The sequence below is a fragment of the Marmota monax genome, unplaced genomic scaffold (assembly GCF_021218885.2).
Source record: "Marmota monax isolate L192 unplaced genomic scaffold, Marmota_monax_Labrador192_F-V1.1 WCK01_AAM20220418_F8-fsc00148, whole genome shotgun sequence".
In the NCBI taxonomy this organism is placed as follows: Eukaryota; Metazoa; Chordata; class Mammalia; order Rodentia; family Sciuridae; genus Marmota; species Marmota monax.
In genome coordinates, this window is record NW_026693034.1 from 2,803,465 (window position 1) to 3,956,897 (window position 1,153,433).

Consider the following 1,153,433-nt stretch of genomic DNA (forward strand, 5'->3'; position numbering starts at 1 on the left):
CTTTCAACTATTTTTTTAAATAAATTTGAATTAAAAAGTAAAACTGTCAATGCCATTTGGCCTGTACTTTCTGTTCAATGGGATATTTGGCCCACCCATGCCTATGTAGTAGGTAATAAATGGTTTCCATCAATACCAGTTAATGTTTCTGTCATCTCAACCAGAGACTGGAAGTGTGGGTGACAATTGTTAGCAAAGTCTTTTTATTTCTTGATGTGGAATTTCCACTCCTAGGATTCCCTAACCCTTCCTTCTATTGGGCACTTCAATTCACCTACTCCTCTTCATTTGTGGGATTTTTTTTTTCCTGGAATCCTGTCTCATCCATTGCTCCCTGGCCACCAGGTCTCTGAGATGGCAGTTATGTTTTGATCTCTGTCTGCTGCCACGTGTCCATAATGAGCCATCCTGTAGTTGAGGCTCCTGGGTTGAGATTTGTAATCTGACTTTGCTTATCTGTCTGCTGTCTGCCCACCCACTGCCTCACTGGATGGGTCACATGATGTTTATTCCAGTTATTTTTTTAAGGAGGTTACAGGGCTGTCTCCTGGTGCAACAGAAGCTTCATTAGCCTATATAGCGTGCTTGCCGCTTTCTCCCATTTTAAGTTTAGAAAATTGATGTGTAATAAATGGTGGGTCTTTTTAAGCTCTTGTAATATACTCTTTATTGGGCTGTGATAGCAGAATAATCATTTGTACTTTAATTCATTGTTTCTCTGTGTGCATTTGCCTCTGAGCTGTAAGTTCTTTGAGGACAGGGGCTTATTCTTGTCTTTTTCTTTGACCTTTAAACTGTGTGATACATAGTAGAAATGAAGTATGGAAGTGTTCACTGAATAAAAGCAACATCCCTATTGTTATAACCCTAACCCCTTGCTAATTGAACGATCATTCAGAGGAAACAAGCATTTCCCCTGAGACGTCAGATGGTTAACAATTCATAAAGACCTCCCTGTCTCTTAAGCCTCCGATGTCGTTGTTATGCAAGGAAGTGTTCGCAGGGGCTGTTTCTTACTCAAGGCATCAGACAGATAGGGAAGAAGTCCATGTAACTTCTATTTCCTGAGCCACTATTGGTCACACCCTTTTGCTTTCATTCAAAAAACTTATTGGAAGCCCCAGAGCCATTTTCGCACCCTGAAGGGTCACTGATTGCTTTTAAGGAACTCCCAGCATTTTCTAAGAGCATAACCCAAGTACACCAGAGCCAATCATGCAAAGCAAAATGAGAAGAGAGGTGAAAATGTCACCCAGAGTCCCGCTTCTGAACTGAACTCAAAAGCTCTTGGGTAAAGAAATCTGCAAAATAATAAGAACAATATTTGTCCAAACGTTTTGATGAGATGTAGATCAAAACATAGTCCTCATTCCACAGAGCCTGAAGCTAAGGCTCATGGAGGGAAAATGACCTGGCACAGATCCCAGGGCTGGTTGCAGCTCAACTGGGTCCCCAACCACTCCCTCCCCACTAGGGGCTCTGTCTTTGGAGCAGGGGTGAGGTGTGGCTCTCAGCACTGCCTGAGTGTTAGACTCTCCAGCAACCCCATATCCTGACCCAGTTGGCCAAGGGTCACTCTGGTCTCAAGCTCCCTGCATGGCACTAATGAGAATCTCTGTGCATTAATATGTCTTCCTTGTATTGTTGATGATTTGACATCTAGTGGGGGGGTCTTACTGATCCCTTAGGGACTTTTCTCCACCCCCAGACTTAGCTAATTCCTACAGATGGCAAATGATTCACACCTGAGTAGGCTTTTCAAACAGAAGCCAGCCAATGCAGAGCTCATGCCCCAACAGCCTCCTTTATTGAGCTCTGACTCCCTGGGCCATCATCCACCTTCCCAATCTCCTTGGGATGAGATGCCAGATAATAAGGAACAGCCCTGTGCCCCTTAAATACTGAAAGTATTTAAGCCAGCCAACCCTAACCTGTCTACCCCACCCCACCTGTTTCTTCTCATGGAAACCACACTAAGGGCTCTTGCCCACATTTTCCTCTCCCTTTCTCTACCTCTGGCTGACCCCAGTGCTCCCACTCCCTGTTTGGCATTCATGCCACATGGTACCCCCTCTAACTGGGAACAGAATATAACAAGCTACTTCTTCAATGGCAGCTTCCTCTGAGCTACTGGCCTCACCATTCCTAAATAAAAATGAAGACTATGTTTTAAAGCACACATATATTTTATGGACTTGGAGATTTGAAATTGGATTTTGCAATGCTCTGGGGTTTGGGATCAGCCCATTGATAGGCTGCCTCTTCTTCTCCCCTTAAGAGTGGCTTGTCTATTAGCTTGTTACATGGTAGACTTTTTTTTTTGTACCACATTTTGAACCAGGAGTGCTTAACCACTGAGCCACATCCCTAGCCGTTTTTTTACATTTTGAGACAGGGCCTCATTAAGTGGCTCAGAGCCTCACTAAGTTGCTGAGGCTGGCTTTGAACTTGAGATCCTCCTGTCTCAGCCTCCCAAGCTTCTAGGTGTGCACCGCTGCACCCAGCTACGTGGTAAACCTTTTAAAACATCTCTTGGATCATGGCAGTTGTTTGCTCAAAATACCACCGTGATTCCCTGAGCAAACTCCTCCCTGTGAAGTTGTAGACCTCCCCCTGCTCCACCAATATGTCTTCTTTGGTGTTCCTGGAAACGTCCAGGGAGCCTCCTTTGACAGAGCTGTTCCCGCTATCTGGAACACTTTCCCCCATTAATCCCCACAATGCAAACCTTCCCCTCTCACTTCTTTGCTTGAATGCCACCTTCTCAGTGGTGATACCCTGTCTTCCTTGGCCCATTCTCTTTGGTACCATCACACTTATCACCCTTGGATATACAATATGATTTATTTATTATGCTTATTGCTTTCTCTCCCTCCTCCTTCTGCCAATTACTTGAAGCTCCAGAGACTGGAAACTTTGGCCCCTTGATAGCTTCTAAGGACCCAGGAAAGGAAATGACAGAGAGTAGACACTAAAATAAATATTGAATGAATATATGTCCTTCTAAGACTTTGTGGAACAAAAAATTTCCTCTGTTAAAAGAGTTTGCCAAAAAAAAAAACAAAAAACCTTGCCTAAGGCTCTTTGGTACATACCGAGTATGTTCCTTTTCCACTATGAGGGTAAAGAACATTGGTAAAATTTTTAATGAGTTTTTGGGGTAGGGTGTCCAGCAAGGACCCTGCGGATAGCCAGGTGAATATCACTTGTGTTCTGGGCAAGATAGAGACTCAGAATAAGTAATGCAATCATCCAACCCCAAAGGAAATGATATCTGGGAGAAAAGTGCCATTATTTGGGTGGGAAAATCAGGCCTGGTGATAGATCTTGTAGAAAGTAAGCCAGTCTATTGTCAAGAGGCAATAAACACATGGAAATAATATGTTAGATGTTCAAAGAGCTCTTAGCAAGGTTCTGTATAAAAATCTGTTTTGAAACCTGTAGTTAGCATAGTATGGGGCGGGCAATGTGGGTTGATCAAATGGAAAAGAAGATTCTGTAGCGGCAGGGAGGAGACAGAGGCAACTCTGGTAAGAATAGTGTCAGCTGCAGGGATCAGCCAGAAGCGCTGGAAATGGTCCCTGCTGATGTTTTTACAAATGATCTGGAGGAAAATGTGCCCAATAAGGTCATTGATGCAGCCTGTGACCTTGGACCTTCCCAAGTGGTGGAATGTCAGGCCAATGGAGATGGACGTCAGAGGTCTTCAGGGTGGAGCATGTGGGCAGGGAGGTGGTAAATGAGTTGCACTGAGGCAGACCCTGGAAATTCATCCAGAGAAAAATAAAGTGGAGAGGTCCGTTGTGACCCAAGGAAAGGACCAAGGAGTCACCGTGCACTGCTGCTGGATCACCTCAGCCATCACTAGGAAGGACATTTGGCCATCAGAAGACATAGCTCATTATTCCTTGGATTTCTGAAATGTCTCCTCTTCCACTGTTCTCCCTCCATATCCTGTACACTTATCAGGGGTTCTTCTTAACTGTCCATGTCCCCTTTTGTAACTCTGTGCTTTTGAACATCATCATGCTCTTCATTGTTGAGTACCACCATGAATTCCCTGTACTCTTTAATTTCCAACTCAGAAACCTCCTTTTCTACCAGGCCTTCCCCAACCATGCACCTGGTCATGGCTGCTTAGCATTAATGATAGCTTTCTCTACTCAGACCACCAAGGAAAATAAAAACAAACAAACAAACAAACAAAAAAACAAGCCTTGTTAACATGGTTTAATGTTCATATCATGCCTACAATCTCCTCAAAATCAAGAGATATTTCTGACACAATAGGTGCTCAGTAGTTACTGTACTTATGGGATGCATGCATGGGGAGCAGATTAACTCTCTACCTCAAAACAGACCCAGGGAGTTGGAAGAAGTCCAATGATCCAGGGGAGGATGGAAGGCTCTTCAGTGTGGAGAGAGGAGAGCAAAACACAAGTTACACAGCAGAATCTTTGAACAGTAAGGAGAAGACAACCTGCTCACAAGGTCACAGAGTATTGGCAAAAGGAGATAACCTTCGATGAGTAAGAAACACCTTAAAGTATATTTCAAATGAATGACAGCTGACTTGAATTGTTCTGGGTATGAACGTTGGTATTTTTTAAAAATCCGCTTAGTTTCGGTATAATTTACATACAATCAAATGCACCTATTGTGAGTGTGTAGTTCTGACAAATGTACACACCAGGTAACCATCATCAGTGACAATGTACATATCATGTCCATGTCACCTCATGCCCCTTTGAAGTCAGTCACCCTCATTCACCTTTGGTAACCACTGAATTGCTCCCTATCACTATAGATTAATTTTCCTATTACTATAACTTGACCCTTATTATCACAGAGTTGATAAATAAGAGAGACAGGGAGAGGTGGAGAGGGATCTTAACTTGCTGAATTCAACCTTCTGCTTGTTGCTTTTCCTTATCTCTCACACCCGTGAAAACTGGATGTTTCCACTTGTCCCAACTGCAGGGAACTCACTACCTCTCAAAGGAGACTTTTCAAGGAATGCTTCAAATGCTAGAAAAGTTCTGCCTAAAACTGAACTTTAAATGGCCACAGGACAGAGCTCACTTAGCAGTCCTATAGTAAAGTTCAGGAACTTGTCCACACAGTCAGGGATTAAAAGTGGCCCGCAGATACACTTCCTGTCTTCCCATTCTATTCCACATATCCTTTGTTCTGCCGATCATCTTACATGAACCTTGCTCTAGTTGTCTGTGCCTCATAAGCTGTATCACCAGGAACAGACTATGTTGCTCTTGTGATGGTCATTCAGCCCAGTGTTGGCCTGCTTCTGCACACCATGCTGCCCCAACGTCAGCCCTGGACCACCACCGTGGGCTCCCACAGGGCTCACAGACTGAGAGAGCAGCTTGGAGGCTTTTCTCACATGTGTTGCTATTAAACCCTTTCCCCCAGCCTGGGCCTTGCACCATGGGTAGCAGATTTATGGAAGTGGTACAGACTTGAAAATACAAATAGCTTCAAAAATGATTCAGGCAACTTCATGGTTGAGAGACCCATAATGGCTTATTATGGCAAACTGGGATGTTCTGTTGTACATTTCTTGCTTTTCCAGCTCACATCAGGATAGATAACTATATTGGACTAGATAGTTTCTGAGGTCCCTTTCAGCTCTAAAATGTTGTGATTCTTTGTCCTCCCACCAAATGTTCTTTGGTGCCATTGTCAGTCCCAGAATGAAGCCAGCTGGGGCAGAGGCTGCCTAAGTTGTAAAGTTCTCTGAGAGGTAAAGGCAGAGGAAACAGAAAGGAAGGAGAGGGTGGAGAGAGGCAGAATTACTAAAAACTGCAAACATCATTCAGCATGAGTTCAGCCTCGTCTGGGGGAAGATAGTTGCTAGCACCACCCCCACATTAAAACATTTCTTATCACATGTAGTTTACTTGCTCATTTGACGTGAAACATATTCTTCTTAGAATGCTTAGAAGCTAAGGAAAATTATAAAGAAAAAAACCCCACTGTGAGTACCACCATAAATTCCCTGTACCCTTTAATTTCCTTATGTTTCTATACAGAAATGACTGCCACTAATATTTTGGTGCATCTTCTCCCATCCATTCTTCCTTCCTTCCTCCCACCCATTCCTCCTTTTACTATATACCCAGGTATTTCAAATTTTGTAAAAGAAAAATGGCATAAAATTTTCCCCACTTAACACTATCTTTACCATGTTCCCTTGTCATTAGCTATTCTTTGAAAATATAGATTATTTCACAGTATTCCATAAAGCAGTAAACCATAATGTATAATAATACTTACTTCTAGACATTTTGGTTGACTCTAATTTTTTCCTCTTACTGCAATGCAGAGAGAAAGATTTTTGTACACACAGACATTCATATTTTTACTTAGAGAGATATTTTATTGTAGAGATATTTTATTATACTGACCAAATTATTATTTGGGCAAAGAATATGAACTTTATTAAGGAAATATATACACATACGTGTGTGTGTGTAATGCTGTCATGTTCCTCTTTTTTTATGTTCTTCTTTTAGATAGTGACTTTTCAGAATGATAGAGTAGATAGAGTAGGTAAACTCTACTTGAATGGTTGAATGTAGCTCCAGAGTACACGACAGAAGAGTAAAATGTAAAAACTATACACAAAACCCTAAATTTTCTCTCCAAGGACCTTAAGCCCCTTAAGTGAAGAAGAAAACACCAACAGTTAGAAAGCAAATTTGAGATAAACTGCCATAATTGAAAAACCTACTTAATAAATGTCCCAGTTGAGGCAGAAATGCCAGGGAGCACAGATATGTAAGAAAATGTTTCTTAATGCATGGCAGTTCTTAGGTTCTATGCCCTCATGGCTGAAAGGTGTCCAGTTACTCACCATATCTATTTTCTAGTGCTGCCCTAACACAATGCCACACAGAGTAGGGGCTTAAACAACAGCTATTTATTCTTTCACAGTTCCAGAGGTTGTAAGTTCAAGATCAAGGTGTGGACAGGGTTGGTTCCTCCTAAGGCCTCTCCTTGGCTTGTAGACATGGTCTGTTTATGTCTTCACCAGGTTGTCCTTCCCTGTGGGTCTGTGTCCCAATCACATTTTCTTACACAGACACATGTTATTTTGGATTCCGTCTATCTTAATGACTTAATTTTTAACTCAATAACTTTTTTAAAGGTCCTAAATGTCATATTCTCAGGTATTGAGGTTAGTTAGGGCTTCAACATCTGAATTTTAGGAGGACATAACTCCAACCATTACCTTCCCCTAGAGGAAGAACTGGTTTATGCAGAGGGCTTTCTGTTTGCAATCTATTCTCATCAGCATCAAAAAGCAGCCTCTAGGCCACTGCAAAGTATCCTGCCTCCAAGTATTTCTGGGAGTCCTCAAGGAGCCTCAGTATTACCTATGTGACCTGCTCTTCTGCAGTGTGACCTTGCTCCCCTCATCAAGAAGTATAGTCCAGCTCCACCTCTTGGACCTGAAGTGGCCTTCATGACTTGCTTGCAACAACTGAGTGCTGTCAAAGTGATGCTTCACGACCTCAAGGCCAACTCAGAAAAAGGTCAAGCAGCTTCCCAACATTCCTGCTCAGACATCCTCTCTCGGAATTCAGCTGCTATGTTAAAAGGAGGCCTAGGCTGCGCGAGGAAGCACAGAAATGCACTCTGGTTAACAGTCCCCATGGAGCCCAGCCTGCAGGTAATCCCAGCTTAGGCCCCAGGCATGAGTTTGATGAAGTTCCAGATGATTCCAGTCCCCAGCCATTTCCCTGCTATTGAATTCCTGACCCCCAGGACCTGTGAGCATAGTAAAATGATTTGTTTTATACCACAGTTTTGGATGAAAAAGCTGAAACTGTAAGAGGTATTGTGGCTTATTTAAAGTTATTCAGCTAGTTAGTAGGGCCGTGCTAAGGCTTCACAATTGTTGGTCAGAGATTCTTCCACCATTTGTCCTGTCAACAGATGCTATTGTCTGCTGGGGAGAGCTGGTGGTGCTTAAATGTTGCTCCAGAGTACACAATGAGGGCTGGTGAGTGGATGCTGCAGAGAGGTTGGTTACAATTCAGTGTAACAATTAGTTACAATTTAGACCTCAGCAAGTGGAAGGATGACACCAGAAATGCCTGGTGTGGGTGATTGACTGACTTAGAGAGTGCGGAGGTCTGTTGTACCTCACCCTTCCAGTTCTGGGAGTCCATCATTTCCACACTTGTTTCTCACAGGGATTTAAGAAAATTCTATTTTCTTTGATTTAAAACTTCTGCTTTTAAATACAATGCTTTTCCAGATCTCTTCTGCTAAGTCTGCATGATGCTTTATCTTTTGTTCTACCTCCCCCTTCATACACACAAAAGCAAAAAGCAGTGATGGGAAACACAGGCTCAAATCCCAGCTCCCCCTCTCACTGGTTGGGTGGCCCTTGGTAACTGATTTAAATGATCTGAAGGGCTGGGGATATAGCTCTGTGGTAGAGCACTTGCCTAGCATATGGAAGGCACTGGGTTCCATCCCCAGCACTGCAGGAAAAAATATTATCTGAGTCTCAACATAATGGAAAAACATACTTTCTCTCACACAGGGATTGCTGTGAGGATTAAAGTGCTTATGTGAAAATCGGGGGGAGGGATGTCTGCTGAATCTGTTGCTAAGGTCCTTCCCTTTCTCCAAAGTAAATATCTCAAAAGTTTTCTGTCCTGCTCTTTCCTCAAAGTCTGCCAACTCCCCATCCCCTCACATTCAACAGGAGATAAATTTCCCCTGCTAATTCTTCCAATGAAGCTATCCCTCTCCCCTGCTTACGGCTAAACCTCCACTTCATAAGACACTCCTAGAGGTCAAGGCCAGAGCTACTGATTATCAACCCCTTCTGCTGGGTGCACCTTTCTATAGGAAATAAACTTTTCTCATGCTTGTACCTTCTTGCCATCTTCTGCCTCACCTTGGCACCATGCCTCTTCCGAATGCCATCTATGCCATTTCCACCATCTCCTTGTTCCTCTAATTTCCTGGGGCTGGCTCAAACTTCCACCAAAAATTCTGTCCTAAGGTCTGTGAGGACATCTTCATCATGAAATATGGAGGTCACTTTTTCAGTCCTTAACTTTTTGACACTTTGCTGTTGAAGACAGCTTGGAGTTATCTTTCTTTGCTTCCTTCCTATACTCAACATCCACATATCTAATGTTGTCCCACATACACATAAAGTTTCACAGATTCAAAATTGAACTTGGCACTGTCTTTTGTACAATGTTCCTCCAATTCTGTCTCTCCACCTGTGTTCTCTCTCTACAGAAATGAAACAGCCACTTCTAAGCTGGAAAACAGGATCCATTATCAACAATGCTCTTTCTTATTTATGGGGCTTGTGTGAGCCAAATATCCATCGCTGTGACAAACAACCTGAGAAAATCAACTAAAAGGAGGGAAGATTTAATTTGGCTTATGGTTTGGCCCCACTGCTATTAGCTTGTAGTGAGGGAGAACATCATGGTGGGGAGTATGTAAGCAAAGCAAAGCTAATCACCTCATAGTGGACAGTAAGGAGAAAGGGAGGGAGAAAGAGAAGGGGGGGCAGGGACAAGATATAGTCTCCAAGGAAAGAATCCAAACACCCAGTCCCTCCAACTGGTCCCATATCCACCAGTTTCTACCATCTCCCAATTGTTCATTCTGTTATGAATCCATTGATGGATTAATCCATTGGTGAAGTTACAGCCCTAATAATTGAACCACTTCCCAAAAGCCCCATCTTTGAATGTTGCAGTACCAGGGACACTGGAGGAACATTCCAGATCCAAATCATACAGGTCATATCTCCTAAACAGCTCCTTAAGCTGCCACTTTTTTTTTTTTTTAGTTGTCAATGGACATTTATTGATATATGGTGCTGACAATCCCAGTGCCTCACACATGCTAGGCAAGCGCTCTACCACTAAGCCACAACTCCAGACCCTGTAATTTCTTAATTAAATTGCAGCGGTGGTCTCCTAGCAGGTTTTCTGGTTTCCAATCTTGCCTAACTCCAACCCAGTCCATTGCCTGAGTAATTTTTCTAAAAATGTGTTGGATTATGTAATCCCTGTTTAAAGCCTTCATGGTACTCAGTTTTTCTCACATTAAGATTCAAACTCCAGTCTTTTGCACGTGGCATTCCCTTCACCAGGAACACCCTTTGTCCTGACTGTTGATTCCATCTTATTCATCTTAAAAGGTCTCACTTTAGACATTACTTCCTCTGAAAAACTTTTCCCAATTCCTCAAGGCTTCAGATCCCTTCTCAGATGTTCCTGGAAGTATTTTTGCTTGTCATATAATTACTGTAATTGTTTCTCTCTTGCCTGGCACCAGGGCTGGCAAAAATCAAGTGTTTGAAAAATACTTGCTGAAAATTTAGAATGAAAGCCATTACTTTCCACCAATGGTGATCACACTTGAGTTGCAGTGGAATCACCTGGAGGGCTTATTAAACCCCAGCCTGCTGGCTCTACCCCTAGAGTTTCTGACTCCATAGTTTGGGGTGGTGCTGTTGAGGCTGGCCAGGGACCTCACATTAAGAACCTGTTTCATGCAATGTCAAGTGGCTCTTAAAAGTAATAGTTACTTTTCAAGGATATAGATAGGCATTTCTGGAGGCTTGCTATATTTCTAGCACTTGTCTTTTTTTTCACATTTTCCTTCGTAGGAAGATTTTTGTGAGATTTTAGCTCCTAAAAATGTTTTCAGGAAACTAGGTGGGTTCTGGAATAAAGAAAGCACGTCCCATTAGGGTTCAAAGGCAGCACCTGGAGCTGCTCCCTGCTCATTAATGGGTTGCCAGGCAACAGAACAAAGCAGAGGCTAAGGCTAGGATTAGCCATTGGCAGGGATCTGAGAGTGAACCACTGAGGCATCCTGAGGGTAGAGTTCTCATCAGGAGAGGACCACTGGGGCCAGGTGTAAGAAGCCCCCCCCAGGAAGGGGAATGGGGGCCTTGGTTTGCACATGGAAGATGCACGATATTCCCACGTGGACACATTCATATTGTAACTTGCCTTCTAATGGGATTGGGGATTATTTTTCTCAGAAGAACCACTGAGAACCCATTGGGACATTTCTTAATGAGTTAAGTAAGAAATGACTTATTAGACTCATCACCACCTGCTTTTTTAAAAAACAAGCTTTACTAGTTTACTATAAAATATATATTCACATTTGAAAATTTTATAAGAACAGGAAAACATATAATTCCAAGTCCTCCTGAGGTAGAGACAGAATAAATAAGGATAGGTGGAAAGGAGACCAACAAAGAAACTGTACCTTTAAATCTGAGAAGCTGCATGAACACCCTCAACTTTACTCCCCAAGACTATCCTCCTCCAGAAATACATTCTTTAAAAGACCTTGAATCTTAAAGTACTGTGAGTCTAATTAATGCCTATATACATTGCTAGCTTATATATTTCCTTTAGACTAAGTAAAGTCAAGGGGAAAACGTACTTATGGGTGTATTCCTCACATTATCTATTGACTGGATGACATCAACCTAGAAACCCTGAAAGAAGCAGGCCACTGTGACCCACCCCATGCTCCATGATTAAGAGAGTTGAGCTCAGCAGATTGACATCACCCTGTGCCCCTCCCCTTGGCACTCTCATATTCACTGTTTACAAATTTTCCTTTAAAAAGAGCCCATGACCCTCCAATGAGTCTCACTTTCTAGTGCCTGTATCCCTTCTCCCTTTCACTGTGTATCCTGCTCTATTACTTGCTTTTCTCAATAATCTCATTGCTTTCCTAAATAAATCCTTGTGCTTCTTCTGATGTGTCCTGAAATTCCTTTCTGTGGTGTAAGTCAATAATCTGCCAGGGCCAAGTTGAGATTCCCATCTCCCTTCTGGGGGACCTCCTTAGATCTTATCCAGTAACACCATGAAGGAAAACTCATATGAGTTTGTTATTCATCCTTTGGGGGGCTCAGTTTCTTTGCGCCTTTTTCAAACATTTATTTTCCTATTTCTCAACAGTTGCCGGTTCATGTTCTTTGCTCATTTCCTGTAGGAAACTGTTTATCTATTTTTCTTATTGAAGGAAAGCCACTTATATAAACTTCCTCCAAGTTTTTTTCTTATAGTACCATAAAAATGATTTTATTTTTTAGCACATTAAGTCCTAAGTCTTCAATTCTGTGAACATACTAGTCAAATACTATCTCAAAGTTACCATAAGCGGTATCTTTGTTGAATAATGTAAGTTTTTATAGGTATTCCACATCTGGAATGATGGGACAGAATGTATTAATTTATAGTGGGCTCTATTGATCTTTTATCAAGTTGTAGATGGACACAATACCTTTTATTTATTTATTTATATGCAGTGCTGAGACTTAAACCCAGTGCCTCACACAGTATAGGCAAGTGCTCTACCACAGAGCTATGACTCCAGCCTGGCTCTGTTTATCTTTTAGAGACCTGCATATTCTTTCCTTAAAAATAAATTAATGAATCTATTTTTTTAGAAAAATTTTGTTTATCTCATGGTCCATAAGAGGAATGAAAGCAGAGAGGGGAGAAGGGACACAGGAGAGCTATGTTCAGCATGCTTATTAAATTCCTAAGAGACACGAAGGGATTATTTAGTGGATGTCAAATTTTAACTTAGAGAAATCACTTGGAGGTCTTGTTAATAGACTGGATTCAGTAGGTCCAGGGCAGGCCTGAGAATGTGCATTTCAGTCCTGCTCCCAAGTGAGTTGCATGGTCCATGGACCACATCTGGAATAGCTGGGCTTTACATTGTAACAATGGGGAAAACATTAGTGGGCTCAGTGATCATCCTAATTCCACTTTATCGTCTGTTTGGAAACACTCCCCTCTCTAAGCTTATCTTCCAAACTTCATATTCTGGAAAGTAGGAGACAACTACAGCTCATTTTTTAAAAGAAAAATGCATCAGTGTTCATGGAGTAACAACCCTCTACCTCATGGTCTTTTAGAATATATGCCCCCGCCTTTTGGTACTGGGGATTGAACCAACTGGTGATTTGACACTGAGCTACATCTCCATCCCTTTTTATTTGAATTTTGAGACAGAGTGTAAGTTGCTTAGGGTCTCATTAAGTTGCAGAGACTGGTCTCGAACTTGCTATCCTCCAGTCTCAGCTGCTTGAGTCTCTAGGATTACAGGCAGGAACCACTGCACCTGGCATATAACCCAGAATTTTTAAAGGTAAGTGTACAAATTTAGAATGTTCACGTTTTTAAAAACAGAAGTGAGTATTTATGAGAAAAATCACAATCAGTTACAAATTTTTAAAAGCGAAAGAATACCTCAAATATCACCAAATTCAATAATACAATTTTTGTAAGTGCCAGAAATATTCCATATAAAATGTTCACTTCTTTTTTTTTTAAAGAGAGAGAATTTTTTTTAATATTTATTTTTTTAGTTTTCAGCAGACACAACATCTTTGTTTGTATGTGGTGCTGAGGATCGAACCCCGGGCTGCACACATGCCAGGCGAGCACGCTACCCCTTGAGCCACATCCCCAGCCCTAAAATGTTCACTTCTTGAAGCCATATTCAGATGGATAAAACTAAGATGAAAGATTAGTTTTTTTGGGCAGAAAAATTCCAGTCCTGCCCTGGCTAGTTCCTCTTCCCAGAATTATAAGAGGGCTCTCTCTCTCTCTCTTTTTGAGAACAGCTGTAGTCTAAACACTTCTCAAGATAACAACCTGATAGGTCTTGTAAAAGGCAACATAGCCTGGCTGGAGAAATGTCTTAGACCAGGACACTAGAGATCTGGATTCTCATTCTGGTTTCAACACAGCTGGTTTGCAAATTTTAAACTTTCCTGGCTTCATTTCTTTGAGTGCACAATGGAGATGATAATAGAACTTTACCTCCCCAGGATGATACTGGAATAAAAAATTTCCCAGAGGGGTCTTCAGACCTACTCTAGTAGCAGTGATGTCATTGATCTCTTATAATTTATCATATACTGACTTGGCTTTCCAATTTCCAAGCCAGTTTCCACAAAGTTTTCTGCTAACTGCAAGATAAATCACAGCAAAAGAGACTTTGGACATTTTTCTGGAGTATCCTAGAGTCAAGAAGCTGCCTATACTGTACGGGAGTGTGGGCATATGTTGCTATCTGAAAGGAAAAGGTTAAGTGTGGCCAAACTCAAAGGGTGTGCAGAACAAGGGTAGTTTGTGACAGGCACTGCCATATTGGTGCGGGGAAAGGAAAACTAGCATTTATTGAGTGTGAATTAGCTCAATTTGAGGCAACCCAGTGGGATGGGAATTATTCTTAACTTTTTCCAGGAACTTACAGCCAGTGATTTGCCCAAATTTCACGACTTGAAAGAGCAGAGCTAAATCCTTCAAGCTCTAATCTGCTTCACCAATACATCTCTCTCCCACCCCTGAGCAAAGCAGAGATGCTTACAGGTGGAGGGGGACAGGATTTGAGCTCTTGACCTTGGGCAAGACACTTAACCTCTGTAAGCCTCAGTTCCCCATCTGTATCAATGACAGCCATCTCTCATGGTGGGTAAGATGGTGCAACTGTGGAAGGCTGGCCTATGCTAAGTGCTCAAGGTATTGCTTGTTATCTCCCCCCCTAGGCTTTCATATAACCTTGCCAGTTTGAAGAAGCCCCTGTGGCTGCCAACCCAGTCTCATCCACATATCCTCAGGGCACCAGGGTCTTCAAAAGGGCGCTACTGGGTTCTGGCAGCCAGTGCCTCTTAGGGAACCTCACTATGTTCTCAGAGAACAGAGCACGTTTGGGCTGTTTTTTACCCTTATGTCGCTTCTAGCACAGGAAGGGAAGGGTCAAAAGGCGAGACTGGGGTCAGATGTAGTTCCTAATCCACCTGCTCCACTTGGCTGCTGTCTTTGGGCCTCAGTTTCTCCACCTTTCCTTTCCCCGTTAAGACTTGTGGAGGGCGGTGCTCAGACCCTAATACCGAGCTAACTCACCACAGGTGCTCTGTAAACAGTCACCAGCTCCCACTCCCCAAGTCCCAGTGACATGCTCCCTACTCTCCCGCCTGGGGTCTTTTTTTGACTGGAACAATAAATACGACAATACCAACAAGTCTGCATCAAATACTTCCTGGACAGCCGGCTCTGTGCTGGACGCACTCTCTGTCCTGTGGCTTTCCCCTACATGACCTCATTCAATCACCATCACATGCCCCCAGGCTCTTCCCGGCCAACTCCCAGCAGCATCAGTCTGTCACTCTCCAGCCCTCCTCCCACAAAAATGCTGGCCTCTCAGCTCCAGAGCGTTTAGTTCACCCCATAAACTCTGCTAACGCTTACCACATGCGGCTGAGCGTCCGCGCCCATCCCCATCCCACCCCTACTCCCACCCGCGCGGACTCTCCAAGCCGGCTGCTGGGATCTTTTCCCTGGAAGGCCCTTCTCCCAGACCCGCCCACCGCACGGCGGGAAGCGGCCGGCGCAGCGATCCTCCTGGCCAAACATGACCTTGGACTCTTCTCCAAAGCCATGTCCACTCCTCTGAACTGGCAGCGGGGTTGTGCCCAATGGGGCCTCTTGCTACTAGGAATGAAAAACCCGTTTGCGCTCGTTTCTCGTTTGTAATTACAGCAACTTGGCGCGTAACCACCCAAGCACAGAGTCCGCGGGTGGGAGCAGGGCGGCTCCCGGAGTGCGTGGAGGGGCGTGCCCGCATGCCCCCTGCCCAACGACCCAGCAGTATTCGCTCGCCCCGTTGCACCTGGGCGGGTCCCACCTGGCCCACAGCACCTGGGCGCCGGACAGCCACGGGCGGGACGAGGCGGCGCCACCCTGTTCGCGCACGCCGGGCCAGCGAGCCCGCCCGCGGAGCGCGTGCCGAGACGGCGCCGACTGCAGTGTCCGCCGCAGGTCCCTAGGGGGCGCAGCCGGCGCGGGAAGCCGCCAGAGCAGAACGCCGGGGCCGGCGCGAAATTGCAGGCGGGCGGGCGCTGTGAGTTTGAAAACAGGCGAGCGCGAGGGGGCGGGTCCGGGCGCAGAGCCTCCTCTCTCAGCCAATCAGCGGAGGGCGGCGGGCGCGGGCGGCGCGTGCGACCGGGCTGTGAATGGGGCGCGGCGGCCGCGGCGGCCAAGGCGAGAGCCGGCGCGCGGGCGGGCGCACTTTCTCCTCAGCGCCGGGCGGGGGCGGCGGCGGCGGCGGCGGCGGCGACTGCTGCTCGGCGCCCGCGGACCCCTTGGAGACCGCGACTGGCCCGGCGCTGCGGCCGCGGGGCGGCGGCCGCGAGTGGTAAGGGCGGCGTGCTGGGCGTTTGCCCCCGACAACTTCTCCCGGCCGGCTCGCGGACCCGGGACGCCGCCCCTCAGCCCCGCGCCGCTGCCCGACCGGGCGCGTTCCCGCGGAGGGGCAGCTGCCGCGTCCCTGCCCACTCCGGCGCCCGGGGTGGAAGCCGCGCGGCATGGCCCGGGGCGCACGGCCCTCGGTGGCCGGCAGCGGCGCGGCGCCCCCTGAACTGGCGGGCCCTGGGCGGCCGCGGGGGAACCCGCCGGGCCGCGACCCCGGCGCCGACCCCCTGGGACCCCGTGCGGCGCCCGAGACCCCCGGCCGGGGCGCGAGAAGGTGGGCAGCAAAGTTCGGCGCTGGTGGCCGCAGATGGTGGGCGCTGCTGACGCTCCAGCTGCACTTGTTCCGGGCGCTGGCGCAAGGTAGGTGGGCGCTGGAGACGGGCGCCGCCGGGGGGCGCGGGCCTGTTCGTGGGCTCCGGCGGGGCGGGCTGAGGCCTGGGGCGCCTCCTCGGTGGGCTCGGATGGGCGCAGGCCGGGGGCGCAGCCTGGGTGGCCTGGGGTGGGCGCAGACTGGGTGGACTCTGCGGGGGGCGCCGCCCGGGGTGGGCTTCGGCTTGTGGGCGCCGACCCGGGGGCGCAGCATTGCGAACTTTGCGAGCGCGAGCTTCTGGGTCCCCGACTCTGCCTCCGAGTCCCCAGGTCGGGACTGCGCATCGCTGGGTCTGGAGGCAGCTGTTGGGTTAATGCGGTGTGCCTTTAATCCGCGCCGGAATCGAGGAGAGGGAAACTGAGCTATCTAGAGAATGCACCGTATTTGCGGCTTTTTTGTTTCCCCTGAAGCGAAGCCGTGTACAACCTTTAAAGTTACGGCCCCACCTTCTCCTTCAAAGCACGCCCGAGTCCCGTCCCATTGCTCTGATTGAACGTGGGTTGATGAGTGTCTGAGTCCTCGCACCGCAGTCTTGTTAAGGACGGTGACATCGGCGGTGGACTTCAAATGTCAAGTGCCAGTCACTTCGAGTCTCCCTTTCCAGCTCTCTCTCCAGGGCCCTGTCCTCCTTGGAGTCCCCCAAGTCCTGGTTCCCGACCCCAAGTGGGTGCTGTACAATCGGTGGAGCAAAACTTTCAGCGTCCACAGCTTTTCCACTCCGCTTTTTCTCCCTCTGTTGACTTGTATTTAGAATACAGTGGTGATCTCTAAAACGGGGAGAGGGAATCTGCTGATTTCAAATGACCTTTTGAAAAATGGAGATGTAATCTCTTGGGAAAGAGCTTTCCCACCTAAATCTGAATTTCCCACCTAAACCTTTATCAAACCTTCTAGGTAGCATCTTCTTTCACAGAAGTTTGCTGTTAAAAATAAAGTGTTAATACTCCTCTTTGGTGGGGTCTTTAAAACACATCCGTGAACTCGTTTTGCTGTTATCTGCTTTAGAAAAATTAACTGTGGTATTCATTACCTGTGTCCTGAAATATTGCCACACTAAGAAACTATATTCTGGGTTTGATGAAAGTTGCCAGCATTAGCTGTGTCCTGTGTCAGGTGAAGATGATTTAGGTGTGCCAGTGATTTCAATGTGATAACATTTTAAAGGTCTGAACTCAGTTATGATCAGATAACATAACTTTTAAATTAAGGCTTATCTAATGTTTTCTGAGTTGGTGTCTCCCTCAGGCTTTCATAAATGCCTCCTTTGGTGTTTTTACTACATGAAAACAAATTGCTGTATTGCTGGTTAACTCTTCCATTACTTAAAGAATTTTATTTCACTTATTTGTGCTTTTTTTTTTGCTTAATGATTTAGTCTGTGAGAAAAGAATTGAGTCAATTTGTAAAATGGCATCTGTAGATTGTCAGAAGTCAGTTTTGGGTGAAGAAATCTCAATCACTTAGGATGATCTTTAGAATAAGAATGGTGTTTCTTCTTTCTAAGTAACTTGCACTTTATAGTAAGACCTATATATTTCAATATTCGAAGATAAGTGTAAAATTAAAGTGATGGGAAAAAAATCCATCAGTGGCTTTGTTTTGAAGTACATTGCATGTAGTTAGTTTTCATCAGTTGCACTTTGAAGACCATATAAAGTGTTAGGTTTTTACAGCTGAAACATTAATGAAAATCATTAATTAAAAAAACCTAATGTAACATGAGCTTTGTTAGGGAGGACTGTTTTATTCCTTGTTGCCAGTAAAAACATTGGTACCTGTTTTACATTTATATGGTTTATGAAAGTGTACAGGTTTTTTAGTGTAAAATTTCAAATAGGTTGTCACAAATTTTAAATTCATTGACAGGTTTCTGTTCTCTGTGCTCTGTGAAATGTGTAATATATCCATCATTTTTTTGTATCATATTGAAAATGCATATTACAGAGGAGATGTCACCATTTGACAAAAGCTCATGTATCTTGAAAATGAAAATTCTGATACTGCCATAGAGATTTCTGATGGAATGATGAGTTGGTCATATGCACAGGAATGCATTCTCTTGAATCTCATCAGATAAAATGTAACATTCTAAATGGAATAGTTACCACTAAGTTGGAACTGGTGATAAGTACCATATCATTATTATGTAGCAGGGTGAAACTATTCCTAATTGCTCAAGTGTTTTCTCTTGGCACTTCATGTGGGTAGGCTTTGTTAAAGGATCCTGGAAAAAAAATAAAAGGCAACGTTTTTCATTAAAAGTTATGTGTATTATTGAAATAGCTACAAGAGGAAATGTGTGAAATGTGAAATGCTAGATTCTCATCTGCCAAATGTAACTTTAGTATGTTAGAGTTTCTTCTTTTTACATGGGAATTCCTCATGTATACTCTGCTTATTGGTGTGTCTGTACTTTTTGTGGATTCCTAAGAAGCCAGATCTGATTCTGAAAGGCAGGTGGCAATGCATGCTTTTCTATGCTGTCCACCAAGGAGCCAGCTGTGAGTGGTTTAGAAAGATGACTTCGGAGGCAGTGGGTGCCTCCTAAGTTATCACATGAATGCCTTTCTTTAGCTCTACTGCCAGACATTTTGTAGACTTATTGATTCTGGTCATGCTTAGAACACCTTACAGACTGAGCTTGTATCCATCATGCCAAGAGGGATAGGAATTTTTTTGGTTATTCAGAGTCCTCAGTTTCTCATTTGGAGTTAGACTTGTGGTTCACATTGCTGTGTTAGAATCACCAGAGACAATTGGCAAAACTATAGAGGACCAACTCCTTTTGTTTTTGAGCCACAACTTACTTTCCAGGTGATACACTGGTGTTTGAGAAGCATTAACACACATTACTTTGTTTTTCCTCACTCTAGTCATCTGCCTTTTTCCTGAAAACTGTAACCCAGTGTTTCTCAAACTTGGTTTCATGTTGGAGTCACTGGTTTGCTTTAACTGATGTAATGCCTGGATCTTTTTTTTTTTTTTTTTTTTTTTTTTTTGAGAGAGCGAGAGAGAGCGAGAGAGAGCGAGAGCGAGAGAAGGAGAGAGAATATGAATGAGAATGAATATATTTTTTTTGTAGATGGACACAACACAATGCCTTTATTTTTATGTGGTGCTGAGAATCGAACCCGGGTCCCGCCCGTGCTAGGTGAGCGCTCTACCACCGAGTCACAATCCCAGCCCCATGCCTGGATCTTACTTCCAGAATTTGTTTGATTAACTAGAAGTTTGACCTGGGTATCAGGCTGGTGAGAATTCCCCAGTTATTGTTATGTTTACCAACATTTGAGAGCTGCTGCTCTTGTTTCTTTGTATTGCATTTCTGTCCTTGTGTTGGCTAATCACATAATTTCATCCAGTTCTGTCACTATTACCCGGATTCCTAGGATCTGGACCACTTTCCTCAGGCCATTTCCCAGCCGTGGGTAAGGTTCACTAATTAGGCTTTTTTTGTGACTTATTTGGAGAAATTACAAAACCGTGTTTATTGGGATCACTACAAAACTACAAATCTAGCTTCCTTTTAAGCCCTTATTGCTTTCCTTCAATGCTGAAGTGCTTTGTTCCTTCTCTGAACCTTCCCCTCACAACTTTGTAGTTTGAGTTTTAGTTGAAATTTCGGTTCCAGACCAAGTTTGGAACCTACCTTGCTCTAGTAGATAGTCTTTCTTTCTTCCTTTCTTTTTTTGGTACTTCCTTCCTTTCTTTTTTGGGAACCTAGGGGCACATAACCTTGGAGACACATCCTTAGCCCTCTTCTATATCTTATTTTGAGACAGGGTCCTGAGTTGCTTAGGGTCTTCATAAATTGCTGAGGCTGTCTTTGAACTCATGATCCTCCTGTTTCAACCCCCCCAGTCTTATGCTTAGTAAGTACCCAGATACTTACTGAATTAAATATCATTAGGCCACTGCATATTTTACAGATGGCAACTAGTCATTTGATGGGTGACTATATAAATAGTAAGTGGATTGTCACTTATACAGTCTGAGTGTGTAGCCACCTGTAGTCTTTCCTTCAGTGAGCCATTATGTATCAGGCACCAAGGGCTTATTTATTTTTCACTATGACTCCTGAGTGCCAGATAGCATTTTTTTTCCCCATCTTACCAGTGAGGAAATAGCACTGAGAGAGAAGTAATTTGCCTAAGGTCCCAGGACTGGGGGTGGAGCTGGTGTTGGAGCTGGGGGTGAGGGTGGAGGTAGAGCTGAGGGTGGGGGTGGGGGTAGGGAGTCTGAATCAGTGTCTGTGAATATTAACCAGAGTTCACAACCATTGGATTAGAGTGTCTCCCATGTAGCCTCTGCCTTTATAAGTGGAGTGGAGAGTGGGGAGCAATCTGATCCTAATTTCAGGAAAGAGATGGGAATAATGTTTTAAATAACACATTGAGTTACTTTAAGTCTCAGCTTACTTTACATTTATGATTGAAAGATAATAAAAAATTAGGTAATTTGGAAGACAGAGAAATGTGTATTTTCCCATGATAAAATGGCTATTGCTATTTTGGTGTATTTCTCCCTCCCTTCCATATTTTTCATAACATAACTTCAAATTTTAGCTGAAAGTGGGTTGTGGCAGTCTGTTGGAATTGAATGGGCCTTTCCGAGTGGGACTGGACTGGATCAACCATATCTTTGAGGAACATTTGGTAAAGTCTCTTATCTATACTCAAGTACATGAATTTAAGACTTTTAAATAAAGAGACAAGAGTTTGTACAGATCTGTCATTTATTAGGTCTCTTTAGCATGCATTTTGTCTAACATCTGATAAGTTCAGCTACATTCTGGGATTATTCCTGGCCAGAAAGTTTACCATACCCTTAAATCTTGGGGCAAAACAAAGTGGAAGATTTTAAGCAGGCAATTCAGTGGTATCAAATAAGACGTTCTAGTTAAATTCTGTTGCCTTTATATTTTCGTCCTAAGGGTACTTGCATCATTTTTGTTGATAAATGAATTTTGATATTTCAGGTGGTTTACAGCTTATAGTATCTTCTCCCTGCCTTCTGACTTTCCTCGGTTATCCCTGAGATAGAGACCAGTTATGTTGGATCACTAACACTAGAATTTAGGAAGGACACAATATGGATGAAAACACTGGATTTCAAGTAGGTCATGGCTTAAATTTTTCTAAAAGTGAAGAAAGTGATAGTTAGACTAGACCCCCTTTAGTATCATGCATGAACATTGAGTGAAGTCAAAGTGGGAAATGAAAATAGATGGAAAGGTATAGTATAAAGGGTTAATTACCTTAAAATAAAAGGTATTAATGTAAGTTTCATTTGGTTAAATACTCCCAGTAAGAAGTGATGCCTTTCTACCTAATGTAATTGAACATTTAAATCTATCTAGACTCCTTTATTGTAATTAAACTTCAATTTTTTATAAGGCATTGCCTTAAATTCCCCTCTAAATCTAAATTTAGATGTACTCTAAATCTATACATCTTTGAATCAAAAGGGCATGAACATTTGCATCCATAACCCTGAGGGAGAATTGATTTCATCATCTGGGACTGCAAGTATGGCACCTCCTGCCCTCCTATGGCAGTACATAGAAATTACAGTGATAAGCTTTTCACTGAGTAGCCCATATGTGGAAGTCTGTCAGTTTGACAGACCACTGCCTGCCACTTGTTGGTTCTATACCTGAGACATGTTCTGGAGAAATTTATTATTAGTTTTAAAACTTTATTACATTAACACTATTTTTATTATTATATCCAAATATAGAAATAAAAAAATACTATGGGAGCATTGCCTTAGAAGACTTATGTTTGTGCATTTGCTTATTCTAGTATTTACATTATTTGGCTTCCTGACAGTAAAGTCAGAGACTTATTATGTCAGCATGGCTCCAGTCTTGTGTGTGTGTGTGTGTGTGTGTGTGTGTGTATAATTTCCTCTCTAATAAAGCTTTCCTAGAAACACGGATGTGGCAAGTGGAAAAGACTTTAGGCTAAATGTTAATAGCCCTGGCTTTTATCTCATTCCAAAACTACCTGGCAATATGAGCATGTTTGTTGGCCTCTCTGTCTGTTTTCTCACCATAAAAGGAAGGGGGGAGGCTGGGGTTGTGGCTCAGTGGTAGAGCACTCGCCTAGCACTGCGAGGCCCTGGGTTCGATCCTCAGCACCACATAAAAATAAAATATTGTGTCCATCTACAACTAAAAATTAAAAAAACAAACAACAACAACAACAACAACAAACAGGTGAAGTCCCCCCTCCCCCCCAAAAAGGAAGGGGATTAGATTAGATGTTCAAAATTGTTCTGCTCTGATTCTCTGATCTTTATGTTATATCCTTTGTAGCCTTCACCAGAGTCTTTGGGTGTCTCCTATCTGGGATTCTGTAACTCCATGTCTTAGCTTGTAGAACTGACTTCTTTTCATTTTACTTTTGTAGAGTATTTATAATGCTTAAGTCAACTGAGGTGTAATATAAGGTGCTGTCATCTAACAGATAATGTATTTACTCTAGCCTGAAAAAGGTTCATGCTCAAAAATTTAGGTTCTGTAAAGCAAATTAGTGCCATAATTTATCAGTGTATATCTGAAGTTTGTGGAAATAAATTTTCTTAAAATGGGAGATGGTTATTTATCTAAATGGCTAAAAAAAAAAAAAGGACAAGACTAATAGAAATCTACTGGAGGCAATTAATGCATCAAAGAAATTTAAAAAGAAATAACAATGGTTAGGAGAATGTTTACATTTACTGGACAGTGATCATAAGTAATTAAAGAGATTAGCAGATGATGTCTGTTGATATTTCTGTGCTCAACCTAATGTTATGTTGGTTTAATTGTGTTCATTAGTAAATCAAAGAGTTCTTAAAAATACCAATGATTTTTTATTTTAACTGGTTTAGCTGGCATTCTGTTGCTAATGCAGACAATGTCTATTGAAGTTAATAGCTATCAATGAAACAATCCAGTTTCTTGACAGCTGATGTGTCAGTCAAGTAAATTTATTTACTGACCTTTGGAGATCAACTTGTTGAACATGACCTAAGACTATAATTTTTTTCAGTATTTTGGCCACACTGTGTTTTTTCTTTTTGATGATTCTGCTCGGGATTGAACCCACAGGTGCTCTACCACTGAACTATATTCCCATCCTTTTTTATTTTTAAAAATTTGAGATAGGGTCTGGTGAAGTTGTGATCTTACTGCCTTCAAGCCTTCCAAGTAGCTGGGATTACAGGCATTCACCACCCCACCTGACTGGTTGTATTTTTTTTAAGAATTATAATTTTAATGGATAAGGCATGACTTTGGAGAGAGTGGTTTAGCCCATTCTCTAAAGCCCACTCTCCAAAGTCATGCCTTATCCATTAAAATTATAATTTTTTTAAAAAATACAATGAGTCAGGTGGGGTGGTGAATGCCTGTAATCCCAGCTACTTGGAAGGCTTGAAGGCAGAAAGATTATTACAAAGACAAAATTAGCCTTGGGTGCTGTTTTGTTGCCTTTTCTTCCTTTTATAACTCTCCTCAGATTCTTTACCATGAGAGGTTTTCAAGATTGATTTTTACAAAGATGAATGGTATTTCCAAAAACTAAAAATAAAAGTGAAGTAACCAAAAAATAACTATAGTGACTTAGGGAGTAACTATAGTGACTTGGGGAGTAATCAGTTGCTAGAGTAATAAGTGGGGGAGCACAAGTAGTTAGGAATTTTAGTAACTCAAGAAGCTTATGAGGAATATGTTTCAGATTTGGGCTAAGGAGAGATCTTTGAATGTCATTAAGTATAACCTGTTATATTTAGGGCAATCATATCCAGATATATTTTTTTTGTGTGTGTTTTCTTCCCCCATGAGTGAGGGCATGTTTTCAAAGTGTAGGGCAGTTCTGTCTTGACTTCTCCCTGGGTGTTACATGTGTTACAAAAAGAATGAATATTTTGATTCTGTGAGAGGAAGCCCTTCTATAGAATAGATGTCAGCATTGATTTTATACATGAACCACCAGATGGCAACAGAAAAAGTGTTTATATAGGATATAATCTGTGGTTTACACAGCTAATATTTTTTTCTTCTGTGATACATGCCTCTTCTCAGTATACTTATAAAGTTTTTAGTTAAGACAATTTCGAGTTTGTACTACCTGAGAATGTACAATCTAATCACAAAATAGAGTAGTGATACAGTATCATTAGAAAGAGATTTTTATTTACATGAGTGAATGCATAAACTGTTCCCAAAGGAAGTGAGTTTCTATGGATGTCATTTTATCATTTATATTATTGTATAGTCATGCTTTTACTTCCACTTTTTAAATTCTGCATTTATTCATCTCTTATGGTAAACTGTGATGATTTGCAGAACATAAAAGAAAGTGTGGTTCTTACCCTAAAGCATTTTATGTAACACCTTTAAAGGGAGGAGATATATGAATTTACAAACACTAAGCATATTTATATATTTGCTGACCAAAGGTATTTTTACTTTATGTAAAATTTATTTTTACCTTGTAGGCATAGCCCCCTCTTTTGAAAGTGTGTCATCCTGGCTCTTAAAGTCGCTTGCTTAGCTAATGTTTCCTGAATGCAACCTAGAAACTCAGTCTGAACTGCTTAAGCGGGGGTGGGGTGGGGTGGGGGGGGTGGATAATTTTATTGGAGAGATCTGGGAGTGTAACTAGAAGGATACCTTGAAACTTGGGCAAATTTATAATTAAGGCCTACCTCAGGAATAACAAGAGTCAAGTGCTCATGTACACAGACTAGCAGGCATAGTTTTTCTAGTCCTCTTTTCACAGATGGGACAGCACTTTGTGAAAAGGGACAGACTTTGATACCAAGTCTAAAATTTGTGAGATGATCAGATTTGTATTTTAAAATCATTGTTGTGGGAGGGAGAGCATTGTTTTTGTTGCAAAACTAAGAAAGGGTAGAAGAAACCAGAATGAGTGACTATAGATGAAGTAGGCTGTAGCAGAAACGAAGGTGGGAGGAGTGGGCAGGCTGAACTGTGGTGGTGATGCTAGAGTGAGAGATTAGGAGGCCAGAAATGAACAGGATTTGGTAATAGGTTGTATATGGAGAGTAAGTGAGATAATGTCAAAGGTGATATCCAGGTTTCTAGCTTGCATGTCTAGTTGGTTATTCATTGAGGTTGGACCATCTCACTTGGAGCAGTTATGGTCATGATTCTGGTTTTGAATGTATTAGTGTGTTGTACCCTGGAGGCATCTGGAAAGAGCTGTTAAGAAAGTGCTTATATAAATGAGTTTTGAAATCTGAGAAGTCTATGCTTTTGGTATAAATACTTAATGGAGATGGGATAGTTAGCAACTTAAGAGAATGGGCCTGGCATAAAACAAAACTGGCAAAATCAGTTGCTAGATGTGCTTCCTTGGGTTCGCTTCGTAATCTTCTTCAAACCTTATTTTTCTTATCCCTGAAGAATTGTATAATAAGTATATAAGTAGCCTTTGAGAATTGATATGATTTTTGGGTAAGGTGTTTAGCACCTTACCAAGTACATGCTATTTTTATTTACACTTTGGTGGACAGGCCTTATGCCTCAATCTTTTTTACCCTCCATAGCAATAGAGATCAGTGAGCCACTGTAATAGAGTGGGAGTGTAAACAACTGACACAACTAGAGACGTATTCTAGTAGTAGTAATCTGGCTATGATTTAATGGGTAAATTGCAGGGGGAGGGAGTGGAATGGTGAGGGTAAGTTAGGAATAATAAATATTTGAACTCTGGTAGTATTGGAATGGTCAGTATTGCTCCAAGAGGTGAATGAGATGGGGACCAAGACCATACATTGGATTTGTTGATGAGGTGAGAAGTAGTGATCCTTTTTAGTATAAGTTTTCTGGGGTTCTCAGAATAAAGTATGTAGAAGCTGATTATGGGTAGGGAGAAAATGGAGGCAACAGGTGTGTTCTTCTACTGTGGAAATTCTCAAGCAGTGAAAGAACCTCCAAGGCATTTGAAATGCATAATGACAAAATGATCTTAAAATGCCTTGGGAATACTCATCTTTTTTTTTTTTTTTCTTTCTAAATTTAAAAACTGTTCTTGAGACTGGGGGAGAAAAAGTGGGCTGTTGTCATCTGGCAAAATGGTATGTATTCATCACAATTTTGTTATTTCAGTTTCATATTTTATGACTACTGGAAGCTTTTAGCAGCATTGCTAGCAGAGCTGATATAGAGGACTCAAATCCCCACCCCACTGTAAACACGTAGAAACTGGACAAAAATAGAGCAAGAATAAACCAAAGCTTTCTTGGGCTTGAAAGACCAGGACATGCCCAGATGCAAGAAATGCAAATAAAGCTTGTGCTGGGACAGTAATCAGGAGCTCCAGGCCTGTGACAGTTTCAGATCTGGATATGGGTTGCAAGGGCTGGGTCTGGGAGTCTATTAAAGGAGCAGAAGACTCAACCTTAGGTCTGCATAAATTTGGAAGGTGGAGTGGAGGTACCCTGGCATAAAAGATACCCTTGAAGGGCTGTCCCATCTGTGAAAACAGGACTAGAAAAACTATGCCTGCTAGTCTGGGAAAGTGCAAATAAACTGCTGTCCTCCTAAGGTAGTGATAATTAGGATTAAAAAAATAAACCAAAAAACAATCTTAAACTTAAGTCTGCAACTCACAGTGGGGGTAGGTTCAAATCCAACATTTCTTCCAGTGCAATTAACTCTCATACTGAGAAATTAGCACAAAATCTGGTCCCGAACTATGGAAACTAATAGAGCCCTCAGAAGTAAGTGTAAATATAGCAAGAATAAACAAAAGCAAATTAAAAACCTAGGACTTTTGCAGAAGAAATAACTTGTGTTAAAGATGAACTTGCAATTCAAAATGGCCCAGCCACACAAGAAAATGAATCACTGTGAAGGAGAGTCAGCAGATGTTATAAATAGGAGAATTAGTACTCCAAGAGGTAGAGATGATAGGACATGTGAAAGAGATTACTTGGTTAAAATTATTAGCGATGAAAGAAGTAAGACTATAATGAAAGAATAGATTAGAATGGGAACATATAGATCTGGAAAAGAACCAAATAAAACTTCTGGAAATGAAAATTATGGTCATTAAATTTAAAAAAGTAACCTCAAAGGACAGGTTAAACAGCCAAGTGGATATAATTGAAGAGAAAACTATTGATTTTTAAAGATATTTGAGGAAATTGCTTGAGTTCAGTACTGAGAGATAAAGAGATGGAAAATGAGTGGTTAAGATTCATGAACTTTAGAATGAGAAAGGCTAGTATTACCTTCTGTAAGCTTCTAGGAAGAGCAAGTAGAGGAGAGGCACTATTAGAAGACATAATGGTTGAATATTTTTCATAATGCAAGGCCTGAGTTCTTAGGTTCCAGGATCACAAGGAACCCCAAACAGGATTGGTAAAAATAAACTCATAACTTGGATACATTGTAGGTGAAACACTAGAAAGTAAGACAAAGCAATTTGAGGCATACAGATAATCTAGATTAGCAGGTGTTTTATCATGAAGATATTTGAGTAACAGCTTCAAAGTACTGAAGGGGAAAAAAATCATCCTAGAAGTCTGTCTTCATATAAAGAAATATTTTTTAAAAAGTGAAATAAAGATTTTGTAGATAAAGACAAAGTTGACCATTTATTTGCTTTCACTGGAGTAACTGCTAGAAGATGTACTTCAGGAAGAAGGAAATTGAAATTGGAAGGAGTGAGATGCAAGTAGCTAAGTGATAGGAAGCAATGTAGTGTTACCTTTTTTAAGTTTGTTCTGTAAATACTTGTGAAGTAAGGAGAGTCAGTAAACCTATAAACCTGGGTTCCACATCAATGAATTAATCCAACCTTGCATTGAAAATATTTGGGGAAAAGAAATTGCATCTTCACTGAACATGTGCAAACTTTTTTTCTTTATTCCCTATACAATATAACAATTACTTATATAGAATTGTATTATGTATTAAAAGTAATACAGAGATGACTTAGAGTATATTGGATGTGCATAGTTTATGTGTAAATACTGTGCTTATTTAAGGGACTTGAACATCCACAGATTTTAATGTCTGGTAGGGGAGAAGGGCTGAAGATCCTGGAATCAATCCCCCACGGATACTGAAGGACAACTATATCAGCAATTTCCATTGCTAATGTTGTAATATGTACAGATTAGCTCAAAGAGTGTGAGCTATGGGGTGTAGTGAATATAGTTAGCTAAAGAGTGTGAGTGGCGGTAGAGTGGATGAGTTTGAGATGTTGGTCAAAGGAAACAAAATTTCAGTCATAAGTAATAACATTAAAAGTTCTGTTTCACAACATGGTGACTGGAGTAAATAACAGTGTGTTCTTGAAAATTGCTGAGAATAGATTTTAAGTGTTCTTGCCATAAAAAAGTATTTGAAAGAACACACATATATTAATTAACTCAATTTAGCATATTCCACATGTATACTTATTTCAAAACATGTTGTATATGGTAAATATACAGTTGGCCTTTGAACAACACGGGTTAGAGGCACTGACTTTTCTGGGCAGGCAAAAATCTGTGAATAATATTTGATTGTCTGAAAGTTGATAGCCTGCACTTGACTGGAAACCTTACTGGTAATTTAAACAGCTGTTTAAAGCATATTTTGTAGGCTATATGTATTATATACAGTGGGAAATAACTGGAACCACAGATACCACAAATTTTTACTGTGGCATGTCATTTACTAGAGAGAACTACTCAGGTTGAGATGGTTAATGACATGGTGTTTTAAACGGACACTTGAACTTGCTGCATTGGTGACAGGAGGTGGCTACAAAATTTTTACAGTAGGACAGTATAGGCTACAGTTAATTGTAGTTTAAATTTTTTTTTTTTTTTTTTTTTTTTGTGCTGGGGACTAAACTTGGAGTCTTGTACATTGTAAACACAAGCTGTACAACTGAGCTTTTCCATTAGCCTGCAGTTGTGACTTAATACTGCATCTTACTGTTTATATTTTTCTCCATTTTGAATGGCACTGTACTGTGTTTTGTCTGTAAGTTTCTATAAATTTTAACATTTTCCGTCTACACTACTGAGGATTGAACACAGGGGTTCACACATATGATAGGCAAATGCCCTATTACTGAGCTACATCCCAGCCCCAAATTTAACTTTTTATAATGAATTTGTGTATATTATATAGTAGAAAATGATAACATGGACTAGTCTATACCTATTTTATATATTCAAGACATATCTTTTTCTTTTAACGTTTCAAGGCTAAGCAGTTTGCAGGCTTTTCAAATTGTTGCAAATATCAAAAATAAAAATAAGAACGAAGGGTTGGGGATATGGCTCAGTTGGTAGAGTGCTTGCTTAGCATGCACGAATCCCTGGGTTCAATCCGTAGCACCACAAAAACCCACAAAAAACCAAAAACGCAGAACTACTGCAAGTAACTGGATCCATGCAGTTGAAACCCATGTTGTTCAAAGCTCAACTATATACAGTCTTTGCCAATTAGAATAAATTTTAAAAAGTTGGAGCGACAGTATTAGTTCAGTCAGTGCTTTAAGTCACTGTATGAGGCAACAAAGGCACAGTCAGTGAAACAGTTTCTTCCTTTGTGGGCCCTGTGGTTGATTAGGACATGCATACTTGCAGATACAAGGCAGAGCAGTTGACACTGGAGGGCCCTTTAAGCCAGACAGAAGGCTCAAAACTGGGGAGATGAGGATTAAAGTGGGGATGCTAGTGGGCATTTTAGACTCTGGGGATGCAGAGTAGCACTTGGGAACACAAAGATGAAGAATTCTAGAAGAAAGAGGCTGAGTAACAGAACTGAGGAACTCAACTCTTAGATAAAAGTTATCTTGCCAAACAGGAGTTCAAAACATCAAGACCTTCCTGTTTAGCTGATATATTTGGAATGCTGTCTTTATATTCTGAACGCTGGGGTCTTATTGTCATAGCCAATATTCTGTACAACCTTTCATAGCTATCAGAAAGTGCAAAGATAAAATACTTTTAACAATTGGAATGGAACCACCATTTGACCTAGTTACCCTATTCCATGGCATATACCCAAAGACTTAAAAATCAAACATACTTCAGGGATACGGTTATATAAATATTTGTAGCAGCTCAATGCACAATAACTAAGGTATGGAACCAACCTAGATGCCCTTCAACAGATGAATGGATAAAGAAAATGTAGGACATATACACAATGAAATATTACTCAGCCATAAAGAATAATGAAATTATTGCATTTGCCAGTAAGTAGATGGAACTGGAGACTATCATGCTAAATAAAATAAGTTAATCCCCCCAAGCCAAAGGCTGAATATTCTTTTTGATATGCAGATACTGACTCAGTGTGGGGTGAGGAAGGAGGAATGGAAGTTCACTGGTTTGGACCTGAGAAGTCGGGGAAGCGAGAGGAGAATGGGAAAGACAGTAGAATGAATCTGATGGGACATAACATTTCTGTGTTCATATATGAATACACAATCAGTGTAACTCTATATCACGTATAACCACAAAAATGGGAAGTTATACTCCATGTCTGTATGATATGTCAAAATACATTCTATTATGTATTAACTAAAAAGAACAAAAAAAGTACTTTTAACAATTGAGGGGAAGCGTATACATAGAGGAACATGAAAATATAGTTTGCATTTTTGTGGCAACTTGACATGTCTGGTTGACTGGTGGTTTCTCACCAACTTTTAAACTTTGAAAATGGCTCAAATTTAGTGCCATGGACTATTGGAAAGACAAAGATCCTCTGTGTCTTTGCTGTTCTTTGTTAAGTCATCAAAAGCATGAAGCATAGGATGTGGTATACATCTATGTAGATGAGATGGATACTGTACAGAAATTTAAAAGTATAGCATTTTATTAGCTTCAAATACAGCTTGAGTTTTTAGTTTTTTTTAACTTGCAGTTACTTCATTTCAACAATTGCTCTTTTTTGGGTGAATAAACTGAATTTTGTCAGGTACTATTGGCATCAAAACTTTTTAAAGTCAAATCTCATGTAACCTGTGGATTATCCCACATGAACTATTAAGGAAACATGGGGAGTGCTAACCTCTCACTTCTATTCCCTTGTCTTAGGAGGAAGCTGTGTTGGCTGGAGTCCTGTGTCCCTGTGGTCAACATCAGGTCACTCTGACAAACATGATAAGCATCTGAATTTTTCTGTCTCTTTATAGTGGCTGGTGTGGCACATGAGAAGATTACTATACTGTGTTGGTATTAAAAAGAATGTAGAAGTGGTTCTAATTGACATAGAAGGATGGTTTGATATAGGTGAGAAATTCGGTTACAGAATGCTTTGTACAGCATAATAGCACATTTTTATTGAATGTTTTTCACATACGGGCCAGTGTACTGAGGACTTTCTGTGCAGTATCTTTTATGTCCTGTTTGTAGATGAAGAGATGGAGGTACAGAGACATTAAGGTCACTCACTTAGGTGGTGGAACTGGGATTTGGATGCAGTGCTGGCTGTCTTTGAGCACCTGTTCTTAGACTTTTACTGCACTGTGGTGAGCCTCTATCACAGGAAGCCTCCAAATATAGGTTTTTATGTGTGTGAAAGTAGAAAAGGGCCTACAAACTAATTTTTGGTGAGTAGAATTATGATGTCCTTTTAAGAACTTTTCTCTATTTTTCTAATTTTCTATAATGAGATTAGGTTGCTTTTGAAATAAGAAATAATGTTAAGTCTTATAGAGAAACATAAAGATGAAAAAAATGGGAGTATTAAATAAAACAGGTAAGAAATTATTGTGATTTACAGTTTGCAATATGACTGAAGGGGTACACAAACTTTTTAAAGTGTTTATCTCTGTTATTGAGGAATCTTCTTTCTGAATATACTGTTTAGTGAGCTTTTGTAACTTTATTAAAATGTAAAGCCATTAAAATTCTTTGCCCTTTATGATATCAGTGGATTTGAGGAGGAATATGGTATAAAAGTGGTTTAGTGGTTCAGGTTGAGATTAAATGATTGGGGATCTGGATTTTTTTCCTATTTGAGGGATATTAAATTATTGTTTGGGCCTTATTTTGTTCATCTGCTTGAAAAAGGTATGCAGTATCTTAAGTCACAGGCTCTTTGTAAGAACAAAAAACTACTTTGAAAGATGGATTGATAAACACATTTGTACCATTGATTTCTGGTTAGGGCTGTTTAATCTTTTTGATTCCACTGCCAAATTCTCCCAATAACAACTCAGATATCGAATCCATTCAGTACATACAAGTTTTTTTAATGATACTGTGCACGAAATCATTGAAACATGCAGTTGTAAATTAAAATTAGGAGTGAATTTAAATTTAAATATATGTAAATTTAGTTTTTAAAAGTTAAATTTAAGTATACTAAATATAATATAAATGTAAATTATGAGAGCATCATGTATGCATGCTGTAGTGTTGTAGGTAACAGTTGGGTGGCACCTGGTTTACAAAAATGTACCATTTTCTACAAATGCTCTACCCCCGAGTTCCATCCCCTAAAGATGTACCATTTTCTGAGAATGCATTGTACATAGCAGTCATCTCTTGACTTGTTTTTATGGAGCTCTACAAATGCTTGCAGCCTGGAGCTGTTGTGGGTTTTGTCCATCCTGAGATTTGGATGTTCAGTTCTTCATCTATTTGTTTTCCAGTATATCCCCATTTTTTGCTTAAACTGTCCAGAGTTGCTTTTCTTCGAGCACAGTTCAAACTATTAAAAATGAGGAAGGATGTTTAATACTCATTACCAACAATTTTGAATCATATTATAAAATTGTAATTCTTAAAGTTAAGACAAGCAAAGGAACATATATTGATTCTTAATGGTTATGTTATCCATGTAATTATAACAAATGAATATGGGCCCTTCTTTTTCTCTTTTGCTCCTTGGCAGTTGAAACCTCTGAAATCATGGCCCAAAATAAATTGTTTTCCTTTACAAGTTTATTATCTCAGGTGTTTGTTATAGTAACAGAATGCTGATAATTTGTTATAATAATGGAAGCTGATTTTTCTTCCCTATCTCCATTAGGGTTTTTACAGTCTCCTCTTCTGTGTTCATAGGAACTGGTTTTTCCTTTTCATGCATGGCTGCACATTTGATCCATGTTTCAGACATAAGTGTAGCCTTTTTTGTGTGGTGGGGGGTACCAGGAATTAAACTCGGGTACTGGACTAATGAGCCACATCCCCAGCCCCATTTTGTATTTTATTTAGAGATGGGTCTCACAGAGTTGCTTAGTGCCTCACTTTTGCTGAGGCCAGCTTTAAGCTTGTGGTCTTCCTGCCTCAGCCTCCTGAGCTGTTAGGATGTATAGGTATGTGCCTCTGCACCTGGCCTATCATGAAAAACATGATAAAAAAATCTAAGCTACAAATGGTAGCACCTAATTAATGGTAGCAGGAAGGATATGATAGGTCAGTAAAGTCAACAACAAGCCAAGAAACCTCAAAATAGAAAATAAACATTTGTTGGGGAACCAGTGGGGATGGGGGGAGAGAAACATAAACAATGGAATTGGAAAAAAAGGACAGCCAAGCTAAGGTAAAAAGGTCACAAAACAAGCAAAAAGTGAAAAATACTTTCTATGTACTTTATTTTAGTTGAGGGGTTTATTTGATAAGTTAATGAACACAATAACTATAATTTATTTAGTAAGACACTGTGCTAAGTACTTTTACATACATTCTATCTTCTAATCCTCATGAAAACCTTGCAATTTGTCTCAGTGGTTGAGTGCCCCTGAGTTCAATCCTTGTTCAAAAAAAAAAAAAGGGGGGGGGGAATATTTTTGCTGGTGATACTCTGGATTAAATTAAATATTGGCCACCAATTTTATTTACATCACTAGATGATTCTTACTGTGATTGGGATTTCCAAATGAATAGAACTGAGATTTGGATGCAGATGTTATTTGATTGAGGGTGGTAAATGTGGGCCAAGATGCCACAGAAGTGTTTCACTTGTCTGGGCCTGTCTGGTGATGGCTCCAGGAAGATTGTCCCTAGGGGTTAGTCACAAGGGGGAGTGTGTGGGGACAGGGGTGGTGAATACAGTGCATTGTTCAGTTAACTTTGGCTTGATGACTGTCAGTGGGGCTTCACAGGGAATGCCATGCAAGGTGTTGTATATGTGTATATATGTGTGAAAACCAAAAACATGTTGTGTAGCGGGGAAGCATAGTCTCTCTGGGCTACTGCTGTTTCCTGTTTGGCCTCAGAATGCAAGCTATCTAGCTATGGAAAGCCCCTTTCCTTCTTCCCAGGGTAGGGATGGGTTTTACTTGAAGCCTGTGGGTTCACCAGATTATCATGCTTGTTGAAGTGAGGATTGGTTCTCCCAGAACTGTGAGGCCTGTGAGGGCTGAGTTCCTTCCAGAGTATCAGTGTGACTTGTCCTCACCTTCTGTTATGTGTCTAGCCCTGCTGGCTCAAGAGTCAGAGTTGGCTTTATAGTCTCCTTAAGAGTAATAAGTTCTCTGGCTTTTTGGTCTGACAGGTTTTCACTGCCTGATTATGTACGGACTGTTTGATAATCTTAGTGTTGTCCTTTTTGGGTTTATAGCATCGTATGCTATGGCAATGAGGAAGGATCTATCATCTACTCCCAAATGATCAAAGTAAAAATGAATTAGAAAGTTCTCTTTGATTTTCCTGGGTCATTTAATCTGAGTCAATTTCTTTAGAGCACATAAAGTTTCTTAGAGCACAATTCTGGGACAGAATTCTGGGTGGCTGACCTGTAAGCAGTGAGTTTTGACCTGTTGCTTTGGCACTGGAGGCTGAACAAAGAATGTCAAGCAGTTGGGAATATATCACAACCTTTCTTCCTACTGTAAGACTAATTCAAGGCACTGTTTAAATAGGCTAATAGTGGATCAGTTAATGATCATTTCCATGAATGACAAGCCATGCCTTTTTTTTTAAACAAAGACACTTAAAGGCACTATAAACATCTTATAGTATTTGAACTTTCTGTAAATTAGTTTCTTTCTTTCAAATTCCCTGAGTTTTATGTAAAAGATAGTGTTCACTTACAGAACCTTTTGTAAATTAGTTTCTTATTTTTTTCTTTCATACTGGGGATTGAACCTTGGGGCACTTACTACTGAGCTACATCCCCAATACTTTTTATTTTTTCTTTTGAGATAATGAGGCCCTAAGCAACTTTGTGAGACCCTAAGTTGCTGAGGCTGTCCTCAAAGAGATCCTTTTTCCTTAGCCTCCTGAGTTGCTGGTATTACAGGTGTGTACTACCACATCTGGCAGAAATTTCCCTTTTTCAATGTAATAATATAATGGGAATCTCTCCATATTAGCACATAGGGATTCTCTCGATCTTTTTGCAGTGCCTCATTCTGTGGATACCCCTGGCTAGTGGATTGTTGCCATTTTTCAGCTGTTCCAAACAGCTATCACTGAATAGTATCATTAATAGTTTACCTTTGTGCACCTTGTTGGGAGTGTGATTGTTGCAGCAAAGCTAGTCTTTTAAATATAAAATCCCTGAGAGAAAATCATTTATTCTTAGTTTTCCTTTACTGTTTCCACAACCCTCTACCTTTATTCTTCTTGTAAGAATTTTTGTATAGTGTCAGACTTAAGTCCCACCCAGGACATTAGCTGCCCCTGATAACTGGCAGTTGTATTTTACAATTAGACTCTATAATGTGAAACTCCAAATATAAGAGGTTTGTGCCCAGTTAACATACCATTTGGAATAAAACCTATTTTATCTTCAACTGAAAAATCTTAACATTGACATGAATACCCACTTTGAGTTTAGATTTTTGCTTATAGGAAAACAGATCTTCTGCCAAATGAGGAAGAGTGCCTTCCTCCCTGCCACAGACACTCTCTGGCCTGCACTTAACCTTTTAAATTATCTCTTCCCTTTTAAAAATGAGAGTAGTTGTAAAAATTGACTCAAATAATGTAAAGCCCCACCCCACTGTTACTTGTTATTATTTCCTTTTATTTTGTTATCTCCTTGCCTTTGCTTATATCTATTTTGCTCCCTTTGAAAGGCCAAGCAGATGCCTTTCCTTCACAGATATTTCCTACTTCACCCAGTTAGAATACCGCCCCCCCCCCACCCAGTCTCTCATAGCATTTTCCTGAATCTTTGTTGTACTTAGAAGCTTCTGTCTAGTTTTAAACCTGGATAAACCCCTGTGGTGCTATGGACTCCTTATGACCAGAGATTGTCTTTCTCAGACAATTGACAATTTCTCAGGACATTGCATACTCAATTAGTTATAGCTGAGATTTATAAGTGAATTAATATGTAGGGTTTTACATTGATTTCTCCTCCTCTTTTCTGCTACATACTTGTAAATGTGCTTTAGGTTTCACCTGTGGCCTTTTCTACCTTGTAGTCTCATTTGTTTTTTGGCACTATCATTCCTAAACAAACGGATTCCACCTGTATTTCCTTATTTACGTTTTGGGTCTGATCCACTCTACTATAACCTCAAATTCAGTACTCCACAACTAAAGTCATCATTACATTATCCAGATATGCATCTTACCTGGGGCATTTTTTTGGGGGGGGGGTGCTGGGGATTGCCCAGAGATGCTTAACTACTGAGCCACATCCCCAGCCCTTTTTATACTTTTTTATTTAGAGGCAGAGTCTCATTAAGTTGCTGAGGCTGATTTTGGGCTTGCAATCCTCCTGTCTCAGCTTCCCAGGCCCCTGGTATTACAGGTGCGTGCCTCTGTGCCTGGACTGGGGCAAGTATTTTTGTTTTTGGAATAAGTAAATGCAATGAGCTATAACTGATTGAGGACATTTTTCATCTAGCTTTTTTATCTTACTTTTTTTTTTTTTTTTTTTTTTAAGTTCGGAGAGTACCAGGAATTGAACTCAGGGGCACTCAACCACTGAGCCACATCCCCAGCCCTATTTTGTATCTCATTTAGAGAGATGGTCTCATTGAGTTGCTTAGTATCTCACTTTTGCTGAGACTGGCTTTGAACTCTTGATCCTCCTGCCTCAGCCTCCCAAGATGCTGGGGTTACCAGCATGCACCACCACACTTATTTTTTAAAGTGATATTATTCAGAACATTTGAAAGCCGCTTGTCCAGTCAGTTGCTGGCCCCATTGTTTTTACATGGAAGTATTTCACAGTCATGTGTTGCTTAAGGATGGTAACACATTCTGAGGAATATCTTGTACAAACATCATGGAGTGTCTTTAAACCTGGGTGGGATGGCCTCCTACTCCTGGGCTATGGATCTAGCATATTTCCCCTCAGCTTTACACCTGTACAGCTTGTGATTATGATGAATACTGAAGAAAATTGTAACACAGTGGTTCATATCTGTGTATCTAAACATGAAAAGGCTACAGTAAAAATGATACAAACGATGAACGGTGTGTAGGGATTTAACCTGAATGGAGCTTGTAGGACCAAGTTGTTGCGGGTGAGTGGTGAGTGAATTGAAGGCTGAGGACATTATTGTACACTATTGTAGCCTTTATAAAACTGCACATTGAATTTATAGAAAAATTTTCTTTCTTCAATAATTAAGCTTACTTTATAGATATTAATTTTTGTAATGTTTGACTTTTGGGATAACTCTTATCTTAAAACACAAATATATTGTACAACTGTACAAAAATATTTTCTTTAAATCCTTATCCCATTCCATTTCTACTTAAATTTTTTTGTTGTTGTTAAAAACTAAGATGCATACATAGGATTGGGTTCATCAATATTATTGACTTCCACCTCAGATCTTTTCCCACTGGGAGGTCTTCAGGGGTGATAACATGCATGGAGCTGTCATATCCTATGATAGCAGATCTGCCTTCTGGAAACCTCCTGAAGGACCTGTTGGAGCTTCTCCTTAAGGATGTGTGTGTGTGTGTGTGTGTGTGTGTGTATGTGTATGATATACATATCATATATGTGTATATATTGTTGTTGATGGACTGTTTATTTATCTATATTTGGTGCTGAGAATTGAATCCAGTGCTTCACATGTGGTAGGCAAGTGCTCTACTGCTAAGCCACAACCCCAGCCTAGATGTGTCGTTCTTTTCAGAGTGTGTTCATAGGGGTTTGCTTGGTTTCTTTTTTATCATAGATTTACTCATTAAATAGATAAAGTACTATGAACATTTCTCTCTATTAATGAAAACCTTTGGGTATTGGGGGTCCATATTTTCAGACTTTTTAAGGAGCTTGTTGAGACTTGCATAAGCTTAAAAACCTTCCCTGTGAATATTCTTGTAGGTTTGTTTTCCCCCCTTCACCCGCAATTTCCTTTCCTCTCACCTCTTCAGTTGTGTATTCCCTAGGCAAAAATTTTTCGGTTCCATGGGACCACTTTGATAAATGTGGTCTGTTGTTGGCAGAAAACATTATGCAGTGTATGATCATTCCCTACTGTTTTCTACTGCCTGAATGTGAGCCCCACTCACTGTCTGGACCATTATAAAGACTAATAGCTTTTCTATTAGTTTTTGTTTTTATAAGTATTGTTTTTGCAGTATTGGGGATTGAACCCAGGCCTTCACATATGCTAGGCAGGCACACTACCACTGAGCTATATCCTTAGCTCTAACAGCTTTTCTAAAGATTATTTTTGGATTACCTTTCTAGTTTTAGAAACTTTCGTGGCTCCACAAAGCTTTTTGAGTTGAGTCTAGAATCAAAAGTTGTATACCATTCTCAATATAGCTCATTTGTATTCTTTTCTCTTTCCTTCTGTAACTGGATTGTGTTTTAACCAGTATTTTAGATATTTTCCATGTCTTGCTGTTGCCATCATCAGTTGAGTCTCCTAAGCTAGAAATCTGAGACTCACCTGGAGTCTAGCTCTTTTTCCTGACCACCCTTGCTATATGGTCAGTCAATCTTGAAATTCTATGGGTTTTACTCCTATTGTAAATAATTCTCAAATATGTCGTTATTTTGAATAAACTTTCTGCTATGTTCTTGGTCAAATCCATCACCCCTCATAGCATCCAAAATATAAATCTTACCATCAGTCTTGCTTTTAATGGCTTTTACTGTGGCATTCCGGGATCCTTATAGGCCAAGCCTTGTTTTGCATTGCATTGTGCTCTCTAGGTTTCACTGATACTCTGAGAATACTAAATTGCTAGTTCCACTCTCTTGCACCCTTGCCCCCAGCACACCATGGTGTTTTTGACTTGACTTTGCTGGTCCCTTTAATCCTGAATGCTGGTGCCTCCTCCCTGTCCCCTACTCCACTCAACTCATGTGTTGATGTTAAACTCATTCATTACTGCCTCTTTGTAGCTTTTTCTGGTTTCTGTGCCCTTTACATCAAGAATTGCCTTGGTTCCCACAGTACTCTGCATCTCCCCCCATGTTTGTGCCTTCCTCATTAAAAGTTATCAATCTCTTACCAGGTTGTGAACTTCAAAAGACATGATTATTTTATTCATTGTCATATTCCCTGCATTTGCCATATAGGAACCCAATAAATATTAGTTGAATGAATACATAAATTGTATAATTCTTTTTATTTCCATTTCTGTCAGGCATGTTGAATTTCTAGAGTTTACTGTAAGAGGTAGGAAGAAGTGGTTAACATTTGCCAGTGTTTTGGTATTTTCTGAAAATTCTAGGGAAAAATCCATTTCCAAGCTCATTCAGGTTGTTAGTTACACTCAGTTCTTTGTGGTTGTAAGACTGAGGTCAGTTTCCTTGTTGGCTGCCAGTTTGGTACACTCTGCTTCAAATGGCCTTTCCATCTTCAAACCAGTGACTACGTGTCAGGTCCTTCTCATATGTTGAGTCTTTGAGTGTCTCTGACCTACCTTGGGTCAGAGAAACTCTGCTCTGAAGGGCTTGTGCACCTGTATCAGGCCCATCAGCAAAATATTGTCTTCAGGTCAAATGTGCCATAGAATGTGACATCTTCACAGTAGTGGGATCTCATCTTAGTCACAGGTTCTAGAGTTTGGAAAAGAACATTTAAAAAAAAAATTTCTGCCCATTACAATGCACATAATGTAATGATGCATTGATAGATTGGGTAATGATTCTGCTTTAGTTAATGAAGTATTTTCTTTTAAAAATACTTTAAAAATATTTTCTTTTTAAAACTTTTATAGTTGTCAATGGACTTTATTTTGTTTATTTGTATGTGGTGCTGAGAATCGAACCCAGTGCCTCACATGAACAAGGCAAGTGCTCTACCACTGAGCCACAATCCCAGCCCTCTTCTCTGCCTTTTGATTGCAAGGCTTATACCACCTGTTTTCAATTCACCATGCCTTTTGGCCTCCTTTGTATGTGACAAGGATCTACCATGTGATATATCTCATAAGCATAAGAAAAAGCTTAGAAATAAGCTAAAAAGAGTGTATGAATAGACTGTTGGCCCTCATGATGAAGTCTAGCTTGCATTGATGGAGGGAAATATACTTCTTTCTCACATTGCAGATGCAATTTTAGGTTTAGATTGTTCTTTCTCCCTCATTCTTTCTTCCCTCCTCCTTAGGGGCACTTTACCCCTGAGCTATATCCCCAGTCCTTTTTTATTTTTGAGATAGAATCTTGCTAAGTTGCCAAGGCTGTTTTTGAACTTGTGATCCTCCTGCCTCAGCCTCCCAAGTCACTGGGATTACAGGTATGCACCATTACTCCTAGAAGATTGTTTTTCTTGTCATTTATTTGGTCCCCTTTTGTCTTAGCATTTGACATCATTGAGTAGATTGTTTTGATTGTAAGCAGAATTTTTAAAGTAAACTTACTGAAATATACACAAGAGAAATAATATTACTTGGTAAAATTTTTACAAAGGGAACATACACATGTAATTAATACCCAAATAAAAGTATTAGAATATTTACTAGGACGCCAGAAGCCTGCTTACCTGATGACCCCTTTACAAGCAGCATTTTGCTTACCTATTAATTTGATGACTTTTCAGCCTACTTAATCCTTTTTTTCATTACTATTTTTATTAATTTGAGAAGAAGGTACAAAAAGCTAATCCTCAGGCTGTTTTAGAGCAGGGGATAAGGATAGACAGAGGTAGATCTCAGGTTTGTCTGCTGCTGAATATGGGACCTGGTGATCAAAGGTGATGTGGGGCTAGATACCTTATCTTCTTCATAATCGAAAATAAACTCCCATCATATAACTGTAACTTTTAGTTACAAAAATGGGTTTGCACTCAAAGCGATAGTAGGCTCTTTTTCTGTTAAAATAGAAACTGAAAAACTGTTCTTTAGGAAATAAGTCATCCTAATGAGGTCGATTTGTGGTGGTTGCTGGCTTTTATATTTTATTTTTATGACCATTATTTCTAGTTTTTCATTTATAATTTTATTAAGCCTGTGCCCATAAAAGTTAAGGACAACATTTCAGAATCTCTGTTTGAAAGTTCTTATGGTTGAACAGTTGAAAGGAGGTCTTTTTTTCCATGCTTAATTTTTCTGTTTAAACAGAAATATTCCTTGTTGAATATTTCTTTTTCATCAGAGGACAAGCTTTGGGAAACTACATTCAAGCCTCACATGAAGTGGTGGAAATTCTAGTGGAATGACTGTTAGTTATGTGTCTCTGAACTGCATTTATGATCACTGTGACCAAAAGGAACCTGGATTTTCCATCTTCAAACCAGTGACTATGGTCAGGTCCTTCTCATATGGACTTTTGGGACAGAGAACTTTGCATCTTACCTGGGGCATTTTTTTAGGGGGAGGGTTGTGGTGGTGGTGGTGGTGCTGGGGATTGAACCTGTAGGTGTTTAACCACTGAGCCACATCCCCAGCCCTTTTTATATTTTTTTATTTAGAGACGGGTCTCATTAAGTTGTTGAGGCTGATTTTGAGCTTGTAATCCTCCTGTCTCAGCTTCCCAGGCCCCTTAAAGTTCTCTGCCCAGCCACTTTTTGGTAATGTTTGAGTTTTGGATTCTGCTGTGGTTCTCCAATGCAGAGAATTGAGAACTTTCTGCCCTGTCTTTTAAATATTGAACATGTAAGGATTCATGAGCTGAGACTCAATTGCCTATTTTTTTCTAATTACATATAGTAATTATAACCCTTTATATTTAACATTCTCACCTTTGCATGTAGTATCTTCACTTGTTGCTCAATATTGCCTTAATGTTATGAATTATTTCCTATGTTTATAAGTGATAGAAATAATTTTACTTTGTATTTTCACTAATATTCAATTAATATAAATTTAAGGAAAAACCATGGATATATTTAAAAGTGAGAACTTAGGTATTGCACTTATTACAATAAGCAATTGAAGAAACTCTTTTATGTAATTCTAGTTCCTGGGGACCAAAATAATTTTATTAATTATAGACAATAGAATATAAAACCATTTTTATTGTGGAACTGTCATAAAAGAATAAAAGGGTATGTCAACAAAATAAATTAGCTTCTTGTGTAAAATTATTAATATTACAAATTAATAGTTTTACATATCTAAAAAAAGAGTTCCAGAAAAGTTGCTGAACAATGTCTTATAAATTAAAAAAAAATCTACACAGTCTTCATTCCAGTTGAATTTCTTTTTCTTTTTTTTAAAAATATTTTTTAGATGTAGTTGACACAATACCTTTATTTTATTTATTTATTTTTATGTGGTGCTGAGGATCGAACTTAGGGCCTCGTATATGCTAGGTGAGCACTCTGCCACTGAGCTACAACCCCATCCCCCAGTTGAATTTCTCTGACATTTTACTCAACTAATTTTTCTTGAGCAGGAAAATCATATAGGTGGTTGTTGAAATAAAGATAGTAGACTTTTAGAAACCAGGATTAGGCTATGTGAATCTAGCATAATACCCTTGAGGGATCTAACACAGAGCAGCTCACTTGATGGCCTCCAGTGTGTATTCCCATGGGGAAAAGAATCAGCTATATGAAATGACAGAGAATTGTATATAGGCTGAACATGGTAAAGATACTGCAAACCATTTCCTAGTATAACTGTAATCAGGTGGTTAGTTTCTATTGTCCCTTGGCAGCTTAGTTTTGGTAAAAAAGATACTCATTGCAAATAGATTATGGGAAACTATCTAAAGAAAGTGAAACCAAATCCTTTTATTCAGAGATAACCATTATTAACATTTTTGATATACGTTTCCAGAAATCTCTAAGCCTTTATACTTGTGTAAAAGCATACATATCTAGTGAAGTGGATGAAATTATATGCTGTTTTGTGATCTCAACAGTGTCAGTTTTCAGATCCATATATGCACCGTTGTTTCAATAGATTAATATTCATCCATTGAGTCATATTTTTCTTTGCTGTTAATAGACATTGAAGTTGTTTTAGTGTTCTCCATTATAAATCATGACTGAGGGCTGGGGATGTGGCTCAAGTGGAAATGCACTCGCCTGGCATGCATGCAGTGCTGTGTTCGATCCTCAGCACCACATAAAAATAAAATGAAGATGTTGTGTCCACCGAAAACTGAAAAATAAATATAAAAAAGTAAATAAATCATGACTGATGAATATGGTGTTTACATCTTGTTCTATTGGTCTAAGAATCACCTTAGATAGAGTAAATACTATGAAGTAGGATTGCTGGGTCATAGGATCATATCCATTTTGTTCCATATCACCAAACAGTACTTTAGAAAGTAGGGTTAATTTGCATTTCCACTAGGTCTGCATTTCTGCATCAACATTGACAGTCTTTTTAATTATTGCCAATCAGAAATATGTAGCTCCCCCTCTTTTATCTTTATTTCACTTACTTTTGTTCTAGCTTCAACTATTTATCATGAAAAAATGTAAGTGTATGCAATGTTAGAATAGGCATTCATCACAGTTTTCAGCTCATGGCAAATCTGTTTCATCTACATGCCACTTGTTTCTTTTCTTCCCATTTTGTTAAGTGAGTTTTAGACATAGTATCACTTAATCTATGATATATCATTTTCATTTACCTTTTTTTCATTTATTATTGAGACTGAATATCTTTTTATATATTTATTGGGTACAAAGTGGTTATACATTTTAATTTAATAGTGAATTAATTGATTTTCTTTCTCCAGGCTTATACCAATCACTATAGTGTATCTTAGCACTTCGTTTTAATAATCTTAACCTGTGAGATGTAAAGATCATGTTCAGTTCCAGGAAAGTAACCAGATTTCATGCTGGACAAGCAAGGTCAGCAGCATTCGGTCCTGCATGTGACATTTCAAGTAAGACACTGGCAGGTGAGCAGATCCAGAAGAGAGCCACCAGCATGGTGAAATTAGAGAATAGTGTCTCACACACACAATGTTTGAAGGAACCAGGCGGGCATCCTTGCTCAGAAGGCAAAACTGAAGGAAGAGAGTGATGGCTAGAGACAGCCATCTGAATATGTGGCTGACATGTGAAAACTTTTCAAGGAGAACAAGGAAGAGGCTGATAATTAGTGATAAATTTTATCTCCTCATACTTAGCTTTTACTGATCTTATTTATATGTGGCTGATGAAAGCAAGTGATTAGTTATGTGACAGAAATAGTTTTGGGTTTCCAGGAAACCCTGAGATGACTTTTGTCATGTTTTACTCTGCACACCTCTCTCTCCAAAGAAGGATTTAACTTTGAGATTTAAAGGGATTTTTTTTGCCTTATAAGTAGTGAAAAATATATATATTTTTTCAACTGAGAGCTACCTTGTGTATGTCCAGAACCCTATATCTCTAGTTTCAAAATCAAGTCCTCACAACAAAATGTGTTTCATAACTCATTTGGAAGCAAACCTTGACCTGAACAGATATGTCTGTGTTTATCCCATTTGGTATGAATACTCAATACATTTCTTTGCAGAAATAATGATGTGTTTGATTATGGTGTACTTTTCCATACTCAAGGAAGTATTACATAATATTGTAATTGCCCTTCTAAAACCCAAAAAGGTTTGCATTCTAAACATTTCTGATCCAAAGGGTATTCATACCTAGAGTTGTTTTCTCATATGTTGAATGGTATTCACTGTATTTTGATACCTGATCACTATGTACATGTAAAATGAGGATGATAGTACTTTTCCTGTTTGTCCCTTTAAAGTTTTGAAAATTAGATTATTATGTAGAGTATACTGAGAATAAGACTGCCTAAACATGTTATATGCATGATATTCTTATACATGTTTAACTTCTGAAAATAATTGAGAAGATTGAAATATTAACAGTTTCAATAGAGAGGTCTCCAAAACGCAAAACAACAAAAGTTTTAAAAATATTTTCACTTAATCCAGTCTGGTGCATAGTTCTTATTGAATTATTTGAAATGAAGTAATGTATCCTAAAACAGAGTCAGGCCTTTTTTAAGGTCTATAATTACAAGCTTTTAGAATTTGCTTCTAGGTGCATATATTGAACTTGCTTATAAATGATGAAGATGATTTCTTTTTAGGTCATGCTAACATCCTAGTTAAAGGAGTCTAGGTTTCTTGTTGTGCAAGGCAAGACCCAAACTTCATACAGAAAGGAACATAGTATGATTTTAAGAACACATTTATAACAGCAGCAACTCATTTGGTTAAAAATCAAACAGCACTAACACACGTGTTAAGTAAAAAAGTTTCCTTCCTCAATCTTCTGTCCAAATGTAAAAGTTTTACTCTTTTTTTGTGTATTTTTTCCCAGAAAACTTTTATTCATCAGTATTTGTTAAAAAAACATGAATAGGATCATGCTCAATATTTCGTTGCCTTGTTTAATCTTAGAGATATTTGTATAATGCACATACAGATCTACTTTCCTTTTTAGTTTGTGTGTATTCCATGTGTAACATAACTTTCACAGCCTGTTCTTCAACTGATGAGCCTTCTGGTTTTTTGTTTTTTTTTAGTGGAAATGATCATTTAATGAATGAACATCCTTATTTATATAGTAGGATCTTTTTGTAAGAAAACTGGAAAAGTAGATTCCTAGCATGAAATGATGGATGTATGTACCTAAATGAATTGACAGTGTGATATTGTTTGGGTTATTCAAGACTATCCCATGTAATCACTGTTCAGAGTCTATCTCTATAGACTGTTCTATTCTGGACATATCATGTTACTAGAACCAAACAGCATGTCTTTTTTTTTTTTTTTTTTTTTTGTGGGTACTGGGGATTGAACTCAGGGGTACTTGACTACTGAGCCACACCCCCAGCCCTGTTTTATATTTTACTTAGAGACAGGGTCTCACTGAGTTGCTTAGCAGCTCACCATTGCTGAGGCTGGCTTTGAACTTGGAATCCTCCTGCTTCAGCCTCCTGAGTTGCTGGGATTACAGGTGTGTGCCACCAGGCCTGGCTACAACTTGTCTTTTTTTTTTTTTTACTGGCTCCCATCACTTAGCATAATGTTTTCCAGATTAACCCAAGGTTGCAGTGTGCATCAATACTTTATTCTATTTTATGACTGAATAGTAGACTATTATAGAATATGCCACCTTTATCCATTATCACTTGATGAATAAATATTTGGATTATTGTAACTTTTGATGGTTAGAAATAATCCCACCATATTGAAGTTTTTGTATGGATGTATTTTCATCTCTCTTGGGTATATACTTACAAGTGGATTTCTGGGTTATATGGAGGTTAATTCTGTGTTTGAGTAGTTGAGGAACCAAAGGATTCTTTCCTAAGTAGCTGCATTATTTTAGATTTCTACCAACAAAGTATGAGGGTTTTGATTTGTCTACATCCTTGTGAACATGTCTTGCTTTCTTTTTCTGAAAGGAAAACAGCCATTCTGGTTTGTGTGAAGTGGTATTATGTGGTTTTGTTTTGCATTTCATTGGTGGCTAATAATGTTTAGCAGCTTTTCACATGCTTATTGGCATTTTACATATCTTCTTTGGAAAAATATGTATTCAGATCCTTTGCCTATTTTCAGTGTTTCTTCTTGAGTTGTAATAGTTCTTTGTATATTCTATATACATGTTCCTTATCATGTATATAATTTCCAGATATTTTCTCGGATTCTGTAGATTGTCTTTTCACTTTTTAAATGGTATTCTTTGAAGCACAAAGGTTTGTAATTTTGATGGTGTCTTTTTTTTTTCTGTTATCACCTGTGCTTTTGGTGTCATATCTAAATATACATCTTTAAAGGGGAGGGCTTGCTTGATGAAACTAGGTTCATGATATATTCAACATGTTTTTTCCTTAACTGCCCATTCCATGAGGGAGAGCTCAGATGCACTTTATTTTAAGGCAGTGCCTGTTGACTTTTGGACACTTGGAAGTACTTGCAAAGGTATATTGATGAGAAAATGTACCTTTTATAATAAAATATGAGTCTACAATGTAGATTTGCATATTTATGGTAAAACATTTGTTATTGCTTACTTTATAAGTACTAAAAATCAATTATAGAATTCTAGAATCAATTAAAGAATATACCTTCCTTGGGTTGGGGCCGTAGCTCAGTGGCAGAACGCTTACCTTCATGTGTGAGGCACTGAATTTGATCCTGAGCACCACATAAAAAATAAACAAAGGCATTCTGTCCGTTTACAACTACCAAAAAAAAAATAAAAAAAAAAATAGCTTTCAATTGCCTTATTTTGATTAGCATTAAACTTTATGCTAAGAAGACGGTGATTAATTTATTTTAGGCTAAAATACTTTATACAAATTAGTACACTCTTAATATGTTTGGGCTGGGGTTGTGGCTCAACTGTAGAGTGCTTGCCTTGCATGTGCAAGGCACTGGGTTCAGTCCTCGGCACCACATAAAATTAATAAATAAAATAAAGGTATTTAAAAAGGCTAATATGTTTATAATTTTTGAATGACTATAATAACTCCAATGAGATTTTGGAGACTTATTTTTGGTCATCCATTAAAAATTTTTGTAAAAATTATTATTTGAATTATAGTTTTCAATCCCCCCCCCCCATAATTAATGTATAGGACATGGCTTACTGATAAGTATGACTTAAGTTGCACAAATTAATCCTAGCAGGGTTCCGTTCTTAAATGTCAGTGCTGTAAATTATTTTCACATTATCCCTGTTGTTCTGGCATTATATCTTATGTGAGTATAAATTCTTACTTTGTGGGTGAAAAGGGATATGGTTCAACAGGATTCCAGAACTTAAAAATTGCCCTTCACATTTCTAATAAGCAATAACTCTTTTGAAATGCAGTTAGAGTAATTATAAAGGAATGATAATAGAATTTGTTATCTATTTGGAAAAACAAAGTTTATTGCCATATGTTATAAATGTTAATTGTTTGCCATTTATTTTAGGAAGAATTATTATATTTCCAGGCCCTAGAAAGGCTCTGCATTTCATAATTCAATTAAAATTAGTAGAAGCTGGAACAATTACTAGGAATGTCATAATGTGCTTTAGTGGACAGTGATACTTTTAAAGTTCTGAGATTAAGTAAGTAAGGTGTTCCAAATAATTTCCTACTCCTCAGGACTAGATACAGGAAGTATTTTTGGTAAATATGCAAAATTTTTATTATATAATTCTCATGTTATTGAAAGTGCCTGAATATTACTAAAATTTTAAAGTTAAATGATTATTCAACTTACCACCTTGACATTACCACTGATTGAAACTGAAGACAGAGATGAGCTGGAGAAATGGGTTTGAATGTCCAGAAAAGGACCATATATTTTCCCCTGTCAGAATATCATACCCAAGTAAGGGCCATGCTAACAAAGGAAGACCAAGCTTTTAATGTGGATTTTTGACTTTGGTATTTTCATAGTTGGTTGTCTGTGCATAAGTTCAGATCTCTTAAAAACTTGGGAGCGGGCTGGGGATGTGGCTCAAGCCGTAGCGCGCTCGCCTGGCATGCGCGGGGCGCTGGGTTCGATCCTCAGCACCACATAAAAAAATAAAATAAAGATGTTGTTTCCATCGAAAACTAAAAAATAAATAAACAAAAAAACTTGGGAGCAAGGTTTCTTCCGGTGGTTCTGTTGTCCTGGGGGTGCCTGATTTCTAATGAAGGCCAAAATGCACAGAGCCAGTGTATCCTATTCTTGGCAAAAATTATGTTCAGAAACTTGGAATATGTGGAATATGTAGACATTCCAGGGAATCTACTAGGCTCTGGAAAGTACATACTAATGGTAAAAGAAAGGATCCATTGTTTGGAATGTTTGTTACATTTCATAACTTTTACCCTTTAATGAGGTCAGAGACCTTGCTTTATTGTAACTGTGGAATGTTCAGGTTTTGTTTTGCGTTGTTTTTAGTTGGTCTCCTACACATCCATGTCTTTCATCATCTTTAACTTCTTGTTTGTTGGCAGTGGATTTATTTCCTTTCATACTCAGCCTGGATTCCAGGGTCATTTCTAACTCACACATCAGAACCCTTGAAATGCTTTGTCTCTGTGTTGGTCTGTCTTGTCATATGCATACTCCTGATTTCTCTGCTCTTGTTGAATTGTTGAGGGTGCTTAAAAACACTCTCTGGCATAACCTGCAGAAGTTGACTGCTGGGGTAGCCAGTGCTTAGCTAATCAGGATGCTAACATGAATGCTGCTGCATAACTCCTGGCAGAACATACTACCTTGGCTCCAACTCCCAAGTGAAAGCTGGGGGCTGGGGTTGTGGCTCAGCAGTAGCGCGCTCACCTAGCACATGCAAGGCTCTGGGTTCGATCCTCAGTACCACATAAAAATAAACAGAAAATAAATTAAAGGTATTGTGTAAAAAAATAATAATAATTAAAAAAAGAGAGAAAGCTGGGTAGGACACACAACCCCAGCCCTGGTGTCCCCCATTTTTGTAAATGACTTTTTAATTTACCCAGTGACTCATACCTCACACCTTGGAGTTACCTTTTGTTCTGTCCTTTTGTCTTAACTCATTCAATCCATTAGTAAATTCTGTTGTCTCTGCCTTCAAAATATACCCAGTAACCAACCTTACTGCTGCCACTCTAGGCCACATCATTATTAACAAGCCTCCTAAATGGGGGATCTGACTTTGCTCTGAACCTCTGTTTCAGCAGCCAGACTGACATAAATCTAATCTTTTCCACTTCTCTCTTTGGTTATAAATCCCATTGTACTTGGAAGACAATTTAAAATCCATATAATGGCCTACAAAGTACTTTGTATATGGTCCTGGGTCTTCTTGGTGTCACCTCTTACTGTCCACCAGACTCATTGAAGGTGCTTCCACACTGCTTCTTCATTCTTTCCTGTGTTTAAAACAACTACTTTCCCCTCTCATTGAGATTGATACCTAATAGTACATTTCTTTTTTTTTCTCCCTCTTATTTCTTGCTAGAATATAAACTTCTGGAAGGCAGGACTCTCCCCCACCACCCACCAACCTGTTTTATCCTTTCTTTGCTTGGTACCACAGTAGATATGCAAATAATTGAATGAATGGTAGGGTCAGTGAAATTATTTTAAAGATCTTGTCCTAATTGAAAGATTGAAGAATAGAGTTATCTTTGTGAAGGAGCAGTTTGTAAGAACTGTTGGTAAAATATGAATGATTACTATTACAAGGAATGGGACAGGTACAGATTTCACGTTAACAAGGGGAAAAAATGGAATGACTAAACTAGGAGTCAGAAAAAGTGGAAACAATATAAAATTGAAAGGCAGATAAAAGAAATAAATGCAAGTGGGCCAGAGACTTTCCATTTTTGCTAAGATCCTCCCAGTTCTACCTTTTTACAATTCAGAATCCCTGGATCTGGGCTGGAGTTGTGGCTCAGTGGTAGGGTGCTTGCCTAGCATATGTAAGGCGCTGGTTTTGATCTTCAGCACCACATAAAAATAAATACATAAATAAAGGTATTGTGTTCATCTACAGATAAAAAAAACTATTTTAAAAAATCCCTTGACTTTAGGTAACCAAGGAGGATGGGAAGATGCTGAAAGGTGAAAAGAGGATTGTAAATAGTCTAGAGACCTCCCCCACTAGCCAAAGGACACGTAAGGGTGGTCTAACAAAGAAATACCAAGGGAACTATCCACTCTCATCCTCTCAGGTTTTGAAAACAGGCAGTGCACTCCAATTTCCCACCTAGAGGTTGGAGGCATGCTAACCTTTCATTCCCTGGCTGGCAGAAGCAGGTGGCCCTCCCCCTATCATTGATGTTGACAGGGCCTAGCAGGGAGCTGACCTCCCATTCTTCACCTGGCAGAAGTACTGGTGCTCGAGTTCTTCTGCCAGGGCACTGTCAGTAAGGTTCTAATTGTAACCACAACCAGCTTCAATTAGGTGGTGCATTTAGGGGCTAATTACTGTTGCACTTGACCCCTCTCATCTTCCAGTAGTGGGGTAAGCCTCCACATTCACTGGCATCAGAAAGGTAGAATGAGATGTGGGGTAGTTGGCACTTCTCTTCCCCCTTCTTTCTCTGGTATAAATTGGTGTGGGGGCCATTGGGCCAGTGGGCTTCTGTTTCCATTATGCAGCAACAAATGGTGAAATGGTATGACTTACCCCTTGGTTTTTTGCTTTACTGATGGTAGCTTGACCAAAGAGGGTGCTTATCTCCTCATGGGGATGCAACAGTAATGACTTGGAGCTACACTTCTTCTGTAATGGTGTCAGTGACCTGAGCTTCCAACCTGTCTTCAATATCTCAGTGTGAGTCAGCACCTCACATTTGTCAGTGTTATGGCAAGAAGGGTAGGTTACTGAACATGAACACCCACAAATCCTTGGTATTACACATTTTAGCAGGGGAACACAATATGCCTGCTAATGGAAGAGTAATAAATAGGATCCAGGTCTCTTAATATTAAAAAAATCCATCTACTCATCATACGAAGACATAGGAAAATGACTTAAATGAGAAAGAACAATCAATAGGTGCCAACCCTGAAATTTATCTGATAAGAATTGAAAGCATCTGTGATAACAGTGTTTTCACAAGCTATTATAAATATCTTGAAACAAATTGGAAAACCTCAGCCAAGAAACACTTTAAAAAGAAGCATAGAACTGAGAAATAACTAAAATTTATAAGAAGTTCCTAATGGATAAAATAGTGGAGTGGAGGATGATAGAGGACAATCAGTGAATTTAACGATTAGAATTTACTGAATATGCACAACAGAGAAAACAGGCTAAAAAAAATCTCATAGAGCTTTAGGACAATACGAGTTAAAATTTATGTCTTTGCAGTTCCAGAAGGAAGGAATTGAGAGAAAGGGACCAAAAGTGTCTGACGTAGTAATCTGACAATTTCCCAAATTTGATGAAAGATATCAAACTTTGTATCCAGAAAGCTGAGTGAACCCTAAACAGGATAAGCCCAAAGAAATGCATGGCTATACACACCATGATTAAATTTATGCAAACTACAGAAGAGGGGATATTATTGAAAATAGCCAGAGTAAGATGCCACACTGATTAACAGGGGAAAACTAGTACAAAAGAGTGGAGCTTCCTTATCTGAAATGTTGGGGCCAGAGGGATGTGGCATGACATTTTTCAACTACTGAAAGAAGATAACTGTCAATCACAAATTATGTGTTCATCAAAAATATCCTTCAGGAATTGAGGGGAAAGGAAAACCACCTTGAATGAAGGAAAGAAGACTTTTTTTGCCAATAAAAATACCCTTAATGTTTAGGTTATGGACGATCTCTAAATGGATAGGAGATAACAGAAGAGGGCTTTCAGAAAGGAAAGAAAATGAGTTATAGTGGAAATAAATAGAATAGACTATCTTTGATTTTAAATATTTGGTGAAGGTAAAGTTATGATATGATATGCTAAATATATGTAAAGGAAATAGGTAAGATAACAGTAGGGAGGATAAATGGAAATGTTTTTTATACCTGTATGGATAAAGTATCAATACCAGTAGAAGTCATATATACATTGTAATCCTGAAAGCTGCTAAGAAAACTGTTCAAAGTGTATGCTCAAAAACACTATGAACAAATCAAGATGGAGTTATATATATATATATATATATATATATTTTAAAATTCAGCCTATAGGAAAGTAAGGAGAAACATTATTAAATGATAGGCTTAGGATTATCATACAAATATAGATGATTGCTCACGATGGTTAGACTTATGGTTTTTCAATTTTATGATAATTCGAAAGCATACTCCTACAACCATTCTATTTTCCACTTTCAGTGTAGTGTTCATTAAATTACATTAGACATTCAACACTTTATTGTAAATATGGCTTGTGTGACATGATTTGGCCCAACTGTTGCTTAATATTAGTGTTCTGAGCACATTTAAAGTAGCTTGGTTGTACTACATGTGTGTTTGTACTAGGAGTACTTTCAACTTAGGATGGGGTTCATCCTAATGAATCCATCATAAGTCAAGGAGCATCTGTAATTACATTAAAAGTAGATGGTCTGAATATACCATTTAAAGGAAAGAATGGTGGATACAAAAATATCCAAGATTGTATTGTTTACAAGAAATTCAGTATGACATAGGTTGATAGTAAATATGGATATATATATATATATATCCATATTTACTATCTTACAAACATTAATATAGGCACTCCTGTTTTTTTATTAATGTCAGAAAAAGTAAATTTTACAGTGAAGGGAAGTACCAGAGACAGAGACATTATGAGACAAAGATCAATCCATGAGGAAGGCATAACAATCCTATGATAGGACTCCTAGACAGGAAATTAGCAAGAGTATGAGAGAACTTAGTACAACCAACAAAATACAATTAACATGTTTGGAACATTTCACCCCAACAGAACAGAGCATTTTTTTCAAGTGCCTGTGGAATATTAATCAATATAGATATTATCCTGGGCTATAAACACTAAAAATTTAAAAATATTAAAACCCTATAGAGTATATTCTGAGACAACAATGGAATCAAACTAAAAACAACAGGAAAATCTTCAAACAATTGAAAATTAAACAACACATTTATAAATGATCCTTTGGTCAAAAACTCTCCTGAGGACAAATCTAAACGTGAAAATATGATATGTGAGATTTAAAGCAGCGCTGACATGGAAATTTATAACACTAAATGATATTTGGAAAAAGAAATCAATCAAATCAATAATCAATGCTCGTACCATAAGAAACTAGAAAAGTGGAAGAGAAACCCACAATAAGCAGAAGTAAAGAGAAGCCAATGAAACTGAAAAGACAAAACCCCCATAACTGACTGGTTCTTAAAAAGATCAGTAGAATTGTTGTAATTCTAGCAAGACAAAGATTAAAAGAAAGGTATCACAAGAATGAAATAGAGAATATCACATAGATTCCCTATAGCTGTTAAAAGAAGAAAATACTACCAATAATTCTGTGCTTATAAATTTAACAACTTAAAGGGAATGTCTTTATTTTAATCAAAATCTAAAACCAACTAAAACTTACCCAAGATAAAATAGACAACTTGAATATTGTCAGTTATTAAAGCAATGGAATTCTTAATATAAAATATGCTCCTGAAAAAGAAACCTCTGGGTCCATATAGTTTCACTGGAGAATTTACCAACAGTTAAAGAACAATTAACACCAGTTTTATTCAGGTCTCTTCTAGAAAATACAAGAAAAAGGAAGGCTTACAAACTCGTTTCATGGATCTGGTATTATTCTGAGAGCAATATTAAAGAGCAACACAATAAAGGAAAACTCTCTAGCCCAAAATACCTTACAAATTTAGAGGTGGTAATCCTCAACAAAAATAATAGCAAATTGAACCCAGTTAGGTATAAAAAGTATTTAACACAACCAAAAGACCATGCTTGGTAGTTAAATATGGGATGTTTTTTCTTAGGTTGGTAACTAGGCCAGGATTTGTACTCCGCTTTTGCTTCCCAAAGTAGTATTAGAAGTTCTAGCTTGCAAAAAAGAAAATTAAAAGGCATACAGATAAAGGAAGAACAAAATTGTTCCTATTTACAGATTATTCAATTGTTTGTAGAAAATTCTAAGGGATCTAGGGAACAACTCTAAGGGAACTTAACATGGTTGTTGTATATAAGATTGGCACAAAAATCAACCACATTTCTCTATCCTAATGCACATGTAACACATAATACCATTTATAGATGCTCCAGAGAACATGGAGCAGGTTTAAACTTCAACATATATAGAGTCTTTGTGCTGAAAATTACAAAAACTGATAAAACAAATATTATTTAAGTAGACATTGACATATGCAGTACTCATATACTGAAAGACTCAAAATAAACATATTAGTTCTCCCAAATAATTCAATTTTTGCAATTACTATAAAAACCTAAGCAAAAAATAATTTTTTTTTTGGTAGACAGGCAAGATTATTAAGAACTATATGGAAAGCCATAGGCTGCAGAGTAGCTAAAGCAGTCTTGAAAAAGAGTAGAGTGGTTGGAATCACTCTGCTGATACCAGAACGTTCCCTATAGTTTTAGTAATTAAGGTGGTGTGATGTTGGCAAAGGAATAGACATGTAGATCGATGCAGTGAGACAGTGAATCAAAAAATACACAAATATGCCTAAATAATTTTTGACAAAGATGCAGAAGCAGCTCAGTGACAGGTGGATAGATTTTTCAACAAATGATGCTAGAGCAATTATATATCCTTAGACTAAATGATGACTCTCAATATAAACTTTGAAGCCTATATAAAACAAACTTCAAATTGATCACAGATTTACATATAAACATTATAAAAATTTTGGGAGAAATATAGAAAATTTTTAGGATCCAGGACTAGGCAATGAGTTCTTAATGAACCATGATTTTGGTTTCAAGATTAAGAAAAAAATTGAACTGGAAACCTTCACATTTTTAACAACTTTGGCTCTACAGAAGACCACATTAAGAAGAATGAATAAGCAAGCCCTTGACTGGTCAAAACACTAGTATCTAGAATACTAAAGAATGTTTAGAATTTAATAAAAAACAATCCAGTTAGAAGATGGGCAAAAGATATCAACAGAGACATTTCATAGAAGAGGATATGTAAGTGGAAAATAAGTACTGGAAAAGACATTCAGTATCATTAGCCATTAGGGAAATGAAAACTAAAACCACAGGGATAAACCATTGCTAAATAGCTAAAATTTAAAAGAGTGACAGCACCAAAAGAGTGTCGAGGATAGAGAGAGATAGTATCTCTCATACATTCCCAATGGGAATCTAAAATGGTACTTTGTAGAAAATAGTTTGGCAGCTTCTCATAAAATTAAGCATACAGCTACCATACAACACAGCAGATGGAATCCTAGATATTAATCCCACAGAAAAGAAAAATTGTACAAAGATCAGAGCACAAATGTTCATAGAAGCTTTATTTGTAATCCTCCACACTGGTAACAACCCAGAAATCCTTCAGTGGATAAATGACTAAACAAACTATACTACATTTGTATCATGATTATTTCCAACAATAAAAAGAAAGTATTGATATATGTCATGGAATGAATCTCCATGTAGAGTAACAGCCTATTCCAAAAGGTTACATACAGCATGATTCCATTTATATAGTATTTGAATTGATGAAATTATAGAAAGAGAACTGATTCATGGCTTCCACTGGTTAACAAGCTGATAAGAATGGGAAGGACAGGAATGTTGCTAACAAAAGGCCATTATGGGAATCCTTCTGGTGATGGAAACATTCTGACTCTTGACTGTCAGTGTCAGTAGACTGTATGTGGAATTTGCACTACAGCTATTCAGGATATTGTCATGGGAAACTTGGTTAAGGGTGAACAGAATATATTTGAACTATTTTTTACAACTCTTATGAATTTATAACTATCTCATAAGAAAAAGTTTAATTGAAATATATGCATGAATTGATTCTTTTAGAAAACAGGATTGGAATTGCCCTTAACACAGCTAATTACAAGTCAGTTGTTAAAGGGATGATGAATATAAAGAACTAGGTCTAAAGATACCAAAAAACAAAACAAAACAAAACAAAAAACCAGGAATAGTAATATATCACTTGAAACTTTAAATTGAAAGCCCTAAACATTATTACAGGAAACATTATGGATAAAAAGCATCATTCACAAAGAGGATATAATAGCAAAGATATGTAGACACCAAATCACTTATTTGTGAAATACAAAACCAAAAATCAAAATCCCCCTCCAACAACAACAACTAGAAATGCTGCTAAATTTTAATAAAAAGTTTAGTTTGATCAAAGCAATAAAAGGAATTGCACCTATCAAAGTTTAAAAAGACAAACCATATTCAGGGAAAAATCTTTAGAATCAAATGTCTTCAGTAATAACACAATGTTAAAAAACATTCTCCTACATAACTAACTGAAAAAGTGCTTTTGAAAACTCTAAAATATGTCTTAATTTTCCATCTTACTGTGTAAGTTCTTATTAATAAATTCATAAGTACATATTTTTGTGCAACTAATCTCTAGAATTACTTTTACCTTGTGAAAGTAAAGCTCTATTCAGTTGTTCACAGATTTAGTTGCATGATATCTGAGAGAATTCTGATTTACTTAACTAGTTTTTCGACAGTTTCATTTTCAATTTGAAGATGTGCTTTAGTTATATTGAGGTAGAGCTTAAAAGAGGAATTGTAGGGGCTGGGGATGTGGCTCAAGCGGTAGCGTGCTCGCCTGGCATGCGTGCGGCCCGGGTTCGATCCTCAGCACCACATACAGACAAAGATGTTGTGTCCGCCAAATACTAAAATATAAATATTAAAATTAAAAAAAGAGGAATTGTAGAAAGTTTATTTCTAAGATGAATAAAAATGTGACAGCTGCTCATATTATTATCATAAATAGAAAAGACCCACAAATTTCCAACAAACATTAAAACTACATTATGATCTCAGAATAGATGGATATTGTGTTCTCATTTGATGTTGCTGGACAGAACATAATGGTGTGCTGGAAGCACATTGCAGTGAGATGTGCCTGGGCCCTGCCTGGTATATAATCTAATTTGGCACATGTTATGTTGCAGAAGTATGGTTGATGGTATAGTTCTGAGAGAGTGAATATAAAAATTCAACTTTCCTAAATTTGGAAAATGATTAGTGGTGAGCCTTTATAGTTAATGACATAATTACTGCAAGTTGTCCTCCTGTGTGGTAATCTCAAGAGATGCTTTGTTGCAGAGTCTGCACAAGCACAGAGTAACCTGACCACAAAAGGTAGTGCTTTGGGGGACTTTTTATGTAAAAATACGAAGTAGTTCTCTTCTGATTGTCACCACTGTACTTTATTAGAGATTTAAAAACAAACATGTCTTAAGTGTTCAGAGGAACCTCAAAGTGTTGCTGAAGAACCTTGAGGTGCCGTGGAGTGTGGGTTACTACTGCACTGTTGCACTGTAATACACAGGAGGAATGCTATTAGGAACTGTTTTGGACTTGGAGAATTTTATTTTCAGGAGATTTATTGGTTATATAGTGAAGATGTGCTGATATAATGGTTTATTTTCTGGTTTCTGTAGGACCTGACTTATTTCAGATGAACATTATTTCTGTAAAATCTTCAAAGGAACACTTTGAAAAAACATTGGGACATAATATGTGGTAAGAAACATATGAGGGGGTTAGCTTAGTCAAGTAAGTAACATGAGTAGATATGACTTTTGAGAGATCAGATCTTCCTAAGAAAGATTATACATCATCCTATTCTCAGTGATGTGAATATATTAAGTATATTTTACTTACACATTTTTACAATAAGCATAGTCTGGCAATGTGATTTAAATTTTTTCCCCCCACAATACCTTTATTATATTTATTTATTTTTATGTGATGCTGAGGATCGAACCCAGCGCCTCACATGTGCTAGGCAAGCACTCCACCACTGAGCCACAATCCCAGCCCAATGCTGGTTTTTTTTTTTTTTTTTAAATAGCAAAAAAATCACCACTTAGTGATTTTTCTGTTTTCCAGGAAATTGTCCTTGGTTTGAAGAGAGGAGTTTAGTAACTTCACTTATCAGGGCCTGTGACATGTTTGTGGAAACCCAAATTTTAGGCCAGGCCACAACCCACTTAAGATGATCCTTCAGCATGTGTTTGGCCTGACCATACCTTTCCATTATACTTTCCTGTTTCAGTGTTTTTCAGGACTCTTTCCTCCTCAGTAGTAAGTGACCTTGTACTTGATTTTTTTTTTTTTTTTCAAATTAAGTAACTATGGCAGTACTTTTTGGTCTGTTAGTATGTATATCACCCTGTCTAGATCACATATCTTGGGCTACATTAACATCAGTGATCTGCCATTCTCAGCCTGTTGTCACAAGCTGTAGTCCCTTTGGTATTCTGTCACTCTGTGTACAATAATTAAATCTTTAAGGACAATCCCATTGTTAGATGTTTCTGGTGTTTGTACTAGATAAGCTGTTTTGGGGTTTCATTTTTAAGATTTCGAATTTTAAATACAACCTTGAATATCTCATACTCTTCTGCTTAAAATTTGTAGGGGGCCCTCATCTTCAGAAGAAAGTGGAAACTCTTTAGCATGCAGGACTGCTGCTGCTGACAAAGTTGGCCCTGTCCTGAATGTGGTACCAGTAATGAGGAGGTGGTTTTTTATTTGTTTTGACTAGTGGTCCAAAACAGACAATCTCTGGGGCGGTTAGGATCCTTGGGGACTTTCCTAACTCACTACCAGACTTCTCCTGGGCTGGTGGAGCTCCAACAAGCCTTCAGATGAGTTGTTCATCAGACTTTTGCTTTCTATCAAGGCTCTGCCTTATTCTCTCTTCTTCCTGTCAAACCCACAAATGTATATTTATGGTTCTGACACATGAAACTATTTGAGGTTCTTTTAATGTGCCATCTTCTCTGTTACCTACACAGTAATGATAGTATTGAGAAATAACATTGACCGAACACTTAAGCCACATATGCTACATGCATTATCTTATTTAATCTTCATTGCAAGAATGTGAGGCTAGGTGCCATTATTGCCTTCATTAAACATGAATGAGAAGGTTGGGGAGAGATTTTTAAGTTGTTTGTTTACGATCACACAGCTATGATTTGGTGGAGGTAGGATTTGAAACCAGTCCATGATGATTGGGTCCAGTTAGCTTTTGAAAACCTAGTCACTGGAACTTTAGAAGTTAAGGTTTTTAAAATTCTTGGAAGTTTTCTGCCTTTATAGGGATGGAGCCCAAAGTTATTTTTTGAGACAAAATGCTGCTTTGGGAAGGCCACTTGAGTAAGTCTTTTGGTATGGTCATACTTATTCTGTAACGTGGAACCTGAATTTTGCATATAAGAATCTAAGGATCCCCAAATCCTGTTGAGAGAAGTTGTACTTATAGAATGTTTCCTTTTAAATGAGAAAACAAAACTGTAGGGATTTCAAAGGCTTGGATTTCTGGAATAAGGATGTAAAACCTAGACTTCTGTGAGCTGGTGGGCTTGGCATCAGTGGGGTATCTGACCATGTTTGCATCTTTCAGTAGAACTGGAAGTGGAGCACAATGGGGATAGCAATGTTAGTGTAGCAGAGGCTATTTTAAGAAAGACCTGAACCTGTGGAGTAGAATGGTTATATTACTCTAAGTATGGCTAGTAATATCTTTGCTAAAAATGAAATATGGCAAAAATACAAAGGAGAACATTGACAAGAACATCAGAATTAGTAAGAAGAGGAAGGTCAGGGAGATAGCATTTGAAAAGAAGTTAGCAGTGCAGTTGGGAGAATTCTTTATCCTCCCTTCTTCCAAAGATATTGAACTAGTTTTGTTTCATATGCCAAAATCTACAGTTAGTCTGCTTCCTGAGGGACTTTTCCATCCTTGCTTCTGCTTATGCCATCCTGTCTGCTTTCTTTGCTTTCTCCTGCTTCTGAATGGTAACTTGTTAAGTGAAGTTTTACTTATCCAAGCATACCCTGCTTAGATGCCACTTCCTCAAGAATTCCTCTTCAACTGCACAAACCAGAAATGATTTTTTATGTGTTCTGCAATTGGATACTACTCTGACAACACTTGACATAAATCTCCCGATACTCTGTAGTGTATAGAGCAATAGCATAACTAACTTGGCATTAGTAATGTTTATATTGTTTTGTGTACAACATATGTGGTAAGATTTAGATTGCCGGAGATCTGTGGATATTGGTGTGCTACCATTCTGAGGTGGTGAGAGGAAGTGTAATTTAGGCAGGCAGGCTGATAAAGATGTTAGAACTGCCAACTGAGAAGATACTGTGCCAGTTGGAGATGTGGTGACTCTTCTAAGACCCTACTATCTCTCACTGGAGCAGTACTTGATGAGATGGGAGCAAAACAGCTTTCTCTTGTTTCATCTGTTTTGATTGCTGTTGTCAGGTCTACACTTAGTCATTCTTCCTGCACACTCTGTCCAAGGTGGCTTTCCATTCTGAAGACCTAGGTATTTCCAGCCTCTCATACTTCCATTTGTGCCCAATGTTTGAGGGTCAGAGTCAAATCTACTAGAGCAGTATTTCCTTAAAGCTTTCTTTTTTTTTTTTTTTAATTTTGTTCTGTATTTAGTGTATATTCTTAAATAGCTTTCTAAGGTTTCCTACCTTGGAAAAAAGTTCTGAACTTCTGAACCTCTTGGGCATCATTTTAGTAAATTCAGGTTTCAGTTCACTGAGTGGTACTCTGGTGGCCTGAAAGAGTTAATACAAGTTTCTTAAGCACTTTATTCATTCCCAGGGAAAAATTATGCATTAGTATGTGGCTTTGTATCTAGTCAGTTAAAAACACTAGAGTTGCTTTTTTTTTTTTTTTTTTTTTTTTTAAAGATCTTTTGGGATGTGGGTCCTTGAAAACAAGTGGATGTGGAGCTGCTTCATAAATAACTTAAATATGTTTTAATGTTTAAATGAGGGGGGATATTATTATTATACAAAATGAAGTGGATTCATCCTAGTTCAACCCTATTGCCCTGTGCGACCTCGTGGGTTGAACTTAAGTTCTTTTCATCTCTAATGTGCGGATGATGTTTAAATCAGGGACAGCACAGTGGTTGTGTTCTTAGGTTTTGATATATCACCCAGGTACACTGCCTAGGTTCACTTCTTGGTTTCACTAGTAGCTATCAGGGTTTTAGGCAGTTTAACTTTTTTTTGATATTTATTTTTTAGTCCCAGGTGGACACAACATCTTTATTTTATTTTTATGTGGTTGGTGTTGAGGATCGAACCCAGCATCCTGTGCATGCCAGGTGAGAGCACTACTGCTTGAGCCACATCCCCAGCCCCAGTTTAACTTTTTTGATTCATCTTTTTTCGCTTGTAAACTGGACTAATACTTCAAGTTGTGAAAGTAAATACCTAATAAATTGAGCTATTATTTTTATTAGTCATTGTTAGGGATCTTTTGAGTAGATCAAATGAAATAAATGATAGGAAATACCAAGTAGTATGCCTTGGAACATAATAGCAAACACTAAATAGGAGATAGCTTTGCTACTCTTGTTAATTACAATAGGTTCATCTGCAGAGAGTTCTAGGTACAGATGTAATAAACCTCTCATAGTATAAAATGTTTTGATGCTCTGCACTTTCTCATGTGTTGGGCTCTGTCCTGTCTTTGCATTTCACTCCCATTTTTTTTTTTTTTCTGCCTGTCACTGTAGAGTTCATTCATGTGGCTGGCCTGATCTTTCTCCTTTTTACCCCCTGGGCAGCAGTATCTTGAAATAAACTTCACTTTAGTAATTTTCTTCATATCCCTTCTATATCTCTACCTCTCTTCTACTTTTCTGCTTCCTTTCTCAGTCCATTGACTTCAGTTATCCTAGGGTTACAATAACAATAATAATAAAAGTTGTGTGTGTGTAGGTATATAGCTTTGACTTTATGAAGACTATGGCTTTGTTATAAGAGCAGGGTCTGGCCCTTATTAGACTTTAGCTCATTGTCACTTAAGGAAAACTCATTCTTGGAGTTGCTCATCTGACAAAGAAGCTAGTTCCTTAGACTAGAGAGTGGAATAGGGAATTGGGGAGTCTGCAAGGAAGAACTCTGGGTTACTATAAGGTGAACCTGGGCTTGATTCTTGGACTTGAATGTGATGAAGATCTCTAGGAAAGAGCTGCCCTAGAGGCAACCAGCTTGTGAAAGCACAGGACTAAGAAGACAAGAATATGGGTAAGGCGCCTTACTTTGTTATTCCTGCTTTTGAGGGCTAAAGTATGTGTATCTTAATACAGCACCTCCTGTTATTATATCCAAGGGCTTACTCCTTGGGCATTGGCTGTTGATAAAATAGCAGGAGGATGAAGTTTGGGGACTTTGCACATCTCACATTTATGGAGCACAATAATGAAAGTTTATGGTCTTTATAGATATGGGTGACATACTCAATGATAGTAAATTTGGCTTACCAGGGCAGTCCATTTGGGGTTAGTGTATAATGGATCAAAGGAGACATACCCAGAAAAAATAAATAGAATGAATATGCCACAAATGCAAAAGATTGTCATTTAACAGTGAGCTCAGAAAAACAAGAATTAATTGAATAAAAAGTTCATCAGTGCTAATGCAAGCATTCTGTATTGAAGAGCTATGCTTGGGCAGGCAAGTGCTGTGCCACTGTTAGTGTCAGTGTACACAACATGATACCATAAACTTTTGAAACTAGGAGATGACTCCTTTTATTAACATTTCAAATTTATGGAGCATTTGTTGATTACTGATATCCATTGTAGTTTATCTAGTGGGACACACTACATTGATCAAAAGAGTTCAGTGTTCAGTCTTCTTACCAGTTATTTATTTTCTTGTAAACTACTAACAATACTGATAATTTTATTTGCTTTATAAATTGATAGGCTTTAAATTTGGCCTGAGTTCTTTCGCCCAAGTCCAATTAACTCTAGGATTGCAATGAGTAAGGTCACTGAGCCACAAGTCAGGACCTTATCCATGCCTGCTGGTCTGTGAAGAAGTTGGTAGTGGCCAGGTAACCTTTTCCTAGTGATATCTCAGTTTAACTTCTATAGACACTAAACATGTCATACATTAACTAACCATTGCTTATAATGCTAAATTTTGTGCATGTTCATTGTCATGATCAGTATAATTTTTACAAAACTTAAATTTTTAAACTAAATTTACATAGATTCTGACAAACTTCTTGTTTTTCTGAACTCATAGTTTTGTAACTGAAAAAAAAATTTTTCCATTAAAAATAAAAAACCATGTTTCTGAGGAATTTGACTTCAACTGGTCATTATTTTGGGTTAGGTATCAAGAGAATTATAAGGAGTTGGGGATGTAGCTTGGTGGTAGAGTGCTTGTCTAGCAAGCACAAGGTGTGGGGTTCAGCTCCCAGTATCTGGTGGGGAGAATCCAAAAGAATTATGACAGGGTAAACATTAGTGACATCTGATTGCTATAGGATCAATAATACTGGTACATAGATATATCTTGTGATAATATACCTTAGTTTCATTGGATAAAGCTAGAAGTAAAAAAGCAAATTTGAAATCAGTTGCTGCATATACAGTAGTTGTTCTGAGACTCTATTGTCATTGTTTTTTAAAATTAATTTTTAGTTGCATCTGGACACAATATCTTTATTTTTATGAGGTGCTGAGGATCGAACCCAGTGCCCTGCATGTGCTAGGCGAGCGCTCTACCGCTGAGCCACAACCCCAGTCCCTTGCCATTGTTTTTTTTTTTAAAGCGAGAGAGAGAAGAGAAAGAATTTTTTTTAATATTTATTTTTCAGTTTCTAGTGGACACAACATCTTTATGTGGTGCTGAGGATTGAACCCAGCGCCCTGCGCATGCCAGGCGAGCGCGTTACTACTCGAGCCACATCCCCAGCCCTTGCCATTGTTTTTAATGGACAGCTTTGAACTTAACATAGATTGCTTAATCTTAAAGACCATATGACACTTCTATCAAAAGTCCATAAAGATTTTATGTCCTGTGTTTTGCTATCAGGTAAAAGTATGAGAATTTATTAACTACAAAGTTATATTTATTCATATAAAACAAGAATAAAAATTGATGAATCATTTTTTTTTTTTACCTTGTAATGTACTGTCATTACTCAAAAGAATATAAGGTGGGAAATTTGGAAGAAAAAGATGGATCATTTTCTATTGTGAAGATTATAGGAGAGGCAGGAAAAACAGCACAAAACAACATGGGAGATAGAAATCCAAGTGTCAGTGATTATAATAAATAGATCATTTAGTGAAAAGGCAAAGGTGATCATATTGGATAAAAGAACAAAAAGTCTGAGATGCTCAGTTTGCAATAAGTGTATCTTAAACATAAAGATACAGAAAGCAAAAGAATGGAAAATTTCAGGCTCATTGTAATCAAAGCTGGTATAACTATATTGATATCAGACAAAATAGACAGGCAGAAAACTAACATGAAGATCACTACATGGTATAAAAGGTTCAGTTCACCAGGAACTTGGGGACTCAGGATTATGGGAACAAATTACAAAAAGGGAAAAAACAGAAACAAAGAAAATAGCCACAATGCTAGGGGAAGTTTACATACCTTTTTAGATAATTGATGAACTGGCAGACAGGAAACTTAGAAGGATATAAATTTCAAGAAGATGACTCACAAATTTGATCTCATAGACATACACAGACCATAATAATTCTGTGTAACCCCCTCTTCATGCACATAGGAAACTTTGACGTTGATTTTGTATAGGACTGTTAGAGCAAATCTAGACAAATTTTTAAAAATTATTTTTTGTGTGGTGCTGAGGATCGAACCCAGGCCCATTGCATGTGCTAGGTGAGCACTCTACCACTGAGCTACAACCCCAGCCCCTGGACAAATTTTAAGTGATTGAAACCACTATTATGGAATTAAACCAAGAATCAAAAGATAGCAGGAATATCCCCATATGTCTTGAAATTAAGAAACATTTTAAAAGTTAACAAAGCCTTAGGAAAATATTAAAATTTTATGAAACGAAAAAACACTGTCATTTTAAAAAACAAAACAGCTGGGCATGGTAGCTCATATCTGTAATCCCAGTGGCTCAGGAGGCTGAGGCAGGAGGTTTGCAGCTGGCCTCAATAACTTAGCGAGGCTGTAAACAATCTACTTTGGCCTTGTCTCAAAATAAAAATGGATGGGGATGTGGCTCAGTGGTTAAGCACTTTTGAATTTAACCCCTGGCACCAAAACAAAAACAAAAAACCACACAACAGCAACAACAACAAAATTGCTGGGGATGAAATCTAGGGACTCCTGCATGATAGGCAAGCACTGTACCACTGAGCCACACACCCAGCTCTGCGGGGGAGGGAGGGGGAGAGAGGGGGGGAGAGATTTTTTTTGAGGTCCCAAGTATTTGATACTTGCATATTCTAGAGATCCCAGTATTTTTGAGACTTTTCCTTTTTCAATGGCTAGTGATCTCATATTTGATTAGAAAAGTAAGTGAGCTAAATTGGGAGGAGATGGCCCCTGCTGCTGGCAGGAGAATGGTGTAGAATACTGAAAACATGGATTTATGTTCAGAGTTGTGGCTGTGGCTTTCAAATATTTAGAGGCTAGTTGACAGTTCAGCGTATAGTTAAGAGTTTTTCGATAGACAAAGAAATTTAAGACTCAGACACGTTGAAGGAGATTATTTTTACATCCTTATTTAAACAGAGTAACACCAAGGCTAAGATATGTTGTTAGGTGTTTCACTACCCTTTACCCTTTCTGTTTCTGAGGAAAAGAGGGGAGATTTTCTTTAATTTATTGTTTATTATTAGTAATCTGGAGTAGCTTCCCCCCACTCCCCCTCCTTTTTTAAAGTTTTGAGGAACAGGCAGAAATTCAGGCATTTACAACTTCTTGTAAGGAAATGATTCTTGCTTGTGTTTTGAAAGAGGGAGTCAAAATCAGAAGAGGTAACAGGTTGAAGTAATAATTTCTCATGTGGATGCAGGAAAAAGCTATGTACTCATGGGGGAACAAGAAGGACAAAGAAGGCATAAAAGAGTATATGAAGTGTTGGTAGATGTGTGTTCTTCTGGTGATCATATCCCATTGTCTCTATCTTTTAAAAATTGCCCACATTATTCCAATTTAGTTTCTTTTCCTAGGGCAGTCTTTCTTTCTTTTTCTGTTTTATTTCCTGTTATCTTGTAACATTTTGAGTAGAGGGTAGATGTGTAAGTAATGTAAGCATTGGCATGGAAAAAATCAAGAGCTATTAAATAGAATATAGCCTGTTTTGCTTTGCTTTTTTTAGAGTGCTTGATTTAATTCTGGATGGCCACTTATTAATTTTAATGATTATCTTTGATCTTGGGGGTTATTTTGAAAATTGATGGCATTTAGAATAGAACCTTAGTCCACATTTGGATTTACAAATTGTACTGGATTTATAAATTTGCATGACTCCCAATTTATGAAGTAACCATAATTTCTAAAAAAAATTAAAACACAGGAACTGAAAGAAATGTTACATTTATACCCCACTTTGGAATTAATAAAATAGCACAAGTTATCTGTTTCTATTCTTTATAAAATTGAAAAAAAAAATGTTTGCAGCTCTTCTTTTTGGTGGTGGTGGGGATGGTGCTTGATGAACTCAGAGCTTTCTGAATGCTAGGCATTTTCTCCCCTGTTGAGCTATATCCCCGGCTGAGTGATTCTGGAGGTATCTGCTTTGCTCTGGAGTTAACTCTATTTGTCCCTAGGACCTGCCTCACCAATTGTGAATTAGCATCCACATATCAGAGAAAACATTTGGCTTTTGGTTTCTTGCGATTGGCTTATTTTACTTAGCATGATGTTATCCAGCTCCATGCATTTACCAGCAAATGCCATAATTTCTTTAAGGCTGAGTAATATTCATATTTCTCTCTCTCTCTCTCTCTCTCTCTGTCTCTCTCTCTCACACACACACACACACATACACACACCACATTTTCTTAGTACCTTCATTCAGTTGAAGGGCAACGAAGTTGGTTCCATAGTTTATCTATTGTGAATTGAGCTGCTATAAACATTGATGTGACTGTGTCACTGTAATGTGCTGATTTTTAACTCCTTTGGGTATAAAGTGAGGAGTAGGATAGCTGGGTCAAATGGTGGTTCCATTCCAAGTTTTCTGAGGAATCTCCGTACTGCTTTCTGTAATGGTTGCACCAATTTGCAGTCTCACCAGCAATGTGTGAGCGTACCTTTCCTCCCACATCCTCATCAACATTTATTGTTCCTTGTCGTCTTGATAATTGCCATTCTGACTGGAGTGAGATGAAATCTTAGAGAAGTTTTGATTTGCATTTCTTTAATTGCTAAAGATGTTGATCATTTTTCATATATTTATTGATTATATTTTTTCTTCTGTGAAATGTCTGTTCAGTTTCTTAGCCTATTTATTGATTGAGTTGGTTTTTTTGGTGTTTTTTTTTCTTATTTATTTCTTTATTTTTAATTATATATGGACACAATACCTTTACTTTATTTATTTTTATGTGGTGCTGAGGATCGAACCGGGGGCCTCACATGTTCTAGGTTAGTGCTCTACTGCTGAGCCCCAGCCCCGGTGTTAAGGTTTTTGAGTTCTTTGTATATCCTGGAGATTAATGTTCTATCTGAGCTGTGTGTAGTAAAGATTTTCTCCCATTCTGTATGCTCACTCTTCATGTTGTTGATTATTTCCTTTGCTGAGAAGAAGCTTTTTAATTTGAATCCATCCCATTTATTGATTTTTAAATTTTACTTCTTGCACTTTAGGAATCTTTTTAAGGAAGTCAGATCCTAGGCTGACATGGTGAATATTTGGGCCTATTTTTTCTTCTGTTAGGTGCAGGGTCTGTGTTGTAGTGTTGACATCTCTGATCCACTTTGAGTTTTGTGCAGAGTGAAAGATAGGGGTTTAATTTCATCTTGTTACATGTGGCTTTCGAATTTTCTCAGCATTATTTGTTGAAGAGGTTATCTTTTCTCTAGTGACTGTTTTTGGCGCCTTTGTCTAGTGTGAGATAACTGTATTTATGTGGGTTTGTCTCTACGTCTTCTATTCTGTACCACTGGTCTAAATGCCTATTTTGGTGCCGATACCATGCTGTTTTTGTTATTGTAGCTCTGTAGTATAGTTTAACGTCTGGTATTGTGATGCCTCCTGTTTTACTCTTCTTGGTAAGTATTGCTTTGGCTATTCTGGGTCTTTTATTTTTCCAAATGAATTTCATGATTGCTTTTTCTATTTCTATAAGGAATAACATTGAGATTTTAATTGGAATTACATTGAATCTGTATAGTGCTTTGGTAGAATGGCCATTTTTACAATATTAACTCTGCCTACCCAAGAGCATGGGAGATTGGTCCATCTTCTAAGGTCTTTTTCAATTTCTTCCTTTAATGTTCTATAGTTTTCATTGTAGAGATCTTTCACCTCTTTTGTTAAATTGATTCCCAAGGTTTTTTTTTTTTTTTTTGAGGCTATTGTGAATGTGAATTAGTTTTCCTAATTTCTCTTTCAGTAGATTCATCACTGAGGTATAAGAATGTGTTTGATTTATGAGTGTTGATTTTCTTTTTTGAGAGAGAGAGAGAGAGAGAGAATTTTTTCAGTATTTATTTTTTAGTTTTCAGTGGACACAACATCTTTATTTTATTTTATGTGGTGCTGAGGATTGAACCCAGCGCCCCGTGCATGCCAGGCGAGCGCGTTACCGCTTGAGCCACATCCCCAGCCCTGGGTGTTGATTTTATATCCTGCTACTTTACTGAATTTATTTAGGAGTTCTAGAAGTTTTCTGATGGAATTTTTGGGGTCTTCTAAATATAGAATCATGTCATAGGCAATTGAGTTCTTATTATTCATATCCCTTTAATTTCTTTCATCTGTCTAATTGCTGTGGCTAATTTTCAAGGATGATGTTGAACAGAAGTGGGGAAAGGGCATCCTTCTTCCAGTTTTTAAAGGGAATGCTTTCATTTTTCTCCATTTAGAATTATGTTGGCCTTCAGTTTAGCACATATAGCTTTTACAATGTTGAGGTATGTTTCTACTATCCCTAGTTTTTCTAGTGTTTTGAACATGTAGGGGTGCTGTATTTTGTCAAAATTTTTTTATGTATTTGTTGATGATCATATGAATCTTGTTTTTAAGTCTAACGATATGATGTAAAGCATTTATTGATTTCCATACATCAAACCAAGCTTGCGTTCCTGGGATGAACCCTACTTGATCGTGGTATACTATCTCTTTAATGTATGTGATTTGCTAGAATATTTTTTCATTTTAAAAAACTTATTTATTTATTCTAATTAGGTATATATGATAGCAGAATGCATTTTTATTCATTGTACACAATTGTAGCACAACTTTTCATTTCTCTGTACTGATGTAGCATCACACCATATGTGCAGTCACACATGTATCTAGGGTAATTATGTCCATCTAATTCCACCACCTTTCCTGTCCCGATTCCCCCTCTCCTCTCTCTCCCTTTGTCCAGTCACAGTTCCTTCATTCCCCTCATTATGGATCAGCATCCCTTATCAGAGAGAACATTCAGCCTTTGGCTTTTTTTGGGTTGGCTTACGTTGCTTAGTATGATATTCTCCAATTCTATCCATTTACCTGCAAATGCCATAATTTTATTCTCTTTTAATGCTGAGTATGTATATATATTCCATTATGTATATATACCACAGTTTCTTTATCCATTCATCTATTAAAGGGCATCTAGGTTGCTTCCACAGTTTAGCTATTGTGAATCGTGCTCATATAAATATTGATGTGGCTGCATTACTGTTGTATGCTGATTTTAAGTCCTCTGGGTATAGACCAAGGAGTGGGATAACTGGGTCAAATGATGGTTCCATTCCAATTTTTCTAAGGAATATTCATACTGCTTTCTAGATTGGTTTCACCAATTTTCAGTTCCACCAACAATGTGGAATGTATGAGTGTACCTTTTCCCCCACATCCTTGCCAACACTTATTGTTGTTTGTATTCTTGATAACTGTCATTCTAACTGGAGTGAGATGAAATCTGAGAGTAGTTTTTACTTGCATTTCTCTTATTAGAGATGTTGAATTTTTTTTTATATATTTGTTGATTGAATATATATCATCTTTTGAGAAGTGTTTCTTTAGCTCCTTAGCCCATTTTTTGATTGGGTTATTTATTTATTTATCTATTTTTTTTTATATTTTGGTGCTAAGTTTTTTGAGTTCTTTATATAGCCTGAAGATTAGTGCTCTGACATGCGTGTGGCAAAAATATGCTCCCGAAATGTAGGCTCTCTCTTCACCTCACTGATTGTTTCTTTTGTTGAGAAGAAGCTTTTAGTTTGAATCCATCCCATTTATTGATTCTTGATTTTATTTCTTGTACTTTAAGAGTCTTGGTGAGGAAGTTGGGGCCTAATCCACTGTGATGGAGATTTTGGCTTATGTTTTCCTCTATTAGGCACAGAGTCTCTGGTCTAATTCCTAGTTCTTTGATCCATTTTGAGTTGAATTTTATACATGGTGAGAGACAAGAGTTTAGTTTCATTTTTCTGCATATGGCTTCCCAGTAGCATTTGTTGAAGAGGCTATCTTTTCTCATCTATGTGTTTTTGGCACCTTTGTCTGGTATGAGATATTCATGTGGGTTTGTCTCTGTGTCTCTATTCTGTACCATTGGTCTAAATGCCTGTTTTGGTGCCAATACCATGTTGTTTTTGTTACTGTTGCTCTGTAGTATAGTTTTTTAAAAAAATATATTTTTTAGTTGGACACAATACCTTTTTTTTTTAAATTTATTTTTATGTGGTACTGAGGATTGAACCCAGTGCCTCACACATGCAAGGCAAGTGCTCTACCACTGAGCTACAGTCCTAACCCCTCTGTAGTATAGTTTAAAGCCTGGTATTGTGATGCCTCCTGCTTTATTCTTCTTGGTAAGTATTGCTTTGGATATTATGGATCTTTTGTTTTTCCAAATGAATTTCATGATTGCTTTTTCTATTTCTATATGGAATGATGTTGGGATTTTAATTGGAATCACATTGAGTCTGTATAGTGCTTGGGTAGTATGCCCATTTTGACAATATTAATTTTGCCTATCTAATAGCATGGGAGATTGTTCCATCTTCTAAGGTCCTTTTCAGTTTCTTTCCTTAGTGTTCTGCAGTTTTTATTGTAGTGTTCTTTTACCTCTTAGTTGATTCCTACATATTTTTTTTTGAGGCTATTGTGAATGTAGTAGTTTTCCTAGTTTCTCTTTCAGAGGATACATCACTGATGCATAGAAATGCATTTGATTTATGGGTATTGATTTTATATCCTGCTACTTTGCTGAAATCATTGTTTAATTCTAGAAGTTTTCTGGATCCTCTAAATATAGAATCATGTCATCAGCAAATAATAATAGTTTGAGTTCTTTTCCTATTCATATCCCTTTAATTTCTTTCATCTGTGTAATTGCTCTGGCTAATTTTCAAGGATGATGTTGAATAGAAGTGGGGAAAGAGGTCAACCCTGTCTTGTTCCAGTATTTAGAGGGAATGCTTCCAATTTTTCTCCATTTATAGTGTTGTTGGCCTTGGGTTTCTCATAGATAGCTTTTACAATGTTGAGGTGTGTTCCTACTGTTTCTAGTTTTTCTAGGTTTTGAACATGAAAGGGTGTTGTGTTTTTGTCAAATGCTTTCTCTACAACATCAGTTGATACAATCATGATTATTATATTTAAGTCAAATGATGTGATGAATTACATTTATTTTCATATGTTGAACCAACCTTGCATCCCTGGTTGAACCCCATTTGATCATGTGCATTATTATTTTTTTAGTATGTTTTTATATGTGATTTGCCGAATTTGAGAATTTTTGCATCTATGTTCATCAGGGATATTCTTCTGAAACCTTTCTTTCTTTAATGTGTCTTTGCCTGGTTTTTGTATTAGGATGATATGAAGGTGTTCCCTCCTTTTCTATTTCACGAAATACTTTGAGGAGTATTCGGTGTTAATTCTTTTCTGAAGGTCTTGTAGAACTCGGCTGAGAGTCTGTCTGGTCCTAGGGTTTTCTTGATTGGTAGGATTTTGATGGTGTTTTCTATTTCATTACTTGTAATTGATTTGGTTAAATCATGTATGTTCTCCTGATTCAGTTTGGGTAGGTCATATCTCTAGGAATTTGTCCATGTCTTCAAAATTTTCTATTTTATTGAGGTTTAAATTTTCAAAATAGTTTCTAATTATCTTGTGTATTTCAGTCATGTCCATTGTGATATTTCCTTTTTCCAAACACAGATTTTAGTAATTTGAGTTTTCTCTCTTTTACTCCCTAGTGTGGAAAGGGGTTTATCAATTTTATTTATTTTCTTTTCAAAGAACCACTTTTTGTTTTGTTAATTTTTTGAATTATCTCTTTTGTGTCAATTTCATTGATTTCAGTTCATTTTAATTATTTCTTCTTACTGTTTTTGTTGTTCATTTGTTTTTATTTTTCTAGAGCTTTCAGATGTAATGTTAGATCATATATTTGTTCTCTTTTTATTTTTTTAATGAGTGAACTTAATGCAGTGAACTTTTCTTTTAGCACTGTCTTCAGAGTGTCCTAGAGATTTTGATATGTTGTATTGGTATTCTCATTTACCTCTAAGTATTTTTTTACTTTATCCTTGATTCCTTCTGCTATCCAGTCATCATTCAATAATGTATTATTTAGTCTCCAGGTGTTAAAGTAGCTTCTATTTTTTTTTGTCATTGTTAGCAATACGACATTTTCTAATTTTATTCCATTATGATATAATATAATACATGGTATTTATCCATTTTTTTGTATTTACTAAGAGTCACTTTGTGGCATAAGATATGGTGTATTTTAGAAAAGGATTTTGTGCTGCTGAGAAGAAAGTATATTCACTCACTGATGAATGAAATAGTCTATATATGCCTGTTTATGCCTGTTTAGTATAAATTATTGATTGTATTATTTAGTTCTATAGTTTTTTTAGTTTTTTTTGGGGGGGGGGAATACTGGGGATTGAACTCCGGGGTACTTGATCACTGAGCCGCATCCCCATCCCTATTTTGTTTTATTTAGAGACAGGGTCTCCCTGAGTTGCATCACGCCTCACCTTTGCTGGGACTGGCTTTGAACTAGCAGTTCTCCTGCCTCAGCCTCCCAGGCTCCTAGGATTACAGATATGTGCCACCTCGCCCAGCTTTATTTAGTTTTTGTTTGGAAGATCTGTGCAGTACTGAGAGAAGTGTGTTAAAGTCACCCCCTATTACAGTGTTCTAGTGTGTTTGATTCTTGAAATTGAGAAGGGTTTGTTTATATATAGATGCTTCATTGTTTGGGGCATAAATATTTATAATTGTTATGTCTAGTTGATCTATAATTCCCTTAAGCAGTATGAAATGTCCTTCTGTGTCCCTTCTTATTAACTTTGGTTTGAAGTCCACTTGATCACATATGAGGATGGAAACCCATGCTTGTTTACATGATCCATGTGAGTGATTATGTTTTTTTCCCATACTTTCACCTTCAGTCTGTGGATGTCTTCGCCAATTAGGTGGAGACAGCATATTGCCTGTATCTTTTTAATATCTGCCTGTATCTTTTTTAAGACTTAAAAAAAATTTTTAGTTGTAGATGGGCACAATACATTTATTTATTTATGTGGTACTGAGGATTGAACCCAGTGCCTCAAACATGTGAGACAAGTGCTCTACCACTGCATCACAGCCCCAGCCCAGTCTATTTCTTTTGATTGATAGCTTTAGGCTGTTAATATTTGAGGTTATTATTATGATTTGTATTCCTGGTCATTTTGTTTTATTTCTCATTTTTAATTTGACTTAGTTTCTCCTTTGATTGACTATATTTTTAGTGTATTTCCTCCCTTCAGTGGTTTTTAATTTTTCTTTTTTCACTTCATCCTCATGGAATGTTTTCTTGTGAATGTTTTGTAGTATAGCTTTCGAGATGGAAGGTTTTTATTTCATCTTTAAATCTGAAACTTAATTTTGGTGGATATAAAATTCTTGATTAGCATCCATTTTCTCTCAGAGCTTGAAATATATTATTTCAGGATCTCCTAACTTTGAGAGTCTGGGTTGAGAAATCAGTCGAGATCCGAATTGGTTTCCCCTTATACATAATTTGATTTTTTTCTGTCACAGCTTTGTGATTCTGTATGTTAGTATTTCTTATTATAATGTGCCTTGGTGTGGGTCTGCTGTAATTTTGTACATTTGGGTTCCTGTAGGTCTATTTCATTTTATTTTTCCATTTTATTCTTTAGGTTTGGAAATTTTTCTGGTATTATGTCATTGAAAAGATTGTACACTCCTTTGTTTTGTATCTCTGCTCCTTTGTCTATCCTGATAACACTTAAATTTGGTCTTTTCATGTTATCCCATAATTCTTGGAAGATCTGTTTGTGGTTTCTTGCCATCTTCTCTGCATGGTCAACTTTATTGTCAATATTACATATTTAGTGTTCATCTCCTGAGGTTCTGTCTTCCAAGTGGTCTAGTTTGTTGTTGATGCTTTGCATTGAATTTATAATTTGTTTTATTGATTTCTTTTGAGTATATCTGCTTGTTTTTTCTCAGAATCTCTAACTCTGTATTTTCTCTTTGGGGCGGGGTCTTTCTCCTAATCGGGAAGAAGCCTAGAACCCTAGAGACGGCTGTCATTGTTGGGCCGTGGCATCCTGACTCTGTGCCCAACACTCTATCCCTTCATTCTTAGGGTTTCTTTCTCCTCTTCTACCCTGTATCGATTTCTGGCATCTTCTCTCTTCATCCTATTTGATTCACTCTACTTAAAGCTATACTTTGACCATCTCTCCTTGGTTTATTTTTAAATTATTTATAAATGTCAGCAGTTCAAATAGGATACAAGCAGGTATACTTTCTGATGCATTACCTGTGGCCATCTATTTAGAATCATTGGCTACAACTCTCCTTTGGTCCTGCCAAGTAGGTAGGATATTTACTATGGGTTTATCTGTGGGTAAAACATTGTAGTTGTTTCATGAGCAGTATAGCTGGGCAACTTTCTAATCTCAATCAGTTAAAAAAATAACTAGTAGATTTTTACGTGCTCTACTGATAATGTATGCTGAAAGTCAGCTGTATGCTTAACTGGAAAAGTTTAAAGCGTCTTGTTAGTGTTCTAGATCTATACCTTGGAGTAGGTTAAGCTTTCAGTGGTAGTCCTTATTTTTTCTACATTTAATTATGTTTTGGTACCCATGCTTTATTGCAAAATTCTCAGACCTAAAGGATTTAAAGTTTATTATCACAATTTTAGAGCATTATGGAAAGAAAAGAAAAATAATTTTCCTGAGTGAAGGGACCTTGTTCCTATAATAGCATTTTTATCTGAGGGCTATGCTGTGATAAATAACTCTTCCTGTAGAATCTGGATGAAATTAACCCTGGGAGAACCCTATATATCCCTGTTTTCACACAGTTTGGTACACAAATGCATGTGTGAGCTTAGTGGAAATGCAGCCTGCCTTCACTTTTTTGGAACAATCTTTCCGAAGACTAATTTTGGAGAGGATTTTTCTAACACTTGCTTGAATTTTCTCTTTTTGTCATCTTGATAATATTACTGTTTGAGTAGGATTTTTGTTGTGTTTGAATATTAATATATAGCAGCAGAATAATGCATAATTATTCTTGGATTCACCATTGCTAAAGGAACACTTTTTTGTTCATATTTTCCTGTATCATTACAAGCTCCATTAAGATATTAAGGCTTAAATATTTTCAAGTATAATTTATTTTTTCCTCCTAAACTTCTGAAGGAACACATGGTTTCAACTTCATTAATTTTTATAGAAAATAAATTTGCATTTATTTTGCATGTGAACTTTCTGCACAGTGAAGTGGTATTGAAAGGTATAATTAACTTGAAGAAAACAATATTTACTGAGAAATATGGTTGTATAACCAGTTTTCTTCCTGGAAAATATTTTCATGAATCATTTAGAAGGTACCTTTTGTGATTATTGTTTATACTTTCCTGTTTAGTTTTCCATGCTTGTTTTACCAGACTTCTAAGGAAAACTTGGATAATTTTAGGATGATAATCGCTGGTATCTCATGTCAATGTGGTTTAACCATTTAAAGTTTTATTTATTAAATTAAGTTAATTGTATTTTGAAACAACTGTAGATTTATATGCAATTGTGTTACGAGAGAGAGAGAGAGAGAGAGAGAGAGAGGGGCAGCCTCTGTCCACTTTATGTAGAGGCCCCCTCCCCAGTGGTCACATGCTGACATTGAAGTTGATATAGCCCAGGTATAGACCATTTCCATCATAAGAACCCCTCATGTTGACCTTTGATAGCCACACCTATTTTCTTCTGCTGCCTTTCCTACCACTCCTGGCCACCACTAATTCGTTTTCATTTTTATGAATTTATCGTTTCAAGAATCTTTTACAAATAAGAGCATACTATGGAACTTTTAAGGATTTTAAAAAATTTAACATAATTCTTTGTTGATTCATTCAGTTTGTTGTATATAATAATAGCTTATTCCTTTTTACTACTGAGTAGCATTCCATGGAATTTATGTATCATAGTTTGTTGAGCTGTTCACTCATCAAAGGCATACAAGTTATTTCCATGTTTTGGCTCTTACAGATAAAGCTGTTATAAGCATTTGTGTGTACGTGTTTTTTTTTTTTTTCTTCTTTTTTTAAATGATAACTTCCCAGGAAAATGATGGCTGGGTCATATGTCTATTGCCCATCTAGTGTTTAAAAAACTTTTTCTGAAGTGGCTGTATTGTTTTTTACATTATTACCAGCAGTGTATGAATGACCTAGTTTTTCCATATCCTCATTAGCATTCAGTGATGTCATTGCAGTGGTTCCCTTTAATGCAGGGTTATGATCCAAGACCCACAGTGGATAGTTGAAGCCAAGGATGGTATTAACTCTATATGTACTATGCTTTTTCCCCGTACTGTGCTAATTTTAATTCATGAATGAGGCCCAATGTAAAATAAACAACCATAAACTGTAATAAAATTATTTAAAACTTACGAATGGTTTATTTTGGAATTTTACATTAAATATTTTTGGACCATGTTGACAAAGGTAACTAAAACCATGAAAAGTGGGGGAACTATTGTACCTTGTATTTTAGTCATTCTGAGAGTTGTGTTGTGATACTTTGTTTTGGTTTTAATTGCATTCCCCTAATGTTGAACATTTTTCATGTGCTTGTCATCTGTATATCCATTGACTTTGGTAAAATGCCTCTGTCTTTTCTATTTTCTAATTTGATTCTTTTTCAATGTTGAATTTTGAAAGTTCTATATATTTTAGATACTTCATTGAATGTGTGGTTTATAAATATTTTTCCCCACTCTGTAGGCTGTCTTTTCATGATCATTTTTTCTTATTAAGTTTATGATTAAGAAATAAAAACCAAACTCTGAATCCATCTAGACTTGGAGGGAATAAGGAAAATCTGGAATCCAAGAACTGTTGTGAGACCACAGAGGTTATGGGATATTGCAAGCAGATGGGGTGGAAGGTTGCTTTCCTGAGCTGTAAAAGAAATGGTCTTATGGTTGAGATAAACATGAGTCAAATGTATTAGAGTTGTCCACAGTTGGCAATGATGATCTTCTATCTGGTTTTGCCATTCCTGGTCCCAAAGTGCTCCATGGCTTTGTTCATCTTTTTTTTTTTTTTTTTCCCCACCTTCTGTAAACTGCATGCTTGCATCCAGCCACTCAGCCTTGGAAGTGTAGATTAAAAGCTGGGTACTGTTTGTATTTAGTCTAGCATCTGCCATGGTAAGATGCCAGAATCTGTAGGCTTTGTATGAAGTTCCTATCATAGATTTCTTCCTGTAGATGGACTCGCCTCTACTCTAGTGCCATTACAGCATATGAAGTCCACACCTTGTCACATGAGTCTTGGAAGGATTTATGTGAAAGCAGGACACTTTATAACCAATTCCTTTCTAGTGCCCAGGGCATGAAAGCTGATGTGGGCACTAGATTGTCATAATTTAACTCTCCTTCAGTCTGTTTAACTGCCCATTTCCTTGTTGTTAGTTTGAGTTCAGTCAAATCACAGTTACCTTAAAGATAAAATCTTAATATAGCCGTATCCCTCCAGGGACAGCAGTATATTGTTTGGGTGATGATGATTAGGTCTTGTTTACTTCATTTTTAAACTATTACTTTATTTATAAACCACTGTAACAAAATTGAAGAACAAAATGAATATTGGGAAAATGTTTCTCTTAGAAAGTCAGAATAACTAGAAAATTCTTAAATTTATTGAATGTTTTTGTTGCTAACAATATTCCCTTTAAGGTTGAAAATTGCTGAGAAACTATTAAAAAGTGATGTAGCCACATCATCAGCTCTACTGTAGAAGTCATAATTATGAGAGAGTGATCTGCAATAGGAAGGAGTTATGTCACATATTTATGAGTATTTTATAGTCCTCCAACTAAAATTAAGCCCAATGATAATGACTTCTGTGAATACAAAGATCTGAAATAAATGAAAAATGTAAGAATGAGTCCATTATAGGAGGCATGATTGTGTCTGCTGTTATGAAGAAGAGAAAGGGCTTTTAGGACTCTTCTCCTGAGAGCCAGAAACTGTGTACACCTGCCATTGACACCCTTTCTAGGAGATGGATGTTTAAGTGAACATTTAAAAAATTACCTGTTGCCCAGGTAATCCCTTCTCTGGGAAACATTTATTCTCTTCTATATGGTATTGGAGGGATTGCATAGTCAGTATCTCTTACTCTCATATTTTCATTCAGTTTTCATAGCTTTGAAGCAGAACACTGAGTGTGGAGTAGAGAAGATAGAATGAAGATGATGCTTTGAGAATTGAATTAGCACAGAGGGGTTTAGGTCACGGGATGGTAGGATCGAAGGGCAATTAGGATTGTTGCAGAGGAGACCCACTAGAAACCAGGACTTTGTCAAATGTGTGCCATTTGGACCTTTGGTGTCTACTCATCATTTCTACTTCTAGAAGTGAGAAGTGTTATGATGGAACCTGGCACTGCTTCTATTCCCACTCCATTCCACACCTCCTGGGCTGTTAGTGAGACTCAGTACGATGATTAATGCAAGGCACTTGGAACAGTGCTTGATACATAGTAGAAACTAAACAGAAGATGTTTCATCTAGTATTTGATTACTGATATATAACATAAACATTGCTACCTATTGTCTCTGTGTATAAGAGAGGAAATTTATCATTCTGTGAATTGTGTTGTCTCAAGTTATAATATCTGTTTACATTGTACTTTTTCCTGGTGTCTCATTTAATATAAATAATGAAAATAAAGTTTTATTGAATCAGTCATGCTCATTCATTTTATGCTATCTGTGGCCACTTTTGCTCTTATCTACAAGCTGAGTTGATGTTACAGATTATATGGCTTGCAAAACAAAATAATGTTTGGCCCATTATAAGTAAGGTTGGTAAAAGTAAATGTTCTCAATTATAGAGCAGCTTTTGGAAACCACTTAGTTATCTTTTCTTTTACATCTCACACTGAAGCAAATAAAAGCAGATAACATGAAACGAGATGTTTCCTCTGGTTTTCATTTATATTGCTACTGAAGAGTTGATTTTGAAGAATTATGGTGAATCAGTAAAACATTACCACTTGTAGTAACCTGTGTGAATCAATTTGAAGGTTTGAAGTTATTCCTTTATTTATAATGAAAAACCTATAAAATTTGTGGTATATTGCTTCTGACTTATTAAAAATAAATCTTTATTCATATTTATGGCATGTAATATTTCACTTTCTTAATGTGAGTATTTCAGGACAGTGTGGAGCCCAACTAGCTTGCAGTACCAACTTGTAGCACAGCACTCTAGGCCAGGGGCAGAGGGGTGGGGTCGAGGGATGGTGGTGGTAAGTGGCCTTCATCCAGAAGGACAGTTTAACACCAAAGGAATAGGACTTTTACAATGTCTTTAAATTAACATTACTGTGATCTTATTTGGATTCAGAGCATGACATGGGCTTAAGATAAAGTTGGAATTTAGACCTGATTTTGAGTGAAGATGTGCATATGGCTTTAGTGAGTGCAGTTTGATAGTTAATATCTAAAACAGATCGGCTTCATGAGTACATGGGTTTCTAACACTGTCTCCTCACTGGCAGGGGAGTATCAGATGAGTGGTGTTTCCAGACAGCAAAGCAGATGGCTCATGTTCAGCAGTACAGGGTGTGCCAACCAAGAGACAGCCACACAAATGCTAGCCTTAGGGAGAAAAGACAATTGCCGTTAGTTGGTCTTTATAAGTCTGTATCCTGACTTCAGAATAGTCAGGATGTGAAAAGTAATTTGTCTATTTTTTTTAAAAAAGTATGCATTAAATGTATAAGTGCAGGCTGTGATTTGAATTATCACTAAAATGGTGGAAGATGATATATTTATTTCAAATAGGAAGCCACCTCTTAATGTTTGACATTTTGGGCATAACGTGGTGACACGACTTGGGGACTTGGGCCTGATATACTACTAACAAATTCTTATTAAAGTATCCACAAAGATGACAAACATAGAAGTTGCCCTGTAAAGCAAAAGCCATATGCAATATGGTTGGTGGAATGGATTAAGAATAGTCTTGGACCACATAGCATATGTTTCATTTTCTGAGCTAGAGTAGGATGGATGGCCCTACAAAAGGTAGGGCATATTTAAAACTTAGGTAGTGTGTTTACGTTTTGGAAGCCTGAGGAATATGCTGAGTGGCCAAGGTTTATCACTGTGAACCCAGTCATGCCAGGGTCCTTCACCTGTTTCCATCTTTACTGGTTCTTTTCTTTTCACTTTGATTTAAATCTGTAGCTTTCAATGTGCAGCCCAGCAGCAAGAATGTGAGGGAAATTCAAGGGGTGCCCACCATCCTGGGTGCAAGTCACACCAGCTACAGCTCGAGCTACAGCTCGGGCTACAGCTCAGTTGTAAAGCACTTGCCCAGCATTCCTGAGGCCCTGGACTCTATCTGTAGTGCTGGGTGTATGTTGGGGGTGGAAGGGGAAGAATTGGAAAGCATTTGAAGCTAGTGTGGAAAAAGGGAGAGAACTGCATTCTGTGTGCTGGTGTTCTGCTTGTGGTGCATGAGACAACTGACAGTAGGGCCTGACTCTCAGCAGGAAGTTGTACTCTTTCCAGATGCCTGGAAGGAATGTCTGTCACATGTTACCAGTCAGGCTGAGGATAGAGCACATATTATTTCATTTCTAATCCTGAAAGGAGAGCTGGCTAGAAGTTAATGGACATTGAGGACACTAAGGATGTATTAACCTGTCTGTGCAGGAGCCTATCATCTAGATTGTCACCAAAGTGAGTGTCTAGGGAGGAAGCCTCACGTGTGGCTTATGAAGCATCTACAATACAAAGGAAAGGAAAGAATGACGTGTGTCTCTGAATATGATTATGTGTGAAAAATGGGTAACAAATTTAGTAATTTAGCATAAGTCCTCTGGTGTCTTAAGTGGAAAAAGATCACAGTCCTAAGAAAAGAAAACAGAGGGTCCTAAGGAACAGCTGGAGATGGAAAGCTGTCAAAGAGGCTGGTTGAGATAAATGAGTGCAGAGAAATCACCATTTCAGTGAGACTTAAAATGGAGGCTGTGGAAGAGGATCCAGATCTCTGAAAATGGAAGAGTCATATGGATGACAAACTTGAACACTCCCAGAATGCACAGAAGAAATAGGCAAAGGTTTGCAAATGAGGAAAGTGGGTGTGGAGGGCAGATAAAGGCCTTTAACTTTAGGGAGGTGTTCCTGAACAGGAAGCCAGAGCAGTTATCAGGAAAATCAAGATGAACTTTCCTGCACCAAAGAAAAGTGTGAGTAAATAGCAAAAGGACTCCTGAGAATCAGCCAAAATTAATGGAAAAGTTTCCTGCTTAGACCTGCCTAGCAAAATATTTGAATTTTAGGGATAAAGCAATCCCCCAGGAGGTACCTGTAAAAGAACACAAATTAGGTTTATCTCAGCCATCTCATCTATTAAATGCCTGATGTGTATAAGCCTGTGGCCCAGAACTGTTTTCAGCTACTTTACTAATGTACGATTTAATGAGTAAACATGTTCTATCCATCCTTTAAAAAGTTACTTGAATTCATGTTTTTCATTTGCGATAGAGATCACTCTTGGATTTTAGCTTATTTCTCAGATTTTGAAGGAAGAGGGTGGCATGAAGTCTTACTATCTCCTGACCTTTGGGGGAAATTGGTATATATTTATGTGTCATATCTTATGATTAGTGGTTAGCAGTACAGGGTAGGCTATTTTAACTGATCAGCAAATCGGGTCATCCAAAGGAAAATGCATCCTGAATTACAGTTAGAGAATTAAAAGCCCACTCATTAAAACAAAGAAAAAAAAATCTGACTATACATCTTTTATGAAGGGCACTTCCAAATAAAATGACTCAAAGGCTTAAAGAAATTGATAAATGCAAACAAAGAATGTGAGTATTCTAAGATAAAGCATTAAAATTGGACAAAGTTGGGCATGGTGGCCTATAACTTGGGAACCTGAGGCAGGAGGATTGGAAGTTCTAGGCCAGCTTGGGTAATTTAGTGTGGCCTTGTCTCAAAAATTGAAATGGATTGGAATATATATCTCATTGTAGAGTGTTTTGCCTGGCATGTGCGAGGCCCTGAGTTCAATCCTCAGTACTATTAAAACAACAAAGTGTGTGTGTGTGTGTGTGTGTTGGAAACTATGAAGACAAAAGGCATAAGCCACAATAAATACCATGAATTTTTATAAGCTACATCATAGTAAACATTATTGGGAATGCAAAGTAAGAGTAATGAGACACTACCTCTCTTTGACAGATGAAGTGACACAGTGGGGAAAGATAATAGAGATTGTAAATCCCCTAATATTAAGGATGACTGAAGGGAAATACATTGAGACCTGTACCCTGCAAACACCTTCTTTCTAGGGCCAAAGGAAATTTTGTTCTAGGCCATAAATAATCTAAAATTTGAACAAACTAAAAATGATGCAAAATTTATTCTCTGACAGTAGTGAAATTTCAAAAATATTACATATGAAAATCATAAAAAATCAGATTTTATGTCTATCTCCCAAGTCATTTCCTAAGTAATTCCTGATTGGGTTAAAGACATATGCAAAACTGCAATTATAAATTTTCTAGAAAGAATTTTGAAGTAGAATACATATTAACACTGAGATGTGATTAAAGAAGCAAAATAGAGAAAATTATTATGTTTAGATACTGATTTTTTAAGAAAAAGGGAATAAAAGTCATGCATTGCAGATTAGACATTAAAAAGTAAAAGAAATCATAAGGAATACTATTAAAGGTAAATAAAGAAATATGCACAAAACCATTAACAGTACAGCTGATAAATCTAAGGACTTTTCTTTGGGGAAAAATTCCAATATTTTAAGTAAGATTTTGGGTAATCTTACAGGGCAAACAACATAGAAAATAAGGAATGAAAAAATACATGTGACCATGAATCTGAAACAAAGTAGATACTTTTCTAGAAAAATATAAATTGCTCACTCTTTCCCTGCAACACACAGGCCCAGAATTTTTCTTGGTAAATGAAGATCATACCTGTGCTAACTTAAATTATTCCTAACAGACATAGCAGTGTTTTGTTTTTATTTATTTTTTTAATCCTTTGCCACATTGTTGGTTGTCTTACTAGCTTCCATTAGCCCTTACTTTCTTCTTATAAAGCTTCCTGATTTTGTCAGGAATCCATTCCATCCTCAGCTCCATGGTTTGGGCTCCTAGATTTAAGAGCTAACTAATGGGAAAAAAATTGTCATAGCACTGTTTGTTGAAAAGACTATTCAGTGGGAAAGAAATAGTCTTTTTAACAGGTGGTGATAGAGTAATTGGATATCCAAATGCAAAAAAAAAAAAAAAAACCAAAAAAAAAAAAAAAAAAAAAAAAAACAAAAAAAACCCCCGTACCTTATATCCTACACAAAAATTAACTCATGATATATTACAGACCTAAATTTAAGAGTTGAAATGACAGAACTTTTAAAGGTAAACCTGGGGTTAAGTAAGTACTTTCTTAGAAATGATATGAAAAAGTGATAAAAGAAAAACTTGATAAAAATTTAACTTAGTCAAAATTGAAAACTGCTGTGCTTCAGAACACAGTTGCCTCCTAAACCAATTTGAAGCTAGGAAGAGAGCTAATATGAGGACAAATTTCATGCCCTGAGAATGGCAGAATAGAGGGGTGGGGGGAACCACCTGGGTTCTAAAGAACATCTTGGACCTCTGGTCTAAGGAACCTGGAAATGGTTCTTCCTCTGGCTGTATCTTTATGTGGGGATGATCAGTCTGTTATCAAAGTGGAATTTTTGTTACTTGTTCCTCAGTACATATTAAGTGATACACAATGACAAAGAGCTAGGCAAGGGAGATAGTCTGTGGTGTAGGACTGTACATTGTAGGCTGTCCTGGCAGAATTGCAAATGTGTGAAAGTGATAAATTTTATTTTAAAATATAGATCTAAATTCTAACATTTCAGAAACTAATATTTTTATTGTATTTCTAATTTAAAAATATAAGACCATAACATAGGGGAAAAAAACTTAAGACTTTCGATATTGAAACTTAACATTTTTAAACTAGAATCCAGCAAAAAAAATTAGAATTGATTTTTTTTTAAAGAGAGAATTTTTTAATATTTATTTTTTGGATTTTGGTGGACACAACATCTTTATTTTATTTTTATATGGTGCTGAGGATTGAACCCAGCACCCCGCGCTTGCCAGGCGAGCACGTTACTGCTTGAGCCACATCCCCAGCCCAAGAACTGATTTTAAAAAATTAGAATATATTCTATTTAGTATTATCAATGATTGAGCATTGTGAAGGAATTTTATATCATTCAATTTAGGAACAAGTGAATGAAGGGAAAACTCATAAGTCTCGATAGATGTTAGGAAGTTATTCAATAAAATTTAATATTTATTCCTTTTAAAAGGAAAACCTCTAAGTAATAATAACATAAGGACTGAAGAGTGTTTCCCATCTTAACATAGTCAGATGTGTGTTAAATTAATAGTCAATATTTTTTATGCTGAAGCCCTAGAAACGTTTACTTCAAATTCCCAAATACTGTTATCGGTGCCATTTTAATATTTTTTGGTTTGGAAGTGTGATATGTTGTTATTTAACCCTGGAAAATATATAGTAAATGGCAAAAAAAGAGGAAGCAGAATTAGTGAAATTTGAAAATACAATCGGAAAAACAAAAGTGAACAAAATTTTCACATAATGCAATACTCTTGTACACACCAACAATAACCATTTATAATCAATAATAGAGGAGACTTCATCATTTCAAATCAAAAAGCTTGAAGTAAACTTTGTAACATTTCTTAACATATAGTTTATGTTAAGAAAACTGCAGCATTTTAAAGAGGCATGAAGACTTGAAAACCTGAAGTTCTATCTTATTTTTACATAAGAATAGTCAACTTTGTAAAATATCAGTGTTGGTTTCTAAATTTAATGTAATCCCAATCTAAATTGTGCATTTTTTACAACTTGATGTTCTGATACCAAAGGTAGTTGGAGTAGTGGAGGTCTTTGGATTCACAGCATTGTATGATTTGTAATTGGAGGGCTGGGTGATGGGGAGATGATCTGAGTCTAGTATCAGGACTATTGCTTCAAGTCGTTCCGTTAGTAGCAAGGCTCCCTAGCTTAACTGACGGTATTATTTTTTTCTGCTTGGCACCTGACAACTTTCTGGAAGACTTGAGACTCCTCCTCTGACAGAAGACAATCTGAAAGATTGTCATCAGCTACTGAGCTTAATAAAAAGGTTGTTTTTTCTTCCTTGGCTTTCAGCCTTCATCTTTGCTCTGTCTTTGGGGAGTTTATTTTTATTTTTTTATTGTTTTTTATTGGTTGTTCAAAACATTACAAAGCTCTTGACATATCATATTTCACACATTAGATCCAAGTGGGTTATGAACTCCCATTTTTACCCCAAATACAGATTGCAGAATCACATCGGTTACACATCCACATTTTTACATAATGCCATATTAGTAACTGTTGTATTCTGCTACCTTTCCTATCCTCTACTATCCCCCCTCCCCTCCCCTCCCCTCCCCTCCCATCTTCTCTCTCTACCCCATCTACTGTAATTCATTTCTCTCCTTGTTTTTTACCCATTCCCCTCAAAACCTCTTATATGTAATTTTGTGTAACAATGAGGGTCTCCTTCCATTTCCATGCAATTTCCCTTTTCTCTCCCTTTCCCTCCCACATCATGTCTCTGTTTAATGTTAATCTTTTCCTCCTGCTCTTCCTCCCTGCTCTGTTCTTAGTTGCTCTCATTATATCAAAGAAGACATTTGGCATTTGTTTTTTAGGGATTGGCTAGCTTCACTTAGCATAATCTGCTCTAATGCCATCCATTTCCCTGCAAATTCCATGATTTTGCCATTTTTTAGTGCTGAGTAATACTCCATTGTGTATAAATGCCACATTTTTTTTTATCCATTCATCTATTGAAGGGAATCTGGGTTGGTTCCACAGTCTAGCTATTGTGAATTGTGCTGCTATGAACATCGATGTGACAGTATCCCTGTAGTACGCTCTTTTAAGGTCTTCAGGGAATAGTCTGAGAAGGGCAATAGCTGGGTCAAATGGTGGTTCCATTCCCAGCTTTCCCAGGAATCTCCATACTGCTTTCCAAATTGGCCGCACCAATTTGCAGTCCCACCAGCAATGTACAAGAGTACCCTTTTCCCCACATCCTCACCAGCACTTCTTGTTGTTTGATTTCATAATGGCTGCCAATCTTACTGGAGTGAGATGGTATCTTAGGGTGGTTTTGATTTGCATTTCTCTGACTGCTAGAGATGGTGAGCATTTTTTCATGTACTTGTTGATTGATTGTATGTCCTCCTCTGAGAAGTGTCTGTTCAGGTCCTTGGCCCATTTGTTGATTGGGTTATTTGTTATCTTATTGTTTAATTTTTTGAGTTCTTTGTATACTCTGGATATTAGGGCTCTATCTGAAGTGTGAGGAGTAAAAATTTGTTCCCATGATGTAGGCTCCCTGTTTACCTCTCTTATTGTTTCTTTTGCTGAGAAAAAACTTTTTAGTTTGAGTAAGTCCCATTTGTTGATTCTTGTTATTAACTCTTGTGCTATGGGTGTCCTATTAAGGAATTTGGAGCCCGACCCCACAATATGTAGATCGGATGCAGCTTTTTCTTCTATCAGGTGCAGAGTCTCTGATTTGATATCAAGCTCCTTGATCCATTTTGAGTTAACTTTTGTGCATGGCGAGAGGAGGGGATTCAGTTTCATTTTGTTGCATATGGATTTCCAGTTTTCCCAGCACCATTTGTTGAAGATGCTATCCTTCCTCCATTGCATGCTTTTAGCGCCTTTATCAAATATAAGATAGTTGTAACTTTGTGGATTAGGCTCTGTGTCCTCTATTCTGTACCACTGGTCCACCCGCCTGTTTTGGTACCAGTACCATGCTGTTTTTGTTACTATTGCTCTGTAGTATAGTTTGAAATCTGGTATCGCTATGCCGCCTGATTCACACTTCCTGCTTAGAGTTGCTTTTGCTTTTCTGGGTCTTTTATTTTTCCATGTGAACAGATACTACAGAAATACAGAAGATAATTAGGAATTATTTTGAAAACCTATATTCCAATAAAATAGAAGATAGTGAAGACATCGATAAATTTCTTAAGTCATATGATTTGCCCAGACTGAGTCAGGAGGATACACACAGTTTGAACAGACCAATATCAATGGATGAAATAGAAGAAGCAATCAAAAGACTGCCAACCAAGAAAAGCCACTTTCAGGGGTGTCTTTTTTTTTCCTCCTTATTCTCAATGTATGTACTTGCTCCTTGGGACACCAGCAGCTTTGCTTCTTCTATTCTCTCCTCCTCACAGGCTAAGTGTCCTTGGCTGCTTCCCAGTGCATTGCTGTAGCCTCATTATGATCCTTAGCATCTGGATTAGCCCCACCTTCTACATGACAGCAATCTCTTGCCTGTTTTTGGAAGCTGCATAATGTAGGGGAGTACAGCCATTTTGATTGATGGCATTCACTTACGCACCTTTTCCCAGGAGTGCTTTTACAATTTCATCCTGGCCAGCAGAAGCAGAAATATGAAGAGGAGACCAGCCTGCATCATCTTTATCATTCACTGGCACTCCAAGTTGCAGCAAGAACTCAACAATTTCAGTATGTCCGGCTGAACATGCCCAGTGCTATGCAGTTCTGCTGTCCTGGTCAGTTCTGATAGCCAGTGATTTATCGGCCAGGATGCTTTCCTTCATCTCCTCCAGCTTCCCGCTGTAGGCCAGGTTGCAGACCATCAGGTTAGATACACACTCCTCCATTTCGCTTTCCCAGGATGTCTGTGAAGCATTAGCGACTCCCACCTCACATCCCAGGCTCCTGCTCCACCAATCACCTTCCCTATGGTATATCTTTACTGTCCTTTTTCATTGCTTTGAAAAAGGTAAGTTCTTTACCACTTCAGGACTTTTACAAAAGCTATAATTGTATATGTTCTATATTTGTAACTACTGCCCCCAACCCCACCCAACCTATTCAACTGTTATTCATCCTTCAGGTCTCAGATTAAGGAGTACTGAAGAGAGTCCTTGTATGACTTTTCATAATCAATTAACTCCCTTTGTTATGCTCATTTGTTTAAACCCTGTGTTTTATTTTATGCAGTCTCTTTACAGTTCAGCTTGTTACTCCATTAAAGGATAGGAACTGTGTCTCCTTAGTTTACCATTGTATATCCAACATATCTGATTGAATCTGCAATATAAGACATTTACTAAATATTTCTTGATGAATGTGCAATCATTTAATAAAGTATTTTGAGTAGCATAATGTTATACGTTTAATGGTGCTGTATCAGCATTTTCCTTACATAGTATCTGTCAAAATCCCCTGCTAGTCAGTCTGTAGTCTCCCACATATAATAAAGTTAATTTGAAATTCATTTGCAAGAATAAATATTTGGGTTTTTAGAAAAACTTGGAAAATGAACACCAATGAAGACAAACTTATCTTTATACATAAGGAACTTATGATAAAACTATAATTTTTTTAATCTTTTATTTTAGTTTTTTAATATATGACAGCAGTGGAATGCATTACAATTCTTATTACACATATAGAGCACAATTTTTCATATCTGTATATAAAACTATAAATATTAAATGTAATACTAGCTTAGGAGTAGACAGAAAATAAAATCTAGAATTAAACCAATGTATATATGGGGGTTGAGTGTATGTCCAAAATGTTTTATTTTAAATTAAATGAGTTTAATTTAAAGATGGCTCTTAATAACCTTTGCTTCCTATAATTTTCATTCTTGTATAGACCTATCTCACATTAACTGATTATGTAACCAGTAGGATAGCATGAAAATGATAGTGTATGACTTCCAAGCTTATTCATAAAAGACTTTGTAACCTCTGTGCTTTTTTGGATTGTTCACTCTGGAAGAAGCCAGTTATTGTGTTAGGAGAACACCCAGGAACCCTAGGGGAGGTCCACATGGAGAGAAAATGAGGTATTAGCCAGCTAGCATCCACTTGTTAACCATGTGAATGCCATCTTGGAAGTAGATCTCCAGTTTTGGTGAAGCCTTTAGATACTGCAGCTCAGTGAGATATCTTGTCTACAACCTCATGAAATGTAACCAGACCAAAACTGTGGAATTAAAGTTCCAGATTCCTGACCCATGGAGACTTGAGAGAGAGGTTTACTATCATCTTGAGCTTTGGATTGATTTGTTACATGGCAGTAAGAAACTGATTGCCTTGTTCAAGAAATGGTGTTGGAACATCTTGGTAGTATTTTGAGAGAAAAGTTGCATTATTACTCTCCTCTTTGCATTTAGGAAGTTCCAGATGGATCAAAAGCCTTGCTGGAAGAAAGGCTAAAAATTTTAATACTTTAAAGGTGAAAGATGACTTTCTGCTTTTATAATTATGCAATTGAACCAAAAAGTACAATTTAGAATATTTTTTTTATGACACAGGAACCTCATAAACAAGTATAAAGACAAACCACAGATCAGGAAAACGTGAGCAATCTGTGTTACAAAAGGCAAATATCTTTGAGCTATTGAGAACTTGAAAAATCAATAAGACACTGTAGATAGAATGGCCAAGGGCGGGAACTGGTAATTCACAGAGTAGAAATATGAGTAAATGCATGAACAGTAGTTATCCAAGCAATGTAATTAAAAATAATGAAAGTTCACATTTTACCTATCAAATTGACAGACGTTAAACAGAATTTTGAATTGGCAAGAAGGTTATAAAATGTGGGTGGAAATGTAGATTCATATGATTTCTAGGCAGTCACAGCTCTCAAAATGAGTGCTCTATTTATATAAATTTATCCCATAGTAATAATTGGGCACAGATAGGAGGATTGGTACATTATTAGGAAATCCACAGTTTGTTGATCTGGTCATATTTTCTCCTTTTTCTCAAGATTTCCCCTCTTTTTCTATTTTCCTAATAAGAAATTTCTGTGGAATTTCTGAATCTCTCCTCTACTTTGCAACAATGTACTCTTATTTTTCAAATCTTTGATTTTTTTTTCTCTATTAGTAACGTCTATGTTGCTAGCTCTTTTTTTTGCCATCCATTCTAACATTCAACCCTGCTTTGAAAATTTTATTTTGGCAGTTGCTTTTTAAAAAATATTTTTAAATTGTAGATGAACACAATACCTTTATTGTATATTTTTACTTTATTTTTATGTGGTGGTGAGGATCAAACCCAGTGCCTCACACATGCCAGACAAGTTCGCTACCACTGAGCCACAACCCCAGCCCCCTGGCAGTTGCTTTTAACTTCCAGAAATACTTTGTTTCTGATAAATTATTTTTTCTAGGATTCTGTTTTGTAAAGTGTTTAATAACTCTTGAAATCTCTGAGGATACCAATGGAGAATTTTTTTTTTAAAACTTTAGATCGCTTGTTTAGAAAGAGTCCTGTTTCTTCCAGGGTCCCCCCTCCCCACACCCTTAACAAATTCCTCTCCAGGACCTACTGATGGTCCTTGGCTAACTGTTCATATTTAAGAAGGGACTGGGTTAATTAATATTGGTGGCTGTTGCAGGTTTCCTCCTTAATTATGTGGCGGTCCCTGAGAAGGGAGGGTTTTACTTAAGACTTTGTGGAAAGCATGGGGCATGTGCTTGGCAAGCTTCCCTGAAGGGTGCTATATAGGTGGGGAGTCAGCCGGCAATCTGGCTTCCCTCCATATTGGCAATGCAAGGACTTATTAACTCAGTCATATGGTGCATCATGGTCTTATTCTCAGACAGAAATGCTCTTCTTCTTCAGCCCTTTGCTGGCTTCTATGCCTGTCTTTCATAGAAGTTAGGAGTTTTCTTTCTCTGTTCCCTCTGAAGTTCTAATATGTACATTTGGAGCTCTCCTCAGATAAATCACCTGCTTTGGGTTTCTTTTTCATCTCTGTGTTGAGGGCAGAGGGTTGTACTTACTAGCCTAGTTATCTAAACTCTGATTTTTAATCTGTGTGTTGCTAAACCAGTGTTGTCTGTGGTTGTTGACTCAGTTTCTCTTTGATATCTTGGGAATGGCTTTATCTTTGTTTAGGCCCTCAGTACCCATTGCTTTGTCTTTCTATTTTTGCCCTACATTCTTTCTGTTCTCCAGGTGTTCCATAAAATGATGCTGATGGCACCATTCTCATGTTCTAGGATTCTTTGTTTACTTGTTTTTAAATTTTTTTAAAATTGTTGGACCTTTATTTATTTATTTATATGTGGTGCTGAGAATCAAACCAAGCACTTTACAAACACTAGACAATCACTCCTCTACTGATCTACAACCCATCTCCGGGATTCTTTAATTTTTGTTAAAAGCAGTAGTCTCTCCCATCAGTTCAGGAGACTTGAGTGGGAGGGGAAATAGATACCTACGTTTTACTGACCTGTTCTTCTTGCCACAGCTGTGTTATCTCCTTGAGTTTATTCATCTTAGAGTTTCTTTCTCACTGTATTCCCTGTCTCCTCAGGTTTAGGAGAGTGTACATGTGCAGGGGAAAATGCTAAAGTTAGGGTTGGGTTCAGATCCAGGATCTTTACTCCAAATCCCAACTTCTGATGTATCTTCTGGTTGTTCAGTTTGGTACCTCTTACATTCTGTTTGTCTACCTCAAATATTTGCTGTTTCTTGTATTTCTTTCCCCATTCATAGGTAAGAATCGACCACCAAGTATATTTGCTCTGCTCCAATGAGAATTCCTTGTCACTGGTAGCTAATGCAGGTTCCGAGTCAGGCCATGAGCCTCAGATGACTTTATAGGGGAGAAGAAGGGGAGCAGGCTGTAGAGAAGGGTCTTGATTTAGCTATTCCATTGTGCAAGAGACTCTGTTGTCTTCTATGTTAGGATGCCTCTGTCAGAAAGCTGCACACTTGCCCTGACCTCCCACCTCTTAGCTGGAGCAGTGACTGAGTCAACTGAAAGCAGGGACTCCTGGGGAACCTGGTCTTGTAGCCTTTAGTTTTATTTGGCAAGGCCTCATGCTAACTCCTCATAGCCTGTGCTGTACTGATAATGATATTGTTCTTAGTTGTTGCTGGGGGGCTTTTCAGCTGATACAAGTTCCTGGTGTCCTTGTACTAATTTAGAGTCGCCAACATTGTTCCTGTGAATTTTAAAGTTTACCAGAATTTCATAATATCTGTTCTGTAACTTGATGGTGGAGGATGATGTGCTGGGAGTTAGGAAGAGAAATAGCCTGTCATAAAGTGGATCATGTATGATCTTGTGCTGGAGACAAGCATTAAAATTTCATTTACACATGCAAAGCATGGCCATTGCACTGTGGGGGCATATGAAAGGCAAACCTGAGATTGTCGTGAAAGTCTACCTGGGCAAGTGACAGTTGACTCGGATATAAAGGAAGTGAAAGAATGGCCAGGTGATGGTGAACAGGGATAAGAAGAGTGTTCCAAACAGAGGGAACAAGGTATGATAAAATCTTATGATGAAAAGTCCTGCCTGCTAGTATCACTCCTGATAGATATTTAGTATTGTTATGGATTTTTCCTGTTTCATGTGATCTGAGTAGGATAAAAAGTTAGATGAGCCATCCTGAACTGGGACACTTCAAAGAATAATTAATTAAGCTCTATAACAACAATATGTGAAAAGCATTACAATTTACATATTATGCAATGTATGTATTAAATACTGTAAAGCAGTGATATATCAGTACTAAAAATATTTTTGGAAGATGGGGTAAAAAGTAATTTTTATTCTTTTAAACTTTTAATTTGAATTTAAGCTTTTCTATGAGGGTGGATTATTATTACAATTGGAAAGTTTTTAAAGTGGTGTTATTTTATGGCTTGGCTTACAGTATATAAAAATGTAGAGCTTGTTAGATATATCAACTTCAGTATTATAAAGATATTATGTACTTGGAATGGCATATGATTGGTAGCAAAACCAAGCCTGTGCAATAGAAGAAAATTACTTTATCCTCAAGAATTCTTGCTAGTCTCATGTTTCTTAAACTTAAGTAACTTAAGGCAAATGTTACATTCAGTTTTTTCAGGTTCAGCTCATATATGGTAGTTAGATCATCAGGAACCAGTTGACTTATCATTCTTATAGTGTGGCTTTGGCTTCAAATAACAAAGTGGCTGCTGTTCTTCTAGAAATTATACCTGTGGACCACCTAGGCAAAGGGGTGCTAGTAGGATTTGTACCTTTTTGTGTAAACAAAACAAAACAAAGAAAATAATGAATGAAAACAGCTTTCACAGAAATTTCATCCATTAAACTTCCATTGACATTGCAATGGCCAGAAATGTGTCACAGAGCCATCTTTAGTTGCAAGGAAATAAGAGAAATCAAGCTTTTATGTTTCTGTTTTTAAACTAGAGCACAGTGCTGTTCAAAACAAAATTAGGGTTCTTTTAATAAAGGAATGAGTATGATTAGGCAACTTACTCTGAGAACTCTGGAGTTACTGGTTTATAGAAGGTGATTGAAGCCAGAGCATGGTTAAGATTACTCGAAAGATATTTACAAAGTACGGGAATCTGTGAAGGAACCCTCAGGAACTTTTGGCTTGAAGGGACAGGCAAAGGAATATGTGTTCTTACGGGTGCCAGGAAAGAATGACATTGAGGGATCAGTGTCAGCACTGGGAGAGTGGTGTGGTGTACATAAGTTGGGTAGAGGAAGGCAAAGTTTATATTTCTTATATGCTGGTAAATGTGTTCCTTTGGGAACTGAGGTATGAACTTGAGTTTTAGTAGAGGAAGCCCTTGGTGACTTTGGAGAAAGCATTTTCAGTGGTGGCCCTAGCTACAGAGTGAAAGAGATCTAAAGTTGTGAAAGTGGACACACCTGACCCTCAAAGCCTAACCAAGGCCAAGCACAATGGAGTGGTGAGGAAGAAAGGTGAACTGGGGTCAAGAAAAGACTTTCTTATCTTTTTTTTTTAAAGGCAGGTGATACTAGACAAAGCTTAATTTTGAGGAGGGTGGGGGCCCTTGAAGATGGTTGGGAAAGGAGATCATAGAAGGGTTGTAGTCCCTAGGGAAGTGGAGGGAGTCAAGATCCAGGGATGAGCTTAGAAGGAAAGACAAGCATCTCTGCTTCCCTGAGAGGAGGGCAGGTGTGTGGACACAAGGGACTTCTGTAATTGGTGGCAGCCATAGGAGAAATAACCGGAGGGCTTTGTCTTTAGGAGACAGATGAGAAAAAACCTGTCTGCTGTGTTAAGCAAAGATAGCCCGCCTCTGGTTGGAAGGGGAAGGGAAATATTGTCAATAGATACAGAATTTCCATAGGACATGGAGTGTAGTTTTTTATGTGATTTTTTTTTTTAAATTCCCTATAACATCTGATCATTGAGTGTTAGTCTCTCAAGGGATTGCTGTGGGTTGTTTTTTTAACTCAGTAGGTTTCTGTCATTTTTTGTTTTTTGTTTAAAACATCTTTTTTTTTTTAAGTTGTTGATAGACCTTTATTTTATTTATATGTGGTGCTGAGAATCAAACACAGTGCCTCACACATGTGAGGCAAATGCTCTAAAACTGAGCCACAACTCCAGGCTGGCTTTCTGTTTTATTATGTTGTCTCATGATCAGTCTGATGCTTTCATTTTGCAGCTTATTTTGGTGATCAGAAAGAATGCCCTCTTATCTCCTCACTTCATCCTCAAATCGTGAGTAACAACAGATAATAGCCAGTGTACTCACTTTAACTTTACTAGTGAAATAGTCTTTTCAAAAATTCTTATATTTCAGTTAAAAATCTCATTAAAATTATGAACTTAGAAATGGGTGATTTTTTTTTAAACAATTCAAAAATCTTCAAAAAGATTTTTTAAAATGCCGTATTTCAGTGTTTGGTTACTTACAAAGCTTGTGGAGGGACTTTGGCCTTTTTTTGGGAGTGGGCTTCTGTGTTGTTAGTTATCAGTTGGATTGCATGCAAATTTGAGACACTTAAAAATTGTCTGGCTTAAAAAAATTTCTGGCTAATTGCACTGTCTGTATTGAGGATCTGATCTTAAACTGTATGGTCTTGATATTTTCATGTAATTTTTAGTTCAGGTACAAGAATTCTTTTAAAAGGCATGGACAATTAATTACGTGACCGAGAAAAATAATTTCCCCTAAGTTAATTGCACAAATTACTGTAGCCCTAAGAGGTTAATGATTGTCAAACATCTTTGATACATAGAGCCTATTAAATTCCAGTATCATTTGAATAATTTAAATAACTAGACAAGTTCTTCTTGGACAAATGGGTCTCATTGAAAGGATCACAGCAAATAGTGTTTTTGTTTTGTTTTTTAGGGAAACATTTTTAGACTTTTCACCTGGAGAACTGAAATAAGTCAATCTTATGGATGATTGTTATATTTTAAAATATAAGATATTAGGTCTGGGGTTGTGGCTCAGTGGTAGAGCACTTTCCTAGCATGTGTGAGGCACTGGGTTCAATTCTCAGCACCATGCATAACTAAATGAGTAAAAAAGAACGAAAGGTCGATTCACAACTAATACTTAAAAAAAAAAAAAAAGAGGGATTGGGACAGGAAAAGTGGTGGAATGAGATGGACATAATTACCTTAGGTACATGTATGACTGCACATATGGTGCAATGTTACATCATGTACAACCAGAGAAATGAAAAGTTGTGCTGTAGTTGTATTCAGTGAGTCAAAATGCATTCTGTCATATATACCTAATTAAAATAAATTGATTAAAAATGTGACTTTTAGGTCATTTATTATCTTTACTTTGTAGCATTATTAAAGCTTATAAATTTTTATTTTTTTAAAAGATTGTTTTTTAAAATTTTTTTTACATTTTTCCACATTTTTATTGGTGCATTATAGTTGTACATAGTGATGGAATTTGTTGTTACATATTTATACCTGCATATAATATAATAATATAATTCTTTTGCCCCTTTTTAAATGTAAATTTTTTATTTATATATGACAGCAGAATGCATTACAATTTTTGTTACATATATAGAGCACAGTTTTCCATATTTCTGGTTGTATGCATAGTATATTCATACAAATTTCTGTCTTCATACATGTACTTTGATCATCACATTCCACCATCTTAATTACCCCATGCCTCCTCCTTCCCCTCCAACCCCTCCACCCTATCTAGAGTTTGTCTATTCCTCCCATGCTCCCTCTCCCTATCCTACTATGAATCAGCCTCCTTATATTTAAAAAAAAAAAAAAAAAACAGTTGTTGATGGACCTTTATTTTATTTATTTGTATGTGGTGCTGAGAATCAAACCCAGTGAGTGCCTCAACTCATGCTAGGCAAGTGTGCTACCACTGAGCCCAAAGCCCCAACTCCTAAATTTTTTATTTTATAGAGACTTAGCTTAGGCCTTAAAAATTGGGTAGAATTAATGAGCAATTATTACAGTAGATTTATGAAATGAAACTTCTTTTTTAGCTATTTAGAAAATAAAACTTGAATATTAACTTTTAAAATTTTTTGAAATGCCATGCCTTATTGGTTATGTAGTTCTTAAATTTTTAATATTTCTTTTTATGAATGCTTTTCAACAGTGCTTCCACAGTAGTTTACTGGAATATATTTTTATTTTCAATAACAGCATATCTTGAAGGATGTTCTGAAGAAGGTTTTCCTAAAAGAATTCTGTGGTTCAATAAATGTGGTTGAGACTACCTAACATCTCTTCTTCCTAGAAGACTCATAGTTTCCATTAACATAGTGAAGTATCTGAGAAACACTGCAGCAAAGAATTAAATGAATTTAATGTCCTCTAATATGGAGTTTCCAAAATTTATCAGATGACAGACGAATACTCTCATTCTGCACAAAGTTCATGAGCATCCTAAGTACTTGGAGCGACTTTGTGTTCTATGCAGTTGTTTGTAATGTACTGTTGTAATAGCTGGAGCGCCTCCCATATCTTGCCCTCCAGCATTCAAATGTTGTAGCTGTGTGTGTCTGCTACATATATTCCTGCATCAACACCTGCATCTATAAATGTACATATCATAAGCACACATACACATATATACATTGGTGCTTAATATTTGTTTTACTCACTACTATACCTGCAGTATGCAGCAGATAGTATAATCAGAAAATGTGGAATAAATGGGTGAGAAAATCTTTGACATTTTCTATGAGATATATTTTAATTGCTATGAGATATTTTAATTACTGTCTTTAAGATGCAGAAAAACCTTAACGTTAGGCTCAACAAAATATGACATTGTGATGTATGCAGATAAAATCTTCCTTGGGTCACTTGTAACATCAAAGATAGACTATTTTTAGTACTAAGTATTAAGTATGTTGATAAAAAGAGACCCTGGATTTTGGGTCTTAAGACCCAAACTCAGGCATGGATTCTACCATTTTCCACTCATGTCATCTTAGGCAAGTTATGGATTTTCTTAGAACCTCAGTTTTTCTCATGACTGAGGATAATTCTTAGTGTGTAGTGTGGATGGAATATAATTAATATACAGACTGCATCTAGCACTTATTTTTACTTAAATTGATATAATGCCGCAAATGTATCTTTCCCTTTATGGGATAAAGCTTTATTAAAAAACAAATATTGCACTTGTAGGCTTGCTCCTGTGCATTTATTTGCATGGCTCTTTTTTCTTTATAAAATAAAAATGTATCTTTCCTGGACTTGCAAAAAACATACCAAATGTGATTAACTTTCTATTCTATATATGGTTTTGAGAAAAAAATTACTATTTTATTTTTGATGAAGACAATCATTAAACAATGAACAGAAAAATGAATATAGTTTTATTTATTATATAGTGAATTGGCTTTTCCTATTGTTTAGAAATTTCTATCCTTTTCCTAATTAAAAAAAAAAAAAAAAAAAAACAACTTAGCTGGGCATAGTGGTACACACCTGTAATCCCACAGCAACCTTGGAGGCTGAGGCAGGAGGAAATCACAAGTTCAAAGCCAGCCTCAGCAACTTAGTGAGGCCCTAAGCAATTTAGTGAGAACTTGTCTCAAAATAAAAAGGGCTGGTGATGTGGCTCAGTAGTTAAGCACCCCAGGGATCAACACCTTATATTCCACCCCACGCCCTGCCTCAGCCAAAATAAAATAATGTCTTTGTGTTTGGCCTCAGATCCTTTGATCAGCTACTCCCTCTGCCTGGAATGTTCTTCCACACACAATAATTTGTTCCTTTCTATCATAATTTAGCTCTCATACTCAATCCTTCACCTTGTGACCACCTAAAAACTGCTTCTGAATGTCTCTCCCTGTCCCCTTTATTCTTCCTGATTTTATCTTTATAATTCTGACAGACTTCTACTCTCATTCTGCACAAAGTTCATGAGCATCCTAAGTACTTGGAGCGACTTTGTGTTCTATGCAGTTGTTTGTAATGTACTGCTGTAATAGCTGGAGCTTGCCTCCCATATCTTGCCCTCAGGCATGTTTGCACATGTCATTTGTGAGGTAAAGTGAAGATCATATTCTATAGAGATGAGTAAAGTATTGCATCATTTTCTAATTCTGAATTTAAAATTTTCTTTGAAGCAAATTTTTGTTTTGCTTGTATAGTTTTTCCACACCTCTTATTTCAGCATTTTACAACTGATGAAGTTGTCATATATTACGGGTTACTTAGTAGTGAGACTTGTAGAATTCTCTAATAGAATTTTATAAAAATATTGTGCTCTTCCCTCTTTCTGCATGGAAATTGTTTTCCCACATGAGGGAAGCTGTAATTAGAAAATATTTTAACTTTTTGATAGTAAGAAAATTAAATAATGGGAAAATATTTTTCTTGACAGATTTAGTAGGTGGCAATAGGAAATAGTGGAACTGCTGGTTTTAAAACTGATAATTTTTATAAAATATTTGAGAAAAATACGACTTTTTATGTGTTAGCATGCGGCCAAATTATAACTGATTATATAATGTAAGGTTAATGATGTTTGAAGATGTGGAAGATTTAGTTTTACACTTAGTGTGTTTTTTGCTGCTGTAGCAGAACATCACAGACTGGATAATTTGTTAAAAAAAATAATAATTTGTTTGGGTCATTGTTCTGGAGGCTGGGAAGAGCGGGACTGGCAAGGGCCTCTATATAGCATCATTGTGGCAGAAGGGCAAGTGAGAATATGGGAGATGGAGAAAATGGCCAAATCAACCATGATAACAGCATTAATCAATGACTGAGGGCAGAGCAGTCATGGCCTAATCACCTCTCAGAGATCCCACCTCTTACCCTGTTGTAATGCTAATGAAAATTCGACATAAATTATGGAGGGGACAGTCAAACCATAGCTTATTATTTTTGGTAGAAATATGTTTTTCTTTTTAATTTTTTTTGGTTATACTTTTAATACCACACAGACTATAACTTTGGCTATTAGGAATCCAAATATTTAAAGTAAAATAAATACTCCTCCTTTAGAAAAGTTAAGTATAAGAACATGATTTAGCTTTATGTAGCTTTGTGTTGTAGACTTTTGTAATAATTTCAAAACATTTCGTTCAGAGTTAAAAGAGCTATCTAGGAGTTTCTGTTTGTTTTCTTAGGTCATTCATTATGTTCCATGTTTTCCCCTGAGAGATATTTTCTTTCTTTCTTTCTTTTTTTTTTTTTAAGAGAATTTTTTAATATTTATTTTTTAGTTTTCGGCAGTCACAACATCTTTGTTTGTATGTGGTGCTGAGGATTGAACCCAGGCTTCACGCATGCCAGGCGAGCGCGCTACCGCTTGAGCCACATCCTCAGCCCTCTCCTGAGATATTTTCTTATTCTTCTCTTGAAGTAGACTCTCTGAGCTTCTATAAACATTTCCCTTCTGGTACCATGCCCAACCTACCTGTTTTCCATTTGCAAGAAAATGCTGCTTTCCTAATGAAAGTCCAGCCCAGATCTTCTAGTTCAGTTTCTGTAAGCACTGGGAGTGAGTGCATCTGGACTGGGCAGCTTAGAATCAATCCCAGAGACTCAATTTCTTGGGGTATTTTCTGCTAAATACAGTTATCTTTCAGGGGAATGGGTACTGATCCTTTATTAATGCCTTGGTCCAAGAGTACACAAAATGTCTTAACTGAAACAAGGCTATCACATTTAAACCTTTAATGAATACTACAGTGTAGTGAAGGGAGGAGAGCCCAGAGAGTACTGTGAATCATGAATTTAAGCGTTCTGATTCTAGGATTAAGGGATCCATATCTTCAGCAGTTGGGACTGTTGCTTTTACATAAATGCCTTTTTACATTTCAGAGGTTGTGCACGTATTTCTTTTGGACTGACAGATCACAAGGTTGATGACCCCTCTAGGCAGATTTCTACTTTCTTAGGTTGAACAAATCCTAAGCCAGGGTACATGGTAATAGGGCACGAGTTCATCCCCTCTCTGTCCCAGTATGGGCCCCCATGAAGCCCACCTTTAACAGTTCCCACCCCACCCTCAGGTTTCTCTTAGAGGTGCTTCATCTCCTCAAAATCCAGAGGTAGCCAGAGAGACAGTGACTGTTGTTTTCCACCTCTTCTGCGTTCACCCTTATGATACCTGTTTGATTACTCAAGTCCTATCTCCTTTTTTGGTGACTGGCACCAGGAATACTCTTATCCTTCTTCTAAGACTGCTTCTTAGCTATGTTTTAATAGAATCTAACAACCTCCAACATATGCCAATCACAGTGGAGTTTTAAATCCTATACCAGGCCTCCATATTTTGAAGATAGATGTCATTTCCCTTTCATCTTTGTATTTGTTAAAGTATATTGCTTAACTGCAAATTGGTATAACCACTCTGGAAAGCAGTATGGAGATTGCTCAGAAAACTTGGAATGGAACTACTATTTGACCCAGTTATCCTATCAGTATATATCCAAAGGAGTTAAAATTAGCATACTACAGGGACTCCGCTAAGTCAATGTTTATAGCAGCTCAATTCACAACAGCTAAGCTATAGAACAAACCCAGGTGCCCCTGAGTAGATGAATGGATAAAGAAAATGTGATAAAAATACTCAATAGAATATGACTCAGACTTAAAGAAGAATGAAATTATGGCATTTACAGGTAAATGGATGGAACTGGAGACTAACATGCTAAGTGAAATAAGCTAATCCCCCAAACCAAAGGCTGAATGTTCTCTCTGATATGTGGGTGCTAACACACAATAAGGGGAGGAGAAAAGAATAGAAGTTCATTGGATTAGACAAAGGGGAATGAAGGGAAGTGATGAGGGATGGGAATAGGAAAGACAGTAAAATAAATTGGACATAACTTTCAATATACACTCTACTGTCATGTAGAGCTAAAGAACAAATTAAAAAAAAAACACTGCTTAAAGGAGTTTGGATACGAGTGATGGTGATGGTTATACAACAGTACAAATTCACTTAATATCAGAAAACTATGCACTTAAAATGGTTAAATTGGTGATTTTGTTTGATTATAATAAAAATTGGAAAATTGTACTACTTAATAAAATTATATTTGATAAAGTTCATGAAGTTTTAACTACATTTCAGAACCATTCTGAGCATTTTACATCTTATAATTCAATTCACTTAATCCTCTCAACAACCTTATTAAATAACTAATAATCCTTATCTTACAGATGAGAAAACAGTGCTGTCTATTATATAATTTGCCCAGGATTGGCTTACTGTTAAGTAGGAAACCAGAATTCAAGCCCAAGTTGTTTAGTTTCAGAGCTCATGCTATCAATCAATAGAGTAACATAAATATACATTGTCCTAATTTTATTCTATATTTAATCTTTAGATAGAAGTTATTCTGGGAATCTGGTGGCTAGAGTTCTCAATTCCAGCTTTGTGACTATGCCACATTGTGATTGTGAGCAGGGTAACTTCTCTGATCTTCATAATTTCAGCTAAAATAATAAGGAAATTGTATAAAGCTTATTGCCAAATTCCCTTCTGATTATAAATGATCTGGATGTTCTGAGGTTGAATAAGAATTAGTAGTCTAAAATAACCTATAGTCTTATTCTTAAAATGCTATGTGATTGAAGATGGATAGATGAATATTCTTAAACTTCATTCAGAAAAGTTGTTTTCCAGGTTTTTTTTTTTTGTTGTTTTGTTTTTTGTTTTTTGTATCAAGGATTGAACCCAGGGAAGCTTAAAACCACTGAGCCACATTCCAAGCCCTTTTTATATTTTTTGTTGAGACAGGGTCTCACTGAGTTCCTTAGGGCCTCGCTAAGTTGCTGAGGCTGCTTTGAATTTGTGGTCCTCCTGCTTCAGCCTCCCGGTGTTTTCCAAATATTAAATGTGGTATTATAATGTCACAATGTGTATAAAACTTCTAGTTTGAAATTTATAAGCTGTTTTTAGACTTCATTGGAGATAAATATAGTAAATATTGTTCCTTGAAATTTTTAAAGGAAAAGAGAAATTGTTTTATATGGTATAATGTAGAATGTAGTTTAACATAATCTTTCATGTTAAGGGATTTTTTTTCCTATGTGTAAGTCATCATGTTTTGGAGTGTAGAGGTGGTAGAGAAGGTAACCTGCCCAAATGGATTTTGCATTACAGTGGGAAAGCAGACAGTCAACAGCTAAACAACTGAGTAGATAAAATCAATAGAGAATGAGATATCTGCTGGGAAAGACAGAGTAGCATTCTGTGTTAGAGAATCTCTGATGGGGTCAACTTTTTGATAGGGTAGCTTGGGGGAGGCCTCTCAGAGAAGGTGACATTTTAAGTAAAAGCTGATAGAAGGACAAGAAGGGAACCAGTGCTGAGAAGAATAGGGAAGAGGTGAAGGTGGGAGAATAGTAGCATTCTCAGTGAGTATGGAAAGCCAAATTGTGGTCCCTGTGAAGTCCACATCCTAATCCCTGGAACTGGTGCCTGTGACAGTCAGTGGAAAAGAGACTACAGATGTGACTCAGTGAAGGATCTTGAGATGGGGAAATTATCCTTGATTATCTGGGTGGACCCCAAATGGAATCTCAAGTGTTTTTATAGAAGGGGCCAGAGGGGGCTTTGAGTACAGATGAGAAAGTGACCATGTGGCAGAAACAGAGTTGGGGAAAATGCTGCATATATACCCTTGCTTTTAAAGATGGAGGAAGCGGCCGCAAGCCAGGAAATGTAGGGAGTGCAGTTCTGCTAACACCTTTACTATAGCTCCTTTAGGTTGATACTTGGACTCCTGGCCTCCAATACTGTAGGAGAATTCATTTCTGTTGTTTTTCTGGCTGTAGTGGCACATGCCTGTGATTACAGCTATTGAAGGCTAATGTAGGAGGATTCCAAGTTCAAGGTCAGCCTGAGCAATTTAGTGACACTCCAATTCAAAAAAAATAGAAAAGGGCTGGGAGTGTAGTGTTATGGTTTGGATGCAATATGTCCCCCAAAAGCTCATGTTAGAAACAATTCAAGAAGGTTTAGAAGAGAAATGATTGTTTTTTGAGAGCCCTAACCCAATTAGTGAATTAATCCCTTGATAGGATAACTAGGTGGTAACTGAAGTTGGAAGGGTGTGACTAAAGGAAGGTCACTGGTGGCATGCTTTTGTGATATATATTTGGTGAGCTGAGCCTAGTATCTCTCTGCTTCCTGGTCATCATGTGAGCTGCTTCCCTCTGGTACACTCCTTTGCCATGATGTTCAATCCCGAGAAATAGAACTTGCTGTCTATCGACTGAGACTTCTGAAACTATGAACCCTCAAAGAAACTTTCCTACTCTACAATTATTCCTATTAGGTCTTTTAGTCACAGAAGTGAAGAAAAGCTGACTAAAACTTTTAGTTTGATGGTGAGGAGCTTGTGCGAAGTTCTGGGTTCAATACATACTACCACCCACCCGCAAAGGCTGTCATTTTATGGCATAAATTTCTGGTCATTTGTTAGAGCAGCAATAGAAAACAAATACGGATTTTGGTACCTGGAAATGTGGTGCCTGGAAGTCTGGTGTTTCTATAACATATAACTAAAAATGTGTAAGTTGCTTTGGAAACAGGTAGAGGTATGAGTAATTTTTGAGGGACATGGCTGAAAAATCCTTGGATGCTTTGAACAGACTGGATGTTAAAGACTCTGTTGGGGTGCTCAAAAGGAAGAAGAACTTGTTACTGGAAACTGGGGTAAAATGTGTCCTTATTATAAAGTGGCAGAAAGTTTAGCTGGCTTGTGTTTCCTACAAGTTTTATAAAATCAGCACTTATAAGTGATGAACTTGGATTCTTAGCTGAGAATATTTCCAAGTGAAGTATTGAAGGTACTGGGTGGATTCTTTTTGCCCCTTGTGGTAAAGTGAGAAGTTTCATCTCTGAACTGCAGCTTCAGCCTCACTTCTGAGAGTCCTATTTTGCCCTTTCTGGCCGCCTGTGCCTATGGACCACACTTTGAGTAGCAAGCTTGTAGAGTATGATGTATATTGATGAGTATCAAGAGTATGTTACACACAAGAGTTTAGATTTGCTTATCAGCCTTCTAAATGTTTACCACTGGCAGTGACTTCATTGATCTAAATACAGATATATGAGACTGTATACTCATTATTTTACAAACTATTCATAAGCCTTTCTTCTGTACTGGATTGAACAGTGTCTATTCAAAATTCACATCTACCTGAGACCTGTGACTGTGACTTCATTTGGAAGTGGGTTCTTTGGAAATGTAACAAGTTAAGAATGAACTCATACATGATTAGGATAGGCTCTAATCCAGTGACTGGTGTCTTCTTATATGAGGGGAATTTGGGATGCAGGGACATGTGGGGTGAGGGCCATGTGAAGATAGAAGTATAGATCATAAGCCAATGAAAAGCAAGATTGTCAGCACCTGCTAGAAACTAGGAGACCGGCATGGAAAGTTCCTCCTGAGTCTCCCAAGAAGGAACTGGCACCTTGATTGAAGTCTTCTGACTTTCAGAGCTGTGAGAATAAATACCTTGTTTTAAAATACCAGTTTGGTATTTTGTTACCACAGCCCCATGGAACTAACACGTCTTAATAAGTAAGGGTTAAGTAATGATTGTAACAAATTAATTTTTAAAAGCGCAATAGAAAATGCTACTTTTCCACCCAGCCAATGTCTGCTATGGCTGTTTTCCAAATTTGGAGTTTCAGGAGCTGAGATAGGTACCATAGCTCCTTGGTTAATTCTTTTTTTTTTGGGGGGAGTGGTGGTGGTGGTGGTGGTGGTTGTGGTTGTGGGGTACTGGATATTGAACCAGTGGATCCTTAATCACTGAGCCACATCCCCAGCCCTTTTTATATTTTATTTAGAGACAGGGTCTTGCTTAGTTGCTTAGAGCCTTGCTAAATTGTTGAGGCTGTCTCTGAACTCTCTTATCTTCCTGCCTCAGCCTCCCAAGCCTCTGGGATTACAGGCAGTGTCACCTTTTGCCCCCTTTATACAGATCAGATTTAAAATGAAGTTAAAAGACCTTGGACACAGAGTCAAACATAATATCAAACCAAGAAGGGACAAGAAAGAGCTGGAAGGACGGTTGTATAAATAAGTGTTGCCATATCTGCTGTTTGTTTCTTTACCTATAACACTTGTCCTGAGCTGATGAGGAAAATAGTAGGTAGACACTGTAGAACTCAGCTCTTAAAAACAGATTTTGGATTATTCTTTTTCTCTGACCTGTCAGCCACATATGACTTTTGTTTTGTTGTGCAGGACTGAAGAGTGTACCTTGAGTGTAAGCAGTTAACTCCTAGCAGTGCTAAAAGTAAAAGGGTGCCTCATTTTGTGGAGTAGAGTTATTCCTGGAATTTTTGTATTAAAGTAAATTCGTAAGTAAAATGATGGTTTTCCTTTTTGTTTTTCTACTGTTGGAAAAGATTTTTTTCTCACAAAGAAATAGTTGTACTCAAAATGTGTTAAAAGACAATTTAAAAGTACATATCTGTAACTTGAACAATTGAAATAATTTTAAAAGTATGTTAATCATATAATTCTGATAGCAAAATCTATATACTACTTAAGGTTAAATTTAGCAAAAAACATGCAAAGCCTTTACTGAGATAAGGAGACAGATAAATATGTTCATATACCACATTCATGCTAGAAAGTATCAGTATTTTAAAGATGACTATTGTCCTCACATTAATCCACAAATTCACTTCCAATAAATTACTGAACACTTAAAATATTTTTCATCACAGATATTTTCAAACTTGTCAAAAGTAAAGAGAATAGAAAATGCAACCTAGGTACTCATTATACAGCTTTGAAAATTAACATTTTGGCAATCTTGTTACAGTTCCAAGGATTCAGTGGGGTTGTTTTTTCTTGTTTTCCTGGAGGATTTTAAAGCAGGACCAGAGATCCTCATGCCCTATGAAGCAAACTGTAATTGCTTCAGTTTGCATCTCTGTTGAGTAATAATCATTTTAAACAACTACTAGTCAATTTTAATGCTTAAAGGAATTTATAAGAATTCTTTAATGTCATCTAGTTTTCTAGCCATTGTTCAGATTTCTCCAGTTGACTCTCAAGATAGCTTTTTACACTAAATTTCTTTGAATCAGGATGTAAACAAGTTGCCCTCATTGTATTTTATTGTATTTGATTGTTCTGCCTCTTAAGCTTGTTTTATTGTATGCTGGCCTCCCCTCTTTTTACTTCATGCAGTTGATTTGTTGAATTTGTGTTTGTGTGTGTGTTCAGGTGGTATGAGCCTGATCCTTCTCTCTAAACCTTCTATCTGAAGTTTTGGCCTTCACTGATCATTCTTTCAGAGATTATAAAGCAGTGTATTTCTATTATATGATTCCTTCTGCTTTTATTAGCTATGATTCTTTATAGACCTATCCCTATGAAGTTATATAATAGTTACATAATAGTCTGAAATAGTTTCTATTAGATGGATAGGGTAAATGTTTGGTTCCTGGTTTTTTTTTTTTTTTTCCTTTACCAGTTTTCTGAGTAATGAACTGATGCGTGCTTGGTTATCTGTAGCTGGATAACAAATTACCCCAAAACTCAAAGGGCACAGAACAATAGTGGTTTTTATTATACATCATGACTTGACAGGTCAAGAATTTTGGAGGGCTTGAGTGGACAATTCTGTTCTGTGTGGCAGAAGGTTTAACAAGTTGATGGGCTGGTCTGGAAGGTCTGAGACAAGTTCATTCATATGTTTGGTCCCTTAGTGGGATGGGTTAGAAGGGGAATTTAGCTGGGACCATCCATCAGAGAGCTTATACATGCCCTGTCCAGCATGGTGGTCCCAGGTAGTTGGATTTTTTCTGTGGCAGTTCAGAATTCCCCAAGAGAATATTCCATGAGCCCCAGGTATAAGCTGCAAAGCTTCTTATGTCCTAGCCTTGGAGTCTCAGAATATCGCTTCTATTGTGTTGTTTTTGCCAAATGAGGTCAGCCTCGATTTAAGTAGAGAGTGGGAAAGGATTCACAGCCACCTTTATCATATTATAGCAAGTCCACTGTTGACCAATAATTAAAAAAAAATGTATCATTGGGGCTGGGGTTGTTGGTCAGTGGTAGAGTGCTTGCCTAGCATGTGCGAGGACCTGGGTTCAATCCTCAGCACTACATAAAAGTAAATAAATAAAGATTATGTCCAGCTACAACTAAAAAAAATGAATCATTGACTTATGAAGTTGCATATATTTGTGGTATTTAATTTGTGTCAGTCACTAGTTTTTATTGATATGAACATCTTTGGTTGTTTGGGGGCACCTACAAGTTGAATCTTGTGGTTATTTTTTATTATTTATTCAAATTAGGTATATATGACAGCAGAATGAATTTTGATTCATTGTACACAATTGCAGCGCGTTTCATTTCTCTAGTTGTACATGACTAGAGTAGAGTAGAGTCGCACCGTATGTGTATTCATAAATGTATCTAGGGTAATGATGTCCATCTCATTCCACTATCTTTCCTGCTCCTATTTCCCCATGTCCCCTCCCCACATCTCCCTCCCCTTTGCCCTATCAAAGTTCTTCCGTTTTTCCACCCCTACCCCCCAATATGGATCAGCATCTATTTATCACAGACAATATCTGGCCTTTGGTTTTTGGGGATTGCTTAGTATGATATTCTCCAACTCCATCTATTTACCTGCAAATGCCATGATTTTATTTTCTTTTAATGCTGTAATGCTGAGTAATATTCCATTGTGTATATACCACATCTAGGTTGCTTCCACAATTTAGCTTTTATGAAACATGCTGATATAAACATTGATGTTATTATTGATGGCTGTGTTATTATAGTATGCTGATTTTGAGTCCTTTGGGTATAGATCAAGGAGTGGGATAGCTGGGTCAAATGGCGGTTCCATTCCAAGTTTTCTAAGGAATCTCTACGTTGCTTTCCAGATTGGTTGCACCAGTTTACAGTCCCACCAGCAATGTATGAGTGTGCCTTCTCCCTCACATCCTCACCAACACTTATTGTTATTTATATTCTTGATAATTGCCACTCTGATTGGCATGAGATGAAATTTAGTTTTGATTTTCATTTCTCTAATTATTAGAGATGTTGAACATTTTTTCATATTTGTTGATTGAATGTATGTCATTTTTTGAGAATTCTCTGTTCAGCTCCTTTAGCCTATTTATTGAGTGGGTTGTTTGTTTTGGTGTTAAGTTTTTTGAGTTCTTTAAATATCCTGGAGATTAGTGCTCTATTTGATGTGCATGTGGCAAAAATTTGCTCCCAAAATGTAGACTCTCTCTTCACCTGATTGATTGTTTTGCTGAGAAGAAGCTTTTTTGTTTGAGTCCATCCCATTTATTAATTCTTGATTTTATTTCTTGCACTTTAGGAATCTTGTTTAGGAAGCCGGGGCCTAATCTGACATGCAGATTTGGGCCTACTTTTTCCTCTATTAGGGGCAGGGTCTCTGGTCTAATTCCTAGGTCCTTGATCTACTTTGAGTTGTGTTTTGTTTATGGTGAGAAATAGGGGCTTATTTTCATTTTGCTGTATATGGATTTCCAGTTCTCCCTTAAAATTACTCCATTGGGTTGTTTTTGAATCTCTTTTGTTGTGAGATTTATACACATACATGCACACGAATATGTATAGTAAATTGTACATAAAATTTGTTATTTTAAGTAATTTAGTGGCATTAATTATATTCAGAGTTTTGGCCAACCATTACCATGATTTCTAAATTTTTCATCACTCCAAACAAAAAGTCTGCAAGCATTAAGCACTAATTCCCTATTTCTTCCTCTCCCAGACCTTAGTAAATTCCAGTCTACTCCCCCCACCCCTACCCCCATACTGGGGATTGAACCCAGAGGCAGTCTAATACTGAGCTATATCCCCAGTTCCTTTTATTTATTTTTTTTTAATTTTGAAATGGGGTCTCACTAGGTTGCTCAAGCTGGACTTGACCTTGTGACCTTGTGATTTTCTTGCCTTGGTCTCTAGAGTAGCTGGAACTACAGATGGTGCCCAGAATAATCTAATTTCGGTCTCTATGAATTTACTGTTCTAGGTGCTTCCTGTGAATGGAATTTATAATATATATTCTTTTTCATCTGACTTTTTCATAATTTAATTATTTTTATAACATTTTTAAGTCTTATGCATATGTTTTTATTGAGAGAGAGAGAAAATTTTTTTAATATTTATTTTTTAGTTTTTGGCGGACCCAACATCTTTGTTTGTATGTGGTGCTGAGGATCGAACTCAGGCCGCACACATGCCAGGCAAGCGCGCTACCGCTTGAGCCACATCCCCAGCCCTATGTTTTTATATTTTAGTATTTATTTTTTATTTGTAGTTGGACACAATACCTTTATTTTATTTATTTATTTTTATGTTGTACTGAGGATTGAACCCAGGGCCTCGCATGTGCTAGGCAAGCACTCTACCGCTGAGCCACACCCCAGCCCAAGTTTTATGCATATTATAGCATGTATCAAAACTTCATTCTTGACCACTGTTCAAGTGTATGTGCATACCACATTTCATGTGTCTGCTTATCTGTTCACAGGTAAGTTTCCACCTTTTGGCTATTCTGAATAATACTGTTGAGCCCCTGTTTTCAGTTCCTTTGGGCATACACCCAGGAGTGACATTGCTTGGTCATATTGTAATGCAGTTTTTGGCTTTATGAGGAAGTACCAAACTGTTTTCCTTAACGATTGCACTATAATATGTTCCTACCTGAAAAGTACATGGGTTCTTCTTTTTCCACATCCTTGACAACACTTTTAGTGTAGTCATTCTAGCAGTTTTTCAGTGGAACCTACACAGAATTATTCATTGTGGCATACCTAAGAGTGAAAAATAGGGAACAAAACTGACTTCTGAATCAGAAAAGAGGATGTTAACTGGATTATTCACACAACAGAATACATATTTAGCAGGAAAAATGAATGGTTAAGATTTACATTTAGCATCTTGTAGTAGGCAGATTTTAAGTCCTTTGGGTATAACCTGAGGAGTGGGATAGCTGGGTCAAGTGGTAGTTCCATTCCAAGTTTTCTAAGAAATCTCCATAATGCAGTAATTTGCAATCCTACCAGCAGTGTATTAATGTACATTTTCCCCTACATCCTTGCTAACATTTATTGTTGCTTATATTCTTGATAATTGACTTTCTGACTGGAGTGAGATGAAATATTAGTGTAGTTTTGATTTGCATTTCTCTAATTGCTAGAGGTTTAAGTCTAAAACCAAGAGTTGGATGGAAAGTCGTGAACCTACAAAAATGTTGACCCATTCCTCGTATAAGCATTTGTACATAAATTGTTCTGTTTGGAAAAACAGCTTGAAGTTATATCATAAAATTGAAAATTTATATACTTTACAACTCAGCACTTATATACACACACAGGTGTATGTGTATATATGTTGTATATATAAGTTTTATAAATATGAACATACACATACACCCTAGTTATATATGTAGAAGAAATCCTTACCATATATAATGTTTATACCAATTCTGTTTATAATAGCAAAAAATGTTTGAAAAACCAAAATGCCTACTGAATGAATAGATTCATGAACTCTGTATTTATACAGTGGAGTACTATACAGCAGTCATATAGAATGTAGTGATAAAATAAGAAATTTTAATAGCCTAGTTTGTAAAGCAGTTTTATGGTGTATTTTACGTATCATAAAATTCACCCATTTCAAATATACAATTTAGTGATTTTTTTTGCTAACTTTGTTGTGTGATGTAACAGTTGCCATAAATATTTTAGAACATTTTCATTCACCCTTCTCTCCCATAAGATCCCTCCTGCCTATTTATAGTTGATCTGATTCTTCCTCTTCCCCATCCCTAAGAAACTTATTTTACTTTCTCTCCCTAAATTTACTTATCGATATTTTACATAAATGGTTAATGTGCAATGTATAACCTTTTATGTCTAACTTATTTTATCTAAGGAATGTTAAGTTCCATCCATGACATAGAATGTGTCAGTAGTCTGTTCCTATATATTGCTGAATAGTATTTCATTGTGTGGATAAAACATATTTTCTGTGTCCATTCACTAGTTGATGCATATTTTGTTTCTTTTCAGTTTATAGCTATTTAGATAATGCTTATTTGAAGGTGTCTTTTTGTGGATGTGTTTTTATCTCTCTAGGAGTATACTTGCTGGATAGTGTGGTAGTTTTGTTTATAAGTTTTAAAAAAACTGACACACTGTATCCCAAACTGGGTATGTATTTTGTACTTCCTTGTAGCAGTGTATAATAGTTCTATCTTTCTATATACTTACCAACATTTGTTATTTTCCTTATTTATTATAGCCATTCTATTGAGTATGAAGTAATATCTCATTGTAGTTGTAATTTGCATTTGCTTTGTGAAAAATGATGTTAAGCATCTTTTCATGAACCTATTACTCGTTCTTACACTTGCTTTGGAGAAATGTCTTCATATTTCTTGTTCATTCTTTGATTTGGTAATTTTTCTTCATACTGTGTTGTAAGGGTTCTCTGTAAATTCTGCATACAGGTCTTTTTTTTTTTTTTTTTAATACAATATATGCTTTCCAAACATGGTCTCCTAGACTGTTCATTTATTTAACAGTGTCTTTGAGGAGGAAAATTTTGTGGATTTAAAAATTTTTTTTTGATGTGATTTTTTAAAAAAATATACCTTTATTTATTTATTTATGTGGTACCGAGGATCAAACACAGCGTCTCGCACATGCTAGGCTAGCACTCAACCGCTGAGCCACAACCCCAGCCCAATTTTATGGATTTTGATGAGGTTCAGTTGGTTAGTATTTTTCTTTTATGGACTGTTTCTCTGATACTTTATCTGATAAATATTTGCCTAAACAAGGTCTTGAAGATTTTGAGTTTATGATCCATTTTGTGTTAACTTCTGTGTACAGAGAAGGGATAGGGATTTAAGATTATCTTTCTGCAGGTGTACAAACAATTGTCCTGGTTTTATTGTTGAATAGTCTTTTCTTACCTCAGTGGATTGCCTTGGCATATTTAAAAAATTCAGTGGACTGTAAATACATGGATTTGTGTCTGAATTCTGAATTGTGTTCCATTGATCAGTTTTTGTCCTTTTACCAGTATTTATTGCTGTGATCACTTAGCTTTATGTAAGTTTTGAATTGGGGTGCAGAAATTCTCTAAATATGTTATTTTTCAAAATTGTTTTGGGTATACTAAATATTTTGCATTTCAATATAAAAATTATGCTTTTCAATTTCTATGAAAAAACCTAGAATTTAATGGTGATGGAATTGAATCCATATATTAATTGGGGGAGGATTGCTTTCTTCATAATTTGGAGTCTTCTAGTGTATGAACATTGGATGTTTCACAGTTTTTAAAGATATTTAATTTGCTTCAAGAAAGTTTTGTAATTTCCAGGGTGCAAGTCTTGCAATTATTATGTTAAATTTTATTTCTACATATTTTACTGCTTTTCTGAACTACATATTTTACTGCCTTTGTGAATGGGACTGTGCTCTTAATTTCATTAATTAGTCGTTTATTGCTTATAAATTGAAATAATTATTTTTGTATATTGATTTTGTATTTTCTATCCTGTGACCATGATGTACATTTTTATTCTAGTAGTGTTTGGGGATTTTCTGTATACAAGATCATCTCATATGGAAATAAAGACAATTTTGCTTCATTCTTGGCAAACTTTCTTTTCCTCGAATAGGTAGGATTTCTGGTATTATGTCAAATAGATGAGAAAGTCATCCATACTTTTCCCCTCTATTATAGGGGAAAATAATTCAGTCTTTTGGCATTATGTGTTGTATTTGCTGCAGATTTTTTGCAGATACTCTTTACTAGTTTGAAGAAATGTCCTCCTATGTATGTTAAGAATTTTTATAGTGGAATTTTGGCAATGCCTTTTATGTACCTATTGAGATTTTCATGTGGTTTTTATCCTTTATTCTATTAGTATGTTATATTATTAGTATGCTATATTATATTATTAGTATGCTATATTATATTAATTGATTTTTCAGCTGTTACACTAACCTTGCATTCCTGGGGTGATCCCTACTGAATCATGGCATATAACCTTTTTAAATATATGTTGGTGGATTCAATCCACTAATATTTTATTAAGCATTTTTATACCTGTTTTTATGAAGGATATTGGTTTGTAATGGATTGTCTGGCTTGATATCAGGGTATTATTGCCTCTTAGAATTAGTTGGAAAGTATTCCATCCTCCTCCTACTTCCTAGAAAAATGTGTCAAGTATTAAGATTATTTCTTCTTGAATATTTGATAAATTCACCTGTGAAACCATATGAGCCTACACTTTTCTTTCTGGGAAAATATTTTAATTGCTCATTCAGTTTTTTCTGCTTGTTATAGGTATATTCAGATTTTCTATTCCTCCTTCATTCTTTTTCATTTGTGACTTCCAGGAATTTCTTGTTCATTTCATCTAAGTAGTTGAATTTCTTGGAATGAAGTTGCTCATAGTTTTTTTTTTTTAAATAATCATTTTAATTTCTGAGAGGTCAGTGATTATCTCTTTCATTCCTGGTTTTTGTGGACTGTGTTCTCTTATTTCCTTGCTAAGTGTTTGTATATCTGTTTGTTTATTTTACTGATGTTTTAGAAGAACCATCTTTGGTCTCATTTTCTGTATTAGTTTTCTATTACATTTCTTTAATTTTTGCTCTTTATTTTCTTATTTCTGCTTTCTTTCTACTACTTAGTAAATGCTTAGATTATTGGTATGAGATCTTTCTTCTTTACTAATACAGGCATTTAATGCTGTAAATTTTCCTTTACAGTCTTCCCTTGCCTGTTTCTCAGTCATTTTGCCATTTGAATTTGTTTTCATTCAGATTAAAATACTTGCCACCTCCCCTTGTAACTTTTTCTTTGACTCATTTTATTTGAAAATCCAGTGTATACTCTCCAGGTATGTGTAGATTTCCCCCCACCCCACCCCCGCTTTTTTTTCTTCTTCTTTCTTCCTTCTTCCTTCTTCTTTTTTCTTCTTTCTTCTTCTTCTTCCTGTGCTAGGGATCAAACTTGGGGCCTTGTGTATGCTAGGCAAGGCAAGCACTCTACCACTGAGCCACATTTCCAGCTCCCTAAATTTCCTTCTATTGTTTTTTGTCCCCCTAACTTAACTGCATCGTGGTTGTCCAGCATACTTCATACAACACCAATCTGTTTAAATTTGTTATCACTTTTTTCTAGCCCAACTTGTGGCTCACCTTGGAGAATGTTCTGGGTGTGCATGAAAAGAACTTGTGTGTTGCGGATGTTGGGTACAGTGTGCTAGAGATACCTGTCAGGTGAACTGGTTGGTGGTGCTGCTCAAGTTTTTCATATCCACAGTTTGATTATAATTTGTCTAAAAATAGATCTCTAACTTATCCTGTTTGGAGTTGCTTGAGCTTCTCTGGTATGTATTTTAAAGTTTTCTGTCAGCCGCATGAAGTTTTTGGCCATTGTTTTCTGTTACAGTGTGTGTCAGTTCTGGCATTTTCTTTTGATTGTTTTGCAGCTCTTCTTTACTCATGTGTTCCTGCATGTTTTATACTGTTTTCTATTATAGTCCTTAGCATATTGATCATAATTATCAATTTTCAGTTTGATAGGATTGAGTAGTGTTTGATGATGATGAGTTGGGATTAATTCATGAATATTCCATAGGGGTAATGGCAAGAATCTCTGTCATACATGAATCTGTTTATAATGCTTGCTGTGTCCCTTCAGATTGTGAGATTTTTGTTTGTTTTGCCTTTTAGCACGCCTTATAATTTTGTTCTTGGAGACCAGGCATGATGTACCAGAACTGAGGTAAACTGAGGCTTTTTTGGGGTGAGGTTTTATATTTATTTGGCTTGGAGTTAGGTTTAATTTTTCCTGTAACTATGTGTTTTAGAGGTCTTAATTTCCTCTAGTTGAGTATCCCTTTTCTGAAATGCTTGTTTCAGAGTGTTGGTTTTAAAACATTTTTATTTTGCAATATTTGCATAGACTTATTGAGCATCCCTTTTCCAAAATTCCATGCATCATCATGAGCAAAAAGTTTGAGTTTGAGATAGCATTTCAGATCCACCCCCCGCCGCCCCCACTCCCCGTAGTGCTAGGGGAGAGCCCAGATCTTCATGCAAGCCAGGCAAGTGCACTACTGTTGAGAATCCCCAAACCCAGATTTCAGAATTTTGGTTAGGGATGCTTAACCTATATTCCTGTTATTTTTTTTTTCTTTCCTGTTTTCTTTGGATTTCCCTAGAAACTCCTTAAAATCTATGTCTGCATTTCTTAGCTGTGCTCTGTTGTTACACTGGAACCTTTTTGATATGGTGGTAAGGTATTATGGAGAGGAGGTGTGTTATAATCTTAGGGTAACTCTCAGGGCTTTTATTAGGCCTGAGTCCCTGGGCTGTGACCTGCGAAAGAGCTTCTCAGCAGTTTTTCCTTCTAAAGGGGGACAGAAATACTAGAAGGGACTAAGTTATGTAGTCCCTTTGACAGGTCTGAAGAAGTTCTGGTGAAGAATTTTCCCTTGAGGAAAGGTCTTAGTTACGGAGAACAGAATGATCTGGGCATATTTCTGCTTTCTTTTACCCTACAAATATTTCAAATTGGCTGCTTTTTCTCTCCCTTTACAGGATGCACTATGTTACTTTCCCCCAGTCTTCACCTGGTGGGACTCCTGAAGGTAAAATTTAAGGAAGTATAAGGTCCTCTAAGACTGGGCCTCAGGGCCTGTCTTCTCTCTCTCTCTCAAGATAGTTTATACTCAGGTTCTGGTAGATAGTTACCACTTCAGGGTTTCTATTAGTTTCCAGTTGTTTTTTTTTTCTTTTTTGTGGTGGGGGGCAGTTTTGGGGATTGAATGTAGGGGTGCTCTACCACTGAGTTACATCTTCAGCCCTATTTGTTTTTAAACAATTTTGCTTTGAGGCCGTGTCTTGCTAAGTTGCCCAGACTGGCCTTGAAATTTTGTCTCAACCTGTCTATGCTATGGAATTACCAACATGTGCCATTGTCCACAGTTTTTGATAACAGCTGTTTGCCCTGTGACCTCAATTCTCTGATGAAAAGTTGTTCATTTCAGTTTTTCAGCATTTTTCTTATTGTAAGGATGGGTCTTCAAGCTCATTACTTGTTGCAGCAGAAACTGACAGTCCCATTATTTCTTCAGATATTCATTCTGCCTGTTTCTTTCTCCTTTCCTGGGATTCCTATTATATATTAACTTGGGATGTCCCAGAGGCCTCAGTTCTGTTCTTCTTCATTATGTCTTTTTTCTGTTCCTAAGATAAGATGACTTCAATCAGTTTGCTGGTTCTTTCCTCTGCCAGTTTTTCTTTGTTGAGCCTCGGTAGTAAATACTTCCTTGGTTATGGTTCCTTTTAGCTCTAGAGTTTCTATTCGTTTCCTTTTTATAAGATTGTCTTTTATTGAAATTCCTTATTTTGTGAGACATTGTTTCCATACTTTAATTCTTTAGACATACATTCTTTTAGTTCTTCAAACATATTTATGATAGCTAGAGTTTTTGTCATAAGTCCAACATTTGGACTGCCTCAGGGATAGTTTCTCTTGACTGGTCTTTTCCTGGTATATGGGCTATACTTTCCTGTGTTTTTGCATGTCTTATAAGTTCTTGTCAAGCATTGGAATTTTTTCACCCCTCTGGGCAATGAATCCAGGACTGTGCATGCTAGGTGAGCCCTTTATCCCTGAATCACATCCCCAGCCCACATGGAAAATATTAAATGATTTAACACATGAACTCCAAATTCCTAATGTCCCCCTGGTATCTTCTTATTGATATGTTTGCTATTCATATAGTAACTTTCCTTAAAAATTCCTATAAAGGCTTATTTTCTTTATTGTGTGTGGCCATTAAAGTCTCTGCTTGATTTGAATTGTGATCACCCAATAACTAGATAATGACTTACTTATTTTTTTTAATTGATGATTCTCCCAGCCTTTTGTTTGAGGCTGTGTTTATTTTGGGGCATACTTTCAACACTCAGGTAGTCTATGGGTCTACCCTTGGTCTTAACTTTCTGATTGTGTAGCACTCCAAGGTCATCCAGAAATGAGAGATTAGGATCCTCTTCAGGTCTTTTTCTGGGCATGCACATAATCCTTCATTTGTGCATGGTGTTCTAGACCCTCATGAATATTTCCAGAGCTTTTCAATCCCCCCCTGCCCCCTAGACATCTCATTTCACAGATCTTCCTTTTAAAGTTTTGGACTCTTGATGGCTCTACTGGTATGAAAAAATTAATAGCTGTGATTTAAAAAAATTTTTTTACTTGGAGATTGACACAATATCTTTATTAATTTTTATGCGGTGCTGAGGATCCAACCCAGTGCCTCACCCATGCAAGGCAAGAGCTCTATCACTGAGCTACAGTCCTAGCCCCAATAGCTGTGATATTATTCAATTGCAGCTGATTGTTGTTGAAAAAATCCTTAGGAATAGGGCTTTCCTGTTGAGTGAATTCTGAGTGATATCAAATAATGGTAATGCTTTGTGAGAGGAGCTGTGAGAAAGGTCAAATAGTGACAGTGCTGTAGAATTGGTGCTTTGCTGGGGAGGTCTGGACCAGATTGTCCTCCCGTATCCCAATCCCATGACCATTGCACTGTGTGTTTTAATTACTGTGGTTGGGAGGCTGCTGCAGTGGTGCAGAGAGAGGGGTGCAGTAGTAGATGAAGTTAAAATGCCAGAAACTCAGCTATTTTAACAGAGGTTCAGCATTTTTCTTAGAGTAATGCCTTAAGTTATTATACACCTTTGGTTAGATTCCAGAATTTTGAAAATTGTGCCAGCATTTTTGTTTTATGGATGAAAGCATTTTCACAAGTCTACCTTTCGAAAAGTTCCACCTCCTTAAATGAATGCATTTTATTTATAACTATTTATTTGGAATGGGGGATTGAACCTAGGGGCACTTAACACTGGGTCACATTCCCAGCCCTTCTTATATTTTTATTTTGAGACAGGGTCTTGCTAAGTTGCTTAAGGCCTCTTTAAGTTGCTGAGGTTGGTTTTGAAATTGTGATCCTCGTACCTCAGCCTCCTGAATCACTGTGCTTATAGGCATGTGCCACCATGCCTGGTGTGGATGCATTTTAATAACAAGTAAAATAAGTCAGTCCCTGAAGATTAAATAAAGCATTAACCCATTTTATCAATTTAGAAACCACTAGAAGAACATAAATATACGTATATAAATATATAAAAATATATAATATTTGTATTACAAAAAACAAATGAACATAAAAATGACAAAAGGAAGATGGTAGATTTCAAGACAATGGTTACTTCAGGTGGTAACTGTTTTCAGAGATGGAAGGGATGTCACATAGGAATATATATGTATAGTCCCTTTTATCCCTCAGGGATACTTTCCAAGACCCCCAGTGGATGCTTAAAACTGCAGAAACTGTGGAATCGTATATATGCTCTTTTTTCCTTATACATATACCTATGATAAAATTTAATTTCTTATTAGGCACAGCAAGGTATTAACATAACTAATAATGTAAAACAATTATAGCAGTGTACTATAATAAGTTATTTAAAATGTATGAATTATTTCTGGAATGTTTAATAAATATTTTTGGAGTGTGCTTGACTGTGGGTAACTGAAACAATGGAAAGTGAAACTGCAGATATTGAGGGATTATTGTATGCTATCATTAGGGTACAGTTTAATTTTGGAGTGGTGTGTTTATGGTTTCTTATTACAATATTAAAAATATACAAGCAAAAATCCTTTGTTTTCTGTTGCTTTAACATTAACAGGTGAGAATGGAGAATCTTTTATGCAGCAGAGTTTTAAAAAGGACTTTTGACCTCAGCTGGGGGCATATCCCTACCCAGTCGTGCATGAGCTTGTCTAAGTTGGCCTAACTCCAATATCAGGACAGGGCTGGTGAAGAAAGGAAGGATGGCAACATTTGCCTCTTGCAGATAAGTAGCCATCTAAGACTGTCCCTGGCTGGATCTCAGCTGCCATCTACAGCCTCAAAGCACTCAGCTACATAATGTGCCCTTAAAACTTTAGTACACATAGAAGAGAATCCAATAAATACACAGATCATTTTATCCATAGTCAAGTCAATACTTGATGTTAGTCCATTAGACAAATTTTCAAGAGATGTTTTTGTTTTTAGACTAATCATTATGAATAAAGATTTGGGGAATACCTAAAACTCCAATCAAGATGAGTTAAGCATGGTATTGTGGAGGCAGGATCAGAATGAAAGGTATCTAAGAAAATGGAAAGTTAAACAATTGTAGTTTTCCTGTTTTAAAGAATGTTTTATAGTCTGGTATGGTGGCATGTGCCTATAGTCTCAGTAACTTCGGAGGCTAAGCTAGGAGGGTTGCAAGTTCAAGGACAGCCTGGGCAGCTTAGTAAGAAACTGTCAAAGAAAGTTGGGGAACTGGAGATACATACAGCTCAGTGGTAGAGCACCCCTGGATTCAATCCCTAGTACTGGAAAAAAATATGCCATGTTGTAATGGAAGAGTAAACATGGCATCTTGTATATTGGAGTACCATCATTGAATAATGTTTCATTGAAAAGCTTTTTGAGAGAACATCTATAGAGTCAAACAGTACTTCATGGGCTGGGGATGTGGCTCAAGCGGTAGCGCGTTTGCCTGGCATGCACCGGGTGCTGAGTTCTATCCTCAGCACCACATAAAAATAAAACAAAGATGTTGTATCCACTGAAAACTAAAAAATAATTATTAAAAAAAAGTACTTCACAAACTTTCTCGTGTATTGTTCCCTTAGAAAAGGGTAATTTTATGATTTGCTGGTAAAAAATGATAATTGCTCATACCTCAAATGTTTGATCCAGGGGCTCTGGCCACAATTAGGCCAAGCTAGCCATAGTCTACTGGTTGTAAAGACCCAAGTTTGATTTCCAGATTTACCTGTTACCTGTAGTTTGGGAAGTTACATTACTTTTTTGAACCTTAGTTTACATATATTAACTATGAGGATGATACTGCCTGTGTGTAATGATTTTATATCTAATAATAGAATGCAGAAATTACTCCTTAGTTTCTCAGGTACTTAAATTGTCAAACAACCTTCAAATATCGGCCAAAATGAGCAAATGACATTTGTACAAATGCATAACCAAAAATTTATCATTATTTTAGACTTGAAGGCCAGTGCATTGTATTCCTAGCAGTTTATATCATGCTCTTATATATTTGTGTAGTTCTGTTAATGTGTTTGTCAGAAGGTAAGGACCCTTGCTATATATGTATCTTGTGTTAGCTATGATGGGTGATATAAAAGAAGTGAAAACTGGATTCTACTGTCCTAGAACTCAGTCTGGTTTGTGAGGTGTGGCTTTTATATCAATAAATAACGACAAAGCAGTGTCATTTAAGGAGACTAGTATGCAGAAAATAAATGCAAAAAGAACTTAAAGGGAAAGCTCAGTTTGGCTTAGTCTTGCACTCAGAAGGATGTGTAGAGGGTATGTATAAAATCTAATTGATTCCTAGGAAAAGCTTTAATGAGGACTTGAAAAACTGAATGATCAGATACGAAAGATGGTGAAGTTTGGCTATTCAGAGAGTAATGAGGGAGGTACTTGAATTGTTTTTATTGTGTCTTCTTAAGATATTCACTTGGAAGCACAATATTCATTTCTGAAGAGGCAAAGACTATTTTAGAAAAGAAATTTCTTCTTAATACTATTATAAAGGTTGAGTATTTCTATTATGATTTTCAATCTGTGGTAGATGTTTCATTGAAATTATTTGGATGTTATCATCAAGCTGTGACAGTGATGCTTTAAAGGTCACACGCAAAACACAATTAAATTTTCCAAGGGAAATAAGAGTATGCATTGTGGAAGGCAAATAATTTGAAGTAGTTCCTTTTTTTTTCCATGTAGGCCATTTCATGATGACATTTTGAGGTGTTTAAATAAATCACAATGTTGTTTTTCTTCTTGATTGCAATTTTCTCTTCTCTATTTGTATAGCTTAAAAATAGAAACCAACATAGTTAAGTCTCAACATTATTGAGCCTATTAGTTAATATAAACTTTATCTTCAACTCCTCAGTAGATTCCATTGTAACTCTGTAGAAACTAATTATTAAGATTATTTTGCTCTTACATAAATGTGACAGCTTCTGATTGATATTTAATTATGTACACTCTATTACAAATTAAACCAACATTTCTTTATCTGTATTTCTCATGAGCTTACTCATTAGGAGATCTCTAATATTCCTTTATTTAAAAATTTTGTAATTTATGTTACTTTTCCCCGCCTTATAAAAATAATGAATGTTTGCTTCTTTTAAAACTTTGGAAATGAGTTCAGGAGATTTGTCAATTATTATTGCCCATCTCATGTTACTTGAATATTGTGATTATTTGACAGCGTACTCTGATTAGTGGTGCTGACTTACAAATGCTGCTGAGAAATAGGTGTTTTGATTCTAATTCAAGAGGAATTGTTGAGGTAGCTGCAGAATGAGTTAGATACTATGAGGAAAGTGACAGATGATACCTAGATATCCGAATAAACAGTAAAAAGAACACAGGTATAATGAGAAATGGAGATGCAACATCATACTGTTTTTTTTTTTGTTATTGTTGTTGTAAAATAAGTGATTACTACCTATTAAAATGATATGTTCCTGCTCTCAGTTTCCATGCTGATGGCTCACACATGTGCATTCTCTGAAGGGTAGGGAACTTTATATTGTGTGTGTTCTAGAGTAATATCTCTTTACTCTGTGTTACAGGCTCATGAAGATATATGTATAAATCTAGATATGTATCTTTATGTAACATTTGTAGCTCTAAAAACTAGATTTCTTTTAGCCTATGGCTTAGTTCTTATTATAGTATTGTCACTGATTTGTAGTAAATTACATTTTTCCCACATGGTTTATTATTTCTTGCTGTGGTTGACAAACAAATTAATTTAAGTAATCCAGAATTGATAGCATTATTATTAATGGAGTCTGTTGACTTTGTTTACCTAATGAATAACTTATTAGTCTGCCTTTTGGGGGTATTGGAATATTCAGTGAAAAATGAATTTTGAAATGTTTAGAAGTATTAAATACTGCCAACTGGTTTGAAAGCTTCTCTGGCTGAAGGCCAGTTGATTCTTGTCAGTGTTTTCACATGACTGAGGTTAGTTGCTTCAGAGCTTGGACTGCAGCCTTGGCATGTGGTCTAGTTCTGTCCAGCAGTACAATATGGGATCCTTATAAATGCTGCTGTAATTGGAATTTTAACAAATGTGTTTTGATTGAACAAGAACGTAAAAGCTATTTTGGAGCATTTTCAAAGGCACAAAGTTTAAAATATTGTAACTTGTTAATTTTGTGTCCTATAATGTATATAACAAGGTAGAGGTATTACATAAATGAAAATATTCAAATGAGATTTGTAGAGAAAAAGGATTGTTTCTGTGTTTTGAAAGATGCAGAGCAAAACCTGGTTGGTTTAAAACAACTGAACTAGGTGCTAGAGGGCATGGACTCAGGTGACTGCCTGCCTACACCAGCCTTGATTTTCTTGTTTTTAAAGAGGCTCTAGTGTAGCATTGGCCTAGTCCAACTTCCTCATTGGTAAAACTTTTCTAAGTCTTGGAATACTTTAAAACTAATACAGAGGCATACTGGTGGCTCTGTAAATACTTTCATATCATAGGAGTTGAGGTTTTGAGGGTAAGGGTAAAACTTAGACCTGTATTGTTAGAAAATTCAGTCTTACCACTAGCAAAAGCAATGCACATTTTTATATTGTAAGTACACAGGTAGGAGCAAGTAGCCAGTGGGCTGGCCATATGTTCTTATGTTTATGCTACACATAACATGTCTGAAAGTTTGAATTTATAGTGTTATAAGTGTATGTGCTCTCCAACTCCCACAGTCTCTGCCTCCGTCTAGTCTCATACTGGACTAGTTTCCTTGTCTCTTGTCCTGATAAGCTTTGAGTGTACCCCATGCTGGGGTACTGTGGACAGAGGAGGGCTTTGGGCAGGTGGTGGTGGATTAGATGTGCTTATTAGAAAGCTCACTTTAGCAGCACTATGTAGGGTTGGTGGAGCAGTCTTGAGCAGTAAGGAACTCTCTCTGTAATAGAATTGACACTTGTCATTTTGATCTTATTTTATTACCTTCTTCCTCAGTATAATTCTGTTGTGTTGAATCTCTAAACAAACTCTAGAACAAGTTAGTCAAGTGGTTATTCCATAGATCTTTGCTTTCATTTAAAAGCTGATGATTTTATTTTTAAATTTTTTAAAATTTGTTTTAATTAGTTATACATGACAGTAGAATACATTTATGCACATTGATCTATCATACGTTGATGGGATATAATTTCTCATTTTTCCTAGTGTACATGTTGCAGAATCATATTGGTCATGTAGTCACATATATACATTCAGTAATAATGTCTGTTTCATTCTATCTTTCCTATCTCCACATCCCCTCCCATCCCCTACCATCACTCCTCTCTACCTAATCTAAGTTAATACTATTCTTCCCTGGTGCCCTCTGCCTTATTGTGAAGTAGCATTAGCATATTTGAGAAAATATTCAGCCTTTGGTTTTGTGGGATTGGCTTATTTTGCTTAGCATGTTATTCTCCAACTCCCACCATTTACTGGCAAATGCCTTAAGTTTACTCTTCTTTAAAGCTGAGTAATATTCCATTGAGTATATATACCACATTTTATTTATCAATTTATCTATTGGGGACACCTAGGTTGGTTCCATAGTCTTAACTATTGTGAATTGAGCTGCTATAAACATTGATGTGGTGGTGTCACTATAGTGTACTAATTTTAAGTCCTTTGGGTATAAACCAAGGAGTGGGATAGCTGGATCAAATGGAGGTTCCATTCCCAATTTTCTGAGCAATCTCCATACTGCTTTCCATAGTAGTTGCACCAATTTGCAGTCCCACCAATGTATGAGTGTACCTTTTTCACTGCATACTCACCAACATTTATTGTTGCCTGTTTTCTTGATGATTGCCATTCTGACAGGAGTGAAATGAAATCTTAAAGTAGTTTTGATTTGCATTTCTCTAATTGCTAGAGATGTTGAACACTTTTTTATATATATTTGTTGATCAGTTGTATTTCTTCTGTGAAGTGTCTCTTCAGTTCTTTAGCCCATTTATTGATTGGGTTATTTATTTTTTTGGTGTAAAGTTTTTTGAGTTCTTTATATGTCCTAGAGATTAATGCTGTATCAAAGGTGCATATGGTAAGGATTTTCTTCCAATCTGTAGGCTCTCTCCTCATGTTATTAACTGTTAACTTTGCTGAGAAGAGTTTTTAAATTTGAATCTATCCCATTTCCTGATTCTTGATTTTACTTCTTGTGCTTTAAGACTCTTGTTAAGACAGTCAGATTGTAGGTCAACGTGGTGAAGATTTGCGCCTATTTTTTCTTCGATTAGGCGTAGGGTCTCTGTTTTAGTGTCTAAGTCTTTGATCCACTTTGAGTTGATTTTTGTGCAGGGTGAGAGATAAAAGTTTAATTTTGTTTTAAAAAATTTTTTTGTACCTTTATTTATTGATTTTATGTGGTACTGAGGATCGAACCAAGGGCCTCGCACATGCTAGGCGAGGGCTGTACCACTGAGCCACAACCCCATCCCTAATTTCATTTTGCTACATATGGATTTTCAGTTTTGCCAGCACCATTTGTTGAATAGGTTATCTTTTCTCCAGTGAATGTTTTTGGCACTCTTGTATGAGATAACTGTATTCACGTGGGTTTGTCTCTGTGTCCTCTATTCTGTAATTGGTCTACAAGTCTATTTTTGTGCCAATACCATGCCGTTTTTATTATTATAGCTCTGCAATGTAGTTCAAGGTTCTGGTATTGTGATGCCTCCTGCTTCACTTTTCTTGCAAAGGATTGCTTTGGCTATTCTGGGTCTTTTATTTTTTTCCAAATAAATTTCATGACTGCTTTTTCTATTTCTATGAAGAATGTCATTGGGATTTTAATAGGAATTGCATTAAATTTGTATAGTGCTTTTGATAGTAGGGCCATTTTGTCAGTATTAATTCTGCCTATCCAGGAGCATGGGAGATCTTTCCGTCTTCTGAGTTTTTTTTTTTTTCAATTTTTTTCTTTAGTGTTATGTAGTTTTCATTGTTGAGGCCTTTCACCTCTTTTGTTAGATTGAGTCCCAAGTATTTTATTTTTTGAGGCTATTGTGAATGTGGTAGTTTTCATAATTTCTCTTTCAGTGGCCTTCATCATATATGATGTATAGGAATGTGTTTGATTTATGGGTGTTGGTTTTATATCCCGCTACTTTGCTGAATTTATTAGTTCTAGAAGTTTTCTGGTGGATTTTTTTGGATCTTCTAGATATAGAATCATGTCATCAGCAAATAGTGATAATTTGAGTTCTTCTTTATCTATTTGTATCCCTTTAATTTCTTTCTTTTGTCTAATTTCTCTGGCTAGAGTTTCAAGGATGATGTTGAATAGAAGTGGTGAAAGAGGATGTCCTTGTCTTGTTCCAGTTTTTAGTGGGAATACTTTCAATTTTTCTCCATTCAGAATGATGCTGGCCTTGGGTTTAGCATATATAGGTTTTACAATGTTGAGGTATGTTTCTACTATCCCTAATTTTTCTAGTGTTTTGAATATGAAGGTGTGCTGTATTTTGTCAAATGCTTTTTCTGCATCTGTTGAGATGACCATATGATTCTTATTTTTAAGTCTGTTGAAATAATGAATTATGTTTATTGATTTCTGTATGTTGAAACAACCCTCCATCTGGGTTGAATGAATCCTACTTGATCATGGTACACTATCTTATTAATAGTTTTTGTATGCAATTTGCCAGAATTTTATTGAGAATTTTTGCATCTATGTTCATCGGGGATGTTGGTCAGAAGTTTTCTTTCCTTGATGTGTCCTTGTCTGGTTTTGGTATCAGGATGATAATAGCTTCATAGAATGAGTTTGGAAGGGTTTCCTTCTTTGAGGAATATTGGTGTTAATTCCTCTTTGAAAGTCTTGTAGAACTCAGCTGAAAATCCATCTGGTCCTGGGCTGTTCTTGGTTGGTAGGCTTTTGATGGCATTTTCTATTTCATTACTTGAAATTGATCTGTTGAAAGCATGTATGATTTCATTCAGTTTGGGTAGTTCATGACTCTAGAAATTTGTCAATGCTTCAATATTTTCTATTTTATTAGAGTAAAAATTTTCAAAATAGTTTCTAATTATCTACTGCTAGGTATTTTCATTATAATGTGCCTTGGTGTAGGCTGTTGTAATTTTGTACATTTGGTGTCCTGTAAGCCTCTTATATTTGGTTTTCCAGTTTGTTCTTCATGCTTGGGAAATTTTCTGGTATTATCTTATTGAAAACATTGTGCACTCCTTTTCTTTGAATCTCTGTGCCCTCCTCTATCCCAATAACTCTTAGATTTGGTCTTTTGATGCTTTCCCGTAATTCTTGAATGTTCTGTTCATGGTGTCTTTCTATCTTCACTGTATTATCAACTTTATTTTCCAGATTGTATACTTTGTCTTCATTATCTGATGTTCTTTCTTCCAAGTGATCTAGTCCATTGGTTATGCTTTCAATTGAGTTTTAAAAAAATTTTGTTTTAGTTGTAGTTGGACATTTATTATTATGTGGTGCTGAGGATGGAACCCAGGTCCTCGCACATGCTAGGTGAGTGCTCTACCCCTGAGCCACAACCCCAGCCCCTCTATTGAGTTTTTTATTTGATTTATTGTATCCTTCATTTCAAGAATTTCTGACTGACTTTTTTTTAACCCAAGAAATTCCTCTCTCTTGAAGTAATCTTTTGCTACCTGTATTTGCTCTCTGATCTCATTGTTGTAGTGATCAATTTTTGCCTGTATTTCCTCATTTAGGTCATTCTTTAATTCACAGATCATTTTAATTATGAACCTTCTGAACTCCCTCTGACATTTCATCAACTTTGCTGTCCATGGGTTCTGTTATTATAGTGTCCTGGTTTGTTTGGGTCACTTTCCTCCCTTATTTTTTCATGTTGTCTATGTGTCTTCCTTTCTTGCAGTGTAGATCTGAGATATTACATTTCTTCCCTATATTCTTGTAGTACCTGTGCAGATTGTCTGTACCTCACCTTGATGTTGGGCTTCCAGACCCTGCTAGTGTCCCTGAATGTATGCTACTGCATCCTGGACCTAGGTCCTGCGCAAGTCGTCATGGGTGGATCTGGGCCTGTGCCTGCCCTGCTGGTGGAGGAGTGGATTGGGCCTATTGTGAGCCTGGGTCCCCCCATGGGCTAGTGGATGGTCTGGGCTGGATCTCAGCTCCCTTGGTAATCTGCCTCTTGGAAGGCGTGGTCCAAAGAACCAACTTTTGGTTAATTTTTTCAACTGTTTCTTTTGTTTCGATTTCATTAATTTTAGCTCTGATTTTAATTATTTCCTGACTTCTCTTTTCATGTTGATTTGTTCTTCTTTTTTCTAGGACCTTGAGATGTAGTGTTAGGTCATTTATTTGTTGACTTTTTATTCTTTTAATGAATGCACTTAATGCAATAAACTTTCCTCTTAGTACTGCCTTCATAGGGTCCCAGAGATTTTGATATATTGTATCAGTGTTATCAACATTGATGAATATTTTATTTTATGCTTAATTTCTTCTATCCATTCATCATTCATTTGTTTATTATTTAGTCTCCATTTGTTACAGTAGCTTCTTTTTAAAATTTTATTGTTGGTTTCTAATTTAATTCCATGATGGTCTGATAGAATGCAGTATATTATCTCTGTTTTTTTTGTATTTACCAAGAGTTGCTTTTTGGCATAAGATATAGTCTATTTTAGAGAAGGAGCCATGTGCTGCTGAGAAGAAAGTATATTTGCTCATTGATGGATGAAATATTCTATATATGTCTGTTAAGTCTAAATTATTGATTGTATTATTTAGTTATATAGTTTCCTTGTTTAGTTTTTGTTTAGAAGATCTGTCCAGTAGGGAGAGAGGTGTGTTAAAGTCATCCAGTGTTATTGTATTATGGTCTCTTTGACTCTTGAAATTGAGAAGAGTTTGTTTGATGTACATAGATGCTCCATTGTTTTGAGCATAAATATTTATAACTGTTATGTCCTCCTTATATATACTTCCCTTAAGAAGTATGAAATGACCTTCTTTGTGTCTCCTGATTAACTTTGTTTTGAAGTCTACTTTATCTGAAATGAGAATTGGAACCCCTTCTTGTTTACGCAGTTCATATGAATGATAAGTTTTTTCCCATCCTTTCACCTTCAGCCTGTAAATGTCTTTGCCTATGAGGTAAATCTCTTGAAGACAGCATATTGTTCGGTCTTTCTTTTTAATCCAATTTTCCAGTCTATGTCTTTTGATTGATGAGTTTAGGCTATTAACATTCAAAGTTGTTATTATTTAAAAAAATTTTTTTAGTTATACATGGACACAGTATCTTTATTTTATTTATTTATTTTTATGTGGTCCTGAGGATTGAACCCTGTGCCTCACATGTGCTAGGCAAGTACTCTGCCACTAGCCACAACCCCAGCCCATATTCAAGGTTATTATTGAGATATGATTTGTATTCCCTGTCATTTTGATTTATTTCTGGCTTTTGATTTGTCTTAGTTTCTCATTTGGCTCTATGTCATTTCAGTGTAAATCCTCCCTTTGCTGGTTTTCACTTTTTTTTCCCCCTACATCATCCTCATGGAATATTTTGTTGAGAATACTCTGTAGTATAGGCTTTATAGTTGTGAAGTCCTTTAATTTTTGTTTATCATTAAATGTTTTAATTTCATCTTCAAATCTGAAACTTAATTTTGCTGGATATAAAATTCTTGGTTGGCATCCATTTTCTTTCAGAACTTGAAATATATTATTCCAGGAACTTCTAGCTTTGAGGGTCTGGATTAAGAAATTATTTGAAATCTGAATTGTTTTCCCCTATACATAATTTGATTTTTTTCTGTCACAGTCTTTTAAGATTTTATCTTTATTCTTTGTGTTAGTTGTTCTCTTTATAATGTGTCTTGGTATGGGTTTGCTGTAATTTTGTACATTTTGGGTTCTGTAAGCCTCTTGTATTTGATTTTTCCATTCCATTCTTTAGGTTTGGGAAATTTTCTGCTATTATATCATTGAAAAGATTGTGCATTCCTTTGGTCTGTATCTCTACTTTTTTTAATCTATTCCGATAACTCTTAAATTTGGTCTTTTCATGTTATCCCATAATTCTTGGATGTTCTGTTCATGGTTTCTTGCCATCTTCTTCATATGTTCAACTCTACTTTGAAGATTATATATTTTGTCTTTATTGTCTGAGGTTTTATCTTCTAAGTGGTCTAGTCTGTTGATGATGCTTTCTTTTTTTTAAAAAAATATTTTTTAATTGTTGACAGACCTTTATTTTATTTATATATTTTTTTATGCAGTGCTGAGAATATAACCCAGTGCCTCACACATGCTGAGCAAGTGTGCTTCCACTGAGCCCCAGCCCCTGGTGATGCTTTGTATTGAGTTTATAATTTGTTTTACTGATTCCTTCATTTCTAGTATTTCTGCTTTTTTTTCCCCCATGATCAATTGAAGTGGTCTTTCACTTCATGTATTTTTTTTTAAATTTAACTCCTTATACTTTTCTATACTTCAAATATCAATTTAACTATATACAATCTGAACTCCTTGGACATTTCTTCTACTGTGTTATCAGTAGCTTCTGTTGTTGAAGCATCTTGGTTTGTTTGGCACTTTATTCCCTCGTTTTTTTCATGTTGTTAGTGTGTTTTCCCATCTAAAAGTACAGATCTAAGGCAAGATAAATTCTACCCTGTAGATTTATAATGTCCCTGAAGATTTCCAGCACTTCACCTTTATTGGTGAGACCAATATCAACAGCACCCTTAAACCTAATTTCTCCCACTAAGGCATCCACTGCTTTCTCACATTAAATCAAAATGATGAGTTCAGTAACTATCTATAATACAAACAGAATATTTGTTAAAACGATTTATAATTCCAAATGGTGGATGAGAGAACAGAGGTAGTGTAGTATGAAATATTTGCAAGGGAAGAAGAGAGAAGCTAGAAGTAAAAATTTACAGGAAGAGTCAAGAGGAGCCGACAGAGATTGGCTGTTGGTTGGAGAAAAATTGGAAAGAAAAACCAAGAAAATAGACAAGAGAGAGGAAGAATACAAACAAAGAGAAAAAAATTAAAGATATAAGAATACAACCAAAATGCAAAACACCATTCATATTTCATTGTCCTCCACACACTTATGCATGAAAAACATGCTGTTCTAAATATGGTAGAGAGATAAGTGAATCAAAAAATAAAATCTTTCTGGAAAGTCGAAATATCTCTATCAGTGTTCAACAGTTTCTCAGCCCTGTCTCTGACATTTCTTGGGATTGCCAAACCCAGATCAGCCATCTGAAACACAGTCTTTATCCCACCTGTCTGTGATTAAGATACCTCAGGATCGGCCACACTGGAGTCCCAAGATCTCAATGCTGCTCCTACTTGTAGAGAGGCCACCAGAGATACATTCATGCAAAGGAGCAACTCTGAGGTGCAACATCAAGACAAGGACCACCAGCTCTCTCAGAAGGAAGACCCCAGGCTCCTCCAAACCCGCGAGTACCCCCACATTGGACCTGCAGGCATCCCCAGACAGAGGCTCTTATGGTAAACCTGCTGGAACTGCGGCCCTGGGCCCTGGCTGGTGTCCTAAAATGGGTGCAGCCGTGTGCAACCAAACCTGGAGTCTCCCCAAAGCAGTCCTCTAGGCTATGGTAGCAGCAGTGGTGGCTGTTGTTTTTGGTCAGCAGTATTGGCAGCTGCAGCTGTGGGGACAGCATCACCAGGCAATCTCGGGGGCGTGGGGGGTGGGGGTCAGCAGCAGTGTCAGTTTCTGTTGCATCCAGGGCAGCAGTTTCTTCTGTGGCAGCAGCACTCAGAAAGAAGACCTCCAGGTGATCTCAGGCTGGCAGAAGCCAAATCAGAGTCAGCAGCAATGGCGGTATTGGTGCAGGAGGTGGTTAATTGACAGGAGACTTCCGGTTCAGGGGCAGTGACCATGGACATAAGGTCGGAATTCATGTCCGAGGTAACAGAGGCCGTGCCCAGAGAAGAGACCTCTGGGCATGGCAGTGGCTTCAGTGGCAGTCCAGAAAGAAGACCTCCAGGTGACCTCCGGCTGGGCTGGCAGCAGCAGAATCCAAAGCTAATGATTTTATACGTGAACTCAGTCAATTAGTATCTCACTGTGCTTATCTTGGCCCAGATTTTGGATGTGTTAGACTCCAGAATCCTGACTTTGAAGATCTTTTTATCTGTAGAAAGATTTTTATAGCCAGACAACATAAATGGCCCCTGATGCTCTTAAATAGTGTTGTAGTGTAGATCTGGAGTGTCCCTCAAAAGCCCAGGTGTTACAGGCTCTTCTCCCATCCTGGTGCAGTTAGGAGGTAGAACCTTTAGGAGGTGGTCCTAGTGAGAGGAAGTCGGGTTTTCAGAGGTATACCCTTGAAGGGGATGTTGGAATCCTGACCCCTTCCTCTCTCTTTGTTTCCTGCATACCATTAGGTCAAGCAGCTTGCTCCACTACATGCTCCCACCAGGGTTTGATGCCTCTCCACAGGCCCAAAAGCAATATGGCCAACCAACCATGAACTGAAATCCCTGGAACTGTGAGCCAAAACAATATTTTGTCTTTTTAAGTTGGTTTATCCTGGTATATGTTACAGTAATAGAAAACTGAAATTACTCTCTGTGGAGTTCTTCCTTGCTGGATTAATTTTCCCTCCCCTCCTACATTGCCTTGGAACACTGTCAGGACCAGACACTCTGTGGTCAGACCTCATTCAGATCTCTCCTCTCTTTCTTCAGCACTTGGCCAGTTTATTAATCTACAAATTAATAGAGAGCTTTGGTTTCCCTTTTACTGTATAGATTGGGGGTTCAGTGAAATATCATACTTAAAAGTACATAGCTTTACCATCCAGACTAGGGTACCAAAGGGAAGGATAAGCCAATCTCCTAGTTTTTGGATGTATTTGCAAAGGTATGAGTTTCAGGGGAAAATATTAATCTGATCTTTCATTGAAGACTTTCTGAATGGTTGAGAAGCCACACACAATGTCCACATGTTAGCATACTCATGTATACTTAAGGGGATTTATACATGTGCGTGTGTACCAAAATAGATATACACACAAAATGAATCTAGAAAGTTAATTGATGAATAAAAGAGTTTCTGTTCTGTGAAATACTACATTTATAATGTAAGCAGTCTACTTTTATTTGGAAATGAGTGGAGAATATCCTATTCTAGTTTTTACCTCTGTGGACAACATTGAGTAAACTACAGAGTAGGTGGGCCATAAAGAATTGGTTGTCAGTGGGATCAAGTATGCTAGAGGCTGAGCATGGTGGCTCATGCCTGTAATCCCAATGGCTCAGGAGGCTGAGGCAGGAGGATCATGAGTTCAAAGCCAGCTTGAGCAACTTAGAAAGGCTCTAAGCAACTCAATGAAACACTGTTTCTGAATAAAATACAAAAAAGGGCTGGGAATGTGGCTCAGTGGTTGAGTGTCCCTGGGTTCAATCCAGTACCAAGGCAAGGAAAAAAAACTAGAGAAGAAGATAGAGATCATCCTTTCAACCCCAAATGGATTCTTCCTCTACTGGGTGGGAAGGGGGTATGGGAACAAAGTACAAACAAACCAATGAGAGAGACAAGGAACACTCTGCACCAGGGATGTTTGGGGCGAAAGAGGTCTTTATATTTCGACATCCATTTTCCTTTTCGTTCACAACTTGCTCAGAATACATTGGGCTTCCTAGAACTTCATAGGAAAAATTTCATAAATTAATCTTTTTTTCCTTTTTTGGTTCCGGGGATTGAACCTTGTGGTGCTTAACCACTGAGCCACATCCCCAACTCTTTTATTTTTTATTTTGTGACAAGGTCTCATTAATTTGCTTAGGTCATGCTAAATTGCTGAGGCTGGCTTTGAACTTATGATCCTTATGCCTCAGCCTCCCTTGTAGCTGGGATCACAGGCATGCGTCATTATGCCCAGCTCAAACTCTACATATCCTTTGTTGATATTCATTACTAAATGATTATTTTTTCTGTTGCTGATCAAAAACAAAGCTTTGGGGAGTCCTCTTTATATGATGCTAAGCTTTATGGAATTTGCATCTTGCTAGGTGATATTTTTTGTGACCAATGCCTGCTTGACTGGTCTCAGCAATGTATTCAAATATCTGCAATTGAAAGATATTAGTGAACAGATAAGTGAAGGAAAAGATACAGTGACAGTGTACTAAAATGTTTATCCCTGTGTGTGACATTGGGCAGCCTGCTCTTATTTAATAAATGAGAAACATTTTTAGGAAACCAGCTTTTTATTAGTAACCTGTACTATAATGCATTGTAAACTCCCAGACCAAGTACTATACATTGAATTTCTTTGGTTTATTACTTATAATATTTGTTATTGTTATAATATTATGCAATTGAGTGTTATATGTCAGGCATTGTTCTAGGCATTGAACATACAAGTATAAACATAAAATTGGTTTTTTTTCCCCTCAAGGAGTCCAATTCTTGTAGCAGAAAGAACCTTGAAAATACATCTTTTAACTTTCTTATTCAGTGGCTGTAATGAGACAGATCTTGTTCTAGGCTTTGGAAGAGGCAGAGTCAGCTCTTTCTGCAGCACACTTAGTGTCATGAGAAGAATGTAGACAGGAGGCAGGTGAACACAAGATAGAATCTAGAAAGAACTGGGTAGAGGCTAGTGTTCTGTGATATTATGGACAACACCCTCATTCACTCTTTCATTTTGGCTCATATCAACTCACTTTATGACTAAAATATTTCTTTTCCTCTATTTCATATTATTAAATAATCTTGTCTTTAATTATAAGCATTGGCTTTATTGATTGTTTTAAAAATTTAAACTCTAGTTATTATTTCCTAAAGAAGTTATTACCAAAATTCTATCCAGCTTATCATTTGACAAATTACTGAAAAAATAATACTTAGATAATATATTTGAGAATCTCATTTATTGTGGTCTTCAAGGAAGTTTTAGCTGATTGCTCTTTGCTTTCTGTATGTTGACATGATCATTCTTTTTAGGCATCTGTTTATAAAAAAATTATTGATCTGATTTGAATTAACTGTTTGCTTTTGATATGTTGGACAGTACTGTAGATTGCTCTATTAATGAAGTATAAGTTATTTTTATTTAATATACATTTAAAAATTCTCCTTTTAAAACTTTGCTTTTGAATACTAAGCTGTATTCAATATGGTTTGATGATAATAACACATCAAATGGCAGTGCTGTTTATTTGCCAAAGGCTTCCAATATTTATTTAGCAGTTGTGGTCTTGAAATAATTAAGCAATGCAGATGTGCAGTTCCCATTGCATTTTAAAGACCTAACCAGTTAATTAGCCTAAGTGGTTCTGTCAGCCCTATTGACGGTTGGAGGCCTACAGTGCTAGCCTGTCAGGGCAGTTAGAATGCAACATGGAAGAATGGTATTACTGTGGAGAGCTTCTTTCTTTTCCACCCTTGAGATATGAATTGGCTTTCATTTTCATGAGATAAAAATAAAACCAGATAATGTAAACTGACACTTTTGCTTCTGATTAACATGGGTCTTCTTATTCAATTTCACGTCAGTGTTTTTCTACCCCTTTGCTTTACTGAAATTTCACTAATCTTGATATCCTTTATCCCACTTTCCCGTTTCATGGTCTGTTTCAAGATTCTGTTGTGTTTTGGTTTTGGATGCTTTCAAGGCCATTTTAGTAATGCTTTTGGTTAACCTGAGAACAGATTGCCATCTGATCACATATTTACTTCTCTGTTGCCTGTACTGTCAGCTGGTCTTGTTTTGTCCTGCCCCTCCACTGACTTTCGGGTATCCTTTATGGTTGAGGCTTTGTGGTGTTGCTGCTCCTATTTCCTTCAAACTCTATGTAGATTACAGAATTATTCTACAAATGTAAATTTATTAGAGTTTGGTTGGCTCCAGAATCCAGTTCTCTGGCTGGATAGGGTTACAGAAAATGGAAGTGGAGGAAAGTGCAAGTAGGAAAAAGCACAGTCCTGGAGCTGTGTTGAAGACCGCAGCAAGAGTGACAGCACTGACTGTAGAGTAAACCCAGGGTGACTGTTGCCCTCAAGGAGGAAGGTGAGGAGAGCCATGCTTTGTGTGTAGGTGTGCTGGGGGTGCAGGGCAAAGGAATGTGGAGTTTGGTATTTTTAATATTTTGTTGGTAAGTCGTGTGGAATTCTCCTGTCAGAATTGACATAAATGAAGATACATACTTGATGGGATATATATTTGAGAGCCACAGCATAGAGGCAGTTATAACAACATCTACTGTTTACTGATTACTGCTAGTTACTGTGATAAGTGCTGTATAAACATGCTGTTTGTGCTTCTGTTTCATGATCTTGGAAGGATATAATAGTAGGGTTCTTCTAAAGATTCAATGAATTGGTATATGTAAAGTGCTTAATAGTATTCAGTGCATAATAAACAATATTTAAATGTTGTCATCTTCAGAATTTAATCTAGTGCCCCTTTGGAAGGAGGTGTTTTTATACACTTTTCATAGTGGAGGAAGTTGGCTCCAGGAACTTGACCAAAGAATAGAATTTTTAAATTACAAAGTCCAAATTTGAACCCATGTCAGACCATATTCTTAAATGATCCTTTGTGAAAATAATCTCTTCAGCAGAGACTACGTCCTATAGAGGAGAGATGCAGGACAAAATAATACCTGACATGCAGAGGGTTGTTTTGAGTATTAAATGGACAATACCCTTTCCAAATGTATAAGGAGGACTTTGAAATGACAATCATTTTAAGAGTCTTACAGAAATATAGGAAGGAGGCTTGACATTTAGTCTGCCGAGGAAGAGTGAAAGATCAGTGTAGGGCAAAGCGAAGTCAGAACAAGAATGCAAGAGGAAGAATCATGTCATTTCTGCATTTAGGAACAAAGGAACTTTAAAAACTGTCTATGGTGACTAGGTAGGTAGCTGAGTGACAGAATGCATGCAAATGCATGTGCAAAATCCTGGATTTAATCCCCAGTACTGTAAAAACAAATAAACAAACACAAAACCTGTTGGTTTACCCTGTCAGATACTGCATTGAGGTCAAGGAGAGTGAGGCCTGAAAGGCAGTCTAAATCACTTTTTAGTCTTAGGAGATGAAATTTATTTACCTTTGGAGCTGAAAGCAATTGGTTTAAGTACAATTATAAAATTCTTAATTTCTTATAATTCTTTGAATTAGTTAAAATTTGGAGCCTAGATTTACGCCTTTTTCCTCCCTTTTACAATTCATATGTTTTACAGATAGAAAATTCTAGTATTAAGCAATGTGTGACATTTGTCAGCTTAATTAGAGATCCAGTTGCAAAACTCAGTTATCTTAAATATCTGTGATGCTTCTCAGCACGTCTGAAATGCAATTAGATACATTGCCATGAAGTGAAAAATGTGCTAATGCTAACCTGGAAAAGCTGTCTTTTAATGTAGTGATTTCTCTTATTCATATTGATTCTTCTCATTTTTTCTGCATTCTTTATATTTGGTTTCTTCATACTTACAAAGTTGTTACCTGGTTTGACTGTCACTTGAGAGCAACAGACTTCTATGAATGTTCGAGACTAACTTGTTTAATTGTCTATGACAGCTAAATGGGAGCTGGGACTCTATTGCTCACAATAGTAGTGCCTGGTGTGTAGTAGAATCTTGATAAATAAGGAATGGATGAACTCTCCATGGGGCTTCATATTAATAACACTTCCCAAAACAAAATCTGACAATGTCATCATGCACATCATTATTTTATTGCCTCTAAATTAACAACAACAAAAACAGAAATTGGACTAGGTATATTGCGCATAAGTGTTACTTTTTAAAAATATATCTAAAAGAAACTTAGGCTTTTCTGTAATTTTGACTGCATGTATATGTGTGTAGGTGGTGGGCCCTAATATAAGTAGGAACATCGTGGTGCCAAGCTCAAGATCCTGATCAGAAGTTATAGGTAAATTCTCAGACCTCTACACTAGCCTGATCATAGTCCCTAGGATTCCTTGACTAAAGATTTTCAGGCACTCTTCATCCAGTATTATAAGATGATACACCACCGACTTCCTATATTTCTGTAAGACTCTTACAATGATTGTCATTTGAAGTTTCCATGGTCAACACCTGGAAACTCACTTGCCTTACTGTATGATGACCTCCCCCTCTTTAGTTAAAACTGTATTTCATCTTACTAAAGGTCAGAGAAAAGGTAAAACTGCTATATTCTAAGGATGAGATTTCCAGTGAACCCTGAGTGATGATATTTGTGGGGCTTATTATATTAATGTAGCAACTATAATTTGAGAACATATTATTTGCCAACTGTTTTGGAATATAGAGTCCAGTAAGCCACCGTACATATCCTGGAGAAGTTTACTGCCTAAAAATAGATGGAGTCTGTACTACAAAGATGAATAACAATATGAAATAGCTAGTGCTGAAGTCTAAGATGACTACCAGTAAATCCTTATAGGTGCCCTTGAGGAAAAGAAATCGTTTCTAATAGGGATCATCATGTACATGAAAGTTGGCAAAAGAAATAAGATTCAGTGTGTACTGTGTAAAGGAATGTAAGATTTCATTAGAAGAAAGGGAAAGAGGACATTGCCAGCAAAAAATTGAGAGAAGGCATGTTTAAGGAAGCAAAATTTCTAATTTAGCTGGAAAATTTCAAATTAAAAGAGAAATGAAACTTTTCTAAAATGGTGTCAAAACTGTTCACTTTCTTTTGCATTTTGCCTTTTTTCCCTTTTCCCATTTACTGTATTTCTTGGAAATGGTTCATAAGCAGTATGTAACCAGTACATAGGCAGCTTCTTCATTCTTTTGTTAAAGGTTATTGCAAAGTGTCTCATTACATGGCTGTCAAAATATATTTGACCTGTTTTTTTAATATTATCTTTTGCTATTATACAAAGTGCTATAGAAAATAATCTTTTACATGTGTCACTTGACACATGTGCTATAAAGCTGTAGGGTAATTCCTGGAACAGCAGGATTAAGAGGTAGATACAGTAAGGATTTGGAAGGACATAGCCAGGTGGCCTCTTTTTGGAGGTTGTAAGTATGTAAAAGACTTTTAATTTTAAGGCAATGTCTTTTCTGTGCTGCTTGCTGTAAACTGCTAATTAGGAGTTTATTTGGGCTAATAAGTAATCCATTCCTGGAAGATTTAAGGAATGTGACATTCCTAATGCATATTATTTTTAATCACTGTGCTTTCAACCTAATGCCCAGATGAGATTAAGCATATTTATCACAAACCATTTGCTTCTAGGGAGACAATAGGGATCAGGACTTTCCTGCTCTCTTGGAGCTTATATTCTAGTAAATAAACAAGTATAATAATTCCAGGGAGTATTAAATACTATGAGGATAATAAATGTGATATTGTGATTGTGACTAGTGGAGGACAGGCTATTTAAAAAAGGCACACTGGTCATGGAATGTATCCCTGAGGAAGTGACATTTCAGCTAACCCTGGGTGATGTAAAGAAGCAAGATGTGTCAAAGTCTTGAGTAAAGATTGTAGGAATAGCAATTGCAAAGAACTGGAACCACTCCTGGGTTTTTGAGACAGGGCATCTCTGAACCCTTACCTCTGTCATTGGACCTCTCTCATGGGTAGGGAGAAGAACATCCCATGGTCACCATAAATGTTCCAAAATCTGGAGAATGTTGTTGGTTTCTGTGTTATTTTTGTTATCTTCCTTCTACATATATGTAGATTTACCTTCACAAAAAGTGGACAAAGCTTGCAGACATATGGAACTAAAAAAGTAATACATTATATTTTTGTAAAAAAATTTTTTGTGATATGATTCACATAACATGAAACTTACACCATCTAATAATGAACAATTCAATGATTTTTAGTGTTATCTACAGGGTTGTGCAACCACCACCAGTATTTAAATCAAGAACATTTTTATCACGTTAGAAACCTTGTAAGCATTGACAGTTACTACCATTCCCTTAACCCCTGGCAACCAAATTTCTAGGGATTTGCCTGTTCTGTACATTTATATAAATGGAATCATATAATATGTGGCTTCTTGTGATTGTTTTCTTTTACTTAGCATGTTTTCAAGATTAATCCATGTTGTAGCACGTGTCATTACTTCATTCATTCTTATACCTGGAAATATATTTCATTGTGCATATTTTGTTAATTCATTCATCAGGTGATGAGCATTGGGTTGCTCCCACTTTTTGGCTATTATGAATGATATGCTGTGAATGCTAGTATTCAAGCTCATCTGTGGACATGTTTTCATTTCTCTTGGTTAAATACGTAGGAGTGGAATTTCTAGAAACTCTGTTTACCTGTTTTAGGTTATGTAGGACTTTACTATTTAGAAAGTGCTTTATAACCTTCATTTAATTTATTTATCACAAATACTTAGAAAGAGAACAGAAGATTAGGAGTATTAGATGGGCTAGAGAAAAACTTGTGTGACAAAACTATTTAAATTTGGGTTCAGTGATGCATTGAAATAGGGTAGAACTGGAAACTTAAATGTATGTTTGCCAGAAGGAGTAAGTAAAATGTTTAATATCCATATGGTAGAAGAATGTATTCAGGGATATATGCAGTTAAATATAAATATATGTAATCACTGAAGTAGATTTTCAGAAACATGGTGAGAGAAAAAAATGATTTGCAGAATGATATCATTTACGTAGTTAATATTATTTCAAAGTAATACTATTTGTATATTGCTCTTGATATAAATGCACACACACACAAAGTATAAAAAGTAATTAGGCAGTTCCCTACCAATCTGTGGTAGTGATTGCTCTGTATCCCCGCTCCTGAGCTTTAAAATCCTGATCATTTCTCTTTAATATTTTAATTAATTATTTCTAACACTGTACATTTATTTAGAGTAGGGACTATGTTTTCTTCACTGTTCTCTTTTGCTTAGCACATATATGGGAAAACATATTTTCGAAAGACTGAATAAATTCTAGGCTGCTTAAATTATTTTGGGAGGGATAGAGGGCAAAGCTAATAAATAGGTCATTCTCCTTACTTGCTCATTGTTTCTACTCAGTACCTTCTTATTTGGTTGATGTCATCATAACAGGAAACTTGTAATTATAAGAGAAGTTCCATGTGACATGACACATAATAAAGCAGATGGTGTGTGCACACAGGCAGGGTAAAAGACACCTTTGCTGCAAAAGTCATTGCCATCTCTTTTAAAGTACAGATTATTTTATGATTTCTCAGTAGATTTTATCTTCCTTGTCAAGGTAATGATTATGGATCATATAAATCTTTACAGCTTTGTTGTATTAAGTGTCAAATTACATAGCATAGGTAGTTATAGAAATAAAGATGTATATTTTCAGATTTGGAAGTTGTAGTATTGAAATTTCTGCCTTTCAGGGGGTGCTGGTCTCATTTTGCTACTGTGGGGGAGAGCTGTGCTCCCACTTTAGGGCCCCATCTCCTTTCCCTTTATTAACTCCTCCCTATGGGAAAAAAGTATGGCAAATTGTAAAGTTCAGAGCTTGACATTAATATGGGTGAAGTCATTATGTTTTCACCTGGCCTCCATTCTTCTCTTTCTTTGTGTGCTTCCTGGAGTGAAAAGGTACCAGTTCTCCGCCCTAGTTGCTAGCTGCCTTCAGGCAGTAAGTAGGACTGGGAGATGTCCTAGGTTGGCCCAGACTGGCTTCTGCTGCTCCTGATCCAAGGTTGCTCTGTGGACCTGGCTGCCTTCAGATCTTAAGGGGAAAACAGCAGGAAGCCCCATTTTGCCCTGCGGCCCAGGCTGGATTCAGCAGTACAGTTCCCCAGAAGGTTTGGAGCATATGTTACCAGACCTCCAGAAGCTTGGTTGTGATCCTCATGTGTCTGCCAATTACTTGTGGTTATGCTCAGTTTGTTAGAACCCAAAGAGGGTAGTCGTGAGCCTTATACCTAGAGAAGGAGATTCTTGCTCTGGCTATTGGATATGGTATATAATTATATTTTAAAAATTATAGAACAGATCGAGGGGGCAAGAGGTTTGACTCCTGTCCCTCCTTCCAGCCACTTCTCTGAGCATTATCTTTCCCTGTTGTATGATCATTAAGCTTATGCTTGAGAGTCACCTCCTCTGACCTTTGAGGTAAGTTAAATACTGTAGTGTACTGAGATAGATACACCATAAGATGTGTTTTCACTATCCATCCTGTTTCCCTTTTGTAGCATTTTTCATGACTGTAATCAAATATTTACTCAAGCAGAGATTTATTCTTTGCCTGTCTCACTTTTATAATAATCTTCATGTGTTATTCTGAGTGTAGTTCATTGCCTGGTACGTAGTTGGTGCCTAATAGAAATCTGTTGAATGAGTGAAATAGCAGTGTTCTGCAGGGACTTACAGTGCTAAGATATAGCAAGTCAACAACTGAAAGGTATCTCATAGATTGGCAGGTGGAAGTCATTGGATATTTTAGAAGAAATAGTTCTAGCGGAGTGGTGGAGACAGAAACGAGTTTTAAAATGTTCTGATAAAAGCAACAGTTAATTATGCACTGTAAAATATTGGAACACTTGCAAATGATTTCTCTACTGATTGAAACTTTTCTCATGCTTTACTAATTCAGTAGACATTGTCAGAATCTGCCAGATTACATTAGTAGGATAAGAAATTAATCCCAAGACATGGCATTGTGACTTCTTTTCTCAGTGGATAATCATAGAATGGAATATTTACTTCAGTACAAATAATCACAGGTAGGTATGTTAAAGCACTATGCTCTGAAAAGAGCAAAGAGTATCCCAGATAAGTTAGATATCCTGTTCTTATCACTGAGCTAAAAATATAGTCATTTCTTTTAATAAATATCAATGGCATCAAAAATGTGTTTTCTCATCTTTGTACTTCACAGGACTTGAAACATAGATTTTAAAAAATGAACTCTTCATAAAAGCATGAGATAATTTACAAATCCTTGTAGAATGAAAGTGCCTTGTGAGAACTTCCATTGTTAAGACCTTCCAGGTGGTAAGGTGCTATGGGCAGTACTGTGCATACTACCTATAGTTAAAAATAATTACACATGCGTACACATTTGGGCACATTAACTGTTTTAAGTACTTAGTGTTAACTCACTTATTTCCAGCAACAATTTCTATGAGAAAGTTGCCCTTAAGCCCTTTTTAGATCAGGAAACTTAAGCTCATAGAGTTTAAGTAAGTTGCCTAACACATTGGCATTGGCATTTGAATCTGTGTTCTTAGCTCCCAGGTTGTGCTGCACCTCTGTGTACACTGAACTCAGCCCTTACGACTAAGCGCTGTTCCCTCTTTTGCTTTCTTCCTGCCATCTGGGTCACATTCCTGACCCGAGATCACCTGTCCTTGCTTTACCTCCAGTGTGAGTGTCTTGTGGACCCAGTGGCATCTGCTTTCTCCCCTAGGCAGTTCTTCCAGAGGTGTTGCTATTTTTGGAAAGTGTCAGGTTCACTGGACACCTCCATCTTTTTTGTAGTCTCCTTTTGTAGCAAGAGCTTTATTGAGGATTCTGTGGATTTTTGAATGTCATTTCAGATTTCCTAGTCGTCCTTCACATATGTTGATCATATGGGGAAAGTGTGTTCCTAGTTCTGGACAACTGATTTACATGTGCACTTTTGGAACACAGTCTGTTGTTAAGTTGATAACTACCTGTTTATGCTTTAAGTACTGAAGTTCCCGGTATTCAAGAAATGCACTGTGCTATTTAAAAGAGAATTAACAGCTTTCTCTAAAGAACAAAACTAAGCTCAGTATGGCCTTGTATTAATCCCTGACTCGAAGTTCCACAATCAAAAGGGCAAAATGTGGAAAAGCAAAGATAAATAAGTAAAATTGGAAAATATGCAAAGCTGTTAGAGATGTCCCAGTGACTCAGAAGTAGGTAATAATGAGAAATGCATCAAACCCCTGTGACAGTGAAATGTGCCACCAATGCTTTGAGTTTTTGAGGTGTTTCTCTGACATTTGAACCTTCTTGTCAGTGGCCCATTGAAGAGGCTGTGTAGTTATGTGTAAAGAAAAGAATGCCCTGAAGTAAAAACAAAATGAACTGCTATTTAATACTCAGTTGATATCCTTTAGATTTTAAAGTGTTAGCAATATTATAGTAGGATCAACAATATTGTCATATTAGCTTTAAAAATTTTCTCATTACTTTTTTGATTTTGTGAATTTGAAAGTATTGTTTAACCTAAAAGATTTTTAAAGGTTAGAAGAAACAGCGTTTATTTAGCACAGTTTGATAGATTGCTAGCAGCAGGGAACATGGTTTTAGCATCCTCTGATCTTTTTGCATTTTCCCCTTCTCATTAATTTTTCCTTCAGAGCAGTAAGCATTTCTCTGTATATATAGTCAGGTGCTAATGAACTCCTCCTGCCTCCTCTGTATTGTCTGTTTGTCACAACACTTAATGGTCTTGCTAATCTTTGGGGAAGGGGTTTAGGGGAGATTGTATTGCATTTTGGGATTCACCCTGTCCCCTATTATATGTCTCAATAGTGAGGAGGATTATTTGTTTTGGAGAAAGTGAATGCTATGTCATTATATTTCCTCCCTCCCTTTCTAGCTCTCTTTTCTTCTCTCTCCCCCTTGACCCTGCCTCCACCTCCCTCCCTCCCTCATTACTTCCTTCCTTGGTTTCAACCCAGGGATGCTTTACCATTGAGCTACAGTCTCAGTCATCTTCCTTACTTTATACAGGGTCTCAGTAAGTTACTGAGGGTCTCACTAAGTTGCAGAGGCTGACCTTGAACTTCTGTCCCAGCCTCCCAAATCACTGGAAATACAGGTATGTGTCATTGTACCAGGCTTGCCATTATACTTCTTTTAAAATAAAGAGGATCTTCGTGGAAGAATTAGCCATATGTCTAGAACAATTATTTTTTTAAGCACAGAACCTGGATTGTTTCATTGATGAAATGACTTCCTAAAGGGGAAAAACATAAAGCTTTATATCAGTGATTTTTGGCAACAATTTTTTTTTTAAATATATTTTAGTTGTAGGTTGACACAATGCCTTTTTTTTTTTTTAATAAAGCAAGTGCTCTACCTCTGAGCCACAACACCAGCCTGACAAATTTGTTTCTTTATACTCCCACTTCTAGTTAACAATGCTAAATTTACCATTTGTCACTAAATAATTATGATGTTCACAATCAAAGATTTTTTTAGTTGGACACAATATCTTTATTTATGTTTTTACTTATTTTTGTGTGGTGCTGAAGATCGAACCCAGCATCTTGCATGTGCTAGGCAAGCACTCAACCTCTGAGCCCCAGCCCCTCAAAGCTTTTTTTTAAAAAAATATTTTTTAGGTGTAGATGGACACAATACATTTATATATCTACCTATCTATTTATTTTTTATGTGGTGTTAAGGATCAAACTCAGTGCCTCATGCATGCTAGGCAAGTACTCTACCACTGAGCCATAACCCAAACCCTTACCAAAGCTTTTTAAACTACATTTTTTTTTTCTTAGAACTTTCTGATAGAAACCTTTGAACTTAAAAATTTGTAAACACTTTTTAAGTTTCAGAATAAGTATTTATGAATACTTTTTAAGTTTATTGATTCCATTGTTTAAAGTTTAACTTTCAGTATTATGTAAATGATTACATTGTGAAATGAAATTAGAGAGTGAACATTTCCTACATTGTGTGATAGTCTGCTACTTCAGGCTTTCTATCAACTCTTGGTTGGGAGTAAATGAGAAGATATTAAGGCCTCCACATTATCAATAACAAAAGGCCTATAATCAGATTTCTGAATTTCAAAATAGAAAATTTAGTAAGCTCCTAATTAGAATAAAACATGTTATTTTCAAGTGGAAGAAAATCAGATGCAAGAGTTCTATACCCAGCCAAAGTAGTATTATTTAGGTGTTTAAAAGATCAATATTTGCTGCCATGCTATTATTTTGTGAATTCTTTCAGAAAAATATTTATAACATACTTAAGGCACTGGCAAAATCAAGAGTGAACAATCTGTACACTACAACAGGAATGAACAACTTTTAATTTATGCAATGAACAGAACTTGAGTTGAATCTAAATAAATAGGTTCAGACGATAAATGGACTCACTGACACAATATGGTAGAACACAAACAGTTTTTTCTTAACACTGGAGTTCCTTTTAAAACACCAAATTATTTCTTTCTGAAACTCTTGGAGTTCACATGCAAGTTGATTAAAAAACTCTCTGGCAACATAACAGTTGGGCAGGGAATAAAAGGTGGGAAAAAAGTGGGGGCATTTAGGAGATGGGAGAGAAAATGATAAAATGATAGACCCTCAATTCCAGGGTCAAATACCAGAGACAGTTTATCTGATTTTCAGAAATAATCTTAGAAATAGAAAATGTTCATTCAGTCTTAAAAGGTCTTGTGCTAACTACTTTGTTTCTGTTACCTCAGGGATATCCTTCCATCAGGGATAACATGTAGGACAATTTGTAGACAAATCAATTTATGTACCTGCAAAAAATGTAATGAACCTTTATTAGTATTGTAGGTACATTAATTTTAAAGTGATTTAAAATATTAACTCTTAAATTGAAAAGATTAGGGAGTAATCATAGTAAGGAGTTGAAGGGAAACTATTGTTGATCTGGCATGTGAAAAGAAAAGAATACATGGTTGGTAAGAGCTTGTGACCCTTTCCATAAGAAAATTTTAACACAAGCAATTTCAACAATTTGTTTTTACAGTAAGACTAATTACAGTTAACTTGTTTTATATCTGATAGTAGAGGACACTAATTTTTTTTTTTTTAAACCATTGAACCAGGCCCTGAGTTTTCTGTCTTAGGGGGAAACATGGAGTTAATTCGTATGATTCCTATCAAAAGAACAATGAACTTTTGAGCAGATTGGCTGAGCAGGAGTAATTGAATCTTTAACCAAAAGAATTTCTAGAGATAAATAAGTTCCTTTGATTTCATGAGATTTTTTTTTTTTTGGGGGGGAGGGCAATGTTTTAGTTAGTTTTTTCACTGCTGTGACTAAAAGATTGTACCAGAACAATTGTAGAGGAGGAAAATTTTATCTGAGGGCTCATGGTTCAGAGGTCTTAGTCCATAGAAGGCTGGCTCCATTCCTTGGGGCTCAAGATGAAGCAGACCATCATGGAAGAGTGTAGCAGAGGGAAGCAGCTCACAAGATGATCAGGAAGGGGGGGAGGGGAGAGAGAGACAGAGAGACAGAGAGAGACAGAGACAGACAGACAGACACACACACCCCTCACCAGATACATACCCCAAAGCCATGCCCCTAATACCCCATGTCCTCCAGCCACACCCCACTTGCCTGCAGTTACCACTCAATTAATCCCATCAGGTGATTAATTCACTGATTGGGTTAAGGCTCTTGTAACCCAATAATTTCTTCTCTGAACCTTCTCATGAGATTTGGGGGGATACCTCACATCCAAACCATACAGCAATGAGAACATAAAAGCAATAAATTCAAGATGACAAGTCAATTGATAAAGGACCTTGCATTGTGTTTTAATCATTGAATCAATTGCTTTTTATGCTTTTTTATTTTTATTTCCAATAAGAATATTTCTAAATATAAAGGAGGTATATTTCTAGGTGGTATTGTGTTATGAAACTCAGTAGTCTAAACAGACTTTAGTTTTGCTTTTGATGATTGGGTGGATTAGTAAAATTCCTTTATGTAAATAAGAACAGATGATCAGACTGAAAATTTTATTCTGTCTTCATAAAACATTTCTAATTTTTTCTATAAATACAAATTATAAAACCATTGCTCTGTTCTTTACACATTCTGAAAAAATGAATACTTCTTGGTAAATACATACCAATTTAGTTTGGAGGATGTTATTTTATGACTCATTTGAGACAAAAATCATAAAAAGATAAATTATTTTATGCCTTGACGTGTAATAACCAAAGTAGCTTGCTGTAAAATATTTGATACTGATTTAGAATACCTATGTTTAGATAAATCTTTTCTTTGGAAACATTCTTACATGTAAATAAAGTTATACTATCCTCAAATGTAAGGGTTTTTTAAACATAGTGGACTATTTTGGGGAATTCATTCATGCTGATGCAAACAGGAGAAGATAATATTGTGGGAGAAAACAATGGGAGATCTGTGAGGCTATGTTTCATTTATGAGTCTTACTACCTCCATTTGATTATTTTCTTTTTTGCTTTTAGTCTAGTTCATACAGTTTTCTAAGAATTTTACTTTACATAATATCTTTTATTCTTTAAAACAACCCAAGATAATTAAAAAACACATACTTTTCCTTTTTTTTTTTTATAAGTTTCAAGGACTGATTAAAACCATTTTTAGCCAGCTCCTCTATTTACTAATTTAGTTATTATATCTCCTCATATACTCCATGGTAAAAGTATTCAGACTTGAAGTCTTTTTTTTTTTCTTAATAGTCATAAAAGTGTCTTTTTGTATTAAACAAGTGGTAGAAACATAAGAAGTACTAAACTAAAAACATTGCCTTCTCTTTTCCTGTAAGCTGCTGTTTAACAGTTCAGTGATCTCAGGGAGACAGTCTTGTTGTTATTCTCCTATGACACTGATTTATGTTTTTTTAGAGGCAGATTTATGACCTTTATCTGTTGAAGACTTTTATGAATGACTGGTATAAATCAAGAATTGAATGAGAATTTTTCTCTTTGAACATAAATCTATGAGAGTTTGGTTTCTGCGTAACTTTGGTAACCCATTTACATTGTCATCTACCAATTTTGTATATTTTGGTGTAAATTGATCTAAACTAGAAGTTAATACCAGCATGATAGATTTATTTTCCTTTGTTAGGTAGTTCTAGGATTCACCTACGCTCCTGTATACTTCCATAAATAACAAAGTTAATAATGTAAGAAACAGATTTACATAGTTATCCCATTAATGGGAATTAACAACAAGACTACATTCACTGTTTTTTGTTTTTTTATTTTTTTGTACTGGGGGTTGAACCCAGGGGCACTGTTATCCCCTGCTCTTTTTATTTTTTGAGGCAGTATTTTACTTATTGGCTGAGGGACTTGCTAAGTTATTGAGGCATCCCTTGAACTTGTGATATTCCTGGCTCCAACTCCCAAGTTGTTCCTGTGCCCACACCTATATTCACTCTTCAGGCAGAAGAGGGAAAATGTAAGAAATTCAAATTTTAATATTGAAGATCCTTATGATAAAATGTGCATTAATTAGGGAAAACAGGTAGATAGAAAAAGTAATTTCTAGGACATTCAAAGATGAGACACCTCTTATTGAAGTCCTAGCAAAGTGCACATGAAAGAAATAGTCTACAATGTGTTAAATACAACTTCTTAAGAAGCTTTATTTTGGAAGAGGTGAATATTCTGAAGGGGATGACAACAGTAGGTGCCCTCTCTGAGAAGAAAGCTATCAGTCAGGTGGCTTAAAATATAGTTGGGTCTCTGTATCTATGAGTTCCTCATCTCTGTGTTAAAAATATTCAGGAAAATTGTGTTTTGCACATGTACAAATTATTTTTCTTCTAAACTATACAGTATAATGATATTTACATGGTGTTCACATGCCATCCAGAGATTATTTAAAAAAATGAGAGTATGTAGGTTCTATGCAAATATTACTCCATTATATATAAGACTGGAGTATCCTTGGATTTTGGTACCAGTGTGGGGAAGTCCTGGACCTATTTCTTTGTGGCTGAAGGACACCAGTATTTTCATGTATGTTTTTCTTTTTCCCTCATAATTTTTTACAATCTATAAATGGTGTCTTTTAGATAGAACATTTGTTAGATATGATTTTTTTTTCATCTTCTTAGATACATAGCCTTTTATCTCACTTGTGTTGTATTTATTTGTGTTATTGAAAGAGTTAACGACTTATAAGAAAGGAATGGTCAGGAAATAAGCAGTTGTTCCTAGCTTTTTTTTTTTTTTTAAATATATTTTTAGTTGTAGGTGAACATAATACCTTTATTTTATTTATTTACAGTGGTGCTGAGGATCAAACCCATTGCTTCACACAGGCTAGTTGAATGCTCTACTGCTGAGCCACAACCCCAGCAGGTCTTAGCTTTTTTGAAAAGAACTTTTATAATAGAAGGAAGAAGACAGTGCTATCCTATAGTGTGCTCAATAGGTGTGAAGGAGAGCACATAGAGGGAAAGGACTATGGCAGGAGAGTGCAGAGCTCCAGGTGATGAGAACAGGATGGCCTGCTGGAAGAGTGGGATGAGAATGGATTCAGGGGTGAGTGTCTCTGAAGTTGGACCACTTGGCTCCACCTGGCTAGGTGCTAGTTATACAAGTGGTCAAGATACCTTATATGTACCCTAGTTCCCTGTCTCTAAATGCTGATAATAAGAGAACCTACTCCTGGAGGATTGAGTTAATATGTGCACGTAAAACCTTTGGGACAGTAGTACATAGCAGTCAATAGATATTAGCAAATCATGACCATATGCTGCTCAGCTATAGCCATACTCGACACTCTAGTTAGTCAACACTTTTGACCATAGTCAACACTTTTGACCAATTCTTCATTTAAATATTTGCTTGTTTAATACTTTTTAAATTGTGGGAGATCCAAGATGGCAGCCTAGAGGGAGGCTGCATTCTGTGTCTATTAGTGACATTCTAGTATTCTAGTAGTGGGAATACTGTTTCAATGCAAGTAATTAGGGCAAGCCTGGACAATTGTTCCCATGTAGGACTTCCAGCCATTTGCCCATGTAGGACATCTGACTGCTGTTCCCGAGTGGACATCCATATACCAATGTGGGGCTCCCCTGTTCCCTTCCATCTTGGGACATTGCAACCACTGCCATAGTCCCCTACGTGCATTAGATCTTCTTGGCTGTGCTCTGGGGTCTGTGCACCTGTGCAGAGAGCTATTTTGTACTTATAGTTCAGGGCCAGGCTTTGCAAGCTATGAACCAGCTGGAAAGGAGGTGGGATATAGCACTTTTCAGGACAGGGTCTAGAGACATCCGCCAGGCAGAACATTGCATGCCACAGAGTTGCATCTCTGAACATGCCACCCAACACCACGACCTGGCTTGACCCAACCTGACACCCCAAAGCAGCCGGCGCCTCCATCTAAGACACCTTGTTGCAATCTTTAGTAGGGGCAACTCCCAGCTTGGGACACTGGCTGGGGCCTAGAAACAATAACAAGGTACCTATAGTCCCCAAGTCGCTCCTCTCCCCCTCAGACACTAATGTGGCACAGTGCTTTTATGGGGCTGGTTCGTAGCTTGGAAAGCCTGGCCCTGAACTGTCAGTACAAAATAGCTCTCTGCACAGGTGCACAGACCCCAGAGCACAGCCGACAAGATCTCTGGAAAAAGGAGTTTCTGATTGGGAAGTAGAAAGGGAGGGGGTGAGTGAGATATAGTTTAGAGACTATAAAATTAGAGACCAGGAATTGTGAGGTCTGTAGTCAATATAAGGAGATAAGACCAGGTGTCCACATCACATTAGTGGGCCCCAAAGGTGATCCTTGAGGTGTAGTCTCCCATCAGGGAATGACAAGTGCTATACCCCACCTCCAGGAGCTCCTACCCCAAGACCAACCCTCATACCCTAATAACCTTCACCATTCTGCAGGTGGAGATACAAGCAAACAACAAACAACCCACCTATTGGATGAGAAGGGAAGCAGGAAAGATACTGAACTCCAACAAAAAGAATTTTGTATTTTCCTTAGAGATTATTTTTTTTCTCTGTCTCTTTTCTTTCTCTTCCCCTGCCCTCACATCCCCAACATTTGTGAAATGAAGTACTTTTCATTAATTAGGCTACTGAGGACTGGGATGTTGTAATAGTAGGTGAACACAATACCTTTATTTTATTTATTTACAGTGGTGCTGAGGATCAAACCCATTGCTTCACACATTCTAGGTGAATGCTCTACTGCTAAGCCACACCCCTAGCAGTTCTTAGCTTAATAGTGTATTAGAGTTGTGTTGGATATTCTTTTATCTCCTATTTTTACATTTTTAAATTTTTTAAAATTTTTATGTTTGGCTTTTGTACTCTCTCTATTGTCTTCCCACTTGTCTCCCCAAAATAATTTTCTTTCTTTTTTCCTCCTATTAGAGGAAACTTCTATTAGAAGTTCCTCCAACTTCTTTAGATTCCTCTTTCATGCTTCCTAAGATCTAATAACTCTATATCCTCACCTCCTACCTCCTTATCATCTCATTTTATGCACACCCTTGGTTTTCTCTTTGTCCAACCTAGGAAACTGTAGACCCTTTTGCAAAACTACTGTTCATATCATAGATAATAATTGAACTCACTATTTCTGTACATTGTGACAAAACCATAAATGTCTTAATAGTAGGTATTTGGTTTAAGGTTGTATATTGATTGTATTGGGATCTGTTAATATTGTTATCCCCCTTGAAGGGACACTATAATCCTATAGGGTAAAAATTGTAACACCTTGGATCTTCAGTGAAAGAAGGGATGACATATGAACAACACAAAAAAATAAGGAAAGGAAGTACCGTGAACAAACCAAGATACTACATTATTAGAATCCATGGCCAGCACAGCAGAAGAAATTACAGAGAAGGAGTTCAGGATGCACATAATTAAAATGTTCTGTGAATTAAAGGATGATATAAGAGAGCAAATATAGACACCAAAAGATTATTTTGATAAAGAGCTACATAAGCCAAAGATTACTTCAATAAGGAGATAGAGGTTCTCAAAAAAAAAAAAAAAAAAAAAAGAAAGAAAGAAAAGAAAACCTTGAAATGAAGGAAACAATAAACCAAATTAAAAACTCAATAGAAAGCACCACCAACACATTAGATCATTTGGAAGACAGAACCTCAGACAATGAAGACAAAATATATAATCTTGCAAATAAAGTTGACCACACAGTGAAGATGGTAATAAATCATGAGCATTTAAGAATTATGGGGTAGCATAATAAGACCAAATTTAAGAATTATTAGGATAGACAAAGGCATAGAGTTACAAACCAAAGGGATGAACAATCTATGCAATGAAATGATACCAGAAAAATTTCCAAACATGAAGAATGAATTAAAAAAATCAAATACAAGAATTTTACAGGACACCAAATTTACAAAATCACAACAGATCTGCACCAAGGCACATTATAATAAAAATGCCTAGCATACAGAATAAGCAGATAATTTTAAAAGCCACAAGAGAAAGGAATTAGATCACATATAGTGGCAAACCAATTAGGATCTCTGTAGATTTCTCAATCCAGACCATGAAAGCTAGAAGATCCTGGAATAACATATACCAAGTGTGAAAGAAAATGGATGCCAACTAAGACTCTCATATCCAGCAAAATTATGCTTTATATGATGACAAAATAAAAACCTTCCATGATAAATGAAAGTTAAAAGAATTTATACCTAGAAAGCCTGCAGTACAGAACATCCTCAGTGAAATACTCCATGAGGAGGAAATGAAAAACAACAATGAAAATCAGCAAAGAGAGATATTACACTAAAGGAAAAACCAATCAAAGGATAAATCAAGTCAAGTTAAATACCAAAAATAAACAAAAATGACCAGGAATACAAATCATGTCTGAATAATAATCCTTAATGTTAATGGTCTAAACTCACCAATCAAAAGACCTAGATTGGCAGATTGGATGAAAACAAAAACAAAAACAAAAACCACCCAACAATATGCTGCCTTCAAGACACTCATCTCATAGGAAAAAACATCCAGAGAATGAAAGTAAAAGGTTGGGAAAAAACATACCACTCACATATACTGTAAAACCAGCAGGGGTTTCTATCTTCATATCAAATAACGTAGATTTCAAGCCAAAGTTAATCAAAAGGGATAAAGAAGGATATTACATACTGCTTAAGGGAACTATACATCAACAAAACATAACAATTATAAATATATATGCTCCAAACACTGGAGCATCTGTGTTCATTAAAGTCTTCTCAAGTACAAGAGTCAATAGACCATGACACAATAATTCTGGGTGACTTTAACACACCCTTTCACAACTGCTGGGTTTCTGATCTCATGACTAAAAGGCTCAGGGGTCGGTCACTCCAGTTAAACTGGGCTAACTGGGCTGCATGAAATAACCACACAAGAGACACAATACCTTTTTCTTTGGGGTCGCTGTGATGGCTCCCCTGACCTTAAGGGTCTGCAGAAAGAGAGCAAGAGCACATGCTGACCCTTTTTATTGAGGAGAAGTTATTTAAGTGAGGCAAGGGGTCAGGTTTCAGGGGTCTGAGTCTATCTTCATGATGTCCACTGTCAGCAGGTTGATTGACACCTGGGTAGGCCACACCCAAGGACACAGTAAGAGAAGGGGACACACACAAGGCACTTCCATGGAAGATTCTATCCTAAACAGGGCAAGGGGGTTATATTACAAAGGAACAGGTGAGCATAGCTTAACCCATGGGGCTGTAGCAAGACACACCCATGCACAAGACACTGACCCTCGGACCGAAGAAGGGTGGGGAAAGCTCTGCCACATTTCTGCGACTGAATGCCTCAGCACCCAGCCAGGGAGTGTGACCCAGTCATGTACAAGGTTGGTCTCCCACATATGACTGGATAGATCTTCCAAACAAAAGCTGAACAAACTATAGAACTCAATAATGCAATCAATAACTTAGACTTAACTGACATAGACTATTTCACCCATCAACAAGTGAATACACTTTTTTCTTAGCAGCACATAGATCTTTCTCTATAATAGACCATATATTATGTCACAAAGCAACTCTTAGAAGATATAAAAAAGTAGAAATGTTTCTTTCATTCCATTATGATCTCATAGAATGCAAAATAGAAATCAATGATAAAATATAAAATAAAAGTTACTCCAACACCTGGAGACTAAATAATATGCTATTGAATTAACAATGAATTGCAGAAGACATCAAAGAGGAGATTAAAATTTTCTTAGAAGTAAATGAGAACACTCATAACAACATATCAAAATCTCTGGGACACTATGAAGGCTGTACTAAAAGGAGAATTCATTTGGTGGAGTTCATTCCTTAAAAGAAGAAAAAGTAAACAAACAAATCACCTAATATTACATCTCAAAGCCTTAGAAAAAGAAGAGCAAATCAACACCAAAAGCAGTAGAAGATAGGAAATAATTAAAATCAGAGCTGAAATCAATGAAAGTGAAACAAAAGAAACAATTGAAAAAATTGACAAAACATAAAGTTCGTTCTTTGAAACCAAATGCCAAATGTTTTCTCTGATATAAGGAAGCTGATTCATAGTGGGGTAGCGAGGGGGAGCATGGGAGGAATAGATGAACTCTAGAAAGGGCAGAGGAGTTGGAGGGGAAGGGAGGGGGCATGGGGTTAGAAATGATGGTGGAATGTGATGGACATCATTATCCAAAGAACATGTATGAAGACATAAATTGTTATGAATATACTTTGTATTCAACCAGAGATATGAAAAATTGTGCTCTGTGTGTGTAATAATGTGAATTGTAATACATTCCACTGTCATATATAAAAAAAATCAATAAAAAATATTTGAAAGAACTCATTTGCAAAGTCATCTGGGCTTAAGGGTTTTCTTTTAGGGAATATTTTAAAATTATTAATCCAATTTTTTTTAAAAAATTACTTTTAGTTGTAGTTGGCCACAAACATTTATTTTATTTTTTTAAATGTGGTACTGAGGATTGAACACAGGGTCTCACACGTGCTAGGCGAGTGCTCTACTGCTGAGCCATAACCCAGTCCTAATTCAGTTTGTTCCATAGCAAAAAAATTGGTTCTTTGAAAGCTTAAATAAAATTGGTAAACCCTTAGCCATGCTAACTAAGAGAAGGAGAAAACTCAAATTAACATCCATGATGAAAAAGGAAATATCACAACAGATACTACAGAAATACAGAAGAAATTATTTTGAAAATTTGTACTTCAATAAAATAGAATATATTGAAGGCATTGACAAATTTCTAGACTCATATGATTCAGGATGATATACACAAGTTAAATCAATTTCTAGAATTGAAATAGAAGATGTCATCAGAAGCTTACCAATCAAGGAAAGCCCAGGACCAGGTGGATGGATACACAGCTGAGTTGTACAAGACCTTCAAAGAAGAACTAATACCAATACTCCTCAAATTATTTCATGAAATAGAAAAACAGGGAAGACTTCCAAACTCATTCTATGAGGCTATTATCACCCTGATTCCCAAACCAGACAAAAGCACATTAAAGAAGGAAAACTTCAGACCAATATCTCTAATGAACATAGATGCAAAAATTATCCATAAAATTATGGCAAATTGCATACAAAAACATATTGAAAAGATAGTGCACCATAATCAAGTGGGGTTCATCCCAGGGATGCAAGGTTGGTTCAACATATGGAAATCAATAAATGTAATTCATCACATCAGTAGACTTAAAGAATTATGATCATTTCAATAGGTGCAGAAAAAGCATTCGACAAGATACAGCACTGCTTCATGTTCAAAACACTAGGAAAAGTAGGGCTAATAGGAAAGTATCTCAATATTGTAAGCGCTATCTATGCTAAGCCCAAAGCCAACATTAATCTAACAGAAAAATTGAAAGCATTTTATCTAAAAATTGGAACAAGACAAGGATGCCCTTTTTCACCACTTCTGTAACATAGTTCTTGAAACTCTAGCCAGAACAATTGGACAAAAGAAATTAAAGGAATACAGATAGGAAAAGAAGAACTAAAATTATCATTTTTTGCCGACAAAATGATTCTATACCTACAAGATCCAAAAAATTCCACCAGAGAAATTCTAGAATAAGCAAACTCAGCAAAGTAGCAGGATATAAAATCAACACCCATGAATCAAATGCATTTCTGTACATCAGTGATAAATCCCCTGAATGAGAAACTAGTAAAACTATTCCATTTACAATAGCCTAATAAAAATATACTTGGGAATCAGTATAATGAAAGAGGTGAAAGATCTCTACAACAAAAACTACAGAATTTTTAAGAAGAAATTAAAGAAGACCTTAAAAAAATGGAAAGATTTTCCTTGTTCTTGGACAGGCAGAATTATTATTGTAAAAATTACTATACTACCAAAAGTACTATACAGATTTAATGCAATTCCTATCAAAATCCCAATGACATTCCTCATAGAAATAGAAAAATCATTCATGAAATTCATCTGGAAAAATAAGAGAACCAGAATAGCCAAAGCAATTCTTAGCAGGAAGAGCGAAACAGGAGACTTCACTATACCAGATCTTAAACCATAATACAGAGGAATAGTAACAAACGGCATGGTATTGGCACTAAAATACACTTGTAAACTACTGGTACAGAATAGAGGACCCAGAGACAGACCCACATAAATTCAGTTATCTCATAATAAATAATAGCGCCAAAAACATATATTAGAGAAAAGATAGCCTCTTCAAGAAATGTTGCTGGGAAAACTGGAAATTCGTATGCAGCAAAATGAAATTAAGACCTTATACCTCACCATGCATAACTCAAAGTGGATTAAGGACCTCGGAATTAAACCAGAGACCCTGTACTAATAGAAGAAAATGTAGGCCCAAATCTTCATCATGTTGGATTAGGCCTCACTTCCTTAACAAGACTTCTGTAATGCAATAAATAAAATCAAGAATCAATAAATGGAATGGATTCATACTGATAAATTTGTCTCAGCAACAGAAACAATCAGTAAGGTGAAAAGAGAGCCTAGAGAATGGGAGCAAATTTCTACCACATGCACATATAGAGCACTAATCTCTAGGATATATAAAAACTCAAAGCTTAACACCAAAAAAACAAATAACCCAATCAATTAATGGGCTAAGGAACTGAACAGGCACTTCTTAGAAAATGATATACTATCAATCAACAAATAAACGAAAAATGTTCATCTCTAGCAATTAGAGAAATGTAAATAAAAAATGGCAGCTATTAAGAATGCAGGCAATAATAAGTTTTGGCAAGTTTGTGAGGAAAACAGCCTTTGCTGATGGGACTGCAAATTGTGCAACCAATTTGGAAAGCAGTATGGAGATGCCTTGGTAAAACTTGGAATGGAACCACCATTTACCCAGCTATCTCACTCCTTGGTTTATAACCAAAGGACTTAAAAACAGCATATTACAGTGATGCAGCCACATCAGTGTTCATAACAGCATAATATCTAGATTGTGGAACCAACCTAGATGCCCTTCAATAGATGAATAGATAAAGAAACTGTGATACACACACACACACACACTGAAGTATTACTCAGCATCAAAAGAGAATAAAATCATGGCATTTGCTGGTAAATGGATGGAGTTGAAGAATATCATGCTGAATATCAAGTGAAGTAAGCCAATCCCCAATACCAAAGGCCGAATGTTTTGTCTGATGTGGATGCTGATCCATAATGGGGGTGGGGTAGAGGAGCATGAGAGAAATGGAGGAACTTTATATAGGGAAAAAGGAGGTGAGGGGAAGGGAGGGACATTAAAATAGGAAAGATGGTGGAATGAGATGGACATTGTTACCCTAAGTATATGTATGAAGGCACTAATGGTGTGACTGTACTTTGTGTATAACCAGAGACATGAAAATTGTGCTCTGTATGTGTACTATGAATTGAAATGCATTCTGTTGTCATACATAACAATTAGAATAAATAAATAAGTTTAAAATAAAAAAACCTACCAAAAATAAATTGTGGGTGGACCTTTATTTTATTTATAAGTTTATTTATATGTGGTGCTGAGGATCGAACCCAGTGCCTCACACATGCTAGGCAAGAACTCGACCATTAAGCCACAACCCCAGCCCCATTTAAATGTTTTTAAAAATTCATTTTTCCTCTTCATTATGACCATAGCCTTAGAGATTTTCTCTCACATATGAATTTGCTTTCTTATACTAAAATTTTGTTCAACTCCATCCTGCATACTATGACCAGTTAATTTTCTAAAATGCACTGTCCTTAATTTTCTAAGACCACCACTCTTAAGTGCTTCCAGTGGTTCTGTGTCATTTTAATGATTCTGCTTTGAAGACATGGAAGTTCTTCAGACTTTAACCCTTACTTGTTTTTCCAATGTCTTCTCCCAACAGATACTTCACGAACATTATCTGTTGTAATTCTTACTGCAACTTTCCAAAGAATATGTAAGTTGTGTTTATTCTGCACTGTACTGCAGGAATGTAATAATGATGGTGGAAACTGAACCACCCATAGTAGTCTTAATCTGTGGGAAAATTACAGCATCCCAGGACTATTGAACTTTTGTTAAAATATTAAAAACTGAGTTATAAATGCATATGGAAATAAAAAATGGTGAAACACTAATATTTAGCACAAGATAATATAAAATGTTAGAAACATGGAGAATTAAAAACTTAATGTGCGTAGTTTGAACAGTGCCTGCCTTCATGTTATCATAAACACATAGCATGGGGCAAGCATCTTTTCTATGCCTGGGTGAATATCCGTACTCCTTTCTAAGTTTGGATCAGTTCCCATCATTTTATCCTTTGTTCTTTTGATGTTGTGAAATATCTTCTAGGTTTCCTTTAATGTGAAATTTCTTCTGACATCAGTTCCTTGGGGACATCTTCATCCTTTTGCTCGTTTGTGATAAGTTGCCTTCCCTGAATCCCTGTGGCTGCAATATATAGTATATCTCAAATGCAGAGGTATCAACATTCCTACCATCAGCTGTTTCTTCCCTACTCTATTTGATTTAAATTTCACTTTCAGTGTTACCAGTGTTTTGTTGCTGCACTTACATTTTTGTTGGCAAGTTGCCGGTTGGATTACCCATTCTTGTCAAATGACAAGTGGGTTTATCACTAGAAATATGGAGGCAACACTGCCATCCTCTCTGCTGTGTGTGAATTAAGATTCACCATGACAGAGTTTGACGGAAGTGATTGATGAATTGTTAATCATGACACACACGTTAACTATGTAGTGATTTGTACACTGAAGAGATAGTGGTGAAGTTTGTCTTTTATGTAATTGCTAACGGTTAATGTACCAACATTTGAATCTTGTTTTGGGAAGAATCATGTTAATTAAACTGTGGTAAATGAAGTTTATACACCTCAGAACTTCACAAAGCAAGGACTTTCTATATTTTTAACTACTCCACAAATGAAGAAACTTAGGTCTTAGAAATATTAACTTCCTGTTTCAGTCACACAGCTAAAAAGTGACTCATCAATTAATGTAATTTTAAATGTCTCTTGTCTTTAATATTATAAGGAAGCATGGCCTGTCTATGTTTCAGTCAAAGAAAATAGTGATGGAGTCCAAATTACAAATGGATTACCTCTGAAAAAAATGAATCAGCATGTCTAATCAGGTATGCAGTCTTGTAGGGACTCTTTATTTCTGCCCAGCTCAGCTGACCATATAAGATTGTCAGGGCTGACATGAAAAGCTAATCATTGTACGAAGCTGTTGAATGCCAGTGGCACACCTGCTCTTACATGAGGTTTTTTCTTAGAATGAATGAAGAGTCCTTAGCCTGGGAGTGAAGAAGGGACCAACCCAGAGCAAAAAAAAAAAAAAAAAAAAAAAATCCCTGATGAAAGGAAGATTCCAGTAGTCAAATGGAGAAAACTAGGCTAAAAGTTAATGATGGAAATACTTGGTCAGTGTGGTAAATCATCAGTAGTGAGTGGGGAATGTTAGGTAACCTGACATTTAGCTTCAAGGAGTCAGGAATAGATTCACCATAGTCTCTGCTCAATGACCTGGCTTCCTGATCAGAGTCCAGGTGAAGTAGTTCAGTCTCAGTGGGTGTGATTCTCAGTTACAGCCTAGCTTCTCAAATGTTGAAGACGCTCAGTTTGGAACATCAGAAGTGTTCAGGATACAGAACTGTGATGAGGAGATGGACTAAAACAATTAGTACTCAGGCCAGTAAAATGAAAGTTGAGAAAATTATGATTAAAGAACAAAATATTAGCATTATTTAGAGTCTCTGAAAGGACAAGCCTGTGCATAACTACCCCCTCCCCCACTGGGGATTGAACCCAGGGGTACTTACCACTGAGCTACATCCCCACCCCTTTTTATATTTTATTTTGAGACAGAGTCTCACTTAGTTGCTTAAGGCCCTTTTTAAGTTTCTGGGGCTGGCTTTGAACTTGTGACCCTCCTGCCTCAGCCTACTGAGTCACTGGGATTATAGGTGGGAATTATTGCACCCAGTTTATGCATGACTTTTTAAAAATTAATATGTAATTCTCATAAAAATCCTGTTAGTAAATGTTAATGCTTATTATTTCAGAGATTAAGACATATAAGTTACTTTTTAAAGGTCATAAAACTAGTAAGTAATAAAGGATTTTTTTGGGTTTTGAACCAAGGCCTTTTAAATAGATCACATAATCTTAAGTGAAAGATACCAACCAGACTAGAATATTATTAAAAGAAAATTGGGGGATGCATATCTCATTTTTGATTATGCACTGCCTATTGTATGGATTTTTAAATGATGTACTTTTCTAGAGGTGAAGAAACTCTCTATAATGAAAACTATAGAACACTAAAGAAATTGAAGAAGACCTTAGAAGATATATCTTCCACGTGCTTGGATAGGCAGAATTAATATTGTCAAAATGGCTGAACTACCAAAAGTGCCATACAGATTTAATGCAGTTCCTACTAAAATCCCAGTGACATTCTTCATAAAAATAGAAATTCACTTGGAAAAATAAGAGGCCCAGAATAGTCAAAACAATCCTTAATGAGAAAGTGAAGCAGGATGCAACACAATACTAGACTTTAAATTATACTACATAGCTACAGTAACAAAAATAGCATGGTATTGGCAGAAAAACAGACATGAAGATGAGTGGAAAGGAATAGAGGACACAGAGACAAACCCACATAAGTACAGTTACCTCATCCTAGATAAAGGTGCCATGAACCTACAGGGGAGAAAAGTTAGCCTCTTCAACAAATGGTGCTGGGAAAACTGGAAATCCATATGTAGTAGAATGAAATTTAATCCCTGTCTTTCACCCTGCACAAAATGGGTCAAGGACTTAGGCATTAGAGCAGAGACCCTGTGCCTACTGGAAGAAAATGTAGGCCCAGTCTACATTTCTATTATTTTGGCTTAGGAACCAACTTCTTCAATAAGATCTCTAAAGTGCAAGAAGTAAATTCAAGAATCAATAAATGGGATGTTATCAAACGAAAAAGCTTCTTAACAGCAAAGGAAACAATCAAGAACATGAACAGAGAATGGTAGAAAATCTTTGCCACCTGTACCTCAGGTAGAGCATTAATCTCCAGGATATACAATGAACTCAAAAAACCTAACACAAAAATAAACAAGGGCTGGTGGGGTTGTAGCTCAGTGGTAGAGCACTTGAGTTGCATGTGGGAGGTCCTGGGTTCAATCCTCAGAACCACATAAAATAAATAAATAAAAATAAATATTAAAAAAAATAACTCAGTCAATAAATGGGCAAAGAAACTGAACAGGCACTTCACAGAAGAGGAAATACAAATGCCCAACAAATATATGAAAAAATGTTCAACGTATTTAGCAATTAGAGAAATGCAAATTAAAACTACATTGAAATTCTCTCTCACTCCAGTCAGAATGGCAGTTATCAAAATATAAGTAACAATAAGTGTTGGTGAGGATGTGGGGAAAAAGGTACACTAACACATTGCTGGTGGGACCGCAAATTGGTGTCTGAAAGCAGTATTGAGATTCCTTAGAAAACTTGGAATGGAACCACCATTTATTTGACCCAGTTATCCCTCTTCTCCACATATACCCAAAGGACTTAAAATCAGCATACTACAGTGACAGAACCATATCAATGTTTATAGCGGCTCAATTCATAATAGCAAACTTGTGGAACCAACCTATGTCCCGCCCCAACAGATGAATGGGTTAAGAAATTGTGGTATATATACATAATGGAATATTACATAGTCATAAAGAAGAGTGAAATTATGGCATTTGCCAGAAAATGAATGGAACTGGACACCTGATTCTAGAATTCCAAAAGATAAGGTGACTTTTGTCCAGCTGGAGTTTAGAAGCCCTGCACTATCTGGTTATCCAACTCTAATTAGGTATCCATGGGTAGCACAATTGTCAGTGGCCCAAAGTGTCCTAATTCTGCCCTTCACACTGGTAGAGCTCACCCCTCTATTGGAATGAAATAGAGTATGGGGGCTGCCTGCTGAAATTTGTGATTCACTTGCATTTAGCTTTTTTGATGCTGGGTTTCTATCTTTTACTACTTTTATATTAAGAAAATGCCTGTTCTGTGCTTTCAAATGAAACTTTCACATCCACACTGTCCCTGATCATAAACAGCTTCCAAAGAACTATAGTACAAAGACCAGAAGCAGATTTTCTCTAAAAATATACAAGATTCTTTTCAGGCAAATTTATTTATTTTACTTCACCAGCATCCTAACAGCCTGCTGACCCTTTGGGTGATTGGTCTGAAAACACCTTGGCATGGTCTGTGACTGATACTGTGCTTTTTGGTCATGTTCTGTGCTACTTCATTGCAATAAAAAATATCAAAGATGAATATCAACTCATTTTTTTCAGTATTGTACTTGTAAAGGCAGTTCATGAAATGGTGAATGGAAGAATCAAACTTTTATGGTAATCTTTTATTATAATCTATTTTCAGTTCAGTCAGAGAAGCAGCATGGCCCAGTGGACTAAGGGGAGAATGGGAAATTTAGAGCTCTAAGATAGAAGAATCTATTTTGCAAGTGACTAGCTTTGCAACCTTGAGAAAGGTCCTTAGCCTCTGTCTACCTTTTCATATGTAAAACGGGATCTACCCAATGGAAATGCATTCAGGTTTGAGCATAGTGAATAACAGATTTTATGTAAATCAGGATTTTTTTTTCTTTTTTTAATCTCAAGTTTGTGGTTTCAAAAAAAAAGATTTTCCCTAGAATTCCTATAAGACCCAACCTCTTTTCCATTGTTTAAACTTCAATTAACAAAAATTAAGTTTATACATACTAGTATTAAAAAGACAGTGGATGAGGTTAAAAAAAATTTTTTTAGTGTTTTGTGGAATTAAAAGAAGAGTGATTTTGTTTAAAATACTTCAAAAACTGTTTTTTCAGGCTGCAGCAAACAGAATATCTCTATTCCCTAGATTTCGAGATAAGCTTCTGGCAGTGTAAGAGTAATATTAGTTTCAGTTTTGCTAAATTGTGGCTATGGTGTTGACATCAGTATGATAACATCATTCTTGGCATTCTGACATACACTTGTGCCAGTGTGGTGCCAAGACTGCATGCACTGGCACTATGTCTTCTTGCCCCAGTCAAGAATGACTGTACGCAGAGTTACTTTATCTATTGCTAGAATTTTGATGTAGCAGCATTGAAGGATTGACTTGTACCATGACAGTCTTATGCCTACTTGTGAATTAATTCTCTAGAGAACAAAATATCCTAAAAGCTAATATGTAAACAAGCTCAAAGGCTTAAAGTGGAAGGATGAAGTAGTAGTTTGTCATAAATTTATGTTGACTTTATGTAATAGTCTTATTTAAAAGTATATTAGTATGGAGGAGAAATATATTCTGCCAGGTTTTGTATAGAAAAGCTCTTGAAGCACAGAGTAGCTAAGAACAGACAGTACCTGAATTCTAATCAGAACCCAGGTTTGTTGTCTTCCTGTTCTGGACTGTGCCCTGGACTGTGGTTGAATGGTGTTGGTTGAATGGGTGGTGAAAACGAACTCACTTTTAAGTTGTTTTTGAAGAACTCTCACCCCCAAATATAACAAAATTTGCTTATAATATAAAAATTATTTCTCTCTAAGAGACTCTCTTTAGTCAGAATGAAAATTTGGGAAGATGAATAATGCTGTGCCACATTTTCTGGAAAGAATTTCATAGCTGAGGCTCCTCGTTGTACAGATTCATAGCCTGTTATTACTCACTTGTAAATATTCATTTATAGAAAAAAGTGACTGGAATCTTTAAGAGTTGTTTTTTTTCTTTTTTTTTATATATATATATATATATTGGTACTGAGGTTTCTGGGTTAAGCTTATTTTCCATTCAATTTAAGGGAAGGTTTTCCCAGGTGAGAATTCTTTTTTTTTTTTTCTTTTTCATTTTTTAAATTATTTCTTACATACATCACAATAGAGGAGTGCATTATATTCATGTTTTTTTTTGCATTGCAATTCTTAATACACCTTTATACCAAAATTTATCAAATCTCTGTTTGTATATAAGGTATGTTGACACCAAATTCACATCTTCATACATGAATTTTGTATAATGATGACTGTCTCCTTCCACTATCCTTGCTATTCCCCTTCTCCCTCCCTTTCCCTCCCACCCCTATTCCCTATCTAGAGGTAATCTTCCTCCCTTGCTCTCCCTTCCAACCCCATTTTGAGTCACCCCACTTATATCAGAGAAGACACTCTGCATTTATTTTTTTGGGATTGGCTAACTTCACTTAGCAGAATCTTCTATAATGTCATCCATTTCCCTGCAAATGCCATGATCTTATTATTTTTTAGTGCTGCATAAGTGGGATTCATCCCAGGGATGCAAGGATGGTTCAACATATGGAAATGAATAAATGTAATTCATCACATCAATAGACTTAAAGATAAGAACCATGTGATCATCTCGATAGACGCAGAAAACACATTTGACAAAATACAGCATCCCTTTATGTTCAAAACACTAGAAAAACTAGGGATAACAGGAACTTACCTCAACTTTGTAAAGGCTATCTACACCAAGCCTCAGGCCAGCATCATTCTAAACGGAGAAAAACTGAAGGCATTCCCTCTAAAATCTGGAACAAGACAGGGATGCCCTCTCTCACCACTTCTATTCAACATAGTTCTTGAAACACTGGCCAGAGCAATTAGACAGATGAAAGAAATTAAAGGAATCACTATAGAAAAGAAGAACTCAAACTAGCACTATTTGCTGGTAATATGATTCTATACCTAGAAGACCCAAAAAACTCCACCAGGCAACTTCTAGAACTAGTAAATGAATTCAGCAAAATGGCAGGATATAAAATCAACACACATAAATCAAAGGCATTTCTGTATCCCAGGTGAGAATTCTTAATTGCAAAACATATCCCCGGAGATTCCAGGCAACATAAGTCAGGCTGACCAGTTGCTTCCCAGTGTGACAGTACAGTTTTCAGCAAGTCCAAGTGGAACCAGGGGAGGCCAGAGAATGTGCCTGGCCTCACTTGTGGTGTCTGGTTAACAACTTCTATCTTCCAATGAATGTGATAGGAGAGTTTAATTTTGTAGCCCTTTGTGATACTGCTGTAATTACAGATGCTTTCACCTTCAAAGAGTGGTGTACTAGTTCGTGTTTGCTTCAGTATTTCAACACTTGGGGGTAAAGGTAGTTAAGGTTAGATTTCTACTTTTATTTCTTGTCCCTAAGGAAAGTAAGATAAATTCTCAGGTGGTTAGATGCTCTTCTGTATGCTCCTATCTGTCTATCTCACATATATATTCATCTCCTTACTCCTTCCCATATTTCCTCTCCTCCTTAGGTTTATATTAAATAGAAACAATTTTCTAGCCCAAGGACTGAGTGAATCACAATATTAGTGATCACTTGGCCAATATTAATTTTTGTATGGCAGGCTTTAGTGACCAACATCAAACATAAACATGTAGGAAATCTTTATGTCATTCTAGTTCAACTGATTCAGAAACATTTTAAGAGTAATACTTTGTGCTTAAAAGAAAAAGGATACTATTATAAATGCTAAAAACTGTAGTCTTTAACATTGCTCTTATGTATCATAATCATTTTTTTTAAAGAGAGAATTTTTTAATACTTTTTAGTTTTCGGTGGATACAACATCTTTATTTTTATTTTTATGTGGTGCTGAGGATCGAACCCAGGGCCCTGTGCATGCCAGGCAAGCGTACTATCACTTGAGCCACATCCCCAGCCCATGTATCATAATCTTGACAAAGTTGCAGATTGCTTGCTTCAGTTAACTGAAGGAATTTGTGTTTTAGGCACAATTTTATGTTAAAATTTTCTATAAAATTATATAAATATAATGACTTATTACTGTGTTGAAGCCTCCCATTTTTCATTGACCCCCAGAAAACCAACACAGGTTGGAGCTGGCCCATTTTGAAGCAGTATTTATTTTATGTTCTCTTTTCTCAGAGATGATTTTTCAGTAGGAAAGATGATGAGCAAAAGTTCTAGATCAGTTTTAGAAGAATCTCGATCCCATTAGTAAAATACAAAGTTATATCCTAAAGAGTACCAAGTTATGTAATTCGTATTCTGATCAGTTATCATAATCTATTCAGTTTCAGATGAATTAAAGATTTCTAATTTACTGTTCTTGTGACTTTTAATACTTTTTACAAAAGTATTCACTATTGAAATAATTTTTTTCTATTTCTCATAGTAGATAGTGATTGGGAGAAAGTATTACTAAACATTAAAAAAAACAGATTACAATGAAGATCTATCCCAGTGTGATCTCCAGACTCATATATTTTGGTACCTGGTTTATTAGAAGCTAATGTGTTCCTAAGCTTTGTTAGGAAGGACTAAAGAGTAACTTGTATGCTATTTTACATGCCCTTCTGACCCAGCCTGTTTGCCTGTCTTTCCCCTGCATCTTCTGGCTTGTCTGCTCTCACTCTCTGGGGTCCCATCCTTTCTCAAAGAATTTATGATGATTACTTTCAAACTTATGTTTATAGCCCTAACCTCTCACCTGCAATCACTTGTTAACCACAAGATTGTTACAAGGAACCAAAAAAGGTTCTTGCTATTAAAAATATTTTTTAAAGGCAGGACTATTGCTTTTGAGTACCCATTAGCTTTGGAAATTAGGTCTAAATTTTGTGTTAGGTTATAAATGAGCTTGGTATCATGTGGTTGCATGATAAGCTGTTAAAAAAGAGTTCAGATCTATAATTGTTCAAAATAATTATGTCATTTTATTTTCACTATATTATGGTTCCTAATTGTAACACTAATGAACGCCAAGGACACTTTTAAGATTCACTTATGTAAAGTGATTTGATGAATTAAAATAAGGTGACATTTGATGGATTAAGTGGAAGTTTAGATCCAATTTGCATTTCAACAGTATTTTATGGTGACTTTAGAAAACTTTTTAGATAGGATTTCTTGGTAAATTAAAGGATTTAGGGGGATGATTATGAAATAATTGATTAAAAAGTATGCAATATTGGTTTTCATTGAACTTAAGCTTGTATGGGTTCAATTTAAAACTTAATTCAATACATTTTAGGTTTCATATTTCCGTGAACTTCTATTGGTGTATTAATTTTTGTCATGCTTGTCATTCTAATCTAATGATGATTTAATGTTTGGAAACCTGAATAAATTTGTATGCAAAGAGTTCTGTGTTTTTAATCAATGAGGATTGAAATTTGGCTACTGAGATGATAAAAAATGAAAAATTTTGAATAGAAAGTGAAAGTAATGATACTTTAGAGGTCTTTTTATTAATGTTCTTGGCTATAAACCACATAATTTTTTGTGTGTGATATTTTGAAGATGACTGAACCTTAGAAGAAGTAATTACTGCTAAATCATGAAGAATATTTACATTAGAACACAATCTTTGTCCTCACCCTCTTTCTCTTTTCCATAAAACCTGTGGTCTAGAGCCGTGAACAATAGAAGAATGCTAGACTGTTTTTTAAAAAATCATCTACCTGGGCTGGGGTTGTGACTCAGTAGTAGAGTCCTCACCTAGCATGTGGGAGGCACTGGGTTCAATCCTTAGCACTGCATAAAAATAAATAAAGGCATCATATCCAACTACAACTTTCCAGAAACTTGTATAAACAATAGGATGATCATTGCTGGTTTTCTACCTAAGGGGCAGCAGCCATCCAGTTACCCAGGAGAGTCTGGTCGACTTAAAATGGCTGTTCCTCCAAATGATCCTAGTACACAGTCTTTAAAATCAATACAGGACATTCTGTAGACTTTCACTGTCATTGTCCAATGCCCTTCAGGAATGAAGGGAGATACTCTAATGCAAAGAATATATGAAAAATTGACTGGGAAAGTATTAAATTCTTTTCCTTCTTTCTTTTTAAAAGAAAAATGTCATCTTTTTTAAAAATATTTTTTTTTGATGTTGATGGAACTTTATTTTGTTCATTTATATGCAGTGCTGAGAATTGAACCCAGTGCCTCACACATGCTAGGCAAGCATTCTACCACTGAGCCACAACCCTAGCCCCAAGAAAAAAGTCTTCTAATGTTATTTCTCAGATTTGAGGGGTGCCTTTTGGGATGGAATAAAAGATGATGATTAGTTCCAAAGTCAAAATTGTACTTCTATAAGAATGTTTTAGCATAATATGACAACTGTTTCATAGTATATGAAAAGCAGAAAGTTTTTAAATGATAGGAAAATTTAGAAACCTATAATTTCCTAGTAGATGTCAGCAGTCAAAATTAGGTATATTTAAGGTGAAAAAAAATTATTTGGAGCTTTGACTGAATGGAAGTTCTATCTTCTATAGGACTGGACTTACTAGTGTAGAAATGGCATGACTGACATATCTGGAAGAAGGTAGTGGTCATGAGAATGCTCCTTATTGCATGTGAGACAGTTTCTTTATATTTTCATTTAATCCTCTAAGGTTTGAGACATTGTTAAAGCAAATGAAATTGTTCTTAGATTTTAAAGATGAAGTAATGGACTTGTAATAATTAAGTTACCCAAGGCCACATAGTTAATATTTGCAAGTAATCTTCACCCCAGATTTTTCAAACCAACGCCATAGTGCGTTAATTTTTTTTCTTTTTAAAATCTTTTTATTTTTAAATTTTTAAATTTAAATTTAAATTTTTAAATTTAAATTTTTAAATTTATTTTAAAATTTTAAAATCTTTTTCTTTTTATTTTTTAACCACAGTGCTTTTAATGTGCTGCATTATATGATCTTTTTTCCCTTAATTTTATTATGTTTATTTTTTTCACATCTTTATACATGTATTTTGTATAATGATAAGGGTCTCCTTCCACCAGCCATGCTATTCCCCTTCTCCCTCCCATTCCCTCCCACCTCTCTTCCCTATCTAGAGGTAATCTTCCTCCTATGCTCTCCCTCCCTATCCCATTTTGAGTTACGCACCCCCCCTCCCTTATATCAGAGAAGACATTCAGCATTTGTTTTTTTGGGATTGGCTAACTTCACTTAGAGTAATCTGCTCTAGTGCCATCCATTTCCCTGCAAATGCCATGATTTTATTCTTTTTTAGTGCTGAATACTATTCTATTCTATATAAATGCCACATTTTTTTTAAAATCCATTCATCCATTGAAGGACATCTAGGTTGGCTCCACAGTTTAGCTATTGTGAATTGTGCTGCTGTAAACATTGATGTGGCCGTGTCACTGTAGTATGCTGTTTTTAGGTCCTTTGGGTATAGTCCGAGAAGAGGAACAGCTGGGTCAAATGGTGGTTCCATTCCCAGCTTTCCAAGGAATCTCCAGACTGCTTTCCAAATTGGCTGCACCCAATTTTCAGTCCCACCAGCAGTGTAGGAGTGTATCTTTTTCCCCAGCATCCTCGCCAGCACTTGTTGTTTGTCTTCATAATGGCTGCCATTCTTACTGGAGTGAGATGGTATCTTAGAGTAGTTTTAATTTGCATTTGTCTGATTGCAAGTCATGATGAGCATTTTTTTTGTATATTCTTCTGAGAAGCGTCTGTTCAGGTCCTTGGCCCATTTATTGGTTGGATTATTATTATTATTTTTGGTGCTTGTCTTGTTGAGCTCTTTATATACTCTAGAGATTAGAGCTCTATTTGATGTGTGAGGGGTAAAAATTTGTTCCCAGGATGTAGGCTCCCTATTTACCTCACATATTATTTATTTTGCTGAGAAAAAAATCTTTTAAGTTTGAGTCCATCCCATTTATTGATTCTTGGTTTTAATTCTTGCGCTATAGGCATCTTATTAAGGAAGTTTGGGCCTAGCCCCATGTGATGGAGATTAGGGCCTACTTTTTCTTCTATTAGACACAGAATCTCTGGTTTAATTCCTAGATCCTTGATCCATTTTAAGTTAACTTTTGTGCATGGTGAGAGATAGGGATTCAATTTCATTTTGTTGCATATGGATTTCCAGTTTTCCCAGCACCATTTGTTGAAGATGCTATCCTTTCTCCAGTGCATGCTTTTGACACCTTTGTCTAATATAAGGTAGTTGTAATTTTGTAGGTTAGTCTCTGTGTCCTCTATTCTGTACCATTGGTCTACCAGCCCGTTTTGGTGCCAGTACCATGATGTCTTTTTTTTTTTTTTTTTACTCTTGCTCTATAGTATAGTTTAAGGTCTAGTATTGCGATACCACCTGTTTCACTCTTCCTGCTTAGAATTGCTTTAGCTATTTTGGATCTCTTATTTTTCCAGATGAATTTCATGATTGCTTTTTCTATTTCTATGAGGAATGGCACTGAGATTTTGATCAGAATTGCATTGAACCTGTATAGTGCTTTTGGTAGTATGGTCATTATAATATTCTGCCTATCCATGAGCAAGGTAGATCTTTCCATCTTCTAAGATCTTATTCTATTTCTCTCTTTAGGGTTCCAAAGTTTTCAATAAACTCACCAATCAAAAGACATAGGCTAGGCAGATCCAACATGGCGGCGGGCGCGGAGAGATCAAGTCTCTGACCTCTTCAGCTGCGCGGGCATAGGGAGTCATAAACCGTCTAAATGCTGTTTGCTCAGGAACACTAGGCAATGCTGAGCTGACGTGGATCTGGGGCGAACAGTCTGGACCTCTCAGAACACACACCGAGCCCGGATCGGCTGAATTCAAGCTCCTGTTCACCTGCGTCTCGCAGACAAACCGCTGTGACTCAGCACTAAACGATCCCGCTGAAACAACTGGTCGCCCCTTCTGAACCTGCGGAGGTTAATACCAACCGAGCCTTCATAGGCAGTGGCCACAGGATTGAGACGGGGCTTGGGAGAGCCAGTCAGGACCCACCTGTTGCATTGGTCACCCAGTAAAGGGAACGAACTGTCTTCCATTTGCATGGGATACCACCATGGCAGAGAACTGACATCATCAGAATGCAGTGGAGGAGATAATTTCATTGAAACCGGCGGCTACAGTGACTTCTTCCCTTCCCTTCTAATACCTTTCCTCCGAAGCACCAAATAAATTTATAGGAGTAAACAGTAACTCAGCAGTCAAACAGAACAAGAAGTAACATGAGCAGCATGAAAAAGCAAGGAAGAAAAGGAGTACAAACAATGCAGGACAGCCTAAATGTTCAGGAGGACCTAGAGGAATCAGAAAAATGGCCAAATAAAGAACTCAAGGAATACCTTCGACACATGGAATGGAATCTTAAAGAGGATATGAGACAGCAAATTCAAACAGTGAAAGAACACATTGAAAATGAATTACAGAAACAGATAAAAGAAGCAAGTAAGTATCTTTATCAGGAGATAGAGATTATAAAAAAAAATCAAACAATAATTCTAGAAATGCAGGAAACTATAAACCAAATTAAAAACTCAAATGAGAGTATCACTGACAGAGTGGAGCAAGTAGAAGCCAGAACGTCAGATAATGAAGACAAAATATATCATCTTGAAAAGAGTCTAGCCAACTCAGAAAGGCTGGTAAAAAATCATGAGAAAAACATCCAAGAGATATGGGAAAACATAAAAAAAAAAACAAACTTAAGAGTCATCGGGATAGAGGAAGGTATAGAGGTTCAAACCAAGGGAATGAGCAACCTGCTGAATGAAATAATTATAGAAAACTTTCCAAATAAAAATGGAAACGGATATACAAATTGTCGATGCATACAGGACACTGAGCATACAAAATCACAGTAGACCAATGCCAAGACACATTATTATGAAGATATCCAATATACAGAACAAAGAGAAAATATTAAAAACTACAAGAGAAAGGAGGCAGATTACATTCAGGGGTAAACCAATAAGGTTAACAACGGATTTTTCATCACAGACGCTGAAAGCGAGAAGATCCTGGAACAACGTATTTCAAACACTGAAAGACAATGGATGCCAACCAAGGATTTTGTATCCAGCAAAATTAAACTTCAGGTACGACAACGAAATAAAAACCTTTCATGATAAACAAAAGTTAAAAGAATTTGCAGCCAGAAAACCAGCACTGCAAAGCATCTTAAGCAAAACACTACACGAGGAAGAAATGAAAAACAGTAACCAAAACCAACAGTGGGAAGTACGTCAGTAAAGACAGAGGGCGGGGGAAACAAACTAAATTAAAAAAAAAAAAGATAAATAATCAAACATGGCTGGAAGTACAAACCATATATCAATAGTAACTCTAAACGTTAATGGCTTAAACTCTCCAATAAAGTGACATAGGCTTGTAACATGGATTAAAAAAACAAATCCAACCATATGCCTCCTTCAGGAGACACACCTGATTGGAAAAGACATACACAGGCTGAAGGTGAAAGGTTGGGAAAAAATATACCACGCACACGGTCCTCGTACGCAAGCAGGGGTGGCCATCCTCATATCGAATAAAATCAACTTCAAGACTAAGTTAATCAAAAGGGATAAGGAAGGACATTATATACTATTAAAAGGAACCATTCACCAACTAGACATAACAATTATCAATATTTATGCACCAAATAAGGGTGCTGCGACATTCATATAACAAACTCTCCTAAAGTTCAAGAATCAAATAGACCACAACACAATAATTTTGGGTGACTTCAACACACCTCTCTCACCATTAGACAGATCCTCCAAACAAAAGTTGAATAAAGGAACTATAGAACTCAATATCACAATCAATAACCTAGACTTAACTGACACATATAGAATATATCAACCATCATCAAGTGGATATACTTTTTTCTCAGTAGCACATTGATCCTTCTCAAAAATAGACCATATATTATGCCATAGGGCAACCCTCAGTAAATATAAAGGGGTGGAGATAATACCATGCGTTTTACCTGATCATAATGGAATGAATCTGGAAATCAATGATAAAAGAAGGAAGGAAAAACCCTACATCACATGGAAAATGAACAATATGTTACTGAATGATCAATGGGTTACAGAAGACATAAAGAAGGAAATCAAAAAATTCTTAGAGATAAATGAAAATACAGACACAACATATCGGAATCTATGGGACACAATGAAAGCAGCTTTAAGAGGGAAATTCATCACCTGGAGGTCATTCCTCAAAAAAAAAAAAAAAAAAACCAACAAATAAATGAGCTCACACTTCATCTCAAAGCCCTAGAAAAGGAAGAGCAAAACAACAGCAAATATAGCAGAAGGCAAGAAATAATTAAAATCAGAGAGGAAATCAACGAAATTGAAACAAAAGAAACTATTGAAACAATTGACAAAACTAAAAGTTGGTTCTTCGAAAAAATAAAGAAGATCGACAGACCCTTAGCCATGCTAACGAAGAGAAGAAGAGAACTCAGATTACTAGCATACGGGATGAAAAAGGCAATATCACAACAGATGCTACAGAAATACAGAAGACAATTAGAAATTATTTTGAAAACCTATATTCCAATAAAATAGAAGTTAGTGATGACATCGATAAATTTCGTAAGTCATATGATTTGCCCAGACTGAGTCAGGAGGATACACACAATTTGAACAGACCAATATCAATGGATGAAATAGAAGAAGGAATCAAAAGACTACCAACCAAGAAAAGCCCAGGACCGGATGGGTATACAGTGGAGTTTTACAAAACCTTTAAAGAAGAAGTAATTCCAATACTTTTCAAGTTATTTCAGGAAATAGAAAAAGAGGGAGCTCTTCCAAATTCATTCTATGAGGCCAACATCACCCTGATTCCGAAACCAGACAAAGACACCTCAAAGAATGAAAACTACAGACCAATATCTCTAATGAACCTAGATGCAAAAATCCTCAATAAAATTCTGGCAAATTGGATACAAAAACACATCAAAAAAATTGTGCACCAAGATCAAGTAGGATTCATCCCTGGGATGCAAGGATGGTTCAATATACGGAAATCAATAAATGTTATTCACCACATCAATAGACTCAAATATAAGAGCCATATGATCATCTCTATAGACGCAGAAAAAGCATTCGACAAAGTACAGCATCCCTTTATGTTCAAAATATTAGAAAAACTAGGGATAATAGGAACTTATCTCAACATTGTAAAAGCTATCTGTGCTAAGCCTCAGGCTAGCATCATTCTGAATGGAGAAAAATTGAAGGCATTCCCTCTAAAATCTGGAACAAGACAGGGATGCCCTCTATCACCACTTCTATTCAATATAGTTCTCGAAACACTGGCCAGAGCAATTAGACGAAAGAAATTAAAGGCATAAAAATAGGAAAAGAAGAACTTAAATTATCACTATTTGCGGAAGACATGATTCTATACCTCGAAGACCCAAAAGGGTCTACAAAGAAACTACTAGAACTAATAAATGAATTCAGCAAAGTGGCAGGATATAAAATCAACACGCGTAAATCAAAGGCATTTCTGTATATCAGCGACAAAACGTCTGAAACAGAAATGAGGAAAAAACACCCCATTCACAATATCCTCAAAAAAAAAATAAAATACTTGGGAATCAACCTAACAAAAGAGGTGAAAGATTTATACAGTGAAAACTACAGAACTCTAAAGAGAGAAATAGAAGAAGATCTTAGAAGATGGAAAAATATACCCTGTTCTTGGATAGGCAGAACTAACATCATCAAAATGGTGATATTACCAAAAGTTCTCTATAGGTTTAATGCAATGCCAATCAAAATCCCAATGGCATTTCTTGTAGAAATAGATAAAGCAATCATGAAATTCATATGGAAAAATAAAAGACCCAGAATAGCAAAAGCAACTCTAAGCAGGAAGTGCGAATCAGGCAGCATAGCGATACCAGATTTCAAACTATACTACAGAGCAGTAGTAACAAAAACAGCATGGTACTGGTACCAAAACAGGCGGGTGGACCAGTGGTACAGAATAGAGGACACAGAGCCTAATCCACAAAGTTACAACTATCTTATATTTGATAAAGGCGCTAAAAGCATGCAATGGAGGAAGGATAGCATCTTCAACAAATGGTGCTAGGAAAACTGGATATCCATATGCAACAAAATGAAACTGAATCCCTTTCTCTCGCCATGCACAAAAGTGAATTCAAAATGGATCAAGGAGCTTGATATCAAATCAGAGACGCGCCGTCTGATAGAAGAAAAAGTTGGCTACGATCTACAGTCGGTGGGGTCGGGCTCCAAATTCCTCAATAGGACACCCATAGCACAAAAGTTAATAACTAGAATCAACAAATGGGACTTACTCAAACTAAAAAGTTTTTTCTCAGCAAAAGAAACAATAAGAGAGGTAAATAGGGAGCCTACACCCTGGGAACAAATCTTTACTCCTCACACTTCAGATAGAGCCCTAATATCCAGAGTATACAAAGAACTCAAAAAATTAAACAATAAGATAACAAGTAACCCAATCAACAAATGGGCCAAGGACCTGAACAGACACTTCTCAGAGGAGGACATACAATCAATCAACAAGTACATGAAAAAATGCTCACCATCTCTAGCAGTCAGAGAAATGCAAATCAAAACCACCCTAAGATACCATCTCACTCCAGTAAGATTGGCAGCCATTATGAAGTCAAACAACAAGAAGTGCTGGCGAGGATGTGGGGAAAAGGGTACTCTTGTACATTGCTGGTGGGACTGCAAATTGGTGCAGCCAATTTGGAAAGCAGTATGGAGATTCCTGGGAAAGCTGGGAATGGAACCACCATTTGACCCAGCTATTCCCCTTCTCGGACTATTCCCTGAAGACCTTAAAAGAGTGTACTACAGGGATACTGCCACATCGATGTTCATAGCAGCACAATTCACAATAGCTAGACTGTGGAACCAACCCAGATGCCCATCAATAGATGAATGGATAAAAAAAAAAAATGTGGCATTTATACACAATGGAGTATTACTCAGCACTAAAAAATGGCAAAATCATGGAATTTGCAGGGAAATGGATGGCATTAGAGCAGATTATGCTAAGTGAAGCTAGCCAATCCCTAAAAAACAAATGCCAAATGTCTTCTTTGATATAATGAGAGCAACTAAGAACAGAGCAGGGAGGAAGAGCAGGAGGAAAAGATTAACTTTAAACAATGGCATGACGTGGGAGGGAAAGGGAGAGAAAAGGGAAATTGCATGGAAATGGAAGGAGACCCTCATTGTTACACAAAATTACATATAAGAGGTTGTGAGGGGAATGGGTAAAAACCAAGGATAGAAATGAATTACAGTAGATGGGGTAGAGAGAGAAGATGGGAGGGGAGGGGAGGGGAGGGGGGTAGTAGAGGAAAGGAAAGATAGCAGAATACAACAGTTACTAATATGGCATTATGTAAAAATGTGGATGTGTAACCAATGTGATTCTGCAATCTGTATTTGGGGTAAAAATGGGAGTTCATAACCCACTTGGATCTAATGTATGAAATATGATATGTCAAGAGCTTTGTAATGTTTTGAACAACCAATAAAAAAGATTAAAAAAAAAAGACATAGGCTAGTCGACTGGATTGGAAAAAAAAAAAATCCAACAATATCCTGCCTATAGGAGACTCATCTGATAGGAAAAGACATACACAGACTGAAGGTGAAAGGTTGGGAAAAATCATACTCATATGGATCTCCCAAGCAAGCAGGTGTGTCCATACTCATTTCAAATAAAATAGACTTCAAGCCAAAGTTAATCAAAAGGGATAAAAAGAACACTACATACTGCTCAAGGGAACCATACACTAACAAGACATAACAATCATTAATATATATGCCTCAAACAATGGTGCAGATATGTTCATCAAACAAACTCTTAATCAAGTTCAAGAGTCAAATAGACCATAACACAATAATCATTGATGATTTTAACACACCTCTCTCACCACTGGACAGATCTTCCAAACAAAAGTTGAATGAATAAACTACAGAACTCAATAACACAATTAATAACTTAGACTTAATTGGCATATATAGAATATATCAACCAACATCAAGTGCATTCACTTTTTTCTCAGCAGCACATGGATCCTTCTCAAATGTAGACCATATATTATGTCACAGGGCAACTCTTAGCAAATACTAAGGAGTAGAGATACTACCATGATTTTATCCGATCATAATGGAATGAAATTGGAAATCAACGATAAAATAAGGAAGAAAAATTCCTACATCACATGGAAAATGAACAATATGCTACTGAATGAGCAATGAATTACAGAAGACATCAAGGAGGAAATTAAAAAATCTTAGAAGTAAATGAAAACACAGACACAACATTGAAATCTCTGGGACACTATGAAAGCAGTACTAAGAGGAAAATTCATTGCATGGAGTTTATTCCTTAAAAGAAAAAAAAGCCACCAAATAAATGGCCTCATACTACATCTCAAAGCCCTAGAAAAAAACAACAAATCAGTAGCAAATGCAGTAGAAGGCAAGAAATAATTAAAATCCGAGCTGAAATCAATAAAATTGAAACAAAAGAAACAATTGTAAAAAATTGACAAAACTAAAAGTTGATTCTTTAAAAAAATTAATAAGATTGACAGACCCTTAGCCATGCATTATATGATCTTATGATTCTTTTACTTTTATGCATTCAAGTTAACACTAAGCTGAGTTTATTACTCAGACTTACGGTATTTCATATTCCCAAAGAATGTGATTTCTGCTTAAAAATATTGAATTTATCATTTTAAATGATAAACAGATAAACATTATCTGTTTTTTAGCATAATTTATTACCTTCTGATAAAGACAGAAAAAATGAATGTGTCATGTATTTAGAGTAATTTCTCTTTAAACATAGAATATTCTAGATTATAGGATTCTGTGTAAGAAAGTCCTCGTAAATGTTCATGCTTCCCGTTGTTGCCAAGTATCTATTATGTTAGCTTTGTTGCCTGGGCAATGTGGACAGTACTAGTCTCATCAAGTATCCTCCGGAAGGCTCTGGCTCTCTGTTGTACCTTGATGGTGTGAAGTAGTTGGTTGTTGTGGTGTCTGAGTCTGGACTCTGGAGCAGACTGTGCCTGGCTACAGTCCTGGTGTCACTTAGCTGATGTGGGATCTTTTTAACTCTTATCCTGGGTTTTTTCCTTTCCCATTTAAACTCTTATTGTTTCTCTCCTTTGAATTTCTCCCCTCACTTCAGACACACACATAGCCCCATTCTGAAAAACTTATTCTCCCATAAATCCCTCATTGGCAACAATTGTTTTCCTCCCTTTTCCCATTAGTAAAGGAACTTCTTAAATGTGTAGTTTATGGCATTTTCCAGTTGAGACTGATCTGATTAGAAACAATTAACCTATTTTTAAAAGATAAATAAGTTGATTTCCTCTGAGTGAATATTCTTTCCAAAATGCTTACCCCTGCACTTTGATTTTTGCTTTCAAACTGATAAGGTTTCTCAAGGTGTGATTATTACCTGTGGTACATGCAAGTTCTAGACTCAGCTATTCCATGAGAGCCACTCACAAACCTCTGAAGTACTAATCAGGAGTGACATTAGGTTGTTTTGGAGTGTGACCAGCCTTTCCTAGGACATTGCCTCAGTCAACAGCAACCAGTTATGTGCCCAGCTACAGAAGTTGAAGCCCAGATTAACCACATGATGCTTGGGAGGACTGCAGGAATGCTGGGAGGCACTGTTAGGGGGATGCTGTAGGATTTAGTTACTACTCTAAGTGAGAAAAATGGTGTATTTCTCCTTTTAAGTTGGTTTCTTAATGATCTAATACACTTTTGGGTGAAATATCATAGTTTACTCTATAGAACAGAATCTTGTCATTCCTACATGATTTAGCTATATCATCATGATTTAAAGCCACCAACTTTGTAAGAGGAAGATAGTCCAAATGACCATAAAGTAGTAGCCACATCCACAAAAACCTCCTTTCTTAACACAGGATCCTGATACTGTTCCTCAAAGCTTGTGATGTGAATTAGAATAGGACAATTTCCAAACCATTCTAAACTGGACTATTTTTAAAAATTTTCGCTCTATTCAGGTGTAATTGACAAAAAATAAATGGAAAATAGTCAAAGAATGTAATATATTTTGAATGTATGTATCAAGATCATCACTAGCATTAAGATAGTGAAAGTATATATCCTTTCTCCCCAAATTTCACTGAGTGAAATGTAGTCTTCCATCAAGTTCCCTATAAGCTTAGCATAGTATCTGAGAAATTTTTGTATCCCCATCATCATATAATCATTGATCTGCTTTTTGTCACTGTAGATCAATTTACATCTTCTAGAATTTTAGATAAAATGGCAAGAAAGCACATTGTATTTTCATTTGACCTAATTATTTTGAGATTATGTTGCACGTACTGCTAGTTTCTTTTTTTTAATTGCTGAACTTGTATTCCATTGTGTGGATATATTATAGTTTATTTATTCATTTTTGTATTGACAGGCATTTGGATTATGTCCAGCTTTAAATTATTACAAATAAATCTGATATGTACATTCCTGTGTATGTGTTTGTCTGAACATAGATTAATGTTTTTCTTGGGTAAAATATAGGAATGGAATGATGGGGTCATATGCTTTTTAATAAATGGTTGACAAAGTGGTTATGATGTGTTCTAGGACAAGTGTAGTTTCTCCACAACTGTGTCAACACTTAATATGGTTCGTTTTATTAATTTTAGTGATTCTATTAAGTGTTTAGAGGTATCTCATTATATTTTAATCTGCATTTTCTTAATGACTAATGATGTTGAACATATTTTCATGCACTTATTCACCATCGTTATGTCTTTTGGGGGGAAGTACTATTTTAATATTTTATAAGCTTTTATGTCAGAGTGTTTTCTTGGAGTTTTGAAAGTTCTTTATTTTGAACATAAGTGTATCAGGTATATGCTTTACAAAGATTTTCTCCCAATATGTGACTTGCCTTTACATGGTCTTAATAATGTCTTTTGATGAGTAGAAGTTCTTAATTTTGATGAAGTTTAGTTTTCCAGTCTGTTCTTTGGTCGATTTGTGCTTTTGGTACCATATCTAAGAAATCTTTGTCAAAGTTAGTCTTATTTTCTTCTAAAGTTTTTTCTCTACAAGTGTTATAGGTCTAGGTTTTACATTTAAACCTATGGCCCATTTTTAGTTAAGTTTTGTATAGTGTGAGATATGGTTCTAATTCCAAATTTCTTTTCCCTTCCTTATATATGGCTAACTAATTGTTTCAATACCCTTTGGTGAAAAAGATTCTTTCCTCCACTGAGTTGCCTTTTTACTACCTTGGAAATTGTTTATCTATGAAAGTGTGAATTCATTTTTAGACTTTATTTTGTTCAATTAATTGATCTGTTTCTTTGTATCAAAACCACAGTTTTGATTACTGTTGCAGTTGAGTTATACCATAGAATTTTAGGAGCAGCCTTTCAGTTTTGTCTGAAAATTCACCAAGATTTTGATTGGGATTTTATTTAATCTACAGATCAAGGGAGAATTGACAATAACATTGAATCTTTCAGACCATGATCAGAGTCTCTGAGTCTCTGGAATTTAAGAACTATTATCTGGATTTAATATGTGAACTACTCAGGAACACTGATCAAAAAGGAAGCAAAAGGGAATCCTTAGGGTGCCTTGCAATTAGAGTAAGCAGAACATGGGAAACTGGTCTTTCTGCTTGATTAAAAAAAAAAAAAGTTATGTAATATATGTCTAAATATGGTAGGCTTTACTCAAAACTGGAATCTTGAACTCTGCCTAGGTACCCTTGTCCCACAGGTACCAGTAGACCTTGTCTGTTGACTTCATTGTTGGTAGTGGGCATTTGGAGTGAGATTAGGATGGATTTAAACGGAAGATCGAACAATATGCAAATTCTTCCCTAATCGACACCTGGGAAGGCCCTGGCATTTCTTGCAAGAAAGGCCGATGACTAAGATATTATTAATGGGAGCAACCTAATTCTAGTCAGGAAGGAAAGGGATTAAGGTGGCATAGATGCCTAGATAGCTGTGTCTTTTAGGATACAACTGTTTAGGTTAGGGCTTTATATTTTTATAAAGTGATGATTGTAGTATGAGGTTGGACTACCTACCATATGTGTCAGCTGGATTATTCATTGCCACCTTGTCTGATTCCCACAATTCTCTTTGGTCAATTACATAATGACCATAAGTAGAGTGGTGATTGGGTCATTGAAGATTAACCACCAGTTCTCTTTTTTTTCTTTTAAATTTTTTTTCTAGTTATACATGACAGTAGAGTATATTTTGACATATTATACATACACGGAGTATACCTTCCCATTTTCATTGTTGTACATGATGTGGAGTTTTGCTGGCTGTGTACTCATATATGAACATAGGAAAATTATGTTTGATTCATTTTACTCTTTCCTAGTCCTTTGCCTTCTCCCTTCCCTTCATTCCTGTTTGTCTAATCCAATGAACTTCTATTCTGTAACCCCCTTATTGTGTGTTAACATCCACATATCAGAACACTTGGCCTTAGGTTTTTTGAGATTGGCTTATTTCACTTAGCATGTTCATCTCCAGTTCCATCCATTTACCAGCAAATGTCACAGTTTCATTCTTCTTTATGGCTGAGTGATGGTCCATTGTGTGTGTGTGTGTGTGTGTGTGTGTGTGTGTGTGACATTTTCTTTATCCATTCATCTGTTGACAGGCATCTAGGTTGGTTCCATAGCTTAGCTATTATAAATTGAGCTGCTCTAAGCATTGATGAACCACCAGTTCTTAAAAGACAACACAGAACATATTTGTCATCAAGAGAAGACCTTCCTTTTAAGTGCTTAATTTGCCTTTTTTGAACCACAGTGTTGTGATTGATGGCATGAAGTTAACCTACCTGGATTCAAATTACCACTCTGCTGTTGCTAACTCTACAGTTTGTGGCTTCATTTAATTTCTCTCTTATCTTGAAGGATATGAGAAATTATAATAATAGCATGGAGAGATTAAAAATGTGTACTTATTATTGATTATGTAGTTAATTTGGGTTTTTGGCATAATACTTTTTTCTCTATTTTTGTCTTTAATTTTGTATGTCTTTGTTTCCACTGACTACCTGTGAAAATTGGAACTGTATGATGAGTGAACTGCTTTTGTTTTACTTTCTGTAAATTAGTTTTGAACTTTTTACCCTGGTCAGGCTTCTCTTTCACTTCAAAACTAGTTTCTTCCTGGAAGCCTGCTCTCTCACACCACAGATGACTTACAGATTGGAAGAGGGGTGGTAAACTTGTTTATTTATAAAGATACACAAACAACCTGCCCATATCCAATCTATTAAAAACAGTCATAATTTTTTTCCTACTCAAAGTAGGGAAAAGTTTCCTGGATTATATCCTTATGTAATTAAGAGAGTTTTTATATCCTATATAGTAACAATGAAAATACTTAATAAGCATTGACAAAAACAATTAACTATGACATAGGTAGTATTCTGCCAATTAACAATTATTTAGATACAGATGAACTGTCAGTATTGGAAGTAGCAGTACTTATTTCTGATAATTTTAGAATAGGAAGAAGACAGAAATACTCAACAGATACTGGTAGCTTGAAAACCATTTATGTCAAATATATTAAAATTGGCAATAGTTGAAGGACAGACTCCAAATTCAATAGTAATTAACCAAAATAGCTGACAGATGTCAGCCATGCTAATAAAATTTGTATACCCTGAATATTTTCCAGCTTGATCTGATTTTGTCACTAACTGCTTATTAATGAAGGAGATGATGACTAGTTACAAAATTTAACTGAATACCAAGTTTACATATTTCCCATACAGCTGGCACAAATAGAAACGTCACAAGTCTTGATTCTAGTTTGATCTGTGCGTACTCTCTTCCTCTGTGATTGCCAAGGGGAAAGAGAATATGTTAAATTCAGTTCTGAGTCACCTTGAAGGTAGGTAATGTATTTTTGTCTGGTGGACAACAAGCACAATGACTTTCTTTTTTACATCCTTTATTAAAATTTTATTGTTGTCAGGCTGGTGATGTCACCATTGGAAGTTTCATAATAAAGTACAAACTGGTAATTTCAAGTTCAATTAAAGCTAAGTAGAACATGATTTGCCTTGAAGAGTTGAATGCAGAATATTATCAACCGAAGTGGTTTAATAAAGAGCACCATTCATTGTCATCTTCTAATGTGGTATTTGCTTTATTATGAAAGAGAAATGCTGTTCTGTTGACTGAGGAACTTAGGCATAAATAGTAGGTGGTATCAGGTGTGTTTGACTTTAGAAATCACAAATTATAAGGAACCCTTGCTCCTGATTCCATGCATTTATTCCATCAGTCAGCACTTATTGAGAGCTTACTGAAGGTAAGACACTAAACTAATGCTGGGAGTTTAGTGATATGCCAAATTCTTTAGCATTTCTAAGCAGCTTATTCCCTATAGGGAGGTAGAAAATTGATAGTTAAGCCAACAATTCTAAGTGTTGTAGGTGTTCTGAAGAGTAAGAACATTATATTGTTATTGTTGCTGGAGATCAAGAAAGGTTTCCTTGGGGATATGATGCTAAAGCTGAATAGATGAAAAGATAGATCCTTTGTCTATCTTCAGGGTGTACACATAGAAAAACTGCTGGTGGAGAGTCCCTGTGGTAGTGAACATGATGGATTTGGACCTTTAACAGAATGAAGGCCAGTGAGGCTGGAGCAGAGGAGGGTATTTGAAGTTTCAGAGGATTCTGGAGTATTAGCTAAGAGCCAGGACTTGCAGGGCCCTGAAAGATGTGTCTTTATGCTAAGTGTAGGGAAAACCATTGGAGAGATTAAGAAATGATGGTGAAATGATCAAATTTCAGTTTTGATAAAATTTACTATGGCTGTCATCGAGAAATGAACTGAAGTGAGCCAAACTAGATGTGGGCTAGAGCAGTTAGGAAGCAATTACAGTTGTCTTGGCAATAAGCATGGAAGCTTGACAAGAAGCAAATAGCTTCCAGGGACATCATTGTGCAGTCTTCCCACCTGTGCCAGCTTACGCTCTCTCTCCCTCTTTCTGATACACTGCTATAGTGAATTTCCCTTTTCGAAAACCTTTACATTGTGCCTATCTTATTCCTTCTTTCCCCCCTAGAAAGGACAGGTTGGACTCTATTCTCAGTTATTAGACATAGATGGTTGCTACTTCCTGACCCAGTCCCCCAGCTTTTTGCTTCCTTACTTGAAAAGTAGCAAATCATTAGTAAAATCTTAAATCATTTCCAACCATTACTTCATTGAATGCCTTTTCAGCTTCCACATATTCCTTTCCTCTCCTGGATTCAGATGTCATAAATGTTAGATCTTTTGTTATAGTGCCACAGATTCTGAGGCTCTGTTGATTTTAAGACCCTTCTCTCCTTGCTGTACAGTATCCCATTATGCTGTACTTAAGTTCATTGATTTTCCTTTTGTCATCTCCATGCTGACATAGATCCCATTCACTGAGCTTTTTTTTTTAAATTTCTGATGTTGTTTTATTCAGTTCTTTAATTTCCTTTTGTTTGAAAAAAATATTTTTATTTTATTTCAAATAATTTTGTAAGACATTTTTATGATGATTTAAAATTCTTGTTGGGTAATTTTAACACCTCTCATCTTGGTTTTGGCATCTGTTAATGGCTTTTTTCATTTAAGTTGAGACATTTTTCTGGTTCTTTGTTTGACAGGTATTTTTTTATTTTAGGTGTTTTGGATTTTATGTTGTAAGACTCTGGATCTTATTTAAACCTTATTTTTGACAGGCTTTCTCAGAACTATACATGTTGGGGAATGGGGTTCTCTTACCTTCCTGCCAGTTTTAGGGTGAGGGAATTCACAGTTCCCACTCAGCCTTTGCTAAAAGCACAGGGTCCCAAGGCTCTTCACTGCTGCTTAATGGCAGTAGGATCTTAAGTCTCCACAAGGTCCACTGACACCATCTCAGCTTAGAGAGGAGAGTGACCTTGTTGTTGCTTCCACACTCTCCAGTAGAATATCCTGATACTTTCTTGGCTTGAGAAGGAGGGTCACTTACTTACTACTCTCCACACAGCTTCACTGACACCACAGGGGGAGGAGCCTGTGAGTGGTTGTGAAAGTCCTGGTTCTTTGCCTGTTCTCATCTGATGCCCCCTTGGTGGGGCTGGAGAAAGGTGCCTTGTTTCCATTGTGGGTGAATGAAAATCCAATGTCTTCATCCATGTGACCTCTACTGACATGATGTGGAGGGGAGGCTAGGATTTGATACAGTTAGGTGATGGTGAGAGTTCCAGCTCCACTCTATCTTCTCTGATATCACTCCAGTGGGATAGAAGGAGAAGTAGTATCCTGATACAGCCAGACAAGGGTGGGAGTCTAGGTTACCCACTTTGCTTGACTTTAGCTAAATAGGATGTGGTCTCCACCCCTGTCCCCATCTCATGGCTGGACAAGAGTGGTTGAGTGGTTTATTGTCTGTTATTGTCTGAAAGTTTGTGTGTGTGTGTGTGTGTGTGTGTGTGTTGGGAGGGTGCCTCTTTCCTGGTCCTTTGATTAAAGAAAGCAAGTTTTTCCAGGAGAATTTCTTTTTCTTTTTTTCTGCTCCTGTTGGTTTTCCTACATTGCTGTCTTCCCAACACTCAATCTAGGATGAAGCCAAAAGAAAGTTCAGGGAATGTGTTGTTGTCATGAATCAGCTCCTGAAGATCCTAGCCAAATATGATTTCTCTCTACCTTGAATATTCTTTTTATGGTTTGCTTTATATAGAATGCCCAATGTTTTTAGTTGCAGTTAGCAAGAGGAACAGAGAGAGAGAGAGATGTCCTCTTCATTTGATAGGGAGTCAGAAGTCAGGAAGCTGTTTTTAATGATTATATTTTTCTTAGGGGAAAATAATGTTCAGCCAGTTTAACTTGTACTTGTTTTATGTCTGTATTTTTAAAAAAATTTTTAATACCCTTGGAATAAATTGTAATATTGCTCATCACAGTATTAATTACTGTAATTCATTGAGTACCACCTGCTACATGCTTGGCATGTGGTATGCTATAATTCCCATGAAAACCTGCATGTGAGGTTGTATTATCTCCATTCTGTCTGAGGCTCATGGAAGTACTTAGCCCAGTCACACAATTAAAGCATAGTTGAGAATTGTATAATTCTGTAGTAATTTTTATAAAGGTTTCCATACAGTTTCAGATAGTTGGACAAAACCTGAGAGCCATTTATTATGCTAATACCATTTAGTAAATAGACTATCCTTTCTGAATTTAAATGCCATCAGTATTTTTAAAAAAATATTTAAATGATTGCATTTCTTTCCTAGCTTAACCCATTTTCAGTAAGGTAATGACTTTTTTAAAGCAGGGTTTAGTAAATTGGAAAGGTTATTTCTCTTTGCTCAAAATGTCAAATGCTCCCTGATACTCTTTATTGTTGTAGACTAAAATTGGAAGCACAGGAAGGATTATTGCTGAGAGCAATCTTACTAATCAGGATGTAACAATGATTTTAAGACTATGGATAAAAAAGCGGGGGAAATTTGGGATATTTATTTAATTCTTCCACAAGAACAATAACATACAAGCAAATTAACATGCAATAACTGAAGAAAAGCTTTCAGGAACTGTGAGAAAGCAAGGACACCCCTCCATCCTCCCTGCTTTTCTCTTTCTGTTCTTTTCAGACACGTGAAAAATTAGGATTCTTTAAAGCCTTCTTGGCAAAGGCTGCATGGGGATGGCTCTCCAATTAAGAATGTGGGTTATTTGGGACTGGGTGTCTCAAAGCTGAACCTTTGGAGAGCGCTGAAGGCAACTGTTAACTTCATGCTTTTATTCTGGGTTCAAAGAAAGATCAAAATCAGATGTATCTTACTTCCATTCATTGTGGAAATAAGTCCTTGGGCATGGTGATGTAGTATGCTATTCAAAATCATCAGATTGGGAAAGGTTGATTGAATATATATACCATTATATGAATGATGGAGAAGCAATATGATTTCAATATGTCTAGTTATAAAGTAGCTAGAAGAATTGTATCAATTACAGATTTGAGAGGATTTGGTTATATATTGCATTACCATAATGACAGATCATCTTTGCAGTTAGAAATAAACTCTTGCAGAACAAAGGACTCTCTTATGAACAGCTTGAATATCCAATAGTAAGGATGTGAGCAAATACAATGTGCTACATTCCTAGGAATGTAATAGGATGCCATTATTAAATGTTGTGTTTTTGATGAATACGGAGGTATCATAGACAAATATTCTCACTGTAATGTGGTTCATGATAAAGAAGTATCTTTAGTGGACATCCAGAATTTAAACTCAAAAGACACTAGGCAGCAAAGACTGCTTGTGTAACTTGTTTGTTAATTTACTCAGTTGTTCATTCAATAGTATTTACCAATTGTCAGCTTCTCTTTAGGCACTCTGTGACACACTGGAGAACAAAGATGAAGGGTGCAGTTTTACTTAGCCTGCAAGCTAGCAGACACAGGTTATACTATTGCAACACTGTGTATTAACAGGCAAGTGAGTGCTCAGCATATTGTGAGAATATAAAGGAGGGAAACAAATCAGATTGGTGTGGGGTTGGGTGGAGTGGGTGGTTAAAGAACTTCCTGGAGGTGGTAACATTAGAGTTGAACTCAAAAAAAAAAAAAAAAAAAAAGTATTTTCCAGGAAAAGTGGGTGAGGATTTTTTGGGGGGGTGAAGTAGGGTGGGAAAGCTTTCAGATTGGAGTGAATAGTTAATGTATGTATTAAAGAATAGCTGTAAGGGCTGGAGATGTGGCTCAAGCGGTAGTGTGCTCGCCTGGCATGCGCAGGAAGCTGGGTTCGATCCTCAGCACCACATAAAAATAAAAAAATAAAGATGTTGTGTCCACCGAAAACTAAAAAATAAATATTAAAAAATTGTTTCTCTCTTAAAAAAAAGAATAGCTGTAATGTTTGTGGTGAAGTCCAAGTTATTGGTTTGGTTAATTGGATCATTTGCATGTACATGTTTATCAGTATAAAAGAAGATGTGTAGAGCCAGTCATAGTAAGGAAGACCTCTTCCTACAGCTGAGGAAACTGAATTATCCTGAAGGAGGACTTTAGGCAGGGGAACTCATCTCTTCATCAGCTCTTAAGATTTCTCTGGAGAGAAAGTGTGGCTGAGGTTCTAAGTCCAGGGTCATGAAGACTGGTAGGATGACAGCAGAATCAACCCAGATGAGAAATGTTTGGGTGGATGTGGGTGTATATAGTTTGAGAGATTTTAAAGAAGTAGCACTGCTAGGAATTGTGGAATAAAGAGACTTAGATAATAGCTTGATTTCTGGTGTGGAACAGGTGGGTATGTAAAGTTTCATTAATGAATTTCAGGGGTATTTGTGTTTGGTAATGGGAAGATACTGAGTTCTGCTTTGGACTTAACTATTTTGAGGCCTTTTACAGAAAGAAATGAAGATATTTATTGGGTAGCTGTATAGATGTGATTTTAGATTTTAACATCATCAACATTGGGGTGTTTTTAATCATGGAAAAAATTGAAATTGCATACGTGGAATAATTACATGAAAAGAGAAGAGGGCTAAAAGTGTAGACATCTAAGATGTCGGCAGAGGATACCAAGAGGTGACTGAGAAGGAACAGCTTGAAAGGAAGAAAATAGAAAGGAGTTTTGTGGAAGCCAGGGGAAGAGAAGTTTTCATGAAGGAAGTAGTAGTCCTTGTCAGATGGCAGAGATTGCACCCCAGCTCAGCCTCAAAGACATCTGGTTGGTTTTGGAAATAAAGAGGTTATCAGTGTTATAAGCAAGAACAGTTTCCTGGAGGGTCACTGATAGATGGTAGCTCTCAGGCACTAAGAGAGAACATAGTTGAACTGGTGACAAGTATACAGTGTGATGTGCATTCTATTTCAGTGAGTGGGCTTCAAGTACACAGTGCAGTAGCTAGAAGGCTGAGAAAAGGGTATGTGTTTAAGATAAGCAGGACTTGTGTAATGTCCTGAATCTGGGGAATAGAGAGGGGGAGAATATAGAAGAGGGAAATAATTGAGGGAGCGTGGCGCTCTCAGGAAAAACAAGGACCCCTTTCCCACTGAGTCTGGAGGTTGAGGAAAAGGTCATAATGTGAGGCACAAGTGAGTTTGTGTGGAGGCAGGGGAAGCAGAGAAAGAACTAGAATTGCTGCATTTTTATTTGAATCAAGCAAGCCCTCTGATGAAAGAGAGAACAGAGATGGAGAGGCAGGGATCTGAGGGACAGAGAGAGTGCTGCCTCGTGATGATGTGTCTAAATGATTGTGGTCAGTGGTCACTGGTCTAGCCAGAGAATCAACCAAAGCATCAGAATAAAGGAGATTTCATTTTATTTGTTTTCTCTCACCAGGTAAGATGATTTTATGCCAAAAATTTATATTTAGTGCAGGATTGAACAATTTACTAAAATTTAAACTATAGTAAATATTTGATTAATAATATATAAATCAAATAGGTCTGTCAACTGGCAGGGCTTCTGTTCTGGTCACTCTCCATTGTTTGGCTCAAAATGTTCACATTCTTTTTCTCAACTAACTATGAACATTTAAAAGCCAAGTAGATATGACCTGTTGAATTAGCATAAGGGGAAAAACATAGAGGCACACATATAGGTGCTGATTTGGGTAGTTGCCAAGAAAATAGACTCCAAATGGGAGTGTTAGCATAAAATGTAGGTCTCTTAGCTCATGAGTTCTACCATTGATTTTTTTTTTTTTTGTATATAGAAAACATAATTTTTTCCAAAATTCATTAAGGTGAATAAACTTGTTTTTAAAACCAGGAACAGAGAACTAAGTATTTTATTGAATTGTGTAATTTTTCAAGGGTTATTTAAGCTGACTTTCACAGTTAAAATAACTAAGTTACAAAGAGTTTTGTTTTCATCTGTTCAACATACCTGGGACAATTGTGAAATCAGTTTTCATGTTAGAATACGTTAAATTTCATCTTAATCTCTGGGTAAACAGTTATTTTCTTAACGACTCAAGGATGATACTAGGTGTCCCAATTCTTAGACACTGGCTCTATTGCCTTGGTTTAAGCTTCTGGTTTCTTTTTGTCACTTCCAGAGGTGAGTGATTGATAGTAGAGACTGATATGGTGACTGATGTTAATAACAGTTAATTTGCTTTTCAATCATAGGGAAATTCTGACCATAAACACCTCTGGAATAAAGTTAACCTAATGGTTATTAAATAAAAATTCATGTATTATAAATATGCATTAATAACAAATTAAAATCTTTACTACTCAAATGTCACATTGAGAAAACTCTTGAAGTCTTTTGTTATGACCATAGCAGGAAGCTGATAAAGTAGCTTTGGGTGGTACCCAGGAATATTCATTGTTTGACTAGTGCCTTGATAATTCTATTGCAGGAACTCACCTCTTTTCACTTTTGACAGTATTTGTTTGAAGGGGAGGCTGTCTGTGCTGTTTGACTTGCATTCAGCTTGGTGTGTGACACCTTGCGTCTCAGACTGGTGTTTAGACACTATTCTTTAATAGAACTGAGAGGCAGTTTTATCCTCTAGTCTGTTCTTTTGGAACTACAGTAAGGCACATTTGGATTAACTGTTAATCTGAATTAATCCAGGTCTGTAAAGTAATTCCATTCATTACTTGATTTTGCTGCAATGCATGACTGTGTTGGAGGAGCAGGGAAAAAAAAGGTAAATTTTAGAAATTATAGGTTATGTGTATTTGGTGTGTGTGTTGAGAGCTTTGTCATTTTTTTGCAATGTTGACTTTTCATTATAATTTACTTTTTTTGTAGTACATTAACAAGTTCATACTACACTTTTAACTTTGTATGTAAATCTGGACCTACGGTTAACTGGTTGCTCATTTATTTATATGTGTCTTAGTCTGTAAAAATTTTTAAGGAACCTTTAAATAAGAATACATAAATATAATGTACACAAAAGAAAATCACATCCCCAAATGAAATTGATACAGGAAGATTATAAAACTTGGTTTCCAGAGTCTCATCTTTAGTGTTCATTTTAATTTTGTTTGGTGTTTCTTTTAGATTTTCCCTTTAAAAATGACTTTCTTTTTTTTTTTTTTAATGTGATGCTGAGGCTTGAACACAGTGCCTCTCATGTCCTAGGTAAGTGCTATATCACTGAGGCCACTCACCCCAGCCCCGACTTTCTGATTTTGTTAATGTGTTTAGATTTTTTTTTCATGTTTTTCCACATTGTAATTACTGTGCATTGTACACATTTAATTTTGTGATAAAATCTGTGATTTTATCACAAGTGTTGTTTTTTGTGTCTAGTCAAGATACAAAATAGTTCCATTATGAAAAGGTCCCCGTGTTGTCCTTGCACAAGCATTCCCTCTCCAACATCTAACGTATTACAGTAACACATTTGTTTTCTGCTTCTGTTATTTTGTCATTTCAAAAATGTTACAGCTTTGGAGCTGGGTGTGGTGGCACATGCCTTTAATCCCAGCTACTCAGGAGGCTGAGGCAGGAGGTTCTTGAGTTCAAAGCCAGCCCCAGCAATTTAGCTAAGCTGTCTTTAAGCAACTTAGTGAGACCCTGTCTCAAAATAAAATATAAAAAGAGGGATGAGGATGTGGATTAGTGGCTAAGTGTCCCTGGGTTCAATCCCCAGTACAGGGAGAGAGAGAGAGAGAAAAAAAAAAAACTTAACAGTTTTGGGATTCACTTTTTCAGTCAGCATAATTCCCTTGGAAATTATCTTAAGTGGCTGTGTTTATCAGTAGTTCACATTTTTATTGCAAAGGAGTACAGTAGGACTTGGTTGTACCATGGCTTATTCAACCATTGCCCATTGGAGGATATTTCAGTTATTTCCAGTTTTGGGCTATTATCAGTAAAGTTGCTATGAACATTTGTGTACAGGATTTTATGTGGACATAACTTTTTGTCTGGGATAAATGCTCATGAGTGCAATTGCTAAATTGTATAGATAATTACATGTTTAGTTTTATAAGAAACTGCCAAATTATTTTGCAGAGTGGCCATACCAGTTTATTGTGTCATCAGCAATACATAAGTGGTACAATTTCTCTGCATCCTTGACAGTAGTGTTACATGATTTAGGCATTCAGATAGGTGTTTAGTGACGTCTGGTTGTGATTTTTATTTCTCTCTAGTGGCTATTGACATTGAATGTCTTTTGATGTCTGTTCTGGTCATATACCCATTTTCTTTTCTCCTGTCAAGTCATCAGTGTTTTTCATATTTCTTAGGTATTTGTTGGATATGTAAGTTGCCAATATGTTTTGCCAGTCTATAGTTTGTCTTTTCATCCTCTTAACAGAGTCTTCCAGGACAAAAGTTTTTAATTTAGTGAAATCCAATATGTCCATTTTTCCTTTATGAACTCTTTACTCTTAATCTAGTAGATTCTCTTTCTCTCAAAAGTTTTATGGTTTTAAACTTTATATTTGAGTTCTTGATCCCTTAAACCCCATAGATTCATTTTTGTGTAAGATATGAGAAATAGACCAAGGTTCTTTTAGTTTTATTTATTTTTATTTTATTTATTTAATTATTTTGGTCAAAGTGCTCCAACATTATGTGTGGAAAAATCTATTCATCTTCTATATTTCTTTTGCACCTTTGTCAAAAAGGTACAGTTTGCCTTGTCTCAAAATTACCTCAAGGGTAATTTTGTTGATATAAAATTTGAGGTTGACAGTTATTTTAGTACTTAAAAACTGTTGTGTTGATGACCTTCTTGTTTCAATAATTTCTGTTGAGATATCTGTTGTTATTCAAATTGCTATTCCTCTGTAAGTAAGGTAGTATTTCTCTGACTGAATGTTACATTTTTTTTCTTTAGTTTTCATTAATTTTCTTGGTGTGAATTTTTTTGGGTATATTCTGTTTCAGTTTCACTTAGCTTCTTGACTATGTAATTTTATATATTTTTGCTATAATTAGAAAATACTTAGCCATGTGTCCTCAAATACTCTTTGAGTCTCGCTACCTTTGTCTTTTACTTTTGGGGCTCCCACGGTACAGTGCTAGGCTTTTGTTGTGTTGCAGGTCCTGAGGCTCTGCTCTTTTCCCAGTCCTTCTCTTTATATTGGTCAAGTCATGCTTTCTGTCTCTGATTTAATTTCTTTTTTTTGTTCTCTGTTATCTGCATTCTCTTATTGAGCTCTTCCATGGAGGTGTTTTTTGTTTTGTTTCTACATATCTAACTTTCATGTGTGATTTTTACCTTTTTTCTTTCCTTTTAACTAACTTGTAGTTAATTGTTGAAATTTTCCTTTTATTTCTCATTTGTTCCAAGAGAATATATAGTTTGCTTGCTAATGCACTTTTATAATGGAATCCTTGTCAGATAGGTCCAACTTATGTGTCGTCTGGCTGTTGGCATTAGTTGATCATTCTTTTCCTGGCTTAGGTTGTGATTTTCCTGGATTTTGGTATGATTTGGGATATTTAACTGTATCTTAGACATTTTGGCTATCATGTGAGGAAACTCCTGATCCTTCTTAAACCATTTGGTTTAGTTGACAGCCACCCTATTTAGGTTTGGCACTCACGACCTGCTCTAAGTTTCTTGGTGGTTCCAGTGAGACCTTGATTTTTAGAGCGGTTGTCTTTTTATTTTGGTCTCTTTTGTTTACCTCCCCTTGGCCTCCCACAGACCCTACTGATGCCTCCTAAGGGTATAGAAAGTGCTTCCTCAGTCTGGATTCTGGTGACTTGAGTGGAGAGGAAGGTCTGGGAGGGCAAGTGCTGCTTCTGGCTGATGTTGTCGTGTGGTTCTGTTGAGCCCATTTCTGGTGCTGTTGTGCTCAAGTGATTGTCACTGCCTGGGATTCCTTTTGGTCAGGGGAAGAACAAGTTTACCTTAGCTGCCATCTCTGCTATTTTGGGGATCAGGAAATGGCAGGCTTCTTTGCTTTCTCCCTTTAGGTGGGGCTCTAGACATCCTGCCATCATGTTTTCCCTCTAATTCTAGCATCCTTAACCAGTTTGTCTGCTGCTTTCCCCTTTTCAGAGGTCTTTTTGCAGAATGAGGATTTAGCATCATGATCCTTATACCTTTCCCCAGTGTTGTACACACACTTCCCCATTCTGTTTTCCCCAGTCTCTCAACTTCTGGTTAAATCACAATTTGATATTTATGTCTTTATGACTATTACTCATAGTTGCCCTGACTCTGAGGCCAGTGCACTACGAAGGCAACTCTTTTCTTAAGTTTCTGTTTTGCTAGGGCTTCTAAATGCTTATTAGTCTATTCCAACCCTTTACAAAATTCAACCTGTACCAGCTGACTTACTGTCTTTTTTTTTTCTTCCCTGGAAATATTCATGCTTGCTTCGGTCTGAACTTGTTCTCTGGGCCTTGTACACAGCTCTAATTTTGGAACTTCATGCCACTGCCATTCCATCTATCTTCTTTCTCTTATCTCTTACATTCTCTCTAATTACTGGAATTCCATGTTTTCCTCTTTCTAAGTTTATTTCTTGTTTGTTGGAATATACTTCCTGAGGGTTTCTGGAGAACAAGGATATGAGATAGACTTTTGTACACTTTTGATCGTTTAAAATGTCTTTATTTTACTCTCACTTGTGTAAGATTTAGTTCTTGGTTGGAAACTTTACTTCAGAATGTTCGAAATGTTGCCCATTGTCACAGTCTCCAGTGATTCATTCTTATTCATTTTTTCCCCTACCCTGTACTGGAGATTGAATCCAGAGTTGCTCTACTTCTAAGCTATACCCCCAACTCTTTTGATTACTTATTTTGAGACAGGATCTCATAAAGTTGCTCAGGCTGGCCTCAAATTTGCAGTGCTTCTGCCTGAGCCTCCTGAATTGCTGGGATTACAAGTGTAACCAGTGATTCACTTAAGAAGTGAAATGATACTCTGATTCTTGTACTTTGTTTTTTTCATGTCTCTTTGTTCTAATATTTTGTATTGGGCTACGTGGTAGGATTTTTACTCTGGAAACTAATGATGTTATTGTCCCCACTCCTCACGCCTCACAGGAAAAAGGCTAATATCCTCTTTCCCCTTTGTTTCTTTCCTCTCTTTTTGAAATCTGATAGAATATAAACTGCATAGGTAGTGGGGCTTTGTCTCCATTAACTGTTCATCCAGTACCTAGAGCAGTATCTCTACAGAGGAGAAACTAAACACAGTAAGTGTTCATTGCATGAATGAGTGAATAAATGAACTCTTTCTATCTGAAAGGTAAATCTTCTGGATTTAATCCCCCCCATTTTCCTATTTTTCACTTCTCTTTCTTTTTGTTCATGGGAGATTTCCTCAGTTGATCTTCCAATTTTCCTGCTGTGTTGTTGTTGTTCTTCTTCTTTTTCTTCTCCCCTTCCCCTGCCTTCCCTCTCTCTCTCTTTCTTTCTGTCTCCCTCTTTACCTCCCTCTGCCCCCTTTTCTCTCCCCACTCCCATCTCTTTGTTCCATACTGGGGACTGAACCCAGGGTGCTCTACCACTGAACTACATTCCATTCTCAGTTCTTCCTCTTTCTCCTTTTTCCTCCTCTTATTTCTCCTCCTCCTTCTCCTTCCTTCTCCTTCCTTTTTCTTTTTTTGTTAAGACAAATTATCACTAAATTTTTTTTTTTTTTTTTTTTTTTTTTTTTTTTAAATTTTTTATTGTGGGTTGTTCAAAACATTACAAATTTCTTGACATATCATATTCCACACTTTGATTCTAGTGGGTTATGAACTCCCACCTTCACCCCATACACAGATTGCAGATTCACATCAGTTACACATCCATTGATTTACAAATTGCCATACTAGTGTCTGTTGTGCTCCGCTGCCTTTCCCATCATCCACCCTCCCCCCTCCCCACCTCTCCCCTCCCCTCCCCTCCTCTCTCTCTACCCCCTCCACTGTATAACCCTGAGGGTCTCCTTCCATTACCGTGCAATTTACCTTCTCTCTCCCTTTCCCTCCCACCTCTCATCCCTGTTAAATGTTAATCTTCTTCTCCTGTTCTTCGTCCCTACTCTGTTCTTAGTTACTTTCCTTATATCAAAGAAGACATTTGGCATTTGTTTTTTAGGGATTGGCTAGCTTCACTTAGCATAATCTGCTCTAATGCCATCCATTTCCCTGTAAATTCTATGATTTTGTCATTTTTTAATGCAGAGTAATACTCCATTGTGTATAAATGCCACATTTTTTTTATCCATTCGTCTATTGAAGGGCATCTAGGTTGGTTCCACAGTCTTGCTATTGTGAACTGTGCTGCTATGAACATCGATGTAGCAGTGTCCCTGTAGCATGCTCTTTTTAGGTCTTTAGGGAATAGACCAAGAAGGGGAATAGCTGGGTCAAATGGTGGCTCCATTCCCAGCTTTCCAAGAAATCTCCATACTGCTTTCCAAATTGGCTGCACCAATCTGCAGTCCCACCAGCAATGTACAAGTGTACCCTTTTCCCCACATCCTCGCCAGCACTTGTTGTTGTTTGACTTCCTAATGGCTGCCAATCTTACTGGAGTGAGATGGTATCTTAGGGTGGTTTTGATTTGCATTTCTCTGACAGCTAGAGATGTTGAGCATTTTTTCATGTACTTGTTGATTGACTGTATGTCCTCCTCTGTGAAGTGTCTGTTCAGGTCCTTGGCCCATTTGTTGATTGGGTTGTTTGTTCTCTTATTGTCTAATTTTTTGAGTTCTTTGTATACTCTGGATATTAGGGCTCTATCTGAAGTGTGAGGAGTAAAGATTTGTTCCCAGGATGTAGGCTCCCTATTTACCTCTCTTATTGTTTCTTTTGCTGAGAAAAAACTTCTTAGTTTGAGTAAGTCCCATTTGTTGATTCTAGTTATTAACTTTTGTGCTATGGGTGTCCTATTGAGGAATTTGGAGCCCGACCCCACCGACTGTAGATCATAGCCAACTTTTTCTTCTATCAGACGGCGCGTCTCTGATTTGATATCAAGTTCCTTGATCCATTTTGAATTCACTTTTGTGCATGGCGAGAGAAAGGGATTCAGTTTCATTTTGTTGCATATGGATTTCCAGTTTTCCCAGCACCATTTGTTGAAGATGCTATCCTTCCTCCATTGCATGCTTTTAGCCCCTTTATCAAATATAAGATAGTTGTAGTTTTGTGGATTGGTTTCTGTGTCCTCTATTCTGTACCATTGGTCCACACGCCTGTTTTGGTACCAGTACCATGCTGTTTTTGTTACTATTGCTCTGTAGTATAGTTTGAAGTCTGGTATCGCTATACCGCCTGATTCACACTTCTTGCTTAGCATTGTTTTTGCTATTCTGGGTCTTTTATTTTTCCATATGAATTTCATGATTGCTTTCTCTATTTCTACAAGAAATGCCATTGGGATTTTGATTGGCATTGCATTAAACCTATAGAGAACTTTTGGTAATATCGCCATTTTGATGATGTTAGTTCTGCCTATCCATGAACAGGGTATATTTTTCCATCTTCTAAGATCTTCTTCTATTTCTCTCTTTAGGGTTCTGTAGTTTTCATTGTATAAGTCTTTCACCTCTTTTGTTAGGTTGATTCCCAAGTATTTTATTTTTTTTGAAGATATTTTGAATGGAGTGGTTGTCCTCATTTCTATTTCAGAGGATTTGTCGCTGATATACAGGAATGCCTTTGATTTATGCATGTTGATTTTAAATCCTGCCACTTTGCTGAATTCATTTATTAGCTCTAATAGTTTCTTTGTAGAGCCTTTTGGGTCTGCTAGATATAGAATCATATCATCTGCAAATAGTGATAATTTAATTTCTTCTTTTCCTATTTTTATGCCTTTAATTTCTTTCGTCTGTCTAATTGCTCTGGCCAGTGTTTCGAGAACTATGTTGAAGAGAAGTGGAGAGAGAGGGCATCCCTGTCTTGTTCCAGATTTTAGAGGGAATGCCTTCAGTTTTTCTCCATTCAGAATGATGCTAGCCTGAGGCTTAGCATAGATTGCTTTTACAATATTGAGGTATGTTCCTGTTATCCCTAGTTTTTCTAGAGTTTTGAACATAAAGGGATGCTGTACTTTGTCAAATGCTTTTTCCGCATCTATCGAGATGATCATATGGTTCTTATTTTTAAGTCTATTGATGTGGTGAATAACATTTATTGATTTCCGTATATTGAACCAGCCTTGCATCCCAGGGATGAATCCTACTTGATCATGGTGTACAATTTTTTTTATATGTTTTTGTATCCGATTCGCCAGAATTTTATTGAGGATTTTTGCATCTAGGTTCATTAGAGATATTGGTCTGTAGTTTTCTTTCTTTGAAGTGTCTTTGTCTGGTTTAGGTATCAGGGTGATGTTGGCCTCATAGAATGAATTTGGAAGTTCTCCCTCCTTTTCTATTTCCTGAAGTAGCTTGAAAAGTATTGGTATTAGTTCTTCTTTAACGGTTTTGTAAAATTCTGCTGTATACCCATCGGGACCTGGGCTTTTCTTAGTTGGTAGTCTTTTGATGGTTTCTTCTATCTCCTCAATTGATATTGGTCTGTTTAGGTTTTCTATATCCTCCTGACTCAATCTGGGCAGATCATATGACTTAAGAAATTTATCTATGCCTTCACTATCTTCTAATTTATTGGAGTATAAGGATTCAAAATAGTTTTTGATTATCTTCTGTATTTCTGAAGTGTCTGTTGTGATATTGCCTTTTTCATCCCGTATGCTAGTAATTTGAGTTCTCTCTCTTCTTCTCTTCACTAGCATCGCTAAGGGTCTGTCGATTTTGTTTATTTTTTCAAAGAACCAACTTTTAGTTTTGTCAATTTTTCAATTGTTTCTTTTGTTTCGATTTCATTAATTTCAGCTCTGATTTTAATTATTTCTTGCCTTCTACTTCTTTTGCTGTTGTTTTGCTCTTCTTTTTCAAGGATTTTGAGATGAAGTATGAGATCATTTATTTGTTGGTTTTTTCTTTTTTTAAGGAATGAACTCCAAGCAATGAATTTTCCTCTTAGAACTGCTTTCAATGTGTCCCATAGATTCCGATATGTTGTGTCTGTGTTTTCATTTATCTCTAAGAATTTTTTAATTTCCTCCTTGATGTCTTCTATAACCCATTGATCATTCAGTAACCTATTGTTCATTCTCCAATTGATGTATGCTTTTTCCTTCCTTCTTTTATCGTTGATTTTCAGTTTCATTCCATTATGATCAGATAAGATGCATGGTAATATCTCTACTCCTTTATATTGTCTAAGAGTTGCCCTGTGACATAATATATGATCTATTTTTGAGAAGGATCCATGTGCTGCTGAGAAAAAAGTGTAACTGCTTGATGTTGGGTGGTATACTCTATATATGTCAATTAGGTCTAGGTTATTAATAGTGTTATTGAGTTCTATAGTTTCCTTATTCAACTTTTGTTTGGAAGATCTGTCCAGTGGCGAGAGAGGTGTGTTGAAGTCTCCCATGATTATGGTGTGGTGGTCTATTAGACTCTTGAACTTGAGAAGAGTTTGTTTGACGAACATAGCTGCACCATTGTTTGGGGCATAAATATTTATGATTGTTATGTCTTGTTGGTGTATGGTTCCCTTAAGCAGTATGTAGTGTCCCTCTTTATCTCTTTTGATTAACTTTGGCTTGAAATCTATTTTATTTGATATGAGTATGGACACGCCTGCTTGTTTCCGAAGTCCATATGAGTGATATGATTTTTCCCAACCTTTCACCTTCAGCCTATGTATGTCTTTTCCTATCAAATGCGTCTCCTGTAGGCAGCATATTGTTGGGTCTTGTTTTGTGATCCATTCTACTAGCCTGTGTCTCTTAATTGGTGAGTTTAAGCCATTAACATTTAGGGTTATTATTGAGATATGGGTTGTTCTTCCAGCCATATTTGTTTATTTCTGTTACTAAACATTGTTTGTTTTCCTCTTTGATTGTTTCCCCCCCCCTTTACTGTCCTACCTCCCACTGTTGGTTTTCATTGTTATTTTCCATTTCCTCTTCCTGTAATACTTTGGCTAGGATGTTTTGAAGAGATGGTTTTCTAGCTGCGAATTCTTTAAACTTTTGTTTATCGTGGAAGGTTTTAATTTCATTCTCCATCCTGAAGCTTAATTTCGCTGGATACACAATTCTTGGTTGGAACCCATTATCTTTCAGTGTTTGAAATATGTTATTCCAGGATCTTCTAGCTTTCAGAGTCTGTGTTGAAAGATCAGCTGTTATCCTGATTGGCTTGCCCCTAAATGTAATCTGCTTCCTTTCTCTTGTAGCTTTTAAAATTCTCTCCTTATTCTGTATGTTGGGCATCTTCATTATAATGTGTCTAGGTGTGGATCTCTTATGATTTTGCACATTCGGCGTCCTGTAGGCTTCTAGGATTTGGGATTCTGTCTCATTCTTCAAGTCTGGGAAGTTTTCTTGTATTATTTCATGGAATAGACTGCTCATTCCTTTGGTTTGGAGCTCTGTACCTTCCTGTATCCCAATGACTCTTAAGTTTGGTCTCTTAATGTTATCCCATATTTCTTGGATGTTCTGCTCATGGTTTCTTAACAGTCTTGCTGAGCTGTCTATGTTCTTTTCCAGTTGAAATACTTTGTCTTCATTGTCTGATGTTCTATCTTCTAAGTGTTCTACTCTGTTGGTAGTATTCTCCATTGAGTTTTTAAGTTGGTTTATTGCTTCCTGCATTTCTAGGATTTCTGATTGCTTGTTTTTTATAACCTCTATCTCCCTGTATAGTTGATCCTTTGCTTCCTGGATTTGTTTGCGTAATTCGTTGTCGAAGTGATCTTTCATTGTCTGATTTTGCTGTTTAATGTCTTCCTTGATACTCCAGATCATCTGAAGCATGTATATCCTGAATTCTTTATCTGACATTCCATCTGCTGCAGCTGTTACCTCTTCTAAAGTTGCGTTGACCTGCATTGCTTGTGGTCCTTTCTTTCCTTGTCTTTTCATACTGCTTGCGTATCTTTCCTGCAGGTGCGGGCGGCGGCTCTGCTCTCTCCTTATTCCAATTGGGGTGTCGTGGCTACCACGCCGGCAGGTCACTGGGCCTGTTCTGGGAGCTGGTGGCGGCTCTGTTCTGCCCCTACTCCAATTGGGGTGACGTGTCTGTCGTACCAGCAGGCCACTGGGCCTGTCCTGCTGGTCGGTCGCAGATCTGCCCACCTTTCGGGCACGAGTGGAGGCTCTGCTTTGCCCCTACTCCAATTGGGGTGTCGTGACTACCCCGCCTGCAGGATGCTGGGTCTGTTCCTGGCAAGGGAGGCGACTCTGCTCTGTCACTACTCCAATTAGGGTGGTGTTTGTACCCCGCCAGCAGGCTCCTGGGCCTGATCCGCCGGTCTGTTGTAGGTCTGCCTACCTTGAAGGCGCGGGCGGCGGATCTGCCCTGCCCCTCCTACCACGCCTGCGGACCCCTGGGCCTGATCTGCAGGTTGATCACTGGTCTGCTCACCCTGCGGGCACGGGTGGCGGTTCCGCTCCACCCCCACTCCAATTGGGGTCACGTGACCACCACACCGGCAGGGCCTGATCCGGGCATGGGATAAGGATCTGCTCTGCCCCTACTCGAGTTGGGGTGACGTGTGTACCACACTGGCAGGCCACTGGGCCTGACCCGCCAGGCTGTCACAGGTCTGTTTACCTTGCAAGCGCGAAGGGCGGCTCTGCCCTGCCCCTCCTACCACGCCCATGTACTACTGGGTCGTGGGTCTGCCCACCTGGCGGGTGTGGGTGGCGGCTCCGCTCCGCCCCCTCTCCAATTGGGGTCACGCGGTCACCACGCTGGCGAGCCGCTGGGCCTGCTCCGGGGGCTGGCGGCGGCCCGGCTCCTTCCCTCTGGCTCGAGGACAAATTGAGGAGACTCGGGTGACTGAGCCTCACCCCCCTTACCAGGAGACCAACTGCTTATGTCACCGCTGGTATTGATGAAGATCTCTCCTCCACCGCTTTCTGCTGACATCAGATCTCTGCCATGTTGGTATCCTATGCGAATGGCAGCATTTCGTTCCCCTTGCCAGGCAACCCAAGCAATGGGTGAGTCCTGACCTGCCCTCAGCAGGACCCGGACCGAGACACAGTTTCCGCGGGCTCCTAGCCCCGGTCCAGGGAAGTTCCGGGAGCCGGAACTCGGCCGCTCCGTGCTCGGTGTAAGCTCCTATAAGTGTAAGCTCCAAGAAGCAGCCCCCGCGGGCTCAGTTCCGGGAGCCGGAATTCGGCCGCTTAGTGTTTGGTGTATGCTCTCTATCACTAAATTTTTGAGACTGGCCTCAAACTTGCAATACTCCTGCTTCAGCCACTAAGTCTCTGGGTTATAGACATGCAGTCACCATCACACCCAAATGTTTTTTTCTAAAATATTATTTCCAAGGGCCTTATCTACTACTTTTACCTCAGAATTTATGAAAAAAAAATATATAAAATAAAATTTGTAAAGTGCCTTTCAGAGCTGTGGTGAGAAATAGAATAAGCAATAGGTATACAATCCTTAGGATTGATTTATATGTGGTATGAGGTAGAGGTCAATTTTTTTTTCCCTATGTAGATGTCTATTTTATGACATCATTATAATGTTTATCCTTTCTACAAGGTAGTAGAATATCGCATTTGTTATAAATCAAGTGGCTGTGTTTTGGAGGGACTCTTTGTATCTCTAGAATTTGTTTTATTGGTCTTTCTTGTCTGTGTGCCTTGAACACTGTCTTAATTACTGTAGCTTTATAGTCTTTATATTTGATAATGAAAGTCCTCTAAATTTGTTCTTCAAGATTGTCTTGATCTTCCTGACCTTTTTGTATTTACATGTAAATTTGTGGAATCAGTGTGTCAAATCACTATACATAAACACAAAACTGCTTTTTTTTTTCTTTTTTTGAATGAGATTGCATTGAATCCCTAGATTAACTAGGAGGCAGTTACATCTTTATAGCTGTGATTTTTTTTTGTTCTTTCATTATAACTTTTGGATTTTTTTCTGAATAAATCATGAGAATTTTTCTATCTATTCCCCAAAGCACTTGATCATGTAATAGGAATTTGATACTGTATTTATAGTAAATTTTTACAGCCTTCTTTGAATAAGGTATGCTTTCAGTTACCATGTTTTCTGGTGTGGTTTATTACTTTTAAATGGTTTTGGATTCAAATAAAAGTCTTAAGTCTTGCTCAAGTAAGTGTGTGTGTGTGTTTAGCTTTAAAGTTGACCAGTAGTCAGTGTGAGGTTGGTTCCCAGTGCCACCAAGAACCCAGTCTCTTCCTTTCTGCTTTTTCTTCCTTAATCTGTTACTTTTCATCCTTGTGATTTTTACCTCATATTTGAGACATTTCTTTTCTGTTCCAGGTAGGAACGAGGGAAGAGGAGGAAGAGACAAAAGAATATTATAGAGTGCATTTGTACTTTTTTTTTTTTAATATTAAGAAAGAAAATGCCTTCTCAAATATAGCTGCATAGGCTGGTGCTTTCTTCTTATTGGTCAGAACTCAGTCACATAGACTCTCTGGATTGGAAACCAGGGCCATGAGATTGCTTCAATTTGTGGAGACCAGTCATGGTTCTTGTCTTCAGCCTGGGGCAGGGCCTTCCTTGACTGTGCTGTTTGAACTTATTAGGGGGAAGGGGGCAGAAAAATACTGTGTGGGCAAGAGAAGGTGTCTGTCACGTTTATTTAGCTTTCTCAATATATAGTTGTTAGTTGTTAATTGTTTGAAACTTGCATACTTGTTGGATATCAAAGAGAGTGATTTTTTTTTCCCTTTGGTTGTTTTTGTTCAACATTTGAAAATTAACTGGTTTTGGGATTTTTTTTTTTAAAAAAAGTCTGTTTTATCTATTATGATATAATAATATTTTAAGATGGTAAATTGCATTATCTTTTCCACAACTCTTTATTCCTGACATGTTTCAGGTAAAAACATCTTTCTGATAGAAAAATATTTTTTTAATTTTTCCTCAGCCAAATTACAGAACAAGGACAACTACATTACAGGTGGTTCACATTCCTGTTGCTATAGTTATGTTTTTGGATGATTAAGTCATGCCTTCCCTCAGAATAGTTTGCAAAAGACAGAAATGGGTGAATAAATAAATTTTATCTGAGAAGGTTTAGTGAATTATTAAGCTTAAGAATTTTGCTTTAGACTCAGTCAATATCTGTATGAAAAGCTGCAGATATTAATGTCATGGAAAAGCTGAAATTAACAATATCTTTTGTTATTTGATGAAATTCAGATTATATAACTGATTTATATATATTTTTGTGGAGTTCAGAAATAATTTAGCAATGTGCTTTTATGAGAAAAGCAGGAGTTCTCATAATTTATGATGTGACAGTATGTCATATCAATTGATTTGTATCAAAATCTCATTCATATAATTTCCAAATTTAATAACCTGAATTTTGCTGTTTTTTTTCTTTAGGCCTTCCTTATTTTAAGGGTTCCATTTGTTGCCTAATATGACAAAGGAATTAGAAAAAGTTTTGACTATGGTGTCAAGTGGCTTTGTTTAGTCACTTTGAATGAACCGATTTAAAAACTTATTCATGGGTTAAAAACAGCTCACTTGTTATAAATCGGAGAATTAATGAATATGAAAGTCTACTTATCTAAACTCCTTTAAGCTATATAATTCCCATTGCCCTGTCCTCTATCAGGTGGAAATTTTAAATAAAGAAGTCTCAGATTAGGTTTTTGACTAAAGAGTAATCTTTGACAGCTTTATTTCTTTTTATGTTCTAAATAATACATAAACATTAAAGGCTACATAATAGCTAATTTGAAAACCATGTTTGATGTGGAAGTTTGCTAATATTTACACAGAATTTAACTGGATTTGACACGGTTTACTCTTTTTGAGGGCTTATAAAGTTTTTATTAAACTCTCGTGTGGTAGTTGGTGTGTCATGCAAACTAGTGTGGAGGGCAATCTGGCCTCCCCTGGTTAAGTGAGGAGGGTGCAGGCCCAACAGTTATTTGGGGCCTAGGCAACCCTAACATTGTTGGGGTTTGGCTTTGTGTAAGTTCTCTCGATTGTTGCCTTTTTTGGAAAATTGTTTTCCAGTCCTTGTGACAATTCTTTGAGCAAAATGATCTGCCTTCTGTTAATTTCTTGCTTGTTTGATACAGCTAAAGTCAGATTCTGTTACTTAAGACCAGAACTATGAGTGGTATAACAAGCCTCTCAATTTTTAGGTAACACCCACATTTCTCAGAAGGGTCCTGTGAGTTTATTAAACAGTATTTCTTTGCATAAGAGTTATGGGTGGGGGAGATGATATGAAGAAAAATCATAAATTAATTAGGGACAGAGTAACAACTAATGTGAAAAGTGGCATGAGGTATGAATGGAAGTTTGAAAACAGGTTAGAATCATGATACTTGGCAGTTCTATGATTTTGGTCATCATTTAATTGTTCTGAGGTTTTCCTTTTGACTGAGAACTTTCCTCCTTCCTTCTGCCATCTTTATCTTTTCAACAGAAGACCTCATTTTATACTTGACAGAAAAAGAAAGCCATTAGGTAAAATTTCCCTCAGTATTCTACTTTAGAAAATTTGACTTTCTAGCATGTTTGAATATGTAACAACAAACTGTATTGTGCACCAATGCACCAATAAAGTATGGAATAAAGAAAATTTTTTCTAAAACCTGTGTACATTCCAGCATTTTTTTTTCTTCTGCTAAATGTTTAAGGTCAATATCTCTATTTTGGGTTTGAATTCCATCTGTCTTCCTAAAGGAGCAAGTACTACAAATTTATCTTTTTCTTTTCTTGAATACTCAACTTGTCATTTTTAACTGGATCAATTCCATCAGCATTTAAGCATGCTCAACACTTCCATATTTAAAAAAAACCTTTGCCATTCCTTATCCTCTATTTAGCAATTGTCCTCTTTCTTCTCATTCCATTTATAGTAGAACTTCTGAGAAGAGTTGTCTGTACGTACTGCCTCAACTCACATCTTTATCATATTGTTTCCACTTTCATTGTTATACCAAAAAGGTGATCAGTTGCCTCAGAGAAACTAAACTTACAGGATATTTTTCATTTTATACTTCTCTGTAGCATTCCTTATTACTGAAATTTCTCTTCTTTTGAAATACTCATAACAAACCCACTTTCTTGGTTTTCCTCCTAAATACACTGTGCTCTTCTCGGCCCTGGCTGAATATCATTATTTACCTGTCATTAAATGTCAGAGTTCCCCAAAACTTTTTCTATTTCTGTTCTGTCCTCAACACATTCTTCCTGAGCTATGTCATTCAAGAGTGTGGTTTGAATTGTCTTCTATGGTATATATTGATGACTCAAATGTTTATGTGAATTTTCATCATGTGTATCCAGCCATTAATTTGAAATTCCTCCTTGGATGTTTCCAAGGCACTTCATTGTGAACATGTTCTAGAGCACACTCTCTCCAGTCTCACAAGCCATAAACTCAGGCCTTATGCTGGATGCCTCACCCCCATCATTCTTCTTCCCTAATATCTCTGTATTCTGTTTCTGTGTCTACTGCTGCTACCCTAATCAAGATTTTATCATCTCTTTCTTGGACAACTGCAGTAGTTTTATGACTGATTTATTCTGATTGCCACACATTGCCAAAATGATTTTTGAAAAACAAAGAATATCATGTTACCCATCTGTTTACACTCAACTGCCTTTCTACTGTTAGCACAGAACCTTCACCATGGACTGCATGCTTCGGATTTTGCCTCCCTGGCCTCCTGCACTGGCAAAAAACTCTCCTCAGCTCTCTCCCTTTCTTTCCCCCATGTGCGAGCTGTGCCTCGTTCCTCTTGCCATGGTGTTTTGTCCTGTTTCTTATCCAAACCCTATCTGACTCATTGCCCCACTTCATCTCATCCTTCAGATCTCAGCATAGTGTTGTATCCTCAGAGAAGTTGTCCTTGTTTCCACAGAGGCAGGTCAGTGATTGTCGTAGGTCTTGCTTGTTCTTCATAGTCTATTACACATGCATAATTTCACATTTAATTTTGTGATAATTTTATAAATTTTTTTTCTGTATGACAGCAGTGACAATATCCTTTTGTTTTTTCCCCCCCCTACCATTTTAACCTTGGTGCTGCATAAAGCTTATATAATCGGGCCATACACATTACTGAATGACTAAATGAATGAAGTCAGGTAGAATGGTTTTGTTGTTGTTGCTGTGTGTGTGTTTTTTCCCCCCCCCCCGGTTCTGGAGATTTAACTTAGGGGTACTTTACTACTGAGCTATATCCTCAGCTCTATTTTATTTTTTTTTTATTTTGAGACAGGGTCTCATTAGGGCCTCGCTAAATTGCTTAGGTGGGTTTGGGAGTTGCTATCCTCCTGCCTAAGTCTCCCAGCCACTGGGATTATAGGGCTGCCTGACTGCACCTGGCTAGGGTAGGTTTTAATCCTGATAATTATACTTACTTTTTGTGTGACCTTTTTTGTGGAGATCAGTTTCTCTTGAAATCTTTCTTCCTCATCTGTTACACAGGGATAACAATTGTATATAATAGTGTTGAGGGCCACAGCCGAGTAGGGATGATGCATGGCATTTTGCCAGATGTAATGGTTGAGAGGGGAGCCATTAAGATGATGCTGGATTGAAACAGGTTGTGTATTCAATTGTATATAGACCCCTGCTGTCCACCTCGGGCGCCCGCTACTTTGGAGTTCTCGCGGGGGGGATTCCTGGGGAGTTCGAGTTGGTTGGTGAAGTTCCAGGGGAGGGAGTTCTGGTTGGTGTGTGGTGTCCCTGGAAGGGCTGAGTGGGTGGTGTTCTCGGGAGTTCGGAAATAAAGTTTGTTCTGCTTGAGTGGCTCGTGACTTGTGCCCAGCCAGACTACGTCATAATAGTGTGAATAAATGCATAGTTTAGTGGCAGCCCATGATAAATGCCAATAAATTGCCATATGATGATGATTATTATCACCAAATTTTTTACTAAGTTGTATTTTCTATGCTTATTTTAACTATTTTATATTCCCAAAGGGAAAAAAATGGAGAGAGGGCTTAGACTTGGGCGGGACCTTTCTGGTCTTTATCCTCCTTTTTTGCCTCAGTATGTGTCTGTATATCTATCTCTCTGTGTGTCTTTGTCTCTGTTTGTCTTTCTGCTGATTTCTCCATGTGTCTCTAGAGGCCTTGGTGTCTGATGGCTTTTAGCATGTTCCTTCCATATTGGGAGGAGGATCTGATTTTATAGTGCCTTTGGAACCTGACTGCCTTTTTCTATACACTCTAGGCATCCAGGTCCCAAAGCTTTTTTATCCTACTCTGAGCTTTCATGGGCTCAGGGTATTTCTGCAGCTTTGGAGCTTCAATACCCGGAAGGCCAAGCAGATTTAAAATGGTCCTCTCACCGTTAATCTCTCTCTGATAGCTTCAATCTAAAAATCAAAATCCTTTTAGAGTATTTTAACTTACTTAACCAATTGTAAAAATCTATTCTAAAAATATTTTATGTACTTATTTTTGAATACTGCTACACTGAGTGCAACTTAAGTTTTACATTTTGAGTATGCAAACACATTTTTTTGGGGGGGATTTTAGTTTTCATTATTAAAACAAGGTATTATAGGGCACAGTGATACACACTTGTAATCCCAGCAACTCAGGAGGTCAAGGTAGGAGGATCAAAAGTTTAAGACCAGACTAGGCAACTTGTACTCTGTCTCAACATAAAAACAAAACAGGTTTGGAGCATAGCTCAGTGGTAGAGCATCCCTGGGATCAGTCTCCAGTAAAGGGGCAGGGGACCTCCAAAACCACCAAGACTTGAAATGCCTTTCATCAACTCTGTGTGTGTGTTGGGGGGTGGGGGGCAGGAAAAAGGTATGAATCTAAAGCCAACATTTATAAAACTTCATACCCATTCATAATATGTTAACATTCATTGTATGCATCTGTGTGTATGCACATGAAGTACTGTGGCTGAAATATTTCAGTTTTATGACTTATGACTTCTAAGTTTAATTCTTTTTAGCAGTTTTTTTTCCAACTAAGCCATAACTTTAACTGTACTTTATATTAAATTATTCCCTATTGGAAAAAAATGAACAATTACATAATTATTTTCCTTTAGTATTTCATTGCACTATAGTTTCTATTGAGGTTTTTAAATTTAAAAAAAATTTTTTTAGTTGTAGTTGGACACAATACTCTTATGTTATTCATTTATTTATTTTTTTAATGTGGTGCTGAAGATCAAACCCAGAGCCTCGCACGTGCTAGGCAAGTGCTCTACCACTGAGCCACAACCCCAGCCCTCTATTGAGTTTTTTTTTTTTTTAAATAATTCACTTCATGCTGCTAAGGCTGACATTATTGCTCATTAAAGGTATTGCTGAAAAAGACTTCTGAAAGGGAGCACACAAATGTTTACCAAAATCAAAAGTCAGAAAGTTTAGGTGTAGTAGAGCTAACTCCATGGACCAGACTACAACTTAAAGAGGCCCCAGAGCCAGTTGGAATTGCACTTCCCTTTAAGTGTGGGGAGTGGATTCCAAGGACAGCCCCACAGTGACTGTCTTGATTTGTGATATGCTAGGCTTCTAGGGGGAAGCAGAGGCCCTCATACTTTGGGTGGTGTTTGTGATAAGCCTGGTATTTTCCAGGGGTTAAGATGATTTCCACCATATTTGCATAATACACACAGAGTTGCTGTACTAGTAAAAATACTTTAAAGCAAGAATTCTTAGAAGAAATATATATGGGGAATGTAAATAGTAACCTTAGCATAACCTGATGTTTGGCAGGTGAAGACAAAAGCTGAGAAGAGTATTTCTAGCAGATAGTCTGGTGTCCTTGACAATTTTTTTTTTTTAAAGAGAGAGAGAGAGAGAGAGAGAGAGAGAGAGAGAGAGAGAAAATATTTTAATATTTATTTTTTGGTCTTCGGTGGACACAACATCTTTATTTTTTATTTTTATGTGGTGCTGAGGATTGAACCCAGCGCCCCGCGCATGCCAGGCGAGCCACATCCCTAGCCCCCCCCTTTTTTGGTGTGTGTGTGTGTGTGTGTGTGTGTGTGATTTAATGCCTGAATTAAATGTCACTTTTTATTTCAGTGGCTTGACATCCCTTGCATTGCTAAGGTTTGTGGGTTGTTAGGCTGTTGATAGGATCAAACCCTCTGTGCTGACATTCCTCCTCATGAACCACTTTACCAAGGATGGGAAGGGCTACAAGGGAGGGGGCGTGTTCTTATCTTCTGTTTATCTGGCATTTGAGCATATGACTTGAAAGGTCTGGAAGGAGTATCTGGTGAGCCAGCTTAGGAAGTTTATTGAAGCACTTTATAGCCTACCGTGGAACATTGCAGAGCATGATCACTGGGTTAAACCACCATTCTAAAACCATGGACCAGCCAGTGTAAGGACATGCCGAGGGGAATTTAATAGAAATCATGCCTGAGACATGTTCACACTTGGACCAGATTCTTCCTGAATAAAATACATTGTAGTAATTTTCCATCTGTTTCTCTTCCTGGACAGAGTGTTAAAGAGACCTGGCCACTCCTTCAAAAGGAAATGGTAGTTTTTCTATCCTCAATTGGACAATTCTGTCAGGAGGTGAGATTTCATTACCGCATGTGTCATGATTGAGCACATTTAAATTCAATAAGAAACTGTCTTAACTTTCGTTCAGTCCTTTGCCTCAGAGTCTGAGGCAGATTCTTAGCTTTCTGTGCTAGTTCTGGAAGCACACACTTGCATTGCCCATGAGATATTCATCATGATGTTGTGGATGCTACTGCTCACGAGGAAGCCCAGTGTCATCAAACCACACTTCTACTCTGACACTGGAGAAATGGTACTGGCTCACCTGTCTAATAAAGTGAAATTCTGTCACAGACAGGGTTTTTATTTAGCATATATCCTAAACTCAAGAATCCAGTTGTGTTGTCAGTTGGGTTTTGTAGTTTAGCTTTAAGCTCAGCCTTCACTGTTTCTTCCAGGTTTACTTGTTTTCATCAGTTCTTATCTCCATATGAATCTATCTGTTCTTTGAGCCATGTGCCATACATATCCACTGTTCATATGAAATTGCTTGTCATTCTTGCTTATCATATAAAATAAAAACAGGCTTTTTTTCTGTTGTCACATTTGCTAATAATGGCAGAACTATTCAACTTTGATAATATGTCAAGAGGATTATTCCTCTACCCCATCTACAAAGCAGAGTTGAATTGAACAACATAAAGTCCATTTTCATACCCAAGAATTTCGACTAATAGTTTACTCTGTATTTAACTTCATTCTGGGTGACTGGAGGCATTGTGTTTTTATAGTTGGAGATGTTTACAAACAGTCCATGGTAAGCTTTTTCATTAGTATTTTCTTCCTAGTTTCTTTGAAATGTCTTTCTCTCTTGAACACACTAATAAAGATGTGTATGTGCACGTGTGCGTGTGTATAGTAAACAGTGTAAAACATTTGTAGTGAGTAATAAGACTTTAAGGAAAGATGTAAAATATTAATAGAAGTGGTTATGCCTGGTTGGTAGAATTTAGGATGCATTTTACATTTTTAGACTTTGCTGTCTTCTTTATGGGAAACTTATTTTAGTATCAGTAGGAGTACTTTTTTCTGTAATCATATGTTACTGCTAAAATAGAAAAATGTTTAAAAATTTACCAGTAATTAAAAACACAGTAATTTGTATATTAAGCAACATTAGAATTGGAGCTAATTACCACTTGCATTTTTCTTAAAGAAAAAAAAATACTTTTATTCATGTCATTGGGACCTCTCATGGGATTTAAGAATTGTCTATCATACTTATGTGTAAAAGTTCAAAATGTACTAAAGAATGTACAATGCAAAAAAATAAAATATACAAAATATATCAGAAGACTAGTAAAAATCCAATTGGTTTTTGGAGAAATAGCTAGGCGTTCCTTTACCTGAATGAATTTATTTGCTTTCATGTAATCTTTTTAAAAATATTTTTTTAGTTATACACAGACCCAATATCTTTATTTTGTTTATTTATTTTTATGTGGTGCTGAGGATTGAACCCAGTGCCTCACATGTATGAGGCAAGTGCTCTGCCACTGAGCCATAACCCCAGCCTTCAAGTAATTCTCTATCATAGTAAATTCTTTTAACGTTAGTGTCTGTTACTAAAGTATATTGGAAATTATAATCCATTATTTGTCAATGTTAAATTTCCTAAAGAACATACTTTGTTTAAATCTTTTTTTTTTTTAATTTTTTATTGTGGGTTGTTCAAAACATTACAAATTTCTTGACATATCATATTCCACACTTTGATTCAAGTGGGTTATGAACTCCCACCTTCACGCCATACACAGATTGCAAAATCACATCAGTTACACATCCATTGATTTACAAATTGCCATACTAGTGTCTGTTGTGCTCCGCTGCCTTTCCCATCCTCCACCCTCCCCCGTCCCCACCTCTCCCCTCCCCTCCCCTCCTCTCTCTCTACCCCCTCCACTGTATAACCCTGAGGGTCTCCTTCCATTACCATGCAATTTCCCTTCTCTCTCCCTTTCCCTCCCACCTCTCATCCCTGTTAAATGTTAATCTTCTTCTCCTGCTCTTCGTCCCTACTCTGTTCTTAGTTACTTTCCTTATATCAAAGAAGACATTTGGCATTTGTTTTTTAGGGATTGGCTAGCTTCACTTAGCATAATCTGCTCTAATGCCATCCATTTCCCTGTAAATTCTATGATTTTGTCATTTTTTAATGCAGAGTAATACTCCATTGTGTATAAATGCCACATTTTTTTTATCCATTCATCTATTGAAGGGCATCTAGGTTGGTTCCACAGTCTTGCTATTGTGAACTGTGCTGCTATGAACATCGATGTAGCAGTGTCCCTGTAGCATGCTCTTTTTAGGTCTTTAGGGAATAGACCAAGAAGGGGAATAGCTGGGTCAAATGGTGGCTCCATTCCCAGCTTTCCAAGAAATCTCCATACTGCTTTCCAAATTGGCTGCACCAATCTGCAGTCCCACCAGCAATGTACAAGTGTACCCTTTTCCCCACATCCTCGCCAGCACTTGTTGTTGTTTGACTTCCTAATGGCTGCCAATCTTACTGGAGTGAGATGGTATCTTAGGGTGGTTTTGATTTGCATTTCTCTGACAGCTAGAGATGTTGAGCATTTTTTCATGTACTTGTTGATTGACTGTATGTCCTCCTCTGTGAAGTGTCTGTTCAGGTCCTTGGCCCATTTGTTGATTGGGTTGTTTGTTCTCTTATTGTCTAATTTTTTGAGTTCTTTGTATACTCTGGATATTAGGGCTCTATCTGAAGTGTGAGGAGTAAAGATTTGTTCCCAGGGTGTAGGCTCCCTATTTACCTCTCTTATTGTTTCTTTTGCTGAGAAAAAACTTTTTAGTTTGAGTAAGTCCCATTTGTTGATTCTAGTTATTAACTTTTGTGCTATGGGTGTCCTATTGAGGAATTTGGAGCCCGACCCCACCGACTGTAGATCGTAGCCAACTTTTTCTTCTATCAGACGGCGCGTCTCTGATTTGATATCAAGCTCCTTGATCCATTTTGAATTCACTTTTGTGCATGGCGAGAGAAAGGGATTCAGTTTCATTTTGTTGCATATGGATTTCCAGTTTTCCCAGCACCATTTGTTGAAGATGCTATCCTTCCTCCATTGCATGCTTTTAGCCCCTTTATCAAATATAAAATAGTTGTAGTTTTGTGGATTGGTTTCTGTGTCCTCTGTTCTGTACCATTGGTCCACCTGCCTGTTTTGGTACCAGTACCATGCTGTTTTTGTTACTATTGCTCTGTAGTATAGTTTGAAATCTGGTATCGCTATACCGCCTGATTCACACTTCCTGCTTAGCATTGTTTTTGCTATTCTGGGTCTTTTATTTTTCCATATGAATTTCATGATTGCTTTCTCTATTTCTACAAGAAATGCCGTTGGGATTTTGATTGGCATTGCATTAAACCTATAGAGAACTTTTGGTAATATCGCCATTTTGATAATGTTAGTTCTGCCTATCCATGAACAGGGTATATTTTTCCATCTTCTAAGATCTTCTTCTATTTCTCTCTTTAGGGTTCTGTAGTTTTCATTGTATAAGTCTTTCACCTCTTTTGTTAGGTTGATTCCCAAGTATTTTATTTTTTTTGAAGATATTTTGAATGGAGTGGTTGTCCTCATTTCTATTTCAGAGGATTTGTCGCTGATATACAGGAATGCCTTTGATTTATGCATGTTGATTTTAAATCCTGCCACTTTGCTGAATTCATTTATTAGCTCTAATAGTTTCTTTGTAGAGCCTTTTGGGTCTGCTAGGTATAGAATCATATCATCTGCAAATAGTGATAATTTAAGTTCTTCTTTTCCTATTTTTATGCCTTTAATTTCTTTCCTCTGTCTAATTGCTCTGGCCAGTGTTTCGAGAACTATGTTGAAGAGAAGTGGAGAGAGAGGGCATCCCTGTCTTGTTCCAGATTTTAGAGGGAATGCCTTCAGTTTTTCTCCATTCAGAATGATGCTAGCCCGAGGCTTAGCATAGATTGCTTTTACAATATTGAGGTATGTTCCTGTTATCCCTAGTTTTTCTAGAGTTTTGAACATAAAGGGATGCTGTACTTTGTCGAATGCTTTTTCCGCATCTATCGAGATGATCATATGGTTCTTATTTTTAAGTCTATTGATGTGGTGAATAACATTTATTGATTTCCGTATATTGAACCAGCCTTGCATCCCAGGGATGAATCCTACTTGATCATGGTGTACAATTTTTTTTATATGTTTTTGTATCCGATTCGCCAGAATTTTATTGAGGATTTTTGCATCTAGGTTCATTAGAGATATTGGTCTGTAATTTTCTTTCTTTGAAGTGTCTTTGTCTGGTTTAGGTATCAGGGTGATATTGGCCTCATAGAATGAATTTGGAAGTTCTCCCTCCTTTTCTATTTCCTGAAGTAGCTTGAAAAGTATTGGTATTAGTTCTTCTTTAAAGGTTTTGTAAAATTCTGCTGTATACCCATCCGGACCTGGGCTTTTCTTAGTTGGTAGTCTTTTTATGGTTTCTTCTATTTCCTCAATTGGTATTGGTCTGTTTAGGTTTTCTATATCCTCCCGACTCAATCTGGGCAGATCATATGACTTAAGAAATTTATCTATGCCTTCACTATCTTCTAATTTATTGGAGTATAAGGATTCAAAATAGTTTTTGATTATCTTCTGTATTTCTGAAGTGTCTGTTGTGATATTGCCTTTTTCATCCCGTATGCTAGTAATCTGAGTTCTCTCTCTTCTTCTCTTCGCTAGCATCGCTAAGGGTCTGTCGATTTTGTTTATTTTTTCAAAGAACCAACTTTTAGTTTTGTCAATTTTTTCAATTGTTTCTTTTGTTTTGATTTCATTAATTTCAGCTCTGATTTTAATTATTTCTTGCCTTCTACTTCTTTTGCTGTTGTTTTGCTCTTCTTTTTCAAGGATTTTGAGATGAAGTATGAGATCATTTATTTGTTGGTTTTTTCTTTTTTTAAGGAATGAACTCCAAGCAATGAATTTTCCTCTTAGAACTGATTTCAATGTGTCCCATAGATTCCGATATGTTGTGTCTGTGTTTTCATTTATCTCTAAGAATTTTTTAATTTCCTCCTTGATGTCTTCTATAACCCATTGATCATTCAGTAACCTATTGTTCATTCTCCAAGTGATGTATGCTTTTTCCTTCCTTCTTTTATCGTTGATTTTCAGTTTCATTCCATTATGATCAGATAAGATGCATGGTATTATCTCTACTCCTTTATATTGTCTAAGAGTTGCCCTGTGACATAATATATGATCTATTTTTGAGAAGGATCCATGTGCTGCTGAGAAAAAAGTGTAACTGCTTGATGTTGGGTGGTATACTCTATATATGTCAATTAGGTCTAGGTTATTAATAGTGTTATTGAGTTCTATAGTTTCCTTATTCAACTTTTGTTTGGAAGATCTGTCCAGTGGCGAGAGAGGTGTGTTGAAGTCTCCCATGATTATGGTATGGTGGTCTATTAGACTCTTGAACTTGAGAAGAGTTTGTTTGATGAACATAGCTGCACCATTGTTTGGGGCATAAATATTTATGATTGTTATGTCTTGTTGGTGTATGGTTCCCTTAAGCAGTATGTAGTGTCCCTCTTTATCTCTTTTGATTAACTTTGGCTTGAAATCTATTTTATTTGATATGAGTATGGACACTCCTGCTTGTTTCCGAAGTCCGTATGAGTGATATGATTTTTCCCAACCTTTCACCTTCAGCCTATGTATGTCTTTTCCTATCAAATGCGTCTCCTGTAGGCAGCATATTGTTGGGTCTTGTTTTGTGATCCATTCTACTAGCCTGTGTCTCTTAATTGGTGAGTTTAAGCCATTAACATTTAGGGTTATTATTGAGATATGGGTTGTTCTTCCAGCCATATTTGTTTATTTATGTTACTAAACATGGTTTGTTTTCCTCTTTGATTATTCCCCCCCCCCTTTACTGTCCTACCTCCCACTGTTGGTTTTCATTGTTATTTTCCATTTCCTCTTCCTGTAATGCTTTGGCGAGGATGTTTTGAAGAGATGGTTTTCTAGCTGCGAATTCTTTAAACTTTTGTTTGTCGTGGAAGGTTTTAATTTCATCCTCCATCCTGAAGCTTAATTTCGCTGGATACACAATTCTTGGTTGGAACCCATTTTCTTTCAGTGTTTGAAATATGTTATTCCAGGATCTTCTAGCTTTCAGAGTCTGTGTTGAAAGATCAGCTGTTATCCTGATTGGCTTGCCCCTAAATGTAATCTGCTTCCTTTCTCTTGTAGCTTTTAAAATTCTCTCCTAATTCTGTATGTTGGGCATCTTCATTATAATGTGTCTAGGTGTGGATCTCTTATGATTTTGCACATTGGGCGTCCTGTAGGCTTCTAGGATTTGGGATTCTGTCTCATTCTTCAAGTCTGGGAAGTTTTCTTGTATTATTTCATTGAATAGACTGCTCATTCCTTTGGTTTGGAGCTCTGTACCTTCCTGTATCCCAATGACTCTTAAGTTTGGTCTCTTAATGTTATCCCATATTTCTTGGATGTTCTGCTCATGGTTTCTTAACAGTCTTGCTGAGCTGTCTATGTTCTTTTCCAGTTGAAATACTTTGTCTTCATTGTCTGATGTTCTGTCTTCTAAGTGTTCTACTCTGCTGGTAGTATTCTCCATTGAGTTTTTAAGTTGGTTTATTGCTTCCTGCATTTCTAGGATTTCTGATTGCTTGTTTTTTATAACCTCTATCTCCCTGTATAGTTGATCCTTTGCTTCCTGGATTTGTTTGCGTAATTCGTTGTCAAAGTGATCTTTCATTGTCTGATTTTGCTGTTTAATGTCTTCCTTGATACTCCAGATCATCTGAAGCATGTATATCCTGAATTCTTTATCTGACATTCCATCTGCTGCAGCTGTTACCTCTTCTAATGTTGCGTTGACCTGCATTGCTTGTGGTCCTTTCTTTCCTTGTCTTTTCATACTGCTTGCGTATCTTTCCTGTAGGTGTGGGCGGCGGCTCTGCTCTCTCCTTATTCCAAATGGGGTGTCGTGGCTACCACGCCAGCAGGTCACTGGGCCTGTTCTGGGAGCTGGCAGTGGCTCTGTTCTGCCCCTACTCCAATTGGGGTGACGAGTGTACCACGCCGGCAGGCCACCGGCCTGATCCGCTGGTTGGTTGCAGGTTTGCCTACCCTGCAGGCACGGGCGGCGGCTCTACTCTGCCCCTACTCCAAATGGGGTGACGTGTCAGTCGTACCGGCAGGCCACTGGCCTGTCCCGCTGGTCGGTCGCAGATCTGCCCACCTTTCGGGCACGGGTGGAGGCTCTGCTCTGCCCCTACTCCAATTGGGGTGTCGTGACTACCCCGCCTGCAGGACGCTGGGCCTGTTCCTGGCAAGGGAGGCGACTCTGCTCTGTCACTACTCCAATTAGGGTGGTGTTTGTACCACGCCGGCAGGCTCCTGGGCCTGATCCGCCGGTCTGTTGTAGGTCTGCCTACCTTGAAGGCGCAGGCGTTGGATCTGCCCTGCCCCTCCTACCACGCCTGCGGACCCCTGGGCCTGATCTGCAGGTTGATCACTGGTCTGCTCACCCTGCCGGCACGGGTGGCGGTTCTGCTCCGCCCCCACTCCAATTGGGGTCACGTGACCACCACACCGGCAGGGCCTGATCCGGGCGTGGGAGAAGGATCTGCTCTGCCCCTACTCCAGTTGGGGTGACGTGTGTACCACACTGGCAGGCCACTGGGCCTGACCCGCCAGGCTGTCACAGGTCTGTTTACCTTGCAAGCGCGAAGGGCGGCTCTGCCCTGCCCCTCCTACCACGCACATGTACTACTGGGTTGTGGGTCTGCCCACCTGGCCGGTGTGGGTGGCGGCTCTGTTCCGCCCCCTCTCCAATTGGGGTCACGCGGTCACCACGCTGGCGAGCCGCTGGGCCTGCTCCGGGGGCTGGCGGCGGCCCGGCTCCTCCCCTCTGGCTCGAGGACAAATTGAGGAGACTCGGGTGACTGAGCCTCACCCCCCTTACCAGGAGACCAACTGCTTATGTCACCGCTGGTATTGATGAAGATCTCTCCTCCACCGCTTTCTGCTGACATCAGATCTCTGCCATGTTGGTATCCTATGCGAATGGCAGCATTTCGTTCCCCTTGCCGGGCAACCCAAGCAATGGGTGAGTCCTGACTGGCCCTCAGCAGGACCCGGACCGAGACACAGTTTCCGCGGGCTCCTAGCCCCGGTCCAGGGAAGTTCTGGGAGCCGGAACTCGGCCGCTCCGTGCTCGGTGTAAGCTCCTATAAGTGTAAGCTCCAAGAAGCAGTCCCCGCGGGCTCAGTTCCGGGAGCCGGAATTCGGCTGCTTAGTGCTTGGTGTTTGCTCTGATAGTAGCAGGGTCCAAGAAGCAGTCTCCGCAGCCCTGAGCCAGGGCGGTTCCGGGACGGTTCCGGGAGCCGGAACTCGGCCACCCCGCGCTCGGTGTTCACTCCGATAAGATCAGATTCTAAGAAGCACCCAGGCGCTGAACCCTAGCAATCTGTCTGCAAGCCGCAGGCGAATTGCAGCCTGAAATTACCTGTTCTATGGCTGAATGAGCTGCGGTCAGTCGAAAACAGGTATGGTGACATCAGTTTACCAACATGGTGGCTGCTGGCCTCCTCTGTGGTCTGACCGGTGTGGAGAACCGAGCTGGACCGCTTCCTTCCCCCGTCTCGAACCCAGAATTCAGCCCTGAGTGCGGTGCTTGCGTGGCTGGCAGAAACTGCAGCACTATAACCCTGCGTCTCTATCCCAGCCCGCATTGCAGACTCTAGCCGCGGGGCGATTTGCTGAATAAGCAGTGTTACCGTCCGTGCGACAAACCTCTCGCGTTTGAGTCCCCGTAGCCGATCCTCGTGCGATGGAAATCCTTCCTCCAGGTTCCGGTGCACCCCACTATTGCTGGAAATTCCTAACAAGATTTCCTTTAGCCGTCCTGACTTGTCATACTCCCACACAGTGAAGCAGCACCTGTTTAAATCTTTATTATGAGTTTACTTATTTTAAAAGTTTCTTTCCACTTTTTTTGTATTACACATTGAGATAAAATTAAAGGTAAACTTAATTTTATGGTAAAATATTTGCTATTAGATGGTAGTTAATTATAACTTATTTTCCCAATGAAAATAGCCGTAGACTTTATTAGCTTATATGCTGGAACAGTGCTTGGAGAAATCTGAAAATGTATCATAAGTTGATAAGATCATTTTTTTTCTTTTTTCACTTTTAGGCTTTCTAATTATAATACACAGGTGGCATAGTCATTGTCATTATCATGTGTTTTTTTTGAGGATTTAAGGCAATTCTCCACTTTAGATATTAATAACATAATACAGTATATCCAAAGAATGAATTATATCAATATTTTTGAATGGAAAAAAATAAATCATAATCAGTAATTCCTTTATGTTGTGAAAACTACACATATATATTTAACATTACTTTATTCTTAATGTTTTGTTCAAATTGTCCTAAGGAAGTATGTATTTTTCATTACTAATGAAATGTAATTTTCTTGTGTTCAATCATAGATTTTCTGAAAATATAACCATAAATTGGCTATTCAGATTTGGGGGGATTAATTATTGACACATTTGGGCCTTTCCCTAGTTACTTGAAGTCATGGTGTGAAATACTGTTATTAACAACATATTGTTAGTTTTACAGATTATTTTTTCCTGATCATGTCATTATGTACAGGCTGATTTTAAGTTTGGAACTTTGTATTAAGTAATTGCATCAGAAATTCTTAAGTGAAAATTGCCATCCATGAAAAATAGAATTGGGTCATGCACACCTAAGTAATTTTGAATATTTATGAAGAGCTTATCTACTTAATTGTAGTTTAATATTCTGGTCAGGGCCCTTTCTATGCTTGTTTTCCAAATAAAGTTTTGTTTTGTGGGTGTGTGAGTGTGTGTGCCAGCGCACGCACACACCCACACACACACACTTTCTCTTCTTATTCATTGACCTTTCTGTGGACTTTGTATTCTCCATTTAGTGCCTAATTACTTAGGGATCCTGTAAGAAGTTTGTCTGACTTCTATTTCTTCCCTCTTAGCCATTGACAGAAAACACATCAGCCTGAGTAGAGAGCTTTATCTAAAGAGACTAAAAAGTCTGTCAGGCATTTTCCAAAAAAAAAGAAGCTTCCTAAAATTTCAGATCAGGTGATGCTGCTTTTCTGAATTAAATCAGGAAAATGACTATGTCTATCAGTGGTTTCATCTTAAGTTAAAAACTGATTGACTCAGTATGTATGAGGGAACATTTTTCATTTCTTCTAGGGCACAAAGTGCATGCTGTGGGTGTCTGAGATTGTCAATGTACTGTCTTCCGACATTGTACCACTATGAAGATTTTGTGAGGGGTCTGTTTTTTTTTTTTTTGTACTAGGTATTTAACTCAGGGGTTCTTAACCACTGAGCAACATCCCTAGCCCATTTTTCATTCTTTTATTTTGAGACAGGGTCTTACCAAGCTGCTTAGGTCCTTGCTCAGTTGCTGAGGGTGGCTTTGAACTCAGAATCCTCCTGCTTCAGCCTCTCATCATGCCTGGCTAAGGATCTTAGTTAAATAAAGAATATAAAATCTGTAGTCAACTAAATTTCTGTTAAACTATTAATTTTTTGAAGAATTATATCTAAGAAAAGCTGATAAGCTGTTAATTTATGAAATCAAATGTCTAAAAAGTCTATTAGGGGTTCTCATTCAGTTAGGAAGATAATTTGGGAAGAGAGGTTTAAAGTTTGAAGACTTTATTAGATTTGGGCATACGAAAACAGAGAAAACTACATGAATATGTAACCAAGGGTTATTTGATTTCTGAAGTGAATGGTTGAAAGGATACAGAAAATAAAGAACTGTTAGCAGAATCTAGCTTTCTGAATTCCTTTTTAGAAATTCCAGCCATTTTTTTTTTTTTGAAATTTTGAGAAAATGGCTTAGCCTTATGCTGTTCCATTTTGAGCTGCTTGGAAGAAAATATCATATAAATGCAAATTTCTCTATTATCGTTTATTCACCTTGTATTATGTGCTTACAGAGTTTAGAATCCAGAAACTGTTTAATATAGAAAGAACTGTCTATAAAATATTCTTTTATCACATAAATAGTTTTCTGTATTTGATAAGCAAATTTTCCCTCCTTATTTATATCCAAAATTAGTCTCTTGAGTTGACCAAAAAGACCCTGTCAACATATTGCAGAGATATTGTTATATCTCTGCAGGTATTCTTGCTGTATGGGACTTGAGTTATTATTAGTTGATAACATTTTGATGTCCTTCATTTCATTAATTAGTTTAGTAAAACTATTTGGATTTAATATATAAGTGCTTGTTAATTACTTGAGTCACGAGAAGACTGAGTGAAGTCCAAGTGTCCTATTAATTCCTTTGAGTCTGAAAATGTTCTTATAATTGGTTTGGCAAGAGGAGTAAGTGAGATTAGTTGCTAATGAGGAGGTAAGTATGTAACTTTAGCATGATATAAAGCAGTGATTGTCAGTAAATGGTATTAGGAATCTGGATTATTTTTATTATATCTCGTTTCCTCTGAAAAATCATTATCGTCTTCTGATACTGTAAATTGGATTATTTCACACCATTATCTTTAATATGTGCTAATCCTCAAACTACAGGTACTTAAAACCTTGGTAATTAAGGAGTCATTAATAATATTAGTAATATGAGCAGTCAGTTTAGATTGTTCAAATAATTAAAATGAAATTCAATCTCACATATTTACATTTTTTCAACTTGACTACAGTGTTGGAAGTCAAGAATAAGAAATGCTGTCAACTTCAAATTTATAGGCCAATTTAGCTTATTTTTAGATGGAAAATTTATAGATGATATTGTAAGGAAACAGATAATGCTACTTTTAGTAGTCAAGAACAAAATAAGCTTGTTGTGTGTGAGTGCTTTTATCAACCCTTTCTCCCGGTTTCCCCTACTGTGTTTTGGGTTAGTAAATGTGTAGGTTCCTGCCATTACTTTTTGTCTGAAGTGGGATTATAAATGCTATTCTTCATCTCTTGCTTTTTAGTATCCCAGAATTCCATTTTTTAGCCATATAGTGCTCATATAATTTTGGAATACCGTCTGGTAGATGAGGAAGGGGTTAAGAAGAACAGCTTTGTTTCTACATGTTGAGCATTTTGTGCAAATTTTATTGAGCATCTGGTGTAAGCAAAGTATATTGTTAGTAACTGCAAGGAAAATGAAAAACAACAGCAGCAGCAACGAAATTTCCTGCCTTGAAATGTATAATATTATTGGAGGGGCAAGACTATGAATTTAGAAAACAATACAAGATAAAGATAATATTTATGTATTTTTTAAAAGAACACATTTATAAGATTATTGTTACTTCCCAAAAGCAATGACCTGAAATAAATAGTATACTAGTTCTGATTTTGAAGAAATTGAATCAGTATCTTACTGAAGTTTATGAAATATCATAAAGTTTCAAAAATTTAACACTTTATTCAGTTTACATTGGAAGAGACTGAAGGCAGTAACTTGCTACGTAACAGCCAGCAAACTGTGCCAACGTTAGAACCCATGGCAAAAATACTTATGGAAGTAAACCTAGTAAGCAGTGCTAAAGTAATGAAATGGAAATCCATTACAGAGACTGGTGACCTGTGTTATTTGACCCTTTCCCCTCCTGCTTGGTCATCTTCCTATTTTTCCTCTTGCTATTCTTCTCATAGGCATCATTGTGCCTTCAGTTTGTATGGCTAGCATCACAAAAGCACTGTGAGGAAGATCAGAATTGACTGATTGGAAATACAGTTACAAATGAGTGAAATAATTTGCTAAAGTGGAACAGGACCCGAAACCCAAATTACCTATGCCAAGTGTTCTGTTGCACACAGTGCTACCCAAAAGCTGGCACCACCCCAAATTCTTGAATTCTAATCGAATCCATGGGGTCAACGAGAAGAACATACAGAAATTGAAGAGTGAAATTTTGCTTGAATGCTTATAGTAATTTTTTGGATTGTACTTTTTAAACTGCTTTATAAATTTGCTTCTTCAGTAATCCTTGCATATCTGTGTTGGATGCATTGTTAGTATTTTATTGAATTTCCATTGAACCTTTGTTAATTAAATCATTTGTTTTTGCTTTCTTTGTTTCCTTAATTTTGCCTGATTTAGGTCTATACTGTTGTTTTTTTTTCTTTTTAAAAATTTGATGCTTAGTTTATTGGTATTCACTCTATATTTTAAAAAAAGCATTGAAATGTAAAGTTTTTTTCAAGTTACTTTTGCTGTTTATCAGTGGTTCTGATGTATAGTATTTTCATTGCTGTTCATTAGAAACTGTTTTTTAAAAACTTTTTAATTATGATTTCTTTTTTTAATCAAAAAATTATTTAGAAGTGTGTTTTTTAAGTGAAAAATTTTCTTTTTTTAAAACTATGGGTTTCAAATTTAATTGCATTTGGTCAAAGGACTTGAGATGTATTACTAAGTTGATTGTTCAAAGCTTGTTTTGACCTACTGTATGGTCCAGTGTGTTCACTTTTCATAAATGTTTCACATTTTCATAAGAATATTTGTTCTCCCTCCAATTGCTGGACACAGTGTTCTAAAAATATCTGTTTATGAGCTTGTTAATTATATTGTCCAAATCTTTAATATCTTTAATGATTCTTTTTGGTCTGATTACCTACCAATTATTGGGATATGTTAAAATATTACACTAGATAATGGGTCTGTAAATTGCCCACGTTTTGTATTTATTTTTCTTTATGCATCTTGAAACTGTTGTTAGATCCTCTAAAAGAACAATTTCTCCTCTTTTCTCTCCCTCCTTTAAAAATGTCCACATTCTAATCCCTACATCTGTGAATACTTTTACAGGGCAAAGGAGAAATGAAAGTAGCAGAAGGAATTAAGGTATCTATCATGTCATCTTGAAATGGGGAGCTAAACCTGGCTTATCTGGGTGAGCACTATGTAACCACAAGTGTCCTTAAATGTTGGAGGCAAAAGATGTCATCAGCCACTGCTGACTTTGGAGATGGGAGATGGGACATGGGAGGAGCCTTAGATGCAAGACTGCTTTAGTTGAGCTCTCTTCAGAGCCTGCAGGAAGGAATGTAGCGCTTCTCAAAGTAGTGCAGAGACCCTCCTGGAGACTCTGGCTGTAGTGCCTTTCAGGCACAACTCTTTTCCTTCTTAAGGTGTCTGTCAGACAGTGTCCTTGTGTTTAAGCATTGTGTACATGGTTATGTGTGTATATATACCTTCTTTATGTGGATTTTGGATTATGTACATATTCTGACAGTGTGTGTGTGTTTTGGTACCAGGGATTGAACCCAGGAGCACTTAACCATTGAGCCACATCTCAGACCTTTGAATATTTTATTATGAGACAGGGTCTCCCTAAGTTGCTTGGGGTGTCACTAAATTGCTGAGGCTGGCTTTGAACAAGTGATCCTCCTGTCTCAGTTTCTAAAGCCACTGAGATTATAGGTGTGTGCCACCACACCTGGCTTAATTGAAGAATTTCAAACAATTATACTTAGGATTACTAACAATATAGAATCACGTTTACCATTATATTTCTGAAATTCTGTTTTGTCTTACTGAAAAAATATTACCTTTTCATGTTTTTCCCCCTACCACTTTTGTCATAGGAAATTATTTCTGTTCTTTTTGTGGTTATTCTTAAAAGCTTAATGACATACTCAAAGTTTGAGAAAGCTTCTTTCTAACAATTCCATAACCTCAAAATATCTTAACTCTGGTCATACTCTTCATACTTATACATTCCAGTATTTTTAGTTCCATCTTGTTTTTATTTGTAATCCTCCAAATTCAATGTCAATATTGTGTTATATGGCCAATATTTGTTTGGAATTAATCACATGTTTACTGGTTTCTAGACCTCACTTTCCTTATTCCATCTCTGTTCATCCTTCTAGATTTAATACTTTTCTTTCTGGCATTGATTTTCATGTTCTTAATTTTGTTTGCCTGAAAAGACTTTATTTTGCCATTGCATTTGAAAAAAGTTTTATTTGCTATCAGATTCTAGTCTGACAGTTATTATTTTTTAGGTGTAGTTGGACACAATACCTTTATTTTATTCATTTATTTTTATGTGGCGCTGAGGATTGAACCCAGCACCTTGCACGTGCTAGGCAAGCGCTCTACCACTGAGCCACAAACCCAGCCCCAACGGTTATTTTCTCTCATTATCATGGGGATGTTTTGCTAAACTAATAGTTGTTTTCTTTAAGCATCATAAAATGTCCTGTTGTCTTCTGGTTTCTGTTGGGAGTCTCCCTGAGAACTCCCCGGGCCTTTTAAACATAGCGGTGGGCAAATTGCCAGTGGGCGGCTAGAACTCCCTGGGCCTTTCAGATAAGGAGCCCCTAATGCAACATGGCGGTGGGCAAGTTGCCAGTGGGCGGCTAACAAGTTATTTTGAAAACCTTCTAATTGGCCCTCCTGTCTTCCGAACTCGTGGACAGTTCGTGCCCCCCATGAATCTTATGCAGGGCAGGAGTGCATGCACCATAGGTGATGATCTGACCTTTACCATGATTGGTCCCAGGAGCTTCCTGGTTTAAGATAACTGACTCTCACTTTCTATATAAGCTAGAACCAGCTTGCAGTAAAGTGCTTCATCTTTGTCACTGCTATCTGTGTATGTGCATTTTAATCTCCGACCACGAATCTTGGCCTTTCAGTTTCCAGTGTTGCCGGTGAGAATTTCTTTATAAATTGTCATTCCTAATATTGTCTATCTCTGGTGTTTTGATGTTTCAGGATCATGCATCTTGGTATGGATATTTTACTGGGATTCATTGGGCTCAATCTGATGATTTGTGTCTGTCATCAATTTTGGAGGATCTTTCAGGTGTCATGTCTTCCCTTTTTCATCTTTTTGAAGAATGTTGGAGATCTTATATAAAAGACATCCTCGTTTTGAGGCTACATCTGGTTTTTAAGGTGGATAAGATTGTCTAAGAGAGTGAAGGGGTATTTTTAATAACCGATAGACTGAGTTCAGGTCTCAGAAGTACATTTGCCCAACTTCATGGAGGGAGAAGGGGTCCTATTATATGTATGTTAGAACTTCTTTATTTTTTGTGTCACTTAACCTTTTTTAAAAAATATTTTCTGGCCAGCACACTTGTATTCTCAGCGATTTAGGAGGCTGAGGTAGGAGTATTGCAAGTTTGAGGCCAACCCTTGCAATTAAGCAAGATCCTGTCTCAAAATTTAAAAAAATCTAAAAAGGGCTGGGGTTGTGATTCAGTGGTAAAATGCTTGCCTAACATGTACATGCTCTGAGTTCAATTTCTAGAAATAGGCGAAAATATCCTGATTATTTGCCTTTGCTGCATTGTAGGTCTTTAAAATCTCCATTTTCAGAGACTGTTCTTTCCCCTGCATCTATTTGCTGTCTAGGTGATTCTCTCCAGTCATCATATTGTGGGGGAGGGAATGGGAGCTGCTCAGGATTAAGAAACACTCAAGAGTGAGCTGAGAGTTGAATACAGTGTGTTGGCCTTAGATCCTGATTTGATCAAACCAGCTATGAAGCTAAGTCTTTTAGACATTTGCCTTTTTTGAAATTTGAATATGGACCAGGAGTAAGATTAAATTAAGTATTATAATTAGGTGTGATAATAGTGTGATGATATAGGACAATATCCTTAGTTTTGAAAGGTGCCTGCTAACGTATGCATGAAGCTATATCTTGACGTCTGATATTTTTACTTAAACAATTCATTAAAATATTAACAAACATGGCAAAATGTTAATATTAAGTCTGCTTCTTTGTTATTTAGGTATTCATTAGACTGTTTTTGTATTTTTCTAATATATGCATATTTATGATGGTTTCACAAAAATTATTTGTTCCTGTTTCATTGAAGGATTGACAAATTATTACCCAACGGCCATATCCAGGCCTCCTCAGGTCTTATAAATAAAGTTTATTGGAACACAGTAAGACTCATTTGTTTGTGGATGTGTGTGCAGAGATCTGTAGTTTTAGCTAAGGCCATGTGGTCTTTACAGCTTAAAGTATTTACTGACATTTTACGGAAAGAATTTGTAGACTCCTACTCTAAAGCTTTTCACTTATTTATTTTCTTTTATAGCCTTATCTGCCCTCAAATCCCACTTCTTTCAACATGATTATTTATTGCAGTCCGGCTGCAGCAAAATAACCTGGGGGGAGGGGGTGATGAGGAACTTGTGTACATTGATACAGCAGGAGTGGGAGCCGTTTATTGTAGGACAGGAGAGGTATATGTACATTCCACACAGCTTATCTTAATTAACATAAACTAGATACAGCAGTCAACCAATAAGGAATCTCCACACTTAATAGCTCCCTGGTGTTACTTCACAAACCACTCCCTCTGGCAAAATGCCAGGCGCCATCTTGACTTGTTTACAGACCCTAACAACCTTCTCTGTGGTATAGCAGGAATGTGGCGGGGGAGGGGCATCCTGGTGGTTACACATTTTCAGGGAAGAGCATTTCCTCTGCTACAAGGAGTCATACTTGCTTTTTTGCTTTTCTCTTTTATGCTGGGATTATTTTTTGAGAAGTTCATCATTGGTCTGAGGTTGAAGGACTTTGAGCTGTATTCATTGATCTCTTTGGATTTTCCCCACCTTGTAGAGACCATAGACTTTATGGCTAATCTCTAGAGCCCCATGCAGGTAGCAGACCAGAAGCTCTAGACTGCAGAGTTCAGAATGATGGTCAAAGCAGTCTGAGGAGCCCACTGCCCTCCCTGGAATTCAGCTTTCACTTTTCCCAGTGTCAGTTCCTTGCACTCTTGCCAAATCACATATATGTTCTAAATGGCTTTTTTGAAATATTTCCTCTAACATTTTTAATTGTTGTCAGAGGCTAAGTAGTTTAGGGTATATAATTTGTCATAATACTGTAAAATGAAATGTCTTCAATACACATCAGTATTAAACTATTTTATTACTCCAGCTTTACAGGATATCTGGTAGAATGTTTTTTCACTTGACTATTATGTGAATTGTCTCTTTGTACATATTTTGACATTTTAACATTTCAATTTTTAATCCTACATATGTGTGTGTATATATGTGTGTGTATATGTGTATATATACACACACACACACATACATACACACACACATAGACACACACACACACACATTTCAAACAAATGTAGCTTTTTGGTGTGACATACTATTTCCACAAAGGGACATCTGATTTTATTAATTTTTTGCTTTCACACTGTATCATTCAGAATCCTGGCAGAAAATTGTGTGATAGAACAGGAATAATTTGGGAAGAGCTAAATAAAGGGAGTTTTACAAAGGTGTATCAATTTAGGGGAACCAAAAGGAACAATGTCATGCCCTAGTGTGATGGATGACTTTTCTACTTTCTTCTACTTCCAGGCCTTAAAGGATAAATAAGGGCAAGTGGAAACTACATGTGGAGAGGGTCACCTGAAGAAGCTGTTCCTTTTCCAATGGATGTAATGAACCTGTTAACCTTATAAAAAGGGAGCTGGGAGAAAGGGTAGTTCAGGACCTAATTCTTTGCCCTCATTCCCCATTAACTGCACACCTTTGGTTGCCACAGGCAGGGAACCTACTGATCCCTGCAAGCCAAGCAAGCCAGCCTTGGTGGACAGAGTAGGGTGCAGAGGGCATATCTAGAAAGGTACATGGAAGATGTCCAGCATGTCCTTTATTGGAAATTTTACTTTTTACTTATCAAAGTCCATAAGTACATGCATCTGTACAACATGTGGATGCCGTAATCGGACACACTGAGTTTGAATCCATGTTTTATTATATACTGTGTGTGGGACCCTTAGAACAGTTAACCTCTCTGTGTCTTAGTTTGGGAAATAATAAAAATAACTAAAGGATTGTTGTGAGAATTAAATGAAATAAATTGAGAACTATTTCTGGCATATAATACATGTTAAATAAATGTTAGCTGTGATCCCATCAATGACAAGGACAGTGTTGAAAATTTCAAGGCTTTTTCTCTGCCAACTTATTTCTCTCCTCCTGCTATAAAATCGCACCGTGAGTATAAAGCTATATTGCTTCCTTGTTGTATAACTCAAACTTTCATTGTTCTTTTTAAATTTTTTCTTACATATTTTTTATGTACATCTTAGGATTAACTTGTAAAATTCTTAAAATCATGTTTCAATTTTGATAAAGATAGGGTTTTTTATTTATAGATTAATTTGTTAAAAACTGACATCTTTACAATATTGAGTCTCACTGTTCCTGAACAGAGTATATCTTTTCATTTATCCAGGCTTCTTTTATGTCCTTTAGAAAAGTTTTATAGTTGTCTTCATAAAGACCTTGCACATTTCTTTTAGTTTTATACCTACTTTAGGGTTTATGTTGCCTTTTTCTATTAGATTCTTAAATTGGCTATTTTGGAGGTGTAAGAAAATATTGATTTGGGTGTTGACCTTGTGTGTGCTAAATGTCTATTCCTACTTTTCTGTTCATTGCCTCTGATTTTCTAGGTGAATAATCATATTGTTTGCGAATTATTATAATCTTGTCTTCTCTCTAATATTTGCATCTTTAAATTTTTGTTTGTCTTACTTGCAAAAAGTCTATCAGTACAGTGTGGGATTTTAGCAGAAAGAAAAAATGACCTTGTTTTATTCCTCACTTTAATGAATTCTTTTGAATTATATTATCAATAATATTTTAGTCTGTACTTCGTAATCATATGATTTTTTTCTCCTTTAATACATTAATATAATTAATTGAAACTTTTTTCTTTTCTATTTTTAGTAATGGAAATACTTTTATAATATTTTGCGTTAGTACCATATGGTCACAACACTGGCTAACCTTGATTCTTTGAAATAGTTACTTTAAAATATTCCATGTTCATGAGTGCTATTTCCATCAAAGCTTCTGTTCCCTGTTTATGAATCCATTTATGCTAGACTTTTAAAATACATTAGGGGCCAATTTGGAAAGCAGTATGGAGATTTCTTGGAAAGCTGGGAATGGAGCCACCATTTGACCCAGCTATTCCCCTTCTCAGTCTATTCCCTAAAGACCTAAAAAGAGCATGCTACAGGGACACTGCTACATCGATGTTCATAGCAGCACAATTCACAATAGCTAGACTGTGGAACCAACCTAGATGCCCTTCAATAGACGAATGGATAAAAAAATGTGGCATTTATACACAATGGAGTATTACTCTGCATTAAAAAATGACAAAATCATAGAATTTGCAGGGAAATGGATGGCATTAGAGCAGATTATGCTAAGTGAAGCTAGCCAATCCTTAAAAAACAAATGCCAAATGTCTTCTTTGATATAAGGAGAGTAGCTAAGAACAGAGTAGGGTCGAAGAGCATGAGAAGAAGATTAACATTAAACATGGATGAGAGGTGGGAGGGAAAGGGAGAGAGAAGGGAAATTGCATGGAAATGGAAGGAGACCCTCAGGGTTATACAAAAGTACATACAAGAGGAAGTGAGGGGAAAGGGAAAAATAATACAAGGGCGACAAATGAATGACAGTAGAGGGGGTAGAGAGAGAAGAGGGGAGGGGAGGGGAGGGGAGGGGAGGGGGGATAGTAGAGGATAGGAAAAGCAGCAGAACACAACAGACACTAGTATGGCAATATGTAAATCAATGGATGTGTAACTGATGTGATTCTGCAATCTGTATATGGGGTAAAAATGGGAGCTCATAACCCACTTGAATCAAAGTGTGAAATATGATATATCAAGAACTATGTAATGTTTTGAACAACCAACAATAAAAAATAAAAATAAAATAAAATAAAATACATTAGGGGTTTAAAAGAAATCTTTTCCTCCTTTATCCTAGGACAGTGTATATATAACATGGGAATTATTTAATCTGCTTAGTTCTTAAAGCAACTTTCTTCCATCCTTCTTCCCTTCTTCCCTTCTTCCCTCCCTCCCTCCCTCCCTCCCTCCCCACCTCCCTCCCTCCCTCCCTCCCTCCCTCCCCACCTCCCTCCCTCCCTCCCCATCTCCCTCCCTACCTCCCTATCTCCCTCCCTACCTCCCTCCCTTCCTCCCTTTTTTCCTTCCTTCCTTCCTTCTCTAGGAGTTGAACTTAGAGTCTCCCTCATGCCAGGCAACTGATCTACTACTGAGCTACCCCAGACTTATAGAGAAAATTAAATGTCTTTTCTACCTGAAGTTATTTCCTTTTTCATTTTTAGTGTGGCTTATTTGGACTTTCTTTTTTCTTAATCAGACTTACTGAAACTTTGCCAGTTTTGTAGGTCTTCTTAAGTGCCCTGGTATTTTTGTTTTGAGATTCTTTTTTTTTGTTGTTGTTGTTTTACATGACAGTACAATGATCTTGACAATTCATACATGTGAATCAGATGAGGTATAATTTCTCATTTTTCTGAGTGTACAGGTTGCAGAATCACATTGGTCATGCAATCACTTATATACATACAGCAATAATAAAGTCTATTTTATTCTACTGTCCTTCCATTTCCCCCCCTTCCCCTCCCCTCCCCTCCCCTCCCCTCACTTCTCTCTACCCAATCTAATGTGACACACTTTTTTTTTTCTTTTTCCTCACTTCGTCATACATGTATTCTGTATAACAATGAGGGTCTCCTTCCATCTTCTGTGCAATTCCCTTTCTCCCTCTCTTTCCCTCCCACCTCTCTTCCCTATCTAGAGGTAATCTTTTTCTCATGCTCTTCCTCCCTACCCCATTTTGAGTCACCTCCCCTTATATCAGAGAAGACATTTGGCATTTGTTTTTTAGGGATTGGGTAACTTCACTTAGCATAATCTCCTCTAATGCCATCCATTTTTCTGCAAATGCCATGATCTTGTTATTTTTTAGTGCTGAGTAATATTCCCTTGTGTATATATGCCATATATTTTTTTTATCCATTCATCCATTGAAGGGCATCTAGGTTGGTTCCACAGTCTAGCTATTGTGAATTGTGCTGCTATAAACATTTATGTGGCTGTGTCCCTGTAGTATGCTGTCTTTAGGTCTTTTGGGTATAGTCTGAGAAGAGGATGACCAGCAAACATGAGGAAAATGGAAACATCAAACAGTCAAACCTTATTAGTGACACCTACTGCAGACAAGTCTTACGTTAATCAATGACATTGCATGCATTCAGATCTGCTTTTGTAGACGGTGACCTCCTCAAAGCATGCCCTGTGCACAACGCACCCCTCACCATGTAACTGGCAGCACAGTGGTTTTCAACATGAGTTAAAAGGGGATATTCTGAAGAATATGTCTCTTAGGAACATTCAAAAGAACGGGACAATAGCTACTCCTCCCAATTCTATCTCAGTGCTTTTCATCCAGGGCTGGGTGTTGCAGCCACTCAGGATCTTTGAAAAGCACTTGGCCCCCACCTACCAGAGATACTGATTCAACTGATCTGGGGTAAGCCATCCATATTTTTTTAAAAGCTTGCTAGGTGATTGTAATTTATAGCCTGAATTGAAAACACATGATTTGAATATTCAGTTCTCTAAAATCTAAATTCCAAATACTCATTTTCTATGTGGAGGGAGACAACTCTCTGCCTGTCCTTTTGCTCTTCATATATAAATCCTCCCCAGAGTAATAGCAGAACACACCCACATACAGCTGTGAGATCCAGAGCTGTTAGTAAGTGAAGCAGCAGGAAGCACTGTCTAGGAAAGTAGCCTGGAGACGGAGATCAGCTTGGCAACTTGTGGGACCTCAGTAACATAACTGAATCTCAGATTTGTATCTATAAGTGGGGGTTGCAGATTGGCCCCCAACACTGTGGCTCTAAGTATTTAACAAACCCTTAAATAGCAGTTATTGTGTGCAAGATATCTTTAAGAACTTCATAAACATTACCTCACAGAAGCATGTACTAGCCTCATCCTTACCACATGGGGAAACTGAAAAAGGTAAAGGAACCTACAGCATGTCACATCTTAGCAGAGCTGTGATTCAAACCTGAGAAGCTCTGGTTCAAGGATCAGCAGGAGCACCTCATGTTACTAGTGTTAAAAACACTAGACAGGGCTGGGGTTGTGACTCAGCAGTAGAGTGCTCACCTATCATGTGTAAGGCCCTGGATTTGATCCTCAGCACCACATAAAAATAAAGGTATTGTGTCCAACTACAACTAAAAAATAAATATTGAAAACATAACACACACAAATAGGAAATACCTGAGGAATCGACGCACACATTGGTATCAGGGCTGGTGGCCTCAGGATAATATCATGAGACTCAATGGGCTCAGGCCCATGGATAATATCATGAGACTCAATGGGCCATAATGTGTTGTGTTCCTTGTCACTGCCTGCCTATTGGCCATCCCTTCCACAGCTATCAGTAGATCATTCATTGCATGTCTTGGAATGCAACCAGCATTTGAGCCAGCTATCCGACTCTGGTCTATACCCAAAGGACTTAAAATCAGCATACTATAGTGACAAAGTCACATCAATGTTTATAGCAGCACAATTCACAATAGCTAAACTGTGGAAGCAACCTAGATGCCCATCAATAGACTAATGGATATGTGGTATACATACTGGATGGAATATTACTCAGCAGAAAAAGAGAATAAAATCATTGCATTTGCACATAAATGGATGGAGTTGGAGAATGGCATGCCAAGTGAAGTAAGGCAATCCCAAAAAACCAAAGGGGAAAATGTTCCTCTGATAAGTAGATGCTGATCCATCATGGGAAGTAGGGAGGCATGGGGAAAATTGAGGAATTTTAGACAAAAGGGGGGGGGGAGGGTGGAGAGGGTGCATGGGGACAGGAAAGATGGTGGAATAAGATGAAGATCATTACCCTACATAGGTATGACTTCACATAAGGTGTGACCCTACATTGTGTACAATCAGAGAAATGAAAAGTTGTGCTGCAACTGTGTACAATGAATCAAAATGCATTCTGTTGTCATATATATTTAATTAAAATAAATAAATTAATAATAAAAAACATTGTAGATGTGATCATTCTCTAAGAACAGAAGAACTTTCCTGCATTCAATAAAGAAAAATTCACTTCTTATAAATTTCATGATAGCAGCTAATTCTGCCATCAATGAACTTCAAGCCAAATAATGGGGAAAAAAAAGTGCTACAAGATGATTTTAATATGAGGGTTCTAAGTTTGAAGACAGATAAAAACAGAACACTTTTAAGAGACAAGAAAGGATTCCTGGAACTGGACATATCTAAATTGTACTCAGAGGAGTGATAATGTCAGAGAGCCAAGAGTAATGATTAGTTCCATCTGTAGCACGCCTGAGGGAAAGGGAACTTCAACAGCTAGTTGTCTACATCAGTCTCAAGCTCCAAAAGTGTATGGCCAGGAAAAAAATTACTAGAAAATGCCAGATTCTGGATGATAATTCAAATAACAGAAGCATGAGACAGCTAAGGTGCAGTATATAGAATTAGAAGACAAGGCCCATGGATAATATCATGAGACTCAACAGAAATGCCCAGTGAGAGAAAAAGGAAGCCAGATAAAAAAAATGGACTGCCAGAAGAGAAAAGGAAAAAGAACTTGAGATATTAAGAAGGAACAGGAAAAAAAAAATCCAGTAAGGTCAAAGGTGTCAAATGCCACCAGTAATCAAAGAAGATTAGAACTGAGACAAGTCCACTGATTTAAGCAATAGGGAAGTCCTGAGGAAAGGTCTCCAAGAGGGACTACTGGGTAAAGGAAAGAATGAAGTAGATTAAGAATTGAGTAAATGCAAGTTCACATTTTACATTTTTATTTGTTCACTGAATTTCTACCCCATTATGGCTAAAGTTCCACGAAGACAAAACTTGATTATTTTTGGTAAAGCTTTATTTTGTTTATCAAAGTGAACTCCTTGTGCCTACAACACTGCAAGGCACACAGGAAGTACTCAATAAATTAGTTGAATAAATTAGTCTTTAAAAAATATTTTATGGTAAGCTGATTCCTTTAAATGGCAGTTTGTGTTTTGAATACCTACTTCTCATGATTTTTTAAATTTTTTTTTACCTTTATTTTATTTGTTTTTGTTTTTATGTGGTGCCAGGGATCGAATGCAGTGCCTCACACATGCTAGGCAAGTGCTGTACCACTGAGCCACAACCCCAATACCTCATGATTTTATTTTTAAAACCAGAATAACCCATTTTGTAAGTAAAATTCTATGTGTAACTACAACCTACTAGATGTTCAAAGAAGGCCTGGAGGCACCCTGCCACTTGACTTCCCTAATACTCAAGGCAGACCCAAATACACCACTGTGAAACAAAAAGGCCCAAGGAGCATAATTCAAGAGCTTCCATTTCTTGTCATTTCACTTACCATTATGAAATAGTTAGGTTTTTAAAAGCAACTTTATTAAGATATGTCATATACCATAACATTTACCCATTTAAACTGTACAGTTGTGGATTTTATTAAATTTACATAGTTGTGTCACTATCACATCTGATTTTAGGCTATTTGAGAGAGTATTTCACTACCATCAAAAAAAAACTTCATTAGCATTTAACTCCTACTCCCCAGCTTAGCCCTAAGCAACTACTAACCTGCTTTATATACACTTGTCTGTTATGAACCTTTTATATAAATGAGATCACAAATGCATGGTCTTTGTGTCTGGCTTCTTTGCCTTAACATGTTTCCAATGTTCTACCATGGTGTAGCATGTATCAATATTTTGTTCATTTTTCTTAATAATATACAAATGTGTGTATATATCATATTTTATTCACATAGCAGTAGATACTTGGGTTAATTCTACTTTTTTTAAAGTTCGTTTTCAGGGATTTCAGTCATGGAATTTTTTTTAAACTTTATTTCACTTATTTATTTTTATGTGGTGCTGAGGATCAAACCCAGGATCTTACACGTGTGAGGTGAGCGCTGTACCACTGAGCCACAACCCCAGCCCTAATTCTACTTTTTGATGAATAATTCTACTAGGAAAATTTGTTTCTAAGTTTTTGCATTAATGTATGTTTTCATTTTTTTTTTAATTTTGTGAGTTGTCAGTGGACTTTTATTTTATTTATTTATATGTGGTGCTAAGAATCAAACCCAGTGCCTAACACATGCTAGGCAAGCACTCTACCACTGAGCTATAACCCAGCCCCATGTTTTCATTTTTGTTGGATATCTATCTGGAGTAAAAATGCTAGATTTTTAACATTCTGAAGAACCATCAAGGTGTTTTCCAAAGTGGTTATACCATTTTACACACCACTAGTAAAATATGAGCTTTTCCCCCCTTTGGCTGTTTTACTTTAAGTGTTATCCAAGGTCATGAAGATTTACTCTACTGTTTTATCATGAAGATTTACTCTATTGTTTTGTGACTTTAGCTATTTATGCATTTTGGGTTAATTTTTGTGTATGGTGTTAGGTTGGGATCCAAAAGTTCTTTTTTAATGGATATCTAGTTGTTTCAGTACAGTTGTGTAAAACAACAATAACAACAAAAAACTTACCTTAATTTGTCTTAGTACTGATTGAAAATCAATTGACTTAAATATAAAGGTTTATTTCTGGTCTCTACATTCTATTTCCTTGAGATGTATGTCTTTCTTCTTGCCAGTACCATAGTGTCTTGATTACTGTAGTTTTGCAGTGTTTGGAATTGAAAAGTGTTAGTGTTCCACCTTTCATCTTCTTTTCCCGTATCATCTGGCTTTTCTGTTCTCTTCTATTACAATGTGATTTTAGGATCAGCTTGTCAAATTCTACAACTACAACAAAATATGGCTGGAATTTGACATAAATTGTGTATCATTTGCATATTAATGTTGTTTCAACAATATTGTCTGATCCACAAACTTACCATCTCTCTTCATTTATTTAGATACTCTTTTCATTTAACAAGGTTTTGTAACTTTAAATGTACTAATCTTGTATTCATTCATAAAATATTCTTTCATTTCTGATGTTAATATAGTAGTTTTCCTAATTTGCAAATTGTTCACTGTTGTACACTGTGTTTGACCAGACTCAATCATCACTGGCCAATAATTAATCATTTTGAAATATTATTAATTAACACCATAAATCAAATAATCCATTTTTTCCAAATAGGGCTACATTGGAATCCCTGGGTCTTAATGAATGTTTTCTTACTCCTTTTTTCCTAGAGTTGCTAAATTCTTAAGAACCTTGTAATTATGTATAATTTAAATATTTTGTGTTAGTACTCATCATTTGCAGAGGAGGACAAGATTGCAGTAAGCCTACCAATATCTCCATGTAATTTTAATTAAAATAAATCCAAAACATTAGATAATACAATGGCATCATTATCTAGTCTGCTATGCTGAAAATAATACATAATATTAATGATAATATCATCTACTTAAGTAATTCCAAATCTAACAAAAACAAAATATTTTGCAAAGAGTTCATTAATCCCTACAATATCAAAATGATTTGGCTGGATGAGGAGTTACACCTTCATTTCAGTTTTGTACCCAGGAAGGTATATTATAGAATAAGTAAACAATTTGCTCAAGGTCATTCAGAAAATCAAAATCTGCAGTTATTCCTGATAAAGTCCCTTTCATTTTACAAGAAACATAGGTGTATGCTTATGCAAATATGTAGCTCTGAAAATGTATATGAATCTAAATTTTGTATATGTATTTATGCTCTAAATGTGTTAGAAATATTATTTTTTTAAATCATATCTTTATCTCATTTTTTATGTGGTACTGAGGTTTGAACCCGGTGCCTCACGTGTGCTAGGTGAGCGCTTTACCACTGAGCCACAACCCCAGCTCCAAAAATATTATTTTAAATATATAAGTTTTGAAACATCTTTGTGGAAGATTTATTTTACTAAGGTAATGAATGCCAAAACTCTCTAAGGAAGCAATCCTAGTTAATGATCCTTGTGTACACCTGAATTTTCATCTCATAGATTTGTGTAATTGTAGTCACCAATTAAAACCTAACATTAAATATTTTTAGGCAGAAAAACCAAAAGGCTACGAATTTATGTATAAATGGAATTTTTGTTTGAAGTTTGTCCATCACTAGAAATCCACCTGTTAAGATAAATAAAAAATTATAAAGAACACCTCCAGTCTGGGAGGATAAAACATTAAGCACAAATTAGGATAAGAACTATATGGTTGCAAAATATTTTAAACTTCCAAATATCTTTAAGTCAACAGAAACTCAGATGTGAATTTGGAAGAACATTAAAAGAAAGAAATATTTCTTAGATACTACCTCACATTACTTTCATAATAACTGAAAAGTGCAAATGACTACTACCATTTCATAAATAAAAGGAATATTATGGTAATTATGGGCCAACATAGCATGTAGCTCAGTAACTAGAAAGATGAGTGTACAAATTATTGAAGAAATCAACTTATAATCAATTAGAAAAATACACATACTGGATCAACTGAAATGGCCTACAAAAATAAATTACTCCATCTGCAACATGTTACCAGAATACAACTAGAAATTCAAATGCATGTTTTTGGGTCATCAAAATAAATGCCCAAAAAACTCATAAAGTGTTTCATGCACAGGCCAGTTCCTCACATAGGCTATTATTCAGAACTTCATTCTTCTACTTGAATACTATTCTAATCAGGTATTTTCCCTCAATCCCTAAACCACGGCAAATTGGCAATGGCAAATTAGAGAAGAGGAGAGGTATGAATGGTGACAACATTTACTAGACAAGCAGGAGACTGAAAGACCCTTTTGGGGGCATCCAACTAATCTAGGGGAATTTCTCTAAAGATATTAATATTAAAAGTTACCCGCAGAATCTCCATACTGCTTTCCATATTGGCTGCTGCACCAATTTGCAGTCCCACTCCGAAGTGCGTGAGTATACCTTTTCCCCCACATCCTCGCCAACACTTATTGTTTTGTGTATTCATAAGAGCTGCCATTCAGACTGGAGTGAGATGAAATCTTAAGTAGTTTTGATTTGCATTTCTCTAATTGCTAGCGATGTTGAGTATTTTTTCATATGTTTGTTGATTGATTGTATATCATGTTTTGAGAAGTATCTGTTCAGGTCCTTGGCCCATTTATTGATTGGGTTATTTGACTTTTTGGTGTTTAGATTTTTGAGTTATTTATATACCCTAGAGATTAGTGCTCTATCTGATGTGTGAGGGGTAAAAATTTGCTCCCAAGATGTAGGCTCTCTATTCACCTCACAAATTGTTTCAAAGCAGTATGGAGATTCCTAGGAAAATTGGGAATGGAACCACCATTTGACTCAGCTATTCCTCTCCTCAGTCTATACCCAAAGGACTTAAAAACAGTATTCTGCAGGGACACAGCCACATCAATGTTTATAGCAGCACAATTCACAATAACTGTGGAACCAACCTAGATGCCCTTCAGTAGATGAATGGATACACAATGAAATATTACTCAGCAGTAAAAGAAAATGAAATCATGGCATTTGCAGGTAAATTGATGGAGTTGGAGAAGATAATGCTAAGTGAATTTAGCCAATCCCCAAAAAACAAATGCCAAATGTTTTCTCTGATATAAGGAGGCTGATTCATAGTGGGGTAGGGAGTGAGGGCGTGGAAGGAATAAATGGACTCTAGATAGGGTAGAGGGGTGGGAGGGGAAGGAAGGGGTCATGGGGTAGAAATGATGGTGGAATATGATGGGCATCATTATCCAAAGTACATGTATGAAGACATGATTTGGTGTGAATATTCTTTGTATACAACCAGAGATATGAAAAATTTGTGCTCTATGTGTAAAATCAATTATAATGCATTCAGATATATTATATAAATAAAAAACTAATAAAATACCCACAAAGAACTCTAGCAGATGACCCTTCAATGAAACTTCAAATTAGTATGTCCCCCTCAGACTTATAGGCAACTTTTTAAAATGCCATTTCACATTATAATGTGCCTACCTCTGAACAATAGTCATTTAAGGCAAGACAACAGAGAAATCATAAATAAAAACTGTAAGTGTACGGACTATAAGATAATGCAGAGAGAAGAAAACGTCAAAAGTCATTGAATTTCTGTAATATGAAAAAAATATCATAGCAGGAGAAAAAAAAAGTTGGAGAAGTAAGTTAAAGAAATCTCCTGGAACCAGGCACCACACCTGTAATACCAGCGGCTCAGGAAGCTTAGATAGGAGGATCTCACGTTTGAAACCAAGTACAATGGTGGAGGAAAGCAAGGTGAGAGGAAGGTTTTGAGACCAACAAATGAAAGCAGTTCAAGAAAGGAAGAAATAATAGGTATCTATAGTAGCTATTAAGTAGTAATAGTAATCAAGGGCAAAATAATAAGCCTTTATTTATTACACACAATTCAGATACTGTGCTGAGCACCTATACACATTATTTCATTTACTCTTCTCATATGCATCTCATTTTCTAGAAACAACATCTCACAGAGGACTTATAGAGCCCAAGTCTAGAAGGTGGTAGAGAAAAAAACCATCCCCACAATCCAAGTCCACTTAAGTTTTAAACTTCTGCAAAATCTAAAAAAGAGACACAAATCTGTCTACAGATACGCTTTTTTATATAAATGCTTTCTAGTCTAAAAACTTAAGGTCTTATGAGTATTTCATACTCCTTATAAATTCTGATATTTTTCAAGGCAGGTAATGAGTACTTTTTATCCCCAAATCCCATACAGATAAGAAATTCAGCTGAATTTTATGAATAAGTTCAAAACTAGGGTTACAAATTAAGGTTTAAAACTTAAAGCTAAATGTAGGCCTATTCATCCCTGAGTTTTAAATAATGAAATTTGAGAGGGCTAGTTTCTTTAAATCAATTATGACCAATATAAGCCAGATGGTTAGACTGTCAAACTGGATAGAGCTGTCTGCATGATAAGGTCACTGCATCTGTCACTGGAAGACTTTGGAAAAAGTGTCACATCCAGAAACTCTCTAACCCCATAGCCCATATATCTGAGAAAAGTCCATCAGATGATTAAGATGTGCAGTGAGGGGATTAGATAGGGTTACATTGTGTGACAGTGTTTGTCTGTCAAATTATTGTTTGCATTTTTATTTGGGGAGGAAAGAAAGGAAACAAAATCAAAAGCTCTCCACAGCCTAAATAACATCTAAAGAGTTTATCAAGGTATGTGATTTTATTCCTTCATCTTTAAACCACTTTTACTCCATCTTACTACAAACAATATAATCTTAACAGGCGCCATACTGTGTCTGATATCAGAGAGGATATTACCATAATTAAATGTTATTTCTGCAAGGATGTGTGTGTTACAGGTTGAGACAAGATCATATATGGTATTATATTGCAATTTGCAAAATCGTCTCACTCCTGCTGCTTCAGAAAGTCACTCCAGAATAGCAATGACTGGCAAGCTACAGCACTTTCATAATAAAGGTGCAATGATGTCTGCAGCAGAGAGCTACAAAAAGAGTGATAAACATCATCTATCAAAAAATAAAAAAATAAAATGTAAGAAAGAGCAGGCAGCACAACATTCCTCATAAGTACTATATTTATCCACACACATCTAAAGTCTCCTTGCATACATTCTATTTCGTAATTCCAGCAGTGGGGACGACTACCTTAGGGGCAAACAAATTTTAAAAATAAGAATAACCACTGTGTGCATGTAGAGGTAACATTCTTGCAGGGGCATTTTTCTGGGCCACTCCATAAGATACATGTTAAAATGAAGCCTTAGCAATAAGCTCTGTTAATAAGCATTTTTTTTATCTGCAACAATTTTAACGATCATATACTTATTGTGAATATTTTTCACTGTAAAGATGACATGATCAACAATAAGAATTATAATTATCCTGTGTGAAGAATGTAAAAGGACAAAAATACAAATATATAGTATTCAGATTGTTTGGCTGCTTTACAACCACAATTAAATCAAGTGACCTCTGAAGAGGAGTCTGGTCACACACTACTAACCTAACCATGGGGGTTTAGGATTTTGTTTTTCAGCCTACAGGAGAAAGTAGCCAAATTTAGCTTTTGGATTCCTTTACCAAACTAATTGGATCAGCCAATAGCCCATTCTTTCAGAATGTAACAAATGAAACACAACGAGAAATAAAATATTCAGAATACAGATATTCTACATGAAACAGAGAAATTGGACATATGAAAATTCATTATTATGAATTTTGTTTCATATAAACCAATATATTATATTTGACCTGAACCCTGTTTTAAAATTTTCACTTTTACCATGCAACCTATTCCAATTAACTCATGTGTTCATACAAAACAGTATGACTTTTCCCTATACTGGATAATTAGAAAGCAAAATAAAGTTAAGACAATTTTTCTGTACAATGCTAAAAACATTAAAAATAGAGCTCAAGTTGGATGCAGGGGTGCACACCTATGATTCCAGCAACTTGGTAGGTTTAGACAGGAGAATTGCAAGTTTGAGGACAACGTCAACATCTTAGCAAGAGACCCTGTCTCAAAAAAGGGCTGGGAATGTGGCTCAATGGTTAAGCGTTCCAGATTCAATCCCCAGTACTAATAAAATAAATTTTCTTTAATAGAGCTCAATATCCCAAGTTGTAGAAACTTAAATATTTTAAGGTTTTAATCAAGAATCCTCAATATAATATAGTGGGAATTACTAACACAGCTATAACCATAGGGTCAAAACCAACAATGATAATTGCAGCTATAAACAAAACACTGGCTCACAGACGTTGTCCTTAGATCTTCAGATTCACTGACTTTATTCTTTGGCAACCCTTGAGACAGGGACTATTGCTACCCCCATTTTAATGCTGGGGAAGGAACACTGACAGAGAAATTAGAATTCTATGGTTACTCCGCAAGAACACTATAATCCAAAACCAAGCCACTGTGCCACCAGAATACAAGCTCTCAATACTCTGTATATCAATTCACTTCCAGGAATACCAGTTTTATTTTACTATTAAGTTCTTATTTAATTTTACAGTAATAGGCAACTGAAAAAATATAATAAATATATACTAGTTATAGCTAAAATGATTCTAGAATTTTTAAAAACTGAAATTTTGAAAAGTGGGGGTAAAAGATATACTAGGACAAGATGCTGACTCAGAAGACAGGTAGATATTCTCTTCTGGGCTTCAGCATTCTAAAAGAGAATCCCAGCAAAGAGAATAGCAAGCACAAAGTCATGGAACTATGGTAGGACCCTGCCACCTACCTGTGGTGCATGTATGGAGAAGGCAAGGAGCGAATGCTAAAGCAATGTAGGAAGTAAAGCAGTTAGTGAGGCCTCATGGGAAGCACAGCATCATCATACATTCTTTTAAAAAACGTAAATCTACCAATGTTGTTACTGCCTACACATAGGGAACTGTTATGTATTCTAGCAGTGGGCTTCAAGGAAAGCATCAGAAAAGAAGAAAAGGCTGTCATTGAGACTGAAGTTCTGAGGGTTCATGACCATGTGTGATCAACTGGATATGGATAATACAAAAAGAACTGAAAATGCAGTGTACTCTGAAGTTTCAAGCATAAGATACAGATCATCCATCATTAACCAAGACAGGGAATGCCACAGAGCATGGTACTTTACAAAAAAGAGACAAAAACACTAGGTCTGAAATTCCTACAGGAGGTAAGGACAGTGCTAACCAATAACCAAAGAAGTAATGATCTGAAACACAAGAGGGAAGTCTCTGTTGCAGAGAGAAGGAGACACATGAAATCATGGGAGCAAGAAGCGCACACACAGAAGCGCACTCCACATCACTTCTTGTACAGGATAAATGTTTACCAGATAAATTTTATGAAGTAATCTCTTAATTATTTAGTATAATCAATCAATTAGAGGATCCAAATAGCTAATAGTCATGCTTACCATTTTACTCATATGTGAAAACTGTAATAACTCTGTTGATTTTTCCCAATATATTCTTCATCTTTCTAGCTTAGTATATAAAACATAATTCTTGGGGAATAAGGAGATATTGTTCACAGAGAAGAGAGCTAAAGGTGATAGATATGTTAACTAGCTTGAACAATCACTCCATACTGTGTAGAGATATATGTATCTCACATCTACACAAAGATATAGGTATCATAACTGTGTAACCAATCATATAGGTATCATAACCAATTATAATTTGTGGGAAAATTTAAAATGCATAATTCTTTTTCATAATTTATAATTTCCAATGTTGTCGTGCTATAACATAATGTTGATATACTTAGACGTTGTTATTGTGGTCAGAGTTGTTTACCACCATCCTAAATGTCCCCAGCTATTATAATAACCCCCTATCCCATTCCAGGTAGGATGCCTCCATCATTTGTCATTGCCTCTTCTACTTCTTTAAACTACCATCTTTAATCTGGACTGAAATAGAATCAAATACAACAAAGCTTATTAAAATTGTATGAAATTGACTCAAGATAAAAGTACATTATCACCAAATCTCCAGGGAAGTTCCCCACATGCAGAAATAGTGATTTAATGAAACTTAAGTTTTAAAGCTCTGCTATATCAAGTCTTGGCTCTATTCTCAATGTTTCCCCATTCATTGTCTGGAGTTGACATTATTCATGCTCATCATAATATCACGGTTCTCTTTTCCTTATAGTCGCCACCTGTCAGCTCCACTGAGGATTCTGGATCTGTCTCTCTTTTTTTTTTTTTTTAGAAGTATTTCCTAGTTGCATGAAACTATAGTCGTGATGTTCTCTGTCTCCTACTCGTACTATAGGCATGCATTATGGGTGATTTTATTCACTCTCTTTGGGAATCAGTAGTGTTTATTAGGGAACATGCAGAGAAACCTGGATTTAGAAGGATATTCCATATTATAGAAAATGAAAAGCTCATCTGTGTTTTTAAAAAAATATATAAATAATATATCTTATGAAAACAAGATAAAAGTACAGAAAAGTCTTCTCTTTGCAGTAAGAGAGATGCAATATTTTAGAACTTTATAATAGCTATCTTGAACGTTGGGAGTTGCGGGGAACAGGTTTGTTTGCTTTCCCCTAGGTTCTCAAATATTCCTGACTTGTAAAGAAACAGAATGAGAGTACACTTAAAAACAACAACAACAACAACAAAACAACAACAAAAACCTTTTAACTTTCTAAAACTCACCTAAGTATAATAGGGAATGAAACCTTTCAATAAACAATTCATACCAGAATGTATTTTTCTGTCTGCTTTGGCTATCTGAAACCACTGAATCATTTGATGACTTGTGAACTTGAATTAATATTTTCAATTCAAACTGGAAGGCTGGATGAAGAATTTGTTATGGAAGTTTGGTGCCAATTCAGTCTCATCATTCCATGTAGAGAGAGATTCAAACAGATCTGCCACAGCAAACTCAATGTCTGTAAGTCACAGAGGCTATGTCATAAGTGAGAAAAGATGATCAAATGCAGTATTTGTGAATTAACAAAGTAATAATTCTTTTAACCTTGCAAGAGAGACATTGGAGTTGAAAAGCCCTAGCATTGCAAAAGCCCTGGCTTATAAAGACAGCATTGATAAAATTCTTTCTATAATTCTCCTTTTCTTTATTTAGTTAAATTATAGTCCTAGAAAGTTAAGTTTCTTGATTGTTTTATCAATATGGGCACTTCTTGGAAATATATGTAAATTACAGAAGAATAAAACAATACTTCCCACTGAGAACAGCACACAACATGTTGGAGTAACATTTTTAATTTTCCTTTTTTAGAACAAAATCCATAAGCATCCATTAAAAATATGAGTATAATAACTCAGTGAACTAAGCTCTGGACTTAAAGATTAAAAACTCTGAGGTGGAATTTTAGCTCTCACATTAAATTAAAGTTGGGTGGTCACACCACAGGTAGGTAGTAAGTGGATAAACACATCATCTCTTTGAACACAGTACATCCATAAGCTGCTTATTACTAAATCACAGTTAAGTGCCCAGTGCTTTCATAGCTCATCTTTAAATACAAAAATTTTAGTCAGAAGTCAACAAAAAGCCAAATTAAAAGTCTTGTGTTCAATCAAGAAGAGCAAGCTAAATAGCTGCTTCTTTCTTCTTGCCATTACTGTCAAGGAGTTGGGACTTTACAATTACAGCCTCAATATGATGTGAGGATACCATGTAACAAACTCAATGTCATTTGTCCAGAAACCAACAGGTCCAAGTTCCATGTGAACTATTGGGATACAGGATTCAACCTACCCTGTGGAAGAGCAGGAGGGGACAATGCTGTGTCCACACCCTCCTTCAGCAAGATCACACAATTTCACAGATGTATCTGTCAGGTGTCAGCTTCTTAATAAAGGATATTACTCTAAAATTCAAAATTCTGCTCTCACATGTAACAGGTCTAGCAGAGAAGAAAGGTTGAGGCAAACAGGCCTTTCAGAAATACTTTGGATTTAAATAAACAGGTATTAATGTTTCTTAGCTGCTTTTCAAGAACATAAAACACTATTAATTATATTAAGAAATATAATTTCTGTCAAATGTCCAAGTCACATCCAGCTCTGAAAATGAAATCATCACCTTCAGATGTATCCAGTGACCGACAGGAAGTCACATAAACAGAACAAGAAGTAATGGGATCTGGCTAGCTTCACTTAGCATAATCTGCTCTAATGCCATCCATTTCCCTGTAAATTCTATGATTTTGTCATTTTTTAATGCAGAGTAATACTCCATTGTGTATAAATGCCACATTTTTTTTATCTATTCGTCTATTGAAGGGCATCTAGGTTGGTTCCACAGTCTTGCTATTGTGAACTGTGCTGCTATGAACATCGATGTAGCAGTGTCCCTGTAGCATGCTCTTTTTAGGTCTTTAGGGAATAGACCAAGAAGGGGAATAGCTGGGTCAAATGGTGGCTCCATTCCCAGCTTTCCAAGAAATCTCCATACTGCTTTCCAAATTGGCTGCACCAATGTGCAGTCCCACCAGCAATGTACAAGTGTACCCTTTTCCCCACATCCTCGCCAGCACTTGTTGTTGTTTGACTTCCTAATGGCTGCCAATCTTACTGGAGTGAGATGGTATCTTAGGGTGGTTTTGATTTGCATTTCTCTGACAGCTAGAGATGTTGAGCATTTTTTCATGTACTTGTTGATTGACTGTATGTCCTCCTCTGTGAAGTGTCTGTTCAGGTCCTTGGCCCATTTGTTGATTGGGTTGTTTGTTCTCTTATTGTCTAATTTTTTGAGTTCTTTGTATACTCTGGATATTAGGGCTCTATCTGAAGTGTGAGGAGTAAAGATTTGTTCCCAGGATGTAGGCTCCCTATTTACCTCTCTTATTGTTTCTTTTGCTGAGAAAAAACTTCTTAGTTTGAGTAAGTCCCATTTGTTGATTCTAGTTATTAACTTTTGTGCTATGGGTGTCCTATTGAGGAATTTGGAGCCCGACCCCACCGACTGTAGATCGTAGATCGTAGCCAACTTTTTCTTCTATCAGACGGCGCGTCAAATGCCAAATGTCTTCTTTGATATAAGGAAAGTAACTAAGAACAGAGTAGGGACGAAGAACAGGAGAAGAAGATTAACATTTAACAGGGATGAGAGGTGGGAGGGAAAGGGAGAGAGAAGGTAAATTGCACGGTAATGGAAGGAGACCCTCAGGGTTATACAGTGGAGGGGGTAGAGAGAGAGGAGGGGAGGGGAGGGGAGAGGTGGGGAGGGGGGAGGGTGGATGATGGGAAAGGCAGCGGAGCACAGCAGACACTAGTATGGCAATATGTAAATCAATGGATGTGTAACTGATGTGAATCTGCAATCTGTGTATGGGGTGAAGGTGGGAGTTCATAACCCACTAGAATCAAAGTGTGGAATATGATATGTCAAGAAATTTGTAATGTTTTGAACAACCCACAATAAAAAATTAAAAAAAAAAAAAAAAAAAAAAAAAAAAAAAAGAAGTAATGGGATCTGTGTGGAGAGGGGATGAAAACGCTTGTTTCACATGAGCATTCGTATCCACTGTGCCAACTACAAAGTGGTCAATAAAACATGGTCACCTATGTTAACGACTATTTTTAATTCTTAAATTTAAATTTTGTCAAGACTAATGAATCTTTAAATGTTGACTTTATACCTGGATAACATAATTGTTGGCATATAAGAAAAAGTAGTTGGCTTGCAAACAACACTGGATTTATTGCTCTGGTTCAGTTAATCTGGTTCAGTTAAAGATTCACAACACTTAGGCTCCTATCAGGAGAGTAAAGAGACAATATCTAAAATTTCACCTCAGCAGTGACTGTGTGCATTGCCTTATTTAGTAGCTGCACACAGATTTCAGGAGAGAGAGAGAGAGAGAGAGAGAGATTGGTTTATTTGCTTTTTTTTAGTTAATCTCATCAAGTAAGATTAGGTAATTCTATAGAAGTTAACACTACTAATTCAATGGTTTATGAATGGGAAGAAATACCTTAGTCTTTAATTCATTTTATAGGCCATTTGTCAACACATTTGACATATTCCATAAAGCAGAAACAACCATGTTGTCAAAGTTCTAAGCCTCTCACTCAGCTATGCACTGGAGTCATCTGGAAACTGTATCCTCCCTGATACCTGGGCTCTACCCAGAGGCTCTGGACAAATTGGCCAGAACAGCAATTCATGAGTCTGATTGTAAAAGCTCCCCAGGTAATTTCTTTCTTTCTTTCTTTTTTTTTTTCTTTTTCTTTTTCTTTTTTTTTTTTTTGTAGTTGTAAATGGACAGAATGCCTTTATTTTATTTGTTTATTTTTATGTGGTGGCTGAGGATCAAACCCAGTGCCTCATGCATGCTAGCCCCAGCCCCTCCCCAGGTAATTTCAAAACACAGAAAGACTGCAACAATATGGGAGGACATTTAGGTCTTCATAGGTTCACATGCTCAATCTGTTCTTTATTGAGAGTTAAATGTAGGTGACAGGAAGTTGCAACATCCTATATGGGAAATCCTTGACCAAAAATTCAAAGGAATAATAGAAGAAAGGGAATGGCAGTATTTAAAATTATGTATAGAACTCAGGAATGACACATACTTCATAAATACAAGAATGATTGGATAAATTTATTTTACACCAGATGTGATACTAGTCCAAATTTTATACACCTTCCCCTAGAGTAACAAAGCCATCCTGAAAGAACTATTAAGAAATATAAATCCAAGGAATTAATTTCTTTTCTGCTAATTGGTATCAATGATAAATACTATCAACTTAAAATATGACTATTTCCTATGAAAAGAATTTAATAATCCATTATTCATATTACATTAACTGGATATGAAGTAAAGAACCTAGCACTTAAGATTCAACAGTTACAAGATACACAATACTAGTAGAAATAATTTCACTTAAGACAGATTTCTTTTCACTTAATTGATGCCTATGCTTAAAACACTGAGAAATAATCCAGCTTCAAAGCAGGTAACAATATATTATTTTTGTGCATTCTCTCAAAATGAAAATAACCAATAAGCTCAATAGAGGGGAAAATAGTTCATCCTGACACATATTTCTCCAAATATATTGGCCTTTGGCTACTTTATGACTAACTGACAGTACCATTTCTTCATGACAGGACTTATTTAGTGATACCACAACTTCCCACTAATTCAACATTTCACTCCATCTTGAATTATTAATTGGCTGGGATGAATTTGGCTGCATAACCATAAGCACTCGGTGACCAAATTTAATAGGATCATCTCATCTGTATTCACATAGTACTGTTAAACAAATTATTTTTACATGTTGCCTTAAAATAAATCTATTTTTCATATTAGAAGCTTTCCCTGGATTACAAATATGCAGGGAAAATAATATTTTAATAAAAATAAACTGGGTAAGCAAATCATATCTTGAGTTACATTTCAATCTATCTCTAGATACATACATACCTTTTATTATCACTAATAATTAGTTTCTGCAAATCCATTGCTCACTGCCAGGTGAAAAATAAGGAAGACATAATATGTGCTTAAAATCTTAAGAGTCACAACTGTTTTTTAAAAATGCAAAAAACATCTGACATGCCAATAGTAGAGAAAGAGAATTTTATAGTAATCTTGTCTCAGGAGTGTAGCAATTACTTATTATAGACAAAAATCACCCCAAACATTGCAAGATACTCTATTAATTATGATCAAAAACAATTTCTAAGTCATAGCTGAAGGGATGAACATTCCAAATGAAGTGTGTGGATCATCTATGTAATGTCTCTGCTGACAAAGTGGGACATTGCTGGTGACCTGCCCAACCTCTTTGACTCTACACTAGGCTCAGTCTCAGGCAGACAATCATTGTACTCTACTGCCTGTGATGCTCTCCCCATGACTGGCCTGGGAGTGGGAACACAGTAATTCCTGTGACAATCTCATTCTCCTTAACTGGCTTGGGAATGGGTGTAACAATTCTTGCTACTGGAAGGTCTGCTGGACATAGGGGAAACTTTTGAAAAGACCTCACATATATAGAGGTGCTAGAAAGAAGACATTCCTTTTTCAACCCCTTTGCTACCTGTGAGACTCTGAGAAGAGTCAGTCCAAGATGGCAAGCCCAAGCTGTCACTCTGAGAAGGGGAAATGGAGGCAATTTAAGTTTTTGATAACTTGATTGGGACCCCAATAACAATCTCTAGAATTATCCTAGTTCAGGTCTTCTGCTTATGTGGATAATAAATTTTCTTTCTGCTTAAGCCATTTTCAGGTGGTTTTCCATTACCTGTAAATAAAAGCATCCTAACTAATAAACACTGTAATGGAATTCAAAAATCATTTTGTGATCATGGAATATTTAGAAATTTGATTATATATTATGTCACAAATGAAGCCTCAAGTCTAAAGAATATAAATCATAGAGATCACATTCTCTAAAGTTAATGGAATAAAAACTGAAATTCAAGACAAAAATGTAATCCAAAAATAGCCAAATAAAAGAAATTTTTAAAATTTCTACTAATACTAAATAATTTCTTAAAGAAGCCACAAAAGCAAATACAAAATCTTTAGAAAATAGAGATCCAAGATGGCAGGCAGAGGGAGGCAGCACTCTGTGTCACTCTGTAACCTGGGACTCAAGTAGTAAGGATACTGCTTCTCTGTGAGCGATATTCCTGTTCCATCTCAGGAATCATGGTCACTGTGCCCATCCAAGCCTCTAGGCCTCAGCATCAGAATAGGTCTCCCAACTACTCGCCTATGCAGGACCAGGTACCCAAGCAGAATTTTTGGCTACCCACCTAAGCAGAAATCACAGTAGCCACTCCCACACAGTACACCTGGCAGCTTCCCACACACAGGAAATCCAGCCACCACTCCCTTGTGGACCCCAATCTACCAATGTGGGGCTCCCCCAGTCGCTGCCATTTTGGGACTCTGCAGTACCAAAGATAGTGCCCTATGCGCAGTAGCCTGCCTGCACCTGAGAACTTCACACAGGCTCTGAAGTCAGCTGACTGCCACACACAGCATGCCACAGAGCTCGTCTTTGAATCCCTTGTCCAATGCCATCCCCCGTCTCCCCACACCTGACTGGATACCCCATTGCTGAAACCAGGTGCTTCCATCTTGGGTCACCTTTATTACTGTCTTCAGTGGGGGGCAACTCCCAGTTTGGAACTCTGGCCAGCCAGGTATCCAGTTTCTAACTCCCCCCTCCCTCCAGCAGTCACTGCCCCCGCTCAGTAACACCCTGGTTATCTTCACGATCCTTAGGGTGGAGATACTGGCTAACAACAGATGACCCCACTTATTGAATGAGAAGGAGAGCAGGAAAAATAATAATCTCCAACCAAAACAATCCCTGTTTCTTCCTTCAAGATTTTTTTTTCCCTCTCCCTCTCTATTTTCCCGCCCTCACATTCCCAGCATATGTGAAATCAAGTATTTTGCATGAATTAGGATTTTTGAGGGCTGGGACATCTGAATACTGTATTATAATTGTATTGTATATTCTTTTTTCCCCATCAATTTCTACTTTTTTAAAAAATTTTTCTTAATATATATGTATATTTATGTACTCTACTGTCTTTCCACTTACTTGTCTACCCAAAATTACTTCCTCTCCCTTCTCTTGCTACTAATCTTGTCTTTAGGTTTCTCTTTCACACTTCCTAAGATATAATAACTCTATATCCTCACTTCCTACCTCCTTAGCATATCATCCTACTCCTCACCCCCAGTTTTTTGTCTGCCATTAGAAACTGTAAACCCTTTTACAAACCTACTGAATACATTGTACATAATAATTGATTCACCATTTCCATGCCTTGCGATCAGACTGTAAATGTCTTAATAGCAAACATTTGTTTTTATGGTGTATATTGTTTATATTGGGGTCTGTTAACATCGTCCTTCACTTCAACAGAGAGGTATTGAAATCCTACAGGGGCCTGATAAGCCTATAGGGTAAAATCAGTAACTCCTCAGATCCTCAGTGGTAGAAGGGAAGATACACAAGCAATATGAAAAGACAAGGGAAAAAATTGCTCCAAACAAATCAAGATACCACATTATTAGAATCCATGGCCAGCACAGCAGAAAAAATGACAGAGAAGGAGTGCAGGATGTACATAATTAAAATGTTCTGCAAATTAAAGGATGATATAAGACAGCAAATATAAGCAGCAAAAGATCATTTTGACAAAGAACTACATAAACAAATATAGGAAGTAAAAAGATTACATCAATGGGAAGTAGAGATTCTAAAAAAAGAAACAAACAGAAATCCTTGAAATGAAAGAAACAATAAACCAAATTAAAAGTTCAATTGAAAGTATCACCAAAAAATTAGACCACTTGGAAGACAGGACTTCAGAAAATGAAGACAGAATATATAATCTTGAAAAGAATGTGGACCACAGACTGAAAATTGTAAGAAACAATGAGCAGAACATTTTAAGAAATATCAGATGGCATAAAAAGACCAAATTTAAGAGTTATTAGGATAGAGGAGGGCATAGAGTTTCAAACCAAAGGAATGAGCAATTTATTCAATGAAATTGTTTTTCTTGATATTTCAGAAAATTTTCCAAACATGAAGAATGAATTGGAAAACCAAATTTAAGAGGCTTACAGGATGCCAAATGTACAACATCACAACAGATCCACACCAAGACACATTATAATGAAAATTGCTAATATACGGAATAAGGAGAGAATATTAAAAGCAACGAGAGAAACGAATCAGATTATGGGGGAAATCAATTAGTTTATATACAGATTTTTCAACCCAAACCCTGAAAGCTAAAAGATACTGGAACAACTATATTAAGCTCTGAAAGAAAATGGATACCATCCAAGAATCTAATATCCAAGAAAATTAAGCTTTAGATTTGATGATGAAATAAAAACCTTCCATGATAAACAAAAGTTAAAAGAATTTACAACATGAAAGCCTGCACTACAGAATATCCTCGGCAAAATATTCCATGAAGAGGAATTGAAAAACAACAAAGAAAATCAGCAAAGGGAGGTGTTACACTAAAGGAAAAACCAACAAAGGAAACCAAGTCAGTTTAAAAAAAAATGGCTAGGAATACAAATCATGTCTCAATAATAACCCTGAATGTGAATGGCCTAAATTTACCAATCAAAAGACATAGACTAGCAGATTGCATTTAAAGAGAGAGAGAGAGAAAAAGAGAGAGAGAGAGAGAGAAAAGAACCAACAATATGCTACCTCCGAGAGACTCATAGGAAAAGACATCCAAGAATAAAGGTGAAAGGTTGGGAAAAATCATACCACTAACATGGAAGCAGAAGCAAGCAGGGGTTTCCATTCTCATATCAAATAAAGTAGACTTCAAGCCAAAGTTAATCAAAAGAGATAAAGAAGGATACTTCATACTGCTCAAGAGAACCATTCATCAGCCATTCATCAACGAGATGTAACAATAATAAATTTATATGCCCCAAACAATAGAGTGTCTATGTTCATCAAACAAACTCTTCTCAAGTTCAAGAGTCAAATAGACCACAACACAATAATTATGGGTGACTTCAACAAACCTCTTTCACCACTGTATAGATCATCCAAACAAATGCTGAGCAAAGAAACTACATAACTCAATAATATAATCAATAACTTAGACTTAACTGACATATATACGATGTTTCAAATTCTTCAATGAATGAATACACTTTCTTCTCAGCAGCACATGGATTCTACTATTAAATAGACCATATATGTGCCACAAAGCAACTCTTAGCAAACATAAAAAAGTAGAGATACTACCCTGCATTCTATTGGATCATAATGGAATGAAATTAGAAATTAGTGATAAAATAAAAAATAAAAGCTATTCCACCACTTGAAGACTAAATAATATGCTACTGAATGAACAATGGGTTGCAAAAGACATCAAGGAGGAGATAAAAAAAAATTCTTAGAGGTGAATGAGAACACAGATACAATGTATCGAAATCACTGGGACACTATGAAATAAAGTAGTACTAAGAGGACAGTTCTTTTCATGCAGTTCATTCCTTAAAAGAAGAAAAAGTTAACAAACAAGTGACTTAACATTACATCTCAAAGCACTAGTAAAAGAAGAACAAATAAACACCAAAAGCAGTAGAACACAGGAAATAATTAAAATCAGAGCTGAAAATAATAAAATTCAAATAAAAAATTGAAAAAACGGACAAAAAAATAGTTCTTTGAAAAAATAAAATTAATAAACCCTTAGCCATGTTAACAAAGAGAAGGAGAGAGAAAACTCAAATTACTAACATGCATGATGAAAAACAAAATATCACGTTAGACACTGCAGAAATACAGAAGATAGTTAGAAATTATTTTGAAAACTTGTACTCCTATAAAAAAGAAAATATGAAGGTATTGACAAATTTCTAGAGTCATAGGATTTGCCAAAATAAAATCAGGATGATATACACAATTTACACAGATCAATTTCAAGCGGTAAGACAGAAGATGCCATCAGAAGCCTACCAAACAAGAAAAGCCCCTATTGCTCTGTAGTATAGTTTTATGGTCTGATATAGTGGTGTCACCTGCATCACTCTTCCTGCTAGGGATTTCTTTAGCTATTCTGGGTCTCTTACTTTTCCAGATAATTGCTTTTTTCTATTTCTATGAGGAATGCCATTGGGATTTTGATTAGAATTGCATTAAATCTGTGTAGAGCTTTTGGTAGTATGGTCATTTTGATAATATTAATTCTGCCTATCCAAGAGCAAGGTAGATCTTTCCATCTTCTAAGGTCTTCTTCTATTCTCTCTTTAGGTTTCTGTAGTTTTCATTGTGTAGATCTTTCACCTCGTTCATTAAGTTGATTCCCAAGTATCTTTTTTTTTTTTTGAGGTTATTGTAAATGGGGTAGTTTTTCTCATTTCCTTCTCAGAGGATTTGTCACTGATATACAGAAATATATTTGATTTACGGTGTTGATTTTATATCCTGCTACTATGCTGAATTCGTTTACTAGTATTAGAAGTTTCCTGGTGGAGCTTTTTGGGTCTTCTAGGTATAGAATCATAATTGTCAGCAAACAGTGCTAATTTAAGTTCTTCTTTTCCTATACATATCCCTTTAATTACTTTTGTCTGTCTAATTGCTCTGGCTGGTGTTTCCAGGACTACGTTAAAATGAAGGGTGAAAGAGGGCATCCCTGTCTTGTTCCAGTTTTTAGAGGGAATGCCTTTAATTTTTATTTTGAATGATGTTGGCCTGAGGCTTGGTGTATATAGCCTTTATGATGTTGAGATATGTTCCTGGTATCCCTAGTTTTTCTAGTGTTTTGAACATGTAAAGGTGCTGTATTTTGTGAAATGCTTTTTTCTGCATCTATTGAGATGATCCTATGGTTCTTTTCTTTGAGTCTATTGATGTGATGAATTACATTTATTTATTTCCATATGTTGAACCAACCTCGCATCCCTCGGATGAATCCCACTTGATCATAGTGCACAATCTTTTTGATATGTTTTTGTATTTCATTTGCCAGAATTTTATTGAGAAATTCTGCATCCATGTTCATTAGAGATATTGGTCTGAAGTTTTTTTCTTTTATGTGTCTTTGCCTGGTTTTGGGATCAGGGTGATATGGACCTCATAGAATGAGTTTGGAAGTGCTGCCTCTTTTTCTATTTCCTGAAATAAATTGTAGAAAATTGGGTATTAGTTCTTCTTTGATGGTCTTGTAGAACTCGGTTATGTGTCCATCTGGTATTAGGCTTTTCTTTGTTGGTTAGCTTCTGATGGCTTGTCTAATTCATCACTTGATATTGGTCTGTTTAAATTTTGTATATCTTCCTGATTCAATCTGGGCAAATTGTATGGTAGACCAGTGGTACAGAATAGAGGACACAGAGACTAACCCACAAAATTACAATTATCTTATATTAGACAAAGGTGCCAAAAACATACATTGGAGAAAAGATAGTCTCTTCAACAAGTGGTGCTGGGAAAACTGGAAATCCATATGCAACAAAATGAAATTAAACAAAACTCAACTCAAAGTGGATCGAGGACCTAGAAATTAAACCAGAGAATCTGTATCTAATAGAAGAAAAAATAGGCTGTCATCTTCATCATGTGGGATTAGGCCCCAACTTCCTTAATAAGACTCCTCTAGCACAAGAATTACAACCAAGAATGAATAAATGGGATAGAATCAAACTAAAAAGTTTCTTCTCAGCAAAAGAAACAATCCGTGAAGTGAACAAGAGAATATACATTCTGGGAACAAATTTTTACCCCTCACATATCAGATAGAGCACTAATCTCTAGGGTTTATAAAGAACTCAAAAAATCTAAGCACCAAAAAATCAAATAACCCAATCAATAAATGGGCCAAGGACCTGAACAGACACTGCTCAGAAGAGGATATACAATCAGTCAACAAATATATGAAAAAAATGTTCATCATCTCTAACAATTAGAGAAATGCAAATCAAACTACTCCAAGATATCATCTCACTCCAGTCAGAATGGCAGCTATTATGAAGACAAACAACAGTAAGTGTTGGCGAAGATGTGGGGAGAATGGTACACTCATACATTGCTGGTGGGACTGCATATTAGTACAGCCAATATGGAAAGCAGTATGGAGATTCCTTGGAAATCTTGGAATGGAACCACCATTTGACCCAGCTATCCCTCTCCTTGATTTATACCCAAAAGACTTAAAAACAGCATACTTCAGGGATATGGTCGCATCATTGTTTATAGCAGCACAATTTACAATAACTAAACTGTGGAACCAACCTAGATGCCCTTCAGTTGATGAATGGATAAAAAAATGTGGCATATATACATAATAGAATTTTTCTCAGCAATAAACGAGAATAAAATCATGGCATTTGCGGGTAAATGGATGGCGTTGGAGAAGATAATGCTAAGTGAAGTTAGCCAATCTCAAAAAACAAATGTGAAACATTTTCTATGATAAAAGGAGGCTGACTTAAAGTGGGGTAGGGAGGGGGAACATGGGAGGAATAGATGAATTCTAGATAAGGAAGAGGGGTGGGAGGGAAAGGGAGGGGGTGGGGGTTAAGCAAGGACAGTGGAATGTGATGGACATCATTATCCAAAGTACATGTATGAAGACACAAATTAGTGTCAACATACTTTATATACAACCAGAGAAATGAAAAATTGTGCTGCATACATGTAATAAGAATTGTAATGCATTCCACTGTCATTTATTTTTTTAAAAAAATCAATAAATTAAAACTTGGCAAATGAAGGATTCGATGAACTGAAGGATAATGGGAGAGGTTTTGGAGAAGGAATGCCTTTATCTTTTCAGGCATTCCAGTGTGTGTCTCTCTTCCTAATAGGCAGTTTTCTGTTACATGAGCATAATCATTCCTAACAGTACAGAAATTGTAACCAGTCTTCCCAAAGAGAACCCTAACATTTTTTTTTGGTCAGATTTACTATTGTATGCCTATGTCTTTGTTTTATGTTTTATAAATGTGCCACTTGCTTTTATTCCAACAAATTAGTAAGCTTATCCTAAGGCCAGTTAAGCTCTAGAGCTTGGGAGACATCAGCAGAAAAAATGGATAAAAATTCCTTCCCTTGATGAATGTTTGTTTAATGGTAGGGGCTTAGGGAAGACAGAATGATAAACAGTGAATAAATATACAGTATGTTGTGAGGTGGTAAGTGTAATGGGGCGCAGAAGAACAGAGAACGTGGTGGCTGTGGGTGGCCTAGAAGGGCATGATGATCTTTGACTTGAGAGGAGGAAGAAGAGCACAGCAGGTCCTCAGGAAAGGGAGGAAGGCAAGGAGACTGGCTCAGCAGGTGCCTGAGCTATAAGATGCATTGGTCTTATTGTGGAGAATCACTCTCAGAAGCTTTGTAAGGATTCTGGTTTTTATTTTAAGTTGGGAAGCCCAGAACAAAATGTGAGAGGGCACTTGCTGCTCTGTTAAAGAATGTAAGAGGACAGGGTGAAAGCAGGGAACCGGTGTGGACTGGGGGTGAAAACAGGGGTACCAGGTAGGGAGGACAAAGTGGAAGCCAGGAGAACCAGGTCAGGGGACAGGGGAGAAGAAGCCAGAATGGGAGGCTATTGCAGTAATCCAGACAAAAAGGTAATAGTAGCTTGGGCCAGGCTGTTAGGGATGTGGGTAGAGCCAGGAGGATCTCAGGATAGACTTGTCATCTGAGAGACAAGAGCATTCTAATTTGTACTTGTTTCTACTGAAGTCACCATAGGCTCCTGTCAGTTTAATAAGTGATTAGAACTTTTCTCTTCCTTGTTAGTATAGACAACATAACTTAGTATACTTTGAAAACATGCTATAATTTGATGGTTTTCTTTTTACAAGTAGTGATGATATCTTTGTGTGTTTACATGTTCTGACATTTCACATGTGATTTCAGGACTAAGGATTTTAAATAAAGGTCTTGATCAAAATAACCCCAATTCATTCAAGTTTAAATTATTTAAAATTTAATAAGGGATTATGTAGGCCATTTTACTTAGTGCTTTACATTAAAATATTTTTGCTTAATGAACACTTTACTACTTGGTAAAATTTTCTAACCAAACTGTCAGACTATTAAGTGGCTTGTCAAAATGTTTATTTAGCAGTTATTCCTATCTTCTTAACACTGTGGATCCTTTTAACCATCTAATCCATTTTTTTTCCTGATAATTGTGTTAAGTGGCAGTAGTCAGCAAGGAATTGTTTTTTAAAACTTCTTTATTATAAAACAAGTTCATAGAAAATTAATAAAGCACAAGAAGCTTAAGGAAGCAAGAAATAAAAATATAATACCAACCATAATTGTACCATTCTGAGGCAACATTTTTTTTAAAGAAACTACTTTTTAGAGAGGTTTTAGGTTCACAGCAAAACTTAGCAGAAAATTCAGAGATTTGCCCTGCACGTATCTTCAGTTTCACACAATCACAGTCTGCCTCCCCAACAAGGGTGACTTTATACTATATGTACATCATTATCACGTCAAGTCCATAGTTTATGTTAGGATTTGCTCTTGGTGTTTTACAGTCTACAGGTTTGGACGAACTTATCAATAATGTACCCATTATTATAGAGTAGCTTTACTGCCCTAAAAATCCAACTGTGCTTCAACTGTTTGTCCCTCCCTACCTCCTAATCTCTGGTAACCAGTGATCTTTTCACTGTCTCCAGAATCTTACCATTTCCAGAAGTCATAAGGTTGGGATCATACAGTATGAAAAATTTTCAGTCTGGCTCTTTTCACTTATTAGTAATGTGGATTTAAATTCCCCCATGTGTTTTCATGACTTGATAGCTCATTTCTTTTAGTGCTGAATAACATTCCATCATCTGTATGTATCAAAGTTGATCTTCCACCTACTGAAGGGTATCTTGTTTGCTTCCAACTTTCAGTAATTTTGAATAAAACTTCTATCAACATCTGCCCAGGTTTTTGTATGGGCATACATTTTCAACTTCTTTGAGTAAACACCATGGAACTCTATTGTGAGATGGTCTGGTATTTGAATATTTATTATTGATATGGTATTGTATGACTATGTTTGGTACAGGAATGGATACTGAGCTAGGGCTTGTTGCCCAACTGATATAGAACCAATATTATGGTATTGATTTTTGTAGAAAATAAATTTTATTGAAGGTTGACTGAGAAGGAGACAGGAAGCATGCTTAAAACTGCCTTCCCAACCGACCAGTCAGGCTGTTTTTCAATAGCTTTTGAGTTGATGCTTCTGATAATGTCTTAGGTCTTGATTGGGTGTAGTTGTGTATTTCCTGATTTTACTATTCCTGTGTTGTGGTTTCATAGTTAATATCCCTCCCTGTAGCTCTCAGTCCTGAATCCAAGGTTCTGTTGATTTGGGACTTGGTAGTTCATTTCAACTTGGAGTTGTCTGTAGGTTGGATATTTTGCAACTCACAGGACAAGTGTTCTGTGAAAGAAACATCTTGCACAATGATTAAAAATGAGGAAGTTATTATATGCCTATCAGTAGAAGAAACAACTGAGGTCCATGCTGATTTTGTCCTTTGAAAAGGAAAAGGAGTATGAGGGCTTAGTAGATAAAGATAAATTTAAAAAAATACAAAGAGTTGAAAAATATAAATGAAATTAGACCAGTTGTGTTTGTTGCCTGTCAAAGTTCGGATTCTGTCCTCCCATGGAGTTTTAGAGACAGATCTCATTCTTTTGATGATTACATTTCAGTTCCTTGGGGGAGATGCTTCTGAGTTGCAAGAAACACATGTATACAGTTATAAACACTTCTTAGTAAATGCCTATCTGGAGGTATTCTTAAGCTACCTGTGTGGTATTCTTCCAAAGTGTGCAACATTTCCTATTTTTCTTTAACCATTATTGTGAGTTCCTATGGATTAGACTCACATCTTCCCAGCACTTGTTATTGTCAGTGTTCTGGATTTTGAGCATGCTTTCTAATAGTTGTGCAATGGACATAATTGTTTTAATTTGGGTTTTCCTGGTGATAAATGATATGCATCTCATTTTAATAGGCTTGCATCTGTATCTCTTCTGTTGTAAGGTGTCTATTAAGATCTTTGGCCAGTTAAATTTGGATTTTTGAAGCAAACTTTCTTAATGCTATAATTTCTTTTGCATCATTTTATTTCTATGCATTTGTATATGAATAGTTGAAATTTGGGGTAAAAATAATACTACAGAGCAATAGTAACAAAAACAGCATGGTACTGGTACCAAAACAGGCGGGTGGACCAATGGTACAGAATAGATGACACAGAAACCAATCCACAAAACTACAACTATCTTATATTTGATAAAGGGGCTAAAAGCATGCAATGGAGGAAGGATAGCATCTTCAACAAATGGTGCTGGGAAAACTGGAAATCCATATGCAACAAAATGAAACTGAATCCCTTTCTCTCGCCATGCACAAAAGTGAATTCAAAATGGATCAAGGAGCTTGATATCAAATCAGAGACGCGCCGTCTGATAGAAGAAAAAGTTGGCTACGATCTACAGTCGGTGGGGTCGGGCTCCAAATTCCTCAATAGGACACCCATAGCACAAACGTTAATAACTAGAATCAACAAATGGGACTTACTCAAACTAAAAAGTTTTTTCTCAGCAAAAGAAACAATAAGAGAGGTAAATAGGGAGCCTACACCCTGGGAACAAATCTTTACTCCTCACACTTCAGATAGAGCCCTAATATCCAGAGTATACAAAGAACTCAAAAAATTAGACAATAAGAGAACAAACAACCCAATCAACAAATGGGCCAAGGACCTGAACAGACACTTCTCAGAGGAGGACATACAATCAATCAACAAGTACATGAAAAAATGCTCAACATCTCTAGCTGTCAGAGAAATGCAAATCAAAACCACCCTAAGATACCATCTCACTCCAGTAAGATTGGCAGCCATTAGGAAGTCAAACAACAACAAGTGCTGGCGAGGATGTGGGGAAAAGGGTACACTTGTACATTGCTGGTGGGACTGCACATTGGTGCAGCCAATTTGGAAAGCAGTATGGAGATTTCTTGGAAAGCTGGGAATGGAGCCACCATTTGACCCAGCTATTCCCCTTCTTGGTCTATTCCCTAAAGACCTAAAAAGAGCATGCTCCGTTCCTGCCACACAAGAGGAAGTGAGGGGAAAGGGAAAAATAATACAAGGGCGACAAATGAATGACAGTAAAGGGGGTAGAGAGAGAAGAGGGGAGGGGAGGGGAGGGGAGGGGGGATAGTAGAGGATAGGAAAGGCAGCAGAACACAACAGACACTAGTATGGCAATATGTAAATCAATGGATGTGTAACTGCAATCTGTATATGGGGTAAAAATGGGAGCTCATAACCCACTTGAATCAAAGGTTGAAATATGATATATCAAGAACTATGTAATGTTTTGAATAACCAACAATAAAAAATTAAAAAAAAATAATAATTTTGTGGGGTTTTTACCCAGTTAACATCACAATGAAATCTTCTTTTTCTGTTTTCTTAAAAATGCATCATTGAAAGCACTATGATTATAATGAGACTTGACATTCCCTATTCTTTGAAGTTTCTTGTTTCCAACTTCAGAAAATGATAAATAACATTATCAAAAAAAATAATGGTGCATAAAAACCTTCCCTGTGTTTTCTGTTAATTTATTAGAGAACAGCCCAGAAATGATGTGACTGAGAAAGTAGAATCATTTTTGAGCCTCTTTATACATCGCATTATTACAAATTTTTTACTCTCTACTTTTTCCCTCTTGGAATGTGGAACCAATAACCAGATTGAGCATCCATTGTGCAGTGAAGGAAGGTTTTATTTTCTTTAAGAATAGAAATAGGAAATAAACTCGCAAATCAACTCCCCAACCCTTCAGTGTCAGGAGGTTATAGGTAAAGGATAAAATAAATGAGGGGGAAGGATATGACTTAATAAAAGGGGGAAATATTTCATGTTTTAGCTGGAAATGGGTGGAGATTTTCTTGGAATTTGCTATCTCTTTTCTCTCCTCTTTCTGGTCATAGTCATGACAATTGCCAACTGTCATGGTCCTGGGGTTGGGGATGGGGTGTCGTTTAGCATGCAGGTGGATTATATTGAAGGAGTGGGTTGCCTGGCAGCCATCTTAGAACAAGTGAGTTTGGCTAGAACAGTTTAATGTTGGTTGCTTCCATTAATAATTTTTCTTTTTCTGGTTTCTTATAAATGCATCTTTGTAAGCATTGTGATTTTAATGAGACTTGAAATTCTCTATTCCTAAAAGTTTCTCATTTCCAACTTAGAAAATTGATATGGTTTAAACAAGGATGGGGTTAATTTCTCTCTTATTTCTAGACAGGTAGTAGTCCAGGGTTTATGTGGCAATTCCACAGTCATTGGGACTTAGGTTCCAGGCCACTCCCTGCTGTCCATAGCATATCTCCTTGCTGTCCTGGAGGAGACAGCAAGGAGATATGCTATGGACATATCTCCGTTTTTGTTACTAAGCTTTGTAATATAATTTAAGGTCTGGGATTGTGATGCCTCCTGCTTTACTCTTCTTGATAAGGATTGCTTTGGCAATTCTGGTTCTCTTATTTTTCCAAATGATTTCATGATTGCTTTTCCTATTTATGTAAGGAATGATGTTGGTATTTTAATTGGAATCATACTGAATCTGTATAGCACTTTAAGTATTATGGCCATATTGACAATATTGATTCTGCCTATACAAGAATATGGGAGATAGTTCCATCTTCTAAGGTCTTTTTCAGTTTCTTTCTTTAGTGTTCTCTAGTTGTCATTGTAGAGGTCTTTTACCTCTCTTGTTAGATTGATTCCCAAGTATTTTTTTTTGTTTTTGAGGCTATTGTGAATATGGAGTTTTCCTAATGTATCTTTCATAGGATTCATCACTGATGTATAGAAATGCATTTGATTTATGAGTATTAATTTTATATCCTGCTACTTTGCTGAATTCACTTATTAACTCTAGAAGTTTTCTGATGGAATGTTTTGGGTCCTCCAAGTATAGAATCATGTCACTGGCAAAACTGAACTCAAAGTGGATCAAGGACCTAGGAATTAGACCAGAGACCCTACACCTAAATGTAGGCCCAGATCTTTATCATGTCAGATTAGACCCTGACTTCTTTAATAAGACTCCTAAAGCACAAGAAATAAAATCAAGAATCAATAAATGGGATGGATTCAAACGAAAAGCTTCTCTTCAGCAACAGAAAGCATCAATGAAGTGAACAGATAGCCTACAGAATGGGAGCAAATGTTTTCCCACAAGCATGTCAGAGCACTAATCTCCAGGATATATAAAGAACTCAAAAAACTTAACACCAAAAAAATAAACAACCCAATCAATAAATGGGTTAAGGAACTGAACAGACACTTCTCAGAAGAAGATATACATTCAATCAACAAATATATGAAAAAATGTTCAGCATCTCTAGTAATTAGAAAAATGCTAATCAAAAGTACTCTTAAGATTTCATTTCACATCAGTCAGGATAGCAGTTATCAATAATGCAAGCAACAATAAGTGTTGGCGAGGATGTGAGGAAAAAGGCACACTCATACGTTGCTAGTGGGACTGCAAATTGGTGCAATCAATCTGGAAAGCAGTATGAAGATTCCTTAGAAAACCTGGAATGGAACCACCATTTGACCCAGCTATCCCACTCCTCCGTCTATACCCTAAAGAATTAAAAACAGCATACTACACTAACACAGCCACTTCAATGTTTATAGAAGCACAATTCACAATTGCTTAACAGTGGAAGCAATCTAGATGCCCATCAATAGGTGGATGGATAAATAAACTGTGGTACATATACACAATGGAATATTACTGAACATTAAAAGAGAATAATGTTATGGCATTTGCATGTAAGTGGATAGAGTTGGAGAATATCATGCTAAGTGAAATAAGCCAATCCCCCAAAACCAATAGCTGAATGTTCTCTCTGATAAGTGAATACTGACCCATAATGGGGGCAGGGGCACGTGGGGAAAATGAAGGAACTTTGTGCAAAGAGCGAGTGGGAAGGGGTATAGGGATAGAAAGGTGGTGGAATGAGATGAACATCATTACCCAAGGTACATGTATGATTGCACATGTGGTGTGACTCTATCATGTACAACTAGAGAAATGCAATGTTGTGCTCCATGTGTGTTCAGTGAGTCGAAATGCATTCTGCTATCATGTATAACTAATTAGAACAAATAAAAAAAAAAAAATAAACCCAGTAACAGTTTACCTTCTGCTCTGTTTGTTCTGTGCACTATTTTAAGCATTTTATGTATATATCACTTTATCTACCTTACAGTTAACTTCTGAATTATATGCTGTTGTTATATACAATATATGGATTAAATAAGTTGGGGTACATAAGATTCAAGTGTCTGTCTAGTGTAACATGGCCAGTGAATGGTGAAGTCAGAATTTTGCTTCTGTTATATCCAGAGGTATGCATAAGATATATGTAGAAGATTAGAAATTTTGAATCTATTTGTTTCCACAAATAGAGGTTATTTTTAGTTATTGCTAGGAAGACTATATAAAATAGAATTCTATAAGGAGATTAAAAAATTAAGTACTACCTTCCAAAACCTTATAGACTTTAAGTATACTTTTTTTTATTAATACCGCTGGGTTATAAAAAAAAAGTATACTTAAAGTATACTTTTATATCAAATCAAATCTAGAGCCTTAGGCATGCCAGGTAAGTGATTCTCAGCCAGAAGTATATTACTATTTTTTTTATTAATAAGTATAAAATGGAACATGGATAATGTGTGTAAAACAGAAAAGCATCCAACAGAAGAGTAATAATATTGCTTACCTCCGGATGTGGGATTATAGGTGGTTTTATTTGTGCATGTGTTTTTCTGTTTTCCACGGGCTTTTTCATTTAGCATGATATTCTGCATTTGGAAAGAAAATTTATGATTGTTTCAATTAAAAGTTATTGCTTTTGGTTTTTTATCCTATGAGAGAGAGACAAGTAAAAATGCTAGATATCAAGATACCAGAATCTTTTCTGAAGCCCTTTCAGTTGGTGTAACATTTGTATCTTGCCTGTCTTTTGTCATAATAATTTTATAAATTGATGGGGTTTTAGGATTTCCCCAATATAGTTCTAGTTTCACCCTGTGTTTCTTTCAGAGTGTCTGGAGAAATCCCATCTGGTTCCCTTGATTTACCTATAACCTGTTTGTCAATTTAGTGAAGAGCATTCTGTGCTCTGATCTGTTTGCTCTTCAGAGCTCTTCAGTGGCTTTCCTGTTTTAGTATAATGCTAATAACAGCAAGGCCATGTATGCAGTCTCTGTGTACACAGCTGTTCAACTTTTCTGGTTTTTTTTTGTGTGTGTGTGCTATAGCCTGTACCACTAATTCTGTCAAGGAAACCCCACTGGATCATAGGGGGATGTTTTTTGAGAAAATTTGGAAGTATCAATATAAATTTCTTGCTTTAATCAAAAGAAGATGAAGCATATAGTCTTATTATATGCTTTAGTTTTAATGTTTTGACTTGATTACTGTAACATTGTTTGGCTATTGGAATATTTCAGTCTTGCCAGGTTTTCTGTAATAGAAATGGAAACATTAGTGTTTTGCCGTTATCCCTGTTCAAATGTGCTTTTTAATCTTATATCTAACTAGCATTTAAGGAATCACGTATGTTTGGGTAGCGGGTCTGAAATTATATTTTGTCCTGCCCACTTTCTTGTTTGACCTGGCACAGCCATATCTGCTAGTGGATTGATTTCCTGTCACTGCTATAATAAATGATCACAAATTTAGCAGCTTAAGACAACATTCCTTTATTACTTTGTAGTTCTGTAAGTCATGAGTCTAGGTTTGGTGTGGCTGCACTGGTTCTCCCTGTTAGAGTCTGACAGGGTGAAAATGAAGGTGTTGCAGTGTTTTCTGGTTCTTTTCTGGAGTCTCTGCCTCCAAGCTCCTTCAGATGGCCTGAATTCAGTTCTGTGCTGTAGGATGGAGCCCTTTTCCTCTCGTCTCCTGGCCAGGGACTGGTCCTTGCTCCTCAAGGCTGCTCACTTCTCCTCGGGTGTTCCATGTGGCCTTCTCCAGCTGCTGCTGGATTCCCACTTAAGAGAATCTTTCATTTTTCTTCAGCTACATGTCTGTGCTTTTAGAGAGCTCATGTGATTAGATTGAATTCATCCACATAATTCATAAAAAAAATCTCCTCTTTCATTTGAAAAGTTCCTTTTGCCTTTTAAAGTAACATATTCATAGGGTTTGGGGATGAAGGGCACTTTCTGGGGGCCACTCTGCCTACAACCGTAAGCCTGTTTGTTCTCATCCATAGGCCTTCCACATGAGTACCATTGCAGTGACACCCCGGTAGTAAGGGGTATAGTTCTGACACATGGGTTGGGAAAGCTAGGTGGGGACTTGTGATACCCTTATGTTGGTATTCTAGAAGCATAAAGGAAAGTAAAATTAGGGAAGAGGTGAAACACAGATGGCATTACAAGGAGGAAGCACCTGAGGGGGTCCTTGAAGACTACTTTGCATTTTGATATTATAAAAATTGAGGATTTACAGAAGGTGGGGAAGACTTGACAACCTTGAACAAATATGAGGGAGGATTGGGTTTGATGTCTTTATGTGATAGCAAAGAGGTTATATTGACTAGGTAAGAAGAATTTAAATATACAATTTCAGAAGATTTAGAGAGTCAGTAAAAATATAATTTAGGTGTGATTTCTTAAAATGGAATATTTAACTTTTTGAGAGATTAATATAAGAAAATGAATGTTTCATGAAGATAAGTAGTGCTACACAAGAAGGCTTGAAGTTGGAGAAGGTAGAGTTAGGACAGGTGAGCATGGGATACAGGGTCTGGACTATCCTTATGAAGCATATTCTTAGGTAATCTTAAACATTGTCTGCATATATTTTTATCATTTGAAAGCATTAGTTTTAAGTGACTACCTCATTAACCCCTCTATTTTGTTTTCCTGTATAGAGTATATCTCAGAGGTTGTGATGTCAATAAGAGTAGCACTTTCTTCTGTGTCAGACTTTCAATGCTTCACATACTTGTCAGATAGTAGTCTTCAGAACTAATTCAGCATAGAAAGAAGTGCATTTTCTATTTAAATATGAAGAAGTAAAATTTAGAAATCTTAAGTTATTTTTTTCAAGAGCATCCAGCATGTCAGTATCATAGGTAGCAGCAAAATTCTGGTCTTTAATTCTGATCCTGTGCCCTATCCCTGTAGCTATTGTTGGAGATAATTTGGGAGAATGTGCGATGCACAGGCTGAATAATCATCGTACTAATTTTACATGTGGTTTTAGAGGAGATAACTTATTTATTTGGCATAAAGAAAATACTTGGCATTGTTTCTCGGTGGCAGGAACTGTCTTGGTTATCTGGTACCCTCAGGCTCCTTGTGGGCCATGTTGTAGGAGGAGCCCCTAGTGTTTATCAATCAATGATTGGAGGCAGGGGCAGCTAGGAGGACGTTTGAAAGACTTCTTATTTCCTAGCCTCTTCTCAACTGTCAAGGCTGGAGGGGATGGCTTGCAAAGCAGTAGAGATTCTGGCTTAAACCTGAGTCACCAGGAGAGTTCTGGGCCTTGGGTTTACAGTGCTCTTCGGAAAACATGATCTTTTTCTAAAATAATTTCCACATTGATCCTTTTGGTGGGGGTAAGATTCGCACAAGTGAGGTACGATTGGCCCTCTGTGGAGATCTGATTAACTTAAGTTCATAGCAGTATTGTAGACACAATGTCATTAAAGGTTACAGGCACTTTTTGGCTCTGAAATTTCATTTCAAAGTAAGTGGTCCCTAAGGGATGGTTTGACTTATTTAATTATACCTTACAGGACTTGTGTAATAGTTTTATCAAAAACCTCTTCAAGGCAAACTTGTAATTTAATACAAAGTGGTAAATTGGTAAACCTTTAACATTTGTATTATGAGACACATGATGTAGATCAGGATTAAATAAAGGGGAAAAATTAGGTATCACATTTGAATTGGAAATGACAGTATTTGTGTATTTCTGGCAAAACTTAAAGGAGTGAAACCTGAAAAACTATGCACAATTGATTGGAACAACACTCATTGTTAAAAGAGTCACCAAATGTAAAAGTTTACTTTATTCTCAATTAATATTTTCAAATATGTTCTATGTGCAGGGATGTGTGATAGGTTCCAATCCTAGAGATGTGGTCTGTGTTGTCACAGAGCTTCTGGTCTAGTTGATGAGACACAGGGATGCAGAGTATAAAGCTTTCCAGGAGCTCAGCAAGAAGATGTGGATGTACTTAGTGCTTAGCAGGCCATCACTAAGGGATGGATTGGAGAAAATAAGTCACCCTTCTCCTAACCCTGCCTGCTTAGTGAATGGCTACTAATCATTCAAGATTTAGCTAAGAACCATTTGTTTCCCATTTCTTTTTTTTTTTCAACCATTCACCAACTATTCCCCTATAGCCTACAGAATGCGAAGTACACATTTGTTCCTGAATTTGCAGTACCTCAGTGGACTCTGTATTTAGAATGAGTATAAGAGGGGAAGGTTTGAAACCCCTAGCTTCCCATATCAGGAAGAAAAACTTAAAAAATTCAGAAGTCAGAATTATCAAATATTAAGCTGCACTTCTTGTCAACAACCACTCAAACTATGATTTGCAACAGTATAATTTTTTTTCTTTTTAACAAGTCAGAGAGTAAAAATAAAGGAAAACTAAAAAACTTTAGCTTAGACAGGAATCAATTTACCTCCAGGGACAATGGAATACTTGTCCCTACATTTGTCCTTTCTCCCTACCCTGCCATGTTCCTTGGTTAAGTAGGAGCCGAGTGAGGGTTCAAGAATTTGTTGGGAGCAAACATACTGTTTCAAAGGAAACTTTGGTTTATTTGTTGTCATTATTAATTATTTTATTTAATTTTTTAAAAGTTTTTTTACATTCCATTGAATGTAATTTCTTTTTACCTGCTTTGTCTGTTCATAGGCATGTGAATTTTTAGAACAAACCTTGATCATCTTCATGATGTGTAGAGTTACACCATGGACTAATGTCCTCATATTTAGGAAACATCTCCTTCCTTTTTGCCAAATGAGAGTTTCCACATTTTCTGTTACCTGAAGTTCACCTACAGGTAATAAAGTGATTTCATTTGCTCAGTGACTGTTTATTGAATAACTATTACAAACCAGGAAGTATTCTAGGTATTGGGCTAAACCAATTAAATCATCATACCTTCTCCTATAGATATTATAGTTTGATGGAAAAGATGGGCAGCCAAACAGATCATTACATAGGAATGTGCTGAGAACTGTCCTCAGGACATCTGTAGGTCTGAGGGGCTTTAGGAAGTGGAAATACAATGTTATAATGTTATAAACTTCAGGAAGCTCTATGAGAAAGTTTAGTAGAATCTATGTACTTAAGGTGGGACTGTTGATCTCTATGAAGATGCTATAACTTAGTCAATAGCAAAAAGTGAAGCTATCAATGTTGCCAGTTAAATAAAAAAAGAAAAATCTTAAAATTTCCAAATTGCCATTGCTTATGGATATAGGTTGTGAAAAGAAAATGAATAGCCATTTTAATTAAGAAAAAAGTATGGAAAGCAATAATTAGTTTTTCTATCTAACTAAAGGAGGAACTATCAGGTAAAGGCCTATATTTTGACCACTGAAAAATTACACTTTATAGTAGTTGTTCTTCAATTAGCTATGCAGGGAAAGTATTTTTCCCCTTTCTTTAAAGCTATAACCCATCACAGACTAACTAATGATGTTTCTTCATGTAATTAGTATGGATGTCATGCCACATGGGACTCAAACTTAGTATATACCCTGATCAACAAGACAAATTCACTAACTTGTACCAGCAAAGTACAAATTCAGTAAGTTTCAAAGTGCTTACTCTTAAATTCTATCCTTATTTTCTCTGGCACCAGTAATAGTGTTGGCCTGGCATCAGTTCAAGGTTATACTTTTGAGCATCAATACTATAGTGTAACTGGTGTGATTTATTTTTTTCTATATTCTACCAGATAATTCAAGTATCTGTTCTAATTTCATCCACAAAGCAGTCTTGTGATTGTGTATTTTTTCTATTAATTTACATGATGAAAATACTATTGTGATTATGGATATAAGCTCTGCTGTCTGCTAATGACAGTGTCCTTTGAGTCTGGCTTCTGATTCCTGGCTCCTCTTTGACATCACAGGATTAGTCTGCAGTGCCTAGCCTGTGTCAGCATATCAACTTTATTGACAATGTTGATTGATTGATTCACTCAACAAATATAGCCTGAGAGGATGACATTTGAGCAAAGACCTATAGGAAGGAAGGAAGTAAACTATTGTGGATATGTGGGGGAGAACTTTACAGGAAGAAGCAGCAGCAAAATTAATTGCTTTTGACATGAGAGGTGAGGTCCTGGGCACGGGATTATGTAGGGCCTTCTAGAGCATTATCTGAGTGAGCCATTAGAGGTAGAAATGACAAGATCTTACTCATGTCTTAACCAAATTATTGTGGTTGTTGTGTTAAGAAAAGTGTGATGTTTGCAAGAAGGGAATCAAGGAAATCAATTAAGAGGCAATTTAAATGATAATTTCTCAAACAAGATAATGAGATGACTGAATCAGGTGGTAGGAGTAGAGATGGTAGGAAGTGTAGGACTTGGGGACATTTTTGAAAGATTGTATCTATGGGCATTATTGACAGATTGGCTATGGAGAGAGAATGTGTTCACGAGTGCATATACATGTCCAGAGAATATAGGAGAGAAAGAAGGGAACTAAGAATGACTCCATTTTTACCTGAGAATTTATGATTTCATGTTCTCAGGTGGAGAAACTGAGAACAGCAGGCATGAGAGTGAATGCAGGGGCTTTGTTTTAGTCAGGCTCACTTTGAGATGTCTGCTAGATTTAAAAGAGGAGCTGTTGAATAGGCAGTTTTAAGTAGAAATTTGGTGTTTGCTCTGTAGAGATCCCAATTAGAAAAAAAAAATGGATGACAAATCTTCAGTCTAACAAAAGGTTTAATGTTCATGGGAATAACTGAAATCACTAAGGGATGGAAAAGACAAAAGGGCTTTTGAATGAACACTGGACTCTCCAACATTTAATCATCTGGGTTATATAGCGGAACAGACAGAGGAGTCTGCAAAGGAGCTATTAGAGCAGTATGCGGAAACCAAAAGGACATGGAGTCCTGTAGGCCAAAGGAAGAAAGGTGAGCTATGTGCAGTGCCATTGCTATTCTTGAGGAAGCCTAATGTCTCAACATTGGGTTCAGCCACTGGGTGCTATTGATGACTTGGAAGAATAGTGTTGGTGAAGTGGAATTAGTGGAAACTAGTTGAAGTGGATATAAGAGGCAATGAAAGAAGAAATTGGAGATTGCTAAGATAGATAATTCTTAAACATTTGTTGTACAAGGGTAGCAGAGAGGAGTGGTAGCTGGAGGAAGGAGTGAGAGTACTTTCAAAAGTGGCTTTTATTGAATTAATGGGAGAGCATTTGTAGACCTAATGGGAAAATTCCAGTGTACAGGAAGAGTTAGGGATAAAGGGAGAAATTGCACAAATGATGTTCTTAATCAAGTGTCCACATGCAAATTTTGGCCTTAGATAGGAGAGTGGCCAATTTATTTTCAGCAATAGGAGCAGAATATGCAGCTATGAAGCAAGTAGCTGTGAGAAAATAAACTTCCCACTGTATGTCTGCTAGGTAGGAAAGGGGTTGTAAACAGTCATCTGGGAGAGTGGAGAGGCCAGACAAGTGCAGTTGCCAGGCAGCATGAGAGTTCTTTTGGAGGGTATGAGCTTGTATTCAGAGGGAGGCCAGTCCGTGTGTTTGTGTTTTTTCCTCTATGCAGAGTCAGCTACCTGGGAGTAGAAATGTGGTTCTCACGTACAAGAGAGGAATTACTTCTGTAAACTACAGAGAGCACCTCCATGGATTCGAGCCACCGGAGGGTATTTCCTGAGCAGCAGGTTATTTTTTAACATGTCTTCTCTGTCTAGCAGATGTACACTGGTAGTTTATTCTCTCACACCTGGAGAAGCCTCTTTACTCTGCTTCTACCTTGTCTCCTGGAAGGCCTGGGACATTTATTCTTCTAGGAGTTTGCAAGTGTGGCTGGTTGCTCAGATAGTTGAGCTTAAGTGCAATTGTGTAGTATCTCTTACTGCCGCAGTCTGGCTGGGCACAATCAGGAGCCACTTGTCAAAAGAAACTAACTTTATTTTTAGAACCACACACGCCAAACAAAACAGCCTCTCAGGAAAAACCCTCAGAGCCTCAACTGCCACCACCGGCTTTCCACAAGCCTCTCTCCCCCACACAAGCTTCTCTCCACCTCCCACAATCCTCCTGCTCTTGAGGCTGATTGGCTGGGTCACGTGGGTGGAGCCAAAAAAGTCCCCCAATGAGCAGCTCCGTGGTCTGAAAGGGCAGGGAAACAGCCCAATGAGCATCACCGCAGAGGAGCCAATCAGCTAGATGTTGCTGGGGCCGCTGTGAGCCAATCATCAGCCGGCAGCTGGAAGTTTGCTGGCAGCTGGAAGTTTGCTGGGGCCCCTTCGGCTGTGGCTCTCAACATCTCCCCCTCTCTGTTTAAACAACAAGTATGTGGCTTAGGGACCATGCCTGCCTTAGGTTGTCCAATAGTACATATGATCCTTTGGTACCATTGCAATTGGATCTTACCCGTCACTGACTACTGGTCCAGTATACAGCCACACCTGTGGAGAGGTCTTTGTACCAGCGGGGGGGTGAGGTTCTTTGTCTCACCTCTGTTGGCCCCCAAATTTTAGCTGGACGATCATGACAAGCAGAAGGGAGGAAGATACACCAGGCCAATTGACGGCTCCTTTTGGAAAAATTGTACCACCAATGACATCATCAGCAAAAATACCCCAACACTACCACAAGTCACTGCACCAACAGATAGTTCACAATGCATACAGGTGAGTTCACAATGTGTCCAGGCAAGTTCTGCAAGCAGTTCAGTGATGGCTATTGTAGAAGCTGTAGATTGGTTTTATCTTTGACTTCACCAGCACTGGGATGAAGATAGGAATTCTGGCAATAATGGCTAAAGAAAAAATTATGTAACATTACAGAAGGCACTAAAAGAAAACAATTTTCTTAACAATTTACATTGTCTTCAAGAGAATTATTAAATATAATGAAAAGGAAAGGTGAAAGTGAACAAACAGATCTGTTAACCTTCTTTTTTGTTTACATATTAAAACAATCCTCAACAGTTGTTTACCCAATTTAAATTAAACCATATAAATCACGTGAAAAAAAATATTTGGATCCATTTTATCATGAGCGCTCATCATATATGATATATGGACATACATACATTCAAACATATAACACAAAACACAAGTGTGCACACATATAATACATACAACACATAACATTATAGTAAAGGCCTTATAACTTTTTACAGGTGAAATCTCCATTGCAATGTTTAAAAACTCTATAGTCAAAAAATAGAACTGATCAGCAAAACATTAACCTAGGTCTGTATGAGCTCAAAAAACAAAATAGAACTTCATGATATGGCAAAGGGCAATAATAAAATAGATATTGAAAAAAGCATCCTGGTTCTGTTGCAGATGTAAGAATAGCCAAACTGGAGTTTTGGATATCAGTTGTTATGGATTTGAGCCAAATCATCTTCTTTTTGGTCTGTAGAAATCGCTTTAGTTAATCTTTCTGGAATCCAAATCGGCTGCTGTTCTCCCTGTGGAAACACACAAACAGACCCCCGACTCCAGACAATTACTGGGTCAGGACCTTTCCATTGTCCTGTTAGAATATCCTTCCAAAGTACCTTGGGCTTATGTACATTTTTTGGACACATATGCCTTTCCGCAGCACTAAGTCCTGATGAATCCAAATTTAAAAAGTTTAGAGTAAAAAGGGTTATTTTAAGTTTATCTTTGGGGAATATATACCCCTTCCCAATTCCTTCTTTTTGCTTTAATAAGTACATTTTAATAGTTTGATGAGCTCTTTCAACTATGCCTTGTCCCTGTGGATTGTATGGGATTCCTGTTATATGAGTAATGCCAAATGTTGAGCAAAATTGTTTAAAAGAGGTAGAAGTATAACCAGGGGCATTATCTGTTTTTAACTGTTTTGGAACACCCACAGTGGCAAAATTTTGTAAGCAATGAGCTATAACATCTTTAGTTTTTTCTCCGGCATGAAGGGAGCCCATCAAAAATCCAGAAGAAGTATCAACTGTAACATGCAAATATTTTAATTTTCCAAATTCTGGCAAGTGTGTGACGTCCATCTGCCAAATATGGTTAGGTATCAATCCTCTAGGATTGACTCCAAGATTAACTTGTGGTAAAAAGGTCACACAATTTTGACATTGTTTTATTATTTGTCTAGCTTGTTCCTTAGTTATTTTAAAACGCTTTTGTAAAGTATTAGCATTGACATGGAACTTTTTATGAAAATTTATAGCTTCTTCTAGTGTAGAGAAAATATGTATGTCATGTGTAGTTTTATCTGCTAAATCATTGCCCAAACTAAGGGCTCCAGGCAATCCTGTATGTGCCCTGATATGTCCTATAAAGAATGGATCTTTTCTGTCCCAGATTAGACTTTGCATAGTGGAAAGCAAAGAGAAAACAGTAGAAGAAGGGGAAATCCTACCAGCATCTTCAAGGAATACTATAGCATTAACTATATACTGACTATCGGAAAATAAATTAAATACAGAATCTTTAAACATCACAAAAGCTTGTAATACTGCATTAAGCTCTACCTTTTGAGCTGATTGTTTGGGTAGTAAAAATGTAAAAGTTTGATCAGGTGTAACTATTGCTGCTGTACCATTATTTGACCCATCAGTGAATATATTTGGAGCATTCATGATAGGTGTTTTTCTTGTCATTTTTGGAAAAATTACAGGATGCAATGACCAAAAAGACAATAAAGGATTAGATGGTAAATGGTTATCAAATGAAACATTAGATTTGCACATGATTATTGCCCAAGTATTTAACTCATTAGCTAACTCATCAATTTGATTCATAGTATATGGAGTAATAATTTTATTGGGAGAAATTCCAAACACTCCCTTTGCTGCTTTTATTCCTTTGAGTATTAATTGTCCTACAGCCTCAGGATACCTAGTAAGAATAGTGTTAGGAGAATAAAATAAATGTATTCATAATAATGGACCTTCTTGCCAAAATACTCCTGTAAGAATATTTTTTGTTGGTAGTACAATAAATAATAAAGGCAAACTTATATCAATTCTATCCAAATGCATATTTTCCATATATGTTTCAATGATTTTAATGCCTTTCTTGCTTCAGGCGTTAACATTCGGGGTGAATTTGGATCTGATGGACCTTTTAGGATATCAAATAAAGGTCCCAACTCTCCTGTTGGTATACCTAAATAAGGCCTTATCCAATTTATGTCTCCTAATAACTTTTGAAAGTCATTAAGTGATTTGAGTTGATCTACTCGTATTTGAATTTTTGGTGGACGGACCATGGTTGAGGATAATAGAACTCCTAAATAATTAATTGGAAAATTTAATTGTACTTTATCTATTGCTATCTCTAGATTATAATTTTTTAATAAGTTTGTAAGTGTGGCATAACATTCTAGCAATGTGTTTTTATCTTTGTGTGCTAATAATACATCATCCATATAGTGAAATAGTTGTAGTTTTTTGCCACAATTTGCCCTTGTTCATTAATGTCTCTGGCATCTAAAGCCTGTTTTACTGCAGCTGCCACAACTTGCTCTTGTTCATTAATGTCTCTACATAATTTAATATATGTGTTTAAATCTTCATGTTTCCATGGTCTAATGATATCTCTGCACCAACGATTCGCTTGCTCATAAGCCAGGTGTTTTAGTAATGGCATTGCTTGTTCCTTATTCCCAAAAACTCTGGTAGCTGTTTGAATAAGCCTATCTACAAATTCAGCATAAGGTTCATTAGCTCCTTGTATTACCTTAGATAATTGACCTTGTAAACCTCCATGTCCTTGTAAAGTCTTCCATGCCTTAATTGCATCTACAGCAATTTGTGCATATACACCAGGATCATATGCAATTTGTTGTTGCTGATCCTCATAAGGTCCCTTTCCTAACAACATATCTAGATTTCTCTGAGGATAACCAGCTCCTGCATTTCGCCTAGCCGTCTCCTTGCAAAATTCCTCATTGGCAACCTTCCATAACAGGTATTGTCCTCCATTTAGCACAGCTTTACACATATTAGCCCAATCTGCTGGAGTCATGTTCAAGTTGTTAATGGATTCGACCATGCTTACAGTGAAGGGTGCTTGAGGACTATAGGTTGTTACAGCCTCTTTTAGCTGCTTCACTGTTTTGAAATTTAAAACATGGTAAAATTGCTGCCCTCCTGCCTCAAATACAGGGCATGTTAATATTTGAGATCTTGTCTCAGGATCCCAACTATCAACTGCGGGGGTTGGGGACCTCCCAGCATATGGAGGTGGCCTTGTTAGTTGGACACTTACGTCCTCTGGTGATAGAAAGGTGTTAGTAGCAGTCTCCTGTAGAGGTGGTGCTGTTGGTTGGACACTTACACCCTCTGGTGATAGAAAGGTGTTAGTAGCAGTCTCCTGTTGTAACTTTCCCCCTGATGGCTTTTTCTGTTTTACACTTTCTTTCTCTGTCTGACTAGCTTGAGAGGCCTTCTCTTTTACTTGAATCATTTCCTCTGTCTGACTAACTTGAGAGACCTTCTCTTTTACTTGAATCAATATGTCTTCTCCTTCCTCTACCATTGTCTGAACTGAAGGCTTTGGACTAAGCAAACAAGATATGAGCATCCACAATGGCAATGTGCCAACTGTCAGAGTCCCTGGGCTTTTCTTTTCTATTCTTTTTAAATCTTCACCATGATGGTTCCATTGTGATATATTTAACAACAACTCCTTAAAAAGCCATGGGCTACATTTTTGTATTGTATCAATGTATGCCCTGACTGCTCTTGATTTTACTGGGATGCCTCCTTCCTCTAACAATTTACTTAACACTCTTTAAGTTTGTTTTTTACTAATTTCTGATCCCATATTTCTACTATAATACAACCCAACAAGATGACGCCAAACAAAACCGAGATAGAATGAAATAAAAAGGGAACAACAAAAAGTCATTATAGCCTTTCTATCCTCCTGACATGTGCATCCGTCCTTTCTCCCTATCTGTTCCTCAGACGTAAATAGTTTTTCCTCAGATGTGAGCGGTTTTTCTTCCGTCTCACTCATCTCCAGGGACAGGCAACTTAAAACAAAAGTGAAGCAAAATAAAAGAGGAATCTTAAAATGGCTACCCATCCTCTCGCCCTGCCCTCAGGGGCGAGCAGTTTCACTTACCCTCAGTCGCTCCCCGTGCGAGCCACCAAATGCCGCAGTCTGGCTGGGCACAATCAGGAGCCACTTGTCAAAAGAAACTAACTTTATTTTTAGAACCACACACGCCAAACAAAACAGCCTCTCAGGAAAAACCCTCAGAGCCTCAACTGCCACCACCGGCTTTCCACAAGCCTCTCTCCCCCACACAAGCTTCTCTCCACCTCCCACAATCCTCCTGCTCTTGAGGCCGATTGGCTGGGTCACGTGGGTGGAGCCAAAAAAGTCCCCCAATGAGCAGCTCCATGGTCTGAAAGGGCAGGGAAACAGCCCAATGAGCATCACCGCAGAGGAGCCAATCAGCTAGATGTTGCTGGGGCCGCTGTGAGCCAGTCATCAGCCGGCAGCTGGAAGTTTGCTGGCAGCTGGAAGTTTGCTGGGGCCCCTTCGGCTGTGGCTCTCAACATCTTACCACTACCAACATGGAACTGGTTTTTTAACTGTCACATGTGCCATGTCTTTCTGATTGCAAAGACATCTACTGGGTATTGGGTCAAGATTAATTCCTATGAGAAAAAAAAAATTTCCTTCTCTTTGCAGAGTCCCATTTCTGATAAAGGGATTGTTTCAGATAGGTGATGCCAATTCAGGAACCATATTCAGTATTGATCTTTAATGACCTCCCCGAGTGCACTTTTATTTCCTGTCTCAATTGCTTTGTAAATGATTTCTTCTGTATAAAATCCCGTAACCTGACCAATACAAAATTATCAATTGTAATGTAGTGATTTGTCTTTTGTAGTTTTTTCTCTTAAATACAATTTTATCAACGACTTAAATTTTGGGTGTTGATAGAAGTTAATGATATAACCCTACACTTGTATATTTCACACTTTAACTTTTATAGGATTTGTGATATATTTTAGAGCTTATCATGTATTTATGACACCTAGTTTACTATAAATGGGAATTTTTTCCAGCTGTTAGAGAATTTTTTATTATTTTCATTTTCATCGTGCCTTGCTCAAGCCAAGGCAAATGCCTGCAACTGAGTTATACTCCCAGCCTGAGAAAAAATTTTAAGGTCATTTTCCCCCCACTTATGATTTGATGTAACTTCCATTTAATCGTTGTTTTTAGATTAAAAATCTTGTCAGTCTCCTTTTTGTAACATATATTTTCTATATGTAGTAATTTGAGGGTATGTGTTATGTGTATGTGTATATTTAATTTGTTTTATCATCTACTAATATTTATTAGGTGGAATTTTCATTTTCACTTATGTTTTCCTGCCTCACTTTGCTTGGGAATGCTGGATGAAACGGTAACTTTCATTTCTCTTTTTCATTGTCATAATTGTTTTCTGTAGTCCCATTTATTTTTGTCAAGTTTTCCTTCATGCCATCAATCTGTCTCATTTGTGCACTGGTTCTCTTTATTTTTCTTCTTTCATGGTCTCAAAGAGCCATGGATGGTCTTTTATTCAGTTGATTTTCATTCTTGATGCATGTACAAACCACTGGAGTATGCATTTTTGAATCTTCTATATGTCTTCCAGATGTAGCCTTATATTATTATGAAGATATTTGTCATTTGGGCAGCTCAGAAAGGCTTTTTCTTCAAGACTCTTTTTGCTTACCTTTTATAATGTTCAGACAGCAGATTGTCAGTTAACTTGCTATAAATCCATCTTGTTTCAGTATTGTATAATTATATAAGTTCTTACTAAAGTACATCTCTTGTTTGATGGTTGTATCTTGATGTTGCTGGTGGTCACCAACCCTACTATTTTGCATTTATAATGATTCCATGTTTACAAATTATTATATTCCTCTTTCATAAAGTTTTGTAATTATAATTTTGTAATATACACATTTCCATGTGTCACTTTATCAACAAAGGTCCACATTGTTGTAAGCAAAGGGAATACTATGGTGAAAAATAATTACATTCTGGTATGGGAAGCACACAATAAGTAGTGAAAAACAGGTGTGAAGATGGAGCTCAGGCTTGGGGTGTGGTCAGGGAAGGCCTCTTGATGTGATGGAGTAAAGCTCAGTTTAGGGAAGGAAGTGGGGTTTGAGTTCCTAAGGCAGAACTGGCTTAGAGTCTGAGGGACCTGAAAATGGGCAAGGTGACTGATTCTAGTCAGCTGGGGGTGATTGGTAGATGGGGTGGGGAGGTTGAGGAAAGGTGGCAAGGGTGACCCCAAGGACTTTGTAGGGCATGGTACAGAGTTTGGATTTTATTAGACATGTAAGAGAAGCCCATCATGGGTAGAATGGTGAGCTTGTTTGTATCACTCTGCTTTGTCTGGAGAATAGACTGCAAGAGAGAGAAGCTAGCAGATTTTTTTTTTTTTTTTTTTTTTTTTGCAGCGTGGATAAGTGAGGAAGAAGGCTTGGGCTGCAGGAGTCCCTGGAGATGGTGAGTGACAGCACATGGGTTAGCATTTGAAGGCAGAGCAGGTAGGACTTGACAGTGGGTTAGCTCTAGTTTCTGAGCAGGAGAGGCAAACCCTAGCTTTTTTATCTCAACAATGGGGTGTATTGTGATGAAATTTACCAAGAAGTTGAGGTCTCAAAAGCAAAAAAGTCAGGAGTTCCTTTCTGGGTTTTAAATTGGCTCTTCTTTATCTCCTTCCTTTCCCTTTCTTTTAAAGCAGTGACAGGTACAGAGGCTGAGAGAAGCCATCAAGGCTAGGAGTTGGGTGGCAGTGGGACAGAAGCTAGGGAGGCAGCCAGTATAATTGGTATATTGGTTATATATAGGGGATTAAACAGATAAGTAAATATATTAAGGATAGTAGGAACTAGGTTTATGATTGACAGATAAAGGATTTATAATTGATGGGGGAAGATTAAAAAGAACCTCAAAGTATTATACTGGAATTGGAAGTATTAATGTCAATTCATGGTTTTGTAATGTAATGTATGTATTTATTGGTGGCTATAGAAAAATACACACACACACACACAGAAATTCTGGAAGCACATGATCACCCATCAGCAGTGAGCATGCCAAGTGCATAGATTCTGGTATATAAATTCCAGACCAGTGCTCCTTGAGAGGAATAGCTGATTCCATGTTAAGTATACAAGAAGAACCTAGCAAATATATATTTGTGCCATAAAGTAAAGACTACTCAGAATGCTGGAGCATGTCACAAAGTTACAGGAGCCAGCTAGAAGATACTTATTCTGGCTAGATCATGGACAATTTGAGCATTGAAAAAAATATAGTGTTGGATATAAATAAATGGGAGAGAAGGAGAGTTTTTTATTCTAAAATGGCTGTTAATAAATAATTTAGCCATATATGGTACATGCCTATAATCCCAGCAACTTGAGAGACTGAGACAGAAGCATTGTTAAGTTTGAGGCCAGCCTCAGCAACTTAGTGAGACCCTGTCTTAGAAAAAGGACTTGGGATACAGCTCAGTGGCAAAACACCCCTGGACTCATTACCCAGTACCAAAAAACAATTAATTTTAAAATGATGGAGCTAAAAAAAAAGTCCTCTATTTGCAATCATCCTAGAGGTGGTTGATTCAAGTAGGAGTTATCAATTGATACTACTATTGGTAGGGAAGGTTTGATGAGAAAAACAATATGGAGGTAGTCTTTGGGTATCTCCTTACTCTGAATATTTATTAGTTACATAGGGAAAGAGGTGATAAGGTGATGGAGGCCAATATTACCAGTGGTGGTGTATGTAGACCTCCTGTGCCTCCTGATGAGAAATACTGAGAAGAGTGTAGCATCATTTCTGTGGTATTCCTGACTCTGAATATGAGGAAACATTGATGTTGATTGAAGGACATCCTAGTTAATGAAAGTCTTGAACTCTTTAGAATTATTAACACTGTGAGATGGAGAAAGACTAAGAAGTTGTCTTGAAGGTATATAGGTAAATATTTTTGTTATTTAATAATATGCTCTGGAATGTTTAGGGAGCCAGTATGTTAGGACTTATTCATAAAGAGTAATTAGAATGAATAAATTTAATAAAGAAATAGAGCACATGTGATGAAGTATTAACAGCTGATAAATCTGGATGCAGACGATCCAGTTCTTCATAGATTTATCCAAATTTGAATAACATAATCAAGTTTATTTCTTGTTTTAGTATGTTAGGTTTTAAATGCCTATACATCCAAATGGACATTTTAGTAGAATTTGCATATAATAGTCTAGATTTCAAGGGAAATTATGTTTGGAAGTAATTTTAGGATTTATGACTATAAAGAGGACATTGGAATAAGTTAAAGTCAGCTTTGTGTTTTTCATAAACCATGTTGTGTGCAGGTGAAGTGGAGGTGGAGAACTGAGTTTAATCAGTGTTAATTAATTAATAATCTATGAAATGGGGAAGGGACTTCAAGGTTCTTGAAAGGGCATGAATATCACGATGGACAGTAGATGGTGATATAAACAGGGATGGTGATCAGACACATGGGGAGTGGACTGTAAAGATGCCATGGTGGTCAGTGCATTGCAGCTCTCCATGGGAATCTCTTTTTGTTTGGGTACATTTTCAGGGCTGCTTGGCTACACAGCTCCAGTTGCACAGTGCAGTAGCTTTAAATTCTGTGAGTGAGTATAGCAGAGTACTTGAGATTGAGATTTTTGTCAAGGTCTCGGGAGAATTATTGTGGAGGGAGGTGACCAAATTGGGATAAAGGAAAAACTTCAGAAAAACAGAGAGCTGAAAGAAGAATGTGATGGATTGATCTTCTTTGTGCATGTTGAGTGGTGAGAAAATTGTGATGATACGAAAAAGAGTGCCTCTCGGTGCTGAGATTTTAATCAGTGAGGGGAAGGGGCAACCATGAGATTTTACCAAGAAACTTATAGGGTAAAAGGTATGACAACCAGGATAATGTCCCTCAATATCCATGTTCTATTCCCTGGAACCTGTGAATATACTACCTTTCATGTGGATGCAATTACATTATTAATTAGATTATTCTGAATGATTTGGGAAGGTCAAATATAAAATCACAAAGGTCCTTTTAAAAAGGAGGCTGGAGTTTAAAGCAAGAGAAGGAGGTATTTTGCAAGCAAATTTAGAGACTTGAAGCTGTTTTGTGGCCACTTTGAAGATGGATGTATTAGTGGGCTTTGTATATGCTACCTGAGGCTGGGCACTTTATAAAGATTTATTTTGCCTATAGTGTTGGAAGCTAAAAGCCTCCACAGCCAGGTAGTGAGTTTGGTGAGGGACCCTATGGCTATGTCACATCATGATGGGATGGATGGCATCACAGCAGAGGTGCATGTGAGAGGGAGAGCACCTAGCAAGTTTGGAAGGCAGGGATTAGGGAACATTGGTCTTGGTCTTGCTCTTCCATAACAAATAACCCTCTCAGGAACTAACCAGTGTCCCAGCAGAGCTGCCTTAGTATCTTCCCAGAACAGCTCCACTGATGACTTAATAATCTCCTACGCCCTACCTCTTGAAGGTCCTACCACCTCTCACATTGCTATGCTGGGGACCAAGCTTTCACCATGTGAATCTTTGGAAGACATGCTCAAACCACATCAAAACTGTGGCTGTGGAGGAAGGGGTGTCTACAAGCTGGAAAAGGCATAGGAAGGGCCTTTCCTTAGGGCCTCCAGAGGGAATGCAGCCCTGCTGACACCTTGACTTCAGACCAATGAAACCATTCTAGACTTTTGACCTTCATAACAGGTAATATATTTGTGTTGTTTTAAGTTACTGGGTTTGTGATAAGTTGTTAGAGTAGCGATAGAAAACTACTAAAAATAGTTTTTTCATCAAATTTTCTTAAGTTTTTGAGCAAGGAAAAAGATCTGAAACTAGCCATTGCACACCACTTTCGGGCCAATGGCATATGGTGTGCAGAAGGGAAAAAACCCTGCCATTTACGGTTAGTTAGAAAAAGAGGTGATAGCGTAATTCAAAGAAGAAATTGAGGGTGTAGGGTTGTGACAGATAGTGACTTCTTGAGGGCATAGTCTCAGGGTACAGAGGATCAGGGGATATTTGCAACAAGTAAAGAGTAATATGGGATTATGAATCTGCATCACATTGGGCTACTTATAGTTCTCATTGTCCTTATTTTTTTTATTTTTATTTTTATTTTTTTATTGTTGGTTGTTCAAAACATTACATAGTTCTTGATATATCATCTTTCACACTTTGCTTCAAGTGGGTTATGAACTCCCATTTTTAGCCCATATACAGATTGCAGAATCACATCAATTACACATCTATTGATTTACATATTGCCATACTAGTGACTGTCGTGTTCTGCTACCTTTCCTATCCTCTACTATCCCCCCTCCCCTCCCCTCCCCTCCCCTCTTCTCTCTCTACCCCCTCTACTGACCTTCAATTTTCCCCCTTGTATTATTTTTCCCTTTCCCCTCATTTCCTCTTGTATGTTGTTTTGTATAACCCTGAGGGTCTCCTTCCATTTCCATGCAATTTCCCTTTTCTCTCCCTTTCCCTCCCACCTCTCATCTCTGTTTAATGTTAATCTTCTTCTCATGCTCTTCGTCCCTACTCTGTTCTTAGTTACTCTCCTTATATCAAAGAAGACATTTGGCATTTGTTTTTTAGGGATTGGCTAGCTTCACTTAGCATAATCTGCTCTAATGCCATCCATTTCCCTGCAAATTCTATGATTTTGTCATTTTTTAATGCAGAGTAATACTCCATTGTGTATAAATGCCACATTTTTTTAATCCATTCGTCTATTGAAGGGAATCTGGGTTGGTTCCACAGTCTTGCTATTGTGAATTGAGCTGCTATGAACATCGATGTAGCAGTGTCCCTGTAGCATGCTCTTTTTAGGTCTTTAGGGAATAGACCAAGAAGGGGAATAGCTGGGTCAAATGGTGGCTCCATTCCCAGCTTTCCAAGAAATCTCCATACTGCTTTCCAAATTGGCTGCACCAATGTGCAGTCCCACCAGCAATGTACAAGTGTACCCTTTTCCGCACATCCTCACCAGCACTTGTTGTTGTTTGACTTCCTAATGGCTGCCAATCTTACTGGAGTGAGATGGTATCTTAGGGTGGTTTTGATTTGCATTTCTCTGACTGCTAGAGATGGTGAGCATTTTTTCATGTACTTGTTGATTGATTGTATGTCCTCCTCTGAGAAGTGTCTGTTCAGGTCCTTGGCCCATTTGTTGATTGGGTTGTTTGTTCTCTTATTGTCTAATTTTTTGAGTTCTTTGTATACTCTGGATATTAGGGCTCTATCTGAAGTTTGAGGAGTAAAGATTTGTTCCCAGGGTGTAGGCTCCCTATTTACCTCTCTTATTGTTTCTTTAGCTGAGAAAAAACTTTTTAGTTTGAGTAAGTCCCATTTGTTGATTCTAGTTATTAACTTTTGTGCTATGGGTGTCCTGTTGAGGAATTTGGAGCCCGACCCCACAGTATGTAGATGGTAGCTAACTTTTTCTTCTATCAGATGGCGCGTCTCTGATTTGATATCAAGCTCCTTTATCCATTTTGAATTCACTTTTGTGCATGGCGAGAGAAAGGGATTCAGTTTCATTTTGTTGCATATGGATGTCCAGTTTTCCCAGCACCATTTGTTGAAGATGCTATCCTTCCTCCATTGCATGCTTTTAGCCCCTTTATCAAATATAAGATAGTTGTAGTTTTGTGGATTGGTTTCTGTGTCATCTATTCTGTACCATTGGTCCACCCGCCTGTTTTGGTACCAGTACCATGCTGTTTTTGTTACTATTGCTCTGTAGTATAGTTTGAAGTCTGGTATCGCTATACCGCCTGATTCACACTTCCTGCTTAGCATTGTTTTTGCTATTCTGGGTCTTTTATTTTTCCATATGAATTTCATGATTGCTTTCTCTATTTCTACCAGAAATGCCGTTGGGATTTTGATTAGCATTGCATTAAACCTATAGAGAACTTTTGGTAATATCGCCATTTTGATGATGTTAGTTCTGCCTATCCATGAACAGGGTATATTTTTCCATCTTCTAAGATCTTCTTCTATTTCTCTCTTTAGGGTTCTGTAGTTTTCATTGTATAAGTCTTTCACCTCTTTTGTTATGTTGATTCCCAAGTATTTTATTTTTTTTGAAGATATTGTGAATGGAGTGGTTGTCCTCATTTCCACTTCAGAGGATTTGTCGCTGATATACAGGAATGCCTTTGATTTATGTGTGTTGATTTTATATCCTGCCACTTTGCTGAATTCATTTATTAGTTCTAGTAGTTTCTTTGTAGACCCTTTTGGGTCTTCGAGGTATAGAATCATGTCTTCCGCAAATAGTGATAATTTAAGTTCTTCTTTTCCTATTTTTATGCCTTTAATTTCTTTCGTCTAATTGCTCTGGCCAGTGTTTCGAGAACTATATTGAATAGAAGTGGTGATAGAGGGCATCCCTGTCTTGTTCCAGATTTCAGAGGAAATGCCTTCAATTTTTCTCCATTCAGAATGATGCTAGCCTGAGGCTTAGCATAGATTGCTTTTACAATATTGAGGTATGTTCCTGTTATCCCTAGTTTTTCTAGAGTTTTGAACATAGAGGGATGCTGTACCTTTTCGAATGTTTTTTCCGCATCTATCGAGATGATCATATGGTTCTTATTTTTAAGTCTATTGATGTGGTGAATAACATTTATTGATTTCCGTATATTGAACCAGCCTTGCATCCCAGGGATGAATCCTACTTGATCATTGTGCACAATTTTTTTGATATGTTTTTGTATCCGATTCGCCAGAATTTTATTGAGGATTTTTGCATCTAGGTTCATTAGAGATATTGGTCTGAAGTTTTCTTTCTTTGAAGTGTCTTTGTCTGGTTTAGGTATCAGGGTGATGTTCGCCTCGTAGAATGAATTTGGAAGTTCTCCCTCTTTTTCTATTTCCTGAAGTAGCTTGAAAAGTATTGGTATTAGTTCCTCTTTAAAGGTTTTGTAAAATTCTGCTGTATACCCATCCGGTCCTGGGCTTTTCTTAGTTGGTAGTCTTTTGATGGTTTCTTCTATTTCCTCGATAGATATTGGTCTGTTTAGGTTGTCTATATACTTCTGACTCAATCTGGGCAGATCATATGACTTAAGAAATTTATCTATGCCTTCAGTATCTTCTAATTTATTGGAGTATAAGGATTCAAAATAATTTTTGATTATCTTCTGTATTTCTGAAGTGTCTGTTGAGATATTGCCTTTTTCATCCCGTATGCTAGTATTTTGAGTTCTCTCTCTTCTTCTCTTCGCTAGCATGGCTAAGGGTCTGTCGATTTTGTTTATTTTTTTCAAAGAACCAACTTTTAGTTTTGTCAATTTTTTCAATTGTTTCTTTTGTTTCGATTTCATTAATTTCAGCTCTGATTTTAATTATTTCTTGCCTTCTACTTCTTTTGCTGTTGTTTTGCTCTTCTTTTTCTAGGATTTTGAGATGAAGTATGAGATCATTTATTTGTTGGTTTTTTCTTTTTTTAAGGAATGAACTCCAAGCAATGAATTTTCCTCTTAGAACTGCTTTCACTGTGTCCCATAGATTCCGATATGTTGTGTCTGTGTTTTCATTAATCTCTAAGAATTTTTTAATTTCCTCCTTGATGTCTTCCATAACCCATTGATCATTCAGTAACCTATTGTTCATTCTCCAAGTGATGTATGCTTTTTCCTTCCTTCTTTTATCGTTGATTTTCAGTTTCATTCCATTATGATCAGATAGGATGCATGGTATTATCTCTACTCCTTTATATTGTCTAAGAGTTGCCCTGTGACATAATATATGATCTATTTTTGAGAAGGATCCATGTGCTGCTGAGAAAAAAGTGTAACTGCTTGATGTTGGGTGGTATATTCTATATATGTCAATTAAGTCTAGGTTATTGTGTTATTGAGTTCTATAGTTTCCTTATTCAACTTTTGTTTGGAAGATCTGTCCAGTGGCGAGAGAGGTGTGTTGAAGTCTCCCATGATTATGGTATGGTGGTCTATTAGACTCTTGAACTTGAGAAGAGTTTGTTTGATGAACATAGCTGCACCATTGTTTGGGGCATATATATTTATGATTGTTATTTCTTGTTGGTGTATGGTTCCCTTAAGCAGTATGTAGTGTCCCTCTTTATCCCTTTTGATTAACTTTGGCTTGAAATCTATTTTATTTGATATGAGTATGGACACTCCTGCTTGTTTCCGAAGTCCATATGAGTGATATGATTTTTCCCAACCTTTCACCTTCAGCCTATGTATGTCTTTTCTATCAAATGCGTCTCCTGTAGGCAGCATATTGTTGGGTCTTGTTTTGTGATCCATTCTACTAGCCTGTGTCTCTTGATTGGTGCGTTTAAGCCATTAACATTTAGGGTATTATTGAGATATGGGTTGTTGTTCCAGCCATATTTGTTTATTTATGTTACTAAACATGGTTTATTTTCCTCTTTGATTATTCCCCCCCCCCTTTAGTGTCCTACCTCCCACTGTTGGTTTTCATTGTTATTTTCCATTTCCTCTTCCTGTAATGTTTTGCCGAGGATGTTTTGAAGAGATGGTTTTCTAGCTGCATATTCTTTTAACTTTTGTTTGTCGTGGAAGGTTTTAATTTCATCTTCCATCCTGAAGCTTAATTTCGCTGGATACACAATTCTTGGTTGGAACCCATTTTCTTTCAGTGTTTGAAATATGTTATTCCAGGATCTTCTAGCTTTCAGAGTCTGTGTTGAAAGATCAGCTGTTATCCTGATTGGCTTACCCCTAAATGTAATCTGCTTCCTTTCTCTTGTAGCTTTTAAAATTCTCTCCTTATTCTGTATTTTGGGCATCTTCATTATAATGTGTCTAGGTGTGGATCTCTTATAATTTTGCACATTCGGCGTCCTGTAGGCTTCTAGAATTTGGGATTCTGTCTCATTCTTCAAGTCTGGGAAGTTTTCTCGTATTATTTCATTGAATAAATTGTTCATTCCTTTGGTATGGAGTTCTATACCTTCCTGTATCCCAATGACTCTTAAGTTTGGTCTCTTAATGTTATCCCATATTTCTTGGATGTTCTGCTGATGGTTTCTTAACAGTCTTACTGAGCTGTCTATGTTCTTTTCAAGTTGAAATACTTTGTCTTCATTGTCTGATGTTGTATCTTCTAAGTGTTCTACTCTGCTGGTAGTATTCTCCATTGAGTTTTTAAGTTGGTTTATTGCTTCCTGCATTTCTAGGATTTTGTTTGTTTTTTATAACCTCTATCTCCCTGTATAGTTGATCCTTTGCTTCCTGGATTTGTTTGTGTAATTCCTTGTCGAAGTGATCTTTCATTGTCTGATTTTGCTGTCTAATGTCTTCCTTGATACTCCAGATCATCTGAAGCATATATATCCTGAATTCTTTATCTGACATTCCATCTGCTGCAGCTGTTACCTCTTCTAAAGTTGAGTTGACCTGCATTGCTTGTAGTCCTTTCTTTCCTTGTCTTTTCATACTGCTTGCGTTTCTTTCTTCTTGGTGAAACTTTTGTGTTTTTGAAATTTTTCCCCCCCTATATATTTATATTGCTCTTGTATAGTTGAAAAGTCTCCCTTGCAGGTGTGGGCGGGGGCTCTGCTCTGCCCCTCCTCCAATTGGTGTGAGGTGTCTACCACGCCCGCGGACCCCTGGGCCTGATCCGCCGTTCTGTCGCAGGTCTGCCTACCTTGCAGGTGGGGGCGAAGGCTCTGCCCTGCCCCTCCTACCACGCCCGGGGACCGCTAGGCCTGATCTGCAGGTTGGTCGCCAGTCTGCTCACCTTGCGGGCACGGGTGGCAGTTCCGCTTTGTCCCCACTCCAATTGGGGTCACTTGACCACCACACAGGCGGGCCGCTGGGCCTGATCTGGGCGCGGGCGAAGGCTCTGCTCTGCCCCTACTCCAGTTGGGGTGAAGTGTGTACCACGCTGGCAGGCCGCTGGGCCTGATCCTCCGGTCTGTCGCAGGTCTGCTTACCTTGCCGGCGCGGGTGGCTGCTCTGCCCTGCCCCTCTTACCACGCCCGCAGACCGCTGGGCCTGATCTGCAGGTTGGTCGCAGGACTGCCTACCTTGCGGGCGCGGGCGGCGGCCCCGCTCCTCCCCTCTGGCTCGAGGACAAAGCGAGAGAGACTCGGGTATCTGTGACTCACCCTCCCTACCAGGAGACCAACTGTTTCCGTTGCCGCTGGCACCGATGAAGTTCTCTGCACCGATGAAGTTCTCTCCTCGGCCGCTCTCCGATGACATCAGATCTCTGCCATGCTGGCATCCCCTGTTCTATGGCTGAATCCCATTTTCTTCTCTTCCAATAGGCGGAGCTGTGCCCTCTGAGCCGAGCTTCTGCCCTCTATGTGCTGACAGAAATCCCTGTAAGGTGGCTCCTGGGAGTCTCAATCCTGTTAGTCCAGAGCCCTTTCACTTATCCGGCCCCTCCCCCTGTTCCTCCTCCCAGCCAGCCAGCCAGGTCCTGTTCACCGGAGGCGGTTTCCCCAAGGATCTGATTACACTTGCAGCCCCACCGCGTGTCCTATATCCCGAACGATGAACACCCTCTCTGTCATTCATCTAAGCCCCAGTGCTGTGGTGGGGTGATCTGGGAACCAACAGTTTAATTTTTCCGGACCCCTTTGGTGGGCACGCCCCCAGAAACTGGCGGCTAAGATCTTGGGTGTCTCTGCTGGTGTTAAGGGGAGGTGGGGATCTGGAATCCCCTCTGCTTCCCTACAGACACGCCCTCGGAGAGATTCCCGAGGTTTCCTGGCTGCTTGTATCTGGAGGGGGTGGGAGTCACACACCTGCTAATGTGGATTCCGTTGGGAAGGAATTCTGTGGGCGGAACTCTGGTGATGTCACCTCTCTGCTATGGCGGGCCCCAGGCTCCTTGTTGGAGTTTTGGAAGGGAGGGGTTGGACTGGTCTGTCTCTGGTTGGTTTCAGCTCCCGGTTGGTTCGCTATTTCATGAAGGCTTGGCGAGAGACCTCTTCCTAGAGTCCCTGCACCGCTCCTGCTGCGCTGCGCCTTGGAGGCTATCCACCCTGACGCGGGGGCCGCGTGCAGGCAGCCGACAGTCGCCGAGTCGCGCGGGCAGCGGCTGGCGGGTCTGGACCTCTGCGCTGCGTGGCGGAGATTCACTCGTCTAGGGCAAACTGTCACCTCCAAAAATCCTACCAATTCCATGCCGGTCTCTCTCTAGTGGAATTTTGCTAGGAGTTTCTCAGCAGGTCGAATCTAAGCGTATCCATGCGTCTCTCTGACCCCGTTATTGAGGAGGTACTGAAAGCGCTGCCTCCCAACTCGCCGCCATGTTGGATCCCCTCAATGTCCTTATTTTGACAGAAGTTTAAAACAAAACTAAGATAATGCATAATGGAATTGTTCCTTACAAAGTTGGGTATAATCAGTTTTAATTTTGACCCATTTTATGTGATGGTCTGTTAGGTCATGGTCTAGGTTCAATACCATTTCCACCCTGCAGTGGATCTGGGCTGATCTGGATCTCATTCACACAGCCTGGTAGGCACTTACTGGTCATGAAGACACATGGAGAGACTTTCCCAGGCCTCTGTGTGACAGTTGCAAGGTTTCTGCTCTAAACACTGAGGCACACTGATGGACCACTAAGACAGAAAAAATAAAACTAACCTCTTTTAAAATTGTCTTCATTTTAAAAATCTGATTTTAAAGGAAGTATTCATTATAGAGATTTTAGTATATAAAATAGATGACAAATTATTCACTCAGAGACTCAGCATTTGATTTTGACATACTATTTTACTGTTTATGTACCAGAAATCGTGCTGTGTATACAATTCCATGCCTTGCTATTTCCTCATCATTTTCCCTTGGTTTTAAACATTATTTATAAGCAACATTTAATGGTAAACTAATATTTCATTATATAAAAAGTCAATTTAACATTGTTATAGTTTCAGAATTCTTGTAATGTTTCACTAGTATGTGATGAATACACTTTTGGATAAAATTCAGTACTTTCAATTATTCCATAAGACGGAATTCTGCAAACATAGAAATTAGATCAAATGGTATGAACTTTCAAAGACTTTTGGAGAGTATTGTCAAATTATATTCACCAAACGTAGCACCAGCTTAGACTCACACCAATGATATTCGTGTAAGTGATATTATATCAAATCTAAATAGCAACAGTTTATTTGTATATGTTTTAAAATAATAATAGAATAAACCATGGAGTCTTCAAAATGACCCATTTCAACTTGTCTGAGAGTGGGAATGTGATATTTCTGATGGAAGAGTATTTTCTTTGCTATCCTTCACAGATCTTCATCATCCTTCCACTTTTCAAATTTCAATGAAAATTTATGGGCTGTGTTTTTCTTACTGGCTAAGTGGTTATTAAAACGTTAGGGTTGTGCAAATTATTAAGAGAAATCTTTTCTATTATCATTTTATTAATCTATGATAACTTACAAAATATATTTCTTGATAGCTAGTTCTTAAAAGACTCCGTGCCATGGGAGAAATGAGAACCAAGTCAGATAGGACAAAGAGGGGACAGAGCTTCAAGACTGATGTTTTATAAAGGGCACATGTATGGCTCAAATGAATAATAGGAGGACAGTAGTATTCCCATTATTTATTTGTGATAATATTAATAGAGTAATACTTACTTTCAAATAGATAGGCATGCAAAGTAAATCATGTTTTTCAAAATTACCTTGAATAGGAAGTTAGCATATGTGAATAAATCAGAAATAAAAATGTCATTAAGGTGACCGAATTCACACATGGAGTGTCACAATCCATTTACCTCATGAGGAGTTCCTAGGGTCTTTCCAGTTACATCTGCAAGCTAGTTTGTGTGATAACATGTTTTCTGAGTTCATGATTTGTGTTCTTATTTCTCTCTGTATAAAATCCTAGTAACCAACTATCCAGGAAGCCAACTCTGAATGTTAATAGATGTGTTTTATACTGAAAGTTCCTTGTTGTATAGTTGATAATCTGTGACTTTTCACTGATTTGGGAATGACATGGCTGGTGTTGAGAATCATGCTTTAGGAATTTACTATAACAACAACAACAACTCTTCATATACCAATAAATGACCATTCATTTGAGATTCTCCCAAGACTTGACTAATGGGATTGCTACCCTGAATGTTGGTTCTGTTTCTCATTGTCACACCTAACAGCTGCCTCTTAAGCTGCAGATTTTAGCTGATGTTAAATGTGAATATTTTGATAAGTCTACATTTTTCCTTGGGTGATTCAGGGCTTCGTTTTATACTTGTCTTAATCAGTGTCCCGTATTGCTTATTGTAAATCTTTTATGTACTCTTTGCTTTGTATAGAAATGTTTATGATTGTTTTGACTTAATTTAAGGGTATTGAGAAATGTGTTGGAAAATTCGTTTTAATTTAAATGGTGGACATTTCGAATCCCAAATTGAGGACAAACTTAAAGTTTAACTTCTTAAAATTGAAAAACTGAATTTGAGCTATGTGCAATTTAGCACTTACTATATGTTTTAGACTTGTTCTGAGACCCAGCTTTTCCTAGCCATGTTTTGAGTCTAGTGAGAAGGGAAGGTAGATTGATTAGAACATACTGAGAGTGAAATTAATTGTATTTGTGTCATTGAATATGTCTTAGATAGTCCTATGCAAGTGACTTATTTATTCATCATGTGCCATCATCCATACTATCTTTTCCATTTATTTGTGTAGGTAATTAAGCTAATTCCATTGTTTATTTTTGTTGCTTCCACCTGGGTAAAGACAGTTTTTAAAAGTGATACAGGGGAGGGTTTATTCTTATCAAAGGAGCAATTTCTGGTCTACCACTTATGGTGCATTGTAGATTAGAAATGCTTAACCTGCATATTTAAAATATTTATCTGAAAATTTTTGGATTAGGGATTTCAAACCAGTATTGACTAAAAAGGAAACAGTTATGTTCCCAAGCATTTTGGATAACAACCCTCAACCTTTACTTTGCAATTCAGGTGAAATAAACTCTCGAAATTAAGCAGACTTCTGTTTTAAACTTGATTCATTTATTTGTACTAAAGTAGCATATTCAGTAACACCCCATTTATCTGGTCATTTTCTAGAATAAGATGGAATTTTCCAGGTAACTGATCATAAATTAGTTTTCCAGGCAACTGAATCTTATACTTTCAAGGGCTACAGTCTTTTAAATTTAACCTTTTTGGTGGAGAATTTTACAAAATATATATTTTTTACTTCGTACTTTCCTGCATTTTAAAGTTAGAGGATAACAAATGTAACTTGATTTTTTTTCCTGATTACTCAGGACCACTATTTTTTTTAAACGAAGTAATTGAGCATTATGTTTACTATTTTTATTTTGGGGGGTACTGGGTTTTGAACCTAGGGGCACTTAACCACTGAGACACATCCTCAGCCCCATTTTTGTATTTTATTTAGAGACAGGGGTCTCAGTATGTTGCTTAGGGCCTTGCTAAGTTGTTGAGGCTGGCTTTGAACTCTAAATCCTCCTGCCTCAGCCTCCAAAGCTGCTAGGATTATAGGCATGTGCCAGTGTGCCTGGCTTTAGGTTACTTTTAAAGCTTCTTTTTTTTTTTCCTCATGTTGGTCAGATGATCAGTAAGCTGCCCTGTCTTCTTCAGGTGTCTCTACCTGCAGTAACTCTTCAATCTCCCTTAATGGTTTTGCACTTATTCTCTATGGCTTATACAACTCAAGTTGTTAGATATCACTGATTATGTCCAATCAGAATCCAGGAGGATCAGAGTGAGGGTCTAAGGAAGTGTGTTTTTTGTTCCTTGTTGGCATTCATGTTTGCCTTGGTTACTTTTGGATTTGTAGCTTTCTTTGAAAGAGTGATTACTGGGGAGTCACTGACTTTTGGTTTGGTAGGTCTCCCTGGTGCCTGCACCTTCTCTTCCCAGGTAAGTAGCCTGATCTCTAAAAGAACCTTCTGGGAAAGATCCAGTTTACACACACTAGTAGTAATAGTCTCCTGTCTTCAAGCCCAGTGTTTCCTACTGTATCTATGACATTAACTCCAGGTAGTTGTTCTAAACATTATTAGTGGTTTTATTAAAAAAAAAAAAAAAAAAAGGCTGTGTTCTTTCCTGATGGGCTCTTGCTACTCACACTCTTAAATAGGCTAGTAACCAGAGTCATCCTTGTCTTCTCTGCCCTGCAGTGAGAGTTGCCACAGTTTATTCAGTTGGAGTATCTTTAGGTCTTTCTTCTCCTCCATCCTTGTTATGTGGTTTCAGACTTTCATTCTCTTTGCCTTTTCTCCCTTTGCTCTGCTCATCCTCTTCAAATCTACCATCCATTTGGCTACTGTCAGTAATCAGTAAAGGGAAAAAGTATGGGGGAGAAAGACTATGCACAAGCATGAGCAGCTGAGGAGCAGAGAATGAGTACCAGTGAGCAGAAAATCGAGATATCCAAGTACAGACAGAGAACAAGTGAAACAAGCACCCATGAAGTGAAAGGAAATGATTCAAGCATTATTTCACTCATAAACCATGTGACCAATATAGAGTAAGATATAGTGCAAACCCTGTATGCCTGTGGTGTGTAATGTGCTTATCTCGCCTGTCCCATGTGTGAAGGTTAGTGCTCTGCTGATCTGACTCAGATTAGAGTTCCATTTCTACTATGGGGCTAAACAGAGAGTACAGCAGGGCTGGAGGATGTGAGCTCTGCCAACTGACTTCAAAATTTTAATGGAAAGGGCTGTTAGTGAAGTCTAACAATGGATTATTCAAATTTGAAAAGGAAAGGTTAAGGGAGGATTCATACCTGTTTTTATAAATACATGGATTTTATTATTCTGAGGATGATGCCAAAATAAATTCTCTAGGGGACAGTAAGGGCTGATATTATGAGCAGTCTATCTTCCTGCGGAATTCTTACTTGGAATTTAATGATGGACAAGTGCTGTACCACTGAGCTGCACCCCCAGCCCATAAGCAGTGTTATAACTGTACATGTTTTATCATCTGAATAGATATGCTATGTAAAGCCATTTATTACTATAACTCTATAAAAATAGCAGTGCTAGGTATTCTCGTTCTTCTTAAAAGGTAGATGTTTATGTTCAGGGATACCCCCACCTGGTATTATTTCCTTGATAATTTTCATCTCTCTCTTATTTTTTTAATCTCATTTTTGGAACTTGCTAGTTTTCCTGTTGAACCTAGTAGATCTTATTTTAATCTACTTTTCTACTTCATTTTTCTGTTTTATTTCTTTGACTGGGTCCCCCCTCCCTACTATGTAGTTTCACAGTATTGTTTTCTTTTCTTTTTAAGGTTTTATTATTTTTTTATTTTCATTTTTTTAAAATTTTAAATTGATTTTTTAAAAATAAATGACAGTGGAATATATTACAATTCTTATTACACAAAAATAGCACATATTTTTATATCACTGGTTGTATATAAAGTACAATTTTTCATATCTCTGGTTATATGTAAAGTATGCTCACACCAGTCTGTGTCTTCATACATGTAGTTAGGGTAATGATGTCCATCTCATTCCACCATCTTTCCTACCTCCATGCCCTCTCCCTTACCCTCCCACTCCTTTGCTCTATTTAGAGTTCAACTAATCCTCCCATGCTCCCCTTCCCAACCCCACTATAAATCAGCCACCTTATATGGGAGAAAATATTCAGCATTTGGTTCATTGGGATTGGTTAACTTCACTTTGCGCATTATATTCTCCAACTCCATCCATTTACCTGCAAATGCCATTATTTTATTCTCTTTTATTGCTGATTAATATTCCATTATATATATGTACCACATTTCCTTTATCCATTTATCTACTGAGAAGGATCTAGGTTGATTCCACAGTTTAGCTATTGTGAATTGTGCTGTTAAAAACATTGATGTGGCTGTGTCCCTGTAGTATGCTGATTTTAAGTCCTTTGGGTATAGATGGAGGAGAGGGATAGCTGGGTCCAAAGGTGGTTCCATTCTCAGATTTCCAAGGAATCTCCATACTGTTTTCCATAATAGCTACACCAATTTGCAGTCCCACCAGCAATGTATGAGTGTACCTTTTCCCCCATATCCTTGCCAATACTTATTGTTATTTGTCTTCATAATAGCTGCCATTCTGACTGAGTGAAATGAAATCTTAGAGTAGTTTTGATTTGCATTTCTCTAATTGCTAGTGATGATGAACATTTTTTCATACATTTGTTGATTGATGGTATATCCTTTTCTGAGAAGTGTCTGTTCAGGTCCCTGGCCCATTTATTGATTGGGTTATTTGTTTCTTTGGTGTTTAGCTTTTTGAGTTCTTTATATACTCTAGATATTAGTGCTCTATCTGTGTGAGGGGTAAAAATTTACTCCCAGGATGTAGGCTCTCTGTTCCCCTCACACACCTCACGGATTGTTTCTTTTGCTGAGAAGAAACTTTTTAGTTTGAATCCATCCCATTTATTGATTCTTGGTTTTAAATCTTGTGTTATTAAAGAAGTTGGGGCCTAATCCCACATGATGAAGATTAGGCCCTAATTTTTCTTCTATTAGACACAGAGTCTCTGGTTTAATTCCTAGGTCCTTGATCCACTTTGAGTTGAGTTTTGTACATGGTGAGTGAATAGGGATTTAATTTCATTTTGTCGCATATGGATTTCCAATTTTCCAGCACCATTTGTTGAAGAGACTATCTTTTCTCCAATGCTTGTTTTTGGCACCTTTGTTTAATATAAAATAATTGTAATTTTGTGGGTTAGTCTCTGTGTCCTCTATTCTGTACCATTGGTCTACCAGGCTAAGGCCAACATCAGTCGAAATGGAGAAAAATTAAAAGCATTCCCTCTAAAAACTGGAACAAGACAGGGATGCCCTCTTTCATCCCACTTCTATTCATCATAGTTCTTGAAACACTGGCCAGAGCAATTAGACAGGCAAAAGATATTAAAGGGATATGTATACAAAAAGAAGAACTTAAATTAGCACTATATGCTGATGATATGATTCTATACCTAGAAGACCCAAAAAGTTCCACCAGGAAACTTCTAGTACTAGTAAATGAATTCAGAATAGTAGCAGTATATAAAATCAACACCCATAAATCAAAGGCATTTCTGTGTATCAGTGACAAATCCTCTGAAAAGGAAATGAGGAAAACTACCCCATTTACAATAACCTCTAAAAAAAATAAGATGGGGAATCAACTTAATGAAAGAGGTGAAAGATTTATACAATGAAAACTTCAGAACCCTAAAGAGAGAAATCAAAGAAGACCTTAGAAAATGGAAATATCTACCTTGCTCTTGGATAGGCAGAATTAATATTATCAAAATGACCATACTACCAGAAGCACTATACAGATTTAATGCAATTCTAATCAAAATCCCAATGGCATTCCTCATAGAAATAGAAAAACCAATCATGAAATTCATCTGGAAAAATAAGAGACCCAGAATAGCTTAAGCAATCCTTAGCAGGAAGAGTGAAGCAGGTGGCATCACTATAGCAGACCTTAAACTATACTACAGAGAAATAGTAACAAAAACAGCGTGGTATTGGCACCAAAACATACTATAGGAGTCTTATTAAGGAAGTTGGGGCCTAATCCCACATGATGAAGATTACGGCCTACTTTTTCTTCCATTAGACACAGAGTCTCTCCTTCTAGGTCCTTGATCCTCTTTGAATTGAGTTTTGTGCATAGTGAGAGATAGGGGTTTAATTTCATTTTGTTGCGTATGGATTTTCAGTTTTCCCAGCACCATTTCTTAATTATCTGAAGATATTCCATTTCCCCTCTTTCTTATTGCCTCTGTTTCTACTTTCTTTAGAATTTGTTTTCCTTTAAAGTGGAATGAGCACAGCACTTAACATGAGATCCCTCCTACCTCCTAACAGACTTTTTTTTTTTTTTTTTGGTGCTAGGGATTGAACCCAGGGCTTTGTGCATGCGAAGCAAACACTCTACCAACTGAACTATATCCCTAGCCTTCTTAACAGATTGTTAAGAATACAACATCATATTGTTGACTGAAGGCACAGTGTTGTACAACAAGTCTATAGGACCTACTCATCTTGAAACTTTATGCCCTTTAATGACCAGGCCCTCATTTGCTCCTCCCTGGTAAAATCTGTTCTCTGCTTCTATAAGTTTGAATGTTCTAAATATCTCGTATAAGTAGAGTTATGCAGTATTTGTCCTCCATGGCTAGGTTATTTCATTTAGCAGTGTCCTTTAGCATAAAGTTTTCCATCTTGTCTCATATTGTAAAATTTTATCTGCATTTTAGACAGTATATATACACCACATCTTTTATCCATTTAACTGATATTGGATGCTTAGGTATTTCTGTACCTTGGATACTGTGAATAATATTCCAGGGTACAGGAGTGTGAAGCCATCTCTTCAAGATCCTGATCCAATTCCTTTATGTATACACTCACAAGTAGGATTGCTGGATCATATGATAGTTCTATTTTTAATTTTTGAGAAATTGCCAGTGTTTGTACATTTTGCATTTCCACCAACAGTGTGCAGTATTCCCTTTTCTTCACATCATCACCTGCACTTCTTGTCCATTGTTTTCTGGTAGCAGCCATCCTGACAGATGTGAGGTCCTAGGTAACTAACCATTGCTTTTATTTTTCCAAGTTTGATTTGGGCCCTATCTTTCATATTGGAGGGTTTCCCCAGTTGTCTGTTGCTTAGTAGTTGCCCCTTCGTTCCTCCTTGCACTTGGATGAGCCTTAAATGCTGTTTTGTTTTTTTCCACTTAGATGATTCATCTTATATACAGTGTAGATCTTTCCTTCTATATTAAGTTCTCCGTATTTGCCTATCAAACCTAGGAAGCAGTTTACCTGACATATAAGAAAGATTTAAATTCTATGAATATTAAACATTGCATTGAATTATCATGAAAAGTTCTATCACTTCTGAAAACCTATTAATTATTTTGGTTTTTAAATATCAATGATATGTGTTTGTGATAATTTGGTTTCTTAGAGGATCTGCTAATAGGATCCTTGTCTTTGTGTTTTTTGAATTGGTGTTGTTTTCAGGTGCATTACTATTCTTTTCTTAAGTTCACCGTGATTTAGAGCTTACATATGGTTAACTAGCAAGTTCCAGCGAACACTTTCTTCTGGTGAGATTGCTAGCCCCTCAAGCAGTGGAGACCTCTCTTGAGTCTTCATTACTCTGATCCTTAATTAGGATGAGATAATGGATCACTTTCTTCATTCTCATAAACAAAGTTGTAGGGAAACTGGCTTATGTAAAAATAATTTAAATGCTTTTAAACAATGTAGAAAAGCAGGCAGGTGTCACAGGGAGAGTTCAGTTTTCATAGGAATAGCAGTGATGAACATTTTTTTAATCATGTTACTAAAAGATGCAGGATCTTGTTGGAAATAATGCACTTAGCTTTGTGGTTTAAATTAATAAAATGTACCAATTTATTTTAGAACTGTCAAGCTAATAAAGTAAAAAAATTGTATACTAATTTTGATTAGAATGATTATATTAAATTTGGGTAGTTTTTTAAATTTACATTAATACAAAAGAAAGCTATGGTATATTATAGACTATTTATTGACTTAATTTTAAAGTAAATTGCGTATTACATTAATTAGATGTTTTATTGTCACATTCATAAATTTATGACTTTCACTCTTCCTTTTAACAACATTTGATTGCCTTGTACTCTATGGTGGCCCTGTGGTGTGTGGAAGGCAGCTGATCTGAGAAGGAGCAAGACTGTCCTTCAGGCTGCTTGTCCGCTAAGGGATCTTACACTGCTTTAAAGTGTTCTCACTATAAAAGCCTTCTATAGCTTAATTCCCTAGGTTCCTTCTGATCATAATAGTCATTTAGTTTTGACAACATATGTCTACATGGTGTTTCTTTCTAAGTTAATAAATGAATAATTAATGCAAGCATTTTATGTGTGTATTTATCAGCATACACCAATACATGATTAAAAATTCAGACATTATTGTGAAAAAATCAGCTTGTCACCACTCCTCAAAACACATTAAAAGAAAACTGTTCAATGACAGAGATAACAATTGCTCAAAATTTTAGCATATACATGTAAGTCACAGTGCGGTTACTTTTTAGCACCTTACATTTTTTTCCCCTTACATTTTAGAAATTATTTTCTGTCAATATGTTCTTGAACCAATTTATTTCCAGGCAGTGCTAGTAGCTAAAATTTACAAATTTATAAGAAAGTTAAGTCTTTTCCTCCCAAATCTTTGTTTTTTCTATCTGCATATTTGAATCCAGAGAATATTTTTTAAATCTATGCACAGAAAAATACCTAAAAATTAATAAAGCAAGTATTAACAGTGTTTGTATTTGGTGAATTTGAAGTGATTTTCTACATATTTCATGTTTTTAATGTTTTATATTTTATTAGGAAAACCCCATTTTAATACAATACTGTTATTAAATAATTATCAATCAATTGTTATTTAATTGAACCATAAAACCTTATTTATTGACTATTAAATTGTATCCCATTAAAATATTTTATTGTTGTTTTTCTCAATCTTTTTAAATGAAGTATAATTTGCATGTAATAAAATGCACATATTTAACTATAACCTTTGATGAATTTTTTAATCCACTGCACTTAAAATATAAAACATTAAAATAATCTCAGATAATTCCTCAAGTACCTTTAAATTAGGCCTTCCCCTCCACTTGGGCTTATACAGATCCAAAAGATAGCTATTCCATGGGTTAGTTTCTTCTGTTTGAAACATAATATAAATGGAATCCTAGCATATTCTTTCATTTCTGGCTGTAATACTTTCTATTTCTTCACCTCTATTTAAGCACCCCCACTACATATTCTTAATGTTTAGGAGGGGCCAGAACCTGGTCCTGGGGTCTGCACTTTTTCCTAACTTTTGGCACTTGCTGCTTTCCGTGCTTGTGACACAAATTACTGATAGGGAGGAGGATGTCAGTGTGAGTACTTTGAATGTTACACTGAGCAATTTACATTTTATTCAATACATGTGGATTCTCCACTGTAGCATCATGCTACTGGAGGCTTTGTGAACAAACTACAATTTTGTCATACACACACACAAAAGTAGTTTTCCCTCTGCAGATACTCATCAAGGGGCCCCTGTGAGTCATAGGCTATTCTAAGCAGCTTGTCAACTCTGAACCCTGGATGTGGGTGAACTTGACATTGGTGTTTTGAGGTATTTCCCCCAAGATCAGTTTCCCCAGAGAAGATTCTAGTGGTCTCCTACCACAAGGATGGTAACCTGGCTGTCAGTGATCAGATGTCATGTTGGGGCACACCTGTCTGATGTTCAGTAGCACCTGGCTGGCCATAGCTAGCTCAGGCCTCCCTCTCCAGAGGCAGCAGTGCATGTCCAGGGGGAAGAGAGTGGGCTCTGTGTTGTGTGTATGGAAACAACCCCCAAAGAGCTCATTCATCTCCTTTTAGAACAGTCTTCCTTTCTTAGCTCCCTTCACTCCTTTCAGGGGTAGCTCCACCAGGCTCTGCATTCCCCATGAGGGATTTCACATGGTGAATTAAATTGGCTGTTGGTTTCCCTCCCTGCCAGCATTGGGCTCCCTGTGACAGTAACTGTATCACTTCCCAGGCTGGGATGTTTTCCAGCTGTCATTTTGTGTTCTCTTGTGTTCCCTTTGCCTTTGAAAGAAAATCCTTATTTAAAAAATCAGTCTATAGACTTCATTAGTAAGCTTCCTTCTGTTAATTCTGAAGCATGTTCAGAAATACTGGATATCTGCATTTTCTGTTAATCAGTGTCATTTTGACTCTAAGTGCTTTCGTATTACTGGGTTCAGCAAATTATCCTCCTTCATTCCAGGATAGTACACTGTTAACTGAAAGGATGATGATGTTGGTCTGTGAAATACCTTAGATGCTGTGCTAGGGAATTTGTATTCTGTAAGTGTGGGAATTGACAAGTCTACATGGTCTCCTCATGTCAGTCTGCTCAGATGCTCTGTTCAAAAATTCTTTAGAACAAAGGTTTAAGACATTCATTGCCCACCAGAAAGCCATTCCCTACAGGGAAGGCAAAGTAACCTAATAGAAGGTTACTTTGGTGTTTGGGTAATGTTTGAGGAACAGAAAGGGCAAAGAAAGAGATACCCCCCAAAACACGTGGATACTACAATTTGATTTTATGGTTGCATCACAAGAGGCAAAAAGATCAGCTTGAGAGCTTTTTTGCTGTTTTTTGTCATTGTTTTTTCCTGTTCTTCTGTCTCCCAAATAGGTAACATCTGCCACTGCCCAGTCACTAACTGCTTTGGCTCAACTCATAAGAAATGGCTTCTGGTTTTGTTGTTTTTTTGTTGAGCATTCCCTACCACCATTATGCAGACAAGAGAACCCAAAGGAGAGTTTTCCTAGTAGCTCCCTAGAAATTGATAGCTCATGGCACTTATTTCCCTGGTCGGTGATATTAATTATTCATGAGTTAGGTCCTATGGAGTACGGATAACCTAGAACATTCTCTTGTTTTACCAAAAGTTGGAAAATATCTATGAATTCTTCATGTTGCTTAGTTTTTTACCAGTTCCTTCAAATATATAAGACACATGAGCACGTGCACATGCACACACAAACAGTTTAAAACACGTTTGTAGGGGCTGGGGATGTGGCTCAAGCGGTAGTGCGCTCGCCTGGCATGCGTGAGGCCCGGGTTCGATCCTCAGCACCACATACAAACAAAGATGTTGTGTCCGCCAAGAACTAAAAAATAAATATTAAAGCTCTCTCTCTCTCTGTCTCTCTCTTAAAAAAAAAAAAAAAAGACCTAAGTGCAACATTAAACTAAGAAAGCAGAGAAGAATCAGGCAACACAGACAAACGTTTTTTTTTTTTTTTAAAAAAAACGTTTGTATGGAATTTTAGTGGGAAAATGAGACCTCTTTTAGGCCCTTGCATTTACTGCCTGGAGTATCAAAAGAGGAGTATTAAAACCTCTTGTAGGAGGTTTAGATTGTACCAGAAGAATGCATGCCAGCTCTGGTCTGGTGCTCAGCAGAGATTGACAGATTTGCCTGGCTGACTCAGAGCAGGGCCACATCTCATTTGTCTTTGGAACCCTGGCACCTGCTATAATTTACAGTGTGTAATAGGTTCTCAATAAAGAATTGTAGAATGAATGACTGAATGAGGCAGTTGTCACTATGGCAGTCATCCACATCAAAGTGAGATAGGGGAATGAATGAGATTAGTAAGACTTATTGCATACATTTCACAGCTCACCAACTCAATGCTTACAGATCCCAAGAAATGAATGAAGAGTACCCGTTCTTGGATGATGGACGACAGCTGAAGACCAGCCTCAGTGTGGAGGTAAAGAGTGCAGATAGGAGGGCACATGCCTTACTTACTGGGTAGTTGTTGTTTAGATACAGGCAGTAGGCACAATGATACGTCTCTCAATTTTTCAGACTTAAGCAAAACACTGGATAGTAGCATGAAATATCCTTTCATGTTCAAACTTGTGATACTTTGAGGCATAACTAAAACATGTTGGTCAGATTTGATTAGTAGACCTTCACATTGGCTTCTCTGGTAGACCAGAGAGAGAGAGAGAGAGAGAGAAGAGAGACAAGAAACTTTTATTTATTTAAAGGGCAGAAGGAAGAAAAAGAATCCTGGAAAAGGATAAAGAGGAAACAATTTAAAGAGATAAAAAGAGAGCAGTAAGTATAAATCTAAGAAGACTTTCAAGACAAAGGGGCAGAGTTGATGATTACCTGCTATGGAGAAATCAAGAAATTGAAGAACATTGTGAATCTTTTTTAATCATTGCATGGAGAATGCACATTAACATTTTGCAACCATTTTTGGACTGGCATCTGTATGGTCCATGCTGTAACTTAGGTGTCACTTAGACTAAACCTGTTTGTTTTTTAAAATTTATTTATTTATTTTTGTGGATAAAGTAGACGTTAAGCCATAATGAATCGGAAGAGACAAAGAAGGTCTTAAGATAATCATATAAGGAGAAGAAAAAATGATTATAAATATTTATGCCCCAAACAATAGAGCATCTAAATACATCAAAAAAACCCTTCTCAATATCAAGAATTAAATAGACTACCACAATAGCATCAGCTGACGTTAACATGCCTCTCTAATCATTGGATAGATCATACAAACAAAAACTAAATAAAGAAGCTAAATAATTAAAAATATAGTTAATAATTTAGGCTTACCAGATATTTATAAAGTATTTCATCCATCAATTACTGAATATACTTTCCTCTCACCAGCATTGTATGAGATTTCTAAAATAAACCATGTTTTAGGCCACAAAGCAAATCTTAGCAAATACAAAAAAATAGAAATAATGCCTTGCATTCTATCGGATCATAATGGAATGAAGTTATAAATCAATGATAAGATAAAAAAATAGAAACTAACACCTGGAGACTAAATAATACACTTTTGAATGATAAATGGACAGTGGAACTCCTCAGAGATGAAATAAAAAACATTAGAAGCAAATGAGAATAATTATACAACATATCAAAATATCTGGGACACTATCAAGGAGATTCTAAAAGGGAAGTTCACAGCATTGAGAACACACATTAAAAGAATAGAAAGACACCAAATAAATAATCTAACATTACATCTCAAAATCCTAGAAAAAGAAGAATGAATCAACACCAAAACCAGTAGAAGATAGGAAATAATTAAAATCAGAGCTGAAATAAATGAAATTGAGATTAAAAAATTAAAAATGAAACAAAAGTTGTTTATTTTGAAAGAATAAAAGAATAAACTATTGATAAATCCTTAGCCAAGCTATCCAAAGGAAAAAGGGAAAAAATCCAGTTTTAAAAATCTGTGATAAAAAAGGAAATATCACCATAGACAATATTGAATTACAGAGGATTATCAGAAACTATTTTGAAAATTTATACTCCAATACAATAGAAAATCTTGAAGACGTTAACTGATTCCTAGAGATATATGAACTACCCAAATTTAAACAGGAGGATATGGAACATTTAAACAGATCAATTTCAAGTAATGAACTTGAAGAAGCTAAAAGGTTAGAAACAAAGAAAAGCCCAGGACCAGATGAATTCTCAGCCAAGTTCTACCAGATCTATAAAGAAGAAGTAATGCCAATCTTCCTGAAATCATTCCACAAACTAGAGAGGATGGAACTCTTCCAAACTCATTTCATGAAGACAAAGAGGGTCACTTCATACTGGTTAAGAGAATCATCCAACAAAACAAGATAGTGATTGTAACTATTTATGCCCCAAACAATAGTTCATCTTCATACATAAAACAAACCCTTTCCATATAAAGAGCCAAATAGACCACAGTAGTATAATACTGGGTGATTTCAACACACCCCTCTCAAAACTGAATAGTTCATCCAAACATAAAATAAGTAAATATTCTTCAGAACTAAAAAGTACTATTAATCAAATTGATGTAACAGACATCTATAGAATATTTCATCCATTGACAACTGAATTCACTTTTTTCTCAGCAACACATGGAATGTTCTCTAACCTAGATCACATTTTAAGGTACAAAACAAACTTTAGCATATACAAAAAAGAGATAATTCCTTGCAACATATCATAGTAGAAAGAAATTATAAATCAAACACAAGATTAAAAAACAGAAACCACTCTAACACCTAGATATTAAATAATACACTTCTGAATAATTGATGAGTAACATAAGAAATCAGGAAATAAAAATTTCTTAGAAACTAATGATACACATATCAAAACTTCTATGCAAATAGTATGCAAACGGTAGCCATAAGCAAGCACGTGTAGCTAACTCTAATATCAACATACTTTATGTATGTTGATCTTGTATCCTCCTACTTTACTAAATATGTTAGTCAGGTCTAGAAGTATTCTGGTGGCAATTCAAGTATGAAGGTATTTCAAAGAGAAAACGTTTATAGCACTGTCTTCCTACATTAAAAAAGAAAGTTACTAAATAACTTAATATTTCATCTCAATGGATAGACAAAACACAAAATAACATCAAAATCAGCAGAGGACAGGAAATAATTAAAATCAGAGCTCAAATCAATGAAATTGAGAATTAAAAAAATACAAAGGATCAATGAAACGAAAAGTTGATTCTTTGAAAGAATAAACAAGATTGATACAATCCTTAGCCAGACTAAACAAGAGAAAGAGAGAAGACACAAATTGATAATACAGATTTGATGATGAAATAAAATTCTTCCATGATAAAAGTTAAAAGAATTTACAACTAGAAAGCCTGCACTACAGAACATCCTCAGCAAAATATTCCACAAAGAGGAAATGAAAAATAATGATGAAAATCAGCAGAGGGAGGGATTACACTAAAGGAAAATCTAATCAGAGAAACCAAGTCATGTTAAATACCAAAAATAAACAAAAATGGCTAGGAATAGAAATCATGTCTCAATAATAACCCTGAATGTTAATGGCCTGAATTCACCAATCAAAAGACATAGGCTAGTTGATTGGATCAAAAAAATACCCAACAATATGCTGCCTCCTAAAGACTCATCTCATAGGAAAAGATGTCCACAGACTAAAGGTAAAGGGTTGGGAAAAATCATACCACTCATATGGATTGCAGAAGCCAGCAGGGGTTTCCATTCTCATATCAAATAAAGTAGACTTCAAGCTAAAGTCAATCAAACAAACAAACAAACAAAAAGGATAAGGAAGGACACTGCATACTACTCAAGGGAACCATACACCAACAACACTTAACATTTATAAATATATTTTCCCCAGACAATGGAGTGTCTACATTCATCAGACAAACTCTTATCAAGCTCAAGAGTAAAACAGACCACAACACAATAATTTTGGGTGACTTTAACACGTGTCTTTCGTCACTAGATAGATTTTCCAAACAAAAGCTGAACAAAGGGGCTGGGGTTGTAGCTCAGTGGTAGAGCACTTGCTTAGCACATGCGAGGCCTTGGGTTCAATCCTCAGCACTACATAAAAATAAGTAAATAAAATAAAGATATTGTTTCCAACTACAACTAAAAAATGAATATTAAAAAAAGCTGAATTAAGAAACTATAGAACTCAAAATACTATCAGTGACTTGGACTTAAGTGACATATATAGAATATTTCATCCTTCAACAAGAGAATACACTTTCTTCTCAGCAGCACATGGATTCTTCTCTAAAATAGACCATATACTATGCCACAAAGCAACTCTTAGCAAATATAAAAAAGTAGAGATACTACCCTGCATTCTATCATATGATAATGGAATGAAATTAGAAATCAATGATAAAATAAGAAATAAAATTCACTCCAACAACTGGACACTAAACAATATGCTACTGAATGAACAAAGGGTTGCAGAAGACATCAAGGAGGATATTAAAAAAATTTTAGAGGTGAAGAGAACACAGATACAACATATCAAAATCTCTGGGATGCTATGAAAGCAGTTCTCAGAGGAAAGTTCATTGAATGGAGTTCATTCCTTAAAAGAAGAAAAAGTCGACAAATAAGTGACTTAACATTACATCTCAAAGCCATAGAAAAAGAAGAACATATCAACACCAAAAGCAATAGAAGACAGGAAATATTGAAAATCAGAGCTGAAATCATTGAAATTGAAATAAAAGAAACAATTGAAAAAAGTGACGGTTATTTTACTGGAGGGAAACACAATTGACAGTTATCTTACTGGAGGGAAACACAATTTTAAAAGTTGTTTTTTTGAAAAAATTAAATAAAATCAACAGACCCTTAGCCATGCTAACGAAGAGAAGGAGACACAAAACTCAAATTACTAACATATGTGATGAAAAAGGAAATATCACAACAAACACTACAGAAATACAGAAGATAATTAGAATTTATTTTGAAAACTTGTACTCCAATAAAATAGAAAATATCAAAGGCATCGACAGATTTCTAGAATCATATAATTTGCCCAAATTGATGGATGATATACACAATTTAAACAGATCGATTTCAAGTGACGAGATAGAAGATGCCATCAAAAGTCTACCAACAAAGAAAAGCCCAGGACCAGATGGATACACAGCCAAGTTCTACAAGACCTTCAAAGAAGAAGTAATACCAATATTCTTCAATTTATTTCAGGAAATGGAAAAAGAGGGAGCACTTCCATGAGGCACAACTGTAATTCCAGTGTTTTGGGAGACTGAGGCAGGAGGATCACAAGTTCAAAGCCAACCTCAGCAACTTAGCAAGACCCTAAAGAACTCAGCAAGACCCTGTCTCTAAGTAAAATATAAAAAAGGGTTGGAGATGTGGCTAAGTGGTTAAGTGCCCCTGGATTCAATCCCTAGTACCAAAACAACAACAACAACAACAACAAACCAAACAACAACAACAACAAAACAACTAAATACAGGATCATCAGCACACAGTTTAAGCTTTTCTTTTCCTATTCATATTCTTTTAATTTCTTTCTTTTGCCTAATTATTCTGGTTAGAATTTCAAGGACTATGTTTAATAGAAATGGTGAAAGTAGGCATCCCTGTCTTGTTCCTGTTTTTAGAGGGAATGCTTTCAGGTTTTCTCCATTCAGAATGATGTTGGCCTTGATTTTTTCATATACAGCTTTTATAATGTTGAGGCATGTTCCTGCTAACCCTAGTTTTTGTAGTGTTTTAAACATGAATGGGTGCTGTATTTTGTCAACTGCTTTTTCTGCATCTATTGAGATAATAAGTGATTCTTTAAGTCTATTTATATGATGAATTACATTTACTGATTTGTGTATGTTGAACAAACTTTGCATTCTGGGGATGAAACCCACTTGACCATGGTGCACTATATTGTTAAAGTGGTTTTGTATGCAGTTTGCCAGAATTTTTGTATCAATAGTCATCAAAGATATTGGTCCAAAGTTTTCTTTCCTTGATGTGTCTTTGTCTGGTTTTGTTATCAGGGTAATTCTGGCTTTATATATTAGAGAAAACATTTGGTCTTTGATTTTTTGGGATTGGCTTATTTCACCTACCATGATATTCTCCAGTTCCATTCATTTACCAGAAAATGTCATAATTTCATTCTTCTTTATGGCTAAGTAATAGTTCAGTGGAGATATACATATATATATATATATATATATATATCTCACATTTTCTTTATCCATTCATTTGTTGATGGGCACCTAGGTTGGTTCCATAGTTTACCTATTGTGAATTGAGCTGCTGTAAACATTGATGTGGCTGCATTACTGTAGTATGCTGATTTTATGTCACTGGGATATAAACCAAGGAGTGAGATAACTGGATCAAATGGTGGTACCATTCCAATTTTTCTGAGAAATCTCTGTACTGCTTTCCATAGTGGTTGCACACATTTGCAGTCCCACCAGCAATGTATGAGTGTACTTTTTACCCACATCCTCAACAACACTTATTGTGGCTTTTCTTCACTGTGCTAGAATTGACCTTTTTTTTGTTTGTCAGGTAGAAGTTAAGACAGTAGATCTATTTCCAGGAGGTTTTATTTTACTGGAGGGAAACACAATTAAAATCCTGGTGTTGATTTCCTATCATGTTAACAACAAAAAAACAGACTTCTAATGTCTTTCAACATTTGACACAATCATTTCCATTTATTTGCTAAGCCTTTTTGGGGGGATGGGTGTGGAGGCATATGCATTTTAAGTAAAAATTGAACAGAGTATATATCCTTTGCCAAGTATCTCTTACCTAAAGCATTGGCCTAATAAAATATGTTTTCATTTTTATGTTGATTGTTGGAAATAGCTGTAATAGTGTTTTGTAAATGTTAGAGATCCTTTAGTAGAACAAACAAAACCCATTTACTAAGCTTCTTTCCTGTACTTTGATATCCTAAATGCTATATGGATAACTTATTATTATCACTGTGCCAAACAGAGAGCAATCTAAGCCATACTCTAATCTTTCTGTGTACTTCCATGTCTTTGTGACTTTTCTCATGTGTTTTTGTCTGTCTGGAATGTTCCATACTTTCCTATCCTCCTCTTCTAATCTTTCTTGTGTACTCCTACTTTTGCTTCAGAAACATTTTAAAACATTAGTTCTTTTATGGAGATATCTAACACCTACTTATGATTCTCCCTATGAGAATTTATATGGACCCTTGAAACAGTACTTAGCAAATTATAGTTTTGGTATTTATTTTTCTCTTCCCCGAGACTAGATTTCCTAGAGTCCATGTAGTTAATTTCTGCATCTGAACACATATCTGATATAAGCAAGCTTTTTTGTTATGCTATAACAAATTTATTTCTATATTAACATGCTTAGCTAGTAATCACAATGGCATATAATGACATACCTTTTTTCCTCTTTTAAATTTTTTTATTTGTTCTTTTGGTTATACATGACAGTAGTAGACAGGCTTTTTCAGCAAATGATTGATAAATTAGGTTAAATGCATCAATAAGATAGGCATTGCTCCAGTGCATGACTTCGGTAAATCAAATATTCACCCAGCACATTATCAAGGAATTATCAAGCTTAACAGTATTAGTAATTAAAGTCCTTTATGTGGCATAGGTGTGTGATTCTGTGAAATGGACAAAAAGTAGGAATCCTTAAAAGAGAAAGGAGTAGATATGTATTTAAGTCTCTGTAAACTAATTCAAAAACTTACACACTATCTTACTATATTTTAAGATATTTCATATTGACTTAAAATTTTAATATTGTATAAGAAGACAATTCCAAACTGTAGAATTCATTTAGAATGATTCAGAGATTTCTGTAATAATGTGCAGTAGATTTCTCATTATGTCATAGAATGATATTACACAGTGGAGATATGCCATATGGAAAATCATGGCCCTGCAATCTAATGACTAATGCAGTTTCCCATTTTACAACTTAGAATTCTGTTATTTTCCCCAGCACTATTGTTGGAAAGTGGATCCAGTGCATCTAAAAGCTCCTTTTCAACTGATGGTTTGTAGAGATTTTGAGCATGACTCCTGGTTTTACACATGCCTTCCAGCCAGCGTAGCCTCTCTTTTTCCAGCTCTAGGCAGAGCTTCGGTCTCCAAGAAGAATCACTGAATAGGGGCTGAGTGGAAGACAGCTTTGTTATCACACCTGGAATATAGTAGGCTAGCATTTAATAAGTGTTTTTGCAATACTACTTGGTTAAATAGCATTGATATGTTAACTATAAAAATAAATACTACTAAAATGAAAGAATTTAATTTATGGAAATACCCGAGAGTAGCTATCGATTATATCCTTATGGTGCCAGTGTCTCTCTCTTTAAGCCTCTTTCAAAAACTGTGTGGTAGTTTTACTTTTATATTTGGATTACTGGAAGAGATCTTCAGAGAAGACATGGAGCTCTAAAAAGGGTCTCTTTTCAAGCCCAAGTGAAGAAATGAAAAAAAAAAAATCAAATACAAAGACTTATAAGAAGGAAGTACATGTTGATTTACCTTCTTGGAAGGTCCCTGATGAGGGCTCTTCTGTTCCTTTGGTCCCCTTTCACTGCCTAATGGTAAAAGTCTCTTCTGGAAACTTCCTTTATGGCAAGATTTTGTTTGCTGTTTTCTTCTCTGTGCTGGGACAAGTTTAGAAGTAATTCCTATGTGTGTTCCAAGTTTCCAGCCAAAATTTGTTGAACAATATGGTACTGCTGGTTATTCGTGATGAGTTCTACTCCCTTACATGTTGAAGTCTGAACATTAGAGAAGCACGACAAGGCAAACACATAAGCAGGGTTTATTTTCCCGAGGGAGAAGGTGGCCATAGCTGGTATCCTGGTATCCCAAGAGGGGAGGGATACCTTTTTATAGGTCTTAGACTTCCTTTGTACTCCTGTTTTCTTCCCCTTATCACTCTCCTTCTTGTGTTTGTGACCAGGCCCAGGAATGCTCTGTGGGATGGCCACAAGGCAGGAAACAGGTGGGCTGAAGGGGGAAGGGCAGGATGGGACAGCCCAGGACACATTAATTAACAACCCATAGCTCCCTGTTGGGAGGGGCAATTCTAGGGACAGGTTATCTTAGCAACAGGTTGGAGCAGGGGAAGGTTCTTGATAAGGATGAAGGAATTAACATTTCAGTCCTCAGGGGACAGTCTCCAACTTCCTGGATTCACTCAAAGTTGGACTTCTAGATCCCACCTGACTCGATTTACCTATCTATACAGACTTCCTGTCTAATTCTGGCTTCATATGCCTCCATGTTAACTGAAATTATGCTTCTTTTTTAGTTTTGTTTGGAAAAATTGACAAACTAATATTTCTACCATGTACAAGAAAACCTGCGATGTTATCTTGTGAATTTTCATTGAAATTGCATTTGCATAGGATTTTGACCTTTTATAAACATATCTGGTTCCCCGTGCCTATGATGCTTCCCATGTTTAATTTCTGTGAATACAACCATTATGCCTTGGGAAGGTATAATGAGAGAAGAAGGTATTGAGGATGAAGCCACAAGACTAGACTCCTGCCCTATACAGGAGCCATTCCTACCACCAGAAGGTTCCTAAGGCTGTAGGACTGCAAAATGAGTCACTGGTGGGAGAGATAATTTACTCTCTCATGATCTGCTCTTGGCTAGTGATATCCTTTTAGGAACCACTTCAAATAGTGGGTGATGAAGCTTACATAGCCACGTGAAGGCAGGTATGGAAACAATACGTCACTTGCTTTTGAGGTTTGGAATGGCATTCAGTGTATTTCTTAGCAAGCAGATCTCTTCATTTGTTGAGTGCGATTGTGTTATGCTTTCTCATGAACATGGGCAGGAGTTATGTGGGCTTTACTTTTGGTGTAATCTGTACAAAAGGATGATCATTTCAGAACATTTAATTAACATTAGCTTCTAAATTACTTTAACATATTCATTTGCTAGTTACCTGATAATGAAAATACCAGTAGTAATCTGAGTTCTATAAAGTTTTTATTTTTATCCTAAAGATAGAATTTATTTTTGGAAAATGATCATTTATTTACTCATTGATTATTATCACTATATGTGTATGCTACTACTGTTCAACTTGTTTAATTCCTTCCTCAACCATAACAATTGGATAGTTTTTACATTTGAATTATTTTCCTCATAAATTGTGTTATCCTTGGCTAAAGGCTTTTCTCTTTAGTAAATGCTTTTTACTATCTGGCCTTTATAGCATCAATTTTATTTTTAAATGCCTGCAAAGACATGCTTGACTGCTTATAAATTTTCTAGTCTAGTTCTGTAAGAATTCTTCATTTTCCAAAGACCATATGTGTCTGTCTTGGTTCTCAACAGTTTATAACTGCCAAAATAATTTAAAAGACATTTTTCCTGTGTAACTTAATTTAGAGAAGAACACATTTTGTCAGAAAAAGCATCATAAGTGGCTTGGATCAAGCAGCTGTGGGCCTCCCCTTCAGAGAGAGTGTGGGTGTTCAGAGAGCACTGCACTGAGAATCTGCCAAGATGGCCTGAGTCCTGACTGTCCAAATGAGGAACTCGGTCTTTCCTAATCACTGCTTGTTTCTTGGCCTCAGTTTCTTCACTGGCAGATGAGATGTTGGTTTAATGATGTTCCATGGTAGCTTTTAGGAAAAAAGATCATTGATTCTAGCTTTTAACTTCTAAAAGTTCATATGAACATGGATAGCTCATCTGGTCTTGATATTTGTCTTTGTATCAAAGCAGATTTGGGGATTATATTCTGAAAAATTCAGAGGAACTAGGTTATGCTCTAGCAATTTACAATTTGAATAGCTTAGTGTCTCAAAACAAGTTCATGTTATGCTTAGGGTATATACCAGTGTGGGTTGGGTAGAGGATTTCTGCTCACAGAAGTTACTTGAGGATGGAGTCTGATGGAGCAGCCACCATTTCAGAGGTTGCTGATAGGTGTCACAGAAAAAGTGCAACAGAATATCTATCTTTATCTCAATAATCTCCCTGACTCTTAAATCCTCTGCATTTCATTGGCTTCAGCATGAGACCATTCCTGATTCAGGGGTGTGGTATTGTCATCTTTACAGGTCTGAGAAGGGAACTGGGTTCCTGTGCTGTGCAGCTCCTGTGACATCATACCTCTCATAAGGCATCTTCTGACCCAAGCCAACATTAGAAGGGGTTTTAATTGAAAATGAACAGCCTTGCTCATTGTATTTCCATACTTTGCAGAATATTAATAACACATTAATATTCTTTACAGTTTTTTTATTGAGGATAACTGGGGTCAAAGCTATTAGGGATGAGCAAAACGACAGAAGGTAAGAGACACGTCATGTGATTAATGAAAAGATTAGGAAAATAGTAGCAATGTATCAAATAAGCACTGTGGAAAAAATGCTAAATGGTCTCATGTTACTGGCCCATTTTAGACCAAGATGGTAGTGAAAATTTGAGGAAAAGAAAAGATTGATGTGAAGTCAATTCTGGCATGACAGGGTTGTTGTCTTCCTCATAGCTGTCCACACCTTCTACTCTTCATCCTTTAAGGCTTCTTCAAATTCTACTTGCTTACATATATTCCCACTCAATGTGAATTCTTCAAGGAAAAGGAACCATTTCTGTAACCTCTATGCCTAGCAAGTAATTTGCAGTCACCACGTGGATATAGAATGAATTTATGGAAACCAGATGATGGTCCTCCTGCCCCTGGTGCCTGCAGTTCTCTCTGTCTGGCTCAGTATTTCATGTGGCTGCACCTGGCACAGGGTATTGGTCCTGGTGGAAACAGATAAAGCAAGATGGCATTTCTCAAATTTCAGGCCATTACTCCATTAATGTTGGTGGGGCAAAGTAGGAGGGTTCATAAGGTAGTACTGAGATTAAAAGAAGGACAAAAACATTTGTACCAAATATCTAATTTTTGTTCTATATGTTTTAATTTCGTTTCTTTGAATTACTATGAATGAATACCTAAGTTTGTATAATCAAAGTCCTTTAAAGACTTTTAATAACATATTAATATTCTTTACAGATTTTTTAATGAAATTACTGAATGTAATTAGACAAATAATTTGACTTATAATTCTTGTGGTTCTCAAACTTGAGAGTAAATTAGAGCTAACTGGAGGTCCTGATTCCCAGAGTTGCTGTTGCCTTAGGTCCTGGGTGGATCCTGAGAATTTGTATCTCATTCCTTGGGATGATCATATTATGTTGGTCTGAGGACTACCCTTTGACAAACAATATTGTAAGGGAACCAGAAAACAGAGTAAATAATTATAGGTTTGACTCTGCATGATGCCACTTACTAACCTTTTGACATTGTTGAAGATGCTTTCAGCCCCTCTAATCTTCTATTTCATCCTTGTGGAAAATGAAGGTCACAGTTGACCTCATGGAAGATCAGATGAAATTGTACACTAATGGCAGTTTTTAAAACAATGATGTTGTAAGAGTATAATATCTTATAGATTATGAACCATGAACACACATTTTACATTCAAAATTTACATGACCCTCTATTAGGTAGTGGGAGGTAGGGCATGGAATAGAAAAGACACAAGTGCCAAATGAATGAATGGATGTGAAGAATGTAGGGGAAAGAAGGTTGTGGTACAATGCTGAGTGTGAGCCTTGTCAAGACTTGCCTATTAAAGGCATCACTTTGTGGAAGATCATTGCCATTCTTCATGTTAGAGCTGTCTCTTGTGTAGATGATGGTCTGGGACCTAGACATCTAAAATGTTATCACATTTTATGTTGTGTTTATCCATTTTTGGGCTCAGTCTCAGGTTACCTACCTCTTAAGAATTTATAGAGAATATAAATTTATTTGTTTTGCCTGCATTTAAAACTCATGCTCTCAACAAACAAATAATATTGTAAAAACAAATGTTTAAAAGATATATGAAGTCATCTACCCACACTCTTTTTATTTAGCCAATTGTGGGAAGGGAGGAAAATCTTTGAAAAAAATCACAAAAATGTTAGATTCTTGAGATTAAAAATGTAGTTCATACATAGTTGACCAGCAATAGCATTTTACTTTTAGGATGTGTGACCTTGTCTTCTTATAGTTTTAGATAATTTTCACTATGGCTTAACCCTCATATTTTAAAATTATACATAATAGTATGTTTAGAATTAACTTTAGGTGTATAATATTAATATTTTTACTCTAAGTGCTTTAATAGCCAAATACTTAAGATTAGAAAAAATTATAGTTTAATAGTCATAATTATTATATTTGGTTTGGATAAAAATATGAGTTAATTGTGTAGGTTAGAGAAAGTTATGTGGTAAGCAGAAATTATTTTTGACAATGAAATTGAGATTCTTAAGCTTATTTTGGGCAAAAACTATCTGGGTAATAATTGAGCTCTAGACAGTGTAGTGTAACCACACGTAATACCTTACCATCTAGGGTAAGGTAACACATGCTTACTGCACATTGTGATAGCATTTTATTATATATTATTTTAATCAATATTAATTGTCCAGAAAAAAATATTAATTGTCCAGTCCATAACATATGGATCCTATTTAGATTTTTGGCATAATAAAGTAATTCCACAGGCCTGTAAGTTAGGGATTGGTCCTTAGGCTGATGCTATTGGGAGGTGGTGGGACCTTTGAGAGATGGGGCCTAGTAGAAGATATGTAGGTCATTGGTAGCATGTCCTCAAAAAGGATTGTTGGATGCTGGCTCCTTCCTCTTTCTTTTTGCTCCCTGGCTTATGATGTGAGTGGGTTTTCCCCAACATGTGCTCCTGCCAAGATATGCTACCACAGTCCCAAACAATGGGGCCAATTGTTCATGGACAAGAACCTCCAAAATTGTGAGCCAGAACAAATCTTCTCTTTTATAAGTTAATTTTATAAGTTAATCATTTTAGATGTTTTGTTGTAACATGAAACTGATCCACACATTCATACTTGAGAAAGATTGAGAATCTCTGACCTTGTTACCTTGGCCCTTCATATTAACCAGCTCTCTGGAACACCTTATATGTGTCCTACATATTTCTTATTTTTTAAGATAGAACCCCAGATTTTTTAAAGGAAACTAAAATGGAAAACCAAGAATATAAGTGGGCTGCTGGGTGTAGTGGTGCATGCCTATAGTTCCAGCTACGTAGGAGGCTGAATTGAGAGGATTCAGGAGTTCAAGACCAGCTGGGGAAGAATAGTGACATATCACCTCAAAAACAAAACAAAAGCCAGTGGGAAAAATAATATATTGGCCATTCTTCATTCCCTTATCATGAAGATGCTTTTCAGCCTTAAACATTACCTTTTTACTGTCCTTTTTTCCTTTCTGCCTGGCCGTCTCCTCCTCAGAACCTTCTCTGATAATGTTGACCCACAAATTCTTGTTGAAGAATGTATTTGAAAGCATAGCTAATTTCTCCCACCACACTCTCCTTTCATTCTTTCAAACACATACTTTATTTTTTCTAAAGTAATAATGGAAAAATGAATCCAAGGTTCTGCTATCAAATTGACAAATTATAGTGTAAGGAAGTTATAATCTATATACTGTAAATTTTCCACAAATAAGTCAGTGTGAATTAGCATTGAAGTGGATCAACTGAATAGGTCAGAGATCCACATGTGTAGGAATATCTGAGGTATGGTAAAGCTGGTAAAAATCAGCTTTAAAAGGTGGTTTATTCACAATTGACTGTACATGTGGAAGAAAATAATTTTATATACCCTTCTCACACTGTATCCAAAATTAATTTTCAAATAAATTAATCAAAATGTTATAAAAATATACAAGTAATACAGGAAGTATTTGTATGTAGGTCTGTGTAACTCCAGCTACTTACCTACATTTCAAAGTAGCTTTCCTACGTATCAGAAGTCAGATTTCAGAAAGGAGAGACAAGAGAACTAACATTTGGTTGCTTTCATTTTTTATCATCTTTTATCATCTTAAACAATGCTGTGATGAACATCCTTATGCCCATATTGATAAGTACATTCATAATTTTCTTTTAAACAAAGTCCTGGAAGTGAAAAATCTGGGTCTAAGTTCAGTCATATTTTTCAAGACTCTTAAAGAAAACTTCCAAATTCTTCAGAAAGGATATGACATTTTAGTGACTTTATTCTTTTGTAGTATTTAATATCTCATTATTTTTCTCTTCAGAACAGACCATCATTTGTTATAGAGAAGTACTATACTCCTGTCTCCCTTATCTTTTGCCAGTTTTCTACCCACGTTAAGTGTCATTATACATCACCTAACATCAGGGAAATGTTCTGAACAATGTGTTTTGTGATTTCATTGTTGTGAGTCTCCTGACACAAACCTAGATGATAAGAGTATATCACCAGATATGGCCTCTTGTTGTACTCAGAAAGGGAGGACATGAGATATGAGAGGCTACTCTGATGTAACAGGGCATACTGTTTCATGATACATTTTTTTAATAAGTAGGAGTATATGCTAAATAATGATAAAATTACATTATGGTACATACAAAAAGCAGTTCCAGTCATTTATTGTCATTATCAAGCATTATGTACTGTACATAATTATGTGTGCTCTACATTTATGAAAATAAACTGGCATCAGCAATGGGAATGCATTGTGCTGCTATATCAGGACATTTTCCACCTCACCAGATGTGGAATTTTTTAGCTCTATTATAGTTTCATGGGAGCACCATCATGTGTGTTATCTATTTTTTGACTGAAACATCTTAATGCATCACACCTCTATAATCTAGGGCTTCCTGGGCAACCTGAAATTCATGGTTTGTATTTTTGTTATCTGTTGCAGATGATGTACTAATAAGCTCATGAAGAAAATATTACTTCTTTGACCCAAATACCTCCTTCTGCAGCATTAATCAGAGACCTGTGTTATGGTTCAATAGCTCGGGACAGCAGCAGTCAGGTTTTCTCTTCTACAGTGTCCATGTATTGCCTGGGCGGCTTGTGCCTCAGTGAACTGCTTCTCTAGGTATACTTGCTCTTCCTTGATTTCTGTCACTTTCTGTTACCTTTTCAATTAAAGAATAACCCATTTTCAAACTGTGTAAGAAAAGTAAACTATTGAGACTTGCTCCTGCCTTTGATATCTTTTATGTATACAGCTCTTGATAGAATTCAGAATTTGCTGACTTTATTCTGAAGGCTATGGAATGTGGCCATTCTGAATTCTCATCTTCCTGGGAAGGAGCATTCTTTTTGTGGAAGGCACCAAAGGGTTTATCAGTACTATTTACTTTTATTAGACACACCTTTTGTACCTTTCTCTGTAAACTAATATGAGACAGAATTGAAGTTATAACATCTTACCAATTATTTGATATACATAGAATTCCTTGTGGGTTATTTTATTTAAATATTTTAAATAATATAATGTGTTAAATATTATCCCTTGTGTAAAAGGAAAATAAAAGTAATTTCCTTTCATGGTAGGGAGTTTTATGTCTTACATTTTTCTGTGCAAAAAAGAATAGAGAAGTGCCATAAATAGTGCATATGAGACTGAATTTAGTGTGTTTGCGTCCCGTGACTAGACTTCCCTATTCTTTGCACTGGGGGTTTTGTTTTTGTTTTCACTTTTAATATTGACTTGGATTGTTTTACTAAAGAAGACAAAGATTATTGTAGGGCTATTTTTAAGTTGGCCCTGAACAATACCACTGTCATAGCGTCCTGTAAGTGGCTTTCTTACTGCACATAAAGGCACTGTTCTTTACTATGTTCCTTTTACTTTGTATAAACCAACTAATATGTAAACAGAATCATGACTGTGTGTGTGTGTGTTTGGTTGGTTGGTTGTTTTTAATGCTTAGGCCAATTGTTTCCTCAAGCTAAAATTTAGCCATAAAGGGTAAAGGAAGGAAAAACAAATTTTGGTGCATGCGACACTGAAGTAAAACAATGCAGTTTTGTTTACAGTCTCTTAGATTTGCGTGTAAAAACACATAACCTAAAGGTCTATAATAAGTTTCTGAACATCAGCACAATTGTCACAATGATAATGGTATTTGGAAAGGTGACATACACTTATAGCTTTATATATCGATATATATAGCCACATGCATACATACATCTGTATGTGTGTGTGTGTACATATATATATAGAGAGAGAGAGAGAAATAAAGCTGTGTGTATATCTATCTAATTTGCATATATATATTTTAGATAGCACAAATATTTTGCTTGCCTTTTCTTCCTCTTTTAAATGCTATCTTTAGATGAATGAATATATTTAAAATCAATTTGGCAAGAGTAAGATTTACGAGTATTGCACAGATTTGGTCAGAGCTGTAACAACACTTGGCTGTAATGCAAGTACCTCATGTCCCCTTTACTTCAGCCTCTCCTTGGTTACTGCTGCATACTTACTGTTATTCCTTTACTCGATGAGCTAGGATATTTCTTGTTGTCCTTTCCATTACTTAGCTTCTTCTCTATCCCTAATCCTGGATGATGCCTACTAACTGAATTCTCAGAACACGTAGAACAAGTTAGGAAGTCTCTTATAAGAATAATTATGTCCACTTGACAGATGTGTTCAGAAATTTTCTTACAGTCATTAAAATATAAATCAAAATTTGAAATGCTTTGTGTGATATTAATAGTTTACCATGACAAGTGATGGTTTAAAAAAGTAAAGATTTCTTTTAAGAACTCTCATCATATTTCCTCTAATTTTCATGATTTGATATTTCTAGGAAATGTTTCACTCTATTCAAGATAAGAGATTTATAATTTTTTGCAGTATTGCTCTGAAACCTTAACATTAATGTATTAGCTTAGTTTAAACTTTCTATCAATCTCACTTATTTCAAAAAAAGGAAAATCTATTTAAAAATATATTTTATAACAGTGTTGAGTAAAGTCAACCAGCTTTTAATATATATTTTTTTCTTTTAAGCACTGCAGGAGAAAGAATAGCCTATTTCAGGATCTAACCAACTTTTATATCATGCAAACTAATTTTAAAAAATTTTTAAATCTTTTTTTCCTTTGGTATTTTGTTTACCATATAGTTACTTGCCAGAAGAAAATGTTTTATGGAAGTTACAACCCACCCAAAAGTTTAAAAAAAAAAGTTGCATGTAGTAGTGCCCTCCTATAATCCCAGCTGCTTAGAAGGCTGATGCAGGAGGATCGTGAGTTCAAAGCCAGCCTCAGCAACTTAGCAAGGCCCTAAGCAACTCTGTGAGACCCTGTCTGTAAACAAAATATTTTAAAATAGGACTAGGGATATGGTCTAGTGGTTAAGTGCCCCTGGGTTCAATCCCTTGTACAAAAAAAAAAAAATCATATCTGTGTTTATGATGCAGCATTTATTAATATAGGTCATATTACTTTAATATATGAGTACCTTATGGGTAGGTGAATTATTTAAAATTAGTGTCTGGTTACTATTTTCTGGTACTTAAAATAAAATGAATTATTAATGTTCATATATGATGTGCCAAAATTATTCTGGTTAAATTTTCCATCCCAAATGGGGAATCAGCAGCAGTGTTTCTCCCTCATTTCACAGGTCATATAAACCTAAAGTTGGACACAATCTTTAAATTATGCTAATTGTGTATTTGTGTATGTTGTTATCCTGTCATGCTAATTTTTAAATTTCTTTAACTTTGACCTTGCTTGCATGCCTCTTAAGACCGTTTTTTTTTTTTTTTTTTTTTTTTGCCCCCCTCCTGGAATCTATGGAAAAATAAAACCAGGAACAACAAGTTGGCTGACCTTATATTTCTGCCTATATTTAGTAATTTTATACAACAGACAACTTTGAAATTTTTTTAATTGAAAAATTTTTATTAAGGAAGTTATTTAGACTTGGAAACTGTGAATCATGTTATCAAACTTTTAAAAACTCTTTAACTTGAGAAATTATGCACTGATATTATGGCCTACATCATTCAGGTTTTGCTGCAGTACCACTCCTAAGTGAGAGATCACAATCTGTTGGTACCTCTGATTTCTATAAGTTGAGGTCCCAGGCCCTCAGTAGTTGTTCCTTGCGTGCGTGCTTGCTCATCTGTACCATTTGCCAGATGCTAACAGATTTTCCCTGCCTCTTCTCCCCTCTCATATATGCTGACAGTGTGAAAAGAAGGCAGAATTTGTAATGCAAATTGATGATACAAGGAGTTGATGATACATGGGTTTTCCTTTGAAAGTAGTATGTGTTTCACTGAACCACATTTTAGAGAGTTCTTCTCTTTTGGTTTGATTCCCGGCAATGTTCTAAGCTGTAATGACCACAGGGTAGAATCTTAACTTATTCATGGCTGTGAGTCATATTGAGCCATTTATCTCAGCTGTCATGCATTTTGCTAATTAGGCCATTCCAAGGGTCAAAGGAAATGAAAGACTTTGAAATAATTATTATACTCTCAGAACAAAGCAGCAACAAATACTCTTGCTTAGTCATTTTATTCTAATGTTTCATAAGCCTAGAAGTGACAGGTAAGTTAGGATCTCATTGCATTCATGATCTTCCTCCCTTTATCTGAAAATTATACTGAAAGTATGTAAATAATTACCTTAAGGATTGATAAGGTAAATATTTATATTTTGTCTAAATATTTTTAAATCATTAGTCAAAAACCTATTATACAGCATTTAGAAAACAGGGAAAATGAGAGAAAATTTAGATATAAAAGTATAATTTGATGGATTTCCTTTATTATCTTTTCTGTTTTTTTGACAAAATTTAATCATTGCTTTATATTGTGATAGCTGCCATTTTCAGAGTGCTTACTTCATGGAAGGAAGTGGTGAGTTAACAGCTTTACATGTGTTGTCTGTTTAATATTCATAGCAGTGAATATTAGAAAATAAGCAGCTATTTTCTATTGATGAATCAGGGGCTTAGAATTTGCTCAATGTCAAAAAATTAGAAACTTGAGAATTCCAGGATGAACAAGATGGCATAGATGTCTTTTCTTTTCTCCTCCCTACTAAGTAATATAATATGCCCTGGAAATAATGCAAGAAACAAAGAACTATGAATTTCAAAAGTAGTAGGAAGAAATCAAGCTGGTTTGGTCCCTGAGGAAAATAGCACCAGTACAATGGCAATAATATCATATTCCCACACCCAAAGGAACAGGCATATTTGGCATTCCTTGACCTCTACTAGCAACCAACACAGCCTAAAGGAACCTCCTTCCTCCTTTTAATGGAACAGGAACAAACCTGGCACATCCACAAGGTAGGACAGTAGGAGTTTCTCCAACATAAAGGGGCCAGGAGAAGCCCCTTCCCATTGAGAAACATCTTGGCTTCTGGGATGCACCTGCTTAGTGGGATCCCACTCGAAAAATGATCCAGCCATGTAACTTTTGTGCTCCATGAACTTGAGACTCCCTTCTTGCACCCTAAGGCACAGAGTCAGCCAGGGGAGCCTCTTCCATCTGTGGGCCTAAGCACCCTAACTTTCTCTACTAAGAAATGCCAGGATCCAGGCCTGGGGAAACCCTCCTAGGCAGCAATAGCAGTGATCAGAGGGAGCCCCACTGGCAGCAGATAAGTGGAGTAGATAAAAGAACACTTCAAATCCTCTGAAATTAAGCCATCTTTGGAACCACAGCCCACAAATTTAACAAGGATGCAAAATCCAAACAGGATGACTGCGGAGACTGAAATCAGCAAGGAGATGGAGGTATGAACAACATTTTCTAGAACATTCTACCCAACAATAGAATGCATAGTCTTCTCAAGAATTTATGGGACATTTGCAAAGACAGAGCACAGGTTGGGTTGTAGAGTAGACTTTACATTTAAAACAATCAAGTTCATTAAGAGTGTATTATCTAATCATAGTGGAGTCAAACTAGCAATCCAAAATAGATTTAATAATAAATGGATGAAAGAGGGGTTCATAAAGGAAATAAAATTACATAAACCTGAATGAAAACAAAACACATGTATCAAAATAAGTTGGATGCAGGTAAAGCAGTTTTGAGAGTGAAATTTATAGCTCTAAATGCTTTAGTTTAAAATTCGAAGAAAGGTTTCAATAATAATAATCTTAATTCTTCTCTCAAGAATTCAGGAAAATAAGCTCAAAGCAAGTAGAAGGAAGCAAATAATAAAAAGCAGAAGTCAATGAAATTGAAAATATGAGAATAGTAGAGAGAAATCAGTGAAGCAAAGAGTGGTTCTGTGCAAAAAATAAAATTGATAAACTCAGGAAAAGTAACAAATTACTGTTATCAGGAATGAAATGAGCAAACATTAAATATATCAAAGCCATAAAGGTGTAATAAGGGAGGACTTCACACTCATAATTTTTTTTATAAATTACTTGATAATGCAGAATGATCATAATTTATTTAATGGATTTCTTAGGGGAAAAAACATTTTTTACTGGGGAGTAAAAGCTACTCAGGAAAACAAAATGACATAGTATACCTCAGATTTTTAATTTTTTTGTTAGAAATTATTACATGTCATCAACAGATATTTGAATGATCCTGACCTTATTAAACAAACATATCTCATTTTTGGTCTAAATTTTTTTTGTTTCCAGGTCAAAAATAGCATATTTTGTCTCTACTTTTATTTTTATTATTATTTTTTATTTATATATGGCAGCCGAATGCATTACAATCCTTATTACACAAATAGAGCACAGTATTTCATACCTCTAGTTGTATACACCATATATTCACACCAATTCATGTCTTCTTACCTATACTTTGGATAATGATGTCTGTCACATTCCACCATCATTTCTAACCCCATGCCCCCTCCCTTCCCCTCCAACCTCTCTGTCCTATCTAGAGTTCATCTATTCCTCCCATGCTCCCGCTCCCTATCCCACTATGAATCAGCCTCCTTATATCAAAGAAAACATGTGGCATCTCATAAATTTGCCAGCAAAGAAACAACCAAACCAATGTGTCAAAAACTGCAGACTACCAAAACTTAACCAAGGTGAAATAGATAATATTGACAATTGTGTAACCACTAAGAAAATTGGCAGAGGATTGGAAGAAATTACATGCCCAAAGTATATGATATCTTGCAAGGATCTTGCAGTGGATTATAAGATAATTGATAGGAGAAATGAGAGACGAGTGGTAATTCTCAGATTTTGGAATCGAAGACACATCTGTTATATTTTCTTCTTCATGAAGTTTGACTGTTACTCCACATATGGTTTGCAATCAGATCATTGGTGGCCTCCAGTGTCTTAGAAGTCTTAAGAAGAAAAGGGAATCTCTTGTGGCATGGGAGGCTGAGGCAGATGGATTATGAATTCAGAAACAGCCTCTGCAACTTAGAGAGGCTCTAAACTACTCAGCAACATCCTGTCTCTAAATAAAATACAAAAAATACAAAAAAAAAAAAGGCTGGGGATGTGGCTCAGTGGTTAAGTGTCCCCGACCTTATTAAATAAATAAATAAATAAAATCCTAGGAAAGATTGGAATCAGCTTGATTTGAATCACGTCTCACCCTTTTCCAAGAGCATTGATTAACTCAGCACAAACAATGGTGGGGTGTGGATTATTGTTGCCTTATGGATGGACGAGAGGGTAAACTAGACACAGCCACTAGGGAAAACCGTGGGAGCTGCTCTAGTCTGTCCTCATCTTAAATCACAAATATACCAATATTTTAGGGACTTTTTTTTAAAAAAAAAATATTTATTTATTTTCTTATTTATTTTTTAATGTGGTGCTACGAATTTAACCCAGTGCCTCACATGTGCTAAGCGAGCACTCTACCACTGAGCCACAACCCCAGCCCTTTTGTATACTTTTTTGTTTAAACTTTATTTTATTATTTATTTTATGTGGTGCTGAGGATCAAACCCAGGGCCTTGCATGTGCCAGGTGAGCGCTCTACCACTGAGCCATAACCCCAGCCCCCCTTTTGTATACTTTTAGTATGCATTTTATTAGCAAATATGTATGCCACTACAAATTCATTTCACTGTTCCCCTGCCATGTACAAGGTCACATATGTAATATTGTTTGAAAGAAAGGTTTTGACTCATGGGTATTAGAATGAATCTTTGAATGTTTTATTTTCCTGTTACCTACAGGATATATATATATATATATATATATATATATATATATATATATATATATATATATACATCTTAAGGAATTAAAATAGACAGCATGCACTATCCACTGAAATTACTGTTCTTGAATCTGTAACTCACACACTGAATCCATGATATATAATTGTTTTATCATTACAAAAATAGCACATACACTTCAAAATAACATCCCAGTATAATGACCCTAGCAAGGATTTCATAATTGACCAACTCACTGTGAGGCCATTTGACTTCACAGCTCATCAGCAATTAAGCCTCAGTTTGAACAATGCTGTTGTATCCTTTGCAGAACAGTGGCTGGGAATATTGTCCACTCTGTTACCATCATAGTTTTTATGAAGACCCACATGGACTCTGCTTGGTTCCACTTCCAGGAAAAATATTCTCTTTGCACAAAAGATGTTTTGTATCTTTTTTGGGTCAGAAAATGGGGTGGGGGAGTGTGTTTTAAATGTTTACTTAGTGCCAGGGCACTGAGGAGCACAATTTGATGCCCAAATGTAGTAATTGCCTTCCTCAGATACAGTCATTCAGATTCTTTTCTGATTTATTGTTATGCGTCTTGCAGTAGCTGTTCCTTTATCAGCCTGAAGCCCTGTTGTAAAAGCAGACTCCAGTCCTTTCACCTGTATATCTGTTTTTAATTCCTAAACAATTTTTATAATCATAAATATTTGAACCTCATAATATAAATACAGATGACACTGTTTTTTCCTTTTTAAAAAATATGACTAAACAAAACCAAGCACAGATGTTATTTAGTGTCATCAACATAGATTGCAGACTTCACAAAAATAGGGGCTGTGTCTTGCTAACCAAAGCCCCTAGTATACTGCGTGACACTCAATAAGTGTTTCCAGGTGACTGGTGTGAATAAACTGAAGAAGTATTGAGCCCCTAAGGACATGGAAGAACATGGAAAAACTTGTATTGGCAAAAGAGCAACGCACAGCCCCAGGAGACTGGGATGAAACAGGAGCATGTCACACACAGCACATTCTTTGAACCCTGGAGTTTTATATTAAAACAAGTTCTAAATTCTACTTCACATTAGGATGTTTTGTTACAAAAATTATTTCAAATGTTATTTCATAGAACACTATTATGCTTCTGCAAAGTATACAGCACTTATCCTGAAGACCTCTATCTAGCTAACTTGTATTGCTTTTGAGAAATTCAAGTGTCCAATTAATTACTTTCTGTGAAAGTACTGTCTATATGTTGAGGACATTCACATTTATGTCTTCCTATTTCTGTCACTCCTGAATTCATCATTATAATTAATAGCAACTCTTTGTTTCCAGTTGATTGAGCAAGAAAAATTCCTAAATTATCTTTGGCTTATTTATTTTCTTTCTTTCAAGCTTAACATTCAATGTGTTAGGAAGTGCTGTTGGTTGTACCTTGATATGTTTGCTGAATTTGATCACTTTTAACCAGTTCCAACTGCTAACAGAGCACCACCACTATCTCTTAAGATTTGTACAGTAGCCTCTCTGTCTGGTCTCTCTCCATCTCCCCAGCAGTCCCCATGCCCATCCCTGAGCCCACTTCTCCTGCATCCTCCCCTGGTTATTCTCTTCCAGCCTTTGGGCCCTCTTGCTGTTCCTCCAGTGTGCCTATGTTGCTTGCTACTTTGTGCTTTGTCTTTTTTCCCTCTGCCAGGTCTGTTTTTCCTGTACCACATGTCTACGTGGCTAGCTCCTTCCCTTTTCCAATGGGACTTTACACCTAACTCACATTTTCAGTGAGGTCTTCCTAATTCAGCCTAGCTACCATTTCTCAACAGCCAACCTCCCCACTCCCCAACACACTTCCTTTCCCACTCTATTTCTTTTCTTGGCATTTACCTAACATACCACATGTTTTGTGTGTTTAGGGTATCTGATGTCTGTCCCTGCCTGCTGGCTCCAGTGCGTCCCTAAGTTGTAAGCTTGGTGAGGATAGGCTAGAAAGAAATCTGTTATGTTACTTAGTAGGAATCCAGGAGATCTTTAATTCTGACGCTGGAGTTCTATTAGAATCCTCCCTTTTAACCCTTGCTTTTCTTGGGGTCAGATCTGTGATACTCGTCTTCAACAATTGTTTGCCTGCTTCTTGGTTTTAGGATACCATTATAACTTTATGTCAGAAATACTTTTGAGCTGCCCTCTCCACTGTCTGTGACTGCCACTTTCCTCGGGCCTCAGGGATTAAACATTTAGGGGAGAAAAGAGACACCCTTTTCTTGGATCTTACTTATTCCTGGATATGCCAGTATTTCTCTGTGTTAGCTGTGGTAGGCATGGTTGTGACTGGGGACATTTCTGAAAGCATGTCCTATCTCATGACCAATGCTTTTTTTCTGGTTGACCACACCTGTGGAGACTGACAGTAATCAAGGTGTGCTTAGTGCTTCTTTCCGCCAGGCATAATGTTGGTGCTTAGTAAGTGCTCAGTAAATGATTCCTGAGTCCCTACCTTTGAATTCAGTGACTTGACTTAGCTTCGCTCTATGTGGGTTACACTTGGCCCTCACATTTTGCTTCCTGAAAGATGGGCTACCAAGAGCATGTGCTCCCTTCTAGAGCACATTGTTCTTAATAAGGACTCTATATCATGTACAACCAGAGAAATGAAAAGAAATTCAACAAAACAAAACAATAAAAACCAAGGAAGCTAAATAAGAGACTCTGATGTTGATTTAAGCAAGATTCATTATGGGGCTGGAAATTATGAATATTTTACTTTCTCTTTAAAGTCTTTAAATTTATATATGCTTTTATTTATTTGTTTGTTAAAATAGATTGAAATGGATTAATGAAACAAAATACCAGTGGGGAAAAATATAGAGAAAATATGCATCCATAATAAATATTTTAGGTCTCTTTATCAGTAACCCATGGCTATGTTTATGTACTTGATCTAGGATAGAATGCAATGCCATATATATGTGTGCTGTCTCAGCCAGAGTTCACCTGAAGAATAGTATTCAGTTATTTGGGAAACTGCATAATGCCTTTGTGAAAAAATAATTCCAAGTACAGGGCAGATGGTATCTCCAAGGATTTCAAATCATATTCTGTACTTTCCAAAAATAACCTGCCATTATCAGTTTTGACCCCTACCTTTAAAAGTACGTTTTTTTTTTCTTTTATATTGCTTATTCAGGTAAAACATTGCTTAATCATAGAAAATACTTTGGCATATTCTTTCATTAAAAAGTGCTGTTGGCTTTTTGATACAGCTAAGTTGGTAAACTAGCATAGCCTAAATATTCCCTAACCCATATTAGATTTTGAGGAATTGCAAAATCTTGAGGGAAATATGGCTGCTAAGAACTAATGGCAACAAGAACAACAGAAACAAAAACTAAATAAAACAAAACAAAAACCCCCAACTGCAGGTTCCTCTAGCTTTTGTGTGCTAGAAAATGGACAATGACAGCCAGGGGGGAGGAAGGGGTGTTCTAAGAGTCTGGAGGAAAGCTTTTTTTGAAGCTGTTTCTAAGTTGGGGTAAAATGCATAGGATTTACCATTTTAGCCCTTTTTAGTATACATATCAGTAGCATGAAGTTCCTTTACAGGTAGTTTTCCTTTTGCCTCTCCTATGGCCTCAAATTTTGTTTCCAGTCAAATTATCACTCAGTGTGGGGGCATAAGAGGTATCCTCAGGTGTACAAGCCTTATAAAGCTTTATGCAGAAAGAGCCACATGGAAACACGTTGGGAGGGAACCTGATGGGAACGAGCATCCGCTGCAGGACAGACAGGTGAGGTCACATGCCCAAGTAATATTTATTCATTGATGACATTTAAAAGAATCATTGGATCAAAGAAAAGAGAAAACACATGCAAAATAACCCAGATGTAAAATTCAGAATTTTATCAGCATTATTGGGCATAGGGGAATCCAGTGGTATCTGACAGTAGAAGTAAATAAACATTAGGATGGATCTGAAGGGCATATACACCAGGAATACAGGTAATCAGAAGGTCTAGCTTTTAAATTAGCAGCGGGGGACCTTGAAGTATCTAATAAAAAATAGGAAACAGGGAACCAAGTGTGATGAAGAAACAAAAAGAAAATAGATTAAATGGAGAAAATTTTTTTAAGTGAACAGTGAGTCCAAATATGACAGTAACCACAAAAATGAGAAGTTATACTCCATATATATAAATATGATATGTCAAAATACATAAAATAAAAATACATAAAATAAAAAATTAAAAAAGAAAAAAGTAAATGTGGCAGTAATTGCAATGTATGTTACTGTATTATCCATCATAAAGAGCAATTCTCAGATGAGGTGAAAAAATCAAGGTGTAAAATAAGTTAGCTGTAAGAAACTCTTCAAAAGAAAGGCAGGGGAAATTAGAAAATAAGAGAACACAAAAGTGATGAATTACAGAAATGTGAATGGAGAGAAAGCAGTAACTTGAATATATCATAAGGGATAAAAAGAGGTGTTATATATTGGCCAAAATAACATTAGGGCAAGAAATTCTAACCATCAGAAACACAGAACAGCCTGAAAATCCACCAACAGCAGCTGACAGGACTGCAAAGAGAGAAAATCAACAATTATATTTAAAGATTTTTAGCACATAGCTCTCTCAAACTGATAAATCCTTATTTAAAAATAAGCAGAGGCAAAGAAAACTTGAACAATACAATTAATCCATTGAGTCATTAGAAATCTTCCTAAAAGTGCATAGTCAACAGAGAATGTGTTTTTTGAACTTATATGGAATGGTTATAAAAACAAACCATATATATGCCATAAAGGGAGTCTCAATAATTTCCCAAGGATGAAAGTAAAACAAATTAGGTACAATGTAATAAGAAACTACTAACAAAATGGTAGCCTCCTTAGACTCTTATGGTTACAAATTAAATAACATAGTCCCCCCACGGGGTGTGTGTGTGTGTGGGGGGGCATGATGCTAAGGATTGAATCCAAGGCCTTGTAGATGCTAGACAAGCACTTTCCCAGCCAAACTATATTCCTATACGTAAATAACAGTTCTAAATCATCCTTGGATTAAAAAGAAAATTAAAAAATGAAAGTATGTTATTTAAAACTGAAAGAAAATGAATTTTTTTAATGTCAGACTTGTGGGACCTACACTAAACAGTGCTTAAAGGGACTTTATATTCTATATACATTCATCAGTAAACACGTAAAGTTAAAAAATTTATAAAAAGAGCAAACCAAATCCAAGGAAAAAAGAAACTATGTAAAAAATAATAAAGGTAAGCACCGAAAGCAAATAAATCAGAATGATATTGACGCTACTATTAATGATAGAGAAAGTTAAGAAAATCCAAACTTGGCTTTTTGAAAGATGAATGAGATAGACCTCTGAGAGACTGAAAATGAAGAGAAGTCAAGCTAAAATAAAATACGGAATAATAAAAGTGAAAATAAGTGAGAACAAATACATTTTCAAAAATTGAAAAGATTATTGGAAGAAATATATATACTGATGAATTGGAATAGAATGTGAAATAAAATGAGTAAATTCTCAGGAAAAAATTTAAATGGCAAAATTATCTTAAGAAATAGAGACATGGTTTGACCTACACATTGTAAGGAAATGGAAATAGTGGTGAAAGATTTTTCTCCCAAAAACCCCCAAGGGAAATTGTATAAGCAAATTCTACTGAATTTACGTTTTAAAAAAAGGCAATTATAATCCTTTACAAGTTATTCCAGAACGAGAAAGTAGAGGGAAAGTTACCCAGCTTATTTTATAAAGTTATTGGAGCCTTAATCAGAAAAATCTGTGAATATAATACTGTACATTAAATGAGTGGAGGAAAAAGTGCTTATCTGAAGCTGAGCAAAAGCATAGTTCACCTATTTGAGTCAGAAAAACCATGTACATGAAAAATAAGAAATAGAGGAGGACTTCCTCCACAGTTACATACCAAAAACTTTATCAAAGACTATATTTAGTGGAGAAACTTTAGATACATTCCTTCTAATATTGGGAGCAAACAAGTATACTGGGATCAGTCACTGTTTCCTGCAAGGGAAAACATCTAGATTTTGAAGCAAAAAGATGTAGTAGGATGAATCAAGTACTTAAAATTGGAAAGGCCGGAGAAACAGATTTGGGATGGGGATTCACTTTCAGATCACAGCACTATAATTAGAAACCAAGGAATAGGAAATGCCTCCACTGTCACTTTCATTATAGTATGCTGTTTACAAACCCCATAAATGGAGAGTTGGATACCAGAATATAAGTCCAGCCTCATGAACTCTCCAGTCTTTCTTTCCACCTCCACTGGAGCAAGGAAATGGCCTCTAACTTACTTATTCTTTACAAAGTCTCAGGAGATTGCATTTAGTTGCTCCTAAATTACACCCAGAACCCTAGCTGCAAAGGAATCTGGGGAATGCAATTTTTATCTTTTAGACCTATTCAACTAGTGGGAAAGTGGAATGGAGTTTGAGAAATTCAATCTAAAATATCTACCACATATGCAAATTATCTCTGCAACTGCCTTACATAGCATTTGATGTTCTGAGCAATGCTAACTAAGAAGGAAAAAAAAATGAGGCATAAGTAGTGGAAGGATTAGATAAAATTATCAGTATTTATAGACAACATAGCCATCAAAAACCAACAATTAAACTGATTACTAGAACTAATGAGTGCAGTGATTTTGGTATATCATCAATCCATAAGAATCAATGTAATTTCTCAATACCTGTAATAACCAATTAAAATATAGTGAAACATAACATACCACCCATAATTGCAATGAAAATTGTATCTATGAATTAAGATGCACATAAATCTCTTTAGAGAGAAAATTACAATTCTAATAAAAGACAAGATTATGTGAGTGAATAGAGAGATGTTTTATTCTTAGGGGTAGTATTAAAAAGGCATGAGTTCTTCCTAAATTAATTTTTAATATTCATTTCATCCTCAAAATTTTAGTTGTATTGTTCTTGAAGAGCATGATAAACTATTGAAAACATCAAGCAATAGGAGAAAAGTGGATTAATTATATTAAAATTATGGATTTCTGCATAATGAATGCTTCTGGAGACAGATTACGAAATAGGGTGTAATGTATGCAGTGTCCAGAATTTGTAAGAGATTGATAGGAAATAAGTGTCTGAAAATCAATATGAAGGTGATAACAGTGAGAGTAGAAAAATAAGAAAGAGATGAACATGCCCTACAGAAATGAGTAAGCCCCAAATTTAGCAGCATAGGGTGAAATCATCAAGGTCATTAGTACTCAGGTGAGAATTAAAGTAGTATTATGGTATTGCACACTAAGATGGCAAATACCAGTGCAGATCTATGGATATAGAGATTGTTACGCAATGGTGATGGGATGTACACTCTGTGACTGTGGCTGCAGTGGAGAACAGTTCTGGAAGTTCTTAATCAAATTAGACACACAAGCACTGGTTTGACATTTATTCCCCAGGATGTTTTCAGTAATCAAGTGAGGGATAAGCAAAAGGTGTTTGTAACAAAATTATTTCTAGAGGCAGTATGCTTGGGTGCCATTCTAGGGGAGTGTTTGAGAAGAATGTGGCGGCTGCATGCAATGGAGTGAGTGGAAGCAACTATAGCTAATATGGAGCATGGTATGAGGGTGCAGAACATCTCATTGGAAGGAGAAGTAAGTAGCAGGTGGTAATTAATGCATAGTGTTGTCATTTATAGAATTAAAAATACCTTCACATAAAATAAATACTTTGTAAGAGAACATTCAAATGAAAGGATATTCACTAAACATATAAGAATTGGTAATTTTTGTGGCAGGGAAATGAGTATAGAGAATGGATTTAAGAGAGAGTTCATCCATAAATTTATGCACACACACACACACACACACACGGGACTTTGCCTGAACCATTAATAATAAAATGCCATGTATAATTTCTACCCCTAAAGCTTAAAATTTTTATGCATTTCACCCCAATTTTTATTTTTTGCATATTTTTGTGTTCACAGTATATATTCAATTTTGTGTTGTTTTATGCTTACATGGTAAATGTGCATCACAAACATACGTGTTTTGATGTGATGTGATAGGCCTCTTATTGATAGTTATGCAAGCTATCTCCTTATTGTCAGATGTTTTGATTGTTAGGGATTTTAAAAAATAAAAGTACTGGGGCTGGGGTTGTGGTTTAGTGTTAGAGCCCTTGCCTGCATCTCTGAGGCCCTGGGTTCAGTCCCAAGCACCACAAAATAATAATAAAATAATGTGGTGAACATCTTGGCAGATATCGTTTGGTCACATTACAGGTTATCTACTTAGGAAGACTAGTGCCTAAGCAAGTATGCTTTGTAAGCAGTGGCTATTTAAAAAAGCCTTGTTCTTAGAAACAAAAGTACTTATTACTTAGTATAAACCTTTCTTATATACCTTTATTTTATTTATTTATTTTTATGTGGTGCTGAGGATTGAACCCAGTACCTCACATGTGCTCTACCACTGAGCCCTAGGATGAACCTTGTTAAGGCTCATCCAAAGTTGTTTGACTTTTTTATTGTCTCAATATATCTTAGATATCATGTGGACACAAGCTACCACAGTAAACTAGATAACAGTAAATAAATTTAAATTACCTGAAATGAGTGCTAAAGAAAAATCTGTAGCTATTCTTCCCTTACCCCTATCCCCACAATACTAGAGATTGAACTCAGGAATGCCCTCTCAGTGAGCTACATCCCCGACCCTTTTTACTTTTTATTTCAAGGCAGGGTCTTGCTAAGTTGCTGACTTGTGATCTTCCTGCCTCAGCCTCCTGAGCTCCTGGAGTTTCAGGAGTGCTGTAGTTGTTTTTAATGTTGATTTGATTCAGACATGCTCAGCATTTAGATCACCTACTCATCTTTCATATCATTTCACAAAGATCAGTAAGAGATGGTTTAACCTCTGTGGGTTTTCTTTTGTTCACCTGTGGTTCCTAATCACGTTTAAGTGCTTATGTGTCTGCCCACTTGCTGACTGTATCGCAACCTCCCTGGTTCTCTCAACAGAGAGAGTCTTAAGAGAATTGTTGTTTAAGCCAGTGTCGTTAGTGATAACATGTGCATCAGTTCATGCAGTGTATTAATCTTTGTTAATCAACTGCTCTAGGTCACTGATACACATCTAGCTTCCTAGCAGCCCTCCAGATGAAAATTATGTTGTACTTCTCAATGCTGCTATAATGCTTTGTGCCTCTGTGAGAACAATAACCACCCTACCTTTTCGTATTACAGTACACACAGATTTTTTACCTCACTAGATTTTAGATTCTTCTGTTCAGGGACTGTTGGAAGTTCACTTTTGAACTTTTTGGTTAACAAAGAATTTTTTGTCAAATCGAATGTTGTTTCCCCTCCTTGGTATTCTTTATACTTTCTTCTGTTAAATATTCAGAGTATCCCCAGAGTTATTCCTGTCTTCTTCTAATGGCTGCAGGGAGGATTCTCACCAGCAACCTGTGGTCAAGATCAGACCATGGATGGAAAGAGCCACTGTAACTCATGGCCCTACCTTCCACATAGGGATATGCTTTGGCTGCCTGATATGTATGTTGATATCATCTTTGAGTATATCTATAATGGAGAATGTTGGTTACTGCCTCCCTTGAAACACCATACAAATTCCAGCAAGTTCTGCTCCGGTATAGGTACTTATTCCTACTTTATGTTGTTAATAGAAAATATCTTTTCCAAAGAATTATAGACCAATGTTGTACAAATAAATATTTGTTTTAGTATATTTTATTACTGAATATTTACCATAGCATATTTTTTTCTTGTACTATGTTACTATCAGTGGTTTTTAGACCTTAATAGTCTCATATGAAAAATTAACAAGTTGTTTTTTTTTATATTTATCTACTGACTTAATATATCATTATATATTATATTAATTTTATACATTTAGCTTAGTTTTAAAACGCATTTGAATTTGGTGAAAAGGATACAGAGAACACAAAAACAAACATAGGTTAAAATGAAACAACAACAACAAAAAAACAAGGATAATAAGAGCAAGCATTCAGATTAGACCCAGAAATGAAGTTGACAGGAAAAGGCTGATGGCCTAGTCCATTCCCCATGGCTAGCCTGATTGTAGTGATAGACTGTATAGCAGCCAACAGGGAAAGGAATCCTAGTCAGTTGCCCATTTTCCTAGGTTCATCTGCTCAAGTTATCTCTGGGAAGTACAGCTGTTCATGGCAATAGAACCAGGAGATACTTTTCTTGAATGTGAAAATGAGGGTCTTGTGATTTAATGAGCAATAAATGGCTCACTGGATCCTCATAGAAGCTGTAAAGAGTCTCAGGTAACCCTCTGTCCACACAGGGTAAGATATCCTGACAGGCAGACCAAGAGAATCACTAAGGACTTCCTGGATGGGATCTCAAGCCTGACAACATTTGGTGGTCCGCTCACCCTCTGAGAGGTCAGGGTATCTGTGCTCATGCTTCTTAATTGACTTCTGCTTTGTGTTTATCAAAGGGAATTTCCTCTCCATTGATAAGAACTATATATCAGTTACTCTGGGAGGAAGGATTTGTCCTTAGACTTGTTAGAGCCTGTTTCTGTTGGCATCAGTTGATAACTTGGTCTGCTGTTTGGGTGGGCATGTGTCCACCTGGTGTGTCTTCTGCTTCCTCCTAGAGACTCAAGGTGTTTTATTCTTTGAATCCCTAGGGCCATCATTTTCTCCTATCCCCCTCTTTTCCTCACAAATCAAGGATAGCAGTTCTATCACTTGAAAGAATGGGCCCAGAAGCCCCTGGCCCTTATTCTCTGTGTGGCCACCAGCACCCAGCTGGTTTGGGCCACTCCTTGGGCTGCTGCTTCCCTGGCTTGATGTTGTTTGACTAATAGCTCCATTTTCCTAAACCATTCTCTGCCTCTCACTGGTTGACAGGGTTTCCCATTTAATCCATTGCTCTTCTGAGAATGTCTCTAATTCTGTCTTATCTGGAGAGACTTCTTGTTTTCTAACGATAGGTTAATTTATAACAACATGATCATTAACTTGTGTCACAATCACAGATGGCAATGGCCCAGCCATGTCCCACAGCATCCCATGCTGAGGCATGGAGAGCGGGTGCAATTTGCTGCACTGATGGCTCCCAGAGGCACTTCAAGCTTTGCTCTACAAAGTACTTTATTTTAACACAAATTAATGTTCTTTATTTTGTTCAGTGATTTTTGTCAATATATAGATGCTCAGAATTCATTATAATCACAGTTACTTGCTTAATTTTCATGCATGCATCTTTAATCTGTGGTGATTTATGTGTTTACCATCTGTAGTATGAATTTTTCTGTCAGAATATTCACTGAGATATTTGTACTCACAGTATACACATTAGTTTTGCATTTTCTCAGGTAGATAATATTTTGTTTTTCTTAACCATATTAATGATATTAGAATCTTCATGTTGAAATGCTTTTTTGAAAAACTTCTAGTTAGGTGTTCTGTATTATTTATTTAGAATTGGCTTTATTGAAGTGGATAATTTACTTCAATGCAATAGCTTGAATATGGAAATATACATAGTATATAATTTATCCCAGATATTGTATATTACCAGTCTACAAAATCTTAGTTTTGATGTTATTGCTCTTTTTATACATTATCTTTGTGTTAAAGAAGCAGCTTTTTGTTTTAGATTTGCCATAAGGGAATTCATAGCACTACTTCTTTTAAAAAAATATTAACTGATCTGAAATCTTTTTCAAAATAACAAACACTCAGAAATGTGAGGGGCTCACTTAATAAAGCATTATTTTTTTACTTTTGTTACTGGGGATGGAAATCATGGACACTCAACCACTGAGCCACATCCCTAGTCCTATTTTGTATTTTATTTAGATAGGATCTCACTGAGTTGCTTAGTGCCTTGCTTTTGCTGAGCCTGGCTTTGAACTTGAGATCCGCTGGGATTACAGGCATGTGCCACCATAACAGGCTAATACAGCATTCTTTTTTATATATATTTACTTTTCAGTTGTACACAATACCTTTAATTTGTTTATTTTTATGTAGTGCTGAGGATGGAACCCAGGGCTTCACATGTCCTAGGTGAGTGCTCTACCGCTGAGCCACAATCGCAGCCCTAATACAGCATTCTTGATAATCAGAATGTAATCAAATTTTTAACTTTGAGCAATCTTAGCTTGAATTATGAGGAAGTATAAAGTGACCTATTTCCTTTCTTCTTTCCTTCCTTCCTTCCTTTTCCTAAAGATTAATCCAGGGGTGTTTACTACTGTGCTACATTGTCTTTACTTTTTTTTTTTTTTTTTGAGACAGAATCTTACTAAGTTACTGAGGCAGTTAGGCTGGCCTAAAACTTGGAATACTCTTACCTCTGCCTCCTAAGTTGCTAAGATTACATGCCTAGCTAAGTGACTTGTCTTTTTTTTTTATGTTAACTCTGCTTTCTATATTTTTAAAGGTAATTTTTTAACTTATGCTTAGCCTTTAAAAAGCTGACTGTCTCTCTCCTCTAGCTGTTTCTCTTTCTCACCTCAGTTACCTGTTATCCTATTAGGAAAATCGTTTTTAACTGGTTGAACATGCCATGCACAGAATTAATTGGCTTTCTACCCCCACCTAACCATCAGTGTAAGGGCACACTAAAACTTTCAGATCAGCAAGAAACAACTCAGGTTTTTTATTTCATTCAACAAATATAGGGTGTGTACTTACTATGTTCAAAGTACTGTGGATGATAGGACTAATAAGTGATTAGGTCCTAATTTAAAGTAATTTATGTTCATTCATATATATATATATATATAAAATTTTGTAAGACTTTTAATTGGTTTAGTGACATATCATGAATTTTGTAAAGTAAGGTGTTTTAATGATAATAGTAGGCAAAAATGCTCAGCATAGAGGATGTGGAATCTAATTGGGATCAAGATCTCTTAGCCCCACAGGACAAGAGAATGGAGATTGTTTTCCTAATTGGGTCCCAAGATCTGGTGCCAGACATATTATTAATTTCTTACCGTGTGTCCTGCTAGGTGCACAGTCCACTAAATGACCATAGTTGAGACAGCTAGAATGTACCAGAAAGGGCACAAATTGAATGAGGCAAACACAACAGTATCTAGCAAATTGCCTCACAGTGGGGCCAGACTAAATGGTGGCTTTCTCCCAGAGCAGTGTGGAGGAACAGACAGTCCTGTGACCTGGTAAAATGTGTAGATTTCTCTGTTATCAGAGAGGAGACCCTGCTGAGATGGTGGAGGAGGAACTACAGAACCAAATGCAGTCATGGAACCAGACCAGAAGTGGGCAAGGGACTGGTCTTGAGCAACAGTGCCCTGGGTAGGCAGAAGAATGTAAATGATCCCACAGAGGGGCAGATAATGGAGCAACAAAGTTGAGGCTCAGCAGAGGGCCCTTCTCTGTGGGCCAAGCCTTATCTTAATGTGTGCTCTTTATACTCAGAAAATGGGTGGATCTGATTACTCAAGGTCCAGGAAGACAGGTGTTAGAGAGCCCTTGCTGAATGTGGACAACAGATGCAGCTGTCCACTAGAAAACAACATCCATGGGCACAGCATGGAAGAGCTGAATCACTGTGAATCTTTTCAGTCACACCCAGCACCTGCTTAATGAGACTTCCTCCAAAGCCTGCCTTTGAATATAAAGAACAATAACCAAATGCTCTTCTCCCCAGGAATAGGGGGTTATCCTGATTAGCTCAACTAGGAAAGGCAGACTTCTGGTAGCCAGACTGCCTTGTGGTTGCTGTGACCAAGTAACATTGTGGTTCCTGTTCTTTCTTTCCTAGGCAGGCTGAGATCCCTTGAAGCACCCTACTGTTCTTCCATTTTCCACTCTTCTTCCAGTGTTCTTGGTGGGGAGAGGAGGGAAGAAAAGGAAAGAAACTGAGCATATAATTAGGCCAAATCTAAACACTGTGGTTTTTGTCTTTTTCTGACAGGTTTGTCAATTCTACATGCATGTGTTGAATACTTACTAAAGGCAAGGCTGTATTTTAGATGTCATTCTTTGTGGAGCTTCTGTTTAATTTTGATTCTGAAGATGGAGCATGTGTCAAAGAGTTCCTCCTAGCTTCCTGGGATAGCAAGAGTGGACTTGGCTCCTGCAGCTGAGGAGTTGGCTCTCCTACCAGAGTCCCTGATTTGACTTGTACCTGAATTGGAGTTTCTGTTATTGTTAACCCAACTAGGGCCCAGGATCCAGGTGACCAGCAGGCCAGCATGCTCGCTTTTCAGGCCTGGCTCTGGGTGGTGCTTGATGCAGGGCAAAACTTCACTCATTCCATACACTTGAGGCTCCTAAAGGAGTGTACAAAGGAGTTGATGCCACACTGTGCTGCCAGACTTACAAAATCAGAAGGAAAACATTTCATTTAAAGTCATGAATCAGACCAAATACTAAACCACATGAAAGGAATAAGGAAACAAATGATAAAAGGTAAAATAATCCATTAAAAAGGGGAAGTCAGAGTTCTAGAATTAGGAAGTGCCATAAATCAGTAATGTGAAAGGCATTGTCTCTTGATTGTAGGACGTGTCTGAGCCTGAGCTATCTTGTTGGACCCACTTGGTGTCTGCCAATCCAGGGCAGTTGTGTTCTGAGCCTGTCAGGTTATCCAACTCATCCCTATCTTACACACATGGTTAGCCAAATAAGACTTGCTTAAATTCTGAAGCCTGAGTTGACACTTCTGTCTTAGCTCAGGCTGCTATAACAAAGCACCATAGACTGGGGGCTTAAACAATAGATGTTTATTTATCTTGGTTCTGGACTGCAAGTCTAAGATCACAGTGCGAGTTGGGTTGGTTCCTTGAGAGGGCTCTCCTGTTGGCATATTGGTGGCTTCCTCCCCATGTTCTCACATGGCCTTTTCTTGGTGCGTATATATGGGTGGAGGATAGCTGGCAAGTTCTCAGGTGTCTCTTCTCATATAGGGCTGATTCATCAAGAGGACTCCCCCTTTATGGTCACATCCAACCCTGTTTGCTTTTTAAAGTTCCCATTTCCAAATACCAGCACATTGGGGTTAGGGTGTCGGATAAATTATTAAGTAGGACACACACGTACTCAGCCCTTAACAACATCTCACTTGATAGGTTTATTTAAGTTTAAAGAATACATTTGTACAGTTTCTGGAGAAAAAAATTCACACACTTTAGCTATAGATGGTGGTTTCTGGCTTTTGATATTCAAGATCAAGAAAAATCTAGAGACAGCAACAATAAAATTTCATTAAGTACATGCTTCAAAGTGACCATCTTAGTAAAGAGAATAAATCTATTTAGAGAAAGTTTTTGGTATCAACTTATTAATAGCAGTCAAATTCTTCAAGTTTTCTTTGTTCTTTTCAACTTACGGGAATGAATTAAAAACAGGCTTCCCAGTCTATCACATATCATTGAAACCCAAAACACAATGGTATTTATCTGTTAGAAAGCAGGAGGCTGCAAATCTATTATTTATTTTTTATTAGAAGTGTGGGTTCCAGAGTGAGACTGTTGAATAGCCAAGAGAAACAGGAGAGGCAGCCTTTCATCTCTGTGTAGTTCTTCCTGTGTGACCCAGGCCAGCAGTGACTCGGTGCCTGCTCCTTGCATGAGTGTGTTTATTTACCTGGGTTCTGTTCAGAGATAAAGAAAAAGGAAGGGAAAAATGAAGAAAATCACATATCTGACTTTACTTTTCAGATGAGATTTTGAATTGTAATTAGAGAAAGCTACATTGTTTCCAGCTCTTGATAGCATTTTCCATCAAACCAGGTGTGCTTTGGATCTATTACAGCCATTATAAATAATGCGGAATGATGACTCTGTGCTGTTCATTCTTTTATGGCCATTACCCCAATATAGGCCTCTCGGGATCATCACTGTTTATGGAGTTTGGTTGGAGGCCTCACCAGATGGAGGTTTCTGAGATGACCCTGTGCACTTCCATTTGCTCTGAAGTAGCAAGTGGCAGCTGCAGCAAGGGAAGCAACACAGTGCCTGGTTAGAGAAAACCTGCCTTCCCCTGGGCCTGCCAGTGCACAGAACACTGAGCAGAGAAGTTCCATTTTGCAGCCAGACAGCATGGTGACAGTTGGAGATGTCTTGCTCTTTGGTACATCGGTCTCTAAGCAATTTATGCCCTCAACTGTCCAGCCAGTAACTTCCTTACATGAATATTTTGGTTATGCTGTAGTAAAGCTACCTGGATCTGTAACTTGCTAGGAAAAAAGCAAATCATAGTGAACTCTATCTTTGTTCCCATCCAGCACATGAAACATTACTTGTACCCACACAGATTATGTAGCTGTATTTTGCCTATGTTAAGCCACATGTACAAACTAAACAAGGTGTTTCTTTATTTGCTCCCCAGAAACCAGAGCTTCTACATTGTTTCTGGTGTTTTTCTTTGCTTCAGAGGGAAGGTATTGTAAATTATCCACATGGTCTCTGTAAAGTAGATGTCAGCTGCTATTTGCTGGGACTCCTAAATCTGCCCTTGGGCAATAGGTTTAATTTCCTGGGAGCTGGCCAGGCAAGTGAGAAAACAGACCCTGGTGTATATCCCCTCGTCCTTGCAGTACTGTCACTGGTTTTTATTATTATTGTTCACTGGTGCCTTTGCAGCCATCTCCTGACATGGCCTGAGTTCAGCCCACCTTGCACCGACAGGAAAGCACATGAATTTGTGGGAAGGTGACATGCTGGATGATGTCACTGGCCTCTGAGCCATTCTAGACAATATTCATGTTCCTCCATCCAGTTTCTCAGATCTCCTGCAACCCCCCAGGGCCCATCTTTTCACTTCCTTTCCTTACATTGCTCTACAAGTCATCATACAGTCCCAATGAATAACACTATGAATAGCTCATTACATTGCTCCAAGTTTGGATCTACCCTGTATGCCTTTTACAGACTAGGCAATGGCGACTCAGAGTTAGGTACCCAAACCAAAGTCTGATGGCTGCCAGGCAGAGTGTCAGATGGGTCCAGAGTGCCTCACTGTGGTGCTGCTGACCTCCTGCTGCCTTGAACTTTGTGAGCTTTTGGAGACCTTTGTTCCCTGTGAGCAGACTCTATGCCCTTCCCCCACCCCTCTTTGTGGCTGCTTCCATCTCAGGGATCACTTTTTGTGCAGTGGGTTCTTAGCAGGGGTTCCACTCATTCCAGGGAGCTAATCCTCATGGAACTCTTTCATTCTGCTGCTATTTATCCAGCCTTGTCTGTGACAGACCTGTGCTGAGAGCTCTTCATATCTGTTAATTTGAAGGGGAATGCATTGAGAACTGAATTCCGTAGAACCTTGAGAGCAAGGCGTTCTTTCTTTTACAAATGAGGGAATTGGCTTGCATTATGTTTTTGTATGTCATATTGTCCCTCAACTATGTTAAAAGCTTTTTATGTTTCATTTAGGTTTGGGTTTTGGTATAGAGGATTGAACTCAGGGGTGCTTTGTCATTGAGCTACATCCCCAGTCCTTTTTATTTTTTATTTTGAGACAGAGTATTGCTAAGTTTCTAAGACTGGGCCTTGAACTTGCAATCCCCTGCCTCAGCATCCCTAAATGCTGGGATTACATGTCTGTACCACTATACCTGACTGATAAAAACTTCTTGAGGGAGGAAAGTAAATTTTCTTCATTTCCTGTTGTTTTAGTCAGTTTGGGTTTGTTTTTGTTTTGCTGATGCTGTGACCAAAAGAACTGACAAGAACAATTAGAGGAGGAAAAGTTTATTTGGAGGCTCACGGTTTCAGAGGTCTCAGTCCATAGATAGCTGACTTCATTCCTCGGGATTTGAGGAGAGGCAGAACATCATGGTGGAAGGGTGTGGTGGAGAAAAGCAGGTCAGGATATGGGCACCAAGAAGCAAGAGAAAGAGCTGCTCCGTTTTTTCAGAGATAAATTATATATCCCAAAGGCAAGGCCCCAATGACCCTCTTCCTCCAGCCACACCTTACTTGCCTACAGTTACCACCCAGTTAATTCTTCTCAAGGGATTAAGGAATTGATTAGATTAAGACTGTCATTACCCAGTCATTTCACCTATAAGCTTTCTTGCATTGTTTCACACATGAGCTTTGGGGGGACACATCACATCTAAACCATAATACCTGTTTCATCAGGTAACCTAGTATGTCCATACACCAAAGAGGCCTGAAGTGTTCCATTACTAGAGTCAGTTTAAAGGAAATCTGAAGCTGTTAAAGAAATGATTGGAAGAAATAAGAGCCAGAGAGGAAATAAAATTAACTCTTTTGATTCAACTTACAATGACGAGAGGCATAGTAACGTTTCTGTTTTCTTCTTTTCTTGCCTTCCTTTTTTGGGGCAATTATCTTATATATTTTTCCCTGGAATTTGCTTTATTTTTGCTATAAAATGGGGGCTTTGCGCAAGTACTAACAGTGCTAGCCTGAGAGTCCAGGGAATTAGTTTCCAGACCTCATTCTAATATTACAGATAAAGGAAACAGTTTCCCCTTCTGTTGCTCTGGCTAGGCCATTAGCCTTCCCCAGACCAGCCCTGTCTCACATTTTCCCAGCGCAGAGTATGGCAGCAGCTTTATTAGAGTGTCTCAACATTGCCAACTGCATATGTATGGAAGGACGGCAGCTTATAGCAAGTAAATTGTTAGGTGTAATGATCATTCACCTAGTACTTCACAGGTCTGTGGCAGGTTGTGTCCCCATGATCCTCCCTTCTGATGCTCAAGCCTGGTCTTGAACAGTGGGATTGGGTGAGAGTAGACTGTTGGATAAAGAAACTCAGACCAAGACTCTGGACAAATAAGAGTAAACACTTTCCTAGCAGCTGGTTGCTTCTTACGTGTGCGCCCTGGCTCTAACAGGCAGACCGTATATCAGCACGACCTTTTTTACAGCTCCCAGACTAATGAGGATTATCATTTATGCCTGAGAGTATGTAAATTTGGCAGTTCCTGCTCTAAAATAACATTCTCCATCTTTCTGGAAGTAGACTGCTTTCTTAGTAAACAAATTTTCAGTTTATTATGTTACCATTTAGAAAGTTTCCTCTTCTGGTTCCAAATTGCTCTTAAAGGTGACTGATTCATAAAGAATATTTTATTTACCTTGAAACCAGATTCTGTTTGGAATAGTGTTAGAGCACAAGAGAGTCAGTAATCAATAGCTACTAATATGTGTGAAGGTAGAAAGTGGCATCCACATCTGTACTTAGCCTTTAGAGGTTGTTTCCATCCAGTTCAGGGCTCTTATTTCTATTTGATTCACTGAGTGGCTGTTGCATGCAAAGCTGTCCATGGGGCTGTCCTTAAGGTACAAGAATAACACATAATCAATCGTTGACACCTAAGCCTTTCCCGTTTGTAAGGGGAAATAAAACAAGTATATAATAAGAGGCCACCTGAGAGGTATGGCATGCCCCAGAGGTGACAGGAGGCCTGTGTGCCCCTGCTTCAGGATCAGGCAACATTTGCCACAGAAGGATTTATTTAACTATAGAAGGTGGCAAACATTTCAGGTGGAGGGAACGAGCTGAGTGGAGGAAAGCCTGGGGCCTCCTGGAGCAGGAGTAGTTTAGTTTGATTAGAATGATGTTCACATGTCAACAGAACAGTGAAAATAGAGGCTGCAGCCCTGATTTGGGGTCAGACCCCCCATCTCTCACCATTCCAGGAGGGAACCAGATGCCCATCTAAGGTGAAGTTTCTGGTTAGTATAGCAAGGGAAATTATAAGGTCCTTGCTTAGCATCTGGCTGGCCATCTTAAGTGACAGCTGCCATTTTAAGGAAAGTTTCGATTTCCCACCCAAGGGCATTTCTGGAAAGGCTTACCACTCCCTCATACCAACCCAACCCTTAACCACCAAATCAGGACCCACTGAGCTCTGATTCCTGAGCCTCCCCCATAAAAGTCGCAGAACTCAAGCCTGTTTTGCCTCTCTCTCCTATAGAGAGATGGCCTTTATTTATCAGCTCTGACAAATAAAACCTCGTGTATCTCTGCCTGCTCTCCATCTTTCGTTTCTCACTTATCCGTCTCGCTTTCCCTTCAGAAATAAATTAATTCGAATAATTTTCCCCAAAGTATGTTTTTACAAAGTAAGTTTCTAAGCCAAAAAGTTCTGTGCTTAGTTAAGTCTGGGAAATAGGTCTTTGTTGTGAGACTTCTTACACCATTTAATATGCTCTGTGACATTTTGGAGGTAGATATATCATATGTCATTACATTTTTTAAAAAAATTTTTGTTCTAATTAGTTATACATGATAGTAGAATGCATTTTGCCACATTGTACAGAAATGGAGCACAACTTATTCCTCTGGCTCTACACGGTGCAGTCCCACCAGTAGTATAATTATACATGTATATAGGGTAATAATGTCTGTCTTATTCTACCATCCATCCCATCCTCACAGACCCACCCTTCTCCTCATTCCCCTCTGCACAAAGTTCCTTCATTCTTCCCAACCTGTCCACCCCCCACTACGGATCAGCATCTACTTATCAGAGAAAATATTCAGCCTTTGGTTTTGGGGGATTGGCTTATTTCACTTAGCATGATATATACCAGTTTCCATCTGTTTGCCTGCAAATGCTATGATTTCATTCTTCTTTAAGGCTGAATAATATTCCATTGTATATATGTACCACATTTTATTTATCCATTCATCTCTTGAAGGGCATCTAGGTTGGTTCCACAGTTCAGCTCTTCTGAATTGAGCTGCTATAAACATCGATGTGACTGTGTCACTGTAGTATGCTGATCATTTGTCATTTCTAAACATCTGACTATAGAACCAGAACTAGATTCAAACCTGGATCACCTTATTGGGGTCCTTTGACTTTCTCTTTCTTCCTCATGATGCTGCTTGCCTGGATCTCTGCCTAGTTCTCTTCTTGGCCCCACATGACCCATCACTCTGGACTCTATTCTGATGGAGTTGTCCCTTCATTTCTGGGCTTGGGTAAAATGATGCACCCACATGATTGGTTCTTAGCTGCCACCAAGGGGCTAGATGGTGTAACCCCAAAGTCCTGGGAGAGTTAGTTCCTTGAGAGGTGAATCTTGACTGAGTAGATGTGGACTGGTAGATTTCTCATTCTTCTCCCTTCATGGACTGACCCAAGGCGTGCTTTTTTCTGAAGACTATTCAGAGAAGTCACATGCCTAGGCATGTCTGCCATGTGGGCTAACCTGAGTGATGCATGACTTGACATCTTTTCTGGCTGCCCACACCTGTTTCTTTACTTCCTTCAGTCCTAGCTCCTGCAGCTTATCAGCATGAGTCCTTGCCTCAGGCTCTCCTTTCTATAGTACCTGGTCAAGGACAGGCTTCTGATTTCATCCAGCAATTCAGGCTGGTATTTCCCAGGACTCACATGTTTTGGGAATTGGCAGTTTCATAATTCTAAAAGCCAAGTCAGGGCATTGTGCACTAAAAATGGCCAGGTTTACAATAGTTTAGGCAAGAAATAGGGAAAATAAGGACAGGAAATGTCTAGTAGGAAGTTGATGAGGTGAATCAGAACTTGGAATAGAGGAGCTGGAGGTAATGCCTCCAGGAAGGTCTCCTACAGATGACTGAAGGAAGCCTGGGAGTGCAGATGGTGTGTGCTGCAGAGGGAAGTTGTAGTAAAGGTGAGAGGGCAGCATTTAGGCCTGGAAAGAGGGAAGAGGGCATACTGTAGATAAAGGACTGTTGTGGAAGCAGGAGCAGAGGCCCAGGGTACAGAGCCACTGAAGATACCACATAAGAAATTGGTCAGACCCTGGATTTTTGAAATGCGTGGCCACTGGTGAGTGAAATGGAGAACAATGTTACCCAGTTCCGAGTGGCTCAGGAGGTGGTACTCAGTGGCACCAACAATCTGAAAAGCAGAGGGGAGAAAGAATATGGCAACTTTAGTACATCATTGCTAAGGAAACATAAGAGAGCTGGAATAGGAAAAAATCTAAACCCAAAGCAAATTATACCTTTTTTTTTTTTTTTAACCTCTAGAGGTGTGGTATATATTTTCTCAGTGTGGAAATTAATCTGTTTCTCCCCTCTGCTTTCCAAGACTGTTGGCAAAGGAAGTCTGACATTTTGGGCCTCTATCTTATTGCTGTTGTTGAAGAAGACATGGAATATGTGGTTCTTTGATGGAGCAGAAACACTAATGAGCTTTTGGATGTGCAAATGTGGACTCCAGAGATGACTGGGTGCAACAGAGCTAAGTTGCTGTGCTTTAAAAAAATTTTTTTTTTAAAAAGAGGGAATTGGTTTTGGAGGTGGGACTGGCCTGGGAAATAAGTGGGAGGCATTGTACAGAGGCATTGTATAGAGGCATTGCAGGCAGAGAGGACTGAGGAACTTCACCACTACCTCACATTCAGTGAGGTGTGCCACAGAGAAAAATGCCTTGGAGGAGCATTTTGGGTGGGAGGGCATGGAGAGAGGAAGAATTTAAGTCACACAAAATGAACTGGTTTCTACTGGGTCCACTGGGACCCAGTTCTGAGTGGCTCAGGAGGTGGTACTGGGTCAACATGGACAGTGAAAGAATCTGTCATGGGCCAAGAGTTGAGAGTGGGAAAATTGTCCCAGTTGATGTAGCCATGAGAATGTGTAATTTGGGAATTAGCATCAAAATTGAGATGGTTTAGGCCTCCATATTTGTCCCACACATGTGGGACAGGGCAGCAGAAGCAGTTTTATCCCAGTGTCAAGGACAGCTGGACCTCTTCTGAAGTGTCATGGGGTTCTTGGTCTATGGGCAAGTGGAAAGCAGTGACTGCATAGAGTTGCTCAGCCTCAGCCGAGGGGAAGAGGCTGGATGAGTCATGAGGCAGTTGGTTCAACAAGACCTTCATAGGAGATTTTAGTTTCTGATAGCAGTGGGGGTCCAAATGTGGTTATCTGGCATTGCAGCATGTCTGTCAGCATGGTTGCTAGCTCTGGAGATAGGAGAGGAAGGAAAGGGCAGAGGGCACAATGCAGAGATTCAGATTTTGCATGGTGGGCATGGGCCAAGGTCCTGTTAGGAAGGATTGTTGTGTTTATCTACATACTCTGTTGAAAGGGCTGGTTATAGGACCAGGCACAATAGTTAACATCTAACAGAAAAATCTACTTGGAAACAGAGGAAAGAGGGAAGAATGGAGAATTTAGCACTTAGATTAAGGCCAAAGACAGAGAACTTGGGGAATATAAGAAGAAAATGATAAGAAATGGTGTTCAGAGAGGATTTAGCACTTTGAGATTTTAAATGTTTTCTGTGTGTCTTAGCCAGTGTTCTCCAGAGAGATAAAACCAATAATGGGTATGCACATGCATGTGTGGATAACAAAATTTATTGGAAGCTGAGAAGTGTCCTGACCTACCTGTGCAAAGGATAGCCCAGGAAAGCTGATGGTACAGTTCAAAGGCCTGAGAGCTGATGATGTGGGTTCCTGTCTGAATCCAAAGGCCTGAGAAACACAGATGCTGAGAGCAGGATATTGATGTCTTGACTTGAGCAGTGAGGCTAGGGATTTCGAGCTCAATTGTATTTAACTTTTTATTCTGTTCAGACCCTAAACAGAGTGGCTAACCCTTATGTTGGTGATGGCCTTCTGCTTTATTCATTCCACCAAGTCAAATGCTAATCTCTCCCAGGAATATTTCAGAGAATTACTCAGAAAAAATGTATAATCAGGTATCTAGATATCCCATAATCTAGTAAAGCTGACATATCAGATTCTACCTCCTATTGCTCCTTGACCTTTCTTGGACTGTGCACGTCAGATTTCCACATCTGAAGAATGGGCTCCTGTAGGATCAGGGTGCCAGATCTTCTCCTATATGTTCTCTGTATCTGACACAATGCCTTGCATGTACTAAATGTTCAATAAAAATGTGTTGGATGCTTCATTGATCCAATAAACTTATGTCTATGCCAATACAGAATTGCTCTTGAAAAGCTGTGGGTAAATCAATTCTTTGTAAATTGAATCTTATTTCAAATGTAGTAGGGATGTTCAGCATTTCAAGGAACCCTAGCTGAATCTCTGTGAATCCAAGAGTCCTTTACTGTGCTGTTGTCTTTTTATAGATAAGAAAGCTGAGTTACAGAGGAATTAAGTGACTTGTCACAATACGATTTGCAGTCAAATGTAAAGTTACTTCAAGTGACTGGATGAAAAGCCTAGCTATGGAATTTATAACATTAGGTTAATAACATCATATTGTTGAAAGTACTTATCTTTAGTCTGCAGATATTAGGTTTGTTTAAAACATTATTTCAGTAATACACTAATGAATAGAGTCTATACTGAACTGTTTTGCAGTTTATAGAAGGTTAAGAATAAAAGACAAAACAGAAAAACAGAAAAAGCTTCTGCCCAAGAAAATACCTTTTATAAAACCTGCAGCTCAAAGCATTCTCTTTTCCTTCTGCGATTTGTGTGCAGATGATGAATGTGCTGGACCGGTGCCGGGTCCTGCAGGGTGTGTTCCTAGACTTGCTGTTGAGGTGATGAAAATCTTTTCAGTCAGTGGCTTAATGTTAAGTGTGAGAAAGATGTTGGAAAAGATTTAGTGAAACCCTTGGACACCTCACTGATTGAATTATTCATTTTAAATTGATCGGGCTTTATCAACATCTGTATTGGGTTGATTTAGTTCTTCTTGCTGTGTTCTAGAATAAAGTAATTTATTAGATGAGAGAGACTTGAGAAAAGAGTAGAGCTGTTTTGAATCGCTATTTTGGGTGATCCAAATGAAAGAAATGAAAGAATGAAGGTATGCATTTTATTTGCTCTCTTTTCAGTAATCATTTTTAGATGCTTGTGCTTGTCAAAAATGAGATTGAAGTTCTTGCTCACTGTAAATGAAGCTGCCTTTTCATTCATGAGTTTAAATCTAGGTGTGGAGTAGTGAACCAGATGTAGGGGGCTGCAGTTAATTTGTACTGATATTATCTAATTCATTTTAAATTATCAGCTCACTTAATTCTTGCAACTGAGCAGGGTAGAATTTTTTAATTCCCATTTTACAGGTGTAGAAACTGAGGCTCACTGTTAGTGTAAATCCTGTGATGTCAGTGTGTGGACTCTTCCTGCTCATTAGCACCTATCCACATTTTCCCCATACCTCCCTGCTGATCACTCCCAACATGGCTTCCCTGCTGATCAGCACCCATGTGTGGCCTCCTTATGCCTTCCAGCTGATGACCACTCCCTTCATGGCCTCTCCATGCTGCTTTTTCACATATATTATTATTGGTCACTGTGACTACTGTTTTTGGAAGACAGTATTATATTTTTTATGTAATAACCTCTTGAGGAAACATATTACTTCACTAATTTGAAAAGCATGGATCAATGGAAACTTTGGATCATCCAATTCAATCTTTGTATGAAAATAAAAGTAGATTATGAATAAACTGGAGAAACAAATTGTGGATAAACTGGAGAAACAAATTGTGGAATCTTTTACCTTATATAAAAGGTTTAATGAAATAAATTATACAAGAAACTTAAGCAGCAATTTAAAATATTCTATTTAGCATCTAAAAAGTTAAGCTAATAAGTTTGAAATCACTAAGTCATAGTGATTTCTTGTTTTATGAAATAGAAATCTGTTAAGTCAAATTGAAAATCTTTGGAGGAATATTGCAGTTTCAAATAACTGTGGTACCCTATAATTCTTTGCAGTGGCTCTCATCCTTTGCTGCACATTGAAATTACAAAAAAAAAAAAAAGCTTGAAAAATACAGATGGACAGGCCTCACCACCAGACATGCAGATTTAATTAGTCTGGGGTGAGGGCTGTGTGTCAGCATTTTTAAAAACTCCTTAGGAGATTCTAATATGCAAAGGTAAGAATGACTGCTTTTGTTATAATCATTCTTTAATCTTTTTTTAAAAAGTAGATTTCTGTATTTTAACATTTTGACCTTATAGTTGTCATAATATTCTGAGGAAAGCAGCTCAGATCAACTTATAGGCAATTCAAAGTGTTGACCTTTATCTTCACAGTTTTTATGTTTTAGATGGTGGTTATTGTAAGGATTACCCTTTTCCTTTCACAGCATCATAATACTTAGGGCCAGGACCTAAGTTTTTGAAACCTCCCAACAGGCTCTTTTAAAACTTCACTGAGCCTGCAGGGCATGACTGGACCTGGCTCTTAATTCAGTACCTTTCATCTGATTGACATGGGAAGTATCATGGCCACCTAGGGGAGGCATTGCCATTATTAATTCCTTCCTGGATGTCCTTCATGTATCTGCCCAGAGGCCTTGGCATTGGGCACAGTTTTGAAAGTCATGAAATTAAAGAAATATTTTGCACTGGTTGCTCATAGTGACATTCAGAAAAACAAATCACAGTAAATGTTGGGACTTCTTCCTCTGCATCATCAGGCAATGAGTGACTTTCTGGCATATTTCTTGGTGAAACTGCAGAGGACCCATTTACCCTGACAGCTGGAAAAGGGTTAATGACTAGGATGGGGCCACAGTGACTGGACGCTGTCCACAATCATTTCCTTACTTGGGCCGGTATATGGCAGAGATATACAAATGTTGTTTTTCTTTGCATTTCAAACATAAAGGTCATTTTTTAGATGTTTGCAAAATTTCTCCAAGGAAGGAAAAAAGTTGTGAATCTCAGACTTTTGTAGGATGTCAGGGTCAGATTCAGTAAACCTGGGGTGAGGTGCAAAGCTTGAAAGAACTGAAGTAAATAAAATTCTACAGAAGATTATGCTTTTCAGTGCACTGTTACAGAGTCTGAACAATGCTATGGATGCTTTTATACAGAAACAAATACATATGTTTTTACTATTTGTGGAAATTAGAGATTTGGAGCTGAGAAGGCCTGTGTATCACTGTCTGCTCTATTTTGGGAAGTAATGGAGGAAGTATTTCAACCTGATTACTGCCTGTGGAGTGAGGAATTTCTTAGTATTTGACTGACCACCTGCTGGTACTTTATTTCCTTAGTGCTCCTCAAGTCATTATAAGAATCACCCAACAGTTTGAAATCAAAATGATGTCTCACTATAAAATGTCAGCTATCTATTGTAAAAAGATTATGCACCATTTAAAAATATAATTGCCAACTCCACCCCCTTACAGTCAAACATTTCAGAATAACAAAATCCTTGCAAAATGAGAAGGAGCATTCAGGGTTCAAGCCTTGCAAATTTGAGAAACTGCCTTCTACTTTAGTCTTTTAATAGTCTAGATAATTATAACTCCACTCACTGCCCTTTTCTCTCTCTACCTCCTGGTCATTCTTTCGACATTTTAATGATGCTGCTGTGTGTGGCTGCTGATGAATTCTGCCAAGTGAAGGTTATTTATTTATTCTTTCCTGAGCTGCATTTTTATCCTCTATTTACTTATCTTGGTGTTCTGTTTCCTTTCTTAACTGCTCCCAGACATTCCTTTCCATGCCATTGTGTAATGCGCAGCAGGGTGGTGAAGTGTGGAGACTCTTGCTGTGAGAATCCTGTGTGGGTAAATGTCACCGCTTCATACATAGAAGAACTTGGCTGCATCTTAGCAACTCCAGAAACAGCTTAGATGGCCACATCTTAAGAGTTTACCTGATTATTAGAAAGTATTTGTTTGCTATCTTTCAAAGCACTAAAACTGGTTTTGAATTTGTTACCTATTAATGTCCTTGAGATGAAGGTGAAAACTAGCCAATGGGTATAACTTGGAATCCATGGAGGTGGATTTCTGCTCTTTGCAAGCTTACATGCCCTTGGGCAGTTGAGACATGTACCTTGGAAAAGATGACACAACTATAAAAACATTGTTGACATGCAGATGCAAATGGAACTTAGTGGAAGTACAGGAGAGAATCCCCGCCTCTACCTTGCTTATTGGCGATTGAGTTTATGTGGTTTCTACCATGACAAGCTAGTATGTTATATATTGTTTTGAGGAATCTTATTCATCTTTACTGTTAATTTCTTGGCATTAAGAACATATTTATGGAGTGTTCTGTTCTCAGCACCTCAGAAGTTTTTTTTTTTTTTTTTTTTTTTTTTTTTTTTTTTAAATTTTTTTAATATTTATTTTCTACCTTTCGGCGGATACAACATCTTTCTTTGTATGTGGTGCTGAGAATCGAACCCGGGCCGCACGCATGCCAGGCGAGCGCGCTACTGCTTGAGCCACATCCCCAGCCCATCCTCAGAAGTTTTGAAAGGGGCATTTTGCCTTCACTTTTCTCTATGCAGTGGTGGCTTCCTGTGCTTCTCTCCCTAGTACAGGGCACATGTCAGTCATTGGAGACAGACTGAGGCCAGTTCCCAACTCCTTTCCCCCTGAAGGTCTGGGAATGACATGGGATCAAGATAAGCATAAGCAAATTTTGCTTTTACTCAGAGATCTTGGTAGCTGTGAAAGTACTCAGCTCATCTTGATATAATTCCACTTGTTTTGAAGATGATTATTTAGAAGAAAACTGTGAAAATACCTTCTCTAGATTCTTTTCTTTCCTGTTCTCACATTGCATCAACTAACTGAGTACAGTGGCACATACCTGTAATGCCAGTGGCTTGGGAGGCTGAGACAGGAGGATTGAAAGTTCCAGTTCGGCCGCAGAAACTTTAGCAAGGTCCTAAGTAACTTAGTGAGACCCTGTCTCAAAACAAAAAAGTACTTGGGGTGTGGCTCAATGATTAAGCAGCCCTGGGTTCAATCCCTGGTATGTATGCATGCATGTATGTATGTATGTATGTATGTATGTATCTATCTATCTATCTGCATCAAACAGCCTCACTAAGGACCTTGTCCAAAACAATGTACCCTGACTATTCTTCACTTTTAAGAATGCATGTCCAAACTTGAGCCAATGATCCCTGCATCCTTCCCTCCTATCTCCATTCCCTTCTACCTGCTGATGCACCAGACACAAAGCTGTCTATTGTCAGGAAGGCAGATGGCATATGGGGGTAACAGCTAACCTGTCCTCAGTTCTAGCTTTGCCTATTTCCAGAAGTGTATCTTTGAACAGATTTCTTAACATGTCTGTGCCTCAGTTTCCACATTTGTAAAATAATGGAAATAATAGCACTTACCATACCTAGCACAAATAGTACTCTTATAAACATGCTGCCTTTTTTTTTCTGTGGGGGAGTGGTACAGGGCATTGAACTCAAGGGTACTCAATCACTGAAATCGCATCTCAAGCCCTATTTTGTATTTTATTCTGAGAGGATATGGTTTCACTGAGCTGCTAAGCGCCTTGCCATTTCTGAGGTTGGCTTTGAACTCGCCATCCTCCTGCTTCAGCTTCCTGAGTTGCTGGGATTACAGGTGTGCACCACAGCACCTGGCAACATACTGCTTTTTAATAGGCATGTCAATATATAATTTACCGCTATGAAGTCTACCTTTTTAAAATGTTTACTTCAAGGTTTTTAATATGTTTGCAGTGTTATATGCCACCATACTCTACTTTTAAAATATCCCCCAAAAAATCTTTGTACCCATAGCCATCACTAGCCATCCCCTCCACCCTCCCTGCTCTGCTTCCCCATCCTCTGGTGGCCACTAATCTACTTTGCCTCTATAGATTTCCTTATTCTGAACGTTCATATTAATGTGGTCATACAGTGTATGACCCTTTGTCACTGAATTTCTATTTTTGCTCAGCATAATGTTTTCAAGATTTATCCTTGTTGCAACCTTAGTATTTGATTCCTTTTTATTGCAAAATAATATTACATGGTATGGACATACCAAAGTTTGTTTATCCATTCATCAATTGATGTACCTTTATGTTGTTTTCATTTTTGGGATATGAATAATGCTGCTGTGAACATTTGTGTATAAATTTTTGTATGGATGTATGTTTTCATTTTTCTCAGGTGTGGGGTGGGATTCTTGGATCATATGATAACTTGATATTTGAACATTTTGAGCACCTGCACATCTTCTCCCATTTGATTCCCATCAGCAGTGCAGGAGAGTTTCAGTTTCCCTGTAGCTTTCCCAGCACGTGTTATTATTGTTTCGATGTAGACATTCTAGTGTTTGGTTTGGGGGGATTATCTCATTAATTATGATTTTGGTTGAATTTTCCTAATGACTAATAATGTTAAACATTTTTCATGTGCTTATTAGCTCAAACCTTCTATTGACTATAAGAAAAGGGCTGATTATTTCAGAGATAATAGAGTTATAAGAAATCAATCACTGCTTTTATAAAGCTTATAGCCATAATAGGAGGACAGTTTTTAAGTAAAGCTACTTAAAGAATTGTACCAATATCTTATTAAATGTAAGGAAGTATCAGTTCTAGATAAAAACTAAGTCATGATAATGTTTATTGTTCAGTCATTTTCCTAGTAGGTTTATGTATAGAGAGATTATATTGTTTTGTTTGATCTCTCCTTTGTGTTTTAATGCTAAAAATTAGTGTTTTTAGCATGAAAAGTATCTGTTGCTACACAGTAAGTTCCAGTTTGTTCTCAGCAACTCTTAGAAGATTTAAATAAGATATGACCAATTATACACACACACACACACACATTTATATATAATTATATATAATATATACCTGAATGAGTTCTTTTTCTGACTGGCCAGTTAACACATTTTTCTGTAGTATTGTTGAATTTTATTTTGCTTGTAGGAGATTTATTCAGATTTATATACACACACACATATATACATACATATATGTGTATTTATATATATATATATATATATATATATATATATATATATTCATATTCACTTTTATGCTTCAGTTTACCTACTCACTGAATGTTCCTTATGTGGAACATGCATATATAGCTAATGTACTATATTTTTTCAATCACTTTTCTAAAAGTGTTATCTGGACATAGCTTGTTTATAGGTAATAAGCTTGTTTGTATATATATTTTCTGTTCTTTAAAATAAAAACATGAACTAATCCCCAGACATAAAAGTTATCAACACTAATGTTAGTGTTTAATTATACAATTATAATTTTATTTACTTTTAGTTTATATTTTGAACCTCAGGGACTGTGGAGCAGAATGGCATTATCTTGGAATTAGGTGTCAAGGATTTTGACCTTGACACTACCACTTTTCATGTGACTTTCCATAAGTTACCTAGCCACTTTCTGAGTCACTTTTTTTGCCCTATATAATGGGCATTTTAAAAAGCCACCTATCTGATGGAGATGTTGTGGGAACATTTCAGATATTATTTATTAAAATATTTCCTCCTAGATATGCAGTAAATGTTCAATAATTGTTAGGAAGTAGTACTAATGGTACTAATAGAAGTTGTTATATTGCTGCCTCTCTTCTATCTGATTATGAGATAAGGCACATATAAAAAATTAAGTAGTAATAAAATAATTAAAATTTTAGTAACAAATAGAAAATTTCCTTAGGATGGTTATTAGTACCAGAAAGAGTGTTTTAAAGTGGTAGTGACCATTTGAGTATACAGCTGCTTTTAAGCTGTTTGAAACAGTGAATGAGAAAGGTACATCTCCATTTCTGAGACAACAGGTAGGTATATATGCTAGCCATTTTCAGTTGAGGTAAAATTTGCAGAGAAAATTAATAGATATTGAGTGTATGAGGCAGAGTTGGAGAGACACCTAGTCTCAGGTGGCTACTATCTTCACCCAGATGTTTCACATTTCTAGCGCCCCAGCCAGTTCCCTCCTGTCAGCAACTGTTTCCCTGATTTTTTAAATAGAGATTAATTGTGCTTGTCCTTGAATTTCGTATAAAGGGAATCATTCAAAATGGAAAATTTTGTCTTTTTTTTTTTTTTTAACCCAGCAGAATGTCTGGGAGCTTTCTGCACAGTGCTGAGTTACTGTCTCTGTTGTTTTCAGTGTACGCTGTTATAAACACGACTGCTACTGTTCATGGTAAATTATTTGTGTGGACATTGACATACCTTTTTTCTTGAGGAGATGCCCTGCCTGGAATTTTTGGGTCATTGTTTATGTGTTTGGTTTATAAGAAATTAAATCTTTTGCTAAAGTGATTGTACCTCTTTCCACTTTTGGTGGTGATGTATGAGAGTTGAAATTTTTGTGCACATTTGCCTATATTTAATGGTGTTTTTTTTTTTTAATGTAGCTATTGTTTATCCCCAGTCAAAAAATGTTGAGCACCTTCCTGTGTGCTTTTTGGGATATTTGTGTATCTTCCATTATGATATACTAGTTCAAGCCCTTGGCACATTTTATTTATATATTCTCATTTGTTTTGTTGTTATGAAGAAATAGGTATTCTTTATATAATCTGGATAAAAATCTTTGTAAGGTATATAAAATGACTGTTTTCTCTCATTCTGGGGTTGCCTTATTCATTAAGCATATTTGTTTAAATAGAATGTTAATATTGAGATAATTACAGATTCTCATGTAATCGTTAGAAATAATACATAGAGGGCCCATGTACTTTTGTCCCTTTTATTCAGATTTTCCCAATGGTAATATATTACAGAATCAGAGCACAGTATCTCAACCAGGCTACTAACATCAGTGCAGTCAAGACAAAAGAACATGCCCTTCACCACCCAGCTTATCCCCCTGCTCCATCCCTGGCCCCCATCAATCTCTTCTCTATTTCTATAATTTTGTCATTTTTCAGAATGTTATATGAGAGTGATTCACAATGCATGTGATCTTTCTTCACTAAGCACAATTCCATGCATATTTATTCACGTTGTTGTAATAATGATTTGTTCCATTTTATTATCAAATATTATCAAGGTATGGGTGTATCGTAGATTGTATAACCACTCACCAAGCTTCCCAAGGACATCTGATTTGTATCCAGTTTTTAGCCATTATGACTAAAGCCAGTATGATCATCTAGTCACTTTTTTTGCCCTATATAATGGGCATTTTAAAAAGTCACCTATCTGATGGAGATGTTGTGGGAACATTTTTGTGTAAGCACATTTTCATTTCTTAGGGATAAATGCCGAAGAGTGCCATTGCTGGGCTGAATGGTAGTTGCATTTTAGTTTTATAAGAAACTACCAATCTATTTTCAATCCTCTATGATAGTTTACATACCCATCAGCAATATGAGTAATCTTTTTTTAACCATCATTTGATGTTATCATGAATATTTTAGCCATCCCAATAAGTATGTGGTGATATCCTATTGTTTTCATTAGTATTTCTCTAATGCTTAACAATATTGAACATTAAATTTTCATGTACTTATTTGTTGTTTGTAATTCCTCTTCATATCTTTTTCCAATTTTCTGTTTACATTGCGCTGTTAGTTTTTCGGGGTTCTTTATATGTTCTAAATAGTAGTCCTTTTACAGATATGCAGTGTGGACACATTTTTCTCCCATTCCCAATGGTAATATATTACCTCTTTTGGGTATTAGTTGTTAATATTGATATCAGTTTCAATTTATCTTTTATTACTTACATTTTTATACATTCTGCTTTTTGGGTTAAGTCTCAGACTTTCCCTAGCCCTACATTTCAGCTATTTTCTCCTGTGTATTTTTCTAAAAATTTTATAGTTTTGTACTTAAGTCAAAGATCCATTTTGATTTGATTTTTATGTAACTCATGGTAATTAGATAGTGTTTCATTCTTTTGCCATCTGGGTGTTCAGTTGCTCCAGCACCACTTTTTAAAAAGGCTATCCTTCCTCCATCAAGATGGTTTCACATGTCAAAAGTCAGTTGACTGTGCCTGTGTTGGGTTTTCTGAGGCTCTCTTCTGTGCCTTTGATCCCTCTTTATTGCTCTGACTAGATAAGTCATCTTGAAATCAGGAAGAGCAATTCCTCCCATCTTATTATTTTCAAAATATAGATATTCTTGTTCCATTGCCTGTCTCTATAAATATTAGAATAATCTGTGTGTGTGTGTGTATGTGTGTGTATATGTATATATATATAAAATTTTGCTTTTTAACTGAAATTCCACTAACCTTGTATGTACATTTGTATAGATTTGACATCTTTATTATATTGAGTATTTCAATCTATGGACATGCATGTCTTCCTATGTAGTTAGATTTTTTATTTCTGTAATGAGCATTTTATCATTTTCAGCATATAGGTCATATTTTTAGAATTCATACCTAAGTGTTTCATTTTCTTTGGAGTGATTATAAATGGTTTGTGTGTTTCATTTTTCTTTCTGCATGTTCTTTAATAATTAACAGAAATGTAATTGATTTTATGTGTTACTCTTATATCCTGCAGCCTTGTTCAATTCACTCTTCCTTATTTCAGTGGATAAGCCTTTCTAGGCTGTTGAATAGGAGTGATGAGAACAGACATCCTTACTGATTACCAAATTCAGGGGAGAAATATTATCCTTAATTGTTATGTGTGATGTTAGGTATAGGGTTTGTTGTTGTTTGTTTGTTTGTTTGTTTATTTATTTATTTATTTATTTATCCATTGTAGATGTCCTTTATAAGATTGAGAAAGTTCCCCTCTGTTCTCAGTTTGGAGGAGGGTTTTGTTGTTTGTTTTGTTTCTTTTAAATCATGAATGTTGGGTTTTGCAAAATGATTTTTCTGTTTCATTTTATTTTGATTGTGCATAGGGGAAGGAGAGGTGGGGAGGGGGCATGGGGACAGGAAAAATGGTAGAATGAAATGATCATCATTACCTTAGATACACGTATGACTGCACATGTGTGACACTACATCATGTACAACCAGAGAAATAAAAAGTTGTGCTGCACTTGTATACAATGAATCAAAATACATTCTGTGGTCATATATAACTAATTAAAATAAATAAATAATTAAATTTAATAATTTTTTTTAATCCCATTGGTAAGGTAGATTTGTCATGATTTATTTTTGAATGTTGAACCAGCCTTACATACCTGAAATATATTCCATTTAGTCATGGTGTTTAATTTTTTAAAGTATTTTACTGGATTTGATTTGCTAATATTTTGTTGAAAATTTTTGTCTCTAAATTGGTAAGAGATATCAGTCTATAGATGACTTTTTTTTTGTATTGTCTTTTCCAGAATATAGATCAGGGTAATATAAACTTCAAGAAATGATCTGGGAAATGTTTTCTTTTCATCTATTTTCTGGAGTATATGGTATACATTGATGTTAACTCTTCTTTATTTGTGGGTCAAATTCTCCAGTGAAACCATGTGGATCTGGTAGATTTTTTTTATTTAGAAGGTTTTAAATGACAAGTTTAATTTCTTTCAGTGGTTATAGGACTATTCAGATTATTTGTTTCATTTTAAGTGAATATTAGAAGTTTATAGTTTTCTAGGAATTGACTCATATCTTCTAAGTTGTCCATTTTATGAGCTTACACTTATTCACAGTATCCCCTTTTTAATGGCTGCAAGATATATAGTGGTACTCCTGTTTATTTGCTGGTATTGATGATTCCTATCATCTCTAAAGGTTTTCTTAGAAGTTTATCAGTTGTCACCTCACCACCAGGAACCAGCTTTTTTGATCCATTGGTTTTCTGTATTATGCTTATCTTTTCAATTTTATTGACTCTGTTTTTACCTTTGTTATTTTCTTCCTTGAGCTTGCTTTGGGTTTATTTTAATATTCTTTTCCTTCTTTGCAGTAGGAATTTGGCTGTTGATCTAAGTCTTTTCCTCATTCCCAATGTAAATATTCTAATGCTATAAATTTCCCTGTTGGAACAGCATTAGCTGCATCCCACATATTTTCATTTTCATTCAGTTGTTGGACTTTTTTTTTAATTGCCCAGTATTGGCAGTTGAACCAGGGTGCTTTACCAATGAATTACATCTCCAACCCTTTTTAATTTTTTATTTTGATACAGGGTCTTGCTAACTTTCCCAGGCTGGCCTTGAACTTGTGATCTGATCTTGCCTCAGTTTCCCAAGTTGCTGGGATTACAGGCATGTGCCCACCATTCCTAGCAAGTTCTATATATTTTTTAAAATTTCTTTTCAGACTTGTTCTTTGACTCATGCATTATTCAATAGTATATTGCTCAGTTTGTGGATGTTTGGAGATTTGCTTGTTGTCTTTTTGTTATTGATTTCTATTTTTATTTGATTATGGTCAGAGCATAACTTTCTATAAATTCAATTCTTTTAAATTTGTTGAGATTTGTTTTATAGACCAGAATGTGGACGTCTTGATAATTAGTATATGGGCATTTGAGTGTTGGAAAGGAAGAAAAAAGAAAGGAAAAAACATGCATATACTAGATGTGATGACTACTGTATTAATTCACCCCCCCCCCCCCCCCCCCGTATTGTGATATTGGCACTTGAAAGAACAGCTGTGGAATTTTGGGCATTGTATCTGTCAGGAAAAAGCATATTTTACATCTATGTTTGTAGGACTCTTTTGTGCTTTAACAAATATTTTGTTTATGGGGGGGGGAGGGAAACATTCTAAGGAAAATAAGCCCAGAGGCCTCATTTTACAGCTCTAAGTCTCATCTCCTTCACTGCTCAGGCATGCAGTTCCTTCCTGTGTTTAACTTCTCTTAGTGTTTATTAATTTTTCATGGGAAGAAACTGATGTATAGCTTCATGGTAAAAATGGTGCCATTATCTTGTTGATGCCATTATCTTTAGCAAGGACATTTTCCTGTTGAATGACAGAAGTGTCACCCATTATTTTATTTTCTTCCAGAGTAATTTTTAGTAGGTATGATTGTATAATTAAATTTAATATACCAACTGAATTCATTTGGTAATACAATGAAAATTAAAATATTTCAGGATAAAATTATTTTGGAGATTTTACAAATCTTTATTTTAGATAATCAATACAAATTTTACTTTTGGTTTTATTTTTAATACAGTCTACTAGGATATTTAAATTTTAACTTCTCACAAAATTGTTTTTAATGTTATTTAATTATATGTTTCATATCTTTGGCAACAGTATATTTCTTAAATCAATGAGTTTTTGCAGTGTTGACTTGGCATTTTGAGGAGATCACATGTATTGCGTGAATCCGCCTGCCTTTTTAGCTACTCTACATGAGTGTCCCATGGATGGCTCAGGTTTAACTGATGCACTTTGAACTCTGCTCTTTTCCTCTTAAACTGTTGCTTACATAGTCCTCTGCACTCCAGGAAGGGCCAACCATGTCTTCCTAGTTTTTCTGACCAGAAACCTTGACACTGTCATTGATTCGTCTTTCTCTCAGATGCCATGCCCTGTGATTCTAAATTGTGTTGCCTCTAACTTTACAGTGTCTGAAGTCTAATCTCCTGTCATGTTCCCTGCAACCAGTTCACCACATCACCATCATCCTGCATTGGATTAATTCAGCAGCCTTCTGTGTGGCCTCCCAGCCAATGCCCTTCCTGCCTGATCTCAGCACAGTTGAGTGTTGAGTGAGTAGTGGACCAGCAGAAATCTAAGTCAGGGCATACCACCTTTCTGCTCAAATGTCCCCATTGTTACTTAAAAACAGCAGAGTCATATAAGGCTTCCTCCTGTCACCTTTGCAGCCTCATCTCTTCCGAGTATCCCCAACCCTTATTCCATTCTCCACGCTGTCTCCCGCTGTTCTTAAAACACAGCGGACTCACTTTCATCTCAAGGCCTTCACAGTGGCCTTTCCTGCTTCAGTGCATGATTCACTTCTTGAGCCCCTCCTGTTCCTTGCTCAGGAATCAACCTTTTCAGTGATGCCTCCCTCTCTTCCTCATTTAAGACTGCCATCCCTTCCCCCCATTGTCTTTTCCTCTTCTGTTACATATTTTTTTTCTATAGCATTATTACTACTTTATATGCAAGAAATTCTCTTCCTCTTCCATATAGGTTCCTTAAAAATACCATGTTCTATAAAATCATAAATTAAAATAGAACTTATGGGAAAAATCCTGTTGGAGCAGATCATATAAAATCTATGTAACTTTGCTATTAGGACACTAATAAAAAATAATACTCCTAGTAACTTTCTTCATTGGTTTTCTGTTTTGATACGGAGAGAAAAGCCTTCCAGGCATATTCACCTGTCCTTGAAGCTTCTCTCAATAGTGTAATGTAGTGGAAAAAAATGTGGTTCTTGATGTGCCTATACCAGTTAGTTCATGTACTAAACAAAGAAGGTACATTTTTGGTTTTTAAAGTAGTTCTCTTGATGCTGCTGCTGCTGCTGTTTGTTTTCTTACATTTTAAGCCTCACTCTTTAATAAACAATGAAGCTTGTTCATGATAATGTTGTAACATTAATATTCTGGGGGGACCATGTATAAATCAGTACTACTTCTGCATTACACCACTATCAATTTCCTATTTATCAACCACAGATGAAGTAATTTGTATAAAAAATAGAGGTTTTACCAAAATAGATTGTTCTGTATATTTTCTTTCTTTGTTTACTGTTTATCTCTCTTAATATCTTCCATGAAGGTGTAATTTTTTTATTGTTTTGTTTTTTACATTCACATCTGTATTCCCATCTTATAGAAGTCCAAGTAGGTATTTAATAAATGTTTGTTGAATGAACGAATAAATAATCAAATCAATATTTAGACTTCTCTAGAAATTTGAAGTAATTGAAAATAGGAACACCTGTTTTTCTTTAAATTGAACAACTTCTTTGGCTTAATAGTTATTGACATTTAAGACTGTGGCCTGATTTATGTGTGTTATTTAGAAAGCAAAAAGTAAATGCGTTCTGGATGAAGTTCAAGATTCAGCCTTCTGCAGGAAGATGCAGTTTCATTCTGTGGCAGAGTGTTTTAATAGAAGCCAGTTAGCATATTGTGCTTTTTTATAAGGCACAGTCATAAGCATTTTGTGCATATTAACTGGTTTAATCCCAGGACATCTCAAGAGTAGCAGTTCTCAGAATGTGATCTGAGGACCCCTGACAGCCCCAAGACCCTTTGCCAGTAGAGTCTATCAGGACAAAAGCATTTTATAATAATACAGAGATTTTTTCCCTGTGTCGAGATTTTATTGATGATGCAAAACTTCTGGCACATGAGCAGGTATATCAACAGTGATGCCAAACTCTAATAGTTGGCATGTGTTTTTTTCTGATTAAAAAAAATTCAGTTCCCTTAATATTCTTGGGAAAGTATTAAAAATCATTAATTGTGCTAAATTTTGAACTTAATGAATGTCTTTTAATATTCTGTGTCCAAATGTGAACCACATATAAAATCCTTCTGCTGAATGCACAAGCAGGACGGTCGCTTCCAGGCAAAGTCCTTGTGAGGATGTATGAGCTGGCAGCCCAGCTCGCCTCTTTGTTCTTGGTCCTCCGTTTTTACCTGAGTTAGTGACTGACAGACAAACTATAATTATCTAGTATTAGATATTTGGCAGCATTTTCTTGAAAGTGAACAAAATAATTCTATTCTATTTTTAAAACAGTATTTGTGGCTAATGATAAAAATTGTGGTCATAAATAAAAAATGGAGTTTTGGAAATCTTTTTATGCCTCTATAAGCTTGACATTTTCCCATTATTTAAGGACTTGTCTCATGCTATATTAACATGTGACTTGTGTGTGTGTGTGTGTGTGATGAAATTGTCAACATTTGGAAGATCTGCAAAACTCAATGACTCAACAAAGTCGTGTGTGTAAAAGATCCAAAGTACAAGATAGACCAAATAATTTTAATATAACAGAGTACCAAAATTTTATTGATACGGTTTAAGATTCCATGTTACTACTAATCTTTATGAAACTGACACTTTTTCAGTTGTGTATCAACAAAAATATTCTCAATTATTTGAAAAGACTGTTACTTCTCATGCTTTCTAACTACATATCTAAAAGTCTGTATGTTATTCGTGTCCTTCAAGTGAAACAACATACTACCAAGACTAAATGGAGAAGTTCATGTGAGAATCTCTTTTCTACTTTTTACAAAGGTAGAAACTGAAAAAATGTGGAAGAATTCCTCTGTTAAGATATTTTTTGTTTTGTATTAGGTAATACATTTTCATAAATATATCTTTTGTGTTAATATAAGGACTTTAATGTTATTTTCAAATGATTTTTTTAAAAGGTTGGGCCATGTTGGGGATGGAACCCAGGGCCTTATATATGTGAGGCAAGTGCTTTGCCACTGAGCCCAGTAAAATTAATAAATAAATATTTTGAAAAGTTCACAGTTTTACCTTTTAACATGACAAATATGGAAATAGGAATTTAGGAGTCCTCTATGTTTTTTGTTTGTTTGTTTTATAAAAGTGGCAAAGTGGTCTATAGGCCAAGAATTTTGAGTGCTGTTGTCTTGAAGAGGTTGTTTTTATTGTTTTGCTGACCTAGAAACCCAGGATGACAAAACGAGGGAGAGGCAAGGGCCTGGAACCCAGGCCAGAGTTCTTGCTCTGAGCTGCCATCATGGAGGAGCTCCTCCTTGAGGATCCCTTATGGATTGTAACTTTGCTAAAATCAACAGGCTCTGTCTGATTGAACTGAGATATTCTTAGGAATTTCTTTCACATGCAATTTTCTTGGTCTGAGGAAATCTTTTAGTTATCTCTTTTGAGTTTCTATGTCAGTAAATATGTGCCATAAATTCATTATTAGCAAACATCTAAGCAGGGAAAGATAATCATATTTAAGTTTCTTGTCTTAGATCTTTTGACCTTTTTAATCTAATAAGAACTGGATTTTTAGGATTATTTGAAAGAAATACTGTATTGTATTCAAGAATGTTGGTTATTTCTGGTAACTTTCCTCTTATTTTTTGGGTCACAGTTTTTCTCTTTACAAACCATAAAGATGACAATTTAGTACACTTTTACTTAGAAGTAAAATATGAGAGCTGGAAGCTTATTTCAGTTGGAGATATAGGGAATTGCTTTTATCCCACTGTCTCTTCCTATTATTAATTTATATGTTAAAATAGATTAGCCCAGTGCACGTCAAATCAGGACATAAATACAACCATTTTCTTTCTACCATCACCTTAACTGTACTTAAATGTCACTGAAAACTTAAATGGTTTATTAAGGGAAAATATTAGAAGGTAGGTTTACCCCATGAGTTGCCTTAAATATGTTGTTAATCCGCATCAATTTCAGAGAAAACAGAGACAATCAGAGACAGAGACAAACAGAGACTTCCATATTCACTGAATCCCAGCAAACTGTTCACAATACTGTTTAATGGAAATCTTAGGAGGAATCCTCTTGCTTTCTCTATCTTCACACATGCAGACTGAAATATTATGAGGATAACACAAACCAACTACTTGGAGAAAATTCTATCCTCATTAGCTAAACTTCTAAGTAAAAAGTGATGACTTTGTGGTGAGACCTTGGAATATGCTGTGCAAATTTTTGATCTGCTTTGTCCCTTCTGATTACCGTACCCTCCAGAAAACAGGAACAGAAACCAGGAAGGAGGATAGTCAAGTCTGCCTCTTACTTGGTCTAAGAGTGTGCTCGGTTATCCTGATGCCTGAGTCTCTAGACTCTGTCCCAACCAAGGGTTACAGTCACTGTGGCCCCCGATAAGCCACTGTTTGTCTTCAGTGTGACCTCCAGGTCTCTCCAAGGTACAGGAGTTCTCTACAGGAGTCCTTAGCGCCATAGCTAGAGCAGGCATGAGCAGCAGGCAAATTGGTTTTCAGCTGCTTCTTAGTTGGGATTTATGAGCATTTGTCTGAAAAAAAAAATCTCATTTATAAGGAATGATGGTACAGGGGGCAACTCTTTAACAAGCTACACAAAGCTACTATGTAGCAGAAGCAGCTCTTAAGGATGCCTCTGGGTCTTTTGTTTCTGTAACACCTTGGAACCTCAGCCTTCTGTCACTTGCTGTAGGCTCCTTTGGAGCTTACGCCCATCCACTTCTGCCCTGGCTGAGATGTGGGGACTTTAGCCTCAGGGAGGTCATCATCCATGAACCCCATCAAGGGCCTTCTCACAGCACTGACTTCATACCTCTGTCCCCTCTGCTCATGGTATTTCTCTTGGCTTATTTACAAGTCTCATTTTCTAGACTATGAGCTCATTGGGTAGGGCCAGCTGTAATCCCCAGTGCCCCATGGCCAGGAAATGTTCAGGGAATGCTGGAGCATAACAAATGCTTGAGGAATGACAAAGTGCCTCAGTTTGTAAAGGAGCAACAGCTAGTGCGGGTGTCTGAGTTAGGCCTCCTTGTCTGTGCAAAGGCCTGCAGAACTGGAGAGGCAGGGGGGCTCTTCTCACGTTGTTCAGAGGTCCTGCATGGTGCTGAACTAGGGAACATGTGGGTGTGACCTGACTTAGGTAAACTTCTAGTCCTATCCCATCAGAAATGTTTGAGTGTGATAGGGCAATAGTTGAAAAAACACCTTTTTCTTGTAAGTTATAGTCATCATAATAGTTTCATTTTTTGGTTGTGTTTGAAATCAGATGCACATTTGTTCAGTTGTAGATACCTTTCACCTGGAATTCTGATACTTATTTTACCAGGTAGTACTATATAAAGTGACATATAGAGAAGATGGGTACTTTTTGTTTGTTTGAACCACAGACTATGATAGAACTTTCTATTATATTTGAAAATCTGCCACTGGAAATATTAATAAATATTTCTGATAAGTTTAGGTAATGAAGACTAGAATTTAGCTATGATGATAGAACCAGCTCTTTACTGGAAGGGTAATTAGCTAGTGTGGGAATTACTATCTACTATTGATTTACCCTCTCTTCCCCTCCCACTCTCATTTTACCTTTAACTTCCCAAAGGTTTAAATGGTGGTCATAGAAAATGCAGCTTGAATTGCCTTATGCTAAAGCATTTAGGAGATTTTGTCCTGAAACAGTAGGGTCCTCTTAAGAGCACCATAGGGTGACATTTTCATATCTGCAGTTTTAATCATAGTAGAACATATCAAGTAATATTTTTACCTCAGAAGTGCATTTTAAATACATAATTATTTTCTTTAAAAAGATTAATATTACTAATATGAGAAAAGCATATCATACCATGAGATTAAATTCTTGGCTTCAATAGGTGTACATAATGAACTGCCAGCAGCTGAAATTGGAATGACTACATTTACCAGAAGAGGATCTTCTACCCTTATTTTTCAGAATAGTTGTTCACAAATAATTCATTATGCCCTGTGCTTTTGTTTTTCACTGGAATTTGAAAAATAGAACTTTGTGTTAGTGGCAAATTCATAAGCTTGGGGCATGAAAATGTTTGAATTTGATATAAAAGAAGTTTTGAAAAGAAGATTAGTGGTTTAAACTAAAGGATTAGTCGCCCTGGGAAATTTAGCTGTGGCAAAAGCAAGAGTTCCTAATAAAAGGTCCTGCTCCAGCTGATTGCCCATTCATGCTGCGACTCCCCACTGGACTCACACCTGATTGATGGTCTGATTGCGGGGGCTCAGTAGATTTTCTCCTCACGTCACCAGAACATGTGGTTTTATCTAATTCATACCTCCTCCTTTGAGATTCCGTTGATTCCTTTGCTAAGTGGAGGTTGATTATTATTTCTTTATTCATTATCACTTGAAAAGAAAGGAGAAAAGAGCAAGTTACTAAGTATAAGACGATTAACTTGGTTGACTCTCCCATTGGCAGAGTCACACAAATAGCTTGAAGTTTCACATTTTCAGTACCTAATAGATGATTCCTGTCCATCTGACCATTAAGGGGTTTCAAAAGATTATCAATTTTCCCTCATACAGCAGACAATTAAGGCCTTAATTACGTGGCCTCCCTTCACGTAAGGGAGCTGAACCAAAGCACAAGGCTCAGTTTAGACTTCTCACGCTCCTCTGCTCCCCATGGAAACTATTTCTACTGTGGTGCATGGGTCATGGTTCCTTTATAGATGAGAAGATTATCTTTGCATTGGGCAGGTAAAGTTAAATCCATTTATATGATATCTGAAAACCTTGAAAGTCCATTTATGGAAGTGACTTTGACATCATAAAATTATGGTGTTGTCTTGAAAGAACATTAACTCTGTTCCTCTCCTTTGGATGGACCTTAAATCTATGTTATCCAGACAAATGAGACTCTCTTTCATAAATGATTTATGTTCTTTTTAAAAGTATGAAAATAGAAATTTCACAGTTTTTCTTGGTAATTCATTCTAGGACCTAAGAATATTCATTGTTAGAATATGTAAGTGTGCATAATCTCTTATATGTTTTCTCTGAGGGGGGGGTGATCTATTAGTTATTATTTAAAACATATACACGCCTACTTCTCAAAGAGCATTAAGTGCACCATTGGCTTTTTCCCAGGTCAAAGTTTGATAACTTTACCTCAGAGGTAATTCAATCATTTTTCTGCTTTATGGATCTTTTCAAACTTTTCTCTATCCCATTTAAAGTATAGAAAGAACACATGCTTTTGTGGGGGTCCGTGCACACCTGAATACTAATCTGCCCTTTTCTTTCTCTTCCCAAAGCTTTGTATTTTGTTACCTTTATGTCCTCATTAAATTTCAAGATCTCTGCATATTTTTCAGTGATACATAATGCTGGGCTCAGAAGATTATTATTTTCACATTGGCTAATCTATGTTAAAATATTTGTGGTAATAATTTTAATTTAGAAGTTTAAAACTTCAGAACATTGACATATTTGCCCTTCCTTCTTATAATAAATATCAGCATATATGCTAACCATAATCCTATCATCACTTAGACTACAAAAATATTTGTTGCAAATTGTAGGAAAACTGTTCTTTGTGAAAAAAAATTTTTTTCTGTTAGATCACAGTACCAAGCATGATAATTTGTACATTTGTGTAGGCATGTTTGGTTAACTATGAGTTCTTTGAAGAACTGAGCTGTGGCATGATTTACATTCAAAACCATTATTGTATAATGTATTAAATTGATGATGCAGTGTCAATTGTAAAACCAAATTCAAATTCTTGAGCTTCTATCTTTAAGTTTTTCCTTTCAAAAAGATGTATTTTTTATGACTCATGCATGTAGGACACTGGAACCATATGAAGTGGCATTTCTTTTTCTATTGTTAAAGAGAGTGCAAATGGCAAGACATTAATAAAGCCTGCAGCTCAGTAAATCCCAAGGTATCAAAGCTATATCCATTGCAATTCAGCTTTATTACACTCTTTGGGTCATAAAAGTGGATGATTTTTAGTTGAAGTACACAGCAAAAATGGAAATTGGACACACTATTGACAATCAAAACCTAGAAATACACTTGAAATGCATCTTAGACCACATCATATGCAACAGAAGCAGGTGTAACTCTTGAAATAGGACCTGGATCATTGGCTCCTCCTGACTTTGACATGTTTTGTTATAGCACCTAACACTTGACTGTTTATATTCCTGTGTCATTAGACTTAGACCATAATCTCTTAAGGGACAGTTGCCATGTCTTATTCTCTTTATATTTCCAATGCTGATTACAGGGTCTGTCATATAGGATCACTGTCTGTTTATGGACCAGAAAATTATACAGGCCAGAAACTTAAGAATCCCTCTGGACCAACTATGTCATCTTCACTTCCATACCCAATCCATCATTGAATCCACTTAGTATGTTAAAACCACCCATTTCTCTCCATCTCTTCCACCACAATTCCTACTGCTATCTTTGCCCAACCAACCCACCATTTGTCCCCTCTTAGAGCATTTTACCTGGATTCCTGTGGTGGTCTTCCAAATCATCTCCCACTACTCCAGTCCTTCTTTAGCTCTTTTCTCTGCAGTGCAACCAGAAAGATCTTTTACTACACAACCTTTTCAAAGGCTTCCTGCAGTTCTTTGGTAGTAATAGCTTATCATCACCTTCACATTGACAGTACTTTTGACTAAGATGTATAAACAGGATGATCATATCATCTGTCACTAAAATGAGAACACTTTTATTGTGAAGTGGACATCACTGATATGCATGCAGGATGGCATGTGCTTGCCTTGCCTGTAGGGCCTAGCACACCCTCCTTCCATTCACTCTTTGCCCCTGCAGTAAGGGCTATTTTTTATTCTTTTGTACTTTTCAAAGTTATTCACCATGTTTCTTCTTATCAATGGGCCCCTTGTATTTACTGTTGCTGGAGTATTTGACCTCTGATCCTTTAGCTCTCAATTCCTGCATTCAATCTCATTGACCAGTTTAAGTCACCTTACTATATGTTCTGACCACAAAGTTCCAATTTACCATTTATTTATTTGAGTGAACAAATTAATAAATACTAGTAAGTAGTTGGTCCTGCCAGTGTATCAATTATATATAGTTGGTCAACACAAAGACAAATTATATAATCATACCCAAGTATGTACTGGGGATTGGTTCCAGGCCCCACTGTGTATATCCAAATCCACAGATGCTCACATCCATAGATTATAAATGGTGTAGTATATATATGCATATAACACATATGCTCCCATACATTTTAAATCATCTCTAGATGATGTGTAACTCTTAATACAGTACAAATGCTAGATAAATAGTTAATTAGTTAATTCCCTACTATGTAGGGAATAATGACAAGAAGAAAAAGGTCTTGTTCAGGAAAGTTTATTTTCTGAATACTTTTTACCTGCTATTGATTGAATCTGCAGAGGTAGAACCTGTGGACAGGGAGTGCTGGTAATATATTTACATTGTATATATTTAGTATTAGTGTATGTACAAAGTTTCATGTGTAACTATACTTTATGTGCAATTTTAGTACTGTTATTTTATTTGATGTTTAATTTGTTAAAGAAATAGTAATTTAATTTAAAAGTCCAGCCAAATAAGTCCACAAACTAACTTATCAAAACTTTGAAGTTAGATATGGATTGAGAAGAAAATTCCTGCTTTTTAGAAATTTGTAACATTTTGATTCATATGTATAGAATTGGTTGAGTTCTAGATCTGGATTTATATAATGACAACCATTTATGGCTGGGTCGTTCTTGAGCAGTTTACTTAAATTCTTTGTGCTTCTGTTTACTGCTCTGTAAAATAGATATGAAAATGATACCTATTTCATAGGGTTTTGCAAAAGTAAATAAATTTATATAAAACACTTAGGACAATTTCTAATACATGTTAATTACTCAAATGCAAGCTATTTCTTATATTTTTTCTTTACTGCCATTATATTTATTCACTCTATACAAATTTATTATCTAGTCTATTTCTGGCATTGTAATGGATGCTGGGAATTCAGAAATGATTAAGAAAGGAAGTGTACTAAGGCATAATCTATAAATAATTTGAAACTCTGATACAAATATTGTGATTGCAATAAATGTAATGATTTAGGATATACTGGTGGGGAGGAGCCTTAGTTAACTCAGCCTGCACAGAGTATCCCAGGTAAGGGAAGGAGAAATGCAGGCTATGGGGGCGGGGGGATCTTTGCCCTGGTTAAATGTAAAAGCAGACAAGTCTGCATGGAGCAGAGAGGGCAGGAGGCCTGAAAGATAGACTGGAAGTAGTGGATTCTGACTGCATGGTGGATCTTACGGGATTTTAGTAGAAACATGAGAGGTCACCTAATTCTGTTTATTTTATGGATGAAGAAAGAAACAAGTTCACCTGCCCTGATCAGGGTCATATATCTAAGTAGGGATGGAACTAGATGCAGAAGCCAAATGCCCTGCATTCATTTAAAAAAACAAGCAAAAAACCACTGATACAAAACCATATATGCAATGAAAGCATAAAGCATATGGAGAATTCTGTGAATTTCCACAAAATAGATAAGTCTATGTCACATGTTCTCCAAAGCCCTTCTTCATCACTTCTCTATCATCCATAGGTAATACTTACCCTGCTAACACCTTAGAGTAGTTTTGCCTAGTTCTGAACAAAAGCTTGCAAATCGAAGCATGTACTCCATCTTTAATTCCATCCATCTGGGTTCTATCATTTTGCATTTTAGCTATGAAATTCATCCATGGTACCATGTGTAAAATAGTTGTGTCATTCTTATTGCTGTGTAATATCTCATTGTGTAACTATACCACCAGTTTCCTCCTTTATATCTCCTTAAAAGACACTGAGAGACTGTGTGTGTGTGTGTATGAGAGAGAGAGAAAGAGAGAGAGAGCGCGCTAGACTATGAGTCATGTCATTTGTGTATGTATGTTAATCTTACTTATCCTTGTCACTTTTTAAAAATCTATTGAAGCCTATGTGAAGAAATTTCTCTATCATAGCCTTGATTGTTACTTTGAATACCCTTGATTGTTACTTTGAAAATAGATTGCCTAGTTAAAACCAAAGACCTGTAGGAGCAGGGATTGCCTGATATGTCCCTTTGATAAGCTAGTATTAATCATAAGTAGAAAAAACTTTAGATGAACCTGTCATATGCTTTCAAATAGTGGTACCATTGAATTTTTGGCCTTGTGAAATATCGTCTGGGCTATTGCATATTTCTGGCAGATCTGGGACTATTTGCTACTTAAAACATCCATTATTTCTTCTCTTTAACCCATTTTTCCCCATTATCCTAGATGACGGACACCTAAAAATAACTTAGGTGTATCATTCTCATTGCTGTGTAATATCTCATTGTGTGACTATACCACAAGTTTCCTCCTTTATATCTCCTTAAAAGTCACTGAGAGACTGTGTGTTATTATGAGATTCTAATGTTTTTAGAGGTCTGTTCTTTTGAGAAAAGCAAAAGGTGAAATTAGAACATTTGGAAAAAAACATGAAAATATGCATAAAGGATATATAAGCTCTACATTATTATTTCCAATCCACTTTAATGTACCTGTGTCATTTTTGTTGACAGATTCAGAGTTGAAAGCTTAAGGTTAAATTCTGTTTACATAATTGATTTATTAATTGTTTATTCAGTGTTTTTCTTTCTCTCTCTCCCCTTTTAAATCTCAGATGATGTTGCACCATATTTTAAAACAGAGCCAGGCCTACCACAGATGCACCTGGAAGGGAATCGCCTTGTCCTCACTTGCCTTGCAGAAGGGAGCTGGCCTTTGGAATTCAAGTGGATGCACAATGACAGTGAGCTCACCACCTACAGCAGCGAATATAAGTAATTGATTGATTGCAAATAAGATTCCATTTCAGGTTTATGTGTTTAGGATACTTGCTTTATTGGCCATAATAGCACAAGGGGTGAAATTTTTGGCTTGAATTTCTAATGCATTAAGGATTAGAGGACTAGATTTGAACATGTAATTAGAATGTGATTTACTATTTGATATAGATTGTATTTTCGTGTAGAAGTCTGTCATTATCTAAGAGTAAGCCCATTAGCGAAACTGCTACACAAAATCTAGTGTAGTTATAGAGAATTCACATAATGCTTTAGCATGATAAATTTACTTTTCTGTGGCATTGTCTCCACCCTGAAATATTATTCCTATCTAACAGGCTATACATGTTTAAATAGTAACTTTTAGGTTCATAGTTTTCTGGAACTCTGAGCAGTCAACAAAAACATTCCTAGTTGTATTTTTGAGTTGGGATAGGAAGGAGCACCACTTGGGGGAAGAGGTCAAGGGGAGAGCTGGAGTTGAGGATAAGCATGAAGTGCTACTCTACCCAGGAAGCAGCCCAGCACTGCCTTTTAAGGCTCAGTTTCTCCTCATAGGACCTGAGAGCTCCTTTGCTTGTGCTGTTTCACCTACATTTCTCTATCGGGGCTGTTAGGCTGCTGCTGCAGCTCTTAGTAAGTCAGAGAGCTAGTGGTGCCTGCAGAGCCCAAGAGGTTCCAAAATAAACAGAAGTCAGCAATGCCCTAGTCTCTCATAAGTGGATTAAGAAGGAATGAACTGTATGGGAGGCCGCCAACTCAACACAGGGAATAGCCCAGTCCTCTTCTACTTCAGACAATGTACCTTGGTGGCCTGTCCAGAATGTGTTTTAAACACCACACACATGCACTTTATTGATTGCCAGCAGTGAGTGTTCCTGTGAAACCCCTGCTTTAAAAAAAAAATATATATATATATATATATATATTGCCCTATTTATTTATTTATTTTATTTATTTTTATGTGATGTTGAGGATTAAACCCAGGGCCTCACACGTGCTAAGTGAGCACTCTACTGCTGAGCCACAACCCCAGCCCCCAAACCCCTGCTTTTCTTTCTCCCTAGAACAGTCAGCAGAGGACAGGCCACCTGGGCTTAGCCCAGCACAGAAGCAATGACCATGTGGTACTAGCCCATAACTCTTATTTTTGTCATTGCCCTCTGGCCCTCTTAGCATTATCACCCCACACTTGATTTGCTTGTTTCCATGGTCTGCTCACTCTTGACAGACATATGAATTTGTCCCCTTCTCTTAAATTATTAGGCCTACTGTTTTTTAAAATTATGTGCTTTGGGGGGAGCAGTTTATCATCATTTTTCATTAATTTATCATGAATTATCATTGCACACTGAAATCAAGTATCCCTAGGTTAGAATTCATTCCACTACCTGTTAGTATTAGCATTGTGGCCTTGGACAGCCACCTGTGCTCCTATTATAAGGATCTGTAAGATGGAGCCAGTGACAACTCACTTGGATTATTGTAAGCATTGAAAGATTATAATGTATATAAGACAGCATATTTTCTGGAACACAAGTAACCTAGGCAACATTCTACAGTATAATGTGACATTATGGGGCTTGGTTTGTTAATAGGGGTATAAAAGCAAAAATAAAATAGAAAACTTAGAAATGAGATCCATGTGTAAGTAATGGACTTGAACAGCAAGTGATTTGAGTTCAAGTATTTGCTACTCAATTTGCTGTCTCTGTGACTTTAGAGAAGTTAACCATTTTGATCTTATTTTTCTCATATGTAAAATGAGTATAATAAAACATCTATCACAGGATTCTCATGAAAATTAAATGACAAAATGTTCCAGGTGCCCTAGGAAGAAAGGAATAATGTTTCAAAAGAACCCAGATTGTTCTTCCTAGTTAAAAAAAATAGCAATAATAATAATATTGTGGCCGGGCACTGTGGTCTATGCCTATAATCCCAGCGACTCGGGAGGCTGACGCAGAAGGATTGTTTAGGGACAGCCCGGGCAATTTAGTGAGATTCTTTGTCAAAATAAAAAGGGCTGAGAATGAAGTCAGTGGTAGAGTACTCCTAGGTTCAATCCCCAGTACCACAAAAAGAAAGAAAAGTAGTGAGATACACATACACACACACACACACACAATCTGTAACAGTGGTTCTCAAAGTTGGGTACATGTTATGAATTGCGGGAAAGAAATTTTTGGTCTAGGCCTTCAGTTTCCTTTTTTAAAAAATTTTATTTATTTACTCTAATTTGTTATACATGACAGCAAAATGCATTTCAACTCATAGTACACATATAGAGCACAATTTTTCATGTCTCTGGTTGTTCACAAAGTAGAGTCACACCATTTGTGTCTTCATACATGTACTTAGTGTAATGATGTCCATCTCATTGCACCGTCTTTCCTACCCCCATATCCCTTCCCTTCATCTCCCTCCCCTTTGCCCTATCTAAAGTTCCTCCATGCCTCCCATGATCCCCTCCATCCCCATTATGGATCAGCATTCACATATCAGAGAAAACATTTGGCCTTTGGTTTTGGGGGATTGGCCAGTTGTAGTTTTGATTGGCATTTCTATAATTGCTAGAGATGTTAAACATTTTTTATATTTATTGATTAATTATTGTATATCATCTTCTGAGAAGTGTCTTTTCAGTTCCTTGGCCCATTTACTGATTGGGTTGTTTGTTTTTTTGGTGTTAATTTTTTTTGAGTTCTTTATATATCCTAGAGATTAGTGCTCTATCTGACGTGCATGTAGCAAAAATTTGCTCCCATTCTGTAGGCTCCCGTTCTGAAGGTTCTCTAAACAATTACCTTACTGATTGTTTCTTTTGCTGAGAAGAAGCTTTTCAGTTTGAATCCATCCCATTTATTGATTCTTGATTTTATTTCTTGTGCTTTAGGAGTTTTGTTAAGGAAGTCGGGGTCTAATATGACATGATGAAAATTTGGGCCTACTTAATTCTTCTTTTAGGTGCAGGGTCTCTGGTTTAATTCGTATGTCCTTGATCCACTTTGAGTTGAGTTTTGTGCATGGTGAGACATAGGGATTTAATTTCATTTTGCTGCTTATGGATTTCCAGTTTTCCCAGCACCATTTGTTGAAGAGGCTATCTTTTCTCCAATTTGTTTGTGTTGCCTTTGTCTAGTATGAGATAAATGTGTTTATGTGGGTTTATCTCTGTGTCCTCTATTCTGTACCATTGGTCTACAGGTCTGTTTTGGTGCCAATACCATGCCAAGGTCTGGTATAGTGATGCTTCCTGCTTCACTCTTCTTGCTAAGAATTGCTTTGGCCATTCTGGGTCTCTTATTTTTTCCAGATGAATTTCATGACTGCTTTTTCTATTTCTATGAGGAATGTCATTGAGATTTTGATTGGGATTGCATTAAATCTGTGTAGTGCTTTTGGTAGTCTGGTCATTTGGACAATATTAATTTTGCCTATCCGAGATCAAGAGAGATCTTTCCATCTTCTAAGGTTTACTTCACTTTCTTTCTTTGGCATTCTGTAGTTTTCATTGTAGAGGTCTTTCACCTCTTTCATTAAATTGATTCCAAAGTATTTTATTAATTTTTTTGAGGCTATTGTAAATGGGGTGGTTTTCCTAGCTTCTCTTTCAGAGGACTTGTCACTGATGTACAGAAATGCCTTTGATTTATGGGTGTTGATTTTATATCCTGCTACTTTTCTGAATTCATTTATTAGTTCTAGAAATTTTCAATTAGAATATTTTGGATCCTCTAGGTACAGAATCATGTCATCAGCAAATAGTGATAGTTTGAGTTCTTATTTTTCTCTCTGTATCCCTTTAATTTCTTTTTCTAATTGCTCTGGCTAGAGTTTCAAGAACTACGTTAAATAAAAGTGATGAAAGAGGGCATCCATGTCTTGTTCCAGTTTTCAGAGGGAATGCTTTCAATTTTTTTCCATTTAGAATGATGTTAGCCTGGGGCTTAGCATGGATAGCTTTTACCATGTTGAGGTAAGTTCCTGTTATCCCTCGTTTTTCTAGTGTTTTGAACATAAAGGGATGCTGTATTTTGTCAAATGCTTTTTCTGCATCTATTGAGATGATCATATGATTCTTATCTTTAAGTCTATTCCTTAGTCTGGAACTAAGTGGCCTAAGAACATGCCTTTTATACAGGCTCCTTGCCAGTTGTCTTTTCCTATCCTTGTATATCTCCCACTTCACAGAGGAAAGGTGCACAGCTACACTAGGTGTCTTCCTGTGGGACTACACTTTAGGGATGTAAGACTGAAAAAGAAAAATATTGAAGTTCTATCTATTGGACTTTTTTTTACTGAACATGGATAAAGACAGATGTCAAATCACAGTATTATTTGCGTTCTTCCGTATGTATTTAAAATTGTTGTGTAATAGTTTTATTTTGAAATCCCCAAATGAACAGTGTGTCATGGTTATATGCAACTTCTTAAACTTAGGATAGAACAGTTTTGGTGTTAACTTCAAAGTTATTGAAGTGTTTTGTTTTGCCTTCCTCCTTTCACTTGCAAATTTTGCCTGTTCATTTGAAAAATGCCTTGATAGGCCATTACCAGACAATCACTGCTGGTTATATTGAGAAAGAATGAGGGAGTGACTCATTATGTATAGGCCATTGAAATGAAGTAAATGCTTTACTACATTTCACTGGAAACTTGTTACAAAGAAGGGGTTATTCTGGAGGAAAAATGGTTTGGGGTAGATGTGATGAATTACATTCTGTTCACTGAGGGCTTCAGGTACTCAGATGGTTTATCAGAAATCCATCATATTTTATCATCCTTTTTCCAAGATATATCTGTCCAAAAATCTTATGCTATTTTTTCCAATGACTCTTTCATCTACTTTCTTCCAGTAAGCATCTTCAGCTTTCATATGTTACCCTTTGTGACACCTTTCTAAATCTCAAATTGGGACATGTGGATTCTTTATGAAAGTGGTACCTGTTTCTTACCTGAAAGTGAGCCACTATTTTTCTTTCTTTGGTATCAGTTATGACAATGCTAATCTTATAAACAGCAAATAAATAATTTCACCATTTCTAGCTTTGCTTAAAAATAGCATTTTCTTTGCTATTTCAGTGCAGTTAAAATGTTATGTTTCATGTGAATATTCTGAATATAGGCACACATGACACTGGCAAATTGATAGTAGTTTCAATAGGTAAGCCAAGCTTATATGAGTGTCTTAGGTATATTTGCATCTATTTTTTCCAGGAAATATTTACTGTAAATTACTTTCTACTTTGGAAAAATGTTATGCTTATATTTAATGTGTGTACTTGTGTATGCATGTGCAAAGAATTTCTTAATGTTAGTGCAATATTAAGTTGTACAAAGAGGAATAATTGGATACTCTAAACCACTGAAAATCTTACAATTTTCTTATGAGACCTATCTCTTTTTCAATTCACTCCAACAATAGAAATTTGGTGTATCTTTATTTTTTTCATTTCAGTAAGAATAGGAATGGTTAAAAGGAAAGTTATTTTCTTATGTTTTATAAAAAAGGAAAAAAATTCCAATATCAATAAAAATTATTAAATGCCTGCAAATAATTTTTATAAAAAATGAGTAGAACCACCATGAAGAAAAATCACACAAAGCCTCCCTGAGAAATAAAAAAGAAGATCCTAGTAGGAAACGAAGGCATTGTAAAAATGCTATTTCCTTTGAAATTATTGTACACGTTTAACCTATTATCAGTAGATCTCTTATTAAACCTTATATATATATATATTTTGTGTGTATGTGTGTTGCTGGGGATTGAACCGAGGGCCTTGTGCATGCAAGGCAATCACTCTACCAACTGGAGCTATATCCCAGGCCGCAGGATATTTTAATAAAAAATGCCAATGAGATTTTTTTGGTAGATAGTTTGAGGAAATTGTTCTAAAGCTCATCTAAAAATATAAGCATAAAAGAATACCAATAATCAATAAATGACCTAAGAAACTGAACAGACACTTCACAGAAGAAGAAATGCAATTGAGTAACAAATATATGAAAAATTGTTTATCATCTTCAGCAATTAGAGAAATGCAAATCGGAACTACTCTAAGAGTTCTTCTTACTCCAGTCAGAATAGCAGTTATCAAGAATACAAGCAATAATAAATGTTGGCAAGGATATGGGGGGAAAGGTACACACATACATTGCTGGTGGGACTGCAAATTGGTGCAACCACTATGGAAAGCAGTATGAAGATTCCTTAGAAAACTTGGAATGACCCAGCTATCCCACTCCTTCGTTTATACCCAAAGGACTTAAATGTAATCCCAGCATATTACAGTGATGCAGCCACAGCAATGTTTATAGCAGCTCAACTCACAATATCACAATAGCTAGCCTACGGAACCAACCCAGGTACCATTGGACAGATAAATGGATAAAGAAAATTATATATATATATATATATATATATATATATATATATATATATATATATATTATACATATTATATATATATACACTACTCTTACAGGTGACTGTGGAAAATGGAATATTATTATTCTGCCTAGAAAAAGATGGCATTTGCTAGTAAATGGATGCAGCTAGAGAATATCATTATAAGCAAAGTAAGCCAGTCCCCAAAAACCAAAGGTCAAATGTTTTCTCTGATATGCAGATGCTAATTCACAATAAGGAGTGAGGACTAGGGAAGAATAGAGTTACTTTAGGAAGATGGGAGTAAAGGGAGGGGAGGTGGCATGGGGGTAGGAAGGATAGAAGAGTGAATCAGACATCATTACCATATGTACAAATATAACTATACGACTAGTGGGAATCTACATCATGTACAACTAACAGAATGAGAAATTGTACTCCATATATGTATGATATATCAAAGTACATTCTACTGTAATGTATAACTAATTAAAACAAATTTTAATAATATAAAAAGAATACCAACAAATTTTAAAACATTAGGTGAATAATGGAGAGGAATTCTGCTTTCTAGGCATGAGGACATTTTAGAATCCCACAAAAATAACAAGTTAGTAGAATGAAAATAAATATTCCACAGGAAATTTTAAGCCAGATCATGATTTACATGAAAATACATGTAATCAAAGGAATGCAGATGTGCCCCTAACATTCAAGCTAATGCGGGGCAGGGCAAAGAAACAAGGAGGAAAACCCACAAAGGCATGTATTATCAAAATGGGGGTCATTGTAAGTGGCTGCAGCCCAGTCTCACTTGGAACTTCTCTGGAGCCTTATGAAATGTATCTCAGAAATGTCTACTCTTACAGGTGACTGTGGAAAATGTTTATCAGCTCCCATATTTGTTAGATAAATATTGCCCTACGGTCACTGGCCTTGATTTCTAACTAGCTCAAGCATTAGTACTCAATTAACATTCTGGATGTGGTGCCAGAGAACCCCAGGAAACATGAGGCGTGGGTGGAGACACTTTTGCTGCCAATTGCACTGGCATAAAGCCACTCCATACTACGTGGAACCGCTGATCACAGCAGTGGCTCAGACTGAAGGTATAGCCAAAAATATAGCATTGAGACTGTTATTGAACCACTCAGTTCATCTGTACCTACTGTTAAGTCCGTCAAAGAGTGTCCTCCAAGAGAATAATTAACTACAATTTGTACAAGGACTTCTTTTAAGAGAGTTAGTATAAAAAGCTATTTTTCTTATTTGGGGAAGTCTCAAGGCTCTATTTGATCCTATGTTTCGCCTTTCTCTCCATCTTATTCTGGGTATGCTTAACTCTCATCTAGAACTTCAGTTGGTCTAATTTGCTTACTGGTAGCTTGATCCAACCCTTTACCTCTGCTTTTATTTGCCTTGCTTTTTGTTGGGTCATAGAACTTGTCATTTTAGATGATCTTACTGGCTCTAAGAGAAACCTCAGTGAATTCCCTCTTCTTCTCCACCATATGGCACCAACCCTGCTTCTTAGGTAATCAGGTTAGTTGCCTCTATAAAAGTAGTAACTAATTTCTTGGAGTGCTATTGGCATGCAGAAAACAAAGTGACCAGGGTGAATTATATGGTAAGGTTCTCTGATTCCTTACTTTATTACCAGTGGGAAACACTTTCCCTTAAGAACCAATACCTCTGATCCAAAAGAGCTTCAGATTGGGAAATGCAAATAGGTCCTGGGGATAGAGGCCAGTGAGATCTTGATCCCTTAGTTGTGATCAACTGGTTCAACACATATATCTTAGAGAATGGTGCCCGACACTACATAATGTTATTCCTAATTCCATGTTCTATTAGCATTGCTATTTCCAGTTGATGTTATAGATAGTGTGACTAGTGGGTCCCCTGGTAAAGCACCTCTTTTCACATCTCCTTTTGGAAGTGAAATGAGTCCTTCATCTGAGGCAGTGCTGTGCAGGCTACCAGGCTTATAAGATTAAGTGTTGTGTAAGTCCCCAGATGGTGTCAATGAGCCTGGAAGGCAGATCCACATCCAGAACAGATACCAAGTTTGATAGGAATGAATCACTTCATGCTTCCGTGTTGGAAGTGGCAGATATAATCATGTAATCAAGTGACCACTTAGAAAAGGGTGCTGTAATGAGGGCTCAGCATCAATCTGAACTGTTGTCAGGTTTGACAGCTCACAGTGCAAATGCCAGACAAATGCCAGATTGGCTTTGATAAGGAGGAGTCAGTTCTCTTGGACCTCTTCGTGGCTTCAGGCCTTGCCAGTGTTGCTAATTTGCTCATGTAACACTTCAGTAGTTGTGAGGAAGTCTAGATTACTTCCACACTTGAGTCATCCTGTCCGGTGAATTGTTGAATACCATATTCAAGGTGGAAACTCTCTAGTATTATTAAAATAATCCATATTTTATAACCATCTCCATTGATCTGTTGACATGTGTCTACTTTCAGAATTTCCATTCTTACTCCTCTTAAGCCTCTGTCCCATTAGCTAAGTATTTTTTGTTGCCAAGGTGTTTCTTTATATCAATTTTTAAGCCATTCCTTTTTCAAACATTCCTGTCAAAAGATAAGGACCCAAGTGTATTGCTGTACTCTCCCTTCTTGAGAGGATATTCCTTCACTGTGTTCCTTTTGGCCACTTGTAAGACTGTGGTAGTGGCATCTCTGTTTTCAGCATTAAGGTGACATTGTATAAACCCAGGCCCAACTGTAACTGCTCCATCAACTGATGAGGCCTGAGTGTAGTTGAGAAAGTAGCCTTACTCTTAAGATTACTTGGCTCTGATAATGATTTACTTGTAACATTTACCTTAAGTTGTATGTTTTCCTAATATCCCTGATTGCACTCTTGGTTTATACTAAGCTCACTAGGGGTGCTTTTCAGTGTATATAGTCCCCTGCTGCATAAGACATGATCATGTTCTAGAATCTTAAGGATCTGCGCATAACTCTCCTGTGAGGTTACTAGAAACTCCCCACAGTATCTTTGTTTATTACAAATATCTCTGGTAATGTCTGATAGGATGCGATATGTGTCTTAACTGGAAGGGTTACTTTAGAAATGCTGTTTAATCCTGATGCTTAGTCGTCTCTCATTCTGGGCTCCACTAAACCTAGCAGCCTGGGATAAGATAGACTAACAGGGATTAGATTTACCTGAATCAATGATAAAGCTCAATCATAGATATGCAAGAATGGTTTGTAAGACACTGAATATCATGCAGTGAAAGATGTTGGTCCCTGAGAGGTGAAATACAAACAAGATGAGCTCTGTAATTGCCCTCATCTTATTGCTTTTAAAGAATTTCCAGGCCATGACTTTAAAAAGGAACACAGGTGGAGGACTTACAGAGTTGAAGAGATCTGAGAATTTGGAGACATTGACCAAGTTAAAATTTCCAGGATGGCGTACAGTAAAGGAAGAGCTGCCTGGAAAAGACTCTGGAAGCCTGCAGATAGCCCCCTGGAGTATTCAACAGAGCCTTCCTCATCACTTCTGTTGAGTCAACTATACGAGCCCAAGGAAAGAGTTGCCTCAGAAGAGTAGCCCCCATGCTTGCCCAGGAATGGATAGAGGGCCTGTCCTCACCAGCCAAAATGAAAAGCTGCCAAACTTTCAGGACTATGAATAGAGTAGACAGATTGTCTTGAGTCTATGGAGGGTAAATATTAGTCCTAAAGAAATTACTGCTCTAGTCCTACCTAGCAAGTCTTAGAAAACAAGACCGAAGTATCACATTGCTTTCAAGTATCTTTAGAGTATCAGAAAACAAAACTCAGGGACGTTTATAGGAAATGCAAAAATATCTAATACTCAACAAGGTAAAATTCACAGTGTCTATAGTCCAATCAAAGATTATAAGACTTGTAAAGAATCAGGAAAGCATGACTCATAAAGAAGAGGAAAATTAATAGATTGAAACCAGGCTGGACTGACCCAAATATTAGAATTGGAGAAAGGCAATGATATCATATGACTGTATTTTATATTGTTAGATTTGGATCTGGAATATCCCCCAAAGGCTCATTGTTAAATTCTTGGTTCCCAGTGCAGCAATATTCAGAGGTAGAACTTGTGACAAATGATCGGATCATAAGGGCTTTGACTTCATCAGTGGATTATGCCATTGATAAATTCATAATCTGAGTGGACTACTGGGAGATGGTGGAAACTATAGAACCTAGTTGGAGGGGTATGCCCTTGAGTACTCTGTCTTGTCCCTGGACCTTTCATCTCTCTTTCTTTCTCTCTCTCTCTCTCTCTCTTTCTCTCTCTCATATTGCTGTCTGTCATACATTGGGCATCTTTCCTCTCCCTTCCATCATCATGTTCTGCCTTACTTAAGACCCAGAGCAACGGAGCTAGTTGACCATGGACTGAAACCTCTGAAACCATGAGCCAAAATAAATCACTCATCATTTTAAGTTTTTTTATTGTCAGGTGTTTTGCCACTGTGATACAACTAACACACATACATTCTAAGTAGAGACATGAAAGATATTTAAAAGACATAAACCAGACTTCTAAAGATGAAAACTATAATGTCTGAGATGAAACAAAACTTGGACAGGACTATCAGAGATTAGGCATTGCAGAAGAAAATATTAATACACTTAAGTATTTAGTAGAACTGTCCAAAATAAAAGGCATAAGAAAAAAACTCCTACAATGAAAGAACATTAGTGAGTTATTAGAAAACTTCAGATGGTATTGTATGTGTAATTGGAATTCCTAAAGGAAAGATGGGAAAAAAAATACTTAAATAAACTAATGCTAAAAGTTTTCCAAATTTGTTGAAAACTACTAAGTCACAACAACCACAAACTGGAGTTACCAGCCAGTACAATAACGTAAGAAAAAGAAAGAAGTCATCCATATTCAAAAGAAATGAGGCTGTCTTTATTTTCAAGTGTGATGATCATATATGTAGAAAATGTGATACATATAAAAAGATGCTGATGAGTTTAGCAATGTTATCGGATGCAAGATCAATATATAAATATCAATTATATTTGTATACACTAGCAAAAATTGAAAAATTTTATTTTATTATTGTTATGGCTGGCCCTCTGTATCCATAGGGTGCCCAGGTTGAAAAAAAAAATTTTAAGAAAGTGTTAATACTGAACATGTACAGACATTTTTCTCTATCATTATAATATAACAACTATTTACACAGCATTTACTTTGTTTAGGCATTATAAGTAATTTAGAGATGATTTAAAGTACATGGAAGGATATGCAAATGCTTTGCTCTTTATGTAAGAGACTTGAGTTCCTGTAGATTTTTGTATTGAGTGTGGTGATCTCAGGGTCATTCCCTCCAGAGATACTAAATGTCAACTATAAATAATTACATATACATGTATAAATACACACATTCTCTCTCTCTCTCTCTCTCTCTCTCACACACACACACACACACACACACACACACCCCTCTATAAGTAACAAAACATCTGAAACACTTAAGGATAAATCCATTAAGTGTTCTGCAGGATTTTTACACTGAAAACTTCAAACATTACTGAGAGAAATAAGACAGTCTGTGGAAAAATAAACTGTGTTCTACTTTTTTTCTCAGATTGGTCGATGTCTGCCTCCTATAGTGGTATGGCCTCATATTCGTATCTCTTCCACAAAATTGTGTGTTATTTGTTTTTATTTCTGGCTCTAGTGTGACTGTCTTTTCAACTCTGTGTAGTTATGCTAGATATGATTGTTTCTGGGTATCATTGATGCAGAATTAGCATTAAGCTTTTCAAGGTATTTTTGATTTTGAATTGGAGATGATTTGGATTTAAATACTTAATCCCTCTTGGTTCTTTTATCTGGGGATTATTGTGGTATCTAAGTGAAGAACTTTGACCAGAATGATCAATCTAATCTGTAAGATGATCTATTGTTGACAAATACTTCCAAATGATTCAAGTAAAGGCTTTTAAAATTATGTTTTGAATTCACTTATTCTTATGTTATAGTACTTACTCTTTTACTGTCTTTTTCCATTTTGTCTTGATATGGATATTTTTAACTATGTAGAAACTAACATCGCCTTCATACCTCCATCCTGGATATAATTGTTCCAATTTTTATGTCCACAAAGAATCTGGCATTATAAAGAAGTAATTGGAGATGGAATAAAAGATTTTTAACCATAAAAAAATCAATCTTCTTTCCCAAAGGTTTTCTGACATACCATTTCTTACTGACTTGAGAAAGTATTTAATCCTAATAATGCTAGATTTCACAGAGTGGTTCCAGTCATATGTCCATGTTTCATTTAATGCAGATTTTACCTTTCCTGCCCTGCCTTCATTAAAGAAAGGCAGAAATGAATGAAGAATTAATGGTTCCTGCAATATTATTTATGTTAATAAAAATCACATAACAGAGATCCAGATAAAGAGTCTTAGGGAACATTTCACATTTCAATATTAACTCTATTGTTTGTTCTTTTGTAGTTTAAAAATTTGTTATGGGTGCATTATAATTATACATAATATTGGGATTGGTGCTATATATTCATACATGCACACAACATAACAATATAATTTGGTAATTTTGTTCCCAGTACCACCCCTTTCCCTCCTCTCTGCCCTTTCCCTGGACCCTTTCCTCTATTCTATTGATCTCCTTTAGATTTTCGTGAGATTGCCACTCTATGTAAACATCTCCCCACTTCTCTCCAGCTCCAAGACAGAGAGAAACATGCAGCTCTTCCTTTCTAAGTTTAGCTTATTTTACTTAATATGTTCTCAAGTTCCATCTGTTTTCCTTTAAATAACATAATTTTGTTTTTCTTTATGGCTAAATAAAACTCCATTGTGTATATAGTCCACATTTTTTTTGTCCTTTCTTCTCTTGAGGGACACCTAGGCTGGTTTTATGACTTGGCAACTGTAACTTATGCTGCTATGAACATAGGTATGCATGTATCACATATGTATGCATGTATGATGACTTTAATTCTTTAGAGTAAATATTGAGGAGCGGTATGGTGGGTCGCATGGTGGTTCCATTCCTAGTCTTTTGAGGAAATTCCATACTGATTTCCATAGTGGTTATGCCCACCAACAGTGTAGAAGTATTTCTTTGCCCCCACATTATTCTCCAGTATTTGTTATTATTTGTACTCTTGATGGCTGCTGTTCTAACTGGAATGAAATGAAATCTCAGTGTAGTTTTGATGTGCATTTTTCTAATTGCTAAATATATTAAACATTTTCTCATTTACTTGTTGTCCATTTGTATTTCTTATTTTGTCAGTTCATTTGCCCATTTATTGATTGGGCTATTTGTATCTACATATTTTGTCCATTAATTTGAGATGAGCTCTGTCTCTACCAAGACTTGTAGAATGGAGACCTCTCCAAATATAGGGAAGTGGTTCAGATCCTAGGTAGACCAAGCTTGCCACATGTCCACTCCAGTGGTAGCCAGGCAATTATTTGTTCATGGAATAATATGGTCCTGAGACTGCTTCCTAGAGAAATTCTTGGGTCCTTCTAGTGGCCCATTCAGAGTGGTAGATATCTCCTTCTTTTTTAAAATTTTTTACATACATGATAATAATGGAATGCATTACAATCATAATTATCCATTCACAGCACAATTTTTTGTAACTGTATATAAAGTATGTTCATGCCAAATTATGCCATTATACATGAGTATTATTATTATTATTATTTGCATTAGCTCACTTGGTAGAGTACTTGCCTTCCATGCCAAAGGCACTGGGTTCAATCCCCAGCACCACAAAAAAATAAAAAATAAAAATAAATAAATAAATCCTTGGTTTTATTAGAGTTACCTATTCAGTTTTTTTAATGTATTATTTCTTGTAATGAAGTAGCCCTGGAAAATACTCTGTTAGTCTCATAGAATTCTGCCTTGATAAAGAGAATACAAACATTCCCTGCTGTGTTTGTTGGGAACAGGAGCAGGCATTTCCTATATCTTAGAGGCATATGGTGCTAAGATTTTATCATACTTTCTTATAAAGAGCCAGGAAACTTTCTCTGCTTAAAAATGTGTGTTTATAAACAATAGACTTACGATGAATATTCCCATCTGTTAGGTGAACATAATTTGTATAGGAATTCTGGTAATAGGTGTAAGACTTTGCAACTTTTTTGGATTGTTTTCCCTGGTGAGACATTAGATTAAAGAGATGATACAAAACAGCATATGCCTAATATTCAATTTTGTATCTGCTTCTCCCTGGTGTTTGAAAGCACTGCTATTTTTGTGCATTAGTACATAGGATTATTATAGAAATTCATAAGAATTTAGATCTATTTAGGACACTGCAAAAAAGAAAAAAAGTAGACTAAAAACAATTATATAATAAAATTGTCCTTGTATTTTTTCAAATCTGTACTACAATGACCTATACCTGTACTACTTCTTTTCTAAAAATTTGTGCTGATTTTGTTTTAACTGAATCTCAAAACTCTTCCTTATTAGAATCACAGTATATAATAATCAAGCTGCTCAGCCTTCTAATTCTGATTTGTAATTTAAATAAATGGAATTGACTCTCTGTGTTCAGTTTGATATTATTCTGATTGTCTTCATTAATTAATTTTGTTTGAGATGAACTCTTCTTCATAATAGAATAATTTTTAAAGAAAAGTTCAGCAACATTTTTTTATCATTAAAGATTTTACAAATCTTGCCATAGATCTCAAGAACAATTTCAGAGGGAAAACATATTTTGATTAATATTTGCTTAATGTCAAATTACCTGTATTTTCTAAATTTTATTCACCTAAAATTAGTCCTATCAGTTCTTTTCTCAGAATAATTGGACCCTCTTGAATAAAAAGAATAGTTGAATAGAAATGATTTTAAGGTATGCTTGGAACTGAACAAATAAAGCATACTACATGCTTTAGTTTTTACCTCATTTTAAACATGCTTCTCTGATGACAATTTGTAAGAGGACATATTTTTCATTTGTAGGTAACTATTACCAGAACATCATTTTAATAAAGGGGAGCATCACTGTGTTTTCTCCTCCTTTTAAGAATATAGTTATCATCTGATTTGATTTTAGCTCTTTCTCTTTCTCATAGTAAATACCTTTGTATATGTAAAGAGTATTCAAACCTCAGATCTTACTCTGTTTTATTTACACATTCAAAAATTATCTATTTTATTAATTTTAGAGTATACATTTTATTATAATATAGACTAACAAAAAGTTACATATTTAGAAAGAAATTAGAAATCCACACAGAAAAAGCTACAGAAATTATATAAATACAGTTTTGAAAGACAAATATGTGATAGAAGAAATCAGGGGAGAAATTTAAGAAATTCTTAGAATCAAACGAGAGTAGTGATAGAGGTTTATCGCTATGAATGCCTATGTAAGAAAATCAGAAGGATTCTAAATAAACAACCTAATGATGCACCTCAAGACCCTTGAAAAAAAAGAATAAACCAACTTCAAGACCAGTAGGAGGAAGAAAATAATTAAGATTAGAGCTGAAATCAATGAAATAAATACTAAAACAACAAAACAAAGAGTTGGTTCTTTGAAAAAATAGATTGACACACGAGAAAGAAGAAATCATCATAGACATTGCAGAAATCCAGAGGATCATTAGGGACTGTTTTTTAATTTACACTCTAAAAAATTGGAAAACCTAGAAGAAATGGGTACATTTCTAAATACATATGAGGTGCCAAAATTGAGTAAATAAGAGATATAAAACCTAAACAGACCAATAAGCAGCAATGAAATAGAAGCAGTATAAGAAAGCCTTACAATAAAGAAAAGCCCAGGACCAGGTGGTATTTTATTAGCTGTATTTTAACAGACTTTTGAGAACTAATGCCAATGTTCCTCAAATTATTCCATGAAATGGAAAGGTATGGAACACTTCTAAACTCATTCTATGTAGCCAGTATCACTGTGATACACCAGATAAGGACACATCAAGAAAAGTCCAGACAAATATCCCTAATGAAATTAAATGAAAAAAATCCTTAAAAAAAATTAGCAAACCACATTTAACATATTAAGATTGTACATCATGGCCAAGTTGGTTTTATTCCAGGGAAGCAAGTATGGTTTAACATATGCAAATCAATAATGTAATTCACCACATAAATAGAATTAATGACAAAAATCACATAGTCATTTCTCCTTATAAAAGGAGAAAGCCTTTGATAAAATTCATTATATATTCATGATAAAAATACTGAAGAAACTAGAAATAGAAGGAACTTAACTCAGCATATATGTAGTCTCATAAAGGCTATCTATGAAAAACCCAAGGCCATCATCATAATGAATGTGGAAAAACTGAAAGCATTTCCTTTAAAATAATTTTTAAAAAGACAAGAATGTGCATTGTACATCCTTCCTGTTGTACTAGGAACTCTAGCTAGAGCAATTAGGCAAGAGAAGGAAATAAAAGGGATTTAAACAGGAAAGAAAGAAGCCAAATTATCACTGTTTGCTTGTGATATGACCTTGTGTTTAGAAATCCATAAAACTCCACCAGAGGACTAGTAGAGCTAATAAACAAATTTAATAAAAACCAGGTTAAAAACTCAACATACAAAAAATCAATAGCTTTCCTTTATACCAGTAATGAATCTGCTAAGAAAGAAATCAGGAAAACGGTTCCATTCACAATAGCCTCAAAAAAATTAAAAATGAAAATAAACCCAATAACCACCACCTAGGAATAAATATAACTAAGGAGATAAATGACTTCTAAAATGAAAACTCTAGGATGCTGAAGAAAGAAATCAAAAAGACCTTAGAAGATGGAAATAATGCCCATGTTCCTGGATAGGCAAAATTAATGTTGTAAAATGGTCATATTAACAAAAGCAGTATACAGATTAAATACAGTCCCCATCAAAGTACCCATGACATTCTTCAAATAACTAGAAAAAACAGTCCTAAAATTCATTTGGTGGGGAAAAAGACTCAAAATAGCCACAGTATTTCTAAGACAAAAAAATGCAATGTAGGAGGCATCATAATACCTGACTTCAAATTATACTACAGAGCTACAGTAACAAAACCTGCAGACACATAGACCAATGGACCAAAACAGAAGATACAGAGACAAACCCAAACAGAAACAGTCATCTGATCCTTAACAAAGGTGCCCAAAGCACACACTGGAGAAAAGACATCCATTTAATCAAATGGTGCTGGAAAACTGGGTTGTCCCTATGGAGAGGAATGAGAGTAGATCCTTCTTCTTCACCCTGCACAAAAGTCAACTCAAATTGGCTCAAAGACCTAGGAATTAGAAACTCTGCACCTCCTGGAATAAAATGTAAGGTCAATAATTGAACCTGTAGACACAGGGAATGACTTTCTCAATAGCACCCCTAAAGCTCAGGAAATAATACCAAGAATTAATAAATGGGATAGTACCAAATTTAAAAGTTTCTGCACAGCAAAAGAAACAATTAAGAACGTGAGGAGTGAACCTACAGAATTGAACAAAAATCTTTGCTAACTACTCTTCTGACAGAGGATTAGTATCCAGAATATGTGAAGATCACACACATACACACACACACATAAAAAAAATAATAATCTGATGAATAGTCAAATGAGTTAAATAGAAATTTCTCAAAATAATACAAATGGTCAACAAATACATGAAAAAAGTTCCTAATATTTTTAGCAATTAGGGAAATGCAAATCAAAACTACAATGAGATTTCATCTCACATCAATCAGAATGGCAGCCATCAAGAATATAAACAATAATAAATGCGGGAGAAGATGTAGAGAAAAATAAACATTTTATGCTGTTGGTGGAATTGTATATTAGTGCAACCATTATGGAAATCAGTGTGGAGTTTCCTCAGTAGACTAGTAATTGAACTACCATAAAGCATAGATACACCACTCTGTGGTATTTATCCTAAAAGTAGTAAAGTCGCCATACCATAGTGATGCATGCATACCCATGTTTATTGTAGCACAATTCACAATAGTCAAATTATGGAACCAGCATAGATGCCCATAAATGAATGGGTAAACAAAACGTGGTGTATATATATACACAATAGAGTTTTATTCAGCCATAATCAAGAGTGAATTTATGTCATTTGCAGGAAATTGGGTGGAACTTGAGAGAATTATGTTAAATGAGATAAACCGTATTCAGAAAATCAAAGGTGGTATGTTTTGTCTTGTTTGTGGAAGCTAGGGAGGATAAAGGAAAAGAAAGGTATAGGGTGGATCTCATGAAAATGGAAGGGATACCAGTAGAGTAGAGGAAAAGAACCAGGAGGAGGGAAAGAAGAAATACTGGGGAATGATATTGGCCAAATTATATTATTATATCATTTATATTGTGTGCATGTAAGAGTATGTAATGACAAATCTCATGAATTGTTGAAGTTCTTCAACAATTAAAGAAAATGTAAGACAACATTTTTTTTTTATGGTGCCCTTCTTTGCACATGAAGGAATGTGTTCTGTAAAGCATTTAGGTGTTTCTTTCTTGGGAGATAGTTAACCTATCTAGTTACAGAACTTGGTGAGTTTCGAGGTAAGTATATACTCATGAAGCCAAGGCCACAATCCACAATGCAAGCTCTCTATCATCCCCCAAATGCCACTTTTTTTCATTATTACTTTTGTTTTTAAATATGCAATATTGTATTGTTAACTATAAGCACTGTAAGCTCATTTGATCTCTATGACTCTTTCCTCTTATGTAACAAAATCTTTGCTTCCTTTGCTACCTTCTTTTTTTTTTATTTTTTTATTTTTGAAGCCTACAAAGAATGTGGCCAGCTTTTATTTATTTATTTTTATTTTTTTTTTAATTTTTTATTGTTGGCTGTTCAAAACATTACATAGTTCTTGATATATCATATTTCACAATTTGATTCAAGTGGGTTATGAGCTCCCATTTTTACCCCATATACAGATTGCAGAATCACATCAGTTACACATCCAATGATTTACATATTGCCATACTAGTGTCTGTTGTATTCTGCTGCCTTTCCTATCCTCTACTATCCCCCCTCCCCTCCCCTCCCCTCCCCTCCCCTCTTCTCTCTCTGCTCCCTCTACTGACATTCGTTTGTCCCCCTTATATTATTTTTCCCCTTCCCCTCACTTCCTCTTGTGTGTACTTTTGTATAACTCTGAGGGTCTCCTTCCATTTCCATGCATTTTCCCTTCTCTCTCCCTTTCCCTCCCACCTCTCATCCCTGTTTAATGTTAATCTTCTTCTCATGCTCTTCGACCCTACTCTGTTCTTAGTTACTCCCCTTATATCAAAGAAGACATTTGGCATTTGTTTTTTAGGGATTGGCTAGCTTCACTTAGCATAATCTGCTCTAATGCCATCCATTTCCCTGTAAATTCTATGATTTTGTCATTTTTTAATGCAGAGTAATACTCCATTGTGTATAAATGCCACATTTTTTTTATCCATTCATCCATTGAAGGGCATCTAGGTTGGTTCCACAGTCTAGCTATTGTGAATTGTGCTGCTATGAACATCGATGTAGCAGTGTCCCTGTAGCATGCTCTTTTTAGGTCTTTAGGGAATAGACCGAGAAGGGGAATAGCTGGGTCAAATGGTGGCTCCATTCCCAGCTTTCCAAGAAATCTCCATACTGCTTTCCAAATTGGCTGCACCAATTTGCAGTCCCACCAGCAATGTACAAGTGTACCCTTTTCCCCACATCCTCGCCAGCACTTGTTGTTGTTTGACTTCCTAATGGCTGCCAATCTAACTGGAGTGAGATGGTATCTTAGGGTGGTTTTGATTTGCATTTCTCTGACTGCTAGAGATGGTGAGCATTTTTTCATGTACTTGTTGATTGATTGTATGTCCTCCTCTGAGAAGTGTCTGTTCAGGTCCTTGGCCCATTTGTTGATTGGGTTGTTTGTTCTCTTATTGTCTAATTTTTTGAGTTCTTTGTATACTCTGGATATTAGGGCTCTATCTGAAGTGTGAGGAGTAAAGATTTGTTCCCAGGATGTAGGCTCTCTATTTACCTCTCTTATTGTATCTTTTGCTGAGAAAAAACTTTTTAGTTTGAGTAAGTCCCATTTGTTGATTCTAGTTATTAACTTTTGTGCTATGGGTGTCCTATTGAGGAATTTGGAGCCCGACCCCACAGTATGTAGATCGTAGCCAACTTTTTCTTCTATCAGACGGCGTGTCTCTGATTTGATATTAAGCTCCTTGATCCATTTTGAATTAACTTTTGTGCATGGCGAGAGAAAGGGATTCAGTTTCATTTTGTTGCATATGGATTTCCAGTTTTCCCAGCACCATTTGTTGAAGATGCTATCCTTCCTCCATTGCATGCTTTTAGCCCCTTTATCAAATATAAGGTAGTTGTAGTTTTGTGGATTGGTTTCTGTGTCCTCTATTCTGTACCATTGGTCCACCCGCCTCTTTTGGTACCAGTACCATGCTGTTTTGGTTACTATTGCTCTGTAGTATAGTTTGAAGTCTGGTATTGCTATACCGCCTGATTCACACTTCCTGCTTAGCATTGTTTTTGCTATTCTGGGTCTTTTGTTTTTCCATATGAATTTCATGATTGCTTTCTCTATCTCTACAAGAAATGCCGTTGGGATTTTGATTGGCATTGCATTAAACCTATAGAGAACTTTTGGTAATATCGCCATTTTGATGATGTTAGTTCTGCCTATCCATGAACAGGGTATATTTTTCCATCTTCTAAGATCTTCTTCTATTTCTCTCTTTAGGGTTCTGTAGTTTTCATTGTATAAGTCTTTCACCTCTTTTGTTAGGTTGATTCCCAAGTATTTTATTTTTTTTGAAGATATTGTGAATGGAGTGGTTGTCCTCATTTCCACTTCAGAGGATTTGTCGCTGATATACAGGAATGCCTTTGATTTATGCGTGTTGATTTTATATCCTGCCACTTTGCTGAATTCATTTATTAGCTCTAATAGTTTCTTTGTAGACCCTTTTGGGTCTGCTAGGTATAGAATCATGTCATCTGCAAATAGTGATAATTTAAGTTCTTCTTTTCCTATTTTGATGCCTTTAATTTCTTTCCTCTGTCTAATTGCTCTGGCCAGTGTTTCGAGAACTATGTTGAACAGAAGTGGTGAGAGAGGGCATCCCTGCCTTGTTCCAGATTTTAGAGGGAATGCCTTCAATTTTTCTCCATTCAGAATGATGCTAGCCTGAGGCTTAGCATAGATTGCTTTTACAATATTGAGGTATGTCCCTGTTATCCCTAGTTTTTCTAGAGTTTTGAACATAAAGGGATGCTGTACTTTGTCGAATGCTTTTTCCGCATCTATCGAGATGATCATATGATTCTTATTTTTAAGTCTATTGATGTGGTGAATAACATTTATTGATTTCCGTATATTGAACCAGCCTTGCATCCCAGGGATGAATCCTACTTGATCATGGTGCACAATTTTTTTGATAAGTTTTTGTATCCGAGTGGCCAGAATTTTATTGAGGATTTTTGCATCTAGATTCATTAGAGATATTGGTCTGTAGTTTTCTTTCTTTGAAGTGTCTTTGTCTGGTTTAGGTATCAGGGTGAGGTTGGCCTCGTAGAATGAATTTGGAAGTTCTCCCTCTTTTTCTATTTCCCGAAGTAGCTTGAAAAGTATTGGTATTAGTTCCTCTTTAAAGGTTTTGTAAAACTCTGCTGTATACCCATCCGGTCCTGGGCTTTTCTTAGTTGGTAGTCTTTTGATGGTTTCTTCTATTTCCTCAATTGATATTGGTCTGTTTAGGTTGTCTATATCCTCCTGACTCAATCTGGGCAGATCATATGACTTAAGAAATTTATCTATGCCTTCAGTATCTTCTAATTTATTGGAGTATAAGGATTCAAAATAATTTTTGATTATCTTCTGTATTTCTGAAGTGTCTGTTGTGATATTGCCTCTTTCATCCCGTATGTTAGTAATTTGAGTTCTCTCTCTTCTTCTCTTCGCTAGCATGGCTAAGGGTCTGTCGATTTTGTTTATTTTTTCAAAGAACCAACTTTTAGTTTTGTCAATTTTTTCAATTGTTTCTTTTGTTTCGATTTCATTAATTTCAGCTCTGATTTTAATTATTTCTTGCCTTCTACTTCTTTTGCTGTTGTTTTGCTCTTCTTTTTCTAGGATTTTGAGATGAAGTATGAGATCATTTATTTATTGTTTTTTTCTTTTTTTAAGGAATGAACTCCAAGCAATGAATTTTCCTCTTAGAACTGCTTTCAATGTGTCCCATAGATTCCGATATGTTGTGTCTGTGTTTTCATTAATCTCTAAGAATTTTTTAATTTCTTCCTTGATGTCTTCTATAACCCATTGATCGTTCAGTAACCTATTGTTCATTCTCCAAGTGATGTATTCTTTTCCCTTCCTTCTTTTATCATTGATTTTCAGTTCCATTCCATTATGATCAGATAGGATGCATGGTATTATCTCTACTCCTTTATATTGTCTAAGAGTTGCCCTGTGACATAATATATGATCTATTTTTGAGAAGGATCCATGTGCTGCTGAGAAAAAAGTGTAACTGCTTGATGTTGGGTGGTATATTCTATATATGTCAATTAAGTCTAGGTTATTAATTGTGTTATTGAGTTCTATAGTTTCCCTATTCAACTTTTGTTTGGAAGATCTGTCCAGTGGTGATAGAGGTGTGTTGAAGTCTCCCATGATTTTTGTAGGGTGGTCTATTAGACTCTTGAACTTGAGAAGAGTTTGTTTGATGAACATAGCTGCACCATTGTTTGGGGCATATATATTTATGATTGTTATGTCTTGTTGGTGTATGGTTCCCTTGAGCAGTATGTAGTGTCCCTCTTTATCCCTTTTGTTTAACTTTGGCTTGAAATCTATTTTATTTGATATGAGTATGGATACTCCTGCTTGTTTCCGAAGTCCATATGAGTGATATGATTTTTCCCAACCTTTCACCTTCAGCCTATGTATGTCTTTTCCTATCAAATGCGTCTCCTGTAGGCAGCATATTGTTGGGTCTTGTTTTGTGATCCATTCTACTAGCCTGTGTCTCTTGATTGGTGCGTTTAAGCCATTAACATTTAGGGTTATTATTGAGATATGGGTTGTTCTTCCAGCCATATTTGTTTATTTATGTTACTAAACATGGTTTGATTTCCTCTTTGATTATTTTCCCCCCTTTAGTGTCCTACCTCCCACTGTTGGTTTTCATTGTTATTTTCCATTTCCTCTTCCTGTAATGTTTTGCCGAGGATGTTTTGAAGAGATGGTTTTCCAGCTGCAAATTCTTTTAACTTTTGTTTATCGTGGAAGGTTTTAATTTCATCTTCCATCCTGAAGCTTAATTTCGCTGGAAACACAATTCTTGGTTGGAACCCATTTTCTTTCAGTGTTTGAAATATGTTATTCCAGGATCTTCTAGCTTTCAGAGTCTGTGTTGAAAGATCAGCTGTTATCCTGATTGGCTTACCCCTAAATGTGATCTGCTTCCTTTCTCTTGTAGCTTTTAAAATTCTCTCCTTATTCTGTATGTTGGGCATCTTCATTATAATGTGTCTAGGTGTGGGTCTCTTATGATTTTGCACATTCGGCGTCCTGTAGGCTTCTAGGATTTGGGGTTCTGTCTCATTCTTCAAGTCTGGGAAGTTTTCTCGTATTATTTCATTGAATAGATTGCTCATTCCTTTGGTTTGAAACTCTGTCCCTTCCTGTATCCCAATGACTCTTAAATTTGGTCTCTTGATGTTATCCCATATTTCTTGGATGTTCTGCTCATGGTTTCTTAACAGTCTTGCTGAGCTGTCTATGTTCTTTTCAAGTTGAAATACTTTATCTTCATTGTCTGATGTTCTGTCTTCTAAGTGTTCTACTCTGCTGGTAGTATTCTCAATTGAGTTTTTAAGTTGGCTTATTGCTTCCTGCATTTCTAGGATTTCTGTTTGTTTGTTTTTTATAACCTCTATTTCCCCGTATAGTTGATCTTTTCCTTCTTGGATTTGTTTATGTAATTCATTGTTGAAGTGATCTTTCATTGTCTGATTTTGCTGTCTGATGTCTTCCTTGAGACTCCAGATCATCTGAAGCATGTATATCCTGAATTCTTTATCTGACATTCCATCTGCTGCAGCTATTACCTCTTCTAACGTTGAGTTGACCTGCAATGCTTGTGGTCCTTTCTTTCCTTGTCTCTTCATACTGTTCGCGTTCCTTTCTACTTGGTGAAACTGTTGTGCTATTGAATTTTCCCCCTATAAATTTATATTGGTCTTGTATAGTTGCAAAGTCTCCCTCGCAGGCGCGGGCGGCGGCTTTGTCCCTCTGCGGGCCGCTAGGCTTGTTCTGCCGGTGGTCACAGTTCTGTCTACTTTGCAGGCGCAGGCAGCGGCACTGCCCTTCTGCAGGCCTCTGGGGCTGTACTGCCAGTGGGTCGCAGGTCCGCCTACCTTGCAGGCGCGGGGGGGGGGGCGGCTCTACCCTTCCTCAGGCCACTGGGCCTGTTCTGTCTCTCGGTTGCAGGTCTGGCCTGTTCTGATGGTGGTCACAGTTCCGTCTACCTTGCAGGCGCAGGGGGGAGGGGGCGGCTCTGCCTCTCAGCAGGCCGCTGCTCCTCTTCTGCCGGTGGGTCGCAGGCCCGCCTACCTTGCAGGAGTGATTGGAAGCTCTGTCCCGCCGCGGGCCACTGGGCCTTTTCTGTCCGTGGTCACCGTTCCACCTACCTAGCAGGTGTGGGGGGTGGGGGGGCGGCTCTGCCTCTCAGCAGGCCGCTGGGCCTGCTCTGTGCGTGGTCACAGTTCCCTCTACCCTGCCGGCGCAGGGGGAGGGGGCGGCTCAGCCTCTCAGCAGGCCGCTGCTCCTCTTCTGCCGGTGGGTTGCAGGCCCGCCTACCTTGCAGGAGTGATTGGAAGCTCTGTCCCACCGCGGGCCACTGGGCCTTTTCTGTCGGTGGTCACCTGGCAGACGCGGGGGTTGTGGGGCGGCTCTGCCCCTCAGTAGGCCGCTGGGCCTGCTCCGTGCATGGTCACAGTTCCCTCTACTTTGCCGGCACAGGGGGAGGGGGCGGCTCAGCCTCTCAGCAGGCCGCTGCTCCTCTTCTGCCGGTGGGTTGCAGGCCCGCCTACCTTGCAGGAGTGATTGGAAGCTCTGTCCCACCGCGGGCCACTGGGCCTTTTCTGTCGGTGGTCACCTGGCAGGCGCGGGGGGTGGGGGGTGGCTCTGCCCCTCAGCAGGCCGCTGGGCCTGCTCTGTGCGTGGTCACAGTTCCCTCTACCTTGCCGGTGCAGGGGGAGGGGGCGGCTCTGCCTCTCAGCAGGTCGCTGCTCCTCTTCTGCCTGTGGGTCGCAGGCCCGCCTACCTTGCAGGAGTGATTCGAAGCTCTGTCCCGCCGCGGGCCACTGGGCCTTTTCTGTCCGTGGTCACAGTTCCCCTACCTGGCAGGCGCGGCGGGTGGGGGGCGGCTCTGCCCCTCAGCAGGCCGCTGGGCCTGCTCTGTGCGTGGTCACAGTTCCCTCTACCTTGCCGGTGCAGGGGGAGGGGGCGGCTCTGCCTCTCAGCAGGTCGCTGCTCCTCTTCTGCCGGTGGGTCGCAGGCCCGCCTACCTTGCAGGAGTGATTCGAAGCTCTGTCCCGCCGTTGGCCACTGGGCCTTTTCTGTCCGTGGTCACAGTTCCCCTACCTGCCTTTGCTACCTTCTTATTTACCCTCCTACTAGCTTCTGACAGCCCCCATTCTGCTCTCTGCTTCTATTGGCTTAATATTTTAGGTTCATCTTACAAATATCATCATGTTGTGTGTGTCCTTGTGTTTCTCACTTATTTCCCTTAACATAATGTCCTTTGGGTTTATCCATGCTGTTGTGGAAATGGCATGATTTTCTTCTTTTTTAGACTGAATAATACTGCTGAATGTGCATATACCACATTTTCTTTGTTAATCTGTTGACAGATACTTAGGTTGTTTCCAGATCTTGACTATTGTGGAACTGCAAATGACATAGGATTGCAGATACTTTTTTAAGATACTAATTCCAATACCTTCATATATGTACCCAAAAGTGGCATTGTGGGCTCAATGGTATTTCTATTTTTAATTTTTTAATGTTTATTTTTTAGTTGTAGTTGAACATAATATGTTTGTTTGTTTGTTTGTTTTTATGTGGTGCTAAGGATCAAACCCAGGGCCTCGCTTGTGCTAGATGAGAGTTCTACTGCTTAGCCACAACCCCAACCCTCTATTTTTAATTTTTTAGGAATCCTTCATTCTTGTTTTCTTCAATGATTATACTAGTACACATTCCCACCAGTGGTGTAAAGGATACCCTGTTCTGTACACCTTTACATCATTTATGATGATGATGATGAGGAGCAGGAGGAGTGTGTTTGTTATCAGGTATCAAACTCAGGGACTCTTGAATACCACATTAGCACTTTATCACTGAACTACATACCCACCCCTTTTTATTTTGTTTGGAGACAGGGTCTTACTAAGTTACCAAGTTTGGCCTTGAACTTTCAATCTTCTTTTCCCAGCCTCCTGAGTAACTGGGGTTATAGTCATGTACCACCATATCCAACTCATTTGTTGTTTTTCCTTGTTTTAAAAATAGCGTTCTAACAGGTGTGAGGTAACATTTCATTTTATTTCTTTATGACTAATGATGTTGAGCACCTTTTTATATAAATGTTGGCCATTTGAACATTATCTTTGGAGAAATACCCGTTCAGCTCCTTTGCCCATGTTTTAATTGAGTTCTCTCTTTCACTGCAGAGTTCCTTATAAAGTTTGAATATTAGCTGGTTTGCTCAAACCTTACTCTTTTTCTTATTGGAGTATTATACATAGTAGATGGATTCATTTTGACAAAATCATATGTGGATGAAATTAATTTCAGTATCCCTTCCCACCCTTTTACTTCCCTCTTCCCTCCCCTAATTCTCCTTCCTCTACTCTACTGATCTTTCACACGTTTATTTTTTGAATGGTTCTTTGTACTTACAAATAAAGGTGAAATTATCTCACAAATAACTCATAGTTGCTGTTAGTACCTTGGTCAGGGAAGGGTTGCTTAGATCTTATGTTACCGAAAATAAATGTTAGCTGAGCACCTGCTAGATGTGATGCCAATGCTGTCCAGATATGACCACTAACATTTTTTTTTTAATTTGGCAGGTATGTTATTCCATCTTTGCAGAAGCTCGATGCTGGATTTTACCGCTGTGTGGTGCGAAACCGGATGGGTGCGCTGTTACAAAGAAAATCAGAAGTTCAAGTTGCATGTATGTATTCAGTAGAGGGACCTGTGATGTTAACAAGACAAAGCAGCTGTGGGGAGCAAATCAAAATCATGTTTAGCCTTTGTAGGGACTAAGTTTATTGTTGGTTCAAGTCAAATAGAATGATTGTTGAAATTGGTGAGAGAGGAGTGAATGCTAGTGTGGCTGGCCAGGTGAGGGACTAATGAGGCAGATGTCATGTTTTCCAATGGAAAAGGTTAAGGACCTCCATAAGGCACTGGGGAGGGTGCAATAGGGACCTCCGAAAGGCACTGGGGGGTGCAAAAAGGAATAAAATGACTTTTGTTTGATGAATCAGTTAGATGCTCTTATCTTATATTATACAGAATTCAGTACTGATACTGTACATGTGCAGTTCTGTTTTTAAATCACTAGGCAGGCATAAGTTTTTTTGACATGTGATGATGAAGTCATTCAGCTAAATCTGTGTACAGAATAATTCATAATTTTTATTCAATAGGATATTTGAAAATATAATAAATAGAGTACAGATCAATACCCAAACCATATTTGAGTAAGTTAAGAGCCTGGAATTTATTATAATATATTAAATTCTATTTTATACAATTGAGTTTGGACTTCTCCTTTGTTAATTATTTATATCCTTATTTCTGCCCTTCATCTATAGCTCTTAGATGTTTTCTTAACTTCCTTTTCTCCTTCCCTTTGATAACAAATTTCTCTTTACTTTAAAGTAACCATGGATATTTTCTTAATCTGATTCATTGGTTTGTTTTATCTTTCCCTCAAATATTATACAATGTTACATCAAAAATAATTTTTAAAAAAAGTAAAAATCTTACTGCAAAAAATATAATAATAATTGAATGAGAAAGCCATAGATAATACAGCTTTCTTAGGGAAAATTCCAAGTTAATATACATTTTAAAATGTAGTGTTTTACCATATCTATGTTTGTACACATTAATCTGTATCTAATCATAATATGGGTATTTTTCAAAAATTTCAAGGCACCATTTTAAAAATTAGCCATTTATATCTACATTTGAATTGCTGTTTTTTTCCCGTTGACCTCATTTTTATGTTTTTAATCATTAGAACAAGAGTGACCCAAATTAAGTCAACAGTGAATAGGTAAGAAAACTCCTTATAAACTCCACACTAGTTAGAAAATATTGCTCCCAAAATACCTGCTAGGGAGGCAGTTACCCCAGAAATGAATAGGAGGAGAAACCAAGTAGAGCAAGAACTGGTGCTGGGGAGAACAGGCCTGAAAGATTTGGTAGCTGGGAGAGGTCCAGAAGCATTTTTTCACAGTTCCAACAGCTTTCTGACAACAGCTTCCTGTACCTCTAGGATACTTTGCAGCAGTTTATTTTAGTGTTGCAAGCAGTTGCAATCATCCTCTTTGTTGTTATAGTAAGATAAAGGAGGTGTGACTCTGCGGAGTAGTAAGCTTCTTGGCTACTTTGGAGGTGTGGGGCTTTGCCTCTTGCTTCTTTCCAGCCAGATCTGTGCTTGACAGTGCTGCACTTCAGCCTCGCCAGTCTTATTGTTAAGACTAGCATCATTGCCAACTTTACTGTAAAATATAGTTATTTCCATTTCCAACCTCTACTCTCCCCACAAATTGTTTTCTAGACTTAAAAAATCTAATTTCTCTCTGCAGATATGGGAAATTTCATGAATTCAGACCAGAGGAAGACTGTTTCACAAGGACATGCAGCAGTTCTAAACTTACTGCCCATCACCAGCTGCCCCAGACCTCAAGTGACCTGGTTTAGAGAAGGGCACAAGATTATTCCAAGCAACAGAATGTAAGTTTCTTTAAACATTAAAGCTTCAGATACAATTGATTATGCTCACTGGCACCATTTACATATTAAGTGAACCAATTAAGGTTACCAGTGATTTGAAAAGAATAGCCTTGTCTAGGAGTCCTAACTCAGTCCTTAATAAATAGCTATTTTGAGACTGGTTTGGTCATTTTTAAACAGCTTAAGCAGTGCCCATGTAATATTATTCTTCAGTATGTTGCTCACCCGGAACCTAAAGAATTCCTGCCCACTCTTTGTAGCCCATTCTTTCTGTTCTTGGATGGAGTTTAAGGTGTCATGGTCATTCTTGAATTGTATCTAGCTTCTAGTTCTGGTTTAACCAGCCTGGTATTTACTTGTACAGCTGTGGGATTTCCCTCCTCTTTTTATTGAGCCATGTTTGATACTACTTTCTCCGACGATAAAACAGTAATTACTGCTTATTTCTCTTTATCCTTTTATCCTACCATGACAGTTTTATTTCATTTTGTCTAATTAGTGGCTCGCCCCATCTATTGCAGAATAGTCGTTTTGTGATTAGTTAAGCATTATTTCAAGGTGTTCTTGCCTATCCCACATTCAAGATATTTATCTAATGCCAGACAGGTTTTCTTCATTTGGAGATTTAAGTGATTAAAACGAACATTTGATATATATTTCATAACTAGGCATTTTGCAATCTAAAGACAGTATTCCAAATATAAAGGTTTCAAGGATGATAATTTCCAAGAGGATCATGAAATGCTGTAAGCTTAGAGTAAAAGTCAAATATTTATACTGCCAATTGGTTGCATTTACATAAAAATTCATGATGGGAAGAAGCTTTTGTGTGTTTTGTTTTTCAAAAAGAACATTTCTAAGACAATTTGTTGAAAAGATTTTAATTGAAATTATGAAAGTAACTGTGGCATAAACCTTCTTTCTCCCCTATCGGAGTACCCATGGAATCTCTTCTTTAAGCCCGATTTTGTCATTTGTCCACCTAGGTATTGGAACACTTTTTGAATCTAGAATATCCATAAGCTTATTTAGCAAATGTTTCTATTTTGGTTATTGAAACAGAAAGAAAACATGAAATATATGTAAAAGCCATATTTTTAAATTCTAAAACTATGAATGATCTTAGAAAATGGAATAACTGCTATCTCTTTTGTTTTTGTTTTGAGAAAAGTGACTTAGATATCCACCTTTATATTGATTCCAATCATTGCAGATGCCTTTCGAGTTTGGGTGAAACAAAAAAAATGAAGGATCAATCTCTCATTGCCTTAGGAAATTGTTAGACTGAGCAAATGGCAGCTCAGAGTTTTATATGAATGTTCTGGAAGCTTCCAGTGTTGAACACAGTATGACAGGTGAAAGAGGAATAATTGCTAGGGGAAAATTGGTACCAGGGATGGGGAGGTAGATTGAATCAAGCTTCTTCTTAATTATTATCAATTACAGTAAAATATATGGTGGAAGGGTTATTTTAACTTGATAGCAAGTAAGCATGTATTAATTTATTAACTTGTGGTTTAGCTTTATTTATAAGATAATGTTTATTCAAGAAGTATGAAAGGGTACACAATAAAATAACACTTAATTTCATGAGCTTTTTTAAGTTTGCAGATTCGTGCTAAAGAGTGTTTAATTCCTAATGAGCTAATAAAGTAAAAATACTGTTAGGGCTTTAGTTTAGTGTCCCATCAAACAAATGGTCTGCTTACAATTGTGATGCTACTGATAAACATCCAATCTCAGTGAAACAATGTGCTGGTATACCTCTTTTAAAAGAGATGAAATGAGACTGATTATGGATATTTACACTTCTGCAAGGCCTTTTAGCTTCATATTTTCCACCTCATAATCACTCCACATTTATTAAGTACCTGCTATGCAAGATATCATAAATCAGTAAATGCATGGCTTTCTTCACAAATTTATATATCATTTATATATGCTTTCTACTTCTAAAAATTCCACTTTTGACTAAAGATGGAAAGACATTCCTGCATTGCTCCTGCCCAGATGGTTGGCAGGCAAAAGTCAGATGGCATCAGATGTACATCATCAGAGGAGCTTTTCCAACCTGGAACATTTGGCTGGAAGCCTCATACACATTGAAACATTGCATCTGCCTTAAATCTCTTCAGTCAGTTTCCTGACCCAACAGGAGTGAGGGAACTTTGTCTAGGCAGAGAAACCTCTTTACCCCTCCCACTATTTGTTAACATTATCTCATGTTGAGCTTTTAGGCTTAGACGTAAATTATTATTATTTTTTTCATTTTGAAGAGAAACAGTAAGTCTTGTTTCCCAAGTTGAAAAATTAGTTAAATAGCCTATTAATAATCTTGGTGGCTATTATTTGTTGAGGACCTCTTGAAACGTATCTTCTCTAATCCTCACAATTGGCTTCTGAGGCAAGTATAATTAGTTCTACTTACAACCTTCAGAACTGCAAATTAGCGCTGCAGACTTACCTAAGGGCACAGCTGATGAGCTAAAATTCCAACCCAGGTCTACACATCATTCTCTCTTCTGTATCAGGCTAATTCTTCTTTTCACTTTACTCGCTGAACTTTCTTCCTACTCTTGGTCATTTTTTCCATATATTGTTTGTCTTTTTCCTCATTCATGTAGAAGACTGGCTTTCAATTTGAATCAAAGTTTCACTTTTGACTAACATGGAAAGGCATTTCTCTTTTGCTCCTGCCCAGATGGTTGGCAGGCAAAAATCTGATGGCATCAGATGTATTCTGCACCACCAGAGGTGCCTTGAAAATCTAGAATATTTAGCCCAAAGTGCATTGTACACATGGGAACATTGATCTTCTTATATAGGTTATATTTAGATTAACCTAGATTTGTGTAGAGGTATCAGTTATTGCTATATTTCAAAACTAGAATCTAATAAGATTTCCTTCTGGGAAAGGGAAGGTTAAGATTTCTGGCCTGATCAACTGATAGGGTAGAATTAACTTTTCCTGATATGGGGAGACATTTTGGGGAGAAGCAAGTTTTGTAAATATGTGGGTGGGATTTGATGGTGGTGTCTGCAGTTTCTTTTGGACATGTGAAGTTTGAGGTGTATATTTGCGTAGCCAAAAGGAACCAATGATTAGATAGTTGTATGTATCAGACCCAAGGTTAGCAAAGATATCTAGGTTAAATTTGGCATGTTAATGATATTTAAAGCTTTTTACAAACCTATGAAACATACGAGCCAGCAGGTCCAAGGGCTCTCATTGCACCAGTCTTGTCTGAAAGTCACAGAGGTTGACTTTGGTTGTCTTTTGAAAAAAAGACTGTTTTTTTTTTTTTTTTTGGAGTATAGGGAATTATAGAACTGAATAATAGGAGAGGGCTCAGCAGTTACCAGGGTTGCTCTGTGGTCCAGGGAGCTAATAAATAATGTAATAGTCTCCCAAAGACATCAAGGGCCTTATTCTGGGAACATGTGAACATGATAGGTTACATGGCAGAGGGGAATTATAATTGAAGAAGAACTGATACAGATGGGAAGAAGGGACAAAAGGAAAAAGGCAATCTTCCAACTAGTGCAGTCAAGATTTAGTATGTCGGGGCTGGGGATGTGGCTCAAGCAGTAGCGCGCTCGCCTGGCATGCACGGGCGCTGGATTCAATCCTCAGCACCACATAAAAATAAAATAAAGATGTTGTGTCCACCGAAAGCTAAAAAATAAATATTAAAAAAAAGATTTAGTATGTCTACCCTATAACAGGTGCATGCTCATATGCTGGCACCTCTCTGTCTCAGCATCTTGCCCATAGGCTTTAACCCTGAGAGTCACATTCCAATGTTTGTTACCTATATATTCCAGGACAGAGGTTTCATTCTCCCAAGCTTCCTCTGCTACCTCTGGGAGGAGAAAGGCTAAGCATTTCTTTTGTAGTGTAGATAGGAGAGGTAGTAACTAGATCCTCATGCCCACTTTGTAGCAGTTCTCTTTTGAATACTTGGGCTCTTACAACATCATTGTCCTAATAGTATGGTTTCCATCAAAACTTTGAGACAAGAAAAGAAACGTTTTATGTTTTTGTTTTTTTAACATTCTGGATATTCTGCATTGCAATAACTATTTGAATCTGTAGGTTCTGTCTATTCAAATATTTTTTGTTTTTTTGTCCCATCCAACTCCCATGGGTACAGGGGATTGAACCCAGGGCATTCTACATCTATATCCTTGGTCCTTTTTATTTTTTATTTGAAACAGAGTCCTGCTAAGTTGCTGAAGCTGGCCTCAATCTGGTGATACTCCTGCCTCAGCCTCCTGAGTGTGTGACACTGCACCTGGCCCAGATATTTTTCTAATCAGACCCAGTCCCTGACCCTGGGTGTTGACCCTCTGAAACATCTTTGTTTCTTAAACTATATTTCTCCTGGTGGTATGTGTAGCATACCACTAGGGTAGTAGAATGAATAAAGGATGTGAAAAAAGTCAGATAAGGTCTGTAAACAGAAGGAGGAAAAAGATAAGAATAACAAACATCAAGAATAGAGGCTATTGGATCATAAAAATATCCTGGAAAAGCAAATGATATTTTGGAAGAATTGAGAATAAGTTATATTCAGAATTTTGAATAGGTAATTATGGGTTTTATTTATATGATAAGATGAAAAATGCATGTTTATTTATGATTTATTGAAACCAAACAGCTAATTTTCTATCTTTGCATATCAAAGATGAGAATAGCTTTTTTAAAATAAGTATAGTCTTATTTTAAAATAAAATTCTTCTGTGTGTGCTTTGGTTTATATTTTCTGTTTCCTTCTATTTCTCAGACTACAAAATGTGAGTCTTGATGCCATGTAATGCTTCTCTTACCTCTGGGAGGGAATTTATGTTGGCAGTTATCAGATTAGGACACCAAAACTAGGTCTGAGCAATGCCATTCTTTTGCTTAATTGCAGATTTTTGTGTTTAAATTGCATCCTGTAGTCTACCTGACAGGAATCTGAAAGCATAAGTGTTTTTGTATGTGTTTTACTGGAATTGTGAAGTTTATGGTTAAATATTTCAAACCTCCAGTCAGTACTGCGATAGACGGCTTGCCAGTAATGATCTGGACTGTGAAGCATGGGCAGTAAACAGCATCCCAGGTGACTGGGAAACATTCTGAGTCATAATTGTCCATGCTTAAATACTTGCACATCCATTAACTTATTACCATTTCATTTCAATTGCCCCAAGAAAAATTTGTTTAAATTAACACTTGTATTGGAAGTCACAACTTAATGCTTGAATAAAGTAGATCTGGTTGTAATAATATTTTTATAGTTAACTGAGCTTTCAAAATAATGTGCTTTTAAAATTTTCATATTATATTTTATGGGTATTTTGTAAATGTTATAGAGTATATCTGTATGTGCAAACTGAGCCATGTTGAGTTTAACTAAAAAAGGCTAGGAGATATGGCTTCCAGACCTGCTTTTGCTACAACTCTCACCTTGGGCAAATTACTTTTTCTCCTTTGTTTCCATTTTCTCATGTCAAAAATGAAGATGGTGAATTGACTACTTCTAAGATTCTTTCCAGTGTTAACATGGAACAATGCTTTTATGGATGTTGGGTGCTTCTGGCCGGTTTGGTCTCTCCCTCTCTCTTCCTTCCTCTATGCATTCTATAAACTGAGCACTGACTTAGTGCCAGGTGCTGTTCTGGATGCTAAGTAGAGAAAGGAAAGTGAAGTCTTAAAAGAACTATCAGTGATGAAGGAATGGGTTAGTAAGCAGGGTCTTCTCAGTTGAGGATGAAGGTTCAGAGGACATGAGCAGGACAAGATAGCAAAGAGCACTGAGCTGGGGTGAGGCTCCTTTAAACTGAGCATGAAGGACAGCCTCTTTATGGAAGTGGCATTTTAAAAAGCCATTTTATCAATTTATAATTTATATACAACAAACTGTACAAATTTCAAGCACACAGGCTGATGGATTTTAACAACTGTGTGCACAGAAGAACTCGCCATCCTAGTGGAGAGAGTTCCCTCCACCCTTTCCTCCAGTCTTGCCCTGCCAATATTCTAATTTCTTTTACCATATATTATCAGTTGTTACCTATCCTAAAATTTCATAGAAATGAAATCATTGAATATGAAATCTTTTGTGTCTTACTTTATTTATTCAACATAATTTCTGTGATATTCTCAATATGATATTTAATAATAACAATAATTAGCAATTTTTGAGTGCCAGACACTTTTTAAGTGTTTCATATATAATGATTTATTTAATCCTCACAGCAGCCCAGTGGGTCAGTACTGTTATTATCCTCACATTACTGGTGAGAAGAGAGGCCAACAACCACGCAGTGTTAGTGCCCTTGGATTTCTGAGAACACACTTGCTGTGCTGTCTCTTAGGGTGATGTCCAAGGGTGGGAAGCAGTTATCAATGCACAGACCCAGCAGAGGTGTGTTCTAGGCAGAGGACAAAGACAGACAGGTACAGGAAAGAGCTGCATGTATTTGCACAACTTAAGAGTCTATGGTATGGTCAGATAAGTGTGGTGAGAAGGTACAGACAAGTAGTCAAAAAGAGACCCAGAGACCCTGTAGGCCCCAGAATCTGGAAAGGAATATGTTTTATTCTGTAAAACCTGGGAATACTTTGAAAGATGGTTTCCTTTTATTTTGTTTTTGAAAATAAGTTTTAATTGTGGTAAAAATCTATATAACATGAAATTTGCCATTTTAACATGTAGTCCAGAGGCATTAAATACATTCATGTTGTTGTGCAGCCATTACTAATATCCACCCCCATAACTTGGAAAACTGGAGCTCTATACTCATTACACACTAACTCTTCACTCCCTCGTCCCTGCAGCCCTTGGAAATCACCAATCTATTTTCTGACTATGAGTTTAACTACTCTATGGACCTCATAGATGTGGACTCTACAGTATTTTTCAGTTTTACCTTGTTTATTTTTTTTTCAGTTTTTAATTAAATGGTGTTTTGAGATAATTGTAGATTCACATGCACCTACAAGAAATAATTCAGAGTGCTGCTATGTACTCTTTCACCAATATCAGTAAATCTTGAAAAACGGGCATAGTATCACAATCCAGGATACTGACAATAATACAAATAAGATACAGAATATTTCTGTCTATACAGTGATCTGCCACATTGCTCTTTTGCGGCTACAATTAGTTTTCTCCTGCCTCAACCCCTCTCTAAACTCTGGCAATTACTAATCTGCTTATTCTTTCTATAATTTTGTCATTTCAAGAATTTGTGTAAGTGGAATCATGCAATATGTAGTCTTTTGTAGTTGACTTTTTTATTCAGTATAATTCTCTGATTTGTCAATGATCTTGTCAACATTCTTTCACGGAGTGTTGGTTTCTTGTCATTGTTGTGTAGTACACCTTGGTGTGGATGTGCTTCAGTTTGTGTTATCATTGCCCTGTTGAAACACATCTGGTTTGTCTAGTTTGGGCCACTATGAATAAAGCTGCTATAAAAGATTCTTGTGTGAACATAAGACTTTCTTTCTCTGAGATAAACACTCAGGAATGCAATGACTGAGCTATATGTTTAGGAATTTTTGTTGCTGTTGTTGTTTAGAAAAATTTCCAGAGTGGCTATACCATTTTATAATTGAACCAGCAATATATGAATGATCGAGTTTCTCTGCTTCCTCTCTAGCATTTGGTGTTGTCTCTATATTTTACTTCAGTCATCCTGATAGGTATATAATGGTATCTCATTGAGTTTTTAATTTTCATTTCCCTTAATGGCCAGTGATGTTGAACATCTTTTCATGTGCTGATTTAAAAAAAGACCAAATAGGAAAACTCAAATGTCACAACTTGAAAAATGTATTCATTTTTTAAAAAGTAAAAGAGCAGGCAATATGCAGCTAAAATAAGAACTGTTATTCTGGTAAATCTGAGGAAAATATCAGAATAAAGCACAGAGATTGAAATATGGAAACTATGGAGAAAGACTAAGATAGAGGATAGAAGGATAATCAGTAGACATGTCAGAAGATTCCAGAAGGAATGGAAAGAATGGGGGTTAGATAATGTTTAAAGATATCATTTCTACAGTGTTTTCTCAAATGATGAGTCTTCAGAGTCAATAAACAGAACAAACTTCAAATGGAGTACAAATAAATCCACATCCATACATGTTATAATGTAACTACAAAACTTAAAAGACAAAGATCTTTTTAATATTTTTTAGTTGTAGATGGACATAATACCTTTATTTTATTTATTTATTTTTAAGTGGTGCTGAAGATTGAACCCAGTGCTCACTGTAACTCCAGCCCAACAACGATGATATTAAAAGCATCACAGAAAGAACAATAATTAGAAAATAGACAGCAATAATGTGTAAGATAATGTAATAATACCTTCAGAAAGCCATAGAATTCTGCATCCTGCTAAACTAACATTCAAAACTGAGGAGAAAGTGAAGATATTTTCAGATAAGACTGAAAATTTATATTCCTAAGCAAGTTACTAAAAAAATGAAGGTTGAGAAAAGATACTGAATTTAGTAGGTAATGGGATGTTAGAAATGTTGGTCTTCATTTTATTTTCTCTAGTTAACAAAGGTTTAGTAATTTAAAAATATGTACATAAAAGATAGAGACAGCAAGTCGAGGTAACTCTTTGGGACCCTGTGAATGGCTGCTGAGTATGGTGTGATGTCCCTAGTGGGTACATGAAGGCGAGGTGGTGCTTTTCCCCTAAGATGAGGAATAACAGAGAATATTTATATGCCAGTGGAAATTGTCTGAGGGAGAGTGGGGCTGGGAAGATTCAAGAGAGAGCGAATACATGAGAGGTGCAAACCTTCATGGAGGGGATGTGGGCTAGGGATGAGGGCATTCCCAAATAAGGATGGGGCCCTGCAGCTGTGCAGTGTACAGTCCCATAACTATATGTGGTGGTGCTTCGAGGCCCTTAACAAAGTCTGGGTCAGCTTCCACCCTAACAGGTCAGAAACCAGAACACAGGTATGCAGGTATGTTGTTTGATAGATGTTAAGAAATCGATGGATTTTTTTTTTTTTGTAAACTTGAACTCTCTCTAAATACTGGGATGAACTTGTGAGCTTGAGGTGACATGTGCCAATTGAAGAGAAGTGAAGGTTTGAATAATCATCCAGGGAGACTTGTGGGGCTGTGGGATCCTTTGAGTACAAGTGTACAGTTGCAGTGTGTGATGATGGATTTAGGGATGAAATGACAGACAAATATGATTCAGCTAGAAGACTATGAGCACCTGTGGATTAGATGAATAGTTAGAGTGGGCAAAGGAGAGGAAGTGGGTGTATTAGGCTCTGCCTTCTTATTCTCACCTTGACCACTCATCTAATCCTAGACATTGGGCTTCTCCTTCCAAAGAGATCAAGTGATGCAATCCAGTAACATGATAGAGTTGAATTTTCTTGTGGGGCAAACATTCATCATTAGAGAATTAGAACAGTTGAATGCATGTGTATCAGCAAATAAGGTATAGCACCCCATCTCTACGTACCTCCCCGAGGTTTTCCTGTGGGTTGTGCCCTCCTTGCTCCTGCTGTCCTGGGATCTCTGCTGTAAAGGGTTGGTGTACAGGCTGTTGCAAAGGCTCTGTTTTCTGGGAAAACTGGACTAACTTGTGAAGTATTTGAAATCTAGACTTCAGACTGGAACTTGAGAAGGATTGACGAGGTTTAGGGAGTGACCACAAGAGTGAGAGGCTGAGAGAGTATGGAGATAAAGGTCAGTGGCTGTGGGAGGACTTAGGCACCCAGGCCAGTGTTAGAGTGAGGACAGTAGTCAGTGGAAGGCAGAGATCAGGGCCTATAGGTAAATGGAGCATTTGGAGCCTTGGAAGTGACATCACTGAGAAGAAATACAAGTATAGCCTGATCTCATGGGCTTTAAGGCAGCTGGGACTTGGAAGGAGAAAGGGTGGGAATGGTTGGCTAGTGCCTGCTTGTGGCTTTGGTGGGGGCTTGCTCTGGGTAGACTAGATGTGCTGAAGGCCTCCTGGGACTGCTCCTTTGGGCATTTGATTCCAGCCTCTGGCAGCTTGGAATCTCACCAAAGAAGTATATGTCCTGGGGCACCCCGGCTTCATTTATGCAGCAGGGAGCATGATTTTTGGAGCGAGAATAGTGAGATTTAGTGGTAGGTTAGATTATAAGCAAGAAGGTAATTTGCCCACTAGTATCCAATGAAGTGAAGACTGTGCTATATGCCCCCCTCAAAAACAAACAAACAAACAAAAACAACTAATGCCTGGGTATTTACCCTTGAAGATGCTGTACAGATGCATTCCTCTGCATGGCTGTGAAGATGTCTTCTGTGACACACAGCAAACTGGGTGTAAGGGACAAACCCTCAGGTAAAGAATATGCTGCAGCTCAGGGCACAGTCTTTCTGTCCCAGTGGACTCAGCTCCTGTAAATGCCCCTGGTGCTTTTCCAAGTCTAAGTGCTAGTTTCTAAAGCCCAGAAAATCCTTTCCGTTGTTGCTGTTGTGACCACATCCAGGAGGGTAAGTCACAGAGTTCGCTTATCTAAGCTAATGTTATTCTGAGGCAAATTAGTGTCCCTCGGAGTGGGTAAGAAAAAGATGGAAATTATGTGGGTTCAACAAATAGTATCCAGCCTGTTGACTCCATTGCCTGTCCTGTGCTTTTCACAGAATCCCACTGGGCACAGTGAAAGCCTCCATGACCAAGATTATTATGAAAACTTCATATTTTTTTTTTTACATTGTCAGGAGGTGTGAGGAGGGCTGCCTCACAGGCTGTGTTAGACCAGGTCATGGGCACTGGCTGGCAGTAGGTGGACAGTTAAGTTTGAGGTCTGCATCATTCCCTAGTGCAGCTGGAGTGATGGAGGTTTCTAGTATCCTCTCTTGGCGTTTGCAAGTAGCTGAAGGTGTGCGGCAGGCCAGGAACTGTATCTGTGTAAACTGAACAGCCCTAGAAGTGTGGGCTCTTAGAATGACTTGGTTCCATTTGGGTTGGCAAGGTTGTGTTTAACTTTAATGACAAGAGTTTAATATTCTGTGTACCAATTTTTCATTTGAAATAAAATGCCACTTCATTTTACATGAGCAGATCTAGTGACAATAATGCATTTCTTAACAAATATTAGCCTATTATACATCTTAAGTCAGTTGCTCATAATTGCATTTCACCAACTCTACATAATGCTTTAATTAAAATTAGGATAATTAAAATACAGTTTTAATGAGCAATAAATTCTGAAGTTGTCAAGCTTGGAATGTATTATTTGAATCATACCTTTCTCTTTTTGAGCTCTTAAATTTGTGTCCATATAATGTTTTGAAATGGCAAAGAGTCATATGCAAGAGGCATTTTTAAGTGCATCTAATAGTAAGTACTATGAAATAATGCTTCTTTATGGCTGTCTCATCTGTCTATACTCATTGCATACCTGGGTTATTTGCACTAACTGTAGTCCTTGGATACGAGGAAAAAGCCCAGCAACTTAACCACAGTGATCACCCATACTAAGCACTGAATATTTATCAAATGAGTACATAAGTATTTCTTGAATTAATGAATAAATAAATAAGATAGCATATGGCTCCTGGGAGGGTGGGGTCAGACAAAGTACACTGGACTGAGTGAGGGCCTCAGTCTCAGCCCTGACCCTAGTGGATCTGTGACCTGGGGCAAGTCAGATAACTATCCTCCCGCAAAGCTGAGATAATGGGATATCTCAGATGGAGGTAGTAGTAGCTGTCCTGCCAAGCTCTTGGAGTTATGACTGCAAACATTTATTTGAGGAATAAAATTGTAGGTGGGAAAAACACACCTTAACCTGTAAAGTAAACATCATGTGGTGGCATTATTATTGTCATGCCCACTTCTGCTTGTTATACTCTAATTAGACACATGAACATACATTATTAGTATTCAGAGTCACCAACTCCTCATCTCATTTGGAATTTTGTTTTTAGGTGGTTTTTGCTAAATGAATTTTCAGTCTTTGCTTAATGTCGCCTTGCTGTGCAGACTGTTAGGAATTATGCCCCATCTACCCTCCCTTTCCCCTTCCCTTCTTCCTCAGTGACAATGTCCTTGGGAAATTCAAGCCATTCTAATATTGACTGCGTAATTAGGGAGGCATCGCAACTGTGCATCTCATGTACAGTTCATTACCCAGTCAAATATGAATGACTTTTATCAGCTTCTCGTTTGAATTATCAGTGTCAGTGCTACTCTCCCTCAGATACAGGTCATTTCATCATTTGTTCATTCATTCATTTAAGAAGTACCTAATTATGCTCATGTCATCTGTAAAACTTAACTCTTGAAGCAACTAATTCCCTAAAAGGCAAATGTGGTTTGACCCTGGCCAGGGACACTGTTGTAATAGCGCGTTGCGAAAACTAAAGGGAGTTGGGAAAATAGTTGTAAGGCTATTTAGTTGGATCCAGACATAGGCATGGTCCTTAAGCACACCTTCTGACGATGTTTCAGGATGCCTGGCACCTGTACATCCATGGAAAAGCTACGAATCACTGGGATTCAGTCTGCACTGGCACTTAGAAGACTGTTCATCATGGTGATCTGGTCCTATTTGGTCTTAATCCCAGGTCTTTAGCAGAAATATTGGCCACCAAAGTTACATTCTCATATATACTAGAGAAAGGGAGAGGCTGTTCTCTTATCCCTGGAGAAGGAACCGTAGAAAAGAAGAGCTGTACTTAGAGCTCAGGTGATGTGAGTCCCACGCCAGGGCTTGGAACTCTTCATGGTCGGGGCTGCACGGAGGTTGTAGACTGGAAAGAAGAAATGAGTGGGGGTTGGGGAGGGTAAAGTGTTTTTAAGCAGGTAAGGGTAGGCCACTTACAGTTGATGGGAGCAGCTGCTGCAGTTGGCAACTCATGCACGGGGTGCGGGGGGGAGTGCCCACTGAGGTGGAGTCCTTGGAAGTGGATGAGGCCAATCACCATATGAAGGAAAGTGTGTGGGAGCTGGAGGAATATGGGGAGCACACTGGATTAGAGTGGAAAGAGTGGCCTTGAGAACCAATTGTCCTCCTCAGTCACTTTCTGGTTCTAGAAAAACCTAACAATGTTTGGGGGTTTCCATTTTTTTTTTCACATGTAAAGTGAATGTACAGCAGTCCTGTGACTGTCTGACACAAACACACCTTGCCTTTGTTGGATGGGGCTGCGGTGAGGAATGGAGGAAGCTGGAAGATCCTTAGGAGGATAGAAGCTAGAAGCAGGGGTCAGAGACATGCAGCCCATGCAAATGATGTGGAGGCAAACACTTTTCTTACCTATCTGCAGGACTGCTCTCAGTCCTCATGTCATACTATCAATGAAAACAGGAAGTCTTATCATACAGATTCTGTGGATAACTGGATGGGAAAGAAAATGAGTAAATGATTTAAAGCTAAAGAATATGTTAGAGGTGGAGCTCAGGATGGACCTCAGCCCTCGAATGGGCTCTGGTCATTTTTGTGAATGCTTGTGACATAGTTCATCTCCACTTGCCCATGAGGGTGGCATTGGGAATTGTGATACCATATGTAGCCACATCTCAGGGCAGACTGCTAAGTTCTGGGAAGTTCCTTTTCTCCCTCTGTGAAATGCAGGGATAGTGAGCTGGCTTGCCCACCTCATAGGATTTTTATGTTTGTTCATAATTATCAAATACTGGCACAGATATGGGAGTCTTCTGTGAATTACCAAGTTTCAGATGTGTTCAATGTGAAATCATTTCTCATGAGGGCTCACTCTGCTGTAATCAGAGCTGATTGAAGCCTAGCTAGGTCTAATGGCAAGAGTATTTGCTTCCAAATGGGACAGTCCCTAGGATCTAGTCATTATTCAGTCAGTAAGTCTCAGCACTGTTCTAGGCTCTGCAGATAAAAAGATCAATAAAATGGCCTGGCTCTTGAGGGCTTGTAGTCTAGTGAGTGGGCTCTAGCTGCCTCAGAGCAGTTCATCTCATGTAGCCTTTTTTTTTTTTTAATAACAGCTTTATTGAGATGTAATCTACCCACCATAAAATTCACTTGTGAAGTGTCCAGGTCCTGTTCGGGGGCATTAGCACATCCACAGTGTTGTACACCTAAAACCACTGTCTATCAGAAATTTTCCTCTAACCTGAAAGAAGATCTTGTACCCATTTGTAGTCATTCACCTTCGTACCTCTTCTCTAGCTCCAGGAACCATGAATCTTTCTGTCTCAATGATTTGCCCACTCTGCACATTTAATACAGAAAGAGTATACACTGTGGGACTTTTGACACATCCATGGCCTTAGCTCAGCTCTCTTTCTTTTTCTTCCCTTTTGTCTTTTGCTGATCATCATCATATACTTCACTGAGTCATTTCAATGGTACTTCTCTGGCCTGAGTTCTGTGGAGTAAAGAAAAGGCATGCCTTCCTTCAACAAGTACTTGTCATGGGATGCCTCCTTTAGGTCACATTCCACTGGTTCCTATTCTCACTAAATTCACAGTCTGATAAAGGTAAACTGATAAAAATTAGCAAAGCACAAACACATAAACATAATCAAATGATCATAGAAGCCTTGTCCAAGGTTAGAACATTTATACCAAAATTTGAAGGAGGATCCAGTGACACAAAAAGCTGGGGCTAGATGCTGGGCACAGCATTTGCAGAGGAGCTAAGTTGGGCAGGAGTCTGGTGAGTTCTGAGACCTGAAAGGAAGCCAGAGTGACCACAGTGCTATGAGGAGGGTGGCCAGGTCAGATGAGTAGGGCCCACATCACCTGGGGCTTTGTCTTGGGAAACAGGTTTGGAGTTTTCCAGGTGCAATGAAAAGTTTTTAAACAGGAGAGTGCTGTCATCTGATTTGATTTAAAAAAATCTGTCTGCTCTGTGAATAGTGGATAACAAGGGTCAAAGTGGAAACAGAATACTTTGGAAGCTTTTGCAGAAATCCTGGCAAAGTGCACTGGCAGCCTTGGTTAAGACTTGGCAGAAGAAGTGAAGCAGAGTGGACACACAAAAAAGCTATGTCAAAGGAGAGTGGTCAGCTCGTGAGGTTGGGTTGAGTGTACAATGGAGTCAGGGTCTAATTTGAGCCCTTGGGTATACATTTTTCTGAAGTAAGGATAGAGAGATTCAGATGGGTTTGAGACACTTACGAAAATCCTAGGCAGAAAGATCGACTAGACATTTGCATACACCGATGTCTGGAGCTCACTGGAAAGCTGGGGTTGGATATACCGAAGAGGGAATAATCAATGTGGAGGGAGTACTTGAAACCATGTGAATGGACAGGCTCCTTCAGGGGGAGATTCTAGAGAGAAGAGATGCAAACTCTGAGAATCTGCCACCTTTAGAAAAGTACAGAGATAAGATGCTACAACAGTGCAGATGTAGAGGAGGCAGCAAGAAAGCCTGGTGGCGTGGAGCCACCAGGAATCAGCCTTTTCAGCCAATTCCAGCCTGGCTGAGGAGTCTTGAGTCAATAGGAAGTGAATTCAGTACAAAATGAATAAAAAGAGATCCACAAAGCAGAGGCAGGGAATAGGAGGCGTGAGGGAGAAAAGTAAGAGGCAGAGAGCAGGTGAGGGGTGGAGGAGCCTATCTTTAGAGCTTCCATCACCTTTGGGTAAAACCTGCACATAACAGACTCAGGTCCACAGCCTAGTTGGGAAAAGGTCCACCTTCACTCTCACTACGGCTATAAATTGGAAAGCCCCCTGGGAAAAATGTGCTGTGGACAGATTAGAAAGTTGGGGATCAGACAACCATAGCAGCACTAGTTCATGCTTCACCCAGGATGATTTTTCTTCATGTTTTAGTGCTTGGTTTTTATCATAGCTGACGGAATTGCACTGTTTTACCTTGGAAGGTTATAAATGAGGAGGCATCCTTAGAACTTATTTATCTTTGAGAGCATGAATCTTTCCTTCTTCAGTCTAGACTTGCCCATTCATTATTAGAAGAGGTAAATTATTATATCCGAGAGATAAATTATGTCCTCTGGTCATATGTACAATGTGTATATTTTTATAGTTGGGACCTATAACTTAATGCATGAAGCAGTTTTGAGAATGACCTCTGCTGAATAATTTTTGGTATTTAGGAAATCACCTTTTTGAAGTCTGTGTTCATGGTCTTTTTTGACATCTATTTTTCATTCTAGAAAATCACTGAGAAACCATTATGAGCTAATTTAGTGATCTAAATTACCATTTACCTGTGCTTTATAGAATTTGGTATTCTATCTGAAAATCTGTGTCATGTCAAGTACTTTGAACAACTAATTCACTCTCAATATTTTTATTAACTTTTTCTTTATTTTAAAATGGACAAATAAAGAGAAATCATAGTCTGGTTTGAAGCTACTCTATAAGGATTAAAGTTATTGAGATAAATTTTAGTTAAATTTAAGAATTTTATCTGTATAAATGAATGCAAAACAGTATTCCTGTTAATTAAATTTGAAGAGAAAGGAGGCATTGGCAACCTGCCTTTGGCTTATCTCTGATCCTTGGTTGTGAGTGGAATGTCTAGTTATTTAGTGCTTGGCCTTCATCTACTACACTCTTTATGAATTTGAATAAATCATAAATGCCCTGGGTCTGATTTAGTCATTTCTTTGATCTTGTGATGAAATAAAGAATGTGGCAGTCATGGAATTTTTGAAAAAGCATCTAGTGATTAAATTATTTTAAAAAAACTCTGAATTCTTCGTGGAAAATGTCCTCGATTTAGCACAGTTTTGTTATCTTAATATTCTTCTTAACATCTTTAGGATGTTTAGGTAAACATTGGAAAGAAGCAATGCAAAATGGTAGCTAAGAATGTGAACTTGGAAATCAGAATGCCTGGGTTTGACTCCTGGCTCTGACACATCACAGCCACGTGGCCTTGAGCACACTACTCAGCCTCTCAGGATTTTGCTTTCCTTTTCTGTAAAGATGGGATAATGAAAAAAAAAAAAAAAAGATGGGATAATGATAATGCCTGCCTCAAACTGATGTGGGATTACCTGTCAAAACACATGTAAATCTACAGGGCCTAGATTAGTACCTGGGTCAAGGAAAGACCATCATAACTGTTGGTTTTCTCATTATTACAGGAGATCCCCTTTATCTACAGTTTCTCTTTCTATTTCAGTTCCTCAGTCAGCTGTAGTCCTAAAGTATTGAATGGAAAATTCCAGAAATAAAGAATTTATGCGTTTTAAATTACATGCCATTTTGAGTATAGTGATGAAGTCTTGTTCCATCCCACTGAGGACATGAATCATGCCTTGGTCCCATGTCTCCATGTTGTATATGCTACCTGCATGTTATCAGATTGTTGCAATTTCACATGTTTGTGTTCATATAAGCTTATTTTACTTAATAACAGCCCCAAAGCATATGAATAGTGATGCAAAGGAGGCACCAGAGCATAAAACATGAAGGATGGATTAACTCTGGTACTCTGTGGCAGCACTGCAGGTACCTAGGAAAAATCACTGTTGTTTAGGGTTTGGTAGTGTTCAGGGTTTCAGACATCCACTGGGGGTCTTAGAACATATGTCCTGGGGATCATAGGGAGGGGCTGTGGGATTATTACTTCTTTGAGCGTTTCCAACAGAGAAAGAGGCAATGGTGGAAATTATTCTGTTGGTTCAAGCAACTCTTAGAAAGCAGAATTTTATTTTGTAAATCTGATTATTTTCATGCGATCTGGAGGTGTGAAAAATATTTCCTTAATCCTTTTGAGAATAAGAGTCAAAATTCTTAATAGCAGTAGGTAGAAAGGGACTGATGAAGTAGTAGTGAAATGAATGCTGTGATGTGAGTTGTAAGTTATGCAGGTTTTAAGTATCCAAACTTGTCACAGTGCTTTTCAAATGACATTGTTCTTGGTTACAAAAAATTCTTGACATTTTTCTTGGTATGGAACTTGGAGTGAAAAGCACCTCTTCTCCTTGCTTCCTTTCCTTGCCTTACATACTATCCCTGAAAGTAAAACCCATCCTTATGGACAGCCCTCCCAGATGCTGTTTGTGCATTTCAAGGCCCTGTTTAGCAGTCAGAGAAAGTACTGGTGGTCCAGACCATCTTTCTGGTGACTCTGATAAAAGAATGGTGCTGACTATGGCTGCTGAAGGGAGGGTCCCACACTCATGGTTTAGATCAGAGAAGGAGGTGCACAGCAGCAACAACAGATATTTTGCCCTCTGCCTCCTCCAAATGTGTCTCATACTTACATGGTAAAGCTATGGAATGATTCTGCAAGTGTGTGTGTCTGCATAGACGGGCGAGTGAGTATCAGACAGCCAATACACACATATGATTTCATTTTGGACTTTGATAATTAGATTCGATAACTTTAATTTGATAATTAAATAATTAGATTATTTTGTTTCCATATTTTAAAACCTATTACAGGGTTAAAAGTCTTTGACCCTTGTCTGTGTCTCAAGTAAAATCATGATACTGACTTTTAGAGCAAGATTTGTAATGAAAATAAAATATCTAACATCAGAGAATGATTATCCATGTTTTTTTCTCCAAGTGGGTGGTTTCAGATGGAGGATAAGAGCTGAAGCTTGTTTCATGGATACCTTTCCCCCTTTTAACATTATTAACTAATAAAATGTTTAGGGAAGGAAGATTTATGCCTGGGACCTGTCTCCTTGGTCTCATGGTTTGTGGGTTTACTTTTTGTGAAGCTGTCCTCTTCGGAGTTTCTGCTAGTATTGTTTTAGCAATAAATGTTTCCTTAGTCCCTGGGAAAACCAAGGTGGTTGGCCACCCTGCTTCTTTATAGCTCCTGGGTATATAAAACTCGCCCTATTATAATTGTGTCTTTTCTTTACCACTGTAAAGGTTCAACATCTAGAAAGAAATATGGAAAGTTAAAAAAAATTAAGATTAGCTAACTATCCTATAAATGCTAAGCAAGGCCAAAAAATTCTGTTCATAAACAGAACTGAATTTATTTTCAAAGCATTTCTCTCAGTAATGTGTCGTCGTTGCTACAGGAAGAACTTGGTATGCTTCTATAGCACACTAGGCTTGCAAATTTGAGAAAAATTAACTCTGAGATCTTCCCTGACCCTGGCCTCTCATTTCGGTCATATTCCTTTTATTCTTCTTCTCCTGTATCTTCCTCTGTTCTTCTTTGATGGACACTCACTGCTTGTTGAAGGGTACCTGTTGAGATTAGCTCAGGAAGCATCTTCCAGTTTTCCACAGGAGAAACTTTCTTTCTTCTGGGTAGAATGCTTGACAGCAACACACATGCCTTAAAGAGAGTGTAAAATATAAGGCAAGTCAAAGGGGTGCCAGGGAGCCAGTCCTGGAATGCTCTTTGTAATCACCATTGTTAAAAGGGGAAATTCCAGGCTGTAAGTCCCTATGACCAGGCAGCTCCAGCCCAGATGCAATTGTGTGGTGAAAAAGTGTAATGAGAAAACCTACTGTGTGTGCGCTGAACCCATAGGTGCATTTCCTTCTGAACATCCTACAGCCTTTTCTGTGGTGCTTATAAATTTGAAAAACAGAAATAGTATGATAGCGCTTTTGATATTCCTTGAAATCTACATGAGTCCTAATAATTTGGTGCCTTGATTGTGACTTTCATACAAAGGAACATTGCCACCAAGAAACAGAAAATGTTGTTTTCATTTCTCCACTTTGAGAGAATGTTGTTGATTTTAAATTATGACCTATCCTATCGTTTTTCAGGAAATTGATACAACTCATGTCCACAGCAGAACAATCAAGACCTTTGTAACTTTGGGCTTTTTGGCCAACTCAGAGAGCCTTTAATTTACATGAAAGTAGACTTTTTAGTCAGCTTTTTTGCTGCTGTGACTAAAGGACCGAATCAGAACAATTGTTGAGAAGGAAAAGTTTATTTGGGGGCTCATGGTTTCAGAGGTCTCAGTCCCTAGCCAGCAGGCTCCATTCCTCAGGGGTCAAGTGAAACAGGACATCATGGTGGAATAGTGTGGTGGAGGGAAGCAGCTTATGTGATGATCAGCAAGTAGAGAGAGACTCCACTCACCAGATACAAATATATATCCAAAGCCACATCCCACCTGCCTTCAGTTACTACTCAATTAATCCCACCAGGAGATGAATTCACTGATTGGGTTAAGGCTCTTGCAACCAATCATTTCTTCTCTGAACCTTCTCGCATTGTCTCACATATGAGATTTTGGAGGACACCACAGAAATAGAGAAATAAATTAATGATATAAGTCTTTAACCACAAATGGGCTTTCTCTCCATTGTTTTTCTCAAGCTTTGAAAACTTTGTGAGTAGGCCTTTCTTCTGTAGGTGCCAGGTGCCAAGTCCCTAGGTCCTTACTTGACACATGGCTGCATGTGTGTAGATGCTGTCTATGCACCCAAAACCATCTCTATCCTCATCCCCACCTTGTAATGAAGGCTTGCCCCTAGCCCAACATGCTTTAAAGCTGACCCTATTGGGACACTTGGATCGTTCCTTTAACTCACTTACATCTACAATGCAATTAAAATAATGAAAGTTCTGCTTTTATTCCTATGCCAGTCCCTGTTACCTTAAATTCAGTGAAGTTGAAATTATTTGAGGGTCAGGACTGATTTGTATTCAACTCTGCATTTCTTGTATATAACAAATACCACATGTGTTGGTGTTCAAGAAATGTTGGTTGGTTGGGTGAATGGAGCTTTTTTGTCTTGTGCCTTATCAGTTAATAAATATTTCTCTCTTAGTTTCTTTCTCTTATTTTATTACGGGGAGAGAGGGACAAGATGCTATAGCACAAGGCAACTAGCAGTAGTGTTTTGGGTCATTTCAGGACACACAGTAATTTCTTAAACAGTGAATCTTTCTCCAATCTGATACCAAGCAGTCTGTGGTCTTCCTGTAATGCTCCTGTCCTCCCAGAGGCTGGAGACAAAAGTGGTAAACAGCTTATTCACATTAAAAAAAAACAAAAACAAAACACATTTTTTTCCATACTAATCTGCCAGAGCACATTTATGGAAATAAAAATATCAGCGAGAGAACACACTTGAACGATGTCTGGCAGGTAAGCTGATGTATTCCTTTCCTGTCTTGGGCCTTGTGGAGTGGAAATGAGGGATCAATGCCTCACGTTTTCTCTTCCCTGTATCTGCTGTAAGTCCTAAGCACTGTTGGCTTGTGAGTCGCCTCACACTTCTCTGAACTTGGAATTGAAGTGTGTTTTTTAATTATCTTTTCTTTGTAAGGGCTTGTGTTTTGTTTGTTTAGATGCTCTTATAGTTTGAGAAATTTTATGAGAGGGACTTATTTTTTCCATTAAGTACTCCTAGAAGAAAAATAAACGATAAAAGAAATAAAATCCCAATGATTTATGACATATGCAATTTCTTGTGCATATCTCTATACCTTTCCAGATTATTCTGTCCTAACTGTAGGTAATTTTCATTTGAGAAAGATCTATCCATGAAGTTTTTTCATAACTACATTATCAAAAACACATCTTTGTGCAAAGGAAACTGCAGCTTCTACTTATTCCATTATTACAATAACATCACTTATTTCTTTTTATATGAGTAATTTGTAGAATAACATTTAGGCCTATAATGATTTTTTTTTTAATTTAGTTTTTGAAAAATTGGAGCTCAATGAAAAACTCTAAATAGCTGACTCAAAAGAAAGAGGCAGATACAAGTATCACAGATGGTTTGAGAGGAACATTCCCTGCATTAACTTTTGGGGTTTTGTGTAAATAAAATAACTTGAAGGCTCCACATTCCGATAGACTAATAGACTCACTACTCTCAGTATTGCTTTGTTCAGCTAAGGAATGAGGCACACATATAGAGAGTTTAAAAACATATAGCAGGTGAAGTATCATTTGTCTGTTTTATTTCATGTAAGCTAATTTATTTTAGAAAAGTGTTTCTGTGAAATTAAGATAAATATAATACATAATATTAAGAGAAAAAATTTAAAGTGTATGCTTTCCACTCTGTCGTAACTAAGACTTTGTTTCCCCTTCATCATCTCTAAATACCAACACACAGTTTGCTGAATAATCCAGTGTGCTAGTATCGTCCTGCTGCTATAATAGAATACCACAGACCAGGCAAATTACAAGCAGTAGAAGTTTCTTCGGTTCATGGTTCTGTAAGCTGTAAAGTCCAAGATGGCTTTCTTCTTGTCATGACAGTGAGAAGGCAAGCAAGCCCACATGAAACAGAGAGGAAAAAAACTGGGTTTCATGTCATCCTTTCATCAGGAGCCCACCCCCTTGATGGCAGCATCATTCTGATCATGTGAGTGGAGTGCTCATGAGCTCATTGCCTCCGCGAGGCCCACCTCTTCCTACTGCTGCAAGAGCAGTTGAATTTCAATAGCAGTTTTGGAGGGGACGTTGAAACCACATCACCCACTGTTACCTGAACTGATTGCTATGAAGTTGGTTTTCTTTCCCACTCAGCTTCTGTTAATGTCCTTGTTTCAACTAATTTCTGTGACTAACCCAGTCACAGAAATTCTAAACTTGATTTCTTTCTTTTTTAGTTTCTTTCCCACCTTTAGATTAACCATCAGGACTATATATCCTCATTCTGGCATGGGGGAAAAAGGTCTTAATTAGGAAATACACATAAATGCAGAAAAGCACATAAAGCAAATGTGTAGAATAAGAAACAATTATAAAGCAAGTGCCCCTGTCGGCACCTCCCAGTCTGACATTGAACACTTCCTGCAAGCCTGCACCTCTGCTTGCAGCCACACCCTGTTCCTCCCCAGACAGATTCCACCTTGATGGTGATACTTTCTGACTTCCTTTTCACCTCTTTTTGGGCTTGTTATATAAAGGGAATCAAACAAAATGTGCTCTATCTTGTTTTGTTTTTTAGTTCAGGATGAGGTTTTTGAGATTCAAAGATATTGTCATTTGTCGCTTGTATTCATAGTGTATGGTTTTCCATTGTGTGGCTGTGCCATGGTTTATCCACTCTGTGCCTGATGGAGGATCTTGTTTATAGTGTGGCTATGATGAGCAGCACACAATGGCTGCTTCTACATGTAGCTTCTGAACGGGGAGTTGTTGGGTCATGGGGCGTACCTGTCTTCAACCTTGCTGGGGAGTCAGCTGCTTCCCAAGCTACTGAAGCAACATGGATCCCCACAATGGCCACAGCAGTTAGCACTCCAACTCTTTACTTGACAGCACTCCAACTCTTTACTTGACATCATCTCATTCTTTTTTTTTTTTAATTTTTTTTCTAGTTGTTGATAGGCATTTATTTTATTTATTTATTTTTATGTGGTGCTAAGGATCGAACCCAGTGCCTCACACATGGTAGGCAAGCACTCTACTACTTAGCCACAACCCCAGCCCTCATCTCATTCTTAAAAGTTTTGCCAGTCCAGTGGTATTTTACTATTAAAACATACTATTGTTTTAATTTGCATTTCCCTGATACATAATAAAGTTTACTTTGTTGTTGGTTTCTGGGCAGTTGTGTTTCTTCTCTTATGAAGTACCTACTTAACATTCAGATCTTCTGCCCATTTTCTCTATTGGGTTATCTGTCTGTTATTGATTTGTAAGAGTTCTATGTAGATGCTGGGTTGTCACTGCTTGTTTTGTTGCTCAGATTATGTTTCCTAATTTCTGTGGCTTGCTTTCTCAGTTCTCATCAGAGCTCCTGAAAAATCTATTGTGAGTTTCAGTTTCAATGTAGAGACAGAACATTTACCAGGGAAGATCTTCGGGTTTTACAGAGACTCTTCGCCACATCCTGGATCAAGTCCTCAACTCTGCCCATTCCAAACTTGGACTTGTTATTTGCATCCTTAGACTTTATCCTAGTAAGAGGCCTGAGGAATAGTACTTGCACTGCCCATTAAGTTCATATTTATTCTTCAGGCTACCCTTTATTCAGTATAAGAGTATCTAAGAAGTCAGGTTGCTGTTACAAATTTCTTTGTATGCAGAAAAAAGGATCCAGGTCATTTTAAGAAATATTTGTTCTGGGCTATGGTGAGGCTAGACTCTGTCCTATCTCTATAGCAGTCCATCTGCATGTCCTCTATGCACCCAGTTCCATTTCTTTTTCTCTCTTGTTGTGGGCAAGAGAAACACAGCCAAGTCTTTGTTTGTTGAACTTCTTTTTTTTCCAAGCCACATGCTGAGCCACACTGTCCCCCACCCCTGTTAGCTGTAGTCTTTCACCAGGGAGAGAAGAATGGGTATTACCGACCAAGTGAACCTGAGGTGTTCTTTCCTCCCCATCAATTAAAAAAATAATGCATAAAATCCACTCTTTATGATGTACAGGTCATTGAATTTTATCAAACACACAGTTGTTGACCCATCCTCATATTCATGATGTGAAACATTCTATCATCCCCCAAATTCCCTTAGGCCCTGTTGTAGTCCACTCCCCACCCCAGACTAGAATGGTGGTACCAGTGTTTTAACCAATTTCATAGGGTGCTTGTGTGAATTGAAATGAAATATGACAATTGGTGGCATGGTGACTGGCTTTTAGTAAGCCCCCAATAAATGTCAGATTACTTCCTTAAGAGTCTCTGTTATCATCTCTGGGAACACCCGCTGGCTCTTCCTGCCCCTGAGCAGGAGGCTGCCCTCACTTTGCCTGGTCAGTACGGACATATTCTTCTGCTCCAAAGGCCCCTAGGTTCTGGGTGGCCCAGGACAGGCTCAGTTCACATCTGTCGTAGATCAATTAGCACCTCTTATGTAGGATTTGGTGTCCCATTTTTCTTCTGGTTTGTAAAATAAATCATATTCTCACCCCTTGGTACTAAATTGAAAAGTAACATTCTGGAAAACTTTTCCTAGTTCCACAGAGCCAGGTCCCCTGTTATTTGTTCTTAAAGCACATCCTGTACTGTCCTTTGCAGTAGTTGTCACAGTTAAAAAGTGGGTCACTGTGTAGCTAATTACTTGAGGCCTGTTTCTCCTGCTGGGCTTGCAGCTCTCAGAGGACCAGTACCTGGGCCATCTAGCTCATCACTTGTCCCCAGCAGTTGACTTGCAGTCATCGCTCACTAAACATCATTAGCAGAAAGAAGAAACACTAACAGGAATTTGACCTGGCCTTCTGTCCTGTTTCTGACATTAAATATCAGGTTATCTTCCCTCTCTGGGCTTGATTTCTTCATCTTGTAAAAGGAGAAAATTGGACTTAATGTTCTTTAAAATTCCTTCGGACTCTATATTCTATGCATACCATAGACACGTCTTACCTATTTTCTAAGATATCACAAATTAGTTATTAATCTATCATGTTCTCAGACTCAGAATCAATTTATTTCTCCTGAAAGACAGATTAACCTAAAGTGTCACCCAGCAACTGAAGTTCTCATTGTTACCCTTTTACTTATGAGCTACTAATGTATAAACCAGAATACTGTCTTTATGTTCTCAATACATATGAGGAAATACATCATCTGTATGATTGTGTAATCTGAAGTTAACAGATTTAAGGCTGAGCTAATAGGGGGGAAAAACCCCTCAAGTTAAGATTATTTAAAATAAAATTGTCTTTCTCCAGGCAGTTAGCTAATCAAACATTTTGTTGTTGTTCAGAAAAAAAAAAATCCTTGAGGAGACAGTCGCATGAAAAACCTAGAATAGAAATTAAGAGCAGGAAATGAAATTTGTAACACTAGTGGGAAATACTGAAACCATTTTATAGAGTTTTTCCCCTTCTGATTTACTTGCATCTCTCAGTATGTCTGTGAGGTCTTGGCTTGATGGCTTGCTTGCTTGTTGTTTGTATTTAATAACATTAGGAACTCAGCTGAGCTGATTGCTCTCCTTATAACTGATGCATACATAAGTGGCCATTGCTTATGGCTAGAGCAGCAAGACCTGGACCCTGACATGTGGCTGCTAGGAAGTCAGGGTGGCCTTGGGAGGACTCTTCATCATGCTTCAGGACCCAAGATCTCCTGAGGTCTTGAGACAGTTTTCTTGGTAACTCTGCAGAATGTTGGGTCATCTTGTAACCATTTATCTCACCTGAAATACTGTAAAAATGAGGGGCAGGGGGACTCTAAGGAGGTGGTCCATACTGCTGGTGAGACTTGAAGCATGCCCAGCGTGGCTCCCACAGTAGCATCGTGTCTGTGAACTGTCAGAGCAGGAAGCTTATCTACCCTACTACCCCCAAAATTCTGGGGTGTCTTTCTGTTTCTTAGTTTTCATGGAGGTAGCCTAATATGAAAAACTACAGCTAAATTTATACTTCCACTAAGAACTCTTGAGGAAAAGCCTGAGGCATCGCCCAAAAAAGGTAGGTCATATAGGTGGAGAAGGAAGTTGAACTGTAAACCAGTGCCTAAGAAACAATCTCATTCAGAGTCTGGAGTGAGTTTTCTTTGATATAGGAGGTAATTTGGGAGAAGGAGGAAAACAGAAAGCTCTAAGTATGCCCAAAGCACACTTGTACCAAAGAACCACTTGTGATGAGAACCCCCTGTAAGTGTCTGCAATGATTTGGGGGTAAAAGCTCTAACTCTTGAAACAGTTACACTTTTCTAGGTGCATCTTTTATTATTTTTTAATGTAATTTCCTTATTTTTTGCATTTTCTATCATTTTTTAAGGAATAAACCTCTCACTTTTACTTTTATCTATGGGGAAGCTCTTACTGATAGTAAACAAATACTTGAAATACTGAAGTATTTTTTGGTAGCATTTGACCAATTTGTAAGACAGTGATTCCTAAATTTCAGTGCTTACACCATCCTTTTCAGAAAATGAGTTCCAAAGGGAATTGATTTTTATCTGTAGTAGTCTGATCCTACAGACAGGTTATTGACTACATTTGATAGAATAGAAGCGTAAGACCAGAATGAAACATTGCAGTAGCAAGTCCTCCGGGAGCAGTTCATGATCAACAGGATTGTTCACTGGATGGAAAGATCTGAGAGCTAGACAGTGTCAATAGAGAAGAAAGGGGAAATAAAAGCATTAGTTTTCTGAAAGAATTTTTTCCCCCAGGAGTCATATGCTTTTTGTTCACTGGTTCTTCCTTCTACATTCTCTTCATTCCTATTTTTTTGTTCTCATCCTGTAAGAATCTCAAAATTCATAATAATTTTTAATCAAATATTTAAACATGTTAAAATAAAAATGCTAGCATACCACACCCCTGCTGGTGTTCCCACATGAGGGCTTCACATTCACTGTGAGATGCTTTGGTGTCATCTCACTCTTTCATTCCTGTCTCATATTATTTTGAATATCCTACTTTCCTACAGTATTAGGTAGCTTTGTCTTGCTGTGGGAAGCCAAAAGGTCTGCCATCAACATGGAGCGTCCCTTCAGGATTGCATGCCCTGCTGCTCTGTGTATATGGGGACTGGCATATACTGGTGGCTTTATCACATGGCAGGCAATGCTTTACACTCCAAAGGAGGAAGATGCACATGTTAGTTCTGAATGCCTCATCTTAAATATGAGATTGTTAATAATGAAGTGATTATAAATCATTCTTAAAAATAAGAACAAAGCAAAAAAGAATAGAAATATATTTTATTATAGAAATCTATTTGATTATAAGGATAGAAATCTATAGAATAAGTACAGAAATCTTGGGAATAAGGGATTATTTGAGGTCCTTTTTAGTAGATGACAGCTGAGAGATTTGATTGACCATGTAGCTTTTAAGTGCTTTTGAACTCTTAAAATTCACTAAGAGTTAGAAGAGACAATAGGAGTGGCAATATCTCTGGGTAGCATGAATAGATCAGCTATGGTTTGAAGGACTGTCAATGAGCACATGGAAATCATGGTCCAAGAGCTGTACTATCAAACATGAAGACTGAGGCAGCATCAGAAGTTGAGAGCAACAGTCAAGGAATAATAGGAAATGCAGTCCCACCAGCGATGTATGAGTGTACCTTTTTCCCCACATCCTCGCCAACACTTATTGTTGTTTGACTTCATAATAGCTGCCATTCTGACTGGAGTGAGATGATATCTTAGAGTAGTTTTGCTTTGCATGAGTGAAGGGTAAAAATTTGCTCCCAGGATGTAGGCTCTCGGTTCACCTCACAGATTGTTTCTTTTGCCAAGAAGAAACTTTTTAGTTTGATTCCTTCCCATTTATTGATTCTTGGTTTTAATTCTTGTGCTTGAGAAGTCTTATTAAGGAAGTTGGGGCCTAATCCCACATGATGAAGATTGGGGCCTACTTTTTCTTCTATTAGATGCAGAGTCTCTGGTTTAATTCCTAGATCCTTGATCCATTTTGAGTTAACTTTTGTGCATGGTGAGAAATAGGTGCTTAATCTCATTTTGTTGCACATGGATTTCCAGTTTTCCCAGCACCATTTGTTGAAGATGCTATCTTTTCTCCAGTGCATGTTTTTGGCACCTTTGTCTAATACAAGATAATTGTAATTTTGTGGGTTAGTCTCTGTGTCCTCTATTCTGTACCATTGGTCTACCAGTCTATTTTGGTACCAATACCATGCTGTTTTTGTTACTATTGCTGTGTAGTATAGTTTAGGGTCTGGCATAGTAATGCCACCTGCTTCACTCTTCCTGCTGAGGATTGCTTTAAACATTCTGGGTCTCTTAGTTTTCCAGATGAATTTCATGATTGGTTTTTCTATTTCTATGAGGAATACCATTGGGATTTTGATCAGAATTGCATTAAATCTGTATAGTGCTCTTGGTAGTATGGTCATTTTGATAATATTAATTCTGCCTATCCAAGAACAAGGTAGATCTTTCCATCTTCTAAGGTCTTCTTTGATTTCTTTCTTTAGGGTTATGTAGTTTTCATTGTATAGATCTTTCACCTCTTTTGTTAAGTTGATTCCCAAGTATCTTATTTTTTTGAGGTTATTGTAAATGGGGTAGTTTTTCTCATTTCCATCTCAGAATATTTGTCACTGATATACAGAAATGCCTTTGATTTATGGGTATCAAGCTGGGTGGCACGAGATTCATAGGGAATGAAGCAGTTAAGAGAAGAGGGAGAGAGAATGAACTGAGTGTGGTAATGAGGAGGGAGGAGAACACGCACCCCATGTCTGTGTGTAGTGGTATAAAGGGTAGGGGCATCTAGAAAGGATTGCTGGGGCAGTACTTTCAATAGGGGATAACCAGGATTCAAGTGGAGCAAGAACAAAGACACCTCTAGAAAAGAGATTGACAAGGCAGGGGCTTTTCCTGGGGTTGGAGTGTGAATCCCAGAAGGTGCAGTGGAAGTGGCTCAGGAGTTTGAGGTTGATGGGGGGTGCAGTGGATTGAGAGCTGCTCTGTCCAAGAGTTTGTATGGAGATGAGTGGAGCTTTATCTCATTCACAGGACAGAGGCAGTGGTGTGCTGTTAAATGTTTACTAACTGGTACTCGGTAGGGGAAGTCCTAATTTGTAGCTTTTACCAATTTTTCTGGTATCAGTACTTCCCACAATAGTGGTCACTTTGTTCATCCATTTTAGTTTACAAGAAGTTGGACAGAGAATGACAACATTTGGTCTTGTGAACCAGGAGAGGCCAACTTTGGCACACACTGAATAAAAGTCATGATGGGATTAATCTTGGTGGACCCAGGCTGATGATTGGCAAGACTGCTAGTGGTCAGGAGCAAGGGGCACATAGTATCCCTCTTAACCTATGGATAGAATCACAGTGACCTGAGGAACAATAGTCTTCTTACCTGGTAGGGTATATGCAGATAGGCCTGTCTCAGATTTGACTCATTGGCCAGAGTGGGAGCCATTACTCCAGACCTCATCATGCCTGGACATTTCCAGTTGGAAATGTAATAGATATCTCAAATTCTCATCTCCCCCCATGTCCCAAACCGATCCCACCTATTGTCTAGAGCATATCATTTAATGGCAACTTTGCCTTTCAACTTGTTCAAGTCAAGACTTGCTGTCATCTTTACAGCTGTAGCAATGAAAAACTTGTCAGTCCACCAATCAAAATGTATTCAGAATCCAGTTGTTTTCAGTGCTACCACCATGGACCAGGATGACAGTCATCTACAATGAGGATTATTACAACAGCTTTTAATCGCTGATCTCGTCTTCTTGCTTCTGTATACTCTGCTCACCACTTAGTCAATGATTCTTTTAGAGTATATGTTAGATTGTGTCACTCTTCAAAACCAGAATTGACTTCCTGTTCCATTCACAGTCAAACCTGAAATGCTTACAATGACCTACAAGACCTTCACAGTCTGGTCCCCATTATCTTTGTAATCCCATCTAGTTTGCTTCAAGCCTTTGTTAAAATGTCACCCTTATCAAAGACATCATAATCAAATATTGCATGAGTCCACCTATGTGAGGTATCTAGAATGTGCAAATTCAGAGTGACAGTATAGAATAGAAATTACCAGGGGCTGGGGAGAAAAGGAAATGGGAAGTTATTGGTTAATGGGTAAAACTACAAATTTATTTGTAGTTAACAAAGAGTTAGAAATAACCTAGATATTCTTCAGTGGACAAAAGATTAAACAAACTGGTACATCTATACATCTCCTCAATAAAAAGAAATGAGCTAATGATACAGGAGCACTTGGGTAGACATCAAGGGCATTGTATTGAGTAAAATGTTCAGTCTCAGAGGACATATACCATGTGATTCATTCATCTAACATTCTCAAAATGACTCAGTTATAGAAATGGGGAAAACATTAGTGGTGGCCAGGAGTCAGTGATGGAAGAGTGTTTGGGGAAGAAGACAAAGCAGAGATGAAGATGAAGCTGTGACTATAAAGGGGTCTTTGAGGTGTGGGCAGTTCTGTGAGTTGACTGTGGTGGTGGTCAGCACTCAAAACAAGTTACATCACAGTATCCAACACAAACAAATGCATGTGAGGTGTTGCAGTCTAAGGTTGGAGTTGTACCAGTGCGTGTGCTGGTTCTGTTTTTCTGTGATAGCCGTCTAAGATTTTATCTTTGGAGAAAAGTTTGGTGAAGGGTGCATGAAATATTTCTGTAATATATTTTCATCTTCTTATGAATATATTATTATTTAAAATCTGTTGATTTTTAAAATATAGTTTTGCAGCTTAATTATCATAAAGTAAAAAGTTTCATTTAATATCTCAGAACATTGCAGCTTTTGAGAAGCCTAGGTTTTCCCTTTTCCAGTCCAGCCCCTTCTTGTTCCCCTTGAAGGCAATAACTGTACTGACACCCAGGTTAAAATTTTCCTTTCTTTGTAATTTTGCTACCTGCATGTGCCCCATGTATTAATAGTTCAGTTTTGGGACTTTATTTAGTTTAGAATGATTTTGAAAAATAAGCATTTTCTCAAAAAGTTGAAGACATGCCTACCTTTATGATCCAGTGATTTCATTCTCAGGTAAAATCCAAGAGAAACATGGTTCCAAAGTATACCAGCCATGTACAGAAAGGGACATAGCAGCACTGCATTTAACAGTCTAATCAGGAAATGGCTCAAAATCAATCAACAACAGAATGGATGAGCACACTGTGCTTATTTTTCAAAATTATCCTATTTATTCATTTGTCAATAGCACTTAATACCATTTAACATACTATATTTATGTATGATGTTTACTATATGTCTTTGATCACTAAAATATTAGCTTCTGATATCATGTACTTCTTTTTCTACTCTGTATTTCAGTATCTAGAACAGTGCCCAGGACATTGTAGGCCCTTAATAATTATTTGTTCATTGAATAAATGGAACCCATGTGTGCTGCATCTGAAAGATAGCTTCCTTAATTGATTGCCCCCTTTCACATCAGTTAGAACAAATGAGCTCCAAGGTTTTTTGTTTTTATTTATTTTTTCTTAAACTCCTCAGGACCTAGTGTGTCTTGCAATCCAGAGATGTTTGTTCTTTGCATTTCAGAAAGACAATACAGCGCCTATACTGTATATAGCTTAATACTGGAAGATTCTCTGGAGCATCTCAAAATCAAATGTGAGAGTGTCCTGCTGTGGACACTATCAGGGATAAGAACAGACTAAATAGCATTGATTATTAGAGTTGTAAAGAATCTGACTGTCAGACCTCCAATGATAATGCTAAAAGTTATGCATCAGTATTTATAAAAATGGTTTATTCTTCTTGACAACTCTGAGGTGATAGGCAGTGTAGATATAGTTTTTTCCATTTCACAGATGAGGTCATTGAGGCAACAGAAAATAAGGATCTCACACCAGGATTTAGTAAATAGCAGTGCAGAGACACAAACTTTGTCTGCTGATTGTAATACTTTATTTGAACAGTGCCACAGCTGCTTGTTATAGATGAAAGTAGCAATTTCTGTGATTTGTAAATTAACATTTCCAGAGGGGAAAGAGAAAGCCCCTCTACAATGAAGCTGTCATGAGTCATGCACGGTTGTCCGGGGATTGGAAACAAAGGTAATGGCAGTGTTCCCACAGAGGCCTATAAATGCAGTGGACTGTCCTGGGTCAGAATTCATTTTTTCTGCCACAGTAAAAGCACTGAGCCTCTACATACTGTGACGCTGCCTTCAGCATCACCCACCTGCCCTTCCTGTGTTCTCTTTCCTTTGTTGAGAACTTTTTCCCAAATCAGCTCAAAGTACTTCCCATTATACTCCAGCTTGCTCTGCTCTCTCAAAACAGGAAGAGGATCTGAAATCAAACATTTAAATTTATGAATTAAATAGCAAATTATACTGGGAACAATTTTCATGTAAAGTTATTACCTAGCAAGGCATTTACACTGAGTGAATTGATTGAATGAATGTAATATACGTCTTTTTAGGCATTATGTTTATTGCCTTTCATCTATCTGCAGTGGAGGGTAAGCCATGTGAGCGTAAGATTTTCCATTGTCTTTGGTCTCCAATGCTTCCTTGTTACCTGTAATGAGAGATTGTTCATAACCCTGCACTTGCCAAATATTTGCTTAATGGATCAACAATTATGGGCTCTTAACAAAACCATTTTAGACAGAAGAACAAAGATAGGGAGATTTTTGAGGTGGGTAGGTGGGCTTGGGCGCGTTCCATGAGAGTAGTCATTATGGATTATTATAATTTTTTTATCTTCTGTTAATATTTATTTCACCTCGTGAGGATGGAAACTCATCTACACTTGGCACATAGTAATCATTCAAAAAATACATACTGACCTGATATTCTAAGATGGAGCAGCTTTGTCCTTACAGGGATTTTTGCCCAGGCTGTATTAGAATAATCCAATACAAAGCTATGTACTAGACAAATCTACCCAATTCTTATGCTACACGTAAGTGATGGGTATGCCTGCTAAAAAGAGAATATTATACAGGATACAAAGCCCTATTGCACAACATCCAAAATATTTAGAACACCATTGAAGATCACCTATTTCACTAAGAACTAGGGAAGTCACAACTTGAATGAGAAAAGCCAATCAATAGGCACTAATACAGAGATAAATCAGATGTTGGAATTAACTGAAAAAGATTTTAAAGTAGCCAATGATAAAAGTATTTCATTTGCTCATTATGAATTCTCACAAAATGCAAAAAAATGGAAACTCTCAGAAAAGTAATAACAAGAACCAAATGGAAAGCAGGGAACTGAAAAATATAATAACAAAGCAACAAAAAAAACCTTGCTGAATGGGCCCAGTAATAGAATAGAGATGATGGAGGATTGAACAGTGATCTTGACGACAGATCAAGCATTTAGCCATTCTGGAAACTGAACTTAAAAAAACAGGCTGGAGGGAAAAAAAAAACACAAAAAAAACCAGACAGACCCACTGGGACCTGTGAGACAATAGCAAGAGGGAATATTAATATCACCAAAACCAGAAGGAAATGATAAAAAGGGTTGAGGTAAAGGTCTTTAAATAAATCAGGACTGAAAGTATCCCAGATTTAAAAAAAAATTATATCTACATGTATATATATCAACTTCTAGGTTAAATGCAAAGGAATTCATACTAAGACTAATAGTAATTAAACTTCTGAACACCACAGGAAAAAAAGTCATTTAAAAAGTCAGAGAGAAATGAAATGTAACTTACAGGGGAACATGAATTCAAATGACAGCAGTCATCTGAAACTGTGAAGATAGAAGGAAATGGGACATTTTTTCAACTACTAGAAACAAAAACTGTCAATAGCGAATTTTATATCTGGCAAAAACATCCTTTAAAGTGAAAGGGAAATCAAGACATTCTCAGGTGATAGAAAACTAGGCAATTTTTGTGCTAGCAAAAAGAATAACAAAGAAAATTCTCAGATCAGAAAGAATATACCAGAAGAAAGTGTGAAACTGCAGACTGGATAGAACATTGGAATACACAAAAATCGGGATGAATATAATAGATTATCCTATTTCTGTTGAGGTTCTTAAACATATCTGTTAGGGAAGCAAAAAACATAACACCTTCTGGTACAGTAGTCAGTGTATAAAGAGGAAATTCTTAAAATAATTACATTTAAAAATGGAGAAGTTAAAGGGATATACATGGAAGTAAGGTTTCTACTCTTCATTCAGAGTGGTAAGTTTTGTATGTACAATACCCATAGTAACCACTAAGAACACTGTAGAAAAGATCCAGAAAATCACTGGAATTGAATCACAATGGATTCTTTAAAAATGTTCAAATATCCTATAAAAAGTTATGAGAGAGTAACAAGAATCAGAAGAAATATACAGAAAACAATAAAATGACTGGCAAATTTAAGCCAATAATTACATTAAATAGATTTGTATATTGAGTAATCTATTATCCAATAATGTACTATCTACAAGAACCTCATTTAAAATGCAATGACACAAGTGGACTAAAAAATAAAATAATAGAAAAAGATATGATGCAATATATTAAAAAGCACAAATGTACCTATCAACATCAGATAAAGCACAGTGGCATTAGGTTCCCAGGGCTTCGGTAGGAAATAAGAAAGCACCACAATTTAGGAGTCTTAAAACAAAAGGAGGTTATTGTATCACAATTCTGGGGGCTGCAAGTTTAAAATCAAAGTATTGACAGGACTGTACTTTCTCTGAAACCCATAGGAGGAATCTTTCTTGCTTTTTTCCTACCTTCTGGTGGTTTGCCGGCATTCTTTTACATTCCTTGCCTTGTAATTGTGCGATTTCAATCTCTGCTTTCATTACCACATGGTATCCTTTTTGTGTACCTCTGTATTCATATGGCCATTTTCTCATAAGGATGCCAGTTTTACTGGGTTAGGAGCTTACTGCACTCCAATATGATCTCATCTTAACTAATTACATGTTGATTCCTTTATTTCCAAATATGATCATATTATGTGGTACTGAGGCTTAGAACTTCAATTTTGTTTTGGGGGGTGGTGGTGATGGAGGGCCAGGCTCAGTTAACCTCTAAAAGTAGTCTCCAAAGAAAAATAAATTACTAGAGACAAAAAGACACATCTCAAGATGATAAAAAAAATATACCAGGAATTAATAATCTTAAATATGTAAGCAACAAATAATAGAACCTTTAAATATATCAAGCAAAACTGATAAAGCTAAAAGGAAAAAAATAGAAAAATCCACCACTATCATTGTGAATTAAAACACTCTACTTTTACTAATTCATTGGACTATTAAATAGAAAATCAGCAGTGGTAAAGAACAACTGAACAACCCAAACAACAGAACTTAATCTACATAGAACACTTGACTTAATAAAAACAGAACATATGTTCTTTTCAAGCACACTTGGAACATTCACAAGAGATAGACAGTATCCTGGGCCATGAACAAGTTTCAATAAATTTAAAGAATTTAAATCACATAGCAATCTTCTTTTTTTAAATTTTTTGTTTTAGGTGGACACAATATCTTTATTTATTTTTATGTAGTGCTGAGGATCGAACCCATTGCCTCATGCATGCCAGGCCAGCACGCTACCACTTGAGCCACTTCCCCAGCCCCAGAGCAATCTTCTTTAACTGTAATGAAATCAAACTGAAAATATTTTTTAAAAGTACAGAAAATCTTTAAACACTTGGAAACTAAATAACACACTTCTAAATAATCTTTGGATCAAAAAAGGAAAACTTAAAAGTTCTTTAAAATACAGAGAAGTAAATGAAAATAGAAAAAACAACATATTGAAGTTTGTGATGTGCAGCTAAAGCAACTCTGGAAGGAAAATTTATAGCACAAAATTATGTACTCTAGAAAAAAAAAGGAGAAATCTTAAACTAAACTAAACTGCCACTTTAAGAAACTATGTGGAGAAAGAGCAAAATAAATCCAAAGCAAATAAAGAGAAGGAAATAATAAAGATAAGAGATAAACTGACAAAAGAAAGGCAGGACAAAAGAAATCAATGTTAGAAAAGAAGCTAGTTCTTTGAAAACATAGTAAAATTGGCAGAACTTTAGCAAGATTGACAGTGAAAATAGAGAAACAGAAATCATCAAGGTCAGAAATAAGAGAGAGGTGTCAACTACACATCATGAAAAAAAGAAAATGATAACAAGGAAATAATATGAAAAGCTCTGCACACGTATACAAGTGTTCACTCAGATGAAATGGACCTAATCTCCAAAGGAAATATACCAAAACTCAACCAAGGTGAAATAGGTAATCTGAATAGTTCAATAATTACAATGAGATTAAATTTGTAATTTATCTTAAAAAAATTCCATGAAGTTTATTTCCTCCCTCTTCCTCTCTGTCTCTTCTCTGTCTCTCTTTCCCTCTCTCTCTCTCTATCCACCTCTTGCTTTTTAGGTCATGCTGGGGATGAAACCGCAGTCTCATAATGCTCTGCCATTGAGCTATACCCCCAGCTCTCCATGCCATTTTCAATGTTATTGAATTAAAAATGAATTTTGTTGTAAAGTATTCAAACTTTTGAAGAATTGACACTAGTTTTACATGGTTGTCTTTCAGAAAATAAAAGAGGCAAGGATACTACCCAATTTAATTTATCAAGATAGTGTTACTTTGAAACCTAAACCAGTGAAAGACAGTACTAAAAAAGAACTGCCCCCATACATTTAGATGCAAACATCTTCAACAGAATATTAGCAAATTGATTCCAGCCATGCATAAAAAGAATTATATACCACAACTTAAAAGGGTTTATTCAGGGTATCAAAGACTGGTTCAACATTTTGAAAATCTTCCATGGCATCACTAATAATATCAGACTAAAGACTAAAAACTATGTGATCATATTAGTTTTTGTAAAAATGTTGGTAAAATATAATATCCATTTTTGGTAAAAACTCACAGCAAACTAAGAATAGATAAGAAAGTCCTCAGCCTAATAAGTGTCTGTAAGAAGCCCCACTCCTGTCATTCATTTAAAATTAAATATTTTAAATACTCAAGTTTGCTGGTTGAAACTTGATTATACAGTCCCTTTGGGAAATGGTTTGGCAATTTTTCCATAAATCTAAGTAGGCAGATACTATACAACTCCTCAAATGGATTCTTGGAGTATTTAAAATATTTTGAAGGTTAACTTGATGGCAGGACACAAAACACTGGCCCTGGAATAGAGACAAGGCAGAGCTCTTTGTTACTTACAGCTCTGAAGGAGGTCAGACCACCACAGGGCCATGAAAAAAACTGCAGCCTGGGACATAACAAAGTGGCAGAGGAATGGCTTACCTATAACAAGCATGTGTGTGGTTGGCTGATTTTCTCCAAGAAGTTGTGGTGATGGAAGACTCAGACCCCAAAGGGCACATGCTCTTGATTCCATTTATATAACATTATTAAAATAAGCAGGTTTCTGGGGGTTAGTGAGGTAGGACAGGGCTAGAGGTGAGTGGACTATAGAAGGGCAGCCCAAGGGAGCCTGTTGTCATGGAAATTCTCTGCCTTGCTTGTGTCACAGCTGCCTTCTGGTCAGGTATCTAGTGGTGATTTTACCGGCTATTACCATTTCAGGAAATTGGGTAAAGGGGACACAGGATCTGTGCATTATTATTTCTTAAAACTTCCTGTGGATCATCAGTTATCTCCAGAGCTTAGAGACAGGGAATGGGAGGAGAAACGGGACAACTGCTAACACTGTTAGAAAAGGTTTTATTCCCAAAGGCTAGACAGATCCCAAAAGGGAACTCCTCTAGCAACTATTTGTATCTGTTCTTGGGGGCAAGCAGTATACTAAGAGCTTCAAGACCATAGATGCTCATTGTGGTAACAGCACAGCCACTGCTTAACTCCTGTTTGATGTGGTGCACCCCAAGGTCAGCATATCACTACTGTTTAAAACTGCAGAGGCTTCTGAGTATTCCTTAGGGATGTGCTATACCTTCTCAAGGCCCTAAGGAGCAGTCAAGCTAACAGGGAGCTATAGTCAGTGCAGTCTGGTGGTGCTGAGACACCAGACGAAGGTTCACAGCTCAGCTCTACCTCCTCCTGTTTGTATGATCTTTGACAAATCAGTTATTGTTTGGGGGCTTAAGTTCTTACATTTAGTATGAGATCAGAGAAGTCAAGTGTATCTCTATCATAGGGGTGTTATAAAAAATAAATGAAACAATGAAAGCACTTCATAAGCATTCTACAATGCCAACTTTGCTGCTGTTATTATTGAAAGCATGTATAGTAGTGGTGCAGAGGGACAAAGAGAGAGATTTCATCCTTTCTTTCAACAACTGTGATTTCTAGAAGGCCTCTTAGCTTTCCATACTTGGGTCTCCTATAGAACCTCAGTATGTCTGAGTAGATGACAGGTCAACATTCTTCCAGGTTCTAACTTCCTGGATACTGAGGTGAACTTTTTAGAGGTAATAAAGCCATGATTGAAAGTACAGGCTAGAGTCTCTCAGGCCTCAATTCAAATCTTGCTTCTGTCTCAGTTCCAAGACACACTTTGCTCACTGCCAATCCATATCTTGTTCCCTCAACTTTCCTACAAGACTGGGATTTTGTTCAGAACAGCACTGTAATTCACCCACCCCAGGTGAAATCACAATTACTAATAGTGTTCTATTTACTCTATTACTACTCTACTTGAAATACCCAAGAGGCAAATCCACCAATGTCCCCACCCTCTGCTTGTCTTGTGTATCTCCAGATTAAGTTTCATTGGGGCACCGATTTGTTTATATCTTGGCTGAGGTTCTTTACCAGCTCTATGTTGAACAGTTGTGGAAGAGACCATGGAGCCTGCAAATCCTAGCTGTTTGCTGTCCAGTTCTTTGAGGAACATGTTTGCTGACCCCTCATTTAAGAAAGTCATGTCAGTCATGTCCTTCATATCCTGCCACCTGTGAGGATTGTATGGCCCGTGTTTCCCTCCTCCCTTTTCCTGCTGGGTTGTGTTTGGTTGTTTGTAGGTGGGATGCTTCTAGGTGTGGTAGCCCTCTTGAATTATATAGCAATGAGCTGTGGGCAGGCCAGAGGGAGTGGAGCAGAAAGAAGGCAGGTGGGATTCTCCAGCTGTTGTCCTGGTCCTGGACTCCTAACTTGTAGTATTTTTGTTATATGAAAAAATAAACTTGTTTTCATAAGACTTTTAAAATCATTGGTTGTTGTTGCCTATAACTGAATGCAACCTAACAATTATAGGCTTATTTGTAAAATTGTGAACAAATTTCTTTACTTCTCTAGGCTTCAGATTTCCTATCTGTCTCACACTTTAATAATAATGAGGATTAAATTAGATGATAAATATAAAGCTTTTGCTCAGTTCTTTCTGTAGAGTAAGCAAGTAATTGGAAGATATTATTTTTATTTCCTGATGAATCCATACATAATTCTAAATTACTTTGAGTCTATGCCTACACAGGCACATATTCACCAAATTAAATACCTTTTGCAAAAATCATGTTTTATTTAGAAATGTTTTGACAACCAGAACATGTATTTCAGTTGCAAACAAAAATATTTCCAGTGTAGATGTAGTTGTTTTGATCATCTGTGTGGAAATTAATGTTTTGTATTTGAGTTAAGCTACAAAATATGTTTGCTAAATGTTTTTGCAAACATATTCATCCTTTTCTTAGAATATTGTCTCAGATAAGCATCCAGTGGCACTTATGCTATTAGGCAATGTTTACAGTTTATAACAGAGAACAGATCAAAACTTTTTGAAAAATAAGGAGGGGCTGGGGATATAACTCAGTTGGTAGGGTGCTTGCCTTGCATGCACAAGGCCCTGGGTTCAATCCACAGCAACACACACATACACACACACATACACCCCCCAAAAAATAGATCACTTGCCTAGCATGTGTGAAGCCCTAGGTTCAATTCTCAGCACTGCGTAAGAATAAATGAATAAAATAAAGGTCTATCAACAACTAAAACATATTTTTAAAAAACATAAGGAAAGGCAGCAGCTATGGACAGTCTGATTACTGATGAAGCCAGATTTCCCATTCTTTATAATGGTCCTAATATGACTCCCAGTGCTAACTGGTTGAGCTTCCACATGGCAGTTACCATGAATGTAAAACCAAGTGACATTTTATGGTTACATCTCAAGTATCATACAATATTGATATTTTTACTGCAACTGTTTTTTTTTTCTTTGAGGGTCATGAGAAAGTCATATTTTTCCCAAAAGAATATAATTCACTTGAGGTTTATTGTTAATGTTCAATGATAGTGGCAAGAGTTTATCTTTTAATAACCATATTGGTTTCTCTTTCAAATTTTTCATGTAGTAAATGGATAAGTAAGGCCCCTGGATAGCATGTCCCTTTTGCTGGCATTTAGGATAAAGGGAATCCCAATAAATCACACATCAGGTAGCCCTACCAATATTAAATTATGAGATCATAATATAGCTTTCACGGACAAATTGCCAAGCCAACATGTCACAGTCCATCTTGTTTAGATAGAATAGCAACGTTTCTTGTCTTTAAGATCCCACATTAACTTTAACCCCAGGTTATGTTATTCTAATGTTTTTATTCAAGTTGATTATACTCTGCATCACAAGGTCAAAATAAATGTTACATTAATAAAAGCCACATGACTTGTCTTTAGAGGTCCAAGAAAATTTACTCTAGAAGTAATACTTTGCATCTATATAGCACCTTTTATAACATGTACTCAAAAACACTTCAGAAATAAAATACACTAATATTTTATCCTGGATTTACAGGTAGTTCACTGGGCTAAGGTTTTCTTTTAACACGGTGACATATCAGAAAGCATTGCATGTCCTCACCAGATGATTTTGTCCTTTAAGGGGAATTATTTGGAAGAAAATTTCTTAAACTTAGGAGAGAAAAAATACTCATCTCTCATCAGTTAGCAGGAAGCTTTCTGATTCCTTTCAGACAATTACACCAATGTTTTATAGCTTAGAACTACTTTTCAACATGAATAAATTCAAATATATTTGAAAATCAGAGATTTCTGAATTTCCAACTTGAAATTTTCTTAAGTTTTTGTATCATCCTAAAGCAGAGCAAAATGCCATAGAGTGAGAGTGTCTTATGTTGATGGAAGAGGCTGAACTCTATTCCTCGAAGTGCATGTAGTCACAGGCTTGCCTAGACTGTAGTGGGTACCTACCCCTGGCAGCTGTGGGGCCTCACAGCTGCATTTCCTGGAGCAGCCCCAGCAAGCCCCCATCAGCGCATCTTGTGACCTGAGGGGATTTGGAAACATCAGTGCTCAGACCAGGCCACCCTTTTCTCTTCCAGGTGCTACATCAGGAGAGAATTGTATTTACATTAAAAAGTATATATGCTTCTGCTGATGTGATATTGAAAAATAGAAATAGGTGATTCCCGGGCATGATCCATGGTGCACAACTCTTACTGATTTTCCTTTTGTGATCTTGGTCACACATGATAACACAAACTTATAGCCCTAGCTATTATATCTAATTTCAGTTGTGCTTGGAATACATTTGAGTCAGAAAGGAATAAAAGGGGGGGGGGCTTGCAGTATTCATTCTGGCTTTAATTAAGAGGTAAATCTTAGTTTATCTACTCATTCATGCATCATGTGTTCAGAATGTTTTCATGCTAGGCAACAGGAGTGACCTTAAGAAGCTGAAGGTTCAAGGGCTCCTTATTCTGGCAGACTCACCAGGATCTTGCCTTTCCATCCCCCTGTCCATCTGTCACTCCCTCCCTCTCATCTTCTCTCCCTTTCTCTCTTTTACTTATTCATTCTTTCATCAATATTTATTAAGTTTATATCCTGTGCCAGGCACTCAGAAGATAGCTAAGAGCAAGATAAATATGGTTTTTACTCTAATTTAACTTATAATTGAGTTGGAAATGGAATTAAATGAGTAATCATATAAATTTCATTGTAATTATAATTCTTGTTCAGAGACCCCAAAACAATTTTTCATTTCTATTTTTTTCTTCTTAAAAAATTCATTATAATTCCACAACTTTATAGACAATTTAGAAAATATAAGAAAAAAAAGAAATATAGCACAAGATATTCTACCATCCCATCATAACTGTTAACATTTTTAACCTGTGTTTTTGTACATATTTCTCTGTGTATATGTGTGTATACATATGTGAACATATGTGTGTTTATATTTGGAGTCACACTGCATATTCAGTTTTGCCATTCTCTTTAAATGATCATTAAAAAGTGAGAATTTTTCATATTATTAAATATTCTTTAAAAATATCTCTTAGGTTTGCTGAATAATTTATTTTATTTTTGTAGCATAAATTATTTAATGATTGCTCTATTTGGGCACATTTTTTGTATGTCCTCCAATTTTTGTTGATGAATGAAAACCAGTGTTTCTCCATATTTTTTATTTCAAGTCTAGCAAATAATTTAGAATTTAAAGTCGTTGAGCAAATGGTACATAAAGTTTTGTAATGCTTCATATATCATATCATGTATGAAACATAAAATATTTATTCTCTTGATCTATTATATATAATATATAATTTGTTTTTGTTTTGTTTTTGTTTTTTTTAAATTTTTTATTGTTGGCTGTTCAAAACATTACATAGTTCTTGATATATCATATTTCACACTTTGATTCAAGTGGGTTATGAGCTCCCATTTTTACCCCATATACACATTGCAGAATCACATCAGTTACACATCCATTGATGTACATATTGCAATACTAGTGTCTGTTGTGTTCTGCTGCCTTTCCTGTCCTCTACTATCCCCCATCCCCTCCCCTCCCCTCCCCTCCCCTCTTCTCTCTCTGCCCCCTCTACTGACATTCATTTGTCCCCCTTGTATTATTTTTCCCTTTCCCCTCACTTCCTCTTGTATGTACTTTTGTATAACTCTGAGGGTCTCCTTCCATTTCCATGCAATTTCCCTTCTCTCTCCCTTTCCCTCCCACCTCTCATCCCTGTTTAATGTTAATCTTCTTCTCATGCTCTTCATCCCTACTTTGTTCTTAGTTACTCTCCTTATATCAAAGAAAACATTTGGCATTTGTTTTTTAGGGATTGGTCAGCTTCACTTAGCATAATCTGCTCTAATGCCATCCATTTCCCTGTAAATTCTATGATTTTGTCATTTTTTAATGCAGAGTAATACTCCATTGTATAAATGCCACATTTTTTTATCCATTCATCTATTGAAGGGCATCTAGGTTGGTTCCACAGTCTTGCTATTGTGAATTGTGCTGCTATGAACATCGATGTAGCAGTGTCCCTGTAGCATGCTCTTTTTAGGTCTTTAGGGAATAGACCGAGAAGGGGAATAGCTGGGTCAAATGGTGGCTCCATTCCCAGCTTTCCAAGAAATCTCCATACTGCTTTCCAAATTGGCTGCACCAATTTGCAGTCCCACCAGCAATGTACAAGTGTACCCTTTTCCCCACATCCTCGCCAGCACTTGTTGTTGTTTGACTTCCTAATGGCTGCCAATCTAACTGGAGTGAGATGGTATCTTAGGGTGGTTTTGATTTGCATTTCTCTGACTGCTAGAGATGGTGAGCATTTTTTCATGTACTTGTTGATTGATTGTATGTCCTCCTCTGAGAAGTGTCTGTTCAGGTCCTTGGCCCATTTGTTGATTGGGTTGTTTGTTCTCTTATTGTCTAATTTTTTGAGTTCTTTGTATACTCTGGATATTAGGGCTCTATCTGAAGTGTGAGGAGTAAAGATTTGTTCCCAGGATGTAGGCTCTCTATTTACCTCTCTTATTGTTTCTTTTGCTGAGAAAAAACTTTTTAGTTTGAGTGTCCCATTTGTTGATTCTAGTTATTAACTTTTGTGCTATGGGTGTCCTATTGAGGAATTTGGAGCCCGACCCCACAGTATGTAGATCGTAGCCAACTTTTTCTTCTATCAGATGGCGCGTCTCTGATTTGATATCAAGCTCCTTGATCCATTTTGAATTAACTTTTGTGCATGGCGAGAGAAAGGGATTCAGTTTCATTTTGTTGCATATGGATTTCCAGTTTTCCCAGCACCATTTGTTGAAGATGCTATCCTTCCTCCATTGCATGCTTTTAGCCCCTTTATCAAATATAAGATAGTTGTAGTTTTGTGGATTGGTTTCTGTGTCCTCTATTCTGTACCATTGGTCCACCCACCTCTTTTGGTACCAGTACCATGCTGTTTTTGTTACTATTGCTCTGTAGTATAGTTTGAAGTCTGGTATCGCTATACCGCCTGATTCACACTTCTTGCTTAGCATTGTTTTTGCTATTCTGGGTCTTTTATTTTTCCATATGAATTTCATGATTGCTTTCTCTATCTCTACAAGAAATGCCGTTGGGATTTTGATTGGCATTGCATTAAACCTATAGAGAACTTTTGGTAATATCGCCATTTTGATGATGTTAGTTCTGCCTATCCATGAACAGGGTATATTTTTCCATCTTCTAAGATCTTCTTCTATTTCTCTCTTTAGGGTTCTGTAGTTTTCATTGTATAAGTCTTTCACCTCTTTTGTTAGGTTGATTCCCAAGTATTTTATTTTTTTTGAAGATATTGTGAATGGAGTGGTTGTCCTCATTTCCATTTCAGAGGATTTGTCACTGATATACAGGAATGCCTTTGATTTATGTTGATTTTATATCCTGCCACTTTGCTGAATTCATTTATTAGCTCTAATAGTTTCTTTGTACACCCTTTTGGGTCTGCTAGGTATAGAATCATGTCATCTGCAAATAGTGATAATTTAAGTTCTTCTTTTCCTATTTTGATGCCTTTAATTTCTTTCGTCTGTCTAATTGCTCTGGCCAGTGTTTCGAGAACTATGTTGAACAGAAGTGGTGAGAGAGGGCATCCTTGTCTTGTCCCAGATTTTAGAGGGAATGCCTTCAATTTTTCTCCATTCAGAATGATGCTAGCCTGAGGCTTAGCATAGATTGCTTTTACAATATTGAGGTATGTTCCTGTTATCCCTAGTTTTTCTAGAGTTTTGAACATAAAGGGATGCTGTACTTTGTCGAATGCTTTTTCCGCATCTATCGAGATGATCATATGGTTCTTATTTTTAAGTCTATTGATGTGGTGAATAACATTTATTGATTTCCGTATATTGAACCAGCCTTGCATCCCAGGGATGAATCCAACTTGATCATGGTGCACAATTTTTTTGATATGTTTTTGTATCCGAGTGGCCAGAATTTTATTGAGGATTTTTGCATCTAGGTTCATTAGAGATACTGGTCTGTAGTTTTCTTTCTTTGAAGTGTCTTTGTCTGGTTTAGGTATCAGGGTGATGTTGGCCTCGTAGAATGAATTTGGAAGTTCTCCCTCTTTTTCTATTTCCTGAAGTAGCTTGAAAAGTATTGGTATTAGTTCCTCTTTAAAGGTTTTGTAAAACTCTGCTGTATATCCATCCGGTCCTGGGCTTTTCTTAGTTGGTAGTCTTTTTATGGTTTCTTCTATTTCCTCGATTGATATTGGTCTGTTTAGGTTGTCTATATCCTCCTGACTCAATCTGGGCAGATCATATGACTTAAGAAATGTATCGATGCCTTCACTATCTTCTAATTTATTGGAGTATAAGGATTCAAAATAATTTTTGATTATCTTCTGTATATCTGAAGTGTCTGTTGTGAGATTGCCTTTTTCATCCCGTATGCTAGTAATTTGAGTTCTCTCTCTTCTTTTCTTCTCTAGCATGGCTAAGGGTCTGTCGATTTTGTTTATTTTTTCAAAGAACCAACTTTTAGTTTTGTCAATTTTTTCAATTGTTTCTTTTGTTTCGATTTCATTAATTTCAGCTCTGATTTTAATTATTTCTTGCCTTCTACTTCTTTTGCTGTTGTTTTGCTCTTCTTTTTCTAGGATTTTGAGATGAAGTATGAGATCATTTATTTCTTGGTTTTTTCTTTTTTTAAGGAATGAACTCCAAGCAATGAATTTTCCTCTTAGAACTGCTTTCAATGTGTCCCATAGATTCCGATATGTTGTGTCTGTGTTTTCATTAATCTCTAAGAATTTTTTAATTTCCTCCTTGATGTCTTCTATAACCCGTTGATCATTCAGTAACCTATTGTTCATTCTCCAAGTGATGTATTCTTTTTCCTTCCTTCTTTTATCGTTGATTTTCAGTTCCATTCCATTATGATCAGATAGGATGCATGGTATTATCTCTACTCCTTTATATTGTCTAAGAGTTGCCCTGTGACATAATATATGATCTATTTTTGAGAAGGATCCATGTGCTGCTGAGAAAAAAGTGTAACTGCTTGATGTTGGGTGGTATACTCTATATATGTCAATTAGGTCTAGGTTATTAATAGTGTTATTGAGTTCTATAGTTTCCTTATTCAACTTTTGTTTGGAAGATCTGTCCAGTGGCGAGAGAGGTGTGTTGAAGTCTCCCATGATTATGGTATGGTGGTCTATTAGACTCTTGAACTTGAGAAGAGTTTGTTTGACAAACATAGCTGCACCATTGTTTGGGGCATAAATATTTATGATTGTTATGTCTTGTTGGTGTATGGTTCCCTTAAGCAGTATGTAGTGTCCCTCTTTATCCCTTTTGATTAACTTTGGCTTGAAATCTATTTTATTTGATATGAGTATGGACACTCCTGCTTGTTTCCGAAGTCCATATGAGTGATATGATTTTTCCCAACCTTTCACCTTCAGCCTATGTATGTCTTTTCCTATCAAATGCGTCTCCTGTAGGCAGCATATTGTTGGGTCTTGTTTTGTGATCCATTCTACTAGCCTGTGTCTCTTAATTGGTGAGTTTAAGCCATTAACATTTAGGGTTATTATTGAGATATGGGTTGTTCTTCCAGCCATATTTGTTTATTTATGTTACTAAACATGGTTTGTTTTCCTCTTTGATTATTTCCCCCCCCCTTTACTGTCCTACCTTCCACTGTTGGTTTTCATTGTTATTTTCCATTTCCTCTTCCTGTAATGCTTTGGCGAGGATGTTTTGAAGAGATGGTTTTCTAGCTGCAAATTCTTTAAACTTTTGTTTATCGTGGAAGGTTTTAATTTCATCTTCCATCCTGAAGCTTAATTTCGCTGGATGCACAATTCTTGGTTGGAACCCATTTTCTTTCAGTGTTTGAAATATGTTATTCCAGGATCTTCTAGCTTTCAGAGTCTGTGTTGAAAGATCAGCTGTTATCCTGATTGGCTTACCCCTAAATGTAATCTGCTTCCTTTCTCTTGTAGCTTTTAAAATTCTCTCCTTATTCTGTATGTTGGGCATCTTCATTATAATGTGTCTAGGTGTGGATCTCTTATGATTTTGCACATTGGGCGTCCTGTAGGCTTCTAGGATTTGGGGTTCTGTCTCATTCTTCAAGTCTGGGAAGTTTTCTCGTATTATTTCATTGAATAGACTGCTCATTCCTTTGGTTTGGAGCTCTGTACCTTCCTGTATCCCAATGACTCTTAAGTTTGGTCTCTTAATGTTATCCCATATTTCTTGGATGTTCTGCTCATGGTTTCTTAACAGTCTTGCTGAGCTGTCTATGTTCTTTTCAAGTTGAAATACTTTATCTTCATTGTCTGATGTTCTGTCTTCTAAGTGTTCTACTCTGCTGGTAGTGTTCTCAATTGAGTTTTTAAATTGGTTTATTGCTTCCTGCATTTCTAGGATTTCTGTTTGTTTGTTTTTTATAACCTCTATCTCCCTGTATAGTTGATCTTATGCTTCTTGGATTTGTTTATGTAATTCATTGTTGAAGTGATCTTTCATTGTCTGATTTTGCTGTCTGATGTCTTCCTTGAGACTCCAGATCATCTGAAGCATGTATATCCTGAATTCTTTATCTGACATTCCATCTGCTGCAGCTGTTACCTCTTCTAACATTGAGTTGACCTGCATTGCTTGTGGTCCTTTCTTACCTTGTCTCTTCATACTGTTCGCGTTCCTTTCTACTTGGTGAAACTGTTGTGCTATTGAATTTTCCCCCTATATATTTATATTGGTCTTGTATAGTTGCAAAGTCTCCCTCGCAGGCGTGGGCGGCGGCTCTGCCCCTCCTCCAATTGGGGCAATGTGCCTACCACGCCGGCAGGCCGCTGGGCCTGCTCTGCCGGTCGGTAGCAGGTCCGCCTACCTTGCAAGCGCGGGCGGCGGCTCTGTCCCTCTGCGGGCCGCTAGGCTTTTTCTGTCGGTGGTCGCAGTTCTGCCTACTTTGCAGGCGTAGGCAGCGGCACTGCCCCTCTGCAGGCCTCTGGGGCTGTTCTGCCAGTGGGTCGCAGGTCCGCCTACCTTGCAGGCGCGGGGGAGGGGCGGCTCTACCCTTCCTCAGGCCACTGGGCCTGTTTTGTCGGTTGCAGGTCTGGCCTGTTCTGTTGGTGGTCACAGTTCCATCTACCTTGCAGGCGCAGGGGGAGGGGGCGGCTCTGCCTCTAAGCAGGCCGCTGCTCCTCTTCTGCCGGTGGGTCGCAGGCCCGCCTACCTTGCAGGAGTGATTGGAAGCTGTGCCCCTCCGCGGGCCACTGGGCCTTTTCTCTTGGTGGTCACAGTTCCGCCTACCTGGCAGGCGCGGGGGGTGGGGGGCGGCTCTGCCCCTCAGCAGGCCGCTGGGCCTGCTCTGTGCGTGGTCACAGTTCCCTCTACCTTGCCGGCGCAGGGGGAGGGGGCGGCTCTGCCTCTCAGCAGGCCGCTGCTCCTCTTCTGCCGGTGGGTCGCAGGCCCGCCTACCTTACAGGAGTGATTGGAAGCTCATATAATATATAATTTGAAGTGTTCTATTTTTTTAGAATTGTATCAGTGTATGCATACATTCAAGCAATGTATAGTGCCTAGTTTACATATCCTCGGCATATCAAAAATGTTTTGATTTTAAATATGTGGAATTTGGTGGACAAAAGTAGCATCTTGAGATTTTAATTTAATGTTTCCATTTATATAACATCCAGTTGTCTATCATATGTGTATGATTTGCCACTTTTCTTTTGAGATGATAGTCTTGAACATATTTGGATAAATAACATAAAATTATGGATGCCATGTTATATATTAATTAATATGATTTTACATTATTTGTATAATATATTGATATAGAGTGACATTATTTTTAAGGATATTCACAATTATTTTTGTTTTACAAACAAAATGCTACATGCTCACAATGCTGCTTTCCTTATAGGCTTAGAGCTTATATAAACACTAATACTTCTGCTTTTCTTTTACTGATTTCCATTTTTTTGAATAATAAGCCTTAATATTTATTATTACATATATTTGTTGTCTTAAAATTTATCATTGCCAATCCCTGTAAATACGTAATTCTTACTATTTCATGATGTTTTCTCTTAATTCTTCACATGAATTTCAGAATTACATCCAGCATTTAAAAATATATATCTTTAGAGTTTTGGTTGGAATTACAAATGTAAAAGTTAAATTTAGAGAAAACTGACATCTGTACAAAATTGCATCTCACCTCCAAAAATATTGTCTGTATCTAAACTAATCCTTTATATGCTCCAGTGACATTTGATAGGTTCTTTTTTTTCATAGATTTCATGCTTTGTAATTATATTAGAAATTATGTATATGTATGATATACATATATATTACTGTGAATAGTTTCTTTTGACTGTCTTTTCTGACTATAATAGTTATCCTTCTCTCTTGGAGAGCATCTTCAGCTGAGTTGAGTATCTTCTCTAGATTATGACACTGGCCTACAGTTTGTGTGTAATTTCTCCTGTCCTCCTGCATGTAGGCAAGCTGCAACTGAGCTACTCAAACACCTGAGTCCTGCAGTGGACTCTAGCCTGAGCTTTCTCATGCACCCTGCCCTGTCTGCCTGTTGACATCCTGCTCTTCTGCTGTTCCACTCAGAAGGTATCTGATCTGCCACTCATTGCCTCTTTCTTGAGACCTTCCAAACATTTTCATGATACCTTTCTTTGCAGTATTCTTCAAATTTTGCCTTTAATAATTTATCTATACACCTGTCTTGCCTATAAAGTGTGGCAGGATGGAAAGTAAATGGCAAAAGCCTAAGTCTTGTGACAATGAGAAAGTCAATTAGATTTTCTTTGCCTCTGATTCTTCACTGTTCTATTATTCTCTGCCCACCTCCCAAGGTTGTGTGAAAGCACTGTACAATGTGAAAAATGCAAATCAAAGAGAGATTGACCATGCCATTTTTCCCCCTCCTAGTCTGAGAGGTCCATTTGGGCCAGGTCTGGTCATTTATACGCCATGCTGTTCTTCCATTGAAAACTCTGAATTAGACTGACTTCTAGGTGGCTGCTCTTGGCAGATCTGGGGCAACAGCCAAGTGTTTGTAGAAGGCATAGAAGTAGGACTTCTAGGTGGTCATGTTCGAAGGTGAACCTCAATCCGGGGGGCCTCTGGTTGTCTCTGGCACTTGTATTAGTCTGGAGAGGGTGTGTGTGTGTGTGTGTGTGTGTGTGTGTGTGTGTGTACTGATGGGAAGAGTTGCAGAGAGAAGAATCTGAAATTAATAAAGTGCCCATCTATTCAGTAGATGCCATAAAACATTCTCAGGCAAACAGTGCTCAGATCCTGGTTCATGTCCTGGAAAACTTTTTAAGAGCATGTTTCTAGGCCACACCTCTTGAGAATTTGATTCTATAGGTTGGACCCAGGACTCTACATTTTTAAAAGCACCCCTGTAATTCATGTCATCAGGGAATTTGGGGATTCATTGTATTAGAGCAATAGAATTTTTAATGGTCATATACAAGCCTTGCTGACCATCATTTGTTCTATGAAATAAAATGTAAAAAAATACATGTACAAACACCAAAACACATGCCCTAAAAGGTATTTTGGTATTCTACTATTTCTCTTCATGTCTTCTGATTAATCCACCATAATCTGAAATATTCTGTGTATGGAAATGCATTGCCCAGAAAGCAGGCACAGAGGTGGCTCATTGGGAACTGTCCATGTTAGAGATAAACCATTGTTTGGTTGTGTAACTTTTCTTTTTATATATTTTTTAATTGTAGATTGACACAATACCTTTATTTTATTTATTTTTTATGTGGTGTTGAGGTTCGAACCCAGTGCCTCACACATGCTAGATAAGTGCTCTACCACTGAGCCATAACCTCAGCCCCATGAAACTTTTCTGTAGTTTCATATAGTTCATACTTTCTTGATAACTAAAAATATTTTTCCCATGCATGATGGCAGAGTTCTTGTAAGATAACCTCTTCGTAAGTCAGCATTGTCCATATTGGCTGACTCCCACAGCAAATTAAAAATGATCTCCCTCTAAGATTGCATACTGGATGTACTTGTAGGAGGTGGGAAATTGAATCTGTATAAGAGAACCTAATTATTCCTTTCCATGATTTTTTACATTTTATAACATACATATTCATTGCAATATATGTGATAAATGCAGAATAAAGTGAGTAAACAGAAAAAAAAACTCCCCTAATCTAATTCTCAATAGGCGTCTATAAGCACTTTATTGTACTTCCACTTTCTCTTATATGTTTTCATTACTGAGATCCTTCTTGATAAACTGCTTTGTTAAAAATTAAAATTATATGATAATTTCATTTGTCATAATCTTTGTAAAAATTATTTTAATGGGCTAAAGTTTATTGTATCATAGTACTTTGATGTGAATAATCTTACAAAAAATTTTCAATGTAAAAAATGACATTGCTATTACATTAATTTCACCCAATTAAATGTAGTTCACCTAAATATGTTTAATTGAATCAAGACATTTCTATCAGGTGAACATTTTCCTTCTAACATGTATTTATTAATCTGAATTATATAAATGGCTGGATATAAACAAGGAAGGCAAGTGAGAGCCAGTAGAGGGTTTAGAGGGGGACCAGCATTAATACCCAGAAGACACCACTGAAGTTTCCTCTCTCGGTTTGCTGTAGCAGCCAGATTATCATGGCAGTGGGGATTTTCCACATTTTTCATTGTTTTGTCATTGGAAGCTTTTGGAACTGTTTGGACTTTCACTTCCTGATGCCTCCTCTTCTGCTTTCCTCAACATCATTCTGTCCTTGTTTTTCCTTTGATGGTCTCTTTCAGCTACTAGCAACTTCTATAAGTTCTGCTTTTGTCTACTTGTCCTTAAAATGTATGTAATCCTTTCCATTCTCCACAGGACCCCCTTTTCTTTTTGCTCTAAAATGTCTCCCTAGGTGATTTCTTCTTTCACCTGTGTCTTTAACCCACCCCCTGGGACAAACCCTACCAATATGCATCCTCTTGTCTCTTCCCCTCCCTTGGAACTCCACTCGCCTTCTCCCACTTATCCTGGTCCAGGTTCAGCCCCACACTCTACTGTCTGGCCTTGGTCATGCTTCTGTCTTTGGGTGGCTTGGATCACTGTCTCTGCTTCTGCATATGCTGTGCCCTGCTAAAGGGGTATATTGCACACATGTTGAGGATGGCCAGTGAGTGGCTGATGACTGAGAAGTGACTGATCTGACCACTGACTGACGCTGATGAACATCTTCCCTGGCTGATTGTGTGTAGCCTGTTGTTTTTTGCTCAGAAGGCAGTGATGGTGCTGAGACAGGTATTCCAGCTTTCTCTTGCTCATAATGCATACTTTTCTGTCTTACTTTGTGTCATCATCTCAATTAAAGTGACTCAGTAAGCTGTACCAATTAATGTTATTTACCTTTTTTTCTAAATTTCTAAATTCTGTGTTGATGCAAACTTCTAAAATCATGTTATGAAAATTAATGAAAAGGTGAGAGAAATAATTTATATTAATTTTTTATTGATTCTATAATTATTATATTTAAAAGTGTATTGAATTTAGGGACTAAAATATAAGAAAGTGATTCATTATAAAGGAAGAACATTTCATTGTTTCTAACACTGCAGGTTGTCCAACAATTAGTACCTAGGAGATTTCTAATATTTACCATTGGAATTCCTTAAAGAAAACTTAAGTAACATGGTGTGTGTGGCAAACTAATTTTGTATACAGAATCACAGTGCTAAAAATTAGAACTTGTACTTGAGAAATGCTTGGAAGATCTTGAAAGGGAAAGGGATATACTCTCAGGTTCTGAGTGTAACAATTAGAATGTGAAAGAAATTATTTTCTAGGTTCTCCTTCTTTACCTTCATTGACTAACTCTTATAATAAAAGCAGATAGATAAGTAAAATGAACTTCAACTATTACTTTCTAAGTCTCTTTCCTACCTCTGGAAAATATGATGATGACTCTGTATGGGACTCTGTTTCTTAAATCACTATCTACCGATTATGAGAAAAGCCAAAACACTGAAATTTGTGTGATACATGTGACTCGTCCCTCTCTCTCACCATAGCTTATAGGTGTCCTCAGGATGGCAGTGCTGGCTCAGAGCCTCTTCTTGGCCTTTTCTTGATACTTAGGTCTTTCTGCAATCAGTGAGTTGTATGGCATTCAGCTGGTGATGTGGAGAGCCTCTCTTCCTCTTCACTTCATCAAGTTAATGTGACACCTTAAGAAAGATGCCCTGCTTCTGTTCCTCAGACATGTGACATTAACGTGCTCTACTCCTCCTTAACTTATTATTATCTCATTTTCCTCTTCCCTTTTGCTCCATTCAGTTCTCCGATAATCACCATCTCCAAGTCTGTCTTTTTCACCTGAGCAAAGCAGCAAAGAGATACCTGTTTTCACCCCTACACTTGGTGTGTAGTGCATAAAATTATGCACTCAATTTCTCCCTTCACTCCCACAGTAGATTCTTACTCCTGTTGTTCCTGAATCATTATTCTGTTATAATTATCCTTGAGTCTTATTTTGCTGATCATCACTGTAGGGAAGAGAAAGTCTTAAAAGAGGCTTCTTGATGCATGCTTCCAGAAAGATGGGATGCATTATGGTTTGGATTTGAGGTGTCCCCTAAAAGCTCTTGTGTTAATGCAGGAATATTCAGAGGTGAAATTTTTGAATTATTGGAACTCTACCTATTAAGTCCATCCTAGTTTAAATAGACTGGGTGGGAACTATAGGAAAGTGGGGGGCATGGCTAGAAGAGTGTGGCAATGGGGAATTTACTCTGGAAGGGCATCCCTGTGTTCCCTTCCCTGATCGCTGTTCCTTTCCTAACCCCACCAAAAGCTAAGCAGCTTTCTGCCACTGTGCTCTTCCACCTTGATGTGCTGCCTCATCTTGGGCCAAGAGCAATGAAGTCAGCCATCTATGGGCTGAGAATTCATACGGTGAGCCTCAAAAGAACATTTCCTCTTCCAATTTGTTACTGCTGAGTATTTTTGTCTCAGTGACACAAAAGCTGACAAAGGAAAGTGGGTGTACTTTTCCCTTCTTATCCCACAAAGTCACGCTAAAGACTCTGAATGTCATGTACAAATAATGCTAGAAGACACTAGAAGATGAGGAGAAGGAGTTGAGCCATCTAGGCATGACATGTGGAGGATCCTTACCCTTTCTGTTTGCCTTACGTCTCTCATTGAGAAGCTGACAACCTGATGCCAATGGGCATAGGGATAAAAGCCCCTTCAACTCTGCCCTTCCAGCCAGAGGGCCACAAAAGGGGCCTCTTAGCAAGACAGAAAAACTTTAGCCCCTAACTGCTGTTTTCCAGCCAAATATTTCAGAAGGAAACTGTGATCACACTCACAAACCCCCCTAGCAAAGCCCAATTTAGGAGCTCAGACTTCCAGGCTCACCAAATAGGTTCCTTAGCCACCCAATCAGAGGGGCAAGAAGGAAGGATGGGTGTGCAACTAAGACTAAAGCTCCTCTCTGTGTGGTGAGCTGCCACTTGTGGCTTCAGGGGAGCTCGCTAGGAAGCCTGGACTCCCACTCCCATCTGGTTATATTGAAATGCCCTTGGCTTCCCACTCAGAAATTTCAGAAGAGACCTCTTAGATAGGATTGCCACTTCTGCCCAGTAGTAACAAGGCCCCTCTTCCAGTGTCACCTGTGGATTTTTAAGTAGCAGTAACAGACACCTACCACCTTTGTCTTACATGGACTGCCACAAATTAACACCACAGTCAGAATAGATAACAGCAGAAGTTTCTTTTCATATGGTTCTGGAAGCTGGAAATTCCAAGATTCAGGTGCTGACCAAGTTCTCTTACTGTTGAGGGCTTTCTGCCTAGCTTGCAAACATCAATCTTCTATGTCATCCTCACATGTTAGGGATGCGAGACAGTTCTTTCTGATATTTATTTTTATAAGGGCACTAATTCTATCATGAAGACCCTACCCTCATGACTTCAGTTGATCCTAATCATCTCCTAAAGGGTCTCATCTCTAAATGCCTTCACATTGGATTTAGGGCTTTAACATATAAATGGGGGGATTATAAACATTCAGTCTGTACCAACCTTCCATCTAGTGAGGAACCTGAGTGTGCAACTACAGTAACAATGGGTCACCTCTGTGCTCCAGGAGTCAGTAGAAGCCAAGTAGGAAACTAGGCTTCCACCTTACCTGGAAGCAATGAGGGGCTGTAGCCCCTTTTCATACCAGAGCAGTGTCAAAAGAGGCCTGCTGAAACATAGATTTACGTAACATTCAGAATCTCATAGTACCCCAAATGTCCAGGTCTTGATGGAAAATAATTGATCATAACAAGAACCAGGAATTTCCTCACGAATGAGGAAAAGATAACGAACATACACCAATATCCGGATGATAGAAATGTTAGGAATATCTAATGTTAGGAATTTTAGAACCAGGGTTCTAAAACAGCAGTCCAAAAATGTCACCAATGAGCAATGATGAACATGCTGAAAACAAATGGGGAGGGTGTCTCATTAAAGGAATGGAAAATCTCAGCAAATAAGTACAAGAGATAATGGAAGACTCAATGGAGATTACAGAACTGAAAAATAGAACAACTTAAATAAAAACCCAAGTTAATGGACTCAACTACAGAGTGGAGAGGACAGGAAAAAAATAACTCTATGATCCTGAAGATGGACAGAAGTGCCCAGAGCATCAGAGACCTCTGAGACTACAACAAAAGATTTAACAATTGTCATCAGAAAATCAAAGGAGAGGAGAAAGAGGGCAGGGCCAAATATTGTTCAAAGAAATAATTGTTGTGGTTTTCCCAGATTGAGCATTTTAAAACATATAAACTTATAATTCAAGAAGCCAAATGAACCCCAAACTGAATAAATCCAAAGACATGCACACCGAAAAACATAATAATCTCACTTCTAAAGCTAAAGACAAAAAGAAAAAAAAGAATACTAAGAGGCTCTAGAGAGAAACATAACCTTACTACACAGGAAAAACAACCTTTTACCAGGTTTTTCATCAGATACCCAAGGAGAACACACAAGGAGAGCTCACAAGGGGAAAAAAAAACTATTTATTCTACCTGATCTTTGTTATTTTTAGAAACCACACAAAAGTGGCAGAATATTGTCAAGGACTGAAAGATAAGAACTGTAATCTGCTAATTCCATATCTGTTGAACATATCTTTTGAGATTGAAGGGGAAATTAATACATTCTCAGCTGATGGAAAACTAAGAGGTTGTATTCCTATAATTCCTCCTCTTAAAAAATGGCTTAAGGAAGCACCCTTCAAAATCAGAAATGATAAAAGAAGAAAAAGTTGGGATTACCTTCAGACAATAGGAAAGAAAAAGATTAGATGAAATAAATAGTTTTTTTTTCCCTTTTGAGTTTCCTAAGTTATGTTTGATAGTTGAAACAGAAAATATAACATTATCAAATGCAGTTTTCAATGGTATAGAGGGAATATTTATGACAGTATTACATAGGGCTAGTCAAAGCATTTAAAGGGAGAAAAGGTTTCTATACTTCAAACTGGTAAAATGTTGACACTAGCATACCAAATCATGTAGCTCTAATGTAATGCCTGGACCTACCACTAAAAAGCTATGCAAGGAAATAGACACAAAAACACTGTAGGTGCATCAAAACAGAATTTTTAAAAATCTTAAAGTAATGCCCAGGAAGGAGAAAAAGAAACTGGCAAATAAAAAATAAGTGGTACATCTAAATTCTAAAATATCCACAACAGCAGCAAGTATAAATGGTTTGAGTGTACCAATAAAAACAGAGTCTGGAAGAGTAAATAAAAAATCATGACCCAACTATATGCTATCTATAAGAAAGGCACGTTAGAATAATGATACAAGTACATTCAAAGTAAAAGACATAAAACATATACCATGCAAATATAATGTTAACAGAACCGGTTATATTAAAGAATTTGGAGCAAAGAAAACAACTAAACAAATTAAAAGAGGTATAATGAAAAAGGGTCAGTCAACCAAATAGACATACCAACCATAAATATGTGTAAACCAGACAACAAAGCTGCAAAATACGTGAAGTAAAAACAAATAGAATTGAAAAGAGAAATATGCAAATCCAAAACTATATTTGACACTTACATGCTTCTCAATATTTAATAGAATACTTTGAAGCCAGTCCATCAGCCAATAGGGTCTAGTTGACATAGGGTATTTCACTCAACAACAGCACAATACACATTGTTTCCAGCATTCATTGAATATTTCCAAAACAGATAATATCATGGGCAATAAAAAAAATCTTACCAAATTTAAAAGAATTAAAATCATACAGAGTGTGGTTTCTGACCACAGTGACTTCAAATTAGACTTTACTAAAAGAAAGATAACAGGAAAATTTGGAAACAGTGAACTTTTAAATAATCAATGGGTCAAAGAAACAGTCTGAAAAGATTAAAAAAACTTTAAATAAAAATTAAAATACAATATAATCTATAAGAGATGGATGACTAAAGCAAGACTGAGAGAAATTTATACCAATAAATGCTTATATTGAAAAAGAGTTTCAAATCAGTAAACTCCTCTCCTTAGAATGCTAGTGAAACCAAAGTAAGACGTGCTCGCCTGGCATGCGTGCGGCCTGGGTTCGATCCTCAGCACCACATACAAACAAAGATGTTGTGTCTGCCGAAAAATAAAAAATAAAAAATAAAAAAAAAAAAGAAACCAAAGTAAGAGAAACCAAAAGCAAGCAAAGGAAGTGAAATAACAAATTGGAAAACAATGAAATTAAAAACAAAACAGTAGAGAAAATCAGTGAAAAAAAACTAATTATTTAAAAGATGAATAAAACAACAAATTTTTAATAGGGCTGGAAAAAAAGGGAGAAGAAACAAATTACCAATATTTGGAATGAAACAGAAGCTATTACTGCAGACATCAAAAGGAACATGCACAATGCCATGACTATCCCTACACACACGAATGTGACAACGTAGGTGAAATGGACTAGTTCCTCAACAAGCAAAAAGTATTACAGCTCATCTGATACGAAATAGATAAGTTGAATCATCTTGTGATTGTGTAGGAAATTGGACTCAATTTTAACCTTCCTAAAAAATTTCCAGGCTCAGATCATTTCACTGGAGAGTTGTACCAAACTTAAAGAAACAAACAAAATGCCAATTCTGTAAATCTCTTCCAGAAATTATAGAGAATGAAATACTTCCCAGTTTTGCAAAGTCGGTATTACTTTGATACCAAAGGAAAAAAAAAACATTTATATGCACAAAATATAGGCCAACATAACCCCGTAAATGAAAATAACTAATCCTTAATTACTAGTAAATAGAATTTAGCAATATATTAAAAGGAATTATACACCATGAGTTCAGGCTGTTTATTTTAGTCATGCAAGACTGGTTGGGTGTTAAAATGCAATCAACATATTGACAATCTAAAGAAAAAACTCATGATCGTGAAATGATGCAGAAAAATCATTTGATGAAATTCAACACCCATTTCTGGATACTCTCAATCAACCAGGAGATTCCTCCTCTTGATAAATTGTTTAAAGAGTAAACCTATCACTAACATTCTAATGCCTGGCAAAATACTGAATCCTTTTCCCTACACTTGGGAACAGACAGGCACATTGCCCCTCACCACTCTTCTTCAGTTCTAGCCAGCTCCATAATTCAAGGAAAGGAAACAAATGGCATACAGATAAGAGAGGAAGAAAAGAGTTCTTCCTAATTAAGTTAACATGGTGGTCTACCTGGAAAATCTGAAGAAATCTATTTTTTAAATCTTCATAGAAGAAACAAGTTGAGTAAGGTCACAGGATACAACATACAAAGTCAATCACACTTCTATAAAACAGTGATGAATATGTGGAAGTTGGAATTTAAAAATAGGCTACTATTTACAGTTGCTTTTTAAAAGAAATAAGAATAAATCTAAGCATGTATAGGATTTGATGCTGAAAGCTACAAAATACTGATGAGAGAAATCAAAGATTTCTCTATAGACAGGAGGTATAAGTCATGTCCATAGATTGTAGGAAGTCAGTTTACCTGAATTTGATGCATAGGTTTACTGTAAAAATTCTAGCAAGATTTTTTTGTAAGTATAGGAAGATTATTCTAAAATTTATGTGCATGAGCAAAGGGGCTGGAATAGTTCAAACAATTTTGAAAAATAAGAATAAAAGTGGAGGAATCACTCTGCTCAATCTGCATTCACATTAAATAGCTAAGGTAGTCAAAACTGTGCCATTTGTGTAGGGATGGACACATAGATCAACATAACAGAATAGGGAAATAGACTCAGGTAAATAGAGCCAGCTGATATATATATAGATATAGATATATATATATATGTATATATATAGATATATATTTTTAGGTGGTGCTAGGGATTTAAGCCAAGGGTGCTTCACCACTGTGCTACATCCCCATCCCTTTTCATTTTCTATTTTGAGGCAGGGACTCTCTGAGTTGCTTAGGGCCTCAGTAAGTTGCTGAAGCTGGCCTTGAAATTGCAATCCTCCTGCCTCAGCCTCCCAAATCGCTATGATTACAGACTTGTGCTACTGCACCTGGCTCAGCCAACTGATTTGTTTAACACAAGCTTAAAGTTAATTTAATGAAGGGAGAATGCTGTCTTTTAACAAATGGTGCTAGAGTGACTGAACATCTATAGACAAACCTTGACCCAAACCCTTCTCTTTACACAAAACTTTACTCAAAACATATTGGATTAAGTGTGACATAAAACTATTAGGCTTTAGTAAACTTGTAGAAGAAATCTCTGGGTTTAGGATTTGTTGAAGAGTTTTTAGACATGACATCAAGGCACCAAGAATCCATAAACTGGAATTCATTAAAATTTGAAACTTTTGCTCTTCCAAGGACCCTATTCAGGTAGTGAAAAGACAAGCTGTAGACTGCAATAGATTATTTGCAAGCCACACATCTGAGAAAACACATATCCACAAACTGAGAATTCTCAAACCTCTGCAACAAAAAATACTACACAATGGGCAAAAGATATGAGGGGGTCATCTTACTAAAGAGGATATATGAATAACCAGTAAGCTTGTGGACAGGTGTTCAACACCACCAGCCATTGGGGAAATGAAGATTAAAACCACAATGAGAGACCACTAAGTAGCTCTTAAAACAGCTAAAATAGGGGCTGGGGTTGTTGCTTAGCAGTAGAGAACTTGCCTAGCACATGAGAGGCACTGGGTTCGATCCTCAGCACCACATAAAAACAGATTAATAAAATAAAGGTATTGTGTCCAACTGCAACTAAAAAAATATTTTTAAAGAAACAGGAAAAATAAAAAGTAGTGACAAAACCAAAGGCTGGAGGGGATATGAGGAAACTCAATCTTTCATACGTCATTGATGGGCATGTTCAATATAATAGCCACTCTGGAAAACAGGCAGTTTAGGAACTAAAATTATGCTGGTAAGTCTGAGCAGCGGCACTCCTCTGAGCATTTGTTCCACAGAAATGAAAGCCTTGTGACTACACAAAATGTGCTCACAGATGTTCTGTTTTCATCCTAATGGCCCTGATTTGAAATAACCTATATGTTTGTCAGTGGAGTGAGTGATTAAAGTTTGGTACATCCTTACTTAGACTGTGACTCAGAAACGTAGATGAAGACTCCATTAGTGAAGCAACAGGTAGACAGGTCTCAGGGGAGTTGTGTTGAATACAAAGAGCCTATCTCCAAAGGTCACAGACTGCCTAACAGTCTCAATGTGACAAATCACAAAATAGAAAAAGCAATTGATGGCTGCAGGTAAGGGGAGGTGGCCTGGAGAGAAGTTGGTGTTGATTTCTGGTTCTGTATTTCATTTGGTATCCTGTGGTGGTGGGGGGGGCCTGTCACACATGGTAGCTTTCCTCACAAGTCACTCTATAATGTCTGTTTCCCACTGCACTGTATTTTAAGATGTATCTTTTAGGGGAATCTGGCTAAAAGGTAGGTAGTTTTTCACCGTACTATTTTTCCAACTTCCTATGAACTACAACTGTTACAAAATAAAATGCTAAAAAGCAAAAGGAGCAGTCTCAAATGTTCCCTCAGAGTATTTATCACTGGTTTCCCAGAGGGCCTTTGTTATTGTTTTATTGTTGCTGTAGTTTTCTATGTATATTTTGCATCAACACTAATTTTCTTACTCTTGACATAAAACTTTTTTAAAAGTCCAATTTAAAAACTTTATTATTACTTTACAGGATGAATTAAACTTCTAACTTTTAGGAGAACTTGTCTACTAGAGGTCATGAAGGTCAGAAACCATAGGTTCTCTCCTCTTGCTGTTTGTCATCAAGGAACCAGTAGTGCCACATCTGGCTGTAGGACACACCCCACAGTGAGCTCAAGGAAGCAAAGCAAGCATCACGTGCCTCTAATCTTGCTTTTGTATTTTTAAAAATCGTTTGTTAAGATACTTTAAATTATTTGGTATATTACTTAACTATAAAAAAACAAATTTCACTCTAAAACTCTTTTAACATTTCTTGTTAAACTTTTGATATTGCTTACAACACATTTTATGTTTTAAATCCCTTTAGGACAGTTAGAAAATTGATTCTTCTCTCATTTTTCAATGACAAATTCTGTGGTGTTCAAAGCCAGTGATATGTGGCAATTAATTGTTCTGTTTTCTCACATGCATGGATTTTGTTTTCCCACCTAAGTTTCTTCTAAAGGGGACATGTGACATTCCTCCAGTTCCTTGCTAGTGGCATCTTGAAGCAAGATCCTAATGTACTGAACACATAACAATTTGCCAGTTGACTTTTATTCAGTTCCATACTGTTTTAATAAGACCGTGAAAAGATCTGTTGCCCAAATCTGATTTTTCTTCATTAATGTTCTTGTGTCAAAACTATCATGACAGAAGTCTGGTTGAACACATTTCTAGTATTTATGTAAGAACAAGCTGTTTTAGGGGGAATTTTTCTCTTCTGTTTTAGTGCTTTGCAATGTACTTTTTCTTAGTTAAGAGAGTATGTGTTTACTGTTTTATCTCCTAAGCTAAAACTGAACAGTTATATCCAAGGCAAAGATTGTAGGGTGCTTATATGCTCTTGTAAGTTAGACTCACAGTTAACTTCACCACAGCTTATTGCTTGAACTGAAGAGTACCCAGTTGATTGAGGCAGCAACAGAGTGGCTGGGGGTCAATAATCACAGCCACCAACCTCATACATGTCAGAAAGTTTCCTAGGAATGTTTGCTTTGGCATTTGATTGTTTAGTTTCTATTTTCAAATTACCTTATGCTATTATAATAGAATATTGAATGCCGAATCATTAATAAATACCTGGTTGATGTCTTTATTGCAGTGGCTTCATGTGGTAATATGAAGATTTTTCTCTAAAATATGAAGTGTGTTTGAAGGCAATTCTTGTACATTTATACCAATTTCAGACTTTAAAATTAGGTTTTATTCCCAGGATGCTTTCAGGAGTGTGTGTGTGTGTGTGTGTGTGTGTGTGAATTCATGTGCTATAATTTGGTAGCAAATTATATTATTTTTCAGAAGGAAAACCAACTTTATCTACCAAAGTTTGATTTTATATAATTTAAGAAGGTTGATAGACTTTCTCTTTAATCATAGGAAACAGGATGACTTAGCTGTTTTAGAGGATATATACAACTGTGTCTGAATATTCTTGTGGATTTCTTCTTTTCAATAAGTATCCATTAATTTCAGAGACCATGCTATCCATCATTTTTGCTATTAAGGATTCATTTATTCTATCATTAAATATTTAGTACTGGGTTTATACTTCAGGGAGATATCAGAGTTGACAAATAAGGTCCCTGACCTCTTAAGTTTACGTGGGGGAGACAGGAGGTCACAAGAGGGTGCAGGCAGGGAGTAGATGATTAGAGCTGTGAATTACATGAAGGAGGTAGTGGAGCTTACTTTTGGTGGATGGACAGGGAAAGCTACTCTAAGAAGGTGACCTATCATTCCTAAAGTATGAGCCAGACTTGCCAGGTGAGTGTTCCAAACAAGGAAATGACAAGCTCCAGAAGCCTGAGGCAGAAAAACAGGGCTTTCTCAAGGAGCCCAATCAGGGTGAGTGAGTGTGGTTGGAGTAGACCATCCAGGGGAGGAGTCACCTGATAGGGCTGTTGGGAAGACCCCTTAAGAAAATTAATATGAAGGGTCTGGGTATGTGGTTCAGTGGTAGAGTGCTTGTCTATCATGCACAAGGCCTTGTGTTCAATCCCCAGTACTGGGGGAAAAAAAAAAAGAAGAGGAGGAGGAGGAGGAAGAAAATGAATATAAAAGGGTCAACAGAGAATTTGCAACAAATGGTGTGCTCAGTAATATAACAAAGCTGAAACCCATTATTGTAAAGATGAATTGGACATTTCACTGCCTTCATGAAGCACACAGCAGTGGGCCTATCCACATACATGTCCTATATGATAGTTACATTGTTGGGGATATACCTAGGGTAAACTGGAGCAAATGGAAGTCCCTGCTGCAAAGGGAAGTCCCTGCTGCATTGTCTAACTGTGGCTAACCTACCCCAAATGGGCCTACAGTTTGGCCTAGGCCCAGTATCTCCCTGGGGACTTCATGGTGCCATTCTACTCTCTTCTTTGTCTTAGGTATTGACAAAGAGGCCCTGTGAGAGGAAGCCCCACATATTCAATACATAAGAATGCTAAATGTTAGGTCGCTCAGGAGCCTGGACATAGGGGGATAGAAACAACAGAAGAGTGCCCCTGAGGCTGGATGAAGTATGCAAAAAGCAGGCAGCGTCTCCTGGAGGAGCAGGAGGTTGTGGACTGCTGTGGCAGCATTTGTAGGGAACCCTCAGTAGTCCTGGAGGTCTGAGGGCATCCTGGGATCAGTACCATGTTCACAACTGATGTGGCTGGTCAGAAGGCTGGCAGTGGAGATGTCTCCCTTGGTGAGGATGAGGGAGAGAATGATCTTTGTATTGCTAATTGCTTTGGGAGCTCAGCCCTGTTTTTATAAAGTACAGTTGGGGTTGCTTATCTTCTCAGGCCTAGAGAAATTCTATTCCTCAAGAAAAGAAATGAGAGCTTCCATAGTGTTTAAACTAAGGGAAGATCTGAGGGTTGTAAGGTGAAAGCTGATTGTTACACACCTTCTCTTTGCTTCCCCACAGGAAGTTCTATATTCGCTGCTTTCAGGATGTTAACCATCTCCTGTTTCTTTTCTGACACTGGCTTTCCTGTCTTTTACCATTGAACTAGGACTAGTCTAGACTGCAGTATTTGTATTAGAAAGTGCATGAAAGAATCTTTTCATATACATGTCAATTCCATTAGAGTAAGAGCCCATCAACAGTCATCAGGTTACTTTAAACAGTTTTCTGTCACCATATTTGATTATTGATCATGGAATTAGAACTAGAGCTTTAATCTAGAGAATATACTAGCTTTGAAAGCAAAACTATTCAACAATTTACTATTAATTATTGTGCAGTTTGCTTATGTTAAGGTATTAGAGGCACAACCCTTCACTTGTTGGCAAGTCTCACATTTAGTAACTATCGCAACTAAGAGCAAAACTGAGAACCAGAAATCAGCAAGGGAGGCTTTATACTGCCAAGAGTGAGAAGTAGATATACAGACAGTAGCAAGGAGAGAGCTGGTGGCCTGACTGCAAAGGAGGGAGAGAGTATACAAGGTGCAGAGACAAGGATTAAAAAAATCAGAGAATTTGGTACTACATTGTGAAGGTGGAAATAACTTTGCTCATTTGGGGCAGCCTAGACTTTAGCTTCAAAAGGTTTCAAACCCCTCAAAGTACAGGGTGAGGAGCGGGAGGCCTTGCTTGTCCTCTCTGTGACCCCATGCTTTGCTTAAAATATCCGAACTTAAGTTACATGGTGTAAAATATAAAGAATAATTATTGTTAGGATCCAATGAAGTATTTGTGGATAGGGCTTTGGAACTAAAGAAGTATAATGTAAATGTTAGTTTTTATCCATTTTTTTCTGCTGATTGATTATTTGTTCAATTATGGACCACTCATCCACCTTCCCTGAGCCTCAGTTTCCTCCCAAATTAAGAATAGTTTATCTTATTTGGCTTGTTCATATCAGTAAGATAATGTCCTCATAGTGCTTTGCATTCTGGTACATCTTAGGTAAATGATTGGTATTTTCCTTACTGCATTATAGCACAGTATATGAATTGCGACAGTGGTCCTGAGAAAAGGTTAAATGTCATTTGATATACATCAGTAAAGCATTTTAGAAAATTTATTTTTTCTAAAAAACAATTCTGAATCAAATTCCCATGCTTGCAGCACTGAGCATCAAGTATCTGGAAAATTGCTTTTGTAGGATAGCTCATTCCCCAGTTGTGCCAGAATGAGTTGTTTTATACATAAGTCTCAAACATGGAGAGGTTCTAACTAAGTGTAAATTATAATGAAATTAATAAATGACAACAATTTTTAAAATTTAAAATGGGCTTTGAGAGAATGCAATATGGGCTTAGATTGATTATAATTCTAATCTTTTAGGTTGTGATTCAATATTGTGTAGCATTAAAACTCAATTAAATAAAAAATAAAAAGAATCAAGTAGAGAGAACACTCATCTCTCAGTTGGCTCAACCTCTCAAATGATGACTTAAAATATGTTGAATGCTAAGATTGTAATTGTCCTTATTGTTGTTCACTCTATTCAAAAATAATTGCACATATAATTAGCATCAGTTAATGAGAGATATTAAATTACTCTATTCACAAACACACAAGATTGTCATAAATTGTCCAAATATAATTGCAAACTTGAGGTTTTATTTCACTTTCTGGAGATGAACTCCAGACTATAAATGAATTAATGTAAGTATTCACTTGCCAGAAGTTTTTAATTTCCTGATCCACCCCCAGTATCAGAAGGTGGACCAGGTAGGCACATCCCTCACGGCAGCAGTTAAGGTTGAACATGAAGCCCACAAGCACAGATGACCCAGAGAAACTGACTACAGGGCCTATCATCTCCCTCTTTTCACCTGGGGACTCAGGGAATCCAAGGGAAACACCTTCTGTCACCACAGGAAGCAATAGCAAGGATAGAGCAGGTATCCTGTAGACCCTACAGAGCCAAGGAAAACAGAAAAGCTCTGCAAAGTAAATTGTCCTTCCAACTAAAGCCCATGAAAAGTAGGCCAGATCCAGCAAAAGTCACAACTTGAGAAACACAGTCAACTGAAGCCAAAGTTGAGATGAATCAGATGTTGGAATGACCTGACAAGGATTTTAAAGCAGCCATCATAAATGTACTTCATCAGCAAACTATTTAAGACTCTTGGAACAAATGAAGAGACAGAAAATCTCAACAAGGGAGAAGAAATTGTAAAAACCGAAAATCAGTGAATAAACAGAAATAAAATCTAGCTGGATGAGCGAAGCAGTAAAGTTGAGACGACAAAGACAGAATCAGTGAATTTGAGGACACATCTGTGGAATTTACACACTCCTAACAACAAAGCAAACAAAAAAAAAATTTTTTTTCAGCAGTACTGAGGATAGAACCCCAGACAAGTTCTCTAACACTGAGCTGCACCTCAAGCCCAAAACATAGACTTAGAAAAAAGCAGAACTTCTGGGACCTGCGGTTCTACATCTTAAGATCTAACTTTCATATTGTTGGAGTTCAACACGGACATTAAATAAAGAGGATGGACCTGAAAAATATTTAAAAAATAATAATGACCAGGCCTTCCAAAACTGTGCAGAACGCCCAAAAGGCCACAGATTCAGGAAGCTGAATGAATTACAAGTAAACCCTAAGAAATTCATTTGAAGAGGGCTGGGGTTGCGACTCAGTGGTAGAGTGCTCACCTCGCACATGTGAGGTCCTGGGTTCGATCCTCATCAACACATAAAAATAAGTATATACAATTTTAAAAAAAGAAATACATTTGAAGATATAGGATAATTTCTTTTTTAATATTTATTTTTTAGTTTTAGGTGGACACAATATCTTTATTTTATTTTTATGTGGTGTTGAGGATCAAACCCAGCACCCTGAGCATTCCAGGCAAGTGTGCCACCGCTTGAGCCACATCCCCAGCCAGGATAATTTCTTAAAAACAAAGAAAATTTAAAACTGACCAAGTTAAAACAAAACCTTCTCAACAACCTATTCTGTGTCTGGCAAAAATATCACTTAAGGGGAAGAGAATCTCAGATAAGGTGAGACTATAATATCTGGCATTAAAGAATGATACAGAGAGATCCTCCAAACAGAAGGAAATGGTCAGAGAAGGCGACCTAGAGTTACAGGAATAAGCTCAAAAAGAAGAATGAGACGAGGAGAGGCAAACAGACTCCCCATGGGTTTCTTAAATTTTATTTGAAGTTTGAAGGAAAGAATTGCATTGCCATCTGAACAATGGTAAATGTATGTACAGGAAATATTTAATATGAATTATTATAACTTATATAATTTAAATACAAATAATTATATTTAAGGAATTGAATATGAAAGGAAATATTCAAGACCATTATGTTTTAAAAGCAGAGAGGGGAAAGGGGTCTCAGTTCTTCACTTGGAGTTGTGGAAGGACAGTGCAAGTGGGCAGTGAGGAGCTGTAAATGTAGATTGTGATACTCAGAACAGCTGATAGGAAAACTTCATGAACTGAGATACCAAAAACACTGTGAAAATAAGTCAAGATGAAATCCTAAAAATGGATCAGCTAAGCCGAGGGAAAGCAGTAAGCAAGAACAGAGAAAAAAGCAATAGTAACTCAGCCCCACACACACCACCTGAAGACAGAATGGCAAAGTGGATTTAAAACCTACGAAACTGACTTGTGTAGACCGAAGATAAGAGAATGGAAAGTTATATCGGATACAAATAAACCCATATTGATATGAGATAAAGTGGATTTTAGGGCAAAGACAATCACAAAGGGAAACAGGCATTGTAGAATATGGGAGGGAGAATCCAACAGGAAGAGAAAAAGTCATGCATGCATATGGTCCCAACACACATCTTCAAAATACATGAAGTAAAAATTCACTGACCTGAAAGGATACATAATTGAATCCACAGTTACATTTGGGAGCTAGCACCAATTGAGAGCAAGGATATCAAATGCATCTGACTGCTAGGATCTAATTGAAAACATAAGAATACATATTCTCTTAAAGCACCCATGGAACATTCTCCAAAATGCCCCATATCCTGGGACATTAAACCTAAACAAATTTAAAAGAATTGAAGTCATGCACAGCATATTTTGTGAACCTAGTGGAGCCAAACTAGAAAGTAATAACAAATCTCACAGGAAAATCTGTAAACATCCCAATTCTTGTCACGAGGCCAGTATTATCCTGATACCAAAGCCAACAAAGAAAGGCAACACAGAAAAAAGAAACTCTGAACCACCGTGTCTCATGAATATGGAAAATCCTTTCCACACTTTGGCAAATTGATTCTAGCAAGGTATAAAAAGAAAATTATATGTTATAAACAAATAGGTTTTATCCAGGTATGCAAGGCTGGTTCAATATTTGGAAATTAATACCTATAATCCATCTTATCAGCAAACTAAAGAAGGGGTCTTGTGAGCATGTACATTGACACAGAAAAGGTATTTGATGAAATCTAGTAGTCACTCCTGATTAAAAAAAAAAAAATCCTCAGCAACCCAGTTGTAGGGAACAACTTCTTCAACTTCTTAAAGAATATGGACAGAAACTTGCAGTTAACATTATATTTCATGGTGAAAAACTCTGTGGCTTTACCTCTGAGATTGGGAACAATGCAAAGATGTCAGTCTTTCCATTCTTTCCCATCTTGCCATTCTGCCTAATCTTTATAGTAAGGCAGGAAAAGTAAGGGTTATTGAATGGAGAGGCAGAATAGAGCTGTTCCAATTTGCAGATGACATTGTTTATATAGAAAATCCAAAACAATATATGAAAAAGCCCTGTACAAACAGTGATTGCAGCAAGATTTCAGAATACAAAGTCACACAAAACCAGTTGGACTTTACATTAATTTTAACTGGAGTAACTGGACATCCATAGCCAAAAAAAAAAAAAAAAAAAAACGGGAGATAGGGACCTTGACTTTACAGTCATTTTAAAAATCAAAGTTGTAACAGATTTACAAGTAAAATGTGAAACTATAAATTTTTTTTTTTTAGGAAAAATGATCAAAGAATGTCTTTGGGACCAAAGAGTAGGAGAGTTCTTAAACTTGATGGAAACCAAATGTATGATCCACAAAGGAGAAAATAAAAACACTCCACAGAAACCTTTATGCATAAACATATAAAGAGAATGACAAGACAAACTACAGACATGTAGGAATTATCTGTGAAATACATATTTGATGAAGAACAAGAACATATCTTGAATATGCTGGGATATATAGAATATATCGACTACTGTCAGAACTCCACATTAAAAAGATAAACCCTGATATTAGAAAATGGTTGAAGATACATACAGATATTTCCAAAAATGGAAAATAAGCACATGTGAAAATAGTCAGCATCACTAATCATTAGGAATTGCAAACTAAAACCACATGAAATATCTACAAACACCTATCAAAGTAAATAAAGTAAAAAATATTGATAACATCAATACTGGTGAGGATGTAGAGAAAGCAGTTCGCTCTATTTGCTCATAAGAATTTAAACTACCAGTAACAATATATACGTGTAGTCATTCTGAAAAATAGGTTGGACGTTTCCTCTGAAAGTACAAATGTACTTACTATATGATCTAGCATTTGTACTTTTGGGCATAGCACAGAGAAATGAGAACTCTGTTCATACAAAAACCTGTGTAGGAATGTTCACAGACAGCAGCTTTATTTGTAATAGCCCAAACCTAGACACAACACAAATATCCTGCAATCAATGGATAGTTTTTAAAAACCATGGGCTGGGATTGTGGCTCAGCGGTAGAGTGCTCACCTAGCATTTGTGAGGCCCTGGGTTTGATCCTCAGCACCACATATAAATAAATAAATAAAATAAAGTTATAAGGGCTGGGTTGTGGCTTAGAGGTAGAACACTCGCCTAGCATGCATGTGAACTGGGTTCGATCCTCAGCACCACATAAAGACATTGTGTCCAAAATAAATATTAAAAAAAAATTAAAAATAAAGTTATTTTTAAAAAAAACTTACTGCTGGGCTGGGGTTGTAGCTCAGAGGTAGAGCGCTCACTTACCATGCTTGAGACACTGGGTTCAATCATCAGCACCTCGTAAAATAAAATAATATAAAGATATTATGTCCACCTATAACCAAAAAATAAATATTAAGAAAAAAAAACCTTATTGCTTCTCTTCCAACAATTTTTGCTCAGTAATAAGCGATGGACTTCTGATACACTCAGTTCAGATGGTCTGCATAAGAATTACACTGAGTGAAAGAGGCCAGTCCCATGTGGTCATAACTCTGTTATGTAACATTCTTGAGATATCCCAAGAAGGAGAGAAGAGCTGGCCTGTTTCCAGGAGCTCAGGCCTAGTTGGGAGTGAAGGCACAGATGTGGTAGCTGGAGGACCTTTGAGGTCCTGGGACAGTTTCCTATCCTGGTTTTACATAATGATGCCAACCCGAAGCTACCTATCATAGAATCACAAGGAAGTACTTTCACATACATGTGCAAATGAGTGCATACAACACTAGTAAAGCCTGAATAATCTCTGTGAATTTTGCTAGTGTCAATTTCCTGATATTGATCTTTATAGAACTCCCATTTTGTCAAGATGTCACCATTGGGGGAGGCTGACTTAAGCATACAGGACTTCCCTGTACATTTCTTTGAAACTTCTTATGAATAGATAATTATTTCAAAATTAAAACATTTTAAGAACATTAAGAATAATTTGTAAAAATCAAAAATGATAAGGTTTTCAGAGAATAAGCTTCTAGATTTTGGAAGGAGGCTTTTGCAGTTTAGTAATACCTCTGGGTGTGCCCTTGTAATGCAAAGGACTGTCTAACCAGACATCTGCCCTAGCAGGTGGTTGGTGTTTCCATAGAAGAATGGGACAAGACCAGAGTGTATTATTTTCTCTCAAATGATGAGGAAGGAATGATGACTTGTCCTCAGAAATAAGAGAAGAAGATGAAGAAGAAGGGAAGAAGATGCAGGGCCATAAGAAAAGAGAATCCAGAGCTGGGAACTAGGAGGAACATGCTCTACTCCACTCTTGCCAGGGCTTAGGCCCAGGTAGCATAACTGTCTGCTATCCTTTAAACTCTCCCTGGTGTCATTTATCCCCTGATTCTATCATAATTGTTAGCAAGAAAACTCTCTAAGAACATTTCCATTCAGAAAACACTCTATCTTGTAGACTTCATGGTAAAAGGGGTGACTGGGGACCACATACTGTGTGCAGCCACTGTTAGAGAGGCAGGGACCCCAAGGAGAAAAAGAAGAACTGAGCTAGAAGAGAAATCAAAGCAATGTCTGTGCCCTGTCATGTCAGCCACAAGAAAGGGGCTCCCTGGGCAGTGGCCTAGGGTAGAGAAGAAAATATAGAACTTTTATTCACTACAGGGAAACTCCCCCGAGGGGAGAGCACACAGGAGCCCTTGGCCTGCTGATTTAATCAGTCCTCTGTGTGCTGTTTCAGAACTGCCAGCACCTTAGGGATGCGGTGCTTGCACACGCTATAGCATGCCACACGTGGGGGCTTATCAAGGACCATCATGTATTTAACAGCACACTTCACCCTCGGGTACCCAGGCACATACTCCTTACTGAGTTCAAGTGTTCTGCCCTCTGGTCCCAGCTCCCTGGGATGGGGCTGGGCTGGGGACTGTGCTACGGCAGATCAGCACATTCTCTGCCATGTTTTCTTTTTTTAACTTTTATTATTTTTGATCATATCCCAAAGCTGGAGAAAGACAGGTTTCTGACTCTCAAGGTCCCCTGATCGCCACCTGGCTTTCTCTTGTCCTCTCAGGAAACATGATTTGCCCCAGGTGCAGAGAAGAATTAGCTTGGGTACTTAGTATTTGTAAACTCCTTTTACCTTGAAATTGCTTCACAAACCTGAAACCAGGTTACTCTTTGGGAGAAGAAAAGAAGGAACATGTAATATTCAATTTCACACTTGGGAAACAGAAACAATAAAGTTAAGTAACTCCCACAATGCCAGATAGCAGATCTGTGTTAGGAAGGAATTTGTGACTTTATAATTCTATGCTCAGACCATTCTCAAGTGTGTTCTAAAATAAAAGGCTTTTGTACTCAAAATTTAGCTTTGTCCCCATTGAGTAATAAATCAGGAGTTCAAAATGAGACAGTAAATAAGTTAGACCAAAAAAGTAAGTTGCCTTTGTGTACTGAAGTATAGACATAAATTCATATGATTACCATAAAAATCAGACAGCACTTTCCTGAAATAATAGAATAACAATTTTTATATCTTAAATACAAGCCTTTGAAAAATATATTTGTTGATAAAAAGAAACTTCTAAGGATTGCTACAGTATCTTGATGACTTCACAAATAGGGAAGTTAAAAAGAGGTTGTTTCTTTAGTTTGCTTTATCCAGGGTAGTAGTGAAATTAGAAAAAAATATCAGGAAATTATACCTGTTGACCTAATTGTCATATAATGAGTTTTTCATTGCAAAATCTGGATTTTAAATGTATACTTTTTTCCTTTAATGAAGTTTGAAGAATTGGAAGGAGATAATCCACACATTTAGACATGGAGGAGAAAATGGCATTCCAAGTAGTTGTCTTGCTATTGCAACAACAGCTGCTTGTGTCTGAGCGGCATTTATTTGCTGAGTGCAGAGAGGTGAGGTTAGCAGGAAACTGCAATCCTGACTGTGCCTTCTGAGGGCTGATGGACCAAGTCAGACTGGGCTTGAAAGCACTCAGACACGAATAAAGCTCATATACAACAAAAGTGGGTCACGTTCATAGAGAAGCCCAGCACAGGTGCTTCTGGTCCTTCCTTGCATGCTGTCTTCCCTGATGTGGTTGGGAGACACAGGCTTCTTCCATTCGGTGCTTTCAGCTATTTTTTTTTGGTGGGGGGGAGGGGTTGGGTTGGGAAGCACCTGCCTTTTCCTGGCCTGGCCTGGCAGCATTCCACATCATTCCCACCAACCCTTCTTTAAAGAGAACTCATCACATGGCCACACTTGCCTGCAAGGAGGTTAGAAATAAAGTTCCTGGCTGGGGAAATGCTTCTCATGTATAGACATATATTTTAGAAACAAAAACTGCATTTGGTGGACAGTAATCCCCCCTGTCCAGGAGGCTTTCCTAAACTGCATCAGTCTAGGCTCTCCTGCGTAACCAATCCTGTTTCCCTATAAATAGGCACAGATAAGTGTTTCTAATGGAAAGGTAGTTCTCCATCCCAGTTGATACAGAAATTAATTTTTTTTTATTTGAGTTCATTTAGTGAAGAAAACTTGCTAGGACATTCTGAAGCTGCAAGAAAGTCTTCCTCAATTCCTGCTAGAGATATAAAAGAGTGTGGGGCTTAGGAAAAACTGTTTTGGACATCACTCCTGGAATTTCACAGTCAGAGCTCAAGTATGCCTGGATCTTGAATAGGGAAGGAACTGCCTTACTGTGCATCACAAGCAAGGCTAGTGGGGCCAGGGCTCAACACAAATGCTGTTTGTTCTCCTTAAAACCAGAAGATTACTCAGGTTTTAACAAAGTCCTTTAAAAAATAAATAAATAAAAGTTCTCTAATCTTATTACAGAAACTATGGTAAAATTCCCATTAAGAAAACATGAGTGCTCTCAATAAGTTTTTATTCCAACAACTTTAGCCCATCCTTACTACTCTGGCTCTCCGCTTTTAACATAGACCCTAAGCAGAAAGTCAGGAGCCCCAAGGAAGAGAGGGTAGCGACTCTGAAAAATAAAGTCTCTGTCCTGGAGCATCAACCATAAGTAGTCAAACACAGACACCCATGCCAGGATCACTGGAGAGAAGAAAATTGCTGGTGCCAATGCAAGAGTTACACTGTCGTCTGCTCCTTTTATAAGCCTGGTCATGAATGACATCTGATTTGAAACCACAATTTACTACTGTAATAAAGTTTCTAAAATTACTTCAGTTGGAATCCAATTGTATTGAACAGTCGATTGATTCTGGGCTAAAACATGCTTACATCACAAAATAATGACTGGTTTGAGAAAAATAAGGTTGTGTTCAGGAGCCAATATCCTAGTGCAAGAGAGACAATATTAAAATTCTTTAGGGGAAAATAAATTGATGATTTACTAAGTATGAAGTATGCTTGGAGTACTGCTACTTTACATTTGCCTATTGCCTTGCTCTCATAGCATCCCAGAGAAATTGGAAAAGTAGGGATTCCTGCTTTAAAGAGAAAGGGTCTAGTGATCTAAGGAGTAAAGAACATTTTAGACTAGTACTAGAACTCAATTCCTAAGGTTTATTTTCCTACTCCAAGTAAAATGTGATGTCATTGGATTCACAGAAAAAAAAAATTGAGATCAGACTTAGTATGTTCACCAAAATCAATTTGTTGATCATTATGGAAAACAAAGCTAATGCTTTCAGTTACTAACATAAATGGTATATGAAAACAATTAAATTGACAGTGACTCGATTCTGGGTATATTTTATAGAATACTTTTTTTGGTGGTCTCTTGGCAAACTTTGAGTCTCACCTGTCACTCCTTTGCATGTTTTCCTCTAAGGGAATTCACAAATGTTTGATTTGAATTTTCTTAGAGCTTTCTAAAATATTTTTCATTTGGTATACTACACTCTAAGGCAATTGTTTCTGATTGTATCCTTTGTTGCTGAATCATTTCCAAGGTTAAAATGAAAATTAAAAAAAAAAAACGTAGTCTTTAAAGTTTCAAAAGCTTAGAAATGTGGGTAGTGGGGAGCATCAAACTCTGGTCTTCATGTATCACCAGGAGCTAGGGAGAACCACAGAAGATTTGGGTAGTGCTCCCAGTGGAACAGGCCTTCCTACAGATGGTGTGTCAAAATCTTCTGACCTTGGTTCTTCTAGAAAATTCTCTCCTGTCTCTTGCTTTTGCTCCACCCCTTGATATTAACTATATCTCTACTTTGTAGTCCATAGGGGTATAAATCTCACCAAGTGGTTTTTGCTCAACCACTTTGCTAGATATATTGGAAAGAAACACCATTTATTACATGCTAATCAAACCGTAATTACCTGTCTCCCTGATAATTTGACCATGAATAAGGTAGGTCCCTTTGACTGACGCTCTTTGGAACATACAATTCAGTCTTTGCAGACTTCATAGCTTATGATAAGAAAGCAGCTTATGCTGAGAAAGGCAAAAACATTTCCCTTTATTGAAGGGATTGATTTTTAAAATTTTCACTTGCATCATAAATAGGTTTTGGAAAAAGTCTCACTCATTGATTGTTTACATGGCAGATAGAGAAGCAGGTTACTTTAAGTTTAAAAAGCAGCCTTGTTGCCATATTGATTTAATCAGAGTTCTGTTTGCTTGTGTCTGCTGATCTCATATGTAATCAGAATCTCTAAATAGGAAATGGTTTCATTCCATTGATCTGTATTCTGGAGAGAAGGTGTAATTTTGGGTTCGTCATGAACATTTCCTTCTAGCTTGTCACCACTGAAGCCCTCTGCATTATTGTCTGGGTTCCTCCTGAGCCGGGTTGTGCCCTACCATCCTTTCCTTTTCGCCAGAACAACAATTATTATTGACTTGCCAAGAATAAAGCATTTTACTAAAGCCCCTACTTAACTCAGATTTCCTTAATTTTTACTCAGTGTCCCTTTTCTAACCCAGGTTCCCATCCAGGATGCTACATGCCACTATGTGTCCTTAGGCTCTTTCAACCTTCAACTGTTTTCAGACTTTCCTTGGTTTTGATAGGAACGATGGTTTCCAGGTGTGCTGATCAGGTGTTTTGCAGAATGTCCCTCAGTGTGGGTGTTTCTGGTGTTTTTCTCATATTAGATTGGTTGTGAATTTGGAGAGGAAGAGCACAAGGATCAAGTATCCCTCTCATCATACCCTAGGGAGGGCATGGGCTGTCAGCATGACTGTTGCTGTTGATGTGACCTTGCTTGCTGGCTGACGTTGTTGGTCACACTTCTCTACTGCTACCTTTCCATGCTACTTCTACCTATTTAACTCTACCTATCTTGTAAGGACTGGCTCTGGGCTCACCTCCTAGGTGTCTTCTCTTGAGTCTGACCAGTTAGGGGAATGTTAGACCACAGACTTAGGATTTAAAAGAGGCTGTTGATTGAGAGCTGTGTTGGGGACTAGCTGTGTTAGTCGAGTGACCCACACTATGATTCTGTAACATGTCACAATTATAGTCTTTCTCTTATAAATGGGGAAACCTCAGAACTCTAAGAATGGCTTTGTGGCACAGAAAGGAGGTGATACTAGATAGTCCTGAGTTAGAGAACTCCCCTGGCTGTTTCTGAGGGTACAGATATGTATTTGAGAAGGAGCTAGTGTCTCCAGTAAACTCTTAAGGACCTGTCACTTTGCTGGGATTTTAACCTACCTATGCTAACTAGCAGTTTGTGTGACATATGGTTCAGTCTGTCATAAAGGCTAGTGTCTCTGAAATCCCTCTCCCAGAACTCTGAGCTTTTAATTATTCTTGACCTGTGCTGTTTACTTTTATCTTCTCTGAAAAATTTTCCCCTCAATTAACTTTAAATCAGAGAGCATGTCTTCTGTTCTCTGCAACGTCCACTTCTTAGCCCAGAGCTGAGCTCCCATGTTTTTGCCTTCTATGCCTTGTCACATTGCATTATCATTACTTGTGCATATGTATAAGTTTCCCTGTGGCACAAAGGACTGGAGAATCTTCATCCTTAGGACCAGCCAAGTGCGAGCACAAAGCTGGCATCTGAATGAAAGCAACCACAAAGGCCTTTTGGGGGAGGAAATGCAGTATGTAACTAAATAACCACAAACTTCCGCTGAAGTGGTTGCACTGAAGAATGAATTTGTTAGTCAGGTGTGTGGCACATGCCTGTAACCCTAGCAGCTACAGGAGGCTGAGACAGGAGGATCATGAGTTCAAAGCCAGACTCAGCTAAAGTGAGGCCCTAAGTAACTCAGCAAGACCCAATCTCAAAATAAAAATATAGAAAAGGGCTGGGGATGTAGCTCAGGAGTTAAGTGCCCCTGAGGTCAATCCCCAGTACGAAAGGAAAAATAATAATAATTTGTTAGCATCCGCAACATTCAGTAGAAAACCTGTATTTAAAAGTTAGGAAGGCAACTCGAGGGAGAATACAGGATGGCAGTAGTGCCTCATTATTCTGGCCTTTGACATTAGGTATAGATATCATAGGTTCTTACTAAATCACTCAATTTAAACTTGGGGACAACTGTGTCCTTGCCTAGCTAATGTTCATACTGGTTTTGTCAGTATTAAAACTTTGGGGTATTAATGAAAGTTTGGATATAAAATTCAGTGAAACTAAGTATCACTTATCTTATGAAAGCTCATTGTTTTGTCATATGCTTGGGGGCAAAGTTAACATTTACATATGCAAGTCTGGAATGATCTCAGTCCAGATGAAAACAGACCATCATAAAGATGGACAGTTTCGAAGCTGTGTTGATGGAGTCCCCTCTTTTGCCTTTTTCAGATCTCCAAGGAGGGATTTACCTCTTTGGGAATACTTGACAATGTCTGGAGCATGTTTGATTGTCACAGCTGGCTGCTATGGGGAACAATTCCTGGCATCTTGTGAATCAAGGCCAGCAGTGCTGATAAATATCCTACAAACAACTCCCACAGCAAAGAATTGTCTGACCCCAAATGTCAGCAGTGCCACTATTGAGAAACATCAATTGTAGGCTACACTGCCTCCAGTTTTAACTTCCTCTATACCTGGAGACATGTTGTATATTTAGTTTAGCTGGATGACCCCAGAGAATGGGGCCCTCGGATGACCTAAGGATGAGTCTGATGATCTAGAATAATTTTCCACCCAGCCTATTGGAATGTGAAGATTAGAATTTGCAAGGAGTCTGACATGATTGCTTTGAGCTCCCATTATTCAGTAATTAAGAAAATACATAGTGGTGCTAACACACACACACACACACACATACACAGAGAGAAAGAGAGAGAGGCTGTGGGGTTAGTAATATATTTAAAATAATTTCTATTTTGTTGATCACATTGGAAAGACGGTAGCATTTGTGTGTGTATCTCTGTCCAATTATCTCATTATTTCATCAGTCTATAGATAGTGCTTGGGATAGAGTAGGTTTGATGGCCCCTAGATGGAAATCTATGTCCTCCTCATCCAAACGCACACAGCTTAGGAGCATTGCAGATGAGAGATTCCTTTGAGACAAAGCTTCCCTGGAGAACATCCACACCTGGAGCTAAGACAAATGGCCTCACCATCTAGGAGGCGGGAGGGATGTTTGAGCACACGTGCCTACTTATTAAACTTGTGCGCACAATCATGAAGAGTCACTGTAGTGTCCATACTCACCTGTGGTGTGAAGAATCTGACAGCTAAGGCATCAGGCTGCTTTTTTCTAGCTCTAGCAAGTGTAGGAGCTCTGGAATGAAGCCAGTGAACAGAGTGGACTTTTGCCAAGAATTTGAATCTTCTGGGGCCATCTGTAAGAGCAGATTGTGAAATGACAGGAGAGTAGGACATGGAGGGTAATAAAGATGTGAATGAGAAGATTCTAGGAAGGAAGAGAGAGGACTGATGCCAATGGGAAGAGCCCATCGGAAGATTAAGTGTCCTGGCAGCAGACAGAGAAGAAGAGGTGACAAACGGTCTTTTTCTCTGGGAGAGAAGCCAATGGTGTGTGAGAGCTGTGCCTGGGGTTCCAGACCTTCAATCAGTTTTCCTTATACACAAAATTAAGTTTCACATTCCTTCCAGGAAAATGTTTAGAACAAACAGATCCAGAGGTGGCCAACTGGAAGAGGCTCAGATGAAGTGAAGGGAGCAGACATGTATGAAGATCTGCTGGCAGTTGCTCCTACTAAACCCTGTACCTTGGACACCAGGTTCCTTTGACCACCAAGTTCTAGCCTCACAGATTTCCCCTGGCTCCCAAACTGGGTCTTCTCATGTCTTTGCCATTAGTCTTTATGAACTTCAGCCTTAGTCTTAAGATCCCAGATGAATGTCTGTCACTTTTTTGATAACTTTGCCTCTCAATTCATATTTTCTAGTCTTTCATTGAGTGGTTAGCTATTGCTCTATAACAAACCACTCTGAATTTAGTAACTTTAAAGACTAGTTATTTAGTAACTTTAAAGACTAGTCACAAGTCTATGGGTTTGTTGAGTGATTCTGCTGATCAGACATCGGTGGCCTTTGGTGGTAGAATGACTGTGTCTGGCTCAGATGGGGCACTCATTTCTCTTCCACCTGTCTCCAGTATCTACCTACAAGGCTCACATGGGCATGTTTTCCAGGACATAATGCAAAAGTGCACAAATGCTTTTTTTCTTTAACCCATTCTCTTATACATATACATTTTTTTAGTTGTCAATGTACCTTTATTTTATTTATTTATATTCAGTGCTGAGAATTGAACTCAGAGCTTCATATGTATTAGGCAAGTGCTCTACCACTGAGCCACAAACCCAGTCTCTGCACAAGTGCTTTTGCAAGCTTCTGTTTTATCAAGTTTGCTACCAAATCTGCAAAGCAAGTTACATGGCCAAGCCCAGAGTCCATGTGAGAAGGCACTACTAAAGATGTGGCCAGAGAGTCATGTCACGACCACTGACACCATCACTCTGCCATAGTGCTAAAATTCAAGGAAGCCAGTTGACAGCTTCTGATTAATTTTCAGAAAGATATTTCTTCTATTCATATATGTTGTAGTAGAACACATCTGGAGCGAAACACATTATATGTTTAATCTGCCTAGTGGTTGAGATCCACCTCTTCAGGCATCTCGACAAAGTGTTTTAAGTAGATATTTTGTTTTATCTCTTAGTCATTCTGCCATGTCACCTATGTGATGATAGAAACTCCAAGATGATACAAACAAATTCTAATGTGGCATGTTCAGATGAATGTAATGAAGGAAGCATACAGATTCAGGAAGAAATAGAAGGAAATCCCTGTGGAGAAAAGGATCCTTGTAGTTCTTTTTAAAGATGCAATGGTGAAGGAAGGACTATTTGTTAGTAATGACTACACAGAACTGCAGTTGGCTTTCTGGTTTTTAGAAGTAGGTGGAATAGTGAACTGTTCAACTCCAGCTATTTGTGTATTTGCCTGTAGGGGGTGAGAAAACTGCTAGCTTTCAAATTGCTACGAGCAAATGAGTACAAAGGTATTTAAAACCATGCCTAGGTGATAGGAATATGTTTTTGCACCCTATAGTGAATAACTACTTTGGACACCAGGTTCCTTTCCAGAGTTTTTTGGAGTTTATTTAAACAGAATAAGGTAGAACTTCCCAAAATTCCAAGGAAAGATATAGGAAGAGTTTCCTAAGGATTTATACAGTGAGTTTTTACTTTATATAATTCATATTTACAGCATTTACATCAGTCCTCTCTTCATCTTAAATATTTCTATTCACATACTCCCTTTTTGTTCAGTGCTAATAATTATTCTTTCATTTTCTTATTGGCAACACATTTCTCTGCTTTCTCCTTAGGAAGTATCCAAAGAGCCTGAGAGGCAAACACTACTTAATCCTTGCAGTATATCTACTTCATTTGTTTAATTGAGGAATTGAAATGTCTAGGAATACACTCAACAAAATATAATTCAACAGCAGAGATCATAGGAAAACCTTTCATTCAGGCCCCATGGCTGCTACAAAGCATCATGGGGAAGTACTTGTGAAGCAGCTCAAGACTTTAATGTCTGTTGGAATGTAGGCATGGTGACCAGAGTATCCTTCATGTGCTGGTCCACATAAAACAGTACTTCCTCACCTGCTGTGGAGAATGAGTTTATCCTGATTGGCTATGATGCTGTGGTCTAGGGAAGCAACCCAGTTTCTGCAAATAATCCTGGGATATTTGCATTTTTGACATTTGTCTACACAGAAAAATTACTTCATTCCTGGAGATCTGTAAATTTCCCCCCACAATCTACAAATAATAAAAGTATTCTCCTTGCTTTAAGAGGAATCAGTTGGTTTCTCCAGAGCTGGTGGGCCTAAGTTTCCCTGCTCTGGAGATGGGAGGCTAAGCAGAGTGGTTGTCGGGATGAGGCAGGCAGTCCTGGGAGCATTTTTCTCTTGGAGTCACGTGCTTAGTATCTCCACTCAATGCTTGCATGTAAGTTCCAAAAGAAGCACCTGTCTTGACTCTTTAATTAATATTCTGTGTTTGGCAAGATGTGATTCTCTTGGTTTCCTTTAATTCTTTAGAAATTATTTCTTTTTGCTTTTAAAATATACTTATAATAGCCAATTTAAAGTTTGGTCAAGAAAGTCCAGTACATGGGCTTCCTTGGGGACAGCTTCTGTTGCCCGCTTTTTCCTCTCCAGTCTATTCTGAAAGGAAAGTGAGAAAGCGAGAGACAGGCAAGCAAGAAATGAAGGACAGAGACCAGGCAGAGATCCACACAAAGGTTAATTTGTCAAAGCTGACAAATTAAGGCCATTCCTCTATAGAGTGGAGAGAGTCGCCCAAGATGTTTGGGTGTTCAGCTTTTGTGGTAAAGGGGTTTGGAGTTGTAGCTGTGGCACTATGGGATAGGCTGGGAGCTGCTTGCGTCAGAGTTAGGTGGATGGGGAATAGCATGGTATTGGCTTAGGTGGTGGCACCATGGGGCTTTCCAGAGTCAAGGGGTCATGTCCTTCTGGGATTGGCTTAGGGTTACGGTACCATGGGGTAGGTCACTAATATGGTTGGGAGGAGTTGAGGTAAGAGGAAGTACTACTGGAAAGCGAAAATTCTCCCATAAGATGGCGGTTAACATTTAAGATGGCTGCTCAGCAGATGTTAAACCAACACCTTATACATTCTCTCCCTTTTTTTTTTCCTGTTTTTTTTGTTTTGTTTTGTTTTTGGATATATAATATACACTTATCAAAAGTAGGCATTTAATGGATGTAACATGGCAACTTTGGAAATTGGGTTTCCTACCCTACCCAGGATTTGTGTATATGTTAGCTAAAAGGCCAAGGTTCGTCATTGGAGATTAAAATGCACACACAGATAGCAGTGACAAAGATGAAGCACTTTATTACAAACTGATGCTGGCTTATATAGAAAGTGAGAGTCAGTTATCTTAAACCAGGAAGCTCCCGGGGCCAATCATAGTAAAGGTCAGGTCATCACCTATGGTGCACGCACGTCCGCCCTGTATAAGATTCATGGGGGGGCACGAACTGTCCACAAGTACAGAAGACGGTGGGGGGGGTAGCAATTAGAAGGTTTTCAAAACAACTTGTTATCCGCCCACTGGCAACTTGTCTGCCATGTTGCATTAGGGGCTCCTTATCTGAAAGGCCAGGGGAGTTCTAGCTGCCCATTGGCAATTTTCCTACCGCCATGTTTGAAAGGCCCAGGGAGTTCTCAGGGAGACTCCCAACATTAGCTCTATTTTTGAATCATCTTCCTGGACTAATTCTATTAAATATGAATTCTGTGTACTTTTAGTCTCTAAATTCCCTAACCAGTCAGCTTAGTGGCCACCTAATGGCTGGACAGGGATTCCTTTAAACAATTTGACCAATACATTTGCAAGTTTTTAGCAAGGCTCAATGTGTGGAGGAGCGAGCTTGCTACACAACCCTTCCCTGCTTGCTGGTCCAGAGCCAAAGGTCAGACAGGTGAGGTATGGGGGCCCTTTCACATCTTTTCTCTGCACATGTGTACAGCCCTGCACATGCGTGTGCCCTTTAAATTCCCAGAATATATCAAGAGATTTTCAAAATCCCCTTTGAAATCTCATCTTCCACTTTTTTCTTTTTTTCGTCAGTCGCTTGTGTTAGTCCCAGCTAGTATTGCTGCCACAGGCAACTGCAGTATTAGACAATTGTCAATGATTGTTTTTTATCAATTCCCTAAGGACAGGGCTTTTTGCACAGAGCAAGTTCTGATTCCGGTCAAATAAAGGCAAGCACTAAGAAGGGAGCTTTCCAGGGAGCTTCTGGCAGATTGGATAGTAATACTTCTCTGTTCTGATTCTTGTAGTGGCTTCAAGGCTGTTGGTTTTCACAGCTACTGCAGTTGCAAGACTGTTGGTTTTTAAAGGTCCTATCATACCAGGGAAAGGGATATGGGAGTAGGGCAATTTAAAACACCTATTGTTTACTTGTTCGTAATAGGAAACGTCTATTTGTCTTGAATAAACACTTCATGGATTGTTGCAAGCTTTTGATTAATTTTCAGAGTTTTGGAAAATTGAGCTTATGATTTTTTGCCTGAGTTCTCATTGATTTCATGGTGGAGCTGATTCTTGGAGACTTTTACTCTGCCATTCCAGGAGTATTTTTCCTCTCAGGGGACCTTCGTGGTTCAATCAGGTATTGATACAGGGAAGGTCACTTTGAATAGAAAGGTGTCACGCATTATCTTGTGGTTGATGTGCCCAGGTCTCCTCTGGCAAGTCGTGCTGTAAGGTGTCTGTGCACAATGGAAAACTCCATCCTGATGCCTCATGCATACTGAGGGACATTCTGAGTCCCTTCTTCAGCACTGAAAGGGATGTTCAGGGCTGCCTGGGATGGTTCTCCACCAACTGTGGAAGGAAGTATCTTGAGTTTTCCCAGGTGGAGCCTTTGTCGCAGCCAAACTTTAGAAAGACACTGCAGCTGCCTCCCTCACTGGAGCCCTGAGCCCTGATCTCCAGCTCCTACTCCGGCTTCCAGGAATGCTCCTGTCTTTACCCTTCTCCCTGCAGTGATCTGCGTGGGAGTGTGCACTCCACTGGCAATACTATATGTGCGTGGAGCCTATTTTAGTTATCCTAATCAGGAAATGATTAAAACAATTGTTTTTTAAAACTGCTCTGTATTTTATCTGTGTTATTCTTGAATATTGGATTTATATTAAATAGCAGTTTGCCCTAATTTACTTTAATATTACAGATTTGTGCCGTTTGAACTCAGCATGCAGATTTATGTAAATTACATAAATTTTTTAAGCTAGGAGCCTGGTATTTACATTTACAACCCCATTTATCCTATGTCCCTATATCTCATGAATCACCAAAGAAAAATAGGAACTACTGAGCAGGAAATGCTTGATTACTTTAATTTTACCCCAGGTTTAGCATCTCTTATCTGAAATGTTTGGGATGGGAAGTATTTCAGATTTCAGAGTTGTTTGGACTTGAGAATATTTGCATAGACTTTATAGATTGGGCATTCCTAATCTGAAAATAAGAAATACAAAATGCTTTAAAATCTGAAGGTTGGATGGGGCGGGTACTGGGGATTGAACCTTGAGTGTTCTACCACCAAGCTACATTCCCAACTCTTTTCATTTTATTTTGAGACATGGTCTCACCAAATTGTCTAGGCTGGCCTCAAAGTTGATATCCTGCTGCCTCAGACTCCCAAGTAGATGGGATTACAGGTGTGCATCACTCTACCCTATTAAAACATAAAAATTTTTGAGTGTCATGTTGTACTCAAAGAGCTTTGATTTCAGAGCACTTTGGATTTTCAGATTACAAATGCTCAATTTATACCATATAAACCAAAAAACAAGAAATAAATGGCTTCTCTAAAGATGCACACACACTGTCTCTGAACTATAATCCCAATGCCCTGTGTGTTTTCTTGTCTGCAGCTTGTGAGCTAGTACTGTACTGCACATGTGTGTTCTGTTTTTGTTGATTTTAGAACGCTTGAAATAGAAAGGACAGAACATTAATTGATGGGCAGTTTTAATTCTGTCTTCATATATCTGATTGTATTTATTTTTCTGTCCCTCTTTTTTTTCCCATTCCTTTCTTCTCTCTTCCCCTGCTTCCTGAGCCTTCTGTATCTATGTCAAAGTTCATGTCATTAAAGGGTTGCAAGAGGTCAGAATGCCCCACTCTGGCAAATGGATGATTCTGAGTTGAAAGCAGTTGAGAAGTATGTGGGATGAACTCTTTGCCCTCCCCAGCTGCTAAAAACATCACAAGTTTCCCTGCGAGGTGTTCCTCCTACTCTCCCTTCCTCTGGGGAGAATTTCCAGACAACCACTATCAGCCTTGTTACTGGGGATAGGATGGCACTAAGTATAACAACACCCCAGGGATGCTGAGTACACCAACCCCCTGGGGCTGGGCCTCAGCTACAATTAGTTGCTCTTCTCAGCTGCCTTCCCACAGCCTCCCACTCCAGAAACTCAGTGTCTTTCTTGTGTCTTGTCATCTCTCTTTAAAAACTTCACCCTTTTCCCAACTGGTATAAAAATCTTCCAAGTATAGCCGTTTCTTTGGGGCTTTCTAGTCTTCCTATGAAGTCCCCACCCCAACACTTTCTAGGTAAAACATCAGAGAAAACACTTGGCATTTGGTTTTTTGGGATTAGCTAACTTCATTTAGCATTATCTTCCCTAACTCGATCCATTTACCTGCAAATGCCATGATTGTATTCTCTTTTATTGCTGAGTAATATTCCATTGTGTATTTTTTTTAATTATGCCACTTTTTTTAACCATTCATCTATTTAAGGGCATCTAGATTGGTTCCATAGTTTAGCTATTATGAATTATGCTGCTATAAACATTGATGTGGCTGTGTCCCTGTAGTATTCTGTTTTTAAGTCCTTTGGGTATAGACAGAGGAGAGGGATAGCTGGGTCAAATGATGGTTCCATTCCCAATTTTCCAAGAAATCTCCATACTGCTTTCCATATTGGCTGCACCAATAGCAGTCTTACCAGCAATGTATGAGTGTACCTTTTTCCCCACATCCTCACCAATACTTACTGTTGTTTGTATTCATAATAGCTGCCATTCTGCTATAAAATGAAAATTACAGAACCCTAAAGAAAGAAATCAAAGAAGACCTAAGAAGATGGAAAGATCTACCTTGCTCTTAGATGGGCAGAATTAATATTATCAAAATGACCATACTACCAAAAGCACTATACAGATTTAATGCAATTTTTATCAAAATCCCAATGACATTCCCATAGAAATAGAAAAAGCAGTCATGAAATTCATCTGGAAAAATAAGAGACCCAGAATAGTTAAAGCAATCCTTAGCAGGAAGAGTGAAGCAGGTGGCATCACTATACCAGACCTTAAACTATTCTACAGAGCAATAGTAACAAAAACAGCAGGATATTGGCACCAAAACAGACTGGTAAACCAATGATACAAAACAGAGGACACAGAGACTAACCTACAAAGTTACAATTATTTTATATTAGACAAAGGTGCCAAAAACATACATTGGAGAAAAGATAGGTTCTTCAACAAATGGTGCTGGGAAAACTGGAAATCTATATGCAACAAAATGAAATTAAACCCCTATCTCTCACCATGCACAAAACTCAACTCAAAATGGATTAAGGACATAAGAATTAAACCACCAGAGACTCTATGTCTAAAAGAAGAAAAAGTAGGCCCTAATGTCCATCACATGGGATTAGGCCCCAACTTCCTTAATAAGACTCCTTTGGCACAAGAATTAAAAATCAAGAATTAATAAATGGGATAGACTCAAACTAAAAAGTTTCTTCTCAGCAAAAGAAACAATCTGAAAAAAAAAAAAAAGAAAGAAACAATCTGAGGGGTGAATAGAGAGCCTACACCCTGGGAGCAAATCTTTACCCCTCACACATCAGATAGAGCACTAATCTCTAGGGTATATAAAGAATTCAAAAAGCTAAGCACCAAAAAAATAAATAACCCAATCAATAAATGGGCTAAGGACCTGAACAGACAGAAGATGATATACAGCCAATCAACAAATATATGAAAAAATGTTCATCGGGCTGGGGATGTGGCTCAAGCGGTAGTGCGCTTGCCTGGCATGCGTGCGGCCTGGGTTCGATCTCCAGCACCACATACAAACAAAGATATTGTGTCCGCCGATAACTAAAAAATAAAATATTTTAAAAATTCTCTCTCTCTCTCTCTCTCTCTCTCTCTCTCTCTCTCTCTCTCTTTAAAAAAAAAGTTCATCATTGCTAGCAATTAGAGAAATGCAAATCAAAACTACTCTAAGATTTCATCTCCAGTCAGAATGGCAGCTATTACGAGACTGGATTTCTACAAGATGACTCCTCTTCAACATTTGTAGACACATATTGATACTTGAAATGATGTGACTCCTGCTTACTGATGGGCATGGACTTGGCTGTACAGAATTTCCCCATAGCAGTGCACACGTTGTGTATCAGGAAAGGTTATATTCAGGAATATGATAGGCCTCACATACCTCACGGGGAGAGAAGTACTAAAGCAGACCCACTTGTTGGAAGGCTTCCATGTAGAGGCCAGGTGGGGGAATCCTGTGAGGGATAATGTAAAGGAACTCTTCAGCAGGCACAGTGGCACATGCCTGAAATCCCAGCAGCTCAGGAAGCTGAGGCGGGAGGTCCACAAGTTCAAAGACATCCTCAGCAAAAATGAGGCGCTAAGCAACTCAGTGAGACCCTGTCTCTAAATAAAATACAAAATAGGGCTGGGGATGTGACTCAGTGGCTGAATGTCCCTGAGTTCAATCCCCAGTACCTCCCACCCCCCACCAAAAAAAAGAGTTCCTCTTTTAGGTTTGTGTCTGGAGATGATAATAGGAGTTTGGATCTGGAAAACGTTGTGACCGGTATGTTTGGTCCAGGCCTCTGTAGCCGTGTCCTCTGGCCTGGAGTGCTCCTCTCAGTAGTCAGCATGGGTCTTTGAGCCCTAAACATTCAGCATTTTTCCCCGCCACAGTTCCCTCACCTGTCTTTTTGTATGGCCTTCAATGTACATGGCTGGAATGAGCAAAGCAGAATGGATTTGTAACTTAATCATGGGGAAAGGAAAAGTAACCCCAGAGAAGATGGGAGGCTCCTTCAAGTGCAGTCACTCCTCAGTCTCATTTTACTTTACTGGAACAAGTGTGTGGGATCACAATAGCCTAATGCCTCAAGTAACTTCAGTGAAAATTATGGTAGGTAACATTTAAGGAGCAATTAATCTGTGTCAGTATTGTGCTTACTGCGTGGTGTATACTGGCCATTGTAAGTGGATCTCTTAGGAGGAGCATATGGAAGATTATAGATCTCCATTGTGCTTATGGAACCCAAATGTGAAGAGGTGCACAGAGTGATCTGGTGGAAAGAATCCCACCTGGATATTATTTCATGAAGGTGCACTGCCTGGAACACTGGCAGCCATGAGGCAGCGACCACCTGAGTCCTTGAGTGGGCTCTAAGAGACACCTTGACATGCAGGTACTTCCTCCAGATGCAATCTGTCTGACTAATAAGACAGTATTGACTAGAAGCCTTTACCCGCACAGTCTGTGACTTGCATCCACAGTAGTCCTACTGGGTCTCTCATCATCTCTGCCATCTCTCACCTTGTTTGTTAACAGCTTCCCAACTTGTTCCTGCTTTAGGTTCCCTCCTATTGTTCATCTGCTTAAGTGGTGTTCCTGATTTCTCGGAGGCCTGGTCCATTCCTTGATCCAGCTCATCTCCTGGGAAAGGTCCTTGCTATCCAAAGTCCCCCTTCCTATTTCACTAGTTATTCGGAGCCCTTGCCCTGCTTTGATTTCCTTCATAGCACTTATCATGACACATCCTTCCTTATGCATATATTTGTCTTTGTCTCTAGTGTCTGTCTCATTACAATAAAACTCTCATTTGGGGCATGGGCTTCATCAGCCAAATGTACACAAAGCATCAGCTTATCTGATAGCCGAAATAATGTAGTCTAACGAGAATGAAGTCTGTGTTTTTCTGTGGTTGGCTTTTTCTCTCCCAAGAAGGTGAACTCGCCTACTGTGCTCTATATAAGCCAGTGACGGGAGAGTAGCTGCAGGTATCAAGTTAAGTGAACCTTCCGATTGTGACATCTGTTGGCTTTAATGTTGCCTTGGAGGTGAAAAAGTCACAACTTACCCATCCTACTTTTTGCACCAAAGTTCCACACCATTGGTGAATGTTATCTTTGGAATTCTTTTTTATCCATTTCATGAATTATATCAAATTAACTTAGGTAGATTCTGTGGTATCTTGAAGCCTATCATCTCAGTTTCTCTATATGCTGAGACTGTTACTCTTTATGTACATTAATATATATTTTAAACCAACTTTCTGCTTAGACGTGAAATCCTGGAGCATTCCTATTTCTTTTAAAATATTTTTTAGGTGTAGATGGACACAATATCTTTATTTTATTTATTTATTTTTTAATGCGGTGTTGAGCATCAAACCTAGTGCCTCATGCACCTGAGGCAGGCTCTCAACCACTGAGCTACAACTCCAGCCCCTGGAGCATTACTATTAATATCCAGAATTAGATGTAGGTACATGCTTTCGCTGCTACTATTTATTTTTAAATGTAGACTCTCATGTTGCAAAAATAATATTGAGTCCTATGGAACCTTCACCCAGTAGTGGCATCTTGTATCACTGTAGCACCATGTCAAGTTCAAGAAACTGATGTCATGCAGTGCTGTTTCTAGGCCACACTCTGTAGAGTTGTACCAGTTTTAGTATGCCCTCATTTTTGTATGTGTGTATGTGAATTGTTCTGTACAGCTTGATCCCAGGCATAGTCATTTGACCACCTCTAGTCTAAGACAACTGATCCATTACCACAGAGGTGATGGATGACTTGATGACTGCATCATCCCCAGTGATGTGTAATGTGTTTCAGGATTTCTAGCCAATGAGATTAGTCATGGTTGGTAGTAGTAACACTATTGAAAGGAAAAAAAGACAAGGGTAGAAATCCACATGTTTTTTGTTTGCAAATGATATGTTTTCATCTCAAGAAAAGTCTAATATTAGTGGTTGAAACACTATGGGGGTGGGGGTATCAGGGGCACTCGACCACTGAGCCACATCACCAGCCCAATTTTATGTCTTATTTAGACACAGGGTCTCACTGAGTGCTTAGCACCTTGCTTTTGCTGGGGCTGGCTTTGAACTCATGATCCTCCTCCCTCAGCCTCCTGAGCCACTGGGATTACAGGCGTAAGCCACCACACCTGGCTGGTTGAAATACCGTTAATTTGAGCTTTTTACACTGTGGTAATTAAGAGCAGCCACTCTGGAGCTCAGTGTATGGGTTTGGATCCCAGCTTCTCCGTGCAAGCTCTCAAGTCACTTGGTAAATCATTTAACCTCTTTGTGAATGTTGCCTCACCTGTAAAGCAGGGACAGTTGTAGTAGTTACATCACTGAGTTGTGGGGATTAATGAATATAACATTCCCATTCAATATGGAGTGGGTAAAACATAGGAAATAGCTGTTTAGTAGATGAAAATGATAGCTGTTTAGTAGATGAAAATGGGTACATATTGTCATTTTCATATATTTTAACCTCAAACTAATGGATTGTTTTTCTTATTAATGTTATTTCCACTGATAAATCAGTAGAGTGACTTGTTAAAAAATAAGTATTAAAAAATCAGAGGATATCAATTTTTAGCATGACTCATTCCTTAGTGAAACTGTTGAAAATTATTTTTTAAAAACTTAAAACCCCTGGAAATGGCACTAAGTATAAATAACCCCAAATGGGGCATCTATTCAAGAAAACCTACAAAAATTCAATAAGAAAGATGAGATTCTGTGAAGTTTAAATCAAGTTAAATCAAGACTGCTTCCTGCTCTTCCTCCCAGCTCAGCCAGGTAGGACCCCACTGCAGACTACTCCGGCTGAGACTCTGATGGGCTGACGGCTTTCTCCCAGGAGGGCTGCTCTTTGCTGAATTAGAGGACAAGCCTCCTTTTCCCACCCAGCCTGGTTTGTGTGCTGGAGACTGGCTAGGCTTTGTGAGAGCAGGAGGGCCCCAACTGTCCTTGAGGTGATGGTTCTAAAACTACAGGTGCAAGCTTGAGTGTGTGTGACAGAGAGATTGTCCCCATACCCATCTCCAGCTGCCTTGACTCTGGGGTTTCTTTCCTCTGAGATCAGAACAAAAATCCCACACTGGCTTTAGGAACCATCTTTCAAAGTAATTACAATTTAGTTGCGCTGTAGAGCAAGTTTTGCCTCAGGGCATTACTGGAAACAATGGAGTAGTCAACAGGCAATTAGTGGAATTTGATTGCTGGTTACCTGGACTAAAATCTGTTACAGTAAGTTGTCTGTGGGCATGCCCAATGCTGCTGCTTCTGAGCATCAATACCAGAAGCTTCCTGTTAGGGAGAAACAAACTTCACTGAACATTCCACCAGCCACTGAGTTAATAAGCAAATAATAAGTCCCACAGTGGTGGGATTGGGGAACAACACCAGGAGTTGCTACATTATATTTTCTGAAATATCCTGTTTCCAAAAGAAAATGAGGCAGGCGAAGAAGTAGGGAATATCATCCAGAAACAAAGCAGACAACATAAAAATGACCAGATGTTATCCAGATTCTTCAGGAAAGGCTTCAAAGTAGCCAATAAAGCATGTTCACAGAACTAATCAAATATGATTAAAGAAGTAAAGGGGCAAATGATAATAATATTGCATTATAAAGAGAATATCAACAAAGATACAAATTACAAAAATAACCAAATGGAAATTCTGGAATTCAAAAGTACAATAATTGAAAATAAAAGCAAAGCAATTAGAAGGACTCAACAGTAGATTTGAACTTGCAGAAGAAAGAAAAAGCAAACTTGAAAATCTATGAGTAGAGATTATGCAAACTGAAGAACAGAGGGAATGAAGAATGAAGAAAGAAGAATGTGAGATCCATAAACACAATAACATGTGCTATTGGAGTTCCTGAAGGAGAGGAGAGGGAGAAAGGATAAGGAAGCATATTGAAACAAATGATGACTTTGAAAGCATTCCAAATTCATTTAAAAGCAGTAACCAACCCATACAAGGATGCTCAGGGAGCTCCAAGAAGGATAAACACAAAGAGATCCACAACAGAAAAGTCATAGTAAGAAAGCTGGAAGTCAAAGGTAAGGAGAAAATCTTAGAAGCAGCTAGAGACAAATGACTTGTTACTTCCAAGAGAACCCCACTACAATTAGCAACTGACCTCTCAGCAGAAGCAAATGATACCAGGACAACCTTTCAAACTGCTCAGAACAAAACAAACTGTCAACCAAGAATCCTGCATCTGGTAAAGCTGTCTTTGAGAAATGAAGGTAAAATAAAGACTTTCCCAGATAAACAATCACCAAGAGATATTGTTTGTAGCAGACTGTCCTTACAAGAACTACTACAGGAATGGAAGGAGCATCTGCCATAGACATGCTGGGACTCACTAAGTTGCTGGCCATAAGGAACAGCAGCTATTGAACTGCTTAGTCATGTCTTCTTGCAATTGATAAAGAGCTGTAAGGGGCAATAGCCATAGGCAGGCTTAGCAATGACTGGTTAAAATTGCTGGGGAGCACAGCTCCCTGGACATGCACAGAGAACATGCCCTGTTGCAATTACATCACCTCACTGGACATAACCAATGGACATTGATTTTCACTAGGTGTAACCAATCACCAACATATACCACCAACTTGGAACTGTATTTAAATTGCTTGTCTTGCCACACTGAAGAGTTTTGCTCTAAGGATAGTGGTAAGACTGGCCACATTGCTGTCCATCCCTGGATGGACTCCACCATTCCCTGACATCCAGCTATCAATTGGAGAGAACCACCAGACAAGGACAACATTGCTCTTTGGCTAAGAGAAATCACATGTTATTGGAGGTATTTGGGGGCTCGTGATTGGCCTAGGTTTGTGTGATTTGCTTATAGTGTTTAATTAGTGTGCATTGAATGCCATTTGGGGTACACACCCAACATTGTTTGCATTAATTGTTTATATTTGATGATCAGTGTGATCGAATGTAAATATTGCATTTAAAGACAATCCAAGGAAGTTCTTCAGGCAGAAAGCAGATGACTCCAAATGGCAGTTTGAATACACAAGAGAAAACAAAGAGCATCAGTAAAGATCTACCAGCACAGGGAAAGTGGCCTATCTAAAAGCTGGAGAAGCAAGTCAGTATGCAGAATCACTGCCAAGATCAGCTACCTAAAACAGAAGCCACTAAGGCCAGTAGCTGGAAGAAACTTTGAAGAGGTGTTTGTAATGAATTTCTGGAGGCAAAGTGTGACTAGCTTGAGGCAAGACTTAGGGAGGCTTCCACACTTTTGTGGGTTTTATGTTGTGGAATCCCTCCAGGTTCTTACTATAAAATGGGAGACAAACTCCCCCTTGCTTCAGGCAGAAAAGAGGAAAAGTAACCATTTTGAAACACAGCCATAGCATTCCTGGGACAAAGGCCAGCCTTGTAAGAGAAACACTTCGCAGATCTGACCTGGGGCAGAACAGTTGGCCAGCTCGTTTCCTCCAGCCTTCCTCTGTCATGAGGGGAAGAAGAAAAAACTAGCTAAGAAGTATTTCTCATGGTCTCAGCCCAAGGACTCATACCCACAAAAAAATGAGATATAATAGTCAGAGGATAGAGAACTCTTCCTAAATGCCTTCCCACCATCACAGCAGAGATCCAGTGCAGTAACAATAGGTAGCAACTGAGAGTTACAAGACAGACTCTATTTAAGGAGTTCTTGGGGAAAACCCAAAGACAGTAGGGAAGGGATACAAAAAATAAGGAGACTGAAGCTTCAGGCACCTCAATTATAGCAAACATTTCACATAGCCTAGCACCTAGCCAGAGGAGCATATGACCTCATTCTGAAAGCCTAACTACATTAGTTTCTAATAGCCACGATGTCAATCCTGGTTTTCAACAAAAAATTACAAGGTATGCTAACAGCAAGAGAAATCACAGTCTCTGTTGCCTTTTAAATACAACAAAAGTGGGATAACAAAACAATGATTACAGAAAAAAATTTTAATAAATATTGAAGCACATGGCTGTTTAAAATGATGCAGCATATAAAGTAGGAAAGAAAATGCAGAAATACTGATAGTAAATTTTGTGAACAGGGTATCCCAGAAGAAGTATCATTAGAAGGCATGTATATGGAAAAACTTCTCATTTTAATTAAAAGTGCCTTTTTTGTTGTTGTTGTGCTGGGGTTGAACCGAGGGCAGCACACATGGTAGGTAAGTGCTCTACCACTGAGCTACATCCCCAACCCCTAAAAATGCATTTGAAAAGTCCACAGCATAGTTGCTATCAAATAGACAATATATAGATTAAACTCATTTAATAATAATCACTTCTTCATGTACTTTTAAGGGTGGTGGAAAAAGCTTGTTATGCTGTTTTCTGGAGGGATACCTGGCACTATTTATTGAAGGCATTTAAAATATATATAACTTTTGGTAGTTATATATATTTTTTTAGTTTTGCTGCTGTGGTTTTTATATTTGGATCTTAAATGTTATTACTGTGGTTTTCTGGGTGGTAGAATGAAGGGTACTTTTGTATTCTCTTTTGCTTTCCAAATTCTCTTACTTTCTTCTAAGAAAAGATACATAGAATTTGAGAAAAATAGATTCTGTTTATGTAGGAACATTTAAATTAAAAAATAGTCTGTATATTACAATGGGCTTATGAAATGATGTTGAGAAGTGTCCATCACAGGTCAGGTGGTATGGGCTGATGTTGGCTGTTGTCCTCTGAGGTCTCATCAACATACACATTCCCATTAAGAACTCTTAAACTTCAAAGTTTGGTTGATATATATTATTCAATCATATAGATCTGGAAGAGAAATTGAAACCAACTTACCTTGGGCAGTTGCTTTAGAAATTATAATACATGTTCAGTTTCTTTATGCTTCATGTATGTATTCAACTGTAAAATTTCTATTTTGGTTACCATAGGAAAATCATAGGATAAATTAAATCTCATCCCTGTTTTATTTGACTGGGAGCAAAAACAAATTCGAAAGTACTCAGTACAACTATATAATTACTATACATAAGCCAAGGATCTTAGCTGCTGTATGCTTTTTTTGGGGGGGGGGTGCGGGTTGGGGGTATACCAGGGATTGAACTAAGAGGCACTAAACCACTGAGCCACATCCCCAGCCCTATTCTGTATTTTATTCAGTGACAGGGTCTCCCAGAGTTGCTTAGTGCCTCGCTTTTGCTGAAGTTGACTTTGAACTCCAGTCCTCCTGTCTCAGCCTCCCAAGCTGCTGGGATTACAGGCGTGCACCTCTGCTCCCAGCTGCTATATGTTTTTATTTTCAGTATTATTCATAGCTTCATCGTTGTTCAAGATACATGTTTTGTCAAGTCCAAACAACTGGTTTTATTTTACTGATTGATTGAGTTGATTGATTCTGTGGAATGCATTAAAGAACATCACCTCTTAATGTGAAATAAAAGAAGAAATTAAAGTTGTGATATAAGGCAGAAGTGCCCATGATGTTATTCAGCCCTTTCCCCTTTAATCAGCTTTTTTGCTATTGTGTCTAAAAATCCTGACCAGAATAATTGTAGAGGAGGAAAAGTTTATTTGAGGGCTCACAGTTTCAGAAGTCTTGGTCCATAGACAGCCAGCTCTATTCCTGGAGCTGGAGGTGAGGCTGAACATCATGGCAGACGAGTGTGGAGAGGGGAAGCAGCTCACATGATAACCAGAAAGCAGAGAGAGACTCCACTCTCCAGATGCAAAATATAGACCCCAAAGGCACACTCCCAATGCCCACCTCCTTCAGCTACACCCTACCTGCCTTGAGTTACCTTCAGGGAATTAATTCACTGATTGGGTTAAGGTTCTAATCATTACTTCTCTAATCCTCTTGCATTGTCTCGCACATGAGCTTTTGGGGGACATTTCATATCCAAACCATAGCACCCCTGCATCAGCTGCTCGGGGTTCAACCCTGGTGCAAAAGGAGACAAAGAGTCCTGTTTTCTCTTGACATGTACCAGAGTCAGGGGGTTGAAGTTCCTCCTGGCTGGTGCATTGGGCTAGAGTTCCAGCATTCTGGTCTCTTGCCTTCTTATGGTGGGAATGGACCCTACAACTCCCAAGGAACTATCGTGGTGTAAAATAGCAGCAACAGAAAGTAATGTAGATCAAGTCAGTACTGTAAATAAGATACAAAGATGAAACAAAGACCTATCTTTCCCGGCTGTGCAACCAACATAATTTAGTTGAATTCAAGTTCTTGTTAGCATCTAGGCATTTGTTCACACTCTTTAATACAGAGCTCACACAGGCTTTATAGACTAGGGTAAAACGTGTTTAGGAACCAAGATGTGATCTATTTGCCTAGCAGAAAATTGACCTAATTTATTGAAGAAAATTGGCAAAAATGTTTTTCTCTCTGAATGTATGGCTATTTTGACTGCTTCCATTAAAAACTATTTCATAGGATCATTTGTTATTGCAAAGGAGAACTGAAGAGTTAAATGATCTTACAGACATCTGTAAAAAGAAGGTACCTAATTCAAGCAGAAAAGTGACTGGTTGGATAACAAGACTAAGAAAGAGGTGTTAACTGCATTGTGGAAGAGTGAAGTATGAGTTCACCCACTTGATTTCAACATCGACTACCATGTGCCAACTCAATAGGCATTAAAGTATTTGAATTTTTAATTTATATGTGTTGCTTTCTATAGGTAATGTTCAAGAAGAGATTATTCAGTGGCATTTGTAAAGCAGAATAAGAAGGACTTCACTGAGGACCATCACAACAGGTGTAGGACCTCCAGCAAGGAAGAAGATTGGGTCAGCCCCTCATGCATATGGACATGTAAAAATTTATAGTTGAGGAGCAGAATAGGGATCCATGGATGGCAGATTATTAAGTGGAAGCATCATGGGGAGGGGGATTCTGGCTACACTGACCTAACAGGATTCTTGCTGAAGACTGGCCAGGGTGACTGGACATCACTGAGGGAAGGCAGAGGACAAGGAACTCAGTCTGATGTTGAGGGTTATCTAATTGTGAGGATGGGAACTCCTGGCCAAACTGGTGACATGGGGTTGTTTTGCTGAAACTGGATTTTACAAGGAAGTACACAGTTGGGCCTAGGATAAGATTCAGAAGTTTGTCTACCAAAAATTTGGTCTCTGCTCTGACTCATTGCTGTTGCACAAGAGTTCACCTCAAGGAGCTGCGTGTGGCAAGCCATAGCCCTGAAAAGAGCCAGACATAGGGGCCACATGGAAACAGAGCTTTCTTTGGGAGTGGGAGTGATGAGGGGACAGCTGTGTGGTGGATCGTGGGAAGCCCAAGAGCCTCATGCTGCTTAGCCATCCCTATATGTCCAGTGTGGACTTTCCCACAGGCCCCACTGATCTTTATCAGGGACAATTCTGACAGCCACAGACTTCCTCATGAAAGGTCTTTTTCCTCAAAAGAAGCTATTTAACCTTTCACAGATGGCAGTGCCAAGTACTGTGATCAAGCACAGCTGTCAGGCGCTGGGAGGGGTCTCAGGGAAGGACATTTCCTACTGGTAACCCAAGGCCACCTTGCAGAATAATGGGCCCGCTTAGGCTACAAACAGCATCCTTGTAAATTTCCTCAGAGAAGGATCACCCCCTTTTGAAATCCCAGGAAAGATGGTTTCCTACTCCCTTTCTTTTTCTGGTTTATCTATGAAAATTGCGTGGTTATTTCTAATTTTTTAAAATATCACACGTAATGAGGAAGAGATAATAGTATTTCATGTCAGATGTGTTACAGATTAGAAGAAGGATGAACCCTCAGCCAGCTTAAAAAGTATTTCTTTTGCCTTCTGTGATTGACATTTTGGATCAGCTTTTTTGGGAGAAAGCTGACCAACACGCTTCCTCAGTCACTGCCTATATGGTTGGATTTACACTGCAGTTTTGTTTCCATTTTGTCCAATCTGATAGTTGAGCCCAAAATTGATTCTGTTAACTGTCTTCCAGAAGTTTTTATTCCCTGCTATTAAGAACTGCAGTCTATGTGATGAATTTATTAGATCAATTATTTTTATCTTAATGCATGTTTAGGACTTCAAAGATCTTTTTCTTTTGATTTTTCCCCATTTAAATAATTTCCTGGACATCACGTTTTGGTGCCTTTACTTTGATACATAATTACTGTTCTGTAAGAGAGCCCACCTAATATTTTTAATATCATCTGACTTTAGGATTTTCATAGAATTAAATGGAAATAAGATGAGGAAATAAGGATCTTGGGAAACTTTGTTACTGGGCTTTGAGAGTTTTATACTCTTGGTCAAAGCATGGTTCTGTGTTTAAGAAATCAAAAAATGCCAGGAGATAAATTCAAAAACAACATTATGAAAATCGCCTTTTTGAGTTTTGATTCTAGTATTCTTTCATGGATTGATATCATCTGGGACTGCGCAGTATGATCTTTTTTTCCCCCCTTATCTTTTAATCCTCAATTCTAAAAACTCTATGAATCCATTTCTTTCTTTGCATTTTTATTATTATGACTCATAAGACTGATCTTCTAAGGTGAGAATCTTAGAATTGGGAAACAATGTGTAAAAAATGCTCATTTGTTACCTGTAAATAAATTTTAAGTCTAATATCTTTCCTCATCCTTGGAAATTTCCACAATATTTATAACAAATCTATAATAAAAATATTGGACTTTCTTCTTTCTAGGTTTCATTATTATCTCAGTATCAAATTCCATCTTTCTCTAGTTAGTGTCTCTTTTCCCTGAAAGATAAAGGCTAGACAACATTGAAGCTACTAGTTATCTAACCAAATACAAGGAAAAGCACTGAACTGCCAGGAAATCTTTGAAGTCCACTGCTGTCAGATCAGTAAGGTCTCTGAGGTAGTGATCAAAAACTGAGAGAATCAGGGGTGGGGTGCAATCTTTCAGACATGGTAACGGATAAGCTAGTTACGATATTGTCAAATTTAAATTTCATTCCTATTTTTAACATGATTTTATACAATTTTTTAATCAAAACTCTCAATCATTGTGTGGACTTGATTTCTGCATTTCCACGGAAACTGTTGATGTTGAAACATAATTCTTTTTAGTAAAACATCATCAGTGAGAAGCAAAGCACATCACTATCAGTCTTAGAGAAGCAAAAAAGGCAGATTTGCTAAGCTGAAGACTCTGTGCCACTTAATGAGCCTGTGCAGCAGGAGAAGATAGATTCTGAACTCACATCAGAGAAGGGCCAGGCAGTTGCCCTTCATAGGGAAGAAAACGGGAGGATCTGGCCAGGTAGCAGTCAGCCCAGATGGGAAGTCTCTCAACCCTTCCCTAGAAGGCTTGGGGTGTTGAAGGTGACCAGCCAGCAATCAGGCCCATCCTGTCCTGTCCACTTCACAGACCTGTGAATCAAGGGAAGCACTGAGATATTTGGCCGCAGTGTATTTTCTCATAAGTGAGGTGACACTAATGGGTCGAAGAGGGGGCTTTTGTAGAATGAGTAGTTATGAAAAGTCTTATTGTCTTCTTATTACTATATTTGATTTTAAAAAATGCCTCTGAGAATTTAGCATTATCTGTAACATATAATTCTGAAGGAAAGTAAAATGAAAAATAATTAATGATTTGATGAGGAAATTTTGATATTTCTAAGCACTCCTCTTGGCTGGCCATTCAGGACTTTTTCCCAGACTGAAGGTAAATGACTAGGCCATATGGAAGTTGCTTGTGGAAGATGTTTCAGATCCGCCAGTCACTCCAGGAGTCTTTGATGTTATGCTGCTAATGAAGTTGGCTCTTGGAAAGGTTTTTATTTCACTGTACTACAATTCTTTTTCTGAGAAATTTATATTACATTTTAATACAATTGTCTTGGTTCATACCCTAGGGATTTATTTGAGTTATAATTGAATATTGCATTTTTAAGAAGGTTTCTTAATTTATTGCTTCCTTTAGCAAATTTTGCTTGCTGTTGTTCTGTCAGAATAATTTAATTTTACATTGGCTAATTTAGCTCATATTAATATTTCCTCTGAAATTCAAATAGCTTGGCAAACTGCTACAGGTGGTGAGAAAGAAAACTCTTTTATAGGGAGCATTAAAATGTTAAATTATTATGGCATGAAATCTTTCATGGGTCTTTGGAGGCATTCTATTATTAGCAGTTAACTGTTACTCAGAAGCTGGCCCTTTCTGGACCTCCTCTTCCCCTGCATTCCCTAAGCGTCTCCTTTCCCAGAAGTTCTTTGGGATTGCTACTCTAGTGGCAGCAAAGTCCCTTGCCAGTGAAAACAGTATATATGTAATAATTCAGATGGTGAAACCAGGTCTCACTTGACAAAAAGTACCTGTTTCTCCCAATGAAATGAAGGTGGAGATGAAGGTGGCCTTGTTTAGGGGAACAGGAGTGGAGGGCTTGGTGATTTTGAAAGGGAATCACTGCACAGGGAGCCTTGCCAGCTGCCTTTCTCATTTGGTTTGTTACTCCTGAGTTTCCGACATTGCTGAATACATAGCACTTGGGCACTGCTTTATCTAATTTCTGATAAGGCTTTGTTTTTTAAAGTGGGTTTGCTTTGGTGGAATTCCACCAAGACCAAAGAGGAATAAGCAGGCTGTTGATTCAGAGCTGCTAGAGTGGCAGTGGGGGGATGAGGCATGGGGATCAGACTCTGTCCCCTCACTCTTGGACACTCAAAGGCAGGCAGAGAGTGGGAGCCTCTTTGTTGGTGTCTGCTAACAGAAGCTGCTGGCTGGGGAGGCCAGTGGCAGTCACTAGCAGGGGGCCATCATTTGTCATGGATTTGGGAAGCACATAAGGCTTTCTCTGGTTCCTCCAGTTCTTCCTTTGATTCATACCTGTTTTCTGCCCCTATAGTTTTGCCTTTTCCAAAATGTCATGTAAGGTGACATGCAGTATGGAACTCTTTCAGGTTTGCTTCTTTCCTATAACATTCTATATGATACCTGCATTGTTGTATATGTATCAATAATATCAACAGTTTATTCCCCCTTAAAAAAAAAAAAAACTAAACCTCATTTGTCTTTCATCATTTTTTTCTCTAATGTCCTTTTTCAGGCCAACCCAGGAACCTATACTGCATTTAGTCATCACATCTTTTTAGTCTCTTCCAACCTGTTACAGATTTTCAATCTTTTTTTTTTTTTTGTATCCATGACCTTGGCACTTTTGAAGAGCATTGGGTAGGAATGCTCCTCCACTTGGGTTTTTCAAATGTTTCCTGATGATGAGTCTGGGGTTGGGGATTTTTAGAGAAGAGCACCAGAGGGGTGAAGTGCCCTTTCTGTGATATCACATGGGGCACGTGGTGCCAGCATGGCTTACTCTTGGTGACATGAATTTGGTCACCTATTCAAGGGATGTAATCAGATTTATCCCCTGTAAAGTTATTTGTTTTCCCAATACCCCATTCCTGAGGGGTTTTTCTCATACTGATGAAATATATGGTGTTTTTCCATACTGATTCTCCTACTCTCTAATGCCAGCTGGATGTTTGATGGTTCAAGGCAATCCTGACACCAACTTGAGTTAGCAGAGACCCTGAGAGTGAGGGCTCAGGACTGCCTCCATGTCAGGTGCTGGCTACAGGTCCCAGTTTCCACCTGTGCTTCTAACCAACTGACTATAATTTTGGGGTTCCTGCAACCCCATCCTCAGGTTCATTAATTCACTAGAATGTCTCACAGAATTCAGGAAGGAATTTATTTGCTATTACCAGAAAGGATACAACTCAGGAACATCCAGGGGGAAGAGATACTCATAGGACAAGGTATGGAGGGATGGAGGGAGCTTTCCTTTCCTCATTGGGCACCACCCTTCTAGCACCTCAATGTGCTAACCATGTGCTAAATCCCATTGATTAGGGTTTTATGGAGATTTCATTTTGTAGGCATAACTGATTATATCATTGGCCATTGGTGATTGAATCCAATCTCCAGCCTCTCTTTCCTCCCTGGAAATTATAAGTTTCTAGCCAAGGTTTGGTCTTGACCCCATCCTGAAGGTATTTAGGGGCCCACCAAGAGTTGCCTTAAAGATCTGTGCCAGGCACTGGAAACAAAGACCAAATATGTATCTTTCATTATCCCACAGTTCTTAGAAGCCCACCCTTGAAAGGGAGGTAATTAAGCTCCACTTTAGTGAAAAAAAGTTTTAAATAATTTGTAGGCATATGTTAAAACATCATAATATTTAGCAAATATTCTGGAGGAGATATGTTGAAGCTAAGCAAATATCTATTTCTCCTAAACCTTGGCCCACAAATGTTAACATTCACCAGTGGATCTTGGTTTCATCAGGCAATATGGCGCCATTCCAGGGGGGATTTTCTGATCTCCCTCCTTCCTTCATTTACTTCTTTCTTTCTTTCTTTCTCTGGGGATTGAACCCAGGGGTACTCTGTTATTGAGCTACATTCTCAGCCCTTTATACTTTTTATTTTGAGACAGGGTCTTGCTAAGATACTAAAAGTGGCCTGGAACTTGTGATCCTCTCACCTCAGCCTCCTGAGTCACTGAAATAAAGGATATGTGCCATCACACCCAGCTTACATTTACTTTTTTTTTTTTTTGAATTCATCTGTAAGGAGGATTTGTTCTTTCTTCCTATTTATTTATTCGTTCTATAATTCATTATATTGTGGACACATGGATATTTATTTTATTCTTGGATTTTAATCTTTTATTTTAAATTTGTAGCTCAAGTTGTTCCAGCTTTGGCCATGGGAGCTTTCTTAGGCTGACTCCATTGTCTGTCTGACACACTCTCATCTTCTTCCTTTCCCTGGCTTCCCTTCCTATCTGGCACTGTGAGGTGCTCCAAGCTTTCTCCATACATTTCCTGCACCAGTCCCAAAGCAGCCATTTCTTTGAGAATCTCTGGCTTCTGTTAGTGGAAAAAGGGGGTTAGAAAGTAAGTTCCGGGTGCTGATTATGCTTTTGCAACTAGATTGTCACCACTTGTAGGCCTCTCAGTGGAGACAGCTAGCAAATGTTCATGTATTTTCTAATCCGTGAATTCCCAAGCCTGATTTCTCCCCCGCCCACCCCTGCCGCCTCTCTCTCTCTCTCTGAATAGCCATGAGTTTACACAGGTATTTCCTCCTCTAAGCCTGTATTACAGGTTTCCTCCTATTTTCTTCCATTGTGTATTTGTAATTTATTTCTCTAAGAAATCTGAATCCTGTTATCTATAAGTTATCTACTTGTTCAACCCTACCGTACATGCCGGCTACTTTTAGAATTGCTAACTCATATATGAGTCCCCTGTGGGAAACACATTTACCAACTAGGACACAGCATTTACATATGGCTCCCCTTTTTTCTTTTCCTTCCTTCAGCCTTGTAAAATACCGTCTTCCAAATTTAGATAGGTCAGCTCCTTTTTCCACTCCCTGTGCATTATCAGTGTTCATTCACAATCAGCATTACATCTTGGGAGTCCCACAGTATCTTGGTTGGTTTTGTAAATTTGTTTTTAGTTTGCATATAATAATATTCACTCTTGGGTGTGTACTTCTGTGGGATTCGCAAAGGCATGGGTATCCGTCACTGCAGACTCTACAAACAATCCTTCACCCTGAAACTTTCCTTATATGTCCCTTAGTGGTCAGTCTTTCCCTCCTAAACTGGCAACCAATGATCTTTTTATAATTCTACAGTTTTGTCTGTTTCAATAGGTCATATAAATGGGACCATGCAACATTAGTCTTTTGGGTCTGTCACTTGGCAAAATGCATTTAAGATTTATCCATGCATTGTACGAATCCATATTATTTCCATTGAAACTGAGTTGTAGTTCATTGTTTGGATGTGTCACAGTTTGTTTACCCACTCATCCGTGGAAGGGCCTTGCCGCAGTCTGGCTGGGCACAATCAGGAGCCACTTGTCAAAAGAAACTAACTTTATTTTTAGAACCACACACGACAAACAAAATAGCCTCTCAGGAAAAACCCTCAGAGCCTCAACTGCCACCACTGGCTTTCCCCAAGCCTCTCTCTCCCACACAAGCTTCTCCCCACCTCCCCCAATCCTCCTGCTCTTGAGGCCGATTGGCTGGGTCACGTGGGCGGAGCCAAAAAAGTCCCCCAATGAGCAGCTCCGTGGTCTGAAAGGGCAGGGAAACAGTCCAATGAGCATCACCGCAGAGGAGCCAATCAGCTAGATGTTGCTGGGGCCGAGGAGCCAATCAGCTAGATGTTGCTGGGGCTGCTGTGAGCCAATCATCAGCCGGCAGCTGGAAGTTTGCTGGCAGCTGGAAGTTTGCTGGGGCCCCTCAGGCTGTGGCTCTCAACATCTCCCCCTCTCTGTTTAAACAACAAGCATGTGGCTTAGGGACCGTGCCTGTTAGGCAGTCCAATTCAACATATGGTCCTTACCCGTCATCGGATGAACTGACCTCTAGGCGTCAGCCTCCTGTCTTAGGTTGGTACCACTGCAATTGGATCATACCCGTCACTGACTACCGGTCCAGCATACAGCCATACTTGTGGATAGGCCTTTGCACCTGTGGGGGGGTGAGGTTCTTTGCCTCACCTCTGTTGGCCCCCAAATTTTAGACCATCACTAGTAGAGGAGGATGCAAAATGCCATGACATTAAGCCAATTGAGGGCTCCTTTGAAAAATTGTACCACCGGTGACATCATCAGCAAAAATACTCCAGCACTACCACAATTCGCTGTACCAACAGATAGTTCACAATGCATACAGGTGAGCTCACAATGTGTCCAGGCAAGTTCTGCAAGCAGTTCAGTGATGGCTATTGTAGAAGCTGTAGATTGGTTTTATCTTTGACTTCACCAGCACTGGGATGAAGATAGGAATTCTGGCAATAATGGCTAAAGAAAAAATTATGTAACATTACAGAAGGCACTAAAAGAAAACAATTTTCTTAACAATTTACATTGTCTTCACCGGCACTGGGATGAAGATAGGAATTCTGGCAATAATGGCTAAAGAAAAAATTATGTAACATTACAGAAGGCACTAAAAGAAAACAATTTTCTTAACAATTTACATTATCTTTAAGAGAATTATTAAATATAATGAAAAGGAAAGGTGAAAGTAAACAGATCTGTTAACCTTCTTTTTTGTTTACATATTAAAACAATCCTCAACAGTTGTTTACCCAATTTAAATTAAACCATATAAATCACGTGAAAAAAAAATATTTGGATCCATTTTATCATGAGCGCTCATCATATATGATATATGGACATACGTACATTCAAACATATAACACAAAACACAAGTGTGCACACATAATATAATACATACAACACATAACATTATAGTAAAGGCCTTATAACTTTTTACAGGTGAAATCTCCATTGCAATGCTTAAAAACTCTATAGTCAAAAAATAGAACTGATCAGCAAAACATTAACCTAGGTCTGTATGAGCTCAAAAAACAAAATAGAACTTCATGATATGGCAAAGGGCAATAATAAAATAGATATTGAAAAAAGCATCCTGGTTCTGTTGCAGATGTAAGAATAGCCAAACTGGAGTTTTGGATATCAGTTGTTATGGATTTGAGCCAAATCATCTTCTTTTTGGTCTGTAGAAATCGCTTTAGTTAATCTTTCTGGAATCCAAATCGGCTGCTGTTCTCCCTGTGGAAACACATAAACAGACCCCCGACTCCAGACAATCACTGGGTCAGGACCTTGGTTAATCTCTCTGGAATCCAAATTGGCTGCTGTTCTCCCTGTGGAAACACACAAACAGACCCCCGACTCCAGACAATTACTGGGTCAGGACCTTTCCATTGTCCTGTTAGAATATCCTTCCAAAGTACCTTGGGCTTATGTACATTTTTTGGACACATATGCCTTTCCGCAGCACTAAGTCCTGATGAATCCAAATTTAAAAAGTTTAGAGTAAAAAGGGTTATTTTAAGTTTATCTTTGGGGAATATATACCCCTTCCCAATTCCTTCTTTTTGCTTTAATAAGTACATTTTAATAGTTTGATGAGCTCTTTCAACTATGCCTTGTCCCTGTGGATTGTATGGGATTCCTGTTATATGAGTAATGCCAAATGTTGAGCAAAATTGTTTAAAAGAGGTAGAAGTATAACCAGGGGCATTATCTGTTTTTAACTGTTTTGGAACACCCACAGTGGCAAAATTTTGTAAGCAATGAGCTATAACATCTTTAGTTTTTTCTCCGGCATGAAGGGAGCCCATCAAAAATCCAGAAGAAGTATCAACTGTAACATGCAAATATTTTAATTTTCCAAATTCTGGCAAGTGTGTGACGTCCATCTGCCAAATATGGTTAGGTATCAATCCTCTAGGATTGACTCCAAGATTAACTTGTGGTAAAAAGGTCACACAATTTTGACATTGTTTTATTATTTGTCTAGCTTGTTCCTTAGTTATTTTAAAACGCTTTTGTAAAGTATTAGCATTGACATGGAACTTTTTATGAAAATTTATATTTTTGGATGTTGGGATGATTATGAATAAATCTGAACTTTTTATGAAAATTTATACTTTTGGATGTTGGGATGATTATGAATAAATCTGAAATAAACATTTGCCTATACATTTATATCATACACTTTTATTTTAAATTCACTTTCATACATGCCTAGAAATATGTTAAGTGTTTTAAGTATATGTTTATTTTTTGTTACTACATAGCATAGAATAAACAGGACCTTTCCCTAGTGAGCATAGTGATTGTCAAATCACATCACTTTTTTAAGTTGACTGATTTTTGTCTTTCAATTTCTTTGAAAAATTCAGCAGTTATTCTTTTGATCAGGCACATTTTTATTTTGTTGTATACTTAAAATCTACTTAGTTATTTGATGGCAGTTCATCTAAACAAATTATTTACGTACCATTCTGCCTTTTCTTGCCTTAAAAAAAAAATAGGCCCAATCATTGTACAAGGCTGATGAAGGGATAGGGAAGAGCTAGGAGGAGGGAAGGCAGGAGGCATTTCAGGTGTGGGCAAGGGAGCAGAGGATGTGGAAATGGCTGAGGAGTTTGATGATAGAAGCCTCAATAGAGCAGAAACATGCAGTGCTGAGGTGGCTGGCAAATGGAAATGAGGACATTAAAGTTATGTAGTCAGGCAGGACTGGAACAGTAAGGTTGGATGATCTGAAAATTGATAAAAATCATAAGAATAATGTGTGAAAACAAGTATGATGCTTTTGTATTTGCTTAGATTTTGAATAGCAGAATGTTTGAGTTTTCATTTTGGACCCAGTGGTTTAAATCTAGCCTTAGGCAAAAGTAGCAAATATTGTTTCTGTAAGACAAGTCTTTAGCTGCTGTTTGAAATGCTTCCTTTGTGATGAAATATAGACACAAAAGATCAGCAGATCGCTGTGTTTTGAGCTTATCTTTGTGGGGCTGAGTGATTTTAACCACAATTTCACCACAAATTAGATAAAGAAGTTAAGAATACCTTTGCATTAAATGATTTAGGAATGAACAAATGACAGGCTACTACTGATTCTGTTTTGGGAAAATAAATGTCTGCTGTTAAAATCTAAATGCTCCTGAAACATTTTTTCATCTTAATGGAGGGAGGCTGCCTCCTGTGGGACACCTAAAACATTTGTGGGGTTGTTTTTGGTAGTCCCCGTGGCAGTGGTCATTGAAGGAACAGAAGCCAGACTAGAAATCCTGCAGTGCTCAGGACAGTCTTCAGGATGAAGACTGGCCAGTGCACTCATGCATCCCCTCGATGTTTCTGCAGGTAACAAGACAAAAACAAAAACAAAACTATTTATTATGATCTGAGCCTAGCACTCTGTTTCTAGAAATATACAGAATATTTTCTGTAGTGTTTTAACATACACTGAAAATTTCTGCAAACACAATCACTGAATAAACTGAGGGAACTTTATCAGGAGCCTCTCTATTTCGGCGATGCACTTGTGGTGTTTGAGCTGCAAGCACGGCACACTTGTATCAGTCTTCATTTGCAGTTGAGACAAGCAAATAGGTAGCAGAGGGGATTCATGTTCAAGTAATGGACTCAGAAGCAAATATTTCTTAATTAGTAGATGAACATGGAGGGTGAAGATATCGCTGAATTTTATTCATAAAATTTTTAAATATTATCACTTTCTATATATTTTTATTTTAATAGTATTGCAATATGGAATATGTTTTAAAAATCCCACTTAAATTATTGACTCTGGTGGTTGCCTGCAGCTTTTGGGTCATATTCTGACACTGTGCCTAGCAATCCACATTGTAACTATTATACCCTCTTGGTTCCTTTCCCATTATGTGTCAGACTGGGTCTGTCTCTTGGCACATGATGGGATTCAAGATATGAGATATATTTTCTGGGACCTTTTGCCAGAACCATATCTTTTGTCAACATAGGACATTGTTTTGACACTGCATTAAAAAATAAGCCTCATTATTTCTGAGAATGTCATATTTCTTTTTCTTCACTTTATCAGTGTATAATTGATCTTGGAATTTTATTTCAGTAAAGATTAATTCCTCTTTTTTCTGTCACAAATAAGCCTAGTCTATAGTTAGTCTTAGCTAAACCTTAGTATTTTTCATTGTTTAGCATTCTTTCATCTTTTTAAATGGAAGTATAAAGTACATAAATCTTGTATAGATAATTCAATGAATTTCTAAAGCATTTTATTAGGAACATTATCAGACACGGAGAAAAGCTGGAAGAAATGTAAAACAAGCACGCTACACCACTTACCTAGATTCTGCAGCTCACATTTCTCTACATTTGCTCCATCACATGGCTGTGCATCTCCTCATCCCTCCATTCTTGCCCCAGTCCATTTTATTCTTTGATGCTTTTCAGGTAAGTTGCCAAAATCAGAACACATATTCCCAAACACTGTATATGCTTGTCCTTAGTGGTCAATATCTATTTTCTTTTGTTGATGTGACATTTGCACACAATGAAATACATAAATACTAGATGTACCAAAACTGGATTAGTGTTTACAAATGTGCATGTTTGTATCCAGTAAGCCCCTGCAAGGTATGAGATATCACTCTTACCCCAGAAAGTTCCCCTATATCCCTGAGCTAAGGAAAGAATTGAGACTTCATAATGTCACTTAAGAGATGTCTTCAATATCTAATCATGGCCACTTTACTCTCCTACTATGAAATTCATAGATTAAATTAACCAGCTTGTACATAATTTTTTAAAAGGAAAATAATATCCTAGCTTTGATATCCCCTTATATCAAAATAAGAGAGTAAATCATAATGAATATGTATTGTGATATGTAAATTAAGTGCAGAAACCTATATGAGAATCCAGCTGTCTTCTGTTGAGCCATACATTAAGAGGTTCTCAAAAATGAAAAATGGTTTCTTTCTTTTAACGTTTTTTGAAAATATATTTTTATTAAATATTTTACATATGATAATATAAGCTTTATTGTCATTTTAACAAATTATGAATATAAGTGTGTCTGTTTAAAATTTAATATGGTAAATGTAAATAGATAAAACAAACATAAACCAAGGTTTTGATAGTGATCAAAATAATTTAAATATTTAGACTGTATGAGAATACTGATATCAAAAATTGGGGGGAACACTGGTTTAACCCATACTGGATTTGGGGGACTCTGCTTTAGCCTATACTGGAGCTTCACATAAACAGATCCTACAGTATGTGCCTGGGCTTTTGTCTAAGGTTTAATTTAACATAACGTTTTTCATATTCCTCCCTGTTTTTTTGCTATTCAGTGGTTCCTTTTTAATCAATAAATAATAGTCCACTGTATGAAAATACCGTCAGTCAGTGAACTTTTAGGTTACATATACCCATGCATAGATCAGGATACAGTGCTCATCATCCAGTGCTCCCCAAGGGCAGCATGAAGGAGGAAGTGTGTCCTTCTTTGTCTGGCTGCTTTTGCTCCACGTTATGCTTATGAGCTTTGGCAGTGAGGTGGTGTGCAGTAATGCTTTGTTCTTTTTCTCCTAACACTAGTTCTTGTTCTAGTATCTGCCTCCACCTGTGCTTTTTCATCTTCCTGTACTTGCAGAGGGAATGGCTTTTAATCTTCTTATATTTCCACATCCAGACATATTTATTATAAGAAAGTACAAGAATCTAACAGCTTCATTATGCTTCTAGTGTAGTCAGCTTAAGAATTTACATATGGAACTGCATAGTCATTATAAATTGCTTTTTTTATTCGTCCTTTATATCTTGTTAGAGTATTGTATTGATTTTAACGAATTATATGTAAAGACTGGTTATTTTATCTATAAATTGTATTTTTGGAGAGTAAGGGGGCATTATTAAATATTTGTAGTTGAAGATGTGGGAAGTGATTGAGTCCAATAGGACTAAGACTCTTTTCTTTGGGTCATGTTTTAAAGTTTTTATTCTCTTAGCTACCTTATCATCTTCAATGAGTTACAGAGCCTAGTAGTCATAATATTATGATAAGAACATGTTGTAATAAGTGTACCATTTATTATAAAAAATGGCATTTCTCCAAGAGATGACATATCTGCCCAGTTTGGCTGAAACTTGCAGTGGTGGGTAAAAGCTTCATGTTTGAGGATTGGCATCTGGAATTATGTACATATTTTATGTTGATTTATAGAGGATGCTATTCTTATTATATATGATCATATTTATCTCCTTGGTATCTCATTTGCATTAGTTAATATTAAATAAGCAAACTAGTTGTCCATTTTTCATAGTCTGAACACTTTTTAAATTCATGGCTCAAGAAGTTCTTATATTTCAAGAAAATGATCTAAACATCATTAATTACGAAGCATATTATCTTATTTTCACCTTGGGAAATAAGCAGAACAGCAGCTAGAAGTGAGTCTCTGATATTAGACTACCTTGATTTTAACCGGGCACTACTAGACAGTTTACTTCTCTGGCAACCTCATATATGAAATGGAGTACCATGCCTACCTAATAACCTCTTTATACTTTCTTAGTAGGGTTGTTTGATTATTAAATGGAATAGTATAATGTTAGATACTTGGATTGGTTAGTAAGATTTTAGTAAGTGATTAAAAATAGCTTTTGCTTGTTATTGGTTGTTATGACCTTAGAAATACTAAATATAAAGCTAATATTATTAGCTCTTATGACTTAAAAAATATTCATAATTGGTGAGATTAAGAATTGTTTCCTTTGAAGTTTTGGAATTACTTTTATTTGTTTTCAACAAGTATATATTGACTATTATATGTAGATACATGGATATTAAAAATATGAATAAGTAATTATTACTCCTTAGAGCAAGCTCATATAATTGCTTCTATAACATACCCCAAAGTGGCTGTGTTGTAGGGACAGACGAGGCAAGGCACCGAAGATAGCGGGAAACAGTTTTAATTTGGCTGCAGCGAGGTTCAGAGGACACAGCTTTTGCTGTAATCAATCAATGAAAAATGGTTCAGGTAGTTTCAGAGTTCAGGTAGTTTCAGAATTGTATACCCAGCATGTAAGGGGAGGGGCTCAGAAGTTCACAGTCTGCAGAAGTTCACATAAAAGCAGTTTTTTCTTTTACTGTTCTGGGCAAGTTAACCCTTCAAGGACAATACCTGAGAAGGGGAGAGCTTCTTCTCCCCCTTTTTTTCTTCCCCCCTGCCAGCTGTTACCATGGAGCCCAATTGGTAACTTCCCTTATCTTAGAAATGTAGACATCTCTGTGAAGCCCAGCTCAAGGCCCAGAGGCCTTGTTTACACATTTCTACAAACTACTATACTGGATCCATATTTGTGAAAAACTAGTAAGGGGGTGTCCAGCATTTGGAGTGCTGATTTCTTTCCGGCCAGTGGCCAAGTAAGATAGGGCAACAGGAAAATAGGAATTTTATCTACATTGAACTCTTTTGCTGACAGTTCTAATATCAGCCATGGTGAAGATTTCTGGAGAAGCCCAGTTAGGACTTTTCTGTGGAGAAAGGGGGTGCCACTATAGTTGTATTTAAATTCCATACAAAAAAAGTAGTGATGTCAGATGGAGCATTGAGTTTAGGACCCATTAGTAATCTTAGTAGGGCAAGTCTTCTGAGTAAATGATAGAAAGGAGGTGGAGATGGTGTGTATCCATTTGGGGAAGGTTTGAATAGAATGGAATAGAATGGGGACCAAGGGAGGTTTCTTTTTCAAGGACAGGCGAGGAGAAGACAGTAGACCATGCCTGTGGGGGGATGGCTAAAGGAGACAACGTGAGAGAAAGAAGGCCTCTGTGGGGTGGTGAGAAAGGAGACAGGTAGGACTGGCAGGTGCATACTCCACCCTGGGCCTCAGACCTGGGACTGGCTTCTGTGAGTTGTCTGGGGGTTGAGCAGGCAGCTGAGCAGAGGTCTGAAGCACTGCTGAGGGGCAGGAGAACAAGAGCAGCCTAACAGCATATTAAAATACAGAGAACATAATGCCAGTGGTGCTGAGAGCCTGCTGGGGGAGGCAGCCTTCCAGTGTGAGAATATGTAAGGCATCATCTCTTTTTCATTTTCCATTATTTTTATTGCAATCACTTACTTTAACATAAATTGGAATTCTTGATAGCCAATACTTACATACTATATTCTGCTTGCTGTGCTGGTCCAAATACTTTACATAAAACCAACTCCTTCCATCCTCCCAACAACCCTGAGAGTGAGGCACTGTCCCCTTGTGACTGCAGTGGAGGAGATAGGCGCTGTGCGAAATGAGTGGTTAGGAGGAGAAATGGGGCTTTGAACCTGAACAGTCAGTCCCAAATCTGTATTCTTAAAATTTAATTATGGTTGGGGATGTGGCTCAAGCGGTAGCACACTCGCCTGGCATGCGTGCAGCCTGGGTTCAATCCTCAGTACCACATACAAATAAAGATGTTGTGTCCGCCGATAACTAAAAAATAAATATTAAAATTCTCTCTCTCTCTCTTAAAAATTAATTATGATATATTGTTCCAACCATTCAACAATCAAATAAAATCTTTGTAATCATCTAAAAGAAAACAAAAACACATAGCACAATAAAGTTATAGTTTTTGTTCTTCCAGGGCATTGCTATAAAATGACATCTTACAGAGCAAGGAGAGATGATTGTTGAACATTTGCTTTAAGCCGGTTACTATCTTAAGACAGTTCCATTACCTTCCCCTTTTTAATCATTATACCTTTGACAGGTGAATACCATTATGATCACCCCTATTTACACAAGTGCACTGATTTTTCTAAGGTCACATGGCAGGTAAGGGTAGAAAGCATGATGCCTCCTCAGGATCTTGATTTCATGCTGATGGTCATTCATGCCTCATTTATTCTTTGGGTTGTTAGTTTACCTGCCTTTGAACTGCATTCTCTTTAGAGAAGCTATGAATGTAATAGCAAAAATTCCTCTTCTTTACCACGTAAGTTTCAACAGAAAAACTGTTGATTTGAAGGATATGTAAGAGCGCAGACTTATCTTGCATAAGGCAGAGAACAAAAGCCCCCAAAATTCAGGGACAATATTGTAATTCATGTGTACAGCAAATTTAGCTGGTGGATAAAATGTTTCATTATCATGCTGAACCTTAAACTTTAAAGAAACTAAATAAAAATCAGCAGACTCAAAGAGTATTTCATTAAATAGAAAAGACTTTGTTATTAACCCCTCAGTGTGGCTTGGCTCAGCAGTTTCTCAGACACAGTCTGTCTAATCATTTGAAGGGATCACACAGGCATGTGCCTTACATTTGGAGTGGCTAACTTGGAAATTCCACTGCCCCCAGGTGCCTGGAATACTTCATAGGCACATTTCCACATTGTGACAGGAGTTTTTACACTTTGCATTTGCATAAGACCTAAAGCTCTGGTGCATAGCTGAAGGTAAGAAAAACAAAAAATTGACTAGAGATGGTCACCAGTGCTTTCCATCTTATGAAACCCTGTTTCTGTCCCTCTGCCTCCTTCTCTCCACCTTCTCCATGGCCCAAATTGTCATTCATATGCTTCTTTTCACTCAATTTTCCCTTCCCCTTCCTCTAGACCCAGTGTGGTGGACCTGTCTTAGGAACACAGGGGAGGATGCAGCACATTCCTAGGAGCCCACAGACTCCTAATGGACTTGTTATGTCCTGACCAAACTGTGTGTGCTGAGTGACATCTGCAAGATGGTTGCAGTGCTTTATCTTGGCACCACATTAGTGGTTTCCACTGAGCTTGGTTTCTTGGAGGAGTTCTGGGGATTGAACACAGGTGCTCAACTACTAAGCCACATCCCCAGTCCTTTTCAGATATTATTTTTTGAGACGGAGTCTTGCTATGCTGCTTAGGGCCTTGCTAAATTGCTGAGGCTGACATTGAACTTGTGATCCTCCTGCCTCAGCCTTTTGAGCTGCTAGGATTACGGGCATGTGCCATGCCACCATGCCCACCTCCACCGAGTTTTGATCAGTCAAGCTTTTCAAAAGATACTTTATTTTGAAACAACTGTAGAATCACATGTACTTGTAAGAAATAATAGAATAATGTAATAATCCCCTGTACTCTTTGGCCAATTTCCTGCAATGGGGCCATCTTGCAAAACAATAACAAGATGTTGATGTTGATACTGTTTACCAACCTTACACAGATCCCCTAGTCCTGCTTGTATTCATCATTTGTGTGTATTTATATCTAAGTAATATGTCACATGTGCAAGTTCATGTGTTCTTACCACAGTCAAGTACAGGATGGCTCTTTCACCACAGGGACCCCCTGTTAGTGTTCTTGTCACTACGCTCATAGCCTTTGACCCCCACCTCTGGTCCACCACCCTCACAATCACATCTGTTCACCATTTTAATAATTATGTCATTTCAGGAACATTATGTAAGTGGAATCATATAGCTTGTAACCTTTTGAAATTTTTTTTCTCTCTCAATACAATTCACTTGAGGTCCCCCCCAACTTTTATGTATATTTATAGTTCATTCATTTCTGTTGCCAAGTAATTTCTCTCAGGTGGATATGCCACAGTTTTCTTATTCACCTTTGCAGGACATTGGGTTATTTTTAAAAAATATTTATTTTTTTTAGTTTTAGGTGGACACAAATCTTTTTTTTCTTTTTAATGTGGTGCTGAGGATCTAACCCAGTGCCTCATGCATGCTAGGTGAGCACTCTACCGCTGAGCCATAGCCCAGTCCAACATTGAGTTATTTACAGTTTGAGGCAGTTACACATAGAGCTGCTGTGACTATTCACATACAGGTTTTTGCAAGAACATGTTTTCACTTCTCAAGAATGTACATACAAGAGCACAGTTGTTGCCTATGGTCACTGCATTTTCAGTTTTACAAGTAACTGCCACACTGCTCTTCAGTGCCTGTCACATTTTACTTCAGCAATGTATGAGTGGAACAACAAGGCTTCCCACCTGGGTGCCATGGCATGGTCACCCTTGCTGCAGCTGCTTTGTGCCTGGTGTGGCTTGGTGAGCAGGGCTGTCCCAGGCCTGGTGGGAAGGAAGGACCTTCTGTGGCTGCTTATTCTCCATGGGTTCCTGACTAATGTCCTCACCTAAGCCACTGGCTTACCCTCTGTGGCTGCTGAATTCTGGTGGAACAGGCCTGCCAGACTGCCTTTTGGTGCTGAGATAGGGACTGGGAAATCAGGGGATCCTGGCTCACTTTCTTCTGGTGGCTGTGGAGGGTTCTGGTAAGATGTTGTGCCAGTACTTCCTCTAGCCCTGGAGTCCCTAAGCAGTTCTCCTGCTTGTTTACACAAGGCATTTTACTGCCATAGGTCTGTGCCAGTGGGTGCCTTTCCAGTTGTGGCTGTACTCCTTCATGTGATGTGTTCAGTGGCTCTGCTAGCCTAGACTGAGCTCTTTCCCATGTTTGGGGGTCAACTGGCAAGAGAACAATCTAAGATGACCTTGACCTGGACAGCTGTGCTGTCCTCTATGGGGTCTCTGATCCTTTAGCAAGGCAGTCTGGACTTGGGTATGTGGCTGTTGCAGGGTCCAGGAGGGTATGGGTGTGCACATAGCCTCTCAGGCCTTAGAACTGGCAGGCCTTCACTTAGCTGCACTGTCAGCCAAAGCAAGTGGCAGGGCCAGCCTCGATTCATGGGGAGGAGAAATTGACTCTCCTCAATGGGAGGCACTTCAGAGTCATTGCAAGAAGCGTACACACAGGGAAGTGTGAGGAATTGAGACCATTTTTGTAATACATTTACCTTGGCCTCCTTGTTGCCCATGTATGTGATGGGTTAGTCTCTTGGGGTCCTGAATGCCTTTAGCTTGTCCGTGCATTGATTACAGAGACTGACAGCTAAAGCATTTCTCATTACTTCATAGGATGGATTTGGCTTTTTAAAGCCAAATATGTATATTTGGATATAAGCACTTAAAATCTTCTTAGGTCTTTACTGAGTCTTCCTTTTTACCTGGGTGCCCACAGTCACTTCCTAGTCTTCCCCATATATGTAGTGGAATATACTGTTTTTTAATATGTGACTCCCAAAGGGGGAAAGACAAAAATGAAGGGGAAAGAGTGGGACCTTGAAAGCAATATGTTCCATCTTCTCAGAAATTGTTATCTTTGCCACATTATTTCTTGACATTCTAATGCATTTTCCAAGTTTCCTAAAAGCAGTATGTATCCATATCTTTTTTCCCAAATTTTTTATGGCGGTAAAATATATATAGCATAAACTTTACCATCTTGACCATTTTTGAACATACAGTTCAGTGCCAGTGAGTACATTCATATTGTTGTGCAGTTGTTACCACCATCCATCTCCAGAACTCTCTTTATCTTACAATTGAAAGTCTACATCAATTAAACAATAGCTCCCCAGGCTTCCCTTTCCTAAGCCCTGGGCTACTACCTTCTGCTTTCTGTCTCTATGATTTCAACTACTCTAAGGACCTCGTGAAAAATGGGGTCATATGGCATTTCTTTTTGTGACTGGCTTCTTTCACTTAGCATAATGTTCTCAAGGTTTGTTCATACTGTACCATATGTCAGAATTTCCTTCCTTTTTAAGGCTGACTGATAAAAAGGGGCTTGCTTCTATCATTGTACTATTTCTTTTCTATATGGCTCATAGCTTTTTAATTTTTTGTCCCTTGTTTCCTTTGTTAATGTTTTCTTTTGTGTTTAGTTGATTTTTTTGTAGTGAAATGTTTTAATTTTTCTCATTTTCTTTTGTTTACATTTCTGTATCTGTTTTCTTTGTAGTTAACCATGGGGATTATATTTAATAATTTAAAGAAATTCACTCTAATTTGAATTTATACCATTTTAACCTCCTCATACAAACACTGCTTCTTTATATTTCTAGTCCCCCTCTACTGCTTCTAGTAGTCAATGCCACAAAAATCACATCTTTATATATTGTGTATCCAAAAGCATGAACTAATGATTTTAAAGAGTGTATCCGCCTCTGAAATGATGTAGAAAATGAGATGTGAAGTTATAAACCAAAGTTACAATAATACTAGCTTTTATAATTGTCCCTGTTTTTTCCTTTGTGGAGATCTTTACTTCTTCATTTGACTCTGGATTTCTGTCTGGTATCCTTTCATTTCATCCTGCAGGTCACCCTGCAGCAATTCTTGTGGAGAAGGCCTAGGAGTGAAGAACTCCCTCATCCTTCATTTTTAAATTTTTTCATTTAATCTATCTGGGGATGTTTTAATTCCTTGTTCAAATATAGACTCTTTTTTGCAAATCTGAGGGATTTTTTCTTTGTTTTTTCACCTTGACGGCATCAGCTCACTGCCTTCTAGAATCCAACGTATCTGATGAGAAATCTGCTGATAATGTCATTCGGGATCTTTTGTATGCTCTGAGTCACTTCTGTCTTGCTGCTTTCATGATTCTCTCTTTATAGTTTAATTATAATGTTTCTCAATGTGAGTCTCTTTGAAGTCATCGTACATGGAGTTTGTTGAGCTTCTTGAATGTTTATGTCCAGGTCTTTTATCAAATTTGGGGAGTTTCCAGACATTATATTTTCTTTTTTTTTTTAAAGAGAGAGAGAGAGAGAGAGAGAGAGAGAGAGAGAGAGAGAGAGAGAGAGAATTTTTTAATATTTATTTTTTAGTTTTTCAGCAGACACAACATCTTTGTTTGTATGTGGTGCTGAGGATCGAACCCGGGCCACACGCGTGCCAGGCGAGCACGTTACCGCTTGAGCCACATCCCCAGCCCGACATTATATTTTCTTGTGTATTAAATCCATGAAAGAACAGTTTCCATTGGTTAACTTTATTTTTTTTTTTTATGTTTCACATGGAGCTGGGTATGGTGGTAGTCCAGCTACTTGGGAGGCTGAGGTCGAAGGATTGCCTAAGCCCACAAGTCAGAGGCCAGTCCAGCAACATTGAAACTCATTCTCAGTAAATAAATAAGCAAACAGGTCATATGTTCTTGTTTCTTTGTATGCCCTGTGATGTTTTGTTGACAGTGGACATTTGAATCTGATAATGTGGTAATCTAGAATAAGACCCCTACCCAAGGAATGTTTCTGTTTTGCTTTGTTGATGTAGGCTGTGTCTGTGCTGAAACTCGGCCTAGGATATAAGCACTTAAAATCTTCTTAGGTCTTTACTGAGTCTTCCTTTTTACCTGGGTGCCCACAGTCACTTCCTGGTCTTCCCCATATATGTAGTGGAATATACTGTTTTTTAATATGTGACTCCCAAAAGGGGAAAGACAAAAATGAAGGGGAGAGAGTGGGACCTTGAGGTCCTGTAGGGATCTATTCAGCTGGAGGGGAAAAGGACTACAGATAGGGGAGCACCACAACTGAGGCCACTGGCCTGTTTGGTCTGCACCTCTGGGGTCCAAAGTAGCAATCAGTGATTAGAGCTTCGGAGCTCAGGTTTTTGGAGGACAGCATCTTTTTTGCCTCCCATTTCCCACTTGTGTGCAAGTGCTGCAGGAACCTGTGCACGCTGCCTGCTGTGGGGTGAGGGGTGCCTGGTGATACTGTGCTGAGAGCTGAAATGACCAAGATTTTCTGCCATTTACCATCCCCAGCCTTCCCCTGGAAGTTGCAACCCTTCACTAATTCTCAGAGTTCCAAAATAGTTTGGTTGGGTGGGTTCCTACCAGTGTAATCATGGCCTGGGTGAGGAGGCAGATTCTTGGTGCCTCCCAATCTAATATCATCCCAGAAACATTCTTATATTATTTTTATAATCTAAAAAGTCATAATATTTGGAGCTATTTTCCTATGTTTTATGATTTTTCTTTTGAATTCTGCTTTGTTTAGTTAACTTGTGGTATTAGCATCCACATAACACTTGCTTTCTGAATCCAACAAACCATGATGTGGTTATTTTTAAACAGAATTGTTGAAGTATCTCACTCTTCCTTCTGTGCCTGGAAACATTTTGCTTCTGTGGAAGGTCTTTTGTGGTGACCACTGTAGGAGGACTGCGAACAAAGGGTGATGCCCAGATGTTAGCTGACCTGGTCCAGCTCTGCAGGAGTCCTGACCATGTACTTCCCCTCCTGTTCAGGAAAACATCATCTTCATGAAAGTTCAAGAACTTATTTTGGAATTACCTGGGTCATTGGTCTGAATTCTGGTTTTCAGTAAATACAGGTCAAATTAGAGGCTTAGACACAGTTCAAGGTATTTGTTTTCATGAGCTCAGGTAGGCTCTCTTCACTGGTCTTCTGGCTTCTGTGAAGTTGAGCCATGTGCAATTGCCATTTTGTAGCTCAGAAGTAATTCAGTGCTGGAGACTGTACGTAGTTCAAGCTAATACTGAACATGTGTGTGACCTTGCTCGTCACCCCCAGCTTGTCACCAAAGCCTTTCTTTTCTGTCTGAAGACTGGGCTCTTTCTCTAGTCTGGCGTTCTCCATCCTCATACCTCATGTTTGTCCTGGCCATTCATGCTGATCACTTAAGGCAGTTCTCAGCCTTCCATAACATTTTGTACTCAATTATTGACTCCTTAAATGAAATAATTATTTGATTAGTGTCTTTGATTGCTCCTGTCCTATAACTTGTTTGGGCCAGTCTGTACTGATTCACTTGAGCAAGTGAATCCTCCTCCAGTCCCTATTTGTTCTTGTAGGCAAGTGTAGCATTTCCCACCTAGTGGTGTCCATGGCATTCTTTATTCATTACTTACTATGCATGAGGCCACGTGACAGGCATTTGGGTCATGAACATGATAGTAACACACATATACTGTATGCTCAGTAGAGGTTTGGTGAACAAATACATGAGCGAGAGTAAGGAAAGGAATGAATGAATGATAGTATTGCTTTGGAGGACCTGTCTGTCTTCAGAAGAGAGAAACTTGTAAGCAGATAGTTTCATTTCAGTGTGCAAAGGACAGTAATAGGTACCAATGCAGAGTTCCTTGGAAGGCTGTGAAGATATTTAGCTTTCATATTCACTGTGCCCACATTCTGCTTCCCAGTCACACACTGAAAGGACATTCTGTCAGATTTATGTTTGAGTAATTTAAAGCTTCTATTGCTATCACCTAAACAAATTGTGCAGGTTTCTCAATCTAATTTGACATTTCTAGCTCAATATAATGCACCCAGTCAGATCTCATTGTTGTGTATTATGTTTCTGTTGTATACTTTCCTAACCTACCCCATAGGTTTGTTGTACAATTGGACTGGAAGTAGTGTGCAAATGTGTATAAAGCACTATGAGAATGGATGTGTGTTAAGCATGCCACCACTGTGTGTGATAGTTGTCAATCATTGCCTCTAGTACATGATCTAGAAAAAAAACTCCTGGCATGTGTGTGGGGGGGTATTTTTGTTTTTTTGTTTTCCTGAAAGAAATAAAGCAGATCCTTAAATTGTGTATCCAAAAAATAAAAAAATAAAACCCTTTCCTGGTCAAGGATAAATCCTGAACGACATTTAACAGAAATTGACCTTTGTTTTGTTATAGTAACCTAAGACATCAAGCAGTAGTCTTACAAAAAACACCATATACTGAAACTTCTCAAAATCTCCATGGTAACATGTAAAGCAGTGTCTCCCAGGGAGCTGTGCATACCTCTGTGGACTCTGATCTACCAAGAGGGATCTGTTTCCACTCCCTGCACGCCACCGGCTCATTTTCATCTTTGAGTTCTCAATGCCTCAGATACCTGCTTCCTCACTGCTAATCAAGATGGTATTTTTTTCTCTAAAATCTATTTCATAATGCACCCTTTCTGATTACTCTCTACTCCCTTGGCACTTATATAGGATGAGATAAAGATGTCACTGTAGGGCTGCAAACTTTATTATGATAAAGGTGCTTGAGATATAAAATGAATGTTTTAACTGCAGACCTGAATGAAACACAAGTTTGAACTTAGAGAAGCTTTTGTCTCACCCTTCCTATTCAGGTGGCTGTGCACTAATTTGCCCTTTTAAGTGTGCCGCTTAATAGATATCACTAAGCCTTTTTAGAAATAGCCTAATGTTTGAATAAGACTTTATGGCTGGCAAAGTGTTTACTCGCATAATCCAGTTTGATCTTCACCTTGTGAGACAGTCATGGCGGGTGGTGTGGTTGTCATTTTACACACAAGGAAGTCTCCTTTGGTGTGGATTAGCCAAGCCATGGTTGGGCTGCAGCCAGGACCATGCTCATCTCTCATACTTACGCAGCTGGTGTGCTCCTGGTAAGCTGGACACAGGCTTCAGATGGGCCTGAGACCTCTCTGTCATCATGTCCCTTCATAGCTACTGGTATATTTAGCCTCAAGCCTAGAGGGGGTATTCAAAGATTTCCAGTTGTCCATCAGTTTAAAACTTTCCATGCCACACCACAAATGCACATAAGTATTATTTTTCAATAGTTATCACAAGCTACAAGACTTTAAAAAAGTTGTTCTTAAAGTATTGCTAAAAATATATTACAATTATAAAAGGAGATGTGGCCTTTATTTCTCCCTAATTTTAAGTGAGAGCAGCTGCTCCTTGCTGAGAAAGGAGCCCCAGGGAATGATGGACATTGTTACAGGGGCAGCTGAGTATTCTCATGTCTTCCTTTCAAGCAAAATAAATGCTTTTTGCTAATAGCAATCCACTGTTGCCACACATTTCCACACCATCAGGACCACCACCTCAGCAACAACCAAGTGGCAATTGTGAGGACAGCCTTCCTGCCCACACATAGAGTTTTGTTTTCCCTATGAACAAAGAAGGTTAAGCTTAAGCTGGAGTTTTGTTTACTAACATTAGCTCATATTTTAATAGCATTTTCCTAAAGAAAATGTGTCAGTGTGAAAAAAGTAAGGTGATATTACATCTTAGAAAAGGCCCTCCTGGCTTGGATTTGTATTGTTAAGTGTTTTGTCTTTGAACAAAAAACCTCCTTGAGAAGTCCCATTTCTCATTGTGCGGTTCTTTAACAGTCTGGGTTAAAGTTCATGTTTTTTTTTATCTTTTTATACCTAACATATATGTCCAAAGAATGTTTTTGTTTCTTCTAATAGTTATTTCTGCATATCTGAGCAGACCACATTCACACATCTATATTTATGAATTGATAACATGAGTGTATGTTTACTAAATACTAAATAAGTAAATACATTTATTTAGTGGATAATACTAAATACCAAATAAATTTCATTGTAGTCAAATGCCTCGAATGTTTGTAGTAGGCTGAAGTATATTCAGATCAAACATGAGTCTACCGTGATCCAGAAACTAAAATGTATTTAATCTTCACAGAGTAGACTTGGTGGAATGATTGACTTTAAACATAAGCTTAAACAAAATGATGGGTTCATAATTATTTAATGTAAACTGAATAAGGTTGAAGGGCCCTGTGGGGTCGATTATTTCAAAGTGCCTTCAGTGATTACACATTATAGACCGCCTTTCCAGTAAAATTCCATTCAGGTGGGAGGCTAGCTGGCAGCACTATAAAGTACCTAAATGGTTTCAGCCTAAAGAATCTGTTAGTTTTGTGGTTTTAACATCCTTGACACTTAATAGGATTTGGGATTCCATTGTAGCAGCAGCTTTTATTGCATGACACTTTAATTGAATGCCTTAGAGTAAAATGAAATTAACAAAGACAGTATTAAATTATGGATGTTCCTTTTTTATCATTTGGCTAAGAATTCTGCAGAGTTTCTTTTCTAATTATATTATTTTAAATTGATTGATATGAAAAAATAAACACACTCTCTTTAGGACTAGGTATACCATCTGGTCCAAGAAATTCTAAATAGAATGAGGACAGAGTCGGAGTTGGCCAGGTTGTCCCTCCTAAGCTTCAGCAAGTAATTACATTAGGGCTGTAATAGTTCAAAAATGGCCTGTAATAAATCCCCATTCTTGAGTGGGTGAGGGCCAGGCAGCTCTGTCTAACATGTTGCTGCTCTCAGAATTACTAATGATTCGGAAGACAGATGGAAGACACTGAACAGTAGTTGATTTTTGTTTGTGAGGTCATGCTCTTTACAATGTGGCAAAAAACAGTGACCTATATGTTGAAAATCAAGGATGAAGTTAGCCAACTCCGACCTGAATGTACTTAAACATCCATCACTGAAAACAGTCTTATATTTGAATGCCGATGAACCTGATACTGTCTCTCTTTTCCTCAAACGCCATTTAAAATAAGACGTACCTGTGACTGAATCAAATCTTGAAAATAAAATCATGTAATTAATAGGCTTAGGCCAGTATGCTCAAAAAAGTTGAACACAGGGAAAAAAGTGAAAGGAAACACACAGGAAAGAAGATGAAGGAAAACACTAAAAATTAATTCTTTTCTCAGACTATTGATATAAATCTCTCATACGTAATTGTCTATGGGAGGGAAATTACCTCATAAATATAAGCATTTACTTTGCAATCTACAGTTGCCCTGGGTGACAAGCGCCTTCCAAGCTCTGGGTCCAAGTCGTGTATAGAAGAGATGGTGCCTCAGAAACGTCCTAGGCGCTGCAGGTCAGATGCGACTGCCCAGAGTCACTTCACCAACTGCCAGTCACATCTCAGTCCTGCTAGACAACCATGGGCTTATTTTGCCCTGTAAAATAGTGAAATAAATAACCCTTGAGCAAATACAGTATTTATTTCAAATAAACACAGTTTGGGTGAAGTGCTTACTTTTATTAGGTTATGGATCTTGTTATGTGGATCCATGAAATGATATAGCTGTGGTCCTTTGTACAACATGAAACAGGGGCTCTTCCAAAATAAGAGCAGCTGTTGCTGCAGTGAAGCAGAGGGCAGAGTGGTTCTCTTTAAGCACTCCTACTTTTTCTTTCTTTTGGTTCTGCCTGTTGATTTCTCCCTCTTATACTCTCTTCTTCTCCTCCTTATGGTAAATAGCATTTATATTCTAGACAGAAGAGTATCCAGGCTGATTTACAGCACAGTCTTCTTGTAGCTTCCATTTTGCTGCTTAATCAATAATTGGCATTTTCCACTTGTTGCAGGGTTAAGCAGAGTTTTCTGGTGAATGTTGGCTCTTCATTAGAGAAATAGGAAGAGACCGTGGAAGAGACCCCTGTAGCTCTACCCCTCTTCCTCACCTAAGACATGCCAGAGAGTTTGGAGTTCACGATCTTGATCCTGGCCTCAGGACAGCCATGCACATGACAACCATGCACATTAAACTCCTGAGGAGGGAGGTGGTTATAATTAATGCCCTTGTAAGCCTCTCCAGATAAAGGCTACAGACAGAAACACCAGGACCACCACTGTGTGTCTTCTGAGTGACAGTTATTTTCAGGTTTCAGTGGATGGACTGAAATATAGCATGGCCTTGTTTACCCTGATAACAGCACATTCTTATACACAAACACTTGCTCTGGTCTCTATCTGATGAAATGGGTGTTTATGTTAGGGCTGGAGAGAGAAAAGAGGTGTGCTTAGCTGTTCCCAGGCGCTTTACATATTTCTCTTCTTTTTAAAAACAGTGTTTTGGAGCACACACCAGCGAGTTGCTCTGCAGCTGGTGGCCTGCAGCTGCCTGTGGCTCCCCTCCTCCCACCACCCCCGGAAACACCCTGATCCATAGGAAAGAATTACTGGAACTCCATGTATCTTTTTTTTAATGTGTCTTATTTTAAAAATAGTAGAGAAGGTAGAGGAAATAAAGAATAAACATTGTCCTCCCTTTTGCTCAAATTGATGGCCATATTTTCCCTCTCATCTTAATGGTAGTTGACATAAACACTGTTTTGGTTTTCAGGTTGCAACTAGGAAATGTGACTTTTCTTGAGAATGTATTCATTATCATTAATCCCTTCATTCCAGAAAGGACTTACTCTTGAATTCACTAAAATCAAAACTCGAATGAGGAGAACTTCCCTGCAGTAGAGTGCTGCCCCGAATCTCTTCTTTTTCCCTCTTAATTTTCAGTTCTACAATTGTTTGAGTGGTGATAATAATTGCCAGAATTCCTTTTTATAAACAAAGACAAATTCTGAGTAACTGGGGGAAGCACAAGGAAAACATTTGTATTATTTGCAGAGATGCAGAGGCAGGAAACACAGCAGCCAAGGCAGGTGTCAGTGCGGGAGCCTCGGCACAGTCTAGAGAGGAGCCGGGGAAGGGAAGGAGAGACTGGGTACAGTTCCCCAAAAACGTACAAAATCTCTTCTGATTTCTGTTTCTCAAGGATTCCCACAGTACCTTTTTACGAATAGTGAAAATCCTTCCTTTCCATGCTGGCTCCTTCCTGTGTGCTTTCCAAGCTGGCCTGAGTCAGAGCTGTCCTCTCTTATCTTGTACTGGCCAGTTCACTGTAACTCAGTTAACTCTGAGATGCACTTTTAAAACCCCTCTGAAGTTGACCTATGTAGCAGAAGTGAACCACGCCCGCACTCTGCTGTCCCTCATGAGCTTTGTGAAGTACTGCATAAAAGCACTTTTAAACATAAGAGGTCGTTTGGTTGGGGCCCCTCTACCTCAGGACTGCCTGGATCTTTGTTGCAGTCAGGTCAAATGCATGGCACAGTATCTACTCTCAGTAGTCTAAGAAGGGAGTTGGTCACAAGAGTCCCATGCTTAAGTTCCTTCAGGAGGACTGGAGTAGGGCAGACACTGAGCTTGGGAGAGAAGGTCAGGTTGATGTCATGGAACTGGCATAGTCAAAGCTGCAGCCCCAGCTCCCTTCCCCGAGACTGTGTGCCTCCACCCAGGTCCAAAGCAGGAAGCTGCTTTGCACCTGGAGGCAGGTGGAGGGAACACGCAGGTGCCAGCAACTCAAGGAGCCTGCTCTGCTGCTTGACACTTATGCACACCTTCACCTGCTCCGCTCCTCCATACCTGTCAGGGGAAACAGTACAAATGCCACCCCTCCCTTCTCTTCCAGCACTGCCATGTGAGCCCCCCATGTGTGAAAATCTAGGAGGGAGTCAGAGCAAGATCCTCTTGAGTTTTCTAGTCCTGCCAGGCCAGGTGTTCTACAAGGGGAACGAGGTGAAGCTGAGCAAGCTTTTCGATGACATCTCCCACCCACTCTGATTTGAAATGCATTTAGCTCCTGTAGGCAGAGGAGTCATGTTTGGTAATGTTTTTGTGTGGAATTTTGTGTGCTGCACTGTCCTAATGCCATTCTTTGTTTACTTTTGTATGTTTGGGCACGGTATCATAAACACTTTTCCCCAAAGATGCTTCAAAAAGCTTCCCTTGACATGGCATCTCCCAGAGACAGAAGAGGAAGTGGACCTCAGACCTCAGTCATATCAGGCTGTGTGGGCCTCCTGCACAAATCGGGGAAGGAGGCCTGGCATGAGGTGCAGTTGACAGGTACAACTGAACTGTTTGCCCCCTCTGCTCTCTGAGATTGGGGTGTGGTGTCCTTGGCTAGCTCGGCCTTTTCTGGGGGACCAGAGCTTGACCGCACAGTAGATGTGATATTACTGGGTTCTTTTCAGGGATATATCCTGAAGGAATGGAAGAGACTGACCCCAGGAAATTCTGTAACTGGGTAAATTAATTCTACTGGCAGCTGCTTTTGTACTACTTCATATAGTGTAGATAAGTGTTCTAGGTAATCTCTTTAAAATCAACTTCATCAGTACTACTTCAGTGTTAGGTAACTTTAGAAACATTAGTGAGGTTCTTTGTATATACATTTTAAATGAAAAAAAGGAAAGTGTTAACAGATTGAAAAATGGATCGTCTAACTTCTGATTGAACATGGAACATTAACTTCACACTTTTTCTTCTCTTCCTGTTGAAACTCCATGGAAATGACAGCAAGAGAATAAGGATATATGAACTGCAAGGACAAGGGGATCAGAGGGGACAACAGTGGCAGTCTCTGAGACAGCTCAGCAGACCCTTGTGGGGTAGACAGCCTTTGGAGGCACAAGAGCTGAGTCGCAGAACTAAGGCAGTTAAGTCAAAGAAACTAGAGATGAGTGTGCTCAGCCACCCAGGAAAGCCCCACACAGGGCTGTGGAGTGCCAGGATAAGGGGCAAGAGGAAGTGAATGTGCAGCATGCCAGCCTCCTCTGCACTGTTCCCAATGCCAGTCTCAATTCCTTGGACCAATTCTTTTCTGTGAAAAAGTTGACCTGGAGAGAGACCTGCACTAGAAGTGAGGTCTGTGTGCTGGATGGTGGAACCACCAGCCCAGTTCTGCCCTGCTCCCCAAATGCCAGTGGCCAAATGTTTACATCTCATCCCAGAAATCAGAGCCCTGTCTCTGGAAAAGCTGGATGGCTTCAGAAAGAAAACTTTGAGATTATTTATATATACCAGTCAGGAAAACAGAAACCTTGTAGGTATTTCATAGAGGAATTGAACATGTGCATTGGTTTCCTAGGTGATGGGGACTGAAAGAGCAGAAGCAGCTAACTGCAGGGAGCAGTTGCCATCTCTAGGATGAGGGCAGAGACCAGGACACTGCCCCCCCAGAGCCTGACTCAGTAGTCTTGAGGAGGTGGCGCCACCTGGCTGCTGCTGGGGGATGCGAGGGTCAAAGTGGAGTGTATCCAGAGATGCAGAAGCCAGAGACTGCAAACAAAGCCACTGCTCCTGAAACAAAGTGTGCCTGTGAGGCACTCTGCCACTGCCCACGGCAGGCTTCAGGGAAGAAGCCCTTCTCCTCTCCAGTCTCTAAGGCCTCTCATTGCATTTCCTATCAGGGACCCCACTGGCAAAGGAGTCCATCAACCTAGTTTGCAGAGTGTAGGTAGGGTGTGTTAGGATGGGCAAATAGGCCATACAGAGGCAAATACCTAATCCAATGGTCAAAAGTTATGGAAGTTATTGTCTTTGGGGAGTGGATTTGGGCTGGAGATGACTAGGGCAGGGCTGAATTTTTGGAGAAAAGTTAAAGTATATGGAAATTTTCTTGACAGTGGTCAGAGGTACTTTGTACCCTCTGCTTGGATTGAATCATAGCCTTATCCCTCATTTTCTCTGAACTTGGGCAAGATATTTAGCCTTTCTGTGCCCTGATTCCTCATTTTTCAAATGGGTCTAATAACTACACAGCTCCTAGGGTATTATATATTATTGTAAATCCCTTAGAATAATGTTTTTGTGTAGCAAGCATGTAAGTCCTGGTTAAACAAAATACCTGGACTATGTTTTTTCCCATTAAGGTCTGAGATAACAAGCAAAGCAGAATTAAGGTAAGCAGGAGCACACTGTTGCTATGTCATTTCACTGGATGTAACTTCTGCAGGAGTAGGAGTCCTGGAGAAGATTTAACCCTGAGGAACTATTTTGAATGATTTAAATATCAAGGTTCCAGATTTTACAAGGATACTAAGCAGAAACCACGTCATATGCACTAGGTCATCCTGGTATGGTCAGGAGAAATGATGGGCCACATGGCAGCTGGCCATTCTGAGTATCCCCCAAGCCTCTATGTCATCAGCTCAAAATAGCACCACATTTCAGATCCTACACTCCAGAGGGATGAGATGCTAATGTGGTTCCTGCCTGGCCTTTGTTATTTCAGCATTCGCTCTAAGGCTGAGTATGACACTCTGATCACTCCCCAGTGTGGGCAAGAGTTGGGGAGGGTAAGGGCTCATACTACCAGGGACCCCTCAGCTAAAGAAGCCAACAGCTTCCTGTCTGAAGGGCATAGCTGTGAACTTCCTTTGTCCAGTATGTTCCAGGTTGCAGACAATGTCTGGATCTTTTGGCAGAGATGGAGCAAAGCTCTAGGAGTCCTAGCATTGCTTTGAGACTTGCTTGGACCTTGAACTAGGCCTCTTACAATGGTCTGGCTCCACACCATCCTGGATGCCCAGTGCTATGTCATGTAATGGCCAGATCTTATCTGTAGCTGCCTATGTGATGGTGACTCCTTCACCCCTGAACCAGGCACAGCTGTGTGTGCTATTGATTTGCCCTCCTCGCATTCCCATTCCCTTGCTCTTCAGTCACTTCTAGTGTCCATCAGAGAATTAATTTTCTCTACTAAGACACATATTGTTGACAGCATGCATTATATCTTAATCAGTTTACATTCATGTTCCCCTGCACAAGCCAGCCCAACAAAGAACTGGCCCATCATAGTTGATGAATAACTGATCATGCTTCACCTAGTGCCCAAATGGTGTTTTCTTCTCTACTTCCCATCCATCCATCCATCTACTCATCCAAACCTACACCCATGAATCTGTTCACTGATGCATCTACTCATGCACCCAGCTTCTGTTGGTCCAGCCAGCCAGTCATCCACCCACCCACGTATTCTCCTATCTCTTTTGGTCCTCTATACATCTCACTCTTGGGCTTATTTACTTAACAACAGGACTGCTGATGGCTTCTGCTTAGATTACATTCACTAAGACCTCTTCCAGGGCAAATTCAAGCCTAGCATTTTAACATAGAAAGCTTAATGAAAGCATTTAGTTGTGGCTTTGAACAATGAAATGTTAAGGTTGTAATTACGCAAGCCTTTCATTTAAGGAGAAGATTCATTTCACAACAATACTGAAAATTGTGTAAGAGATAATAGAACAAAGGTCAAAGGATTCCAGAATCCTACAAATGGGACGATGACAAAAATGAGTGCCATTAAGAAAAGCAATGTGCTGTTATGAAAAGTATCTTCCCAATGGTCCCTTGAAAAAAAGCTTTATTTTCATGTAAGGGTTATAATTATGGTCAGTTTCCATAAAAGACAAATAATACATTTTTAAATTTAAGGCCACCCTCCAATATTAAAGGGTCTTATAAGTGATTCATTTGCTTTGCTTTAAATTTTGTTGTATTCCTCTTTGAAAAAACTAATCATTAATAGCAAAATCAGCTGCACATAGGTATTCTGCATGGGGAGTAAAGCTCTGTGTTTGAAGATCTTATGCCCTCCAAAGAAAGCCTGTCTGGTGTTTGACATGCCTCACACTGAATATTCCAGTGAACAATGATGGTCGCTTTTAGCTCATGAAAGGTTTCTGTGCGCATGCCTCAGATGGTCTTCAGGTTTCCTTCTTAACTCAAACTTCCAAGTAGACCCTTGAGCCTCTGCCCTTTATAGCTTTTGCATCCTCCTTGTGTCAGTTCTATACCTATTGTCAACAACTAAGCAATCTTGTTCTTTCTTTAGATTTGGCAAGCTGTAAACTGTATCTCTTTTAACCTTTAACTCCTCTGCCACTTACTAGCCTGTTGGAAGCAGGTTTAAAGTATAAATGGGGTGTCAGCATTTCAAATACCAGATTCTTTTAATGACTGTGCAGTGCAGGGTAGCCATTCCAGGATCACAAAGGGAGTGGGCCAAAGTGGAGGTGGGGAGCAGTGTTTTTGCACAATTGCAGTCACGTTGGAAAATGTAGCTCGTCCTACCTTGCTATTTTTCCCTGAGGAAAGCAGGGACACCCTGCCCTACTCCTGGAGAGTTAAGACAGCCGTCCACTCCTGAAGGCCTCTTGCCCTGAGGTACTCCCAGCCCCCTTATACCAGTATTCGGCTCCCCCAGGAGTGAGAATGGAGCTCTTGGGCTTAGCACAGGCCAAATTTGTTTTGCTTTTAATAAATATATTTGTAAAATTTCTCTAATGTGCTCCTTGAGTTCATTTTAGGTTGAGGGTGTATAACATCACCAGTGTTGGAGAAGGCCCTTCTCACCTTTCCATCTCTCCAGACATAGACACCAACCTGAACTAGATATTAAACTTTCCCACTTGAGCTGCTTCTCTTTTAAATTTTAAAATGATTTTTTTAAATAAAGGCAGAAAAAATTGAAGGCATATGTAGAAAATGTATCATTTTGAGCACATACACCTCTTCATTTTGGAGGTCAGACATCATCCTTCTCCTCCATTTGGTTGACCCTGAAGACATCCGCGTTGGAAAATCTGTATGATGCCCTATATGAATTCTGAGATCCTAAACTTGGCTTTTAAGAAAAGATCAATCAGTCATCTCAATAGATGCAGAAAAGGCATTTGAAAAAATCCAACACTCATTCCTGTTAAAAACTCTGGAGAAACTAGGAATAAAAGGAACTTACCTCAACATTGTTAAGGCTGTACATGACAAACCCAAGGCTGACATCATACAGAGAAAAACTGAAAGCATTTCTCTAGGAACAAGACAAGGATGTCCACTTTCACCACTCCTATTCAAAGAAAGGGAAACTAAAGGGATACAAATAGGAAAAGAAGTTGAATTATCTCTGTTTGCTAATGACATGATGTTGTATGTATCTAGAAGACCCCCAAAACACTCTACCAGAAGACCTCTAGAAATGGTTAACAAAGTTTGCAAAGAAATAGGATGTAAGATGAACATACAGAAATCAGTCATTTGCATGTACCCCAATAATGAATCTACTGAGAAAGAAATGGGGAAAATTTTCTCATTTACAATAATTCAAATAAATGGGCAAAAATCTAAGGAGGTAAAATATTGTACAATGTAAAGTATAAAACACTGAAAAAAGAAAGTAGACCTTAGAAGATGGAAAGACCTCCTGTGTTCTTAGGCAGAATTAATACTGTTAGAGTGGTCATACTATCAAAAGCATTATACAGATTCAATGCAATCCCCCCCCCAATACTAAGGACATTTTTCACAGAAGTAAAAAAAAAATAGTCCTAAGATTTTGTTTGAAAGAACAAAAGACCCCAAACAGCCTAAGGTATCTTGCACAAGAAGAGTGATACTGAACGCATCACAATACCTGATCTCAAATTATACTTAAGAGCTATAGAAACAAAAAAGGCATGACATTGGCAATAAAACAGACATGAAGACCAAAGGAATGGAGGACACAGAAAAATCTACATAGATACAGTTATCTGATGCTCAACAAGAATGCCAAAAACTTACATTGGACATGCCAGGAACTAAGTGGGGTGGTATCCAAATAAAAAGCTTCTGCACAGCAAAGGAGATGAGAATGTGAAGAGAGAGCCTAAAAACTGGGAGAAGATCTTTGCCAGCTGCTTCTCAGACAGGGGATTAATGTGCAGAATAAATAAAGAACTCAGAAACTTAATACTAAAAAAGAAAAAACAACCCAATCAATAATAAATAGTCAAAAGAACTAAACAGACACTTCTAAGAAATACAAATGGCTAACAAATATATGAAAAAATGCTCAATATCCATGGCAGTCAGGAAAATGAAAATAAAAACTACATTGAGATTTCGTTTCACTCTGATTATACTGGCAGCCTTCAAGAATATAAATAATAGTGTTCATGACGATGAGGGGGAAAAGGTACACTCAAACATTGTTGGTAGGACTACAAATTGGTACTTTGGAAAGCATTATGGAGATTCCACAAAATCACCATATGATCTACTTTTTGGTATTTATCCTAAAGAAATAAAACCATACTATGTTGGTACAGTCACATCAATGTTTAGCAGCCTAATTCACAACAGCCCAGTAATGGAACCATCCCGGTGCCCATCAACAGATGAATGGATAAAGACAATGTGGTATATATACACAATGAAATTTTACTCAACGATAAAGAAGAATGAAATTATGATGTCTGCTGGGAAATGGAAGGAACTGGAGAACATCATGTAAATAATAATAAATAAGTCAGATTCAAAAGGTCAAGGGTCAAATGTTTTCTCTCATATAGACCAAAATAAAGAGAAAAATAAAAATGATGGAGAGGGGAATCCCATGAAAATAGAAGGGAGATCAGTAGAGCAAAGGGGATAGAGGGGAAGAAAGAAGGGATGGGAAAGGGAGGAACAGCAAAAGGAAATTGATCAAATTATGCTATGTACCTATATAAACATACCACAGTGAATTTCACCTTTATATCTACAAAGCACCAATTTAAAAACTATAACAAATCAAAGGGAAGGCAGTAGAGTAGAAGGGGAACAGAGCAAGAAGAAAGGATGGAAAAAGGAAGTAATGGGGACTGAAATAGAGCAAACTATATTGTGTGCATGTACGATGATGTCAAAATGAACCCCAAATTATGTATAACTATAATGCATTAATAAAAACAAAAAAGAAAAGATTCATGGCCTATTTTAAAAGTAATGACAGCTTTGATGGCTGCTTTTACGACCATGCTGTTAGGTCCAAACTCTGCCAGGATCTCTGCTGGAAGCGGTGCAGGTGCCAACTTCCCACCCTCATTGCTGCATCATTTTCCTTTCCACAGATGGGGTGTAGGGGCCTTGGTGAGGTCAAGTAGCTTTTCCAAGGTTAGTGAAAAACTGACTCCAAAATCTTTCAAGACCCCAACTGCCCCTCCACTAGATGGAGTTTACTAGTGGAATGCAGATCGTTATCCTACACCACCCTCAGACAGGATAGTATCTATGATTATGACATGTTCTTCCTTGTTCCTTCCTTCCTTGATGCGGATGCATGTCTTAAACATTGATGCCAGCCAGAAACCTGGCTCTCAGTGCCTCCTGCGATAGAGAGGGATCCTAACTCCAGCTTTGTAAGTCATCGTGTGAGTTTACAAAGTGTTCAGAACTGCTTCACAAATGGACCCAAGAAGAGGGCTGGTCACTTTAAAGAGCAAAAGGAGGAGGATTGGTTGTATTTGTGGAAACTTCTCTTCCTCACTGTGTTCAGTTGTTAAAAGTCTGTCTTATAGCTGACTTTTCTTTTATTTATCATGAAAAGTTAAATTGCATTAAATTGGAAAGTGACAGTGGTGAGTTATAACCCATTGCATTAGATTGAGGACTGAGACCTGACTTCGAATGTGCCATTTTGAAGCATCAGTCTGGAAAGGAGCTGATGTTCTCCCTATGTTGCATAGTTGTGTGATAAAGTTGCAAGAGTGGGCATGTACCCATTTGTATTCTTCCTGGAGTCAAGTAGTAAAATCTGTGAAATTGACTGATTATGCTCAGAATAATATCCGTGAGGGCAATAAATCTATACTTAGCTCTCATAAAATGTGTTTCTGAGAAAGTCATGATTCATGATCAGATGCACACACAGACATCACGAGTGCTAAGAAATAGAATTTGTAACCTTTGGCTTTAAAAGTCACAGTATATTGGGAGCTCCACTGGCCTACCGGGAGTACTGCATTTTGTGCAGTTTTCTCTTCCTTTGGCTCTCTTGATTTTTTTAGTGGTGTGAATACAGCTTCATGTGAGGTTGAAGAAGAGAAAAAGTGATCATGGAATAGAAACTAGTTCTGTACAAAGAAAGAGAGATTGGGTCTGTCCCTGCTAGCAACAGGAAGAAGGATAAATGATAGGGTGCTAAAGAATTAGACCCAGGGTCCACAGATGACCAGAGAAAGTGGAAGAGGCTGGTCAGAAATGGAGTGGTGAAGAGGGTCTCAGCCTGGGGCTTTGGGGCCCTTTCCTTGCCAGTTGCTCTTCTTTGCTGCAAGTGGAGCTCCTGGGGCCAAAGCTTCCCCCAATAATGTTGAGAATTTCATTAATTTTTTAAAAAAATTCTTCCTGTAAAAGTTTCGAAATATTTCCCATTCTCAGAAAATTCAGTTGGGGTGTCCCTTAGAATTTTGTTAAATCTTGCAACTGAGTCTGGAAAAAAATATCATTTTGATCCAGTAATTATCCTTTCTAAAAGTATGACATGACATGCATTTCCATTTTCTAATTATTTTCTTGAGGCCCCTTCTAGCTTCTCCATGTTAACAGCATATGAATATGCTAGACACGATTTAGTCTAAAATTTACATACATGGGCCCATAACTTCTCTCTTCCCTTGCCTGAGTTTACAAGCTCTGACTAAATTACTATAATATAAATACTTGGTTCATGGATTCCGGCCCCCCACCTGATTTATTCTACATTTTTCTTTCTTCCCCTTCTAGGTCAAGTTTTAGTTTCTTGTCTCCATTAGATAGAACAATATACCTTTTTCAGAGCAATGAAACAATGTAGGTCACTGCACAGGTTTCATTATAGTCCTTAATTACATTTGAGAAAAAGCAGATGTTTTTAGAGTAGAACAGGGGCATGCTTTTGTGTCCTGATGCCCAACTTCTCTGTTGGTAGGCTTCAGTGTGCTAGATGTGACTTTATATCCTAGCATGCTAGGTTGGAAAGATTCTAGTCTACTGTGTCTGAATTTATAAGGGGATGTAGTAATTCTGTTTTCTTATTCTAAAAAAAAAATCCCTGTTCTATCAATTATTAGCCAACTTAGTATTTAATTAATGAGTCATATATTTTTATTCCCATTATTTATTAATAAAAATTTCTAGCTGCATTGATATGCTCTTAGCTATATTAGTAGCTATCTTTTTCTAAGTACTGTTTTCTCTGTCATCACAAACAAAATGGACTCATAAAATTCCAACAGTATTCAGAGTTTTCCATCTGAATTGTTCATATGCACACACATATACACACCTATTCCTGCATCAAAGAGAAACATCTTTTGTCTTTAAGGTGCATCGCACCAACCTACAGATACTGAGTTCTGCAGAGGCTCAGGTAGGGTAGCAGGCTGACCCCAGTCTGTTGTTGGCCTAATAGACCTGTTTTTGCCACAATTCTTGGCGCTGGTTAACCTGACTTCTTCTAATTTTCTTTTCATATTGACCCCTCCATCCTCACTATAACAGAAGTAGCCCAAACTTATATATTTGCACAGTGGAATGTAATTTTTAGCAAAGTCCTTTTATTTCCCCAGCACATTCCAAACCAAAATAAAACTAGCAGACCCAGCTGACAGCTTTCTAGTGAAGGAAGACATAGATGCAGATGGTAAATAAGATGCATTACTAGTTTCATTTATGAAACATTATTGTGTAATTAGCTATTTCATATAAGTGCTTTTTTTTATAGCCAAAAGGAGTATTTTATCAATATAGCCTTTTCTCCCCATTTGTAGTAGCTTTAATGAAAACTTTTCTAATATGGCTATTCTTTTCTTTGGAGTCTAGTGCATATAATTTATTCTCTTTCAATGACACTGCAAGGTTATAATTAAAATCATAAATTCCTATTCCATGACCCTTAGAGTGTACTGAAATTTTTTAACTTTTATTTTTTTCAATTCTCTAATTGGCCTCAATTATGCCTCTGAGTTCATATGGCTACATTTATATCATTTATGTATTTCCAGTGTAGATTGTCAATGTCTGTCTCCCCCTTTCTCAGCCTAAGGGTTGAATTCCCTGATCATCAGGCTTCACCTAGCAGGAAGGGGCTTCAGGGCCATAGATTGCAGGTCCTTCACGTTGCTAAGAACTCCTGAACCCAGCTGGTTCCAGAAGACATGGATGCTCCCAGCTCCCAACCCTGTTTCTCCTGTTCCTTCTGCCCTGGCCTCCAGGGCCTCCTCTGACAATGCGCAACACACCAAGTCTGTCCCTGTCCTTCCAGATTCTCCACCCTGGGTGTTCACAGGTCTACCCTGTTTTGTTATTCACTTCCCAAACTTCACATTTGTCATTTCCCTGGTGGCTGCAATCAGAGGTCTTTGCCAGGAGCTTCTGTGTTCAGGAGGACAAGATAGCTTGTTTGTTTCAGTTTCTAATTCATTCTGACCTCAGTCAGGAGTCTTCTTTTTCTTCCTTTTCTCTATCAGAGTGTTTTTCTTTTTAGCATATGATTTTGAAATAATTGTACATTCACAGAAAGCTCCAAAAACTGTTCAGAGAAGTCCCATGTACTCTTTACCCAATGGTTGTATTTTACACAACTGGGGAGCAATATCAGCACCAAGATAGTAACATTGGTCAGTGTATGGGGGAGGCACTGTGTCATTTGCCTGTGTGTGTCTGTTTGTGTGGTCACCATGCAATCAATCTAGATGCAGGGCTGTCCCATCACCCAGGCCTCTTGTACTCAGAGCTCAACCTCCTCAACCTCCCAACCTGGCAACTGCCACTCTGTTTCCATCTCTATAATTTTGTCATTTTGAGAATGTCATATAAATGGAATCATACATTATGCATCCTTTTGAGATTGGCTTTTTTCACTCACCCTAATGCCCTTGAGATTTATTCAAGTTGCTCATACAAATAGTTTGTTTCTTTGTATTGCTAGCGGTATTCCCCAGTACAAAAGTGACATAATTGTTTAGCTCGTCACCTACTGAGGAACATCTGGGGTTTTCCCACGTTTGATTTATTATCAATAAAGCTTCTATGAACACTTCTGCACAGGTTCTTGTGTAGATAAAAATTTTTTCCTCTCTGGGAAAAATGTCCAGTAAAAATAGACCCTGCTCGGTGGAGTGGCAAATATGGTTAGCTCCTAAAAATCTGCCAGATTCTCTTCCACATAGCAATATAGTGGTTGTTCCCACCAGCAATCTGTGAGAGGCCTAGCTCCTCTGCACTGGTAATTTTTACTTTAGTTGTTTTAATAGGTGTCCTGGTAACTCATCTTGGTCCCAATGACTGGTGATGTTGGCATCTTTCCATGTACTCACTTGCTGTCTACAGACTCTTGGTGGAATGCTGCTTCTAACCCTTGGTCCAATTTCTAGGTGGGTTGTTTTGGAGCTCTTTAAGTATTGACTTTTGAGAATTCTTTATATATTCTGTATATATAGCCTTTATCATATTTATGTTTTGCAAATGCTTTCTCCAAGTCTCCAGTTGTATTTTTTTTTCAATTATATTTTCTTATTCAGGGTCTTTCACAGAAAAACAAAATAGTAATTTTGATTAAATCCAATTTATAGATTTCTTTCTTTGTGAATTGTACTTTTGGTATCATGTCTAAGAACTTTTCGCCATATCATAGGTCCCAAAGAATTTCTCCCAGCTTCTTCTAAAATTTTTACCATTTCACATTTAAATCTATGATCTATCGTGAGTTAATTTTGGCATACCAGTGTTAGGCTGAGTTTAATTTTTTTTTCTTCCTATAAATGACCAATTTCTTCAGTGCTGATTTTTGAAGACATTTCCTTCTCCGCTGACTTGTTTTTGAACTTTTGCTAAAAACCAGTTGACTGTACTTTTCTGTGCGCATTTCTGAGTTTTTTATTCTGTTCAATTGCGTGCATCTTTTTTCTTTCCAATACCACACTGTCATGATTACTGCAGCTATATAATAAATCTTAATGTCTGGTTGAATGATTCCTACCACTTGACTATTTTTAAAAAATTTTTTTTAGTTATTCTAATTACTTTGCCACTTCATATTAATTTTAGAATAGTCTTTCCTATAGCTACAAATTTTATAATAATCTTTCCTATTGCTGAGATTTTGGTAGGAATAACATTAAACTTAGAGACCCATTGGGAGAAAACTGATATTTTTACTTTGTTGAAACTATTCCAATCCATGAATTCAGCACATATCTCCATTTATTTAGAGCTTTAACTTCTTCCCTTAGTATTTTTGGCATACAAATCCTGTACATATTTACTCAATTTTCAACTGTATATTTCTGTTGAGTGATTGCAAATGCTATTATGGCTTAAATTCTGGTTTTCACATGTTTGTTACTATTCCATAGAAATAGAATTGGGGGACTGGTGTTTTTAGCTCAATGTTAGAGCACTTGCCTAGCACGTGTGAGGCACTGAGTTTGATCCTCAGCACCACATGAAAATAAATATATAAAATAAAGGTATTGTACCCATCTACAACTAAAAGAAAATATTTAAATTAAAAGAAATAGAATTGGGGTGAGGGTTAGCAGATGTTCAAAGACACAAAATTTCAGTTAGATAGAAGGAGTAAGTTCAAAGTATTTATATTACATCTTGATGACTATAGATAATAACAATGTATTGTATACTTGAAAATTGCTAGGAGAGTAGAATTTAAGTATTCTCACTATAAGATAAATATGGGAAGTAATACAAATGTTAATTAGCTTGATTTAGCCATCCCATGGTATATTCACATATTGAAACATTGTGACATACACCATAAACATATACAATTATTTGACATTTAAAAAATACATTTGTACTGTTTAAGCTATTAAAATAAAATAAATTGGGACTGGAGATGTAGAACACTTGCCTAGCATGTGTGAGGCACTGGGTTCAATCCTCACCACCACATAAAAATAAAGACATCATATCCATATACAACTAAAAAAAATTTTTTTAAATAAAATAAATCAATTGTTTTTCATTCTATCCTGAAACCTTTGTTGAACTTGCTTAATGGTCTCTGAGTTGTTGTCATCTTCATTGGTGTTTTGTAGATTTCTTGGTTATTTCCTATATAGATGATGTCATTTGCAAACTGAGATGGTTTTATTCTTCTTTTCTGACTTGTTCACATTGATGCTCAAAATGTCCCCTTTCTGAATAATGGGAGTCTTTAAGGTTGGGTCCATTTGGCATGACCTCGCCTTTGCTTCCTTACTATGTGATATGGTCCAGGGGCATCCGGTACATTTCCTGCTGAGACCCAGGATTTCTCCAGAAAGCACTGGCTCCTCTTGTGGGGAGTAGCATTTAGGACAATAGTGTGCACTGAGGGCTACAACAGCACCTTTAACTTCTGTCCCTGCTGGACTGTGATGGCTGATGAGCTCTTCAGTACTCTCTTCTCAGTCAGTAATACCCAGCAGGTGCTCAGTACTAGTTTTTAGATGAGTAAAGAATGAACATTTGTTCAATCTGCTCAAAATTTAGTGCTTGGTGCATTTTAATCATTTTGGTTCAGAGTAGCCAGTTAACTGCTGCTTGTGTCAAACCTAAAATGCCTATTTGAGAAATGGGGCCAGGGACTAAGAAAAAAATACCTCACAACTTAAGGAACTGCACTGTAATTCTCTGGGAAGACAGATGGAGGCAATTGGGTTTTATGTCACCATGTGACGTTTGTCATGGAAATGAACAGCATGATCATTGACAATGCTAAGAAGTAGACACAGTTGGGGAAAATGGCTGCCACCCTTTTTTCTTTTTTATTCCTTTTTTCTGTTTTTATTTTCATGTGGGATACTTAGGCACTGAGTGATATTATTTAAATATACTTCCTGCCTATTTCTCACAGGTGGTTCTCACAGTTAATAAGGTGTTCTTTATTTTTAAAGAGAGAGAGAGAATTTTTTAATGTTTATTTTTTAGTTTTCAGCGGACACAACATCTTTGTTTGTATGTGGCGCTGAGGATCGAACCCGGGCCACACACATGCCAGGCGAGCGCGCTACCGCTTGAGCCACATCCCCAGCCCTAATAAGGTGTTCTTATAATAAGACTTTCTCTAGAAGTCCTCTTTAAATTATGTATAGCTAAATTTTGGGCATATCACCATTCACTCAGGCAAGTCTGAAGTTACCTGCTTATTTTCTCATTTTAGACACAACCTAAATGTTTATAACAAAGGGTTTTATAAAGCTTTTTCTGGAAGAGTTCAAATTCAGCAGCTCTTGAGAAAAAAAAAATATTCTCTCTAAAGGAAACTGTTTTCATTAATCTCCAATGACTAGACCCAGGGCTCTTGGTTTTGCCTCTGGTTAACCAGGCTTGGCTTTGGGGGTCTGTCTTGGTAGAAAGGAAACCCCCTAAGTCCAGCTTACTTAGCTAGAATAGCATGATGACCCCGAGGTTCCTTGTGTTGTAGTGCAGTCCTCCTGGTTCAGGCCGCATCTGGGGCTTCCTTAAACCCAGTGGCACTGCACCCTCCTACATGTCCTTGCCTATTTCTTCGTCATCATACCATATTCCAGGCCTGGGTAGAGCCTCTGGGAGTCAGGTGTGAGACCTGGGGACAGGGGGCAGGAGGTGCCTAAGATGCAGCATGTGATTGCCAGAACAAAGGTTTGTAGGGCATGCTATTCCTAGAGTCTGGCCTTACTCTCTGGGGACAGAAAAGGTAGCATGGAGATTCAGGACAAGAGATTTGAAGGGAAGTTGAAACATCTGGGGTGTGTGACTGGGTTAGAGTCTTCATTCTTCACTTTCTTTGGAGGAATTCTGTCACTTCTAAGCTTCAGTTTCCTGTCTGTGAAGTGGAGACAATGACAGTAGCTAACCAGTTTTGAGTTTTGAGTGTATGCTAGATATTACATAAATCACTGATTTTTAAAATATTGTCTCATGTAATTTTTCTATCAGTACTAAGAGACAGGTATGTTATCCCCATTTCTCAGGACCTGGGGATTAGAGCCACCATTCAAGCAGCTTGTGCAATGTCACAGTGTCATACAGCTAGGCAGTGTTGGAGAAGGGGCTCCTGAAGGAGTGTCTCTGGATCTAAAACGTTGGTGTCCCCTGTGAAGGAATTTGAGTCCTTGTGGGGTTGCTATGAGGACTGGATGAGAGCAGAGAGCTTTTAGCAATTTGCAGGCCCTTAGGAAGTGTCCAGAAAGGCTTCTTCTCATCTCTCCTGCCAGGAGGGCAGAGCAGAGGCTTGGTTGAGGAAAGTCAAGAGGGAGTGAGCTTGGTGTCCTCCAAGGAACTGCATCAACCCCAGGAGGTAGAAGGATATGGAAAGACTGGAAGGCCAGGCCTCAGGGAGATGGGCCCCAGACCAGCAGGCTCATGGCTGTGGTCGTCTGTGTGGAAATCTCTAAGAACTTTGAAAGAAACATGGGGGTCTGTTTCCCAGCCATGGCTAACAGTTCAGCTGCATGGATGGCCAGCATCTTTGGAAAAATCCACAGCACAGGTATAAACAGTGCAGGGTCTCCTGGTCACAGCCCAGCCTGGGAGGGCAGCTCTGCTCGGTGGCCAGGAAGTCCATTTTACACTTTTACAGTTGAGTTTAGGGGCCCAGGATTTTGAACATCTCCCAGCTTTGTTTATAAATTAGTTTACACTTGTTGGATGCTGTCCCACTGCCCTGCAGGACTGTGTCCATGGCCACAGAGAGCAGTGGGGCCAGCTGGTAGGACAGCAGAGGGCCCAACAGGCACGCCATTCACACATTCCAGAAAGGTCTGTCATAATCAAAAAGCCACTGAAAGAAAATTTCACTTTCCATTCGGATTCCTTCTGTCTTCATTGTTGACCGAGTTTTGTCCTGGAGCATGACGCTGACTACCTGCGGCTTGGGGAGCCCTCATTTTCTAGGAGGCAGCGAGAGGCACGACAGTCACTAAGATGAGCTGTCACACTTGAGGCGGGAATCAGCTTCGGCCTTCGCAGGTGCTCCCATCTCTGCAGGCACAGCTTTGTCACTTAGTAATCAAAAGGAGTTTAACAAAAGAGTGGAACTCTTGGCAATAATTATGCTCCTTCAAAGAGGAGCTAATGCAGAGACAGACGTGAAAGGTGGAGAACATTCAAAAAAGCAATTTGCTTCGCTCGTAATTTTCGAGTATTCCTCTGCGATTATTTGCTTTTAGAAAAGTGCTAGCTCTTTCATAGCTGCTGCTGCTGATGCTTGATCCTGCCACTAAGACATAATCCCATGCGGATGGAGTCCCACAGAGCCTGGGTCAAGTGCTCTGCCCATGCCCCTTTATCTGCACAGGAAAGAAAGACTCCGGAGTACCTTGTTCTGAAGAAAGTAGGATGTGGAGAGAAGCTGTGGCTGCAACGTGAATTGCCAGCCTCCAGCTTTCCTGCCTCAGCCTACGTCATCCAAGTTGGTGGGGAGCATCTCTGGCCACAGGTGCATGACTGTGAGTCCTGCACCTGAGCCCTCTAGCATTCACTGCATTGGCCGCAGCACTGGTCTTTACATTCCATCAATTTGGTGAAAAGTATCTTCCCTTCCATAGCCATATTCTTTTAATTTGAATTGAATTGGGTTTTGTTTTATTCCATTTATGTATAAACTGAACTTACCTCAACTTTGTCTGGTGTTTACAGAGCATCTCAGGGAGAAAGGGGCTCCCACTAGGGCCCATCTGGAGAGGCTCTCTTTGATGCCCCCCCCCCCTTTTAACACTGGGTGAGTTCCTTTGTTTAAGAAGCTAAAAGACTTAAAAATGTATATTCCACACATTTTTTTATTAGGTCTTGTTTCTTTTTCAGAAAAAAATCTTGGCTGGAAATTTTTGTGTATAGACCTCAGCTCTACGTAGTCCTTCCTCGTTCCTGCCATCCTCTTGTGATTGTTCACACCAAGAATTTGGCATGGCCATTTATTTGTGCTTTGTACTAGAATTAATTAGTTACAATAACAAAAGCCCTCAGAAAAGTAAAAATGGACCAAAATCCTGTTTAGATTAGCTGGGACTTTTAAGAAATACTGCTATAAATAAGAAATATAGTTCTTCTGGTCAAAAGCCCTGATGAATGCATCTTTCATCTGTTCTATCAGCAGTTACCCTATAAGCTCCTTTCTTTTCCATCCCTCCTCCTAGGCAGGATCTGTTCTCCTAGAGGAAAGGACCAGTTCTGTGCATGACACAGGAACAGGTGTTGAGGAAGGCCAGGGACAGGCCTTTGGGACATCATCTCATTCTGTCTCCTGTGCATGTCAGGTGGCCATTTAAGGTAGTAGACCGAAGTTTCTGGTCATTCGGTGATTTTCATCTTATAATTCGGGGGTCTGGCTATGTGTGTACAGCAGTCTGCTGACTGAGACTTTATAAAGTGTTTAATTTGCAGCCCCACATTGGGGCTGCACCCAATAACAACATTCATACTTGTAAAATATCAGTGAGTGGCTTAGACAGCCCCAATCACATCTTACCTTATTTGCACTTCATAAAGGCTTTTTGATGTCAGTATTTTGTCCCCATTTTATAGATGGGAAAACCAAGTGATAAACCTGAGGGAACAAAATCAGGGACATATTAGATTCTAGTTCCATTACTCAACCCAGAGTGCATTGTCTGGTTGCTTAAAGAGCCTCTGTATTAACAAGAGACTTGGATAACTCAACCCGGGTTCATTTATGGTGTTCACTTCCTTTCAGCCATAATCATCTTGTTCTGGTGAGAAAACAAGGTATTTTCCCTGTAGAACTCTTTGGGCTGTCATTCTAAGGCAGTCTGTGTTCTGCTTCCAGATACCAGGTCACTCAGGGAACTGGGCTGGGAGAAGATGAATAAATGAACGAACCTGAGCTCAGGTCTCTTTTCTGCTTTTATTTGGAGACCAGCAGTGTGCTCCTTGGGTAGGGGAATGTGCCTCTCTGCTTCTCTTCTGATGGTCCACTGAAGTTTCTTTCTGCTGCTGGGGGCCGGGCAGACCAGGCTACTTACCCAGCACCCATGCTCCTGGAAGCAGTCAGGAAGGCCCAAATCAGGCCCAAGTTTGGGAGAGAGTTGGTTGTGCTGCCTGACCTGCAGGAGCCCCTGGCCAGAGCTCCCATGGAAGGTGAGACTCCTGCATGGGTGAGTTAGCAGAAGTGAGGGTGGTGTTTCCTCCCACATTACCTACAGCAAAACCGGATCAGTTCTGAACTCTTACTATCTTTAAGGTCAGAGAGTTGGGTCTGTCTTTCCACTCTGATATGCATCATATTTTATCCTAGAGCAGCTGTCACTAGGACAGCTATGGTCAGATCTGCATGTCAGTGATGGGGGCTAGGTACTTCGCTTATCATTCCTCCAAAATCCCATCCACCTGTGGAACTTCATCCAGCTGTGTTTATGTCTTATGAGATACCTCCTTGTGTGTTTTTGTTTGTTTGTTTGAGTTTTCTAGCGATTTAATTTATTTATTTTTTTATTATCTACACATGACATTACAATGATCTTGGCAATTCATGCATTTGTATCATTGGGGTATAATTTCTCATTTTTCTAATTGTACTTGTGTGGTTTTTTTTGAGATACCTCCTTGTGTGGTTTTTTTTTGGTCTTTTTTAATTATTTTTTTTATTTGTAGTTGGACACAATACCTTTATTTTTTATTTATTTATTTTTAATTCGGTGTGAGGATCGAACCCAGGGCCTCGCACATGTGAGGTGAGTGCTCTACCGCTGTGCCACAACCTCAGCCCCTCTCCTTGTGTTTTAATGATCACATTTCACAGTGTCCTTTCCCTGGATGGTATCATACACATAGTATGCACTCCATTCCTATTTACTGAAAGGGAAAATTACTTTTCCACTTACTAGGGTTCAAAGTATTAAAATGTAGTTTCAAGTTCAGAGAGGAATAGCCAGAGCAAATATGTGAGTGTGAAAACCTAAATAGTTTCTTATTTTTTTGCATTTCACTTAACACAGTTATTTTTTTAATGTACTCTTTTTTAAAAATACCTTTATTTGTTTATTTATTTATTTATTTATTTTTATGTGATGCTGAGGATCGGACCCAGTGCCTCACACCTGTGAGGCAAGTACTGAGCCCCAGCCCCAGCCCCATACTTAACACAATTATTGATTGTATGCTTTTGTTTATCACGTTCTCTGCTTTAAAAACCAGGGAACATTGTGGATATGACAAAATGTGTGAATTTGGGTGTATTTCAAATCCATGGGACTTATGGGATATCTTACCTCCATTTGCATCTCTAGTTAAGAGTTGATCGTCAATATGGAAGAGTTGTACAAAGGTGAATTCATACAAATCTAACTGTATCTTTTCCATGTACTCACCATTATGAAATTAACTACACCTGCCATAGGAAACGATCCCTGCATATACTACATTGAAGTGTTTTGCAAGGCATGGACCTCTAAGACAACTTACTGGCAGAAGGCTTTGCTGTCTCTAGTCTCCCCTCTCTGGAAAGTGCAGTGTATCTTTACAGAATAATGACAGCTCTCAGATTTGATGGCTGCCTTTCCCCTAGGTGCCTGCTTGCTTAGGACTTCTGGGGACCAAGTGATAAACCTGAGGGAACAAAATCAGGGACAATATTAGATTCATACATTCTGTTAATGAACACAACTTCACTTGTCATTTATGTTGGTTTGAAATTCTGGGAAACAGGTTTCCCAGATTCTTTCCTCACTTGCTTTCTAAATGTCTTTCATCCCAGAGTCACTCACTGGTGGACAGCAAGTGTTTACTTCCTGACTCAGTAAACATGTCACTGTGGTGCCTTAACATTTATCCAGTATCCAGGGCCTCGTGATTGCCAAAACTCCTTGGAAGCAATTATAGTTCTTGTAATTATATAGCTAAGCCAAGTTCATCAGTTCCGAAGTTGTCTGCCTTGAACTTGCTATTAAAGTGGGGCTTGAGATCTAGATTATACTCAGAACAGTGAGCTTTAGAACCAACCCATTAAAAAGTTGTTTTGTTGAAATGGGGAATATTTTAAATGTTCTAATTTTTTAAGGACTTAAAAATGAATGTTCTACATTTTCCTGCTCTCTGATTTTTTTTAATGTATTTGAATGTCAGTTAAAACTAATCAAATCTTACTTTAGCATTTGTAATAGTAAAACTTCAGACTCAAATTATGCTTTTATATGTTATGGGCTAAGTTCTTCTTTTACTGGATATTATTGAATTTGCATCATAATATATAATTCAGTACTTGTATTACCCTCCCTAGTTTGTGTTAAAAGTGCCAAAGATCAAAATACTTACTGGTAACTAAAGATGATTTATCTTTTCATGGAAGCCAAAGGATGGTTTCATTGCAAATTTTGCAGCACCCCATGGAAGCTTCTGAACCCCTCCTGAAACTCCTCCCTTTGCCCACAAATACTTCTAAGGGAAAGTTATTAAAGTACTTTCTGTCACTTCCCCTAGTATATAAATAACTCAACATAAGCTCCATGGGCCCCAAACAGTATATTCTTGGTTCAGTTATTTTCCCTTCCACTCTCAGTCACAGGTCTGATAACCCAAATAGTCACTCAGTAGACAGTAAACAAAAGTATTTGGTTCTGCTCCTACAAATGTATGCTCTGACTTTTCCTTCCTGGTCTGGAGGTCCCTCAACTACCCATTGAACTGTTTCTACCAACCATAAATCCTGTGCTTCCAGGATTATTATGTTAATGTCACATTTCTGAAAGCAGATGATCTATTGTGGCATGAGGAACATGACATCACCTGGAAATGGGTAGCAGGAAGCTCCACCATACATTCCCCAGCAAAGTGGCCGTCCCTTTGTATGCCCTAGTGTGATCTAGGCATCCACCTCCAGGGTGGCTTTCCTCCAAAGAAATTTTTTTAATTAGTGCTAATGGCCAGAGACCCCCAGGTAGTTTCTCTCTGCGTGAGGCTTCGTCTTTTCTGAATTAGAGAACAATTACTTTGTCTGGTACCTCATGCATGTGTTGGAATCGAGTGAAGAATGTTCAGAAGCTTGACAAGTTCCCACTGAAGACTGTCATCCTTCACTGAATAGCAGTGTTTTCTTTGTTAGTGAACCTCAGTTGTTAAGTCAACAGACTTCTCTCTTGTGAAAACCAGGGACAAATAGTAATAGTTATTAAGTGATCCTCTAACGTGTTATTTTTCAAATTTTTTTAAATTGTCAATGGACCTTTGTTTTATTTATATGTGGTGCTAAGAATCGAACCCACTGCCTCACACATGCTAGGCAAGCGTTCTATCACCGAGCTACAACCCCAGCCCCTCTAATATGTTCTTTATAAACCCAACATTCTAGTTTTCTGAGCTGTAGTTCATTTCACACATATTGAACTGAGATTTTCCTTATTATTTTTATTACCAAGTCATGGAATTAGAAGTTAGAATTATGAGGTTTTATTTTTAAATATAGAATTAAAATGGAGGAAGACTAAGGAAATGATTTTATATAAAGCCATATGTACATTTCTATAAAGTAAAAGGAAAATTTATCTGGCTGAATACTGTAATTTTTCCTGTAAATTCAATGTAAGTTTTAAATGAATTCTCTGGAATTATGTTCTAACAAAGCTGAGTGGTTCATATTATGGTCAAAGTATTGAATTTTGCTACCATAATTACTTAGCATGCCCTTGCATTCCTTTAGAACACTATTCTTCTGATAACAAAAGTAATACTTGTTTACAGTACAAAGGTTGGAAAATATTTTAAAATACATAATTCAAAAGAAACTAACTTGACTCTCCCTCCTCAGAGGCCGCCTGCGGCTGCATATGCACACATGCAGGACATGTCATGTGTACAGTTGTTTTCTCGGCGCCCAGAAGAATACACTGTTTCATCCCAAATGGATGCTGTTACGTGTGCTTTTTGAATCTGTGTCAGCACATTGTTGAAGTCTAGTAACAGAAATTCTGACTCAAAATAGGTTTTAAATTGACTGAAGTGTGGTATCCCTGAAATAGGATGTGCAGAGGCAGGCTGGCTGCAGGATGGGTGGTTGGTTGGTGGGCTCTGCCAGGCTGTCAGGGACCCAAGGACCTTCTGTTCTCCCTGTCCTTCTACCCACATTGTTAGCTTCATGCTAAGGTCATATCCTCATAGCTATAAAATTGCCACCATGAACACCAGGGACAAATGACCATGTCCAATCCTGATGTTGAGAAAGGCGGCCCCCTTACCCTGCAGGCTGCCTGGGCCGGTGTGGCTGCCACAGGAAAGCTGGGTGCTCTAGGCACGTGCTGCTGTGCTGTCACCAAAAAAAAAAGTTTCTTTTCTTAAAGCATCACAACAGTTACCAGGACTCAAAATTGATATGAATGTTTTTAGATATTTTATTTACATTTAAAAAATCAGTTTCCTTTGTAAAAACTCTTTTTTTAGAACAATTTGGAGAGAAAACAAGAGTAGTTTTATGGAGAACTAATTCTCATCTATCTAATATTGTCCAAAGATTTAGCATTTTTGTGGTGTCTTCTTTTTAACAACAACAAAAAAATAATAATAAATTTTTTTCATGAATAGTGACTTAAACATATTCAGAAATTAAAAGCTAACAGAAAAAAAACTTAAAAATAAAAACCTTAATAGAGGTAAATTGTAATGTTTCCAATTGCTCTTTTTTTTAAGAGAATTATAGTTATACATCATATTTGGGTCATCCTGACAGAATTATTACATGAACAGAACTCAATTTCAGTTCATGTCCCCCTTTTTCCCTTTCTTCCTCCCTTTCCCTGTCCTCCTTCTGTTACTGTATTGATCTTCCTTTCACTCATCCATTTGTTTATTTTTTCAAATATTTTTTGTAGTTGTAGATGGATACAATAGCTCTAATTATTTATTTATTTATTTATTTATTTATTTATTTATTTATTTATTTATTTATTTATTTATTTATTTTTGTGGTGCTGAGAATCGAACCCAGTGCCTCACACATGCCAGGCAGGTGCTCTACCACTGAGCCACAACCCCAGCCCCATTTGTTTATTTTTGATTGGTTCTGTCTACTTAAACATAAAGGAGAAATTCCCTGGGTGTGTTTATATATGCACATAGCATTCTTTTTAAGCATTCATTCTGCATTTCCTCGCCTTTCCCATCCTTCCATTCTCTTCTTCAATCTCCTTCTTCTTCTCCACTCATCTTCCCTGCATCTTTATGATCTCCAATTCTCCTCTCCTTATTTCCTTCTTTTCCTCTAGCTTCCACATATGAGAGGAAATTTTTATGTACTTTTAAGTTTTCAAGATCCTTGAGACAATGTAACAAATAATATAGAGAATTAATGGGTATTTTACAAGACTAATTCTGAGAAATAATAAGCATATTTGAAATTACTATGGTGAAAATCAGATGTTAAAGCAAAAAGTTATATATCCCATTTTTAAATTATGCTATTAAATGTGTATAACTTCATGTGTAGTAAATATTCATATTTAATTTTAGGTGCCAATGTAACATACACTAAAATAAAATGGAACAATTTCTATGGTTCTATAAAAGAACCTATAAAGGAGTCATAAATAATTATAGTACAACTCTTTTGAAATACTTTTATGGTACTAAAAATTGAAAACTTCCTAATAGGGAATTTTTCCTAAATGAGACATGAAATAAATTAGCCATAGAGACCTAGAGTGTAATCTGTCCTGTGGGAGCCCTGAGTGAGCAGTCTCTCCTTAAGCTAATCTTATACAATGTTTAAAAACCAAGAATTTTTGAAAAACCTCTCAAAAGGTAACAGAAAGGAAAAGGTTGTTATTACATTGAATTCCTCATGAGAAGTTACTAGGTTTGCATATCCAGTTCTAGAAGGGCTCTGACTGGGATCAAAAAAAACAAATAAGCAGAGCTTTCCCTGCTGGTGCAGTCCACTGGGTGCCCTGGGGTCTCTGGTCCACTGGAGATAAGAGCACAGATGAAGTGATGTTTCTGTGCTCAGAATGCATCTTGCCCTCCTTGTCCAACTCACCAGCTGGAGAGAAGTTTACCCATGTTCACAGTTTATATTTTTTAACAAATTCTACCTCCCCCACTCACCTCCTTAACTAGCAAAAGGAATACAGAATCCTAACAGAAGCAAAGGACACTGAGGGGCCCCATTTCAATGAAAAGTTGCTTGGATTTATGGACATTGTGTCTTTATTATTTGCTTTCCTTTTTAAAAATGAGTAGCATGGTGAGAGTCTTTATGTGGAGCAATTGAAAGTGTACTAGTCTACTTCTGTAGATGCCTGGTTGCCATGTGACCTTTGCAGGTAGCTGTGGTTCAGAGAAAGCATGGGTGGGTCAAGTGTGTCTCCAGTTCCTTTGGCATTATACTTGGGACATTTGAGGAGGATTTGGTCACAATCGTGTAGACCAAATAGTCTACTTACTTCTTTGCACTCTTAGGATGTGGAGACAGAGCAAGCAAATGAGGGTTCTTAGTGATGCTGGAAAAATTGAAGGGTTAGCACTGTGCTCATTGGACACCTCCTTCTACTCACCAGTATAAACATAAGTATGCAAAGGTTCTAGCGAGCACCCCCATCCCCCACCCTGATGGAGAAAATCTTGACAGACTCATTTGCCCTGGGCCAAAGATTTGACGGTCTAACCCTCTACTCCAAAGATTTGTGAGCCTTTCATGATCAAATAACCCTGCCTGAAAAAGAAGGAACAGCTTCCCTGGAACTTCTCTATGGCCTTGTGATGAATTCTTATAGGAATCTCTGGATTTTAGCAACCTCTTGATGTATGTATTCCAAAACATTGTCTCCTCTCAGTCAAGCTTGGTACAGATGTGGAGCACCTGAAGCACCTGAGACTTATGGCCACAGGACTCCATGGGACCAGAGAAGACTCACTGTTGCTACATTCCTAAAGTCTGCCTGTGTATTGTTTTTGTCCTTTTAAATCTTTTTTTTTAAACTCTAGATATTGCTGTGTAGTTGGTCTAATAAATTAACTTTGTCTTATCTGGAGTGGCTTTGACACTGTCTCTGATTTTTGGAACAGAGCCATAACGCTGGAGAATCAGCTGGTGATCCTTGCAACGACAGCAAGTGATTCCGGGGCTTATTACGTGCAGGCGGTCAATGAGAGAAACGGAGAAAACAAGACAAGCCCTTTCATTCATCTGAGCATAGCAAGTGAGTTTTGGAATTACAGATGATAATTCCTAAAGAAATAAAATCTTGCCTTAATTAATAACCACAGTCTGATGGGACATTTTGCAATGAATCGCATCTCTCTCTGGTATAGTAGTTATGGTTTAATATTGATCCAACATCAATAGTTTGAAGAGCTTCAGAGCTGTTGCTTCCTTTGAAATGATTTGCAGAAAATGTGAATCGAACTGGTATTTTTGAATGCAAGATCTTATTTGTCTTGTGGATTTAAAGAAATGTTTTGTACATAGTTAATGTACATTGGTTTAACAACAACAAAACGTCTTTTGACTATGAATTGTATTTTTGAACTTTATTTGAGACTAGATCAGGTACAGATTGTGTTCCTTTAATAATAATAATATTCTTGAGGAAAAAAATATGCCTATGAAGTTGTGGTAAAATCACCAGTATTTAAGCACAGTATTTAAGACTGTTGCTATCTGATTAAACTAAGAGCATGGATCATGAAGAAAACGTGTACAAACCGCGGTTATATGTACAGTTTATTTGAGGGCATTTTAGTTTGAGGAAACTTTAAATGTTTGGCCTTTGAAATTGTACAGTAGGAGATAATTGCTAGAGAAGGGGAAGATAACCCAAAGCAGGAACTTTGAACTATACTGGATCCACATGTGCAAAGTAGAGGGCGTGTCATCAAATGTTGACAGTGTGAAGCTTCATGGTACAAAATGCAGTTATTATGCTGTTGAGAAAATGTGGTTGGGAAATAGTAATGCCAGATGGTAAATTTCAAAATATTATGATCACATCATACAAGAGTGAATTATATAGGTCTGGCTGTAGAGTAGCAGATTTCATCTTTTTGAACAATGCTTGAAGGTTTTCTCCTTCAGTTAGCTTGAAAAGTGTATGGCATACAGAGGGTGGAGTTTGCTCCACATGGTCCTTCAGGACAATTACTTTAGGCCCAGTAGAGTTCACAGGGTGAAATGTTCATAGCAAATGCTGGGTGCTAGAATCTGTAGATTAATTGAGTTCTTACCTGCCTCCACATCCTGTTAGGTGATCTGGCCAGCTGCATGTGCTTCATCCTGCCATCAGTCCTTAATTCCCAGAATTGAATCCTGCTCCCGAGGCTGGGCAGATGTAGAATCACTGAGGCCTTTTAATGATCTGAGAATTATGCCAGTTGACTAGATGGGAGTGTTCTAAATCCAGTGTATGATGCACTGCCATTTAAAGGATCATCTGAACTCAGAGTCAAAGGAGAAATGAATATGACTTTTTTCAACAGTGATAACAAAGGGTGGACATTATATTATCAAGTAGATTGTGATTATTTTTAATGATTTCCACGTTTTACAACTAGAGCCATTTATTCTATTTAGCAAATCTGATTTAGTACTCAATTGTGATATAAACAATAATAGTCAAGGATGGTAGACTTCTAAGTCAGAAACAAAGAAATTGGCCTCAGTTTGTTAAAAGAGGTGAAACATAATTTCACAAAAATTCTGGTACACGGAACACTCAAAGTTTACATTTAGTAGTTTCCTATAGGCCATTCTGATAGCCTATAGAAAATAAAGCTAGTACAGTACATTTGCAAATTACTATATGAATGCAATACCATGGCATTAGATATTTGGAATATGTAGATTTTTTCAATAATTTGTTTCTACCCCAACTAAAAGTATATTGGAATCTGCTCATAAATATTATAATTAACTGGCTTGCATTTTGTTTCATTGTATATTTTTATCTTTTCATTGGCACTAAAGAGAATGTGTAAAAGGTGAGATATAATGAGATTGATGATCTGGACTGGGAGAAAACCCACATTTTGTTTCTTTCTATAATTCTTTGCTTTTTATCAGGACCAGGTACAGCAGGGAAAGGAAGGACTTTGAGGAAAACTTCATTATTTAATTTCTAGGAGAACCTTTCCTATGACACATTGGATTTAGCTAAATGTTAAATGGCACCAATTATGCATTTTCCCACTAAAAGTTCTATTTTGAAAACCTCTAAAGATCAGAAGTCTTGATAAATCTGTAGAACTCCCCAGAACTGCATGCTTAAATTAGGTTCTGTCTGGACCATGGTGATGCTGTCTGCAATGGGAGCCACAGCTTGGGCCTGACGCCTGGGGAGCACTGCAGGCCCCTCACCACCCTGGATTTATTATGAAATTAGATATTCAAAATACCCTTTCACACCTTGGCAAGACATAGTGTGCTGTGGACCTAGAAATCTTTTTATTCTGAGGTAGCCTTTTGTGAAAACACCAACAAGATTGATGAAAAATTTTTTAAATTTGCCAGCCTGCATTTCTGAAGAATCAAAAGACATTACAGCCAATTATTATTTAATGAAGACACATCTTTCCTTGGTGTCAGAAGAATAAAGTAAGAACCTTTGTGTAGTGACTGTAGTCAGAGTAGCAATGTGCCAGGAGTCAGATTCCTGGTGGATTGCACTGTAGTTAATTTAGCAGTGGTGTGTCCTTTGTCCTACCTCTCCTTCCCCTCTGTGGGGACAGCAGGGCATGAGGACGGAGCAGTGGGGCTAGCCTTGTCTCAGAGCATGTAGATGAGCCATGTGCTATCACTGCCAATGGGAGGAAAAAATGTTTCCAGAACAACTGTACCTCAAAGTTCAAAATCCTTACTACCTTTTGCTGAATATTTTGGCTATGCTTAAAGTTTGTGGGAAGCAAAAGATAAAGAGAGTATGGCTAGAAATAAATAAATTTTTAAAAGCAGGAGTGTTAGAAGTGAAATGCAGCCCTGTAGTGGCCACACCTGCTGTTACGTACGCTTTTCATCGTTGGTATTTTTTATGTCTTAAGGCTTCTCCCCGTTTGTTTGGTTAAGAAGATAAACTGCAGCCTGGGCAGCACGGCTGTTCCTGTCGGGAAGTCCAGGAGGTCTCTGAGCTCTCCATCTCTGGCCAGTAGGGAAAGCTTGCTGCCTTCACAGGGGTGGATTCACTTTGAAGTTCTTATGTGACGTGAAACCAGCAGATGTTAAGGACACAGGTGGGACTGCTGAAGCGTCCTGTATGAATTTTTCATAGCTGGCTCCCGCAGCTCAAATGCACACCAGAAAAAGAATTGGTCAGGACTCACCTGAGAGTCGACATTTCTATTCTGAGGTCAAACCCAGGCAAGCTTTATAAACCTGTCAACCTGTTTTTCAGTCTAACTTTGAAGATTTTACATTGAGTTCACTTTTGTGGATCAAATCTTCTCAACTGAATTAATATGTGAATGGAAGTTTCTTCTTATAAAAAAAAAAAAAGACCATAGTTAGGAGATGAGAAGAATTCTGTAGAGTGATTAATCAATCATTGTTTAAGTGCCATTGTACATACCTCAGACACATCATCAGTTCTGATCCAATATTCAAAATGTCCAGTGTAATGAGATTCTCTACTAGGGATGAAGCTTAGATTAAAAAAGAAATGACTGCCTCTCTCCTTCCTGCTTTTTTCACCTCTTTCATTTTAATGTCTCCTCTTCAAACAACATTTGCAGATAGGATATCATTTCAGCTGATTCTCCTTCAGGCTGACAAACCCTTGCTTTTAATTCTGAAGACCACTTAACATTCTTTTGTCCTCTATAATGCTAATTTAACTGCAGACCTCATATATGGTTAGTAGTTGAAAGTGGATTCCTGAGAATAATATCTTTGCACAGTCATTGGAGAGGACTGCCCTGTAAAACATGCCTTTTGTGTGCCTGGATAAAATTCTATCTCATTTTCCTTATGCCTTTAACATTAAAGGGGACAAGGGGCAGGCATAAGCCTTTCAAATGGACTCTGACATAAGTTGAATTCCTAAACAGTAGGAACAGTTTGAAATACAGTCTTACTCAAAATCTGTCTGGGGATAGGACCCACATTCCAGGTGATCAGCTTCGAATCAAGCTGCAACTCTATAGGTTGCATGATGCTTTACTGCCAGAATTTTCAGATAATATAAAAAAGAAAGTGTATTTTATAGAGAAATCATGAGTTTAGTGGTTTAGCCACATATTGAACCTGCTAAGTTGGGTGTGTAATGAGACAGAGGTGTGTGCTGGTTCCAGTCTCTGGAGCCACTCTGGTCCTGATGGGCAGGACCATGTCTGGGGCTCTGCACTCTGTAGCTCCTTTATACATACTCCATTAGGAAATGAACCCCAGGCATTATCCCCAACCTAGGATTACTTAGTTATGTAGAAGTTGTAAGGATTGATGTCATACCAAAGAGAGAAAGCCAAAGTATAAAATATTTTAAGAATCTTGCTCGTCATAAAAATTTCATTTCTTTGGAATGGCATGATATATACTTTGTAAGTAGAAATTCCTATTTCACTTGATCATTGTAATAATGTTTAATTTTTTGGCCAAATTCCTATGACTTGTGGTTGCAAAGAATTGTGTTTCCTGGTCATGTGATATCCATTCCACAAGAATTTGTTTAGTTCAAACTAAATATCCATATGGATAACTGTGCTCCTGCTAGTAAAGGTGAAACCATAGCCTGTTGGAGTGTTCTGAAAGCAGACAGGCACAGGAGGGCATCCTGTCTACTTCTTGATAAGTGAGAACATCCAAATGCCCCTGGGATAGCTTGAACACAGTGAGAGAGGTGACCACTCAACTAAATACTTGATCTGCTTGATGAACAATGTTAAAGCTTGGTTTTTACTTATTTTCACTTAAAAACATTAATTAAAATGTCAAGTCTAATATTTTGTTTCTGAACCCAAAATATTCACATGCATGTGTGGACTGATGAATGACTTTAAACTCTGAGGACAGCTGGTGACTGACAACAAGACTTAAGGAAAGACAAAAAAAAAAAAATCCAAAAAACAAAAACAGAAAGACTGAAGAGATGAGGCCATCATTCTCTCCGCACACCCCGAAACCAAGACTGGATTATTTCTGTTGCCCCTTCATACTATCTCACTCATCTTCCAGCTTTTCTTATCCCAATGTATCTTTCTTTCCTTTTTGTGATTTATCCTATCCTTGCTTTGCCATAGGTCAACCGTAAAGAATCAGGTTCAACTGTGAACTGTAATTTGCCCTGAACTCTTGAGCAAATCTGGAATAGCCCAGCACCCCTGGTCTCCCAAGGCAGCATCTTCCCACTGGGCTGTCTTACCTGGAGCCCAAAAGGACTTGCAGAGGGATAAGCAAACAAATGACATTCTCAGGGGATTCGTCCAGGTTCTTTCATACACTCTTTTAAAAAGGTCTGTCTGAGGATACCTGGGGTCCAGGTGACTCTTCTCTCAATTGTCCTTTCCTTCATGTACAAGATGGAAGGCTCATGTGTCACTCATTCTGCTTTTCAACATGAGCACTATCTGAGGATATAAATGCACAGGGGCCAAACAGAGGGACGATTCTAAATCAGTGGCAGAACTGAGAAAGACTAATAACTGGGAAATAAATCATTTTGTAAATCAATTTTTTGCTGTTTTCAAAGTGAAGTGGGACCCAGACACATTACCAGATGACATTTCATTATAAATATTTCCAATGACTGCTGTGATAGTCCCCCCATTGTAGGGACAAGAAGGCAGTTCCATCTCCTTTGCAGTTTGGGGGGCCATGAGTGGAATATAGTGTGTCACTTTCAAGCTCTTCCCTGTCCAGGCCACAGGTCGAGAGGGTGGAGCCACAGGAGGGAAGCATCCAGGTCTGAGTGTCAGCACAGGAAAGCTTGACACAGGAGCATTCCAGCAGAACTGGATTCAGGAGTGAGAAACAAAGCTCTGGCCCTTGCCCTGAGATTTCATGTTTGCTTGTTATTTAAACAAAGAATCAGCCTGTCCCAATTGGTAAATGACTCTGTGACTTTAGGTTTATAACTCAGCAATTTAAAGAATAGAGAGATATTCAATGACAAAATTCCTTTCATTCTCATTCATAACTTTACTTGGACAAAATTTCATAGTAGTTATATCTATAAAACATAAAATTTTAGATAAGGATTATTTTAGATAGGATTAGAACTAGGGTTAAATTTCACTATCCATCTATCTCATTGAGGGGCTCAGTTCCAGTTTTTAAAAAATATATAAAATATTCATCAAAACTTTTTGGCAGAGGATCAATGATAACTATAATAATAACTCAGTGTAAGTACTGCTGTTGTTTCTCCCAAAGTCATTCAGTCCCTGGGTAAAACTTAAATTTATGCACATATTTTTCGGAGGCTATAATGGGCTGATCAATAAGATACTTTCAGTCAGTAAATGTAGTAAATTAGGATAAAATTCTGTAGGAAAAGAAGAATAGAAATACAAATTCAAGAAGAAAAAAAGAAATAGTAAAATTTCTTACTATTAAGAGTTAGAGCTTGTTCATATATTTTTAAAGTGGGTGATGATGTGTATCAAATCTTTAGACCTGTTCTATCAAATATTTAGATTCCTTTGAATACATAAAAAAGAATATACCTGGGCTGGGGTTGTGGTAGAGAGCTTGCCTAGCAATCTGTGAGGCACTGGGTTCGATCCTCAACACCACCTAAAAATAAGTAAATAAATAAAATAAAAGTCTATCAACAACTAAAAAAATTTTGAAGAAAAAGTACAGCAATAGTTTTATTTTATTTAAAATATATCAGAATATTAAAATATACTGAAAATTATATTATTTGCAGCCCCTCAAATTTATAATGAAAAACTTTGATGTCAACCTAGAATGTGGAAAAGATCATTCTACAAATCTTTTCAGATGATCTAGAAGCATAAACTGTTTTAAGCTACATGCAGATTCAGTGATAATTTCTAAATAAAAAGTGACGTTTCGTGACCCTCCAGGGCACAGATGAATGAGGGCACTAGCCTCCTTGAGCACCAGATGAAAGTGTTCATGTGTGTTTGCCTTGCCCAGTTTCCACGACAGCCCTGGAAACAAGAACCAGCTCCATTTCAAGCCAAGTACACAGAAGAAGATCATGCCCAGTCCCAAGAATATGAATGTGAGGACTCAGTTAAGGCTTCTGTGACCCCAAATCTTGGTTTCTCCATGTGCTTCAGAGGCTGATTTTGCTCTTTGTGCATATGAGGGAAGCCAAAGGAGAAGACAAAACTTGGGCAGAGGGGTATGCACCAGCCAGCCCTCTTCCGTTGCAGATTCTGTGAGAGCTCTGGCACACTCTAGCTTTAGAGGGGCTGGCTTTGTGTCTAGAAGCAGAGGCCTTCTGTTTTGATGCCAGAAATACTCCAGTAGACATTTAGTCTAGGTGATAACAGTGTGCTGGCCACACATGTGTGGCTTTGAAGTTGATATCCCTGGGTACCTGGAGAGGCACATTTGGGTGATCAGGTTTGGTTTTGGGGAGTAATAGGAGATGAGCCTGGAGTCAGTGCTTGCTAATGGAGCATCACTACAATAAGTTACAGTTCATAATAATATAGTGGCTATTTCATCAGAGCAGCAATACACAGGACACCACATGGGATATAAAATAAGACATGATCTGTCCCGCTGGATTTACACGACTGATGTGCATGATCAAACTCACTGTTTCCCAGATGTTACTGTTGAGCTGTTGGGCAGATTTTGCACAGTGAGTAAACTCCACCTAAGGAGTAAGGTAGGCACTCCGGAGAACTCATTACCAAGCAGAACTGACCAGTTGGATTCAGTAAATGGATCATAAGTATTCATTTACTTCTCCCAATTATGGTTATGATTATTTAAGGGCACAGAGTATCATTCGGCAGTGGTTTGCCTAATCAGATTTTTTACAAACTCCTCCACAAAGCTGAGCTTTAATAATTCCTATGAACCACCTTCCCTCCCACCCTCTTGTTAATGTACCAATTTAAATTATTATGCTCAGATATTTAAGTGTGGGAGTCCTCTAATTGTGGTACTTGAAGGGCTGGAACTTGAAGTAGCCCTAATAATGTTTACCCTTGACTCTGGGATATAATTTCTCAAACTTAGCCAATAGCTGCATGCCTGAATTCAATTGACAGGGAGTTTGAGATAATTTCATTGAAGGCTTATAATATGTGAAATGGCATTTCAGAATTTACACCGTATCGAGAAGGACCCAACATTGTAACTTGCTCATGTGGTGACTTCCCAACTCTATAATCACTTTGGATGTGCCATATGTTAAAGTGCTGGATCTGTTTTTTCTGCCACGATAAGAAAAGTTAAGAAACCTATAAAGGCCACAAATAAATGGAATAGAATATTAAATTTTCCTTGCAGTCATTTTACAAGCACTAACATACATCCATTACACATCTTATCTGGGAAAATCCTAAACAAAGAAATGGTTATTGAACTGAGATGAGACTACAGAACTACTTGTTAGTTGTAAATGTAGTTTTCATTTAAAAAATTGTATTTACTTGATAGTGAAATACAAATGATAATCCTGGTTATTTCTCTGATGTTTGGCTTTTAGTTATTTTCTGGGCTAAACAGTTCTACTTGGACCTTCCCAGTATTCCTTTTATGAGAAGGTTGTTATTCTGAAGATGCTAATTAAGAAGCTCCTGTCTCTTTTCTCAACCTTAAGAATTTTTGAGATTTTCATAATCCAGACATGTCTGATTTTCTGGGAAAATTGTCTTTTTATATCTCATATTTCAGGGAGAAAAAAATGAGACTATGTGAGTTTCTGGTTTGGAGGGAACATGTAGAGTGAAACCAAGCACTGCCATAATAGCATGGTGTTTGTGCTGAGGATATGCCTGGTATCTTGTGGTAACTTTAACTTCAGCTTATAAGCCTGGATGGGAGTCATGATTTGGACCACAGTATAATGAAAACATGTCATGGTAGTACCAATAGCAGCTGTTTATTGAATGTCTACTATATGTTCAATGTGCAAATATTATACTCAATTAAAAACATTAATCCCCATTTAATCCCCATTTTAAAATCAATAAATTATGAGGTGAGCAATATTTATCCCCATTATATAAATGAGAAAACAAACCAAAGGAATAAATTACTTGCACAGGCTTACAGAGTTAGATGGCTTGATTTTGAATCCTAAATTAAGAGACCTTCACTATTTAACTTATTGAGAGTATTTGTAGTGTTGTATTGGTTTGACTTTTAAAATCATGTTGAAATTTATTAATCTGGCTGCTATAGTATATACTGCCTGACAATGGTCACCTTTGATCACAGTTCATTTCTACCTTTACCACTTAGTCATAATGTTTTATTACTGATCACTGTAAATGATGCTCTTTTGGCTCTTATAGAAGGCAATTACAGCAGGTAATTAAAACTGTAGATCTTTACAATGTGGTTGAGAATACTAAATCAAGCCTTAGGAAAATTAGGTAAAGTATCTGTTACAGTGAAAGACCACTTAGCCACTTTGAAGTCCATTACCAAAGCCAGGGTCAGTACTGGACTCCTCACTTTTCCAAAAACATTTTTTCTCTGAGATGGAAAGAAGTGGAATTTATATCAGAAATAATAGAAGCCAGAAAATTATCCAAAGATGTAGATTGTGTGTTATAATTAGTGAGTTCTTAGCAATAGTCTCTGCCTGTGATTCTTCAGGTAATTATTCTGTTGGTGCCCTCTCACCTTTCGTGATCTTCAGGAATCGTCTTAGCACAAATCAGCTCCCACTCTTCCAGCCTTGTGTAGCTCCAAATTTGGCGAAGTAGGACATGGGAGGGGTAGAAAACCCATGGCTCCTGATTGTCAGGGCAACTTGTTCTTTTGCCTAGGAATATCTGGCAGGTGTAGCCTTTTAAGACTATTCCAAAGATTATTATTTTATGCAGTTTTATAGAATCATAAAAATGTGAGCTGGGCATTTTCTGGTTCACCTCAGTTATGAGCCTGAATGACCATCTGGGGAGTCTTCGGGCTGTAATGGCTTTGTGATTTTCCCAGAGAGCAAGATACACACACAAAACCAGAAGCATAAAGCTCAAGTGAAACCCTTGAAAGAATGAATGTCTTCCCAGCATGGACTTGAGGAACAGGAGCTGGACAAAAAAGAGTCAGAGAAGACAGCCCTCCAGCTATGTGCAGATGCTGGTGGTTGTTGACTGAGGTGCTGTTAGTGCAGGGGGCTCCCACCTGGGGTCACGTGCCCCCCCTGTGCCACTCCCAGCTTTCCTTGAAAGATTGATGCAGTCTGTTTTTCCTGCAGGCTGTCACTGTGGTTTCACTGATTCAGAGAGGATGGACTTGCGTTTGGGGAAGTTTCCAGCACAGATGTGCTCCAGCATTCAAGCCTCTCCATTCCTATCTGTCCTCATCAGTCAGAATGATCTAGGTATAGAAACCACATGCATCAGTTAACCTTTTGTTATTAGTTGCTTTCAGAACGCATAAGTGGTCTCATAGTACTTGAGAGAACTCCTGATTGAAAAAAATGGCCTCAGTCAAAACATAGGCACAAACAGCATCATCATAAAGAAGTGAGGTGAATAGGCAATCTTCTGACCTTTTTTTTCTTTGTTCATTTTAGTTATAGTAGTTTTTAAAGTCATGACAGTGAGCATGTTTACTTTTATGATTGATAAAAATCTAGGAAGCAGTTCTGCTTGTTCAAACCCTCTCCAGGAATTAAGATATGCTGTATCGTGTCCACCTGTTAAGTTTGTGCTTAACAGGCTGATGTCCAGGCTTCGTGCTTGATCCTGAGGAAGCTAAATGAAGAAGACTTGTGGACCTTGACCATGGACTTTGCTCCCCTGTGGCTGGGAGAGGCAGCCTCATGGGAGAGGACAGTGTGTTCAAGGCCAGAGGCTACAGAGTTATGCCAGGAACCCTGCGGGAGCACAGGCCAGAGGGCTGTGGATTCTTCTGAGGTTGGGAAAGCTTTGTTAGCAGAATTCCATAAAAAAATCTTTTCTTTTAAGGAGAGAAGCACCACCAGTGAGATGATTAAGGAAAAGACATTTGGGGAGAATGTTGCTGTGCCACTAGGGACTGTTGTCATCCTGTACTGTCACTTGTTCCCTTTGTTTCACACCAGTCTTCCCAGCAAGACTCCACCTTTCATGCAGCCTCATTCCAAGAGTCATTTTTGTCTCCCATCAGAACCTAAGTTTCACAAGAGCAGGGGTTGTGTCTCTTGTTTCCCCAGGCCACACAAGGCCTCAGTGAACACTTGTCCCTGAATGGAGGAAGCTGTTGCAGTGAGCCCGTCTTCCCCTCCTTGCTTGATTCTCCATCCTGCTTCCTGGGATCCCTCCACCCGGGCTTTGGTCTTGTTCTCCTCTAGCTCCTTTTTCTTCAGTGTCCATCACAACCTCTTGGTTCTCCTCAGCCCACAGAGGAGGAGTCTCCATTGTCTAGTTTGGGTTATTTGTTTTGTTCCATCTTTCTTTGTGTTTTTCTGCCTTGGAGATCTCCTTCTTGGGACTTTAAATATCACTTTTACTCAAATGTTATCTCCAGGCCCAAGTGCTAGTCTGGATATCAATCTTTGTTAAGTAAAAGTTGAATGACAGAATTTTAAATCTACTCTGACTCTGGGGGTCTTGGATGATTTTAAGGGAATCTGTTTCCACACCTCAATTTACATATGCATTCTTTTCCCAAACTGATCTTCCACCTTCCAAAAGAAAAGCATTCTTCCTACCAAGCCTTAACCTTTCTTGGTGTATTGCTATGGACTGTAAAGTCCTATACTAGTCAGAGAAAGGATAACTTTATGTATCAGGGCAGCGTTGAGGAACTAGATGACTTTACTAACTGGGCAAGGAATCCTCTTGCAAATCAGGCTTACAATTCTTAGCTTGCAACAAAATTGAGAGAGGACCTAATCAAGTTGTCAGCCAATAGATCATTTAAAATAATAATTGCTGATAAATTACTTTGTGATCATGGGCATAATAGTCCAAATAATGTGAAGGAATCGAGTGAAATTGTTATGACAGAATTCCTTCCATTCCCATCTATTTATAAAAAGAAAATTTCTTAGAGAATATATTTATAAAAATGAAAAATAGAAATAAACTTGATGCCAAATGCTTTTTCATTTTAGCTAGAAATAATAATAAATATTCATCCATGAATACAGGAACTAATTAAAAAAGAGCAGTCCCATTCATCTCATTAGGAGATGCATTTCTAGTAGATTTTACTTTTCATCTTCAATAATTACTTGTTAAAACTTGCCATGATGTATGTTAATATGATTATTAATAATAATTATAATAGATAACAAATCCAGAAAAATTTTTAACACTTAGAATTTTAGGGTCAGAGGACACTTTTTAAGTTATCCTTTTTGTATGGAGAGGTGTGATTCAGTAACAAAAGACATTCAAAGTTTAGTGTATATTATGGTAAAATTTTGTGTCTGGACTGAAGGAGAAAAAAGAATGCTGTAAAATTTTCAATTGTTAAAAAGGAGATTTGTAAGTGGATGATGGTAGGTATCAAATCATATTGGTTTTGGGTTCCTTTGAAGGCATATGAAAGAGCGATCTAATGTTTTGTTTACCATACACTGGAAATGAAACTTAAACACTTAAATAGAAATTTTAAATAAGTGAGGGTGGTAGTTTTTTTCAAAATTCCTTTCTGGAGTACATGGGCAATATCTTGAAAGAACATGTTCCTTGAACATGGTAGTAAGATGTCTGTGTTTAGTTTGAAATTAAAGTTGAATAGAGGAGGAATGGGAGAAGAGAAGTTGTGGGGAAGGAATCCTGCTGAGGCCTGTCAGAATGGTGGGAACACTGAAAAGTCAAATGAAGGGCAGAGCAAGCCTTTGGAAAAGGTGCTGGGCCTATGTGTTTAAAAATCATCATCAAGAAAAAGTAACAACATTGAAAAATCTTTTAAATATGTAACACTTTCTTAACTCCAGATCCCATAAGAGTCATCTGGGTTTGGTCAGGACTTTTTTGTCCATAGGTGTTTCTGATATATAGCAAGAGTGGCAAATTGTTTCACTAAATGAAGTGTGGTGCTTGGATCAATAATATAAGCGCCACTGTGGGAGCTCCTTAGAAATGCAGGAGCCTGAGCTCCTCCCAGGCCTACTGAAGCAAATAACAAGATGCTTAGGTGACTGGTACACACATGAAAATTTTTAAAAAACAAGATTCCTAACAAGCTCCCAGGTGATGCCAGTGTGACTGGTTCAAGAGCAAAGTTCTGTTGTTACTCAGAGGTTCAGTGGCAGAGCTGGTCAAAATATGATCCCCAACCTAGAACCATCAGCCTCACTTGGATGCTTGTTGGGCATGAAGATTCCCAGGACCCATCCTAGGCCTACTGACCAGAATCTGAGAGTGGACTCTAGAAGTCTTGTTTTAATCATGGTTCTGGGTAATTTGGATGCTCACTACAATTTGAGAAGGACTGCTCTAGGGCAAATCTCCACCAACCAAACTCATGTTGTTTGGGGCTTCAAGTTATTCTAGGGAGATCCAGTTTAATGAGAGAGCACCTGAAACTTTCACCACAAGCTTCCCTGTGTCCAAGCCCCCAGACATCTGTTCTGCAGGGATCCTGAATGCAAGGCTTGTTTTATGCAGGCACAAGCTGATAGTGCGATGCTTATTCTCTTGTGCCACATGCCTGTTCAGCCTTGGGCGCTGTCCCTACCTGTGTATTGAGTAATTCAGAAGGCTGCCAGTTTTAGAGATATAGGGGTGGGCAGATCTGATGGTATTCAAGGCATCCTTGTTGGATAAGCCCTGTCAGAATTGCTGTTCTGGGCCCTTGAGTTCTGGAGTAAGATCTTTCTGCAGAAAAGAACTGTTCCTTATTTGAGAAGGACCAATATCTCACTCTAACAAGTTTCTGGACTCTAATAAAACTGAGCACCAGGTAACTGGGAACCAGCCACCTATCAAAAACCAGGCAATATTAGCTTTTCCAAATCCAAGGCTGATCAGGTGCAAGAGCAACCCATTGAATGGTGGAAATGGTACATGTGGAGCCAGGCCCAGACAAATAAAGAAGAAAGAAGTAAATTTCATATGGGTGACCCCAGACTCCATGTCCCTAGCTCTTAGTCATGGACACTTGTCCTCCACCTCAAGGCTGTAGCCTCAATGGAAAGGGTCCCTTGTGACCAACTGAGAAGTAGGACCCCAAAACTGATTCACAGGTGCATCCTAGTGATATGCTGTTGCCAGCTGAAACTATAGTTGCACAATACTGCTTCTCCCCAGAGGGCTTGGCCAGCATTGGTAAAGGGAAATCCCCAGCAGTGCCCTCACCGTCCTCCCACTGGCTGTTAGGTGTGTGCTTCCTGTCCCTAAACCTTAGGCTCTATTCTGCTAAAAGTCCTGTGTCCTGGAAGATGACATTCAGGCATTGTTATACAAAAAGGCCATATTATAAAGAGCATACACAAGGGCTCCATGGACCAACTGCTGGACTACCTTAGGCAATTGTTGCTGACACTGTGAGGAGCCCAGGTTCTGCTACACCCTGGAAAGGGGAGGGACTGGTTAGACCAGTTGCAGGTGACTGGCAGGTATGTCCCAGATGCCCCCACCCTAAGGTAATGGTCAAAGGGCAGTTGTAGCAACCAAGGGTGACTCAAATAAACACTTCAAGAAAGGTCTGGTCATCCCATCAGACCAGCAACCTGGGCCAGCTGACATACTATTCAAGAGTGAGGGAATCGCACTCCTTCTCCTTCACTTTTGCTTCACTGAAATTGTGCTTACTGATAAATGTGAACCAAGGCTGGGACAGAGCAGTCTGAATCTACATAGCAGAGATAAGACTGTGTCACCATGGTTACTGCCAGAAATTTGCCACAACATGTGTAGGGCCCAGAACAATGCAAACCTGCCCCTTGTGGGAGGGATTCTCAGAAGACCTATCAACCAAAAAGAAGCAGGTAGCCCAGCTCACATTCCCATTTGGTGGAAATGCATCCAGCAACTCCTTAAACCTGCTTGGCAGCTGGATTTCTGAAAACATGCCTGTGGTATACTTAATGGTATAGGACTATCCATAGCTCCATGCAGGCCTGCCTTCTCCAGGGTCTCGATTTCCTGTCACTGGGGTTTGGCTGAGCACACAGGGATGGACCTTAACCTTAAGTCTTTGCATGGAGCCCAATGTTACTCCAAAAGGGGGAACCAGAACCCCTTTCCTCAACTTTTTGTTAACTTTTATTTACTCCAGAATTCTGCATAGTACCAGTTCACGATGCTTTGTCTTCCAGCCCAAGTTGAATTTCTTGGCTTCAGATTGTCTATTTTATAACCATAGATGGGATATGATTTATTAGCTTTGTCTCTAGCTTTTTTTTAAAAAAGAAGCTTTTATTGTGGAGAAGAAATTGTTAAAGTCCCATCACCTGCAAAATAGGACTTGGCTCTTTCTTCTCTGAATTAAGTAAAATCAACCTGTTTTCAATTGGTGATATTCTTTTATTACTTTTAATTCACTTTTTAGCACATCTGATTTTTTTATTCATTATGCTTTTGATGAAAATTAATTAGTTTCTTTTAGAGCTGAAACAATATTATCATGGGCATTCAGGCATTGTTATATAAAAAGGCCATATTATAAAGCCGGCCTCGGGACTCAGAGCCTGTGTCTTTCTGAGAGAACTCACCTTTCGATGAAGCCCCAGAACACGGATGCTCTTTAGCTGTTTGGATACAGGCCTCAGTTTTTCCTTCTGATTTTCCCATAAAATTCCTCAGATGAGAAATTCAAATCATTTGAACTCTAAACTTTTATTTCATAAGTGGAACAAAATTAAGAAACATTTGTAGGATAGATATATATAAGAATATACACAAAAGTTAATATAAGTATTATACTGATTAAACATTTCCTTAGCCCAAGATAGGATACCCGTTACCCAGTAACCATCTAGGGAGAAGGAGAGCTGCACACTGAGGAAAGAGGAGAAGAAGAGGAGTGGCCCTACCAGCGCCTCCCCAAGTCTTACTGCTAAGATTGAGAGGAAACTGAGGCACTGTGCTGGCTCTCAGGACCATCCAGCTTGGGACCCCCACCTGTACTGCTCTTCCTGAGATGTGCAGCTCCCTGCAATTTGATCTCTGATGTAACTGGGAACTGTGAATAAAATTTCACTAAATAAAACCCCACTTTCCTAACTACAATTTCAATAAGGAAAAGTTGAGAAAGAGAAATCTCTTTTTAAAAAAGTACCACTTACTCAAACTAAAAAGTTTTTTCTCAGCAAAAGATACAATAAGAGAGGTAAATAGAGAGCCTACATCCTGGGAACAAATCTTTACTCCTCACACTTCAGATAGAGCCCTAATATCCAGAGTATACAAAGAACTCAAAAAATTAGACAATAAGAGAACAAACAACCCAATCAACAAATGGGCCAAGGACCTGAACAGACACTTCTCAGAGGAGGACATACAATCAATCAACAAGTACATGAAAAAATGCTCACCATCTCTAGCAGTCAGAGAAATGCAAATCAAAACCACCCTAAGATACCATCTCACTCCAGTTAGATTGGCAGCCATTATGAAGTCAAACAACAACAAGTGCTGGCGAGGATGTGGGGAAAAGGGTACACTTGTACATTGCTGGTGGGACTGCAAATTGGTGCAGCCAATTTGGAAAGCAGTATGGAGATTTCTTGGAAAGCTGGGAATGGAGCCACCATTTGACCCAGCTATTCCCCTTCTCGGTCTATTCCCTAAAGACCTAAAAAGAGCATGCTACAGGGACACTGCTACATCGATGTTCATAGCAGCACAATTCACAATAGCTAGACTGTGGAACCAACCTAGATGCCCTTCAATGGATGAATGGATAAAAAAAATGTGGCATTTATACACAATGGAGTATTACTCTGCATTAAAAAATGACAAAATCATAGAATTTACAGGGAAATGGATGGCATTAGAGCAGATTATGCTAAGTGAAGCTAGCCAATCCCTAAAAAACAAATGCCAAATGTCTTCTTTGATATAAGGAGAGTAACTAAGAACAGAGTAGGGTCGAAGAGCATGAGAAGAAGATTAACATTAAACAGGGATGAGAGGTGGGAGGGAAAGGGAGAGAGAAGGGAAAATGCATGGAAATGGAAGGAGACCCTCAGAGTTATACAAAAGTACATACAAGAGGAAGTGAGGGGAAGGGGAAAAATAATATAAGGGGGACAAACGAATGTCAGTAGAGGGAGCAGAGAGAGAAGAGGGGAGGGGAGGGGAGGGGAGGGGAGGGGAGGGGAGGGGGGATAGTAGAGGATAGGAAAGGCAGCAGAATACAACAGACACTAGTATGGCAATATGTAAATCAATGGATGTGTAACTGATGTGATTCTGCAATCTGTATATGGGGTAAAAATGGGAGCTCATAACCCACTTGAATCAAATTGTGAAATATGATATATCAAGAACTATGTAATGTTTTGAACAGCCAACAATAAAAAATTTATAAAAAAAAATAAAAAATAAAAAAAAAATAAAAAAGTATCACTCAATGCAAACAGCAGCTCTCCAGCCTCAGTTCCAGAGCATAACCTTGCTGTTTTCCTAAGGCCTTGGAGACAGAGGCCAACCCATTTACCTACCATGCTGCTGGTTTAACAGGAGCCTGAATTTTTATAAGATGTGCAATTCTGCATTCAAAATCCATTATAAGTAGAACCTCCTGAATTAATCAAATTATCACTCACCAAATAATTTTTTCCAGGAAAAGAGCTTATAATATGGTTCTTTATTAGATATAATGATACTTCAGCAAAACATCTGCCGTCATTCAACAGACAGAAAAGGAAGTTTTTGAAAATCTGGACTTCACCGCCTGTCCAGAGGGGCAAAGTGGGTCAGCTTCACAGAGGTGCCACTCAGACAAGGGGGCCCAGCAGTGGCCAGGAAGTGACACTGGGGTGCCCAGCTGAAGACAGCAGAGAGGGACGGACACTGAGTTGGGGGCAAAGCTGCTTCAGGATGAAGGGTTGAGGTGAGAGTGAAAACCATCTGAGGATATAAGTTATCCAGACCCATCAAAGGATGGAGAGGAGAGGTGGTTGTCTGTCTGAGCAGGTTCACACCTGTTGGGCATGCTAGTGATACTTTTGCATATGCTAGGCATGCTGGGAAACTGGAAGTCAGGCAGGAAGCTAGAGAGGGAAAAAAAAAAAAAAAAAACTCTTGACTCTGAGGCCCTTGTGCACCAGGTCTCCCTTCAGACAGATGCTGTTTGACTGACTCACTGACTGACTTTCTTTCTTCCTTCCTTCTTTTCTCTTTTTAAAACAAATTTAGCCCAGTCAATTAAAAAGAAACTCCACTTGCAGTGAATATTTATTTAACACTGAGCAAGTTTTTTTGCTGTATGAGAAGGAAATGATAAAAATAAAATCACATTTGAGTGAATAGAGAAAATTACTGGTACATTTAGAATGGTTGAATTGTCAGTATAAACAGATTGAAATTGTGCTTTCTGGAATAAGCTCAGTAGAAATGATATTTTATTTCAGCTGCTCCCCTATAGAAGGCTTTGCAGAAATCCAATTTAATAATTGTAGACCTTATTCCCAATTACTTAAAGGAAAAAGGTGGGTTTGTATTTCTTGATAACATATATGTATTTCTGCTTGAAGTAAATGAGGGTAACTTGCACATTGCAGGAGGAAAGAGACTCCAGGAATGTTATGAACTATAGGTTTAGTTTGCTGATAAATGACTCTCTTTCTCTCTTAATTTCATGAACTGAATAATAAAAAGTATAACTGGGAACATATACTCAATACAGGCATGCACACACGCGCCCAGGAAAAGGGAGATGCCCCACCCTGCCCCTTTGGGTATGCAGTTAATATACTGTTTAAAGGAATTGCAGTAAAGATTTCCTATAAATTATGTTTATTGCATGAAAATAACTAGAGTGTAAGGTGTGAATTCTAAATGTGCTAAGGGAATTCTGCCCTCTGATTTTAAAAAGAGAGGGACATTTGATTATCTACTGATGGGTCATTTCTGAAAATAATCTAGAGCATTCATCTTGGCACGATCTTCCCGGAGCCTGCTGCACACCCCTCTCACAGTCTGGGAATTCCTGCTGAAAAGGAGCCATCTGCCCCTCATCCCTAGTGAACTCCCTCACCTGTGGGTAGGTTGGCTCATTCTTATTCACTCCTCTTGTTCCAGAGGAGCAGCTCTGTCCCTCTGCGCTACCCCACCTCAGGCTAGGCTCTCTCCTCCCTCTCTGTCTTACCTTACCAGGAACTCTAGAGAATGTAGAGCACTTTTTCTAGATGATTGTGCCTTAGGCCCTGGCTCCCACCAGGTGACCCCTTTCTTACCCATCTTCTCCCTCTCTCACCTCCTTCATGGTCCCTTTAGGCTGCTGGAACTGGCTGTTGATTGTCTGGCCCCAGCAGAATTGCCATCACAGGTGGAAGGTCACTTACTCATCTCTAAACCTGGGGTCTGCCTTGATCCTGTTCTTCTTGGTCCTTGGCCCAGCACTGACTGTCCTCTTAGCCTCCCCCACATCCTAGGTTTTCCAGCTCACTGACAGCTCTGACTGGCTTTTCCTCTATTCTATCTCTGTCACCTTCCAAGCAATACGGTTTTCATCCAGAGCTGCATTTGCCTCCTGTTCTTTTCTGTTCACACCTGTGAATTACACCTGAATCCTCCTCCTGCCTTTGTGGTTTTGAACCCTGCTCCTGGAATTCACACACATCCCTTCAGTGTAGATGTCCCATGTTCTCATCCTCAAACAAACATCTAAGTGAGAGAATTCATTATTTCATATATATATGCTGTAGATGAACACAACACCTTTGTTTTATTTACTTTTTTCTATGTGATGCTGAGGATCAAACCCGGTGCCTCACATGTACTAGGCAAGTGCTCTACCACTGAGTTACAACCCCATCCCCTCATTATTTCTTGACCAGACCAATTCCTCTCTATCAGTAAGGTCATGATTCTTCACTTATTCCATTAGTTCCTAAATTCTATTAATTTTATTTCTGAAATAATATGGATTTTATTTAGCAGGTCACTGTATTGAGGCGGCGGTTTTATAGAGGAAACTACTTGCCAAGGCCACGGGACTAATAAGTGGCATAAGCTGCCCAGCCTGCCAGTCCCTTCCTGTCTCTCCTGTCAGACTGATTCCTTATTCCTGCTGTCAGGTTCTCATCCTATCTCACTGCACTAGCACTCTTCAGATGTCTTCACTACTGTTTCTCCTGAAATAATTTCTGAAAGCCACATACCCCCTTGCACATTTTAAAATAGCATATTAGTTTTTATACATAAATAGTTGTGTGGAATAATTTACCTTTAAAAATAAAACTATGTTATCATCCTTCTGAATGGATGTGCTGGAATATCTAAGTAACATAGTGACTTGATCCCATCAATATTTCAAAAGCACGTGGAAACCACTTTGTCAGTTGGAGGTGGTTTTACGCACTCCTGCTTTCCCCCACCCCAGAATTTAATTATGCATGTGCATATACCCACACTCACATGCACAAAAAAAAAATTGCATTTTAAATTTGTAATTTCCAGTGATTGTAAGCTCTATGTTAAAAAATTAATTTTGTATTGAGTTATTATGATGATGATTTATAGAACACAATTTATCAAAATACGTAAGTATACTACAAATTTCATAAATAATTATTGAACATTGGAAATGTATCTCTAATGAACCAGATTTAGGAGCATTTCTGTTGTGGTGCCCTGAGAAAAAGAATTCAAACTGTTCCTTTGTTGTTGTGCCCAGGAGGATTTTATTCAGAAAGGCTTTATCCAGAGCTCTGTAAGCAGTCTCAGCACTCTCCTACAGTCATATCTTTCTCAAAGGGTCTCAGTCAGGGTGGCAAGTCCTCAGAAGCCAGGGTGCTGAGGGGATGCCTGTCCTTAGAGCAGCGTCAAGCTGCGAATGGAAAGACAGGAGAGCAGGAGCTGAGGATACCTCTGAGGCAGACACTCTCAGGACAGTGGACATATGAAATTAAGTATCTGGAAATGGATTCCTTTAAACCTGCCGTGTTTGGAAAGGCTCTTAGACACATATGGCTCTAGGGGAACATGTGCCCTGTTCTGAAGATCACATCTCCTCAGGTCACTTGCAGCCGTGACAGTGGAGTTCTTTATGAAACACTCCACTTCCTTCTCAGGACTTCAGGTAGGCCCAGAGCACAAGATCTTCTGTCTCTGGCCTGCTGATGAATACTCTTCACTCCTGTCCCAGTCTGTGTTTAGGGTTTCAGCTTTCCACCCCAACTTTCTTTCCACTCTTCCCCATACCCCTGCCTCCTGGACTACTCCTCCAGCAAACCCCCTGGCCTGGAGTACTCTCCTCCCCTCATCCTGCCAGCTTTCTCCAGAAGGCCCCTGGATCACTTCTTCTCCACAGCCGCATGCACTCCTCTGGCTGGCTCTGGGCTCTGTCGTGATTCCAACCCTGTGGAGCTGGGTGCCCGCCTTGCCTGGGGAGCTTCAGGCTCCTTTCCTGGCAACACCCTCTCATTGACCATGTATCCTCAGGCCACACACAATGCCCAGCACCCAGTTTGGAGTGGAAATTTTACAATTCAGATGCCAAGAATTCAACTTCTTGGATGTTTATGTGAAAACTGATTTATTCATCTTTAGATAATTTGTAAGGAAAATTTGTTTAAACAGTTGAAAGGTTAATTTTTGACTTTAGGGAATATCACAAGAAAATATTACAAATTTGTAAGATCTTTTGAACCTTGCATTGACTAGAGAATTTCAATTTAGAGCAGGATGCAGAATTCATTTTGATGCATGATTCTGAGAGGGCTGCACATTTTGATAATAGTTTGAAATGTTGCTGGTAGCCAGTCATTGCCTATATTGGAACAGTCCTTTGGGTAGTAGTAGGATTGTTTGTTTATTTTCTTGTTTTGTACCTTTCCGTATGACTTTCAAAATATCATAAATAAATCTTTTTTTAAAACGCTGTTCCAAAGCTCATAAAGGGAGTTTGTGACAAAAAAGCTGGCTAGACCTTTAATTATGAAGGCAGCATTTGGCACCATGATAAAATATTAGCTTTGCTAGAAAGAGAATTCAGAAATTTGGAATAATGATATGTATTTTCACAAGTGGGAATGACAGATAATTGACAAGCTGAGAAGGGTCCAGAAGTTTAGTAGAATTTCCTGGATGTTATCTAACAAGTCAAACCATGGAAGGTGTTTCCTTCTATATTTATAAGTTATCTTCTTCCACACTGTTCTCCTGCAGGAAAAGGCAAACACCAGTGCTGGGACCCAGCACTCCTTTTGGGTTCAGCCTCCCCATCTCTAGCCTTCACCTTTCAAAAGCTAAAAAGACTTCCTCTCCCCCAAGAGTCCCATCTGCTGAGTCCAGGTAGCAACACCACTGACTTTAGGGACATTCTCAGTACTAAATACATGCATGTAAAGCATTTGTACCAGAGTGTGACAGGTAGTAAAGTGTTATTCATCCTAATTATTATTGTCTTGAATGAAAATTAGACACCTTTAAAAAAATGTCTAAGAATTATCTGATTTTTTGACCAAACCTGATGGATCAACTAAAAAAATCCTCATGTGCCCATGATTACTGATTCAAAACTGCACAATATATATTGGCATTTCTGCTTGTTAGAATGAAATTTATCTTTTTATTAAAATTCACTTAAAGCTTGTTAAAAGCAGACAAAGATGCTATCTACCCTGAATAATAAGCTTTTAGAAACAATGTCTTTCTTTGAAGACATGATAGTCTTTTTTGTAAATTGAATTATTTGGCAAGATTAACATTTTAATGAAGGAATCTTCCTATTTTCATATTTCTTAAGAAACTGATATTTAATTTCTGCTTCATGTTAATAATGTTTTAAGTACTTAACATATTTAAAATCTCAGTTACAATTAATTTATACTTAATATTCCATAAAGGTGGAAGCATGCTGTGTGGGCTTTGTATTTTGTGTTATGTTCTTGCTTTGTCATAGATTTTTCCTTTAACAGAGCTATATTTTGAAAATACTAATCCCAAAGGAAAAATAATTGAGATCAGTAATAACTTTGATGTGAAAACTTGCCAATCACACAAGTGTTGTGCCGCTGTGTATTTTTAAACAGAGCCTTGCTCACCAGCAAGTGTTGCTGGCATTGGGCAGCTTGGTATGTGTGATTTATGGGAAGGCTTTGCAGTGATTTTACACAGCCCACCAGTAAACCTGCCTCGTAGGTGGAAATGAGGTTGAACCCAGGAAAAAATGGCCTCTGGAAAAGAACTAGACATTTAAGCTAAATGGCTAAATAGCTTCAGACACCCCCGGAGGAAGAAAAATAAGATTTAAAGTGTTGTTATTAAAGAATATGATCTATAAATAAAGTAGTATATTCTCATACCCATGACAGATTTTGACAAATAAGGAAAAATGTTTTTCCTGATAGGAAAAATGTGTTTGAAGTGTGTTTTATACTGTTTAATGCTGCTGGTGCATGGAGAGATTGCTGGCAGAGTGGATGTTGAGTTAATCATAGTGAACAAAAAGACAAGAGGGGACTTCTTTGGATTGGAACACTCCTTTCCATAGGACATCTTTATTGATGACCACGTCAAAGGACAGACCTCACTGCTGGTCCTCAGCCCGCTGGTGGGTGATAAGTTAAGTGTGAGAGCGCCAATTGTTCATTTTTATTTGGGATTATTTAAATCATTTTGAAATTCTGATTTTTAAAAATAGTTCTTGCTAATATTCTGTAAAAGCATAAAAAACTGGCCATCTTATTAAAAAATGAACTCCTGTCATTTGCAGCAAAATGGGTGGAACTGGAAAACACCATGTTGTGTGCAATAAGCCAGGCACAGAATCACAAGTACTGCGTGCTGTCTCTCGTCGGTGGAAGCTTAAAGAGTTGATTTCAAAGTCGAAGAGAGTAGAATAGAAATTACTAGAGGCTGGGAAGGAATGGGGAAGAGAGGGAAGTTGGAGAGCAGGTACCAAAACAGACAGGAGGAGTGCGTTCTAGTGTTCTAGACCACGGTTCGCAATAACCTATTATATAATTTTTGAAGACTTAGAAGAAAGGGACTCAAAAGCTTCAAACATAGGGAAATTATAAGCAGATGAAGACTCTAAATGACCTGATTTGATCAGTACACATTGTATACTAGCATTCAGACTTAGTATTTTACCTCATAAATACGTACCATTATTATGTGTAAAAATAAAAAATAAAAAGAGAAAAAGAAACTGACCTTCCCAGAATAATGGACAGTACAAAGCCTTTGAAAGATCCTCATGTGTTTGGAAGACACATTGCATTGTGGGAGACAGAGTTCCCATCAGCCATTGCCACTGGAGATATGTCAGTTTCAGGAATCTTGCAAAAGTGAGAGAGGTGCAATTTGTGTTTAAAAAAAAAGAAAATCTTTCTTGAAATTTACTTTTAAAACATGATGTTTCAGGAAATAAAAAAGGGATTTTTTTTTAGTATTTTTAATAAAGTTTTTTTATTTTTTTATTCTAATTTGTTATATATGAAATACAATTCATACTACACATATAGAGCATAATTTTTCATATCTCTGGTTGTACACAAAATAGAGTCACACCATTTGTATCTTCATACATGTACTTAGAGTAATGATGTCCATCTCATTTAATGTCTTTCCTACCCCCATGCCTCCTCCCTTCCCCTCCCACCCCTTTTCCCTATCTAGAGTTCATCTATTCCTCCTATGCTCCCCCTCCCAACCACACTATGAACCAGCCTCCTTATATCAGAGAAAACATTTCAAATTTGTTTCTTTTAGGGGGTGGGGGGCTAACTTCACTTAGCATTACATTCTGCTGACTTCCAAGCACCTTCATCATTTAGTCTTCCCCACTCAGAGCCTTTTTGAGAAGATTGCCGCATGAAGACAGAAGGTTAACTGAGGTCAGCTAACTGGTTGCCTTCCTGCCCAAAAGTGTGAATAAGGTAGCATTTGCCACTGGACAGTGTCCAAGGTGTTGACTTTTTGGCTAAAGTAATGGAAAAATCTGTCCTTCAGACTAGTCTTAGAAATGGCTTGTGGTCCTAAGTATAGATCTGCAGTTTGCTCATTTATTCAGCAAAGGCATCTATTAGGTACCAGCTATTAGAGATACAGCATTATAGATGGTTGTTCTCAAGGACATCACAAGCAAGTCTGTTTATGTCTTCAGATTGTGTGTGGGTATATGCATTTGTTTAATGAAGTGACTTTTAATCTTGTAATAAGCCCTTTTAGAAAGCTCTTGTAATTAATTGTTATGTATGCATGAATATGTATACATTACTTTTACTTAAAAATAATACTTGACAAATTTCTTAATTTGAGAATAAAAATAATCCAAGAGAAAGGATCGTGCCTCCTGGTAATAACATGTGAAAGATGTTGGTATGTGGTGTGGTAGGATGTCAGATGTCTCACTTGTGAAATATGAATAAAAAGCAAAACAGTCCATACAGTATGGATCTGCATTTGTTCATATTAAATCAGGTAATAGAAATAGAACTTCTGGAACACAGCAGGCACTAAACAAATGTTAACTGTTTCCTCTTCTCATAGACTGACCCACATCCTCACTACTCACTACCAGTGTCAGCTATTAGCTGCTGAAGGTGATCTGATTAGTATAGAAGAGTAGTGACCATGTTCTGTATTGCCAACAAGATCTTCCAGTGAGAATGGAATGCAATTTAAGAAATATGTTGTTCATGAAATTTTAAAGTCACACTCACTTGAGTGCCTGCATGTATTAGAAAACAGAAGTGACAATTGAGTTTTGTTTTCTATAATATCTTCTGAAAGAGAAGCTTGAGGAGTATTAGGTCAAATGTCAGACCAAGTACCTACCAAGCCTTTCCCTGTCACCCCCAATATAGAAGTGATAGAAAAAGACAACAATGGAAAAGACAGGTAGGTACGTGCATGGATGCACAGAAAAGAGGAAGAAGGATGTAGTAGGAGGAATCCCTGAGGAGAAAGTGCAGACCAAAGGAAAAGTGGAAACAGCTGGAGAACAAGCTTAGGAATTCTAGAATATGTTCCATCTAGACTAGGAGCTGTGATGTATGTAAATTTTTAAAAAGCTGATAGAAGACAGACCTGGCAGTGCCAGTTTTCATCTATTGGCAGGTTTTCATAACAAGAATGTGGAGGAGAGGATATGCAAAGAAATCTCAGGCAATTCTCCATAACCGAAGAAAGACAAATCAAAGGGGTCATTGGGTGCCAACGAGACAGAAACAAACTTAATTAAAAACAATATTTTGAAAGATCCTGGGGTCAGGGGTCTTCAGTCAAGGTTTCCAGGGGAAACTTAGAATATAGAACTCTATGCTCTCTTTCAGGGATCAAAATGAAACAAAGATAGTAAAGACTTTTTCAGTCATTCAAGGTCTCAGGAACTTGCCAACTACAGACTGTGAAAGAATTAATAAATGACAGACCCCAGCAGTGTGAAAGCTACATGCACATGAAGTGATAATGAAAAAAGAATCCCCCAAACCTCACTTTTAAATCTAAAAGATGTTTATTGTCCATAGTATCAATACAGAACTTAAGTGACAAGAGCTACTAACAATTGGATATAATATGGATAAGGGGAAGAGAGAGCCAGGGTGGGGGAGGAGTGAAGCAAGAGTATACCAGTAAGTAAGTCTAGATATAAAGGAAAGTGTAAGTCAACATTAGAAATTAAGGGCAACCAAAACTTTTTTTTTATTATGGTAAAATAAATCCAAAAAACATCAGACCAGTCCAAGCAGATCAGGAGTCCTAATCAATGTGACCACCTTAAACCTACCTCTGAAAGACAGAGCTTTTCAGTTGGAGTTGAAAACATAGTGACATTATTTGCTATTTGCAGAATTTACACAATTTTTAGATAACAGGTTGAAGAGAAAGCATGTGAAGACACGTCAGACAAATGTTAACCATGTAATTATGCATAGCAATATTAATATCTTAAAATTGGAATTCAGAGAAAACAGCTTTACAATGGACAAAGAGGAATATTTCATGTTGAAAAGGGAAGAACCTACTAAGAAATATTTATAATTAATATATCATAGCCAAGTAGACTGAATTCCAAGAAATGCAGGGATGGTTCAGAATTACACTATGGGAAAAAAATCAACTGCTCTCCATTGAAAAGATTACTCTTAGCAGACTGAGCATAGAATAAAAAAATATTAACTGAGTAGAGGACACCTAACAAAATCCTCCTGGAAACAACTTAATGGCAAACTATTAGAAGCATTTAGTTTAAAGTCTGGGTATGGACAGAGATGTCTGTTTTTGACATTATACTAACAAAAAACAGGAGGAGACAGAAACAAACAATGGAAGAAAAGGAAGAGGCATAAATGATCAGTTGATCATTAGGAGTTTTCAGAGTTCTGAAAAATAACTGGGCATATATTGACATGCAAACCATTTTCCTTCTCATCAGAAATAATTACTTAGGAAAAATATATCAACACAATAAAATTCAGAATATCACATTCACTATAGCAAGCTAAACTTTTAAAAATTTTAAAGGCCCAACAAGGAACATACAGAGATCTGAAAAACTTTATTAAAGATTTTAAAAAGGAACCAAAAGAGTGAGGAATAGAAAGACTCAATTATATGACAATGTCAGTTTTTCCCAAACAATTCTGTAAGTTCAGTACAATCAGAAAACTTGTCAAGTGATTCTAAAATTAAAAAGAAATGTGTTAGTAAACCATAGTCAATCATATTATGGGATACAAAGGATCAGTTCAGAGTAATGAGGTGGATTTGTGCATGTTAGCATAGCTAAACGTCAAGCATTCATTTTTGTATTTGAGGAAAGTTGCCTAACAGTATGTGAAACATGGTATCTGGAAGAAAACTATGGGAGAATGTCCCCATTTGGTGTCGAAACATACTGTAAAGTAATAGATCTGTGATATTGGAGCAAGATTGAATAGATGTATTACTTATCTAGATTAATAGTGACTCCCAAATTTCGTTGTTTAAAACAGCCTTATTTTTTCTTGTGCTTAGGATGTTGCCAGCCGTGATTGGGAATAGGAGCTTATTTGGGGGGCTCATCTGGGGCCCACCTGTTCCAAGCCTGATAGCTGGGCTGGAGTTCTGCTTCCATAGCGGCTTTCTCCCGGTGGCATCTCCCTCTCTAGGGCCCTTGCTCAGGTCTTGAACCACACATTGCATCATGGCTGAAGGGGAGTGGCATTGCCTAAGTGGTAAAATCCAGTTAGGTGGTTTGGACCTCAGTAACAGAAAATCTCAACTCAAACTGGCTTCTCAAGTAAGATAAGTTATCGTCACATAAGTGCAAGGGGAGTGCAGACACCCAGGTGGCATATGAGAGCATCAAAGACCAGGATTCTTTTTTTCTGCTCTCCTGACCTCAGCATTGACTTAATTTCAAGTCAGAATGACTGTTGGTGATGGATTGGGCTTCTTGCTTTCTTGTTCATTGTCAGGAGACAAAGTCTCACACGAAAACTCTCCTTTATCTTTAGGGTCAAATATGATTACAGTCACCAGGGGACAGCTATGTGCTCATTGGCTTGAGCTGGTTTCCAGGGCTTGCCTCAATATTGAGGAGTGACCACAATGTCCACAGTACCTCCCTCCCATATGTATCAGAGTAAATTCCAACAAGATTAAACATGTATTCAAAATGTAAAAACCATGAAGCATAGAGAATAATGGTGATAGGAAGACCTTTAAAAGAAACCTTATTTATTTATTTAACTTTGCAGTGCTGTGGATAGAACCCAGGGCCTAGTGCAAATGCACTACCACATCCCCAGCCCTAGGAAACCAAATTTAAATCAATGAAAGAACCAACAGAAATATTCCATTACATCAACATTAAAAAAAAACTCTGCAACATTGGGCCTTATAAACAAAATTGAGACAAGAGATAGACTGGAAGAAATATCTTCAACAAAGTTAATCTACAAAGGCTTGATATCATAAAGGCAATAAATATGAAAAGAGACAACTCAATTAAAAAAATGGGCAAAGGATATGACAAGGCAGTTGATAGAAAATGAATACATATTGCCAGTAAGCTTATGAAAAGATGGTCAGGCTCAAAATTAATCTAGGAAATCCAAATTTAAACAAAATATAAATTTTCACTCACCAAATTATCAAACATATTAAAAAGTTTGATAATGTCAGGTGTTGGACAGGGTAAAAGGATAATGGAACTTTCAAAATGCTGTTAACTGAAGTATAAATTAATACAGTCATTTTGGAGAACATTTTGGTGATCAATTGTAACAATAAATCCTCACATTCTATAACCCCTCAGTCCAGTGCTATGAGAAATAGTTGCTCAGGATGACCAGGAGAGGTGTAAGGATAAAGGACTTGAGAACTGTCCTGATGTTCCTGAATAAAGAATGATTAAATCATCTATTGCTTTTCTAGATGCAATATTATGCATAAAGGTCAATCCCATGTTGTGCATTAAGATTGGGAAAGAAACTGTTCAAACTTCACTTTCCACTAGTTACTTAAGTTACACACATTTGTTTAAACAGAATTCTCATGTAGGTTCATTTGATATCCTTATAAACTGCAGCTTCTTCTGTGCCTGATGGTTATGTGCTTGCAGGAGGGTGGTAATCACTGTGCAGGCATTTGGGGCTTGGGGAGTGCTTGAGTGCTTCAGACTGGAGAGTTCTAGCTGACCCCCTGCTGCTTGGGAGCCACCACAAAGAAATGGAATGAGTAATTTGAACACAAATGGGGGAAAGCAAGACTCATTTTCATACCAGGGAGAACTTGAATGCCTTCACCAGGAGGGGTGTCTGCTAACACCATGCTCGTTCAGAACCTTATTTGGGCCTAACACTTCTTTATAAGCTGCCTTCATGAGCCTGAAGTAATTCACAGAGATTGATTTGTAAAACATTCTGAATCAATTAAAGCTTTAATCAGCAAAGTAGCAAACTTCACATGGCTTGTGGACTAATTTTACCGTCTCCCATCAATGTGAACCTAAGATGAAAAAAGAAAACAATTAAGAGGATGCAATTATCTGTCCTGATTACTGAATTAGAGGAGTTTGTGTTTATCTGTCCCAATGTGAAGGTGGGCATCCTCCATGGAAAACAATCCCAGCAGCTGTGGCACGAAGGAAGGAGTCCTGCTGTGGCTGCAGCTCCTTCACGGAGACCTACTTAGCATCCAGAGACTCCAGTTATCATGCTCAAGTGACCTGGCCTCAAACAGAGGCTCCTGGGCACTCCTGTACATCAACGCTTTTGCAAGGAGGTTGGACTTTTGAAAACTCCTTGCCTGGGGTAGTGGGAGTTTCCTGGCGCAAAGGTCTTGCTTGTTAGACATCCACAGATCTATCTACTTATGCAATGATTAGGAAATTGGTTTCCTTTGTTCTCAGCAGTGGCTGCCTATTAGGACCACATGGGGAGCTCTTAAAAGTCCCAGAGTCCACCCAGACCAATTACAGCAGAATGTCTCCAGAGGAAGCCAGCACTAGTGCTTCTGAAGCTCCCCAGTTGTTCCTATACAATCTGCTGCCCAGACTGAGGACCCCTGATCTAGACAGCACTTTCAGACCATTGCACTCTCACTTGATGCTATCACAGAGTGGTGACCAAATCTTTTAAAATAGAGTGATTATTGACCTTTGGTTCTTTCTGGAAAAGGCTATATGTTAAATGCGTAACAAAAAATAGCTTTTGTAACTATGTCAGACTTTCAAATTTGTGAATCAGAAAGATTATTTTCTCAAAGAATGCTTCCTAATTCTCGATTTGAAAAAGGTGGGTACCAAATTGTATCTTAGGCAAAGTTTGAATAATCAATTACTTTTATTTATTACTTTCCTTATTTTCACTTGAAGAGTTGGCCTTTTTTTCTGATAAGACCTGTATGTGAGTTACTAGTAGTTTACTAGGGACATCTTAGCTCCATGTTCCAGAGCTACTTGGAGGATGGTCAGAGAAATACCAGGGAACACTCAGCCTGTTTTCTTACCTCCTGCTCTACCCTCACTTCCCAAATGGAAACATTCTACTTAGTGAGTAGTCCTGACTCCTCAGAAGGAGTACAGGCAGTAGATGTCCTCACTCCTGCCTGTCTCCTGGGTTCCTCACTTCTTCTTCCAACAGAATTAGAGAACTTTCTGTGAGATGAGGCCAGGCAAAAACCTTTCTGAACTTCTCAGCAATCTTGCTGAGGTCTAGTGTCCCTTGGAGATTGGCATCCCATGGCTTAGCTGTCCATTAAAAAAGTTATGATAAACATCTTAACAAGTATAAAATGGTTGGGTGGTCCATTTTTTATATAAAATATACATTGAATAAATACAGCCATTTTACCTGATTTTGAGTGTCTTGTTCAGTGGTTTTGAGCATATTCACATTGCTGTGTAGCCATCACCACCATCTACCTATAGAACTTCGTCCTCCCAAAGTAAAAGTGTCCCCATGTCCCCATTCCCAGAACTTCTACTTTCTATCTCAGAATTTAAGTGCATGAGGTACCTCACATAGTGGGATTATATAATATTTGCTCTTTTATGTCTGTCTTAGTTCACCTGGCATAATATTTTCAAGTCCATCCATGTCATCACATTCATCAGAACTCTATTGCTTTTTATGGCTGAATAATGTTCTACTGTATGGATAGACCACATTTTATTTATTGATTTGTCCATGGATGGACATTTGAATTGTTTCTACTTTTTGGCTCTTGTGTGTAATACCACTGTGAACATGGGTGTACAAATACCAGTTTGAGTCCCTGTTTTGGTTATACTGGGTATATACCTAAGAGTGGAATTGCTGGGTCCATGGTAACTCTGTCTTTAACTTTTTGCAGAATTGTCATACTGTTTTCAGTGGCAGCTACACCATGTTATATTTCTACCAAAAACACACACAAGTTCCAATTTCTCCATATCCTTGCCAACCTTTAATTCCCATTTTGGTTTTTTGTTTTGTTTTGTTTTCATGATAAACATCTTAACAAGTATAAAATGGTTGGGTGGTCCATTTTTTATATAACTGCCTAGAACTGACTTACCCTTAATATTTTTACACTGAGAAAAAAGATTGTTTTTATGTAAAATTGGGCAGGAGCTTCAAATTATTCTGTATACAGATATAAAAACAACCCTCCATTTCTAGCCTCAGAGTTTCCCAGATTTCTATGGTCCCCACTGTCTGCCTCTGTTCTTGGTTCTGTAGTACATGTTGCTTCACTTTTTAGGTTACCTTGTTTTAACAGATTCTTATGCTATGATTTCCTCTATTCCCATTAATTAAATTTGCAGTACTCTCTTGGAAGCTGTATCTCCTGTTCTGTTCACTTTGTACTTACAGGCAAATAATTTTTAAAGATCTCTGGCTGTCATTTTAGTGGGGTTGGAGTAGGAAAGGAGGTGAATATATGTTGACAATTGTTATGATTCCAGGGATCCAATAAATTGCTCCCTCTCTTTTCTGCCTGAGTTCTTAGCCTATTGAAAAGTAAGACAGAAATAAGGCAGAATAATATAGGAGGTTAAAATATTATCTTAATAACCAATGAAGGGGATATTGGGGAATGTGGCTAGTATCTGCAGGAAAATGGGATTCTTAATAGAGGCTAAGGTGAACCTAGCTTGTCCCTCTTGGTCAGGCTGAAGAGCTGTCTGCCATCTACTTTGCAAAGGAGGACATGAAGGAGCACAGCAGGCAGGTCTCTTGGAAAGGAAAGAAGAGAGGAGCTAAATGGGTGCCCCCTGTTCGTTTTCTCAATGTTCACCATTAACTAAGTCACACATCTCTCTATAGGGAGATGAAGAATGAGGAAGCAGAGGAAGAGAGGAGATATGATAATAATGAATCTTTCTACAAAGAAGAGAAGTGGCCAAGGAGCATTTTCCCCACATGCATCCTTCATGTTTCACACACACACACACACACACACACACACACTCCCTTCACCCTTATTTGAACTTGATCTTTGACCACGGCATCCTGGGGTTGCTAGTATGCTTGACCGTATTCTCCATACTTTCATTCAGCCTCCCACTACTTTTCCCCGTGGCATGAGGACAGCCCCTGCTCTTGGCAGTGACATATATCCAAGGATAAAAGATTCCTAAAATCCCTCTCTGAGCCACTGTGAACCGGGCAGGTGGGAGGTAGGGACATGGAGGCAGTAGTGTGGGAGCCACAAAGCCCTCCTGAAGAGGGAGAATGGAGAAGGCATTCCATCCATCTCCCCTTGGAGGTGCTGTAGAATGTGACAGAAGTAAAACCACAGGCTGAGAATTTTTTTTTTTCACATATGACATGTTATTCATAAAAAAATTCTGCCTGCAGGGAGAAAGATGGTCACTTGCTAGACTCCAGGTGACTGTTTTCACCTCAGTTCTTATCACATCAGTTTTGTGGATTTCTTCTAACCCACATAAGACCAGGGTCCTTATCTCTTGCATCTTTCCAGAAATCATTTTGATGTGCCCATGGAAGTGAAGTACTTACTTGTGTAAGTAAACATACCTTTATGCATCATGAACAACAAAGAGAAAGGAAGCAAGGAGCTATGCAACTCTGAGGGGAGACTGATATGTATTTGAAGGGGAGTCACGGCCACAGACCAGAACACAGCATAGGACAAATGAATGTATTTTGTTTGCTGAGTTTTAGACATTTTAGAATGTATAACCCAAAGTCCTTTTGATTATTGGAAGACTGGTTTCTGTCCTCCACAGCCATCAAATCAGAGCCTTGCTTAGGTCTCCAACCACATTGAGAGCTGATCCATTCATATAATCATTAATTTAGCAAATATTGATTGAGCTCCTCTCACTGGCTGGGTCTTGTTCCAGGCTCTGGGAATTCTGTGGTGAGCAGGGCAAAGAGGATCCTGCTCTACTGAGTCCCAGCCCAGTGGGGAGAGAGATAACAGACAGTCAACAAGCACATGGCTGTGACGATTCTGGAGAGTGATTTGTGCTTCCAGTGATGCCAGGGAGCAAGCTGTTTTTCTCAACAGAGAGAACAAGGGCATAGCCTTAGGCGGGCAGGAGTTTGTGTGCTTAGGGAAAGAAGGCCAGAGTCCTTGGATCACAGGGACCTGTGTGTGGCTGTGGGTGTGTGCACCAGGGACCAGCCCTGCAGAACAACACACACTCCCAGTTATCATGCCTTCCTAGGAAACTACAGACTCCTCCACCTGTCCAGAATTCACAGACTAATTCAAGAGAGAGGTTGAACATCCATTCAGGACACACAGACACTGGCTGGTTAGCATAGGGTCATGGGAATGGTGGAATGAGTCTGCATTTAATGGTGACAGCATTTGGGGAGCAGTGGAGAATGGTTGAGGACAGATTATGAAGGACTTGATAACCAAGCTGGAGAGTTTGAATTTGATCCCAGTGGTCATGGGAACCACACGCTGAGAGAAAGGTCTATAGCCCTCAGCCACACCCTTAGTGGTCTCCCTGGGGGCCTTTTGATCCCAGTGGTCATGGGAACCACACGCTGAGAGAAAGGTCTATAGCCCTCAGCCACACCCTTAGTGGTCTCCCTGGGGGCCTCAGCCTGCTGGGTGCAGCAGGCTCCTTCTTTGTCCTTCTGGCAAATTAGCCACAAACTATCCAGGCAGAGGTCCAGTGTGTGGGCATGGGTCTTCATCCCTAGCAATAATGGAAAGACCATGTTGCTCTAAACATTGACATAAGAGCTACTGGAAATTAAGGTTTCATCAAACACAGAAGGATGTGATTTTATCCTTTTGGGTTCAAATGGGATGTAAACTGCCCTTGACCAACCTCAGTCTGAGGACATGAGTTCAAACTAGCTGAAGAAAAAGAAGAGTCTAAACCCACAACAACAACAAAGAAAGTAGAGTTTTAATTGAAAGCATATTTTCATGAAGAGATTATAATCTCTACAGTAGGTTGGTATAGAGATTCATAAAAATGTAGCTCTTTTGATTAAAACATTTTTTAAAAACTTAAAATATAACATATGATCTTTGGCTTATTTTCTAACTTTGAGATAATGTGGGGTTTTTTTAATCAGAATTTTCTTTGAGAAAAATATGTTTTATCTCTTAGCTATCATTCCTTGTCTGTGCATGCTTTTTCCATTACATTAGCATGTCCTTCCTTTCTTTCTTTCTTTCTTTCTTTCTTTCTGTTTTTTTTTCTTTCTTTCATGGAAGAGATAAATATCACTTCTGTCAGACCATTACTTATCCTTTATATCTTTCTAGAGATGATCAGAGTCCATGGATTGCATAAAGCCTGCCATAAAAATCCCATTTCATAACTCGAAAGTAACTTTGGTTTGAATGTTTAGCAGAATGTTAATCCTAGCATCTTTAACAGCTGTGCTGCAGGATCACTGCTGAGTGTTCTGGAAAGTTCAGAAAAAAAGCCCCCATCTGATGAGTCATAGGCCAGCCCACTCCCCAACAGGAAACATGATCCAGAAACCTAACACCACCCTGAGGTTTCTTCATTTATTGTTTATTAGTAAATAATAAACAAAACTGCCACCAATCATGGATTCTGAAAAGTGTGCTGCTTCATTTGTTCCAATGACTGGTGGAATATGAGTGGGGGGATTTGTCTCAGAAAAGCACTATGGTTATTAAATACCATCGAGAAGACCCTTGATATAATGAGATTAAAACTGTCTGTTCAGATGACAAGACTTTATTAAAGCAGAAGTAGGAAAAGAAAGCCACCTTATCAAAGTTGGCTTTACAGACTGGGTGACATCTGGTTAATAAATTTTCCATTTTTGTTGAAAACATAATTTGCATTACTATTGGATAAAATAAAATATATGAGCATCCAGATAATATACTGTGCTCTGCTACCATAGTCAAACCCTATTCTTTCATCTTAATTTTCTTCTATGAGAGTTTACTACAATTTTAATGTTGCATTGATAAACACTCTAGACTTTCATCCTGATTTCAGACCATAACATGATGTAGATAGGCACTTGTTTATTTCTTCATAAACTGAGGGCACACATGTTACCTGTAGCTCACACACACAGGTGTGTTCATGGGCTGCTGTTTATGAAAAAAAGTTGCATTTGGCATCTCAGTGTCCAGAGAGAAATGTCCATGTTGCTTGTTTTCATTGCCCAATATTCTGAGCAAAATAAATGATGTGTATGATATCATTGCTCTGCATAAGAAAATGTAAATTGCTACATTACCTTGTTGGAAGGCAATAATATGGAAAGGAAACATGAAGTGGATTGACATATCTCATTTGGGAAAAACAAAGCTGATTTGGGTGATTCTGTTTGGGGGTTCTACTTGGCTTTAGGGCATTGTCAGCTGAAGATTTCTTTAAAAGGAAAAAAAAGTGGAAATTACCCATGTGCATTGTGGCGTGCTTGTATTTTTCACTTCTCTGAGCTCTCAATCAGGGGAGCAAACAAGGAAGCAGGGTGGATGAGTGAGGGTCTGCTGGAGCCTTCTGGACCCAGCTCCCTCCACCCAGCTCAACTTCTGGCCCCTCTCCTACTAGCATTTCCTCCTTCTGCACAGGCAGTGTTCCGGCCACTCAGCTGCCATGGGCCAGCTGTTTTCCTTGCAAGTCAGAAAATATGGATGTGTCATTTTTAACTTTGGGAAAGTTAATATTTTGAGACTTTATTGGGAGAAGGACATTGACTCTTTTAGCAATCAGTCACCTATGCCTGCCTGCCTAGCAAAAGTGAGGTAAAGTGTACATTTAAATTAAAAACCTACCTAGCACATTACCTGCAACCTTTAACAAATAATGCATTGGATCCTTTGGTTCCCACAGGGTAGGAAACAAAAATGCTGCTTAAATTGTTTTATTTGAAAGAAATGCCCTGTGATATTTATTGTTTCCTGAGTATTACAAGTTAAAAACTTCATGGATTTATTTGGGGTCATCCATCTAGGTGTAATGCAAAAGGCTCTGTATAATGGAGTCCTGTCATTGAATCATTAAAAGTAGAAATGATCAAAACAATAAAAGGCATTTAAAAATGCATTATCCTTTAATACAAAGCCTTGGTCAGCACTCAGAAAAGTTTATGGACAGCTATATAATACTTTGCTTTTAAGACTCCATAAAGATATTATAATCCTGGGGCCATAGTTTCCATGGGTTTTTGTTATATTAAACTTAACTCTCTCGTTCTATAAATTTATTCTAATATATCAAGTAATTGCCACTTCTCATTATTTTCACAGCTCTTTGCCCCTTTTAAGCTGAGGTATCTGACCTTGCCTGCCAGTTTCCAGGGGACAATGATGGCTCTCAAGAATAAAAGGAGTGCTCAGTAAGGATGTAACGGTTTCATGAACAAGTAGGACTTAGAGACTATAATAATTTTCAAATAAATAGCTCTTACTCCTGTCTCTCACTGCGCATTCACAGTGCTCTCCTTAGACTCATTCTTCCCTGATCCCTCAGGAAAAGTATCCAGCAGGTGCCATTTATCTTTTTTTTTAATTTTAATAAACTTTTAATCCTAAATAGTGTGGATTTACAGAAGAGTTAAGGAAGCTGGTTCAAAAAGTCCCTGAATACTCTTCAACCAGTTTCCTGTAATGTTGATATTTTATACAACCATTAGACATTTATCAAAACTAAGACATTTTAACATCAGCTCTCAGCCATTCCCTAATCACAGACTGTGTTTGGATTTCACTCATTTTCCCCTCGAATCTTTCTTTGTTGCGGTGTCTACTCCAAGATACCATTTTGCATTGGGTTGTTATGTGGTCTTTGTCTCCTCTAGCATCTCAGTTTCTCATTGTCTCCTCATGTTTCTTGACCTTGATACTTTGGAAGGGTACTGGTCTGATATTTTGTAGAGACTGACTGGAACTGTATTAAGTCTGTAGATCCACTGGGAGAGAATCTGACCTCTTGATAGACTTCATCTTCCAATCTGTGAACATGCTGTACCTCTCTGTTCATTTAGGACTTCAATTTCTTTTCTCAGCTTTTGTATAGTTTTTAACACACAGATCATGCCCATGTTTTGTTAGATCTATACCCAAGTATTTTCTTCTCTGTGTGTGATAGAGTAAATGGTAGCTTTTGGTTTGGGGTCCTTTTTTTTTCTCCCCCAAGTTTCCATGATTCATTGCTGGTATGCAGGAATACAGTTGACCTCATACACCGACCTCATGTTCTGCCATCTCGCTAAACTCACTAGTTGCAGAAGCTTCTCACAAGTACTTAGGAGATTTTTGCAGATACTCATTTCATTTGTGAATAAAGAGTTTCATTTCTTCTTTCCCAATATGTATTGTTTCACTTTCTTGCCTTATCACACTGGTTTGGACCAAGAAAAATATGGTATAGTGTGGTAAAAAAGGACATCTTTCCTTGTTCCTTAAGGGAAAATTAAGGAATGGTTTTATACCATGAAATAAGGTGTTTCTTGTGGATGCCCTATATTTGGTTGAGGAAGTTCTCTTCCATTTCTGAGTCTTTATCATGAACTTATGATGAAATTATTTTTCTGTGTCTAGTGAGATATCCATATGGTGTTTTTCTTAGTCTGGTAATATGATGGATTACATTGATTGGTGAAACCTTTGTACAATCCTGGTATGAATCCTGCTTGCTAATAAAGTCATTCCTTTATATATACTTTTATATATTCCTGGATGCAATTTCCTAATATTTTGAGACTGTGAGCATCTGCTTTCATGAGGGGTATTCATCTGTAGATTCTTTGCCTAAAATGTGACTCTCTGGCTTTGTAATGAGGGAAATGTGGCCCTCATAAATTATGCTGAGAAATATTCTCTTCTCCTTTCTTTTATGTAAGAGATTGTGTAGAATTGGTATGTTTGTAGAATTTCACCAGGGACACTATCTGAGCCTGGAGTTTTATCTCATTTTGCTTTTAAAGGTTTCAACTACAAATACAATTTTATCAACAGATACATGACTATTCCATTGTGTGTTTCTTCTGGAGTGGGTTTTGGCAGCAGTTCTCTCTAGGAACTAGTCCATTTTAACTCAATGTTGAACTTACAGGCAAAGAACTATTTAAGGTATTTCTTTCTTATCTTTTTAATGTACATGGTCAAGAGTGATGTCCCTGCTTTCAATCCAATAGTATAATTAGTGTCTTCTCACAAAATATATCATAAGCTTATCACTTTTATTACTATTTTCAAAAAGCAGTTTTTGGTTTTATTGATTTTTATGCCTCTTCTGAAAGCAAAACAAGGCCGCTCTTGAGGTTCAGAGTATACATTTAAAAATAATCTTAATCCAATTCCATACACTGCTTTACATACAGTGGAGAACCTTACAGCAGCATGTCCCTGACCCCTCCTTGCCACCCTTACCATTATTGTCACACACTCCTCCATGACAGGACTCCATTATGTGTCATACAACATACAACATATTGTTGCCACCAGAGCTTTGAGTAGTCATCTTTTAGGAAAATTAAAAATAAAGAGATTTTAATTTACCTTCATTTGTTCCTTTTATGAAGCTGTCCACTTTGTGTATGTCCAGGTCTCTGACCTGTACCATATACCTCTGAAGAATTTTCTTTAATGTTTCTTGAAGAGTATATCTGCCAGCAATAAATTCCCTGAGTTTCAACTTTGTCTTTGTCTAAAATGTCCTGTTTCATCAATTTTGGGGTATAGTTTTACTGGGTGTATAATTCTGTATTGACATATTTTTATTTAACATTTGGAACCATTCCCATTGTCTTCTTGCTTGCATGGCTTCTGACAAGAAATTCACTGTATTTCTTGCACACCCTAGGCAGTGTATCTTTTCCCCCCTCTGCCTTCTTGAAAGATCCTTTGTCCTTGGTTGTTAGCAGTGTAAACATGAAGTCTAGATATGGAACTTTCTTTGTTTTTATCCTGTTGGGTGGTCTGTATGCTGCTTGGATCTATGGTTTAATGTCTGTCATTAACTTTGGAAAGTTCTTGGCCATTATTTCTTCAATCATTTCTCTATCCCTTCTTTTTCTTCTTCTGACAGGATTCCAGTTATATATATGTTAGGTTATTTGGTGTTCTACATTTCTTTCTTACTCTGTTTGGGTTTATTTACCCTTTCTCTTTTCCTTTGCATTTCAGTTAGGTTAGTTTTTATTGATCTGTCTTCAAGATCAGTAATCTTGTCTTGGTTCTTTCAAGTCTACTCATGAGCTCGTCAAAGTCCTTCTTAGTCTCAATACAGTGTTTTTTATTTCTCTCATTTCCATTTAATTATTTTTATAGTTTGTGTTTCTGTGTGAAATTACCTATCTGATCTTATATATTTTTTCTACCATTAGAACCTTTAACACATTAGCCAAAGTTTATTTAAATTCCTTATCTAACAGGTCCGTTCTTGCTTTTTTTTTTTTTTTTTGGTATACTTCATAATTTTTTTTTTTTGTTAAAAGCCAGTTATGTTGTACAGGACAGTAGATGCCAAGTAAATATTTCTTCTGTTTGGACATGAGCAGGTCTTTCTTCTAGGCCTTCAGTGAGGGTTTGTGCTAAATTAACCAGAGATCAGGTAGGGTTTAAAGCTTGCTGTTGCTATGGTTACCCTCATTCCATTGGAGGCCACACATTCCTCTAGTGGTAGCTTGTATTTATGGCATGGGCTGGTCTTTCAGGGGCCTTCTCTTTGCATTGCTCCCCAGAGGGAGTCTGCAGCTCCCCCGCTCTATCCTGCACATACCTTCACTCACTGCTTTTGCTCATGTGAGGGGCGGACAGAGGTGGAAGGCATTCTTCTATACTGTAAGCCTCACTCTTAGGCAGGGCCTGTGAACCAATGACATGGCCCTCACAAATGTCCTGCTCCTTGGCTAAATGTCATGTTAGGCCTCACACATACTGCACCTCTCCAAGGGTATTCCCCTGCTCCTTTTCCATGTCTGCAGGGGGATCCCTCCGGTGCCCCCATGCTGCGGTTTTGATTGTTGTTTATTTTTTGCTCTTTCTCCTGCACATTGACATTTTGCTTCTTAAAGAAGATAGGAAATATGGGTGTGACAGAGTCCAGTGGGGCTGCCACTGTATTCTTGTGGCTGCACCAGGTTTCTACCAGTGTCTTAAGGTTATAATTCATATGTATGTGTTAGGGGAGGCAGGGTTGTTTTCTTGTTTTGTCTTCTCTGTAGGTTAAGTTTTGGTTCTTTTAGGGACACAGAAGAGAGGGGTCTGGGAAGTTTCTTCAGGGGTTATTATTCCCCTACCCTGGCCAGCAACAGGAGGAAACTGTCTTAGAATTTCTATTGATCTGCCCTATCAGTGCTCAGAGGGGGCCTAAATCCCTACTCTAGGCTGTTAAATCACCCCTTCCATTCTGGTCTCTAGGACTTTACACACTCACACTAGCCTATGCTTGGCCTTAGACAATTCACAGAATCTTCTAGCCAAATCCTCCTATGGGTTCATGTTAATGTTTTGGGTGACTATCTTAGACAAACAAATGCTTAGGTCTGTTTCTTCTTGGAAGTGCATCTCTCTCTCTAGGTTTTCTAGATTTGCAGTTAGTTGGTCACTGGGCAGTCTCAGTTCTTTGATAGGTTCTAGAAAGTTCATTATTTTGCCTGGTGTTTTTCTTGTAATGATGTAAATGATGTTCTCTCTATATGTAGGGGCTGACACCAGAAGTTTGCGGAAGCCATCCATCTCTCACGTCACTCTTAGAAAAATAAACAGCCCTTCAATCCCTATAGTACCCAAATTCTCCTTTCAGAAATTGAGAGGCCAGGCCTCAGATGGAGGAAGCGCTCTTTAAGCTTCTCTCTCCCTGTCCCAGCTCATGCTCAGTGGAAGGGTGCTAGGCTGGGCAGTTTCTCTGCTCACTTGGGTTTCTTCACTATCTTCCCAGCTAACTAAACCCTCCCACTTTGGGGACTTAGGGACAGGAAGGAAAGATTGTTGAGAGGCATGAAAGGAAGGGAAAGATAGAAAGAAGGAGAAATTCTTACATGACTAGTGCTTTCCTAGACCACCATAGGTGTTTAAAGGTGAAGTTATCTTGTGATACTCCTTGTATAAACTCCTAAGCCCCTGTCACACAGAGAATCTCCCTTGAGGAACCCTTAATATGGAAAATCACACCTCTTCTATTCAGTGCATAGGTCCTGTGTCCCCTTCCTGAGCCACAGCGTCAGGAACTACACTTCCACCTTCTTTATTCTCTCCATCTCCAGCAGTCCCCTGAAGCAGGATCCAAGACATGGGCTTCTATATGGTTTTTGGAATCCTCCACCTTAGTGGCCTCACACCCTAGGTGGGAGTAGTTTGCATTCCATCGGCCTCCCCTCTGAGCAGACCATGATCCAGCCCCTTGGCCTTGGCCTCTCAGTTGGGGTGAGTCAGGTACTCATCTACTGTTTCCCCCAAACTGCCAGGGGCACATATCCAAATTGCCCTAGCGCCTGGCTAGAGGTGATGCAGCGTTAAGACCTCCCAACACCCAGAACCCATTGTTTAGTCATGTTCAGCTAAAAGTTACAAAACAAGTTTTTGATCTGTTTTGAGAATCTTCTATCCTGGAATGTGAAAAGAACTGTCACTTATATTTCTTAGAACCTCAATAGGAATTAAGCCAGGAAGAAGCCAATATTAAATTCTCTTATCAGTGCTCGTTGTCTTCAAATGATTAGATGCTTTTAGTAAATGCTTCCAGGAAGTACTTTTTTTCTAAGCATTATTTTTATAATTTTATTACGTAAAAACTGTTAGATTGCCATTTAGAGTGGCTCATAATATCCTACTATAAGATACTTAGAGTTTAAATTAATTGAAAGTTGTATGTCATATTTCAGAACTCAAAACATATTGCCATAGTATATCTTGAGTGGCCAAATGGAAGATTTGGGGGGTAGGAGAGTTGGGTAAGTTGGATACTTCCTTTTTTTGGTTAACATTGTGATTCTTGATCAAGAGAAGGAGCCACACTTCCATATGAAGTCTGCATTGCTAAGGTGAGATACACAGGTCGACTTGGAGTCACCAAATCTTAACATTTTAATACAGCTCTATCAGACTTTTCCTGTGTTCCCAAAATATTTGAAATTGAGTCATTTCAAAATATTAAGGAGGATTTTCTTTTTAAATGAATTCTACTTTGTTCTTTTCTTAATGCAAGGCTTTCTTAATAAGGTCAATGACTCCTCTTTCTCTGCCCCTCCCATTTGCCTTATACATAAAATCCTTTCTTAGATTCAGGGCAGAGTGTTCATAGTGGAATAGCACAGTTAAAAGACCCACTTTGGAATTAGACACAGATTCAAATTTTGTTCAGGAATGGACCCCAGATTAATTAGAACAGCCACCTGACTCTACAGAGACCTGTAACCTCAAGCCACTCTGGCCTATAGCAGGAAGTATCACCCCTCTTTCAGCTACTGCTCCTGCACCAGGGAGTCAGCTGCTCTGAGCCTGGGTTTTCTCCACAGCTGTGGGATGATGGCTCTGTCTTGCAGAGCTATGGAAGACTGGCAGTGCTGTTTATAGCAGAGTGCAGCTTCTGTTGTGACATTGTCAAATGCCATACATCTTGAGGAAACAAGAGCCCTATAGTCCATTGTGCCTACCCTGAGTCGCATCTTTTTGGAGTTTGGACATTTGAATAAAGATGAAAACTATGTCTAGTGAAGACACTTCTTTGTTTTCCAGCTAAAAATTCTTTAGATGATTTGATTTTCCCCTTTAATTTTTAGCTATAAAAGTTTAAAAGACAAGACAAAACTAAGGTAAACTTCTGTTAAACCATATGTAGTATCCATATCTCTCTCTGCATTTATGATCTTTTTAGTAAAATAAAATATTTTCATATTCCTTGGTAAAAAGGAGCATTTCTGTCTTAAATTTTACAAATATTATCTTTAAAAATCTCTTCTTATTGAAGTTTTAAAATATAGTTATTTAAAAAATAAATAAACATGCTAAGCATGGTAGTGCATGCCTATAATCCTAATGACTCAGGAGACTGAGGCACGAGGACTACAAGTTCAAGGCCAGCCTCAGGAACTTAGCGATGAAACCTGGGTTGGGGATGTAGTTCAGTGAAAAAGTACCTCTGGGTTAAATCCCCAGTACCACAAAAAATAAAAAAAAAATAGCTTTTGACTACACATGAAGTCCTTCAATTGTGACAATAGTTATACCTGTATGAAGTAGTGGGATCTTCATTAGCACCTGTGTTGTCCTCTCTGCAGAGGAGCAAAGCGAGGGCTTCATTCAGGGGAAGAGGAAGAGTCTCCTCAGTTCCTCTCTGCTACATTTCCTCTCATTCTCATTCCTGTATTGAAATAGCCATCTTTATTATTCCTAGAGAAAATGTTATTTTTCTCCTAACATTGGTACTGCCCTGTAACATTTAAAATTATTTTAATGGAAGTACAACATGTATACAATAAAGTACAAGAATTGCAGCTGAACAAATTATCACCAAGTAAGGGCCTGTGTTGTCACCACCAGGACAAAATCAAAAAGTATTCCTTATTAACATTTTCTACTACAGATGATCATTATGAAAAAGGCAAAATTGTCCTAGAATCTCTTCCTCCACTACTTTTGCAGTAACAAGCAACTCCAAAGCTTTCAGTGGCCGATACATTTATTTCTTCCTTAAGCTACATATCCCTATCAGTTTTTCTGGGGCTCAGCTACAAATTCCCTCTCTGGGGACCCAGGCTGCCAGAGCAACTTTCATGGAGTGCCTAGATCTGGAACACCGCGTTTCAGCTCAGCAGTGACTGGCCAAAGCAAGGACACACCCAACTGTAAAGCTGAGAAGTACCATCCTACTGTGGGTTTTGCAGGAGAACAACCATATTTGGTGGACAGCACTGATACTACCACATTTCCATACATATCTTACCAGCCATCAACTCCTGGAAGGCAGAAGGTGATTTGTTCCTCTTTACTGTTCTCCCAACACCAGGCTGCCATAGATATTTGATGGGTTCAATCTTCAGTACAAAAAAATAAATAAATAAAATTGAAAGGAAGGAAAAAAAAAAAAGGTGGAGGTGAGGGAACCAACCACACACTTCCCTGGGAAGCCTGCAGGGTGACAAGTGCCTGTACAGATTATTTGGTGCCACATCTGGGCTGCAAAGGCCTAGAGGTTCCACAGCTTGCTCATGACTCAGGACTTATAAGAGGCTAAGGCCCACTCTCCCTGACTCCTGGGCCTCATGCCCTCTCCCAGAGGCCAGGTTCTACCTCAGAATCTTGGCAGAGAAGGTTTCTGTTTTGCACTGGTGGCCAGCAGCCAGCGACTCCCACCCCTGCGCTCCACCTCACTTAGCCATTCACTGCGTGTCCAGGATGGACATCGGGTTTAATCTTGTTGTTCAGTCAATAGCTTTTGCATTATCTTTCTTTCTGTGGTTAATGTACCATTTTTCTTCCCTTTTCTTCCCCTACACAAACACTGCCATGCCCAAAGAGCTGCCCCTGCTTGTGGAGAAGTTATAGCCTGGGCTGTAGTAGAACAGCGCTCTGATTAAAGTGATTAAAACTATATACAGCATGCATAATTAACCTCTGTGCGCCTGTCACCATGAGCTGATGCGTGGTGCTGATACCGTGTCTTTCTGTGGCAGCCAGCGTATGCTACGTGACCATTTTTTTTCCTTCAGAATTTTAATCATTTGCGATAAAGAGCAGGAGAGAGAGATCAAGGCCATATTAATCCTCTCAATGGCTTTATAATTTCCCTTCTATTCTGCTGCTGGTAATCAAGAAAAATAATGCTGCCTTAATCCTGGATGCCAAGGTCAATCATCTCTATGCCCTTTGATAGTAAGGATGTCACTGTGAAAAGGCTCTTAATGAGCAGAATGCTTGCCATACTCCTCAGGGACAGGAATACATCCATGACCTCAGGCAGTCAGGTGGTCCCCAGTCCTGGACAAAAACGATTTAAAACATTAGCCCTATTAGAAATAAATTCCTAGCAGCTGGTTGAGGCTGCAGACTGGCCACGTGAAGCAATCAGTGATGGAAAAATGCAGGGGTTAGCTGCACAGCCGGTCAAAGGTGAACGGGTGACCCTCTGATTAGCAGTTGGACAACACAGCCAGGGGTCAGTGCCAGCCTGCTGCAGTGCACACTCAGCCCTGCATGAACTCCAGCGCCTCTCTGGAGAGCTGCCAAGATCAAACTACAAGTGCAGCCATGCACAGATATGTGGTGACATTTTTAAAACAATGCCCTGTTGCTTTTTTTTTTTTTCTTTAAGAACATGCAGCCAGGTGAAAAACAGAAATCCTTTCAGCCCCAGACACCTGAACTAAATCCCAAACAGTTGCTCCCTATTCCTTCTTCCCCATCCCTCTCTCACTTATTTCTCCCGAAAAATACATTTCCTTGGCCAAGGTGATGGACCTGACATGGCCTTCACAGAAGGACTAAGGCTGGCAGGCTGAAAGCAAGTGCCAGAACTGCTGGGGATTCTGATTGCAGTTGTGAATGACAGAATGGCACCGAAGGCAGGCCTTGTTAGGAGAACTTTATGTAGCACAGATCATTTATCCTGCTGAAGAACCCCGAAGGAGGCCTTCAGTGCTGGCTTCAGATCCACAGGAGATTCCTGGGATCTTGAGACAGTGACTGGTAACTAGCTGCCTACTTGATCTTGAAAACAACTGGAGCCAGGATGGACAGTATCTTAATACACATGCTTCAGTGACACGCACACTCTCTGAAGAGAGCCCTTGCTCCAGCGTAACATGAGTGACTCATGCTTACATGTCCTTAAACATGTGCTCAGTTGACTTTCTGGGGAAGTGTAGCTTCCCCTCACATTCCACGTCAGGCAACCAGAGCTTGTGGCTGTGCATCTGCGAAGCTGCTGGGTTATGGGAAGGCAGTGTGCCAGCCATGGGAGAGGCCCTTCTGCTCCTTAGAGCTGCAGGCAGGGTGGACCTGGAATGAGAAGAGGATGCAGCATGAACTAGGAGATGCTCAGGTGACAGACCCTCTGTCTCTGTGAGGACTTTGCTCTCTCTTCTCTCCTATATAATCTGACCTCAGACACTGATTCCTTCCTTCTAGAGTTTGTGCTTGGACTCAGCAAATACATCCGTTTTGAGAATTTATGATCATGTGACTTGGCCTGTGATGGAATTTACCCTTGTACCCTCAGTGGGAAAGTTGAATGTGGAGCCTCTCTGGAGTATAAATAGCAGGGCAGAGGCCTGCTTTGCCTCCTTACATGAGCAAACTGTTTTTAAGGACATGTGTACCATTATGTCATTATTTACAAATGAACTTTTTCTTTTTTAAAAAATAAAAGCAGACTTGGCAGGGCCTGTCCTTGAAACTACTTTGTAAGTAATCCATTTCAGCAGCTAAAATGAGTAAAACTGAATTATTTTTTTAAAAAATCTACATTTTAGACTTTCTTTGCTTCCTGTGATTCCTGTCTTGTATTGATGCACAAAACAATTTAGTCATGCAAACCTAAAAGTGTAATGCCAGATTCGTAGGACCCCAATAGACCTCCAGGAGCTGAATCCAATTCAATCACACAAGAGTCTTTATTGCAAGCTTGAGCCAGGACTCACAATCATTTCCGACGCAGCAGTCCCAGGGAGTGAGTCCTGGTCCTTTGTTCAGTGAGATTTTATAGGTTTTGGGGGGATACTTTATGCGTCACAACATGACACAGCAAATCATTTCATACTGTGGGAAAGTCAAACAACAACTCTTAACATTGATTAGCACATTCACTGGCTTGAACAAGTTGGGTAGGGGTGATTGGTTAGTACAAGAGGGGGAATCGTTTGAACTGATTGGTTTAATCCATGAGGGGTGAACGTGCTAAACTACATGTTTCCCAACATGTTATCAACCACCATAAACTACTGGGGGGTCATCTGGCATTCCTGGTATTTTCCCTGTCCCATGCTGATTGGTGGTTGCTAGGGGGTTGCTATGGGTCCTCACCTAGCCTAATTGAGTCAGGGACACCTGGCACAGCAGATCTCTCCTGTTATTTGTAGATTAAACAACTCAGCAGGGTGGGTATGTGCTTAGGAATGCTCTATGGTTTTTTCCAAGGACAAGGGTCATGCCCCCTTGGACAAGGGTCATGCCCCCTTGGACAGACTTTTCTCTGAGGTAGAGGCTGGTTTCTCAAAAATGGAGTCACATCAGTTTCTCAAAAAAAGAGATTTTTCTGGCTTTTTCCTTCAGTAATGAAGCATTTGTCCCATGTCCATAGGTCAAGGAGCTGGTGGCTGGAAGGGTAACACAAATGTGATCCTGGTAATACACCAAGAGCACAGGAGCGCCCATGTTGAAACTCTGGGCACAGGGTCTGAGCCAGAGGCCTTCTGAAGGGGCACCCTGGGACCCAGGGTTCTCAACAGGTGTTTGGGGTCTTCCCAGGATAAAGCAGAGATTTCCAGGGGAACAGGGCAGAGCACCCCCACATTTCAGTCAGACCAGTCTGCTTTTCTCAGTTTTTTGTTTTTTGGTTTTTTGTCATTGTAGATGGACAGCATGCTTTTATTTAATTTTGTTTACTTTTATGTGGTGCACAGGATCAAACCCAGTACCTCACAGGCACTAGGCAAGGGCTCTGCTACTGAGCTAGAGCCCCAGCTCCTTTTCTCAGTTTTCAATGACGGATTCCTCATAAGATAGTGGGGAGAATAGAAAGCTTTTTAAAATTTGAAGAACTACCTGATAGCCCTTCACTCTGCCTCCTGGGATGTCTAAGACCAACTGGTCTACTTGACAAGAGTGTAAGTGGGGTATATATGAGAGAGTAAGTTCCTTTCTCTGTCTTCTACACATTAATTCAGGTGTGTGCACGTGTGTGCACCTATATGTGTTGGGGTGGGGGATGCGAAGCTCTTTGTTATTTAGGGCCAACTCATTCCAAAATGAGTTCCAGAAATTTACACATAAGCATTTCCAGGAAACCAAGGCATAAGGGGGACAGACAGAATCAGAACCGGAGGGAGCATTGTTCCACAGACCTCTCCCCAACTCCATGTGCTGTTGGTCTTCACTCTGCCACAAAGGGTCTGGATCTTGCCCTCCGTCCCCACTCTGCTGCCCCCTTGTCTTCAACATTTTTTCCTAAATGACTTAATGTCTTAATTGTTCTGCCTGCAGCCTTTCCTTCTTTACTTAATCCTCCATACAGCCTCAAGGGTTCTACTTTTAAAATGCAGGGATGACCAAGTCTCCACCCACTTGAATCAAATGTATGAAATATGATATGTCAAGAGCTTTGTAATGTTTTGAACAACTAATAATAATAATAATAATAAATAATCCTTAGTGAGGTTCTAACCAGAAGGTGGAAGTCCAGAGTCTTTTGACAAGGTATTTACAGTTCACACAGTTTTGTAAGCAATTTCTTTGTTTATAGCTTTTTGATGGCTGTGCATATTTCAAATCCTTCAAGGTTGGAGCTCGCTGAGGGCCTCTTGCATTTGAATTCTTTGTGCCTAACTCATGAAAGTATTTTGTACGTTTGAACTGACTCCACTGGATTGCACTTTGTTGTCTTTGCTGTTGCTTATTGGACATTACCGTGCGCCGGGCATTTGGCATTTGCCTCTTTTAACTCCTCACAACAACCTAAAGCCCCGAGAAGCAGATAACTCCACTTCCTAAATGAGGAAACTTTGTTTTAGAAAACTTTGTTTTAGCCATCCTGAGCACCTACTCTGTGCCAGGCATATTCTCAGGACTGGGCAGGCACTGAGGCTGAGGGCAAGCCCTGCATATGGGGTCCAGGCTGGTAGAGGACAGGTCTCCTAGCTCTGAGGGATTATGCTCTTATGGGGAGCACTGACACATTCCCCCTTGATATGAAGCAAGCATGTTGGGCTCCATAAGCAGAATATACTTATGGCCTCCTTCCTTCACCTTTAGAAGAAAAAAGTGACTCCCTGAATGAGTCATTGCGGATCAGAGGTGGTTCTTTCCTGAAGGGCAACCTCGATGTGGTCCTGAGCAAGTCATAAAGGAGATGAAAAGGTGACCTTCTTGGGCCTCCCAGTGGGGCCCTTTCTCTGCCAGTGGCCTGGGGATGGTTATGGGTTCTGTGTCCTTGAACCTGCCTTGCCTGCACTGGGTGCTCCTTACTGGATGCGGCATGTGGGAATTTGGCAGGATGACCTGATGTGCTGGTCTGTGGCAGCCCATGATGGACAGAGTGCCTTGAGTCACCTGTCAGGCACATTTCTCATGTTTAGCAGAAAACATAAGACAGACCCTGTGTACATTGTACATTTATTATACGTTATCCCACACAGGCTTCGTGTGTGTGTGTGTGTGTGTGTGTGTGTGTGCGCGCGCGCGCGCTTGTGCATGCTCAACCTCAGAAACAAAAAAGTCTAGGCTCCTGGGGCAGGCCGGAGCCCCGCTCCAGGCTCTGCCCTGTCTCGTCTCCGTGGTGCTAGTGGGGCTTGCGCATGTTTCTCTGCTCTCTTCTGCTAAGTTGGTGAATACCGTGGCATTTATTCTCCTATTTTTGAAGAAATAGGATAGGTATGGCTTAGTTATTTAACTCATTGCCTATTTTATTTCCCATCATTCCATGGTGTCTGCCTGCATTCGTCAGTTTCATGGAAGCCTTCCCAGTCTCTTGTTTCCTCCCCATATCCATAATAAACAACAGTGGTAATAACATGCTAACATTTAATGAGCACTTTCTGGAGCCCGGTACTGAAGTGTGCACTCTGCTGTTCTGCTCCGAATTCTCCCACTTACCTAAGCTGAGTTCTGAGCCCTGGTCATCCCAGGGGTTTCAGTATGAGGGGATTATTTATGAGGGGGTCCTAGGGCAGGAGTGATGTGTGACCCGGGGAAGAGAAAGCAGGCTCATTATACGTCAGTGGTGCTGTGGATAACCTCAGCTTGACCCTTCTGGACCAGAGGGAACATGTGACCCATAGGCAGTCCTCAGCAGGGATAAGGAGGATCTGGGATGTTATTCTCCAGCTCCAAGCAGTCATCACTGGCTTGACAGGTGTACATAAAAGGTGCTAATTCTTTGGCAGATCTGCCCAGTGTGGATAAAGATAGAGCAGCCTCCAGTTTCCATAGAAAACAGAAAGGTAAAGAAATGCCAACCAGAGGGAGTTTATTGGGCACCGTGCCATGAAGCCAGGAGTATGGTGCAGGTACCCATAGCCCACTGTGCTAGCCATCGTGGGAGTCTCATCTCACAGAAAATGAAGTCTTGGTGGACAAAGTCTCTTATTTCAGGTAGCACTTGTAAGTCATTGGTGTTCTTTCCTCTGTGAACAATTCTTTCCTTTCTGCCAGTGCTGATATTTAACTTGCTGAGTGAACTCAGTGTCTGCCTGGGTCTGAGTGAGTGTTGTTCCACTTGATCCTGCCTGAAAGGTCAGCTCTTGCAATGCTGCACCTGCTTGTGTCTGTGGAGGAACATGTTTCATCTCAATCTGAAGAGACACCAGTGAGGTTAGGAAATGTTCTTGGAGGAGTGATGTGTTATCATTCATACTTTGACAGACCGGCTTTGTTGCTGCTACACACAGCTTCATGGTTTGGTGGTTTAACGTGACATGGGTTTCTCACCCGCATGGTGTCCACTGCTGGTCCTTGTGATGATTCAGGGATTTAGGCTGCTTGAATCCAGTGTATCCCCTATCTCAAATTCACCAGCAGCTGTGGAGGTTGCAGGAACTGGAGACATATGCTGGGCTTTCTCTTCAGTCCAGCAATGAGAGTGTCATTTCTGCTTCCATCCCATCAACCGAAGCCACCCAGCTCATTACAAGGAAGCCCAAAAGAGTGGTATCTCCTGTGCCCAGGAAGGTGGAGAGCCATGGGATGTTAGCAATATATATTAGAAGTGTCTTCCCCAGGAGAAAAGTAATAATAATTAAGTAATCAGGATCAAGGCCCGCCTAGGGCATTTCCTGGGGTTTTGTAAAAGGCTAGAAGAATTTTGCCTTAGGCTGTAAATGTCAGTCACTGCTCATTAATTCATCAGAAATGCCCAGAGCCATTGTTGCTACTGCTAACAAAACACATTTGTTTGGTTATTTAACAAAACAGAAAGCATGCTTTCATTTCTACTGTGGCTACTCTTCAGGCAGAAGGGTACTCTCCATGTTATCTGTCACATTAGTTGTAATTCTCCTTTTCTTTCCTTCCTGGTTATAGTTGGGAATAAGTCTTATTGGCTTGGAATATCATCCTGGGGAAGTAGTCAGTAGTTGTTCTCATGGCTGTTTTGAAACCTAAGTGACTAAAGAAACATGTTTTAGTGTTTAATAAGCCTTTTTCCCCTAGCAACTGGTGAAAGATCTGCTGGTCTTGGACCCTGAAAGTTTTCATTTACTCTTTATGTATTCTCTTTCTTTTCTTTGTTTTACAGAGAAAAAAAAAGTCATTCTTGCCACTTTCACATTAAAGATGCTTTCCAAATAATATAGATTTTTTTATATGATTCAACCAAGTGGAGACTGACAGATTTAGGGAGGTGTCAGATCTGCTTTACTCAAGTGGGCCATAGGAGCTGGGCTTCTCCATATCATAAACAAGTAATAAATGCTGAGTCTTCTGTTAGACTTGCACAGATTTCATGTGATGCAGGAGGAAATCTCACGCTTAGAGGTGTTCACTCAGCTATTTGTTGTGAAAACTGTGGAAATAATTCCTGGTTTCAAGTGAGAATGAACTGTCACTTAAATGATGCTGTTTGCATAGCACTTCCCCATCCCACTATGGTTTCTAGCCCCTGGGATGGAATTGGAGATGGTTTCTACTAAAGGCCAAATGGGACATGAACCATACCCCACCTGTGGAGGGATTATGCATTATTTGCTCAGATGTACAGAGTGGATTTATAAAAGCCTCTAAGCATCCAAAGAGAAAATGTATTAAATAACTCAATGGTGATGCATTAATAGATTGCTACTGTATTCTTTGTTCACAGAATGCAATTTCTGGATAATGTCATTTTATACAGTATATCATCACAAAACAATAGCAAATCACCACAGTAGAAATGACTTTGACAAATTATACATGAAGAGGATCTTAAAAGTTTAGTGTAGATCTAATTTGGGGGTATAAGTATTTGTGGAGAAGTAGATTCATTTTTACATTGTATAGAGGTAAAAAAAAATACTGGGAAGAAGAATGCACGTATCATAAGAAGTTGATGCTCTCAATAAGCTATGGGTACAGAATTGTCAGGGGTGTCACATCTTTGGAATCATTCTCTTCTGCTGCTGTCTGATATGCTATGCTCAGTTTAGTTTTTCCTTTCACCTAGAAATGAACCTAGGAGCACTTCTGAAATTTGCAAGAATGTTGAGAAGGAGCTCTGAAGTTTGATTTTTAAGAAGTGGAGATCTGGGAATAGCATAATTTTGTGGCTCATAATATTTTAATGAGATGTGTTGATACTACTTGGTACTACTTTAAGGATCCTAATGTAATTGCCCATGGCCCTTGCTACCCTCTGGGAACTTGAAGCTCAGGAAACCCACTAGCAATTTGTAGCTCTCCCCATTATGATAAGCACTGAGACTGAAAGTGAAATCTAGTCAATGACTCTAAGATCCAACCAAATGGTAGGGTCCTTGAAAACCTCATCCTACAGCATTTACTTGAATTCCTATTGCTTGTTTATACTCAGAAGACTGCCAGTGTCCAGAAGCACTGTGCTGGGAAAACAGACAGCAAGCCCTTGGGGAGGCAGTGCCCCTCCCTGGCCCATAACCTCCAGGAGTCAGGCTTATAGCTGGGTGAGCAAAGGTGACAGAAGGACAAGGGAGTGTTGGTCTCCTTTATGGTAATTCCAGCTGCATTAGAATTCACCTTGGTGGTATCCAAATTTGGCAAGTCCCACAGCATTGCCAGAGATAGCCTGACCAGATGATTCCTCCCAGAAAATGAAAGCCAGGCAGAATGTTTCAGAGGTGACTTAGCTCCTGTTGGTTCATCTCCCAAAGGCTGACAGGTCAAACTTTTATTGGCTTTGTGAACTCTTGGAGCCTTCCAGAAGCCTCCTGATGCCTCCTCCTAACCTTTGCACAACTTAGCCTAATTTGGGTTCTATCCTTGACAACTAAGAACTGCCTCTAATGATGAAGCAGTCAGTGTTGATTTGACATTTTCTAAGTGCTCAAATCAAAAAGAGACTTGGGAGATGGTCTGATTACTCCCTCTACCTTCAGGTACATGCTCAGATCCTGCAGACTACTGGTACCTGTGCTGGGGCTACAACTCTGTTCCTCTGAACCCAAACATATTGCTCTTTTCACTTGTGGAAGTCCTAGTCAGGGGAAGAATCATTCTGTAGACTTGCACAATCCAGTATAATAGCCCATAGACACTAGTAGTGATTGAGTACTTAAAGTGTGGCTTTGACTGATGTGTGCTATAAAGTGTAGAATACACATCAGATTTTGAAGATTTAGTATTAAAAATGTAAACTATCTCAAGTTAATGTTTTTATATTGATAACATTTTGAAATATTAACATTCAGATGGGTGAGGTAAAATATATTATTAAATCTGTTCTTACCTTTAAAAAAAAAAAAAAACTTTTGGCTTCCCTAAAACATGAAGTCACCTGTGGAAGCTGGATTATATTCCTACTGAACAAAGCTACAGTTTACAACCAAGAACATAACACCTGAACACCAGGCCTGCTTGATTCTTGAGTTTTTATATTAGTCAGATTTGCTGTAGCAACAAATATTCCTCAAATTTTAGAGGCTTACTGTAGCTACCTCTTGTATCTCACTATGGGTCTACATTAGCTCCTGGACACAGCCTGGCTGGTCTAATCCTACCTGGGTACCGTTGTTTCTCAGTGTGAATTGCAGGCTCCTGTAGAGAAGCAATTATCTATGTTCTTCAAGCTCCAGAGGATAAGCTGAAAAAAAGGATGCACTCAATAAAACCACCAAAAGAAGAAGGGAAGGAGCCCACACCAGTCCATACCAGTTCTGAAACCCTATTAGGCAAATATTTAGGGGACTCCTAGGCTGGGAGCAGAAACTATTCCTCAGATAGCCCTATTTGCTCTTGAGAGGGCTGCCCAGTCCATTGTTTGAGTGTCTCTGGACATGGAGGATGTCAGAAGAGTATGTAGTCATACTCTTCTGACATCCTCCATGGCTTCCCCAGAAAAAAGCACTAGAAGATATGACTTCCTTGATGATGGAGATTTCTTAACCTGTTTCATGCCCTAGAAAAGATGAATACCAAGAATGGTTTCAGATCTCCGGTAGCACAGTCTATTTTAATCCATGCTCCGAGTGTGGCTAGGGATTCATCTCTTTTGAAACCATTGTGCTTGTTTTTAATCTGTTTGATTCCTGTCAGCTCCATGTGCATAAAGCACTTCCACAATTATTTTCAGTTCAGTTCTCTCTCTCAACTGTGTTACAAGTACATTGAGCTATCATGCTTCCAAGAAACCAAATTCTGTGTCTCTTTCTTCAGGCCATTTTCTGCAACTGAAATTCATTGGGGACCAAAATTAATCCAATTAGAGATTTCAACAAAAAGGGATGATGTTCATATTTTTTTATTTGGTTTGTGCCAGTAGGCTATACCTTCCTGGGCAACTTTAAGTTGATGAGAAACAGGTTCAGTTTTCAAATTCTTTCAAGTCCTAGAATTTGGATATTTTCTATGATCCCTTTCAATTCTGTATGCCAAGTAGTGGGATATTTGGAGGGTAGGGGCACATTTTTTTCCTGTAACATTTTATCAAAAGCATTTTATGATAATCAATTCCCCCAGGAAACATAACTTTGAAAACAAGGTTAATACATGCACTTTCTACCTTCTTAATTATCACAGGTGATCCCCCGCCCCACCCCCACTACACAAATGTTTTGGCACTGCATACCTTGTTGGGTTGCCATTTTTCCAACTTCCTTTGAAGCATTTTCTTGCTTCCCATGCATAGGTCCAAAACAGTACCCCTTATTTCTAGTTCTTGTAATGGCAGCCCCTACTTCTATATACCAATTTCTGAATGAGTCATCTTTTGGCTGCAGTAACTACTAATCCCCAAATCTCTATGTTCTCTAACATTTATTTTTCACTTAAGAGTCCTACAAGTCAGCTGCCACTCTGCTGAGCTTGGCTGTGTTCTCCTTGTCTTCTCATGCCAGGACTGAGCCAGCAAGCAGCCGCCCGCCATCTGGGCTGTGCTCTTCTGGGGGACAGCAAGAGCTCTGAAGGACAGTGGAAACCTGCATATTTCCTTAAACCTCTGCCTAGAATTGGCAAGCTCTCGCCTTCTCCCACACACCATGTGGCAAGCCCTGGTCATTGGGTGGCTATGTGCCCTTTACATTCTTGGAAGTCATGCGTGAGAAAGGTGGAGGCAAATGATTGTACATAAGTAAGTCTTTCACAGGTATAGACACCCGTGCGGAAACCCATGACAAATCGTGAGGCCCGGCATCCAGAACAGCAGCAGAGGTACAAATATGACAGTGAGCCATGATACTGGAGGATCCCTGCCTCATGTGGATGCCCAGGTGTGCTCATGGCTCAGCCCAGCGGAGAGAGGCTTGTGGAGGTTTAGATGAGTGAGCACTGGCCTCTGCTCAGCCACCCAGCTTCATACCTTAGGTGGCCACTTCCTCTGTGAATCTCAAGTCCTCTTCTACATGAGCAAGAGTTGGACTCAACGTGTATTGGTTGCTCTAGGCAACAGTGCTCTGGTTCTTGGCTGCCTGCTTCCTGTGACAGGGAGCATGGTGTGTGCCCAGGAGCCTGGTCTGCAGCAGAAAGAGCACAGGTCAGGAATCAGGTAGTGACTCCCATTCCGCCGTTGTCAGATGTTTGAGTGTGGCTGTCTTCAACCCTGAGTCTGTTTCCTTGTCTATGAAGTAAGCATAGTGAACCTGATTCACAGGGCTGCCGTTAGGATTATTATTTTCAGCAGTTCCTCTCTTTAGGAGACTCATCTTGCCTGATGCCCTCACCAGGGAGCTTTGGCTCCAGGACTGCATCAGCTGAGAGGCAGCAAAGCTGAGTGGCCAATGCCTGCATGTATCCTGTGCTGCCTGTAGCATCATGTGCCTGCAGAAAGGCTGCTTCCTGCCTCTGTGCTCAGTGTGCCCAGCTATCCATGGGGGAGCAACAGTACCCACCAATGGCCTTGTAAGAACAGATGAACCAATGCGTGCCATGCTGGTGGCCCTTATTATTCCAAATAGTAGCTCTGGTACTAAGCCTGATTTCCATAACCTCCACATCCCCCCTGTTGCTTCAGGCTAAATGGTCTCAACTCTCCCAAGCATTCTGCAGATGTCAGATTGCCTACGTTCATTGCCTGTCTAGCTGTCTTCTGTGAGTTCCCTTTGGCAGCTCTGGTTAAGAGGCAAAAGAAAAGTGAGTGAGTGCTTTCAGACTGGAGGCTGACCATCCCGGGGTGGTCACACTCTGTGTGCTCCAGACATCTACACAGATGGGCAGGATCTGCCCATGGTCTCCCTTGTCCTGCCTCCTGGCACTTGCTCTGCTCTGGCTCTGCCCTCTCCAGACTGCGGTGATTGTGTGTCCCAGGCAGCTGCCTGATGTCTTATGCCTCTTGACCCTGCCTCCTGAACCACTCATTTGCCTCTTTTTTTTAATTGGTTGCTCAAAACATTACAATGCTCTTGATATATCATATTTCATACATTTGATTCAAGTGGGTTATGAACTCCAATTTTTACCACCTGTACAGATTGCAGGATCACATTGGTTACACATCCACGTTTATACATACTGCCATACTTCTAACTTTAGTTTTTCTGGACCAATATTAAGAATTTTACAGGTTTACTTTCAAATGTTACTTCTATTTCTAATATCACAAACTATTAATTCTTTGCTGTAGGGTGAATTTTTTATTTGATAGCATTCTATTTTAACAATCTAGAATGGCTAATTTGCTAAGTGGATACCTGGAAGAGTTAAATTATTCAAACAGGGAAAGAAAAATTAATTACCTTTGGCCTTTGCAGTTGGAGAATAAGGAGAAATACATTATTTTTTTCTGAAGTCTGTGAAATGGTCACTTATTCCTTCACTTATATTTAAAGTAGAGATTGATTCACTCAGCATTTGGTCCTGACAAATCGAATCAAGACTTTAAAAAATTACCATCATTTACATATCAAGCAAACAATATTGGCATTCAGAATGAACATTGCTAATTTCCACAGTATTTATACAAAAAATCAGTTGCCTGGAAGCAAGCATAGTCCACTCTGGGCAGACCAAGCTACCGCAGTCTGGAATCTACAGAACAAGCCTTGTATGTTGCTCACGTGTCATGTTGCAGGAGATGTGGGATCTTGATGTCTGACCTGCATTTTCCTTTGTGAGCCACTGAGCTTGGCTGCCAGCAATATCCCTGCTGGCTTCACAGTGGGCAGGCACCTAGAGATATTTAAGATAAGAGAATAAATTCACGAGCATACATGGAAGTTTTGTAAGCAGCATCTCCAGAGCTTTCCTTTTCAATCTGGCACGGAGCACCTTAAGCACTTCATGCTTGAAGCTTGCCCTGCTCGCCATCGTTGCAGTTGGATCAGCTTTTAAAATATATATCATAAATAATCTTCAGAACATTTTAATATACTGCTGATAGTATTAAAAGTCAAAGCTTTCATAAAATGTAATTTACTTCTCCCTGTAACTTAAATCAGGAACAGTTTTAAAGAGTGCATGACTCTTGCTAAATCCAACAGCTTCCCCATAGCCTTCCCGTGGTTTGGAAGCTACAGCAGCTGAAGCTCAGTGACTAATACCTAAGTAAAACTACATGTTCTGCTTCTGTCCAAAACCTCAGTCTTCACAGAGCCTGGGAACAGGCCCCCTGAGCTGGTGGGAGCAGAGCTTCCTAGGGGGGTAACCATAGAAAGCTCTTGAGATGCACCCAGTCCCTGAGGGGTCCCTGAGCCCCATTGTCCAGCCTCCTGGTGCTCCAGGATCTTCATCAGTGTGTCTTCCTGGACAGTGAAATAGGGCATGAGATCCACTGAAAGTATCTGTGCTTCACATCCATGAGTTATGTGTTAAGACAAAAGCAGAATGGTGTTACCTTTATTTCCTGGCTCTCATTTATCAACATGTCTCATATGTTTTGCTCATTCCTCTAAGAATTTTGTTGATTTTACTCAATAGGGTAAAAGTTTCTATTATGGTATAGGAAGAATGGCACAAAACCCATTTTGCAATCTCTACAAGAAGTTATCCACTCACTTAACAATCGGAGCTCATTGGCACTTATCCCTGACTCTTGTATGACTTTTCATCATTTGGCTGACCCAGAGCTCAGTCCCCACACATTTCCAACAGACATGGCCACATGACGAAGTTCTGACCAATGAGAATTTGGTGGAAATCTGACAAACGGGGTTTCAATGACTGTTTTCTGTCTAAGGTTGAAAGGGAAAGATGTGGCTAACACCACTTTGCCATCCTTCCATCTCCTGGAACACAGATGTAGAGCTGGAAGTGGCACAGCCATCTTGTGACCATGAAGTAGAGACAATGCCCACATGCTGTGAGGCCCACCCACACTCTCTCTTTTCACCCCATCATCCTTGGTGTTCTTTCTTAAGTTGCATAAAGTGAATACCTAGTCATTGACTTCAAACCTTTCTTCTTTTCTAATGTAAGTGCCTGATTTATAAATATCCCTAAAGTACTGCCGCTTGTGTACCCCCTAGTTTTTGATGTTAGATTTTCATTTATTCATGAAAAAATATTTTCTAATGTCCTTTGTAATTTCTCCTTTGACCACTGGGTTACTTATAAATATGTTATTAAATCCCAACTATTGGGGGATTTTCCAGATATCTTTCTATTATTGATTTCCGATTTAATTTTGTTGTGATCAAAGAACATAATTTGCATGATTTTAATCCTTTTAAATTCATTGAGACTTGTTTTATAGCCCAGAATATCTTGGCAAATGTTCTTTGTGCACTTAAAAAGAATTAGTATTTTACTGTTGTTGAGTGGAGTGTTCTGTAAATATCAATTAGGTCAAGCTGATTGATAGTGTGGTTCAAGTTTTCTATCTTTACTGATTCTCTAATTTTCTTTTAAGTGAAAATTTTAAAATGAGAAGCAACTTGTTTAAAATTTTTGCTGACATTTTTACCATTTTTGGTGCTCTTCTTCCTTGCATGCATCCAGCCTTCCACCTGGCATCATTTTCTTTCTGCCTGAAGGCATTCCTTTAACATGTCTTGCAGTGCTGGTCTACTCAGTAAATGCTCAGTAAATGCCCTGGGCGTGAAGGTCCAAGGAGGACCAGGTCATCTTTCTGGCCTCATGTGGGCTCTTGGGGTGATGCTACCTCCTCCTGCTGATTCTGGTCTTGATAATCTTCTTGCATGTGTGCACAGAGCAGTACCTAGCAAAAACCAGAGGGGAACCCCAAGCAGATCTCTGAAGCTCCCCCTGTATAGCTGCCTCCTCTCTGGGTTTTTTGCCACAAGCTTAAGCTTCCTAGCCCTCCCCAGACTCAGAACCCTGGCTTGTCCACTCAGGGGTCCCTCTGGGATCTGTTGGGTCCCTTCACCCTGGAATAGAAGAAGCCCTCCAGGCAGCCATCTGGGCAACCATTTTTCCCTCCCCCTCAGGGATCATTGTCCCACACTATCTGTGATCCAGTGCCCGGATATTATTGTTTTCTGAATTTTGTCTGGTTTGCTAGTTGTTTAAGTTGGGAGAATAAATCTGGCTCTTGTTCCATAATGGCTGAAACAAAGTCCTTTCCATCTACTTTGTAAAAAAAAAACATTTAATTGTTGTAAAATACACAAAGCATAAAATTTATCATCTTAACCATTTTAAGTATACTCCTCAGTGGTATTAAATAAATTCGCGTTGTGCAGGCATCATCTCCTGAATTATTCCATCTTCGCCAAATCAGTCACTTACCCATTAAATAGTAACTCCCTTTCCCCTATCCCCAGCCCCTGGAAGTTACTTTTCTACTTTATGTCTCTCTGAGCTCAAATTCTCTGAATACCTCATATGTAAGTAAAATCATACATTATTTGCCCTTTTGTGACTGATTCATTTCACTTACATAATATTCTCAAAATGGATCCATGCTGGAGCATGTGCCAGAATTCCCTTCCTTTTTAAGGCTAAATAATAAATATTCCATTGAATGTATGCCCCACATTGTGTTTATCCACTCATCCATCCATGGACACTTGGGTGGCTTCCCCTGTTGGACTGTTGTGAACAATGCTGGTGTTTCCCACGTGCTTTTTAATGTTCCACAGATTTGTTAAAATTCTTTAAATGTTGATTGCCATCTCACCATAGAGTTCAATTTGCTTTGAAGCTGTACTCGTGTGTGTGTACACGAGGGTGCCTGCGGGTATTTTCAGGGAAACATGGATACATGGATCAAGGTCATTAGCCAACTTGGATCAGATTCCTTTTCCTTGCCATTTTCCTTTGCTTTTTTCTTTACATTTCCTTTCTCATTGTTTTCCTTTTCTTCCTTGTTTTCTCTTCCCTTTCATTTTCCCACATTGTTTGCCTTTGTCCTCTCCTACCCCTCAAGTCCTCCAGTTCTTCCCCTGGCTTCCTCCTGTGTGACTGCTGTCCCCACTGCAGGGACCCTGGTGCCCAAAGCCCTCAGCATGGTGCCACGCTGCCATGGCAGCAGGATGCAGTTCCAGTTCAGGAGTGGACAGGAAACAGAAGCATCAATGGCTGTGGCGTGACCTGACCAGAGTGGCCTAAATGAGGAAGGGAGCACAGAGATACTGTTTCCATTATTCAGGGAGGAGAGGTTATTTATGGCTAGGGAGAATCTAGAAAGACTCATGAAGAGCTGGCAGCCGCCCTGAGCCCCGAGTGCTGGTGCTGCTGGGCTTATAGGGAGCAGGTTTCCCCTAACACATGGCTTTGTCCTGATGTCATCCAGATCTCTTCTCCCAAGATTTCTTTTAAAACTTAATTTTATTTCTTTATTTTTTTATGTGGTGCTGAGGATCCAACCCAGTGTCTCACACATGGTAGGCAAGTACTCTACCACAGAGCCCCAGCCCCAGCCCCAGCCCCAAGAATTCTTTTAAACCAGCTTTTTAAATTTTAAAGTAATATACAGAAAATTTTTCACACACACGTACACATGTATGATAATTAAAATTGGACAATGAATATTATTTATTCATCTTGCACTTTGACCATTTTTATTATTTTTAGTCATTGTGTATTGCAAATATTTTTCCAATTTTATCATTTGTCATGTCCTTTTTATACCTATTGTTTTTAAGAAAATAATTGCTCCTGAAATGTAAGAGCAGAATCTCAGTACTTCTGACTAGTGGTAAGTCATCTGAATTCATAAAAAATTTGCATGACTAATTTAGAATTTTAGTTTTGTTATGTGAAAGGCATTGTGTCACCCTTGATTGTCGAACTAAGTCTTAGCAATTAGAGCTCTTTAGGAATGTGTTTTAATAAGTAGATGGTGATTTGTTTGATTTGTAAGTGCAAAGTAGCTTATTCTCCACTAGGTCAATTGCATTGCCAACATCTTATTTGTTGATTTGCTTAAAGTGATATTTTATCTTTAAACAAATGTAGACTTTTTTCACTTAATCCCTAACATATCATAAATTTTGAAAGAATGGCTTCCCAACTATAAAGTAAAACAGTCCATATAGACCTCATTTCATTGTTACATCAGCAGTCTAGATTTCTTTTTGTTGAAATTTTAATCAGAACAAATTTTTAAAAATAATTTTCCTATAATTCTGCCAGTCTTACTGGAAGCTATAAATGAGACAGAGAACAAGTATGGCCTTTGGAAAGCAAAGACACCCACACTTGTTGATCTAGTGTCCAGGGACCTCTGTGCTAGTCTTGATTTTTTTAAAAGTATCTCCTTCCCTTCCCTGCAGAAATACTGAGTGCTGGGGCTTGTGCAGGGCCTTTTGTGTGCCTCTCCTGTTTCATATCTGCAGATCATCTGCAGGTTACATTCTGTGTGACAGCAGTGTTCTCTCTGCCTTCCAACTCAAGAACTCTTACCGTCTACCACATGCTGTGGGACTTACAGCACTCATTTTCTCACAGCCTCAGTGTTCATGTCTATGAGATGGGAGTGATAGTGGCCATGTCAAACGACTGTTGGGAAGATGAGAGAGGATGCATATGCTGGCCTCTGCCTGTCTCCTGGCACAGGGTGGGCGCTCCAGAAATGTGCCCTGCTCTGGACTCCTTAGCACAGCAGGGCTCTTCCTGTCTCCCAAGACTTGTCAGCCCCATTCCTGTGCCACCCTGCACCAGTTCTCAGCCACATGCCATTGTGAAATGCCCACTCTGGCACGTCTCTGTGGGTGTGCCCTTGTGCTTGCCTCCCTGCCCACCAACAAACATCTTCAAGTGTCTGTGTAGGCCATGTTCTTCCATGACATCCCCTGACCTGACACCCAAGCAAAACAAGGTGCTCCTTGCCCTTGATCCCGGGGTCTCCTGTGGGTCTCTGCTGCAGGAATTGTCCCTAGTAAAGTTCAGTCCTTTCTTGGTTTGTGGCTCCCTTGTTCACATTCTGACTAACCACACACATTTTAAAGTACTCAAATGGATTCTTTTAAAAAATTTCTAACCCTCAGGTATTTCATATGTACTGACCTGACACCAACATTTAATAAATATGAACATTTTAAAGACACACAGCTCTGCAAAAAGCCTGACCCCGCCCCCACCCCCACCATCCCATTCTTCTCTGTTGCAGAGCCATTAGCCGACACCAGAGCTGCTCCTTCTCGTCCATGTTTTTATATTCTAGCACCATTCTCATCCCTGTGATTCTGTAGAATAGAATGTCATTTGTATATGTTGGAGTGTGTGTAAATATTTCTATTCTTAGAGTGGTTACTCTCAAATGTTTAGTACACATAATAATTGACATAACAGAATTTAAAATTAACCAACACGTTCTGAACATGAACAGGCCTTGGAGTATTTCAGTTCAACCTACTTCTCTTCCATTTTTGTTGTCTAGTGTATTAGTTCTGCCTTGTTTTAAATTACAAATTGGTTAAAATAATACTGATGCAAAAATTGTTTTTCACAGACAGTGCTAACTATGATCTGTTCCTCGTGGTTTCTCCTGCACCTGTCCTCAGGGCTACATGTCTTTTTATTATAGTTCCTCCTTCAGATGCTACTTCCTACTAAAAGGCTGGAGACATTTTTATTTCATCTGGAGATATATGTATTTCATCTCACCTTTTTTATGTTTTAAATTTAACATTGATTTATTTTATTTTATTTATTTTATTTTTCTCCCACTTTATTTTGAAAAATTCAACTTACATGGCATACATAGTTGTGTACACCTGTATTCCCAGTGACTCAGGAGGCTGAGACAGGTTCAAGGCCAACCTGAGCTGAGACAAGTTCAGGGTCAACCTGAGTAATATAATGAGACCATATCTCAAAATAAAATACAATGTACTAATAAAATTATTAAAAATAAATAAATAAAATAAAAAGGCTGGGGATGCAGCTTAGTGGTAGAGTACCCCTGGGTTCAATCCCCAGTATGGGGGTGAGGAAGCGGGTGTCAAAAAAATTCAACCTGCAGAAATGTAAGATAAGGGCTGGGGCTGGAGCTCAGCGGTGAGCACTTGCCTAGCATATGTGAGGCACTGGGTTGGATCCTTAGAACCTCATAAAAATAAACAAATAAAATAAGGGCATTCTGTCCATCTACAACTACAAAAAAATTTTAAAAAAAGAAACGTAAGATGAATAAAACCTGTTCTATATCCTTTATCTAGATTCACCAGTTGTTCACATTTCATCTCTTTTGATTCCTCTCTCCCTCTTCCTTTCCCCCTCATGCATACACATGTGTGTCTTGCACACACACACTTCTTTAGACTGAAGCATCTGATAATTTTTTTGTCAACATCCCACCCTGAGACTACAGCGTCTGTCAACTGTGAACAGGAGCACTCTCCTACATAACCACAATAGAACGATCATCCTTAAAAACTTAGCATTGATTTAGTACTATTGTCTAATACATTCAAATCCAAATGCCCCTAATTGTAGCAGAAAAAGACTGTCATGGAGTTTTTCTTTTCTTCAATCCCAGCATCCAATTAAGGAGTATTCACTGTGCTTGGCTCTTGGGACCCCTCCATCTTCTTACCCTTAAACTACTAGTTCTCTGGCCTCTTGTTTTTCTTGACATTGATATTTTTCAAAATTCCAGACAAGTTTTTTTAATAGAATACCCTGAATTTGGAATGGACCTACCTGATTGGTTTTTCTTTATCAGAATCAGAGGAACCATTTGGTGATACTGTGCACTTTTCAGGAACACTGAGGCAAAAGCCACATGACATCAGTTCCTTCCATTATCTTTTTTTTAAATATTTTTAAATTCTTTTTAGTTGTTTTAGAAAGACACAAGACCTTTATTTTATTTATTTATTCTTATGTGGTGCTGAGAATTGAACCCAGTGCCTCACACGTGCTAGGCAAGTGCTCCAAGATTGAGCTACAACTCCAGCCCTTTCATTATTATTTTTATAATTTTATTTATTTATTTTTATGTGGTGCTCAGGATTGAACCCAATGCCTCATATGGGCTAGGCAAGTGATCTACCACTGAGCCACAACCCCAGCTCAGTTTCACACATTATTCATGTTAAGTGTGATTATTTTGCTAAATGGGATCCAACGGATTTGACCAAATGCAATGGTGCTTTTTCCTTTGAAATTTGCTAATAATCTATTGTGACATTATTTTGAAAGTATGTGACTACTCTATTCTTAACTCATTTATTGCTGACCCTTGCCTCAATTAAATATTACCATGATAGTTGTGCCTAGAGATTTTTAAAATAACACTTCCATCCTATTCATGTTTATACTTCTGTAAAGAGTGGATTTTCCTCTTCTACACCTCTACCATTTCTTAGCTTTTGAAAGAGACTCACGTGTTCTTTTTATCATTCAGTTTTTCCTGAATAACTTAATCATATAACTTAATCATTCAGTTATTCCTTTGACATTCAAGTTGTTCTACATTTGGCTGCTGAAAGTTCCTTCAAAGTGTCTCCCACATCTTTCAATGTGCTCTCATCTGTTTTGAGTATTTCTTATTTCTGGCACACAAGGTAGTCTGGGCTCACCTGTTTTTTCCCCTACCCCCAGCCCTAGAGCTGGCCATTGTTCCTGAGCCTTGGTTCCTTGAGGAGAATGTGGTATTTGGTACCAGGACTGTGAAGTAGGCATGCCCACCACTACGTGGATATTATTGCTTCTAGGCTCTTTCTGAGGCTGTAGGTTTCTGTTTTCTGAAAGAGCCTAGAAGAAAAATACTTTGTGTGTGTGTGTGTGTGTGTTTCTGTGTGCACACGTGAGTTTAAAGTCAAGAGTGTATGCAGTTTTCCTCTCCTCACTCCATTCCATAGTGTGTTTTTCTTCTCCCACAATAAGGACACTAGTTCCCAATAACATTAATATATTTACTCATTTACTCAATCCTGTTATTCATTCTAAATTTTACAGAATTGCTTGTATTACTACCCATTACAGACTCATTAAGAAAAATACAAGATTTCTTTCTATTCCTTTTTGTGCTTAGAAGATAATCCATTAAGGTTATAGTCAGATATTGGGTTCCAAACTTTCTTGCATTGATTCTCTTTCTCTATCTGTATATTATATTATCTGCTGTGCAGCTGGGTTCATCTGTTTCTGTATAGGAAGGTTTCCCCTTTTCTACTCAGTTAATAATACAGTCTTAGATGTGTAAAGCATTGGTGTAGTACAGAAGTCAAAAACACATGGAAAGATATGCGCAGAGAAGCCCGTTCCCTTCCTATACTTTTTTTAAAAAATATTTTTTAGTTATAGGTGGACACAATATCTTGATTTTATTTTCATATGGTGCTGAGGATTGAACCCAGTGCCTCATTCATGCTAGGTGAGCACTTTCCTCTGAGCCATAACCCCAGTCCCCCTAGACTGTACTTTGTGTCCCATTCTCATCAATGCCCCATAAATTACCATTGTCATAAGTTTCTAGAATCTTCCTTTCTTTTTTTCCCTAAAATAAACATTCCACAGAATGACAGAAAATATTTGCAAATCATATATCCAGTAAAGGTCTGAATCCTAGAATATGTAAAGAATTCTTAAAACTCAGTAATGAAAAGATGATCTAATTTAAAAATGGACAAAAGATTTTAATGCACAGGTCTCCAGAGGAAGTAACAAACACATGAGGAGTCGCTTCATTTCTGGTCATCAGGGAAAAATGAACCAAAACACAAGGAGATCCTTCTTCAATCTCACTAGGAGGATGGTGATGATTTTTTAAAGATGAAAAATAAGAAGTGTTGGTCAGAAGTTGGAAGGTTGGGGCTCTCAGGCATTGCTGTGGGAATGTAAAGTGGTACAACTTTGTGGAAGACCGTCTGCCAGTTCCTAGAAAAGTGAAATGAAGAGATACTATGTCACCCAGCCATTCTCTCAAGAATGTATTGAAGAGAACCAAAAACATGGTCACATAAAAACTGGTACAGGAATGTTCTTTGGAGTGTTATTCATAAGAGCCAAAAGTGTCCAAGTGTCCATCAGCAGATGAATGGAGAGACAAAGTGTGGCACATCCATACAATAGAATCATCTTCAGCCATGAAAAGCAACAAAATACTGACCTGTGGTGAACACAGTGAACCCCAACACCTCACACTGGGTGAAAGAAGCCAGGAACAAATGCCCAGGTGTTTTGTGATTCAATTTATATGAAATGTGCAAAGTGGGTAAATTCATAGACACAGAAAGTAGACGAGTAGTGTCCCCAGGGTCTCAGGGGAGAGCCACAAATGGGAAGGGACTGAGAAAGGGTACAGGGTTTCTTTGTGGGGTGGTGAAATGTTCAGCAATTAAATAGTGGAATACATCCTTGATATTCTAATATGAATGCACAGTAAAACACACTCACATGTGTACTTTTAAATCGTGGCTTTAATGGCATGTCATTATATCTCAACAAATACATATGTTCAGATGGACTCAGTAGTACCTTGTTTTTTCCAGTGAACATCTTAAAACTGTGTCCACCTCAGTACATAGAGATGTTTACGATTTATTTCTTTTTTTTCTACTCCAACATATTTTTATAAATGACATTTAAACTATTTTCAATATTTTTTTGTTATAAGTAATGCCAGAGTGAATATATGTGCATATGTTTCTGAGTCACTGGAGATGATTTTACCCTCATTCTTGAATGATAGTCTGTATGTATATGAAATTCCATGTTGAAAGTTTACTTTCTTTCCACCATTTGACACTATTATTCTATTTTCTTCTAGCCTCTTTATTTTTCTGATAAGAAAGCTGTTGTCAGTTCAATTACTCTTCTGTAGGTAATCTTTCTCTAGGGCTGTGTTTAAGATTCCCCCTTGTCTCTGCTGTCTGCAGTTTATTTTCTCCTGCTTAGGAACCATTGTTTCTTATGTCTGAAGAATCATGTCTTTTATCAATTTAAAATTCCCAGTCTTGTTTTTTTTCTGAATATTGCTTTTCTCTCAGTTGTTTTAGTCTCTACCTAGAACTCCTATTTAAACATGTTTGGGACTGTGTTATTGTACCTTATTTTCTCTTGGCTTCATCTTCTTAGCATCTATCTCTTTGCTTCATTCTGGGGAAGTTCCTTGATCTTCTTCTATTTGATTATTTTGTTTAGTTTTATCTGATGGTATTTGTCTTCACCTTCGAGTTTTTAATTCCAGTAACTATATTTTTCATTGGTAGATATATTTGCTACTTATTACATCTTCCTTTTCTTTTTTCCCCCTAATATTCTGTTACCTGTTAGAATTATATTCCTTTTTTTATGTTTAATCATTTTAAATTACTTGCTTTATAGTCTTTTCTGAAGTACTCCATTGTCTCAAGTTCAGGAGTGAAATGTTTACGTCTGAATGCACAGATCTTCCCTAGTGCAGCTGTGTGGGGGCTTGTGAACTCCTCTTTATTATTAGTTGTTAAATTCACAGGACTGCCATGCTCCTTGGATTGTGTGTTTCTATGTAATGATTTTGTATCTGTTTGTGCCATTTTCCCACTGGTTTCATTGGTCTGGAACTGGTTTAAATTGATTTTTTACATTACAGAGTCCTACAAGACACAGGTAGCATTTCTCTGTCATTTTTATCTTATTTTCTGGTACATTCTAGTTGTTGTCTTTTTTTCTAATAAGCTTAGCTAAATTTCTTTCTTATATTTCACTTAGAATTTTATGTGCCTGTAGCATGAATGCAGTCTGTGATAGCTTATTCTGCCATATAGCTAAAATAAAAAATCTTTAGATTTTTGTCTTTATTTTACTGTGATAAAGTATATATTACACAAAATTTGCCATTTCAGTCATACAATCTAGGGCATTAATTGCATGCACGGTGCTATACAAACATTGCTAATACCTATTTCCAAAATGTTTTCACCATCCCAAATAAACTCAGTACCGGTTAAGCACCAGCTCCTCTCCTCCTTCCTTCCCACCATACCCCAGCAATGGTAACCTCTAATCTGCTGTCTATCTGTGAATGTGTGTATTTTACAGATGTTTTATAAGTGGAGGGAGCCAATATTTGTGGTTTTGGGTCTGGTGTATTTTACTCAGCACCACGGCTCCACATCCCTCCATGGTGTTTAGCGTGTCCACGCTTCATTCCTCTGTATGACTGGATAATATTTACTTTATGTGGATGTTTCTCAGTTGTTTATCACTTACCTGTAGTTGTGCATTTAGGTTGTTTCCACCACTGGCTAGATGAATAATGCTGCTGTGATCATTCCCATGCAAGTAAATATCTGTCCAGGTCCCTGTTTTCAGTTCCTTTGGATAGAGACCTAGGAGAGGATTTGCTGCATTATCTGGAAATTTTGTTTTTTAATAGATTCTTAGCAAAATAAATCACAAAAGTGTGATTACTGTGCTCTCAAACAGCAGAGGTGACAAGGGTTTTGTATTGTCTTGCATATCTTTTTATTAACTTGTGTGACATTCTAAGGCAACATATCACACAAGCAATACCTTTTAGCCCTAGAATTGCCCATTTCTTATTAGTTATTGCTCAGCAGTGTACACCGTATCCATCCAATGTGATTTTAAATAGGACTAAAATAATTTGAGCAAGTGCTTGTATGTGTATGTGTGCATATTTCTCTATTGTTTTAGGAGGGGCTGTTTTGTTTGGCTAAGCTTGGAGACTGCTGACTCGTGCTGTGCATTTTCCTGCATCAGTACATCATCTTCAGTCTTTGTCATCCTTCAGCAGACTGCTGCTTAGTTTTCCTTTGTTTAACAAACATTTGAGTGTCCATAATCTGCTAGATTCTGTGATAGCAGCACAGTAAGATGTGAGTCCTACTCAGCGAAACAGGTACACACAGAGAAAAAAGATTACAGAGCAATATGGTGAGTGCATAATAGAGAATATGCAGAATGTTCATGGAACTACATTCACAGTCTGGCTGATGCCTGCTGTGCACCTAATATGCTTTGCACATTGGGCTGTAAAAAATAAACACTCATTTAGGTTTCAGCAAGTGATGGAAAATTCATTGCCCAGGTACACATGGCAATAAGGAAGGCAGGATTCCAAAGAGCATTGCCAGATCCAGGAGAAGATCTGCTTGGTCCAGTTTTCCATGCTGGGCCTGTGTTGAGGCCATGCTGGCAGTTCCCTTCATTGACAGCTGGCTAGTGCCCATGCATGGTGCAGTCAGCTCAGCAGTTAATGGGGAAGCGCCCCTTTAAAGGGGGCCATTCAGATGCTTGGCCTCACTGGTACAACATCAATAATCTCTTTCTTCCCTTAAATACTCCAGCAACTAATCTCAGACTCTTACCACACTTAAGCTTATATTGAAAGCTGTCTTATTTTTATGTCAATGGGAGAAATCACACTCATACATGATCAATTTTCTTTACCTGTGTCCCCAGGTATCTAGAGCAGGAACAAGGAAAATGAAACATTCTTTGGGGATCCAGGAAAGGAAGAACATATTTGGAGGGTGCCTTGGAATAGAGACATTGAACCTCATTTGAAAACACAGGTTGTACTCCTTCCTTCTGTACTTCTGCTGGTGCAGGTCACGTTGGAATCCAGGACAAGCCATCAGATGGTGCAGGGAGGCCACATCTGGGTGGTCACTGCTCAAGTGGACAGCAGGTGATGGGGAGATTAGAAAGGCAGCCGATTTGGCTGTGCCTTTTGGCCTGCCTGCCTGTCTTCCTCTTGGTTGCACCTGAAGTTTATATATTTTTGAAACTGGCTTTAAAAATAAATAGAAAATTTCTTGGCACAAGTAACAGGAGGATCCCCAGGGCAGGTGGTGTGTTGCTAGGCTGGTCCTTGGATGATAACTGGATGGCCACCAGTAGCTCCATGCTACTTCTGCCCCAGCCACAAGATGGATGCCATCTAGTCTTCAGATGATGCTGTCCTGCTGTGTGGGGAGCAAGGTTGGGTGGGGCCTGTGCCCATGCAGAAGCCTCCTTCCTCAGGTCTTGGCCTCCATTCAAGCCAGTGTGGCCACCTACCTGCATTAATTGACCTTTCATACTTTTTTCACATTGCTAGCCCTTCCACAGATGTTAGGCTCAGAAAACATCCAGAGGACAAGAACCGTGTTTGTGGTCTTACAGATCAGGTTTGTGTGGACAGAGTTGGATATGCTATCCAATGAGTTTATATTATTTCCAAGGATAGACAAAGACACATCCTCTTAATATGAATATTTTAAAATTTACTGTGAATAAGCACAGTGATTAAAAAACCATCTCTTAACTCTTGTAATCTATGGCTTTATGTTTTTGTGCACCTTGCTTGCTTTAGTGGCGTGTCTCTTCATACATAAATCAGTCCCTGTTGAATAAAAGTTAAATACAACAGGATCGAAACACAGCCTTGAAAACACAGAATGAGTAGTAGGGATTATTATTCCTCTACACCCCCAGGGAAGTGAATATTTGTATGAGAAAAAGTAGGGGCCAAGGATAAGATTCATTTAAAATGTACAAAAATAATAAAAGTGCTCATGGACGAAAAGTCCATCTGAAAGGACTGTTAACTTTGTGGTGATGCTGATGCGGAATCATTGTGTTTCTTTGCAGGGAAAAAAAATGACACAGCGTACAAATGGCTCCTGCAACGCTGCGTCAGCAGACAGTCGCATTATTTTTCTGTGGAATGTGCAGGGCTCTGTGCCTCTGTTCTCTCTCCAGCACTCAGAGCCGCAGCAGAAAGAGAATCTGAACGTTCAAAGAGAGACAAAACAAAAACAGATTATTCTGCTGTGCTGCTGCATCACCGCAGCACAATGCTCTGTTCAAAACTGTCTCTTGTCAGGCACATTTTTTTAAACAGTGTTATGTCTATAAAGGCGCTCTGTGTTAGAGAATTCGCATGTATAGGGAAATAGCTGCATATTGTAGAATATTTCCTGAAGTGGCCCCAACTTCGTGTCCAGAGAATCTGTTTCCATAGCATTTGAGCTTACTGAAAATTACTGAGTAATTGGAGATGCCATTCTGTTAGGTTAAGGGTCCCATCCTGGTCTTAAGCCTCCGTGGCCCTGAAGGAAGGCCTGCTTTCTGCCCTGATTGTGTTCCTTGCATAAACACCTAACCCAAGGTATAGAATTGGGATCTTCACTTCCCGGTTGCCCTGTAGGTAGTTAATTTCCAGAATGCAAGTCACCTAAAAGGCCAGTTGTTTGGCCCTTCTGCCTGAATAGCTGGTGAATCTTCTTTCTATATCCATCACAATCAATTATCCAGAAAAACTGATTATTCGGATCGTTAAATCCCCAATTAGTGTGGATAATCGGCATTCTATTGTACCCCATAAACATGAAATGCTGTGGAGCAGGGTGGGTTCCCACTGCCAACGGCTCCCCTCTGCTCAGCTTCACATACCTCATGCTCCCGAACTATCTGCTGTCTTCAGCTTTCCCCTCTCCTCATGCACCAGTGACACGAGGCCTTTCCAAGGTATAGCCTTGACTCGATGCCAACTCTGAAGTTTGTGGGTACTAGAGTGGCTCAACCTGGATCAACTTGAATGTCAATGCACTCCTGGACTGAGATGGCTGAGGCCATCTCCTCTGCCCATGATCCAGCTGGATTTAAAACCCCTGTATATTTGGATTCCAAACCTATGCTCCTATTCAAGGAAAATTAGATGACCTGCTGTCTTAATATATTCAGTGCTTTAACTAAATGCCACAGAAAGAGTGTCTCATAAACATAGGAATGATTTCTTCCAATTCTGGAGGCTGCAAGTCCAAGATCAAGGTACCTGCAGACTCCATGTCTGGTGAGGGCTCCTTTCCTGGTTCACAGAGGACACCTTCTTGTTGTGTCCTTGAATGGTGGGAAAGACAAACAAGTTTCCTCCTACCTGTTTACTAGGACACCAATTCCATTTGTGACCCTCCTGGAGGCCTCACCTCCTAACACTATCACATTGGGGATTAAGTTTCCACATGTGAATATTGGGGGTGCACAAGGATTCAATCCACACCAGCTACTCAAGGTCTATGTCTGGCAAGTAGCCCAGTTACCCAGATCTTTACCAGGCATGTTCTGTCTCTAGTGCTATGTAAGATGTTGGGGTGGAGTTTATGCAGGAGGTGAAAATGAGGAAGATGAAAATGGACCAGGTCCTGCCACGGAGGAGCCTACGGGGAAATAGTGAATTTGATTAATTTCCCTTGGTAGTAGATGATGCCAGTAATCTCACTCAGGGCACAGGCCTCTGGCCTGGGGAGGTTGGTAAAGAGCTTATCTTGTGTGCCAACCTTTGAGGTGTGCCTGAAGGATGGGGAACAGCAGGGATTTGGAGGTGGGCAAGGGAACCCAGGCATGGGGAAGGAGGTGAGCATGGCCTTGGAGGTGGGAGTAAGCTCTCAGAGTAAGTCTAGAAAACCAGCCAGATTACGGGAGCTTGGGTGGGGTTTGGTATTACTGTATGACATCATTGAAGGTTCAAAGCCATGGAACCTTGTGATGGCAGCTGTGTCACAGGAAGTCCAATCCAGTCCTGTGGAAGACGGACTGCAGGACTAGTTTCTCAGTTGTGTTTCTGAGGCCTTTTGCAGGAGACTGGCTTTATTTCTTCCAGAATTTATTTTCCTATGTAATGCATATATTGTGAATTCTGAGAAGAGGGAGATTCTCTAAATATATTTTACCACAAAACCTCTTTTAACAGTAACTAATGCACAGGAGAGGCCATCGGTATTTTTACATGAACAAATAAGCAAGTACAAGACCCATATTCCACAGGACAAGGTTCAGGAGACCCTGCTCCACACAGGGGCTAAATCAATATGAGATGCCAGTGAGAGGTTTGGTAACTATACAGGGATGATGTAATGGTTGCTGAAGTTTCATTGACCTGAAGGTTGGAAGCCAACCGTTGATACCCCAGTGCTTCCATCCCCCAGCTGGTTTGGGAGATGTTAGTCAGCTTTGTGTTACTGTGAACAAAATACCTTAAACAAGTTATTTAGAGGAGGAAAAGTTTATTTTGGTTCCAGAGGTTTAGCCATGGTTGGCTGAGTCCAGTGCTCTGGGCCCAAGGTGAGGCAGAACAGCATGGTGGAAGGATGTGGTGGAGGATGTGCCGTTCCTTTCATGGCAACCAGGAAGCAGAGAGAGGGAAGGAGGAAGGGGCAGTGAACTCCTCCAGCCATGCCCCAATGACCCGTCTCCTCCAGCCATGCCGCCTTGCACACAGGTATCATCCAATCAGTCCATTCAAACTAGGATGGACTGAATGGCTTACAGTCCTCATAATCTAAGTGTTTCACCTCTGAATATTCCTGCATTATCATAGGAGTTTTTAGGGGACACCTCCTATCCCAACCATAATAGGAAGGTTCCTGTCCCTTGTTCTCCTGTCCTTGCCCACCCTGCAGAGCATTCTCATGAGTCTACTCATCAATTTCCTGTAGCAGAGATGCACCCTTATCTGTTACTTTTTCCGAGATGTTTTCTGGAAGGAAGAGGAAGGGAACTAAGCTACTTGGCAGCGGGTAGAAAAGAAGACCTGACCTCCCCATTCATACATTGAACTTGTTTGAAAAATGTTTTCAGTCCTTAGCCCAAAAGCAGGGTGACCTTTCCACTAACCATCTGCTCTCACTGGATGCAAGTAACAATTTTCATGTGAGGCTCCAAGAAACCACTGTGGGTAGAGGGTGAGTGAGAAATGGAATCGCGCTTCTGTTTTCCTCTCTTCTTTAAAAATGAGAATCTGTGAGTAAGGGGGATTTCATGTTCAGGAAAACAGTAAAAATGAGAAAGAGTTGCCTGAAGGAAGCATTTGTAGATGTGCGTGGAGCCAGGGTCACAGAGCCGTCAGGGCATCGAGCTCCCGGTTCCAGGGACATCCTGTTCTCCCCACTACTGAGTCTCCTCTGGATGCCTGGGTCTCTTCTCTCCCTCCCTGACCTTTCCCTTCTACTTCTCGCTGCTATGTGATGACCTTTTGCTTCTTCAATGCCCAAGTCCCCCAAGTCTCTATGGGGACAGTCATCAATGGTTTATTTATGTTCATCTGTTCTTGTCCCCTGCACAGCAAAAATAAGAAACCTTATTTGGAATAAGGAATAAGACAGGGGCCGACCTGTAACCAATTCTCTTTGATTTTTTCTTCCACATTTCTCCTTGTCACTTCTCCCCCTCATCTCTAAACCAGGGACCAGATCCCAGTGTTCCTTTCCACTAGACCAAACTCCCTTCCTTGACCATGCCTGCTTTTCTAGAAGATTCTTACTCTTATTATAAAGATAGAAGAGCCTATTCCAGATGTTGAAACAAGGTAGGGAGCAATTATAAAGGCCCAGTGCTGGGGATGGCTTTGCATTTGCATTTAGTGAAAACCCATTTAAAGCATTTGCATTATACAGTTCGTTTGTGCCTTTATTGTAATTAGGTGCGAGTTGCTGCTACAGTATGCTTGTTTGTTATTATTGTGCTTGCATTTTTTTATTCCTGCTCATCTTAACATTATTTTGTCTTATTGGCTTCATGTCATGTCTTTTAAATGCATATACTCGTGTATACATAGAGAGAAAATGCATATACTCGTGTGTACATAGAGAGAAACTGCCTTGGAATCTCAGGGAGATTGTGGCAGAAATGAGGAGAGACGATTAACAGCTTAGAGGGGCTATTAGAGGGGCTGCATGCTCTGCAGCCCCAAAACTGTCTGTTTGCAGTTACTGCACAATCATGGTCTAATTACTGCAGCTATTTTTAAAAAGAACATTTAGATGACTAAGGCAGGGAAGTTCAAAGGCTCACTGTTGCACATTCACAGTAATCTTTCTCAACTCTTATTTCAAAATGATTTTTTGCTTGAGGACAGAGCGCCGGATATCTGTGACAGCAGCGATGACAGGGAGCTGTGAATTGCTCCAGAGGAGCCATCCCAGCCCGTTGGGTAATTAAAAGCTAAATGGAATGTTGAGAAACGTCCATACAATTTGATTGGTTAATTTACTTGCTTTTTTGAGAATTTAAATGAGACCTTTGCAATCATTTGAACTTTTAAAAAGAAATCTTTTCAAAAGTTTGTGAGAGTGAGTGTTTTATGTGGCTGAGTGACTGGTAAGATTGAACTCGCTTTATGTGGGTGTTGATAATATGGATGCAGCTGTCAAATTCACATCATATGCCATCCTTCAGTAAAGTGCGTAAGGCATATTTCTCCTAGAAGTCTTACAATTGCTGATTATGGACCTTTATGGCTTCTGTGCCTGGGAGCTTTGAATCAGCCCCCAGTAGCATGAGCAGTCAATGGTATGTTCCAAATAACAGTCTAAGATGATTGATCAGGCAGTGGCAGGGGTGGGGTGAGCCAGAGAAGTCAGTGCCCAGCCTCCCTCCATTCTCTCTAGCCCTTTAGCAAAGCCAGATGTCTGTGCAATGGTAGAGGACCCACGTGGAGCCAGGGCGTCTTTGGTCATCATGCTCTAGAGAGCAGGCATACTGACCAACACCCTCTGCAGCCAACTTCAAATTATTGTGGCCATCCACACAGTACTCTCAAGAGCTGTGCTAGTCAAACTCAGATTCACTGGTTCTCACACTATGTCTACCTTTTTCCCAGAGTATGCTGTCAGAATCCTGGCTGGCCAGATCACCTTGTGGAGAACTACTGATTTTATAGGTATTTTACTCTTTTTCCTTTCATTTTACATCCTACTGTTTGTTCTTTTCTTTATTCTTTTCCACCTACATTCAGTAGGAAGCAAGACCAAGCTCTGAGAAGTCCATCCTTTCACTTCTTAGTGATCTGTAGGAAAAGAGATTATTTGTCCTCCTACTGCCCTTGTCCTAATAGACAATGGATAATTGACAGCTCATGCATGTGACAGCAAACCAGTCATCATGAGCCATGCTGAGGTGAAATTTAACGTGGCCTCAGATGATTATTTAGTGACTGGTTAGAAACATTTGCCTGAATTATACACTCTGTCTCTGTGTGTGTATGAGCAGTGTATGTCTAAGAAAAACATTGAATAGCAGTTTCTTTCCTGAATAATCATATGTTAGAGAAATTTAGCCATATACCTTTCACAATATATATACATCATACTGCCTCTGATATCACCTTCCATCCAATGGACAAAGAAAGTTATAGATGACAGGTGGATATATTTGATGGGTATGTAGGTAGATGATTTTAGTGCCTACAGCAATTCCTGAGTTAGGCACAGACTCAGATTCACTCCTCATGCACAAGTTCCTGACAGCATCTCACCATCTTGATGACTGTCCCAGAGGCTTACAAACCCAAGACAGAGCTCCATTAAGAACTCTACCACCATAGTTGGGTACAGTGGCACACATCTATAATCCCAGTGACTTGGAAAACTGAGGCAGGAGGATTGTGAGTTCAAACCCAGCCTCAGCAATTTAGTGAGACCCTAAACAACTCAAGAGACCCTGTCTCTAAAATACAAAAAAGGGCTGGGGGTATGTCTCCATGGTTAAGTGCCCCTGGGTTAAATCCCTGGTACCAAAAAAAAAAAAAAAAGAATTCTACTACCATATCTTAGCACACTGACCATAATGTAATTGTTTTCAATCAAATGGATCCTGAAGTAGTATAAAAATACAAAGATTCTGTCTGTTTCATGGGCCACACATTTCTTAAATTCTTTTCAAGCTTATCATTTTAAATCAGACTTGGCAATAAATGAAAATCAATCACTGAATAGCATAAGTCTCCAATCTCTATCTGTTGTCTGTGGTCAAGTGTTTCATTCAAGTCAGAATTCATTGTGTATGCAGCTAGTATTTATTGAACCTGTTTTCTGTTTGGAATTATGTGTGGTACAAGAGTGAGTCTCCTGTCAGGCATCTAGCTGTGGGGACTTCTTTCCCAAGGTAGCCTTTTGGTCAGGACAGGAGGAGACATGTGAAAGAATTCCCAAGGCAAGGCTGCATGCACTTTGTGGGCTCAGAGGAGAACAGAGGGAAGGCCTTGTAGGGGACTTAGCAATTGAAATGGACCCAAGGAGGGGGTGGATGGTAATAAGGAAGTGTGTGTATGGGAAAGGAGGAGTCAGGAAATCATGGGTCATGTTTGAGCAAAGCCAGATGAGCCAAACTCCTTAATCCAGCTTAGAAGAACTTTTAGATGGCCAGCTGACAAATTAAAAATGTAAGTCATGCCTTTTATTTCCAGAGCTCTCAAGAAGAAACTAGGACATCCTACACTGTAACTTTTATTTCTATCAGACTTATCTCAAAGGTGCATTCCTGCTTATACACATGCACAAGTGTGGGTAGGAAGCAGTACTGCTCATAGTCACACACAAGTATGCACACACCCCTCCTGCACTCAGGATCATGGTCACCAGCGGATGATGAAAAGATTTAGGGCTCACAAGTTCTAGTCTAACTCCTCATAAAGCTATTTTAGTTCCAGTTTTTTGTTTCAGGACCCAAGAAAGTGGATCTCTTGTACCTTAGTAGTTGTCCCTTCTCAGTAGAGAGGACATAGCAACTGTCCTTTTGATTGGGCTTAGATTAGATCTCCAGGTGCTACCCTCCTCCCTCAAACTCAGCAGAAGATCCAGGATCCAGAGTGTGGGGGTCCTGTGTCCTCCATCTCAGTTCTATGACACCTTGGAGCCTTCCGGGAGCTGTATGTGCCACTCAAGTCTCCACAGGACGTGAAACTAGGTAGGCAGCTCTCCTGAAAGCCTTCAGTTGTAGCCAGAATATCCTGTAATAATCCCCTCGTGTCATCTCTTACACTCCCTTCCCTACTGAACACATCCTTCCACTCACGGCACTGTTTCACTTCTTTTCAGATTGATCTGTTAGCATAGAATTATTCTTCTATCTATTATTATTACAACATTCAATGCAATCATCATTAGCCCATTAACTCATAACTATTACTATCATTGCTAATATAATGACTATTAAGTAAATATGAATAATTCATGCTATCACTAATATAATTACTATTATTAACTATATTCCGTCTCATATAATCTATCTTTGCTGCTTCATCTCCCTCTGCTTCCTTTCACCTTCTCCCTGCCGTTTGTTTCCAACTCAATGACATGGAGTTCCTTGCAGACTCAAAAAGCGAGGCTTCTCTCCCTGGGCTATAATGAATGTGTGCCAGTGATCAATGAACAATTAGTTCCTCCACCAACACAAGGCCTGGGGTGAGTGGTTCATTTTGTGGCCCAGGTGGCTGTACCAATATAAACTTTTGCTCTTTAAATCAGATTTTGCCTTCTCTGATTCCATGGGACCTGCCTAATGTTGCAGGTCAAGCATCAGAGACAAGTGCTCTTCCCTCTGCCCATGGAGTTGACAACAGATGATAGAGGAGAGGGGAGAGGGGGAGGCCAAGGAGCTAGAGTTGCTCCCCTGCTCTTCCTGGTAAATTGAAAGAGCTAGTAGAAAATATTGACAATATCAAGGTGTTGGCAGAATAGCACCATGTGTTTTATGCTCCTTAGATTCTGCTTTGGATAGACCATCAGTTGCTAGCAGTCTGGAATATTCTGATTTATTCATTGACACAACATTGTTGTGCAGCCCATGATTGGTTAACAGCCTCTATCTTGGCGGAACTCACCATCTTCTTAAGAGACTGTGAGGTCAGAATAACTCAAAAGTACCTGCTCCGTGTCAGAGGCGATGCTAGACCCTGGACTGCTCACACATGCCCTATTCAGACACAGACATGGACCTTAGGGAGGTCACAGTCCTCCAGGAAGAGGCCAGTAAAACAACAGAGGAAGGGGCCGAGGATGTGGCTCAAGCGGTAATGCCCTCGCCTGGCATGCGCGGGGCGCTGGGTTCGATCCTCAGCACCACATAAAATAAAATAAAGATGTTCTGTCCACCGAAAACTGAAAAATAAACATTAAAAAATTCTGTCTCTCTCTCTTAAAAAAAAAAACAGAGGAGGGACCAGTGCTGCTGACTGCTGGAGTCAAGGAAGAGGCTCTGGGGTCACAGTGGAGGGGTGCCTAATTAGCCTGGGAGGCTCCAGTTCTCAGAAGGCTTCACAGAGAATGACAATTACAGGAACCCCTGGGGCGGAAGAATGTAGTTAGGAGGCCTGGGCAAGGGGCAGGGCAAGCAGAGGAAGCCCCAGCAAGGCATGGAGAACCTCTCAGGAACGGTAATGCATTCACACTGGCTGGTGGATATTTGTGTCTTGGGAAGTGACAGAATGTGGGACTGGGAACCAACAGGGGGCGATCAAGCTGTTCATACTGAGACTTTTAGATTTCTTTCTGGATTTTGAGGCCAGGAGTATTGTGGAAGTTCTGGTATGCTGCAGCATGTAAGCCTGTTTGAAGGCAAGCTTCTGATTAAGTCAGGTAAGATGTCACAAGGGCTTGAACCAAGAGAGGAACAGAAAGGGGAGAGAGTAGGGACATGCCTGTGAGTGTGGAGAAATGTAGACTCAGCGAGATTTATCATATATTAATATATGGGGCCGAAGAGAGGTCAGTATCTTCTGTGACTTTGTGGTTTCTACATAGGTGAGGCAATGTTTTCAGGTGTCAGGATTATCCAAGGAGCAGATTTAGGTGGAAGGTAAGGAAAAAAGACAAATCAGTGAATCCTGGTACCAAGACAGAATTGTCCAGAAGGCAGGCAGACAGTTAACTGCAAACTGGGGCTGGAATGGAGACTGGGAGTCAGCGTGGCTCCCAGTAACCTCAGATGGGCTCATTCAAGAGGAGGGTAGAGAGGGTATGTGTGAAGGACAGGCCACCATCAGGAATGAAGGAGGAGGATAAATAATAAGAGGAAGCAGCAGACATTAGATCCAGATAGGACATACCAAGGACTTAGAGCAGCTGCTCTGAAGTCACTCTGGAAAGACAGAGATCTCTTGAATTCCAGTTCTTTTAAAAGGCTTTCGATAATGAATAACTTAAGGACTTCATCATGCTGGTCCAAGCCACTGTAGGCACAACGATGAAGAAATATCGTCATTGCCCCCAGTGAAGATCGCCAGTTAAATAGATAATTATAGATCAACTTCCGACTTCCCAGAGTTGAGATATACACAAAGCACTGTGGGAACACAGTGGTCATTTTCTTTCTTACTATAAGAGTAATAAATGTTAATTGTAGAAAAATTAGAAAATTTAGAAAAACAGAAAGAAGGCTACATAACTCACAATTCTACAACCCAGATCCATGGCTGTTGAGATTGTTATATGTGTTCATGGAAATAAAAATAGATATTTGCAGTAACATGAGGCCATGCAGTAACATGAGGCCATACAGCACATCACTGTTTTGTAAAATTTTCCACTTATTATTTATATAATATTAACTATCTTGAAATCTCTGTTTTATGTTAAATAATTAAACACTGAGTCTGGTTCATATGAAGAAATGAGGTTTATTTAGCTCACAGTTTTAGAAACCGGAGGTTCAAATCTGCTCTCGCAAGGGACCCCTGGCTGTGTCACCTGATGGCGGATGGCATCATGGTGGGAGTGTGTGTGACAGGGAGAGATCAAATAGCCAGACTAGAAGCTGAAGCAAGGGAAGTGGCCAGTTATGACATCCCACTAGTCCCTGCACCCCACAATGTCACCACACTGAGGACCAAACTCTGACCACACAAACTTTGAGGGATTATACCATATCCAAATCAGTGCAATATCATTTAAAATAACTTCTTAGTTCCTTTTCTAAGGTGAATTTATAATTTATTGACATGATTTTCAATCCTTGGACATGGGGGTTTTTTCACTATTTTCACAATTATGAATAGAATGTCAAATATCCTCATAGCTACATCTATATGAACATCAAAACTTTTCTTTCCAATTTCAACAGAAATGGAACTGTTATGTTAAAATGTGTTCTATTTAAGCTTTGTAGTTGCAAGAAATAGACACCCCTGCAGTCTTGCTAGCTCAGTATAAAAATAATGGGAATGAGATTAACATGAACAAAAGGAAAGGAGGAATCTAAACAGCTCCCTGGAGCCAAAGGACCTTGTCCTGTAATTCAGGAGCCACAGGGACACTCACCTTTGCTCTTGGTGTCTTTCAGTTCCCCCCATCCATCACCAGTCTGTTGTGCTCAGTTCTCTTGCTATCAGACTCGATTTTGTGTCATGACCACCTGGCTCAGGCACTTCTAGTTGAAACTCTTGAGGTGAGTCTGACCGACAGCTTCCTGCAAGTCCTGAGTGCTGAGCAGCTAACCTCTGGCAGCCATGTAACTGGGGGCCAAGAGTGGGTTTCAGCCAGTGATGTGCTGGAGCCTGCTCACATTAGCCAGTGAGCGCCGACTGGATTTGACTTCTGCCACAGAGGAAAATCAGCAGGTGCTGTGAGTCAGGACTGTAGGTAAATGCTTATTGGAATGCACTGGTGTCCCATGGAGCAGCACATCAGACTTCTTGAGAAGGGAGTATGGCCAGTGACCCACACATTTAGAGTCTTTGCAACACGGTTTAATTCCATTAGGATTCTGCAGATGTGATTTCATTCTGTTCCAGCATTTAATGTTGTAGGGAAGAAAGCTAGAGTTTTTCCATTTTCATTTTTGTTTTCTTTGAGTTGACTCCTTGTTTTATCTCTTTGGACCCTTGTAAGTTTTATTATTTGTCCATGAAGCTCAAATATTTTGCTGAGACGGGACCACTGTGGTTCCTTCTATCTTGATAACTTGGTGAGCCCTTTTGTATTTGAAAACTTTGAAAACTCAAGTTTCCCCGTTTTAAGAGAAGGTTTCCTACATGGTTAATTTAATTAACTTGAGTCTGCGTTCACCTTCTGGAATTCCTGTTGTCTTCTGTTGGATCTCTTGGATCCGTCTTCCATTTGGCTTACCTTTCCTCATCAGAGCTCACTTGATCTATTTTCTCTGAAATCAAAGAAAAATTCTCAAATGAATTTCCAGCCAAACTCACCAATTTGGTTTTATGCACCATCCAGCCTGTTCTTCAGGGTTCCTGTTGCAGTTTTAATTTTGGCAATCATGTCTTCTGAAAACAGTCTGTCCTGATCTCAGGTTGTTCCATTTTCCCTTTTACGCATGTCATTGCTCCTTTCAAGTGTTTGATTCAATTCAGATTTTCTGATTCATGTGAGTCAATTTGGTTCAGAAATTTCCTAAAGTGTTCTAAGGGGATATTTCTTCATGTTCTTTGACTCCATCCCTATCTTGCAGACTGTTTCATTATGGAGTTTATTATCAGGGTTATTGCGCTTTTATGTTGGCACATTAATGAATGTGTAGGCTGTAGGGAGGTGACTATAGTTCAGTGTGGTCTGGTAAAGGGAGTTTTATTACAGTGATAAAGGAATTCTTTCCATTTTTTGTTTTAATAATCTAGGAATTGCTGGGGCTCTGCTCTTCTTTCACTAGCACTTACTGTGCTTGGGAAGTCCTCAAAGTGGCCTCAGCATCCCCCGAGAGACCCTGTTAGGAACACATACTCTTAGAACCCAGTCTTGACATACTGGATCAGAAACTGGAGAAAGGAGACAAAAACCTGTGTCCTAACAAGCCCTCTGGTGACTTAAACGTCCATCAAAGTTTGGGGACTACTCATGCACACAAGACATGGCTTCTGTCCATGGCAAGTTGAGGCCAAGTGTAAGTCCACCTTCGCAGGTGTCTGCAGATTCACCCACCCACCAGTCAGCCCCACAGACCACACCATCCCTTGCACCAGAGCTCTGACATTTGCAGAGTCTGGTCCTTTGACCCACGCTCCAGGTGAGTTTTCCTTTGGCAGGAGGGGACTTTCTGACTTTAAGCCTTATTCTTGAGCAGGACCTACCCAGGCTATGTTGGCTGTTCCCTGTGGGCAGTAGGGATCCTGATTTTTGGTGTGAATACAGATTTTTTAATATTTTTCCCCATTGGATATTCGTTCAGGAACTTAGGAAGAAGTGTGAAATGGGTGAGTTAAAAACTCCTGGGAGAAAAATTTGATTTTTTTTTTGATGACCTTGTTTTGGACTTCCTGAAGAAGTGTGACCACAGAACTTTCTGGGGTGGAGGAAAAGCTGTTGTTTTCCCCACGGGGAGGCAGGGCCTGGCTGTAGGACATAAGCAGTGTTGGGCCTATGGAGAGAAATGGACCCTGAGCATCTCTCAGGCGCACTGCAGCCCCTGGGTAGCAGCTGAAGGGAAGGAATGTGAATAGAGTTAAGGGCGCTGAGCTGCCTGATGACTTACCAGAAGAGACTCTGATTGTTTGGGGCTTGGGGGAAGGCTGGTTGCTGGTATGTGAGTGGATGGAGGTGACCATCCCTAATGTGGCTGATGTGGCCAGGACCTTGGTCTGAGCATGTGGCCATGACAGAAATTCAGGGAGAGCCTAGGCACGTGCAAGTTCATTCCCTCTGCCTGACAACAAACAGGATGAAGAACTGATCCTGCCAGCCATTCCTTTTGGGTCTTCTACATTAAAATTAGCTACCAATGAAAGCAGCATTTGAGTCATTTTTCCAGGCTCCCCGAGAGACGAGCAAGAAGTTGCCTTTTTTCCTAGGTTTATAGCGCTTCTGCTGTGTTGATTAGTGTGTAGCTTTTCCATAGCCATCCCTCAGAGTTCTGGCATGTTAATTTTCAAGTTTACGAAGTGGCACTGAAGATAATAATGAATTTCTTCACCCATTACCCTCCTCCTGTCTGTCGTAATTCTTCCCACTCAGAATGTTTGTTTTTCTTGTTCCTGTGTTGAGTGTGACAGGGGCTCAGGGGCCAGCCTTCACAGTAAATAACCCACTTGTCTAGTACTTCAAGTCTTGGATTCTTTCTCCTAATTATGGTCACTGGCTGGGGATGGGAGGACACCCTGCTAGATTCAACCTTAACTTGAATCTTGGTGACTGATTTTGCCAGCTCTCTTTTCTTCTTCCCTCTGTCCTCTTGTGGCTTAGAGTCTGTCTGCTTATCCTGAGTATGTAAAACAACAAAACAAGGCAGCCTACTCCCAGGGAACAGGGGCTGGGGGGTAGAGGTCTGTGGCCCAGAGCCTCCTCAAAGCCCAGCATAAGGGCAAAGTCCTGGTTCCTCTTGCAGGAGGACCCTGAAGCAGGTAGAGATGAAGAACACAATGTTCCAGAAAGAACCTTTGGTAATTTGAGAACATTTACCCTCTCTTAACATGACTGGCATTAAAAAATAAAGAAAAGCAATAAGAAACTAAGTGGAAATTCTGACTTCTGAGTTTGCTAAGATCTTGGAGAAGTATTTTCAAGTTTCCACATATAAACTTCACAACATGGTCTGTTGCTCAGGTTCCTTACCTGAGTTGTTATTGTCAGGAGTAATGGTGATTCTCCCACTGTCAGTTCACTGTTAATCTCTAGTCACCAAGTATACAGCTTTAACTCAGAAGCAGAGTGGTGTGGCGTCTGTGCTTATAGGTGCAGTGTATTCTCATTGGCCCATCTGCCATCCAGATACATGCTCTTCTGGAAGGGTTGGCAGGGACTCCTTAATGAGCAAGGAGCTGAGGGCACACGATCTACCCTCTCTTCAGCTGAAGAACTGCTACAGGGAAGTATTGTAAAGTTGGGAGCAATCTCGCGAGAAAGGCTTTGCAGGTGTGCTCTTCCCAAGCCACTTTCCCTACCTGGGCAAAATATGCTTCAGCGATTCTCCTCAGGGCCAATCTTGCCTCATCTGTTTCCCATGGATGAAATGCAAAGGTCTTTTGGAATTGAGTTTTTAACAATACTATGTATTCCCAAACGAAGGCTTTTTAAGAAGCTGTATGAGCTTGTCAGCCCTTGTCAGTCCTGAGTAAAGAGATACCATAGAGGGTGCAGTAGTGTGGGCGGGAATAGAGTCTAAGGAGTGGCTTCAGGAGTCAGTGCCCCTGTGCTGGGTTACAAGTCATTGCTTCTAATCTTCCAAGGCTTGGGTGAACCCCTCTTACTAAATAAGCACTAAAGGAGTCTACAGACAATCGTGTCACTGTGGAAAGAATATTAGCCAAGCACTGAGCAGACCAGTAGACAGAACTTCTCACCTCAGAGGACCCTTAGCTGACTCATTTAAACCCTCAGCCAGGGATAATGAACTCCACTAGGGTTATTGCCAACACTGACAAGGATAATATAGCAATTAGCATGGGGTCTGGCACACAGAGGGTGTCAAGTAAATGTCGGTGTATTATGTTTGTGTATCAGATGTTAAATCTGTTTCTATCATCTTTTCCCAATTTTATCTAGAGTTGGGTTGAGAGAAATATTAAATTGTTTCGATTTCAGACTGACCCCTAAAGCACAGGCTGTCACATCCAAGCCAAAGCTTTCCAAGGAACAGTGAAGTATGGGGTTTAAGAACACAGGCTCTGGTGGCATGCTGATCTGGGATTACATTCTATCTGAACTACTTAGGAACTGTGAAATTTGGCCAAATTGCTTGATTTCTCCATGCATTAACTGTTCCTATCTGTAAAACAGGAATTATAATCCTTTTTCCTTTATCAGGGAGGGCAGGCAGGAGCCAGATTTCCAGCAGAACTTATAAGGACTTCCTCTTAAAGTCTGTCTCAGTAGCCTGATAACACTTAGAACCTAACTTGAAGCCCCTCAGTACATCTAATACTAGATTCAGGCCACAGGCCAATTCCTGATCTGTCCACCTGTGGATTTCATTTGGCACACATTTTGTGTGATGGGCAGTTAGAGGCCAACACTTTTCTCTTAGATTTAATAATTGGAACTTGGAAGGAATTACCTGTGCGATCTTACTGAACCAATTCTGACATTGCACTCAATGTAAAAAGTTTCTGAATATGTCAGTATCTGAGAATCCTTTTAAAAATACATGACATTCCAAAGCAATGGCATAACTTTATTGAAATATAATTTTTTGTCATTCAGCATGTGGTAGGTTCTTTAGTTTCCTGCCTGTTTGGGGGTTACATATTATGGGGTGTATAGTTTATTGAGCATCTGCTGCCTGCTAGTTGCAACATTTATCTGTTCCTAGCATATGTTATTTAAGTCCCTGCAATGATTTTATATAATGATTTTATAAAACAGGCGTAGCCCCTTTGTCATGTAGTAGAGGGCACTTTGCTGTTCAGGGCTGGAGAGCTAGTGAGTGGAAGAGCCAGAGCTTAGACTCCAAGGCACTCTGACTTCTCCTGGCACTGTTCTTCTGAAGGCACGGGGTTTACCATGGCTAACGACCAATCTCAGCCAATGCTAGTTGCAAGAAAGGATTCATCTGCCCTGTCTTCCATTATTTTGTCCAACTGGTTTGTCTGGGTATGCTTAGGTCACTTTTGAGAATACTGCTCAGCAGTAAAAACAATACCCTCTAATTTCATAAATAAATTGGATTTTGAAGAATATTTCTTTGCAGGAATATAGTTCATTTAATGTCTTTAGATAGTGGAAATTGTGGTCGTGACTGAGGTTCTTTCCCAAGTTAACAAATGATTGTTCCTCATCACAGAACTACAGGAATGACCTTTATAAATGAACACATTCTTTGTTTTTTCTTGATTGCTGACAGGAGCTGCTGTGGGTCCTTAGTAGAAGAGTATTTAGTGAGAAAAGCCAGGCTGGTGTTGCAGCAGAGGAAAAACATTAGGAAATTGATGAATTATCTTTCTATTTGCACCTTCAGAAGCAGGTTAATTGTTTCAGTGACTGGCTCTGTCTTGATTAGGAAGCATTAATAACAATTAATGATATAACTTCAAAAAGATATAGGAAAATTAATAGAATTCTTAGCCAATATAAATTATAGTCATTATCTACTGTATCCAGAACCATCAGGGCTGCCAGGCTTGTTGATTAAAGTACAAGTGGATTTTTTGGTCTGAATTCTCTAGATAATTGAACAAATCTTTGGTTTATTTTTTTCAGTATAAAATTCCCTTCAGTGAGCTAATAATAGTATTTAGTTGAAAATGCCTCAATTCTACAACTTAATTAAAAACCTTTCACAAGTTAATTATATTAATATATGCACATTTTATCTACACGTGCAAGTATTATTTGATTATGGTGATGAAACTTTTTAAATAAAAAAACTGCTAAAGTGTGGCAAAAAACAGGTTAGGTCAAGAATTATGAAAATGTAGAATCTGATTTTATCTAGCGCAATAGAAACAGAATGTTTTTTCTCTAGAAATGCCAGTAATTTGGAGAATAACGGCAGCTAGGATAGTGACAGAAATGTCCCTGAGCACACCTTCATTCTGCACCTGGCCAGGTCCCGACCCTCACAAACTCGCCTGCACCCTTGCATCCACAGTGGTCTCTCAGGCAGGTGGGACCATCCTGCTCTAGCCATGAGGAAACTGAGGTTAGGAATTTGTTCGAATTCAAACAGCTGTGTGGCACAGCTGGAATCTGGACACAGGTGGCCAACTCCTACACATACTCTGTGACTCACTCAGTGCTGCACAGAGGTTGATTCATCCGAAGAATGTAAAATGTGCCTCACTGGACCCGACTCCCTGCCCATTCAATACTCCTTTCTCAGTCACCACAGGACACGTTGGAAACGTCATCCTTTCGGATGCCAACTCCAGACATATAGGAACATCACACAAACAAGACTAGGCTGCCTTTAAGTTTTATTATGGGTTGGACACCCTTGCATGTATCTTCACCATTGTCTAGGTGGAGTGGGCTTATATTTGTCCTCAGTATTATACTTGCTGCCAGATTCCATAACTGGTTATAGAGACTTGGTAAACTGACCTGCTGGTCTTATACACCTGCTTTGGGTGGTATGCTCTAGGTTATCCGCCCCTGCTTGGGGTAGTGTGCACTAGGTTATCCGCGCCAGCCTGAACAGGACTGATTTTCATCTAGTGGGTGTGCTCACTTGTCCAGTTGCCCAGAATGTTTTATGAGTCTTTCTAAAAGTTTCTGATTTGTTCTGTCTGTTCTGAAGATGCAGCAGCCAGAAGAACATCTGCTGAGTCTACCTAAACCTATAAGGAACATCTTGACGGGCTCTCTTGTTTTTGTTTTTCTTTTTTTCCCCATGAGTGTTTTGAAGGTCAGTTTCAGGATTCTGTTGCGTTCATGGACACAGCAGCAGGGCTGCTCTTCCTGATTGCTTTACACACAACATTCACTGAAGTGTTGTCTTTCAAAATGTTCTCCGTGAGGGTTGTAAGGATTTGGAAGAAAGGATTTGAACGATTAGGCAAAGTTTGGGAGGAAGTGGGACTGAAAGATGGTGGGGTTTGTGTGCTAGATGACTGTTGAGGTCACCTGGAAATAGGGGTGTGTGAAAATGAGCCCCACACAGAGCTGGGATGGGGGGTACCACACAAACAGGGCAGTCGGAAAACCAGCAAGACCTGAGTTGGGGAGGCCATTGAAGAAAAGTGGAGAATAAAGTTGGACTTTTTGGATGGGGTTCTTGTCAGTCAATATGTCCAGATAAAGAAAGCCCAAAAGTCATGTGTCATGGCTTGAAACAACACAGTTGCTTTTCCAATGACATTACATGTGTGTTACAGGCACTTGGACCCAGCCCATTACATGCCTATTTCTCATGCAGCCATCTCCGCAGGCGACTTCAGGCTCACTGTGTCAGGCACCAGGGCCTGACACAGTGTGTCCACAGATAAGTAACACAGGTCCCTTTCACTCACATTTTAAACCAGATCCATGGCCACATCTGCATTCTAGAGGGCAGGAATGGATGACCCTCCCCTTGTGCCAGGAAGAGAACTCAGAACGTCAGTGAGCCTAACTAACATCTCCTGTCGCAGTCAAAAGGTTCAGGCTTGAATTGACAGGTAGCAGAGCAGTCATCAGGGTCTGTGCACAATGCCAGTGTGTTCCAGGAAGGCCAGCCTGAGTTCACCTTCAGATGTCAACTCTGGCTGCAGAGTCTCCACCTTCTTTTGTTCATAAGCTTTCATCTGTGTGACTTGTGTCACGTGTGAACACACCTTGGCTTACTCATCATAGTCAGGATTGGGTGGTGGTTGAGAATCCAGATTCCAGCCATAAATAAAGCCCCGTGTTTACATCCTGGCTCTACCATTGGTGGCTGTTGGCCACATAACCTGCCTTGTCAATCAGTTCCCCTGTCAGTAACCTCCAAACGTGTCATGACTGTGGGGTCTTTAATATTCTTTCCCTTCCGCCTTTCCTACCCTTCCCCCCCATTGCCTAATGTGTCCCTGGCCACCCAACTCGTTAGCTCTCTCCTAGCGGTCTTTCCTTCCCACTCACCATGGTGTCCACACTTTGGTCATTTCTTCCCATGTGTCAGTCCTCTCTTGACCTCTCCGTCTCCAAAGTTCAACCCATCTTCCATCTGCTTCCTCCTCTGCAGGCTGAAGTTCCACTACGTTTTGGTGTTTCTTGAGTCTCTGGAGGTGTCTGTGTTGCAGAGAAGTCCTTTCCCTGGTCCCACACCTCCCCTTGCCTCTCTGGCCCTGTGGTTCCTACTCTGTGCCCCATTGCACCCCAGCATTACGACTTCTTGCTGAGTCAGGTTGATGCCTGAGCTACAGGGATGTGCCATCCTTGCTCGTTGCCTTTCTCTCTCCCTCCCATGGGGCATTTTGCTACCTCCATATAAGCTTTTCTATGGATTTAATAGAGACTAAGTCAAATTTTTAAATAAATAGATGACATCCTCTTATTGGGAGCTTCGGGAGAGGTTTGGGGGAGATACCTGCTATAATGATTTGCCATAATTACCTCTGGATTTCCTATAAATTTTCCATATATCAGTTATTCACGCTGCCTCACAAAAAGCTGAGCACCCCCACTGCTTTAAAACTGCATGAGACTGCTCAGTGTCTGGAACACACTCAGCGTTCACGTGTGTGAATTATAGTCTGCGCGTTTGGATTTGCAAAGCAGCCCTCACCTTCCACGTCTCCAGGAGGCCCCCGCTCACCAGCTTCTTTGTGTCTTTGGACGATCACATAAATGGGATTCGGATTTTATTTTTTTATTCACCTGACCCATGTGAACAGACTCCTTGTGTTTCTAACAGTAACATCCTCCCTCCCAATCCTGCTCCCTGTGATGTATCTGTGTGTATCTGAGGAGGGGTCTTAGCTAGGTTTCCATATACTTAATTCTACACACACAGCTTCAGTTCCACACACTCTCCTGCTCTCTATCACAAACCTTAGATTTATTGTTGGTGTTGATTTTAGACCAAAATATAAATGAGATTTGTTGACATTTCATAAGAAAAGAGGGAAAAATCTTGCTTCACAGCAGATTGAGTGGAGAACCAGTTGGTTTAAATAGATAACCTTGGGTCATATCAGAAAATGTCTTGTTCTAGCAGAGTACTCTGTTCTTGCGCAGTGGGACTGACTTTATTCATTTAAAGGAAGTTAGAGCAGACAGGAGAAGAAATATTTTCTTCTTAAGATATCCTGATTTGTGTGTACCTCTGTTGTGACACCCAAGGGTAATTCTGATATAGCAACTTCTAACAAAAGGAAAAGAGCTGGGAAGACAAAGGGGACATTCCTCCACAGTTTCAAGCTCTCATTCTGCACTCTCAAAGCATTCCTGTCCCCTGGTTCATGCTGTGGTCTAGTATGAGGCTCCCAATTCCCAGAGATGTGCACACACACACGCGCACACACACGTGATAAAGGCCAAATAAGAATCTAGGACCCCTTCTTCTATCTCAGTTCTGCGCATGTGTGCTGAGCCTTCTTCTCAGAATCAGGGCTCTCCACTCAGGATGATAAATACCCCCAAAGAGGCTGAGCCCAGAGCCTTCCTGGTGTATTAGGAGGAGTTACTTCTCCCATAATGGTAGAGGATACAGCCTGGCCAAGCTCACCTAGAGAGGAGGTAGGGCAGAATCCCCACCCCATCCTCCAGAGAGACACACACCTGGATCCTGGTGTCAGAAAACAGAATTTCCTTCTATTCCTGGGCTTATTTGGAATGATGTAGTTGAAGGGCTGGTTGGCTCTCAAGCTATTAGTGTTTATTGCTTGGAACATTCAGTACTCACAGTTGCTTTATGTTGGTTAGAATAGAAACCCTGAAAATTTTTCTGACTCAGAGTTTGCCCTCCTCAAAGAAGAAAGAAATAAGAAATAGGTTATCTAAAAACTGGGCAGAGGAAATGTTCAGTATATTTGTATGAATATTTGCGTTTAAGGTGGGATGTTTAACAAAAGAAAATGCTGTGTGAAAGATTAACTATCTCTTTAAGTTCTGAGTCTTATCACCTTCCAGCATTTTAGTTTTATGAATCACTAAGTAAATGACGGATTTTATTCTACTGTAGATTTTTAATTTCTGAGGCTTTAGTTTTACTTAAGATATGAAAAAAAATCAAAGGAGAGTCAGTCATCTGTTGGTCTGTGGGGCATCTCTTCTTGTTGGGAATCGAAACCCTGAGAACCCTGTCTCCCAAAATCTTAGCCCCTTGACTTTTTGTGGGTTTTGCATGGCTGCAGGAGGGGATCAAATATAAAGGTTTCTAATTTATCTTGTTTGTTCTATCCAGCAAAGTCTTGAAAAGCACCAGCTCTGGGAATGGTCACCAGCAGCCGGTCTTCCCAAACAGGCTTCTCTGTGGCTGGACTGTGCGTTTGCCTCCGGCTCTGACTGCTGCACTTTCTGGTCTGTGAGCTGAACCATAGGTCTGCAGCAAAAGAAAATAACTGCAATTTAGTCTGGTTTTCTAAAGATCTTTCTTGTATTTAAAGGAGGGGTCATAATTACAGCATTCAAGATATTCTCTGAACAGGCTGTGACCCTTTCCCTCTTATTTATCTCCTTTTTTCACTTTCTTTCTCTCATTGCTCAAAACATTTGTTAAGATAATGTTCTGTTTTCACCAGGGACTAAAGATTGAATTTCTTTGTTACATTTTTAGTTACAGATACTATTTGTGAATCCCATGCTCTGTAAAGAACATCTGATTTTCAGCAGGAATTTGGAAGCTGGCAAATCGTCATAAACGTATCTCAGGAGCAGAGCTAGCTGCTGTCCTGGCACATGCAAGAGAAACTTTTGACTTGGGAAGTCTTAGGAACTGTGCCAATATCTACTTGGAAAATGTAAAGTTGAATCCATTCAATTTAGCCAACATCTATTAAGCACTTACTGTTTGCCAGATGCTCTGAAGCATACAGGAGTTCTCAAGGATCATGAGCCTTCGAGTTTACAGGGAATGGGGCAATATCGTGTGTGTGAATGCACTTGGCTGAAGGAGATAGACTCTGGTCTGACCTTCAGATTATGTGAACCCAGAGATGTATGTGCAATCACCTGTTTAGAGGTAATCCCAGAAAGCATGGGTAAAAGAAAGATGGCAACACTTGGGCATTAGTGAGCCTGTCACTGTGGGGAGCAGCTAGGCCTCAGTCCCCCTGGTGACCTCAGGGCATCACGTTAGTGTTGCTTAGCTGAGGGGAGAAAATGAGAGTACTTGTTCATCAGCTCACATCCCTTTGGTTGGAAGCAAGTTTCATGGGGCATCTGGCCTAACAGCCTCGTCACCGCATACCTTACACAATTTACAAAAGTGAACTTGAAATGGATTGAAGGCCCAGATGTAAGAAATACAATTATAAAACTCCTTTTTAAAAGAAAATGTAGGAGGACCACTTCATGATGTTGGATGTGGCAATGATCTTGGCTATGACTCCCAAAGCACAGGCATCAAAAGCAAAAATGAAAAACTTTGTTCATCAAAGGACATTATCAGTGAATGAAAAAGCAACCCATGGAATGGGAGAGAATATTCATGAATCATGTGTCTTACAGGGATTAAGACCCAAGATATATAAAGAATTCTGACTTGACAACAACAAAAAAAAACCAAATAACCTGATTTTAAAAAATAGACAAAAGATAAACATATGGCCAATAAGTACAGGAAAAGATGCTCAACATCACTAATCATTAGGGAAATGCAAATTAAAACCACAGTGAGACATCAGTTCACACCCAGTAGGATAGCTATTAATAAAATCAGAAAAGAACAGAAACCAACAAGTGTTGGCAAAGTTATAGAGAATTTGGAACCCTTGTGCATTGCGGATGGGAACAGTAATGAGGCCCTTACTGTGGAAACCATATGGTAGCTCCTCAAAACTTTAAACAGCAAATTACCATATGATCTAGCAATTCTACTGTGGGTACAGAATGGAAAACAAGATATTTGTCCAGCCACATCCATAGCAGCATTATTTACAATAACCAAAAGGTAAAAGAAACTCATTGACAGATGAATGGATGGTGATATATATACATACAATGGAATAGTATTCAGCCTTAAAAAGGAAGGAAATTCTGACACTTGCTGGAACATAGATGAGGCTTGAAGACATCATGAACATCAAAGACAGATACCATACAATTCCTTATATGTGAGGTCCCTGGAGTAATGTAATTCATGAGATAGAAAGCAGAATGGTGGTTTCTGGGGCTGGGGGAGGGAAAATGGAAAGTTGGTATGTACTGGAAACAGAGTTTTGGAGATGATGAAAAAGTTCTGGAGGCAGATGGCGGTGACAGTTGCATGAAAATGTGAATGTGCTTAATGCCACTGAACTGTGCACTTAAAATTGAGATGATAAAGTCCATGTGTCTTTAACCCCAACAGAAAGAAGTGTACCACAAGTAAAAAGAGAGAAGAGTACTTTAATTTGGGGCTGGGAGTCTGCATGGAGGTGGTGACAGGTTCTCTGGGCTTTGTGGTTGGGTGAGACTTCAGGAAGCAACAGAGGAGTGGGGAGGAGGTAGGAGCAGAGCAAGTCATTACAGGTTGGAAGAGAGCTGAGGGGGTGTCTGAGAAACCAGTGGCCAGGTGCCACTGCACCTCCAGGATGCTGGACCTGGGAAGGAGAGGGCGTCTGCGTGGCTGCGGTCACCTTGCACCTGGTCTTGGCCAGTTTGTCAAGGAAGCTGCTGTGCAGTGGCCCAGGGCTCAAGAGGCCAGAGCATTTCTCAGGATGTGAAGACGAGTTGGGTTAGCATATTATGATGGGCCCCCAGAGTCCTCCCATAGACCCAGGAGGAGAGATTTGTCCCCGGGACTTCAATGTGCTCATGCAACAAACATTTATTAAGCACCTACTATATGTCAGGTACTTCTATGTCCTGGGACTGTGCATGGAACAGGACAGGTGAAAATGTCTGCACTGGTGGTCTTGCCTCCCGGGGGAACAGACACAAAACAAGCCCCACAAGTGGGAAATGGAAAGTAAGGCAAAGCAGGGAGAGGGACAGAGGGACGGGCCTTGTCACAGCCATCCAGCCTGCAGAAGATCATCAGCCAGGGTAGCTTGTGTCCTCATTCCTCTTCCTAAGCATTGGATTTAAAAAATGATGGTCTTGTGGACATTTTTTTTTTACCTTTATCAGTGCTTTATTAGATTTAAGGTAAAAGAAAGCAATGTTTGTGGGTGGCAATACATGCTGTATAGACTCACTTTAGCAGGTACAAATAAAGAAAAAAACAGATCAAATTCTTATTCTGTGAAACTCCTAAGAATGTTCTCTTGAGTCATAGAACAACTAATGTTCTTACGTTGAGTCTCAATCTGAAGTCCACATTTCTAGTGAATAAAAAATACAAAACAGAAGAACCTTTAATTGTGCCTCAAAATTTTAAGTGAAACAATGACTTCACAGGAAATCTAATGAGAAATGCTTTTTGAGGCCAAGCATTGTTTCCCCTTAGCTTCCTACAACAATGTATGCACAATTTCAGTTTACAATCACCGCAGTCCCATCTATACATGAGATTATACCCAGACCACCTAAACTGAAGTTCAGATATTTTTAGTTATACCCCAACTTCACTAGCTGCTAAAAGTGATGATGGTGATCTCAGTCACTCAAATTCCTTGGCTATTTTTGAGGATGAAATCCAAAGAATTCTTATGATTCTATTTGGATGGGATTAACTCATAGGCATTAGCAGAAGCAGGGCTGTGCAGATCCTGTCTAGCACCACGGAAAATAACATGAGAGATTCCACTTAGGGTTCAGGTCCATGGTGCCTGCCACAATATGGCTGCTAGAGGGTCCTTTTCCAGCTTTAGAAACTGAAGCAGAGACTGCACCATTTACAGAAATTTCACCACAAAAATTCTTAAGCTCAATATTTTAAGATGATGGGTTTCATAAGTCCATAGCCAATACCATCGATCATCACCCAAAGACTGGAGGGCTGCTCAGTGGTGCTGCACCCACCGAAGGCGCCATGCTTTTTGTGGACATTATTTTAAAAAGTTTAAAGTTGACTTTGACCCTTCCTAGAGATCTAAGAATACTTACCACTTTGAGGAACCTCTAAATGTTTTGTGATTTCCTTTCAACTTTGAAAGTATCTTCTTGCCACAAAGCTCCTGTGGCTGGGGGTGGAGGAGACCAGGGCATCACAGACCCTGTCACCTCAGCCTGCACATTCCCGTTGTCCTTGCTAATGGCCTCAATGGACATCGGCTGCATGCATAGATGTGTATACTTGGCAGAACGGTTCAAGGGCCCATCTCTCTTTTAAATAAATTATATATAATTTTAGAAGTAGTTGGACACAATATCTTTATTTTATTTATTTATTTTTATGTGGTGCTGAGGATGAGGATCGAACCCAGGGCCTCTCACGTGCTAGATGAGTGTTCTACCACTGAGCCACAACCCCAGCCCCTCAAGCGCACTTCTTAATGAAGCTCAAAGTGATCTGTGCTTGTTAGTTCTCTGTAACTTGGGAACTCCATTCAAGAAACTGAAAAGTACCATCTCACCCTTCTGTCTGCCCAACTGCATTTGGTCCCATTCATTCTATGGAGTGTGGTTCTTCTATTAAGTGGTAGATTATACATTTGTGTATGTTAATACAAGGCAGGTTTTCAGCTATTGTCTCTTGAATCAGATATTTGGATCACTCTAGTGTCTAATCATGCAGTTCCTAGATCTACAGTCCTTTATGGTTTATCAATTCATGCTCATCCTGAAATAAATAAATAAGGCGACCAACTGTAGAGTTGCCTCTAGTCACTTTCATTTTTCTCTGCCCAGTAAAAAGCCGATGAGAATACATTCTTTGTTACATTCCATTCATTTCCAAATGTACAAGTTTTCAAATACGTTATAAGTGTGAAGAAAAGAAACTGCCAGATTATTTGTCAACCTGTCATATTATTTTATTTATCGTCTCTTGTCAATGGAAAAGTCCAGAAGTGTATAGAGATAAAAATGGAAGCACATGTAAAGATAAAATTGTAAATGGGATATACTGCTGTATTTCCTCCCATTTTTCTTTCCCTCCTACTGTTGGACAGCAAACAAGAAAAATCGAGCCAGCTGGTGCACACTCCACTTTAGGGAGCAGCTAGAGCCTTGGGAATTGGGTTTGTCTCCCAGCCACCCTCCTCATCCCGGCATGCTTCACTGCACTTTCATCACAGTGAGATCCGTGACTGAGTTCTGGCTGATGAACTAGGGAGGAAACAGCCTCTAAAAAAGTAGAAAAGTTTCCATAGACACCTCCATAAGCAACACATGGCTAATGTTATTAACCTAGAAGATTACCAGCCAGCTTCATCTGCTCAGGAGCTGGGCGAGTGCACATTAAAAAGTGAATCTGGGAAAAGCAAAAGGTGAAAGGAATTTTCTACTTGCTGAACATGAATTTTTCCTATCAGGAGAGAAACTATGCTTTTTATTTTAGTTTGCCCAACAAAGTGAGTCTCCAAATTGTCCGGGTTATGTGGCTTCTTGGAGGGGTGTGTGTGTGTGTGTGTGTCCACGTACACATGCACTTGTGTCTATATTAAAAAATACGAACTCTGGGGGATTTGGAGTTACAGTAGGTGTTATCAAGATGTGGCTCCTCAGGGTGGCAAAAGACCACACACCTGTGGCTTTGAGATGCTTTTGCAGATAGGAAAGCACTTAATCCCTTGGCAGGCCATTTAATAATGTGCCAGAGATGAACTCCAAGTGGTTTCAAAGGTAATTGATAGGCAGAAAATCCACCTGATTTTTTTTTAAATGCAATGTCTTTAAAGGCAGGTTCCATCCCTATCCACAAGGAGCACCTGTGCCCCTGGCTGTGCATGGGGGAGGTCAAGCACAGGAAAAGACTGGCCAATTAATGCCCTTTTCATTGTCAGAAAGCAGGTGGAGACCCACCTGGGAGGAACTGGCCTGTTGCAGACTCTGGCTACAGAACTGAAAGACAGCAATGCAGCTCTCTAACGCTCAGGGCTATGCAGTACAGCCTAGCTGTTCTTGGGGAAGGTCAGGATTGTGACATTCCTAAGTGACTGTCCTACAAGGTAAACCAGAGATGCATCTTCAAAAATGGGGCAGGTGTAGCCTTCATTTTATGTACGGGAATTCCTGTCCATTTGGGGAAAACTGACAGCCTCTATCTGCAGCTTTTGTACCAGCTTTCTCTTCCTGCCCCCTTGCCCTGACTGCCCATTCTCCCTGCCCTTCAGAAGCCAGCACTCCCTGGGTGCTGCCCAAAGCCTGTCTCCCATGTTCATTCTCCATGCTCCTGAGAAAGGGCCTCATAGTCTTGTGGTTTCAGTCTCCACAGTCAGCACCCCTTAATCCTCCCATTGCATCTCTAGTGAAGCACAGGCAGGTGCTCAGGAAGACGGTGCTCCTACGCCCCAGCACACCAACACCACCAGCCCATCCTAGTGCATTTCCCCCTTGATGTGTGAGTTTCCACCATCCCTGGGGCCACTCAAGCCCAAAGCTAAAAGGGAGGTTGGCTGCCAGATGCCTCCCTTTGCCCTCTGCTCTCCCTTCACCTCTGACCTGCCCCCTCCTCTTTCTTTATCCCCTTGCAACTACCTTGATCTGGGTGACTGAGGGCTCCAGAATTTTCCCCACCCTGTGTCAGGCTTGTTTCCAGCCTGCCGTACTATTTGATCCCCCACACTACCCACAGACGCACCCCCAGTCACCTGAAGTCTTTTACAAGTCTCTTCTCCCTCTGGGTGAGAGAAGCACCTCAGCCTGGCACAGTCTCCCTCCAGAGTGGCCAGCTATGGACACCAGGAGCCCTCACCCATCAAGAAGTGCTGCATTTTCCCATTTCACAGATGGGCCAAACTAGTTTCCACATCTTATTTTGTTTTTTGAGACAAGGTCTCACTAAGTTGCCTGGGCTGGCCTTGAACTCACCATCTTCCTGCTCCAGCCTCTGCAGTGGCTGGGATCACAGGCATGCACCACCACACCCAGCCCCACCTTCTTTTTTATTCCTAAAATACCTCTCTTTCCCTGTCTTGTGAGCACCTATCCATTTTTTTGCACAAGATTCTCCTAATTCCCCTGGAAGAATTGTTCTCAACACCACACTCACCTACCGGTCCCACCATGGCCCTTCCCTGTGCCCCTCAATCTCCACAACAACGCTTTTGTACTTGTTCTGATAATCAATCACATATTATTTGAACTAGATAATTCTTTATTCAACAAGTGCCAGTAGAAGGACTATTGTTGTCTAGGCATTTGACTACGAAGTAGAATGACACACCCACCTCTCCTTATTCCAAAGATGGACAGGTCTACCAACAAGTGATGGCCCTGCCTTGAGAGGAGCCGTGAGACAGGCTATGTGAAAGGAGCTGGGGGCCTGGGCACCCAGACAGTGGTCACTTCTTATTTTTTCCCAATGGACATTGTCTGGACTTTAACAGTTATTTTTATAACTGTTCTCTCTCACCTGGTCAATACAATCAATAACTATTATTATTATGGGATATTGAAAAGGATTTAAAATAAGCCAAGAAACTAATGAGTCAAGACTAAGCTTTTAAGTAGAGTCTTTCCCTCCTGGGTTTGTTTTCAGTCTAATTTTCTCTTTGGCTTCAACAAGCATTAGACCAGTTATTTTTGGAGCAGGAAGATTTTTGAGGTTTCAAATGTTCCCGTGGGCTCCCTTACCTGTTAGCTTTGCAATGGGATCCTGTTTTTACAAAACCAAAAACGCTATAGATTTAGAAATGAAGAGGTGGCAACAAGGAGGTTCTTTTTAGTCTTAGAATTTGTGGTGGTTGGCGGTGGGGATTAGCTCAGTGGTAGAGGCACACCCAGCGTGTGAGCAAGAGCCTGGGCTCCATCCCTGGTTCTGGAAAAAAAAAATTGTGGTGGCTGTTGTCATACTATAGTTTTCCTTGTAAGAAAGCCACCTCTCACTGACTATATCTGCTTTCATGTAAGAAGAGCAAACAGACCACTCACTATGTGAATGTGAAGACTTTGCATGAGTTTCGTGTCTTGAGGCAAAGACTCAGCATCTCATTTGGCCTCATCACCACTGGTCTGGCACAGGGAAGCCTGGCATTGTGAGGTGACAGCCCACAGCCTCTACCTATGGAGTTGGCTGCTATAGACTAAGGCCCAAGTCATATGATTTCATGGGTAAAATAAGGCTTTAAATCAATAAATATCTTCATCCATAATCTTTTTTTCAACATAATGTTGAAATGTTTGCCAGCATCACTTGGCTCTGAACCAGGACCCCAAATGGTGGACTTACTGGAGGAAACCAAAACAGAGGCTCTTCTCAGATGTGCTGGGAAACCCCACTTCTCTCAGGCATAGACTTTCTGAAGAAACAAGAGTCTCCCGGAAATGGCCTGATCTCAGAGCCCTGGCTACAAGCTTCCTGTTCTGAGCCCAACCAGGCTGTCTACACATCATACACATACACATATATGTGCAAATGATGGACATACACATCCTCATCCTTCATATTCCTGCCTTACAAAGGAGCTCAGAGAAATACCTTGCCCCTGAGCAGCAGGAGCTAAGGCATATCCAGGTACATGGGATTCTATGTTCTTCTTCAGAACTGTGCCTCTCAGCTGTCTGGTGGTGGAAACTTTGTCTGGGTCCTTGGAAGGAGGTTCAGTGTAGAATGGGAAGGGCCAAAGGTGAAGGTCGGGTAGGGACAGAGGTCTGCCACACCTAGACCACACCAGCATCACTTGCTACATGTCTAAGGAGAAGGGCTGGCAGCCAGGCTAAGCATGTCACCAGGTCCATACTGCATGCTCTCAGGACAGGCTAATCTCACAGAATGCTCAAGTGAGTCATGAGAACGTGGGAGGATGTGCAGGGTTATGAGAACAAGAGTGGGGCACAGGCAGGGTGAAGAGGGCTATGGTTTGGAGGGTGTTATTGACCAAAACAAGTTACACACCTACACTAGGGCCTCTGGCACAATCTCAGACCCCACTCAGGCAGAGTGTGAAGCACAGTCTAGAGAGGACCAGGAGTGAGGAGTCTATACTGCATCCTTTAAGATCTGGTGCACAGTGCCGGGAAGATTGGCTAGTGGTGCTCTGGAAATGACCACTGTATGCCCTTCTCTTACCAGCCATTGAGGACTCCAGGCACCATGTGGGCCATGATGCCCCTGGGGGCCTGCATAGGAGCAGGGGCATCTGGACCCCAGGCTGCCATGCCTTTGAGCCAAGGAGAGCTCTCTGAGAACTGTCCCAACAAACCAAAACCCCAGTCAGTCCTAGGAAGGTAGCAGCTTCCTTAAGAGGTATGGTATGGACAAGATGAGAGGATGAAGAGAGGTGAAGGAGAAGCAGAAGGGACCCAGGGGTACTGCTGACCCCATGGTTAACAGGGATCTTGTGTGTGACATATCTGAATTCCAATCCCCAACTTACCCCTCAACCTGACCACTCTCCTCCCCTCTCTCAGACTTTCCATCTCATAAATGCCAACTTTTCCTCTTCTGGCTCCAGTTCCTCAATTATCCCCAGGGCTGGTCCATCAAGCAAATGATGTGGCTCTGCCTTGACATTATCAGAAACCTAGATGCCATGATTACCCACCCCAGCCCCAGCCTAAATGGCCCTGTGTCTGACACAGGCTCCTGTGCCCACCTGGCTGTCCTCCTTAGCCATCTTTGCCACTAGAATTACTTCCCTACAGTCTCTAGAATTCTGCTCTTCAGATCACATCACTACTCTGTCCTAAATCCAGTGGCTTCCCCACCTCACTGAGAATAAAGCTCAGCGATCTTACCCTGGTCTCGAGGGCCCTGCCTGAGCAGATCCCGCTGTCATCCACTGCCCCTTCTCCTGCTCTGTTCCAGCCTCACTGGCTACACCCCCAACACAGCAAGCACATTTCTGCCTCATCGTCCTACACTGGCTATTCCTCTGCCTGGGATGTGCTGTGCCCAGAGAACCCCATGGCTGGCTCTCTTTCCTTGCTGTCTTCAAGGTCCGAGTTCATCAGTTCCACTGCTCTTCTTGTTCCTAATGCTGAGCCTCCATGACTGGCTGTGGGCCATATGCTTATTCTCCCACCTCCAGCTCTCTGTCTGCCTGCAGTGTTTTGCATTCATCCTACTTTGTCTGCAATAATTCCACAGCTTAACAGTTCAGGTTACCTTAGGACATTTTAAAAAAAAATTTTTTTTTAATTCTCTGTTGGAGAGACTTGCTATTCTTAAGTGCCCTTTTTAGTCAAATGCAAGCTGCGTGACCTCTCCCATGGCCTTTTCGGGGAGCAGAGGTTCATGCAGGGGATGCTGCCTGAGACCAGGGTCTACTCCCCTGAGTTTATTCCTACAACTGCAAAGAGGCTTCACCTCAAGTGTCTGTCCATCTGCTTATGACACTGCCTAGTGTCCATCTGATGCCGGCTCCTGCAAGACTCCTCTTGATTCAACAACTTCACCTCCAGCTTTGGCCAGCCCGGAAGGAGTTCAGCTGGGAAAGCTGCTGAAAAGCCTCAGCTAAGGAAATGAATGGAGGAAGGAGCGCGCTAGTTAATTTCATGTTTGGTTAACTGAGCATAACCCAAGTCTTCATTAGAAGGACTCAGCATTATGTTGAAAAAAAAAAGATGATGGATGAAGATATTTATTGATTTAAAGCCTTATTTTACCTATGAAACCATATGACTTGGGCCTCAGTTTTCCCATCTATACAAGGAGATAATAGCCAACTGGGCTGTTGAAGTGGGCAGCATATGTAAGTAATCATTAGCAGAGTATTTTTTGGCTTTCTGAGAGATTGCTAAAACAAATTTTCTCCTTTCATTTTTGTTTACATTCTTCTAGGAAATAAGTCTTCATATATTGGTGTTATTGTTTGGATATGAGGTATGCCCAGAAAGTACCTGGGTTAATGCAGGACTGTTCAGATGTGAAATGATTGGATTACAAAAGCTGTGACCTAATCAGTCCATCTTTTTTTTTTTAATTTTTAGTTATAGATAGACACAATATGTTTATTTTATTTTTATGTGGTGCTGAGGATTGAACCAGTGCCCTCCACATGCGAAGTGAACACTCTACCATTGAACCACAACCTGAGACCCTTGTATTTTTTAAATGTTTTATTTTTAGTTGTAGATGGACACAATATCTATTTTATTTTTTTATGTGGTGCTGAGGATGGAAACCAGTGCCTCACATGTGTAGGGCAAGTGCTCTACCACCTGAGCCACAACCCCAGCCCTAATCAGACCATCTTAGTTTGAAAGGACTACTAGGTAATAACTGTAGGCAGGTGGAGCATGGCTGGAGGAGATGGGTCACTGGAGCATGTCCTGCAAGAGTGGCTTCCCTGTGGCCCCTTCCCCTTTCTCTCTCCCATTCCTGTCTGCTATGAGATGAGCAATACTCCACCATGATATTCTACCTCTGCCTGAGCGGATCTTAGGCCTAGAGCAGTGGAGTAAGCCAACCATGGACTGAAACTCTGAAACTGTGAACCCCAAATAAACTTTTCCTCCTATAAATTGTCCTTGTCAGGTATTTTGGTCACAGCGACAAAGCTGACTAACACAATTGACACATGGCATTTTCAAAACTACTTGCTAAGGTAGAACACTAATAGAGAGATGGGGTGGGGGATGGCAACTCATTTATGTAGAATATTTGTGAAACAATCACTGAGTATTTGTTGAGTGTTTTGTTGAATCTTAGATATATATGGGGCTAACAGAAATAAAGAGGTTATTTTTTAAGAAATGCCTAGATACTCATCTTTGTATCTTTTTTCTAAAAATTGAATGTGGAAAAAATTCTGGTAGAAAAACCAGCAAGTGCATGTATTTTCATCTTCTTGCTTAAAAAAGGAATAAACACTCACTAAAAAGCAGTAAAGGAACAAAAGAGTGAGATCCTTCAGGATAAAAAGAAAGGTTAAGAGTAGCCATCACTGAATGAGGGATGAAGACAAACAACTGGAAAGCAGATTTCAGAGGGAGGAATTCTGACCAAGGGGGAGACTACAGTGTGGGGACTCATGGGGCAGACTTGATCATAGAAGAGCTGGTTATGACACAGAGCTAGAAGTAAGAGCTTGGCTAATAATTTGCATATGGAGCAACCTATTTCCTATTCCTGTCACTCAATACTGTTGAGAATACTCAACAACTAAAATTACTGGACAGTAGACAGACAGGCTGACAAGTAAGTAAGGATTCACTTGGCTGAGAATAAATGGTCCCAGAAAAAAGACCTCTATACTCTGTGATTTAGGGGCCCTTCATAATAGTACTCAATGTCCTACCTGATTGTAGCTGTCAGTGACAAGCCAAATGTTTATCTTTCCATTAACTTCTTATCATTTTTAAGTATGAAAGGTCATATAAGGATCATTTGAAGAAAGGCACTATTGTGAAAGATATAATTTGGAAATATATTGCATAAAAGATATATTACATAAAATATATTGCATAAGAACAGGATGCTACAAAACCTGAACAATCATGAGGGGAAGCCACTCTTGATGATTACAGTATGGTTGCTGAAATAAAAATTCAAAAGATCAATTGGAAGGTACAGTTGAGGATCTCTCCAAAATTGGAAAAAAATTTAAAAAGCAAGCATATTGAATCAATTGGAAAGCCTAAAATCCAAACAATAAGAGCTCTAGAAACAGAAAACTAGTAAGAAAATAATGTTGGAAATAATGCAAAAGAAGGTGCATCTCCAAAACAAAAGGCCCTATCAAGTACCTCACACAGCAGAACAAAAAAGATCATAAAAATTTTAAATACATAGAGAATATCCCAAAAGTTGCAGGAGAGAAATAAAAACAAGCAAAAGAAAGATCACCTATAAATAATGAGAACTGAACTTATATCAGACTTTTCCTCTATAATATTAGACACTAGAAAACAGTGGAAGGTGTCTTCAAAATTCTAAGGCAATCACTTTTTGTATTTGGAGTATGTCCAGGCAAACAGTCATGTGGAAATAGATTAAAGCCACTTTCAGTCATTAAAGGACTTTGCAAGCTTACCTTTTCCACACATTCTTTTCTTAGGAAGATACTTGAAGATGCTCCAGAAAAATGAGGACAAAAGTCAAAAGGGGAACATGAGCTACAGGGAACAATGACTATTCCCAAGAATGCAGCAAGGAATAGTCTCAGGATGACAGGTCCACACTAACAGGAACAGGGTCAGTCTGCTGTAAAGGAAACGCAGTAGAGGGCTTGCACATGGACGGAAGAGGACAGTATGAAAGTCTTAAGATGAAATGCAGCAACTTCCCACTCTCAAGCCAAAGGCATTTTCTTCTCAATTTAACCCTTTATTTAAGCATTTAATACCATGTTTTAAGTTTATGTATTTCTTGCTATTTCTCGATGTACCATTTCAGACATTATCTATTGACTACTGTGATGATGTGTTTTTAGCTCATACCACTTTGTACGCCATTTCGACAGAGTTAAAATGAAATTTTTAGTTCTTCCATTATTCACCTTTCTAACTGTATACTGAAAGAAAGAGAAAGAAAGAAAGAAAGAAAGAAAGAAAGAAGAAAGCAAGAAAATACATAGAGCAAGAGACTGTACTTTAAAGTTACAAAGGTAATACGTATATATGGATATATGTGTACACACACACACACCCCTCTATTTCTTGGGCTCCTGGAAACAGTAACTTCTTACTTCCTGTGTGTGATGTGAAGCCACCCTTCCCTTCAATTCTCTTCTGCTCTTCCACGTTGCTCTATCTTCCTTACTTTCACAACATCAGGGTTAATAACATTTATAGTCTATTTCAGAATCATAATTGCATCTTCAACTCTGACTGTAGATTATTAATAATAGAATAAATATTAACTATCTTTAAATGAATATATAGTATTGATATTATATGTATTATGTAAAGGTCATCCACTGCACAGTGAGGTCATATTCAAAGATCGTTTCTTTCTTATGTGGACCTTTTCTTTTCCTGGGATTTCTAATCGCCTTCCTTTTTTAAAAGATGTGTATGTGTGTATAATGTGAGTGTGCACACATACATCTATACATTTTAGGAGATATGTATAATTCCAAGTAAATAACAGAAGAACCAAAAATTCTGTTTGAGAGGATGCGTGAAGTAGTGTAGGCACAATTTTATTCATCACAGCAGATGCTCAGTAAACAATGCCTGAAATTGCTGAATCAAAAAATAGCCATAAATACATTAAATTTAAACTAAACTAAAGCATGAAAAGATTTAGAAGAGATTGCTTTTGGGTGGTATGAGAGATTATTCCATTTTATTTTAAGTATTGTTACTGTTCTTTTTAATCCATGTGTACATATGACTTTAAAATTTATTCTTAGTTTAAAATTTACTTTTTGGTTTTGGGGATTGATCGAAATTTTAAAACAACTTTTAAAAAGAAGAACATATACTAGAATCATATACTGTAATGAGCACTATTCTTGCTAATCAGGATGTCTGGATTCATCACCTATGTAAAAATTTTCTGCAATGTTTTGACACAATTGCCATAAAAAATGCACAGCTTTGCATCAGGGGACTCTTGCTTTGATCTTGCTGTGGTCATGCCCATGGAGCCACTTCACCTCACTGTGACCTTGTGGGCACCTTGCAGTTACTCTTTTAGGCCCTATTACCTTTGCTTCAGCATCTCTTGCACCTTCTGTTTCTCCCACCAGTATCCTTTGTGGTGCATGCATCCTTAGAAGGAAGCCAGGAGTTGGGGTCCAAGGGCTGGCTTAGAGGCAGACTGACATCTACTCACTCTGAATGGAGAAGCCACTCAGCTCACCCTGTGCCTCTGTCTGGCAGGTGTGCTGCAGCAGTATATTTGTGTGTGCTTTAAATTATATGAATTAAAGTTACAGTTCTGTAGGAACCCGAACTAAGGACTGCTTCATCCTTCTCTCTGTGGCTGGCTGGAGCAAAGCCTCTATTGTGCCTGTCCCAGAGGGTTGTGAGCTCAGACTTGGGGCATTCCTGTCCAACACTTAGTCTCTTTGGCCTGTGCAGGAGAGGAGCCAGGGGTCAGGAGCCAGGAGCCAGGGGACCATCTTCTCTAGGCAGTGACGAGTGCTAAGTGTGGGCTTCCTGTCTGCCACCGTGGCTGCACGGTGATTAATGCCAAGTCAGCACCTCTCTCAGTGACCTTTCAGCTTCCTCTGCCACTGCCCTTCACTTCTCATAACTATTTGCAAATATTAGCTCCTCGGGTCGTTCCTCCTCATCTGTGACTTTCACAAGTGACCAGAGGGTTGTTCCTTAACAGTTTATACTCTGGCCTTAGTGAATGTGTCTGTACTCCAGCATTCCCTCAGAAATCTGCACCCAGCCCCACAACCTGTGAAATTTCTAAAGGGAGAATGTTACCAGGTGGGTTCCCAGAGGAGCCATTGCCGTGGGGAGCTTCAGAGGCCCAGAGTTTGGGAAAGCCTTAAAATCCCTAAGAATGGGTCTCCCATCATGTAATCAATGTGAAGGTTTAAGAAAATTAATTTGCTGACTGCTGGCACAAGCTTTTCACCTCCTCCCCTCCCTCTCCCTCTGCTTACCCCTCCCCCTAACCCTCCCCCCTCCTCTTTCTCCTCCTCCTTTTTTTAAATTCATACGCACATTTAATAGAAAAATCACATCCTGCTTAGATAGTGAATGCCAGACACTGAGTTATGGGAAGGAGGCCTTCCCTCTTCCTTGTTGTCCCTGTGGATGGCTGAGTGCCCACCAGCTTGGAGGCCACAACCTTTCCTTGGCCAGAGTTCTTCGCTGCCCGGATGGCGAGCTCTTCAGCATGAAGTGCTACAAGAGGCATTTTGCATTTGCAGTCATTTAAATTTGTTTTTATTTCCAGTCTCTTACATCTCCACCCTTTATTGAAATTCCTATTCTATAAATGTTGTTTGGTCTTCATTTTCCCTAAATAAACAGTAGTAAAGTGTGCTGTGGGTAGTTTAATTTTGATGCTAAATGTGTTTTAGAGAAAAGTGGCAGAAATGCATCCTAGTTTTCTCTCCCTTGTCACCAGAGTATGAGCTAAATTATTTATAGTTTGATACTCACAAAACTGAGATGGATTCAGGATATTTACTTTGCAGAAAAGAAAAAAAGGATTGAAACTGCGGTGAAGGAACTGAACACTGTTAATTGAATGTGTTTGCTCAGGGAGTCACATTCGGCCGCTTTCTGTTGACCTCTGTGCCTAGCGGAGTGCCTGACACATGGCGTATTTGTGCAATTGACTGAATTTGAAAATAGTGGGTATATAGGTGACTCAATGGACAAAGTCTTAAATCAATGAAAAAAATAAAATACAGCCAGAAAGCATTTTGCAAAATGCTGAGTAGTTAAAAGCCTCATCGCAGCCCTATGCACGGAGCACAGCATGAGCTCTCCGGTGCGTGTCTCCTAGTTGCTGCTGGGCTTCCAAGGCTGGATGTGTGTAGACGGGGCGCCTGTGGTCTGACAGGTAGGTTATGGAGTTCTGGATTTCCTCTCGGTGTATCTGACAGGACCCTTCATCTGCTGTTCTAGTCATCCCCTCTTCCATTCAGAGAGAAGTTCCATGGATGGTATCTCTTTCTCTGACACAGGAGATATTGGCACACCTGAAGCTGTGGCCCCTGTTATTGTGGTTGCCCCAGGCAACAGGAGTGTGGTGGCAGGATCCAGTGAGACGACCCTGGAGTGCATAGCCAATGCCAGGTACGGGTGTGCTCTGGATACAGACACACAGTTTAAGTATTCCTCATCCAAAAATCCAAAATCTAAAACTTTTTGAGTATTGACATGGTACCCTAAGTGGGAAATTCCACCCCTGACTTTATTTGGTGGATCACAGTCAAAACACAGGTGCTGTGGCTGAGGTTGTAGCTTAGTGGTAGAGCACTTCACTAGCACGTGTGAGGCACTGGGTTTGATCCTCAGCACTACATAAAAATAAATAAATAAAATATAGGTATTGTGTCCATCTACAACTAAAAAAAATATTTAAAAAAAACGCAGGTGTCCTTAAAATATTGTATGTAATCCCCTCTGGCTGTAGAAAAAAATCAATTAATTTCATGTTTTAGGCTTGGTTTCCATCCCCAAGATATATCATTATATATGTGCAACTATTCCAAAATAAAAGAAAAAAACATGAAATACAAAAGCATTTCTGGTCTTCAGCATTTCAGATATGGGATATTGAGCCTATACTAATAAATACTCCCTGAGACGAGACCATGATGGGAAGAGGGACATATGCCCCCTACTTTCAGCAGAGGCAGGCCCTAATGTTCCCCAAACTTCCTGCAATAAGGGCTGCTTTTCATTTTAGCTATGGGTAATGGTGGAGCCTGCTTCTACCATGCTAGCTGGAGAAAAAAAGAGCAGGGCCCCTAGGCATCAAAGAAGAGTTCATTTCTCTCCCCTACTGTAGTCATAAGCGTTCTCTGCCTAGTTCGTGGTCACTCCAAAATCAAGTTCGGGTGGTCACACCTCCCATGTAGCTGTAGTGTCCCCTAGTAGTATTTATTTTAAACATTCTTTTCCTGCGCAAATGGGATCATTAGCACTTATGGTCCATTGCTGCTGCAATTAGCTATCCTTGCTCAATAGCCCTTGAGCAGAATGTATCATTGATGTGTGCCGTAAGGGAGTAGAGCTGTATCTGGATTGATTTTTAAATGTCCATTGTTCAACCCGCCATGGTTCCTGGTAGAATTAGCTTTGTCGGGCTCGTGCTGAATGCCTGAAATTATTATTATTGCCATCTACATGATTCACAATCATTGTCGCCGATGCCCTTGCTCTCGCAGGCCTGTGGAAGAGCTGAGCGTGCACTGGAAGAGAAACGGAGTGAGACTCACCAGCGGGCTCCACAGCTTCGGGAGGCGTCTCACCATCAGCAACCCCACCTCCGCGGACACGGGGCTCTATGTCTGTGAGGCGACGCTGCAGGGGAGTGCTTTCGAGCCAGCCAGGGCAAAAGCCTTCCTTTCCATCATAGGTAAGGCTCAAACCAATAAGTGGCACCATCAGCGTCCTGAGATAACACTCCACACTGACACTTCCCTGTACATGAAATGGCAACCCTGTATTTCACTGACTTTATTTTTGAATCATACAATGCATGTGAGGTTGTGTTATCTTTCAAATTCATCCTGTTCTTCTTTTCCAAGACGATGAATCTATTAAACCAAAAGTGTGGATGTGCCTGATACTTCCAGGAAATGTCCTTCTGAGCACTTCAGATCATAAAGCTTGGGATTGAAGGGCGAGGTCCTCGTCCTGGAAATCACGTGCCTTGTCTGGCCTTTCTGCCCCATGCTTCTCCGTACCTCTTTTGGGCTATTATGATGATGTTCAAAAGTCATTCTATTACTGTTGTTAAGTTTTTGACTCACTATTGGATGCTATCTTTGGTTTCACTAGAAGGTAGGAGTACAGATGCGTCATAAAAATGGGGTGTCAACCTAGAACCAAGGAGAATGAGAGGTCAGATTAAGTGCCTCTGAGTTGCTTAGCTCTAAATGCTGGAAGTTAACTGTGGTTAGAAAGTGTTTTGTACAGGCTGAGAAAATCTTAGATTTATTGTCAGATTGTGAAAAGATTACATTAAATTGTGAGGCAAGTGCCTTCATTTCTTCGACTTTTCCAGCTCCAGTCAGTCCTTCATTTGCTTAAGTGGCTGTGATTACTGTCCTGGTACCCATCCTTCCTGGTGGTAGCCACTGCTGATCAGAGCATCTGAGAGGTCAGCTCCACACAGGAGCATCTCTGCTCCATCTCTCCCTCCTGTGAGTAAGAGGAATTGAGAACTGGAGAGGCAGGATAGGAAGGAAGCCTTTGGATATCAGTAGCTCCTCCAATAATACATCTTGCAGCTTGCGATTGCAAACCAAGGAAACCCAAAAGCTTGTAGCTCCCTCTGAAATTAGCAAGAGGATGTCAAGAGTACTGCACAAAATGTAGGGCTTTGTGCCCCCAGTTTGGCTCTGCTAAACACATTGCAGGGTAAACCTGTTAGCCCCCCTGAAAGAAGTGTCAGGATGGTGCCTACCCAAGAAGCAGGCTTGGGTCCCAGATCGCTGCCTGTTCCACTGGGGATCCAAGCTGCTCCGCTGCTGCCTATCTCCATTCCTTGCGGTGCCAGGGCTGTAATGTAAATATCACGTCTCGTTCTCTGCAAAGACTTTCATCAAGGTTGATCTACAGCTATATGAACACAGCGCATTATAGATTGAACCAAAATTAAAATTTGTGATGTGTAAATCTCTTGTAGACAGGACTATATTGTGTTAAAACATTTTAAGGTAATTTAAACAAGAGAGGAAATTTATCTCCCTGTAAACTAGAATGTTTGTTTCAATCATAATTCCTTTTTAAAATATTTAAATCTATCATAGGAACTTAGGTCTTGCATTTATATCGGAACTCCAAAGCAGAATGCTTTTGTGTTCTACAGTTAACGTCTCTCTGTGCTCTGACTTTTAAAGGCACATGAGCACACTTCACTTCTTCACAATGCTGATTTACATCCTCTTTTATTCATAAGGACTCACTGTGATGGGGGATTTTTGTGGTTGGTTCACACTGGAAGAGCCCTGAAGAGTATCTCTGCAGTTCTGAGGACTTGGTGGGATTATTGCCCCACATCCAGCCACCTTGGAAGGTCCTCAAAATACATGTCCAATCTCCCACGGCTGTCACCGTGGAACTGAGGGAAGAGCTATTGATGTAAACATGCAGATGAAAGAAAGCAGAAACAAATTGGCTCCCAATTACTTTTATTTCACACTGATGAGACCAGACAGCCTGGTTGCACTGTTTACTCCACCTGTCAGCTTCCCTGCCGTATTGCTCAATTTCTGTGGTTTAAACAGGAGCCCTGAGCTCTGATCAGACAGCCTGGTGCTGCTGGAAGATGCCTGGCACCCACTCGCTACAATCAGTAGGCTCTATGTCCTGGTGGTCTGTCCCCTCTGCCACACTGGGGCTCAGCTGTGCTGCTATCTCTCAGCAGGCCCTTTTCTCCTAACCCCCACCCTGCGCCCTCAGGGTGTGAACACAAATCATTCAGAAATTTCAAATACCTTAAAATTTCATTACTTGTAGCATCTCTCGGCTGATACCAAGATCACACTTGAGAAGTCATTCTGCAGCTTTATTCCACAGGCTTCTAGAGCTGAAGCGGAGCCCCTCTTACATGTTCATGTCCCAGTGTAAAAGTGCCACCTCCCTGCCTTTCCCCCATCCCACTTAGAATCTCTACCCTCCCTTCTGCCTCTCCTGTTTCTGGGTGGAGAAAGTTCTCCACTCTTGATGGCTCACGTGGTTAGACCAGGCCCACTTAGCTAAGCCAAGAGTCTTCCTGTTCACTGACTTTAGATTGGTAACCTTGAGCCCATCTTCAAGTCATACTCAGAGGCCCAGGGATTTGGGTGTGGATGTCCATGGGAACCATTCTGCCCACTGCAGTGGATGAAGGCTCCTGAGTGTAGATAATGACAACTGCTGTGGCCACACTCTGGGACCTACCTGCTGCTCACTGAGGTGGCCTCTGGAGGGAAAATAGTATGGGGAATGTCTTCAGGCCTTGTGAAAATCCCTGCTTGGGACAAACCCTGAATTGTATTCAGAAGCCACTATCTAGCACCAAGATCAGAAAAAGATGAGGAATCCTTGGTGCCCATGACCACCTCTACTGTGGCTGCCTCAATCAGACCAGAACTGCACTCTATCACCCTGGCATTCTGAAGAGTGGGGGATTTGATAGAGGCCCTTGGTGGGGGCTGCCTGGGGGGAATCTCCACCTCCAGGTCCGAGATTGTGGGCTGGCAGCCTTAGCAGATATCCAAGAACAGCTGGTCCATGACCTTTGATTTAACACTGGGCATGAGAATCTTTTCTTGATGTCTTCTCGTTGCTTCAAAAGAGATAGAAATGTCCGTTTCAATCCCCAGTTTTATTGGCTGCATTTGTGATCAATTTTTAAAAGTCCAGTGTGAGCTGGCAACACACCTGTTCTAGAAAGAGTATTGCCGATTTGTGAAGACACATGCTCACTCTCTTGCCCTTTGAAGATTAAGTGCTTGCAATGCTCTGTGCCCTGGAGGGCTAGCCCATAGCTGATCTCCACGCTTCAACTCACAGCCTCCATGGCTGATAGGCCTGGAATCCCCCTGCTTTTTCTTCTCCTAGCAGACTGCGAGTGAACAAGTAGCTAGTGATGGGGAGAAAATCCTTCCAGGCACCTGATGAGACCAGGCAGTGTGAAGAGCCAGTTGTTAGAGGTTGTGGCCTGCAGACAATGGGGAAGTAATAACACGATGAAGAGCAGAAGCATCAGGGACTACGGGGCCTGTGTGGCCCAAGGTTTGCCCGCTCTGCTGGCTCCACCACCTGAAGGCTTCCAGGAGCAAGGAACCAACTTGCTCTGCTGTGCTGTACCATGCCATCTCTCTGGGGGTGGGATGTGAAATGCTGCAGCTGCCTGGCACCAGCAGATTGCCCTTCCAGACTGGGCCCTGGCAAGGTGCTCAGGAGTACAGGGGGCAGGGAGCTCCCACCTGTTGGTGGCCCTATGCACCATGCCCACTCACCTGGTGACTGACTGGGGTGGAGTGAGGGCACCTGGGAAGGGATGGTCTCAGCCTGGCCTCGGCCCCTGGGTTACTCTGTGGACTCCTCGTCTCCAGCTCCAGCCTCCCTGGCTCTTGGGAGAAATTAGGGGTAAAATTGTCACCAGAGGCCTGTCTCTGGAGATCAAATAAGCAGGCCCAGCCACTTACCCCAAAAAACAAACAGAAAAGGTAGTGGCAAAAGGCAGGAAAGGAACTTAAATCTGTGTAGCAGGGAGTCAAGGAGTCCCTCGTCCTTGGCTCTGTCTTCAGGGACTGACAATGATTTTGAGGTTTTATAGGAAGGGAATGAAGGCAAGCATCAGGGTTTGCACAGCTGGAGGTTTTTCAGAGCTGCCAAAGCAGGTGTGGTCTGTCCATCATGCTCTCAGGCTTGGTCAGGTGGGGCCTTGTCCAGGACAAGAAAGTGGCTGCTTCTGCGGAGTAGCTTCACCTCATCACAAGATGTTTCTCCATCAGATCTGTCACTCCTGGAATCCAAGGTGGTTCAGAGAAAGGAGACATATGCACAATGGAGGCAGAGATGCCACATCTTTAGTCCTGCTTTTAGCCACCTAGGGGACACTTGCAGGCAGAAGTGAAGAGTCTGAGTCCTTGTTACATAGTCAGCACCTGGGGAAAGGTGCTGTGGTCCTGAAGGTGCTGGCTGTTTATAGGTGCAGATTTGCATTATCAAGCACAGATCATTTGGGAGGAATCTCAAGGGAGCTGTGGGGTGAGAAAAGCGAGTTCCAAAGGTGACAAGCTGTATGACCATCTATATAACATTCTTGAAATGACAGAGAACAGATCAGTTGCTGCCAGGAGTAGAGATGGGGGCTTGGGAAGGGCATGGTTACAGAAGAGAAGCTTCCTATGTCTCAGTGTGGCGTGGATGCATGAACCTATACTTGTGGTGATGGGGCATGAAACTAAACTTGCGTGTGTATATGCACTCTCTCTCTCAAACACACACACATATACATACACCACACACACAAACACAAGCAAAACTGGGGAGAGCTAGATAAAATAGGTTGATTGCATCAGTGTTTATATCCTGTTTGTGATATTGTGCTTGGAGAAGGAAGGTATTAAATCTGCAGCTTCTCTAGGCCTGGTCACTACAAACAAAAACTAAGCAGATGATTTGATTCCAGCTAGTGAATTTGCAGCCATCTCTGAAGCCAGAGTGGGTAATTCAAGTAGATTGTTTCCACTTGAGTGGTCCAGGTAATTGCAGAATTGATACCCAACTTTGCCTCCATTCAGAAACCTCCAGCTTTTTCTCCTTAATCATTTCTTTGAAATACTACATTTTTATTTCTGTTTCCTCTTTTATGTCCTACCCTGTTTTAAAGATACAGTCAATATAGGAGGCATGCCAACCTACATTATCCACATTCCACGCAGTTACGATGAGAACAAGCCACTCTGGAGACAGTCCCCAGATATTAATTATCACGCAGAAAGTGAATGCACCCGCCTTTTGTTATCAGGATAATGAAATCACTACCATCTGAATACTCCCAAACTTGGCCAAGCTTCTGTTGAATTTCTGCTGAATAAACTGAGAAAAATATTTCATTTTACTCTCTGAGGAAATACATTGTTTAATACAACCACTATTTCTGTTGCCCAGGCGAGTGCGGAGTCTAGGGACGCAGTGGTGGAGGGTTCCCTTTGCTGCCGGAGATGTGAAAGTCCCCTCCGTTGTTTTTTTTCCTCTCTCTCTGTTATTATTTTGCATTCCATTGATGTATTAAATCTATATTTTGGAGCAAAAGAACTGCTAAGACTTTAATAAACATGTTAATAGGCCACAGTGCTCCCTGGGACAGGCTGGTGCCTTGCGATGACACTTTATTTGACATGCTTCATGAGTTGGTGTTTAGTTGAGATACTGAAGCAAACTAGCCTATAAAATACTGTGCTGTAAATATAAACCTTTACGAACCTCTTGGGATGGTCCTTCTAAAATGTGAATTAAGATATTCCATGATTCAAGCCCATAAACTGAAAAGTAGCCATCGCGCTGAGTAGTAATCTGCTTTCTGAAACCTTAGAATATAAATTGCCTCTGGCTGCTGCTTACTGAATCCTGGATTTGTGTGTGCGATGGTGACTAATGACAAAGTTTTTAGAAATAGTTTTTAAACAGAGCTCAAACTATTTGAGGCTGTTGTGCTCCTTGACATATCCTTCTTTTACTTAGGGGCTATTGATTTTTTTTCTTCTTGTTTAAAGAGCCACCGTATTTTACTGCCGAGCCTGAAAGTCGGATTCTAGCTGAAGTGGAAGAAACTGTGGTCATCGCATGTCAAGCCATGGGTGAGTGTGGGTGGCGTCTGGACAAAGAGCCGTGGTGTGGAGGAATGATGAGGCCTATGTCCAGGCCAGGGTTTGCGTCCCTCCAGGGAGACAGTGAGGGCCAAGCTGGGAACAGACTGCTGAGTGCAGGAGAATTTAGTAACCAGGCCTGTGACCTTGAGGAAGTCCTTGACCTTGCTGGGGCTTTTGCTTCCTCATCTGTAAAATGGGCACACTAATATTTACTCCCAGAGAATGAGGAGGAAGACCTCACCCCTCCCTCCCAATCAGAGGGGAGGCAAAGCATGCCCCGTGGACTCCCCTCAAATGTTTGGTTTCCAAGACTCACAGCACACACAAGAAACTACCCTCATCTACCAGCGGTTGGGATTGGGGCTGGCGACCACATCCATCCAGGATGAAGGGAAATCATTTAAAATTTTTTTCACTGGAAATTTCCCCATTTTTCTGCTTCCCCAGATTTGGATCATCCTTCTTTTATTACTCAACAGGTAACTTCTCCCTCTTCCCCATGCCTTGGTTGCTGCTGCCCACCACGCCAGGCAAACTGGGGAGGCAGGCTGAAGAGGCAACTTCATTAACAAAACCTGTGTTTGTATTCTGGCACCTGCCAGATCGTTCCCTGTTGAGACCTGGCCCCTTGAGGGGGGTATTTTCCTCTGCCCTCTAAGAGCTCAGAGAGTTAGATTTTCTGCCAATCTTGCAAACTTTCTAAATAGTTCCATGAGAGAGATATTTATCATTGTCACACTGTACACATATGAAACCAGAGCCTTAGAAACCAAGGTCAAGAAATGTATTCAAAGCCACAAAGATAAAACAAGGTGCTGCTTATTAAAACCATTGCTCAGACCTGGCATATAGGAGTTGCTCATTAAATACTGAGGTCGCATGGTACTGGAAATGCTTCAACCCCCTTCCTTCAGCTACAGAAGCACATGCTCCCACCAGGACACCTGGCTTCTGGGCTTCCATTCACCTGTTTGTGCAACTGGGTGCATGTCCTTCTGCATTTCTGAAGATGAGTACCGTGTGGCTTTTCATCAGAGAGCAGCCGGTCCTGTGCTGTGTGGGGCAGCTGCTCCTGGCTAGCTCTCAATGGCTGCTGAACAGGTCTCTCTTTCTCTTCTCTGGGTTCTGGCTCTACTAACACAGGCGCAGGGGAGGGGAGAAAGGGCGAGAGAAGAGCAATATGAATTTTAAATGGAAATATTTTCCTCACTGTGGCTGCATTGTTCTACAAACGCCAGCTTCTTGAGGACAACTCTGTGAAGGCGAAGCTATAAAATATTTAGAGTGCTTACATCTCAGAGACGAGAGCACACGCTGCAGCAGGGGATACAACTTCAGTTTATCATGTTAAATTGCCCCAAAATAGAAATATCCTTGTTCCCCACATACTAACAATTACTTTTCAATAAGTGACAATCTTAAACTCTCCCTTTGAAAAGAAAATGTTCCTTTTTTGCGTGATTTCTACAGGATAAACTGCTCATTAAGCATAGACTTTTAAATGCATACCAAACAGGTCTCAGCACTGCTCACCATTGTAGAACTTGCTGGTTTCTTTTGATAATGAGACTCTAACAGCTTGAGAAGGGAGGTTCTTCATGAGAGCCACACATGTAGTAGCCAGTATGAGATTTCACATGAATTGGTTATGCTTCTCCCTTGAAATGGATTTTTAATTTTGGTGATTTAATAAAAGATGACAAGAAGCATAATTAGGGCAAAGAACAGGCTCTGAGAAGTCATGACCTTGAAGTGTCTGTAATATTAACTTTCTTCACTTTGCATGTCCCACACCCCTCCATGCAGCATCTCCAACAGGAGCTTGGGTGCACCTTCCACCAGACCATGGCAAGATGGGTTTTATTTCTATCCCTTTTACATTTAGGGAAACTGAGGAGAGGCCACCTGAGATCTTGAAAGAGGTCTGAGTGTTCCCTCCCTTCCCCATGTATCTCTGGACTTGGCTATCTGTGGCTTGGTCCATCCTGTGTGGTGCTTCCCAAGCCTCCCAGTCCTCCCTTCTCGACTTCAAAAAGACTTAGAGAGGTTCCAAGGAAACAGTGTCCTCTGTTGCTGGTTTCCTAGGCCCAGAGAAACTCCCAGAAGGGCCTAACATTCCCCACTCGGGGACACCACATATAGCCTGGCAGCATTCACTCAGCATCTGGGTCATCCTGCTGACCACAGCCACATAAAGGACAAGCTATGGAGTCCTCATGCCTTAGGCTAACAGTCCCTTCCATCTGCAGCCCGGGGTCTGTTCCTTGTGAGCTTGTCCTGTGCTGTCAGCATACACCCCTCCCAAGCCCAATCTCCCTTCCTTCAGATAGAGCAGGCTGCAGCTGGAGCACGTGGAATTTAGCCTCCTTGGCTCGTCTCCATCCCAGCTCTTCCTCCACATCCCAGCCTGGAAACCTAGAAGCCTAGCTGCATATAAAAAGGCCCTGTTTTCCTCTGTGTACCACAGCCATGAGGAAGGAGGAGCAGCACTGTGTGCCAAGCCTCAGGCTCCCCTCTTGAGCCTAACTCTTTGCCATGTTCTCAGCTCACTCATTTCTTGGGGTACAAGGATGGAGCCAACCTACACCCCCAGAGCCCTGCCTGTTCTCCCATCAGTCTTAAGGAAGGAAGCAACTTTTCCCACATCCACAACTAAACACCTCTTATGTTTCCATGACCTTTAACCAAATGCATCTCACATGCTTGTTTCCTGATTGCTCCTCCAGTACAGTGGGGTTCTGTTCAGGTTTGTGGAATCAACCTCTTGAATAGAGGGTATGTGAAAAGTGGCTGTCACTCATGTCGTTGCTGGTAGTGCTAATGAGAACTGATGTTCCCCATCAAGCACTCACTGTGGTCAGCCGAGAGTTTCATATATAAATGTGTCTAATCTTCACACTTTTTGAGGTTACAGCTATTATTTCCTTACCCACATGAGAGGGAACAGAAACAAAGTGTTCTGCCCAGAACAGAATGTGACCCATGTGCAGCAGGCGTAGGTCATGACCTTATATCTGTGCCTTTGTATAGGGGCAGAACCAGAGCCCTTCATCTCCATCCCAACTGAGAACCTCGAGTCCACCACAGTGGATCTTTCTCCAAATAAGAGTACACACCCGAGAAAGTTCAGGGACAGCCTGGAAGGACCCTCAGCCAGGCATCCCGAGCTCCCTCTGCTCTTCTCAGAGGTTCTTGGTGTGGGTTTCTTCAGGTCAAGAAAATCCCTCCTTGCAGGTGGTTCAGAGGACTGGTAGAAGAGAAAATGCATGCGAATGCTATACAGCCTTCCAGACAGTCTTGCTGTAGTCCTGGTGAGGAATTCCTGGAGTTTAATATTCTTAAGTGCCTGTTTCCCTTCACTCCTGCCCAGGGGTCCCTCTTCCCACCCTCCAGTGGTATAAGGATGCTGTCTCCATCAGCAAGCTCCAGAACCCTCGGTACATGGTACTCTCCAGCGGAGGCCTGCGCATCCAGAAGCTATGTCCGGAGGACTCTGGAATCTTCCAGTGCTTTGCCAGTAATGAAGGAGGGGAGATCCAGACTCATACCTACCTTGATGTGACCAGTAAGTACTGCTCACCAGCAAAGCCGAGACAGGGGTCTCAGGCCAGAGCCTCCCACCTGGAAGGACCCTCAGCCAGGCATACCAGACACACACAGAATAGTGGCCCCTGGACTGGGTGTACCAGGCCTTTGGCCATGGCCACCATACCTCAGGGGCACCTAAACCACTAATGGGTCCTGGGAAAGTCTCCTAAAGCCCATAAGCAGCAAGGACACTGCTGGTGCCCTCCCTGACCCTGTCCTTGTGAGCCTCTGTCTTCCTAGCACTGAACCCTCCTCTCTAGAAAACATCCCCCATTTTTCTGGACAGAATCAGAAAGACTGTGGAGTGAATAGCTCACTGCTAATCTTTTTATTTTGATCTTTTTTCTATTTTTATGTTCATTCTCTATTTTAGTTTTATTGAACAATTATAGTTCTTTTGTGAGTTTCTTTTATTATCCCATTAACAGAAATACCTTGGCACTCTGTCTTTGAAAAATAAAATAAAGGTAAAGGTTTTCATTGTATCTGTGGGTTTTCTTTTTAATCTCCCACAGTCGTAATATTGTTCTTCTAAAATGAAGTAGAATTTAGTGATTATGGAATTATACCTTTTCTGTTGCCCTTTTGGGAAGCAAAGTGCTGATGTCTCCGGGTGTGAGAGCCATTGAGAAAGCCAGTCGATGCCAGTGTGTGCGTGGCTGTTGGCGGTCACCAGGCAGGGCCTGTAAAGAGGCAAAATTTCTAAAGAACCATATGTGTATTTTGGTAAATAGGGGGTCATTTCCTTGACCTTTGCCCAGGGGTCCAATTTGCCCTTCATTTTGGAGCATATGAAACGAGTGTAGCTTCAAGCAGTAGAAATAATATTGGATACCTAAACCAGAAACTGAGTTTTGATCAAGTAGAATTATTTAGAGCCTACATTGAAACTGTGGCCAGGAGTTCTGGGGCAGGGATCAAACAGGTTCTTTTCTATAAATGGCCTGATAGTAAATACTTGAGGCTTTGAGGGACGTGGTTTCCACTAGTCAGCTCTGCTGGATTGACCAGCGTGGAAGCCACCAGATAGTGTGGAGCGAGTGGGAATGGCTGACCCAATAAAACTTTGTTTGCAAAAACAGAGAGCTGGCTGGACATGGTTCACAGTGAGTAGTTGGCCAAACCCCACTGCAGCAGGAGACCTGGGGACTAGAGGTGAGCCCACCCTGGTGCTTGCCTAATGTCCTTCAGCCTCAGTTTCCGTACATATCCCCAAGGGACAAAGCAGCCCTGTCTGCAGGATTCTCAGGAGGGTCAGACTGGAAATTCAGTTGAAACTGAAATGAAAGTGCTCCTCTAAACTGGTTCCCATGAGGATTATACTGAGTTAGGCCTCTTTTCTCTTTAGCATTCACCAAAACTGCCCTTGCTGGTCCCTGCACTTGGCATTTTTATATCCATTTCTCTCTAGGTTGTAAAGGTAGAGAGCTCCTGGGAGACAAATGATGGTTCCTGAAAGGGTCTGTGTTTTATCGCTATTGCTCATTGCATTGGGTCTGCAGAGCCACATGGCACTCTCCCCAGGGACAATGTGCTGACCACCTACGGTTCAATTCTTCTCCACAGATGTTGCCCCAGCATTCATCCGGCGTCCAGAGGACACCACGGTCACTGATGGGATGACAGCTGTTCTTCGGTGCGAGGTGTCTGGGGCTCCTAAGCCTGCCATCACGTGGAAGACAGGCAGGTGCCTTCTGCTTTCTGGAGAGCATGGCTGGTGTGGAAGATCGGGCCTTTGCTGTGTTTTGTTCTTTTCACTCTCGTGCATCCACGAATTCATTCAGTAAAGATTGAACAGCCATTTATTGACTGTCCCTACCAGTGCCAAACGCCAGAGGTAAAAGGGTGAATAGAACAGTCAGGACCCCTGCCTTCTAGAAAAAGAACAGATATTAACAATAATAAGAATTGTGCAAATGTCCTCTCCTCCACCTAAGCTCTCACGGAATGCCCATGGTCCCCTGGGGTTCTTTCAAATATTAAGTATTGGACTTGAAGTATTTCTGCTAAGGCTCAGCTTTCCTATACATAGGAGGAATTGTTGCTTGTAATATTCAAAATTAAGAATCATGCCTTTTTTAAGTAAAGATGCTATCATTTTTTACCCTCCCCCAGCTTGACCTATGAAGCTTAATTTCAACTGTGTTTTCAGTTCCCTGGCACATCACAGTTGTCTTGGTAGTCTCCACAGCCTCTTCTACAAGTCAGCCCACTTGTCACTAAATGACCAGTACCCAGAGCCCATCTCACTAAGTCCATGCTTTGCTGTGTTGATTCGCGTAACTTGGCAAATAGTTCTGGGCGGATTGACCTGGGGGGACACATCAGAAGTCACCTCTGGTCCTCAAGACCAGAAAGCTGCATGGCAGCATCTTTCCTCTCAGAAGTGAAGGTCATGCACTCAGACATGGTTGGTAAGGTAAGGACCTGGGAAACTGCAGAGCAGTGGCAAGAGGGTACCTTCTTTTATTTTATACATATTTATTTTTTTTCTTTCTTGATCTTGAACATATAGCAGCTTTATACATAAAATTCCCAAATGCATATGTATACAAAGAAACATAAAAACCAGTCACCCAAGAGAATGATCACATACACAGATTATAATTTGTTTTACTGACTCTCTCAATGTTAGACAATAAGGATGTTCTTGGTTTTCATGATTCTAAGTAATGCTAAGAAAACTACTTTAGTTATTTTGTACATAAAATTTTCACTTTACTCTGATGGTCTTCTTGAGTTATTTTCTTACTTGCTGCCTAACAATTTTTTCTTTCTTTTGAAACTTTACAGTTTACACATTCTATTTTTCCTACAATTCTAAAATTCCTGTTTTCTTTCAGGAAGCCAAATTTTGGCCAGTGGCTCTGTCCGGATTCCTAGGTTCATGCTGCTGGAGTCTGGGGGTCTGCAGATAACCCCTGTGTTCATCCAGGACGCTGGCAATTACACCTGCTATGCGGCTAACACAGAGGGGTCCCTGGAAGCATCCGCAGCACTCACTGTGTGGAGTAAGGACCGTGGTCTTTGTGAACCTTCCATTAATCATGCTTAATCATCATGCCATCTGTGCCTAGGGGATGTCAATATGCCCTTGGACTTTCTCATTTAATCAAAAGAGAATGATTATTTTTATAACTAATTTATAGAAGTCTGTTGAGTAATTAATTTTTCACTTTCTAAAAGAATAATTAAAAGATGTATTCAAGACTTAATGGGGATATTTCAGGAGAGATAAGAGATTGACTTTTTAAAGTCAGTAAAGATATTATGCCCAACTAGCTCAAATAACAAAATTGATGTGTTGATTAAATTTATAAGAGTTTTATAAGGAAAGTGATTCAAGAATTAAAATCCTACAGAAAGTTTTTTCTGTGCTGTATTATGATTAGCTATACTCCCAGGACATTAAATATGAATGTTTCTCATATATTAGGAGTAAAGTGGAAGAAAATCAGCTTTTATCATTTTTGTTTTATCCATGATACTAGTTTCTGCAGAATAAATTGTTTTCTGGAATGTAAGGATTGGGTACCAAATCCCACTCCCACCCCTTCAACTGCCAAAGTACTTTCCCTCTCTTCTTCATCCAAATCCATGTCACTAAAAGCTCATTGTTCAAAAAAAGCAAAGGACAGTGCTCACCAACAGATTTTCATAAGGTTAATAAGGACAGAAAGTTTAACTCACTTGAGTGAAGAATTTGCTAAAATGCCATCCTTAAATAAAAGTCATTATGCTTCATTTCATATCTGATCAGCATTTTGTAGTATCCACTTTGATAAATCATCCTTTTCTAATTGTTTAGGTGTTCTAAAAAACACCAAGAATTTAAAAGAAGTTAATCCAAATTCCCATAATATTGGCAACTATTAAAAAAACATTCTGTTCCATTTGGTGATTGGAGTAAATCACTTCTGATTCATCGTGCTTCACCAAAAACTAACCATACATTCAAAAACTTGTGAAAAATGAGGTCTGGATCTCTAAAGATCACTCATTAGAATTTTGTGGATCTGCTAAGATTCAAAATTGTACCTGTACTAGAATGAGTGGTATACCACTTTGGTGGCTTACAGAGCATTCCCCTTCCTTTTTTGAGACAGAGTCTTACCATGTTGCCCAGGCTAGTCTCAGACTCCTGGTCTCAAGCCTTCCTCTTGCTTCAGTAGCTGAGTGGCTGGGACCTCAGCTGCACTCCACCATGCCTGGCTCCTGCAAAGCATTTTCAACCTAGATTACCCATGTTAATTTGTACAACTGTTAGTGACAGTAACATGTCTTTTCACTGACAAGAAAAATACTACTCAAACATTTTTCTTCATGTGCTGCTAAAAATCAGTCATATCAGCCCTGTGACTTCCAAGTTCCATGCATGGGACTAGAGTAGCGTCCCCCTCAGAAGTATGTGGTGCAGGAACACAATGCTTGGGCTATGTGCAGGGAGGCTGACATTCTTTGGAGCAGCCAGGGAGCTTAGGAGCTGCAGGTCTGCACAGAGCTGATGAGCCTCTCATGAACTCTGTAGTTTGGAGCAAGTCAAGGTGTTTCTGAGTATCCATTTGCATTCCTGAAAATTGGGTATAATTATATCAGAGCTTTAACAAGTTTGTTGTGAGGATTAAATAAATTAACATGAGTGAAAGTATTTTGTCATGGGAACATTAGAAATTGTCCAACAATGATTATCTTGGAAAAGAATCTGGATTTTAACCAGGAGTATAGAATCTGGGAGGTGTTTGCACAGCATTGTCCACTCTCTTTCCCCCGGAGGGTGTGGAGGGTCCAGGCTGACACAGGAGGGGTGGGGAGGGAAGATGGACTTTGCTGCAAGTGGGAAGGCTTGTTTTCAATTCCCTGAACACTTCTGAGTGCTTCCATTTACTCTCGTTTTGCCAAGATAAGAGAAAACTTGAAGGTTTTGATGTCAGATGATCAATTCATTATCCCCCTAAGGGCAAAGACTCTGAAACTTGTAATTTCATCTGAGCCGTGTCTTGTGTTATTTCAGATCGAACGTCCATCGTTCACCCTCCTGAGAACCAAGTAGTGATAAAGGGGACCATGGCCACGCTGCGCTGTGGAGCCACTCACGACCCCCGGATTTCTCTCCGGTCAGTTTCCTTAGTTCTGATACTTTGGGATTTATTAATATTCTGTGAGCTTAAAAGTGGAGTTGAGATGAGGAGGAAGAATTTGGGGGATTTTGATTTCAGCAGCAGATCCCTGATTATGGCATCCTATGGTCACGGCTCCATCGTTAATCACACGAATCCCATTTTCCACTCCAGCCTTATGTATTATTTACAGTGAGCTGCGTTCCACTTCATGACTTCAATACAGCTTTTCATGATTTTTCTGCCAAGGTTAATACACTATCTGTAAAACGTACTTGTCAGCAGCTGATACTTAATGAGAGAAAAATCCAGAGGGATTGAATAGGATTTCACCAGTGTTTACATGGGGACTCTGCAATTCTCCAAAGGGGTTTTCTCTATTCCAAGGATGGTTTCCTTGTGACATGGAGAGCAAGGGAGACCTGCACTTAAAAGAAAGGTAGCTATGGTTTTCTGAAACACTGAGAGGAAAATAACATGTGAAGAAGGAAACTAGCTGTCAGTTCACAAAAACAATTGTGACATCCTGCCAGGTGATGATAAAAAACTTGGCCCTTTAGGTAGGTGCATAGTGGCCCTCAGTGGTGAGTTTTTTCCCAAAGAGCAGCACTTACAGAATAATTTATTAATTTTCAAAATCAGCCTTGAATATAAATCAAGAAAGAAATCCAGTCATCTTAGTATTATTACTCTGGTCTTAGCTCCGAATAGTTCACCAAAGTGCTGGAATCAAAAGCCTGCCTGCTTCCTGGGACATTCTCTCTGAGCAGAGGTGATGACTCTTGATGCATATGTTTTTGCCTATGTTCACAGACTCAGCCTTTCTTTCACTCTTTTGGGAAGTTGTTTGGCAAATCAGGAATTTCCACATCTTCACCTGGCTCTCCAAAGGTGCCCAGGGCTCAAAAACAAGTTTGGTTTAGTTACAGGAATGCTGAATGCAAAACAAAATGAACAAACAGAAACTAGTGAGTTAAAGATTACCCAGTGAATCCTTGGAGGCTGGCTTAGAATCGTTATCATGCCTAGAAAAGAATCCATTCATTCTAAATGACTTTTGGAGTGCGATTCCAGAGAATGAAGAACAAACAGGCTGGCTTTCTGCTACTCTGAGAGCTTAAAGAGAAGCCCCTTGGATCTGTGTGGTTTTCTTGTAGTGTTGATTGAATGGGAGGCCCCTTGGAGAGAAAGTACTGGATTGTTCCCTCTTAACCTGGGGTTTTTCTGCCCCCGGTGCTCATCTCTCCATTCCTTTCTTCGGGGATCTGTCCTGTTCTATCTCAGCATAATTTCAGATGAGGGGTTTGTAAATGTTAGTGCTCTGTGAATATGAAAGCTTTAAAAAACCTGGGTACATTTTGAAAATCTGATCAAATTATTCTGGAGGGAAAAAAAAAACGAGCACTTTTCATCTCATCTAGCCCAGGGACATCAAAAGACTGGACAGGCTCTTAATTGATTCTCTATTTGAAAAGAAAAATGGGCTAAAACATAGATAAAGATAAAGTGAGGAAGAAATGAAATTTTAGGGGCCATCTGCCAGAATGTTAGGATTTTTAAAATATATGCTTAAATATGTTTATGAGATACTGAGATGTGACTTTATTTATTTGTTTTGTGGGTTTTTTTGTTTGTTTGTTTTTCTTTTTGTGTTGTTGTTGTTGTTAGTAGTTGGGTAATTCTACTCTGGGATTTTTTTTTTCAGCACTGGGAATTGATCCTAGGATTTCCCACATGCTAGGCAACTGTTCTACCTACCAAGCTATATCCCTAGCCCCCCAGTATTTTGGTTTGTTTGTATGTTTTTGGCAGTACTGGGAATTGAACCCAGGGGCACTTTACCACTGAACTACAATCCTAGATCTTTTCCTTTTTATTATTTTATTTTGAGATAGGGTCTTGCTAAGTTGCTCAGGCTGGAACTTGCAATCATCCTGCCTCAGCCTCCCAAGTCACTGGGATTATAGATGTGCACTATACCTGGCCCATCTGGAATTTTTAAACAGTCATTGACTCCTGTTCAGAGGGCACTCTTGTCCTGCAGGTACATTTCTAGGGCAGGGGTGTTAAGTACAGTTTAGCAGGTGACAGGTATGCACATGATCGCACGAGTCCCCAGTTCCTATACACAAGATCAGACAAATGTTTCCAGTCGTCTTCATTGTCCTAGTTTGACTTCAGCATCTACTTTTGTATATTGACAAAGATATCTGGATGCTTTTCTTTTCCTTTTTTTCTCTTTTAGGTATAATTCAAAAGCCTTAAAAGTTATCCTTTTAAAGAGCAAAATTGATTGATCTTTATTATATGCTCAAGGTCATTCACCAGTTGTTGCTATTTAACAGGGAAGGACCAGTGCTCCTGCTCCTGAGAGTTCTGTAACTGAAGACTCTTTTCTTGGCCCACAGCTACATTTGGAAGAAGGACAATATGGTCATCACCCCATCTGGCAGCTCTAGAATTGTGGTGGAGAAGGATGGGTCCCTCCTCATTAGCCAGACATGGTCAGGTGACATTGGGGACTATACCTGCGAAATCATATCTGAGGGAGGGAATGATTCCAGAACAGCCCGGCTGGAAGTGATGTGAGTACCTTCTCTCTGGGTGTTAGCCAGCTCCTTGCTATCTACATTGCTACCCTAAGCCAGCACCTCCAAAGCAATACCACTCAGAAGCCCAAGTGGTCCCAAGTCAATATGTCATGCTCTACAGGCCATGTGCATTGACAAGATTTGGGGGGGATCTTATTTTTAACTTCAAAGTTAAAATGTTGCATTCTTGGTGCAGATGATTTAATCATAGATTATCATCCCCATTGATCCTTTGTCATGTCTGCCCTACAGACACCATAGTGTGAAAGGCTCTTTGCCACACTGTGGTTAAGCAGCAGTGAGTTCATTTTTCCATCTGACTGCCCACCAGAGCTTCCTATCCAGGAGAAATATCAGGGTCAGCCCACGAGCAAGACCATTGCCGCGGCAGTCAATAGACTTGGAGCTTAAGTTAGTCCCAGCTGCCTCTCTGTGGGTGAACAGATACTTTCCACTAAGTCTTTTAAATCCTGAAAATAGCAGGCAGCTGCCCATTACTTCCAGCCCAGACCTTCCTGGGGGTCCAGGGGCGCAGGTGGGAACCACTGATCTTTTTGCACACTCTTTCCTCAGCTCTCTCTCTCTCCATGTATGGAGTGAGAAAATTAAAGGCCTGTTGACAAATTTCATTTTTCCAATGTGAATTTATTTGCTTTTTTAAAAGTGTGCACTCCCAGATATTCCCTAAGCACATGAGTATAAAAATAAAACCTGAAAATGAAAACAAAGCATCACCATTGCCAAGGAAGCAGCTGGTGATGGTGACACACCCACCCATCCATAACACACCCACAGGTCCATCCCTGGCCATGTTAGACAGTAGACCATCAGGAAAAGCCATTTGTAAGACATTTTTTTTTCCCTATGGACTCTGCCCACCTTAATCTGGAAAGGATTCTGTATACAAAAATAATTTCCTGAAAATAACACATCTTATTTGTCTTTGAATCCTTAGATGCCAGCCAAGGGAATTAAGAATGACAAAGGCACTTGCTAAAACTACATACACATACAGCCTTCTGCCTGTTGCATGCATGAATGAGTGGCCAAGAACAAGCTTGCCCTAACCCCTATTTTTGGAATTTAAAAGGTTAATGTTGTATAGCAGCCAATCCAAAGCATCCTGCTGCACCTTCAGCATCTGAAAAATCCAGGATACCCCTTTTCTCTTTAGATGTTAGCTACTGTCTGGAGCAAAGGTCACCCTAGTTAGAATGAGAAAGGGCCCTGTGGTTCCCACAGAGGGTTCTAGGCTTTGGACAGACAGTGTCTCCCCTAACTGGACCATCAGCACTGGAGCCCAACTCCAGGCTTTCTGCCTTCCCTGTATCTCCAGCTTCAGTCTTTTTGCTGCCTCAGTCACCTGCTGCCTCCATAGCACAGCTGTATTCTCTGCTGGCACCCGAAGGGCTCCTGCTCATATATTCTTTAGTGTTCCCCCGCATCATCCCTTCCTGCCATTTGTACTCGGGTACCTCTTGCAGTCCCCGCAGCTCCTGGCCTAGCCTCCCTCTACGGGTAGCATGTATCACACTGTGAGGGATGAGCCTACCTTCCCCTCCTGAAGCACCTCAGTGGCACAGTTTTGCATTCTGAATGCCTGACACAGTGTCTGATGCACAACAGGTGCTCAGTAAGTATGGGCTGGTTTGTTGGTTGAATGCACAAATGCATGGAGTGATGCATGAATGTTTTGAGCCACTGGTTGGCCTTCTGATTCCTCTTCTTATCCTCCATGCTCATGAGTTGGCTCCCCACTAAATAAGCACACGAACTCCCATCGCTCCATCAGAAATCCCTGTCCAGCTCTGCTATTCCTGTCCTCTTTCCTTCCAGGTCTCAGATCAGGGATTGTTTTTTATGATATTAGAGAGCATAGCCAGTGAATTCATATAATCCTCTGCTATTCAGAATTTTAAAACTACCTTTGAGAACTCTTAGATCATCCATTGTTGGTATCAAATAAATAAGTGTTAGCAGTTCATAAAGACTCTGCCAGCAGAAGCCAAATTGCATACTTCCAATATAGCACATTCTTTTTATTCTGCACAATTTTATGTTCTTCTGATTTACATATCTTCCCTACTATTTGCTTATTTGATTTCCTCTAAGTAAAATACATTTTTCAACAAATGTTGCTGTATGTATAAAATAATAGGTTTTCTGTAGTGGTAAAACACCTCATCTCTAAATTTAGAAATATTTGCAGATTTGTGATTCAAACCTATTTAGGTGGCACTGGTCACAGAACTGATTAGGAAGGCCATTGGTCCTTGTGAGTTGTTGGTATTATAAACACTGCTTCTTCCAGCTCTGAATGAATCAGGAGAGCTGTGCACCTTTAGATCCCAACAGGTTTTGAGACTCTACAAGATCAGTGATGACAATAATAATGATAATATTAATCCATGATTGTGGGGCATTTGATGCTTCTAAGAGAACTTTGAGGTTGAGCCCTGTCACACTCCCCTGATTTACTCAAATGGCAAAAAAAAATCAAGAAATAAATCTTACATTGCAGAAGGGACTGAGAGGTTCTTATAGCTAAACAGTGTCCTTCAAAGCACTGAAAACCTGTTCCCCTTCCCTCTTGACTTCAGCTAAAAACCACTTTGTTAAATATAGAAATTAAGTGCATTAGAAATGAGCTTTTCAAAAATAGACTGTCCATCAGTGCATCCTCATGCTTCTTCACCCCGCCACCTAATATCCAGCGGGAAGCTTCTGGTTAAGCCAGTTGGAAGGGCAACACCTCTCCCTTGAGGGGCTGAAGAGGGGCCCTCAAGGAATCCCAACCTTTCTGTTCCTCTCCACCCCACCCCTTCCTGCATCACAGACTCTGCAGCCTCAGGATGCTATTTTTGACCCCACCTTCAGGATCCACCTAATGGCCAGAGGTATCTGCTGCAGAGCCTTGGGTGCCTCCCCCAGTGCCAGGCATAGTAGGTGCTAGGGAATGTCTGGGTGAGGCTCACTCTGCTGAGTTTACAATGAGAGTCTGTTTTGCATCACCCACAAAGACTAATTTACAATTTACGTGGGCTTGGCTATAATCCCCTGTCCAAAAGAAGGGGCTTCTAAAATTCCAGATGGTTCTGTGATGTATCCTGTAAATTAACAGCACTGTCCTCATAAACGCGGTCACCCTGGCTTTGCTTATGTCTTTCCCCCTAGTTTGCTGGTACCATAAAGGCAGGAGCCGCTGGTTCCTGGGATGACTCTGTATCCCTGCAAGCATATCACCCTGTTGAGCACAGAGGGGCCAGACCCCTTAGGCTCTATGGATTGATTAATTGTTCAATCATTTAAAGACCCAATTAGCATTGCCTCTCTCCTCTTGAAGTTGGAGACTAATTCTTATGATCCTAGAGTACAGAGAAAATCTAATTTACAGAGCAAGACATGAAGACTCTGACCCTGAGGCAGTGGGAGAGGTTTCTACCAATAAAACCACTTCTGACAAAGCCATAATGAGTGAACAATTTCAGTTATCAGGCCCATCATCTTCCTCCTCAGAGCAGAGTGGAAGAAGATGAGTTTTACCAAGGCATCATTTGTGTATCAAAGGGGCAATGCTTATACAGAAACATCCCTGCCTGCTCCTCCTCTGCCCAAGCCATTCCCCACAGCCACAGTTTCACCAATTTCTCGCTCTTGTCCTTAAATCTGTTTTCTTCACACACACACCTCACTTAATCTCCCTCCCATACAGTCTGAGTTTGTGTTTTTGTTATTCTCTGATATTCCTGTGGTGTAATTTGCTGGTAGCGATTTTGCCCCCGTCCCATCACCTTGTAAGGTGACTCAGCACTGGGCTTCGTTTCCATTTTTCTCGGATCACTTCCATTTGTTACCCGTCTGGGTATCACTGTCTGTGAGTCACTGCCAATCGTTTATCTCCTTTCAAAGTTGGCAGAGAAATGCCTGGATGCAATCTTCTCCTATTAGGTAAGATTTTCTGAAATAGATTCAGAATATATTAGAGTCTCATTTATCCATTACTGACAGGCTAGTCAAGGGTTTCACAAGATAACCAGAACTTATTTAAAGGAATGGTTTATATTTTCAGTGTCTATTAACAAGCTCTTTGCATGGCTAAACAGGTAATGTTGGACACAAGAGAAATGACAGAAGCACTGTTCACATAGGGTCGGGGCTAGAATCAGGAAAAACAATTCTCCTTCCAATTCTGAGTTCTGTGACATGTGTAAAAGCCCTTTCCTGCATTGTGCTGTCAGACATCTCTGACTGAGCATGGCCTGGTTGATCAGAGCTCTGTGCTTCTCTGTGCATCAGGGGTGGTGATGTTGTCAGATACCATTGGGTCACTAGGTCTTGGGTCCTACACTGAATGTCTCAAGACCACTTTACCTTTAAATTTTTTTTTTCCAGTAACTGGGAATTGAGCCCAGGGTCACTCAACCACTGAGCTACACCCCTAGTCCATTTTATTTTATTTTGAGGAAAGGTCTCACTAGATGGCTGATGCTGGCCTCAAATTTTCAGTCCTCCTGCCTCAGCCTCCTGAATCACTGAGATTACAATTGTGTGCCATCAGGTCTAGTTTTAAGTCTCTTTTTAAAAATGTTTTTTAATTCCTAATGTCAGGCTCTGGACTATATCATTGTGGCTTGGTATGCTTCCTAGCAGACCCGTCACCTTCTTATCAATTGCTTCTGAGCTGCCAGGAGGTGGGAAATCAGAAAAAAACACACTGACTACATCACATCCTGGGTGAGAGCCAGCAGCTCGGAGGTGCGCAGAGGGATGTGTGTGAGCACAGTGCAGGGACCGTGGGCTGACCCTGGACAATGTGAGAGTTCCACCAGTGGCCCCTCAATAAGTGAATGCACCTGAAGCACAATCACAGAGCTGTCCAGCCCTAGGAGAAAGGCCATCCACTCACCTGTAAGACTGGTCATTTCTACGTGTGCCCTCCACTGGAAAGGGTGGGCAAATAAAAGCACTCATTTTGGTGGGAAATGATTCATGACTCATGTCAAACCCCAGTGTTAATCCCTCTGGAATGTGTAATTGGGATTGTTTCCTATCTCAAGGTGCCATTCATGAGTTCCCAGGTTCTTATTGTGTCTTTGGGACCTGTGTGAACACTGCGTCTGAGCTGAGATTCGGGCTGTGTACATGTCCGTCTGCTGCAGGGAGCCTCTTAGAGCACCAGCAGTGTGCACATGGAAAACCACCCAGAACACAGACAGCCCTCCTAGTCTTCTAAGTTGTTCCTCATGTCAGAAAGCCTTCCATTTTGAGGGGGAGTCTTGACACTGATAAGAATTACTTTGGTTTAGCACAGACCTAACAAGACCAGGACACAGACCCCAATAAGATGCCCCAGCTTTAGGCACTGGCGTCCAGCTCAGGACTTCCACGCCACATTCATTTCTAACCAATCAGCTAAAATCTGAAACTTCCCACTATGCCATCAGGTTCAAATTCTCTACACAGAACTCAGGAAAGTGCCCTGCATACAGTTATATTATAAAGGACAAAAATCAGGACCAGATAAATGAACAGAACATGAAGCAGGGTGGGCAGGGTCCCAAACTCAAAGCTTCCTCGTGCTCAGAATGCATCAGCTCATGATTACCAACCAGGAAATCTCAGCTGTTTTCATGTCCAGAGTGTTTTGGGGGCTTTGTTGTGTCAGCACCATTGATTCAATCACTGGTGCAGGGTTGAATTCAATCTCTATCCCCCATACATATACACACTGGAGGCCAGAAGGTTTGGGCAGATGGCACTGGCTAAAACCCCCACCCTATCACAGGGCTGGTCTTTCCAGCATGGCCAGAACCCATTCCTGGAACAATCTGGGGACCCCCAAGTTGCCTCCTAAGCATACACTCAGTGTGTCTCAGAGACCCACCCTGGGTAACAGAGACAGTTCTGTCCCTCCAGAGATTCCAAGGGCTTAGAAGCTCCAGCCCAGATCAGACAAATTCTTTATTATTCAGTAGTCTTATTTGGATATATCTATTCAAGCTTATTCATGATTTGTTTTCAGGTGAACTATTTCAACAACTTTGGTTTGATTTCAAACCAATTCAGACTGGGGGAGAAAATAGGAAATGGGCTTTGGAGAGGTAGAATAGATGTTTTTATCTTAGTACTTCCTTCATATTGGTCTTTATTAGAAATCTAATGGAGGTTTGGTTGTTGGAGAACTCAACTAGAAATAACATCCCTTTCTCTGATTTAAAACAATTCACAGTTAAGAAGAAAACAAGCAACATTTCAGGCTGAGGTTTCTGCTTACTGTGCCCGTGTACAATGTAGTTGCAGTCTGCATGAGAAATACTGCTTTGTTATAAACAGTGTGCAGGGGTTAGAGAGAGCTGTGTTTCTTAGGTAGCTGAAAGCTCAAAACAGCTTAATAAATTTTAAAGTATAATGAGTACATTTTTAAAATAAAAAAATATCCAGGATAATTATGGCTTTTAGTTCTGACCCTATGTGGTTCGGCCATACCTGATGTCTCAGAGAGACCCAAAACCAGCTAATGGGGGAAATGGGGCATGCTCAGCACCTTCCCCCGGCACTGCCTGGGAACATTTGCAGAAGTGGCAGCCATCCTGTGCCTTCCCAAAGCAGGTCCTGCCCCCAGACCATGGGACATCAAGGTTAAACACAGGACATGGGGAACTTGTGACTTCAGGCCAGTCACTGGGAGAAAGACACAGTATAGTGTGCAGCTTTGTCACCAGTAAATCCCAGTAAAAACTTTTTTATTAGTAACTTCTTTTTGGAATTTATTTGCTTTAATTGCATTTCCATTTTATGGCTGTGCTGATGTGTTATTTACCATTTCCATGGGATTTTAGTTAGTGTTTTCACCACATTTCCTTTTAAGTGCTTCCCCCAAACCTCTATTATCCAACAGAAAACAGAATGACAGTATAACCTCATGCTGTCAATAAATGAGGCAACTCTGTTTGTCTAAGAATGCAGATGGGCATTTTCAATACTAATTCCAAATGGCTAGTGTGGAAAATTTTCACATTAAGTCATATCTACCAGGGCTTTTCCTGTTCATATGGTTTACTGCATTTCCATTACCAGCTTCTAGTTGCGAAAACAAATCATTGACCAAGTTTTCTCTACTAAATAATATACTGCATAAAAAAATTTGTGCACACATTGCCCCATTTAAGTGACAGTGTCATTTGTTGTTTCAGTTCCATAGGGATTACATCAAATTACGTTTAGAAAACAAAATGGCACTGTGAGTGGTAGAGTTGGGCTTTGTTCCTCTTGCAGGAGAGGAGGAGTAAGAAGTATTTTTGTACTGGGGCTGCATTTTATGTTCTCCATTCCCAAACATTGCACCCTAGGACTCTCCATAGTGAGCACCCAGGTGAACTGTTGGTCTGACACACACTTTCTTCTCGTTCCTTCTCCTTACCCTTCAAGTGAGCTGCCTCACCCACCTCAGAACCTCCTGGCCAGCCTGAGCTCTCGCAGCCACGCCGTGGTGCTCTCCTGGGTCCGGCCCTTTGATGGAAACAGCCCTGTTCTTTACTACATTGTGGAGCTGTCTGAAAACAGTAAGTAACAAACACAATGGTTGCCCTGAATGGCTGTTGGGTTTCTTTGTGTCCTCAGTGTCCCTAATCTTTACTGCTGGTTTAGACCCACTAAGTCAAAAGGAAGGTTACAGTGCTTTATGGTTGTAAAGGGAAAGCACAGCCTGCACTTGAGGAAGAGAAATGGCCATGTGGGCTGGGAACAGGGCTGGGAGGGTCATGAGAGGACTCTTGTGAGGGCCTGGGTCTGGGGGCCAGGCCAGTAGAATGGCCATGCACACAGAATGCTCTAGGCAGAGTACTGCAGGACAGCATCCTCCCTGGGGTGCATGTGGAATGGGTAACAAAATTTCCCAAGGGGCTGATTTGAGAGTTTGCAGCAGCAATAGTTGAATCTGTGGGTATTTTCTCTGGCCTCAACATGGTACCACGTATAGAGTAGGCTTGTCTTTCCTTTGCCCCCTGCTTTGACCTCTCAGCAGCATAGCACCCTCCAAGCCACCTTCATTAAACAGCTCCCTTCCAGAGTTGCCCTCCACACCAGCTTTCCTCCAGCCTCGCGGGTCCTCCCCCTTCCCTGCTGGCTGAAGTGAGGGTTCTGCATGCTGTCCTGCTTACTGCTCCCAGCTGCTCTTCCTGGGAAGCCTCCTGTGTTCCCATGATGAGACCGACATCTTTTCTTTGATGAGGTCCGTGGCTCTCTGAACCCAGACCTCTAACAAGGAACCCAGTGACTGGACATCTCTACCTCTGGTACCTCACAGACGTCACAAACTTAATGCCTTCAAGGAGCATCTTGCCATGATTTTTAATCCTGACCCTATTCGCCCCTCATTGCTGCAGCCATTTCAGCCTATTCCCAGCACCCTTGATTTTGATATTACTTGAGCCTGAGCCTAAGGATGGTCCCGGCCTTTCCCCTCTAGCTCATCATGGCAGCAGTTGCCCTAATCCTGTATGTACCTAGAGTCAGCTGGAATCTGCTCCCTCTCTACCCCCCAGACCTTTCTCTCTTATCAAGACGCTACAGCTCTCTCCCCACTGGACCCTGCATCTTCTCTTGCTCTCTTCAGGCTGGGGGCCCTGAGCATGCGTGCTGTGCAGAGGATGAAACCCTAACTCCCCAGTCCCGTGCAGCCTGGGCTTTTCCCCAGGCACCCTTCTCTCTGTTCAGCATGTGCCAACCCCACTGGCTTCAGGTGGCTCTCTGGAGGGGCCTCATCTCTCCCAACTGCCCGCCTGGAGTGCTCAGAGGCTAGATTGCTGCCCTTCATGATACCTGTTGCCTCCTCAAAGAAGCGCACCAGCACACTGGCTGCACCTAACCTTTGACTGCCTGAGCTGAAGTCCTTCCTGTATCATGCCTCTCTTATCCCTGACTCTTCCCTAGGCTCCCATGCAGACCAGCCAGACCTTAGGTGGCCTGGCTCTTAAGATGGTCATTCTCATTGAGCCTGCAGTTTGTCTCATGGTGACACTGCATTCTGAATGGGTCCTAGCCTTTAGGACAACCAGGAGTGGTGCTCTCAGTGCTGTTGGCCCTGAGATCTCACTCTCCTGGTGAAACTCCTCACTTTGTCATGGGGAACAACTTGTGGAGTTCTGCTCTAGGTCTCCCCCTCACCAAGCCTGGCATACTCTTGAAGACATTAAGTCTGTGATGTCTGTGAGGCACCAGAGGTAGAGATGTCCAGTCACTGGGTTCCACGTTGGAGGTCTGGGTTCAGAAAGCCATGAACATCATATAATGATAGCACCATACAAGCCACAGCAGTGCTGTTTGGGCCTCATTTATGGCCAAGAGATGGATGTATAGGGTAGAAGTGTCTTGCCCCGGGGCCACACAGGTAGCAGTAGGACCCCCACCTCCTGGCCATCTGACCTGGAGCTCAGCTCTTCATGGTCATCAGGACTCTTCAGAGCAGCCTCCCTTCTGCACTTCAGTGGGGGCTTCTCAATGAAGGCTGACAGAATGGCAAGCATACCAGGTTGGTGGCCATTCAGGGAGCCATGTATGAATCTGAGAAGGTTGATTTGGATTATACTTCACCCAAACCAGTTCTGAGACAGGTCCCAAAGGCCATGTGTTTTTCCCATTTCCTGGGTATCACCTTGACTGGGATAGCTTTGGGCTTGGCACCAGCTCAGAGAAAGGTACTGGAGTCAGGCCCTTCTCCCTTTCCCGCGGTACCCACTGACCTGGGTCCTTCCTCGGAGAGTGTGGTGTCTGGGGACCCATGTGCCTGCAGACAGCTCTTCATTCCAGCTCAGCAGTGCTGATCAGAGAGGGTAGGTGTTGGCATTACTACTGAAGCAACCTTTGAGAAGGTAAGGTTTTCCTGAGGATGTCATGGATGTATGCCTGTGACAGTGATGTGTAGGGAGAATATGATGAGAGCAGAGCCATTGTTGTCAGAATCCTTACAAACATCCACCAAAAAAATAACTCCTATCAGGCACCCATCTCTAGGAGATGGGGGATTGTGTTCTATTCACATTTGTCTCTAGTCCCTAGTGCTCAGTGGCACTCAACAAGTGAACTTGAACTAAAATGGGGGCCCTGGTAGAGCCCCCATGATGGACTTCAAATTACAGTCCTAGACCATCTTCTACAAGGGAAATGTTCTGCCTTCCCCAGTTTATATCAAATAAGATGTTGATTCAGATTGCCATACTAACCATTTTCTCAGCTGATTGCATGACTGGGTCTTGTAGTCCAACATCTTACCTAAACCAGAAGCAAGCTTTACAGGTATCTATCTGTTCATTTATCCATCCATCCATCCATCCATCCATCCATCCATCCATCCATGTGTTGATTGGACATCTGCTGTACCCCAGGCACTCTGCTGGGTGCTGAGATCCAGGAGACAAAATGAGCAGCCTCATTGTTAACAACGAGGAGTTGGTCAGGCACAACAGGATCCATGTGTCATTTTTCTTTTCTTTCTCTTGTGGTGCTGACAGTGGAACACCCAGGGCCTCCTAAATACTAGCAAGTGTTATCTGGCACTGAGCCACACGCTCACCCCTGTGTCAGTACTAGTGGTAGTCAACACAGTGCCTGGCATATACTGGATAATCCCATATATGTTTGGTTGCTTCATTTCACTGAGAAAGGGATGAAGAATGTCATTTATCCCTCATTAGCCTCTGACTCTTCCCACTGGACCATCTTGGAGCTGGATGTGAGTCCCAGCTATTTTGCCTTCAGAATCTAATGTAGGTATCATCGTGTGAAGAATTGTGAAGAACTGAAATGGTTGTCTCTTGGCTGTCCCTGATTTCAACCCTATGAGATAAGTCTGCAGCTTTGGCTGAGCAGAATGTGCTGCTACCAATTGGTTAGCCATGCCACAGCAAATAGAAGACCAGCTCCATCATCGGGCCATCCGTTGGGTTTTTGTTTTTATTAGGAATGAGTGCCCTTAAGAAGCAGCTGAACATGCTGGCTAATTATAGTCAGAAAGAACAGCTTAGCGCAAGTACACTAAAATGGAAATTGTATCTGGCCTACACTCAGCACTGTGAAAGGAGACAGTGCTAAATAACCCCAACAGCAGTCCTCCACCCCTCTGTGTGGGAGTGTCTGCAGCCAGCAGGCTGATAAGAATGTTGGTCTGCTGGAAACCATGGATGCTGCAGGGGCTTAGTGTCCATGACAGGTGCTTTATAACACCTGTCCTCAAAACATTCCCATTGCTACAAAAAAGGCCTCTTCAGAACTTTGTAGAGCAGAGTTCTGGAGCTGGAGTTGACCCCCTTTGTGCATGCACTTGACTGGAATTGAAACCTTGAATGGAGATTGGCACTCTGCAGGCAGGTGTCCTGTGTTTTGCTTTCTTGTGAAGTTGGGTGATCCTCTTGTCCCAGGTCCCCTTTTAGTGAACTGGAAGCACAAAGAAGGGTAGCAGTGTCCTACGGCCTGCTTCACCTCGTGTGCAGAGGAGTACAGAGAGTCTGACCAGGTGACAGGGGACAGGAGCCTGGCGGAATCCTCTGTTGAGACAATGCAGGGATTCCTAATGGCTTGATAGCCAGGTATGAGACTTCTGTTAAATAATAGAAGTACCTGTCGTGCTTTCTAAATGTCTCTTGATTACGATCAAGAATGATCTTTCTTGGAGGTGATTATGATCACAAGGGGGGACACTGTCAAGGAAAATCTGTGACTTTGCAGTGAACCAAAAAAAGATTACTAGGTGTCTCATCTAGCACCTTCAGGGCTTATGACTCCATAAGGACCTGCACCTTTCATTGTCACGGGGCCATTTGCAACTCTGTAAACCTCAGAAAATTTATAGCAATGCAAATGATTCTTGTCCATAAAAATGCAGATAAATTTTATCCTGTAGAATATAATAATATGTTGGTTACTGCTCTGCAGACATTGACCAGTTTCACATCTGTTTGTGAATTTATTTTAGCATCGTCAACATATGTGTGCTGTTTGAATTTTTCCTTTTAACTGTACAGTTATTAACATCTTACTGTTTCCTTCATAAATTAATGAGCTAACTAAAATTTTTGGTACACATTCATTTTGTATTTGTATATGAGCCATCATTTGCTGGGCATGGTGGTGTACGCCTGTAATCCCAGTGGCTTGAGAAGCTGAGGCAGGAGGATCATGAGTTCAAAGCCAGCCTCAGCAAAAGCAAGGCACTAAGCAACTCAGTGAGGCACAAACAAGCCTCAGCAAAAGCAAGCACTAAGCAACTTGTCTCTAAATAAAATACAAAATGGGGCCAGGGATGTGGTTCAGTGCTCAAGTGCCCCTGAGTTCAATTCCTCTTATGACCCCCCCACCAAAAAAAGAGCCATAATTTTTCTTTTTATAAATGTATCCTCAAACATGAACATTTGGCATCACTTAGTATTAGAAGTGAAAAAAATCTTCTAATGCAACAGATGTCACAAGTTTCCATGGTAACACTGATATTTGGGGAGAGGCCGAGGTCTCAGACTGAGTACCTAAATGTTTTCCATGATCTGGACTAAGGTATCATGCAGCTGAAATAGGATAATGGTCTTTTACCAGTTAGTAAAAATTCAATCATTTCCTCATGATGTTTTTAAAACTTGGTGCCTGCTGCCATGGATCTCCTAGTGAACATTTGCTGTTAACAAACATACAAAAAATTCGGAATATTCCATCCCACTTAGTTATGCTGTTAGTTTTTTTGGTAGACATGCGTGTTTGTAGTTGTGACTTTTGTATTATACTTTATAGTATTTAAGGTTTATTGGAATATAAAATAAAATTGTACTTTTCATTGTGAAAGTTATATATGCTCATTAATTAAAAGTTGTAAATTGCTTAAAGCATAAAGAATAAAAACAATCACATAGATTCTTCATATTCAAAAGCCAGCCCTCCATCCAAGCCCTTGGTCCCTCCTTCCTACTTCCTCTTTAACCTGGCTCCATCTTTTATTCCCTCACTGCCCTCTTTCAAGTTCTCCTGCTCTCATGGCTCCTTCTACCCAAAGGAGTAGGCTCTACCTCCCCTTCTCTCATTCCATTCCATACAGTCACCATTGACTCCTATGCCTTTCCCTCCTCCCCCCACAAATAAACCAGTGAATTCTGTTGACTTTATTCAGTTATTTTTATCTAATCCACTGCCCTTCTCCATTCCTGTGACACTGATGATGACTGTCAGGCTGTCCTTCTGTTGCCCGCCATGGACGTGTACTACTCAAGGCCATCCTTTATCGGGCCACCAGAGGGAGCCCCACAAAGTACAAACCTGGCCATGATGAAACCCTGCAGAGCTCTCCAGAAAGGCCCCACAGGGCACTGGATAGTGGGTCTTGAGCTTCCCTATTATCACCACTGACTCCCTGAAAATGACTCTTACCTCCAGCGCAGCCTGAAACCTAGTTGCTGGCCCGCCCTCTTAGCAGAGTGCTAGCCCAATCCCATCCTATATAGAACACCTCATTGCTTGAAGAATAGCTTCCAGACTTATTAGCATGGCAGATAGTGCCATTCATCTCTGACCACTGCCTGCGTCCCCAGATTTATCTCCAGCCACTCATTGCTTTGCCTTTTGTGCTATATAACAAGGCGTTGCTCATAGTTCCCAGAACACACCAGACATTCAGTGCTCATTGTGTCAATGAATTCTCTCCCCCACTCCTCCCTTCTACCTTTGTCTGGTCAGCTCCTACTTAACATCTCCCCTTAGGCCTTTACCTGGTCTTCAAGCACTGTCCAGTCTCCTCCAGGAGATACAGTCCATGCCTTCTTGGTTTTTTGGCTAAATTAAGTGTAAACAGTGCAGTCCCCATCTTCTCCTCTAGGAGGCACTGCCCTAACTGCTATGCTTGGTGCTGTCCTTGGTGCTGAAATGCTCACCCAGCAAACTAAGCACTTAGTGGACCAGCAAAGGTAAGATAGTGACACTGATAAGTATAACTAGAAGGAAATTATTTTAATAATCTCCCACTTCAACTTTTCAAATATATTATGTTTCCAGAACATTTTGGGGTCTGAGGTTCATATCCTCTGATAGGTGAGTTTGCATTTCTTTGATTAGCAGCATCGTCAAACACATTTTTCCAAGTTGGTTGACTTTTTGCACTTTCTCTGCTGTGATCTGTCAGTTTCCTTCCTCCCATTTTTTCTTTCCAGGCCTTAGGGTTTTTCCTGTCGTTTTGACAAGTATTTTTTCAATATGCTTTTTGCCCTTAATTTTGGTGCACAAAATCAATCACAGAGAAATGTTTGATTCTTCTGTAGTTAAATCTGTTGGTATTTTTCTTTATGATTCCTTTCATTACATTTTGTTTGGGTATTTTGACACTATTATGCATAAAATAAATGTCATCACCGATTTTTGCATTGTTTTTAAATTTTAATTTCAAAAATTTAACTCTTTAGTTTATTTGGAATTTAGATGTTATATATATTTTGGCATGATCTTTTCCTTTCTTCCAAAGGACCCATTTTCCATTTATCAACTAATCTACTTGTTTATGATGTTTCCCTTTTTGCATATTAAGGTGACATGTTTTTTTAAATGTTTGGGGTTTGTTTGATTCCATTGACTCATTTATTTTCCTGCTAATTTTATAGTATTTTAATTCTTTTGGTTCCAAATATATTTTTAAAGCTGATAAAGCAAGTCCCCTAATCTTTTTAGAATTTATTACTTCTGGTCCCTATTTATTTGTCCAGAAAAAAGTGGAATTATTTTATTAAGTTTTAAAAATAGTCCCCTAGGGTTTTTATTTGAGTTCAGCCTGTGATGAGTTTTATGAGAACTGACTTCAGATAATTCTCTCTTTCCATCCAGAACATAGTATCTATCCCATTTATTCAGTTCTTCCTTATTTTGCTTAGGGAAGTTTGCAAGTTCAGACCCACAGGCTCCATATTTTTTGTTACGGTTGTCCTAAGATTTTGTCTCACAGCTGTTTTAAATGGATTTTCCCCCTTTCATCATCTAACTACTTATTGGATTATAGGAAAGCTATTGATGTTTAGATGTTAGTTTTCCATTCAGCCACTTTCCATATTCTTTTATTATTCTAAGGATTTTTCTAATGATCCTCTTGGTTTTCAAGGTAGACAATTGTCCTCTCTAAATAATAAAAATTTATTGTTTCCTTTTTGTTTTCCATATCTTACTGGATTGTGAGAATAATTTTAAATTATAATTAGTATGGTAATATGTCTTGTTTTTTCCCTGATGTCAGTGGAATTGCTGGTAGGATTTTATTGTTTTGTATAATATTGATTTTTTTTGGTTATTTATTGAGGTACACTTTGCATAGAGAAAAAATGCAGAGATCTTAAGTGAGTCTTGAGAAATATATATACCCATGTAGTCCACACCTCAAGCCAGATATATCATTTTTAATCTTCCAGAATGTTCCTGTGTTCCTGTCCAGTACCTTTCCTCCTTCAGAAGCAAGTACTTTCATCATGGGGTAGTTTTGCCTACTTTTGAACTTCGTTTTATAAGCAAATATGATATTGATTCAAAAGTGTGATTTTTCCAGCACATAACACATTCTTTCATTCCTTATTCTTAGGATTTTAAAAATTGTATAGGGAAATTTCTTACTTCTAAGCAAATTATTCTTAAAATAACTTGGTATTGAACTTGAAAGTACCCCATAATTCACTCAGGAGAATTTATATGTGACTATTCTTCAGGACCCCAACTGCAACATGAGCTCCCCAGGCCCTCCCTGCCCCACAAGACAAGTTGATGCTTTGAGGAACTCTTGTCTCCATCCATGGTTCAAGGCTCCCAGGCCTCAGACCTGAAATCAATGTGTTTTTCCTTAACTCAGAAAGAAACACTGTCTTCTGTAAATTGGGAGAAAGAATGTCAAATGGGGACTAGAAATGTAGCTCAGTGGTAGAGTGCCTGGCCAGCAAGTAGGAGGCCCTGCATTCAATTCCCAGCACTGCAAAATAAATAATAATACAAAAGAAATAAAGTGAAATGGGAAGAAGTTTCCCACATCCTTTGTCACTTCCTGTCACTCATGTATAGCTTTGTAGGACAGATTGCTCTTCTGCTGAGAGAATCTTGTTCTTCTAGAGAAAAGAGGAGCTCCCCTTTGACACTCCACTATCCAACATGTTTCTTTTTGCCTTGGTTGTCACAAAGCCCAAAGCTTAACTGAAACCTAACTGAAGCACCAAAGGAATGGGGTGCATATAACATCTTTGACTTCTCCTTTATTATTTTGTATTATTTTTATTTATTTTCATGTTGCCATCCAGTGTTGTGTATGCTTTCGTTTTAGAAGACCTTTAAGTCCTATTTAAAAGCAGGAGATCTCTTTCTCTCTCTCTGCACACACACACACACACACGCATGCAGAGAGACAGAGAGAGAGGTATTACATAAACATTCTTCCAGGAAAGCCCTGGAGCTATCTATTTTTTTCCTCCCCATCATTTTGCAATATGAACCCCAGCAGCTTCAGTAAATCTGCAAATTATATAGTCACTCCTGTCTGACAGTATTAAACACAGGAAGATGCCTGGACAGAACATAAATTCAATTAGGGAGGCAGAGAAGAACACTCCCAAAATTAAATAACAGATCCAAGAACACAAGAGATGGCCTAATTTGGTACACAAAGAGTTGCTATGGGACAGGGCTCCTCAAGGAGGGGCAGTCACTGTGGGCCAGAAAGGTCAAGGAGGCTATCCTTGGAAGAAGGCCTTGAGCTAAATATGGGAGTGGGTAGGATTTGGGTGCATGCCGTCCTCACAGGAGAGATCCAAGACTGCAGAGGCTTGAATGCTGCTGTATAGCATGATAGGTATCCAGGACATTCCCAGGCACATGAATTTGTAGAAACAGAAGGTTCTTAGGGGCAGGAAAAGCTTAAGGTATGGCTGAAATTAATTGCTTTAAAAAAATTCCATGTAATAATATATTTTAAAGTACAAAGTAATACATGCTGATTGCAGCTAAACAAGTGTTACCAGATGTATAAATGAAGAGTTTCTTATCTGCCTCTACCACAAGGAACTGTTGCCTGCAGCCTAGTGTATATCCTTCCATGATGAAATGGAGACCTGCAAGGAATACCAAGAGCTCAGAGAATGCCAGGCCGCAATCTTACACAACAGAGAGCCATATAACCCATAAGCAGGGGAATGTATGTGAAAATTAGTTTTTAGCAAAATTCACCTTGAAGTAGGAATAAAGAAAACTGTAAATCTCAAGGCTGGGGTTAGGGGGCAGTTGCCAAGGGACATGCCAGACAGCCCGTCATTCCTAAATGGCTGATTGCCTTTCTCTGAAAGGAGGAGGCCAAAGACAGCTGGGAACCCCAGTCCTGGTCCTGAGAAGCAGGAACATTCTAGCACTCACTGTGGTCTCCTCTGCACCCACCCATTTTGGCTTGGTTCTGCCAGCTACTAAGTTAAAATTGGCTTCAGGAGACCATTTTCTGAGACTCAATGCCTCTCCTGATCCCATCCCCGGCATCTTTGGGGGAGAGATCTCTTCCTTCACAAAGAGAATTTCTAAGCTATGTGGCTCAATCCTTTCTTCTAATGCCACAGGTGTCTTTTCATGTACAGACCCGTCGCTGTCTTGCACACTGTGCGCCATGAGCTCATTTGCTCTGGTATGAAAGCCGTTCCCAACTGTCACCGCACAATATGTTAAACATCTTGATCCACGTTTGCTATTATGTACTTAAAAGCTGATGGGCTTTGTGCTGTTTTGCTTGCCAAAGCGGCAGAGACTTTGTTCTCTGTGCTTTTCAATGATGTCTTTGAAATCTATCTCACATAGGTATTTTTCTAATAGCCTCAGAGTTGTTAGAGAGTATTTTATGTTTTAGCTCATTTTCCTTTGGGCTTTTGCATATGGAGCCTCACATTAATAGCATTTACTCCCATTTAAAATGCAGCCTGGGAGACAGGGCTTGTCACAGGTGTTCATGAAGGAATGCCATTGTGGTGATATGGTCCAGAACAGGACTGGGGTGGGCTTCCAGGTTCACTCTGCAATTAGCTCCCTGCTCTCAGGCAAGATGAGGAGGGGGTGGAGGCCCAATGTGGACCCCATGTCCTCGATTGGTCCCTCATCTCATTTCCTGGACTGCTCTGCCCAAGCCTGTCCTGCAGTTAGACAGTACTTCCTAAATGAGAATGCCTGTTGTGACAGCTAGGTATAGAATTCAGAGTGGCTAGGACTGTGGTCCCTAAGTCTGGGCCAGCTTCCATCCAGACATAGCCACCTGCTCCACACATAGTCTGCTAGCCATGGTTAGACCACCACCGCCCCGATGTAGGGGTTCACCAGCACTAACCCAGGCTGAACTCCCTTGAGCTTCTGGATTGTCCAGTCTCCTTTCCAATTCTCTGAAGGGACCTGCTTCTCCTGCACATCAGCCCCCACCCTGGCCAGGGGCCTGTGTCTCCTCATGGATCAAGCCCAAGCCTTTGGTGGCCACCTTTGGGGTCTTGACCTACATCTCTGGAGGCTACAGTCCCTCAGATAAGAATAGCGAAAAGCCCTGAACCTGTTCCTAGTCACTTTGGCTACATCCCTTGATTGCAGGTTTGACTACCTAAATACCTTAGTTCTTAATTCTTAACATTTAAGGCAGACTTGGTACATTTTAACTGAACCATGTAGATTTTCTTGAGGCATATATAGCAGAGAGGCCTTCTCAAAGCAAAGGACATCAAACTGCATTTCAACTGTCTACTTTCAGGGTCTTATTTTGGGTGGAAAATACCCATCTGTTTCCTACTCCCCCTCCCTGTCCATGAAGCCCCCATCTAGCCTAAGTTCCTTTTTCTCGGGCATCCTCAGCTAAGTATGGCCTGGTCTTCCTGTAGCCTCAGTCTCATTTCCCAGGGTTGCCATGAGCAGTTCTGTGGCCCAACTCTCTTTCAAAATCATGTTTGTGTTCTCGCATTTCATGTATGTCTAGATACTTTATAGTGTCTCTCCATGTGGGGACCCTCACAGTGCTCTTGCAAGAGACAGCCCATTCTACATGTCATATTTTCCAGCTCAAACTAGAATTCCACAGTGCCACTAAAAATCACGTTTCTTTCCTTCCTGTAATAGCCTTAAACCAGAGTCTTGAAGAAAGATCTCATTTAATCTCTATGGCAGGGGCTATTCTTTGTGCTTTGCTTTAAATGCTCAGCCAAGCTATGATCAGGCTGAGAGCAGCTTCCTTAGCTGGGGGTACTGTGTGCATTCCTTTTCATGTGACAGGAAATAGTCTCTTTAATGTGGAGGAGCAAGGCCTGTTCATCCACCAGACTACCCTTGACAGCTCTTTGGGGTAAACATTAAATGTGGATTGGAATCTCTGAAAAGCTTAAAGGTAATTAGTCAAAGTCCTTGAACAACCACAAGAATGCTTTATAGAAGCAGCTGCGGTGTGTGCTTGTGCTAGTTTCATTCCATGTCTTCTGAGACTCTATTTTCTGATTTTCATTAATGAACTTGTTTTACTATTTTGTGGTACAGGTAATGTACACATATATACAGACATATACATACATACAAGTATATATATAGTATACACACATAATAACTTTATGTATATTTTGGTAATACATAAAATGGTAAGATTTACCATTCTGTATTACTTTTATGATAAAAAAATATGGTCAGGAAGATCAACAGGTTCTCAGGGGTGTAACCAGGCTTTCTATACCTTATATAATTTTGGAACTCTTCATTAGAAAAATAACACAGCCTTGAAAGGACCTCTCCTGGGGCCCGAAGAAGGGCCAAAGCAGATGAAGGGCAAAAGTTCAAGAGTTCAGGGCCCCTCTGTTCACACTGCTTTGGAGCCAATGTGAGCCTCTTGCCAGGAGGGGGCCTGGAGACTATTGTGTGTAGCTCATGGAGGTCCCCACCCTTTGCTCCTGCAGACACTGAGGCTGAACTTGAGCCACATTTGAGAGCCCCATCCTCCAGAGCTCCTGCACAAGAGCAAGCACAGTAGCTTTAGCCCTGACTCCTGGATGTCTCTCAGCCTCCAGCTGCTGTGTCCCTGGGCATACACATGTGGATTCAAATGCTCATAAGTGTGTTCTCTGAGTATCGTATACACACCCACACACACACACACACCACACCACACCACACACACACACATATCTCTGTTCTCTCTTGCAAAGCACTCAGAATCTTCCAGTTCAGGTTGTACTCAAAGCTTCATAACTTGATCCTCTCCTGCCTAGCTCTAGACCAACTGGTTCACTGGTAGGCCTTCCTTTTTTTTTTCTTATTAAACTTTTAAAGAGTTTTGGGTTTACAGAATTATTTCAAAGATAGAGTCCCTGCGCATCCAGTTTCCCTTACACCAAGCATCTTGCTTCAGTGTGGCAGGTTTCTATCAAACCCATCATTTCACTGCTGTTAACGCAGCCCTGGAAGTCCTCCCTTTCCCCTTGTTGTCAATTTTCTAGCCTAGGATCCCTTCCAGATCCCACAAGACACTTGGTCATCATGTCTTCTCAGGCTTCTCCTGGCAGGACACGTCCTCCTGCTTTCCTTGTTTATGATGACCTTGACAGTTGAGAGGACTGGCCCAAGGCTTTGTGGAAGAACACTGCTCCCTCCATTGGGATATATCTGATGTTTCTCTTGTGGTTAGAATGGGTTGAGGACAGGGGTAGAGTTCCATCCTCATCACATTCCTCCAGGGTGCACACTCTCAACCTGACTTATTGCCATTTATGCCTGATAAGCCTTTGAAATGTTGGAACATTTAGCTTAATTTGTGCCTAGAGTTAGACTCTCAGCAACACCTGTCTTGAGTGTGCAATATCATCTTAATAAATGTAGTGTCCTTATATTCAGTGTAGAGAGACAGCCTGGTGCACTGGCAGGGGGCCTCTGATTAGCATGAGGCCTCCTGCCTCAGTAACTCTGTTGGAGCCGCGGGAGCATCTCTGACCAAGCCCTGAACTCACTAGCTTTCAATCTGAGGCAATAAATAGGCACAAGGCAGATCTGGCCAGTGTATGGAGGGTTTCTACCAAGGTGCATCAATAGCAGGTGGGGAGCCCATGCTTCCTCTCCTATGAGGATGGACACGACTATCTCAAGGCTACTGTGCAGTCTGTGGCACCAAAAAAAAAAAAAAAGCCATCATCAGTGCTGAGAACATGACGGGTGTTGAACCTCTACTAGGCGTCAGACACTCTTCCAGCTGCTGGGGAGTGAGCAGGGAATAGCATAGGTCCCAGGAGCCCATCTGGTGAGTAGAACTTATTCTTACCACCCAATATTTATATTTCAGGAGATAGAACATCAGACAGTGGTAGCAAAATAGAAATGAAGTGGGAATTATAAGAAGAATTTTGCCCCTTAATTCTTCCACTTAACTCTGGGACCTGAGGGAAGTGGCCTTGTTTTAATGCAGGAATATTCATTCTCTTTCATGTAAAAACACAAGGTACACATTAACCAAGTCCCATTTTTTATTTACCAAATAGACAATTAAAGATGATAATCAGTGCTCAGGACTCCCAATGTTGTGACAGAACAGTCTATTTCCAAAAACCTTTTCTTTAAAACTGTACTAAATAGACACAGAAGTATGACTTCAACTTCAGCAACCGTTAACACTTTAGCACGTTTCATATATTTCCTGCCTTTTTTTTTTGCTAGAGTATTTTAAAGAAAATTCCAGAAATTATGCCACTTCATCCCTCTTGACTCAGTAAACATCTTTTAAAAAGAAAGGAGAAAGGGGGCATCACACCAGTGGAATTGATTAGTAAACTTTGTGTCACCTAATAGTCTATACATTTTCCCTTTTCTAGAAGAGGTTTGTTTGTTTGTCACTCAATTGGCTCAAATAAGGTTCCAAACCAGGTCCATACATTCTGGTTGTTTCACTCTTAATGTCTTGGAATCAACCAAAGCCTCTAGCCTTCTCCACCTCTCCTCCCTTGCCTGGGAAGGAGCCATGACATTTGTCCTGAAAGTGTCCCACATCCTGGATTTGGGTCATAGTTGAATTGATCCTTGCATCTTCTTTATTTCCTGGAGACAGATTTGATTCACATTCTTGGTTTTGTTTGTTTTCTTGTATAGTGTGTTAGCATGTGTGTGCTTCTGTGTGCCTCAGGTGTTGCTGGCTTTGTTTTTTATAAAGTATGTTACTGTGTGATACACATATGTGAGTGCTTCAGGTGCAGCTGTGGCCTTCCATTGCAGGGACATGAGGCCCAGCTGCTCTACTTCTCGCACTATTAGGGTTGAGCCATTTGTCTAGGTACTGACCACCTGCAGAATTTGGGAGAAGTAATTTAAGGTTTCTATGAGTCTTGGTTTTCTTTCTTTCTTTTTTAAAGCTTAGTATATTTCATATATATACACACACACATATATATTTATTTATTTATTTTTTAGTTTTCGTTGGACACAACATCTTTGTTTGTATGTGGTGCTGAGGATCGAACCCGGGCCGCACGCATGCCAGGCGAGCGCGCTACCACTTGAGCCACATCCCCAGCCCAAGTCTTGGTTTTCTTGATTACAAAAGACGCAATGAAATCTCCCCCACAATAGGGTCCAGGGGCTGCAGGTGGGGAGACACCCTCAGACTGAACATAGCCATGCAAATATCCACACTAATAGTGACAGGGATTTAATTGCCTTTTGGCAATTAAGAGAAAATTTTCTTCAAAAAACATTTTCCTTCCTGAGGTACCATTAATTGAGGAAATGGTAATGTTCTTTGTATCGGAAAAAGCTTCTAGTACATTTCCAAAGATTGAAAACCATCAGTTTTTGAGCCAGCAGAGATAGCAGGGAGTGATTAAGTCCTTGTGGGCCCTGAGCCCTGCACCCAAGAGGGATATGCACAGTGCTCTCTGTGGCAGAGGCTTGTTCTGCAGCCTGACTGGGGGAGTCTGAAATCCCCCAGCCCTGTGGATCAGAGAGGAATCCCTGAAGGGGAGGAAAGAGGCATTGCAACTTTTATGGGATGGTTCACTCATCAAAAGATTCTGCTGCTGCATTCCATCCCCTAAGACAAGCCTTGTGTTGGAGTCTCTGTGAGAACTGGCTGGAAGAGCCTTTTAAAAGGAGTCTTCCTGTTGATTGTCGGGAACAGACTTGCTATTTAAATTTTAACAGTTCTCAGCAAGCTTGCAATTGCAAAGCTTGTGAACAGACAAATCCTTCCCAAACCACTTTTTTGTTGTTGTTGTTACAAATCAGAACGCCCATGAGATGGATAGGGTTCATTTGTATTAGTTTTCAGTCTAATCTCTCTTCCTGCCAGATCTTTTATCTTCTAGTGGGGAGGAAAAAGAATAAATAAAGAATTCTATAGATGTAACTGGAGGACTGAGCCAAGCCAGAGACAGAGGAGATTAATAGGCCCTGTTGTCAAATCAAACTGGGCAGCAGACCCTGTGACTCATGTTATGGACTTTCAAGAGCCGTTTACACTCTAGGTGAAGAAATGGCCAAGGGTTGAACAGGGCAGAGGCTTGGAAGGATGACACTGAGGGCATCTTAGTGTAGTTGTGTGTTGCTATAGCAGAATACCTGAGGCTGGTAATGTATAAACAAAAGAGGTTTGTTTGGTTTATGATTGTGGTATCTGGAAAGTCCAAACTGTGTAGTGCCAACCTCTGAGGAGGGCCCCCAGCTGTGTCACAACATGACAGAGAATTAAAATGCGAAGCCATGGGCTGGGGTTGTAGCTCAGTGGCGTAGCACTTGCCTTGCGTGCATGAGGCCCTGGGTTCGGTCCCCAGCACTACATAAAAATAAAGATATTGTGTCCATCTACAAATAAAAAATTTTAAAAAATAATAAAATGGAAAGCCGGTCCATGCAGAGAGACCAAGGTGAGGTGCCAACTCACTCTGTAATGACCTACACTTGAGGTAACCAGTTCAATCCTGCAAGACTGAGAACTCACTCCTGTAAGAGAATTAATCCCTCTGACAACCCCACTCCCCTCAACGCACTGCCTCCCACTCGGCCACTCCAGGGACCAGCCTCAGGGTGATTTTTGTTGGGCACGACCTGATACAGACCAGGACAGGCAGCATCCCCAGGTCCTCTCCGCCCCCACCCCACCTTGTTCTGAAGAGTCACTTCAGCCAACTGATTACCACAGGTGTCCTTGCCTGTGTCCCTCTGTGAAACAGCTGTTGCTCCCTGTGTCTGACTGAGCAGGTGAGCCGTCCACTGACAGACACCGCGAGATCAGAAGGAAGGAAGGGCTGGTGGAAGAGAGCCTCCTGCAGGAAGCAGACAGCACTCCCAATAGGACCAGTCCAGGAGGAGGTCTAGAGAATGTCTACAGAGATGTGAGCAGAGGGAGACCCAGGGCTGGTGGCCTCAGTCGGCTCCTCTTGGGTCAGAGACCAGGGGCTTGCAGAACTCAGAGAGAGGCTGTGCAGACCTGCCCCCTTGAGAAGAGCAGGCACCTGGGAAGGACAGGGACAGTGAAGGCCACCCTCTCAGTGAGGAAGGAAATGACCTGACTATGCTCTCTTGATCTCCCAGGGGAGACAAGAGGCAGGAGCAGACACAGTCCTGCACAAGTGTCCCTAGGCCAGGCCTCCTGCATGGTGTCCCAGTGTTCACTGTCTCATTTCATACTCAGAAGACCTTGGGATTTCATGTTACTTTATTTTCTCACCTGTTTTTGATTTTAGTTGTGGTAAAGTACCCATAACAGAATTTACCATCCACAACCATTTTTAAGAATACAGTTCAGTAGTATTCAGTACATTCACAATATTGTGTGCTCATCACCAACAGCCATTTCCAGAACTCTTTTCATGTTGCAGAAGTGAAACTCTGCACCCATAAACAATAATTCCCTATTCTCCCTCCCACAACCCCTTCTACTGTCTGTCTCTATGGATTGAGTACTGTAGGTACCTCATATCCGTGGAATCACACTGTATTCCTCTTTTTATGACTTATTTGACCCAGCATAATGTCCTTAGGGTCCATCTATGTTGTAGCATGTGTCAGAATTCCCTTCTTTTTTAAAGCTGAGTAATATTCCACTGTAGGTTAGACCACTTTCCGTGTTTATCCATTCATCCCTTGATGGATAGTTGGGTGATTTCCACCTCTTGTGCTACTGTGAACATGGGTTCCAAATACCTCTTTAATACCCTGTTGCAGTTCTTTGAGGTATATACTCAGAAGCGGGACCACTGGGTAAGATGGGAATGCTATTTCTTATTTTTTCAAGGAATCACCATACTATTTTACATTCCCACCAACAGTGTACAAGTTCTCACTGATGCTGTTATTTTCTGTTTGTATATCTGTTTGATAATAGCCATCCTGGAGGGCATGGTGTGGTAGGTCATTGCAGTTTTGATTTGTCCCCCATTTCTACAGAAGTTCACATGAAATCAAAGTCTAAGTGAAGAGCTCTGGCTAACCATGGTCTCCATGCTTTTCCCACATATGCCAGTTCTTTAGAACGAAAACTCCTTCCCTGGAGGCCCCACCCCTGCCAGCTGCACGGGTTTCAGGGAAGGCCCTCTCACCTCTCGCCTTGACAAGTGGCTGCCTTTTTTAGGGAAGCCATCTAGAAACCAAGTCACCATGAAGTATTTGATGCTGACAGAGGCTCTCAGACTCCCTGAGCAAAAAGAGCAGTGGAGTGGGCTTTTCCATAGTTAATGTGGGTGCACACATCAGGTTTTTAAAGGAAACATAAAGAGAAGGGGATCCTCATCAACCGCCAATTACCGTGTCACTGGAAATCAAGAGCCAAGAGTACAGAATTGCCCAGCTGGTGGTGGAGACTGCATTCCCAGAAAGCCATTTTTGGAAGCAGCTTTATTTGAAATAATTAAAAAGATTCAATCTTTGTCGTCCAACTGGCATTGCACCTCAGAGCAGCTTAACTTGGTGCTGAGGAATCCGAGCTACAGGTTCTGAATTAGTGAGACACCTTCACGTGGCCTTTGGGACTTTCATTTTCATTTTGAGCAATTTGTGGCCACCTCTTGGTGACCGCTAAGGAACTAAAATGCCAGGTCTCCTTCCCATGAGCTCCACGCATACACTGTGAATCTGCACAGTCAGTCTTGAGGTTTCTGAAGGAGCCAATGTGATTTTTTTTTTTTGGGGGGGGGGGGGCGGGGTTGGAGTTTACACACAGCAAGTGTTGTCTGCAATCTGAGCAGAGCGCAGCACCATAGTGGAGTCATGTCTTTTTGACCAATGTGGATGAAAGGGAACTTAGCACCACTTTGGAAGAAGGAGAAAGACAGTTTAATTTCCAGAGGAATGTCCCAGCTCATATTTTACCTTGCTGATAACTTGAAAATGCCATCCAGGCATCACAGTGGCTCAGAATGGGAGCTGATGGTGGATATTCAAAGTCATTGTCAGGTCATTCCAGGGCATCACTCTACAAAACGATCGAGCAAGAAGCATGCTTAAACTCTGCAAAAACTCATGCAGGCATGGGATCCTGCAGAACCTTCTTGCAGGCGGGAGCCCATTTGGCTGACAGTCTCTCTTCCACACCTGCCGGAAAGCTGATTGGAAAGAGGCTCCAGACTAGCTCTGAATTCTGATGTCTCTCCAGCCAGAGCCACTCAGGGTGTGGCGTAATGGGCTGCCATGCTGCAGATGGGTTGCAAAACGCACAGCCCATCTGTCTTTATCATGCTCATTTCCTCTTTTATTAAAATGTTAATGAATATAGTTTTTATTTATCATTCAGTGACAAGTGCAGCTTCCTTTTCTGGGAGATAAATCTGCACTCTGTCTAACCACGTGAGCCCACAGAGAACTTTTTCTCATTACATCTTGAACCCAGGAATATTTTGGTTTCTTCTAAACCACCATGTGCAGGTTGAACAAAGGATGCCTTTACTTTTTTACAACAGCCCAGAGTAATGGGAAGCACACTAGATCTGGGCTGAGAAATCTGAGTTTCATGCCAGGCTCACTAGTTGCTAGCTGCATGACTGAGCCTTGGTTTCCATGTCTGTCGAATGGGGATAACAGCCCCCCTCTCCTAGTGCTGTCTTGGAAAGCAAATGAGATAATTTGTGAGAACATATTTGCATTCGCTTGTCATTCAGACATGTACTCACGTGGGTGTGAATCTGTTTTGCTCATTCTTTTAGACTCTCCATGGAAAGTGCATCTGTCAAACGTTGGCCCTGAGATGACAGGAATCACCGTGGGTGGCTTGACTCCAGCCCGCACCTATCAGTTCAGGGTGTGTGCAGTGAATCAAGTGGGCAAGGGCCAGTACAGCACAGAGACGAGCAGGTGAGTGGGGCCCTGCTCTCTGCACAGTGGCCAGGAACAGCAGGGCCTGAGAGTCAAACAGAGGCATCACAGGAGGTGGAGGCAATTAATTGATCATCCCTCAGGGATATTGGCAAAAGCATGAGCAGAAAAGATTATCACAAAGAGTGCAAACATGGCCATGTGTTGATCTAGCTGGGTTTCTCTTAATTGCTGGGAGGCAGTGTCTTGGATTTCTCCTGTGGTGCTCTGGCTGTGCCTGCATCGATGGCTCCTGATGGCACAGTCTTCTGTACCCAGGAGATTAAGAGCTCACCTGCTGGCTGTGTTTTCTGGGCCCTTTCATTTTTATTTTTCTTTTTTTTCCCTTGGTACCGGGTATTGAGCCCAGGAGCACTTACCCACTGAACCACATTCCAGCCCTTTTCTATAAATATAGAGACAGGGTCTCCCTGAGTTGCTTAGGGCCTCACTAAGTTGCTGAGGCTGGCTTTGAACTTGGGATCCTCCTGCCTCAGCCTCCCAAGCCACTGGGATTCCAGACAAACACCCCCATGCCTGGCTTTCAGAGTTCTTTCTCCCCACAATTGCCAGTAGAGTGTAGGCTGTGCCATGGGCTTGAGAGGTAAATATGTAGTAGTCATGCAGGAAGCTGAATGCTGCCAGTGTCTCTCAAGTGCTGTTCTCCTAAGCAGTGTCCTCACCCACACATTCCAGGAGGTCCATTTTGGAAGCCCTGCAATTGTAAGTGGACAAATGACTACATCCAATTTTAGGGTTCTCCCCTGTCCCCAAACCAACCCCAGTTCTATGACCTGGATTGTAGAATAGTGAGATTGAGATGGCTTTCAAAATGTGGGAGTTTTAGAGGAGAAATAACAATAAAGCCAAAGAGACAATCCAGAAAAAGTGTTGGACGCTGAGTGTGAGTGGCTCACTCAGCTGGTGGTGGTTTGGGGAGCTGAGGCTCTGCAGCTCTTGACGGAGCAGGTGGGTCTTCCTGGCTGCCTGCCTAGTTGAGCTGCAGAGTGCTTAGGGTCATGACTACTCACAAAGTCCTTCAGCACAATTGCTATGTGTTTTGTTCTTTTTAAAAAATAATTTAATTTTTAAGTTAGATGACATATTTATATGATTCAGAATTAAGTAAATATTTATGCAAATGTCTGTTTTCCACCCCTGCCCTTGTGTTCCACTTCACCTTTCTAAACCAGTAACCATGTAAATATTTCCCATACATTTTTCCAGATATTTAAATATGTATACACTTTACTAGTAAATACGAATTTACAATTCAGTCTCTTCCTTTCTACACAAATCAGAGCATGCCATACATATTATTCTGAAACCTTTTTCACTTCGTAATCCATCTTTGGAAATCTTTCAATATCAGTTCATAAGAAGTACCCTCATTTTTTTTTCACAGCGACATAGTATCCTGTTGTAACACTGTACCATACTCTATCTAACAAATCCCCAACTGATGGATGTTTAGGTTGCCACCAGTTTGGTGGTACAGCACACAGAATTACAAAAATAACTAGTGTCGATGGTTAAATTGCCCAGCTCTAAGAGGCACCAAATGACACCTGCAACAGCAGTGTGCAACAGAGCCCATCCCTCTTCCTTGACACACAGTATATTTTTACATTTATGTTTTTTCCTAATCTACTAGTAAAAATGGTATCTCATTTTAGTTTGAACTTGTGTTTATCTTAGTAAGAGTGAAGTTGACTAGTCATGTGTTTAAGAGCTACTTATACTTCTTTTTGCTGTGAACTCTTTACATTCTTTGCCCAGTTTTCTTCTGGATGATTGGTCTTGTTCTTATTGAACTGTAAGAGCTCTTAAAATACCAGGGACACTAAACCTTGGCTGTGAAATGAGTTGCGAACAATTTGCCCTCAATTTTCCATTTGTCTTTTGACTTTTTGCAATTAGCTTCTGTCAACCAAAGATTTTTACGAAATTTATTTATTTATAAATATTAAGTCATATTAATTGAACAGATTAATGGGCTTTCTGTGATGTTCCCATACATGCATTTATTGATTTTTACCAAGAGGAAGGCTCCAAGTTTGGCTGACAAGGGTCATATGTTTCTGGCACTCCTACCCATCCTTTATTTTTAGGCTGATGTTACCTGAAGAACCACCCAGTGCTCCCCCAAAAAACATTGTGGCCAGTGGGCGAACCAACCAGTCCATCATGGTGCAGTGGCAGCCACCCCCAGAAACTGAGCATAATGGGGTGCTACGCGGGTACATCCTCAGGCAAGTAGCCAGTGATTTCTATATGGTCCCTAGCAAGAGTCAGGTGTCTATTCCTCTAAATGTCTGTAGGAGACAATCAGTAGTGCAGGCTCTCAGGTCAGGTGTCAGATGCTATGGAGTGGTGGAGACTGTGGCAAACTGGAGAGCACATGCTAATGTGGGCACCTTGCAGAGAACTCCCACGTGTGTCCACCTGCAGAGTCTGCACAAAGACTGGCATTGGCGGTTGCATTTGGCAGGAGATTGGAGGGGACATCTTGGGTAAGGGAGCAATGTTGCTATTCATTGTAAACCTTTTAATTCCTTTAACACTTTCACTAGATCCATGTATTGTTAAGCATAATCACTTAAATTAATACTAATTAATGTGATTTAGTTATTATCCAATGGTTACCACATGAGCATGTTGCTCAGTTTTGCCAGATTTTCTAGGAGTTCAAGAAAATTCCAATACCTGGCCTTTTACATACAACCTCCCAGTGTTCAGGAGTTACATACAACCTCCCGGCTCAGGAGTTCAGTAGAGCAGGCCAGATGTCACATCCGCGGGCCAGAAGTAACCAAAGGGTGCCAGTTTTCTATCTCTGCCTTAGAAGAGCCAGTGAGGCTTCTAAAAATATTGAAAGAACCATATGTGTATGTGGTTGTGGTCAGGAGGAGAAATGTCCTCTGCCAAACTCCCACTACTTTAAAAGCTGCACCAAGTGTGTCTACTGCAGTGGTTTGTCGACCTAGCAAGAAGAAGAGATAAAGCAGAACTAAGGGTAACTATTGAATCTCTAGTCGGCTGTCTGCTCTGGATGTATTATTGGCTTTATATGGGCAAGAACGATGGGGATCCGTTATTCCCTTCCTCCAGATGCCTACACTGGGCTCCTGTGGAGTTATGATCAGTAAATGCTTGGTTAACAAAGCTCTTAACTGAACACATTTGACTTCTTACGTAAATGTAAGAAATTATGATGGCATTGCTCTTTAACTGCATTGTCTGTGTATCTAAAGGACCCCCCATTCCTATATGCATGTCCAGAATCATGCACTCCTTGGGTAACAGCATCTGTCTCCACATGGGTAATATCTGTCTGTCACAACCAATTTCCTGCCACTCAAGCCTGTGGGTTCTCCTTGTCTCCTGAAGGGTTTAAATAGCCCATTCTGGGGAGCAGGAAGGCTCCTGTGTCTCTGTGCCCCCGCCTGTCCTTCCCCGTGTAAAGAAGGCCAAGGAGCCTGAGAGTTGTCCTGGTAGGCGAGGCCTGTGGGCTCTGTCCTGATGCCCCTGGGACCCATCCTATTCACTTGACCTCCTCCCACAGCCTTGCTGCTTCCAGGCTGAGGCCATCTGTCCCCTCCTGCTGCTTGCTCCAGCGTTGGCCATAGCCTCTTGTTCCACGAATGGAAATAATTGGCCTGCCCGGCCCGGCCACCCCTCCCGCTTGTCCTCCTGCAGCCCCTGCCATTTTCAGCAGGGAGTGAGGAAAAGTTTCCTCGGGCAGTAGCCGTCAAGTAAAGGCTTCAATAGTCATCTCACAGAACCAGGCTCGGGGCGCAGACTTTCCTAATAACATCTCTCTGATGTTGCGAGGCCACATCAGGGACTGCACATTTCTCTATTTCGTGGGATTACTGCTGTTAAAAGGATTTTCTGTGATGGTGTCAGTAAGTTGAGTGCTGGAGAAGAGGGCATCTGTATTTGTTGGGGCTTAAATCAAGAAAGCCTTAAAATGAGGGCGCACTACCCAAGGCCTATGAATATCAAAGTTTTCAGAAATTAAAGACCCATGCCAAAATGAATTTGCTTGGAAACATTTCCAAATAATCCTCTGGTCTGCAAATCAGCTCTGTGTTTGCAAGCGTGTATCCTCCAGGGCATAGTCTCTGTGTCAGATTTGAGGCACAATACAGGGAAGAGCAAATGGAAATAAATCACCTCCGTGGCTCTGGCCATAGAAGTAGTTAGGATGCGTGTGCAGTAATAAAATATTTATAATAATGGGCAGGGTGTTTCTCTGAGAGGAGCATAGGGTTATGTCCTTTAAAAATGTTCTCTGTTTATTTCTGTATAAAAAATCATCTTGTTCTGGCTCAGCGTGTCTCCTGGGCAACATGGCCAACCAGCAAGAGTAGGATGCCTGCATTCCCCTTATTAATCTCGACCTTCTTAGACATCCTGTGAATGTTACAAAAGCACCCTCAGCTGCCAGTCAGAGTGGACCAACCTGCCCATTCCAGTAGGGAGCATAGCCGGTTTGGAAGAAGTGAATTCTGCAATTCCTTTTGCACAACTGTACTGAGTGGCTTAGGAGAATACGGGTGGTTCATAATTCAGAGTTATCTCCCACACTCTCCTCAGTAGAAGAGCAATGTTTAAAACAAAATTGGGGTGCTTTATACTTCACATCTCCTTCACATTCATCATTCCACTCGATTCTTGCAAGAACCTACGAAATGCTTTTATTAAAAATTCCCATCGGAGAGTGGTGGAAATAAGGCTACAGGAAGATACCTAAGGTCACCGGGCACATCATGGCTGAACAGGTCCTCACCTGTGTCTTCTGATGCTGATTTCTTTGCTTTTGCCTGGCGTGTGCAGCATGTGGTGATGGGTCCACATGAGCAAGTCATTCCTGAGGGGTAAGCTCACCACATCACACTGGCTGCAAGTACCATTCACATGCCTGGGCCATTCCCATGTGTGATATGGAAGTGGAGCCAATTTTTACCCTTTTTCAAATGGCTAATTGTCTCAGTACCATTTATTTTAAAAGTTCATCTTTTGTGGGCAGAGAATTTAAATGGAAATATCTGTCACATGGGTCAATCCATGCCAGGCCTTTCTCCTGGTGGCCTACTGCCTTAAGGGCCATTATTACCTCAACGACCTGAGTACCTGTAATGAATTGCACCTGCCCTTGGTTGGTGCAGGTGGTCAGTTAAGGATGCCACTTCAGCAAGTGTCAGAGGCTGATGGGGTGTGAGGCAGAGGTGTGGCTTGATAACTTCCATGTTTGCCCACCAGAGAATTAACAGCTCCCTTCCCTGGTGCCTCCCAGAGCCTGGGGCCACCTGCTTTCAAGCATGAGACAGAAGGAAGCCATGCTCCTTCCAGCATTCATGTGCTGTCCTTGACCATTTACCTTTTCTTCCAAACTGGCTTCACCAAGAGCGAGTGGTCTATAACAGGAGAGGATGAAAGAATCTCAGAAAACTCTGATTTTCATGAAGAAACTTTGATTACCATCTTCTACTTCCCTATTGACTTCTCAGCTCTCCTTCTCTTTGGAACATTGTTTTTTCCTGAAGAGCCTAAATCCTGCAGTCTCTGCTTTTTTCTAACAATGGTGGCCTTGCTAATGCCCTGGTCTGTGTGCACCTATCTCAGGTGCTTCCTTTCATGTGAGGCGCTCTGCCCTAAGGACAAGGCAGCATGGGATGGAGCCCAGAGGTTCCCGTGTGCTGTGGAGAGTCAGCAGATTCATTGCTGCCACTCTGGTTTTGGATCCCTTATCACTCATCTCCCCTTTCCATTTATCACACAAAGCCATGGTTTTCTGAGGCAAGAACCACTTCTGGGATAGAAATTAGATGCTTTGGAAGCTGCAGATGATTAGGAAATCACTTTTACTATACATGTTCCCTCATTTACCAGGGAGACTGATCCAGAAAAGCTCGGCAAATTAACTAAGTCAGTTCAGTACATTAACTTCTATAAACTGAATCATGGAAAAACATTTGCTAATCAAAATAATGCTCTGAAAGTCCTTTCATAGTGCAAAATGCAGTTTCCTAATTTATGCATTTTCTAAGTGCAGAGGTGTTCGAGTCACCTTTTAAATAAACATAACTGTGAATTTTTGCCTTTAGTAAACTAAAGATCATACCACCCAAGTGTTCCAAAAGCCCCCAAAACAATTTGTGGTAGTTAGCACTAAACTAGCATTTTAGAAGTGTTAATGCCTTTTCAAAGCCCACTTTTTCCTGCTCTGGGGTATACTTAGATAAACCCAGATTTCCTAAATGGACCAGAACTGGGAGCTCAGCCCCTGGAGGCCAAGAGGCCACACACTGTTGGCTTCTCCACTTCTCCCCACATTTCAGTTGCAAGAGTAAAGTATTTCTCAAACCCTGACAGAAATCACTTGGGGAATTTGGAGTTCTAAGTCACCATTAGCCCTGAACAAGTTACACTTATAAGACTGTTGTTTTCCCATAACCATAATGTAGTTGAAATGACACTTTTGTTTTGCTCAGAACTTATAATATACCTTAGAATGCCTGGAAGCTACCTTTTGAGTATAAACTTTTGAAATTGTTGAATTGGGATACAGTGTTGTCTGGGACTGACCTCTTGGCCCCTCTCTGGTTTATGTAATTCCATTTTTCTTTATTTGCATAGAACCACAGAAAACCAGCTCAAGTCTGAATTGTTTCTGTGCCATCATGGGCTTCCTTTCTGGTGCAGGTATCGCCTGGCTGGCCTGCCTGGTGAGCATCAGCAGAGAAACATCACTAGCCCGGAGGTGAACTACTGCCTGGTGACAGACCTGATTATCTGGACACAGTATGAAATCCAGGTGGCTGCTTACAACGGGGCTGGCCTGGGTGTCTTCAGCAGGGCAGTGACCGAATACACCTTACAAGGAGGTGAGCTTGCTTTCCAGAACCACCAGGATGCAGAAGCTTGGTCAGGCAGCCAGGTTTGTGAAGTTCAAATTGCAATGTGCTAGAAATGAAAACAGGGTGCATTCCTCCAGGGAGTGTTTAGAAGAAATCCATCATGTGTGCGATTTCATCTCTCTGCCTCCTCTAAGCTGAAGCGATGCTGTGGAAGGGAAGCATAATGTTCCAGCTGCTTTTTCTGGGTGCTGAGGGCAGGAAGTGTCTGCTCGCATCCTTTCCTAGCACACCTATTCTTGAAAGGGTCTGTGGAAGGGAACTTTTCTAAATGCCATCAGGGCATCTTTTCAGTTGAGCTGGTCACAAAGCTCTGTGTAATGCTGTGAATGTCCTTCAAAGAGAACGATTATTTCCAATCCTGGTTTTCATGATGGAATATGATTATTGGTAATAGAATCTGCTACTTTGTGCTTTTTTTTTTTTTGCCTTTTTCAGTTACACAACCAATTTACTAAATCAATAAAAATTCCCCCAGCCCTGGAGAGGGGGAATGACCAGACAGAATGTCATGAAGCCAATGGTTCTTAAATATATGTGCTGAAACTCGGCCCAGTCTTTGGAAGCCTCTCTACAACCTCTGACTCCTCCCATGTTTCTGAAAGATTCTGGTCCCAGCCCCAGGAATCGCCGGCTGGCCGGGAAACACTCTCCCCATCTGCATTGCATGTTATTGTTTGAGCGGTAATAAATAGACCCTCTCTTGACACAACTGCATTTGTCCTACAGCAGTCCAAATCCTCGCCCAGGGAAGTAATTTTTCCACAAAATCTAAAATCCTTTTTCACTCAGCAATTTATGCCCTCTCCTGATTCACAGGTGTGATTTTATTTGCTTAGGCATTTTTATGGCTGCCAGGCCTTGACCTTTTTCAAATGATAAGGTTTCTAACTGCCCACTTCTCTCCCCAAATCATGCCCGAGACCTAATGTTCCTTGATATTACACGCTGTTATTATCATCCCTTATTGATTGGCTGTCTGTTGTCATCCCCAAGCCCATAAATCCTCCTTTATAAATTAAGCATAGTCAGTTCCGCCTGCACAGTGGCTAGAAGAAATATTAAAATGCAGGACAGCTCAGAAGAACCTGTCCATCTGCAAGTGATTCTTGATCGTTCATTGGAAGAAGAAAATAGCCGAAAACCTGCACCATTAATGTTTGATTTAATTAGTCTATTTAATAAAATAACAGTAAACTTGGAGGCTTAAAATGACTAATACTGCTATTAATAATCCCCTATTACTATTAACTGCAACTGCCTCATTGTGTTACTTACTGGTGCATTTGAGTTCTGCAGAGAGCAGAGGGAAGCAGATCTCAGCCTGACTGAGGGGGGGTTTGAGGCTTGGAGTTTGCCTTTTATACAGTTGGCAATGGGGAGCCATTCAAGGCTTAAGAGCTGTGAATGTCATGATCAAAGTGGTGTCCTGGAAAATGAATCTGTCAGTGGAGTGCAAGCAAGGTGGGAGGAAGCAAAGATGGCGGCAACAACTTCAGAGACATCAGAGCAACAATTTGGCTCCCAAGTGGTGATTTCCCCCACTTCAGTGGTTACAACGAGAAGGGGTCAGGATCTATATTTGGGAGGTGTGTTGTCCTTTCAAAACAGTTTACATGTATTACCTCAGTTGTGCTCCACTGAAATCCTTCAGGCAATACAGCTGAGCTTCACAGCCTCATTCGTTGCTTCCTGCACAGTTGAACTGGGTATAAAAACAGGAATGGGGTCCAGGCGGTATCTTCAGTCACTATGCATAAAGAAACTGCATGCCAGCTAGCTTGAATTTAGGTGGTATGAAATTGCACATCTAGCAAATGGCTGGAACAGCTCTAATATGCAATCTTCAGAGATAAGACCACTGTCTTCTGAGTGACATCAGCAGCCCCTGATGTCAGCAGGACCTCAGAAGGTTCTGGCATGTTAGCAGCTGGACTAGCAGGCCAGAGCATGTGTTCTGCTGAATGGCAACGTGCTGGGCGGGCTCCTATCCCGCTCCTCTGAGCAGTTATCAGGTGGTGAGGTTCCTGCAGTGAGCCATAGCTCTGTAAAAGGCTCTTTTCTTCACATGGGTGAGAACCTGACTCCACTTGCTCTCTCTCCAGTCCTCCCTATCTGCTTTTGTTTGACTCTCATAAGTTAATATTGGAACCACAGTTGCGCGGGCAATTCTCCATGTGCAGCCTCACTTTGGGAGCTGAGTGGTCTTTCCCTTGCTTGGGTGTTGGATGTCAGGTGTGGGCACATGAACCTGGAGCCCCACAGGTTTCAGGGGTACCTAGCAAACATGGCCATAATTCACATCTTCACTCCCCATGGGGCAGCTCTGTTTCGATGCTCTGGAGGACTTTCTCATGTACACGTGGACTTCCTCATCCATACATGGACCTTCCTCATATGCTCATGATGGCTGTCCTGACCCCCAGCCCTGTGTGAAGACTTCCTCCTCATGGGCTTCAGGAACACAGTTCTGTCTGCCTTCCCTTTGAGGATGCAGCTTTTCCTCTGCATGTTTCAGACTTCCTGTGTGCTCTCTGGGACTGTTAATGCCCCCTAGGGAATATCCTCAGAGCTTGCTGGGATTCCATTGGTCATTTCATGTTCTTTTTCCAGACCCTGACCCCAACCTTAAACCCTTTCATGGGCCACTGGTGAAAATTATCAGACTACAACAGCCTCAGAGACATCTCCAGGAAGCACCTGCCCACCAGACCTGCTTGTTCAAGGAATGTGTGGAGCCCCAGGGCAGATTGAGGTGGTGACACTTAATAATAATAGCATGAGGATGCTGTGCCTTGGATTTGGCTGTGGCACTGGCTATAAGCCAGGCTATAACACTTGGCTGGGAAAGCACAACCAGCCCTCAGCTCTGGGTGCCTTGGAGGCACAGTCACACCTGCCCAGTGAGCAAGATAAAAACAGTCAGACTAGGTGACACAGCAGGAAGAAAAGACAACAGGAAGGACCACAGTGCTTTAGAGCAGCAAAGGGGCAGACTGGAGTGCTGGGATATGGTCTCTCTCTCTCTGTCTCTCTCTCTCTCTCTCACACACACACACACACACACACATACTCTGAAGATGAGACCCCGATAAGAGCCTCTCTGGGCCTCCTGCTTTCTATCCTATTTCTTTAGGAAGTGTACCAAGCCTCTCTGGGCCTCAGGGGCCTCATCTGTAAAATTGGGCCCTTGATATCTGCCCTGGCTGCCTTGAAAGCAGGTATGACTAGAAAAGGACACAATACATGTGTGCAAAGGCTCTGAGAACTGAGGCTTTACATACCTGTCTGCTGGGGTGTGTTTGCTTTCCTACTGGGCATCCATCCACCTGGTGTTTGAAAGTTTCCTCAGTAGCTACAGTACAGAAAGATATTTGGGGTCAGTCTTTCTGCTAATAGTAAAATAGCCATTTGAGAATTAATGTGGGCACCAACTAAATGCTCAGAGCTGTGGGGGGGGCTCTGCCATCAGGGTCGAGAAGATGCTGACAGCCTCTGCTTCGGTTCCTGCAGGCTGGTCCTGGAGGAAGGTATACTAGAGCTTGAGGAATAAGGGCAAGAACCAGTCAAGGAACCAGCTTCACTGAGGTTGCTCCTCATTCCTCCAGAGGAGGAGTACAATTCCCCAATCAAAACCCTCAGAACATACCATAGACTTGAGAGCCACCCCTAAAGAGGGGCTTATTGGGATCCCTGGGGTGGAACCATCAAGGGATCAAGTTTGTAGCTGTCTGTATTAGTTAGATATGGGATCCAGCTGCTAGAAACAGACCCCAATGACAGTAGCTTAAACAAAATGAAGATGTGGTTTTTCTTTTTTCTCACATCAGAAGAGCAGGCAGTGGGTGGGAATGTGGGTTGTAGGGCCACTCTGGGATCATCAGAGAATCAGGATTTTCTGTCTTTTTGCTTTGCTATCTTTGGTATTTGCCTCATGGTGATAAGCTATCTACTGTAATGCCTGCTATCACATCAACATTCTAGAAGGCAAGTTGGAGGAAAACATAACATGGGTGTGTCTTGTGGCCAAGTATTCCTTTAAAGATCTTTTAGGATTTTTCTTAGAATTCCATGTGTCACTGACTTCTGCTTCCTATTCATGGAATTCTCTGTGCAGGAAAAGCCAGAAATGTGGATTTCTCAGCTGCATGGTTTTCCATCCATTGTTCAGGCAGGAAAAGGGGAGGCTATTGGAGGGGCAGCTAGCAGTTTCCTCCTCTCCAAGGTGACAGTAGCTGAGGAGCTGCAAGGTTTCTAGGTTTGAAATGGCACAGTCCGCTGCCTCAGGGCTGCCTCCCAGGAGCGCCTCCGGGTACTTCCTAATCATCCCTGCTGGAATCAGCAGACTTCACATCCACAGCCCGCAGGCCACGACCTCCACCCAGCTTGGGCAGCAGCTGAGCAGGCTCCTTGCCCAGGCTCCTTGCCTGGGAGCCCACTTAGGCCGTGAGTGTCCCACAGCTGCTGGCACTGAGTGTGGGGAAGACCTGGAGGCTGAATAGGTCCTTCAGACTGAAAAGGGAAATAATTAAAATGCCTGCATAGGAAAGGAGAAAAGAATAACTCATAAAATTAATTATTTGCCAGCTTAATTTGGGAAATTATCAGAATGTATAGAAACACGGGTTGGCAGTCTATCAGGAGATCTGAGAGAGGCAGGATTACTCAGCCTGGGGAGGGCGAGGGCTGCCTCCTGCCCGCCTGATCGCTTCTCCTTATCCAAGGGCAAGTGCGATGGGGCGGGGGTAGAGGGGGCAGCGAGGTAGCTTCATCTTGGCTCTAACAAGGGCTTGGCTGGAGCCCCCAGAGAAAGCACAGGCCGCTGGGGAAGGATGTGCGGCTCACACTGCCGTTGGTGGGAGTGGAACTTGTTAGACAGTCTTTCTCAAAGAGAACTCATAAATGATGCAGCGCTCGCCCGGGGTGCGCAGCGCAGGGCGCGCAAGCTCCTCGGCTGGCGCTGGCAGCTAAGGGAGCGCTGCTCGCTCCAGCTCCTTTTTCTTGCAAACACATTTTTGGTCTCAAGTGTTTTTTTCCAGGAAGCTCCTTAAGGAAGATAAGGAAGTTATTTCTACACTAACTTCAGCACAGCGTAGTTTTGAACCCACCATCCACCTGCTACACGCCCTGCGTTCCTGCTTAATTCTGTGTATTATTGAGATGTCTTAGAAATGAGCGATTTGTCCCCGCTGGCTCTCTACAAGATCTTGGCATGGACTGGCTGCGGGCACACGGGTACTGCCTGCTACCAACTTTCTAACTTCCCAACTTTTCAAGTTCCCCTTTCATCCACCAGCCCCCAGTTTCTTGTCTGCCAATTCCATTTAATAGATTTTATTAACAGCGCCTCTTTGACCTTTTCTGTTCGAGGCATTTTAAAGGGGATATATTAACTTACAAATGGAGCAGCACGACTCTAAGACAGTTTCAGCCAAGTGAACTTTGCAAGGGGTGATAAGAAACGCTGGCTCTATGCAGACCCTGTGGCCTGAAATCTCAACATGCTTGAAGCCCACCTGTCGGTTTTCTACCATGACTCCCTGAAGGAAGTGGAAAATAACCTGCATTTACTCGAAAATTTCACAGTGCTCCCAGAAATCGATATACTTTTGGTTTCAATTGGAAAAAACCCAGAGTGGAAGTTCTGCACACTAAATGCCCAGAGTAATTAGAAGCATTTTTCCTATTGCCAATGTCGACTTCAGCAACTTTCTAATGGTACAGAATGGGAGGGAAAGTACCAGTCACCGGAAGCAATCAGCAGTTCATATCCTATGCTAATTCAGTCTATGGTTCACAGGATTCAGTTTTTGTTCAAAATCATTCAAATAACCATGAAAGACTCATGAAAGACAGACCCATGGGTTCTTCTCAGGTGAGCCTGTGGTGGGGGGCTCCTGCTCATGCACTGTTGGAATATAAAATGTACTAGATCGTGGTTACATCCTGAAACAAACCCATGTAGATTAGCAAACTCCTGCTCCCCATTTTAAAACTGTATCCATTAAGATATAGATGTTGATTTTTCCAAAAAGGATCCAAAGACAAATTATACCATAAATCATCATTTTGAGAGCAACAAGGTTTTACTTTTTTTCTTTCTGGTTTTATTTCTTTTATCATTTTTCTTCCTGTAACAGGTATGTTTGTGCTATGATGATTTATTCTGGTTTCAGAACATTATCTTATAATGAAAGAGAAATATTTCATATTTAAAAAGAAATGGAGAAAATATTTGGTTATCCACATTTCTAAAACATTAGTAAAAGCTCCTAAATGTTCACTTGGGCTTTCAAAGGTTTTCTAAAGTAAGGATTATAAATGAACACTCGTTTGCAAGCCCCATTCTTATCTCCTCTTGGGAAATTCTCAATGTGGCATTAAATGACACTGCACAAAAGATTTGTTTCTCAATCCCTAAGACTTTCCAGACCTCGGGCCTTTCCTACAGAATAGGATAATGTTCCAAATTCTCCCAGCATTACCTAAAACACCGAGTAAAAGCTGAACAAAATAGATATGGAATGTTCCATTAGGTATGGGCTTAATTTGGTCTTTTAGAATTTACAGGAAGGAAAAGATAGGAAGCCAGTGTTTTGGGGGAAGCCACTATATACTGCTTTTCATTATGCTATGCTATTCACATGACTCCTAATAGTCATGTGAGACAGACATACTGTCCCTATTTTACAGAGGGAAAAATAAAGGAAGTTCAGATAGGCAACTAATTCTCCCAAGGTCACATAGCTAGAAAATGCTGAAAAATACTGGAATTTAAACCTTGGCCAGGTGATCTCCAAAATCCAGGCCCTAACTGCAGTGACTTGTCATCACTAGAATTTACTTTTTTTTTTTTTTTGCATATACCAAGCATGGTCAAAAATTACTTCATATACTTCACTGCAGCTCATATGTGAAATAAAAAAAGAAATGAAATCGCATCTCACTTGTACTCACATGGCAGGTGGGTGAACAGTGGCTGTCAGACATTGTGAACTGCAGTGCACAATAAGAAATCTATTTTACATCAACCCTGGTATGCACACACACCTGAAACAAAGGGTTCATGGAAAAACAGTTACCCTCGAAGTGTATGATGTTCTTTGATATTTTCTGTTCTTTTCCATTCTGTTTCATTCTCTTTAAAATGCTGGTGTGACTGCCAAATTGGTTTCCTAATCCACTAATCATCTGTGACCCACAGTTTAAAGAATGCTGGACTCCAGCAATCCAGGACGTTTGGTCTGACTGATTTCATCTCTGGAGTTAGGGCTCAGCAGGGTCTGGGCTGTGGAGCCTGTACTATATGTCCAGCTATAAGACAAATTGGGGGTCTCACTGGGGATGTGAGCAGGGGCCCCCAGCTTGGGCACAGAGCTCAGATTCAGGAGCTCCTTGGCTTGGGATGGATCCCAGTATCTGTAACCTGCAGGTGACCTTGTGAGAAGGGAGGGGTTCTGTAGCTTGTCCTTCAGCTGCTGCTAGAAGACACATGAGCAAGTGAAACCCATCTTCAGCTGCTCTGGCCATTGTATTATTTTGTGATTTACAGCCCCGTGTTTCCGACTAGCCTGGGACTCTGAAGGCAGGGGCTGTTTCTGATTTGCCTTTTTTGTATTTGTATTTTCATATCCAAGAGCAAAGCCTGACCCATTTACAAAGCATAAATGAATGTCTGATTATAATCAGAAGGCTCACGGGTTCTATTTCACTCTTCAGTGCTATGCCGACATAATACCTGCCTTCTGTCCTGCTCTTCTCACTATCTCGAATGCTCTAGGGAAAGCATCTCCAGGCACTGTCACAGTGGACTGGGCCCTTTGTGTCTTTCCTGCATCCTGCATCAGCAGCCTCACCTGAGTGCCTCCCACACAGACCCAGCCCCATGCGAGAGCCTGGACCCAGAACTTTCCTCCCCTGCTCTGCCAGAAGTGCTGCCATGGGCCACAGCCTAAAAGACATGCCATGAAAACTTCTGCATTGAAAGTGTCACCCAGCATGTCCAGGAAGTGTGTCATTCAGCATCACAGAGAACTCAACTTCCTAAATGTATGGATGGGCATGTGTGTATGCAGGCAGCCAAAGGCTAGTGTGGAAAGCAGTTAAGAACTAGAAAGAAGCCTCTAGTGTGCTTTTCCACACATACTGAGAAATCATGAAGATGGGGTGCCTGGGAACCGGGATTTGGATGAAGAAAAGGAAGAGGTACTACCTCAAAGTGAAGTGCTGCTGGACCAAAAGTGACTGAGACACAGCCACTCCCTGCCAGCCTTGGGCCTTCATTTGGGAAGCTCAGCCCTGGTCACAAGTGAAAACATTTCTCAGAAATGAAATTGGCATTTCATGAATAAAAACACTCTTTTCCTATCATCTTGTCCCTAACCTGCTACGGATTCAGAGGAGCAGGCCGACCTAGGCAAGGTTGGCAGACAAAGTGCCCAGGCCTGCCTGCCTAGCCCCTGTGATGTTACCTCAACCTGAAAATTGGCCCCGAAGACTTCTGGATGCCTGGTAAACAAAGAACTGGAAAAAAAAACAAGTCCAGAAAGGGACCTAGAGAACTTTTAAAGTATTTTCTTACTAAGGCCATAAAAAAGATACTCAAGTTTATTTGTCAAAGATTTGTTATCCTAATAATGTGTTGGAAATGTTTAATGCAGTGAGCACATTTAGGTGTATCAAAACTGCAAGAACCATAACAGCACAAGAACTCAGCTGTAGCCTATAATGATGTGGAATTAACGATAACAGCCGGCACACAGATTGTAATATATACATCCACCCAGTAATGCGTAGCCGGTAATTCTTCTATGTAATGAGCTCACCTCTCCCATTTGAAAGGCATATATGCTTAATTCTGTGAGGTTACCTGGAGAAATAGATGCCCATGAATCCCCATTAAGTCCTAGATAGGCACTTCAGACCCTAGTATTGTAAATCGTATTCTTTGGGGGCAATGAAAACAGGGTGTGCAGTTGTGCCCTTTTCCACAGTGTCGCCATATTGCTGCAAAGCAGCTGCCTGGCCCTCAGCTCCCTGCCCAGCCCCCTCGTGGCAGAGCAGCTGTGCTGGGCTCTCACCAGGGAGTGGGAGACGTGGTGAGACTCATTTCTAGGCACAGGTGGCCCCAAAGCCAGCTAGGAGACTACAGCCTGCCTTCCGAAGCATCCCCCTCCCACAAGGACCCAGCTCTTTTCAAGAGCCTGGACTCTGACCCTTTCCTCCACTGGAAATGCTGCCAAGGAGACTGATCCTCCCTGAATAGTCACATGCAAGGCCACCCACCCCCCAGGAAAACTGACTTTGCATTTGAGGGTAATGAAAGATGAAATTTTATTGTGTTAATGAGATTTCACAGTTTATCTGAAACAGATAAGATAATGTTATCATAATCAATACAACTGGGCACATTAGAATATAAAAACCGGTGGACAATACACTGTAATTTCACTCTGTGCTAAATTTAGCTCACTTCCCAGCATTGTCAGTGGGCTGCTTGCCATCCTCAGGTTGGGTTTGCATCCATCTGATAGGGGACAATAAGTAGGACAGAGGTCCATCAGTCCTACTGCAGAGGCCCGAATGCCCACATCCACCTGTCCCACGAGGCCCCACAAATTTCTCTGCCAGTCTTTCATGATGTCACTTTTATTAATTTCATTTGTCATGTGAATCTTCAAAACCATATGCAGTTCCATGGTCAGCAGAGGCTTCTTTGGATTAATTATCATTTAAACCATTGCTGTCATTGATGTAGGTTGGGGAAAAGAGGACGTGTAATGATTGACTAGAATTCACTCAGTGGTGGGGAAGGGTTGTCCCAAATAAGCTTGATGTTGTCTTCATATATTGCCTGATTTAAATGAAATGTCAAGAATAAAAATGACAGGCTAGGGGTGTAGTTCAGTGGTAGAACACTTGCCTAGCATGTATGAGGCCCTGGGTTCTAACCTCAGTATTGGGGGATGGGGAGGAAAAACAAAAAGAGAAGGAAGAAAACAACCTGTGTCTCTTTTCATCTGTGGGGAACGGGCCTGCCTGGCACAGTCACAAGTCTATGGGTAAACCATCTATTCAGCCTCAGAATCAGAAATCAAAAGCAAATTGTTTTGTTGGATTGATGATCAAAATCAACACATTGCAATGTAAGAGAAATAAGCCAAAATACCATATTTAGATACAAACCATTGTCACCAGAAAGGGGTCTGAAGAGACCTCACTGAGATGGGAGAAGGGGACCTCCACCCAGCCCTGGCCGATTCTTATGTCACAGGAAAGAATTTCAGGACACATCACAAGAGGCACAAATATTTATTTAGAAAAGCAAGTAATAGAGCAGGATAACACACTCACAGGGATAAGGGATGCTCAAGGGTGAGACTCACTTTTGGGGTCACAGGCTCTTCTTTTTAAAGGAAGCTCTGTAAACAGTGGACATGAGATGTTCTTGGGGGGCAGCATCAGCCTGCTGATCTCAGCTCTCTTAATAGTAAAACCAAGGACCATCATAGTGGTCTCTTTCTTTTAGAATCTCTAGGTTGATGTCATCAAGGCAACAGATAGCGTTTGGGAGATACTCATAAGTTTCTAACAATATTTTCCTTTGCTTTATTCAGTCTAAAGAAAATATGTTGTGTAGGCTAGCAATGAATGTGGGCATTAATCATCTGGACTCACAATACTCTAACATTCAAGGGATCTTTTTATGAATTCAGGCCTGGAGGAAGACAGGCGTGGGAAGTAAAGGGGGGGTGGGCTTGTGAAGCTTCACAGATTTAAAGGTATAATTTCTCTTCCCTTCCCTGTTAGGTTCCTTTCTGCCTATCCTTATCTCTTCCATCCTACCTCACAACCAACACTGTGACATTGGACCTGGGGACCCGACCTTCCCAATCACCTTGAAAACACTTGGGGCTTTGAGGCTGAAGGAGACCTTGACCATGACCTTAAGCTCTCTTAACAAATGACAGCAGTTCATAATGTCATGCCATGCAACATGTGCTGGAGAGAAGCCACTCCAGGTGCCTGACCATAAGGGATAGTGAGAGAGTCCCTGCTCCTCAGAAAACAGCCAGAACCAGCACAGGCACCGCTCAGTCATCCTGTGCATGACTTTGGAGGGAAGAAGAAGGGTGTTTATTGGGCCTGTAGTAGTAAAGCCATGCTGGGTATTTTTGTGATTTGCAAATAGTCTGTCAGATTATGTGTGCATACAAGGAATGGCTTACCCAGGAAACAGAGTGGGAAACAATGGGCAGAAGTTGCAGAAGGAAAGGTTTTAGTTCCATGTGCCGAAAATCCCCTTTGCAATGTCAACTGAAGGCCTACAAAAGCCAATCCACTAGCTGGGGCTGAATGGCCACCTACTGGGCTGCTGAGGGCTCCTGCCCACACAGGAATCCTGACCTGAGGCCCCACAGCTCCCCCTGCAGGCTGCACGAGAATGCACACATCGCAGGAGGCTGTTTCTGTGCCCCTTGGCTCTGGGAAGTTCCAGAGGCGGCATTCTTCACCCAGACTCTGCGTATTACAGTTTCACAGACCAACCTTGAGGGGAGTGCATGTATTCAACTTTGCAGATACACTCAGCACGTGTGCAGGTTGCATTTCCCTGCTTACTGCATCTTTATCTGGTGCTTCTACTTAAAGATTTGGCTCAGGAACTAGCTCCTCCATAAGATCCTCTTTTAAGGAAACAAGCTGACCTTCGCTGTAGTGGTTTTTATATAGAATTTAAAGGGTCTGCTCCTCCCACTAGAATCTGAGCCCCATGAAGGCAAGACCTTCATACCTAGATTCATTGCAGAAGCACAAAGAAAGGACCTGGCTAGCCAGTAGGATGTGTGTGTACACACATATCCAAGCACACATGTTCATGTACACATATGCACATACACACCCACACACACATACAAGCATGTATGCAGACCTTTCTAATTATCAAAACACACAACATAAAGGAAAAAACAGAACATAGCATCTCATGAAATACACACACTTACGCTTACATATATCCATGATCATATATAGTTATAGAATATGTATTTGTAACATTATTTATGTAGATACTATGATAGAACTGAAGCCCAATGTATTGATTGTGTCAATAAATATAATAGACTTAATTTACCTATAAAAACACAAATATTCTATATTGGCTAACAAAGCCAAAATCCAACACTTGGCTGTAAATAAGAGATACCTACAGCAAGACTGAGGTCTGGGGGGCTAAAAAGGGAAAAGATGAACAAAGAGACACAGGCAAATAAAACAAAAAGAAAGCAAGTGTCACCTGGCACAGTGGCGTACACTGTAATCCCAGCAGCTTGGGAGTCTGAGGCAGGAGTTCCGTGAGTTCAAAGCCAGCCTCAGCAAAAGCAAGGCACTAAGCAATTCAGTGAGACCTTGTCTCTAAATAAAATACAAAATAGGTCTGGGGTGTGACTCAGTGATCAAGTGCCCCTAAGTTTAATTCCTGATACAAAAAAAAAAAAAAAAAAGACAGAGTCATAATCTTGATATTTGACCAGTAGAACCTGCATCAAGAAACATTAAAGACAAAGAGAGAATTTTTCAATGCTAAAAGCCACAATTTGCAGTGAAGACATAACAACCATAACTTGTGCACCCAGGAACATGGCAGCAACTTCTATAAAGAAGAGCCTATAGGAGATGCAAAGAGGGAGATACTTATTCAAGGAATTTAGCATGCTTCTTCCAGTTGAAGATAGATGTGCACAAAAAGCAAACTTACTAACTAAAAAACCAAGCAACACAAAATATACAGGAACAGTCATAGCTACATATGCAACTCTGACCCTTGGTAGCAGAGAACACCCTTTACAAATGGATCCCATCATAGGCCACAAACAATTCCAAAGAATGCACCAAAAAAAGAAAGTCATAGACTAGTTTATGAGCATTGGTGGAAATATGCTAGAAATTATCAAATAAAATTCAACAACGTATTTAAAAATAGTAGATCATATGCAAGTGGGGTTTATTCTAAGAATATAGTTTTGACATTTGCCAATATTCAACTCTCCTCTGTAGTAAAAACATATAAATAGAAATTTACTCAGAATGGTAAACCATGTGTGTACCTTGAACCACAATCTGTGTTCTGTTTATCTAATCAGAAGCATACAGACATTCCTACAGAAGGCAGAGCCACAGGCCCTACTGCCTCCTCTACTTGTTATTGTTAAATGCAAGAGTTAGTCAAAGCAATAGATAAGAGAAATCAGGTATGGGCAGGAGGCCTGAACAGGAATTAATCAAACTATATTTGCAGATAATAAGATTTGGTATCTAGAATGCCTTGAATGAACTAGCAACTTATAAAATCAGCATATAAAAAAAACCTGACTTCATACTCACAAACAAAGCACAGCTAGAAGTTATCATTGAAGAGAAGATCCCATTTACGGTAGCAGAATTACCTTAGAACAGAGGCTTGGGAATTAGTAAGAACTGGCCAACACATATGAGGAAAATTGCAAACATTCCAGAAGGTCACAAAAGTTATAAACAGATGAAAAGACATTCATGTCCTTGCATAGGAAACTCAATGTCACAGTGAGGTTGGTATCCTCTACATTAATTTAGAATTATCACATGGTCCCAGTAAAAATATTAGTAGATTTTTTTTTCTGGAGTTAGAAGTTAATTTAAAGTTCATTCATTAAAAGAAAAAGAGAGAGAGAGAAAGACAGAGACAGAGAGAAGAGCAAAAGTAGCCAGAAAAATCCTGAAAGAGAAAAGCAGTGAAGCTTGAGTCCTTTAGGTAGTGAAACATATTATAAAGCTCTAGAAATAAAACAGCATCATGTTGGTGCATGAATAGATGCATGAAGCAGAACAGAAAGTACAGAAATGGACTCCATTACATATGGAAATTTAGTATGTAATAAAGGCAGTGTCTTTTAATTTTTTTTTAATTTGTTCTACTTAGTTGTATGTGACAGCAGAGTGCATTTCAATTCATCGTACACAAATGGAGCACAACATTTCAATTCTCTGGTTGTACACGGTATAGAGACCCACCATTCATGCAATCACAGATCTACCTAGGGTAATGATGTCCATCTCATTCCCCCATATTTCATACACTCATAACTCTTCCCCACCCTCCCCTTTGCCCAATCCAAAGATCCTCCATTCTTCCCATGCCCTTCCCCCATCATAGATCAGAAAAAAACAAAGTCAGAGAAAACATTTGGCCTTCAGTTTTTTGGGATTGGTTTACTTCACTTATCATAATATTCTCCAACTCCATCCATTTACCTGCAAATACCACATTATTCTCTTTTAATGCTGAGTAATATTCTGTTGTGTATATATACCACAGTTTCTTTATCCATTCATCTATTGATGGGTATCTAGGTTGGTTCTACAGTTTACCTATTGTAAATTCAGCTGCTATAAACATTGGTGTGCCTGTGTCACTATAGAAGGCAGCATCTTGAATTACTAAATTTAGAATTTTTGATTAGAATTATTGAAATAAATTGATACCTATATATAAAAAATAAAAGTGGATACATTCCCTGTTTCATATGTAAGGATCCATTCAAAGTGCATCAGAGATATAGATATCAAAAAGATGAAATATGAAAGTACTAGAAGAAAACTTTAGTGAGTTCCCCTGAAACATGGAAGCAGGGAAAATGTTCCTAACTATGCCTCAATATTTAGAAGAAATAAATGAAAAAAAAAATAGATAAATTTGACTATGTACAAGTTTTAAAAACAAAGGGAAAAAAGACAAATAATTGCAGCTTCTAGCCACCCCCCCAAATGGTTATTATCTATGTAGGAAGGGCTTCTAGAATGCAGAAGCAAAAGACTACCTTAGAATAAATAACATTTTAGAGGAAAACATCTGTAAGTTTCAGACATGAACACCAATAGAAAGGCATAAATACCATAGCAGAATTCAACCTGAAAAGCCTGGGATTCAAGAGATCCATTGTTTTAGTCACAGAGATGGTCCCTTATATAAACAGTGATGTGCAGATCCAAATTGCTCATTAAATGATGTTAACAGAGTAGAAAATCAAATAAAATCCAAGATTGTGGTCCCTCCTGGTTTTTGCTTTGTGAAAATATGAAGTCAGGATACCATATTGACAGAAGAACTGATTTCGAGGGATTCAACCTCGCTGTATACCCACTAAAGATTCTCACATCAGTGTCCATCAACCTGCAATGCAAACTGATGTGATTTAATAGTCTTCTAGACTAGAATTTATCTCTGGGTCCACCTACATGTCATCCATGCATCTTCTAACACCGTTATTTAAAACAGCACCTTTTCTATTTCCTGCACTTCATCGGTCCCAAATGTGGAGCTGACAGTCTCCATGCGGCAACATGAGTGATTCTGCAATTGCAGGAAAAATTTCAGCTTCCTTTACTAAAGGCAGGACATTGAAACTACCTTCTTGTACCTGATCAGATACAGTTTGTAACCAAGCTCATTCATGGGTACTTACTCGGGCTTTCAGACGATCTTATCAGTCCCAACTTTTTTTTCTGTCTAAAAGCCGTGTTTTGGAGGAAAGTGTGGTACAATTTGACTGGAATCCTTGCTTCATCGGATTCCTTTTTCATGAAGTACAACACTGAGGCTGAAGAAGGGAGGGTTCTTGGAAGACGCAAATCTGAATTGGGGAGCATCCTCCTGATGTTCTCGGAAGAGAAAGTGTTTTCACTCCCTTTAATAGAAAAGTTGTTCACTCACTGTGGTGGGGAAATGTGGCTCTATAAACATACAATAGTGTTGGTAATATTGACATAAATATTGTTCATAATATCAGCTGGTATATTTAAAGTATACAAAGTGGACTGTACACTCTCACAGCTTGAGGAAGCCAACTTCTGAGAAATTTGTGTTGTACACACCAAGATCATTCAACATAAATCAGGTTGGAAAATTTAAAAACCAAAGCATGCAGTAAGAAAAATAGGCAACACTATTATATTCCTTTTTATTTGATAAGAGAATTAAAATTCTGAAAAATTAGTATGAAATGAAGTCATTTCTAATACAAAATGTTTTGCAAATTCCATTTTTGATTTAATTGTAGAATTTAATTTAAAAAATTTTTAAATTTCTTCCAAGAACAAGTGATTCATTTTGAATTTTCATCAAGAATAAGATCCTCCAGCTGGGGTTGTGGCTAAGCAGTAGAGCGCTTGCCTAGCATGTGCGAGGCACTGGGTTCGATCCTCAGCACCACATAAAAATAAATAAATAAAATAAAGGTATTGTGTCCAACTACAACTAAAAAAATATTAAAAAAAAAAAAAGAACAAGATCCTCCTGTATTTACATCCTTTACAAGCCAGGCCGTATATGGGCTTTCCCAGAATGTCACAGAGCTGGAATCACACCCTTTTCAGATTGGCTCCTTTGACCTGGTAACATGCAATGTGTAAGTATGGTTTTCAAACATGATTTCAACAGTAGTAGAGTTTTGAATGTCAGTCAACAATGATTTACCCTTATGCAAACTCAGTATCTCTTGGTCTTATGACCCTTATGGCATGGTGACAGAGCCATTCTGCACTGTCCTGCCTCCTACTCACCCACTCCAAGAAGCGGAAGAAGCAGTGGCTCTTTAGTCCTGGCTGTGCACATCCCGGTTCGTTTTGCCTTTTACCTGTGGTTATCCTTGGGCCCCAGGAGTCAGCACTTGTGCTACATAATGGAGCTGCTCACCCATGGCCATGTGGATTTGAGACTGTGTCGAGTGGGTTTGGACTATGTTGAATTTAAGACTGAGCACCCACCCAGGTCTGTTGGGGAAATCAGCTAGTGAAAGTGGATATTTTTCTGTTTTCTTAGCAGTGAAAATCAGAAAAAAAAAAGAAAAAGAAAAACATAACACCTGCCACTTTACCAAGCTGCTTCAAGGTCCAGCCCTCAGGGGTTTGGCAAGAACCAAACTTCAAACGCTAATTATCTAGGGAGAAAATGCCCCTGAGGTCTGATTCTGAGCAGCAGGAAGTCGCAGCTTCCAGCTGAGCACTTGGGAGAAGGCAATGCTAAAAGCCAGCTCTGGAAACTCTTGGGAAAAGGCAATGCTAAAACCCTCTCTCCTCCTCCCAGGAGCCCTGGCTGAGCCTGCAGCCCTGTCTTTCCCCCTGTAGGGATAGGGTGATGTAACCTCAATAATTAAGACCTTTCCTGCCATAACTGCTCTTTTATTTGAAACATTGTCAGGAAGAATTTACTGGCTGTAGCTCTTTTTCTTGCTTGAGGGAATTTTCAATTCCATTGTCCACAAATTTCTGAGTCACTTCTAATGACAATAATTAGGACAAAGAGAAGCCAAGGATCTAGGAATAGAAGAGGGCTGAGAAGAATGGGTGATTTTCTGAATAAAGCCCAGGGTGGTAGAGAAAGAGAAACCCGAGTCCTCCTCTGATTTGGGGATGGAGGGTGTGTGCCAGAGGGTTAGACCCTAGGGCTCTGGCTTGGGCTGAGGTGGCCCAGGTGCAATGACAGTTAGGCTCCTATTGGTGAAATCCCATGCAATGAGCAGGGAGCAGAAGTGCTTTGGGAGTGGATTTTACCGGATGTTAATTATACCACCATAAGGACAGGGCCAGGAAAGAACTCATCTCTCAACAGGACTCCTACACCACAGGGAAGAGAAACAAAGGTACAGGCGTCCTTTTGAAACTTGGAAAGTCATTTCCGATTTAGATTGGGCTACGTATCCTTTTTCCTAGCATATGATCCATGTCTTATTTTAGAGAATTTAATGACATTTGATGAAAAAGCATTATAAACTCACAAGCAGTAATTGGGACGGATGCTATTCTGAAGGTGCAACACGAAGGACGAAAGGAATTCCTCTTTAGTCCCAAAAAGCATGGATTCTACAGAAAAAGGCAAAACGTGTTTTGGTGTTTCCCAGGAGCTTCTGATGTTTTCCCCTGCGCTTTCCCCTTTGTTATTTTTTCTTCTTCCTCCTCTTTCCTTTTTTCTCTTTTTTTTCTTTCTGCCAGAGAATATTGCCCTGGCTTTCTCTTGCTGCATACCAGATGACCTTGAAACTTAGCAGTCAAGGGCAACAACCATTATGTTGTGGGTCATGATGTTGTGGTCAGGGTCTTGAGCAAGGTTTGGGTGGTAGCTCTTCTTCACGGAGTGTCACTCATTCATCTGCGGAGGGAGGTGGAAGGGGGCTTCCACACCATGTTGATGGTGACAGGGAGGCTCCCCGGGGAGTCTCTGTTGCAGCACCTGCACGTGGCTTCTCCCGCACAGTGGTCTCAGTGTACTTGAACTTTCTACATGGCTGGTAAGGCTCCAGGAAGGATGTCCAATTTTTCCAGTGCTGCTTGTTGGAAAGACTTTTTCCCTTGTGCTCGTATTGAAAACTGATTGATTCATGTGTGAGTAATTGCTAGACCCTCTTTTCTGTGTCATTGATGAGTGTGCCCGTCCTCTCCAGTAACACCACTTTCTACTCCCAGAAAGGGAAACATGCTACTTCATCAAGGCCTAGATCATATCCTGTTGGTCAAAGGAGTCAGAGAACGCACATTCAAGGGGCCCTAGCATAGAGACCACCAATTCAGCATGTCTAAAGTGAAATTTATGGTGGTATATTTAACATCTGGTAAAATCCACCCTTTCTGGGCCACAGTACCTTACGTTCCACAGCCATTATTAGTCCACAGTTGCTACCATGGTTGAGAGAGAGAATATTTCCATATTCTCTGGCCTCCCTGACACTACCCCTTATGCTCAACCCTCTACCCCTACACCCAGGCCCTGACAACCACTGATTCTTTCTCTTCCTGCGATTTTGTCTTTTATAGAGAATAAAGTGAATGAAGTGACCCCACATGTAGTCTTTGGAATCTGGCTCCTTCCCTGTAATCTAGTCACCAGGTTGCTGCTGTGTGAGTAGTTTTGCTCCCTTTGTTGCTGACCAGTGTCCCTCCAGGGAGGTAGCACAGTTTGTTTACCCATCCACCAGTTGGCCAACAGTTGGGCTCTTTGTAGTTTTGGGGGGATTATTAAGGCTGCTGTAAACATTGCAAACAGATTTTATGTGAACTTGAGTGTTCACTTTTGCACAGATTCCTAGGAGCAGGATGGCTGGGTTCTGTGGCTACTACACGTTTAGCTTTCTAAGAAACTGCAACCTGTTCTGCCTGGCTGTACCTCTTTGTTCCCAGCTACTGAGTGTGTCATTTGCCTCATATCTTCACTAGCATTTGAATGTTATTGTTCTTTGTTCTATTTTAGCCCTTTCATCAGTTAAAGGTGGTGTCATATCCTGGTTCTAATTTCCCTGTGGCCACCAATGCTGAGGGTCTTTTCACCTGCTTATTTTCCAACATATTTTCTTTGATGAGGTAATTATTTGATTCCTTTATCCACATTTTGAGTTTTTGGTTTTCTTGTCAATGGATTTTGAAAGTTCCTGATGTATTTTGAGTAACAGTCTTTTATCAGATATCAGATGACACTGCAGACACTGCCTCCCAGTCCCTGGCCATCTTTTCATTTTCTTAGCAGATGTTTATCATAGAAAAGAAGTTTTCTATTTTGATGAAATCAAACTTATCTTTTCTTTTGTGGATTGTGTCCTTGGTGCTGTACCCGAGAAATTTTGCCTTACCCAATGTCACAACTATTTTTTTCCTGGAAGTTTTATAATTATAGGCTTGTGCTTACCCCTGTGATCCATTTGAGTTAGTTTTTATTGATGGTGTGAGGTATAGATTTAGATTTTTCTTTCTCTTTTTTCTTTTTCTTTTCTTTTTTTTTTTTTTTTTGCATACTGATATCTAATTTCTTCATCATCATTTGTTGGAAAGATTATCTTTGTGATTTTTTTGAAAACCAGTTGATATATGTGTGAGTAATTTTTGGATTCTGTTCTAGGTCATTAATCATTGTGTCCATCCATTTTCCAGTATCACTCTGTTTTAATTAGTAGATTCACAGTTAGTCTTTAAGTATTAAAGTTTGTCCATTTTTTTTTCCAAAATTGTTTTGGCTATTCTAATTACTTTGCCTTTCTATATAAATTTTAAAATCACCTTTTCAATTTCTAAGAAGTATCCAGCTGTGACTTTGGGATTAGTTCCCTGTGGAGATCAGATGGTCCCCTCTCCTCCATTGTCTTCCATCCTGTTGATATGCTGTGACTGCATTACCTAGGTCCTTGCTTTCTTTGATCAGGTTTCCTAGTTTTCACAGTATAAACCTTGTACAGTGTTTGTGTCTATTTTATCTTTTTATTTCTACCTTAAGCAGCACTGATTTTTTAAAAATTTCAGTGTCCAGTTGTATCTTGCCTGTGTTTGGAGATATAATTGATTTCTGTATTTTGATCTTGTGTCCTGTGAACGTTCTAACCTCACTTAGTTCTAGAAGCTTTAATTGTGTTCACTCTTGGGAATTTTCCACATAGACAATCATATGCTCTGTGAATAAAGAGCGGCTTCCCTGGCTTTTATATCAGTGTGCCTTTCACTTCTTCGTGCATTACTGTCCTGATTTGGGTTTCCAGAATAGGAATGAAGAGAAAGGTGTCTTTTTTCTCAACCTTGATCTTAGAGTCAGCTCTCAGCCTCTCATCTTAAATGAGACATCAGTTGTAGGTGCTTTGTAGATACACTTTATCAAGTTTATGAACTTCCTTTAAATTTCTCCTTTGCTGAGAGGTGGATTTTTTAAAAAACATCCTCACTGGATGTTATAATTTATTAAATGTTCTTCTAAACCCATTAAGATGACAGTGTTTGTTCTTTATTTTATCAATATGGCATTTTGCTTTGATTAATACTCAAATGCTGGACCAGCCTTGCAGTTATAAGATAAATCCCACTTGATCAGGCTAGATTATGATTTTTATACACTGCTGAATTTTATTTTCTAACATTTTGTTGAGGACTTTTTGAACTTGTGTTCAGGAGGGATATTAGTCTATAATTTTCTTTTTTTAAATGTTCTTTTATTCTGATTTTGCTATCAGAGTAATGCTTGAGAACTAATTAAATTATTCCCCAAATGTTTGGTGAAATTCTCCAGGGAAACACTGAGAATTTGCATCTTTGTTTCTGTGTATGTAAAGCATCCTATGTGTGTTTCTGTGGCTCCCAAGGACTCTATACTGTCAAGAAGCCCACTCCAGCCTACAGCAGTAGTCTGTAGAGGACGCCAGCTTGTTTTCCTCACCCAACTGCACAGTGGTCATTGGGGGACAGGAGGCAGACTCCTTGGGGAGCCCCATATTTTCTTGTAATTTGAACTACATTCCAGGCATAGCTGTCCTTGTGCCATTTTTTTTTTTTTTTTTTTTTTTTAGTTCTCGGTGGACACAACATCTTTGTTTGTATGTGGTGCTGAGGATCGAACCCGGGCCGCACGCATGACAGGCGAGCGCGCTACCGCTTGAGCCACATCCCCAGCCCCTTGTGCCATTTTTAATCCACAGTTTCACATGGGTGCTGAGAGGGAGGTCAGACAGTTTCCTTGGTGAGTTGTGGAGGGAAAGATGAGGGGATGATATGGCCAAGGTCAGCAGCAGGTGGAACGACAGCACAACTTGGCTTGGTGATGCTCATGTTTCCCATCTCTGCCTGATGATGTGAGAGCCATGGGAAGTGCAGTGATTTTTAACAGGACCATGTGTTGTGGGGCAGGAGACCCTGGCATTGTCTCCTGGAAGTCAAAGGATCCTTTGGTCTTCTGTGCCTCACTTTTGGAACACGGACCTGAAGAGCCAGGACCATCCTGCTGTCCTGCAGAAGGTCTGATGGTCCAGCCAGTGGCTGCTCTCTGCAGGCTACAGGGGTTGCCCTCCTGGGAAAGCCAGTCCTGTCGCACCACTGCCCTTTCTACAAAGCTTTCAATCCCCCATTCCCCACCATACGCATGGCCAGCCACTGTGCAGGGTGTGTTAGTCAACCCCAAGGGGACCGGCCACGTCCTCACTCCTATCGCCCTATGCCCTGCCTGGCTCCGCTCGCTACTTCCCACCTCACAGGCGCCTTCCTAATGCCATGCTGGTCTCACTGTTCCCCAGCAAGAGTGCCATTCTCCAGGTCGGCCCCCTCCCAGCTTGAGCCTTTCTTTCAGTCTAGACCAAATGAAGCTTCCATCCCTTCCAGAGTGGAGGCACGTTTCTCCCCACTCGCCATTCCAGGAGCACTAGGCCAGGACGCACAGCCCTCAAAGGTGCATCAGTGGATCCTGTAGCTGTTCAGTGAAGGAAAGAAACCGTGGGAAAGCCCAAAGTAGTTGTTGAGGTTGACCCAGGGAAGTTTTGCTTCCAAATGTATCAACAACCAAAGCGTACAGGAAGTGGCAGTGTTTTTGTTTTGCTTGCTTGCTTTTTGTATAGAAAGAATAATTGAAAAAAAAAAAAAGAAAGAATAATTGAGCTTGAACACAGAGGTAGGTAATGGTGGGGGGTTTCTAGATGACACCTCGCCTCCGTCTCAACTATCGGGCAACTGAGAAAAGGAATTAGAGAAAGGCTCGCTTGCTGTCCATCTTGAATCTGTGGGAAAGGCTCTCATGTGGAATGAGAAGATGATCTGGTCCAGTTTTCTGCCTATGCCTTAAGGAATTTCCCAATAGAAAATGAGAAATAGCCCAATTCCCCCTCTTTGTGATGCCACTCTCAGCTTCCAGAAACATCCCTCACACTTCCCGGTCTCCGTCCTGTAATTGCCTGTGAGTCGTGAGTGGCGGCTAAGGGTTTCTTTTTCATCTCTCCTCTCCACTGTGCCTTCTGCCATTTGTTTTGCTGTCTCCAATGACCACCTTGGAACAGTGCCGACCGCGCCCCCACAGAACGTGCAGGCGGAAGCGGTGAACTCCACCACTGTGCAGTTCCTGTGGAACCCACCCCCGCAGCAGTTTATCAACGGCATCAACCAGGGATACAAGGTACCGGGCGTCAGTCTGGAGCCTCTGGGTGGCTCTCGTGGTCTGTGATGATCAGGGAAAACCCCGTGCATGAAATACAGAGCATCTTGACCTTGGTAGGGTCACCATTTATCCAAGGTCTTATCATCAGCTCTCCTGGCTCAGAACTCAAATGATCAGTCAGCAAGGAGATGGCCTCATACATAAAAGAGCAGAGTCTTAGGAGAAAGGCATTCATTTTCAATGGCTTTGGGAGATGTGTCAGGGTTGATTGGAGTCAGCATGTGTCCCTGCCACTCTTCCTGGAAGGGAGGCTGCTGGCAAATGCACACTCAGAGCACAGCATGCTGTGCAAGAGCCACAGTCTCCTCCTGGATAAGGAGGCTTCTTCCTCCTGCTCCCTGCTTCAGGGAGTTCTGCTTAAAGAAGTGAGACAGGATACTTGACCAAACTGAATTAGAGACACAGATAAATTCCCACCATCCAACTTCTGTTGTCCTTAGTTACCGGAATCTATTATCTTCATAGATTGGCTCAAATGCAATTTCCAAAAGTATGACTCAAACCAGGCACAATGGCACACACCTGTAATCCCAGTGACTAGGGAGGCTGAGATGGGAGGATTGAAAATTTGAGGCCAGCCTCAGCAACTTAGTGAGGCCCTGTCTCCAAATAAAAAAGGCTGGGAATATAGCTTAGTGCTCCTGGGTTCAATCCCCAGTAACAACAAATCAGAACCAAAACAAACAACCCAAGAACAGGGTTCATCTTCCTCTTGAGTCACCTTCTCCTGGTTGGATTTGGGAGCCTGCCTGCCTTTCACATACCCCATATAATCTTCTATCCTGGCAGACTCAGGAGTCAAGAAGGGGCTCTGTCCTCTGTGCTTGAATCTGTGGTCATTTCAATTTCAGAGGAGGTCACTCCCCAGGTACGCATTGTTGTATTTTTCCTCAGATTTCAGTTCAGCTAACTAAAACACTTGTTTGTCTGCGAGGAGGGTAGAAACCTCCGTGGCTGGAAGTTTGCCCTGTGTTTCCCTTTTCCTCAGAAGTATCTAAAGTCAGAAGCTTTTTTGAAAGAAAATCGTACGGCTCAACCCAGATGCTTCGGCCCCCCTGCCTCTCCTGCCAGGTCTGATCGCAAGACTACCGCGCTTATTTGACGGCTCAGTTGTCAGTTTGATCTGCTTGGAAGCGCTGTGTGTCCTGCAGCACGCCAGCTCTCAGAACTAATTAGTCCTAGAGATGTTTGGTGTCAAAGGAATTAAAACTCACACTACATAATGTTGCCACAGCATGAAGCTACTTTCCATGGAATGTGTGCATCTACTCCATTGCTTTAAAATTTTAACCAGGGTCTGGGAGTAGAGCTCAGTGGAAGAGCACCTATTTGGCACGAGAAGGCCCTGCGTTCAGTCCCCAAAACACAAAGTAAAAAATAAAATAATTTTGACCAATCTCCTCAAATCTCTTTCAGGAAACCAGTGTGATATCAATTATAAATAATTAAGGTTGTTTCTATTAAACTTCTTGAATCATAGTAGACACCTATCTGGAGAGATATATGTGTTTGTCTCCTTAGATGGATACAGTTGAATTTAAAAATGATGTCATTTTATTCCTTACTTTGAATTTAAAAATGATGTCATTTTATTTCTTACTTGTTGATTTTAAAAAATCGACATGTTCTTTCAGTGAAGGTTTGAGGGAACATCCATTATTCCATGAGTTAGTTATTTTACTTATATATGTGTATGAAATATGTGCGTGTATATGTACATTTGTAGGCAATAATTTTGAGGTCTTTGAAATTCATTCTTTTTGAAATGAGGTTATAATGTGTAAGATTTATGGGCTTATTTAATGGTGACTGAGCTTATCCTACCAATTGCAAAATAAAATTCTGGTAGTCTGGAGTGAGGGAATTCAATTAAGAGGACTTCTTTTAACCCATTCACTCCAGCTTCTCGCATGGCCAGCAGATGTCCCTGAGGCAGCCGCTGTGGTCACCATTGCCCCAGACTTCCATGGAATCCACCATGGGTACATAACAAACTTGAAGAAGTTCACTGCCTACTTCACGTCGGTCCTGTGTTTCACCACCCCGGGCGATGGGCCTCCAAGCACACCTCAGCTCGTGTGGACGCATGAGGACAGTGAGTATTCCTCTCCATGCGTCTCCCTAGGCCTGTCTCCCAGAGTCAGTTGACGACAGATGTGGCTGCTGTTTCCAGCACTGGGCCAGGGCAGAGACAGGCATGAAGAAGCCCCGTGTTCCCAGAGGGCCTGCAGGCTGCTCATCTGGGGAAGGTAAGTCGCTGACAGCTGATAGTGCTTCAGGGAAGGTGGTCCAAGGAATGAGGAAGGAGCTCGGGGACAGAGATGGGGGACTAGCCCTGTCCCGTTTCTACTCCTTAAGTCATGATGAGCTAGCTCATCACCAAGATTTAAATTTCTAGTCCACTCACCTTCCTTGACTGCCATTCATGTTCTCCAGCCCATTCTACTTCTGACTCTGCCCTGAGGTGTTCACCCAGCTCTTTTGAGCTCCTTGACTTTGGCTTTGCATTATCTCCACTGTTGGATTCCATTCAGCTCCTCCTCTGCTCCCAAACCAACCCGTGGGATAGGAAGACACTGGCTGGTGAAGTTATCCTGAGATAATCATCACAGACAGAACAATACCTTGTGTCCAAGGAGACATGTTACAGTAATTTGCAACTGGAAGAACAAGAAAAAAGAAAAGCAAGCAAATGTCCCAAGTGGAGAGGATTGGAAAAAAATTATGAACTGACTATATAATAAATTTATAGTTATTAAGAAAACAAAAAGCAGTTGTGGCTCAGTGGTAGAGCACTTGCCTAGCATGTGTGAGGCATTGAGTTCAATCCTCAGCAACACATAAAAATAAATAAAATAAAAGTATTGTGTCCATGTACAACTAAAAAAATAAATAAATACGTATTTTTTTTTAAAAACCCAAACCATAAAGATCAAAATTTTTGAGGTAGAATGGTCATAGTATAATGTTAAGTGAAGAAAAAAAAATAGTCTATAAAACTATCCAGATTTTTCCAAGGTACATTTGTACATAATTTTGAGTCAGTGTCTGCATGTGGAATGACTATGGATATTTTGTTTTTACATTTCCTTTGAATTTTTCTGCATTTTTAAAATTTCTGCCATGATTTCTTTCATAAGGAGAGTTAACCTAGGGGAGGTGTGTTTTTCGGTCATCCAGGGCCACACTGCACCTCTCTCAGGTCTTGGCTGGTCTCTGGTGATGGCTCAGTTTCCTGAACTCACCTCTGCTCTGACTCTAGCAGGTGACACTGCAGACATCAAGGCTACCCAAGACCAGCTGCCTGTGCCCCCTGGGACGCCACCCTTCTCCCACCCTGGTTCTTCCCCCATCTCCCAGGATCATCGGCTCTTCTCTGCCCCGTCACTTCTCATGGCACCTCTTCAGCCCACACATGCTCAGGTCTCCCTCTTCCTGGACAGGCAACTCTGTGGCCTTGCTGCCCCATGGACTTTTCCAGTTGGCTTCTTATTTCCTTTCCTTATAAACTATTGCTTTTACCTTCTGTCCTCTATGCCCTCCCAGACCTTGAGCAGTCTGGTTTCAGCCATCCACCATAGTGCAGCCACCTTGCCATTGACACAAGGTCTATATCAGGAAGATTAGAACATGAGTGTCTTGACCTTCTGAGACCATTGACTTGACTTCCCCCTAAAAAAAGATCTAAAGCAACTCTGCTGTTACCATCAATTGATCCTGGATGGTCTTACACTACATCTTTGATCTGCTCTCTGTTTTGTGTTTAAATGAACTTTTATTGAGAGAGTTATAGATTCCCATGAGGTTGTAAGAATCACTAATGAGATGGCCATGTACCCTTTGCCCAGTTTCTCCCATTGCTGACGTTTGCAAAACTATAATGTAGCATCACATCCAGGATTTTAATGTTGGTTGCATTCAATGGCTTGATTTAGATTTCTCCAGGTTTTTGGTTCTCATCTGTGTAAATGTGTATGTTTAGTTCTACACATTTTATCAAGTGTAGGTTTGTTTATCCACCACCACATTCAAGAACCTGAATGGTCCTGAAACCACAGAGATCCTTGAGGTGCCTCTTCAGTACCACACCACCTTCCTCCCTTTCCTCCTTTATAATCCATGTCTTCTGTTTCTTCTCTTGCCTTATTTGTAGTATCTAGAATTTCTAGTCTACCTTGAGTGGGGGTGATAAGAGCAGGCACTCTTGCCTGTTCTCCATCTCCAAAGGAAAAGTCTCTCACTGTTATGCAGGGTAGTTCTTGTAGATGTTCTTTGTCAAGTTGAGGCTGTCCCCCGCTGTTATATTCTCAATTTGTTGAGAGTTTTTGTCTCAAATAGATATTTGATTTTTTATCACATGCTTTTACTGCATCAGTTGATACAATCATGCGATTTTTCTTCTTACTCTGTTGATCTGTTGGATTACACTGATTGATTCTGTAGTGTTGAATCAGCCATGTGTACTTGGAATAAACCCCACCTGCTCACAGTGTATAATTCTTTTTATCTGCTGTTGGAGTCACTTGGCTGATATTTTGTGGAGGACTTTAACATCTAATTGCATGAGATATTGGTCTGTGGTTTTCTTTTGGGGGGACTGTCTTTTGTCTGGTTTTGGTATTGGAAGCATTCCCTTCTCTCATCTCCTGGAAGAAATTGTGTCAAATTCATGTTGATACTTCTTCAAAAGTTTGGTAGAAATTTTCATTGGAACCCTCTGGGCTTGGAAATTTCTCTTGGAGAGAAGTTTTAATAATAAATTCAATGTGCTTAATGGTTATAGGACAATTCGGGTTGTTTGTTTCACCTCAGTTGTGTTTTAATAGTTTGTGGTTTTCAAGGAATCATTCTTCTAAGAGTTTGGATCTCTGAATGTGAAATTGTTTGTAAAACTCCCTTATTATCTTTTCTTTTTTAAAATTTTTTAATAAGAAGTTTTTTTTAAAACACTTTTTTATTTGTAGTTGGACACAACCCCTTTATTTTGTTTTTATGTGGTGCTGAGGATCGAACCCAGTGCCTCACACATGCAAGGAGAGTGCTCTATTACTGAGCTACAACCCCAGCTCTGCCCTTATTATCTTTTCAAAGGCTACAGGAGCCGTAGAGATGTTCTCTATTTTGTTCCTGATATTGGTTACCTGTGTCTTCTTTTTAAACTTTATCATTCTTCCTAGAGGGTCATCAATTTTGCTGATATTTTAAGAAAGAATCAGTTTCTTGTTGATTTTTGTATTGTTTCCTATTTTCAGTGTCATTGATTTCTGCTATTTATTATTTCCTTCCCTCTGCTTAGTTTGGATTTTTTTCTCCTTTTCAAATTTCTTGAGAATAGGAACTTGAGTTATTGATTTGAGGCCTTTCTTTATTTCCAGTGTAAACATTTTAGTACTATACATTTTACTCGCAGTACAGTTTTAGCTGCACTATACATATTTCAATATGCATGCTTTCATTTCCACTCAATTCTATGTATTTATTTCCTTTGAGACCCCCTGTTTGACCTATGGTTATTTGGAAATATGCTATTTAACACGTGTTTGGAGATTTTCCTGTGGTCTTACTGCTGTTGATTTCCAATCTGACTCCATTATGGCCAGAAAACACACATGATCTGATTTTAGTTCTTTTGAATTTGTCAAGACTTGGTGGCCCTGGCAAAGTGTTCAATGAGTACTTTTAAAACATGTCTATTTTGCTGTGGCATCTGCTTTTCAGCCATAAATATTATGTACTCTCCATCAGAGAAAATAAGAAGTAAGGTCATCCTTTTAGAATTTTCTAATTGGAACTATTTTATAGGCAGGGAGCCTATTTAACCTATTTAGAAGGATGCAGCATCCTTGTCAATGTGAAGTCGAAGGTGGGACAAAGTTGGCTTAGGGAGCACAGCCTTTGGGAGAAGCCTCTGTGTGTGTGGTCCCTGGCAATGGCCTTGGCCCTGGCTCCCAGGCAGCTGCATTTAGCTCCACCTGCAGCAGGCCTTCTTTCCTAAAGCTCCAAGGGAACTTGAACTTGTTGGAGGAGGGGGGACAGTAAAGAGAAACAGTATAAATCTATGCCCAGACATTGCCAGCTGGTTCCAGCAGAGCTGGAGGTCAGCATTTTTGGGCAGAAATCCAGGAAGCAGATACACTGAGAATATAAAAGGAGCAAAAAGCTTTCTTTGCTACTCCATCGATCGAAAAAGAACAAGACAGTTCAAAAACCTGTCAGAATATTTTTCTGGGGGCTCATGGTTGCAGGGTGATGAGGCGGTCCTGACAGCCATTCTATTTTACCATCTTCCAAGCGAGGAAGCTGCGTTTGTCAGAGTGCCTGAGCTCATCCTAAAGTCTTTTGCAGGTGAATGTGGTTTCCAAGGCTGTTACCATTTTTTAAAAGTCACAAGTTGTGTTAGAAGGCTTTGTCAGCATACCGGTTGGGAACTAGGTATTGAATTCACCTAAAAATCTGTCCCTGTGCAGGAAAGGCTGGTGGGAACCAGAACAAGGACTGCAGGGAGAGGCATGTCTGCAAGGATCCTGCCAACCCTCCTCTCCTGCAGGACAAGCCGCACCCTAGACTTCATGTGTTCATATTTAAGTTTGAAAAAAAAATTGCATTTTTTACCACTAAAAGGATCTCAGTGCAGTCCTGCCCGTCAGGTTCATGAGAGCTGGATGGCACAGCACCGTCAATAGGAGAAGAGCAGGTGCTCACCTGATGTGCACACACCAGCAGTGTCCTTTCTCACCTCCAAGCTTCTTCTTTTCTTCTTCTGTCTCCAATTCTGCCTTCGAACCACCCTTTCTTCCCACCCTCTCTTTAGGACTTCTTCATTTGCATCTCTCCTGAATTGGGCTGAGAGGGGTCGGCATGGGAGCACTGTCAGAGGACAGCGGGCTCAGAAGGGTGGCAGGACTCAGAGCAGATCTGAGCAAACCAGGTGCATTTGCTGTAAACCGTGGACAGAGGGATATCTGGGAGGTGCCACTTAGCACTGGGCCTGCTGGACTGTGTAGCCCATCTTCCCACCTTAAAAGCCACCTCCTAAACATTTTCATTGCCATCTGCCTATACCCCAGGCCCCAAATAGCCACTGACACTGTCAAGAGACCAAGTTAAATTGGGAGTGCCCAGCATCAGCAAGAATGTCACCCCTGGGCTATAGTGTCCTCTTCTACCTTCTGACCACCAGGCAGGTTGGGCTGAGCCCACCAGGGGGGCTGCAGGAGCTGCAAAGGGCTGTAAACTGAGGTGCACTGCCCAGAGAGCTGCTGTCTAGCCTGCAGCCTCCCCGTTCCCTGCCCTGCTGTCCTGGATAGCAAGCAGATCTACCCACCCACGTGCTGGACTGTGCTTCATGACTGTGTCCTTGAGTGGGTTGTTTCACTGTGCAGGGCCTGGGCTTGGGTTGGTAACTCATGTTGTGGCTTCTCAAGTCTATTCTCCACTGGCAGAAATCTAATCTTTGGACAATATCCTCTGGTGATAGGATGGTCCTTCCAATAATTAATAATGATAGCAGTTAATGTTCACCGAGGAGTTCCTCAGTGTCAAGGCAGAATTGGACTTTATTAAATTTTATTCTCACATTACATTGTAGAATTATTTTTATTTTCCCATTTCACAGATGAGCAAACCAAGGCTTTGAGAGTTGAATTGCAGAGATAGTGCACAGTGCAGCCAGGTCTCAAACCCAGCTTTACCTCCAGGTTAACCTTGTCTCTGCTGTTCCACACTCCCTTAGCAGAAAGGCTAGAGTGCAAAGAAATTCCTAGAAAGGAACCATTTTTTTGCTGGCACTTTCTCTTGCACCTGTCTGCCCCTCTGGAATCCCTCAGGAGAGGGGTCTTGGAGTCCGGAATTCTGGATCAGTCTGGCATGCATTGCCTGTGGGCCAGGTGTGGGCTAGTCCTAGTGTGGGCTAAGACATCCCTGTTCTAGCTTCTGAAAGGACCCATAGCCCCACATAAGCCAGACACATGGCTGCAAATGTCTGTCCATCAAGGGACACTCCATGAGAGTGATCTGTTTAGAATATAGCCCACCTGATTATTCTACCTTAGATTAGATCAAGGAGAAAGACCGAGCATGATTTATGTATAAATCTCCTGCTGCCCATTGCTTCAGTTCTCTATGTGGCTGGGGTAGAGTGGGCAAAATAATTCATGCAGTGATACCTAGGACAACTTTAAACTTGTTTCCCTTGAACCTTGTGTACTTTTCCTGATGTTTCCTACAGATTTCTGCTGGCCATTACTCACTTCTTCCTACTCATAGTTGGAATCTTCCAGCCAAATATGATTAAAAGAGAACTGGGCTCTCATGTTGACAGGTGCCTCTATTTTTAATTGGTAGGACCAGGAGCTGTGGGACATCTGAGCTTCACGGAGATTCTAGACACATCTCTCAAGGTCAGCTGGCAGGAGCCCCTGGAGAAAAACGGCATCATTACAGGTACTTGTTCCTGAGTCCCACAAGAGGAAACAACAAGCATGCCCTACACAAAGAGGTGGTGACGGTCCCCGACAGAGAAGTGGAGAGTGGGCGCCCATCACGGCCCTCTCAGAATAATAGAAATGTCTGTCTAGCCATGTGGCAGTCACAGCCCCTGGGCCAGGGCCACTCAAAGGTGTGAGTCATTTTACTGTGTGGGCAGTTTGGGGATTTGTTCTCCTTATAGTCAAAAGCCTTAAAAGTCTCTTTGATTAAATAGGAATTGGTCATTTTATGAGATATTTACTTAGTATTGTGGTAAGGCAAAGGTTGATATTCTGGCCAGAGGGTAGGGGACCTTTCCGTCATTCGGCAAGTGTTCTTTGAAAGCCTGCTGTCTGCAGCAGGTTCCCAACATGCAGCCAGTTAGGCAGTGACCATGATGCTTGCCTGCCAGGTCCTGGCTCTCACCCCACTGCCATGAGTGGCAAGGCCAGAAGAAAGCTGAGGTCACCTGAATCCAAATCCCCCCTTCCAGGCCCTCCCCACTGCGAGAAACCTAAGAACGAGGAGATCGCCTTACCTGTTAGCCTGAAAGGGCTTCTGAGTTGTGTCCAGGAGGCCTGGGCGCACATGGCTGCCTCTCAGTGAGACTCCCCTCCTGTGGTGTGAGGTGCCTCTGGGAAGCAGCTCACCTTTTGTAGGACTTTCAGTGATTATTTTATAGAAGAGGTTTCTGAAAATTGTTCAGGTTAAAGCTCAATTTAAATCTCAGTTTGAAAAGAAAGAAATCTTGGTTTGATGAAACCAGCAGAGGCTTTAGCCTCGGATGAAGTTGGGAGGCCTCTCTTCCACTGTGGGCACTGCAGCTGACCTCCCAGGCCCTGTGTCAACTGTGGACCATGTCACCCCCCAGAGCTATTGAGGACTAACTGAGGCAAGTTGTACTGAGGGGGTGGCCCACCAGCTGGCCCTGAGCCGCTTAGCCACGAGTGAGCAGCCCTTTTCTCTTCCAAAATATTTTTTTGGAATTTTAAGCAAGCCACTTCATATTCTTATTGCTTGGCCACACACACACTAAGTACATATGTCAGTACTCACTAGGGACTTTGCCAATAGCATGGCATATCCCATCAAAGGCTTCTCCTAGGTATTTTGCAGTCGGGCCCTTAGGGTCCAGGTGGTCCCAGCTCTGAGTGAGTCATTTGTCAGCACACATGTCAGTCTGGAGCCTGAGCTGTTCACAACATGACAGTGGTCACATTCTCAGACCCAGGGAACTTTAGCTCCCTGTGGTTCCTGGAGCAAATACCTGCTGTCCACTGTGTCTGAAAACCTGCACAAGGAACCTGCAGCCTACAGATGAGCACAGGTGGCCTGTCACTGCCACCGGGCTGTGATCCTTTCCTCCTGCCACCAGCATCCTGGACGACAACAGTGACCACCCGGGGCACCCTGTTGCCCAGGCACCTCAAAGCTGCAGGAGGCACAGCCTCTACCACTACAGAGGCACAGCCTGCACCCATCCATTTGATAGGAACATTGAGCTAGGGCAGTGACTCCCATGGTCACGTGACCTACAGTGGCCCAGCCAGCACCAGGACCGGCATCCATTCTCTCCTCTGCATCATCAAATGTGGACCCAGAGGTGAACTGTGCCCCTGCCCCATGGGGGAACCCTCTCTCCCCTGTCCACAGCCTCCTGCATGTCTCTCAAAGCCCTCGGCCAAGGATGTTCCTGGCAGGCCTGCTCAGTAGGGCCAGATGACATCAGGGCCTGTGTGCTGACAGCTTAACAGCCATTTAAAATGATGCACATCAAGAGAAGAGTACCCTCTTCCTCCCTCGCTGGCCACAGGTGCTCGCAGTGGGCTGTGTGCCCCTACTGGTGCTGTCCTGCTTCTTGAGCCGTGGGCTCATGTAACTGGGCTTCCTGGATTTTCCTGCTACTTTTTGACTTCCTCCTTCACAGTGTTGTTTCATGCCATATCACAGCAACAGCCAGAAACTCTGCTATGAGAGGATAGGGTGTACAGAGGAGGGCCACACTCTCCTTGGGACGCTGAACTCCATCTGGCATGTGGTAGGAACAGGTGTCAGACACCCTGTGTGTCACCGCAGCAAAGGTCACTGCCCTGGGAGTTCACTGCAAAGAGTTCAGCACCCCAGTGGCCAGTCCAGGAACTGTCCCCACCCTAACTCCAGTCTCCTTCCAGCAGCAGAACCGGCGTCTGCCTGCCACTGCCCTTAGGTATGTGCTCCGTGAGCAACTGTGTCCATCGAACCCTTCACAGGGTGGCTGTGCTGATCACTCACAGGCCCTGAAGTTAATGCCACCTCAGACATTTTAATGAAGTGAACATATCCTCTGGCCTGCCTTCAAGAAGCCGATGTTTTAAAACCCACTCGGGGTGCCTCAGTCCAGGACTGGGAAGTAGCACTGTCCCAACTGGACTTCAAACCCCTGTCTGTTGGGATGAGGTCTTCTCGGGCACAGGACTGCAGGCACTGAGTGTACAGACTAAGAAAGCCCTCCTGTCTCCTGGCGTGGAAGGAAGTCAACATGGTGGGGATAGGCAGGACACGATGGAGAGCAGGAGCCCACTGGTTAGCATTGCTTTATGCCACAAAAGGATGGAAAATCACTCCGGGGAGTGGGGCGGGGTGTGCATGGCTTGGCAGGGCTGCGTGCAGGTCCAGACAGCTTCAGTCTGGCCTTGTATGGGCACCTCTCAGGGTAACCCTGGCACTGAACAAAGCCATGCTTGCCACCAGTTGAGAAGCAGGCTACCAAGGGAGAGAGACTGGCAATTCCTCTCTGCCCGGTTGGCATTTCAAGGCAGTCTGCCGTGTTCCAGAACTCTGGATGAGACTCCTGGGTAGACATCTTGTCTCAGAAGGGTGTCCCTGTCACAGACATGGGCGTAGCCTGCCCTGTCCCTCTGATCTCAGTGCAGTCTCCATTCTCACTTTAAAGCCTGAGGGGGAATAGCAGGTGGAGTAGGTTGAGTTCCCCAAGTTGCATAGCCAAGTGTGGGTGCCAATACTTCCAATTTATGATCAGCTGTTCTTGCCAGCTAATAGGGCTTAATGAACTCATTTTCGTATTTTATTTAAACAAATACCTGTAGTTACAAGCAAACGCCTATGGTTTATTGTGGAACTTGACCTTCGGAAGGCTTGGGCTCTTCCAAGTAGGAGTCTGCCAGCCTGCCTCTCACCACTGCCTGGGCTGCTGCCACAGACTCTGTCCCTCTTCTCAGGGGGCCATGTTGTTCCCACCTCGCTGCACGTGGCCTGTGTTTCTGTTTCTGCCCACACTATAAAGCACACCCCATCCTCAGAAACTGCAATGGGTGCCCATGCTCTGTCTGAGCAGTACTATAGAGGAGAAGGTTCCCAAGGGTGAGGTGGATGGCTGTGTCACTGGAAAATCGCCCCCTCACCTCTCTGTGACACCTACCCTCAGTGTGGCTCTCAGTGGCACCCCACATAGACTCTCCCATGGAACATTCCAGCAGCACCATGGAGGTCTCTGTGTACTGGAGGTATTTTATCAAGTATAGCAAAAGAAAAGCTGTATTTGCAGGCCACCGAGGCCCCCAGAGCCCACGCGCCTCCCCAAGACCTGGCCCTCAGGGCAGCTGATGCTGAAGGCCTCTGCAGGGAGGAGCATGGGCCCCTCGCTGATGGCTTGGTCCTGTGCCCTGCACGCTGTATGGTTGGGGCCCATTGGAAATCCTGCTTTATCAGCCCAGCCACATCAGGCCCCCCTGTGCCTCAGTTTTAATTTGGGGCCAGAATGAAAGGGAAACGCTGAGCAGGGGCAGCCAAGCACCCACCCGAGTAAATTGCCCATCGGACTCTTATTGTAAATTTCAGTGTCTTCCACTCCTCCCTCTGTACACTCTGATTTATGAGGGCCGGGATGCAGACAGACAGTTTGTGATTGGATGCACTGCTGTCTTGTAGAGAATTTACTTCAGATCAACAGAAAATTATTTCTGAAGCTCCTCTGGTCGTTAGTCTCAGTTAGGCAGCCTTTTGGAGCAGGTGGACGCAAGCTGGAGGCTCCGGCCCGGCTCCTGGTGCCCCTCCCCTCTCCTTTCATACAGGGGCACTAGAGCCAGATGAAACAGTCTCTGGCCAGAGCGACTGGGTCCACCCAGTACATCCCCAAAGCTGCACACAAGTGGGAGGGCATCCTCAGCTGTCACGTGCTCACTGCCCTGTCTGTCTGTGGGCTTGCTGTGTCCTGTGCTGCTGTGTCTTGTGCTGCTCTTCATTGTGAGGTCCGGGCTGGCCTTTCTCCCTGATGATGTTTTTCTAGGGCCTTGCTAAGCAGAGCAGGCTCCTTAGTTGTTCATTTGGTTTTTGTTCATATCCATAACAATTTGAACATACCATATTATCAGTTTTGATTCTAATAAATCCCAACAATGATGTTCTTACTAAAGAGGCTGGGATGGCTGTGTCTCAGCTCCACGTTGACCTGATGAGCTCAAGGTCAGGTCATGTGTCTGACCTATGGAGACACATTCTTCAGACACTATGGAGAAGTTGGCATGGGTGGCAGGACATTGTCATGCTGAGGAGAAGCCTGGACCTAGAAGTGCCTCTTGGTTTCTAGCAAGTTCCTGAAGCTCCCTGTACCATTTCCCCTTTGTAAAATGAGGATGGCAGCTTTCCAGTGTCAGAGGTGTGCTATGTGGGTTACATGAGGAGTACTTAGGATGTTCCCAGGGACCTTGTGCACACTCTGTTTGATATTGTTAGTATTCATTATCCTGAAGGTTTTTGTTTTATTAATTGTATAATTATTTCCAAAATTTCAAATTAGCCAAAAAGAAAGAACTAATGAGGAGCCTAGTGATCTTAGTGCTGGTCTGTACAGATGAGCTGGCTGGGCAGCAGGTTAGGAGGGAGAGCCTGAGACCCAACCCTGGGGAGTTGGGAGGAGGCAGTGGCCAGGAGTCAGCAAGCCAGCACTGTGCAGAGGAAAAGGGGACTGGTTCCAAGAGGTAGTGGGAACCTGCACAGAGGAAGGTGGCCTAGGGGTCTACATGTCTGGAGCAAAGACCCACCCAGCCACTGGCCAGTGTAATTCCAGGTATTCTGGTGGCCCTGTGGCACTGTGGCCAGCACCCCTCTGGAACCTTTGTTCTTTTGCTGTTCCTGGATGAACCACCCAGCTTGAAAGTGTCTGGGCCTACACACTGAGCTTGCCAGATTGCATGAGAACTACAGGGACAGTGAGCAGGGAGCTGGTTTTGACATTAGTCTTTTTTTCTTTTTTTGTTTTCTAAAATATTAAAGTCCCAAGATGCTTTCCTCTAAATTCTTGTTCACCTACAAATGCAACTTTCCAGCTTTATTTATTACTTTCATCAGAAAGAGAAGGAAGTCAGGATGCATCCTGGTGCTTTAGCATCCCCGAGCTTATTGACTGAGGAGAAGGGGGAGCAAGTGCTTTCAGCAATTTTCCTGTATCTTGGACCCAAGAGCTCTTTCCATCACGGTCTCCCTCTTTATTTAAAAGACACATTAAGCGTTCTCTACCCCTCTGAGGAAGGTGACTCAGGCACTAGTCAGATCTCTTTTTCTCCAAGCCTCAAGTTGTGAGAGTTGGATAAATTGTGATCATGAGGCCCCGCAGGACCGAAGAGAGTATAGGGGGAAATTAAATTTTGCTAAGAAAACAGAATATCCAAAAAGGGAAGAAGGAAAGCTAGAAGCAAAACTCACACTCTCAGGTAAAAAGGAACTTTTCCAGGGATAGCACTTTGCAAACTGGAAGAGTGGTCTGTCAATCATCTAAAAAAGGAAAAGGTAGAAGGGATTCCAGAAACCAGATGCAACCCAAGAGCAAGCCATTGGTTTAGAGCACAATATCACGAAAATAGTAGCTTCTTAAAATGGAAATATTGGCGGAATGCACCACACATAACTAGACAAGAGGAGCTATGCGGAGCAAGCAGCTGATGATAATCATCCACCACTCTTTGTCTACAAACCAGGTTCCTGAGGCTCACTGTGTTGGGGAAACACTGCCACTGCAGTGAAAGAAGGGGTATGGCGAACTTCCGTGGGGAACAGAGGCAGGAGCCCTGCTTCATTTCCATTTGGGCAGGGCCATGAATCCCACCGTGACCTTGGCAGATCTAGCTGAACTTCCTCCTTGCCTCAGCTGTCCCAGATCTGCCAAGATAATGGCATGGCATCCGTCTCAGTCCTCAGGCTGGTGGGGGTCACAACTCAACTCCTGTTTGTCCTTTCAGGCTATCAGATTTCCTGGGAGGTGTATGGAAAGAACAACTCTCGGCTCACGCACACCCTCAATAGCACAACACACGAATATAAAATCAAAGGACTGTCCTCCCTCACCACCTACACCATTGATGTGGCAGCCTTGACTGCAGCAGGGGTGGGCCTGGCCACCTCATCCACCATCTCTTCTGGAGTGCCCCCAGGTCGGTAAGATCCCTGAGCACCCTTCCTGCTCTAATCTTTCCTGTACAGATTCCTGACCCTCAAGGTCAATGGCATTTCCTTGCAGAACCCACTGAATGCCTTGAACAGGGCAGAGTGTCAGCCTCCTGCTGGACCACTCTGGGCAGGAGGTTAAGCAGGCATCGGCTGCCTTCAGCCTCGCTCTCTAGCTTATCTGATGGGGCTTGTCCTTGTCTCTCCTGCGAGTGGGAATGTGTTAAGGGGGAAGGAGAGGTTGCCATTTAGAGTAGGAAGCATAGAGCTTTACTCACTTTACAAGAAGTACAAACTGAGGGTTTCAACAAGAAAAAGGAGCAGGAGACAGTGGGAAGAATGGGCCAGGGGCAGGGGGCAGAAGGCAGGGGGCAGAGGGCAGGGGCCGGAGCTAGGGGTGTGCTTGGCAAGCTGCCCTCGTCCAGCTGGCGCTCCAGTGCCGCCAGACTCAGACCTGTCCTTTTGAAATTCAGGCTATCTTCCTAAATGTTCCACACACTCATTCCAGCTTTAGAAAATTGCTACCCATTTCTTTTTTTCTCCAATTGTAAAGTTTACATTTAAAATAAAGGTGTTTTTGCAGAGAATCAGAAATACATGTGAATGTGAGAAAATGTCACGGGGAGGTCAGAGCAATTCTTTAATTAAAGCTATAAGTCTCTTGCCATTTAAAAGATGTCAGCTTGCCGTATTTGAGAGAAACATGACTGCCTCATGTGTAAAGTCTGAAAGACCTACGGGAAGCCACACCTGTCCCCATACTTGCCTCACTTTCAGTTCAGGCTTCATGACCCAACTATTCTCCTGGGAGGGTGGCATTCGTGATTGGAAGAAAATACATGACACATAAAACAAAGACGGTGAAAGTCCTCCTGTGAACCACCGTTTGCTGTCCCATACCTCCCCCATGGTGCCACTCTGGTGCCACTTAGTCATAAGGTTCTCTGTGGTTCTTTGCCACAAGACACTCTGCCCTCCCTGGCCCTTGCTGGAAGAGCGCTCCCTTGGACTGAGCCACCCCCAGCAGGGAACACAGGGGCACGTCTTTCTGCCCATCCAGTCGTGGCCCTCACACTGCTTCTGTGCAAAATCCATAGGCCCGTCCTGCAGCAGAGTTGCCCCCAGGGTCTGATCTGCAATGACTCTGAGGTCATCAGTACTCAGGCGAAGCTGCTGCAGCCGAATGCCACTCAAGAACCGCTGCTCTGAGGCAGTTCAGCCTTGTTTTAAGTCTTTGACCTACAGAAAGATTCTTTTTCATCTCTTCATTTATCTTACACAAGTAGTCAGTTCCCATAACACATATTTAAAGTGTCTTAAGCCAGTTCCCAAAGCACATATTTGAAATGTCATTAGTACTCTCAGAACACTGGTGATGATGTGGCACTGTTTAATTTGTTATAAGGGCTGCACACACCGACGGAGGGCAGCATGGGAAGTACACCCGTGCATGAGTTACCAGGGTTTTTTTGGGATGGCTTGGACACTGTCTATCCAGGGCAGGAGACTGGGCTCACTGACCTCCAGATGCCCTCTGCATCCAGCATTACTGTGTCCATGCCACACCTGGACCTGCAGTGGGGCGATCTGGGGGCAAATAGATCAGGCCTGTTAGTCAAGGGTGAAGGGAGTGGGGGCTGCTGTTCTGTGTTTGCAGGACAGGTCACCTACAGCTGGAGAGCCATCCTGCGGCATACCACAGGAATCAGCTGTGGGCAGCATGCTGTGAGGACAGACCCTTCTGGGGAGCTGTGTTCTGTTTGCCCTTCTTGAGGTTCATATCCATTAGTGACTGAGAGCTGAGGAATATAACGAAAAGAGTCTCTTGTCCTCCAGTTTAAACATTTTCTGCTTCAAATTCATTAAACTAGATGCAGAAGGACCCTTGAGATCCTAGAGACCCCGCGTGTGCCAATATTGAACTGATGACCAAGTGGTTTTATTGTCCCTGGAAAGTGCCTTTAAATGCCCCAGCAATGCATGTTAGGAAGTCACTCCTTAGGAACACTGCAGGTAGAAAGCTGGCTTGAATTGAAATCTTCTTTTTTTCATTTTATCCCATTATCTTTCTCTAGGGTATTGTGCATCACCTAACAAATAATACGAAATTATTATATAAATCATCAGATCTCTCATCTGAACACACAGTATTGCACTCGTGAGCTGGAAAGGTTCTTTGGGGAGCATCCCACCCAAGGGTGTCTAGTCTGCGAGACAGCATGAGCCATGGGGAGGCTCAGATGATGGCAGCCTCCTTCTGCGCACACCCACCTTCCACCTTGTCTCGTTGCCAAAGCAACGGAATACAGGCAAAGTGGAAAGAGTTCTGCACTGTCACCTGCATTTGGTTGTCTTGGAAACCAGACCCAAGAAGCCTAAGCCTAAGACCTGAACACCTGCCATGTCATTCTACCTAGAAGCCATCCTTGTCCCTGGCCTCCCTGACCCTCCTTCCCAGGGCATCATGGGAATGATGAAAGAAAGCTGGACACAACACTTAGTGGTTTTAGCAGATGGGAGGAATTACATTCATTCACCCTTTGCTCATTCAACAAGTACTTATTAATTAACTACCATGTCTGTTCAGAAAGAAATGAGACATGTGCCTCCTAGGGCCACTTCAGGTAGCCTGGAGCCTGGTAGATGACAGGCTCAATTCTATCCTGGAGGAAGTTCTGCTACTTTTTACTTTCATTGTTTTGAAAAACAACTCTTTCTTGGTATAGAAACTGGCACAAAACTGACATGATACCTGCCTAAGTCTTGACAGAATTTAACCCCACCTCCCTCTCTCATTCATCTCTAGACCTTCCTGGGGCACCGTCCAACCTGGTCATTTCCAATATCAGCCCTCGCTCAGCTACTCTGCAGTTCCGGCCAGGCTACGATGGGAAGACATCCATCTCCAGATGGATTGTGGAGGGGCAGGTATGTGTCTCATAAAACCAGAAGCTGAAGTTTCCAGAAAGTATCATAGGGATCTGTCCTTGAGGGACGGTTGAATGATGCTTGCAGGACAACCCAATAGCAGCAGCAAGGACATAGGGACAATTGATGTGATTGTGCTTAGAGGAGGAGAAGGGGAGGATAGAACCAACTCAGATGCTGGGGACAGGATGTGCCAAGACCAGGGAAGACAGGGTCCTACTTACTGGGTGATCAAAAGAGTGAGAATAAGAGTTCAAATTCAAGTTGTTTCAAAATAGGTACCCCAAATTTGAAAACCCAGTTGACTGATTTATTTTTAAACTTCTGCATCACAATCAGCTACCAAATATACTGATGGGATTGACTGTTTAGCACAACTTGTCTGTCAAAGAATATGCATTCATTCAACAGTATTTCTGGAGCATGTTCTATCTCCAAGCACTATTTTAGGCATGGAGGATTTAGCAATAAGCAAAAACTGATGAGGTTTCTGTTGTAACAGGGAAATGTTCTCTCTTGGGTGGAAGGACCTCTGGTTCTCAGGAAGGAACTCCCAGGTTGGGTTTGGAGGGCAGCAGGAGGCAGCACACAGAGGTGCGAAGTGAATGGTGAGAGTGGGCACAGATCACACGGGATCCTAGAGTGAGCCGTGGGAAAGACTCGGGTTCTGATGCCAAGGCCCACAGCGGTACTGCAGGACTAGGGTGTCTGTGAGAGGGATGTACTTGGACAGGACCCACCAACAGGGGTGAATACCACAGTCTGCCACTTCTGTGTTCTAATAAAAGCAGGAGAAAAAAGATAAAGAGCCAGATTACGAGAGCAGTAAAGTTTCCGAGCGGTGATTGTCTGCAGTGAAACCCTAGTGGCTTTAATGCCTGCACTGGCACTGGGTGATGGTAAGGCTGTCACTCCTGGAAACTGGCCATAAATCAGGACGGAGTCCATCCACATCTTAACAAGTTTCATCAAGCAGACGTTTCTGAAAACCTACCTAGGATCCTCAAAGTGTGAACCATGTACATGGGATCAATCCATAAATGATGCTGGAACATTTATTTACTTAGAAATGTAACAATATGTCCCTGCATCACATCTAATCAAGAAAATCAATCCCCAGTGGATGAAAACCAAAATAATGGAAGTTAACTTTGGAAATCTTAGAAGAAAATGTAGAAGAACCTTGATATCTTTTCCTTTAATTACCAATTATCCCTGTTACTTTTAATGTTAAGATTTTTCTTTCCCTCTTTTTTTTTTTTTTTGCCTGCTATCTCTTTCCCTGAGTTTTATTATGGAAGTATAGGGCTATAGGGTTTTATATATTCAGTATGTTGCAGCCGCCTGCTGTCATTATTCTTTTTTGAGCCCCAAATTCATCCATCTTTAGCCTGGGCAGTCTTTCTTGTCCTGGGCCCCCTTACTGGAAGCCACCTATTTTTGGTGATTACTTTGCTTTCTGAGGCCGCTCAGGCCCAGCTTGTACCTTCCTGCCCCAAGCTCAGGTGGAGCCATCCCTCCATCTGATAGGCCTTGGTTTCATTTAGTGTAGAGGAGTCTTAAAGGACCATAACCTGGCACCAGAGGGATGGGTGATTATTGCTATCAGTTGGTCATTGGTTCTAGACCTTTCCAGTGGACAGAAAGAGGAAATGATATTTTTAAAAATATGATGAATACATGGGCTGGGGTGTAGCTCAGTGGCAGAGAGCTTGCCTAGCATGTGAGGGGCACTGCGTTCGAGTCTCAGAACCACATGAAAAAAGTAAACAAATAAAATGAAGGAGTTGTGTCCATCTACAACTACAAAATTTTTTTAATGATGAATACATATCAATATTCTCATTCCAGTTTTTAAGATTATTATTCCTGAATTTATATATTAAATATCATTTTTCTTATGCTAAAATTGTGTTTTTTAGAAACCCATACATAAATATTTATTCTATGTGACTATTATATTAAGAGTTTCAAAATGGTGATTTCAGTAGTGTAACTATCAAATGCAATTTGAGTGTTTGTCTCTAAGATACATTTTACCATGCATATACAGTCAAAACATTGAGTTCTAAAGTCATGCTGTGTAACTCTTTCTTTTTTTTGACTGTGTAACCACCAGCTTAATAGAGAATAAGTGAATTCGTTTCATGTATTTCATTTTTGTGCTTCAATTTTTAATGACCAATTTCTTTAAAAATTATTTTGCTTAAAAGAACCAATAAAAAGGAAAAAACCAAATTATTTTCTTTAGGAATATTATTAGAAAAATTTTAAATTTATTTTGGAGCATGTAATTCATTCATGATCTCAAAGTCAAAACTGTTTTTTAAAAAGTCACATTCAGAGAAATTTATGTTCACCTTAGTCCCCCCCTTCACCCTGTTTCCTGTCTCTCCCATAGATAGCTATGTGTATTAGGTTTGGAATTAATCTCTTTTTTCCCCCAGCAACATAAGCAAATTCATATATTCATATCTCACTTTCCTACATGGAAGGCAGCATCTTGAACTTCACACTCCTCGTGTGACAGCATCCTGAAGCTCACTGGTTATCCATGTAGATGGCTCCCTCGATACTTCCTGTACTTCCATGGACAGGTCTCCCCAGAGGGCATGCACTGGGGATTATCTACTTAGCTAGCCTTTTAGTTGGGGGCACATTTGGATTGGGTATTCATTTTATATCACTGCTCTCACAAATTAACAAACACTTATTGCCTTATGCAACACAAATGTATCATAGTTTTATAGGTCAGAAGTTCAACACGGGTTTCATGGGCCAAACTCAAGGCATCCCCAGGGCAGGGTCTCTTCTAGAGGCTCTGGGGAGGAGTTCACTTTCAAACTCATGAAGATGTTGGCAGAGTGCCATTTCCCTGTAGTTGCAGCACTGAGATCCTGTTTATGAGGATCTGTTAGCTAGGCCATCCAGCTGCCACAGGCCACTGTATTCTGTGCCTCATGGTCCCTCCCCAATTTTCAGAGTCTGTTACAATGAGTTGAGTCTCAGACTTTGATTCTCCCCTCCTTCAGCCTCGTCTCTGGCACTCTTCTTCTTTTAAGGACTCTTCTGCTTGCTTTGGATCTACTTGGACAATCTCCTGGTTTAAAGGCTCTTAACCTTAATTATGTCTTCAAAGTCTTCCGCCAGGTGAGAGAACATACTCACAGGTTCTAGGGAACAGGTATGGACATATTTGGGGCACATTATTTTGCCAGAAGATTGTTTTCAGCCTTTGCATGATAATTTTATATTTTTGCCACTGAATCTTTGGGGTAGCTTCTCAGAATTGAGATTTCTGGATCAAACAGTGACTGTACATGGAGATTCTCTAGACATTGCCAAATCCCACTTCTTCTTGTAGAAGGTGGTAATATTTTGCATTCCCATGAGAAATATGTGTGTATATATATGTGTGTGTGTATGTGTGTGTGTGTGTGTGTTTGCCATGCAAAAAAAGAACTGAAGTCTAACTTAAGAATCTTCTCTTGCTTGCTTTTGGATTTCTGAGTCATAGATAAGAAGGTTTTCTTCACTTTCAGATTATAAAGGAATTCACCCCATTTTCTGCTGCCACTTTTATGACTTCATTTTTATATAGAGAGCTCCATCCACTTAGAACTTGTCCTTATATATGGAGTGAGGTATGAATCCATTTGCAAATAGCTATGTAATTGTCCCATGGCCCTTTTATAAAATATCCACTTTTTTCCTCCTCCTGATTTGTAACATTAAATTCCATATACACTTGGATCTATTTCTGAACTTTTTATTCCATTCTATTAGTCTAGTTATTCATGCACTAATTCTACATTGTTTAATTATAGAGGTTTTTAAATGTTTTACTATCTTGTAAAATCTTCCCAGGGCCCTGCACACGCACGCATGCACACACACACACACACACACATATCCACTGATTGGGATTTTTAGAATTTTCTCAGTTGCTCTTCTTGGTCCCTCATGATGCTGATCCTTTCTGTCCAGGAACATGGTATGTCACCCCATTTGTCTAAATCTACTGTGTCAGCTCCTTTCTTCTTGTCACAACTCTGGAGTCCTATTTCTAACTCCTCTGGGCTCTCAGAAGAGCAGGGAAATCAGGGTCAATGAGTATTTCTGAAAACTGCCATATAAAGAGAAGGGCCTGGGATCCTCCAGGACATTATTCTTGACTTGTTTGTGAGTCTGATTTTTCTTATCTGTGAAATGGGTCAGCAGGATATCTGTAAGATCATTGTGAGAATTAATTAATGTCTGCATAGTTAACTGCATTCTGCCCTGGCTGCTGGCATGCAGGAACACCAGCTCATCCAGTGCTCATTGTGCTTCTCTGGCTCCTGTTGTCCCATTCTACAGGCAGGACATAAAGCATGGAGTTTCCTGTCTGATCCCAGCTGGGCATTTTGCTGCTCAGCCTGGCATGTGGTGCTGCAAGCCAAAAACTTCAGGAATGTTCTTGTTAGTTCCCTTATAACTTTATGTAAAAAATTCACATGGATTGTTAGTAGTAACAGTTTGTTTCTTCCTCTGAAACTTCCTTTCTTTCTCTTTTTTATTTCTTTTTATTTATTTATTTTGCAACCCTTCTGGAAAGGCAATAACCTCTGTATCATATAAAATTGGAGCAATCATAGAAGGCAGGTTTTTTTTTTTAACTACTAACTTTATAGAAATTCTTTAAGGTATTAGCATCAAGTATGATATGTACAATGTTCATGGAAAGTGTCTTTTGTTACAGCTAGCCTATACTGGGTTGAGACAATTCTTTTCTAGTCCTGCTTTGCTACAAGTGGATTTGGTATTTTGTTTTGTTTCTTGGAGTTTTAAAAATCATAAATAAGTTAAATTATATCAAATTACACTTTTCACTCATTGAGTCATTCACCATTTTTCTGCTTTCATCTGTGGGCAAGATGGTCACATTATTTTTCTAAGGTGTTCCCATCACAGTGTCCTGAGATGACACTGGATGTGATGATTTTGTTGTTTGATTTTGTTTTAAGTTCAGATTTTTTATCCATGTCTGTAAGTGAACTTGGCTTTTTCTGGCTGTTGGGTTTGGCTTGGTTTTTTAAGATTGTGGTTTATTTTCTCTCCAGTTTCCGTAAATGAATATCTGATTGCATTTGCACAGCTCAGCCAGCGAGGTGAGATGCAGGGGCATGGCTGACCTCGCTGGCACATGCCAAGGACTTTTGGGGGCCTCAGAGGTGCTCAGTGTTCCTCAGTCCTGTCTGCACATAAAACATCAGACCCCCCACATCAGTTTGTGAGAGGCTCAGGGGTGGGTTTGGGGCTATGTTCCATTTGTGTGGCTTCCCAGGTAATAGAGTAGATTGAACACCTACCCCTTTGTTGTAGAGCCCTGTGTGCCAGGTCCAAGGTGGGACACATGTGCCCTGCCTTCTAGCCTCTCCCTGGCTCTTCCTCAGAGGGTTGAAGGGTTTAATTCTGCAGGGGACAATGACATGAGAGGCTCCATGCCTTCCCAGAGGACACCCTGCCCCTTCCCTAGGCCTGCTATGCTCTGAATGCCCAAGATAAGGACATTCCCTGGCCTGGTGCCTACTTGGGGGCCACATCCTGGTTGTGTGGCCCCTGGGGCTGTTCCTCGCAGGCTAACTCTGTCAGTGCATGGCTACTCATTCAACATTTAACCTGTAGTTTTCAATTTCCCTGAAGCTTAACTTTGCTTTTCATTTTGAAATCATTTTAGAAACTGCAAAAAAAGTTGCAGGAAGCCTACACAGAACTTCTTCACCAGAAGGCCCATCCAAGGGTTGCCAGTTGTCCCCAAATGTGCTAGGTGACTAAGGATCTGACCAGGACCCCAGCCACAGCCAGCTGTCCTATCCCCCAGTCTCCTCCACTCCCAGCCATTCCTTGACTTTTGTGACTTTGACAGTTTTACAGATCACAGGCAGTCACTCAGTCACTTCCTATAATACCCCTTCTCCCTGGCTTTCAGAGTGAGCATCTTGTTAGGCTCTTTTTCTGCCACCTTGCCAGAACTGGAAGCCCCTTAGCAGTATTCTTTCTGAGATACTTGAAATTAACTCTGCAAGTCTAAAAGTTCTGTAGTGGTACAGCTGGTTGAAATTTCAAAACCAAAAGAGAATTTTCTCCTGCTATAGCTCATGATCTGAGCCATTTGTGTCTAGTGCTCCTAGAGAGTAAGTGTTCATGTGTAGAGAGAAGCTTAGTTCTGAAGAGCCGTGGAAGGACTGGAGGTGTACCTCCGGCTCTTTAGGAAACAGCAATAGTCAGGAGGGGAAGCAGAGGTGAGTTGCGGCGTCTCTCATCACTCAGTACTCGGGGAGCCTCAGAGCTGTCCCGGGCAGTGCACGCAGCCATGGCGTCTCTTCTCTGCTGGATCTTTGTGCTACATAAGAGAAACAGTTTTTCCCTTAATCACCTGGGTTGATTCTACCAGCAGACTCTACCAAATAAGAACCTAAGCAGGGATGGAGGAGGAGCTGCTTACATCAACAGAGAAAGCCTGGGCTTAACTTGTGTTTCTTTTGAATATGGTAAGAAGTAGAATATTCCAGAAGACCTCACCTATACCAGTGACAGCCCTAAGAATCCCACTTTCTGGTCTTCAGGAACACTGTGCTATTATGGGTACCCCTCAAGCCTGTCTGCAGGAGAAGAGGCTGGGCAGGACCAGTGACCAGTTCCCTCACAGTTGATGGAGTGGGGCTGGTGACAGACCCCCAGGCTACCCTGAGGGGTTGCCAGGTCCCTTCTGAGGTTTGTTCTGGAAGGTGCCTCATGCCCTATAGAAAGCAGAGCACATGTACCTTAGAGAATAAATATCACCCCATGTTGTATCTCTCAGCACGCTGCAGACAGGTGTTGTTATTCCTGTTTTACAGCTAAGAATTTGAGCCAGACACTCCCCTAAAGCCACAGTGTCCAGCAGGGACTGGAGCCCTGCCCACCCCTCCCAAAGCCCCAGCTATTTGTGCTCACATCATTGCATGACCTCAGGGAACTTGTCAGTGGAGTTTCTTGGGGTTGTGTTGGGGCCACCCATGGAATGTGGCAAAGGCCTGGCAGGTGGCACATGGGGAAAGGCAGGGCAGAGACCTGGGGCTGGGAATGAAGACGGCTGCAGCTCTGTTCTTCCCCTAGATATACCATGAGCATGTCAGGGAATGGCGAGGGCGGGTCCCGGCACTGTCTACTGAGTCTGCAGACACAGGGCACAGCCCTGAGGACGCTGACCTAGCAGTAAAACCTCTGACCTGTTTACAGAAAAGCCATTTGTTCATTTTCAAAGGGACGCTCTGCTGTAATGCGCCTTCGGAGGAGCAGAAACAGGTCTCAATGAAGGTACAATAGTTTCAGCTAGAAATGGAGTCAGGCTGACCTTCACCATGTCAGATCTTGAGATTTTCTTGGGATTATCTAGTAGATGATTGAAAACCAGACCAAGTTATGCAACCAAGAGAGAATGGATCTGTACAACATAAAGCCAGGGTGGCTTCAGAAGCTTGCTGGGCCAGGGGAACACAAGGGACCACGCAAGTCCATCGGTGGCTGTTGAGGACTGTGAGGGGGACAACATTGGGCCACATATCCAGGTTTTGCTAGTCACCCAGGCAGCACCAAAGAGTGGAACAAGGACTGAAGGACATTTCCCAAGACAATTTGTGGTAGCAAAGCCTTTCCTCCTTTGATCCACTATTTTTTTTTAGTTACATCTTCTTCGCAGTGAAGTTACCTTTAAGTTCTGACCTTTTTTTATTCTTTCTTTCTTTTTCTGTGCATCAAGAAGGTTTTAGGACTTGAGTTATCCTCGGTGAATTATGGGATGATTCGTTGAAGGAGCCCATGGAAAGGCCCTGTAATACGTTGATGCTCAGATGTAGGTTAAAAAAAGAAGCTTTTATAGGTATTTCTGGTTCAGTAATGCTTTGCTTAATTAGTAACCTTTGACTGCAAAGTGAACACAACAGCTCTCTCCGCATTTTTAGGGCATACTGTAGAAGGGGAGGATGCAAACGTCTCAGTTGTCATTTGTGCCTCTGTTTGCCTGCGTGCTCCCTGTAAGCCCCAGCCTCACAGCCATTTGCCACGCTCTGATAGTCAGAGCAGCATCCAGTCTTCTCCAAATGCACCAATTTAAAAAAAAAAGAAAAAGAAAAAACTGCGCTGGGCAGATTTTTCAGTAATGAAGATGCTGGTGGTAACACTTCGGGTACAGATAAAACTGTTTCCATTCCAAAAATGGAAAGCAGAGGGAAAAAGCCCACTTAGTGCTTATTTGTGCATAATGGCAGCCATTTTCTTAAAAGGAGCTGTTTTAGAGAGTGTTATGGGCTAATAAAACACAGTGCAAGTCGGCTCAGTGCTGGTCTCTCGGTAACTAAGGAGCAGTGGAGACGAGCGGCCGGGTGCCCTGGTGTCCCCAGGACTGATGCTTACAGATGCTGAGGTTGCCGGGCACGTCTGTGCCAGAGCCCTTTGGAGTGACACATTCCTTGCTGAAGCCTGGTCACACAGTAATGCTGTCTGTCTCCTCACACCGAGGGACCGGATGGCAGGCTGATGGATGGAAGACCTCAGGCAGCTCTTTCATTTTTCTGTTTGTTGATGCGCTTACCTGTGAGGACGTCTTGCAGGCTGTATGGGGCCTTCTGTCTGCCTAACACACCCTTTATCTAATGCCACTCGCAATACATTTCCATTGGTGGTGAATTCTAGGAAAAATGTCTCTGCAGATGATCCTGTCTGTCAGAAGCTGACACATATATGTCCCAGGGTGTCCCCTTTTGCCTAAGCCACCAGGGGATCAAAACCAAATGTCCTTCCTGAGGGTTCTCAGGAGGAATTAGAGTCCCCTCTGCTTCCTTGAAGTGATCTTGCTTCTGTCCACTCCTGCTTCCAGCCCCCATGAGCTGAGCTGAGCTGGGCCCCAGATCTGGACTGGACTTTAGAACCCCAGAAACAAGGAAAGAGCAGTGTCTACCTTGGTGAAGGAGGAGAGACTCGTGGAAGAAAGTAAATGCCCAGGCCTCAAGGCCAGGGGCCCTGCCTCTGAGACTAAAGGGCTGGAGCCCCAGGGGAGACTTTTTTATGAAGAAAGCAGCAGTGGGGGCCAGGGATGTGGCTCAGTGGTCGAGCAAAGTCAGGAACATTTATGTTTGAAGTTGTTTTATTCTCTTAAGGGTCAGTAGAAATGTTAAAAATAGCAAGTTGAGCAACGTTGATGCTTTGAGATGCCTCAGTCTTTAGACTGAGAGGCTCAGATCCCCACATGGGCCTCTGTCCTCTAGCCTCTGTCCTTCTGTCTTAACTGGGCATCTCTGTTGCAGGATGGAACTGATTGGACCTTCTTGGATTTCTGTGGTCATGGGCAAGGCCAGGGGAGGGTCAGGCCAGTGATTAAAGCACACGAGGCACTTTAGGAATGGGCCACCCTCCTGGCACAGGGTTGTGATGGGACAGGAGGGCCCATCAGAGCTGACTGGTCAGCATTGGGTGAGGAATGGGCCCTAGAGAACCAGCCGTGCTGAGGCAAAAAAGAAAACATTTCTAAGCCCCAGTTTCTTCATCACAAAATTGGGAGAGTAAGGATACATTTAAAACTTTAGCCTGAGACTAACACATATTAGGCACTTACTAAATGGAAGCTCATAACAATAAAAATAATGAAGATAAGGCAAGCACTTTTAAAGAAGGCTATAGAGAGAAGACTCTATTCCTGAGGAAAGGCCTGGAGAGTTAATGCAGGGCCAAGCTGTAGAAATGCCTGGAAGACTGAGCAGCCCACCAGGGCAGGCTCAGGATTAAGGCCAGTGTCTCAGACCAGGGCCCAGGCAAGGCCAGCTTCACACAGCTTAGAGGAATGTGGGAGGCCTTTGTGGTCAGCGAACCAAGGTGAGTCAGGTTCTCAATGAGTCCAAGGATTTGTAGTCCAGGAAGAGCCCCACAGTCCTGGGGCCAGAAAGCACCTTGAAATATCAAAATATCAGTGGAGAGTCAAGATGGTACTTGCGTTCCACCCATTACGTTCCCACAGCTTGAAGAATGTCAAATCCAACTGCTTCTTGTCTCCTTTTCCTAGAGAAATTAACTTCAAGAATGGCAAGAGGGCTTGCTACCCAGCACACTGGGCTCCCAGGCTTCATCTGGCCCTGGGGGAGGCAGCCCATCTCTGCAGAAGAATTTGCCCATTCCTGTCTCCACCCACAGCAGGCCAGAGGTGGTGATGCAGCTGGACCTGGCTCTCAATTCACCCATTGGGGCCAAGGGATTCTCCCAGGGCTCCATTTTGTCTCAGAGATGTCCTCCTATATTTATTTGTGATGTAGTTACTTCCAAACCTCCCAGAAACAACGGCTTAGTGAGAACAGGCCCTTGCTGTGCAAATCCGGGCTGTAGCCTCCCCCAAAGTCCAGGGCCTGGTACACACGAGGAAGGTGCCAGGAAATGCCTGTTGTGAATGTGGGTAGGTCATTGCACAAATGCCACCTGGGAACAGAAATAGCCCAGTCTACTGAAGGGAGTGACCCCTCCTTTAAAAGCAAGTTCTTTGCTTCTGTCACTGCCAACCTGGTCTCCTGTTACCTCTGGAAGTAGAATGAAACCCTAGTGTCCTTGGTCTCCTGCAGAGTTCCTGGGCTAAATGATTTTGTGTCCTCACTCTGAGATCTGTAGCTGGGGATTTCTAATCACCCATCAGATCTCTTTCTTGCCTTCTTGTGAAGGGATGTTAGGGCTGTTGTAGCCTTTTGATAAGTATCTGTCAGCATTGCAGTTGTAATAAACCCAACTGTAGTTGAATTTCTTTTTCATAATAGGAAGAAAAATACTGGCATTATTTTTGAATAGTCTGTCGCATATGCATGGGATAGCTGTCATCAGCTCTAATGGGTCCTTCAATAATATTGCGGTCATCTGGGCAAATTTGCCAAGACAGGCTCCATCTTTTGTTCTGGTGTGATGTGTCTGCACAAGCATTGAGTGCTGTGGTGACAGGTGACAATGAAATACATACTCAGATATTTCAAAATGTTTATTGTTTGCTAGATTGTCCATAATCACTCCATTACAATGACTCTTCTCTCATATCCTTGACCAGTGTGGGAAATCTGTAGGGGTGAGTGGGTTCAAGTGGCCTTTTTGTTCATTAGTCTATCAGATCCTTTCAGGTCCTGTTAGGGGACTCTTAAAACTATGCAGAAGAAAATGCTGCAGCGTAAGTGACAACTCAAGTAGGACCAAGGGAAGCATTTCACTACAAATGTCATTTCTGAGAAACAGGTCAATTGTATTCATAAATCACAACTGTCAAACCAAATTAAATTTTACGAGAGTCATATTTCCCTGTTCTTTTCGAGAACTTCTCTGTGCTCTGGTCCTTTCATCCTAGGTCTCTTCTTGGATTTTTAGATTTGCCTGTGATTCATTTTTCTGGTCATTAGGTTTTATATTTGTTTCATTCATTCATCCATTCATCCGGCAAACGTTTATTAAGCACCTACTGTTTTATTGTTTTGAGCGTCACACTGTGGAGTCCTAAGGTGGGAAAGTCTTGGTTCCCTCAACAGAAACTCACATGTTTTTGGAGAGAGGACAGGAGGGAGGGTTGAATGTGATCTGATGAGTGGTACCGTGAGATTCGTGAGGATCTTCATGCTGGTGTGTTGCTGGTAGTGTGTGTGTGTGTGGGGGGTCTCTGAGGCACTGAGGGAAGTAGGCAGTCAGGAAAGGCAGGAGGTGGAATTCACGCTGCACCTTGAGGGCGAGCGGTGTTCTAGGGGGAGGAAGGGGTTCCCAGAAGAGAGAATGGGAGGAGGAATGCTTGGAGGGAGGAGATGGCACAGCACCTATTATTTTAAAATGTGGATTTAATTCTTATTCTGGTATGGTGAGGCCACAGGTTCCAAAACAAATGGCATTGAAAAGACATTTTATTTCTCACAGATCTCAAGAGGAGGGCTGCCTCTGTCAGGAGGCAGAGGAGGGGAGCCCAGGGGCTGGTGAGGCTGGAACCAGGCCCAGGATGACCAGTGGAGAGGCAGGCAGCCCCGACTTTGCAGGATTTGACCTATAATTTTTGGTGCAGAAGCAATACACATTCAGGATAAACCATCCTTTGAATTTTGGATGTGGGTCTTCCCCAAGCTATCAATACACAGTGTGACTCCCCTTTGCAGTGCCAGGCAGCGGCAGCATCGCAGCTCCATGAGCTCTGCAACCACGAGGGGAAGACAGGACCGCCACACTGCATAGGGTTGCCAAGCTAGGCTGTCCCTAAGCTCGGTGGATCCTGGGCACTTCACCCTCAGGGTCTTCTGATGGCACTTGGGGATGACTGCTGTCATCCTTACTTTAAGGACAAGAAGGCTGAGCTCTCAGCGTCCCACATCCCATGTGGTAGAGAACAGACATCTTCTGGAACTAGAGAAAGTTAGCACCAAGGCCCACCCCATCACATCCCTCAGGCCCCACGAGAGGTTGAATATAACCGGAGATGGAGCAGACGCCAACACCAGCTGCTCAGCATTCACGACAGATGCCGGGGAAGCCGGCGATGTGCGAGACAAGCATGAACTGAATGGTGGTGGGCTGCAGGGAGAAGGGCTTGGGTCTGTCCCAAGGCCATAGGGCTCAAATTCAATGCCAGGATGCTCTGACTGGAGTACATCATGGGCATCCAAAGCAGGGACTGTCCTGGGGTACAACGTGACCTCCAGGAGAAGCCACTCATGAGGATTGGGCTCCAGGAGAAAGCTGGAACCCAAAGGGAGGCTGAGGGAAGGAATGGAGAGGCCATGTCAGGGGAATGGATACATTCAGACAATGGTAAACGGATTTTCCCAAAACCTAGGGACATAGGGGAGATAAGACAGGCAGTATGGACTCGATATCTGTGTCCCATAAATTCTGTCAAAGCCTTCCCTTGAGGTGAGGATTTCAGGAGAGGGGCTTTGGGGAGGATTAGGTCGTGGGGGGAGCCCTTATGAATGAGATCAGTGCCCTTATCAAAAGGACCCCAGAGAGCTCTCACCCTCTTTCTACCACATAGGATTCAAGGAGAATTTGGCCACATGCAAACTGAGAGGCTTTTTATTGGAACCTGATCAGGCTGACATCCCCATCTCAGACTTCCAGTCTCCAGAACTAGGAGAAAATGAATTCCCATTGTTTGTACACCACTCAACCTGTGTTTTTTGTTGTGGAAGCCTGAACAAGCAAAGTAAGACACAGCAAAAATTAAGCAGGGTGGAACTCGGGCAGCCTGGGCCAGAAGAGTATGTCTGGACCCTGGGAACCACAGAGCAGAGCTTGAGTCAGAGGGATCAACTCTGAGCTGTTTGCATAGGCAGAGACCCTAGGATCCATCTCATTTGTGTAGCTATAATCATGGAAGCCCAGAGGATTCTGAGACCCATCCTTCAGTGTCAAGTGAATGGTGGGAGGTGGCCCTCCAAGATGCACATATGAGAGGCCCCTTGAGACCTGTGGTTTTCAAACTGTCACAAGAGATGCTGATTCACCAGAGCCTCTAGCACCATGGGGACCTGGGAGGCCAACAGTCAGGTGGCCCTGACCCATTGGTTTGTCATAAGGCAGCAAAGACGACATCACACTCTCTTTAATTTACTGAGCTGGATCATCAACACAGGCCAGCATGAAGCTGAGAGCTTCAAAACCCAGGTCCTGCACTCATGTGGAGTAAGCCCAGGAGAGCCCTTCAGAGAGCTTCCTTGCAGAGGGACTTTGGAGGCCACTGGGAAGAGGCCATCACCACAAGAGAAAGGAGAAGGGCAAAGAGGGATGTCATTTTAGGGTGTAAGGGGCAGCAAAGGAGTAATCAGGAGAAACCACTGGGAAGTTGGAGGGAGGAAGGAACATGAACCAGGCAGCCATTTCCTTCTTCTGAAGTTAGAAATATGAAATAATAAAAACAAAAAGCAAAAACAAACAAAAACCTAGAAAAATAGCAAATGGGAGGCAAGGGAAGGGGAATCAGTTTGGGGCCTGTTTGGAACCATGCACCAGCTAGGGTCAGTCGAGGGCTTAGGAGATCCCCTCAAAAGCTCATCAGTGTGCTGCTCTCTGGATCTGTCTGGGGAACTGGCCTATGGATCTCACAGGCCTCAAGTCCCTCCCTGGTTGAACTGTGTCCTTGCCAGAAGCATGTGTGCAGAAACCCCTATCTGTCCATCTGCCCTGTGCCCTCCAGCATGCCTCCTTTGGGGAAGTTTCATTTGACTTGTGCGCAAGGGAACTCCACTCAGAACAAGAGAGTACTGGGTATCTGTGCAAGTTGCTAGACATGCAAGTTTTCCTGCTGACAGCAGAGTTTTAACCAAGCAGGATGCACTGGATTGGCAGGTTTCCATGGAAGGAGCTTGGGAGTCTTCCCCTCTCCTTAGCTCTGAATGAAGAGAGAGCTGCTTTCTCTCCCCTTCCATCCTCCTCCCATCTGCTGCAGTCCTGTGTGCTTCCTTTCCATCTGCAGGATCATCTATTGGAGAGATTAATGAGTGTCCTCTGAGTAGCCACTGAACCCTGGCACCTGGCAGGTGCATTCGAGGTCTTTCCTAGGCCACAAGGTCTCCCTGAGACTTCCTGAGGCCCAGCTGAGCTTAGCAGCTTTCCTGGTGCAATGCTTGAGTTCTGATAGAAAAAGTCTCTTAGCAGGAGTTGACAGGTCGGAACCCCTGGTTATTAAATGAATGCACATGTCCAGAGGGGCCCAGCCTCCTGGTTAGTTGGTGCCAAACACAGGCTAGACATGGGAGCAGGCAAGCCATCAGTCCTCCTGGTGCAACATGGCAGGGCATGTACTCCTGTGGCTTTAGGGGATACCACGTGCTCCTCCTTAATGGCTCCAAAGGACTGGCCCCCTACTGGGCAGCATTTGAAATGTGTGGCATTTCTGCTTTTGTAATAAGTATTATAAAGTGCTGTTTCTTAGCTTTAAAAGAAGAAGGGGGAGAAACCTTTCAAAATCCCAGCTTCCCCATGGGAGCTTCAATTTGTTTTATCTTTAAAGAGCTCTGTCTCACTCTGTGTCCAGCACATTGTCAGTGAGTGGCCAGTTACTTCTGGAATTCTCTGTTACTATAGTCTTGAAGTCTAACTATTAAGCCAGAGGAGGCCAGCAAGGATTGAAGAATCCTGGTCTCTTCAGATAAAGATGTAAACCTTTTATTATGGAAATATAAGTTGTATCCCCCAGAGGTCTACAAGTAAAGGGATATTTTGGGTAATAATTTGCTTTTGGAGCTCCATGGTGGACAACCCATTTTCAATACTGATAAAGAAACAGGGCTGAGCACAGAGTTGAGGTGGGGCGTGGGGGAGATGCTGGGGACACGGTGAGGAGTAAGACCCCGCACCTGCATGAGCAGCAAGGGACTGCACCAACCTGACCAGAAGATGGGGAAGTGACCCAGGGCTTGTTTACCTCATGCCCTTTGGGTGGTGCTCTTGAGCAGGGATTGGCACTTTCTCTATGAAAGGCCAGGTAGTAAATCTTTTCAGCTTCCTGTCCAGATGGACTCTATTGTAACTATGCAGCTGCTGTGGAGTCATGAAAGCAGCCATCAACAACACACACACCAGTGAGCATGGCTATGTTCCAATAAAACTTTATTAGCGAAAGCAGAGAGTGGGCTGACTCTGGCCCATGGTCCAGAGTTTCCTGACTTAGTGGAACCTTGTTTGATAAACTGCCCACAAGTCCTCTGCCTTATGGAATACAACTGTGTTTGACTCACTAGCCCAGGCTCTGTGATGCTAGAAGACAACTTGTAAAGATTAAAAGTGGCTAAGCCAGAGGTTACAGTTGTATTGCTCTGTAGCCAGTTTTATTTCTAACTTGAGTGTCTTATTTGGGCTTTCTTTCTTCCACTGACTCTACATACAATCACCCTTGTATTCTCCTCCAAACCTGTTTTACAATCCTGCCTGTTCCCTCATTGATGAGCAAGGTAACTCCCCCCACACAACCTGTACTTGCAGGGGTTGTGTTTTTCCAGTCACTGCTTTCACAAGAGCAGCACCATCAGAGGTAGGTAGGATGGATGGCAGGCAGTGTGGCAGGCAGAATGCAGAGCCAGGTGGCACCACCTGGGCTTGCCAATAGCCTGGCCTCCATCCAAATTGACTTAGGAAAAGGGAGGCTGAGCGAGATGGAAGGGCAGAGACATTTGACCTTGGATCAAGCCTCAGCCATTCCATGTTGTCCCACTCCATCTGGTCCTCACCCTGAAATTGTAGCTCATGCTCAGCAAAACTCGACAGTTGATTCTCTCCCTAGCCAGCAGTTCAGAAACTATGGGATAATGGCAATAAGGTCTCAGACTGGAAGACCCCTTTCCTCTCCTCCAGGACTCTCATGCTGGCGAAGACTGAGGATCATTTCCTAGCCTCCCACTGTGCTAACTCATCTTTGTAGAGGAGTGGCAGCCCCCTGCTGGAAGAGCAGCCACCGTTTTGGGTAGCATCTCAAGTCTTGACAGTTCTCTTCCATTCCTCTTGTTCCTGTGAGTGGAAAGGCTTAGAATGTCAGGGCTGCTGCTCTGACCAGCACTGACCCTGCGGTAACCCACATAGCCAAGAGAACATGTGATCACTTAATTCCTAAATAGGCTAGGAAATGTCCCCAGGGTCAGATCCCTGGGTGAATGGATCAAGAGCCAGTGATACTGACAGGCTGAATCAAGCATGGTGATAGCGAGGCAGGAGCAGGAGGGCAGGGAGTGCTTGCCAGAGCCTTGACACCCAGGACCCCAACCTTCTTTGCAGGGAGAGGTTGAAAGGGAGGGACTGGAGGGGTGGAGAAATAGAGTTGCCATGCAAATAGCCAGACACACCTGGGGACTCAGAGGATGGATTGAACTTGCCATGCGCCTGCTTCCCCCCATGCAAGTACAGAGAAGCCAGGAAATAAAGAGCCCAGAGCACCCCTTCACCCACCCAGCCCTGCTATAGAGCCTGGGTGGTCCACCCTGTGGTCTACCTTGGAGACCACAGTGCAGAGACTGGCCCTGGTGGTGCACAGGCCCTGCCCCTCCTCCTGCAGTGGTGCAGCCTGCACCCTCTCTTCTCATCACTCTTCCCATTTCAGTTTCCTTCCTGCTTCCCAGAATCCGAGACTACCCATTTCACCTCTGACCTCTAGCTCTTTCCCCACCGAGTGTTTTTGGACAGAATCCCACATTTCATTTTAATGTTTCTTTTTTAATTGAGGTGAAATTCACATAACATAAAATTACCCATCTTAAAGAGTACAATTTCCTAGTTAGTAGATCTGCAGTGTTGTGCACCCCCCTCCTCTATCTAGTTCAAAACCTTTGCATCGCCCCAGATGAAGGCCCTGCCCCCACCAGTGGTCACGCCCCCCTTTCTCTCCTGGGCCCTGGCAGCCACCACTCTGCCTTCCATCTCTGTAAGGTGGTGGGTTCTGGGTAGTTCATAAAGTAGAATCTTACAGGGTGTCAAATTGGGGGTCTGGCCTCTTTGCCTCAGCAGAATGTTTTTGAGGACAGTCTGCATGATGGCCTGCATCAGTGTGCTGTCCCCCTGCGTGGCCCCAGTGTTCCCTTGTGTGGACAGGATGGACCAGCACTGATCACCCATGGTTTCCACCTTTGGCTGTGGTGAACGCTGTGCAGGAGTTTGCCACTTCTGCAAGTGTGCTAGACGTGGAAATGCTGGGTCCCATGGTCCTCTGTGTTCAGTGCTTTGAGGAGCCGCCAACTACTTTCATGTTTGTAATCGAGAGCGTTTAGAGCTCTGTGATTTGCTTTTCATCTTCTTCAGGAAACACACTGCCAGTGCTCTGTTTCCCATCCCCTCCTCGTCCTTTGTGTCCATTTCTGCACTAGACCAAGGTCGTTTTAAATCCTCAGGCCATTCTTCGCAAGCTGGCCACCTGCCAGCTTGCTTGCCTCTGCAAACTTAATGAGCACCACTCCTCTCCTGTCGTTTAAGTCACTTATGAAGTGTTAAATGCCAGGGTGCTGGCTGATCCCAGCTGGGCAGTTTGTTTGGCCTCATGCCCCCTCTATGCTCACAGCCTGCCCTCTGTATGAGTCCCCTGGGTCCCCAGGACCACACAGTCGTACAAGGCCTGGCCTGCAGCAGGGATGAAGAAATCTGCACAAAGGAATCACAGTGTCTCCCCTGTGCTCTCTGGCTCTCAGGCCCCTGAAGCATCGGCAAGGTGCAAGGAAGTATGTGTTAGATCTGGTGGGCAGAAGGAAAGGCCACATCCTACAGAAAGGAGACAAGAGTAAGAGCGTGGCAGGGTCAGGCTAGGGCAGGTCACAGGAAATGACAGTGCCACCTGAGTGAGCCAATGGGATGTGGGGCTCATTTAGGGATGAAAACCAGCAAGACAGACCACAGAGTGGGAACCAGGGCTCCACAGAGGTGCATGATGGGGCAACTTGGAGGCGCCCCGTGGGCATCATTGGCAGTCCTGGGAAAGGACATCTGTGTACAGGGATTGGCTCTTCCTGTCAGCTCTGTTCTGAGGCCATTGTTTTGAATCTTGAAGGGGAGGCACTCCAGGTCTGCTCTCAGGGCAGAAGCTCCATCCTGCTCTGTGGAGGATGTTCCTTACTCCAGGGCCAGCACTGGAGTCTTTGTGGTATATGTCTGGGGTGGAAAGGGTCAAGTGGATGAGGAGAGAGACTAAACCCCCTGGGTCAGCCTGCAGAGGAAACAGCTCTGGACCTTGAGACCACCTGTGCCCGTGGCTCTGTCACTGCCCACTGTAGCATCCTGCCTGGGACTTTCTCTCAGGGCCTTTGAGGCCTCACCTGTCAAATGGGAGGAAGGATAAGATGTGTCTTCTCCATCACCAGTGGTCTCTAAGCCTCAGAGGTTCCACCTCAGGCCACACCCTCCTGAGGCCAATCTTGACTGTGAGCTTTGTACTAAGACCCACCCAGACTGGAGTGGGAATGCCAAGAACTTATACCTCCAGGGCACAAGATGGTGTGTGCAGGACCAGCTTATCCCAGGGACAGAGGACATGGTGCTCTGCCTAGTCCCCAACACACACACAGCAGGTGCACACAGCATCCGGGCAGCCTCAGTCCCTGTGGCTTGCCCAGCTGATCTCAGGATCCCTTTCCACAGGTTGGAGCCATCGGTGATGAGGAGGAGTGGGTGAGCCTCTATGAGGAGGAGAATGAGCCCGATGCCCAGACACTGGAAATCCCAAACCTCACGCCCTACACCCACTACAGGTGAGGACAGCAGGTGACAGCTGATAACCTCCGGCTGGAGGACACATCATCATCTCAAGCCAGTGGCTTCTGTCACCAACAAAAACCCAGTGATATATGTAAATCAAAAGTTTCCAAGTAGCAATAAACTGTAAATCAAAACCCTGAGAAGCAGGAAAGACACAAGGGGAATAACTCTGGTGTTAGAGTGGCCGTGTCTGTCCACCAGTGCTGGCCAGACAATGCTCTACAAAAGGATTCACTGATTCAGTGTGACAGCCGGGGGCCATGGGCCACAAAGATGTGACAACTTTCTTCACAGAGCTCTAAGGCCCCTTGGGACTGCTCACATGCTATGTGCAAACCAAACAGATGTCCTAGGAGCATCCCTCTGCCTCCCTCTTCCGGGACCCAAGAGCTGCTAGTCTCACTAATCAAGCACTTAACATGCCATTTCACCTTTTGCTTCTTGATCCCCAAACTTATCCGCAGTAAATCCTTGGCCATACAGAGGGCAGAGCGATCATGAGCTGTTAGTGATGTTATAACTTCCCGTAAGATCGTTGAAAGAGATGAAATTTCCAGTTATCACCAGATGTTGAGTTTGATAATGTCATTGTTCTGCCAGGATGGATACATTTCTTGAGATCAGGGAATGAAAGAATAAGAATTACTAATTCAGGGAGTAAAAGGTGAAATTACATCTTCATGAAGAACATTTTTTTTAGTACAATACCAAAGTTAGCATTTAAAAAAATCCTAATGAGAGATACATCTTAACATCTATTCATTTTAACATCCCTCCTAAGCTTAGAGCAGATGAATCAAGGCACAGTACACTCGTTTTTTAGAGACAAACGTTTAGCTTACAAGACTTGGTATGTGAAATTAGCTGAATCTTTGTAATTATTCCAAAGGTCAGAAACTATGATTATAATCTGTGTCCACATTTTCAATTCGCATAAATTTAGGGAACCACAGTAATAAACATGTGCATGAGAGTTTAGGGGATTCATTGTATGTAAATTTAGTTCAAATAATTATACATGCAGATAAAGAACAGACAGGTCTAAAAGCATTAAGGTGAACCTCGAAGGACTTCCGACTCCACCTGGCTTTGCAGATAAGGAAGTTTTGGCCTGGTTTACCAAAAGGCTCACAGCACGTGGTTAAAGTGCCAGGGTGTAGATTCCGGGCCACCACCCTCCTCCTGAACCAATAGAAAGTGGGGTACAGAGTACCCTTAGACATTAAAACAACACTGGACTTTCAAAACTGCCATCTGGTAGCAACAGTGTGACACTCTGTTCTGTCCAGTAGTCCCTTGAATCTTAACTATCAAGTTTACCCTAAACTTGAATCAGCCAATGCAGCTGATTGGATTCTGGCCCTCTACCCATCCCGCTGTATCACTCAAAATTTAACCTCCTTGACTCACAAGAGAGCAGTCTTTGAAGGCTTTTCAGAAAGCGGTCCCTATATGTAATTTGCATTTTTAATGAAACCAGGTGGGAAGAGTGTGTCCCCGAGCAATGGCCTTTCTGAACAGGTGGACATACCCTGAGCCTCCCTGAGAGCAGCCAAGAGGGTTTTGTTTTATTACCTTTTACTGTGGAATAACTCTGATCCCTGATTTTCCCTCCAGATTTCGAATGAGACAAGTGAATATCGTTGGTTCAAGTCCCTTCAGCCAGTCATCCCGGGTCATCCAGACCCTGCAGGCCCCACCCGATGTGGCTCCAACCAGCATCACTGTCCGAACCGCTAGTGAGACCAGCCTGCGGCTGCGCTGGGTGGTAAGTGGGAGCTGGGAAGGGGAGGATGCAGGACGGTGCCCCAGGAGGCTGAGGCAGGCCTGGGATCCGGAGCTTAGCACAGTCCTTAGTCAGGCCTTCTTCCTTGTCAAGACTGATCCATCCTTAAGCCCAATGGCATTATACTTTCCAATTAGTGTAGGATCACAGACCCGCCTCGGCTGTCTCATTAATCACTAGCGTTGTTCACTCTTTTCTTGAAACGGGGCTGCTCTTCAGGGCAGGAATGTGGATGGCACTCCATGCTGGACCTATAAGTCTTTAAGCTTCTGTCAACATGGAACCAATACTCAGTATTTGTTAGAGGGCCAGCCTGATGTTTAATCAGAACATTTCCCCACAAAATTAAGCCAAAATGTATTAAAAGAAATTATGTCCAACCAAAGTTACTGACAGGGTTTCATTTAATTAAAAAAGAAAAGTTTTAGGGAAAAATAGGTGGTTCTAAGAATCTTCCCCCCATGCTTTCCATGGAACCAGCCTCATAACACAGGCCTATCCTTTGACATCTTGTAAAACAATGGTTTTAAAGTGTCAGCTTGTCACAGACTGCCCTTCATTGCCAGCCTCTGCCTGATTCCCAGTACAATGGGAACCCCGAGTCCGTGGGCTACAGGGTGAAGTACTGGCGCTCCGACCTCCCATCTTCGGCACTGGCCCAAGTCATCAACGACCGGCTAGAGAGGGAGCTCACCATTGAGGAGCTGGAGGAGTGGACAGAGTACGAGCTGCAGATGCAGGCTTTCAACGCCATCGGGGCCGGGCCCTGGAGTGAGCTGGTGCGGGGACGGACTCGGGAATCAGGTGAGAAGAGGACAAGGCGGGCCCTAGAGATGTGGCCCACTCACTAGAGGTGGGACCTGGTGAGTCTCTAAGTCCCAAGTAAATGGCACCTCTCTGGTTTGTCCTTCTTGTGTCTGTGTTGGCATGCTCCAAAAGGAATTTAAGTGAAACTTTAGGCCCAGTGCCACTCCTTTGAGGTTGATGTTGAACCTAGCAGGGGCTAGACTCATACTTTCATTTTTTTAAGTTAGGGATCATTTTCCCTATACTGATGAAAAGTGAGAGCATGTGAAGATCTGATAGGGAATCTTTAACTACAAGGTGTTCAGGACCCCCTGTTTGGGAAGAATGTAGGTAGTGTGTTCTGAGGTGTAGCTGCAGTAACAAGTAGACCCTGAAGGCCAGTTGCTTCAGTGCTATAGCTGATTTCTCACTGTGACTGCAGGCTAAGTGGCTGTCCCTATTTGGTGCATAGCTTTCTTCATGAGGTAATTCAAGGGCCCAGGCCCTGCTGTCCCATGGGGCTAATCACCCTCTGCTCCCAGTTACCAGAGGGAGGAGAACGAGCAAAGAGCAGGCATGCCTCCTCTGAAAACCTGTGTAGAAACAGCCCTTTGCTCTGTTCATCTCCATCAGTCTTGGTCATGGGTACTGCTAACTGCCAGGAGGAAAAGAACAAGAGTTTTTGGTCAACACTGAGAGTCCCTGCTGCTTTGTGCTGATAATGAGCTGTCCCCCGATCCTCTAGGCTTTGTGGATGGTCATGTCTCAAAATCTGGATGACCCTCCTAGCCTCATCATAGTTTTAGAAGCACAAAGGGAAGAGTGCAGCACACTTTTCAGAGACACCTGACATGGACTGGCCTCCACCCAGGCCACATGGGTGAGGTGTGGCCCTGGACAGGGAGGAGCGAGCTGCCCTGTATATTCTGGCAAGGACTCAGCACATCCAGCAGCTGCTAATTCTAGGCTCACCAAGGCTATTAAAAATAGTTCTGGGCTGGGGATGTGGCTCAAGCGGTAATGCGCTTGCCTGGCATGCGCGAGGCGCTGGGTTTGATCCTCAGCACCACATAAAAATAAAATAAAGATGCTGTGTCCACCGAAAAGTGAAAAATAAATATTAAAAAAACTCTCTCTCTCTCTCTCTCTCTCTCTCTCTCTCTCTCTCTCTTTTAAAAAAATAGTTCTTAAAATAAACCCTGCCTGTGTCCACACCAGATGAGGGGAAAATGTGACAGGTGGAGGCAGGGACCTGGCTCAGGGGTCGGAGGTGAAGACCGAGGCCCTCCACTCCTTCCCCAGGAAGTCCCCCTGCATTTTGCTTATTATTCCTTCTCTTTGCCTCCTCTCCACTGACTACATTAAGTGAAAGCACTTCTACTCTCCCACCTCAACTCTATCAGGGCCTTGCTGTTCCCTGAGCCCAGTGTGAGTCTCCTTTCCTTAAGGCTCCCAGGGACACATCAGGGAGTCACCCTAGAACCTGAAAAGGGTCAAGAGGGAGTCAACAGGCAGGGTACCTGCAGCAGCTGTTTCTACCTGGAGTGCTTGAAAACACCCAGGGGCTCCTCTCCCCACCAGAACCCTCTGCTCCTATCCCCACACTAAGACACCATGGGAGGACGGCCTCCCCAGGCAGTTTCAAGTAGCAAAATTAATTAATGAAGTTTTTTTTTTTTATCTACCTATTACCACGAGGGGTCCATCACTCTTTTTTTTTAAATTTTTTATTGTGGGTTCAAAACATTACAAATTTCTTGACATATCATATTCCACACTTTGATTCAAGTGGGTTATGAACTCCCACCTTCACCCCATACACAGATTGCAGAATCACATCAGTTACACATCCATTGATTTACATATTGCCATATTAGTGTCTGTTGTGCTCCGCTGCCTTTCCCATCCTCCACCCTCCCCCCTCCCCACCTCTCCCCTCCCCTCCCCTCCTCTCTCTCTACCCCCTCCACTGTATAACCCTGAGGGTCTCCTTCCATTACCATGCAATTTCCCTTCTCTCTCCCTTTCCCTCCCACCTCTCATCCCTGTTAAATGTTAATCTTCTTCTCCTGCTCTTCGTCCCTACTCTGATCTTAGTTACTCTCCTTATGTCAAAGAAGACATTTGGCATTTGTTTTTTAGGGATTGGCTAGCTTCACTTAGCATAATCTGCTCTAATGCCATCCATTTCCCTGTAAATTCTATGATTTTGTCATTTTTTAATGCAGAGTAATACTCCATTATGTATAAATGCCACATTTTTTTTTATCCATTCGTCTATTGAAGGGCATCTAGGTTGGTTCCACAGTCTTGCTATTGTGAACTGTGCTGCTATGAACATCGATGTAGCAGTGTCCCTGTAGCATGCTCTTTTTAGGTCTTTAGGGAATAGACCAAGAAGGGGAATAGCTGGGTCAAATGGTGGCTCCATTCCCAGCTTTCCAAGAAATCTCCATACTGCTTTCCAAATTGGCTGCACCAATGTGCAGTCCCACCAGCAATGTACAAGTGTACCCTTTTCCCCACATCCTCGCCAGCACTTGTTGTTGTTTGACTTCATAATGGCTGCCAATCTTACTGGAGTGAGATGGTATCTTAGGGTGGTTTTGATTTGCATTTCTCTGACAGCTAGAGATGTTGAGCATTTTTTCATGTACTTGTTGATTGACTGTATGTCCTCCTCTGAGAAGTGTCTGTTCAGGTCCTTGGCCCATTTGTTGATTGGGTTGTTTGTTCTCTTATTGTCTAATTTTTTGAGTTCTTTGTATACTCTGGATATTAGGGCTCTATCTGAAGTGTGAGGAGTAAAGATTTGTTCCCAGGGTGTAGGCTCCCTATTTACCTCTCTTATTGTTTCTTTTGCTGAGAAAAAACTTTTTAGTTTGAGTAAGTCCCATTTGTTGATTCTAGTTATTAACTTTTGTGCTATGGGTGTCCTATTGAGGAATTTGGAGCCCGACCCCACAGTATGTAGATCGTAGCCAACTTTTTCTTCTATCAGACGGCGCGTCTCTGATTTGATATCAAGCTCCTTGATCCATTTTGAATTCACTTTTGTGCATGGCGAGAGAAAGGGATTCAGTTTCATTTTGTTGCATATGGATTTCCAGTTTTCCCAGCACCATTTGTTGAAGATGCTATCCTTCCTCCATTGCATGCTTTTAGCCCCTTTATCAAATATAAGATAGTTGTAGTTTTGTGGATTGGTTTCTGTGTCCTCTATTCTGTACCATTGGTCCACCCGCCTGTTTTGGTACCAGTACCATGTTGTTTTTGTTACTATTGCTCTGTAGTATAGTTTGAAGTCTGGTATCGCTATACCGCCTGATTCACACTTCCTGCTTAGCATTGTTTTTGCTATTCTGGGTCTTTTATTTTTACATATGAATTTCATGATTGCTTTCTCTATTTCTACAAGAAATGCCGTTGGGATTTTGATTGGCATTGCATTAAACCTATAGAGAACTTTTGGTAATATCGCCATTTTGATGATGTTAGTTCTGCCTATCCATGAACAGGGTATATTTTTCCATCTTCTAAGATCTTCTTCTATTTCTCTCTTTAGGGTAATTAATGAAGTTTTTAATGTTGAAAAACACCTTAGGAGTAAATTAGAATTCAGCATGAATGTGATGGAAAATATATAGAAGAACAAGTTAGGAAGGCCAAGTACAAGTTGCGTGTGGCTCTAGAGGCAGCCATCCTTGAGGCCAGGGAGGGCAGGAAGGAGAAGGGGATGGGTGCTGTGGCCCTAGCAGTGGCCTGCCTGAGCTCCAAGAGGGACTGGAGGCCAGGGAAGACCGTGCAAGGCTTGCAGTGAGGCCTGAGAGAAGCTGGTAAGGAGGGGTCAGCTTTGACAGGAAGACAAGGTCTGCTGAGCCTGCTGGCCATGGGCCCCTTGGCTTCCTCTACTGCCTGATTACCCAGTGCCAGCTAGGGCCCTGTGTGTGCAGTCACAGCTTTAGGTGTGTCACAGAACTGGCCCTTGGCCCTCCAGGTGGCCAGGGGTGGCAGCACAGACTGCTTGGGGTATACAGTGTATCTGCAGGCACCACTTCCTGCATGAGTCGGGCTGTGGAAGCTCTGAGAGGCACTGAGAAGCATCTTCTCATCTCCTTTGCTCATTCCTCAAACCACAGACACCGTGTAGGTCTAAATTGACATTGCTGTTACCTGGATTGCACTGGGTTCCCAGGGCCCTCCCTGACTTTGGTCCACTCTCAGTCACAAACTCCAAGCTAAAGATTTCATGAGGTTCGTGACTTTATTTCCTCCTCATTTTCTGGGGGCCCAGTCAGGGGACAGTTGGGGCAGGTGGAAGAATTTAAACAGGAGCAGGGAGACAGAGAATTGTTGTCAGGCAGGAATCTTCTCCTCGTGCAATGTGAACCCAGAACCTGCTAATGGAGCCACTGAGGGCTTGCTGTCATGCTGACTGGCATGTCCCCAGGGGACTTGGAGAGAGGATCTTGCTGAAGCAAGTCTGGGCTTTGTTCAGACTAGGTTTTATTATATTAGAAGAGATTGAGACACACGGATGCTTGGCTTGTGACTGAGCAAGTGGATTTTTAGAAAGCTATATTATCTTCAACTTCTGAGTCTTTGTAACAAAGTAGAGAATTTGAGAAAATTTAAGGGCTAGTTCTAAATCCAGTAACAGGAAGAACAATAGTGTGTGTGTGTGTGTGTGGTGCTGGAGATTGAACCCAGGGCCTCATATCTGCTAGGCAACCGCTCTGCCACTGAGCCACACACCCTGAGCCAAAATAAAATATTTTTAAAAAAAAATTTTTTGCTATACCCAACTATAAAATTGTGGATAAAATAGAAATTTTTACAATTTTAAAATTAATGGTATGCTCAGAAGACAAACAGTGAAATCTCCAGGTGTCAGCAGCATAAAGGGAACTGAAAACCAAGCAGCAAGTGCTACGCAGTGGGCTGGATCCATCCTGGCATTGTGAGGACTCAGGGTTTGATGCACATGAAGGAGCAGGAAGGTGAGCCTGCATAAATGGGAGTTGGGACCTAAGCTCTTGTGTGAGGATGAGGCTCTTCCATATTAAGGTTAAAAGTATCTGCCCACAGAGTTTCACTTGTGTCCACCTAGACTGTGGATGGGGAAAATGACTAGGCCTGTGCCTCACTCAGGTTCAGGCTCTTATGAGGGACCCAGAAACTCCCAGAAGAGAAATTAATGTAGACTTTGGTCCCAGAAACCAAAAGTACAAGCAATGAAAGAAAAAAAAATAGGTAAATTGGGTCTCATCAGAGTGAGAACTTTTGTGCTTCAAAGAATTTTATACACAAAATGCAAAAAAAAAAGGAAGAAAACATTTTCAAATCATATATCTGACAAGAAGTTTGTTTCTAGAATATATAAAGATCTCTTACTTCACAGTAAAAAGATAAATGATCCAATTAACTGGGCAAATGTCTGAGTAGACATTTCTCCACAGGAGATAGACAAATGGCCAATAAGCACATGAAAAGATGCTCAACACCATTAGTCAGTAAGGAAATGCAAATCAAACCATAATGAGGTATCACTTCATATACTAAAATAGCTAAAATTATTTCAAAAGATGGACAATAGCAGGTATTGGTGAGATGTGAAGAAACTGGAACCCTTACAGTTTTGTGATTCAATGCAAAATGATGCAAGTGACTTCAGAAAACAACTGATGCTCCTCAAAAGAGTCAACATAATATTACCATATTACACAGCTATTCTACTCCTAGGTATATACCCAAGAAGACTGAAAAGGTTTGTCTACATAAAAATTTGACCATGAATGTTCATAGCAGCATTCATTATAATAACCAAAAAAGCAGGAAGAACCAAATGTTCATCAGTTGACAAATAGATAAGTAAAATATGATTTATCCATACAAAGGATAATTTAGCAATAAAAAGGAGTGAAATTCTGGTACATAATATGATACAATCTGGTAGATGAACCTTGAAAATATCATACTAAGTGAAAGAAGCCAGACACAAAATATCATATACTGTATGACTTCATTTATATGACATGTCTAATATAGACAAATCTACAGAACCAGAGAGTAGATTTCTGGTTGCCTAAGCCTGAGGAAGGGCCTGTGGAATGGGGCAATTTGTAATGGGTATAGGGTTCCTTTGGGGGGTAATGAAAACTAAAGTTCCTTATGGTAATGGTTGCACAATTCTGAATACACTAAAAACACTGAATTGTACACTCGAAATAGGTGAATTCTAGAATATATGGATTACATCACAATACAAATGTTTTTTGAAGAAAAGCTCAGCCTTTTGTAAATTAATTTTGTATAGATAAAATGTTATAAAAATAAGTGTAGTGCATAGATTTTTGCATTTTGCCTATGTTCAGAAGCACTGAAGATTGTCCTCATTTACATTAATATCGTTTCATTCTCAGAGAAACATCACCATCCTGAAATGGCTCTATATTGTACCATACTGGAGATTGTCCTCTTCTCCAAAACAGAATGAAACAAAGAGAAAAATACCTCCAAAAGAAAGAAAGAAACTGGCTGCAAGCCAGACCTTCTGCACACCCTACAAAAGCAAATACAAATTCTCTCTGAACAAATATTGTCACAGCCAAATTGTCCCAAATAAAACCTAGCCCTTTTTACAATGAGAAAATTAACAGATGCACAAGGAAATACTCTGCCACAGGTAAACATGAAACAGCTTTTAAAAAAGAAAGTACAGAGGACCTGATTGCTTTCAAATGCATACTAGTTTGAAAGAATGTGTAATAAGTACATTTGAAATTATTAAAGTTTCAAATTATTAAGGAAAATCATTTAAACTTTAGATTTGAGCCAGAAACTGAAAACACACAAAGACACAAAGACATAAAAATTGAAAATATAACAGAGATAGAAAAACAAAGACCAGAGTGAGAGGTCTAATACACATCTAATAGGACTCAAAAGGGATATAAGGAAGATATCTTCAAAGAATGGCTGAGAAATACCAGAATTGATGAAAGACATTTTCATCAGACTGAAGAAGGGTAGATCCCAAATATAAGTAAAAATAAATCCACACCAAAATGCCTTCTGCTACAACTGCTAAACACCAAAGCCAAAGACAGAACCATAAAGACATTTGGAAGTGAAAGACAGATGACCTGCAGAGGTGATTATGACAGCTTGGTAGAAATAACTTCTCAAGTACCATGAGGGTCAGAAGAAGATGGAATCACTTTGTTGCAGGGACTGAAAGGAAAGAACCCTCAAACTGAAGTTTTATACCCAGCTAAACTATTCTTAGTGATTTCATTCAAAAAACAACAAACTACATGTTGTATAAAAATAGAGAAAATAGAAACATTGCTTTGATAACTTTTCAAAGTATACTCTTTAAAAACAGAGTTAACCAATGCAGAATTTCTGAATTGGGTCTATATTTTTTGTATGAACCTTTCCAGCCATTGAAAACCTATTTTTACAGGTTTAGAGAATGCAGAGGATAATGTTCTGTAGATAAGCTCATTCCACATGTTTTTCTTCTGGCTTCAAACAATCTTGGTTCTCTTTCACAGTAACTTGAAGGGTCTTTCTCAAGCAGTTTCATTTTTGTAGGGACTACAACATTTCATTTAATATGGAGGAATAGATTTCATATCAAGAGAAGCATATTGGAGTTGGTTTTGTCTTAGTCTGTTGTCTCATGCGCTCTGGAGGGGAATCAAATGTAGCCTATGCAGAATGAACTGTGGACTGCAGTGTGGTTGTGTTTATAGTTGACTTGATGTTTCTGCAGCTGAAGCTTCTCTTTCTTCATCATTATGTCTTTTCTTCTTTTGAGGGTATGGCTTACAGAAAACTATCTTTTAGATTTTCATTGAACTTTATTCAGTTAGAAACTTTAGTGCAACACATCTGTCTGGAAAGAAGAGTTTTGGTTCAAGTGGCTTCATCATAATTTGGATAATTGGGTTATTGGTATTCATTTTAAGATGCAGACAATTTAGATTTCATAGATTTTTAATGCTGGGACCCCTTTCAGGCCAAGCCCTTTATGGTAGGTGCTGATTCTCCATGGCAGCCCCCAGTCACACTGCGAAACCCTCAGGTGCCCCCTCCAATGCTGTGGTGTTGCAGGATTTCAATTCTTCCTCCTCTGCACGGAGCTTTTGGAGACTGCTCATGTGGAAGACTCCTCCCTCTGATCAGCAAGACCCTCCCTGTTGCAACAGTTGTGACTTCTTAGCTTCCCTGCTCCTGCTGACACTCACCCTCCTCAGCAGAGATCCATCCTGCCAGGCACTGCTTAGCATGAGGAGGGGAGATGAGGTTGATGAAGTCACAGGCTGAACTGTGGAGCCAATGGGATGGGAAGGGATTGGAGAGAGAGCTGAGGAAGAGGGCAAAGTTGCTGACCCGGGTTCAAGTCTCACCTCCATGAAAACAATAGTTCTTTGGAACTGAAAAATGGCACAGTTAGCAAGAATACTGAAAAGGGATTGGAAACATGGAGCAGAACATCTTGAACCACATTTAAGTGAAATTTATGGCTCTGAAATGCAGTCTAATTTCTTCCATGACATCTTACGATATATTGTAAGGATAAATGAGGCCTTAAAAATCAAAAGAGACCACACGAGGAGCATCAGTGAACTGCACAGTAAGAAATCCCAAAGAGAGGAGAGAATAGGTAGAGAAGAAGAAAATAAGTTTTTTGAATGGATTTGTTTTTTAATGAAAGGGGAATTTCTAAGAACATTGCAAAACTTAAGATGTCAGATTGGAAAAGATGTTGAACCTACCTCAGAACAGATATAAGGTATTTCTTTTTCAAATCTTAAAAACCTATCTTGTAACTAAATGGCAGATTTTGCCTGGGTGGAATTTGAATTGGCTGAAAATTTTAATCTTGAACTTTGCCATTTTCTCTTCTTTAACAACTCGACCCAGCTCTCTCCTTATGAAAAACCCAGCCATGTTCCAAGCACAAAGCCCAAGTCGCTAAAGTCATCAGGTTGACCTCATTCTTTGGGGACATGCGTGGTCCTCTAATAAATGGATGCATATATTACCTACCACATCATAGAAAATCAGTGGTTATTTGTAGGTCTGCAGTGAGAATTGGGCACTTATTGTTTCAAAGACTGACTCGCAGGAAATAGATAAGGGTCCAGGAGGTGGAGCAGTTGGGTTGCTATGACAATGGCCCTTCTTCTTATAGACAAGAGACAGAGTTTTGAGAACATAAACTAAACTTGTGGGCATACATTATACTTGGTGTTCATACCTTAAGTAAATTCAGATAAATTTTAGGTTTACATTTCATTTAATGATAGTGACTCCTTTAGTTCATAGTTTGTTAGTCTATTTTGTTTGTTACTCTTTTTTATAAATAAGCAAATATAAAAACCATTTCATGGAAAAGGACATAGTAGCACTTGAGACAACCAATAGGAGCCCCTTGTCCGCTCAGGGAGTCTGCAGGGGCCATGCCGAAGCCACAGCTGGAATGCAACTGGGACAGGGGCTGGCACCTGAGACAAGCATCCTTCCTGTTCTGAGAACTGACTAAACTTAAAATCACAAATATCCCTTCTCTGTGTCACATATTTGCTCATATAAATTGACATTATTTCATTGAATGATTGAACAATTGAGTGAATGACTCTCAACTGACGTGTTTGAGAAGAAAGCTTATCTACTAGATTAAGCTGACCAGCAGTATCTCCCTCCAAAACATAGAGATGGTCACTGTGGCTTTTCCTAACAGGTAAACAGGTGACTTTTCTATTTTGTAGACACATTTACTGACCTACTATGGCAGCAGATTCAGGGCTGGGCAGTAAGGAGAGGTACTCAGGAAGGAGGGGAAAGGTGCTGCCCCCAGGGCTATCAGGAGTCAGGAAATGGACCTTCTTGGGGGTGGGCAGCCAAGGTCTTGGCCCTTCCAGGACTTCTCTGTGATTCCCCCCACCCCCTGGGAAGATCTCTGCAGGTGGGTGAGGCCCCTTACCCAAGGATCAGCATCTCCTCAGCAGATTATATTGTTAGACTATGGCTCACTGTGGGTCTGCAGAAATTATTGGTTGATGCCAAGCACAGTGGCACATGCCTGTAATCCCAGTAATTCTGGAGGCTGAGACAGGAGGATCCCAAGTTTGAGGCTGGCCTCAGCAACTTAGTGAGGCCATGTCTCAAAATAAAAGGGCTTGGCATGTAGCTCAGTGGTAAAAGGTCTCTGGGTTAAATCCCCAGTACAAAAAACAAAAAAGAAAAAAAGAAGAAGACACTGTGAGCTGAACTAGTATCTCAATTAAGCTTGCCAAATATCTAAGACTAATGACTTCTGGTGTTTTGTCTTAAAAACTGGGGCTGGGGTTGTGGCTCAGTGGTAGAGTGCACATGTGAGGCACTGGGTTTAATCCTTAGCACCACATAAAAATAAATAAATAAAATAAAGGTATTGTGTCCACCTATAACTTTATTTAAAAAAAAAAAACTATAGTAGTGTTATAACAGAGTACCCCAAACCAGGTGGCTTAAACAACAGTAATGCATTGTCTCAGAATCCTGGAGGCCAGGAGTCTGAGGTCCAGGCATCAGCGGGCTGTGCCCCCGCTGGAGATGTGGGGGAAGGTCTCCCTCAGGCCCTCTTCTGGTCCTGGAAGTCCTTGACTCACCTTTCTATGGTGTTGTCCCTGTGTGTGGGTCTGTTCATTCCCGTGCATCTCCCTGTGTGTGTGTCTACAAATTCTCCTTTTTGTAAGGACATCCATCTGCTAGATTAAAGCCCACCTTACTCCAGTGTGTCACACCTTAACAGATTACATCTGCAATAGCCCTATTTCCAATTACGATCTGGCTCCAAAGTATGGATTCAGAGGGGTACACGATTCAACGCCTAACAAAGATCAGAGCATGTGGCATGAAACTATGATGTGATCCAATGTCCAAGAGCAGCATTATTGTGCAGACACAGGCTCTGGCTGTATTCAGGTGAACTGGGTCCTCACAGCCTCTACACAACAGGAGGAAGTCATGCCACCTGAGTAAATGAATGAATGAGTGGGAAAAGCTTATGTGTGGGCCCCCATCCTGGGCCCTGGAGGACTGCAGGTGTCTGTCCAGCTTCCAAAAACTACACCCAGCACTCCCATCTCTCGCTCATCCTCGTGCGACACCTGGTTACAGCATCATCACCTCCCTGTCTTCAGGACCAAGCACCTGCTCAGTGAAAGTGCTGCACTTAGCAGTTTCCCACGTGGGGCAGTGAGGCTGGGGGTGGAATGGCATCCTCAGGTCCACTCTGGGTTTGCTCTTGCTCCTGAGCTGCTTCTTCCTGAGGAGCCTCATGGCCTCCCAGTTCAAAAGATGACTCTGCACTTGGTAGTGACCTCAGAGCCCAAGTGACAGGCAGGTACCTGTCTGATGCCTACTGTGAGATGCAAAAAACTTGAAGTGCATTCCTCCTTTTATACCACAGTGGCCCTGGGGTACAATGTGACCTTTAGGCCCAGGTTCAGAGTTCCTCTTTGCTTATGACCCATAAAATCAGAGGTGCATCCTCTGACTTGCTTGGGGACTTACCCAGATCCATATTTTCCTGTCTGAATGGCCTTGAAGAGTGAGTGGGCCCCATAGAAAAATAGTGAAGTCATTGAGACTGTCTAGAATATGAAGTCCTTGTTTTTAGGGTTTTACTGTTTTCTTTTTACACGTCATACCTGAATCCCGGCACACATAGCAAAACAATGAGTTCAGTAACAGGGTAAACGGAGAAAAGAAGAGCTTCCGTAAAATCAGGAAAACTACATGTGCAAGGGCCTCTGTAGGCATCTCCTTGTGAAAAACAACATCCATTTAAATAGAATGAAATGAGGTTCCTTAAGCCTTAGTCCTCTCGTCTGCACAAAGGATAATGACAACTGCCTCATTGGGTCACTTTGGGACTACACTCAATTAGAAATCTGAGAACACCTAACAGAGAGACAGACACAGGCAAACCTCCCCTCCCCTTCCCTCTGTGTACATTGTAAGGTCTTTGCTCTGGCCCCTGCCCCCATTGCAGAATGCCCTGTTCAGAGATGTCACCGAGCTGTCTGAAAGTGAGGATTTCTTGTTTGAGATAAAAGCCTGAAGTTTCCACAAGTTATTACAGAGAACAGACCAAGCATATTTTCTTGCTGGGTGGACTCGGGGAAAATTGAGCTCTAAATACCCAGGATTTATGGAATTTGTTGCTAACATTAAAGAGATTTACATATCTGTTATACTCCTGCAGGTTTAATCTGATCCCTACAAAACTCTCAGAATACATCATTTTTCAAGGACAACTTGGTTATTTGGGTGAAAATTGGACCTTTATTTGTAGAAGCCTTTAGACTTCTGATGCCAATCGATGTCACTCCTTCTCTGCAGTTCCCTCAGCAGCTCCGGAAAACGTGTCCGCCCAGGCCGTCAGCTCCACCCAGATTTTACTGACATGGGCATCTGTCCCTGAGCAGGACCAGAATGGGCTTATACTAGGTTACAAGGTATGTGTCATGGTGACCTTGCTCTCCTCGTGGAGCTGCTGTGAGGTTGCTACCAAACAGACTCCTATTTTCTCACAGATCCTCAGACATTTCCCCTTTCCTGATTTTCCCATTAGCTGTCCTCTGCGCTCATTGCAGTCTGGGAATGAAGCATAAGTGCTTATGGAATGCCCAGCCGGTGAAGAAGGAGCTAGAAGTCCAGGAGCTCAGGCGCTGGCTCTGCACAGCACCAGCTGAGGTGCCTTGACAGCTTCTTCACTCCACACCTGTTTCCTCACTTGTAAAATGGGAATAATACTGGCAGCTTCCCAGAGGTGGTGTGAGAAGCAAGGGACTGTTTTATGAAGTGCTCCTGACTTGCTAAGTGTAGATAGACGTGTGTGTTGTTTGTAAATATTGTAAAGGCCCAGGACGGTCCTAGGCAGTGCCACCTGCCTCTGAGACTTGGACCTGTCCCAGCTTCTCTGGGTTCTGTCTTCCATGCATCTACCTGGACCATTGAAAACCTATTTCCTGTTCACCACTGGAGGGTGATGAAAACCATCTCCTGATTCTGCTCCTCAGCTCAGCTCTTCCAAGCAGCGGGATGAGGGTCTCTGGATTTGGCCACACTTCTTTCTCTGCTGCTCCACAGATTACGAGCGGTCTCCTTTTTGCCTTTCCGTAATTTAGACACCTGTTCTTTGTTTTCCCCCAGCTGTTATCATGTCACCCCTCTTCCCTGGGTATTTTAATTGCTTCCTTCTGGCCCCATGATACATGGCAGTGCCATGACATATGACCAAGCCATGATATATGCTAGTCCTAGGTTCAGGTGACCACAACAGCACACCACATTCCTGGATCCCAGACAAGAATGATTTCCATGCTCTTTTCAAACTCTTCCCTGGAGAGCTTGCCTTTTATGACCTCTGAGTCACTGATCTCTGGGAAGAGTTTGGAGAGAGGGGATGAGCATGGAGGGAAGACATAGGAACTCTGTAGGAGAAGGAGGGCCCTGGAGGAGCGCATCTCAGGATGGCTTTGATATGGCTCAGGGCTCAGGTTCTTGTGGGGAACAGAGAGTCTACTGGGGCAGGAACCAGTTTCCATGGAGCTATTGGCTCCTTTTGCAGGATGCAGAAAGCCCGTGTTCATAATTGAGTCCTTGTTTTAGTGGGTACGGCTGGCATGGCTGCAGCTGAGTGCTTCAGATCTTGACAGTTGTGGCCAGGCAGCCAACCCGCCAAGCTGTGGGCTGAGCGTTAGCTCAAGCGCCCCTTCTGGTATTCAGTCACTTCATCATCATCTTCCTCCCCAATGCTGGAGTATAGAACCTGAGTCCACACTCCTCACACAGCTGCACCCAGTTGGCTGGTCCCAGCCTTATGGTTACAAGCCTGCCCTGTGCCCACAGAGACCCTTCCCAACACAGCATGATCACAACTGTCCGCACTTGTATGTTGATGCTTCAGATTCTGTACCGAGCCAAAGACTTGGATCCTGAGCCCAGAAGTCACACCGTGCGGGGGAACCACACACGGTCAGCGCTGCTGGCCGGCCTGCGCAAGTTCGTGCTGTACGAGCTCCAGGTGCTGGCGTTCACCCGCATCGGGAACGGGGTCGCCAGCATGCCTCTCATCCTCGAGCGTACCAAGGATGATGGTATGTACAAGGCTGGCACTCTCGCTGGCCTCACCGCCTCCCTGGGTTGCTTTCCCAATCCAAACAATTTGGATTGTGAGTGTTTTTAACATAATTTTCCAACCACTTTTTTTTCTCAGTTGAGGGAAACAAAACAAAATTGTTTTTCAGTCACTGAGCATTTATATGGCCAATTTCAGCCTGGAGTGGATTTTTACAGCCTGATTATGAAGCTATGCAGAATTTCAGTCATAACTCTGCCTTGGGCAGTGCTGGCGAGGGGTGGGCCCGGCTGTAAAATGTGAGCTGCTCATCTTGATGGTGCCTATACAAAGCTAGTTACAAATCCACTCTGGGCCAGTGGGTCCCAATGCTTAGGGGACTGCCCAGGTCTCACCATTTGTGTAATGAGACATAATTATAAGTTCCCATGTAGAGAGCGGTACATTTGATGGCTCCCAGGGTCCCCAGATCCCTGTGTTTCCAGACTGAGTAACAAGCATATCTTGCTGATTTTGTTTTTATAGAAGTCTGAATCATCAGTAAATATGTTTTTCCACTTTGCAGATGTCAAACACTTAAAGGTTAGCTCCCTTACATTTTCATTTTTAAAGAGACTGTAATGAAAGTGTCAGGGGAAAATATTACCCATCTCCCCCAAAACACTCACCCTGGAATCAGAGGCATCTGACAGAATGGAAACAAGTGCAGCTTTTCTTAAGCGTCTCACCAAGGTGACTAATGAGCCCCAAATGCACTCTACCTGAAGAGTGGAAACTGTCCCTCCCTTGTTCTCAGAGGGACTAGAGCAAGGCTTGGCCTCTGCAGAGAACCGAGCACTGCACCCAGGTCCTCATCCTTCCCCAGCCCAGAGGCTCAGGTGGAGGGGACCCAGCAGGGAAATGGGAAGTGGACATGGTTTCACTGCAGGCTGTATGAAGCGAGGCTCCAATGAAGTCCCAGGGGCATTTTAGAGACTCCTCAACTCCCGGTCTTTTGCCATCTGCTCTTCCTAAAGGACACATTGGCTAGTCTTGGAATGATGTTTTCTCTTCTTTCTCAGTCCTAATAGAAACACGTCTTTCCTCCCTCTCATTTCAACATAATCCAAATGTTCAGCTTGGAGGAGGCCAATGTCACAATTGCCCTCCTAGCTCGTATATTTGTGAATTAGTCTGAGTCTGTGAGCTCATGGTCTCCTTCGGACATTTATTTGCCCAAATATAAGTGTCATAAGACCCATTCAAAATTTTAAATACTGATCCTAGTTTAGTAGCTCGAGGAAGAATTCAGCTGTCCACAGTGGCTGTTGTGGGCCTCCTCGTTCTGTTTCTGTATTGATTGTCACGTGCCCATGGCCTCTTACCCGGAATCAATCCATGATTAAGTCCAACAAGAATTTCCCATTCTGGCCACACACTAACTTGTCTATTCATTTAAGCAAATAAATTTTATGAGGGTTATGACCCTATTATTCAGTGGTTCCACAATACACAACTGCTTTTTGAATTATCAGTGCACTGAACCACAGAAAATTATTATATGCATTTGGGCACATCAACTCTTAATTTTCTAGGACAAGGCAGGGGAGGGGTGGCATGCATAAGAGATAAAGCATTGATTGCCAACATGTTGCTTCATCAATAGTTTAACCTCCACTTAGAGTTGGAAGGGATTTGAGGATGCCTTGTCTCACACCCACTCTCAAACCCAGTAAAGGAGTCTGAGCTCAGATTAGTATCATCTTCTTCCAACTGGCTGCACACTCTGCAGAATTATTATTAGTGGCCAGGGGACTAGTTTTGCAGTATACTAGCTGCATTTGCACCACTCCCTGAGTAGTTTATGAGCACTGCTTTCGAAACTTGGAAAACTTGGAAAGCAGATGGGTAGAATTAAAAATGAGGTGTTTTTCCAAAATTGTTAGGGAGCCACACAAAGCCATGAAGATTCCAAAAGTGATTCATCAAAAGCTTCCGCATGTTCCACCATGAGCAGTGTCCCAGAAGTAGTGCACAACTGGCCTCAGATCCTATGTGCATCCACATCCTGTGTTTCTCCCAGCTCCAGGCCCTCCTGTGAGGCTGGTGTTCCCCGAGGTGAGGCTCACGGCAGTGCGGATCGTGTGGCAACCCCCAGAGGAACCCAATGGCGTGATTCTGGGTAAGGAGCGGCGGGAAAGAGTGAAATGACAACTAGATTACTTTCTCCTATTTTTATTAGATAGTTACAAGGGTAAAGACAAACCCCTTCAGGAGCAATGTAGAATTTTCTGAACTGAGATGATCATGGACCCTTGACTGTCTCCTGAGCTTATGCACTAAAGGTTTTTTGTGGAATGAATTTACATTTTGTTAGCCCAGAATTTCTTCCATTTGCACAGGATTCACAACAGTGCCATTTGTAATTCATCCTGCGTCTACTCTGGGTTGTTGGCCGTGTTTTGGAAATCAGTGGCTACTTTTTCACAGACCATGTGGACCTGGGCCTCCAGCCCCAGCTCCAGGACACAGCTCCTCTGCATTGAGGCTGAAAGCCACTGAGATCAAGTGCAGGCCTCAGGTCCCAGGAAATTTGTTCATATTTAATTTTTCATTCAGGGAAGCAATATTGATGAAAGGCCTTAATTTTTCCTAACTTCCCAAAGGCAGCAAATTATATTTTTAACTATTTACCCTTTATTTACCCTTCTCACTGAGACAAACTAAGGACTCTAGTACCAAACATTGCATGCATAGGGGGAAGCAGGCATGAATAAAACCTGCCCATCCTCCAGATGCCCATGTCCCATCAGGGAGACAATACAAGTGACAGTACCACACAGTAAGTGACCTGAGAGAGATTCATTAAATGCCCCCATCCATGGCAAGCCACTCCTTTAGGGTGGGTAAGTGGGCAGAAGGCTACTTTTGAGCTGGATCTTGAGAATGAGTGGATTTGTAGCTCTGGAAAAAAGGGAAAGGGGCATCTGCTGACCCAGAACAGAAGCCTGTTGGCAGACAGATCCAAGGACTGGGCCAGGCCAGGCTGGGGACTGAGGTGAGTGCTGTACTGTGCACTGGAGAGTGTGTGACAGACTTAAAATGGGCATTTAAAGGCAGAGATGAAAGCACAGAATATCATTCCATACCCAGGTCAGCACACAAATATGACAGTCACCTAATCTTGATGCGGGGAGACCCTCCATTAGGTTAGCTTGTGTTCTAGGTGACTTCCAGTGGAATTAGAAATATGAACTTACAGTCACTATTTTTAGCTGGTTTTGATCTTGGGAATCTAAGATTTGGTTTAAAGAAAGTGTTTCGCTTCCGTTTTTTTAGATTTTAAAACCCTGTACTGAGTGCAGTGGAGAGTCACCCACCAACTCGGGGCAGGAAAATTACATGATCAGATTTGTTTTCTAGGTGACAATTTTGGCTGTCAAGAGAAGGGGCTTGAGAGGGTGGTGTTTATGGAGTACTTGTTTCATTAGGATGGGCCTGGAGTGCTCCTATGTCACGCACACAAGAAGGCAGAGGCCTGTGTTCATCAGACCCTTCCGTGTGGGGCTCCTGCAGCTTCCGGATAGAAATATTGCTATGAGGATAGCATTTCTTTTCTTTTTACTTTCTGAACTGGGAGACCTTTGGAATCCCAGGTCCTGGCTGCCCCATCACAGCTGTAGGAGCTCCTGTTGAAACAAATGTTTCAGGGTTGTTCCTACTGAGAAGGGCTGCAGGCGGCCTCTGGGAACTGCACCATAAGCCCAGACCTGCAAAGTAAATACACAGGGTGGAGAGGTTTGCCCACATTCAGGCAAGGCCACACCCAGGTGCAGCCTTTTCTGGAACAAACAGGGTCAGCTGTCTGATTACCCAGGAGTGATCCCAGCCCGCTGAAGTGAGATGGAGGAGATTTTTTAGAGCTGAAGAATGTGAACTTCTGATCTGTTGCTTACAGTCCCAGGAGCCTGCAGAACTGTGGGCTCTGAGAAGATGCAGCCCCGGTGACCCACCCAGCCATGGCGACCCACCCAGCCATGGCTGATTCTCTGATCACTTCTGTGTGTGCCCTATAGTGGGACTGCACTGCCAGAATCCACTCTATAGTTTAGGGCTGTATGGCAGACTGGGGACTGTAAGTTAGCATCTCAACTATGCTCTCTTGCCCTGCGACCTGTGGTCTATTTGATGCTGCAACTTTAAATGGCCCATACAGGTCTTTCTTGCAAACATGGGAGGCTTTGACCTCAATAGGCTCTGAGCCAGGGTGCTGGCCTGCTCCTTACCTGGAGGACCCCCTTCTCTGGGGAGCTCTGCTCCTCCTGGAAGACTCAGGGCAGATGTCCTCTTGGTTTGGTATCTGTTGCTATAATTGAATACCATGGACTGAGTAATTTATAAAGATTTATCAGCTTCAGTTCAAAGTGCTTTTATAATCAGAAAAACAAATGTTAAAGACACCCTGAAAAGGAAATAACAAGATGTAAATGCTAGCTGAGAGTCCCATTTGGACAGTGAGACTGGACCTAAAGGACCTGCAGCTTCTTCTGGTCCAACAGAAGATGAAATAATAAATATAATATTAAAACCAGCTCACACAGAACAAAGGTTTCTCCAGATTCTGGAGGCTGGGAGGTCCAAGCTGGAGGGGCCACCTCTGGTGAGGCCCTTCTTGCTCCTGGGGACTCTGCAGAGTCCTGACCCTGCCCAGGGCATTGCATAATGATGGGGACACTTGTGAATGTGCACCTAACTGGCTTTTATGACAACCTCACTCTGCAGTGGAGCCATTAACCCATGAATCCAGGACTCCCTGAACAGATTTGCCCATTGATGACAGCATACCCTCATCCCTTCTTGAAAGTCCCACCTGCTTCCACCCCTTAATACCTCACAATGGGGATGAAATTTCCACTTGGGTTTTTGTGGGAAAAACTTTCACATTCTCTTCAGACCCTCCCATCCTCTGCCTAGGAGTCCCACCACCTCCCTCGTGTGCATGGCTCTCTAGTAGGCACCTCTCCCTCACCCCCCAGCACCTTGCTCTCCTGGCACAGCCCAAGCAAGTCTCGCCATCCAGATGGGACTCTTGGCTCACTTGCAAGTCTTGTCATTTACTTTTCAGAGTGTCTTTAACATTTGTTTTTCTGATTATAAAAGTACTATTAAATGAAAGGCACCAATTCACAATTCACATGTATCAGACTCCAAACCTGAAGTCTGATGACACCAGACACGAGGATGTGGAGGAGTAGGACCTCTCAGGTTAGGACTGCACCACCCTCTGAGGGCAAGTGGCCACACCTGGAAGGTGTGTGCCCCTCCCGCTGTCGCAGAGGTCTCCACTTCTCCACAGCACTCCTGAAAGCAATCCCTGCACCTGGGCACAGGGCTACTTGTTGCAGATTGGTTGAAGTAATAAGAAAAGGGAGTAGCCACAATGTGCCACATATGGCAGGCGTCTAGGGCTGCCTGCCTGTGTTCCCCTTTTGTGGCTGTATGGCAGTTAGCGTTTCAGTTGTGTTCTCTTGCCCGGTGACCTGTGGTCTCTTTGATGCTGCAACTTTAAATGGCCCACACAGGTCTTGCAAACTTAGGAGGCCCTGACCTCAACAGGCTCTGAGCCAAGGTTCTGGCCTGTTTCTTACCTGGAGGACCCCCTTCCCTGGGGAGCTCTGCTCCTCTTGGAAGACTTATGGCAGATGTCCCCTGTAAATTTTAAGTGCTGGTTTACCGACGGGCATGATGGGAAAGGCGATGAGTTTTCCTACCTGGAAGCCATGCTGAAGTGCAGACCTCAGCCTACAATTTACTGTTTGAGTGAATTTATGCAAGTTGTTTGGCATTCCTATGCCTCAGTTTCCCCATTCCTAGGAGATGAGTGACATTTGGGCCTCGTCATTACATCTGATGAGTTGCACATAGAGAACTCAGAACAATGCTTGCCACGTAGTCAGTGTTTGTCATATTTACGGTTTGAACGCTCCTAGCTTAAGGCCCCCTGTGCCCAGGGCTGGCTGGCAGCTCTCCGTGTCATGCTAGGCTTGGCCTGTGCAGGTATTTACTTTGTTGACACCAAAGACATGTTTCATTGCCTTGTTTTCTATCTGGTTGCTGGAGCTAGGGGTTCATGCTAAGGGAAAAAAGAAAGCCTAGGAAAGCAATTTGGGTCACAGAATGTCCCTGATGTGTGCTGGGAAGTTTTGATTTTGATTCGGAATCTCTGGGAAGTCACTGAAAATCATAAAGTCCAGGTAAGAAGAGGACCCCAACTGTGAAAAGAGAGGTGCTAAATCAGGTAGCACTGGGTCCACCTGTACTGCAGAAGGCACCCCATTTGAGCGTCCCTTGCTGTAATGGCATTTGGCTGCAACGGATGTTGTCTGGGTTACACCTCACCTGTGTGTTCCTACAGCCAGTGCACCAAATTATAGATGCTGTCGGCAAGATGGCAAAACAATTCCCAGAGATTCCGGCTGGGGGTCATGGGGGAGGAAGGAATCTGTCTCTTTGCATGACTCACTTTATGTCTAGAAAACGAATCAATGCCTCCGCTCTGGCAGCGCAGCCTTCCGAGTGTGTAAACACCTCTGCAGCTCCCACTTTTGTAATCTATATCAAAACATGTTCTTGCATTTCCAAAAGAGATTAACAGCAGGAAACATCAGCAAGCACCTGGAGGGAAAAACACTTGCTTATTTGAGTAAATATTTTACTATGGAGAGTTCTTAGCATTTTGGACCATCCTTGGGGGGATGTGCAGAGCTTCCTGAGTATAACCATCCCTCCTCACTTGCCAGACATGGACTCTTTAATGCTCTTAAGCTAGAGGAAATGCACATGCCCTTCAGATCCCTGAGCCCACCCTACCCAACACTCCAGATTCTGCCTCTGCCTCCATGCCCATCAGAAGGCCTCCTGCCCACCCAGGGCCTAACAATTACCTTGAGCTTTTTACCAAGGGTGCACAAGAACTCTGCTGAGAACTAGGGACCCATTTGAATATGATCCATGTTTGCAGACTCCTCCTTTGGACTCCCTGAGGCATTTGTGTGCCCCGAGCCTCAAGTGGGCAAACGGGAAGACCAACAGCCAACGGGCATCTGCTAGGCCCATGAGCTGCCTACGGCCATTTGGCCACTTGTAGCTTCTCTGCCCTCTTCCTGGAGGTTGGTGGGGGTGTCTCTGCCTCCCAGTGCTACTAAGGTCAGCAGCACTATGCCCTGCTGGTGGCCTTGCTCTGCGGACCTGAGCATTAGGGTGACTCAAACTGATGCCTTTTCTTTGCTGAGTGACAGCACAACCCATGAAATGCTTGCAGTACCCCAGATGTCTGGATGGAGCCCCGAATGGTTGTGCAGCTCCCTGGCAGCAGGCTTCAAGGAACTGAGGCCCATGGGGCTTGCAGTCTGTGGCCTTATCTTCCTGGAGTCTCCTCTCTGTGTCTCTCGTTCTAGAACACATCTCACACTCACACTCACCTCTTTTTCTAGGTGCACAGTGCCCCCTCTGTCTTCCAGGTGGATTCAGAAACCCTCACAAGCCACTTGCTGGGTGTTTTAATCTTCATTTTGGATCGATGCTCCTCGTGCTTGGCCTTGCTTCTTTTGAATACCTGTATTATCATAATACACCCATAACCTTAACAACAGGCTTCTCTCAGGCCGCACTTGGCCCTCCTATTGATTCAGTGTATTCATTCTTTCCTAATGCACACCGTGGCCTTCTGACCTTGCCTTGCTGAAATTCAGCGCGCTAATGTTTCTGATCTGGCTCTGGCCATAATTACATAACCAACCTCTTCCACGTAAACGCTCTTATCTCTAATACCATCTATCATTTTCTCTAAAAATGCTAGGACTATTACACGACTGCCTTTTTTTTTTTTTGCCACATACGCCCAGGAAAAACCCTTCTATTGTTCAGCGAGTGAGCCTTTTAAACGTGTCAGGGTAAGATATAAGTATTAATCTTTATGTTTAACAGACCATGATGTGGGAACTAAAAATGATAACATCTTTATTTAAGAGGATATAATAGGAAAGTGCAAATATAACCAGAGGCTGAGGAATCTCCTCCCAGTGGCTCAGTGTGGGACCTGGATCAGCGAGAAAAAATAATAACCCAGATTTGCTGCAATTAGGAACAAATGACATTGTGTTTGCAATTTACATGCATTACCTACTGAGTCTTTACAGCCACTGTACCAGTTAGATGTCATCCTCTCTGTGCTCCAGCACCAGAAACTAGAAATTTCTGAAGAGACAAGGGTGGCAAAGACCCGCTTCCTACCCAGCTGTTGGCAACATGTGATGAAGGCCCATTCAAGGCAACACAGACACCTTTCTATAATCCTAGAGGGTTGGTCTGGGACCCCACAGATACTAAACTCCATCAGTTCTCAAGTCCCCACTGTAAACTGGCAGGTGTAGTCCTTCTGTGTACTTTAAATCACCTCCAGATAACTTATAATACCTAATTCCGAATGAATGCTTTGTAAATCGTGATTAGACTGCATTATTTAGGAGATAATGACAAAGGGAAAAGTCTGTACATGTTTAATACAGATGGAATTATTTTCTGAATGTTTTTGATCCTCAGCTGGTTGAATCTAAGAACGTGCATCCACAGATACAGAGGGTTGACTATATTAAACAGTCATTAAAACTCCCATTTCTGAAGGGAAAAGCATGCCTTTGATGTTTTACAGAAATCTCAGAATGAAAAAGCCATATTTAGAGTAAAACTTCAGTTGTTTTCAAAAATTCATGGAAAAATGATCATCCAAAAAAGAAAAAAAAATTTCAAGTAAGTAGTAGAAGTAAGTAGTAGTTGTGTCTGAGTGTAAGGTGACCTTATTGTAGATCCATGTCTGACAGCCCCAGATGCCCAGTGTCTACAACCTGCAACCCTGCCTCTGACTGCTGAAGCCTCTGGGCTCTGAGGATTGGGTCAGACATTTAGGGGTCCTCCCCCATCCCACCCTGCAGTCCTGAGCCAGTGATCACTGGGAACTGGTCGATAAATACTTTACCCTGTTGTACAGCGCTAAAGCCTTCTCTCCCATTCCTGTGATCTGAGGTCATAGGTTACCCTGGGAAGGATGGAGAGTTAGGGTGGAGCCTTTGATGGGAAGGAGGTTCTGGCTTGGCAAGGAGAGACTAGTTTCCACTTAATCCCCCAATTCTGTGATTCACAAAGATTAGCCTTTGAACACAATCTTCAATTCATCGCAGGATTAGTACCTCTAGCAACAGAAGAATCTAAGTAGAGATAAACTGTGATAAAATAATGAAGATTAAACTATGACAAAAGCACATCTGTACTCATGTCCTGGTCCTAAAAATAAATAATACCTCATTAATTCAAACTTCTTAGTTGAAAGGCAATTGGGGTTTTAGAGAGGAGACTTGATCACACACAACTCTGCAAAATGCAAAATAACAGAAAGGGAGCTAACACCCATTGGCGGTTCGAGGGGTGCACTGGCAGGTAGGGGCGGACCTGGGAAGCCACGGGGTGATCGACAGTGGGAGGTGTGGCAGGGCCAGGCCTCTGCAATGGGCAGGAGCCTGAAGAGCCAGCAGCACCAGGTCAGTTCCACTTCTCTGTCTTAGGAAAATGCAGGCTTTTTGCACACTGAGGAGAAATTTGCTCAGTTAGACCTGGGCAGAACCAGCAAGGTGATCCTTCCCTGGTCTTCAGTGTGCAGGGCACAGGAAATAGACCACAGATGTACAGCACTCATCTGTTGTTGTTACAGACTTAATTTGTGCTTCTCTAGGAATGATTTATATCTATCCCCAGGAACAACATTCAAGTACCTGAATTCATACTAATCAGGGGTTTGGTTTCATTTTTGTTTTTATTGTTTGCTTGTTTTTGATGGTGGTACTGGGGATAGAACCTGGGGCACTTTATCCCAGAGCTGTATCCATAGCCTTTTTTTGTTTTTTTCTCAAGACAAACTCTGTCTTCTAAGTTGCTGAGGCTGGCCTTGATCTTATGATCCTTCTGCCTCAGCCTCCCAAGTGACTAGAATTACAGACGTGCCCATCATGCCCAGCTTGCACAATATTCTTGATGATTCTAAAACACTATATTTGATCATGGTCTTATTGGTCATGTTATGTCTGCCAGTGTAGACTTCTTGCTTGGTTGTAAAATTTTGTTTATTTATTGCAAAATACTTTTCTTTGGTTTCCTTAATATATGCATGGGACAATGGCATTGGGTCTTGGTCAGTTGCTTCTTGTACCAGCCACAGCCTGATTGTGCTCAAATGGTCAGGTAGAAGTTCCTTGTGTAACTCATTTTGCTAACTGACACCTGGTCCATGATGAGGCCTGCTTAGGCCCCTGAGATCCTGTACACACCTCACTTCCCTAGGGCAGAGGCTGGCCATTTCCTCCAGCTTTGATCCCTCCCATGTGCCTCTTAAACCTCTGCTGAAAGCCGTCATCACTGTGCACCCACAACCCCTGATCACACAACGGAAGTGCAAATTCTCCAAATATCAGCACCTTGAGAATAATCGTGTGATTCTGAAAGCCAGAGGTGGACATATTGAGGAGGTCAGTGTAACGCGAGAACACTGGTTTATATCTCTCAGGCAGTAGGTGACTCTCAAAAGATACAATTCAGAGCTTTACCAGATAATAGAGATATAAATGCATTTAAGTGTATAAAGGCAAATACAAGGAAAAAGGAAAGCAGTAATATACTGAACCAAAATTGTGTGACAGAAAAGATAGAGGTAGAAAGAAGGGGAACAAGGCTAATTTCATCATCATTCATGGTGACGAGTTATCAGATGCTGTCTCGAGAAGCCAACGACTGAGGAGATGGCATAACCTGTAAATCTGCATAACCTGTAAATCTGAGGGTAAGAACTGGAAGAACCAAAAATAAATGATAAACCATCCAAAAGGATGAGAAGGAAAAACCCACATCCATCCAAGCAAATGACAAGTATAGAGATGCTAATGAGAGAAGCCACGCACAGGACTGGATGACTGATGTGCTCTCATGTGCAGGAAAGAATGAGGCTGTCATCCTAAGCACTCTGCTCTCGTATTCTTAGATTATCACCAGAAAAACACCCAAGAAACCAGCAATGCTTGCATGGAAGAGAGGCTCAGGGAGGTACGGAGGGCAGGCACCAGAGAAACGCTTTACACTATTTTCTTTGCGTTTTACATAATCTTTGAGCCATGTGAATATAAAGTAATTTAAAAAGTAATAACAACACATTATAACATTTTAATGCCTTTTTAAAAAGGCAACTTAAGCCTGGAAGTTTTCAAAAATGCATATTGATTCCATAACCAGATATGCTGCTTCCTGCCAGATGACCTAGAATCAGGCACTTGGAAGCAGGAAGCTGTTGGAAACTACGTACTTCCGGGGGAGGACCCACTTACAGTTACCTGATGTGCATCTCCTCAGGGCTGAGCACGAGCAGATGTAGCTGACTCAAGGAGGAAGAGGTCCAAGGTCCCAGAGTCGGGGCTTTGCTACTATATTATAGCCGAAGTGAGGGAAGCTAAGCACTTGTCCCAGCTCCTTTGGGGTCAGGCCGGGAGCTTGAGCATGTCTTGCATACCTGCTTGGTGTCCCCATGCTGCCTCTGATGGGTGGTCACTGTTGTGACCTGGAGCTGCAAGGCCTATGGCTTCTGCAGAACTGTGTTAGCATTGGTGCCTGGCAGGACCAGGGACCCTCATGGAAAAACAACCCCGTGAGCATCATGAGATGCCACCAGAACACCTTGAGCAAAGGGACAGCTACTGATTTGCGACCACATCAAGGCCAAGAATGGCTGTACAAGGAGGCTATGTCGGTTGTAGGTTATGTAACCCCAGAAGCCCTGTGAGTGTTTCCTGTTGTCCCCCATACAGCTCAATAGACTGAGGGTCAGAGGGGGTGACACTGTTACATGAGTGACAGAAGGAAACATGCAGAACCTGAGTCTCAGCCTCCAGAATACCTGCACTTCTTGTGGAGCACTGTTGCTATTGGAAAATCCCCTCATCCAGTACTACAGGGAGCATGGTCTAGATCAGCAGGGCCCTTGAGGGCCTGTCCCCTTGCTGAGAGATGGGCGTAGGTTCTTTTTAAGGAAGGGTGAGACAGACCCGGGCTCCAGTTCTCAGTGACCTTGAGCAAACCCCATAACCTCTCATGTACCATTGCCTCCTCACCAGCCACCCTCTAAGGCTGCTGTGAGGCTGGGGGTGTGGGAGGGGCTTTGGGAGCCCAGCAGGGGCCCTGCATGTGGCCTGCTCAGCCACAGCAGCTATCTCCCTCATTTTCAGGATGCTGAGTGCCCACAAGTCTCTGAAGGCCTGAGACTGGCTCCACAAGCTTCAAGGTCCTCACCCCATGACTAAGCATGACTAAGGAGGAAGGAGTGGCCTGCCAGCCTTCCCTGGGCTGCCAGTCCATTGTCTTCAAATGGGATGGGAAGGGGAAGGCTTCGGGCAGAACACCCGTGTCAGAGTTTTGGGCACCCCAGGAGATCCCCAGGATACCTGTTCCCCATGTCAGGGAGAAGAGCCCTAGTCCATGAGGCAGGGTCGCCACACAGCAATTCAGGGTCCCACAAATACCTGGGCTCCAGGTGGCATCATTATGGATAAGGCAGAGTTTGCTGATCCCCAGTCTGTGTGATGATGACACGGACACTAATGTGACAGGCAAAGGCTAGAGCTAAGTCAGGGTCCCCACTCAGTCTGATCTCCACATACTCATTCTCCTGACCTCCGTATGGCCAGCTGGGCCAGACACCTTACACAGTCAGAGAAACAGCAATGTGCAGAGCTGGGGAGGTGCCAGCTAGCGCAGTCACCCTGGCCTCAAGGACCTACAAGCAGGAAGAACAAAGGCAGAGGAGGCACTGCGTCCAGCACAGAGGCTGGGGACATGCACTCTGTGTACCATGAGCCCGCCTGTCAGGAGGCAAGGCCTGCCGCACCCTGCAGTGCTGCCCGCCCACAGACGGCCCATGCCAGTCAAGCAACCAAGGACCCATTCAGTTCTGCTGGCTTGATATGCCCCTCTGTGCCCCCCTTGTTTACCATGAACCATGGGCTGTCATTAGTTTTCTGGACACCCAGCACCCCATCTGCTCTGTTTTTAATCAGCATGGGGGCACAGTGGCTGGACCACACGCTGAGAGCCCAGAGGAGGCAGTGCCCAGACCCAGGCTGGGTCTGGGTTGCCCTGTTGGAGAGGTTTGATCGTTAATGATGTCTGATCAACCGTGAACCCTTAATAATCAAGGAACATGGAGAGATGGCCAGAGCTGGCCCAGCCCTCCCTCAAATGATTAAAAATCACAGAAGGAGAATTAAAGTGGCGCCACCCATCTCGGCACCAGGGGAGTGGGTGAGGAAATCTGGGCTGCTGAGCAAACCATGAGGGTTACAGGTGGTGGGAAGATAAGAGGAAGGGGAAGTGTAACAGGTGAGACCAGCATAATCTTGCCCACTGCAGGTTGTGCTATGTTGGCAAATGAGAAAGAAGCTGCCAAGGGCAGGCACTGCCCTCTTTTGCCAGAGCAGGGGAAGGACTCCATCATGGGAGGGGCACAGAGGGCAAAAAAAAAAAAAAAAAAAGCCACAGGCAGGGCATGCTCCACCTTCCTGTCAAGAACAACCTGGGGTCCTGGCTCCTGTGGCACTCTCCCCGTGTGCCAGCATCCTCAGGAAAGATGAAACTGTTTTCCCACCTTGTTCTGGTGAGGGATGAAGAGTAAAACAAACTTCATGGGGGGATTGCACTCAGAGGCCACTCCATTCATCACTGTAGGTGTCATGTCCCTTTCAGTGCACACCTCGACCACCTCCAGAAACCAGGAAGGAACAAATGTCTGCGTTTGGGTTTTCAATCCAGAAGCAATTACAGGTGGTGGGAGGGCGGGTTTCCCAGCATATGTACAAAGGGCTGGCTGAGCTCTCTCCTTCCCTCCCCACACCTCACCTTCAGGGTACCAGATCGCCTACCGCCTGGCCAGCAGCAGCCCCCACACATTCACCACCGTGGAGGTTGGTGCCACAGTGCGGCAGTTCACGGCCACCGAGCTGGCCCCAGAGTCTGCCTACATCTTCAGGTTGTCTGCCAAGACGAGGCAGGGATGGGGGGAGCCCCTGGAGGCCACAGTCATCACCACAGAGAAGAGAGGTAAGCCCTCCCAGCCTGATCTCACCTCACCCTCAGGAGGAGATGGCCTTGGGCCCTGCACTCCAAGCCCACAGCAGCCCAGAAACAGGACAGCCTGATTTCTCCCTGCTTCCCAAGCCCATAGCCTGGTCCTGCCACCTCTCTCTGAGCCCACCTTGGCCCAAGTCCTCCTCTGCCTGAGGTCCTTCCCTCCCCAGGCCTTAGGACCCACCTAGTCCCCTAGGCTCCTGTGTGTGGCACTTGGTGTTCCTTGGATGACTTGTTCCTGATCTGACTTTGTGACTCGACTCTTCCCAGAGGCCCCCAGGCAGCACCTGTGGGATGCTCTTAACTTCCAGGGTGCTAGTCCTCACACTTCGTCCACTCTGCACTACCAGTCTGACTTCACTGAGGCAGAGCTCAAAACAGATGGGCAGTTGGCCCCTGTGAGCTGGCACACGTTGGGTGCCATTTACCCCCAAGCCTGTGACCAGGGCAGGGAAGGCTGGTTTCCCCCTCCCGTAGTTGAGCTCTCCCAGTGGCCCCGAAGCTCTCAGGGAAGGCCAAACCCGTCTTCCTCTGGGAGTTCCAGTGGATCACTGAGCAGCAGGCCTGTTTCCCAGTGAGGGAGACAGTGGTGACATTTCCTTTAGGGTGTGGTAGCACTCAATAATGCACATCCGCTATGCCACCAGTGCGGCTGTCTGTTGGCATTGTTGATAGAAGGTATCCTTATAGGCGTCTTCACATCACCGAGAGGCCAGAACTTCTGAGTGTGCAGCAGATGGGAGGGACAGGCCAGTCACACTCAGTGACCCTTTAAAGGACCACCTTCAGTTCCCTTTGCTGCCACCCCTGGTTATCAGGGGAAAGTTTTGTCTGAAGTTGGGGGAAAATAATCAGTGACTCTCCCAAAGCAAACCTCTCCACCTTTTCCTGGTGCACGTGTTTTCACCCATATTTTCTCAAATGGGCCAACTGTGCTCCTCCCGTGAGCCTGGCCTGGGGGCAAGTGCTTCTCCAAAATGCCCCTCACCTCCCCACACCTCCAGCAGCCGGTACTCTTTCCATGTCCTTTAGTGGAGGACGAGGCTGAGGCTCAGAGAGGTGAAGCGACCTGCCAAACCTGGGCTGGGAAGATTCCCAGGAACTGGAGCTGCATCCTGGTCCTTAGGGTCCTTGTTACTGGGGAGAGTGGTCATGGCCTGGGGGTGGCAGCTGAGGCCCTGGCTCCTGTGCCTAGTGGCCTTTGATCCATGCCGTCTTCCTCTGGGTAACACCATTTAGGAGGACTCAGCTCTCAAGCAGAGGGTAGCATGGCGGCTGGCCAAAGGCAGACATGGCTCAACTCCAGAGTTGAGTAGAAATACTCACACAAACATCCTCCTGTGGGTGGACCCTCATGGCCTGGTCCACACTGGCCTGCTGCTAAGGGCGTGGGGGCCGCTGCTCCCCACCCTGCACCCTGCTTCCCCCCAGCCACCTGCTTCTCCAGCCCAGAGAGTTTAGATTTTTCTGCCCGGCCCTCAGTTGGTAGCTCAGGAAGACGGAGCCCAGCGGGCAGTATGTCCAGAGGGGGGCCTTGGAAGCAGGGGGGAGCCCGGCTATTACTCGGGCCAGGAGAAGTCAGGCAGCCAAAGCGTGTGCCTAAGGATCGGACTGCTGATGAAGTTAGATCGAAGCGTTTCTCACGGACCCATCACTGCAGGGCCGACAATCAATTGCTGCTTTATTACACGCCACACATTTTAATCAGAATCAATAATCTTCATGATAAACAATTAAACAATTATTCCTCCCTCTGTGGAGTTTCTCTATTGAAATCGATGGGACACGAGGCCAGGGTGACAGGAAAGTGATGCCTGGGCTGGACCCATGCACCCTGCACCCCATACCTCAGTCTCATCACCGCAGACATGGTAGCTCAGAGGTGATCTTGCCCTGCACCTGCTCCCTGCCCCTCAGAAGAACCAAGGAGATGCCGCTAATGAGTTAGACTCTGGTTGACTGCAAGGAAAAGAAAGTCCACGCTTAGGAGTGTACTGAGCCCAAACTCCGAGGGACTGAATGAGGCAGGAGATGTCTTAGCCCCTACAAAGCCAGCTGTCATTCACACACCTGCTCTTGATGGTGGGAGGGTGGGGGCCCATATGGTGTTCACCTCTGCCCACCTCTGGCTGGCTCTGCTGTGGGAGCCAGCAGGAGTCTCCAGTCAGCTCCAAGCTGGGCATGTCCAAAATGAGCTGTAAGACAACCTCCTCACCCCAGCCATGGAGACAAGCCTTTTGGTGCCTGATGCACCAAGTCTAAGCAGGCAGCAGGAAACAGTAGAGAGCACCCTCTCACCCATCCCTGGTCTGTCCTCCTTTGGTTGCAGAGCGGCCAGCACCCCCCAGAGAGCTCCTGGTGCCCCAGGCGGAAGTGACAGCCCGCAGCCTCCAGCTCCAGTGGGTTCCAGGCAGTGATGGGGCCTCCCCCATCCGGTACTTCACTGTGCAAGTTCGAGAGCTGCCCAGGGGAGAGTGGCAGACCTACTCCTCGTCCATCAGCCACGAGGCCACAGCCTGTGCCATTGAAAGGTACTATGGGAACCAGGACTTTCCCCAAGTAGCCTGGGCCTTGCCCTGTGGGTCTCTGCCCTGGCCTCCTCCTGCCTACAGAGTGGGAGGCTGTGTGGCTTCCAAGTCCCAGTTCCTCCAGAAGGCAGAGCTGGGGAAAGGAGAGCATGGAGAAGGGGTGAGCAGGGGGTGGGCAGTGGGGTGTGAGGGCCCCAGGGAATAAGCTAGGAACTGTCCTCCTGTTCGGACCCTGACCCAAGGTCTGCTTGTGTGGGGCTCAGGACTGCCTTTTCACCCCCCCTTTACTATGGAGGAAACAGGCTGAGAGGCTAAGTAAACTGTCAGGCCTTAGTCTTGGAGGAGGCCCCAGGCCTCCAGCATCCTCACCACTGCGGGGTCCGGGGAGATCGGTATTAGGCACATAGGAAACTCCTGACACCTGGCTTCTCACAAGCCCCCTGCTGGGGGGGCTACTAAGCTAGCACTCCAGGGCAAAGGGAAGGGGCTCCTGTGGTGAGACCACCATCTCAGGTCTGGAGGCCTTGCCTGCACCCAGGTGAGGGGCGAGACTGTAGCACTCTATGGGGGAGCTTTGCACACATTAGCTCGTTGAACCCCCACTGGCCCAGTGAGGGAGGTGGTCCCATTCTGCAGATGGAAACTCGGGAGAGCCCTTGATGTCCAAGAGCCTCCATCTAGCTGGCAGGAGGGCAAGTAGGGCCTCCCATGGTGCCCAGCACAGCCCTGCACCGCCCCACCTGAGCCACAGTAGGTCAGAGGTAGAGCCCCCGGGCACCTCCATCCTCAGAGACCCCAGGATACGCTTTGGAATGAGGGCAGGTGGGAGTGTGGCTCCATCACTGCCTCTTAGGTGTGACAATGGGGTGATCTAAAGAAAAGAGAAATGCCCCTCAGGGACAAGTGACAGAGGTGGAGGTGACACATGGGAGGGGTGGTCACAGCACATTATAAGAGGAGGGATTGTTATATAGAACATGGGGGTTCAGGCCTGGCTTCTGCCACTTGCTCTTGGGTCATCTTGCACAGGTGATTTGACGGACCTCAGACATCTCCTCACCCCCAGTCTTTTAAGTCATGGAGTAGCCTGAAATAAGGACCGCATGACACCCAGGGCACCAGGTGCTGGCGCAGTGGTAACCAGAGGTGGGCTGATATGGCCGTTGTCACCCACACTGTGCCCCCTGGAGGCACTGACCCTGAAAGCTGATCAGAGGCTGTGAGCATCCCCTCCTCTGAGGGAATGAGGACCAGCTCTCTGCAGTGGCTCTCAGGCTTGGGCTCACTCTGGAGCTGGCGATCAGGGCAGGTCACAGGCCGAGGGGAGGCCCTGCCTCAGCAGAGCTGCACCCACGCATTGCCAGACGTTCCCCCAGATGCCTGAAGCAGCAATAGTGCTGCACCTGCCTGCTGTGCTGTGTCCTGTACAAACACACTTAGGATAAACTTTAATGGTAAGCCATTGATGACAAAAACTCATAGTAAAATAGAACAATATAACAATGGAATGTGGTAAAAGTTACTTAAAACTTAGGGACTTGCTTATTTCTGGAATTTTCCATTTAATATTTTCTGATCTCAGACAGTCATGAGCAACTGAAAATGAGGAGAGCAAAATCTTGAGTGAGGGGGTGACTAAGAGTACAGCGCTGTCACCCAAAGCACCACTCCCATAGGTCATACGCTGCTCCCGGCAGCCCTGTGGAGGTGCAGGTCGGAGTGTTTAGAATTCCACTTCACAAGTGAGAAGCTTGAGGCAGGATGTTTTAGGTGATGGGTGTGCAGTGCCTTGGCTGAGCCCTTGGCTCCTCTGTGGCTCTGCCTTTCTGTGGGCCTGTAGCTCAAGTCTTTGTGGACACCTTGTCCTCCTGGCAGCTGATTTATGAGGTCTCATGATATAAAGAAAAAGAAGTTCAGCACCAGCTCTCAGCCATCTGTCTCCCTGCGTAGCCTCGTGGCCTGGGAAAAGTTCATCACTGGATATTTGCCACGCTCCCTCTCGTCACCTGTGAAAGGCAGGGCTGAAGGTCAATCCTGTGGTTCTTTCGGCTGAGTCCCCAACTGGCCTCATTATTGACCGCCAGCAAACTGGCAGCAAAAAATAGGCAATCCTGAATGGCCAGACTTCTCCCAGGCTTCTGCCAGCACCCAGTCACCCATGGAGCAATAGCAGTGGAGCTTGGGAGGTGTAGCTCCTAGCGCTCCAGAGGGGAGCCATTCTGGGCACAGGTGTCACCTCTAGAATTCTCCTGTCCTGCCTCTGAGGTTCAGGTGAGTGTGGCCAGACGTGCCCAGCCTTACTTAATAAACCACGATCAATTGCCCTGGGTGCTGAGCTTAATTAGCAGCACCCATGGATATGAATAACTTCACCACTTTGTGAAACCATCTGAAACAAAGGGGGAAAAAAGATTCAGCACTTTTTTTCTGGAACCTTCTGAGATCGCCCAGATAATTGTGTGCTTAGTTTGGTCAAGAAAAGCAGAGGTTCATGTTTCAGGACAGGCAGTTTTATTTGGTACAGAGGACACTTTTATCAATTTCCTAACAGGCCAGAACTAGGACAAATACCTCCTCCACTTGTCAATAGAAAACACATCACGGGCAGAATCCCAAGGAAGCAATATTTTGTACACTGCTGTGGTATGATCACCCTTCCTGCTTAATAATCCTGACAGCTCCATTTGACCTTTACCTGTCTCATGAAACCTGCTTAAAAAAAAATTACTTAGTGCTTAACTGTCAAGATCTGTGACTGTGCCTGGATCTAGTTCCAGAGCACCAGGGAGAAGGTCACCTGAGACCTGTGTGGACATCGTGAGCTCCTGGACAATGGTCAGGATTGTCAGACTGTGAGCCTAGCACAGATGTGCAGCAGAGAGAGGGGGCCGTATGGACTTCAGGATGGACAGTGACCATGGACCCTGGGGGCTATGCATGAGTGAGCAGTAGACTCTGGCTTTCTGCCTTACTTAATAAACCACGATCAATTGCCCTGGGTGCTGAGCTTAATTAGCAGCACCCATGGATATGAATAACTTCACCACTTTGTGAAACCATCTGAAACAAAGGGGGAAAAAAAGATTCAGCACTGTTCTGCTGCAACAGGTGCCATGAACCCATAGAGAAAACATGAGGGCCAGAAGGGATTTCTCACATCAAACAGCAGGGACTTAGAGCCAACATGCTGACCCTAAATCCATCAGGGTCTTTATTTCTTCTTCTACATAATCTTCAAAAATACTGAATTTTAAAAATCAGGTATATTCGGCCAAGGATTTTATGCATGGGTTGGATATTTTTTGTTCTCTGTGATGCAAATAATGAGTTCTTATTAGTTTTGATGCCTTTAAGATAAATAAATAAAAGGAGATAGTTTTTTAATGCCCAGAACTCATACAGTTTATACTGTAACCAAAACAATTGAAGTATATAGGAACTCCTTTTGTTGATAAGACCCCAAAAATAGCTCTGAGGGAAGAACACTGAACTCTAAGCCATGCCCCATGCCCCACGCAAAGCAGAAGGCTCTGGAGGTGACATTCCTGTGTGTGATTAATAGTTGGAGCCAGCACCAGCACACACTTATTTCCTCAGTGTAATTGTTCGGGGGCTTGGGGAGCAGGGTTCTGAAGGAAGTTTGGATAGCCAGGGTCCTGTATTATCTACTGGGTTCATTTTCTGGGTGGTTAGAAGCAAGAGTTTAGGTAACAGATGTCATCTCTAAAATGTACTTAAATCTATTAGGTTTCTGAGGTTGGATAGTGGAGATTTGGAAGGGGAGGCATGTGGAATATGCAAATGGCCAGGGGAAGCAGCCCCCTGCATCAAAGGGCTTCCTGAAAGAAAGCAAGAGGACTCAGAGGAAAGCCTTCAGGAAGACCAGAGAGAGAAAGCCACCTTTGTTAATTGCCTACCATATGCCAAGATCCACTAGACTCCATGAGGGGGGTTGGGTTATGAAATTTAATTTCTGCAACATCCCTGAGAAGTGTCAATACCATCCTCTCCATTTTAATAGATGGAAAAAGTGACAGCCATAGAAGCTAAATGACTTGCCCCAGTTTGTAGTGGCAGAGCCAGAATGGAAATTCTGCTTGCCAACTCCAAGCAGAGGCTTGAATTGGCGAGAGAGAGAGAGAGAGAGAGAGAGAGAGAGAGAGAGAGAGAGAGAGCGCAAGCGAGCGCATGCACGGAATTTGGGGGAATCAGAAGAGATGAATGGGAGAGTTCCAGACCCATTTGTTCCTTTGCTTCTGTCTCAAGTAGTCACTGAAGTCCTGGTCCCCACAGCGTGGAGTTTGGCTTGGGCTTAAGGTAGGCTGGAGGTGCCAGGGCCAGGAAGTGGACCAGCAGTCCAGAGGAGCAGCTCTGCAGAGGGGTGGAGGGGGCTGGGGTCAGTGTGCACAGGATGCTGCTCAGTCAGCCCCGAGCCAGGGAACCTGGCTTTGAGGTGCAGCATCCCTGGAGCTGATGGAGAAGGGCTATCACATGTCTCATCTGGACAGTGGGTGCCATTCCCTTGTTCAGGCATGTGTGTGAGCCCTGCGGCTCCCCGAGGCAGCTCATTATGTTTGTTGAATGAGGCGAGCCTGGCAGAACCTGAGCCTGCTGCTGGACTGTGTCCTCTCTCCTTGTACCCAGCCCTGTGAATCTCAGAGCTGGACAAGATTCGTCACTGTGTGGCATTCTGGGCCCCCAGAGGTTACAGACCCAAGTGGGATTATGGGGAGAGAGTCTTCAAGGAGCATTCAGTGTGTCCCCAAACTCCTAAATCATTAGTGAACAGTGAAGTCCTGCGCTACACGCTGCTAAATGTAAGGCCGAGTCATTTCTGAAGCTCCTTCCACACACCGGACACGTGTTCGTTTCTATCCATGTCCTCTGCTCCTGGCACTGCCCTCTTTTGTTCATTCCTTCAGTAAAGGACAACTGTGCACCTGGTGTGGCAGGCACCATTCCTGGTGCTGAAGCTACTGCAGGAAGTGAGGTGGACAAGGTCCTTCCTCCTGGATGTTGCCTCTTGTAATGTCATCAAGGAAAGAGAGATTGGGATAAAGGAGATGAGGGAAATAAACAAGGTCTGAGGACAGCTGGCAGGACAGGCATGTTAGCTATTTAAGCTGACATTGTAACAGCGAATGTTAAGTGAGTGCTTACACTGTGCTAGACTCTCCTAAGACCTCACCTGAATTTAGTAATCTTGTCACCCTTGTGACATGAGCATTATTACCCATCCATATTAGGAAGTGGGGCAATGTGGCCTATCCAGGGTGACTGGGAACCAAGCTAAGCACTTTGACTTCAGAGTCCACATGCCAAAGGGCCATCGGGACCACCTCCTGTGTCAGGAGGAGAAGGTGCTGGCATTGCATATGTGGGCAGCTAAGCTGGGTGAGGCTGGGCCCTCACAGGGCAAAGCCCATCATCATCACTGACATAGTCACAACTGGGAGGCTAGGAGCAGCTGGAAGTCCTTTGTTTATTTGAACTAAACCAAGGCTTTCCCTAGAAGCCTGCAGCAGAGACCATCATAGCTATGGGACTTTGAAAGTATCTCCATTAAGGCTCTCTGGAGTCCTGAGGCTTCTGGTCACTGCTCTTCCCAGCTGCAGGAGCTGAGTGCAGAGCAGCCACACCAGGCCAGTGGGGAGCAGCCAGGAAGAGTTGGTTGCTGGGGGCTTGAGGTACAGCATCCCTGGAGCTGATGGAGGAGGGCTGTAATCCATCTCAAGCAGGAGTGTTATGGAAGCAGGGGAACTGGAAAGGTTTCTGTTCATAGTTTCCAGAAATGGTTATCAGTTTCCTTCAAAGCAGGACCCTTTCTCTAAACAAGTATTTTCCACCCTGAGTGCACAAACCAGGCATCAGTGGGGTGGCTGCTGCTGCTGTTGGGTGGCAGGGGCTCTGCACTCACGGGGTCCTTAGTCTCAGGGGTTCCAAGTCTTGGCTGCAAAACCCCCAGGCTATAGGTTGGCTCTAGAGGGGGTGGTAAAGGGGGGAGGACTGGCTTTCAAGTGAGGAGAACTTGGGCTTAGACTGGCAGTCAGGGGGACTTATAGTTGGCTTGGTATTGAGGACAGGGATTTGAGGGTCCTAATCACCCTCAAGTCTTCTGGCCTGGAACACAGAGGATGGTGCAGCTGTGGCCTGATGCAGAGCTGCTTGCTGGTGGGGAGGGAGACAATGTGGCCTCCCTGCCTGCCCATGCAGAAGTGAAGGGCAACCAGAAAGAGCCAATTGGCCTGACACTGAACCAGCCAGGGCATTTGTCACTGACGGACTCAGTGACGTGAAAAAGGGACATCATCTGTGTAGTCTGAAGTCTCAGCTTAGGTTTGGCATGGGGCTTGGCTTGTGAGCCCCAACAGCCACCATGGCTCGGTGGCTGGGAGGGGAAGAAAGGAGGAAAACCAAGAAGGAAAGTCTTTAGGGCTTGTGTGCTCCACTGAAACCTGGGAGGCAGGTTGGCAAGGAAAATACAGGTTTTATTCAAAGCTTTGAGCAAGATAGAGAACTTTCAGTCTCAAAGCTCCTTCTTCAGAGAACTTAGGGGGTAGAAAGCTTTTATGAGAGGAAGAGGTGTAAAAGGCAGGAATTTCACAGGCTTCTCTCTTCCAAGACATTGGCCTTGAGTCTCTGTTGCCTCCTTATCACATCAAAGGGCACCTGACCTCCTGGGCCAGCATCTGCATCTTCTTTCCAGATAAACATGCTACCTTTTGATGGAAGAGAGGAAAGGCATTGCAGAGGGACTTCTTTAGAAACCGGGTTTAGAAACTGAAAGAAAGGGAGGAAGGGATGTTAAAGATGGGGAATAGATTAGGGAAAGATTGGGTGGGGAGGAGGAAGTCACTCTAAGAAAAAACATCTTTTCAAGGATATACTTTAAAGAAATGCTTCCCCTATTGCTGTTATGGAAGGAAGGAAAGAAGGGAGGGCGGGCTGGGGAGCAGGCACAGCTAGGCCTGAAGTGTGAGCACTAAGCAGAGCATTAGCGCCCTAACATCTTCATCAGGGGTCTGGGACATTTTTCACAGGGACAGTTGACATGGACATTGTATTATGTGACATAGGAATGCTGCTTCAAGACAAGCCCCTATTCCAATCCTGGCTGTGCCATTTACCAGTCCTCTGGCAGTGGGCAAGTGAATTGGCCCGACTGGCCTGTTTTCTCAGCCTGGAAATGGGCATAGCAATGACTCCTGCCCACCATGCAGGCCAAATGGGATGATACTTACCAAGTGCCTCGTCCCAGGCAGGTTCAGCAAATGGGAGGGAGAGGTTGGTGGCCCTCCCAGCTGTGCAGAGTTCGACCTGGGCTGACCCCTGAGGTTGGGCCAGGGAAGACTACGCGCAGGAGCACTAGGAGCAGAGGGGTGCATCAGGCAGGCGCCCGCTTTGCAGGTCAGTGCTAGGGCTGATCTAATTAGCATCTCCTGGCAACCTTGCCCCTCAATTTCTCCAGAGGGCAGTGGCTGGCTGTGGACTCTCACTGTGGAGATGGTGGTGCCTCCTAGACCAGGATCTCTCCCAGATCTCTGCTATGGGAAACCCTCCTACCCTGATATCACGGTCCAGGGTGTTCACAGGCTGTTCACACAGCTGTGTGTTCATAGCTCTGGGCCTGAAGATTCACTGTAATTTTCCACGGTCCCCTTAGAGGCCCCATTTATTGTACCTGGGGGTGATTTAATGGCCCATCTCTACTGGCACAAGAGCCCCTCACTCTCAGGGCTGGGAAGGTACCTGCCTTCCCTCTGTGCTTGCCCAGGATGGACGGAACAAGGTGGGAGGTGCGTCACAGTCACAGTCTCTCTCCACTTCAGGCTGAGGCCCTTCACCTCCTACAAGCTGCGCCTGAAAGCTACCAATGACATCGGGGACAGCGACTTCAGTTCAGAGACGGAGGCGGTCACCACACTGCAGGACGGTGAGCAAGTTGAGGCTCAACCATTCTCTACTGCTGTCCCTGAGGCCCCAAACACTTGCTCCTAGAGAGAGGCCCCACTTTGTCTTGAGCCAGGAAGGAAGGGATCACCAGGGAGCAGTGGCGAGCAGCAGAATCCCATTAGTGACAGACAGCTTCCAGTGTTCCTGCCTGCCCTGTGGTCGTAAATCAAGGCTTCAAGGGCTTCCAAATGGAATGGAACTTTCTTTGATTGGCTTCCAAAGCCCCTTACATCCATTAGCATCCCAGAAGTTGAATAATTGATAGGGTCGTTAAAAATGAATGTCAGTGGGTAGCTGGGTTTAAGAGGTTTCCCCAGTTTTTCTCAAGGCCCTTGGTTTGAGAATAGCACAGGCAGGTCAAGGAAGGCAGAGCTCCTCAGAGCACCAGGTGGTTCTTCACCCCCATCCTGCCTCAGAAGCTCTGGGCCTGAAGATTCATTGTAATTTTCTATGCCCCATCCTGTTAGGCCGAAGGGAGCCCAGGGGACAGCTCCATCAGATGTGTGGAACAGCGATGGTCTGGTGGCCTGTGGGATGGAAACGATGGATGTTGTGTAACAGGCACAGAGCCGGCCCCAGGCCTGAGCACTTAGTCCACCCAGCAGTGCTTGATAATAATTCCCTAAGCCAAGCCCAAAGCCCTGTCTTTCCCATTTAACGCACCAGTGGAAAGATTTCCAAATAGACCAGCTTCCAGCCACTCACCCTGTGACCTCACATCTCCATTTTTTTTTTTTAGAACCTAGAAGTTTAGTGTTTCCTAAACAGAGCCTCGCAGGACCTTAGGGACCAGCCCAGGGAGGAGGGGAACCATACTCAACTCCTCAGCAACACAGAAAAACTGATTTTTGCTAGAAAACTAGTTCTCCCAGTGGGGTAGAATCTGCTGGTTTTGCGCCCTGATGCCCTCTGGCCTCCAGGAGGCCCTTGACCTGCCCTTGAGGACTGACTGCTCCACTCCTTGAGCCTCTCCCAAACTATTTCCTGTGCACTAAACCTGGGAGTTTATTGGAGCCTGGAGGAAAGGCAGGAGGGGAGAGAAGCCTTCAGAGGCTTGGGGGAGAATCCCCAATTCAGAGTCCTGTGGGGCTCAGCAGCTCTGCTGGGCAGGGGAGCCAGTCAGCCCCAGGGAGCTCCTAGGTCAGTGCAGAGGTAAAGAGTCCACAAACCCCTTCATTCATGACTGAGGCTCCATGCAATCCCAAAGCCTTCCAATTCATCCACTTCAAGTGGGGGCCAACTTCACGCTAAACCACCGGGAAGGTTGGCACTGGAACTAAAGCATCATCTGAAACTGAAAATGCTTTCGTTTTAATTTACATTTAACACAACTGAGGTAATTTTTGCAACTGTGCACTAATTCGTAGAAGAAAGAAGAAAGACACATAACAAGCTGATTTTATTGTTGGGTTATCTCTGACAAACCATGTGAGCACAAGATCCAACAGCCTCCCTGTGACCTTCGGGAATGGGCCATTTCTTGAAAAACCATTCGAGGGACTCTCCAAGCTCCCAGGCCTTTCTCAGTCCTTTGATATTCAAATCAGTGCTTTTGATGCACCTATCTGAGCATCTTCCTTCTCTGAGATTTGCAATTTCCCTTTGCATCAGATTTGCATTGTATTTGTGTTGCTTTGTCTCCTGCTGAGAGCTGTGATTGACAGGCACAGGCTGACCCTGCTTGATGGGGAGGATCCTTGGAGTGTGTGGATGGTTTACTGATAAAGATTTTCTTATTACTGTGATTTTTATTTCCTGCATAACCTCACAGCTTGAGAATGTTGAGAGGCCCCTATAATTGCAGTCTGCTGTGAGGGGCTCTCAGGAAGGCTAGATGAAGGGCCCACAGTGAGGACAGGCCAGCAGGAGTTCCAAGGGTGGATGGAGACCCTGCTGTGGGAGGCAGAACTGGGGCTGGGTGTGGCTGGGGGCAGCTGGCAGATCCAGAGGAGATTCACAGAGGTTGACCTGGCAGGAGTTTTAGAGCCAGAGTGGAGAGTCTGCCAGGCACAGACAGGGTCTGGGGACACCCTCAATCTTATGCAGTTCAGTGGATGTTTATTGGATGTAGAATATGTGTCAGGCCTCTGCTGTGACCTTATAGCCAAGGAGACATGCGGAGGTCAGTTCAGTACATTAAAAGGACCGCATCAATTTGGAAGGAGCAGAGGGCATAGAAAAGTAGTCAAAGATGACCTCCTGGGTATGGCGGGTGACAGAAAGCCACACTTTGGCCAGGGACAGGGCTTGCCATGGGCAGAGGTCAAAACAACCTGGTCTTTTCCAAGATCATGGCCGCAGGACCCTGACTGGCTGCCTTTGGCCTTGCTGCCCAGCCAGCGACAGCCTCACCAGAGATCAGCCCTCTTAAGAGTCACATTAGAATTTGAACCAAGAACACTGGGTCCAAGGAGTTCCTAGAGAAGGGGACCATAACTAAGGACAGTGGGGTTCTTGTTCTCCACAAACTGGCAGAAATGAACTTAAGGACACATGAGTTAGAGACAGCTATCTAGGAAAGCTGACACACATTTGAGGAGAATGCTGGCCATCTCCAGAGTGACAATCCACAACCCCTTGCTCTGGGATGTTAATGTTCATAGAGGGACAGAAGCCAGGGCTGAACTAGAGAGAGAGTCAGGGTGGAGTTATACAACTTCATGCCAGCTTCCCCTGCCCTTCCGTCTTGCCTTCCTGGTGTCACTTTTTGTGGGCAAGGATGAGGGCCAAGGGTGGTTGGCCAAGGTCGAGAGCTGGGTGTTCCTGGTTGCTTGCTTTGCACTCCAATGGCTCTTGGGTTTTTTCTGCATTTGTTTATGGACACTTTTCTTTTGAGACTCAGTATATCTTTCTTTTTCTGTATCTCCAAACTCCTATCTCAGTGTGACCATCTGTCCTTCTCAGAAGCAGCTCTGACCTAAGAGACTTCTAGAATGATGTATGCCCACCCTACCCTCACAGATCTGGAACCATAGGGAGGGACTGGACAGGGTGCTGTGGGGAAGGCCCAGAGAAGGCTGCCCCTGGGAAGGAGGCAGAGCTTGCCGTGGCCAGGCTCACAGCTATTCTAACCCTGCTTCTTCTTCCCTGGCTTCAGTTCCAGGAGAGCCTCCAGGGTCTGTCTCCGCGACCCCGCACACTACCTCCTCGGTCCTGATCCAGTGGCAGGTAAGAGCTGGGAGACCTCAGTGTTTATGAAACAGGCTATCATTCCCTGGCTGGTCCAGTGGCTGGACACAGATGCAAGCAGAGCCCCTGCCAAGTGTTTGAGTGGAACAAGGGACACAGTCTGATCAGGCTGGCAAACTGGAAGGGAAAATGATGTGGAAGTGTAACTTCCAAAGTCCTAGAAACAGGGCTGTGGTGCGCATACAGAGGGAACTGGGCAGGGCCTCTGGGGCAGCCAGGTTGTTCAGAGCCTTAGAGCTGCTGTCTATCTAGGAGCCTGTGACAAAGGGCGCTGGACTTGGGCTTCCTTCTCCAGAACAGAACCAATGGCCCACAGGGCAGTGAACTCCAGCCCGCAGTTGTCTTTTCTAGAGAAATCAATGACAGCAGATAAAATAGCTACAGGATTACATGTACTTGCACAAAGTCTGTGATTTTAATCTCCAGTGAACATTGAAGCAAACCCAAGAAGCTTCTCCTGCATAATCACACCACTCTGCTGGCCCATTGGCAAGGACACACCACCCTCTCTGCCTTATTTCCAATTTGGTAACCAAGAAGTGTATTGAGGACACAAATGACAGAGGGGCAGAAGGGCCAGAGAAAGGCACAGAGATCCCTGGGAAAGAACAGCTAGGGGATGATGGAGGGAATCTGCAGGAGAGGGCTTGGCTCAGGGTCCCAGGAGCCCAGGTCCAGGAGCAGAGGAGGCAGATGCTGAGTTTCCCAGGGCTGGAGATTGCCTGGGCAGGAACAGCAGGCTGACAGGCCAGTGGGCAGGGTGAGGACAGTGATGAGAGGACAAGCAGGGCGTCTGGCTAACTGGGAAGTCCCTGATGCCAGAATGGGGGTATCATGCTGGGGAATGGGGACAGATACCATCAAGAGCGGTGTTCAGTTCCACAGCAAGGTTTACTGGGCCCAGGAGCGGCCCTCTGATCTGGGGGATCAAGAGGGTGGCCTGCATGGTCATGAGACTGTTCCTTCAGATGACAATACTGTCAAGGAAAATGGAAGGTGCCAGCTCAAGTACAGCAGGAAGTCAGCAGGCAGGAAACAAGAGGTCAAGGAAACAAAGGAAACTCAGTGATGCTGATGACCACCAGGCGCCAGAGGTCTGGACATGGCCTTGGAGAGCTGAGAGGGCCGTTTCTTGACCATGCAGACTGTCAGCCTAGTGGAAGCTGGGAGAGTGTCCACTGGAAAGGCATAGGGGTGACCTGATGGGGGAGCAGTAGGGGAAGGGACCGGAGTGCTAGGCCATTGGGGAGCTCATCCCAAGGCGAGCACTTCCCTGGGCCCTGGAGAAGGGCACTGGGGTGGCAGCACTTAGCTCTGCAGGCCTGGAGGACAGGGCCAGGGCAGCCACCAGCATGGGCACCTACAAGGGCCTGGGCAAGGAGTGATGGGAAGGAGCTGAGGGAAGGAAGTGAGTCAGGAGACCAGGGCAGCTGGTAGACCCCATGAGAGCAGGAGTATGCCTGACCTGGCCAACTGGTGACTGGTGACTCCTGAGGGTGCTGGTCTTCCACGATGTTGTCACTTGAAGTCTCAGGTTGAATCCTGTGAAATACCATCACATTTAAAGTACAAAAGTGGCAGTTTTGTGGGGTTCCCCCTGATTAACCGTGACTTACAAGGGTGGATTCCATAACAAAGGGGGGTTTCCTCCAGGTGCCCATCATCTCCTTCAAGTAGTGAGAGGATGCTGGGGCCACTTCTTCACCTCCTGTCTATGGCTGGGAATCTTCCAAGGTGACCAAAGATATTTCCTAGTGTTTTCTAAGTTTACCAGAGTGTAGGGCATGGGGCCAGGATCATGAAGCCTCCAACCCAGGCTCTGACCTGCCTTGAATTGTCTGAGCAAAGTGACAAAGGACCTAGCCCCTAACTCTCCTGGACCACTGTGACCCTCTGGCTCCAGGTTTCTCTCTAGAAGCAAAGTTCTCAAAGGTGTGAGCTCCCTGGTGTTCCTGGTCTCCACAGCCCTTGCTTTGGCCTTGACTTCCTCTAGGGCCATGCTGGGCCCTGGAAACATTGAAAATGGAAATTCAAGGTCCCCAGCGCTGGATACTCCCACCTTCCGCAAGCATAATCAGCTGAAAGGAGATTGGTCCTTTGTATATGCTAAACTCTGCCAAAAAATCAGCATTTTCTTTGTGAACATGGTAGTGGCCTGCCAATAACTAGGTAAACTCCTTTTCCATAAAGGCAGCTGGTGCTCAGGCTGGGACACTCATTCCCCCAAACAAGGGGCTCTGTTTGCCCCAGCGTCCTGCCTCCCCACAGCACGGCTCCAGGCCCCTCCATTGCTGCTGGACAGCTCTGAAGCATTGGGCTGCTCCAAGGGAACTTGGCATATGTGTCCATCAGCTGTCCTCTCCAGAGCCTAACAGAACAAACTAATTGCATGAAGCCCAGAGCAGGAGGTGGTCAATACGCTGCATTGTACAAATGAATGCCTGTCAACTGCCAGGCAATTGAAGTACAATTAAAATTATGAGTAATTTACTAAATCAGAGCGAATAGAACAAAGAAAAAGAAACTAGGTTTAAATATAGATTTGCATTCCAAATGAAATGTTTCACCTGTAAATCTTTATTTTTTAAAATTTGTTTAAAAATGCAAACACCAGCTGAAATTTCAAGGCAGCAGACCCCACGAAATGCCTCCCCCAGCAGTCTGTCAGGTTTCATTCTTCTTTGTGGGATAATCAATCTCACCTTTCATGGTTCCGCTTCTATTTGAATTCTTAGGATTTGAACGCACGTCCTAGACAGGGGTGCACTGCATTCCCGCTGAGCACTGCTCATAACGGGCAGTGAAGTTTATGAGTTGATGGCAGCGGGGGAGCTAGCTCTTCCAAACCTTCCCGAGGACCACACAGCCTGCCACACACGGCCCCTGTGCCGCTCAGATTCCTCTATGTCCATTTGGAGACAGTTTCTAGCAAAGACAAAGTCCTAACCAATAGATGACTTCATACTTGAAGCTGTCAGCTGAGGATGGACTAAGCATTGTCAGGGCAGAGGACAGGTGCCTGGGCACTGGGGGAGAGGGGCTGCAGACTTCTTCAAAACAAATCTCAGGGATGTCCTGCTTCACCCTGGGCAGAGGGCTGCAGATGACTGTAGACCCAAGGAGCTCTTTCAGGCTGTTATGAGACAACAGCCAGGGGGCCACTGACTGGCTGATGGGACAGCTGAGCACACTTTACAGGAAGGACAGGCCTCCCAGATCCAAGGCAGGGCAAAGACACAGCCGAAGCAGAGGCTATGCTGTGTTTGACCCTGTGTTTCATGGGAAGGCACCTTGAGCCTCCTGTGTTCCTCTGAACTACTGGGATTTAATCCCAGAGGGAATCTGTGTTCCACTCTCCAGAAAGCAGAAGTCAGGGGAATATAAACACAGACCCCAGGGGGCATGGCACTCCCATCAGATCTGGACTTGAGCCACAGCCCGAGACCTTCCTTTGAAGTGGGGAAAAGTCGGTCCTGCCCACCTTCCTCCCCACCTAAGCAGAGGGGAAGCAGGCATGTGGCCCAGGCCATCCTCTCAACCCAGTGGTCCAGATCCTCAGCCTGTGACACCCAGGTGCACTCCTTCCAGGTCACCTACATTTTAATAGTGGGCTTTTGAAGAGTGAAAATCCTTGCAGGACTCCCACAGAGTCTGCTGGTGGGTTCTGATGGTGGCAGGCAGAGGGAAACAGCTTTCAGAGGGATTCCCAGTTCCCTTCAAGCATCTGCCCATACAGATGGCCAATCCAGGATGAAATTAAGCATAGACAGGGTCATCTTGGACTTCAGCAAGTCCAACTCAATTCCACGAGCGTTGATTGAGCACCTGCCACGTCCAAAGCCTGGCCAAGGCCCGTCCCAGGTGCCGTGGGGAGGGAACTAAAGGCTGCCAGAGCCTCGCATTCTTGGTCAGTGCCAAAGCAGAAACAGGAAGGGGCTAGAGAGCCAGCCTGGGAGCAAACTCTGGGCTCAGAGTCCTGTAACACTCTGGAGACCACCTAGACAGAGTCCCACCTGTTACAGGCCTAGGGCAAGCTGGGGAGTGCACAGGCAGGGTGGCATCAGAGCCAAGCCTGGAGTCGCAGCCTGAACTGCCCGCCCTCCCTCCCGTGGCCGTGTGTTGCAAGGAGCTGCCTGCTGATACCACCAAGGGCTCCAGAGCCTCACAGCCCTTTCACAGCTACGGCAGAAAGCGGGGTCAAACCCCGTCCAGGAGGCCTTGGTGGCATCCCAGAGTCTCCACAGCATTACCTGGCCCTTGACAAGCACAGGTCCTGCTGGGAAGATAGAGCCTGTGCACAGACAGGCCTGGGCCAGAGGCAGCCTCGAGCCAAGCCACCTCGGGGCTTCAGCACCCGTCACTGTACCAGACACCAGGAGAAGGACTTATACGGGAAAAGGCTTACAGCTCCCAGTTCTGGAGGTTCCAGTCCAAGGAGAGGGAAAGAGGACCAGGCCAGGGCTGGGAGCGTGGGTCAGCAGCGGAGCCCTTGCCTGGCAGGCACAAGGCCATCCCCAGCACTGGAGGGAAAAAAAGAGGAAGAGACTGGGATCCCAGAATCTTCTTTAAGGGCACCCCCAATGACCTAAGTGCCCCCTCCTAAGATCCACCTCCCCAAGGTCTCACCACCTCCCAGTATTGTCACCTTGGGATGAAACCTCCAACACACCGGCCTTTGGGGGACATTATCCAAATCATTCCAGGGCTTTACCTCCTCCATGGAAGTCTCCTGCTGAGAGGGAGACACATTTTGACTCTTGAGATGCCCTGGGACTTCTGCTGCAGACAGCCTCCATCAGCCTGTTGGTGAATGTGGACCCAGCCCAGTGGCTGGTGGTCCTCGTGCCTGTGGGCAGAGGGGGCTGGGCCTCTCCTTAAGCCTCCAGAGCACCCTGTCCACCTTGAACGCTAAGAACATTGCTGAGAGGAGCCCTCAGCCCTTGCTCCCACCCCCACCCCAGGATTGTCACACAAGGGCTGGGGACATGTGTCTACTGCCAGCTGCAGAGCTACATTTGCTCCCCAGCAAAGCCATCTTTATTTTCACAGCCTCCCAACTTTCCAATTATTTGATATTTTTGGTGAACTGAATTGGGTCCTCCCCACCGGCCTGAGCCTCCCTCCTCCTCCACAGTAAATGGCTCTCACTGTAATCACGACTCTGCCCGTGTGGCTGCAGAGTTGGCCTGGGCCTTCGCAATCTTCCTGCTGAGTACTTGAGCTGCCCTGGGTATAATCCGGGACTGTGAGGGTGGCTTTGAAGGTGACCCGCAGGGTGAGATTTGCTGGACTGGTGCTTAAAGAGACCCAGCTGCAAGCTTTTGATCTGCCCACTCGCTGCTCCCTTCTTGCTGATTCCAGTCATCCCAGCTCCCAGAAACCGGAGTGCCAGCAGCTCTTCTTCCCTGCCAGACCCCTGCTCTTCCCACCTCCCACCAGTATATGAGAGGACAGTGCCCAGAGACTCTCAGCAGGATTGCCCGGTGTCATCTGAGCAGACTGGGAGCCTTGAGGAGCAAGCGCAGGCTCCCTGGCACTCAACTGTGCTGAACAGGGGTGCATCTCTCTGTCTGGTTGTCAGGGACCCAAAAAAGGAAGGCCAAAACTCCGGAGGTCTTGGAACCCCTCTCTCCCTCATTTGGCAAAGGGCTCCTCATTCCTGCATTGCCACAGAGGTATATAGCAGGGGCCCAGAGCACCATCTGGGCCCACAGGTGGGTCTTCAGTGGACCTGGAGGAAGCCCCGTTCTGGCCAGCGTCTTGAGTTCAGTTGCAGATCATTCTGGAAGTCCACCCTGTGGGGGACAACATAGGACCTGGACCATTCCTGGCATAGGTCTCAGGGACTGTACTCCTTAGCCTGGCTGCTCTTCCCTACCTGCCCCAGCACCAGAGCTCCCTGTGGGTCTGTACCAGGCATGTGGCCTACTTCCTGGAGCACCACCCCCTCCTCTGCTTGTCAAAAGATTCTTCTCTTTCAAGGGCAGCTCAAAGTCATTCCTCTATAGATTACTCTCTGGTTCTGCCGTGGGCAGTAACCGCTCCCCCTTGGTGTCTCCTTGGTCCTTGCGTATCCCCTTTCTGTGGCACTGTGCATCACACCCCAGGAAATCTGTAGACCCAAGGATGACGAGGCTACCGCTGACTCCCCAACGAGCGGAGCTCATCAAGCTCATGACTTAACTCAGTCAGTCTGTCCTGCGCCCACCCCGGGGTGCATAGTGAGCAAATGGGGACAGCTCTGCAAGAAGTGTGCACACAGGCCTCCCCATCATCCCTGTCCTCAGCAGAGCATCCCTGCCCTGTCTCGCTGCAGGAGGGGCCCAGCAGGCCCAGAGTCATCTTCCCTCCCTCAAAAGGCCACATCTGTGCACCGACCTGCAGTCAGAGGGGGAGAGGTGTTGAATCTTTGGGATTAGTTGGCAAAATAGCAAAGGACAGCATTTTCCTGCATCCTTCATTCACCGGGTGACTCCTTCCACTATTTCTGTAACATTAGTGTGTGACAAATGCCTCTTTATTCTTATCACCCACTTTCCAACTTTTAAATTCATTGTACTTCTCTTAAGAAGAATGGATTAAACAAGCTGTCTGTTACTGTGTGGTTGTATTAGGTTTGCAGGAGGATGCCCACAGAATAAAGATCTCAACTTAAGGTTCAACTGTACCCCAGAAGAAAACCAGGACTAGAGTGGACAGTGTGGACTGCCAGCAACCCCTGTCCTTAGATGAGTGGACGTGTGCCATGTGTCATGGGCTGCACACACTCAGTTTCCATCTCTGCTCTGTGGCAATGTGCTGAAAGCAGCGTATCCAGGTGCCATCCAGTGTAATACTGGATGGCACCCGGCCTTGCCACCAGGAGCACAGGAAAAAGACCTAAAACAACTGCTTTGGAAACAGGTCTATAGAATCTCCAGGGAAGAGCAACTGAAAACGAGCCCTATGGGCCCCCAGGAAAAATTCTGAAATGCTGTGTCCTCAGAGAGAAGTTTGGACCAAGACTGGGGGACCCGGGATGGGTGGGCTGCAAGGGAAGCTAACCAACAGCTCAGAACTCCAGCCATTCACCATTGCTGGGTGCACAAGGTGTCCCAGACACTAAGGTTGTTAACCAAATCAGTGGAAAGGAAAAAGGCAAAACTTAACAAAATTAAACCATCATAAAATACACAACCTTCCCTTCCTGCAGACCCCTGGGGTCACTTAGCCTGCCTCCTCTGCTGGGGTTCTACGTCCATCCAGCACTTCTGGTGCTCTGGTACTGATTGTTTGGGGTTTTGTTTTGCTTTTCTGATGAGTGACATGTCGTAGGAACCTTCTGGGTGAGCAACAGGCAGAGAACTGGAAAAAGTGGTCAGTGGTCACAGCAGGGCACCCTGCTGTGCTCTTCTGGTGTCTGTCCCCACACGGACGTACCCCCTCCAGGAGAGACCCTGGTCTGTGCTAGTTGGCTTTGGTTTTGTTTCACTCGCTCGGTTATTGTGAGATGACTTGTGAAGGCTTCTCCCTGTGGCTGTCCCGTGGAAGGAAGGCAGGTTGGAAAAGGGGAAGGAGCAGAGATGCCAGAGCACACACAGGATGCCCAGTTCCGCCTGGGAGCACCAGGGTGTCCAGAGGTGTCCCCCTCCCCAGGGGGTCTAGCAAAGACAGGAGCAGAGCCAACTCTGAGGTTCCCCTGCTTCTGGGAAGGTGAGGGGAGGAAAGGAAAAGTTATTCTCAAAGCAGTCTCCAGCCCCCAGAGACAGAGCTTTCCTCCATCCGTCTGAGAATCTGGAGTCTTAGTCTCCACACACCATTTCCCTTGTGGCCCATATGGGCAGTGGGAATCCTTGGAGCTGGGGCTGCAGCCAGTAGAGTGGTAACACCGGACTTTTGGCAGAGTTGAAGAGGGCTGTGGGTGTGGACAAGGACGCATGAGGTTGGGACCATGGTGACTGGGAGAAGGAGCCCTCTGGCCCTGGACCTGCACAAGGGACTCTTAAGATCTGGCAGGACAGCGGAGCTCCTCTAGGTGAAAGGGCCAGCTGCTCTGTGGATCTGCAGGCTCCTCTGAAGTGAGCCACTGGGACTTGGCAAGTGTACCCAGGTGTCCAGGAATACTTTTCTGTGCTGTGGTTCCTGGATGGGGCCCCCAGAGCAGAAGGTCAGAGAGCTGTTCTGCACTGCAGGCCTGGGGGCTGCTGGGTCAGCGTGTCAGCAACTCTCATTTCTGAAACATCCTGAGTGTGCCGTGTGCATACCATGCTCTGCTGGCGTGTGTGTGTGTGGTTATTATTGCAATACGCATACCCCTGGTTATTCAGTTGGTAGGTTTGGAGAGCAAAGGATATCCCATGTTCTAAATCTGGGTTTGGGACTGAGAGTGGAAGGGGTGTTGGAACACACAAGCCTTGTGGTCCCTGGGTTCAGGGAATATAGATGGAGTGTGAGCAAAAGTTTAGACTGCAGGGGCATGTTGGTTTCCTGGCCTGCGGTCCCATATTACCACAGATGGGGTGACAATGAAGTGTATTCTCTCACACCTCTGGAGGCCAGAAGTCCAAAATCGAGGTGTTGGCAGAGCCATGCTTAGAGCTGTGGTAGACAACACACCATGGCACCTGTTGGGGTGTCTCCTCTAACGTCTGTTTCCATCTTCACATGACATTCTCCCTGTGTGTCCATGTTCAAACTTCCTTCCTCTTAGAAGGAGAACAGTCACTGGGCTAGGGCCCACCCTAGGGCCCACCCAATCCAGCATGACCTCATCTTACTAATTCCAGTGTGTTTGGTGCACATCCTATCCCGGGACAAGGCTTGTCTCCATCCACCTTCCTGATGAAGCTCACAAGGTTCTGACTCCACGTCCCTTATCTGAGTAACCTGGGAGGAGCCCCAACAGCCAGATGGGATCTATGGCCACTGAGGCTTTACGAGGAGCCCATGTGGAACAGGGGGCTTTTCTTGTAGTGACAGATCTGTCAAATAAATGAAGCATCCTCCCGAACTCACTTTTAACAGACTAGGGGAAGAAGACCTTGGACTGGGTCTTGAATGATGAGCAGTGACATCCTAATGTGACTTTGTACAGGTCTTGGGGCCTAACAAACCTGCTTAAATGCTGGCCTGGTCTCACCTGGCTCCATATTGCACGGACATGAGCACCTGACCTGTCTGAGGCCCTCTTGTGCCTGCTGGCATGGGAAGAGCCCTGAGGACTCAGCCGTAGGTCTGAGTTGGTGGGGTGGGGGTGACATGGCATGTGGAGAGGTCAATGAGGGGCTGATTAGACTGCCACAAGCCTGGGTGGCCAGGGAGTGAGTAGGCCAGGAAGGGCCAACCAGTGGACAATTCCCAGCCAGGATACATCCCAGACCCCTTACTCTCTTGGTTTATCCCACAATGGGCAGCTTCCTCTCCTGTCTCAGCATTGGGGCTCATTCAAGGACTTCAGCTGAATATGGGATGAGACACTCATGTCCCAAAACACATGCTTAGGAAGACAGCCCTGTGCAGGGGTTCCCGACCTCCGCTCTGCTCCTGGGAGGTTCCTGCATTTCTCTTCTTCAATTTTATACCTTTCATTCATTTTTTTTAACAAGAGCCATGAACTTAAACTAGTGGCCTCCCCTGCACCATTGGCTGGTTAAACTGGCAGACACCGCCATGCCCCTGATGCAGGCTGACCCAGTGATGCTGTGTGATGTCTTTACAGCCTCCCCGGGATGAGAGCCTGAATGGCCTTCTGCAGGGTTATAGGATCTACTACCGGGAGCTGGAGGCCGAGGTGGGCTCAGGCCCTGAGACCAAGACACTCAAAAGCCCCTCTGCCTTGCGCGCAGAGCTCGCAGGTGAGCAGCCTCCTGGACTCTCAAATATCTGTCTGCTCCACGTGAAGCATGGCGGGAAATAGACATGCTGTGGATGAAATACAGGGATGTACAGCCCTTTGCTGGGATTGGGGAGTTTTGCACTTGGAGTGGGTGTGACTGGACCCGCACATCTGGGAGGCTGGAGAGTGTAAAGTGCCATGGCAGAGGGAGGAGAACCAGGCCTGCCTGAGGAATGGCCCGGGGCTGGAGACAGAGGGGGACCAGTCCTGTGGCCACAGCCAAGCCCAAGAGCAGGCTCCACCTGTCCTCACAGTGTGCAGGTCAGCACTCTCGTCTCTGGGCAGGTCTGTGCCAGGCCTGCACCATGCCACAACCTGGCATGGCTCTCAGTAGTCCAGCTGCCACCAAGGCAGCCTCTGGAACTATGGGAGGCCTCCCTCTGCTACCTCCCCTTATTCAGAAGGTGGGTAGAGAGCTTTCATTTCCTGGCATCCCCCAAACAGCGTCACAGAAAATATTCCTTGCCCGTGACACACTGGTGCTGGGAACGGGGTGGGAGAGCAGGTCCCCACCACCTCCTGCTGGCACTTTCCTGCTTCTTCTGCCCATGGCATGGGGGTGCTGTCTGGGCATGCTTGCCCAGAGGCAGGTGGGGGCTCCCTCTCCATCCAGTTCCTTCCCCAGGCCTCTCTGAGGAGCAGCACCAGTGTGCACATGCTGGACCCTGCCAACCCCTGGCGTGGTGCTGAGGGGTGTTGACTAGAGGAGATGGCTCAGCTGTCCTCCACACCCTTGCACACCCCGAAGGTTCCCTTGTTGATGATCAGTCAGCAGTGAGCTGTGTTGGTCCTTGTCACTCTTTGGGCTTTGTAGCCAAATCAAAACACCTCAAAATAGAAGGACCCTGAGATGAAGCTGGGTGCGTACACCTGGTCCCAGGTGCCCTTTGTTCTGTGGTTTGCCCATCCCCTCAGACCAGGGCTCCACAGGGGAGCCTCAGTCAGCTGACAGCTCAACCTTCCGGTGCCCAGAAGAAACTCTGTCCCTCTCTCTCGGCATTGCCTGGTGCGATGGCTTGCCAAACACTGTTTGTTCTGTGCTATGGGAAGGTGAGCCCACCCCACCCTGAGGTGTCTTGCTTTTTTATAAAGCAGTGCAGTAAGCCCCCTGGGAGCTAAAGGGAGGCATGTGGGTGGCTGGCTCGGATCTTTTCACCCCTGGAGGTACAGCATGGGAGCTGGAACGGCTTCCAAGTGAGGCCGCTCCATACCCGCATTTCTGCTGTGTGTCATTTGCAGTAACGGTTTCCCTGCGTGCTAACTGCCTTTCTGCTTTGCTTACTTCTAATAGCCCAAAGCAGCTTCAAGACCGTGAACAGCAGCTCCACGTTAACCACGTATGAATTAACACGTAAGTCCACACCGCCTTCCGCAGGGGCTGCTGTGACGAGGCAGCTCATTGTAGTATGCCAGTTGGCTTCTCAGTAGATCAAGTGAAACCAGCTTCGATTAATGGCTCTAATTTCTGGAGTTCTGCCTCTCAAATGCTGCTTCTCAACATGCCAAAACCATCAGGAGACAGGAAAGGAAACTTCTAGAAGCAGAAGGTAGAGGGGTTTGCAGTCCTGGCATCCAATCTCCCAGTCTGGGACAGAAAGGAAAGTCAGACCCAGCAGGGCCTCCTCTTTGACTTCCTTCACTCTTTCTTTTTAAATTGTGGCAAAATATACATAACATGAAGTTTACCGCCTTAACCATTTTTGAGATGGTGGTCCACTTACTGCCATCCATGCCCACAACTTTTTCATCTTGCCCAGAACTGAAGCTCTGCACCCACTAAACACTAGCGCCCCAATCCCTCCCCAGCCCTAGCATCACCATGCTGTCTTTCCGTCTCCATGAGACTAAAGACTCCAGGAACTGAACAGAAACAGGCTCATACAGTGTGTGGCCTTTTGTGACTGGCCCACCTCTCTGAGCAGGATGCGTCCAAGGTTCATACATGTTGCAGCAGGGGTCAGAATGCCCTTCTTTCTGTGGCTGAATAACCTTCCATTGGATGTATAGCCCACATTGTGTTTCTCCCTTGACTTAAGCCAACCCATCCTGCTTCCCCTTTGATTTCAACTAAGGATGGGTTTCAGGATCCAAGTGCTGGGCTCATGGGACATCCCATAATGTGACTTGCTTTGATGTAGAGAATTTGGACAGATTAGAAAGTGGGTGGAAGGAAGAGGAGGGGAGGGCCTAGGCCTTCCTGAGCCCCTCCCCCAGGAGGCACTGCAGGAAGGCTGTGGAGCATGATTTACCCACACATGCTCCCCCTCCCTCTGCTCCATGCTGCTCCCCAAAGCAGTGAGTCCTTTGCTCCCCTTCCCCCACTCCACCCCACTCCACTCACCCCCATGTTCATCACTCCCAAGTACACATTGCTGAGTGACCACTAGGACCTGGTGCCCTCCCAAAAGTGTCCTCTGCTAGGACACAGACCAGGTTCAGGTCAGGCTTGCCTTGCATGCACAAGGCCCTGGGTTCCATCCCCAGCACCTCCCCCCGCCAAAAAAAAAAAAGGAAAATCAAGTTCAGGTCGGGAGGGTCCCAAGCAGGACATTGCTCCAGGTTGTCATCCCTGTGCTGCAGGTCGCAGTGGACTCTTCAGCCACAAGGGTCCCAGGCTGGGACTAGCAAGCCAGGCTGCTGGGTGCGGGCAGCCTTCCTCAGGGCTGTTCCTGTTCTAGCTGGGCTGAGGCAGAGAGGTGGGCCCCTTCTCAGCCATCAGGGCAGACCACACACATGTTCCCCAGAGCAATGGTGGGGAGCCTGGGTGGTCTCATTTACCAGGGAGGGCACCACTGAAGGCGGCACTGTTCACCCAGACATGGCACTCAGGGCCTTAGCACAGCTGAGCCAGCTACAAGGCAGTACTGCCAGTGGGAGAACTTTCCAGAATGTTTTGATTTCAAGGTCAGTCACTCTTGCTGTCAGTGTGCAATCTGTGCTTAGCTGTCTGCCTGTGTGATTCTGCATGCAGGGTCCAGCAGGGCTGGACATCTGAGGTGCCTGGCCACACGATTGGAGGCCTTCCCATCCTCCCCAGGCACCTCGGAAGTCCAGCCCTGATGGAGTCACTGACAACTCAAGGGGCTCAGATTTTCTCCTGTCTTTTTAATGTTTTCCTTTAAATACTGACATCTCCTTCCACCTCTTGGTACTTTTCAGGAGAGATGCTAGATGCAAAGGCAGGCCAGGGCCTGGTTAGCCTCTACCCCTTCACTGTGGAAGGGCACCTCATGCGGCCTTCACCTGAGCACAGGGCAGGAGAACTCTTCCTGCTTCCCTTCCCTTTGGTGGTCCTTGATTGACAGCCAGAAGGATGGGGATGTGATCCTAGGGTTATAGGCATATTACAGACTTCTCCTGCCTCTCCTTCGAGTTCTGTTCTTTAGTGTGGTCCACAAATGGAGCTTTCTAGGAATGAAGAATGCTGCTGCCACAGGCTGACCCCGTATCCTCTACCCTTGTAGATTTAAAGAAGTACAGGCGCTATGAAGTCATCATGACCGCCTACAACATCATTGGTGAGAGCCCGGCCAGCACACCTGTGGAAGTCTTCGTTGGTGAGGCTGGTAAGCTCCTCGTGTCACCCACCCTGCAGCCATCCAGGGACCCTGTAAGGGATGGGAAGGCCAAGAACTATGTGGCCAGGCATCTCAGCTGTCCAGCCTTGGTGGGGTGGAAGTTTCTGTGACGCCACTGGCAAAACCTGGCTTAGGAGGGTACTAGGATTTCCCAACCGCTCAAGTGAACAGCAGGCTAACTTGCAGTGAAATATAGGTCATGTTTTTAAAATATATATATTTTAGTTGTAGAAGGACACAGTACCTTTATTTATTTTTATGTGATGCTGAGGATCAAATCCAGTGCTTCACACATGTTAGGCAAGTGCTCCACCCCTGAGCTACAATCTCAGCCCTAGGTCATGTTTTTAATCCACTTGAACTTCCTTCCTCCTCCTGGCCAGGTGTTCACGCCCTCCCTGCTGCTGAGGAGTCCCGTCCACAGGCAGGCCTCCTGGGTTGATGGTTTTCAGGGCTTCCTCAACATGCACCTGGTACTTCTGCTCCATCAGCTGATGTGAATTTAGAAGAGTGATGCTTCAGGCCCAGGATAATGAGAATTTCCCCCAGGACACAGCCCCAGCCTCAGGGAGATGCTGAGGAGCGGGAGTGGGTCAGGTTGCTGGGCCGGAGATTAGAAATGCATCAGATGTCCTTTGGCCATTTGGAGAGGTCAGTCAAGGGCACTAGAGTCTAGCCTTTTTCTGGAATGGTCAAACAATATTTGCACACAAACGAGATTGCAGAAATGGGACATCTGGAGCTTCCATTATTTCTGCCTCTCTTTCCTCAGAAGTCTGTCTGAGTTAGTCAGCCATGAAGGTGGGAGGGATTCACCTAGCCCCAGAAGATCCCCTGGGGCAGAGGAGGGGCATGCAATGTGTCAGTAAAGGGTGGCTGTGGCAGATGCATGCCCACTAAGGTGTTCAGGCAGTGGGTTCTATTGGCCATGTGGGTGGAGTGTGGGGACTGACATGACTGGCCACTTGAGATCCATGTAACCCAAACAGTGGCTGCAGGCAGTGGCATGTGGGAGTTCTGCCCACTGTCAGCCTATACCCCCATGACAGCTGAGTGCCAGGGGCTCAGGGCTCCTAGGCAGGGCCTCTGTCTCAGGGACCAGAACTCCAGAGACAGGAGCTGCAACATGGAGGAGGAAGCCAAGCAAAGACGGGTGGGTGTGGCAGGCCAGCACAGGCCAGCGTGACTGGCCGCTGAGCTCCCAGCCCTGGTTCCTGGGTACGTTTGTTTTTTGCTATTGTGATAAGATAGGTATAACATGAAATCTGCCACCTTTACCTTTGTCAAGTGCACAGTTCCTCGTCATTAAGCACACTCAGTGTTTGAGCAGCTTTTTTCACTTCTGGAACATTCTCATTTTCCCAAACAGAAATCCCAGACCAATTAAGCATCCCTTTCCTTTCTCTCTTGCCAGCATCTGACATCCTCTAACTTACTTCTGTCTTTCTAAATGCCCAGGTTATTCTAGGTATGTCGTCTAAACAGAAGCATGTGATAGTTGTCCTTTATTTTTAAAATTTATTTATTTTCTAATTTGTTATACATGACAGCAGAATGCATTTCAATTCATAGTACACAAATGGTGCACAATTTTCATTTCTTGGGTTGTACACAAAGTAGAGTCACACCATTTGTGTCTTTATACATGTACCTAGGGTAATGGTGTCCTTCTCATTCCACCATCTTTCCTACCCCCATGCCCCTTCTGTTCCCCCTCCCTCCCCTTTGCCCTATCCAAAGTTCCTCCATTCCTCTCATGCTCCCCACCACCACCCCCTTATGGATCAGCATCTACTTTTCAGAGAAAACATTTGGCCTTTGGTTTTCTGGGGGGAAAAAGTTTTGTCCATTTTACCTGAAAATGCCATGATTTTATTCTCTTTTAATGTTGAGTAATATTTCATTGTGTATATATAAACCACAATATTCCATTGTATATAATATTCCATTGTATATATATAAACCACAGTTTCTTTATCCATTCATCTATTGAAGGGCATCTAGGTTGGTTCCACAATTTCGCTATTGTGAATTGTGCTGCTGTAAACATTGATGTGGCTGCATCATTGTATCATGCTGTTTTTAAGTCCTTTGGGTATAAACTGATAAGTGGGATAGCTGGGTCAAATGGTGGTTCCATTCCAAGTTTTCTAAGGAATCTCCATACTGCTTTCCAGATAATGGTTGCACCAATTTGCAGCCCTTGGGTGTTCATCAAGGCATTCCTGAGGTCTCCCTACCAGCAATGTAAGAATGTGCCTTTTTCCCCATATCCTTGCCAACACTTATTGTTACTTGTATTCTTAATAACTGTTATTCTGACTGGAGTGAGATGAAATCTTAGAGTAGTTTTGATTTGCATTTCTCTGATTGCTAGAGATGTTGAATATTTTTTTCTGAGAAGTGTCTATTCAGTTCCTTAGCCCATTTATTGACTGGGTTATTTGTTTTTGGGGGGTGTTAAGTTTTTTTGTGTTCTTTATAGATCTTCGAGATTAGTGCTCTATCTGATATGCATGTGGTAAAAATTTGTTCCCATTCTGTAGGCTCTCTATTCACCTCACTGGTTTTGTTTTTTTTTTCCTGAGAAGAAGCTTTTCAGTTTGAATCCATCCCATTTATTGATTCTCGATTTTATTTCCTGTGCTTTAGAAGTTTTGTTAAGGAAGTCAGGGCCTAATTCAACATGATGAAGATTAGGGCCTACTTTTTCTTCTGTTAGTCACAGGGTCTCTGGTCTAATTCCTAGGTCCTTGAACCACTCTGAGTTGAATTTTGTGCATGGTGAGAGATAGGGGCTTAATTTTATTTTGTTCCACATGAATTTTCCAGTTTTCCCAGCACCATTTGTTGAAAAGGCTCTTTTCTCCAATGTAAGTTTTTGGCACCTTTGTCTAGTATGAGACAACTGCACAGCCCCTGCGTGTCCCTAGGGCAGGAGGCAGTGATGGCAGCCAGAGCCAGCCTGCTCTGTGCTCAGAATTCTTCCCTTCCCAGGAGGGCCCAAGTGAGAAAGCCCACATGTGTGGTGTCACTTCTGTACCCAGCACAGTGCTGATGGGGTGGGTGGAGGCAGAAAGAAAGGAGTAGAAGGAAGTTGTGTTTCTTCCTGCCATATTGTGGGTCTGGGGTGGAAACACAGCACCACGTTCCCAGCTGCTTGCTACAGAATTTCGTTCCCTCCCTGGTGTCCCAGTGCGGTCACACACACACTGAAAACCATGCCTTTCCCTTTTCCTTTCCTCCCAAATGTCCTAAACCTCCCTGACTTTAGCAGGTGAGTCAGTGGCCCTCGATCCTTCTCAGGTCCCATGCACCTAGGACATGAGCCCAGACTAGTCGCCCTGTTCCTGTAGATGGAGCAGGCAGGGCTCAGGCCCAGGTGGCTCCCAGCCACTCTGCCTTGCTTTCTCCCCTCTGTCTGGGGTTCTGCCTGGGGTTACCTCTGGATGCCTCCCCAAGGGCTCCTGTGCTGGTCCCTCCTCCTCTCTGGAGTCCTCCCACTCCATTTCTCCACATGACTCTCCTGGACCCTCTCCCTGGAGTGAATCTCTGCCTCTGGCGCCGTCTGCCCCCACTTCTGTGTGGCTGGGCTCTTTCTTGCCTGAAGCAATGCACACCGTTCAGACATGACCCTGGCAGGGCCCAGTCCTACAAATGGGCCTCTGCTGCCAGTCAGCCTGGCAAGCCTCTGTCCTCCGTGTTCACACTGGAGGGAGTTTTCTGAAGGAGGAGGCCAGTCAGTCATTCCCATTGCATCCTGAGGACCTGACGGTGAGAGGCACTGTGGACGTGTTGGCACACAGCAGGGGAGACTTCAGAGACGAACTCACCTTGGCAGTTTCTGTTCATTTTCTGGATGCTTCTGAGCATTACAGCCCAGAGGGCCTCAAGTGCTCGGAGGCTTTTGTGAAAACAGACTGGGCTGTGGCCTCGTGATTGAGTGCTAGACCCTTCTCGCCAGCTGCGTGACCATGAGCAAGTGGCTTCAACACTGAGCTCTGGTTAGAGGCTCATGGCGTAGCCAGGAGATCTGTGTGCCAGGGCGGGAAGCTCAGGGTCTCGCCCAGCTGTACCACCAAATCTCTGTTCTACCCACAATGTGCATGTCCAGAATGTGCCTGGCCAGTGTGGGATCCCACCGCTGGGTGCAGGGCACTCCCTCACAGCACCCAGAGGAGTCTGCATGGTGAGGGAAGTGCACTCCCCACAGAAACCAGAGGCCTGAGTGCTGATGGGCGAGGGGCACTCAACCTCAAGGTCCAGGCCGGGAGTCTCAGCACTAGTGGGAGAGGAGAGCTCGCCCAGAGGACCCAGAGAAGTCTGAGCACAGGGAGCTGAGGGTGGGCACCCACAGGACCCACAGAGACTGAGCACTGGTAGGAGAGGGGCGCTCGCCCAGAGGACTCTGAGTCCTGGCACCTTATGGAGAGGATCCCTGGGCCCAAAGTCTCACCTCAGTGATGGTGGCACGGTTGTGCTTTTTTTACTGTCTGAGGATGTCTTCCATGATGGCGGGAAGTTGTCCCCCGCTACATTTCACAGGGTCCTGTCCAGGTGGGAATGGCGCCTGGTCCACAGTTCCCAGAGGGTTCCTTCTCTGGTGAAAACAGATCCCCGAGATCCACTGAGGACTGCCTTTGTGGTTTCAGGCATGGTGAGAAGCCTGGCGAATGGTGGAAGGAAAGGCCAGGCCAGGGAGTCGGAAAGAGGGAGGCCCAGAGTTCTCCACGGTTCCTCAGCAGTGCCCCTGGACACTGTCCCGAGGCAGACGAGGAACCACAGCCACCCTCACAGCTTGTTACGTGAGCCAGGTGGCATAAGGCCCAGAGGACCCTGGGCACTGCTGGGCGAGGGGCGCTCACCCTCAGGACCCAGAGGACTCTGGGCACTGCTGGGTGAGGGGCACTCACTGGAGGACCCAGAGGAGCCTGGGCACTGCTGGGTGAGGGGCACTTACCAGAGGACCCAGAGGAGCCTGAGCACTGCATAGGCAGGGGGTACCCAGCCAGAGGACCCAGAGGAGCCTGGAGCAGGCTCTCTCATGTCACTTGACTGTCTGTCGCATCTAGAAAATGACAAGATGTGTAGAGTGATGAACTTTGGGTCCCCTGTAGCCCAAGGAGATCATATTTAAATCTTTTTAAGCTCAGAGAAAAAGGCAGAGTTAGGAGATTTCTCCTTGAGGTCAAGGTTGGTTTCCAAGTATAGGCATCTCAAGTTGGTAAAAATAACACACCCATCAGGACCCCAGTCAGCAGGGCTGGACCCCGTCTAGACAAGGACCCATTCCAGGAGGATCCCAGGAGCCAAAGAGGGTCAAGTTCACGCTTTAGAACAAGCCTCCCTTGAGAACCAACAGAGTCCCATAAGAACCACTTGGTCCTTTCCAAAGGCATGCCATGATCTTACTTTAGGCTTCTCTTCTGTAAGGTCCACTTTCACACTGCCACATTAAGGACCAAGCTTCCAACACATGAACCTTTGTAGGGATACACTTAAGCCATATCCAAACCTTAGCACTCCTGTAACAGAAAAGTTGAAGAGCCAGATACAGCTTCAGGCACAGCTGGATCCAGTGCCCTAACAAGCTGCTTCTGAGCATCCTCTTAGTTCCACTTTCCTTTCAGTCATCCCCTTTCTCTTCCTCAAGGTGGCCCTCAGCTCCAGCCACAGAAAGCTGTGCACTTTCTACATTGTTGTGGAAATCCACTGGCTCTCTCTTCAGACTGCCTTTATTTGCACGCCCATCGCCAAACCAGTTGCCAGTGACCAGAGGTCCCAAAGCCAGGGTGTGATTTCACCTCTACTTGGAGCAAATACAAATGTGGAAGCCACCCAAGAAAAATGCTGGTTGGTTCCCCTTGTGCCATTGCCTTCTCTAGTCTGTGTCTTGGGAAGTCCCCAGTTGTATAATTCTAGTTACTTGGAAGCTTCTGGTTGAGTTTAAGCTTCATTTTTCTGTAACACAGGCACTTAGAAGAAACAGTCGAAGTTTCTCCAGGGAGTCTAGAGCCTGGCCTCTCACCATTTCAATTTAACAAGTCCAGTGTTACGAGTTGACTGAAGAACTCCTTATGTGTTGAGGATGCCACACTTGATCATGTTTGGGGCAAAGTTTTCCCTTCCTATTGCTTCTTTTTAATTCTGTGATTCGCCCCTTTTGCGCTGAGAAACCTGGCAAACACCAGATTTTCTTCTGAATCTTTATGGTTTAATTTTTGCCATTAAAATCTTTAATCTGGCTATAATTGAATTTGGCACCTTGTATAAAGTAGGATCCCACACAGATTGTTTCCAGAGACAGGCTGTCCATGGACTGACCCTTTGCAATGTAGCTCAGTGGTGTTTTAATTCTTCCACTCAGTCCAGTCTCTCTGAGGCAATTCCTTAGTTCGGTGGGTGACTTCACCATGGCTCTGGTGCCACCAGACCTTTCATTTATACCACATTATTACACATGGCTCATATCCACTTCAGCTTGTCTTCTTTCTTCATTTTCCAAAATTTCTCAGCCATCCCATAAACTTTATGATCATTCTGGCAAGTGCTCAAAAAAGCAAATTCTACTGGGATTTTGATGGCAATCATATTAGATTACAAACGGACTTCAGCATTCCTGACGTCTTCATTCCACTCCTGTTTCCTCTCCAAGAATTGGCCTGTCCCTCCTTCCCCATCCCATAGTGGGGACGGAGGTGTTCCTGGGACAGTCCTGCTTGCTTAGTGCTTGTGGCTGGCAGTTCTTTCTGTGAACCTGGGTTCTGTGATGATTTGTCCCTGTTGTACCCATAGAGTGTCCCACAAGAACCACCTAGTCCCTTCCAAGGGCATAACCATGGTGACCTTACCTTAGGCTTCCCTAGGCACTCTAAGCCCAGCAGAAAGAGCCCTTGGGGTTGGGGTGTGGCTCAGCAGCAGGCAGAGGCCCGTCCCCTGCCCAGCACTAAAGTACAAACAAATAAAAGTCCACCATCACCATTATTGGCTCTCTGAAAAGGGAGCCAGGACTTGCCTCATTTCTACACCCAGCGGGGACTCACTTCCAAGAGCAGACCCCAGCTAAAGAATCAGAACTTTGGTCTGAGGCGCTACAACTTTCCCCCAAAGAGAAAAAAAGAGATTCTTAAATTCAGTGTTTCTAATCACTCAATTGCCTTAGGCAGTATTTGGGTTGCTTTGGGTTCGGCTGTTGCTTTGGGAGACAGAAAATATCTTGACACTGTGGGTTTGCCGTTATTTTTAAAGAATGAGAAACTTAACTGTGGAGTGTAGGTTTTACCTTTCCTAAAATACTACCAGCTTTTAATTACCGTTGGTTGGAACAAGAGCAAAATAACAAAGCTTCTGGCTGTTTTAGCTCCCCCTAGTGACAAATAAAGCCAGTCCTGGAGCCCATTAAGTGAGATTAAAAGGATTCAGAGCTGTGTGTGTTGGAAAATGTGTTTATAATGAAGAGAGAACGGCAGTTGCTTACAGAGCAATTAATGTAGTCGCCCCGCACTTCACAAGGCTGAGCTATCTCATCATGGCCATTCGGTGGGAAGCCTGGGTGGCCATTAACCAAACACTGGGTAGTGACCACAAGCAGATCACTGTCAGTGTCTGCTGTTTCTGTGGTCAGTCTGCAGCCCGCGCTGAAGTGAGCGCTGTGAGGAGGTCAGACATGGCCTTCCATTGGGCAGGGCTGAGTGAACATCTTGCAAAAGCCCACACGGTCACCTGGGTGGGAACTGCCACCTGCAGCTCACAGATGAGTCTCTGACCTCAGGGGGTGGAGTAGCCCTTCATCACCAGTCAGGAGGGGCAGAGGGCTGCGGGTCTCCAGCATCTGCTTCCTTGGGGACAGACACATCTGGAAGCCATCACCAGGTTCAAAGGGGGGCCGTCTGGGATGTGATCGGGCTTCCTGTGCACAGTAGGGTGGGTGCTTGGCCCCGCCTCATCACACTGGGGGGATCAAGGTGTCATATGGGCTCTCCTCTAGGCTCTTACTGGCACATGCCACCCCAGGCATCTCTGGGGAGGCCATGGGCACCAGGTACCCTTTGGATGGGGTGCTCTAAGCACAGTGAATGGGGCAACCAAGTGGGGGTGGCAAGGGCAGGGCTGTGTTATAGGAGCAGCTACCCCCAGGACTAAGCCCTGTGCTCAGAGGTAGACACAGCCCCTGGGAGAGAGGAAGGGGAAAGAGAACACCCGGACACAGTCTCAGGGATGCTGTGGGTGACCATGTGCAGAGCTGTGAGCTGTTATCCCCGGGAACCTCTATTGAGGGACATTCAGAACCTCTGGGGCTGCTGACTTCATCCCACCCCACCCCCCTGCCCTCTGCACTCCTGCCACAGTGGTCCTTGTCCAGTGCAGGTCTCATTCTTGCACTTTGTTTCCACCCTGGTGGGTCCCCACATTCTCTAGGGGAACAGCAAATCTCCTCCTGGGACTGGCCCGTGGACCCCTTGGATCCTGCTCAGGCCTCCTCCACCCATACACCCTGAGCATCATGCTGGTTGCCCTGAACGGACGTCCCTCCCATGCTGCATATGCTGCCCCTGTAGCCTGGTCGCTACCTCTCCTGGCAGACGCAGCGCCCAGGAAATGTGGGTGGATAAGTGACATTATTAATAACCTGATTTCCATAAAAGTAGAAAGGTCATGGAGAATATTATAATGACTAATGCTTTATTTGGAAAAGATCCTAAACATCACACAGTCCTGAGTCTAAGTGTGTTCCAGATTCTCTGGAAAATCCTTTGGTTTGCTGTATTATCCACTGGGACAGCTTTGCTGAGGCCCACATGCACAGGAGCTTGCTGGACCGCTGAAGGGAGGGAGGACCCTGAGGGCAGCCCTGCCTGGAGTCTCTGGGCGGATGGGCTGCCTGGCATGGGGTCTTCTGGGGGTTACAAGGCTCTCCAGGGTCCAGCCTTAAAGGGTTGGGCCTCTTTGTGTCGCAGTGGCTGGATAGGACGGCGGCTGAAGCCGGTCGGCAAGATGAGTAGACTGTCCATCACCAAGTGACTAGGCACTCCCACCCCTCCTAGGCTTGGCGTCCCACATGGACACAAGGCTCATGTGGCCCTCTGGGTCACTGGGACCAGCAGAGGCAGCAGCAGACTTGAGAGTGCGGTGGCCCCTGAGTCTCACCAAGCCCAGGCCTGCCCAACACCAGCTGCGGCCTTCGTTCCCATCCCAGCTGAGCCTGGAAGGAATGACTGCTTTGTGTTTGTTTCTGAATGTGTCGCTGTAAATCCAGGTCAGCTAACCTCCCCCTCATCTAACCCGCCTTTCCCCTCCTCCCCATGAGTCTCAGACATCATACTCTTTTATAAAAACATCGTATTTTATCCAAAAATACCTTCAGTATATATATCCCTACAAGAACTCTTTAAAATTCAATACATAATGCAAAGTCATTATCACACCTGGAAAAAGTGATCATAATTCCTTAATATAATCAACTATTCTGTCAGCATTTTGCATTCCCATGGAGGTGTCTAGTCTTTCAGCCGTCAGGTTTTCCTCCTCTTCTACACCATTCCGCTCCAGCCTCTGGGCTGACAAAGCTGCTCTGCCGGGCGATTCAGCCCCTGGGTGCTCAACCATCAGCATCGTCCCGATCCGGCTGCCCTCTTCCTTCCCTGCTGCCCTCCAGCAGAGCGGCAAACTTGGCCCAGGCGCCAAGGCCAGCTCCTTACCCATTTTGTCAATAAAATTTTATTGGAATGCAGCCATGCCTTTTTCTGTAAAGGGCTAAATAGTAAATATTTGAGCTACTTTTGCCACAGAAAGGTGGAGAGCTGAGTAGTTCCAACAGAGGCCTCAAAGCTAAGATAGTACCTGGGTCTTTACAGGAAGTTTCCACCCCGGCTCTAGAGAAGCAGCTTGGACCTTAAAGTCAGATCCAAGTTCAGGTCTAGCCCATTCTGGGGCAAGTGGCTTAACCCACCTGAGCCTCAGTTTTCTAGGTTGTAAGATGAACTATATCTCCAACAGCATGAGTTTTGCAAACACCAGCTGCACAGGAGGCGGCGGGCTACCTAGGGACGGAGGAGCCCATGTGGAATGCCCAGGGTGCCTCGTGAGCAGGAGTGGTTCAGTCCCTGGATCTTGCTCACTCTCCAGGCGAGGACAAAAACAAACAGAAACATGCAAGCTGCACAGCCAGCTGGTTTCAGTGGCTTTTAACTTTGCTTATCGAACAGTGGGTGATAACGGTGATGAACCGATAAGAACGTGTAAACACTGTGAGCTGTGGTGGGAAAACAGAGATCATTACTGGGTAGAATCAGGGCTGGATGCTCAGCAGAACAAGGGTTCAGGGCAAAACGGCAAGTTCAAATCCGTAAGAAAAATATGTTTCTTGTTATGAGTCTGAAATTCTCTGGCCTCAACCTCCTTTTTCTATTGAAACAACCATTTTTAAAACCACTTAGTTGCTTAGGATGGCAGCTACCATCACCCTAGATCAGCTCATGCTTACCTCGAGGCTGTGGAAGGGAGAGTTCCCATCCCGACTGCTGTGGCTTGTCCCCCCGGGAGTACATGAAATGGGAGCTTGGTCCTCCATGTGGTGATGTTAGAAGATGGGACTTTTAAAAGATGAGGCTCATGGGTAGTCCTTAGGTCATTTAGAGGCATGCCCTTCAAGAAGACTGTGGGACCTCAGTCTCTTCTGCTTCCTTCCTTATCACATGATTTCTTGCTCCCACACGTGCTACCACCATTGCTGGTGCCTCAACTGATGGGGAGCCATGCCTTTGGAATTTCAGCATCTGAAACTGAACTGAGTAAACCTCTCTTCTTTATAAAGTTAGGCTACCTCTGGTGTTTTGTGGCAGCAGTGTAAAATGAATGGATGTACCACACCTCTGCTACTCGTAGATCCTCCACCTGGAGTGTCCTGCCTTCCCACACCCGTCCATCTGCTCAGTCAGAACCTAGAGCTCCAGTAAGCTCTTCCCTGTGTGTCCTGGAGGCTCCTGTGATCAGAGCCACTTGATGAATCCTATACTGTTCCAGAGCTCTGTTCTTCTCATATGCAAATGAAAAGGCCAGGTTCCTACATACCTGCAGCGCCATGCCATGTACAGAGACTCATTGACCCCGAGTGGGTTATCTCTGGAATATCTGCACCATGCAAACACGGTGTTTCTTATTGGGCTGCACCAAACCACAGCCAGTCTCTAACTAAGCACACAGACTGTGTGGAGGCTGGGCCCAGGTCAGGCTCCAGCCAGGATAATTTTAGGCAGCTATTGCCATGCAACAAGTTACTCCATTTGTATAATGAAGACAATAAACATTTGCTGCTTCAGTGTCTCTGTGTACAGCATAGTGGGTCCTCTGCTTCAGGATCTCTGAAAAGGTATCAGCCTGGCAGTGTCTTTGAAGGAAAGGACCAGTGTACAAGCTCGCTTGTGTGATTGTTGGCAGGATTCTGTTCCCCAAGGCAGTTGGACGAAGGCTCAGTTTTCATGAGCTGTTGGCCAGAGGCCTCCCTGAGCTCCTTGCCAGGAAGGGTCTCCCATGGGGCATCTCACAGCATGGCAAGTGGTTCCATCCACAGGGAGGAGCAAGAAGCCTAGGCTCCTGTGACCGAATCCCAGCAGTGCCAGGTTCTGCTTCTTAGAAGCAGGTCACTGGTTAAACCCACGTCCAAGAACCAAGGTGAGATCATCGAGCTATGTTAGAAGTTGCCCATAAGGGGACAGACGTTTATCTCTTCACACACTGTCGTATAGCTACTTAGAGCCTCCATAGGGTGTGCCCCAGATGGAACCAGTGCCCACCCTCTCCTGGGCAATTTCCTGGGTGGAGAGGGACCATGATGGCCGTACTTCCTCAGGAAGAAGCTCATGGGCTCATAGCCAGACATCTGGATCCACCTCTCCTTTGGGGCCCTGAGTGCAGGACTCGGCTTCATCTCACCTGGGTCATTTCATTTCAAAGCCCTTCCAGTTTGGTGACTTCCCCTCTTACACATATCAGGACAGAGGCTCAGAGAGACCCAACAAAGTGCTTGGAATCACACAGTCAGCAAGTGGGAAATCATCACCTACTCTTGACCCCAAAAGTCCTGGAGAATTCTGGAAAGAAGGGGGCTCCAGGTTGACAGAAGGGTGATCCGTGTCCATCATGTCTGTTACAGGTTTATAAAATATGATTTTTTTACTTGGAATCATCCATTGTAAGCTTTTTAAAAATTACCAATGATGCCAACTAAAGCCCTCAAAACAACCCAAAGTCCCTGGAGGGCAGGGCTGTGGACAGTTGGCCCATCTAGGGCAGCAGGCTTTCCAGGCCCTGTGAGGATGACGGTGATTTGGACACCCTCGTCCTTGGGCTCCTGCGCTCATCCTGGTACCTGGCTTTGCGTTTCCTGGCTCCCTGCCAAGCCTGCCAGTCCCCAGGGGCTCACTTTGCTGCCTTGAGTCTCGCTCTCTGTCACCAGCTCTGACTTGTCCCCAACCAGTTGAAGCAGTATGTTTCATTAAACTTCCTCTAAGTGTGGAGAAGGCTCCAGAGGCAACATACCTACCTGGAGTGTGCCTCCAGGTGTCCCAGCTTAGGGGGACAGATGTGTTGGCAAAGTTAGCCGAGAAGGTAAATTAGATTAGAGAATTCTGTTTCTTATTTATTTCAACGGGGAGTCAGAGAGAGTATTTGACCAGGAAAATGTTGATGCAATTAAAGTAAATTGATGAATGTAGAATTTAAAAGTAATATTATTTCATTATGGTAAAACATTAACAACGATCCTCAAATTATTCCATTAAAAACCTGCTCTACCCAAATCATAAAGCACTGGATTACAAAAACTGAAAGTAGAAACCTACCACAGACCATCACAGTCTAACATGGCTCTAGCAAAAGCAGGTTCCCAGCATGACTGAGGGGGATTTGACGAGAGCAGGAAACCCCCACATGGCTGACATAGCCCTAGTAATAGTGATTGCCTGCATGACCCTAACAATAGTAAATGCCCAGCGTGGCCTGGGGTATCCCTAGCAATAGTGGTATTTGGTGAGGCTCATGGTAGCCCTAGCAGTAGTTGGTGCCCCACTGGCCTCGGGAGGCCCTAGTGACAGGAAGATCATCTGCCTTCTGTGAGCGCAACAGACATCCTGCTTTTAATTGATGCTCATTCCTTCCATACCCTCCTCTGACAGTACCCTCACTCTCTTGGCCATAGTCCCCTGTTAAATCCTCCCCGTTATTTAAGAGTCAGCCTGATGTTCTGTCCTCCAGGAAACACCCACATCCCCAGCTTGAAGCGCTTGGAACCTCTGTTCACATCCATCTTACATTGTGGCTACTGCCATGTTTCTCTCCTGTTAAACTGTCTTCTACATCTCTGTGTCCACCCACCTGTCAGCCCTGAGCCAAGGTCTAGTGAATATTCAGGAAGTTTCCAGCATAGCTGAGCCCTGGAAATCAGGAACCTGACTCTCAGAGGTTCCAGCCCCATGCTACGTTCACTGCCATGTTGCCTGCCCTTTAAGGCATAACCAGTCTCTGCTTCCTCTTCTCCTCAAAACTCAGGTGGAGGTCTTGGCCATATGAGGCCAGCCATCTTGAGATAGGAAAAGGGGGCAAGCAGCATGCCACATACCCTCCAGAAGCTTCTGCTAGGAAGCGGCGCTGTCGCAGCTGCCTGGGTTCCACTACTGCTCCCATAGCATTGGTCAACTGGGTGGGAGGAGGGTGAGCAGACCACCTCCAGGAGAGGCCACCGCAAACTCCACCCACACCACTGTCCTCAGGTCAGATGGATGGCCCTCCATCCCGGGGCAGTGAGCATTTTGAATGAGGGAGGAAAGAACCGAATGAATGAGCCTCCTTATTGCTGTGGTTACTCCCTATAACTTTGAACATTGCTCTTGCTCTCCTGAGCCTCCTTGGCTTTACCAAAGTCCACCTCCTGATCCTCAGGGGTCCACTTCAAGACCTCAGTGGAGGCCCGAATCCTCCAGGAATACTGAGCCTGTAGGTAGTCCTGCTTTCCTCTATCCATACCGACCTACGATAAAGTCTGATTTATAAGTGAGGTATTATATGAGATTAACAGCAATAACTAACAGTGAGCTAGAACAGTTAGGAGAATATACTGCAATAAAAGTTATGTGGATGTGGTCTCTCTTTCTCTCTGGAATTTTCCATTTAATGTTTTCAGGCCATGGTTGATCATAGGTAATGGAAACCCCAGGAAGTGAAATGTAGGTGAGGGGGGTGGCTGTAGAACTTTCTTACTTCTCCTTTCTGTGGTGGTAGCACAGCGGTGCCCATCCTGCCACCCACCTGAACACCTGAGGCGAGGCTGCAGTGCAAGGCTCTGTGCGTGACCCAGCTTACCCCAGGGCCAGTGGGACACAGATGCAGGGGCAAGAGACAAGCTCTTTGCTTACCAGCAAGTGAAGACTGCTTCAGGGAAAACCTTGTGCTTTGGGGGTTACTTGCTGATAGAGCTGAAGGTGACAGTTCCAGACGTTGCCCTAGCACCCTGGGAGGCTCCCCTTCCCAGCACAGGCAGCAGGACCGGAGAGAGCCATGCCACATCCTGGCTCAGCCTACAGCACCCAAGTTTTCAGGGCCTTTCGAAGTAAACAGCTAGAATTCCAGAAAATTCTGGAAGCCTCTGGAATTTCATTAGAGGTATCAGATGCAAGATGTCTCTGAAAGTCCCTGAATGCTCTCTGTCTTTGCCTTGATGAAGTCCCTCTCCAAGGTTATGCCAGTGCCGTGGCAAGGATGCAGGAGCCAACCCACTAAGGGTGGGAGCAACACAGCTCTGTCATGGCACCATCCTCCTCTGCATGAGGCATGCAGGACAGGTCTCAGCTTTGCACCACAACCTTTCTGTGCCACCTTTAAGTGCTATGTGGGGGCAATCTACAAATCAACAATTTCCGGGTGTTCTGGCCAAAAACACTTTTGAAAAACAATTTCATGCATTAAAAAAAAAAATTCCGGCTGATATTTGTAGCTTCTTATGCTGCAAATGTTCCAGTGGGAGAACAAAAAGAAACTGACTGAACCGTGGCACCATTGGCTCCCAGCTGCATGCACTGAACAGGCAAGGCTTGCATTCGGGACTGGGAACAGCAGGACCTTCCTGAAAGTCAAGTTCTCCTGTCGAGCTGGCAGCTCAGCAGCTTTCAGGAGCCAGAAAAAATAAGTCCCCAAACTGACAGGCTTTGCTCTGTGTTTACATTTATTTCTCTCTTCCCTGCTTGTGTAATCAACAAAAAGTCTTCGTTACCTGCAGTATTTTTATGGAACAAGAGCCCTGTGCTTCAGCATAGCTGGCAGCTGCACAGAAGCATCTCAATTGCCCAAGATGCACCAGGGGCCCTAGTCCAGTGCGTCAGCCCTAGCCAGGAGGCACGCGGGCCCCAGGCACTGGGGCTGCCCGGAGCTCACGGGATCCTACCAGTTCCTGCTGATAGACATCCTAGTCCAGGGCTGTTGGGACTCTGGATTTAGCGAAGTCTGTGGAAAGAAAACCTTGGGGTGTTTCGCGGGGGAGTCCTAACCCACCACCAGGGTAATGGCCGTGCTCAATTTTGCCTTTCACATTTTAATTGTACAACAGTAATTTTGCAATAGAGTTGCCGATGGCAAACATGCAAAAGACATTAACTTTATTTATGTTTTGGATTATTAATGTGGCTGTTAAAATTCCTCCAGTTAGTTTTGATTGAATTGTTTTTTTGTGTGATTCTGTTGTTTAATGGAGCGGTAAATAAGAATTTCTGATAATGAGGCTGAGCATCTGTCACAACAACCTGGTGTGGGTTATTAACATTTCCATTAACGGCAGGGTGGGCAGTGATAATATGGAAACCACACAGTTAGAACAAAATAAATAGTTGGTGTCAGGCTGAGCGGGTGTTAATTACTATTTTATTCTACATTGGGGGGAGAGAGCAGAAAGTGGGGAGGGGGACCTGGGAAGGGGTGATTGATGAGGTCATTCTCTCCCCAGAAGGCTTCTCCAGAGCCCAGGTGCCCAGACATCTCGGACAGTGACTGTTTTGTTGTCTCTTTATGGCCTACAAGCAGTCCTGAATCAAAAGGCAGCTATGTTTTGGGTCTGCAGGTCAAGGCCATAAGAAGTGAGGTGGGGGGGCTTGGCCTTCCAGAGCTGGGAACCCAATATAACTCCACACAGCTCCTCAGGGTCCAGCACGGCCCAGATTCCTACCCGGAGTGCCCAGATGGGAGAAGGGAGTAAGTCCTAGGAGGAAGCAGTGAACAGACCATCATGAGAAAGTACTCTGCATGGAATTCAGAAATGGTGTGAAGCCAGCAAAATATAGAGAGACTAGGAATGTTCCAGAATGTGCATGTGCTCTGTGCATTGTTCACAACTCCCTGATGGTTGCATTAGAGGTGCAACCATGCTGTCCCCCATAGAAATCTCATCTTTCTCTCTCTCTTTCTTTCTTTCTTTCTTTATTATTTCTTACATACATCACAATAGAGGAGTGTATTACATTCATAATTTTTTGCATTGCAATTCTTAATACACCTTTATACCACAATTTATCAAATCTCTGTATATAAGGTATGTTCTCATCTTCTGCATACTATGTGCACTGAGGGGGTACCCCAAGGAGACCCTCCCATGGGAAAGAGGGGGAAAGGGGCAATGACTTGGTGCTTAGAACTTGCAAATTTCGAGAGCCTCAGAGAGCAATGTGGAGCCACATTCCCAGGAAGCTGGTCCCATCAGCCTGGAGGAGCACCTCTGTGTGTCCAAACTCTTCTGGTCTAGGATAGACTTCACACTGGGCCACCTGTATTTGCAACGGCAATACAAATATCTTTTTTTCCCCTAAAACCTCTTCAAAAATCAGCATTTCCCCCAATGAGGAATGTCAGCAGTGCCTGTGGCTCCCTTGCTCTCAGAGCCATAGGCATCTCTGGCCACACTCCAGGTGCTACTGGAATCAAACCACTCCTGAGCATTATCCCAGAACCCATGGATTCCTATATCCTATGTTTATTTTCAAATCCTCAGTAACTCTATCTCAGTGAGATCAATCTTCTTTGTAATTTTGTATGTGTTACTTTATGCCTTTAAGTATGTTTTTCTGGAAGGGTTTGCAGCATCCCCTGGCATGAAAGGACTAGGAACTAACTTCAGAGGCAGGAGCCTGGAGCTGGGATGTGACTGTACCCTAGGTCTCCCAAGCCAGAGCAATGTCCCGACAGAATCTCCCATGCTGCCATCATGGAATTAGGGCTTGCATGAGTCCTGGGGGGTGGGCGGGGGCTCAGCTTCTGAAGGAACGTGCTAGGTACCATCATGTGCTATTCTTTCCTCAGCTCCAGCGATGGCCCCGCAGAACATCCAGGTCACCCCGCTCACGGCCAGCCAGCTGGAGGTCATGTGGGACCCACCGCCCCCAGAAAGCCGGAATGGGAACATCCAGGGTTACAAGGCAAGCTCTCACGCATGGGATGGCTCTTTTTTCCAGCTCACTTGTTGGCGGTATGAGGCCCCAGGGCTTCAGCTGGAATCCTGCTCCTCCCCAGGGCTGTGCCCTCAGCTCACTGGGTCCTGCTGTTTTCTCAGTGGCAAATACACAGCAGGCGGGAAGCTGCTGCCTTGAGCATCTGGAACAGGCCTAGCTGGACCACGGCCTGGGATCAAAGCTGCCTGGGGTGGGAAGTGGGCCTACTGCTGCTTTGTGACTACAAGGTGGGGGGTTCCTTGGCTTGTCCAAAGGTGGCCTGGGTTTGTCCCTCCTCCAGCCTCTGTGGCCTGCCCAGAGAACCCAACTTCTTCCTGAGCCCACTCTGGAGCCACCAGCGGATTTGCTGACAGTGACAGGAAATGAGGTGTCCTCAAAATAGCAGGTTCTCCATCCCTCAGTGCACTCAATCACTATGGGACATTGAGTAAGTCCCTCAGTTCAGTAGGTCTGGGCAGGGCCTGAGAATTACATTTCTAACAAGTTCCCAAGTGGCATGGATTTGGGGAACCTCACTTTGAGAACCACATAATGAGGTCCAAGTCATCATTAGCTAAATGTTTCAGAGATGGAGGAAAAGAAAAGACAGCATCCTGTTCCACCATAAGCCCCGGGGGCAGGGGGTGGGTTACACAGAGTCAGTTTGCCCGGGGCACCTTGAGCTCTTGGCTGCTAAGGTCTCATCTGCTAGGAGAGCTTGGGACCCCTGGACAGCTGTGAAAACCGTTCAGAAGAAAAAAAAAGAAAACCCTGTTCTGTTCCCTGAAAATGCCCCATCCTTCTCTAGAATTAATTTCCTTGTCTGGCCTGCTGGAGCCCCAGTTGATCAGTTACCAGATTCTATGGTTTAGCCTGCCCTGATGCCTATTGGACCAATTAAATGTCCATTTAAAAATGATTCTTGTAGGTGTTTTATGAAAATTAATACCTTCCTCCCTGGCAGGGCTGTTACAATGATTAATGAGGCAATGGCAAGTCCTGTGAGCTCGGAGGCAAGGTGCTATTTATGTATGTCCAAAATATGTTTTCTCATTTCCTTAATGATAAAGACATTGAACTTAGATATTGATCTCAAGTTAGCAAGGCCTGTGTGAGTGAAGGATCCTCTTTGGTCAGCTTTGCAAGCAGATGTGTCTTTCAGGTAGAAATCAGTGGTGCTCACGTGTCAGGACCTGCTTCAGCAGAGATGTGACTTGTGTACGTGCAAGGTGGGATACTGGCCCTGGGCTCCCACTGCCCCCTGCATCCTCTGTGCCGCTCTTGCACAAGGTATAGCGCTCACAGGGCCTGGCTCAGGCTTAGTTCTTCAGAGCCAGGGTGGATCTTCTGGCCTGTGTTGTCTTTGGGCAGCCCAGCTGGCACTGGCTGGGGCAGTGGTTCCTGGCCAGCTGTCTAGGGAAGTAATTCTGGCAACCAATTCAAACTTTTATGCTTGGGCATCAAGTTCACCTAGGAGCACATCAAAGCTAGCTGAGAAGAAGTGGAACCCAGGGTTTTACCCCAGTTCTAAGTCCAACATGGATCTACTTCCTGGGGTTTTTTTAGTGTTTTAATGTCCAAAGTATTTTTTCACATTGATCAAAAAATTAGATCTCAATTTTGAACAAAATGTGGTCACATGGAAGAGTTTGAGGGCTCGTTATTTCCATAGGTTGGAGCAGGAGGTAGACTGTCTCCAAAAGACTGAAGGGCCCAGCAGAGGCCCTGGTACAGGCCCCAGCAGGGCAAGCTTTATAATCTAGGCACCAACAGGAGACTGAAGGAAAGAACCCCTCCTACCCTGAGACCCCATCTTGAAAGGTTTGAGTAGGCAGCGCTCACTGTCTAGATGAGCAACTCAGAAACACCAAACTTTGCCCAATGACATCAGCAGCCAGAGACCTTCACCTGCCCATAGTCACCCCTGGTCCCTTGGGGGAAGATGCCCCATCCTGCAGGACTCTGCCCAGGACACAGGCCCAGCCTCAGGAGCTGATCCTACATGCAGCTTCCTCATGCCCCCCCCTTTCCCGGTGTCCTTTCTAACAGATCTACTACTGGGAGTCAGACAGGCGGAACGAAACAGAGAAAATGAAGGTCCTGTTCCTCCCCGAGCCCACGGTGAAGCTGAAGAACCTGACCAGCCACACCAAGTATATGGTCAGCATCTCCGCCTTCAACGCTGCTGGCGACGGGCCCAAGAGTGACCCTCGGCAGGGGCGCACCCATCAGGCTGGTAAGTGGGCCGTTTCTTCTCTGCAGGCCTCAGTCACCAACCTGTGTCACTTCCCTGGTGGCTCTGGGGACCCCCAGGCAGAATAAACCACCCTTTCCTTTGGTTTCACAGCTCTTTGCTCTGCCTTTCCTGTCACTGGTGTCACCTTGTGTAGTAGGAATTTGAAGAGACAGGACTTGGTTCCTGGTAGCTGGCCTCGCCTGGTCCATGGTGGCACTAAGCCACAGTTAATAGTGGAGCAACGCGTGTTCCCTCCTGAGCCCTGAGGGTGGCAGGGAAGGAAGGGCTTTGCCCTCAGTCTAGCCTCATTTCTGACCTACAGGCCACAGGGCATTGCCTCTGGAAACTTCTCATTGGAGCCACCCCCTTTGTGTGGACCCCTGGGGCCGAGCTTCTTGTGCATCAAAGCCAGGCTCCAAGTCTAGGTCTCCCTGGTTTTGGGTCCATAGAGCACCCCTGGAGTAGCTTGGCAGCTGCCTCTCAGCACAGGTGCATAGACAGGGTCCACGCTGACAAGGCTGTCCTTAAGGCCTCGCCCCATGCAGAGGGTACAGTGTATGGCTAGCAGGCCACTTCCCTAGCGAGTCTTGGCTTTTGGTGGTGGAAATCAAAGATACCCCCAAGAAATAGTGAACTAACATTAAGATCCAAAAATTTCTCAGAGACCCTTAACGAGACCCAGGAAGTCCAAGACCAGGAAAATGAGATTTGGGAACCTTTGGGGTACAAAGATGCAGGGCTTTGGGCTCCCTGACATTCTGTGGGTTCAGCCAATTAACACCCTATCCAAATGATCAACCCCTAATCAGGGGCCCCAGGCCCACATCCTGTGAGATTACTATGCCCAAGTTCAAGAGCTGCTTCCTTCTGCCCCCATCCAGCACCCAAGGAGGCCAGTTTTGAAATCTGAGATGGAAGGACATGAAAAGATTTGTAGGGCAGAAAGTAGAGGCTGGGGTTACCTTGGGACACCAGGACTTGGTAGTCATGGGACTGAAGGACCCAGAATGGGAGGGAAGAGGGATCTGCTGCTCCAGGAGGCCCTCTGAGCAGCAGGGTGCTGGTGGAGGAGATGAAGCACCCACCCAGCCTGTCAGGCAGGGCCAGCCCCGTACATGTCCACCTGCGTGCAGCCTAGGCAGAGATATGTGAGCAAACCCCCACCACCCTGGCCACACTCCTGGCCTCCCATGTCTGCCAGCAACTCCCCTGTCAGCCCAGCAGGGCCCACTGAGACCACAGTGTCCGGGGATTCAGATGGAGGCACGAGGGTATCCTGAATGGTCCCCAGGAAAAGGGAGAGGCCAGGTGGGGAGAGGCCGTGTTCACTGCAGAACTCCCTCTCCCCAAAAGAGCAGGACAAGGACCTTGGGCTAGCAGTCGTGGGAAGTGGACCGTCTGCATTTCATTTTCTGTTTCCATCTGTTATTCATTTTTAGGCCTCTGTCAGTTCGCCTCTCAAGTTCCTTTGTGTTTCAACTCTGTCATTTTCTCTGCTCTTCTCGGGAGGGTCTGTGTTGCTGATTGATCCTAGGAAGTTCAGAGGTGATCAATGAGTCTCCTTTTCATCCTGTGGCATTTAGACTTTTACTGAGTTGAAAATAACACCTAATAACATTTTCTCTTCTTTGTGGAGGCTCAGACACATACGTGCGATCCATAAAGGTATTTTAGAGTCACTTTGTGCTCTGTTCTTCCAGCTCCTGGGGCCCCCAGCTTCTTGGCGTTCTCAGAAATAACCTCCACCACGCTCAACGTGTCCTGGGGAGAGCCGGTGGCAGCCAATGGTGTCCTGCAGGGCTATCGGGTGGTTTATGAGCCCTTGGCACCTGTCCAAGGTAAGATCAGGGGGAGCTGGGGAGGGTACCAGGTCTACCACCTGACCTTGCTTTCAGCCATGGAGTCTTCCAGAAGCTCAGAAAGGGAAGGAAAGGCTAATCTGAGATAGGCCCCAAGTTCAGAGTCCAATGTGATGATTTCCCTATGGAACCATGTTATATGCTCCCTTAACTAGTCTCCAAACCCCATGACGGTTCTATCTTATTCCTCCTGAGAGCTGAGTCCCTGTGGTGGCCCATAGAGACCACCCCAAGCTCCACCTGGAACCCCGTTGGCAGTGTTGGCCCTTTGGATATCATGCGCATCCTAGAAGAGACATTGAGAGTCCAGGGTCCCAGGGTAGTGCTCTGGTGCTCCCTGTCATTCTTTTGTGTCTCAACAAACATTCATCAAGTACCTGCAGTGTCTCCAACACTGTTCTGAATGCTGGAGTCCATGGGCCCAGGAAAGCAAGTGTCTTGACTCGAGACCCTTGTCTTGCATTGAGATCCTTGTTTTCCTGAGTCTGTTGCCGAAAACTCAGTCCTTGTCCCCAATACCAATCCAATACCAAGGACACAGTTTAGAGAAAAAGGAAGAAAAAAGGTTTAGTGCTTTGTTAGCAAAGGAGAAACACAGGACACTCTTGTCCCAAAGGCTATGATTCTGCCCATCTGCAGGAACAGGGTGCTGTTAAAGAGGTGACTAAAAGGCTACCTTCCTGTGTTCTCTGCTTGAGTTGTAATTCACTTGTTAATTTGGGAGATAGTCATTTCTGAGATCTTCTGGTGAAAAAGATGACAAACACCATCCCCAAAGTCTGGATGACTTTGTTCCTATGGTGGGTGTGTACTCAAGGACAGATAAATCTGCCTAGGATGGGGAAGAAAGTTAATCCTGTTTCCCCTGAGATCAGGGAGGGGGAGAGATTAGGAGGGAGCAGGGAGAGCGGAAGAGAAAAAAACATGTCCATTTTAAAAATAAGTTGCAATGGCAGAGAAGCAAAAGTCATATTCAAAGCATAAAGTGCACCATGGCTACAAGTCCAGCAAGTTTATATTCCAGGCGTACAGAGGCAACTTGCAAATAATTAAACCAACAAGCAAAACTGAGATGGTAATTGATGCTGTGAGGTAAAGAAGCCAGGAGCACATGAGGATGTTGCATGTCAAGAAGGACCTGGGCACACACATCTGAGGTGAACCTTCCTACAGAGGACTCACAGACCCTGGGGGAGACAGGGCTTAGTGTCCTGCGTGACCTGGGCTGAATGAGGGAACATGTGGCAGGCCAGAGCTGGTTGAGAAGGTCTGGATTTTCCTAGGGAATGTGCTGTAGTTTGGATCTAGAATGTTCCCCCAAAGGCTCATGTGTTGGGTTCTTAGTGCAGCAGTGTTCAGAGGTGGGGCTTCTGGGAAGAGATTGAGTCATGAGAGTTCTGATCTCATCAGTGGATTAATCCATTGATGATTCATAGCTGAATGGATTATTGGGGGAGGGGTGGTAGAAATTAAGAGGTGGGGTCTAGGTGAAAGGACTAAGTCTTTGGGGATGTGCCCTTGAGGACTATCTTTTATCCCTTGCCCCTTCCTCCTCCCCCATTTTTCTGCTTCCTGACTGCCACGAGATAAGCAGCTTTGCTCCTCCCCACCTTCCCCACCATGATGGTCTTTCTCGCTACAAGTCCACAGCGATGGAGCCAAGCACCTGCAGACTGAAATCTCCCAACCATAGACCAAAATAAACCTTTCCTCTTTAAGTTTTATCTCAGGTGTTTTGTCACAGTGATAGAAAACTGACTAACACAGAAGGAAATGGAGCAAGAGGACCTGAGTGACACAAGGCCCAGATCCCCCCGGCTAAATACTGCAGTCTAAATACCACAGGATGAAAAGAGGATTATTGATCACCCCAGAACTTCCCGGATCAATCAGAAGCAGACCCTCTGGATAGTGAGGAGGGAATGTTTGAACTCAGAGGAGCTTGGGAGAAGAAATGACAAAGCTCAAAAATGAATAGGTGGAAACAGAAGATGGTGGGCAGACGGCTTTGGGGAGAGTAGGTTGCAGGGACCCCACAGGAGCTCCGCAGTGGAAGAGCAGGTAGGGGCTGTGTCAGAGCCCACGAGAGCCTGGAGGAGACAGATGATGGAGGGAAAGGTGAGCGGCGGTGGGTTAGGGCTGTGTTTTGAAGGAGACATAGATTGCCCTTGGATTGGAGGCAAGGACAGGAGCTGGGAGTGAGTGGTAGGCTCTCACTCCATGGCGGTCACTCCTGTTCCTACACTGATAAAGCGAGACCTGCCTCTGGTATCTTCTCGGCCATCTCCCTCATCTACTAGATGACTGATGTGTACACGTCCACTGAGGGCCCATGACATTTCTCTCACCTCAGAGTCAAGCCCAGCTGTCTTTGCCCAGTGGCCCAGGGCAGGTTCCCCTGGTAATATATACAGACAGACTGTAAAAATTATAGATTATTGAATGTCTAGGAGAAAAAATATAACCAGCATATCAAATAATATTGGCTCTCCATTTAAAGCAGTGATAAAAGTTTCCTTTTGAAATAAGCACATTCAGATAAAACAGGGACTTGATTTGAAGGAGGACATTTAAGCACTAGATTTTATTTCATCGAAAATAAGATGTCATTGATGTAAGATTCATAGTTATTTTATTACATGCTAAGAAAGAAAAAATACTCCTAATAAACTATAGCCCAATACTTGTGTGTCATCTATTCTAAGCTGCATCCCAGAGATGTGAAAATGTGAGAAAGAAAAACAAAATGTATCTGAGATCATCGCTGTGTCTGACAGTGATGTGAACACCGCGGAGGCGATCAGGAACGTGGTTCTGAAAGTACAAAGAGAGCCCCAGAAGGACGTGGACTTGGCATGGTCCCTGCTCAGTGTATTCTTTCCACAACGCAGCACCCGTCTGGGAACATGGTGGCCTTGGTGTGGCCATCTTCAAGGACCCAGTGGCAGATGTCCAGGAGGGGACCTGCCCATCATTCCTGTGTACTCTGCAGGGAGAAGTAGCAGAGAATTTCCATGTTGCTTGGCAGTGTTTTCTTTCCCTGACACACCTCTGCACACACAGGCGCACACACACACATGCACGGTGTGTACATTGGTTCACGTGCACAAGGAGCCCAAGTTACAAATACTTTTCCGAGCCATCAAAATAATGAGAAATGATTGTCAAAACCTCATGATTCTAATTGAGTCCTTCCTTATCAAAAGAGCATAAGTTCGCCATTCTTCCTGTCCTGTGTTGGTGGCCTTGCAGGGTCTCTAGAAAGCCCCTGGCATGCACACCTGGGCCGCAGCTCGTGGTCCGTAGCCCTCCAGGCAAGACGGGTCCCAGGATCATTCCTCAGTCAGAAACTCGGCACGGGGACTCGAAGCGCACTGTGTTCTTCTGGCTTCACTTCCACACTGCCAAGATTGGTCCTGGTTTCTACACACTGTCCCCACCCCAACCTCCCAGGGAGGTGACCCCACATTGCCGATTCCCCTTGTATGACCAAGTTGCAGTTTCTCATTAATTTTCATAATTTTTGTCTTATCGGGAAAGTCGAAGGCATTCCAGAATGTGCTGTTGGGGGATTGCGCTCCTAGTGTGTGGCACATTGGTGGCTTGCCATGTTCCCCTGTAGAAATGCCCTGCAGGCTCACTCACAGCGTGGGTTGGTTTACTGAGCAGTCACTATGAACTGGGCACTGCGCCACATCCTTGCCATTCACCATCCATAAATCTTCATGACAACTCTACCCTGAGCTGCCGCCTGGATTCCCAATTCACAGACCAAGAAACTGGGCCCAGAACCCTTGGTTTGTTTGCCCCAAACCTGAATTTCGAGGATGATGAGGAAGGTGGGATCTGACACTAGAGCCCAGCTCTAGACAACCTGTGATGGGGAGAAGATGCCAAGCGCTTGTGTTCCTGAAGGCGAGTGTGACGGAGGGCGCCAGAGATGGAGCTCGGGGAGGGTGCACTCAATCATGTCACGTTCCAGACAATCTCAGCTACATGCCATGTGTGGGGTTGTCACTCCTCCGAGTGACAGTGGGTAGGATAACTCAGTTACCACCATCTCGCCTCTTTTCACAAGTCATAGACCGTCCTTCTCGGGAATTATCTCTTGTCTGTTGACAAGGACTGGCTGGCTCCTAGGCCTGTCATCCTGGCTTTGGCCCTGAGGGCTTTGTGCTCCGAAGCTCGAAGCTGGAGCCGGGAGGGACAGCTCTCTGGTGCTTGGCTCCCCATCACTCCACAGGTTGCAAACGCGGGACTCTCAGCACAGACAGCTCAAGAACAAACCAGGATTCCCAGATTCGGAGCCACTGTAGCTTGGGCACAGTCCTGACTTCCTGATTCCTGTGTATCTACCACGGCTAACCCAGGGCCTAGCTGCCCATCCCTGAGAGTGGCAGGAAGGGTCCAGCCCCAGCTCTGTTGCAGGCAGCTCTGCCTCTAAGCAGCGACTCTTACCAAGTCAAAGGGCCCCGCCAGGCTCCTCCACTCCACAGGCCAGCCCAGCCCACAGCTGCTCCTGCTTCAGCCGAAGACTTCTCCTGGCTTTCCCGGCAGGCCGTGGACAGGCTGCTCTCTGGGAACAGAGCTCACCAACCCCTCCCAGCACCACCTGGTGGCCCTGTGCTCTTCAGGGGAAGCCCCCACCCCCACCTCGGTGCCTGCAGAGCTTCTAAGACTCAGTCACTCACCTGCCTGGGCTAGCAGTTCCTTCTAGGACCCTAGAGGAGCCAGTCCCAGGCCTGCCTGTGAACCACATCCTGCAGCCACGGGACACAGAAGATGGCAAGTGGGACTGAATCTGGCCTGCCATGAGTGCACCCTGTCCAGAGGCACATGCAGCAGCCACTCAGGAAGAGCCCTGAGGGCCAGGTGGGCCATGGGCAGGCAGCCCTGTTGTCACCTCGGCAGCACTGCCTACACTTCCTCGGGCCAGTGGACATCAGTGATCACGAGGCAGGCAGAGATCACAGAGTCCGCTCGTGGGAAGCCCTCCGTCCTTCTGCTGCCCTGGGGACTCTGCTGCCATGCGGACGCGCCAGCGCTGGCCTGCCGAGAGAACTCCGGTGTCTTCACTGCCTCAACTGATAGGATGTGGAGGAGACCACAGGGTCTCAGCCGCCCCCAGCTGAAACTGACCTTGAGATCCAGACACAGACCCGTGCCCACCCGGATCAGCCAGCAGGAGCACAGCTAATTCCAATGGCGAGTTTTTAAGCCACTAGTTTGGGGCATGGTTTTACCCACAGTCATGTGTAAGAGGGACAGTGGACAAGGACTCCATAGATCACAAAGGTCCTATAAGTTAGTGTGCTCTTCAACGACAGAACCCATGTGGATCCTTCCCATGCGTCTGATGTGTCGGCCTCGGAGCAGACAGGGAAACTGAGCACTCCTCCGAGACTGAGGGCCTCGGCCAGTGGCACAGGAGTAAGTGACAGACTGAGGACTCACTCCAAACCCCCAGCTCTCCGGATGCTCCTACTGACTGACTGCAGATTTCAGAGAGGACCAGCTCTTGGCAAAGCCTTGGAGCCAGAAACCCTTGTCCCCATGGCCCCTCTCTGCCCTCAGGCACGCTGGGCATTTTGACTACGGGGGCTGGAAAAGGCAGGATATAAGATGATGCTGTGATGCAGCTGAAAAGCACCGGGTTGCCAGGGGCTGGGGTCATGGTCAAGAGGCGGATGGGCAGAAGGCAATGATTGCTGAAAAGCAGAGCGGCTTCCTGGACCTCAGAAGGTCATATCATCTGGTGTCCTCGCCGCCTTACTCTGCCCAAGCTGTCCCAAGTCTCCTCACCCTGGTCAGTCTCTCCCCTTGTTGGTCAGCTCCCCCTTGAGCTGGTCAGGGACTGGGAGGCCAGGATCCCAGGACAGGTGTGCCTTTCCATGGGCTCTCTTGGAGAAACCCCACCCTCACCCCTTATCTCTTGGATTCTGGATTTCCAACAGGGAACTAGGAAAGTAGTAACCTGATCTCTCTATGATTTTTTAATGTTTTAAAATGCCTCGTAGAAGCTAAACATTTCTCAGAGACATGCTTGCAGATGTAATGAACACCAGGAGGCTTTGTTTGAGACTACAGTTATATTCACTCTCTGCACAATGGCAATTCTCTTGTGAAGATTGGCAGAGATACGTTTACATGCATGTGTGCACAATTGTAAACTATCTACCTGAAGTTTGTTTTGGAAACAAAAATTTTCAATTTATGGTAATGATTGCTTTTTTGAAAATACAAAAAAGCTGTCCAATAGCAATCTCATCTGTTGGTGTTTCTTGGTGGGATGCTCAGACCTGTCATTTACAGACAATGGCAGGCAGTGACCAGGATGACCACCCCCTCAGGAAAGCAGACCTGGCTCAAACCTGTGTGTGGAGATGCAGCCCGAGGCCATCCCTGACCAGTCCCTGGTCTCTGCAAGGAGCACCATGCCACCCACCCACACGCCCTCTAGAGCACAGAACCACCTAGAACACTGTGCCATTTGAGCACTGAGCCATGATGTTCTTGGGCATCTGGTTTTACGGCAGAGCTATTTTTATGTTTTTAAAAATGTTTTAAACAGTAGTATTTTATGGGATCGCACCCTGAGGCTTTATAGTGCAGGGCATGGCTTAAAAATTGACTAAGTAAATAAAATTCTGACACATTTGAGACGGAGGGAAGGCCAGACTGGCTCTACCTCCTAGTGGGATAGAATTTACAAAATCTGTACATGGGTTTGTTTTTGCTCTAGGGAGAATGAAGGCATTTTTAAACAACCAAAAAAAGAATTGCTACCAGAATAACTCTACATCTGACAGGACCCTTTTCATTTGCAGATGACAGTTAGGGTTGTGGGTGGTTGTCCTTGAATCCTCTTTCTGGAGCAGCATATATAAGGCTGGGGTCAGGCTCTCTGGGCAAAAGAAGCCCCATTTTTCTATAGAAAACCCCATTTTGGAGGGTCAATCAAAAACAGTGAAGATACACTAAAATAATTTGGAAGAAAATGATTTAGCAGAATAAATGTTTTATAGAAAGCATAATATGAAACCAGTGAACCAGCTAAAAGGCAGACAGAACCTCAGAGAGGTGTTGAACTCTACCACATGTCCTCTGCACCAAGGCCAGCACCTGGAGTGCTGTGTTGGGGAATGCCAGGGTGGGCTGCTGGACCCAGGGCAGGAGGCATGGTCCTCCAAGTGCACCTCTTCCCTGTGCTCCATGGGAAGCAGTTCTGCTGAGCAGTAAGGCATGGAAATGCAGCATCCTTACCTCCTCCTCCAACAACTGCCCAGTAGATATTAGTCCACCCAGAGCTCTGAGAAATCTGTGGTCAGGAACTTGATTAACTAGTTTAAAAAAAAAGGCACCATTTTCAAACTTACTTAACCATAGGACCCCATTTTCCCTTCTGGAAAATGCTAAATTTATTTAATTTTCAGTATTTATCCTTCCCCTAAATGTTAAATCTCAATTTTCTAATTATACAGTAATCTTCCTTATCCACAGTTTTGCTTTCTATGGTTTCCATTAACCAAAGCCAACTGCAGCTTGAAAATAATAAATGGAAAATTTGAGAACTAAACAATTTGTAAGTTTTAAACTGTGTTCCATTCTGAGCAGTGTGGCACAATCTCACACCATCCTACCTTGCCCTGGCTAGGATGTGAATCAGCCCTTAATTCAGTGTATCCACACTGTATGTGCTACCCACCTGTTAGTCACCTAATAATGGTCTCGGTTATCAAATCAACTGTCACAGTGTTACAGTATTTGTGTTCAAGTAACCCTATGCTACTTAGTGATAGCCTCAAAGTACGAAAGCAATGGTGCAAAGGAGGCATGGGCATAAAACATGAGGGACAGATTAATTCTCATACTAAGTGGCAGTGCTGCAGGATACTAGGAAAATACCTGGGGTTTGATACTATCCACAGTTTCAGGATATACTGGTGGTCTTTGGACACATCCCATGGATAATGGGGGATTCGTGTACTTAATACGACCAACACTTTGCATTATTTATTTGTTTACATATTTATGAATAAGAACTCTTGTCATAGTTCTCTAAATGGAAGCATCAAAACAGGCAGTGATAAATAAACACGTCTTCATCCTTGCTCCAAGACATACGGCTGTTCTCTTGGGCTGTGAGGCCTACAGGCCCTGGGTTGGCCAACCCAGTCAGACTGCAGAGCCTTGGGTGGAAGCCCACCATTTAACTTTATTGATGGTCTTCCTCCATCCCTTCCATACTCTCCTACCCCTGGTGATTAAGTCAGGAGGCTTATGGCCACCTACATGAGTGACACAGGACTTTGTACAGCTCAGGGCCCATGGGGTGCCGGCTCCCCACCCATGCTGCCCACAGGTAGTCCTGTGACTCTCTGTGAGGTCGGCCACCTCCTGCTGTCTGTCGGCTTTGTTCCTTCCCTCCTCAGCACCACTTATCAAGTTTAAACTCTAATTACACTTATCTGTGCTGAAAATTGGCCATGATCACCACTTAAACTCCTCCTAATTATAAGAAATACTTCCTTAGCTAACCGCAGGGGCTGTTTTCCCTGCTATCACAACAGATCTGATGGGCTCATTGCTTCTCCAAGCTCAGCCCCTTTTTTCCTTTGCCTTTGGACCCTCTAGGGGTGAGCAAGGTGGTGACAGTGGACGTAAAGGGGAACTGGCAGCGCTGGCTGAAGGTGCGGGACCTCACAAAAGGAGTGACCTATTTCTTCCGCGTCCAAGCACGGACCATTACCTATGGACCTGAGCTCCAAGCCAATGTCACCGCTGGGCCAGCGGAGGGTAAGTGGGGCTCCGCAGGCAGAAGGCTGAGTGTGAATTGAAATTTCAGTTCCACCTGCTGGTCTGTCCTGGTGGGGGTTTTCTACCATCTCAGCAGAGATGTTTTGGTCTGCAGAGCTGGGGATGCTGAGGTAGCATGAAAGTCTGGTGATATCGCAAACTTCAGCAGGTGGATTGTCATGTATAGGTGAACAAGTTCTTAGACCTTAAGCATAGAAATGTTTTGTTTTCTGGGGAAACCAAAGAAAATAAGTGAATTCAACTTTTTAATTTTTATTTATTTATTGGTACTAGGGATTGAACCCAGAGGAACTCTACCACTGAGCCACATCCCCAGCCCTTTTTATTTTTTATTTTGAGACTTCTTGCTAAGTTGCTTAGAACCTCACTGAGTTACTGAGGCTGACCTCAAATTTGTAATCTTCCAGCCGTGGACTCCTCAGTTGCTGGGATTACCAATGTGTACCACCATACCTGACATTAATTCAGTTTTTGAAATAAACACAATTAAAAGTTTTCACATGTCATAAAGAAGGATCATGTAACGTCCCGCTTAGTAAACTCTTTGACCTGGTTTAGGCACTGGATAGGTATGGCATCAGAGTCAACATTTAGGAAGCACCGCTAAGTGCCGGGCACACTGCCTGCCTCTCCTCCTTCCATCCTCAGACAGTCTGCAGTTTTCCCATGAGGCCAAGAAGCCACCTGGGAGAACTAGACACATCTCCCCACACCCAGGGAGGAGGAACCCCCAGGGCCCGTGTCTAACCATTCCTTTCTTCCTGCAGGGTCCCCAGGCTCTCCTAGAGACATCTTGGTCACCAAATCTGCCTCTGCACTGACTCTGCAGTGGACAGAGGGCCCTGCAGGCCACACACCCACCACGGGCTACGTCATAGAGGCCAGGCCCTCAGGTAGGGGCTGTGGGGCCTAGTGGGCTGCTCAAGGGAGGGGTTTGCAGCCAAGCTGAAGGCAAACTGGAGGAGTCTGGGTAACAGGGACCCCTTGCCTCTTTCTCTTCTGTGTGTCCCCAGCAGGGTGGGACTGAGGGGCTATGTGCTGGAGGAGGGGCTTACTTCTCACCCCCTGCTTGGGTCCTCATAACCACAGCTATGTTATTAACCTCCTGGGCATTCGATTCATGATGCTCTAGCCCCGTGACTCTGAGGAGAAGGATAATTGTCATTCTCAGAAATAGGTAGGTGAGGCCTGAAGGGCACTTCAGAAATTTCAGCTCATCAGGAAGATTTGGGATGTTTTCAGGGACTCATCTCAGGGGTCTAATGCTGGCAACCTGTGGAAAGAGCTGTGCTCGCGTCTGATAATCGTGCCGATCCTTATTAACAGTGAACCTGGCACATCGTCTGCTTCACCTCTGAGGCTTCCAAAAATGAGGTTTGAGACCCATTTCCTGCCCTATCCAACCAAAGAGTTCTCTTCCCCCCTCCTTCCATTCTGCTTCATTTTAATCTTGTTGACTTGTGTGTGTTTTTTTTTAATCAGCATATATTGATTAAAATAGAAAAGGGATCCAGTGTGATAATGCCACACAGGTAGACAGTGGACACTGACCACTCATCCCCTCTTCCACCTTCACCCACCTGCCGCGCCCTTCCAGTTCCTGGTACTCACTGTTCTATTTTTAGCTTGATTCTTTGTTTCGTCTTTCTCTGTCTGGCTTATTTCAGTTAACATGCTGTCCTCCTCTTCTACCTCCTTTGCTGCCAGTAGCAGGATTTCTTTCTTCTTTATGGCTGAATACTGCTCCGTAGTGTATAGGTATGCACACCATTTTCTTTATATATTCAGCACCTAGGCTGATTCCATATCTTGGCTATTGTGATGAGTGTTGCAATAAACACAGGCATTCAGGTGTCTCTTTCATAAGCTGGCTTCATTTCCTTTGGCTATATACCCAGGAGTGGGATAGCTGAATTGTATGGTAGTTTTATTATAAGTTTTTCAAGTAACCTCCATACTGTTCTCCATGGAGGTTATACTAATTTACATTCCCACCAATAGTGTATAAGAGTTCCATTCTGCTTTAATAAGAAGGGTGGACATTATCCAGAGTGAATTTCTGATGGGTTGAGTTGAATATTACTGCTGGGAGCTGGAGGTTACCACCAAACGTGGAGAACACTGAGCAGCTTCACCATGACCTTCAGATGATTGTACAGTTAATCAAGAACATCTGAGCATGAAAACAGGTAATGTTCCAGGAATGCATTCGGGAAGGAGCTGTCAAGCCCTCTGCCGGCAGACTAAGCATCAGGAGCCATTTTAGTCTAATATTTTAAAAGGCTATTAGACCAAGAGGAAAGATCCTCAAAGTTACATCCATTACTGTGTCAGAGAAGTTTCTTTCCTCCTCCCCCAACAGCTTGCTTTTAAAAGATTACTAGTTAGACATAACTAGTTTCTAGAAACTTCCAAAGAGAAATTCTACCTGAAAAGCACCATGAAAAATTCTTTGGCTCTAAATGCATACGTTTAGACCTACTGACCTGATGGTGTGTGCTGAGCAAAACATTCAACCTCTTCTGGAGACAGGTATCCCAAGCTGGTGAAGGATCAGGAGTTACTAGGGACCTTCCATGGCCACCAGGTCTCCCATACCTCTGTCAGCAGGTGGCTCCTGGAACAGCCACCCAGCCCTCCACCATGCAAGAGCACCTTCAAAGCTTGATGAGGACTCTGAGGAATGTCCTAGTAAGTTCTGGGCCTCGGGGGCTGCGGAGGCTGTGAGGTAGCCAGGGACAGGGGCTTCCTTGAATTAGGGACATACTTCAAACATTTCTCTCCCAAATCTAGGGAGAGCATGTGTTCGAAAGGTGGCTTGTGAGTTCTCCTGGCCCACCTTGGGATCTGCTGTGTTGGTTTGAGTGTGTGATGGATTACATTCCCCATCACTGATCTCTGGCACCAGGAAGCTCTTAAGTCACTGGTGTTCTTGACTGCATGGGGTGAGGCCACCCATGTCTCTTATTATTATCATCATCATTTTAAATTGAACCTTCCGTTCTGAGCTATCATAGAGTCCCATATAGTCATTCACCCTCAGGTCAGTAGAGTCATGTGTTACAAGCTTGGTCCCCAGTGTGGGGCCCTGTGGAAGCTGAGCAGTGCTACCCTCAGAAAGAGTTAATGTTAGTCTCTCGGAGTGAGTTAGTTTCTGCAAGAGTGAACTGTTATAAAAAGCAAGCCTGGCCCTTCTGTACTCTCTGGCTTCCTGTATCACCATGTGATCTTTTCCTCCCACATGTGCTCCGCCATGTTGTCATCTGCCATGTTGTGGTGCAGGGGTCCCTCACCAGGGCTGAGCAGACGCTGGTGCCATGCTCTTGAATTTTCAGCACTGTGAGCCAGAGAAGGCTCTCTTCTTTATAAGGTACCCACTCTGAGGCATTTTGCTATAGAAATGGAAAATGAACTAATGAACAAGATTCATGGATAGAATTAAGGAGATCCATGAACTTGAAAGGTGGGGGAAACACATTTTAATCAACATCTAACTGAAATTTAGCATTTCTGTCAGTTATGAATGGAGGTACATTAGTTTGTTAGGATTGTACTAAAGTACCACAAACAGGGCGGCTTAGACAACAGGAGCATATTATCTCGCACCTCCAAAGGAGGATGTCCAATCAGGTGTTGGCAGGACTGGTTGCTTCTCAGGTCTTGAGGAAGGCTCTGTCCTCTGCTTTTCTCCTACCTTCTGGTAGTCACTGGCAATCCTGGGGGCTCCTTAGCTCAGAGATGCGTCAGCCATCTTTGTCTTCCTTTTCACAGGGCCTTCTCCTCATATGTGTGTCCCCGTCCAAACTTCCCCTTTCTAGAAGAACTCTGGTCAATGTTGAGTCAGGGACTTGCCCCACTGCAAACTCATGTTGACCTAATATGTTTGTGGTGATCCTGTTTCCCAATAAGGCCATCCTGAGGTATCGAGGTCATGACTTCGACTTGAATTTGTGGTTTGGGGGAGGCATAGTTCAACAGGTAGTGGCAGGTGAGCAACCTCCTGAGTCGCAGCAGGACCCCGACACTATCACAGGACACCCAGTGTTCACAGAATCATTTCACTCCCCATAACTTTGAAATTATAGCTGTTGGTTGACTCTGCTAAGCCTTCTTAATCAATGAGCTTGTGAAGAAGCATAGACTCCCGAGTTGCCCTGGGACAACGGTGGTCTCAGGTCATCTAAATCCAGCTTCCAAAGAGTCACATAGCTAAACAAGCAATGCAAAGAAAATACCCACAGTCCACCCCCAGCACTAGCCAGGAGACAGAGGTCACCAGGAGCTTCCAATGCCTCTAGGTAACTGACACATTACCCATGTCATTGGTTTCCTTTTTAACTTTAAGCAACTAAAGCTATTCTGTAAAGATATCCTTAAGAGTCAAAGGAGTACACAGAACCAAGGACAGGTTAAGAATCCTGCACTAGAAAACCAGAGTCCTGCTAATGATTGCCTCCCCACCAAGCACTATCTCCTTGCTGTAGAAGACTCCCAGTGGCCACCTGGCCCTACAAGGGCTCCAGAGATGTTCTGTCCTCAACTGCATCATGACGACATCCTGGCTATTTTGCCAAATGTTACCCCTGGGGAAGCTGGATATGTGGGACCCCTCTGTATTATTTCTTATAACAACATGGGACTCTCCAAGGACCTCAGAATGGAAAGTTCAATCTAAAATGATGATTATAATAATAAGAGATGTGAATGGCCTCACACTGTTCAGTCAAGAGCACCAGTGTCTCTTTGAAAAGAACTTCCCTGTGTCAGAGATCAGTGGTGGGGGATATAACACATCACCAGATGCCTGGCCTCGGCATCTCCGCTCTTGTGACCCCACCATGACACTTCCCCCCAAATGGTGAAGTCTTGGTTCTCACACTTGCCTGGGGAGCCATTTAATTTCTCCTCAAGTTGCAGGTGCTCATTGTCCGCCCTCATTCTGGAAGCAGGATGCCTGCAGGCTAGATGCAGCTTCCAGGCCTGGGGAAAGCAGAGTGCAGGAGAACTAATTGGCTTGTTGCTCAGACTTCACGCTGGGCCCCAGCCTCGTGCAGAAGCCTCTGATGTCAGCTGGAGGTCTTGCTCAGCGGGGCTTGTGCCAGGATGTGAAATGGACCCAAGGGGACCAAGACATGACAAGAAACTGACCTGGAAGACACCATCTTTCTCAATGAACACTAAAGATGTGCTTCCTCTTCTGTTTTGTTACTGGGCATTTGAAAGCAGGTTGCCTGTGATTTCCCCTTTCGGATCATTAACTGAACCTGAGTGAGCTTCTGAGCCTGAGGTTTTTTCCTTGAAAGTTGTGAAAGACGCCCCTCCCTCTGCGACTCAGGCCAGCAGCATCTCAGGGTGGAGCATGAGGCTTTATGGATTGCCAGTGTTTAAACACCTCGCTGGTGCCCGGGGGTCCTGGGTCTCAGCTGTCATTGATTTCAGGCCTCATTACACAAAACATTAAATGCTGTATCTTCTCATTTTGTCCACCAAAGCTCTCCACTGAGACATTCTCTAGGCAGGGAGTGGTCTGTGAAGGCACTGCAGGCCCTGGTTTTATTAGGAGGGGACATGGACAGAGCCCTCCTGCTGGCATCTGGGAAGACCGAAGTCCTTTGTGATAGGAGCCCCTGGGACCCAGGTGGCCTGCTCGGCCTGATGTCTCCTCCCAGCTACATCTTTGCTTGCCCCATGGACATAAGAAGTTTACCAGCTCTGCGGCTGCTGCTCAGGGGGTGACCCGCAGCCCAGACAGCCTGGGCAGATGGCCGTCAGCCTCTCCCTCCTCTGTCCATATCCTCTCACTCACCCTTGCAAATTCCCAAGAGGTCTCCATATCGCTGAGACACAAATTGAACAGCAACTATTGAAACTAGCATCAGGCTGGGACACCAAGCCCCTCATCTTTGCGGGGAGGGTGGTCCCTGAGTGTAGCCCCAGGACACAGCCATCAGGCTCCATCAGGCTGGCCAGCCAACTGGGTCACTTCTTGGCTGTGCCCGAGGTTCCCTCTGGAAGGCAGCAGCAGCCCCGCGGTGGGCAGATGCAGAAGATTTATTTACGCAAATTATTCCAAGGCATTTTACTGTGTAGATCACGAAGCCTAATTTACATATTTACACAATAGACTGGAATGGTACTAAAGGAACTATAAATATATTTTCCTCTCCAGAGCAGCCATGAAATACATATTTAGGACGTTCCCAGTGCAGGCAGACTTTGTTTTGCCTTTTGCACAGATGATGTCTCTGGCCCAGAGACCAGAAGTGGGGGCTGTCCACTCTAGTCCTCCTGGGCCCTTCCCAGGTCCCTCCTCAGGTCTTTGGTGATGGGCCTTTTCAGTTGAATCAGAAGGATCTGAAGGTTTGACACCCACAGAGGTTTTAAGCTGCCCAGGACACAGCCGAGGCTCTGCGTCGGGCCCCCACCGCTGTTCCCCTCTGGTGGCCAAGTCCATTGACAGTGTGTCAACCTCTGACTCCTTTCCAGATCCTTCTCCATCACAGGCCAGGCTTTGCGCACAGACATGCGTCACGTGCTGTCCCTGCCTTGAGTGAGCTAAAAGGTGTTTTGATAATCAGGTGTCCTTAGTTTTGTATCTAAGCCCCACCTGCTCCAGTTAAATTTCTGACCTGGCTCAACCATTTATATAAAGAGAAATGGCAGCATTTAAGAAATAAACAACCAACAGGCCTCCATTTGCTCAGAGCTACGGGCTGACAGTCAGGTTGTTGGTTGTGTGAGTTAATGGAACCAGAAATCTCAGGCGGTGACTGACAGTGTCATTCAGCGTGGAGACACTGCTTAATTGTCCATGAAATCAGACTTTTGTATTGACATGGCATCTGCCCTAGTACTTGCGGTGCACAGCACAGTCCCAGGTCGTTGGAGGGATACATTCAGCGACGTCCCCTCGGATGGGCTGCGCTGGGCTCTGACTCAATTCAGAAAAGAGGAGACCATGTGTCCGGGCCCATCAGGACTTTGTCTGGGAACAGATGTGCCTCCTGCCATTGGTAAGATGTCAGCACTGAGAGATAAACGCGGACACATTCTGTCTGCTAGGAACAAGCGTGGTCTCGGGGAGCAAAACCTATTTGTACCAGAAAAGATTTCTTTTTCCGGAATCTTCCATATTAGCCACTTCCCTTCTTTTAGCAGACAAATAGCACAAGAACAGAAGCAAAGACAAACAGCCTATGTTCTTTAAAGAAAAATCATCCTGTTGAGCGCCAAAGCCATGCACGTCGGTGCTCTTTTGCTCATTTGCTCTGTTCCTGAGGTTGACAAGGTGTAGGCTTGTGATGATGGCGGGGCTTACCTAGGGTATGTGCTCAGTGGTCCCCCTACTTGCTTAAGGCCTGGTGGTGGGATGTGCCAACAGTGACTCAGTAGCAAGACTCTGGGAAAGTGTTCTTTCCCAGGAAAGTAGCCAGGAAGGGAAGGGTGGGCCCAGCCGACAGGTGGGATGAGCTAACTGTACTGTGCGGACCTCCCGAGCTTCCCCAGATACCAAGTGGAGGAGTCTGGTCCGAAGGTAGATATTGCCTCAGGAGGTTTAAAGCTCTGGCCCCAGCAGGAAGCTTGGCGCTGGGATCGGTCCTCTGGGGATCAATCCAGGAATCAATTGCCTAAGGGATCAATCATCCAAATCACATGGGAATCAATCATGGAACAGTTGTCCAAGGATCAATCATCTGAGGACCGATTATCCAGGGGGATCAGTCCTCTGGGAGCCAACCACCCCGGCATCATCCTTGGGCGTCTGCTCTCTAGGGTTGTGACCCCTCCCTTCCAGCCATCCCTGTGATGGCGCCCCAGCAGCTGGCTGAGTCCGGAGGAGGGCTAGGCTGGGATCTCCTATGAATCTCGGGGGTGAGCCACACCTGGGTGACAGAGTCGTCTGCTCTGTGTGCCTGGGATTCTCTCCCAACCTGCTGTCCTCTCCAGGGTTGATTGAGTTGAAAGTCCAGGCACCGGAGTCCTCCTGCTACATGGAAATCAGCTGCACAAATCTCATTATTGCTAATAGTTCCATAATGTTATTTTTCCTGCTAATTTGTAGAGATACTTTTCTCCATCATTGATTTATTGAGATATTTAGTAACACAATACAAATGAGAAAAACAACCCACAGTTGAGAAAGAGTGGATGCGTTAACAACTGCCAAATTTTTCGTTTCCACTCGTGATCACGGTGTAAATATTGATGTGGATAAATAGCTCAGCGAATTATAACTGAAGTATAAAATGCTGAACAGGCTAATTTTGGAAAGGCAGAAATAAGAATAAAAGTGAACATTTTCTTCTATTAATTCAGAAAGAAATTATTCTGGTATGACATGCCCCCCCCATTTCTGAGTGTAAATGGATCCCTAAATAAATCGTTCAGTGTTGAGATTCTGTATCAATATTTCAAAATGTTTTTATAAAAAATGCACACACTTTCTGGAGCTATGATGGAGCACTTAAAATAAAATGTGGCCTCCAGGTGTTGGTGGAGGAGGAGATCATTTTTCTCCCCTGGCAGTCACAAAGCATTAATGCAGAAGGTACTGGAAAATCCCATTCCAGAGGCACCTGGGCCTTGGAGCACTCTGAGGGCATCTTTCAGGCTCCTGCTGCCTTAATTTCAGTGGATTTAAACAATACTTGGCTTATAAGTCTGTATTTTTGTCTTTGGTCTCTTATAGCATAAAATTATTTTTTAAGAGGAAAAACCTTCCACAATTGAATCCACATTCAAGGCCCTTGGAGCAGCGACTTGCTTGTAATAAGCACTAAGTGAAATGGTGTGTCATTACCCAAAGCCTGCACGGTCGAGGCCCCAGAGGGACCCAGGACACGAGGATGGGTGGGTGAGTGGGTGGATGGATGAGAGCGACAGATACTTACTGAACTCTTGAAAAACTCAAGAGCCCTGTGGTATAGACAGGCAGGTAAATGTGATCCGTGCTCTGGAGACCTGTGGACAGGGAGCAGCCATCCCTTCTTAGAGTCGGGGTCAGGGTCAGTTCAGGGTGGCTTCAAAAAGGTGAGACTGAGAGGGTGACAGGGTCTTGTGTCTTCCCCTTCCCCTGCCGTAGACTGTGCACTGAGGGCGAAGCAGGGCCTAGCCACAGAATGGGCCTGGGAATGTCTGTGGGTGAAGGAGGAGGGTGGAGGTCCCCAGGCCCAGGAGAGGCTGTTCAGAGTAAACCGCATCCAACAACCATGGCATGGGCCAGCTGCAGTGTTCTAAGTGGAGGAAAAAAAAACAACACAGAGACCTTAAGCTAGAGCTTGCCATTTGGATGGTGTTCCTGGTAATGGGTGTCTCCATGAGCAGCAACTATAAATGTGGGTATTTAGAAACAGATCACCACTGTTCCTCCTTCCTGCCTGTTCCGGGACGTGCATCTTTAAAATCATTCACATCTCTCCTTCATTAACCTGTGACTGTAAGGACTTAGTTGGGGCAAACTATAAATCCTCTGCAAACAGAGACTTCCACCTGGCAATCTCCTCTTGTTTACCGTGGGGCTGATCCATCCGAGCATGTCTGCGCTCCAGCTTCTGGATGCGCTGGTTTTCAGATCGCCCTCGGGGCCCATAAAGCTGTCAGCGCGTGGGCATGCATATTCAAATGGGCCCTTCCTCCGCAGATCTCCTGCTATTTAAAGTTCCTCATACCTGTACCTATAAAAGAAAATATAATTTGTGAAGGATTGCTACTTCAAATGAACATTTTGGGCTCTGAGCCCACCTTTTAGCAAACAACCTCCTTAGGGAGTAAATTTATATTCTATTTTACAAACACTCATGTAGTGCTTACTATGTGTGAGGACTGTTCTAAGCAGTTTATAAATAATGACTTGTTTAATCCTCAAGGCAACCTATGATGTAGGTACTTTGTTATCACCATTTTACAGATAAAGCACAGAGAGGTCAAGAACTCTGCCTAAAGTTACACAGCAGGTGAGTGGGGCCAGGCTTTGCTCCAAGGCTGTCTAGTTCTACATTTCAACCTTTTAGCCATGATGCTGTAGGGTCGTTGGTTTTATGATGGTGGATTCCACTGATCACATCTTTGCTCTGTTGGTGTATGTCTCAGACCAGACCCATTTACTTCTTCCGTCCTCTCTACAGATTTTCTGGCTTTTTTTTTTAACTGTGGCAAAATATGCATAACATTTAGCCATTTTTGAGTGTACAGTTTCATGTCCTTAAATACATTCATGTTGTTCAGCCATCGCTACTGTCCATCTGCCCAAGACTCTTCATCTTCCCGAGCTGAAACTCTGTCCCCATTAAACACTGACTCCCTGCCCCCTCCTCCAGCCCTCGACAGCCTCTGTGCTACTTTCTCTCTCCGGTTTGACTGCTTCAGGACCTCACAGAGTGGAATCAGCTTTCATCTTCTGCGTCTAGCTTATACACTCAGCCCCATGTCCTCTGGGCCCATCCTGTTGTAACATGTGTCAGAACGATCTTCCTTTTCAAGGCTAAGTAATAGTTCTTTGTGTGCCACATTCTGCTTGTCAGTTCATCATCCCTGGGCACCTTTTGGACTACTGTGAATAATGCTGCTGTGGGAAAAGGTGCTGAAATTCAACATATTTTCCAAAAATTTATACTTACATCAGGCAGCACCTGAGCATGGAACAGAGAGACCTATGTGAGTGCCAGGCGGGTTTGCTGCTATAGTGACTCCAAAGGATGCTTGGCCTCAGTGGGGCTCTGCCTGCTTTGGAGGTGTCCTTCAGGTCAGAAGCCAGGGGCCACCATCCAGGATGAGGGCAGGACTGGCAGGTGGTCACCCTGTGTGTGGACCCCACAATCCTAGCATCTCTGCCCAGCCACCTTCTTAGCCCTTGGCTGTAAAGGAGGAGGCAGCAGAACAGGGACAGTTAAGCCACCTCCGCAGCTACAGCTCTGGGCTGGGGACTGCCACAGAGCCAGCAGCCTCTGGGAGAGAGGCGGGGCTTATGGTTCCCACGGTGACCCCTTGGCTGGATGCAGGTGGACACCCCAGCTGCACAGGGACCAGCCGGAGAGCATCACGAGAGTGACCGCACAGCAAGCTAGAAGAAGCAGAGACCCCGAGGAGGGGATCTGGGGAATCCAGAGGGGGAGTCGGGGGGGTCCTGGAATGGAAACGCAGCAGGTGTCCCTCCCACCTCCCCATGTGACTCTCTAACCCCTGACACCGCATGGGCATCCAGAGCAGGCGGCTTGGGCTGGTCAGCCAGGCCGGAGTGGCTTCCGGGTGCCTGGGGTTCATATCTGGGAGAGAAGCAGACTCACCTCTGCTGTTTTACTGTCCCTCTTGCAGATGAAGGCCTGTGGGACATGTTTGTGAAGGACATTCCCCGGAGTGCCACGTCCTACACCGTCAGCCTGGACAAGCTCCGGCAAGGAGTGACCTATGAGTTCCGGGTGGTGGCTGTGAACAAAGCTGGCTATGGGGAGCCCAGCAGTCCCTCCACGGCAGTATCAGGTGGGGACCCCTTCCAGGGAGCCAGAGGGAAATGAGGAAGAATTGGAACCCCGTGTCCATTGATGACAGGAAGAGGGCGGGCCTGAGCTCCTGTGGCACCCCGCAACTGTGTGGCAAAGGTCTATTTGGTCCATCCATGAAAAACTGATGCGGGTCCCTGCCCACAGCTGATGGATGGCTCTGCCTTCCCTGGGACATGGGCCTCAGCCTCCTCCGTGGGGCTTGAGGGAGCATTTCTTTGAGATTCCACTGTGTCAAAATGCTAGCCACGGCTGCCCGCTGGCCCACAGTAGGTCAGTGACATTCTTCAGAGAAGCCAGCCTCTGTCAACATGGAGCCTCATCACATCAGGACCCCCGCCATGCCCACAGGGATCCTGCCTGCTGTGAGAACCCCCTGGTCCCCTCTTTCCTGCCTGTGCTGGAGTCAGGCCCACCCTGGCCACTCTGGGTGGCCCTCTGGGGAGTTGTTGGACTTTTTATGAGGAGCATTGAATGCACAGCCTGAAAACCTGCTTATAGCTTTTGGATTCAAAATACTATCATTTTCTAAGAAACCCTGTGGTGTCATGTTATCCAGAGTCGATTCCCCTTTATTCCCAGTGTGCGCAGGGCCTTCATTCTCCCGGGAGGTAGTTCATGGGAGGTAGATGTGTTGTCTGTGAATGTGGGCAGCTGAGGCAGACCCTGGGCTCTGCCTGTGAGAGGCTCCCTACTTGAGGGCTCTGGAGGCCTGGACCTACTCTTCTGGAGGGGCTGCTGGAGGGCACCAAGTGGGGCCCTGGGGCCAGCCGGCCCCCCAAGAAGCCAGTTCCCATTTTCCTGATCTTAGCAAACAGTGACACCAAGGAAAGAGGGGTTTCCTTTTCCAAAGCAGATTTTACACAAAACCTTTTCTATTCATTTCTCAAAAACAAATCTAAAACTGGAGCTAGTAATCCAGCTCAGTTTTCCTGAAGGCAATAAATAAATAAAACACAGGGCCAGCCCTTAGGGACGTAGTCCAGCAAAGGCGGCCAAGCTGTAGACAGACAGACAGACAGACGCGCCTAGTGAGGCCCTGTGAGGAAAGGTGAGTGCAGGTGTGGGTGAATCCTGAGCTGGGCAGGAGCAGGCTCAAATCTGGAGCTAATGGGGAGCCCTTGAGAATCTGGGGGGACAACTCATTTCCATCTTGGGCAGATCTCTCTGGTGGCAATATAAAGAGTGGATCTGGGACACAGTTGCCTCCGTGCTGGGGAGAGACGGTGAGGAACATGTGGGGTAAGGAGGTGGGCTGGTGGGAAAGAAGCCTCACCCAGGAAGGGAAGCAGGGCCTCACCTTAACCCAACTTTTTTTTTTTTTTTTTTTTGGTACTAGGGATTGAACCCAGAGGTACTTTACTTCTAAGCTATATCCCCAGTTCTTTGTATTTTTTATTTTAAGGCAGGGTCTCACTAAATTGGTTAGGGCCTCACTAAATTGCTGATGCCAGCCTTGAACTTGCAATCCTCCTGCCTCAGCCTCCTGAGCTGCTGGGATTACAGGTGTGCACACTGCGCCCAGCTAAGCCAACATTTTTAAGCAGGTGACATTAAGAGGAGAGGCATGATGGTAGTTTTGATGGGCAAGGCAAGGACAGAGGCATCTCCAGTGGGAGGAGCCCTGAGCCTGACTCCCTCACTGAAAAGGCAGAAAATTGCAGCAGCTTAGGTCCCAAAGCCTGCTGTGGGGGGAGAGGTGCCTGCTGCCTGAGCGGGTCCCACAGGGAAGGAGTCAGTAGCCCACACTGGACAGTGGTCATGTCTTGTCTGTGATTCACGTCATCTACAATGTCCTCCTCTCCTGGTTCTGGCAGGACCGCTGCATCCGAGGTTTCCGTCGCTGTCACTGCGTGTTTGTGTCTTTCCCACAGCCAAAGTGGAAGCCCCGTTCTATGAGGAGTGGTGGTTCCTGCTGGTGATGGCTCTCTCCAGCCTGATCATCGTCCTGCTGGTAGTGTTCGTCCTGGTGCTGCACGGACAGAGCAAGAAGTACAAGAACTGCGGCGCAGGTGCGATGTCCCCTCCACCTTCCCCACTCCCAACGTCCCCGGTGCCCCTGAGCTAGGGGGTGACCTCGGGTCTCCTCCTCCGGACCTGCCGTGCCACTATCCACCTTTCCACTGCATTGGGGCTGTTGTGGACGAGGCAGATGCCGCGGGTCTGCTTTCTGGAGGCAGCAAGTTGAGGCAGGCAATAGCTCAGGACCTGGCCCCCTGCAGATCAGCCATGTGCCTTGGACGCTGTGATGGGGGCATTTGGCACTCACTTGGTTCCCAGGGCCACGGTTCCCTCCTCTGAGCATTGCTCAGATGCTCTGTGTTTTTAAATGTTTAGAGAGGATGTGAATCAGTATTATAGAGTCCACTATGAGGAGAACAATGGACTGGACATCTCGACTGTTGGGGTGTCTTGTGGCTGTTACAGAAACGTTCCCCTGGAATTCCCTTCTCCTGGACCTGAGCTGGGGCCTTGTCTTATGTCCCCTGGTCCTGCTTTGAGCCCTCCAAGGGCCATTTCACTGTGACGCCCCCAGCATGTGCTTCCCGCTGGTGCAGGGCATGTACTTTATCAGAGAAGCCAACAAATGGACACAGTAGGCCAGGCCCAGAGGACACCCTGGGTGGCCCCATTCCTGTGGGGGTGGGAGCATTGGGAAGAGTACACGTCCTCCAGGGCTTCTCTGTGCAGAGGTGCAGATAGGAGAGTGCAGAGGATGCTCTTCACAGAGGGTGTTCACACAGTGAGAAGCCCGCACACCAAACGCTGAAGACTGGGGCACTTTGTGAGTTTACTCTCCTCAATTTTAAAAATTCTCATAATTACTAGTGAGGCCGCTTCTTTGCATCACCAGAAAACAGCTGAGCTTGGTGCCTGTTCCTGTCCCAGCCAGCGTCCTCGAGCTGAGCCCAAGGAGCTGACGGGCCTCTGACACTCAGACTCCAGCTGGACTGGGCCTCTTTCTAAGCCTGGCTCTGTCACTGGAGGTTTCCCGTCAGCGGTCCTTCTAGAAGTCCCTGATGAGGCGCTCTTAAAAATAGCCCAACCCGCGGGCCCCTGGGCTGAGAAGCAGGGCCCAGAACATCCTTATCCAGCCATCTGCAGTGTCCATCCTGACTCTGAAGGGGTTAATAGAACTGGGCACCTAGAACACCTTACCATTTGCTTTGGTAAAGTTAAGCAATTCATCCCTCAAAGAAAGGATTTATTTTTTTCTGTATAAATTCACTTCTAACAAGTGTCTGTAAATCAGATTTTATTCCTATGGGATTTACAATGTATGAATGGCATGTCATTTTACTGAGTTAATGCTATTACAGAATCCTATGTGTGGCGCATAGAAAATCTCCCTGCTTTTCACCCTCCTTCTCCATCTGGAAAGCAGACTTAAAAAGACAGATCTGACCTGCAGCTTCTGATACCCAGCCTCACCCTAGAGTATTAATTTAACATCATAATTGAAGCCGAGGAAAAAAGACAAGCTTGTCTCCAGGCCTGTCTACCCTCCCTGCCCAGGAGACACGCAGAACCTAAGCCAAGCCCGCCGGGTGTCACTCACACTCCTACCTGTGGGCACTCCCCAAGATGCCACCCGCGGCTGTGTTCCTTTCTGATTCTGGTCCTCTCCTGCCCCCCCCAACCCAAATCTCCACTCACGGGCAAGTTTTTCTCCATGTGCTGCTCTGCGCTTGTCCGTTTCTCTGTGGCTCACAGAGCAGTGCGACAGGTAGAGGATGCCAGGGGCCCCGTGGAGAGGAGCCTGCCAGGGTTAACACGTAGCTGCCATGCCCTGGTTTGCACACGGGCTCCACCCTAGGGCCAGCAGAGTGGTGGGGGACAGAACAGATGAAGTCTGTGCCTCAGTGCAATGAGGGAAGGCAGAAGGCGATCTAAGGAACAAGCAAACGTCCTCCTGCAAAAGTCCCCCAGGCGGGCTAGCTCGGGATGGGGTCTGTAGGGATGCAGGTGTGGGGAGAGGAGGGTGCTCTGGGGACTGGGGAGGGAGCCAGCTGGTTTCACAACATCTGTCTCAGTCTGTTTTCTGTTGTTAATTACACTATACCACAGACTGGGCGGGTTATAAAGAAGAGAAGTTCACTTTGGCTCAGGGTTCTGGTCCAAGGTCCAGAGACACATCTGGTGACAACTGCCTTTTTGGCAGAGTCCCAAGGTGGTACAGGGCGTTCACATAGTGTGAGACAGGGAGCACACAAGAGACCTGGGGAACCTGACTTTCAGAGCACACTCACTCTCAGATAACTCATTAATCCATCCATCAGATGAATGGATTAATCCACTCATAAGGGCAGACTTAATTCCTTCTTAGAGGTCCCACCTGGCCCCACCTCTTAATATCCCATAATGGGGATTAAATTTCATCAAGAGGCTCAGGGGACAAATTATTCAAACCACGGAAACATTTGCCCCCACCTGGAGCAAGGGGTGAGCAGGCCAGAGATGCTGGGGAAGGGACTTCCAGCCCGAGCAATCAGGAGAGCGCGGAGGGGTGAGCCTGCCTAGGATCAGGGCCTCGGGGCTGATGAAGGGGACAGGCACAGAACAGGCCAAGTTCATGACAGGCATGAGGACCGGGGCTCCCATGGCCAACGAGAAGGGAGGCCATGTGGTTTGGTTTCCTTCACCCGCGTTCATTTCATCTGCTAATATGTTCTGGTGTGTATTAGTAAATTTACTTTTTTAAAAGTATACCGTTGGTTCACTGATTCAGTGACACACCACCAGCACTGCTGTCCATCTGGGAGCATTTTTCTTACTTAATTAAAAAGATCCTGTGCCCTTTCTTTAGCTACAATACCCATATACATTTCCCTTTAACTTCCTGTTTTTTTATATGACTGTGCATTTTTTATTTTGAAATTTATTAAGTATTTAACTTCCCTGACTTTAATAAATTTATGCATTCTAAGCACATTTTCATAAAATATCGGCCAGTAAACTGGTATTTTGGCATCAGGCAAAATAAACACTGAAACGCTAATATTGTCATTTTGCTGCAGCACAGCATTTGATACATAGCCATGCTCCCAGCTCAGCTGTACCTGCCTCCAGAGCTAAAGCATCTAGCAGGACCGCAGGCACTCCTGACCTTGACTGTGTGGCTTGGTGTGGCCATGGTCGGCAGGCTAGTAAAGCTGTGCTCACTTTCCTTGTGGGGCTTTAGGTAAGAGCATCTCCAACATGGAGGAATCTGTGACCCTGGATAATGGAGGATTTGCTGCCCTGGAGCTCAACAGTCGCCACCTCAATGTCAAGAGCACCTTCTCCAAGAAAAATGGGACCAGGTAAGGAGGCAACAGGTAGGCCTGGGTCAGCCAGGGCTGGGTGCTGGTCCAGGGCATGCCCACAGATTTCCACTGAGTCCCCCTGTGCTGGTCCAGAAAGCCGAGCATAACCCCACAACAGGCATGATTCCAAGACCCCAGGGTACATTGGCTCTGGCAGGGGTAAGGTTTCGGAGGGTGAGAGAAGTTTCCAGTGCATTTTCAGGGATATGAAAAAGAGGTGGGACCTCAGGTGTGGAGGCCCAAGACTAGGGCACCTGAAAGTCACCAGGTTAGCCTTCCCCGTCACTTAGTGGGAAACTCTGATCGGGAGTGCCTAGTTCAGGGGAGTCACACGGGCTGCAGCAGGCTCATGCATGTCCTAGAGGGGAAGTGGTTGCTTTTGTCATTTGATGGATTCCACGATTTCCTGCAATGCAAATGGCCATTTCAGATGTGTGCAGGAAAACAGCAAAAGTGACCTCCCACTCACTCAAGAGTGACCTCTTCCCTCCTATCCTTTTCCCAGTTTCAGCAGGAAGTAAGTTCCCCAGAGATGAGCAGGATAACCTTGACCTGCTTGACTTGTAGAGCCTGGTCTTCTGGTCTTGAGAGTCTGGTAGAAAAAACAAGACACCTGGAGATGTCCTCCTGGAGCAGACTCGCAGGGTCTTACCCATGCCCAGCAGCATGAGGGGCCTCTTCTTTCTGGGCCTGGCTCCACGGGGATTGGCTTTTATTGCAAAAACATCACATACCATCAGGCAGAGTAAAGGTCTCTATTTCCCTTCACACAGCTGCTTTCCCTTCTGCAAAAGCTCTTGTAGCAAGCATCGCCCACAGGTAGCCTCAGTGGTTCCTGTCCTCTGCCTGTTTGGGACACTCAAATTGCTGGAAGGGTGCTAAGGCCAGAGATTACAGAGGCCCTCAGCTTTTGGAGGAGGCAGGCAGCCAGTGGGTCTCCCACCTGCCATTGGCTCTTGGCCAGCACCCTGGAGGCCAGTCCCAGCAGAGCAGACTGCCACCCACCATATTGCTCTCCTAGGGCAGGAAGTAGGAGTGAGTGGTGATGTCTAGTCACATCTTTCACTCCACTTGTCTACTGAGAGGCAAGCTCACAGAATTGTCACAGAATTATGGAAAAGCAATCACATAATTTCAAGACCAAGAGGGACTTGTCACACAGAATTTTAAAATATTACATGCTCTGCTCCTTTGCTGCGATCTGTCTTCAGGCTCCTAAGAGAGGCTCGTAGCTTTGAAGCACATGGCCCCAGGACAGACAGCGGTCTGGTTTATTAAGTCATATGATTCCTCCCAAAAAAAATTATTTTGTGGTGAAGTGGGAGGATCTCAACCCACAGAGATTTATTTCCCAGAGGGTTCCTGTAACAGGGAGAAATCAGTCTCGTATTAGTAGAACAAGAGCCTGCAGGTAACTCCAGGGATGCTGTTGGGATGGCTGGATAGCCAGGTCGGAGCTCCCCCGGTTGGTGAGGAAGCCTTGGGCAGAGGGGCACCACTAGCCTCCCAGCCAGGAAGTGTCCCAGAAGCTCGGGACTGTGAGGGCCTCTCATGAGCAGACCTGGGTAGGCCTACGGGCCATGGATCTGGGACATGATGGGTGGGCCACAGAGCATCTCTCTCTCCAGCATGTTTAGTGGCTATCTCTAAGCTCTAAGTCCACATCTCCAAGGTCACATTTTCATATTTCAATTGATGCTTCTTAGCTCAGACAGTGCCTGGGCACAGCCTCTGGGTGGTCTGATGGGAGCCCAAGCCCTCAGCCCCGTTGACCTGCAGCCGTGGCATTCCGATGGCACTCACTGGGTTGGCTCAGGCATCCATGTCAACTGGCTCCAGGCAGCGTCCTGGACTTCCTGAAAGGGTCCATGCAAATCATCCTGAAGCTTCTGGAAACCAAGACCAAACTAAAACCAAGACAAAAAAAAAAAAAAAAAAAAGTTTGGCTCTTTACCATCACCTTTCTAGTCTGAAGTCCCAAATGCAACAGAAGGATCCTGGGACAGGTCTGCCTGTCTATGGGGCTCCAAAAGGGTGCAGACCCTTGGACAGGTAGGGCTGCTGGGCCTCGGTCCTCCAGCATCAGGTCCAAGGTACCTGAAGTGTGGCATGATTAGTTCCCGTCTCTTTGTTTATGTTGTGGTGCCCATTTCTTTGTGAGAAGACACCTTAGATTAAAAGATTTACCCAAATGGAACTAGGCACAGTGACATAAGCCTGTGAGTCCTGCTTCTCAGGAGACTGAGGCAGGAGGAATGCAAGTTCAAAGCCAGCCTCAGCAACTTAGTGAGATTCTATCCTCAATTAAAAGATAAAAAGGACTGGGTATGGGGCTGGGGCTGTAGCTCAGTGGTAAAGCGTTTGCTTCAAATGTGTGAGGCATTGGGTTCGATCTTCAGCACCACATAAAAATCAATAGAGACACTGTGTGTTCATCTACAACTAAAAAAATGTTTAAAAAATAGAAAAGGACTGGGTATATAGCACAGTATGAGGGAAAAAATGATTTACCCAAATGGTTATATGACAAATGAAGTCTTTCCAAAAATAAATTATCTTTGAAGTGGAAAGGAAGGAGGCCTTTGGGCCTTCCCTGAGCCTTTTCTGAAAAAAAAAATGAGACAGAACCAACCTGAAGGAGGCAGTAGCTATGCATAAAACCAGGGTCCCCCCCACCACCACCACCACACGCCTCGTCTTCCCAGCGCCTGGCTTCCTGGACAGTGGCTTCTCCTTGCTTGATCACCAGGGTTACTTTAACCTCTGGGGGACAAAGGTCACCCCATCTGCAACCACCACCTGGCTCTGCACTCTGTCCTCCTAACATGAGAGTCCTGGACATGAGGACACTCCCCTCGAGGACATGGGCAGTACACTCTGCCTGTCTGGTGATCACAAACTAGCAAGTCCCTGAACAGGCCTGGGGCAGTAGGCTGTGCTCAGCCCTGCTGCATTTAAAGACGGATCGATTTGTGCTCTGAGTTTTCTCCCCAAGTGGTGACTTCTCCATCTGTAGAGCAGTCTGGGCTTTTACTCAGTCACAAGATGATAGTCACCAGGAGGTGAGGGCTGAGGCTGTGTTTGTTTTCTATTGCTGGTGACAAATGTAACTGCTTAAACCAACACACATTTACTGCCTCGCAGTTTCTGTGGGGGAGGACTTTGGGCCTGGCTCTGCTGGCCCTCTGCTGGGTTCCCAGGGGCTACAATCCTGGTGTAGTCAGGACGGTGTTCTCATCTGTAGCCTGGGCTAGGCAATATCTTCTTCCCCACTCACTCAGACTCTCAGTAGAACGCATTCCAACGGGCCCTGTGACCAAGGGCCCTGGCTTCTTCCTGCCATTGGCTGGTGCGAGGCCAGGAAGACTCTCTATTTCCAGTATCATTTAACCTCATGTGGTCCTGAGAGGGGTGGGAGAGACAACCCTCACCTTTTCCATATTCCATAACCTGATCCCAGCACAACGCCCCTCTCCTTCCACGTATTACACTGGTTAGAAGCACATCACAGGCCCTGCCCATACTTGAGGAGACAGATGACCCAGGGGGCAGGGATGGGGACCACCTTAGAATTCTGCCCACCACAGAGGACAAATGCCATAGCAACCTTCCCTCCACCCTGACCCAACCCAGGATACCAGCTAGGGCTCACTTCTCGGGCACCTCCAGCTTGGCAGGTCAGACCATTCCCCATGGCTTCCGTCCCCTGCTCGCCACAGCACCAAGCACCTGCTCTGTCTTTGCTCCCAGCCACAGTGTCACCCACTTGAGCATCTTCTGGGACAGAACAGCTCACCCCATGCCCCAGGCCCAGCACAGTCCCTGGGCTGACAGGCACAGGAAGAGAGGCTGCAGAATCACCAGGTGGCCACAGTGGTGCACAGGCTGTGGCCTGCCTCCCATTCCATGGTCAAGGCCAGCAGTATCTTGGGAGGCCTTGGGGGAGTGTCTTTGCCCAGGGGTAACTTGCCATGTCCACTTTCATCCTAGGTCCCCACCGCGACCAAGCCCTGGTGGCCTGCACTACTCAGATGAGGACATCTGTGACAAGTACAATGGTGCCGTGCTGACAGAGGGCGGGAGCCTCAAGGGGAAGTCAGCAGATGCATCAGAGTCTGAGGTCAGTGTTGCTTCAGGACAGAGACCACCACTCCCTCCTTTTGTACTAAGCTTCTGCTTCCTCCGGGAAGTCCCCCTCCTTCTGTCTCACGCCCACCCCTGAGGCAGGAAGAACACAGGACAAAGCCTCACTTTACAGATGAAGAAAGTGCCAGAGCCCGAGTTCAGATGCCCACGCTGTGGCCCATGGGCACCTCCCATATGGCCTGAGCAGAGCAGATGCCTGGACAGATTCTTGTGGGAGCAGGTTCCCTTCTCAGATCCTGGGGTAAGAGATCAGCAAGGCAGATATCCCCTCCTCCCGCTCCTCGGGGGCTGCCCTGTAGAGCAAAGCAATGTCAGCTGAGAGAGCACCACCCAACAGGCCCTGTGCTTGGTGTCTGGACACTCTCACAAGCTCTGTCCTAACTAGGCCTGGAGCTTCTTAGCATTGGACCAACCCTAGTGAAGAATAAGGCCCAGCAAGGGTCAGTAACTGCCCAAAGTGGGCTTCAGAGCTGGAGGCTTGCTGCCTTCCATTTGCTTTCAGCATGAGCCTATATTTCCCAGGTTTCCACACATCTTGGTGGTCTCTAGACACAGTGCAGGGGGCTGAGCTGCAGCACTGACAGAAAGTGGAGCCCCTGTTCCTGGCCAGACAGTTGCTTCCTGTTCTTCCCTGGTATTAGCAAATCTCCCCATCCTGCCTGATAAGTTCCCTCATCCTGCCTCCTTGTGCAGAACAGTAGTTCTGGACCAGGTGACAGGGTGGGTCAGCCCAGCTGGAGACGCGTTCCTGTCCTCACTGAGCACTTGGAACTAGATGAGCTTCAGCCCCGCCCTGGGCCCTGGGCCCTGGGCCCATCTCTGGCCTCCTCCGCTTCTGTCTGGGTACCCAGCATTTCTCGAGAAGAGCCCGTCTCCTGTGTGAGGGCTCCCTGAGGCACAAGAGGACTTCAACCAGGGGGTCTGCTGTGGGGGGGCTCTGAGAGGGGCTCCATGTACCCCCAGAGGAGTACACTGCCTCAGTATCTTAAATTAACCATCCCAGACAACCAAAGCATCAATTAGAGTCTTGAATGAGTCCTACATGCTTTGTTTCAAGTATGCCAAGCCTGGAGAGGGGCGAAAATCAGGGAGCCATTTGCTGCACATACAGCCTGCCCCACCTCTCAGCATTCCTACTCTAAATCAATATTTAATCTAAAATAAGTCTCACCTTCATTTTGACCTGAATTCAGGCCTTATTGAGCCCCAAGGCTCGATAAAATGGCTTCTTTTAAATGGTTTGTATATGAACCCCATTGAGAGGGCAGCAGGTGGGTGCCAGGGAGGCCTGGCTCGCCTTGACTTTGCATGTTCTGTTTACAAAGGATGCTGGTGTGCATCTGCATCATTGCCTTGGGCTTGGCAAACAGCAAGCAGTGGTACAGATGTCCCAAAAGGTGCATTTGTCTAAATTTGAGGGTCTGTCGTGTAAAATCCTACAGAAACTGACCCACCCCACCTCTCCTGCTGAGGACACACAGCTGCTTGTCCCAAAAGCAGCATGTGTGGAAGCAGCAGCACAGCCTTCTAGCAGGACTTCCTGGCACCACTAGAAAGGCACACCTGCGGGAACTGCCTCAGTCTGTTCTTAACTCCTGGCCGGACACTCTCTCCAGTGTGGCACTGTGTGTGACGTCAGTAGCTACCGCACCAGCTAACATATGTTGGCTGTCGTTGTGGAACTGCGTATGGTTCACCTGCTCTGGGTGTGCATTGCCCTGAGGGACTGAGCATGGGCTACGTTTGACCTCCTACAGCTAGTGCTCACACCAGCCCCATGACGGGGGGTGTCCTCCCTGTTTAGATACTAAGGTCATCCAAAGGTAGGAAGTGGAACTAGGTGCTCACAGATCCTTAGTCTCCAGAGCTCAGCCTAACCCTGCCCTTCCATCACCACCCAGCCCAGTGCGGGCAGTGGAGGTGTGTCCTAAAGCAGCCAGAACTGGATTCATGGATTCTGAACTATTTGTGCATCAAGGTATTCTCAGAATGGGCTCATGGAAGCCTTGGGTCTACTTCTCTCAAATGGGTGGGCTGTTTTGAGATTCAAATTCAGCTGATTTTTATGGAGGATTTCTAAATGCACCCAGGCCCTGAACTAGGCTGCACATCATGCATATGCCACACATGCAAATACATACACACCACATGCACACACACAGTGCTTACATGCATGCCTAAATATATAATCACACCTAAATACATATGTGCACATATACATGCATGCATACCTAAATACATTACACACCTTCACACACACCTAAAATCACATGTGTGCATATACATGTGCATACCTAAATGCACACTCATGCACATGTATGTGCATGCACATACACACATTAACACATATGCCTACTCACATACTTAAATACTCACTGCACCCATGCATGCCTAGACAAATACCCCCAGAGGAGCACACAGCCTCAGTATCTTACATTTCCCAGCATAGACAACCAAAGCAGCAATTAGAGTCTTGAATGAGTTTAGGTAGCATACATACCTAAACAGAAACATGAGCATACAGGTGTGAGCAGGGAGGTGAGTGTGCAGGAAGAAGGAGGGGAAGGAAGAGGGAAGGCATGGGGGGGGGACATGGAATCCACTCTAAATGGAATTCTGCACAGAGGTTGTCATCTCCTTGTAAGCCGGAGGAGGAGCGAGGCCACAAGAGGTCTTGGGATGTTCCCAAGGCACACACTAACGACTTGGGCCCAGCAGTGGGCTCTAAGTTCCATCTTTCCCACCGCACCTGCCATTCAGAACTGAGCTGCTGAGGCACAGTCATGTGGCAGGGGAGGCCAGGGCCCATGAGGGAACTGCCTACTCCGTTGGCAAGACCTGAGAGGGTTCCGTATGTTCCACAGATACACCTCCGGGTTCCAAATATCTTTTGGGCATGGGCTCCTTACAGAAGCCAATGAAAGGGGTAGCCATTCTCCCCACCTATATATAGAATGTTACCTAGGACCTCCCTGAAGCCTCTCATAGGTCACTTGACCTAAGGTCCCCAAGTCCCAGCTAAGAATACTGGGCCTGAACCACTGGGTAGCTAAAACATGCCCTGCATTTTTGGAGAGTCCTTTGCTAAATAATCTTGTTGATCCCATCTTAAACCTTATGAACTTGGGAGATTTGCAGGCACTGAGTATTCAGGAAATCCCAACATAGGGACTGGGACTTAGACCATTCTCAAAGTGCCAGTTCAGATGGCGAAGTTCACTTTGAACCATGTTTTAAATGACTGGATTGAGACATGATCCACAGGCTGCATGGCTCACCATTCATGCAGCTCACCACTTGAAGAGCACAGTTCAGTGGTCTCGGTGTATTCACAGAGTGGAGCAGCCATTCCTACAAACTCTAACATTGTTATAACCCCCAAAGACATCCTATTCCATTACCAGCCTCTCCCCAACCCCAACCACCAAGATCCCACCTTTCCCCACCTGCCTGCCCCAGACCTTGGCACCACTCACCAATTTTCTGCCTCCTTAGATTTGCCTCTGATGGACAATTCTTTTTTTTTAATAACTGAAGATATTTAATCTAGAGGAAAAAAAAATACTTGGGAAACACATGATAGATATTGTTAGATACTTAAAAGGGCAACCACAAAGAAGAATGTCTAGATTTACTAATATCAGTACCCATGAGTAAATTAATGGACATATTCTCTGACTTAATATGAAGGAAGACTTTTAAAACACGACTGTGGAGGAGTGTTCAGGTAGGGTCAAATGACCAATGATCAGGAGTGTTTCATAAGCAGGAGCAGGTAGGAACTAAGCCACTGTACGGTGTTTATGGTGTTTTCCAGTTAAAGAGGTACTATGAGCAGCTTCTGTCCAGTAAATTACTGTCACTCCTCTTGGGCTTGAGTGTTGGTTACTCTAAAGAGGAATTTTGGGAAGGTAATAACATTGGCTTCTCAAATTTAGTCAGACAGAAGCCTTCATGCAGATAATCTTTGTGATTCTCCGAACACCCACTCAACAACTGGTCTCAAAAATACCCAGTACTTACTTAGTTTTACCCACTTCACAATATGCTCAATATGAGCAGTTTGATTCCCAAGCCTTGGTCAGGCACGAGTATTTCTTGTGAGCCATAGTTTTAGGCTTAAGAGCCTTTGTTGGGGGAGAACCCTCTGCCCACAAGGGACTGTGACCATAGAAATCAGTAGAAGGAGAGGGATCTAATGAGTCTTGGGGAGATTTCCTAATACCAATACCCATGAGTATTGGTAAAGGCCTAAAGGTCCCGTCCTGGTACCATCACTGTCTGATGGACATTTCATCTAAATAAATCAGATTGTCTTTTGTGACCAGTTTATTTATTTCAGCATAATGTTTTCATTGAATGGATACACCACATTTTAAAACTAGTTTTATGAAGGTTTGTGTCCAGGATCCCTAAGACTACTCCAAGTCCAGTGATTTGCTAGGACTCAACAGGACTCAGCTGTGCTTATGACTGAGAGATATGACAGAGAGAGGACAGAGCACAGTCAACTGCAGGCATCCCTCGGGGTGCTGCTTAGAGGACTCAGCTCCTAGGCTCACAAATATGCCAAAACTCCATCCCTGGATTATAGGATTGGTTCACTGTGCCTAAACTGTATCTCAAAGTATATTCTAATTTTCCTTCTAATTTCTTCCTTGACATGTTGGTTATTTAGGAGCATATTTTTTTAAAGAGAGAGAGAGAGAATTTTTTAGTATTTATTTATTTTTTTTTTAGTTTTCAGTGGACACAACATCTTTATTTTATTTTTATGTGGTGCTGAGGATTGAACCCAGCACCCTGAGCATGCCAGGCGAGCGTGCTACCACTTGAGCCACATCCCCAGCCCAATATTTTTAATTTTCTTATATTTTAAATTTTCTACTATTGACTCTTTCTTTTTTTGTGGGGGTGTGGGTTACTGGGAATTGAACTCAGGGGCACTTGATTATTGAGCCACATCCCCAGCCCTATTTTGTATTCTATTTAGAGACAGGGCCTCACTGAGTTGCTTAGTGTTTCACTTTTATGGGAGACTGGCTTTGAGCTCATGATCCTCCTGCTTCAGCCTCCCAAGCTGCTAGAATTACAGGTATGTGCCACTACGCCCAGCTTCTATTGATTATTTCTAATCATATTTTTAATTCTTTTAAATTTGTTGAATCTTCTTGTACAGTCTAGCATGTAGTCTATACTGGAGAGTGTTTTGCATTCACTTAGAAGAGTATGTTATTCTACTATATTGGATAGAGAGTTCTGTATGTTTGTTCTAATTGATTTACAGTATTATCTTCTGTTTATTTGATCTTATTTGCCATCTCTTAACGTAGTGAAGTCTCCAACCATAGTTGTTGAATTGCACTTTTATATCCCCAGTTCTATCAATTTTAATTTCATGTATTTTGATACTCTATGATTAGGAACAAATGTTTATAATTGCTTTTATCTTCTCCATGGATTGACCCTTATATTCACATAGAAGTCTCCTCTTTGACTCCAGTAGTATTTTGTCTTAAGGTCTATTTTGTCTATTAGCATAGCCATTTCAATTATCTTTTGGTTACTATTTACGTAGTATATAATTTTTATTCTTTTATTTTCAACCTATTTGTGTCTTTGAATTCAAAATGTGTCTTTTATAGAAAGTATATATTTGAATCATGTTGTTTTAATTATTATGCCCATCTCTGCCTTTTAATTGGACTTTTTAATCCATCCACATTTAACGTAATGATAACTTAAGTAGAATTTATGTCTGACATTTTAATGTCCTAATTTCTCTATGTTTTTGATCCTACTTTCTTTTTTGTTATGTGGATATTTTCTAATATGCCACCTTAATTCACTCACTCTTGCTTTTACTACTTTTTAGTTATTTTCATAGTGATTTGCTCCAGAATCATTTTCCACTTCAGATTTATCCTGAATATCAGGATAAATACATGTAGAGAACTATGTTCCCCCGCCTTTTTATGATATTATTATACACATGTGTCCAAGGAGGTTAGAAAATCAAGAATGTGTTTCATAATCAATACTTTACATAATTACATGTCTTTTAGAGAAGCTGAGAGAGGGAGAGCAAGTGTGTATTTGGAGAGTTTGTCATTCCCACCATTTCTGGTGCTCTTTTGTTCCTCCTGTGGATTCAGCCTGTCCGCAGGGGTCAGTTTCCTACTCTGCTGCCTCCTTTGTGTTGCTGTTGTTCTCTGTGTTACATTTCTATAGGTTTATAGGCCCAGTGGTACAATCATACACATACTATTTTATGCACCACTGCTTTCTAAATCAGAAAAGAGAATATGTAATTATTCTGTCTTTTATAATTTTCTCTGCATTCACCTTTTTTTTTTAATTTTGTATGTCTATGTTTGATTTACTGTCCGGTGTCAGTTGCTTTCCAATGAACAACCCTCCTATAGTACTTCTTGCAAGGCAGTCTGCTAGCAGTGAATTTTTCTCAGTTTCCATATATCTGGAAAGTCTTTATTTCACTTTCATTTTTGAAAATAGGTTTGCTGGATGTAGAATTCCTGACTGGCAGTTTTCTTTCAGAATTGTGAGCATATTACCCTGTCCTGCTGCCCACCTTATTTTCTGACTGGAAGTCAATTGTAATATTATTTATGTTCCCTTGTATATGAGGAGTCCTTGTTCTTTTGCTAATTTCAAGAGTTTCTTGTTCTTCAAAATTTTGACTACGCAGTGCCTGGGGGTAGATCTCTTTGCATCCATCTTGCTTGGAGCTTACTGAAGCTCATTGGATAGGCAGATGCCTTTAGATGAAACTTGGGAAACTTGAAATCATTGTACTTTCAGTGTTTTGTTTCCTTGCCTCTTTCTCCTGTCCTTCTGCACTCTCTTTACACAGTGTTGGCGTACTTAGCGCTCTTGCATTTAGTGCTCTGTTCATTTCTATTTTTTTTCAGATTGCATAGTCTCCATTTATCTATCTTCAAGTGTTTCCTCTGCTAGCTCAAATCTACTGTTGAGCCCCAATAGTGCATTTTTTTTTATTTTAGTTATTGTATTATTTTAACTCTGCAGGTTTCCAGTTGGACCCTTTTTTATAATTCCTATCTCTTCATGGATACTCTACCTGCTGTGATATGGTCCTCACGTCTTCCCTTGATTCCTTGGACGTAGCTTCCTAGTTCTTTGACCCTCATTGTCACAGACTCTCTGGGAGTCTCTGCCTGGTTAGTCCAACCTTGGGCCCCTCCAGGGCTGGGGGCCCCCCTAAGTGTGCCTTGCATCTTCCTGGGGTCTATAGCAGGTGATTTGGGATGGCATCTTGTGGCAACTCTAAATGCTGATGTCCATCCCTTGAGGACTGTCATTGGCTTATCTCTTGTTAGTGTCCTGGCTGGACCAGCTCTGTGAGGTGTTTCCTCTCAATGTGCATGCTCTGGTGTCACTCCTCAGCGGGGGTGGCTGTGCAGTCTCCCTGGCCACCAAGGATGACATGGTTTTATTTGGACTCTCCTTGTTCCCTTTTCTCACCTCCCATGAATGTTCTGTAGGGTCCATCTCCACTGGCATCACACCCAGTGACTCCCCTCTACTCCCCACTAGTTATGTTATTGTGACAGCATCTTGAAGCATAATTATTCCATACACGGATCCAGTTAATGTCCAGCCCTTTGCAGTGGCCAGAGGATGTCAATATCTGAAGCTGGCTCTGTCTCTCTCCCTGTTGAGCTGCTGGCTGGTTTACAGCTTCACTTGTCACCATGGTGGAGTCACCAGCTCTTACTGCCCCCACCCCAGTCTCCTCTGTCTTCACCCACGCCCTTAGGCAGGCTCCATTCTCTATTCCTATGTGTTATCTCCCCCACACACCAATGACCCCATGTCACTGCACCAGAGCGGGGGTGGGGACAGTGACCCTCTTCTCCCATGACCACTTGCCACACAAGTGGAACTGGTTGAGATGGTCGCCCCCTGTTCTAAGCTTGCTCCTTCCCATGTGGAGTTTCTTCCTACAAACAAGTTAGGTGGGGGCAGCTCGGCCCAGTGCTCTCAGTCTGGCACAGCTGGTACAGACCCTGCAGCCTAAGAGGGAAGGCTGGCAAGGGGACAGAGCCCAGTCTCCTGGCCACACCTGCCTGGAATAGGGCCTCTTGAACAGGAAGCTGGCTTGGGGAGAGAGGAAGTTGAACAAGAGTTGCTGGCAGCTCACCCACACTCTATCCAGGTTAGACCGAGTTCCTAGACCAGCAGTTCTGTCTTCCTGGCCACATCTGCCCAACGTAGTTTCTGTCACACTAAGCCGGGAGTGGGATAAAGGGCGGAGAGCATCTGTGGCTCAAACACCACTGACTGTCACTATCCTTAGAGATATTTAGCAGGTTTTCTTGTATGAATCTTTTCCCATTTGCTATCTGCTCAGGTGGTTGTTTATCAAATAATTTTCACCAGTTATCATTCCCCTGAGGAGAGGGTCCTCAAGCTCCTCATGCCACGGTTCTGGAAGTATCTTTTGCCGTCATGATTGATCATTCCCACACTCGGAGGGGCCTAGAAAGAAACATTTGCTGAGTGCTGCTGTTTATTTTCCTAATGTAGCGTTGACTTCTGGTCGGGTCCTTTAACTCCAAACAGAAACCGAGCTTTAGATGAGGCCCACAGAGAGACAGGAGGAGTCACAGGAAGCAGGCTGAGGGCTGATCAGCAATAGAACCAGCCCCAAAGCTGCGGCCCTCATTTGCATGCAGTACTCTCCACTCAGAGACTGGGGTTTAGATTTCAGGTGGTTATCCTTCCTGCTGGAGGCAGCTTATAGATTCAAACACAATGAACCAAACTCTAGGGATAAAGAGTCATGACACTCTTTGCCTCAGGTTCAAGTCAGTGGCTTCGTGGAGTGTGGACTCAGGTTAAACCCTCAGACAGGGCCCGTGTCCCTACTCCCCCGCTTCTCCAGAGCTCAGGGGATGAGGAATTAGAAACCTATCTGGTCTCTGCTGGAAGAATTCTGAGAAGCTAATATTTCACTAAGAAAATAACGGTGCCATGCTTTTCTCCCCAGGGCATTTTAAAACCATTTTCAAAAATATTGTCAAAGTGGAAATTCTATGAGCAAGCTCGCAGGTGCACAGGACCAGCCTGGTCACATGACATGCTCTGGGGCTCTTTCTGTTGCTCTGGTTAGAAATGAGAGGATTTGTCACCTTTCCTCACACGGCTGCTTGTGAATGTTATCAGAATGGCTGTTGGAATCACATGTGAAAACTGATTTTGAAATCCAAAGAAACCGTTTTCAAAATCCCTCCAGCTCTGGCCAACTTAGACCAGCCTCTTGTACCTGGTGAACTCCCTAAGTGCTTGCCAGAGTAGAACCCCAAGGGCTGAGAAGGTCTCTGAGGTGCTGCCAGGCCTCTGTGCACCCTTGGGGACTCTCACAGTCAGCTGGACACTGCATCTAATCACATTTCGTTCTCCTGTGGTTTCCTGGGAAACCAACACACACTGCAACTTCACATCACACAGGAAACTTTGAAAAAAAAGAAAAAGGCCCTGCAGCATTTCCTCTTTGTCAATAATTTTCACTCACTAAAATACATCCCCATTAAAAAATAATAACGTCATATAAACAATAAACAGAGCCAGTGACAGGAGGAGGGATGGCGTTTTAATGCTGTCCTTTATCGGGGACCCAACAGCACAGTCTGAGCAGGAGCCAAAAGCTCTGCTGACATCTCCTTGTCACTTAACCCTGGGGTCCTTCTCCTGACTCTTCCCTATGAAGAGCAAGAAGCAAAGAAGCCCCTCTTAGTCTCTCCTCTGAGTTCCTTTCCGCATGATGGTTTTGATGCCAGACACTGGGAATTTTGACTCAATGACAACAGAAATGAAACCAAGTCCCACAAATACAAACATGCAGACAAATCCTTTACTAGAGCCTCCACTGGAAGTGAGACCCAGCTCCCACATCAAAGTGTCAGGTCGGCTCCCTGGAACTGAAGAAAGGAGACAGGTTCATCATCTGCTAGCAGGTAGTGCTGAGGAACATGGCCCTGAGGAGCCATGTTGTGACAGCCCCTGGCTGTAGTGATGTGCCTGGCACTGTCTCACACATTTGGTACGTGAAGTAAGGCAGGACCTATCTGTGGCTGTCAGGTATGAGCCAAGGCCCAGGGGTGCACTTGTCCTTTGGTCCTACTGTCTCAGTTTTGCTCTCTCAGATGGATTTTGGAATCCCTTGCCTGAGTGAGTCCATGGGCGAGGCCTGCGCCAGGCTCCAACCTCCAGCTTTGTCCTCACACCAAGAGCCCCTCCCTCCCAGAAGCTCTATGGAAACCCAGAGGCCCGAGTCTGCCTGGCTCAGCCTATGTTACGTGCCCACCCAGGTTCCAGCTACTGCCCTCTGAGAGGCAAGAGCCTTTCATCCCAGGGGATGAGGAAGGATGGCTTCCTTCCAAGAACAGGTCAAGGCCGATACCAATGCTGGACATCCTGTGTGCTGGACAGCCACCCCCAGTACGTGTCTCCTGCCAAGACCCCTTCTTAGCAGCCACATTTATCACAGACCCCTCTTCTGGCACCATAGCATGTTTAGACCTTTGGTTGGAGCCGTGCAACATGATGCATATAAGAAGTCTTCAATAAAAGGCATTTTATTAATCACGGAAACAGGAACCTGTGTGGAACAGGGTATGTTCATCCTCTAAGTGGGTCTCGATGATGTACTCTTGTTAACCCAGGCTCCTGGGAGGATGCAGTGGCCCATTCCAGGTCCCCCTGCTTCCCCTACAGCACAGGAGGAGGGGTGGGCAAGGGCACCAGGAGGGCAGAGGGAAGCCCCAGTGGATGAGTGACAGGTTTACTGAAGCAGAATTAATGGCTCATGTTCCCACTGAGCGCCATGGTTCCTCCACCACTAGGAGACTTGATCCAAGATACGCTCACAGCAAGGGTGTCTGTCTACCTTTTATTGGACAGGTAAATGTCCCCTACCCGTTCCTAGCAAGGCTTCATTCCTGCTGACTTTGAGATACCCTCAGTGTGGCCTGGCCAGTGTGACCTGAGGTCACTTGAATTTGTCAATCTCGATTCTTTCAGACAAAACGAGGAACCTGTATCCAGTCACTGCCTCTCCCCTTCCCTCCAGCCTCCTCGTGGTAGGGGGTGGAAGAGGGAGGCCATGGGGCACTGAAGATGTGGCCTGCAGGGGTAATAACCAGGTGTAACGTCCATCCTCAGATGACCATGACTTTAACCCTAGTGTGTAAAACATGGAACAAAATTGCCATCGCCCATGCCTAACTTTTCTGTGAGTTTCTCGTGAGAACAGTGATGTCATTAAGGCCTTTCCAACACCCCTCTCTCCCCTAAGCTTCAGGAAATTCAGAATTGAAGTTGGCGTCTAAAGACGGGGCAACTCAATTCAGGGCTGACAATGTAGAGTCCTTATGCTTCTGTGGGGTGATCGGTTCCCTCTACTCCAGTCTTAATGTCCACAGAACCTTCTCAACCACCTGGAGTCTTCTAGAAAACAGATGGAAAGTGCATCTAGACAGCAGCCACAGTATAGGTCCTTGATCTCCTACCGGGAAGGCCAAACATACTTTGTAACTCCACATTAGTGGACGAGGACCAACCCTGCGTTCAGTGACACCCAGCACAGTGAACAGTCACTGCGCCATCACACACACCCGTATTTCCTCAGCAAGAGTTCAGGATCAACTGCCCACATTAGTTCAGCTCTGCAGCAGCTGTCTTCAGGCAGGGCAGCCTTCCACCAGATGAGTTTAAAAAGTTTTGGATTTCAGAGCACTGTGGGTTTGGGGTTGTTGGGTAGCATGAGGGAGTTGGGTCGGTTGAGCTGGTGGGAAGGAGATGTCAGGAGATGGGAGTAAGTTCCTGTCCACGGAGGCACAAAACCCTTGGCTTAGGCACTCAGGCATGGACTCCTATTTGGCTGGACTCTCCGAGCCTCATTGTTCATCCGTGAAATGGGATTAACCGCACAGCACAGGCCAGCAGGCAGTTGTAGATTCTGCAAGTGGATTAATCTGATATGTGATAAGTGGTCACGAAAAAGGAACCGCTGCACTGTTTGTCATCAGGATTAGATTACAGAGAAGCTGGTGCGCTCAGCATCCCGGGATGCAGTGTCAGGCTGCGTTATAGGAGCTTTAACAAGTAAGAAGCAGATGAAGCAAAGTATAGCTGCACTCAGTTGCCACTTGACAGGCTGTTTGCAGTCAGTGTCCCAATTCTGCAGCTTGCTTCATATGAATATTCTACTTAAAGCCCAAAATTCAGTCTGTATCTGAACATTCTGGGACACTCGGGCTCCACCCTATGTGTCCGAGGGATTCCTGTGTGGTCCGGGTCAGCAGCAGCAATAGCACTCACAACACTCAGATGTTATATTCCCCCGAGTCTCAGCGTGGACTCCAGTGGGATGTGCCAAGTGGGGAAGCAGCAGCTGCCCCTCCCCACCCACCCCAGCTGAGAGGATGCGGGTCCTACTCCCGAGGAGAGCTGGGTTAGTGCTTCTCCTTTTAAGAGTACTTACAGTCTGGAGGAGGCTCTGAGACTAGGGCACAACCTTCCCAGCCTCACACCCTTGGAATGCCACCACTGGCCAGCAGCTCCCAGCCTCACACTTACCAGAATCTTCTGGGAGCTTCTAAAACATAAGCATCCCAGACCTCCAGGGCCCTGAGTCCCACCCAGGAATCTGCTCTTAGGGCTGCACTGACTATTCTGAGACAGCCTGGGTTTGCTCACTCATTCCAAGTCTACTGGGGAGAGAAAACGGGCAGATTTGACTGGCCCCTTGAGAGGTCAGGTCTAGAGCACAGAGTGGAGATGTTGGGAGCCTAAGGGACAGGGCAAGACAGCACATGTCCCAAAGCCAGGGTCCCCACATCCTGTCAGGACCTTGAAGAAGAAACTCTACCTTTCTCCCTTCTTGAGCTTGAAAGGCTGCTTGGCCACCATGGGGACAGAACCAGAACCATGTGGGCATGTCTAGGTGTGGGTGGCCTCCTATTCTGGAGACGTGAGGGGCCTGTGGGGTCCCCAGGGTCTTAGAGCCCAGATGGGCCTGGTGGGCTCTGGCCCCTCCACATGGCTCCCTGAGGGGCTCAGGAAGCTCTCAGGACCCCTGGAGAGAGGCCCAGGAGGGGGCAGTGTCTGGCAGGATCCTCCACCCTGCCTTGGCCTCCATCTTTTTAGCAATCCTTCCAATGACTTATGTCAACCCAGAAGACCACACAATAGCTTGCTTGAAGACAGTGAACACAAAAAACATGGGGTAAATGTTCTTACGGAAGCGGCTGCCTTGTTTTATAAAGATAACAGTCACCCCTCAAGAGGACTGAGCCTCAGACTTCTCGGGATGCAGCTGTCCCTGGCAGGGTTAGGGGGTGGCCAGGTCTTCACCGCTGGGGGAGGGTACATGGAAATGTTGGGCAAATACGCTTTGGTGCAGCGGCAGTTCTGGCACCCCCACAGTCCTGCCAGTGGCCCCAGTGGCCTCCCTCTGAGCCTCCCTGGGGTTCAAGGCTCCCTTCTCCCTGGTCCTTTCTCTTTGGTCCATGGCAGCCTACATCTTGGACGCACAAAGGCCACGGCTTGGGGACTTTCCTGCCCTATTGCACCTCTGTGTTCTGCACCCAAAGTCACAGGCAGATCCCAGTGGGGTCTTGTGGGTGGCCATGTGGACCTCTTCCAGAGTGATACCTTGCCCAGGGCAGTGGGAGGAAGTGGAGAGGGCAGGAAGGAGGGACACCGCCCCATACACTCCAGTGGTGTTGCTGTCCCTCCTCCTGGTCTCTGCCTTCTTCCTCCAAGCCCCTCTGCAGCCATCACCCCCACCCCACGTGGCTTTCCATCCCTGCTGCATCCCTTGTCCCCTCTCACACTGTCCCTCTCCCCCAGGCCTCTGACTCGGACTACGAGGACCCGCTGCCCAAGCACTCCTTTGTCAACCACTACATGAGCGACCCCACCTACTACAACTCCTGGAAGCGGAGGCCCCCAGCGGCGCCACACAGGTACGAGGCAGTGGCAGGGGCCGAGGCGGGCCCGCACCTGCACACAGTCATCACCACGCAGAGCGCAGGCGGTGTGTACACGCCCGCAGGCCCCAGCGCCCGGGCCCCGCTCACCGGCTTCTCCTCCTTCGTGTGACATGGGCGCCTCCATCAGGGTAGAACCACCGCGGACCTTCCGGAGTCTATTTTTGTTAAGACAATCAACTCTGATAACTGAGCTGAAGTTTTTGTTTAAAAAAAAAAAATTCTGATAAGCGATGATTTTACCTACAAGTGAACACTAGGTTCCACTTAGGAAGGTTTTTTTATGGCTTTTTGTAACATCGCTGCAGGAAGCAGGTTTCTTTGTTTTCTTTTCTTTTTAAGAGAAGGTATATCTCCCTGGTGCCCTGGTGTGGCACCGCCAGCCCCAGGCGTCTCCATCCTCCAGGTCACCTGGGGAGGTGGGTCAGGGGCAGAAGAGCCGAGGGCCAGGGGAACAGAGCTCAGGCCTCTGTCTCTCTCTACCTCCTCTCCCAAGAACCAGCCAGCTCACGTTCTCCGTGTTAGGATACCTTCGGCCTCCTTGCTCACTCCTGGGGTGTGGAGAGCAAACCTGGGCTCCAGCTTGGTGACCCCCCCCCCCACACCCGTGTCTGAAATGCTCTCATTCTGCAGATTCTAGGCGAGGAATCAGCTTTAAGGTCTCAGCAATGGGCAGGTGATTGGGAGGTGGTGTCCCCTGGCCCCATTGTGGCTCAGCTGGGCACGCCGTCACTCCGGTGGTAAATTATTCTGGGGCTTTCCTTTCTCCCCTCCTTTCTTTCAAGCTGATAGTGCAAGAACAAGAAGCCCTTCCCCCTACCCCAGGCTCTGGAAGCCCCTGAAGCCCGTGCAACTGGGTCTTTCCTGTGAACACACAGCACACGGCCAACCCTGCTGACCAAGAGTGAGGTGGCGTTTGCAGAATTGCTTGTCAAAGTGTAGGAAGTGTGCATTGTTAACCAGAGTATTTTTTAAATCTTTTTATCTTTTTTTAAAATATGTCACATGAAATGAATGCGTCTTTGCTGTCTCCGGGTGCCTTTTTATTAATATGTTCTGCTTTGTACATGGGAAAGACGAGAAGCGACAGTGTCTCCAAATAAAGCAAACCCACTCTGAGAAACCGGGCCCCGAGTCACCCCGTGTACCCCAGGCCACTCCAGGCACGTGGGAACAGTCCTTCCGTTCGTCCTCCTGCCACCACGGGCTGCCCCCTGCTTCTGACCACCGGTGCTGCTGCCCTCCCCATCCAAGGCCAGCTTTAAGCCTTAACAGGTTTTTCTGGGAATTTTTTTTCTGTAATTGTCACTCGTTTGTTCTAATTTTTTTAAGCTAAATGAAAATAGTCTGAACTACTTTGGAAAATATAGAGTCCAGACCACAGCTGTGCCTCCAGCCAAACTTTGACTTTTCCAACAGCTAGCTCGGTTGCAGGTGGCCTCTCTCAGCCTGGGGACCTGTCTGGGTGTGACCAGAGCGCTACTGGTTCCAACTGGCATGTGTGTCCCGGGGCTCCTGAGGGCCCCACATCCTCACTCCTGGGCAGAGTACAGCGTACACAGGATTAGAGGCTCTTCCTTCCACACACCCCCCATGAACAGCAGGACAAGGTGGGGCACTGTCCTCCCAGGGACCTCAGTGTGCTAAGAGTGCTAACCAGCTGGGCAGGTCCCTGGCCGGCGCCACAGGAAGTCAGTCTCATGGCCAAGTGTAGAAAACATGGTCCCCACGTGGCCATTTTCTCTCTGCCCCTCTGTGGGGCAGAGTGTAGATGTTGTCTTGATCCTCTGCTTTGAAGGTTGCTGGGTGTGACCCAGGAGACCAAGGAAAGTTTTGTGTGGAGTGAAAAACCCTTTTCAGTTTTTCCAAAATTGAGAGTGTGGAAAGTTCTCCCTCTCTCCTCTGCTTTCTCCCTGCCTTCCTCCCTCCGCCCTCCCTTCCTCCCTCCCTTCCTTCCTTCCCTGCGCGGAAGGGGGAATATTCTAAACCAAAAATCCTAGATGCTCTGCCCAAAGCCACTTCTGCGTGAGAATCACCGCCCCTAGTCCACTGGAGGGGCCACCTCGGTGGACAGAGCCACCTCCTTCCTCTTGCCCCAGAGAGGGTGAAGTGGACGGAGATCACATTCAACCACTTGAACTTCTTGGGAGAGAATGCTCCAGAGAACCAGCCCCTCGCTGCGCACTTTGCTTCCTTAAGCCATAAGGACATTGCTTTAATTAACGGGAAAAGTGTTGAGGACAATTTGGTCTGAGATGTGGCTTTGCTCTTCGGTTTTGTGACAACATGACACTTGTTTTAGGCTCATCTTTCCTGTATCCCCTCTACTTTCAGTGAGGTTTAAGGCTGCACTGACGCTGGGGCTGCTGATGGACAGTGGTCAGTTGCCACAGTCACGCCTGTCACCACCAGGGACTGTGTCTCATGTGAGCCACCTGCACCAAAAAAGCAGGGTCTGACCTCCCAGAGCAACCTGTGCATTGAGAACTATCCATTCCTAATCGCTCATCTTTAGGGAGGGGAAAAAATTCACACAAGAGGAAAATGGACATTGGATCTAAATCTCAGTTCTGAGAATAAGCAAAAATTGTAACCAAGGGGCACAGCGGTTGTTCTCTGTCCTGTGGTGCTGAAAGGTGCATTTCGCAGGTGCCTTGGTGGCAGTAGTGCTGTCTCCCCACAGAAGTCTCCAGTGCCCTTCCCTGTGTGGATGGTGCACTTGGCACGGGAGGGGCTGTGCTCTGGTTGAGACGCATGGTTTGCACACAGGATCCCCTCTCCACCTCGGGTGCCAGGGCATAGGAGTCCGGAGAGGGACCCAGGGCTGAGCTGTAGTCTCCTCGGCCTCCTGTAGGGCACGCTCTGAACCAGCTGACCTGGACAGCCCTTCCTGCCCACCTTCCCTTCCTTGTCTTTCCCCCATTCACTTAAGGCGCACTTCATTCGATGCCCCAGTGAAAGAAGATGTGGGGCAGCAGGGTCTTTCCCACCGTGAGCCCCAGGGGGAGACAGAATCGCAGTGGCCGCCACATCAGGCACCCTGCAGCCCACGAGGGTGGTGCTCATTCTGCTAACTTCTTTGACTACTGTGCTTGTCTGGATCACAACTGGCCCAAAGCATGGTGTGGTGCCTGCGTAGCAGTTGCTAGCATGGTTTTTCGTTTGTACGTGTTCCTGCGCACTGTGAAGAGCACCTGGGTGACCTCGATCCGCCAGCACAGGGCCCAACCCGAGGTGAGGACGTGGGGAAACTCGTGAACAGAGCTGGTCTGCACGGCTGCCTCCTTCCAGACTCACCTTCTGGCTTGAGAAGAGCCCTGGGCAGTCCTGATATTTTCCCTACAGCATTATCAGAAGTTGTGCTGAAAACCAGACCTCATTAAAAGAAACAGAAATAACCCAACAACATGTAGGAAGGCAGAGAGAGGTGCTATGGGTACGATTTTTAATAAAAACGTTATTTTGTTCCTTAAGTGCTTGTGATTTTCTTCAAGTATTGATGAAATGACCCCTGGGCTCTTTAGGAATATCCCTGAGATCTAAGGTTGTAAATTTGACCACTGAAGTTCAACCCAGATGCTGTTCTGAACCACACACATGCCCACACATGCTCACTTCCAGGACCCACCCCTGCTGAGAAGCAGGTGTGCAAGGGCCGCGGGCAGTGAGACTCCCCCAGCTGGATGAGGTCAGAGAAAGGCCACAGAGCTCCATGGGAGCATCCTGACCCGTGGCAGCCAGAGCCTGCTCCCTGAGCCGCCCCTGAATGGACCAGAAGCCACCTAACTCCACACACCCTGTGGTTATGTCCCCAAAGACTTTAACAGGTGCTGGGGCAGGAGGGGGAGGGGGGTGGAGAACAGCTCCTGACCAATCTTGGCCTTGTTGGGTGAAGGGAGCTTGAGGAAGATGGCTTCCTTGCAGTATCCAGTCTCCCAAGAGGGCCTCACGGGCTCAGGGCTGCTCTGAGGGAAACAGGACAAGCGAGGCCATTTCTCTTCTCTACAGAAATGGGATTTCAAAGACATCTGCCACCCCCAGACTTCTGGAAGTCACTGTGCCAGGGCCAACAGGAGAGGGTGCAGCTTCACAGCATGTCCCTTCCCTGCCCGACTTAGGACCAGTTGGTCCTTAGCCCTGGTGTGTTTTAGCATGACCAGGAGCAGTTAGAACTCCCAAGGCCCAGGCCACGCCCAGACCAAGTGAGTCAGACTCTCAGGGCTTGATCCCCTGGTGACTTCACTACAGCTCAGGAAGCCAGGGGTTCAGAACAGGTAGCCAACTGCAAGGAGGAGGGGTCGCTGGAGGAAGAGGGTCCCCAGTTCCTGTCTTACCAGCCCTGCCCATTAGCTCCAGACGCAGTCACTGCCACAGAGGAGCCGAGGTAAGAGCCCTTCGTTTCTCTCTCTTTTCCCCACCACTGTCTGCCTGCACCATCCCCCATCATGCAAAATTAAAATTTGCCCATTTTCCATCATCTTCAGCATTTCAGAATTTGTAGCTGTCGTGTAAAAGGCAGATGACAGTATTGAACGCGTGCCACGTCCCGTGTTCTTTGCAGTTGTTAATCCATAAGTTTCCCAGCAGGGTGCCGTGAGGTAGGTGGGGTTGGGGGGCCCATTTTATAGATGAGGAAACCTACCCAAAGAGGGGATGCCACTGATCTCAGGGGAGCCAGCTGCAGGGGGCAGATCCAGACCCAAACCTGGGCAGGTGGGATGGAGCTGCAGAGCCTGGTCCCTATGTCCCTAACTGCCCCTCTGCGTTGTCCAAGAAGCTGTTGCTTTTGCCTAAGAGTTCCTCAGACACACAGACAGTTGCCCTGGAGAAGGCACGTGCTGCTCCAGTATGTGATGGGTTCCGAAGGTCCCTCCTCCTCCATGGTCCTCGAGGAGAAGAATGCCTGTCTTAAATTGGCCTGGGTTGTGCAGAGCCTTGCAGCTATTATTATTATTATCATTATTATTATTATTTTAATGGGAAACCTTTGAAGTGCAGCCATTTGTTAGAGAGAAAGCCAGACCCCATTATCTTGTTGGATGGCAGTTAGATAAGGGGACCTCCAGGAGAGGGACTTGACTTAGGTGAGCACTCCAGCAGGGCTGGGGGAAGCATTGCAGGTGGGGGTCTTAGTGTAGCCTCTGGGACTGACCAGAATGTGTCTGTTTATGAATCAGGAAGGGCACAGGAACAGGAGGTGCAGAAGCCTCCAGCTTCAGACCTTGTTGGGGAGCATTTGGATTCTTGGAATTGGGCCCTGCAGAGCCCTTGGTCATCTTCCTCTAGCCCCCAGTGTCTACATTGGACATCCCGTGGGCTGGACCTGTGGGACCTCCATCTCCATGAGTTTGGGCTTCCTCTGGAAGGGACCCAGGCTCTGGCTGTCTCTCGTTTGCAGAGAACCTAAGACCTAGGTTCCTCAGGACTCTTGGCCGGAAGGGCACAGCTGTCCTTAGCAGAGCACCCTGAGCCCAGCTTGGCTCCAGGGGCCAAATTTGTAACAAGGAGGGAGCTCATTTGTGCATGGGCTGCCCACCACCCATATCTCTTGACCAATGGCACTCTCAGTACCTCTGAGGAACTCCTCCCCCCCACAGGTGACACTATGTGGGATAGCCTTTTTAGGGGACATCTTCCAGCCTAGGAAGCAGCAGGTGATTCAAGATGGGCTGATGGAGCAAGTGGTGCCCCTCCTTGGACTGTTAGGGGAAGAATAAGGCAGAGGCTGCATTGAGGTGTCCCCCCAGCTTCCCAGAGTGGCCTCTCCTTCTTCCAGTTTCCAAGCTCAGATTCTATCTCCTCAAGAAATCCCTTTTGCTGAATTTAGCCGAGATGTCCACCTGCTTGTAACCAGAGGTCCTGCTTCTTGCACCTCAAGGAGACCCCACCCAGCCTGGGCTGTGAGCACAGCTGGGTCCCGCCCCTCAATTGGGGAAGGCCATAAGGACTGTCCTCAGGCACTGGGACAGTCCCTAGGAAGGCCTGTCAGCCCTGGAGCAGCAGCCTTGCCCCCTTTCCTTGGGCCTAGAAGAACAACATAATACAGTGAGCGTGCTCCCCAACAGAGCATGTGTCCCCCATGAAAGAGAAGATTGAGCAGCCCAGCAGCGGCCTCCTCCGTTGTGCACTGAGGGCCAGCCTGGCACCTCTTCCACAGAGTGAGCATTTCCAGAGCAAAAACACACTCCATAAAAATCAAGCTGTTTGAATGGCCCCAGCCAATCAGGGGCTCAGCTGCTGTGGGCCAGCACATTCTGTGCCCACCAACACAGATCTTTGGGGTTGGCTCTGGTAAATGATCACAGAACAATTACACTCTTGCTATCCATGCCCCTTCCTCCACCACGACCTCTTCCTCCAACCCCACAGGAGAGGCACTGGGTGATCCGCTGTGTCCCCAGTGGATGCAGGATCTCAGGATCCCTGCTGTACTGCACATGGGCCATGGAGGATGTCTGTCTGCCCTGAGGGGCAGGCAACCCCATAACCCTCCTTATTTACCCTTGTTCATACCACAGCTAGGGGAGGCCCAGGGCCCCAAGAAAATGGCAGAGTGAGATGTGGTTTTGAGGTAGGAGGCAAGGTCTTACTTCATTTGCTAAGAAAATAAAAATGCAAGTGGCTGTTGCTAGTGTGTTGAATTCACACCTTGGTTCCAGAGTTAGTCCATTGGGCAGCGGAACACTATTCTCAGACTTTATTCAGAAGCTGCAGAAGCTTTTGCAAACCTCCTGATTAAACAGCCTATTTTTCTGAAATAGTTGGCTCACCAGACACTTTATTTCAAAATGATTTGAACATGCCCATGGCTTGGCTTGTACGAGGATCTCAGGATTTGCCAAAAATTCTCTCCCTTTAATGGCTTAAGTCAATTAACAGCCAGCATGGTGAAAATTCCAAGCTGTTAATTCCAGGCTCTGTGGTCTTAAAATGTCCTGCTTCTCCTCAGATAAGACAATATTCTGCAGTCATTAAGCAAATCACTACATTATGGGGTTGAATGGGATCCAGACTCAAATATTTTTATTTAAAAAAATCATATTCTGAAGTAACCTGAAAGTGCTTTTGTTTATCGGGGGGCTCTCCAGCTGCCATCCTGCACTGTGGCCGGCAGTCTCGGTGGGTCCCCAGTGGGACTGATATGCCACTCACCAGGTGCAGCCCCAAGGTGTGTTGGGGAGGGCCCTCATCCCTTCCTGTCTTAGGGAACATTTTGCAAGAGTGTTGGTAATTGGAGAATAAGATAATTGGACTGCGGCAGAGATGAGGAACGAGAGAAGCCGGATGGGAATCCCAAGCACCCCCTGGGAAGGTCTCCAGAGCATCTCTGATGAGGAGCCCAGGGAAGGGAGTCCCCTTTGATCATCTCCCTCAGTGCCCACCTCATGCCCTCAGTGTGAGCAGGCCCCACTCAGAACCCAGATGCTCCTTGTCCTCTCCGACCCTAGCCTGGACCTGGCCCAGGTCCCTCCCCATGTTGACCTTCCCCACCCATTGCTCTACTCTCAATTCTTTCCTCACTCAGGTCACTCATGCCTCTCCTGTCCCAGGAAGCACCTCCAACTGCTCCAGCCAACCTGCTGCTCCAGGCCCTGAATGTCCCGTGTCCCAGGAAGGTCAGACAGTTCAGCCCTTGTTCCTCAGTAGTTCCTTGCACCTTCTACCAACAGACAATTAGCCCTCTGAGACATGTTGTGTTTTCTTCTAGCTTCATGCTCTCCAGTACTGCCTGTGTCACCCAGACCCCACACTGGGTGCTTTAGGGGAGACAAGGATGCACTAGATGCCACCTGCCATGCAGGCTGCATATAACCAAATACCAGACTCATTGTGGGGGACACCACATGCCAGACCAAATAAAATTCCATAGTGGACACGGATGTGCACCTTCATGTCCCCCAACATACAACCCAATGAGAAAAGACTCCATGCCACAGTCACAGGGAGGCTTCCAGTGCCTCCAGGGTCAACTGTAAGCACAACCTTATCCAAAGGCCCACCTACCCTTCCCAGGAAGCTGCAATCCCAGCTGATGGAGGGGCCTTATCAAGGTGTGACCATTTCAGCCAGACACAGAATGACATTGGCAATTGTATTCAGCTGGTGCAAGAGAAGGGAGGGGCAACTGCCCCAGGATTCTGGCAAAAAAACAGAATTTTAACTCCTGAAAAAGCATAAACTGGGAAGCGAGCCATTGAAAGACTGTGCCTCTCTGTGACAGTGTTGCAGTCACACAGCCCTCTCAGTCCCAATGAAGTCATTGTTCCTCTGTAGCTTTCTCCTGCTCTTTCTTAAGCCCTGGCTTGATAAGCCTGTCTTTCCATTGAGTGCAGGGAAGCAGGACATCAAGGAAGGTAGACAGATTGCCTGTTGGTAGGATTAGCAAAATAACTTCTCTGACAGCAGATATGAGCATCAGGAGTTGTGACCACCTTGACCTCTACTAACATGCACTGAATCTGTAGATCAATTTGGGAAGTATTGCCAGTTTAACAGTATTAAGACTTTCTGGTCCATGAACATGGGATGTCTTTTCATTTACTTGGATCTTTTTAGTTTCTTTATAGTAACCTGGAAACCACCACCCCAGTCAGATGACCCAGATTGACAGCAGCAATGATCTGTGTAGACAGCACACACCTGGGCTCTGATGCACAATCACTTCCCCTTTGTACCCTTCCTCCCCAACCAATAACCAGTCTAATCATGAGGGAAAAACAAGCCAAAATTGAGGGTCAATCCACAAAACCTATAATCAGCACTCCTCAAAAAATGCCAGGTTCATCAAAAACATTAAAATTCTGAAAAACTGATGACCACATATAATGTGGAATCCTGGATGGTATTCTGGAACCAAAAATAGACATTAGGTAAAAATGGTGACATCAAAATAAGCTGCTGAATTTGGTAACTAGTAATTTTTTAATATTGATTTCTTAGTTATGACAAATACATCAGAATAATTATAATGTTAACAATGGTAGGGGAAAGGCATGGCATATACAGTAATTCCCTGCACTATCTTTGCAAACTTTCTACAAATTTTAAACTACTCTAACAAAAATCTTAGTTAAATAAAAAGTTTAATTAAAAATTAAAATTTTCTAGCTAACAATACACTTTAAAATTAGAGGTTAAAGTAACAGCTGGGAAGAAATAAGTGCAACTATAAAAAAGAAATGAATAATATCAAGTATATAGGAAGAATGCCTGCAAATTAATAAGAAAAAAGCCCCAAATATAAACATTTTATAGAAAATGGGCAAGTGATCCAGACAGGAGAGTCACAAAAGAAACACAAATGGCCAAAATTACTAAAAGAATGTTCAGACCCACTAGTAATCAATCACATGCAAAGAAGATAAAAATGAGAATATTTTCACACACTGACTTGTAATAAATTAAACTATTCATAATAAGAATCACTAGAGAATATGTAGGAGTGGGTATCTATTAACTACTTTGAGAGATGTGAACTGGAGCTAGAGTAGTTACTAAGCAGTGAGTTAAAATGTTAGTAAAAATTAAAATATGTGAACACAATTAATTATCTAGTGTGTCCTTTCCAGAAAAGCAACCTTACATGTATTCAGACAGGAGTGATAATATTAATAGCACCCATTTTTGTAAGAGTAAAAATTTGTACATGCCCTAAATATCTCCAGTTGTAGGTTGTAGACTAGTTCAACACACTGCACTCTCATGGTATGGAACACAATTCACTTTAGCAGCAGCTAAAACAAATGCTGTCAATCCTGGGTAGTGGCATAGAGCAATTCCTGACATACTAAATGGATAGAGCAAATAACAGACAATATTTTACATTTGACTATTTATAGAAAGGAAAGCTATATATTTCTACATGTGTGTAGATAGATATGGGGAAGTCCTATTAGAAAACACTAAATCAATAATTAGCTTTAGGGAAGGATTGGAATGGGGACCAAAGGGATCAAGAATTCCCCAAAAAGAGTTTGTTCTTGTGGATGAATTAACAGAAAATGTAGAGAAGGGATTTAGTTTTCCAGAAAGGTGGAGTTGATATACTCCCCCACTTCTATCATTCCCACTAAGTGCAGGTAAAATCCTATAAAACAGAAGATGACTCCCTGAGAGTTTGGCAAATGAAAGCAAGACTAGCTAAGGACTTCTGTAGCCAGAATGACATGATAGTAGATTCTCTAAGTTTTGGTCTCGGAAAACCCCTACTTAGTGCTGGAGAAGTCAATACCTTCGAACACCAATAGACACAGTCAAAGAATCCCCCAAGAATATCAATACATGACTGGTATAGTTCCACATCAAGTTCAACCATAAGAATGGGATCAAAACTGACAGGTTGCACCCCATTTTATGTATAATATGTTGGAGTACATCCAATGTCATGCATATCTAAAAACAACAAAATAAACACATAAATAAATAAATAGAAAAGCTTGTTTTTCATATCAAGACAGAAAAAAAAATAGATTATAATTGCTCTACTCTGACCAAACATCACAGAAAAAATAGTGAGTTCCCCACCCCTGCCAATGAAGACGGAGAGCTTAAACTCCCACCCTTGCCAGGCTGCAATGTCACCTCCCTCCTTCCTACTGCCACTGGGGTGATTTCAGATAAGTCCATTTCAGAGAAGCCAGGAATGCAGATCACACAAAACCTGGATTTACACCACCACCCAAAGGTCGCAAAGCATACCCCAGCCTTCCCAAGAGAAGAATGGTGGTGTCCAAGGAGTCCTAGTGGACAGTCAGGACTTCTGTCACCACCTTCTCACCCTAGCATCAGTGAGGGCCACTTGGGGAGCAGTGATGAGGTGGCTCCATCCTTCCTTCTAGGATGATGTATCAGGGAACCTGAAAACACATCCCTACTCAAGTGTGATAACCAGGTGACAGTGGAAGTCAAGTGTAGAACCTGGACTTCCATCCCTACCTGGCAGTAAAAGGCAACCCTCCCCCTCCCTGTTTGGGGCAGTGTCAGAGGAAAATTCCAGAGCAATGACTAAAAAGTTTTGAACCAAAAGAGAAGATTTAAATAAGATCAAGTCCTATAACATAGTATCCCCACTATCCAGGTTTCAATTGAGAATCATTCGCTATACCAAGAACCAGGAGAGTATTAAGCTGAATGAGAAAAGACCATTGACAGGTGCCAACACTGATATAACAGCGGTTGGAGCTGTCTGATGTGGATTTAAAGCAACCATTCTAAAAATTCTTCAATGAGTGATTATGAATAGAAAAAAAAATGAAAGAATTGGGAGTTTCAGCAAAGAAATAGAAGATACATAAAGAACAACCAAATAGAAAGTTTAGAACCGACACAACATTTTTCAAGTGCTAAAGAGAATTATTACCTATATCCAGCAAAAATATCCTTCAGGAATTCGTGAGAGAGAAGGTGGTCTCAGCTTAAGAAAAACTAGGAAAAAATGTGTAGCTAGATTTCAAAAATAATTGCTAAAGGAAGCTCATTGGATGAGAGGGAAATGATACTAGAAAAATACCTTGTAAGGCTGGGATTGTGGCTCAGCGGCAAAGCACTCGCCTAGCACATGCGGGGCCCTGGGTTCAATCCTCAGCACCACATATAAATAAATAAAATAAAGGTATTGTGTTCAACTACAACCAAAAATTTTTTTAAAAAAAGAAAATAAAAATACCTTGGAATATCAAAAAAAAAGAAGAAAGAAGAACAGAAAGAACAGAAACATGAGCCAATTCTATGGATTTTCCTTCTTCTATGAATTTTCTAAATTATGTTTGATGGTTAAAGTAAAAGTTATAACACTTTAATGTGTTCTCAACATAAGTAAAGAAAATACTTTGGACAATTATTCTATAAACAAGGGAGGGTAGGGGATGAGAATGATGTAAGGTTTTTACATTTCATTTGAATTGGAAAAGTGCCAACACAAATTATCTGTAATAAGTTGTGTGCCAATAACATAATCCCAGGGCAATGACTAAAAAATTTTCAAAAGAGGTATATTCCAAAACACTGCAGACAAAGAGAGAATTCTAAAAAAAAGTGACCATGTAACCATGGGAAAACAAAGCAGAAACAAAACAAAACATAAAGAAAACAAACAGCAAACAACATCAAAAAGTCAGTGCTATTGTCTTGACAATTACATTAAATGTAAATGGTCTAAATACACCAAGTATAATGCAGAGATTGACAGGGAGGCCCAAATGACCCAATTAAGCACTATCTACAGTAATATTACTTCAAAATAATGAGATTAAAAGACTCAAAAACATTAATCGAAAGGAAGGAGGAATGGCTCTATTAAAAAAATCAGATAAAGTAGAGAAAAGAAAATTTCTAGATATAGAGAGAGGTGTGACATAATGGTAAAAGGGTCAATCTACCCAAAAGACATAACAAATCCTAAATGTGTACTCATCAAAGGGGAAAAACCTCACCTGGAAATATGTCTAGCAAACACTGATAGAACTGAAAAAAGGAACAGGCAAATCTACAATTGCATTTGTAGATTTCAATACCTCTCCCTATCATTGATAGACTGACAATCCCCCCAAATTAGTAAGGTTTTACAAAAGCTCAACAAACCACCCAACCAAGAGGATTAATTGACATTAATAGAAAATTCCACCCAGCAACAGCAGAAGGGACATTCTTTCCAAATGCCTATGAACCATTATCCGAGACAGATCATATCCTGACAAACCACAGTATGTTTAAAGGAGTTGAAATTATGCACAATGTGTTCTCTGCACACAATGGAATAAAAATAGAAACCAAAACCAGAAAAATAACAGGAAATGCTCCAAACATCTGTGATCTTAAAAAACCATATTTTAAATACTACATGGATCCAAGCAGAAGTCTTGGGGAAAATTTTTAAAATACACCTAACACTAAACTAAAACAAAAACACACATCAATTGGTGGGTTGTAACTAAGAGTTTTGAGAGGTAAATTTATAGGACTCAATACATTTAAGAGAGGAAAAAATCACAGATCAATCATCTCACCTTTTACTCAAAAAATTAGAAGACCAAACTAAAATCTAAGCAAGGAGAAGGACATAAATAATAAACATTAGAGCAAAAATCAGTGAAATTAAAAACACGAAAATAGAGAAAAGTCAATACAGCAGAAATCTTATCCTTTTAAAAGATTAGTAAAATTGATAAACTTGTAGCAAAATTAACAAACAAATAAAAATTACCCATATTGTCAACACTATAAATGAGATAGAGAGATGGCTATAACTTCTGAAGCCATCAAAAGGGTAATGAGGGAACACCCCAGTCAGCTCTCAGATGAAGTAGGTCGTTGCAGTGTGGATATGGTGAACATGTCCACCGAGGCTTCACATGTTAAGATTTAATACCTCTAGTATTTCACTATAGTAATAAAAAATAGACTAATGCAAGCATAGACTCCTAGAAAAGTGCTAAGTACCACCCCCTATGAAATAGATAATTTGAGCATATTAAAGAAATGGAAATTATAAGTTTAAACCCCCTGAAAAAAAGAAATCTCCAGATGGATTCACCGCAGAACCCCATCATCCATTTAAAGAATTACACTGATTTAACATAATCTATTCCAGAAAATCAAAGATACAGACCCACTTCCCCACAAATTTTACGAAGCCACTATCAGCCTGATACTAACATTGCACAAACACAATGAAAACAAGAAAATGGCAGGTCAGTGTCTTACGTACACCTAGAGATGACAACTTATTAACAAAATATCAGCAAATATAATTCAAAATATAAAAAATTAGACACCATGACCAAGTGAGGTCTGTTCTAGACATGGTTGAATCTTCCAGCTTCAATCAATGCAATCTACCATATGAACAAGCTAAAAATAAAAGAATTATCGTCATGTCAATCAATACAGAAAAGGTATTTCCTAAAAATGCCACATTTATTCATGATGCAAACTCTCAGGAAACTGAGACTGGACAGGAAGTGTTGGAACTTAAAGAATATCTACCAAAAGCCTACCCACAGCTGCCTGAACGTGCCACCTCCCCCCCAAGTGGGGACAAGGCAAGGGGTGTCCACTCTTGCCACTGCCGTCCCTCGCAGTTCTGGAAGTGCTGTGCAGAGAATGAATAGCATATGCTAGAAACGAAGAAGTCAGACTGTCCTTATTTACAGAAAGTACCATGGTCCATGGAGGGAATCCAAGGAATCTACCAAAAATAGGTAGAACTGAGTTCAGCGAGGTCTCAATATAGACAATTACATTATAAATATCAGCCCCGAACTCAACCCCTCCATGTAGCCAGATTTGCTCTCTGCACTTGACTTTCAGGCCAAAAGAGACAGATAATAGCAGAATAAATTTATAGCAGGATTTTTTTTTTTTTTTAAAAAAAGATCTTCCTGGAGAGGCCAAACTGAGCCATGAGCCGGAGTCTGTCTGACCACTTGCTGGAGGGGGCTGGTGGCGCACGCGTGTCTTGGCGTCACACACGGGGATGGGTCATTAGTAGCTGGAAGCTGGCCTTGGGTGAGTGCTTCCTCCATGGTCATTGCTAAGAGCGCAGGTCAGCACTCTTTCCCTGAAGCATCCCTGGGCAAATGTAACCACGCCGAGTTCCCTCCATCTAGAATTTGAGCCAGTGATCTTTCCTGCATGGTCATTGCTCAAACTAAGAGGATCCGTAAGTTCTAGAAAGAGTTATATTCCATATTGGACTTAGGAGAACAGGAAAGTCAGTTGGAGCTGCAGAAACCTTTTAAGAATATAAGAATTTTAGGGTGCAATAAGAGTCTTTTTCCTTGCTCAATTTAAATCTTGGAGCATCCCAACCTGACTCCCCTTTGGCTCCACAGATCTGGTGAGTAGAGTTTTTGTGTTAGATTCACCAAGAGTGTGTGTGTGTGTGTGTGTGTGTGTGGTGCGCACATGCTGTGGTCCCTGTGGACGAAATAACAACACCAACACGGTGTGGAAGGACCATCTTGTGCCCTGGACGTTTTCCCTGCATCAAACACGCAGAGACCTTCTAAGGCTGGGATGAGGCTGTGAACATGAGAGCGTGTGGCTCTCATGGAGGACCAAAGAGCAGCTGGCTCTTTAGGGCATCTGGGAATTGCAGCAAGAGGCGTTTGGGGGATTTGTCTGTCTGGAGCCCAGGCATGAATATTCAGGACTTTCTTCTCCTGTGGATGGTAGGATGAAGTCAGCCACATCCGTTTGCCTTTTTCCAATCCTGCATGTTTATTATCGTGGGCTAACGGGCCCAGAGCACAAGTGAATTTAGAACAGGTATTAAAAAAAATATGTGACGATTTTACTAGAAGAAGAAATCATGAGCCGAGGCCCTGGTCATCTGCTCGCCAGGTGCACCTGCAGTCGGGCCTGGAGCGTGGCTGCGGATCATCCTGCTTAGCTGCCCAAAGCTGGGCTGAAGTCTCAGCAGGCAGAGGCAGCTCCAGGGTTGGTCCTATTAAAATGCAAATCTCCCTCCTGTCAACTTGTCAGCCCTTTCCCCACCCAAGCTTAGCATTCCATCGCGAATAAATTTAAGCCCTTCTCTGGGAGAGCAGAGTGGGGAGGGATGAGAGGAAGGCAGGGTGCTTCAACAGGGGCAGGTGGGGTGTCTCGAAAGGAAGCAGAGCATGCAGAACTGGAAGGCCAGACAAGCCCTCCACCTGGGACAGTGTGTCCAGTACTGTCCCCCTGGAAAACTTAGACACAGACTTTGAATACTATCTGCTTAATCTCCTTCTACTCAGTCAACATCTGAGTGCTCTCCAGGGGCCTCCCTTGGGCCTCAGATTTGATACCAACTCACACAGCCCCTCTCGAGCCCATGATTTTCTCTCTTCTGTGTAAAACGGGAATGGACCCTGTGGGTCCTCAGCTTGGAGCTGTCAGTGAATCCCCGCCCCCAGGCTCTGCAGACACCTGAAGGCCAGTGGGCGCCTCTGCCCTGGTTTTCTGAATGTTAATACAGCGGTAACCGTGTCCCAGGACGACTGGCTCAGCGGTCCTCAAGCAGTCCCCAGAACACATCTTGTTCCATGAGGCTGCGAGGAGAGGACAGGTTGCTTTGGAACACTGATGCCTTACAGAGCCTTCCCCACAGCCCAGGACAGGGGGCCACGCTGAAGCCTGGAGGGAATGACAGGGAGGCCAGTGGGGAAGCAAAGACTCGGACACATGTTTTGCAAACTTGCATGTTTCTGCCTCAGAAGGCTGAGGGAAGGATAAGAAGGCCTCAAAGGGGAAGACTTTCCCCAGTAAATTACTATCATGCAATTGCTACAGTCTAGGTCTTCAATATCCCCCAGAGGCCCTTGGGTTGAAGGCTTTGTCACCAGTCTGTGGCACTTTGGGGAGGTGATGGAACACTTAAGAAATGGGGGAGGAAGTTAGGCCACTGGGGTCATGCCCCGGAATGGGATATTGGGATCCCTGTCCCCTTCCTGTCTCTCTTTTTACTTCCTGTCCACCATGATGTAAATAGTCTGCTCCGTCTCATGCTCCCCACCATGATGTTCTGTGCCACCACAGGCCCAAAGCAATAGAGCCAAGTGACCATGGACTGAAACCATATAAACCTTTCTTTCTTTTAAATTGATGATCTCAGGGATTTTGTTACAGTAACTGTAATAGTTGAGGTCATTATTAGAATTGCCATTTTCTTTTCCATTTGATGATAGTCTGGGTTTGTTTGTTGTTTGTTTGTTTTTTAATTTCATTGAGGGAAAACTCAGAGAGAGTAAACCATACGCAGGTTAAGTGTACAACTCAGCAAATTTTTCCATTTATTCTCCCCATATGCTGCCAACCAAGTCAAGATGTAGACTACTTCTAGCTTCTAGAATTTTCCCTCCTGTTTCCTTCCATTTTTTCCCTGCAGATCACCATTCCTCTCCCTCCATCATCATAGTAAGTTGTGCCTCTTTTTGAGCTTACATGCATGTAATCCTATGTGAGTCATCTTTGACTCTGGGTCCCTTTTTCTGGGTGATGTGTTCGCTCACCTGCACTATATATCATTGCAACTCATTCATTTTCATTATTGCTTGCACTTCATGCTATGACTGTTCCAGAATTTATTTGCCCATTCATTGTTGATGAATATCTGAGTGCTTCCAGTTTGGAACCATTAGGTTTAAAATAGCTACGAACACTCTTGTGCGTGTTTTTTTGTGGACGTAGCCACCGTTATTCTTGGACTTGTACACTCAGGACACCACTGGGTCATAGGGGAGGTGTGTGCTCAGTGATGTCACAGTTTTCCAGAGTCCCAAGCGCCATTTTACCTTCCACAGAATGTGTGTGAGTGCCAGTTGCTCTTCCTCTTGTCGGGGGTCCCAGCTGCGGGCTCTGGGGTGCGTGAGCTGGTACCGGGGCCTTAGCTTGCATTTCCCTAATAAGTCACGGTGTCATCCCACTCTTTTGTTCTGCTTATTGAAAGTCGCTCCTTTCATAGGTCCAGCTCGCATCTCCCCCATCCCGTGAGGCCCCAACCGCTGACCTTCAGGAGCCCCTCCTTCACTGTCCACCTGGTGAGAAAGCAGCCAGCCAGCTCCCGAGGTGAGCCCCTGTTTGCCCCCCACTTGCCTCTGCCCTGTCCTTGTCCTAGCACTGCTCTCCGGGTCCTCGGGTCCTCCTGTGGTGCTCCCAGAACCTGCATCTCAGACACTGCATGGAGGGGGGTCTGGTCTGTTCTTTGACACCTGCTGGGCTGGGTGGGGGGCTCAGGAGATGGCTGATTGATGGGTTAGAAAATCCCTGGGTCCTCTTGACCTCTTTGCTCTGTTTTATGACCTTAAATTCTAAGTTATCTTTTCCATCCCAGGACTTGGGGGTGGGGGGCCTAGAGTCTTCACCTGCCGCAGTGGCCACCATTTACAGCCCCTCCCCCACAGCACCTCCTTTGGTGTGGACACTGGCTCCATGGCTCACGCTAGAGAAGTCCCCCCCACCGTGTCAGGCAGCTGATGGCCGTCAGTTTTTTGGGCATGCTCAGAGATATAAGACGCTTCTCCTGGTCCACAAGCAAACTTTCACATCCAGTGCTGGCCCATGGCCACCTCTGAGACACACTGTGTTCCCAGGTCACCTTGCCCTCATCATGACCCCCGCCCTGGTGAAAAACCAAGAAGCCAGCTACTGCTCCGTGCTATGGCAAACACCAAGGGACACCCAGTGTGGGAAAGATACCTGTAAGCTTGGGGCAAAGGAATGAAGAAGACCCACGTTACCAGAACGACCGCCCCATGTAGCGCACTGGGGTTTTGAAGCAGCCGGTTAACACAGAGCAAGTCCTTAATGTCCAAGCCCATCTCGTCCAGGCCTCGGGGCTCTTTGGATTGTAGACCCAAGTGGGCAGCAATTTTTCAAACGTGCATCCCAAATATATGTGCACTTATTTATTGATGAAGCACACTGTGTACCACTGTGTGAATGTACTACAGACATCATAAAACACTCCCAAAACAAGTCTTTTTCACGGGATAAAATAAAAATAAAATAAGGGCACGATTTCAAGACCTTCTTCTGTGCACTGTGGATTGTTCTGCGCATCCCAGATGGAGCCCGTCAGGCTGTTCACGGGAGGTTCTTTGGTGGAAGATGAAGTTCTTGGAGACGGCATTTCCATCTGCTGCTGCTTTCTGTTCTTCCAGAACATTTGCACCCCAACTCTGAGCTTCCCAACTTCAGCGCAGGTGTCTTGTCCTGGACGTGGGGCTGTCTGTCGCGCAGCACACCCAGCACACCCCAGGAGGCTCTGCTGCAGACTCTGATGCTCTCAGTCGCTGAGCGGTTTCTCACCTCTGTTTCCTCATCTCTAAGTGGGAGAGAAGAGCCACGTGTGAGCCATGCCAGCCGCCCGGCTTAGGCCCTGAACACCTACCTGCCAGCCGACCACTCTCAGAACTCTCACATCCCCAACACGCCACCTGCTCTGGTTGAATGTGTCCCCTCTAAGTTCATGGGTTGGAAACTCAATCCGCAAATCTATGTTAACGGATTTGAAGGCAGGGCCTCTGAGAGGTAATTAGGGCCAGACGAGGTCATGAGGACCCCATGATGTCAGTAGTGGCTTTAGAAGAAGAGGAAAAGAGACCTGAATGAGCACACTTACTTGCCGTTCCTGGCCACACGATACCCTGTCTCACCAGGATGTAGCCAGGAGGCCCTTGACAGATGCGGGCACCCCATTCTTGACATCATTGCCTCCGGAGAGCCAAATAAACCTTTGCTATTTATAAATTACCCTGTCTGTGGTACTCAGTTACAGCCACAGAAAACAGACTAAGACACCTGCCATCCAAGACCTCAGGGGAGGTCTGGGTGGCCACATCATGCAGGAAGTCTCCCAATCATTCCCCCCCCCCCCGTCCCCCTTTCCTTTCAGTGACTTCTTCTGGCCTTGGGTCATTAATGGAAAGAAGGAAAGGGATTAGACTTCTTTGTGAATGACACCCAGCATCTTGGGAAGAGTGACAAGGTCATGCTAAGCTTCATGCTCTACCCCCTGCCTGCCTCCCCCAGCAGTGTTATCCAGATGCCACCTGGGGTCAGCAGAGCTGTGTGGTTCCTGAGTCTGCCTGGTGCTCCAAGCATCTCGTGGGGAGCTAGCCCCAGGGCGGGGCTGGCCACGTGGGGCTGGCCGTTCTCAGGAGCTACTGAGTAGACACTGAATGTCCCCATGCATGAAGGCACAGGCTATTCTGAGAAAGGGAACATTGCACCATCCCTAGAGAACATGGGCAGTGGGCTACCATCTCCCCACAACCACCCTGCCCAGTGGAGGAGACTCCAGTGGACATAAATGATACCCTGAAGTAGGGGACAGTACAGTCCCATCTTGCCTGCACCTACAGCATCTGCTCTGAGGACAATTGTTTTATTGGCTCTGAGCAAGCAAAAGTGCCCTAGCAGAATTCCTGAGTAACAGAAGTCACAGTCACATAAGGCAAATTCAGAGCCACCTAATAAACACCTTCTTCTCCCTTAGGTGGACCCAAAGTATGAGGTCCTCCTCCATATGGAGCATCTGGACGTGGCAGTGGCTCTATCCCAAGGGGACATCTGTGGAGGACCCCAAGAAGACCACAGAGATCAGTGGGTGACTATCTTGATTCCCCAAAGGGATGATCCCCAACTGTGTTCTGCACCATGATTCTGAGCTCTGGCCTGAGCCCGAGATGTGTCTTGAAAGACAAGTGGGACAGACACTCTAATGGCCAGTAACTTTCCAGTTGTGTCATAATGGAACTTTCTTTTTATGATAAGGGAATGTTGACAGACAGTGAAACACTCAGGTTCCCAGCACACACTCTGATGAGCTTTGGCAAACATATCCACCAGTGCATCCACCGTGTCAGTCAAGGTAGATTTTCATCATTCTAGAATGTTCTTTTGTGCTCCCTCCATCCCACCATAGGGAACCGCTGTTCTGATTTCTATGACTACAGATTAGTCTTGCTGGTTACGGAATTTGAAGAAATGGAATTCTCCAGGATGGACTTGTTGTGTTACATGTTCTTTCTTGCTGCTGAGTGGTCCATGTAGGAAGCTACCGCCATCTTCTTCTTCATTCTCCTAGTTACAGATGCCTGGATCGTCTCCAGTTTGGAACCAAAACCAACAATGCTGCCATGATTATTCTCATGTACGTGGTTTTATGGACTGGTGTCTTCATTTCGCTTAGGTAGAATTTTTAAAAGAAACTTAGAATTGTGACCTCCCACCCCATCCCAGATGCCATCCATCCATTCTGTGTCAGCGCCATTGTTACAAGACAATTCCATGTTTGACCAGATGCTGGTCAAGAGCATCCAACCCACTCTCTCTGGCCAAAGAGCTTTATAATCTCCATTTGCACACTGGGCTCGGGATTTAATTAACTGTCTTGAGGAACGTGACACCAGGACCCGCTTATGGCAGCTGTAACATTGAGGGGTTTATGGCCAGATATTAAAACCAAAGCCACAGGGAGACTGGCTTGGATCCAGGCAGATCAGCAGCAAGAAGGGTAAAGATGGGTTGAAAATAAAATTTAATTTTCCAGCTGTGGTTAGGAGCAAGTCATATCCTAGCTTCATGGTGAGGGTCACAGCCTAACAAATGAGGCGGGCATGGAGGAGAGCTCGGGAAGCCCCAGCAAGCAGCGAACCGAGGAAGATTTAGAGGCCCCATGTGTGGGCTGGAGCAGAAACAGGAGCAACCTCAAGGAAGGGTTTTAAGTCCCCACTCTTTTTTTTGCATAAATCCTCATGGTCACAATCAAGGGAATCACCTGGGACCTATTTAACTAAATCGCTTTTCACAACAGGTCAGGCACAGCCAGAATTAATTCTGCATCCACCAAGAGTAAGAATGCCACAGTCCAGCCAGGCCCAGGAGTGAAGGCAAATCCAGTCCCCAGTTGGATTGGTGGCCACTGTAAGGCCCGACTGAATCAATTTGGGCTGGCCCCTGGGCCCATCCTCCCTGCTCCTATTGGTGGCCTCAACATGGCCATCTTGTCCAGATGTGCCTCAACCCAGGCTCCCAGTGGACCCTCCTCCCTCTCTGCTTGCTGAAACATCACCATCCTTGGAGATTGTGTCCACTCAGCTTGGTGTGACTGCTGCCATCTTGTTACCACCATGACTACCCAGAGTCACCCTGGCCAGTTCCTCCCCCATAGTTTCCCAGCAAACTCTGACCAGACAACACCATTAGAGTGGTGTGCGGGGCCTTGTAATTGGACCCTAGCTCCAGGAAGCATCTGACTATGAAGTCATTTTAAGGTAAACCAGGTACATTCCAGCCAGGACAAAGCCACTTTTCTATAGGACAAAGTCCTGATCTATAACAGACCCCTCTTTTTGACCCATATGGCAGGGATCCCACTGGTCTTGCTGTTACCCAGAACCACACTTCTGTAGTGAGCCCCCAGTAAGTGGCCCTCCATGCCATCCTGGGTCTGCCTGCCTTTCTTTAGTCTCAGGTCACCCTGGGCCTGGCCCTTGGACCCTATAACTGAGTTGTTCCAGAAGAGAGGTGAAGGCCAGTGCTTCCCAGACATGCCCCTCGCCCAGGGTACTCACCACTCCTCCTGCCCACACACCTTCTGCTTGGGGTCAGCTGTAGGTTCCTCACCTCTAAGCCCTGTGCCAGCAGCTGGGACTAGAGCAGCGAGAAGTTATTCCTCTGTATTCTGGGAGACAAATGCCAGGTGTCTGCAGGTGCACGGGAGGGTCTGTCCCAGCCCCTCTCTGGGTCCTGCTGGACCTTCCTTGACCCACAGTGGCACTCTCCCTCATGGCGTCTGCCTGAGTGTGCTGGCTTCCCACAGGACACCATTACACAAGGACACTGATCATGTGGGTTTAGGGGTGCCCTACTCCAGGTGACCCCACTTTAATTTAACTAATTACATCTGCAATCACCCTATTTCCAAATAAGGTTGTGTTCTGAGGTCCTGGGGATTGGGACTTGGACATATGAAGTTGGGAGGTGGGGACACAGTCTAATCCAGGTCATCTGATACTGTGCCAGGCCTTGAGGATAAATGGTGGGCAAAGCGTCAGGTCTGTTCCTCGGACATTGGAGGTCATGTGAGGGCCCAGAACACAGATGTTTTTATTATCTCACCTTCTGATATTCTTGTCATCTGGAACTAGGCTCGGTGAGGAGAGGGGAGAGGCTGGCCCCTGGGAGCACTTCCTCTGTGGCACTGAGCTCCCAAGGGCACCTGGATGTGGTTTGCTCTCTTCTCTCTAAAACCTCCCTTCAGCCTCCTGCAGAATTTCTCCGGGGAGAGTTACAGAGACCCTGTGAGACTACACTTGGTGTTTTTAATGGAATCTCTTTATTCAAAAGTCCCTGTGGCCTTTGGGTTGTGTCTGCAAGAAGCCAGGTTGGCTTGTAGAGTGCTGTGTGGGGATGATCTGCAAGGCCACCCTCACTTTGCCACCAAGTGCAAGTTCAGGGTCCCCGAGACCACCTGTAGCATCAGTGAGTCTCTAGGGCTCACATTCTCAGGTGTCCTTACTGCTCTGGTTTATTACAGAGAAAGATGCAGATCAAAATCAGTCAAGGTCCAGGCACAATGGTGCATAGCAGCTCGGGAGGCTGAGGTAGGAGGATCGTGAGTTCAAATCCAGCCTCGGCAACTTAGTGAGGCCCTAAGCCGCTTAGCAAGACCCTGTCTCAAAATTTAAAAAATTAAAAAGGGCTGGGGATGTGGCTCAGTGTTTAAGTGCCCCTGGGTTCAGTCTCTGGTTTTAAAAAAAAAAAATCAGTGAAGGGAAGAGATCTGCATGGAGGCAGAGGGCAGAGTCAAGAGGGCTCCACCACGGAGTCGATGGTTGCCCCCTCCCTGTGGACTGGGCTGCCTTCCTCACCACAATGTGAGGAGCCAAGAAGCTCCTCACAGCCAGGGTTTTCTGGGGCTCCATGTCACAGGCACAGGCACAGTGGCTCATCCTCCAGCCTCTTGGGAGTCTGAGCTGATACCACGTGGCCCACAGCCTCCACCTAAATCACATTCTTCTACTACTTGGCATGAACCAAAGACCCAGGAAAAAGAAACATTCCTGGGAGGCTGGACACTCCCAGGGCTTAGAGTCACCTCCCCAATGTGAGGGCAAAGGTCTTTGGGCTAAGTTAAGTATTTACTATGCACTCACCAGCAATTAACCCAGAGGTCTCTCGTTTCACACTCTGGCTTACAGTCAACCTGTTTCAAATGTGGTCTAGAATCCAGGCACATCACTCCCTCAAGTGCAGGAAACTGTTTCAGCTCGGGGGGCAGCGAGCTGACCCTTGCTTGAAACCACAGGTGGAGTGACCAAGGGCTCTCTCTGCTTGGCCAAGGGAGCTGCAGGCTGGGAGCCGCCTGTTGCCTGCTTAGTCTGTGCTGGGCACCTTTCAGCCCTGAGGGTGAATCTCCCTCAAAGTCCTCTCCACCTTTCCTCTAGGTCCCCCTTAGAATTGGAAAGTGGACTTCACCCTGCACAAGAAGCCCAGAGGCTGACACTGACGCCCAGGGGGAGCTTTGATTCCAAGAGAAACAAGCCCTGTGGCACAGAAGTGCCGTCCCCTGCCCTGCACACAGAGAGCATGGCCCAGGGAGGAATGGACCTCCATGGGAGGAATGGACCTCCTAGACAGAGGCCCAGAGGCACCCGGTCCTCCCCCAGCACCAGATTCAGGACCTGGACAACTCTGTCTCCCAGTGACCACAAATAGAGGCAGCTTGAGCTGGATTTTTAGGCTGGGCTTCTTTAAAGCCAGGCCCTCTACCTCCCCCACCCCCCACCAAGACCTGCAATGCCAACCCCTCAGCTTCTTTATTGGCCTAGGGGTGGGGGCTTCAGCCAGCTCAGTGCTTAGCATAATCTTCCCCTGCCTGGGACCCCAGACTCTGTGGCCTAGGATACAGCTTTACTTAAACCAGGATGAAAGAATTTAGGGGGCCAGATGCAGTGGTGCACACCCCTAATCCCAGCTACTTGGGAGGTATGGCAATTTTGAGGACAGTCTCAGCAAGTTAGCAAGATCGTCAGCAACTTAGACCCTGCCTCAAAAATAAAAAGCAAAAAGGACGAGGGTGCAGTTCAGAGGCAGAGCACCCCTGGGTTTGATCCCCAGTACCCACCCCCACACACACCCAGGGATACAGGGGTTATGGAGGCTGGAGACTCCGCCCAGCCCTGAAGCCAGCACTGTCCCTTCAGGGCTTCCTGTTTCGGGTCAGTTCTGGCCTTATTTTCTAACTGCCTCCCCTTCTGAGGCGTAGGCCCCCATCTGCAAACAGTTTTCTCCATGCAAATACATCTGTCTGGAAAACCTGGTTCTCTTCCCAGTGAACTAGGACAGGCCCCCAAGGTGGCATGAGCCCAAAGAAAGGGACAGACAGATCCAGGATGACACAGAGTGCTACTTACTGGAACTCACTGACAGAAGCGTGGGCCTAGGCAGCCCAGGTGGGCCCCTGCGATTTGGGTAGGAAGGAGGGGTATATGTAATGGTCAGGACAAAAGTGACCCTATGCAAGCCAGAATGCACCTGGTTCATCTCAAGTTCATATCAAAAAAGACTCGGCAAGTTCCCGGCACTGGGTCCAGTCACAATGCTCCAGGTGCCACTCTGGTTGTACCTATTTATAGTATGTTGGAAAACCACACAGGGAAACTAGCTGGGGTTACTCAAGGGTGATCATGTTGGTTACCACTCAAGATGGCTGTGGTCATGTTGCCTTTCAATAGTGATCAGAGTATAGATGAGGACCACAGGTTGGCCCAGAGGTCCTTAACTCACAGAATTCCAGAACAGGGTAAGAAAGCCCAAGCCAGAAACACTGTACTTCATGGGATTTTAAGAGCTTGACATTGGAATACAATGGCCACATCAACATGATTCTGGAATTCCTAAATCCAAAAAGTAGGAATGACTCAAATGTCCACCAACTGATGGATAGATAAACGTGGCATTGAGATGCAGAGGAATATTATTCGGTAATAAAAAAGAAATGGAGTACTAACACATGCTACAATGTGGACGAACCTTGAAAACATTGTGCCCAATGAAAGAAGCCAGACACCAGGGACCACTATTGTAAGATCCCATGTATATGAAATGCCCAGAACAGGCAACTCCACAGAGAAAGGAAGTCGACTGTGGTGGCCTGGGTGTGAGATGCTGGGGGAATTGAAGGTGAAGGCCAAGGGATGTGGGGTTTCTTTTCCAGGTAATGAAAATGTTCTAAAATTGATTATGGTGATAGGTGCACAATTATGTGAATATGCTAAGACTTGGGGTTATATTTAGGGATGGGGGAACCTCAGCACTGAGAAGCGGAGGGCTGTGGAGCCGGGTCCAGCTCTAGGCTCCATTTCATTATTTCTGTATCTGCTGGAATTTTCATGCCACCCGCTAGTCACTGAGGGACTACGGCCAATCATTGACTAATTGGATAAAAATCAAGTTAATTCCTTTCCTTGCATCATGACATCTCAAAATAAGTTTCAAGTGGTTTAGAGTTAAATACACAAACCATCCACTAGAAAGAAATGGAGGGGGTGGGGAGTCAACTAGAAAGGACTCTCTGAGCATAAAAACGTGAACAAAATGGCAACAGGGACCCGTGAAGCTGCACAGAGACACAGAGGCTGCGGGTGGGGAAACACAGAAGCTGGGGGTGGGGGGGACACAGAATCTGGGGAGCGGGGGGGACGGGAATGAACAAATTAAAAAGGGTTAGACAAACTCAGAAAAAATGTGTGCGATATGCATGAGAGGTGATGTCTCCGCAGGCAAGTTCTAAAGCTAGAAAAAGAAATAGCCAGCCTAGAACTGGGGCTTGGCTCTTAAATGCCTCCCAAGTTCTGCACGCCCAAGGTTTGGTCACCAGCCTGAGGCCCTACGGGAGGAGGTGGGACCCCCAGCATGTGGGGCCTAAGAGAAGGAAGCTCGGTCACTGGGCTGTGCCCTTAGAGGGCACTTGGGACTCTGATCCTTCCCTCTCTCCTATTTTGCTCCTAGGCCACCAGGAGGTGAGCGGTGTCACCTTGCTCTCCCGCCATGCTGGTCTGCCTCACCAACAGAGCTGAGCGACTGTGGACCGAACCCTCTGGAACCTGCGCCCAAACAGACATCCCCCCCCTTTTAAGTTGTTTATCTCAGGCACTTTACACCAATATGTAAAATATTGATTAATGATCAAAAATACCAATTAATGCAAAAACGAGGTGTTAAAGCATCAAATTGTTGAGGCTTTCACAGAAAAGTAGCACCCAGTGAGGACTTTGGGAGGACACCGCCATCCTTGGCCACAGGAAAGCCCCAGCCAATTCCCAGAGCACATTTGGAAGTTCGCACCCAAAGCTTCCAAAGCTTCCCACTTTTGACAGAGGAGCCTCATTTTCCAATTTATCTTCCAATAGCAGCTAAATGAGTGCACGCAGACTTCAATCCAGACAGCAATTTATATCAGCCAGAAATGAGGCCAACTCCTACATATGTAAAAATAAGTAAACAGCTAAACAGACCATGATGAATTTCTAGGATGAATTGTATGTATCAATTAAAACACCACCAATGGGATGGGGGGATGTAAGAGATGAAACTTTGGCATATTATAAAATTAAAAATGCAGTGGATCCTAGCTCAGGAACAAATAAATATATACACACAGACCTAGGAAAGATAATGAAGTGTGTGACGTGCAGCAGGTACCCAATTAATATTATGGGATGTCTTAAGATCACTCGGAAATAAATTCACCACAGTATGAACCCTACCCTGGGACGGGGCGGGGGTGATTTGGGATAATATTTGCTTACCCTTTTTTTTTTTTGTTACTGGGGATGAACCCAGGGGGCATTTAACCACTAAGTCACATCCTTAGCCCTTTAAAAATTTTATTTTATTTTATTTTTTTAATTTGGAGACAGGGTCTTGCTGAGTTGCTCAGGGCCTCCCTAAGTTGCCGAGGCTGGTTTTGAACTCACAATCCTCCTGCCTTTGCCTCCCTAGCTGCTGGGATTACAGTGCTTTGCCTTTGGTGGTGGGCATTTTCTGACTTTCCTACAGTTAGCATGAATTGCAATCAGAGAGGAACGTAATTAAACTTCAAAATGCCTTAGCGATGCCGTGTAAGATCAAGGCGGGAAACTGCCCATCATTTTTAACAAGTAAGTGAAGACAGGCAGAAAAATCAAACTGAACACCTGGGGACAAATAGGAGTCAGGAGGCTGACCCGTGAAACAAGCTGTTTGTATTTATATGTACCCTTTAGATTTATCATGAAGGAGGTTGGAGTTAATTTTCAGTTCATTGTGGGAAATAAAAACCAGCACCATTATCCACACCGAAAGCATTTTAGTGGGTTTTCTTTATTTTTTGATGCTCAGTCAATAATCTACCACCCCTCTCATCAGAGCAGGTTACCACTCCTGGCTTGTAACAGGTGGAAAACTGCAATTGTTTTGCTAAAAAATACAAGAACAATTCAGAGGCAAACAAGCCCCCAGGAAACCATGGGGCAGGTGCTGGCACTTCAGGGCCTCTCCCTCCACACGAAAACCTGGGCCTCCACGTTGGCATTTGGCAACCTCCTGGATCACTTTGTACCCATTGGCCGCCGATATCATCACAGCAAATGAACCTGGACTGTGAAAGTCCTTAATAAGGCACAAAATAACCAAATTTGGGGAGAGCGGGGCTATAAAAATGGAGCATTGAAAGCCCAAAACCCCCTTAGTTAGGTGAGCCAGGCTGTCTCATCATCCACCCACAAGATAGCTAGAATGTTCCTGGGGAGCAGCTGAGGCACGGTAATAAACAAGATTTGGGATCACTTCTGAGCCAAGCAAAATAATGCGATTCATATTAACCAGCTGCATCATGAACCCAGAGTCATTCTCTCTGGCTCATCCCGACACCTACTCCAGAATTTTTTCCCCCATCATCCAGATTTACATTTATGGTCCTAAAACTCAGGTTTGGAATTCTAGGTATTTGGAGATGTGCAAAATGGTAGGGAGACGCGGCATCTCTCCTGTGAATGAATCTGCAAAGAGATGGCTGACGGGACACATCTTCCTCTGCGTTTCACCCCCTCTAAGGCTCCCTTGGCCACTCCCAAAGGACTAAAGGACTTGCCCCTGTGTTGTGTCCCCTTTGCAAGTGGCACTTTGCTACCACTCCAGATGTTGGTTCGTGGCCCAGAATATCAGGACTTGCAACCAAATTAAACACACACAAAAAACATTGGAGGGCCACCTGAAGGCTGTTGCTCCAGATCCCTGACAGTGACAGGATGCTGCTCCTGCAATGGGAGATGTCCTCAGGACACTTTCATTATTTGTGAAGATGAGGAGGCTCTATGCAGGGGCCAGAGTGCTGCAGGGTGACGGTCCCCTGAGGATGCAGGCGTCTCATATATGTGGAGACGTTTACTGAGCTTAGAGAATCACGTCTCCCTTTTTCAAATTGGAAGGGCCACAGAAATGCCAGGGATAAATAAATGTCCCCCGTTGCAAGTGTCTACCTTAACAGTTTGTGGATAGGGTGTAGAAGGGAGCTTATGAGTTCTGTGCCTCGCGCCACTCCACAGGAGGCCACCCTCTCCATACATCACAATGAAACAGCACCCCCTAGGGTCGAGCACCAAGACAGCCTAAGACATGACCATCCAGTGGGCATCTGTTCCCATGGTCACCTCTGCGGATGGCACCTCTAACCAGGATAAGGTGTGGAGTTGTTTGTGGGTTTTAGAATATGTGTCATGGACCTACTGAATCTTGCTCAAATTAATGCAGGCTTCCATTGTGATGAACATGGGGCCAAAGTCAAGATTATATACGCCAAAAGGTGACCTCATCCCAGAATTCCACGACCCCTCCTTATTCACAAACTCTGATGTGATACGTATCCTGGCTGAACTTTTCACAGCAATATTCACTGACTACATCAGGGGCTGATGCCATACAGAGATATCAGAGGTAGAGAGACCAGAGGTCAGAGGTCAGAGGTGGCCACAGCAGAGATTATGTGAACAGCCAGAGTCATTTGCTTTATTGTGATATAAAAACATGCTTTATTGAGATATAACTAAGTTGCTATATAATTCACCATTTAAAGTGTACAGTGTAGTGGTTTTTAGTGCATTTACAGTTTTGCAACCATTGACAAATCTAATTCCAGAACATTCCATCACCCAGGAAAGAGACCCCGTATCCATTAAGTATTACTTTTTGCTTCCCTCCCACACCCAGCGCCAGGTAATCTCTTATCTACCTTCTGTCTCTGTAGATTTGCTTGTCCTGGGCTTTCCATATAAATGGAATCATGCGATATGTGGGTTTTTTTTGTGTGTGTGACTGGCTTCTTTCATTTAGCAAAATGTATTTGAGGTTCCTCCATATTGTTAGCATGTTTTAGTACCTCATTCCATTTTATTGCCGGAAAATATTCCATGGCATGAGAATGTAGCACATATTGTTTACCATTTCATCAGTTGGTGTACACGTGGGTTGCTTCCACCTCTAGCTGTTAGAACAAAGCTGCTCTGAGTGTTCATGTACAGATTTTTGTGTTTTCCTTTTGGCTGGGTCTCTGTCTAGGAGCTGAACTGGTGGCCCGTGGGGTGACTCCACATTTAGTATTTTGCGGAACTGAGTTTTACAAAGTGGCTGGACCCTTTTATACTTTCACCAGCAACACTCAAGAGTTTGAATTTCTTTACATCTTTACCAACATTTTTTTCTTGTCTGCCATTTTGGTTAAGGCTTCAGTCGAATCCTCGGAGGGTAGGAAGTGCTATCTCACTGTGGCTTGGGTTGACATTTCCCTGGTGATAATGATGTTAAAGAATCTTTTCATGTGGTTTTGACTATTTATGTATTTTCTCTGGAGAAATGTCCATTCAGATCCTTTGCCCATTTTTTTTCAATTCAGGTTAATTTTTAAGTTATTGAGTTATAAGAACTTTTATGTAATGGACAAAATCAGATGAAAGTTTATAAACATTTTCTCTTGGTTTGTAAGTTGTCTTTTCACTTTCTTGGCAATTTTATTTGAAGTACAAAGATGTTTAGTTTTGACAAAAACCAAGTTTGTCTATTTTTCTTTCTATTGCTTGTGCTTTTGGTATTATTATCCGAGAAAATGTTGCCTGACCTAAAGTCATGAAGATTTACTCCTGCGTTTTCTTCTAGGAGTTTCATTATAGTTTATCTCTTGCCTTTAGGGCTACAGTCTATGGTCCATTTGAATAAACTTTTCTTGTGGGATGTGAGGACAGGACCTACTCCATTCTGTCATAAGTGGCTATTTATTTGGGCCAGGCCCATTCGTTGAAGAGACTGTTCTTTCCCACTGAGTTGTCTTGGTACCCTTTAAAAAAAAATCTATTGATCATATATCTTTATTTCTAGCCTCTCCTATTCTATTCCATTGATCTTTATATCTATCTCCATTCTAGTATAACAAGAATTTGATTACTGTAGCTTTATACCAAGCTTTGAAATCAGGAAGTGTTGATATTCACTTTTATTTTTTCCTTTTCAAGAGTGGTTTAGTTATTCTGAGTCCCTGGCATTTCCTTCAGAATTTTAGTGTCAATATATTAATTTCTGGAAAAACACATAACTGGGATTTGGTAAATATTGCATTAAATCTATAGATCAACTGGAAGAGGATTGCCATCCTACAATAAGAAGTCTTCCAATCCATGAATATGGGATGCTCTTCTGTTTAAAGTCTTTAAATCCTTCAACAAAGTTTTGTAAAGTGTATATGTTTTGTACTTCTTTTGTTGACCTTATTCAACATTTTATGTTTCCAGCTGCTACTGGACTAGGTTGAATAAGTGAATAAGTGACTCTTAGGGGCTTTCCCACTTTCTAAAAATGTTTCATAACCTCCATATTCTAGGGTTCTCTGATTTGCACAGTGGAGGGTCTTCAGGGATTCTCATCTCCCACAACCTTGAAAATGGACTTCTACTCTAGATGAGAAAGTTGGCAGAAGTGTCAACTCCAAAAAAACATGAATTAAAAGACACTAGAGCACACTCCTGAGATGCCGGTTACTGGTACTTTAAGAGCTGGCCACACGACAATCAGGGCGCCCCAATCCTCAGTTCATTCAAACGCAGGACTCACCCAGTCAAACACCAGAGAATGGTGTTTGAGATAGTACTGTCCTTTGGATGCTTTGTTCCCCCTAACCTCTAAAGTGATGGTACTAGGCTGTGGGACCTTTGAGGAGACTGGGCCATGAGGATGGACAGGAGTGGCTCCCCTTCAAAGGAGGCCCCAAGAGACCCCTTATCTCTCCCATCATGAGAGGATGCAGTGAGCAGGTGTCCTGTGTGGATCAGGAGGCAGCCCCAGCAGACAGAATCAGCCAGCATCTCCGTGCTGGACTCCCCGCATGGAGCTGTGAGAAATGAGTTCCTGTTGTTAATAAGCCATCCAGTTTAGGGTGATTGTTATGCCACCCAGAATGGAATTACGCAGCAGCTCTGCTTTGCTTTCTCCTGTGCCTGCTCCTCCCCTCCCCCCTGTTGAAGCTGTTGGCCTCAGAAGAGGTGGAGCAGGTCATGTCTGCCAATCCTTCCTTTCCCCACCTGGTTTAGTCTCCAAAGCTTCAGCTCACTGAGACACCAGAGCCTGAAAGAGAGGTGGGCCTCTGAATCAAGAACAGAGACAAGGGACAGCTCTTCCCGGGTAAGACATGAGCTCTCCTGTTATAGCTCCCCTCAACTGCAGGGACCCTCATGCCCCAAAGTTGTGCCTGGACCTCAGAGACAGTGGCCACTGGTTGTCCCAGGGTATGGATCTCAGACCAGCCTCTCAGCATCAGCAAAGATTTTAGGGCACCAAACTGGTTTAGAATCAGCAAAGAGAGTCTTAGACTTCAAGGGTACACAGGGACCACCCCTGGGCATCTCTGTCCTCACCTATCTTTGACTCAAGGCTGCCTTGGCCCTGCCTAGAACCCCAAAACCTCAGCCCAATTTCTAGAAGAGGGGGAAGGAGCATCATAAAAATATGAGGTGGTATTCCACGAGCCAGGCAGAATGGGGACTCAGAGGTAAGATTAATTTGACTTAAGGATATTAAAGATATGGGACATTTCTGGCACACTAGATTACGGGCAGAGATTCTCCAACCCTCAGGCCACACGTGCTCAACAATAAAAAGTAAACAGGGACAGAACCCTCGTAAAAAGAAAATATTTTTACCAAATATACGAGACTGCCAAAGCCAGGGAGTCTTATTCAGCCCGATGATTACGGCTGGAGTTTTATTTCTAAGCGTCTTTTTAGCATTAGGTTGTCACCTATAATAAGTAGCATTTCTTGCGCAAGTGGAAGAAGATCCTAATTGGCCCTGGAGAAAGGATTTTTCATACGTTTCACGAGGGGAAGGATGAGCAGCATATGCAGTTACACTAATGGTTTCATTTTTTAAGACACTGAATGTTGTTTATGTGCTGTTCTTACTTTACTGCGCGCAGGCCGACCATCGCTCATCCCAAGTAGTGAGCCACGTTGGGGGCGGGGGTGCATTTCATTTGCTGGCTGTTTGATCCTCTCTGATTGGTTTTTCTCTCTCCTGCTGAGGTCAATAACCAGCTCTGATGTGATTTCTGCTGAATCAGTTTGCTGCGATGTGCCTTGTCCTCCCTCCCCACGTTAATTTTATCTCCCAACGAATGCTGGGCTAAAATGCAGAACTTATTTCAATAGTGGGGGGAAAAAATGGATTATTCCCTCCTGCATGGTCGTTGGTCCTGAGTCTGCTTTTCCTCCTGGCCTGGTCTGGCCTGACCTGTCTGCAATCAATAATCACGTGGCTCTAGAATGTCCTGGTTGCGGGGAGGGTGTGGGTACTTTGGAATCCACAGTTAATGTAGGGATGGAAGAACTTTATCTTCTTCCCTTCCCAGTATACTCTCTTGTTATCCAGTTATCCCCATGGGGGCCTCTCTCTCTCCCCATCTTCCGGGCTTTTGCTTTTAGCAGAAGTGTGGCCCACTGAGAGGCTCCCCAAGAGCCCCAACCAAAGCAGTGTCCTCCTGACCCCAAGTCCAGGGGAACTTTATCTTGTTTTATTTCTGGCATATAATTAATAATCAGGATCTGAAGTTATCTTGGGGAAAAAAAGAATTATGAAAGAAAATGCCAACAGGTATGTGTGGCTGTCTCTCTGATGTGACTGTGTACGGCTCAGTTTCAGTTGTCTTTCTGCTCAACACAGCTTCTGCACTTACCATGTATCATTATTTTTAAAAAAATATTTTAATTAGTTGTTGATGAAATTTTTTATTTTATTTAGAACCCAGTGCCTCACACATGCTAGGCCAGCTCCCTACCACGGAGCCACAATCAATCCCGGCTCCTGTGTCTTATTTTCTAATCAGAAAAGAACCAATAGATATGGATACGGGTGCGGTGGCGCACGCCTGTAATCCCAGTGGCTCGGGAGGCCCGGGAGGCGGAGGCAAGAGGATCACCAAGTTCAAAGCCAGCCTCAGCAACTTGGTTTTTCCAGGTCAAGATTGGATCACATCACATGACTTTGCTAGCTGCAGGAGAGGCTGGGGAGTTGGAAACAGCTCTGTCGTGAATATCTTAGACAATCCCAATCATCATTTGGGTCTGGGGGCATTATAGCTCTCAACAAGGAAGTGTGGTGGTGGGGTTTAGGTACCCAGGTGGCGCTTTCCACCTTGGCTATTTGACCAGCCTGTGGCTTGGGGATGTCAAGCTGATCACTTCACCCTGCAAACCCCAGTGACACTCTCTCTAAAATGGAATGACATCATGTCCTCTGCATCTGGCTCCCTCTGGATGTCCCCAGCAGGGGAATTCCAGGAAGGAAGACAGGCTCCCATCCTGGCTCAGAGTCCAGGGCTCTGCTTTCTAAAGGAAGAGCCCCAGAGGCTGCAGGAGTCTCTTTAGCCTCTTAACTAGCAGTGGGCTCAAGCCAGCTCAAGCCAGCTGCAGCTTCTGTCCTTTCCCGGCCAGAGATGCCAGGCGGGTCAGAGCTACTGCCCCAGCGACACTGTCAGGGGTCCGCTCTGTCTTCATTTCTGCTGGTGGTTGCTATGCCTTACAGGGGAAGTCGGTGCCACCAAAACGCTCTTGGCCTTGGCTTGGTGGCTCTTTCACATTCATTTCCTTGGATTCTCTACATTTTTTTTTGGGGGGGGGGGGTCTTTACCTGCCTGCAAGGTATGTAGGAGCCAATTTCAGTGGTAGAAAGTGGTCTTACATGGTACCCAGGGCAAGGTCATCAAGGCTGTTCTGAGACGGAGGACAATAGGCATCTTCTGTCCCTGCACCAGACGACAGCCTCCCTCCTCCCCCTCCCCCTCCCCCTCCCCCTCCCCCTCCCCCTGCCTCTCCTCCTCCTCCCCCTCCCCCTCCCCTCCTCCTCCCCCTCCCCCTCCCCTCCCCCTCGCCCTCCCCTCCCCCTCCTCCTCCCCCCCCTCCTCCTCCCCCTGCCTCCCCTCCTCCTCCCCCTCCCCCTCCCCCTCCCCTCCTCCTCTGATCTCGCCTTGCCTTTCATCAAGCGGATTTTCTGTCGCAGGTCTACATTGGTACTTGCTGCAGTCCCTTCGCCCGACACCGCTAAACCAAGGGGCCAACTTGTCCTTGGCTCCTTCTACCGGGAATAAAGTGACTCGTTAAGCTAGTCCATCGGCTTTCGGGCCCAGCAAAGCTTGGGAGGACATTTTTCTCTGTCCCCTCCTGGAGATCATACATAAGGAACAAGGGGGATTTAAAAATCCCATAAACTCTGCTTTCGGGGAAGCCAGGAAATAGAGTCCACGGACTCCGACGTCGTGTGGAGACGACAAAGCCGCAGGATGGAGCAGAACTGTCCACGGCAGCCGGCCCCCGGCAGCGTAGGGCTGCAGCAGCCGCACCCGGTTGCCTGGGAACCCGGCAAGACGGCGCTGGAGGAAGCCCTTTGGGGAGGCCCTAGAGGCTGGGCAGTGAGAATGGCCACCCATGCGCCAGGAGGCGCTGACCCTACTGGAGGAGAGGAGGACCTCATGGACTGGGAAGACGATCACAGTGCAGCGCGTTGCCTCCTGCCTCCCCGCACCGCGTCCCCCCAGTGACCGCTTCCCAGACTGACTCCTTTTCCATGCTCGGGTTGATGCTGGGTGTGCACCCACCTCCCCCATGGAGTCCACGCCTCCCGGCGCTTTCTGCGACCATCACCTTCCTCCCCTACTGTGTATCCTTGATGCAAAATTGCAGCTGGGCACTGTGGTGCACGCCTGTAATCCCAGCTGCTTGGGAGGCTAAGGCAGGAGGATTGCAAGCTCCAGGCCAGTCTCAGCAATTTAGCCAGGCCCTAAACAACTTAGTGAGATCCTGTCTCAAAATACAATGTGTGAGAGAGAGAGAGAGAGAGAGAGAGAGAGAGAGAGAGCGCTGGAGATATGGCTCAGTAGTTGAGCACCCATGGGTTCCATCCCCAATCCCTGGTACCAAAACAAAACAAAACAAAATTGCACAGGGGAGGAGGGGTGGGGTCATAACAAACCCAGTGTCATTTGTTGAGTGGTCCAGGAGGGGCTCCTTGGATATGGAGTGAGCCCCAGTCCTCATTCTGCCCTTTGGCATGTAAACCCACTCTCCTGGAGCTGAGATGCCTGATGTCTCCAAGGGCCCCAGGCTAGTCCTCTCTCTGTGGTCAAGGGACTCTCTGGCTTCCCTGCTGTGTATACAGTTGCCAGCCCCCTCCTCCAGCTTGCCCTCAGTCCAGTATCCTAAGTTCAGTCAGGTTCACCCAGAAACCCCAGGTACGCAGACACACACACACACACACACACACACACACACACGTGTCTTAGGGCAGTTCCCAGGAAGCATACCCCCCCAGCTCCAGCTCTGGTCTCCTCTTTCCTCATTTGCAGGGCTTGAGGAGGGAGGGCTGATGGGCCTTTCCAAGCTCCCTGAGCCCTGAGCCCAACTTGCAAGGGAATCGCAGCCAGTGCTGGTGATAAGCCTTTCCAACCCATCTCACCAGGGAGACCTCATGCCCTGCGGCAGTCAGCTCTGGGGCCTGCAGAATCTTCCAGTCCCACCACACACTTCTGCGCCTGAGCAGGGCAGCCGGATGTTTGTTCACTGACTTTCTAAGAACTCCAGACTCTTCTCTGTGACGTGTCCCTGCTGGAGGACATGCTCAGCCTGGGAGACCAGGGCCTCAGGTCACCTGGGCTGCCCACACATCTCAAGGCTCATTTAGAAAAAAAAAAAGGTTCCCCAAATCTGAGCCAGAGTCCCAATATATAAAGAGATGAAGTGGATCTGATTGGGGGCCTTTAGAGGGCAGATGCCCTCTGCTCTGTCTTCTGGGCTCATCCGAACCCTGTTCTCCCTTTCTCCCTCAGTCTTCGTGATCAGAAGCAGCTTGTGTTGTACAAAAGCGATCCCTTCCACAGCTCCTGTGATCCTCCCGTCCCCCTTCCCATTGCCACACAGAACGGAAATCACAAACCAACTGCTAATGCACCCAAAGGCGTGGAAGGACGAATCCCTTTCAAACATTTTGCTTAAAGAAAGAAGCTGGAGACAGCCAAGTACATACTATTTTTTTTCCATGAATATAAAATATAACAGGCAAAAAAGTACCTGTAGTCACAGAAAGGGGGTCAGGGATTGCTCCTGGGGAGGGGAGGAGTTGGGGACAGACTCGGGAGGGCAGAAGGGTGATGATGCGTTCTCCTCCACCTTGGAGGGGGTTTGGTGACACAGGTGTGTGCCAAGGTCCACATGCATCAGACTGTCTCACGTCTCCCACCAGCCTCCTGCAGGTGCCTCTCACTGCACCTCCCCTTATAAAAGGAAGCTTGAGCCACCTGTGAGCACTGGCTCATGAGAGGCCTGCTGATGTGTTCAGGGAGTAAATGTATTAGTGACTGTCACTTCCTGTGACATGCACCAAAATGAAGATGGATGGATGGATGGATGGATGGATGGGTTGATGGACAGATATGTGGCCACACAAATATGGCAGAATGTTCATTATCAAATCCAGGTCGGGGTGGACAGCTGTTCAAGAGGCAGTTCTCTAAACTGTGCTGGAAGGTTTTTGTAATATGGGGGGAGAAGAAATTCCGAAGAATTTTTCAGTCTTAGAAGGAGAAAAAGGGCTGCCAGTTTGGCTTCCTGTTCAGGAATGATTTTTTTTTTTAAATTTAATCTCTTCTAAATACTTTCCCAGCCTTTCGTTTTTCTGCCAACTCACTCGGAACATCTTTCTCCATTTTCTTCCTCTTTTTAAAGAGGTCAGGGTTATTTGAGGTAAATTTCCCCCTTTGTAATGTCAGTTCTGAGCCTGACAAATGTTTACAGTTGTGTCACCACTACCACCACCACCACAAGGAGCCATCTCCTCCAACAATGCCCTATGGGACCCATATGGACCATCCTGCCCCTGCCCAGCTCCTGGGAAACACTGATCTAGTGTTGATCCCCACCCCACCACATTGCCTTTGGGAGATTGTCATGTAAGTGAAGCCACAGGGGGTGGAGCCTTCCGCTTGCCCTCTTTCCCTGAGCACAACTCACCTGAGATGCATCTGTGTTTTTATGTGTATCAGTAGCTCATTCCTTTTGACTTTCCTAATCCCAGTGGCTCAGGAGGCTGAGGCAGGAGGATTGCAAGTTGAAGGCCAGCCTCAACAACTTAGCGAGGCCCTAAACAACTTAGCAAGACCCTGTCTCAAAAGAAAAAATAAATAAAATAGCCTGGGGATGTGGCTTGATGGTAAAGCACCTCTGGGTTCTATCACCAGGACAAAAACGCACACACCCAACATGGAAGTGAGCATCTTGTCCATTTTCTTGGGATAGTTCTTGGGTGGTTTTAAAAACCTTCATAACATTGAACACCCTCCCACCAGCCTCCTCCAGGGCTCTTCTCATCTCATAAAATGGGGACTCTGCACCCTTCAAGCCCTGAGTCCCCCTGTCCCTCCCCAGCCCTGGCACCCATCCTCCTGTCTCTGACTTTAACTGCTCGGGGGACCTCATAGAAATGGAACCAAGAAGCACTGTCCATTGTGACTGGCTTCCTTCACTGGGCATCCGTCCCCACGGGCCACCCAGCAGGGTTCAGAACATCCTTCCTTTCCAAGGCTGAATAACAGGCCACCTGCCGCTTACCTTTGCCTGTCCATGAGCACCGGGGTTTCTTCTACCTTTGGGCTCCTGAGAATAGAGACACCAAATAGAGCCACCATGGGTGTGACGTACAAATGTCTGCTCAATTCTCCACTTTCAGAGCTTTGGGGACACCCGAGGTGGAGCTGCTGGATTGGATGGTCACCCTACGTCTATGATTTTTGAGGAGCCGCTGGGCTGTTTTCTGCCGGTGCTGCATCTAGTCACAGCCCAGCAACAGTCCCCAGCACGCGGGTCCCCGCTTCCTACAGCGCCCCCCAGTGCTATTAGCTCTTCCTTCTTTAGTAGCCTTCCTAAGGGGTGCGAGGTGACGATCTCGTTATGGTGTTGATTCCCAGTCCCGGCCATGAGCATGCTTCCTGGGCTTATTGGCCACTGACCTGTCTTCTAGAAACTCACCGACGCGGTCGGCCCTGGACCCATTGAAGTGGAGTTACTTGTGGATGTGCTTTGGATTCTCCATCTAGTCTGGATATTGATCCCTTATCAGGTATGTGATTAGCAGATATTTCCTCCCATCCCCTGAATGTGGGTCACCTCTCACTCCATTGACGTCTCTTTGATTGACAGGTAACCAAGGTCCCTCTCTGGGGGCCGCGTTGGAGTGCTGTGGTATGTTGGCACCCTGGTGTTGACGGACTCAGGATACCAAGGTCACCTGCCATCTCAAACGTCTTTCAATGTGCAACGTTTTTGTGGTTTCGATGAGTCTGGTTTGTCTGACTTTTCTTCTTGCTGTCTGTGCTTTTAGTGCCACATCCAAGAAGTCATGGCCAAGGCCAATGTTGGGGAGTGTCACCCTGCGGTTTTCTCTTCTTTTCCTTTTTGGTAGAGGGGGTTGAACCCAGGAGTGCTCTACCACTAAGCCACACCCCAAGTCTTTTTTGTTTTTATTTAGAGACAAGGACTTGCTAAGTGTTTTAGGGGCTTGCGAAGTTGCCAAGACTGGCCTCCAACTTGTGATCCTCCTGCCTCAGCCTCCAGAGCCACTGGGGTCACAGGTGTGCAGCACAGGTGTGCAGCCTCCCTGTGTCTTTTTCTAGAGGTTCTATAGGTTTTGGTCTTGTGTTAGGTCTTTGATCCACTTTGGATGAGATTGTGTGTGGTTTTAGGGAGGTGCACTGTCCCCCTGGTGCGTGACTGTCCTTCCCCATCCTGAGATGGTCTTGGCACTCTCGTCAAGACTCGTTTGAAAAAAAAAAAAAAAACAACTCATTTGACCTTATATGGGAAGGTTTCTTTCTGGGATCTCTACTTTAGTCCTTTGCTGTGTATGTTACATTGTGTAAAATGCTCTTATTGCATCGATTAAGGTGATCATGTGGGGGTTGCTCTTTCTTGCTACTTCCTTGTTACATTGATTTCTCATTGAACCATCCTTGCCTTAAGATAATTAAGATTCTGTGAGGTAATTGGGTGAATCCTAATCCCATCTAACTGGATCCTTATAAGAAGAGGAGATCAGGGCAGAGACACACACAGAGGGACAACCACATGCAGACCCAGGGAGAAGACGGCATCTATAAGCCATTGAGGGTGGTCTCAAGAGGAACCAGCCCCACCCACACCTTGATCCTGGACTTCCAGCCTCCAGATGGTCAGAAAATACATTTCCATTGTTTAAGCCACTTGGACTGTAGTGCTTTGTTACAGCAGCACTAGCAAACTCATATAGTGCTTCACTCCTTTTTTGATGACTGAATATTATTCCATTGTATCTGACCATAATTTCTTTATCCATTCATCTGCCAATGGACATTTGGGTTGTCTCCACCTTTTGGGTATTGTGAGCAACGCTGCTATAGATATGGCTGTATGTCACCTGCTGGAGTGCTGGTTTTCATTCCTCTTGGGTGTCCACCCAGTAGTGGAATTGCTGGGACACACAGTAATTCTGTTTCACTTTTTGAGGAAGTATCCAATTGTTTCCCCAAGTGGCCATAATATTTTACACCTGAGCCAGCAAGATATAGGCATTGCAATTTCTCCAAACCCTTGCCAATACTTAACTTACCAGTTTAAAATCATAGCCACCTGCTGCCTGCAGTGTACACACTTATAATCCCAGAAGCTTGGGAGGCTGAAGCAGGAGGATTGAAGGTTAGAAGTCAGCCTCAGAAACTTAGTAAGGTCCTAAGCAACCTAGCGATACCATGTCTCAAAATTTAAAAAATGAAGGGCTGGAGATGTGGCTCAGGGGTTAAGCCTTGCTGGGTTCAATCCCTGGTACCAAAAAAAAAAAAAAATTATAGCCACCCCAATGGGTGTGAAGTGGTATCTGATACTACATTATAAAGGTACGTTTGTTGATTGGCGTCTCCTGTAGAATGTAAGCTCCTTGAGGGTCAGAGGTCTCCCTCACTATTTATGCCCATAGAGGGTGCTCGGTTAACATGCTTTCATGAAGGGGTGCAAGTTTTTGTGGTTAATCAGTCTTGAGCATGAACATGGGACAGGAGCAGGATTTTGACTCAAGAATCAGAAATAGCTTCATTATAAAGGAAATATTTTGTCTGTGCCTTGAACATATTGGGTGAGGCTGACTGTACTCAGGACTCTCAGAGGCCATCAGCCTGGCTCCCGGAAGAGCAGGGCATGACCACAGGTGGACACAGAGGGCGGGCAGGGCAGGTGGCCTGGTGAGACGGTGTGCAGGGGGCAGGTTCCAGTGAGAGTCCAGCCTGGAGGGATGGGCTGGAGCTGACCCTGGATCCAGGGCGAGGTGACCGCCTTTGTTTTGCTCTTTTACTGATGCACTGAAAATTTTAGGGTAAGAAGGTGACATTTTAGGAACACGGTCGTACTGTCACCATTTCCAGTGGGCACAGCCCAGCTTCTTGCTGGAAACATCACTAACGCTGGGCATCCTGCAGCTGAGCTTCAGTGTGAGTTCGGGGACCTGTCACCTCCCAGACGGGCTGGAAAGTGACCCAGCCTGGCTTTCCCACCTGTCGGGCAGCTGGGCATGGACTTAGATCCTGGGTCACTCCTCCCGATCAGCAGCAGCCCACCCTGGGGTATTTGGGCCCCTGTCCGTCGAGCAAACTTACAATCAAAAATCTGAGGATGTAACAACAGCACTACTCCTTTAAAAAACAAAAATTCAGTTCAGAAATTACTAGAGAATTCCCTGCCTAAGGTCACAGGAGGAACACCAGGGGCAGGAGCCTGCGGGGCTGTGGGTTCCTGGTGATTGAACCTGAGAGCGGCGAGGGGAGGAGTCACAGAGTGAGAAGAGGTGAGAAGCCAGGGGATGGGTGGAAGGGAGGGGGGGAGCATCAGCAGAGATTAAACCAGGAGCATTTCTCCCTGGGCATCTGCAGGGAGCCGGCTCCAGGACCCCTGTGCATAGCAAAATCCAAGAATGCTGAAGTCCTTAAATAAAACGGTGTCGTATTTGCATATAACCTATGCAAACTCCAAGCCATTTCTAGACGGCTTAAGATACCAGACATAATGTAAACACTGTGTAAATAGTTGTCACACTCTATAGTTTAGGGCATCATGACAAGGAAATGACTGTGCGTGTTCCCTAGAGTTTCCTTTATTTTGACCCATGGTTGCTTGAATCTGTGGATGCAGAACCCACGGACATGGAGGCTGAATGTACTCATGACTCTCAGAGGCCATCAGCCTCCTTTGTTTGGGGGCGGGGGTGGAAGGAGGTACTGGAGATTGAACTCAGGGGCACTCAGCCACTGAGCCACACCCCCAGCCCTATTTTGTATTTTATTTAGAGACAGGGTCTCACTGAGTTGCTTAGTGCCTCACTAAGTTGCTGAGGCTGGCTTTGAACTTGCAATCCTCCTGCCTCAGCCTCCAGAGCCTCTGGAATTACAGGCTGAGCTCCTCCTGCCGAGGACACGGTGACATGCCAACTGGAGGGACCAACTCCTCTAACTCGGTGTCTCCACTGCACTCAGGTGTCGGCACTGGGTTGATGGGGAATGACATCTTCTCCCTGCTGCAGCCTCTTATGCTGATGGAGTCCAGAGACCACCGGGAGAAGCAATGTCCAGCCACACAGACACCCCGGGACTAGCTCCAGGGGACAAAGCAATTGCTTATTAAACTAACAATGACCACGTCTCAAAACTCACTTCCATGCCTCGCCTCACTGGGTCCCCTGAACTCTGACTGTAATATCAAGAAGTTCGTGCCACCCCGGTGGAACCCACCGGAAGACAGGCTGAGTCACTGGAGACTTATACTGGGCTCCCAAAGCAAAGAGTTACATCCATGTCCTCATGCCAGGAACCTGTGAAGGTGGCTGTATTTGGGGACAGGGTCTTTGCTGATGTTACTAAAGATCTTACAACCCAGAGCTCATCCTGAATTATCCCAATGGGCCCTAAATCCAACACTGAGTCCTTACAGGGGACACTCTGATGGAAGGGAGGCAGAGATGGGGGTGCACCCTCAAGCCCAGGGTGTTAAAGCTGCTAGAACCTGCAAGAGGCGAGAGCAGATTCTCCTGAGAGCCCCCAGAGGGGACTTGGTCCTGCCAGATTGCAGCCCTCCTGCCTCCAGAACTGTCCCTGATAGGGTTTAAATATTTTTGTGCCCCCAGAATCCTGCAGGAGTCTACATCTCAAAGCCATAATTTGATAGAGGGTGGGAACTTTTCTCCAACTGTTAGAGGTGGAGCTTTGGGGAACTGATTGGATTAGATTAGATCATTATGGAGGAGTCCCTTCGACTCAATCCTGGTGGTTTTATAAGGAGAGAGAGAGAGAGAGAGAGAGAGAGAGAGAGAGAGAGAGAGAGAGAGAGAGAGAGAACACCACATGTCCTAGCCAACAGGGGCCCTCTCCAGAGCCGGCTCAAAGCTGATTGAACTGCCAGCCTCCAAAACTGTGAATGAAAAAAACCTCTTTTCTTTTTAAAATAGCCTGCCTCAGGCATTTTGTTATATTAACAAAAAATGGACTAATACACTACCAGGGAATAAATGCTGCTGTTTAAAGACACTCCATTTACAGTTACTGGTTACAAAAACCTCAGGACACTAATGCAGTGGCAAACGGCCAACAGATAGCCCATATGCCCCAAGCTGATCACCCAGTCTCCCTCCCCAAGCCTGTCGCTCTCAAGTCAGCTGAGTAAACAGTATCTCCATCCTCCCAGGTGCTCTGGCGGATGCCTCTAAGGCGTCCTGACTCTTTCTTTCTCTCATATTCCACGGTCAAACCAGGAAAAAAAAAATCTGGCTGCCTGTAGCTTCCACCCTGAAAGTCTGAACCCAGAAAGGGAGGGGCCTCCACCTCCCCTGGTCTGGGTGCTGATCACGGTGGGGCCCTCACGTGGCTTGTTTTTCTTGGTCCTCCACATCTCTCCATGTGACAAAAGGGCCTGTTACAGTCCCCAGGGCAGTCACAGCACTGCTGGGCCCTGGGTATCTGGGTCACCTGGACGCACACACACTCCTCCTCCTCTTCTCTCTCACGGCCTCCTCTACTGCATCCACGGGCCACCCTGGCACCCTCACTGACCCACAGGACCGTCCTCTCCTAGGGGCTTTTGCACAGGGAACGTGGTACCCACGGAGGGCCACTCCCCTGTCTGCTCCTCCATTCTTGCTCAAGCGTCACTTTCCGGGCTCGGCCTCTCCTGACCCCTCAGCGCCTACTCTGACCTTCCGGATCTTTCTCATGCCCCCTCATTCCCCCCACCCCCACCCCGTCACCTCCTGTCATGCCGTGCCTGGTACTTACATGTTGTGCCTGCTGTTGATTGTCTTTGTCTCCCTAGAATGTAAACTCGGGGGGAATTTTCATTTCCTTCCTTCCCACGTAGATCATCCAGAGAAGGGCCCCATGCACAATAGGTGCTCAGTAAATATTTGTGGAACAAATAAGAGAAATTAAAAATTAAAAAATAGAAAAGGGTTGATGGCCTCTTCCATAATAGAGTGATTTTGTTGAGATCACAAAAGAAATGAAATCCTGTGGTCATCTAAGCTCACTGTCTATGGGGTGGCATTTTGAAATACGAAGGTAGTCAGCTTTGCTAAAGTGGTTGTCATTCTTTTTTTTTTTCCTTATCAGCTACATTTAGAAACCTTCCCACTTTGAAGGATGCAGTTGATCAGCTACCACTGAGAACGGTAGTATTTTTCTTCCCCGTCTGGATCATGATAATAGTTGTGAAAGGCCACCCTTGAGAACATTTGTATCCTCCACTCTCCCAAAGATAAGCAAAGTTATGCTGCAGTAACAAATGACCCCAAGATTTCATGGGGAAACGGCTTCCCACAAAAAAATTACCTGATAAAGCTCAGGGACTCTTTGGCCGGCTGCTCTCTGGGTAACAGCTCAGCTCTGCACCTTGATATCAAATATGCTGCCAGGATCACGTTGACAGGGCAGAATCCCGGAGCCCCTTCTGCAGCATGGAAGTGCTGCCACCTGCAGGTGACATGGTTCACTTCTGCTTTGCCTCATTGGCACAAGTAGTCACAAAGCCACACCTGACCCCAAAGGACTGTGGGTGAGAAAATTGGGCCAGAGACACTGATGCACCTCAGACATATCAACCACCTCCATGAAACTAAGCATCTTTTATGTTTTTCAAGCTCGTTATTCACATCTCGTGTCCATTTTTCCAACGAAGAGTTGCTTCTTTCTTGTTGATTTCTAAAAACTCTTTATATAATTAGAGTAAACCATTTGCTTCTAAGTTGCCAACATTGTGTTGTCATCTGTCTTTTGATTTTGTTGTAGTGTTTTAGGCCATCAGAGTTTAACTTGTTTTTCAACCTTTTTATTGTAAAATGAGACGTGGGGATGGAAAAAAATACACAAAAGAGGTGTATGGCTTGAGGAGCAATCGTACAGTGGGCCCTCCTGTAAACAATGCCCAGGTTAATAATGGATGCCCAGAAACGCTCTTGCCTTTCTATTTATTCCAATCTTGATCCCTTCTTTTCTCCTCACCAAGTAGCAACTCAGCTCACACAGTCATGACTTTCTTTATTTCTTAATACAATTACCCAGTGTGCAGTCCTAGGACACAATGGTTGGCCCTTGCTCTCCTGCCCACCTGCCATGTGACCCAGCACATAAAACCATGCTCTGTCTTATAAGTCTCATTTAATCTCACAGTTTCCCTTTCATTCCTTTCATTGTCCTTGAAATTTGTCTGTTGAAAAAATCTGGGACATTTATTTTTTTGCTGATTGCATCCCTTGGTGCCATTCAGCAAGTCCCTGCAGTCTCTGTGTTACCTGCAAATTGGCAAGTAGATTCGGAGTGCTCGACCCCTTTGACAAGACTTGAGGTAGTGTCTCCTGTCTGCCCACCGGAGCTGGAACTTCCTGTGCAATGTCAAATGACAGCAGTGAGAACAGACCTTATTGTCATGCTACTGATTTTAGTAGAAATGCACCATGAAGTGTTGTTGTTAAGAGTGACGCTCGTTATTAGGCCAGGGTAAGCACACTTGATCACGTATCCATAGTGAACAAGGCAGTGTCCATCTGCCGGTGTTTCTGTGACTGTTTTTATCATTAATATGGATGTTGAAATTTTTCCAGTGCCTTTCAGCATAAAATGGAGATGATTTTTTAACTACCCTGTGAATTGGAATATTTATTAGAATCTTCAAGTTGAGGGGCTGGGGATGTGGCTCAAGCGGTAGTGCGCTCGCCTGGCATGGGTGCGGCCCAGGTTTGATCCTCAGCACCACATACAAACAAAGATGTTGTGTCTGCCGAAAACTAAAATGTAAATAAAATATTTGAAAAAAAAAAGAATCTTCAAGTTGAATGTTCTTTATTTTAAATATTTTTTTTCCTTGTAGATGGACACCATATCTTTATTTATTTATTTTTATGGTGCTGAGGATTGAACCCAGGGCCTCACACGTGCAAGGCAAGTGCTCTACCGCTGAGCTGCAGCCCCAGCCCAAGTTGAATGTCCTTATATTCCTCACATAATAACTGGCTCTGTCTTGACATATTGAAATGTTACTAGATTCATTCACTAACACAATATTTTATTTAGAAATTTTGCATCTATATTCATGAGTGAGAATTTTTTATTATTATTACTATTATCACTAATAGAAGGAAGAAGATTATCATTTCTAATATTACCGCCATCTCCCGGGGATTGCTATCAGGGTTCTGCTGTCTTCAAAAAAATTTTTTTTCTTTTTCTGCTCATGCCCTGCTTGACTGGAGTTGACCCTCTGATAAATGCCCCAGGGAGGATTCATGAGCACCAGGATCTCTTGTTCTTTCAGGTCAAAAGCATGTTTGTGGGAGTCTTGGTACTTTAGGACAGTTTAGCTGGGTATCAAATCAAGCCTCACACAGTTTCCATGAGAAATTATGAGTATATCCCCCACCCTGGATTTTTTTCTTTTTTACTTTTATATTACTGAGTACCTGAATATCTGATAAGTGCTGGACTTTTATTTCTTGTCTTCCTTTTTTCTGCCTGACTACCCCAAGGAATTTTTTGTCTTTATCTTTGAAGTTAAGTTACCAACTAGAAATATTTAATTATTTTTTAAAATATTTTTTTAGTTGTTGATAGACATTTATTTTATTTATTTATATGCAGTGCTGAGAATCGAACTCAGTGCCTCACACATGCTAGGCAAGTGCTCTACTGCTGAGCCCCAGCCCCAGCCCCTAGAAATATTTCATTGTTAACTGCTCTGAGCCACAGTCTGTGATCTTTCATTGCATAGGGCCAAAGCCTGTGCTTCAAATAAGTTTTTTTTAAGATGGATCTTCACATATTATGTTCTGGTCTGGTTTTCTTCAGACAGACTCAGTCCCATGCCCATCAGCTCTCCTTTCAGAGCTTTCAAATTATTTACTCTATTCTCCATTTTAAAAATGTGTGTTGAGACAGGCAGTTATTGCTTCCTGGGGACACGGTTTCTATTTTACTCTTTTAAAAGTGTTCTGGACATCGGACACATAGCCTGAATATACTTAGTATGACTGAACTACACACTTGAAAGGGTTCAAATCAAATGTGAATTTTGTGTTATGTCTATTTTACCAAAATGTTCTTAAAAGTAGAAGACTAGGTCCAACTCTCTCATAGTATGAGAAACAGTCTTTGCTTATTAGTATCATGAATCAACTTCTACTTAATGCTTTGGTTTTTATTTGTTTGTTTTGTTGGTTTGTTTGTGAAACAGGCTCTCACTAGGTTGCCTGAGATGGTCACAAACTTCTGGGCTCAAGCAATTGTACTGCCTTGGCCTCCTGAGTGGCTGGGACCACAGGTGTGCCCACCACACCTGGCTCTGATTCAGTGCTTAAACATGGGCAAATCATCTGTGTTGTATCAGTGACCATGCCCTGGGCTCCCCAAATGCTGAGGGCTAGGCTCAAATTGACTTAGACAATAAGCTAAGAGAGTCCATACCATATGAGTGAAGGATGGTGGGTTTTCTTTGCTTTTGATTCAAATATCACTCAAGAAATGGCTAATACTGGTGTCCCTAGTCTGGGCAGAGTCATACAGTCATCCCTGGGCACCCCAGAGACTGGTCCCCAAGAACACCAACCAAAACCCATGGAGGTTTATGTCCCTCACGTAAAATGGTGTGGTTTATCCAACAGCCTCTTCCCATTCTCCCTTATATTTTAAATCATCCTTAGATCACTTACGATATCTGATACCAGGCCAACCCATTTCATTCACATGGATTTGGTGTAGTACTTGGTGCACAGCAAGTTCAAGTCTTGCCTTTTGGAACTTTCTGGAATATATATATATATATATATATATATATATATATATAAAATATTTTGATCTGCAGTTGGTTCGACCCATGGGTCAGAATCTGTGGGTGTAGAGGGTAGACCCCACATGCTTGGGTCCTCCCTGAGGTCATCGGTTATTTGCATAAGACGGTCAGTGCTCTGACTTGGGAAGCATCTGTGGAAGCCCCAGCCCCGGCACTTTGAGGTGTGACTATATTTAGAGAGCAGCCTGCTGAGGTGAGGGACCACTAGTGTGGGCCTTAATCCAATCTGCCCGGTGTCCTTCTAAGAAGACATCAGGCCACAGACACACTCAGAGGGACAACCACTTGAAGACTCAGGGAGAGAGGACCAGCAGGAGCAGCCCTGCCCAGATCAATCTGACGTATCTTGGATTTTTAACCTCTAGAAAGGCAAGAAAATCAAGGTCTGTGGTTGGAGCCCCGTCTGTGTCCTGGGGTTGGGGCTGAGAGCGAGGACCCCTTCAGAGCCCCCACCAATGGGCATCGCCTCTCTTGGTCCTCCAACAACCTGTCCCCTGAGTGGAAACCTGTGACAGGTTAATGTGAGATTCTAGAGTCCCACCCTGAGGCAGTGAACATTCCAGATTTTGACTCGGTCCCCATGGAGCCTCTGACCTCCCTTCCCAACTCGAGGTCCCTATGGACTAAAAGGTCACTTGAGACTGCTCCCCTTGATTTCCACCTCCAAGATGGGCAATTATGAAATTTCTCTCAGCGACAAGAAAAGCCATTAGAATGATCTTCACATGCATTTGGAGAATATTGATGCATGCCCCCAGGTGTGTGGGAGCAAATTAGCATTTCCATTAATATTAGTTAATGGTATTAATATTTATGGAGCACCCTTCCATGCCCGGCACTGCGCTGGGTGCTGCCGATCTCGGGTTGGCACAGAGAGACACGGTGCCCAGCTCAGCGGAGCTCGGGGTCTCCTGAGAACCAGAGGCTAATGAAACAAAGCTGTCCCAGGCAGGCAGGGAGCTCTGGGAGGGAGGGGCAGGGACCCGCACCCAGCAGCACGTGAGAAGGACACAGGGGGCATCCAATCATGCCGGGCTCTATGGGCTGCTGCTCAGACCCCGAAGTTGATGATAAGAGCCATGGATAGCCCTTGGGTGTTCTAAAAAGCAGCTCTGTTGATACACAACTCATTCATGGATAATATGCAATGCTCATCATGGTCAACTCCAGGATTTTTTTTTTTTGAGGGTGTGGGGACTGGACTCAGGGGCACTCTACCACTGAGCCCCATCTGCAGCCCTTTTATGTATTTTATTTAGAGACGGGGTCTCACCGAGTTGCTGCTTAGCACCGCCTCACTTTCTTTTTTGCTGAGGCTGGCTTTGAACTCACAATCCTCCTGCCTCAGCCTCCTGAGCTGCTGGGATGACAGGCGTGCCCCACCGTGCCCAGCTCTGGGATGTCTTTGTCACCTGTAGCTATCACCCCTTTATTCTCCATGCTCATCCTACCCTTAAGCAACCACCACTCCACTTTCTGTCTCTATGGATTTTCTTATTTGGGAAATTTTACATAAATAGAATTTTACAAGGTATATCCTCTGTGACAAGCTTTTACCAAGCTCGGTGTCTTCAAGGTACCTTTGTACCTCCGTGTGTTATCAGGGCTTCCTGATGTCCTCACCGTCACCTAATGTCCCATTTAAGAATGGACCATATTCTGCTTATTCAGGTGTCCACTGATGGACATCTGGGCTGTTTCTACCTTTTGGTGGTTATGAATAATGCTGCCGTGACCCTGGGTGTTGGAGGTTTTGTGTGATGTGTGTTTCCATTCCTTGTGGACACGTTCAGAGCAGTGGGACAGTGGGTCAGATCCCTGGATCCCACCACGCTAGTTTTCCACAGTGGCGACACCATGGACAGGCCACCAGCTGGAGGTGAGGGCCCCAGTGGACCCAGGAACTCACCTGTGCTTGTTATTGTCTGACTTTTTCACTCCCGCTGTGTGGAGGGCGGCAGGAGGTCTCTCTTGGTCTTTGAGTGGACTGACTTTGCCATGGGGGAAGCTGAACGGGGCATTCTGTGGTCCTCGCACCTGAGCACACACCGGCCTCCAGGGTTGTCAGCACAGAGGCCAGCGCCCTGCCTCCTTTTCTGACTCCGTAGCCTGCTGTGGCCAAGAATTTGCCTTTTCAGAATTCATAGGTGAAGCTGATTCTGCTGGTCCGGGGACCACACTTTGAGAAGTACCGGGCTGAACGTCTGGGAGAGAACATAAGGTTGGGCTGAGTCAAGGGGCGAGTGAGAGGTGAGGAATGAGAGGTGGGGAGGGAAAGTGGGAAAGGAATTGTAGGGTGGGGGAAACAGAGTCAAGGCCTGCTCAGGTTAAAATGCGACAGGACAGATCCGCACACAGGAGCTGACTTCATTCCTGCCCAACCCTGAAAGCAACCAAGATGCTCTTCAACGGGTAAGTGAACCGACTAACGGTGGTACAACCCAGGCAAAAGGGTATGATTTTGTAGTAAAAAACCAAAAAACTATGGACCCCGTGAAAACACATGGAGGGACCTTAAATGTACATGGCTAAGTGAAAGATCCCCATTTGGAAAGGCTGCATGTCCTCTGGTGACACCTATATGACATTCTGGAAAAGGAAAAAACTTGGGTTACAGCCAAAGACCCGTGGTTTCCAGGTTGGGGGGAGCGGGGATGACCAGATGGAACACAGGGGACTTTTAGGGCAGTGAATCTCTTCCAAGTGACCCTGGAGTGGCTGACACATGGCGTGGATGTTTGTCAAAGCCTGTAGAAATACAACCCCAAGAGTGAAAGCTGGACTTTAGTCACGACGACGTGTTCAATATTGGCTCATTGGTCAAAAGCCGTGTGCCCCTGGGTGCCAGGTGTTGATGATGGGGAGCCCGAGGGTGGGAAGGGGAGATACAAGAACTCTCTGCACTTTCCATCCAATTTCCCCCCCCCCCAATGTCTTCTTGTTAAAAAGCAACGGCAGAGGACAGAGACCAGGATTTGAGGGTGGCATGCTCTCTAAGGGCTGCAATTCTCCAGGGCACAAGGAGAGGGGTTGGCCTTGGCATGGAGAAAGCCCACCTGTGGGGGGAAGCCAGTGAGCAGGAGGCTGAACAGTCCAGACCCAGGAGGGGACCCCGGCACACAGAGGACCCCAATCTGAAAATCAAAGGAATTTTGAACTGGTGGTTTCTTCCCCTTCTCTCAGTGAAGAAGGAGGCAAAGTCATTTTCTTAAAATGAGGGTGGGAGCAGGGATGGGGTGGACAGAAGAAGTTGCTGTCCGAGGAACTGAACAGGTGTCCTGTGAGCGTGGACCCCCACCTGTGCCTTGCACACCTGACCCTGGAAACCCACCACTGCCACCCTCCACCACCAGAGGGCGTGCTGAGAGGCCCCGGGGCAAACTAGTCCCCATCACTCAGGTTCCCAGGCAAACCCAGGGTCCAGGGTGTCAGGTGGAACCCTTTCCTCTCTGCCCAAGGGGGAGGCATCCTCAAGCACAATTTGTCCACTGATCACATCGTTTTTACTTTCACAACGTTTTCTCCTCTTAGAAGGCCCCGAGGGTGGGGGTCAAGGCCTTGATAATTTTCTACCAACTGTTTGGTAGAAGCTGTTGGGATTGTTTCCTTGGTGTTTTGTCAGGAATCCACGTATTTGACTTTCATTAATTAATAGGGTGCAATTTTTCTTTGACAGCAGATTTGCACTTTGGAAGAGCTTCTCTGTTGGGGAAGAGTTTGTTGTTTGTTTTTGAATTTATTTTTATCAAAGTGAAATTCAATAGAATGATAGAATCAACCGTTTCAAGGTGAGTGATTTGGGGGCATTCAGCACATTAATAAGCGCTGCAGCCACCACCTCTGCTCCATTCCAGAACTTTCTTAGTTCCCCCACAGGGAAACCCGTGCTTGTGAGAAACCCATTCTTCACCCCCCTCCCTCCTGCGGAGAAGCCTTTCTGTCTATAAGGATTTAGCCATCGGAGATACATCAGACAGTCACATATGGTGACATGGGGCTTTTCATGTCTGGTGAGTTTCCTTCTGTATCACATTTTCAAGATCTGTTCATGTTCTTCCAAGTATCAGTATTCTGTTCTTTTCATGCCTGCGTGGTATTCCACTGTATGGACGGACCACATTTTGTTTATCCATTCATTTGTTGCTAGGCACCCAACCTGCTTCTGCCTCTCCATCCTTGGGAATGGTGCTGCTGCTAGCCTGAATTTGGGGTGCCCTATTTGCCAAGTGCATATCCCCACTCCCTCTGCTTCCTAAATGTCTGCTGTGGCTGTGATAAGCAGGTCCCTCAAAGCCCCTACTCCCCCCCCAGCCTAACCCCGTCCACCTGCCCCACCCAGCAAGTTCCCACGGAAGCCCTCTCTGACCCCTGAGCAGAGGAGACAGCGGCAGAGATGCCCGCCCCTCTCAGGGAAATATTTCCAGATCCTTCTCTGTGTATCCCTATTTGCATGCACATCCGTGCGACCAAAGAAAGTCTCTTACCTGTGGGGGTGTGTGTGTGGCGGGGTAGCATGAGCAAAATTATTCTTTGCACAACCATCACTCAGTAATTTGCTTTTTCTTAATGCCACCTCTGGGTATTCCGTCCACACGGGTCCACACAGATGAGCTTAATTTTTTTTTCCTGCTGCAAAGCAGTCCCCAGTCTATCTTCCCCACATCACGTTGAGGGCAACCCGGTTTTCCATGACACAGAGTAATTTTGCAAAGAACATCATTTAAATGCTTCTTCATGGAAAAGTGCTTCTGTTTCCCCTGGGCTGGTGCTGAGAAGCCGTCCCCACCGCTGGATCTGTGCATCTGTACTTTTAATAGAAACCACTGATGGTTCCCCGGAATACCTTGTCCAACACGGTTCCCGCTTGCTCCAAGTGCTGCGCTACACTTTTGCCAACAGTCTCCATTACCGCCGCATTTTTGCAGAGCTAATGGGGGGAATAGTATTTAATTCTTGTTCTCATTTGCATTTCCCTGATTGTTGAGAGCCACAGCCGAAGGGGCCCCAGCAAACTTCCAGCTGCCGGCTGATGATTGGCTCACAGTGGCCCCAGCAACATCTAGCTGATTGGCTCCTCGGCCCCAGCAACATCTAGCTGATTGGCTCCTCTGCGGTGATGCTCATTGGACTGTTTCCCTGCCCTTTCAGACCACGGAGCTGCTCATTGGGGGGCTTTTTTGGCTCCGCCCACGTGACCCAGCCAATCGGCCTCAAGAGCAGGAGGATTGTGGGAGGTGGAGAGAAGCTGGTGGGGGAGAGAGAGGCTTGTGGAAAGCTGGTGGTGGCAGTTGAGGCTCTGAGGGTTTTTCCTGAGAGGCTGTTTTGTTTGGCGTGTGTGGTTCTAAAAATAAAGTTAGTTTCTTTTGACAAGTGGCTCCTGATTGTGCCCAGCCAGACTGCGGCACCTGATTACCGACCACATAATTGTTTTTAGATTGGGCTCAAACAGCGGCTTACGAGGAGGATCGATCCCCCCCTCCAGGGACGTGTTGGCCAGGTCTAAGGACAGGAGGCTTCGTTGTCACGGGGTGGCCAGCACCACTGGCAGCTGTGGGGAGAAGCCACAGATGTTGCCCAGTGTCCCCCAGGGCACCCGAGAGCCCCCAGGCAAAGGATGTCAATAGTGCCAACGTTGAAGAGGAAAAATTTAAAAAAAAAAAGTGTCATGCTGCCCTGTCTCTCCACCAATGGAGTGGGGTGTGTTGTCCTGACATAATGTACCTGGTTTCTACAGGGAAAGGGGGCCATGAGGCATTGCTCAGCAAAGACTCCCCTCTTTATATGTGCATTGGAAGGCTGTCCCCAGGGTGGAGGACTTAAGCCACACTGCAGAGAATAGCTTCTGGGTGGTAGTGAGCAACAGGATTGTCTGCATGTAATTTTTAGTTCCTCGGGCGACAGGAATTGGTGAGTCTCCAGGTCACCCCATGCAGCCACTCCAGAGGCCCTCCTGCTGCTTCCCATCCCTCCCCACCTTCTCCCACCGTCAGGCAGGTTTCCAGATCTGGATCATCCCCAAGAACCCCCCTGGCTTCCCGGGCCCCGCCTCTCCGTCGCAGTCAGGTATTCTAAAATGCCAGTTCAATTATCCAACGTTTTCTGCTATGTAATGAAAATCTATTCCCCTCAAATTTCCCTAAATCATTTTAAGAGTAAGAATTAACTGTTCGGGAAATAAATATTTATGCATATTACTGCCGACCTCTGCCTCCCTGCAAATTACAAAGGGAGGTGCTGAACCAACTCGACCAAAAAAAAAAGAAAAGAAAAGAAAAAAAACAAACCTTAAAAGCAAATTTCATTGCATAAAATCCCTAGGATTAACATCAATGAGCAGGAACTTGGAAAGGGCCCATCTTTTTCGTTTCGTTTAATAGAATTCCACAAATAATCAAAAGAACAAACATTAATAAAGGAACAATAATGAACCAAACTATTTGTTCCTTCATAAGCTTTGTTAATAATTCCCATACATATGCCAAGACTCATTTTACAGTGATGGGCTAATAAAATGGGATGGCCTACAAGAATTCAGTATGGTTTCAGCCTTTCATTCCCTCCTGGAGCCAAGAGAAGCATCAATCGAGGGAGAGAGAGGGAGGTACGCTGTGTTCCATCACACCCTGTGCAACTAGACGAAGGCTAGTGTCTCTCTATGCCATCAAGCCCTGGGTTCTGATTCTCCAGCTTTCTATAAGACTCACAATACTTCTTCTTTGAGAAATGCAAACCTAGGTGGGGTGATGCTGGAAGAGGCAGCAGCCTCCCTGTATTGGTCTGTTTTCTGTTGCTATAACAAAATACCCAAAGCTGGTTACCTTATAAAGTAAAGAAGCTGGTTGAGCTCATGATTTGGGAAGCTGAAAGTCCAATATCAGTTTGGCCTCTGGTGAAGGCCCCATGGCTGCATCATGACATGGTAGAGAAGTGGGAAGGGAAATGGCGGCATGCAGGAGGAACCAAGCACATGGGGTGGACTTACTCTACAACAACCCACTCTCCAGAGAGCTAACCAGAATCCCAAGAGGACTACACGGATCCTTTCCAGAGGCACCCCGCCATGACATAATCACCTACCACTAGTCCCCGGCTCTTGAAGATCTCACCACCTCCTAACACTGCTAGGCTGGGACCACACCTTCAGCACAAGAACCCTTGGGAGAGCCACCACCAACCACCAACAGACCACTGTGTTCCCAAGGCTTGTCTCACCTGTGTGTTAACTATCCAATCACTGAGGAACCTTCCGGAATCTCTTGAGTGTCTCTTACTTGTTGATTCCTCAGATATTTAAGCGCCCTGAGTAGAATGAAGGGCGGGTGTGAACTCTTGGTTTCCTTGTGGTTTGACTGTGCTCCCACCCACCTGCTCTGGTTTCCAGATGAGCAGGCCATTTCTCCACTACTTGACTGGACTAGACTGTGGGTCACATTCTGGCCAGTGGGACCTTAAGCAGGTGAGCAGGGAAGGCTGGACATGTGTCCCTCAGGTGGGCTTGCATTCTACACTTAGGTCATTTCCACAAGAAGAACACACCTCAGGCATCACACTGATTCCAGAAGAAGAAGGCACAGAAAGTAGACCTGAGCTAAACCCAGCCTGGGGACAGACAGGCTCAGCCACTTTCAGCCTACGTCAGTCAAACTGCAGTTAACAGGCAGCCATGGGAGCCTCAAGCTGATGCTTGGTGCTATATGCTAATGAGTTCGGCATGACTCGTTATGCAGCATGACTATGGCATTAACTGACTAATGCATGTTCGTTGTATGCTCAAAGTGGGGGGGTCAAAGATGAAAAGATTTAATAAAACTATGCCAGGAGCTCCTAGTTGAGTGAGGGACAGACTTGCAAACACCTGAAGAACATGGAGACAGGTGCTGTTATGAAGGCACTGAGACAAAACACCTGAGGAAAGGTTTATTTTGGCTCATGGTTATGGAGATTTCAGACCATGATGGGTTTGGGCCTGTAGTGAGGCAGACCATCATGGCAGGAGAGCATGGGGGAACCAATTTTCTCATCTCATGACAGACAGGAAACAAAGAGGGAGACAGGAAGGAGCTGGAGTGCCCATATCCACTTCAAGGGTGCACCCTCAGTGACCTTACTTCCTCCTACTAGTTCCCATCTCCTAAAGGTTCCACAGACTCCCAATCACCAAGGGCTGGGACCTTCAACACGTGGGCCTTAGGGGGACATTTCAGATCCAAGGTTCTGTCTCTGTGTTTTTTCCCTCAGGACCCAGCATAGAGGAACCAGAGACACTCTGGAGCTTATAATGTTTCCTTCTCTGACCCTCGTATACCTCTTCAGAAAGCTTGGCCTGGTTTTATCTTGAGGGCAAAGGCTTTTGGATTTGGGGTAAAAATCTAGCAAGTTTTGAAATCCTGCCTTGGTGGGATCACACGCCTCTGGGTTTGAATGGAAGATTTCCAACTGCTGGCAGGAAAGATTTAGTCTCTCTGATCTTAAACTTGACATGTGAAATGTGGGGTGTTTTTCTGACATCATAAAATTGAATTAGTTAACAACTTTTTAACACTTTTTAACTGAATGATTTCCCATTCACATCCTGACATCTGACCCCTCTGAAATCAATTAGAAGATTCAGTATCATTGGTTCTCGGGTTCCTCACCAACAGATGGCCCAGGGACTTGAGTCACAGCTGTGAATCTGTGGAGCGGGCCCCAGTCTCCACCGCACCCTACTGTCTGCACCTCAGACCCACACCTGCCTGCTCACTCCAGGGAATGCTGAAGTTTCAAGCCCCAGGTTGGTCTGTACCCAGGTCCGTCCCTGTGTCCACCCTCCCAGGCAGCGATGCCCACACACAGCAGTAACTTGGCCACCCTTCCCCGGCAGCCATGTCCCTCCACAGTCCTGCTGCCTTCCCCACTGGCTGAAGAGAACTTTGCCTTGAGTCCACAGACCTTCCATTGATTTGGTCTACATGACCCCGGTCCCTCCTTCCTGTACTCCTCTTCTTCTTCCCAATTCTCTGCTGACTCTTGGGTGTTGTCCGTCTGGATGATCTGCCTCCTCCATCCCTGGTCCATCTCTCCCTGCATGGCCTCTAAGTCAAGACTCCGTGGACAGTTCTAGCATTTTCTATGTTGTGATTTCATTTGCCGTTGTCCTGATTTGGGCCTGAACTTTCCTTCTGCTGCTTCAAAGTCTCCCGGTCGTTTTCAGGGTTTGTATCAGATTCTTCAGTGAGGTTTCTGCTTCGGGTGTAACGGGGTGCAGGGTGGGACAAGCTCCAACTCTGGCTCCGTTCCTCAGCCACCTGCCCCTAGTCTCCATGTTCCAGCCAGACCGAATGCCCAGCAGACCGCTGGCCCTCGCACTTTCTTTGTTTAAGCCTCCCTCAATGCCCAGTGACTCTATTCATTCTCAGCTCAGGTCATCTCTCCTGGGAAGAGTCCCCTAGTCCTAGAAAGCACCGACCACTCTGCCCTGCCTGGGTTTTCATGCACGTATTTTTATCACAGTGACAAAAAAAGCTGATTAACACGCATGACCATAGCCTCCTCCAAATTTGTGGGCTGTGAGGGTCTGTAGATTTTTCATTTTTTGAAGAAAAATCATACAAAGGAATAAAACTAAATTGCATTTAGCTCTCCATGTACCTGAGGGTCTCCTCAGAGTCCTGATTCATTAGCCCCTTTCCCAGCCATATGGAACCACGGGCATCATTTTGGGAATTGTAGCTCTTTTTTACATGGACACTCCTATGACCTCAGGCACATTCACATTGTTTGCAGCTGTCAACACCGTCCCCCTCCAGAACTTTCTCCATCTTGCAGAACGCAGCTCTGAACACCACCCCCTCCCAGCCCCTGCCCCTGGCCACACCAGTCTACCTTCTGTCCCTGGGGATGACTGCTCCAGGGGCCTCACTGGAGTGGAATTCTACACTATGTGTCCTTTGTGACTGGCCTTGAATGATCGCCAGGATGTGGCGTGTGTGTTCGAATTTCCCTTCTTTTCAAGGCTGGTTAATATTCCATTTTAGGTAGACATCCCATTTTATTTCTCCATAACAAAAAAGTACCAGTGGACATCTGGGCTCCTGCCACCTTTTATGGGAATGCAATCATCTGTTCCCATTCCAGTGTTCAGCCCTTCAGAGCTGGCACCCCGACTTGGAGTTCTTGGACCAGAGAAGAGGAACTCCCACGCCTGTCTCCATGGTGGCTGCCCCCTCCCACATTCCAACCTGTGGTGCACAATCAACTGTTGTTGGTGTTTTGGTTTTTTTATTTTTTTTTTTTTGCATTTGAATTTTTTTTTTAAATTTTTTATTGTTGGCTGTTCAAAACATTACATAGTTCTTGATATATCATATTTCACAATTTGATTCAAGTGGGTTATGAGCTCCCATTTTTACCCCATATACAGATTGCAGAATCACATCAGTTACACATCCATTGATTTACATATTGCCATACTAGTGTCTGTTGTATTCTGCTGCCTTTCCTATCCTCTACTATCCCCCCTCCCCTCCCCTCCCCTCCCCTCCCCTCCCCTCCCCTCTTCTCTCTCTGCCCCCTCTACTGACATTCGTTTGTCCCCCTTATATTATTTTTCCCCTTCCCCTCACTTCCTCTTGTATGTACTTTTGTATAACTCTGAGGGTCTCCTTCCATTTCCATGCATTTTCCCTTCTCTCTCCCTTTCCCTCCCACCTCTCATCCCTGTTTAATATTAATCTTCTTCTCATGCTCTTCGACCCTACTCTGTTCTTAGTTACTCTCCTTATATCAAAGAAGACATTTGGCATTTGTTTTTTAGGGATTGGCTAGCTTCACTTAGCATAATCTGCTCTAATGCCATCCATTTCCCTGTAAATTCTATGATTTTGTCATTTTTTAATGCAGAGTAATACTCCATTGTGTATAAATGCCACATTTTTTTTATCCATTCATCCATTGAAGGGCATCTAGGTTGGTTCCACAGTCTAGCTATTGTGAATTGTGCTGCTATGAACATCGATGTAGCAGTGTCCCTGTAGCATGCTCTTTTTAGGTCTTTAGGGAATAGACCGAGAAGGGGAATAGCTGGGTCAAATGGTGGCTCCATTCCCAGCTTTCCAAGAAATCTCCATACTGCTTTCCAAATTGGCTGCACCAATTTGCAGTCCCACCAGCAATGTACAAGTGTACCCTTTTCCCCACATCCTCGCCAGCACTTGTTGTTGTCTGACTTCATAATGGCTGCCAATCTAACTGGAGTGAGATGGTATCTTAGGGTGGTTTTGATTTGCATTTCTCTGACTGCTAGAGATGGTGAGCATTTTTTCATGTACTTGTTGATTGATTGTATGTCCTCCTCTGAGAAGTGTCTGTTCAGGTCCTTGGCCCATTTGTTGATTGGGTTGTTTGTTCTCTTATTGTCTAATTTTTTGAGTTCTTTGTATACTCTGGATATTAGGGCTCTATCTGAAGTGTGAGGAGTAAAATTTGTTCCCAGGATGTAGGCTCTCTATTTACCTCTCTTATTGTATCTTTTGCTGAGAAAAAACTTTTTAGTTTGAGTAAGTCCCATTTGTTGATTCTAGTTATTAACTTTTGTGCTATGGGTGTCCTATTGAGGAATTTGGAGCCCGACCCACAGTATGTAGATCGTAGCCAACTTTTTCTTCTATCAGATGGCGTGTCTCTGATTTGATATCAAGCTCCTTGATCCATTTTGAATTCACTTTTGTGCATGGCGAGAGAAAGGGATTCAGTTTCATTTTGTTGCATATGGATTTCCAGTTTTCCCAGCACCATTTGTTGAAGATGCTATTCTTCCTCCATTGCATGCTTTTAGCCCCTTTATCAAATATAAGGTAGTTGTAGTTTTGTGGATTGGTTTCTGTGTCCTCTATTCTGTACCATTGGTCCACCCGCCTGTTTTGGTACCAGTACCATGCTGTTTTTGTTACTATTGCTCTGTAGTATAGTTTGAAGTCTGGTATCGCTATACCGCCTGATTCACACTTCCTGCTTAGCATTGTTTTTGCTATTCTGGGTCTTTTGTTTTTCCATATGAATTTCATGATTGCTTTCTCTATTTCTACAAGAAATGCCGTTGGGATTTTGATTGGCATTGCATTAAACCTATAGAGAACTTTTGGTAATATCGCCATTTTGATGATGTTAGTTCTGCCTATCCATGAACAGGGTATATTTTTCCATCTTCTAAGATCTTCTTCTATTTCTCTCTTTAGGGTTCTGTCGTTTTCATTGTATAAGTCTTTCACCTCTTTTGTTAGGTTGATTCCCAAGCATTTTATTTTTTTTGAAGATATTGTGAATGGAGTGGTTGTCCTCATTTCCATTTCAGAGGATTTGTCACTGATATACAGGAATGCCTTTGATTTATGCGTGTTGATTTTATATCCTGCCACTTTGCTGAATTCATTTATTAGCTCTAATAGTTTCTTTGTAGACCCTTTTGGGTCTGCTAGGTATAGAATCATGTCATCTGCAAATAGTGATAATTTAAGTTCTTCTTTTCCTATTTTGATGCCTTTAATTTCTTTCGTCTGTCTAATTGCTCTGGCCAGTGTTTCGAGAACTATGTTGAACAGAAGTGGTGAGAGAGGGCATCCCTGCCTTGTTCCAGATTTTAGAGGGAATGCCTTCAATTTTTCTCCATTCAGAATGATGCTAGCCTGAGGCTTAGCATAGATTGCTTTTACAATATTGAGGTATGTTCCTGTTATCCCTAGTTTTTCTAGAGTTTTGAACATAAAGGGATGCTGTACTTTGTCGAATGCTTTTTCCGCATCTATCGAGATGATCATATGATTCTTATTTTTAAGTCTATTGATGTGGTGAATAACATTTATTGATTTCCATATATTGAACCAGCCTTGCATCCCAGGGATGAATCCTACTTGATCATGGTGCACAATTTTTTTGATAAGTTTTTGTATCCGAGTGGCCAGAATTTTATTGAGGATTTTTGCATCTAGGTTCATTAGAGATATTGGTCTGTAGTTTTCTTTCTTTGAAGTGTCTTTGTCTGGTTTAGGTATCAGGGTGATGTTGGCCTCGTAGAATGAATTTGGAAGTTCTCCCTCTTTTTCTATTTTCTGAAGTAGCTTGAAAAGTATTGTTATTAGTTCCTCTTTAAAGGTTTTGTAAAACTCTGCTGTATACCCATCCGGTCCTGGGCTTTTCTTAGTTGGTAGTCTTTTGATGGTTTCTTCTATTTCCTCAATTGATATTGGTCTGTTTAGGTTGTCTATATCCTCCTGACTCAATCTGGGCAGATCATATGACTTAAGAAATTTATCTATGCCTTCACTATCTTCTAATTTATTGGAGTATAAGGATTCAAAATAATTTTTGATTATCTTCTGTATTTCTGAAGTGTCTGTTGTGATATTGCCTCTTTCATCCCGTATGTTAGTAATTTGAGTTCTCTCTCTTCTTCTCTTCGCTAGCATCGCTAAGGGTCTGTCGATTTTGTTTATTTTTTCAAAGAACCAACTTTTAGTTTTGTCAATTTTTTCAATTGTTTCTTTTGTTTCGATTTCATTAATTTCAGCTCTGATTTTAATTATTTCTTGCCTTCTACTTCTTTTGCTGTTGTTTTGCTCTTCTTTTTCTAGGATTTTGAGATGAAGTATGAGATCATTTATTTGTTGGTTTTTTCTTTTTTTAAGGAATGAACTCCAAGCAATGAATTTTCCTCTTAGAACTGCTTTCAATGTGTCCCATAGATTCCGATATGTTGTGTCTGTGTTTTCATTAATCTCTAAGAATTTTTTAATTTCTTCCTTGATGTCTTCTATAACCCATTGATCATTCAGTAACCTATTGTTCATTCTCCAAGTGATGTATTCTTTTCCCTTCCTTCTTTTATCGTTGATTTTCAGTTCCATTCCATTATGATCAGATAGGATGCATGGTATTATCTCTACTCCTTTATATTGTCTAAGAGTTTCCCTGTGACATAATATATGATCTATTTTTGAGAAGGATCCATGTGCTGCTGAGAAAAAAGTGTAACTGCTTGATGTTGGGTGGTATATTCTATATATGTCAGTTAAGTCTAGGTTATTAATTGTGTTATTGAGTTCTATAGTTTCCTTATTCAACTTTTGTTTGGAAGATCTGTCCAGTGGTGATAGAGGTGTGTTGAAGTCTCCCATGATTATTGTATGGTGGTCTATTAGACTCTTGAACTTGAGAAGAGTTTGTTTGATGAACATAGCTGCACCATTGTTTGGGGCATATATATTTATGATTGTTATGTCTTGTTGGTGTATGGTTCCCTTGAGCAGTATGTAGTGTCCCTCTTTATCCCTTTTGATTAACTTTGGCTTGAAATCTATTTTATTTGATATGAGTATGGATACTCCTGCTTGTTTCCGAAGTCCATATGAGTGATATGATTTTTCCCAACCTTTCACCTTCAGCCTATGTATGTCTTTTCCTATCAAATGCGTCTCCTGTAGGCAGCATATTGTTGGGTCTTGTTTTGTGATCCATTCTACTAGCCTGTGTCTCTTGATTGGTGAGTTTAAGCCATTAACATTTAGGGTTATTATGGAGATATGGGTTGTTCTTCCAGCCATATTTGTTTATTTATGTTACTAAACATGGTTTGTTTTCCTCTTTGATTATTTTCCCCCCTTTAGTGTCCTACCTCCCACTGTTGGTTTTCATTGTTATTTTCCATTTCCTCTTCCTGTAATGTTTTGCCAAGGATGTTTTGAAGAGATGGTTTTCTAGCTGCAAATTCTTTTAACTTTTGTTTATCGTGGAAGCTTTTAATTTCATCTTCCATCCTGAAGCTTAATTTCGCTGGAAACACAATTCTTGGTTGGAACCCATTTTCTTTCAGTGTTTGAAATATGTTATTCCAGGATCTTCTAGCTTTCAGAGTCTGTGTTGAAAGATCAGCTGTTATCCTGATTGGCTTACCCCTAAATGTGATCTGCTTCCTTTCTCTTGTAGCTTTTAAAATTCTCTCCTTATTCTGTATGTTGGGCATCTTCATTATAATGTGTCTAGGTGTGGGTCTCTTATGATTTTGCACATTCGGTGTCCTGTAGGCTTCTAGGATTTGGGGTTCTGTCTCATTCTTCAAGTCTGGGAAGTTTTCTCGTATTATTTCATTGAATAGATTGCTCATTCCTTTGGTTTGAAACTCTGTCCCTTCCTGTATCCCAATGACTCTTAAATTTGGTCTCTTGATGTTATCCCATATTTCTTGGATGTTCTGCTCATGGTTTCTTAACAGTCTTGCTGAGCTGTCTATGTTCTTTTCAAGTTGAAATACTTTATCTTCATTGTCTGATGTTCTGTCTTCTAAGTGTTCTACTCTGCTGGTAGTATTCTCAATTGAGTTTTTAAGTTGGCTTATTGCTTCCTGCATTTCTAGGATTTCTGTTTGTTTGTTTTTTATAACCTCTATTTCCCTGTATAGTTGATCTTTTGCTTCTTGGATTTGTTTATGTAATTCATTGTTGAAGTGATCTTTCATTGTCTGATTTTGCTGTCTGATGTCTTCCTTGAGACTCCAGATCATCTGAAGAATGTATATCCTGAATTCTTTATCTGACATTCCATCTGCTGCAGCTATTACCTCTTCTAACGTTGAGTTGACCTGCAATGCTTGTGGTCCTTTCTTTCCTTGTCTCTTCATACTGTTCGCGTTCCTTTCTACTTGGTGAAACTGTTGTGCTATTGAATTTTCCCCCTATATATTTATATTGGTCTTGTATAGTTGCAAAGTCTCCCTTGCAGGCGCGGGCGGCGGCTCTGTCCCTCTGCGGGCCGCTAGGCTTGTTCTGTCGGTGGTCACAGTTCTGTCTACTTTGCAGGCACAGGCAGCGGCACTGCCCCTCTGCAGGCCTCTGGGGCTGTACTGCCAGTGGGTCGCAGGTCCGCCTACCTTGCAGGCATGGGGGGGGGCGGCTCTACCCTTCCTCAGGCCACTGGGCCTGTTCTGTCTCTCGGTTGCAGGTCTGGCCTGTTCTGATGGTGGTCACAGTTCCGTCTACCTTGCAGGCGCGGGGGGGAGGGGGCGGCTCTGCCTCTCAGCAGGCCGCTGCTCCTCTTCTGCCGGTGGGTCGCAGGCCCGCCTACCTTGCAGGAGTGATTGGAAGCTCTGCCACTCCGCGGGCCACTGGGCGTTTTCTGTCGGTGGTCACCGTTCCACCTACCTGGCAGGCGCGGGGGGTGGGGGGCGGCTCTGCCCCTCAGCAGGCCGCTGGGCCTGCTCTGTGCGTGGTCACAGTTCCCTCTACTTTGCCAGCGCAGGGGGAGGGGGCGGCTCAGCCTCTCAGCAGGCCGCTGCTCCTCTTCTGCCGGTGGGTCGCAGGCCCACCTACCTTGCAGGAGTGATTCTTTATTTTTTTTTTTATTTTTTTTTTTTAATAAACATTGTGTTTTATTTCTAAGTGAAGAGCTAAGTGCAGGGGCTGTGGGCTGCCATTTCCTCGCGTTCCTGCAAAACTGCACGCTGCAGAGACAGACGTGTGAAGACGATTCCCTAAAGACAGCGAGTCACCCGAGGTGGCATCCTGGCTGTACTTTCTGTAACGCCAGTTTTTAAATTACAAGGAAGTCTCAGGGTGCCATTTTTTTATAAAACGACTGTAATTTATGGCTCTAGTAAAGAGCTGCTGGAGACGAATTTGAAGACTCCTGATTTCTTTTTATTATCCTATTTAACTTATATTTAAAATTCAGAGTTCCATATGTTTCCCATGTTTGAACAATGGTCCCACATTAAGCCACGGCTAAGGATGGCAACCATTTAAAATGATACAATTAAAAACCACTTTAAACTGCATAATGGTCCATTATGCCTCAGTGGCCTAAGTAATCCCACAAGGGACAAAATGGACAGAGGAGAGGTGGCCACAGGCACCCAAGTCCCACGAGCTCATAGGCGGGCTCCATGGACACTCAGAGGCTCTAAATGGCTCTAATTAAAAGTAATAAAAACACACTGAAATAGTAAGCTTAATGTTCATTTTTATCACTGAAAAGGAAATATATGCTGTGTTCATCTTTAGCCATTTATACTCCCATACGTATTTTTGAGCCCCTGTGGGTTTATTGAAACTGATGGGGAAATTCTGATTTAATCTTAAATCTTTATCCATAAAAATGATGTTGAAACTGTTTTGGAACAATCCGTTAGTACAGACCATGATTCCTTCTGCAGAATCAGATGAGAAGAAAGGTTCAGGAGACTTCCTGGTGTCAGGAGGGAAGGGGGAGGCATTTCCCAGAGTCTGAGAGTGTGTAGGAGCCCCTCCTGGCTATGGATTCTGCATCTACAGTTTCAACCTACTGCAGATTGAAAATATGCCCTAAACAGTAGGGTCAGTGTGATATGCTAGCTTCCCTGGGATGCGCCTGGGCCGAGCACTTCCTCTGTGAGAGGGGTCAGAGCTGGTCATGGAGATTTCTGGATGCTGGAGTCCTAGGGCTGATGGTGCCTGCACTCCAGATCATTCATGCATTTGACTCTGCAAACTCCTCTTCCCATAAATGTCAAAAAACCTCATAGGGACTCTGAGGTCCTCAGCTCCCACCCTCCCCAGAGCTGAGTGAGTGAGTCACATGGATTTCAAGACTAGATCACCTTTGGCCATGTGTGTCCATCACAAACCCTCTGGTCCTTCAGTGACCACTCACAGAGTTGGGTTCACATTTGCAAACTCAAACTTGCAATGCAAAAATTAAATATAATTTTGTTGATTAAACCTCACTTCTATTCAAATCTCTATTCCTGCAGAGAGGAGAAAGCTTATCCTTCTCATCAGTTTTCTATTGTTACATAATTAATCAATCCAAAACTTAGAGACTTAAAAACATTTATCCGATTGTATGTATGTGTGTGAGTGTGTGAGTGTGTGTGTGTGTGTCACTGGGGATCAATCCCAGGGCCTTGCACAAGCAACGTAGGTGTTCTAGCATTGAGCCACATCTTTGGTCCTGCATTAATTTTTTTTAACCTCTCATGGCTTTTGTGGGACAAGATTTTGAGGCAGGGTGGGGTTATTAGGGCTTGCTCCTGGTGTCTCAAGGAGACAAACAGTGTCTGGACCAGGCGGTAGAATCCGGACTGACACCTGTCTGTGTCCATGCCTTCCCACAGCCTCTCCAGGTGGAATGGTTGAGCTTCCTGTAAGCATGGCAGCCTGGAGGCAATCAAGCTGCTTTACTTGGTAATGAAGCCTGCACATGAGGTACTCCAGCAAGCCAGGAGGACACTGCAGCCTCGTCTCTGTACCACGACCTGGGAATTACAGGTCACCTCTGCTGCATTCTCTTGGTTAACAAGCAATTCAAAGCTCTCCCAGATTCCTGGGAAGGGGCTTAGACTCCACCCCTTCCTGGGAGTGACAAGGTTCTAGAAGAGCATGTGCATCTCTCCGCTGCAGGTGCAGGAGCTCACTGACCGCTCTGCTGACCTCTCCAGCCTGCATCCTCCCGGGGAAACTCAGTCCCACCCCTTCCGCTCAGTGGCCACCCAAGTGGGGCTGCCTTGGACCTTTATGCCAGGCACCTGTGCAGCGTCCTTAACTCCCACACCTTATTGATACAGGACACTTCTCCCAGCCTAGAAGACGTGCATCCTCTCTCCTCTCAGACCCAGATCTTTCTGGAATATTCTATCCTGCTTGAACCCCCATCCCCCAGTCCTTCTCATTCACCTGCTGGGGAGGCAGAAGACAGAAACCTCGCTGGCATCTAAACATCTGCTGTTTCCAACCTGTTTAACCACACATTCAGAGAGGGTTTATTTCCCCCGGAGCGATGTGAACATCGAGAGAACCGACTCTGCAATACTGTCACCCCATCTCTCCATCTTATATCTAGATGTGAAATGCAATGATTTGACTTGACGTTCCCATCAAGCTGGTCAGGGGCTGCAAGGGAAGGCCTCGGGGGACAAGCAATGACATTGGGAGACTAAGACAAGGAAAGGAACGTGCTGGTCAGTTCTTCACAATAGCACCGAGTCAGGCCAGTGACTTGCCAAGGTCAAGGGTGTGTGGGATCCGAGTCCTCAATCTGACTTCTCCACAGAATGCCTCTTGGATGCTTTTTAGATAGATGGGTGGATTTTGCTGTTAATAGGGCCTCACCCTTGCAATTTGAAATCAAGACCACCCTCTAAAACCTGAGGTGCCTCCAGGGCCTGCGGATCTTTATGGCACTAAGGTGGTCCCAAGCCCAGGGTGTCAGGTGGAGTGTTATTAAATGTGTGTTCTCTTCCCTTTGTGTTTTAAGTGTGCTGTAATTGTCCTGCTGTTTGGAATGACTGCTGTGAGCAGGAACTGTCTCCGTCCTGGGTAAAGCATCAATACTAATACAGTAGGAAGCCATTAAGGATTCATAATTCACATTTTAGATGTGCATTTTCTTCCCACTTAATCTATTTTATTCCAGGATTCTACACTCCATATGCTATCTACTGGGTTGGGTTTTTTTTTTTTCTTTTCTTTTCTTTTTCTGTCCTACCTCTAGTTTCCCCAGGGTCTTAGTAAAATAGCATGTAAACAAACAAATCAGTAAGTGGGTAAAACATGAACAAATGAATTAATTTGTCAATTTTCTAGACCAAGATGCCTCAGGATAAATGCAACTTTTTTCCAAGGGGAGAATCATCCTGTGGCACAGTTCTCTCCCCACCACCCCCTCCCACTCTTCTCTCTCTCTCTCTCTCTCTCTCTCTCTCTCTCTCATATGTTTGTATCACCATTGGCTCTTTGTGGAGCATTGTGGGGAATCAAGCATGGTGTTTAGAAGAAAGTTATGAACTGCGGACTCCCCTGAAGACCACCAAAATAACCTGCTGGCCACACAACCTGAACTCATTACCCACTGCAGCGAGGTACAGTCCCTCTCAACACAGTCTAAGTAGTATCTCAGACAAGGGGGTCAACATCAAGGGGGTTCTGCCATCTAGACAAGTATCAGTTTCCTGCCGCTGCTGTAACAAATAGCCACAAACTGGATGACTGAAACACAGACATTTCCTCCCTCACCATTCTGGAGACCAAACGTCTGAAATAAAAATGTTGGTGGGACCTTGTTCCTGCAAAGACTCTAGGGAGAGCCTTTTATTTGGGGCAGAAAGGGCAGTTGGAATCATCCAAATGACATGGTATGGGCAGGTCATCTCAGCAACTGTTACCAAACCATTCATTGAATAGAGCTCCCAGGGGGTGTGGGGTGTCCGTAGTACAGGGTGAGTGCCAGGTGGGACACAGCTCATCACCAGGCCACCTGTTCTCTGTTCATCGATGTCATCTATTTCTTTCTTGCCTTCAACACCCAAGGACTCAGAATAGCAGGAAACCACTTCCCTAGAGCAAGAAGGAAAGAGGCCCATACCTGAGCCCTGGGAAGAGCAGCTTCCGGGGGACAAGGAGGAAACTCAGTGGCATGAGAAGAAGGGGGGTAGAAACAGGAGAGGTCACCTGGAAGATGATGTCGAGGAGCCAGCAGACAAGGACATGTCAAGTTTGCCACAATCACCCTGAGGATGACCTCCCTGCTCACCAGCAGTTGCTCAGAACCCACGCATCCTTTTACCGGCTGCCTGCAACTGGAGGGAGGTGCTCCGTGGGCCTGTGCGTAGAGATGAGTCCCCACCCTGAGCCACCGCCACGTGCTTCACATCTCCCAAAATAACAGTGCTCAGAAGGGAGGGGGGAAAAACTCACTTATGTCACCAAGAAAAGCAAAATAACTGCAGTACGCAGAAGCACCATCTACGGGTCCAGACCTTGGCAGATTCTCAGAGGATGGGAGAGTCTAGACCATCAGCAGCTGAGCTCCTGCCCATCTCCGAGGATGCAGCTTCTCCTGCCACCTCCTCCATCTTCTGTGGTTGCTTTGCTCTTTGATGGCGCGTGCGGCCCCAAGTGGCCCCTCACTGGGTTTTCCTGACAGCTGCCCTGAATCATTTTTCCAGGTCACCCATTCTGCCTGCAAATGGGCTTCCTCTCTGGCAGGCGGCGTCCAAGGCTTTGCTTGGGTTTTGCACCTTGAGACGTTCCGATCAGTGACCGTAGCTTCATTCCTCCTCCTAAGCAACAGAAAGTCTCCACTAGGATCCACGTGTCCCGTGGCTGCCACTCTCCCCGCCGTGACTCATTTACCACTAATATGGCTTCATCCACCATAACGAATTGCTCCTGCAGAGGCCACCCAAAGCAGCCACCCTGTCACTCTGAGCATCAGATTTGGTCAAGATTTGAAGACTGAGCATCTTGCTAGTGGGGGGTCTGGTGGTCCTAAATAACACCTCCCTCCCCAAACATGGGACCTCCATAATGCATGACAGAAACATGTAAAAGATGGCAATTTGAACGTCAAGTATACCTTCTCTCTATGCCAAAATCTATTCAAAATGAAAATCTATTTAAATTGACAATGTGGCAGAGAGGACCAAAGGACTCTCAGTGGGAGAGAGATTGCACAGTGTGGCAGGTGGGAAGGGGCTGAGGCTGGTTGAGATGACATGGATCACTGTTGTGGGCTGCAGGGAGAATCCAGACATCAGAGAGCTCCAGGAGGAGAGGGGGGTCATTCCCACAGACCCCCAGTGAAATGGGACTTTTAGTCCCCCAATATGGCCCAGGTGAAAGCAATATAGAGATGAAACCAGAGGAGTTAATTGAGTATCTGTGATGAGACCATAGACCATCTGCCCTTCTCCAACCCCCTCCAAACTCAATTCAGCAACCTGGTATCAAATGCCAATCTACAGACAGTAAGTTTAAGCTCTGGAGAAATATAGACCCTGAAGAGGGTCTCCAAGGGTCCCCATAGTTAGCACATTGGAATCTTTCAGCAGGAAGGTGCCTTCTCACCCAACTGACTTACTAAATGAGCATCTATTATATACCAAGCATGGTCCAAGTCAAGAGGGTTCAACAGAGAAGAGAACTGATCACCAGTCATCCCACTCATTTCCCATGCATCCCAACAGAGGCATCCACCAATGTTAACTGAGCACCTATGGAGCATTCCAGACATTGAGGAACCAAGCAGGGAACAAAACCACCTCCATCCTCTACAACACGCGCTAGTCCAATGGTACAGAGAGAAAATAAACTAAGCAAGTGTTTCTTGTTGGCTCATTTTGCTTGATTTTTGCCCTAGAATCGGGTTTCTCTTGTAATATTGTGGTATAACAGTTTTTTTTTTCATGCACTGATTTATCAGCATGGATTGGATTTCCGGCACTGTGATATAAAAGGAGATAAGAAACAGAGAATCGGCTGGGGAGAGCTGACATCCAACTCCCTGGGGCTTCTGATAGAACTGAGAAAATGCAAGGGGACATATGATGGAAGAAGCCACCCGTGAGGGATGGAGGAGGGTCGTTCCCCACCATCACGGGGCATCACACCAGACCCCAGAGCATCAAGAGAAGAGCCTAAATCCAGAAGGAAAGCAAAACCCAGAAAGCCAGGTCACCCTCCCAGAGGTCGAGACTCTCACCTCCCAACCACCCTGGAGGCTGGAAGACAAGGGAGGATTTTTTTTTTAATGTCCAAAGGGACATGATGGTCAGTTTGGAACCTTGACCAAGGCAGACTGTCCATCGATGGGGGTTCAGGAAGAAGACATTCCTGAAAGGAAAGTGACCACAACACTCGGAGCAACCAAAACATCTTTATTGCAGCAGTGCAACAAAGAGAAAAGAAAAAAGGAGAGAGAGAGAGAGAGAAGAAGAAGAAGAAGAAGAAGAAGAAGAAGAAGAAGAAGAAGAAGAAGAAGAAGAAGAAGGAGAAGAAGAAGAAGAAGAAGAAGAAGAAGAAGAAGAAGAAGAAGAAGAAGAAGAAGAAGAAGAGGCGCACGCAGGAGAGAGACAGAGAAAGCAAGAGAGAGGGAGCAAAAGAGAGAGGGGCCCGGCAGGAGGGAGTTTTTATAGCCCAAATCTAATGGGGCCTCTTGGTCTCCAATTTGCCTTGTTGGCCCAAGGGGGGGTTAAGTGTTCAGCCTTGAGCAGGGTTGAATGTTCAGACTTGAGGCAAACAGGTGATAAAGGACCAGATAGAGGGGGGTTTGAGTGCGTGGGCTATCTTGCAGCCAACATCTGCTCAGCCTGCCCTGCAGACAACACAGTTCAGCCTGCTCTGCACCCAACATTCCTCCCTTTTTGTTTTTCTAAGTGACACGGGGGACGCGTAAAGTCCTCTGGCTTCTTCCTGCTTAATGGTGGGCGGCGTTAAACCTAGAAGGGGAAGTGGAGGAATGTTCGGGGGACAGATCTGAGAACACCAGGGCAGCCAGAAATAACACTCAGTGGCTACAGACAACTACTGTGGTAAGGGTAAAGTCCATAAAAGTTCCTTGAAGCCACAAGTCCTCGATGGCATCAAACCAGTCCTGGATGGAGGAGATTCTTGGTATCAGCCACTGGTCCTGTAGCAGGGACTCTAGGAAGTATTGGAGGTGGCTTGGTTGGATCCAGTAATGTTAAGGGTGACAGACTGACTGCAGCCAGTGGAAGGGCAATTGCCTTGACCCATAAACTGAGAGTGGATGGTGTCATCCTGGTGTCATGTCACTTGGATGTAGAAGCGGTATCTGTGGTTTGAGATAAAAACTTGAGAGAGAATAATGATTAGTAAAAGAAGAAGAGGGTTGGTGAGAAATCTTGAGTTTGGTGGGCGTGGTGGAAGTCCAGGACTGGACATTTGGAACAAGTGCCTTTTTAAGGTGAGAGACATGGTGGTACCAGGGGGAGTTTAGGTTTGATGCTTCCTTGTGGGGATACTGTAGAGCAGACAGAATAAGCAGAGTGGACATGCTGGAGAGTAGTTCTCATTCCTAGGAAGTGAAAGAAAGGTTGTGAAAACTGGAAAAAGGGGTCAGAGAGGGTTTTAGATGGGCACAGAGTCTCTGGAGCCAGAGGAGTTGGTCATGAGTCATAGGTCTCCATCTTGGGCATCAGGGCTGGTAGTCTTAAAGAAGTAGTTGATTGACCAGCTTGTTGGTGAATTTGTGTATCTGATCTTGCATGAACTTCTGTAGGCAATTTAATAGACATGGTTCTATTAGGAGAAACATAGAGAGGACTAATAGGGGTCCTGTGAGGGGGAGGAGCCAAGGCCATACTTGACTGAACATTCCCCATGGAGCCTGTTGGCTTAGTTGCTGTCTCCTCTTTTCTAGCTGTTCTTGTCCTTTATTACTCCCAGGAATGACTGTGTTTTGGCTTAACTGGTTTTGGTAGGTGTTTAAGATCAAGCTGGTAAAAATTGACTTTGTTTCTGTCTATTGATAAGAGTCAGCCAAGTTCCCATAGGGGTCGCTCGTGGGGAGACTTGAGAGCAGCTTCTTAGTTCTGCTAGTGCCATTTGCGCTAGGATGGGTCCAGGTCTTGCTTGACCATGTGGCTTCCCTTGGAAGCATCAGGGATGTCTCCTGTCTCCAATGACCCTCCTATTCACAGCAAGTGCACTGATTGGCTTTTCATTCTCCAGTGGTCTCAAAAATCTCCCTGATCAGGAGGTTATGTGGCCCAGAGTTTGCAAAGCTCTTTAGAGAAGTTCCCTCTTCCCTGGATTCAGACTGACTCAGAGGGCCAGAGCCAAATATTGGTTTTCTTGGCCATTTTAATTTAACTTTAAGTCTTGATCATAAACATCCAGCAAAGTCAGTTTCACCCTAAATTAAGAGTATTGGGCTTTAGCTGAAGTCTGGCCTACTTTGGAGTCATTCAGACATGTAGTAAGATGGGAAGCACAGCCTTATCTCAGGTGAGGCTAAAATTTATAAATCTTAGGTAAAGTATTCTACTATCGAACTGATCTTTGTTTTTAAATATCACTTTAAAACGTTTATATATGCTGTTGCTTGATGTTACATGAATACTAGATAATACAGTATATTACATTTAAATTGTACCCAATGTATAGAACTTTATATTAATCTTATCAATAACAGGTCCATTTATAGAACATTAAATGATATAAATAAATTTCCAATATGTTATTTTTATAAGACTAAAATAACCATGCAACCTTTTGGAGAACACCAGATCGATATAATTTTTTAAACTTCTATCTTAATGACATATACCTGGAAAATATGAACACATTTAATATACAAAGAAGAATAATAGTACCACAATTACTATTGATGTTTTTATATTAATCAAGTTTAGTTCAAATGTTAGAAATAACATATTATAATATTGCAAAATAACAATTGTTGTTTAACCATAGTTGTATAATGCTTAATTCCTTCAAGATTACTTGCTCAAAAAACTTACATATATAACCAACTTACATAGACCTTCTTTATCACTTGCTTATATCCTCTTATTTACTTAATATAGACTCTCTTATCCAGAAACACATTTTCCATCTATTAAATCCATACTTAGAACCTTCTAATTTCTCTTTCCTATCTGTTAACTCCTTCTTTATTCACACTTTGAAACAATCCTTGTAAATTTCTGAATTTAGGCAAATTATTCCATTTTAATAAGAGATATTTTGTTATTTGCAGCACACATTTAATCACATCTGTTGACCATTTCATGAAAACATGAACAATTTTTAGGTATATAGAATTATACTGTTGTAGGGACAGACAAGGCAAGGCACCTAAGATAGCACTGAAGGTAAGGAAACAGTCTTATTTGGTTGCAACCGGATTCAGAGGGCACATCTTCTGTTGTAATCAATTAATCCCCTGAACCCCAAGTTTAGGTTGTTTCAGAATTTTGCACCCAACATGTAAGGGAAGGGGCTCAGAAGTTCACAGTCTGCAGAAGTTCACAAAAAGCAGTTTTTTTTTTTCTCTGTTCTGGGCAAGCTAACCCTTCAAGGACACTTGGGAGGGGAAGAGCTTTTTCTTCCCTTTCTATCCTCTTCCCCCCACCCTCCCCACCACTGCCAGCTGTTATCATGGAGCCCAGTTGGTAACTTCCTTATCTTAGACATGTAGCCTTCTCTGTGAAGCCCCAGCTCAAAGCCAGAGGTCTTGTTCACATATTTTGTGAAAAACTAGTAAGGGGGTGTCTAGCTTTTTGAGTGCTGATTTTTCCAGCCAGTGGCCAAGTAAAACAGGGCAACAGGAAAATAGGAAGTTTATCTACACTGCTGCAGTCCGGCTGCAGCAAAATAACCGGGGGGGGGGGGGGGGGGGGGTGACGAACAACTTGTGTAGATTGATACAGCAGGAGTAGGAGCCATTTATTGTAGGACAACAGAGGTATTTATACATTCCACACAGCTTATCTAATTAGCATAAACTAGATACATCAGTCAACCAATAAGAAATCTCCACACTTAATGGCTCGCTGGCATTACTTCACAAACCACTCCCTCTGGCATTTTGCCAGGCGCCATCCAGACTTGTTTACAGACTCTAACACTACACTGAACTCTTTTATAGGGATTCTTTGGCTGAAAGTCCTAAAATCAGCCATGGTGAAGATTTCTGGAGAAGGTCAGTTAATACTTTTCTGTGGACCTGGTAGGGAGGGGGAAGATGGGAAGGCGGGGCTGAGAGCAGTGGATCTGAGAATGAGGAAGGAGAGATGTACAAGAATAATGGGAAAGGGGTTTGGGATTTTCCCTAACAAGGAAAACTTGAGCAGTAGTGTTTAGAGCCACAGCCAAAGGGGCCCCAGCAAACTTCCAGCTGCCAGCAAACTTCCAGCTGCTGGCTGATGATTGGCTCACAGCGGCCCCAGCAACATCTAGCTGATTGGCTCCTCTGCGGTGATGCTCATTGGGCTGTTTCCCTGCCCTTTCAGACCACGGAGCTGCTCATTGGGGGACTTTTTTGGCTCCGCCCACGTGACCCAGCCAATCGGCCTCAAGAGCAGGAGGATTGGGGGAGGTGGAGAGAAGCTGGTGGGGGAGAGAGAGGCTTGTGGAAAGCCGGTGGTGGCAGTTGAGGCTCTGAGGGTTTTTCCTGAGAGGCTGTTTTGTTTGGCGTGTGTGGTTCTAAAAATAAAGTTAGTTTCTTTTGACAAGTGGCTCCTGATTTTGCCCAGCCAGACTGCGGTACAGTAGAACAGGTAGAGCAGAGGGGAGGATGGGAGTGAATATCCCAAAAAGCCTATAAGGGACAATTCTTAGTAACCTTTTTTCAGTGATGACAAAGCAACTTTAAAGGCCATTTTCACCAGATCTCTGATAGGGGTCTGAGGGCTCTCCTCAGCTTGTTTGAGCTTTGGGTTAGCTGGTAAGAGGACCTGGTGGGACCTGGTGTGGGCACTGACAGGAGAAGAGAGGAGTGAGTGGGTGAAGGGATTCCTTCAGTACCTGCTACCTCAGAAAAGAGGCAATGGTTTGAGGAAAGGCGGTTGTTTAGGTTTTTGATCTAGTGAGTGGAGAGGAGAAGTCAGGTTGTTCAGGTGGGGGAGACAGTGGAGGGGCTGGGGCAGAAGGTTGAGGGTGAGGACTATTTGAGCCGGGCGATAGGGTGGAAATTCATCAGTAGGGTCAAAAGTAGTGGATGAGTCCGGAGGAGGAGGAGATTGGGGATCAGTGGTTGTGGGTGTTGGTTTGCAAGCTAGAAAATTTTGCAGAGGTCTGCAAGAGGTGCAGAGAGCACAAGCAAGGAGAAAGCTTTGATATAGCAGCTTTTTACACATTTTTTCGAATGCTCAAAGTAATTGTAGAGATCCCTTAGAATGGAGGGATCCAGGGACCCAAAAGGGGGGCCATCTGCTTTGGTTGTCTAAGGGATAAGTGGGCCAGGCCTGGGTGCTATATTTGGTAAATTTTTTGGGTTTGATGTCTGGTGTCAAGGAGAGGGTTTTGAGGTTATCCAAGAGGCATTGTAGGGGAGAGTCAACCGGCAGAGAGGACACATTACCCATGTCGCAAAGTAGTATAAGGAGGAGGGAAGAGGACGTAAACTTGGTATAGAGGAGAAGGAAGGAGACGCAACCATAGTATAAGAGAGAAGGAGGAAACTGATTTATTGGCAAAAGGGGCATCCCCGCTAGAGCCAAAAATCAGGAGTGCCTTAGTGGCAGGTTCGAGCTGCAGAGATTGGTCGTCACTGAATCCTGACAGTCGAAGGTCTCGTCCTGGATGGAGCCGGAGCCATAGGAGACCTTGGCCAAGGCTTTTCAGGACCCCTCCTGGAGAGGCCGGATACTCCCAGGGCTGGAAAGAGGGGAAAGAGAGAGACAGGGGAAGAGAGAGGAAGGGGAGGGTAAGCCTCTCTCTGGCAGCTGAGTCTTGAAGGTGAGAGGACTAGGATTTTAGGAGAGCCACCGAGACCATGAAGGTCTGGGTGGGGTGATGTTCAGTTCTCTGTTATGTGTCCCTGGAGGTTACAGAGTCCTTCGAGGAAGACCTACAAAGCCTATGCTGGTAAACTACCAGCTGGGAAGGGAAGGGGAATAATTTTGAACCCAGGAGTCTATTCTGCCCAAGGAAGGAGTCCCTGAGGGCCACTGTGGCCTTGAAGGCTGTGGTGGGGTGCTTTCCTCCCTGCAGGTGGGCAGAGAGGTTTGCCGGACAATCAACAGTCAAATCCTCCTGACACCACCATTGGGTTTAGGACTCCAGGAAGGGAACCTCACCAATCGAAGGTTGGTGGTGGGTGGAGTTCTGGCAGTCGAGAAAATGGGTTCAGGCCGTCCAGTGAGTGGCACTTCCAAAGGAAGAGGGACCCAAAAGTGGGTTTTAACCCTCTCCCGGGTTTCGGCACCAAATGAAAGGAAAGTGACCACAACACTCGGAGCAACCAAAACATCTTTATTGCAGCAGTGCAACAAAGAGAAAAGAAAGAAGGAAAGAGAGAGAGAGAGAGAGAGAGAGAGAGAGAGAGAGAGAGAAGAAGTGCATGCAGGAGAGAGACAGAGAGAGCAAGAGAGATAGCAAGAGAGAGGGAGCAAGAGAGAGAGGGGCCCGGCAGGAGGGAGTTTTTATAGCCCAAATCTAATGGGGCCTCTGGGTCTGCAATTTGCCTTGTTGGCCCAAGGGGGGTTAAGTGTTCAGCCTTGAGCGGGGTTGAATGTTCAGACTTGAGGCAAACAGGAGATAAAGGACCAGATAGAGGGGGGTTTGAGTGCGTGGGCTATCTTGCAGCCAACATCTGCTCAGCCTGCCCTGCAGACAACACAGTTCAGCCTGCTCTGCACCCAACAATTCCCAGACATGCAGAGACTCAGAAAAAATGTCAGTCTCCCACATGCTTTTGGCAAGCTCTGGATGGAGAGGGACTGTCCTGGGGGAGAGGAAGGCACAGGGACCCGGCTGACCGCAGAGGGTATGAGTAGTGACCTTCATGGGAGGAAGGGCTTAGGGAGCTTTGATGTTTGCAAAGGGAACAAATAAATCAGGGAAGATGAGATGCCAGAGACCAGGAGCCGCTTCGCCCTGGAGGATGAAGGGGAACCACTTCGGCAGCATCCCTGGACACAGTGGCTCTGGGAAGGAGGCCGCCAGGCAGTGACAGTGGCATGGGCACAGAATGCCAGCAGGGGAGGCAATTTAGCTCTGCAGCAAACACCTAATAATGTAAATCCCATTTATTGATTTAATTCAGAATATTAGGCTGCCCAGGCAGCGTGTAGGTGTGGATGTGAGAGCCAGTTCTTCATCTGGCAGAGCAGAGAGTTAATGGAGGCCTGGAATCTAAACATTAAAGCAGAGCTGAACCAGCAAGTCACTGGGAGGGCAGCAAGAGAATTACCAGGGGGGGGGAAATAAGGAAAACCTGCCAAAAGTTAGAAGTCGTGCAAGGTCTAGACATAAAAAGGCACCATTCCCAAGAGCCCAGGGGTGGAAGTGGCTTCAGTGACATGGAGGAAGGCATGAAAACCAAGTGTGGGGCCCATGACCCAGGGAACATCGTCCAGTCCTGCAGACTGGGACATCATGACACCTGCCACAGCTCCAGTGGACCCCGAGGACCTGACACCAAGTGAAATAAGCCAGACAGATGCTGTAGGGTTCCACTTCTGTGAGCCCCCTCCAGTAGTCAGATTGGCTTGTAGGAAACAAAATGGCGGCAACAGGGACTGGGGATGGGGTGGGGGTTGTTTAATGGGGACAGTTTCCGTTTGGGAAGATGGAAGGTCTAGAGATGGATGGCAGAGATGGTAGCACAAAAGTGAGAGTGTGTTTGATGCCACTGGACTGTCCACTTAAAAATGGCCAAAGTGGCCAGGTGCACAGTGGTGCACTCCTGTAATCCCAGCAGCTTGGGAGGCTGAGGCAGGAGGATCACGAGTTCAAAGCCAGCCTCAGCAATTAAAGGCCCTAAGCAACTCAGTGAGATGTTATCTCTAAATAAAATACAAAATGGGGCTGGGGATGGGGCTCAGTGGTTAAGCACCCCTGGGTTCAATCCCCAGTACCAAAATAAATAAATAAAATGGCCAAAGTGACAAATTTCATGTTATATAGAGTTTACCACAATAAGACCAGTTCTCGATGGTTATCAGGGAGGAGTAGGATTCAGGGCCACAGAAGATTGGTTTTTTTTTCCCCCACTGTATAAAACCTTGTGATACTGTTTGATTTTTAAACTACGTGTACATAATACTTTGATAAATATTTTTAAATTAAAAATCAAATACAGCAAGTGATAGCTTTTAGTTGGAAGCCAAGGAAATCTATATGAGAATACCATCTTTCATCTCTACTCTGTATCTTTCATCTTGACAGCATAAGAAATAAGAAATTTTTTTCCCCCCTGAAAGCAGAAATGTAAAAGCATCTCTGAGAACAGAGCCGCAGCGACTCTGCACGGGATCCTTTTCTTCTGAAAAGAGAACGCTTCTCGTTCATGTTTTTCAAAGCGTGCTGATAGGCATCACCCATGTGCTATCACACCATTGTATTAGGGGCTGGAAGTATCTTTTCTCTTCATTTTGAAAGTAAGAGCGTTAAAACTCAAAGAGACTAATTGTAAATTCCCAGAAGAGGTCTCAGTACACAGTAAACCCCACGTGGGCGTCATTCTTCCCAAAATAGTGAATTCACCAAATTTCCATGGTTAATTTCCATGGCTTTGCAATGGGCGATTTGCAAAATTATTGTATGATCTACACATTGACCTATCCATCATCAATCTGAGTCTTTCCTAGATGTCAACCCATCATCCATGATCATCTTCCCATCTGGGTACCTGTCTGTCATCTATCGGTCCATGTGTCAGTTATCTGTCTACCTCTCATCTGCAGCTTATCCTATCGGTATCCTCTCTCTAGCTGTCTAGGTATCCTCTCTCTGCCTGTCATCCACTTGTCCTCACCAGGGTGACCACACTGCCCCCTTTGTCTGACAGGACCAGTTAATGCCTGCAGCATTGGTCTCTGAGTTCTCGATTCTGACATCACAGTGTCATAAGACGGCCAGGCGGGAAGGACCTGTGTCTAGAAGCTGTTCCAGCCTCTGGCCTAGTTGTGCGTCGCTCATGCAGGGGATGCCATTCTTGAAAGCTGACCAGCCACCACCTGTCCCCTGCTTCCTGGCCATTGCTGACATTGACACACTTGTCTTTGAGGGAGAGCACATAGGAGACTTGCTGGTGCACCAGAGCAGGCTGGGGGCAGCACCTGGGGCACTCAGGGAGGCTCAGCTGGCACTGCTCACCTCGCCCAGGCCCAGGAGGTGCAATAAGTCAGCTCGGTCACCTGGCCAGTGCCTGTGGAATGGTCATCTGGAAAGGCCTGTGCTTCACCCTGCAAAAGGCATGAAGCCAGCAGACCACCAGTGGGTTAGATCTGCACAGGGAGACACCCATGAGTGCGTGTGATGTTTGCATGGAAACCGGCCGTAGAGTCTGTTAGGATAACCCAAGCACTTCTGCTATGGCGTAGGGACACTTATTGCACAGAGTAAAACAACTAGTGAGGGATGCAAGTAATGATACAAACTCTTAACCCAACAATAAACTGAAAAGGAAAAGCAAACCTGAATGCTTAATAAAAATCCAGTTGCGAATTTCCATTTCTCAAGAAAGTCCATGGCAGACGCACCATCCCTACAAGATGCTTGTCAACAGGTACCACCTGCCGTGGAGGCCAGGGTGAAAGCCTGTTCCACGGGAAAGTCAGGGAAAGGAAATCCTGCTGCAGAAACCTCAGGTTCTACTCCAAGGGCTGATTGACGTTTTAAGATGACAGTTCGATGTGTGCCCCATGGACGCATGTGCATGCAGGACTCTGTGACTTTTCATTTAGATCAACTGGCTCCTCTAACTCATGTCACCCATTTTCACCCCCGAGTGCCCTTGCAGAGGCACAGATATTGAAGCCAGAGCTTCACTTCATACGTGTTGACCTCTTTAGCCCAAGAATTTCAAAGCTAACTGATCCCAGTCTTGTGTTGGTTAAAAAAAAAGGTGAACTGAGACATGATAAAAGTTGAAAGAGTTTTTTTGGTCTATTCCCTTGAAAATCTCTAGTTAATTAAGTTTGTTGGCTACTTCTGATTAGTGGAGCCTAATTTCTTGTTTTTCTCTTTAGGCATTTGTAAGAAACAGCTCAATTTAAGTTGTGTTGATGCTTATAAATAAGCAATGTTAAGGCACGGAAGACATCTACCTGGTTTTATCCTTGCAGGGATTCTTCTGGTATGATCTCCATCTTCATTTACTTTAATAGTATCATGGCCATGGGATATTACAAATAGAAAATGAGATAATTATAGTTTGATTTTTTTTTCATCCAACTTACATTAACCAAACCAAGTCTTCAAAAATTCACTATGTTGGAGGTGAACCCGTCTGAGATTATCATGAATGCCCCTGAAAATTCAGCCTGAAAAGTTAAACATCAATGATAACATGATTTTTTGGCAGTGATAATACAATACAAAATTTGTGAGGTACAACATCAACATAAAAACATCATCATCAATAAATTACAGAACCCATGGTGTTAAAACATGCACATGAAGTGGTTCTGCTACACGTATAATTGTTCCCAAATTTGCAGCAATATTCTGCCAATAAAATAAAAGCTGTGCCTGACACAATTTACACATAATTTATTTGTAAAAAGAGTGACGGAATTACAAAATTACTTAAATGATGTTGATGGTAAATTAAAAAAAAAATAACTCATGTTTTCTCTCTTTACTTTCCCATCATCAAAGCATTTTAGAAATGTTTGAATCTTTGAATATTTTTAAATAGAATATTATTTAAATGAAGCAACCTACAATGATAGTGACTTTTTTTTTTTTGGTAAATGAGTCCTCTAAATTTTGAAGGCATTATTTTTTTTTCCAATCAGAATTTTTTAATTAAAGTCATCACAGAGTACCAAAAGATCTTCAGCGCTTCAAGATTTTAGCAAAATGCAATTATTGGAAATAAAACCTGCAATCAAGAAGGTATTGAAATTTGTCCCCACAAAAGTACGCCTGGAAGTAAACAACTTAAATGTTGTGAGCACAAGGTTTAATTTTAAACTTCTAAGATTGTGATTGGGGATATCAAGATTTGCAGGGAAAAAGCTTTTGCTGAAGATCCTATTTATAACTTGATAAACTGATACTCAATCCTTAAAATTTCTCAGCATCTTTGATTAAGAAAACACTCCGAAGAATCCTAGGTAGAAGAAACTTGTTTTACAAATTTTGATTCATAAAAATATTTGTCAACAGAAGGTGTTTGAGATAAAAGCAGAAGGAGAATCGAAAAATTTGGACTAAAGTATTCACACATTTTAATGCAAAAATAATAAAATTGATAATGACTGCCATTTATCATAATTGCTCTGAGCTTGACAGATACCTTGGTTTCTGTACAGGGAGGTATTTTTGCAATTTAAAACATTATGATGAAGAAGGATCAATTGAAGGTGTCAACGTTTTCAAGTTCATTAACCATAACAGACACTTCAATGAAGAGTGCAGACAAGTTTGTGGAAAATAACATAGAATAATATTTTAAAACTTCATTTTTCAGAATACCAGTGGCATAGTATAAGAAATAGTTTTGGCTTAAAGGCTGAAAGAAATATGCAAATAGCCATCAAGAATAGTTATTCTTCTTATGTTATTGTGGAGTGTCTGAGAGTTAATATAAAGAAATTGAACAAAGAAGCTCTAGAACTAAAACATACAATTAATAACTTAGACTTAACAGACATATAGGGTATTTCATCCATCAATGACTGAATACACTTTCTTCTCAGCAGCAGACAGATTCTTCTCTAAAAGAGATCATATCTCAGGCCACAAAGCCACTCTTAGCAAATACAAAAAAAATAGAGATAATACATTGCATTCTATCAGATAATAAAGGAATAAAGTTAGAAATCAGTGACAAAATAAAAAATAGAAGCTACTCTAACACTTGGAGGCTAAATAATATGCTATTGAATGACCGACCGATGGATAGCAGGAGAAATCAGGGATGAAATTTTAAAAATACTTAGAGATAAATGAATAATGATACAACATCTCAAAATCTCTGGGACACTATGAAGGCTAAGAAGAAAGTTCATTGCATTGAGCTCCTTCATTAAAGGGAGAAAAAGTCAACAAATAAATAACATAACATTACATCTCAAAGCCCTAGAAAAAGAAGAACAAATCAACACCAAAAGCAGCAGAAGACAGGAAATAGTTAAAACCACAGCAGAAAACAATTAAATTGAAACAAAAGGAACAATTCCCAAAATTCAACAAAACAGAAAGATGGTTCTTTGAAAAATTAAATAAAATTGATAAACCTTAGCCAAGCTAATGAAGAGAAAGAGAAAAAACTCAAACTACTAAAAATTCATGATGAAAAAAGGAAATATTCTGCCAATAATCAGAAACAATTTTCAAAATTTATACTCGAATAAAATAGAAAATCTTAAAGACATCAACAAATTTCTTGAGACATATGACTTCCCAAATTGAATTAGGAGGGCATAGAAAAAACTTAAACAGACCAATTTCAAGCAGCGAAATTGAAGGCACCAGCAAAAGCCTAACAAGAAAGAAAAGCCCAGGACCCGATGTATTCTCAGCCGGGTTCTACCAGACCTTGAAAGAAGAACTAGTACCAATCTCCTCAAGTAGTCCATGAAATAGAAAAGGAGGGAACCCTTCTAAACTCATTCTATGAGGCTAGTATCATCTTGATACCAAAACCAGACAAAGACACATCAACAAAATAAAATTTCAGACCAATATCCCTGATGAACATAGAGGCAAAAATTCTTAATAAAATACTGGCAAGCCACATACAAAAACATATTAAAAAGATCATGCACCATGATCAAGTGGGGTTCATCCCAGGGATGCAAGGTTGGTTCAACATATGGAAATCAATAAATGTAATTCATCACATCAACAGACTTAAGGACAAGAATCACATGATCATTCAATAGACGCAGAAAAAGTATTTGACAAAATACCTCCATGTACAAAACACTAGAAAAACTAGAGACAGTAGAAACATACCTCAACATTGTAAAAGCTATCTGTGCTAAACCCCAGGCCGACATCATTCTAAATACAGAAAAAATTGAAAGCATTCCCTCTAAAAACTGGAACAAGAATGAGATGTCCTCTTTCACCTCTTCTATTCAACAGAGTCCGGGAAACTCTGGGCAGAGCAATTACACAGATGAAAGAAATTAAATGGATACGAATAGAAAAAGAAGAACTCAACTATCCCTCTTTGCTGATGACAGGATTCTATATTTAGGAGACCAAAAAAACAAAAACAACAAAAAAAAACTCCACTAGAAAACTTCTAGAACTGATAAATGAATTCCACAAAGTAGCAGAATACAAAACCAACACCCATAAATCAATTGCATTTCTATACATCAGTGATGAATCCACTGAAAGAGAAATTAGAAAAATTATCCCTTTCACAATAGCCTCAAAAAAATAAAATATTTGGGAATCAATCTAACAAAAGAGGTGAAAGACCTCTACAATGAAAACTACAGAATTTTAAAGAAAGAAATTGAAGAACATTTAGAAGATGGAAAGATGCCCCATGTTCTTGGATAGGCAGAATTAATATTGTCAAAATGGCCTTACTACCGAAAGTGCTATACAGATTTAATGCAATATCTATTAAGGTTCTGAGGACGTTCTTCATAGAAATAGAAAAAGCAATCGTGAAATTCATTTGGTAAAAATAAGTATCCCAGAATATCCAAAGCAATCCTTAGCAAGAAGAGTGAAGCAGGAGGCATCACAATACCAGATCTTAAATTATACTACAGAGCTATAGTTAAAAAAAAAAACAGAAGGGCATTGGCATCGAAACAGACATGAAGACCTGTGGTACAGAAGAGAAGACACCGAGACAACCCCTCATAAATACAGTTACCTCATATTAGACAAATGTATCATAAACACATTGGAGAAAAGATAGCCTCTTCAACAAACGGTGCTGGGAAAACTGGAAATCCATACGTAGTAGAATGAAACTAGACGCCTATCTCACCCTGAACAAAACTCAACTCAAGGGATTCCACCTCTTGGGTCCCCTTCTTCCTCCGGGAGAAGTCTTTTCTGCTGTCCTTTAATAAACTTCTAATTTCTACTCTGACCTTGCCTCCGCGTGCTTCTTTGGTGTTATTCTTCAACACTGGGGAAGCAAGGACTCGTCACCGGTCAACAGCGGTAACATATTGGAGGTCCCAGACCGAGATTCTACACCGAGGTAAGTGCACGCACCCCATGTCTGTTTGAGGTGCATCTTTCTCTCTCTTTCTTTCTGGAGGGTAAGGTGGGCACCCGACGGCTACTTAAACGCAATTAGTGCAGCCGCCACTCTTCAAGACTAGGGTGAGAGGTTTCCCGGCCTAGGCAGCTCTCAATCACCTGTTCAATACAGAGCAGGCATGTTGGGTTCTGCCAAAGCCGCTTCCAACTTTTCTGTCTGGGCCTGGAGAGCAATTGGCGTGAGTACACAGTGTCCCGAATCCCGATCTGCCTCGGATGCGTGGAGGTGGAGGAAGGAGTTTGGAACAACTGCGGAATTCCGGTCTGGGCTACACTCAGAGGATTCCTAAGGTTCCTTTCTCTTGAGCCCCCTTCCGACAGCCCTCAGGGGTATCTAGGGTGATCGGTAGATGAATGGCACTGAGGGAAAGCCCCAATCACATTTGCCTCCGTATGGGCCATGCAACACTCCCAACCTCGCATCCATTCCTCCTGGATGCTCCCCTTTCTTCGCAGGTCAGAAATGTTAGCAATTCAGGTTGTAGGACTGAGAAAGGCATGGGATAATTAGCAAAATCTGCCCAGGTTCCCTAAGATGCATAGGTAAATTTCACTAGTCTGTTTTACCGCCCCAATGTTTAAAATGTGTTGTGTTCCTTAAGCTGCTAGAGAGGCATTTTTAGAATCAACTCCTCTGGTAATCTGCTACCTTACAACCAGTAGATATCCCTTAACACTTAGGCGGCTCCTTTAGTCTACAGAGCAAAGGCAACAAAAGAGTGCATTTTTCTCTTTTGCAATGGGTTTTTAGTGGCCGGGAGGATAAGCAGTAATGCCCTTAAGTCTGAATCCTCCCAGGGTCTCTGGCACAGGGCAAACTGAGACCCTAGCACTTTGCTAAAGGGGACCAGAAACCCCTTGGCAAAGCAAGGTGAGAGACGGGTTTTCTGGACTGTTTAGGAAGCTCAAGCTTAGGGAGACGTCCCTAATGAGAACAGTTTTCTCTGGCGCGGCGTGGGCGCCTGAGTCCTGTTTTCTTCTCACTCAGGAGCTTCTCTCTCTCCAATATGCCAGGTGCACCACTAGCCTGCGTATTGAAAAATCGGGATAAATTTGAACCTCAGACGCTCAAGAAAAAGCGCCTCATTTTCTTGGCCTGGCCTCAATACAAACTCTCTGATGGAGAAACCTGGCCACCAGAGGGAATTATCAATTTAATACAATTTTACAGTTTGATAAAATTTACAAAAAAGGAAATGGTGTGAGGTGCTGTATGTTCAGATTCTTTGCTCTAAGGGAAAATCCTAAATTATGCCAACAGTGTAAAGTAGACTTAGCTATGATATCTGCCATGAAGAGAAAAAATCTTGGACTCACTGAGGAAAAAGAATCAAGAGAAAAATTTGGGCCGATCAAAGTACATACCCCCTTCCCCAGATAAAAACTGACTCTACTGGAAAGTTAGGAGATATGCCAGATTGCCTGGGATTGGATCTATCCAAAGGAGCTAATCCTGTAAGTAAAAGGGAAACTGAGGATTCCCAGCAGCTGCCAGAGCCATTTTCGCTTTGGGGAATTTCCTCATTCTTCCCTGCACTGTAAGGATTGCTCCATCTCTGTCCACTTAAAAAGAAGGGACACTGAATGCAGTAAAGTCAGTCACACTGAGACCCTTGATTTTACACCTATAGCTGCCCCTATGTGAAAACATCTGGTCCACTCATGAGGAAATCTATGGTGCCACTGATAAGAGTCATAATTAAATGGAAGTTCAAAACCTGGAGAGATTTTTCTCTTATCTGGTCTCTCTATTTTAAAGGTTACTATAGATTGTTTCTTGGGGATGATCTTGGCTAAATGTGTGTCTAAAAGATGATTTTTTATTGTAACAATCTGGTATCTAAATGAGTTTGAAGCATTGCATAATCTTGCAGTTAAAAGTTGGGGTTAGGTAATTGTTTAGTTTGTGATTCCAGATAATTCATGCCGGAGAACTTAAATACTTAGGATAGAAAATCAAAAGAACTCTACTTCCAAGTTGGCAAGTAACTCCCAATCATTTAGTTTTATTTTGAACTGGGTAGCCTGAGAAGATTTCACTAGGTATGCCAGTGCATTAACTTGGGCAAGGATAGTAAATTATGATATGGTATCTTTCCCCTCAGTGTGTAAGATTTAGGAAAAAACGTTGGTCTAGCTTATTGAAATAACATTGAATAGCAACAGTCTTAAAAATTTTTAAAGCTTAATTTTGGATGTACATGGTAGTGTGTGGTTCTCTTTTAAGATTTTTTTCAAATGATTTAATGTAACTTAATACTATAGGAAATTCAGAACAAAGGAAGTAGCTTAATGATCCTAAAGAAATTTCTTCTGATGGTAGAGATCCTATTTTCAGTTTTGTGTGAGCAAGTTTTTCTAGTGTAGGAAAATGTAAAGGTATGAAATTTTGTAAATTGTATCTTAAACTTGTATCATAATTTTCAACATCCAAACCTGAAAATTGTGACTTATGGTTAAAATGCCTTAGACATGAGGTTTCTGCTCAGAATTCCAGTTTTCCCAGTTCCTTCCAGACCTCAGCCAGGACTTAAGTTGATATGCAAATAGAAGAAGCCTAGAGCACTCAGTATGAGACAGATCTGAGGCCCAAGAAAAAAAGAGTAAAGTGTCTTTTTATGGGAACTCAAACTAGATTAAACCAAAGAGTAAATTGTATGGCATTTACTAATTACTGGCCAGTCATCTTTTTTTAGGACTCTTGCTTTTTCTTAGATTCTGTATTTTTTTGAGCTCATGATTTTAATCCCACAGACGGGTTAATGTTTTTCTGATAAGTTCTATTTTTGATCAACTGAAGTTTTTTTAAACATTGCAATGAGATTTCACCTGAAAAAGCTACAAGGCCTTTACTATTGTGTTGTGTTACACTTGTGTTACGTGTTGTATGTCGGTATGTCTGTGTGTATGTCTATATCATGCAGGGATATGACAATTGACAGATGAGGAGCGCTCATAAAAAATTAAAAAATGGATCCAAATATCTTTTGATTCACGTGATTCAAATGGTTCAATTTAAATTGGGTAAACAGATGAAAGTAAAGATGTCTTTAAAATTAAGCTTATAAGTTTTTCTAGATGTTCAAAAAGGCCCTAATAAAATGTTAAATCTGCTTAAATTCAAAAATTTACAAGTATTGTTTCAAAATGTGAACAGGAGGAGGTTAACAGATGAAAAAGAGAAACTAGAAGGTTCTAGGTATGGATTTAATAGAGGGAAAATGAGTTTCTGGATAAGAGTCTATATGATTAAGTAATTAAGAGGGTTTAAGTAAATGATATAAAAAAGGTCTGTGTAAGTTGCTTATAAGTGTAAGTTTTTGAGCAAGTAATCTTAAAGAAATTAAACAGCTGGTTAAACAAGTGCTGTTGTTTTAGAGAATTGTGCTATGTTATTTCTTTAAAAGCTAAACTTGGTTAATATAAAAACATCAATGTAATTGTGGTGTTAATGTGTCCATATCTTCCAGGTATACAAGTCTATAAGGTAGAAGCTTTAGAAAGAGCATTATATCAAGCAGGTGTTCTAAAGTTGTATGGTAATTTTAGGCTTAAAAAAGAAAAACATGTTGGAGATTTATTTATCATTTGTGTTCTATAACTGGACTTGTTATCAATAAGATATGTAAAGTTCTATGTTACTTTTTACACGGAGATACAATTTAAATGTATTTTTAAGTTAATGAAAGCCTAATCTTTGTGAAGGTTTTATTGAAAAACACAAAAGTACTTTGCTACTTTTCTACAAAAGGTTAAAAGCTTTCAGCCTTTCTTTAATTCATGTTTTAGATGTGATATTATGTTGTGTTTGCTCAAGTTCACAACAATTTATGTAGGCTTTGTAAAATGATGTTTAAAAAGCAAAGATCAGTTTCAGAACTACAGTACTTAAGATTTATGAAGAGCCCTGCCTTACTTGAGATAAGGCTCTGTCCCATCTCACTACATGTGAAAGTGGCTATGAAAGAAGTAGGCCAGATTTCAGTACAGTTAAAGTTGTGTCCAAAAGTAGTTTTTTGCCAAGATTACTAGGATCTCAAACAGGGAATTATGATGTATAACCCTGCCAGAATTCAAGGTAGCTATTATATAAGCTAAATATGTTTTTACCCTAGTTAGTTTTGTTTTGTAGTTTGCTTATAGATGGTTTAAGGATTGCCTGTTAATGTTTTAAGGAGGTACTGCTTTAAGAACACACAACCTGAGTCAACATAAGATAAGGAGTTATCACCTACAGGATAGAGAGATAGACATTAAAGCCCAGTGCTCTTAATATAAGGCTGTTAACTTATTTGCTGGATGTTTAAGATTAAGTTTTAAAATTAGTTAAATTAAAAGGGCCAAGAAAACCAATATTTGGCTCTTGCCCTCTGAGTCAGTCTGAATCAGGGAATAGGGGACTTCTCCAAAGAGCTTTGCAACTCTAGGCCACATAACCTCCCGATCAGGGAGATTAATGAGACCAGTGGAGGACAGAAAGCCAATCAGTGCATTTGCTGTGAAGAGGAGGGTCATCAGAAAAGGGAGACATCCCTGATGCTTCCAAGGGAAGCCACATGGTCAAGCAAGGCCTGGACCCATCCTAGCGCAATGGCACTAGCAGAACTGAGAAGCTGCTGTGAAGTTCCCCGAGGACTCCCAGGGAAGCTCAGCTGACTGTTAACAATAGATAAAAACAAAAGTCAGTTTGACTTGCTTCATCTTAAACACTTAGCAAAGACAGTCAAAGCCAAAACACAGCTATCCCTGGGCATTTTAAATAATAATAATAGTTAAATGTAACTTCAAAAAATAAGTAAACTGGAGGCTACAAAAGAGATTCTCAGACAGAAATGCCTGATAACTATCAAAAGGAACTGCCAGAGTAGTTTTTAGTTTAAGGCCTTTATTTCTAACCTACACAGGTAGGCTTAGTGTTTGCAAGTATGGTTATCCAGCCCTAAGTAACTGAATTAAAGATTTCTCTATTAGACACAGAGGTCATACTAGTAAAAGGATTTTGCAAGATCAGATGACATTAAATTATTAAACTATATCTTAAGGGAAAGGACATCTGTAACCCTAAAAATTAAATGTTGTGTTTACATCCCTGACATTTCTGGCAATGTGACAAATATCCTTAAAGATTTACATGCTCAGATAGAAGCCATGTCCTCAGCAACTTTGTCATGGAAACAATATCTTAGCTCCTGGTTCTTGGTACTTCCTGGTGGAAAACATTGTTAGTCTTTGTCTTTGCCATCATACTCATTGGCATATTCCTGTGGTATGGCATTTATTGCTGCTGCATCGATATGGTTCCAGTACTAATGAATTCTTGTTTCTCTTATAGACCATCCACACTCAAATGGCCCTCCAGCCTATTACTTCTCAATCAGACTTCTATCATGGACCACTCGATAGACCCGATTTTTAAAGGGGGACTCCAAACTGCTTGCCCCACATCGTCCCTTTTCAGCCTGAAGAAGCCAGAAAGATCTTCTTCGCCCCCCTTCCTTACAGCAGTAAGGAGTTCCCAACTTAGAGGGGGGAATGAAGCCAGATTTAAAGTTAGGTAGTCAGTGTAGTTAGATAAATCCGGGTCTAATATCCAGTGAAATCTAAAATGGAGGAGACCATGCGGAGAATGACTCAGGGAAAACACAGGACAACTCATGGAAGTCCCGAAAAGGCCCTAGGCCAAAGTCCACCTCAAAGAAATGTTAATGAACAGCCCCCAGCAAAAAGGTGCTGACTCAGAAGTCCTTCCTGACCAGATTACTTCTTTGGCCCACCTGTGTCCCACCCCTCGGGCCTTCCAACCTACATTCCATCACCAAAACTATAAAAAGGGGAAACAACTGCACTTCCACGGATTCCACCTCTTGGGTCCCCTTCTTCCTCCGGGAGAAGTCTTTTCTGCTGTCCTTTAATAAACTTCTAATTTCTACTCTGAAAAAAAAAAAATTCAACTCAAAGTGCATCAAGGACCTAGGCATTAGACCAGAGACCCTGCACCTAATAGAAGAAAAAGTAAGCCTAAATCTTCATCATGTCCATTTAGGAAACAAATTTTCTCAGCAAGACTCCTAAAGCCCAAGAAGTAAAAGCAAGAATCAACAAATGGGATACTATCAAACTAAAAATCTTCTTCACAGCACAGGAAACAATCAAAAACATGAAGAGAGAGCCTCCAGAATGGGAGAAAATCTTTGCCACCTGCACTTCAGATCTCCAGGATATATAAAGAACTCAAAAAACTTAACACCAAATAATAATAATAATAATAATGATAATAATAATAATAATAACCCAATCAATTAATGGGCAAAGGAACTGAACAGACACTTCGCAGAAGAAGAAATATGAATGGTCAACAAATATATGAAAAAAAATGTTCAACACCTCTAGCAATTATAGAAATGCAAATTAAAACTACATTGAGATTTCATCTCACTCCAGGCAGAATGGTAATCATCAAGAATACAAGCAACAATAAATGTCAGTGAGGATGTAAGGGGAAGGGGACACTCACACATTGTTGGTGGGACTGCAAATTGGTGCAACCACTATGGAAAGCAGTATGGAGATTCCTCAGAAAACTTGGAATGGAACCACCATTTGACCCAGCTATCCCACTCACAGTATACACCCAAAGAACTTAAAATCAGCGTACTCTATTGATGTGGCCACACTAATGTTTATAGCAGCTCAATGTACAATAGCTGAGCTATGAGACCAACCTAGGTACCCTTCAAAGGATGAATGGATAGAGAAAGTGTGATACATATACACAATGGAATATTACCTGGCCATAAAGAAGAATTAAATTATGGTATTTGCCAGTAAATGGATGGAACTGGAAACTATCACACTAAGGGAAATAAGCCAATCCCAAAAAAGCCAAATGTCCTCTCTGACACGTGGATACTGAGTCACAATAGGCAGAGGTGGGGGGAAGGAAGGAAGGAGGTTCACTGGATTAGACAGTGGGTAGTGAGGGGAAAGAGAGTGGGGATGGGAATGGGAAAGACCGTGGAATGAATTGAACATAACTTTCCTATGTTCATGTATGAATACACCACCAGTGTGACTCCACGTCATGCGCAACCACAAAAATGGGAAGTTAAATTCAATGTATTATGATAACTCAAATCCATTCTACTGGCATGCAGAACTAAGAAGAACAAATGAAAATTAAAAAAAAAAAGAAATTGACATTATATTAACTTTTTTTTTTAAATTTTTTATTGTTGGCTGTTCAAAACATTACATAGTTCTTGATATATCATATTTCACAATTTGATTCAAGTGGGTTATGAGCTCCCATTTTTACCCCATATACAGATTGCAGAATCACATCAGTTACACATCCATTGATTTACATATTGCCATACTAGTGTCTGTTGTATTCTGCTGCCTTTCCTATCCTCTACTATCCCCCCTCCCCTCCCCTCCCCTCCCCTCCCCTCCCCTCCCCTCTTCTCTCTCTGCCCCCTCTACTGACATTCGTTTGTCCCCCTTATATTATTTTTCCCCTTCCCCTCACTTCCTCTTGTATGTACTTTTGTATAACTCTGAGGGTCTCCTTCCATTTCCATGCATTTTCCCTTCTCTCTCCCTTTCCCTCCCACCTCTCATCCCTGTTTAATATTAATCTTCTTCTCATGCTCTTCGACCCTACTCTGTTCTTAGTTACTCTCCTTATATCAAAGAAGACATTTGGCATTTGTTTTTTAGGGATTGGCTAGCTTCACTTAGCATAATCTGCTCTAATGCCATCCATTTCCCTGTAAATTCTATGATTTTGTCATTTTTTAATGCAGAGTAATACTCCATTGTGTATAAATGCCACATTTTTTTTATCCATTCATCCATTGAAGGGCATCTAGGTTGGTTCCACAGTCTAGCTATTGTGAATTGTGCTGCTATGAACATCGATGTAGCAGTGTCCCTGTAGCATGCTCTTTTTAGGTCTTTAGGGAATAGACCGAGAAGGGGAATAGCTGGGTCAAATGGTGGCTCCATTCCCAGCTTTCCAAGAAATCTCCATACTGCTTTCCAAATTGGCTGCACCAATTTGCAGTCCCACCAGCAATGTACAAGTGTACCCTTTTCCCCACATCCTCGCCAGCACTTGTTGTTGTCTGACTTCATAATGGCTGCCAATCTAACTGGAGTGAGATGGTATCTTAGGGTGGTTTTGATTTGCATTTCTCTGACTGCTAGAGATGGTGAGCATTTTTTCATGTACTTGTTGATTGATTGTATGTCCTCCTCTGAGAAGTGTCTGTTCAGGTCCTTGGCCCATTTGTTGATTGGGTTGTTTGTTCTCTTATTGTCTAATTTTTTGAGTTCTTTGTATACTCTGGATATTAGGGCTCTATCTGAAGTGTGAGGAGTACAATTTGTTCCCAGGATGTAGGCTCTCTATTTACCTCTCTTATTGTATCTTTTGCTGAGAAAAAACTTTTTAGTTTGAGTAAGTCCCATTTGTTGATTCTAGTTATTAACTTTTGTGCTATGGGTGTCCTATTGAGGAATTTGGAGCCCGACCCACAGTATGTAGATCGTAGCCAACTTTTTCTTCTATCAGATGGCGTGTCTCTGATTTGATATCAAGCTCCTTGATCCATTTTGAATTCACTTTTGTGCATGGCGAGAGAAAGGGATTCAGTTTCATTTTGTTGCATATGGATTTCCAGTTTTCCCAGCACCATTTGTTGAAGATGCTATTCTTCCTCCATTGCATGCTTTTAGCCCCTTTATCAAATATAAGGTAGTTGTAGTTTTGTGGATTGGTTTCTGTGTCCTCTATTCTGTACCATTGGTCCACCCGCCTGTTTTGGTACCAGTACCATGCTGTTTTTGTTACTATTGCTCTGTAGTATAGTTTGAAGTCTGGTATCGCTATACCGCCTGATTCACACTTCCTGCTTAGCATTGTTTTTGCTATTCTGGGTCTTTTGTTTTTCCATATGAATTTCATGATTGCTTTCTCTATTTCTACAAGAAATGCCGTTGGGATTTTGATTGGCATTGCATTAAACCTATAGAGAACTTTTGGTAATATCGCCATTTTGATGATGTTAGTTCTGCCTATCCATGAACAGGGTATATTTTTCCATCTTCTAAGATCTTCTTCTATTTCTCTCTTTAGGGTTCTGTCGTTTTCATTGTATAAGTCTTTCACCTCTTTTGTTAGGTTGATTCCCAAGCATTTTATTTTTTTTGAAGATATTGTGAATGGAGTGGTTGTCCTCATTTCCATTTCAGAGGATTTGTCACTGATATACAGGAATGCCTTTGATTTATGCGTGTTGATTTTATATCCTGCCACTTTGCTGAATTCATTTATTAGCTCTAATAGTTTCTTTGTAGACCCTTTTGGGTCTGCTAGGTATAGAATCATGTCATCTGCAAATAGTGATAATTTAAGTTCTTCTTTTCCTATTTTGATGCCTTTAATTTCTTTCGTCTGTCTAATTGCTCTGGCCAGTGTTTCGAGAACTATGTTGAACAGAAGTGGTGAGAGAGGGCATCCCTGCCTTGTTCCAGATTTTAGAGGGAATGCCTTCAATTTTTCTCCATTCAGAATGATGCTAGCCTGAGGCTTAGCATAGATTGCTTTTACAATATTGAGGTATGTTCCTGTTATCCCTAGTTTTTCTAGAGTTTTGAACATAAAGGGATGCTGTACTTTGTCGAATGCTTTTTCCGCATCTATCGAGATGATCATATGATTCTTATTTTTAAGTCTATTGATGTGGTGAATAACATTTATTGATTTCCATATATTGAACCAGCCTTGCATCCCAGGGATGAATCCTACTTGATCATGGTGCACAATTTTTTTGATAAGTTTTTGTATCCGAGTGGCCAGAATTTTATTGAGGATTTTTGCATCTAGGTTCATTAGAGATATTGGTCTGTAGTTTTCTTTCTTTGAAGTGTCTTTGTCTGGTTTAGGTATCAGGGTGATGTTGGCCTCGTAGAATGAATTTGGAAGTTCTCCCTCTTTTTCTATTTTCTGAAGTAGCTTGAAAAGTATTGTTATTAGTTCCTCTTTAAAGGTTTTGTAAAACTCTGCTGTATACCCATCCGGTCCTGGGCTTTTCTTAGTTGGTAGTCTTTTGATGGTTTCTTCTATTTCCTCAATTGATATTGGTCTGTTTAGGTTGTCTATATCCTCCTGACTCAATCTGGGCAGATCATATGACTTAAGAAATTTATCTATGCCTTCACTATCTTCTAATTTATTGGAGTATAAGGATTCAAAATAATTTTTGATTATCTTCTGTATTTCTGAAGTGTCTGTTGTGATATTGCCTCTTTCATCCCGTATGTTAGTAATTTGAGTTCTCTCTCTTCTTCTCTTCGCTAGCATCGCTAAGGGTCTGTCGATTTTGTTTATTTTTTCAAAGAACCAACTTTTAGTTTTGTCAATTTTTTCAATTGTTTCTTTTGTTTCGATTTCATTAATTTCAGCTCTGATTTTAATTATTTCTTGCCTTCTACTTCTTTTGCTGTTGTTTTGCTCTTCTTTTTCTAGGATTTTGAGATGAAGTATGAGATCATTTATTTGTTGGTTTTTTCTTTTTTTAAGGAATGAACTCCAAGCAATGAATTTTCCTCTTAGAACTGCTTTCAATGTGTCCCATAGATTCCGATATGTTGTGTCTGTGTTTTCATTAATCTCTAAGAATTTTTTAATTTCTTCCTTGATGTCTTCTATAACCCATTGATCATTCAGTAACCTATTGTTCATTCTCCAAGTGATGTATTCTTTTCCCTTCCTTCTTTTATCGTTGATTTTCAGTTCCATTCCATTATGATCAGATAGGATGCATGGTATTATCTCTACTCCTTTATATTGTCTAAGAGTTTCCCTGTGACATAATATATGATCTATTTTTGAGAAGGATCCATGTGCTGCTGAGAAAAAAGTGTAACTGCTTGATGTTGGGTGGTATATTCTATATATGTCAGTTAAGTCTAGGTTATTAATTGTGTTATTGAGTTCTATAGTTTCCTTATTCAACTTTTGTTTGGAAGATCTGTCCAGTGGTGATAGAGGTGTGTTGAAGTCTCCCATGATTATTGTATGGTGGTCTATTAGACTCTTGAACTTGAGAAGAGTTTGTTTGATGAACATAGCTGCACCATTGTTTGGGGCATATATATTTATGATTGTTATGTCTTGTTGGTGTATGGTTCCCTTGAGCAGTATGTAGTGTCCCTCTTTATCCCTTTTGATTAACTTTGGCTTGAAATCTATTTTATTTGATATGAGTATGGATACTCCTGCTTGTTTCCGAAGTCCATATGAGTGATATGATTTTTCCCAACCTTTCACCTTCAGCCTATGTATGTCTTTTCCTATCAAATGCGTCTCCTGTAGGCAGCATATTGTTGGGTCTTGTTTTGTGATCCATTCTACTAGCCTGTGTCTCTTGATTGGTGAGTTTAAGCCATTAACATTTAGGGTTATTATGGAGATATGGGTTGTTCTTCCAGCCATATTTGTTTATTTATGTTACTAAACATGGTTTGTTTTCCTCTTTGATTATTTTCCCCCCTTTAGTGTCCTACCTCCCACTGTTGGTTTTCATTGTTATTTTCCATTTCCTCTTCCTGTAATGTTTTGCCAAGGATGTTTTGAAGAGATGGTTTTCTAGCTGCAAATTCTTTTAACTTTTGTTTATCGTGGAAGGTTTTAATTTCATCTTCCATCCTGAAGCTTAATTTCGCTGGATACACAATTCTTGGTTGGAACCCATTTTCTTTCAGTGTTTGAAATATGTTATTCCAGGATCTTCTAGCTTTCAGAGTCTGTGTTGAAAGATCAGCTGTTATCCTGATTGGCTTACCCCTAAATGTGATCTGCTTCCTTTCTCTTGTAGCTTTTAAAATTCTCTCCTTATTCTGTATGTTGGGCATCTTCATTATAATGTGTCTAGGTGTGGGTCTCTTATGATTTTGCACATTCGGCATCCTGTAGGCTTCTAGGATTTGGGGTTCTGTCTCATTCTTCAAGTCTGGGAAGTTTTCTCGTATTATTTCATTGAATAGATTGCTCATTCCTTTGGTTTGAAACTCTGTCCCTTCCTGTATCTCAATGACTCTTAAATTTGGTCTCTTGATGTTATCCCATATTTCTTGGATGTTCTGCTCATGGTTTCTTAACAGTCTTGCTGAGCTGTCTATGTTCTTTTCAAGTTGAAATACTTTATCTTCATTGTCTGATGTTCTGTCTTCTAAGTGTTCTACTCTGCTGGTAGTATTCTCAATTGAGTTTTTAAGTTGGTTTATTGCTTCCTGCATTTCTAGGATTTCTGTTTGTTTGTTTTTTATAACCTCTATTTCCCTGTATAGTTGATCTTTTGCTTCTTGGATTTGTTTATGTAATTCATTGTTGAAGTGATCTTTCATTGTCTGATTTTGCTGTCTGATGTCTTCCTTGAGACTCCAGATCATCTGAAGCATGTATATCCTGAATTCTTTATCCGACATTCCATCTGCTGCAGCTATTACCTCTTCTAATGTTGAGTTGACCTGCAATGCTTGTGGTCCTTTCTTTCCTTGTCTCTTCATACTGTTCGCGTTCCTTTCTACTTGGTGAAACTGTTGTGCTATTGAATTTTCCCCCTATATATTTATATTGGTCTTGTATAGTTGCAAAGTCTCCCTCGCAGGCGCGGGCGGCGGCTCTGTCCCTCTGCGGGCCGCTAGGCTTGTTCTGTCAGTGGTCACAGTTCTGTCTACTTTGCAGGCACAGGCAGCGGCACTGCCCCTCTGCAGGCCTCTGGGGCTGTACTGCCAGTGGGTCGCAGGTCCGCCTACCTTGCAGGCGCGGGGGGGGGCGGCTCTACCCTTCCTCAGGCCACTGGGCCTGTTCTGTCTGTCGGTTGCGGGTCTGGCCTGTTCTGATGGTGGTCACAGTTCCGTCTACCTTGCAGGCATGGGGGGGAGGGGGTGGCTCTGCCTCTCAGCAGGCCGCTGCTCCTCTTCTGCCGGTGGGTCGCAGGCCCGCCTACCTTGCAGGAGTGATTGGAAGCTCTGTCCCGCCGCGGGCCACTGGGCCTTTTCTGTCGGTGGTCACCTTTCCACCTACCTGGGAGGCGCGGGGGGTGGGGGGCGGCTCTGCCCCTCAGCAGGCCGCTGGGCCTGCTCTGTGCGTGGTCACAGTTCCCTCTACCTTGCCGGTGCAGGGGGAGGGGGCGCCTCTGCCTCTCAGCAGGTCGCTGCTCCTCTACTGCCAGTGGGTCGCAGGCCCGCCTACCTTGTAGGAGTGATTGGAAGCTCTGTCCTGCCGCGGGCCACTGGGCCTTTTCTGTCGGTGGTCACAGTTCCCCTACCTGGCAGGCGCGGGGGGTGGGGGGCGGCTCTGCCCCTCAGCAGGCCGCTGGGCCTGCTCTGTGCATGGTCACAGTTCCCTCTACCTTGCCGGTGCAGGGGGAGGGGGCGGCTCTGCCTCTCAGCAGGCCGCTGCTCCTCTTCTGCCGGTGGGTCGCAGGCCCGCCTACCTTGCAGGAGTGATTGGAAGCTCTCTATATTAACTTTAATACACATGGATTTGGTTATTTTAAAAGATGTACTAATTTTTTAAAAGAACTATTTTTAAGTCCAGTAGTAAAATGAAAACAGTTTGTCAATCAATCGATAAATATTTTTAAATTATTTTAGTTATCATCCCTCTTCTATCTCAAAAGTTTCCCTATTTAGACAAATAAAATAAATTAAATGATTATGCCATCCATAACCCTTTCTTGTTCCAGAAGAGATTCAGGGCAATGTAAAAAAAAGTTATACATATAAAAAAATTATATATATATATGGAAGATTCTAGCTTTTAACTTCACTAAATCAAATTTTTGGAGCTCACACCCCATTTTAGAATTTGTCTTGCTTTTAGTTGAAGTGACCAGTTTCAAACTAGAACAATTTTAGCTTTTGCTGCAAATACAACCAGGATTACCAAACCATTTTTATTTCACTTCATATTTATTCTAATTCATCTAACTCTCCCTCACTCCTAAGAAGAAAATTAACACGTGTGGTTGGGAACATGCGTCTCCAGGTCCTTGCAGGAGGCTATTTGTACACTTTTTTAATTCAACAATCAACCACTCCAACCATCAATCCCTCCCCAGCCTGTGGCATGGTAGGACGCTCAGCTATGATGAGGTAGGGACAAGCTCACGACAAAGCCCTTTATCAAATGATAAGGTGTGTTTTGGGGAAATCGCATGGTTTTGTTGAGGAACAACTCCAATCTGTTCAAAGTCACCTTCAAGTCCAAGGGTGGGAAAGAGGTCTCCACATCTCTGCTCTCCAGCATGAGCCTTGCTGGACAGGTGGTCAGGTCCCTGTTAGGAGGCAGTGACAGTGATGTGGGGGTCAGTCCTAAGAGCCACAGATGCCGAGGGCAGGTCCTGGTGCAGAGCCTGGCTGTCCCCCTCCTGCTCAGCGTGAACAGGGGAGAACGAGCCGTGCTTCTTGCTTTTGGGGGTACGGAAAGCCTGCCCGGGGCATTGGCCAAGGGTGTGGGATCATTCCCAAAGAGGGCCTGGTGTGTGGCAGGTCCTAGCCTCGGTTTCCCCAAAGGCTAACTGCCGCAGTCTGGCTGGGCACAATCAGGAGCCACTTGTCAAAAGAAACTAACTTTATTTTAGAACCACACACGACAAACAAAATAGTCTCTCAGGAAAAACCCTCAGAGCCTCAACTGCCACCACCGGCTTTCCCCAAGCCTCTCTCTCCCACACAAGCTTCTCCCCACCTCCCCCAATCCTCCTGCTCTTGAGGCCGATTGGCTGGGTCACGTGGGCGGAGCCAAAAAAGTCCCCCAATGAGCAGCTCCGTGGTCTGAAAGGGCAGGGAAACAGTCCAATGAGCATCACCGCAGAGGAGCCAATCAGCTAGATGTTGCTGGGGCCGAGGAGCCAATCAGCTAGATGTTGCTGGGGCTGCTGTGAGCCAATCATCAGCCAGCAGCTGGAAGTTTGCTGGCAGCTGGAAGTTTGCTGGGGCCCCTTTGGCTGTGGCTCTCAACATCTCCCCCTCTCTGTTTAAACAACAAGCATGTGGCTTAGGGACCGTGCCTGTTAGGCAGTCCAATTCAACATATGGTCCTTACCCGTCATCGGATGAACTGACCTCTAGGCGTCAGCCTCCTGTCTTAGGTTGGTACCACTGCAATTGGATCATACCCATCACTGACTACCGGTCCAGCATACAGCCATACTTGTGGATAGGCCTTTGCACCTGTGGGGGGGTGAGGTTCTTTGCCTCACCTCTGTTGGCCCCCAAATTTTAGACCATCACTAGTAGAGGAGGATGCAAAATGCCATGACATTAAGCCAATTGAGGGCTCCTTTGAAAAATTGTACCACCGGTGACATCATCAGCAAAAATACCCCAACACTACCACAAGTCGCTGCACCAACAGATAGTTCACAATGCATACAGGTGAGCTCACAATGTGTCCAGGCAAGTTCTGCAAGCAGTTCAGTGATGGCTATTGTAGAAGCTGTAGATTGTTTTTATCTTTGACTTCACCAGCACTGGGATGAAGATAGGAATTCTGGCAATAATGGCTAAAGAAAAAATTATGTAACATTCCAGAAGGCACTAAAAGAAAACAATTTTCTTAACAATTTACATTGTCTTCACCGGCACTGGATGAAGATAGGAATTCTGGCAATAATGGCTAAAGAAAAAATTATGTAACATTACAGAAGGCACTAAAAGAAAACAATTTTCTTAACAATTTACATTATCTTTAAGAGAATTATTAAATATAATGAAAAGGAAAGGTGAAAGTAAACAAACAGATCTGTTAACCTTCTTTTTTGTTTACATATTAAAACAATCCTCAACAGTTGTTTACCCAATTTAAATTAAACCATATAAATCATGTGAAAAAAAAATATTTGGATCCATTTTATCATGAGCACTCATCATATATGATATATGGCCATACGTACATTCAAACATATAACACAAAACACAAGTGTGCACACATAATATAATACATACAACACATAACATTATAGTAAAGGCCTTATAACTTTTTACAGGTGAAATCTCCATTGCAATGCTTAAAAACTCTATAGTCAAAAAATAGAACTGATCAGCAAAACATTAACCTAGGTCTGTATGAGCTCAAAAAACAAAATAGAACTTCATGATATGGCAAAGGGCAATAATAAAATAGATATTGAAAAAAGCATCCTGGTTCTGTTGCAGATGTAAGAATAGCCAAACTGGAGTTTTGGATATCAGTTGTTATGGATTTGAGCCAAATCATCTTCTTTTTGGTCTGTAGAAATCGCTTTAGTTAATCTTTCTGGAATCCAAATCGGCTGCTGTTCTCCCTGTGGAAACACATAAACAGACCCCCGACTCCAGACAATCACTGGGTCAGGACCTTGGTTAATCTCTCTGGAATCCAAATCAGCTGCTGTTCTCCCTGTGGAAACACACAAACAGACCCCCGACTCCAGACAATTACTGGGTCAGGACCTTTCCATTGTCCTGTTAGAATATCCTTCCAAAGTACCTTGGGCTTATGCACATTTTTTGGACACATATGCCTTTCTGCAGCACTAAGTCCTGATGAATCCAAATTTAAAAAGTTTAGAGTAAAAAGGGTTATTTTAAGTTTATCTTTGGGGAATATATACCCTTTCCCAATTCCTTCTTTTTGCTTTAATAAGTACATTTTAATAGTTTGATGAGCTCTTTCAACTATGCCTTGTCCCTGTGGATTGTATGGGATTCCTGTTATATGAGTAATGCCAAATGTTGAGCAAAATTGTTTAAAAGAGGTAGAAGTATAACCAGGGGCATTATCTGTTTTTAACTGTTTTGGAACACCCACAGTGGCAAAATTTTGTAAACAATGAGCTATAACATCTTTAGTTTTTGCTCCGGCATGAAGGGAGCCCATCAAAAATCCAGAAGAAGTATCAACTGTAACATGCAAATATTTTAATTTTCCAAATTCTGGCAAGTGTGTGACGTCCATCTGCCAAATATGGTTAGGTATCAATCCTCTAGGATTGACTCCAAGATTAACTTGTGGTAAAAAGGTCACACAATTTTGACATTGTTTTATTATTTGTCTAGCTTGTTCCTTAGTTATTTTAAAACGCTTTTGTAAAGTATTAGCATTGACATGGAACTTTTTATGAAAATTTATAGCTTCTTCTAGTGTAGAGAAAATATGTATGTCATGTGTAGTTTTATCTGCTAAATCATTGCCCAAACTAAGGGCTCCAGGCAATCCTGTATGTGCCCTGATATGTCCTATAAAGAATGGATCTTTTCTGTCCCAGATTAGACTTTGTATAGTGGAAAGCAAAGAGAAAACAGTAGAAGAAGGGGAAATCCTACCAGCATCTTCAAAAGATACTATAGCATTAACTACATACTGACTATCAGAAAATAAATTAAATACAGAATCTTTAAACATCACAAAAGCTTGTAAAACTGCATTAAGCTCTACCTTTTGAGCTGATTGTTTGGGTACTAAAAATGTAAAAGTTTGATCAGGGGTAACTACTGCTGCTGTACCATTATTTGACCCATCAGTGAATATATTTGGAGCATTCATGATAGGTGTTTTTCTTGTCATTTTTGGAAAAATTACAGGATGCAATGACCAAAAAGACAATAAAGGATTAGATGGTAAGTGGTTATCAAATGAAACATTAGATTTGCACATGATTATTGCCCAAGTATTTAACTCATTAGCTAACTCATCAATTTGATTCATAGTATATGGAGTAATAATTTTATTGGGAGAAATTCCAAACACTCCCTTTGCTGCTTTTATTCCTTTGAGTATTAATTGTCCTACAGCCTCAGGATACCTAGTAAGAATAGTGTTAGGAGAATAAGATAAATGTATCCATGATAATGGACCTTCTTGCCAAAATACTCCTGTAGGAATATTTTTTGTTGGTAGTACAATAAATAATAAAGGCAAACTTATATCAATTCTATCCAAATGCATATTTTCCATATATGTTTCAATGATTTTTAATGCCTTTCTTGCTTCAGGCGTTAACATTTGGGGTGAATTTGGATCTGATGGACCTTTTAGGATATCAAATAAAGGTCCCAACTCTCCTGTTGGTATACCTAAATAAGGCCTTATCCAATTTATGTCTCCTAATAACTTTTGAAAGTCATTAAGTGATTTGAGTTGATCTACTCGTATTTGAATTTTTGGTGGACGGACCATGGTTGAGGATAATAGAACTCCTAAATAATTAATTGGAAAATTTAATTGTACTTTATCTATTGCTATCTCTAGATTATAATTTTTTTAATAAGTTTGTAAGTGTGGCATAACAGTCTAGCAATGTGTTTTTATCTTTGTGTGCTAATAATACATCATCCATATAGTGAAATATTTGTAGTTCAGGATTTTGATTTCTAAGTGGCTGGATTACTTTGTTAACATAAATTTGACACATAGTTGGGCTGTTAGCCATCCCTTGAGGGAGTACTTTCCATTCATATCTCTGATCAGGACCTTCATGATTCAGTGCAGGGATAGTAAATGCAAAACGTGGACTATCCTCAGGATGAATTGGAATTGAAAAAAAACAATCTTTAATATCTATAACTAAAACATACCAGGTTTTTGGCAAAGCAGACAACTGAGGAATCCCTGATTGAGCAGGTCCCATAATAACCATCTCATTATTAATGGCTCTTAAATCTTGCAATAATCTCCATTTACCAGATTTCTTTTTGATGACAAAAATGGGAGTATTATGGGGAGATACAGAAGGTTGTATATGTCCTTCTGCTAATTGTTGTTTGACCAGGTCATGGGCTGCTTGTATCTTTTCTTTAGTCAGGGGCCACTGAGGAACCCATACTGGTCTTTCTGATTTCCAAGTAATTTTTATTGTCTCAGTGGCCCTTTCTGAAAATCCAACCCATGTCTGTCTCTCCCTTGATCTATTTGTATTGGTGCTGCTATACCTTGTTCTTGTTTTTCTAATCTTTTTCCTTTCCTAAAACCTTGTCTAGTCATAATAGTGGGTGCATTTTGGTTGATGTTATTTGTTAATGTCAAACCTAATTGATCTAGGACATCTCGTCCCCATAAATTTACGGGAAGATGATCCAATACATATGGCTGTATAGTTCCTTCACATCCTTCAGGATCCTTCCAATCTAATACCATTGCACTTCTATGGGGATTAGTCGCCACTCCTAGGCCTCGAAGCATTTGAGTGGCTTGTTGTAATGGCCAATGTTTTGGCCATTCTTGACGAGAGATGATGCTAAGGTCTGCACCTGTATCCAGTAGCCCATTAAATTCATGTCCTTGAATATTTAGTTTTAGCATGGGGCGAGAATCTAAATTTAAAGAAAGCATAGCCCAATCTACACCTGTGGAGCCTAATCCCTTGGAACCTCTTTCTACAGTACGACTGGAAAATTTATCATGTAGGCTGGGTATTATTAGTAACTGTGCTATTCTATCTCCTGGTGAAATTACTGATATACCCTTTGGAGAACTGGCTATAATTTTTATTTCACCTTCATAATCGGGATCAATTACCCCAGGACTTATCATAAGTCCTTTTAGAGTAGAAGAGCTGCGTCCCAATAATAAGCCTACTGTTCCTTTGGGAAGAGGTCCTTTCACCCCTGTGGGAATGATTTGAACTCCCATCTCTGGAGTTAGTACTGCTCTGGCGGAGGCGCAGATGTCCAACCCTGCGCTCCCTCTGGTTTGTCTGATGAGGGATCTGATGGACAATGTGTCCTGGGCACTACCCTGATGGGGTTGCTGGGTTCCTCCAGTGCTCCGTATATTTGTGGTTTTGGGCCCCGGAGCATTGGGCCCCCCTGTCCATTTTTGGCAATGGAGCCCAATGCCTTTCTCCACGATATCGTGGATAAACACCTGGTCCTTGTTCGTTTTTTGATAATGGAGTACCCTCTATGGTGGTTTGAGAACGGCATTCATTAGCCCAATGTCTCCCTCTACGGCATCATGGGCAAATACCTGGTATTCTACTCCTTTGATACCTAGTTTTGTTAAACCCTCCTCCAATGGGGCAATTCCTTTTAAAATGTCCTGTTTGTTCACAATTGTAGCATGTTCTTGGCCTGGCATCTAAAGCCTGTTTTACTGCAGCTGCCACAATTTGCCCTTGTTCATTAATGTCTCTGGCATCTAAAGCCTGTTTTACTGCAGCTGCCACGACTTGCTCTTGTTCATTAACGTCTCTACATAATTTAATATATGTGTTTAAATCTTCATGTTTCCATGGTCTAATGATATCTCTGCACCAACGATTCGCTTGCTCATAAGCCAGGTGTTTTAGTAATGGCATTGCTTGTTCTGTATTCCCAAAAACTCTGGTAGCTGTTTGAATAAGCCTATCTACAAATTCAGCATAAGGTTCATTAGCTCCTTGTATTACCTTAGATAATTGACCTTGTAAACCTCCATGTCCTTGTAAAGTCTTCCATGCCTTAATTGCATCTGCAGCAATTTGTGCGTATACGCCAGGATCATATGCAATTTGTTGCTGCTGATCCTCATAAGGTCCCTTTCCTAACAACATATCTAGATTTCTCTGAGGATAACCAGCTGCTGCATTTCGCCTAGCCGTCTCCTTGCAAAATTCCTCATTGGCAACCTTCCATAACAGGTATTGTCCTCCATTTAGCACAGCTTTACACATATTAGCCCAATCTGCTGGCGTCATGTTCAAGTTGTTAATGGATTCGACCAAGCTTACAGTGAAGGGTGCTTGAGGACCATAGGTTGTTACAGCCTCTTTTAGCTGCTTCACTGTTTTGAAATTTAAAACTTGGTAAAATCGCTGCCCTCCTGCCTCAAATACAGGGCATGTTAATATTTGAGATCTTGTCTCAGGATCCCAACTATCAACTGCGGGGGTTGGGGGCCTCCCAGCATATGGAGGTGGCGCTGTTGGTTGGACACTTACGCCCTCTGGTGATAGAAAGGTGTTAGTAGCAGTCTCCTGTAGAGGTGGTGCTGTTGGTTGGACACTTACACCCTCTGGTGATAGAAAGGTGTTAGTAGCAGTCTCCTGTTGTAACTTTCCCCCTGATGGCTTTTTCTGTTTTACACTTTCTTTCTCTGTCTGACTAGCTTGAGAGGCCTTCTCTTTTACTTGAATCTTTTCCTCTGTCTGACTAACTTGAGAGACCTTCTCTTTTACTTGAATCATTATGTCTTCTCCTTCCTCTACCATTGTCTGAACTGAAGGCTTTGGACTAAGCAAACAAGATACGAATGTCCACAATGGCAATGTGCCAACTGGCAGAGTCCCTGGGCTTTTCTTTTCTATTCTTTTTAAATCTTCACCATGATGGTTCCATTGTGATATATTCAACAACTCCTCCTTAAAAAGCCATGGGCTACATTTTTGTATTGTATCAACGTATGCCCTGACTGCTCTTGATTTTACTGAGATGCCTCCTTCCTCTAACAATTCCAGCTGCCAGCAGCTAACCCTGAGACAGGGCTCCAGCCCAGCTCGTTCCTGAGGTGACCCGAGGAAGCCCAGGGAGACCAGCTAGGGAGCAGCCAGTCCCTGGGGGCCACTGGCCTCCACCCAGGGGGGCCTCTCAGAGACCAGGAGGATGGTGGGGCTGGAGTTACTCACCCCCCACTCCCCCCAGGCCTTGCTGAGCTGCCCTGGGGCTGAGCAGAGGCCAGTTAGACTCCAGAACCAAAGAAGGCCCCCGCCTCCCCACACCCCACCCCACAGCTGGAAAGCACAGGTGTTTGCAATCAGAAGCTTTGGGGTCGACACCCCCAGAACCCACCACAGGGCACTCCAGCGTGTGACAGCACCACAGTGTGTTGTCCTTCTTCTGGTGACAGTGTTTCGTCATTTCCCTCCTCGATGCCAAGCCCATTCTCAAACGAGTCCCCGGGGACATCATGTGTGCTGGGTTTCCTGGAGTCTGCACCTGGGGTTGGAACTGCCATGTGGTGGCCTGGGGGTGTCATCAACAGCACCGGAGGAGATGGCCCGTCCCATAGACTCCCATGCATGGTGCACGGAGAGGGGTGTGTGTGTGTGTGTGTGCGCGCGTGTGCATGTGCCTGTGGGTGGGTGTGCATGTGCACTGCGTTCTGTGTTCACTGTGAAGACTTTTGTCCAGTGCAACTCTCCCCGCTCCCTGGAGAAGGTGCTTCTGACAGTTATTAAATAGAGCCTTGGGGAGATGCTAGTGAAGATTTGAGCCACTGTCAGGCCCAAGTTTGAACAGTGACCTCCTGAGGAAAATAAAGTCATCTTCCCTCTGTGGAGGCAAGAGAGAAAAAAAGGGAAAGCACTGTGGGGTGGGAGGGTCTCATGAAAATCCAAAGGGGATCAATCAGCAGACTGCAGGAAAGGACCCGGGGAGGGGGGAGGGGAGGAAGCTCGGGGAGTGACACTGGCCTAACGACACTGTTACATTGTGTGCAGAACCCAGCAGGCCCGTGAGGTCCTCACCTGCCCCGTCAAGGCTCGGCCTTAGCTGGCTCTCTGTTTACCTGGGAGCCAGGACCGGGTCAGATAGTCTAGTTGTGTGATTTCGAGTTGGGGCTTCAGGTCACATCTGGAGATGCCTGGAGACGGAGTCCCCCACTCTGCAGCCCCATGTGGTGCACACACCTGGCGCATGAGTGACCGGCCGGGTCTCTGGGTCCTGCCCGCCTGTCTAACACCTGTGTCTTCCTCTTGGCCATTAGAGCTGCTGTGGCACACTACACAGCATCGACTGCAGGGTGGACAAGAAACATTCGTTTCTCACAGTTCTGGAGGCTGGAAGCCTGGGATGGGGGTGCAGCAGGGGCGGGTTCTGGTGAGGGCCCTCCTCTGTGTTTGCAGAGGGATGGCTTCTTGCTGTATCCTCACATGGTGCAGAGAGACAGGGACAGAGAGAGTGAACCCAGAGGGTCCAAGGTCATGATCTAATAGCCTCTGAGAGTCCCCTCCTCCTAACACCATCACACTGTGGATCAGGGCATCCACATATGCATGGGGGGGGACACAAATGTGAGTCCAGGGCAACCGCTGACCATGGCTCTCCCCAGCCCCAGCCCCACGCATCCCCAGTCTAACCCCACAGGAGTGACCCACAATAGCCTGGACTTTAACAGGGATCCAGGAGACAGCGTTTGCTACAAATAAACTGGCTTTTGCTGCATCTGTTAACCACACGGCTCTTGGTTCACATCTCACAGTGTCATTTTAGATGGCCCTGCCGCGGGCCGCCTAGGCAGACACTCACTGAATTCCCGGTTCTTTTTCTTACTGAGCCTCTTTAAATCCCTTTTCCTATGCCCCTTTCCCCAAGAGGCTATAACTTCAAAAGTTTCCACCAACAAATTTAAGCACAAATGACACTGATTATTTATCCCTCTTTTTCTTTCCCAACTCAGATTTGAAAGTTTGCTTGAATCCGAAGAAAATTGCATTAAAAAAGAGAACACATTTTAAATGGGAGAAAGAGATCGCAAGATGGTATCCATAGCGTAATCCTGTTTTTGTAAAAATAATGCTCGTGTTTGCATAGGAATAAACATGGAAGGAAACATCTTAAGATGGGAGCAGGCTCTCTGTGGGAGGAATATAAATGTGGGCAACTTTGTGTGTCTTTTTGTTGAGTTTATTGTTTGATTATTTTCTGCTACTGACGTGGGTTGAGTGTGAACCGAGAGTTGTGGTTGGATGTGGCCCTCCTTGGACATGGTCTGAGGTTCAGTCGCCACCACACTGTATTTTCCAGGTCTTCTGGGTGGATAGGGGTGTTACCCTAGGAGAACACAAGCCACACAGAAGTGGCTATCACTAGCCAGGCACTGTGGCTCTGGAGGCTGAGGCAGGAGGATTGCAGGTTCAAAGCCAGCCTCAGCAAAATCAGGTGCTAAGCAACTTGGTGAGACCCTGTCTCTAAATAAAATACAAAATAGGGCTGGGGATGTGGCTCAGTGGTCGAGTGCTCCTGAGTTCAATCCCTGGTATCAAAAGAAAAAAAAAAGTAGTTATAATTGACCTAAACTTGCTCTTCCACATGTTAAACTTTGTCCCAAATGAACAGCTTTTTTTTTTATACCACTTTCTATTCTGCTTTTTTTAAAAAAAAAAAAAATCATTTTTACTCCAAATGCTCCCTTTTCCGATGGCCAGGTGAAATGTATCTGAGCAAAACGCACTCATTTTTATCACCCAAGAAACACCTCGGTCACAGCCGTGGTCATCTTATAAATTATAAATGCGATTTTTATTCCTCCTCTGTGGAAACATACGTGTATTTTTTATTGGTGTCCAAGAGTCACTGGAAAAAAAAATGACTTGGAATCTCTTTTAGTGGCAGACGGGGACAAAATGGAGCAGAGACTGGCCAGGCTGTCCGCTGGACCACCTCCCTTTAGGTGGCTCGGGGAGGTCACACTGGCCTGCAGCCAAAACTCCAGCAGTGTGCCAACCTTCCAGACACGGGACAGCCAGGGACCGTGTATCACACATAGGCAAGGCAGTGACCCCACCCACCGGACCCCGCCCCTGTAGGTCTGCAAGGTGTGGAGCGCAGGGCTCCCCTCTGCAGCCCTGTCCACGGGCCTCCGACTCTGACTAATCCCTGCATGCCCCCTGGGCACTATGGCTGCCCAGAAAGCCACCCCAGACCTTCAAGACCTGAGTCTGTCAAGTTCTTGTGCTCTTGTGGGCTGCGGGGCAGTGATTCAGACACAGATCCTCAGGGGCAGCTTGTTCCAGCTCCTCCACCACATCTGGGGTCTCAGCCAGAAAGCCTCAAAAAAACTCAACCGCCAAGCAGTGGAAACCTCTAGAACTTTGCTGTCCAACGCAGTAGCCTTTGGCCACGTGTGGACCATTGAGCACTCTAAATGTGACTAGTGCAACCAAGGAACTGAATTGTAAACTTTATTTATTTTTCTATTCATTTAAATCGAGTGGCCACATGTGGCCATCAACTGCCATGTGGATTGCATACGTCTGGAGTCAACTTCACGCACGTGTGTCTGGCAGGTGTTTTTGGCTGCTGAGTGGCCCTCAGTGGGGCTGGTGGCTTCTGTTAGCCTGCTTTCCATCACTATGATGAAATAACTGAGACAGTCAACTTACAAGGACGAAAGGTTCATTCCGGCTCTGGCTGACAATTTCTGAGGCTTTAGTACATGGTCACTTGGCCCTAACTTCCTCCCATGAGGCCCCACCTGCTAGGTTCCGCCCCCCTCTCCATAGCACCACAGACTGGGGACCAAGCCTTCGACACATGCCTGGAGGAAGCATTTGCTGTCCAAACCGTAGCTCGGCCAGAGCACCTACCTTGACCTCTTCCTCAGGTCTTTATGGGCTGGGCTTCCTCACAAGATGGCTGCTGGGCCCCAAGAGTGAGCCTCCTCAGAGATCCAAGGGGAAGCTGTATCACCTTCTACCACCCAGGCCTTGGGGGTCACACAGGGTGTTCAGGCCACAGTCACAAGCCCACCCAGGGTCAAGGGGAGGGAACACAGATCCCATCACCTGATGGAGGACCTTCAATGTCATTTATAAGAAGAATGTTCTAGACGGGGGAGGTGATGCCGGAGCAAGAGGTGGTCACCATCAAAATCAGCTCTCTACGGCTGGGCAGTCAGCTCCCCCAGACTCAGCGACTTAGCAGTGATTATTTATTTGGCCCACAGTATGCAGCACCACCAGGGCACCTCTCCTGGGTCCTGCAGCGTCTTCTTTCAAGATGGTGCATCACCCACGCCATCAGCCTAAGTGACCCATGGCCCTCCCCGCACCGGTCCTTGGACCCTTTATTCCAGAACCCAACTGGGTAGAAGCTCCGTGGCTGAGCGAGACCCGGTGACCCATACACGTCACTTCTGCGCCATGAGAATCAGAGCAGGTCCCAGGGCAGGAAGGAGAGAGCAACGAGGCTGCCCCTGGCCCCTCACCAGCCTGTGTCCCCGTCCGAGCCTCTGCCCTGCCTGGCCTGTTCCGGGGGGCTCTCCAGGCACATCCCAGCTGGGAGCCAGGGGGCACCTTGTGGTTAAAGGTCCTTATCCTCAGATGATGTCGGACGGCGCATCAACTGACCTGCCGTGTGTACACGGGAAATCGTAGATGCCATATATGTGTGCACGCTGTATACATATAGGATATATTATATGCATGGTACATGTTATGCAATACCAGTAATATGACCGATGTAATATGCAAATTGTTGCAAGTAACATGTTAATTATAAATGCAGACATGAATATATTGCTTATGCAAACTATTGTATTAATTGTTTTCTGTAATATATCAATGGTGATATTATTTTAAGGCATTGACTCAACCAGTTATTGGAAGCTGGGAGTCCCAAAATCTGCGGGACACAACTCAGGAGCTGATACCGCAGTTTAGAGTCTTTTTTTTTTTTTTGGTACCAACGATTGAACCCAGGGGTGCTTAGCCACTGAGCCACCTCCCCAGCTCCCCCAACCCTTTTTTTTTTTTAATTTTGAGACAGGGTCTTGCTAAGTTGCTGAGGCTGACCTCCAACTTGCAATCCTCCTGCCTCAGCCTCCCGAGTTGCTGGGATTAACAGTTGTAGGCCACCACACCTGATTCCATCTAGGATCTTGAGGCAGAAACTTATTTGAGAAACCTCAGGAGCTTTTGTTTTATTTTGTAAAAGTCTTAAGCTGGATAAAAAGCCAAGCTAAAGGGTCATCTCTGTCACTTAGTCCACTGATTGCAGATGTGGTACCTGGTACCTCTGCGGCACCCCTAGATTAGTCCTGAATTACATAACCGGGGACATTAGCCCAGCTGACTCAACACATAAAACTAACCCAAGAAAATCCCGAGGACAGCATTGCCTGCAATTGACATTTCCCCCCGGACAGGCTGACTTTAAAACCCATTCCAAAATATGCACAGCTGCGTCGTGTACCCGTGAGAGCGGCCCATGCTCCAGGGATTAGAATGCAGACGTCTTTAAGGCAGCCTTTATGCAGCAGGGTAAATAAATCAGCCAGTGATTAAGAACAACGAAGGAAATACTGTGCATAGTTTGTGGTTCTAAAAAGCAACATCTACCTATACATCAATATCTCACTTAAACAACCTTAATTTACTTCTGGAAATTCCTGCATTGAGTGAAAAGCTATTAAATGGGAGAAGAAAAAAAAATGTTTCCATTATTTCACGGGAGAAATTGTGACACTATCCATCCCAACTTTAAGCTATCTAAACAATTGTCGCAGATCAAGCATAGATCAATTGAACAAGGAAAGCGGGGTTATAAAATAACTCCTTTAAAGTAAATAAATACAGTTTGTCCATAAAGCATAATGTAATAAAGTTTTATTGTTCCCTTCTCTTTCTTTCCTCCTCCCTGAGCTTTGTTCAGCCATTTTTCAATGTTTTGGAGAGGGCTGGTTACACCAGGTGCACTTTAAAATAAAATCACCTTCAGGGCAAAATAAAGGCAAAACCCGAGAACTCTGCACAAGAGAAAAATGTGGAATCCACACACAACAGAGGGACGGAGGCTTGTGGAAGTTGCCATCTTCCATCATTCTTATGGGCAGATGCAGGAAAGGCAAAACTTAAACCCTTTGGTGTGCAATTAAACTTTATGGTATCAATAGTCTCCAACCCAAAACTGTGTCAAGTCAATTTTTCTGTCCTTGCTCGAAACTGTAAAATATTGTTTCTTTTTATACCAGGGATTGAGCCCAGGGGGAGCTTAACCATGGAGCCACATCCTCAACCCTTTTTAATTTTTAGTTTGAGACGGGGTCTCACTGAGTTGCTTAGGGCCTTGCTAGGTTGTTGAGGCTGGCTTCGAACTTTCAATCCTCCTGCCTCAGCCTCCCTACCTCTTGGGGTTACAGGCATGCGCCCTTGTGCCCAGCAAAATATTCCTTCTTTATAGCGTATTTTATTTAGTGTGCATTAGGTGAAGGAAAAAAAAAGTCATTACAGAGACACATGCGTGAAGTCATTGTTTAAAAAGTTGCTATGACGCTCTGGGAGACATTGTGGCCCAAAGTTATCAACGGACGCATCGTTATGTGGTGATACTGTGGTGAGCCGTCCCCTGCAAGGCTGTCCTGTGGGCCAGGAGCAAACACACCAACTTCTAAGGTGGATTGGTGAAGCCAGTTGCTTCCCCAGCAACTGGATGGTCATCCACAATGTTGTCCTGTACAGATGCACTTCCAAGCAGACTGTTCCCTTCTGCATGGCATCCCAGCTTCCCTTCCAGCTAAACCTTGCCCACTTCCTGTCCAATGAATCATGAGAGGAATTCCCTAGGCAAGAAGGATATGGAAGAAGAAAAAGTCCCTTCCTTCTCTTGAACATAGTTGGATGAACATATGATTTTTGGAGCTGTGGCAGTCATCTTGTAGCCATCAGGAAACTCAACTAAGAAAGTTTGAAGAAAGAAAGTACCTGTATCCATAATGAATTCATGATTCTACTGAAATAACCAATCCTGGAACAGTTTACCAGTGGGCTTCTTCCCTGTAACTTTCGCATCCTGCTTTTCCTGCAGAATGAGCACCCCCAGGGTTGAAGCCAAGGTCTCCTGCCATCTTGAACAGTAGCCCAAAAACTCCTGGGAGACTTTGTGGCCCAAAGTTATCAACAGCCTCTGAGTGCAGCAGCCTCTGAGTGCCTGTGTGATTCAGCCCCCTGTGAGACGACTTCCTGGGCCCCCCATTGTGTGAGCAGGGTGCCCCCAGGGTCTCTTCCCAAAGACATTTTGACTATGACACCCTTGAACCTGAGAGGCACGTGGCTTCACTAATTCCTGAGACGCCCTCCACCTCTCTTCCCTGTTGTTTCTGGGTAGAACACTCCACATCTCTTTTGTAATTATCTTTAATAACCACGGCTTCCTTAGCCCCACTTTGACTCACCATTTTCTGGTCAAACTGAAAGATTTAAAAATCTCCCTGCTTTGTTTTCTGCCCCTGATTATCACAGTAAACTTGGCTAAAAGATCCCAGAAATATTTACGCCACTTCCTGAATGCTTGTGCTGCCTTAAAATCTCCTTCACCAGATTAACTAGACCATCGCGTTTAAGTTCAGCCACAGAAGGGCTCAGGACATGGGGAAACTGTAGACAACTTCTCTGCCTGAACATAACTGTAATTCCCTCAGGTTCAATTTCCGGTAGAGCCCCCTCCTTGTCTGAAACCTCATGAGCCCTGCCTTTACTGTCCACAGTCCCAACAGCATTCTGGTCTTTGAGCTGCCACCAGAATTTTCTATTAAGCTCCATTTACAACATGTTAAAGCTTTTCCAGCTGGCATCTCTCAACTTCTCAACATTTCTACCCCGCCGCCAACCAGCTCCAAAGGCTTCTGAACCACATGATCAGAATCAGTCGCAGCAAAGACTCCACCTCCTGGCACTAATTTCTGTTTCAATTGGCTTTGCATTGCTGTAACCAAAAGACCCAACAAGAACAATTTAAAGGAGGAAAAGTTTTATTTGGGCTCACGGTTTTTAGAGACTCCGTCCAGACATGGCTGACTCCATCGCTCTGCACCTGATGTCTTGGCAACCAGGAAACAGAGAGAGCTTTGCTCGCCAGGGACACAATATAGACCCCAAAGTCATGCTCCCTGCGATTCATCTCCTCCAGCCACAAGCTGAAAGCAACAGAAAGCAAAACAACAAGGGCTCACTTCCTGAGCAAGAGGACAGGTGGTATTTGTCATTAACTCAAAAGAGTTTTCAAGGATCTAAGACCATCTATTCTTCTACTCTTCCATCTTTAAAATGTGGGCTTTTGATCTCATGCTCATTGCCTCCCATTCACAAAGTAGCTGTTGTAGCACCAGGTATCATCTTTTATTCTTCAAAAGTAGGAAGGTCCTTCCTGTCATGATTCTCTCTTATTCTTATCAAAGAAGGAAAAATGTTTTGTGGAAGCCCCTCAAAAATATTCCCTTAAATCTCACTGGCAAGAACTGCAATATGTAGTGACCCACTATGACAAAAAAAAATTCAAAAATACTAAGAAAGTAATATCTGGTCATTTTTAGTTTTCTGATGAAGATGGAAAATAAAAGAGATGGGGAATGGGAATTTCTGTTGTCAGACGTGAGCTTCCCTTTGGACCCATGAATAGAGTGTTCCAGTGCTCTCGGCAGAGCAACACACCCAACCTGACCGCTGTTTCTGACCTGGGACAAGGGACCCCGAACAGAGAGCCAGACAGCATCATCCAGTGAGAGCTCGGGCCAGCCAGCCTTCTGCAGGGATGGGGTGAAACCTCTGTGGTCTTACGCACCGTGATGGCCGAGGCCCTCGAATCTCTCCACGTCATTTCCCTGCTGGTCACTGGCCACACAGGACCAATGGCTACAACCCAAGGCTCCAGACCCCAGCTAAGCAAGTGACTGTGTGGCCCTTCTATGTTTAGAATTGCTCAGCCCCACTCTCGTGGTCATGGGAAGATGCCCCCAAGGACAGGTGGGAGGCGGCTGGCGCTGGCCCTGTGCCCTGGCTGCTTACAGTGCTACTCCAGGGCTTGGAGGAGGTGAGCCCAGCAAGGGAGTCGGGTGGCAGAGTCGGGTGCTCTTCTCAGCAGCAGCCCAGGGCAGCTTGGGCCCCCTCCCTCGGGGGAGCCCATGCCCCTAGCAGGACTTCCTAAGGACTGGTGACAAGGTTTGGTTTTTCTCTAGGATTGGAAATTGGAGCCCATGTTGTATCTGTTCCATTTGGGGTAGAAAAAGGAAGCCTGGCTTTTTCGGGTCTCCATGAGTTGCTTAGGGCCTCACTGCTGAGGCTGGCTTTGAATTCACTATCCTCTTGCCTCAGCCTCCTGAGCCGCTGGAATCACAGTTGTGCACCACCATGCCGGGCACATGGAGCATTTTCATCCAAACTTGGAACGCCTGGCCGAGACTCTGCGACCCTCCCGGGCTGCTCTCCTGCGCCCCTGTGCACCTCCAAGCCCTCATCTTCCTGCAGAACCATCCAGGCCCTGGGGGTCTGCGTCAGACAGCAAGCGCAGCTTGATCCAGGAAGGCCCTTGGTCCTCCGGTTTCAGTGCCCCGGGAGGCTCTCTCCCACACAGACATCTTCCGGATGATTTTCTATCAGGTTTCTTATTGATCTAGTGAAGAATTCCGGGACTTCTGCAGGAAGCTGGTCTACGTCTGACATTTCAAGAAGAGGAGCTGGGGGTGAAAAGACAATCATAAAAAGAAAAAGGACGTGCAACGGGAAGGGAGGTCTGTGGCAGGAGCATCTGTGGGCACATTCGCATTCATGCTCTTGCATCAGGAGACCCGGATGGCGGATGCTCATAAAACCCGTGGCAAAATGAATGATGGAATCTCAGAGCCGGGAATGACCTTATCAATCATCAGTCAACCCTCCACACACGGTGCACATCCTTACCGCACTGTTGCTAAGAAATGCGCATCTGGTTTCTGGAGGACTGGGGGTTCCGCTGGGACAGACCCACGGCCAGGACTCCACGGCCCAGCACTCCAGCTGCAGTGAGCTCCTCCTTACTGCCCCCCCCCCCCGTCACCCACTGATACTGATGTTGTCTAGGGTCTCCTCCTTCCACGGCCTCGTCCTGGGGACTCCAATTCGGTTTGCAAAACCACCGTTCCAGCCAGGCTTGGCGGCTCAGTCTTTAATACCAGCAGCTTGGGAGGCTGAGGCAGGAGGATCGCAAGTTCGAAGCCAGCCTCAGCAACTTAGTGAGGCCCTGAGCAACTCAGCGAGACCCTGTATCAAAATAAAATATGTTTTAAAAGGGATGGATGTGGCTCAGTGATTAAGCGCCTGTTTTAGTCAGCTTTTTTTTTTTTTTTTGCTGCTGTGATTAAAGGACCCAACCGGAACAATGGTAGAGGAGGAAAAGTTTATTTGGGGGCTCAGAGTTTCAGAGGTCTCAATCCACAGATAGCAGGCTCCATTCCTCAGGGCTCAAGGTGAGGCAGGACATCATGGCAGAAGAGTGTGTTGGATGATGATCAGGAAGCAGAGAGAAGGGGCTCCATTTGCCGGATACAAATATATATATACTCCTAAGCTTCGCCTCAATGCCCACCCCCTCCAGCCACACCCCAACACTTCAGCTACCACCCAGTTGATCCTATCAGGGATTAAAGACTCTTACCACCCAATCATTTCCCCTCCAAACCATCTTGCATTGTCTCACACATGAGCTTCTGGGGGACACCTCACATCCAAACCATAACAGAAAAAACAAGACCCCGTTCCATCTGGCTGAATCCAGGGCTCAATTTTCAACCTTGCTCTTTCTGGATCTGGTGGCCACTTGCCACAGTTACCCACTCCCTTCTCCTGAGAGGCTCTTCCTGGTCTTTCCAGACACCAAAGCTCTCCCTTCCTCCCACCTCCCTTGCTGCTGCTCCTCCTTCCCTTTGTGACTTCCTCTTCCTCACCACCCTGACCTCTGGGGCCTGCCACACTCCCCGGTGACATCATCCAGATCTGGGCCATAAGCCCTGTCCTCATATCCTGGCCCTGAAAGTGTGCCTCCAGCCAGGCCTTAATCGCAGAACTCACCTCCTCCTCCTCACTAAGTGTCTAAGGACTTTTTTATTTTAAAGCCTAAAATCGGGATCTTGCACTTTCCACACCTCACCTTCTTGCTCTGCTCGGGTCTTGGTTAACTCTATGGCTCAGTCTAAAAACTAGAGATTCCTGGGTAAGTCCTGGGCCCCGCCTCCCAGGCATGGGCAGGAGGACACCCTCGTCATGCCCTCCCTGCTCCGAGCCCCCAGGACTTGTCTGCTCTGTGGGTCATGGGACCCTCCAGGCCAGCCCCACCACAGGGCCTTTGCTCAGCTGACCCTCTGCACATATCCTCAGGACCCGGTCACCTCTCTCAAGCCTCTCCTAATGTCACACCATCAATACGGTCTCCCTGGAATCTTTCACTTAAAATCTCACCCCTGCCCCTCCCCAGCAGTCTCTCTGTTCTCTGCTAGGTCCTGAAATACCCAATCCACAGGAAAGGAAAGTGAGCGGAAAAGTGAGTACTAGAAAAGACCTTGGACTATGACGTTCAAGGAGAGGCCAAATGACCCCCCAAACAAGGGAATCATAAAATTTATTTTTTAAATATATGCTTTACCTAAATCCTGATACATTTCCACTTTCAACCAGGGATGGTCACGTCACATCATCTTATACAGCAATATGACTCAGTTCTGGTTCATGGAATATGGAAATCGAGTATGGAAATATGTGCTAGGGATATTTAACTGAGTGGCCACCTGTCAGTCTCCTGGCCGTTGGTGCAGTTCTGTCTGGATGCAATGCCTGGAGCTATGGCACTAATCTTTAAGTGTCAGTTCATAAGCCAACAAGGGAAAAAAATCAAAATGTTAAGACAGAGAACATGGTTTGGGTGCAGCAGGGTTGTGTGGCTAGCCTCACCCAAGCTGGATGCGAGACTCTTAGGAACATTTTTTTTTAAAGAGAGAGAGAGACAGAGAGAGAATTTTTTTTAATATTTATTTATTTTTTAGTTCTTGGCGGACACAACATCTTTGTTTGTATGTGGTGCTGAGGATCGAACCTGAGCCACACGCATGCCAGGCGAGCACGCTACCGCTTGAGCCACATCCCCAGCCCCTCTTAGGAACATTCTAAAGGAGCCCTGTCCATTGTCCCAACACCCTCCTCTGAAAACCTGGATATCTGCCCATGTTCTAGTTCCACTCAAGTTTCTTAATTATGATGACCCAGAACGAAGGATGACAGATGAAGGTATTTTGACCATTCTGAAATGAGAGTCATCTGAGCTCAGTCAAGTCTTCAAGTTTCAATAACTAGGTGTGCAATTGTTTTCGTTCATGATCTCAAATTGAGATTCAATTTGTTCTCAGTTTTCTTCTCCCAGATGGTGAATCCCTCTGTTGCTGGACTCTGTGGGCCTGAGGAGCCGGCGTGCATGCATGGCCCTGGGCAAGCGCCTGTCTCTGAGCAGCAGTTCCTCACACGAAAAGGGAGCTGAGGAGCCTTCTACCTCGCCAGGGCCCCGCCACCACGCTGATTTCTTTCCATTTTCCCCCATTATCTTTTCCATTAGGCTCATTTATAATTGCGTGGTCGGAATTCATCACTCGTAACTCCTTTCCCACGGAGTCCACTCTCGCAGACTGTCACGAATCAGGGAGTCCTAACTATATTTCATCTCCAAGCTTTGGGGGGGGGGTTAAAACTTCTCAAAATCTAGGACTTGTGAGGTTCTTGCTTTGATCAGCTCCAAATCCCACAGATGCACGCTCTTCTCCCTGCAGCCGAGCTCCACGGTGAGATGGGAGCACCCAGCCGGGCTGGGTAGGGTGGCCGAGAAACAGGAGCCTCTGCTCCCACAGATTTCCCTCCACCATTGGCAGGAAGAGCACCTTCACCCTGTGCTGTTCTGGTTGTCAGATGGCTGGTTGGGTGGACAAGCTGCCCCTGCATGGGGGCCGGCACCACCTGATCAGCTGGGCCCAGATAGAACCAAATGGCCGAGGCAGAGATCTCGCAGTCTCTCCCAGAGCCGGGGCCTTCTGCTCCTGCCTTTGGGTAGCGGGGTCCCAGGCTCCCCAACTTTGCACTCTGGTGCATCAGCACCCCCCCCCTCCAAGCCTTCAGCTTAGGGCTGAGAGTTCTGCTGGTGTCCTCCCTGGTCATGAGACCCTCGCGGTCTCATGGATCGGGATCTCCAACTTGCAGCTGGCCTGTGGTGGGACTTCCCAGCCAATGGCCCGGATACATCCCTCTCCTATCTTTTTTGACATCTATCATCTCCTGTTGGTCCCATCCCTCTAGAGAACCCTAACATGGCCAACACTGATTTTTGCCCCCAATTCTAGACATCGCTGTTGGTCTTCTGTTTTTCGCTCAGCTTTCCAAGCTGGTTGGGTTCGGTGTCCGTGGGCCGCATCCTCCCCACCCCAACGTCACAGCCGTGCCTGTCTGAGATGCGCTTCCCACTTACCCACCACACTTCCCTCTCCGTATCTCTTCCCCGGCCAAAATTAACCAGCCTTCTCCCTCGCCAGGGCCCCACCACCATGCTGATTTCTTTCCATTTTCCCCCATTATCTTTTCCATTAGGCTCATTTATAATTGTGTGGTCAGAATTCATCATTCATAACTCCTTTCCCAGGGAGCCCACTCTCGCAAGGCTGTCACGAATCAGAGAATCTTAACTATATTTCATCGCCAAGCTTTGGGGGGTAAAACTTCACAAAATCTCGGATCTGCGAGAGGGCTTCTCGCTTTGATCAGCTCCAAATCCCACAGATACATGCAGCACTCTGTGCAATTTCACAGCATTGGCCCGAAATGATCCAAGAGATCCTCCTCAAAGAAAAAAAAATTAATCCTGATATGATAATTCACTGGAAAATATTTCCAAACCTCCCAAGAACAGCCCCCCACCCAAGCCTGACATCATTATTTATTTATTTATTTATTTAGGTACCAGGCATTCAACCCAGGGGTGCTTAACCACTGAGCCATATCCCAGCCTTTTTTATTTTTTTAATTTTAAGACAGGATCTTGTTAAGTTGCTTAGGACCTCACTAAATTGCTAAAGCTGGCTTTGAACTTGCATTCCTCCTGCCTCAGCCTCCTGAGCAGCTGCTGGGGTGACAGGTGTGGGCCACTCACTGGGCCCAAAAAGCCAGACATTTATGTGAACTATCAGGAAATCTGAAAAATATGTACCAGGGGCTCATGTTTAAGAAGCAGCGTTTTTCCACGTTTGATACGGGGTGCCTACCCAGGCTTACCTAAGCTCTCTCGAGTTCTCCCTGTCTTTGATTCTCACAGATTGGTAGGAATCGGGCAGTTTTAAAATATCTTCTTACTTTGAAATCATGACAGATTCACAGGATGCTGCAAAGAGCTTACAGAGGCATCTTGAGAAACCCGCACCCGATTTCACCAGCAGTGACATCTTCCTTAATCACAGTGTGAACTGAAGAGCAGGTGACGGAGGGCAGTGGGTGCAGATCCGTGTGACTCAGCTGCCCCTTCACGGTGGTCGCAACGCCCTTCGCCCCCACCCCACCCTAGTAACCATCTGTCCATGTATTCTCATATTTAATTCTGTCCTTTTGAGAGTACTATATAAATCGGATCATACAGCATGTAACCTTTGGAGATTGACCTTTTCGCTCGCGCAGGTGAGATCCATCGAGGTGGCCACACGTTGGGGCAGGTCCCCCGCTCACCACCCATGGTTGGCGGTTGGGGCTGTTGCAAAGGGAGTTGCGAGGAACCTTTGTAGTAGGTTCTGAGTCGACTTCCGTTTGCATATTTTCTGGGATCAATGCCCAGGAGTACAATGGCTGGACCATATGCTAAGTGTATGTTTAGTGTTTTTCATAGCAAATGCCAAACCACCATCCTGAGCATCTGTGCCGCTTTGCAAGCATCTCCAGGGACGCTCGAGAGCCCCCTCCTGTGGCTCCTTGCCCGCTCAGCGTGGTGTCCTGGGTTTTATCCCTGCCTCTCTGATGGGAGGGTAGCAGCCTCATCAGGGTGTAATTTGCATTTTCCTTTCTGTTAGTGATGTGGAGCATCTTTTTGCAATCTGTATAACCTTTGCATTTTCTTATTAATATTTTTTTTTGGTACCAGGGATTGGGATTGAACCCAGATGTGCATTATCACTGAGTCACATCCATTTTTAGACAGGGACTCACTAAGTTGCTTAGGGCCTCACCAAATGGACGAGGCTGGCTTTGAAATCGTGATTCTCCTACCTCAGCCTCCCTAACCTCTGGGATTACAGGCATGCACCACCACGCCTGGCTCTCTGGTCCATTTTCTTTTTTAATATATATTTTTTAATTTAGGTAGAGGTGGACACATATCTTTTTTTATTTTATGTGGTGCTGAGGATTAAACCCCATGCCTCACGCATGCTAGGCGAGCGCTCTACCTCTGAGCCACAACCCCAGCCCCTCTCTGGTCCATTTTCTAAGCTGATTGTTCAATTTCCTTTTTACGGCTGAGTTCGGAGAGTTCTTTAAATGTTTTCAGGTCTGAGGTTTTCCTGATATGTGGTTTGCTCCTGTTCCCCCCAGCCCAGCTCTTTCATCCTCTTCACGGATCTTTCACCGAACAAACATTTTTAACTTAAATGAAATCCAATGTATGATGTTATTCTTTATGGATCACACTTCTGCGGCCATGTCTAAAAGCTTCTGAGGATTTTCTCCTTTTTCTGAAAGTTTTGTGTGCTTACATTTATGCCCATTTTTCCATTTGAGGTTAATTTTCTGTACAGTCTAATGCTTAAGTCTCCATTAATTTTCTTTAAAATTCTGCTCTCCCTTCATTGAATTACTTTTGCACTAGTATTAAAAAAAAAGCAAGCATATTTTCTTGTTTGTGATTAGAAATTCACTGCCATTCACTTTGCTTCTCACCTGCACGCAAAGTAGCATTTCTGCTGGGATTTTTTTAAGACTTTCTTTTTTAAAAATTTCACAGGTTTAACTGTGGATGTCTTTGGATTTGTCCTGTGAGGGATCTGTTAGGGTTTGGGGAGAAGGTGTCCACCAAAAAAACACATGCGTGAGGCAAGGCAGAAGCGTTCAGAGGTGAAATGGTTAGATTGTGAGAGTTGTGACCTAATCAGTGGATTAATCCACTTGGTGGATTAATAATTCAAATGGTTGACTGATTAGTTACTGTAGGCAGATAGGGTGTGGCTGGAGGAAGCAGGTCACTGAGGGTGTGTCCTTGGGTACCATATTGTGTCCCTGGCTCCACAGATTCACTGCCTTCTTCTGATTGCCATGAGCTGAACAGCTTCCCTCCACCACACCCCTCTGCCATGATGCCCTGCCTCATCTCCAGCCCAGAGCAATGGTGTCAGCTGACCACAAGCTGAAACTGAAACAATGAGCCCAAAGTACACTTTTCCTCCTCTAAGCCGTTCAGGTATTTTGGTCAAGGCAATAAAAATCTGACTAATGCAAGATTTGTTCAGCTTCTTGAATCTGTAACTAAGTCTCTTTTGCCAAATGGAGGGGATTCAGCCATTCTTCATTTGCAATCATAATACAACATAAGGATGCTTCTCTCAATGATGGACCACACAGTCCACAGTGGACCCATGAGATTACAGCATCAGCACCCAACAATGTTCCCATGAGGACCAAATCTCCAAAGGCATGTTTCTCAGCATGCATCCCTATTACTAGGTCACTTTGCTGGGATCTCAGCTGCCCTGTCACCTACCTCCTGGGACTCCAACGATGTAAACGCCAGACCTTCCTTTCTCTTCCCACAGGTCTCTGAGGCACTTCAGTCTGTTTTCTCTGGTTTTGGAGGAGGTCATTTCTGTTCTCTCTCTTCAAGTTTGCTGATCTGCTGTGGAGCCCATCCATTGCATTTTCCATTTTGATTATTATAATTTCCTTTACGTCACCTGTTGCTTCGCTGAGACTCCATCTTTGGATCCAAGCGTGTCTGCAGCTTTTTGCTGGAGGATTTTGTGATGATGCTTGTCAATCATCATGAGATAATGCCAACGAGCCTTTTATTCTTGGCTTTGGTGTCTGCTGGTTGTCTTTTCCTCATTCAAGTTGGGCCATCCCTAGTTCTTGGTATGACTAGGATTTCTCTTGAAACTTGACCTTCTGAGTACTATGTCATGAGACTCCAGCTCTTCCTTGCACCTGGGGTTTCGCAGCCTGTCGGACACTGCCCTGGTGGGTGAGGTTCAGTGCCCCACTCAGCCTGCATGGACACTGCAGGATGGTGCTTCCCATCGCTTCCAGGAGAGGGGGAGTCCAAGGTCCTGCTACTCCTCCACTGATACACTCCTAGCTGGATGGGGTAGGGGTACATCATTCCTGTTCCCTGGGTGGCCACCACCGGCAAGCAGGGGAACCCTCATTACATTGGTGCACCTCTGGGCAGTGGTAAAAGCCCTTACCCTCCACTCGGCCCCCCAGTGAGAAGAAAGAAGAGGTTGTCTTGGGGCCATTGATTGGGGATGGAAATCTAAGTTCTCTATGTGGATGGGAAAGAATGTCCAAGTTCCCTTCTAGGTCTTTCTGACTCTATCCAGTGAACAGGACCCTCCACTGCTGCCTCCCAGGACAGAAGTCCAGCTGGGGCCTTTGCTGCAAGGGCAGAGGCAGGGGGCACTGTTTTCTGTAGCATTTGGCTAGAGGAGAGTGATTCTTGTCTCAAAGGTAGAAACAGTGGTGCACACCTGTAATCCCAGCAACTCAGGAGGCTGAAGCAGGAGGATCACATGTTCACACAAGTTCAAGGTCAGCCTTGGCAACTTGGCGAGACCCTCAGCAACTTAGTGATCCCCTGTCTCAAAAAGAAAAATTTAAAACGCACTGGACTGTAGCTCCGTGGTAAAGCACCCCTGGGTTCAATCCCCAGTAAGTTATAAAAATCTTGTGAGTCTCTCTTTTCCTTTCCCTTGGCAAGAGAGAGCAAGCTTTGTGGGGCTTGGTTCATTGGCACCTGCTGGCATTTCTTAAGGGCTGGCTTCCCCAGGACCCAGATGAAATATAAGAGGCAGGTAATTCACAGCCATGTCATCCTTTGGCTCCAGGAGTCTCTGACCAGTTTGCCTTCTCTCCTCCTTTCAGTGTTTTCTCATGTTTGTTGTTTATTTATGATAAAATATACATAAGATGAAATTTACCGTTGCTCCCATTGTTGAGTGCATTGTTTAGGAGCATTAGGTACATTCACATCGCCGTCTAATGCTGCTTTATATTCGCCATCCTGGGGCTTTAGTTGTACTCAGCAAGATGAATAGGGCACAACGTCTACTCCATCAAGCGGAAATCAAAGGCATATTTTTAAAACCATAAGCCAGAAGTATACTTCACGGAGAGGCGTGAGGAGGTGAGAAAACACAATCAGTTCCTCCTCCACGTCCTTTGATCAAGATTCACTCATTCGGAGCTGGGGTTGTGGCTCAATGGTACAGCGCTCGCCTGGCATGCGTGAGGCACTGGGTTCGATCCTCAGCGCTACATAACAATAAAATAAAGATAATGTGTCCACCAAAGACTAAAAAATAAATATTTTAAAAAATCGCTCATTCCTTTCTGGTATCAGGTGGAAACCAAGAGCTCTATCTGGCTAAATGCAGGACACGTGAAGTCCGCCATTCATTCCAAAGTTGCCTTTCCCAGGTCTCCGTGGTCATTACCACTGCAGTGTGTTCCACAGCTCTTTGCTGTGGCTTCCACATAGCCAGAGAAGTTATGCCCTCCAAGTATACCCACGAACGATGACTGGCTGCACTCGGGAGGTATAAACACCCCAGTCCCCACATCCCTTGTGAGGAATAACATGGCGGTGCATGCTCTCAATGGCAGAGCTCCCTCGTGGGAATGAACTCCAGTTACCCACATGGTAAGTGACTTGACACTGTGCCCCATGTTGTCTGTCTTCCCTTCTCTCTCTGAATACCTCCCAGATAAATTTGATTTTGAATGCATGCCTTTTGGTAGAACTCTAGGGGAGCTTCACCAAAACATGTTTATTATGTTGGGTAAAAATCTGGAAGCATCGACGTAAGTTTCCAAATTAGCAAGGGTTCCACATCACTCCCCTTGAAGAGATGCTGGACACCCCAGAACTCACGCCTCATTTACTATCTCTCTGATAGATGTCCCCACCACTCTTTTCTGTGCCTATTCTTCGGGACATCTGGACACATAACAAGACTCCTGCCATGCTGTTTGTGGGGACGTTAAGGTGATGACCACAGGTGCAGATGGCTTTCTTCCTGTCTTTTCTGACATGCCCTGAGCTGGTTGTCCTGCATTTCTGCTTTGTCTCTTGGTCCCCTTATCTTTAAACCACAGATAGTGGTAATGGTGGTCAAGTACAGTAACACACACGGAAGCTCTCGGCCATGTGACTAGTGGACCTATCAGTGTTAACCCCCTTCCTTTATCTGCAACAACAGGGTAATAATCTAGCCTCATTTCTAAGAACAAGTTTCTAAAAATGATAACTAATATGCAAAATAAGTTGTTCCTGCATTACTCAGGTTGTGGAGGGAATAGGTCTGACCCCTAATTGTGAACTGTTATATTTATATATATTGTTATATTATATGAACATGTATATCTGTGCTGTTGGCATAGCTTCTGGTAAGAGGGAAAAACAAATCCCCAAAACTTGCTTCCTTTGGGGGCTCCAGACAGCTCCGTGTCTGGATCAGGCTGACAGTCTGATCTAAATTCAGGATCAAGGGGAAGACCGGGGAAAAGGCTTGAGATATTCAATGTGATACTTCAGATTAGATTTTCAAATGGTGTGTGGATACCCACTTACGCTAGTCTGGAAGTTCTCATTTCCATTCCAGTGACAGTTCAGTGAAATTTATGAACTTGGAACTTGTTTACTAGGAGAAATAAAAGCAGTTCCGTGTATCCTAAAAAGCGAGGCAAACTCTTGAAATGCCACGGATGACATGTGGTTCTCCCCAGGGTGCTGCCTGGCTGATCCTGAGCTTGCACACCACCACCACCACCACCCCCACCCTCCGCTCCACTTCCTACTGGGCATTTTTTGTCCATTGACTCCTGCACACAGTTCTTCACTATGCAGCATCTGGAAGCCCTTACTATCTTAAAGGCTATGAAAAAAGGTGATATTTTATAGGCATAACTGCTTCTTGACAAAAAAAAAAAAAAGAAAATACTTGTTGTGTTCCAGTAGTTGAGTTCATCTCTCAGCAAGATTATAGTCAGACCGGAGAAGATGCCAAGGACGCTTGGAATACAGAGAGGCTCTGCTCACAGGGCACTCTTATCATTTCCTTTTTTAAAAACGGTTTTTATCGCCTTGGTTTTCCCACTAGTGGATGTTATGGGAACCCAGAAACTCCTTTCAATGTTAATCCTCAGTGAGAGAAAGGAAGTCAACTCTCAGGGGACTAATGTTCTGGGAAGCAGAAGTAGGACTCCGTTCAAACTTTTCACTGGTTATGGGGTTTTTGGGAAGTAAAGAATGTTTAATGACCATGTAGGGATTAGAGATTCTTGTCACATACTAAGGGGTTACTGCGGAGAAAGGGTAAGCTGGAGGAAACATACAAATGCATCCACATTTCTATTTTCTAATTAGATAACTTCATATAGATAATGTGCCCCTCAGTGCAATTGCATAAGAATTGCTTCCATACACCTGCTGGGTATGTAGCTGGAAGACAGCTCTGTCTTTTTAAACTTCAATAACACTTGTCCCGTACCACCTAATGTAATAATTGGGGGCATGACTTCTCATCCGCACAATCTATTCAACACACAGAGTATATGATCCCTAATCAGTTCTCAGAAGTATTTGCCAAATAAGTGACTGTGTCTTACCAAACAGAATTCAGTCCTAGCCAAGAAAATCTATCTTTTGACATTGGGCTTAAAGTCCTTGGCAGAGCAATTAGGCAAGAAAAAGAAATGAAAGACATCCAATTGGAAAGAAGTCAAATGACCTCTGTTTGCAGGTGACATAATTTTATATGTGGAAAACTAAAAATTACACAGGGAAAAAAATTGGTTTACAGTAAAAAAGAGAAATTCAGTTCAGTTTGAGGGTACAATCAACGTACCAAATCAAACGTAATCACTTGTACTTGTATTTCTAAACACCGACAAGGACCATAAGGATGACAAGTCGTATTTACTATAGCACCAAAAATATTTAAGAACAAACTTAATTGAGGAGACAAAAGACTTGTATATCAAAAACACCGATGAAAGAAATTAAAGCAGATATAAGCAAACGGAAAGATAGCCCATGTTCATGGATTGAAAAATTAATATTGTTAAAATGCCCATACTGTTTAAGAAAAAAACCCTCAGATTTAATGCAACCCTATCAAAATCTCAGTGGCCTATTATACTGAAATGAATAAAGCAATTCTAAATTTGCTGCAGAACCACAAAATACTCCAAATAGTGGTTTCTGAGCAAGAAGAAAAAAAAACTAGAGGCATCACACTTCCTGATTTCAAAATATATTGCAAAGTTATAAAAACCCCAAACAGTATGGTACCAGTATAAAAGGAAACATACAGACTGATGAAATGTTGTTAGAGTCTGTAAACAAGTCAAAATAACACCTGGCATTTTGCCAGGGGAATGTTAGAGTTCGTAAACAAGTCTGGATGGTGCCTGGCAAAATGCCAGAGGGAGTGGTTTGAGAAGTAACAAAAGCAAGCCATTAAGTGTGGAGATTCCTGATTGGTTGACTGATGTATCTAGTTTATGCTAATTAGATAAGCTCTGTGGAATGTATAAATACTGCTCCTGTCCTGCAATAAATGGCTCCTACTCCTGCTGTATCAACATACACAAGTTATTCGTCACCCCCTGGTTATTTTGCTGCAGCCAGACAGACTGCGGCAAAATGTAATTGAGAGTCAAGAAATAAGTCCCCACATATATGAGCAATTTATTTTTGGCAATGGTGCCAAGGGTACCCAATAGAAGAATTTTGTTTTCTTTAATAAATGGTGTTGAGAAAACTGAATAGACACACCCATACAAAATTGGATTATCATAGTATACCATACTGAAAAAATTAACTCAAAATAAATCATAGTTAAAGGAAGATCTGAAATTATAGTTAAAGGAAGATCTAAGTCTTAGAAGAAAACATGGGGAAATCTTCTTGACATGATCTTAGCAATAATTTCTTGGATATGACAGAAAAAGCAAAAAAAAATAGACAAGTGGGATTATATCAAATTAAAAAGCTTCTGCCCAGCAAAGGGGACTGATTTCCAAAGTAGATAAGGAACGTCTACAGCTCAATAGCAAATAAATAACCAAATGCATGCACACATACATGAGTGACTTAAGAGGGGGCAAGGGCCTGACATAGATGATTTTTCCAAAGAAGACATACACGTGGCTAATGGGTGCACAAGAAATGCTTAATATCATAACCACCAGGTAAATGCAAATCAAAACTGCCCTTCAATATCATCCCACCTGCTAGGACGGCTGTCATCAAAGAGCAAAAAATGACAAGAGCTGGCAAGGTCGTGGAGAAACTAGAACTCGGCCCAGACGTGCTTCACCTTACAACCAGGCTACAGTACAATAAACTCATTGTTCATTGAAAATCTCATGTCCAAAAGGCACCTCATACACCTAACCTGCAAAACACCCTGGCTCAGCCACACAGGACACCCTGGAGTGCCAGTTCTTGGCCTGGTGACCACATGGCTGAATGCCAGCTTCTGTTTGCTCCTGCGGCCCAGCCTTCTGAGAAAATATTATATGGCATAGCGCAAGTCCAGGAAAATGTCAGAATTTGAAGTATGGTTTCTATTGAATGCACATGGCTTTCACACCACTTTAAAGTGAAAACATTGTAAGTCAGGGACCATCTGTGTGCCATTAGCGGGAACGTAGAGCTGCGCAGCTGCTGGGGCAGACAATACAGAGGTCCCTCGAAAAATTAAAAACAGAACAGCCATATGATGCAGCCATCTCACTACTGTGCATACATCCCAGAGAACTGAATCAGGACCTTGAAGAGATACCCACATGCCCATGCTCACTGCAGCACTGTTCCCAACAGCCCAGATGTGGAAATGACCCCAGTGCCCACAGCAGGGTAGAGAGGTTATAGTGTATACAGATGTAGCAGAATATTATTCAGCATTAAAAAAGAATGAAGACTTGCCATTTGCAATAACACAAATGAATCTGGAAGACATTATCGTAGGTGAATCAAGTCATTGACAGAAGGACAAACAGTGCATGATTCTTTTCTACGAAACATCTGAAATATACAGTGATTGAGACAATAGAACAGGGGTGACCTGGAGGAGGGAGAGAAAGAAGGTCAGGAGTTGTACATTGGATATTTGGCGACAGTTCCGGAGCTCTGCTACAAAGCACAAGGCTTATGGTGGACGCTAAGAAACTGTGCACTTAAAAATGTGATAAGAGCTGGGCACCCCCGTGCATGCCCATAATTCCAGCGGCTCCAGGGGCTGAGGCAGGAGGATCGTGAGTTCAAAGCCAGCCTCAGCAACAGTGAGGCCCTAAGAAACTCAGTAAGACCCTGTCTCTAAATAAAATATAAAATAGAGCTGGGGAGGTGGCTCAGTGGTTGAGTGTCCCTGAATTCAATCCCTGGTACCCCTCCAAAAAATATGGTAAGAGGGTAGGTCTCACATGAAGTATTCTTTTGGATGCGATAGATCCATTTTTTACCTTGAAAGTTTATAGAAAAGAAATGAGCTTCCTCTTAAATACAAATACTTATGAGCAGCATAGTAAGGAGATGTCAGTTCTTTCCTCTGCTCTGGTAGGAGGAAGGCTGACCCGGGATGATCACTGATAGAAGTGAAGTCCTTTTGAAGGGAGAGCGTGTGTCACCAAGGAGCCCCATGTTGGCTGGGAGGTCAGTTCTTGAGTTCACAAACCCATTTTCAAAATTGTTCTCCATGGTCCAATCTCCTCCAAGACAGGGAGACATGTTTTAAAATTTAAAAGTCCATCTAAAGATGGACTTCTCGGATGAGTGTCCCATTGCTCAATTAAATCCTGGCAAAGGTAACTGAGAAGATTCCAGACCTCGGGGTTGCATTGTTTTTTTTCTTCTAAAATGAATCTATACTTGAGGATGAAGGATCGCATTAATTCCAATCTTTCCCTCTCAGTGGGTCCTTGGCCATTATAAGCTATTTGAATCATAGAAATGTTTAGAAATGAATGTCACTATGTCACATATTCTTCCTCTCAGCTGTTTTTTCCAGAATTGTGTCAAAAGTCGAATTTCTACAATGGGGGATATTCTTTAACTTACAGGAAGACGCAGAGAGAATCAGCAGGCTTCCTCAAAAGGAGGAAACCAAGTGGGTTACGACCTAGTTCTCAGGCAAACGGCCCAGAACACATTCTAATTGGGGAAGCAGCTGCGGGATCTGATGCGGCCAGCGCAGGGCCGGCCTGAAGGCTGAACTGCGTTTCTCTTTCCCTGTTTCTGACACTTGCAAGGAATTAAACTGGAGCTGAGAGGCAGCCACGTTGAAAAGGCAAAGGACTGGCAGGCGGGCGGCCTCATCCCAGGAAGGACTCTGGTTTGTGAGAGTAAAACTCCTAATTGGGGAAACCTGGGCAAAGCTGCCGAGCCCCTGAGACCAGGTGAAGCCCCGGATTCTAGAAGTTCTTCAGAGCAACAAAGCAAGAAGCCCACCATGAAGCCCAGGGAGTTCCTCTTCTTGTCCGCCCCTGTGTTCTTTGTATTCTTCTGTTTTGTTTTGTCCACTTTTCAGAAATTGTGATGAGAAAATTCTAGGAAAAAAAAAAAAACCAGCCACCGTTTGTGATTGTGATGAGTTGAACTGGAGACCTGGTTTTCTGTTTTGTGCGGTGCTGGGGATGGAACCCCAGGGGGCCTCCTGCAGGGTGGGCCAGTGCTCTACCAACTCCTGGATGGTTTCTTTAAAGGGTCAAGCATCTTCTGACTTAGTGTGGGATGGCACGTTTGAGTTGAGTTGAACGGACACCTGAATATAGCTAGCAAGTAGGAACCTCTGCTCTCTTGGTGGGCAGCCAGGCCTCGGATGCTATGGCCAAAGAAAGCCAATTCGAAGAGGGAAGCAAGCAGACGGTGAGGGCTTTGTTTTGGTGGTTCTAGAAGTCAGAAGACAGCTGTGGTGGACACGGAGCTGTTGGCAGAATCCCCGGCCAGCTAGCCTGGCCACCCGGCTGGAAAGGGTGTCCAGTGCATCCCAGCAGTTACCCATTCCTGCAGGGTGGGCCTCAGCTGCAGAGCGCCCCACCCCGAGGTCACCCCTTCCTGGGTAGCCTGCATCTGGTGACTGCATAAGACTGGGGTACTAAGGCTCCATCTCAGCCCAGGGAGGGGCGCTCTGGTGGAAATACTCACGTTACAGCCCTCACCAGGGTGTGTGGGCTCTGATGACTCTGTGTGAAAATTCAATTTTTTTCCCTCTACCCAACCCTGATTCCTCCCCTTTTCTTCTCAGGAGCTGATCTCTCAGGAGCATGTCACATGGCTTCGGCTCCACATCTGCTGGTAAAGAGCCCAAGAGCTGCCCTGCACCCTGGGACAGGAGTTATCTCATCCCAGAAGGTCCATCAGAGCCCAAGGACCCAATTCATGGGCTCTAGACCACTCTTAGGCCACAAACTTTTGAGAAAACAAATAAAAGATACTATCTCCCCCCCACCCCTCCCAAAAACAGGCATAGCACCTACGATCTTTGATTGCCGTTTTGCAGGTTCATGGAATCTGAAGAAATTCTGAAACCCTGAGGGTCATTGACCCAAGCTTAAAATCCACATGCTAACCAGGCACGGTGGCATGCATCTATAATCCCAGTGACTCAGTAGGCTGAGGCAGGAGGATCACAGTTTCAAAGCCAGCCTCAGCAACGTACTGAGACCTCAACAACTTAGCAAGACTCTGTCTCAAAACTAAAAAAAAAAAAAAGTTGGGGGTGGGGGGCAGTAACCTGGGGATGTAGCTCAGTAAAGCACCCCTGGGTAAAACCCCAGTACTAAAAAAAAAAAAAAAAGAATGAAAAGCCCACCCTAAGTCTTCCTTGAATAATGCTCCCATCAATTCCTTGGATTCTGTATATTAATTAGACGTATTGATAAAATAGAATTTGCCTCTGTAGATAAATGTTTGAGAGGCTGAGCTAAGCCAGGCGTTCCCGTCTGGGGCTTAGAAGAGATGAATCTGCAGTTAGGAAAATGAATTTTCGGTTTGGCTTCCCTGCCCACAGACAGCCCAGGTAAGGAATTACCACGGGAACTGGGCTCTGGGTAGCCAGTGGAGAGCACCATCGCTCTTAAAACCCATTTTCTTGACTAGTTTTCTTACCCCCTAAGGGAATTCCAAGTAGACGGAACAGATTTTTGGATTTTTTTCCAGAAGATATAAATGAATAGGATCTTTTATCAAGAATTTGAAACACTGATCTCCTTACATGCAGAACTCTCCTCCAGCAGCCGTGGCTGTTGAGAAGCCTCCAGGTCGAGGCACAGTGGAGCTGGTTGCTCATTCCTTGCTCAGCCTTCTTCCAGACTCAGCCGGTTCCTCGGGGTCAGGCACTCTGGGAAGAGGAAGAGGAAGGTGTGCTGGGATTGGGGTGCCCTGCCCATGGCAGATGCTCTGAGGACTGTCTTTGAGTCTCCCTGCGTCTCCCCCTATTAGGATCCCCAACAGCATCTCCCTTTTCATAAGCAGTACTCCCTCCGTCCAGCTGCTTTCAACCACCCCACGCTCCCCTGCCCGGGCATCCTTATAGGTTGGGGTCATCTTCAAAATAGCTCACTGCCTCGGATCCACATCAGGTCACTCCCCACCCGGGACATATACTTAGTCCAGTTGCTCTGCATGCGAGTGCACGCAGGCTGCTCCCCAGGTGGCACCCTGCTCCTCCCTGTCCCCAGGGGTTGTCCCACATGGCCTTTCACCTCGGCAGAGCTCTTGAGCAAGCTCTCCTTTCTGACCTCCAGGCCCCAGGAGATACATTTTCTAGCCGTCCTTTGGGGGACTGCCGATGGAGGATGCTAACACCGACAGAAAGGGCAATGCCTTTGCCTCCCCTCACAAAGGTCTGAGGCAGGAAAGCCACCATTTTGATGTCCTGTGACAACTCCACAATTCGTCTTTGGGATAAAGTATTTATTTTTCCTTTGAACTCTGAGTTATGTGGGCATATGAACAAGGATGCCTCCCTAGAGTATTTTAATCCTGGCACCTGGAACCAGGTGACTGTGTCTATTAACTCTTTGGGGCTGATTAGGACTACATTGTAAAGCTAAAGGAATTTTCCCATCTGTGTCAAGCTCAGAATAGGATTTAAGAAAACATCCATGCATCCTTTGGATCCATCCCTAGGCTCCCTCTCCTATGCTCAGGGGGCCCCGTTTCTCCGCTGTGCAGGTGTGGGAAGATCCATGGGGAAAACACTGGGCCCCAAGAAAGCCAGGAAATGGGACTTTCAGCGTGACCTTGTGAAGAACTCCATGGATCTACGCCCCAGCAAAACCGGTGAAAATTGCAAACAAAACCAAAACAACTACAACAAAAGCTAAGTATTTGCAGTCACCGGTTCCAGGAGTATAGAGCAAGAAAACCCAGGGCGCTAGGAAAGATGGTGGATTACAGGAAGGGTGCACTTTCCGGCAGTTCCTCGGCTCAAGATTTAAACAGTGGGAAGACTGTTTCTCTGCGAGGAGGACTGGGAAGTGACTGTATCACTGCAGGATCACAGAGTAGAGCTCCTGCTGCTGAGCTCATTCACAACTCAGTCAAGTAACAATGACCCGCACTCCCCAGACCAACGAGCCCCACGTGGCTTCAATAACACTTAAACATAGAATAAAGGAGACAAAAACCCCAAACCAATGACCAAGTACCCAATAGGAACAACCATAGGGGGACCTCAGGTCCCACTCCTGGACATCTACTTACACAGCAAAAGCAGAGAATTCCCGAGAATAAAAAAGATAGCTATACAACAGAGGACATGTGCATAAAAGAGGAAGAGGAATCCATCTCCACTGATCCACAAGTCCAAGGCATCTAACGACGTGAGGAAACGTGCCAACAAATCTCCCCACAAAATTCACAATCCCCCAACAAAGGAACACACAGATAATGAAAGTGGATGAAATTCCAGAGAAAGACTCTAAAGAAGTGATTATTAGTCAGGTGTGGTGGCTCACACACCTGTAATCCCTAACGCTCAGGAGGCTGAAGCAGGAGGATCTCAAGTTCAAAGCCAGCCTCAGCAATTGAGTGAGACCCTAAGCAATTTAGCAAGACTATGTCTTTTTTTTATTGGTTTTATTTTTTAAATGCATGACAGTGGAACGCATCACAATTCTTATTACACATATAGAACAATTTTTCATACCTCTGTTTGTATATAAAGTATGTTCACACCAATTCATGTCTTCATACTTGTACTTTGGTTAATAATGTCCAACATATTCCACCCCTCTGCCCTATCTAGAGATAATCTATTCCTCCCATGCTCCCCCTCCCTACCCCACTATGGGTCAGCCTCCTTATATCAGAAAAAAACATTTGGCATTTGTTTTTTGGGATTGGCTAACTTCACTTAGCATTATCTTCTCCAACTCCATCCATTTACCTGCAAATGCCATGATTTTATTCTCTTTTATTGATGAGTAATATTCCATTGTGTATATATGCCACTTTTTTAATCCATTTATCTACTGAAGGGCATCTAGGTTGTCTCCACAGTTTAGCTATTGTGAATTGTGCTGCTATAAACATTGATGTGACTGTGTCCCTGTAGTATGCTGATTTTAACTCCTTTGGGTATAGACCAAGGAAAGGGATAGATGGGTTCAAATGGTGGTTCCATTCCAAGTTTTCCAAGGAATCTCCATATTGCTTTCCATATTGGCTGCACCAATTTGCAGTCCCACCAGCAATGTATGAGTGTACGGTTTTCCCCATATCCTCACCAACACTTATTGTTGTTTGTTCATAATAGCTGCTATTCTGACTGGAGTTAGATGGTATCTTAGAGTAGTTTTGATTTGCATTTCTCTAATCACTAGAGATGATGAACATTTTTTCATATATTTGTTGCTTGATTGAATATCCTCTTCTGCGAAGTGTCTGTTCAGGTCCTTGGACCAGGAGACTATGTCTTAAAATAAAAAATAAAAAGGGCGAGGATGTGTCTCAGTGGTTAAGTGCCATTGGGTTCAATCCCTGGTAGTAAAAAAAAAATAACTGATTATTAAAATGTTCAGTGAACTATAAGAAGATCTACAGACAAATATAGGAGTCGAAAGAACATTTCATTAAGAAATAGAGATATTAAAAAGAAACCAGTCAGAACGTCTGGAAATGAAAGACATAATGAACCAAATTAAAAAATTCACTTGATGCGTTTCAATGACAGAACTTCAGGCCTTGAAGACAGGGTCTATGAACATGGATATTTGGTATGCAGTAAGGAAAAAAAATAAAATACCATGATCAGAATATACCAGAATTCTGGAACAAGATCAAGAGACCAAAGCTGAGTGTCATTGTGATAGAAGAGAACGTGGAGATAAAGGATAAAGGAATTAAGAACCTCTTCAGTAAGATAATAGCAGAAAATTTTCTTCACCTTAGAAATGAGATAGACATTCACATACAGGATGTGTATAGAACCCCAAATAAACAATATCAAAAAAGAACTTCTCCAAGTCACATCATAATCAAAATGCCCAACATAGAAAATGAAGAAATAACATGAAAAGGTACAAGAGAAAAAAATCAGGGCACATTTAGGGACAGAACATACTCATTTCTGACTTCTCAAATCAGACCCTAAAATCAAGAGGAGCTTAGAATGAGATATTCAAAGCTCTAGATAAAAACAATTGCCGACAAAGATGGATATATTCAGCAAAGTTATCTTTCAGAATTGATAGAGACAGCTGGGCATAGTGGCACATACCTGTCATCCCAGCGACTCAGGAGGCTGAGGCAAGAGGATCACAAGTTCAAAGCCAGCCTGGCAAATTAGCAAGGCCCTAAACAACTCAGTGAGACCCTGTCTTTAAATAAAATATTTTAAAAGGGGCTGGGAATGTGCTTAGTGGTTAACTGCCCCTGGGTTCAATCCCAGTACCAAAAAAAAGAATAATAATAAAATAAAAAAGAATTAATAGAGAAATAAAACTTGCCATGATAAGGATAAATTAAAATAATTCATGGCCACTAAGCCAGAACTACAAAAATACTTAAAGATATACTGCACAGAGAAAAACTCAAAAACAACTCCCAAAGCTTCAAAATAGATGAAGCTCACTAGAAGAGCAACTAACTAAATGAAAATCAAAAGTGAATTAAATGTAGCAAACAAACTAAAATATCTGTCCCTAATAACACTAAATGTAAATTGCCGCAGTCTGGCTGGGCACAAATCACAAGCCACTGAAGCAGGAACAAACTTTATTTCTGAACTCCACCAGCACACTCCACACATGCTCCCGGGAACGCCACCCGGCTCCTCCAGGAACCACCAACCGGAAATCCCTCCTCTGGCACTTCCCCAACCAATGGGAACTCTCTGGGAATCCCGCGAGTACTCCAAAGTAGCAGGCCAAGGCAGACAGCAGGGGTCTAATATACAATTGAATACACAGCTTAATATAACCATCATCATCTCAATGGCTTGCTGGCATCACCTCTCAACCACTCCATTCTGGCAAAAATGCCATGCGTCATTCTGACTGGCTATGGCTCTCAGCAGTAAATACTCTCAACTCCCCAATTAAAAGACACAGATTGGCAGAATGGATTAAAAAACCAAGATACAGTTGGGCAGGGTGGTGCACGCCTGTAATCCCAGTGACTCCAAATGCTGAGGCAGGAGGATGGCACGTTCAAGGCCAGCCTCAGCAATTTAGTGAGGCCTTCAACAACTTAACAAGACCCTGTCTCAAAATAAAAAATAAAAGAAAGCCTGGAGGTGTCTCTCAGCTGTTAAGCACTTCTAGGTTCCATCCCCAAACAAACAAAACAAAAACAAGATCCAACTATGTGTTGTTGGAAAGAGACTTGTTCCATAGACAAAGATAAGCAAAGGCTGAGAGTAAAAGGATTTGGGGGAGGGAGAGGGAGGATTCCATGCAAATAGAGTAAAAAAAAAAATAGGAGTAGCTACTCTTATAACTGACAAAGCAGATTTCAAGCAAAAATTAATCAGAAGAGACAAAGAAGCTCACTACATACTGATAAAGGAAACAATTCAACAATAAGATATAACAATAGTAAATATTTGGGCTTATGCCTCATTTGTCAGTGCACCTAATTACATTAAAAATACTTCTTTAATTCAACATAGTCCCCAGTACAATAATATTGGGTTATTTTAACACACCCCGATCACCAACAGGCAGGTTGTTCAAACAAAATCAATAAAGACATTTCCAAACTAAAAATACTATAAATCAAATGGTTTAACACATCTACAGAATATTTCACCCCCAAATAGCTGAATTCACTTTCTTCTCAGCAGTTCATGAAATCTTATCCAAAATAGACTATAGTCTAGGTCACAATGTAAGTCTTAGCAAATACAAAAAAAATATTGACATAATCCCATGAATCCTACAGATCATAATGGAATGAAATTAGAAATCAATAGCAAGAAAAATTATAGAAACCACATAAATAAATTGGGCTGGGGTTGTGGCTCAGTGGTAGAGTGCTCACCTAGCATGTGTGAGGCACTGGGTTCGATCCTCAGCACCACATAAATGTAAAATAAAGATGTTGTGTCCACTTAAAACTAAAAAAAAAGAAACCAAATAAACAATTGAACAATACTCTTTTAAATGAGGAATGGCTCTCAGAAGAAATTAAGAATTTCTTAATTTAAACTTTTAAATTCTTAAAAACAAATGAGAACAGAGAAACAACACATCAAAATCTCTGGGACCATATGAAGTCAGTGCTAAGAGGAAAATTTATAGCATTGAGTACCTACCTTTAAAAATAGAAAAACAGAAAGACCCCTAAATAAATAATCTAATTCTCAAGATCTTAGACAAGAAAGAGTAAATTAATGCCAAAATCAGTAGAAGACATTAAATAATTAAAAACAGGGTTGAAATTAAAGAAATTGAGAATTTTTTTAAAAAATTACAAAGGATCAATGCAACAACAATTTGGTTCCTCAAAAAGATAAATAAGATTGATTAAACCCTTAACCAAACTAATCAAAAGAAAGAGAGAAGACCAAAATAAAATTAGAGATGACAAAGGAGATATCACCCTTGATGCTTCTGAAATCCAGAGGATCATTAGAAACTATTTTGAAAATTTATGCTCCAATAAAATATAAACTCCAGTGGAATTTTTAGAAGACATTGACAAATATCTAGACACATATGACCTGCCCAAATTGGATCAGGAAGATATTTTTTTAAAAAAACTAACCAGACCAAGCAATAAAATTGAAACAGCAGTTGACGCCTTCTGTGTTAGTCAGATTTCTCACTGTTGTGACTAAAAGACCTGACAAGAACAATTAGAGGAAGAAAAGTTTATTTGAGGGCTTATAGTTTCAGAGGTCTCAGTCCATACAAAGCCAATTCCATTCCTTAGTGCTTGAGTTGAGGCAGAATATCATGGAGGAAGAGTATGGTGGAGGGAAGGGGCTCAGCACATTGCACTAGGAAGCAAAGAGAGACTCCCCTGACCATGGAGAAAAGATACACCCAAAAGGCACACCCCCAATGACCCACTTCCCTCAGTCTCATCCTATCTGCCTACAGTTACCACCCAGTTAGTTCCTATCAGTGGATTAATGCACTGAGGTTAAGATTTTTGTATAACCCAATCATTTCTCACATTGTCTTACACATGAGCTTTTGGGGGATGCCTCACACCTAAACCGTAACACCTTCCAGCAAAGGAAAATGCAGGATCAGATGAATTCTCAGCTGAGTTCTATCAGACCTTTAAAGAAGAACTAACACCAGTCTTCCTCAAATTATTCTATGAAGTTGAAAGGGAGAGAACACTTCCAAATTCACTCTATGGAACCAGTATCATCCTGAGACTAAAACCAGAGAAAGACACAGCAAGGAAAGAAAACTACAGACCCATATCCCTGATGAACACAGATGCAAAAATCCTTCATAAAATATTGCCAACTACATTCAAATACACATTGAAAAGACAGTACACACGATCAAGTCGGTTTCATCCCAGGGATGCAAGATTGGTTTGACATATGCAAATCAATAAATGTAATTCACCACATAAATAGAATTAAGGATAAGAATCCTGTGATTATCTCAGTAGATGCAGAAAAGGTCTTTGATAAAAATTCAACACTTATTCAGGAAATTATAAAATTCAGCATCTATTCAGCACCTATTTTTTAAAAAACTGAAGAAACTAGGAATAGAAGAAGCTTACCTCAACATTATAAAGACTATATATAACAAAACCAAAGCCAACATTATACAGGAGAAAAACCAAAAGCATGTCCTATAAAATCAGGAACACGATAAGGATGTTCACTCTCACCACTCCTATTCAATATGGTTCTTGAAACTCTAGCCAGAAAACTCAGGTCAGGGAAGGAAATTTAAAGGATACAAATAGGAAAAAGAAAAAGTCAAATTATCTCTGTTTGCTGATGACATGATATTATATCTAGAAGACTCAAAAAAACTCCACTAGAAAACTTCTAGAGCTGATAAACAAATTCAGGAAAGTATCAAGGAAGAAGATCAACATTCATAAATCAATAGCTTTCCTATACTCCAAGAGTGATTATGCCAAGAAAGAAATCAGAAAAACTATCCCATTCACAATAACCTCAAAACAAAAATAAAATACTTGGGAATTAATCTAAGAAGGAGATGTAAGACCTCCACAGTAAAAATCATAGAACACCAAAGAAAGAAATTGAAGAAGACACAAAGATGGAAAGACCTCTATGTTATTGGATAGGCAGAATTAATATTGTCAAAATGACCATGTTACCAAAAGCAATATACAGAGTCAATGCCATCCCCATCAAAACACCAAGGACATTCTTCACATAGCTAAAAAAAAAAAAAAATCCTAAAATTCATTTGGAAGAATAAAGGACCTAGAATAGCCAAAGCAATCCTGAGCAATAAGAGTGATGTTGGAGGCATCATGGTACCAGACCTTAAAATATACTACAGAGCTATAATAATAAAACAGCATGGTATTTGTATCAAAAGAGACATGAAGACCAATGGAATCAAATAGAAGACACGGAGACAAATGCACACACTTATAGCCATCCAAGAATTGACAAAGGAGCCAAAAATATATTTTGGAAGGGGCTGGGGTTGTTGGCTTCACCAACCTACTGTTGGGTGAAGAGCTTTGCCAGCTGCTCCTCTGACTGGTAATTAATACGCAAAATATATAAACAACTCAAAAATCTTAACACCATAAAAAAAAAACCCAATCAATAAATGGGCAAAAGAATCAAACAGACATTTCTTCAAAGAAAAAATATGAAATGCCAACAAATATGTGGAAAAGTTTCAACATCCCCAGAAGTCAGAGAAATGCAAATCAAAATTACACTGAAATTTCATTTCATTCTAGTCAGAATGGCAAATATCAAGAACACAAATAATAATAAATGCTGGCAAGGATGTGGGGGTAAAGGTACATTGTTGGTAGAACTAAAAATTAGTACAGCCACTCTGGAAAATAGTATGTAGATTCCTCAAAAACACAGGAATGGAACCACCTACTATCCAACTACCCATTCCTCAGTATTTATTTATAACTAAATTTAGCATACTACAGCGATACAGCCATATCACTGTTTATAGCAGCACACCTCACAATAGCCAAGTGCCCATCAAGAGATGAACGGAAACTATACTACACAGCAGTAGTAACAAAAACAGCATGGTATTGGCTCCAAAATGGACTGGTAGACCAATGGTACACAAGAGAGGACACAGAGACTAATCCACATAATTGTAGTTATCATATTAGACAAAGGCACCAAAAAACATACATTGGAGAAAAGATAGCCTATTCAACAAATGGTGCTGGGAAAACTGGAAATCCATATGTAACAAAATGAAACTAAACTCCTTTCTCTCACCATGCACAAAACTCAACTCAAAGTGCATCAAGGACCTAGGAAATAAACCAGAGACACTGCACCTAATAGTTTAAGAAAAAGTAGGTCCTAATCTTCATCATGTCAAATTAGGCCCCAACTTCCTTAGTAAGACTCCTATAATGCAAGAATTAAAATCAAGAATCAATAAGTGGGATGGATTCAAACTAAAAAGCATCTTCTTAACAAAAGAAACAATCTGTGAGGTGAACAGAGAGCTCACATCTTGGGAGCAAATGTTTACCCCTCACACAGATAGAGCACTAATCTCTAGGGTATATAAAGAACTCAAAAAGCTAAGCACCAAAAAACAAACAAACAACAAAAAAAAATAACCCAATCAATAAGTGGGCCAAGGACCTGAACAGACACCTCTCAGAAGAGGATATATAATCACTCAACAAATATATGAAAAAAATGTTCATCATCACTAGCAATTACAGAAATGCAAATCAAAATACTCTTTGTATACTTTCTATACAACCAGAGATATGAAAAACTGTGCTCTATGTGTGTAATATGAATTGTAATGCATTCTGCTATCATATATAACAAATTAGAACTTAAAAAAAAACTAACAACCTGGAGGGAAAAAAAAAGAGAGAAGAATGAATAAAGGCAATGTGATCTATATACACAATGGAGTTTTACTCAACCATAAAGAAGAACAAATTACCATTTGACCCAGCTATCCCTCTCCTCAGTCTATACCCAAAGGACCTAAAAACAGCATACTACAGGTACACAGCCACATTAATGTTTATAGCAGCTCAATTCACAATAGCTAAACTGTGAAGCCAACCTAGATCCCTTTATTAGATGAATGGATTTTTAAAATGTGGCATATATACACAATGGAATATTATTCAGCAATAAAAGAGACTAAAACCATGGCATTTGCAGGTAAATGGATGGTGTTGGAGAAGATAATGCTAAGTGAAGTTAGCCAATCCCAAAAAGACAAATGCCAAATGTTTTCTCTGATATAAGGTGACTGACTCATAGTGGGGTAGGGAGGGGGAGCATGGGAGGAATAGACGGACTCTAGATAGGACAGAAGGGTGGGAGGGGAAGAGAGGTGGGCAGGGGGTTAGCAATGAAGGTGGAAGGTGATGGACATCATTATCCAAAGTACAGGTATGAAGACACGAATTGGTGTCAACATACTTTATATACAACCAGAGATATGAAAAATTGTGCTGTATATTGTAATAAGAATTGTAATGCATTCTTCTGTCATTTGTTTTAAAAATAAAATCAATTTTTAAAAAAGAAGAACAGAATTATGGTATTTGCCAGTAACTAGATGGAACTAGAGGACTTCATGCTATGTGAAATAAGCCAGGCTCAGAAAAACAATGTTGAATGTTTTCTTTCATATGTGGAAGCTAGAAAAGTAAGAAAAAAATCAGGGAAGGTCATATAAAGATAGAGGGAAGGTCAGTGGAGTAGGAGATTGTGGGGGGAGGTAGGAAGGGGGAGAAAATGCAGAACAAATTTGACAAAATTATGGTATAGCCATGAAAGAATATACCACAGTGATTTCCACCTTCATGCATATCTACAAAGCATCCATTAAAAATCAATAAAGACCTGTAAAGCAGAGGAAAAGGAATTCTATGCAGGTGTGATTATGTCCAAATAAACCCATCTGTTACGTACAACTGTAATGCACTATTAATGATGCACTTTTGTTAAAAGCATCAAAATTTTATTTAAAGAGTAGAAATTTCCAGAACGACATAATTAGGACTTCTTTGGAAGAAGTCCACCTCTTGATGATGGTGACCCCTGGTTCTGAAAAGCAGCAGCAATAGTAGTTTATCTTTGGAAAGTCAAAAATCATACAATTTCTGACTTCCACAGGAAGTCTGAGTTATCTAAGACATTTTAGGAACAGGAGTAGAAACTTCCAAACCCTAACTTTGTGATAAGACAGGACAGTTCAAAGAGTGCACTGGAATGCATTTGAAGGCCCGACCTGGCTAGATATCATTCCTACAAATAAAGGAAGAGCAAAATGTCTCTACCTCACCACCTGAAGCCTCACAGAGCTGGAAGGTAGTTTGAAGATAACATTCATAACATTCCCGATTCTACAGAACGTGCATCCGCTACATAATGCAGCAGAAACTCATTTTGGACTGTTTGGAAAGAAGGTTAGGTCCTAAATCAATGACAAGTGTCATTTTGAGATATTTAGGAAGGAATGTCGTTTTATTCATCTGATCTACATTTATAAATCAACCATTGACAAGAGACCTCACTAAACTCTATGAAAAAATATAAAAAGCATTTGAAATTCATTTTTCTACTTAAATTTATATTTGCAAGAATCAAATAGGTTTTTTTTTTTCCTTCGATTTCATCACTCCTTTTCCAGTGTGATTCTCACCCAATATTTGGTTATTGGTAATTGTTTGCAGTACAATTTGTACCTGAACATTTGTTATTGCTCTGCGAGGCATGGACAGGGTTTTTGTTGACGGAAATCCAGCTTGTGTTTTAGACAGCAAGACACTGGTTGGGACCTGATGAGGCAGCTGGTCCCAGTTTGAGCAGCTGAGAGGAGTTCATTTGTGCCAAGAACTAGAAGCCCTAGGACACCCCGGCTCAGTGGTTTTCCCTGTCGGGATGGAGAAAGTTCTTATCCCAGGAGTCATCTTGAAAATGGTGGGGCTGCTTTCTTGTCACAATAATTGGGGCCACTTAGGAGGGCTCAGAGACGTCAGACACGCTGTAATGGACACAACCCTCTGCAAATATCCCACGGCTCTGTAATGTCTTCACTGACTTCGACAGGATAAGATGAAAACCCTGCTCATAATTATCTGAGCTTAGACCAAATTCAGATTTATGTGTAAAAGCATGCCCTGTTTTGCATAGTTTTAGTACACATTGAATTCCTAGGGATGCAAATTCAGTGCGAAGATCACATTATTATTTTTTAGAAATTTTTCCAGGAGAGTGGTTGCTTAACCATTTCAGAAAACCAGTGAGATAATGCCAATCGCAATCATTGGAGATGCCAATAACCCTCTCTATTAGTTTGCATCTGTACCTATCACACTGCAGTGATTCTACATGCAATTTACATGTACAGGCGTCTGGCTCCTTCTTTTATCTTCTAGAATGGGCCCCCCTGAACATTCAAATATACGTATTACATTCAAATATGCTGGACATGTTTACACATTCCAATATGTACTATTTTATCTTAATTTCTTTTGCTTCTATTGTACTATGGCAGGGCCTTGAATTGCTTTTTTGATTGACATAATTGAAATAAATAAGGTAAAACCTAGATTCAAATATTTCTAAAAATTATCTTAAGAAAATTAAACAGAGCTGGGCGCAGTGTTGCACACCTGTGATTCCAGTGGCTCAGAAGGCTGAGGCAGGAGGATCGTGAGTTCAAAGCCAGCCTCAGCAACTTAGCAAGGCTCTTAGGAACTCAGTGAGACTCTGTCTTTAAATAAAATATAAAAAAGCGCTGGGGATGTGGCTCAGTGGCTAAGTGCCCCTGGGCTCAATCCCCAGTACCCTCCAAAAATGAAAATTAAAGGGATATTACGAAATATTTATCTTAAAAAGGGTCCAATAGCATAGCATCCACTACCCTAATTGAAACATTGTGATACACGCTGGGGAAAAAAAAGTCCAGATTAATGCAAAGCTTTCTGTATATATGTTTTATATAAGATTATTATAAAAAGATTGTTAGTTGCATTTTTGAAATATTTTTGTTTTTCTGCTGATTTTTTTTGTCTGCTTGAGAGGCTAAATTGAAGATTCCTATTATTATTATGAATTTGCCCATTATTAGTCGCAGATTGATTAATTCTTGCTTCATAGGTTTTGAAGATGTGTTATTAGTAGTGCATACAAATTTATAGTTGACACCATGATTTCATGAAAAAAATATATTTTATCATTATAAAGTGACTCAGTTTTGCTTTCTGTCTTAAAGCCTTTATACCAAGATTCACCCATTAGTCCCAGCTTGTTATAATTTTTTATCCTTTTACTTTCAAACCTAAGCAATTGAATTTCTAGATGGGTATCTTAATACATAGAATACAGTTGAATTTAATTTGTGTGTCCATTCTGACTACCTGTCTTTTAACTGGAGAGGTCAAAGGATAGAGAGAGGGAGAGAGGGAGAGGTATAGATATATAGATATAGATATATAAAATCATCGCTCATTCAACCGCTGTTGATTGAACATCCACTATAAGCCAGACTCTATTTTAAGCATTGAAGAAGCAAGATAAAACAGATCATGCTCCTGTCCTAATGGGGCAATATACTAACAGAAGAAGATGGGATACACAGATATTTCTGTGTCTGAGAATTGCCATGGAGAGAGGAGAGGCAGAATAAGGAGATTTAGAAGGGCTGGAGAGCTGGGGAGAGGTAGTGTTGCTATTCTGTAGCGGGACCTGTCCTGGGAATGATATTTAAGCTGAACCATGAAGGTGATAAGCCATGCAGCTCTCGAGAGGAGGAAGCTTCCAGAAAAAAGAAAGCAACTCCAAGGTGGAAGTAGGCCTGGTGTTTCCAGGAACAGCGAGAAGGCCACCATGTGTGAGACTAAATGGGCCAGGGGGCAGTTGGAAGAGAGGGTCAGGGATACTGGGAGAGCCGGAACATCGTGCTACCTGGTGAGAATGGATCCAAAGGCGTTTTCAACCCAGGAGCGACAACATCTGACTTGCTTTATAAAGGAATCATCTGACTGCTCTTTTGGGAACGGCCAGTGGGGAGATGGTTTCAAGGAAAACCATAAGGAGACACCTGAAACCATTTGAGTGACAGACGATTGTAGCTTCTGCCACAGAGCCGTGGAGGGAGTGGTAAGAAATGGCCAGATTTGGCAAATTCTCTGAAAGTAGAGCTGACAGGATTTAAGCCAGATTGGGCATCAGCTGTGAGGGGGAGAGGCCACAGGAAAGACAGAGCTGCCTTGGACAGAAGAGGAAAGGAATAAGAAAAGAGCAAGTTTATGGACAGTAGACCCACAGCTCCTTTTGGATGGACTGGTGAGAAGATGGCACTAAGAGAGATTCCAGTGGAGCCAGAGAAATCCAGACCTGGGGTGTGAAGTGGGAGGCATCAGCAGAAGGAAGCCATTTGCAGCCGTGGGAACCCAGGGACAAGATGAATGGGGAGCCCAGACAGAGACAAGAAGAGCCCCCCAGACGTGACCCTGGGGCAGCCAAACTCTGGAATGTGAGAAAAGAAAAGAGGTGAGAGAAAATGAGGCTGAGAAAGAGTAGCCAGAGGGGAGGAGGTGGGGAAGAAAGGTTTGAAGTGCCCTAGGAAGAAAATGTTGCAAACAGGAGCAGCTAGTCACTATGCCAGCATGGCCGGAAGATGGCGTGGGGGGTGGGCACTGCCACGCACTGGGTGTAGCCCGAGGGAGGTGGGACATCCCTCTTCCTCCCACTAAGAATAGCAGTAATGAGAATCAAATGATTTTTAAAGGAAGGGGAAAAGTGTGGAGAAGAAACCAATTTATTTTCTTAATAACCCAAACACTCATTTTTATTAATATATGATTCCAATAGCCAACACAGGACCAGGCATTGTGCAAATAAGCCCTTTTGGCGAATTATCCCGAGGTCAGCAAATTTCTTCTGTAAAGGACCAGAAAATAAATATTTTTGGCTTTGCTGGCACTTGACCTCTATCACAGCTGCCATCTCAGAAAAGCAGTCACAGGCGAAGTCAAGGAGGCGGTGTCTCAGTACGAGCTTATTTACGGACACTGAAATTTGAATTTCATATAATTTTTTTCATGTCACCAAATATTCCTCTTGGAGTTTTTTTTTTTTTTCACCATTTAAAAATGTAGAAAACGCTTTGAGCTAGCAGGCCATAAAGAAATAGGTGGCAGATTAAATTTGGCCCAGAGGCCCCATTATACCTTAAATGGCCGCTGCAAACCTAAGAGACGAGTGACACTGAATTCCCTGGTGTTGAAGAAACTGAAACACGGCCATGTTACGTGACTTCCCAAGATCACACCACCAAGAATAACAGAGGAGCAACTAGACAGGTGTCTGCCTCCTGATCCCGGACCCCTGAAACGGCAGCAGATCTGACTCGTGCCACTGTAATGGGGATGACCTGTCAATCAATCTACCACCTGGAGCATGATGTCATTAACCACCACAAACCTCTCTTCCAAGGCCCGTGCTTGGTTTCTGAAGCCTCTCATTTATTCCATTATGGAGCTTGTTAAGGATCAGCGGCTGCTCACAGTTGGTTGAGCATCCATCCCATAATAGTCATTGCTTGCTCTTCACCAACCCCAGGTCAGCACAGATTGCCTTTGTCATTATTTGCCTATTTATTCCCAGCCTATGATGCTCCTTATAGGGTTTGGGGGTAGCTCAGAGCACTAGAACATCATAAATTAATGAAGAAGTTACAAATGGGTGATGGTAAATCTTTAAATAAAAACCATAAGGCCCAGGGCATGCTCTTGTGGAGTTTTTAATTTGATTTCTTACTCTTTGCAACACTGAAACAAGAACATAATTAATCCATGGGAAAAAAAGCCAAAAGTGGGCTTCTCAGCTTCCGGTCAGGCACCTATAATTCCCGACAAGGGGTTGGACTGGTCTGTTCCACAATACATTTTTTAATATATATATATATATATATATATTTATTTATTTATTTATTTATTTTTCCATGGACCTTTATTTTATTTATTTGGATATGGTGCTGAGAATCGAAACCGGTGCCTCACACCTTAGGCAGGCGCTCTACCCCTGAGCCACACCCCCCAGCCCTCCATAAATAATTTTGAATTGCCCCTCTGCTGTTCATAATAGCATATTATTTGAGAAATGCAAAAAAAAAAAGACACAATGCTCATGTTCAGAGAACTTACAACCCCTGAAGAAACCAGCTGAATGAATCATCACCTCAGCAGGGTCCCCACAGCCCTGTCTGCCTCTGTCCTTGCTTTCAGAACACATGCAGTGGGGACCCATATCTGTAATTTTTTTTTCCCCTGCTCAGAACCATCTCTCCCCTTAGGTGGCTGGATCCTTCCCATCCTTGAGGCCTTGGCTTGGGAAGCCCTCCCTGACAGTGTACAGAAGGAGCTTCTACTTCTTTGGTCTTGTCATGGCCTTCTGTCCCCTTTGTCACCCTGTTTCTGTAATATCCTGATTTCTCTGTAGTTCAAACATCTCTAGCTGTCCTCTAAACTGAAAACTCTAAGGAAACCAAGACTACCCTCTGCTCACCACACTCCCTGGGATTTTGCACAGGGTGTGGCATACAGAGGATGCATAATAAATGTATACAGAATGAACATAGGATGGAGTGCATGGGTGGAGATGAGGCCGGAGGAGGCCAAGTGGGTGGGCAGCCCCTCTCCCTCCCCTCAGCCTCGAGCCGAAAGTATCAGTGCTGGTTAATTTGATATTTGGGCATTTGTGTAAAATTTCACCTTGATTTCTAAAAACAAAAACAAAATAGAGAATAAACAAACAAAGATTAAAAAAAAAAAAGTCTGTCCAGGCGTGGTGGCACGTGCCTATCATCCCAGTGGCTGGGGAGGCGGAAGCAGGAGGATTGCAAGTTCAAGGCCAGCCTCAGCAATTTAGCAAGGCCCTAAGCAATTTAGCAAAAACCTGTCTCAAAATAAAGTATTAAAAAGGGGATGGGGACGTGGCTCCATGGTTAAACACCCCTGGGTTCAATCCCTGTTACACACACACACACACACACACACACACAATCTGACCTTGCTAAAAGAGAGTTTATTTTGCAGAATTGTGAAAGGCAAGTTTGGCTGGAGGAAGTAAGTTCTGAGTAAAGACTTACACTAAAACTGCAGCCATGAGGAGTTGTGCAGGGTAGGGCAGAGTCTGAGGCAGCTCTGTGCAAGAAGGGCCCTTATCACCAATGGCCCCTCAAGGGTTCCATAGGGAAACAGTCCTCTTCTCAGTAAACGCTGCTGGGGCCTGGCAGAGCCACCCGGGGGGGGGGGGGGGGGGGGGAATGGATCCTGACACCTGCCTTACCTGGTACACACATAAAAAATAATGTCTCAGAGGTAGATCATGGATGTAAATGTGAAAAGCAAGACCAAAACACAGCTTCCAGAAGAAAACACAGCAGATTCTTTGCAGGATGTTGGTGTCCTGGAAATGAGAACTCAGACTCATCAGAAAGGAACATTCTTCTACCCTGCACTTCACACTAAAAGCTCTGTTCACCAGAAAACCTCAAGGGTAGGAAGAGAAAATGAGCAGACCCAGGTAAGATATCTGCCATGTAGATCTCTGAAGGATGACTCTCAGTTGTAGGAAGAAGGAAAAAATAATAATCCAAATAAAAGATGAACAATAGATTCGAATAGACACTTCACCAAACAAGATATCTGATACTTAAGATACTCAATAAGCATATGAAATGTGCTCAGTGGGGGGAAAGTAAATTAAAACCACAGTGAGATGCAACTATAGATCCATCCAAACGGCTAAAACTTCATTTAAAGAAAAAGACAGTGGCAATGTCCTGACACCTGCTGATAAGCAGGTGAGCCACCTGGAGCTTGGCTGGTGGACCTGGGAACTGGGACCACCGCCTGGGTACATTGCTATCAGTATCTAGTAAAGATGAACCTGTGCTGTAGGAATTGTATTTTTTTTTTTTGGCGGGGGCGGGGGTGGGTGGGTACAGGGGATTGAACCCAGGAGCGCTTAACCACTGGGCCACATCCCCAGCCCTTTTTTGTATTTTATTTAGAGACAGAGTCTCACTGAATTGCTAAGTCCCTTGCTAAGTTGCTGAGGCTGGCTTTGAACTCATGATCTTCCTGCCTCAGCCTCCCGAGCCACTGGGATTACAGGCCTGCACCACTGTGCCTGGATGTGAATTGTATTTTCTAGATTTTCTGCATTTTATCATGTTTTGATGTTGTGATGTCTTAAAAAGCTGCTGGCCCTGGGAGACACTGCTCTCCCAGGGGTACCTAATTTCTAAAGGCAGGAGACAGTGTTAATGGGGAGCACACCTGTCAGATGCATGCCGACACCTCTCTATCTCACTCTCATGCACAAGCCAATAGTTCCCCTGGCTAGATCATCCCAGGGCCACATGCCAGGCAACTAGAGACCACCTGAACAACCCAAAGCCTGCTAGAAGACTCACAGCTGCCCATCCTCAACTGTTTCCCCGCCCTGCCTGGTCTTTCCCACGGAAACACCAATAAAGTCTCTGGCCTCTGCTTTCCCCTGCCTCTGGCCTCTGCCTCCTGACCCACCCTGGGGCTTCCCGTGTGCCCCTGCGTGGCATGGTATGCCTTCTTCTCTTGAGAGTAATACTTTCCTCTTTCAGTGGCATTGACCTGTCTGATTCTTCACTGAGTCACCTCAGTCAATTAAAATCCCCAGGGTACACACGAGGCCTGGGCGTCCTCAGCAACTCTGCTCTTAGAGCCAACTCATCTGTCCACCAAAACCACACACTAGAATGAGCACACCAGCTTTACTTAAAATAGCTCCAAACCTAAAACAACCCAAATGTCCATCAAGAATTGAAGGGGTGAATAAATCAGGGCATATTATATAATGGAATACTATAAAGCAACAGAAAGGAATGCTAAAAATAATAGCATGACCTCACAGGCATTCTGTTGACCATATGCAAGATGGGGACAGGCACAAAATAGTGTTCAGGGTGCGGTTCCATGTGTGTAAAAATACAAAACTGCAAAACCATCTCTGTTGACGTTAGCAGTTACCCCCAAGTCAAAATGGACCGACAAGGAGCCAGAAGGAAACACACTTCCATAATCAGGGGCACATTCTGAAATTTTTTCTTTTGTACCAGGGATTGAACCCAGGGGCACTTAACCACTGAGCAACATTCCCAGCCCTTTTTATATTTTACTCAGGAACAGGATCTCACTAATTTGCTTAGGGCCCCACTAAATTGCTGACACTGGTTTTGAACTTAAAATCCTCCTGCCTCAGCCTCCAGAGCCTCTGGGATTTACAAGCATGTGCCACTGCACCCAGCCTGAACTTTTTTAATAAGATGGTTGTTTTACACAAACATGCACATGCACTCACACACACACGTATACTTGCTACTAGTAATTTTCCTGTATGTGTGTGTTATAGCTCAATTTAAAAACTTTTCATAAGGGAAAGAATTAACTCTCAAGAAACATTCTATCTGAGCATAGTGGCACACACCTGTAATCCTGGTGGATTGGGAGGCTGAGGCAGGAGGATTGTGAGTTCAAAGCCAGCCTTAGCAACTTAGGGAGACTCTGTCTCTAAATAAGAAATTTAAAAGGGCTGGAGATGTGGCTCAGTGGTTAAGTGCCCCTGGGTTCAATCCCTGCTACCAAAAAAAATCTAAAGATAAAAATATGCTCTTGAATGACTGGATACAGAAGTCAGCCAATTAGAAAAGGATGGGTTATGATTCAAATATGCTTTGTCCCCTCCAAAACCCATTGAAATCCAGTCCCCATTACTGACACTAAGAGTTGGTACCTGTAAGAGATGATGAAAGGTCTGCCCTTATGATGGAATTAGTATATTAACAGGCCCATGGGTTACCTCAAGGGCAAATCTGCTTTAGAAGCCAGTGTGTCTGCATCTCTGACATGCTACCTGTCTCTCAGTATGTGATACCCTGTGCTGCCTCCGGGCTCTGCCATCGAAAAAGCCATCTCCAGATGGGGCCTGTTGACCTTGGACCAGAACCATGATCCACATCAACTTCTTTTCTTTACAACAAAGCCATTCTGTGATATTCTGTTCTTAGCAACATAAAATGGACTAAGACAGAGGGTTCCAAAGCCCCATAAATGATAATAGTGGTACCCCTGGGAATGGGTATAAAAAATGGGCAGGGACGCTGATGGACATTGTTTGGAGCATTTTGATTTTGAGACAATGGGTGGCCCCAGAGCAGAAGTGTCCATCCAAATGGGTGGAAATCAGAGCTGGGGCTGAGTTCATGGCAGGAGGAGTAGACATCACATGGAAGGCTTGGGACACCATAGGTGAAGTCTTGAAAGGAAGGAAGGTTGAAGAAAGTAGTCACATTCCAGAGTGGCCTTCAGGTGACCTCCATGGTCAGGAAGGGGAAAAATGCAGATGCAGAGGATACTGTGGAAGGCAACTGGAAGAAACAGAGGGCAACTAGACAAGGGAGGAGACTGATGTCTCTTCTCTTTGTCGATCCTTTGTTCTTTCCCCCTATTAACTTCACATCTAGGAATGTGGGAGGCAGTCTCCAGGGTGTGGGAGCAGTGGGTTCTTAAGCATGCCCACTTCACATGGGTGCCCAGCTGTCCCCATCTCTTCCCATTGCTAGTGCAAATCCCCTTCATTCAGACTGAACCAAGACACCAGACTTCAAAAAACCGTCTTGGGGAACATGAACACCCACCTGTGCTCACCTAGAGATGGACTGACTGGAAAGCCCATCTGTCCCAGCCCATCTGCATTTCTGTGAGCATTTATTCATTCCCAGGCAATTTATTCTAACTAGATTTTTCCTCCTGATAGACACTTACGTCCTTTGCTTTCCAAGGTGCCCAAGAAACTGAGTTCCTAGAGGATCTAACAATCCTTCCACAAGAAGTTCTTCCTCCAGATGCTCTGGGAACTGACATGGGTCCAGAGACCGCCCGCCGGCCACTTGCAGTACCACCCTGGTGCTTAATCATGTCCCTTTCATTCCTGCCTCTTGGGTTCTGCTAGAGCTGAGCCCCTCACCTGCAGACCCCCCATTCCCCAGCAGTACTCTCTGTATATATATATGCAGCAGACTCCAGGGCAGCCATGCTAAACAGCAGGTAGGTGCTCAACCAATCTCCCTCCATGTTTTAATGAATCAAATCAAAGGAGGGAAAAAAATCTCTAACAGAGTTCACTACTCTTCCTGATTTGTCAACCTAGCAACCATTTCCCTTACCTTCTTTTAAACATTTGTTGGGTCCTTTTTATTAGAATTCTAACACTATGAAAATCTACCTCCCCTCAAGAAGCCAGTCACCCAGGATGGCAGTTGCTACCTCCGTGAATGGGTCATTACTTCTAGAAGGGCATGTGAATAGTCCATTCACTTTGAAGAAATTAGAAGAGAGTATGGAGGCAACAACATATAATCACTTTATTTGGAGCAGATCCATGCCTGAATATAAGCATCTTTGATTGAAAGGGGAAAAAAAAGCAATGAAAGGCACTTGGCAAGATGTTTTTCAAGTCAACAAAATCGTTCCAGCAGTCGACAAAAAAAAAAAATGACTAGCTTTTGAAAGCAAATTTAATCCCAAGTGAGAAGAGTTGGGAGAAATGCAAAGGTTGGAATCCATGGGAAGAAAAGAAAAAAACAATGGACCATTTAGAAATGTCTGTGATTTCATTGGTTTTTCCAGTTCCATTTTGTTTTCTAATCACTCTCCTTCTCTAAGACATTAGCAAATGTGTCATTCATTTTGCACACTCAGCATCTTAATCTCTTTTTGCAGTTGACAAGTCCCCACCGTTTTTAGGGGATGGGAGAGAAGGATAAAGACAGCTCCCACCACCATGCTCGGCCTCCAACCCTGATCTACCCTCTCCAGTCAGTACACACTTTGTGTTGATTCCCAAGCTAAGGAGATCACAGCAAGGGACAGGAAGCTTGTAGCCAGGTGTCCCAACCAGAAACTGACAAGAATTTCTCCCTCATCAGAAAACAGCAGGGATTCCCTCCTATCTACATGGCCTATATTCCAAAACCCCAAGTAGATGCCTGAAGTCATGGCTAATACCAAATCCTGCCAACACTGTGGGTTTTTTCCCCTATACATGCAAATCTATGATAAAGTTTCACTAACAATTAGGTACAATAGAGATTAACAGTGGATAATAATAAGTGAAAGATTATAACAATATATTGTAATAAAAGTTGTATGAATGTTCTCTCTCTCTCCTCCCCATCCCTCCCTCATATTATTGCACTGTACTGTATTTTCAGAGTGAGGTTGACCCTGAATAACTGAAACCACAGACAGCAAATCAGTGGATAAGGGGAGACTACTATAGGTAGATATCTGGGGAGGAAAAAAATCAGAAAAAAAAAAATTAAAAGATGGTAGAAAGAAGAAAAAAAGCCACCAATATAAGCACCACCGTGTTGCTTAGAGATGAATGAACTCAACTTGTAGAAGAAGAAGGGGGCTCAGATAGCATCTGTCTTACAAAAAAAAATGCATTCATCTGTTTTTCCCCCCAAACATCTCTGAGAGCCTGACAGGTGCTCAGAGCCAGGCTTAGTGACCAAATGCCCACCAAGAGCTGCTTACCTGAGACCCCAGTGCCCCCATCTCTCAGGGCTGCTCTCCTTTCCCTTGTAAGCACTCAGCGTCTAACCCAAGGATAGCTATATATTCTCATGTTACAATTCAAGGCCAAGGTGCCTTATCCGAAAGCCTTGGGGCCAGATGTGTTTTGGAATTCAGAGTTGCAGCTTGCAAAAAGATAATACACTGCATTTGCTCCGTATTGCATTAAAAACCCTCAAGGACCTGGAGGCACCACCCGTAACCCAACCTATTAACATTTATGCAGCAAAATACATGAATATTCAGATGAACTGGGGGAAAATGATGGTTGTAAATAGAGTCTCATCAGTACAGGTCAGGCTTTACAGCCAAAGAGTTCCAAAAAGTTTCAGTTTGCAGTACTTTTGAACCCTGGAGTCACACATGAGGATTGTGGGTGCATGGACACAGCCTTCTCTCCCACCAGACTGAACCAGCATCTTGCCCTCCATAAAGTCTGAGGCCTCAGTACAATTCCAACTAAATTAGCACGGAATTTAAGTGAAAAAAATGGAATTGTGGAAACATCAAAATGGTTGCCCCATTCCTTCTCCAAGGCACCTCCTCTGGGGACAAACTAGCTAATGAACAAATACAGGGGTGGGCAGACTTTTTCATTAAAGTGCCAGAGAGTAAATAGCTTTTGGCTTTGCGGACCAGATGGTCTTGGTTGCAACTACTTAGCTCTGGCATTGTAGAGGGAAATCAGCCCAAGAAAATATGCAAATGAATGGGTGTGTCTGCGTTTCAGTGAAAGTGAAGCTGGAGGAGAGCTGGAGTTGGCCCACAAGCTGTGTTTTCTGAACCCTGATCTAATTATGCCCGTGTCTCATTTGATGATCAGGATGCATTCAGCAAACCAAGGGCCCCACCGGTAGCTGGGCGCTGTCCGTGGTACTGGAAATTCAGCTGTGGCTGAAACACAAGTTTCCGCCCTCAAGAAGCTTACATTCCAGCGAACTTTGGGAATTAGATTAAGTTCTTAAGATCATCTCAGCCCTCTGCTTCACGGTGCTTTCGTAAAAGCTGTATAGGCTTATTGTAAAATTATGTAGAAATTGAGAGTGTCTCATAGGTTTTTAGAACGCAATCTCAACCTCACTATCCAGAGAGCGCCAATATCTCTATAGCAGCTTGGGTGCATCCTGTTCAGGTTTTTTAAAACTCTTTATTTTAGGGAGAAGAGCTCTTTGTGTTGCAACAGTTTTTTGGTTTTTTGTTTTTGTTTTTGTTTTTTTTTTTTTTTAAACTGATTATTTTTAAATGAGTTTTGCTACCTTATAGAAGACTTTAACCTTTGTGATCTCTGATGTACCAATCTTTTTCTTCATAGTGTTTGGTTTTGCCCAATAGTCAGCAAACTTTTAAGTGAAGGGTCTACTGGCAAATATTTCAAACTCTGAGAGCTATAGGCTCTCTATTGGGACTACTCAATATGGTCATTGTAGTGCAAGTGGCCATGACTATGTTCCAATAAAACTTTATTTAAAAAAACTAGGCAGCAGCACAGTGAGCCCCATGGGCTATATCCTGCTGATAGTTTCATGAATCTACATCTTTTGCACGTTTTTCAGAACTTCTCAATGTTAACACGATTTTTTAAAAATCTTCACCAATGATTAACTTTAAGAACATATTTAAATAAAGCTAATTGCATTTTTTGAGAGTTACCATGTGATGTTTGGGGATACACATAGATAGTAAAATGGTTACTACCATGAAGCAAATTAACATACCTGTCATCTCACGCAGTTGCTTTTTGTGTAATAGATGCAACTAAAATCTATTTATTTTTTAAAAATCCCTAAAAATATGATTTTATGAACTGTTATACTCATGTTGAACTTTAGATCTCTAGACTGTTGTTCACACCTATCTGCTACTTTGCGCTTATTTTCTTTTTTATTTTTTTATAAATTATAAAAAGAAAATAAGTGCAAAGTAGCAGATAGACTCCTTGCCCTTGGCCCCAGTAACTATTGTGGATTTGATCTCTTTTTTTTAGATTTTATGTGTAAGTAAGATCATGTAATATTGGCATTTGTTGTTCTGCATCTGGCTAATTTCCCTTAGTATTATTATCTCCAGGTTCATCCACACTATGACAAATGGCAGGATCACCTACATTTTTAGGGCTGAATAATAATCCATTATGGATACTACATTTTTCATCCATTCATTCCCTGACACATACTTATAATGAAGTATGGAATTTCCTAAATAAATTAAAACTATGACCATCACATGAGCCAGCAATCTCTCTTCTGAGGAGATATCTTTATTTTTATACATAAAGTTTCTCTCTGAAGTTTTTTTCTCTATTTCTGCATTTTAGTTTCCCAATTTTATTAAGGTACAAGTGATAAGTAGAACATTATGTCTGTTTATGTTGTACAATACATGCTGCTATAGGTATGCATTGTGAAATGATTGAATTACATTAATTAATATGCTCATCTCTTCACATTTTTGTGTGTGTGTTGAGAATATTTAGGATCCACTCTGTGCTATTCAAGTGCACAAGGGCACAGTTAGCTACTGTCACCATGCTGTGTGTTCGATCTCCAGAATTTATTCATCTTGCATAACTGTGACTTTGTACTTATGGCCATCTTCTCCCAGCCCCCTCCAAGCCTCCAGCAGCAATTCTACTCTGTTTCCAAGTATGACTTTTTTAGATTCCACATAGAAGTGAGATCATAGAGCATTTGTCTTCCTGTGCCTAGTGTATTTCATTTAGGGTATGGTCCTCTGGGTTCATCCAGATTCCCCCATATGACAGGAATCCTTTCTTTCTTAAGGCTGAATAGTATTCTGTGTATCCAAAAGAAACAAAATCATTACATCAAAGAGATACCTGCTCTCCCATGTTCGTTGTATCACTAACCGCAATAGCCAAGGTCCGGACTCAGGCTCAGTATCCACTGGATGACTAGATAAAGAAAATGTGATCCACAGAGATGCAATGGAATTTATTTTGATAAAAGGAATGTGATCAAAATCCCATTTATATCATCTTTTTAAAAGCAACTCACCAGTTTTCCCAACATGGTATGTTACATGATCTAGCTTTTTACCTCTGAGTTGAAAGTCAATGCCATGTTCCCTTTCACTTAGTTCCCATGGGTACTTGTGCCTGTTTCTCTATTTTCACTGTGACCTTTGATCTTTCCAGTCCCGTGCCAGGGCCCTCACCATATTAATGACAGTGGCTCTGTCATATGCTTGAGTATTTGCGGAGGCTAATTCTCCTTTGCTCCAAAGTCTGCAAAATCCGAGGTGACCCCTCAAACTGAGGCATTCCTCCACCCCTTCCTTGTAAGGGTAGAAATTTGTAAGATGCCAAATGAGGACATAAGGGGCGGAGTCTAGCTGTATCCATCAGAGTTTAAGCAGGAGAATAGAAACCAACTTTGATGAAAGAATTTAATACAAAAAAAGATAGAGACTTGCAATAGTAGCGGAGAAGGGAAAGAGAGACCAAAGACAAGGACAGCTGGTGCTAGTTCAGGAAATTTGGAAGCGGCTGCCGGTGACCACAGCTGTTTTCACTTCCCCTGTCACAGAAACAAGAGGGGATGGGGTCCAGATGGTGCGAGTGCAAGACAGCGCCTCAGTCCGCTTGGGCTCCTGATCGTGCCAAGGTACCTCTTGCTGACCCTCCGTGGACATGCGGTATGAGTGAGAAATGAACTGTTATTGGTTTACACACCTGAGCCTGGGTTTGTGGCATGTATTTATGGTGCAGCTATAGTTTGAATGCATCCCCCAATTTCTCGTGTTGGAAATCTAATCCCCAAAGTCACATATGCTAATAATACTCAAATGTGGGGCCTTCGGGAGGTCATTAGAATTGCATGAGGTCATGATGCAGTTAGGAGTGGGTTTATAAGAAGAAGAAAAGGAGAGATCCAAACCAAAGCTTGCCAGGCGATGCCATGTGCTGCCCCAGGATTCTGCAGAATCCCCACCAGCCAAAGGCCTTCAGCAGATGCCCACCAGATGTGGGCTCCCTAGTCTTGACGTCCAGAATTGTGAGTTAAATAAACTTTTTTTTTAAATAATTGACCCAGTCTGTGGTGTTCAGTTATAGCAGCAAAAAATGGACCAAGACAATCAGTTAATCAGTCTCTCCTGATTGACACAAAATGTTAGAATTTGAGTGAAGAAAGGAGAACTGGGCACGGTGGCACATGCCTATAATCCCAGCCACTCAGGAAGCTGAGGCAGGAGGATCGCAAGTTCAAATCCAGCCTCAACAATTTAGCGAGACCCTGAGCAATTCAGTGAAACCCTGTCTCTAATAAAATATAAAAATGGGCTGGGGATTTGGCTCAGTGGTTGAGTGCCCCTGGGTTCAATTCTTGGTACAAAAAAAAAAAAAAGGAAGAAGATGGATGTCCCTCCCTCCAACATACAAATGCATGTGCTCACTCACGAAACCCTCTATATTTTAAACCAGAAATCGGTTATAAATGGCTACCTATGGGGTACCATTAGGGACAGGTGAAAGGAACAGGAATGGAATCCCAACTTCCCTGAATGTATTTTGTTATAGTTTTGACATTGGCACCCTGTAATTCATCTAAATATATTTAAATTTTTTAAAAAAAAATCAGAAAATCCTTAAAAATTTAAAACAAACTGAAATAAATGGGCATAACTGTGTACAGAATTGATAAACTCAGCACATAAAGAATTCTTTCACACAAATTTAGAATAAGTGCTTCGACTCTACTCCTTTAGTGGGATGTATTCCGGGAGCAAAAATAAAATCAAATTACTAAGAAATCCTTCAATGACATTTAGTTTGCCTGGTAAATTAATAATATTGATGTTAACTTGAAACAAGTTGACGTACATTATAAAGGCAACAAGACTTTTCAACGATAAAAGAGGAAATACAAATTTAAAATTTAGAAAGTGAAGCAAATTTCTGAGATTTTTATTTTTAAACATTTAATGTTTAATTTAAACTTTAATGTTGAGTGTTAAATATTTAAACTTGAATTACAAGACTCAACTAATGATCTTAGAAAAGATGGGTTTCCACTGAAAGATGTAGAAACGAGGACATCGTAGGTTGTCCTCGGTGCACAGCTCTGGGGACACTGCGCAATCTGGGCATCTGTATTTTTATATCTAAATACCTTTTGCTTCTAACAGGAACAAGCATCCCTTGGAGAAACGGTTGATCCACAGTCTGAGGCAGAGGACCCACAATAACCCTATGAGATTTTAGACAGGAGTAGGTACCAGGGATTAAACTCAGGGGCACCATTTTGTATTTTATTTAGAGATAGGGTCTCACTAATTTGCTTAGTGCCTCGCTGTTGCTGAGTCTGGCTTTGAACTCACAATCCTCCTGTCTCAGCCTCCTGAGCTGTTGGGATCACAGGCATGGGCCACCACACCAGGCTTGCCTAGGACATTTTATTCTTACTCAAAAATCAAGGTCATTGTGGAAGATTAAGAGAGTTAGGGCCAAAGGACAAGGTCCAGTTCAGAGGGGCTCCCATTGCGTGTCTTTTGGCTCTGGGTAACCTTCCACTAATGGTTCTACTCTAACTCACAAGTTATTTCACAGGGTCCTTCAGTGCCCGACCTGTGAGCATTTTTTTAACTTGTCTTTTTGTATTAACTTCTAACTTAATAGCCATGTGATCAGAGAACTCAGACTTTATGAAACCTATTCTGGAAGATTTATTGAGGCTACTGTGTGGCCCAGAAACTACATGATTAATGCTTGTGGGTCTCTGTGTTTTTCGACATCTCTGGCACTGAATGCAGAATTCCATGGGGACTATTAGGTCATCTTGTGATTTGTCCACATCTCCAATAATTTTGCTCATTTTTTGTCTGGTTGGCTTCTCAACAGTTGATGGAATGGTATGGGTAGATTTTTCAATATTCCCAGATGTTCTGTTTTTAGGTTCATCTGTTTAGGACCATCTTATCCCACACATCCGGGTTTAGGCACCTGACTCTTCCTGCTAAACAGAACCTGCAAATGTCATGCAGAGACCAGCTCTGTGCTCCACGATGCTTTTTCGTCTTAAAGTCTATTTTGTTTGCTATTTATCTCAGGAGAGCAGGATTTTGGGTAGTACATGCCTGACAGGACTTTTCTTCCCATCCTTTTATTTTTGGTTTTTATGTACCTTCTGATTCCACATCTTTTAATCAAGAGATAGCAACAACAACAACAAAAAAAAACAGAAGTGAGGAACCCCTCACTCCTCCCCAGAGTGAACTCTAAAATCACTGGCTTCTACAGATGATGGCTTGAATTTAAGGAAGGGGTTCATTTCCTGCATACACACCCCCACCTTATACTTCCCCAGATGGGATCAGGGAAGCCAGATGGGGAAGAATGAGTTTGGAACATCCGGAGGAATTTTTTTGTCACACAAACTGTAGAAACTACAGCCACCCTCAGTCCCCACTGTGTCCTTTTCTTATGCTATATTTCATCTTTATTTTAGTTACTTCACTTTTTATAAGGTCATACACAAGATTTGGGATCCATGCATTGAGGGGGCGCCTACTGGGAAGGGAAGACCCAAGAGACCTAGGGAAAAGCCACCCCATTGAAGCAGAAAGTGCCCCCCTTCCTGGATCCGTTAATTCAACAAAGTTGTATGAAATAGAGTCTGTATCTGTATTAGTCCAATTTCTGTTGCTTTAACAAAATACTCAAGGCTGGGTACATTACAAAGTAAAAAGGCTTACTTGGCTCACACTTCTGGAGGCTGAAAGTCCAAGAATCAGAAACCTCCATTGATTCAGGCCCTGGTGAAAGTCACCTTGGCTGGATCACCACATAGCAGATGGTGTCAAGGTAGGAGCACATGCAGGACAGACACGGGAAGCCAGAGACGGTCATGAGTGCAATCTTGCACTTTTATAATAACCTCATCATGAGAATTAACTAGAGGTCCCCTGAGATCTATCTTTATATCTTCCAAGGTCAACGCTCCCATCAGACCATTGACCACCCCCTAGAAACCAGCTCTTAAAGGTCCACCGTCTCTTAACAGCCACAATGGGGACCAGGCTTCCAACACACAAACCTTTTGGAAGATGAGCCACATCCGAGCTCAGCAGCATCTGAGTCACCTTGAAAGCTCCTTATTTGCCTATAATCCCCTTTTCTTCTAATTCAGAAAAAGACTGATTAACAACAAAACTCACAGGCCCATAGAAGCCCCAGGGAAGGTGAATGGGTGGAGCATCAGTCTTGATCATGAGGGAACAGTGAGAAATCTAAATCACAGGGTGGTACTTGTCCCGTGGACAGGCTGCCAGCTTTCAACCCTGTAGAATTTCTCAGCGGTTGGGAAGCCTTCGCCGATGGAGGTCAGCTGCTGATTTATCAAAAACCATTACTGCAATGGGGATGGTGGGCTGCGAGGAGGGGGTGATACAGTCCCGGGGGCCGGGGGGGTGGTGCGATAGCCTTCTGTCCTATATTTTTTCCTCTGCAGTGACACAGTATAGATATTCCTTTTGTGGGCTAGAGGTCAATACAGGGAAAGATGGAACTTATAGACATTGAGTTGAAAGGACCCAAATTGGAAGCTTTTGATTGAGTTGCAAGTACATGAAGCTTTTTTGGAACCTACAAATCCGAAAAGGATAGGCTTTGACATCAAGAGAGTCAGATTCATAGCATGTTTCAACGGTGATGTGACCATCTAGAGAAATTGATTTCTTTAGAGAAGACATTTAAAATAGAACCTTTGGGAGTGCATTTACCCACGTGTACCAAATGCTTTATACAAACAGCATGGCTTTGACCTAGAAATAAATTGCACCCATAAGAACTTAAGACCACAAGAAGACCATTGCACATGCATGAAGATCTGAGAATTTTACCACATTGCTCTTTATAATAAAGGGGAAAAAAAACAGAAAATAACCTTAAAAAGTCTAATGAAACAAATACGGCATATTCATGCAAAGAAATACTTTGTAGCAACTAAAATTATGCTACAGTCAGTAATTATGGACATGAAAAGATGTCATGTATATTAAATGGGAGGAGAAAAGCAGTAATTTAACTTATTTTTTTTCAAAGTTTGTGTACAAAAACATATATAGCCTGAAAAAAGTCTGAAAATTTACTCATCAGAATGTTAACAATGGTTATCTGAGTATTAGGATTATTGGCAAAATGCTATTTTACATTTTTTAAGTTATTTGAAATAAACACAAGTTATTATGGTAATTCATAAAAATAAAGGGGTCATTGATAACATTTGGTCAGCACTTCGGTCAATAATGGATCTATTTAGTGCTTCATGTTTACTCTGAATTATGAGTTCCCAACGAGGAGGGAGCAATTTTTACTTTGTGTATTCTCCCCACAACTCCATACGCCACACTGCGTGTAATAAGAATCCCATAATGGCTGTTGATTGGCTGGGTATTTAGATGTCAAGTACTGAGGAGATATTATCGAAAATAGCTAAGAACAAAATTGCATGACTGGGCTTTGGCACTAGAACCTTAGTAATTGAAAACTAAAACCTTCAAGTCATTTCATTTTATATAAATGAACCTGCCTCCCAAATCCCCTTCAGTTTTGAAATCTTGCCAAAGTGTTGGTTTCAGTCCTATCGCTGGACTAATGTGAAATTTTAAAAGCTGCTTAATGACATCATTATCCTGAGATCCTCAATGAGGGAGGTAAAAACGAATCAGGCTTTTGGAAAAGTCTTGCACAGACCTGTGGTCTTTGGTGTGGAAGCAGGACCTGTCTAGGCAAATTTGAAAAGGTGATACAATCTTGTTTTTCATTTCCAACATCCCCACCCATTGTTTTCCCCCATGTATTAGTCAGCTATTGCTGCATAACAAACCACAAAATCTCAGTGGTGAAAAAATGTGTTTATTGATGAAGGCTGGGCTCCTCTGCTTCTTCAAGCGACAGTTGGTGGCAGGGGCAGAAATCACACAGGGGAACTCTTCTCAGGTCGATGATGAATGGGCAAAGAACACACTTCAAACCTCTGCTCATATAGTGTCTACCAACATCCGTATGACCAGAGCAAATGTTCTACATCGGTAAAGCAGGGGCTCAGGAGGCTGAGGCAGGAGGATTGCGAGTTCAAAGCCAGCCTCAGCAACTGTGAGGCGCAAAGCAACTCAGGGAGACCCTGTCTCTAAATAAAATACAAAATAGGGCTGGGGATGTGGCTCAGTGGTTGAGTGTCCCTGAGTTCAATCCCTGATACAAAAAAAAAAAAATACACACAGCAGCCACTGCAGCAGCAGGCAGGCAGGGGGCCCCTCCATTGCCTTAACAATTGGCACCATGTGGGGAGGGGCATTCATGCTTCCTGCCAGCCCATGAGTAGCAGCAGCATTTACACAGATGACTGTCCCTCTACATCTCTAGGAAAAGCATGTGCCATTTTGCTCTCCAAGATGGTCTATTGAGCTGGGTTCCCGGGGACGGTGGCGCAGTGTGTAGATAAATGTGAATGGCAGGAGGGACGTGGAGGGGAGAGGAGTCTGGGTAAAAGGCCTTTTTGCAGCCCTCAGTGACCAACAAACTACCCAGATGCTTTCAGCTTCTGTTTTCTAAATCCAGGCATTAAATGGCAATTTTCTGAGTCTATTGCGTTCTAAACAAGGAAGAGTGTGCTCAGCTCCCAGGGGCTCACGTGCAGCTGAGACCAGAGGAACACAGGACCCTCCAACTGACAATATGTGACAGTAAATGGAAAAATCTAGAGACGGGGGGGGGGGGGGGGGGGGGGCTGGGCCGCAGGATGGTTCAGGAAGGACTTCTCAGCGCATTGGTCTCAGACTGGCCTCATCAACATCACCTAAGGACTTGTTTGGGACAAGGATCGGTCTTCCCACCTCATCCCAGACCTACCAAATCAGAAGCCCTGGGCCACACCCCTGAGCTCCAGCAGCACCGTAGCTGGATTTGAGAATAGGAGTCTGAGGATGTGAAACTACAGACACAATCAAGCCACCCACAAGCCACCCACAAGCCAGCAGAACCAAGAAAACCTAGAGGAAAAATCAGAGCAGGAGTGACGTCATTTGAATGCTGAAGCCAGGCCTATTCCTGGACTTTCCAACTACATAAACCAGTAAATCCCCTTTTTTGCTGGAGTTGTTTAGCATTGTTTTTCTGTCTCCTGAAGTTAAGGAATTCCAGCAGCTACAGATGGCCCAGAGTCCGAAAAGGCAAGGCCAGTACTTACCCTGTTCTGGCACAGGCACAAAAATTGAGTCACTGGAGTGCAAACAGGAGCAGCTCTGGGCTGAAGGGAAGCAGCCCTGAGACACAGCCACAGAGACAGGCCCTGCGTGGCTCCGGACACAGGCCCCAAGCTCCAGGCCCCACTTGGCACATCTGTGTCTCCAAGGCCAGCACACAGGGACAGTCCCTGCTCCTCAGGGTGCCTGCTGCCTGCATCCCTGGGAGTGAGGTGGAGATGCAGGTTCTCAGGTCCTGCCCAGGACCTTCTGATCAGCACCTGCATTTTAACAGATGGGATTCACATGCACATCAAAGCTCCACAGCAGAGTCAGGCCTAATGAATGAGCAAAGTGATGACGGATTAAACCCGAGCCACTTTAACAATCCGATTAGGTTTCTGCTCCTCCAATCTGACCTGAAGCTGCACTTCTGAGAACTGAGATGATCAAACCAGCAAGTCACCCTCTAACTATAACACAGTGCACCATGATATCATATATGACATGATACAACATGATCATATATAATTAACATGTCAGTGTCACATTAATTGCATATCTTATGTCATGTATATATCACATACATTAGTGTATATGACATAATGTTTCATGATGTTAATTATATATATTACATGAATTGGATATATGAATTATATGTTGCATTATATTATATCATAGAGATGCCACTTTGAAGTACACTAGGCAGCCATTTTTATATTTACTAAATTGCATTCATGCAAGAGTATAGATTCTTAAAATATGTATCTCAAGTGACATTTTCTACAGTTGTTGAGTGACGGCTCAGCTCTTAATTTCATGCATTTCCATTCATGGAGCATCACAACTGGACGCTTGGTCAGCAGCACAATAACATTCCTTAGACACTAAGAGAGCTCCAAGGGAGTCAAAATCTCTAGCAGTTCATTTGGTGCCTAGCTTCCTGAATGTCCAAGCAGCTTTGCCCCGGCCTTCCTCTGTGATGATGAGGTGTTCAGAGAACCTTTCAGGGTCAGCTTCCACCTGAGGTCATTGTTTATGGCTCCTCCTCATGGTGACAGGCAGGCCTCTCAGGTGTGAGGGTGTCTGGGGTGCCACACTCCAGTGGGATCAGCAACAGTAAGGGTGAGTGTGCGAAGGACCCATAAACCAAAACTAAACTCATCCTCACACGAGAGAGGCTCTACACACATATTCAGACTACCTTGGGCCTTTTTATGTCTCAGTCTCTTTATACTTTCATTTAGATCACAATGGACGCTGTGAAGGAATTAATAAAGCCTACCAGAAACTTTAAAAAAAAAATGCAAAGATGAGACTTGTGAGCTGCAAGCCAAGAAGCACATGCCCCTAAAAAATGCAATAAGCCTAGGAGTGAGGTTTGATTCTGGACGGGCAGGGCCCTGGTGGTCATGCCAATCAAACACTGACCGCAAGTGTTGTAGAGAGAACACATGAGCTCAGAGGAGTCCACAGAGCAGTAAACACAACCTCCATTGTTCATTGGTCTGGAAAATGCCTTCAGTCTGGTCCTGTGGGATCTGGGGTCTGTCCAAGTGCAAGATCCTCTATCAGTGGCCAGATGACGGAACAAACACAGTTGTGCTGAGTCCTGCTCAGGTGTCCTCACAAGGGAGGTTTTTACATACAACACAAATTCACTTAGTCCACACTTATGGCTCCTCTGATATCGATCTCCTCCTCCTGGTCCTTGTTCCCTTTGTTTGCATTGAAGAGTTTCCTTAACTTCTGAAGATCACATTCCCTCTCCTGTGGCCCACTCCCTACTCTCATTCTGGGCTGTGTGTCTCCTCACATCCCCTCCACCCCCACCATCCCGTGTTCCTGGGCCTCTTTGCCACTATCTTGATCATTTCCAGAGAAGCTCACAAGGGGGGAGCTTTGTCTGCTTCCTCCTGGGTTTCTGCACAGTGCATGGAGCACATCAGGAGCCCACAGATGTTGGAGTGAATAGCAACTCGAGAGGTGTCAGGCAAAACTGATTTTAGCATAAACAACATGGCATGGCAAAACCTAAGTCAGATGCTGCATATTTTAGTAAAATATTTTAAGCCCTATGCTTAGCAGGATAGGAAAATGGGAAGACTTATAACCGGCTTTGGAAGGCCACTGACTGGCATGTGTAAAATGTGTCAGTTGTCCTACGCTCAGATCCAAGAGTCGGCCTCTCTGACTCCACACTGCCCCTCAGTGGGCACAAGGAGGTCAGTGTGTGGACGTTCACAGCGGCTCTGTGGATGGAGAATTGAGAACGAGTCACAGTGGCTTCCCTTGAGCCTCATCAGAGAACACAGCAAGCACTCAGTGAATGCAGCCCTCATTACACACCACAGGATCCCTGTCCCTCTTTGGTCCCAGCCTGTGCCTTGGCCATCTACACCAGGGACCCTGTCAGTTCAATCTGCGACCACATTCTGCTTCAACAGCTCACGGCCCCCAAGAGGGTGTCTTTGATTGAGCTTAGTCTGAGTCTCACCCAAGTGGAACGGCCAGACCCTCTCTCGGGTGTGTATGGCTAATGCAGAGGCTGGAGGGTCCCGTGGACACTGTCGGCTTTCAGTTCAGCCAGACGCAGGCATCTGAGGGAAACTGTGAATAATGGACCCCGTGAAAACCAGCCACGGAGCTCTTCTTCAGGCAACAGAGGGCGGGAGAAAGTTCCCCCACTGGGATTGCTACCACTTTTGACACAAAACCTAGACAGCTCTGAGACCAGGCTGACCGCGATCTTCAATGCTCCATGTTTATTGGACAGGTGAGGCATCAGGGACCTTCCTAGCCATAGAATTGAGTTGATTGACACCTAAAAACTAGGGATACTGTTCAGGCCTCCCTGGGTCAGGCATTCCGTTTCAACAAAGGCTCAGAAGCAAGCTAATAGCTACTTTGCAAAAGTATTTGAATCTAGTAGCTGTGTCTAAATCACAATCCAAACCCCCCACCAGGGCACCTCCCGGCAGAAGCTGCCGCCCTTTAGAGCCCAGAGGCTCCAAGCGACAAAATCGTCTTGCTGGTTGTGTCTGGGCTATCTAAAGAATTCAGTAAGGTGCACTCAGGCTAACTGCAGATCCATCCAGTGGTCACAAGTGATGGGGAGTTTGTCCCTCTGCTGTTGACTACAAGTAGCTTTCCCAGGTCAAGAAGAGACAGGAAAATACATGCACATTGACTTTAGCAACACATTCAGATAGAGAAGCAAAGAGAACTCTGCATTGAATTTAAAAAGTCACCCTGACTTTTTAAATCAATGACAATCTTGGCTCAGATGCTATGGATTAAATTTGCCTCCGTCTATCGCTTACCCTCCCTATCCTTCTCCCTCTTTCTCATCTGTGGGAGCACAGGCCTGAACACCTGCTTGTCAGAGCTACACCAGCTGCAGGGGATCCGACTTGCTCCTGATGGTGGGTCTGGGTGGGGCAGTGGAGGCTAAGGCTGAGCCAGGAGGGTGGGGAGGTACCAGATCTCCAGTTCCTCGGCCCTGGTTCACTCCTCCTCCAGCCCCGTGCACCTCCTGGCCTCTGGAGAGTGGAGTGCCAAAGCTCAGGTGCTCTCTCTCTGACCCACTGTCCCCACACAGGACCAGGTTGGAACAGTGCCCTGGGCACCTGTCTCCAACAGAGCAATACGACCTGAAGTCTCTGCTCCCCAAAGTTCTCCCTGAGAACAGGGAGCCCTCAGCCTCCATGTCGAATCCCCAAAAATTCTGAGGCCAGGGCAGAGGGGCAGTGAAGACACCGGGGATGGGTGGAAGGTGTTCCTGAGCCAGTAAGTGAGACCCCATCACACCCAGATGCACATGACAACCTCTCAGCTCGCAGCCACCAAAGCCCTCTGGCAGTGCCAAGATAAGCCACCCTGTCCTTTAACCCAGATGAGAAAGAAAAAGCCAAAGCACCACATGAACTAGGTTTTCCCACCCTCCACCCACCTCCCCAACCCCCCCACCTAACAGGCAGTGGTGGAGAGACTCTGTCACCCAGTTGACCCAACAGGCCAGTCGGCTGTCCCCAAGCCCTTCCCTCACATCCCCAGGAGGATCTCTGTCATTGATACTGTACTATAAGCACCCTTTCCTTCTGTCTCTAAATCTCATAAAATGGCAGAAAATATAATTGTAAAGAGGAAAAAAAATCCACAATAGTACTAGATCTGAAATTTGGAAGAGGTTTGGGAAAGTATTAAAAGCACACCGGATATTCCATTTCAATAAGGGCTCAGAAGCAAGCTAATAGCTTACTGTTCTGAGCCCAGAACAGATCTGAGATTGAAACCCAGGACTCCCGGCTCTGTCCACTTCTCAGCTAATTATTTTCCCAAAGTTATCCCATGTTGTAAAACTTAGGCCCTAAAAACCAAACCAAAAAAAAAAAAAAAATCCCAATAAAAAGAATCTCTATCCATCACCACCAAAAAAAAAAAAAAAAAAAAAAAAACTTTTTTAGTACTTTCTTGTTTTCACATGTATTTTAATCGTATGCATAATTGTAATTGTGTTAAGTGTGCAATTTATACCCTGTTTTCATTTAACCCTATCGAAGTCTTCCCCTGGAGGTTTGATCGATCTCCTTTTTAATGTCTACATAATATTCTTTGATTGAATAGACCATGATTTATTTTCTTCTCTCCTTTTGACCATTTGAATGGTTTCCAATTTCTGCTACTATAAATAACACTGCAATTAACATCTTTATTTCCTCGGCTAAATTTAAATGTTTTATGAGGCAACTGAATACTCTGGTGTGCCATTTCTTTTTGAAGAAAAATGGAACGTCCTGGTTTCATAACAAGGAACGATCTAAATTTAAGTCCACTGTGTGACAAGTCAGAGCGGCAGCAGCAGAGTTCTGAAAGCATTTCAGGAAAAAAGTCTATTTAGTTGATTTGTCTCTCTTTGTGGGATATACTAAGTCTCATGTTGCTTCAGTTTAAAGTGAATCTCAAGATGGATACGTTTACCCTTGCAGGACATTTTTTTTTTTAATAGTAGCATTTCTGTTTTACTTTCGGCAGATCTTACTGCACCTGGCCAAGGTTAAGGTCAACCATGAATGTATAATTGTCGAGCTCTTTAAAATATAGAGTAATAAGTGGTCCCTAAGTATCCCTGGGGGATTGGTTCCAGACCTCCCCACCACACACAGATACTAAAATCCGCAAATGCTCAAGTCTCTTATTAAAAAAAAAATTACATAGTAATCATCCACTGGTATACTTAAAATCATCTCTAGATTACATATAATACCCAATAAAATGTAAATTCCATGTAAGTAGTGATTATACTGTATTATGTAAGGAATAATGGGAAGGAAAATAATGTGTACTTGTTCAGTTCTGATGCAAATTTTTTCCAAATATTTTCAATCTTCTGCCTATTGAATCTGAGGGCTTGGAGCCCACAACGGAGGTTTGTTCTTTTATGAAGTATTTTGCTGCCACCAATAAAACAATGCCTGGTAAACTTATGGGGGTGGGGAAAGCATAATCAGAGAAAAAAGGCCAATTAGGAGTCTTAGAAAATAAAAATCTGATAAATAAAATGTAAAACCCAATAGATTAGGTCAATGAAAATCAATGCAAGTGAAAAAAATTATTGCCCAAATAATCAATTCACCCTAAAAGCCATCTAATAAAATTTTCCCATATGGAGAAACAAGAGCAAGGAGGGCAGAGTAAATTATAATAAAATAGAATTTTCCAGAGGCAAATCCAGACACAGTGTTTGTGTTGAAGGAGTTCATAGATCACTGATTACAGTGAGTGAAACAGATCAGCACCTGTATTAGTGAGCTTTGCATTGCTGCAACAAAGCATCTGAGACAAGCTACTTATGAAGTCAAGAGAGGTTTATTCAGCTCACAGTGCAGAGAGGGATGCCCATTGGTTTGACCTCGGTTTAGTGCAGCTGATGGCAATAACAGGTGTGTCAGGGCATGTTGGCACATCTCCAGCCAGGAAGTAGCAGGTGGGCAGGTCCAACACTCCCATTCCAGGGCACACCCCCAAAGATCTAACCACCTCCCCTCAGGCCCCGCCTCTTAAAGATCCACAGCACCTCCCAATAGCACCACTCTGAGGACCAAGACGTTATATAAGGACTTTGAAGGACACACATCCAAAACCATGACAACACCTAAAAATATCTTGTAGAAATTTCAAAACAACAAGGATAAAGAGGAAGTGCTAAAAGGTGTCAAAACCAGAAAAATGAGGCTGGGAGCCACGGCGTACTCCTGACATCCCAGCAGCTTGGGAGGCTGAGGCAGGAACATTGTGAGTTTAAGGCCAACCTCAGCAATTTAGCGAGGTGCTAAGCAACTCAGTGAGAGTCTCTAAATAAATACAAAATAGGGCTGAGGTGTGGCTCAGTTATAGAATGCCCCTGAGTTCAATCCCTGGTAACCCCCGCCACTCCCCCCAAAAAGGTAGGAAAAATGAAAGGATGAGAATGAGAGAAAAATGTGCCTACAATGAAATAAAAATCCACCTGGGCTCTGCCTTCTCATTGGCCACAGCGGACACCAAGACAAAAGAGCAAAAACCTCACAAGTCTGAAGATAAAACCTATTTTGAACTTTGGGGTTTATACTCAGTCAAAAGCTAATATTTAAGGGTGAGATCAAACTAAAGATACCTTCAGACATACAGGGGCTCCACGAGTTTGTCACCCTAAAAATCTTCTTTGGACAGATTAGTTAGGGATTTATTCTAACAAGACCAACAAAAATTTAATAAATTTAAGAAATTAGATGTCATAAAATACAAGTAACCATAGTGAAGGGAAAGCAACAAATTCCAAAATCAAACCACTAATGGTCAGCTTATGGGTTTCACAAGCAGGAAATTCAAACATAGAGGAGAACAAAATATATATGTCCAAATAATTCTTGATGCATAATATTTTTATGGGTTATTAAAAACTCAAGAGTGTTGGGCTGGGGTTGTGGCTCAGCGGTAGAGCGCTCACCTAGCATGTGCGAGGCCCTGGGTTCGATCCTCAGCACCACATAAAAATAAAGGTATTGTGTGCAACTACAAGTAAAAAATAAATATTAAAAAAATAAATAAAATATCTTTTCAAAAACTCAGAATGTATACATGGATCAAAATATCTATTGTACCCCATAAGCATGTACAATTAGAAGGTGTCAATCAAAAAAAAAAGAAAATGAAAAAACATTTTAAAAGATTTTGACTTGGAATGGGGGCGGGATGAGAAGAAAGACTGAGAGGAAATGAGGGGAGTTCAGTGTTGATATTTTTGTCTTCAGGAGAAAATAAAAATACTGTTTAATTTGTGAGAAAAAAACTCTAACAGGCAATTACTAGGAAAAATAGAAATGAGTGTATAAGGACTCAATCTCAAACTATGGGAAGAAAAACAGTGAAACAACAAAAGCATTACTCTTCAAAAGATAAGAAATAAGGCATGAAACAAGAACTTTTGCATAACTTGAGGGGTATGCAAAGCAGGTGGACCCTGAATGGCTAAAAATATGCCTATTTTCACTATAGTTAAAACAATTGTCTGTGTTAAAAAAATTGAATCTGGTAGTAGAGGTCTTTTTATGGGGATTTTTTAATTAGTGCATTATAATTATACATAATAGTGGAACTCGTCATTACCGATTTGTCCGTGCCCACCGTATCTTTGGGACACTTCTGTTCCCCGTGACTCACTTTTCCTTCCCCACCCCCCTCCCCTTCCTGTTCTACTGGCCTCCCTTCTATTTTCATGAGAGCCCCCCCACCTTCACTTTCTGTCCCCAATTTTCCTCCCTGGTTTCCACAAAGGAGAGAAAACATGTGACTCTGGACCCTTGACTTTCCAAGCCTGGCTTATTTTTGTTTAAATGCTCTCAAGTTCCATTTTCCTACAATTTCATTCTCCTTTATGGCTGAATAAAACTCAGTTGTGCCTACATAGCACGTTCTCTGTGTCCACTCATCCGTTGATGGACACCTGGGCTGGTTCCATGACTTGGCTATTGTGTATTTTGCTGGTATACACATGGTACTGGTGGTCTTTCCAGCTAATGGGTCCCAGCCTGCTCTGAAGAAATAAATAACACAGTGACCCATATTCAGGGACCCTCTTTGGCTCCTTTATTATAACAGTAGAGTGTGGGGTCTACCCCAAGTAGGGTACTATTGTGTGACCCTTCCAAAATACATTCTAGTGGCACTTATAACTCAATAATATAATCAATAACTTAGACTTAACTGACATATATAGAATATCCCATCCTTCAACGAGAGAATACACTTTCTTCTCGGCAGCACATGGATCCTTCTCTAAAATAGACCATACGCTATGCCACAAAGCAACTCTTAGCAAATATATAAAAGTAGAGATACTACCCTGCATTCTATCAGATCATAATGGGATTAAATTAGAAATCAATGATAAAATAAGAAATAAAATCCACTCCAACAGCTGGAGACTAAATAATATGCTACTGAATGAACAAAGGGTTACAGAAGACATCAAGGAGGAGATTACAAATTTTTAGAGGTGAATGAGAACACAGATACAACATATCAAAATCTCTGGGACACTATGAAAGCAGTTCTAAGAGGAAAGTTCATTGCATGGAGTTCATTCATTAAGAGAGGAAAAAGTCAACAAATAAATGACTTAACATTACATCTCAAAGTCCTAGAAAAAGAAGAATAAACCAACCCCCAAAGCAGCAGAAGACAGGAAATAATTAAAATCAGAGCTGAAATCAATGAAATTGGATCAAAAGAAACAATTGAAAAAATTGACAGAACAAAAAGTTGGTTCTTTGAAAAAATAAATAAAATTGACAGACCCTTGGCCATGTTAATGAAGAGAAGGAGAGAGAAAACTCAAATCCCTAACATATATGGTGAAAAAGGAAATATCACAACAGACACTATAGAAATACAGAAGATAATTAGAAATTATTTTGAAAATTTGTACTCCAATAAAATAGAAAATATCTAAGGCACAACAAATTTCTAGAGTTGTATAATTTGCCCAAATTGAAACAGGATGAGATAAACAATTTAAACAGATTAATTTCAAGTGATGAAATAGCAGACGCTATCAAAAGTCTACCAACCAAGAAAAGCCCAGCACCGGACGGATACACAGCCGAGTTCTCCAAGACCTTTAAAGAAGAATTCATACCAATACTCTCCAATTTATTTCAGGAAATAGAAAAAGAGGCAGCACTTCCAAACTCATTCCATGAGGCCAATGTCACTCTGATTCCAAAACCAGGCAAAGACACATCAAAAAAAAAGAAAGAAAGAAAAGAAAACTTCAGACCAATATCTCTAATGAACATAGATGCAAAAATTCTCAATAACTAAAAAGAACCAATAAAAAAATTTAAAACTGGTAAATGGCTTATGATTATGGATGATTTTGATCTTTGCTTCTTGTTCTTTTTGGTTTCTTTTTAAAAACCAAAACAAAACAAACAAAAAAACCTGTGCCCAACATCTGCTGGCCATAGCTAAGGTCAGTCAGCAGCCAGGAAGGGGACAAGATCTTCTGAGCAGGGAGTCAGTGCTCTGACGCGAGGCCCCCCCTCAGAGATGCTGGACCACCACACCTCGACCAGTCAGAGCCATCTCTGACCCCCACTCCCTCAGAGTGTCCTCTGGACCTTGCTGGGTGGCGGCTCCATACCTAAAGCCTCTGGACGTTCCATGCAGAGGGACCTGCCACGTGCAACTTTGTCCAAGTTTCAACCAAATGAAACCCCACCCTCTACTGCCACCTTGTGGTCCTATCTTCTTCCTCAACCAGCCTCCAACTGGCTCAAACCCAGTACTGGGACCTCACATGCTTCTAGAGGCAGAGGACCAGAGACCTCTAGGGCGTCCTCAGGCCACACTGCTAGAGAGGGCGGTGCTAAGACCACACGTCCTTCATGAATCCAGTTCAGAGTCAGTCTACTTTCACCCTTGGTGACCTCGCCAGGTGCTGGACAGTGCTGTGCCTGGGCTCTGAAGTGGGGAGAGAGGAAAGGAAGGAGGCAGAAAGAGAGCCTTAATGTCCCCTGCCCTGCGGGCTGGAGTGACTCACAGCATCTGCCTGTCCTCTCCCTCCCCTCTTGTGCTACAGTTCACTTGTTGGGGAATCAGGACTGGGAACTCTGGGGACCTGCCAGGCCTCTCCTTTCCCACGGTGGCTTCTAGCTCAGAGCAGCCCCAAACCAGGAGAAGTACTGCTGAACTGGGCTGGGAGCCCTGACGGCCATGTCAGTTAGGGACATGTTCAGCGCTGACTCCAGGCTGTGTCTGCCCTGGAAACGGAGCTGGGACTGTGTCATGTACACATGAGTCAAACCCAGGCCTGAACAAGATCCCGCTGCAGGAGGGGCCTGGGGAGGAGATTCCCAACACAGTGGGAGCAGGAAACAGTTGCTCTTTTATGAATTTCCAGGATATATAAAGAACTCAAAAAACAACACCCAAAAGAAAAAAGCCCAATAACCCAGTCAATTAATTAATGGGCAAAGGAACTGAATAAGCCCTTCACAGAGGAAGATCTATGAATGGTCAACAAACAGATGAAACAATGTTCAACATCACTAGCAATTAGAGAGACGCAAATTAAAACTGCACTGAGACTTCATCTCACTCTAGTTGGAATGGCGATAGGGATTGGCTTATTTCACCAAGCAAGAGAATCTCCTGATCCATCCATTTACTGGCAAAAGCCATGAAGTCGTTGTTTTCATAGCTGAGTAATAGTCCATTGTGCATATATACCACAGATCAAGAATACAAGTAACAATAAGGATGTAAGGGAAAGGGCACACTCACACATTGTTGGTGGGACCGCAAATTGGTGCAACCACTCTGGGAAGCAGTATGGAGATTCCTCAGAAACCTGGAATGGAACCACCATTTGACCCAGTTATTCCCCTCCTCAGCATATACCAAAAGGACTTAAAATCAGCATACTGCAATGAAGCAGCCACATCAATATTTATAGCAGCTCAATTCACAATAGCTAAGCTAAGGAACCAACCTAGGTGCCCTTCAACAGATGAATGGAGAAAGAAACTGTGATGTATATACACAATGGAATATTACTCAGCTATGAAAAACAATGACTTCATGACTTTTGCCTCAGGAGGTGGGGCCTGGTGGGAAGAAATCAGGACGCTGAGGGGGTTTCCTTGAAGGACCCATGAGGACTCCAGCCCCTGCCTATCTTTCCTTGCTTTACCATGAGGTGAGCCGCTTTGCTCCAACACATGTTCCACCACAATACTCTTCCTCACCACAGGCCCAGAAGCAATGGAGCCAACTGACCACAGCTGCAACCTCAGAAATTATGATCCAAGATAAACCTTTCCTCTTTTTCCATCGACCAGCTCAGGTATTTTGTCACAGTAATGGAAAGCTGACAAATGCAATCCTAGATCCTATCACCAGGTTAGCTTCAGGCTGGTTTTGATGAGGAAGGCTTTGGAAAGCTGATGTCTGAGCCAGGTTTGGTCAAAAACTAGGATAAAGATGGAAAGAGCATTCCAGATAGAGGAAACCCAAAGTGGCATCAAGATGTAGACCAGCAGAGTGTGATTCTGAAATCAACAAAGGCCAAGGGGGAGCTAAGGGTGACTGGGAATGATTACATCAGCCCTCAGATTTCAGCCCAATTTTTTAAAAATTGTTTTAATTTTTTAATTGAGGTAAAATATATATAAGATTTGTCATCTGAACCCTTGTTAGGGTACAGTTCAGTTGTTAAGTAAATACTCGTTGGTGTGCAACCAATCTCCCCAACTCTTCATCGTGCAAAACTAAAGCTCTGTCTTCATTAAACGCTAACTCCCCACTCATCCCTCCCTCAGCCCCTGGAACCCACCCTTCTACTCTCTGTCTCTAGGAATCTGGCTACCACAGGGTCCTCCTGTGAGTGGGATCCTCCAGTATTTGTCTCTGGTGATTGGCATATTTCATTGAGCATCATTCCTTCGAAGACGTTGTGGCATGTGTCAGGATGTCTACCCTTTTTAAGGCTGAGCAAGATTTTTGTATATATTTACACACACACTCACACACACACACACAATCCAGAAAATAACAAGTGTTGGCAAGGATGGAGAGACACTGGGAGCCCTGTGTTCTCTGGGTGGGAATGTAAGATGGCGTCCCCATAATGGAAAGCTTCCTCACTAAAGGACAATGGAATTACTATGTGACCCAACGATTCCATTTCTGGGCATGGACTTAAAAGAACTGAAATCAGGGTCTCAAAGAAATATTTGTACACCTGCGTCCATGGAACCATTATTCACAAGAGACAAAAGGTGTAGGCAACCCCAATGTCCATCCACAAGATGTGGGGAGTGTGTGTGTGCGAGTGCGCGTGTGTGGTCCTTACCCTCTGCCTTCTGCATCTGCTAAGCAGAGAGGCACAGCAAACAGAAGCTGAGAGGCCAGACAAAGCCCAGGAAAAATAAACTTATTCTTGAGCATTTCCCCCAGAAACCTGAGTCCCCTGTGTCCTTTCCTCTCTCTCTCTCTCTCTGTTTTCTTTCTATAAGTGAAATTGTCCAAGTCCTTATCTCCCACTAATCGGGCAGGGACGTCCTGGATGCTCTTGACAAGCTCATGGGCCGTTGCAAGGATCAAATGAGATTACAGACGAGCAAGCTCTCAAGTTTGAAGAGCTACATCAATGTACCGGATTATTATTAATCTCCCATTGATCTCTTAATACAGGAAAAAAATATAAGCCTTCTCCCACCGGGTTTCCATGGCAAAGAGACAGCTGAGACTCTCCTCTCCCGTCCCCACCTCCTTTTCCCCACTGAATTTGAAGTTCTGGCCCAGATTGGCTTAATCCACCTGGCGATCTATCACTGATGAGACCTTGCCGTGAATCAGAAGTCACTCATGTGTTTGGGATCAGGCGCATACATTTGTTTGGCTTGGCTCATAGAATCTTTTTAAATCATTTTTATCCCTAGAGAAATAAGGAAAGTTATTTAAAAAAAAAATCACATTTCTGACATCTGGGGAAACACTAGAATACTAGAAGACCAAGTTAGTCTGGACTCACATTCAACCTGTGACAAGTTCCCTCCCTGGCTTGCTCAGGGGGTTTGAATTGTGAGATTGAGGAGATTGAGATGCCCTGAGAGGCAGGACCAAACCCTGCCATGGTGCCCTGTATTTGCAACGCGGAATGGCACTAGGGAATGTGTGTGTGCGTGTGTGTGCATGTGTGTGTGTGCGGGCGCACGCATTTCTTCCTAGAGTCTGTAAAACCATCACACTGTGGATGGGGCCATTGTCCCCACTTTCTGGTGAACAACATCTCTCCAGAATGCTGGTGGGAAAAGTCTGCTGCTGACCTCCCCTGGGGCCACACCTATGCCCAGTCCCCATCTCCATCCTCATTCCTGCATCGACCCTCATGGCTGCTTGCCTCTGTGTGTGGCTCCCCTATCAGACCAGGGGAGGGGTGGCGGGGAGCACACATGAGCAAATGATGTGAACCGGGCACTTCCCCACCCACCCAGGGTGGAGAGTTAGCATTCAAGTATTTGGAGGTTTGACCTCAGTCCTATGAGATCACAGTGGCCTTGAACACCTAAACCTCATTGCTTTCTGGTCGTCTCACCTCTCCCTGTTCTGTAAGGAAGGTTAGGTCCCCAAGTGTCTCTGCAACTCTAATGATCTCTAAGGGCCACCAGGTTTGAGGGAGGTGTAAATCTCATGAGAGAGACAAAATCCAGGGGAGACGGCTCGGTCCCTGGGCTGAAGCGGATGTCCAGCAGACCAGCCCCCTCCATGGGCAAAAGGTGTCCATGGGAGGCCTAGGAGACTGGGATGGAAGGGACCAGATAACAAAACACTCTTAAACCCAGATACTTTTGTGCATATAATCAAACTGAACCTCAGACTGCATACAAGATTAACTCAAAAGGGATCACAGGCCTCCATGGGAGCCAAATCCACTAAACATCTACAAAAAAGCAATGGAGAAAATTCTTGTTACTTTGGGATAGATGGAAATTTTTTAGCTATGACACCAGAAGCATATGACACCATTAGTAGAAAAAGAAAATGATAAATGTTGACTTCATCAAAATTTTTAAAATTTTGCTCTTCAAAAACACCCCTAAGGGAGCTGGGATTGTAGCTCAGTGGTAGAGAGCTTGACTAGCACATGTGAGGCACTGAGTTCAATCCCCAGCACCACATAAACCCAAATAAGTGTGTTCATCTACAATTAAATATATTTTTTAAAAAACCCTAAGAAAAATGGAAAGTCAAGCCATGAATTGAGAGAAGATATTTGCAAATCATGTATTTATCTGATAAAGGACTAGTATCCAGAATACATAAAGAACTTCTACAGCTCAAAAATTATAAGGCCAAGGATTCAATTAAAAATAAGTAAGATTTGAATAGCCATTTCCTCAGTAAGCTGCATAAATAACTAATAAGCACCTGAAAAGATAATCAGAATTCTCAGGGGGATGCAAACTAAAATTACAATAAGGTACCCAAGGACACCCAAGAGGGGGGGGGGGGATAAAACAAAAACATTGTCAATGGCAAGGACTTGGAAAAAGTCAAACTCACAAATATTGTTGGTGGGAATGTAAAATTGGAAAACAGTTTGGCAGGTTTTTTTTTTTAATGTTAAGCATTTACTTATCATATGAACCAGCAATTCCACGTCTAGGTATCTGATTACCCAAGAGAAATAAAAGTATGATCACACAATGACTCTCTGTGAGTGTTCACAGCAGCTCTCTGCATCATAATTCCCAAACTGAAAACAAGCCAGAAGCCGGGCGCCCTGGTGCACTCCTGTAATCCCAATGGATCAGGAGGCTGAGGCAAGAGGATCTCAAGTTCAAAGCCACCCTCGGCAAAAGTGAGGCACTAAGCAACTCAGTGAGACCCTGTCTCTAAATACAGTACAAAATAGGGCTGGGGGTGTAGCTCAGTGGTCAAGTGCCCCTGAGTTCAATCACCAGTACCCAAAAAAGAAAAAGACTCTCAGACTCTATCAACTGAGGAATGAATAAACATTTTTATCCATTTATTTATTCAATAGTCTGTTCCCTTTTATTATTGAAATGTCACTCAATAATAAAAGGGAACAGACTATTGAATAAACACCAGGGATGAAACCAATGAATGATGCTAAGTGAAAAAGTTCCACATGAAAGTCTGCAGATTGTATGATTTCACTTCTAGGAAATTTCTAGAAAAAGAAGAATTTCAAAGATAATAAACAGATCAATACTGTGTGAGTCTGAGGTCAGGGACAGGTGCAAGGAGATTTGGGGGTGGGATGGCAGGGTTCTAAAACTGAATAAAGGAGGTGGTTGCAAAGCCATATAAATTTATGGAAAAATCATTGAACTGGAAACTTACAATTATTGCATTTTTTAATATTTATTTTTAGGTGTAGATGGACACAACACAATGCCTTTATTTTTATGTGGTGCTGAGGATCAAACCCAGGTCCCGCCTGTGCTAGGCGAGCACTCTCCTGCTGAGCCACAATCCCAGCCCCTGCATTTTTTTAATATTTATTTTTTAGTTGGACACAATATCTTTATTTTATTTATTTATTTTTATGTGTTACTGAGGATCAAACCCAGGGCACGTGCTAGGTGAGCGCTCTACTGCTGAGCCACAACCCCAGCCCACAATTATTGCATTTTATGGTTTATAAATTATATTTCAAAAAAAGTTTTTTAAATCTGCTATAAGTTTCTTAGAAAAGAATCTATCCTAGATATACTTAATCAAAAATACAAAATGACCCATGCATTAATCTATAGTAACCTTTCTTTTCTATAAGCAGAGGGCTGGAAGCAACCTACATGTCCATCAGTGGGGGATTGACGGGCTCATCTGTAGTGTGCCCATAAAATGGGGACTCTGCAGGTATGGAATAGATCACAGCATACACTATCCAATATGTTCCAGAAAATGTCATTAGGTGAGAAAAAGGCTGCAGAATCTGTTTAGGGAAAAAAAAAGTTTTAAAGGGAGAATATTAATGTATTTGAACGTTTTGCTTCTCCTTTCAACATAAAATCCCCTGGAGGTTTTTCTTGGGCTTTTGGAGTTTTCATTTTCTGATTTTTGAACTCACCAGGAACATCTGACCAGGTACCGCCTTCAGTCTAGAACAGTCATGTGGCAAAAACGCCATCAAACACTGTGTCACCAACAGCTGCCACAACTCCCTGTGTCTTCAGACTGTGAGTCACAAACTGGGTGAGATGAGTGAGAGGCAGAGGTGACCTCTGGAGTGCTATGGGTGGCCATGAGTGTCACAAGGCCCCACAGCCTGCTCCCCACAGGACAGTCTGACAGGCAGCTTCTGTTGCTTTCCAAGGTGTAAATACCCTCACCACAGCCAACGTACAGCAAGCACTGGGAAGCCATGATCCTGGAGTTGGGGTGAGCTCTCCAGGACAGCCCAAGCCAGGCCCAGCATACACTGGCAAAGAGGCCCCATCTCCACATCCAACTGGCAAACCCAAAAGACCGGCAATACCAGATGCTTACTATAAACCTCCATTAGAGTGGTGGGGGGGATGCAAATAGATCCAGCCATTTTGGAGAACAACTATTGCATAGTCTAGTATTGCCCACACTCTCCAACCCAAAAATGTTTGCAGTCTTCCATCAGGAGATGTGTAAACACTGCTTGTTGCAGAATTATCGGTGAAATAAAATAAAAGAAAGAAAGGAAATCTAAATGACCGTCTGCAGGAAAATTTATGGAAAAGTCATGCAAGCCATTCGATAGAAGAATGTTATAAAGGATTTAAATATAAGATAGATGGATAATAGACAGACAGACCTTGGAAAACATAATGTTGAATTGTTTAAAAACAAGCATTAGAATTTTATGCTATGCATTACATAGAAACCTCTGAAAAGTTCAAAATGCATAAAATGACACTCTGCAATATCATAGAGATATATATTCATTGAAATGCATGATGAAATCATTTAAAATAGAGTAGACAAATACATAGCAAATTTATGATAATGTTGCCTCTGGGGAAGAAAAACGGAGATTGAAACTAGGGAGGGATGTAAAGTGTACTTCATCTTTATTATATTATTCTATCTCCTTTAAATATTCAAAAATATTTATCTGAAATATTAATGATTTGAGTTCTGGACTCTTGAGTAATAAGCGTGGGTGCTGATTACCTTATTCTTTATGTTCTTCTATATTTTAGAAACCCCTACCAAACCCTGCAGCACCATCTTTTATGACTAGAAGGTTTCAATTCTATTGGGGCTCGCTGGAAAATCTCACAGGCCCAATATCCAGGCAGAGGAGTGGCCCTGGGATCAGATGTCATGGTCACTGTGTGCTTGAGTGTCTGGACCTGAATGCAGTCAGGCTGATGCCCCTCTCCTCAGACTCTCCTGACCCTCCCCTCAAAACCCTGTTGCGTTGCATGCAGGTACCTGCAGAGACACGTGTCACGCTGTATGTGCAATAATTAGGTGTCTGTCTCGCCCACGAAACTGTTTTCTCCAGGGTTGGACCATTAGTCTATTCATTTCTTTGTTCCCAGGGCCTGAGAATGCAGTGCAGGCTTCGCGACTTTGAATGCACACGTGGTTGAAGAAATCACCTCTCTCTTGCACAACCACCTACTCGGTTTAGCAAGATGGGAAGAGCAGAGGTCTTATCGCTTTGGAAACAGCCCTATTAATTAGTCTTCTGTACCATTCTCTGGCATAGCACAAAGGGTCACAGGTCATGGTGATGTGAACCACTTGCATGTCCCTGGTACAGGGAGGGTCTAGGGTTGGGCCAAGTGATTAGGACCGTGGGATCGTCAACATGTGGAGCGACTGGCTTTGTGCTCAGGGCCCACTTCCCACAATCCTCTGGAGATAGGTTAAGTTGATTCACCAAATTGTAAGACACGGAAACAGGATAGTCCATCACTGCCACTTCTTTGCCAGAAAAATGGATGTAAGTCCATAGAAATAGAAAAAGAAAAAAAAACCCAGAAACATAGGTTTATGGGAAAGCCCATCCTCGGTGCCCATAGGGTGGGGACAGCAGGGTAGGTAAAGGAATGAGACAAACCAGAGGCACAGGGCCGATTTCAGTCCAGAAATTAAAACAGCAAAGTGTGTTTACAGGAAAACCCTCCCCTTCTCCTGTGACAGGGCAGCATCAAGAGGGAGGGGCCGGGAGAAGTAAACTCGGGAATCCAGCAATGAGGCTGTCAGCCGATAGTTCCTCAGCCAAGGGCTGTGTCTGATGTGGGTGATCCACGGGCCACTGACTCCACTTGACCTCAATGGTAGAAACCCTCGAAGTCTACAAAACCACATTAGACGTAATGGACAAGTTCAATAGACTTGCAGGATATAAGCTCAACACACAAAATAAGTCATGTCTCTACAGACTGAAATGAAAAATCAGAAAAGAAATGTGAGAAAACTATTTTACTCAGAATTGCCTCAAAATGAACATTGGATGAAGAAATCACCTCTATCTCGCACAACCACCTCCTCGGTGTAGCAAGATGTGAAGAGCAAAGGTCTTAGGTTAGAAATAAACCTAACCAAGGAGGTAAACCTCCTGTTCCCTGAAAACTACAAATATTTACTGAAGAAAGTAAAGGAGACACCAATCAATGGAAGGACTGATTGTGGGCTGGATGGCCGGCTCTTGCTAAGGTGTCCACTCCCCCAGAGCAGTGGCAGATACAACGAAATCCCTGTCGAAACAACAGTGATGATGTTTGCAAGAATAGAAAAAAAATACATCTTCTTAAATTTATCTGGAATATGGAGAGACCCAAAATGGCCCAAGCAATCTGGAAAAAGAAGAATAAATTTGGAGGCCATACACTTGCTGGTTTCAAACATAGTGCAAAGCAACAGTACTCAAAACAGTGTGGTACAGGCCTCAGCACAGACCTACAGACTGATGGAGTAGATACAGAGCTCCAGAAACGAACTCTCACATGTACCAACAAATTATTTTTTTTATGAGGGTATGAAGACCTTTCAATAGGGAAAGGACAGACTTTTCAACAAATGGCAGTGTTAAAATTGAATATCCAGCTGGGCATGGTGGCACACACCTGTAATCCCAGCAGCTCAGGAGGCCGAGACAGGAGGATCTTGGGCTTGAAGCCAGCCTCAGCAACTTAGCAAGCACTAAGCAGCTGAATGAGACTCTGTCACTAAATAAAATATAGAAAAGGGCTGGGAATGTGGCTCAGTGGTTAAGAGCCCCTGGGTTCAACTCCAAAAACATAAAAAAGTAAAAAACCCTGAATACCCTGGGGTTGGAGTTACAGCTCAGTGGTAGAGCACTTGCCTAGCAAGTGGGAGGCACAAGGTTCAATCCTCAGCACCGCATAAAGAATAAGAATAATAATTAAATAAATAAATGAAGATATTTTTAAAAACTGACTATCCACATGAAGTTGAATCATTACTGTCTGGTCTGTTTTCCGATTTTATTAACACAAGAAAACCTCAGCCTGGGTAACTTTTAAAGGAAAGAAGTTTGTTTTGACTCTGTCTCGCTCTGTTCTTACAAAGCCCCCAGGATTCACTCATGGGGTTCCTCCCTCATCCATACGGCCCTCCAAGGGCTCCACTTCTAAACACCAGAGTTGGGCCCAATTTCCTACACTCCTGACACCTCACAGTGGGGATTAAACTCCAACATGAGTTTCAGCACCAAAGACACCACCACCCACGACAGGGAGAGACAATAGGGCTGGACTCTGTGGAAATCGAACACTTACACCCTGCAAAAAGACACCAACTCAAAAATGAGAGCACAAGCCACACAGCAGGAGAAAATAGTCCCACAAGACGACCAAGGACCGTTGCCCAAATGCACAGGATCTCTTAACACCGACAAGCGGATGAAAAACCAGGCTGAATACCACCGAACGGACCTCTCACCAGAATCTCCCAGCACCAAAGAAGGGGTGGAGTGATGGGAAACTCAGGGGCACCTGACCACTGAGCTACATCCCCAGCCCTATTTTGTATTTTATTTAGAGACAGGGTCTCACGAAGTTGCTTAGTGCCTCGCTTTTGCTGAGGCTGGCTTTGAACTCTCCATCCTCCTGTCTCAGCCTCCCGAGCCACTGGGATTACAGGCATGTGCCACTGCACCGATGGAAGTGGGTGTCTTAGTTTTGGGTCTCTTAGTTGGGGCAGTCAGGAGGGCAGCAGGCCCTGGGACATGCTCTGTTGGCACTGCAGGGGGTGGGCATCTCATTCACTACCATTGTGCCCAGGACATTTGACCCAGTGAGAGAGGTCCTGTCGGGTTATTTTAATTCCCACTTTACAGATGTGGGGACAGAACCCAAGGTGGACAAGAGACCTGTCCAAGCAATTTAACCAGGAATCCAGGGCAGGGAGCCAGATCCTTTGATTCCAAGCCGGGCGGGTGGTGAGCCTGCCCGGGCTCCTCCTGAAACAGCTGGGCAGCACGGTCAGCCCCGCCCGGGGCAGATCTCCCCCTCCACTGCCTCCTGAACATTCTCATAGTGGTTGCAAAATGCTTCAGAGCTGGTTGTGGCCACAATAAACGACAGGCACACCCTGCTGCCCGTAACTAAAAAAAAAAAAAATCGGTCCATTCCCTGAATTGGAAGGAAAGTGGGGGAGGGGCTCAGACATGTCGCAATGGGGATCATTTGGGTTTCCAGGAAAGCAGGGAGTAAAAGGTGACGGAAGTAATGAGTAACCAGAGACCGTTAGGCAGAGTTCAGAAAACCACATGGGAGGGCACTCACGGGACAGGGAGTGTGAGAGGAAGGAGAAGATGACTGTCACCGGGCATGTTGCGAGAAAGGGGAAGCCCTCGCTGTCACTCCAGCTGTGACCGTGATCTCCCAATCTGTTTTAGCCACCCCAGGCCCCACCTGAATACCTGAAAATCAAATGACAAGCCAGTTACAGTGGCGCACACCTGTAATCCCAGCGGCTCAAGAGGCTGAGGCAGGAGGATGGCGAGTTCAAAGCAGCCTCGGCAACTTCGTGAGGCCTTAAGCAACTCAGTGAGACCCTGTCTCTAAATAAAATACAAAAAACGGGCCAGGGATGTGGCTCAGTGGTAAGTGCTCCTGGGTCCAATCCCTGCTACCAAAAATAATTTAAAAAATTAAAACTCTTCTCTAATCAACTCTAATGTGTAACCATTTATTTAATGGGCTTTGCTCCATCCAGCCATGGGAAAGAAAAATGAATAGTTTCCAGCATAACATAGATGGGGCACTACAGGAGGCTCCTCAGCCTCAGTTTCTCTCTTCTGAGTTTTCAGTTGCCCACAGTCAACTCTAGTTCAAAAATATGAAGTGGAACATTCTAGAAACAGGGAGTTGACGTGGAACTCAATAGGTGATGAGCAGAGAAGAGACATGAAGACAGATAATCCCATCGACAGGTGAAAGGAGGTGGGGCGATCCTCTCTGCAGCCTCAGGGGAGGCACGGGGTCCTCCCAGCACTCTTTTGTGACTTAAAAAAAAAAAAAAACCTGCAGATGGCAGGGAGCATCCTTAGTCACACAGAAGGGTCAGTCTGCTGAAGCACCACAGGCTGGGGCCGAAATGACGGGCAGTTATTCCTGGCAGTCCAGGGGCAGGAGGCCCAAGGTCGGGGGTGGGCAGGACTGGCTCCGCCAAGAGGCCACCCTGCCTCTGTGGCTTGCAGACGCCACCTTCTCCCCATGTCCTCACAGGCCGTCCTCTGTGTCCATCCTGATCGCCTCTTCTTAGAAGGACCCCAGTCAGCTGGGATTGGGGCCAGCCAGTGACCTCCCCTCCCCTCATTCCCTCTTTAAAGGCCTTTCTCCAAACACAGGCAGTCTGAGGTGCTGGGTGGGCCCTCGGCACATGGGCTTTGAGGGGACGCGATTTATCCGATAATAAGCACCTACCAAACACCCAAAGGGAAACACCTTTCTTTTTATTATTGTTAATAATAATACAGAGAGCAACATTGACTTCTTGATTGCTTTTTTCTTTCGGTATCAGAGATCTAAATTTTTTTAAGTTGAATGTGTTAATGATACATAAAAACATAAGAATCTCCCATATTCGTGGGGTGCCACAGGATGTCTCAATACACACACCCACTGCACGCTGACGGAATCCCGTTAAACACACCCAGCCCCTCAACTTTGATCATTTCTTTGTGGTTAAAGAAACAAATCCGAATCCTTTCTTCTGGTTCTCTGAAATGTACAGTTCACAGTCGTCATTAAGAGTCACTCTACTGAGCCACAGTAAGGCCAGAACTCAGGGCTCCTACCCAGCTGTCACTTAGTACCTGTCAATCAACTTTTCCCGGTCCTCCCCGCCTCTGTCCCCAGCCCCTGGTAAACACCATTCTCTTCTCCACCTCAGAGATCAGCTTTTTTGGATTCCACACGTAAGTGACATCAGGGTACCTGACTTATGTCACTTAATACACCATCCTTCCGTTCCATCCATGTTACTGCAAATGACAGAATTCATTCCTTTTCATGGATGATTACGATTTCATTGCATGGACACACACTTTAGCCCTTGATCAGCTGATGGACACTTGGTTGTACAAACACCATTCTTAATAGTATAAAAGCCCAATCCTTTTAGGCTATTTTGTTTCATTGTGTGTATATATAACCTTTACCCAAAAAAAGTAACTTTTTTTTAAATTTAAAAAAAAATCCCATCAATCAACTTTGCTTTTTGCTCTAAATGGGGACCAATGGCGTCACTCATTTTTGCAGGGAATCTAGTGAGTGGATCTCAGAGTGAACAGAGAGGAGATTCGAAAATCACTGAAAAAGTTAAATATGTCGTATTTGTGAGGCTAGTTGGAGTGGCTGGGTCTCCAGGGCACCAAGGGGCAGGGGAAGCAGATTCTGTCAGGTGTGCTCAGCAGAGACCACCTCGGTCCACAAGCTGGAGTTCTTGGCCTTTAGGAGGACACAGACCATAACTCAGTAGGTCACGGTGTTGAGTGACTGCCCCCTTTATCTGGCTCCAAAACATTGGCACTGCTCCAAAGTAGGTTACCTGTATTTACACACCAGGTTCGTCTGGTTCAAGTCCCTCATGCTGCAGAGTTGGGGGGGGGGAGGGGTGGGCAAAGCACCCTCCCTCTGAAACTTACCCTGAAACACAGCAAAAAATAAAATGGATGGGCAGATGAATCAAGAGGTGGCCAGACAGGCAGAAATGCAAATAAAGCAAAATATTCATTTTCAAATCCAGATTTGCTATACACTATTTTATTTCTTTTTGTTGCCCCAATTTTCTGTATTGGAAAACCATCAGGATAAAATTATGGGAAGAAATAACTGAAAACATTTTTAAAGAGTTTAAATAGCCTTCAAATAGTTCCCCTCTTCTCCCTTCCCTGGGCAGGCCAAGACAAGAACTGCAGCCTCCAGACCGGTCACCGTCCAAAGTGCATCCTTCAAAAGTTCACACCGCCAGGCCCGGTGACACACGCCTGGAACCCCAGGGCTCAGGAGGCTGAGGCATGAGGATCGGGAGTTCAAAGCCAGCCTCAGCAAAAGTGAGGCACTAAGTAACTCAGTGAGACTCTGTCTCTAAATATAATACAAAGTAGGGCTGGGGATGGGGCTCAGGGGTCAGGTGCCCCTGAGTTCAATCCCTGGGACCCACCCTCAAAAAAAAAGTTCACACATACTCAGGCCACTCCAGAATCTGACTCCTCTTCCCAGCCCAGCACCACCTGCCCCTTGTCTGTGTGCAAAGTGGTACCCGAGGTGTGTGGCTAACACACCCCAGGCAACCTTGACCTCCGGCTCCCACATCTGCCCTCTTTCTCTCACAAACACTTCCTTGTCTTAAGGTTCCAATCAGGAACTTAAACATGGTGGGTTGAACACATGCATTCCCCCGAGGCCTCCTGAAGCCCCACTAAAATACATCAAAGGGATTTCTTAGAAGGCAAAGAGCCAGAGAGGAACAGGGAAGAGACAAGAGCCAGGAATTGCGGAAACCTAGAAAGTAGATGTGGCCGAGAATTGTCCTGAGTGCTTTGTGACACCCTGTCCACACACTGTCCAGCAGTGCTCAGAGAAACCTTTTACACTGAGGAAACTGAAGCACAGAGAGGTTAAGTCACTTGGACCAAGTCACACAGAGCCAGGATCTAAACCCAGGGGGTCTGGGCTGAAGTCTGCCGCATTGCCCCATATGTGTCTGCCCTGAGGCTCTGCTGACAGGCAGAGCAGAGAAGTCCAGGGCTGGAGCCCACAGCACTAGGCATACACAAGGCAGAGCTAGCTATGCCACTGGGGCCCCAAACAGCTCAGAAACAGAAGGCACCTAAAATTGGCAGGAGAGAGTGGGCTGAAGGCCAACGGATTGCTAGACCCCGTCCTCTGTACTGGATTCCTCAGTGTTACCAGCCCCCCCCACAAAATTCATGTCCACTGGCAACCTCAGAATGCAAACTTATTTAGAAATAGGGTCTCTGCAGATGTAATCTGTTAAGATGACCCAGCGCAAGCTGGGCCCTATCCAGTGATTGGTGTCCTCATAAGAAGAGACACAGAGACTCAGGCCAGGGGAAGGCTGCAACGTGAAACTGGAGACACAGACTGACTTGAGCTGCCACAGGCCAAGGAGCATCCAGGATGGCCCACAGTCACCAGAAACCAGGGAGGTGACCAGGAAGGCTGGCTGATGTCATCATCAGCACGATGGGTATTATGTTTGATCAGTTCCCTGGGCCAAGTAGTGAGTTGGGATCCGAACTGTGGAAGTCAGGCCCCAGGACACAAAGCAGGAAAAGTGTATGGAAGAAACACATGCAGCTCCTTTTCCATAGAAAATTTTATGACCAGTGACCCAGCCTGGCTTCAAGCAGCGTGGACAAACCAGGCGTGTTGGGGCACACCAGACATTCCAGCAACTCCAGAGGCTGAGGCAGGAGGATTGCAAGTTCAAGGCCAGCCTCAGCCACTGAGCAAGGCCCCAAGCAACTCAGTGAGACCCCTGTCTCAAAATAAAAAGGGCTAAGAATGTGACTCAGTGATTAAGCGCCCCTAGGTTCAATTCCTGGCACCAAAAAAAAAAAAAGAAGTGTCAATGTGAATCCAACACAATCAGCATAGAGATGATAGCAACATCAGTACCAACATCAGCATCTAGGAGGATGTGGTCAACACTGACCCTTTGTCTCTGACGGCCGGCTTTTTTGGTCCCAGGGAAGCGATTCGTGAAGCGATTCGTAGCTAAGTCCCACAGGACCATCCCCAAGGAGGGATCAAAATAGGTCAAAATAGCCTCCGCCTTGTGGATGACACTGCTCGGTGTCCCTCATTCAGCATCCACCTGAAAAGTCCCTTCTATAATTTAAAACCAGAAAGGGCCTCTCTCCAATGACAAGCAGACCAGCTCTCTTCTCTATTAAATGATGCGACCTGCACAATGCTTCTGTTTCCCTCGTTGCCCAGGCTTAATAGGAGTCCCGGGTGATGGATTTAGCATTTCATTACAGTGACTTAGTCCTGGAGGAAGCCTATTTGTTCCTTTGAATGGCTCTCATTTCCTTTTTTTCTTTTCCAATCATTATACTGGATGTGTCTTTTATTCTAAGCGGCCTTTGTTGTCTTGGGGAATTACCAAGCCTGAGCCACACAAGGCTTCACTACAAATGGTTTTGGAAGCCCGTTAATAAAAAGATCAAGAGTGAGTAGCCAAACCTTGTCTGGGAAAAAAGTGTTGGAGCCTCTCACCCAGAGGAAGAAAGTGAACAATGCTCAAGGGCGTAGGAGCCCAAGCAGAGACACAAGCCCGTGTGGATGTAGAAGATTCAGGAATAGAACCCAGAATAAGGAGGCTGTGATATGAGAAAGAAGAAGGAAGGAAGGAAAAATAGGAAACAAGATGTGAGATGTTTGCAGAATGCTAGGAATATCAAGAAAGAATTGAACACTGGTGGACTTTGCAGGCAATGGGAGAGATTGCCTTAAGATGGGGAAAGTAACCCTAGATATGCTTATTTTGATGTAAAAAAATGTAGCATTTCCATATTAGGGCATACGTTTCGATTTGCAATCTGGAAATTATTTCACGGAGTCCGGTTTACATAAAGCTTTGTGTAGAATTGCAAAAACAGACAATAGTTTTGCTCAAGGTCACCGTCCTTGACCACAGAGAAGGGATGTCGAGATTCGATTTTTTGATAAAGTTTCTGAGAACTCTCATGCCGAGCCCTGGGGCTGAGAGCCGGGATTTGCAGTTCACTGTTCTCAGTCTCTGTATCTGAGTGTCAATTTAAGCTAAAAGAGGCAGAAACTAGGTTGCTTGTGACCTACCCGGTGTTCCAATTTCCAAATTAACTGAAAGAGGATACATTTCAATAACAAAACAGAGGCTTACCCATACGACCAAACGACACATCAGAAAGATCAAAAATTCGCATTGAGATGCACACTTGAAAATCACTACACCCCAGGAGTGGGGGTAGGAGGGGAGTACCTCTTGTTTTCTCACTGTTTTTTGGCTTTAGCTAAAGGAAGAAATTGACAGATCTCTCTTCCTCCAGCCATCTGTCGCCTGGACTTTCTCTGATTCTGTATGCATTTCTTCTGCCATAACTTGTGTCTAACCAGACAGTTTCCCAGGGTGTAGAAAATACAAATTCTGGCTCTCCTGGTCAGGTTATGCTTTTAACGTCAAGTTCAGAGTCATCTGAAGGAATTTAGTGTGTGCTTACTGCATATAGGGCCCTAACGTACACTACCAGGAACCGGACACAGCCCCATCTCCCCTTCCTTCGCCCAGTACCGTCTACAGATTTGTGAGACATCCTGACATCCTATTTTAAGCTTGGAGCCTGGAGCTAAAATTCAGAAGTTTCGGGGAAGAGGTGTTAAGTTTAAATAGGACAGTCAAGGTCAGGAAGAAGAGCGCATTTAATGACAAAGTTCATTGATACAAACCTAAAGGGAAGTTGGGAGTCTGTGCAACTCATTTTCCAGCCCCGCACGACCCAGCTGCCTGCCAAACCCTGAAAGAGGAATTCGTTCAAACAAGTTTTGTGGCCCAAGGCAAAATGAGTGGTGTAGTGGGTTGAAGAGGAACCCGGCTAAAAATATGTCCAAGGCCTAACTCACAGTACCTGTGGATGTGATCTTATTTGGAAATTGAATCTTGGCAGACCTGAGTTAAGGATCTTAATTAGGAGGTCATTCTGGATTGGGGGTGGGCTCCCCAATTCAGTGACCAGAGGATGGACAGAGAGATTGGAGACAGAGAAACATAAAGAAGAAGTCATATGAAGATAGAGGCAGAGGTTAGATTTGCAGGGCCACAGGTCAAGGAACTCCAAGAACTTCTAGAGACTGGGGGAGGCGGGAAGAATCCTCCCCCAGAGCTTACGGAGGGAGTGGGTCATGCCGACACCTTGACCTTGAACCATGAGAGAATAAATTTCCGCTGTTTCAAGCCATCCTGGTAGGAATTGGCGATGGCAGCCGGAGGACCTGAATCCACAGGATATCCAAGCTAACTGGGGCAAGAAGGCAGAGGAAGGGGAGACTCAAGCAAGATGCACTTTGGGTGGAGATCTTCTGAACTTCCTGCTAGAGATAAGTCATCAGAGAGCTGCATTCTTAGGGGACAGGCTTGTCACCTCAGAAAGAACCAGCTCGTTGCAAAAGAGCTTAAAACAGTTGATGCAACCCCAGATGAGGAAAGCAGCATGATTCAAAGTCATATCCACAACACCGGGAAAGAAGAGGGAGAAGGGAAGGGGAGGCCCCCGGAGAGAGAGGTGTGGGAGGCGAGGGAGAAGTCGCTCGTTCAGCAAGTGTGTCTCAGGCAGCTGCTCTTGTCTAAACAGTCATGTGGACTTTCAGGTGCAATAATCCTAGGAAAAAATATTCTTTCCTTATTAGAACTCAAAATCTACTTAGGAGAGAGAAGGCAAGTGCTAGGGAGTGATCTTGGCCAGATTATATTGTTATATGGTATATCATGTGCATGTGCAAATAGGTAATGACAAATCCCATGTTTAATCAGCTTTTTTCCGATGCTGGGACTTACAGACTAGCCAGAACAATTTTGGAGGAGGAAAAATTTATTGGAAGGTTCCAAAGTTTCAAAGGGTTCAATGCATAGACAGCCAGCTCCATTCCTCGGGGCTCAGGGTGAGGCAGAACATCATGGCGGAAGAGTGGGATGGAGGGAAGAGGCTCCCAGGATGATCAGGAAGCAGAGAGAGATTCCACTCACCAGATACCAAATATAGACCCCAAAGGCATGCATCCCAGGGACCCACCTCCCCCAGCCACACTCTACCCACCTTCAGTTACCACTCAGTTAGTCCCATCAGGGGATTAATTCGCTGTTTAGGTTAAGGCTCTTGCAACCCAATCATTTCTCCTCTAAGCCTTCTTGCATTGCCTGAAATGTGAGCTTTGGGGGTGGGGGGGACACCTCACCTCCAAGCCATAACATCCCACCAGTACATACAACTATAATGCACCAATAAAAAAAAAAAGTGGGAAGAAATCTAGTAAGGAAAATGTGAGTCAATTCACTTGATTCATGGTATTGAGAGCCAGAGAAGATTCTAGAATTCCATGTGTTATTAACCCGAGGGTTTCTTATGTGTCCGTGCCCTGCCATCCTCCCTTCTGAGCACTCGAGATTCAGCAGAGAAGATGAGGAGCAACGTCTCAGTTCTCAGAGAACGTACATTGGGGGCGAGGGATGATAAACAAGCTGGGAAATACACAGGGGTCAGATGAGCGATGAAAATTCACCAAGGAGAAGTGGCAGGCAGTGACAGAGGATCATCCAGGTGACAGGTGACGTGGCTGGCAAAGGCCCTTGTGAGGAGCTCATGTTGTGCTGAGCTTGGAGAATATGCAGGGAAGGGTTAACACAGGGGCCTGTGTTGTCCAAAATAAAAAAAGGCCTGGCCCTTGATCACCTTCTGGGAAGTATGTGCTAAGCCCTTGGAATCTTCCACCTGGTAAGAGTATCTTGTATACCTGGGAATAATAGGCCACACAGGTAGCTTAAGCCAACGGTGTGAATTATGGTGGGGGTCTTGGCCGCAGGAACTAGAGACTGAGTGGCTAAAGCCAGTCACACGGGTGCTTCAGCGTTACATGACCAACCCTCAATAAAAACTCCGGACCCCAACCTGTGGGTGAGCTTCCCTGGTCGACAGTGAGTCATGGGTGTCTTCCCACCTTGTTGCTGGGAGAACCAAGTGCTGACTGTACAATTCTGCAGGGGAGAACAAAGGAAAACTTGTCCCGGGCACCTCCCAACTCTGTCCCGCATGCCTTTTACCATTGTGAATTCAATCTGCTCCCTTTGGCTGTAATAAACCAGCTTTTCTAAGTCCTTCTGGCAAATCATTAGATCTGATGATGGTCTCAGTGATGCCTGGCCCAGGAAGAAACTGAAGGAAGAAATGTTCCAGGCAAAGAGAACAGCTAATGCAGAAAGTGGGGGAGAGGGTACAAATAAGATTTAGATCAAGGGCCACCAAGGGGTCTGCCAGGCCCACCCATCCATGTGGTGGAAAAAAAGGACCAGAGGGCAGGTCTGCAGAGCCCCACCCGAGGTTCTGCCTGTAGCAGCCTGGGATGGGGGCACACACTTAGGGGCCTCGCAAGCATGGTCTGGAATCCTGGCTCTGCCCTCATTTGCCCCCCGAAACCCAGGGGATCAGAACCTCAGCATTCCTACCCACAGAAAAGATCTGAAGCGTACTTCGTGGCCTTTGTAAAAAGCAACTGACAGAACAAATGTCAAGTCCCCTGTGCCCAAATGGGCTCTTGGCTTGCATTTCCTCCAAATGCAGATGCTGAGACAGAGCAGGGGAGAGAGGCGGTTTATTCAGCAGGTGATCCCAGGAGGCTTTTTGAGAGGGTAGAGATGGGACTCAAGGAAGGTGGGAAGGAAAGATGGTGCATGACAATGAGCAGGTCCCTGCTGGGGAAAAGGGGGGAGGGCATCTGGGGGGGGAGAGTCCTCTGAGGGACTGCGTAGGACACGCCTCAGAACGGGGTTGAGGGGCAAGGAAGCTGGGATGTTCCCCACCAATCCCCACCCTTCCCATGAGAAGGATTGCTCCTTTGGCATGAACCCCTGGCACCTCCCACCTGTCCATCAGAGAGCGAAGCACATACCTGGGGAGGAGAATTCCTAAGTCACCAAGGTACCAGAGGCCCTCCACGTGGAAATCATCCACCAGGACGCATGTGGACCAAAAGCCCCAACTCCAACAGAGGTGTGACAGATGTTTTACGTCTCCTTGCTCCTTCTTGCCTGGAGCATGCATCCCCAAACCTCTCAAAAGAATAGAAGTAATGAGCCGGGCACGGTGGTGTACGCTTGTAATCCCAGCAGCTCGGGAGGCTGAGGCAGGAGGATCTTGAGTTCGGAGCCAGCCTCAGCAAAAATGAGTCTCTAAGCAACTCAGTGAGACCCTGTCTCTAAATAAAATACAAAATAGGGCTGGGGATGTGGCTCAGTGATCAAGTGCCCCTGAGTTCAATCCCCAGTACCCAGAGAGAAAAAGAGAGAGAGAGAGAAAAAAGAAGTAATGAATAGGAGGTTAGAGATATTGATAGAAGGAAAGCTTTTTTTTCTCCTTCACCACCAAGCACCATGCCTGGTAGGAAAGCTGAGGTGTGTGCAGTTAGCCAATCAGATGAGAGGGAGGGTTTCAACTCAGCATTTCCCTCCAGCCTGCAGCTGCTGATGCCGTCTTTACCAGTTACTTCCAAAGGCCTGCGGCTCCCCCTCGGTGGACTCCTGCTTGTTCCTGGGGATCCAACTCCCCACAGGGACCCAGCATGCAGAGTTGCCAGGATGGAGCAGAGGGACAGGTCTGGATGGAGGGAAGAAAATGGTGGCAGGAGCCAGCTGCAGCTGGAGCGAGCCTCCAAGGTCAGTTCACCCTCTGCATCAGCTCCCAAGCAGGGGCCACCACCCGAGTGGGAACAGAGGTCAGAAGAAGGTGAAGCCAAGCCATTAAGGCCCAGGCCCCGGCAGCTTTCCCCAGAGCAGCTTCGTAAACTGAGACCATGCACTCACTCAAAGAAGGGTCCTCAGGGCCACAGAGGGTTTGTCAGCCACAGCGTGAAACAGAGAAGGGGCCATCGGAGAAGGCAGGGAATGAAAGGTGGGAATCAGCAAGCTCAGGCCACACATGTGATTCTGGAGAAAACAAAGGGACTGCTGAAATAGTATTAGGAGGAAATCACCCGGGGATCCAGGCCCCAGGGTCCCACATGGGGGAGAGAGCCTTCACTCACCCACTGGACCATGGAAGCCCCTTCGCTCTCGGCTTCCCCGTCTGTCCCTTAGAACTCCATGTTCTTCCTTCCCAGGCAGCAGATTCTACAGCCACATTCAGGTCCTCCAAGGAAGACAGAGACCCAAGGCAGAGGTGTGGATTCAGCAGAAGGCTGAGACAGGCAGAAACAGGAGGTGCTCCAAGTCAAAGTCCACGGCCACAATGGCTGAATCCCCTTGAAAATTAGACCAACTCACAGCCCCACCAACAATGGGTGAGCGGTCCCTCTTCCCAACATCCTCACCAACGTTTGTTGTTACTTGTATTCTTGATTGTTGCCACTCTGCCTGGAGTCAGATGAAATCTCAGTGTAGTTTTTTTTTGGGGGGGGCGGATGGTGGGGGATACTGGGGATTGAACTCAGGGGCATCTAACTACTGAGCCACTTCCCCAGCCGTATTTCATATTTTTTATTTAGAGACAGGGTCTCACTGAGCTGCTTAGCACCTCGCTTTTGCTGAGGCTGGCTTTGAACTCACGATCCTCCTGCCTCAGCCTCCTGAGCCACTGGGATGACAGGCGTGCAGCACTGCGCCCAGCTCAGTGTAGTTTTAATTTGCATTTCTCTAACTGCTAGAGATGTCAAATATTTTTTCAGATATTTGTTGATCATTCATACTTCTTTTGAGAAGGGTCTGTTCAGTTCCTTTGCCCATTTATTGACTGGGTTATTTAATTTTTTGGAGTCCAAATGTTTTTGTTGATATGTGGAAGCTAAAACCACAATAAAGGACAGGGGAAGAAGAAAAGCTCAGTGGATTCGACAAAGGGGAACAAAGGGAAGGGAGGGGAGATGGGAATAATAAATCTAACACAATTTTACTATGTACACCTTGAAAATACCTAAGTGAACCCCACCATCATGCCCACCCACAAGGATTGGGTACTAATTAAAATAAGATATATTCCATGCTTGTATAATTTTATCAAAGGGATTTTACTGTCATATATAACTATAAATTAGAAGAACTAATTTAAAAATAGAGCTGGGAGCGGTGACACACGCCTATAATCCCAGCATCTTGGGAGGCTGAGGCAGGAGGATCACAAGTTCAAAGCCAGCCTCAGCAACTTAGGCCCTAAGCAACTCAGTGAGACCCTGTCTCTAAATAAAATATTAAAAAGGGTTGGGATGTGGCTCAGTGGTTGAGAGCCCCTGAGCTCCATCCCCAGTATTGAAAAAAAAAAGAGAAAAAAAAGAAAGAAAGAAAATTAGACCAAGACCTCAACTGGGCACACAAACTTAAGGAAGTTCAAATTATAATCAGACCACTTTGGGCAGGTTGAGGATATGAACTCAGCTCTTACAGAAGAACTCTAGGACCTGCCATTAAACATCAAGGTTTCTTTGATAGCGTCAGCCCTCTTAGAATACATTTGCTGACATGGAATCTAAAAAGCAGACACTTCCATGCTCAGAAATTGTATTGGCCAAAGTAAAGCTCATGTTCATACCATTATAATCTAAGGGGCCAAGCACAGTGGCGCACACCTGTAATCCCAGCAGCTTGGGAGGCTGAGGCAGGAGGATCTCCAGTTCAAAGTCAGCCTCAGCAAAAGTGAGGCACTAAGCAACTCAGGGAGACCCTGTCTCTGAATAAGATACAAAATAGGGCTGGGGATGTGGCTCAGTGGTCGAGTGCCCCTGAGTTCAATCCCCAGTACCCCCCAAAAAAATCTGAGGGGTCTTATCAATAAGACCCATTGCTACTGAAGCTACTTTAATGCCTACAGGTGAACAGAATTTTTCAAATATTTTTCAAATATTCCTCCAGAAGAAGGCAAAGATGATGGGACACCCTTAGCACCTTGAAGGACTGATGGAAAGGGATTCTCCTTCTTTTTTTCTTTCATTTTTTTTTTCTTATTTTTGGCATTTTATTTTTTGTTTCAACTTTTATTTTATTTTTATTGTAGTAACGGATGGTTCCGTGCCATTAAGCACAGTCACGATGTCATACAGCCAACACCACAATCCACCCCCAGACTCTCCTCACCCCAGAGACAGACCCTACACCCTTCAGACAGAAACCATGGAACCCTGCACCCCCTTCCTCCTCTCCCTCCCCATCCCTGACAACCTTCGTTCTACTTTCCCAATCCTCCAAGTCTAGTTTCCTCAAATAAGGGGTCTGCATAATAGTTGTCCATGGTGTATGGTTTATTCCACTTAGTATAATGTCCCCAGGGCTCACCCCTGGTTTGGTGTGTATCAGCCTCTTTTTATAGTTGAAGAACATGCCATGGTGTGTATAGGCTACATTTTGCTTATTTAATCCATCCACCTATGGACACTTGGGGTGCTTCTACCTCTTGGTTTTTCTGAATAATACTGCTATGAACATGGATGTAGAAGTAATCTGTTTAAATCCCTGTTTTCTATTCATATAGCTGGGTATGGAATTGCTGGATAATTCTATGTTCAGCTTTTTTTATTATTATTGGTACCAGAGATCAAACCCAGGGGTGCTTAACTACTGAGCCACATCCCTAGTCCCCCATTTTTTTAATAAGATTTTTAAATTTAGAAACAGGGTCTTGCTAAATTGCTGAGGCTGGCTTTAAATGCGTAATCCTCCTTCCTCAGCCACCCAAGCCTCTGGGATTACAGGCGTGCGTCACCACGTCCCGCTTCAGCCTTTTGAGGAACTACCAGACTGTTTTCCATAGTTGCTTCACCATTTTACATCCCACCAGCAAGACTCAACGGGTCCAACTGCGCCACTTCCTTGCCAGCGTTTGTTATTTTCAGTTTTTCTCATTATGACCAGGATGTGGGTATGAAGTAGTAGCTCACTGTGGTTTTAGTTTGCATTTTCCTGATGACTAATGATATTGAGTTTTTTTATGGGCTTATTGGCCCTTTGGAAAAATTTGATCAAGTCCAATTTATCAACTTTTCTTTAGGTGCCTATATTTGGGGTATAATATCCAAGAAACCCAATGTCTTAAATCCAATGTCTTAAAGATTTCCCCCTGTTTTCTTCCAAAAGTTTTACGATTTCAGCTCTTCCACTGATATAGACGGTCCTCCTCCTTTAATTTTGACTATTTTTTAAAACTATCACAGCTCTGATGTTAAGGAAACAAGAGTTACATTCATAATCCTTAGGAAGACACTCAAATTATAGAGGGAAGTTTTGAAAGGGAAAGAGACAGAAATAAAATCAGAAGTGTCCAGACTCTGCCGGAACAACTGGCATGATTCAGAGCTATTTTAAAATGAAAGAAGAACAGGCGACCAGAAAACAGGTCAAGGAGACCGAGTGGCGGACGGGGAACAGATGAGGAAATGTCCACAGCTAGAATCCATCACGGGCATCTATTGAAGACAAGATTTCTTAAATGAAAGACAATCCACGATAGAATTCTAAAGACACACACACACACACACACACACACAAGACACAGAACGGTCAATTTTGTAAACCCTTAAAGACAAGAATAGGATTTCTACTGAATTCCCAGGGAGCAAGAGAGGAAAGGGTTAGATGAGGGAGTACTTGTGACTTCCTGTTGGCGGTCAGGCTCTGCGGGCAGAGGGAGGCTGACCTTCTGCATCAGCCTAACCAGCTCACCCCTTGGTCCTCTGGATGACAAATAGAACCCTATTCATTGTTGACTCATCTGAAATATCGTGTCAACAATGCCCTCAGCTGCAAAATGATTAAGGAGCAATGAAGCCGGCCAACCAAAAAGAGGAGGAGGAGGAGGAGGAGAACCAGGAAGAGGGATGGAGAGAGGGAGGAGGAGGAGAAGGACCCGGGCAGAAGGAAGGAATCTAAGGAGCTTTGAGGATGGAAGTTAATCTGAAGGTTAATAAAAGCCCCTGTTGATTGTTCAGGGAATCATCCATCAGCAAGTGAAGCGACATATTGTCAGAGCTTCGAAGAGCCAATGAAGAATTTCTATAAGGCTTTGGGATGCTGTGGGGACGTGGGCAGCCCTCTCTGGCCACGCACAGACTGGGGATGTGTGTGCCAGTCAAACCCACAAAAGGTAGACCATGTACTTCCCACCCTTGGGGAGCTGAGCCACACCCCAGGTCTCCCATTCCAGGGAAGGTCCTGTCCCCGCTGTTTGTACCTGTCCTTGCATGTCCCTTTCCTTCCCAGGAGAATCCACCTGCTGCAGGATCGCCACCGCCCACCCACCCCCAGAGCTTTTCAGCCTCATCTCAGTTTGGGTCACCTGGCGTCCTGCGGCCGCTGGTTTTAAATGATTGTGAAATAACAAGGCCAAACGTGATGAAGTGGGTCAAAAATGAAGGTTGTCCTGCCCGAAGGGACCTGGCTGGGGACCTGGCTTGCAGGAAGTCAAAGAGGTCTTGTAGCAAGTGACAGATGGACGTCTAGGTTGGCTGTCAGAGAGGAAGGGCTTCAGGGCTACTGCAGAGTCAAGGTCAAAGCTCCCAATGCCACAAAGGCAAACTTAGGGACACATGGGCAGGAGGAAGGGGACTAAAGGCCCAGATGCTAGCTCTCTGTCACCCCCTGGCTTAGGGGAGTTGGGTCTCAACCACAAGAGAGCCAGTTAGCATGGCTTGTTCTTCCTCCTGGACCCACCTGGAGCTGGCAGAACTCACTGGACCCTGAGCACGGCCAGCTAGGGAGTAGTAATCTCTGACCATGGCTGTAATGTCACCTTCTATGCCCAACGATTCCAGATGAGTGTCTGCAAGGGGGTGTTTCCCTAGACCCTCCTGGATCCTGGCCACCCCGTTGTGCATCGACATGAGAAGGTTTTGAAGACTTGGGGAACTAGAATGGAAACGGGGAGCTGTGATTCAATCTTAGGCTCCGAAACCATCTTGGATTCTAAATATTGAAACAATTTAATTATTCATTAAAAATTATTTATTAAGGGCTGGGGCTGGGGCTCAGTGGTAGAGCGCTTGCCTAGCATGTGTGAGGCACTGGGTTCGATTCTCAGCACCACATAAAAATAAATAAAGATCCAACAACAACTAATAAAATATTTTTAAAAATTTAAAAAAATATATTTATTAAAACCTGGGACTGTGGCTCAGTGGCAGAGCCTAGCATGTGTGAGGCGCTGGGTTCAATTCTTAGCACTGCATAGAAATAAAGAAAATAAAGGTCCATTGACAACTAAAGTAAAAAGAAATTATTTATTGAGCTGGGCAAGATGGTGCCCACCTGTAATCCCAGGGAGGAGGATCACAGGTTCAAAGCCAGCCTCAGCAACTTAGCAAGGCCCTAAGCAACTCAGCAAGAGTCTGTCTCTAAATAAATATATATTTTTTAAAAAAGGGCTGGGGATGTGGCTCAGCGATTAAGCACCTCTGGGTTCAATCCCCAGTACCAAAAATAATAATAATTATTATTATTATTATTTATTAAATATGGAGCCCATTCAAAGCTGGGACCACTGTGTAGAAGGAAAGAATCAGGAAAGTTTCTTACCCTCAGAACGTGCATTGAACTAATGAATAAATTAATAATAATAATAACAACAACAAAAACTGCAAATCTTTCAGCCACTGAGTTGGATATAAAATCCTCTGTTTCACTATATCCTTATTATTCCCCATTTACTGGTAAAGAAACTAAAATGCAAAGAATTTCAGCATCTAACACTGAAAGTGCTTTTTGGTCGGTGATTAATTTTTCTAACATTTGGAGATATTTTGGAATATTTTGACTTCTGATTACCCTCTTTCTTCTTGAATGTTTCTCTACTGGATCTGACCGACATCACCTCCAGAGAAAATTCCTAACACATGAAAGGTTAGACACAGAAGATTGGATAATAGTCACACATTTCCTCTCCGGCTGCTGATAATAAATGAACAATTTTTTTTAATTAAAAATCTTGCCAAGGTCACACAACTTGTCAGTGACAGAGCCAGGCCTCAGCCCTCCGTGGGTCCGATCCACAGCCTGTACTCTTGACCATGACATTTGCTAAATTAATCACATAAAGTCAGTTTGCAGCAACCAGAAACCTGAGCTCGCTCCAATTAGCTAGGATAGAATTAAAGGTGCTGATTCCATTCTCTCCACCTGGTTCCCGAGTCGCGTCGCAATGTCATGAGATAACAGTTTTAAATTATTAACTGATGCCTCTTTTTACTTTCTTTTTTTTCGTTTTAAAAAATCAAGGTGAAATCTGCACGACATCAAATAAAAATGTTCAAGTACAATTCAGTGGCATTTAATATCTGTACAAAGTTGTGCGACCATCACCGATGTCTAGTCTCAGAAAGTAAATGCTGACTTTTTCATACCTGGTTTTTCCTTCCATTCTGCCACAATGAGAGTATGCAAAGCAGAAACCGAGAGAGAAATAAGTTGTTCCTAAGATATGGATTCCAAAGCCCAGGCCACAGCAGACTGGAGGGTTTACTCATATGTAAGTAAGAGGTTGAGCCAGGCACGGTGGTGCACACCTGTACTCCCAGCAGCTCAGGAGGCTGAGGCAGGAGTTCAAAGCCAGCCTCAGCAACTTAGCGAGGCCCTAAGCAACTCAGTGAGACCCTGCCTCTAAATAAAATACAAAATAAGGCTGGGGATGTGGCTCAGTGGTCAAGTGCCCCTGAGTTCAATCCCTGGTAACCCACTCCCCCACAAAAAAATGAGCTGGGCTCACTTTGTCTTTAACATGAATGGAGCCACCAGATTGTGTTTGTGAGATTCATGTTCAAAGCCAGTTCAAAGCCAGTAATAGCTGCTTCATTTTTGCAGCTGTATAGTATTCCACAGAGTGAATCTGCACAGTAGTATTCGACCACTGTCCTGGTGGGACCCTGGGAAGTTTCCAGTCCAAAGCCATTAGGAATAGCACTGCCATGATCAGACCTTCTCCTCCATGCCTTGGGCTGACATGTGGATGTGATTCACTTGACTATGTACCTGCGAGGAGGACTATTGGCCGAGTGCAATGGCCACTTGAGCTTAGCAGATACTGCCCAAGAATCTTCCAGAGTGATTGTGCTAACATTCACATGGCAACTGAAAGGGGCCCAAAATGGCCAGGGCAAAGCTAGAGAAGGAGAAAGGGAGGAGAACGGAAGCCGGAGGGCTTCAATCATCACTAAGGTCAACTCTGCAGGCCTGTTAAAACGCTGCGGTGGCTACAGCAGGGTGAGGATGGCCCAGGAGGACGGGCACAGGCTCAGGGGTTGTCTAAAAGAAAAATAAAGGTGCCAAACTGAAAATTATCCTCTCTGTAGGAAAGGGAAAGACTGCCCTGTTAGAAGCCACTTGGACGGGCTCGTTAGGGCCTGACATGGGAAGTGGGGCCACGCAGAGGGCTGAGCGGGTGTCTGCTGCCTGTGGCACCCAGCTGAGGAGGTGACACATTTTTAAACACCTATCTATTGAGCTTTGACAAGAGCAGGCACCTGTGCAACCCAGTCCCCTTCTATTTGTGGACTATTCCCATGAGGAGATGCTTTTTTTAAAACTCCCATGAAAGGTCTCCCAAGGTTCTAGATAAAAGATTCTGAAAGTCTGAGCAAGGAGAAGCCCCCAAGGAGTCGGGCCTGGGGGCCTTGGACTCATGATAAGTATTTTGTCGAAAAATATAATTGATTTAAACCTTAATTTGCTGAGCAGAGACCAAGTCTGTTCCTGGTTTTCATTCGGGACCTACTTTGGGGATCCCACATGCGATAGTTTGGATGTGGAATGTGCCCCCTCAAAGCCCTCAGGTTGCAGGCTTGGTCCCCCAACATGGCCCAGATTGGCATGTGGGGATGCTCTGGGAAGTGGAGCCGAGTGGCAGGCCTTCAGGTCATTGGAGGTGTGCCCTTCAAGGGGACGGTGGGACCCCAATCCCTTCCTCACTCTCTCCCACTCCCCAGCCAGGAGTTGAGAGGTCTCGATCTACCACATGCTTCAGTCGTGATGTGCCTCTTCCCCACAGGGCCAAAGCAGCAGGGCCAATCGATCACGGAAACCCTGAGCCAAAATAAACCCTTTTTCTTAATAAGAAGTCGATTATTTCAGGTATTTGTGGCACTAATGGAAAGCTAAGATACTACATAATATCCCACGAACATTAGACCTGAGAGTCCATTAGCAGAGGAGGTAACAGCGAAAGGTAAAATAATGACTTCTAAATAAAAAGAGCTCACTGTCCTCAAAGAAGAAAATGGCCTTCTAGAAACCTCTAAAAGCCATCCACGGACCCAGACCTGTGTGCATGGAGGTGCTGCTGTCCCTGCAAAGCACCCACCAAACGGCTCTCGGTGGCTGAATCCAGGGCCCTGCAACTCAACAGCTTGGATTTCGATCTCAGCTCCCCGCGGACAGGCTAGGAGACACTAGGTTACCTCCTGGGACCCTGGTCCTCATCTAAACACGACCCCATCACTTCATCTGCTTCCCTGAGTCATGTTGGTCGGTTTCATGATTTATTGAGGTGAAAGTCACATCACATAAAATTCACCACTTTGAAGGAACACGTCGGTGGCATCTGGTCCCCCCATGGCATTATACAACCACCCCCACCACCACCACCCCCCCGCCGTCTAGTCCCCAGACATGGAGTCTGTTGAGAGCAAATGAGTTCCTAGATGCCATCTGTCTGGAACACAGGGACATTTAATAAATATGAGCTGTGGTCATTGTTGTGACTTCAAAAAAAACCTACCTTAGGAAAAGGACACCTGATGGCCCACCCCACACCATGACAGGCTTCCCCTTTACCTAACGGGCAGGTGGGTGGTGGGGCTTGGAGAGATGGAGGGGCCGGCATTCAGCAGAAGCAAGGCCTCCCGTGGACAGGTCCACAGTGCAGAATCAGAGGTGCCCCAGACACTGGAGGCCACAGGATATACTGTCCCAGAGAGGACCCCAGCCAGCAGCAATCAACCCCCAAAGAACCTTCACCCAGCACAATAGAAGAGCCTCTGTCCGCAAAGCCTCTGGCCCTTGCCTAAGTTTCAGCTTTAATTCTATTTCTCCTCTCCATTTATTTTACTTTTCAGATCAATTTCCTTAGGTTTTTGATTAACGTAGGACACAATTAGCTTGATGTGGGGGGATGGTACTGGGGACTGAACTCAGGGGTGCTCTACCACTAAACCACACCCCCAGTCCCTTTTTATTTTTTTATTCTGAGACAGAGTCTCACTAAGTTTCTGAGGCTGGCCTTGAACTTTGATCCTCCTGCCTCAGCCTCCCAAGTGGCAGGGATCACAGGTGTGCACCACTGCACCTGGTTTAATGAGTTTGATTTTAAAGGGTCTACCGGGGTTCCCAGGACCTCTCGTGATGAAGCAAAATAAGAAATGATGACGTGATGACATTTACAGAAAGCTGTCCTCACAATGCTTCTTCCATCCCAAGAAGTAATCAGAAGGCGTGGACCTATGGGCTGGGATCAAAAGAAAGGGCACACGGCTCAGGAGGCTGAGGCAGGAGGATCGAGAGTTCAGAGCCAGTCTCAGTAAAAGCAAGGTGCTAAGCATCTTAGTGAGACCCTGTCTCTAAATAAAATACAAAATAGGGCTGGAGATGTGGCTCAGTGGTGAGCACCCCTGAGTTCAATCCCTGGTACCCCCACCCCCCTAAAAAGTCTTGCCAGGAGGACCTGCCCCTTGGCTGGAGACCTTTGTTCTGCTCATGGGTTCTGCGAGTTTGGAATCAGGACAAGTTCGGGTGGGTTCTCACTGCTCCACCATGTCTGGCACCTCTTCTGGAGGCTGGGGGTGAGTCACCCAGACTGCCCTGGGGCAGACCTCCTGTCTCTCACTGGGGCCACCCCTTCACCAAGGACCAGGTGGCAACTCCAGAAAGCTGAACTTCAGACCGTGCTCCACCTGCCTCAGTCTGTGATGTGAAGGAGAAACAACTGATGACTGGAGCGACTGAGACCTCGGGGCTCTTTGTTTCAGCAGCTGGCGGCACTTATGCTAATTTATAAAACCATATAAAGATGGCAGCCACCTGGTCTCTCTTATTCTAGGGGAACATGCTCAAGCCAAGACCTGTCGAATTCACCTCCTAACTCCATCTCCACGGGCACAACCAGCCTCCTCTCACCTGGACCATGGCAGGAGCCTCTGTGCTGGCCTCTGTACCCAACCACCCCTTTCTTCTAACTCTCCTGCTTACAACCATTCCTGGCCTCCAATTTCCTTAAGGCCAAGTTCAAAATCAAACCCATACATGGCTTCTGGGTCCCAGTGACTCTGAGCACTTGCAGGCTCTCCACGTCACCTCCTATCTCGCTCCCCTCGACCTCGGGACTCCCTCTCACTTCCTCTGGGGCTCCTCATCACACTCACGACCTTTCTCCTGCTCCATGGCCCCGTGTGGCCAGGGCCTGCATGGTGCATGCCACCAGTCTCCTCTCTGTTCCCTTCTGGGGGCGGCAGCACCTCTTTATCAGGGCCACTTTCTAGTCTGTCTTCCTGCAGTTCATTTTAATCTACTTTTATTTTTCTATTATTTTTTATTGTAAGGGGAAAACAAAAACACAAGGCCAACCCTCAACCAATCTCTTAATGTATGATGTATATTTCTTCACTATAAGCACGGTGTTGTACGTCACATCTCTGGAATGGTTTTATCTTGCACGACTCAGTCTCTGAGCCCATTGAGCAGCGGCTGCCCATTTCTCCCTCCTTCCATGCCCTGCAAGCACCAACCTGCCTTTTGTGTCTATGAGTTTGAGAAATTTAGATTCCTCTTGTGAGTGGAATCATATAACTGGCTGATTGCATTGACCATAATGTCCACAAGGGTTGTCTGTGTTGTCTCATGTCAGGATCTCTTTTTCAGAGTTGCCTGATTTTCCTCTGTGTGTGTGTGTGTGTGTGTGTGTGTGTGTTTTCTTTATCTGCTCATCCGTGAGTGGACATTTAGGTGGTTTCCACTTTGTGGCTATTGTGAATGATATAATTAGTATGGATGCCATGGTTTGAAGGTGTCCCCCAAAAAAGCATGCATTGGAAACTTAATCCCCATTGCAACAGTGTAGGGAGGTGGGACTTAATGGGAGGTGTTTAGATCATGAGAGCACCACCCTCGTGGGTGGATTTATGCTCCCGGTAAAAGGGTTTAAGGCTGGGAGTTCAATCTCTTGCTTTCCTCTTGCTCTCTCACCCGTGTTCTGACACAGCAGAAATGCTCTCACCATCTGCAGCTGCTCAATCTTAGATTCCCATCCTCCACAACTGAAAGCAACAAACCTTTGTTCTTTGTAAATTACTTAATCTCAGGAATTCTGTCATAGCAGCACAAAACACACTAAGACAATGCAAGCACAGATATCTATTCAAGAACCTGTCCTCAATTATTGGGATGAACACCCAGAAGTTGGATTGCTAGACCACAGAGTTCTTCTATTTTTAATTTTTTGAGGAATCTCCAGTTTTTCATTGTGGCAGCACCATCTGACATTCCCACCAACTGTGTACAGTGGTTTCAATTTCTCCCCAGTCGACAATCCCTGTTTTGCTGGTTGGCTAGCTGGTTGGTTGTTTTATAACAGCCGTCTTAACAAGTGTGAGGTGATACTTCACTGTGGTTTAGTTGGCCTTTTTCTGATCATCAGTGGTGTGGAGCATCTTTTCACATATGTGTTTCTTCTTTGGAGAAACATCTACTCAAGGCCTTTGTCCATTTTTTCAATCTGGTTATTTATTGTTGGGTTGTGGTTGTTTTGTTGTTGAGCTGTAGGAGTTCCTTACTGAAGAGACTATCTTTTCTCCACTCTGGAATCTTGGCACTCCTGTCAAAGATCACTTGGTTGTATGTGTTTGTTTTTTCCTGGGCTCTCTATTCTGTTCCATTGGTCTGTATGTCTTTGTGAAGTACCATACTGTTTAGACCCCTGTAGCTTTGTAATATTCTTTGAAACCAGAAAATGTGAAGCTTCCAACTTTGCTCTTCTTTCTCAGGATTGTTTTGGCTATTGGGGATTCTTTGTCATTCCAAATGAATTTTAGGATTTTTTTTTCTATTTCTGTAGTCAAAAGAGTCTGGTTGGAGATGTATCAGATCTGTAGGCCACTGTAGAAAGTATGGACATTGAACAATATTAAGTCTTCCAATCCATGAACATGGGCTGTCTTTCCATTTGTTAGGTCTTCTTTAATGTCAGCAATGCTTTTTAGTTTTCAGTGCATAACCCTTTCACCTCCCTTATAAAGTTCACTCCTAAACTGTTTTGGTTTTATTCTGTTGTAATGGGGATTGTTTTCCTAATTGCCTAGTGGATTATTTATTGTTCATTGTCATTCATTGTAAAACAACAACTGATTTTTTTTCTATGCTAATCTTGATTCCTGCTGAATTTATTAGTTCTAACATATTTGGGGATGGAATTTTCAGGGTTTTCTACACCTTAGATCCTATCATCAGCAAACAAATAATTTTTACTTCTTCCTTTCCAATTTGGATGACTTTTATTTTCTTTTTCTTGCCCAATTGCTCTGTCTATATTGAATTGCGAGAGGGAGCATCCTTGTCTGTTCCTGACCTTGCAGAAATTTTTTTTCAGCTTTTCCCTATTAAACATGTTAACTGTGGCCTTTCTATATTCCTATTTTCCTGTATTCCTAGTTTTGTTGAGTATTTTAATCATTAAGTCGTGTTGAAATGTGTCAAATTCTTTTGAGAGATCTATTAAGATAACCATATGTTTTTTTGTTCTTTGTTAACATGGCCCAATATGTATTTATTGATATGCATTTATTAAACTATCCTTGCATCTCAGAGATAACTCACCCGGTCATGCATGGTGTGTGATCCTTTCAATACACAGTTAAATTCAGATTGTTCATATTTCGTTGATTTTTCACACCTATATTTCTCGGGAATATTGGACTGCAGTTTTCTTCTCTTACAGTATCTTTTGCATTCATTTGTCTTAGTATCATGGCATGGTAATGCCTGCATCATAAAATGAGTACAGAAGCATTTCCTTCTCTTTGATTTTTTTGGGAACAGTTTGAGAAGAATTGGCATTAATTTTTCTTTACATGCCCTGGGATCGAGCGTAATGAGAGTTGCACGTCCAGGCCAGGTGGAGGTACCTACAGGTCTCTCAGTCTCTAAAAGCAAGCCCCCACATTCCTCCTGCTAATCCTTTTCAGTTTTCAGCAGAGTCCTCACATCCTTATCCTGTGCCCTAAAGTCCTGACTCCGAGGAGGCAACCCAGCCTCTCACTTCAAGATGATGAAGACCTTCAGATCTGACTTCCTCCATTTCTACTGTACTCCTCACCTTTTCCAGAAAGGTGGCCCCACCTACACCTGTCCCTCCATCTCACCTTCCTCCTGACCCTACTCAGTTGAATAGGCTCCTAAAATGTCTCAAATGTGTCCAAACATCATCAAAAGGTCATCACTGGCCTTGACCAGAGCTCTCCCCCCAGCGTGATGGAGGACGAAGACAGATTGTGTGGGGGTGGGTAGGAGGAAGTAGAAACAGGGAGCTTTGGGGGATGATGGAATATTCTAGGTCTTTATTGTTGGGCAGGCATCTGTCAAAATTATAGAACTGCACATTGAAGAAGGCGGATTCTGCTAGATGTAAATGACACCTCGATAAAACTGACTCACATATGAAAATAAAAAATAAATCATCCTGGTTCGACAATGGCCCCTCTCCTTTTCAAACGTCTCCTTTTCATTCCGCACATTTCAGATACCGCTGATATAACAGATGACGAGCGTCAATATTTCTCTCCTGCTCCATTTTCTGCTCTCTGTTCACCAATTTCCTTCTCATTTTCCCCCTCAGCTTAGCTTTTCCTCCCCTCCCTTAATAGCCCTCGGTTCTATAATTAGTCTGCGCTGGTAATTCCTTTATCATGTATGTTTTATTTCTAAAATATTCACTACTGCGGCTGTCCTGCAAACGCCTCAATTCCCTGATCACCATTTTTACAATCCTACAGTATTTATAATATCTTCTATTTTGGTAGAGCTTCTTCTTCCCCCCCCCACCCCTGTCTGATGAACAAAAGTACTTTGCAGGCATTTTATATCCCTGTGAGGTACTTAGGGAAGGAAAAGAGATTTTGCAGATGGAAAAATAGCTAGGCATAAACACTGCACAGGGCGCTGGCATTGGAAAATGACAAAATATGAAACTGTCAGGAGCATAGTGTTTACCTGGCTGGAATGATGGGCTTTCTCTAATCCAGAGGCCAGCCTCACTAAATCCCCTGAGTAGGATATGCAAGCACATGACATCCCCAGCCCAGGGGCGGGTTCCAAGCCAACACCTGCCCCATCCCACCCCCAAATTGTTTACAGAGTCTATGACAGAAAAAAAGGGCACTTTCTCCCAACACACACAGGGCTTCTGAATTGTTGAATTTTCCCCCTCTCCAAATGGGATGTTCCCTTTATGGAGGACCACGGTGGATCTTATATCCACTGTGCCTCAGCACACAAAGTGAGCTCTAGACAGTGTTGACCTTTACAACAAGGTGGGGCCCGCCAAGCATACTGACCAATTTATGTATATCATATCTATATGTCTTTGCGAAGTACTTATTTAGACCTCTGTGCATCATTAAGATACGCAAAGGATTTTGCATACTGACCAATTTATGTATATCATTTAAGATGCGCAAAGGAATTTTGCAGCCGATCTAACCAACTGCAACTAAGAGTGTGGAGAGTGAACAGCACCCTAATCATGGCGCCATGTGCACCCATCTGTGCCACTCACAACAGTTTGTTTTGAATACGAGAGAAAGGCTACTTTGGGAGCCAGTGGAGAGGCTGAGATTTGAACCAGGAACCACCTTCTATGGAATTTCCTTTGCATAAATCCTCAACAAGGATTGGCAAAGGATTCTTCCCAATCCTCCGTCTCCCTAGCCATTGCCCCCGTCAGTTTTATAGCTGACTGTTTTCTAAACACGGTCACAGAACTATCTCCCTTCCCACCTGCTGTTCTTAAAATGAGACCTTGATACTTCTCCTAGGAAGCAGTGGGGTCTGTGTCCCCTCCCCTTGAGGCTAGGCAGGTCTTTGTGAAAGCCTTGACAAGGCAAAGCAGAAGGGACACTGTCTGACTTTTGGGATAGAGCATAAATGACAAGGGCCACGTATGTCCGCCTTGCTCTTGGACCCCAGCCACTACTGGGAGAAAACCTACGTTCTGTTCCAGGCTGAGGCCCAGCAGACAGCCACCAGTGCAAGACCAAGGTCCTGCACATACATCTTGGACTCCACAGGCTTTGGGTCTTCCCAAGTGAGTCCCAGGCTTCACGAAATAGAGACTCTCCTGTACTGATGAGCCCTATCCACTTTGTTGTACCTCAGAATTCATTCAGCGGGGCTATTTGTTACACAGCTATAAAAAACTTGAAGGAGCACATCTTGGCAAGAGGCACCCTCCCTCCTGTTCTCTTGTTAGACTCCCTCGTTTCTACCTTCTCACCTAAAAGCTGAGGGTTTCCTCTGGATCCATCTGGGTCTTTGGTCTCTGGATGAGTGAAGCCCTTTGCTGCCTGAATCCCAGGACTGCCTTGGTTTCCTGATGAGATAGGTACCTTCTTCCTCTAGCATCCACCAAGGGGGACTGAGATGAAGAAAGCGGTGCCAGCCTTTAAGACACAAGGAGCCATCAGGGAGACAGGCAGGAAGCCCCGAGTTCCTAGGGAGCCTACAGAAGGGTGACGGCCCAGCCCCAGAGAGTCCCCTGGCTCCTTCCAGAGTTAACACATCTCACCTCCCCAGCTCAGAAGCTATCCTCCTGGGCTCTGCTGGCCTCTCCTGACACCAACAACCAATGTAAACCCTGAACATCTCTCTCTCTCTCTCTCTCTCTCTCTCTCTCTCTCTCTCTCTCTCTCCCCCTCCCCCGGCCCCCCGCCCATCAGATAACCACCTCCATAGTATCCCTGGAATATGACCACCTGAATCTGACCACTTCACCTTCCATCAATGAGGTTCACTGTTTCCTGCTTGGATGCCCACAGTAGCCCCCTCCCTGGCCTCCCTGCCTCCAGTACAACCTCCCCAAAGCAACCAAAACAACCCTCCTCAAAATGAGATGAGGGACCAGCTGACCACATTACTCCTCTGCCGAAAACTCTCTGAAGAGTCATAGCAGCTTGGTAGAAGGTGGCCTGAACACAGTGAGGACCGGCACTGTTTCATGGGTATAAACAGATTTGGCCTAAATCCAACATGGCCCTGGGGTCCATTGTCACACACCTTTCCTTTTTCCCTTGCAGTATCTTAAAGACTTCTCCACATTGGTATTCTAACTCTTTCTTGAGGATGGAGGATAATACTCCATTGTGTGAATGCAAATCACTTTTTAAGAACTTTCTCAAACAATTTCTCTAAAGTATCATTTGCATACAATAAATGTGACCCATTTCGGATGAACAGTTTGGTGAGTTTTGAAAAACTTAACAGTGACAGTGCAGAAAGTGCCTTGTATAAGTAAAACTGCGTATTCGAAGCCTAACGAAGGATCTAGCACATAATAGGCACTCAACCAAATGCCTACTGAATGAAGAGATGAATTGAGGGAGGGAGGGAGGGAGAGAATGAGTGGGCAGTTTCAGGGGCTTGAAGATGAGTCACATGCCTGGACCGAGTTGCTGTGTGTGTCATTTGCTTCTGTCTGTCAGATCCCTGAGCTACACCTCAAGTGAGATTCGAGGGCTGATAGCTTTAGCCCTCTGTCACATCACAACAGAAAAAGCACCAAGAGTATGGGTGTGTCATTCAACTTATTTTGTCACTGTAACCAAAATATCTGACAAGAACAATTTAAAGGAGGAAAAGTTTCTTTGGGGCTCATGGGTTTCAAAGTTTCGGTCCATGGACAGTCGACTCCGTTGCTCCAGGCCCGAGATGAGGCAGAGCATCATGGCAGAAGAATGTGACAGAGAGAATCTTCTCAGTGCAAGACAAAATATAATCCCCAAAGTGACCTACTCTCTCCAGTCACGCCCTTAAGGCCAACAGTTACCACTCCACTTAAGTTATTAATCCATCAGATGGATTAATCCACTCAGGAGGTTACAGAGCTCATAATCATTTCACCTCTGAACATTCCTAACACATGAGCTTTTGGAGGAGACACCTTATATCCAGACCATAACAATGGGCGATTGTTGTATCGTTTTTACAACTTTTCTAAAGGGGCTTCATTTTTCCAAAAAAAAAAAAAAAATGTAGGGGGGGAAACGCTGCCTTGGGGGACTCTGCCTGCTCTTAAGAGGGTGTCCGGCTTCAGCCCAGCCTGCTCTCCAACAACCCCTGCTGCTGGGGGCACCACAGCTGTTCATCCCCTATACTCCAGGGCAATACCTGTCACAGCAGATGTTCCATGAATATTTGCTGAGCAAACAGGTACATGGGTAGATGAATGAATGAGTCAGACCTACCTGGCTAACAAAACAAAACTTTTTGGGGGGGTTTTGGCAGGAAAACAAATTTATCAAAGCAGAACAGTAGTCCTCGCTCTTGTTCCGACCCAAGCTATTGATTAGCTCTCTCCGTGTCAATGATGGAAAGAACAGTTACCTTTTAGTTAGCAATAGCAATATGGCACCTGGAATCTTTCTAAGTATGGAGTCCGAGAAGGAAATGACACACACAGTCATCCTCCAGTGCTGAAATCCATTCTTTGGAAGTCACCAAATATGCACCTGGTAGCCTTACTCAAACTTTACATCCTATGACTGATTTTAGGATTGGGGACTCCTCCCTTCTGGCCTTTCTTCCTGATTCTGTTTGAGGGAGCAAAGGCTCCCCTGGAGCTGGGTACCCAGGCCTGTAATCCCAGCTTCTTGGGAAGATGAGGAGTGAGGATAGCAAGTTCAAGGCCAGCCTGGGCAAGTTAGGTAGGGAGACACTGGCTCACAATTTTAAATCACTCCTTTCAGTTATGAGCCCCCAAAGTAATATCTCCTCATTCACCAAGTAGACGCTGTGCCAGTAAAGCGTCCAGCAGAGAAATGGATCGTTCTGATGGACTGTGTTTCAGGCAGACGGGGAGCTGGAGCCATTCTGCTCCGACTCCTGGAGATGCAAAGCTTCCCGCGCTCCAGGCTCGGTGAGTGTCAGCTAATGAACATAATTGGATCCCACTTCAAGGGCAAAGTCCTTCCTCTGGGCGCCTAGAGGCCACTATTTCTATATTAAGTAAGTTTTTTTTTTTTAAGTTACAACCAAAACCAGAGATGATTTTTAATAATAAGAGTGGAAGAATGATGAGCTCAGGCTCAAGAAAAGATAGAACTAGAGCAAAGGGCTCCGTGGAACTGGCACAGGCCTGTCTGCAATCCCAGCTGCTTGGGAGGCTGAGTGGGAAGGATCTCAAGTTCAAGGCCATCCTGGGAAAGTTAGGGAGGCACTGTCTCAACTGTTTTAAAAAAATATATTTTTAGTTGTAGATGGGCACAGTACCTTTATTTATTTTTATGTGATGCTGAGGATCAAACCCAGTGCCCCACACATGCTAGGCAAGGTCTCTACCACAGAGCCACAGCCACAGCCCTTCAAAAAAATGTTTTTTAATATATATTTTTAGTTATAGTTGGACACAATACCTTTATTTCATTTACATATTTTTATGTGGTGCTGAGGATTGAACCCAGGGTCTCACATGTGCTAGGTGAGCGCTCTACCACTGAGCTAGAACCCCTACCTCCCCCTCAAAATGTTTTAAATTTGTAAAAAGGGCTGTAGCTCAGTGGTAGAGCACCAGCCTATCATGCATACAGCCCTGAGTTCCATCCCCAGCACCTGGTGGGGGGGAAGGGTGGGCTCTGGCACTGGAGGCTGTCCCAGCCTGATGTGACCCCTGCTTCTGATACCTTATGCTCTACCCACTACAGGAAATTCCTTGTGCCCAAAATCTTGCAATTTTCAACCTCTGGTCCTTCGCACATGCTGTTCCTCCTACTGTAAATGCCTATCCCTTTCTTGTCTAACTGGAAAAGACTCGTGAATCCTTTAGGACCCTGTATGCATGTAAACTGGAACATGACTGGTTCACATTAACTGGGAATGTCTCTGGAACATTCCCTGACACCCATCTCCCCAACACCATTAACTTTTCCCTCAATGGTAGGTGACCCTACCCTTCCTTTGTTGTTAAGGTCCAGGCAAAATATGTACTAAATAAACTATTTTTTAAATGAAGAAATAAATGAATAACCACGTCCCACCTGTTTTTACTTCTGCCCCCTGGAAGGATTTCTCACACCTGCCCACACCCAGCACCATTCCTCCCAAGGCTTAGACCTCTCTGTGAATGTACCCTTGACAGGATCCGGGGAGTGTCTCTTCATTTTATTTTTAAGAGGGGAAATTTCTCATTCTCATGGATGACTACTCCCACATAATGCAAATAATCACCTTTCGCTGGCCTAAGAAAAGCTTTTATTTAATCTAACTGTCAGGTGTCTTCAACGCAAGGCTCCAGTGCAAATAAAAATGCAAAGCCAAAATGTCAGGGAGCTAAGCCACACCCTCAGCAAGCAGTGCCCAGAAGCCTCGGCAAAGGCCGAGAGAGGCCCGATCCCAGAGGAAAACTGAACTGCCCTCCCGGAGACCTCTGGCTCCCGCTTGCTTCTCATCCTACTAATCATCCGGCTCGGCTTTGGCTCAGCACCTCATTCTGTTCCAAAAGCTTTCACATGCACCACTCATTTGATCCTTGCCACATCCCTGCAAGGGCCGGGGCAAGACGGAACGTATCCAGCAAGGGTTCAGGCCAGGCTGGCCTCTGCCCCACGAGAATCAAAGATGAGCCAAGGTCCCGGATTGGGAGGACAACTTCAAGAAGCCCAGACATGAATCAGGGCTGCTGACGTCTGCGGCTTTGAGAAAGGCAAGTCGGGAGAGAAGGTAGACACATCCTGCTAGTGAGCAGAGCTTCCAGGCATCCATGCCAAAGTGCACGTGCCAAGGCCTCCCAGAACTTGGCACCCAGATGCAACACTGAGTGGAGAAAACACGCTGCCCACCCCCCAGTAAGTCAGGGCAGAGTCCCACCCCTACCCGCTGCAGGTGCCCAGGAGACCTTGTGAAAACATCAGGTCACTGCGGGGGGCTCCTGTAAGCTGATGGGAGGGGACCCTGTGATCTGAGCCTGCAGGGTCTCAAAGCTCCTGATGCCAAAGATCACAAGACCCACCTTTCTAAATTAGAATTCGTAAGTTCTGATTTCAAACCACAGCCCCGATTTGGAATGTTCTATTCAGAAAGGTGTCTATGTACGTTCCTCGGTGTGGGATTAGCAGGCTTGTAACTATGACAACCTAGACTTTATCAGGAAGAGGTTCTGATTCCGAACCTGAGAACATCCGGGCTCCCGGATGGACTTGTGCTTGAGGTCACTTATCGAAACAGTGGAGCTAATAATAGTCTCCACACGGAGGCAGAGGGTCCTTGGGAAGACTCAATGTCATGAGTCAGCACCTGGCACACAGTAAGCGCCCAGAAGACACCAGCTTTGTTATGACCCTTAATTCTCATTCAACGATGATGATAAAGATAATGACTTCATGGTTAGCCGATTAAACCACTAAGTGCAAAAATAAAAATTACTATAGATAGCCGGGCACAGTGGTGCAGGCCTGTCATCCCAGCAGCTTGAGAGGCTGAGACAGGAGGCTCAGGAGTTCAAAGTCAGCCTCAGCAACTGCAAGCGCTAAGCAACTCAGAGAGACCCTGTCTCTAAACAAAACACAAAATTGGGCTAGGGATGTGGCTCAGTGGTCGAATGTCTCTGAGTTCAATCCCTGCTAAGAAAAAAAAAATGCTATAGGTGGACAAGAAAAATTTTTGAGTTAACAATTCCATGTAGACTCATATGACATACAGACTGGGAATGTCCAGTTCAGTCTCAGCCTACAACTTCTCACACTGCCTTCCCAGCCCAGGTCTCTGAACACACCTGCTTTCCTATCTTGTCCTGGGTTCAACCAGTATCTGTTCATTCCACCACCACCATGTTCTCTGCCTGACATATCTTGACTACCAGCTGGAGAACCACCAACCACTGATGTTTGCCCTACTACCACATAGAATGCGTAGAGTGCGTAGAATCTCATCACATGAGATTTTTTTTTTACTGTATACAAAGTAAATTTAAAAATTATTTACTTCACAATAGAATGATCAGCTTGACTTGGTCCTGCCTTATCATGACTAGTGATCACAAGTGAACATGCTTATAGCACAGGTAAAGGCCGGTGCCACAAGAAAAAAAAAATGAAGATGCTGAGAATGAGGGACTGGAAGACATCATCATCGTGTTTGGGGTTTGTGACTACCATTGACAAGAACCTGCGGGGGTGGGAGGCAATAGGGCCTGGTGGAAATGGAGGCTAACTGGGAACACATATAGATCAGCCTCCGTGATATAATTGGGAGATGAGGGCCTAATTTTTCTAGTTTCTCTGATTTTTCCAGATTTTTAGGTTCAATCTTCCAAACTTTAAAATATTGGCTCAATTGTTTTTGACACTGTGGGTCCAATAAAACATCACGGCAGGCCAAGTTCAGTCCCTGGGGGGACCTGCCTGTGAGCTTCCATTGTGCTTCCTCACCTTCACCTCCAGGTAGTGTGTGGACAAGAGTGGAGAATGACTGGGATCACCATGTGTGGTTGTCCCCAGTGGGCACTGCCCAAGGGCATCCCACCTAAGAAAGAGGTTGCCATTTCTATCGCAGCATCCAAAAGACGAGTACTGTACTATAAATTTCCACAGTTTTCCAGCAGAGGGCAGTAACGGGTCATGCTGTAACAAAATCAAAAATTTTCAACAGTTGGAAACGAAGCGTCTTAAGGAAGGGGTGCCTTTGGTAATTCACACGAAGGTGTTACAAGAACTAGCAGCCGCCCTAAGGGTGGAGAATACTGAAATAAATGATCTCATCCTTTCTGAACTGAGTTTCCAATGGAAGCACCAAATGCCAAGTGTCGGTGACGTTACAGAGGAACTTGGATTCCTACATTACTGGTACTAGTGTAAATCGGCACACTCCCACCATGGAAACTGGCAGCCCCTAATTAAGTGGAACATACAAATATCCATGAGCCACTTGGTGTGAACCCAATAGCTTGCACACATGTGCACCCAAAGAGCTTACGTGCCCAACTGTGATACAAAGGGTAATGAATGATGTTATGATCACAGAATACTGTTCAACAGTGCAAAGAGACACACTGCTTCCAGGCACTGTCATATGGCCAGTGCTCCTATGAGTTAAGTAAATGAAACCAAGCATCAAAGAGAATCCCAGGTGATTTCATTTCTATAAAATGTCAACAGGAGGCAAAGCTGGTCTCTGGAGCGAGAAGTGAGATCGTGGTTTCCCTTAAGGGTGAGTGGGTCAGGGCTGAGAGGGGACACCAGGGAATCTCCTAAGAGTCCCCTCTAGGGATTGAACCCAAAGCCTTGCCCACACTCTCAGGCGCTCTAGATCCTGAGCCTTGATCCAAGAGGTGGTCACATAGGCCAGTTCCCTCTGGGAAAATCCACCGAGCAGTGCACACTGGTGCTCAGGGCTCCATGGCTTCCAGGTGCAAGTGTCCTGCGGAGGCGCAGGGCGGGGCCTTGTGTGTTCTCTGCATTCTTGCAAAGTAAATCAACCTCCTTCAACTGGCCCCAGCGACTCTCCTGTCGACTGTCTTCCTGAATTGCTGACTAGTAATTCTTCCTGCTGTCAGTGGAATTTGCAATTCGAAAGCACTGAGGCCTCTTGTTTTTCCCAGGGAAATGAAAGGGCTGGAGTTATGTCAGCACATCGTTTATTCGATCACCGCATTGGACAAAGTTGAATTATGATTCTGGCAACAGCGCCTGCCCATGTCCCCAACTTGGGAATGGGAGAGGGGGCTCAGGAAGTCTTGGGGAAGCAGGCGACCAGCAGGGAAGGCCATGAGGTCAGTCTGAAGACTCGAGGTCCCCACATTCCCAATGGATACCAGGGCAGGGCTGCTTTGTCTGCCTGCACACACACCTTGAGAAGTACCTTGGGTTCAGCCCCAGGACAGTGGCACACGTGCAGGAGAATGTGAAAGCCCACAACCCCAGGCTGAGCATGGACAGACCCTGAGGCGTAACTAGCATTGCAGAATCCTCCACGGGATCAGGCTGGAGTCACCCTCTGGGGGCCTTGGGCCTTCCTGGCTCCTGGTCTCTCTGACTTCCTTACACCTCTCTGTGACCATGTCTCTAACCAGTGACTTACACACGAGTCTTCACCTCAGCCCTCATTTCTGGGGAAACTGAGCTAATGTGGGGAGGAATGGATTCTAGCATTTTCCAGACCCAGAACCCTGCAGCCTAAAGTGGCCAGAACCCCCACCCCCACCCCCGGGCCTACGTGTCAGGTTCTGCCAGCAACCATCGATGTCATTTGCAGGATTTGCTATGAGTCAAGTTGTAATGTTTTCTTTTGGTCCACAGTCATGGGCCACCCTCCAGGGCTCATTCTAACATCTGTGGCTTAGGATAAGGAATGTACTTTCCCAGAAAAATACTAATGACGGCTAGCATCAGGGCAGGCCCACCAAGTGACAAAATCCCCGGCAAGGAGCCTTCTTAACCCACATGTGGCTGAACCTTGATGTTAAACAAGCTAATCCCAGGGATCTTCTTCTAGTTTGAGAGGAAGAACCTTTCCCCTAGCCTCAAGGCAGCTCTATAGAATAGCAGTAAAAGGAAATACTTACACGGAGACCCAGGGACCCGCCACTTAACAACCAAGCACCTTGGGACAGGACACCACATGACCCTGTCGGTCTGCAGGACACGAGAATGTCAATCTCCCGGGATGAGAGTGAGAATTAGTCAAATATAATATTGATGGGAGATAAGCAAACAGCAGGGAGCTCCCGCAGCTAGAGCCATCAGAGAAATGCAAAGAAAAAATACCATGCAATACCCATTAGGGGGAAAGACACCATCTCCCAGTTCCACAGCTGCACAACGTGGCCCAGCTGCTTCCGAAAGAACATCTGGCCATGCCTGCGAAAGCCAGTGAACTCGCTGCTTCCCCAGGGGACAGAAGGGCGCGAAGCCACCCCAAGGCGTGTTAAAGAAGGTGCCCTACAGCTTTGTTTACAACAGGCTAAAGCTGGAAGCAACTCAAATGTCCATGGAGTGTGCACAGGTCAACAGCATGTGGCGTCGTCTGGCGATGGAACACTGCACAGTGACAAGAGTCAGCAAGCGGCTGCTCAGTGCAGTGACCCGGATCAATCTGTGGACACTACCCTGAGCCAAGAAGCCAGGTAAAAGCTCTATTACTGTATGATTACTTTTAGATCAAGTTCAAAGCCTCGAAAAACTGTCTCAGTCCTTTGGGACTGATAGAGCTAAGCACCCAGACTGGGTGGCGGACAAACAACGGAAATTTATTTCTCATGGCTGTGGAGCTGGGAAGCCAAGAACAGAGGTCCAGCATGGTTATGTACTGACAGTACCCCCGCCAAAAGAAAATGTTAGTGAGATTTTTAAAAAAGAAATGTTGTCGCTGGGTGCACAGACACACACTCCTGTAATACCAGCGGCTCAGGAGGATTGTGAGTTCAAAGCCAGCCTCAGCAATTCAGCAAGGCCATAAACAACTTAGTGAGACTTTGTCTCTAAATAGAAAGTTAAAAAGGGCTGCAGATGTGGTTCAGTGGTTAAGTACCCCTGGAATCAATCCCAGTACCAAAAAAAAAAAAAAACACTCTTCACATGTTTCTGTGTTAGAGACACACAATAGGGTTTCAATCAGGGGCATACTAGAGTTAACTCATACTAGCTCATACCATTTCACAAAGTCCACTGTTATATGTTCACAAATTTGGCAAATCAATTGTTAAGTAGGGCCATTATTAAACATTGAACTATATAAATATACAATTAAATAAGTTATATTAAAAATAAAAGCATGTTGGGCACAGTGCCACACACCTGTAATCCCAGCAGCTCGGGAGGCTGAGGCAGGAGGATCGCAAGTTCAAAGCCAGCCTCAGCAACTTGGCAAAGCCCTAAGCAGCTCAGTGAGACCCTGTCACTAAATATAATACAAAATAGGGCTGGGGTTGTTGCTCAGTGGTTGAATGCCCCTGAGTTCAATCCCTGGTATCTGAAACAAAAAATAAAAATAAATAAAGGCAGGACAACAGTAGATGTTGGTGAGGATGTGGGGAAATTAAAGCCCTTATTAACCCCAGGTCTGCCATGGGAAGTCACACATGGATGACTACAGGACCCAGCACATCCACTCCCTTGTATCTGCCCAAGAGAACTGCAAAGAGGTGTCTAAACAAAACCTCAGACACAAATGTCACAACAGCCCTACTCAAAAAAATAAATAAATAAATAAGCCCCAATGCCCATCAAGTGAGTGATGGACACATGCACTTGGTCCATCCTTACAATAGACTATTGCTCAGCCCTTAAACAGAATGGACACATGTGACAGTGTGACTGGGACTTGAAAATAAAGCTGAAAGAAATCAAACGCTACAGGCCGTGCATCTTATAATCCCATTTATAGGAAATGCCTAGAATAAGCAAAACGGCAGAGATGGAAAGCAGATCAGCAATTTCCAGGGGCTGTGGGGAGGGGGAGGAGGGGGATCGACGGCCCAGTGGACATAGGATTTCAGTTTGCGGGGGCAAAGTAAGTTCTGGGCCTTGATAGCCCGGATGGTCGTAGGACACTGTGACTGGGCTTGATTGTGTACTTTAAAATGGTGAAACGGTAAACGTATGTCGTACGTATTCTACCACGCACAAAGTTAAGCACAGAGACACCATGTGACTCAAGAAATCTATGCTTAAGAATGCCCAAGAAAATTAAAAATGTGTACACCCAAAATTTGTCCACAAAAATCACAGCAGTGTGACTCACAATAGCAAGAATGGCCAGAAGTTTCCTCAGCTGATGAATGGACATATTCATTTCTCGGGGTACTCTAACAAACCACCACAAATGTGGTTGCATAAAACAAAAGACATGCACTGTTCTGGCTCTGGAGGTCAGGAGTGTTTGCAGACCCAGGATCTCTCTGAAAGCTGTGGGGGACCCCATCCCAGCCTCTCACTGGCTTCCCATGTTTGCTGCCATCCCTGGGGTTCCTTGGCTTATAGGTGCATTGTCCCAAGCTCTGCCTCTGTCATGTATCTTATAAGGGTCCCAGTCACATTGGATTAAGGGCCCACCCTTCTCTAGTAGAACCTCATCTTTCTTGTTTGTTTTTTTGGGGGGTGCTGGAGATTGAACTCGGGGCCTTGTGCACGTGAAGCAAGCACTCTACCAACTGAGCCACATCCCCAGCCCTAGAACCTCATGCTAACTGCATTTCCAAATAAGGTCACATTCTGAGAATCGGTGGGTTAGAATCTCAAGTGCTTCTCTTGGGGAAATGCAATCCAGCTTCTAACAATGATGTACAAATTACCATGTGCCCCTGCGGTGGAATGTCGTTCAACCATAAAAAGAATGAAATTCCGCCACAGGCTACAGCACAAGTGAAACTGGAAGACATTGTGCTAAATGAAAGAGACCACAAAGTATATAATTCTATTTCTACCAAATACCCAGAACAGGAAAATCATAGTGACCAGAAGTGGTTTATAGGTTCAGGAGGAAAGGGGAGGACAGGGAGTATTGCCAATGGGTGTGAAGTTTATCTCTTGAGTGATGAGAAGGTTCTGGAATCAAATGGTGACAGTGCAAATCTGAGAATATACTAAAAAGTACTGAATTATACAGTTCAAAAGGGTGAATTTGGGGCTGGGGCCAAAGCTCAGTGGTAGAGCGCTTGCCTAGCATACGTGAGGCACTGGGTTTGATCCTCAGCACCACATAAAAATGAAATAAAGATATTGTGTCTACCTCCAACTAAAAAATAAACATTTTTTAAAAATAAAATAAAGGTATTATGTTCGTCTACAACCAAAAAAACACATTTTTTTAAAAAAGGGTGAATTTTATATGTAATAAGAATTGTAATACATTCCACTGTTATAAATAAATTTTAAAAATTTAAAAAATAAAAAAGGGTGAATTTATGGTATATAAATTATATCTCAATTTTTTTTAAAGGCCAATGACTTCTGGTTTAGGGGGATTTTTTTTTTTTTTTTTTTTTTTGGTACCAGGGATTGAACTCAGGGGCACTTGACCACTGAGCAACATCCCCCCAGCCCTATTTTGTATTTTTTTTTTTTAGAGACATGGTCTCACTGAGTTTCTTAGTGCCTTGCTTTTACTGAGGTTGGCTTTGAACTCGTGATCCTCCTGTCTCAGCCTCCCAAGCTGCTGGGATTATAGGAGTGTGCCACCGAGCCTGGCTTGAGGGATTATTTTTGTTTTTTGTCTTTTTATACTGGAGACTGAACTCAGGGGTGCTTAACAACCAAGCCACATCCCCAGCCTTTTTTGTTTTATTTTGTTATTTATTTATTTGTTTGCTTGTGTGTTTGTTTGTTTGAGACAGTGTCTCACTAAGTTGCTTAGGGCCTCACTAAGTTGCTGAGGCTGGCCTCCAACTTGGGATCCCAGTATCCTGAGCCACTGCACCCATCTTCAATTTTTTAAAAATGACCTTGTTTAAAAGAATGAAAAGTAACATTATAGACTGGGAGAAAATATTTGCAAATCATTCACCGAAGGACGTGTGTGTGTGTGTGTGTGTATGAGATAAATACAAGAACTCTCAAAAATCAATAGTAAAAAAATCTAATTAGAAAATGAGCAAAGGAAACGAAGAGACCTTTTCGGAAAAAGATATAAGGATGACAAATAATCACATGAAAAGATGCTCAACATCATTAGCTGCTGGAGAAATGCAAATTAAAGCCACAGTGAGGTCTCATCGCAACCTCTCATCACTAAAGCAAAAAAGAAAAAAAAATGGCAACATCCTAAATTGCTAAGGATGCAGAGAAACCAGATCCCCCACACCTTGCTGGAGGGAATACAAACTGTTACCGATGCTCTGGAAAATGGCTTGGTGATTTCTTCTACAACTGAAGATGTACATACCATAAGACCCTTGGGCACTTCTCCCAAAAAAAGTGAAAAGTCATATTCACCAAAAATCCTGCACACCCTTGTCCAGAGCAACAGTATTCCTGATTTTCCAAAACTGGAAACAACCCAATGTCCTTCAAAGAAACTGTAACATCCAAACCATGAATACCACTTAGCAATACTTAAAAGGACCAAGGCATTGATACACATAATAACTTTTATGGATCTCAAGGGAAAGATGACGAGTGGAAAAAAAAAAGTAAAAGAAAAGCTAGTCTCAGAAGGTTATATATGATATGGTGCCATTTATCTAACATTCTTTAAATGGAAAAATTATAGAGATGTAAAACACGTTAGTAGTGGCCAAGGATGAGGGATGGGGCTGGGTAGGTGTGAGGCTACAATAGGGTGGCATGAAGGGACCCTGGTGGGAAGGTTCAGTTCTGCTTGATTGTATTGGTGGCCACACGGGTCTACGTGGGTGAAATTACATAAAAACCATAAAAAACTTGGACCGAGGTTGTGGCTCAATGGTAGAGCGCTTGCCTGGCATGTGTGAGGCTCTGGGTTTGATCCTCAGCACCACGTAGAAATAAATAAATAAAAATAAAGGTATTGTGTCCACTTATAACTAAAAAAGTGTTTTTTGAAAAACTTATGAAGTTACATAAAACTATGTGCATGTGAGCCGTGAATGCAGAACTGGTGAAACCAGCTGCACAGACATCAATTTTCTGATGTCGATATGGTACTTACAGGGACATGTCCAAAATGCCTGGGATCAGGATGTTTCAATTTTCAGATATTTTTCCCCAGATTTTGGAATATTTGCACATAGGTAACAAGATATCTTGGTGAGGGGAACCCAAGTCTAAACATAATATTAATTTATGTTTCATTTACACCTTGTAGCCTGAAAGTAATTTTATGCAATATTTTTAGCACACAAGATTTTTTTTTTTTTTTGGTACCAGAATTGAACTCAGGGGCACTTGACCACTGAGCCCCATCCCCGGTCCTATTTTGTATTTTATTTAGAGACAGGGTCTCCCTGAGTTGCTTAGTGCCTCGCTGTCGCTGAGGCTGGTGATCCTCCTGCCTCAGCCTTCTGAGCTGCTGGAATTACAGGCATGCGTCACCACACCCAGCCCACACCTGTGTGACCCATGATCTGAGGTCAGGTATGGCATTCCCACTTGTGGTGTCTTGTCAGCACTCACCAAGTCTCAGACTTTGAAGCATTTTAAATTTCAGTTCTTCAGACGGTTACTATCGAGGGAAACTGAGAGGTTGTAGTGATCCTTTCACTGGTAATATCTTACACCGTGATGCAGGACCAGTTGGAAGGGGTCTGGGGCCCATGCTAGGATCAATCAAAGCAACTCTATTTTATCTATTTTTATAAGGTGAGCATCCTGTAAGATTTTCTTAAGTTAGAAAAGCTAGAGATACAAAAAACCTTCCTGAACTTTTTTCTTTGCAACTTCCTATGAATAGAATTATTTCAAAATGAATAAGTTCTTCAATAGATTATTTCTTTACAAAAAAACCGAGCACTCAGTACTGTGTGGGCATTCATCACTAGGAAGAGACCCCATGGCATGCGTAAAAGCTCATGCCAGCCTGTACAGACCCACAGATGGATGGAGCTTATGGAAAGTGTCGACTGTGCCATGGAGGCTGCATCCCCCACGGGGGTGAGAGGGGAGATGCTCTTAAAAAAACTCTTAGTGCGTTTAAAGATGGCAGTCCTTGTAATGCTCCCTGGGAGGAGAAAGGTGAGGCTTCCCCGGTACAAAGCCACTAGGTGGCAGAGGAAGAATGATTTGACTCTTGCAGTCCTCTGACGTCCTCCAAGGCAATAGATGAGTTCTCAGGTAGAAACAATGGAAAGAAAATGATGGGAGAATTCACAACAAAATGGATCTATCCCAAACGGAAACCTGGCAACAACCTAGATGCTCACCAGCAGGAGACTGATGGAAGGAATCAGAGTGTGTCCGTGCAATGTCCATCGAGCAGCCTTTTGAATGGGGTTCGGGTTGCCCATGGGAGTCCTGAATTTAGCAAAAGGAGGAGGGGACCAACAGGGAGGGGTCTGGGCCCCCATGCCAGTGTCAATCAAAGCAGCTCTATCTATTTAATTAGGATGAGCATCCCTTTAAGATTTTATGTTTTAAGCTGGAAAACCACTAGTTAGAATATTTATTGGTATGAATAGATTATTAATGATATTTCTCTTTGGGTAATGAGATTACAGGTGATCTTGATTTTTTTTAATCTTTTACTCACATTTCCCTTTTTCCCCACCACAAATTTAGATGCATTATTTTATAGCAATGAAAAAAAAATAGTTATGATGTCAGTTTTCTTTGGTCAAAAGCCACAGAAAGTATAAGCAAAAGAAATCACAAGAAGGCCACTGAGAGGTGAGCAGAGGGATGCTTGCCCTTCCAGTACCCATCTTCTCCCTCTTCCTTCCGGAGAAAAGCCTGGTCATAATCAAGGTCACAATGTGTCAAGTTTAACAACATTTCTCAGCTCCCCTCCCCCACTGCCAGCTCTAGGGGTGGTCACAGGACATTGTAATAGCAAAAAAAAAAAAAAAGATATAAGTGGAAGTGACTGGGTTGGAATTGTAGAAAAGACATTTTTAAGTGGCTGGCTATGCCCTTTTAACCCACTCTCCCTTTTCCCGTCTAGAATATCAACACGATGGCTGGTGCTGCGGCAGCTGTCATGACCATATGTGACCTTGTGGATGGAAGTCACACATTGGGGACAGTTGGAACAGGACGACAGAAAGCAGGAGCTTTCTGTCACCACGACCTTGTGACCTGGGTGACTCCATAAAGCCACAGATGAGACCTGAGCTGCCGATTCCTGAAATTTAAGCCATTCTGCAATTTAAGCTGCCTGCAAACTCATCCCTCAATCTTCATCCAGGACTTCCAGGATCAGCAAGAATGTGGAGGGCAAGGCTTTGAAATGACAAGAACCAAGGCGGCTCAAGAGTTAAGAAGCAAGAACCCATCCGAGAAGTTATATCTGACCTATCACGGTCACATGGTGCTTCTCCTAACTGCTGGGTGTATAAATAGACACCAGTATCCAAAAACAAACCACACCCTTTCCTGGAAGCTAAACTACAGGTTGGGACATGGCAGGAGAACACACAAGCCTCTAAAAGGGAGATTTTGCTTGCCTGTTGTTATCATGGTTCCAGAGGGACACGTGTCCTCTCGGTGTCTCAAATGAACCAAGAGTGACGGACAGGTGTTCGAATCAAGTCTCGCCCTTGGAAATCCTATAATTCCTCTCACATTGTACCTTTCAAAAGTCAAAGCGAGCCCTCACATGTAGTAGAAGTGAAGTCCTTATTCTGACCTATCCTAAGAAAAAGTCCTCCCAAAAAGGGGGCTAGGGAAGAACTTCTTTTGCCCCAGATTCAGTGTCAAGTGGGAAATTACCCAGCTGGAGATAGCTTGGAGCATACGACACCCTTCAGGTTGGAGAGGGCAGACACCTGCTTTTATAAACTCCACACCAACCCCATAGGACTCTATCCAGTGGGATAGGAGCCAGCAATTCCTCAAGGTGAAATCAAGAAAAATGTGTAACTAGAGAATCAAAAGAGGAAAAAGAACTGGGTGTGGTGGTGCACGCCTGTAATCCCAGTGGCTTGGGAGGCTGAGGCACGAGGATCGCGAGTTCAAAGCCAGCCTCAGCAAAAGCAAGGTGCTAAGCAACTCAGTGAGACCCTGTCTCTAAATAAAATATAAAATAGGGCTGGGGATGTGGCTCAGTGGCTGGGTGCTCCAAGTTCAATCCCCAGTACCAAAAAAAAAAAAAAGAAAGAAAGAAAAGAAAAGAAAAAGAAAAAGATTCATTCCAATTCATTTAAAATATTTTTTTAAAAAAAGAAGATTGAGGTTCCAGATAGGCAGGTGATATCAGGATACATATCTTTGATTTCAAAGAATTAAGTCACCATGCCCAGATGAATTCTCTCCTGAAATCAATCTGAATGATAAAGTGGTTCTCAGATCACGCAAATATCAATGAAACAATCCCTGACATTGAAGAGTTCCCCAAGCTAGAGACAGAGCAAAAATATACACACACACAAAAAAAAAAATTAAGTGATTGGGAAAAGCTGTTAAAATGCCCACAGAAGCTCCATTGAATAACCAAGAATGGGCTGTCAGTTGGACTCTCAAGATGTGAGTAGGCTTCCTGGAAAAGTTGACATGTGAATACGTATTAAAGATAGAGACAGAGATTGAGACCAAATGATGTGGGGCTTTGAATGCCCTGTTGAATTTTTCCCTAGAAAATTGAATGTTTTGAACATTTTTGAGCAGAGGGATAACATACTCTTATCTCAGCACCACCCTATAGATTAGATTTCCTGGGAAAGAGAGATTAAAGGTTAGGAGACCAGTAAGAATGTCATTGCACTAATTCAGACAAGAGATGATAAGGGGCCTCTTTCAAGTGCTAGGAAATGATTTTAAAAAAAAAATCCTAGGATCTTGACCAGTAATGGGATGTTGGGGGTCAAAAGAAAGCTAATGAAAGATTCCTGTCTTGGGCGATTTGGTGAATAGTGATGGCATTCATCAATCTGGAGATGATGAGGTTGATTGGGGTCACGTGGAGCTTGAGAGGCTTTTCGAGAACCCCTGGTGGCAATGTCCCATGAGCTGTTGGAAATCTGAGTCCAAAACTCAGGAAGAAAATGTCACCAGTCATCACCTTCCAGCGACGGAATTATGGATGGTTTTTGTTTGACTGTCGTTAGGATCCTGAACAGGCAGGTGTTACTTTGATGGTTACGATAAAGAACAGGCGGTTTTTAAAGAATAACACAAGCAGGAGGCAGGTTAGGGCTTGGGAAATCTGGGTTGATTAACAGACGTGGCAGATTTTGTGAACGAGATTGAGAATTGAGTCAGTTTGGTACAGCTGGAGTCGACACAGCTGGGGAGCATTTCCTCTCTGTCTGGCTCAGGAACAAACCGGGACAGTGAGGAACAGATGTGGTCTCCATCCTCAGAGAGCCCCAGAGGTAGGAAGGGGCCAGGGAGGAAGGATAAACAGATGCTTCCCTTTGGAAAAAAAAGAAAAGAAAAGAAGAACAGATTCTGGGAGCCGCAGAATTCTATGTCTATGGTGTGAAAAACTTCTATGATCTTCGAAGATCTTGTAAACCCTTGGGAAAGGCACCAAAGGGTGGTTCTTAGGAGACAGCCTGAATCCACTGAGAACATTCATATTAAAGGGAGATCATTTCCCTTCCTGACAGATGAAGCCCAAAGAGCCGTGTCTGGGTTTCAGCCAGGTATTTATTTGGTAGGCAGCTCGTCATGTTCCTGTGGTCAGCTCGGACAAATCAGGGCTGGAGCAGAGTCACATGAGATGGTTCAGAGGAGGCACAGTGACCCAGTGTGACGTCTAATGAGTGAGTTGATGTCAACTCAGAGAAAGGTCTTGAGGCCTCACCGTTCTCTTCCTGGCTCTGTCCTGTTTATCATATTATTAACCAGAGAAAGGAATATTGGCTCAGGATAAAGAAGAATTAAACAATAAAACCTTACCCCCCCCCCAAAAAAAAAGATCCAATCTGCCCTTTGTGTCAGAGAATTGCAGCCACTATCTAGGTCTGAGCAGATCCTGATGGATTACCTTCCACAAAGACAAAGAACAGTCCAGGCTTGGATGAAGGACAGTAGTGACGTTCTCTAGGATCCTTTCTAAGATCCTTCAAGTCTGGACACACCATTGGACATTTCCACCTGGAAGCCCGCCATCTTTGCGAGCTCAGCTGGCCAACTCCTGAATCATCCTCTCAAGCTGGAAGCCACCTGGTTTTGTGGGAGACACGGGATCTTGGCAGCCAGTGACACCTGGGTCCTATCTCCAATCACAACATCCAGGTGTGACTCTGAGACAAATCATTCCACATCTCCCTCAGCCTCGGTTTCTTCATCGGGGAAAGGTCGGTGTTATCTACCTCATAGACCTGCAGAGACCTGTTGTGCACACCAATTTCCTGGACCCACTGCCCCAAAGACAGGTGGCCCCTGAGCATCTATTAGGCACCAAAGACTGTGTGAGGAACTGGCTATACAAAGAGACACATCCTTGCCTTCACAGTAGATGGAAGACAAATAGAAAATATAGACCATTAAAAAATGGGCAAAGAAACCAAAGAATATATAATTACAGAGAGAGAGAGAGAGAGACTGGGGCAAAAGGACTGTGAGAAGGCGCTTCTCTGAGCTGAGAAAATGTCATCCTTGGTATCTGATCAATGACAACCCATTTCACACAACCAGACAAGCGGATCAGAGAGCTCAAATATGTTTGCTTTGAACGAACCTCTGCATCGCATGAGCCTGTGTTTATTCTCATGGGCACATCAGCAAGCAGATGCCACCAGGGGCCTCTTCACAGGCCCCCTCCTGGCTAGCTCCTTCCTTCCCCTCAACCCTCCTTCAAAGGCCAGGGGCAACCTGGTTTTTATCCCTGACCACACCTCTACCCCTTTGACCCCTGGATTCACAGCAACCAAACTCCTAGGGCCCAGGCCCTCCGCCCACACCTGCACCCACTTTTTGAAGTGTGGCCCATTCTAGGCCCTCTCTGGTCAGTTAAGGATGTGGATCTTCATGACAGCTGACATTTATTGACCAGTTACTATGTGTTGTCACACACATTCCATCCTCGCCCACACTTGTGGGATCCATCCCAACTCATCTTTCAGAGAGCTCCGTTGGGTCCACGGAGAAGGAACCTCACCCAGGACTCTCCAGGAGGGCATGTGGGATTTGAACCCAGACTTCAATGCACCCAGGGAAGAAGCCCAGGCCCACTTACATGTCTGTCCAGGTTAGGAGTCTGGTGGGCATCCAGAGCCTGAAATGCTGGCCTGTTTCATCTTGAGAAGCTGAAAAACAAATCCCTGTCATTGAACAAACAATTCAAAACATTATTTTCATGCTGACCTTTCTTATCTCATGGAGTACAATGCAAAATATGGGAGTATTTTGTGGGGGAGTAGGTGATCTTGCTGTGTTGCCCAGGGGGCCCTCCAGTTCCTACGCTCAAGTCATCCTCCTGTCTCAGCTTCCAGAGTAGCTGGGACCTCAAGGGTGCCACCACTTGCAGCTTATAGGATCATTTGGAAAACCAAGACCATGCCAGGATCGTCAGGAGAGTTCTGGCCAGGTGGGCCCTGGAGCCCTTCATTCCCCAATCCTTGGGGAGACAGGGTAGGTGCAGGGGAGAAATCTGAGTTCTCCCATCCTGGTCCCTCTCAGCATCAGCCTCACCCACCTGCTCCTCAGGCCCCGGGTCATGCTGGGTGGGCTCCCCCCGAGCCCTCTGAGCCCCACTCCACTGCTTATGTGACACCCACTCCCATGTTCCCCCAATTCTTTCCTTTGAACCCCCTCAGCTTCGTCCACCCTCCACTCTCTAGAACCTGTTTGCAGTTTTGTAAACCAGGTTGCCCCATCGGTCATCTCCTGAGGTTGGTTTCCAATCTCTCTAATAAAATTAGTGTCTCTCTGAGCAAGAGCCCGGCTTCTGCTTTCTGGTGTGGCCCAGGCTTCCCAGGGCCCGAAGCTTGCACATGTAGCCATCTCAGGGGGGTCAGGTGCTGACTTCTTTGAGTCCAGGTATTTCTTCCAAATTTGGGGACATCCCTACCCAAAAGCATATGGCACTGTCTGAGCAACGCCATGTCCCATAAATGCTACATGGGATGGGCTAAGCTGAGTTTGTCACCGGGGAGAAAGGGAAACTCTCAAACACCTCTGGTCACTCGCACAGCCTGGCATTGCTGTATTTGCGTTGTGAAGTCACCAACAAAGTGTGCCACCTGCTCACCCAGCTGCTGCCACCCCCTGGACCTCACCCTGCAAACAAAGAAGAAACCCCAACCCTGTTCTCACCCTCATAGGTGTCACTGAATCGTGCCTAATCACCATTTGTTTCCTTTGCATTGAATCTGTGTCCCTGGCACTTAGCAGGCTGCCTGTCACACAGCAGCAGGCGATCGATTCATGTTGGTCGAATGGTTAAATGAATGCTCTCCCTCTCCAGCCCATAAACTGGGGCCCCGGCACTGTGTCCACCCAAGTTGTGCTTTGGAGAACTGCTCTGAGCGGACCCTGGCCTGGCTCCTGCTTCTTGTCTGTCCGGAGAGCTGGCCTTGGGGGGGCGGGAGCCCAGGAGAACAGCGGGATAGCAGGACAGCTCTGGTGCCAATTGACAGTGCAAAGTCAGGGAGAAGCTGCTGCGGGTGTTCTGTTCAATTCCCGTCCTGCACTGCCACCTCCAGGGCACTGGGGCCTTCCCAGGATGATCAAAGCTGCTGCAAACTTGAGGAGGAACCTGCAACCTCACCCCCTGAAGCAGGACTTTGGATCTGGAAGGGAAGAGCTCTGGACCAAATTTGACTCATCGTGACTCTCCCTTCACTGCACAGTGGCAGGAAGAGGGGAAATGCCAGTAGTTCAAAGCTACAGGAGTCCAGAAGTCCAGATGCTATTAACTAGAGACACCATGGGCCAGGACAGGGAGGGCCCTCGCTCTGTGCTCGACCCAGGGCAATGTAGCAGCAAGAACTAGGACTTTGTGCAATGCAGACCCCAGCAGGAGACTGGGGTGGGCTGAGCCTGCACTTCCACCAATCCCTGATGCGATTAGTCTGATGCTGTGGTGCGCCTTGAGAGTCAGTCTATGGTCCAAGGACCAGCATCTCAGCATCACCTGGAATTCATATGCTACTAGAAATGCAAAACACCTCATCGGGGCAGTGCCCAGGAGCTTGTTAAAACAAGCAGGGTCCTAGGCACCCCCAGGAATAAGAATCTGCATTTGAGCGAGATCTCAGGTGGTTTGCAGACACATTATAGTTTGAGAAACTCGGCAACCCTCATTCTCAAACTTGTCTGCATGTAGAAATCACCTGCAGAGCTTCAGCAAGTACTGATGTGGGCCTCCCTAGAAATCAGTTTATTCTGTACCAGGCACAACCCAATATTGGGGAGTTTTAAAATTCCACAAGAGATTCTAATAATAAAAAAAAAAGTTTGAGAGTTTTGTTTTAGAGAACACAATTAATTAAGGATGTATTAATTTTTACTAAAGCTTATTATTTTTTCTTCTCTTAAGAATATATCCAAACGGTCAACAAGCACACGAAAAGACACTGGATATCATGAATCATTAGGGAAATGGGAGAGAAAACCACAATAAATTACCATCTCACACCTGCTGGGAGGGAGATTTATTTTTGGTGAGAAAGGTACCAGGGATTGAAATCAGGGGCACTCAACCACTGAGCCACATCCCCAGCCCTATTTTGTACTTTATTTAGAGACGGGGTCTCACTGAATTGAGTAGTGTCTCTCTGTTGCTGAGGCTGGCTTTGAACTCAAAATTCTCCTGCCTCAGCCTCCCAAGCCACTGGGATTACAGGTGTGCGCCACCGTCCCCAGTTGGAGATCCATTTTTAAAATGAAAAATCACAGTGTCAGTGAATCTGTGTAGAAATTGGAGCCTGTGTACATTACTGGTAGAAATAAAAATAGCATAGCCTCTGTGGAAAACCATTAGACGCTTCCTCAAAAAGTTAAACATAGAATTATCCTATGGCTCAGGGATTCTGCCCCTAACTATATATTCCAAAGAGTTGAAAACAGGGACCAGGTACTCATACAACAATGTTCAAACCAGCACTATTCCCAAAGGCAGAAAAAACTCAAGTGCCCATGAACAGACAAAAAGATAAATGATATGATTTATCAATACAATGGAATATTATTCAGTCATAAAAAGCAATAACATATTGACTTAAGCCACACATAAATGGACTTCGAAAATATTATGCTTAAGTGAAACAAGCCAAACGCATAAGAACAAATATTATGATTCCACTTATCCAAAACATCTAGAATAGATGCAGAGTCATGGGGACAGGAAATAGAACAGGGGTTAGGGGGCCTAGGAGAAGGGGAATGGGTAGTTTTTGCTTAGTGGTTACAGAGTTTCTATTTGGGGTGATGATTTTGGAAATAGATAATGGTGATGGTTGTATCATACTGCAAATGTAGTTAATGCCACAGAATTGTACTCTTAAAATGATTAAAAGAGCAAATCATAAGTGATATATATTTTGTCACAGTGGGGAAAAATGATTTTTGAAAAAGTATTCCAAAGGCCACCACTTCCATCTCTAGATCTGCACCCAGCCTGGTTCCACCACTACCCGGCTGGGCTGCTGAAACCAGCCTCCTTGTTGACTCCGGTACCTGCCGCTGCCCCACACCCCCATTCCAATAAAACAGCAGGTGCATCATCTGCAAAGAGTCAAGTCTTATTATCAGTACTGTGATTAAAACCCCATAGAAGTTCCCATGGCACGAAGTTGAAGGCCTGCAGAGCCCTGCAGGACCCACAGCACAGCTCTCCCTGGCACACCTCTCCCCCCCTTGCCCCTAACCCTCCAGATCCACTCAGCCTGGCCCGCATCTTCTGTCCTCCAAGCGTACCCTTTCCGACATGGTACCATATGTATTTTGTCATCAGCTTTCTCATCTCAATCTCCCCCCAGCATCAGCTCCCTGCAGCTGGGATCTTGGTGTGTTTTGCTTTCTGTGATCCCAGGACTTCACCTGGCCCTGGGGTGCCTGAACAGGACCATAATATACGTTCAGTAAACAGACACAAAACAACTGAATGAAGGCTACATGCAGAACCACACATGCTGAAGGCCTGGGCCACATCAATTAGGTGGTCTCCACGGGGTGGCTGGTCTCCTGATCATATAACTGCAAGTAGGAATTCTAGCCCTGGTTAGAATGGAGTTCCAGCTGGATGTCACTAGTGAAACCGCTAAGCCTCCGTGGGCCTCCGTTTTCTCAGTATTCAAATGAGAAGGCTAGAGGACATGACTCTTTTTAAAATTGGTATCTCTGGTCTTCTTAAATGGTCCGTATATGCACATGCAACAAAATTCAAAAGGAACAAAGGTTGGGGGTGGGGCACATGCCTGTAATTCCAGCAGCTGGGGAGGCTGAGGCAGGAGGATGGCAAGTTCAAAGCCAGTCTCAGCAACTTAGCAAGGCCCCTAAGCAACTTAGTGAGACCCTATCTTAAAATAAAAGAAAATAAAAAAGGCTGGGGATGTGGCTCAGTAGTTAAGCACCCCTGGGTTCAATCCCTGGTAGCAAAAAAAAACAATGATCAAAAAGATAACCTGTGGCATGTCTCCCTCCCACCTCTTCCCCCACCTCCCAGCAGTGCTCTGCAGGAATGACCGTCCCCAGCTTTCCATGTGTTCTTATAGGGATGTCTGGCATCTACAGCCACCTGTGTGAGTCCTATTGTTTTCATAAATGTTCTTGAACCATAAACTTGGACCTGGTCCCCAAATCTCTTCCCAGGCAGAGTATAACTTCTGAGTGGAGATTTTATCAGCCAGCCTCAGCATCTTTGCCAAATCTCCGATGCCCTGGATTTTTACTTCCATTTAATAGACCCAGAATCTGCCTTCAAGACACTTCAAGAATCCATGAGTTCTGAGACAGTACCCTGACTCTGTTGGACACTCTTTCAGCCTGTTGCAAAGTATGTCAGGATCTTCCTTACTAGCTAAGCCCCTCAATTTCATCAAGAAAATTTATTGTGCCTTCGAGGTCTCAAAGGAAGAAAATCATTCAGAAAGATTTTTGCACAACTGTTTAGTTTATTCCTGGGCATTTTCATTTTAAATTTTATTTTTCTATGGAGCAGTTATTTGTATGTGAAAATTCTATGTTGTATGTGGAAAAAAAATTTTTTAAACCAGGGATTGAACTCAGGGGTACTCGGCCACTGAGCCACAGCCCTATTTTGTAGTTTATTTAGAGACAGGGTCTCACTAAGTTGCTTAGTGCCTCGCTGTTGCTGAGGCTTGTTTTGAACTCACGATCCTCCTACCTCAGCCTCCTGAGCTGCTGGGATTACAGGTAAACACCACTGCATCCAGCTAAAAATTCTATTTGCTTTTTAAAATATTCACTGTGCGGGGCTGGGGACATAGCTCAGTTGGTAGGGTGCTTGCCTCGCATGCACAAGGCCCTGGGTTCAATCCTCAGCACCACCAAAAAAAAAAAAAGAAAATTAAAAAAAAATAAAATAAAATATTCACTGTGTATCGGCCCATCCTACGGAATTCTGTTGGCGTTCATGGAAGTTTTTCAACTAATCATCAGATTTCTTGGTGTAGATCATGTCATGGACAAGGACCTTCAGGTCAGCTTGTTCCAATCCTCTGAAACCATTGGTGGTGACAGCGGTGCTTTGGTTTTCTCCCCAAACTGTTTTGTAAAATAGGCAACAAGTCCACACAACCCACCCTTGGATGTTGTGTTAGAATGACCAGTTACCAAAGAAGTTTCTAAATGCTTAGTTTTCAATTTCTGATCTTTTTCTCTTCACAGATCAGTAAACGACGGGCAGACACAGAGTGGCGCACGGACCTCACCATGAGCCTCATGGCTTTAGACATTGATCACGCTGATGTTATTAGATGGCATTAGAGTTCCAAACCCATCGCGCCTTCTCGGGTGTTCAACTGCCAAACTCTGTTTCCTGCTGCAAGACCAACGGCAATGAGGCAAAGTACAGAAACTTCAAAGAGTGACCCCATGCTTGTGTGTGTGAGTTTAACACACTTTGATGTCTACAACCAAAAAAGAGGAGGGAAGAATAATATCCCAGGGGTATTTATACTAATATTCAAAGCATCTGAGGGTTTTCAGCAAGCTGGGGGCATGGGGTAGGGTAGGGTGGGAGGGGGGCAGAAGGATCTTGTCCCAAAACACATTTTAGAAATTCTTAAGATACTACAATTTGGTGGGGAGGGAAAAAAACCCTAAATTTTCTAAAACAGATGCTTTAATTAAGACGTCTCCTCTTAATATCCGCTAGCAATACAAGTAACAAGAATGGCCTAATCATTCCCGCTGCGGCAGGAGCAGTGCCTGCAAGCCCGAGATCCCGTAATTACACATTAGGTCGAACGTGTCTTACAAGGTCTTTGCGGTACACTCAGGATGAGGGCGTCTGGGGCTCTGCCAGTTACAGGGCTCTGCTGGCAGGAGGACAAGTCACGTGTAGCTCAGAGGCGGGGAATTTTTCTTGCAGGATCCTAGGACCTATGTCCCAGCAGGGCTTCTCCACAGTCAAGACCACTGTGAACTCTGGGCAGCCCTCTCTCCCAGGGGTCTTCATCTTAGAACCAATCATTGGTACCACCAAGGAAGGGACATGCTGCCAGAGGGTGTGGCCAGCCTGTCCCAGCCCATACCTGCTGGGCCACACTCTCAGTTTCAGGAGAACTGCTTCCCACACAACTGTCACAACAACTGTCACCCTTATTCACACCCCTACCGCCTGGACTTTTTTCCTTACTGTTGCAACGGTAACCCTCTTTCACCCACCCAATCACAACAGTCTCTTCTTACTCATGGGGGATACATCTCCAGACGCCCAGGGAATGTCTGAAACTCTAGACAGCACCAACCCCTATGTATACCATGTGTCTTCCCAAATACACACACACCCAGCGTCAAGGTGAGTTTATAAATCAGGCACAGTGAGAGATTCACCACAAATAAAAACAAAATAGAACCATTATAACAAAAAGCCACTATTTTAAAAAAAAAAAAAGCTCATGGATTGTTTATTTCTGGAATATTCCATTTAGTATTTTTGGACTGCAGTTGACCACCAGAAACTAAAACGGCAGAAAGAGAAACTGCGAGAAGGGGGACTACAGTCTTGTGTTTTATCCTGATGCTCTCCTTATCTGTCATCATGACCTGTTCAGCCACTTTTAGAAATGAGGTGTGACATAAACAAGCACACATTCAGATAAGAATCCCAGTTCTACTGGTTAGACCCCTGGATGACTAAATCCCTGCCCTTAACTACCTCTTTAACCCCGGACAAGTTTAGGAGATGGGGGAAGAGGGCCATCATAGGTGGAAAACAATCCCGGCTTGGATCATGGGTCTCCCTTCCCAATCCTCCACTTCCTACTCTGTAAAATGGGGCTAAGGTTTGCTGTGAAGAGCCACCTGGATGTCTGTCAAGCATCTGGCCTGTTGCAGGTGCTCAACAAGATGCAGTTAGGACCCCAGAGTGCACCCCGCCCGGTGAAGCCTGAGTTAAATCCATCCATTCATCCCCCAAGCATTTACGGAATGTTTGGGAGGGGGGGCAGAGCCTGACTGGATACTACAAATATGACTGAGGTTTTTGGCCATGGACAAGACAAACAATAAACAGAAAAACAAGTCATTGGAGATAGTGAGAATAGCTGCAAAGATGAAGCAGGATGGAGAAATATAGGTTTTGTGCTACTTTCATGTGGGATTAAGAAAGCCCCTCTGAGGTGACTTTGAGCCAAAGGTGGCTCACAAGAATGCTAATCCTGAAGCTTCCCATCCACGTGGCTGAAGCACAACAGGGCAGGAAGGACATGAGAGGAAACAGGATCAGAGCCACTGGTATCCCAAGTGACAAGTCCCAGTCCCGCTCTGCTGTGACTTCTGGCAAGCACTTCATTCACCTTGAGGTGTCAGTCACCTCCCACAGTAATTTTTAAACATGGTTTCAAACATCCATGGTAAGGTGGTGTCTGACCCTTCTTCAAGCAGTTTTCTGATTGCTCCAGCCAAGAAGGTTCAACAAAAAGCCATGCTGTGAGGTGAATTTTGAGGATAAACCCTAAAAGGCCTTCATGAAGTTTCTGCCTGGTTCTCTCCAGAGCCTTAAGCCCACCTGCACCGAGACTGCCATTCTGGAAAAGCCACACACAGGTATCCGTGGCAATGGAGGCCCTACCTAACTCCCAGCTGAGCGCCAGTATCACCAGCTTCACAGGAGCAAGCTATCTTGGACATCTAGCTCTGTCCAGCTTTCAGATGTCCACAACCCTCATCAACATGTGATGGCAACTACCCACAGCCCCAAGCAAGAATTGCCTAAGCCCTAAATGAACTCCTGATTCATAAAATTGTGAGCCAAATAAAATGACAATTGTTTTACCCAAGTTAACGGTGTATGTGGGGGGGTGTCCTACAGTTATAGAAATGGGTGCACCTGTCTCTCTGCCTCCCTATCTCAAAACCCTCCCTTATTCACACCCCTACCGCCTGGACTTTCTGTTCCTCAAATATACTAAATGGTCCCTGCCTCAGGGCTTCCAGCACTTGTTTTCTCTCCCTGGAAATCCCCCCATCCTGTGGAATTTCCGATGGAGCCAAGCCTATCTCCTTATCACACAGGTGTCAGGTCAAAGGGACACCCTCAGAGTTCTTCAGCATCACCTCATCTAGATTAGATTCCCAGCCACCACCGTAATCACATGCCATGTTTTCCTTTCAGCGCTCACCACCAGACACCTGATGTTTTTGCTTGTGTTCACTAACCATGGCCTCTGCCTGTGTATAAAGTCCGTGAAAGGAGGTCCTTAACTGTTCTGGTCACCTGCCCCTTGCATAATACCTAGTACCTAGTAAGCAAGAGTATGTGTTTATACAGTGAAAGCATACCCAAGAAACGCAACAGTCGTTTTATTGGAGAAGAAGAAGCAGAGGCACTCGTGTCAGAGACAACAGCAAGGAGAAGCACCGAGAGCGGTGTGTTCCAGGTAAGGAACTAGCAGGGTTCAAACGGGATGGGACAGGAGGCTGGGTTGTGGGGCTGCCGGAGGCCACGGGCAGGACCAGGATGCGGAAGCCTCTTAGATCACAGAAGGGATATACATCATGCTTTCCCCCGATGTGACGATGTGACGGGGCACACACGTGATCGGATTTGCGTCGCTGTGGTTAAAACACACAAAACACAGAACCCCCCTCCTGAACCATTTTTAAATGGACAGTCCAGTGGCATTAAGCACGTTCACATGGTTGGGCCATCACCACCATCCAGTCATAGTTCATTTTCTCAAACGGAAACCCTATCCCCATTAAACATTAACTCCCTCTCCGCCTCCCACCAACATTCTACTTCCTCGGGGACTGTGACTACTCCAGGGACCCGGGACAAGCGGCTGGCACAGCGCGCGTCCTCTGGTGACTGGCTGATTTCCCTCACACAACGTCCTCAGGAGTCATCAAGCGCAGCAAGTGTCCGAACCTACTTCCTCTTTCCCAATAAAACACGCATGACATAAGCCGCATTTTAGCGCTTCCCAAGGAGAAATCACTCCAGGTGTGCGTGAATTCCACACGTGGACTGGTTAGCTGCCAGGCGCCACGTGCCCACTAGAGCAACCGAGCCCGAGCAGGACAGCTGGGCGGGGAGCTGCTCTAGTGCGGGGAGCACCTAACCTTCACGACCAACCCTCTGGGCCCCAAAGCTCAGAGCGACCCCGCGCAGACCAGGGACCGGCACCCGCTAAACACCAGCGAAGGGAGAAGCAGACCAGCGAGTCCACTCCCCTCGGCTCCTCCCCTCCTTAGCCCCGCCCTCGCCCCGCCCACTGCGCACGCGCGGAAGGAGCCGCGCTGCGCGGCCACAGGGCACATGCGTAGAAGGTACACCCGCTCGGAAGGCTCCGCTCCCCCGGGTGCGAATCCGCCCATCCGGGGTTTCGGCCCTGCCGACAGCTCTGTTTATAAACACACCGCGCGACCGCCGGTGAGGAGTAACCCTAAAGGCGGTAGGGTCGGAGGTCAGAGGTCATTAGGCCCGGAGGAGCCAGCACAGGGGCCGGCCCCGCCACCCTGGCGGGCTGAAGACTGAGCAACGTGGCCGGCCGGCAGCCTTGCTGCGGCCCGGGGCTGCCGGCGCCACGTGGTGCGCACGTGGTCCGCTGGTGCGGCCGTCCCCTCCCCCATGGCATCTCCGCAGCGCCCCCTGGTGGCATCGTACTCGCTGCGCCTGCGCAGAACGCGGCGCGAAGCACCTTCCGGGTCGGGCCGTCCTAGTGTGCGCTGTTGCCGCCGCGCGGAGGCGGGACCACAATCACGTGCGCGAGCTGTGCTGCGGCGGGTGTTCTGCCTGCCAGGGTTGCAGAGCCGCAATGTACACCTGCAAATGTGCTCTGCGTGTCTTGACCCCAGGTGCTTGCAGGTGACCGGTCCCTGCCCGCGGCCTCGCGTGCATGTTGCATGTTTAATAAGTGGGGAGCGTGCGGCGGAACAAATGAGCTGCTCAATATTCCAGGATATAAGGTCACCCGCTCTTGCAGATCCTCCCCATGCGGTGCTACATGAACCGCACTGGGCGTTTGCTAAGCTGTTAGTCAGTGGTAGTTCCTATTATGGTTACTGATTTTTTTTTTTAATTTAACGTTATACCTTGTGGAGGTCTAAAGATTTGGAGGTTTTTAAAGGCTTACAGATTTAAAAACAAGAAAACCAATGTCTCCCTGATTTTCTGACATTTGTGGTAAAGGCTCAGAATTTCAGTGCCAAGGCTGTTTGCTCTGTAAAATTAGGATCCCTCAGTTTATCCGTTACAGCAATGTCTTTTACATAAAGTACTATGTGGCCTCTTTGAGGCTCCTGGGTCACATCAAAGTAAGAGGAAAATCCCAAAACGGTTAAGTTACAGAACGCCAGTAAGTACTTAAAACTAAAGGTTAGGTTGATGGGATGTCTTTAACAGCCCAGTGGTCAAAGTGTGCCTGCGTACCTACATAGATTAATTATAAACTTTATGTTCATGAAGCGCAAGTAGCACATCTACAAATAGTGATAAACGATATTCTTCATTATTGAACCTAGGGCCTTATGCATGCAAGGCAAGCACTCTACCAACTGAGCTATATCCTCAGCCCAATATTCTTTCTTTTTTTTTTTTTTTAAAGAGAGAGAATTTTTAATATTTATTTTTTAGTTTTCAGCGAACACATCTTTGTATGTGGTGCTGAGAATCGAACCCGGGCGGCTCGCATGCCAGGCGAGCGCACTACCGCTTGAGCCACATCCCCAGCCCCCAATATTCTTTATTATTAATTCCATAGAGCCAACTGATTGTCACAGAATGTTTTTGCTTAGTTTGGCTAAACTCTCCCGTCCATAGCTGACCTGTGGTTGAAACTGAATCAAATTTGTTAAACTGTGTTGCCTCCCAACCCCAATATTTTCCCAGTAGAGTTATTACTCAGTGCAATATGTGATATGGATATTGGTCAATATTCTTACATTAACGAGTGTGCTTCCATGATGTGACCAACAACTTGGCTGTATTGGATCATTGATTTCCTATACTGGATGAATAGTTCCTCAATATTTCCTGCTATTCAACAATATCATAGCCATACACATTACATAATTTTAACCTTAACTGTTTTGTTGACATACTTTCTTCTACACTAAGGGTTGACAAATATGTCCTACAAATAGATTGTAAATTCAGTCATTTTCCACATAATGATGGTTCAGTCAATGCCAGGCCACACGTACAACTTATATCACCTAGTGACATTGTAGCGTCTCAGTTTGTCTAAGAATACTCTGATGTCCATGCAACAACAAAATTGCAAATATTGGAAGTGATGAGTTTAGGGGGCCTTGTTTTTCATGGAATTGATTTCACTGTAAATTTAATGGTGGATGTTTAGACCGCTGTGGTGACACGTACCTGTAATTCCGAAGACTCAGGAGGCTGAGGTAGGAGAATTGCAAGTTAGAGACTAGCCTGGGCAACTTATCAGAGACCCTGTCTCAAAAAAAAAAAAAAAATCAGTATTAGGGATTAAACCCAGGGGCACTCTACCACTGAGCTATATCCCCAGCTGTTTTTATTTCCGTTTTTTTATTCTGAGAGGAGGTCTTGCTAAGTTTCCTAGGCAGGTCTCAAATTTCCAATCCTCCTGCCCTACAGCCTAAATAGCTGGGATTATAGGCATGGGCCACCATGCCAGCTCAAAATTTAAAAAATAAAATAAATAAAGGCCTGGGGGTTTACCTCAGTGATAAAATGCCCCTGAGTTCAGTCCCAGTACTGTAATAATAATAATAATAACAACAACAACAACAGCTATACCAACAATAATAATGGCTGTGTTTAACAGCTCACAGAATTCCGGCAGATTTATCAGCTGGTTTGCTGAGCCAGTACAGGTCTCACCTCTAAGCAGAAACAGGCTTCTGGGGTGGAGACAATGCTCTGTTCTTAGCCTGGGGTAAACTGAGACATACCCTAAAGTGACCCTGCTGAGTCACATCCGTTACCATCCCTTGACCTGAGTGTGGGCTGAGCCCGTGAGTTCTTGTAACCAGTAGAAAATGAAGAAGGGGAGGGGGTGTCATGGCCTTGATCAGGTTGCTTTGTGAATTCAGGTTGCTGAATGACCAGCATTTTCCTTCCCGTGATTGGTAGAGGCTCCCTTGGTCACTTTCGTAATGATTTGGCCACATTCGTAGTGGCCCTAGACACTGCCCCATCCTTGAAGTAGCAGAATGTGTCTTCATGCATAGGCGTAGCCTCTCACAGCCCCAGGGGTCAAATTACTTCACCTGTCCTTGTAACCCGGCCCCTCTTGACCTTTTTTGGATGGGATTTTCCAAAGAATGAGGGTCCCCCCAATAAAAGTTCACTTCCAACCAACTGTGCTGGCTCTCTCAACTCGCTCTCCCATTTGGGGGGGGGGCTTGGGGCAGACAGCGGAGGAGCCGTCCTGGAGCTTGATTTAAAGGTAAATTGTGTGTCTGTTTTATTTGGCATCCTAGGAAATTCACCAGAGCGACCTTTAGTTCAGCCGCCCGCGCTGGTCAGGGGCTGCATTGCTTTATGGGGAAAGGGTGGGTTTTACTCCTGTCCCCTTCATAATCACAGGATGTCAGTGAGACCCTGCCTTGGCCAACTACAAGCAGTCGCTCCTGCTGGCCTTGCAGAAGCAAACAGCATGATGTGGCTGGCCCCTGTGTGACTGGAGACCACAGGCAGTCTCCAGAACCTGAAGGGAGCGTCCAGCCAATGGCAGGAGGAAGCCAGCGACTTAGTCACAGGACCATAAGGAAACATCTTTCCAAGATGAGAGAGCTTGTAGGGTTCATGTCTGGTCTCCTGAGGATCACACAGCCCGAACGACCTCCGCATGGTAGCTATGTGCAACCTGAGCAGGGGATCCCAGCTAAGTCGTGCCAGATACCTACCCTCTGGGAACAGAGAGTGATGTGTGCTAGTTTAAGCTGCTCAATTTGCAGTAACAATTGTTACACATCAATAGAAAATTAATTCATGATCATTTACCAAACGCATGCTCCTTTCTCTGTGTGGTCTACATTTCTCAATTTTTAAAGGTTGGGGGGAAAAAAACCATGAACATTAAACAATAACAAGGGTGGAAGAGCCAGGTGGCATGGCGCACACCTGTAATTCCAGTGGCTCAGGAGGCTGAGGCAGGAGGACAGAGAGTTCAGTCAGTCTTGGCAACTTAGCAAGACCTAAGCAACTCAGTAAGACTCTGTCTCTGAATAAAATACAAAAAGGGCTGGGGATGTGGCTCAGTGGTTGAGTGCCCCTGAGTTCAATCCCGATAGTGGTTGGGGAGGGTGGAAAGTAACTCCCAAGATGTCGGCAAGAACGTTCCTTGCAAGGCCTGACTCGGGAATCAGGAAACCCTGGTAGGTTCTGTGGGCTTGCTCTCCCACCTCCTGGCCTCGAGGCTGACTTGGCTGCTGGGGTTGCCAGGTCCTTGTGCCAGTCTCTACCTCAGCCCTGATGCTTCCATCCCACCCATGTGTCTCCAGGAGCTATGTTTGCTCATCTTTAAGACGGAGATGACCGCAGTACCTGTCTAATGGGACAGCTGTCAGGATTCAGTGAGCCATCCATTTTCAGTAGACCAGGATAAGTGGCCAGCGTCTCTTGTGGCCCTCACCTGACAGGGAGCCACAGAGGGGCCAGAGGACTGACTCCAGTCCCAGGTAGGCCCACATAGTTCTACACTGTGGAGTGGGACCCATCCCCTTCCCAGTGGGGCAGTCAGGTCCCTAAGTATGTCATTGTCCACCATTCCCTGAGCTGTTTGGGAGGGTTAGGTATGCACTTCTCAGGGATGTATGGGGGAGATTCTTTTAGAAGGTAGGAGGCATCTTAGAAGATGCAGCGATGGAAGGAGAAGGCCTTTTCTCTCCAGATGCGACTGGAGAGGGTGAGTTGTGGGTGGCCCGGCATGATGCATCCCCAGTTACATGAACCTACATAGTTCAGTATCATTTAGGCCATTTTTGAGTTGATTTTCTGGTACTGGATTACAGGATCCCATTCAACTCTCCCTCTGATGTGACCAGACCCACTTTCTAAGTCCCACATTCAGCCTCAAGGACACATGCAGCCCAGGCCTGCTGACCAGTGTGTCTCTTTCTGATTAACTCCACTGCACCCCAGACTTCCACTAATGTTCAAAGCTTGCCCCCACTTCTTTTTTTTTTTTTTTTTTGGTACTGGGGATTGAACTCAGGGCCACTTGACCACTGAGCCACATCCCCAGCCCTATTTTGTATTTTAATCCAGAGACAGGGTCTCACTGAGTTGCTCAGCGCCTCACCCTTTGCTGAGGCTGGCCTTGAACTCGTGATTCTCCCGTCTTAGCCTCCAGAACCTCAGGGATTACAGACGTGCACCACCACGCCTGGCTGCCCCCACTTCTGTTGTGATATTAGATGGCCCACCTCGCCTGCCCATGGGTTAGTCAGAGCTGGGACCCTCTTGCCAGGCCCGCCCCTCCTCCCCATCACAGAGGCCCAGGACTCAGCCATCCTTGAAGCCTCCACTGAGGAGCACCCCCTCCCCCTTCCCCAGGCCCTGCACATGTGCCCCGCCCGGTCTGCAGGATTGCACAAAAGAAACCAAGATGTCCCGGGCCCCAGCTCCAGCCCCAAGCGCTTTGCCAAGGAGATGGGCTTGGCTTGCCGAGTGTTCAGGAGGACGGATCTTCCCAGGCTGCCCAGGTCGTGAGGTTGTCCTGGCAAAGGCGGAACAGCCAGAGTGAGGACGGGGTGGCAGGGCAGCAGCCCTCGGAGGCTTTATCCCAGCTTTCTGCGAAACAAAGGCCCCACTGGCCCCGGGAGCTCCCGCTGCGGCGCTATTGAAATCTCGAGGTGGCTCTCTATTAATCACTCCCCTTGGTGCCTCAGAGGCCAGAAAAGGAGTCAAACAAAACCTCTTTTCTAAGCAGGAAGAGCTGTGCAAAAGCCCAAGCAGAAAGATTCCCCCAGCCCTGACAAGCTGCCTGGGCCTCCCACACTCACACACAACAGGGAGAGCTGGCCAGCAGAGGGGCCTCGAACGTGACCAGGGCTGCAGCGTGCTCCCAGAGGCACGGTGCAGGA

The 1,153,433-nt window shown here is 41.5% G+C and overlaps 1 protein-coding gene and 1 pseudogene across 2 annotated transcripts; one reads left to right on the top strand and one right to left on the bottom strand.

Annotated features, from left to right (window-relative positions):
- Positions 1–16,423: 16,423 nt before the first annotated feature.
- On the top strand, positions 16,424–909,832 carry Sdk1 (sidekick cell adhesion molecule 1). 2 transcript variants are annotated; one of them, XM_058582451.1, is made up of 45 exons: positions 16,424–16,670; positions 379,226–379,385; positions 406,948–407,054; positions 408,703–408,850; positions 560,623–560,756; positions 670,052–670,163; positions 671,261–671,451; positions 677,312–677,395; positions 680,778–680,972; positions 682,562–682,682; positions 683,843–684,006; positions 686,007–686,109; positions 688,521–688,697; positions 696,132–696,265; positions 715,856–716,003; positions 718,115–718,255; positions 722,715–722,896; positions 745,744–745,859; positions 747,804–747,996; positions 754,245–754,343; positions 760,601–760,792; positions 763,612–763,733; positions 782,856–782,965; positions 784,590–784,740; positions 785,325–785,562; positions 797,947–798,062; positions 799,517–799,706; positions 801,750–801,848; positions 813,656–813,850; positions 816,207–816,408; positions 824,235–824,338; positions 827,456–827,526; positions 837,245–837,380; positions 838,713–838,772; positions 840,886–840,987; positions 858,334–858,449; positions 860,511–860,697; positions 862,398–862,535; positions 871,191–871,352; positions 872,141–872,266; positions 882,684–882,848; positions 884,743–884,880; positions 888,051–888,171; positions 892,165–892,294; positions 906,220–909,832. In XM_058582451.1, the coding sequence occupies exons 1-45, from the start codon at positions 16,424–16,426 to the stop codon at positions 906,469–906,471; spliced, it is 6,579 nt and encodes a 2,192-aa protein (XP_058438434.1). In that variant the 3' UTR covers positions 906,472–909,832. The 2 variants fall into 2 exon arrangements, with proteins under 2 accessions (XP_058438434.1, XP_058438435.1); XM_058582452.1 differs by lacking the exons at positions 16,424–16,670; positions 379,226–379,385; positions 406,948–407,054; ... (14 more) ...; positions 745,744–745,859; positions 747,804–747,996 and adding an exon at positions 748,050–748,150.
- Positions 89,363–89,890, bottom strand: LOC124098778 (26S proteasome non-ATPase regulatory subunit 10-like; annotated as a pseudogene).
- Positions 909,833–1,153,433: the final 243,601 nt, after the last annotated feature.

What these genes read in the sequence shown, in the direction of transcription:
- Sdk1 (XM_058582451.1), top strand. Translation starts at nt 16,424, where the DNA reads ATGGCCCGGGGCGCACGGCCCTCGGTGGCCGGCAGCGGCGCGGCGCCC. An exon ending in ACAGCCTGTGCCATTGAAAG is followed by an intron (nt 816,409 to 824,234) that starts GTACTATGGGAA and finishes TCTCCACTTCAG; the next exon opens with GCTGAGGCCCTTCACCTCCT. An exon ending in TCCAAGAAAAATGGGACCAG is followed by an intron (nt 888,172 to 892,164) that starts GTAAGGAGGCAA and finishes CTTTCATCCTAG; the next exon opens with GTCCCCACCGCGACCAAGCC.